The 1153433-nt window shown below is 37.3% G+C and overlaps 1 non-coding gene and 3 pseudogenes across 1 annotated transcript; 2 read left to right on the top strand and 2 right to left on the bottom strand.

Annotated features, from left to right (window-relative positions):
- The first annotated feature begins 28731 nt into the window (after window positions 1-28731).
- LOC128062085 (heterogeneous nuclear ribonucleoprotein A1-like) lies at window positions 28732-42604 on the top strand (annotated as a pseudogene).
- A 649259-nt stretch (window positions 42605-691863) lies between these two features.
- Window positions 691864-692447, bottom strand: LOC128062593 (histone chaperone ASF1B-like; annotated as a pseudogene).
- A 240156-nt stretch (window positions 692448-932603) lies between these two features.
- LOC128062379 (GPN-loop GTPase 3-like) lies at window positions 932604-934456 on the top strand (annotated as a pseudogene).
- An 84133-nt stretch (window positions 934457-1018589) lies between these two features.
- Window positions 1018590-1018662, bottom strand: TRNAW-CCA (transfer RNA tryptophan (anticodon CCA)). The gene has a single exon. It is a non-coding gene; the product is annotated as a tRNA-Trp (tRNA).
- Window positions 1018663-1153433: the final 134771 nt, after the last annotated feature.

Genomic DNA, 1153433 nt, shown 5'->3' with positions numbered 1-1153433 from the left:
TGGAGTGGATTGCCATTTCCTTCTCCAGGGAATTTTCCCAACCCAGGGATCAAAAACAGGTCTCCCACATTGCATGTGTATTCTTTACTGACTGAGCCACCAGGGAAACCCAAGAATATTAGAGTGGGTACCCTATCTGACCCAGGAATTGAATTCAGGGTCTCCTGCACTGCAGGTGGATTCTTTGCCACCTGAGCTACCAGGGAAGCCTGAAATGCACTACTTGGGTGCAATCTCAAAAAAATAAGAGAATGATGTGGGTTCGTTTCCAAAGCAAACCAAACAATATCACAGTATCCAGGTATATGTCTCAACTACCGATGCCAAAGCAGCTGAAGTTGACCAGTTCTATGAAGACTTACAACACTTTGTAGAAGTAACACCAAAAAAAGATGTCTTTTTCACCATAGGGATTGGAATGCAAAAATATGAAGTCAAGAGATACCCAGAAAACAGGCATGTTTGGCCTTGGAGTACAAAATGAAGCAGGGCAAAGGCTAAAAGAGTTTTGTGTCAAGAGAACATGCTGGTCATAACAAATACCTTTTCCCAACAATACAAGAGAAAACTCTACACAAGGGCATCACCAGATGGTCAATACTAGACTGATTTTGTTCTTTGCAGCCAAAGATGGAGAAGCTCTATACAACAATTAAAAGCAATACTTAAAACTAACTGTGGCTCAGATCATGAGCTCCTTACTGCAAAATTCAGGCTTAAATTGAAGAAAGTAGGGAAAACCACTAGATCATTCAGGTAAAAATTATGATGAATAATTCAAGGGATTAGATCTGATAGAATGCTGGAAGAACTATGGGTGGAGATTCTTAACATTGTACAGGAGGCAGTGACCAAAACCATCCCAAAGAAAAAGAAATGTGGTTGTCTGAGAAGGCTTAACAAATAGCTGAGGAAAGAAGAGAAGTGAAAGGCAGGGGAGAATGGAAAAGATATACCCAACTGAATGCAGAGTTTCAAAGAATAGCAAAGAGAGATAACAAGGCTATCTTAAATGAACAATGCAAAAAATAAAAATAAAAAAATAAAGAGGAAAACAATAGAATGGAAAAAGCTAGGGATATCTTCAAGAAAATTGGACATATCAAGAGAATATGTCATGCAAGGATAAGCATGATAAAGGACAGAAATGGTGAAGACCTAATACAGGCAGAAGAGATTAAGAAGTGGCAAGAATACACAGAAGTATATAAGAAAGGTCTTAATGACCCAGATTTATCACACAATGGTGTGACAAATCACCTAGAGCTGGACATCCTGCAGTGTGAAGTCAAGTGGGCCTTAGGAAGCATTACTATGAACAAAACTAGTGGAGGTGATGGAATTCCAGCTGTGCTACTTAAAATCCTAAAAGATGATGCTGTTAAAGTGCTGCACTCAATTCGTCAGCAAATTTGGAAAGCTCAGCAATGGCTGCAAGACTGGAAAAGGTCAGCTTTCATTCCAATAGCAAAGAAGGGCAATGCCAAAGAATGTTCAGACTACTGTACAATTGAGCTCACTTCACATGCTAGCAAGGTTATACTCAAAATCCTTCAATCCTGGCTTTAGCAGTATGTGAACTGAGAACTTCCAGATATACAGGCTAGATTTCAAAGAGGCAGGGGAACCAGACATCAAATTGCCAACAGTTGCTGAATCATGGAGAAAGCAAGGGAGTTTCAGGGAAAATGTCTACTTCTGCATCATCAACTACACTGAAGCCTTTGACTGTGTGGCTCACAACAAACTGGAAAATTCTTCAAGAAATGCGAGTGCAAGACCACCTTACTGTCTCTTGAGAAACATGTGTGTAGATCCAGGAGCAACAGTTAGAAAATTATAACTGGACACAGAACAAATGACTGGTTCAAAATTGGGAAAAGAGTACAAGGATGTATGTTGTCATCCTGCTTATTTAACTTACATGCAGTGTGTGTGTGTGTGTGTGTGTGTGTGTGTGCATGCACGCATGCGTGCTCAGTTGCTAAGTTGTGTCCAACTCTGTGCACCTCCCTGGACTGGAGCCCACCAGGCTCCTTTGTTCATGGAATTTTTCAGCCATGAGTACTGGAATTGGTTGCCATTTCTTCCCCAGTGGATCTTCTTGACCCAGGGTTGAACCCATGTCTCCTGCATTGGCAGCTGGATTATTTACCAGTGAGCCACCTGAGAAGCCCTATATGCAAAGGACATCATGCAAAATTCCAGGATAAATCACAAGTCAGAATCAAAATTGCCAGGAGAAATATTAACAACCTCAGATATTCAGATGATACCACTGTAATAGAAACTGAGGAAGAAATAAAAGACGTCTTGATGAGGGTTAAAGAAGAGAGTGAAAAAGTTGACTTGAAACTCAACATTTGAAAAACTAAGATCATGGCATCCAGTGTCATCATTTTATAGCAAATAGAAGGGAAAAAAGTGGAAGCAGTGACAAGATTTTATTTTCTTGGGCTCCAAAATCACTGTGGACGGTGTCTGCAGCCATAATCTTTACAGATGCTTGCTCCTTGGGAGGAAAGCTATGACAAACCTAGACACCATATTAAAAAGTAGCGACATCACTTTGCCAGCAAAAAATCTGTATAATTAAAGCTATGGTTTTGAGAGTATTAACAGCCTCAGTAGGAAGGCCAGAGGTCCCCAAGAGGCAGGAGGAAATAAACTGCAAATGACAGACTTTAAAAAATATATATATTTTTCTTTTCTCTTCTAATCCTGTGTTGTCATGGAGACACCTGGTTCCACCTGAACTTAACTGTATCTCAAACCTTGAGGTAACCAATGCATTCTTCTTATGGGAATGTTTTCTTAAGCTACATCAATAAACTATGTATTTGCTTGGAAATCTGCCTTTCTTCAAGATTCATGTCAATTGTTTTATGGCTGGGGATGACTCACCTTGTGCCAAGATTATCTCAAAATGCATGCTGTGAGTGACGGGCTGGGTGCAACTATCTCAGTTTTGAGATGATTCCTTTCTCTGATTAGCAGCTTGCTAACAGGTATATAACTCCTTGCTAAAAACTAGCAAGGGGGACACTCTTTATGTCCCTTTTTGATGTCTATATCAGAAGCTTCACTATCTCTTTTATACTTTAATAAAACTTTGCTACACGAAAAGCTCTGAGTGATCAAGCCTCGTCTCTGGCCCCAGATTGAATGATTCTCCTCTGGAGGCCATTAATCCCAGCATCATTCATGGCGCATAGCATCAACCTTTCAGCTTTCTCAGTAGTCACATATGGATGTGAGTGCTGGTCCATAAAGAAGACTGAGAGCCAAGGAATTGATGCTTTTGAATTGCGGTGCTGGAGAAGTCTCTTGAGATTCTCTGAGACTGTGAGTTGATCAAAGCAGTCAATCCTAAAGGAAATCAGCTCTAAATATTCATTGGAAGTACAGTCGCTGAAGCTGCAGCTCCAATACTTTGGCCACCTGAGGCAGAGTCAACTCATTGGAGAAGACTCTGATTGAAGGCAAAAGGAAGAGGTGACAGAGGATGAGATGCTTATATAGCATCACTGACTCAATAGGCATGAATCTGAGCAAATTCCAGGAGATAGTAGAGGACAGAGTAGCCTGGTATGCTGCAGTCCATGGGGTAGCAAAGAGTTGGACATGACTTAGAGATTGAATAACAACACAGTTGAAGAACAATGTTGTGTTAATTTCAGGTGTATACAGACTGATTCAGTTATACATATACACATATATAATCTTTTTCAAATTCCTTTCCCATTTATGTTATTAGAGAATATTGAGCAGAGTTCCCTGTGCTATGCAGTGGGTCCTTGTTGATTATCAGTTGTAAATACAGTAGTGTTTACATGTCAGTACCAAACTTCCAATCTCTCCTCCTCTCCCAAATCCCATTTTTTAAAAAATTTTATTTTGTGGTTGAGATGAAGGCAGTTGACAACTCTTTATTAGGATACCGTGCTTCCAAATCTACCTCCAGAATGCAACAAAAATAGAAAAAAATATTTTTCTTGTCCATTGCTAATCAATTAATATTTGCTAATATTTATTGGTTGATAAATATTCAGTGATTCTCCAGAAAGTGTATATCATTACAGTCCCACATTCCTGTATCTGAAATTCTTGGGGTCAGAGGTGCCTCTGGGTTCTGAGTTTTTAAGATTCAAGAAATGCAATAAAGTACATTTATATTACATGATGTTGTTGGAGGGGTATATAGCAGCATCTCATAATCAAATATGTTCTTATTTCTGTTTACACTTCTGTGAAACATGCACAGTCAAGGTAGGCAGGGTGAATAAAGGCTCTGAAGTCTCCCATCAGTTCAGCATATGGGCTTTGCTGCAAAATTTGGTTTTTGAAAGAGTTTTAGAATCACACATCAAGTTTATAATTTTTAGATCTTGAAATTTCACATAAAAGATTGTGGACCTTATAATCCTAACCAAGTTGTACTGAAATGAAAGATCTAGATGGAAAGGTTCACTTGTGCCCAAGTTGTGCAAACATTTGGAGCAATTCATCTCATACAAAAAGGGACATTTACTGACTTTCAGATTATATATTTCAGTATTGGGGGCCCCAGTGTCCTTTGTGTGCCTTTGTACATTGTCAGAACATTAATCTTCAACCTTAGCAAGTTGCCAGCTACACTCTTTTCTTTTTTTTTTTTTTTTAAACTTTACAATACTGTATTGGTTTTGCCATACATTGACATGAATCCACCACCGGTGTACACGCGTTCCCAAACATGAACCCCCCTCCCACCTCCCTCCCCATATGCGAGACAGCAATAGAGACACAGATGTGTAGAACCAGCTACACGCTTGACTTCTGCTGCTGCTTTCAGCCTGCTGCCATCTGTTGACCATTCCCACTGCAGCACAGCACCACCATCCAGCTTCTCCTCAGTCAGAAACTCAAACATTATTTCTGTGACATTTTTTCTTCCTCACACTGCTCCGACTCTTAATTCACCATGCATTTTTCTCTTCTCTTTTCTTTTTCAGTCACAAAATCAGGTCTCAAATCTGCTCCACACAGGCACTGAAGTGTTTGTTTATAAACATTGTTCATATTATGTCAAGCTATTTCTTAATATACTTTAATAGTTTTCTACTGCACTTAGAATATAACACAACATTCTTTGTAAGAAGTTTAATTTTGTCAGCAAGCTGGCCCCAGCTTGTCTCTCCAAAATTATACTACATCATTCTCTTCTACCTATTTGTTTTTCTTGGAGAACTCAAAATTATTTCTCTTTTAAGCAATCTATCTATCGTGTCCTATACTTGATTCTTAATCTCCAGTTCATTGTCTATGTCTTCTGCGTGTGTCTGCTAAGTTGCTCCAGCTGTTTCTGACTCTTTGTGATCCTATAGATGGTAGCCCATCAGGCTCCTCTGTCCATAGGATTGTCTAGGCAAGAAAACTGTGCATTCTTGCCTAAATGCTATTAACTTGAGAGACTTTCCCTGAAGCTTAAGTAGCTCTCCACTCTGATTCTTGCTCACAGTATTCTGGTCTCTCACTTCAGTTTATCACAATTTGATTATTAACTTATTTCTGTGCTTTTTGGTTAATGTCTGTCTCCCCCATTATGCCATAAGACCCATAGAAGCGGACTCTGTATTTTTGGAATCATGACTATGTGCCTAGTATTCAGCAGAAAGCCTGACATAGGGTAGGAGCTCAAAAATGTTAGATAAATGAGTGTTTGAATAAATGAATAACTTAACTGGTAGTGACTAAGAGCTAAGAAAGCACTCATACTCATTATCACATTTAATTGCAAATCAACCATGTCCTAGCAGGACAGGTATTATTAGCTTTAGGTTATAGGTAAACATGCCAAGCTTAAAAAGATTAAATGATGTGATTCCAATTACCTAAGACTAAGAATAATGTCTTAGATTCAGATTCTTAGCCTACCTTTTGTTATTATTTCCCTCCAACTCCTCTATGCTATTTCTGTCTCAGTCTTGGGAAATGAAAGTGGATTTTGAAATCATGCTTATGGATTTCAATAGGAAAAAACTTATACAACAGAGTCTTAAGTTGTTGACTTACAATGCTGAAATGAATCTTGCTCCTAGTTGTTTCCTTTACCAACTTTTGCAAAATTTCAGAAGGATATAATATTAAAAATAACTTACATGCATTCTCAGAAGCACATTTATAAAGTGGTAAAAGAGTGCACTAAGATATACCTAACCTTGCATTCAAGGTTGTGCTCAGGGTTGAAAATCAAGTGAAAGGAATGAAAATCTGCCTATTATAAGGGAAGGGTATTTATACTAAAGCATGAAGTAAAAGCAAATTGATTTTATTTAATGAGAAATCTTACTGAGGCTTCTTTGTTGATTAGGGAGTGTTTTCCAGGTCTCATGTAGGCTAAAACCTTGTAGACACAAATAAAGAATATGTGAAAGTGAAAGTGAAGTCACTCAGTTGTGTCTGACTCTTTGCGACCCCATGGACTGTAGTCTACTAGGCTCCTCCGTCCATGGGATTTTCCAGGCAAGAGTACTGGAGTGGGTTGCCATTTCCTTTTCCAGGAGATATTCCCGACCCAGGGATTGAACCCTGGTCTCCTGCATTGTAGGCAGACGCTTTACCATCTGAGCCACAAGGGAAGCCCCAAAAATGTGTAATTGCCACCAAATAACTCTGAATGAGGACATCAAGAAATGAATTTGTATTTCAGTGGGGAAAGTTATCCTAGGAGACCCATCTCCTCTTGACTTTGTATTTCTTACCTATAAAGTGAAAGGCTTGACTAGATATTTTATAAAGTAATTTCAGTTCCTAATAGTCTTTGATATGGATCCAAGAATTAGGAGGGAGATACTGTAAGTATTCTATAATTCTTAATATCAAACATGCAAAGTGGACTGACCTATTTCTCAGCCTCATATCATTCAGGTTTTAAAATAATGTTTAACAGATAGGGTAAGTGAGGGCAAAATTATGTTATAGATTTGGGCAATTCCACAAATGAGAGGCAATTGCCCAAATCTATAAGAGACCAACAAACAGCTTCCCTCATCATTTCAGTTCAAAATCCACTAAGTACCAGAAATGGGTTGGCACTAAGAGACCCAGTATGGGTCAAAAACAAGGCCTCTATTACCAAAAAAAGATATTACAGTGGACTTCCAAATATACCTTATTTTTTTCAGGGAGTATAAATGTTCGCTTTTCAAGAGTGTGTTCTTGAACTCTTACATGGGAGACGAGTCTGACTGGAGAATGGCTATAGGCACAATGGCATATTGTGCAGTCTATTTGCTCATGGTTCATACAGGAAAGGATAATGACGTCATGATTCAGCCAGTTAAGAGCCTGGGCCCTGAAATCATAGAGACCTGGGGACTTGAATTCTGACTCTGGCATTTGCTTTTCTTTGTGGTCTTGAGAAAGTGCTATTTTGTCTGTTGCAGTCTATTTAATGATAGGAATTGCTCTTTCTATAAATGAGATGATTCATGTAAATAGTTATACCCTAAATGCTACATTTTGTCATGTAGATTGTTTCTTGTTTAGTAAAATTATCTCTATTTCAATACAAATTGTTCATACTCCCAGATTATAGATAAACTGAAAGGAAAGACCATATTTACTATTAAAAGTTACTAAGAAATATGTAAGTTTTAATTATTATAAGTCAATCTGACAAATAGATGATCACACATTATTTGAGATAATAAAGAACTGCTTTAATTAGATAATAATCCTGCCTCCTATTTTGTTATCATTGTGGTTACTTCAGTCTCATTTCCATGACTTTGCAGAGAGTCTTTTTCCCACCTGAGCCCAGGCTTTCTGGGGGCTGCTGTTTATGGTCACACGATTATGTTAGACTATAAAGCTCACAGATTGCAAAGCAGCAAAAGCTGTGTGCTGAGTGTCCATAATTGTAAATCCACCCACTCTTCTTCCATTTTTGTTCATTGTAAATAATCACATTTTTGTACTCAACTGGAGAGCATCATGTACATTAATTGGTACTTAGGTTGCTACTGGCTACTACTTTTATTTTGGATAGGTATTTAAGACAAACACACGTAAATTCCGATGCAAGCAGCACTTTAGTTATTTGAATTCTTTATATGCAGTCCTCAGAGAAAGCATACAGGCATTGGTCTTGACTATCTAGATATAAATAGAAACTTATTGCACAAGAAATAATGTGAGAACTGGCATCTCACATCAGGCACAGAGTGATGTATCTTGTGAAGGAGTGAAGAGACAGGAAAAGGTATAAACACCTTCTAAGCAAGTCCTACATTTCAAGCAATTTGCAGTGAAAAACAAAAGTGCTTAGTGCTTTTATTGAAAATGTTAATTTTATGACCAAGAATTTTGACTGGATCATTTAGAAAATCTTGATGTGGATGTTTGTGGCTGCAGGCTGTAAGTAGGATAACTAATTTTGGATGATACCTAAAATATGAAGGAATATACACCAGAAAGATTAGAGTCCATTGCTAGCTGCATCATATTCTGGAATTTATGGTCACTCTGGGTATCAGGGTTTCCCTGATATGAATCATAGAACTCAAGATCTGGAAGTTGCTTAAAAGATCCAATCAAGTTCTAAAATTCTTTTACAAAGTATATGAGCATGTTAAAGAATTAGGAGAATTAATATAGGAAATAATTCTTTTCACTTCTGTTTAACACAGCATTTCCCAGATTTGGCTGTGGAAACATATTTTTGAATAAAATATCTATTAAAATCAAGGAGTCAAATAAAAGGAACATGTGCTTAAGCATTGACTGCAAAAAGAGAGCTCATCAGTTGAAAATATTCACCTGATTGTTAACACATGTTGCTGCTCCTGCTGCTGCTAAGTCGCTTCAGTCATGTCCGACTCTGTGCGACCCCATAGATGGCAGCCCAGGCTCCCCCGTCCCTGGGATCCTCCAGGCAAGAATACTGGAGTGGGTTGCCATTTCCTTCTCCAGTGCATGAAAGTGAAAAGTGAAAGTGAAGTCGCTCAGAAATGTCCGAATCCTAGTGACCCCATGGACTATAGCCTACCAGGCTCCTTTGTCCATGGGATTTGCCAGGCAAGCATACTGGAGTGGAGTGCCATTGCCTTCTCCTGTTAACACATAGCATCAGTCAAATTCACAGCATTAGCATTTAAGAATATGTCATTATCAATTAATTTTCAGGTTTTAGGGCCTCTCATTTTCCTGAGGACAGTATTCTAGTAGAGTGGGGATAGTAATAATTATACTTATGGCTGTTATGTTTTGAAAAACTACTAGATGTCTGTCATTATGCAAGCTATTAAGCATGTGCAAATTTATTTAAACAAGTCTGTAGGGGATTAAAGATATTATTTCTTATTTTAAATAAAAGAGATTTCAAAAATGCTATATGACCTACAAAAAACTTACACTTAATTAAAGTAGATTTGAAAATTATATCCATGCTTTCTGCCTCTAATTCGAGTGCAGAGGGTAAGAAGCGAAAATCTATAGAAGGAGGTCTACCTTCACTGAAGTTTCTGCACAGCTAGGGAGTAGCAAAGGTCAAAGGACACTGAATCCTAAAAAGATTGGTCAGCTGAGCCATGGGTAGGAAGGAAGGGATATATATATACCCTGGTTGATAGCTTGTCCATTCTGAAGCTGATGATCAGTCTGTAGGATTATGGGGCTCAGAGAACTTCCTAAGCTAATTTCATGTATCACTTTGTCGTTTAATAAATCAACCATTTGAGTCTGTTTTTCTGAGGGATCCCTTCTAACACCTAATTTTGCAGTAACACAACATATAATGTATACATTAAGGAGAATGCTTTTCCTACTGGAAAATCTGCGGCTGTTATTCTTAATTATGTGCATCTCTAAATATTATTTGAAAAATTACCAAGCTCATTCTTATATTAATAGCTGCTAATGATAAATCAATAAAGTGAGAGTTAATTTTTTCCAGTATATGAGGTAGGTTTAAGATGATAGAATTTAATTATATTGGAAGGTTAGAAAGAAAAAAAAGAAGTCTTACCTTCACGGTGTTGGATGATAGAGGAGAAAACTATGTTTTGTGTTAAATCTTTGGTCCTTTCACAACATTTGCTCACTTTTCATGGATGATCAGTGATCAAAACTTGTGTCTTCCCTTTAATCTCTATTGCTATTGCTTGTTTTCTACTCTTCAGCTCTGGTTCACGGACTGGTCATTTCTTGACCTGGGCTGTCATGCCTCTGGGATAACTGCCTCTCTTGACTTCAACCACAACACAACTTGTAAACTAATCTTTGAGTGACAGCTTGGAAACCTCACTACCCAACTGAAGTGTTTTGATGTCACAATGCTCCACATCATGATCATTCACCAATGGGACACAGCCTTACTTTTTGGGAATCATTTTCAAATGTGCTCTAGATTGCAAATATATCTCTAGCTACATGACATACTTCTAACCCTCAAGTATGGCAAGGAATCTCAATTATTCTGCTCAGTTCTCTTCCTCAATGCTCTCCTTCACCTGGGTAGACACTACCCATTTCAAAGTTCACCTCAGATGTTACTCCTAGAAAACATCTTCTGAGATGAGTAAAGTGCTCTTGTAAGAATTTGATGCTATTGGATATAAATGTTTCCACCTCTCCTTTGAGTAAAATGATGGAAAGGATTCTGATTTATTCCTGAAACTCAATTAGCCAAACCAGTAAATATCTATTAAGTTTTTAAGAGTTGAGCATTGGATACCACAACGCAGTTCCTGAGCTTACATGAGTTATAGTGTCATTGGAAAACAGAAATGTATGGACAATTTAATATCATAAAGTAAGCATTGTGGTAGGTACTCAGTGAACCATGAAAGCACAGATGAGATGCAAACTCAGTGTGAAAGAGAAGGGTAATTTCATGATAACCATCCCTGGTTCCAAAAGACTAAATATGTTCAATAAATAATTATGTCACCCACCACTTTTTGTATACATGCATTGCTCAAGATTTAGCTAGGCTACAGCTCTGTGGACATCACAGATAATCCTTAATAGGTTAATCCACTGGGATAAAATCCATTTAGGTTTACAAAATCAAGTATCATTGACCTAGTTCTTCAGGAATAAATCTAGGGTTTTTCTTTATGTTTTTTTTTCCTCTATGTAGAAATATAAAATATATCTTGTAGTTTTTTTTAAAAATGTTGCAGCTGTAAGAGATTTAGAAGTGTTTCAATTGATTATAAAATGGCAATTAACTGTTTGTGGCTTCCTGGAGGATAATGTTAAGAATGATTCTGAAGTTGTGTCTTGGCTGCATGGGAAATGGTGCTATAACAGGTTGGCAATGTCTGCCAGGGGGTGAGTGATAACAGCATGAAAAGTGCTCACTCAGCCTTAGAGGTTGTTGATTTGATTCAAAACAGGATTTCATACTTGAAGAAACTGAGGCGTAGAGAGGAAGTGACTTTGTAATACAATAAATAAGGGTCAGAAATAGGAACAAATGTTATTTATTTTGTTTTCAAAGCCAATGAACTCTCTCTTGAATAGAAGTATTATTTCTGATATTTTTCAGGGCAGAGAAAACCAATATTGAGAGTTTTTTTTCCCTCAAAGACTGTAAGTAAAACAATACAAAGGGTTCATGAATTTTAAGGAGAAATTAGCAATACTTTTATATAATTATCAATTTTGGATTCTTTATTCTCATTAGAGATTAAAAAGGGAATAACAACTTTTATGCTGCCCCTGAATAACACTTTATCGTGTATAAGTTGGCATTTTTTGGAAATCTTAGAAAGCCCAACGTATATATGACATAGGGAGCCAAATCTGGTGCTCTGTAATGATCTAGAGAGGTGGTATGGGGTGGGTTTTTGTGGGAGGGAGGCTCAAGAAGGAGGGTTTGTGTGTGTGTGTGTGTGTGTGTGTGTGTGTATATATATATATATATATGACTGATTTATGTTGTTGTATGTCAGAAATCAATACAACATTGTAAAGCAATTGTTCTCCAATTAAAAATTGTAAAAAAAGAAAGCTCGATTTACCAAAGAAGGTAGGGAAATGTTAACTAAACAAACAGAAGTAAAATAAAGTTCAACCTCCATATTTTTGGATTTTCTCAGTATTATTATTTCTTTTATTCTCCAAATGTAATTATCCATAATGCACAAAATATCTTCTGAGTTTTAATTAATAGATCCAATTAAGTAGTTTCTACATTTTACAAAAAGAAAAATATATGAAAATGTACTTTTAGCTTTTACCTTTAGCTTTCTTATTTACCATCTATTTCTTTCTTATGTGACAACCTCCTTCCCAAGTCATTTCAATAGAAGATTTTTTAAATTGTGAATTGCTCAAAATACATTGTTTTATTATTTAACACTAGTTCAGAATGCTGCATTGTACTACACTGTCCAGTAGCACTTTCTGAAATAAGGATGTTCTTCGTTGCCCAGTATGGTATGTGCAGCCATTGTGCATGTGACTAGTGCAACTGAGGAACTGAATTTTTAGGTTTTACTTAATTAAAATTATCTTAAATAGGGCTGTTTCTGCACTTAAGTATCCTAGAAGCAGCCACTCTGTCCTCATAACAAGTCAAAACCTGAGCAGACTGAAAAATCTACAGCTCTTCTAGAATCTTGGAAGAGAGGCGAGGACACAGGAAAATCACTGCTCTGCAACATTTGAGAGACAGAAAAATTCAGTGAACAACAACTTACCTAAGCAGAGACACAGATGGAAACTTCTGTGAGAACCAATGCTGGTATAGGAAAATTTGAACCGTACTGATGAATTTCTAGAAGCTCAGTGTGGAGAACTCTGAGACTTAAAATCTTCAGGGGGACCCAGTTATAATGAGGCCCCCACAGTTTTGTGAGATTTACTTTCAGGAGTTTGATTGACCAGGTTTCCCTAGTAAATGCTGGAGAAAAGTTCCCTCATGCTTCTGGCAGGGGGAGAGGAAAAACAATGATTTTGAAATTCACCAGAACACTTTGCTTCTCTTAAGAAGGTCAGCTCTTAGGAGAAGCCAGGTAATCAGCATGTAACCTGCAGGGGTATTACTGCAGCCTTACTGACCTTGGTAAGGGAAATACCCAATTCTAGTGAGATCTAGTCCTCCATGGGGGAGAGGGAAAACAGCCATCTCCAGCCAACTATAGCCGTCCCCCCCCCGCGCCCCCCCCCCACCTAAGCTGTGGAGATAAAATAACCAAAAACACTTATGAAAGTCACAGTCCAGAGGTATAGGCCGACTAAGACTGAGACCTGATCATAGAAATATACAGTGCTTCCCCTTCTCCTATACCTCACTGCTACATTACTAAAGTCCTATTTATAGCAGTTCCTTTTTCTGGTGCATCATGTCTGCTTATAAAGAAAAAAATTACTAGCATACTGATGGTGAAAAACACAAATTGAAGAGACAGAGCAAGGATCATAACCACACATGGCAAAGATGTTGGAATGATCAGACTGGGAATTTAACACAACTAAGGTTAACACACTAAGGGTTCTACTGGTTAAAGTAGATTTTTGTTAAGTTGCTCAGTAATGTCCAACTATTTGTGACCCCATGGACTGCAGCATGCCAGGCTTCCCTGCATGCAAGAACAGATGGACACGTAAGCAGTTATGGAGATCTTAAGATAAACCAGAAAGAAATAGCAGACATAGAAAACCCTATAGCAGAAGAATGTTTATAGAAATGAAGAATTTATTTGATAGACTTGTTAATAGACAGGACATGTTTGAGAAAAGAATTTTTGAGCTTGAGAATACAACAGAAACCTCAAAAACTGCAAAAAAAAGGAGAAAAAAAAAAAGAAACAGAAAAGATATCCAAAGATTCTTGGGACAACTATAAACAGACAAAAAGACAACTTTCAGAGTTGGAGAAAATATTTAGAAACAAAGCAACCAACAAAGGATTAATCTCCAAAATAGACAAGCAGCTCATGCAACTCAATATAAAAAATAAACAAACAACCCAATCAAAAAATGGGGAGGGGAATCTCAATAGACATTTCTTTAAAAAATACATAGGCATGGCCAATAAATACATGAAAAGACTATCAACACCACTAATTATTAGAGAAATACAATTAAAACTACGAGGAGGTATCATCTCATACTAGTCAGAATGGCCATCATCAAAATAATCTAAAAACAGTAAATGCTGGGAAGGGTGTGGAGAAAAAGGGAACCTTCCTACACTGTTGGTGGGAATGTAAATTGGTGCAGTCACTATGGAGAACAGTTTGGAGGTTCTTCAAAAAGCTAAATGTAGAACTGCCATCAGTAGACTTCAGTTCAGTTCACTCGCTCAGTCATGTCCGACTCTTTGCAATCCCATGAATCGCAGCACGCCAGGCCTCCCTGTCCATCACCAACTCCCAGAGTTCACTCAGACTCACGTCCGTCAAGTCAGAGATGCCATTCAGCCATCTAATCCTCTGTCGTCCCCTTCTCCTACTGTCCCCAATCCTTCCCAGCATCAGAGTCTTCCAATGAGCCAACTCTTTGCATGAGGTGGCCAAAGTACTGGAGTTTCAGCTTTAGCATCATTCCTTCCAAAGAAATCCCAGGACTGATCTCCTTTAGAATGGACTGTTTGGACCTCCTTGCAGTCCAAGGGACTCTTAAGAGTCTTCTCCAACACCACTGTTTAAAAACATCAATTCTTCGGCACTCAGCTTTCTTCACAGTCCAACTCTCACATCCATACATGACCACTGGAAAAACCATAGCCTTGACTAGATGGACCTTTGTTGGCAAAGTAATGTCTCTGCTTTTGAATATGCTATCTAGGTTGGTCATAACTTTTCTTCCAAGGAGTAGGCGTTTTTTAATTTCATGGCTGCAGTCACCATCTGCAGTGATTTGGAGACCCCCAAAATAAAGTCTGACACTGTTTCCCCATCTATTTCCATGAAGTGATGGGACCAGATGCCATGATCTTCGTTTTCTAAATATTGAGCTTTTAAGCCAACTTGTTCACTCTCCTCTTTCACTTTCATCAAGAGGCTTTTTAGTTCCTCTTTACTTTCTGCCATAAGGGTGGTGTCATTTGCATATCTGAGGTTATTGATATTTCTCCCAGCAATCTTGATTCCAGCTTGTTCTTTTTCCAGCCCAGCATTTCTCATGATGTACTCTATATAAGTTAAATAAGCAGGATGACAATATACAGCCTTGATGTACTCCTTTTCCTATTTGGAACCAGTCTGTTGTTCCATGTCCAGTTTTAACTGTTGCTTCCTGACCTGCATGTAGGTTTCTGCCATATGACCCAGTAATTCCATTCCTGGGCATATACCCAGGGAAAACCATAATTCAAAAAGATATATGCACCTGAAATTTCATTGCAGCACTATTTACAATAGCCAGGATATGGAAGCAACAAAAGTATCCATCAGCAGAAGAATGGACAAAGAAGATGTGGCACAGATATGCAATTTAATATTACTCAACCATAAAATGAATTAAATAGTGACATTTACAGAGACATGGATAAACCTAGGCACTGTCATATAAAGTGAAGTAAGAAAGAGAAAACCAAATATCATATAATATAGCTGATATATGTAATCTAGAAAAACATTCAGGTGGGCTTATTTGCAAAGCAGAAATGGAGGCACAGGTGTAGACAACAAACCTATTGATACCATGAGGGGAAGGGGATGAGATGAATTGGGAGATTGGGATTGACATATATACACTGTGCGTGTGTGCATGCTTAGTCACTTCAGTCGTGTCCAACTCTTTGAAGTCCTATGGACTATAGCCCACCAGGCTCCTCTGTCCATGGGATTCTCCAGGCAAGAATACATGAATGGGTTGCCCGTGCCCTCCTCCAGGGTATCTTAATGACCCAAGGATTGAATCTGCATCTCTTTTTTTTAAAAAACAATTAATAATTTATTTGGTATCAATACAAATGATATTTTTGCTTTTACTAGAAACACCTTATTGTAATAGTATTTTAAGTGAGATAACAAAACTGAATACATCATTGTTTCCCTCTGTTTTCTTTTTTTTTTTTTTAATTTTACTTTATTTTACTTTACAATACTGTATTGGTTTTGCCATACATCAACATGAATCCGCCACGGGTGTACATGAGTTCCTAATCCTGAACCCCCCTCCCACCTCCCTCCCCATACCATCTCTCTGGGTCATCCCAGTGCACCACCCCAAGCATCCTATATCCTGCATTGAACATAGACTGGCGATTCATTTCTTACAAGATATTATACATGTTTCAATGCCATTCTCCCAAATCATCCCACCCTCTCCCTCTCCCCCAGAGTCCAAAAGTCCTTTCTATACATCTGTGTCTCTTTTGCTGTCTCGCATACAGGGTTATCATTACCATCTTTCTAAATTCCATACATATGTGTTAGTATACTGTATTGGTGTTTTTCTTTCTGGCTTACTTCACTCTGTATAATCGGCTCCAGTTTCATCCACCGCATTAGAACTGTGAATCTGCATCTCTTAAATCTCCTGCATTGGCTGACAGGTTCTTTACCACTAGCGCCACCTGGGAAGTCCATAGATACACTACCATGTATAACTAACGAGAACCTACTGTATATCACAGGGAACTCTATTCAAAGCTCTGTGGTGACCTAAATGGGAAGGAAATCCAAAAAAGAGGGGATGTATGTACATATATAACTGATTCATTTTGTTTTACATAATCAACACAAGATTATAAAGCAACTATATTGCAATAAATATTAATAAAATGAAAAAATACAACATTGAAATTTGTAGGATGCAGCAAAAGGAGTATTTAGAAGGAAATTTATAGCATTATGTAAGCATTTTAGGAGAAAAAAACCCAATAATCTAAATTTCCATTTTAGGAATCCTAAAAGGATGAGCAAATTAAATCTAAAATAACTAGAAAAAAATAAATAATAAGAATTAGAGCAAAAATCAATGAAATTTAAAACTGGAAATCAAAAGAAAAAGTAAAAAAACCAAAGAAAGGTTATTTGGACATATTAATAAAATCAATAAAATTCTAGCAAAGCTAACTAGGAAAATAAGAAAGAGAACACAAATTACTAGTATCAGAAGTGAAAGGGGAGCATTACCACAGATACTGTGGAAATTAAAAGGATAATACGGAATGCTGTTCAGTCACAAATTTGTGTCCAGCTTTTTGTGACTCCATGCACTGTGTAGCTCACCAGGCTTCTCTGTCCTTACCATCTCCCAGAGTTTGCTCAAACTCATGTCCATTGAGTTGAAGATGCCATCCAACCATCTCATTCTCTGTTGTCCCCTTCTTCTTTTGCCTTCAGTTTTTCCCAGTATCAGTCTTTTTCAGTGCGTAGGCTCTTTACATCAAGTGGCCAAAGTGGTGGAGCTTCCGCTTCAGTGTCAAAACTTCCAATAAATAGTCAGTGTTGATTTCCTTTAGGGTTGACACATGCGATCTCCTTGCAGTCCAGGGGACTCTCAACCATCTTCTCCAGTCCCACAGTTCAAAAGCATCAGTTCTTTGGTGCTCAGCCTTCTTCACGGTCCAACACTCATATCCCATACATGACTACTGGAAAAACCATAGATTTGACTATACAGATTTTTGTCAGCAAAGTGATGTTTATGGTTTTTAATACACTGTCTAGGCTTGTCATCTTTCTTTCCAATGAGCAAGAGTCTTAACTTCAAGGCTTCAGTCACCATCAACAGTGATTTTAGAGCCCGAGAATATAAAATCTATCACTGCTGCAACTGTTTCCCCTTCGATTTGCCATGAAGTGATGGGACTGGATACCATGATCTTAGTTTTTTGAATGCTGAGTTTCAAGCCAGTTTTTTCACTCTTCTTTTCACCTTCATCAAGAGGCTTTTTAGTTCCTTTTTACTTTCTGCCATTAAACTGGTATCATCTGCATGTTTGAGGTTGTTGATATTTCTCCTGGAAATCTTGATTCCAGCTTATGACTCATCAAGCTCAGCATTTCTCATGATGTACTCTGCATAGAAGTTAAATAAGCAGGATGACAATATACAGCTTTGTCATATGCCTTTCCCAATTTGGAACCAGCCAGTTGTTCAATATCCGGTTCTAACTGTTACTTCTTGACCCACGTACAGGTTTCTCAGGAGATAGGTAGGTGGTCTGGTATTCCCATCCCTTGAAATATTTTCCACAGTTTGTTGTGATCCACACAGTTAAAGGCTTTAGTGTAGTCAGTAAAGCAGAAGTAGCTGCTTTTTTGGAACTCCCTTGCTTTCTCTGGGATCCAACAAATGTTGGCAATTTAATGTCTGGTTCCGCTGCCTTTTCTTTTATTTATTTTTAAAATTTTACTTTATTTTACTTTACAATACTGTATTGGTTTTGCCATACATCAACATGAATCTGCCATGGGTGTACACGTGTTCCCAATCCTGAACCCCCTCCCACCTGCCTCCCCATACCATCTCTCTGGGTCGTCCTTTTGGAAGTCCTTGGTTTAGATACTGCTGAAGCCTAGCTTGAAGGATTTTCAGCTTAACCTTTCTAGCTTGTAATTATAGTGCTGTTTTGAAATTCTTTGGCATTATCCTTCTTTGGAATTGGAATAAAATTGGAATAAAAATTGACCTTTTCAGTCTTCTGGTCTCTGCTGAGTATTTCAAGTTTGCTGACATATTGAGTGCAACATTTTAACAACATCATCTTTTTAAGATTTTAAATAGTTCAGTTGGAACTCAGTCACCTCTACTAGCTTTGTTTGTAAGTAATGGTTCCTAAGGCCCACTTGACTTCACACTCCAGGATGTTTAGCTCTGCATGAGTGACAATACTACCATGGTTATCTGGGTCATTGTATAGTTCCTGTCTGTATAAGAAATACTATAACCAATTCAATGCTCACAAATTTGATACCTTAGTTGAAATAAATCAGTTCCTTGAGAGATGGTATGGGGAAGGAGGTGGGAGCGGGGTTCAGGATTGGGAACTCATGTACACCCGTGGCAGATTCATGCTGATGTATGGCAAAACCAATACAGTATTGTAAAGTAAAATAAAGTAAAAAAAAAAATCAGTTCCTTGAAAGACACAATCTGCCAAGATTCACACAAGAAGAAACAATCTGAATAGTCCTATATCTATTAAATACATTGAATTAAAAATTAATAACTTTCTAAAACAACACTAGTCTCTGGTACAGAAATTCACTGGTGAATTCTACCAAGCTTTTAAGGAAGAAATTATAGCAATTCTCTACTATCTATTTCAGAGGAAAGAAGCCCCAGAACTCATTTTATGAGGCCTCCATTATCCTAACCAAAATCAGACAAAGACACTACAAGAAAATAAAACTACAGGCAAATGTCTTTCATGAACACAGATGCAAAAATTCCCAACATAATATTAGCAAATAATATCCAACAACTTATACAAAGAATTATACATCACAATGAAGTGGGATTCATACCAGGTTTACAATGCTGGTTCAACACTCCAAAGTCAATTAATGTAATCCATCATATCAATAGGCTTAAATTTTTTTTCATGCAATCCAATAGATGTGGGAAAAAGTATTTGACAAAAATCCACCATATGTTCATAATTATAAAAAACTCTGAGTAAACTAGGAATAAAAGGAAACTTTCTCAAGTTCTTAAAAAAACCTACAGAACCATTAAAACTGATGTTACAAATTAAATTTTTTTCACTAAGACCAGGTACAAAGCAAGGATTTCCCTTCTCATCACTCTTTTCAGCTTCATACTGTAATGAATGAAGACAAGATAAGAAAATTAAGGTATACAGACTGAGAAGGAAGAAATAAAACTACATTTGTTCAGAGATGAGATGCTGATTTATGTAGAAAATCCAAAAGAATCAACAAAAATCTCCTTGAACTATTAATAATAAGCCACTAGAATAAGATTGCAGATTACAGGATGCAAAAGTCAATTGTTTTCCTATATACCAGTAATAAACAAGTGGAATAAGCAAGGTGAAAAGACAGCCTTCTGAATGGGAGAAAATAATAGCAAATGAAGCAACTGACAAATAATTAATGTCAAAAATACACAAGCAACTCCTGTAGATTAATTCCAGAAAAGTAAACGACCCAATCAAAAAATGGGCCAAAGAACTAAATAGACATTTCTCCAAAGAAGACATACGGATGGCTAACAAACACATGAAAAGATGCTCAACATCACTCATTATCAGAGAAATGCAAATCAAAACCACAATGAGGTACCATTTCACACCAGTCAGAATGGCTGCGATCCAAAAGTCTACAAGCAATAAACGCTGGAGAGGGTGTGGACAAAAGGGAACCCTCTTACACTGTTGGTGGGAATGCAAACTGGTACAGCCACTATGGAGAACAGTGTGGAGATTCCTTAAAAAACTGGAAATAGAACTGCCTTATGACCCAGCAATCCCACTGCTAGGCATACACTCTGAGGAAACCAGAATTGAAAGAGACACCTGTACCCCAATGTTCATTGCAGCACTGTTCATAATGGCCAGGACATGGAAGCAACCTAGATGTCCATCAGCAGATGAATGGATAAGAAAGCTGTGGTACATATACACAATGGAGTATTACTCAGCCATTAAAAAGAATACATTTGAATCAGTTCTAATGAGGTGGATGAAACTGGAGCCAATTATACAGAGTGAAGTAAGCCAGAAAGAAAAACACCAATATAGTATACTAACGCATATATATGGAATTTCGAAAGATGGTAACAATAACCCTGTATGCGAGACAGCAAAAGAGATACACATGTATAGAACAGTCTTTTGGACTCTGAGGGAGAGGGAGAGGGTGGGATGATTTGGGAGAATGGCATTGAAACATGTATAATATCATATAAGAAATGAATCACCAGTCCAGGTTCGATGCATGATACAGGATGCTCAGGGCTGGTACACTGGGAGGACCCAGAGGGATGGTATGGGGAGATAGGTGGGAGGGGTGTTCAGGATTGGGAACATGTGTACACTCGTGGTGGAGTCATGTTGATGTGTGGCAAAAACAATACAATATTGTAAAGTAATTAGCCTCCAATAAAAATAAATAAATTTAAATAAAAAATACATTTACATTATGAGATCTATATGAAGGAAACTATAAAACTTTGATGAACAAAATCAGAGATGAACTAACTAAATAATATTTTTGTCATGATGAGGAAGATATACTATTTTCAAGCTGCCAATTCTTTTCAATTTGATTTATTTTATTTTATTATTTATTTTTATTTTTATTTTTAGTTTTTTATTTTTTTAATTTTAAAATCTTTAATTCTTACATTGTTCCCAAACATGAACCCCCCTCCCACCTCCCTCCCCATAACGTCTCTGTGGGTCATCCCCATGCACCAGCCTCAATTTGATTTATAGAGTCAATACAATCTTAATCCAAATCCCAGCAAGTTATTTTGTGAATAACATGAAACTGATTTTAATGTTTATAGGGACTGACAAAATACTCAGAGTAGCCAACTTAATATTGAAGAAGAAGAGCAAAGTTGTAGGACTGATGCTCCTTGACTTCAAAATGTACTGTAAAGCTATCACAATCTATATGACATGGTATTGGTTAAAAAATAGACAAATAGATCAATGGAGCAGAATACAGAGAACAGAAACAGACTCACATTAATACAGACAACTGACCGTTGGTAAAGGAGCAAAGGCAATACAATGAAACAAATTTTCTTCAAAAGTGATGCTAAAACAACTGGATGCACTACATGCAGAATACACCAAGAACTCTTAGAACTTCACAATAAGAAAATAAACAAACAAACTGATTTTTTAAAGGACTAGAGATCTTAACAGACACTTCACCAAAGAAGATGTACAGATAGATGGCAAACAAACATATGAAAATGATATACTACATAAATGCCATTAGGGAAATTTAAATTCAAACAATAGATACCATTACATACATAGTTAAATGCCCCAAATCTGAAACACTTACAATAGCAAATGTTGGCAAGGATACAGAGCAACGGGCTTGCCTGGTGGCTCAGACAGTAAAGAATATGCCCACAGTGTGGGAGATGTAAGAAATGTGTGTTTAATCCCTGGTTCAGGAAGATCCCCTGGAAAAGGGCATGGCAACAACTCCTGTATCATGCCTGGAGAATCCCATGGACAGAGGAACCTGGTGGGCTACAGTAGTCCATGTAGTTGCAAAGAGTCTGATGTGATAGTGATGAACAGTTTCACAGAGCAACGGGAGTTTTGTTACATTGCTGGTGAGAATGCAAAATGTGCACTTTGGAAGACAGTTTGTTGGTTTCTTAGAAAATTAAACATATTCTTATGATATGCAGATAAAGAAGCAACAGTTAGAACCAGACATGAAACAATGGACTGGTTCCAAATCGGGAAAGAAGTACATCAAAGTTGTATATTGTCACCCTGCTTGTTTAACTTATATGCACAGTACACTATGCAAAATGCCAGGCTAGATCAATCAGAAGCTGGAATCAAGACTGATGGGAGAAATATCAACAACCTCATATATGCAGGTGACACCACCCTTATGGCAGAAACCAAAAAGGAACTAAAGAGCCTTTTGATGAAAGGTGAAAGGGGAGAGTGAAAAACCTGGCTTAAAACTTAGCATTCAAGAAAGTAAGATCATGGCATCTGGTCCCATCACTTCATGGCAAATAGATGGGGAGAAAGTAGAAACAGTGACATATTTCATTTTCTTAGGCTCCAAAATCACCGTACATGGTCACTTCAGCCACAAAATTAAAAGATGCTTGCTCCTTGGAAGAAAACCTATGACAAACCTAGACAGCATATTAGAAAACTGAAACATTACATTGCCAACAAAGGTCCATACAGTCAAATCTATGATTTTCTAGTAGTCATGCATGGATGTGAGAGTTGGCCCATAAATAAGGTTGAGCACCAAAGAACTGATGAGTTTGAACTGTGGTGTTAGAGAAGACTCTTGAGAGTCCTTTGGACAGTAAGAAAATCAGATCAGTCAATCCTAAAGGAAATCAATCCTGAATATTCATTGAAGGGACTGATCCTGAAGCTGAAGCTACAATACTTTGACCACCTGATGCAAAGTTCCTACTCACTAGAAAAGACCCTGATGCTGGGAAATACTGAAGGCAGGAAGAGAAGGGGGTGACAGGATGAGATGGCTGGATGACATCACTGACTCAATAGACATAAGTTTGAGCAAGCTCTAGGAGTTGGTGAAAGACAGGGAAGCCTGGCATGGTGCAGTCCATGGGGTCACAAAGAGTCAGACACAACTGAGTGACTGAACAACAACAAATAATTCAGAAACTGTGACCCTTGATATTTATCCAAAGAATCTGAAAGCTTACGTCCATAAAAAAGCCTATACAAAGATACTTACAGTAGCTTTATTCATAATTGCCAGCCAGTCCTTTAGTAGGTGAATGGATAAATAAATTATAGCAGATCTTGACAATGAAATATTATTCAATTCAAAAGAAATAAGTTATGGAGCCACAAAAATACATGGAGGAGTTTTAAATGCACATGACTAAGTGAAAGAAGCCAATCTGCAAAGACCGAATATACTATTTGATTCCAACAATATCCTAGTGAGGAAAATGAAAAACTATTGAGATAGCAAGAACTTCAGTAGTTATCCAGGATTGGAGGAGGAGAGGTGAGAGTCAGAGGACAGAACATTTTTAGGAAATTGAAAATGCTCCTTATGATATTATAATGATGAATGCATGTCATTCATTATACATTTGTCTGAATCTGACTATGCCAAAGCCTTTGACTGTGTGGATCACAATAAACTGTGGGAAATTCTGAAAGAGATGGGAATACCAGACCACCTGACCTGTCTCTTGAGAAACCTATATGTAGGTCAGGAAGCAACAGTTAGAACTGGACATGGAACAACAGACTGGTTCCAAATAGGAAAAGGAGTACGTCAAGGCTGTATATTGTCCCCCTGCTTATTTAACTTCCATGCAGAGTACATCATGAGAAATACTGGGCTGGAAGAAGCACAAGCTGGAATCAAGATTGCCGGGAGAAATATCAATCACCTCAGATATGCAGATGACACAACCCTTATGGCAGAAAGTGAAGAGGAACTAAAGAGCCTCTTGATGAAAGTGAAAGAGGAGAGTGAAAAAGTTGGCTTAAAACTCAACATTCAGAAAACGAAGATCATGGCATCCGGTCCCATCACTTCATGGGAAATAGATGGAGAAACAGTGGAAACAGTGGCAGACTTTATTTTGGGGGGGCTCCAAAATCACTGCAGATGGCGATTGCAGCCATGAAATTAAAAGATGCTTACTCCTTGGAAGGAAAGTTATGACCAACCTAGATAGCATATTCAAAAGCAGAGACATTACTTTGCCAACAAAGGTCCATCTAGTCAAGGCTATGGTTTTTCCTGTGGTCATGTATGGATGTGAGGGTTGGACTGTGAAGAAAGGTGAGTGCCGAAGAATTGATGCTTTTGAACTGTGGTGTTGGAGAAGACTCTTGAGCATCCCTTGGACTGCAAGGAGATCCAATGGACTGCAATTCAGTCCATTCTGAAGGAGATCAGCCCTGGGTGTTCTTTGGAAGGAATGATGCTAAAGCTGAAGCTCCAGTACTCTGGCCACCTCATGCGAAGAGTTGACTTATTGGAAAAGACCCTGATGCTGGGAGGGATTGGGGGCAGGAGGGAAAGGGGACGACAGAGGATGAGATGGCTGGATGGCATCACGGACTCGATGGACGTGAGTCTGAGTGAACTCCGGGAGTTGGTGATGGACAGGGAGGCCTGGCGTGCTGCGATTCATGGGGTTGCAAAGAGTCGAACTCGACTGAGCGACTGAATTGAACTGAACAATAGTAAAACATCAAGAGAGAACCCTATGTAAACTGTGGATTTTTTTGGTCATGATATATCCATGTAGGTTCATCACATAACAAATATGAAAGGCTAGTTAGACACGTTGATGATGGGTGAGGCTGTGTGTACGTGGGAAACCACTGTACTTCCCTCCCACCTTTGTTATGAACATGAAATTGTTCTAAAACATGAAGTTCTTTAAGGAAATTAAATAGCCACATATGACAAATGATTTTTGTATGGGGCAACACATATCTAGCAGGTACTGTTAGAGTTACTCACTCTATATTCAAAGGATACATGAATAAGTTTTGAAAATTCTTGCTTACTTCTGAGTTATTTGCATTAACTCTTTTTTTAAATAGGATTTTATTTTTTATCTATTTAAATATTTAGTTATCCATTTGTATATTTGGCTATGCTGAGTCTCAGCATGCGGATCTTTTAGTTGTGGCATGTAGAAATTAGTTCCCTGACCAGAGACTGATTCCAGGCCCTCTGCATTGGGAGCTCAGAGGTCTTAGCCACTGGACCACCAGGGAAGTCCCCTACATTATGTATTCTTAAACACATTCTCCCTAGATGGCAGCAAATTCCTTAAGTTCCTTTTCGATCCAATCCTCAAATTATTTCTGTCTGTGGACCAGCTCTTTTGACTATTATGATATTAATTTAACATTATTTAAGAAGATAAGACACTTATCTTTTATTTTTCTTTCCTCAGTACTGTCTTTACTGTAGCAGAACTGTTTCCTTCTGAGCCACCAGGGAAGCCCACTGTAGGAGGTATCTGTATGCAAAAGTCTGTCTAACTTTGGGTTATGCAGCCATAAGTATGCACATGTGTTTTATTGATGAAAATGAAGACACTGCAATGGGGTCAATAGTTTTAGGATTCAAGAAAAGATATGCCCTTGATAACCTTTTCCATAAATGATATTAGACCAATGATTTTTTGCCTTGAAATAAGCTGGCTTTGTCCTAAGTTGTATGGAAATGCATATTTTAAGTAGTGAGAGGAAATTGGGACACCCATTCCTCTAGGGTAAGTGTTCTGAGCTTTGTTACATTTTAGTGGTTTTTATTCTCTAACTGTAATTGCTGACATTATTTCCTGGGCTTATAAAATAGTTTAATCATGGGATAGACAAGAAAAGAAGAGAAACACCTTCAGAGTTGGAAAATTAATGATAAAAGAAGAAAGTGATAAAAGAAGAAAGTGATAAAAGGAAAAAGTGATAGAAAATCAAATAATAAATGCAGAGAAAGTATAAATGCAGATAAAATAGCTAAAAAAGCTATTCTGTCAAAAGTTCAGTTAATAATCTTTTTGCCTGACAGTAAGAACAAAGTAAAATAAAGAGCTTTTAGACCTCCGCTGCTGTTTTCACAGTGTATCTCTTTCTTGCGTTATTTGTGGTCTATGTTTTAATTTATTACAAGCTATTGGAGTTGGACACGACTGAGCGACTTTATTTTCACTTTTCACTTTCATGCACTGGAGAAGGAAATGGCAACCGACTCCAGTGTTCTTGCCTGGAGAATCTCAGGGACGGCAGAGACTGGTGGGCTGCCATCTATGGGGTAGCACAGAGTTGGACACGACTGAAGTGACTTAGCAGCAAAAGTCATTAAAATACATGTCTGTACGATGGATTTAAACCAAAGTGAATAAACCTTCCATTTCAACTATTGGAAGAAAATTAAAAATATAGATACCATATATGATAAAAATGAAAACAAAAGGGTGTTTTTTTTTAATCAATGGGAGTAATTCAGTAAGAAAAATAATTCTGATTATAAGTATCTGTATTTTGTACACCAAAGATATTTTATCAACCTTTTGTCACTGTAACTCCTTCCAATAACTGGATGGCATATTTCAAGGCATCAGTCCTATAAAGGAATGTGACATTTTTTCATTCATTTGTAAAATGAAAACATACCAAGACCTAGTATACGTCATTTCCTGTGCTAGTTGTCTGAGATAAGGAGAGTAGGTCATGGCACATGCCACCAAGTTGCTCATAGTCACCTTGAAGTCCCTTCCAAATCTATCCTTTGTTTTTGAAACAGACTATCAGGGCACCAACAGAGTTATGAAAAAGAGGTCCTGTAGCAGTAGAGGAGAGACGAAAGTTGGGGAGTTAAGGAAAGCTTACCATAGGAGATGATATCTGACATAAGCCTTAAATGAGGGAATAGATAAAGAGCATTTGTTTAAGTGGAAGCACAAAGAAAGGCATGAAAAACTGAAGACACTTCCAAAAGTTCAATATTGCAGGAATCAATGGTTTATGTGGATAAGTAAAAGGCTTAAAGCATCCAGATGTTGCAACATCTTATACAACATGTAAAAGACCTTCATTTTGTGTATGCAGGTAACAGGAAAGTAGAGTTTAAAAATTCTACTTTTCATCCAGTTTTTCAAAAGTGGTCTTTTCAAACTAGATGAAGTATGTGGTTTGGGAAATAATATGTCAGATCTTTAAATTAAAGGTACTTCACCTTTTGGTAGTTCATTATTTGATAGATCACTATTATGGTCAATAGGGACCGTGTCCTAAGTGATGTATAAATCATAAAATCCACTCTGCTATCTCTAGTATGAGGCCAAGATTCAAAAATAATTAATAGTTGTATTTATTATGAAATAATAATACTAACTCAGTCTTTATGAACATTAATCAGATCTTCCCTAAATGACTAAACTTCTATTTGATTTAATCATTGTATGAACCTAGACCTCACCAAGACCCTATACACTCATGTATTTACTACTGCCTTTCCAACCATGGTAAGACTTCACATCCAGACTTAAATCAATTTATTTAAGTCTTTAAAAATAATTACAGAGGTTTTTCTTCCAGATAAATGAAACTAAACAGTTTAAAAATTAAGATAAATCTAATCACACAAGTGATTGCTACTTTCCCACTCCATTTCCTGATCAACCATGCAGATAATCAAAACAATGGAAGATGTCTTGGATCAGTTAGCACGATATAGTTGAAATACATTTACATACCAAATATACAGAGGATGTTCCTCTTTGGCTTAAACTTTCTTTTCTCTTAATTAATTTTAAATAGGAAGAGTCTTGTATTTTGAATGTTGAAAATATGGCTGATTCATGTTGAGGTCTGACAGAAAAATTATGTAAAGCAATTATCCTTCAATAAAAAATAAATTAATTAAAAAATAGGCAACATAAACTCGATTCTTAAAATAAGAATATATTTGAAAATGATGACTTTGAAAACTTTTACAGAGGGATCTTTTTATCAGTTTGAGTTTGAAATATACAGTTTAAATTAACTTTCTCAATATTTTCTCATAGTACTTTATTATAGAGTTTAGCAATTTCTTCTGCATTTGCTCTTAATGCAAACTAAAGTAAATCATTAATGGGAAATATATATTTCTTTTTTAACATGTGATATTGGTCAGATTAAAAAAATGTGCAATTGTGAGATGCACATTTGAATTTTAAACCAGGTTTACAAAAATGACTGGTATTAGAAAGATTAAAAAATGTCATATGGACTTGGATGTAGATAAATTATAAAACTCATGCACTTATAATTTTTAACTTAAAAATATACATTACATTTATTTGATTGACAACGATAAAGTAAGCACCTTAAAGGAACATGCTGGAAAGATACAAAGGATCAAGGTTTGGCAATGACACGTATCAGGAAGCTCTAAATGGTCTCAGAGAAATATTTACAAGAGTTTCATGGGTTCTCCATCATGGTTGGGTTACCAATTCCAAATTTCCCAAGTTTCCCTTGGGACTCTTAGCTGCTACATAGACCTGGTACATCTGCACGAATCCTCCTCCCTTAGCGGGCATGACATTTATTGAATGGATATTAGGGATTCATGGAACTGGATGGAGGCAGAAAGCTACATTGGAAGAAGAGGCAGGAACCTGGAAGCTTGCGAGGACCTCACTGCAGGATCCATAGGCATGGTCACCCTGCAGAAACACTCTGATCCAAATGCTGACACTGTGATGAAGGTCATCTCCATCAGTTTGGCAACTCAGGTTCAAAGTCCAGGAAGAGAACTTCCGAGGAGCCTGTTCAGTAATTGTGCCAGAGCAGGAATGTAACATTATTGCTTTGGCTTCCATAGTGGGATGCGGGAGCCACCTTGCAGGATGTTACACAAGGATCCCCAAAGATAGGGACTGACACTATCTTTTAAGGGTTTGAGACTGGACAATTAAGAAACAACACATGTTTATAACACAGATCTATCTTTTCTGCCCTTCAGATACACACAGTTGACATACATCTCTATTTATGTGTTTATTCATTTATTGGTGGTGAGATGATGACTAACAATGATGTATGCAAATCTCATTAAAATAGTTAGTTGAGGGATATGCTGGCTCTAAACCAACATATGTAGTGGAAAGAAATATATCAATAATCAACCTTCTGAAATATTGGCATTTTTCTCTTCTGACATATTTTTTATACCTTAACTCTATCTTTTTAATCTTCATTTATAAATTCATCTTTTGCTTATTTTTCCCCTTACTCTTATATTCCATCACCACCTAAAATTTGTCCCTTTAGGTATGTTTGAACTAATATAACTGTTTACAATTGGGCTATCCATGAACCAGGCCAATACATAAGGATTTGCCTTTAAGTAGTATATTTGGGAGACAATCTCAGAAACCTTCATCAGGGAGTTGCCACAGAGAATGGAAGTGGTAACCAAGTCACCACTGTGGGTAACTGGAGTTTGAGCCCACTGGGGAAATCTGGTAGCCAGGGCAGAACACACATATCAGTAGGATTCCAGATGAGGAGAATGAGATCTGAGATATTTTATATTCCAGTTTACATTAATCATTGGTTTAGATTCTCCCATGCTTCCCTGGTTTGTATACAGATGGTCAAAATGAGCTCTTGCAAAACAGAAAATCATAAGGCAACAGAATGCAGTGCTAGCGGTTGGCATTCAGCCCATGTAAAGTGAAATGGTAGGGATGAGGGATTATGCGTGGAACACCTGTGGCATCCACTACAGTCATAGAACTCCCTGTTTCCCTGCCTCTAGGGATGCATCAGCTGCCTTGTTGGCTCTACTGGAATAAGATGAAAGTCCTGACTGAGTACAGAAATCGTAAATATTTGCTGCTGCTGCTCCTAAGTCACTTTAGTCGCGTCCGACTCTGTGTGACCCCATAGATGGCAGCCCACCAGGCTCCCCCATCCCTGGGATTCTCCAGGCTAGAACACTGGAGTGGGTTGCCATTTCCTTCTCCAATGCATGAAAGTGAAGTCACTCAGTCGTGTCCGACTTTTAGTGACCCCATGGACTGCAGCCCACCAGGCTCCTCCGTCCATGGGAGTTTCCAGGCAAGAGTACTAGAGTGGGGTGCCATTGCCTTCTCTGAGTTAATATTTAGGGACATGGATACAGACCATAAGCCATCAGGATCAAGACTTGTAAAAGGGTGAGAAGATTTAGGATGTGAGCAGGATATGGGAGTGGCATTAAGTAAACAAAGATGGGTAAACTGGGGACCAATGGGAAACTAAGGTAAATGCAGAGATGCTCTTCCCAATCCTCCCATCTGGGCTGTGACCCTCATCCCCAGATGATGGGGTGTTGCTGGCTGACAGCCCACCACTGAGTCCTTCTCTGCCAATTGCCTTTGAAAGAGAGTTGTCTCTCCTGGTGTTAAGCCATGTCCCCATCAGCAGCCACTTCTAATGACTCATTAATATAGGGTTAAAAGGCTCTGATTTCTTTCTTGGGGCATCTTTGAAGGGTCAGACCTACTTAAGAACTCCCTGGTTGAGACCACTTTTGAGACTGAATCCACTCAATGTCTCCTTCTGCCCACTCCTTCTCACTTTACTTTTTAAGGCAAATTTTTATTATTTTCCTAACAATAATAACTGGCAAACATCCTATAAACAAAAGTACTTCTAAAAGTCTGTTTTCTGGGAACCACAGCCAAAACACAAACAACAGTGGAGTGGACTATTGACAAAAGTGGAAGTATGAATCTTATTGAACTTTGCACAGGCATAGTAGATGGTAATTGCCATTACGTGTATTTATTTACTCCAAGCATACACAGAGATGAGTTCTGATGCTTACTCTTAGCCCATGTATATAGTTATTAGTGTTTATTGATGTAGGGCTTCCCTGGTGGCTCAGACTGTAACTGGGTTCAATGCCTGGGTGGGGAAGATGCCCTGGAGGAGAAAATGGCTACCCATTCCAGTATTCTTGCCTGGAGAATAGCATGGACAGAGGACCCTGGGGGGCTATAGTCAGAGGGTTGCAAAGAGTCATACATGATGGAACAACTAACATTTTATTTCATCCTACCTGTATTCTAATATTGAGCACTTGCAGCTTACTTTGAATTCTATTGTATGCAAATACCAAATAAATGTTGAACCATGGGGAATTATGAAAAAGGAATTATTTTATGGGTTGTCAAGAGTAAAAGCAGCTCAGAAAAGATTTCAACAGAAAAGTAAGGTTGTTATCCAGGGAGTTGGTGGTGTTGGGTGTATCACTCACTTGTCAGGTCTTATTTAGTTAGTGCCAATCTATTTCTTTCTCAGCAATATTGAGAGGAAAATACTAAGCAGGTTATTGCAATTGCTTTTCTGTAAAAATAATGACCTACATTACCGGGAATCTTAATGTCACCACGTTATTTACCTTCCATAGTTTCTGGTTCACAGGTAATTAAAGCCTGCAGTAGACTTAGCAGACATTTATTTTAGTATGATGTTCTCCAGCCCCTCCCCATTTTAAATTAAAAAAGAACTTTTACTTCCAGTGATTTTGCCTTATCTATACTGTGAAATCACTTCTCTATTGTAGGAACTCAAATATCTTGCTGAAAAGGCTCTCTCATTTTCTCACTGTTAAAATCTCATTTCTTCCTTATTTATCTTAATATATCTTACATTAATAGTTCCATGGGTAAAGAAGTAGGAATGAGAGTGGGGGAAAATATTGCAATTCTCGAGACCTTCTTTTCAGAATAAAAGTAGGTTTGACCTCTTTTTTTTTTTCAGTAGACTATCTTGGAGCATTTCATAGATATTAGAAACAAAAATAGTGTTGGGAAGACTGGGACCAAAGACCCTTTATATTCTCTTCTTCTCAGCCGTGTTAACTTTAGATAAAAGATTTAATTACAGGAGAAACCTTAATATAATTGTCTGGTGTGTATTTTTACTTTTTGTCAAAAAAGTAAATGAAAGAAGTTTTAGAATTTCACCAAAGTGATGTCAAGGACATAATGAGGTTAAGTAGCTAAAATTAGGCTCTTGGGCTTAGAAAAGAAAATAATTGACTTGTGAAAGGAATTGTTAATTAATGAAAGTGACTTCATCCAAATAGCACAATTTGCTAGTCAGAGATGAGAAGCTGTGATAGGTCTGATAAGAGTAGGTGATGATAATGTGATGTTTTCTGAGATCAAGAATCAGTGCTCATTTCAACACCCCTGCATCCATCAGCAGTCTGCAACTGCTGGAGAAAAAGAAATACAACAGAAGGAATTAGCTCTGAGAAAGACACAAGCACCACTTTCATTCTGGTATATCGCCCACCCTGCAAATCTGTATGCATTCATTTCCTAGGTCTGCCAGAACAAATTACCATAAACTTGGTGGCTTAAAACAACAAGACTTGTTCTCTTACAGTTCTGGAGGCTAGAAGCCTGAAATCAAGAGGTTGCCATGACAATGCTAATTGCTAAAGGCTTTAGGGAGATATTTTCCCTTCTGGTGGATACCACTTGCCTTTCTTTGGCCTGGTAGCTGCATCACTGCAGTCTTTGTTTCCAGTGTCACTTGGCATCATCTGTCTGATGTTCTCTGTGTGTCTGTGTGTTGTGTCTATTTCTTCTCTTTTTCTCACCATGTGTCTGTTTTGTTTTCCTATAAGGACTCCAGTCATTGAATTAGGGCCAACCCTGTTCCAGGATGATATCACTTTGATTCACCTAATCATATCCTCAAGGACTCTATTTCCAAGTAAGTTCACAGTGTGAGGTTACTGTGGACATGAATTTTGAGGGGACAATATGCAAAACGGTACACTGTATAAAAATATTTCTGACAGAACTCTTCAAATTAGGACATTTCTTAACAGTAAATGATAAGATTTTGCCTTCTTTCCCTTTTTTCTTGGACACCCTGTTATAATAATTAAAAAGGAATATATAATCTATAACACTATGCATATTTGAGTTTCATGATTAAAACAAAATAGACATCTAGGGTAAAGCTCTTTAAACCTCTGTTCAAATTATTGTGTTTAATAATTCACTTGGAAATGAAAATGAGAATAATTGGTTCCTAGAAAATTGAAGATATATTCTATTGAGTTTGAATTTGTGCCTAACTTTTAAGAATACCAATGGGGCAATGTGTTTTTTTATTACTTTTTAAAATTGAAGTATAGTTAATTTACAATGTTGTGTCAATTTTAGGTATACAGTGAAGTGATTCAGTTATACATATATGTCATATATGTGTATATATATATATATATATATATATATATATATAATATATATGCAACTCCTGATGGCTGAGACAGTAAAGAACTTGCCTGTGATGTGGAAGCCTCACATTATCAACTCAATGGATGTGAGTTTGAGCAGACTCTGGGAGATGGTGAAGGACAGGAAAGCCTGGCCTGCTGGAGTCCACGGGGCTGCAAAGAGTTGGACACAAGTGAGCAGCTGAACAACAAAATGTATATACATATATATGTGTCTCTCTCTATATATTCTTTTGCAGATTATTTGCCTTTCATATGTCATTAAAAGATATTGAATATAATTCCTTGTGCTATACAGTAGGTCCCTGCTGTTTATATATTTTATATTAACTACATAAAAATTCACAATGTGAAAATTGTTAGTTAAGTTGTATGCGGGACAAAATGAGGACTATAGCCCAGGATACAGCACCTCAGATAGCTCTGAGAAACTGCTCCAAAGAGGTGAACAGTGGGGCATGGTGCGGGGTGGTGTAGGTCAGTAATATATGTGGCTTTGGTGGAGGAGGAGTACATGCAATCAAGCACATATTTTTTCCAGGTTCTGCTAGTCTCATGAAGGTTTCTGCTAGTCACAAGGAACATGAAGGACTTTAGTGCTTTTCTAAATATGAGGAGATGCAAGAATAGGACTCATAAAATCTTCTGAAATTATCTAACTGAAGACCTGTTCTGCCAGTTTTTCCCAGAGCACAAAGTACCTCATTTCTTCTCTCCACCTTGAATTATTCTCTCCACCTTGAATTCCTTTCAGGGGTGTTGAAGGTCAGCAGCTGCAGAGGCACATGATTTAATCCTTGTAGAGGTTGATGGCCAGTGCCAAAGGCAAGTACCAATTTGTAGTTGACAGTATATCATTGGATGTATCTGTTAATTCCAAACTTCTAATTTATTCCTTCCCCCAACTCTTTTCCTTTTGATAATCATACTTTGTATCCTATGTCTGTGGTTCTGTTTCAGTCTTGTATTTAAGTTCATTTATATCATTTTCTTTAAATACCACATATAAATGATACCATACAATATTTGTCTTTCTATGTCTTACTTCACTTAATGTGATAATTTCTACGTCCTTGTATGTTGCTACAAATGGCATTATTTCATTCTTTTTATGTTGTTTTTGGTGTTCAGTTGCTCAGTCATGTCTGACTCTTTGTGATCACATGGACTGCATCACATTAGGTTTCACTGTCCTTCACCATCTCCCTGAATTTGATCAAACTCATGTCCATTGAGTCATTGATGCCATCCAACTATCTCATCTTCTCCCACCCCCTTCTCATCTTGCCCTCAATCTTTCTCAGCATCAGGGTCTTTTCCATTCACATCAGGTGGCCGAAGTTTTGGAGCTTCAGCTTCAGCATCAGTCCTTCCAATGAATATTAGGGTTGGTTTCCTTTAAGATTGACTGGTTTGATCTCCTTGCTGTTCAAGGGACTCTCAAGATTCTCCTCTAGCACCACAGTTCAAAAGCATCAGTTCTTCAGCACTCAACCTTCTTTATAGTCCAACTTTCACATTCAGACATGACTACTGAAAAAACCATAGCTTTGACTATGCAGACCTTAATCAGCAAAGCGATGTCTTGGCTTTTAAACACTCTCTCAGCTGTCATAGCTTTTCTTCCAAGGAGTCTTTTAATTTTGTGGCTGCAGTCACCATCTCCAGTGATTTTGGGGCCCAAGAAAATGAAATCTGTCACTGTTTCCAATTTTTTCCCATCTATTTGCCATGAAGTGATGGGACCAGATTGCATGACCTTTTTTTTTGTTGTTGCTGTGTTTCAAGCTAGCTTTTTCTCTCTCCTCTTTCACCTTTATAAGCGGCTTTTTAGTTCCTCCTTGTTTTCCACCATCAGGGTGGTATCATCTGCATATCTGAGGTTGTTGATATTTCTCCCAGCTTGTGCTTCATTCAGTCTGGCATTTCTCATGATGTACTCTGCATGTAAATTAAATAAGCAGAGTGACAATATACAACGTTGAACTACGCCTTTCCAATTTTAAACCAGTTCACTGTTTCATGTCCGGTTCTTTCTGTTGCTTCTTGACCTGTATAGAGGTTTCTCAGGAGACAGGTAAGGTGGTCTGGTACTCTCATCTCTAAGAATTTTCCACAGTTTGTGGTGATCCACACAGTCAAAGGCTTTAGCATAGTCAATGAAGCAAAAGTAGATTTTTAAAAAAATTCCCTTGCTTTTCCTATGATCTAGTGGATGTTGGCAATTTGATCTCTGGTTCCTTTGCCTTTTCTAAATCCAGCTTGTACTTCTGGAATTTCTCAGTTCATGCATTGTTGAAGTCTAGCTTGAGCATAATCTTGCTAGCATGTAAAAAGCATACAATTGTGCAGTAGTTTGAACATTCTTAGGTATTTCCCTCTTTGATATTGGAATGAAAATTGACATTTCCCAGTCCTGTGGCCACTGCTCAGTTTTCCAAATTTGCTGACGTATTGAGTGTGGCACATTAATAGCATCATCGTTTAGGATTTGAAATAACTCTGCTGTAATTCCATCACCTCCACTGACTTTGTTTCTAGTAATACTTCCTAAGGCCCACTTGACTTCACATTCCAGGATGTCTAGCTCTAGGTGAGTGACCACACCATTGTGGTTATCTTGGTCTTTAATACCTTTTTCATACAGTTCTTCTGTGTATCTTGCCATCTCTTCTTAATCTCTTTTTCTGTTAGGTTCTTGCCATTTCTGTTCTTTATTGGGCCCATCTTGCATGAAATATTCCCTTGTTATCTCAAATTTTTTTGAAGAGATCTCTAGTCTTTCCCATTCTATTGTTTTCCTTCATTTCTTTGCATCATTCACTTAGGAAGGATCTTTTATCTTTCCTTGCTATTCTCCAGAACTCTGCATTCAGATGAATGTAACTTTCCTTTTGTCCTTTGCCATTAGCATCTCTTCTTTTCTCAGTTGTTTGTAAGACCTCCTCAGACAACCACTTTGCCTTCTTGCATATCTTTTTCTTGGGAGTGGTTTTAGTCACCACCTCTTGCACAATGGTATAAACCTAAGTCCATAGTTCTGAGGGCACTTTGTCTACCAGATTTAGTCCCTTGAATTTATTCATCACCTACATTATATAATCACAAAGGATATGATTTAGGTCATTCCTGAATAGCCTAGTGGTTTTTGCTACTTTCTTTGATTTGAGCCTGATTATGCAATAAGGAGCTAATGATATGAGTCACAGTAGGCTCCAGGTCTTGATTTTGCTGACTGTATAGAGCTTCTCCATCTTCGGCAGCAAAGAATATAATCAATCTGATTTCAGTATTGACCACCTGGTGATGTCCATGTGTAGAGTCCTCTCTTGTGTTGTTGGATGAAGGTGCTTGCTATGACCAGTGTGTTCTCTTGGCAAAACTCTTTTAACCTTTTCCCTGCTTCATTTTGTACTTCAAGGCCAAACTTGCCTGTTACTCCAGGTATCTCTTGTCTTCCTATTTTTGCATTTCAATACCCTATGGGAAAAGGACATCTATTTTCAGTGTTAGTTCTAGGAGGTCCTATAGGTCTTCATAGAATCATTCATCTTCAGCTTCTTTGGCATTTGGGGTTGGGGCATAGACTTGGATTACTGTGATATTGAATGGTTTGCCTTGGAAATGGACAGAGATCATTCTGTCATTTTTGAGATCGCACCCAATTACTGCATTTCAGACTATTTTGTTGACTATGAGGGCTATTCTATTCCTTCTAAGGGATTCCTGCCCTTAGGTATAATGTAGATATAATGGTCATCTTGATTAAATGTGCCCTTTCCCATCCATTTCAGTTCATTGTTTTCTAAAATGTCAATGTTCACTCTTGCCATCTCCTGTTCGATCGCTCCCAATTTCCCTTGATTCATGGACTAACATTCCAGGTTCCTATGCAATATTGTTCTTTACAGCATCAGACTTTACTTGCACAACCAGACACAACCACAACTCGGCATGTTTTCTGCTCTGGCTCAGGCTCTTCATTTTTTCTGGAATTATTTCTCCACTCTTTTCCAGTGGCGTATTGGAGACCTACTGACTCAGTGGCCTCATCTTTCAGAATCATATCTTTTTGTCTTTTCATACTTTCCATGGGGTTCTCAAGGTAAGAATACTGAAGTGGTTTGCCATTGCCTTCTCCAGTGGACCACGTTTTGGCACGTTTTGACTAGCAGAGACACGTCCTTTTGGTGCTCTGTGTAGCTAGATTACATGCCTGGTGCCCTGGTTGTCCCACTGCTGGTCCTCCTTGAGTGTGTATACTTTCACCAGCTGTCAGAGATCGGTCTACATGGCTGCTGGTGGACTGAGGCAGCGGCCCTGCTGGAGTCACTAGGAAGAGGGTCCAGGGAAGGCTGGAGCCAACACTGGAGGACGCCAAGGAGTGGAGGGCTCTCTGGCCTCACTGCTGCCACTGGCCGCCCTGGGACTGACCCATTAACCAAGAGTGGAGAGTACCCTGTCCTCTTCTCTGCCATTGATATAAATTGATGTACAACCTTTTTAGAGATCTATTTTGACAGTAGTTATTGAATTTTTAAATGCTATTGACACCGAAGACGATTCTCTTGATTATTAGGTCAAACCATTTTAAATTTCTGTTTTTTTAATGTCAAAACTGGCTTAATTTCCACTAATTGCTTATGGTGCAATCCAGTGCTAGAGCAGGTTGAGTAATATTCCATTATATGTGTACATATATATACAGTATGTATTGCTTCCATGTTTTGGCTACTGTAAATAGTATTGCTATGAACATTAGGGTGCATGTATCTTTTCAAGTCAGAGTTTTCATCTTTTCCAAATATAAGGGCAATTTTTTAGTAATTTTTCTATTTTAGGAAATTTCTAGATTTATAGAAAAGGTATAAATACAGTATACAGAGTTCTCATTCTGCATCTTTTTTTTTAATTTTAATTTTTACTTTATTTTGCTTTACAATACTGTATTGGTTTTGTCATACATTGACGTGAATCTGCCATGGGTGTACATGAGTTCCCAAACATGAACCCCCCTCCCACCTCTCACCCCATATCATCTCTCTGGATTTTCCCCCTGCACCAGCCCCAAGCATCTTGTATCCTGTATTGAACATAGACTGGCAATTCGTTTCTTATATGATAGTATACATGTTTCAATGCCATTCTCCCAAATCATCCCACCCTCTCCCTCTCCCACAGAGTCCAAAAGTCCGTTCTATACATGTGTGTCTCTTTTGCTGTCTCACATACAGGGTTATCATTACCATCTTTCTAAATTCCATATATTCTGCATCTTATTTCCCTGATTGCTAACATCTTATCTATGTCTGAAATATTTGTTGTATTAGTGAATTAGTATTGATGCAATATTATTAACTCAAGACCATATTTTTAAAATTTCTTTAATTTTTTTCCTTATGCTGTTCTATCCCAGGATCCAAACAAGATGCCATATCAACATTCAGTAGCTGGAATACTTTTGGCTGTGATCATTTCTCAGACTTACCTTGTTTTCAAGAACCTTGACAATTTTGAATAGTACTGGTCAGATATTTTGTAGAATGTGGTTCAGTCTGGGTTTGTCTTACTTTTTCTATTTCCCATGAATAGACTGAGGATATGTGTCTTGGGAGAAAAGTCACAGATAAAGTGACATTTTCATCAAATCACATCAAGGATATGTATTCTCAACATGATATGTATTCTCAACATGATTTATCATTGTTGATGCCAACCTTGATCACCTGGCTCAGATAATATTTGTCCACTACAGTTTCCAAATTAGTTACTCCTTTGCCGCCTTTTCATCCTGTGTTCTTTGGAAGGAAGTCGCTGAAGACTGGTGGGAGGGAAGGATGTGATGTTCCACCAGCTCCACCATATTAAGGGGAGAGTATCTACATAAATTATTTGGAATTCTTCTATACTGGGCATATTCTCAGTCATTTATTTATTTACTCAATCATGTATTTAGATGAGTATGGACTCAAGGTATTTATTTTATGCTTTGAGTCATAATCCAATAATATGTTATTTGCTTAATTGTTAGAATGGTTCCAGTTTTGGCCATTGGGAGCTTTTTCAATTGATTTCTGTTCCCCCTTTACATGCTCCCATCAGTGTGTGTATGTGTGTGTGTGTGTTTGTGTGTGTGTGTGTGTGTGTATGTGTGCATGTTTAATATAGCATTTCCTACTTTTTGGATTAATTATGCTCCAGGCTCATATTGTGTATTACATTCCTCAGGCCTAGAATCAACCATTCTTTGCAAGGAGCTCTGATTCTGTACTGATGTGCTCATTGCACCTAAGTCTTCCCAGGCAACATCTTGCTCTAAGTATTGCTGAATCTCTCCATCTGTATTTATGTTAAATTGAACATGAGTTCATGCTAGAGGCACCACGTCCAATCCATAACCATATGGGTTCTTCTAGCTACTTCCCCTGCTTCTATGTAAACTCCGCCTTGCCCCCCCTCCCCCCCAAGCAGTGAGGCTCCTGGCTCTGTCATTTGGCATCTGTTTACCTATCTGTTCAATTCCAGCATAATCTAGGGTTTCACAGTTATCAACCTATACCCTTGTAAGAAACAATGCTACCTACTGGAGTACAGTGCTTACATGCAGTTTCTTTTTTTCTCCACTTATTTCCAAATTTGCTTCAGTTCAGTTCTGTCTCTCAGTCGTGTCTGACTCTTTGCGACCCCATGAATCGCAGCACGCCAGGCCTCCCTGTCCATCACCAACTCTCAGAGTTCATTCAGACTCGCGTCCATTGAGTCAGTGATGCCATCCAGCCATCTCATCCTCGGTCGTCCCCTTCTTCTCCTGCCCCCAACCCCTCCCAGCATCAGAGTCTTTTCCAATGAGTCAACTCTTTGCATGAGTCAGAACATTTCCCACACCCTTCTCTGAGAGGTTGGGTGTTCCCTGGTGGTTCAGATGGTAAAAAGTCTGCCTGCAATGCGGGAGACCCAGGTTCAAACCTTGGGTCAGAAAGATCCCCTGGAGAAGAAAATGGCAACCCACTCCAGTATTCCTGCCTGGAAAATTCCATGGATGCAGGAGCCTGGTAGGCTACAGTCCATGGGGTTGCAAAGAGTTGGATACGACTGAGTGATTTCTCTTCACTTCTCTGAGAGTTTATATTGCACATTTGTAATACAGTTAGATTCTCTTGCCACAGTTTGCATTCCATTTTGGGATCCCTGACCTCCTTGAATTTTTGTTTGTGTATGTTAAAGTTCACTTCCTGTCGTGAACGACTCTATGAGTTTTGACAAGTACATAGTAATATGCATCTGACACTAGTACCAAGCAAAATAGTTACAGCACTAAAAACTCCTCTGTGCTTCCACCAACCAACCCCTCCCTTACCCCCAAGACCCTGACAATCACTAATCTGTTTTCCTTCTCCATAGTTTTGTCTTTTTCAGAATGTCATTTAAATGGGATCATAAAGTATGCTGCCTTTTCAAGACTTGCTTCACTCACTTAGTGATATTCTTACAGTTCATATATGTTGTTTTTTGGGTTGATAGTTCATCCATTCATATCACTGGGTAATAGTCCATTATACTAATATACCATGGTTTATTCACTTATTCATCTATTCAAATACATCTAGGTTGCTACCAGTTTTTAATGGTGCTAAGTAAAGCTGATTTATAATTTATTCATGTGCAGATTTCTGTATAGGTTTCAAATCAGTTGGGTAAAACTGGAGTTATTCTCTAGCAAGCTATGTTTAGCTTATAAGAAACTGCCAACATATATCTCAAAGTGGTTGTAACATTTTGCTTTCCTACCAGCAATAAATGGGAGTTACTGTTGGTCCACATATTCATCAGTGATGGATACTGTCAGATTTTAGGTTTTAGCCATTCCAGTAGGTGCACAGTAGTATGTCATTACTGTTTAATTTCTATTTCCTTAAAGATACATGACATTGAGAATGTTTTCATATGCTTATGTGCCACCTGTATATTTTCAGTGGTGAGTTGTTTATTCAGTTTTTTTGTTTATTATTGTTTTCTTAGTATAGAGGACTGAGACACTTTATTATTATGTAATTTTGTATATTTTGGATATTAGTTATTTACTAGCTAAGTGATTTGCAAATGTTTTTTTAATCTGTGATGTTTCATCCTCTTAACAGTGTTTTTTTGCAGAACACTGCTTTTTAAAATTTTTTTAAAAATTAAATAAATTCCACTTTTTGCCTGTGGATGCTGCTGGGTAAGCATCATTGAAGCCTCTCCCTCTCCACTGCAATCAAGTCTAAGTCAGAGTTTCCCAAAGAGTCCGAACAGCTGCAGAAGTTCTTCATTGGAGGACTGAGCTTTGCAACAAACAATGAGAGTCTGAGGAGCCATTTTGAGCAATGCAAAATGCTCACAGACTGTGTGGTAATGAGGGTTCTAAGCACCAAGTGCTCCAGAGGCTTCGGGTTTGTCACACAGGTCACTGTGGAGGAGGTGGATGTGGCCATGAATGCAAGACCATACAAGGTAGATGGAAGAGTTGTGGAGCCAAGGAGGGCCGTCTCCAGAGAAGATTCTCAAAGACCTGGTGCCCACTTAACTATGAAAAAGATGTTTATTGACGGGATTGAAGACAACACTGAAGAACATCACCTGAGGGGTTATTTTGAACAGTTTGGTAAAATTGAAGTGGTTGAAATCATGACTGATTGAGGCAGTGGCAAAGAGAGAGGCTTTTCAACTTTTGATTACCATGACTCCGTAGACAAGATTGTCATTAGAAGTACTACACTGTGAATAGCCACAACTGGGAGGTAAGAAAAGCCCTATTTAAGCAAGAGATGGCTGGTGCTTCATCCATCCAGAGAGGTCGAAGTGGTTCTGGAAACTTTGGTGGTGGTCGTGAAGGTAGTTTCAGTGGGAGTGACAATTCTGGTCATGGAGAAAACTTCAGTGGTCGAGGTGGCTTTGGTGGCAGCCATGGTGGTGGTGGTGGATATGGCGGCAGTGGGGATGGCTGTAATGATGGAAGCAGTTTTGGAGGTGGCAGCAAGCTACAAGGATTTTGGTAATTACAACCATCAGTCTTAAATTTTGGACCCATGAAAGGAAGAAACTTTGGAGGCAGAAGTTCTGACCCCTATGATGGAGGTCAATGCTTTGCTAAACCATGAAACCAAGGTGGCTATGGTGGTTCCAGCAGCAACAGTAGCTATGGCAGTGGCAAATGGTTTTAATCACTGCCAGGAAACCAAGCTTAGCAGGAGAGGAGAGCCAGAGAAGTGACAGCTTCTCCACCAAAGCAGGTTGCAAATAAATTTCAAATGGAACCTGGCATCACCCTGAAGGAATTCTAACTTCATACTGTTGGGATAGTTTATCAAAATGGCTTCAGAGTAGACAAACTTTACATAGCACATTAAAAAAAAGAGACATACATTTATTCAATGTCATGATCAGCCTATTACATTTAGCCATCAACAGCATGGGTACAAAAAAGAAATCTACATTAAAACCCTTTGTTGAAATGCTTTATGCTTTCCACAGAACAGAAACTGAAATGACCTGTTATAAAATTGGTCACAAGTACAGTCCTCAATTTTTTTGCCCATACACATGAGTATTGTCTAAAGCATTTCTTCTTTGTAGCAGCTAGGCCCTGCCCCAGATTTGTGAACTCAGCCAGGGAATGAAGCTTGTGTATCATCCATTATTATGTGTAAACAAAAAAGATTTAATACCCTCCAAAAAATTAATAAATTCCAACTTATATGTATATTTTTCTTCCATGGATTTGCTTTCAATGTTGAATTATATCTAAAAACATATCACTAAATTGCAGGTAATGCAGAGTTTTCCCTATGTATTCTTCTAGAAGTTTTGTAACTTTGCATTACATTCAGGTCAGTGGTATATTTTGAATAATATTTGCAGAAAACATGAGATCCATGTCCAGTTTCTTTATTATTTTTTCTTTATTTATTTAAAAAGATGGGGGCTTCTTATTATTCCATCATCATCAATGGAAAAGACTATCCTTGTGTTATATCTGTTATATTGCCTTTTTGCTTTGGTCAAAAATCAGTTGACTTTATCTGTGTGGGGCTATTTCTAAGTTCTCTGTTTATTCCTTAGGCTATATGTCTATTCTTTCACCAATGCCATGCTCTCTTGATTACTGTTGCATGACAGTGAATCTTGAAATTGAGTGTTTGCTTTCTTAGTGTACAATTATTGTAATTGGTTTGTTGTTACCACCAAACAGATTGCTAGTATTTTGATAGTGTTGTATTAAGTCAATACATCAATTTGGAAAAAAAAAATGACTTCTTTACTACTAAGAAAAGTAGTAATTGAGTTCTCCAATCCATGAACACAAAGTCTCTCCATTTACTTCAGTTCAGTTCAGTTCAGTTCAGTTCAGTCGCTTAGTCATGTCTGACTCTTTGTGACCCCATGAATTGCAGCACGCCAGGCCTCCTTGTCCATCACTAACTCCCGGAGTTCACCCAAACTCACGTCCATCGAGTCAGTGATGCCATTCAGCCATCTCATCCTCTGCTGTCCCCTTCTCCTCCTGCCCCAAATCTCTCCCAGCATCAGAGTCTTTTCCAATGAGTCAACTCTTCGCATGAGGTGGCCAAAGTACAGGAGTTTCAGCTTTAGCATCATTCCCTCCAAAGAAATCCCAGGGCTGATCTCCTTCAGAATGGACTGGTTGGATCTCCTTGCAGTCCAAGGGGCTCTCAAGAGTCTTCTCCAACACCACAGTTCAAACGTATCAATTCTTCAGTGCTCAGCTTTCTTCACAGTCCAACTTTCACATCCATACATGACTACTGGAAAAACCATAGCCTTGACTAGACAGACCTTTGTTGGCAAAGTAATGTCCCTGCTTTTGAATATACTATTTAGGTTGGTCATAACCTTCCTTCCAAGGAGTAAGCATCTTTTAATTTCATGGCTGCAGTCATCATCTGCAGTGATTTTGGAGCTCCAAAAAATAAAGTCTGACACTGTTTCCACTGTTTCCCCATCTATTTCCCATTTACTTAGTTTTTTTTTTAATCAGCATTTTTTGTTTAAAATTTTTGATACAATTGTAAATGGAGTTTTAAAATTTAATATTCCAATTTTCTTTGTTGATTATAGGAAATCAACTGATTTTTTAAAAACAAGCTGACTTTATATCAGCTACCATGCTGTATTCATTAATTATTTTTCATTGTTTATCCATTTTATTGGTTATTTTTCAGGCTATCTACACAGACAGTCAATCACCTTTGAATAAAAACTGTTTCATTCTTTCTTTTAAATTTTGTGTATCTTTATTTTTCTCTTCCTCATCTTATTGAATGTTAGGACTTCCAGTACAATGCTGAATAGGAACTCAGAAACAAGATGTTCTTGTCTTACCCCTGAATTTATGTGAAAAGAGTTAGTCCTACTCCACAAAAGATGATATTAGCTATAAGGTTTTTATTTTTTTTAATATGTATAACTTGTATAACTTATATTTCTCATTTTCTTTTAAAGTTTTTATTATAATTGATTACTTTTTTCAAATGGTTTTCTGCAATTATTTTTGAAATTATTCCATAAAATGTTATGGAAGAACCCCAGAGGAATACTTGGTGAACTCAGAATTTCTTTACTAACCATTTAATGTGAATGGGATCAGCAGTAAAAACTTCCCTCCTTAGTGGCTAATAGTGGTAATATATGTCTTATTCTTTTTCTTATCTAGCCTGCATACAGGTATCAATTTTATTGATTTTTCAAGAAACCAGCTTTTGATTTAGACTATTTTTTTTTTTTAGTTTTACTGTTTTTAAATCCATTGATTCTTTCATTCTAATTTTTCATTATTTCTTTTCCTCTTATTGTTTCAGAGCTTTGTTTTGTAGCTTCCTAAAGTAATTACTTAGGTTGTGGCCAGTGTACTTTCTGCAAAATCAGGTTTTATAATGAGATATGTGATGGGGGTTCTGATACATACCTGGGATTTGACATTGCTTTGGTGATGGCAGAAGGCAGAGGGGACAGCAGTCATCAGCTGCCTCTGATATTTCAACCATAGGTAATAGACCAACATGGATCATATTGCTAAGAGTGCAGATGAGGAAAACAGAGGGCTAAGAACAAATTAAATGTCTGTATAAAGTCAATATGTTTTCAAAGGCACATTCAACTTCCAGTCCTTTTGAGAGAAAGGACCATTCTGCTCGTGACTTCTACACATTCCTGCTGATACAACGGTTCCAGGATGGTATCAGAGTTGAATCATTACTTAGTGAATTCAGGATTTCAGATCATCCAGAGGATGAGTAGAATCCTCAGTTAACCATGAATGCCCAACCATCCGAACTGAGCAGAAAAGGGTCCTTCCACAGAAACGATGCTGTTCATGGGTGCCATGATTTTGCTACCTAAAGCTGATTTACAGGCCCATGTGACAGTGTTATATATTTACATAGATGTAGAATAGAATAACTGAGAAGGCAATGGCACCCCACTCCAGTACCCTTGCCTGGAAAATCCCATGGATGGAGGAGCCTGGTAGGCTGCAGTCCATGGGGTTGATGGACGTGAGACTGAGTGAATCCGGGAGTTGGTGATGGACAGGGAGGCCTGGCGTGCTGCGATTCATGGGGTCGCAAAGAGTTGGACACGACTGAGCAACTAAACTGAAACTGATGGACTGAATCTCAAGGCTGTGTTGTTAAAATAATCAAAGAGAAAGAGAGGATTATTAGAGAAAATGATGAATGATTTTAGTTTTGTCTTATAACTGAGCTAATGGCCAGGATTGGATATCAGCTGGGATGAGAAGTAACTGTGCTCTTGCGCTTGGAGAGAGTCAACAAATGCATCCTCAAGAACCTGTGCTGACAGGAAGTGACTTGGGACCTTGGAGAGTGGGGTCCCCTGAGTCCTAGTTCTGAAACTTTGTGAGACAAGCTTCTTGGACCTCTACCTTTGATATCTCTTTACTGTCACGTCTTTTCGTTATTGCCTCAGCCATGTGGAAACATGGATGCTGTCTATTCCTGGAAGGACAAATAATCCCATGACTAATCCCATAGTAGAGTATGTATAGACAGTTGAAGCTTTGTAACTGTTTTAAATAAGGAATGTAAAGGTTGGTTTCTGCTAAGCTGGGTGGTGATGTCCTGTTACTGAAGTCCTATACTAAAGAACTTGAGGAGAGCTATATCATTCACCTACACAAATCCTCTGTGCTTAAAGTTCATCACATTCAATGCTCATTGTCAGGATAACAAAACAGGATAAACTAAATGTATAACAAGAAGATTCTTTCACATCATTTGGTCCCGTGCTTTTTTCCAGCATGCAGTTTAGTCTACTTCTTCTTTCATGTGTAAATCTAAGGTTTGCATCATGTTTTGTATTTATAATCTGTGAATTTTTCTACCATCCCTACCACATTGTTTCTTATTCATTTATATTTTGTTTTTGCACTGTATTTAATAAAGTGATTATCTAGAGCAGTTGAACACTACTCTCATATTCTATGATAATGTACACAGTGTATTTTTTCTATTTCAGTTCAGTTCAGTTACTTAGTCGTGTCTGGCTCTTTGCAACCCAGTGGACTGCAGCACTCCAGGCATCCATAAATATTAGAGAAATGACTCATTATGGATAGTGTAGCTGTTCATTAATTTACCTGTTGTTTTTTATTCATTCATTTCCTTATTTATTTACTGTCTTACATTTAATAGAGTTCCGGCATTTATCTGTAAAAATACTGGAGGACACATGTACAAAAGATGAGTAAGGTATAGTTAGATGAGCTGACCTTCTAGTAGAGATAATCATAGTAGAATATAATGAGGAATTTGTGACAAAGGAATAAAATGCAGAAGTAGCATAGATGCAGGAAGCATTTCTTACTAGGAAGGATAAGAAAAGTCTTTTTGAAAAGAAGCAAATTTTTGAGGGAGATTTTCAAGGTGAACTAGGATTTGTTTATGTAGAGGATCAAGATGACCCTAAGGGCACAGAGGCATACAAACACAAGGCATAATCAGGAGAAACCAAATTTCTCCCTTGGAATTGAAGTAAGAGATAGCAATTAGGGACTGAGAAGTTGATTGGAGGCATTTAGCACAGAGGAGCCTGGTGGGCCACGGTCCATGGGGTCACAAAGAGTTGGACACAACTGATTATGAACATGCACCTTTTGACCACCTTCATCCAGTTCCCCTTCCCTCACCCCTGCCTTGGATAATCACAAATCTAATCTTGTCAAGTTTAGTCTTTTTGGTTTTGTTAGTAGATCCTGAGTTATCACAAGGAAAACAATTTTTTTCTATTTAATTTTGTATCTGTATGGAATTATGGATATTTGCTAAACTTATGTGATAATCATTTCATGTATATGTAGGTCAAATTATTATACTGTACACCTTAAACTTATGGATGGCTCTATGTCAATTATAATCTCAATAAAATTGAAAAAAAATTAAAAATGAGGCCATAAGAATGGGGCCGTAATCTAATATAACTTGTGTTATATTTAGAACACCTTAGAATATAATATATTATATTAGAAAGAAACAGCAGGATGTGCATAAGCAGGGGCAAGCCCATGTGAGCAATGATGAGAAGGCGGCTGTCTGCAAGCCAGGGAGGGAGCCAGAGAAGCCAAACCTGTCAACACCCCGATCTTGGGCATCCAGCCTCCAGGACTGTGAGAAAACAGTCACCTAGTCTGTAGTGTCTCGTTGTAGCAGCCCTAGAATGTCAAGACAATTACTAAATTATTTCACAGTATGTTTTCTCTCTTTGACCTCAATTATTGCTCTCTTTGGTCATCTTTCTGTCTCTTTCCTGACTACTTCTTTCCTGTTTTCTTCTTTGGCTCACTTTCTTTCTTAGTCTCCTTAAATGTTCTCTTTCTAGATGTTGGTATTCTCCTGGTGTTTGCTGCTGGTGATGTTGTGTCTTCAACCTGTCTCATTCTCAGTCTATATGTCTCCTTGGTCAATTTTATCTGATTCTGTGGTTTAAATACTGCTCATACACTGATGACTTTAAATCCCGGTCTTAAGTTCAGACTTTCCTTCTGAGCTCCTGACTGATACAGACAGCTTCCCATTCCACGTCTTCACATATACTACTCACACAAGTGGCTTAAACATAGCACATTCCAAAATGAATTATGATATTCCAATCTGTTTCTATTTGTGTGACCTAATTCAGAATATATTATAGCCATTTACACAGTCACCTAAACTGAAATTATGAGTCATTCTATTCTCATCTAGTAGTCCACATTCCGCACACAGGTTCAATTAATCACCAGCATCCAAAGGCACTCTCTGTATAGCATTTCTGCTATTGGATTTTCCTGTTAATTCCTTTGGTACTGCTTTAAATTAAACAACTGATTCTTAGACACCCTGGCCTTTCTGATCAGGGGGGCATTTCATTCTATTAAAGTTAGTTATTTTCTAATATCTTATAATTTGAGATACTGACTCAGTAGAAGATCTCTGTGATTGGACAATTTAAATTCTGTTTAGTTTTTGATGTTTCGTGTAATGCAGGGTTTCCTACCCAAGATGAATAATCACTGTGAAGTTGACGTATATGCCTCCAGGGTTATTTCAGCTTAAAAATTTTAGACTGCTTAGTGTGATATTGAGTCATTAAGGATCATTAGTATAGCACAACTTCCTAGAATAAGAGACATAATTTTCTCTTATAATGTGATCTTTGCCTTATAATTTACATGTGTGACTCAGACTGAAATTTAAATAATGCCTTTTGGAAACTCTTGGTGCACTATCTTCCTTAAGCAAAGCTGCAAGAGAAACATAACAGCTAGTTAGTTAGCTAGAAATGAATTAACATGTTCATTCACCTAACACACTTGGTCAGTCACCGTTGCCTAGAATAAAATTTTAACTTCTAGAATCTTCTAACTTTTTAGTTCATTTCTTTTCCCTGCAAGATAGACTCAGATCTGCTTTATAGTTCCATTCATTTCTTTTTCCTGCTCTATTTTTGCTTCTCTAGGTCATAAATCTGGTAAAAGTTTCAAATGTCTTGGTCTTCACAATTCATGAGTGGTGGTAGTTCAGATCTTTCAGGCTGCGATATAGTAGTGTGTCAACTGAATGTGAAAAGAAAACCATAAACTTTTGAACTAGAAGCCAAATGTACACAAATAAAAGCTCCCTTATTTCTTCTGTAGTTTCAGTCCTTACTAAGAAGTTTCTTATATCATTTTCATGGATTTTGTGATGCTTCATCAATGTACTGTGAACCATTCAGTTGGAACATGGGAAAAAAGCTACTGAGAAAATGCAAATGTCAGTAGGTATCATTTTTATCAATCATTTTTATTCATAGCTGCCTTCTAAGTTCTATCATATTTTCCATTGGATATATATGATTTTGCATTGCTGTTGTTTTTATAGATGGGAAACAATCATTGGACTAATTGGTTGGGCAAATCAATAAGGTAGTACAGATTGCTTGTCTGTGACAGAAAGAAAAGCTATGATTCTGAAAGCACAGCATTTCTGTTACCTATAAAGAAGAATTACTGGTATGCAAATAATAAAGAAGCTAATTAGAACTGTTTACCTCATGCTTGCTGTTGTAGTGAAAATTGGCAAGAGAAGAAGTGGACATTTCCCTCTAACCCCTTACCCTTCCACTATCAAATATAATTTAGAGCTCAAAAGTAAGCCATGAGCAGTTCTATACCTTCAGTCTTGACATAATGAATAGAACAGCCCTTCTGTCTCCCACTATGACTTAGCCAGTTGAAAAGAAAGCACAAATAAAAGCAAGTGCCTCCCAGATTTGATGCTTGCTTTCAGTACTGCTGTAGCTTTAGGCTTCTGCAAGATGCCAGTGTTTTAGAACACAGTCATTTCGGAATAGATGGTTGGTGAGCACCGTCCAGTTACTGAAAGGAAAGGCAACGGTGCTGAGAAAAGGAACACTGTCCATATATTTTTTCTCTAGATACATGTATTCCATACAAAAGAAATCACGAATTATTGATAGTAAAGCCCTTGAGAATGAAAAAATGTAGAGGAATCATCCTTTAAGCAAGAGAGACTGAACAGTTATCTTTAAGTCACTATCTGCTCTCTCATGATGTGTGACACAGCACAGGATGAAGTGCTATCAGACCTCTGTGTCCACAGGTTCAACACTGTCAAAAAAAATGGCTTCCAGAAACCTCCAAAATGTAACACTTTAATTTTCTGTGCAACAGCAACTATTTACATAACATTTACATGCATTAGGTTTTATAAGTAATACAGAGATAAAGTATATGGGAGGATGTATGTAGGTTATATGTCAACATTATGCTATTTCATATAAGAGACTTGAGCATCTATGGATTTTGGTATTGGAAGGTTGTTCCTAGAACCAATCCATCATGGGTACAATGAGATGACTGTATATTATGTATTTAAAACTTTGGATCCTTGGATTAAGAAATGATTGGATTGAAATCTTCGTGCTTTTTCTTAACAGTATTTTCCTAAGCAAGTGAGGTAACTCCTCCAAGTGTCAATTTTCTCATACGTAAAATCAGTAAAATTACCTGCTTGATCCATTTGTTGTAAGGATTAAAGAAGATAATGTATTTTAACACTTACTGAGCACTCAGGAGAGGGCAATGATGATCAATAAAGTGGAATTTCCTCTAGAGTAAGTTTATAATTCTTTTTCATAAAACGAACAAAGAAGTCCCGATAAGATGCATTTCCCTCTAAAGTTAGACAGTCTTCAACTACATCCGTGTCACTGTTCTAATTTATATTTTCTTGTATCCAGTATAGAAGCTGGATCTAGACTAGGGATATTTAAAACAGATTTATTAAAACAGTAAAATGAGAGCTACCATTTATTGAATATAGATTATGCCCAACATTTTGGTATGTGCTTTATAAGAAAGTTAAATAAAAAGCTGACTAAAATCACATAACTTAGAAACTACAAATGCAGTATTCAAGTCCATATAAAAACTCATGCTCTTAACCACTTTTGACAAAATTCTTTTTAAACTGCTGTTTTCCTTCTAAGCTCTAGAGCAGCTTAGTACCAGGAATGTTGATATGTCTGGTAACTGAGGTGAAATTTGGTATAAAGTTGGTGGATAAAATTGGAAAAGCTTTATGGGAAACAAAAACAACTGTATTTCCAAGTTATTTTGGGGATTAGATCAAACTATCTCAACTCTTGCCTATGAGTTCTGATTTCTCTGCAATAGAAGTTTGAGGATGCTCCTTGGAAACCAGCTTCTCTGTGACTTAATACACTTATCCAGTATGGACCCTCACAACTGCAGTTTGCCTCAGATCACTCGTTGTCTAAGACCCATTCAAAGAAAAGACATGATCGCAATTTCTCAAATGCTGATACGAGTCCTACACCAAGTTGGACTTTCAGGATGTATCCAACTTGCATACTATTTAGAGTGAAATCTTGACCATGTATAACCTTCAACGCCCGCTCTCTTTTTAGTAAACGATACTACAGATTATATGCTTGGCCCACGTGAAACCATTGTCAAACATGAGTGGTGATGGCCTTTCTGTGAAAATATTTCTGACTCTGCATATATGCAGCCATTCTTACGATTGGTTATTGAAGCTGAAATAATATTTGTTAGCATCCTGCACATTCAGTTTTGAAAAGGAAAGTGTTATTGGGCCCTGAGCACTTCCCCAAACTCAAAATTCCTTTGTATCAAAAAGCTCCAGCAATCTCATAGAAGCCTCTTCCTCAGCTCCATACTGATGATTTGGTGAGCTTTGATCTCTATAAAGCTGCAATCCCTTTTGAGCAAGCAAACAAACAAACAAAAACCAGATGAGAAGAAAAGCTGGCTTTTTACAAGGCTGCAGGAAAATGGTACCCTAGGAGTGAGCATGAGAGACTGAAACAGATCAAACATGCCTTTTTGTTATGTATTATTAATGTGACAGATGACGGTAAGATCGAACCTGTCTCTCAATGCGAAATTAAGGAAGTAAAGCAAGGAACATACAGTTTGTATAGAATGGGGAGGTGTTACAGTTGGGGTTTCTTGCTTTTCTTGTGAGGAAGGAGGACATAGCTCTGGGGAAGGATATATAAATGTGTTCAGTGTATAGATAGCATGTGTATACATACTATATAGGATATATTGTATATAATGTATATATGTGTATGGATATGAACGTATATGAAAACACACATTAAAAAAAACTAGATGACTGGTTTTATATCAGTTTTCCCAGTTTTATCTCATTACTTTTGATATAGCTTTGCTCTAATTGGTACATAAATAACAATTTGGCACAGACTTGAATAAAAAAAAAACGACACCCTATTCTGAGAAGCTTGGTCTTAAAATCTCAAAACTTATTTACACATTGAGGTCAGTTAGAGGTAGGGTAGGAATATCACTGAAGCTGGAAAGTTGGGTAGGAGAATTTTACCGCTTTGATTAAAAAACCATCTGAGTACTTACTATACTCAACATTTATGTTAGACTCTGTCAAGTAGAAATATGCCACTAAAAGACATTACTTCTCCTGCAATCTGCCCTGAAATATCTGATAGAAAATGAAAAACCATTATGGCTCCCTGGTAGCAAGTCCAATTACAAATGACTCCAGAGCCCTCTGCAACGCGACCTGACTCTAAATCGTCCTTTAGGGTCGTCATCCGGGCTGCCGGCCTCTGCATTCTGCCTGCTCACGGGTAATTGGGAAATGGAAGGCACTTATCTGTCTTGTTGATGGCACTGTGCTCATTTGATAACAGTTTCTCCACAAGTGCACAAGACGGAGAGTACATTTGCTGGAGCTCTAAATTCACGCACTGGAGTGAGTAAAGCCTGGGTACTGCAATTGGACAAACAGACATAGGGCAAAGAGGGTAGGGTAGGACTAACGGAGCTTCTTTTTTTTTAAAAAAAAAAAAAAGGGAAAGAAAGGGTGCAATAAAATAAACCTCCCTGTGACCATCTTTCTTGACCTCTTTTATCTTATTCGTGAAAAGTACAGACGAAAGGAGAAAGAAATAAGAGAACAGCAAGGACTTAGGAAATTCACAGACATTTGTATTCTTGGCGGAAGGAGATTCGAGACATTGGAGAAGATTTCACTCTCTTGATCCAGTTATCCTTCCAGGATTCTCCTGCTCCCATCTGAGGTTCACTTTGTTGCTGTCATGTCACTGCACGTAAAAACGCTCTCTACTTTTTGGTTCCAGCAGGCTGGTCAGGAGTCAAGTCTCATTTTGCAGTGGAATCCTGCACAGGACCCATTTCTTGTTGGTCTGGAGAACTGGAGTTTTGTGAATATTCACTGCTGGTGCCTGGTTCAAGAAGCCAATTTTCATAGACTGAACAGGTAGTACAAGAGTCTATTTAGATGTAAGGGTTGAATGGAGGGGTTTTACATTTCTATACATTTTTTATGAATTATAAAAAATAAATGAACACACAAAACCACATCTGCAAATAATCAGAAAGATCTAAGACTGTGTTTAGAGACTTGAAGAGAATTTTCACTTCAGCAAGCATTGAGAAGGAGTGTTTTGCTAAAGTGCTGTCACAGCCATAAAAACAAGAATTTTACATCTTTTATTAGCACTTCTGATTTAGGAAGCTGAAAAGCACTTTGACTCATATGTGAAAATGAAAATACTGAAACCCAAACGTCTTTCTTTCTGGTAATAAATCTCCATTTACTTCTGAGGGTTGTCTCATATGCTTTTTTGGCATGTTAGTAGCAAAACTGTTTCTTACAAACCGAAACAAATACCTTTATGTGTGTCTTTGCAAGAATGCTTTATTTCTAAAGGAAAAAAAAAGAGGAGTAGGATTTGGTGAATCCATAGACATTGTTGCTTCAATGACTTAAAATTCTTTGAAGAATTCAAATCACTGTTTTCTCATCAGTATAGTATTAAAGCATCAGAATACTAATAACACAATTGATAACTGGAAATCACATAAACTTGATAAATCCTTTCCAATTTAATATTACAAAATACCAAATTGGTTCAAGCACTGCTGAAGTGAGTATTCTGAGTTTCCTTTTGCATCTGAAGTTTTGTAAGATGAGGACACTTGCCTTAAGCCCCAGACACAGCTGGGACTGAAATGACTGAGCCCTTATTCCTGGTCTTGCCTTTCTTTCTCTTCACTTGACAACACATTGTCCAGCAAAGGAGCAAATCAATAATAGTGAAAACTTCCTCTTTTTCCCTGGAGTGTTAAAGAGAACAGGTTCGCAGACCAGTATACATAGCAGCACTGGCTGTTCCTTGACCAAGACTAGCCATTTTAGTGTGGATCTAGTAGGGAGATGAAAAAGACAGTAAATAATGACAGTGGCAGACAGTACAGCCCTGTGGGCTAAACACAGGCCATCTGAGCTCCAAAACCAATTGGCTGTGTGACTTTGGGCTAATGGCATAATTCCTCTGTGCCTTAAGTTGGCCACAAGCAAAATGGGACCTGGAGGCAGAACAGTCTTGCTTTCCACAGTTGTGGTATTAGATCAATCTTTGCCAAATACTTGCAAAACCCAGGTGCTGGGGGTAGTATTTTCTGTATTGATTTTCATTTTAAATCAAGCTGGCATTTAAACAATCTTTATTGGAGGCTTTATTAATGTCTAAATTGTTTGGGACAAAGTATGATGAGTTTGAAAATAATGACAAGTGTAAATGAGACCAATGTGGAGAGTGCAAAAGATTTTTAAATGCTAAAAGGAATATTTAATTTTTTTCCCTAAATGACAATGTTTCAATCTAGCACAAGGTTCCCTTAATGAAGTCCCTATGTACTGTTTTAGGAACTGCAATGTGCCTATCCAAATATTTCCATTACTCACCTTGGCATCTGTTGCTTATGGTAAATTAGTCCTCAACCCTGGTGCTCTGCACACTGCATCCACTGGTGAAAGGACCACTGAAACATCCTCCTGGTCATTGCTGTGTTTATCTCTTGGTGGCCACCTAACCGGATGCTCTCTTCCAGTGCTTGTTGAGGTTGAAATGATCCAAGAGCTAAAATTCTTTCAAAGATGCCAAAATGTGTCTGTTTTCCTTTCAACTTCCACAGGATCCACAGGGAGCAGATCCCTTTCCCTACCTCCTATTCACTCGGTTGGGCATGGAAAACATTTCCTACATGAGGGTGGATGCAGAGTTTGAAACCTTCTATGCTTATCTCCCTTTCCAGTGATTTTGCATAAAATTCTTCCATCTTTTTATCCAAAATGGAAACTTAAATAAAATAAAAAAAAAGCAACTCAGCTTATAGTAGTTGGTGGGATGTGGTAGGGGGATGAGAAGAGGACAAAGCTGAAAGATTGTAGGAGTCAGTAGTCATTGGTAAAGCACGGACCCTTACATGTGTTGCCTAGATACACCTGGCATTAACACACATAGAACAGTCCGTACAGATTCCCACCATTGCCAAACTATAGCAGGGGTGGGAGGGACCACTCCTCCACTTTGGAACCATCTGCACTTACCCCTTCAGATTCCACAGGCACACTTGATGATTTCTGAAGTTCTTCAAGACCTCTTGAGATATTCATTTTGGCATTGATTAGACTACATAGGAGTGTCATGTTTGTCAGATGAGCAGCTGTCAAGAGAGCTCTGCAAGACTGAGTAGAGGAAACTGCAGTACTGAAACCAAGCAGGACCATGAGGGGCCTTCCTGGAAACAGACACACTGACTCTTCTTTGTAGAAAATCTTTAGCCTTATAGTCTTCCCTGTGTTTGAAGGGCTAATTTTATAAGAGAAATGAGAAAATTCAGAAACAAAGGAAAACAGATTAAGATAAAATAATGAGTTTAGCCATAAAACAAAGTCTCAGGGCTATAGATAATATCTCGAGCCATGCCCTTAAGTTGTTTTGCACATACTGAAACCCCCATGAGGTGGAGGGAATTAACTACTTCCTGCCCACCAGCATGTAGACTGCAGACAGGTTGATGATTGAAAGTCTGAAAACACCACCCTGTTACCTCATTACCAACCAATCAAAGAATTGGTCATGAGCTGATCAGGCACTCCATGATCCTCTCTATCACACTGTCCTAAAAACCTTCCCTGAAAGTCATTGGAAAGCTTGGGTCTTTTGAGCATGAGCAGCCTATTTTCCCTGCTTGGCATCTGCAATAAGTGCTGTATTTTCCTTCACCACTACCCAGTGTCAGTAGATTGACTTTGCTGCATGTTGGCCAAGCAGACTCAAGGTTGGTTTGACAATAGCATCTATAGTGAAAACTGATAAAGTCATCCCTTAGGACAAAGACGATTTGATCCCTGACCTCTTATACATTTGCTATTGAAAAATAGTGGCTAAGGACTCAGAGCTGTACACATACAAGGACATCTCAGTTAGGTGGAAAGTGAAAGCACAATGGTTGTGAGTCGACTTCAGGCATGAGCAAGCCAGAAAGAGAAAATGTGGCAGTAAGTACTTTGAGGACTAAGCATGTTCAATTCACCATGATTTCGAAGAATAGAATTCTCAGAAGGATTCTGAGGCCCTATTGCTTGGTCATAAGATCAGTTCTGAGGCCTCCCTGGTGGCTCAGATGGTAAAGCATCTGCCTGCAGTGTGGGAGACCTGGGTTCGATCCCTGGGTTGGGAAGATCTCCTGGAGAAGGAAATGGTAACCCACTCCATTACTCTTGCCTGGAAAATTCCATGGACTGAGGAGCCTGATGGGCTATACAGTCCATGGGGTCGCAAAGAGTCAGACATGACTGAGCAACTTGGATTAATTAATTAATTAGTTAAGATCAGTTCTAAAATATTGTCTCCTTTCTTCTTGCGATGGATACCTTAAAGGATGATTTTCTGAATGGCTTTCTTTAAGTAATTTTTTTGTGTGCAATTCTATTTAGAGTTGCCTCAGTCATATCTGTTAAGATTTCCCTCTCCACCCACTTTCTTTTCAGTTACTCTTGCCTCAAAATCCTCATCCTGCTTTTCCCACTTTTGTGAGGTCCTCCGCCTGCAGCTCTCTGTCCCCGTTGTCACTGTGTCTGCAATTGTTACTTGCCCAAGCTGGGTGAGACTTTCAATCTGCTGGAACGTGGGCAGTGTGGACCTAGCAAGTTGGAGCTGTCACTTGGTGTGGATTCTGGGATGATTCCAGCAGCCTGTCTGCTCATTTTCAAAAGAAAGCACATTATCAGCAGAGTTGAAGCTGATCTCCTTAGGAAAGTAAACATCTCTGACTGCTCTTATAAAACTCACAAATTTTGTCAGAGTAAGTTCGATGTTGCTGACAGATCATCAATTAGAGGGTGCATATGTGAAAACAAATGTGGGAAGTGACTGGTGTGTGGCTTTTCATGGGGGTGACAATGGCTCTCACCAGATTGAGAGACAGACTGAAATCCATTTTCCACTCGGTTTTGACTGAAACACAGTAGAGCTAGGTTTCAAAGAGCGGGGATTAACTTACAAAGCCTCATCACCTCTTCCCCTTAACTAATATCCATGGATTCCAGAAAAGTATCAGCATAAAATTAGCTAATATTGTATCTTTACTGTATTTTGTCCTTACTTAAGAATACTGTTATTTATCTGTATGTGTTGTACCAGTTCCATTCGAGTAGTGTGGACTGATTTGGACTGTGCTACTAAGATTAATCAGATTCATGTCTGCTATAGAGTAGATGGTTTTGATTCACCAAGGGATGGCTCTAAGGACTTACTGGTGATTATTTCAAATTTTTAATATTTAATCACAGTGACAAACTCTTCTTGCTCCATCTACACTGGAACATTACTAATGTGGCAATTATGTGTCAGCTGAATATGATGCATCAGAAAGAGTATTGTTATGGAGGCAGACTGACTTGTGCTATGTACGCTGCCTAAAAACTGCAACTTCGGCAATTTATTTTCTTAGAGCTTTTGTTTTAATATCAGTAAACTGGGAATAATAGCACCTATGTTGCAATCTATTGTTAAGATTAGAGAGGTGAAGCAAAACAAACACAGAGACATTTCTTTAGTCCTTGGCAATCTGTTCAGTTCAGTTGCTTTATTGTGTCCTTGACACATAATTGGTATTTAATGGTTCTTCAGTGAGTTCAGTCACTCAGTCATGTCTGACTCTTTGTGACACCATGGACAGTGCCATGCCAGGCTTCCCTGTCCATCATCAACTCCCAGAGCCTGCTCAAACTCATGTCCATCTGGCTGGTGATGCCATCCAATCATCTCATCCTCTGTCATCCCCTTCTCCTCTTGCCTTCAATCTGTCCCAGCATCAGGGTATTTTCCAAGGAGTCAGTTCTTTGCATCAGACAGCCAAAGTATTGGAGCTTCAGCTTCAGTATCAGTCCTTCCAAAGAATATTCAGGACTGATTTCCTTTAGGATTCAGGAAATCAGTTTAGGATTTAGGATTTAGAATTTAGGATTGGTCTCCATGCTGCTGCTGCTGCTGCTAAGTTGCATCAGTTGTGTCCGATTCTGTGCGACCCCAGAGACGGCAGCCTACCAGGCTCCCCCATCCCTGGGATGCTCTAGGCAAGAACACTGGAGTGGGTTGTCATTTCCTTCTCCAATGCATGAAAGTGAAAAGTGAAAGTGAAGTCGCTCAGCCGTGTCCGACTCTTAGCGACCCCATGGACTGCAGCCCACCAGGCTCCTCTGTCCATGGGATTTTCCAGGCAAGAGTACTGGAGTGGGGTGCCATTGCCTTCTCCATTGATCTCCATGAATAGCGACCAAAACCCATGAGACTGCACTAATAGAAATTTATTGAGAATCTGGACACTAGAATTCAGTGATGAAAGACATTGCACTTAAGAGTTCAGGAATTTACAGCTTTGTAGCCAAGGTATATCTTGAACCATTTCCACAGGTTAAATTGCTAGAAGTACGCTAGGATTCCTCATAATTCCTGTGTAACATAATCTGAGGCATGGACCTCTGAATTTAATCTTAGGGCCGTATACAGAGGAATCAATAAAAATAATCTGCCAAAAAGTTTTTGCCTCTAGTAAATGAAACTGTCTTTAGAAAGAAATCACTTTATAGATGTTTTTCCTGAGTTTTCACAAAATATTAGTTTCAGAATGACTATATTCCTACTTTCTAAAAAAGTAATTGAAGGACAGAGTTTTAAACTTGTGTCAGCAAGACAGATTTCAGGCTTTGTAATCTCCCAATCTTTGTCCATCCATTATCACTCACTTCTTATCTTTTCTTTGTTTCTTTCCACTGAAAAGACGAATGTGTCAAACAACACACAAGACAATATGTAGTTACTCATCAGTGATTTAAAATATAAAAGCTACTTTTTTGTATCCAGCAGAGGCTTATGGTTTCAACAGGCTTGTGCATTTAGAGATTTTTTTTTCCATTTAGAGGTTTTTAAAGAATACAAGAGAAAACCAAATATTTGGAGGTAGACTTTTCTATTATAGTGATAACATTTATTAGAAGAAAATAAATGCAATGCATGGGTTAAAAATTGAAAAATGTAATTGAATTATGTTCTTGCTTTGTTCCTTTCTCATAAATGAATTTAATTTAATAAAAAATTTTTCTTTGAGACAGTCAAAATTAAATTCATCCAGAAAGGTATTAAGGAGATTTTGATAATTACTTAACTTTATATTGGTAGTTTTCAAAACAATTTTAGGCCGTGTGTGTATGTAGTTAATAAATCTCATTATTAGGACCACCTTAATATGTATATATGTATAAAGTCTTTGAAATATTTCTAGGGTATGATCTATTTCAGTAAATTCCATCAATATTGCCAAAAATTGGGAAAAAAAGATACTCTAGTTATTCAGCAAGGTTTAATTAAGCCCATAACACAGGTAATTGAATACATAAATATTTCATTGAGTGATAAACTTCACACAAGGAACTCTTCAAAGAGTTGGTAATATCGAACTTGGTGACACTACAGGTTTATCAGAGAGCTAATCTATGTGAATGATTGTGTCTCTAAGAAGGGACAATGAGCTTAAACTAGAAATAAAAGTGACCTGAAAGATAGCTTGAAGCCTGAATTGATCTCTTTTTTGAACTGCTTTTGATATATATCTATTTCTTTCTCAGAGGGTAATTGTAATTTTTAGCATCTCTGCATTTAAAAGTGCCATATAAAAATACCAGTATGCTACTGGAGATTTAAATGTCTTTATAAGGAAAAGATATTGGCATCACTGAATTACAATCTAATTTACAAGACTTTCACCTACATATTTGGATACATGGTGTTTCCAGATAGATAACTGATAAATACAAAGATATATATTTTTTTATGAATTTAGATCTATGTCTTATAATTATTGTTCATATGCCTTGATGAACTTGATAAAGAATCTTATTTGAACTGCAGAACAAAACCAACATTAAACTTACCCTATTTTAATAATTCCTTTTGGAACTATCTTTCACTGCATCTTAACACTCAAGTCTTGAGTAGTCTGGGATGTTCATAATGCAGAAACCCATCATACAGTATTGTCTTCAGAGACTGGTTTAGCTCCTTACCATGCTGCAACTCTTATATCTGTCAAATATGTTTGTAGGGGAAACAAAGCAGAGGAAGTGAATACTGGAGAGAAGAGATGCCTGTTTCCAGATGCAGAGGGCACTGGAAGCTGCAGCTGTCCTTTCCATGTGCTCTGGGTGGTTATGTTAAAGGTGGATGGGGCCTCTTTGTGTCTGCCATTCATCCTCCTACTGTGCCTCCATCCTGCACTTTTACACCACATAAGGCTTTTCATTAAATCTTCCATATGTATTTCAACTAGGCTTCCCTGGTGGCTCAGTCAGTAAAGAGTCTACCCACAATGTAGGAGACCTGGGTTCGATCTCTGGGTCACGAAGATTCCCTGGAGAAGGAAATGGCAATCTACTCCAGTATTTTTGCCTAGAGAATTCCGTAGACAGAGGAGCCTGGTGGGCTACAGTCCATGGGGTCACAAAGAGTCAGACATGACTGAAGTGACTTAGCACATGTATTTCAACATTCAGTATGGAAACATTAATCTTATTTCCAAACTAATAACATTTGCAATTCCTTTCAATAGTGGATGGAGCTACAGTTTGCAACTGTTGTTTTGATAGATTTGCCTGGTAGGCTGCCTGATATCTGCTGAAAATTCATCTCCTCGCAGACAGTGTATTTTGTAGCCTTTTTCAGCTTGATTCAAAGTCAGGGATAGAAAGGCAAGAGGTCAAATAAGCAGGAATCATGTAAATTCTAACCTGGTTTCTGCAAGGTCTTGGGAGCCTTGGCTTTAACCTTCAATTGGGGAATATAAACATAGAACACCCTCTGGAAAACTCATTCTATAATCATCAAATATTGCTTTCTAGTCTAAAAATAGTACCTACATCTTAGAATTAATGAGTATTAAAAAGACACCGTTTTGTGTTTTTTTTTTTTTTTTTTGGTGATGCTGGAGTGTGGAATCTTAGTTCCCCAACCAGATATTGAATCCACAGCCCCTGCAGTGGAAACACTGAGCCCTAGCCACTGTACCACCAGGGAAGTCCCCCAAAAAGTCAATTTAAAGAACTTAACCAGTTTTAAGTATATACAAATTAGTAAATGTTATTCTTGATGAAAGTGAAAGAGGAGAGTGAAAAAGTTGGCTTAAAGCTCAACATTCAGAAAATGAAGATCATGGCATCTGGTCCCATCACTTCATGGGAAATAGATGGGGAAACAGTGGAAACAGTGGCAGACTTTATTTTTGGGGGCTCCAAAATCACTGCAGATGGTGACTGCAGCCATGAAATTAAAAGACACTTACTCCCTTGGAAGAAAAGTTATGACCAACCTAGATAGCATATTCAAAAGCAGAGACATTACTTTGCCAACAAAGGTCCATCTAGTCAAGGCTATGGTTTTTCCAGTAGTCATATATGGATGTGAGTGTTGGACTGTGAAGAAGGCTGAGCGCCAAAGAATTGATGCTTTTGAACTGTGGTGTTAGAGAAAACTCTTGAGAGTCCGTTGGACTGCAAGGGGATCCAACCAGTCCATTCTAAAGGAGATCAGTCCTGGGTGTTCCTTGGAAGGAATGATGCTAAAGCTGAATCTCCAGTACTTTGGCCACCTCACGCGAAGAGCTGAGTCATTGGAAAAGACCCTGATGCTGGGAGGGATTGGGGGCAGGAGGAGAAGGGGACGACAGAGGATGAGATGGCTGGGTGGCGTCACCGACTTGATGGACGTGAGTTTGAGTAAACTCCGGGAGTTGGTGATGGACAGGGAGGCTTGGCATGCTGCAATTCATGGGGCAGCAAAGAGTTGGACACAATTGAGTGACTGAACTGAACTGAAATGTTATTCTTATACATATAGCTTGATCATTCAGGAAATTAAGTTCCAACCTTGTTGATTCTAGTATGACATGAGTTAAAAAGCCTCCCCTTGAGATTTCCCTGGTTTTCCAGTGGTTAAGACTTCACCTTCCAATTCAGGGGTGCCAGTTTAATCTGTGGTAGGGGAGCTAAAATGCCTCATGGCCAAAAAATGAGAACAAAAATAACAGAGGCAATATTGTAACAAGTTCAATAAAGATGTTACATTAAAAAAAAAAAAATTGAAAAGCTTCCTGTCCTCTCAATCCATTAGCCCCCATTTCTAGTAGTTAGTCTGTCCAGTATTTCTTGTAGATTTGCAAACTGGAATTCACTTGTTACTTAGAATACTTGACAAACTAGGGAATATTAATAAAACAGCTTCTTATTCAGCTACTCAACGTCAAAATGTAACAGACTGATTAAAGAGAAGGAAGACATGGATAAAATGACAGAATGCACATTAAATTTTAATCACTGCAGGTTCATCAAAGACATGAAGCTGACATGCTGAAAAGGAATTATATTTAGGTCAGGGAGATGGCAGTGTTGTTTTAGAAGCTGGTTGAGTTCATCCAAATTAATGGAAAGGTAGTGGTGGGATTAGGGCATGAAGAATAAAAGTAACTTTCTTTTTTCTTTCTTTACTTTAAATTTTATTTTTTTTACTTTACAATACTGTATTGGTTTTGCCATACATTGACATGAATCCACCACAGGTGTACATGAGTTCCCAACCTTGAACCCCCTCCCACCAACCTCCCCATATCATCTCTCTGGGTCATCCCAGTGCACCAGCCCCAAGCATTCTGTATCCTAACTTTCTGATTTGTAACACAAATATTTAGACTTTTTGAGTCCCAAACTAAGCCAGATGGTGTTTTTAATGTCTATGTATTTGGGAAAAAAAATGTGTATGACATTTCAAGAAATTTTACTGGAGTAGAATCTTTTGTCACCTATATAATTTAACTGAAGAAAAGTTCCCAGAAAGTCTGTGGGGAAAGAAATACCTGAAACAGTCCCTATCTGTCAGAGACAAGCAGTAAGATGAATTTCAACTGACAAAATGTTTATTACAGAATGCTAGGCTATCGATTAGTGTGAAGTTGTACATTTTTTAAACCATGTCATTTAATTTATTCCTTCAAAGAAACTGACATGTTTGTCAGAATGAGGCATAAAGCTATTTTAACTGCCTACCTAAAAGTTCTCAAATTCCTCAGCATAAAATTTAATGGAATCCACAATCTGAATCCAATCTACCTTACTATCCACTTCTCATCTACAGTATCAGTAACTCATTAACCATCAGAATACCCACTGACCTCAAACAGTGGGGAAGGGTCATGCTAGAAAAATCTACCCCCTTTTTTTAAAGATCAAAATGTATGTTGTATTCAAGGCTGGACTCAAATATTTCATTCTAAAATCTTTTCTGCTCTCTTATATTTTATTTTCCAGGAAAAGAGCACATAGCGTCTCTTTTCAAGCTTCTGTCAATTTGTCTGTATTTACCATTTGGAACTTATTACTTTTGCAAACTGAAGAATGTCAGTCACCATTTGCCTCTATAAGGATTAGATCATTAACCACTGTAGTCACTGATCTTTAACACCCCCTGAAAGGAGTTCAGGAATGATGTACTCTGTAAGAAAACTGGCAGAATAGGCCTTCAGATAAATAGATATTTTCAGGAGAAGATCTTATGAACTCAATTTCTTGCATCTTCTCATACCTAGAAAAGCACTAAAATTATTAATGGAGACATCTGCTCCTCACAACTAGTAGTGAGTTTCTACAGAGAGGTGTGCTTGACTGCATGTACCCCTTTCACCAAAATCACATATGGACTGACCTCGCTGTTACCACTTGGGAGCAGTTACTCAGAGCTAGAGAGGCCATCTCCTGGGCTATAGTCTTCATTTTGTCTCAAATAAAACTGACCTCCCAGATCTCACATTGTACATTTTTTTCAGTAGACAGTTTTCTTCTTTTATGCTAAAGCTGAAACTCCAATATTTTGGCCACCTCATGGGAAGAGTTGACTCATTGGAAAAGACTCTGATGCTGGGAGGGATTGGAGGAACGAGGAGAAGGGGACAACAGAGGATGAGATGGCTGGATGGCATCACCGACTCAATGGACGTTGGTTTGAGTGAATTCCGGGAGTTGGTCATGGACAGGGAGGCCTGGCGTGCTGCAATTCATGGGGTTGCAAAGAGTCGGACATGACTGAGTGACTGAACTGAATTGAAGTGACTGAATAATTATTAATGTATACTCCTTACCAATCATTAAATAATATGTTGTAAAGTAATTCCTTACTAATCTTTAAAATAATATGTTGAAAAGTAAATGACTGTGTCTTTTTTATCACTGTTCACTCTATATCCTGCAAACAGGCATCTATTCATACAGTCATTTAATAATTCACTCATTTGTTCTAAAAACTCTTTATGTTCCATGAATGTTTCAAGGCTCTACAGATATTAAGTTGAGAGAAAGAGAGGCATACAGAGGCAGAGACGTAGGGTTCTTGTTCTGAAGAGCTAATACTCTAGGAAGAGAGAATACATGTTGCCAAGTACTTATGTTTTGAGTATAATGGTATTTGAGATAAACAAATGATTCAGCATGATAGGAGCAAAGAATACTCATGAGAGATGGTAAGAGAAAGCTGAAGGGTTAAAGATGTGGTTTGGAGCCTTTATATACTGTGAACTATTTTGATTTTATCCTAAAGTTAATGGGCATTTGATGAAGAATATTATGTTCAAAATTATACTCTCTAATTATGTGAAATATGGTTCTTAGAGATATAACCATTGAGGTAGTGAGTATAGATTAAATGTTGTTGAGGTTAAAAACAAAAAAATAAATGACAAATAATAAAGCTCAACTCAGACAGTAGCAACAGGTGATAAAAAAGAGACAATAGATCTGGGAGCTAATTATTATAAATGTCTGACAAAGTCTAGGTTTGAAATGGGAAGGATGGTGATGGAAGAATTAAGGATGACTCCAAGTTTCTTGGCTCAGGCAACTACCTTGTGATATTAATGCAGCAGAAAATGTAGCCCAAGAAGTAGGTATGGGAAGAAAAAGAATGAATTTTAAACCAAATGAGGTGTGTGTGTGCGTGCATGTGTGTGTAAGTGTGTATCTGTGTGTAATGGAGATTACAAGCCCTGGAATTAAGTCAAACAACTGTAAGATTAGAATCCATAGGGAAGTGGAATTTGTCATCCAAAAATACGTCTTCTTGGTGTATTAATTATTTTAAGCTAGCTGTTTTCTAAGAAACAGAAGGCTTGGGAGAAACTCTGGAAACCACGAAGGAGTTACTCTTTGGTAAGAAACATTTACATTTATAAGGGACATTTCTATTTGTAAAGGCATCTCCCTTGATGAACAAGGAAGATACATGTGACAAAACCTGTAGAAACTCTTCAGTGGAGACAGCAAAGACCTAAATCTGAATAACAATCTTACCTTTGTTAACTGTGCTTTTCCTGGTCACCTCCCATAACTTTTTACTCCATCAACATCTTCTTTTGTCTTTAGCTGAGGACGATATTAAGGCAAGTGCTTTGGCCACTTTTGTGAGTTACTGAGTTTCCCTAGTTCTCTCCCATGTACTTATGTTGTTAAAGTTTGTCTGGTTATCTCCCATTAAACTGCCTCATGTCAACTGAATTCATAAATCAGCCAGAAGAACTTAGAAGGGTAGAGGAAATTTCTCCCTCCTTGACATAGCCTAAGTGGCTCATTCACAGGAATGTTTAAGTTGACTGTCAAGGTGGGAGATGTTGGGTAAGTTCAGTTCAGTTCAGTCGCTCAGTTGTGTCCGACTCTTTGCGACCCCATAAACTGCAGCACACCAGGCCTCCCTGTCCATCACCAACTCCCAGAGTTCACTCAGACTCATGTCCATCGAGTCCGTGATGCCATCCAGCCATCTCATCCCGGGTCGTCCCCTTCTCCTTCTGCCCCCAATCCCTCCCAGCATCAGAGTCTTTTCCAATGAGTCAACTCTTTGCATGAGGTGGCCAAAGTACTGGAGTTTCAGCTTCAGCATCATTCCCTCCAAAGAAATCCCAGGGTTGATCTCCTTCAGAATGGAGTGGTTGGATCTCCTTGCAGTCCAAGGGACTCTCAAGAGTCTTCTCCAACACCCAGTTTAAAAGCATCAATTCTTCGGCTCTCAGCTTTCTTCACACTCCAACTCTCACATTCATACATGACCACTGGAAAAACCATAGCCTTGATTAGATGGACCTTAATCGGCAAAGTAATGTCTCTGCTTTTGAATATGCTATCTAGGTTGGTCATAACTTTTCTTCCAAAGAGTAAGTGTCTTTTAATTTCATGGCTGCAGTCACCATTGCAGTGATTATAAAGTCTGACACTGTTTCCACTGTTTCCCCATCTATTTCCCATGAAGTGATGGGACCGAATGCCATGATTTTCATTTTCTGAATGTTGAGCTTTAAGCCAACTTTTTCACTCTCCACTTTCACTTTCATCAAGAGGCTTTTTAGCTCCTCTTCACTTTCTGCCATAAGGGTGGTGTCATCTGCATATCTGAGGTTATTGATATTTCTCCCAGCAATCTTGGTCCCAGCTTGTGTTTCTTCCAGCCCAGCATTTCTCATGATGTGCTCTGCATATAAGTTAAAGAAGCAGGTTGACAATATACAGCCTTGACATACTCCTTTTCCTATTTGGAACCAGTCTGTTGTTCCATGTCCAGTTCTAACTGTTGCTTCCTGACCTGCATATAGATTTCTCAAGAGGCAGGTCAGGTGGTCTGGTATTCCCATCTCTCTCAGAATTTTCCAGTTTATTGTGATCCACACAGTCAAATGTTTTGGCATAGTCAATAAAGCAGAAATTAATGTTTTCCTGGAACTCTCTTGTTTTTTCCATGCTCCAGCGGATGTTGGCAATTTGATCTCTGGTTCCTCTGCTTTTTCTAAAACCAACTTGAACATCTAGAAGTTCATGGTTCACGTATTGCTGAAGCCTGGCTTGGAGAATTTGAGCATTACTTTACTAGCGTGTGAGATGAGGGCAATTGTGCGGTAGTTTGAGCATTCTTTGACATTGCCTTTCTTTGGGATTGGAATGAAAACTGACTTTTTCCAGTCCTGTGGCCACTGCTCACTTTTCCAAATTTGCTGGCATATTGAGTGCAGCACTTTCATATTGAGTGCATCATCTTTCAGGATTTGAAATAGCTCCAACTGGAATTTCATCACCTCCACTATCTTTGTTCATAGTGATGATTTCTAGGGCCCATTTGAGTTCACATTCCAGGATGTCTGGCTCTTGGTGAGTGATCACACCATCATGATTATCTTGGTTGTGAAAATCTTTTTTGTATTGCCACCTCTTCTTAATAATTTCTGCTTCTGTTAGGTCCATACAATTTCTGTCCTTTATCAAGCCCATCTTTGCATGAAATGTTCCCTTGGTATCTCTAATTTTCTTGAAGAGATCTCTAGTCTTTCCCATTCTGTTGTTTTCCTCAATTTCTTTGCATTGATCACTGAGGACAGCTTTCTTATCTCTTCTTGCTATTCTTTGGAAGTGGAGAAGACTATCAGTCAATGGTAAAAATTCTTTGGAAAAAGTGTGTGAATTACCAAAGTTTAATCCATGAAAGAGTCTTCCCTCATGGATCAGATGGTAAAGCATCTGCCTGCAATGCAGGAGATCCAGGTTCAATCCCTGGGTTGGGAAGATCTCCTGGAGAAGGAAATGGCAATCCATGAAAGCAACATGTTAGAATTTCTGAAAGGACTGATCCCTCAAATATATGTTACAAAATCTACCATAGTAGCATGTTAGTAACATGACCATTGTTTGATTAGGAATTGGGTTTCACGATTTCTATCAGAAACAATACAAACACATTACCTAGGAGAAAACAATGTATCACCAAGTACCACTTTAGCATTAAAGATGGACCTTGGTAAGGGAAAAAAAAAAAAAAAAAAAAAGGCAGAGGAGGAAAACAAGGAAACATTCACTGAGCACCTGTTACATTATGTCACCTAAATTGCACAGCCAACTTTAAGGATTTATTATTTTTTACCAATGAAAAAATATATCCGACATGGCTAAAGGTCTTGCCCTGTCTCATACCCAAAGTGACTCAGCTCCTAAAACAATTCTTTTTCTATTGCAGCAGCATAACAGTGAGAATGATGATATTGTTGAAAAATACCATTTCCTAGGCACTTTGTTGGAGAAGGCAATGGCACCCCACTCCAGGTCTTGCCTGGGAAATCCCACGGAAGGAGGAGCCTGGTAGGGTACAATTCATGGGGTCGCTAAGAGTCGGACACGACTGAACGACTTCACTTTCACTTTTCACTTTCATGCCTTGGAGAAGGAAATGGCAACCCATTCCAGTGTTCTTGCCTGGAGAATCCCAGGGACAGAGGAGCCTGGTGGGCTTCCATCCTTGGGGTCGCACAGAGTCGGACACGACTGATGTGACTTAGCAGCAGCAGCAGCAGGCACTTTGTACCAAGTTTGGTGGTATGTGCCTATACACCACATTTTATTTAGTCTTAGCATTTCTAAGCAGTAGGTGCTATCCTCATTTAAATGAAAGAAAACTGAGGCCTATAGGGATTGAATAACCTAGTCATTATCATGTAGCTAATGAAAGTGGTGAAACAGATTCAAACCTGGATGGGACTGGTTTCTTAGTACAAGTTTTTAAACATTAACCTCACTGCTTCAGGGACTTATGCTGCTGCTGCTGCTGCTGCTAAGTCACTTCAATCGTGTTTGACTCTGTGCAACCCTATAGACGGCAGCCCACCAGGCTCCCCCATCCCTGGGATTCTCCAGGCAAGAACACTGGAGTGGGTTGCCATTTCCTTCTCCAAGGCATGAAAGTGAAAAGTGAAAGTGAAGTCGCTCAGTCATGTCCAACTCTTAGCGACCCCATGGACTGCAGCCTACCAAGCTCCTCCATCCATGGGATTTTCCATGCAGGAGTACTGGAGTTGGGGTGCCATTGCCTTCTCCACAGGGACTTATGATTCCTAGATAAAGATGAAGAATGTAACAAGATGATTTCTTTTAAATGTTACAATTCAATGCATTGGCAGCATCTTATTATTTAATATACAGTTAAGAAATCAGGTATTTTTAACAATTGAATCCTTGCCAATGTGAGCTCTCATTACATCCTTATTGCCCTTCACTCAAGAAAATTCACATCATATCCAAATAGGATATAATATCTTGTAATAGTATCTTGTGCTTCACCTGGAAGCTCATCTGAAGTTCACTAGGAATGTCTATTTTAATCAGGTGTCTACCTTGCTCTACCAAGTGAAAGAATCATCTTTACTTTTTGACAACTCAGAGAAGATATAATTGATTTACAGTTGCATTTAGCATGGTCATTATGCTCTCCTATTGGAACGGTTAACATTTATTCAAAATCAAAGAGCTAAATGTGTTGGGAAAATAACACTGGGCCATGACTTTCTCAGTCAGCAAAAAGACATAGCTGAGGCAAGTTGTTATATTAGAGGAAAACACTAGACTATGAGAGAACATGGAATAATGATATTTATAGGCTAAATCATGTTAATTATTTGCCAATCAAAGTGAACTATATTTAAAGATAGAATGGCCCAGCAGACAGTCAACTGATTTTAAATAGATGGACTATGCCATATTTTGTTCTTTTCTTTCAAGATGGTTAAGGAATAACATGAGTGTTTTTATGTCTTAGTGGCCACTAGGACATTAATGGAATATGTTTAAGAGATTAGCATACTTATTAACATCCTAGATTTAGAAGCAGGAATCAGAAGATTGACCCATGAATGAATCAAGCAACCATGGAAAAAATCTCCTTGCACTCTGAATTTAAGTATTATACACATTATTCTCAAGCTGTACTGCTTCTGTTTCAATGTATTCATGAAAAATGTTTCATCTCTGTTGCCAAGGAGTGAGAAAAATGCTTTGTGTTTTAAAACCTTAAAAATTAAAGTTTGGTTAAATGATAAAAGCTATACTCTTGTTTTAAGTTTTGCTATCTCTACAAGTTATACTTTAGAGCTTAATTCCATTTAAGTTGGGTTAATTTTAGTAGATTCCAAGGAACTTCAAGTGATTCTAGAGGCACTTGATGAACTCATGTTTAATGTCATACAGATTATGGTGGGGTGAATTTAATTGGTATGTATGCTAAGCACTTATTAAAATGTTTTCAATTCATAGATAATTGTTCTTCCAATGGTATTAGTTGTAGAAACTCATTACTTTGTACTGCACAGACAGTGATTTTCCAATGTTATGAAGGGAGAGATAGCACCTATCAATTTAAGTGCATTATGCATGGTATATAATGAATTTTAGAAAAATTGAAATCAAGAACTATTGAATGGAGACTCTACCTATAGAGCAGTGAAGGCTTAATTAGGAGTAAAAACTTGCAATGTTATTTAAGTGGTCTTTAGTCGCACTGACTCATTTTGCTATTGTAACAAGCTGCCAAAATCACTGCAGATGGTGATTGCAGCCATGAAGTTCAGAGACGCTTACTCCTTGGAAGGAAAGTTATGACCAACCTAGATAGCATATTGAAAAGCAGAAACATTACTTTGCCGACTAAGATCCGTCTAGTCAAGGCTATGGTTTTTCCAGTGGTCATGTATGGATGTGAGAGTTGGACTGTGAAGAAAGCTGAGTGCCAAAGAATTGATGCTTTTGAACTGTGGTGTTGGAGAAGACTCGAGAGTTCCTTGGACTGCAAGGAGATCCAACTAGTCCATTCTAAACGAGATCAGCCTTGGGTGTTCTTTGGAAGGACTGATGCTAAAGCCAAAACTCCAATACTTTGGCCACCTCATGTGAAGACTTGACTCACTGTAAAAGACCCTGATGCTGGGAGGGATTGGAGGCAGGAGGAGAAGGGGATGACAGAGGATGAGATGGCTGGATGGCATCACCAACTCGATGGACATGAGTTTGAGTGGGCTCTGGGAGTTGGTGATGGACAGGGAGGCCTGGCGTGCTGCAGTTCATGGGGTTGCAGAGTCGGACATGACTGAGCGACTGAACTGACTGATCACCAATTGAGCTGCTTAAACATCACCTATTTAGCATCTCATTCTCCACAGGTCAGAATTTTGGCACAGCCTCACTGAGCTGATTCTTGGCTTGATCTCACAAGGCCAGGATCAAGATTTCAGCCAGGCAGCATTCTTTCCTGGAAGCTGTAAGGAAGAATCCTGTCCCATGTTCATTCAGGTCATTGCCAGAATTCAGTTCCTTGCGATTGCAGGACTGATGTTCCCCTGTAGTTGTCAGTGGGGTTTGCTCTCTGTAGCAGTTTCCTGAATTCTTTAGCTCATGGTCCGCTTTATCTCCAGAGCCAGCAATGATGAATTGAGTCCTTCTCACACTTCTGATCTCTCTGACTTCCTCTGTTGACTTCCTCTCTTGTGCATTTGTCTGACTTGATTCTCTGCCTTTCCTCTATTCTCCTAGAGGTGGAAGTGATTATAATGAGGTCACTCAGATTAATTTCTTATTTTTATACCTAGCTGATTAGTAACCTCAATTCCACCTACAAATTTCCATCACAGAAGAAATTTAGTTAATTTTGACTGAATAGCCGGGTGATGGAAATCTTTAGGGGACACCTTTTGAATTCTACCTGAGACAACATCTACTTCGATTATATTAGGACAACAGAGGAAAGAGTACAAGGTACTCTTTGAAAAGAATCCAATCTTCAGAGAAAAATGGTTTTATATTTTCTACAACTGTGTGGACTGAAAAAAAAACAAAGCACCTCAGGGATTTAAAATATGCGTCTCGCTCTCTTCTCAACATCTGCCCTACACAAAAATTAGTCATATATCTGGTGATATACAAAATTTTAGTGTACTTGGCTAGCATTTCCATACCTAGTTAAAAAAAAAAAAAACCTAGTCATTTTGAAGCATAACACATTTAATTATGTGATTTGATCAGCTTAAAATAAGTTAAAGTAAATAATGTTACAATGGTAAGTTAATGGTGAAAAATATTCTCCAAACATTTAGTTTTATTTCCTTGGAAGGAAAGTTATGACCAACCTAGATAGCATATTGAAAAGCAGAGATATTACTTTGCCAACAAAGGTCTGTCTAGTCAAGGCTATGGTTTTTCCAGTGGTCATGTATGGATGTGAGAGTTGGGCTATAAAGAAAGCTGAGCACCGAAGAATTGATGCTTTTGAACTGTGGTATTGGAGAAGACTTTTGAGAGTCCCTTGGACTGCAAGGAGATCCAACCAGTCCATCCTAAAGGAGATCAGCCCTGGGTGTTCTTTGGAAGGACTGATGCTGAGCCTGAAACTCTAGTACTTTGGCCACCTCATGCGAACAGTTGACTCATTGGAAAAGACTCTGATGCTGAGAGGGATTGGGGGCAGGAGGAGAAGGGGACAACAGAGGATGAGATGGCTGGATGGCATCACCAACTCAATGAACATGAGTTTGAGTGGGCTCTGGGAGTTGGTGGTGCGCAGGGAGGCCTGGCGTGCTGTGATTCATGGGGTCTCAAAGAGTCGGACACAACTGAGCGACTGAACTGAACTGAACTGATAGTTATATATGGTCTTCCTAGGTGGTGCTAGTGGTAAGGAACCTGCCTGCCAATGCAGGAGGCATAAGAGCTATGGGTTCAATCCCTAGGTTGGGAAGATCCCTTGGGGGAAAGCATGCAACCCACTCTAGTGTTCTTGCTTGGAGAATCTTATGGACAGACTAGCCATGCAGACTACAGTCCACAGGTTGCAAAGAGTCAGACTTGACTCAAGCAACTTAGCATACATACATACATACATACATACATATATATATATATATATATTTTTTTTTTTTTCCTGTAGACAGAAAATGAAAAGAAGAAAAAGGGAAATAAAAAAATCAAGAAGCAGATGGAACAGATGCCTATTGTGACATTCAGAGGTGTTGCACAGATGCTTCTCCAGTGCACTTTGAGCTCTCCTCAAAATATCACCTTTTTGTTAGATGTAGTGTCTGAAACAGTAGGACAGTAGCCTGTTAAGCTTTTCATGGCTTGATGACGTCTTGTTTGAATAGTCCTTGGGTTTTTCATTTCTTGGAAAAAAAAATCTCTCGGGTATATTCCATAGGATGAAACAGTGCATGCTTTCTAAATGTGTTCTTCCTATATGTTGTTACTGATTATGTCAACTTCACAGAAATGTTTTAGCTTTCTTTGTTTTACCTGAATTCTTACAGCTGGCATACTGCTCTTCTCTTACACATCACTTCTGGCAGTGATTGTCACCTCCTTTCCTGTGGCAGTTTTTAATCTTGGCTGCTATCTCTTCTTCCTGACATGCCTGCCTTTTGCTGTTATTTTTCTTCTCTTCTCTATGTCCCTCTTCCCTCCTGTTACCTATTTGTTACCATTGTAGCAACCCTCTCCTTTTGTCCAAAGTTCTTGAATGTAAAGAATATCTTTAACCATTCTCTTTTCTTGTTCACACAATTCATAATGCAAAAATTGAAATATCCTTCTCTTCAAGGATATCAATGTCACCTAAGTGAAAATATGGTATATACTTTTCCATCCTATCTTCCTGGGTCAATGTGTTACACTGTGGAGTCTCCTTTCATCCTTAAGTGCTGGCATTTCTTCAGATTCTTTCTTACTATTTCTGGTTTCTATTTTCACTTCCCACAATTCTTCTCCCTGTAAAAAACAGTGCAGATTCATAAGGCATGGTGTCCATGTATGGTGATCACTCCCTAAAAGGTATCCATGCCAAGACCTCTCTTCTCAAGGTCCAAGTTGACATGTCTGTTTCTCTGGAGCATGACCCTGCTGTCGTAGGTTGCATTCTCCAGAAGTGAATGCAGAGAACACAGTTAAGTGTGTAAAATTATTATTAAGCATTGAGAGGAAGGGAGAGGAAGAATGCTTGGGCAGAAAGAAATGTTGGATCATGGTTCAGGCTGAGAAAATCTCAGCTGATTCAATGGGATGCCTCAGAGCAATTACTGCCTATCAGAAGAGACCTGCAGTTGCTCAGAATGACCATATTCTTAGACTCCCACTTTGTATAGCAGATGTGCAATGCCATGTAAGGGAAAGTGTGATTCTGGCTGTCAGAGGCAGATCCTGAAGCAGCTCATGACTGCAGACTGTCTGTTGAAAGCTTTCCTTGCAGCTGGGGAGCTGGTCTTTCCTCGAGGGAGGATCTGGGTAGCATATCACCATGTTGACAATGCCGCCTGAATGTCTCCTAATTAACTAAAATTCACACTTCCCTGATGTTATCCAAGGTCTTCACTGCCCCTTGGTTGAAATTAATTAGTCCCTCCCCATTGAATTTATTAATTCAACTAAAATTTATCAAATGCCAGACCCTGTTCTAGACACTAGAGATTCATTAGCTCTCAAGACAGACAGTCTTTCCTAATGGGGCTTACATTTTAAACAAGTTATCAAATATACAATGTTTAGGGCACTGTGACCAACTTTCCCCTGTTTCTGTGTCTCTGTGGATGAGCTCAAGCCCCTGTGACTCTCTTGGCCTCTCTGTTCACATGGAAATTCGTTCTTTTCCTTGCCTGGCAGCAGAGTACTGAGAAGCAGCTGTCATGGTTAGGAAAGGAACAAAACAGATCCATAGCACACTCCCCTATTGGCTTGGGGGAGAGGATCCCAACATTGTCTTTCTCTGCACTGAAGCTGAAGCTTTGAAATTCATCTTTTTTTCTCCTCTGCTTTAATTTTCAATTCAGTTTAAATGTGGGAGGATAAGGGTTGGGTATTATATTTTGAACTCCCTAAAATTCCACCACATAACGTGTCAGGTGGAGAAAAGTGTCAGGAAAGATAAGACCAGGGTGAAAGGGCAGAGGTTGATGGAAATAGGTGGTGGCTATCTTGCATAGGGTTATAAGGAGCTGTCTTTCTGAAAAGAAGACGTTTCGCAAAAGCCTTCTTGAAGTGACCTGAATTCAGTGACCTCTGGAGAATGACAGTCTGGTCCACAGGTTTCCTCTGTTTTTGATCTTGATTTCCACAGGGCTGGCTCACTTTCACACTCAATTATTTCTCCAGATTCACAAGCACAAAGATCTCACCAAGTATTGATCAGTCGAGTTGACTTTACTGGAGATGGGTAGGTGTTCACAGAGGGGCCACATTACTCAGCTCTGTAACCTTGACTGGCTGCCTGTTGACCCCACCACTTCCACTCTACCCCAGATTCTTATCCCTTTATAAAGGAGAAGAATCTAAACATCAAGACTTCTAAAGCTGGAAGCTAACTGACTTTTAGCCCCTAAAGTTGAGGTAGGACATTCTATAACTTACTCATAAAAATTTATGGCCTTTCCCCCTCATAATAAAGTAACTCTTTATTAATCATTTTAGTAATAGTTAGGCAATACTGCTTTCTCCACATTATTTCATAGCAAAAAAATATGGCATCCTTACTCAAAACTGTTTCACAAACCACCTCTTATCTCAGTGGTGAAGAGGAACCAGGCACAAAATTTGACTCTGCAACTTAAATGTCCTTACCCAACCTTCTCAGCTTGCCCAGGGCTGAAGAATTTTCTGGGACACAGGAATTCCAGAACTAAAACCAAAGAATCCCAGACAAGCTAGAGTTTTCAGGTTTCCTTTGACTTAATTCCCAAATCTCCTGCTTTGAAGGTGTGGAGGGACTCTTTGAGGACCCTAGTTAGAGTATAATTTTTTAGCTCAGTTCTAAGGCTCATTCCTGGAAAGAGTTGCTTGCCCACTGGCTCCAGGTTTACACTCTTCCCATTGGGCCACTTTTCCCCTAGATCCCTCATATAGACGTCCTGCCAAGTATCCAGAAGTTTCTTGTATGCCTTGGGTGGCTGGGAGATGCAGCTTTGGACACATTTATAGAAGATCTAAAACATAAGCAAGTACCAGTTCATTCTCTGCTCTCAGAAACAGCTCTTACTGATGTTCATGATCTTTCAACACTAGGGTAAACTAAATGGGACTCACTTGTCCTATTCATTTCCCCGATAAATATCTCTATTCTTTTACAGATTCTTTTCCCTTATAGATTATTACAAGATTGAATACAGTTCCCTGTGCTTACAATGAGTCCTTTTTTTTTTTTTTTAATCTGTTTATATATACTAGTATGTCTCTGTTAATCCCAAACTCCTAATTTATCACTCCCCACTTTACCCTTGGGTAAGTTCAATTCAGTTCAGTTGCTCAGTCATGTCTGACTCTTTGTGGTCCCATGGACTGCAGTACCCCAGGCCTCCTTGTCCATCAACAACTCCTGGAACTTGCTCAAACTCACGTCCATCAAATTGGTGATGCCATCCAACCATCTCATTCTCTGTCATCCCCTTCTCCTCCTGCCTTCAATTTTTTCCTTTGGTAACTACAAATTATCTTCTATTGGGTTTATTTCTCTTTTAAGAAGAGGGTTCCACCTCGCTGATCCTAACGTTCCCCCACAAACTTCACTTTCTGGATAACTATTTAGGGTTTATGATGGATAAATTTCAGAAACTAAAATAGAAAGATTGTTGCTTCACAGACGCCTTTGCACTTTTCTTCCCCAAGTAGAAAGGAAACTTCTTGCTAGTAGGGTTTAATTTTTATGTGGTCACATTCTGGTTATGACTATTTCATAGTAAAGGGGAACAAAAGTAGTGCACGCACCAGTTGACTTGATTCAACTTCAGTAGTGACAGGAACTTCTTAGAGGATTCAGAGGACCCCACTGTTCAGTCTATGCCGTAAAGTTTTGTTTGACAGGAATCACTTCAGTTCAGTTCAGTCGCTCAGTCGTGTCCGACTCTTTGCGACCCCATGAATTGCAGCACGCCAGGCCTCCCTGTCCATCACCAACTCCCGGAGTTCACTCAGATGCATGTCCATTGAGTCAGTGATGCCATCCAGCCATCTCATCCTCTGTCATCCCCTTCTCCCCTGCCCCAAATCCCTCCCAGCATCAGAGTCTTTTCCAATGAGTCAACTCTTTGTATGAGGCGGCCAAAGTACTGAAGCTTCAGCTTTAGCATTATTCCTTCCAAAGAACACCCAGGGCTGATCTCCTTCAGAATGGACTTGTTGGATCTCCTTGCAGTCCAAGGGACTCTCAAGAGTCTTCTCCAACACCACAGTTTGAAAGCATCAATTCTTCAGAACTCAGCCTTCTTCACAGTCCAACACTCACATCCATACATGACCACAGGAAAAACCATAGCCTTGACTAGACGGACCTTAGTACTGCCCTGGCAAAGTAATGTCTCTGCTTTTGAATATGCTGTCTAGGTTGGTCATAACTTTCCTTCCAAGGAGTAAGTGTCTTTTAATTTCATGGCTGCAATCACCATCTGCAGTGACTTTGGAGCCCCCAAAATAAAGTCTGACACTGTTTCCAGTGTTTCCCCACCTATCTCCCATGAAGTGATGGGACCAGATGCCATGATCTTCATTTTCTGAATGTTGAGCTTTAAGCCAACTTTTTCACTCTCTACTTTCACTTTCATCAAGAGGCTTTTTAGTTCCTTCACTTTCTGCCATAAGGGTGATGTCATCTGCATATCTGAGGTTATTGATATTTCTCCCAGCAATCTTGATTCCAGCTTGTGTTTCTTCCAGTCCAGTGTTTCTCATGATGTACTCTGCATAGAAGTTAAAGAAGCAGGGTGACAATATACAGTCTTGACGTACTCCTTTTCCTATTTGGAACCAGTCTGTTGTTCCATGTCCAGTTCTAACTGTTGCTTCCTGACCTGGACACAGATTTCTCAAAAGGCAGGTCAGGTGGTCTGGTATTCCCATCTCTTTCAGAATTTTCCACAGTTTATTGTGATCTACACAGTCAAAGGCTTTGACATAGTCAATAAAGCAGAAATAGATGTTTTTTCTGGAACTCTCTTGCTTTTTCCATGATCCAGCAGATGTTGGCAATTTGATCTCTGATTCCTCTGCTTTTTCTAAAACCAGCTTGAACTTCAGAGAGTTCACGGTTCACATATTGCTGAAGCCTGGCTTAGAGAATTTTGAGCATTACTTTACTAGTGTGTGAGATGAGTGCAATTGTGTGGTAGTTTGAGAATTCTTTGGCATTGCCTTTCTTTGGGATTGGAATGAAAGCTGACCTTTTCCAGTCTTGTGGCCACTGCTGAGTTTTCCAAATTTGCTGGCATATTGAGTGCAGCACTTTCACAGCATCATCTTTCAGGATTTGAAATAGCTCCACTGGAATTCCATCACCTCCACTAGCTTTGTTCGTAGTGATGCTTTCTAAGGCCCACTTGACTTCACATTCTAGAATGTCTGGCTATAGGTGAGTGATCACACCATAGTGATTATCCGGGTCAGGAAGATTTTTTTGTACAGTTCTTCTGTCTGTTCTTGCCACCTCTTCTTAATATCTTCTGCTTCTGTTAGGTCCAGACAATTTCTGTCCTTTATCGAGCCCATCTTTGCATGAAATGTTCCCTTGGTATCTCTAATTTTCTTGAAGAGATCTCTAGTCTTTCCCATTCTGTTCTTTTCCTCTATTTCTTTGCATTGATTGCTGAAGAAGGCTTTCTTATCTCTTCTTGCTATTCTCTGGAACTCTGCATTCAGATGCTTATATCTTTCCTTTTCTCCTTGGCTTTTCATCTCTCTTCTTTTCACAGCTATTTGTAAGGACTCCCCAGACAGCCATTTTGCTTTTTTGCATTTCTGTTCCATGGGGATGGTCTTGATCCCTGTCTCCTGTACAATGTCACAAACCTCATCCCATAGCTCATCAGGCACTCTATCTATCAGATCTAGGCCCTTAAATCTATTTCTCCTTTCCACTGTATAATCATAAGGGATTTGATTTAGGTCACACCTGAATGGTCTAGTGGTTTTCCCTACTTTCTTCAATTTGAGTCTGAATTTGGTAGTAAGGAGTTCATGATCTGAGCCACAGTCAGCTCCTGATCTTGTTTTTGTTGACTGTATAGAGCTTCTCCATCTTTGGCTGCAAAGAATATAATAAATCTGATTTTTGTGTTGACCATCTGGTGATGTCCATGTGTAGAGTCTTCTCTTGTGTTGTTGGAAGAGGGTGTTTGCTATGACCAGTGCATTTTCTTGGCAAAACTATTAGTCTTTGCCTTGCTTCACTGGTGTGCTAAGCGCAGGCGGCTGCGACCGGCACGCTAAGCATGGCCGAGAGGAGCTATCCCACGTCCAAGGTCAGGGGCAGAAGCTAGGAGGACCCCATGCCCAAAAGGCAGCAGCCAAGAAGAGTTACCCCACGTCCGAAGTCAGGGGCAGCGGCCGAGAGTGCCAGGCTGTGACGGTGTAGGAATGGCTGAGAGGAGCCACCTCGCGCCCAAGGCCAGAGGCGGCGGCCGGGAGGAGCAACCCCACATCCAAGGAGTGGTGGCTGCACTGGCATAGAAGGGTCTAGAGGAGCTATCCCACGTTGAAGGTCAGAAAGGGCAGCGGTGAGGAGATACCCCTCATCCAAGGTAAGGGGCAGCGGCTGCGCTTTGCTGGAGCAGCTGTGAAGAAATACTCCATGCCCAAGGTAAGAGAAACCCAAGTAAGATTGTAGGTGTTGCAAGTGGGCATCAGAGGGCAGACACACTGAAACCATACTCACAGAAAACTAGTCAATCTAATCACACTACGACCACAGCCTTGTCTAACTCAATGAAACCAAGCCATGCCTGCGGGGCAACCCAAGACAGGTGGGTCATGGTGGAGAGGTCCGACAGAATGTGGCCCACTGGAGAAGGGAATGGCAAACCACTTCAGTATTCTTGCCTTGAGAACCCCATGAACAGTATGAAAAGGCAAAATGATAGGATACCGAAAGAGGATCTCCCCAGGTCAGTAGGTGCCCAATATGCTACTGGAGATCAGTGGAGAAATAACTCCAGAAAGAATGAAGTGATGGAGCCAAAGCAAAAACAATACCCAGCTGTGGATGTGACTGGTGATAGAAGCAAGGTCGAATGCTGTAAAGAGCAATATTGCATAGGAACCTGGAATGTCAGGTCCATGAATCAAAGCAAATTGAAAGTGGTCAAACAAGAGACGGCAAGAGTGAATGTCGACATTTTAGGAATCAGTGAACTAAAATGGACTGGAATGGGTGAATTTAACTCAGATGACCATTATATCTACAACTGCGGGCAGGAATCCCTTAGAACAAATGGAGTAGCCATCATGGTCAACAAAAGAGTCTGAAATGCAGTATTTGGATGCAAACTCAGAAATGACAGAATGATCTCCCCTTGTCTCCAAGGCAAACCATTCAATATCACCATAACCCAAGTCTATGCCCCAACCAGTTACGCTGAAGAAGCTGAAGCTGAATGGTTCTATGAAGACCTACAAGACCTTTTAGACCTAACACCCCAAAAAGATGTCCTTTTCATTATAGGGGACAGGAATGCAAAAGTAGAAAGTCAAGAAACACCTGGAGTAACAGGCAAATTTGACAGGAATAAGACCTCAAAAATCCTAGTCCATCCCAGTGACAGGTCTTCAGATTTGAACTAGCACTTCTAGCCCCAGGTTTTTCCTTATTCCCTGCAATTAAATGTTTTCTCCTTATCTTCTGGTTCCTTCTAGAATGGCTTTATTTAATACAGACAACCTGGGAGTTCCTTCAATGACTCTTGGGAAATTTTAACTTTCTAGGAAATTTTGGGATGCTTTGTTCCCACAACACTGGCTTGAATGAAACTGAATTGTTTGCCACTTTCTGTAGCTTCTAGTTATACCAATCCTCTTAAAACACCCATATATTGAAAATTTGTGCAGAAGTCTTTCAAACTTACCCCTGGAAAAGAGCAATAGTTTATTGTAAGAGTTCCAACAACTTTCAATATTAGTAGATAAAAAAAGTAAAATAATGATTATACTAACTATGTTTAACTTTCTTTGAGTGATTTTTTAAACTTCATTTTAAGAGTTCAGTGAAATTGTGATGCGGTTCTAGAATTTATCATGTAAAGTTACTAATATTGAAGTACTATTTTAAAAAAGAACTCATTAAGTGAATATCTGCCATTGCCTAAAATGAAATCCCATTGTTATATTATTATTTAATGGAATTTAAAAATGATTAAAAGTTTACACACAGAGACACAAACACTAACCAAAACAAAACAAAACAAAACAAACCACTGGTTAAACTGGTGAACAGCCTGTCTCTTTGACCACAATCAACTCAATTCCAGGAACATCTTTGAGTGTTTCTCAATTAAATATCAAATCCTAGTTGAAATAATGGCCTTCAGTTTTTGCAGTTTTGTTATTGTGTCTGTGTAATGTTGAAAATGTCTTTTAGAAACCTTCCTTTAAAAACACACCACTGTGAAGAACTGTATGTAAACACATATGTTATAACTCACATTTGAGTCTCACTTTTTTTAAGCTCTGTTGTTCAGTCATCCAGTTGTGTCCGACTCTTTGTGAACCCATGGGTCACAGCACACCAGATCCCTCTGTCCCTCACTATCTCCTAAAGTTTGCCCAAGTGCATATCCATTACATTGGTGATGCCATTCAGCCATCTCATCCTCTGATGCCCTCTTTTCCTTCTGCCCTCAATCTTTCCCAGCATCAGGGATTTTTCCAATGAGTCAGCTTTTGCATCAGCTGACAAAATACTGGAGTTTCAACCTCAGCATCAATCCTTCCAATGAGTATTCAGGGTTGATTTATCTTACGATTTACTGGTTTAAGCTCTGCAAACAGGATTTATAAGGCCCAGCAGGCTTTTTCTCTTTATAGACTGAATTTTCTTTACAGTATTTTGAATGAGCATAATATGTCTTTAGTCAGTCAGCCAGTTCAGTCACTCAGTCGTGTCTGACTCTTTGCGACCCCATGAATCGCAGCATGCCAGGCCTCCCTGTCCATCACCAACTCCTGGAGTTCACTCAAATTCATGTCTATCGAGTCGGTGATGCTATCCCAGCCATCTCATCCTCTGTCGTCCCCTTCTCCTCCTGCCCCCAATCCCTCCCAGCATCAGAGTCATTTCCAATGAGTCAACTCTTCACATGAGGTGGCCAAAGTATTGGAGTTGCAGCTTTAGCATCATTCCTTTCAAAGAACACTAGGACTGATCTTTAGAATGGACTGGTTGGATCTCTTTGCAGTCCATGGGACTCTCAAGAGTCTTCTCTAACACCACAGTTCAAAAGCATCAATTCTTCGGTTCTCAGCTTTCTTCACACTCCAACTCTCACATCCATACATGACTACTAGAAAAACCATAGCCTTGACTAGATGGACCTTTGTGGGCAAAGTAATGTCTCTGCTTTGCAATATGCTCTCTAGGTTGGTCATAACTTTCCTTCCAAGGAGTAAGCATCTTTTAATTTCATGGCTGCAATCACCATCTGCAGTGATATTGGAGCCCCCCAAAATAAAGTCTGCCACTGTTTCCAGTGTTTCCCCATCTATTTCCCATGAAGTGATGAGACCGGATACCATGATCCTAGTTTTCTGAATAATGCACTTTAAGCCAACCTTTTCACACTCTTCTTGCACTTTCATCAAGAGGCTTTTTAGTTCCTCTTCACTTTCGGCCACAGGGATAGTGTCATCTGCATATCTGAGGTTACTGATATTTCTCCCAGGAACCTTGATTCCAGCTTGTGCTTCTTCCAGCCCAGCGTTTCTCATGATGTACTCTGCATAGAAGTTAAATAAGCAGGGGGACAATATACAGCCTTGACATACTCCTTCTCCTATTTGGAACCAGTCTGTTGTTCCATGTCCAGTTCTAACTGTTGCTTCCTGACCTTCATATGGGTTTCTCAGGAGGCAGGTCAGGTGGTCTGGTATTCCCATTTCTTTCAGAATTTTCCACAGTTTATTGTGATCTACACAGTCAAAGGGCTTTGATATACTCAATAAAGCAGAAATAGATGTTTTTCTGGAACTCTTTTGCTTTTTTTGATGATCCAGCAGATGATGGCAATTTGATCTCTGGTTCCTCTGTCTTCTCTAAAACCAGCTTGAACATCTGGAAGTTCACGTTTCATGTATTGCTGAAGCCTGGCTTGGAGAATTTTGAGCATTATTTTACTAGCGTGTGAGATGAGGGCAATTGTGTGGTAATTTGAGCATTCTTTGGCATTGCCTTTCTTTGGGATTGGAATGAAAACTGACCTTTTCCAGTCCTGTGGCCACTGCTGAGTTTTCCAAATTTGCTGGCATATTGAGTGCAGCACTTTCACAGCAGCATCTTTCAAGATTTGAAATAGCTCCACTGGAATTCCATCACCTCCACTAGCTTTGTTCATAGTGATGCTTTCCAAGGCCCACTTGACTTCGCATTCCAGAATGTCTGGCTCTTGGTGAGTGATAACACCATCATGATTATCTTGGTTGTGAAGATCTTTTTTGTACAGTTCTGTATATTCTTTCCACCTTTTCTTAATATCTTCTGCTTCTGTTAGGCCCCTACCATTTCTGTCCTTTATCGAGCCCATCTTTGCATGAAATGTTCCCTTGTATCACTAATTTTCTTGAAGAGATCCCTAGTCTTTCCCATTCTATTGTTTTCCTCTATTTCTTTGCACTGATTGCCGAGGAAGGCTTTCTTATCTCTTCTTGGTCTTCTTTGGAACTCTGTATTCAGATGCTTATATCTTTCCTTTTCTCCTTTGCTTTTCACTTCTCTCTTTTCACAGCTATTTGTAGGGCCTCCCCGACAGCCATTTTGCTTTTTTGCATTTCTTTTCCATGGGGATGGTCTTGATCCCTGTCTCCTATACAATGTTGTGAACCTCCATCCATAGTTCATTTGACACTCATTCAGATCTCGTCCCTTTAATCTATTTCTCACTTCCACTGTATAATCATAAGGGATTTGATTTAGGTCATACCTGAATGGTCTAGTGGTTTCCCCTACTTTCTTCATTTTAAGTCTGAGTTTGGCAATAAGGAGTTCATGATCTGAGCCGCAGTCAGCTCCTGGTCTTGTTTTTGCTGACTGTATAGAGCTTCTCCATCTTTGGCTGCAAAGAATATAATCAATGTGATTTTGATGTTCACCATCTTGTGGTGTCCATGAGTAGAGTCTTCTTTTGTGTTGTTGGAAGAGGGTGTTTGCTATGACCAGAGCGTTCTCTTGGCAAAACTCTATAGCTTTTGCCCTGCTTCATTCCGTATTCCAAGGGCAAATTTACCTATTACTCCAGGTGTTTCTTGACTTCCTACTTTTGCATTCCAGTCCCCTATAATGAAAAGGACATCTTTTTTGGGTGTTAGTTCTAAAAGGTCTTGTAGGTCTTCATAGAACCATTCAACTTCAGCTTCTTCAGCATTACTAGTTGGGGCATAGGCTTGGATTACTGTGATATTGAATGGTTTGCCTTGGAAACGAACAGAGATAATTCTGTCGTTTTTGAGATTGCATCCAAGTACTGCATTTCAGAGTCTTTTTTGACTACATGGCTACTCCATTTGTTCTAAGGGGTTCCTGCCTGCAGTAGTAGATATAATGGTCATCTGAGTTAAATTCACCCATTAAAGTCCATTATAGTTCACTGATTCCTAGAATATCGATGTTCACTCTTGCCATCTCCTGTTTGACCACTTCCAATTTGCTTTCATTCATGGACCTGACATTCCAGGTTCCTATGCAATATTGCTCTTTACAGCATTCGACCTTGCTTCTATCACCAGTCACATCCACAACTGGGTGTTGTTTTTGCTTTGGCTCCTCCCTTCATTCTTTCTGGAGTTATTTCTCCACTGATCTCCAGTAGCATATTGGGCACCTACTGACCTGAGGAGTTCCTCTTTCAGTATCCTATCATTTTGCCTTTTCATACTGTTCATGGGGTTCTCAAGGAAAGAATACTGAAGGGGTTTGTCATTCCCTTCTCCAGTGGACCACAATATGTCTTTAACCAGCTTAAATCCATTCTGACCTATATCAGATTTGATGATATTTTTCATTAGTCTCAGGTGTCTGTAATGTGCATTGTCTCCAGGTAGCTGAAGAGACTATTGCTACTCTTGGTTTTTCCTAGGACTTACTCTAAAGGTGCTCAGTGTTTGTTGACTAAAACTTCTTTTTATTCAAGATGTCTAAATGAAAGTTTATAAAGAATTTATATTCTAAACCTGCCAACGACATAGTATTAAACAAATATATCTCTTTGGTTTCAAGATGCTTCCATCTGAGGATATTAGAAATAATAGCAGTAAGTAGAGGTGGCACCACCAGATTGCCTCAAAACAAACATGCTATGTTGCTGTATAACACGGAAGCCAGGAAAGTGGAAAGGAGATGGAATTGTAGGGAATCCTGCTGTTCCGGGAATTACTTGTCTAGTAGTTTTAGTACTATTCTTCTCATGTCCGCTTAACTCTTAGCTGTGTATCATCCAGCTTAGGAGTTGCCTGGTTTTTCATTCTATGCTTCTCCTTGATTATGTAATAAGCTACTGGAGGGCAGGGACTACATCTAAAACTTTTGTTTTTCTTTCTCAGTATTCTCTTGTACCAAGATCAGCACTTAAAAGATGCTTAAAATTCTTGGTCAATTGATCTTTTTTTTTTTTCAAGATGACTGATGGCTCCCCCTACCCCCACCTCGATGGATTAATTGAAATCCATTTGGCAGCAACTGTGCCGGTGACTTTGATCCAAGAAAGGAAAGCTTGGGCAGTCCAGGGTGAGTCATTCATCATGATCGAGTACAGAATCAGTTTCTTGTGGTAGGCTAAGGATGTCTGATATAGTATAGTCTAAGTGGATGACAAGCAGACCAGAAGATAAATGGGGTCATTTTACTATTACATGGGAAACTTGGATTAGGAACACAGCACCCAGAGTCTTTTATTGCCCTATCCACCTCAGGAAATTGTTCAAAACCATATCAAATAAAGGCCTCTGCTGAGGAACTGATAGTTACATATTGGTGCAGTAATGAGGCCCTTGTGGTTTGCCGCTTTCTGAGTAGTCTTATTAAGCTTTGACTTTGTATGTCGGGCTGTTCTAAGTGTCTGGCAACCCAGACTGACATTCCAAAACAGAGTTTAAACCAACTGAAAGCCCAGAAATATTGCTACTCAGAGACATAACTGGGGGCTGAATACCATGACCTGTATTTGTATAGGATTTTTACAGTGTTGCCAACCTGTCAATTTTATTTTATGGTTAACTACCATGAAATGCTGTAGGAAGAAAGTTTCATTTTCTCCTCCACTGTAAGGTGAAGCCTGTAATACCACATTTCCAAATCCCATAAGTCCTCTCTTTCTGTTACTGTTTGAATATTTATACATAAGCTTCCAAGGTAAATTAGACATCAATACACTTTAAGATTAAGAATCTATTTCATAGGAACAGTAATAAATGTGAAGGTGAAAGAAAATTTTGAGCATTTTGTTTGGTAGAGGAACTATTTATACCATTTTGTTTTGTTTAGAGAGAATCAATTTCAGTTTGTTCCAGGTTAAATACCTGGAATCTACAATAACATTTATTTCCGAAATCGGAAGCAACAGTCTAAAGCACATATTGTTTTGTTCATCTTAGTTTATCTCAATTCTATTCACTTTAAAAATATAATGGCTATATCTTTCATTCCTTTTTTCAAAAAGAAAGACATATTATAGCATTTCATATTTTTATTTGATGTCACTTTTCAGATATCTGGTAACTGTATATTTAGTTTTAGAATTAAGGAATACTTTTTGGATTCCATCCTCTAGAGGTATAATGAAGTCACCAAATGTAAGACGCAGTACATGAATTTTAATAAAAGTAATTCAACTTTAAAATAAGGAAGCAATATCTTGAGCCAATAATCTAAAATTTCTGGTTTATTATCAATCTGTTGATCTTCCATTCACTTATTCACACTTTTTTGGACCCAGCTTTTGGAAATACAAAGTAAATAAGGCAAGAGCTCTGCCCTTAAGTAGCACATAACACTAAGCTTAAGTGCTGGTAGACATCAGTTCAAGGGTTGACAAGACCAAAGATACCACACAAAAAAGCATAGTTTACAGAAACACACACACACACACACACACACACAACTGATGTTTGAAAAAAATGAAAACTGAACAAATTAAGACCAGTATTGTTAAGCTATAATTGCTCAAAGAGAAAATTTAGATGAGTTTGAACTACATAAGAGGCAAAAACAAAACAAAAAAAACTCTGGCATTAGTTGTTCAGTTGTAAGTCATTCTGACTCTTTGCATCCTCATGGAGTGCAGCACACCAGGCTCTCCTGTCCTTTGCTGTCTCCAGGAGTTTGCTTAAATTCATGTCCATTGAGTCAGTGATGCCATCTAACCATCTCATTCATTGCTGCCCTCTTCTTTTGCCTTCAATCCTTCCCAGCATCAGGGTCTCTTCAGATGAGTTGGATCTTTGCATCAGGCAGCCCAAATATTGGAGCTTCAGCTTTAGCATCAGATCTTCCAATGAATATTTAGAGTTGAGGCATTAGGAGGAAGGATATATAAGCTCAACAGTGGGCCACCCATGGAAGTCATCTCTGGTGGCTCAGAGTAGTTGGCTAACTCTAGAAAGCAATGTATAAAAGAATAGTAATATAAAACTTAAAGCAAATCACTGAAACAATTCTCTTTTTTATTTCTTGAGTCAATTTTATGTTGTTCATAAGTAACCACTGGTGCCATGCAGTATATACTGAACATAGTATTTAATGTGTGTGTATATACACATTATATGCATCTATCTATTTATTTATCATCTATTTTTCACAAACTGAACAGTAAATCTGTTCCATTACTTTACAGATTTGCTATAATAATGGTTCATAATTCTTGTCTAGAGCCATTTTCTTATTTAGATGGTCAGTCATTCTCTTTAAAGTTGTGTGAATATAGTTTGGGGAGAGGAATATTTTCCCATCTACTATGCTTAAGTTTTTGTGGCTGGAATAAAAACAAAATTGACACAAGACAGATTCAGTTCAGTCCTGAATACTCATTGGAAGGACTGATGCTAAAGCTAAAACTCCAATACTTTGTACAAGATTTTGTGGCTGGAATAATAATAAAATTGACACAATACAGATTAATGGAAGAAAAAGAAATAAATTTTATTTCATCCTTGTGGAAATCTTACAGAAATGGACCTAGAGGTGACCAGAGCAGGCAGCTTTTATGACTTTTGGACAAACGAACAATAGATTTATGAGCAATTAACAGGTCAAGGAAACTTAGGCTTTGGGTGCTCAGTTAGTGAAGAATCATCTAAAAACAGTTTGGGCTTATGGTAGTAAATTTAGAAAGAAGTATGGTTTGTTACTCCTGCTTCTCTGCCCGAATTCTCTGTCTCCGACATTAAGAGTGTCCTTCAACCACCAGATGCAGGGGGTGCACCTTTCACAGGGGAGGTTTATTTCCTGTTTTCAGGGAGACAGAGAGGATGGTCAGAATGTCCATCTTGCATTGGCCATTTATTAACTTATTTTAATTCAAAATAATCAGTATGCCTTTGTGTTATATTTAGGGGAGGTCCTCCCTGAGCCCCAAGAGAAAAAGTGAAGAATTATGTGACTATCTACAATTCAAACTGAAAATTAGATTTTTCTAAATTTCATATAGAGCTTCCTGGGCGGCTCAGCAGTAAAGACTCTGCCTGTAATGCAGGGGATGCCAGAGACGCTGGTTCAATCCCTGGGTCAGGAAGGCCCTAGAGGAGGACATGGCAAACCACTTCAGTATTCTTGCCTGGAGAATCCTCATGAGAAGAGGAGCCTGGCAGGCTATGGTCCATAAGGTTGCAAAGAGTCAGACATGACTGAAGCGACTTAGCATGCAACCAAACTTTAGATAAGATGTATACATTTGGTATACATTTGTTTTTTATTCAGTTATGTGGATAAATGGCACAGTGAACATCTTTCCATAAATTCCCAGATCAGTTTATAGGCTCCAACTCTCATATGAAATCCAGGCCTTATTTAGCATATTTAGCTATTTGTCAAAATAATTAGAAATCCTTAGACTAATCATAAACTTCTCTCTCAGCTTATTGGTCTTATACTTTCTATCTTCACTAAAGATTTCCAATGCCATGTCTCCTAAGCTAAAATAATTTCTATTGACAATTATTTATTCACTGTTTTATTTCTTTTTTTAAATCTCCCATATCCACTTGTTAACAGTTCTTATTGAATTAATTCTTGATTTGCTTACCCAAACACTTGTCTATACCGTCTTACCATCTGGTTCGGAACTGAATTTTTTAGGTTACTGCCAAGTTCTCTCTTTGCTTGACTTTTTTTCTCCTCTTCATCTTTTGCCCCATAGTTCCAATTAAGAAAAACAAAATCAAAGCAGCCCATGACATTTCTCATTAAAAAACCTTTGGTTTTCTATTACCTGTAGGACAAAAATTTAATTTCTTAGCAAACCATATTGAAGAAAGAGTCTAGTTCCTGACCAGAAAACCTATGTATGATTTTTTTTTAGTCCAGATCTGACAGGCTTCAGAGAGGAAGCTTGGTGTCTAGGCAACACACTGCAGTGGAGGACTCAGGACCCCAGGTTGGCCACACTCTTGTGCTCGTATTCCTATCCCAGGTGCCTGTATTCGGGCCTCTTCTTATTGTGGAAACTTGAACGTATCTTCCAGACTGTCACTCAATTTTCAGTAATTTTCTACTCCTGCCTTTTCTCTGCATTGCAGGAATCTTTTGTTTAAGGCTCCCTCCTCAGGGAGACACCCTTACTCCTGTGTTTATCCACCCAACCCTGAAAGTGTTAGTCATTCAGTCATGTCCGACTGTGATCTCATGGACTGTAGCCCGCCAGGCTCCTCTGTTTGTGGAATTTTCCAGGCAAGAATACTGGAAGGAGAATTGAAAGAGACACACGTACTCCAATGTTCATAGCAGCACTGCTTACAATAGCTAGGACATGGAAGCAACCTAGATGTCTATCAGCAGATGAATGGATAAGAAAGCTGTGGTACATATACACAATGGAGTATTACTCAGCTATTAAAGAGAATGCATTTGAATCAGTTCTAATGAGGTGGATGAAACTAGAGCCTGTTAAACAGAGTGAAGTAAGTCAGAAAGAAAAACACCGACACAGTATATTAACGCATATATATGGAATTTACAAAGATGGTAACGATGACCCTATATGAGAGACACCAAAAGAGACACAGATGTAAAGAAGAGAGTTTTGGACTTTGTGGGAGAAGGTGAGGGTGGAATGATTTGAGAGAATGGCATTGAAACATGTATATTACCATATGTGAAATAGATCGCCAGTCCAGGTTCAATGCATGAGACAGGGTGCTCAGGGCTGGTGTGCTGGGATGACCCTGAGGGATGGGATGAGAGGGAGGTGCAAGGGGTTCAGGGTGGGGAACACATGTACACCCATGGCTGATTCATGTCAGTGTATGGCAAAAACCACCACAATATTGTAAAGTAATTACCCTCCAATTAAAATAAATAATAATAATAAAAAATACTGGAAGGGGTAGCCATTTCCTTCTCCAGGGTATCTTCCTGACCCAGAGATCAAACCCAGATTGCCCTCATTGCAGGCAGATTCTTTACCTTCTGAGCCACCAAGATTCTTTACCTTCTGAGCCACCAGGAAAGCCCCATCACACTCTGGAGTGATGCTATTTCATAGAGGAAAATGGAGCAGGGGGAGAGTTGGTGCTTTCTCTGATTTTAGCCTCTCACACTATCACAACAAGTGATGAAAGGCGTTATGGAGACTTCAATTCTGGCTCATTTTTGATTGACTTAGCTCTTTTCAGATCACCTAGCTCTTTTGATGAACAGATGTTGTGAGTTGATTAAGCATAAGGCCATTTGGGAAAAGCGAAAAGCCTGACAATCCCTAATGAGCACCTTTGTAGTGGGGGGATAGGGGAGTCCGCGGGGCATTCTAGAGGAATGCTTGTGGTTTGTCTGCAAGGGTTTGAAGGTTCTGTGGGCATTTTGCCAGTGGTTCCTGGGAAGTTCTGGCAGAAGCTGTGGGACGTTCTTGGAGGATGCTAGAGAATTTGTGTATGTTTTTTTGGTGCTTTGGCCTTCTTTTTAGCCCAGCTGACTCTACCTAACCTTGCTCAGTGAGTCAAATCAGGCATACAACAGAGGGACTCAGACAAAGCTAGGGAAGCAGTTCTGTATCTACCCCTTGGGGCCTCTTCTGGTGGGTCCAGAGGTGATCAGCTCTCATGAGCTGAGTAACCCTGAGCACATCCCTGGCACTGGTTGGTGTATATTCTGCAGCGCAGAAAGCTGTCAACATTTCATAAGAAAAAAAAGGTGTAGCGCTCTTTGCGATTGCTTTGCACAGAGGTCCCTAAGAGACCTTATGGACTTAAATAGATCCTCTCTGGAGGTAATCTTGCCCAAGTTAGCAAAGGAGAATTTCACCGCATGGGACACAGTATACGAATCCTCTTTCTTCAGAGTCCCCTGACAGCAGCCGCTTCCAAGACAACAGAATGTGAGCAGCATCAGCCACTGCCTACTGGAGATCACCCCTTCTGTGGAAGCACAGGCTTCTCCTAAGCTAGCTTCCCTGTGACAACAGACTCTTGACCAACTGCTCAAAATTTGTGGCCAAGTGGCCACAAGTGACTCCCATAACTGAAATGGGTGTTCTCTCCACCCTCCTTGTGTGCCTGGGGGTAAGTCTGAGGACTTCACTGACTGTTGTCCAGACCTCTTGACTTTTGAAAATAAACACTGGGGATTAAACTGATGGTGCTCTGTCTCTAGGAATGACCAGAGGCACTATGCCATGGTTAGCATTCAGAGGGCAGGAGTGGGAGGATGACATTTCTTGGGCTTACCATGTGCAGTGGACAAGTGACTGTGTGTGTGGTCCCTGCAATCCTTGCACCAAGATGAGGGATAAATGGATCATGGTGTCTGGTCTGGGGTCTGAGTTCATCCGCACTGGGGCCCTTGCCCGAGTCTGACTGTAGGTGGGTCCCTTTGGGCCCATCTGAGACTCCGCTGTAATGGGTCCCATGACTCACTGCTGTGTTACTGGGACTGATGTATTCTCTATGCACACTTCTGCTTGCCTTCGTTCCCACTCTGGGACAGGGGTTGATGCCATCAGGGACATTTTGGTGGGAGACTGTGAGCCTGCCAGACTCACCGGCTGTAGCTACCTGACTGGGCCATCGGCCAACCTCAGAGTGACAGTTGAAGCAACCCCTCTGTGAGGAAACAACATTTGATTAAGAATCGGTTCTTCTCCCTGCCAACACAGGAGACACAGGTTTGATCCCTGGACCAGAAAGATCCCGCATGCCACAGAGCAACTGACCCCGTAAGCCACAATGATTGAGCCTGTGCTCCAGAGCCTGGAAACCACACTACTGAAGCCCTCATGCCCTAGAGCCTGTCCTCCACAAGAGAAGCCACTGCAATGAGAAACGCAGGCACCAACTAGCGAGTAGTCCTAGCTTGTTGTAACGAGAGGAAAGCCCAAGCAGCAACACAGACACAGCACAGCCAAAATACATAAGTAAATAACATTATTAAAAAAAAAAAAAAAGAATCAGTTCTGCTCCTAAAGTTATTTTTCCTCTGCTCCCCAGACAGGTCCCTATGCTATCCAAGGACATGACCACTTTCTGTTATATGATTCATCATATAATCCGCTTCTACAGGAATACTATTCCTCCCTCTCTTTCTTCTTCTGACCCTGAGCCAGAGCTCACTGGGCCATTTTTAATTTAGTGTCATCGTAAAGACTCCCCCTCTATATTTACTGCTCTTTCTCCCCTGCTGCTGCTGCTGCTGCTAAGTTGCTTCAGTCGTGTCTGACTCTGTGCGACCCCATAGATGGCAGCCCAGCAGGCATTTAGCCTAAAAAACCTAGCTCAAATCTTGTTTTCATTGTCACAGGCTCCTTATATTCCTCACCTAGGGCTTCAAGGACCTACAGTTTCTATAGCAAGGGTATTATGATAGCCTTTAGATGGAGAAACAGGCATTTTTAAATCCAGTATGTGGCATCCATGTGTTTCTGTGTGTTGCTTTAGGAGAAGCACCATGGTCTTACTTATCACTGTGTCCCCTGCCCTTTGAACACAGCCAGGTAAGCAGGAGGTTTGCTACAAAGTTTGTTGACTAAAGAAATAACAAATCCCTGAGTAGACTGAGGTTGTTTACCTATGTAACTCATAAACTAGAACTGTGGCAAAAGTAATATAGTTCACAGGGTTGGACCCTCTTAATGTTCACTATTAATGAATATTGCTGCAGCTGTATCAACCAGCTTTCTATAGAAGACAGACTATTAGAAGCAGGAAGAAATCTAAGATATCCTCTTGAACAATGCTTTAATCTGAATGATGAGGAAACTATGACCCCATAATTAAGTAACCTGACCCATCTCTCACATCTGACTTGATAGTATTTGCAATGCTTGTTAGATACGATACTCGTAATTATGCTATAGTTGATGCTTTGCTGTAAACAGAGAAGAGATAACTTTTATGCATTTATCACACCTCTCATTTGAGCCCTATCAGAGAAATTAGATTTATGCTCGTTAATAAACCCTGGGTAATACTCAGCCCACAGATAATTTATTATTGCTGCTTTGTCTTGTATCTAAATAATATGTTGTGGTAATAATGCTTTATCAGTTTTGCATCTATAAAACAGAATTTAATCAACCAATAATAATCCATAGTTCATATTATTTTACCAGCTTGTTCTATGCTTGAAAATATTCCTCTATTTCATAGCATATTTTAAAGTTATAATAGCTGTATTTCTGTAAGACTAGAGAAAACTGGATTTTTTTTTTTTCTTGAAGAGCTGCCTGGTAAGTGGTTACTTCAAAATGTATATTCTGGTTTTTTTATTTTGATATTCTTTATCCAAATTCAATGAAGTTGTTTAAGTTTTACTTAATAAGTAATCTATATTATTATTTAAAGTTGTGCCTTTAACTCTATCCTTTCAAAAGTCTTCATCTATAGAAGTAAACAAATATTTTAATTTCAGGTAAAATGTGGTTACCAAATTAGTTTGCAGACTAATTACTATTCAGTCTTGCAACTATTAGGCTCTGGTTCACAAGAACAAAAAGAGCATTCATACAGAGTAAAGTAAGTAAAGAAGAAAAGCAAACATTATATATTAATGCATATATGTGGATTCTAGAAAAATGGTGCAGATGAATCTATTTGTTGAGAGGAATAGAGACATGCACATACAGAACAGACATGTGGATATGGGGAGACGGGATGGGGATGGGATGAGTTGTGAGATTTGGACACACACTATCATGTGTAAAAGAGACAGCTAGTTGAAACCTGCTGCACAGCACAGGGAGCCCAGCTCAGTGCTCTGTGGAGACCTGGAGGGGTGAGATGGGGAGGGTGTTGGAAGGAGGCTCAAGAACAAGGGGATAAATGTATGCATATAGCTGATTCACTTCATTGTACAGCAGAAACTAACAACATTGTAAAGCAATTATATTCCAACAACAACAAAAAAACATTCATAGAAAGAAAACCTGGGTTGTCATCCAGCCTTCATTTCTAAAGAGCTCCAAGATCTTAAATACTTCATTTATCTGTTTTCAATTATCTCATATATGTTTAATGGATTTGCTATTGTTACAAGGAAAAAAATTTAAAAATCAATGTTACACTAAATTAGTCGTCATTTTTATCTTTCTCCTGGAAAGAACTCAGGGTCCTATTTGGATACCTGGGAGCCAGGCTGCCTTGAGTTCGCCATTTCTGAACCATCAGCTTGGGCCAGTAACCTAAGTTCCCCGTGCCTGTGTCTCCTCCTCTGTAACACAGGGGTAACAACAACAGTATCCGTCTCATAGGGCCGTCACATGGACTATGTGAGAAGCACTTAGAGCAGCACCAGCACGCGGTAATTCCTCTTCCCTTTTGTAATACCTGCCTATTATCTGTTGCTATAATGGCACAGATCTACTAAGAAGCAGCCATTCACAAGTTTTGTATTACAGCTGAAAATAACTTCGAGAGAGAAAAGGAGAACTTCAAAGGGAGAGGACTCAATCCATGCATACTTTCCCCCACTGTCAGAAATCGAGTGTCTGCTGAGGATTAAGTGCATGATGTGGGTTCTCGAGGAGGCAGGTTTGGTGCTGTAATGAACAATCACAGAATCAATAGAGACCTGGGGGAGGTAATCCCAACCTCTGCTTTACCCACGCCTGATACGCTGAGCTCTTATCCCAGTTCGCAAATATTGCTTCTTTTCCCCCCCTTTAAATCAATGAAAGCTTCAAAAATCTTTTAGAGCTATAGATTTAGGCTATAAATGTTTCAAAAAATTTAAAGCATAATTATAGCATCAAGACCATCTTGCGTTCAGGTTTTAACCATGTCCTTGAAGATTTTTGAAGTATAAATATATAGGCTCTTTCTCTAAATGAAGTGGATAGCTATAATGATAGCAACAAAAATGATTCACTGTTCCTGAGGACTAATCATGTATAGGCCCTTTACTTATGGTTTTATAAATGCCATCCAAATAAACGAATAGAACCATGCCTTTTGGTATTGTTATCTGCTCTTTTCAAATGGTGAAATGGAAGTTCAGAGATTTAAGAAAAATATCCAAGAATACAAAGATACAAAGTCAGTAAACGTTAGAAGCAGGATGCAAAACCCCATTAGTCTGACTTAAAAGACTGTGTTCTCAAGCAATATCCTATAGTGACTCATCTCCAAAGAAAGGATAATGTGTCCCACTCCATTTACTGATTCCGTCTTCACAGACAAATCTAAATGGGAATGGTCACAGCAGCTGCTATTCTTTGTACTAGAAGAATAGAATGATTTTCACTCATGAAGCAGGTGTACTAAGAAATAGCTTCCCAGTAGTTGTGAAGTTTAAAGTTCTTTGTGTACTGTGCATGACTGGTACCGCAGTACTGAGCAACCTCAGGAGTGACTTGCCTGATTTTCTAAATAAATTGTCCTTAGAGGAGAACAGGTTACTAGGAACTAGGTGACCTGTCCAGAAGAAAGTAGCATTGTTCTTGTCAAAGTGATCATTGATTTTTCTCTCAGGTTTCTGTAGGGACTTGCAGGATAAATTTCTATTTGGTACAAAATGAAAAAAAAAAAAATCATTCTTAGATGGACTTCTGTGTTTTAGAAATACAGTCTTGGAAGGGAAAAGAAGCCTAACAGGATAATCAGGGTTTTCTTAAAATTGTTTTTGAAGTTTCTCAAGACAAAATGGCTTTGAAGAAAGGAAATAATCCATTTCAAATTTCTTTTCAGTTTTTGGAGGGAAAAAGGTTTGTAAAAGCAATTTAATTAGTAGAAAGTCATCTTTTTAGTTATACTAATGGAGATTTCACAATGTAAGTTGTTATATACTTGCACTTGTTTCTATATTGATAGAAAACTTTTCAAATTCGATGGGCCAAATGAATCATCAGATCTTTCAAATCAAAGAGGAACACAATTTGATTTATTCAATAAGAATGTGCTGCCCATAGCCAAAGGGGCATAATACCATAATGTGAAACATTAGGCAGAAAAATAGTTTGCCATTAAATCTTCCTTTCTTTTTTCATTTTTGTCCTATTTAGTGACATAAAGGACTAGTTAAGTAAAGAGCATTTTCCTATAAATATTCAAAGTGGTATCCAGAGGGATTCTCAACTTTCCTTCACAGGTTTTACTTGGAAAGCTTTAATAATATAATTCATAAAAATCTTAAATACAATGCATGCTCATATGTGGAAGCCACAGACGGTGGTGACTTTTCGGAAAGCTGCCTATTTCATCTCCCAACTGTGGAGATTCTATACTGTTTCTTGCCACAACTGCTTGAACACTCTCATCATCTTTAGGTCAAAGATGAATTTTTAAAAAGAACCAAAAGGCTCATTTACGGGACGTAATAGAAAGGAACAGCTGGGAAGACATTGTTAATGCCTACTGGGTAATTAAAATGAGATCTCAAGACAAGCACACCAACTGAAATACATAATTATTTGAGAAATCACAGTGGCTCCCAGAGAGCTCTCAGGGGCTGTTAGGTAAATAGCATCTTAAGTAGAAATGACGACGCAGTGCAGTATGTGACAGGTACCGAAAGTGTTGGTTTCTTGTTTTGTGCCTAATATGCTCCCTTGTAGGCACTCATGGTGTTAGTTATACTTTGCTCCCTCTGTGCATTAACAGGGTCTCCCATCTTTTCACATTATTGTGACATCAGGCATTTTAGGCAAGTTACTCTTTAACCTAAGGAGGAGAGGGAAGGAAGGAGAGAGCCAGTTAGGTGGGTGCAAAATGATTGGATCAGTATGCAGAATGGAGCATCCATAAGTTGTGGAAGGACACTGGCAGAAATGAAAATGGTTACCATTGTATGAGGGGGGAAAAAAACCCACTGTGGATTACTGAATATCCTTGTGTGCTTAGTTGCTCAGAAGTGTCCGACTCTTTGTGATCTCATGGACTACAGGCTGCCAGGCTCCTCTGTCCATGGGGATTCTCTAGGCAAGAATACTAGAGTGGGTTGCCATGCCCTCCTCCAGGGGATCTTCCCAACCCAAGGACTGAACCCAGGTCTCCCACATTGCAGATGGATTCTTTACCAACTGAGCCATCAGGGAAGCCCAAGAATACTGGAGTGGGTAGCCTATCCTTCCTCCAGGGGATCTTCCTGATCCAGCAATCAAACTGGGGTCTCCTGCATTGCAGGCAGATTCTTTACCAACTGAGCTACCAGGGAAGTCCCTGAATATCCCTAGCATTCAGTAAACTCATACCAGAAAGAGTCTTTAATAATATTCATTAGTTGTTTTGAGTAACTTTTCTGAAACGTTGGGACCCTTCTTCCTGTTTATACTGATTATAAGGCCCTGTCTATCCAAACCAAAGAGCTACTGACTAGTAAAAACATGATAATATTTTTCTATAGCAATGTGTTAATGTCTTCCTTCTCTCCATGAATTTTTTCCTTTCTATGGTTTCAAATTTTGCTTTAATAATGAAGATGTTTATTTAATATTTTGGCTTTGATTTGCCAAGAAAGCTCTGGTCCCATATCTCTATTTCCTCATAGGTCTCTGTAAGATAATGAATCACTACTTTTGAACTTGATGAATTTAAAACTATACTTATTCTTCCCCAAAGATTCTGATTTGCATCAATCTTGTTTATGTTAATGATACAGTGATATCAATCATTGCCTCAAAAAATTTGAAGTTAACTTTAAAGTCCTTTTCCTTCATATCTCATATTCAATCTCTTACTAAGTTTTCCACAGGTACTTCAATTTCCAATTTAATTTCTACTCTTGCTTTTGATATTTGCCTCTGAAATTTTACTTCTGATTAAAAAAATAAAAACCTTCCTAAATGGTGTTACTTTGCTACTGATAAGTTAATAATATTAGGAAAATAAACTTCAAAATTTCTGATCCTAAAATTCAATAATTTAAGTTTATTTAAATGTGGCTGATATATAATGCCTGAAATACTATGCTTTTGGTTTCTTGACTCACACTTAAACGTACTGTATTCCAATAACTTCACAACATGAATTATGATGTGTGTGACATAGTGTGTCTGCCACTAACAAAATAGTGTATACATGCTAGTTTAGTGTTTCATGGTTGGATACATTCATTTATGCAAGAAAAGTACTTTGCAACTTGTTTTTCAAATATGAGAAACCCACAATTATGGCAGAATATGGAATAAGAGAAAAGATTCTTAGAGAAGAGACATTTTTCTTTCAGATTAGTAAGCAAAGTGTACATATAGAGAAAATAACCTACATCAGAGTAGGAAATTTTAGTGCCATATTAGGCACTAACAAGGATATTCAAGCTCAAGATGTCTTCCTTATTTTCAGTGTGATTCCTGAGAAGAGACATGCACATCAAAAGCAGTCAGGTAAAATGTAAGGTGATAAATAAATAAGGGCCAAATAAATGGAAGCCCTAGTTCATGCAGAAATGTTAAGTGTTGGGTGAATGTTGAGTATCCTATACAATGTCCAACAGAGGGATGTGATTCACATGAATCTAGTGTAATTCTAACATATTAGAAGGATGATGCTGAAAAAGTAGAGTTAACTTTAACAATATTCTTTTGAAACATGTAACAAATGATTACATTGAAGGCTTTAAATATGTTACAATTTTATTTGTTAATTATATCACACAGTAAACTGAAAAAAAAAAAAGAAGAAAGGTAAGTATCACTTTAGGTGACAGAGGAGTGGATCCTATGAATTTGGGCAGAAGTCCTCCAGAATTTTCCAGTCTCTCTGTGTCACGGTCATGATCCTAGATTGACAGTGAGGATGTATCGGATTAGGGAGTTTGAAGAGAGTAGTAGATTTGAGAAAGTTTTGTAAAAAATGGAAGAGGGAACATCACGTAAGAACAAATAATAGAAAAAATGTATGTGTATGAAGTTTGAATTAAAGTTTTTTTCTTTTCCCTCCTCCTTATCTTCTTCCTCTTCTCTCACCTCCTCCTCTTTCTTCTTATTTTAGCAATTTTAAGCAGCTCTGATACAGAAGCAAAAGTGCATCCCAATTTAGTCCCAGGGAGTTACTTGCTGAGTGTTATGTAAGGGCAAGGAGAGTGAAGGTGTTGACAACAGCTCAACTTGGAGAGAAAGTGATGACTCAAGGAGTTTGCAAATTAGGATAAAACGACAAGTTAAAGGACCCTTGAGAGACAGGACATTATAGGCGATGAGGACTAAAAGAGCTAGAATAATAGGGATTATAATTAGAGAGAAAGATAACATAGGTTAAAATTCCAGAGGTGCAGTGATTTTCGGGTGATGGCAAACTTGTCAGTGTGAAGAAATATGAAGTGAGTGTTCATACATTCTAGAGCTGTAAGAAACAGGCCCCATAAATGTTACTTACATGGAATGTAAGCCACGTGCCGACATTCTTCATGAGACAGGAAAGATGACCAAACTGGCAGAGACTATGAATGATTGAGGATGAAGGACTTTTAAATAAAAAGGGGAGGTTTTAATGATCTTCAGGCGACAGTGTAGCCCAGGGCAGGAGAGGGTGTCCTGTTACTGGGGGAGGGCCAGATTTCAGCCACGGCAAGGAGACCGAAAGAACACTGAAACAAAAGTGGATGCTGTGATAAGAGAACGCGTAACCCACAGGGACTGCTCTTCAGAGACTGCCTTAGCGCTGAATTTGAAAGAGGAAGTGAAAAGAGATTCTCGTTTTGGTTTTCTGGCCATAAGGTTCCCAGCAGAACTCTGGTGAGAGGTGTGTCAGTCAGTTCTGGAGAAGATCCTGGTCAGAAGCCTGCAAGGACTCTCGGTTAGGCAGAGAATGCCGGCGTTACTTATCACGCTTACACGTCTCAGACACCACTTCCATCATGAAAGGAACAAAGTGGCATTTGGCAGTCTCCCTTGAGGAACCTGATTTCAGTTTTTGCATTAACATTTACCAGTTTAATTGTGTGTTAAAGCAAACCTTGTTCTATCTTAGGTCAACAGGCTCTGTGGTAGCCACAGTTGTGTCCCTGTGTCCTCCACATGTTTTCTTATTGTTTCAGGATCACTCAGTCTAAATTCCAAATGACAGCCTTTGTATCACTTAGAGCACTTTTTCTGTAGTCAAGGCCTGTTCTCCCCTCACGTCTGACATCTCTGCCAAGTGGGACCAACATGCCTGGATGGTGAGAGTGAATCTGAGGCTGCCTCTGCTCTAACTCCCAGAGCTCCCCTGCAGGGTCAGCTCCAGGAGCCCACAGCAGAAACTTGCTTAGTGGTTTCCTCTCTTTCTCAGTCTGACTTCTCCACTCCCTACTGGTATTTATGGGATCTATTCTCTCACATTCTTGTCCTGGGCAAAGCCAACTAACAGAGGGCCCAAGAAAAGAGGTCCCGTCATCCACGCATTCCAAGTGGAAGTTTGGTATAACACGGGTTTCCAATGTCCGGGATCTAATGCCTGATGATCTGAGGTGAAGCTGACGTGATACTAGAAATAAAGTGCACAATAAATGCAATGCACTTGAATCATCTGGAAACCATCTCCTCACTGGCCCTTGGAAAAATTGTCTTCCATGAAACTGGTCCTTGGTACTAAAAAGGTTAGGGAAAGCTGTGCTAGATTACTCAGGAAGGACTCAAGAAGGAAGGCAATGTCTAGGAACAATTTGTAATCCTTAGATACAAAACTATAATGAGAACTAGGTGATCAAGAGTGGATTTGGGTGGAAAGAATTTCCTTGGAGAGAGCTGAGTCAAACCCCATCATGGTGAAGGGGCGGGCTGTGCTTTCCCTTGCTTACATCTAGAGAATGACTCACCCCTCCTCTGATGGGTTCACAGGGAAGCACTTCAGTTATGATTGATGAATAATGGATATTTATATTAGAGAATGATGACCATTTTTTGTATTGTCAAAGACAGACTAGAAGTTGTGGGATTAGCCCCCGTATCGTCCAGAGATAGTCCTCTCCACAGGAACTGGATGCAGAAAGAATTTTTGTTTGTTTTTTCCTGCTTTTAACCTTTAGAATTCCACTTTTCAGCATAACTGGCACAAACAGTTTCTTGTTCATTTATTGTTTAGTTTTTAAGTCATGTCCTACTCTTCTGACCCCATGGACTATAGCCCATTAGGATTCTCTGTCCATGGGATTTCCCAGGCAAGAATACTGGAGTGAGTTGCTATTTCCTTCTCCAGGGGATCTTCCTGACCCAGAGATTGAACCCTGGTCTCCTGCATTACTGGCGGATTCTTTACCGCTGAGTTACCAAGGAAGCCCTTATTCATAAATTCATGTGTTCCTTGGCAACAAGAAAGTCAAGAGTTTCAATCCATGTTTGACTAAAACTCATGGAAATATTCTGGGAATGTGCATATAGCCAAAATTAATTATGACTGTCAATACTGAGGGGCTTCCCTGGTGGCTCAGAGGTTAAAGCATCTGCCTGGAAAGTTGGAGACTGGGTTCAATCCCTGGGTCAGGAAGATCCCCTGGAGAGGGAAATGGCAACCCACTCCAGTACTCTTGCCCGGAGAATCCCATGGAGGGAGGAGCCTGGTAGGCTACAGTCCATGGGGTCGCAAAGAGTCAGACACGACTGAGCAACTTCACTTCACTTCTTCAATACTGAAGATAATGGGGGATGTTTTAAATCTTTGAATCCTAAATGGACTAAGCTATGAATATTTTAGGGGCTTCCCAGGTGTCACTAATGGTAAAGAACCTGCTCGCCAATGCAGGAGACATAAGAGATGCAGGTTCAATCCCTTTGTTGGGAAGATCCCCTGGAGGACGGCACAGCAACCCACTCCAGTATTCTTGCCTGGAGAATTCCACGGACAGGGGAGGCTGGTGGCCTACAGTCCACAGGGTCACAAAGAGTCAGACACAACTGGAGCGACTTAGCATGCATGAACACGAATATTTTAGCTCTCATTTTTGGTTGTATATTAAATCTTGCAAGTGATTATGATTCTTGATGTGTGAACCATAAGACTTTCTTACACATTAATATATACCTGCTTTGCATGAAATAGAAACAGCTACTTTCTGAACTATCTAAACTCACTGCTGCTCTAGCCTTGGTTAAAGGGTGCAGCTCACCATCAGGGCAGCTCTCCTTCATTTCCTGCTGGCCTGTCTCCACTTTTGCCTCCCGGACAGTTGCTCTCTGTACGCCTTGCTGTCATTCATTTTTCTGAACAGGTCCAGCTCAGGAGGACTAAATTGCAGCGAACTGTCAGTGCTGATGGACTGGCTGTCTTCCAGGCCTTTTTTGTTGGTGATCTTTTTGGACCATTACATGCTGATTATGGTTTATTGATGATGCCTGTGAAACTGCTTAACAGATCAGATGTAGCATCTCTGAGCAGTGGAAACCTCCCGACTGGTTAGTATGTGGTGCAGCGCTTCTGCTTTCCACACTCCGTGGTGCTGTATCAGTGACACGCTGCCTGATAACCTCCGGAAGGACATGTAGCCCTTGACGGATTTGCTGTCTCTAGATGTTTCAGCCCACCTCGCTGCCTGAATAGAAAATCACAGTAACTTTGTGCACTCACCGGCATTTCTTCTTTCTTTAATACGCTGTGTTTTTTCAATCTTCTCTGACTATTAACAAGTTTTTGAACAATATTTTCATAGTTGAAATATGGTATATGAGTAAATTAAAAATTGGAATCCTTGAATACTTGGGGTGTGGTGAGGATGTCTGTGTGTGAATTAAGCTCTGTGACTGTTGAAATCATGTGTGTCTGTGTGTGTTAGTCGCTCGGTCGTGTCTGACTCTGTGACCCTGTGGATGGACTGTAGCCTGTCAGGCTCCTCTGTCCATGCAATTCTCCAGGCAAGAATACTGGAGTGGGTAGCCATTCTCTTCTCCAGGTGATCTTCTCAACCCAAGGACTGAACCTGGGTGTCTCTCATTACAGGCAGATTCTTCACCATATGAGCCACCAGGGAAGTCCATGTCATCATATCTTAAAACAAGAGCACTGATATAGGTGATTTATGTGGTAAATAAACTCCTGACCACTAGATGGGGCTATGAAACCTCTTGCATTATTAACTGAGCTCTTGCAAACATTCACTTTTCTTGAATTAAAAGGTTTTCCTTGAAAATTTCTTAGTCTTTTTCAACTTTAACCCCACCTTGTACTGAAGATTTAAAAAAATGCTCCTGATTCTCTGTAATGATGACTAAGCAACATTACAGTAATGACATGGAAGTATAATCATTATGTTTCAGGAAGGAAATGGATATATTGCCAAAGTCACCTCATAGTTAATTCAGACTTTGCACTGATAGGGATAGGTTTATCATGGTAACACCCTAACAATTCCTCCTTTCTTTCTTTCCCTATTTATTGGTCTGAGACACAACTCATTAACTTCACCTATTTCTATTGTGGACCCCAGATTGCCTCTAGGACTTAGAGGCTTTGAGAGTGATGATTACATTTGCAGTGGATATATAAACCACTACTGGTTTAATAAGCACACACAATAATTTTTCTTTTGCTCTTATTTACTTTGTGATAATCTGCAGGTCCTCGTGAACCTGGAGGAAAAAGGATCAGTCCTGAAAAATGATTAGCATTTCTTGTAAAAAACAGTATAATTGTAGTATTGTGTGACTTTATTTTTATCTTTACTTCAAAAGAAAGATTTATTTCACTTCACTTTAATTTACAAGTAATCATTTAACTGTTTTGGCTTTCACTTATTATAACCAACAAAAGAGAAAAAAATCAGTTTTCCCAAATATTTTGTACTGCCTGGCAGGGAATAAATTGTATAAAGTAGCTGTTCAATAAGTACTTATTATATCAATCAAAGACTCAAGTTACCATAAGTATATTTTGCATTATGAAGTCAGTGCAATTTCATTTGTGTCTCTTATTATTGTTCAGACTTTAATTTATTGAATTATCATATATTTCCAGTAACAACTAAGATTTACATAAGATTAGATGTGATATTCCATATTTAAGACAGATTTGGGGATACAGAAATAATAATAAAATTCAAGGGACTGCTATGTTCCTCATTGATTCAGGAACTTAAATGAGATTCATAGACTTTAATAATTTTAATCAAATGGCTTTCTCTTAACTCTACGTTCAGATGGATATTGGTAATCAGACAGAAACTGTCAGTCAAATATTTCTGATGGAGATTGTTTGTGAAGAAAGGCATAATCAAAAGATTCTTTTTAAAGAAGTTAAATGCTTTTGGTAAAGCAAGGACATAAAATGGAAGGATGCTTCACTTGACTCCTTGCTCCCAGAATGAGACAATCCTGGAAAACTGCAGATAAAGAGTCAGCCATTAATCTCTGCTGGCATTCAAGCCAACCTGATACAAATATAGGAGCTAAAATGAGTTGATTTTACTTCTGAGAGTAAATACAACCTCAATTTCCTTTCAGTCTATAAAAGGCTTCTAAAAAATGTGATGAGACCTGGGCTCACACAAAGAAAACACATTAAAATATATGTTTCATTTTCAAAATGAAACTAGCATACTCCCCTGATTATGACAGCAAGACAAATTCATAACAGACATTCAGAAAATGCAAAAACTGCAAATGAGAAAATAAGAATTACCCATAATTCTATCACTCAAAGAAAACAACTTTGAGAGTTTTATTTGCATGTTTGTGTATTTGTGTAACCATGCTGACTATATTTTTCTAATTTGCTTTTGCTCTTTTTTCATGTGATACATAGAAAGCTTTTTAAAAATCCCTAATCTCCTTTTTAAAACATGATTTTAATAGCTGCAAATAATTTTATTATATAGATATGCAGTGATAATTTGACCAGGTGTGCATTAAATGATTTCTTAATCTTGACTACTGTATACAATGCTACATTTTTTTTTTTTTTTGGTCTGAGTTGATATATGGTGAAAATCTGTCTCAGAATAACTTTTAAAAATGAATTGTCATATAATACAACTTTTTCGGCACCAGGTACCAGTTTTGTGGAAGACAATTTTTCCACGGACAATTTTTTCCATGGAAATTAAAAGCATTACATATATTGTGCACTTCATTTCTATTATTATTACATCAGCTCCACTACAGACCAACAGGCATTAGATCCTGGAGGCTGGGGACCCCTAATGCTTATTTGTAAAAGATGGTGTGGGTGTTATACATTCAACTCTGTATTTCACTACTGTTTTTTAATATATAAAAAAGAGCACCTCATATAGCACTCTGATTCCTCCACTGACACAGCATAGTGGAAGCAACAGGGGCAAGTGCAGGGCTGGTTCAGGTGTATTTTCCTAACAGTTGGTAGAAATACATAAAGATTATATCTGTCTATACTTTCTAAGGTGCTTGAACTTCTAATTTCTGAGAAGAACCTAAACACCAAATAGTACGCCGCACAGCTACATTTGTAATCCTCATCAAGGCAGCATTTATTACAACAGTGAGCACAAAGAATTAATGTAAAGGCACAGATGCCAGTCCCAGTAGGTCTGCTGACAGTAAGCATTTTACTAATTTTCTGTATCTGGCCGTAACTTCAGCCAAAATCCCATTTATAGCAAAGCTCCCATAAATTTAGCTTCTTTCTCTAGAAGCCCAATGAAATAATGATAAAAGTTGTATTGTGCTCCCCAACACAACATTAACAAGCAACTGTTTTTAGCTGATTTCCTTATGAAACTATTTTGTTATTTTCTAAAGGAGAATTTTAAACTATACTTGTTTTTTCTTTTTTATTTTAAAATAATTTAAAATTTAGAGAGAAGTTGAAGGATAGATCAAATGGTGGATCCTCATTACCCAGATTCCACAGTTGATGACATTTAACCACACATGCCTTTTCATACTGTTAATGGGGTTTTCAAGGCAAGAATGCTGAGGTGATTTGCCATTCCCTTTTTCAGAAGGGCAATGCCAAAGAATGTTTAAACTACTGCACAATTGCACTTATTTCACATGCTAGCAAAGCAATGACTAAAATTCTCCAAGTGAGGGTTCAACAGTATGTGAATTGAGAACTTCCAGATGTTCAAGCTGGATTTAGAAAAGGCAGAGGAACCAGAGGTCAAATTGCCAACATCCACTGGATCATAGAAAAAGCAAGCAAATTCCAGAAAAACATCTACCTCTGCTTCATTGACTAAGCTAAAGCCTTTGACTGTGTGGCTCACAGCAAACTGTGGAAAATTCCTAAAGAGATGGGAATACCAAACCACCTTACCTGCTTCCTGAGGAACATCTATGCAGGTCAAGAAGCAACAGTTAGGACAGGACATGGAACAATGGACTGATTCCAAATTGGGAAAAGAGCATGTCAAGGCTGTACACTGTCACCCTGATTATTTAACTTATATGCAGATTACATCATGTGAAGCACAAGTTGGAATCAAGATTGCTGGGAGAGATATCAATAACCTCAGATACGCAGATGACACCACCCTTAGGGAAGAAAGTGAAGTGGAACTAAAGAGCCTCTTGATGAAGGTGAAAGGGGAGAGTGAAAAAGTAAGCTTAAAACTCAACATTTAGAAAACTAAGACCATGGCATCTGGTCCCATCACTTCATGGCAAATAGATGGGGAAACTTGACAGACTTCGTTTTCTTGGGCTCCAAAATCACTGCAGATGGGTACTTCAGCCACTAAATTAAAAGACACTTGCTCCTTAGAAGAAAAGCTATGACAAACCGAGACAGCATATTAAAAAGCAGAGACATACTTTGCCTACAGAGGTCTGTATTAGTCACAACTATGGCTTTTCCACTAGTCACGTATGGATGTGAGATTTGGACCATAAAGAAGGCTGACCACCAAAGAATTGATGCTTTTGAACTATGGTGTTGGAGAAGACTCTTGAGAATCCCTTGGAGTATAAGATCAAACCAGTTAATCCTAAAGGAAATCAGTCCTGAATATTCATTGGAAAGACTGATGCTGAGGCTGAATCTCCTATACTTTGGCAGCCTGATGCGAAGAGCCAAACTCATTAGAAAAGACCTTGATGCTAGGAAAGATTGAAGGCAGAAGGAAAAAGAGATTAGAGTGGATGAGATGGTAGGATGGCATCACTGACTTCATGGATATGAGTTTGAGCAAGCTCCAGGAGATGGTGAAGGACAGCGAAGCCTGGCATGCTTCAGTCCATGGGGTTCCAAAGAGTTGGACATGACTGAGCGACTGAACAACAACAACCACACTTGACTGCATTCTCTAGTACCTATCTACCTACCATCACATCCATCTACATGTATGTATCTGGCAGCCATATCACCTAAGTCAGCAGTCTCCAATCTTTCTGTCACCAGGGACCAGTTTCATGGAAAACAATTCTTCCACAGATGGAGGGGGGGGGGGTGGTTTGGGGATAATTCAAGCACATTATGTTTATTGTACACTTTATTTCTATTATTATTACATTGTAATATATAATAAAATAATTAGACAGTTGTCACTTGCCACTCACTGATAGGATTGTAATATGAATCTACTAGCAATTGATTCATTGTGATCTCTGCACAGTCAAACCTCTCTGCTTATGAGCATCTATATTTGCAGTGCCTCCCCAGCGCTAGCCTCACCACCTCAGCTCCATCTCAGGTCCTCAGGCAGTAGGTTCTCATAAGGAGCACACAACCTCGATCCTTCACATGTACAGTTCATAGTAGGATTCATGCTCCTGAGAATCTAATGCCACCACTGACCTGATAGGAGGCAGACCTCAGGTGGTATTGTGAATGCTGGGGAGCAGCTGTGAATACAGATGAAGTTTCACTGGCTTGCCTGTCACTCACCTCCTTCTGTGCAGCCCAGTTCCTAACAAACCATGGACCACTGCCAGTTTGTGGTCTGGGGGTTGGGGATATCTGACCTAAGTGATGCTGTGTTCTTTTACTATACTTTATCCAGTAAGTGGTTACAATATCAATATTCCCATTCTTATTCCTGATGACTTTAACTCTGGTCACTTGATTAAGTGATGTCTCCTACATAAAGATACTATTTTCCCTGTGTAATGAGTAATTACTTTGTGTTTTATGGGAAGACACTTTGACACTATGAAAATTTAGCTTTCCTTATCAAACTTTTGCCCACTAGTTTTGGCATCCATTGAAGGTTCCTACCTAAAATAGTTGTTACTATGATTTTTGCCAAATGGTGATTTTCCAATTCTACCATTCTTTACATAAAAATGCCAGCTAACGCTATCATTATTTTGATGCTCAGATTTCTGAAAATCTGGCCCATGGAGCAACTTTAAGCTGGTTTCAGTATCATTTTTAATATCCCCCTGTCATTCTTCGAGCAGTTTTTTGTTCTTTAACACATCAATATTTTCTAGGTTTATTTGTAGTTTTCCAGCTCTGGTCTCTGAATAAGCCATTCCTCTCTTGAGCTCAGTTTGTTAGTGCAGATATTTAGAAAACAAAAAATAATAAGCTCCGTGTGCTTACTGATCCTGGTTTCGCTATTTTCTGTCCCACTTAATTGGTTAATTGATTGAACTAAGGAAAAAATGTGTGTGTGGTACATGCATATATATATATGTGTAAATATATATATACATGCATACATTCAGAAACACATATGAGCATATTTACATTTGTGTTTCTCTCTCGCTTTAGATTCATAGCAATGCCTAAGTTCACTGCAATACCTCCAGTTCCGCTGACATCCACAGGATGCATGACAACTTTTTTCCTTATTGTGTCTGTCTGTTGTTCCCTTTCCAGACAAAGAGAAACCTGATTTCTGCTTTTCAATACCTGTGAAGTTAATCCATTCAGATGATTTCTTGGAGCTGCTACCCCAAACCTGCTTTCGCAGCTGTCATATTGCACAGGAGCCTAACTCCCTTGGCTGCCTCCAACAAGTCCAGGAGAAAGGGAATGACAAAGAGAAGAAGAGAAGTGAAAGCTCTCTAATGGTTTTGGACTAAATTACCCAAAGATGGAAGGAAGAAAGAAAGTAAGAGAGGAAAGAAAGAATATCTTTATATTTAAAGGATAGATAATTTGGGTGAAAAAATCCCTTACTGTCAGCTTTTCTTCGAGTGATTTTATTTCAATCAAACTAGATATATGACAGTAAAAGAAAAAAAGTCTCCCAAAGAGCAAGAATCAAATCTTTGATTAATAATGAAGGCCAATTCATGTGAAATGATCTGAGAATCCATGCAGTTTATCTCCAAGTCATGATTTTTCCCTTTATAGTTTGATCAGAGCTGCATAAAACTCTAGAGACAGATAGCTGACATACCTAGGATTATCCCTAATTCATTCTGATGTGTTCACTTTTGTTTAAATGATATTCAAACAAAAGTGTTAACAATGCAGATTATAGACTTTTGATTTTTTTGTTTTTTGAGCTCTATTCACTCAGGAATATGAGTTTCTTTTACAGAACATCAAAGATATCTAGAGCATTATTTGATGATCAGGGATAGAGCATAGTGAAATTAAAGTTGTCTTCCTTATTCCTAATAAGTAGTATGGAATGACATTAAAATCTAATAGCTCAAATGCCCAACTTTTGACCATTTAGTGGAGTTGCTTACCTAATTCTTTAATGGCACAGAGAAATTGAAAGCAAAAGAAGAGAAACTGAAAAACAAAAACTCTAATATAAATTCAACACTGTTTAGTAAGAATACTGCACACAGGACTGAGTTCTGTCAAGGAAAGAAAACTATTTTGCGATCAAATTAAGTTATTGACATTATGTTAGAAGGCTACAATGAATGGGGTGTAAGCTTGCATACATTACCTTTTCTAGCCTGTTTACTTACAAAGATCCAGTCACAGATGATCTTATATTTTCTTACACTGTTGTCAATGTTTCAAGCACAAAAGATTGAATGCTAGTCAGCGGCATTGTCACAGTTTTGAAACTGACAAAATATATTTATTCAAAAAATTTATTGAATATGTTAGGTATTATTTTAGATCCTCACAATAAAGTGATAGATAAGAAAATATAGTAAAGTGATAAATATTTATTCTGTGCCCTCATAGATCTTCACTGGGATAGAGGCATACAGTAAATATATTAAATATACATACATATACATAAAATACTTAATATAATGCTAAGTTTTATCAGGAAAAACAAAGGTGGGTAAGGAAGTAGAGTGTCAAGGCTAGTGCTAGTCTATTAGAAACACGAAACACTGCAGATAATCACAAAACTTACATATTAGAACTGAAAAAATCAAGACACTGTTTAGTTCAACTCCTTTTTTGCAAATGTTGGTTCTGAATTCCACAGAGACTGTGACTTACTGAAGCTTCCGTGGCTTTTTGGTGTCTTTGGTAGGATTTGGGATTTCTTGCTTAGTAGAATGTTAGTCACATATCCTACCTGATATCCTGCTATTCAATACTTCATTACAAATTTAGATGGTGACTTAAAGTGTCTTTTCATTTCTTGGGGTCAAAGGTCTTCTGATGCTTCCTAAAAATTTATTCTCTAAATTTTTCTCATCTTTATCAAATTAATATTGTACATAGTTTTAAAAGACAAAGACTATTATATCATCATATAGAATATGCTGTACTTTAATAATATCCAAAATTAAAAAAACCAAAAAACCAGTCTCTATCCCCATCTCTCTCAGTGCCTGATTTTAACTCCTAGAAGTAATCACTTCTCAATTTTCTGTATGTCTCTTCTAGAAAATGACTCCATATACCTAAAGTATATACTCATATTTCTATCTCTTGGTTTTCCAACCTTTGCACTTAATAGTCTCATTGAACAGGCACAGTTTCTGGCATGTTATAGGAATAGGAATTAAAATATCTCCTATAGCTTCCTTAAGTTTCTTTAGTAGAGCTAGTATTTTCCTTGGTCTTTGTCTTGTCTGTTTGGGCTGCTATAACAAAATATCATAGACCAAGTTACTTACAAACAATAAACATTTATTTTTGGAGTTCTCGATGCAAGACAGTCAAGATGTAGCTGATTGACTGTCTGGTGAGAAACAGCTGCTTGTCTTTTCTTTCTAACTTCATATGGAAGAAGTTGCAAGGGATACCTCTGGGGTCTCTTTTGTAAGGGTGTTAACCCTATTCTTGAGGGCTTCACCTTCATAAACTAGTCACCTTGCAAAGGTGCCACCTCTTACTGCTATCACATGGGTCTTTAAGATTTAACATGTGAATTTTAGAGGGACAGAGCATTTAGTCTATGGCATTATCCTTGGACCCCCCAAATTCATGTTCTTCTCACATGCAAAATACATCCATTTCATCCTAAGAGTCCCAAAGTCTTAACTCATTCAGTATCAATTTAAAGTCTGAAGTTCAGTGTCTTAGTTAAATGTCATCTAGACCAGATATGGGTGAGACTTAAAGTACGGTTTATCTTGAGGCAAATTCCCTTCTAGATGTGAACTGGTGAAATGAAATATATTATATGCTTCCAAAATACAATGGTAGGACAGGCATAGATTGGACATTCCCATTCCAACTGGGACAAACAGGAACGAAGAAATGAGCAATAGATTCTGAGCAAGTCCAAAACCCAACAACACACATCCTGATTGACATTAAGTTCCATACTAACTCTCTGTTTGACTTTATGCTCTCCAGACCCACTGGAGCAAAGGTTCCACTTTCCTGGCACATGAGGTGTGGGGTCCCATCTCCTGTACTGACTGCGCACTAGTGCTATTTCCCCAACATTGCTGGGCAGAGATTGGGTCCCTCAAGGCACCAGGCTGCCCTGTCGGATGGCTGGCTTGGACCAGCCAGCAGCAGCCTTCAGGCTGGGTCCAAACCAAACCAGCTGGAGCCCACAGTACCTGTGGCTATGGCTGTGATGGGAACCTTTTGAGATTAAGGTGAAAGTAGTCTACTGCCACATACTTTTAAAAATATTTTGGGATAAGGCCTATCATTCTGAGGTTCAAGCCCAAGTTAAGAATTAAAAATTACATTTTAAACATTAAGTTACCAATATTTTCTACTAACTTCCTACTATGAAAGAAAAAAACTAAATCTGTTTCTCTTATCTCTTTTCTCCACATAGTTTCCTTCGAATCCATCCTCCCAGAACAGTCATGTCACATTTTCGGTTGAATTGATGTTTAGTATATATATTATTGTGATTACAAATAATAAATTTAAAATCAAGTCATTATTTTGCAGTTTTTTTCAGAACATGGAATGTTTTTTCCTGATTGAAAATTTTTGGACTATTAACTATTTTGAGAATTATATATCACTAATTCCAAAAGTCTTAAAGTGTTCAAATTTCAAGAAGAATATAATTTTCCCTCGGGAAAAAAACTCTTTTAGATCCTTATCTTCATGCATTAATCTGGACACACTGCCCAGAGCAGTGACCTGGGATTTCCCTTGATCACCTTCTTTGGCATTCTTACATTTCTCCTGCATATCATGGAGCTTGATTTTACTGTTTCTTGGTTTACTTACTGATTTTACAAGATGAAAGGGAGATCCTATGGTCAGAAATACCTTTATTCAACTTTCACATTTGATTCATAGTAAATGCTTTGCTCCATTGTCTTCTGATTGCAATGTACTAAGATGTGTTTGAAGGAGAAGGCTTTGGCACCCCACTCCAGTACTCTTGCCTGGAAAATCTCATGGATGGAGGAGCCTGGTGGGCTGCAGTCCATGGGGTCTCTAGGAGTCGGACACGACTGAATGACTTCACTTTCACTTTCCTGCATTGGAGAAGGAAACGGCAACCCACTCCAGTGTTCTTGCCTGGAGAATCCCAGGGATGTTGGAGCCTGGTGGGCTGCCGTCTATGGGGTCACACAGAGTCGGACACAACTGAAGCGACTTAGCAGCAGCAGCAGGATGTGTTTGATGACTTTCTTGTTTTTGATCCTTTGAGTATTCCTCCCTCTCTGATCATGACGGTTGCTGAGTGGGCCTGCCTTTCTATTCTGACAGCTCACGTCTTCGGTTCTGGGAAACTGTCTTCTTATAACTTCTTGGGTAATTCCCCCTCCCATTTCTTCTTTTCTTTCCTGCTCCCACTTTCTCTTTCCTTTTCTGGAATGCCTAATTTATTATTTGAATATCTTTGACAGGTCTTTTTTTTTTTTTTTTTAAAAGCAAACTTTTCTCTAATTTCCCACTCTTTTTGTTTCTAACATCTGAAAAATTTCCTCAATTTTTCAATTTCATAACTTCTATTGTATTTGTATTTATTTTGTGAGACTCACCTTTTCCAATAATTAGTTTTTGGGTATTGATTATTTTCATTAAAAACAAACAAAAAAGCAACCAGTGTCTTTATCTTATGTACAACTTACCCTCTCTTATTTGAAGATTTTACTTAGTTACTTTTCTATCACTTCCTAGACAGTGTCCTCTGAGTTCCTTTATTTCACTTTTGTCTTTCTAGAATGACAAACTCCCCGCCCCCCCCCCCCTTTTTTTTTCTCAAATCTGTGTGATCCTCTTTCCTGTTTATCCTTAAGCTTGAAGCACTGAAATGCTTTTTGGGGATTCTGCTTAAGGAGATGATTTGTGATTTATAGTCCTATTATAATGTTAGTAGGGAACCTGCCAGTTTGATGTGCTCAGGCCAAACATGAGCATCTGTGGATCTTTACTTTGAGGTAAGTCAGTTTTGCTAGGGAGGGTTCTCCAAGTTCTGTGCAGTTGATTATGTGGCTCCTCGCACTCCTGGAGTCAGGCTGTTAATGTAGACTATGGTTTTCAGTGTTAAGGAGATCAGATTCCATTTACAGCACTCCACCTAACTCTGTCCCTTTCAGCTTGTCTTTTTGTCTCAAAGTTGAATCTACTTCTAGTTCTCCAGAGGGTAAAGCTCTAGTCTTCTGTTGGGTGATGAAAGCTGAGAAATGCCTGGCTGCATTGGATGGATAGTTTCTTGGGCATCTAACCATCACTTAGAAACACTTTCAAATAGTCCTCCAGCTCTTTCTTAGTGGCATCTGGAAGAGTATGCTCAGACATATTCAGGGGTCGGTTCCTTAATTAACTGTGCCTTTCATCACTCTTACATTCACTTTGAACTTTCAGGTTTTGTTGATGTATCTTTTCCATGGTCCTATTTTGAACTTTCATCTTTGTTTTTGTAGATTTATGTTTCTTTCATTTTTTTTTTGGTGTTATCAGTGCAGTTTTGCCTCAAGTCTTCTCATTTATATTCACTGAACTTTTGTAAAGGGTTAATGTCAAGTAAATTAGTGTAATTTAATTTTTTAAACACAAAATAAGTTAGGTATAAATAAAGATTAAGAATAATATTTATTTAGAATTATTGTACATGTTTGGGAGAGGCATATTATTAGAAATTAAAATGCAAGACTCATTTGACTGCATCCTTGTTCTATTAAATAGTTCAATCTTCAGCTGAATGCAAACTATGTTGGAATACATACAGCATGTGATGCAAATTCCCTTTCTGAATTGTTAACAACTACAGTTTTCATTGATTTGGGTATTTCAGAAATTAATTCATTAAAGACCTATTGTGCATAAGGTAGGTAGAGAAATTCATATAAAATGATTTTAAGTGAATATTCAATCATAAATTCTCAATCATGAAATTGTCTTGTATTAGCAAAATGAGTCCTGTTATCCAGTATTCCTTATTATTATGATATATGGAAATTGTTATTCGATAATACTACTAAAATTTAAAAGTATGTCCATGAAAATATTAAAAAAAAAATGGTTGTTTTGGCTTCTGATTTATACTCAAGCCCTGATCTGCTATCTTTTTTTTGGTTTAGTTCTCTTTTTAAATTTGATTCATATAAGGATTGATGATATATTAATGAAATGCCCAATTTTTATCAAAAATTCCACTGCATATCCCTTCTGTTGCCCCATGTCCAGCATCTTCAACAGCTTGACCTAATCATTCAGACCATAGCCGTAAGGGGTCTTGGAACACTTGAATTCAAATATCCCTCAATATTTCATCTCCTCTGCTGGAGACATACTATACAGTTCATAATTCAGGCTATCTTTTTATGCTTTGATATAGTTTTGTTTAATATAAGATTGGGTCCAGGTGTTTTGTAAATTAATACAATTATATGTTTATAATTTCTTGTTGCATGACTATTATTATGAACTAATCAGACTTTTTCCTGCAGTAAAGGGTTCTTTATAAATCAAGCTTTTGACATCCTAGGTTAGATAGTTAATTATAAATGAGTTAAACTGATGAATTTTTCATTCTCTAATATGAAGTATGATTTTAATAAACCATAATTCTGGAAAATGGGGAAAAATTAGAAAAGTGATTGGTGAATATGATGATATAGTGCTATAGAAATCTAAGCACCAAAGAGGAAAGTGAACATAAGAAAAATGAAAGAAAATGATGTAGGGAAGGAAGAAAACTAAAATTTTTTTGAAAGTACTTAGTCATTATTATTAATAGCAAAACTTTATGAAGTGCCCAACTAAGAGGGAATAAAAGTAAAGGGTGATTTAGAGATAACTGTGGTGACACATTCCATTATGGTTCTCTATCAGTAATTAGAAAAAAAAAAAAGACAGTACTAGGAACAGTCGATTTAGCATCCAACAAAGTTCTATTATTACTAAATAATCTGTAACTTTGTATAAATCTAACCTTCTAAATAGTCTGAAACCTTTGTAATGTCATATAATGTTGTTTTCAAAACTAAGAGTAAAAAGAATACAATTCATCAAAATGAAAACAAGCTATAAGAAATGTAATATTTTTTAGAGGAAAACGACTACCACTTAGCATGAATAAGGAGTTCATTTATAATGGTTATTTGTCAGAGACAAAACAGGAAACCGCTACAAGGTACTCAGCTTCTGCAAGATATATATCCCAATTACTTATATTGCCAATTGACTGTATTTGACATTGCTGAGTACTTTGCTCTTTGGAAGTGGAGGTCTCTATTAAATAATAAAAGGCCCTTTTTGTATGGACTATTGCCTCTAATTTAGGTTATAAATTTCTGTAGATGACAGTTCAAAGTCAAGACAGTTAACACCATGAATATTACTACTACCAATGTGTGAATAATTTTAAATGTTGCAGCTGATTTTTGTGATTCAGTTTAAAAATGATGTATAGTTGTTGTGCTTAGTAGAAATTTAAAATATTTTTTATTATTGATTGGGAGTTCTATAGGAGTTTTGGTGTTCTTAGTCTGAAAACCATAAAAGCAATTATTTTATATTTGCAAAGAGAAAAAAAGAATTGGATGCAAAAACCATATTGAAATTTCTCATAAACCTTCTAGATACTGTAGGAAACATACTATCCCAAACTCTCCAGACCAGTGTAAATCAGATAAATTAATATTTTTAAAGGGATAAAAAGTTAAATTGACTTATGTAGAGCTAACAGATCACCAAGAGTTGATCTAAGTGTTAATGCATGTTCAAATAGGCTATAAATTGAATTTTCTAGTCTCATTTCTTATTTTTTTAAGTGTCAGAGGCTTCATACTAAAAATGAGCATTTTAATTATGTTTATGATATAATCTTGTCATTCCAAGTACTTTTTCTATTTTTTAAATTTTCTCCTTATATCTGTTTTCACTTCTCTGTTTTGACTTGCTCTGTTTCTCTATAGGTCCTTACATTTATGATATGATATGATTTGTGTGTGTGTGTATGGTCTTATAAAATATACAGTCATGTTTGTATTGTTTCACTGTACTTTAATTTGCACAAATAATATTGTGACATGCTTTAATTTACACATGGCTCTCATTCTGGTTTGGATTTTTTGCTTATTTGTTTGCTTTTAAGGAACATACCTCAACATAATAAAAGCTATATATGACAAACCCACAGCAAACATTATCCTCAATGGTGAAAAATTGAAAGCATTTCCCCTAAAGTCAGGAACAAGACAAGGGTGTCCACTTTCACCACTACTATTCAACATAGTTCTGGAAGTTTTGGCCACAGCAATCAGAGCAGAAAAAGATATAAAAGGAATCCAAATTGGAAAAGAAGAAGTAAAACTCTCACTGTTTGCAGATGACATGATCCTCTACATATAAAACCCTAGAGGCTCCACCAGAAAATTACTAGAGCTCATCAATGAATATAGTAAAGTTGCAGGATATAAAATCAACACACAGAAATCCCTTGCATTCCTAAACACTAATAATGAGAAAGTAGAAAAAGAAATTAAGGAAACAATTCCATTCACCATTGCAACGAAAAGAATAAAATACTTAGGAATATATCTGCCTGAAGAAACTAAAGACCTATATATAGAAAACTATAAAACACTGATAAAAGAAATCAAAGAGGACACTAACAGATGGAGAAATATACCATGTTCATGGATCGGAAGAATCAATATAGTGAAAATGAGTATACTACCCAAAGCAATTTACAAATTCAATGCAATCCCTATCAAGCTACCAGCCATATTTTTCACAGAACTAGAACAAATAATTTCAAGATTTGTATGGAAATACAAAAAACCTCGAATAGCCAAAGCAATCTTGAGAAAGAAGAATGGAACTGGAGGAATCAACTTGCCTGACTTCAGGCTCTACTACAAAGCCACAGTCATCAAGACAGTATGGTACTGGCACAAAGACAGAAATATAGATCAATGGAACAAAATAGAAAGCCCAGAGATAAATCCACACACATATGGACACCTTATCTTTGACAAAGGAGGCAAGAATATACAATGGAGTAAAGACAGTCTCTTTAACAAGTGGTGCTGGGAAAACTGGTCAACCACTTGTAAAAGAATGAAACTAGATCACTTTCTAACACCACACACAAAAATAAACTCAAAATGGATTAAAGATCTAAATGTAAGACCAGAGACTATAAAACTCCTAGAGGAGAACATAGGCAAAACACTCTCAGACATAAATCACAGCAGGATCCTCTATGATCCACCTCCCAGAATTCTGGAAATAAAAGCAAAAATAAACAAATGGGATCTAATTAAACTTAAAAGCTTCTGCACAACAAAGGAAAATATAAGCAAGGTGAAAAGACAGCCTTCTGAATGGGAGAAAATAATAGCAAATGAAGCAACTGACAAACAACTAATCTCAAAAATATACAAGCAACTTATGCAGCTCAATTCCAGAAAAATAAACGACCCAATCAAAAAATGGGCCAAAGAACTAAATAGACATTTCTCCAAAGAAGACATACAGATGGCTAACAAACACATGAAAAGATGCTCAACATCACTCATTATCAGAGAAATGCAAATCAAAACCACAATGAGGTAACACTTCACACCAGTCAGAATGTCTGCGATCCAAAAATCTGTGAGCAATAAATGCTGGAGAGGGTGTGGAGAAAAGGGAACCCTCCTACACTCTTGGTGGGAATGCAAACTAGTACAGCCACTATGGAGAACAGTGTGGAGATAACTTTAAAAAATTGGAAATAGAACTGCCTTATGACAAAGCAATCCCACTGCTGGGCATACACACCAAGGAAACCAGAATTGAAAGAGACACGTGCACCCCAATATTCATATGATAGCACTGTTTATAATAGCCAGGACATGGAAGCAACCTAGATGTCCATCAGCAGATGAATGGATAAGAAAGCTGTGGTACATATAGACAATGGAGTATTACTCAGGAATTAAAAAGAATACATTTGAATCAGTTCTAATGAGCTGGGTGAAACTGGAACCTATTATACAGAGTGAAGTAAGCCAGAAAGAAAAACACCAATACAGTATACTAACACATATATATGGAATTTAGAAAGATGGTAATGATAACCTTGTATGCGAGACAGCAAAAGAGACACAGATGTATAGAACAGTCTTATGGACTCTGTGGGAGAGGGTGAGGGTGGGATGATTTGGGAGAATGGCATTGAAACATGTATAATATCATATAAGAAACGAATCGCCGGTCCAGGTTCAGGACACACACCAAGGATGGAACAGTGTTGATAGATTTCCTGGGGAAACACAAAGAAAGGAGTGGTGGCTGTTGTGTGGTTACCTCATTATCCATGGAGATCTGAAGGATCCATACATTAAGACCTCAGGAAACTGATTCAATTGTATTCTTTTTAATGGCTGAGTAATACTCCATTGTGTATATGTATTGCAGCTTTCTTATTCATTCATCTGCTGATGGACATTTAGGTTGCTTCCATGTTCTGGCTATTATAAACAGTGCTGCAATGAATATTGGGGTACACGTGTCTCTTTCAGTTCTGGTTTCCTCAGTGTGTATGCCCAGCAGTGGGATTGCTGAGTCATAAGGCAGTTCTATTTCCAGTTTTTACCTCGAGTTTATTATGCAGAGTGAAGTAAGCCAGAAAGAAAAACACAAATACAGTATACTAATGCATATATATGGAATTTAGAAAGATGGTAACGATAACCCTGTATGTGAGACAGCAAAAGAGACACACATGTATAGAACAGTCTTTTGGATTCTGTGGGAGAGGGTGAGGGTGGGATGATTTGGGAGAATGGCATTGAAACATGTATAATATCATATAAGAAATGAATCGCCAGTCCAGGTTCAATGCAGGATACAGGATGCTTGGGATTGGTGCACTGGGATGACCCAGAGACATCGTACGGGGAGGGAGGTGGGAAGGGGGTTCAGGATGGGGAACACGTGTACCCCTGTAGCAGATTCATGTTGATGTATGGCAAAACCAATACAATATTGTCAAGTAATTAGCCTCCAATTAAAATAAAGAGAGGGTGGGATGATTTGGGAGAATGGCATTGAAACATGTATAATATCATATAAGAAACAAATTGTCAGTCTAGGTTTGATGCAGGGTGCAGGATGCTTGGGTCTGGTGCACTGGGATGACCCGGAGGGATGGTGTGGAGGGGGAGGTGGGAGCGGGGTTTGGGATTGGGAACACATGTACACCCTTGGCGGATTCATGTTGATGTGTGGCAAAACCAATACAATATTGTAAAGTAAAATAATAATAATAAATAAATTTAAATTTAAAAAATTATAAAATAAAAAAATGTATATGCAAATGAGAGGGACAAAAGTAGCCAAGGCAGTCTAGGAAATGTAAGCAAAGTTAAGACTTGCACCCTATATTTCATGACTTACAAGGTTATTGTAGATAAGGAAGTGTGTTACTGATGTAAGACAGAGCAAGGAATCCAGAAATAAACATAGACATACACAGTGAATTGATTTTTGACAAATATGTCTAAATAGTCATTGTTGAACATCTTTTTATTTATATTCTGATTGAAGATTGCTGCTGAGCTTTTAGAATTTAGGAGACAATTGTTTTCATAAAATTTGCAAACATTCTTAATCATTATGTTTTTTTAAAAGTGTTTTTTTTTTTTTTTTTTTTTTTCTCTGCTATTAGTAGCTATCTCCAGTCATTCTGGGAATCTAGTTTTATAATATTAGATTGGTTGACATTTCTCACATGACACTAAGTCTCTGTTCATTCTTACCCATTCTCTTTCCTCTCTGATTTTCAGGTAGGAAATTTTCTAGTAATTTGTCTGCAAGTTTATCAGCCCTTCATTCTGTATCTCCAATCTGTTCTTAAAACTACAGAGTAAATGTTTTACTTCAGCTAAGGTTCTTTTCAGTCTTCCCAGGTGGCATCACTGGTAAAGAACCTGTCTGCCAACGCAGGAAACATAAGACACGCAGGTGCACACCTTAGGTTAGGAAGATCCCCTGGAGGAGGAAATGGCAACCCACTCCAGTACTCTTGCCTAGAGAATCCCATGGACAGAGGAGCCTGGAGGGCTACAGTCCCTAAGGTCACAAAGAACTGGACACAACTAAAGATACCCTGATAGCTCAGTTGGTAAAGAATCCACCTGCAATGCAGAAGACTCTGGTTTGATTCCTGGGTGTGGAAGATCCCCTGGAGAAGGGAAAGGCTACCCACTCCAGTATTCTGGCCTAGAGAATTCCATGGACTACAGTCCATGGGGTCACAAGGAGTTAGAAACAATGGAGAGACTTTCACTTTCACACTAAAGGTAATTTTCAGCTCCATAATTTATTTTTGATTCCTTTTAATGGATTCTATTTCTCTTCAGAGATTCTTCTTTTATTCAATCATTACAACCACCTTTTACTTTAAATCTTTGAACATACTTATACAAGCTCTTTTATTGAATGCTAATTGTGATACACAGGTATGACCTAAATCAAATCCCTTATGATTATACAGTGGAAGTGAGAAATAGATTTAAGGGCCTAGATCTGATAGATAGAGTGCCTGATGAACTATGGAATGAGGTTTGTGACATTTTACAGGAGACAGGGATCAAGACAATCCCCATAGAAAAGAAATGCAAAAAAGCAAAATGGCTGTCAGAGGCCTTAAAATAGCTGTGAAAAGAAGAGAAGTGAAAAGCCAAGGAGAAAAGGAAAGATATAAGCATCTGAATGGAGAATTCCAAAGAACAGCAAGAAGCGATAAGAAAGCCTTCTTGCAGTGATCAGTGCAAAGAAATAGAGGAAAAGAACAGAATGGGAAAGACTAGAGATCTCTTCAAGAAAATCAGAGATACCAAGGGAACATTTCATGCAAAGATGGGCTCGATAAAGGACAGAAATTGTATGGACCTAACAGAAGCAGAAGATATTAAGAAGAGGTGGCAAGAATAGACAGAAGAACTGTACAAAAAGATCTTCACGACCCAGATAATCATGATGATGTGATCACTAATCTAGAGCCAGACATCCTGGAATGTGAAGTCAAGTGGGCCTTAGAAAGCATCACTACAAACAAAGCTAGTGGAGGTGATGGAATTCCAGTGGAGCTGTTTCAAATCCTGAAAGATGATGCTGTGAAAGTGCTGCACTCAATATGCCAGCAAAATTGGAAAACTCAGCAGTGGCCACAAGACTGGAAAAGGTCAGCTTTCATTCCAATCCCAAAGAAAGGCAATACCAAAGAATGCTCAAACTACTGCACAATTGCACTTATCTCACATGCTAGTAAAGTAATGCTCAAAATTCTCCAAGCCAGGCTTCAGCAATACTTGAACCGTGAACTCCCTGATGTTCAAGCTGGTTTTATAAAAGACAGAGGAACCAGAGATCAAATTGCCAACATCCGCTGGATCAAGGAAAAAGCAAGAGAGTTCCAGAAAAACATCTGTTTCTGCTTTCTTGACTATGCCAAAGCCTTTGACTGTGTGGATAACAATAAACTATGGAAAATTCTGAAAGAGATGGGAATACCAGACCACCTGACCTGCCTCTTGAGAAATCTGTATGCAGGTCAGGAAGCCACAGTCAGAACTGGACATGGAACAACAGACTGTTTCCAAATAGGAAAAGGAGTACGTCAAGGCTGTATATTGTCACCCTGCTTATTTAACTTACATGCAGAGTACATCATGAGAAACGCTGGGCTGGAAGAAGCACAAGCTGGAATCAAGATTGCCGGGAGAAATATCAATCACCTCAGATATGCAGATGACACCACCCTTGTGGCAGAAAGTGAAGAGGAGCTAAAAAGCCTCTTGATGAAAGTGAAAGAGGAGAGGGAAAAAGTTGGCTTAAAACTCAACATTCAGAAAACGAAGATCATGGCATCCAGTCCCATCACTTCATGGGAAATAGATGGGGAAACAGTGGAAACAGTGTCAGACTTTTTTTTTTTGGGCTCCAAAATCACTGCAGATGGTGACTGTAGCCATGAAATTAAAAGATGCTTACTCGTTGCAAGGAAGATTATGACCAACCTAGATAGCATATTCAAAAGTAGAGACATTATTTTGCCGACTAAGGTCCGTCTAGTCAAGGCTATGGTTTTTCCTGTGGTCATGTACGGATGTGAAAGTTGGACTCTAAAGAAGGCTGAGTTCCGAAGAATTGATGCTTTTGAACTGTGGTGTTGGAGAAGACTCTTGAGAGTTCCTTGGACTAAAAGGAGATCCAACCAGTCCATTCTGAAGGAGATCAGCCCTAGGATTTCTTTGGAAGGAATGATGCTAAAGCTGAAGCTCCAGTACTTTGGCCACCTCATGCAAAGAGTTGACTCATTGGAAAACCTCTGATGCAGGGAGGGATTGGGTGCAGGAGGAGAAGGGGACGAATGAGGATGAGATGGCTGGATGGCATCACTGACTCGATGGATGTGAATCTGAGTGAACTCTGGGAGTTGGTGATGGACAGGGATCGCAGGCATGCTGCGATTCATGGGTCACAAAGATCTGGACATGACTGAGCAACTGAACTGAACTGAATTGTGATATCTCTGCCGTCTGTTTCTACTGATTGCTTCTTATAGGTCACACTGCCCTGCTTGTTTATATATTTAGAGATTTTAAATTATGTGATGGGTAATATTCAAGATATTGTAATGTGTCTGGATTAGATAGTGGTCCTCTCAGTGGTGATGTTTAAATTTTTTTTTTTCCTGGAAAGCTGTTAAATTACCAGTGGATCTATTTAATCTTGTCAGAATTTGCTGCTTCTTAAAAAACAAAACAAAACAAAACAAACTCCTTTATTTGTGAGTTTGCATTTTGTTTTGCTTTTGTTTTTCAGTTTTGTCTTTAGTCACAGGGTATGGCTCTTACTTTAGGCCATAGTTGTTACTCCTAAGGCATGGTCTTTTGGGGGTCTCAACTAAGTGTCTGATGTTCACTGAAAAGTTTCTAAGCACTTTGCATTTTATAGCCTCTGTTATACTGTCTCTTATTAGCTAGTAATTCTATAATCTTGTCAAGACTTGCTATCCAAATAGTCTCTATTTTTGAACTTTTTCCATAGTTTTATTGAAGTATAATTGGAATATAACACTGTATAAGTTTTAGATGCACAATACAATGATATTGCATCTACATATACTTATTGAAGTAATCATCATAATAAGTTTAGTTAATATCCATCACCTCACATAGTTATATACTAGTCTTGACAAAGAACTTGCACAGGCCAGCCATTTCTCAAAAACTTCTGAGGAAGACCCTCTACTGTCCTGGCCTCTTCTGATGCCAGCCTTTCATTGGCATGCTTCTCTATGAATTTCAGCCTCGATGGTTGTCTGAGTACTACTATTGGTCTTTTTTAGCTCAGTGAGTTGACTTGCTTTATTTGAGTTACACTTCTTTTGGCTACAGAAAACCCATGTAAGAAAGCCCTAGAAAACAGGACTAACACCCTTAATCTCCTGAATTTTCTTTCTCCCAAGAACCACATTTATGCATTGCTTGTTTTCTAGTTACTAGAGACACTTATCACATATATTTTGTCCAGTTTTTTCCTTATTGAGAATAGGAGGGAAAGTTTAATCTTGACCCCCCTAATTTTATTTGTGGGAACTTTCAGTATGTTTAACTTCATTATATCTGACTGGAGCTTAAGAATTAATGGCATTTTTGTTAATGCAGTGTTTTATTTAATATTCTATTGCTTTGTAAATTGTTATAGTATATAATATCATAACCCATAATCATAGAATTCAGTGCTAAAAGATTTTTTCCCCTTAGAACTACCTGTTGGTTTATAGATAGGTAAATACATAAATGTTGTTGTTGTTTTTCAGGCTCTAAGTTGTGCCCAACTCTTTGAGACCCCATGGACTGTAGCATGTCAGGATCCTTTGTCCTCCACTATCTCCTGGAGGTTGCTCAGATACATGTACATTGAGTAAGTGATGCTATCTAAGCATATCATCCTCTGCCACCCCTTTCTCCTTACAGGCTGACTTCTTCTGCTGTTATTTTTTCCAAATCTCATATCTCTTCTTGATAGGCCCCAGTCTGGAACCACATTGAAAGAAATATTCTGGGGAATGTAACTCCTGGTGTAACTCTGGACTATGCACAAGGAAACCACGTGAAAAAGTGGTTCTGATACTGACTTGATAATAAGCAGTGAAGCACAAGTGTGATTTCCCTCAATATCTCATATATATATATTTTTCTAAAATTTAAACTATTTTTGTTGTCAGAGATTCTGAATATATTTTATTTTTTCAAATTAATTTAATTTTTATTATATATTGGAGCATAGTTGTTTTATAATACTGTGTTAATTTCGAGTGTGTCAACTTTCCCTATTAATTGTTTTCACTTACTGCCCTCAACCCTGTTGCCCTAGGTGGTCTGATGTTTCCATTCTCCTTTTCAATTAATATCATAATATTTCCTTACTTTGGTCATTCATCTATTCAACAAGCATTTACTGCATCCCTACCATGTGCTAGGCATGGTTTCTAGATTGTGGGTATACAAAGGCAAACAAAATAGTAAAAAAATCCCTTCTTAATAGCTAAAATGTAAACTATGTTAGATAGTTAGAGTTGCTATAGCAAAAAATAATTCAGGGAAGAGATATTAAAAGCTTTTATCAGGGAGGCAGCTTTACAATATTAAATAATAGAGAAAGTTTCATTGAAATTTTAACACGAGTCACATTGTAGAATTTGATCACTCTGTTTCACATTTCTCCATGTACTTCTCATCCCCTGTATTTTCTGCTCTCTGTTCCTTCTTTATCTTTTCTCCTTGGTATTTACACTTCTCTAAATATAAATACATATCTGTCTTTTTTACTGACCTCGTTAAATATAAGCTCCATGAAGACAGTGATTTTATAATGTTTTGTTCATTTTTGTATTCTCAGCTCCAAGAAAGTGTTATTTTTTTTAAGTAAATATGATCAAATGAGAAATTGAGTGAATGCTTGAAGAAAAACATTTCAGAGACCAGCAAGTGTAAAAGCAGTAAAGAGAGAGTGTGTCTGGTAAATTAAATTTAAAAAAACTAAGAAAACAGTATAGCTGGACTGGAGTGAGTTTGGGAAACAACAGTAGGAGATGAAAAGAGAAAAGTTATGGACCAAGAACGTGGCAGCTAACATCAGGCCTTAGGCCACTGTGATAACTTTGGCTCCTACTCTGAGTGAAAGAGAAAGCTATTTGGATGGGTCATATTAGTGGTGAGACCTCACTTTTGTATTTACAGGATCATGCTGACTGTTGTATTGAGAATTGATTGAAGATTCAAGAATGGAAGCAGAGAGACCAGTTAGGAATTCATTGCAATAACAGCCTTCCCAATATTTTCTTTTGTCCAGTCTCTGTAAGTGTAACTACCTTATTGTCCAGAGTACTGTTTCTTCTGCTCAGTTGAAAGCAGGGAAAAATAAAAGCAAATTTGAAGTGCCATTATAGATAAATTAAGGTGGGCAGAGAAAGATACTGAAAGCCATCTGACTTGGTTTAAATCATGTACATGGAAGTAAACAATTTATACCTAATATTACTCTTAATAATTAAAAAAATCTAAAATTTCAGTGAATGTAAATGTGAATGGATGCCACACTTTGATACAAAAAGCATCTGCATAAGAATTTTTTAAATATGTACTTTTGTATTTGAGAAAAAGCCTCTTCAATTATGTTTTAATGACAGTAAGTTATTCTCTAGTGTTGATACGAAATGAATGTCTTCTGGACAGTTAAATTTAAAATGAGGCTCTCATATTCAGTCAACACACTGCTTAGTCTAGATAATTTAGTCATAAAAGAATGACTCTAGAAAATTCATTTAACACTAATTCTGGCAAATAAGTTGGTCTTAAACCCCCATTTCAATAAAATAAGTTGCAATTAGGCAAAACCTTGATTGTGACTGTAACGTGGATGCCAACAGTCAGTTTTCTCCCATGCTAGTAAGGCTGAGCCCCTTAACGCTCTAAGACATGACACACTCTACATTTAATATCAAGCACTCTGTGATAAAAGGGCCTTGGTAAAATTCTGCATTGCACACAATCTTACTTTCTTACAAACACACACACATTTAGTAACTAATACAATTTGCCAACTCCCAAAGATCACTGAGGGAGAAGGCAATGGCACCCCACTCCAGTACTCTTGCCTGGAAAATCCCATGGATGGAGGAGCCTGATAGGCTGCAGTCCATGGGGTCGCTACAAGTCGGACGCAACTGAGCAACTTCACCTTCTCTTTTCACTTTCATGCAATGGAGGAAGAAATGGCAACCCACTCCATTATTCTTGCCTGGAGAATCCTAGGGACGGGGGAGCCTGGTGGGCTGCCATCTATGGGGTCGCACAGAGTCAAACATGACTGAAGCGACTTAGCAGCAGCAGAGATCACTGAAAGAAACAGACAATAGTGAACCCTGTTCTTACATCTTGTATTTATATATTGGAAGATATTTTAATTATATGTTTGAGAAATTTTCTTGGTTATTAATATGCTAGAGATGAGCAACAACTAACATGTAATTAATGGTTATCAAATATTAAGCAACATGCTACATGCCTTATGTATATGCTCTCATTGAAGACTCACTAAAACCCTGTGAGTAATGGGCCCTCATAGTACTCATTTTAGAGATGAGAAAACAAGGCTAAAGGTTAATTCTTTAGTTCATGCAGATTGTAAGTGATCTGACAGAGATTCCAATTCTGATTCCAAAAAGCAGCTATTACCCACTACATAGGCCATAATTTAAAACTATACTGGGAATAATTAGCTATTGATGTAAAAAATAAAACATTTAACTTAAAATACCTAATGTTTTATTTCACAAATATGATTTCTTTAAAAATTAACTAGTTTCCAAAGTTCCACCCTTTGGTCTAGTTAATTGGGTAGATATTTCTATCAAAAAGGGTCAGAGTACCACAAAGAACATATTGATAAAAATATTTTGGTTTTAAATACCTGAATAAATTTCTGGAATCTGTCTGCAGAAATGGTACTTAGGCAGAGTCAATCACAAGCCAGTCTTAGTGGTCTGTTCAGTTCAGTTCAGTTCATTTCAGTTGCTCAGTCATGTCCAACTCTTTGCGACCCCATGAATGACAGTGCGCCAGGCCTCCCTGTCCATCACCAACACCCGGAGTTCCCTGAAACTCATGTCCATCGTGTTGGTGATGCCATCCAGCCATCTCATCCACTGTCGTCCCCTTCTTCTCCTGCCCCCAATCCCTCCCAGCATCAGGGTCTTTTCCAATGAGTCAACTCTTTGCATGAGGTGGCCAAAGTATTGGAGTTTCAGCTTCAGCATCAGTCCCTCCAATGAACACCCAGGGCTGATCTCCTTTAGGATGGACTGGTTGGATCTCCTTGCAGTCCAAGGGACTCTCCAGAGTCTTCTCCAAAACCACAGTTCAAAAGCACCAATTTTTCTGCACTCAGCTTTCTTCACAGTCCAACTCTCAATCCATACAGGACCACTTGAAAAACCATAGCCTTGACTAGACGGACCTTTGTTGGCAAAGTAACATCTCCGCTTTTGAATATGCTATCTCGGTTGGTCATAACTTTCCTTCCAAGGAGTAAGCGTCTTTTAATTTCATGGCTGCAATCACCATCCGCAGTGATTTTGAAGCCCCCCCCCCCCCCCAAATAAAGCCTGACGCTGTTTCCATTGTTTCCCCATCTATGTGCCATGAAGTGATGGGACCAGATGTCATGATCTTAGTTTTCTGAATGTTGAGCTTTAAGTCAACTTTCTCACTCTCCTCTTTCACTTTCATCAAGAGGCTTTTTAGTTCTTCTTCACTTTCTGCCATAAGGATGGTGTCATCTGCATATCTGAGGTTATTGATATTTCTCTCGACAATCTTGATTCCAGCTTGTGCTTCTTCCAGCCCAGCATTTCTCATGATGTACTCTGCATAGAAGTTAAATAAGCAGGGTGACAATATACAGCCTTGACGTACTCCTTTTCCTATTTGGAACCGTCTGTTGTTCCATGTCTAGTTCTACTTGTTCCTTTCTGACCTGTATATAGGTTTCTCAAGAGGCAGGTCAGGTGGTCTGATATTCCCATCTCTTTCAGAATTTTCCACAGTTCATTGTGATCCACACAGACAAAGGCTTTGGCATAGTCAATAATGCAGAAATAAATGTTTTTTTTTTCTGGAACTCTCTTGCTTTTTCCATGATCCAGCAGATGTTGGCAAGTTGATCTCTGTTTCCTCTGTCTTCTCTAAAACCAGCTTGAACATTTGGAAGTTCACGGTTCACGTATTGCTGAAGCCTGGCTTGCAAAATTTTGACCATTATTTTACTAGCATGTGAGATGAGTGAAATTGTGTGGTAGTGTGAGCATTCTTTGGCATTGCCTTTCTTTGGGATTGGAATGAAAACTGACCTTTCCAGTCCTTTGGCCACTGTGGAGTTTTCCAAATTGGCTGGCATATTGAGTGCAGCACTTTCATAGCATCGTCTTTCAAGATTTGATATAGCTCGACTGGAATTCCATTACCTCCACTAGCTTTGTTCATAGTGATGCTTTCTGAAGCCTACTTGACTTCACATTCCAGGATGTCTTGCTCTAGGTGAGTGATCACACCATCGTGATTATCTGAAGCTCTTTTTTTTGTACAGGTCTTCTGTGTATTCTTCTCACCTCTTCTTAATATCTTCTGCTTCTGTTAGGTCCATACAATTTCTGTCCTTTACTGAGCCTATCTTTGCATGAAATGTTCCCTTGGTATCTCTAATTTTCTTGAAGAGATCTCTAGTCTTTCCCATTCTGTTGTTTTCCTCTATTTCTTTGCATTGATCACTGAGGAAGGCTTTCTTATCTCTCCTTGCTATTCTTTGGAACTCTGTATTCAGATGCTTTATCTTTCCTTTTCTTCTTTGCTTTTCGGTTCTCTTCTTTTCACAGCTATTTGTAAGGCCTCCTCAGACAGTCATTTTGCTTTTTTGCATTTCTTTTCCATGGGGATGGTCTTGATCCCTGTCTCCTGTACAACATCACGAACCTCTGTCCATAGTTCATCAGGCACTCTATCTATCAGATCTAGTTCCAGTGGAAGTGAGAAATAGTATTCTGTTACCTGTTTCTATATAACAAATAATTCTAAAGTATAGGAGCTAAATATGAATGGCTCAAAATATGTAGTTAAAGACACTTGAATAACCAAGAGAAATCAGTTCTACAGGAACTTTCAGCTCATCAAAGCTTGTTTATGCTAAGGTGCAGGGAAGTAATGTAGATGAAAGAATAGACCTGAAGTCACACAGTCATGGATTTAAATCCCATCCCTGCTGCTTTCTGAGCTTGTAACTTCTGGCAAGGCACTTAACAAACATATCTATATTCTGTGTTGAAATAAAAATGGTGTTGGAAATAATATTTAAACATTGTGAGGAATAATAATGCTTTTTGTCTGTCTAGCTAGCTAGTTATCCAGGTCTATCAGTTCCCTAGGTTTTCTGCTACAAACGATCAGGAACTTTGTGATTTAAGTAACTAAAACTCATTGACTCAGAGTTCTGGGAGACTTACGCCTGAGATCAAGGTGTCGGCCAGCTTGGTGCCTTCTGATGGCTATAGGGAAGACACTGTTCCATGCCTCTCTCCCAGCTCCTGGTGGTTTGTTGATAATATCTGGCTCTCTTCAGCTTATAAAAACATTACTTTGATCTCTGCCTTTATCTTCACATGGCGTTTTCAGTATTTTTGTCTGTCTTTGTGTCCAAATTTCCCCTTCTTATAAAGACAGCAGTCATTCTGGATTAGGGTTCTACCCTAATAACTTCATTTTAACGTATTAAATTTACAGCAATGCTATTTACAAATAAGGTCACATTCTGAAGTGCTGGAGAGGGGGACTTAGGACTTCAAATGTGAACTTGAGAGTATACAGTTTAATCCTTCTTTCTTTCTTTCCTTCTTTCTTTCATTTTGGGTTGAAGAACAAAAGCTGACCCCACACTTCAAAGGACAGGCTGACTGTTCTGGAGCTATAGTAATATATATTCATTTGATCAGTACCAATTCTCAGTAAACATATCTCTGAAAGCCAACAAATTTGTGACAACCCCCTACTTTGGAAAGTCAGCCACTAAGGAACAGGCTCACTTTATAAAACATGCCTCTGATGGCAATCAGTCAACAAGTACCTCAGCTGATCACCCAGCTTCCACCTAGGCTGTCAGCCCACTGAAGCCCTTGAAACTTCTCCTGTACCCATGCTTCCCCAAATCCCATATAAGATCATCAATCTGCTCTGCTTGAAGACTGTGACTGACCAATCTAGTTTTCCCTTAATATACTAATGAGTCCTAAATCTTTTTGTTTCAGGTGTTACATAATTATTACACAAGTTTCATCATTCTTTAACAGACTGAATGAATCAAATGAATATATTAATAACATGGCATCCGGTCCCATCACTTCATGGGAAATAGATGGGGAAACAGTGGAAACAGTGTCAGACTTTATTTTTTTGGGCTCCAAAATCACTGTAGATGGTGACTGTAGCCATGAAATTAAAAGACGCTTACTCCTTGGAAGAAAAGTTATGACCAACCTAGATAGCATATTCAAAAGCAGAGACATTACTTTGCTGACTAAGGTTCGTCTAGTCAAGGCTATGGCTTTTCCTGTAGTCATGTATGGATGTGAGAGTTGGAATGTGAAGAAGGCTGAGTGCCAAAGAATTGATGCTTTTGAACTGTGGTGTTGGAGAAGATTCTCGAGAGTCCCTTGGACTGCAAGGAGATCCAACCAGTCCATTCTGAAGGAGATCAGCCCTAGGATTTCTTTGGAAGGAATGATGCTAAAGCTGAAACTCCAGTACTTTGGCCACCTCATGCGAAGAGTTGACTCATTGGAAAAGACTCTGATGCTGGGAGGGTTTGGGGGCAGGAGGAGAAGGGGACGACAGTGGATGAGATGGCTGGATGGCATCACTGACTCGATGGACGTGAGTCTGAGTGAACTCTGGGAGATGGTGATGGACAGGGAGGCCTGGCATGCTGCGATTCATGGGGTCGCAAAGAGTCGGACACGACTGAGAGACTGAACTGAACTTATCAATAAGTAATAATTAATATTCTTGTTGAAATAAAGCAAATGATCAGAGTTTTATATTGGGTTCAGCAGAAACCCAAAGGTCTTACCTGCTGCTATTAGCTTTACTAACAATTTCAAAAACATAAGCAATGTTCCCGAGGCACAGCTGAAGAATGGTGAGATCCTTGACTGTCAGTGCAGATTTTTAACTCTTGTCTTTCCTTAAAGACATATCCTGGATTCAATTAACAGATGACATTTTTAATTAATGTACATAGTTACACTATTATTTGCATGGAATAGAGCCTTTCTAGTCCTGAAATATCTCTATTTTATGCTCACATAGTAATAGTATATACAGAAAACTTTCCAGGGAAACATGGACTTCCCTGGTGGCTCAGACGGTAAAGCGTTTGTCTACAATGCGGGAGAATCGTGTTCGATCCCTGGGTTGGGAAGATCCCCTGGAGAAGGAAATGACAATCTACTCCAGTATTGCCTGGAAAATCCCATGGACAGAGGAGCCTGGTAGACTACAGTCCATGGGGTTGCAAAGAGTCGGACATGACTGAACGACTTCACTTCACTTCTAGGTTTGTTTACCATAAAATATTCTAGACAAATGAGAATTCCATAGATAAGGATCTTTCTTTCAGTGAATAAAATTTCCTTTGTGGGCATAGCTTCCTACCATCCCACTAATAATGGAGAGAATATATGCAGATCTGTAGCATAATCCTTTTCTTGAAAACTATTAATAAAAATATAATTTACATTTTAGAATAAAAATTTTAATGGTAAAATGGAATATTTTTGAAAGTAGAGGATCTTTTGTTGGTTGGTTGGTTGGTTTTGTTTGTTTGTTTGTTTTGGGTTTGTTTTTAGCTCTTGCTATTAATATTAGAATTATTATTTATAGATGAGTGCTCCAAGACAAGACTAAAATTGTAGCATGAGAAGGCACTGAGACATCCAAAAATGGGAATTATAGTCCATTGATGACATTATAATACTAAATGCCTTAAAACTTAATCTGTGGCTTTCCTGGTGGGTCAGATGGTAAAGAATCTGTCTGCAATGCAGAAGACCTGGGTTTGATCCCTGAGCTGGGGAGAACCCCTGGAGAAGGGAGCAGCTCCCCACCCCAGTATAATCCCATGGACAAAGGAACCTGGTGGGTTACAGTCCATGGGGTCACAAAGAGTCAGACATACCTGAGTACTAACACTAACACTAAACCTTAATCTAGATGGTGAATATGACAAGTGATTAAAAAAATGTTCTTTGAAATATCATCTGAAAGAATAGTGTGCTATTCCTGACTCTTTACCCTTAACCAGGATTTTCCATTGCCTGTTCTCACAAGGACACCACTGCCTGAACCTCACACCCCAGAACACAAAGTTACTTAGATTTGTCTGAAGTCAATTCAGTCCACTCAAGATGAATGAAGAAAAACAAATTCTCACATCTCAAATGCCAAGTGTGGTAAATAGTTTCCAGGATGGCTGCTAAAAATTTCTTTTCTCTAAGCACATGTTGCTCCTCACATCAGTAGGTGGGGCCTAATTCCTACTTCAACTATGAGTCTAGGACAAGACTTGTGTGATTACTTCCCTAGGAACCTTCTAGCTTCTCCCTGAGCCTCCTGGGATGCCCTTGGGATGCTCCCTAGGGGAGCCGAGAAACCATGCTCTGAGAAGTCCAAGGTACGTGGATAGTCCATGTGAAGATGTTCCAGGTTACAGCCTGCGTGAGTCTGTTCAGGCTCTTACAGCAAAATACCATACACTGGTTGGCTTAAACAGAGGAAACTTATTTTCTCACAAATCTGGAAGCTAGAAGTGCATGTTCAGGGTTCTAGCATTGTTAGATCTGGCAAAGGCCTTCTTGCTATGTCCTTACAAGATGGAGAGAAAGAAAGCTCCCTGATGTCTCTTAAGAGCCCACTTCTATGACATTCTCTGATAGTAACTACTTCCCAAAGATCCATCTCCCAATACCATCAAGTTAGGTGTTAAAGCTTGGGCGTATAATGTTTTGGGGACATAAGCATCCATCCCATGACTTAGCCCTAAGTTACCTTCCAGTTTATAGCTGGCATTTCTGCACCACCAGTTATATGAGTGAGCAATCTTCTATGCTGGGCCCAGTCAGACTTCAGAAGACTGCAGGTTAAACATCTGTCTTTCTACAACCTCATAAGAAATTCAAAGTTTGAACCACTCAATCAACAGTAGTCAACTCATGAATGATCTCATTTTAGGCCACTAAATTTTAGGCTAACTTGGTATGCTGCAAAAGCTAATCCAGACAGAAGCGAGCACCCAAGACCTAAATGCTGTTATACAAAAATTATAATGTTTGGCATTGTTTAGGATAAGGAAGAGAGTAGAGCTTTTGAGTATCTCAAGAAAACTCTTAGCAAAGGATGGAAGACAGTGAGATTTTGTAAATGGACCCTCAAGGAAAGGCAGTCCATATTATGTAATGGCTGAAAGTGAAGTTTCTCAGTCGTGTCCGACTCTTTGCGACCCCACGGACTGTAGCCTACCAGGCTCCTCCGTCCATGGGATTCTCTAGGCAAGAGTACTGGAGTGGGTTGCCATTTCCTTCTCCAGGGGATCTTCCCAACCCAGGGATTGAACCCGGGTCTCCTGAATTCCAGGCAGATGCTTTAACCTCTGAGCCACCAGGGAAGAAGTGGCTGAAAAAGTATGGCTAAACTGTTGCAAGGTTGGAAAAATAAAGACATACCTACTAAAATGGTAGATTTAGCTAAGGAAATTACCAGGTGGAATGTTAAAAGTGTCAAGTGGTTTCTTTTAGTCATATATGATAAGATATGGATATATAGAAATGATCAAGAAGGAAATAGTCAAGATTCAAGTAGAACTTAAGAAAAATGTAATATAGTCAGGAACTGTTACGTTAAAAAATAAAATTATTAATTATCTCTAAAAAATCTCAATAAAAAAAGCACTGAAACTAAGAAATGACCCCGTTCTATACTTCCCTCATCCTGTTCAAACTATATTTCATATTCCATTTCTTCAATCAGTAATTTGCCAGTACTTTAAACTTCTGTGCACTTCTGCCAGGCAAAGATGAAGAAAATTGATCATCTCTGATGAAGTATTTATAGTTAGAAGGGAAAACAGATCTTGAAAAAATAACTGGAATTGTAATAATTTAGAGCAGTAGTTACCTAGGCAGGTCTACACAGTCCAAAAAATGTTTTGGCCCTTGACCATCTCCTTGGAGATAACCTCTAAGCTCTTAGAATGTCCTGCTGATGTGTGTTTTTGTTTATCTGGGGTTTTGGCCATGCCAGATGGTTTATCTTAATAATGTGATTTATGGTGGGGCTCTTGGGCTGCACGGTATAATTTGTCCACTGGAGAAGCTTAAGACTGAGACACAAAGCTCAGCCATGGGGATTCTCTTGGCCTACATGACCAATACTCATCAAATCCCTGGTCACCAAGGCTTTAGAGAGTTTCTCTGTCTGGTAACACTTTACAAATGTTTTCACATATTGTTGTTGAGAGAATGAAATACTGTCTATAGAACTTCACTTGGAGAAAAAAACTGAAATGGTGGCTGGGTTTTTCTAGATTCTGTCTTAATGCTTCTTGTCTTTACTGATTTCAATCTTTATCCTTTCACAGTAGTAAACCATACCATCATATATCCATCAATATAACAGCTTTTCTGAGTTCTTCAAGAGAAATACTGACCTAGAGGTGGTCTTGGAGTTAGAGATGCCATGAAATAGACTGAGATATTAATGATGAGTCATTTACCTAAATGAAGAAGGAAGAAAGCTTATTGAGTCTCAAAGTAGTATGTGCTTTACTTATAGTTTTGAACATATGAATGAGCATATGAATGAGTTAATATAAACATGCTGAATCTTAAGAATAGGAAACAAAGTTTTAAAAAAGTAAAGGGAGAAATTTAAAACAGCACAACTAGCTTATTGATATTGGTATGAAAATGCAATTGACAAAATAAATGTATCATTAAAAATGGATAATTAATATTTCTGACCAGCAAAAATGCATAACTCTAGTGTACATATGACTAGATTTGGAGTCAGCCAACCTAGATTTGAGTAACTTAGTAGTCAAATATTGTTTAAAAATAGTGGGTAAATTTTATGGACCTTAGTTTCTTTATTCATGCAATGAAAATAATGATAATTCTTCTACCTTTGTCACAAAGTTTTCATGAATGCAAAAATATAATATTAAGAGGAGTACATTGAAAGTTACAGTATATGATTATATGATTTGTCCATCATTACCATGGCTTATAAATCCCTTCTCTTTCTTCTAATTATTTGACCAGTACAACCACTATTCTACTATCACTATTAACTATAAAACTTAAAATGCCTAAGATATTGAGATAGTTGCTTTAGCAAAACGACTTTGAAAAGATAATCAATCCCCAGTTTATTCTTTCAAAATGATGTTAGGAAACTGATAGTCATTGGAGAAGTTAATAGTTATATTTCTTGAACAGAATGTATAGCCCTCATTTTTTTTTCTTTGAGAAGGAGAGCTATTTCATACTAGGTGGTCTTAAATAGATATATTTTTTATATTAGACACAACACAGAAAATATCATGAATAAAATGCTTTGGTCAAAACAGTCTTTCTTCAGGAGGAGAGTGAATCTAAAAACAAGCTAATAAGTTACTTTATGGTCTATTGCAAGTTGTGGAAACAAGAGAGAAGTGTCATAAGGAATAAGAATTATTCAAGGAGTTATGGAAAATAGGGACTATCCATAAGAAAAAAACAACTCACCTCAATGCTCCTTGCACTTTGCTTGAGGATTTTATGCACTTTTAATTTATTCATTGAGTTCTGGCTCTAAATACTCCAATGGAATCAAGACTGCTCCTCTTAAGGGGCAGGAAAAAGGCCATAGGGTTTTCAAATCAAAATTCATGTTAATAAGTCAAAGCACAAAGGCTTGTCTGCCGAAACAGGAAGATTAATTCTGCATGCATTTCTGTCCCTCACCTTTTGTTTTGTTTTGTTTCGCATTAACACAAAATGTGTTTTGTTGACTCATGGTGTGCCATATCAGTTAAATTAAACATCAAACATCTGTCTAACTTTACGATTCCAACATGAGTATGTTGGCAGTCTCAGTAAAACCTGAGCTGTTTAAAGGCCCTCAATCAGTCAAAAGGATAGAGCTGCTGTAATGGCAAACTCAGCAAGCAATTACATCAAAGGATTTAAAATCTATTTCAGTAACGCCTTCTGGATAATTACATTGATCTCAGCAGTCCCTTTGCAGATTTCCTGGTATTGAAAAGCAGGGTCCTACGTGGCTTCACATTTAGAAAAACACCATTCACTATTTCTTTTTATGTGAACATAGTTCAGTTCTCTTGAATATATCTACACAGCTGTTTCTGATGTAACATCCATAAGTTAATAGACTTTTATTCATAAAGCTGAAATTCACTCTTTGTACACAATATTTTGTTGTTGTCCTCTTCCACCAGACCAATTTTGCCAAAGTGGGAGAAATACTGAGAAGACCTTACTATCTTTTACATTCATGTTTGTCTCATACTCTAAATCAAGCATTATAAATAAATAGATCCATCAATCAAGCCATATTTCTCTTCGTACTTTAATGTTCACTCTGTTTCTTATCTTTTAATATGCATAAATGAAATGGTTGCAGATGAGAATGCTTCAAGTAGAAATTTTCATAGACTTCCTTTCTTCCCTTTTCCCCCTCTCTTCCTCTCTCCTTCATTGCCTTCCTTCTACCCTTCCCCTTCTCTCACTTTCTCTCTCATCTCTTTTTCTTTCAAGGGTTTGGTTAGGGGAGAGATTTATTCAGGGACTTTCATGAACTATCCACAGCTTGTCTAAGTGGCTTTTAATGATGGCCAAGTCTTTTATCTCATGTTTTAAGCAATTGCTCTGGTGAAGGAATGTATGTGTGTGCTTAGTCACTCAGTTGTGTCTAACTCTTTGCAATCCCATGGACTGAAGCCCACCAGGCTCCTCTGTCCATGAGGTTTCTCCAGGCAAGAATCCTGGAGTGGGTTGCCCTGCCCTCTTCCAGGGGATCTTCCCAACCCAGGGATCGAACTCAGGTCTTCCACTTTGCAGACAGATTCTTTGCCATCTGAGCCACATGGGGAGCCCAAGAATACTGGAGTGGGTAGTCTATTACTTCTCCAGGGGAACTTTCAGGCCCAGGAATCTAACCAGGGTCTCTTGCATTACAGGTGGATTCTTTACTAGCTGAGCTACCAGCAAAGCCTTGCGAAGGACTATTTAGATGTAAATACTGGAGTGGGTTGCCATGTCTTCCTCCAGGGGATCTTCCCAACCCAGGGATCAAACCTGTGTCTCTTATATCTCCTGCATTGGCAGGCAGGGTTTTTACCACTAGCGCCAACTGGGAAGCATTAATTTACTTAATGCTTAAATTTGGGCTCTTTTAAGTAGCTATCTAGTTAGCCAAAATCATACTGCAACTCTCCACTTTAAAATAAAGTGAAAGTGAAAGTCACTCAGTTGTGTTTGACTCTTTGCAACCCTATGGACTATCGTCCATGGAATTCTCCAGGCCAGAATACTGGACTGGGTAGCCTTCTCCTTCTCAAGTGGTTCTTCCCAACCCAGAGATTGAACCCAGGTCTCCCGCATTGCAAGCTGATTCTTTACCAGCTGAGTCACAAGGGAAGCCCGAGAATACTGGAGTGGGTAGCCTATCCCTTCTCCAGGGGATCTTCCTGACCCAGGAATCCAACCGGGGTCTCCTGCATTGCATGCAGGTTCTTTAACAACTGAGCTATCAGGGAAGCCCCATGTTAAAACAAGTAAAAGTACAAATCGAATTCTACTAGAGAACTACACATTTTTCATGTCATATAAATAGATGATATGAGATAACTTAATTCTTTATTATTTATTTACTTGTTTGACTTTATTACCTGCTCTGTACCAGAATCCGCAGTTACCACTATATAATAGTGGGATAAATCTTGTATTGCTAAATCTCCTTGCATTATACTATGAATACATTAGTGCTCTTTCCATCTTAGACAAAGTAAATACTCTTTTGGCACAATGTCTAATCAGCTGCCTAGCTTGTCTCTCCCATCTTTATTCTCAGACAGCTTGAAACTGTTCTCAAAAATGCTGTTTCCACTTCTCACCTCCAGTCATTCTTTTACCTTGACCTCAGCTGCTAGGAGAAAAATGATTAAGACCAGTTAATCACCCTTAATTAATTACCCTTAATCTCCATATATCCATAATCCCGATGGAAAAATGAAGTCCATCTGCACCTATTTGAGTATACTGGGGCATTTTGGGGATATAAGCATGTTGCAACCTTTATTACTCTTTTATCCAGCACATTAATAAGCAAGTCATCATTCTGTCCAGTTCAATAAAAGGAAGGAATGCCTAGTTTCAACTGATGCGATTTGAGCTGGAAGAAAGGAAATAAAAGTAAGAAAGGACGGTAATGTGACCTTGTGTGTGGAGCTCTTTGGGCTCATTCAGTGTATTGTTATAGCTACATCTGAACATACATTAGGAAATGAAGTGTTAGATGCTTGTAAGAGCCAAAGTGAGTTTTGCCAATTGGGGAGAACTGGACATAGAGAAGCGGTTAAGAGCCTTGGGGCTCTACAACTTTAATCACTCCTCTGAACCATGAGTCTCTGAGAGTGATAATTTTTCTAGCTGGAGACTCTATAGTTTTCTGGGAGGAGGCTGGCAAAGGAAAGGGCCCACATAGGGATGCCTCTTGGAGTTCTGGACTTAGCTTCTTGACAAAGCTTAGCTATTATCTTGCTTGTCCCTTTAGGGGAAATTTAATCCCAAACTTTGCTTTCTGAAGCAAAGCTGCTGTCTCAGATTCAAAGAGATTTGACTGAATGTCTGGGCTTGATTGACTGATGGTTTAGCTAAGCTGGAAGTTAAGGGTTTGGATTTGATCCTTTGGATTGGGCAGTATTCAACAATAGTGCCAATTGCAAAATTAAAAATGATCATGGCTATTCTACTTATTGAGAAGTACTGATAATTATTTTCAAAGTTCTGTCTGATTCATCTTCTAATAGATGTTGTTATGTTTTTACTTGTTCTAGCTGTTTTGTTTGCCTCTTGGAAAACTATTGGCTAGTAGATAAAATATATCTGTTTTGGGATCTTGTACTGAGGAAACAAGCAACAACTGCTGATTACCTGAATTATTCATGAAAATGTCCATGGTAAGGGTTTGTTTTCTGATGAAACTGACTGGAGTCAACTTGCCATTTAGGTTTGCACCACCCAGATTGCCACTAATGCTACCTAGATCCATCATTATGCTGGATATGGCAATACATCTGCAATCTTAATAGAAAGGGCTCATAAAAGGCCCCATGTTCCTAATGTAGAGGCTACTGCTGAATGCATACATGTGACTCCACTGACATGACCTGTTTGTCTTTAGCTGAGGGAGCCCGTAATGCACAGGACATTGTCCCTGCCCATTCCTCACAGTTTGACTACCTGGATTTTTGACCTCCCTCCTGGTTATCAGTAGTTTATCTCCATTGTTTTGATGTTTTATTTGTTTGTTTTAATAGCTTACAGTTTGATCCAGCTGACTTTCATACCATTATGACCTTTAAAACGAATTTATGTCATGTTTCCAGATTTCTGAACCATCTGCAATCTAGAAAAAAAATTTACCATACTCTTTGATAGACTTTCAGTACTCCCTGTCATCTGATATTGTTAGTTTTTGGAATGTCCTCCTTAAAAAGTGACTCAAAAAGATTTATAACTCTACTTCCTTCTTAATAAGGCAGTTTAGTCACTTAATGTGACTATCTTAAAAAAAGACATCACCTTCTTTCAACTACTTTCTGGCAATGATCAGAATAAAAGGGTAGAGTTATAAGGACCTATTTTGAGAGTCTGCAAATTCTCTGTGACAATTCCTGGATAAGATGCTCCTCTTAACAGCAACTTCTTCTTCTCCTAACAGCAACTTCATAGCTGCCTGGTTGGTACAACTTCTGGGTAGAAGCTTGGTCACAGGAAGATCTAATGAATTTAAACTTGATTCTGATTCAGCTGCAAAGATTCTCTTGTTAGACAGGCATGCCACATGGCTGTCTGGCTGAATATATTACTTGTCAGTTCCTTCTATAGTGAACCATATGAGCCAAATAGAGGGACATAATGGGTTTCCCTATGCTTCCTAAACATGCTCATCTTTCTTAAACCTGATATCTAATGGAAAGATCTGGGTTTGAGCAAGAGAAAACTGGGGAACGGTTGAATTCATAGCTACCAGAATCCTAGTATACTACTGTACACCTAAGTCCACACTGGAAGCACTATCAACCTGAGTTCAGTGACTGCTATAGATTCTTCTTGAAGGGGCCCAGCAATTTTACAATAGTTTCTTTAGAAGGATGACATGTTCATCCCTAGGATATACTTGCTCTATGGGGTCTGGGAGCCAAGTGTTAACTTGCCTTCCTCCCCAAAAAACAATTACTGGCATCTCAGGAGTGGCCATAAAAGACATTCAAGTGATGAAGGAATTGATCCGGCAGATCATGCAGCTATCAGATGACCATAGAGATCTCTTCAAAATGAGGGTACTTTTGGTTACTCAGAGGAACTTCCTATAGATAGGGACAATGAATTATTCTTCCTGTGCACTCTGTGGGTCATTTTCCATTAAGTGGGAGCTATCCAATTAGAAAAGTGGTATGAGCATGTGAAATAAAAGAAACAAAAGGGATGCATTATTTGAGAAACAGAAAATAAAAAAAGTGTTAATAAATAAACCAAAGATCTGGTTGGAAAAAACAACGACCTAAATAATATCTGTAATGTTAATATCTACAAGGATGATGCTATGAGGGTGCCATGGGGATGAGCGAGGAGACATAATAACTAGAAACAGAGTCTTGGTATAGTCATAGTTAACACTGATCAGACGCAGAAGAATAAGATTGTTAGTGTATGGATCCTAAAATATGTCCTGAGCAGAGACAGGGTTTGTCGATCATTTGAAAGAGAGCTGACATTTTGATTACGAGATAGGTTGGATTCTCCCATACTTTGTGAAGATGGGGAGATAACATGTGACATTACTATTTTGTTGCTGTTGTTTTGTTTGTGTCACTTTGTAATGTGACACAAAAGAGTTCAATGTGCTGGGGGAAACTTTATCAATATTGTGATTTACATTATATATATATATGTGTGTATATACATATATATATATATATATATATATATATATATATATATACATAAGCTATTTCTGGAAACAAATAAAAAGAGACTCTGGCAAAAGATGTTTTCACAAGAAAACATTTTTATTTTGACTGATCTTAGAAATACTTTTGTCTTTGATTTGTGTAACATTATTTAGGTGACTAGTTATCACACTGAATAGCATTAAATTGACCTGTATTTAACTTTCATTCTTAAAGCAATGACAGAAGAGAAAGCAAGAGAAGCAGAGATTTATGGAAAGCAAGTCTAGCCTAAGCTTATATTGAGATTCATAGTAAATTTGAGATGACCAAGAATTAAATAGTCTGTTATCAAAAAAGTAAAAGAAATTAATTTTTAAGCTGTGTTAAAATAACTCTTTATCCTTAGCATCAACTCAGTGCAGACTAGTGTAATGATGTCAAATATTGGTAACAGTAAACAAATATAAAAGAGACAATCTTCCTCTTTTGTCTGTCCTATGACCTCCCAGAATAGGAAAAGTAGAACTCATCAACCACACTGAATACACAATTAAGAACTCATAGGAAAAGCATTCATGCAAAAGGATTGTGGTAGCTAAAACTGAACCTCTGAAAGTTAGACTAGTTAATAGAAAGCTAACTGCTGACACAGTTTCAATTAGTGTATATTGTAGATTGCATAATGCTATTTCAAGCATGGACTATAAAAAATTAGTGAGCTGAAAATAATGAAAGATAATTTGAATTATGGTAACATCGCTATTTCCCATCTAATATTTATACCACATTTGCAGTTTTATATTCATCCTCATTATTGTCAAATGGCAACAGCAAGAACAGAAACAGGCTTCATTGTTTTCCTGTAATGCATCTTCCCTGCCAGTTGGAAAAAGAAAGTTCCATTTCAGTGATGAAATTAGAACTCCAAACTTCTACTGGAGAGAGAAATACTCATTCTATGAGTTAATAATTTTATGACTCTCAGAAGAATAGTAGAGTTTCATTCTATTATTCATTTGAATTTTTCTGAATACCACAAGGGAGTTATGAATGGTGTTCTCAAACACAGATAAGAGAACTCACACTACAAAAATTGCATTTCCATTTGTTAATGGATATGGCCAAAGATAATGCTTATTCATATCTGTATTATTGACTAAAATGTGGTGCCAAACAAAAATATTTTGGTTTTGGATATTTGCATATTTTACATATTGTTTTCAATAATAGCTATAAAAGAATAATATGTCATTGAAAGTATACATTTACAAGGCTAAAGAATGTGAATGGAATTTGGTCAGTCAGTCTTGTCACACTCTTTGTGACCCCATGGACAGTAGCCTGCCAGGCTTCTTTGCCCATGGAATTTTCCAGGCAGAAAAATTGGAGCAGATTGCCATTTCATAATCCAGTGGATTTTTCTGACTGAACCCATGTCTCTGGTACCTCCTGCATTGGCAGATGGATTCTTTACTACTATGCCACCTGGGAAGCCCATGGATGGAATGCATATGCTCTTATCAATATTCTAGTTATTCTTCTCTTGCTTCTGCAAATAATTTGCCCCAATAGCTTATTTTATTTTGTTATTATTGTATGCGTGTTTTATTTCTTTCAAAGAGATTTCTTTCATTGTTACCACTTTCAGGGTCTAAAACAATATACAATACACAACCTCCACTTATAAAACATAAAAGTTAAAAAAGAGAAATGCAAGTATTATAGGATACCCATAAAGGGACAAGATGCACTTATTAAATAACTGCTTAGCATAATGCCTTCAAGATGAAACCATACTGTTGCAAATAACAGGATGTCCCTTTTTCCTTATGGCTAAGTAATATTTCATAACACACACACACATATATATTTTATGAAATATTACTCAGCCATATGGAATATGGAATATATATATATATATATATATATATATATATATATATATATTTGATCCTTTTATCCAATGACTGTTTGTTTCATATCTTGGCTATTGCAAATAATGATAGAATACACATGGGAATCCAGCTATATTTTTAAGATTCTGTTTTTACTTCTTGTGGATATATATCCAGAAGTGGAACTGCTGGATCATATAGACATTATGTTAAGTGAGTTAAGCCAGACAGTGAAAAACAAATACAGGTCCTTAAACTGTAAAGAATTTTGAAGGAGGAAATTACAAGTGCAAGATGGCAAGACAGAAGGCTCCTGAATGCAACTCCTACCAAGGACATGCCATATCTGTAACTACACATGAAGCAATTCCAGAAACCAGCTGAGGGAATCCTACAAAATCAACTGAGGAAATCTTGGGCAAGCAAGAAAACATCCACACTGAAACAATTTTTGGCACATGCTGAACTACTGGAAGCCATTAAGAGCAAAAAAGACAGCCTGGATAATCACAAAGTTTTGAGAAACAGCCAAGAGTTCAGCTGGACTACAGTTATAAGGCTCACCTTACCTCCTACATGAAATAGTCTGTCAAGGCTGGGAGAGATGGCTCTTTTATCTAAGGCACACAAATCAGTAAAGGGACTCAGGTAAATAAAACAGAGTCATATATTCTAAAGAAAAGAGCTGACAAAACTCAAAAACAGACCTTAAAGAAACAAAGATCAGTGATTTACCTAGCAGAGAGTTCAGTATGATGGTCATGAATAGGTTCAGCAAAGTCAGGACAACAATGACTGAACAAGATAAACATTTCAACCAAGAGATAAAAATTAAAAGAAAGTACCAAACATAAATCACAGGGCTGAAGAATAAAATAGCTGAGTTGAAAAATTCAGTAGCAGAGAAAGGATCAGTGAACTCAAAGACATGGCTGTGAAATTTCATCCAATAAGAGGAGCAAAAAGAAAATCTTCAGGCCTTCCCTGTGCAGCTGCATCTCAAAGAGGATCTGTCTCTCCATTACTGATAGACTCCTCTTGCTTCTCGGTATTGCTAGTCTGGTGATGGTTGGGATTTTCTATTGTCCTTACCTAGCGTCAGGTCTATACCGGCCTTGTGTACCTCTGGCTGGAAGGCAGAGCTTTCTCAGCAACCCTTCCTCTCCTCCAGCAGCAGGATACATCCAGTTGCTTGGGCTCAGGCTAGGTCTCTCCCCTCTGTGAGGGTGGGGCATTCTTCCTCTTCTCCAACCACAATGGGTATTTGCCTGTGCTGTGGAGTGATGGGTTTTGTACTCATTCTACCAAGGGTTTAATGCTCTTACTCATTAGGAGAGACAGATTCAAGCATCCTAGAACTCCAGGGCAGATTTCTTGAAGGAATTAACACCTTACCTGAGTCTATAAAGAGTTAAAAAATATTTATAAACATATGGAAAAAAAAAGTGGAAAGAGCATTTCAGACAGAGGAAGCAATATGAGCAAGGACACAGAGGCACTGACCAGAGGAGCTTTAGTAGTAACAAACAGCAAGCATTTATTTTCTTTGGAGTAAGAATAAATAAATAAATAAAATAATACACAGCAGAAAGAAATTCTAGGAGAAAGCTAAAGAAACAGAGACAGACAGAGGGTGTGAGAGGGAGGGAAATGACCTAGGGGAAGGCCTTGTGCACTAGCTAAGGAAACAGGAGCTTTATTTGGTTGGCAATATAGAACCTGAAAAGTGGAAGGGAGAGACTCTATTTTAGGTAGGCTGACCTGGTGGTGCTGAAGTGAAAGATTCAAGAAGGGCAAAATCAGAGTCACACATGAGTTAGGCAGGGGGTCACTGCACAGTTTGAGGGAGAGTAGAGGAAAGTCTGAAGCTCCGTTGTGGCACGGCAAATTTAAATTAGACATAGATTTGAAAACTTTGGAAGGTAAAATAGATCAGTCTTGGAGACTGTCTAGTCTAGAGAAACATAAAGAGGAAGAGCAAAAGGATGCCTTTTATGTGTCTTCTTGTTCTTAGCGCTACTGACATTGAGAATCTAGGAGCAAAAGCAAGCTGGTGGCAGAGGGCTGTGCTGTGAGGCTGGCAGGTTTGAAGTCCCTGTGGGACATAGAGAGAGGCTGGGGCTGTTGAGAAAGCAACTGGATGAACGGATTTGAAACTTCACCATGAAAAAGCAAGCATTAAAATGACGAAGTACACATGCGGATAACGCCTTAGCCATAGAAGTCACAGGAGAAGCCAGCGCAGGAGAAGAGACAAGGGCAGCGCACTGGTCAGGCTCTACACCCTGAACACGTTCGCCTTTAGCTCTGGGAATCACCAAGGCAGAGGCCTCAGAATTCCCCCGCGCCCATGTGGGCCCCACGCCTGTCCCCATCCATGGCCCCTCAGCCACTGACAAAAGATGCTCCTGGAGCCTTGCAGCATCCCAGCTACCCCGAGCACCCCTGGGGAAGGCACGGCTCAGAAGCCCCAGCAGTCAGTTAGTGGGAAACCGTGCATCTGGGCAGCACGTGGACTTGGGGTCGGTGACCACCACTTCCCCGGCGGCCCCTTCCCCGGGCGGCAGCGGAATCGGGTTAGGATGGCTGAGGCGCCCTAATCCCCTAGGCAGCTCCGGGGGCGCCTAGAGAACTCTCCTGTCTGTGGCCAGAAGCAGGGCCTGAGGATGCGGGGCGTGCATAGGAAGGGCTTGCACAGGAGGCACCCGGAAGATATCTGAGGGCTCCAGAAAGTTCTGCCACAACCTGCTTTGTGAGGAGCAATTAAAAGCCGTCTTTTTCCTTCAGAACCCACACGTCCCTCAGGCAGCCGGGAGGGAGCTACTCAGGTCCCACCTTGCTAGGCCCCGCCCCTTAGTGGCCCCGCCCCGCGGAACGCTAGGCGGGGCTTCCAGCCTGCGCTCATTGGTTTCCCCAGAGGACAATGGAATCTCACTGGTAGCCCAGCTGAGGTTGTTAGAAATAGACCCGTAAGAGAACAGACACAGTCCGTTTTCTAGAAAAATGTAGAAAATTAGGGCAAAAGTTACAACATAGTGTGAGAACTGCTGGGAAGAGGATGGACACACGTTCCAGTCTGAGAAGTCAAAGAAGACGGAGAGACAGAGAGAGAAATGAGAGGAGAGATTATTTCTTGTCTGAGGCTTTTAGTTGTCATAAGAGCTCATTTCCCTATTTAGCGGGTTATTAAAGAAAAATAAAAACCTAGAAAAGGGCCTTTGATATTCTGTGCCTTACTGTTGCTTGTAGGATGCTCTTTGACCAAGCCTGAATGGTGCGTTTAAGAGCGAAGAACTCCAGAGTCGCTATTCTATGTATAGGCGGTGGCCTCTGATGCTGCAGATATTTAGACTTTAACACTTGATGTAGTTCTCAGTGAACACATTGGCCAAACCAGAAGTCCCTTTGCCTTCACACAGTGGAGTGTCACTTATAAAACCCATCATAACATCCTGCTTGTACAGTCCCTGACAGCACAGCTACCCTTGGGCTAGACCCTTTTCAGTCTATACCCCAACCCCAAGCCCTCTTTCTTCTCTATATCATCCCACACAAGAAACTGGATAGAATTGTGTAACTGCTGCCTAGCAAGTTAAATTTAGGCTGTCTAATACAAAACCATTCATAATCCCTGAGAACACAAACCCAGAACTTCCTAGAGGGGAGAGGAAAGCAGAGCTACACTTTTATCCTTCTGAGAATAGAGCCTGGCAAGACTAGGAGAAGCATTAATAACTTGATAAATCATCCTGCTACAAATGTAAATTATCTGACACAGAGTAAATAAGTAGAACAGAGATACCAAGTCCAGATACTATTAACCCAATCTGAAACACTGCCATACCCCCCAATATTACCAGAGCATCACTTCTCAAAGACCCAGAAGAGAAATGAGTAGCAGACCCTGAGTTTCATGCAAGGAGTGTAAAGACAGCTGTGTGAAGATCACAAGGAAGTCCATCAAACTGACGAACAAACTGCACTGAAGACAAGATCCTGCACTTTGTCATCCAGAACAGCTGAAAGAAAGGAAGGCATGGTTACCTTCACAAAAGAGTAGTGTCATGTTCACTAACATCCTTGAAGACAAAGCTCCTCAATCCATGCTTTGGGTCATTTAAGCTCTTCATCAGCTGCAATTAACTTCTCTTCTTTGCTTTCCTCTTGGGTTAACGTTTAGGGCGTCAAAGCGTTAGTTGCTCAATCGTGTCCGACTCTTTGCCACCCCAGGCTCCTCTGTCCGTGGGATTTTCCAGGCAAGAATACTGGAGTTGGTTGCCATTTCCTCCTCCAGGGCATCTTCCTGATCCAAGGATCCCACCAGATATCCCACATTGCAGACAGATTCTTTACCATCTGAGCCACCAGGGAAACTCAGTGTTTAGGGAATCCAGGCTTAAATGGCCAAAGCTGATCCCTCTGTCCTTCTTGTAGACACAGAGCATCTGGGAAGTTGCCATCACCCTACCAGGCACCCACAATGGATGTGACTGCAAGTCCTTACAGGACAAGCTGACGAGGCAAAAGAAACTCAGTGTGATATCCCTAAAGTGGACCTGTGTCTGTCCCTCAAATTTGAGCTCACCAGTCAACTTCTCTTTAAGGCATGCTTATTCAGGTCTTATTGTTGTTACTTTTCTCATTCAGTCACTAAGTTGTGGCTGACTCTTTGTGACCCCATGGACTACAATACACCAGGCTTCCCTGTCCTTCACTATCTCCTGGAGTTTGCTCAAACTCATGTCCATTGAGCTGGTGATGCTATCCATAAATCTCATCCTTTGTTTCTCCCTTCACCTCCCGCCCTTGATCTTCCCCAGCATCAGGGTTTTTTACAATGAGTCGGCTCCTCACATTAGGTGACCAAAATATTGGAGCTTCAGCTTCAGCATCAGTCCTTCCAATGAATATTCAGGGTTGATTTCCTTCACGTTTTACTGGTTTGACCTGCTTGCAGTCCAAGAGACTCTCAAGACTCTTTTCCAGCACCACAATTTGAAAGCATCAATTCTTTGGTGCTCATCCTTCTTTATGGTCCAATTCTCACATTCATACACATCCATACATGACTACTGGAAAAACCATAGCTTTGACTGTACAGACCTTTGTTAGCAAAATAATGTTTCTTCCTTTTAATGTGCTGTCTAGGTTTGTCACAGATTTCCTTCTAAGGAGCAAGTGTCTTAATTTCATTGTTGCAATCACTGTCTGCAGTGATTTTGGAGCCCAAGAAAGTAAAATCTGTCACTGCTTCCACTTTATCCCCTTTTATTTTCCATGAAATGACAGAACCAGATGCCATGATCAGAGTATTTTTGAATGTTGAATTTTATGCCAGTTAACTCATCCCTTTCACCTTCATCAAGAAGAAATCTTTTGTTCTTCCTTTTATGCCATTAGAGTGGTATCATCTGCATTCAGACTTCCCTGGTGGCTCAACGGTAAAGAACCTATCTGCAATGCAGGAGACATAGGTTTGATCCCTGGGTTGGGAAGATCCCTTGGAGAAGGGCATGACAACCCACTCCAGTATTCTTGCCTGGAGAATTCCATGGACAGAGGAGTCTGGTGGGCTACAGTCCATGGGATTGCAAAGAGTCGCAGATGACTGAAGCGACTGAGTACATACATCCGCATTCAGATCTTGGGCAACCAATATTCTTGTTGATGAAGAATGTTTCTTCTTCATTGGAGACCCTGTGCTACTCAGATCCCCATTCAGCTTTTTGAGGTTCCCCAGTGCTCTGGCTCCTCAGAAAGTTTCCAGATTGTTGTTTAGGACACACGGACTCCTCAGCCTTGAATATCTATCAATACTTCATATCTTAAAGGAATTCCTAACATCATCTGCTGCTGCTGCTTCACTCCAGTCATGTTTGACTCTGTGCGACCCCATAGATGGCAGCCCACCAGGCTCCCCCATCCCTGGGATTCTCCAGGCAAGAACGCTGGAGTGGGTTGCCATTTCCTTCTCCAGTGCATGAAAGTGAAAAGTGAAAGTGAAGTCACTCAGTCGTGTCTGGCTCTTAGCGACCCCATGGACTGCAGCCCACCAGGATCCTCCGTCCATGGGATTTTCCAGGCAAGAGTACTGGAGAGGGGTGCCATTGCCTTCTTTGCCTAACATCATGACCAAAGTTCTTTTTGTTAAGTGGCAACTTAGCATTGATAGTATATTCTCCTTCTTAGATGAGCTCTTTTCCTCTAGGACTCCCTGCATCTTCTGTTCTCTGCCTCTTTTACTGTCATCCTTTGGCTCATTTCCTACCACTGCATGACTTGTAGTTGAGTCTGAGCTGCTGTCATTGGCCACCTAAAAGTCCCATCTGCCAGACTTCATCCATGAGGCAGCATTTAAGTGAGTGAGGTTCCACTTTGCTGCCTCCCAGTGTAAGAGATTGGGGAGCTGTTCCACTTTGCCCTGACTGCTCCAGAAGGATGGGTAAGCATGCTTTCTGTGGAAGTGGCACTAAGGTTTTCCTACCTACTTCCTAACTTTTTACCAAAATTAAAAAAAAAAAAAGTATTTTTTTTTCTTATTAAACAGTGAACCTCAGCCCAAAGTCCTACTAATATACTGTTTATTTCCATACAGTTTGATTCATATGTAATGTAGATAACTGTGTCTTATAATCAGTTTGGCTTTTTCTTTTAAGTCGTATTTATTAAGGTATAATTTTCATTCAATAAATGCACTTTTTCAGGTGTACAGTTGTAAGATTACTGGGTTTTGACAAATGTATATAGTCATGTGAATACCACCTTTGTCAAAAGTAAGCATTTCCATGACTCTTGCATTTACCTTCATGCTCCTTTGTAGTTAACCTCATTCCCTTATCTGTTTTGTGTTCAGAATGTCATTTTTCAGCTTCTTTTGGACTGAGTATTTTATGAGTCAAGTATCTTATCTCCTTTGTTGGCTTATCAGCTATAATGTTTTATTTTTTTAATGGTCCCCTGGGTTTGAAGCATACATCTTTAACTGATCACAGTCTACCTTGAAGTAATAGTATACCACTTCATATATAATGGGGCTTCCCTGATAGCTCAGTTGGTAAACAATCCATCCACCAGAGAAGGGATAGACTACCCACTCCAGTATTCTTGGGCTTCCCTTGTGGCTCAGCTGGTAAAGAATCTGCCTGCATTGTGGGAGACCTGGGTTTGATCCCTGGGGTGGGAAGACCCCTTGGAGAAGGGAAAGGCTATCCAGTCCAGTATTCTGACCTTGAGAAGTCCGTGGAGAAGTCCATGGGGTTGCAAAGAGTTGGACACGACTAAGCGACTTTCACATTTTTTTTCATATATAATATTTGAAACTCACAGTGGTATTCTTCTCTTTCCCTTCTCCTGTGCTTTATCCTTTTGTCATAACTTTTACTTCTACATCTTTTTAAATATCATAATAATTATTAATTTTACTTTAAACAATCATCTTTTAAAGAGATTGGAAAATTAACAAAAGCATTTTTTTTTCACTATTTTAATCTGGTGCCATTTTCCTTCCTTTTGAAATATTTCTTTCAATATTCCTGCTGTGCAGGTCTGCTGTTGATGGTTCATTTGAGTCTTATATACTTGGATATATCAGATACATATTATATCAGATATATATCATATTTATATATATTTTATGTATCTGAAGTTTTTCATTTCCATTTTGAAAGATATTCCTATAGGTATAGAATAACAGTTGAACTTTTTTTGTTTCCTTTTAAATTTTAAAAAGTTGCTTTAGTGTCTCTGGCTATGTTGTCTTCATAAGAAGTCCAATTTCATTCTTACCCTTTGTTCTCCTGTATTAAGATATTCTTCTTTCTGGCTTTTTACAATATCTTCTCATTTTTAATTTTAAGAAATTTTATTGCATTGGAATAGTTTTCTTCATATTCCTTTGTTTATTAGCAGCAGCAGCATAGAGTTCTCTGAACTTATTGCATCTTTGGGTTATGGTTTCATCAAATTTGGAAAAAAAAATTAGCGATATTTCTTCATACATTTCACTGTTCAGCCCTGACTCTTCCTGAACTCCAAGTATAAGTACCTAAAATGCTTCAGGTTTTATCAAAACTCATTTGTACTCTGTTCATTTAAGAATGGCTCCAAAACCTTGAACACTCTCCAAACAGCTCTCTAATCAAAGAGGAAAGAGGAAATAGAAAATAAAATTACAGAATATCTAGAAAACAGTGATAATAAAGAAAAAAAAATCAATGTGTATCAAGGCCTATGGTCAGTATTATTATAATGAGAAGAAAATAGAGTGAAAATAGTTGATATTACTATATTGTGGTAAAAGAACAATTTATAAACTATTTACATAGTTTAGAACTTATTTAATTTCTGGACTATAGTATATTTCTAATTTAAAAAAATATATATGTCCACAGGAACTTGAATAATGGCCGATATTACCACTTTTTAGATCTTATGCTTGCTTCTACTTTAAACAACAGTCTTGCATAATGTACTTTTTCAGAACAAATGATTTCTAACTCTTTCCCTCAAAGTGGTGTTGCACAAATTGAGACTGGTTGTTAGAAGTCTCTTATTACTACCTATGCTTGTTGATGTTTTCTTTAAATCCTATAGTTTCCTTTATGTATTTGTTATTGCATTATTTGGCACATAAATGTTCACATTGATTTTTGTCTTTGTTGTTTATTGTTTCTCTATTTAGAAGCTTTTCAAACACCTCTTTTTAAATTTTTATCCCTTAATATTTTATAGTAACATGTCACTTTTCTTTTTCATAGTATTTAAATTCTTTTTAAGATATTTAAAAATTCTGTTCTTTTTTGAAAGCTGTGTATCATGGCTAAATACTATTTACATGTCTATGTTTATATTTAACTTTGTTTTTAATTGGATTCAATATCAATGTCAATGTTTTTATATGGCAAATTTTAATTATGCTTTTCTCTTCAATTCACACTTTGTTTTTCTGTTTTATTTAAGTGATTCTTCAAAAAGATATTACACTAAACTGAGTTTGGAATATCAGATAATATTTTCTTGTTGTCTTTTTACTTGAATGTTAGCCCTACTGGGTAAAGAACATTTAGGTAATGCCACTTTTTTTTTTCCTTCTGTATCTTTTGTTACTTTTGAAAGAATTTGCAAGCCCTCTTTTCCTTATCTTTTGAAATAAAGGGCTGACTGCAGAGTCAATAATGACTGGGAAATGTGAATTGTAGAAGCAGAGTTGGGGCCCTCCTTACAATTTAGGCTGTGAATCCACCCCACAGCAGATTTACTGAACTCACAGTTCCCTGAAAGACAGATAAAGGCCTGACACACATTCTTAATTGTTCTTACAGAAAGCAAACCCCCTCTAGATGAAAACTGCTGTTATTGAAAACAATAACACAGATCCTAGACTGGTTGAAGTCAAAAGGCTGATGATGTTTGAAACAGCACCTTGATGCCAACCAATCCAAGAACTATGCAGAAGCTGACTACGCCTGCTCCTTCTACACTGTAGACTCCTCACTACCTGCTCCAGAGTGGGCCACACAGCCTTGAGGGCATTAGCCTGCTGTGGCCCCATTTGCCTGGCAAAGCCATAAAAGCTACTTATTTCTCCTTCACCCCAAACTCTGTCTCCATGTTTCTAGTTGACACTGGTAAATAGAGGCTGAATTTTGGCAACATTTTCTTGTAGGATTTCTTATACTCAGCCCTATTGACATTTTGCTTTGGAGAATGCATTTCCATTAGGGGCTATCCTGTGGATTTTAAGACATTCTATGGCACTCCTGGCCTCCCTCTACCCACTGGATACCAGTAGCACCCATCATCAGTTGTGAAAATCAAACATATTCTCAGATGTTGCCCAAGGCAGGTAATTGTTCCTAGTTGGAGCTATTCTATTATTTCATAAAATCTGGTAGTGCTTAGGCAATACCTGAGACCAAGCTGCTTTCTTGTTGTCCCGCATTGGCTGTGACACCCATCCTTTTAATCTGTTTGATTAAATCTTTCTTTCTTCTTAAATTTTAGAAAGTTTAGATACCTTATGTGTCTGATACGGTAAAGTTCTCCTCATTACCATGTGACTTTTTATTTCACAGATTATCTCCCTTTATCTGAGATGTTTTTTCTATTAAATCTTCAAAAGAATTTTCTTTTTCCCTCATATTTTTCATGTTCCTTTCTTCATAACACTGGTCATGTCTATGTTGGACTTTTGTTGTCTGAATCCCATGCCTATAATTTGATTTGTGTTCAAATTCATCTGTTTGACTTGTGTTCAAATTTGTCTCTTTGACTTATTTCTTTGATGTATATTTCTAGGACTTTTAAAGCATATGACTTATTGAAATCTAAAATCAGTTAGCTTGAACTCTTGGTATATGGTTAACTTTCTAATTAAATGGGAACTGGCTTACTTAATTTAGTATTTGAATGTTATATATAATATATATATATATATATATGTATTTGTTAACAGCTGTAGAACTGGTTTATTATTGTTTTATGTCTTTTAATCTGTCCTATATTTCCTCAAGGCTACTTCTGAAAGTTAAGACAATAGATCAGAGAAAAAAATGAATACCTGCCTCAGTCCTCTTTCAATTTATCCTCTCTTATGTGAGATGCAACAATTTCCCCAGGATTTTTTCTTTTTAATTTTTGAAAATCATTGAGTTGATATTAGATATATATTGGGACCTTTTCAGTATTATTGTACTTGATTATTTAGCATAAATTTCCATTTTTGCAATCATATAAATAACCATGTGCATAGAACTCTTTCTTTATTGTCCATTGTCCGTATTGTCCATATTGTCCATATATGACCATTTAGCAAGGTTTTAATTTTTCCTTTTATGTTGACATGAAAATGAGGAGCAAAACTCCTAGGTGGGAGCTTTATAATTTTTTGACTCTGTGTCAGTTGTTTCCTGACATTGTATTATTTATGTTTTTGAACTCATGAACTTAATAGTGACTATTAGTAATGACAAATTTTAAACCAAGAATACTTAATACTTAATATGTTACCACATGGGAATTTTACTAGATTAAAAAAAAAACAAACAGAGAGAATGGATACTTTGGAAAAAAAAAAATACTGGGTGCCTAACGAATTAATTCAACAAATGAGTACTATTAAAATGCCATGTAAAATGAAATGAGCATTAATAATGTAGAAGGTGATGGCACCCCACTCCAGTACTCTTGCCTGGAAAATCCCATGGACAGAGGAGCCTGGTAGGCTGCGGTCCATGGGGTCGTGAAGAGTCAGACACAACTGAGCGACTTCCCTTTGACTTTTCACTTTCCTGCATTGGAGAAGGAAATGGCAACCCACTCCAGTGTTCTTGCCTGGAGAATCCCAGGGACGGGGGAGCCTGATGGGCTGGCATCTGTGGGGTCACACAGAGTCGGACATGACTGAAGCAGCTTAGCAGCAGCATATCATATCTATTTCTTTATCTATATTTATTTCTGTCTCTATATCAATCTCAGGTCTCTGATTATTTGTTGAAATTTATGTTTTTTTTTCTTCTTTGTTCTTTATGTACATATGTTTTCTTTGACAGTTCTACTGGATGGTTAATATTTTCCCCAGTGTATCACCCTTCTCCCCAAGATAAATCTTGGTTCTCTGAACAACCAAAATGCTAGATACTAGGAAAAGTATATTTGATCCTGCTTTAGTTTAGCTATTAAGGCAGACCCTAATAGGTCCCAAGGAAAAAAGTGTGGGAAGCATATTTATTACTTTCCTACTCTCTAAGACATTGGGAATTACCTAATAGAGAAAAACTTGTTGTTATTTTTAAATAAATTGTCTTATTTTTTAGCTTATTCTTTTTTTCAGGTATTAATAAACTTTATGATTTAAAAATGAAATGCTGATCTGTTCTTCAAAGAGATAGTAAGTTATGAAATGTATAAAATAAGCAAAATAAAAGTTTATTTGGTTTTAGCAATATTTATTCTTGAATATGTCTAGAGGTTTCAGAAATACTTGATTATTATAGCATAATCCTATATATTTTAAAAGTTTATATCTATTTCAGAAGTCATTTTTTATATTTTAGTGTGGAAGCTAATTTTGAGTCCATGGTGAACAGTAATGATCTCCTCGACCCTTGTCTTTTCCTTTCTTTGTTTCTTTTCCTTTATTCATGTTAATGACATTGGCACTGCTCTAAAATGAATACAATAAATGACAAAGAATGCTTACTATTTATCATGGGTATACATAATATTCACTTTTTAATAACTGGTAGTAGATGTGTAAATCTAGGCAATTAAACTCATAAAAGTTTTTAGTTATTTCCCTTCCAATTTAGACAGGGAGCAACCAAGAGAACAAAGAAAAATTTTACATAAAAGTTAATGAGACACATAATCCATCTTCCTTTTTGCTGCAAGGACAAATTTTGCCATGGGATATTGAACAGAGTAGTGTGTAGGGAGATGTGAAGCCAGAATTTTCTCTTTAGTTTAGAATATTTAAAATTTAAAACTAGATTTTTATCTATAGTTCTCATTTTACAGAATTGAAAGTTGAAGACAAATAGTACAATTTGTAACAGTTTGACTGCTTTCAAGGGAACTATTTTGCACATTAATTGATTTACTGAATTTCAGATCAAATTTGAATGATTATTATTACTTTGATGAGTCATAGTCCATAAATCATTAACTTCCAAATAACCTGAATGATAAAATTAATATTGAGTAGCATAACTAATGAACTTTACAATCTTTAACTTATTTTTCCTTACACATTTTTTGGGTTTAATTTGCACAATAAGCCACTTTCTTTATGGATACATTTTTAAATTCATTTTTTTCTTATAGAATTTTGCCTGATTTTTCTGAGAAATATGATAAAAATGGACACATAAAGAGGACATGAGAGTCTGCTAGTCACTCAGTCACGTCTGACTCTTTGTGACCCTATAAACTGTAGCCTTCCAGGTTTCTCTGTCCATGAAATTCTGGGTAGTCATCATCATCACTTTCATCTTCATCTCCCACTAGAGTTACAGGAACTGTGATAGACACAGGAAGGATGGCACCTGGTCTCCACTCTCAAGGAGTCTATGCTTTAGCTATGGATGCTACATTGACTCACCTTAAATACCAAGGTACTGAGCTCCATGTCACTAGTTAGGACTATGGAGGAGCAGGAGGCCAATGTGGGGAGATCTCTTGAGTAGTCAACACAGAAGATGACTCACGTGAGTGATCTTTGAAAGGAACAACAAGAACCCCCACATAGTTGTGACCCTCCACTTCAATGAGAGCACCACACCATGAAACCTGGTCAGAAGCAGAGTCCCAGGGATCGTATACTCACATCATTTATTTCTGGTGAGTTTGAACCCTGATTTGGAGGGGCTTTCACTGTTCACTTGGAAAAGTATATCTCTGACCAGAATAATATTGCCTGTCATTTTTGTGAAACGTCTTTGAGATTTGGAGTTTATGGTATTTCTCAGGGGAGGCAGAATCATCTGACCTTTACTTACCTTAAAGATTCATTTTTTTTTAATTGGAGGATAATTGCTTTTCAATGTTGTGTTAGTTTCTACTGTACAGTGAAGTGAATCAGCTATATGTACACAGATATTCCTTCCCTCTAAAATCTCCCCCCACCCATCCCACATCCCACATCCCATCCCTCTAGGTCATTATGGAGCACTGAGCTGAGCTTGATGCTATTAAGCTGGTTCCCACTAGCTATCTGTTTCACACATGGTATTGTATAACTGTCACTCCTAATTTCCCAATTTATCCCACCCTCCCCTTCTTCCACTCTGTACCCATGTCAGTTCTCTATATTTGCATTTCTATTTCTGCCCTGAAATTAAGTTCATCTCTAAAAGGTTCAGACAAAGAACAGAAATCACACAGTGGGTGGAGTTCATACCTTCTAAATGTGCAAGACCAGTGCAATCCTAGCTGTGATGTGAGAACTGTAAAGCACATTATTCCATTGCTCCTACTATTACTGGAAAACCTGAGCTGTTGTTGAGGATCTCAGTAATGCAGAAGACCAAGAGTCAAGAATGTGTGTTGCTAAAACTGAACATTAGAGCACCCCATGGCTCTTGAATAGACAGTGAGATTGGCACTTGCCTTTACATATGGAGAAACCTTGGAAAGGCAGCCACAGTGTCAGCCCAGGGTCATACCACTTCTGAAATGTTGTGCTGAGGCACTTGTCTTTCTTCTGCAGAAGGCCTTGCTTTTCATGTTAGTATAAATAAGAGGAATCCTGTTCATCAATGGGAAGGGGCTAAAAGGCAAAATTGTTTTTTTAAGAATAGATTCCCTGGGCAAAATAATGTAATTGGCTTTCTTTAATATGAAATGAAAGACAAATTTATTCCATGTAAATATGTTCACTTTGAAGAGTGCTCCAATGTACTGAGTTGGGGAAAACATAATACACTCAGAGGTTGTCTAGTGTCCTTAACATTTGTGTGTGAGTTGGCTGCTGGGACTTTTTAGCACTGACTTCTGGGTTCATATACCAGAAAAAGCAAAAACAAAAGAAAACAAAAAGAAATGAAGAAATTAAAAAATGCAGATAATTTTTTCCTAATAAAGTTACTTCTGAGTACAATTAAGCTGTCTTGCATATTTTATACTGTTTAGGCAAACAAACAAACAAACAAAAAACCAATTTCAAGGTCTCTGTTTCTAGATACTAACAGGCATATCTTGCCATCTTTTCTTGCAGGGTTATCAAAATAAAAACACTGTGGGGGAATTTCCTGACAGTACAGTAGTTAGGACTCTGAGCTTTCATTGTCATGGGCCAAGGTGTGATCCCTGGTTTAGGAGCTAAAGTCCTGCAAGCTGTGTGGCACAGCTAAAAGAAAAAAAAAAAAAATCCACATAGTATCTTATATTACTTTGGCTTTGCAGACATAAAATGTATTCTGGTTATTTGGAACAGAGTGGATTACGTTATTTTTTTAACTTGAAAAATCACCAATGAAATCATATGTATTCAAATCAAGTAAAGCAATATTTGATACAAATTAGAAACACAGGAACTAGATATAAAGATAGAAGTAAAAATATATCTAGATATATAGTAAGGTTAATAAGAGTTACCACCATCATAACACATGATACCTTGTAAAACACTGCTTGAATATAGTGATTTGAATTATAATAAGCTAATTCTTTCACATTCTGTAACATGCATTAACTTGGCAGATTAAACACAGTCACCATATTTTATTATTGCTATTGTCATGCTATTACCTGACATTTGAGTACCAATTTCTGCATCACTCATGATAAGCTCGTCCCTGGTGGCTCAGTTGGTAAATAATCTGCCTGAAATGTAGGAGGCCACCTGTAAAGCAGGAGATATGGGCTTGATCTTTGGGTCAGGAAGATCCCCTGGAGAAGGAAATGGCAACCCACTCCAGTATTCTTGCCTGGAGAATTCCATGGAGAGAGAAGCCTGGTGGGCTATAGTCCATGGAGTCACAAAGAGTCAGACATAATTCAGTGACTAAACCACCAGACACCACCTGGATAAGCTAGTGCATTAATTTTCTAGGACTGGCATTTAAAAAAAAATACTGTAGACTTTGTGGCTTTTACAAGAGATATATATCTTGTCACAGTGCTAGAGACTACAAGTCCTAGGTCAAGGTGTCAGCAGGGTGGGTTTCCTCTGAGGCCTCTCTCCCTGGCAGGCAGATGGCTGCCTTCTTGCCATATCCTCACATGAACTTTCCTTTGTGTACATGTCTCCTTGGTGTCTCTTTGTGAGTCCAGTTTTTTCTTCTTCTAAAGATACCACCATCAGGGCTTATTTTAACTTTATCACCTCTTTGAAAGTTTTCTATCCAAATACAAAGTTTTCCCAGGTGGCGCATTGGTAAAAAACACACCTGTCAATGCATGAGACTCGAGAAGTGGATTCAATCCCTGGATCTGGAAGATGCCCTGGAATAGGAAAGGGCAACCTGCTCTAGTACACTTGCCTGGAAAATTCCATAGACAGAAGAGCCTGGCAGACTACAGGCCATAGGACAGCAAATAGCCTGACACTGAGCATGCATGCAAACACAGTCACATTCTAAAGGATTAGGAGTTAGGGTTTTAGCATTTGAATTGTGGAGGGTCAAAATTCAGCCCATAACAAACAGTTTAACCTGATGAGGAATAGGTTGATAGTGGCCTGTTACAAGGTCAGGGTCACTGACTGCAACAGTTCTGGGAGTCAAAGCATACTGGCATAAGTCCTTTTGATGGAGGTCAACATTACCTCCATTACCCCTACCATAGTTTGGCCTCAGGCCAAAATATATGGAGGGAATGCAGCCCCACCCATCAGCAGAAAATTGAATTAAAGGTTTATTGAACTTGGTCTTGTCCACTTGAACAAGATCCAGTTTCCCCCACAGCCAGTCCCTTCTGTCAGGAAGCAACCACAAGCCTCTTATCCTCATCAACGAGAGGGGAGACAGAATAAAAACCACAGTAACAGAAAACAAACCACACTGATCATGTGGATCACAGCCTTGTTTAATTCAATGAAACTATGAGTCATGCTGTGTAGGGCTACCCAAGATGGACGGATCATGGTGGAGAGTTCTGACAAAACGTTGTCCACTGGAAAGGGGAACAGAAAACTACTTCAGCATTCTTGCCTTGAGAACCACATGAACAGTATGAAAAGACAAAATACATGACACTGAAAGATGAACTCTCCTTGTTGCTAGGTGCCCAATATTCTACTGGAGAAGGGAGGAGAAATAGCTGCAGAGGAATGAAGAGGTTGAGCCAAAGCTGAAACAAAACCCAGTTGTGGATCTGTCTGTTGGTGAAAGTATAGTCCAATGATGTAAAGAACAATATTGCATAGGAACCTGGAATGTTAGATCCATGAATCACCTAAATTGGGAGCGGTCAAACAGGAGATGGCAAGAGTGGACATGGACATTTTAGGAATAAGTGAACTAAAATGGGCCAGAATGGGCAAATTTAATTCAGATGACCATAGCATCTACTCCTGTGGGTAAGAATCCCTTAGAAAAAATGAAGTAGCCCTCATAGTCAACAAAAGATTTTGAAATGCAGTTCAGTTCAGTTCAGTCGCTCAGTCGTGTCTGACTCTTTGCTACCCCATGAATTGCAGTACGCCAGGCCTCCCTGTGCATCACCATCTCCCAGAGTTCACTCAGACTCACGTCCATCAAGTCAGTGATGCCATCCAGCCATCTCATCCTCTGTCGTCCCCTTCTCCTCCTGCCCCCAATCCCTCCCAGCATCAGAGTCTTTTCCAATGAGTCAACTCTTCGCATGAGGTGGCCAAAGTACTGGAGCTTCAGCTTTAGCATCATTCCTTCCAAAGAAATCCCAGGGTTGATCTCCTTCAGAATGGACTGGTTGGATCTCCTTGCAGTCCAAGGGACCCTCAAGAGTCTTCTCCAACACCACAGTTCAAAATCATCAATTCTTCGGTGCTCAGCCTTCTTCACAGTCCAACTCTCACATCCATATATGACCACAGGAAAAACCATAGCCTTGACTAGATGGACCTTAGTCGGCAAAGTAATGTCTCTGCTTTTGAATATGCTATCTAGGTTGGTCATAACTTTTCTTCCAAGGAGTAAGCGTTTTTTAATTTCATGGCTGCAATCACCATCTGCAGTGATTTTGGAGCCCCCCAAAATAAAGTCTGACACTGTTTCCACTGTTTCCCCATCTATTTCTCATGAAGTGATGGGACTGGATGCCATGATCTCCATTTTCTGAATGTGGAGCTTTAAGCCAACTTTTTCACTCTCCTCTTTCACTTTCATCAAGGGGCTTTTTAGTTCCTCTTCACTTTCTGCCATAAAGGTCGTGTCATCTGCATATCTGAGGTTATTGATATTTCTCCCGGCAATCTTGATTCCAGTTTGTGTATCTTCCAGTCCAGCATTTCTCATGATGTAGTCTGCATAATGCAATGTCAAAAATGACAGAATGATCTCTGGTTGTTTCCAAGGCAAAACATTCAATATCACAGTAATTGAAATCTATGCCCCAACCACTAATGCTGAAGAAGCTGAAGTTGAGTGGTTCTATAAGGACTTACAACCTTCTAGAACTAACACCAAAGAAGGCTAGAGGAGGTGATGGAATTACAGTGGAGCTATTTCACATCCTGAAAGATGATGCTGTGAAAGTGCTGCACTCAGTATGTCAGCAAATTTGGAAATCTCAGCAGAGGCCACAGGACTGGAAAAGGTCCGTTTTCATTCCAATCCCAAAGAAAGGCAATGCCAAAGAATGCTCAAACTATTGCACAGTTGGACTCATCTCACACGCTAGTAAAGTAATACTCTAAATTCTCCAAGCTAGCCTTCAGCAATACATGAATTGTGAACTTCCAGATGTCCAAGCTGGTTTTAGAAAAGGCAGAGGAACCAGAGATCAAATTGCCAACATCCGCTGGATCATGGAAAAAGCAAGGAAGTTCCAGAAAAAAAAACATCTATTTCTGTTTTATTGACTATGCCAAAGCCTTTGACTGTGTGGTTCACAGTAAACTGGGGAAAATTCTGAAAGAGATGGGAATACCAGACCACTTGACCTGCCTCATGAGAAACCTATATGCAGCTCAGGAAGCAACAGTTAGAACCGGACATGGAACAACAGACTGGTTCCAAATAGGAAAAGGAGTATGTCAAGGCTGTATATTTTCACCCTGCTTCTTTAACTTATATGCATCATGAGAAATGCTGGGCTGGAAGAAACACAAGCTGGAAACAAGATTGCCGGGAGAAATATCAATAACCTCAGATATGCAGATGACACCACATTATGGCAGAAAGTTAAGAAGAACTAAAGAGCCTCTTGATGAAAGTGAAAGAGGAGAGCGAAAAAGTTGGCTTAAAGCTCAACATTCAGAAAATGAAGATCATGGCATCTGGTCCCATCACTTCATGGCAAATAGATGGGGAAACAGTGGAAACAGTGACAGACTTTATTTTGGTGGGGGGTGGGGGTGGGGGGTTCCAAAATCACTGCAGATGGTGATGGCAGCAATGAAATTAAAAGACGCTTACTCCTTGGAAGGAAACTTATTACTAATCATAACATTGTTTTTTAACGTATTCAAAAGCAGAGACATTACTTTGTCCACAAAGGTCCATCTAATCAAGGCTATGGTTTTTCCAGTAGTCATATATGGATGTGAGAGTTGGACTAGAAAGAAAGCTGAGTGCCAAAGAATTGATGCTTTTGAACTGTGGTGTTGGAGAAGACTTTTGAGAGTCCCTTGGACTGCAAGAAGATCCAACCAATCCATCCTAAAGAAAATCAGTCCTGGATGTTCATTGGAAGGACTGATGCTGAAGATGAAATCCAATACTTTGGCCACCTGATACGAAGAGCTGACTCATTTGAAAAGACCTTGATGCTGGGACAGATTGGGTGCAGGAGGATAAGGGGATGACAGAGGATGAGATGGCTGAATGGCACCACCGACTCAGTGGACATGGGTTTGGGTGGACTCTGGAAGTTTCATGGACAGGGAGGCTTGTCGTGCTGTGGTTCACGGGGTTGCAAAAAGTCGGACACTACTGAGCGACTGAACTGAACTGAAATGAACTGAGAGCGCCTGAAGAACTATGGATGGAGTTTTGTAGCACTGTATTAGAGGTGGTGATAAAACTCATCCCCAAGAAAAAGAAATGTGAAAAAGAAAAATGGTTGTCTGAGGAGACTTTACAAGCAGCTGAGAAAAGAGAGAAGTGAACGGCAAAGGAGAAGAGGAATGCTAGACCCGTCGGAATGCAGAGTTCCAAAAAATAGCAAGGAGAGAGAAGAAAGCCTTCCTAGTAAATAAACAGAGGAAAACAATAGAATGGGAAAGACTAGAGTTTTCTTCAAGAAAATTAGGGATAACAAGTGCGTTCAGTTCAGTTCAGTCACCTTTCATTCAAAGATGGGTACAAGAAAGAACAGAAATGGTATGGACATAACAGAAGCAGAAGTTATTAGTAAGAGGTGGCAAAAATACGCAGAAGAACTATACAAAAAACTTAATGACCCAGATAACCACGACGCTGTGATCACTCATCGAGAGCCAGTTATCCTGGAATGTGAAGTCAAGTGGGTCTTAGGAAGGATCACTATGAACAAAGCTAGCGGAGGTGATGGAATTCCTGATGAGCTATTTCAAATCCTAAAACATGATACTGTGAAAATGCTGCACTCAGTATGTCAGCAAATTTGGAAATCTCAGCAGTGGCCACAGGACTGGAAAATGTCAGTTTTCATTCCAATTCCAAAGAAAGGCAGTGCCAAAAATGCTCAAACTACCACACAAATGTGCTCATTTCACACGTGATCAAAGTAATGCTTAAAATTCTCCAAGCTATGTTTCAACAGTACATTAACTGAGAACTTTCAGATGTTAAAGCTGGATTTAGAAAAGGCAGAGAAACCAGAAATCAATTGCCAACCTCTTCTGGATCATTGAAAAAGCAAGAGAGTTCCAGAAAAACATCTATTTCTGCTTTATTGACTATACCAAAGTCTTTGACTGTGTGTATCACAACAAACTGGAAAATTCTTAAAGAGATAGGGATATCAGACCATCTCCCCTCCTCTTGAGAAATCTGTATGCAGATAAAGAATCAGTAGTTAGAACTGGACATGGAACAATGGACTGGTTCAAAATTGGGAAAGGTGTATGTCAAGGCTGTATATTGTTACCCTGTGTATTTAATTTATATCCTGTGTACATCACACAAATGCCGAACTGGATGAAACACAAGCTGGAATCAAGATTTCTGGGAGAATTATGAATAACCTCAGATGTGCAGATGACACCATCCTTATGGCAGAAAGAGAAGAGGAGCTAAAGAGTCTTGTTCTGAAGATGAAAAAGAGAGTGAAAAACACTGGCTTAAAGCTGAATATTCAGAAAAGGAAGATCATGGCATCCGGTCCCTCCACTTCATGGCAAATAAATGGGGAAACAATGGAAACAATGACAGACTTTATTTTCTTGGGCTCCAAAATCACCACAGATGGTGACTACAACCATGAAATTAAAGATGCTTTCTCCTTGGAAGAAAAGTTGTGACCAATGTAGGCAGCACATTAAAAAGAAGAGACATTACTTTCCTGACAAAGATCTGGATAGTCAAAGCTATGGTTTTCCCAGTAGTTATGTGTGGATATGAGAGTTGGACCATAAAGAAGGCTTAGCACTGAAGAATTGATGCTTTTGAACTGTGGTGTCAGAGAAAACTCTTGAGAGTACCATTGACTGCAAGGAAATCAAACCAGTCTTTCCCAAAGGAAATCAGTTCTGGATATTCATCGGAAGGACTGGTGCAGAACCTGAAGCTCCAATATTTTGGACAACTGATGCGAAGAGCTCACTCATTAGAAAAGACCCTGATGCTGGGAAAGATTGAAGGCAGGAGGAGAAGGGGATGACAGAGGATGAGATGGTTTGATGACATCACTGACTCAATGCACATGAGAACTAACTCCAGGAGATTGTGAAGGACAGGGAAGTCTGGCATCCTAGCAGTCCATGGAGTTGGACATGACTGAGCAATTAAACAACACCAACTTTGAGGTAATAGAAAATACCCACACCTCAGTGACTTAAAATAGGTCAGAAACTTTTTTTTTTTTGAAAGGACCAGATAGTAAGTACTTTAGTCATAGTGCGTTGTAGTAGCTGCCATGTCGAAACCACTCAGCTCAGGCATTTTACAATGAAGCTACCATAGACAGTGTGTAACCTAATGGGTGTGACTTGACGAAAACCCCTGACGAGCTGAACTGGATCCATGGGCTGTAGTTGCTTATGGTCACAGTTATTAACTCTCATGGTTCATCATGGAGACCCTGCTTTGCATTATCCTCTTTCAGATTCAGACTGAAGTCTCCTCTTTATTCAGCCTAAGCAAATGCTGAACTCTCTTTGACCAAACAGACCACTAGAAAGGAAAGGATGAGCAGCCTGTTCACATGGGGAGAATGAGTGGAAAGCAGAAATGTTAGTGAAGGACACTGATAACATCACAATCACTATTTTTCTAAAATTGTGTTTCACATACTAGATTATCACTAGATACTTGTAGAAAGAGTAAGAATCCTTTCTTTCTGAAAATGTCACATATGAACAGGGAAACAAGAATAAAGATGACAGTAGATTTCTCTTTAAAACAGTGAAAAAATATTTAAAATACTGAAGGAGAAAAGTCCACTCAGAATTCTTTACCCAGCAAGTATGTCTTTCAAAAACAAAGAAAATGTAATTAATTTTAGACATATAAATGCTGAAAAAAATGTATTATCAGCTGACCTGAATAAGTGAAATATTAAAGAAAGTTCTTCAGGGAGAGGAAAATGATTCCAGATGGAAATATGGATGTACACACAAAAGACAATTAGGAGCACTGAAAACTGTAACTTGATTAAAAAAAAAGAAAGAAAGAATCCTCTCTTCCTAAGTGATTAATGTAAGTTCCATGATGTTATGGGCAATATTTTGTTTATTGTTATAACCCACACATCTTGGACAGTGTGTCGCACATAGCAGATCCTCAGTAAATATTTGCTAACTGAGTAAATAAATGAATACTAAAGTGCATAAAATCTTATTCCATTGAAAACCCACTGCTTTTAACTCACTGCAGAAAATGTTAGCTGGGGGATTAGCTTTGAATGTAGAGGAATTGGTTTTATTATTCACTAAGGAAGATTCTAAATATCTTGACAGAGGAATTTCTTGTCTCATATTTTAACTTTGTAGATTTTTTATTTTATCTTAGATATATTTTAGTTTTTTCTACCATATGTTTCCAAAATGATGTTATTTTCAATAACTCTTAATTACTACTCTAAACAGAAGACTCTTGCCTGGAAAATCCCATGGACGGAGGAGCCTGGTGGGCTGCAGCCCATGGGGTCACTAAGAGTTGGACACAGCTTGAGCGACTTCACTTTCATTCTTCACTTTCATGCATTGGAGATGGAAATGGTGACCCACTCCAGTGTTCTCGCTTTGAGAATCCCAAGGATGGGGGATCCTGGTGGGCTGCCGTCTATGGGGTCGCACAGAGTTGGACACGACTGAAGTGACTTAGCAGCAGCAACAGCAAACAGAAGACAACTAGATATCTTAACACATCATATGCATTTAACTACTAAAAGTATTAAAACATTCATTTCATATTTTTGATCAGGAAGTCTAATGATAGCTCTTAGAGAACTGTTTTAAAAAATAGTCTAACACTCAACTTATTATATTCTTTTCTTCTCTTAATCACGTTATTTTGTCTTTCACTAATTTTTAGTTATAGCATCTTATTTCAATCTCAATATAGCTTATTGATATTGATATATCTTGTTACTTATTCCTTAACATTCAAAAATGTCTCTCTCACATTAGTAAAATTCCAGAACAGCAGAGTGAATTTATCCTATCTTGTCAGCCCTTCACCTGTTAACATTTGTTTCCTAATCAACAGAATGAAGGATTACTTTCCTCTTTCTAACTACTGCATTTACGTTTTTGATCTCCAGCATCACTTAAATATTTCTGTGTCTACGGAAGGAGCAGTGTGTGCAATGAGTGCGTGAGTAATTTGATGGCAATCCCTTACACTGGACAGGTCACTAGGACTGAATTTCCTGGTTCTGTTCTTAAGGAGGTGGTCCCTTCTTTATCCTCTAATGGATATTGCACTTGAAAACATTATAATTATGCAGGTCCTCTCTATGCTTTCATGTGAAAGAGTTTTCCCTGTATAACTTTATAGAGTAAACTCAAGTTCTTTATAAAGAGAAGTCTTTCTTTTCAAATACCTTGGCTTGTTAGTAAAATAATAGGTCAAAGTCAACTAATGAATACAATTCACCTTTGCAACTTATAAATATAATAAACGTGACAAACTCAGAAATTTACTTCTTATTTAAATTGCAATTTCAGTGACCTTGAAGAGAAAGATTATAGTTTTAGAGAGATGCATATAAAACCACATATACTCAAGGTAAAACATCATTTTCAACATATTTGTTATCTAGTTTGGGTCTAGTCTTTCTGGAGAAAAACATATGACTCTTCAATTTGATTAAATTGAATGCTATAGCATATCACCGCTGTTACACATTCTTATAGTACTGTATTAAATACTATGAAATATGCAAGGCTGCATAAGACTAGTTATGTTACCTTTGCCTTTGGAGTCCTCATCATTCTTGCCTTCAAGAATCTTCACTTCTAGCCTAAACATATGGTTAAAATTAAATGCAAGATTAACAATTATAGCAATAGATAAAGTCTGGATATTTTCCAAATGCCTGCTAACAATTTATTCCTGCCTTGATTGGACCATATACAACTCACCAATGTGGTGAGCCAAATTAAGAATCTGGCTTTCTCTAAATAAGAGACTGACAAACATTTCTTTAAATGGCCTAATAATGCATATTTTAAATTCTGCGGGTCCTATGATCTCAGTCACAACTACTAAGCCTTGAAGTCGTGTTAAGGAGCACAGATCATATGTAAACACATGAGTGCACATGTAAATAAAGCAAAATAATATTTTATTTAGAAAAATGGGTGGTGGGTCAGATTTGGCCTATGGGTGACAATTTGCTGACTACTTGCTGTGGACCTGTACTGTTAAGTGAGGTAGTCTTTAGACACAGCTATTTATATTCAAATGAAATATAATTAAATAATACTAAGCACTCAGTTCCTCAGTCATACCACATTTCAACTGCTCAATAGTCATATATGGTTAATGAGTCTCATATTGGATAGTGAATTAGAAGATTTCCATCAACACAGGACTTTCTGTTGGGCAGCTCTGTGGTCTAGACCAGCTTAGCTGAGATCATCAGGAAGGCTGTATGCTATGCACTCAGTTCCTAAGCTAATCCTGACCTCAGCAGAAAATTCGAACCACAGTCTTGGTTGACCATTGTGTGAAGTCTTGGGTTAAAGTTACTGACAGTAACTCTGTATTTAGGGAATTAATTCTAAATAAATCTATAGCCTTAGAAAAATAGTTTTTTAACACTTCTAGCTATGTGCCTGGGTGTTTTCTTTAGTTTTTAAGCTACTATGCTGTTCTTAATGGCAGTTGACTCTCCCCAGAGTTCTTGGTCAGACACTATTCTTAGTTCTTCTAAGTCTTCTTATTTCAGAAGCTAGACAATATCATACTTCCTGAGTACTATTAAGATTCTGATTCACAATGATATTTGCTTGAATTGGAATGTTATTTTATCCCTCCCTGTGACTCCCATGACTCACCATCTGAACTGGACTCCTTTTGTCATGATTTTGGAACCAGTCTATTGTTCCATGTCCAGTTGTAACTGTTGCTTATTGACCTGCATACATATTTCTCAGGAGGCAGGTTAAGATGGTCTGGTATCCCCATTTCTATAAGAATTTTCCAGTTTGCTGTGATCTACACAGTCAAAGGCTTTGGCATGATCAATAAAGCAGAAGTAGATGTTTCTCTGGAATTCTCTTGCTTTTTCTATGATCCAACAGATGTTGGCAATTTGATCTCTGTTTCCTCTGCCTTTTCTAAATTCAGCTTGAACATCTGCAAGTTCATGGTTCACGTACTGTTGAAGACTGGCTTGGGGAATTTTGAGCATTACTTTGCTAATGTGTGAGATGAGTGCAATTGTGTGGTGGTTTGAACATTCTTTGGCATTGCCCTTCTTTAAGACTGGAATGAAAACTGACCTATTTCACTTCTGTGACCACTGCTGAATTTTCCAAATTTACTGGCATACTGAGTGCAGCACTTTCACAGCATCATCTTTCAGGATTTGAAATAGTGCAACTGGAATTTCATCACCTCCACTAGCTTTGTTCATAGTGCCCATTTGACTTCACATTCCAAGATGTCTGGCTCTAGGTGAATGATCACACCATCATGGATATCTGGGTCATGATGATCTTTTTTTTTTGTATACTTCTGCATATTTTTGCCACCTCTTCTTAATATCTTCTGCTTCTGTTAGGTCCACATCATTTCTGTCCTTTATTGTACCCATCATTGCAAGAAATGTTCCCTTGGTGCCTCCAATTTTCCGGAAAAATCTCTAGTCTTTCCCATTCTATTGTTTTCCTCTATTTCTTTACATTGATCACCGATGAAGGCTTTCCCTCTTCTTGATTATTTGGAACTCTGCATTCAAATGGGGGTATATCTTTCCTTTTCTCCTTTGCCTTTTGCATCTCTTCTTTTCTCAGCTATTTGTAAGCTCTCCTCAGGCAACCATTTTGCCTTTATTCATTGTTTTTTTCTTGGGGATGGTCTTGATCACTGCCTCCAATACAATGTTATGAACATTTGTCCATAGTTCTTAAGGCACTCTGTCTATCAGATCTAATTCCTTGAATCTATTTGTCACTTCCACTGTATAATCTTAAGAGATTTGATTTAGGTCATATGTGAATTGTCTAGTGGTTTTCCCTACTTTTTAAACTAAAGTCTGAATTTGACAATAAGGAGTTCATGATCAGAGCCACAGACTGGTTCCGAATTGGGAAAGGAGTACAGCAAGGCTGTATATGGTCACCCTGCTTATTTAAATTATACACAGAGTACATCATGTGAAATGCCATGCTGGAGGAAGCACAAGCTGAAATCAAGGTTGCCAGGAAAAATATCAATAACCTCAGAAACACAGATGACACCACCCTTATGGCAGAAAGTGATGAGCAGCTAAAAGCCTCTTAATAAATGTTAAAGATGAGTGTGAAAAAGTTGGGTTAAAACTCAACATTCAAAAAACTAAGATCATGGCATCCAGTCCCATCACTTCATGGAAAATAGATGGTGAAACAGTGGAAATGGTGACAGACTTTATTTTCTTGGGCTTCAAAATCACTGCAGATGACTATAGTCATGAAATTAAAAGACTCTTGCTCCTTGAAAGAAAAGTTATGACAAACCTAGATAGCATATTAAAAAACAGAGACATTACTTTGCTGAAAAAGGCCCATCTAGTCAAAGCGATGTTTTGTTTTTTTTTTTATCAGTAGTCATGTATGGATGTGAGAGTTGGACAATGAAGAAGGCTGAGTGCTGGCAAACTGATGCTTTTGAACTGTGGTGTGGAGAAAACTCTTGAGAATCCCCTGGACGGCAAGGAGATCCACCCAGTCCATTATGAAGGAGATCAGTCCTGGGATTTCTTTGGAAGGAATGATGCTGAAGCTGAAACTCCAATACTTTGACCACCTGATGGAAAGAACTGACTCATTGGAAAAGACCCTGATTCTGGGAAAGATTGAAGGCAGGAGGAGAAGGAGATGACAAAAGATGTGATGATTGGATGGCATCATTGACTTGATGGAAATGAGTTAAAGCAAGCTCCAGGAATTGGTGATGGACAGGAAAGCCTGATATGCTACAGTCCATGGGGTTGCAATGAGTCAGACACCACTGAGTCAGACACAACTGAGCTACTGAACTGAACTGTGGTGATTTTTGCTAAAACGATGTGTTAGCTGGTAAAGAATCTGCCTGCAGTGTGGGAGACCTGGGTTCAATCCCTGGGTTGGGAAGATCCCCTGGAGAAGGGAACGGCTACCCACTCCAGTTTTCTGGCCTGGAGAATCCCATGGACTGTGTAATCCTTGGGGTCTCCAAGAGTCAGACACAACTGAGTAACTTTCACTTTTGCCAAATCTATATCAGAATAATGAAACTTCTTTCTGGTTCCAAAAAACATGCTAGAATTTAGACATTCAAATGAATGCTGCTCATGCCAAAAGTCAGTTTGAAATTTTTGTATTTTTTTCCATTGATGCTGCCATTACTTTAAGCAGTTTGGAATTTGTCTATGAGAATAGCTTTCACAGCTTGAACAACTCAAGATTTAGGAAGTATTTATCCAGTCTTTTTCCTGTGCACTACACAAAGATATTGTATAACATATTTCGACTTGAGAAGAGCAGTTTCTATTCTTAATGAGATTTCAAAGTAGGGCTAATACACACATATTACCAAAACTCTCTTCAGTGGAGCAGTACACTTTAGCAATAATAAAAATATAACTCAAAGTTATCTGTTGACTAAGAAGATGAACATATACCTTGGTGTGTGTTAAAATGTGAAGTGTGACAATAGTACAGGCATTTCAATGTCTCTGAAAATAATTCCCAAATATTTAACAGTGTGATAAGATGCACAATTGACATACAAGATAACAACATACATTATACATATTCCAACACACATTCCGGATAACAACATGCATTCCAGATAACAACCTTGTGAGACATTACTAATGTACAGTATAACTTGTATGTATTTGTATTAAGATATTTTATTGTTTTATAATTTTGAATACATGGACATTGGCTCTAAGATACAGAGCAGTAAAATTTATCACCTTGTTACTCTCTGAATATTAAAACATTAGTCAACCAGCAGCATTGTTCTAAAATTATCTTCAGTACATCAAAGGTAAGTGATTTTTAAAAATATTAAATTGTTACTGGAATGATTGGACAGTAAGAGGAAAGACAGTGCACACACACGCACATAGACACACACATATTGAAGGAGAAAGAGGGAGACATAGACAGAGAACACAAGAATGAATGGCTTCAAAGGGACTCACAAAATATTCATTTATTTTTTGTGTTCTAGGTAGATTAAAATTAATTAATTAAAAATTGCAACATCTGACCTCCATGCATGAAATTATACAGAATTTGTGTATACCCTCTAAAAGAAAGTGATTTATACAATGTTATTTCTGAAAATAATTTAATCTCCACTACAAAATGAAAACCTAAGGAATGAGAATGACATATTTGTTGATGTGTGAAGAACAGTGCCATGGTTTAGAAAGAAAAAAACAGGTTATACCAGGATACAATGTTCTCAGTTCAGTTCAGTTCATTTCAATCACTCAGTCGCGTCTGACTCTGCAACCCCATGAATCGCAGCACGCTAGGCCTCCCTGTCATTCACCAGCTTCAGGAGTTCACTCAAACTCATGTCCATCGAGTCGGTGATGCAACCCTGACAATTCATCCTCTGTCGTCCCCTTCTCCTCCTGCCCCCAGTCTCCCCCAGGATCAGAGTCTTTTTCAATGAGTCAACTCTTCGCATGAGGTGGCCAAAGTATTGGACTTTCATCTTCAGCATCAGTCTTTCCAATGAACACCCAGGACTGATCTCCATCAGAATGGACTGGTAGGATCTCGTTGCAGTCCAAGGGGCTTTAAGAGTCTTCTCCAACACCACAGTTCAAAAGCATCAATTCTTTGGCACTCAGCTTTCTTCACAGTCCAACTCTCACATCCATACATGACCACAGGAAAAACCATAGCCTTGACTAGATGGACCTTTGTTGGCAAGGTGATATCTCTGCTTTTGAATATGCTATCTAGGTTGGTCATAACTTTTCTTCCAAGGAGTAAGCGTCTTTTAATTTCATGGCTGCAATCACTATCTGCAGTGATTTTGGAGCCCAAAAAAGTAAAGTATGACACATGTTTCCACTGTTTCCCCATCTATTTCCCATGAAGTGATGGGATCAGATGCTATGATCTTAGTTTTCTGAATGTTGAGCTTTAAGCCAACATTTTCACTGTCCTCTTTCACTTTCATCAAGAGACTTTTTAGTTCCTCTTCACTTTCTGCCATAAAGGTGGTGTCCTCTGCATATCTGAGGTTATTGATATATCCTCCAATAATCTTGCTTCCAGCTTGTGCTTCTTCCAGCCCAGCGTTTCTCATGATGTTCTCTGCATATAAGTTAAATAAGCAGGGTGATGTTCTCTGCTTATAAATTAAATATACAGCCTTGATGTACTCCTTTTCCTATTTGGAATCAGTCTGTTGTTCCATGTCCGGTTCTAACTGTTGCTTCCTGACCTGCATACAGGTTTCTCAAGAGGTAGGTCAGGTAGTCCCATCTCTTTCAGAATTTTCCACAGTTTATTGTGATCCACAAAGTCAAAGACTTTGGCATAGTCAATAAAGCAGAAATAGATGTTTTTCTGGAACTCTCTTGCTTTTCTGATGATCCATTGGGTGTTGACAATTTGATCTCTGGTTCCTCTGCCTTTTCTAAAATCAGCTTGAATATCTGGAAGTTCATGGTTCACATATTGGTGAAGCCTGGCTTGGAGAATTTTGAGCATTACTTTACTAGGTGTGAGATGAGTGCAATTGTGTGGTAATTTGAGCATTCTTTGGCATTGCCTTTCATTGGGATTGGAATGAAAACTGACCTTTTCCAGTCTTGTGGCCAATGATGTGTTTTCCAAATTTGCTGGCATATTGAATGCAGGACTTTCACAGCATCATCTTTCAGGATTTGAAATGGCTCAACTCGAATTCCATCACCTCCACTAGCTTTGTTCATAGTGATGCTTTCTAAGGCGCACTTGACTTCACATTCCAGGATGTCTGGCTTTAGGTGAGTGATCACACCATCGTCAGTATCTTGGTCATTAAGATCTTTTTTGTACAGTTCTTCTGTGTATACTTGCCACCTCTTCTTAATATCTTCTGCTTCTGCTAGGTCTGTTACAACCTCACCAGAGCCATGACAGGCTCAGAGAGGTACACTAGGCCAAAAATAATCCCTGAGTCATGCTTCCGGGGCTTCTGGAGATGATAACTCTGGCCAATAAGAGAGATGGTAACTCTGGCCAATCAGAGAGATGATAACTCTGGCCAATCAGAGGGATAATGACTGGCAAATCAGTAAATCCCAGGAACCCCCTGCAGCCAATCAACCCTTGCCAACTCCCTGTCTTTGTTCTAAACTTATAAATACTACTGTAAATCTGGGCTCGGGGCTCTCGTCAAGACTCCACTGCGCTAGATGAGACGGGAGCCCTGGCTCGAGCTGGCAATAAAACCCCTTTATGCTTTTGCATTGCTGTGGATGTCTTATTCTCTCAGTTTTGGGGACTCGGACTCTGGGCATAACAGGTCCATATCATTTCTGTCCTTTATCGAGCCCATCTTTGCATGAAATGTTCCCTTGGTATCTCTTATTTTCTTGAAGAGATCTCTAGTCTTTCCCATTCTGTTGTTTTCCTCTGTTTCTTTGCATTGATTGCTGAGGAAGGCTTTCTTATCTCTCCTTGCTATTCTTTGGAACTCTGCATTCAGATGCTTATATCTATCATTTTCTCCTTTGCTCTTCACTTCTCTTCTTTTCACAGCTATTTGTGAGGCCTCCCCAGACAGCCATTTTGCTTTTTTAAATTTCTTTCCCAATGTCCTAATATACCCATATTTCATATGTTTGTTTTATTTTGACTGTATAAATATGCTTATATTATTCTTCAGAAAAGACATCTGCAGCATAATGTTTTTTAAAGGTCTAATATTTCTGAATATCCTTCCATATTTAAAAGAAAAAGACAGACATTAGAATGAAAAAATGGCAAAGGGTCTGAAATAAGCATGTCAGAAAGAGGAACTTTTCAAATGATTAATGTGGAAATAAAATACAGAAGCTTAAACTGCTATCTTCAAGGAAGTAAGGATGACAACGTGAGATCAACATTTTTGTTTATCAGATGTTTGATAACTTTCAGTTCTGGCATATGTGTGGTGAGATCAGCTGTTCTTGTGTGTTCTCAGTTGCTTAGTAGCTGGCCAAACTTCCAGGAAAGAATACTGTGTTGCCACTTCCTTTTCCCGGGGATCTTGACTCAGGGATCAAAACTGCATCTCTTGCATCACTGGCATTGGCAGGTGGATTCTTTACATTGCACCACTGGGGAAGCCTGAGTACTTGGTCACAGTTACTGTTCAACAAATTGCACTTGTTTCACACTGCGGAAGAGATATACCAATAGCCATCTTTATCTTTAAAATTCACTTTCTGCCTTTTTGTCCTTCCATGCATCCAGTCTGGTAATAGCAGCTATGTGAGTGGTAAAGGGACCCCAATCAACTTACATGACACTTTTCAGGAAACTCACTGTTTGTCTGTTGGAGTCTACTCAAGTCCCATTTATTTTATTACTTAAGTTCCCATGAATTTAGCTCTTCTATTTGCATTTGCAGAATCTCAGATCTCTAGGCAATCCCTTCAATTTTCAAAAGAAATATTTGGGTAATATTTAAATTTAAAAATGCATCTGCTTGGACTCACCTAAATATTAAGTAACTAGAATTGGGAACCATGGGATTATTTGATCTTTTTCCATATACTTTGTTACTTCAATTATTACAATGTTCATGAGTAAGTTATTAAAGCTGAATAAATAATGAATCCTAAAAAGTGATTAATTTAAATTGTATTGACTATAATTTAAATGAGGCTCTTTCCCCAATCAAGATGGGCCTTGACACAGGCTAGGTAATGCTTCAGTCTCTGTTATTGTCATAACTACATAAAGGCAACACTGAGCATGTGTAATTTTGCTTTAAACTGTGTGGTAAGTATAGGACGATGTTAATACATAACAACCATTAAATAATGGGATTTTTACTACCAGGATATGTAATTAGTGGTAACAATACCACATTTTACTTAACTTTTTCATTCCCTGCCCCCAGAAAATAAGTTTTAGGCATTAAAAAAACAACCAATTAGTAGGGCTTTGGTTTTCGATATAGTGTTTCAGATAATTGCCCACTCACTTCCCCTTTCAATTTTCTTTCAACTCTTTTGATTAAATTGAGAAGAAAACCTCAGTGGGTATAATCACGGCTCATAGGCTTGATTGGTAATAGCAGCTTGTTAAAATCGGCTTAGTACTGGTTGCAATGAAAATCCCAAACTCATGAATCCAGGTTCCTGAATCAGAATTTCTACAAAGTTATATAAATTCAAATCAAACATTAAAGGTGTGCAAACGTAGTAATATCTTTTTCTTTATGCTATTGAAATAGTTAAGAGATATATAAGGAAAAGAGCAAACTCAAACACAGCAGATACTTAAATATTTGTTGATTTGAAATGAGAGTTGACTTCTACTTAATTTTGCCTAGAAATACTGTCAAATTTAAGAAAAAAAGGAGATTTTTAAAGGAGTTTTCTCAAACAATATACCATTAACTGCCTACACCTTATTGAGTAGATTTAGCTTTGAGCCATCTGGTTGGCATTTAGTTAAAACATGTGCATAAATTCTCACAATATCGAGCTTCATCTTTGTTAAACAAAAAAGGCAGAAGACAATTCAGGACACACACCAAGCATGGAACAGTGTTGACAGAGTTTCCTGGGGAAACACAGAGAAAGGAGTGGTGGCTGTTGTGCGGTTACCTCATTATCCATAGAGATCTGAAGGATCCATACATTAAGACTTCAGGAAACTGATTCAAATGTATTCTTTTTAATGGCTGAGTAATACTCCATTGTGTTTATTGTACCACAGCTTTCTTATCCATTCATCTGCTGATGGACATCTAGATTGCTTCCATGTCCTGGCTATTATAAACAGTGCTGCGATGAACATTGGGGTACATGTGTCTCTTTCTATTCTGATTTCCTCGGTGTGTATGCCCAGCAGTGGGATTGCTGGGTCATAAGGCAGTTCTATTTCCAGTTTTTTAACTGGAGCCCATTATACAGAGTGAAGTAAGCCAGAAAGAAAAACACCAATACAGTATACTAATGCATATATATAGAACTTGGAAAGATGGTAATGATAACCCTGTATGTGAGACAGCAAAAGAGACACAGATGTAAATGTCTTTTGGACTCTGTGGGAGAGGGAGAGGGTGGGATGATTTGGGAGAATGGCATTGAAACATGTATAATATCATACAAGAAACGAGTTACCAGTCCAGGTTCAATGCAGGATACAGGATGCTTGGGATTGGTGCGCTGGGATGACCCAGAGGCATCGTATGGGGAGGGAGGTGGGAGGCAGGTTCAGGATGGGAAACACGTGTACACCCATGGTGGATTCATGTTGATGTATGGCAAAACCAATACAATATTGTAAAGTAATTAGCCTCCAATTAAAATAAATACGTTTAAATTAAAAAAAAAAAAAGACTTCAGGAAAGAAACTTAAGTCTTTGTGCAAAGGGTCTATACACTGTCTGACTGGGGGAGCCCCAGTCCTTACCCTGGTGTGGTCAGGAACTGAAGTTCTAGTTTTGTGATTGTAGAAGGACTGGAGGTTTCCAGGGCTGATTCCCCACATTAGCATCCTTGCCAGTATTGATTGTTGCAACACTTAACTCTAGCTGGTCTCTGTGAGTTTTACCAGAGGACAGACTTCTCTTTAGAAGACCTCCTTGCTGAGATCATCCTTGGAAAAGTGAATACTTCTGCCATGTGCTAATAAGAGCTTATTGTTGTTCAGTTGCTGAATTGTATCTGACTCTTTTTGACCTTACAGACTGTAGCACATCAGGCTCCTCTGTCCTCCACTGTCTCCTGGAGTTTGCTCAGATTCATGTCCATTCAGTCAGTGATGCTATTAGGTATCAGCAATTGTTTAAAATAGTAAGAAACTAATTTTAACAGTATGGAGGGTATGCCACTTTCAGAGCTCTCAGAAAAATTACAAAGGGTTAAATATATGCTTTATTCCTTGCTGTCTCCCTCACCACATCCTATCCTCAACCTTGATAGGCATCCGATATTTACATAGATATTCCTCTCCTTAATTTGTCCCACAGTGCAGATGGCCACTCAAAATCCATTTCCCTTTCTAAACAACTGTCCTATTCTTTCAATATAATTCAAAAAATAGGTAGAAACTCTACCAGACACCAGGGAGACAAAGTTAAATAAGATACAGACTCTTCCTTAAATAACTTCAGTTTTGTGGGAGGAAACATATAGTTATAGAATGCCAGTGTTAGGCAATCTGAAAAGGAGATTAAAATAATTCATATTAAAGTATAAATCAGTCTAGTACACCAGACTTAAGTTATGTAGGATATTTATAGGTTCAAAAACTCTGGTAATTCAAATTAATTTTTGTTGGATAAAAAATAGATGTTAAAATTTTAGATTGAATTTAAATAGTGAAATGTAATTCAGTCACTTTTTCAAAAAGTAATTTTCTAATTATGCTAATTGTAAGACTTGAAGGCCAATTTATCACTTACCAAAAACCAAATGGATGAGAAACAAAGTGTCTTGATTTAAAAACCAGGAATTCAAACACAGTAAAATATCTAGGCCATGGGTAGCCTTATTGCACTGATTACTGATGCTATAATTCTCTCTGCAATGTCTTCCTCAGTAGAGATTTTTAGGTAAATTTTCCACAGACATTTCCTGAAGTATCTAACCTAGTAACATGAGATACATGAGTAGAAAGAGATCTCCATTCACTTTTCTAGCTACATGGAACCCTTAGGGAAACTTAAGGCTTATTTTAGGGGAACTCTGAAACAAACCCATTTAAATTCCAGTGACTATCGGGTTAGGAAGTTTAGAAAGGATTAGAACCCCAGTAACTATCAATATTGGGAAGGAAGTCTTTCCCAGTGTTTCTGAAAGTCTCTGAGGTCTCACCAAGGAGTCAACCAGGTTCCTGCAGAATATTGCTTTGTCTGCTGGATTTCCATTCTTTCCACAAAGCCACTTAGGTTACATCGAGGTTTTTCAGGTGTACCCTTGGGGAAAAGCCAATGGCACACTAGAGTATTGACACCATGTCAGCATGATGCTATTTTCTAAATTAAAATAGCGAAAATATTTGGTAACCACCAGCCTGGACACAGCTTATCATATAGAGACCAAAGATGAACATTTGTTTTTAAAGGGAAAGGTGCTATTTGTTACAATCACCAATAAAGCAGGGCCATGATTACAAAAGTAATTTAAAATAGAAATTATAATTCTGCTAGAATTGTGGCCTCTCTGCTGACTTTGAGTGTTTTGAACAGAATAGTACAATAAACAGAATGCCTTACCCATCAAAACAAGTATTAGCCTTTCCAGTTTCAGAAGGTTCCTTTGACTCTCATGTTGCATTTTCAAGGTGCGCATTTTTAAAAGAATAATGAAAAGCTTACTAAATTTCACAAGGGTAAATGATTAGTACAAATATAGTTAGCCAGTGTGTGCAAAAACTGACTTAATCCAAGCCCTTCCTTTAGAGCTTTATGCTCATTCCACACAGCATATTTGAACCATTTATTAGCTCTTGTGAACTGAGGTTCATTATGGTAATAACGGTTATTATTAAATTCTAAGAGGTGCAATTTGTCTCTGGTTCAAAAATTTATGATTTAAGAATCATTATTCTTAGGTCGTACTTTATTTTTATCTAAAATCATTAGGAGAAGATACTTAGTTTTTAATGGTTTTGACATAAAAGCATGTTTTACAGCTATATGTTTCCCTTTTAAAAGAAGGTTTATTTTAGAAACCAAGCACAATGATACATATGTCAATGTATAAATCATTTAATAAATGATTAGTTAATACGTTTAATTATGATTTGCAAGATTTCTTTTTGTTACAACAGAAGTGGTGACTAATTTTGTTACTGTAGATTAGCCCCTTGATTTATTCTGTTGCTAAAATTCACTTTTAACAGTTTTTATTTCCTTAAAAAAGCCCAACATGGTCTTACAAAGTTTATAACGGACTCTCTAATGAGACATTGATTATTGTTTCCTGAATCCATCTTCTGATGGCAAGGTGTTGATTACTGTTCATTGAATAATTTGCAGATTGCCTCACATGTACCTAAAATTACTTCAATGGTGATCTCATAAAACTCTCATTTTTAATTATTTATAATAATATTCAAGAGAAAGTAAAGTATGGTTCTGTTTCTAAAAACACAGAAAATGGCAACATGCAAAGACATATGTGACATCTGTAAAAGATGCTATTGACTTCACAGTGTTCAATCATTTCTATCATTAGAATATGCTCCTTGGGGAATCACAGAATGAAGATTATGTGGATAGAGAATGTTAATAGGACCAAATGGAATAAAGTATTTCCTGACTTCCAATGATCTGATCTAAGTAATGACCTAACAAAAATTTCTTCTAAACTTAGTGCCGTTTGGCTTTGTTAGGCTACACTGTACCTCCATATTTAGGGATATATTGATTCTCATTGCCATGGTACCTCTAAATACATGCTTATATGTCCAAATGCTCTTCCTCAAATCCAACCATTCTACTGCCCACCCAGGGTGGTGGGGAGCTGCTGAACAGCCTGTAGTTTTCATTTTTATTTAATTATATTGTCAGGCATTCTCAGAAAAGAAACAAAGCTTATTCCTATGGATAAAAATTTCCCTCTTATTTCTGGTACAGAATTTTGGTCTTTAATTCAAGTCTGAGCATACCAGGTAATAACCACAAAGTCACATAATTATAAAATCCTTTTATTTTATGAGTTAGTAAGTTTAAGCAGGGACATTACTTTGTCAACAAAGGTCCATCTAGTCAAGGCTATGGTTTTTCCAGTGGTCATATATGGATGTGAGAGTTGAACTATAAAGAAAGCTGAGAACCAAAGAATTGATGATTTTGAACTGTGGTATTGGAGAAGACTCTTGAGAGTCCCTTGGACTGCAAGGAGATCCAACCAATCCATCCTAGAGGAAATCAGTCCTGAATATTCACTGGAAGCACGGATTCTGAAGCTTAAACTCCAATACCCTGGCCACCTGATGTGAAGAGCTGACACATTTGAAAAGACCCTAATGCTGGGAAAGATTGAAGGCAGGAGGAGAAGGAAACAACATAGGATGAGATGGTTGGATGGCATGGGTTTGGACATGGGTTTGGGTGAACTCCGGGTATTGGTGATGGACAGGGAGGCCTAGTGTGCTGTAGTTCATGGGGTCACAAAGAATTGGACACAACTGAGCAACTGAACTGAACTGAGGTTTAAATATCACATTTGAAATTGAGAAGGAGGTGTCTGTCATTTAAATAAACTCTAGTGAAATAAAATATATTATTTTTCATTCATATTTTTATTACTATAAAGATTATTTTATAAACAATTTCTTCTATTTTATATTGTATTACATTCTATATCCATACTGATTGCCAAAACTATCATGTAATTTTTTTTTTTTTATTTAACTTTGGTGGAGGTGTTCAAAAAGTATTTTATCATAACATCTTTTATCCCCAGTGAAACTTCTTAATTTTAAACAATTTGAGATTTAGTCTAGAAAGAAAATTCCTCTTCCTAAATTCCACTAATCACTGAAGGAGATTTTTATGATTGTCCATGGAAGGAATTACCTCCTCCAAAATTACTCTTGGCATATGAAATGAAAATGAGGGACCCTACTAATGATGGTATCAATATTCAAAATAGTAGAGCATGTCCTTGCTCTTAACATTTAATAGATTTCAATACTTTCTTGGTTAGCAAAAATGTGTTAATTTGAAGAAAATGTACTTCAGGGATTTCACTATAGTAGACAATTTCTATGGAGAGACAGTCACAAATAATATAATGTAGCATTTAATCTCTAATCCCAAGAAACATACTCTGCAATAATTTCTAATACTTCTCTTTGATGGAGATTATATTATTTTCTGGTTGCACAATTTTACCATCCATAATTTCATATTTTTTAATTTATTAAAATATTTAAAAAATAATTTTAATAAAATAAAATAAAATAAATTTTAATAAATATTTTGGAAATTTTTTTCAATTTTTTTCAATTTTTTTTTGTATTTTGACTGCATTTAGTCTTCATTGCAGTGTACAGGCTTCTCTTCTTGCAGCACATGAGGTCTTGAGTATGTGTGCTTCTCTAGTTGTGGAATGTGGGCTCAGTTGTTCCATAGCATGTTGAATCTTATTTCCCCAACCAGGGATCGAACCCATATCCCATGCGCTAGAAGGTGGATTCTTAACCATTGAACGACCAGGGAATAGTTGAAATTCATTGTGAGATCATTATCTTTCTTAGCAAATACAAGAAATAGCCAGACATTATTTACTCTGAACAATGTTTTATATTTTCACTATGTGAAATGTATTGTTCACTAAGAAATGTGTTGTTTAATTTCCAAATACTTGTGAGTCTTCCAGCTATCATACTATTTCATAATTTAATTATGTTATGATCTGAGAAAATACTTCGTATAATTTCTGTTCTTCAAAAGTTGTTGGCTTCAGTTCAGTTCAGTTCAATCAGTTCAGTTGCTCAGTTGTGTCCAACTCTTTGTGACCCCATGAACTGCAGCATGCCAGGCCTCCCTGTCCATCACCAACTCCCGGAGTTCACCCAAACACATGTCCATTGAGTCGCTGATGCCATCCAACCATCTCATCCTCTGTTGTTTCCTTCTCCTCCTGCCCTCAATCTTTCCCAGCATTAGGGTCTTTTCAAATGTGTCAGCTCTTCGCATCAGGTGGCCAGAATCCGTGCTTCCAATGAATATTCAGGACTGATTTCCTCTAGGATGGATTGGTTGGATCTCCTTGCAGTCCAAGGGACTCTCAAGAGTCTTCTCCAACACTGCAGTTTGAAAACATCAATTCTTCGGTGCTCAGCTTTCTTCACAGTCCAACTCTCACATCCATACATGACTACTAGAAAAACCATATCCTTGACTAGACGGACTTTTGTTGACCAAGTGATGTCCCTGATTTTCAACATGCTATCTATGTTGGTCATAACTTTCCTTCCAAGGAGTAAGAGTTTTTTAATTTCATGGCTACAATCACCATCTGCAGTGATTTTGGAGCCAAGAAAAACAAAGTCAGCCACTGCTTCCACTGTTTCCCCATGTATTTTCCATGAAGTGATGGGACCAGATGCTGTGATCTTCGTTTTCTGAATGTTGAGCTTTAAGCCAACATTTTTACTCCCCTCTTTCACATTCTTCAATTTCTGCCATAAGGGTGGTGTCAGCTGCCTATCTGAGGTTATTGACATTTCTCCCGGCAATCTTGATTCCAGCCTGTGCTTCTTCCAGCCCAGTGTTTCTCATGATATACTCTGTATATAAGTTAAACAAGCAGGGTGACAATATACAGCCTTGACGTACTGCTTTTCATATTTGAAACCAGTCTGTTGTTCCATGTCCAGTTCTAACTGTTGCTTCCTGACCTGCATACAGGTTTCTCAAGAGGTAGGTCAGGTAGTCCCATCTCTTTCAGAATTTTCCACAGTTTATTGTGATCCACAAAGTCAAAGACTTTGGCATAGTCAATAAAGCAGAAATAGGTCTTTTTCTGGAACTCTCTTGGTCTTCTTTTGATGATTCAGCAGATGTAGGCCATTTGATCTCTGGTTCCTCTGCCTTCTATAAAACCAGCTTGAACATCTGGAAGTTCGTGGTTCATGTACTGCTGAAGCCTAGCTTGGAGAATTTTGAGCATTACTTTACTAGTGTGTGAGATGAGTGCAATTGTGTGGTAGTCTGGGCATTCTTTGGCATTGCCTTTCTTTGTATTGGAATGAAAATTGACCTTTTCCAGTCCTATGGCCACTGCTGAGATTTCCAAATTTGCTGGCACATTGAGTGCAGCACTTTGACAGCATCATCTTTCAGGATTTGCAGTAGCTCAACTGGAATTCCATCACTTCCACTAACTTTTTTTGTAGTAATGCTTCTAAGCCATTTGACTTCACATTCCAGGATGACTGGCTCGAGGTGAGTGATCACACCATCGTCAGTATCTTGGTTGTGAAGAACTTTTTTGTACAGTTTTTCTGTGTATTCTTTCCACCTCTTCTTAATATCTTCTGCTTCTATTAGGTCCCTACCATTTCTGTCCTTTATTGAGCCCATCTTTGCATGAAATGTTCCCTTGGTATCTCTAATTTTCTTGAAGAGATCTCTAGTCTTTCCCACTCTATTATTTTCCTGTATTTCTTTGCATTTATTGCTGAGGAAGGCTTTCTTATCTCTCCTTGCTATTCTTTGGAACCCTGCATTCATATGGGTATATCTTTTCTTTTCTCCTTTGCTTTTCACTGCTTTGCTTTTCACAGCTATTTGTAAGGCCTCCTCAGACAGCCATTTTTCTTTTTTGTGTTTCTTTTTCTTGGCGAAGGTCTTGTTTCCTGTTGTTGGTATGCTTTTCATCAAACAAAGTGTGGTCTATTTTGGTAAATGTTCCATGAGATTGAGAAGAATGTGTGTTCTCCTACAGTATGGAGTATAAAGTAAATGTCAATGAGACAAAGTCAGTTTCTAGCACTATACAGGTCAAGTGTACCCAGCTGGTTTTATTCCTGTTTGACTTCTTGCGGATAAAGAAATGTTGAAGTCTCCAACTACAATTGTGGGTTTTTTTAAATTCCCCCTTTCATCTTTCAATTCTTGCTTCATGTATTTCAGTGGTCTGTTCTGGAGTACATATTATTTTAGAATTATTATGTTTTTGTGGCGAATTATTCACTTTATCCTCATGGAATACATCTTTTTATCCCTGAAAATTTTCTCGCTCTGATGTTGACTTTGCCTGATTTAATTATAACTACTCTAGCCTTTTCTTTTGTTTAAACTAGTGTTTGTATGGTGTATTTTTCTTCATCTCTTTATTTTTAGCCTATGTAAGTCTAAAAGTACCAATTATTTTTAGTCTATGTAAGTTTATTCCCTTCATGGATCACAGCCTTGTCATGCCAGAAGGACTTGCATAACTCATTTAAGTCATGAGCCATGTTGTGCGGTGCCACCCAAGATGGACAGGTCATAGCGAAGCATTGTGACTAAACATGTTTCATTGGAGGAGGAAATGGCAACCCATTCCAGTCATGAAAAGCCAGCTCATTGGAAAATACCTTGATGCTAGGTAAGACTGAAGGGAAAAGGGGAAGGAGGCTGCAGAAGATGATACGGTTAGATAGCATTACTGACTCAATGGACAATTTGAACAAATAGTGGAATATCGTGGAAAACAGAGGAGTCCGGCATACGCAGTCCATGGGGTTGCAAAGAGTTAAGACAGCGACTGAACAACAACAACAACATCTTATATAGACAGCATACACTGTTTTCTTTAAATCTACTTTTGCAATATGAGTCTTTTACTTGGGATAGTCCATTCAAATTTAAAGTACTTTAAAAATGTACTTTTATTAATAATTACCATGTTTATAATTGTTTTCTGTTTGTTTAATTCATTCTTTGTTTCATACCCTCATTTTCTGCTTTCATTGCTTTTAAATTAATAATTTACATGATTCATTTTTATCTCCTGTCTTATCATATCAATTTTTCTTCTTTAAAAAAACTTAGAGGTTGACCTAAGTGTATAATATACACTTTAAAACTAAGTTCACCTTCAAATAATGATATACCACTTCAAGAATAGTACAAGTGTTTTAAAGCATAATATTCTGAACTCTTCAATCCTTTTCCTTGTGATATTACTGTCATTAATCTTAATTAACTATAGATAATGATCACTCAATACAGTGTTGGTTTTTTTATTATAATTTTTTATTTTTTTAATTTTTTAATTTTTTTATTATAATTACTTTCAAAAGAGTGCTTTTTAGATCAAGTAAGAATAAAAATTAAATATTTGTTATAGTCTTTATTTATTCTCTAATGCTCCTTTTTTCCTCTATATAAATCTAAGTTTCTGACAAATGTTATTTTTCTTTTGCCTGAACTAAATGTTTTTTATCATTTTTCTTAAGTTCCTGGTGATGAATTTCCTTTGTTTTGGTTTGTCTGAGAAATTGTTTATCCTTCTTCACTTTTGAAGAATGATTTTTCTCAATATACAACTCTAGGTTAGTGATTATTTTTCTTTATTTCAATTTTTCAATAACACTTTACCGTCTTCTTACTTGAATGCCTTCTAGTGAGAAGCCTCCTGTAATTCTCATCCACGTTGCCCTGTAGACATGGAGCTTTTTCTCTGATTTCTTTAAAGGTTTTATTTTTTTCTTAGATTTTCTTAAGTTCAAGTATGACATGCTAACATGTCTAGTGTTTTCTTTTTCTTATAGTTATCCTGTTCAGTGTTCTCTGAGATCCCTGTATCTGTGATTTGGCATCTGTCTTTTAGTTTGAAAATCTCTCAATAACTGTTCCTTCAAATATTACCTCTATTTTATTCTCTGGTATTCCAATTAAGTGTATATTATACCATTTGAAATTCTCCACACATCTTAGGCATTCTGTCCTGTTTCTTTTTTTTTTCCTTTGCATTTTATTTTGAAAGATTCTATTGATCTATCTTCAGTCTCATTGATTCTCCTCTCGGCTACATTTAATCTACCTACTGATGAGCCCCTAAAGCATTTGTCACTTCTGTTACAGTGTTTTTGATTTCTAGCATTTTCTCTAGGTTCTTTCCTAGAATTTATGTTCTTATTCACCAATCTCTACTTGCATACTGCCTATGTTAATCACAGTTAATCTAAATTCAGTTCTCTGGTAATTGTAACTTTTGTGTTATATGAGCTAAATTGTGGCACTTGCTTTTCTCTTTGGACTTTGTTTTTTCCTGTATTTTGGCACACTTTGTAACATTTTCTTGAAATCTAGACAGATAGTAGGAACTGCAGTAGATAGGTTCTTACATGAAGATTTAGGTTATTCTATCTAGGCGCTGAGATCCATTTAATGTTTGCTGTAGACCTAACTGAGCGACCGAACTGAACTGCACTGATAGATATGTTTACATCCTGCTAGAATCAGTTTATGTATTCCCTCTTGATTTTGTGTTTTCTTACATACTTCCCTTCAGAGATGGTATCTCTCCTACAATTCTTTCAGCTTTAACCCACTTATTACACTGGAGCCCTGTTGATGCGATCATAGAATATAGAGAGAGGATTTTCTATATTTTTTCCAATTAAATCTCAGTGCTCTAGCGCACCTGCGTCTTGGAGTAAATTGTGACTTTTATAAGTGCTTTTCAAGTAGCATAGATTTTTCCAAATGTCTCATACTCTCTTCCCTGCCTACAGCGTTCCCAGTGTATTTTCCTGAAGTCCTGATCATTTTGAACCAAGTCCCTCCACCTCTTATCTGAGACAGAAGATTAGAGGGGACTTGGAGGTAGGAGAAAGCCCTTCTCTCCACTGGGATAAATCTCTTGCAGAGACTTTCCTTTGGGATGTGAGTGTTTGTTATGGAAAAGCTTTTTATCTTTTTTTTTTTAAATTTGATATTGATTGCTCTTTCCCTCCCTTCACCATAGCCATAAGGAGATCTCTCTCAGGTCTTCATTGTGAGGACCTGGTGGAAATCCTGGGTTAAAAGCCCAAAAATCTGTTTGTTTAGTTATTTAGCTGCTAAGTCATCTCCAACTCTTTTTTGTCCTATGCACTGTAGCCCACAAGTCTCTGGAAAATTCATGGGATTTCCCAGGCAAGAATACTGGAATGGGTTGCCAATTCCAGGGGATATTCCCAGGGGATCTTCCTGACCCAAGAGTTGAACCCATGTCTCCTGCTTGGCAGATAGGTTGTTTACCACTGAGCCACCAGGGAAGCCCACAAAGGCTGTAGTTCCCAGGAATTTCTCATTCTTATGGTTTCAGCAATACTTCAAAATTATTATTTAAGTGGTCTTACCAGTTTACCACTCCAGTGCTTTCTTCAGTTAAGCTTATCTAGTCTGTGTCTAGATAAGTCTGTCTTTCCAAAGTTTTGGGTGGTTTCCCTTGTGACCTCAGTTCTCTAATGGATAAAAAAGATTGATTTCTAGTTTGTTCAGCCTTTTCTTATAAAACTGTGTGTGAAGACATCTAAGCTCCTTACTTGTCAGCTGAAATGGGAAGTCTCTTTTAATAGGGTATTTTAAATTTGCATCTTCCTTAGTTTGAATTAAGTTGAGCAACTTTTCTCATGTTTAGAAGAATGGGAAAAGTTTTGTGTTTCTTTTCCCCACAATTCTCTTCCTACGTTATTTCTTTTCTAGTTCTCTACTGCTCTATGAAAAGAACTTAGATTAGTGGCTTAAGACAAGAATGAGTTGTCTGCCTCATGTTTCTGTTGTTGATGGAACTCACTTCAGTGTCTCTTGATAGATATTTTACGCAGTTGAGGACACATGGCAGCTATCGAGCTAGATATGAGTTGTCTGAAGATTCAACCGGGCTGGATATCCAAGATGGTGCAATTACATGCCTGATAGCTTGGTACTTAACATTAGTTTTGTATTGGTTTATTAGCAGATTATCACAAACTCAGTGGCTTAAACAGTGAAGTTTTGTGAACTTACAGTTCTGCAAAGCTGACGTTGGATTTGGATCTCACTGGGCTAAAATTGAGTTGTTGGCAGAACTCAGCCTCAGTAGATTTGGAATTTTATTTCAGCTGCAGGACTGCAGTTCTATTTCCTTGTTTACTGTCAGTGAGGACCATTCCCACCATTAGAGGATACGTGCATTCCTTGGTTTAAGGTGACTTTCTTCCATCTTCAAAGCTAGCCACAGTAGATTGCATCTGCCTGTTGCTTTAAATACCTTAAAAAAAATATTGTTATATTTATTTCTATTTTTGACTATATTGGGTCTTTGTTTTATGCATGGACTTTCTGTAGCTGCAGTGAGGAGGGGCTACTCTTTGTTGTGGTGAGCGGGCTTCTCGAGAGGATCAGGAAGTTCCCCTGGGAAGATTCCTGGAATGGGCAACCCATTCCAGTATTCTTACCTGGGAAATCCCATGAATCTCCTAGAGCCTGGTGGGCTATAGTCCATAGGATCACAAAAAGAGTCAGACATGACTTCATGGCTAAATAACAAAACAAAAGAGGAAAGTGGTTTCTCTTTTGCAGAGCATAGGCTCTAGGCACACAGGCTTCGATACTTGGGGCACTTGGGCTCAGCAGCTGCAGCTCCCAGGCTCTAGAGTGCAGGATCAATGGTTGTGGTGCAAGGGCTTAGTCGCTCCAGGGCATGTGGAATCATCCTGGACCAAGGAGGGAACCAGTGGCCCCTGTATTGCAAGGCAGATTCTTAAACACTGGACTACCATGTAAGCACTAAATATATCTTTCTTTTTACTCCACTGGGATAATCTGATTCACATTTCTGCATTCCTTTCCCACTTTAAGGGCCTATTGAATACATGGAGTCTGCCTGGGTAACCCAGCATAATCTCCCAATTTAAGATTTGTAACCTGAGACACACTTGTGAAATTTTTTCCTCTTGTAAAGTAACATTTTCACAGGCTTTAGGGATTAGAAAATGGGTTTTTTTGTGGGGCCATTATTCTTTCAACCACAGAATTCTTTGTTTTCTCTTTCTCTACATGGTATTGCATTTTCCAGGGCATGGTTTGTTCTTCTCAGGCATGGTTGTCACACAGAGTAGCTTCCTTCCAAGAGAGACTTCCTGAACAACCCATGTTCTAGAGAAGTAGGAAGTATCAGCTGCCAGATCATTGAAGAACCATATCAGGAAAGTTTTCAGCATAACATACCTTCTACTATATTGCTCAACATAGCCACAGGCTCCATCCAGATTTAATCATAGAAAGACAAAAAAATCAACAAGAACATTTTTTTCTAGAGGGGGATGTCAAATTGCAGTATGTGGCATGAAACATATAATATGGCATGGTTCTCATTTTCTCTTGCTGTATAAAAATCAACTCCCAAACTTAATATTTCCAAAACCAGTCTCATAATTTTATGGGACAGGTTCTTTCTGGGAGTCTTTCAGGCAGTTGTGGTTAGATGGTATCTGGAACTGCAGTCCACTGAATTCTCAACTAGTCTAGACATCCAAGGTCATAAACTTACATGACTGACAACTGGTGCTGGTGGCTTGCTGGGAGCACAGCTTGGCCCACTCACTTGGACACCTACACTTGGCCACTCCATGTGATTTGGATTCTTATGATGTGCCAGCTGGGTTCTGAGAGCATCCTGAGAGTGAGTGTTCCAAGAGACACAGCTGAAAACTATAAGGCAATGTTTATGACTTTGCCTTAGATGTTCCAGAGCATCATTTCATCTGTAGTCTATCAGTTAAGCAAGTCAATTCAATCAGCTTAGATTCAAGAGGAAGAGAATTAGGCCTCTTGACAAAGATGTAGAAGTCAGGGTGGGATCAGAGTTATTGTTGTGGCTATTTTGGAAAATATAATCTACCATATATATTTTTCTGATTTTTCTGTTTCATTAATTGGATTTTTCTATTTGCTTTGCAGGAGGTCTTTTTGTAGTTTTCTTTTTGAATGTTTCATAAACCATCCTGGAAATTCAGTGATAAAACAATAATTTATTATTATCTTTTATGGTTCTCAGGCAATCAAACATTGGGCTCAGCTGAGTGGTTTTTGTCTGGTGCCTCTCATATGCTGGCAGTCAGATAATAATGTTACGGGAGTCATATGAATGCTTCTTTATTGATGTAACAGCTGTGGACTGGTCCAGCATCTTTCTCCATTGTCTCTCATATGGCCATCTTGGGCTTCCTTATAACTTTCACAGCCTTAGGCCTTCAGCTGAGCAAGGCAGAAACTGCACATCATTTTAAAGGGAAGGCCTGGGACCAACATAGCCTCACTTTTGCTTAACTCTGATTCATGGAAAAAGCAAGAGAGTTTCAGAAAAACATATATTTCTGCTTTATTGACTATGCTAAAGTCTTTGACTGTGTGGATCACAAGAAACTGTGGAAAATTCTGAAAGAGATGGGAATACCAGACCACCTGACCTGCCTCTTGAGAAATCTGTATGCAGGTCAGGAAGCAACAGTTAGAACTGGACATGGAACAACAGACTGGTTCCAAATAGGAAAAGGAGTACGTCAAGGTTGTATATTGTCACCCTGCTTATTTAACGTATATGCAGAGTACATCATGAGAAACGCTGGACTGGAAGAAACACAAGCTGGAATCAAGATTGCCGGGAGAAATATCAATAACCTCAGATATGCAGAGGACACCACCCTTATGGCAGAAAGTGAAGAGGAACTAAAAAGCCTCTTGATGAAAGTGAAAGAGGAGAGTGAAAAAATTGGCTTAAAGTTCAACATTCAGAAAACGAAGATCATGGCATCTGGTCCCATCACTTCATGGCAAATAGATGGGGAAACAGTAGAAACAGTGTTAGACTTCATTTTTTTGGGCTCCAAAATCACTGCAGATGGTGACTGCAGCCATGAAATTAAAAGACGCTTACTCCTTGGAAGAAAAGTTATGACCAACCTACACAGTATATTCAAAAGCAGAGACATTACTTTGCCGACTTAGGTCCGTCTAGTCAAGGCTATGGTTTTTCCTGTGGTCATGTATGGATGTGAGAGTTGGACTGTGAAGAAGGCTGAGCACCGAAGAATTGATGCTTTTGAACTGTGGTGTTGGAGAAGACTCTTGAGAGTCCCTTGGACTGCAAGGAGATCCAACCAGTCCATTCTGAAGGAGATCAACCCCGGGATTTCTTTGGAAGGAATGATACTAAAGCTGAAGCTCCAGTACTTTGGCCACCTCATGCGAAGAGTTGACTCACTGGAAAAGACTCTGATGCTGGGAGGGATTGGGGGCAGGAGGAGAAGGGGACGACCGAGGATGAGATGGCTGGATGGCATCACGGACTCGATAGACGTGAGTCTGAATGGACTCCGGGAGATGGTGATGGACAGGGAGGCCTGGTGTGCTGCGATTCATGGGATCGCAACGAGTAAGACACAACTGAGCAACTGAACTGAACTAAGGGTCAAAGCAGTCACTGGTAAGTTCAGAGTCAAGGAGGGGAGGAATAGACTATGCCCTTGCAAGGAAGGAGTGTAACAAATTTACAGCCATCTTTAATCTCCGACGTACGTAAAAGAAATAGTACTTTCCCTGTTATATGAACTGCAAATTGTTTTTCCAGCTTCTTTTTGTCATGATGCTTTTCTACTTAATAAATTAGAAAACAACAACTTTGTTTTCAAGTCTAACATATCTTCATAGTTCTTTGTTTTGTATTAAGAAATGCCTTTCTCATTCAAAAATTAGTTTTTAAAATTATCATGTTTTCTCTAGTACTATTCATTTTGTGTGTGGGGGTTTAGATCTTTGATCTGTATATAATTCTTTTTAATTTAGTTTATGAATCCCATTTTAGGCTGTTTTGTTTCTAATACCATTTATTGAATAATTTATCCTTACCACACTTGTTTTTTTAACCTGAATTATGTATGGCAACCCAGTCCAGTGTTCTTCCTGGAGAATCCCAGGGACAGCGGAGCCTGGTGGACTGCCGTCTATGGGGTCGCACAGAGTCGGACACGACTGAAGCGACTTAGCAGCAGTAGCAGTAGCAGCATGTATTCTATTATCTTACAACTATTCTATTTAGGAAATTTTCATTTCTGCTTTTCATCTGTTTATGCTCAAGCAAAAATGGTTTTAATACTTGTGGTTTTATATCATCTTGCTTACTTATTTTTTCATTAGAATATCAGAATTAGTTTGATTCAAAAACAATTCTGTTTTTTTTCAGATAAAATATTTATATTTTCATAATGTTGCATGTACCTATCAAGAAGACAGTATAAATTTCAATTATTCTCCTGCTCTGTGTCTGTTTTGACCAAAAGAATAAAGTAGAAGGGATGGTACTTCTTTATTAGTGTAGTAAATTTTCTTTCACATAGATTTTTTACATGCTTTATTTAAGATATTCTTAAGGATCCTTTTTATCCTAGTTATTGCAAATGCAAGCATCTCTCTAATAATATCATCTGGTTTATTGTCATATGTATATTTCCCAGCCATTTTTATGATTTCTCTATGCATTTATCCATTTCTCAGTTTCTTTTACTTTTTTGAGTAAAACATCATGTTAACCAAAATGATAATTTTATCTTGGAAAGTACATTTTAAAAGACAATTTTATGACTCTTTCCTCAAATACCTCTCTCTGCTGGTGTGGGAAGCTTATACATGCACCTAATGTTAAATAAATGTCACATACTACCTAGAACATGAATGAATTCACAACTGGAGTTCCAGAAATTTTATATTTGGGAACTAATTCATCTAGTTTAATTTGCTTATATTACCAATGAGAGAAGAGAGATTCAAAGAAATAAAATAAGTCTATGAGAACCTGTCAGTCAGGATCCAGTATTAGAGTGACCAGATCATTCAGGTTAGAAAAGAGCTGACATAACACATTTCTCCCTAATACTTCCTTCTTTACTGGACTGTATTTATTTTTAAATTAATTAATAAATTAACTTATTTGGTTACACCTGGTCTTAGTTGCAGTATACAGGATCTTTGATTTTCATTGCAGCATGCAAAATCTTTAGTTACAGCATACGGACTCTTAGTTGTATGTAGGATTTAGTTCCCTGAACAGGAATTGAACCTGGGCTCCATGGATTGGGAGCACAGTCTTAGTCGCTGGACTACCAAGGAAATCCTGACCCCTTAGTGTGTTTTACATCTGCATCAAACTAGATTGCCTCCTTGCCCTGCCTCCACACAGCTGCCTGGCTACCTGGGTTGTTCTCTCTGCATAATGCCTATATTACATGTTCACAAATCCAGTTACTCCCCATCATTTTAAAAGCTCTCATCATTTTTAATCATCCTCCCATGAGGCTTATTTTCCATAAAATACAATACTACTCTCACAAACCAGCATTGATGTGTACCTTTCACATGGTTTGTATATTTTTGTACCTTACCATCTCTTGAGTGCATGTATTAACATTATAACACTTTTGGGTCCTATGTGATTTATTGTACTTAGCCTTGACCTCCTTCAATGTTTAGCACAGAACACTGAACATAATAGAAAAGTGAAAATATTTATTGAGTTAATGACTAATAACATTCATATTTATTAAGCCATTATGGACATGTATATAATCCATCTGTACTAGAATTGAAATGAAAATACATAGGATTACACATATACCTAGGGACTTTCCTGGTGGCTCAGATGGTAAAGAATCTGCCTGTAATGCAGGACTTGTGAGGTTGATACCTGGGTTGGAAAGATCCTCTGGAGAACGGAATGACTACCTGTTCCAGTATTCTTGCCTAGAGAAATCCATGGACAGAGGCGCTACAAAAGAGTCACAAAGAGTCAGGCACAACTGAGCAACTAACACTTTCATTTTTCACATACACATGCCTACATATATGTACAGGTATAAATTCTGATGTTAGTAACATTCCATGTATTAAATTCATCAGTGGAAATGTTCTTATATAATGTATCTGATGAGAAAGGCATATTAGGTGTTTTGAAGGTCAGAATTTATTGATCTTAGCATATGAAATGGCAATGAACTTGATGTAGATGAATGTTTCTTTTTGTAGATCTGTTACCACAAGGACAAGCATTGAACACTTATATCTGTAACTGTTCATCAGACAATGTAAAACTGTATAAGATGAAACAAAATGTTTACAAGATAGCACATTTTAAATTTATTGACCTAAACTTAGAACAAAGAAGCAGCACTCATGGGTAACATATCACTTACTGAAGAATCAGAAATAGTATTGTCAGATTTTTTAAGACTACTACCTTTGCTTAAATTAGATAAACTGTTACACTATGGCAGATTCATGTTGATGTATGGCAAAACCAGTACAATATTGTAAAGTAATTAACCTCCAATTAAAATAAATAAATTTATATTAAAAAAAAAGAATGGATAAACACCAAGGTCCTGCTGAATTGCACAAGGAACTATACCTAATCTTCTCACTAAACCATCATGGAAAAGAATATTTAAAAAAGAATGTATATATGTGTAAAATTGTATCACTTTGCTGTACAGCAGAGAATGGCCTGTGTGCGCTAAGTCACTTTAGTCATGTATGACTCTTTGTGACCCCATGGACTGTAGCCCATCAGGCTCCACTGTCCATGGGATTCTCTAGGCAAGAATACTGGAATGTGTTGCCATGCCCTCCTCCAGATGATCTTCCCCACCCAGGAATCAAAGTCTCTTCTGTCTCCTGACTTGGCATGCAGGTTCTTTAGCAGTAGCACCACCTAAGGCAACATAACATGACATTGTAAATAAACTACACTTCAGTAAAAAAAAGAAAAAAAAATAGTTAGCTTACAGCATTTGGCATAGTAAAAAAAGAAATCTATTTTGTTAATTAGAAACACAAAATTCTATAATTAACTGATAAATATAACAATATATTAGGAGAGGAGGATTTGAAAAGTGGTAGTACAGAGCAGAAGATATTAAGAAGAGGTGGCAAGAATACACAGAAGAACTGTACAAAAAAGGTCTTCACAACCAAGATAATCATGACAGTATGATCACTCACCTAGAGCCAGACATCCTGGAATGTGAAGTCAAGTGGGCCTTAGAAAGCATCACTACGAACAAAGCTAGTGGAGGTGATAGAATTCCAGTGGAGCTGTTTCAAATCCTGAAAGATGATGCTGTGAAAGTGCTGCACTCAATGTGCCAGCAAATTTGGAAAACTCAGCAGTGGCCACAGGACTGGAAAAGGTCAGTTTTCGTTCCAATCCCAATGAAAGGCAATGCCAAAGAATGCTCAAACTACCACACAATTGCCCTCATCTCACACGCTAGTAAATTAATGCTCAAAATTTTCCAAGCCAGGCTTCAGCAATACGTGAACCGTGAACTTCCAGATGTTCAAGCTGGTTTTAGAAAAGGCAGAGGAAGCAGAGATCAAATTATGAACATCAGCTGGATCATGGAAAAAGCAAGAGAGTTCCAGAAAAACATCTATTTCTCCTTTATTGACTATGCCAAAGCCTTGACTGTGTGGATCACAAGAAACTGTGGAAAATTCTGAAAGAGATGGGAATACCAGACCACCTGACCTGCCTCTTGAGAAACCTGTATGCAGGTCAGGAAGTAACAGTTAGAACTGAACATGGAACAACAGACTGGTTCCAAATAGGAAAAGGAGTACGTTAAGGCTGTATATGGTCACCCTGTTTATTTAACGTATATGCAGAGTACATCATGAGAAACGCTGGGCTGGAAGAAGCACAAACTGGAATCAAGATTGCCGGGAGAAATATCAATAACCTCAGATATGCAGATGACACCACCCTTATGGCAGAAAGTGAAGAGGAACTAAAAAGCCTCTTGATGAAAGTGAAAGAGGAGAGTGAAAAAGTGGGCTTAAAGCTCAACATTCAGAAAATGAAGATCATGGCATCTGGTCCCATCACTTCATGGGAAATAGATGGGAAAACAGTGGGAACAGTGTCGGACTTTATTTTTTTGGGCTCCAAAATAAAAGCAGATGATGATTACAGCCATGAAATTAAAAAACGCTTACTCCTTGGAAGAAAAGTTATGACCAACCTAGATAGCATATTGAAAAGCAGAGATTTTACTTTGCCAACAAAGGTCCATCTAGTCAAGGCTATGGTTTTTCCTGTGGTCATGTATGGATGTGAGAGTTGGACAGTGAAGAAAGCTGAGCACAGAAGAATTGATGTTTTTTGAACTATGGTGTTGGAGAAGACTCTTGAGAGTCCCTCGAACTGCAAGGAGATCCAACATGTCCATTCTAAAGGAGATTAGTCCTGGGTGTTCTTTGGAAGGAATGATGCTAAAGCTGAAACTCCAGTACTTTGGCCACCTCACGCAAAGAGTTGATTCATTGGAAAAGACCCTGATGCTGGGAGGGATTGGGGGCAGGAAGAAAAGGGGATGCAGAGGATGAGATGGCTGGATGGCATCACCAACTTGATGGACATGAGTTTGAGTGAACTCCAGGAGATGGTGATGGACAGGGAGGCCTGGCATGCTGCGATTCAGGGGGTGGCAAAGAGTCGGACACGACTGAGCGACTGAACTGAACTGAACTGAGTACCCATAATAAACATTTGAAGTCTCTTTTACCATAAAGAAATAGATTGGTTTTGCCATACAGTATTGTAAAGTAAAATAAAGTAAAAAAAAAAGAAAAGAAAGAAATAGATTGGAAAAAAACTTGAATACATTACCTGTCCAGGTAGTCAACAAAAAAGATGAACTTCTTATACAAAATATCTTCTCTTTCAAGAAAGGCATCTTTTTAACCTGACTTATTTAAATTAATTTTCTTTACAGAGTATGCCATCTGTTATTCTGCCATGTTATGTGTGAAAGGGCCTTCTGAACTCTGCTGTATGCTGCAGTAAACATTCTTTCTATTACTTACCAAGTCAAAATTTAGAATACATTACCCACACTGTTAATGATGACTTTCCTGAAAGTCAATCTTTTGAAGAGCAGCCTCCAGTGAAACTTTTTTGATATAAAAATAACTGGAAATAGTTATTTTGTTTGTTTGGATATTTTTTTCACAGATATATTTCATACTTGATGTTCAATAGTTAAGGGTTAAAAGGCTAACCAAGCAGGCTTGCTTGCTTGCTTTTGAAATAGAATTTATGTGTTTTTTATTTTTGAACACAAGTATTCTGTGACTTTCAAGTGAATTTGTATTTGTCGAAAGTTAGCAGTAATATCTGTTAGGGCAGATCATATGCATAATTTAAGAACCAAAAACCCAATTGAAATGTGTACAAATTATCATCAGAAATCACGCAGGAGAATGTTCATCACAGCTGTATTTGTACTGGTCCCAAGTGTAAGCTACCTGAATACCTATTAAGAAAGGAAAAGGTGAATATATAGTAATATGTTCACACAATGGGATACTGTACAGTGTTGAGAAAGACGAAACTTTACTGTAGTTAACATAAATGAATCACACAAATAAATGCCCAGTGAAAGGGGTCAGGTACAAAACACTACACTCAATATGAATCCAATCAAATAAAGTATGAAATGGGCAAAACTAACCCTCTTGCGCTGTTGGTGGGAATGTAAATTAGAACAGCCACATAGAGAAGAGTATGTGAGTGTGCTCAGTCACACAGTTGTGCCCAACTGTTTGTGATCCCACGGACTGTAGCCCCCAGGCTCCTCTGGTCATGGAATTATCCAGGTAAGAATACTGGAGTGGTTGCCATTTCCTCCTCTTGGAGATCTTCCTGACCCAGGGATTGAACTCATCCCTCGTGCATCTCCTGCATTGGCACATGGATTCTTTACCACTGTGCCACTTGGGAAGCCCATGGAGAAGAGTTTGGACGCTCCTTTAAAAACTAAAAATAGAGCTACCATGTGATCCTACAATCCCACTATTGGACATATATCTGGTAAATTCCATAATTCAAACAGACACATGCACTCCAAGGTTCATGAAATGAAGTGAAAGCCACTCAAGTCATGTCTGACTCTTTGTGACCCCATGGACTAGGACTGTACAGTCCATGGAATTCTCTAGGCCAGAATACTTTAGTGAATAGCCTTTCCTTCCTCCAGGGGATCTTCCCAACCCAGGGATTGAACCCAGGTTTCCAGCACTGCAGATGGATTCTTTTTTTTTTTTTTTTAATATACACACCATGTTAATATACTCATATTAATACACATATCTTTAGATGAATTGGAACATAAATAATTTTTTTAAAAAAAGAAATAAAGATGTTGCATTTAATCATGAAATTATTGGAGATTGTTCTTTCTGTAGCACCATTTGTGTTATCCCAGTACATATATTTATTTTTTTTTCAACGTTATCTTTTTTTTATTTTTTATTTTTTTATTCTTTTTTTTAATAGTTTTTATTTTTTTAATTTTAAAATCTTTAATTCTTACATGTGTTCCCAAACATGAACCCCCCTCCCACCTCCCTCCCCATAACATCTCTGTGGGTCATCCCCATGCACCAGCCCCAAGCATGCTGTATCCTGCGTCAGACATAGACTGGCGATTCAATTCTTACATGATAGTATACATGATAGAATGCCATTCTCCCACGTCATCCCAACCTCTCCCTCTCCCTCTGAGTCCAAAAGTCCGTTATACACAGCTGTGTCTTTTTTCCTGTCTTGCATAGACATTTCTCCAAAGAAGACATACAGATGGCTAACAAACACATGAAAAGATGCTCAACATCACTCATTATCAGAGAAATGCAAATCAAAACCAGAATGAGGTACCACTTCACACCAGTCAGAATGGCTGCGACCCAAAAATCTGCAAGCAATAAATGCTGGAGAGGGTGTGGAGAAAAGGGAACCCTCCTACACTGTTGGTGGGAATGCAAACTAGTACAGCCACTATGGAGAACAGTGTGGAGATTCCTTAAAAAAATGCAAATAGAACTCCCTTATGACCCAGCAATCCCACTGCTGGGCATACACACCGAGGAAACCAGAATTGAAAGAGACACATGTACCCCAATGTTCATCGCAGCACTGTTTATAACAGCCAGGACATGGAAACAACCTAGATGTCCATCAGCAGATGAATGGATAAGAAAGCTGTGGTACATATACACAATGGAGTATTACTCAGCCATTAAAAAGAATTCATTTGAATCAGTTCTGATGAGATGGATGAAACTGGAGCTGATTATACAGAGTGAAGTAAGCCAGAAAGAAAAACACCAATATAGTATACTAACACATATATATGGAATTTAGAAAGATGGCAATGACGACCCTGTATGCAGATGGATTCTTTACAAGCTGAGCCACAACGGAAGCCCAAGAATACTGGAGTGGGTAGCTTATCTTTTCTCCAGTGGATCTTCCTGACCCAGGGATTGGACTGGGGTTTTCTGCATTACAGGTGGATTCTTTACTAACTGAGCAATCAAGGAAATCCTGATGTCCATAGCAGCACTACTTACAGTAATCAGGACATAGAAGCAATCTAGATGTCCATTGGTTGACGAATGGATAAAGAGGATGTGGTGCACATATACAATAGAAAACTGTTATTGTTGTTTAGTTGCTAAGTCATGTCTGACTCTTTTGCAACCCCATGGACTATAGCCTGCCAGGCTCCTCTGTCCATGGGATTTCCCAGACAAGAATACTGGAATGGGTTGCTATTTCTTTCTCCAGGGGATCTTCCAGACTTAGGGATTGAACCTGCACCTTCTGCTTGGCAGGTGGATTCTTTACCACTGAGCCACCTGGAAAACCCACAATGGGAAGTTACTCAGCCATAAAAAAGGAATCAGATCGGTCATTTGTAGAGATGTGGATGGACTTGGGGTCTGTTGTATACAGTAAAATAAGCCAGAAAGAGGAAAACAAATATGGTATACTAACATATATGTGTGGAATATAGGAAAATGGTACTGATGTGTCTATTTGCAGGGTGGAATAGAGATGCACATGTAGAGAACAGATGTGTGGCTTTGGGGAGAAGGGAGGATGGGATGAATCGGAAGAGTATCAGTGACATAGATACACCACTACCATGTGTAAAATATTTAAGGGAACCTGCTGAATAGCACAAGGAGCTCAGCTCAGTGCTCTGTGATGACCTAGAGGGATGGGATGGGATGGGGTGGGAGGAAGATCCAAGAAGGAGGGGTTATTTGTATACACATAGCTGATTCACTCACTGTACAGCAAAAGCCAACATAGCATTGTAAAGCAAATATACCCCCACAAAAGAAAAAAGAAAAGTAACTTGTGTATCGGCTTCCCAGGTGGCACTAGAGGTAAAGAATCCATATGCCAATGCAACAGATGCAGGAGGCGCATATTTGATCCCCGGGTCAGGGAGATCCCCTGGAGAAGGCAATGGCACCCTACTGCAGAATTCATGCCTGGATAATCCTATGGAGAGAGGAGCCTGGTGGGCTACAGTCCACGGGGCTGCGAAGAGCTGGGCACGACTGGTCGACTGGGCACACACTACGTATTACAATCTAGGCTGTTAGAAGTAAAGTGTGGTTACCCTTGAATGGAGGGGACATTAGAGAAATCCTGATTGCTGGTGATGGAAACATGTTTAATATGGATGCTCTTCACATGAGTGTACTCAGTCTCAGAAAATAATTAAACGAATGCACTTTGTTCTGTACATATATTTTTCATCAATAAGAGTTTTAACAGTGCTGACAATGAGCCGGACCATCAGATTCGTACATTTACAATCTAGTTATTGGAACATCTTTCCTGCAATCAGCATAATTCTCTTGTCACAACACCTGGGAAGTGAATCTGCCTTTTTCAACAGTGGAAATAAAGAGGGATTGCATTTTCTTGCATAAATCTAGAACAAAAAAGTACAATACCAGTATACATGTGTGGTATTTTCCAGATTTTAGAGGGGTTTCAGGTGCATCATTTGATTTTATCCCCACTCCTATCCTCTGTCAGGCTTCACAGACTGTATCTTGGGAAACAAAATAACTTTTATTATTTTATTGATAAATAAATATTATTTCAGGTAGGTGCCATAAATTTTTTATTTATTTATGAAGCTGCTATTTCCATTGTATAACTTAAAATCATAGGAATGTCTTAAAAACATTTTTGATAAATTTACATGCAATTGGTAGATGTATTTGTACTCAAGTTTGTATGATCTTTCTGAGGTTTGCTCTGATAAGTATCACAATATTTTAAGGTCCCTTTGAGTGAGGCTAGTATTATTTTGAATTATTTGTAACTGTGGATTTAAAAAAGATTTCTAGACCTTAGAACGAATGAACAGAGTGTGTTTGGAGAAATCATCTTTCTTTATTATTCATATGTGCTGATAATCATTAACTCTAATTAGGTATTTCATAAACATTCTGGACATACTCCTATCTAATTAAACTTTAAAAAGTAGCTTCTCTTGTTGATATAAAGATAAATCATGTAGTTTGCACCAGGAAATAAGAGCTTGAATTTATGTGACTTAAGCCTTGATTCTGTCCCACCTTTTTGTCCTCCCCTGTAGTTAAAATGAAAGCATCTGCAGCTGGAATCACTGAGGCAAAAAGACCTAAATTTAAACCACATGGTTGGAATTAGAGTCCCAGTTTTATTTCACTTCAGTTGCTGATTCCTGTTAGACCTATAGGCCCTCTTCAAAATTAAGACTCACAAATACTTCTTGTAACTTTCTGTTCTTTCCAAATGCAAAACACTTGTTTTGTTTTTATAGGCCATTAATTTTTCTTTCCTTTTTTCTTTTTTTGGTCTTGTGACATGCAGGATCTTAGTTCTCAGACCAGGCATTGAACCTGAACCCAGGACAGTGAAAGCACAGAGTCTTAACCACTAGACTACCAGGGAATTTCCTTAGTTATGACTAAGACAATTCATGGAAAATAATGCTTACCTCATCTTTGTGCTGTGCCATGCTGTGCTTTGTTGCTCAGTTGTGTCCAACTCTTTGCGACCCTATGGACTGTAGCCCACCAGGCTCCTCTGTCCATGGAATCCTCCAGTCAAGAATACTGGAGTGGGTTGCCATGCCCTCCTCCAGGGGATCTTCCCAACCCAGGGATTGAACCCAGGTCTCCTGCATTGCAGGCAGATTCTTTACCACTAAGCCTGCCAGGGAAGCCCCTATCTCATCTTTACTACTTACTAAATATCAGATGATTTTATTATGATTATTATCTTCATCGTTGGAAATGGATAAGATGGATAAGATAGATAAGCTATTTCTTGTTTTTGTTATTCAGGAGCTAAGTCTTATCCAACTCTTTGTGGCCCCATAGTCTGTAGCCTTCCAGTCTCCTCTATCCTTCACTACCTCCAGGAATTTGCTCAAATTTATATCATTGAGTCAGTGATGTTATCTAACATCTCATGCTCTGCCACCCCCTTCTTCTTTTGTCTTCAATCTTTCCTAGCATCAGGGTCTTTTCCAATGAATTGACTCTTCGCATCAGGTGGTCAAAGTATTGGAATTTCAGCATCAGTCATTTCAATGAATATTCAGGACTGATTTCCTTTAGGATTGACTGGTTTCATCTGCTTGATGTCCAAGGGACTCTCAAGAGTCTTCTCGAGCACCACAACTTGAAAACATCAGTTCTTCAATTCTCAGCCTTCTTTATGGTCCAACTCTCATATGCATAGATGACTACTGGAAAAATCATAGCTTTGACTATACAAAACTTTGCTGGCAAAGTGATGTCTCTGCTCTTTTAATATGCTCTCTATGATTGCTATAGATTTTCTTCCAAGAAGCATATGTCTTTTAATTTCATGGCTGCAGTCCCATCTGCAGTGATTTTGGAGACAAAGATAATAAAGCCTTTTACTACTTTCACTTTTTCTCCTTCTATTCACCATGGAGTGGTGGGACCAGATGCCATGATCTTAGCTTTTTTGAATTTTGAGTTTTAAGCCAGCTTTTTCACTATCTTCCATCCTCATTAAGAGGCATTTTAGGTCCTCTTCATTTTCTGCCATTAGGATGGCATCATCTACATATCTGAGGTTGTTGATACTTCTCCTGGCAATCTTGGTTGCAGCTTGTCATTCATCCAGCCTGGTATTTCACACGATGTACTCTGCATAGAAGTTAAGTAAGCAGGGTGACAATATACAGTCTTGTCATATTCCTTTCCCAATTTTAAAACAGTTGTTTCACGTAATGTTCAAATTGATTTGTGACCCACATACAGATTTCTCAGGAGACAGGTAAGGTGATCTGGTATTCCCTTCTCTTTGAGAATTTTCCACAGTTTCTTGTGATCCACATAGTCAAAGGCTGGATTGTGGTCAGTGAAACAGAAGTAGATATTTTTCTGGAATTTCCTTGCTCTTTCTATGACCAATGAATGTTGACAATTTGATTTCTGCCTCCTTTGCCTTTTCTAAACTCAGCTTGTACATTTGGAAATTTTTGGTTCACATACTGCTGAAGCCTAGCTTGAAGGGTTTTGAGCATAACCTTAATAGTATGTGAAATGAGTACAATTGTATGGTATTTTAGAGATTCTTTGACAGATAAGAACATAAGATATTAGGTGCTTAATACTTGGTGAATGAAAGGATTACTATAAATTGCTCTAAGATTTATCAGCAAGGAACAGAAATGAGGAACATTTCCTCATCTAGGAAATGTTTTCTAAACAATCTTTTTAGTGAGTGCTTCCATATAAAAATGATTTTTCCCTTTCTTTGACTTCAGAAATATTTCATATTACTTTTCTAAAAACTACTCATTTTATTTAGAATAGTTTTACCTGCAAAGTTCTCACATATACCTCACACAACCAGTTTCCAGGTAACATATAATAGGACTCATGCATTATTATTATAAGCATTAGTCACGAATGAACTAATAGCAGCAAGTTTTATTAACTGAAACCCATACTTTGTTCACATTTCATTAGTTTTTATTAATTACATTTTCTATTTCAGCATGCCATCTAGGTTACCATATAGTATTTACCCATTGCATCTCCTAAGGTACTTCTTGGCTAAGGTGTGTCTCAGAATTATTTGTTTTGTTGACCTTGACAATTTTGAGGAATACTGATCAGATATTTTGCAGACAATCCCTCAAGTTGGATTGCCTGATTTTTTTTTTTCTTGGTATATAGAGATTATGGGTTTTTAGAAATTAGACCATAGAGATAAAGTGTGATTTTCATCACTTCACCTCAAGAGTACATACTGTCAATGTGAATTTTCACCATTAATATCAACAGTGATTACTTTATGAAGGTAATGTTTACTACATTTCTCCACTGCAAAACAACTTTCTCTCTTTTCCATTCTCTGTTCTCTGGAATTAATTTACTCTTGCAACTTAAACATGACCCACATTTAAGAAGTAGAAAGTATGCCTCATCTCCTTGAAGGAGATTAACAAAAGTTCTTTGGAGTTTTTCTACAGATTTTTCTCCTCTTTTCCATTTACTTATTTATTCAATAATTTATTGATACTTATGTCAGCATGGATATTAACTTCATACCTTTATACTCTTAAACTTATACTTGGAAGTGATGTATAGTAATATGTTAATTATTTTTGGTCACATTATCCTATCTTTGACCACCAATTAACAAATAGTAACAAGTTGTTATTAACTGAAACTCATAGTTTATTTATATTTCATTGAGGCACTTTCATGTTGCTCTCATTCTCTTTGACATACCTCCACCCTCTGGATTTTGACCGCTGTCTTTCTGGCACTAGAAGATTCTTGAGGCTTATCTTGTCTTAGTCCTAGAATCAGTCATTTCTCCAAGGAGTGTTGATTTTTTTTAAATTTATTTATCTTAATTGGAGGCTAATTACTTTACAATATTGTAGTGGTTTTGCCATACATTGCCATGAATCAGCCATAGGCGTACATGTGTCCCTCATTCTGAATCCCCCTCCCACCTCCCTCCCTATCCCATCCCTCTGGTTCATCCCAGTGCAACAGCCCTGAGCACCCTGTCTCATGCATCGAACGTGGACTGGTGATCTGTTTCACATATGATTATATACATGTTTCAAAGCTATTCTCTCAAATCATCCTACCCTTGCCTTCTCCATCACAGCACTGTTTATAATAGCCAGGACATGGAAGCAACCTAGATGTCTACCAGTAGATGAATGGATAAGAAAATTGTGGTACATATATACAATGGAATATTACCCAGCCATTGAAAAGAATACACTTGAATCAGTTCTAATAAGGTGGATGAAACTGGGGCCTATTATATAGAGTGAAGTAAGTCAGAAAAAAAAACACCAATGCTGCATACTAATGTATATATAAGGAATTTAGAATGATGGTAGTGGTTTTGTTTTATTATTTTTTCCTGGAAAATCTCATCAGAACCATACCAGGTATGCATTCTTATATTTATGGTTAGAAACATAGAATCAAATTTATATTTACTCCACTTTTATTACTTTAAAATATATTTGTTTTCACTCTTGAGGGGGAATTAGAAAAAAGAAGAAACCAAGATAAGGTACTGGGTTCACAGCACTCCTTATATCAAAAGACATTTCACAATATCAATATTAAAGCCTGATCAATTAACAAAATTTATTTTTAATAAATAGATTTATCCTAGTTTCATACTTACAATTTTACAACATACTTAAAATTTTACTATAAATATATTTTACTCAAATTTTGGCTATGTGATAAAAGTAAGAGAGTTTTTTGCGACGTAAAATCATGTTCACTTTGAAAGTATTGTTCAGATCAGTTCCGCTCTGTTCAGTCGCTAAGTCATGTCCAACTCTTTGCTACCCCATGAATCTCAGCACACCAGGCCTCCCTGTCCATCACCAGCTCCCGGAGTTCACCCAAACTCATGTCCATCGAGTTGGTGATGCCATCCAGCCATCTCATCCTCTGTCGTCCCCTTTTCTTCCTGCCCCCAATTCCTCCCAGCATCAGGGTTTATTCCAATGAGTTAACTCTTCGCACGAGGGGGCCAAAGTACTGGAGTTTCAGCTTTAGCATCATTCCTTCCAAAGAACATCCAGGACTGATCTCCTTTAGAATGGACTGATTGGATCTCCTTGCAGTCCAAGGGACTCTCAAGAGTCTTCTCCAACACCACAGTTCAAAAGCATCAATTCTTCAGCGCTCTGCCTTCTTCACAGTCCAACTCTCACATCCATACATGACCACTGGAAAAACCATAGCCTTGACTAGACAGACTTTTGTTGGCAAAGTAATGTCTCTGCTTTTAAATATACTGTTTATGTTGTTCATAACTTTCCTTCCAAGGAATAAGCATCTTTTAATTTCATGGCTGCAGTCACCATCTGCAGTGATTTTGGAGCCCAAAAAAATAAAGTCGGACACTGTTTCCACTGTTTCCCCATCTATTTCCCATGAAGTGATGGGACCGGATGCCATGATCTTCGTTTTCTGAATGTTGAGCTTAAGCCAACTTGTTCATGGTCTTCTTTCACTTTCATCAAGAGGCTTTTTAATTCCTCTTCACTTTCTGCCATAAGGGTGGTGTCAGCTGCATATCTGAGGTTATTGATATTTCTCCCAGCAATCTTGATTCCAGCTTGCACTTCCAGCCCAGTGTTTCTCATAATGTACTCTGCACATAAGCTAAATAAGCATGGTGATAATATATAGCCTTGACGTACTCCTTTTCCTATTTGGAACCAGTCTGTTGTTCCATGTCCAGTTCTAACTGTTGCTTCCTGACCTACGTATAGGTTTCTCAAGAGGCAGGTCAGGTGGTCTGGTATTCCCATCTCTTTCAGAATTTTCCCCAGTTTATTGTGATCCACACAGTCAAAGGCTTTGGCATAGTCAATAAAGCAGAAATAGATGTTTTTCTGGAACTCTCTTGCTTTTTCGATGATCCAGTGGATGTTGGCAATTTGATCTCTGGTTCCTCTGCCTTTTCTGAAACCAGCTTGAACATCTGCAAGTTCAAAGGAACTAGGCAGATATGAATTGCTACCATTAAAACACTTAAGAGGATATAAACTTTTATGACATATATCAATATTTTTCTTATTCAAAAAGAGTTTCCAGTATTTGTTATATGATTATTAGAATACCCCATTAACAATAGAAAATGCACTATTTTCTGTGATTCCATGGTGGCGTCTTTAAATAGATGCACTCTAGTAATGAGATAAAAAAGTAAAATGAAGATATGAAATATAGAAGATGACATCAAGAAATCACTCACCCAAAGGAAGAGTGTACAAATCTTTTTCTGCTTTCATGATGTATATTTTTTTAAGTAAAAAGCTTATTTACTGCTGATTTATAGAATCTCTTTGCAAATATTCCCTTTTCTTACTTTGGTTCTGTTTCTTTCTGTAAGAGGGGGGAGACAAGCATCACTTTTACACTAGTGTTTGTCTTATTTAAAGTACTCCTTAAGGTTCTATAATTACATTTCTAAAGATGAATGAATACATATTAGTTCTTAGTTTGAAGTTAAAGAGGTGTCATTTGAATTAAGATATCACTCAGTAAAAATGTCCATTTTGTTTCATTTTATGTTCAGAAAAAGGAAGATAGAAATTTAAATGTAAATCTTGTCTCCTTAAAATGAAGATGAATTAACCATGGGATGATGTTTCAAGTCCCATCCAGCTTTGAAATTTGATTAAGTCTGCAGAGAAACTTAAATTTAATGGCCATGGACTCTGCTAAAGTTTCTATAGCCATCATATATGTGGGAATTCTCAGAACAAATTAAGAAAATTCCAATTTTTCACTTTTGGCTAGCCATAGAGACATGGGCTATGTCACTATCTCCTTTGCAAAGTTGAAACATGCTTTAGAAGTGAGATCTTACTGATTGATTTAAGAATTTGAACTTTTTGATTGATTGATTAACTGACTTGCTTTCTGGTGACTGAAAATTTGAAAATCAGCAAAATCAAAAGAAGGTAGAACAAACTGATAATTGTTATGATAAAACTAATATGGCTTAGCAGCAGTAATTTTTCTTGTTACTTTTGTTACCATTTTCTGAAGGCTCCTTAGCCCTATTCTGAACTGTTTCAGTGTCTATGCTTTGTAAACTGTCATTCATTTATGATGGTTCCTCCTAATTTCTTGCTTGGTTTTCTAGTAGTTATTTCTAACATAAATGTAGAACTATGTATCAAAACCCAAAATTCTGCAGGAGGTGTCAACATTATAATATCTTAACAGAGACCCGAATTCACCCTATTCTGACGATCAATTATTATTTGACAGGAGAGGAAGATATGCATTTGCTAATCCTGATCACATATTCATTTATTCTGAAGGCATTAAGAAGAATTCAGGAAATGCATATTTTAAATAAAGATCAAAATCAGAAATAAGTGAGGGTTGAAAGGAAGGTGATAACCATTATATCTTAAGCATTCCATCCAAGATTGGGCATTCATTTTAAGTTCTTGCTTCACGCTGCTCAATGTGCAGGGTCAGGACCATTTTTTGCTGTTCAATTTTACCATAAGGAAGGGGTTGAGTGGACTGGCACAGAGAAATCACTGGTTTTAGAGCACCAGTAAAATCCTGAAGACACTTTTTTTTTTTTTTTTTGCTTTCACAAAATTAAAGCAATAAACACAGTCCATAAAATGTGTCAATTACATTTCTGTATCTTATAATGATACTCATAGATATAGCATCATCTTCTCTGTGATAGAAGCTTTATAAGACCCATATTATTGCTTTAATAACTTGCTTGTAAATTATTTTGACTTTACTGAGAAATACTGGAGATGTTTAATATCAGGATTTTTGGGTAGAGTGACTTTCTGTATTCAAATATCCAACGCCTTTTTGGTATTTGACCCTTGTTCACTGTGGTCTCAGAGTACGATGGCTTTTTTAGTTGAAAAATGCTGACTAAACCCTCTAATCTACTGTTCCTAGGTGCATTGGCATTTCTCCCTGATATACAATGACAGTCTTAATCTTGCTCATGATAAATCATGTCAAAGCACATAAGACAAATTGACTTCTGTATATTCCGATGATCTCTTTCTTAACTTAAATGGGAAAGTAGATCTAAGTTTATTTCTATACTTTCCGTCACTCTCCCAAATTTTGTTGAAAATCCTCTATTCTTATTCTTTTCTACTTTATTTCACCTTATATTCCTGAAAGAGTATTGCTGTTTGTCAATTTGTGCTTAATATGTACACTGTATTTGAAAACTGTATAGCAATAAAGTTGTAGACAGTCATGTTTGTATATGTTTGCATTTCAAGTGAAAAATCATGCTAAAATTACTATATAACTCTTCCTACTAAAACCAGAGGAAACCAAGTGCAATCAGTTCATAACACTTACCTTAATGCTGAGAATGAGGCTTTAGATTTGGTAAGTTCAGCATACTTTGCACACACAATTTTTCACCTTTGTGATTCTGACTCCCCAGATGTAAAAGATGCTTTGTATGTGAAATTATGATTCTGATCCTTCCAAATTTAGCATGTCATGGTTTATTATTTCATTAAGAATGGAAAAGATAACCAATACAATATTGTAAAGTAATTAACCTTCAGTTAAAATAAATAAATTTATATTTAAAGTTAAAAAAAGATATATAGATTTTAAAAATAGGTTTAGTATTTTGACATAAACAGACTATTTAGAAGATAAAAATTATTCACACCTCTTTTGAAAAAAAGAATATCACAGTACTGTTGATTTGCAGTTTTGTGATAGTTTTAGGTGAATAGCAAAGTGATTCAGTTATATATACTGTTATCTATTCTTAGATTCTTTTCCCTCATAGGCTATGACAGATATTGAGTACAGTTGCCTGTGCTAAACAGTAGGTCCTTATTGGTTATATGTTTTATACATAGCGGCCTGTACTGAAGCGACTTAGCAGCAGCAGCAGCAGCAGCAGCCTGTATGTATTCATCCAAAACTCCTAGTTTATCCTCCCACCACCTACTTTCTCCTTTCATAACAGTGAGTTTACAACTTCTACAACATTGTTTACAATGTCTATGAGTCAATTTCTATTGTGTAAATATGTTCATTTTTATCATTTTCTTGAGATTCCACATATCCATGCTTATCCCACTGTAACAGTCATGGGAAGAAGTATAGAAGATCAGTCAAAAGCACCTGAGAACTATAACACTCATGCATGTTCTTATAAGGTGCCTATATCAAAGTAGTGCTTAATAAATATTTTACTTCCTTTTCCCTTTATACTTCATTGTTATCTATCCTGAACTTCTAGTCTCTGATTATTTATTTTATTATCTATTTCTCCACATGTTTGCTTTTAGATATATTGATTTTAAACACATTTGTTTTTATTAGAATTGTTTTCTCCAAAAGACAGATGATAAAATTTGGATTGATCCATGTTGAAATAGAATGTATCAAGAAAGGATGCCTAGTCTCATTGCCTGGATATACATGGATTATTCTGTCTGATTTTACTTTACATTTTGACCTTTCTTTATTCTTTAAGCTGAATTTATTTTATCTTTTACAATCTTATTGAAGTGTTTATATTTGTCCAAGCCATTATAAAATCCTTTTGGCATATATAAGTGAAAAGTGAAAGTTAGCTACTCAGTCGTGTCCAACTCATTGTGACCCAAAGGACTGTAGCCCACCAGGCTCCTCTGTCCATGGAACTCTCCATTCAAGAATACTGGAGTGGGTTGTCATTTCCTTCTCCAAAGAAGAATATAAATAAAATATTGATATATTCACTCTCAACTCTAATACTCTCTGGATTCTCCAATTTAATTTACATTTATAGATCACTATGAATGCCTTTTTCCAAAATAGCTACACTTGGTGTCATCATGAAAACCCTTTTTATTTGGTCAAGTATTATCTTCATACTGAAAAAAAATGGTATCTGGAGGGCCCCTTAACTGGCTCATCTGACAGTACCACAAGATTTCTCTTTTAACAATTCTGGTTTAATCAAGTCAGTTCATTCACTTCCTAACTACCAACATAGTAAAGTCATAAGTTTTAATGTGGCTTAAAAATTTCTTAATAACTTTCCTTAGTTCTCCATAGGTTTATTTCCTGCTATACCTTTCTCCTACCTTATACACTATTCCATTCATATAGATCAATTTGCAATTTTCTTAGTAGTTGTGTTCTTGAATGCCTCAAGGTAATTTTGATTTATAAAGACATCCTAGAACCCCATTTGAGACAGAGAAAGCAGCCTATAATATCCCTATTTCTAAAATTTCAACTTATATTAGAGCATGTATTCAGTTCAGTTCAGTTCAGCTGCCCAGTCATGTCTGACTCTTTGTGACCCCATGGACTCCATCATGCCAGGCTTCCCTGTCCATCACCAAGTCCCAGAGCAGTTTCAAACTCATGTCCATTGAGTCAGTGATGCCATCCAACCAACTCATTCTCCATCGTCCCCTACTCTTCCTGCCTTCAACCTTTCCCAGCATCAGGATCTTTCCCAATGAGTCAGTTCTTTGCATCAAGTGGCAAAAGTTTTGGGGTTTCAGCTTCAGCATCAGTCCTTCCAATGAATATCCAGGACTGATTTCATTTAGGATTGACTGGTTTGATTCCCTTGCGGTCCAAGGGACTCTTAAGAGTCTTCTTCAACACTACAGTTCAAAAACATCAATTCTTTGGCACTCAGTTTTCTTTATGGTCCAACTCCTACGTCATTACATGACTACTGGAATATGCTGTCCAGGTTGATCATAGCTTTTCTTCTAAGGAGGGACTGTCTTTTAATTTCATGGCTGCAGTCACAATCTGTAGTGATTTTGGAGCCCAAGAAAATAAAGTCTGTCACTATTTAATTGCTTCCCCATCTATTTGCCATGAAGTGATGGGATAGGATGCCATTGTTTTAGAGCATGTACAGCTTTAAGTTCCCCAGGTAGAATCGTTTCATTCCTTTTTATCCACATATATCTTCTTGTGACATTTATCACAATGTATTATATTTATGTGCCATTTTTCTCACTAAACTGTGAACTTGAGGCTCACATTGTAAAGTAGACACTCAATGTTGAATGAAACATGAATGTATAAATGAATAAATTAATGAAGTAGGAAATCGTTCATCTTAGGTCTTCAGGTAAATTATCAATTTTAATAGATTAGAAACACAAGATGATATCTTTGGATTTTTTGTCTCCATCATGGAGAATGGAGAAAGTCAAGTAGAAACAACCACACTGCTACTGCTGCCTCACTTCAGTCGTGTCCGACTCTGTGCAGCCCCATAAACGGCAGCCCACCAGGCTCCTCTGTCCTGGGATTCTCCAGGCAAGAATACTGGAGTGGGTTGCCATTTCCCTCTCCAATGCATGCATGGATGCTAAGTCGCTTCAGTCATGTCTGACTCTGTGCGACCCCATGGACAGCAGCCCTCCAGGCTCCTCTGTCCACATTATTCTCCAGGCAAGAATACTAGAGTGGGTTGCCATTTCCTTCTCCCAACAACCGCACTATGTAAACACAAACCTGTTTTCAGAGAACTTGAAGGAAAATGCAAGGTCAGTTCAGTTCAGTCACTCAGTCGTGTCTGACTCTTTGTGATCCCATGGACTGTAGCACGCCAGGCCTCTCTGTCCATCACCAACTCCTGGAGTTTACTCAAACTCATATCCATTGAGTTGGTGATGCCATCCAATCATCTCATCCTCTGTCATCCCCTTCTCCTCCCACCTTCAATCTTTCCCAGCATCAGGGTCTTTTCAAATGAGTTATTTCTTCACAACAGGTGGCCAAAGTATTGGAGTTTCAGCTTCAGCATCAGTCCTTCCAATGAATATTCAGCACTGATTTCCTTTAAAATGCAAGGTAGATTTTTTCTAATCTCAGCTGAATTTAATAAAGAGAATGGGAAGACAGAAAGCTAATGCACTATTTCTAGTTATTAGCTAAATTTGGTGAACTTTTGTCAGAAAATAGGATCAAAAATGAATGAGACATAGTTTGGATACATTTTAGTTAAAATAATCGATACAGGGAGGGAGGTGGGAGGGTTGTTCAGGATGAGGAACACATGTGCACCTGTGGTAGATTCATGTTGATGTATGGCAAAAACAATACAATATTGTAAAGTAATTAGCCTCCGATTAAAATAAATAAATTTAAATTAAAAAACAAACAAAATATAAAACCTAAAATATTTAAAATTGATAACATGTTGGCCACACACACATATACCCCACACCAAACACAAACACACAGAGATATATACATATAAAGAGGAATAAACATACATATGAGGCTTTCAAGTTTCTTTGCAGGAAAAATAAATCTGTTAGTAATTCACTTTGTTCTGTTGCAAACAATTTAACATTTTACCGTTCAGCTGATATGCTCTGTTAGAATAAGTCTAGTCCAATAAACAGTGCAGTCTGCTTTTTTATGGCTTATTTGCTGCAGGTTTTATTGATCCTTTCTTTTTGACCTCAATGAAAACAGAAGAAAATATTAAGAAACAAGTCAAAAAAAAGATATAAAAGTCAAAAAGTAACATACTTACTAGCCTAGTGAATTATGATTCCAATAGAAAGTAGAGACTGTGAGTCAGAGTGAAAGAAAATTAGATAGAAAATAGAGGTTTTGTTCCACTGCTTTGACACTAGAGAAGGCAGAATGGATAGAAAATAATTTGGGCTTTCCAGGAAATAAGAGGAAATTACTTTCACAACCTACAGGTGCCTGGGAGCCCCACTTTTAACACTCTGCAGGAAGGAAAGTCAGACAAAGAAGCAACTGTTTAGCTTTCCTCTAGCTTCATTATTTTATATTTGCAATGTTTTCTTAGCTTTCAGGAACCACAGCATTTTTACATTATGTACACACAAAATGCAAAGACCAACTCTGCTAAAGAAGACATAATGTTCAGACTACATAAATGCACTTTATAAACATGTTAACAATGAACTGGTTAACACAGGAGAAATTATTATCTCCATTGACAGCCTCTGAAATAGATTAATAAATTAATTTAAAAACCAGAAGCTAGACATCCGTCTTGGGTATACATTTCAAAGACAGTGAGCCATAAAAGGTGGGATGTTTGCATCTTATTGTGCTGCTTCTTAGCTTTCATTTAGGTGATATATGGTAATGATACCCTGGTCTAAATACAGAAGAAATGACTGATGATGCTTTTAACCCTCACAAATGAAAAGTTAATCATATCACAATAGTAATTCTATTTAAAATATGCCACAGCCCTTTGATGATCACTTGAAATATCTCTCAGGGAAATATGCTTGTGTTACATCTTAGTAAACATGACTGGAAATATCGTAAGTGGCCATAACATAATCGGTAATAAAATTCTATGAAACACCACATATTCTCTGAATGCATTCTAGAATTCCTATTAATGTTAATGGGAATAACTAAGCTAGCACAAATGGGAACAAGATGTTTTAACATCTAACACTTTGGAAACTTAATAGTCATAAGCAAAATCAATAGGACTTGGGCCTTACGTTATATGTGAATTCATCCTTCTAAATGGCTGCAATTTGGCATGAAAATAGACTCTTCTCTTGGCCTAGCTATCATTTTTTTTCCGCCTGTGAGTTACAGTAGAGATGTAATAATATTAAAAAACCTCATGCCATTATTCTTTAAGGAAAATACTATAAGGTTTCAAAATGCTATATATTCTAAATGTACTTGTCTTATAAAGCAGTATTTAGTGACTTCAAATGGTCTTGAGGGACATTGAAGCCATAGTTTATTTTTTTCTGGCTCAATCATTGATTTGCTTTGGAATTCTGGACAAGGTATTCAGCCTTCAAATGAGCTTCAGCTCATGAAGCTGTAAAACTTGTCAGTGTAGTCATCATGCCTGTATTAACCTGATAAGAAAATGAATTTAAAATACAGTTGGGCAATCCAACATGAACACTTTGCTAGAAATATTTCTACTGTCCACATATAGGGAGCACACTGGGGGTGGCACCATACATTCCCTCCTAGAACTTTAAATGACCAGATGCCTTGGGGCTTCCTCTTTTATATTACTGCTTTGAGACTCAATCTGCTTTTTACTCTTTCTCCTCTTTACTGCTCTTTGTATATAGCATTCAGCTTGATAATCTTTTATGGGCCAAAAATATTCACACTTTATCTATTCAGCAGCTGTTTTTATTAAATGCCTTCCAAGAGGTGGAGATGAACTTTAATGCTGTAGCATCAACAGACCCTTCCCTCATTAAGGTGATATTCTGGTGGGCTATCAGGGAAAATAAATGAGATAAACAAAAATTGTGTGCTATATCAGAAGAAAAATGTTGTAGGTAAAATGATGCAGTGAAGGAGCTATACAGTCCATGGACTTCGCCAGGCCAGAATACTGGAGTGGGTCACCTTTCCCTTCTCCAGGGGATCTTCCCAACCCAGGGCTCAAACCCAGGTCTTCTGCATTGCAGGCAGATTCTTTACCAGCTGAGCCACAGGGGAAGACCAAGAATACTGGAGTGGGTAGCCGATCCCTTCTCAAGTGGATCTTCCCAACCCAGGAATTGAACTGGAGTGTCCTGCAGTGCAAGTGGATGCTTTACCAACTGAGCTATCAGGGAAGCCCAAAAAAGCTAGGGGATGCCAATGGAATGTGTTGCAATTTTACCCAAATTGTTAGGAAGGTTTTCTAAATAGTGATGTTTGAGTAAAGATTCTCTTGAGTAGGAACTATGGAAATACTTTGTTCAGTCACTCAGGAGTGTCCAACTCTTTGCCACCGCATGGACTGCAGCACACCAGGCTTCTCTGTTCTACACCATCTCCCAGTGTTTGCTCAAACTCATGTCCATTGAGTAAGTGATGCACCAACCATCTCATCTTCTGTCATCCCCTTCTCTGCTTGCCTTCAATCTTTCCCAGTAGTCTTTACTAATGGGTCAGATCTTTGCATCAGATGGCCAAAGTATTAGAGCTTCAGTTCCAACGTCAGTCCTTCCAAAGAATATTCAGGGCTCATTTCTTTAGAATTGACTGGTTTGATCTCCTTGCAGTCCAACGGACTCTTAAGAGTTTTCTCCAACACCACAGTTTAAAGGCATTGGTTCTTTGGTGCTCAGCTTTCTTTATGATTAAATTTTCAAATCAATAATGACTACTGGATAAACCATAGCTTTGACTATACAGACTTTTGTTGGCAAAATAATGTCTCTGCTTTTTAATATGCTGTCTAGGTCTATCATAGCTTTCTTTCAAGGAGCAAGCATCATTTAATTTCATGGCTGCAGTCACCATCTGCAGTTCTTTTAAAGTCCAAGAAAATAAAGTCCGTCACTGCTTCCCCATCCATTTGCTATGAAGGCATGGGATCGGATACCATGATCTTCATTTTTTGAATGTTGAGTTTTAAGACAACTTTTTCACCTTCCACCTTCTTTCCTTTCTTCCCATTGACCTCATCAAGGGACTCTTCAGTCCCTCTTCACTTTCTGCCATAAAGGTGATTTTTTTGCATATCTGAGGTGATTGATATTTCTCCTGGCAATCTTGATTCTAGCTTGTGCTTCATTCAGCTCAGCATTTTGCATGATGCACCCTGTATAAAAGTTAAATAATCAGGGTGACAATATACAGCCTTGACGTACTCCTTTCCCAATTTTGAAACAGTCTATTGTTCCATGTCCAGTTCTAATTGCTGCTTCTTCACTTGTATACAGATTTTTCAGGAGGCAGGTAAGGTTGTCTAGTGTTCCCATCTCTTTGAGAATTTTCAACCGTTGCTGTGATCCACAAGTCAAAGTCTTTAGAGTAGTCAAAGAAGCAGAAATATATGTTTTTCTGGAATTCTCTTGTTTTTCTATGATCTAACGGATTTTAGCAACTTGATCTCTGGTTCCTCTGCCTTTTCTAAATCCAGCTGGAACATCTGGAAGTTCTTGCCTCACGTATTCTTGGAGCCTAGCTTAGAGAATTTGAAGAATTACTTTGCTAGCATGTGAAATGAGTGCAATTGTGTGATAGTTTGAACATTCTTTGGCACTGCCCTTTTTTGGGACTGGAATTAAAATTGACCATTTGCAATTCCATGACCACTGCTGAGTTTTCCAAATTTGCTGGCATAATGAGTGCAGCACTTTCACAGCATCATCTTTTAGGATTTGAAATAGCTCAACTGGAATTCTATCACCTCCACTAGCTTTGTTCATAGTGTTGCTTCCTAAGGCCAACCTGACTTTGCACTCCAGGATGTCTAGCTCTAAGTGAGTGATCACAACCATCATGGTTATATGGGTAATCAAGATCTCTTTTGTGTAGGTCTTCTACACAAAAGTGTATTCTTGCTAACTCTTCTTAACATCTTCTGCTTTTTATTGGGTCCGTACCATTTCTGTCCTTTATTGTGCCCATCTTTGCATGAAATGTTCCCTGGTATCTCTAATTTTCTTGAAGAGATCTCTGGTCTTTCCCATTCTATTGTTTTCCTCTATTTCTTTACACTGATCACTTAGGAAGGCTGTCTTATCTCTCCTTGTTATTCTTTGGAACACTGCATTCAAATGGATAGATCTTTCCTTTTCTCCTTTGCCTTTCACTTCTTTTCTCTGCTATTTGTAAGGCCTCCTCCATTTTGCCTTTTTGCATTTCTTTTTTTGGGGGGATGGTTTTGATCACTGCCTCCTGTACAATGTTACAAACCTTGGTTCATAGTTCTTCAGGCACCCTGTTTATCAGATCTAATCCCTTGAATCTATTTGCCACTGTCATTGGATAATTGTAAAGGATTTAATTTATTTCATACCTGAATTGCCTAGTGGTTTTCCTTATGTTCTTCAATTTAAGCCTGAATTTTGACTTAAAATTCAGTTCATGATCTGAGCCAGTCAGCTCCTGGTCTTATTTTTGATGACTGTATACAACTTCTCCATCTTTGGCTACAAAGAATATAATCAATCTGATTTCAGTATTGACCATGGTGATGGTATGGTGATGTCTATGTCTAGAGTCATCGTTTGTGTTGGAAGAGGGTGTTTGCTATGACCAATTCAGTCTCTTGGCAAAACTCAGCCTTTTCCATGTTTCATTTTGTACTCCAAGGCCAAACTTGTTACTCCAGGTCTCTTTTGATTTATGACTTTCGCATTCCAGTCCCCTATAATGAAAAGGACATCTTTTTTGGTGTTAGTTCTAGAAGTCTTGTAGGTTTTCACAGAACCATTCAACTTCAGCTTCCTAAGCATTAGTAGTTCGGGCATATACTTGGATTACTGTGAAACTGAATTGTTTGCCTTGGAAATGAGCAGAGATAAGTCTGTCATTGTTGAGAGTGCATCCAAGTATTGCATTTCAGACTTTTTCATTGACTATGAGGGCTACTGCATTTCTTCTAAGAGATTCTTGTCCACAGTAGTAGGTATAATGGTCATCTGAATTAAATCCACCCATTCTGGTTCATTTTGGTTCACTGATTCCTAAAATATTAATGTTCACTCTTTGTATCTCCTGTTTGACCACTTCCTATTTACCTTCATTCATGGACCTAACCTTCCAGGTTCCTATGCAGTGTTGTTCTTTACAGCATCACACTTTACTTTTACCTCCAGATTTATCCACAACTAGGCTTTGTTTCCACTTTGGCTCAGACTCTTCATCCTCTGGATCTATTTCTCTGCTCTTTTCCAGTAGCACATTGGGCACTTACCCATATGGGAAGTTCATCTTTCAGTGTCATATATTTTTGCCTTTTCATGCTATTCTTGGGGTTCTCAAGGCAAGAATACTGAATTTGTTTTCCATTTCCTTCTCTAATGGACCACGTTTTGTCAGAACTCTCCACCATGACACATCCAACTCTGGTAATCAAGATGGCACATAATTTCATCTTCTGGAAAAACATCATAATTGCAAGAAGCTGCTGAGCAACCATTGACAGGAAAATGTTGTATCCCACCCAAAAATATACCTCACATCCAAGGGCAAAGGAGAAACCCCAAGAAGACAGTAGTGGGTGGGGGTGAGAGGGTGGGTAAAATAACTTTTAAAATGAAATCTCAGACCTGCCAGAGACTCTCAGAGGGTGCAAAGAAGACTTTGTTTGCACCAGAACCAAGGGAAAAGAGAAGTGACCCCCATAAGAGACTGAGCCAGACCTACTTTTGAGTATTTGAGATGTGAGCCAGATCTGCCGTTGAGACCTGCCTTTGACTGTGGAGGCACGGGTCAGCAGCCTGCCTCAGGGGCAAGGGCTCTGGCTACAGCAGACCTCGAAGGTGCAGTGTGTGGTGTAAGTCCTCTTGGAGGAGGTCGCCATTAGCTCCACTATTAAGTTGCCAAGCAGAAGACCTACAAACTGGAGAACATTATACCAAAAATGTTCCTTCACTGTTTTAAGTGTTCTAGGGCCCACAACAGATTTCCCAACATGGGGATCTGTTAAAAGGACTGAGAATGCCCAGGGAATTTGAATTTAAATGGGATTTGATTACAGACATTCCACAGGACTGGGGAAACAAACTCTCAGAGAGCACAAGAAAACTTTGTATGTACCAGGACTCAGGAGAAAGGAGCAGTGATCCTACAAGAGACTGAACCAGACTTGCCTGTGAGTGTCCAGGAGTCTCCAGTGAAAGCGTGGGTCCACAGTGGCCTGCCATGGGGGTCAGGGACATTTACTACTATAGTTCTTGGAACCGTGGCATGCTTGAACAAGTCAGTTTGAAGGAGGTTTCCAATACTGCCATTACCCCTACCATAGTTTGGCCTCAAGCCTACCCATCAGCAGAAAATTGGATTAAAGGTTCACTGAGCATGGCCTTGCCCACCAGAGCAAGACCCTGTTTCCCCACAGCCAGTCCCTCCCATCAGGAAGCTTGTACAAGCCTCTTATCCACATCCATCAGAGGGCAGACAGAATGAAAGCCACAATCACAGAAAACTAACCCAAACTGATCACATAGATCACAACCTTTTCTAACTTAATGAAACTATGAGCCATGGCATGTAGGACCACCCGAGATGGACAGGTCATGGAAATATTTCAGGGAAGAGAATTTTAGGCAGAAGTTGTGGCAAGAGTGATTCCTTGAGTTGGGAGGGTACATGGTATGTTTGTGAACAGTAGAGTCCAGTGAAGTTTTGCAGAATGAGTGAGGAGTTGGTGGCATAGGGGAAGTGGCTTTAAAGGTGACTGGTGAGAGGGCTTTGACATTAACTCTGAGTTAGGAAAGTCATGGGAAAGTTTCAAGCTGTGTGTGATATGATACAAATTACATGCGTGCGTGCTCATTCATGTCTGACTCTTTGTGACCCCAAGGACTGCAGCCTGCCAGGCTCTTCTGTACATGGAAGTTTCCAGGAAACAATACTGGATTACACATTAAGATAATCACTCTGCCTATTGTTTAGGGAACAAACAGTGAAGGGACAAAGAAAAACTTAAGAAGACCAGTTTGTTGCCTATAATCCAGGAGAGAGGTGATGGTACTTTTGACTAAGGTGGTAGCAGTAACAATGCTGAGAAATAATGAGATTCCAGATACATTTTGCATCTAGAGCCACAGCAATATGCTTTTGTATGGAAATTTTGTGTGGGAGAGTACATCTTCAAAGTTTTTGGCCTGAACATACAGAAGACTGAAATTGACATTCATTGAGATGTTTGGATGTGAGAGTTGGACTATAAAGAAAGCTAAGTGCCGAAGAATTGATGCTTTTGAACTATGGTGTTGGAGGAGACTCTTGAGAGTCCCTTGGACTGCAAGGAGATCCAACCAGTCAATTCTAAAGGAAATCAATCCTGAATATTCATTGGAAGGACTGGTGCTAAAGCTGAAACTCCAATACTGGCCACATGATGAGAAGAACTGATTCATTGGAAAAGACCCTGATGCTGGGAAAGACTGAAGGTGGGAGGAGAAGGGTATGACAGAGGATGAGATAGTTGGATGGTATCACCTAATTGGTGGACATGAGTTTGAGCAACCTCTGGGCGATTGTGAAGGACAGAGAAGCCTGGTGTGCAACGGACCATGGGGTTTCAAAGAATTGGACATGACAGAGTGACTGAATTGAACTGAACTGAGATGTGGAAGGCTGTAATGATAGGAGAAGTTAGGAGATTCATTTTAGGTACATTGGGTTTGCAATATATGTTATCATCAGAAGGAAAATGTTTAATGGAGATCTGTGGATTCTAGTTTGGAGATTAGGACAAGTCTAGTCTGGAGATATCAATTCATCAATCATGAGCAGAGTAATGTTATGTAAAGCCAAAGAACTGGATCAGCTCACCAAAGGAGTAGATATAGGCTGAAAATAACAGAGCCATCCTGAAGCTCTTCAAGAGAAAGAGACCAGGCAGATAAGGAATAGCCAGTAAGTCTAAGAAATTTTAGCCAGCGAGGCAGAGGAAAATCCACAAGAGTGGTTCTGAGGAGCCAAGAGAAGAAAGCATTTCTGGAAGGGAGAGATCTGTTTTGTTAGAGGTTACTGACAAGTCAGGTGGGATGCTTACAGGGAACTGACCTTGGGTTTGGAAATGCAGAGTTGCTAGTATTTGTGACAACAGCATTTTTGCAGTCTTCAATGAAAGAAACCTGATTCAAGCAGATTCAAAATCAAATGGGAGGAGAGGAAAAGATGGTGAGGAGCTCAGGCAGCTCCTCTGAGAAGTTTTGTTCTGTAAAGAGGGGCAGAAAAATGGATAAGTAGCTATAAGAAAATGTAGGGTCAAGAAGAAGCTCTTTAAATGTCAGAGTTAATAGAATATTTCTAGGTGCTTGCATACTTACTATTTTGCATTTTTCTCATTGAAATAAAAAGTAAAGTTGCTGTCTTAGAGTAAATACAGGGGAAGCATTTTGGATATTTGAGGAGAAGAATTAAAAAGTAAATAAACTAGGAAAATGTATAGATCATTCAGAATGATGTTGACCACAACGGAAACTAATGCCAGTTATGAGAGAATAGAGGTGAAGAACAGTTTTGGGAATCACCTCTACATCTCCATGTTCTTTTTTTTTTTTTCAGTTTCTCTTTTTTATCCTTTTTTTCCCCCCTGCCACTACATAACAAGTGTGGGAGCTCATTGTATCATCTCAGGCTGGTTTGACAGATACAAGGGATATTTCAGATTATAAAATAAGTCTTTAAGCAATATTCGAAGTGACTATATACTCTGATAACCTCCTAAGTCTTAAAAAGAATTTATTGACCACATCTGGGGACTTTTCCTTTCCTTGTTTGTATTGCTGTATGCCACCCATGCTTTATTTGACTCTTGCAGGATTTCTGCAGCCTTTGTCTCAGCCCAGGCCCCTGACATCTGCTCCAGGTTGTATATTTTATATTCTGTTTTTAGAAGATTCTTTTCTCCAGATCTCCTTTGCCTGAACCTTACTTTGTGCCCTCATTATCTTTCATCTGACTATGGTATTTTCTTTCTGAAAATGCTCACTGCTTCTCATTTTTACATACTGGCAGTCAATCCTCATGCTATTCTTTTTTCTTGAGGTATAGTTGATTTACAATGTTGTCTTAGTTTCAGAAGTACAACAAAGTGATTCAGTTACACAGACATATATATGTATTTTTTTTCAGATGATTTTCCCTTATAGCTTATTACAAACATTGAGTAGAGTTCTTTGTGCTATATAGTAACATTGATATTTATGTATTTTATATATACTAGTGTGTATGTGTTAATCCTAGCAATACTATTTTGAAACAGTACTAATCATGCTTATTTCTAGCTTAAAAACATGTAGTGGACTATAGTGCCATTATGATAAATTTTATTTATTTAAAAATGTTATTGGTATAGCTGATTTACAATGTTGTATTAGTGTCTGCTATACAGCAAAGTGAATCAGTTATGCATATACATGTATCCACTCTTGTTTTAGATTTTTTTCCCTTACAGGGCATTACAGAGTATTGAGTAAAGTTGCCTGTGTTATATAGTAGGTCCTTATTAGTTATCTATTTTATATCTAGTAGTGTGTATATGTCAATCCCAATCTACTAATTTATTCTTCCCCTTCTTACCTTCTGGTAACCATAAGTTTGTTTTCTACATCTGTGATTCTATTTCTGTTTTGTAGATATGTTTATTTGCACCCTTTTTCTAGATTCCACATATTAATGGTGTCATATGACATTTGTCTTTCTTTGACTTATTTCACTCAGTATGACAATCCGTAGGTCCATCCATGTTGCTGCAAATGGCATTATTTCACTCCTTTTTATGGTTAATATTCCATTGTATATATGCATATATAACACATATTCTTTATCCATTCATCTGTAATAAATATAAATTTCACAAGCTCGGCTGATCTTTCTGGTCTCTTTCTTAGATTACATACTTCCTTACTGTGTTCCTTGTTCATCACAGACCTCCTGCTCTTTCCCAAATGTACTGTGCTCTTTCAGCCTTCCACCAGATGTATATGGATTTCTATGCCCTGTCCATCTAGAGAAGAATAGACCAATAGCTCTAACTCAAGCATGTCCTCCAGGATGAAGTCTGCCTCCATTTTTTTATGTGGGCAGTTACCAGTTCCCTCATCTATGCTTCCTTCTCTTCTGTAGAACTTTGTCTCATTAAAGCATGATTTTGGCTTACTGTTATACCCCTCACATCTAGAACTATTCTTGGCTAAGTAGATGCACAAAAAATACCAGATAAACAGCACCTTAAGCTGTATGGCAGGATCTGGAGCATGGCAAGCATTTAAAAGTGGCTATTGGATGGTTCTCACTGCTTCTAAATATTTTGCTGACTTTAAATGCCTCTTCTCCTTTCTCATATGGATCCACCACAAAGACTTTAATTGTGGCAAGATGACTCATATAACTCAAATGTGAGGACCACAGTATCTCGTTTGTGAATAGCCAATATTTTTCCCTTGGCAACCCAGATGTAGAGTTGGCCCTACTTGCATTTCCCCTCTGATAGGGCCTCATTAATTTTTTGGCATTACTGAAGATTTATTCAAAAATAAACTAGCTTCAGTTTATAAAAGAAAACCCAATTTATAAATGAGTTACAGGTGGCCAAAACAGATTAGAATGATTGAAAATCTCCCATACAATCTCATCTAATCCACCTGCACTTGTGTGTGTGTGTGTGTGTGTGTGTGTGTGTGTGTGTGTGAATGCATGGCATCAAGCAGGTAAAAATAAACTGAAGTGAAGTGAAGTGGCTCAGTCGTGTCTGAGTCTTTGCGACCCCATAGACTGTAGCCTACCAGGCTCCTCCATCCATGGGATTTTCCAGGCAAGAGTATTAGAGTGGGTTGCCATTTCCTTTTACAGAGGATCTTCCTGACTCAGGGATCGAACCTGGGTCTCCCACATTGTAGACAGGTGCTTTACCATCTGAATCACCAGGGAAGTAAAAACAAAGCTCGGTAAAAATTTTTAAAAGGTAATTGTGCCATTGGCCCACACAAAGAGTAATGGACACAGATTTCCCACCTCTGTGATCTTACACCCTAGATTCTAGAGTATGGCCTTCTAAAAAGCTTGGCCTCTTCTTTCTCAGTTTGGTCATAAATAGCAACACATATGGTTGAAAGTTAGTGCTTTTTGACAAATTAGCATATTGTTTGAACAAAAATTTTAGGCTTTATTCTAATAATTTCTTTCAGTTGGAAAGCATGGTATTGTTTATAAATTATTCTTATTAAAATAATAATGAAGTACAGTTTATAGCAGAAGGGGCTAGTAAATGTATCTGCAGGGATATTTTGTTGTGCAAACCAAAAAATAATGAGACTGAACTTTCATCGTTTCAGTGAGCCACCTTCCCAAAACTGACAGCCTTGTCAAGATTCAAGTTTTCTAGGTATAAAAATAGAATACCATATCTCTAATCCTAAACCCATGCAAGAGAGCAATAGATTAGCCCACCACAGTTATTCTTCATTTACTTTTAATATTTATATATATTTTTTATATTCTTATCTCAAGAAATTGGGGCTCACTGTTCTCTGACAAAATGTAGTGACAATGATGTTAGCAGAAGTGAGAAGATTATAATGAGTGATTTATTTTAAACAGAAATATTTATTTACTTCTTTAGTCTTGGCTGTGCTAGGTCTTCATTGCTACACTCACTTTTCTCTAGTTTTGGCGAGCAGGGGCTACTTTCTGACTGTGCTGCATGGGCTTCTCATTGTCTAACTTCTCTTGTTGTGGAACACAGACCTCAGGGCACTTGGGCTTTAGTAGTTGTGGTTCCTGGGCTCTAGAGTGTGAGCTCAGTAGTAGCAGCACACAGGTTTAGCTGTTCTGCAGCATGCGGGAATCTTCTCAGACAGAGATCCTTTAGGATGGACTGATTGGATCTCCTTGCAGTCCAGGGGACTCTCAAGAGTTTTCTTCAACACCACAGTTCAAAGGCATTAGCTCTTCCGTGCTCAGGTTTCTTTATGGTCCAACTCACATCCATACATGACCACTGGAAAAACCATAGGTTTGACTAGATGGACCTTTGTTGGCAAAGTAATGTCTCTGCTTTTTAATATGCTGTCCAGGGTGGTCATAACTTTTCTTCCAAAGAGTAAGCATCTTTTAATTTCATGGCTGCAGGCACAATCTGCAGTAATTTTGGAGTTCAAAAAAATAAAGTCTCTCATTGTTTCCACTGTTTCCGCATCTATTTGCCAAGAAGTGATGGGACTGGAAGCTATGATATTAGTTTTTTGAACGTTGAGTTTTAAGCCAGGTTTTTCACTCTCCTCTTTCCCTTTCATGAAGAGACTCTTTAGTTCCTCTTTGCTTTTTGCCATAAGGGTGATGTCATCTGCATATCTGAGGTTGTTGATATTTCTCCCAGCAATCTTAATTCCAGCTTGTGTTTCATTTAGTCTGGCATTTCACATGACATACTCTGCATAGAAGTTAAGTAAGCAGGGTGATAATATACAGCCTTTCCAAATATCCTCCTTCCCAATTTGGAACCAGCCCATTGTTCTGTCTGGTTCTAACATTCAGTTCAGTTCAGTTCAGTCGCTCAGTCATGTCTGACTCTTTGCGACCCCATGCATGCCAGGCCTCCCTGTTCATCACCAACTCCCGGAGTTCACTCAAACTCAAGTCCATCGAGTCGGTGATGCTATCCAGCCATCTCATCCTCTGTCGTCCCCTTTTCCTCCTGCCCCCAAACCCTCCCAGCATCAGAGTCTTTTCCAATGAGTCAACTCTTCTCAAGAGATGGCCAAAGTACTGGAGTTTCAGCTTTAGCATCAGTCCTTCCAAAGAAATCCCAGGGCTGATCTCCTTTAGGATGAACGGGTTGGATCTCCTTACAGTCCAAGGGACTCTCAAGAGTCTTCTCCAACACCACAGTTCAAAAGCATCAATTCCTCAGCACTCAGCCTTCTTTACAGTCCAACTCTCACACCCATACATGACCACTGGAAAAATCATAGCCTTGACTAGATAGACCTTTGTTGGCAAAGTAACGTCTCTGCTTTTGAATATGCTATCTAGGTTGGTCATAAATTTTCTTCCAAGGAGTGAGTGTCTTTTAATTTCATGGCTGCAGTCACCATCTGCAGTGATTTTGGAGCCTCCCAAAATAAAATCTGACCCTGTTTCCACTGCTTCCTCATCTATTTCCCATGAAGTGATGGCACATTATTACTAAGTAAGTCTAAGTAGTTTAACATTGAGCTTCCAAGATGGTGCAATGGTAAAAAATCCATCTGCCAATGTGGGAGTTGCAAGAGATGCAGATTAGATCCTTGTGTTTGGAAGGTCACCTGGAGTAGGAAATGGCAACCTGCTCCAGTACTCTTACCTGGAAAATTCCATGGACAGAGCAGACTGGTGAGTTACAGTCCATGGGATCCCAGAGTCAGACATGACTAAGTGACTGAGCACACACATATAGTTTACATTTGGTTTTGCTCTTTGTGTTGCACATTCTATGAATTTTCACAAATGTATAATGCCATATATGCATCAGTATAGTATCATGTAGAATATTTTCATTGCCCTAGAAGTATCCTCTGCTCAATCATTTTATCCCATGCTCTCCTCAGACCTCAGTCAACAACGAATCTTTTTATTGTCTCTGTAGGCTTCCTTGGTGTCTCAGACAGTAAAGAATCTGCCTGCAGTGCAGGAGACTTGGGTTCCATACCTGGATTAGAAAGAACCCCTGGAGGAGGACATGGCAACCCACTCCAGTATTCTTGCCTGGAGAATCACCATGGACAGAGGAGCCTGGCAGTCTACAGGCCATGAGGCCATAAGGCCATAAAGAGTCGGACATGACTAGATGATTAAGCCCAGCAGAACATAGTCTTGCCTTTTCCAAAGTGACTTGATTTTTACCAAAGTGTGTGATGGAGTTGCTTGAATGACACAATTTTTCTTTGGTTTATTTCAAATACCATTTTTTTTTTTAAATGACAAAACCTGCTCATTTAAAATTGAGTTTTAAGTGCTCCATTCCTGATTGGAATGTTTAAAGGGGATCTGTTTATTGCTGCTGTCCACCAGAAGTTACCCAGTAATTACTTGGCATCTTACATCATCAGTTAAAACTTAATACTTTCACAGCTAAATGGTTCATTCTGTCACTGTTAATAGAATGCTACATGTATGCTGATCTTAAGGATTTAATTTTCCACTGATGAATTTAAGAAACATCTTAAAGAATTGAATATAATCCCTGGGTTGGGAAGATCCCCTGGTGAAGAGAATGACAATTCCTTCTCAATCCTATCCATATTGGAAAAAATGAGAAATTATGCTCAAGGTATGACCAAATGACTATTTGATGATGACCTCTATATGGGCGTGAACCTGGACAGCCATTTCAATAGAAGTCAGGCCACTGATCTTCAAGACAAGGGGGAATGACTCCCCCAAGGTGATACAGAGATAATCAGGGTTGCCTCAAGCCAAAGAAGATTATTCTTGAATTTTAAGTTTTAATGTTGATTGCTATAGGTTTTAGGCCCACAAGGGACTCATTATCCCTTTATTATTCTTTTCTGGAAAAAAATGCTTGTTATTTATTTTATTTTATCAGGATAAAGTTGATTTACAAGGTTATATTAGTTTCAGCTGTACAACAAAGTGATTCAGTTATATATAGATATTAATTCTTTTTCAGATTTTTCCCATATAGGTTACTATAGAGTAGTGAGTAGAGTTCCCAGTGATATAGAGTAGGTCCTTGTTGGTTGTCTATTTTATAAATAGTAGTGTATGTATGTTAATCCCAAGCAATTTTCCTATTTCTGTGTTTTGAATTAGAAGTGTCTGTCCTATGCCTCTCTGACCATTTTATTTTGGAAGCATGTGACTTGTCAATTTTCAGAGACTCACAGCTGGAGAGGAATTTTGCCTCAGGATGAATCCTCTTTGGTATTATGTTACAGCAGCCCAAATGGACGAAGACAGTGATGATGCCAAAACCTTTCAGTCCTGACTTCCCACTACAGCTGCTCTCAAAAACCCCTCTGTCACTCTGCTCATTCAAGTCACCACTGTCTCACATTTATTTTACAGACATTGTTTTAAAATTGGCCTCTTTATGAAACTATTGCCCCTCTTCAGCTTTGTCCATATGTGGTAGCATCCTTAAAAGTATAAATTAGTGACATTTCCTACCCCTTAAAACCTTTCAATGGCTTCCCATTGCAATTAACATAAACCTGTTCATAATTCTGAGCTGACTCCCACCTAATACAGCAGCCTCAGCTGGTATCGTTTTTGTCTTCTTCAACCACATGACTCTTCTTTCACTGGATCACACTGTTTTGCTCTTTCTCATTCAAGATCTTTATGTGCTGCTATGTAAGTATACAAAACTTCCCAGGTTACGCTAGTGGTAAAGAATCTGTCTGCCAATGCAGGAGATGTAAGAGACTTGGGTTCCATCCCTGGGTCAGGAAGATCCCCTGGAGGAGGACACAGCAACCCACTCCAGTACTGCAGCCTGGAGAAACCCATGGATGGAAGACGCTGGCGGGCTACAGTTCATGGCATCACAAAGAGTTGGACACTACTGAGCAACTTAGCACACACACACTTAAGCGTACAAAGCTCTTCCCTTTCTCTTTCCTGACTCCCCGCCCTGCATCTACATAAAACTATAGATTTTTCAAATACTAATTCAATAGTTGTTTCCAGTGGACAAGGCGATGGCACCCTACTCCAGTACTCTTGCCTGGAAAATCCCATGGATGGAGGAGCCTGGTGGGCTGCAGTCCATGGGGTCGCCAAGAGTCGGACACGACTGAGCGACTTCACTTTCACTTTTCACTTTCATGCATTGGACAAGGAAATGGCAACCCACTCCAGTGTTCTTTCCTGGAGAATTCCAGGGACGGGGGAGCCTGGTGGGCTGCCGTCTCTGGGGTCGCCCAGAGTCGGACCCGACTGAAGCGACTTAGCAGCAATAGCAGCAGTTGTTCCCAGGGAAAAATAACATAATCAATGATATTCTCTTGTTACATAAAGTTATCGGTATAGTTACTTTAAAATGTTGTGTTGGTTTCTACTGACAGAAAAGTGAATCAGCTATATGTATACATATATGCCCTGTTTTTCGGATTTTCCTTCATATTTGGGTCACCACAGAGCACTGAATAGAGTTCCCTGTGCTATACAATATGTTTTCATTAGTTATCTGTTTTATCATACATAGTGGTGCATATATGTCAATCCTAATGTACCGTTTCATTTTTGTAATTATGTATTTATTTGTAATAATTTGATTAAGTTTTTCTATATTGGAGCATAAATTTCATGCAGACTGGAATTATATTTGTTTGTGAGGTTTGACTTTGAGTTCAAAACCAAATTTAGTAGGAACAAAATAATGCCATTTTTAGTGACATGAATGGATTTAGAGATTGCCTACAGAGGGAATGTCAGAAAGATAAAGAGAACTATCATACAATATTGCTTATACATGGATTCTAGAAAAGTGGTTCAGATGAACTAATTTGCAAAACAGAAATAGAGTCACAGGTTAGAAAACAAACTTTTGTTTACCAAGGAGGGAAGCGGAGGAGGGATAAATTGGGAGAGATAAGTTGGGAGATTGGGACTGACACATATACACTACTACTAAATTGTTGTTCAGTTGCTGTCAGTCTGATTCTTTGCAACCCCATGGACTATAGCACACCGGGTGCCCCTGTCTTTCACTATAAATCAGAGTTTGTTCAAATTCATGTCCATTGAGTTGGTGATGCTATATAACCATCTCATCTTCTGCCACCCGCTTCTCCTTTTACCATCAATCTTTCCCAACATCAGGGTCTCTTCCAATGAGTTGACTCTTTACATGAGATGCCCAAAGTATTGGAACTTCAGCTTCAGTATCCAATGAAGTAAGAGCCTACTGCTAAGACATTCCACTTTGATTTCATCTTCTGCTTCTATTACTTAGTTCACCTCTTTTTGCCTTGTGTACCTACAAACTTTTCTTCCAAGGAGTAAGCATCTTTTAATTTCATGGCTGCAATCACCATCTGCAGTGATTTTGGAGCCCCCAAAATAAAGTCTGACATTGTTTCCACTGTTTCCCCATCTATTTCCCATGAAGTGATGGGACCAGATGCTATGATCTTCGTTTTCTGAATGTTGAGCTTTAAGTCAACTTTTTCACTCTCCTCTTTCACTTTCATCAAGGAACTTTTTAGTTCCTCTTTACTTTCTGCCATAAGGGTGGTGTCATCTGCATATCTGAGGATATTATTTCTCCTGGCAATCTTGAATCCAGCTTGTGCTTCTTCCAGCCCTGCATTTTTTGTGATGTACTCTGCATATAAGTTAAATAAGCAGAGTGACAATATGCAGCCTTGACATACTCCTTTTCCTATTTGGAACCAGTCTGTTGTTCCATGTCCAGTGTCCATGTTCCAGTTCTAACTGTTGCTTCCTAACCTGCATATAGGTTTCTCAAGAGTGAACACTGTCCAAACAGAATCTTCCAAAACATTGGTGGAAACATGCTCCCATTTTAAACCAGATTTATAAACGTATTCTTCAGTGTCATAGGTGTCTTGATGGGCACTTCGCCCACCCTCCCTACTTTATGTACTGCTCAAGTCTTGCTGTTTTTCTGCTATTCCATTTCTTTTTTAATGTGTTCTTGTAGATAAACTTGAAAAGTCTACTTTATATAAAGGCAATAGAATAAAAACATTTTAGATCGGTCATCTCTGTTTCTAACTCATGCCTCCTCTGAGCTCTTCTTCCCTCCTACAGATCAATACTTCTTGTCTTCCTTTAATGAACACTCCACATTGATGTCTCCTAGGTGCTGTGTTACTTTATGACAAGTTTCTTGGTTACAACTGACTCTTAGTAAGTCAGTGCAGCACCCTGCCATTCCCTACACAAAGCAACCTGCAAAAACTGGTCATCACATATTAATGTCTGATTTTTTTTTCCTTTGGAAAGGAATAACTTGATTTTTAATTCCTTAGCTTCATCTTTTCTTTACATTCCTGCAAAAACTGCAAAAGAATTTTAAGAATAATATGAGAAAACAGCAAGCAGAAGCTAAGAGTTTTTAAAGGCTTCTGAAACACTTTTCTTAAAATAACTGAAAGTTACAATAGCCATGTTGGTTATTTTTATTTTCTTTATGTCTTGTTACCATAGTAGCAAGTCATTGAATACTTTTTGTCCCCAGGAAGATAAGCCAGGGGTACCATTTTACCTGAAAAACAATTCCTGTTTTCAAAGGCATGCTCCCATCTGAGCTGGCCAGTGCTGGTGGCAAGGGAGACATGAAGAACATGAGTAGAAACAGAGTAAACCCATGGATGGTACTCTTTAAAATTTATTTAATTGAAGTATAGTTGATTTATAATGCTATATTTTTGTCTGGTGTGTAACAATGTGATTCTATTATATCCTTTCTCAGTTTCTTTTCCATTGTTGATCATTACAGGATATTCAATATAGTTCCTTTTGCTATAGAGTGGATCATTGTTGGTTATCTATTTCATATATAGTAGTGTGTATCTGTTAATCCCAAACTCCTAATTTATCCCTGATCCTCAATTTCCCTTTGTTAACCATAAGTTTGTTTTCTATGTCTGTGAGTATGTTTGTTTTGTAAATAAGTTCATTTGTATCATATTCTAGATTTTACATGTAAATTATATCATATATTTATCTTTCTCTGACTTCAGTTACTCTGGTAATCTCTGGGTCTGTAAATGTTGCTGCAATTGACATTATTTCTTTCTATTTTATGAGTGAGTAGTATTCTCTCTTATATATATATATATACACACACCATGTCTTCTTTATCCATTCCTCTATTGATGAACATTTTGATTGCTTCCATGTTCTGGCCATTGTAAAAAATACTCTTATGATTATATATAACATTATATACCATTGTAGTGGTGCAACTTTGTGAATTAGAATTTTCTCCAGATAAATGCCCTGGAGTGGGATTGCTGGATTACATGTTAACTCTATTTTTAGTTTTTTAAGGAATATCTATACTGTTTTCCATAGTAGCTGCGCTACTATGTTACATTCCCATCAATATTGTAGGAGGGTTCCCTTTTCTCTACATCATTTTATTATTTGATATTTATAGACTTTTAAATGATGGCCACTCTGATATCCACTGGATCATCAAAAAAGCAAGAAAGTTCCAGAAAAACATCTATTTCTGTCTTACTAACTATGCCAAAGCCTTTGACTGTGTGAATCACAACAAACTGTGGAAAATTCTGAAAGAGATGGGAATACCAGGCCACCTGACCTGCCTCCTGAGAAATCTGTATGCCAGTCAGGAAGCAACAGTTAGAACTGGACCTGAAACAACAGACTGGTTCTAAATAGGGAAAGGAGTGCGTCAAAGATATATATATTGTCACCCTGCTTATTTAACTTATATGCCGAGTACATCATGAGAAACGTTGGGCTGGATGAAGCACAAGCTGGAATCAAGATTGCCAGAACTATCAGTAACCTCAGATATGCACATGACACCACCCTTATGGCAGAAAGTGAAGAGGAGCTAAAAAGCCTCTTGATGAAAGTGAAAGAGGAGAGTGAAAAAGTTGGGTTAAAACTCAACATTCAGAAAACTAAGGCTCTGGCATCTGGTCCCATCACCTCATGGCAAATAGATGGGGAAATAGTGGAAACAGTGACAGACTTTATTTTTTTTGAGGGGGGAGGCTCCAAAATCACTGCAGATGGTGACTGTAGCCATGAAATTAAAAGATGCTTGCTCCTTGGAAGAAAAGTTATGACCAACCTAGACAGCATATTAAAAAGCAGAGACATTACTTTGCCAACAAAGGTCCGTCTAGTCAAGGCTATGGTTTTTCCAACAGTCGTATATGGATGTAAGAGTTGGGCAATAAAGAAAGCTGAGCCCCAAAGCATTGATACTTTTGAACTATGGTATTGGAAAAGACTCTAGAGAATCCCTTGGACTGGAAGGAGACCCAACCAGTCCATCCTAAAGGAAATCAGTTCTGAATATTCATTGGAAGGACTGATGATGAAGCTGAAACTCCAATACTTTGGCCACCTGATGTGAAGGACTGACTCATTTGAAACGACTCTGATGCTGGGAAATATTGAAGGTGGGAGAAGAAGGGGAAGACAGCGCATGAGATCGTTAGATGGCATCACTATCTCAATGAACATGAGTTTGAGTTAGCTGTGGGAGCTGGTGATGGACAGGGAGGCTTGGCGTGCTGCAGTCTATGGGGTTGCAAAGAGCTGGACATGACTGAGCAACTGAACTGAACAGAACTCTGACTTGTATGAGGTGATACCTCATTGTACTTTTGTTTTATATTTCTCTAATAATTAGTGATGTTGGGCATCTAGTCATGTGCTTATTGGCCATCATGGATGGTGTTCTTGATTCTTCATAGTGAACGGGCTTTTATGTGTTCTTGTGCTCTTGTGGCTTTTCTTTCAGCTATTACATTGTGTGTGGTGATTAACAAAGTAAGAGCCTACTGCTAAGACATTCCAGTTCGATTTCATCTTCTGCTTCTATTACCTAGTTCACCTCTCTTTGCCTTTTGTACCTACAAACTATGGTCGTGATCCCAAGCACACTTTTTTCCCTTAATGATTTCTTAAACTGACTGTTGACACAATTATCAGTTATACATTTTTTTAAAAACTAGTTTCTTAGAGGTAGATCATTTTTCGTTGTTATTTAATTTTTTCCTATTTAATTATTTATTTTTTGATAAATGAACACCAGGTAACCACAGTCTGGGATACTACCAAATGATGAGACACTCAGAACAGGGAGAAGGTTCACCTCTTTGGATTGGCAGCAAAAATAAGAATCAACTTCAGGATTCCAACTAAATCTTGATCAGTATCAGAGAGACACATGTCTAAACATCATCACTGACTCGTTATTTTTTCCAGAAAATCCTTTGTATCTTCTTTAAAAAAATATCCAGCATCCTACTGTTTCTCCAAGCCCCCTATAATTTTTCTTGAAAGAAAAGCTATGGCAAACCTAGACAGCACTTAAAACAGAGCCATCACTTTATCAACAAAGGTCCCTCTAGTCAAACTTAAGGTTTTTCAAGTAGTCATGTATGGATGTGAGAGTTGGACCCTAAAGAAAGCTGAGCACCTAAGAATTGATGCTTTTTAACTGTGATGTTGGAAAAGACTCTTGAGAGTCCTTTGGACTGCAAGATCAAACTAGTCAATCCTAAAGGAAATCAGTTCCGAATATTCAGTGGAAGGACTGATGCTGAAGTTGAAGCTCCAATACTTTGGCCACTTAATGAGAAGAACTGACTCAATGGTCTTTTCAGACCCTGATGCTGGGAAAAATTGAAGGTGGGAGGAGAAGGGGGTGACAGAGGATGAGATGGTTGGATGGCATCACCGACTCAATGGACATGAGTTTGAGCAGGATCTGGGAGATGGTGAAGGACAGGGAAGCCTGGTGTGTTGCAGTCCATGGGGGTAACAAAGAGTCAGACATGACTGAGCGACTGGACAACCCTATAGCACCTCCAACACCACTTCTCTAGAAAAGTGTATGATATTCTCAATCTGATTCCATCCTTACCCTTGAATAAACTAATTTCTAAATTGCATCCATCTGATCCTTTAAAACTGAGGTTAGATCACATCACCTTTCCTCAGAACAAACTACTGACACCCCATTTACCTCTGAGTAAGAGTCAACATCTGTATAAGCGCCAATGAACACATGGTCTAAATTGTTCATCTTATTCTGCATGTGTTACTCAACTACCACAGATTGGGTAGTTTATAAACAACAGAGATTTGTTTCTCATTGCTCTAGAGGCTGGAAATCTGAGATCAAGGTGCCCACATGGTGAACTGAGTTTACACTTCCTGCTTGTAGAGTTCTCACTGTGTCCTCAGATGGCAGAAGGAGTGGAAGGTCCTGGTAGTCTCTTTTGTAAACACCCTAATCTCACAATGGCTCCATCTTCATGACCAAATCACCTCCCACAGACCCCATCTCCCAACACCACCATCTTGGGCACTATGTTTCACTGTGTGAATGTGGGGGAGACATAAACCTTGATCTTACCTTTTTCTGATGTCTCATCTCACCACTTCCTTGGTCATTGTATCCAGATACACCCACCTCCTTGCTCTTACTAAATATAACCAACATCATTTCATGTCAAATTGCATGTTCTGTTTCTCCTGGCTGAAATATCTTTTCATTAGCTAATCAGAGGGCTCAGGCCCTGCTTATGACAAGCCTTTATCCACAGGGCAGCTTATCCCTCAGCCTTTCCTTGAAGAGCCTGTTCCAAATTGTACCTATTCACAGTTCCATTGTGATCTTTTCCATCCTCTTTACTTGTTTTTTTTTTTTACTGACCTCTCCAGGCTTCCTGTGTAGCTCAGTTGGCAAAGTATCTGCCTGCAATGTGGGAGACCTGGGTTCAATTTATGGGTTGGGAAGTTCCCCTGGAGAAGGAAATGGCAATCCACTCCAGTATTCTTTCCTGAATCCCATGGACAGAGAAGTGGGGCAGGCTACAGTTCATAGGATCGCAAGAGTTGGATACAACTTAGTGCTATCTTTCCTGTCCAGTTGGAATGTCTGCTCCCTGAAGTCAGAGCAGGAATACAGATGCAAATGTACAGAACGGACTTGTGGACACAGAGGGAGAAAGACAGGATGGGACAAATTGAGAGAGTAACATTGACATATAGACATTACCATCTGTAAAATAGATAGCTAGTGGGAAGCTGCTATTTAGCATGGGGAGCTCAACCCAGTGCCCTGTGATGACCTACAAGGGTGGGAAGAAGATTCAAGAAGGAGGGAATATGTATACATTTAATTGATTCACTTTTTTCTACAGTAGGAGCCAAAATAACATTTTAAAGCAATTATATTCCTTTTAAAAAGAGCTTTTGTCTTTTTTTTCCCACTTTATATGTCCCATACCCAGAACAGTGCCTGGCACATGATATTTAATCAATTTTTTTTCAAATGAATTACATGCCTTGATTAACAGTATTTTTTAAAAGAAAAATTCACTTTCTACATCATAGAACCAAATCCTAGCTCTACCATCTGCTGGGCAAGGAGTGCATGAAGCTCTTGAGAGGGGTAGTGTCTGTATGTTGAAGATGGTAAGTACAAGGTCATAAATTCTGGGTTGAAATTTAGGAAAATGTAACAGTAAGGATTAAAAAGTACTGGATTCTCCTGCTGAAATCAGCCCTTGGAACATAACTGACTTAGATTAATTCCCCAGTCACATCATTTTTGGTCAGTCCTCGTAGCTTCCTTGGTTACTGCATATTTTTTCTGTAATGGACATCTCTTTTCATTAACCTACTATGAAATAGTATCCCATTTCACAGCTGTTTTACTAAATGTTGAAATCAAGTTGAGTATATAATTTCCACAGAGGGTGGGTGGAGAAGGAAAGATATACTTTCAATAAAAATGCCAAGCAATATCTTCCTTAATTTTACACTGACCTCCAATTTAAGAAAAGCATTAAACTTCTGGTCATATACTTAGAACTTATTTCCCATTTCATTTAATCTGATGATGTCACCAAGGAAACTGGCTTACTTGGAGTGCTAGGAATAGCTGCTGTAAAATATTTCTTACCATGACAATCTTCAGGGAACTTTATAACGATTTAATGAGAGAGAGAAAGGGAGAGTGAGAGGGAATTTAAATCAGCTAGAGAATTAGATAATAGAGGCTGTGCTCCTATACAGTTCTGCCAACAAGCTATGTTGATGTTGACTTTGGGAAACTAATGTTATCTTCCTGGACCTCACTTCTCTTTTGAACAAGGGCATAACACCTACCTTCCAGGGTTGTCAAGGATTAGCACAAATAAGAAATACATATATAACTATAAATGTAAAACTCTTTGACATACAGTTTTGCTAAAATGCCTTAGTTCTTTTTTATAGAATTCTGACGTCCTCATTCATTTATTCAAGTATGTATTCAGTATTTTAACTACATTCTGTGCTAAGCATTCAAGATGCAAAGATAACTCAGACATAGTCCTGAATCTGTGTTTTATCCCTGGATTGTTCAGATTTAAGTTTCATTCTTCCTGCATTGACTGAAATCTGCTATCTTCCTCCACACATACCTTTTTTTTAAATTAGTGAATTAAAACTCCTTTTCTGTGTGTGAAATATAATGAGATCATCAGATTGTATTCATGTATTCAGATTCAACACATGAGTCACTTTTGGAAAACATCTTATCTTGTAAAATACCTGACTATTAAAAAAATACTTTTGTTTTTTTGGGTACACACAAAAGTGTTTTTGTTTCCTTCCCAGCTGAATTGAAATACATCTTCTTATAATTTAGTTTCCTCTTCTACTGCTCATAAATGATTATACACATCCTGGAGATTTTTTTTTCTCCCTGACAATTCATTACATTGAATGGCACATGCAATATCCCATCTGTCTTTCTAAAGGCACATCAATATTGGCCTCCTTTGATTGAACTATCTAGACCAGCAATTCATTAACCTGTGACACATCAGCCCTCTTGTTTCATTATTGCTCCCTTAATGCTTCTCTGGTATTCAGAGATAACAGGGAGTTTCTTGTTTTCTACTTAAATATTTAGCTTTCTGAAATACAATTATTTTCCATTTTAAGTGCTAGACCATAGCCTCCAGACACAAGGCTATAAGTAAGAAAACATGCCAGGCATTGTATAATACTGAATAGACATGAACATTTTCACAGACTTTTCCTTTGGATTTTACTGTATTTTCCTCTTTTTCTCTACGTTTAGTTTTTTATTTTTTTTGTTCCAGCTCTGATATTTAATCAGGTTGTGCATTAAAATAGAAATATAGTGACTTCTTTCATCTTCTTGGTAATCAATTGCCTTTGTTTTTAGTGGTTGAAAGTGACAGTGGAATTAATCATTAGATGTCACCTGTCCTGGAGGGGGGTTCATGTTTGGGCATGTCAATGTATGGCGAAACCAACACAGTATTGTAAAGTAAAATAAAGTAAAAATAAAAATTAAAAAAAAAAGAAAGTGACAGTGGAATTAATCATTAGATGTCACCTGTCCTGGAGGTAAATGTGTAAGTTGTAACATCACCTGATAGTCCTAGATGCCATTGGGTACTATCACTTTCTATTTATTATGTATGTCTTTTCTCTTAATCTCTGCTATGTCAGAATTATTTTTTATTGTAAATATGAGCTGAGAATCATACCATTGCTTCTTGACAGTTGATGTTCTAATGGGCAGGAGGAAAAATAATCAAACAGATATTATGTCAAGTGATAAATTTAATTTCTTCATACAAGCTATGGAAACATCCCCAAGTGAATGTAACATGTTGAGTTTGAACTGTCCATGGGATATCCAAGACAAGATTGAAATATACAAATGGAGTTCAGGAGAGCGATTGAGAATAAAGATGTCAATTTGAATTCAATAGTTTCTTGGTTGTGTGTGAAGGTATGTGGCTGGTTTGTGATTCAAGGAATATATGTCTAGAAAGATGAAATAAGGGTATAAGATAGATTATGGCAAGGGAAAAAAAAGCACATTTAAGAGAATATGTATAAATACAAATTTATTAAACCCCTTGAGGAAGAGTAATCAGATAGAGAGAGAGACAAATAATGTCTTAAAAGCAAAGCCAGAGAGAGTTTCAGAAAGCAACTTGTCAATGATCTTAAATATTTTATGTAAGTGTTGAGTTAAAAATCAAAGGAGTTCTGCTTGACTGACTGAAATGATTATCTATTTGCCTTTAGAAAGGCAAGTATGATATCAAGAAATATGAAACCTTCATGTAATTTGCTTCTTCCTTTTATTCAGAAGGAAAGGAAGATGTCTTCTGCAACTTTGTTATCTGTGGAGCAAAACTCATTTATATTCTGATGCACTATCTAGTATTGATTGAGAGTGAAATAAAGATACTTATTAAGAAAAAAATATGGCAATTTATTGCAAATAGGAATAACATAGAGTTGAATCTCAATTGGTAATTCCTTTGAAAATAGATATGGTTTTAAGTAATTCTATTTGGCCAAGAAGGAGGATAGAAATAGATTCTAGTCATCTTGGGAATGAATTGTTGGAAATAGAAAATATGGACGAGGTTGCGGCAAGATGTGATTCTGTGAATCAAGCTCTAGTGTCTCCTGAAAAGTGGGAAACCCCGTAAGTTTTTTCGGTATGTGATCCCAAACTCTCAGAAGGAGGTCACCTTCAGACTGCCATGAACTTTACAGGCTTTGGTGGAGTTATGTAGGAAGAACTTTGCCTCCCATCTTGGTATAAATTGGGGAATCATTCATATTTTGGAATACATCTCTTTATCTTCTCTATTTGTTGCTCTGGTTTTTATTCTGAATATATATTTTAAGACAATGGTGACAATGAAACAATGAAATCAAAGGAGAGCTGTCTGGCCTCTTAACTCAGAAAAAAGTTTGAGAAAATCCCAAAAGTCTTGAACTAATAAAAAACATAGATAACCAGGAGCATCTGAGTGCAGATCAGGATATTATTCTTTCTATTTATCTGAGCAGATGGTTATGTTAAAAAAATTGTGACTTTTAATCAACTCTGTGAAATCTCTGAGGATGTTGGCCCTTATGCTAAATACTCATTTGATGATTTTCTAAAGCCACCATCATCTATACTGAGGTATAGCAGGTTTTGCCTTTTGCTTTAATGAATCTTCCCTATTTTCTGATAGCAGTTTAAGAAAATGAAATGTGTTACATGCTGACATGATGATACAGTTGGACAAGCTGTCATTAATATCATTGCAGGTTCTATTATCTCACACTTGAGAAGCCTTCTGACCTACACATTACAGGGAGAGCTAGTATGCCACAACCAAACGGCTCAGGATATACAGTTAGAACTGAACTCAAAGCATTATTTTTATTCATACGGTGGCTTAGGCACACTATATAATTTCTCTTTATTTAAACAAAATTTGTAGTGTAGATGAAATTATTTATGCTGATCATGTGCATTATATTAGATCATATTAAAGTACCTGTCATAGTGCCTGACAGACAGCAATATTCATGCACACAGTTTATGTTCTCTGGTGTCTTTTCTCCCCCATTGTATCTTCCTTCCTTCCTTCCTTCCTCTTTCCTTCCCTCTGTTCCTTCCTTCTTCCCTTCTTTCCTTCCCCTTTTCTCTTCCCTTTTTCTTCTGAATATCATGAAGCTCTTGTGCGTGCTAAGTCACTTCAGTCATGTCTGGCTTTTTGAGACTCTGTGCACCTTAGCCCCTCAGAATCCTCTGCCCATAGAATTTTCCAGGCAAGAATCCTGGAGTGGGTTGTTGTGACCTGCTCCAAGGGATTTTTCTGATCTAGGGATCGAACCAGGAAAAGGTGCTGACACCCTACTCCAGTACTCTTGCCTGGAAAATCCCATGGACGGAGGAGCCTGGGGGGCTGCAGTCCATGGGGTCGCTAGGAGTTGGACACGACTGAGTGACTTCCCTTTCACTTTTTACTTTCATGCATTGGAGAAGGAAACGACAACCCATTCCAGTGTTCTTGCCTGGAGAATCCCAGGGACTGGGGAGCCTGGTGGGTTGCCGTCTATGGGGTCGCACAGAGTCGAACACGACTGAAGTGACTTAGCAGCAGCAGCAGGGATCGAACCATGCCTCTTATGTCTCCTGCTTAGCAGGTGGGATCTTTACCACCAGCACCACCTTAGCAAGCTTACTTTACATCAAAGTCCTACAAAGTACAATCTTTCTGTTTCCAGTCTTTACAATCATGTCACCCCCTGTTAATCAAAATGAATATTTCATTCTGAGAAAAATAGCTTATCCACAGCTCCTGGGCATGGTTTCTCTTTATTGATCCAACATTTTTGTTGTGTGGTTCCTCATAATAGGAGCATTCTGTCCATTCGGATCTTTTAGAATGAGCTGTTAATCCTTCTAAGGCCATCTTGACAAAACAATCAAAAAGGTGTTACTCTCTTTGAACTTTTATGATTATATACCCTTTGCCGACAAAGTCAAAGTATAGTCGAGGCTATGGTCTTTCCAGGAGTCATGCACAATGTGAGAGTTGGATCATAAAGAAGGCAGAACCACAAAGAACTGATTCTTTTGAACTGTGGTGCTTGAAAAGACTTTTGAGCATCCCTTGAACAGCAGGAGATCAAACCAGTCAATCTTAAAGGAAATCCACCCTGAATATACATTGGAAGGACTGATACTGAAGCTGAATCTCCAATACTTTGACCACCTGTTATGAATAGTCAATTCATTGGAAAAGACCTTGATGAAAGATTGAAGGCAGAAAGAGAAGAGAGGGGTGACAGAGGATGATATGTTTGGAGGACATCACTGATTCTGCAGTCCATAGGGTCACAAAGAATCGGACATGACTTGGCGACTGAAAACCGACAACCCTAAAATTCAAACTATATCTGACTTCCATCATTATTTGATTCATCAAATGCAATTTTTATATAAAGCAAATTTATATCACTTTATCTGCTTCAGACTAATCACTGTAGAAATCAAACATGATAGACACTAATGTGCTCACCCTACAGATGATCAAACAAACTTAAGAAGATAAATGTTTTACCAAAATCATACAGCTTGTAGGGGCAGAAAAGAAACACCAACCATGTTACCTGACTTTAAACATAGAGATTTAAACCCTGCAATTGTATTTTAGGGCATAAATATATGCCCTAGAATCACAAATCAATAAATTACAGAAACTTTAAAGGGAAAATATATATAATCAATGTAGTTTTACATGTATTTTAATCCCATCCTATCATTCATGAACATAGCACATATAAGTACAGCAGAGCAAATAGGGCCATTCTTACATATTTCCAAAATAAGGGGACTTTGTAGAGGAAAAAAGTTACATAACAGTGTATGATTTGTTCATTTTTTCCCAGGAATAAAAATCACTGTCAATAAGATAAAAGGAGGGAACTACCTTTGTAATCATTTCTGAAGTTACCATCATGCTGACACAACAGTTAGGTATGAAATTGATTACTACGGTTGTGAAGGTATGTCTAGAACACATCTTCAGATTAGAGAAACAGGGCATCTGATTTCAGAACCAAAGCTGAAGTGTCTTACACACATCCTCATACTGAGAATCAATACCTCATTTTTCAGCAAATCTTGACCCTTAAATGGATTTGCTTGTATTCTTCTGAAGTAAATTGTTGCTTATTTCAATAATGCTGAACAATAGCCATATATTTCTACTTCCTTCATCAGCAAATACATATTTTGAGTTAGTGATACTATTAACAAGTTTATGTGGTTTATATTTTGTTAAAATAAGGATGTTTTACTTTGTAAGAAAGATAATTTTTTTTTTTTTGTAGTGTATTGAACTTCTCAGGAATGGGTGAAAAACAAATATCAAATACTGTTAGCTCAACTGCCAACTTCTATCTTTGTATAGACAAATACATTTAAAAGTTATAATGATACAGGTTTCAGTGTCAGAGCATTCTTCCTTATTGTGCCTAAAGTATCATTAAAGGGAAAGACAATTAAGATCATAGTTTGGGTAAGAATGAATACTTATTTATACATGCATAGCTTATCTAGCCAGAATATAAAAAACATTATTTTGTAAAAAAAATTATTTTCAGTTACTGTTTAAAGTCTGTTGCACAGCAACTAATTGTTCCTGGAATATACCTAACAGTGTCTGACCCTGTGTAACACTACATCTATTTTTTAAAATTTAAATTCTATCTCCAAAAATTAAAGATGACAATTACAGTGACCTGAACATTTCAAAGTTAAAGGCTCATCCTTTTAAAATTGATATTGATGACAATACTGTTCAGGAAATGTATTTGTTTCTTCAATGTGCATGTCAGTGTAAAACTGTTAATCCAGAATGATACTAAAAGAAATGTTTTTCACCTAAAATATTTAGGTCAGCAAAGGAGTAAAGACTGAGTGAGAGCTCACCAGTTGACCAACAATTTGTTAACAAGATTATAAAAATGCAAGCTATGGTGATTTCTCTGTTTTGCTCTGCTGATGTTTCTGTGTTTTGAAAACTATGTTTTATTCTATTGCAGATTCCAAATTAAAAATCTCAGATTTTTTTGGAATAAATATATCAATTCTCTTGCTTGTGGTGAAATCTCAATAGTGACATATTTACAGTCTTTCTATTTGTAGTATTATTTTAATAATAGTATAATAATAAAAGATAAAATATCAAGAGGACTTGATTTCTTCCTCCAACACTTATAGATAAGTAACTATGGAATGAGGGTCATGACATTGTACAGGAGACAGGGATCAAGACCATCCCCATGGAAAGGAAATGCAAAAATCAAAATGGCTGTCTGAGGAGGCCTTAAAAATAGCTGTGAAAAGAAGAGAGGCAAAAAGCGAAGGAAAAAAGGAAAGATATAAGCATCTGAATGCAGAGTTCCAAAGAATAGCAAGAAGAGATAAGAAAGCCTTCTTCAGCGATCAATGCAAAGAAATAGAGGAAAACAACAGAATGGAAAAGACTAGAGATCCCTTGAAGAAAATTAGAGATAGCAAGGGAACATTTCATGCAAAGATGGGCTCGATAAAGGACAGAAATCGTATGGATCTAACAGAAGCGGAAGATATTAAGAAGAGGTTGCAAGAATACACAGAAGAACTGTACAAAAAAGATCTTCACGACCCAGATAATCATGATAATGCGATCACTAATCTAGAGCCAGACATCTTGAATGTGAAGTCAAGTGGGCCTTAGAAAGCGTCACTATGAACAAAGCTAGTGGAGGTGATGGAATTCCAGTGGAGCTGTTTCAAATCCTGAAAGATGATGCTGTGAAAGTGCTGCACTCAATATGCCAGCAAATTTGGAAAACTCAGCAGTGGCCACAGGACTGGAAAAGGTCAGTTTTCATTCCAATTCCAAAGAAAGGCAATGCCAAAGAATGCTCAAACTACCACACAATTGCACTCATCTCACACGCTAGTAAAGTAATGGTCAAAATTCTCCAAGCCAGGCTTCAGCAATACGTGAACTGTGAACTCCCTGATGTACAAGCTGGTTTTAGAAAAGGGAGAGGAACCAGAGATTAAATTGCCAACATCCGCTGGATCATGGAAAAAGCAAGAGAGTTCCAGAAAAACATCTATTTCTGCTTTATTGACTATGCCAAAGCCTTTGACTGTGTGGATCACAATAAACTGTGGAAGATTCTGAAAGAGATGGGAATACCAGACCACCTGACCTGCCTCTTGAGAAATCTGTAAGCAGGTCAGGAAGCAACAGTTAGAACTGGACATGGAACAACAGACTGGTTCCAAATAGGAATAGGAGTATGTCAAGGCTGTATTTTGTCACCCTGCTTGTTGAACTTATATGCAGAGTACATCATGAGAAATGCTGGACTGGAAGAAACACAAGCTGGACTCAAGATTGCCAGGAGAAATATCAATAACCTCAGATATGCAGAGGACACCACCTTTATGGCAGAAAGTGAAGAGCAGCTAAAAAGCCTCTTGATGAAAGTGAAAGAGGAGAGTGAAAAAGTTGGCTTAAAACTCAACATTCAGAAAATGTAATTCAGATCATGGCATCTGGTCCTATCACTTCATGGGAAATAGATGGGGAAACAGTGTCAGACTTTATTTTTGGGGGCTCCAAAATCACTGCAGATGGTGACTGCAGCCATGAAATTAAAAGATGCTTACTCCTTGGAAGAAAAATTATGACCAACCTAGATAGTATATTCAAAAGCAGAGACATGACTTTGCCGACTAAGGTCAGTCTAGTCAAGGCTATGTTTTTTCCTGTGGTCATGTATGGATGTTTGAGTTGGACTGTGAAGAAGGCTGAGTGCCGAAGAATTGATGCTTTTGAACTGTGGTGTTGGAGAAGACTCTTGAGAGTCCCTTGGACTGCAAAGAGATCCAACCAGTCCATTCTGAAGGAGATCAACCCTGGGATTTCTTTGGAAGGAATGATGCTAAAGCTGAAGCTCCAGTACTTTGGCCACCTCATGCGAAGAGTTGACTCATTGGAAAAGACTCTGATGCTGGGAGGGATTGAGGGCAGGAGAAGAAGGGGACAACTGAGGATGAGATGGCTGGATGGCATCACGGACTCGATGGGTGTGAGTCTGTGTGAACTCCAGGAGATGGTGATGGACAGGGAGGCCTGGCGTGCTGCGATTCATGGGGTCGCAAAAAGCTGGACACGACTGAGCGACTAAACTGAACTGTTGTGATTATTAGACAAATTTTGTTTAACCATAGGTTAGTAATGTCATATATAAAAATAATAAACATTTTAAAAAATAAAAATAGAGTGGGAGGTGTAGGAATTAAAAATGATAACTCATAAGAAATGCATCTTACTGTGCCTGACAGATAGCACATGATTAGTTCAAGTTGTACATCTATTTATCTTTCATTTCAGATGTATTATTTTATTTGCAGAACAATTTCCTTTGTAGTTGGAATTTTGGTAAATTGGGTGGTAAGCCTGTATTTTTATATGATTCTAGATTCTTAGATTCCTAATGCAAAATGGTCCACTCTTCTTTGTTCTTATTTCACCAACATAGTTAGAATGAAAGAAGCTAGAACTCAGCTCTGTGCTATAAAGAGAGGAAGGAGGGTATAGCAGTAGCTCATAGACATGTCCTTCTCCAGAGGCAGAGACCAATCAAGGCAGGTGGTAGATGATGCAAAATGAACATTCATCGCAGTGTTACAGTAACATAGAGATGCTTACCAATTTCTAGGAGAAACAAAAATGATAAGGCAAGTCACTGAAGTAAAAATCAGTATTTAAAATGCATTGCAAGAATGAAGAAATGATATCAATCCAATAATCTATAAATTTAAAGGAGTGAATATAATTTTTTCTATGGGACTCCTAAGAATAAATTGCCTGAGTACCACACTACTTAGAATCATGGATGAAGATGCTTAAGGAATTATATTAGTTTTCTATCAGTGCTATAACAAATAATCAGAAACTTACTAGCTTTAAAAACAGAATTATTATGTTACAGTTCAGAGGCTAGAAGTCCAAATTTTTTCTTTGCCAAGGATAAAAACAGCATCCTTACCTTCCATCTCCCAGCTTCTAGGGAGTGCCTATATCCCTTGGCTATTGGTCCCCTTCCAGCAACAACATCACTCTGACTTCTGATTCTGAGGTCACATCTCCTTCTCTGACTGTGATCCCACTGCCTCCCTCTAATAAGACTACTGTGATTACATTGGGCCCAAACAGATGATCCCGGATAATCTCTACATCTCAAATTCCTTAGCTCATCCCACTGCAGAGCCTCTTTGTCATATAAAATAATGCATTCACAAGTTTGGAGGATTAGGATGTGATACCTTTAGAGAGGAGGATATCATTGAGCCAAACATGGTGCTTAGAGGGCTAAGTACAATATAAGACTACCATGTAATTAGGGTTTCTCAGGCGGCACTAGTGATAAAGAACCCTCCTGCCAATGTAGGAGACATAAAAGACACGCAGGGTTAAACCCTGGATCGGGAAGATCCCCTAGAGGAGGGCAAGGCAACCCATTCCAGTATTCTTGCCTGGAGAATCCCATGGACAGAGGAGACTAGCAAGCTATACTCCTTAGGGTCGCAATGAGTTGGACATGACTTAGCAACTAAGAACAGCCTGTAATTGAGTATAAGTAAAGTCAGTATGACATGAGGCTTTCAGTGACAGAAAAACAAATATTGTTAATGGAAGAAATAGTTCAGCTCAGCTCTGCTGATCACAGAGCTTCTTATAGAAGATTGGGACTAGAGTGATGAGTGGATTTAAAAATATGATGTGTAGTCATTTAAATTTGAAAAGGTTTTTTGAAAAGATTTGTGTACAAAAAGAGAAGCCAGTACATTTTTTTTTTCCCTCAAACATTTATAAGGGTGTCTGCCAAATGAAGCAAGGATTGGCATTGTTCTGTTAGGTTCAAAGAGCTAGAAACAGCACAGTAAGCAGAAGTAGCAGTGTGGAAGAGTTTGAGTCAGTGTGAAAGAACATATGTCTTCTTCCCTGGTTGTTTTACTTCTCTAAATGTCTTCAAGCTTGGAGCTTGTCTAAACCTTTTATGGGTATGTGATAGTAGACATTAAACCATCAGATGAGAAGTTGAATTCAACTATATTATTTTTAAAGTTACTTCTAAAACATTGATTATATTATTTAATCTTGCTATTCTCCAGCTTCATTCTAGAATTTATTATTATTAGTTTTCTTCCCCATCTGACAAGTAAGAACTGCTTGATATAAGACAATATAATAAGAGATCTTCAACCAAGAGGTGGGTGAATCAGAAAGGGAACCAAAGGATCTCTATGAAATTCATATGTTATGAATGAAAAACTTACGTTTAAATGTTATAAGATAGCACATTGAACACACACATAGTGCTGGAGAGGTTTAATGCAATTGCAGAAAAAAAGAAAATCAGAAATAGTTCATTTCCAAGAACATGAGCAGGGCATCTAGTGAGTGATAATTATATCTGTCCACATTTGTAAAACTGTATACAAAAACTGCATCTAAATTATGTTATGAATTCTTGAGAGGAGAAAGCACAGATGGCATCACCTAAATTTGTACACAAAATAATGTATTTATGGATTACTTTCTTTGATGAAATTAAAATTCCTGTGTCCCTTCAATGACATCAATGAGTTTTGAGAAAAAAGTTAGATTCTCTGTTAGAAATACACAGTTGTAAATGCTAAGGGAACATATCTGTCTGTTTCTATCTGCCTGTCACTTTCACATTTGATTTACCTTAATTCTTAAAAACATTCTTAATTTAAAAACTAACTGTAAGTCTGAAACTCTGAATATAGCTTAAACATAAAAAATAAAAATTAAAGATATGCTTTTTAAGTCTTTTTAATATAAACATTACTTTGATGTGATTCAATGCAAGGGAAACTATAGTAACAAAAAATTACTTAGCCATTAGGAAAATAAAGATAAGTATACTGACTGAAAAAGAGATGGAGAGGGAACAAAACATGATGAAAAGCTTGCAGAAAGGCAAAATTTGTTATTTTTTTCATAGAGCTGAAGAATTGGAAAGAATTAGGTGGACATGTAAGGAAGAAGAAAAATGTCCAAAAGATGCAATTAACTAAAAAGAAAATAGAAGTTAAATGATTAAAATAGTTAAAATGATAAAAAGCAAAGAGAGTATAATTTTCATATATAGTTTGTTATAAAAGTCAGGTTTATCTAGTATCAAATTGAAGTTTTATGTCAATGATTTTTAGAAAAAAAGAAAAATTCACAGAGCTTTTTAGAAAACAAGAAATGTGTGAATGACAGAGAAAGACTCCAGCCAGGTTAGTGATGCAAAGCATAGTTTTCAAGAACCTACATGGAAGTTCAACTTTGACATAATAAAGGGATGCATTCTTACAGTGGACAAGGGTCCAAGAGCTATTAAAAACAGAGAATTAAGACTTAAATTAGCTTCAAAACCAGAAACCAATCATTCTTCTCTTAAAAACATACAACATCTCTTCTAAACTTATATCCTGTTTCATGAAGGAAGACACTAACCTACATACCAAGAGAGAAGGCAAATTCCTACCAGGTCCCTTATGTGCCAAGAAAAATCATTATCCAGTAACTAAGAGATAAGAGATTAAAACTATCACATGTCAATTTGCTTTGTGTTTGTTGAAGTCAAGAATTGACTACTGAATATAACAATGGTTTAACATGTTTCTATATAAACTCCAAATCTGAAAAGTAAAGACAATGTGGTTTAGCGACATGTCTTATAGTTGGCAATAGCAAAATGCCCTCTTTAGTTTAAAAAATGATGTGTCATGAAACTTCTTCAAAATAATTTATGCAAATCATTTTAAACATGAAATAAATCTTGAAAATGCTATAATGACAAGAGTTTAAACCAGGCCTTTGGAAGAATACCATTTTACCACCACTTTAAAAAATTGAAACATATGATTGATATGAAGACATAAACAATATTTTTCAATTTTTTTCTCTTTGTCATCAGTGATTCAGAAATAAATACTGCATGTGTTACTTGTTAATTATGAGGTGAAGTTAAACAGAGAGGTTTCAAGTTACTACTGGAGTGAGAAGGAGAGAGTTGAGAATTTGATACCACACAAGAAGCGTATTAAATTCCTATACAATATATAATACATTTATCTTTCAAATCAATCATGGAGCAATTATTTTTCTAGGAATAAGTTAACACAACAAAGAATTCCAGCCTCTAAAGCACATGCACAATGAGGAATCTAAAAATGGAAGAAAATAACCACTTGAGTAAAGAGTTATGGTCCATTCTGCCAGGAGCCAGTGTGAGGAACTCCACCCATGGCAAAGGTCATGAGGAAGGAGGCTTTGGCATATGCAAAGGAGGGATCGAGCCTCAGAAAACCCCCAGTTTCCAAGCATCTACCCCCAAAACCAGAGTTTACCTACCTGTTTCATGCTCTCACCTACACCTCTGACTTTATGGGGGGCTGTTCCCCATTGGTTCTCTCGGAGAAGGAGTAAACTTGCAGCTCCAGTCAATAAAAATTCCTGGGTGTGACAAGTGTGTCTCAGGTCAAACCTCTCTGCTGGCAGACTAGCTTGTGTGACAGGATTATCCACACTCCTGCCACTATGCACATGATTGTTTACTACCTCTCAATCATAAACAGCACAGAGAATTTGGAGTATTTTGAAAATCTTAATTAGCATAGGGCTTTTCTCATTGTTGAGTCAATGATTGCTGCCAGGCCTCCATATCCTTAGGTACCTGGGAATATATTAATGTATTTGTAATATAGAAAAAGAAATATAATAGTTTTTGATGTTAGCAATACTAGACTTTTTGAGTTAATGAATTTTCTCTTTTATTATAGATCACTGTACTTTGTTATAAATCACTGTGTTCTTGCTATGTAAAAATGTAACTTTATCACTATCTTAAGACTAAATAGATCTTAAGGGGAACATTGGTGGAGGATTTTCATTTGTTGGGCTGATGTTTGCTACTAAATCTCCATATTCCCTGCCCTTATAATGAATATAACTAGCATATAGGAGAAATAAGTATTAACCTTTAAGATTAATCATGTTAACCTTAGGTTAAATAAATTCCTTTCTTAGTTGTAACCCACTACACCCTCACCCTATAGGAATGCAACTTTATCTGGTACCTTCAGAGAGTGGTGCCTGGTTTAAGAAAAAACACCCTTGGAAAGAACAAGTTTTCTGGTTAACTGACCATTATCAGAAAGAAAGGGTCGTAAAATGTCAGCAGGCCTCATGGCCAGAAGATGGTGTAAAACCCCTAAGACCTTTTTGTTTAATACATTCATGTGAAGCACCTGATTTTGATAAAGGTCAGGACTGCTGACCCCTGTGTGACTTTGAAATTTCCATTTGTCTCTATATGTAACAAAAGGTATATAAGCAAACCTGAAAATAAAGAAAATGGATCAGTTTCTGGAAAGACTGATTCCCCTGTGTCGTTCTTTCTTGTTCCCCGTTTTTCTGGCTGAATTCCCATCTGGAGTGTGGGTGCTTGCCAAGCCTGCTAATTTTGCCCAGGCATTTAAGTTCCATGTGAGAGGGAGCCCAAGGCAGGGCACCCTCCGATATTCAAGTGGGTGCCGGCGGCCTATGTAGGTGATGCAAGCTTCTTGTCTTGAAGCTTTATTGGTATCCCACGAAAACCAAGTTATTCAGCCTCTTTTTCTCCACTAATATTTCCTACTACACTATCCGTTTCTAATCTCTCTCTATATCTGTAATTAAATAAGTTTTTTCCTAGGACGCCAATTCCGTCTCCCCTTCGAATTACCCTGGATCCACCAGGGCTGGACCCCGGCACCATTCCTTAGTGAGAGGAAACTGGGGATTTGTATTAGATAAAACTGTACAACGTTGTGGTAACACAAGTGCTGAGGGAACTTGATCTTCCAGGCCCAGATTCAGATTGTACTTCACATTGTGGTAAATGTGTCAAAACCATGGAAAACTTAACAAGTTCTATGTCTCTCTGGATGATGTTATCTATCACCTAACTCAAGAATTGAAGTTAGTTTCCACAAACAAAGGACTGACACAGAGGTAAATATGTCCTGAAGATATTTTACAGGTGGAAGCTTGGAAAAATGTGTCTTTAATATGCAGCAAAAGCAATTATATATTGCCTTCAAATTGACAGATCATAGGCATGTTATGACAACAGATGGTCTTTTCACGTAAAGACATTCATCTTTAGCAAAAGAAAGCATCCATGAGTGATACTGAACGGGTGGTACTCTCCTGATCTCTCTGCTTCCCCAGTCACCACCTGCAGAGTAAAGACTAATTGAATTTTTCATAGCATGCCCTAATTAAGGCAAAAGAGGCTGGTCAACTCATACAGAACAGTTAAAAAAAATGTGAATTCAAAGCATTGCCAATTTACCAAATTGAGTTTCCTAGTCCTCATTGGGTTATTTCAGATATTAATTTGAAAATGAACTCATATTTCCTATCTTTTCCTTTATTGGTAAGGATACTGAAACCAGGGATAATTGTGAGTCAACTAAGGTCATAGAAAAAGTTGATAAGAATCCAAGATCTCTAGTATTTTCTCTCAATTTTTAATTTTATTAGAAAATCTAATTTTAAAGATCCTTTCCTGTAAAAATGGAAGGGTATACTCCTTTGGTGATCTAAACCACACTGTCTAATTACTCTTGGTGCCAACTCTGTTGTCATGATACAGTGGAAAGACTCCTGGTGTTGAAGCAAGTAAATGTTTAAGTTGAGAGGATTGTATTGCTAAGTAGTAGTTTTCTATAGATTAGTGTGATGGTTATTTACTATCAACTTTCTGCTGGCTTTCTGCTGGAGTAGAAAATGTCATACTAAATTTCAGACTCTCTGGCTAGGAAGGCAATAGAGAGAAATAACTAAAGCATCCATTGGAGGGAAATGAGATGGTGGGTAGGGGAGAAAAGAGACTGTCTTTTTTTTTCTTTTCTTTCATTTAGTTTTCTTTTTTTCCATAAATTTATTTATTTTAATTGGAGGTTAATTACTTTACAATATTGTATTGTTTCTGCCACATATCAACATGAATCTGCCACAGGTGACTGCCTTTTTTAAAAAAAGCAATATTTAAGGTTTCTAAAAAAGGTTAAAAAAAACAATATTTATTTACTGGTTTATTTTTGGCTGCATCATGTCTTGGGGCACACAGGATCTTCATTGCCCCATGTGGGATTTTTCATTGTGGCTCATGGATTCTTTAGCTGTGGTGCAGGCTCTGGAGCATGTGGGCTCCATAGTTGCAGCACATGGGCATAGTTGCTCTGTGACATGTGGAGTCTTAGTTCACTGACCAGGGATTGAACCCATGTTGCAAGGTGGATTCTTTACAACTGGACCACCAGGGATGTTCTGAGACTCCTTATTTTCAGTTTTCAAAGAATTGTTCCACAGCATGGATACTACAGCTCCACTTTCTTTGGGCAGTTACAGCACCAGCTGTGCTGCAGACCCTCAAAAAGACTAGGACCAAGCAATTCCATCTCCTTCAGTGGTTCCAAGCTCCAGGTTCACATTCCCCTACCTCTACTTCACCAATCCATCTAAGTACCAGCTATGTGGGGGAAGTGAGTCTCCAGTCCTGGAGGTAGAAGTTGCCACCTTCTGTAATCACTTTATCTGCACTATCTCATGTGCAGAAAAGGATTCACTCAACAGGCCTACATATTCACAGGAAAGCCTGAATATTCACAAAAATGAGTTCTGAGTTCTTAGAATATTATGGCTGATATGATTATTTTTACATGCCTGAGGTCTTGGAGCATGAAATAACTTTGATCAGATAGGTTATACCAACACTGTGATTTAGGGTAAACCATTGTTTCTGTATGTCTGAGACTATGGCGGTTGAAGTAGCAGTTTGATTAAACAGTCTATGCTAACAAATGCTGAGTTTACTCTGGGTGCTTGCCTGCCTGACTCCCTAAAAATCCTTTTACACCAAGTGCTGCTGAAAAGTTGGCCTCTGTGTACCAGCGCTGAATTGAATCTTAGAGACAGAGTTTAGGATGAAGTAGAAAAGAATAATTTAACTGCTTTGCCTGGCAAAGAGGAACACAACAGGCTGAAGCCCTGAAAGACTGTGTCCCAGCCCAGGAGATTTGGTGAGAAGTTTTGTAGCAGTGGTTCAAGGGCAATGTTGCTATAAGGCTCAGGGTGTGTGCAGGACCTGCACTCCTTTAAGCTGGCCTCAGGTGATATCCTGATGAACTTTTCTGATTCTCGAAGTTATCAACTGACCTTCTCTGGCATATTCTTAATGCCAGAAGGATTCTTACCTTCATCAAGTAGCTAATACCTTGCATTTGTTGGGGGGGGGGGGGCGGGGGGTTACTTTTACAGAAGAGCTCAAAGCTATTGTTATGTGTATCACTTGAGGAGGAACCGGGACCCTGCCCCAAGGCTGCACCCTTGTCTCTTGGCTGCTCTTCCCTTGTCTGGGCATCCTCTTTCCTTGTCTGGGCATCCTCTTCCTTTCCTGATTAGTGACTGTTCAAACCTGCCCTTTGGGATTCAAAGAAGCTCATAGAGGCTGGAGTTTATTCCCTACAAACAGAAATGGGGGACAGAAGGGCTCTGTGCCCAGGATACCCACAGTGTCCTGCTTGGTTTCACAGGACTTGGTGAGCTTCCTCAGTAACAAACCTTTGCCCGTGTTCTCATGCTTCATGATGAGGAGAATGAAGTGTATTTATATGATTTCGCTAGGAGAGGACACAGGAACATGCGTCTGGCTTCTCATGGGCTTCAATTCATCTTTTCCCGTTGCAAATTTTAATCTATATTCTACTCTAATAAAACATAACCACGAGAATAACAGCTTTCCTGAATTCTGTGAATTGTTCTGGTGAATCATGAGTCCTGAGTTTGGTCTTGGGGGGATCTGACATACCTCAGCTTTTTGTTTGATCTTTCATCCTTAATAACATCTATGTAACAAATCGTTGAACTCAATATCCACTCTGTTTGAAATACTTTGAATTTTTTTCCCTAATTAGACATTGACTAATAAACTACTAATTAGCATCTTTAGTGCATATTGCTAATAGATGTAATGAATGATTTTATATGATTTATGAGTCTGATATTCCTGTCCCCAAAATATTCTCTTTCTCACTGTCTGAGGCATGGGCCATTTATATCTAAAAGAAAGATTGCTTTTAATATTTTCTTATTCTACCTTTTAAGAGACAAGTTTACACTATCTCCTAATTTGGTGTATCAGACTTCAGCTCGTCACTCCAAATTTCAGAATTATTATTTCAGATACCTCCTCCTTTAATATTTCTCCAGCCTTCTTGAGGTATGATTGACAAATACAATTGTCAATGTTTAAAGTGTACTGGAGAAGGAAATGGCAACCCATTTCCTTCCAGTATTCTTGCCTGGAGAATACCATGAACAGAGGAGTCTGGCAGGCTACTGTTCATGGGATCACAAGAGTCAGACATGACTTAGTGCCTAAACCACCACCACAAAGTATACAGCATGATGATTGGTTATAAACATACTCTGTGAAAGGAGTACCACAATCTGATTAATTAACACACCCATCACCTCACATCAGTTCAGTTGAGTCATTTAGTATCGTCCGACTCTTTGTAACTCCATGGACTGCAGCACCCCAGGCCTCCATATCTATCACCAAAGTTTACTCAAACTCATGTCCGTTAAGTCGGTGATACAAAGCAACCATCTCATCTTCTGCTGTCTTTTTCTCCTGCCTTCAATCTTTCCCAGCATCAGGGTCTTTTCAGATGAGTCAGTTCTTCGCATCAGGTGGCCAAAATATTGGGAGTTTCAGCTTCAACATCAGTCCTTCCAGTGAATATTCAGGACTGATTTCCTTTAGGATGGACTAGTTTGATCTTTTTGCTGTCCAAGGGACTCTCAAGAGTCTTCTCCAACACCACAGTTCAAAAACATCAATTCTTCAGCACTCAGCTTTCTTTATAGTCCAACTCTCACATCCATACATGACTACTGGAAAAGCTATAGATTTGACTAGTTGGACCTTTGTTGGCAAAGTAATCTAGGTTGGTCATAACTTTTCTTCCAAGGAACAAGTGTCTTTTAATTTCATGGCTACAGTCCCCATCTGCAGTGATTTTGGAGCCCCCCAAAATAAAGTTTGTCACTGTTTCCAGTTTCCCCATTTATTTGGCATGAAATGATGGGACCAAATGCTATGATCTTAGTTTTCTGAATGTGAGTTTTAAGCCAACTTTAGAGGTCTTTTTTCTTTTTCTTTGTGGTAAGGACACTTCAGATCCTCCCTCTTAGCAAATTTCAAGCATACAATACAGTATCATTAACTACAACCACCATGCTGTATGTTAGACTCCCAGCACTTATTCATTTTTTAACTGAAGGCATTTGCTTATTACTCCACCCTAGCCCCTGATATCCATAATTTTACTCTGTTTTTATAAGTTTGCTGTTTTAAATTTAGATTTCATGTGTGAGTGATGTTATACAGTATTTGATTTCTCGGTCTAATTTATTTCACGTAGCACAATGTCCTCCAGATTCAACCATATTGTTGCAAATGGCAGGAGTTCCTTTTTTCTCATGACTGAATACTATCCTAGTGTGTTTCTGTGTATACCATATCTTCTTCATTCATTCAGCTATCAGTAGATCTTTAAGGTGTTTACACATCTTCTCTATTCTGAGTAATGTTACATGGGAGTGTAGATATCTCTTCAAAATACCAATTTTGTTGTCAGGGGTATATATATATATTTCTTTAATTCTATTTTGTTGGTGGTTTCATTTGCTATGCATAAGCTTTTTAGTTTAATGTAGCCCCAATTATTTATTTTTCCTTTTGATGATGTATAATCCAAAAAATCATTGCCAACCCCAAATTCAAGAAACTTACACCGTATGTTTTCTTCTAGGAGTTTTATGGTTTCCATCCTTATGTTCAGGTCTTTGATAAATTTTGAGTTGATTCTTGTGAATGGTGTAAGATAAAGGTTAATTTTCATCTTTGGCACATGAATTTTTCTATTCCTTTATTTTCAGTGTCCTTTAACTGCAGTGAGTCTCTTGTAGGCAACATATAATTGGGTATTTTTTTTTAAATTCTTTCATCCACTCTAGGTTTCTGTTTGGAAATTTTAATCTACTTACATTGAATGTGATTATTGATTGATAAGGGCTTATTAATGCTATCTTATTAATTGCTTTCTGGCTGTTTTGTAGTCCTTTGCTCCTTTCTTCCTGTCTTGTTCTTTCTTTAGAATTACCAATTTGATTCTCTTTTCCTTACCATTGTATATCTATTGTAGGCTTTTCTTTTGTGGTTACCATGAGGCTTACATAAAACATCTTAAAATTTTAGCAGTCTATTTTAAGTTGATAGCAACTTAATTTTGATAAAATATAAAATTCTATCCTTTTTCTTCTCCTCCACAGACATTTTATATTTCTGAAGTCATAACTTTTTTATATTGTGTATTCATCAAAAACTTGTAGTTGTAGTTATTTTGATACTTTGGTCCTTTAACATTTATACTATAATTATTACACCACCATATTACACTGTTAAAATATTCTGAATTGGACTATGTGATTAACTTTACCAGTATGTTTTAATATTTCATGTGTTTTCATGTTATTACTTATTGTCATTTCTTTTCAGTTCAAGAATTCCTTTCCATATTTCTTGTAAGTCAGGTCTTGTGGTGATGAAATTCCTCAGCTTTTGTTTCTCTGGGAAAGCTTCTATAGCTCTTGAAATTCTGAAGTACCATTTTGTCAAGTAAACAATTCTTATTTGATATTTCTCCCTATTATTTTAGTATATAACTCCATTTTCTCCTGGCCTGCAACTTTTCTGCTGAGAAATCTGCTAACAGTCTTCTGGGGATTTCTTTTCACATGAGGAATGTTTCACTCTTGCTGTTTTTAAAATTATCTCTCCGTCTTTGATTTGAGAGTTTTATTAGATTATGTCTTAGAAAAATTTCCTTGGGCTAAATCTATTTTGGGACCTGTAAGCTTCATGAACTTGGAAGTCCCAACCCTTTCTCAGATTTGGGAAGTTCTTAGACATTACCTCTCTAAATAAGATGCTGCCCCTTTCTCCACTCCTTTTAGGCCTTTAATAATGTATAAATTATTTTGCTTAATGGCATCACATATTTTACATAAGTTTTAGGCCTTTTAAAATCTTTTTGTTGTTGTTACTGTTCTCCATTTAGTAGATTATCAAATTACCTGCTTTTAAGACCCTAGGTTGTTCTGTTTGACAACTCTGCTGTTGATTCTATTGCATTTTCCAATTCATTTATTGTATTCTTTGACTTCAGATTTTCTGTTTGGTTATTTACATGATTTCTTTCTCTCTGTTAAACTTTTTGTTTTTTTCTTGGTTTGTTTTCTTGATTTTGTAAAATGGTCTTTCTGGGTTTTCTTTCTAGTCAGTCCACTGACCTTCCTTTAAACAACTATTTTTTAAATATAAATTAAAAATTTAATATAAATTATATTTTAATATAAATTTATTTATTTTAATTGGATGTTAATTACTTTACAGTATTGTATTGGTTTTGCAAGCAAACAAATCACAGATATCTTTTGTTGTTGTTGTTGTTGATTGCTGGACAAATATTGTGTTCCTTTGGTGGTGTCATGTTTCTTTGGTTTATTATATTTTTGGAAGTCTTGTATTGCTGACTTTGCATTTGAACAAATAGTCATCTCCTCTAGTCTTTACTGGCAGGCATTTGAAGAGAAAGAAACAAATGGTTAGCCTTGCTAGGAATTCTGAGGCTTTCTTGATCTTTTCTGTGGGAGTGCTTGCCCCACTTTCTTTGTCCCCTTTTCATGGTGTATTGTTAAACTTGCACACTTTCCTTAAATCCTGCAAAGCCAAGCCCAATACTGATAGCCTTCCATTTGCTTCCTTTGGAGTGTGCTACCTAAATCCTCAAGTATGTGTGCCATCCCCCCAGTCCTGCAGAATGGCTTCATGAGCACAATAACCACCTCTCTGAGATGCTTTATATTCACAGTTTACATGGCCATAACCTGGGAGTTGGCCACAAAATGTGTGGGTGAATGATATGGCACATTGAGGGTACTTGAAACTGAGCAGGACCCCATGGGCCCTTGGGAAAGGCCTTCGCCCATATCCTTCACTTTAGTTCCTCTCTGAGGGACCTAGATAATATTACCTGATGCATGTTTCCTGAGTTGTTTTGTAGATGGTAATATTACATCCAAATTAACTACTTGATGACCCATGGACTACTGGCACCTGAAGATTGATAATGTTAGCCCCTGTGACACCTCCTTGTTACCTCATCATCAACCAGTCAGAGAACTGTGCACAAGCTGATCACACATTCTGGAGATACCCCCTCCCAACAACAGGCTTTTAAAAGTGTTTTGCTGAAACCCTTTGGGGAGCTCATGATTTTGAGCCACCTGTTCTCCTTGCCTGGCCCTGCAATAAACCTCTATCTGCTCCAAACTCCAATGTTTCAGTTGGTTTGCCTCATTGTGCATCAGGCACACGAGCTATTGTTGGGGAATCTGAAGGTGAGAAATCCCCAGAGACTTGTGGGCAGCCTTCTTGGTTGCCTCCATGAAGCACTTAGCATGCCCCTTCCATGCTCTCTGAGAGCTCTTGCTGCTGCTGCAATTGTTCTTGTTGTTCAGTCACTAGGTCATGTCCAACTCTTTGTGAGCCCATAGACTGTAGCATGCCAGGCTCCATGGGGTCTTCTAGGCAAGAATACTGGAGTGAGTTGCCATTTCCTTCTTCAGGGGATTTTCCTGGACCTGTCTTCTGCATTAGCAGCAGATTCTTCACCACTGAGCCACCAGGGAAGCCCTGTGCTGCTGTTATCCCAGCTCTTTCTCAACCCCATTGTGCAGCTCATCTCAGTGTTTTGGATGGAGCAGAAGAAAAGTGGGCATCTTTGGAAGCATCCTGCACAGCTGAGGAAGCCAGGTCCTCAATTACATGCTCTCATCTTGCCAGATGAGTGAGATGGTGGGCTGAGACACTTTGTCTTTGCACAAGTTATTTTAAGTCTATAATTGCCATCTTTTATATAAAATTTGCATTTCAAGAAGTATAATGTGAACTTTTAGAACTCAACAATGTTAATATTGGAGTTAAGAATAAAACCCTTAATTAGCTTAAGTGGGTAGGCAATCTTCTGGAGGCAGAAAGGAGGCACTGTGGTGGGAACAGGGTGATGCAAGTGAAACCATTCCTCTTACCCTTTTCAGCATGTACAGTCATAAATATTTTTATTCTGATGTTGTGCTAGAGCTTCTTCACTGGATCTTTAGGCTTCAACAAGGGAATTCTTACTCACAGGCAATTGCCAAACTTGGTGTTCCTTGTGGGCGAAAATGTAGGAAACTACATAGAACTCCTATTCTGCTGTCTTGCTAATTTTTTTTTTTTTAACCATTGAGATATCTCCTGTTTTAAAAACTTTTAAAAATTTTTATCCAAGCATGATCTTTAGAGATTGATCTTTCACTTACCTGGTTAAAATTGGAATATTAATTTACTTCCTGTAGATTTCAATTTTCTTGTATTGAACATGGTTAACTACTTGAGGATTACATAAAATAGTGTGTGATAAAACAGTTTTTTATAAATTCATGTTCATACATTAAATTATGACCATTATTTTAAAGAGTGAACATGGCTCTTAAATGGACATGTGTCCAAATTTTGTTATAATAACTGGATGACACCTTGATAATAACTTGTCAAGCATTAAAGCCAGTTATCAGGCTGCTGTTCAAAAAATGGTGAATGGCCATTATTCTATTCTTTGTCAATTGTTCTAGGCCCTGTACCTTCATGTGTAGATTTGTTGTTTCCTATATACTTTTTAAAAGTGTTAATTTGTGAATATGAATTTTTACAAGTGAAAATTTAGCTTCCTCAATGCTGCCACTGAAAAGATCATCTACCCACTAAGTTTAACTGAAAATTTACTTCTTAACTCCAATATTGACTCCATTGAGTCATAAAGGTCTCACACTAAACAGTCTTAAAACATTCGTTTTTATATAAAGATAAAACGTGGTGACATAATTTCTCCGTTAGATAAACATCAAAATTCTTAACAGTTTTGGAAAAAGGCCATTCTTTCTCCTAACAATGGGGAATTTATAATTTATATTTGGACACATCAGAAATGTCAATTTGCCAAGTTTTCAAGGTAAAATGAAAGGGAAATTTTTTTTTTTTTTTTTTTTTTTACTGTTTATTTCACTGATTTATTTCCAGGTAGATTTTAAAAATTATTTTCACTTTACAGAAGGTACTATTAATGTATGAAGAACACAATTTGTCAAAGATATAGAAGCAGGTTTTTTTATAATCTGTGAAAAACACAGTTGGATGTTTTCTAATGTTATCTTTTGTTGAGAAACAAATATGATATAATCTATAGTGAGACAGATGCTCAAGACATAATTTTAGCTTCGGTGACACACATTTTTTGCTTGTGCGTTGCATAAACTCAGTGGTGTTTAAAACTACCATAATGCCTTGGTGATAATTAAAAGGATTAGAAGGATCTATGAATTAAAAGGATCTATGAATATTAATATGAATCCAAATAATTAAAAGCTCAAAGATCAAATCAATGGAGAAACTAGGAAAGTGAAAAAGAAGCCGTGACTAATAGGTAGGAGAAAAGTACTAACTATATATCAGGCATGGTATTGGGTGCCCACATTAAAAGGCAATTGTAGTCATTTAAATTAGAATAAGAATAAGAATGGCTTAGACTTGAGTGGTCGCATTAGTAGTCCTGAGAGGGAGTCAGAATCTGAATCTATTTTGAAAGGTGAAATTGAACTGGATGTGGGCTGTCAGAAGAGACATCTCTAGTGTGACTCCAAGTTTTGCTTTGCATTATAAGCTGGAAGGGTTGGATTGCTGTTTGCCCAAGAGTAGAAGACAGGAAGAAGAACAATATGGGATGGAGTGGAAATCTGTACTGCAATTTTGAACACATTAAATTTGAGATCATTTTAGTTATTGAAGTAGTTACCTGGTGAGCCATTATATATTTGAGTCCAAACCTGAGAGAAGAGGTTTAGGAAGAAGATACAAACTTGAGAGTTATCATATACATTGTTTTTAAAACCATGAAACAAGATAGATTGTAGGGTGAAGGTGAAGTCACTCAGTTGTGTCCGACTCTTTGTGACCTCGTGGACTGTAGCCCACCAGCTTCCTCTGTCCATGGGATTTCCCAGGCAAGAATACTGGAATGGGTTGCCATTTCTTTCTCCGGGGATTTTCCCGACCCAGGGATTGAATCCAGGTCTCCGGCATTGCGGACAGACACATTACCATCTGAGCCACCAGGGAGTATGTATCAAATTAAAAAAAAAAAAAAAAAAAGAACAGATTCAAGAACTGAGCCTGAGGTTTACAAAAAAGTTTAGAGTTAAGTAATAAGATAAATTCCAAAGGAAAAACAGTAACTATCTGTGAAAAAGTAAAGAAAATCCAGGAGAAAGTAACTTAAGCCTATGAGAAAATAGCCTGGCTAAAATAATACCCCATAAAAATTTCTGTGCATCTCATTTTCTTACCCTTGTTGCCTAAGATTACTTATTCAATCTTAAGGTGAGACATCTGCTCATAACAATAACTGACTGAGTTCTTCAAATTTGGATCTGATGAACATGAAAGTGAAAGAGAGTGAAAAAATTGGCTTAAAACTCAATATTCAGAATACTAAGATCATGGCATCTGGTCTCATCACTTCATTTCAAATGGATGGGGAAACAATGAAAACAGCGACAGACTTTATTTTTGGGGCTTAAAAATCACTGCAGATGGTGACTACAGCCATGAAATTAAAAGACACTTGCTCCTTGGAAGAAAAGTTATGACCAACCTAGACAGTATATTAAAAAGCAGAGATGTTACTTTTCCAACAAAGGTCTGTCTAGTCAAAGCTTTGGTTTTTCCAGTGGTCATGTATGGATGTGAGAGTTGGACTATAAAAAAAGCTGAGTGCTGAAGAACTGATGCTTTTGAACTGTGGTGTTGGAGTCCCTTGGACAGCAAGGAGATCCAACCAGTTCATCCTAAAGGAAATCAGTCCTGAATATTCATTGGAAGGACTGATGCTAAAGCTGAAACTCCAGTACTTTGGCCAGCTGATGTGAAGAACTGACTCATTTGAAAAGACTGTGATGCTGGGAAAGATTGAAGGTGGGAGGAGAATGGGGTGACAGAGGATGAGATGGTTGGATGGCATCACCAACTCAATGGACAGAAGTTTGAGGAAGCTCTAGGAGTTGGTGATGGACATGGAATTCTGGTGTGCTGTAGTCCATGGGGTCGCAAAAAGTCAGACACGACTGAGCGACTGAACTGAACTGAACATGAATAAGTATACATAGTCTTGCTAAGGAAGACTGAAGACTGAATCTATACTATATATAAAAATTATATATATCATAATATTTTATCTATGTCTGAGTGTGTGCCTGAGTGTGACTGAAGCTAAGTTGCTTCAGTCGTGTCTGACTCTGTGTGACCCCATGGGCATTAGCCTGCCAGGCTCTCTGTCCATGAGAGTCTCCAGACAAGAATACTGGAGTTGCCATATGCTCCACCAGAGGATCTTCCCAACCCAAGGACAGAACATTCCATTCTTATGTCTCCTACACTGGCAGATGGGTTCTTTACCGCTATTGCCATGACCTCAGTACCTGCCACTATCCCATGAAGCTTTGTATCAACATTCAGAGCCTTTTTACAAATAACTAGTGAAAACTATTCCACAGTTTTTTAGTAATGATACTGATATTTTTCTTTTTTAGGGCCTCTTCCTCTCACTTAACCTAGTCATTTATCTGAACCAAAAATCATATCAGTTAACTGATATATAGATTTGTCTGCCTCAGGAGGCTCTGCTACATATTGGCGGCTTGATTTATATTTCAAGTAGTAGTATCTGGCTTTCCTGCTACTGTAGCACAGCTGTATAACCTTGTTTTTTGTGTGTCCTTTTTTGCATTCTGCTGGTCAATGACAATGGGAGGAATTCTGACCTTTTCTGGCTGCAAAATAAATTACTGACTAGAATGTGAGCTAAGTTATGATTTCCTTCATTGAGCAGAAACTTACTAATAAATTGCCTATGTTGTGAAGTTTACTCCCTGTTTGTAAGTTCAGTGTGAGTTTATCATTTTCAAAAATGCCAATGTCAATATCATATAGGAAACACTAGGCTATCAAACTGGTGAATGCAACACTATCATCCAAGACTTGCTTTATATCAAACTCCACATCCCTCCTACTGCCTCAGATTGTCTGCACCCTACCTCTGTACGTGGACTACACCTGGGCCAGGAAGCAATCAGGAGAGAGACAGGAAAGTACTCTCCAAATGCTCAAAAGTGATGGTCATTTCAGGCAAAATTCATCAGCTTGCATGGCTACTCCTGTAAAAGTATAAGTGCTCAGTGATGATTTTCCCTAATCCTATGGTGATGAGTCTATGCTTTATTTCATATATTAATACAACTCATGTGGAAAAATACTCGATTGAGCAATTTTCTTACCATTGCCATTTTCTTTCTAGCCCCAGGTGGTATAATCATTCCTCAAATACTGCTGATCCTGCTCTTATAATATATGACACTTGTCATTCTCTCTAAAGACTAATGATTATAGCACAACAGAAAATGAGAGAGCTTCTTTCCTAACAGTAGGGAATGATGAGCATTTAACTGAAGAAAAACCAAAGATCATTCAGTTCAATATCTTCATTTGGCCTGTGAGGAAATTTAAATAGAGTCAAGCTACTCACTAAACCCAGGAATTCTGAATCTTGTCTTACATATCTTTAAAAATATTTTAATTTTATTGGAGTATAGTTGATTTACAATGTTGTGTAAGTTTCAGGTGCACAGCAAGGTGATTCAGTTATACATATATATATGTATATATATGTACATGTGCACTCTTTTTTTAGATTCTATTCTCATTTAACTTATCACAGAATATTCAGTAAATTTCCCTGTGCTATACAGTAGGTCCTTGTTGGTTATCTATCTTATATATAGCAGTGTTCGTGCATTCCAAGCTTCTGAATTAGCCCTCCCTCACCACATTCCCCTCTTGATAACCATGTTTGTTTTCAATATCTATAAGTCTACTTCTGTTTTGTAAATGATTTCATTTGTATCTTTAAAAAAAATTAGATTCCATATCTGAATAATATATATTTATCTTTCTCTTTCTGACTTTCTTCATGTAAATATGATAATCTCTAGGTCCATCCACGTTGCTGCAGATGGAACTGTTTCATTCTTTTTTATGACTGATTTACAACATACATTGAGTAATGTGACAGACAAAAAAATATGTTCATCTGATCCCATGTCATATTGCTTGTGCTTGGGCACATGGAAAATCACACTTCCTAGTTTGTTAAGCACATCCTGTGACTATTTTTGACAAATGAGTCATTAGCATACAGGACATTTGTCACTCTTGGTCAGAAGCAATGGACACTGACTGTGATTATTCAGACTTTCTCTTCCTTGGCAACAGGTGTCTTGGAGAAATCCACTTTCTGAGCTGACGGAGCCACAGATGAAAGCAATCTGCGTTCCTGTTGCCTGAATAAAGCTTTTTTTGTGCTTTGGTGAGTGAGAAAAAAACTTTGCTTGTGTTAAACCACTGAGATTTGGGGTTGTTTGCTACCCAAGCAAAAGCCTATTCTATCCCAACTAATCCAGGTACTTAAAGATGTTAGGAAAAGCCATATCTTTGTGACTGCTAGAAACATGGGGATTTATAGAAATCAAAGCACTGACTTAAAGCCAGATGCAAATAGACAGTCTTGCAAACTGGGTAAAAATTATTATAAATTGAAGCCATGATATGTGGGGCCTGGTACGTCTGATTTGACATAAAATATATTTTATTCCGTTTTAGATTTACTTCATTTTCTCCTGCAACTCCAGTATCCCATTTAGGAAAGGAAAAATACATTTTAGAAGCATAAAAATAAAATTCTCTCCTTGAGTAGATACCACCTGCTCTGTGCAGAGTCTCTCATTCTCTTTTTAATTTTAGAGAAGTGTATTTGACAAGATTTTTCTATCTATAGAATGCTGTCAATGAGAGAAGAGGATCTGCTTTATTCTGGGGAAATGCTATTAGTAATGATAGTCACAGATCAGCAACACTGTAACAAGGTATTGCACGGTAATCAAATGATGTCTGTGGACTAGCAAAGTGATTAAATAATCAATCATTGCCTCTTTCAGAATTTTATGGCTCTCTAAAATAATTTAGGTGTACTAAGCTATAGATTTTTATTTCAAAAATTTATATATGTATAGCAAACTGAACTATACATATCTATATATAAACATTATTAATAACTTAAAAATAGCTTGATAATACAGAGAACTATTATGATGTTGTGACCTTGGTCAAAATGTGTTGACTTTAATTTTCCTTGACTGTGGGAACAGATTATTAAAGAGCGGTTTTCCTTGGAATTGCAATTCTGGCAGAAGATGACTATTGATTACAAAGTTAGACAAATTAAATAAATGATATTTGCATTTTAAAAACTATTTCAAAGTTTTATAAGATTGCTAGTTCAATGCAGCTACAATCTGTTTGCAATATATTCTCAAACAGCTCATGCCACTTGAATAGATTTGAAATCCTTTGTATGCCAGTCATCACAAGTAGCTTTACTTTTAACACTGTTTTTCACTGGGGAAGCAGAGGGTAATTAAAATTGGTGTTACCTGTGTTTGGAAAAAATTAGAGGTGACTTTTGAATACACAATTTTAATTAGTAAATATATTTTTATATATTTTTGCAATGTTATCCATATATGTATGTAGATATATGAATGAAGAACACTTGGGATACTTTAAAGATATGTAAAATTGATATATATTCTCTAAATGGAGACAATTTGTAAAAATAATTTTGTTGTGATCTGAATGTGTTCAACTCATATGTTAAAGTCTTAAACCCCCAAAATGATGGTGTTAAGAGTTGGAAAATATTGATGTTTAGCTCATGCAAGTGGAGTCTTCACAAATGGACAAGAATTCATAAAAAAGAAACCCCATAGAACTCCCTAATCTCTAGCATCACATGAGGACACACTGAGCAAGAGAGCAGCTTAAGCAAGGAAGGAGATATTCATCAGAACATGACCATACTGATACCCTGATCTCCGACTTCTAGGTACCAGAACTTTGAGAAATAAATTTCTGCTGTTTATGAGCTACCCAGTCTGTGATATTTTGTTATAGCTGTTCAATGAACTAATAAAGTGATATTTTACAGAACTCTGTGAACACTTTTTTCATAAAACAAGGTCTGGACATAGACATTATGCAAAATTAATTAAAATTAATCTATCTTTTAATAATGCCTTAGAGATAGGATCCTCATCTTGGGGTCATCTTGAATTGATGAAATCCAAAAACGATTTAACACTAGCTTTCTAGAACTTTCCACTAAAAAAGTGCTCACTTCTAAGGAACTACTATGGTATATTGAATCCAGTTCAGTTCAGTTCAGTCACTCAGTTGTGTCTGATTCTTTGCGACCCCATGGAACTGCAGCACGCCAGGCCTTCCTGTCCATTATGAACTCACGGACTTCACCCAAACTCATGTCCATCGAGTCAGTGATGTCATCCAGCCACCGTATACTCTGTCGTCCCCTTCTCCTCCTGCTCCCAATAACTCCCAGCATCAGAGTCTTTTCCAATGAATCAAATTTTCACATAAGGGGGCCAAAGTATTGAAGTTTCAGCATCAACATCAGTCCTTCCAATGAACACGGAGGATTGATCTCCTTTAGGGTGGACTGGTAGGATTTTCTTGAAGTCCAAGGGACTCTCAAGAGTCTTCTCCAACATCACAGTTCAAAAGCATCAATTCTTCAGTGCTCAGCTTTCTTCACAGTCCAACTCATATCTAACATGACCACTGGAAAAACCATAACCTTGACTAGATGGACTATGTTCAGTTCAGTTCAGTTCAGTCGCTCAGTCATGTCCGACTCTTTGCGACCCTATGAATCGCAGCACGCCAGGTCTCCCTGTCCATCACCATCTCCTGGAGTTCACTCAGACTCACGTCTATCGAGTCCGTGATGCCATCCAGCCATCTCATCCTCAGTTGTCCCCTTCTCCTCCTGCCCCCAATGCCTCCCAGCATCAGACTCTTTTCCAATGAGTCAACTCTTTGCATGAGGTGGCCAAAGTATTGGAGTTTCACCTTTAGCATCGTTCCTTCCAAAGAAATCCCAGGGCTGATCTCCTTCAGAATGGACTGGTTGGATCTCCTTGCAGTCCAAGGGACTCTCAAGAGTCTTCTCCAACACCACAGTTCAAAAGCATCAATTCTTTGGCACTCAGCCTTCTTCATAGTCCAACTCTCACATCCATACATGACCACTGGAAAAACCATAGCCTTGACTAGATGGACTTTAGTCGGCAAAGTAATGTCTCTGCTTTCGAATATACTATCTAGGTTGGTCATAACTTTTCTTCCAAGGAGTAAGTGTCTTTTAATTTCATGGCTGCAGTCACCATCTGCAGTGATTTTGGAGCCCCCGAAAATAAAGTCTGACACTGTTTCCACTGTTTCCCCACCTATTTGCCATGAAGTGATGGGACCAGATGCCATGATCTTCATTTTCTGAATGTTGAGGGTCAAGCCAACTTGTTCACTCTCCTCTTTCACTTTCATCAAGAGGCTTTTTAGCTCCTCTTCACTTTCTGCCATAAGGGTGGAGTCATCTGCATATCTGAGGTTATTGATATTTCTCCCAGCAATCTTGATTCCAGCTTGTGTTTCTTCCAGTCCAGCATTTCTCATGAGTTATTCTGCATATAATTTAAATAAGCAGGGTGAAAATATACAGCCTTGATGTACCCCTTTTCTTATTTGAAACCAGTCTGTTGTTCCATGTCCAGTTCTAACTGTTGCTTCCTGGCCTGCATACAGATTTCTCAAGAGGCAGGTCAGGTGGTCTGGTATTCCCATCTCTTTCAGAATCTTCCACAGTTTATTGTGATCCACACAGTCAAAGGCTTGGCATAGTCAATAAAGCAGAAATAGATGTTTTTCTGGAACTCTCTTGCTTTTTCCATGATCCAGCGGATGTTGGCAATTTAATCTCTGGTTCCTCTGTCTTTTCTAAAATCAGCTTGAACATCAGGGAGTTCACAGTTCACATATTGCTGAAGCCTGGATGGAGAATTTTGACCATTACTTTAGTAGTATGTGAGGTGAGTGCAATTGTGCAGTAGTTTGAGCATTCTTTGACATTGCCTTTCTTTGGAATTGGAATGAAAACTGACCTTTTCCAGTCCTGTGGCCACTGCTGAGTTTTCCAAATTTGCTGGCATATTGAGTGCAGCACTTTCACAACATCATCTTTCAGGATTTGAAACAGCTGCACTGGAATTCCATCACCTCCACTAGCTTTGTTCGTAGTGATGCTTTCTAAGGTCCACTTGACTTCATATTCTAAAATGTCTGGCTCTAGATTAGTGATCACATCATCATGATTATCTGGGTCGTGGAGATATTTTTTGTACAGTTCTTCTGTGTATTCTTGCCACCTCTTCTTAATATCTTCTGCTTCTGTTAGGTCCATTAATTTCTGTCCTTTATCGAGCCCATCTTTGCATGAAATGTTCCCTTGGTATCTCTAATTTTCTTGAAGAGATCCCTAGTCTTTCCCATTCTGTTCTTTTCCTCTATTTCTTTGCATTGATTGCTGAAGAAGGCTTTCTTATCTCTTCTTGCTATTCTTTGGAACTCTGCATTCAGATGCTTATATCTTTCCTTTCCTCCTTTGCTTTTCACTTCTCTTCTTTTCTCAGTTATTTGTAAGGCCTCCCCAGACAGCCATTTCACTTTTTGCACTTCTTTTCCATGGGGATGGTCTTGATCCCTGTCTCCTGTACAATGTCATGAACCTCAGTCCAAAGTTCATCAGGCACTCTATCTATCAGATCTAGACCCTTAAATCTATTTCTCACTTCCACTGTATAATCATAAGGAATTTGATTTAGGTTATACCTGAATGGTCTAGCGGTTTTCCCTACTTTCTTCAATTTGAGTCTGAATTTGGTAATAAGGAGTTCATAATATGAGCCACAGTCAGCCCCTTGTTTTTGTTGACTGTATAGAGCTTCTCCATCTTTGGCTGCAGAGAATATAATCAATCTGATTTCAGTGTTGACCATCTGGTGATGTCCATGTGTAGAGCCTTCTCTTGTGTTGTTGGAAGAGGGTGTTTGCTATGACCAGTGCATTTTCTTGGCAAAACTCTACTAGTCTTTGCCCTGCTTCATTCCGCATTCCAAGGCCAAATTTGCCTGTTACTCCAGGTGTTTCCTGACTTCCTACTTTTGCATTCTAGTCCCCTATAATGAAAAGGACATTTTTTTTTTTTTTTTACTTTATTTTACTTCACAATACTGTATTGGTTTTGCCATACATTGACATGAATCCACCACAGGTGTACATGCATTCCCAAACATGAACCCCCCTCCCACCTCCCTCCCCATAACATCTCTCTGGGTCATCCCCGTGCACCAGCCCCAAGCATGCTGTATCCTGCATTGGACATAGACTGGCGATTCGTTTCTTACATGATAGTATACATGTTTCAATGCCATTCTCCCAAATCATCCCACCCTCTCCCTCTCCCTCTGAGTCCAAAAGTCTGCTCTACACATCTGTGTCTCTTTTGCTGTCTTGCATACAGGGTCATCATTGCCATCTTTCTAAATTCCATATATATGTGTTAGTATACTGTATTGGTGTTTTTCTTTTTGTTTTGGGTGTTAGTTCTTTTTTTTTTTTTTTTGCGAGTTAAGTTTTACTGGGGGCAAAATGAAGACGGCAGCCTAGGAGACAACACCTCAGATAGCTCTGAAAGGCTGCTCCAAAGAGGCAGGGGGAAGCTCAATATATGTGATTTATTTTTTTTTTTTAAATTTTAAAATCTTTAATTCTTACATGTGTTCCCAAACATGAACCCCCCTCCCACCTCCCTCCCCATAGCATCTCTGTGGGTCATCCCCATGCACCAGCCCCAAGCATGCTGTATCCTGCATTGGACATAGACTGGCGATTCGTTTCTTACATGATAGTATACATGTTTCAATGCCATTCTCCCAAATCATCCCACCCTCTCCCTCTCCCTCTGAGTCCAAAAGTCCGCTCTACACATCTGTGTCTCTTTTGCTGTCTTGCATACAGGGTCATCATTGCCATCTTTCTAAATTCCATATATATGTGTTAGTATACTGTATTGGTGTTTTTCTTTTTGTTTTGGGTGTTAGTTCTAAAAGGTCTTTCAGGTCTTCATAAAACTGTTCAACTTCAGCTTCTTCAGCATTACTGGTTGGGGCATAGACTTGGATAACTGTGATTTTGAATGGTTTGCCTTGGAGATGAACAGAGATAATTCTGCAGCAACAAAGACCCAGCATAACCATAAATAAATAAAATTATTTAAAAATATCTATATAGATCAAGTTGGTAAAACAGAAAGTTTAATAATAATGAGTCATCTTATCCTTGAACATGAAATGTATTACTATTTATTTAGGTTTTCTTTGATTTATTTCATCAGAGTTTGACTTCTCCTCATGTAGAACTTATATATATCCATTTTTAAATTTGTATCTAATTATTTTTGAGTGGGTATTAATGTAAGTGGAATTATACTTTCAACTTCAAATTCCATTGCTCACTGTTAGTATGTAGGAAAGTTAATTAACTTTTGTAACTTACCTATATCCTGCAACTTCACTTTAATTGCTTATTAGTTCCAGATGTTTTGTGTGGATTCTTTTGGATTCTCTACATAGATAAACATATCATTTGTGAACAACAACAAAAAAGATGTCTTCCTTTCTTCCTAATGTATATGCCATTTATTATACTTCTGTGTCTTGTATTAGCCAGTAATTCCACTATAATGTTGAAAAAGAGAAGCTTTCAGTCATTATTGATTCAAACATATTTTCTGTTCTTTTCTCTCTCTTTTCACAATCTAGTATTACCATTGTGGCTATTTTACACCATTTTTGGTTGTCTCGTAGTCCTTGGATTATGTATATCATATATATATCATATATATATATATATATGATAGTATTATTATTTTAGTCATTTTTTCTCTTTTCAATTGCAGAGGTGCTTCAATCAGAGAATCTTTTCTTGTCTGTGTCCAGTCTGCTCATAAACCCATGAAAGACATATTTTATCTTTGTTACAGATAGAACAAAGTAAATACAGAGATCCTTCATTTCCAGTAAATAAAGCATCTGTGCATTTTATGGTAATGGATTGAAGAACTATGTTAAGAGTTTCCTTGTAAATTTTGGTTTGTTATATACCCATTGTGGTATTAATATTATTTTTTAATGCCCCCAAATTCTTTGGCACTCTTCCTATCAAAAGGAAAAATCTATATTTCCTCCTTTTGAATCTGAATGACTTCTGACTGTGGAGAAAGAGACACTAAATACCTCTGAGGCTTAATAGGGTAAAGCTTCTATTTAATTGTCCTGGGAAGTTTACACTAAAATACAGTCATCAGCCTCTGAGAAAACCACATAGCCCATGTAGAAGCCACATGGTGATGCTCCAGTCAGCAGCACCAGATGAGGTTCCAAATGACAGCCATCATCACCAACAAGATAAGTGAAGGGAGATGCCTTTGTGGTGATGGCAATTCCAGCCCCCATCTCATTGTATAAAAGCCTGTGAGACCCTGGATGAGAATCACCTAGCTGGGCATAGTCAATCTTTAGAAACAATGATAATAAAGTGGTAACTGTTTTGTATGTCATTACTTTTTGGGGGTGATTTCTTACACACCAGTAATAACTGAACTAATTTTTGTACTTGAATGTGCTGTAACTAAAGCTTGCAACAGGAGTAGTCGGCCAACAGGGTGTTAAAGAGTGTTTCAGAGAAAGCATAAAGGGCATGAGGAGAAGCAACACAAGCATCTAAAGGGATCAGGAGGTCATGAGATCTTAAAGGAAAGTGATGAGATGTTTTGAAAAGTCGGAAGGAAGTAGACTATTTGGCAGAAAGCTTGGTGGACACTGTCGTGTAAAGTAACATGGAAAATAGGGAATGTACCTAAGGACCTTGAAAATCTAACTAAAATGATTTCCAGGCAAAAAACTAAATATGTCACATGGCTTTTTCTAGTTGAATATATTAAATATGAGAATAGACAGGTGAGAAAAATGGGAAAGGTGTAATAAAACTGGGGGAAAATATAAAAATGAGATAGAACCTTCTAAATTATTTTTCTTTCTCATTCCTTTCCAGATGGCAAAAATTTTCCAAGAAAAAATAAAAGTAATAAAAACCTTCCGTGCTCAGATCACATCCAGGGTGAGACTATAAAATACTTTGTGAAGACTTCAAAGAAATATAAAGTGGTGCCTCATTGAAACCTTTAGAAAGATAAAAGACCTTTTATGAATCTTATGGGCATATGTTACAAATCTCTTTGTAAACATAGGGCTTCTAAAAATCTCAAGGGTTTTGTCCCATAGCAGATTCATTGGGAAATAAAGGTCCAGAAAGGCCTGTTTGGTAGTTATTTACGGTTGTGCATTTTATTTAAAGCAATGAACTGCTGTAAAATTTATAGAAAACTCTTGCAAAGTTGTTAGGATATTGTTTCTCTTGGAAGCACCACCAACTTGGATAAAAAGGGAAAGAGAGAACATAAAATTAAAATAAGTATTCAGACCCCCAATATTTCAGGAAAAGAGTAAGTGAGACTATTCAGTTCAATCTGTTTTCTTATAGAGAAAAGATCAATGATTCAGAGGGTTGCTTCAAGAACTCAGAAAATGGAGCCACAGTCCATGGATAATCATGGAAGGAAGCAGAATGAGGCTGTTCCCAAGACCTGGTAATGTGTGCCCAGCCAGGTTTCAGAATTGTGGCACACTCATGACTTTCCCATGCAGTCAGTTCCCCCTTTTGAACAGCAGTGTTTATTGTTATCATGCATTAGTACTTCTGTATTGGGTTTATGTAGGGCAGATAACAGGCTTCCCAGGTGGCACTAGTGGTATAGAACCCACCTGCCAATGCAGGAGACATGAGACAAGGGTTCGATCCCTGGGTTGGGAAGATCCCCTGGAGGAGGGCATGGCAGCCCACTCTAGTATTCTTGCCTGGAGAACTCCTTGGACAGAGGAGCCTGGCAGGCTATGGTCCACAGGGTCACAGAGTTGGACAGGATAGAAGCAATTTAGTAGGCAAAGCATGCAGGGCAAATAACTAGTCTTTTTTAGTTCAGAGACGTCAAGTTGAGAGGAATCTTATCAGAGAAGCTGTATCCCTCCCAAACAAACCAGAACATTATCTCAATTTGGTTTGATCTGGATGGCATGATTTTGAACTTATAGCCCTGATAGATGAGACATTTGATGTGTCTTAGAAAGGGATTAAAAACTGAAATTTGTTTTGAGTCTTACTGAATAATTCAGTCTGGTAGTATCATAGGAATTTAACTGATTAAGCAGTTCCTTTTCTCAAGGGCTTGATTTGGAAAGAAGGATCATCAAATATTTGAGTTGATTTAGCATATGACAATTAACATTTATATCATGTGGATTTCTCAATGTTTTATGCAGGAGAAATGTGAATTGTCACCAGTATGTAAACCATGACTGATTTATAAGGAAGAACCTGAATTCTTTAACAATAATCCCCAAAAGAGGTGGGAGTATTCTTTACCCTTGAAACTGGGTGGATTTTGATTGTGGCAGGAGGAACCTTGAGTCACTTCTTTCTGTTTTGTTTGTTTGTTTGTTTTGTTTTGACACATGCAAACATATTGATAATGTTCTAAGGAAGCCAACCAAGCAACCTATGAAGTGGTTGCATGTGGGTGTCGTAGCTGATAACGACAGGAAAGATCTCAAGTATCAAGGACCAGACAGGAGGGAGGAAGTTTCTATAGAGGCATCAATGCCACCACCTATTGTAGCTGTGTAGACTCTAAGTCAAAAACAGCGTAGCTGAGCCCATTCAGCCATCAGAACCATGAGAAATATCAATGAAATAACTATTATTTTAGTCATTAAAATTTTGAGTTGTTATGCAGTAGTAGGAACTAGAAATCTAGATAGATGAGGACCTGAGTTCAATTTGGGTACTTTTTAACAGCAGAACATGCTATTATTCTTTATCAGCATTTCAATTTTATCAACAATTCATTTTATCTTCTAATAGAGTATTATTCCGTATCATGGGACTTTAATGGTAGAATATCAGGTAATTATAGAAGTTAATAAAAGTGGTTTTGGCATGTTTGTTGATCATATTTGGGAATACAGATAAGGTGGGACTAATTTGTCATCTTACATATTAAATATTAGTTCATATATCAACTGCTTCTTTCTTCCTAAGCAAGTACTCTGGATAATAATCTTACAGGAAGGATTGGAGGTTATTTGGGGTGCTATTATTCTTCCAGGATAAACTATTTCAGAATCTTTAAATGTCTTTGTGTACTTTGAATCTCTTTATATATTAAATTTTTGAATCTCTTTGTATCATCATTTTAACAAGTTTTAAAATGTCACTTAGAAAAAAAAATGTCACTTAGTATTGATCCTTAGGGTCATTAAAAAATTATTCTCAGAAGTTGTTTTATTTGTCTCCAGTTTCTGATATGTTAAGTTTTTGGTTTTTCAGTTATTGTTTGATCTCAGCCAATTAAGATACCTAACTTCACTTTGCTAGTGTGTTAGAAGGTCACCACTGCTTTGTATTCCAACAGCTTATTCTGTATTCTCTGAAAATGCTTTCTTTCTTGTGTAAATTGATAATTAACATGTAGTTTATAAACCATTTTATTTAATAAATCCACTGTTTTCCTTTGTGAATTGCATACACTTTCATGTGGTTAGAGAGGATGGTAAATTCCAGTTCAAAGTGGCTTAGGATTTCACCTACAAAAGGTAATCTGGTTTTAAAACCTCATTTAATCTTTATCAGGGATTACAAAAGCTCAAAATCCTATACATTGCTTTCAAGTCAGAAGTAACAGAATTTCAACTTTGTTACATAGATTTCTTAGTGATACTTGAAGAGTTTGATTTAAATAGATAAATGAGTTAAAGGGAAGTGCAAAGAATGAATGTTGTTTTAATGTATGCTGGGTTATTTAACAGAAACATTTTGATGATAGTTATATATCTTTACAGGGATAGAAAAATTGTATTTAAATTTTAACATATCACTAGATTCAGGAAATAATTTGCTTGCAAGTATTAGATACATTGGAAAAGTAATGAAACAGCTTCATGTGGAAGTTAGTATTTTCTATGGAATTGCATAGAAAAAATCCTGAATGGAAAGGAATATATACGTTCATAGATCAGTTAAGGTCTTCAATCATTTTTGCTTGTGTTCCATTTGAAATAATTTTGAAATCTATGCTCTCTCTTATATTTGAAAACTTACATAATTTTCATCTTAAATATTCTATTACCAGTTTAAATAGTTCATAAGGATGTAATTTCTGAAATATTGCAAGTATTGACATTAAAAAGTGAAACTTTTATATCACTTTAAAAAATATAAACAATGAAATCTAAATACCAGTTTGATTTTATATCTACTACTACTCAGGTTTAAACATGACAACTTCTTTTTAACATGCAGAAATTTACATTTTTCTTTTACCTCAGACTTCATTTACATCCTATTCCCTATAAAGATTTTTATATTGATAATTTATTTTCAATCAATTTATCTCTTTGGAGCCTCCACATATAATTAAAGAGTTTGAAAGGTTAGTATAATATTAATTCTACCTATCTAATATCTTTGATTGATTTAACATAAATTCTTAATAACACATATGCATATAAATTAGTGTACATATATATTAATGTGGGTTTATATGCAATTTCAAAGCTTGTTTCCTATAACGAGAACCTATGAGGCATTACATTTATTTTCCTAACTTACTAATACTATATTATAATGTTAATTGCTTCTCTCAATATGCCCGAAAATTTGGAAAACTCAGCAGTGGCCACAGGACTGGAAAAGATCAGTTTTTCATTCAACCCAAAAAAAGGCAATGTCAAAGAGTGTTCAGACTACCACTTGATTGCACTCATCTCACACTCTGGCAAAGCAATGCTCAAAATTTTCCAAGAGAGGCTTCAACAGTACATGAACTGAGAACTTCCAGATGTTCAAGATGGATTAAGAAAAGGCAGAGGAACCTGAGATCAAACTGCAAACATCTGTTCAATCATCAAAAAAGCAAGAGAGTTCCAGAAAAACATCTACTTCTGCTTCATTGACTGAGTTAAAGTCTTTGACTGTGTGGGGCACAACAAACTGTGGAAAATTCTTAAAAGGATGGGAATGTCAGACCATTTGACCTGCCTCCTGAGAAATGTGTATGCAGGTCAAGAAGCAATAGTTAGAACCGGGCACGGAACAATGGACTGTTTCCAAATTGTGAAAGGAGTATGTCAAGACTGCATAATGTCACCCTGCTTATTTAGTTTATATGCAGAGTACATCATGTGAAAATCTGGGCTGGATGAAGCACAAGCTGGAATCAAGATTACAGAGAGAAATATCAATAACCTCAGATAGGCAGATGACACCACCCTTATGGCAGAAAACAAAGAAGAACTGAAGCCTCTTGATGAAAGTGAAAAAGGAGAGTGAAAAAGATGGCTTAAAACTCAACATTCAGAAAACTAAGATCATAGCATCTGGTACCATCACTTCATGGCAAATAAATGGAGAAACAATGGAAAAGTGACAGGTTTTATTTTGGGGGGCTCTAAAATCACTGCAGATGGTCACTGCAGCCATGAAATTAAGATGCTTGCTTCTTGGAAGAAAAGACATGACCAACGTAGACAGCATATTAAAAAGCAGAGACATTGCTTTGCTGGCAAAGGTCTATCTAGGCACAGCTATGGTTTTTCCAGTAGTCATGTATGGATGGAGAGTTGGACTATAAACAAAGCTAAGCACCAAAGAATTGACACTTTTGAACTGTGGTGTTGGAGAAGACTCTTGAGGGCCCCTTGGACTGCATGGAGATCCAACCAGTCCGTCCTAAAAGAAATCAGTCCTGAATATTCATTGGAAGGACGGATGCTGAAGCTGAAACTCCAGTACTTTGGCCACCTGATGTGAAGAACTGAATCACTGGAAAAGACCCTGATGCTGGGAAAGATTGAAGGCAGGAGGAGAAGGGGATGACAGAGAACGAGATGATTGGATGGTATCACTGACTCATTGGACATGAGTTTGAACAAGCCCTGGGAGTTGGTGATGGACAGGGAAGCCTGGCATGCTGTAGCCCATAGGGTCACAAACAGTTGAACATGACTGAGTGACTGAATTGAGATATTATAATGATTACATGTGTGCATGTTATGTTGCTTCATTTTGTCTGACTCTTTGGAGCCATATGAACTGAAGCCTGCCAGGCTCCTCTGTCCATGAGGCTCACCAGGCAAGAATACTGGAGTGGGTTGCCATGCCCTCCTTCATGGAATCTCCTGGACCCAGGCTTGAACCTAGGTCTCCTGCATTGCAGGCAGATACTTTACAGTTTGAGCCACCAGGAAGACCTTAAGTGATTGAAGCAGCTTGATAAATAACTATTAAAGATAAAAAGTAACAGTATTGGAAATGAATCTCAATGAAATGAATGTTTCCCATGTATTTTAAATAAAGGGGAAATTTCAAATCTATAAAATACAGTGTCTACTGACTTGCTTATTATTTTGCTTTTTTGACAGAAAGTTAAATTATTAAATATTTTAAAAGATGAAATAACATTAGGAGAGATGCTACTTCATGGTATTGTTAAAATAATTTAAATAACTTTCTTGAATAACATCTAAGTTTTTAAAAATTACATAAAGATATTAACCATTTGGGTTTGTTTATTCTATCCTAAGAATTTTTATTTTATAATAAAACATTTCAGCCACATTTAAAATAATTAGTGTCAATAATCTGCGTGAAGTAGTGTCAAAATGCTGTTTTAATTAATTGAAGATGTTTTGCTCTTCAGATTTGTCCTGAGTGGGTATTAAGAATTGCTATAAATAATTGATAATCTGTTAATATATGTATGTGTGTGTGTATTTAAATCTGATGTTTCTTATCTGGGCTCCCAGAAATCTCCCTCAAAAAAAGATGCATAATTTTTAAAATAACAGGAAATGGAAAAGAACATTTGCTAAATGAAAATGACTATTATTTGTACCACAACACTTTACATATACTTAATTATAGGATAAATAGAAATGTGCATGAAAGAGATAAATACAGAAAGTTTTATAAATTTATGTTAATTGTGAATAATTTTTTTTTTTTTTAATTTGGGTAACCTAGAGGTTTTTATGCCTGAGAAACTAAGCCATAAAGAGATTTCAAATGCTTGTTGTTGTTATGTTTGTATATAAAAAGAGCTACTCTGGGGACTTTTCTGGTGGTCCAATAGTTAGTACAGATAACCCAGGTTCAATCCCTGGTCATGGAACTAAGATCCCAGATACCACAGAACAGCTAAGGCAGTGCACACTCCAACCTTGAGCCTGCACACAACAGACACCACACAACACAATTAGAAAACTCACGTGCTGCAGCTACTCAAGCCTGGGAGCCACAACTAGAGAGTCCAAGTGCCAAAACAAAAGATGACACAACAAAGATCCTGTGTATTGCAACTAATACCAGATGCAGCCAAATAAGTAAATATCTTTAAAAAGAAAAAAAAAAGAGAGAGCTGCTCTGAACTCTGCTGAAGAAGGTTCAATTGTGCAATAAAAATACTAGTGTCAGGGCCAAAACAAGGGTGAGAAATGATAGAAACCAGAAAGAAGGGAGTAATTGGAAGCCCTGAGAGGAAGATATGCATTGATAGTGAGTTAGGATATAAATACAGCAAGATGGGTGTTTGTGTTTGTGTTGTGAGGAGTGGGGTGGGGAGGAGAGATTGATTGGGAGAAAGGAAGCAGAGGCAAAGAGAAGTTGGGTTTTCTTAGTTTTTCACTTGAATGACTGAAAAATTAATGGTCCCATTACCTGAGATTGAGAAATCCTGACATAAACAAATCTGGGACAAAGTTTTTGGGAAAGATTGCTAATTCTGACACCTTGAATTAACTGAGTGAAATCATTTTAATATTTTTGATATTCACTTAGATTTGAAATTTCGGGGAAAATTCTGAACTAGTGACATACATTTAGGAGTCAGCATAGAATTCACTATGGAGATTGAGAAGAAGTAGTTAAACTTGCACACATAGAGATAAATTGCAAAAGGTTATGATAGGAAGAGCAATACAGTGGAAGTCAAATATTGAGCTATCTTTTTCAGACCTCTGGTTTTACTTTACTAATTATTACAAGAGCTCTGCTCAGATTCCCTGACCTTGACTCCAGTGTAAAATCTTAAAATTTAATTTGCTATTGTCCCATTAATAAGATATTGCTTTTCTGAATTTACTTTATTGCAGTTTTTCTTTCAGTAATCCAAGCACAAATCTCTGATTAATCCATCATATTGCATTTTGACTCTTTCTAATATGAAGACAAATATTAAGTTCAAGTCTGTTTTCCATATCACTATGCTTTCAAATACCTCATCCCTAACTTTGAATATCTTTCTAAATGAACTGCTGACCATCTGTTCTTCTTTTCCCCATGGTATATTATAATACTTCCATATTAATCTTTCTAACAAATCATTTATATTATGTCTGTTTCTGATTTAAGAATATCTGAATTAATCTGGGGTTCTGAAAATATTATTTAAAAAAAATCTGTTTCAATTTCCGTGATTGTGATAGGTCTGTGACCCGGAGGGATGGTGTGGTGGGGGGAGGTAGGAGGGGATTTGGGATTGGGGACACGTTTACACCCGTGGCAGATTCATGTTGATGTGTGGCAAAACCAATACAATATTGTAAAGGAAAAAAAAAATAATTAAAACAAGAGAAAAAAAATCTCAGAATACTAACTGAAAAATCAACTGTAGATATTTTTTTGAAAGGTGTAAAATTTTTAGTTTGAATCACAACTTATAGACATGAATATTGTAGCTTTTACTTTTTATATATACAGTAAGGAAAATAAAACATACTTATGCTTAGACATTTAACACATTTAATGTATTAAAGGAACATAAATAAAAAACAACAAAAATATTAACAAATTAATATATAATTTGTTATATAATATATAAAATATAAAAACATACATATACATAATATATAAAAACATACGTATACATAATATATAAAAACATACATCATAAACAGTTGATATTTATTCTGGTCATGTAATCCTAGTTCAACTTTTGAAAATCAAGTAATGCAATTCATCATTGTTGTTTTGTTGTTCAGTTGCTAAATCATATCAGACTAATTGGAACATCATGGAGTGTAGGGTTCCAGTCTTCTTTGCCCTCCACTATCTCCCAGAGTTTGCTCAAATCCATGTCCAAAGAGTTGGTGATGTTATCTAACCATCTCACCCTCTGCTGCCTTCTTTTGCCTTCAATAATTTCCAGCATCAGAATCTTTTCCAATGAGTCAGGTTTTTGCATCGAGTGGCTAAACTATTGGAGTTCCAACCTCAGCAACAGTCCTTTGAATGAATATTCAGGGATGATGTCTTTTAGGATTGACTGGTTTCATCTCCCTGCAGTCTAAGGGTCTCTCAAGAGTCTTCATCAAGAACATAATTCAGAAACATCAGTTCTTTGGTGCTCAGCCTTCTTCATGGGCCAACACTCACAACTCTACATGACTACTGGAAAAACCATAGCTTTGACTATACAGATCTTTGTTGGCAAAGTGATGTCTTTGCTTTTTAATACATTGTCTAGACTCATCATAGTTTACCTTCCAAGGAGGAAATGTCTTTTCATTTCATGGCTACAATCAATATCCATGGTGATTTTGGAGACCAAGAACATAAATTCTGTCACTATTTCCACTTTTTCTTCTGTTTGCCATGAAGTGATGGGACCAGATGTCGTGATCTTAGTTTTTTGACTGTTGAGATGTAAGCCAGATTTTTGCTCTCCTCTTTCACTTTCGTCAGGAGGCTCTTTAGTTCCATTTCATTTTCTGCCATAAGTGTGGTGTCATCTGCATATCTGAGGTTGTTGCTTTCTCCCAGAAATCTTGATTCCAACTAGTGATTCATCCATCCTGGCTTTTGAAATGTTTTACTCTGCATATAAATTTAAATAAACAGAGTGACAGTACGCAGCCCTGTCTTATTCCTTTTCCATTTTAGAACCAGACATTTGTTCCTTGCCTGATTCTAACTGTTGCTTCTTGACGTATATAGGGGTTTCTCAGAAGACAGATAAGGTGGTCTGGTACTCCCATCTCATTAAGATTTTTTCCAGTTTATTGTAATCTGTCAAAGGCTTTAGCATAGTCAATAAAATGAGTAGATATTTTTCTGGAACTTCCTTGCTTTCTCTGTGATTCAACAAATGATAGCAATTTAATCTCTTGTTCCTCTTGTCTTTTTGAAACCCACATTGTACGTTTGAAATTTCCTTTGGCATTGCCCATTTTTAGGATTGGATGAAAACTAAAATTTTCCTGTCCTATGGCTACTGCTGGGCTTCCTTGGTGGCTCAGATAGTAAAGAATCCTGTAATGCATGAGACTTGGGTTTGATCCCTGGGGTGTGAAGATCACTGAGTTGGGAAGATCCCCTGGAGGTGGGTGTGGCAACCTACTCCAGTATTCTTGCCTGGAGAATCGCCGTGGTCATAGGAGCCTGGCAGACTACAGTCCATGGGATCACAGTCAGACAGGACTGAGTGACTAAGCACAGCACATGGCCACTGCTGAGTTTTCCAGGTTTGCTGACATATTGATTGCAACATTTTAACAGCATTATTTTTTAGGATTATAAATAGCTCAGCAGGAATTCCATCACTGCAGTAGTTTTGTTCAGAGTATGCTTCCTAAGCCCCACTTGACTTCACACTCCAGGAAATCTGGCTCTAGGTGAGTGACCACACCATCGTGGCTTTTTTCGTTTGTTTGTTTTTTGTATAGTTCTTCTTTGTATTCTTGCCACTTCTTCTGTTAGGTCCTTATTGTTTCTGTCCTTTATTGTGCTTATCCTTGCATGAAATATTCCTTTGACATTTCGAATGTTCTTATAGCTATCTCTAGTCTTTCCCATTCTATTGTTTTCATCTACTTCTTTGCATTATACATTTAAGAAGACCTTCTTATCTCTCCTAGCTCTTCTCTGGAATTCTGTATTCTTTTGGGTATATCTTTCATTTTCTCCCTTGCCTTTCTCTTTTCTTCTTTCCTTAGCTATTTATATTTGTAAAGCCCTTTCAGACAATCACTTTGCCTTCTTGTATTTCTTTTTCACTGGGATCGTTTTGGTCACTGCCTCCTTTATGATGTTACTAACTTCCATCCATAGTTTCTCAGGCACTCTGTCTACAAGATCTAATCCCTTGAATCTATCCATCACCTCCACTGTATTACCATAAGGGATTTGATTTAGGTCATACCTGAATGGCCTAATAGTTTTCCTTACTTTCTTCAACTTAAGCCTGAATTGTGCAATAAAGTGTTCATTATATGAATCACAGTCAGCTCTAGGTCTTGTTTTTGCAGACTGTATAGAGCTTCTTCATCTTTGGCTGCAAAGGACATAATCAATCTGAGTTCAGTGTTGACCACTGTTTTGTTTGAAAAGTTTGCTTATTATGAGTAGCCTGTTATCTTGACAAATTTCTGTTAAATTTGGTGTGCTTCATTTTATAATCCAAGGCCAAACTTGCCTGTTATTCTGGTCATCTCTTGACTTCCTATCTTTGAATTCCAATCCTTTATGATGAAAAAGACATCTGTTTTGGTGCTAGATCTAAAAATTGCTGTAGGTCTTCATGTAACTGATCAACTTCAACTTCCTTAGCATCAGCGGTTAGGGTATAGTCATGGATTACTGTGACACTGAATGGCTTGCCTTGGAAAGTAACTGAAATCATTTTGCCATTTTTGAGGTTGTACCCAAATACTGCATTTCTCCATTTCCTCTGAATGATTCTTTACCACAGTAGTAGCTTTGTCCATTCTTGTCCATTTTAGTTCACTGATTCCTAAGATGTTGATATTCAGTCTTGCCATCTTCTGCTTGATCATGTCTAATTTACCTTGATTCATGCACCTAACATTCCAGGTTCCTATGCAATACTGTTCTTTATAGCCTCACACTTTATTTTCACCACCAGACATATCCACAACTCTGTGCCATTTCCACTTTAGCTCAGCCACTTCATTCTTTCTAGAGTTATGAGTACTCATCTTCCACTCTTGCCCAGTAGTATATTGGACACCTTCTCACCTGCAGAGGTGTAACTTCCATTGTCATGTATTTTTGCCTGTTTATATTGAGGGCAGGAGGAGAATAAAATTTTCCTTGTTCACAAGTGACATAATTATCTATGTAGAAAATACCAAAAATCAACCCCCCCCAAAAAAAAACCTCCCCCTAAACTATTAGGTAGCAGGTTAACAGATATATCTCATTTGCTTTCCTATCAAAAACAAATAAATGAAATTTTAATTTGATAATGCAATGTTTTTACAATAACATGTAAAATGAAATACATAGGAATAAATTTAAATAAATATGAATAGAATCTATATGAGTAAAAGTAAAAATCTCAGATGAAAAATCAAAGAGGAGCCAAACAAATGGTAATACTTTTCATGTTTATGGGTAGACCACTCAATAATTTTATTTTCTCAAACTTCAAACTTTTTATATTGTATTGGGGTGTAGCTGATTAACAATGTTGTGATAGTTTCAGGTGAAGATACCCAGGGATACATATATATTTATCTATTCATACCCCAAATCCCCTCCCATCCATGCTGCCTTTACAACACTGAGCAGAGTTCTATGCTCTATACAGTAGGTCCTTGTTGGTTATCCATTTTTAATATAACAATGTACATATGTCCATCTCAGACTCCCTAACTAACCCTTAGGTTCATTTTCTAAGTCTGTGAGTGTCTTTCTCTTTTGTAACTGAGTTCTTTTTAGGTTCCACATATGAGGGATGCCATATGATATTTTTCCTTCTCTGTCTGACTTATTTCACTCAGTATGACAGTCTCTAGGTTCATCCATGTTGTTACAAATGGCATTATTTTCTTCTTTTTAATGCCTGAGTAGTATTCCATTGAGTATACTCAATATTTTTAAGATATCAGTTCTTACTAACCTGATTTGTATATTTAATACAATCCCAAGCAAAATTTCAGCAAGTTAATTTGTGGATAACAATAAAGTAATTCTCAGGCTTATATGGAAAGACAAAATACCCCACATAATCATCACAATACTAAAGAAGTACAAAATTGAAGGAATAATTCTACCTGATTTCATACTCAGTATAAAGTTATCATAACTAATACAATGTGGTATTACATAAGAATAGGTGGTACATAAAATGAAAAGAATAGATACCCCAGGTCTTCAGTTCAGTTCAGTTGTCCAGTCGTGTTTGGCTCCTTGTGAACCCATGGACTGCAACATGCTAGACCCCCCTGTCCATCACCAACTCCTGGGGCATATTCAAACTCATGTCCATTGAGTTGGTGATGCCATCCAACCATCTCGTCCTCTGTCATCCCCTTCTTCTCTCACCTTCAATCTTTCCCAGCATCAGGATATTTTCAAATGAGTCAATTCTTCAAATCAGGTGGCCAAAGTATTGGAGTTTCAGCTTCAGCATCATTCCTTCCAGTGAATATTAGGGACTGATTTCCTTTAGGATGGGCTGGTTGGATCTCCCTGCAGCCCAAGGGACTCTCAAGAGTCTTATCCAGTACCACAGTTCAAAAGCATCAATTCTTTGGCTCTCAGCTTTCTTTATAGTCCAACTCTCACATCCATACATAACTACTGGAAAACCCATAGCTCTGACTAGATGGACCTTTTGTTGGCAAAGTAATGTCTCTGCTTTTTAATTTGCTGTCTAGGTTTGTCATAGCTTTTCTTCCAATGAGCAAGCGTCTTCTAATTTCATGGCTGCAATCACCATCTGCAGTGATTTTGGAGCCCCCCCCCCCCTCCCAAATAAAGTCTGTCACTGTTTCCACTGTTTCCTCATTTATTTGCCATGAAGTGATGGGACCAGATGCCATGATCTTCGTTTTCTGAATGTTGAGCTTTAAGCCAACTTTTTCACTCTCCTCTTTCACTTTCATCAAGAGGCTCTTTAGTTCTTCATTGCTTTTTACCATAAGGGTGGTGTGATCTGCATATCTGAGGTTATTGATATTTCTCCTGGCAATCTTGATTCCAGCTTGTGCTTCTTCCAGCCCAGCATTTCTCATGATGTACTCTGCATAGAAGTTAAATAAGCAGGGTGACAACATACAGCCTTGACATACTCCTTTCCCTATTTGGAACCAGTCTGTTGTTCCATGTCCAGTTCTAACTCCAGCTGTAGATCCACATAACTATAGCCATCTAATCTTTGATAAAGGAGCGATGACAACGTAATGCTGAATAGTCTTTTCTGCAAATGACTTTGGAACAATCCAAAATACTCATGAAACAAACAACTTAGACATATCTTTTACACATAGACACAGGTCATATTCCATTCACAAAAAATTAACTCAAATTGTATCATAATCCTAAATATAAAATGAACGCAAAACTTCTATAAAACTTCTAGAAGATAACAGGAGAAAGAACTTGTGACATTGGCTTTGGAAATCAGTTTTTAGTTGTGGCACCAAGAATACAGTCCATGAAAGAAAAAAAATCGATGAGCTGGAGATGATTAAAATAGTAATTGAAATGCTATTTTGTGGAAAACTCTGTAAGGAGAAATACAAAGCAAGCCACAAACTAGGAGTGAATCTTCATAGAACACATATCTGATAAAGAAATTGTATCCGAAACCAAGATAATACACATTTAAAAACTCTTAAATTCAACATTAAGAAAAAATAGTCTAATTAAACTGGTAAAAAGAAATAAACAGATATCTCACCAGATAAGATGTACCGATGGTAAACAAACATATACAAAATGCTCAATATTGTTGTAATGAGGGAGTAGCAAGGTAAAACAAAACAAAACAAAAAACTGGATATCACTACATATCTCATAGAAAGATTGAAATCCAAAACATTAAAAATATCAAATGCTGCTGAAGATGTGGAGAAATAGGAACACTTTTTCACTGCTGATGGGAATGCAAAATGGTATAGACACTTTGGAAGGCAATATGGCCTTTCTCACAAAAGGTCAATATACTTGCCATGTTACCCAGAAAACATATTTCTTGGTATTTACTCAAATGAGATAATAATTTATGTCTACACAAAACCTCCATACATATATTTATAGCAAATTTATTCATAATTGTTAAAACTTGAAAGGAATATGGATGTTCTTCAATAGATAAATTGACATATGTGTGACATCTATGCAACAAAATATTATTAAGTGATAAAAGGAAATGAGCTCTAAAGTCTCAAAAAAAATGAATAAATCCATATGCAAATTTCTGAGTGAAAGATGCCAATCTGACAATGCTACATATGTAAGATTCGAATTATATGACATTCTGAAAAGGCACAACTATGGAGACAGTAAAAAGATGAATGACTGCCAAGGTTTTAAAGTTAGGGAAAACAGATGAATATGTGGAGAAGAGTGGGTTTTGATGACAGTGAAACTTCTGTATGACACTGTGATGGTGAATGCATGTCATTAAACTTGTCAAAATCTATAAAATATACAACACAAACAGTGGGTTCTAGCAAAAACTATTGACTTTAGTTCATAATAGTGTACCAATGTTGTCTCATCAATTAAGCAAATATACCAAATTAATGCTGGGTGTTAATGTTAAGGGAAACTGTCTGCTGGGAAAGACAGGAAATGTGGAGGAGAAGGGAGTATGGGCAGCCTCCATTCCTTCTGTTCCAATTTTTTAAACATAAAACTGTGCTAAAAAGTCTATTAATTAAAGAAGTGTGATACAGATGCCAAACTGGAATTCTTATTAGCAAAGATGACAGATTCCACTGCTAGTCTCTTATGGACCTTACCATATCATGCATGGAAATATTCTGAGTTGGTTTTTGGATACATTCCTAGATATCCATCTGTTTTGAGAGTTTGTATCTTTATGATTAACTGTTATAAAAATGAAGATGTATTGCTCTAAATATCATTGAAGCCAGCATTTTTTTATCTTGCATGAAAATATGTACAATATTGATGAATTCTAAACATTCAAACACTCCTCTTCCTTTCCTTTTCCATGAAAAATAAATACAGACTGAGATTATGTTTCTGTTTCATACTAAGAGGTGAAAGTACAAATTAGAAAATTCTGTTTAAATGTTAGTGGAAATTTTCACCAAACTCTGTCAACAGTGATGTGGGAAAATATGTGTTTTTTCCTAGAATTGTTCCCTAGTTTTTCTCAGCATTTATTATGAAAAATGTAAATATTTAGAAAAGCCAAAGGAATTGTATTTCATTGGCTATATATTGCTGCCAGGATAAATCCTAGAAAATTTTATGTTTTGACTCATACATGTATGTTTTGACTCATGGAATCACCTCCTTCACCAAGAAAATAAATTTATTTATCTTCTGCAAAAATTTTGTTCTGTTTCTTTGTATAATTTCTTTCCTAATCTTCTCTCTCTCTCTCTTTTTTCCTATTTTGCCCAATTTTGGGGAACTAACAATCTGCTTTCTGTCATTAGATATTTGTTTGCATTTTATGGAAATTTATGAAAGCTAAACTGTACAGTATAAACTCTTTTTTGTTTGGTTCTTTTCATTTAACATAACTATTTTTAATTTCATCCATATTGTTGTGTGTCAATAGTTTGTGGTTTTTTATTTTTTATTTTTTTTTTATTAATGGATACTATTCCATGCTATGGCTATAGCACACCTGGTTTATCCATTCACCAGTCAATAAACATTGATTTATTCAGAGTTTTGTGGTATTGCATATAGACCTGCTATGTGAATATCTCTATACAAATACCTGTGTGGAACTTACACTTCTATTCTTATGTAAATACTAAATACCTAAGAGTTAAATGCCTTTGCCTTTTTTTAAGCAATTGCTTAGTTTTCCCCCAAGTAGCTATTTTATTTTACATTTCTACCACCAGTTTACAAGTTTCTTTTTTAAATCAGATGTATGATTTTCCTTTATTTTCTCCACTCAGTGATTTACTTTTTAACTTTCAAAGCCTAGAAGCTTTCAAATGTTATGTACAATTTATCAAATTTAATGGATCATATTTTGTTTTAGTATCTAAGAAATACCAATTTAAGATAACGAGTTTCTCTCTTTGTTCTTCCACATATTTTCTAGATTTAGTTTTTATGTTTAGGTATACAACATGCTTTGAATTAATTTTTGTAGATGCTGTAAGTATGCATTAAATTTTGTTTATTTACTTATTCTTGCTTTTAAATATCCATTTTCCCCAGCATCAATTGTTGAAGAGGCAATCTATTTTTTCCCTTTGAATTATCTGTAGATCTTGGTTGATAATCAACTGAACACATATATGTAGGTCTATATCTGGGATATTTATCTTGTGCCAATATTCTTTTGTCTATACCTATGCTCAAACCGTATGCTCAAACCGTATGCTCAAACTATACCGATTACTGTGGCTTTATAAGTCTGGACATCAAAGAGTATAATCATTTTATCTTTCTTTTTCCTTTTAAAAGTTCTTTTTCTCCTTTAAAATTTTTGGTTAATTTAAGTTCTTTGAATTTGTATCAACATGTATTAAGAAAAATTTTTTTTCTGGGATTTTTATTGAAATTATACTAAATCTGTACATCAGTCTGGGGAAAATTGTTATCCTATTGATATTCAGTCTTCTCACTCATAGCAAAGGTATATCTCTAAATTCATGTCTGTCAGCAATGTTTTGTTGTTTGCTGTGGAGAGGCTTGGCATATCTTTTGCCAGATGTGACTCAACTCAGGGAGAAGACAGAGATCCAATTGAGTTCCCTATGTCATTTTTTTCTGGGCTTCCCTGGAGCTCAGATGGCAAACATTCCACCCACAATGCAGAAGACTGGGGTTCAATCCCTGTGTTGGGAAGATCCTCTGGAGAGGGAAATGGCAATCCACTCCAGTATTCTTGCCTGAAGAATTCAGTGCGAAGAGGAGCCTGGCAGGCTAGAATCCATTGGGTGGCAAAGAGTCAGACACAACTGAGTGGCTAACACTAACTAACTGTCATTGTTTCCAGACAGTAAGCTGGGCAGTCATAGGGCTCCTTCATCTGTTTCCTGAGTCTTTGGAGTCACTGCCTTCTGTTGTTTGTTGACAATGTTATGAAAACCATGGCTTTATATATTTTGTTCAGATTTGTAAATTGATTTATGCTGTAAGATCCTGGCTTCCCTGGTGGCTCAGAGGATAAAGCATCTGCCTGCAATGTGGGAGACTCGGGTTCAATCCCTGGGTTGGAAAGATCCCCTGGAGAAGGAAATGGCAACCCACTCGGTGCTCTTGCCTGGAAAATCTCATAGATGGAGAAGCTTGGTGGGCTATAGTCCATGGGGTTGCAGATAGTTGGACATGACTGAGCAAATTTACTTTCATTTTTCACTTTCATGTTGTAAGATCCTTTCTACTCCATTTTGGCTGGAAGATAGATTGATATGATAGATTTTTTAGCCAGAAAAGTATTAAGGTTTTAAATGGGTGTTTGCCTTTGGTTCAGAAAAACAGCATAGAATATTATTACTGACATATATATGTGCCCACTTGCTAAGTCATGTCCAACTCTTTGTGACCCCATGGACTTAAACCTGCCAGGATCCTCCATCCATGGGATTTTCCAGGCAAGAATCCTGGAGTGGATTACCACTTTCTCTTCCAGGGGATCTTCCTGACCCAGGGATTTAGTCTGAATCCTCTGCATTCCAGAGGAATTCTTTACTGTTGAACTATCAGGGAAGACCTCACACACACACACACACACACACACACACATATATTTAATATTAATCTTTCCACAACTGTTTTGTGTATTCATCTCTGCTTTTCAGGTATATTGTATGCTCACTGGAGACAGGGATGTGGTTTTTTTTTTCATGAGTTCACTATTGAAGCAATTAAGCATTGACTTTTTAATGCTGCTAATGATATTAAATATTTATTGAATGCAGTTTAAGTATCAAATATTCAAGTGGTCCATTGCCAGACTATAAAATACTGTGCACAGCACTTTTAAATTCTTTCTTAATTGTGGACTAATACCATGTACCCTCACCTTCTATCACTTTTGAAGCATTTAGAGCAGATCTTTTAATGTAAGGCAAACAGAACATCCTTGCTCACCCTTTTATGATTTAATTTCTTCCCTCCACACATTTGGACAAAGAAATGATTTGACTTTTCTAGCCAAAAAGTTGAATTGGGGTAAACGAAGTGAGAATATTCCCCTACATATGTTTTCATTAAATGCCATACTAGATTTGGGACACTGTTAAATTTGGAAGTCTTTATCTCAATACAAAGAAAATGAAAGCACTGACTGAAAAGGAAGAGGAAATAAAGGAACTCAATATTGTTAGATCAAATTTTATAACTTGTGTATGTACATATTCTAACTCTAGCGTGATTAATTACATTATGATGTGTCTACTAACCTTGCTTCAGCCTCTAATAATATTCTGCATTTCCAATGAGGTAGTTTGAGCATTAACTGTAATCTTAAGTGAATTGTTGACAATGACGCTCCTACTATAACTCAGATTAATCAATTTTAGTCCTCCATGAATCCAAATGGAGAAAATGTATCCACTTAAAACTTATTCTAACATAAGTGATGATGGTTAAAATAAATTTGTCTAGTACCTATTTACCTTTTTAGTAGTACTTTTGTAATAAAATACATGTAGCACAATGTATCATCTTAATCATTTAAAAATGTACAGTAATAAATACTTTCAGAGTTGTCTGTAGCCATCACGACCGTCAATCATAACCCTTTTCATCTTGTAAAACTTAAGCTTTGAATCCATTGTACTCCCCATTCCCTCCTTCTCCAGCCGTTGGTAAACACATTGTTGTTTCTATGATTTTTACTTCTCTAAACATCTGATATAAGTGAAATCATACAGTACTTGTCTTTTTGTGACTCTCTTATTTCACTTAGCATAAAGTTTTCATTTCATCCTTGCTGTAAGAAATATAAAAATTGCCTTCCTTTCTAAGGCTGAATAATATTCCACTGTAGGTATATATTAATTTGTCAATTACATATTATCAATTTATGTTAATTTTATTTTTTCATGTATTTGTATCAATATATATCAACTTTGTTTATCTTTTGAAGAACCAGCTCTTATTTTCATTGATCTCTGCTATTTTTTTTCAGATTCTATTTCATTTATTTCTGCTCTGACCTTTATTATTTCATTCTTCTATTAATTTTGGGATTTTTTCATTCTTTCTTTCTTAGATTTTTTAGGAATAAGGTTAGATATTCTTTCTTTCTTTTTTTAAGATTTTTCTTGCTTCCTGAGGTTGCCTTGTATTACTATACACTTCTTTCTTAGAACTGCTCTTGCTGCTTTCCATACATTTTGGATTACTTTGTTTCCATTTTCCATTGTTTCCAGGTATGTTTTAATGTCCTCTTTGATTTCTTCAGTGCCTCATGGGTTGTTTAGTGGCATATTATTTAGCCTCCACTGTATCACCCTAGTACTGTATTCCTCTTGTTGTCTAATCTACTCTTGATTCCTACCACTGTATTTTTATTTAAATTATTGTATTCCTCAGCTCTATTTGCTCTTTTTCATATTTTCTAACTTTCTTTGGCATTGTACAGGAGACAGGGATCAAGACCATCCCAATGGAAAAGAAATGCAAAAAAGAAAACTGGCTGTCTGAGGAGGCCTTACAAATAGCTGTGACGAGAAGAGATGTGAAAAGCAAAGGAGAAAAGAAAAGATATAACCGTCTGAGGCAGAGTTCCAAAGAATAGTAAGGAGAGATAAGAAAGCCTTCCTCAGCAGTCAAGGCAAAGAAATAGAGGAAAAGAACAGAATGGGAAAGACTAGAGATCTCGTCAAGAAAATTAGAGATACCAAGGGAACATTTCATGCAAAGATGGGCTTGATAAAGGATAGAAATGGCATGGACCTAACAGAAGCAGAAGATATTAAGAAGAGGTGGCAAGAACACATGGAAGAACTGTACAAAAAAGATCTCCATGATCCAGATAATCACAATGGTGTGATCGCTCACCTAGAGCCAGACATCCTGGAATGTAAAGTCAAGTGGGCCTTAGGAAGCATCACTATGAACAAAGCTAGTGGAGGTGATGCAATTCCTGTTGAGCTAGTTCAAATCCTGAAAGATGATGCTGTGAAAGTGCTGCACTCAATATACCAGCAAATTTGGAAAATTCAGCAGTGGCCACAGGACTGGAAGAGGTCCGTTTGCATTCTAATCCCAAAGAAAGGCAATGCCAAACAATGATCAAACTACCAACAATTGTACTCATCTCACATGCTAGTAAAGTAATGCTCAAAATTCTCCAGTCCAGGCTTCAGCAATACGTGAACCATGAACTTAGATGTTCAAGCTGGTTTTTAAAAAGGCAGAGGAACCAGAGATCAAATTGCCAACATCTGCTGAATCATTGAAAAGCAAGAGAGTTCCAGAGAAACATCTATTTCTGCTTTATTGACTATGCCAAGCCTTTGACTGTGTGGATCACAATAAACTGTGGAAAATTCTGAAAGAGATGGGAATACCAGACCATCTGACCTGCCTCTTGAGAAACCTCTATGCATGTCAGGAAGCGACAGTTAGAACTGGACATGGAACAACAGACTGGTTCCAAATAGGAAAAGGAGTACGACAAGGCTGTATATTATCACCAGGCTCATTTAACTTATACATCATGAGAAACACTGGGCTGGAAGAAGCATAAGCTGGAATCAAGATTGCTGGGAGAAATATCAATAACCTCAGATATGCAGATGCCACCACCCTTATGGCAGAAAGTGAAGAGGAACTAAAAAGCCTCTTGATGAAAGTGAAAGAGGAGAGTGAAAAAGTTGGCTTAAAGTTCAACATTCGGAAAATGAAGATCATGGCATCTAGTCCCATCACTTCATGGGAAATAGATGGAGAAACAGTGGAAAAAGTGTCTGACTTCATTTTTGGGGCTCCAAAATCACTGGAGATGGTGACTGCAGCCATGAAATTAAAAGATGCTTACTCCTTGGAAGGAAAGTTATGATCAACCTAGATAGCATATTGAAAAGCAGAGATATTACTTTGCCAACTAAGGTCCATCTAGTCAAGGCTATGGTTTTTCCAATCGTCATGTATGTATGTGAAAGTTGGACTGTGGTGAAAGCTGAGCGCCAAAGAACTGATGCTTTTGAACTGTGGTGTTGATGAAGACTCTTGAGAGTCCCTTGGACTGCAAGGAGATCCAATCAGTCCATCCTAAAGGAGATCAGTCTTAAGTGTTCATTGGAAGGACTGATGCTGAAGCTGAAACTCCAGTACTTTGGCCACCTCATGCAAAGTGTTGACTCATTGGAAAAGACCCTGATGCTGGGAGGGATTGGGAAGAGGAGGAGAAGGGGACAACAGAGGATGAGATGGCTGGATGGCATCACCGACCTGATGAACATGAGTTTATTTATTTATTTATTTATTTTTATTTATTTTTTTACCTTTCTGTTCTTTATTATTTATTTATTTATTTATTTTTAATTTTTATTTTTACTTTATTTTACTTTACAATACTGTATTGGTTTTGCCATACATTGACATGAATCCACCACGGGTGTACATGCGTTCCCAAACATGAACCCCCCTCCCACCTCCTTCCCCATAACATCTCTCTGGGTCATCACCGTGCACCAGCCCCAAGCACACTGTATCCTGCATCAGACAGAGACTGACGATTCGATTCTTACATGATAGTATACATGTTACAATGCCATTCTCCCAAATCATCCCACCCTCTTCCTCTCCCTCTGAGTCCAAAAGTCCGTTATACACATCTGTGTCTTTTTGCTGTCTTGCATACAGGGTCGTCATTGCCATCTTTCTAAATTCCATATATATGTGTTAGTATACTGTATTGGTGTTTTTCTTTCTGGCTTACTTCACTCTGTATAATCGGCTCCAGTTTCATCCATCTCATCAGAACTGATTCAAATGTATTCTTTTTAACGGCTGAGTAATACTCCATGTGTATATGTACCACAGCTTTCTTATCCATTCATCTGCTTGGACATGAGTTTAAATGAACTCCGGGAGTTGGTGATGGACAGGGAGGCATAGCGTGCTGTGATTCATGGGATCACAAAGAGGCGGACACAACTGAGCGACTGAACTGGAGGAAAATGTAAAATCTATGGTGAGATATACTGACCAGAAAGCAAATATAAAAACTGTCAACACCAGAGCTTGATGTGACTCTAGACAAATTGGAACCTTCATAAAATACCTGCTAGAATATAGGTTGGTTTACCATCTTGGACAACTGGTGATATTTACTAATCCTAAAGTTTACTGGTCTTATGTCCTAGTAACTCAACTCCTATAGAAATAAAAGCAGTTTCACAGAAGATAAGACTATTTTGCATTGTAATATCCCAGACTGGAAATAGTTCAAATGTGCAACAGTGATAGCACAGATGCATCACCTGTAGTTTGCTCATATGCTAGGATGTGCGCTCATGCTCAGTCATGCCTGACTCCTTTTAAACCCATTGACTGCAGCCCTCAGGCCCCTCTGTCCATGGAATTTTCCAGGCAAGAATACTGGAGTGGGTTGTCATTTCCTATCAATGTAATACAATACATCAATAAAAAAGAAGGGAAAAAGTCTGAAACCAAAATATGTTATTTCTCACATATGTATATATATATATATATATATATATATATATGTATAATTTTGTCCTTGAGAAGCTGCATATATATTATATTGAAAAAGCTAGATAGTAATAGCTAAATTTTATATTGTTTTATTTCAAAAAAGGTAAAGAATAAGCAATCCAACTGGTAACCCTAAAAGTCAGAATACTGGTTACTTCCATGTGTGCGTGTGTGTGTGTGTGCACACGCGTGTGTGTTGGTGTTGATTGAGAAAGGCAATGGAGAATTTTTCTAGAGAGGGTGTTAAATAGGGGTATGTACACATGTGTAAAATTAAATGGGTTCTTTATTTAAGATTGTTGTACTTTATAAACCATTTTACTATATATATATGGGCTTTTAAAATATATATTATTATTTATATTATATACATATATATCTTCTAAAATTTCTTGGGATAATTTTGTTTATAACCTTATGGTATTGATTTAGATGAGGATACTTCAATGCTAATTGATTACAATTAAAGTTGAGTTTGTATACCCAACAGACTGAATTTATTGATGTATTTTGTTTTTAGTTCTCCTAAGGCCAATCTAAGATAATCTCATAGACAAATAGATCCATAAATCAATAGCTGTGATATATATATTATTCTCTGTTTTCAACAATGTGGAGTATAGATATCTTTATTATAGGAAGTAGATTTTTTTAAATCAAAATTCTATATGTGGAAGTTGTTTTCAATAGATATAAGATATAATTTAAAAGTCAAATTATGCCAGGCTTAAGAGCTGTTTTAGGCTTTTTTTTTTTTTCAAGTTCCTTTATGCCCCTTATTCAGAATCTTAAATATATATTTTCCAATTAACTTTTTATAAGGATCACTCAAACTAGTTTTTAAACAACTGTTATTTCCTATTCCATCGTAACTATACTGTCTTTGTTTTCCTGATTATATAAATTTACATTCTTTTCATAACAATTCAAAGAATAACAATCTATAGCCACCTTTAAGTGAAAAAGCAAGTGACAAAACGCTGTATCAAGAATGGATCTAACTTGTGTTGTCTTACATCTAACATATGTTTAAAATACACATGGTCTTAAGAAATGTGCAAATACTATTTTAATTTCTTTTCTAAAAGTGAGTCAAACTTCAGATATTCATCATCATCCTGTTGTTGACTAGGTAACACATATTTTTAAAAATAATAAAAATAAATACTAAATAATAAAAGAAAACTCTCTGCTTTTTCCATTTTAAATGAGTTTGAATCAGTAAAAATACAAGACTGTCACTTTTTCAGTTTCCTAACCTCAAAGGTTAACAAAACTCCCATGTTCTTTTAAGGATCACTGGGGGTGGTATCTAGTTAGGCTTGTACTTCTCAAGGCCTGAGAGAGGCAAATGGTGACTGAGCCTGAGCACAGGCTTTTTAAAAAGTTCTCAGAAAAAGAGACACAGATGTCTAGAACAGTCTTTTGGACTCTGTAGGAGAGGGCGAGGGTGGGATGATTTGGGAGAATGGCATTGAAACATATAATATCATATGTGAAACAAATCACAAGTCCAGGTTCGACGTAGGATACAGGATGCTTGGGGCTGGTGCACTGGGATGACCCAGAAGGATGGTATGGGGAGAGGGGTGGGAGAGAAGTTCAGGATGGGGAACTTGTGTGCACCCGTGGTGGATTCATGTTGATGTATGGTAAAACCAATACAACATTGTAAGTAATTAGCCTCCAATTAAAATAAGTAAATTAAAAAAAAAAAGTTCACACCACTTTGGGGATTTTAATATAAACTAGGATTGAGATTTGATGTTTGGCAATGGATCCAGATTTTTGTAGGGCTTCCCAGATGGCATTAGTGCTAAAGAACCTGACTGCTATTGGAGGAGACATAAGAGACCCAGGTTTGATCCTCAGGTAGGGAAGATCCCCTGGAGGAGGGAACGGCAACAGGATCCTGGTAGGCTATGGTCCGTAGGGTCACAAAGAGTTGGACACAACCAAAGTGACTTAGCACACACAGATATTTGTAGTCTTCACTGATGTGAAATGGGTCCTCCCTGGCTTTTGATTCTGAGAACCAATGTCTCTTTTCATTGTGTGCTTTCTGCCACAGTTTTTACTCAGAATTCATAAGGGTACCTCTATGGAATCTCTTAAATGTGACCATGAGACTTAGAGAACAAAGAAGTTTTTTTCCCTTATATGTATTTTATGTATTAGAACTAATTATATATAGTTATGTATAGTTGCATATACATTTGCCACTTCATCATTATCATAATTATAATAATTAATAATGAAATAATAAGAAATATTCTAAGGCCATGCATAATTTCTTATATTTGTATATTTGGCATAGAAGAGCCACTAAATACATGTGATATGAATTTTTAAGAATGAGATAGAATAACACTTACAGGTTAAAAAATATTTTAAAGGAGATATGAAAGCAAATGTTTTTATTGTGATAGTAAATTTTAACACAACTGTATTTAAAGTTCTCAGGTTATAAAAAAGGATGATTTAAGCTGCCATTAGGCTGTGTTTCTTATCAATTTTCCTTTTAGATTTGCTCTCCAGTAATAGTTTAAAAGACAATATTCACTTATTGAAGGCTTGATTTTTATAAGGATGCTGGTACTTTAAACATCCATATGCATTTTTTAATATTAATTCTTAAATAGACATTATTATGTCATTTTGTAGGAGAAAAATCTAGGTACCAGGGATGTCATTCATGGATTCTGCTAGTATATTCTGTGGTGCTTGATCATATGACTTGCTGGTATGAAAGGAGAGTTGAGTTTACCAGGAAATGAAATAATGGGAAACTTGACAAGAACTCAGAGCAATCAGTGTGAAATGAAGAGGAGGCATGGAGAGATACTGGACTGGACTGTAGTAGTGGGGGCAAGCAGGATGGGGTGATTCTAGCATTTTCTCCTCCATCTCCATTCAGGTACCAGTGCCTTGTTGATTAATAGAGGATTGTTGAGAACTGACGAGGTTTGGACTCAAGGAAAATAGGTAAATGATTTGGACTCCCCATGGAGGTGATATTCCTGTAGTTTGGATTTTAGAATGGAAAGCTGCTAGCTGATGGTATTGCAAATGAGCCAAAAAAAAAAAAAAAATGCCCTTGCAGATAGGATGGTCATTTCATATGTTTAGGGCTCACTGGTTAGGAGACACAAAGGGAATCACAGAAGATTAAGTGGTAAAAGGAAAAGCTGGATCAGTTTCATTTTCAGAAGGCTATGTGAAATTTATCCTAAGACTATCCAAGGAGAAAACATATGTGACTAAAAATTACTTATGAGGGCATTCTAAAGGTAGACTTTTAACACATTTGTATGTATATTGTAATCACTTGCTTTAAGTTTGGAGAAAAGCTAAAGTTTGGAGAAACAAGATTTGCTTAATTAATTTTAATTAAAATCCTGTCTTCACAGTCAAATTTTAATGTTCTCTCAGTTGGGACTTCTTGAAATAGCTTTTCTTATGTTTGCAGTCACACTATTTTGTGTCATGTTGAAACAACTGCAAAATTAAATTTTGCTACATTGTAAGTAGATTGTTACCTAAAGGAATACTTGTTTTTAATTTCAGCCTGTGTCAATGCCTATCATGCAAATCTCTATAGTGAATACTGAATCACCATCCGTCTTTGAGGCAATCTGTTCATCCGGTGGGTAGAGGAATCTTAATACTTTATTTATTTATTTATTTATTTGTGACAAGGCATTATCACTGTGGCAGGAGATAGACCAGGGTACAAAATAGAAAACCAAAGACACAGAGCGTACTTTTTTGCTTTTACTAACCAGTTGTATATTTATATTTTATCATATGAAGTATGAGACAATTTTTGATAAGCTTCAGTTCAGTTCAGTTCAGTTGATCAGTGATGTCTGACTCTTTGCGACCCCATGAATTGCAGCATGCCAGGTCTCCCTGTCCATCACCAACTCCCAGAGTTCATCCAAACTCTTGTCCATTGAGTCGGTGATACCATCCAGCCATCTCATCCTCTGTCGTCCCCTTCTCCTCCTGCCCCCAATTCAGATGCCCCCCAGCATCAGATTATTTTCAAATGAGTCAACTCTTTGCATGAGGTGGCCAAAGTATTAGAATTTCAGCTTTAGCTTTAGTCCTTCCAAAGAACACCCGGGACTGATCTTTAGAATGGATTGATTAGAACTCCTTGCAGTCCAAAGGACTCTCAGGAGTCTTCTCGAACACCATAGTTCAAAAGCATCAATTCTCTGGCACTCAGCTTTCTTCACAGTCCAACTTTCACATCCATACATGACCACTGGAAAAACCATAACCTTGACTAAGCCTTGTTGGCAAAGTAATGTCTCTGCTTTTTAATATGTTCTCTAGGTTGGTCATAACTTTCATTCCAAGGAGTAAGTGTCTTTTAATTTCGTGGCTGCAGTCACCATCTGCAGTGATTTTGGAGCCCCCCAAAATAAAGTTTGACAATGTTTCCACTGTTTCCACCAAGTACATGTGATATGAATTTTTAAGAATGAGATAGAATAATACTTACAGGTTAAAAAATATTTTAAAGGAGATATGAAATCAAATGTTTTTATTGTGATTGTAAATTTTAACACAACTGTATTTAAAGTTCTCAGGTTATAAAAAAGGATGATTTAAGCTGCCATTAGGAAATGCCATAGATGCCATTTACCCATCTATTTCCTATGAAGTTGATGGGGCCAGATGCCATGGTCTTAGTTTTCTGAATGTTGAGCTTTAAGCCAGCTTTTTCACTCTCCTCTTTCACTTTCATCGAGAGGCTTTTTAGCTCCTCTTCACTTTCTGCCCTAAGGCCGGTGTCACCTGCATATCTGAGGTTATTGATATTTCTCCCGGCAATATTGAATCCAGCCTGTGCTTCCTCCAGCCCAGCATGTTTCATGATGTACTCTGCATATAAGTTAAATAAGCAGAGTGACATTATACAGCCTTGACGTCCTCCTTTTCCTATTTGGAACCAGTCTGTTGTTCCATGTCCAGTTCTAACTGTTGCTTCCTGACCTGCATATAGGTTTCTCAAGAGTCAGGTCAGGTGGTCTGGTATTCCCATCTGTTTCAAAATTTTCCACAGTTTATTGTGATCCACACAGTCAAAGGCTTTGGTATAGTCAATGAAGCAGAAATAGATAGTTTTCTGGAACTCTCTTGCTTTTTTAATGATCCAGCAGATGTTGGCAGTTTGATCTCTGGTTCCTCTGCCTTTTCTAAAATCAGCTTGAACATCTGGAAGTTCATGGTTCACATATTGCTGAAGCCTGGCTTGGGGAATTTTGAACATTACTTTAGTAGCATGTGAGATGAGTGCAATTGTGCAGTAGTTTGAGCATTCTTTGGCATTGCCTTTCTTTGGGATTGGAATGAAAACTTCCAGTCCTATGGCTACTGCTGAGTTTTCCAAATATGCTGGCATATTGAGTGTGGCACTTTCACAGCATCATCTTCCAGGATTTGAAATAGCTCAACTGGGATTCTATCACCTCCACTAGCTTTGTTCATAGTGATGCTTTCTAAGGCCCACTTGACTTCACATTCCAGGATGTCTGGGTCTAGGTGAGTGATCACACCATTGTGATTATCTGGGTCATGAAGATCTGTTTTGTACAGTTCTTCCATGTATTCTTGCCACCTCTTCTTAATATCTTCTGCTTCTGTTGGGTCCATATCATTTCTGTCCTTTATCGAGCCCATCTTTGCATGAAATGTTCCCTTGGTATCTCCTATTTTCTTGAAGAGATCTCTAGTCTTTCCCATTCTGTTGCTTTCCTCTATTTCTTTGCATTGGTCTCTGAGGAAGGCTTTCTTATCTCTCTTTGCTATTCCTTGGAACTCTGCATTCAGATGGTTATATCTTTCCTTTTCTCCTTTGCTTTTCATGTCTCTTCTCTTCACAGCTATTTGTAAGGCCTCCCCAAACAGCCATTTTGCTTTTTTGCATTTCTTTTCCATGGCCATGGTAAAGATGAGAAATAGTAAATGCCAGAATGAGATATTTATGTACATGTTATAATGATTCCTTCTCTCTGCTAAAGAGAGCAGCAATAACAACTATTAGAAGTTTGAATAAATTCTGTGGATCTCAAACTAGAGTTGGAACATAAAGTCTCAATGCAAAAGAACTGATGCTTTTGAACTGTGGTGCTGGAGAACCCTCTTGAGAGTCTCTTGGACCGCAAGGAGATCCAACTAGCTATACTAAAGGAAATCAACCCTGAACATTCATTGGAGGGACTGATGCTGAAGCTGAAGCTCCAGTACTTTGGCTAACTGATGTGAAGAGCTGACATTGGAAAAGACCCTGACGCTGAGAAAGATTAAAGGCAGGAGGAGAATGGGGCAACAGAGGAACAGATGGTTGAATGGACTCACCCATTCAATGGACATGAGTTTGAGCAGGAGATTATGAAGAAAAGGGAAGCCTGGTGTCCTGCAGTCCTTGGCGTCACAAAGAGTTGGACATGACTGAACAACTGAGCAAACAACATACTCTAGTTATTCAAGAATTCCGCATGGAAGACAGAACTGAAAGATTTCCTGACCTCTGGTATAAAGATATAAGGCATGATGATTCCAATTAATTAAGCTAATTAACTATATATGTGTTGCTTAGCACTGATAAGATTTAAGACCAATTTTGAAAAAAATAGTTTGCCTTAGAAGAGTGTTTTTTTTTAATCTTACTGCCCTGAGGGGGAAAAAGATTTTAATTGAACAACTATATAATTTAAATAGCTTTACAATAAAGAATACAGGAGTTTAGAGAAAGAAGATTTTAATTACATTATAATTCAGTTCAGTTCTGTTCAGTCACTCAGTCATGCCTAACTCTTTGAGACCCCACGAATCACAGCACACCAGGCCTCTCTGTCCATCACCAACTCCCAGAGTTCACTCAGACTCATGTCCATCGAGTCGGTGATGCCATCCAGCCATCTCATCCTCTGTCGTCCCCTTCTCCTCCTGCCCCCAATCCTTCCCAGCATCAGAGTCTTTTCCAATGAGTCAACTCTTTGCATGAGGTGGCCAAAGTATTGGAGTTTCAGCTTTATAATTAGAGGTAGTTAATATTTGGGGAAAAAAAAATCCATGACGTCTAAAGTTTACATTTCATTCAAGCTGAGGAACTTCAATATTGAATTAGAATACACAATTTTTTCTTTTTTTTTTTTTTTTTTGCCTTCATGCACTCCACAAGTCTGTTTTCGGTTTTAACATGACCGATATTTGGTTTTAATATGACTGATAACATTTCATGCTAAGTTAGAAATATACAAATTGCAAATAGAACTGCCATAATTTCTATTCACTTATAAAACCAGAAATATTGAGTTTCAGGAGTATCACATAAGCACTGATACAATATCAGGGTGAAACATATGCATAAGATAATAACTTTGAAATAGAAAGTTGATGACAGCCTTAATTTACAATAACAAAACAAAACTGTGAAACATTATCATGAAACGAGGTCAAAACGCATTATGGGAAGTGGAAGTTTGAGGCATAAGGCCTACTTTTTTCATTATCTTTTATAACAATTCTCAACAATAAGTAATGCTTTGAGCCTTTATGCTTAATCCTCTGTAATAGCCCTGTTAATTGATCTTGTCTCCACTTTTCATTCTTCCATTCCACTGCAGGGAGACAAATCCTTATAAATAAAAATCCCTGCATTTTTTTTCTGCTGAGTTTCCTGCCTCCTTTCAACATTCTTGAAATCTTCAAGCACTTTCCACTGTTGATAAGATAAAGTCTTTGCCATGAAGCAGGGGCCTTGGATGGTCTGACATTTGCTTTTCCATTCTCAGCTTGTACCACCTTCTGTCTGGCACTTTCTACACCCCAGTCACCAGGGGACTTCTGATCAGCCTCAGCACTGTTTTTTCACTGTTCTCTTTGCCTGTAAGTGTTAAATATGCTCTTCCCTGTGCTGTGCTGTGCTTAACCACTCAGTCATGTCCAACTCTTTTACAACCCCTTGGACGGTAATCTGCCAGGCTCCTCTGTCCATGAGATTCTGCAGCCAAGAATACTGGAGTGGGTTGCCATGGACTTCTGCATTTCAGGCAGATTCTTTACCGTCTGAGTCACCAGGGAAGCCCAAGAATACTGAAATGGGTAGCCTATCCTTTCTCCAAAGGAACTTCCTGACCTAAGAAATGAACAAGGATCTCTTGCATTGCATGTGGATTCTTTACCAGCTGAGCTACCCAGGAAGCCCCATGCTCTTCCCTAGCTAACTCCTATTCATCTTCACTGTCCACCCATATCAGGATAAGATTCCTGTTTCATATGTACAAATTACATTATACTCTTCTCTGGCTTTTGAAATTTTATTTTTATTTTTGTAGTTATTTAATCTCTTTCTGGGGCTTCCCAGGCAGATCAGTGGTAAAAGATTCACCTGCTAATGCAGGAGATGTGGGTTCCATCCCTGGGTTGGAAGATCCCCTGGAGAAAGAAATGACAACCCACCGCACTATTCTTGCCTGGGAAATTCCATTAGACAGAGGAACCTGTGGGCTACAATTCCTGGGGTTAACAAAAGAATCAGACATGACTGAGCAAATAAACAACATCTCTCTAACTTCTTTAGAATGTCAGGATGTGAGTTCATAAAGTATTATTATTACGTAATTTAAGAGATCATGTTAAAACATTTTGGATAATGTTGTAAAGTGAGTAGCCAACAATCCTATGGACACAGTCATTAAATTTATTGTACTTTTAAGAAATAGAAAAATTGGTGGATTGACTATCTCTTATATAAAATTTGAAGTATATAACAAAAACAAGCCTTTTCAGAAGACTTATTTCAGACCATTTCTTATATATATATATATATATATACACACACATATATTAACATCTACCGTGGATTCAGTAAGACAGGACAACATTACTACCCCTAAGAATAGACATATCATGAAAGGATTACCAGATACAGAAAATATTACAAATTGTGTTTTTGCATTCCTAGTTTGGAAAGAATAAAATTTATCTTTGGTTGTTTCATAAGATAATTATAATGTAATCTATTTTCTTTATTATTTAAGCAAAATTTCAAGAGTTAACAATACGATTTCTAAATATTTTTATCAAGTTAATACTTCATATTATTCTCTTTGGTGATTGCCTTCTTGTCTTTTTATTTGTAGTTATTTTTATTAGCAAACTGAAAATTTAGTAAAATAATGTTGGATGTTTTACATTATCTTGCTAGGAAAATTACTATCAATCTGAGATTGTCATCAATATTGCTGCTGAGATTTCTTATTAGACCTTCTGGAATATGAATTTCTTCCTCCAAACTCCAAGGCTGGAGTCATCCAACATATATGCTTGTCTGGATGCTAGCAAAATTTTTTCTCAGCCAGTTTACTTCATCAATAATCTCAAGGCTGTAAGACATATAATACAACCCTAGAAAAGAGTGCAATAAACGAGTCATAAACACAATCCTCATTTCTCTTTCTCTTATTTTCAAGTTAACACATCTTGGTCCAAATACTTTCTTGCACTCAAGGCTAAGAAACTATAAGAAGTTTTCTATTTATCCAAAGGTCCCTGAAAACTCTGCTAAGAGCTTATTTGTTAGGTATAGGATCTATCCAGCATTTATAAATAAGGATTTAAAGGATGATAATTCAGAAGAATTTAAAATTGGTACCCTGTACTCAAGTATGTACTTAATTTTTTTATAATACTTGTTTTTATTATCATAAATTGTGTGTAAAGACTGCCGGAAGTATTCACACACCAACAATATCACATGGCAAATGGTGAAAGATTTAACTTCTTCCTACTTTAAAAGTTAGTTCTAAAATTGTTCTGTCTTCTCTAATTGAACATCTACCTTCAATTAGTCAAAATGCCAGTGATGGTCTTCTCAAAGCCCAGCTCCTAATTTAAATGGATAAATGTACCTTAAAACCAATTTCTAAAGACATGTTCATCTCATCAATTTCTGAACTGCACTTTAGGCTCACCAAAGTTCTGCCTTTTACTCCTTAATTGGCAATCCTGTGCTAGAAAACAGCATTACTCATCTTTTCTCTATATGACCTTGGGGTCCAATTACTAAGATTTCAGGTGCCTTACTGATGCATTGCCCTAGCATCTGTCTGTTTCATAAGTACTAAAAAGGGTTGTCCTGGAAAATGGCCTTGAAGTTAAAAGGCTGCTGGGTGGAGTGTTAACACTAACTGACCTGCTCTGACTTTGCACCAACATGCACGAGGCCAGCTTGCTGTTTGCATTGTTCTTGGCTAAACTTCTCATTTTAAAAATTGTAGCTAACATTTTCAATTACTCAGTACAATTACAATTTCAATGAATATATCCTCATATAAAAAATATCATAGAAAACGTATTTGTAATTGTCTGCCGCTCTCCATAAATGTACAGGCAACGTTTATATATTGTATTTTTCTGAGTCTTCAAAAATGTAAATAAAATAATAAAAGATACCTTTTAGAATGCTATTGATAAAGCTGTGGGACTCAGATGGAGTTAAATTTCTCTTCATACAAAAGAGATACAAAGACCAAGATGAAAGCAACAGGAGCCTGGGCATTAAGAGGCTATATTCAAGAATGAATTTGGAACCCAGATTATAATTGGGAAGAGAAATTAGGAAACACATGGTATTAATTTATTATGTTATATATTGTGTGGTAAATATCATCACCTTAACTTGTTGACCATAATCTTCAGTAGAACATATATTTCTGATTTATACCCAATGAGGTACATTTTCTTTGGGGGGGAAAGCCAGGCTGTGTGTGGATTGGATACAGATGGATTTCACTGGGTACACTGTCATGTGTTCAGGATTTCCCAGCAAGACTTCCACATAGTTTTTTATTACTAAAATCTGTTGATCTAATTATCCTCCGTTTTTATATTTATCTAAATGCAATGGACTAAATGTTTATATCCCTCAAAATTTGCATGTTAAAATCTTAATCTCCAGTGTGATAGGATTAGCAGGTGGGGTCTTGGGGAAATGATGAGGTCACAAAAGTGGTGGAATGACGTTACTGCCCTTATAAAAGAGATCCTGGAGAGATCCCTCACTTCTTCCATGTGAGGTTCCAGTTGAAGGAACCATCTGTGAACCAGAAAGCAGGCTCTCACCAAACACTGAATCTGTTGGCATCTTAAGCTTGGACCTTCCAGCCTCCACAATTGTGAAAAATGCAGGTCTGTTGTTATTTAGTAACCCAGATTATGATGTTTTGTTATAGCAGCCTGAAGGGAATAAGACCCTCAGGTTCTCTCAATACCATTTGTTGGACATTGATCTGCAGACCAGGACAAGGAGAAGAGGGGTTCACATCCATTTCCTGCACATCTGTCTCCAGCATTTTACAGTCAAAGGGCCAGCGATTTTGTTTTTATAAGTTCTTGGGAAATTTTGGCTGTGATGGCGCACAGAGCATGGGCGAGAGGAACTACCCTGCGTCTAAGGCCAGGGGCAGAAGCCGGGAGGTCTCTATGCCCAAGGGACAGTGGCCGAGAGGAGCTACCCCACCTCTGAGGTCAGGGGAAGCAGTCTGGAGGCACAACCCCACATCCAAGGAGCAACCCCACGTCCGAGGAGCAACCCCACATCAAAAGAGCAGTGGCTGCACGGGCGCCAGAGGGCCTAGAGGAGCTATTCCACGTTCAAGGTCGGGAGGGGCTACAGTGAGGAGATATCCCTCGTCCAAGGTAAGGAGCACCAGCTGCGCTTTGCTGGAGCAGCCGTGAAGAGATACCCCACGTCCAAGGTAAGAGAAACCCAAGTAAGACGGTAGATGTTGCAGGAGGGCATCAGAGGACAGACACACTGAAACCATACTCACAGAAAACTAGTCAATCTAATCACACTAGGACCACAGCCTGTCTAACTCAATGAAACTAAGCCATGCCCTGTGGGGCCACCCAAGACAGGTGGGCATGGTGGAGAGTTCTGACACAGTGTGGTCCACTGGAGAAGGGAATGGCAAACTACTTCAGTATTTTTGCCTTGAGAACCCCATGAACAGTATGAAAAGACAAAATGATAGGATACTGAAAGAGGAACTCCCCAAGTCAGTAGGTTCCCAATATGCTACTGGAGATCAGTGGAGAAATAACACCAAAAAGAATGAAGGGATGGAGCCAAAGAAAAAACAATACCCAGTTGTGGATGTGACTGGTGATAGAAGCAAGGTCCAATGCTGTAAAGAGCAATATTGCATAGGAACCTGGAATGTCAGGTCCATGAATCAAGGCAAATTGGAAGTGGTCAAACAGGAGATGGCAAGAGTGAACATCGACATTCTAGGAATCAGCGAACTAAAATGGACTGGAATGGGTGGATTTAACTCAGATGACTACTATATCTACTACTGCAGGCAGGAATCCCTTAGAAGAAATGGAGTAGCCATCACGGTCAACAAAAGAATCTGAAATGCAGTACTTGGATGCAATCTCAAAAATGACAGAATGATCTCTGTTCACTTCCAAGGCAAACCATTCAACATCACAGTACTCCAAGTCTGTGCCCCAACCAGTAACGCTGAAGAAGCTGAAGTTGAACGGTTCTATGAAGATCTACAAGACCTTCTAGAACTAACACCCAAAAAAGATGTCCTTTTCTTTGAGGGGACTGGAATGCAAAAGTAGGAAGTCAAGAAACACCTGGAGTAACAGGCAAATTTGGCCTTGGAATACAGAATGAAGCAGGGCAAAGACTAATAGCGTTTTGCCAAGATAATGCACTGGTCATAGCAAACACCCTCTTCCAACAACACAAGAGAAGACTCTACACATGGACATCACAAGATGGTCAACATCAAAATCAGATTGATTACATTCTTTGCAGCCAAAGATGGAGAAGCTCTATACAGTCAGCAAAAACAAGACAAGGAGCTGACTGTGGCTCAGATCATAAACTCCTTATTGCCAAACTCAGACTTAAAATGAAGAAAGTAGGGGAAACCACTAGACCATTAAGGTATGACCTAAATCAAATCCCTTATGATTATACAGTGGAAGTGAGAAATAGATTTAAGGGATTAGATCTGGTAGATAGAGTGCCTGATGAACTATGGACAGAAGTTCATGACATTGTACAGGAGACAGGGATTGAGACCATCCCCATGAAAAGTGAAAAAGCAAAATGGCTGTATGAGGAGCCTTACAAAAAGCTATGAAAAGAAGAGAAGCGAAAGGCAAAGGAGAAAAGGAAAGATATAAGCATCTGAATGCAGAGTTCCAAAGAATAGCAAGGAGAGATAAGAAAGCCTTCCTCAGCAATCAATGCAGAGAAATAGAGGAAAAGAACAGAATAGGAAAGACTAGAGGTCTCTTCAAGAAAACTAGAGATACCAAGGGAACATTTCATGCAAAGATGGGCTTGATAAAGGACAGAAATTATATGGACCTAACAGAAGCAGAAGATATTAAGAAGAGGTGGCAAGAATACACAGAAGAACTGTACAAAAAAGATCTTCACGACCCAGATAATCATGATGGTGTGATCACTCACTTAGACCCAGACATCCTGGAATGTGAAGTCAAGTGGGCCCTAGAAAGCATCGCTACAAACAAAGCTAGTGGAGGTGATGGAATTCCAGTTGAGCTATTTCAAATCCTGAAAGATGATGCTGTGAAAGTGCTGCACTCAATATGCCAGCAAATTTGGAAAACTCACCAATGGCCACAGGACTGGAAAAGGTCAGTTTTCATTCCAATCCCAAAGAAAGGCAATGCCAAAGAATGCTCAAATTACCGGACAAGTGCACTCATCTCACACGCTAGTAAAGTAATGCTCAAAATTCTCCAAGCCAGGCTTCAGCCTAACTTGGATCATGAACTTCCAGATATTCAAGCTGGTTTTAGAAAAGGCAGAGGATCAAATTGCCAACATCTGTTAGATCATGGAAAAGGCAAGAGAGTTCCAGAAAAACATCTATTTCTGCTTTATTGACTATGCCAAAGCCTTTGACTGTGTGGATCACAATAAACTGTGGAAAATTTTGAAAGAGATGGGCCAGACCACCTGACCTGCCTCTTGAGAAACCTGTATGCAGGTCAGGAAGCGACAGTTAGAACTGGACATGGAATAACATACTGGTTCCAAGTAGAAAAGGAGTACGTCAAGGCTGTATATTGTCACTCTACTTATTTAACTTATATGCAGAGTACATCATGAGAAACGCTGGGCTGGAAGAAGCATAAGCTGGAGTCAAGATTGCCGGGAGAAATATCAATAACCTCAGATATGCAGATGACACCACCCTTATGGCAGAAAGTGAAGAGGAACTAAAAAGCCTCTTGATGAAAGTGAAAGAGGAGAGTGGAAAAGTTGCCTTAAAGTTCAACATTCAAAAAACTAAGATCATGGCATTTGGTCCCATCATTTCATTGGAAATAGATGGGGAAACAATGGAAACAGTGTCAGACTTCATTTTTGGGTGTTCCACAATCACTACAGATGGTGATTGGAGCCATGAAATTAAAAGATGTTTACTCCTTGGAAGAAAAGTTATGACCAACCTGGATAGCATATTCAAAAGCATAGACATTACTTTACCAACAAAGGTCCATCTAGTCAAGGCTATGGCTTTTCTTGTGGTCATGTATGGATGTAAGAGATGGACTGTGAAGAAAGCTGAGCACCAAAGAATTGATGCTTTTGAACTGTGGTGTTGGAGAAGAGTCTTGAGGGTTCCTTGGACTGCAAGGAGATCCTACCAGTCCATTCTGAAGGAGATCAGCCCTGAGATTTCTTTGGAAGGAATGATGCTGAATCTGAAACTCCAGTACTTTAGCCACCTCATGTGAAGAGTTGACTCATTGGAAAAGACTCTGATGCTGGGAGGGATTGGGGGCAGGAGGAGAAGGGGACGGCCGAGGATGAGATGGCTGGATGGCATCACTGACTCAATGGGTGTGAATCTGAGTGAACTCCGGGAGTTGGTGATGGACAGGTTGGTCTGGTGTGCTGCGATTCATGGGGTCGCAAAGAGTCAGACACGACTGAGCGACTGAACTGAACTGATCTGGTAAATTTTGAAGTTGACTTTGGTGAAGAAACAGTCCTTCATGACCTCATACTGACCTGACTTGACTAGTACCTGGCTTGAGATTTGACTAGGATTACTATCAGTTTGCTGCTAACTTGGCATCTGTGTCTTTTACTGGAGCTGTAAAGTTCAGGGAAATACTGAAAAAAAAAACCAACAACAACAAAAAATAAAAAACAAAAAATGGGACATCAAGGAAATGAGGATCCATCAGATAACAGAGCCTCTGACAAACTTATCTATTTCCTTCCCTCTCTTTCTTAACTAGGCAAGATTACAACCAGTTTATAAGTTAGTCTCCACAGCTTTCCATCACTGTGCCTGCACTTTTAAATTAGCTATGTGTATGTAACTAATTCTAGTAGAAAACTAAAAAAGTTGAAGATAGAACTAATTATTTTTCTGTGTATCCATCTGAAGTTTTTCATATAATGTGAGCAAAAACTAATATGCCAGAACTAATGAGCTTTCTAAGAATGTGTTTTATACAAAATTAAAAAGTCAAGACAAGGATTTGCCTTCTTAACTATGAAGGACAGGTACACTGAACAATATCTGTATTAGACACATATTTCATTTTATATATAATATTATATAATATATATATTCCCATTACTTATACAAAAGGTATCATTATAAACAGTAATTTATTCCTTGCTTTTTTCAATTTAATATATTTGGGGTTTTTCCATAGTACATATCTTCCTTATTTTTAATAAAGTTTAGCCAGGGTTCTCTGGCTTAGATGGTAAAGAATCTGCCTGCAATACAGGAGGCCCATGTTCAATCCCTGGGTTGGGAAGGTCCTCTGGAGAAGGGAATGGCTACCCACTCCAGTATTCTTGCTGGGAAAATCCCATAGACAGAGGAACCTGGCAGGCTATGGTCCATGGGATCACAAAGAGTTGGAAATGACTGAATGAGTAACACTATCATATTTTTAACTAGTTACACAATATTTTATGGTATATATATTCTATATTTTAAATTATGTAACTAGCCTTTTATTGATGAAATATTAAATCTTTTTTATTATAAAAAATGCTTCAGTGAATAGCCCTTTACATAAATCATTTTAAATATACTAGTGCAGACATGAAGTTCTTGGAAAAGATATTCAATCTATATTAATATGTCCTTTTTGATAGTCAAGATTTAATTCTGTAATATAGGTAGAAATTTAAAAAATTTTGCCCATGAACTTTTGCATTATATATATATAAATAATATATAATATATATATATATATATATATATATATATATATATTCCCTCTCTTATGATGGGGAATTCTAGATATTTAGTAGTATTTTAAGCTATGCATTTAACAGGTTCTGGGATATATTCAATTTTCTGGCTTTTTTTGCACTTATTCACACGACATTAGGGATAATTCTTTCCCCATTTTAGCAAGAACCTAAGTCAAAAACACATGCTAAATAAAATAAAATGTTATAGTTTTTGTTTAAAATAAAACCTTATATTTAGTATTAAATTTAAATGTTATATTTTCTGTCAGCTCATATGAGAAGCAATAAGTTGCACTTTAAATTGTGCATCAGAATCACCAGTTAGGTTTTTAAAGAGTATATTTTTTTAAATCTCCACCATCAATGATTCTCAAGGTAGGCTTCATCCATTGTCTTTTTCTGTGATCCCCAGGTTATTCTGACACATATTCGTATTTGAAAACAGCTGATTTTAAAATATAAGAATTTTTGTACTTATTTAAAACCTGACTTTTAGTTATTTGGTAATGCACTCACCTTTCCATTATCAAACATCATCTCTGTACCATCTTGATAAGACAATTAAAAGTCTGGTTGGAATAAATTAGAGCACGTGACAAGCATAGAATATATGTCCTGGACCACTATAAGCCCTAAGGAACATTGGACATGTTTATAATTAATACAGACAGCATGCAGGGTATAATCCTAAAATTTGAGTTTCAAAAGTTACATAAAACTTTTTTTTTTTTTTTTCGTAAATCACCTTACATTCCTTACATTGCAAATTCAGGTCCCTGTTAGTTTTCTAATGACCAGAATTGTTTAATGCTGCTTTCTAAGATTCTATATTACACAGAATTTGTAAGTCAAGACATGCACTTATTTTATTCACCAAGAAGGGCAGATTAGACAACATAATATGAAGAAGGAGTGAGAGATTACTAAAGTTGGCATCAGTTAAGTTGATAATGGGCAATAAAACCCCAGGCAGAGACACAGTAATGCTTTCTAACAAAGATCAGTGACAAATTAAAAAGGTTAAGACAATTTACAATACAAATGTCCATAAAAAAGCTATTAAACAACAAAAAAGGCAAGTTATAAATTTCCAGCTAATCTAATGATGCATTAACTAATGACCTACTTCATGAAAATATGCAGGCTTGTGCTTAGATAATTATTTTATATCATTAATGTATATAAAAATAGTTTCCAAAATAGGGTTAACACTGATAAAAGTTGTCTTGTATAGCATAATAAAATGCTAACACTGGAAAAGGAAGAAAGAGGAACTTCCAAACTACTTTATCATTCTGTGAAAAAAGTTGTTCAGTATCCCACAGCCTTAATCTTTAGCTCACATTGTAAAGAGATAGCCTAATAGTTTGAGTGGCATATTTTATAAGAAGTAAAGACACTTGAATCACTCTCATTGATTATGAGACGAACATCAACCATATATCCCAATGATGGAAGTGATGTTCATCGCACTTTCTATTATCTCTTTCCTTCATCTTTATCTCTTTACTACTCTTCATTTTATCAGTTTGAATGTTGCTAATATTTATAGAAAATTCACTTTTGAGGTTTAACATCAGAATTTATTGCTGACAATATCTTCTTGGCATTGAATTGGCCAATACATTTCAACAATTTCAAAATATTAATTCAACTTTTTTATTTTTCAGATATTATTTTACTTTATTTGCACTTTGCTGAGTGTAAACCCTCTCTGTATTTTGAAAAATGCAACATAAATTATTAATATAAACTGCATATAGTTGTTGAAAAGTAAGTTTTATCAGTCAAATAGGGTTGAACATTTTCACTTTGGGAACAAATTTTAACATGTATTTATATTTTCTGGCATGTTTTACCTTAATTAGATTAGTAGATTTTTTAATTTTTAACTTTTATAATTTTTAATGTAGTAAGAACACTAAACATAAGATATATCCTTTTGTTTTAAAGTATGTAACACAATATTGTTAACTAGAGCACAATGTTTTACAGCAGATCTCTTGGACTGAATCATTTGATATAATTGAAACTTCATGCCTACTAAAAATAGCAGGGCTTCTCTGGTGGCTCAGTGGTAAAGAAACCACCCGTCAGTGCAGGAGACAAGGGTTTAATCCCCGGTCCAGGAGATCCCACATGCTGCAGAGCAACTAAGCCCAAGCACCACAACAACTGAGCCTGTGCTCTAAAACCCAGAAACCACAACTACTGAAGCTCATGCTCTGCAACAAGAGAAGCCAAGGCAATGAGAGGCCCATGCAGTGCAACTAGAGCGTAGCCCCCACTCACACGGCTAGAGAAAAGGTCACACAGCAATGAAGACCCAGCACAGTTAAAAATAATTAACTAACTAAATAAAAATTTTTAAAGAAAATAGTGAAGCATATTTCTCCTTCCTACAGCCCCTGCCAACCGCCTTTATGCTCTCTACTTCTAGTGTTTGATTATTTTAGAAACCTCATTTAATTGGGTCATGAAGTATTTGTTCTTCTCTGACTGGTTTATTTCACTTAGCATAATATCCTCATGGTTAATAGATGCTGTCACATAGGGCATGATTTCCTTGTTTGCTAAGACTGTTCCATCCCATGTATATAACACATACATCTTTATTAATCTGTCAATGGACATTTAGATTATTTCTACATTTTGGCTGTTGTGCACAGTGCTGCAATGAACATGAGCATGCAAGTATCTCTTAAAAATCCTAATTTCAACTTTTTTGGATAAATACCTAGAATTAATATGGCTGGATCTTATTGTGTTTCTGTTTTCAATTTTTCCTTAGGAAACTCCATACTGTTTTTCATAGCTGCTGCCTACTTTTTCATTACCATCATAAATGCACAAAGGTTCTAATTCCTCTACGTCCTTGTTAATGCTTTTTTCAATAATAGCCATTTGGTGATGTATGAGATATTCCTTAGCATTTTTGATTTGCATTTCCCCAGTGATGAGTTATGTTGAGAATTTTTTGAAATATCTGTTGGTCATTTGTTTTCTTTGAAGAAATGTATATTCAGTTCCTTTGCCCATTTAAAATCAAGTTATTTGCTTTTTGGCTATTGCATTGAATGGGTTCTTTATGTATTTTGAATAGTAACACCTTATCAAATACATGATTTATAAAAATTCTCTCCCACTCTGCATTTGCTTTTATACTCTGTTTCCATTGCTTGAAGAAGCTTTTTAGTTTGATGAACTTCCACTTGCCAGTTTTTGCTTTTGTTGCTTGTGGTTTTAGTGTCAAATCCAAGTATTCGTTGCCAAGAACAATGTCATGAAGAACTGCTCCCATGTTTTCTAATAACAGTTTTATGGTTTCAAGTCTTATATTTAAGCCTAATCCATTTTGGATTAAGTTTTGTGTATATACATGATAAGGCTCCAGTTTCATTCTTTTGCCTGTGGATATCCAAATTTCTAACACCATTTATTGAAGAGATTATCGCTTCCCACTGTGTATTCCTGACATCCTTGTTGATAAACAATTGAACATGTAGTTGCGGGTTTACTTAGGGGTAGTGTTTTGTTCCATTGGTTTATATGTCTTGTTTTTATACTAGCACTATACTGCTTTAATTAGGGCTTCGCTGGTGGCTCAGACAGTAAAGAATCTGCCTGTAAAGCAGGACATCCAGGTTCCTGGGTGGGGAAGATCTGCTGGAGAAGGGAATGGCAACCCACTCCAGTATTCTTGCCTGGAGAATCCCCATGAACAGAGGAGACTGGTGGGCTCACAAAGAAAACAAAGATGGGAATGCCAGACCACCTGAACTGCCTCCTGAGAAACCTATGTGCAGGTCAGCAAGAAACAGTTAGAACTTGACATGGAACAACAGACTGGTTCCAAATCGGAAAAGGGGTACGTCAAGGCTGTATATTGTCACCCTGCTTATTTAACTTATATTCAGAGTACATCATGAGAAATGCTGGGCTGGAAGAAGCACAAGCTGGAATCAAGATTGCCAGCAGAAATATCAATAACCTCAGATATGCAGATGACATCACCCTTATGGCAGAAAGTGAGGAAGAACTAAAGAGCTTCTTGATGAAAGTGAAAGAAGAGAGTGGGAAATTTGGCTTAAAGCTCAACATTCAGAAAACGAAGATCATGGCATCTGGTCCCATCACTTCATGGGAAATAGATGGGGAAACCGTGGAAACAGTGTCAGACTTTTTTTGGGCGGGGAGGGGCTCCAAAAATCACTGCAGATGGTGATTGCATCAGGGTCTTTTCCAATGAATCAGCTCTTCACATCAGGGGGCCAAAATATTGGAGCTTCACCTTCAGCAGCTGTCCTTCTAATGAATACTCAGTGTTGATTTCCTTTAGGATTGACTGGTTTTACTACCTTGCTATCCAAGGGACTCTCAAGAGTCTTTTCCAGCACCACAGTTTGAAAACATAAATTTTTCAGTGCTCAGCCTTCTTTATGGTCCAACTGTTACATCCATACATGACTACTGGAAAAGCCATAGCCTTGACTATATGGACCTTTGTTGGCAAAGGGACATCTTTGCTTTTTTAATATGCTGTATTGATTTACCACAGCTTTTGTTCCAAGGAGAAATTGTCTTTTAATTCCATGGCTTCAGTCACTGTCTGCAGTGATTTTGAAAACCAAGAAAAGAAAATATATTGCTGCTTCCATTTTGATATGAGGTGATGGGACCAGATGCCATGATTTAAAAAAATATATATTTATTTTAATTGGGGGATATTTACTTCACAATATGGTGATGGCTTTTGCCATGCATCCATATGAATCGGGCATACATATACACATGTCCCCTCCATCCTGAACCCTCAATGCCCACTTACCTCCCTCCCTTCCCTACCCCTCAAGTTTGTCACAGAGCACCAGCTTTGAGTTTCCTGCTTCATACATAAAACTCAGACTGGTTGTCTATTTTACATACAGTAATGTGTATGTTTCAATGGTATTATCTTAAATCATTCCACCTTCTCTTTCTCCCACTAAGTCCAAAATTCTGTTCTTTGTGTCTCCTTTGCTGCCCTGTATGTAGGATCATCAGTACAATCTTTCCAGATTCCATATATATGTGTTAATATACAATATTTGTCTTTCTCTTTCTGACTTACATCACTATGTATAATAGGCTGCAGGTTCATCCACCTCATTAGAACCGACTCTAATGTGTTCCCTTTTATAGCTGAGTAATATTCCACTGTGTATATGTACCATGACTTCCTTATCCATTCATCTGCTGATGGACACCTAGATTGCTTCCATGTCCTAGCTATTGTAAATAGTGTTGCAATGAACAGTGGGGTACATGTGTCTTTTTCAATTCTGGTTTCCTAAGGGTATATGTCCAGTAGTGGGATAGCTGGGTTGTATGGTAGTTTTATTTCTAGGTTTTTAAGGAACTTCCATAGTGTTTTCCATAGTGGTTTTATTGGTTTACATTCCCATCAATAGTTTAAGAGGGTTATTTTTTATCCACACCCTCTCCAGCATTTATTGTTTGTAGACCTTTTGATGATGGCCGTTCTGACCAGATGATACTTCATTGTGGTTTTGATTTACATTTCTCTTATAATCATTCTAAAGGAGATCAGCCCTGAGTGTTCTTTGGAAGGAATGAAGCTAAAGCTGAAACTCCAGTACTTTGGTCACCTCATGCGAAGAGTTGACTCATTGGAAAAGACTCTGATGCTGGGAGGTATTGGGGGCAGGAGGAGAAGGGGACAACAGAGGATGAGATGGCTGGATGGCATCACCGACTCGATGGACATGAGTTTGAGTGAACTCCGGGAGATGGTGATGGACAGGGAGGCCTGGCATGCTGCGATTTATGTGGTTGCAAAGAGTCGGACACGACTGAGTGATTGAACTGAACTGAATAATGAACAATGTTGAGCATCTTTTCATGTGTTTATTCACCATCTGTATGTTTTTGGAGAAATGTCTGTAGGTCTTCTGTACACTTTCTTATTGGGTAGCTCATTTTTCTGATATCAAGCTATACAAGCTGCTTGTATATTTTGGAGATTAATTATTTGTCAGTTGTTTCATTTGCTATTATTTTCTCCCATTCTAAGGGCTTTTTCACCTTGATTATAATTTCCTTCATTGTGAAAAAGATGTTAAGTTTAATTAGGTCTCATTTGTTTATTTCACTCTTGGATGTGGGTCATAGAGGATTTTGTTGTGATTTATATCAGTGTGTTCTGCCTATGCTCTAAGAGTTTTATAGCTTCTGGTCTTACATTTAGTTCTTTAATCCATTTTGAGTTTATTTTTACGTATGGTGTTAGAACTTGTTCTAATTTCATTCTTTTACATGTAGTTGACCAGTTTTCCTAGCACCACCTGTTGAACTCTTTTCTCTGTTGTATGTTTTTGCCTCCTTTGTCAAAGATAGGGTGTCCATAGGTGCATGGATTTATCTCTAGGCTTTCTGTTTTGTTCCAATGATCTATATTTCTGTCTTTGTCCCAGCACCTTACTGTCTTGATGACTGTAACTTTGTAGTATAGTCTGAAGGCAGGAAGATTGATTCTTCCAGCTCCATTCTTCTTTCTCAATATTTCTTAGAGTATTCAGGGTCTTTTGTGGTTCTATACAAATTGTGAAATTATTTGTTCTAATTCTATGAAAAATATTTGATAGGATTTGCATTGAATCTATAGATTACTTTGGGTAGTATACTCATGTTCATTATATTGTTTCTTCCAATCCAAGAGCATCATATATTTCACCATTGATTTCTGTCATCCTTGATTTCTTTCATTAGTGTTTTATAGTTTTCTGAATATGGGTCTCTTGTTGCTTTATTCCTAATATTTTATTCTTTTTGTTGCAGTGCTTGATGGATTTTTTTCCTTAATTTCTCTTTCTGATTTTTCATTGTTAGTATATAGGAATGCAAGGAATTTCTGTATATTAATTTTATATCCTGAAACCTAACTATATTCATTGATTAGCTCTAATAACTTTCTGGTGGCATCTTTAGGGTTTTCTATGTAGAAAATCATGTCGTCTGTAAACAGTAAGAGTTTTGCTATTCTTTTTCAGTCTGCATTCCTTTTATTTCTTTTTCTTCTCTGTTTGCTGTGGCTAGGACTTCCAAAAGTATGTTGAATAGTAGTTGTGCGAGTGGGCACCCTTGTCTTGTTCCTAATTTTAGAGGAAACACTTTCACTTTTTGCCATTGTGGATAATGTTTGCTCTGGGTTTGTCATATATGATTTTTATTGTTGAGGGATGATCCTTCTTTGCCTACTTTCTGGAGAGTGTATCAGAAATAGGTTTTGAATTTTGTCAAAGGCTTTATCTGCATCTATTGAAATAATCAAATGGTTTTTATCTTTCAACTTGTTAATATGTTATATTGCATTGATTGATTTGCTTATATTGTGGAGTTCTTGCATCCCTGGGATAAAGCCCACTTGATTATGATGTATAATATTTTTACTATGTTGTTGGATTGTTTGCTAGAATTTTGTTGTGAATTTTTGCATCTATGTTCATCAGTGATACAGGCCTATAATATTCTTTTTGAGGGGCATCTTTATCTTTTTTTTTTATCAAGATGTTTGTGGCCTTGTAGGATGTATTTGGGAGTTTTCCTTCCTTTGCAATTTTCTGGATGAGTTTGAATAGGATAGGTGTTAACTCTTCTAAAAATTTTTGGTAGGGTTCACCTGTGAAGCCATCTGGTCCTAGGATTTGTTTACTGGGAGACTTTTGATTATAGTTTTGATTTCCGTGCTTGGGATTGATCTGTTCATATTTTCTATTTCTTTAGTGCAGCTTTGTGAGATGATACTTTTCTAAGAATTTGTTCATTCTTTCCAAGTTGACAATTTTATTGGCCTATAGTTGCTCATAGTTGTCTTTTGTGATGCTTTGTATTTCTGTATTGTCTGTAGTAACTTCCTTTTCATTTCTAATTTTATTGATTGCTATTTTCTCCCTTTTTTTCTTGATAAATCTGGCTAATGGTTTCCTATTTTGTTTATCATCTCAAAGAACAAGATTTTAGTTTTATTTTTTAATCTTTGCTATAGTCACCTTCATTTCTTTTTCATTATTTCTGCTTTGCTTTTTATATTTTCTTTCCTTCTATGAACTTTCAGGTTTGTTGTTGTTTTCTTTTTTTAGTTGATTTAAATGTAAGGTTAAGTTGTTTATTTAATGTTTCTCTTTCCTCTTGAGGTTGACATGTATTACCATCAACTTCAATCTTAGCGCTGCTTTTAATGAATCCCATAGGTTTGAGGTTGTCACATGTTGTTTAACCTCCATATGTCTGTGTATTTTATAGCATTTTTTCCTGTTGTTGATCAGTCACTCAGTCTTGTCCGACTGTGATGCCATGGACTACAGTACTCCAGTTTTCCCTGTCCTTCACGATTTTCTGGAGTTTATTAAAACTCATGCCATTGAATCATTGATGACATCTAACCATTTCATCCTCTTTTGCCCTTTTCTCTTCCTGCTATCAATATTTCCCAGCACCAGGGTCTTTTCCAATGAGTTGGCTCTCCATCAGGTGGCCTAAGTATTGGAGTTTCAGCTTCAGTATCAATCTTCCCAGTGGATATTCCAATGAATATTCAGTCCTTCCAATGAATTTATTTTAAGATCAATGGATTTAATCTCCTTTCTGTCCAAAAGACTCTCAAGAGTCTTTTCTTACACCACAGTTTGAAAGCCTCAGTTCTTCAGCACTAAACCTCCTTTATGGTCCAACTCTCACATTCATACATGACTAATGGAAAAACTTTGCCTATATGGAGCTTTGTCGAAAAAGTGATGTCTCTGCTTTTTAATACACTATCTAGGTTCATCATAGCTTTTCTTCCAAGCTGCAGTCATCATTTGTGGTGATTCTAAAGCCACCAAAATATAGTCCATCACTGTTTCCCTTTTTCCCACTTCTATTTGCCATGGGATAATGGAACAGGATACCGTGATCACAGTTTTTTTTTTTTTTTTTTTTAAATGTTGAGTTTTAAGCCAGCCTTTTCACTCTTTCGTTTCACCTTTGACAAGACACTCTTGAATTCCTCTTTGCTTTCTGCCTTTAGAGTGGTGTCTTCTGCATATCTGAGGCTATTACTATTTGTCCTGGGAATCTTGATCCCAGCTTCTGCTTCTTCTAGCCTTTTTTTCCCCATGATGTACTCTGCATAGAAGTTAAATAAACAGGGTGATAATATACTCCTTTCCTTATTTGGAACAAGTCAGTTGTTCTATGTCCAGTTCTAACTGTTGCTTCTTGACTCTCATGCAGGGTTTCTTAGGAGACAGGTAAGGTGGTTTGGTACTCCCATCTATTGAAGAATTTTCAGCAGTTTGCTCTGATCCACACAGTCAAAGTTTTTAGCATGTGAATGAATCAGATTTTTTTTTTTTCCCAAACTCCGTTGCATGCACCATGATCCAAGGAATGTAGGCAATTTGATCTCTGGCTCCTCTACCTTTTCTAGATGCAGCATGTAGATCTGGAGGATCTTGATTCACTAATTGCTGAAGCCTAGCTTGAAGGGTTTTGAGCATAAACTTGCTAGCATGCGAAATGAGTGCAATTATATGGTAATTTGAACATTCTTTGGCATTGTCCTTCTTTGATAATGGAATAAATACTGACCTTTTCCAGTCCTTAGCCACTGCTGAGTCTTCCAAATTTGCTGACATGTCAAATATACTTTAACAGCATCAAATTTCAGATTTGAAATAGCTGAGCTGGAATTCCATCACTTCCACTAACACTGTTTGTAGTAATGCTTTCTAAAGTGCACTTGATTTCAGACTCCAGGACATCTAATTCTAGGTGAATGACCACACCATCATGATTAGCTTGGTCATTAAGGCCCTTATTGTATAGTTCTTCTTTGTAGCCTTGGCATCTCTTATTTTCTACTGCTTCTGTTGGGTCCTTATGGTTTCAGTCCATCAGTGCATAATATATTCCCCTCCTATCTCCAATTTTCTTGAAGAGATCTCTAGGTTTTCCATTCCATTTTTATCCTCTATTTCTTTGCATTGTTCATTTAAGAATGCTATCTTATCTCTCCTTGTTCTCTGGAACTCTGCATTCAGCTGGGTTTATTTTTCCCTTTTCACCTTGCATTTTCCTTCTCTTCTTTCCTCAGCTATTTGTAAAGCATCCTCGGACAACCATTTCGTTTTCTTCCATTTCTTTTCCTTTGGGATGATTTTGTTCCTTCCATCTGCACAATGATGTGAACCTCTGTCCATAGTTTTTCAGGAAATCTGTCTGCCAGAGCTAATCCTTTGAATGTATTGGTTATCTCCAGTCTATAATCATAAGGGATTTGGTTTAGGTTATATCTGAATGATCTACTGGTTTTCCCTACTTTTTTCAATTTTAGTCTGAATTTTGCAATAAGCAGCTAATGATAGGAGCCACTGTCAAATGCAAATCTGTTTTTTTTTCTACTGACTATATACAGCTTCTCCATCTTCAGCTGCAAATAATGTAATCAATACTACTTTGGTATTGATTATCTGCTGATGTCCATGTGTAGAGCCATCTCTCGCATTGTTGGAAGAAGGTGTTTGCTATGACCAGTGTGTTCTCTTGACAAAACTCTGTTAAACTTTGTCCTACTTCATTTTGTGCCTCAAGGCCAAACTTGTCTGCCTTTCTGGGTATCTTTTGACTTTCTACGTTCTACTTCCAATTCCCTCTGATGGAAAGGACATCTTTTTTTGGTGCTAGTTCTAGAAGATCTTTTAGGCATTCATAGATTAATTCAACTTCAGCTTCTTCGACATTAGTGGTTGGGGAATAGATTTGCATTACTGTGATGTTGAATGGTGTGTCTTGAAAACAAACCAAGATCATTCTGTCATTTTTCAGACTGCAGTCAGGTACTACATTTTGGGCTTCCCTGGTGGCTAAGGTAGTAAAGAATCTCTCTGAAATGTGGGAGGCTTTGGTTTGATCCCTGTGTCAAAAAGATCCCCTGAAGAAGGGAATGGCTACCCACTCAAGTATTCTTGCCTGAAGAAAAACATTGTCCCCCAGAGAAGGGAATGGCAACCTATTTCAGTGTTCTTGCTTTGAGAATGCCATGAACAGTATGAAAAGCAAAAAGATATGACATCGTAAGACAAGCCCCCCAGGTTTGTAGGTGTCCAATATGCTACTGGAGAACAGCAGAAATATAGCTCCAAAAACAATGAAGAAGCTGAGCCAAACTGGAAATGATGCCCAGCTGTTAATGTGTCTGGTGGTGAAAGTAACTTCCAAAGCTTCAAAGAACAATATTGCATAGGAATCTGGAATGTGGGGGTCATGAATCACCATAAATTGAATTTGTTCAAAGAGTAGATGACAAGAACTAACATTGACATTTTAGGAATCAGTAAGCTAAGAAGCCTCTTGATGAAAGTGAAATAGGAGAGTGAAAAAGTGGGCTTAAAGCTCAGCATTCAGAAAATTAAGATCATGGCATCTGGCCCCATCACTTCTTGGAAAACAGATGGGGAAACAGTGGAAACAGTGGCAGAATTCTTTTTTTTGGGGGGGGGGGGAGTCCAGAATCACTGCAGATAGTGATTGCAGCAATGAAATTAAAGGACGCTTACTCCTTAGAAGGAAAGCTATAACCAATCTAGATAGCATATTGAAAAGCAGAGATATTACTTTGCCAACAAAGGTCCGTCTAAGCAAGGCTATGGTTTCTCCAGTGGTCATGTACAGATGTGAGAGTTGGACTGTGAAGAAAGCTGAGCCCTGAAGAATTGATGCTTTTGAACTGTAGTGTTGGAGAAGACTCTTGAGAGTCCCTTGGACTGCAAGGAGATCCAACCAGTCCATCCTAAAGGAGATCAATCCTGGGTGTTCATAGGAAGGACTGATGTTGAAGGTGAAATTCCAATACTTTGGCCACCTCTTGTGAAGTGTTGACTCACTGGAAAAGACCTTGATGCTAGGAGGGATTGAGGGCAGGAGGAGAAGGGAACAACAGAGGATGACATGGCTGGATGGCATCACCGACTCAATGGATATGAATTTGAGTAAACTCCAGGAGTTGGTGATGCACAAGGAAACCTGGCGTGCCGTGATTCATGGGGTTGCAAAGAGTCGGACATGACTGAGCAACTGAACTGAACTGAAGCTAAAATGGATAAATTTAACTGAGAGGAACATTGTATCTACTACTGTGGGCAAGAATCCCTTAGAAGAAATGGAATAGTCCTCATAGTGATCAAAAGAATCCAGAATGCAGTACTTGGGTTCAATGTCAAAAACAATAGAATGATCTCAATTCATTTCCAGGAAACACCATTCAACATTACAGTAACCCAAGTCTATGCCTGAACACTCATGCAGAAGAAGTTGAAGTCAAATCGTTTTATGAACACCTAAAACATCTTCTAGAACTAACCCCTATCGCCAAATAATGTCCTTTTCGTCATAGGGGATTCAAATGCAAAAGTAGGAAGTCAAGAGATAACATGGAGTAACTGGCAAGTTTGGCCTTGGAGTGCAAAGTGCAACAAGGCAAAGGCTAACAGAGTCTTGAAAAGAGAACACACTGGTCATAGGAAACACTCCTTTTCAGCACACAGGAGATGACTCTACAAATATTTTCAGCACACAGGAGATGACTCTACAAATAGACATCACCAGATGGTCAATACCAAAATCAGATTAATTATATTCTTTGCAGCCAAAGATTGAGAAGCTCTATATAGTCAGCAAAAGCAAGACCTGGAGCTAAGTATGGCTTAGATCATCAGCTCCGTATTGCAAAATTCAGACTTAAATTGAAGAAAGTAGGGAAAATGACTTGGCTATTCAGGTATGACCTGAATCAAATCCCTTATGATTATACAGTGGACATGACAAATAAATTCAAAGAATTAGATCTAGTAGACAGAATGCCTGAAGAGTTATGGATGGAGGTTCATAACATTGTACAGGAAGTGATCAAAAAATCTTAAAAAAAAAAAAAAAAAAGACATGCAAGAAGGCAAAATGGTTGGCTGAGGAGACCTTGCAAATGGCCAAGAAAAGAAGGGAAGCAAAAATCAAAACAGAAAGGGAAAGGTATACCCAACTGAGTTCCAAAGAATGACAATCAGAGAGAAGAAATCCTTCAAATGTGAACAATGCAAAGAAATAGAGGAAAACAACAGAATGGGAAAGACTAGGGATCTCGTCAAGAAAATTAGAGATACCAAGGGAACATTTCATGCAAAGATGGGCACAATAAAGGGCAGAAACAGTATGGATCTAAAAAAGGCAGAAGAGATTAAGAAGACTAAGCAAGAATATACAGAAGAATTGCATAAAGGTCTTAATGACCTGGATAACCACGATGATGTGGTCACAAACTCAGGTCCATACATTCGGAGTGTGAAGTCAAGTGAGCCTTAAAAAGCATTACAATAAAAAAAGTTAGTGGAAATGATGGAATTTCAGCTGAACTATTTCAAATTCTAAAAAAAATGATGCTGTTAAGTGAGGTCATCAATATGCCAGCAAATTGGGAAAAGTTAGCAGTGGCCACAGCACTGGAAAAGGTCAATTTTCATTCTAATCCCAAAGAAGGGCAAGGACAAAGAATGTTCAAGCTACTATACAATTGCACTCATTTCACATGCTAGCAGGGTAATGCTAAAAATCCTTCAGGCTAGGCTCAGTACACGAACTGAGAATTTCCAAATGTGCATGCTGGATTTAGAAAAGGCAGAGGAACCAGAAATCAAATTGTCAATATCTTTTGGATCGTAGAAAAATTAAGAAAATTCCAGAAAACCTTCTAATTCTTCACTGCATTGACATGCTAAAGCCTTTGACTGTGTGAATCACAACAAATTGCGGAAAATTCTTAAAGACATGAGAATACCAGACCACCTTACCTGTCTCCTGAGAAACCTGTATGCAGGTCAAGAACCAACAGTAAGAATCGGACATAGAACAACAGACTGGTTGTTGTACATCAAGACTGTATATTGTTACCCTACTGATTTAGCTTCTATACAGTTTACATCTTGTGAAATGACAGGGTGGATGAATTGTAACCTGGAATTATGATTTCCATGAGAAATACCAACATCCTCAGATATGCAGATGATACCACACAAATGGTAGAAAGTGAAGAGGATCCAAAGAACTGTTTGATGAAGGTGAAAGAGGAGATTGAAAAAAGCTGGCTTAAAACTCAACATTCAGAAAACTAACATCAAGGCATCTGGTCCCATCACTTCATGTCAAACACATGGATAAAAAATTAAAACAGTGATACACTTTATATCTTGGGCTCTAAAATCACTTTGGATGGTGACTGCAGCCATGAAATTAAAAGAGACTCTTGCTCCTTGAAAGTAAAGACAGATCTAGACCATGTATTATGAAGCAGAGACACCACTTTGAGGACAGAGATCCATATAATCACAGCTATGGCTTTTCCAGTAGTCATGTATGGATGTGAGAGTTGGATCATAAAGAAGACTGAGAACAGAACAATTGATGCTTTTGAATTGTAGTGCTAGAGAAGACTCTTGAATGTTCCTTGGATAGCAAGGAAATAAAATCAGGCAATCCTAAAGGAAATCAACAACCCTGAGTATTCATTAGAAGGACTGATGCTGAAGCTGAAAGTCCAATACTTATGCCACCTGATATGGAGAGCCAACTCTGGGAAAGACCATGATGGTGGTGAAAGTTTGCTTCAATGAGCTGTGAATGACTCCGGAATTCTTGTTCTCTGGAGGAGAGGAATTTGATCTGGGGCCAGGTACAAGCCTTGATCACTCAGAGCTTTTGTGTAATAAAGTTTTATTAAAGAATAAAAGAGATAAAGAAAGTTTCTGACACAGACATAAGAAGGGGGCAGAAAGAGTGCTCCCTTGCTAGTTTTTAGCAAGAAGTTATATACCTATTAGCAAGCTGCTAATTAGAAAAAGGAATGGCACCAGGCCCCTCACTCACAACATGTGTTTTGAGATAACCTTGGCATAAGGTGAGTCATCCTGGGTCATAAAACAATTGACATGAATCATGAAGAAAGGCAGGTTTCCAAGAAAATACATAGTTTCATTAACAGAGCTTAAGAGAACATTTCCATGAGTAAAGCATACTGGTTTTTCAAGCCATTATCGGTTCTGAGTCTTAGGTGGAACTGACTTGAATAAAGACAGAGTCAAAGGTAAATACATAGTTCATTAACATAGATTAGGAAAAACATTTTCATAAGAAAAATGCATTGATTAGCTCAAGGTTTGAGAAAAGTTAAGTTCAGGTGGAATCAAGTGTCATAATGGCAACACAGAGTTTTAAAAGAAATCTTTTAATTTTGTATAGAGAAGGGGGCAAAAATGTCTAACACTTTTGGTTTGCTTCCTCCTACTGATTAAGAGAGAGAAAAAAATGTCTGACACTTACAGCCTATTTCCTCTGCTTGGGGACCCCTAGCCTTCCTGCCTGTTACCCTCTCAATGAGAAAGGTTGAAGGCAGGAGGAGAAGGGTGTGACAGGGAATGAGCTGGTAGAATGTCATCATTGACTCAATGGACATGAGTTTGAGACAGCTCAGGGAGACAGTGACGGATCGGGGAGCCTGGCACACTGCAGTCCATGGGGTCAACAAGAGTCAATCGTCGATCAACTTAGCTGAACCACAACAACAGCAACTAATTTCAGACTCTTTTGCTGACTATGAGGGCTACTTCACTTTTTCTAATGGATTTTTTTTTTTCCCACAGTAGTATATGTGTTGGTTATCTGAATTAAATTTGCCCATTTCTATCCATTTAAATCACTAATTCATAAGATACTGATGTTTACCCCTGCCATTTTCTGCTTGACCACATCCAATTTGCCTTGACTCATGGACCTAACAGTGCAGATTCTTATGCAGTATTGTTATTTGTAGCATCAAACTTTACTTTCACCACCAGACACATTCACAACTGAGAGTTACTTCAGCTTTGTCCCGACTGCCTCATTCTTTCTGGAGCTACTAGTAATTCCTCAGTACTCTTTCCCAGTCATATACTGGATACCTTCAGACCTGCAGGGGGGCTCATTTTTCAGTATCATATCTTTTTGCATTTTCATACTGTCCATGGGATTCTCTGGGCAAGAATACTGGAACGGTTTGCCATTTTCTGTTCCAGTGGACCACTTTTTGTTAGAACTCTTCACTATGACCTGTTCATGTTGGCTGGCCCTGCACAGCCTGGCTCATTACTTCATGCTGTGACCCAGGAAGGGTATTTAATGAGATGAACATGTTCACAACTTCATGACTACTATCTTGTCATTGTAAACAACAACTTTTAAAAACTAGACTCTGTACTTCAGATAATTTTAAGTTCAAGACTGAACAACAGATACCGAGATTTCCCAAATCCTGCATCTGTATACCATCCTTTATTTGTCAACCTGCCCCACCAGAAAGACAGATTTGTTACAAGCAAACATGTCTTGATTTATATATCATTATCATCCAGAGACCATGACTTACATTGACTCACCTGCATTGTTGTACATTCCGTGAGCTTGAACACATTTTTAATGACATTTCTATCATTATAATATCATAGAGTAGTTTCACTGAACAAAAAATTCCTGCTTCTCCAAATCATTTCTCTTCACCCCATCAATTGTATCTTAATCACTGATTTTTTTTTTTTTTTTTTTTCAGTTATCTCCATAGCTTTGCCTTTTCTAGCAAGTTGTACTGTTGGAGTCACAGAGTGTGTAGGTTTTTCAGTTGGCTTCTCTCAGCGATATGTGAGAGCAATATGTTACATTTTGGATCATGAAAGTCAGGTTTCAATATGTAACAATACATATTTCTACGTGAAAATGTGTGTCCTTGAAGTGTCCTCCATGTCTTTTCCATGACTTAATAAGTGTGAAAGACAGGCTAGGTAGAGCTATTCAAAACAGGGCCAGAGCAGCCATTCCAGAGCAACTGCCTTTATGCCCTGTATTCTGTGCCTTTGAACTTGTACATTCCAAGTCAGCAAAGAAACAAGAATAATTTGCTGAAAGGACTGATAAAAGTAACTGTTACCTAGGGACTACTTTACTTGATCAATTAATGAAGTACAAATGCATATTTATCCCATGTTTCACCAATGAATGCCTCCTGTGATCAATTATCTCATCATGCACTCATAACCTTTTCTTAAAAGCTGTTTAGCTCATCTTCCTCTCTTTTCCCATGGAAACGCTGAATCCTTATCCTGTAATCAGGACACTGTTTAGATATTTACCTGAATGTGTGTACTCCAAATTTCAATTTGTTGATCTAAATAAACACTTGAACTATACTCTTATTTTTTAGGTTAGTGCTGACTTCTTTTTATCACCAAATAATATTTCATTATCTGGATGTATAATGATTTATTTTACCCATTAGCCTACTGGAAGGCACCTTGATTCTTTTCAAGCTTTGGCAATTATGTATAAAACTGCTATAAAATTTTGGTGTTAGGATTTTGTTTGGACCTATTTTCAACTCTTTGGGTAAATGCCAAACTGTGCTATGGTTTGTATGTTAAGAGTCTGGTTAGTTTTGTAAACAACTGCCTAATAGTCTTTGAAAGTGGCCATCTTGCATTCCTATCAACAGTAAATGAGAGTTCCTGTTGTTCTACATTCTTTTCAGCATTTAGTGTTACAGTATTCTGCCCGATGGCCATTCTATTAAATGTGCAGTCATCTCATTGTGGAGAAGGCAATGGCAACCCATTCCAGTACTCTTGCCCGGGAAATCCCATGGAGGGAGGAGCCAGGTAGACTGCAGTCCATGGGGTCGTGAAGAGTCGGATATGACTGAGCGGTTTCACTTTCACTTTCATAAAGTGGAGAAGGAAATGGCAACCCACTCCAGTGTTCTTGCCTGGAGAATCCCAGGGATTGGGGAGCCTGGTGGGCTGCCATCTATGGGGTCACACAGAGTCGGACATGGCTGAAGCGACTTAGCAGCAGCAGCAGCAGCAGCAGCAGCAGCAGCAGCAGATCTCATTGTTTTAATTTATATTTTTCTGGTAATATATGATATAAAACATATTTTCACATGCCTACTCGCCATCAGTACATTTTGATTGACGAGGGGTCTGTTAAGGTCTTTTCCCTATTTTTAAATTTGATTCTTCATTTTATTACTGAGTTTTAAGAGTTCTTTGTGTATTTTGGCCAACAGTCCTTTATGACATGTATATTTTTCAGATATTTTCTCCCAATTTGTGACTTATCTTTTCACTCACTTGATGGTATCTTTCACAGAACAGAAATTTTAATTTTACCAAAGCCAAGTTTATCAATTCTGACTTTTGTGGATTTATCAATTCTTTTTGTGGATTCTGATGTTGTATCTAAAAGGTTATCATCAAACCTGGTCATCCAGATTTTCTCTTACAGTATAGTATAATTTTATGCTTTACTTTCAGGTCTTTGATTCATTTGAGTTAGTGAACTTGGTAAGATCTGTTTAGAATTATTTATTTGCCTGATTTTCTGCTTTTAAATATGCCTTCTCTTCTCCTCCTACAGGAAGCATGAGGAATATTGTTGATATTTACTGTGAGAACAAGGTTGAGCTTTTTGAAGAAAAAATGTGTGAGGCCCCCTATGACTGGGACCCCACACCCCCCAGCCCCACAGCTTTGACACAGTTTTGCCAACACTGAGACTTCAGGCATTTGTCAATTACAATTCAGGTTTTCCTACTTTGGCACTGGGTCCCACAGAGGTTTCAATTTGTGATTTCTACTAAACTAAGTTGTGATTCTCATTATTTGCCTGTTAGACTCTCCAGTTTTGTACAATGTGGTGTTATATGTAGTCTGAATGTTTGTACCTACCCTATACTATCTTGCACAATTCATATGTTGAGTCTAATGTCCAGGGTAATGATGTTAGAAAGTAGGACTTTGGGAGGTGATTAGGTCATGAGGATTCCCAATAATGGTATCAATGCCCTTACAAAACACCCAAGAGGTCTCTGGCCCCTTCCCCTCTTTTAAGACACAGAGAGAAGTCAGCAATTACTATCGGGTCCTTGGCCAGAATTCAACCATGCTGACCCTGATCTTAGACTTTCAGGCTCAAGATCAGCGAGGAATAAGTTTCTGTTATTTGAAAGCCATCCAGCCTGTGGCATTTGTTATAGCAGCCAGAACAAAAGATAAGTAGTCTGCCCTGTGACCTTACTTCTACTGTGGACCTAAGAGCTGGTACTTTTCCAGTTCAGTTATTCACTTGGTGTTGGAACAAAGTGGTGATTTCCAAATTTCTTTCATGTTGGGCTGGAAACTGGAAGTTTGATTTGATTCTTTAAATAGTACTTTTTTTCTTTAAATGTATCTTACTGGAATAACCGTAAACTGCAAGTACATTTAACCATATTATTTGCCATCATTTCACATATGATCATCTCTAGAAAACACTCATTACATTTCTGGGTAAAGATATTGCTTTTAATCTTTTTATTTTTTTCAGGTTTAAAAAATTCTGTGCCTGATGCCAAGAGAAGTTTTCTACTTATTGCAATCAATTGTTTCAGTTTTAGTTAACACAATGATAAATTAAAATCTCTAATCAGTACAGACTTTAAAAAATTTTAATTCTCATGAAGTGCCATTAAATATAAATTGTTCAGACACTTGAGCATCAGTCATATAAATCACATTAAAGATGCTACTTAACTCCTCATTTATTTTAAACAGCATTAAATCTTATTAACATTCCCAGTTATGTGTTCTCACTATTATTATGGATATTTGTGAGATACCTTGTCAACTTAAAGTCATTAGAGGATGAATGGCATGTGACTGTCTTGAACCAAATACTTCCTTGGTTGCATATATTGCAAGTGTTGTATGGACACATAAAATATAAAATGGACAACCAACCACCCAAAATTTAATTAAATATTTAGAAAAAAGCATTTTATTTAGAATTTAGTATCCAAAGAGAACTACAGTGTGGCTTCAGTGATATATAAAAAAATGTATCATGTAATTATGAGAAAATTTTTATTTTATAGCTTTGAGGATTATCTGTATTATTTATGATATATTCACTATGATTTATTACATGATGATACAGATTACATTTAACAAGGCAATAAAATCATATAATTCACCACAAGTTGACCTTCACATAAACAGGACTGCTGAACTTCTTTTCAGAAAATGAGCGTTTGGAGACCTTGTTTGTACTAATAGAATCATTTATATTTGGATGATAAATTTCATAATACTCAAATGTTTTTATCCAATAAACCATAATATACTTTAAAAATGAAGTTAAAGTAGGCATTACTCTATTCCAACTGCATTAATGGCCATACTGTTCTTTGAATGATTCCTTGATTTTATCACATTGGATAAGCTAAGTGGATTATTTACAAATATATCACTAAAGCTTATTCAGTTTTATTTCTTTAGATACTGCTTTTCCCCACTTTTGTTTTTACTTTTCTATATATCTGTTTCCAAAAGAAGAAATACAATGAAATTCTTTCATTGAAATATAGGCTAAAGCTCAATTATTGTTTCTATTTACGAATTTAAACCTAACAGGATGTCTTTTCTACTTCTGTCTTCCTAATCATAGTTCTCCCTTCTTTCATATAGTTTTTTTTTTTTAATTAGAGGACAGATGATTTACAATGTTGTTTTGCTTTCTGCTGCACAACAGTGTGAATCAGCTACATGTATACATATATCCCTTCCCACCTCCACTATATCTTCCCTCTCGGTCATCACAGAGCACTGAGCTGAGCTCCCTGTGCTATGCAGCAGGTTCCCTCTAGCTATCTGTTTTACACATGGTAGTGCATATATGTCAGCGCTGCTCTCTCAATTGGTCCCACCCTTTCCTTCCTCCCCTGTGTCCACAAGTCGTTTTCTCTATGTCTGCATCTCTATTCCTGTCCTGCTAATAAGTTCATCAGTACCATTTTTCTAGATTCCATGAATTTGTTAATACCTCATATTTGGTTTTCTCATTCACTGTTAGGCACAATGGCACAGCCTGTATACCAAGCTACTCAGGAGGCTGAGGCAGAAGGATCGCCTGAGCCTAGGAGTTCTGGGCTATAGATGTGATTAGGTGTTGGCACTAAGTTCAGCATTAATATGATGACCTCTGGGGAGCTGGGAACCACCCTGTCATCTAAAGTTGCAGGTGGGGTGGGGGAGGGGGTGGTGGTGAACTGATCCAGATTGGAAAATAGACCAGTTCAAAACTCCTGTGCTGATCACACTGGGTTTTCTTTGGCTACTGAAGCAAACATTAGGATTGTTCTGCAGGACTCTAATAATTTTTGTCTGCATTATTAACTTTGGCCTTATATTTTTATATTTTCCAGCATATAGTGGGTCTTCAAATAGATACTAATGAAATTAATTGAAATATTTCATAATGTACCAGTTTCTGAACAGATTATAGGCCTTGAAAAGATGGGTACAGGTTTAATATTATTTTTATATCCCTAATAACTCTCCTAATTGCCAATTCCATTGCTTGCTTTTCAGTTCTATGCAGTGATCTTTTTACTTCTCAGTAGTAGTTGACAATTTTAAACAATACTGTTATCTTGCACTTTTTGTCCCCTGGATTTGACCATATTACTATCTAGGCAATTTTGCTCATGTTTCTCTGGAAATATCTTAGGTTTGGGTAAAATTCTTGATTTTTCCATTTCTGCCTAGTCTTGTTTTCTTTCCCTATGTTTTTCTTTGCCAATCTTACTTGCTTTTATTACTTAAATTATTAGTTATATGACTGCAGCCATGAAATTAAAAGACACTTGCTCCTTGGAATAAAAGCTAAGAACAACCTAGACAGCATATTAAAAAGCAGAGACATTACTTTGTCAACTAAGGTCTGTCTAGTTAAAGCTATGGTTTTTCCAGTGGTCATGTATGGATGTGAGAGTTAGACTATAAAGAAAGCTGAGCCCTGAAGAATTAATGGTTCTGAACTGTGGTGTTGGGTAAGACTCTTGAAAGTCCCTTGGACTGCAAGATCAAACCAGTCAATCCTAAAGGAAATCAGTCCTGAATATTCATTGGAAGGACTGATGCTGAAGTTGAAACTCCAATACTTTGGCCACCTGAGTCAGTCAAAGAACTGACTCATTGAAAAAGACCCTGATGCTGGGAAAGGTTGAAGGCAGGAGGAGAAGGGGATGGCAGAGGATGAGATCGTTGGATGGCATCACTAACTCAAAGAACAGAAGTTTGAGCAAGCTCTGGGAGTTGGTTGATGGACAAAGAAGTCTGGTGTGCTGCAGTCCATGGGGTCACAAAGATTTGGACATGACTGAGCGGCTGAACTGAACTGATAAGAATAATAATGAGTAGCTTTTATGGAAATGCTTTCAGTTTCTAAAAAAATAATTTGCACTCTTTTACCATACCCAAAAGTATAAATTCTTATATTGTTTCCATATCACGGAGTAGGAAAACAAGAGATTAAATCACGTTTTTGATGATGCAGTTAATCATGTTGGAGTCAGTTTACAGATACAGATTGCAGACCAGATTCAGAGTTTAACTAGTACCTTGTATTTGTAGTGGTAGTTTAGTCACTAAGTGGTGTCCAGTTCTTTTTGCAACCCTATAGACCATAGCCTGCCAGTCTCCTTTGTTCATGGGATTTCAAAAGCAAGAATTCTGGAATGGTTTGTCATTTCCTTCTCCAGAGTATCTTCTCAATCCATGGGTTGAACTCAGGTCTCCTGCAAGTCTCCTGCACTGACAGGCACATTCTTTACCACTGAGCCACCAGGGAAGCCCCAGTACCTTGTGTTACCCTCTAATTATTTTATATTATATCTTTCCAATTCTCAGATTTCTCCTGACCCATATCCCAACCGTCTATTAAGTATATCTATATGTGAAGCTTTACAGAGAAATCAAGTGCTACTCTTGAAAGTGAACATTTCTTGCAGCTTCAATATATTTCCTGCCCATTTAATGATGCTTTAGCTATTCAGCTATCCCTAAGTTTTCACACCCTCCACAGGCAGATCCTTAAATTCTTTCTGTTCAAAAATATCCTTGACATGACTTCTTATCCCTAATCCAAACCATCATTTTTCCTTTCTTAGCTACACTATTGTAATAGTTTTATCTTTGAATTTAACCTCAGTGATGCTTGTTGAATAAATTTTGTGGAAATATAGATTTGAATTTTTCTTTATTTAAATATTTCTTTGCCCCCTTAACTATATAATAAATTCCAACCTCTTAATGAAAATACTCAGCTCTAATCCCTCTTTTAGACTTGTTTCTTGTAAACTTTTCTCCAACTCCACTTCCAAGAATCCTATATTCTAGGCCCCAAAGATTTCTAACACTGTAATGAGTTAGCCATGCTCTCTTGTTCCTCTGGGTCTTTGCTCATGTTATTCTCTGTCTGAAATATTATTTCCTCTCTTTTAACCCTGTGGAATTCATTTATCCTGCAAGGCATAGCTCGAATTATATCTTCTCTCTGAGGTCTTTTTATTACCAACTCCTACTCCTCCACCTTGGCCAGACTCCATTACTCCTTCCTTAGGGCTCCAAGTCTCTTTGTACTCATCCTAACCATAGAAATTATTACAAAATATTTCACTATTTTTTATGCCTTAAGGCATGGTTGTATTCTCCCTTGACATTAAAAAAAACTGGCTGTAATCAGTTTTCTGTTTTAATCCTAAATATAAATACAGAAATGCCAATGTAAGATAAGGCACAGAAATGTTTTCTATATACTGTACATAAAGATGCATGAAGTATATATGTTTTTCTTGTATTTTATTTCCTTATGTTTTGTTTATTAAATTTAGTAAATTTGGAAATATTATTATAATGATAATAGGACACAAAGCATTAGAATTAAAGTCATATGAATGTTTATCTAACTTTGTATGTATCTCTGATTATATTTGGCCATTTGTTAATAATAACTGAAGACATAAGCTTTCATTTTTGTAGTTTTCCAACCATATTCATACAAATATTTTTATTATTCCCGTAGAGTTTGTGATATAAAAAATTGTATAACAGTTCTCCTTTGCAACTTGTCTTTGAGTTGTTCATATGTCAATTTGATTAATAATTGTTACTAAGAGATTTTTGCTTTAGATTTCAAATATATTTGTTAACTATTATTAAGGGTTTTACTAAGTACAATCATGAGAGGAAGTTTGACATAATTTAAGGAATAAGGGCTTTGAAATAAGATAGATCTGGATTATAATTTCAGCTCTACTGTTTATTTAGTTGTTTGATTAAAGACATAATTTAACTCTGAATCTCAGTCTGGACTTTTGTTATTTAGAGTAAGAATGAGCTTTAGAAACCTGCTTTAAGTATTGAGAATGGTATACATCAATGTCCTAAGATACGGCAGTAGTTAGTCCAAAATTTATAGTTGTTAATATTGTTACTCATATTACCATACTGATAGTCTGTTCCTGTAGTTTCTAATTTTTTTTATTATTATCTACATTATCATCATTAATTCTCCTGTCTCATGATTTAGGGGAGGGCTGTCTTTAGCATTTGATTGAATTATGTCCAATGTGTCAGAACGGAAGTTACAGGATGAATGTATGAGTGGGAACCTCTGCCATACTGTTGATTTATGTGTGTTCTCTAAATTGTGAGAGCAGCTTTACTAGCAAACTTGCAGTTTGAGTCACCTCCCTCTTCTGATCCTCAGTTGACAAGAGCTTGAACCTTGGAATGACAACATCTAACTTATTTTTATTTTTTTTTTAAATTTTATTGGAATATAGTTGATTTACAATGGTGTGTTAGTTTTCAGGTACACAGAAAAGTGGTTCAAGTATACATATGCATAATTCATTCTTTTTCAGATTCTTTTCCAATATAGGTTATTACAGACTATTGAATAGTCATCTGTGTGATAGAGTAGGTCCTTATTAGTCACCTAGTTTATATAGATATATATAGAACTTAATGGCTATTGCTTAATTCTAATTCACTATCTTAAAATGGGCTTCAGAATATCATTGAAAAACTGTGTAAAATATTTTTTACATATTACTGAATTTCATTTTAATTATGCATATTTTGGAAAAAAAGAATTGTTTGAATTGGCTATTCTTTATAAGTTCTCATGCATATGAAGGTAATGTGCTCATGGTTCTTAATATTTGAGTTAATTGCTTAATAATACAAAAGTGGGTGCCACTATATCCCACAGCACACTAGAGCAAAAGGAAATAGTTAAGTCTCCCATTTCATTGTTAAAATTGCATATTAAAAAAGTTAAAGATGAGGCTAGGAGGAATCATTTGAGATGAGATTAGTAAAGAATCACTACTGCAGGAGATTTGGATACAGTGGTGAGAACAATCTGGTAGGTTTACTCACCTTTGGGTTATTGTTTCACAGTGTGCCCCTGTCTATCCCAGCAATTCTACTTATCTTTTAGAGGCTTAGAGGTTGAGTAGTACTCCAGAGAGTCTTGGTATTTCACTGATTTTTTTTTCTTTTTTTTTTTTGAGAGGAAGTCTTGTCTATTTTTTCATGATCGGTGGCTCAGAGGTTAAAGCATCTGACTGGAATGCGGAAGACCCAGGTTCAATTCCTGGGTCGGGAAGATCCCCTGGAGAAGGAAATGGCAACCCACTCCAGTACTCTTGCCTGGAGAATCCCATGGAGGGAGGAGCCTGGTAGGCTACAGTCCATGGAGTCGCAAAGAGTCGGACACGACTGAGCGACTTCACACACACACACACAGTTTTCTATGATTTCAGTCAGCAAGTCCCCTACATATGAGTAAGTTCTGTTCTGAGAGCACATTTGTAAATCCAATTTGTTCATAAGTCCAACAAAGTTAGCCTAGGTACCCAATTAACACAATTGGCTATATGGGTTCATACTACTTTTTCCACAAATAATACATAAAAAACAAGCACAAAAAAATAAGAAAAAAATTAATCCTATAGTACAGTGCTTTGAAAAGTCCAGTAGTGCAGTACCATACGCTGACATACAGGGGCTGGCATTGAGTGAACAGGCAAAAGAGTTATGACTGGAGGATTGGGAGGGGGTAGGAGACGGTAGAGCTGAAGGATCATCAGCAATAAGAGGTGGAGGGAAAGCTGCAATTTCACTCATGCCTGATGTTGATGCGCAGGTTCTGGTTCCTTGCCCGGTTCACATATATCTACCCTCTTGAAAAAATTGATCCAGTGATGTCTGGCTAGTACTGTACCAACTAGATCATCACTTTTACACTTGTTTTCAGACATCTTGGGCTTGAAATAAAGATACTGTACTCTATGTAACACTGTGCAGTAAAGTACACAAAAATACAATCATTTGTAGAGGATGCACACATTTGACAATGTTAACCAGACGCATGAACTAACTTAAGTGATTGGACATGCAAATGCACGTTCACATCTTGGAAAGTTTGCAAGTGAAAGGCTCATACGTAGGGGACTTATTGTAATAGAAAAGGAGGAGAATGCCTAACCCAAAGGGATGTCATATTAATAATCTCTCCTCTGCTCCCTGCCAATCCCATTCTACCCTGCACACTGCTTTCCCCCACATCAGCAGGTTAACCTTTCAATTTCTTTCATTTTGACTTTTTTTTTTTTTTAATTGAAGGGCTTCTCTGGTGGCTCAGATGGTAATGGATTGGCCTGCAATGCAGGAAACCTGGGCTGAATCCCTGGATTAGGAAGATCTCGTGGAGAAGGGAATGCATATCCACTCCAATATTTTTGCCTGGAGAATTCCATGGACAGAGATGCCTGGCAGACTACAGTCTATGGTGTCACAAAACGATGGATGTGACTGAGTGACTAACACTTTTTATAGGTGATTATACACTGTGTTTTTTAATTGCACACATAATTCAACAAATCAACAAATATTAACAAACAAGATAACAGATAGTGGCAATATTATGAGGGAAAATACAGCAAAACAGGAGGATAAAATTTCCTGGTTAGTCTTGATGCAATTTCTAATAGTGTTGTCAGAGAAGACTTAATAATATGGTGGCAAAGTAAGGCCTGAGGAGATGAGGAAGAAATACAAATCCATATGGATTTTGAGGGAAACTTTGCAAAGACCCTAGGGTGATATGCTCAAGGAAAACCAGAAACTCAGAACAGGATTGAAATAGGAGAGAAATTGATGCTAGGTAGGTATTTGTGTTAATTAAAATGATGTTAGAAAACATCAGAAGAATTTCAGCAGAGGAAAGTCATACACTGGTGGCTGTTTTGGGCTGAATTGTAGGAGAGGCAAGGACAGACACAGGGAGACTGATTGAAGAGGAATTTTTGTGATAAGTCAACTGAGAAGTGATATTGGATTCCTAGTGCCATTGGAGAGGTAAAAAGAGATAATTACATACTTGATATACTTGATGATGCAAGAGAAAGAAGGTATAGATCAGAAATCTTAAGATTCAGGGTACAAGTGAACAGTTAGATTACCTAAGAGAAAAGACAATTGCTCTCTGGGTAGAAATGCAGTTGAGTAGGTGTGATGCTAAACAATTGTGAAAATTCTCCTCTAACTACTTCCATTTCTCTCAGCGAATAAGAAAAAAAGAAAAGAAGAAAAAAAAAAAAGAGAGACACTGAATATGAACAATCAGATTGAGATTAGAGCCTGTACAGAAATTTTGTAAACTTCATTTTTTATGTGTCCTAGCTTATGAATGAATGAATGAATGATCATAATAGCCAACACTTAAAATCACTTTTTTTGGGGAAGGCAGGACTCTTTAATGTTTTTATATGTATATTAGCCTATTCAATCCTCAGTGCATACCCCCAATATATTATTATTGATCTCTGTATTTTGTTATTTATTTACTTTTTAGTTTCTTAATTGTTTTTAATTGCCAATTCCATGACAGTCTTTAATATAAGTTTTCATTATACAAATATCAATTTTTATATCAATCATGACAAAGTCTAGGTCTGCATTCTCCAATATGGTTCACTAATGTCTGTATTTTAGTAGGTGGTAGAACCAGAATTCTTATCCTGGTAGTTTAGCTTCATAGTGTGCACTCAACACATCAAGAATGAAAGAAGATAGAAATTCTACCTTCTGATAAATGAAGAAACCAAATGGTAATCAGAAAACTGAAAGCTTAGTTACACCAAGAGTACATGTGTTTCTTAAGATGAAACAACCATTAAGGGACTAGTATAACAGCACATTTGTTTGGATAGGTAAAATACAAACAGACCACCTGAAAATTTTTGCTTAATATATTAATACGTTGGCATGCAGGGCTAAAAGTCTAGAGACGTGATTGAAAAATATTTCTTTAAATGCTCTATCCTATGTACATGGAAATAGCCCAGAAATAGTAATAGCAGTGACTATTTACAGAGTAATTTACTGGTTACTATATACAGAGCAGTGTGTAAGATTTTCTTTTGAAATGTTAAGTTCCATAGAGACTGCAAACAGAACACAGATGTCAACTTACTACGTGTATATGTGTGTGTTTACAGATACGTGCCTTATTTTGTGTGCTGTTAATACTTGGTTGGATTATTGTATACTCTCTTATTGGCTGGGTTTGAAAAAGAAGCCCTATGTATTTAATCTTTGGGGATCCATTTTATTTAATTATTATTGGTCATAGACAAGCAAAGATGTCTTGTTTTACAAAAGGCTCACAGTAGATCTCAACTTGTAGCTGTTAACACTGAAAGTTCATAGATCCTACCATGAATACTCTAAAGCTAAATGCAAAGTTGCTTGTACCTAAAAAAATAAGCTAAATTTTTTTGCCTTTCTTTCTTTCTATTCTTTTTCTTTTTCTTTTTTTACTCCTCAGGCCTTCTGAGAGAGTAAAATCATTTCTTTCCAAAACTCTATTTGTGTGTGTGTGTGTGTGTGTGTGTGTGTGTGTGTGTGTGTGTGTGATATCTGGTTTGACATCATGGCCATGTAAGATTTTGAAATACAGCATTATGGATGAAAGCAGAAGAAAGCAGACATTTTGATTGAGTGTCCCCTTATTGTTGGACACATCCTGCTGTCCCTAGTTTATCCTGGATCCAGTGATTTGAGGGAGTTTGAAATTGACTTTGCTATGTAAATTATAGGCCTTGGCATATTTGTTGAACTGGTGCAAATAGAACTGAAGAGGTATTGGATACAGTTAGCATCTACCTGCTCACCAACTTCTTATGTGGCTAAGTATAAACTTCTTTCTCTCTCTCTCTCTCTCTTTTTTTTTTTTTTTTTTGTTGCTGATAAGTAATTAAATGGCATAGGGAAAAGAAGTGCTGAGAGTAAATTATATCAGAGAAATTTGAATTCTTCCCATCTTTAATTGGAAAAACTAAAGAAAAAGTATGCATTTTGTGTTTTTTTAATAATACTTTATTTGGTTTCAAATTAAACCATAAGAGATGAATGAGTGGAACTTATGTTTAATATTGTTTACCCTGAATAGCTGTTAATATCAATTACAGAGCTATTTTGCACATCAATAATTTTCTTATTTTTCTGCTGAAGGTTTCCTTTGGGGAGTGCATTTACTATTGATGAAATCCTAACCCCTTATCTTCTCCCATTGTTTGGATTATAATTTCAGTACCTTTGTGGCATGGAGAAAATAACACTAAAACTACTGAATAACTGCTCATTTTGAACATGTTCAGTTCAGTTCAGTTCAGTTCAGCCGCTCAGTCATGTCTGACTCTTTGCAACTCCATGAACTGCAGCACGCTGGGGCACCCTGTCCATCACCAACTCCTGGAGTTCACTCAAACTCATGTCCATCGAGTCGATGATACCATCCAACCATCTCATCCTCTGTCGTCCCCTTCTCCTCCTGCCCCCAATCCCTCCCAGCATCAGAGTCTTTTCCAATGAGTCAACTGTTCGTATGAGGGGGCCAAAGTACTGGAGTCTCAGCTTTAGCATCATTCCTTTCAAAGGACACCCAGGACTGATCTCCTTTAGAATGTTAATAACTGTTTATAATTATTTGGCAACTAATTTTAAAAGTATCTTGACTAATGTATTAAAGACCTCAAAGTCATTATGCATCATATTTTTCATTTGTTTTCACTCCATTTATTTTTAAAACTGAAAGTCTACTGCATTATGCATTTTGCAGGTGTTATCATTGAGGAGGCTAAAGCAATTCAACTGTAGGAACTTTTTAACAGAATTATCACATAAGAATTAAATGTAAGTACTGAATAAATTCGCACTTGTTTTATAGTGGGTTCTACAGAGAATATTTACTGAAATTTTCAGTGTTTATTGGTGGACGGTCAGTAGAATTTGTTTAACTTTCTTTTAGAAAGATTTATAAACCTCATATATTTGCAGATTTTATTCCCTTCCATTCTGTATATGACCTACTATTGGCTTCTTTGTAAGCATCCTTTGCTTTATTCGTTATAGAAATTTAGGACATTTTTATCCAATTTGCATAGTACTTGTATAAGCAATTCTCTTCTCATTTATTTGATATTTTTAAAAAAGCCTTTTTCTTGATATGCATTTAATGTTATTATTCATTTAATTTTTTCTTCCAGAGGTTTTGTGCATTATCACTCAACACTTTCATTATTTTAAAATATTGTTGAAATTTAAACTTTTCTAAGTCCTCTACATCTGATTGAGAAATGGTCTATTTTGAAGAGGTTAATATAACATAGATTTACCTAATGTATGCACAGATATTGAAAAATATTTGGAAATATACACATATTATGTTACATAATCTAAATTTTTAGGATAGAATTAGTGTGTACATGCATGCTAAATCGCTTCAGCCATGTCTGACTGTTGGCAATCCTACAGACTAGACTGTCAGGCTCCTCTGTCCATGGAATTCTCCAGATAAGAATGCTGGAGTGGGTAGCCATGCCCTCCTCCAGGAGATCTTCCAGACAAAGGGATGGAATCTGCGACTCAGGTCTCCTGCACTGACAGGCAGGTTCTTTACCACTAGCAATCTGTGAAGGCCTAGAATTAGTATAAATGAATCAGTTCAGTTCAGTAACTCATTTATGTCTGACTCTTTGTTACCCCATGAATCAGAGCACGCCAAACCTCCCTGTCCATCACCATCTTCTGGAGTTCCCTCAAACTCATGTTCACTGAGTCGGAGATGCCATCCAGCCATCTCATCCTCTGTCGTCCCCTTTTTCTCCTCCCCCCAAACCCCTCCCAGCCTCAGAGTCTTTTCCAATGAGTCAGCTCTTCACATGGGGTGGCCAAAGAACTGGAGTTTCAACTTTAGCATCATTCCCTCCAAAGAACAGCCAGCACTGATCTCCTTCAGAATGGACTGGTTGGATTTCCTTGCAGTCCAAGGGACTCTCAAGAGTCTTCTCCAGTACCACAGTTCAAAAGCATCAATTCTTCGGGGCTCAGCTTTCTTCAGAGTCCAACTCTCACATCCATACATGACCACTGGAAAAACTATAGCCTAAAACTTCCTCATTTGTCTTTCAGAAAGGCAATGCCAAAGAATGCTCAAACTACCGCACAATTGCACTCATCTCACATGCTAGTAAAGTAATGCTCAAAATTCTCCAAGCCAGGCTTCAGCAATACGTGAACCGTGAACTCCCTGATGTTCAAGCTGGTTTTAGAAAAGGCAGAGGAACCAGAGATCAAATTGCCAACATCCACTGGGTTATGGAAAAAGCAAGAGAGTTCCACAAAAACATCTATTTCTGCTTTATTGACTATGCCAAGCCTTTGACTGTGTGTATCACAATAAAGTGTGGAAAATTTTGAGAAAGATGGGAATACCAGACTACCTGACCTGCCTCTTGAGAAATCTGTATGAAGGTCAGGAAGCAACAGTTAGAACTGGACATGAAACAACAGACTGGTTCCAAATAGGAAAAGGAGTATGTCAAGGCTGTATATTGTCACCCTGCTTATTTAACTTCTATGCAGAGTACATCATGAGAAACGCTGGACTGGAAGAAACACAAGCTGGAATCAAGATTGCCAGGAGAAATATCAATAATGTCAGATATGCAGATGACACCACCCTTATGGAAGAAAGTGAAGAGGAGCTGAAGAGCCTCTTGATGAAAGTGAAAGAGGAGAGTGAAACAGTTGGCTTAAAGCTCCACATTCAGAAAATGAAGAACATGGCATCTGGTCCCATCACTTCATGGCAAATAGATGGGGAAACAGTAGAAACAGTGTCAGACTATTTTTTTGGGCTCCAAAATCACTGCAGATGGTGACTGCAGCCATGAAATTAAAAGACACTTACTCCTTGGAAGTAAAGTTATGACCAACCTAGATAGTATATTCAAAAGCAGAGACATTACTTTGCCGACTAATGTCCGCCTAGTCAGTGCTATGGTTTTTCCTGTGGTCACGTATGGATGTTAGAGTTGGATTGTGAAGAAGGCTGAATGCCAAAGAATTGATGCTTTTGAACTGTGGTGTTGGAGAAGACTCTTGAGAGTCCCTTGGACTGCAAGGAGATCCAACCAGTCCATTCTGAAGGAGATCAGCCCTGGGATTTCTTTGGAAGGAATGATGCTAAAGCTGAAACTCCAATACTGGCCACCTCATGCGAAGAGTTGACACATTGGAAAAGACTCTGATGCTGGGAGGGATTGGGGGCAGGAGGAGAAGGGGACAACCGAGGATGAGATGGCTGGATGGCATCACGGACTCGATGGATGTGAGTCTGAGTGAACTCCGGGAGATGGTGATGGACAGGGACGCCTGGCGTGCTGCGATTCATGGGGTTGCAAAGAGTCGGACATGACTGAGTGACTGAACTGAACTGAAGAAAAAATGGAATTCCACATGAAGGACAATTGATTATTCAATGATACTGCAGGAATACACAGTGGATTATAGGAAAAAATAAACCACCTAAAGCGATGAGTAACAGCAAGACCTATTTGTCATCAAAAAGTATAAGGATCTTACCTTCTGTTTTCAGTTCCCTGGAAAGGTGTTGAAAGAAGTATATTTCAATATGACTTCCTCTATAATATTATTTACTCTTTTGGAGTACTTTAAAAGCATTATTATGAAAAACATTTCACTAAACTTCAAAAGAATTCCATGTAACACAAAAGGTGAAAAACTGATTGGATATAATTTTTATAAAAGGGTAATATTTTATCATTGTTGACAATGTACCACCTGCTATTTTAAAAATTTTACTTATGTCCATTTATGAAATTAGACAATCCCAGGAGTAGTTTCCAATATTAGACTTCATCTTACAGATGAGGTAACTGGATCACAGAGAAGTCAAGTAACTTACTGAGAGTTCAGTTCAGTTCAGTTCAGTTCAGTCGCTCAGTCGCGTCCGACTCTTTGCGACCCCATGAATCGCAGTATGCCAGGCCTCCCTGTCCATCACCATCTCCCGGAGTTCACTCAGACTCACATCCATCGAGTCCGTGATGCCATTCAGCCATCTCATCCTCGGTCGTCCCCTTCTCCTCCTGCCCCCAATCCCTGCCAGCATCAGAGTCTTTTCCAATGAGTCAACTTTTCACATGAGGTGGCCAAAGTACTGGAGTTTCAGCTTTAGCATCATTCCTTCCAAAGAAATCCCAGGGTTGATCTCTTTCAGAATGGACTAGTTGGTTCTCCTGCAGTCCAAGGGACTCTCAAGAGTCTTCTCCAACACCACAGTTCAAAAGCATCAATTCTTCGGTGCTCAGCCTTCTTCACAGTCCAACTCTCACATCCATACATGCCCACAGGAAAAACCATTGCCTTGACTAGACAGACCTTAGTCGGCAAAGTAATGTCTCTGCTTTTGAATATACTATCTAGGTTGGTCATAACTTTACTTCCAAGGAGTAAGTGTCTTTTAATTTCATGGCTGCAGTCACCATCTGCAGTGATTTTGGAGCCCCCCAAAATAAAGTCTGACACTGTTTCCACTGTTTCCCCATCTATTTTCTATGAAGTGATGGGACCAGATGCCATGATCTTCGTTTTCTGAATGTTGAGCTTTAAGCCAGCTTTTTTGCAGTTATACTGTTTAACTGGAATTCTGGATACAGAGATTGTATCTCAATACTTTACTGCATCTAGATATAATAACAGCTTTTAAAATCAATTTAAAAAAATGTTAGTGAATGCAAGTTTGTGTGTCAAACAGTGAGGCCAAATAAACCAAAACATTGGAGTCTGGAGCAAATAAATGTTTATTGCAGGGCCATGCAACAATATTGGGTGGCTCTTGCCTCTCTCCTCCAAACCCTGAACTTTCTGAAGGGTTTTAGTAAAGCACTTTTAAAGGCAAGGTTAGGGAGAGGATGGTTGTGGCAAACTTCTTGGTGTGGGAATCCTTTGTTCTTGCAATTGTTAGCCTTGAGAATGGGCTTCCTTTATTTTTCAGGCTATATGCAACATTCTTAACTTGTAGCAAAAGCAATAGAATACAAAGGTTTAAAGTGAAAGAAACAGATCTGATATGAAATCATATTTGTTCTTCCCTATTGCAAAAGTGTCTTCCTAAGTAGCTCAGTGGTAAAGAATCTGCCTGCCAATGCTGGAGACTCAGGAGACATGGGTTCAATCACTGGGTCAGGAAGATCCCCTGGAGAAGGAAGTGGCAATTCACTCCAGTATTCTTGCCCAGACAATCCCATGGTCAGAGAAGCCTGGTGGGATACAGTCTATGGGGGTCTCAAAATGTCAGCCACAACTGAATGGCTGAACACAAGCACAAACATTACAAAAATATAATGATTTTAAAAGATGTCAGAACATTTACTATAGATATTTTTTATTTGTATTTTAATATAATTTTTTAAAATAGGAAATATTAACATATTTTGTTTACTTATATTTGTAAAGCAATACATTTTGACTTGTATTTTTTAGCTTATGTGAATTTCCACTCTTAGTTAAAAATATGGATGTTACAACAAGTTATCAATGAATCATGGGATGAGAAGAAGCACACAAGCAAGTATCAATTACATTTATTACATAAATGCATAGTTTATTAGCATTTTGTCAAAGATCCTTACTTGATTACATTCCAGTATACTCATGAATTGATTTGCAGTACTTTTACTTAATCCCTAATGAATCTGACATAATAGTCTGCAAATTGTTGCAGGTTTATATGACTCCTTTAGTTAATGAGGTAGTGTGGGCTTACTAAATGAATGCATCAATAAAACAACTTCTATTCCTCTATATTTGGCAGAGAAAATGATTCACCCACCTTAACTGCTGAATTTAGAGTAAATTTTAAGTCACATAACTTCTAACCATTAGAGAAAACTAGTGCTTGCTGACATGATATATGTTTTATGTATAACACAGGTGGATACATTCATCTTTTGAAAAATCTATTTTGCTAAAGGAAGGGTAAACACTTGTATTTCTGCTTCTATTAGATTTTAAAGGAGTATAGCAATGGGACACATTGTTTCTTTTCTTTTTTTTTTTTTTTCTTATTTAATTCAACCTGGCTGTCATCGCTATCAACCAGCTATGCTACTATTACAGTTTTACTATGTAGACCAGTTCTTGATTTATTAGCTTTCAGACTCAAGCTTTGCTGTGTTGTTACATTCTTTGGTTTACACAGCACCTGTGGAGACCTCTGGTGATACAGTTTTATTTATTATTCATGCAACTTTCTGGGACAAATAAGAGATAGACTGGTTCAGAGGTCATCACCATAATTTAAGGTCAAGCTATTTGACTTCTGAAGTATCTTTAGTAATATCCTTCTGATTTCCTTGTAAATGGGACAGTCTAATCAACTAAAAAGCAATATAAAATGTCTTGAACTTTGGAAAGTGAACAACCTAAATGAAAAGGAATTTGTTTAAGACATGGCTTTTTTGTTCATATTAACTCCTCATTTTACATATTGTTATATCTTTTGTAGAACAGGTGGGCATACAGTAGCTACTGTGTCATTAATCTCTAGCAAGAATGCTCTGAAAAAGGGTATTTTGCCAGGTTGAATTTGACCATTTGTTATCGTTAGAGGACTGTTTGTAAAAAACAGAATTTCCTTTTAGCTGACAATGCAGAAACAGCAAAGACTTAAATAAACAAAGCTCAGGGAAAAATTTTGGACTCATTCATCATTCTCAAACATGAAGTTACCCTTCTTATTTAAAATCCCCTTCTAGTCCCCTTCTAATTAAAAATACACATGTATTTTTAATACCATACATCAATCATTATTTGCACACCTACAATCAGAGTGACACATGATTTGAGTAGATAGCTGCTTTAGAAACAGTGAGCCAAATTATTTCATTTTTAGGAGATGAGAAAATTGTCTAATTCATGAAACAATGAACTGTATGACACTTATGAAATAATCAAGGAATGTACCTCAAAACCCCATTAGGTAACTTGCAAATTTACAAATCTGGTTTCTAAATATAGGGGACTGGAATGCAAAAGTAGGACGTCAAGAAACACCTGGAGTAACAGGCAAATTTGGCCTTGGTGTATAGAATGAAGCAGGACAACGACTGATAGAGTTCTGCCAAGAGAATGCACTGGTCATAGCAAACACACTCTTCCAACAACACAAGAGGAGACTTTACACATGGACATCACCAGATGGTCAACACTGAAATGAGATTGATTATATTCTTTGCAGCCAAAGATGGAGAAGCTCTATACAGTCAGCAAAAACAAGACTGGAAGCTGACTGTGGTTAAGATCATGAACTCCTTATTGCCAAAATCAGATTTAAATTGAAGAAAATAGGGAAAACCACTAGATTATTCAGGCATGACCTAAATCAAATCCCTTATGACTATACCGTGGAAGTGAGAAATGGATTTAAACGACTAGATCTGATAAAGAGAGTGCCTGATGAACTATGGATGGAGGATCATGACATTGTACAGGGGACAGGAATCAAGATCATCCCTAAGAAAAAGAAATGCAAAAAGCAAAATGGCTGTCTGAGGAGGGCTTACAAATAGCTGTGAAAAGAAGAGAAACAAAAAGCAAAGGAGAAAAGGAAAGATATAAGCATCTGAATGCAGAATTCCAAAGAATAGCAAGGAGAGATAAGAAAGCCTCCCTCAGTGATCAATGCAAAGAAATAGAGGAAAACAACAGAATAGAAAAGACTAGAGATCTCTTCAAGAAAACTAGAGATAGCAAGGGAACATTTCATGCAAAGATGAGTTAAATAAAGGACAGAAATGTTACGGACCTAACAGAAGCAGAAAATATTAAGAAGAGGTTGTAAGAATACACAGAACTGTACAGAAAAGATCTCCATGACCCAGATAATCATGATGGTGTGATAACTCACACTAATCTAGACCATACATCTTGGAATGTGAAGTCAAGTGGGTCTTAGGAAGCATCACTACAAACAAAGTTAGTGGAGTTGATGGAATTCCAGTGGAGCTATTTCAAATCCTGAAAGATGATGCTGTGAAAGTGCCGCACTCAATATGCCAGCAAATTTGCAAAACTCACCAGTGGGCACAGGACTGGAAAAGGTCAGTTTTCATTCCAATCCCAAAGAAAGGCAATGACAAAGAATGCTCAAACTACCGCACAATTGCACTCATCTTACACGCTAGTAAAGTAATGCTCAAAATCCTCCAAGACAGGCCTCAGCAATACATGAACAGTGAACTCCCACATGTTCAAGCCGGTTTTAAAAAAGGCAGAGGAACCAGAGATCAACATTGACAACATCTGCTGGATCATGGAAAAAGCAAGAGAGTTCCAGAAAAACATCTATTTCTGCTTTATTGAATATGCCAAAGCCTTTGACTGTGTGGATCACAATAAACTGTGGAAAATTCTGAAAGAGATGGGAATACCAGACCACCTGACCTGCCTCTTGAGAAACCTGTATTTAGGTCAGGAAACAACAGTTAGAACTGGACATGGAACAACAGACTGGTTCCAAATAGGAAAAGGAGTACGTTCAAGGCTGTATATTGTCACCCTGCTCATTTAACTTCTATGCAGAGTACATCATGGGAAATGCTGGGCTGGAAGAAGCACAAGCTGGAATCAAGATTGCCAGGAGAAATGTCAATAATGTCAGATATGCAGATGACACCACCCTTATGGCAGAAGGTGAAGAACTAAAGAGCCTGTTGATGAAAGTGAAAGAGGAGAGTGAAAAAGTTGGCTTAAAGCTCAACATTCATAAAACTAAGATCATGGCATCTGGTCCCATCACTTCATGGGAAATAGATGGGGGAACAGTCGCTGACTTTATTTTTCTGGGCTCCAAAATCACTGCAGATCGTGATTGCAGCCATGAAATTAAAAGATGCTTACTCCTTGGAAGCAAATTTATGACCAACTTAGACAGCATATTAAAAAGCAGAGACATTACTTTGTCAACAAAGCTCCCTCTAATCAAGGCTATGGTTTTTCCGGTGGTCATGCATGGATATGAAAGATGGATTATAAAGAAAGCTGAGTGCCAAAGAATTCATGCTTTTGAACTGTGGCATTGAGAAGACTCTTGAGAGTCCCTTGGACTGCAAGGAGATCCAACCAATCCATCCTAAAAGAGATCCAACCAGTCCATCCTAAAGGATATCAGTCCTGGGTGTTCATTGGTAGGGCTGATTTTGAAGCTGAAACTCCAATACTTTGGCCACTTGATATGAAGAGCTGACGCATTTGAAAAGACCCTGATGTTGGGAAAGATTAAGGGCAGGAGGAGAAGGGGATGACAGAGGATGAAATGGTTGGATACCATCACCGACTCAATGAACATCAGTTTGGGTGGACTCTGCGATTTGGTAATGGACAGGGGGGCCTAGTGTGCTGTGATTCATGGGGTTGCAAAGAGTCGGACACGACTGAGCAACTGAACTGAACTGAACTGAACTGAAATATATGTATACCTGTCAGCTGACAATTAGGGAACCGTTTGTACAAATATTTACTTTCCTTTTTTATTTCACCTAGCATTTTTCACAGAACACTTTCCCTCTGAAGGCTTCATCTCTATACATTGCAACCATCTGCATGGTTGCTATAGCAAAAAATAGAAGGTTCTTTCGTGTCCCACACTTACCCTCACCTCCCACCCCTGTACTACCATGAATTTGCTATGTTCTACCTATACACAAATAGCTAGTTTTCCCCCTGTCCCTGGCATCATGATGTCATCACTTGGTGCAAGCCACTGTCCTCTTGTCTGGACCACTGCAGAGCCCATTTTGTACCAAGCAGTCAAAATGTAAGTCATATTTCAGGCAGACCTCAGGGATATTGCTTGTTCAGTTCTAGACCACCTCAATAAAGCCAGTCACATGAAGTTTTTGTTTTCTCAGTGCAAATAAAATTTATGTTTACACTAGACCCTGCTTATTTAACTTATATACAGAGTACATCATGAGAAACACTGGACTGGAAGAAGCACAAGCTGGAATCAAGATTGCCAGGAGAAATATCAATAACCTCAGATATGCAGATGACACCATCCTTATGGGAGAAAGTGAAGAGGAACTAAAAAGCCTCTTGATGAAAGTGAAAGAGGAGAGTGAAAAAGTGGGCTTAAAGCTCAACATTCAGAAAACAAAGATCATGACATCCGGTCCCATCACTCCGTGGGAAATAGATGGAGAAACAGTGGAAAAAGTGTCAGACTTTATTTTTTGGGGCTCCAAAATCACTGCAGATGGTGACTGCAGCCATGAAATTAAAATATGCTTACTCCTTGGAAGAAAAGTTATGACCAACCTAGATAGCCTATTGAAAAGCAGAGACATTACTTTGCCAACTAAGGTCCATCTAGTCAAGGCTATGATTCTTCCAGTGGTCATGTATGGATGCGAGAGTTGGACTGTGAAGAAGGCTGAGCATCGAAGAACTGATGCTTTTGAACTGTGGTGCTGGAGAAGACTCTTGAGAGTCCCTTGGACTGCAAGGAGATCCAACCAGTCCATTCTGAAGGAGATCAGCCCTGGGATTTCTTTGGAAGGAATGATGCTAAAGCTGAAACTCCAGTACTTTGGCCACCTCATGCGAAGAGTTGACTCATTGGAAAAGACTCTGATGCTGGGAGGGGTTGGGGGCAGGAGAAGAAGGGGACGACAGAGGATGAGATGGCTGGATGGCATCACTGACTCCATGGACGCAAGTCTGAGTGAACTCCGGGAGTTGGTGATGGACAGGGAGGCCTGGCGTGCTGATATTCATGGGGTCGCAGAGTCGGACACGACTGAGCTACTGAACTGAACTAAACTGAGACTGTGGTCTACTAAGTGTAGCTGATTAAAATGTCAGGATAATCACCCTTTAGTGCCTATGATAGCATCACACAACTGCTCAGAAGTTGGAATCCTCACCCCTACATTCCACCTAACCACCATAAAACCCCCAAGCCAGTCTCCTTTCCATTTTTTCCACCTTTCTGTTTTTGCACCTGTTTGAAAGCCACTGTAAGTTATCAGAAAACCTCATTATGTGAGTAATAAAACTTATACACTCTAATTGATAAGCAGGGCCATCGGTCTCAACATTGAAGCCAAGTTTTGAGAATGGGGATGTGTTCGTCTTGATTTTGCAGACTGGTACTACAATTTGTTATTTGTGGGTGATCATTCCCTTAGAACATAAGTACTAAAAAATCAACAGTGACATGTACAGAGAAATAAGAGTCTTCATTTTGTATCTTTAAGAGGAATCTAATAACCTGATGATAGTTAAAATTCAATTAATTAGTTTAAGTGTAATGTGCATTCTCTATTAGCAAAAGATAAGTCTTCGTATGTTGTACTGTGCTGTGCTTAGCCATTCAATCCTGCCTGACTCTTTGCAACCTTATGGACTATAGCCCACCAGGCTCCTCTGTCCATAGGGATTCTCCAGGCAAGAGTACTGGAGTGGATTGCCATGTCCTCCTCTGGGGGATCTTCCCAACCCAGAGATCAAACATGGGTCTCCCACATTGCAGGCAGATTCTTTACCATGTGAGCCACCAGGGAATCCCAAGAATACTGGAGTGGGTAGCCTATACCTTCTCAAGGGGATCTTCCCAACCCAGGAGTTGAACCAGGGTCTTTTGCATTGCAGGTGGATTTTTTACCAGCTGAACTACCAGGGAAGCCCAAGTCTTTGTATAGCATTACACAAATATAATTGTGTACTGATACCAATCCATGAAACATTTCTTTTTCAGATAATTGTTCTTTCATAGATGGGGAAGATCAAAGTTATTATTGATAATAATTAATATTTTAATTATATTTATTATGTTTTATTTATATTATGATTATATACTTATATTTAGATATAATTATTAATGTTTTGACTTTAAGCATCTTAATATGATTTTTATGACTTTTCTATCACTATCCTACAAGCTTTTTAACTTTTCCTCCCCTGAATAACAATTGACAAAAATAGGTATTTCCATTTTACAGATAAGAAAAAACTGGCATAGTTTTTCTGAATTATAGTTATTTAGTGAATATATATTCCCACATTTTGATCTATAGCTATATTATAGAATATGTATGAGTTTATATTGTATAAAATAACATTTTATGAGTCTGACAGAAACAGTATTTTGAGCCCTCAGGGAAATTGCCTATGAAGGAAAATGTTGAAATATTGCTAGAATCTGGTAAAGTGTTTTAAAATGCAAGATTTTGTTAAATAGTTGCTCTGGATGCTAACAAGGTTGTTATTAGAAAAGAAAGTGGATTAATAAAGCTAAAAAAGCTAAAAGTTTGATAATTTTAGCACCAGAGTTGGAAAGAAGACTCTGTTGTTCAATTATGAACAGGAAAATCTTAATTTTTTTCATCCCTAGGTTGAGAATTATCATGCTGATACAATATGATAGGAGGGTGTCAGTTTGTCTTTTGGAGTTACATTTAATCTGACCCACATGGAAAACCTATATAAAAAGATAATTTATTCTGATATAAGGGGCAAATACAAACTTAATTTGAAGCAAATTTCTACAAGAGATGAGGATACATTAGCTTCTCAGATTCCTAAAATGACAGTCTTCGTGTCAAGTTCTGATGTTTGAACCCAGGAGTGGGATCATGGTATAAGCCAGCATACACAGGCTTAAAAGGTTGGAAGTCTTAGATATAAGTATAAGGTGAGTTTGTGGGTGGAATATGAAAGAAAGGACATATTTACTTATGTATTTTACAATGATACACAGTAAGGAGAGAGAGTAGAACATGTTGCTGAATACCTTTAGAATTCTCCTGAAATGTCACTGCCTGGAAAGCATCTCCAGATTGGCCACCTGTTGCACCCAGCACATCATAAGCCACTCTCTAAGAGAGGGCAAGTTCTGTTCTTCATAGGGTGTCAGACAATCTGGGTTCAGATTCTGTCTCTACCACACACTAGATGGGAAAACATGGGGAAGTTATGTTACTTAACTTCTTTGTACCTCAATTTCCTGTTTTGCAAGTTAGAAAACAATACTGCATATTTCCTAGATTGATGAAAAGTTTTTGTTCACACATGTAAAACACTTAAAATAGCACCTGCAATATACCAATCTCTTGATAATATATTAATATCGCAGATTTTAAAAATAATAGTAGTTTAGATATATCGTTTGATGTGTATGTTTACCTTTATAAGCATCTTGACAAGGTGCTTTATAGATAACTGCACCTGCAGGTTCTATTCAACAGCTTGTGTGTTGTGAATGGTATCTCTATTGTTGGTAATATTCAATACAGATATTTATTGATCACTTTGGCTCTATCATAAACATTTGAAAATAATCAAGAATACAGACTTACCTAAGAGAATACCCTAAGATTTATTAACCTAAGAAACCCCAAGATAACCTGTTAGTCACGATACAAACAAGTGAGATTCAGCCTGTGGGGAAACAGAAATTGCCTGTCTCTCTTGTCTCCATGGAAATTTTTCTTCTAAATACAAATGTGTTTTGTAATGATTCCAGCTGCTGTGCTCCTCAGCTGCTTCTAGTTCCCTAAGACACTTGTTTTTCTAACCAGATTTATCTCCTAGATTGACATTTGTCTGGATCAACTGGAGATCATTAGAGAAACTTTACAATGCTGTGTTGGTTTCTGCTGAATATCAAAGCAAGTCAGCCATAATTATACATATAATCACCTCCCTCTTGAACTTCCCTCCCCTCCCGCCTTTCCCCCTTCTAGGTCATCAGAGAGTGCTGGGTTGGGCTCCCTGTGTTATATAGCAACTTCTCTCCAGCTATCTGTTTTGCACATGGCTCAGCCATAAAAAAGAACAAATCTGAGTCAGTTCTAGTGAGGTGGAGAATGCTCTTACCTGTTCACACTAGGCTTGATGCTGAGTAAGAACCAGGTTGCATCAGCTAGTGTCCACACCACCAATGAGTTTATAGATAATACAGTTTATGTTGCAACTGTTATGTTCATTTACTCAACAAATGACAACCAGGAGCCTTATACATCCTGTTTAATGTTGAAAGGCTTATGAGGACAGTATCCTCAAAAAGCCAATGAATTTTACTGTCTTTTTTTCCCCCTAGAGGACTATTTGGTATTAAAAACTCAACTTTGCTATATGGCAATTGTCAAGAGAATGGATAACAGCCAGACAACCAAGCTACTTCTGGTGAACTTAAGAGAGATGATCTTGTGCAGTACACCTAGATGAAATTCTTTAAGGGAAAAGAAAAAGGTGTACTCCTGTTGCTCTGCTTTGGGAAAGCTATACCAATAACAAAATAAAATAAACTTGGAAATAGTTTTTCTGTGACTAACAGAACTACTGTATGAGTTGACTCAATTTGCATGTCTATAATTTGTTTGCAAGGAGATGAAAAGACAGATTGCAGAGCAGCGTAATGTTCTCCTAGAGGACATGTAAGAGAGCGATGTAGAGTCAGTCCTTGTGGACAAACATTGCATAAAGGAATGTGCATCATGGTCTGCTTTGCAGGGTGGATCACAGCATCAAAGGCCTAATCTTTGCACAGGAGCAAGTCCTGTTCCTGATCATCACATCCCTGCAGCCCTGTAGAGAAATCAGATCACATGCATTTTCTAAAACTGGTACCCAGACATACTACTGCACTAAAAAGGAAACTGGAAACACTGCATAAAATCAGAATTGCTTAAATACTACTAAACTACTTATATTTCACCAATTTAAGTGAAAACAGAGGAGATGAAAAGATAATAACATAAAAATAAATGGTTTAAGAATCTGTTGAACTCCTATGGTGATCTACACAGGTTTCTAGAAAATGGTGTAGTGCAAGACATCAACAGTGACAAAATGCCTAGATGGGACTACAAGCAGGTATGCAATTCAGTTTTCCATAATCAAGCATTCAATAATCAAGCTTTAGGGCTGCTATTGCAGAGTAGTAGGTTGGCAAGCCTATTAGACATCACTTTCCTCTCTCATAGACACCTCATTGTTTATCATCCCTTCAGTCCTTTAAGTTCTCTAAGCAAACATTTCTTTTTCTATTTAGCAATGGAGACTGAACCCATCAATACCCAATTTAAGCAAGACACTCATAAAAATTGCAGTGAAATTATTGCTCTTCTGTTTTTGTAAATATCTAGCTAGTTTGGCATCTAAAACTGAGTCTTTTCCTTGATTGCTGAATAATTCTTCGGATAGACAGTGTTTCTAATTAACTAAATCAAAAACTGGAAAGACACATTTTACATTTGGTTTAATGTATTTATTAAACTGTCACTCACTCTTATTCATGTATAGCACACAGATGATTTGGGTCCTTTTTTTTCAATAATAATTGTTAAAGCATGAACAATTATATTCTTTGCTAAATACTAAATATGGTTCAATTTTATAAAAAATAAGCACTGTGTTATTTACTGAAACTGATTATAAGCCAAAAAAGATGAGTTTTTCCATTTAAAAATGTTTGTCAGATATACAAGATAAAACCTAAATAATCCAATAAACTCAATTAAATATATATAATATTGGATCTTTAACATGATAAATGTCATCATGACTATAATTTTACATAACAGTATGCTATAGCAAACATTACATATATTAATTTCTCTGAGTTATAAAGTCATAATCTCACTCATGGTATTGCAATGGGATAAACTTGAAATAGAGAAACAGCTCAAGGAAGCTGACTACTACTAACCCACTTGCAAGAGGCTTAGATATAGTTCTTAGAGTTTCCATGAAATCCATTTTTATATCATGCTCATACGTTCAGCCACATCTAATTTTCACTGATTTTTAAAAGCTCTGTTAGGCTTGATTTGTACTTGAACAATTCAACTAATTAACATTTTAAGCAACTAGCAATAATGATATAAATTTAGCACATTAACAATTACACCAACTACATTGTGTTTTGCCTGTTTCTAGCTCTGTCCTAAGGAATTTAAGTCAGAGGTCATGTCACATAATTCACAATAAACCTGAGGTGAGTATTATTATCCTCATTTTAAAGGTGAAAAAGAAGGAGAGACTTGAAGTGTCTTGCCCAAAGACTGCTATTATGGTAAGAACTAAAGAGGAACTCCAAATCTTACATATACTCCAGAATTCAAGTTTGTTTTCTGGTTGCTTGTTCTTCTTCTTTTTTTTGGATTAATGTTCTTCTTTTCATTTTTTAATTAAAAGTTTTGTTTATACAATTTCAATGGTTACTTTCCTTTTATAGTTATTACAAAATATTTGCTATATTCCCTGTGATGTACAATACATCCTTGAGGATATATTATACCCAATAATGTGTTCCTCTCATTTCCCACTGCTATATTAACTCCTTCTTTTCCCCATTGTTAACCACTGCTGCTGCTGCTGCTGCTAAGTCTCTTCAGTCGTGTCTAACTCTGTGCGACCCCATAGACGGCAGACCACCAGGCTCCCCCGTTCCTGGGATACTCTGGACAAGTACAATGGAGTGGGCTGCCATTTCCTTCTCCAATGCATGAAGGTGAAAGTAAAGTCGCTCAGTCGTGTCCCACTCTAGCGACCCCATGGACTGCAGCCTACCAGGCTCCTCTGTCCATGGGATTTTCCAGGCAAGAGTACTGGAGTGGGGTGCCATCACCTTCTCCAATTGGTAACCACTAGTTGCCTACATTTGTGAGTCTGTTTCTTTTTTGTTATATTCACCAGTTTCTTGTTTTTTTTTTTTTTTTTTTTTTTTTAGTTTCCACATATAAGTGACAGTATTTGTCTTTCTCTGTCTGATTCATTTCACTTAGCGTAATGCCCTCCAAGTCCATCAGGTTTGTTTTAAACTTCAAACCATAGGAGCCCATGCCAGGCCTTCCTGACAAAGGTAAGGAATGAAGATGGAGTGTTAGGATTACTTTGAGAGTAGCTATCTGTGGGAGTGGTAAAATAATGACAGGAAATGATGTGGACAAAGAAGAGCATGGTCATTGCACTCTGTACTTGTGGGTTATTTCTCAATGGTTAGAAACAGCAGGGGAAGGGTAAGATGTGAACAAAGCCAAGGTTTAATACCTTGGAGTATACCTTTAATACTGAGGAGTATCTAATACCTTTAATATTGAGGAGTTGGAATGAGACTGAGTTTTCATAATGAAAGAGCACTCCTTGTATGCTGCGAGCCTAAGGTTCGTGCTGCTTCAGATAAATTGTCCATTTGAGAGAAACTACCCACTCAAGACCCAGAGATCAGTCCATATATTGAAGAAACACTCTTGAAATGCTGATAGCCTGAAGAAAGTGAGAAGTTTAAATCGAGAAATTCAGACATAGTGACTATTCAAATACATGAAGAAGCTCAGATTTACCACCCAGAAAAATGAAAAGATCATCCTATATGTAGTATCTAATCAGAGAAGGTACTTATTAGTTACCATGGGATGGAGATTTTCCTGTACATGCAAATTACTGTGTATGAGTGTGTGAATGGGAGTGTGTGTATGTCACAGGGGTAGGACACTGGCTTGTGATTCTTTCCAGACTGCAGTTTTATATTTTCTATCACCTAACCTTTACTAAACCTTAGGTATGTTTCCCCATGTCTCCTCAGGAGAAAATTTTTGCTCCATATTCACTACCTGGATTAATGAATAGACCTGCTAATTCATGAATATAAACACTGACAGGGGACATACAGGTAATGTCTTTATATAAGAATTGTATACATGTTTACTAGTTATTTGTTATATTTGTAAAAACTTATCTGAGTATTTTTACAAGCTATACATTTTAAGCATATCATTTTTTTTAACTTTATATGAAGTATAAATGTCATAAAAAGGTTTATTTCCCCCTCCAAATTTGACAAAATAACAGACTTAGAATCTATTTATGGACATTGTTGACCAACTCTTTGCAACCCCATGGACTGCAGCACACCAGGTATCCCTGGCCTTCACTATCTCCCAGAGTTTCTCAAATTCATATCCAATGAGTTGGTGATGGTATCCAACTATCTCATCCTCTGTCGTTCCCTTCTCCTCCTGCCTTCTATTTTTCCCAGCATCAGAATCTTTTCTCATATTTTGGCTCTTTACATCAGGTGGACAAAGTACTGGAGCTTCAGCCTCAACATCACCCCTTCCAATGAATATTCAGAGCTGGTTTCCTTTAGAACTGACTGGTTATCAAACCAGATAACTGACTTGTTATCTCCTTGCAGTCCAAGGGACTCTCAAGAGTCTTCTCTGATATCACAGTTCAAAAGCATCAAATCTTCAGCACTCAGTCTTCTTTATGGTCCAATTCTCACTTCCACATATAACTACTGGAAAAACCACAGTTTTGACCATACAAACCTTTGTCAGCAAAGTAATGTTTCTGCTTTGGAATATATGGTCTGGGTTTGTCATAGCTTTTCTTCCAAGGCAAGTGTCTTTTAATTTCATGGTTGCAGTCAATATCTGCAGTGATTTTGGAGTCCCAGAAAATAAAGTCTGTCACTGTTTCCATTGTTTCCCCATCTATTTGCCATGAAGTGATGGGACTGGATGCCATGATCTTAGTTTTCTGATTGTTGAGTTTTAAGCCAGCTTTTTCACTTTCCTCTTTCACCTTCATCAAGAGGCTATTTAGTTCCTCTTTCCTTTCTGCCATAAGAGTGGTGTCATCTGCATATCTGAGATTATTGATATTTCTCCCTGCAATCTTGATTTCAGGCCATGAGTCATGCAGCCTAGCATTTCCCATGATGTACTCTGCATATAAGTTAAATAAGCAGGGTGATAACTTACAGCCTTAATATACTCCTTTCCCAGTTTTGAATCAGTCCATTGTTCCATGTTCAGTTCTGGCTGTTGCTTCTTGACCTGAACACAGGTTTCTCAAGAGGCAGGTCATTCTTCTCCAATTCAAAGTTCAAAAGCATCAATTCTTTCGTGCTCAGACTTCTTTATGGGCCAACTCTCAGATCCATACATGACAACTGGATAAACCATAGGTTTGACTATATGGACCATTGTTGGCAAAGTAATGTCTTTGTTTATAATATGCTGTCTAGGTTTGTCATAGCTTTTCTTCCAAGGAGCAACGGTCTTTCAATTTCATGGGTGAAGTCACTATCTGCAGTGAGTTTAGAGCCCACAAAAAGAAAATCTGTCACTGTTTCCATTGTTCCCATGAATTTGCTATGAAGTCATGGGACCAGATGCCATGATCTTAGTTTTTTAAATGTTGAGTTTTAAGCCAGCTTTTTCATTTTCCTCTTTTACTTTCATTAAGAGGCTCTTTAGTTCCTCTTTGCTTTCTGCCACAGTATATTAATAAAGCAAAATAATTTATGTGAAAATAAAAGCCATATTCCAGATATTTTATGATTTAAAGTGCATAATATTTTAAAAGTGACTGTTGTACAGTGGTTGTGCACATCCTTCAAAACATGGTGGAAGAGGATGTTTCTCCTTGTAGCACATGAGAGGAATAGATGGTGAGCCCTGATATTCATGGTTTAAAGCATGTGTTCACTTCAGAGCATTAAACAATTGCCATAATAGGTGAAAATTTGGATTTCTATTGGGTTTTTATTAATTTGCTTCATTTTGAATTGTGTGCACTACCATTCCTACTTCAGTTTGATATCAGTGTTGAAAAATTACCAGTTATATTTGCTGTTTATAATCTATTTGTAGATTAGGATTAAAATGGATTTAATCCATTTTTAAAGCTGTGTGAATTTTTCTAAACAGGAACAACTATTTGCAATATGGGTTTTCATTAAACCAATGACAACTTTTATTATTAGCAGTTGAGAAGCACATGTTCATATAGCAATGTAAAAATATATTAATGAGTATTTGGTAAATTCCAACAGGCTTTCCCCATTAGCATAATTTTGTGTTGTATAATTAAGTTACATTACATCTATAATTTTGGATAACATTCATTGATTAACAATAAAGTGACAAAAGCTCAAAAAAAAGTGCATAATATTAATTGTACTTAATCTAATTAATTTTAAAAAGTGCATAATATTTGCTTTAAAACTTTTTTATGAGTAGGATAAACAGTGAGCTACCTTGCTTTATTTAGATAAAATTTCAAGTCAAGATAAGAAGCTCAATTTTAAAACCTCAGAATTTTCTAATTTTTATAATTAAAATGACATTAGACATAGTTTGAAAATTTGAATTGAATTTTGTTCTTGAGAAACCTTTTATTGTACAAAATAAATGTTATATAAATTTTCCTTTGCAATTTCAAAATAATGTTACAATTTCCTCTCCTGAAGATGAAAATGAAATTCAATCTCTTAGAAAAGTTGATACAATAAATATAATTCTATCTTACTAATGGATTACAGAAGTGGCTGCAAAGAACAATTTACTGGAGTAATAATTTCTTTTCCCAAATGTTAGTTTGGTCCAGCAGGGCAATATCTCAGAGCTTCTGCAAACACTCACTTATGCTAATAACTTACATAAGGTTATTGGAGCTGAATCTTTGTTCCTATGAAGAAAGTATTATTTTTTCAAACACAATGTTATAACACCCATCTTACATTAACTCCAAAAACAAATAACAACCACAAAAACCTATGGCAGGAGCTCCCAAAGAAAGGCAGTGCCAAAGAATGTTCAAATTACTGCACAGTTGCACTCATCACACGCTAGCAAAGTAATGCTCAAAATTCTCCAAGTCAGGCTTCAACAGTATGTGAACCATGAACTTACAGATGTTCAACTGGATTTAGAAAAGGCAGAGGAACCAGAAATCAAATTGCCAACATCCATTCAATCATCGCAAAAGCAAGAGAGCTCCAGAAAAACATCTGCTTCTGCTTTATTGACTATGCCAAAGCCTATGACTGTGTGGATCACAACAAACTGTGGAAAATTCAAGAGATGAGAATACCAGACCACCTGGTCTGCCTCCTGAGAAGTCTGTATGGAGGTCAAGAAGCAAAAGTTAGAACTGGATAGAGAACAACACACTGTTTCCAAACTGGGAAATGAATATGTCAAGACTGTCTATTGTCACCTTGCTTATTTAACTTATATGTATCATGTGGAATGCTGGACTGGATGAAGCATTGGCTAGAATTAAGATTGCCAGGAGAAATATCAAAATGCAGATGACATCACCCTTCTGGCAGAAAGTGAAGAAGAACTAAAGAGCCCCTTGATGAAAGTGAAAGAGGAGAGTGAAAAAGCTAGCTTAAAATTCAACATTCAGAAAACTAAGATCATGGTGTCTGTTCTCATCACTTCATGGAAATAGATGGGGAAACAATGGAAACTGTGACAGACCTTATTTTCTTGGGTTCCATAATCACTCCAGATGGTGACTGCAGCCATGAAACTAAAAGACGCTTGCTCCTTGGAAGAAAAGTTATAACTAACCTAGACAGCACATTAGAAAGCAGAGACATTAATTTGCCGACAAAGGTCCATCTAATCAAAGCTATGGTTTTTCCAGTAGTCACATATGGAGTGAGAGTTGGACTATAAAGAAAGCTAAGCATCGCTGAATTGATGCTTTTGAACTGTGGTGTTGGAGAAGACTCTTGAGACTCCCCTGGACAGCAAGGAGATCCAACCAGTCCATCCTAAAGGAGATCAGTCCTGAGTGTTCATTGGAAGGACTGATGTTGAAGCTGAAACTCCAATATATTGGCCACCTAATGCAAAGAATTGACTCATTTGAGAAGACCCTGATGCTGGGAAGATTGAAGGCCAGAGAAGAAGGGGATGACAGAGGATGCGATGGTTGGTTGGCATCATTGACTCAATGGACATGGGTTTGCGTAAACTCTGAGAGTTGGTGATGGACAGGGAGGCCTGGAGTGCTGTGGTCCATGGTTCGTGAAGAGTCAGACATGGCTGAGCAACTGAACTGAACTGAATAAAGCATAATCTCACTAAGCCACACTGACTCAGCCATCTATTTGATCAATCATTCAGTGAATGTTCACTGAGTTTCTAGTATTTGTGTAATAGTATTTCTGGGGCAGGGGTTGGGGGGTGGGGGGGCGGCAGTGGGGAGGCAGTGGGGAGGGGGTGGATGCTGAGAGAAGACTCAGCATTCCTCAACTTTATGGTCTAATTTTGGAAAGAAAAAGAAAAGCCCATAAGAGTTTAATTCATGCCAAAAAATGAATGAATTAAAAAATGAAAAAAATAGCAACGTGTTAATGACTTATCAAGAGCTGCTTTAAGTGTCAGATACTATTCCAAGTCCTTGGGATGTATCAGTGAGTCCAGCGTGCAAACCCTTTCTCTATGGAACTTCTAGCAAGGCAGGCAGTACACAGAGAATGAGCTTGTACGAAAGGCATATATTATAATAGCATGTTAAAATGAGATAAGCATTTATGAAAAAAGTATGAATAAAAAAGTGGATGGAATGCATGAATGTGTTGGGAGTGTTGGAAGGATAGCATTTAAAATATAATGGTCTGTATGTCTGTGTCCTGGACACAGAGGGGCGAGGAGATGGTGGGATGAATTGAGAGAGCAGTACTGACATACATACACTACCATGTGTAAAATAGATAGCTAGTAGGAGCTGTTGTGTAACACAGGGAGACCGGCATGGCCTGGTGCTCGGTGACTATCTAGAGGGGGCAGGATGGGGGGTGGGTGGGAGGAGGCTCAAGAGGGAGAGGATATATGTGTACTTAGAGTTGATTCAGGTTGTTGTACAACAGAAACCATCACAATATTGTAAAGTAATTATCCTTCAATTATAAAACAGACTGTGTTTAGCTTTGTAATAAATGGTTAAACTATAAAACCAAACAAAAATACAAAGGTCAGGGTAGAGTCAGGGCCTTCAGAGAATGGATTTACTGCAAACTTCAGCAGTAATGTAGGGAGGAGTGGAGTACAAGTTGGGTAAATCTTTGATATACAGATGGAGGCAAGCGGGTTTTCTAGATTAATTTTAGGGACTATTGTAAATAAAAATCACTCTAAGTTTCCCCTTGAAACTGTAATTAGGCAGATATTGCCAAATTTTTTTAAAGTTCAGTTAATTGTAATAACTCATGATAAGGTGTTAATAAGGTGTTATGACTTATAAACAAGATAAAGTAGAACTGTTAATATTAATTGAAAACATTTTTAAAGTTATGCCCAGATTAGTCTGGTCCTGGGAAGATTGGGGAGCCTCGTATATCTCCAGGAAATCATCACAAGTACACTAGTTCAGTAATGTTGATTCTATGTTGTCATGCCCCAAAGGTGAACTACTCTACATGTGACAATACAGCAACCTATTGAATCCCATTGTTAAATACATGTACACACTCTACAGTTAAAGCTTAAAAGAAAGAAAATGCATATTGTCTTGAGCCTAAAGACTGATGTTTCCTTCAAGTTGTTCAACATCTGGTCTCTCTTCATTGGACAGTATAGCTCAGATAAATGACGGCCAAAACTAAAGCTACTCATTGATTTGGAATAAGACTCATATCTCCTGGATCTAATTACAGGGCACTCAGGAACAGCAATCTCTTAGTTTATGTATTCACTTAAAAAATATTTATGGAGGGCCTAGGAGAGTGAAAAAGTTGGCTTAAAGCTCAACATTCAGAAAACGAAGATCATGGCATCTGGTCCATCACTTCATGGGAAATAGATGGGGAAACAGTGGAAACAGTGTCAGACTTTATTTTTGGGGGCTCCAAAATCACTGCAGATGGTGATTGCAGCCATGAAATTTAAAGACATTTACTCCTTGGAAGGAAAGTTATGACCAACCTACATAGCATATTGAAAAGCAGAGACATTATTTTGCCAGCAAAGGTCGGTCTAGTCAAGGCTATGTTTTTTCCAGTAGTCATGTATGGATGTGTGAGTTGGACTGTAAAGAAAGCTGAGTGCCGAAGAATTGATGCTTTTGAACTGTGGTGTTGGAGAAGACTCTTGAGAGTCCCTTGGACTGCAAAGAGATCCAACCAGTCCATTCTGAAGGAGATCAGCCCTGGGTGTTCTTTGGAAGGACTGATGCTGAAGCTGAAACTCCAGTACTTTGACCACCTCATGCGAAGAGTTCACTCATTGGAAAAGACTCTGATGCTGGGAGGGATTGGGGGCAGGAGGAGAAGGGGACAAAAGAGGATGAGATGGCTGGATGGCAGCACTGACTTGATGGACGTGAGTTTGCATGAACTCCAGGAGTTGGTGATGGGCAGGGAGGCCTGGCGTGCTGCACTTCATGGGGTCGCAAAGAGTCGGACATGACTGAGCGACTGAACTGAACTGAACTATTATCTGTAAGGCATGTTGGTAGCATCAGGCAATTTAGCAGTAAATCCAGAAGATGTCCCTGCCATCCCAGTGCTTTATTCTAGTGGGATAAGGGGAAGAGGCAGTATCTGAATGATAACTCACTTAATACATAAACATTAGGTAAAAGTGTTAAGTGATCTGGGGAAACTGAGAGTAGCTGGCAGATAGGTTGATAGAGTACGTATTTTGTGTCATGCATTGTTACAGTTTGCTATGTACTATCTCATTTGAGCATTGACATCACATTATATAGAAGGTGTTATAATGCCCATTTTGGAGATCAGGGCATAAAGAAACTGAAAATTGTACAGATGATTATTGTCAGTGCCAGAAGAAATACCATGGCTAGTAGACTCTAACCCAAACTTCCTAATCAACTTGCTGTATTGCTTTCAAACCTATACTATGACTCATGCAGGGGTCAGCAAACTATCCCCATGGTACAAACACAGCCACTGTTTTAGTAAATAAAGTTTTATAAGAGTACAGCTACATTCACTCAATCACATGTTGTTTTCTGATGCTTTGGGGTTATAGCAGTTGTGACAGAGACCAAGTGATCCCCAACCTTAAATATTTCCTGTCTAGCCCTTTATAGAAAAAGAATTTCCAATCCCTAAATTAAAGTAACAAACCAAGCCACGACATATGAATAAAAGCTCAGGCAGAGGGAATAGTAGGTGGGAAAGTCTTGAACTGGGGCTGTAATTGACATACCCATGGGAAACAATAGCCCAGTGGGGCTAAAGCCAAATGAATGATACTTTGTTCATTATTATTATGAATACAGTATTATTACTCAATAATACTCATGAATTTGTATTATTGAGATACAGTATTATTATTGTATTATTATTATTGAGATACAGTAGCTAGAGCATAAGGGGTTATCATTGTCCTCCAAAGAACTATGAACTTGATTCTGAGTACTATCAGAAGCCCCTGAAAGATTTTCAGCATAGACTTGATGTAGTGGACAGTGTACTTCAGGACTTAAGTTCTTACTCCCACAAGGATGAAAATGTTGGCATCAGAAACTCTCAGTCATCAGGGCTCTCCTAGAATTCCCTTCCCTGGAGACAGTGATGTTGACAAGGCCATGCCTCATTCTCGAGGCAGACTGCAATAATGACTGGTACTTTCAGGGCTCCTATGGGATTGAGTTGAGGCCATCATTGAGACTGTGTTGCAGCTTAGCTTCTTGTTCTGCCCCATCCTGATTCTTTCTCTTGCAAAGGCAGTGATGCCCAGGACACTTTTTTTTTTAAGTACACAATTTCAGACTTTTATTATGTTTACAGGATTGCGCATTCATCACCACATTCAATTTCAGAGCATTTTTTATCAGCCCAAGAAAGTGCTCCCCACCCCTGAGTGATCACCTCCCCAGTAGTCTTCCTCATCCTTGGTCTTAAGTTGCCATTAATTTACCTTCTGTCCCTTTGGAGCATTGTATTTTTGACCTATCATGTAAGCGGAATGATACAACGTTTATCGTTTTGTGTCTGACTTCTTTCACTTTTGCATACTTTTTCAAGATGCATCTATGTTGTAACATGTGTCTGAATTTAATTCCTTTTTAAGGTTGAATAATTTTGCATAGCAGAAAAACAGTTCATGTGCCCATTCATGAACAAATGGATAAAATATAACGTGGTAGGCATATACAATGGAATATTACTCAGCTCAGACTGTGAGCTTTCTGATAAATCTCCTATATATTCCCCTCTGAAACTGAATCTGCTTCACTGGGAATCTGCCCAGAAATATCCAACTTGCTTCTGAAAAAAATTACCAAATTCAAAGAATATTGTAATTGGGCAAGTGTGGAATCAGTAAGATTAATAAAAATGTATGACAGTAGTTATAATAATGCAAGGTACAATGATGTATAGATCCGGATGTGGTGAGATGTTTAGACTCTGGATGTATTTTAATGGCTGTTCTGATAGAAATTGTAGATAAATTGGAGTTGACATATAAGAGAGCAAGGAGTCCAATATAGCTACAAATAACTGATAGATAATCAGAATTCTTCTGTTTTTTTTTTTGTGGTAGATGAGGAAATAAATCTGGAATTTGCTTTTTGTATATGTGTTAAATTCAAATGATTAGGGTATTATTGCTAATGCCAAATTCTCAACAGTCTCCTGAATTAAATACAATTTTTTTTCACTAACATGTAATCCAGTGTAGATGTCCAGGTTGGACAATTCTTCCAGAAACTCTTTCCTTAAAATTGACTCTACTCCTTGGTTTTACCATCCTATGGCTTCCCTATCACATTTTTGTCCTCCTCCGGTAGACAGAGTAGGAAGTTGCACCTTATACCTACTACCAGTCTATTAGGGAACCACAATGCTTCCATCTACATCTTACCACCCTGAAGTAGGAACATCCATCCACTTAGATCTAAGGTTAGGAGAGAGAAATGCCATCCTTCGTTTTCATCAGCTCTTCATCATAGGTAAAAGCCAGACCTCTGGCAATCACCAAGCTATCATGGTTATCTCTGTTAAGTATGAGATTATATATAGAAGTGGAGACATAAAATACAATTGGCTGTATATAGGTCTGGAATTCAGAGGAGATGTCTGGGATGATGATCAAATTGAAGAGTCTGATAGCTTAAATGGTTAAGAATCCACCTGTAATGCAGGAGACCCCGGTTCTGTTCCTGGGTCAGGAAGATCCCCTGGAGAAGGGATAGGCTACCTACTCCAGTATTCTTGGGCTTCCCTTGTGGCTCACCTGGTAAAGAATCAGCCTGCAATGTGGGAGACCTGGGTTCGATCCCTGGGTTGGGAAGGTCTCCTGGAGAAGGGAAAGGCTACCCACTCCAGTATTCTGGCCTGGAGATTTCCATGAAATGCCTAGTCCCACAAAGAGTCAGACATGACTGAGTGACTTTCACTTTCATTTTTAAGTGAATATATGGCATGTTAAATCATGAGATGGCATTAACTTACCCATGGATTAGGTGTAGGTTAAAAAGAGGAAACATTCAAGTCCTGAGTCCTGGGTCATTTTAGTAGTTACAGGTTGAGTGGATGATATGAAATAGCAAAACGCCTGAAAGATGTCACTGAAGGGGAGGGGAGGAGAACAAACAGAGCATGGCTCTCCTGAGGCTAAGCAGAGAACACATACTGAGGCTGAATCCAATGTTGCTGTTAAGAGGAGTAAGGTGAATCAAGAGAAGAGATCACTCAATCTGCAATGTGACCTTTAGAAGGACAGTTTTGTGTAACAATAGAATGGACAAATGTGAAGTGTGTGTGTGCTAAGTTGCTTCAGTCATGTCTGACTCTTCATAACGCCATGGACTGAAGCCCACTGGTCTCCTCTCTCCATAGGATTCTCCATGCAAGAATACTGGAGTGAGTTGCCATGCCCTCCTCCAGGGAATCTTCCTGACTCAGGGATTGAACCCCTGTCTCCTATGTTTCTTGCATTGGCAGGTGGGTTCTTTCCTGCTAATGCCACCTGGGAAGCCCAATGTGAATTGGAAGCAACAAATATTGCAGAGCTCTTGAGGAGATGTATGTCAGAACACAACACTCCTTTTTTACTGAGTGAAGTCCTGTAGTAGGTGTCTGAAATACTTAGAAGAAAGTATGCACTGAAATACTTGGCACTGCTTTATAATGCTTTAATATTATTAAAATAGAGGTGATGCATTGTTTTAGCAACATTACTACACTGGACAAAAAAAAGATTGGGGTGGCCTATATCTATGTTTACCTCCTCACTTCCTGTTTCTACCTGCTTTAACATCATCTTTGACTTTGGGGCATGTATTTGTATGTTTGAACAAGTTTTCGAACACTCTACTGCTCTGACTTTTTTCCAACTCAGATTATTCAGACTTGGATAAGAGGTGTCTCATTTCTACACAGTTCAACACTGAAATATTTTGACAGAAATTCTTACTAGGAGCATAAGAAAACTACAACAGAAACACAAAAAAATATATAGAAAACAACTCCATTTCTAGAGTTCAATTCCATGCCAGAAATGCAGTCCAATTCTGATCTAGTTGACAAAGACCTTGGTAGAAAAGCATTATTATTTTTCTCTTCTAAATCCCATGTGATCTGAACTCAGGGGAAAAGCAATTGGCCTTCCTCCACTCTCAAAATGCCCAGAATAACTCTGATCCAAGCCGGTGACCCAGAGAGATTGAGAGGAGACAAGAAAGAAACATCTGCAGACTGAAGAAAATTCTCCTCTCTTTCCTGGCTCTAATATTCAGTACATATATTATATATTATACAATATAATATATATGTAACATATATATGCATATATATGTACACATGTGTATATATATACATATATATATGTATATATATATAAGTTTAGATGACTTTGTGTTTCTTGGAAGGTCAGGGGGTAGTGATGACATGTTTAATGTTGCTTAATGTTTTTCTCCTCACTTGAATTCCTATCATGTATCTATCATGTAAGCAACAAAAATAACTTAATGGAGAATAGCAGAAAACTTCATCTTAAAAATAAGGCTTCCAACAAGTCTGTTCTGTGTCTTGTGAACACAGTAGGGGAAGAGGGTGGGAGGAATTCAGAGAATAGCCTGGAAACATATACATTGCTGTATGTAAAATAGCAAACAGAAATTTGCTGTATGACACAGAAAGCTCAACCCAGTGCTCTGTGACAACCTAGAAGAGTGTGATGGAAGGGGATGGGAGGGGACATAGGTGGTGCTAGCAGCAAATAACCTGCCTGCCAACTCAGGAGACATGGTTTGATTCTTGGGTTGGGAAGATGCTCCCGAGAAGGAAACGGCAACCCACTCCAGTATTCTTGACTGGGAAATCCTGTGAATAGAGGAGACTGGGAGCTATAGTCCTTTAGGTAGGATCGCAGAGAGCTGGGCATGGCTGAAAAACTTTAGCATGCATTCACAGGTGTATCAGTGGCTGATTCATATTGATGTATGGGAGGCCTGGCATGCTGCGATTCATGGGGTCGCAAAGAATCGGACACGACTGAGCGACTGAACTGAACTGAACTGAATGGCAGAAACAAATTTAAAAAGAGAGAGAGAAATGTACAGCTTGGTGACTATAATTAATATTATATGACATACTTGAAAGATGCAAAAAAGATAGGCTTGACTATGTCTACCAGGATGTGCATCAGCCGCAGAGCTCTTAAAGAAATTAGCACCAAAAAAAAAAAAAAGAAAAATTGTATGATAATGATGATTTTTATAAAGCTGGGGAAAAGAAAAAGACATTAGAAAGTATTGTTAATATAAAAATATAAACTAGATTTGCTCAGTAGCTTCTAAACTTATTTGAGGCTTCTTTTTTCTTTCTTTTTAACTAGAAATTATTTGTCTCTCATCACAATATGTCGATCCCCCCTACTACCCAAGACAGTTTTGATAATTTATTTTAAGATCAGGGATATACACGACTGTTCTGGGAGAATTCCTTCTTAAGGGCTCGGTGCAAACAAAAATCATCAGATTTTAGAAAGGATAGAGAAAGACACAAGTTGACAATGAAAGGAACATTTTTATTCTTGCCTCATTTTGTTACAAAAGTCATGTAGACAATTAAAATAGGAAAAAGGATATTCAGGAACAAATATCCTCCTGCACTTGAAAACAGAAGTTTGTGAAGGACGAAAAGGGTTTTTAGATTGAAAGTGTGCCTGACAAGGTTTCTTTGATGGGTTATGACAGTGTGAGCTCTTGGGTAAAAATTATGGCAGAAAAATCCTGGCTCATTAGCACTCAGTCTAGATGAAGTGTCAATATGATGATTACTAGAGATTTTTTTCTGAAACAGGGCTTATTTGAACTAGATGAAGAGGGAATTATAACAAATTGAAAGTGGCATAGATTTTTATGTTGTAAATCTTTGTGCTTTTCAATTGTTGGAATGGAAGGATGGTATTCTTGTGACACTTCCTTATTGCCCTTATTTTTTCTTTCATTTACTAACTTTTCAGACTACCTTCTCTGGATTCTGAGTGATTAGGACACAGATTTATACTCGCCTTCTTCATTTTCCCACATACTATGACAAGTGTTTTACAGATAGGATAGAATCTTTCTCCATGGAAGATGGAGAGTGTGATTGGATTTCCTAAGACGCGTGACCCTGTATGTATCAGCTATACCATCTGTCCTTTTGGTACAAGAATTTTAAAAATGGATAATTTTTAGATTCTTTCCTTGCATGTAATTTTTATCTTCCCTATTTGGATGACTTCCAAGATCAAGAAGAGGAAGGATTGTGTTTCAAAATGGACTGATAATTCAAAGTGCCAGAATTGAATTGGGATTTTTGAATTTTAAAATGAACTTACTGAGGTTTCCTCATTGAAAGCACATTCAGAAGGCAGTCCTATGAATGGGAGGTAGCTGGTAACAGCAAGTGTTCTGCTCAAAGGCCCTATTCACATGGCAGCGTCCTGAAAAAAAATGGAATTTGTAACCACGCCTTTTTGGAAATAAAATCACGTCCAAACAGCAGGATTTCTAAACAGAAGGTGCCTTATAACTAAATTCTAAAATTATTATTATTTTTTTAATTTTAAAATCTTTAATTCTTACATGTGTTCCCAAACATGAACCCCCCTCCCACCGCCCTTCCCATAACATCTCTGTGGGTCATCCCCATGCACCAGCCCCAAGCATGCTGTATCCTGCGTCAGACATAGACTGGCGATTCAATTCTTACATGATAGTATACATGATAGAATGCCATTCTCCCAAATCATCCCACCCTCTCCCTCTCCCTCTGAGTCCAAAAGTCCGTTATACACAGCTGTGTCTTTTTTCCTGTCTTGCATACAGGGTCGTCATTGCCATCTTTCTAAATTCCATATATATGTGTTAGTATACTGTATTGGTGTTTTTCTTTCTGGCTTACTTCACTCTGTATAATCAGCTCCAGTTTCATCCATCTCATCAGAACTCAATCAAATGAATTCTTTTTAACGGCTGAGTAATACTCCATTGTGTATATGTACTTCACTTAAACTACATTCATTCTAAATGGAAAATGTACTGTAGTTGTTTTCTACATAAATTCAAATCATTGTTACCCTAAGCGGTAAGCAGCTTAAATAACTTCTGCCATGTATTGAAGATTAGTGTGTACTTCATATAAGGTTTTCTGAGTAATTTTGGTGAAAATGATTTCTTCCTGCACTTGTTTCACATAGACTATGATAGAAAAAAATGCATTATTTGAGGAAGATTGCTCATTAGTGAGATGTGATGCTTGTTTCATGTTTCAACCTAGGAAGAAGACTAAACAACATGTGAAATATCGATCAACTTACTGCTTATAGAAAGAAACCATCCCAGGGATTGCTATCTTTAAGTTCTAGAGGGAGCTCAAATATAGAAATGATATCAATGCACACTTTTCAGGGAAAAGAAGAGATGAAAATGATGGCTTATTAGTGAATTGCTCAACAAAATGAGGAATGAAAAGGAATATTAAAGCTATGGTAGCATTTTAACTCTTTCTTTCAGAGATATGAAGCTGATTTTATAAAATTCACCAGCACAGCCATTGTTATTGACTCTAATATGTCCCTTAATGAGAAATCAAACACTAATTGAGTAAGCAGAAAATAAGTCTCTTGCTCACTTTTCTGTCTTTGCAAATAGCACACCAAATAACATAACTGAACACTAATAGTAATGGATTGCACACACATGTGCGTGTGTACTCAGTTGCGTCCACCTCTCTGTGACCCTATAGATTGTAGCCTGCTAGGCTTTTCTCTTCATGGGATTTTCCAGGCAAAGATACTGGAGTGGGTAGCTATTTCCTCTCCCAGGGGATCTTCCAGATGCAGGGACTAAATTCTTATCTCCTGTGTCTCTTGTTTTGGCAGGTGGATTCTTTACCACCTGCCATTCTTTAGTCACCTGGGAAGTCCATCCACATATGTATGTATATGTAAAGCATTTACCTTTGCAAACACTTTCACATTATCTCAAAATTCAAGGAAGACATCCTAATCACTAGCTTCAGTTTTCTCTCTTTCAAAGTATTTTTAATCTACGTGTCTGAATAAAAAGGATGAAAAAGATTTCCCAGTGCGGTGTTGTGTATATTCTATATGTTTCTCCCTAAAACTGATGCTAATCAGCATGCTTATTACTAATTATAAGTGTATTAAGGATTCTAATTGAGGATCAATCACTCTTTTGACATTTACTCATTGGGAGGATTGATGCTGAAGCCGATGCTCCAATCCTTTGGCCACATGATGTGAAGAGCTGACTCAATGAAAAGATTCTGATGTTGGGAAAGACTGAAGGTAGAAGGAGAAGAGGCCATCAGAGGATGAGATGGTTGGATAGCATCACTGATGCAATGGACATAAACTTTGACAAACTCCCAGAGATGGTGAAGGACAGGGACGCCTGCCATGCTGCAGTCCATAGGGTTATGACTTGATGACTGAACAACAGCAGGACTCTTTTGCATTTTTCCCGTGTGGAATTCAGGGTCTCTGACTTGCTGCTGAAGCTGCTCTGGGCAGTACCTGGTGTGTCTTCAGATGCGGCTATTTATCATTGTGTTCTATCTGAAAAAAGCATGGAAAAGAAAACAAACAAATCATTTTTATCCCCCATGTTCTTTCTATCAGTCTAGTGTGGCCTGATAATCACCAGAGATCTATAACTAAGATTAAGTGTAAACCTTTTCAAAGGATGCTTCTGATTTCTTATTTACAATCTCAGCATTGGAAAATACTAGAGAAGACAGTTTAGGCATTTTACTGCACATGATTCGAGTATATTCTTTTTCACTGCAATTCAACAATGTGTGGAGATGAATATACTTTGATGTTATTACTAGTAATAAGCAAAATGCATTTTACATTAAAGTGTCTAAGGCAAGCGAAGGAAGTGTAAAGTACTTGAATAACTCGAGTACTATATTTTAAAATATGTGGTCCATGTATTTGTGTCAGTTTTTAGGAAATAAGGCAGAAATAGTTAATGAATTATTTTATTCTCAGAAAGGTGAATGTAGAACATACACATTGACTTATTAGAAAAATATTTTCCAAATATTTTTCTAAACTAAATGAAAGCTGGCATTTGTCAAGTAAATAGTAATACAGATGGCAAAGAGTTGCAGACTGAATTTTGAGGTAAGAGTTTGAAACTATGTCTTTCATTGGATCATATTCTCAGCTGTTACGTCCTTGGACAAAGAGGTTACAAAGAATCTCTCTGGAGTCAATTTTGTTAAGTAAATGCTCTATTTGAATACAATTTGTGTCATATTCATTGCCCTCCAGCCTTTTTATTGTGGATTAATTATTTCTGTAATCTTTATCTAGTTATATTTGCATAGAAGGAGATAAATTCCAAGTATACAGTTCAGGAACTTTTGTCTAATGTGTATTCCAGTGTAATGACCAGTGAAAACAAAATAAATTTCCAGCTCTCCTAAAAGTTCTAAATTAATCCCAGTTGCCATACCAGGGAACCACTCACCTAATTTCTATCACTATATCTTAGTTTTGCTTGTTTGGAACTTCGTGTAAATGTGTTGTGAGTTCCTTACGTTTTTAATCATAAATGTATGCTGAATTTGTGAAAGAGTTCTATTGATTTAGTATATTTATCCTTTGTTCTTTTAATGTGATAAATTATATTAGCATTTATTTTTATAACAGATTGTTGATGTAGTTCATATATCATATAAATCACTCATGTTAATTCAATGGATTTAGTATATTCATTATCTTCATTATCAATATCATCCATTTTAAAAAATCAAAAAGAAATCTGTACCCATTAACACTCAATCTCCATTCCCCCAACCACCTCAGCCTTAATCTCCTGTTTATCTCAAAACTGCCTTTTATTATATTTTATGTACATGGAGTACATTGGCATTTTTCACTTTATGTTTTCATGGTTCACCTATGTTGTAGAGTGTATTGGAACCCCATTTTGTTTTATTGACAAACACTGTCCCATTGCATGGATGTATCATGTTTATGTCCTGATTTATAAGCTGACGGATATTTGAATTCTTCCAACTTATTGCCCATTATAAGAAATACTGTTTTGAACACTTGGGTACAAATTTGTGTGTGGACATATATTTCCATTTCTTTCAACTGTAGGTATAGAATTGTGTCATATGTAACTTTATGTCCAATCATTTGAGGAACTATCAGACTGTTTTCCAAAGCAGCTGTATCACCGTACATCCAGTTTTAAATATAGACTTTATTACTGTTTAGGTATGGCAAGGATAACAGATAGTTTGTTATACATGCACATTCCAAGTGGAAGGGGCATGCCACACCCTGGGGGTCACATGGAGACACACCAGAGTTGGTCAGGAGCCAGAGGAGAGTGAGGAGAAAATGTTTTCAAGAGCCCTTTTGTAGTTTTCATGAGAAGAAACAGGAGAGACAGTGTGAGCTGGTCTCAGATCAGTTCAGTCACTCAGTTGTGTCTGACTCTTTGCGACCCCATGAACTGCAGCACGCCAGGCCTCCCTATCCATCACCAACTCCCAGAGTTCACTCAAACTCACGTCCATTGAGTCGGTGATGCCCTGCAGCCATCTCATCCTCTGTCGTCCCCTTCTCCACCTGCCCCCAGTCCCTCCCAGCATCAGAGTCTTTTCCAATGAGTCAACTCTTCGCATGAGGTGGCCGAAGTACTGGAGCTTCAGCTTTAGCATCACTCCTTCCAAAGAAATCCCAGGGCTGATCTCCTTTGGAGTAGACTGGTTGGATCTCCTTGCAGTCCAAGGGACTCTAAATACCATAGGGTCTTCTCCAACACCACAGTTCAAAAGCATCAATTCTTCGGCGCTCAGCTTTCTTCACAGTCCAACTCTCACATCCATACATGACCACAGGAAAAACCATAGCATTGACTAGACGGACCTTTGTTGGCAAAGTAATGTCTCGGCTTTTCAATATGCTATTTAGGTTGGTCATAACTTTCCTCCCAAGGAGTAAGCATCTTTTAATTGCATGGCTGCAATCACCATCTGCAGTGATTTTGGAGCCCTCAAAAATGTCTGACACTCTTTCCACTGTTTCCCCATCTATTTCCCATGAAGTGATGGGATTGGATGCCATGATCTTAGTTTTCTGAATGTGGAGCTTTAAGCCAACTTTTTCATTCTCCTCTTTCACTTTCATCAAGAGGCTTTTTAGCTCCTCTTCACTTTCTGCCATAAGGGTGGTGTCATCTGCATATCTGAGGTTATTGATATTTCTGCTGGCAATCTTGATTCCAGCTTGTGCTCCTTCCATTCCAGCATTTCTCATGATGTACTCTGCATATAAGTTAAATAAGCAGGGTGACAATATACAGGCTTTACATACTCCTTTTCCTATTTGGAACCAGTCTGTTGTTCCATGTCCACTTCTAACTGTTGCTTCCTGATCTGCATATAGATTTCTCAAGAGGCAGGTCAGGTGGTCTTGTATTCCCATCTCTTTCAGAATTTTACACAGTTTATTGTGATCCACACAATCAAAGGTTTTGGCATAGTCAATAAAGCAGAAATAGGTGTCTTTCTGGAACTCTCTTGCTTTTTCCATGATCCAGCGGATGTTGGCAATTTGATCTCTGGTTCCTCTGCCTTTTCTAATACCAGCTTGAGGATCTGGAAGTTCATGGTTCACGTATTGCTGAAGCCTGGCTTGGAGAATTTTGAGCTGGTTTAGAATATGCTAATTTTAATGATTTTAGTATATTCTGGGGGATAGGAGCTGTCCTTAGTCATATGGTTCCTCATGTTTTAAAAATCAAGTTTGTCTGATATTTTTTAAAAATACAAATTTATTTATTTTAATTGTAGATTAATTACTTTATAATATTGTATTGGTTTTGCCATACATCAACATGAATCTGCCTCAGGTATACACGTGTTCCCCATCCTGAACCCCCCTCCCTCCTCCTTCCCTGTAACATCCCTCTGGGTCATCTCAGTGCACCAGCCCCTAGAATCCAGTATCATGGATCTGGCCTTTGCAGATGTTTTATGATTGCTTCCCCCCCGCCCATCCTTTCACTTACAATCTATCTGTATCTTTGAATCTAAAGTGTATTTCCTGTAGATCATATACTGGATATTTTCTGTCATTTTTAAACTCTCTTTTGATTGCATTTTTAATTCATTCACATTTAATGTTGTTGTTAAAATAGTCACCAGCTTAAATCATCATATTACTTTTCTTCTTAAATGTATTTTTTGCACTTTTGCACTAAGTGGACATTTTCTATGTAACATTTTTTATTTCTTTAATAATTTTCCTACTGCATTTATTTATTTATCTTTTACTGCTTCCTCTAAGACTTAGGCTACCAGAAATTACTTCAGACTTATATCTAATTCTAGTTACATACAGAAACATTATTCCTACATTGCCCTATTTTTCTTTGCATTTTTGTGCTGCTATTGTTATGCCTATTGCATTTATATATAAATATAATAAATGCTAATTATTATTTTATTACATTTTATATTATTAAGAAACAAGGAGAAGAAGAATATATTCATAAAGTGTGCTGCATTAACCTATCTTACAATTTTCATTTCTCTTTGTTTGTTTCTGTGCATACAGATTACCACCTGGTGTCATTTCCATGCTCCAATACTTCAGTGCTCCTGTTCATCTCATTATACACTATTGGTTTATGAAATTGCTTTTTACATCAGTTAAGAGAAGAATGGAAAAGAAATATGCATTTATACTCTCTTTTGAAACTTCATATTTGCCTCTACTAGTGTTCTTTGTTTTTTCATGTGGGTACAAATTGCTCTCTGAAATCACTTGCTTTTAGGCTTAAGAATTTTCTTTATTACCTTGAAAGTCTTATTCACTAGGAACAAATTCTCTCAGTGTAGTTATTGTTTTCTTAATCTCAAAATGACTCCTTCTTTTTGATTTATTAAAAATATCTGTGCTGGATATGAGATTCTTGCTTTATAGCTATATTTTTCTTTCTGAATATTGAATGTGCCATCCCACTATCCTCTTCCTTCCATAGTTTCCAGTGAAGAGTTAGAGTTTTACTTGTACATAATGAGTCATTTTTCTCTTGTGTTAAACACAAGGACAAATTCATTGTCCTTGAATTCCTGTATAATTGCCATGGTATGTCTGGATGTGCATTACTTTGTTTTTATCTTACTCACAGTTGATTGAGCTTCTTGGATATGTAGATTAATATTTTCATCAAAATTAGAAAAATATGCCTTATTTATTTTAATTTTCTTCCTATTCCATCTGGTACCCATATTATGTATATATTGGTGTACTTAAAGAGGTTGACATCTCTCTGAGGCTCAGTTTATTTTTTCTTTAATTTTTAAATCTTTCCCCTTTGAATTGCATACTCCCTAAGTTACCTATGAGCTCATTAATTCTTCTGCTGATTCATCTAATATTGTGTTTTTCTAGTAATATTTTCATAGCCATTGTTGTGCTTTTCAATTCCAGAATTTACATGACTTTCTTTTTAATAATTTCTTTCCCTACATTGATATTCTCTATTTGTTTAAATGTTGTCATCACATTTTCTTTTACTTTTTAAAGTAATATTTCATTTTTGTTATTAAAATTTATTTGCAATTTATATATTGTAGTCTTTGTTAAAACCAATATCTGAGCCCAAGAGCAGTTTCTATTATCTTCCTTTTTGTCCCTATTTGAATGTAATCTTTGGCTGCAGGGGACCGCACATAAACACAGCTGAGAGAGCTACCCCCCACCCAAGGTCAGGGGTGGCGACAGAGAGCTCCAGGCTGCGATGGCCCAGGAGTGGCCAAGAAGAGCTATCCCAAGTCTGAGGTCATGTGAGGTGGCCTAGAGGTGCTACCCCACATCCGAGGTCAGGGGCAGTGGCCAAGAGGAGCAACCCCATGTCTAAGGAGGCAGCTGCACGGGTGCAGGAGAGTGGAGAGGAGCTACTTCACGTTCAAGGTCAGGAGAGGCAACTCGTCCAAGGTAAGGAGCAGTGGCTGTGCTTTGCTGGAGCCGTGTAGAAATACCCCACATCCAAGGTAAGAGAAACCCAAATAAGATGGTAGATGTTGTGAGAGGGCATCAGAGGGAAGACACACTGAACTCATAATCTCAGAAAACTAGACAATCTGATCACATGGACCACACCCTTGTCTAACTCAATGAAACCAAGCATGCCGTGTGGGCCATCCAAGATGGACGGGTCATGGTGGAGAGGTCTGACAGTATGTGGTCTACTGCAGAAGGGAATGGCAAACCACTTCAGTATTCTTGCCAAAAGGCAAAATGATAGGATACTGAAAGAAGAACTCCCCACGTCGGTAAGTGCCCAATATGCTACTGGAGATCAGTGGAGAAATAACTCCAGAAAGAATGAAGGGATGGAGCCAAAGCAAAAGCAATACCCAGTTGTGGATGTGACTCGTGATAGAAGCAAGGTCTGATGCTGTAAAGAGCAATATTGCATAGGAACCTGGAATGTCAGGTCCATGAATCAAGGCAAATTGGAAGTGGTCAAACAGGAGATGGCAAGAGTGAACGTCGACATTCTAGGAATCAGCAAACTAAAATGGACTGGAATGGGTGAATTTAACTCAGATGACCATTATATCTACTACTGTGGGCAGGAATCCCTTAGAAGAAATGAGGTAGCCATCATGGTCAACAAAAGAGTCCGAAATGCAGTACTTGGATGCAGTCTCAACAACAGCATGATCTCTGTTCATTTCCAAGGCAAGCTATCCAATATCACAGTAATTCAAGCCTATGCACCAAGCAGTAATGCTAAAGAAGCTGAAGTTGAATGGTTCTATGAAGACCTACAAGGCCTTTTAGAACTAACACCACAAAAGATGTCCTTTTCATTATAAGGGACTGGAATGCAAAAGTAGGAAGTCAAGAAACACCTGGAGTAACAGGCAAATTTGGCCTTGGAATATGGAACGAAGCAGGGCAAAGACTAATAGAGTTTTGCCAAGAGAACACACTGGTCATAGCAAAAACCCTCTTCCAACGGCACAAGAGAAGACTCTACACATGGACATCACCAGATGGTCAACACAAAAATCAGACTGGTTATATTATTTGCAGCATAGATGGAGAAGCTCTATGCAGTCAGCAAAAACAAGACAAGGGGCTGACTGTGGCTCAGATCATGAAATCCTTACTGCCAAATTCAGACTGAAATTGAAGAAAACCACTAGTAGGGAAAACCACTAGACCATTCAGGTATGACCTAAATCAAATCCCTTATGATTATACAGTGGAAGGGACAAATAGATTTAAGGGACTAGATCTGATAGACAGAGTGCCTGATGAACTATGGACAGAGGTTTGTGACATTGTACAGGAGACAGGGATCAAGACCATCCCCAAGAAAAAGAAATGAAAAAATAAAAATGGCTGTCTGAGGAGGCCTTATTAATAGCTGTGCAAAGAAGAGAAGTGAAAAGCAAAGGAGAAAAGGAAAGGTATTCCCATCTGAATGCAGAGTTCCAAAGAAAAGCAAGGAGAGATAAGAAGCTTTCTTCAGCAATCAATGCAAAGAAACAGAGGAAAACAATAGAATGGGAAAGACTAGATATTTCTTCAAGAAAATTAGAGATACCAAGGGAACATTTCATGCAAAGAAGGGCTCAATTAAAGACAGAAATGGTATGAACCTAACAGAAGCAGAAGATATTAAGTAGAAGTGGCAAGAATACACAGAAGAACTGTACAAAAAAGATCTTCATGACCAAGATAATCATGATGGTATGATCACTCACCTAGAGCCAGACATCCTGGAATGTGAAGTCAAGTGGGCCTTAGAAAGCATCACTATGAACAAAGCTAGTGGAGGTGATGGAATTCCAGTTGAGCTATTTCAAATCCTGAAAGATGATGCTGTGAAAGTGCTGCACTCAATATGCCAGCAACTTTGGAAAACTCAGCAGTGGCCACAGGACTGGAAAAGGTCAGTTTTCATTCCAATCCCAAGGAAAGGCAATGCCAAAGAATGCTCAAACTACCGCACAATTGCACTTGTCTCACACGCTACTAAAGTAATGCTCAAATTCTCCAAGCCAAGCTTCAACAATATGTGAACAAGAGATCAAATAGCCAACATCTGCTTGATCATCAAAAAAACAAGAGAGTTCCAGAAAAACATCTATTTCTGCATTATTGACTATGCCAAAGCCTTTGACTGTGTGGATCACAATAAACTGTGGAAAATTCTGAAAGAGATGGGAATACCAAACCACCTGACCTGCCTCTTGAGAAACCTATGCAGGTCAGGGAGCAACATTTCGAACTGGACATGGGACAACAGATTGGTTCCAAATAGGAAAAGGAGTATGTCAAGGTTGTATATTGTCATTCTGCTTATTTAAATTATAATGTGAGTACATCATGAGAAATGCTTGGCTGGAAGAAGCAGAAGCTGGAATCAAGATTGCTGGGAGAAATATCAATAACCTCAGGTATGTAGATGACACCACTCTTATGGCAGAAGGTGAAGAGCTAAAAAGCCTCTTGATGAAAGTGAAAGAGGAGAGTGAAAAAGCTGGCTTAAAATTCAACATTCAAAAGATGAAGATCATGGCATCTGGTCCCATCACGTCATGGCAAATAGATGGAGAAACAGTGGAAACAGTGTCAGACTTTATTTTTCTGGGCTCCAAATCACTGCAGATGGTGATTTCAGCCATGAAATTAAAAGACGCTTACTCCTTGGAAGGAAAGTTATGACCAACCTACATAGTATATTCAAAAGCAGAGACATTACTTAGCCAACAAGGTCTGTCTAGTCAAGGCTATGGTTTTTCCAGTGGCCATGTATGGATGTGAGAGTTGGACTGTGAAGAAAGCTGAGTGCCAAAGAATTGATGCTTTTGAACTATGGTATTTGAAAAGACTCTTGAGAGTCCCTTGGACTGCAAGGAGATCCAACCCGTCCATTCTAACTGTATCCTGGTTGTTATTTGGAAGGACTAATGCTGAAGCTGAAACTCCAGTACTTTGGCCACCTCATGTGAAGAGTTGACTCACTGGAAAAGACCCTGATGCTGGGAGGGATTTGGGTGCAGGAGAAGAAAGGGATGACCAAGGACGAGATGGCTGTATGGCATCACTGACTCAATGGCCATGAGTTTGGGTAAACTCCAGGAGCTGGTGATGGACAGGGAGGCCTGGTGTGCTGTGATTCATGGGGTTGCAAAAAGTCCAATAGGACTGAGCAACTGAACTGAAGTGATTCAGTCTTTCTTGCTTCTTTGCACGTATCACAATATTTCCCACACACATTTTCAGTAAATTTATGGAAAGAATCACAGTTTTTCATTCCTGTGGACTTCCTCTTCCTCTCAGCAAAATCCTTAATAACTATTTTGCAGCTAGGAACATATACAACACTTCCATTTTACAAGCAAATGACAGTAGCCTTTGCTCTTCTTTTCTTGCCTCTGTTGGTCTGGAACCTCTGGTTAAGCATTATTGGACCTACAGCATTCTACCATGACATATCAGGCGTCATGCCTCCATGCTATGAGATGGGGATGAGTGGCAGGGAGCCCTCAACCTGTTAATCATCCTTATTAGGAATTTCACCTCGACAGTGTAAAGCTGGAGGAGATTAGAAATGTTTGTCATTTCCATTGAGATTCCATATCCCTCGAATTGAGCTTAGAGTAGAGGAAGGCTTGTCTTTTCAGCCATATAGTCCCAGAGTAGAGTTTTAGTGGAGAGCTGGGTGAGTTCTTACTTCTGGAAGTAAGAACCAAATTTGACTCAAGTGCCAGAGACTTTTACTCTTATTACTGACATTTAATAGATTTTATTAAATCAATGTTTCTTAATTGGCTCTGTTACAATTTCTAGACACTAAAAATAATTTTGATGAGTTATGGTTGGTTTTGTATGTATTGGGTCTGTGGATCTTCTCACAAGCCTCTCCGGTAGAGGGACTCCATGTTTGCTTTTTTTTTTCTTTTTTAAACTGTATAAACCGAACTTTCATTGATGGGATAAACTCATTTTAGTCATAATGTGGCATATATTTGTATTTCTATATTCAATTTGCTAAAATAGTATTGCAGATATTTGCATTTTTCTTCAAGAATAATATCAGTCTATGAATTACTTCCCTTTTAATAGGCTTGCTGATTTTGAGCATTAGAATTAGATAGTCTTATAAATTGAAAGAATATTTTCAGGAAAATTGGTGTAAAATAAGGATTTTGTGTGTGTGTGTGTAAGAAAATGTTTATGTAAACTAAGGATTCCTAAAAGGCAGTCTAGAATTCATTGTTGAAGCCACATGAGTGAATTTTTCTTTTTGACATAGTCTTACATTCATTTTTTCAGATTCACTTTAGAAATGATATATAGTTTCTTATATTTTTATATCAGTTTATGTACATGTTTTCTTCAAATGATTTATACATTTTATCTAAATTGCCATACTTATTAGCACAAAGGCATTTATAATATCTCCTTTATATCCCAAAGTATGTCTAGGGTCTGTAGTGATATGACATTTTTCCTTTCTGATATTGGTAATATGATTTCTCTCTTTGTCCTATTGACTATGGCTTTTTTTTTCTTTAAATATTTATTTATTTATGGCTCTATCTTGTCTTAGTTGTGGTATGTGGGCTCTTTCATTGTGGCACATGTGTTTCTCTCTGGTTGTGGTGCAGGGTCCAGAGTGTGTGGGCTCAGTGATTTGTGGCATGTGTGCTTAGATTTCTAGCTTAGTTTTCTGTCTTGTGGGATCTCAGTTCCCTGACTAGGGATTGAAACTGCATTTCTTGCATTGGAAGGCAGATTCTTAACAACCAGACCACCAGGGTGATCTCCTACCTATGAGTTTATCAATTTTATTAACTCACTTAAAAACTGATTTTGGCTTCTTTGATTTGTTTTTTTTTCTCATTTATTTTTGTTTTGTTTAGCTATACTTTTGTTTTCCAAAATTTCCTTCCTCCACTCACTATATTTTTCTAATTTGCTCTTCTTTATTTAGATTTTTCTGATTTAAACAAAATCATTGATTTTTAATAATTTCTTTTTTTATAATATATGTATTTCAAGGTATAATTCCTTTTTAATCTATTTTGTTTGAATGTCACACAATTTGATATGCTGTATTTTCATATTTAATCTTCTTTAATTTCCTTTTCAATTTTATTTTTTATTTAGAAGTGTATTGTTTTAAGGCCCTAAATATGGGGATTATTCTACATGCACTTGAGAAGAAAATATATTCTCTATTTGCTTTATGTGTTCTAAAAGTTTCACTTAGGCTAGTTTGTCATCTATATTCTTACCTTTTAAATATGTCTTCTTATCTCACTTATAGTGATGAAAGTGTTGTAAACTTCTAACCAAGAATATAGATTATCTTTTTTTCCTTCTTGTTTCTGTCAAGTTTTGCTTTATGTACAATTAAGCTCAGCCCTTAGTTTTTACACCATTAAAATTGGTAAGTCTTTCTGAGGAATCAATCATTATCATTATTAAGAGTCAAGACTTTTTCTTTTATAAAACTCTTGTCTTTCATGCTGTTTTATAACAATTTAACAGTGCTCCACTATCTTTCTTATCCTTATCATTTTTAATTTCACCTTTTATCAGTCTGTTTGAGATGCATTTAATTAATGTTATTTTATTTTAACATACATTTGTTGTGCATAGCGTCTGGTTGAGTCATGCTTTACATGCAGTTTGCCTATGTTTTCCTTTTAATTGAAATGTTTGACTATTTGCATTTAAATTAATAATTAATATGGTTAGGCTTAAGTTTATTTTCATTTTTTCCCTATAAAACTGTATAATTCCATTCCTTTCACTACTATATTTTGTGTTATAGTTGTTATGTATTTTTCTCTATGTATGTTATAGATCCCCCAAATGCATTATGAAGTCTGGTGTGCTGCAGTCCATGGCGTCACAGAGAGTCAGACACGACTGAGTGACTGAACTGACTGAACTGATGCATTATGATTTTATATCCAAACAGCAACCTGAGCTCTATCTTCTCACACAGGGTGGTGACAGATCCTTTCTGGGATTGCCTTCCCTGTGCATGTCCTTGTAAACCTTCTCCACTGTGAAAGCTCAGGTAAACAGAATCTCATTTGATTTTTTTCCCATCTGTCAGGGATCATGATCCTTTCTTTCCTGATAAACAATGACTTGTGCTAATAGTACCATATATCCTATTTATTAATCATATTTCATTCAATGCTTCTAGTGGTTCAGGTAGTAAGAGAAATCTAATTTTTGATATTTTATCTTAGTAAGATATCTGACTCTTGAAACATGTTTGCTGTATATAGAATTCTATGTTGACAGGTTATTATTTTATTGTTTTTCCTTTAAGCACTTTAAACTTGCATTTTCTTCTCTGCCATTTGTTTATCATTTGCAACATGCTACCTTGCTTATCATTGTTTTACTTTGTGAAATGCAATTCTTATATTTAAGACTACTTCTACCTTTGGTTTCAGCAGTTTAACTCTTATTTGCTGAAGAATGATATTCTTTATATTTACACTTCTAGTAGTTTGCTGTACTCTTTGGCATAATAGGTTGCAAATTTTAATCAAATTTGAAAAAAAGATCAGTATTTTTCTGCCTTATTATCTCTTATATACTATTCCAATTATATGTTTGACTGTGGGATACTGTTTCAGAAGTCATAGAGATGCTGTTCATTTCAATTACTTTTTTTCTCTGCTCTTCAGTTTAGACATTTCTATTGACTGATCTCATATTACATTTACTCTGCTGTTAACCTCTTCCTGTGATTTTTTTTTTTTTAATTTCAGAATGTCAACTTGGTTCTATTTGAAATTTTGAAATCTCTTCTGAAATTCATCTCTTAATATATTTATGCTAATTTAAAGGTATATTTCATAGATATGCTAAAATTCTTCATTGATGATTGCATCATTTGAGTTATGTGTGGATTGTTTATATTGTTTAGTTGTGCTTTTACATAGGGATCATATTCTTTTGATTCTCTTTCCTTTTGTTAAGCAACCTAATAACCAGTATATATGGATGGTAGTTTGATCCAGCCAGTTAGCTAGGTATTGAGCAGCACTGGAGTGGAGTTATCCTTTTAGTTCTGCTATGGGTTCAGGAACAAGGAGTCTAAGAAAATCTCTGTTTTCAATACATTCTCAATTTTCTGCACTGCCAAAGGGCTTTAATATCATTAACAGCAGAAATTTAATTGGGTGGTAATTGACTCGTGGTTTTGGTGAGACCCTGTTCACCTTTGTTTGAAAATACTTTTGAGTTCAGTCTTCTCTTTCAAAGAGAGAATATCTGTGCTTTTAAATCTCACATTACAACACAGTCATACTGTGGAGATATCCTGGAACTGCAATGGTTCAGTTCCAGACCATTGCAATGAAGGGGCTATCACAAGAAAATGAGGCCCATGAAGTTTTTGGTTTCCTGGTACATATAAAAGGTGCTTTTGAACTATACCGTTGTCTACTAAGTATTCAATAGCCATAAATAAAAAATGTACATGCCTTAAATAAAAAGTACTTTACGGCTAAAAATGCTATCATCCTTCACTGAGCCATAACAATTTTGCAATAATAACAACAAAGATGACTGATCTCAGCTGATCATCATGGTACGTACAATAATAGTGAAAAAATTTAAATACTTCTAGAATTACTAAGATGTGACACATAAACACAACATGAGCAAATGCCTTTGGAAAAATGGTGCCAATAGACTTTCCTAATGCAAAGCTAACACAAGTCTTCAATTTGTACAAAATGCAATATCTACAAAGTGCAATAAATGAAAGAGCAATAAAATGAGGTAGATTTGTCTTTGAAGTCTTGAAGACTTACAGTATTTTCTTTAAAATGGGGTGACTGTGAAATTAAAAGAACAGGAAATCATGAATCCGTGAGATTTTAAGATTCTGAGTCTGAGTTTTCATGTGTAGTACCCCACAGGACCAGAGATATCTGAGATCACAAAACATCATAACCATGTGGTTATTAGACTAAATTATTGTAAAATTACAAAATTGAGCAACCCCACACTCAGCCTTTCTTTACTTAGTAGAACACTGCTTGCTTCTGGATGTTCTTGGCATTTAAATATAACACACCAGCCTGTTCAGTTCAGTTGCTCAGTCACATCTGACTCTTTGTGACCCCATGGACTGCAGCATGCCAGGCTTCCCTGTCCATCACCAGCTCCTGGAGCTTGCTCAAACTCATGTCCATTGAGTTGGTGATGTCATCAAGCCAACGACATCACCCCGTAGGTTCATCCAAAGTTTGTCTGGTTTTCCTGCCATAAGCTTACAAACTCTTTTCTCAATTTCTAATATAATCCTCACATAGGAAAGCTTTATCCATTGTATGCTCACCAAGAAATGGAAAACTCATGCAGGTTTTATTTCTTTGGATTTTTTTATACCTGCACATTTTTAGATGACTTAAAAAAATAGTGTAATAGGTTGGTTCATTTAGTAATATAGTTTTTACTATATTACTTCCCTGGTGGCTTACACGGTAAAGCGTCTGTCTACAATGCGGGAGACCCTGGTTCAATCCCTGGGTTGGGAAGATCCCCTGGAGAAGGTAATGGCAAGCCACTCCAGTACTCTTGCCTGGGAAATCCTATAGACAGAGGAGCCTGGTGGGTACAGTCCATGGGGTTGCAAAGAGTCGGACACAACTGAGCAACTTCAATAGTTTTAGCAGATGTAAAATTCTTTTATTTTCTTCTCTTCTAATCAGAGAAGAATTGTTGGATTAACTCTTGATTACTTCCTCTCTCTTGCTTCTATTCTCCTGTGAATACTTGTTTCATCATTTCTATAGTACTAGTAAGTCCCTTTCCACTGTTTTTATCATGATCCTATTGAGATCCTTAGTCCATCCTTTTTTATGTGACCATCATTTCCAGCTTTATTTTCCTAAATTGGTGGTGTCTTCATAGGAATCCAATGTCTTATTGTTTTAATGTATAATTATTTTACATTAATTCTGCAAATAATTAACAAAATAGAAACATATGTATAACCCTTTGGCTATTTGGTTTATATTTGCATCAATTCCAGTCTTAGTGCCAATTCTGGGCCCGTTTGTGAATTAAAATTTTGTGAAACATATGTATATGAGCTTTTTTAGCATGTTAATTTCTATTGAAACATGAATGCTTCTGCTTTTGATAGAACTTATGTTTGATAAAAATGTGTTTGTAAGGATGGAGGTTCAAATACCTTTACATTGAAAATATTGACTCTGGTGGCTATCAGTTCAGTTCAGTTCAGTCGCTCAGTCATGTCCAACTCCTTGCGACCCCATAAATTGCAGCACACCAGGTCTCCCTGTCCATCACCAATTCCCAGAGTTCACCCAAACTCACGTCCATCGAGTCAGTGATGCCATCCAGCCATCTCATCCTCTATTGTCCCCTTCTCCTCCTGCCCTCAGTCTCTCCCAGCATCAAAGTCTTTCCAATGAGTGAACTCTTTGCATGAGGTGGCCAAAGTACTGGAGTTTCAGCTTTAGCATCATTCCTTCCAAAGAACAGCCAGGACTGATCTCTGTTAGAATGGACTGGTTGGATCTCCTTGCAGTCCAATGGACTCTCAATACATGGGGACAATTAATAACTAAATTTTATGATGCTCTCTGATGTTTTTTTTTCTGCTCTGACTTCTGGTTTGAACCTTTCTAGACATAAAGTTACCATCACAAATGTACAAAAATAACACCTCTAAAAGCAAATGTCTTTATATCATGTATACAAAATACTTTTAGCTAGTGGAGAAAACTAACCACTTCAACATATTTCAATAAGAGCTACAAACAAAGTTGATTGGCTACTTTATTGATATTTGGAATGAAGGGCAGAAACAAGATGATAATAAGTTAAAAATACTAACTATCTGAGGGCTACATTTATTGATGTGTGTTATTCTACTATGAAGTTTGCTTTGACAAGAAATCATGAAACAGGCCATAATCTGCAAAAGAAATCCCACAGCTGTGGTATATGATGGCTATGGCAACAAAACAATAAATAATTGACACTGACAAGGAAAACTGTTTTTTTTTTTTTTTTCAACACATCTGATAGCTAATGTGTGAATAACTCCCCTGGTATTGTCTGCCTGTCACTGTGGTTCAAGCATTCTATTTCAGGAATACAGAAGTTGACAGAAGTGGTGTCTTTTAAAAAATTTATATAGTAATATCAAATAGCGGGGAAGACTAAGAAAAAATTATTGATGTTGATGAGCAAATATTCAAAAGACAATGTACCTTATGGTTCCAATTAAAAGCCAAGCAATGCTAGTTTATGTGGAAAAGTATCTTTTCTGTCTGGACATGATAAAATTTTTAAGAGGTGCTCTAAACTAGAATAAAGTTATTTGTCTACTTTGTAGACATTCTCTTATTAGATTTTTTCTTAATGACACTTTTTGTCACTTTAGGTTACACAGCTTTGGCTCTTGGGTTATATTTCTCTGTGATCATTGTATATTTGCTTTACAATTGCATATAATTTGGTTTGGTGACAGGATATAGGAAAGATTCATAAAGTGATAAACCCAGGAGAAATTGAACCAACCCATAGAATTCTGTGAATTTACTTGCCACCTAAACAACAATATTATTATAGAAAATGTCAGAGAGTGTTTGCTGATTGTATAAATTATTTTCAGAGAAACATCTCACAAAGATAATGTCACAATTAGCACGATGGCAAAAAATGTTGCAGCAAGAAACTTACTTGATGTTTGAATCTATTTTGCATTTGACCCAGGAAAATGACTTTTGCTAGTCAAAATAAATCTCTTATAGGCATGTATTAGCAAGATATATTAATCTAAATTTGGACTATTTATCCAATAATATATTTAAAAAATGTTTCAATAAATGTAGAAATCTATTCTTATCTGAAAGTAGAGCTTAAGAAATGCACATGAAATTTACTTTTGGGACAAAGATACAATAATCCTCTAAAGCCACAAGTAAGAAATAATAATGATTTACAAAATTGTCAATATTTAGAAGCATGCTACATGAATGAGAGTACATGAGCCAGTTAGATAATTAATAGTTTCAAAACTAAACTCCCACCCCACCAAGATAGGCCAGGTAGGTGATGTATATTTTGAGTCATAGCTCCAACTTTGTTCTTCCAAATGATAAGTCCTCACAATACTACAGGATAAGTGGCTTCAACAGAAACATGAAAGTTGGGTTTTGTTAAACACATTCAATAAATGCAATAAAAACACCTGAAAGTATAGAATTATTCAACTTTAACAGAAGATGGTCTTATGCACATATGCTTTTCTTAAAGAATGCACACAATGTAGTAATCATCCACCAGTTAAAATAAATTAATTGAAGAAGAATGTACAAACCATCATGAATATTTCCCTGAACAAGTATTTCATCCTTTTAAATCATTATTTCCTTTTTCTTCATTAACCAGTCACTTGGCAATTTTATTTTATCAAATCTCTTTAGAAAGTAGGCATAGAAGAAAATTACCTCAGCATAATAAAAGCTATATATGACAACCCACAACAAACATTATCCTCAATGGCAAAAAGTTAAGAGCATTTCCTCTAAAATCAGAAATAAGACAAGGATGTCCAATCTTACCACTACTATTCAACATAGTTTTGGAAGTCTTACCCATAGCAGTCAGAGAAGAAAAAGAAATAAAAGGAATGCAGATTGGAAAATAATTAAAATTGCCACTGTTTGCAGATGACATGATTCTCTACATAGAAAACCCTAAAGATGCCACCAGAAAATTACTAGATCTAATAAATTAATATAATAAAGTTACAGGATATAAAATTAATACACATAAATTCCTTACATTCACTAACAATGAAACATCAGAAAGAGAAATTAAGGACAATTTCATTCACCATTGCAATGAAAAAAATAAAACACTTAGGAATAAGTTAACTTATTATTAAAGAAGCAAAAGACCTGTATACAGAAAACTATAAAACATTGATAAAAGAAATCAAAGGTGACACAAGTAGTTAAAGAAATACATTGTTCTCTTGGGTTGGAAAGAATAATATACTGAAAATGAGTAAACTATCCAAAGCAATCTTAGATTCAACACAGCCCCTATCAAACTACCAAACTCTCTGTGTATTTTTCACAGAACTAGAACAAATACTTTAACAATTAATATGGAAGCACAAAAAACCTTGAAAAGCCAAAGCAACCTTGACAAAGAAAATGAAACGGGAGGAATCAATCTTCCTGCCTTCAGAATATACTACAAAGCTACAGTCATTAAGATACCATGCCCCTGGCACAAAGACAGGGATAGAGATCAATGGAATAAAATTAAAAGTTCAGGGATAAATCTATGCACCTATGGACAGCTTATTTTAGACAAAGCAGGCAAAAATTTACAAAGGATAAAAGTAGTCTCCTGAACAAGTGATTCTGAGAAAACTAGTCAACTACATGTAAAAGAATGAAACTAGAATATTTTCTAGCATCATAGATAAAAATAATCTCAAAATGAATCAAAGGCTTAAATGTAAAACCAGAAACTATAAAACTCGTACAGGAAAACATAGACAGAACACTCTCTGAGATAAGTCAAAGCAAAATCCTCTATGACCCACTACCAAAATCAATGGAAATAAAAACAAAAATAAACAAATGGGACATAATTAAGCTTAAAATCATTTTACAATGAGGAAATAAAAACAAGGTGAAAAGACAGTTCTCAAAATGGGAGAAAACAATAGAAAATGAAACAACTGACAAAGAATAAATCTCCAAATTATATAAGCAGCTCATGCAGCTCAATAACAGAAAAACGAACAACCCAATCAAAAGTGGGCAAAAGAACTAAACACATTTCTCCAAAGAAGACATACAGATGGTGAATAAACACATGAAAAGATGCACAATGTCACTCATTATTAGAGAAATGTAAATCAAAACCACAACGAGGTATCATCTCACACCAGTCAGAATGACCATGAAGAAAAAGTCTATAAAAAATAAACGCTGGAGATGGTGTGGAGAAAAGGGAACCCTCTTTCAATGCTGGTGGGAATGCAAACTAGCACAACCATTATGGAGAACAGTGTGGAGATTTCTTTTAAAACTGGGAATATAACTGCCATATGACCCAGAAATCTTGCTGCTAGACATACACTGCAAGAAAACCAAAACTGAAAGAGACACTTGTACTTCAACGTTCACTGAAGCACTATTTACAATAGCTAGGACATGAAAGTAACCTAGATATCCTTCAGCAGATGAATGGATAAGGAAATTGTGGTACATACACATAATGGAACATGATTCAGCTATAAAAAGGAACATATTTGAGTCAGTTCTAATGAGGTAGATGAACCTGGAGCCTAATATTCAGAATGAAGTAAGTCAGGAAGAGAAAGACAAATCAGTTCAGTTCAGTCGCTCAGTCATGTACGATGCTTTGTGACCCCATGGATTGCAGCACACCAGGCTTTTCTGTCTATCACCAACTCCTGGAGCTTGCTCGAACTCATGTCCATTGAATTGGTGATGCTATCCAACCATCTCATCTTCTGTTGTCTCCATCTCCTCCTGCCTTCAATCTTTCCCAGCATCAGGTTTTTTTTCCAGTGAGTCAATTCTTTGCATTAGGTGACAAAATATTGGAGCTTCAGCTTCAGCATCAGTCCTTCCAAAGAATATTCAGGACTGATTTTCTTTAGGACTGACTAGTTTGATCTCCTTTCAGTGCAAGGGACTCTCAAGAGCCTCCTCCAACATCACAGTTCAAAAAAAATAAGTTCCTTGGTGCACAGGTTTCTCTACAGTCCAACTCTCACATCCAAACATGACTATTGGAAAAACCAGAGCTTTGACTAGAAGGACCTTTGTCGGCAAAGTAATGTCTCTGCTTCTTAATACACTGTCTAGTTTGGTCATAGCTTTTCTTCCAAGGAGCAAACATCTTTGAATTTTATGACTACAGTCACCACCTCTAGTGATTTTGAAGCCCCTTCAAATAAAGTTTCTCACTGTTTCCATTGTTTCTCCATCTATTTGCCATGGGGTGATGGGAGCAGATGCCATGATCTTAGTTTTTTGAATGTTGAGTTTTAAGCCAGGTTTTTCATTATCCCCTTTCACTTTTATCAAGAGGCTCTTTAGGTTCTCTTCACTTTCTGTTGTAAGGGTGGTGTCATCTGCATATCTGAGGCTATTGATATTTTTTCAGGCAATCTTTATTCCAGCTTTTGCTTAATCCAGTCTGGCATCTCACGTGATGTACTCTGCATATAAGTTGAATAAGCAGGATGAAAATATAAAACCTTGACATACTCCTTTCCCAGTTTGGAGCCAGTCTGTTCTATGTCCGGTTCTAACTGTTGTTTCTTGACCTGCATACAGATTTCTCAGGAGGCAGGTAAGGTGGTAAATTCTCTTGAAGAATTTCCCACAGTTTGTTGTGATCTATACAGTCAAACCGGAGAAGGCAATGGCAACCCACTCTATTACTCTTACCTGGAAAATCCCATGGACAGAGGAGCCTGGTGGGCTGCAGTCCATGGGGTCGCTAGGAGTTGGACACAACTGAGCGACTTCATTTTCACTTTTCACTTTCATGCATTGGAGAAGAAAATTGCAACCCACTCCAGTGTTCTTGCCTGGAGAATCCCAGGGATGGGGGAGCCTGGTGAGCTGCCATCTATGGGGTCACACAGAGTCGGACACGACTGAAGTGACTTAGCATACAGTCAAAGACTTCAGTATAATCAATAAGGCAGAAGTAGATATTTTTCTGGAACTCTCTTGCTTTTTTGATGATCCAATGGATGTTGGCAATTTGATCTCTGGTTCCTCTGGCTTTTCTAAATCCAGCTTGAACATCTGAAAGTTTTCAGTTCATGTACTGTTGAAGCCTGGCTTGGAGAATTTTGAGCATTGCTTTGCTAGCATGTGAGATGAGTGCAATTTTGTGGTAGTTTGATCATTCTTTTGCATTGCCCTTCTTTGGGATTGGAATGAAAACTGACACTTTCCAGTCCTGCGGCCACTGCCGAGTTTTCCAGATATACTGGCATATTGAGTGCAGTACTTTCCAGCGTCACCTTTTAGGATTTGAAATAGCTCAACTGGAGTTCCATCTCCTCCACTAGCTTTGTTCATAGTGATGCTTCCTAAAGCCCATTTGACTTCACATTCCAGGACGTCTGGCTCTAGGTGAATGATTACACATTGTGAATATCTAGATCATGAAGATTTTTTTATATAGTTTTTCTGTGTATTCTTGCCACCATTTCTTATTATCTTCTGCTCCTGTTAGGTTGATGCCATTTCTCACCTTTATTGTGCCCAATTTTGCATGAAATATTCTGTTGGTATTTCTGATTTTCTTGAAGAGATCTTTAGTTTTTCCCATTCTGTTATTTTCCTCTATTTCTTTGCATTGATCATGGAGGAAGGCTGTCTTATCTCTCCTTGCTATTCTTTGGAACTCTGCATTCAAATGTGTATATCTTTCCTTTTCTCCTTTGCCTTTTGCTTCTCTTCTTTCTCAGCTATTTGTAAGGCCTCCTCAGACAACGATTTTGCCTTTTTTGCATTGTGGATGATCCTGATCCCTGCCTCCTGTACAATGTCACAAACCTCTGTCCATCGTTCTTCAGGCACTCCATGTATCAGATCTAAACCCTTGAATCCACTTGTCACTTCCACTTTATAATCGTAAGGGATTTGATTTAGGTCATACCTGAATGGTCTAGTGGTTTTCCCTACTTTCTTCAATTTAAGGCTGAATTTGACCTTAAATTCAGGGGTTTAGGATGGGATCAGGATGGGGGGACACATGTATACTTGTGGCTGATTCATGTTGATATGGCAAAAACCATCACAATATTGTGAAATAATTATTGTCCGATTAAAATAAATTAATTTTAAAAAGAAATGTACAAATTTTTATAAATTTTTTTTCCTGGACGTGTATTTCATCCTTTTATCATTATTTCTTTTCTCTTCTTTAATCAGTCACTTGGTAATTTTATTTCTTGATCCTCTCTTTTTCTTCCCTATTTAACTTTTGCTGATATTTTTTAATTAAAATTTTTACTGGAGTATAGTTGATTTACAATGACAATCTTATGTCTCTCCATGTTGCTGCAAATGGCATTATTTCATTCTTTTTCAGCTTGAGTAATATTCCATTGTATTTGAACAGTTTTAGTAGAAAATTTTGTGAAAAACTTTGATAGCATTAAATGGGACTGCATATTTAATTGACATGGTAAAATCTCTATAGTATATACTATTTTAAGTGTTATTCAGACTTTGAGAATATTGTCTCGGTTCTAAAAAAAGTTATAGATTAGATGTGGTCCAATTATATATACTTTTCAGATGCTAATTCTTACAATAGTAACCTTGTGCAAACTGTGAAAAAATTTCAGATAAAAACAATCACAAAATCATGCCTTTATTTTATTTCTTTAATTGTTAATTTCACATGATATACTTTTACTATATTTTGAGATACAATTTTTTGGTAATCTTATTTCTAAGATATCTGTCACTATTTGTACTTTTATATACCTGTGGAATTAAACCTTCTTGTCCATCTGTTAGTCAATGGATAGGAAAAAATCTGTATAATTCCAAGTACCTGGAAAATAAAGGAAGTTTATTTGGTGTGATAGGACATCAACATGCTTTCTACCAGGGTAGGCTTTCACCATGATTGACAATGCTGAATAAAAGCAAGAATAAAATGCTTCTGTGAAAAAAAAAAAAAAAAAAAGGACCCTGTTCTCAAGTCCTCTGCGTTCATTCCTCTCTCTGCCCCTCCCCTCTCTCTAAAATGTCTCACTGACTAAAGGTTAGTATCAAGTGGATTCCTAGGTCCATTCTAGTTAAACCAAATGGGATGATATGCAGGAGCCAGCTTTTATTTACTCAAAAGAGCCAATTGCAAAATTTCAGGAATTTTGAGAGCCCCTGACACCATGCTAGTAGTTTGAAGATGGATCATACCAGGAATATTTATAGCACAGAAATCAGCAAACACCTCACACCATGGCTCTCCTCCCCCTCCCTAGTGGGTCACTCAACACTTATAAGGACACCACTGGTTATTTGTCACTGTGAAAAATGACTTCTTTAAACTCGTTGACTTCAAGATTTGACAGACCATTTCCCTGGCTATGATTTTCCCTCTCAGGTGGCCATTTTCTGTGGTTGCATATCTGAATTCTTTCTCCTCTACATTCTTTAAACGTGTGCATTCCTCAGAATTTTGTCTATATCCTTTCTATTCTCACTCTCTCTCCATGAGTAAACTTTGCACCTGCAACGTCTACAGCTAGCTTCCAACACTTTCTTAAGTTCTAAAATTCTTTAATTGCTTTCTAGAAACTCCCCTTATAGGTCCTATGGGAACAGCAGTCTCACCACGAAGAAAAGTGAATTCATCCCCTACTGTCTCTTTGCCCTCTTATGCTCCTGAGCACAGTTCCCCCTTGTTCACAGGTCCTCTCCTCCTTGTTGGCTGTCCATTGTGGAAATAACAACTACAAACTCATTAACTTGCTAGACTTGACCTCTCCACTTCTATATCTATCATCTATACTCCTTAAAATCGAGGTGTAGTGAGTTACATAAACCCCATGTGACTAAAAGTCAGGGACACCAATATATGCTAGGTGCCTCTGGAAAAGAAAGAAGACACATAGGAAAACGTTTGTCATCAGAGGAATTTTATATAGTTTGCTTCAAGAATGAACACTGCGACAGTTTGAAGCCTGTGTTCCTGGAGAGATATATAAATGCTGAGTACAATGTTCTCATTTACAATGTTGGACTTAAGAGCCTGAGGTCTTCCATGGTCTTCAGTCAAATATCTTTGCCATGCAAAGAATCAGGCATGAGCATCATTGGGGACCATTATTCTGCCTATCACAGGTGCCAAATCTAGAAGCTGTTGGAAAGAAAATGAAGTTCCTTTTACACTCCAGCACTCTTGCCTGCTATTGTCAAGCATCTGTTGGGGAATTTCTACAAATCCTGAAGTCAGTTTCACCATCTTGTCACTCCTGTCTGGGATGGTTTCATAAGTTTGTTCTCCCCCACCATCCTGCATTCTTGGAGTAAGATCCTTCCTCTTGAACTGACTGCACTGTGGCTGCCTTAGATGCCATCTCCTTAGATTGCTTGCTTTGGGACATAGGCTCATCATATTGTGCCTCTCCAGCAGTTAGCCAAGTCCCCTGAGGCTTGTCAACTAGCACCTGGCCCTTCAGACTCATATAGAAGAGCTGATCAACTATGGTCTTAATAAACTTCCACCCATTCTTGTGTTCTCTCACCCCTGTAACACTTTATACATCTTTCTTCTTTATTCTTTCTTCCCTTTTGTCCTTCCTTTGTTCTTTCAATTTGAAAATGATACAAAGCTAATTAGAGTCTAACAAAATAAACAAAATATTTATCCTAAGCAGTGTGGTAACAGAGCTATATACTCCAGAATGAGGTTTAGGAACAGTCTTATAGAACTAGACAAAGAACATACAAGTCATCTAATACAAATTCTTAACTGCTCTCAACTTATACACATGTGGCTTTTGTGCCTGTATTCTCCTGAAAATATTGGCCTCTGGAATGCCACATATAATAACAAATTAAAGTATTCATTTTAGCACTTTTTAAATTATTTCCCTCTCTTTCTGAAACACCATCATCTACTTTTTGTCCTTTCAAAAATAGTGTTAGAATTTTCACATCATTTTCATTGTGACCACACATAACACAGTTATCTTTCCCTTGGTTTTTTTTTTTTTTTTTTTTTTTGTGGATCTTTACTCTATCTCTTGATATGTATCTCTGCTTCCTGCCATAATCCACAGCTCCCAGTCCACACTCTTACCCCAGGAGGTTAGAGAGTTGCTTTTCCAGTCAACATCAAATTGCTGTCTTACCACTCATGCCTAAAATCTTCCAAAACTTCCTATCTACCTCAGGGAAAAGGCTACAGTTTTTGAAGTGATGAGACATGTGAAATTTGCTAGACATTCTCAGTGTCTTCAGTTCAGCAGCTGTACATACCCCCTTCATTGAAAGCAGCTCTGTGGTGTCTTTGCTGTTCTTTAAACACTCCACCTATCCTCTTGTCATGCCACTGCTGCTCCCTTTGCCTTGAAATTTTGTCCTTTGGTCCATTGTCCCATTTTGTCCATTTGACTTATCTCTTAATCTCCATCAGGTTTCTGCTCTAAAGTCGCACTGATAGAGGCTCTCTCTGAGTGTTCTATTTTAAATAAATCTTCCTCCTTGATCGCACATTTCCTGTCCTCACTCTTTTTTGAAGAGGATCTAGGTCCTTGATCATCTTCTGTCCTCCAGTTTGTTTATTTAGATTGTAAACTTTCCTCAGCATAAATTTAATAAACCTAGTGAGAGTATAAATTATCTTCCATTCAGTGTCACCAGAGGCCAGAAATTCGGCCTATGCATGAGAGGTGCTCTATAAACATATTTTTAGTGAATAAAGAAATGGGAAGCTTTCTATCTGTTTGGTTTTTTCTCAGTATCAGTTCAGTTCAGTTGCTCAGTCATGTCTGACTCTTTGTGATCCCATGGACCACAGCATGCCAGGCCTCCCTGTCCATCACCAGCTCCCAGATTTTACCCAAACTTATGTCCATTCAGTTGGTGATGCCATCCAACCATCTCATCCTCTGTCGTCCCTTTCTCCTCCTGCCTTCAATTTTTCCCAGCATCAGGATCACCATCATCCTTTCCCACCAGGGAATCCTCTCTGTCTTTTCCCTGGCCATTTCCTTGGATTCCAAGCTATGGGCTTTTCCTTTATTTATGCTTCTCTTCTGTGTCTTTTTTTTTTTTTTTTCCCCCAATCTATTCCCAGATGCAAGGGCATCTTAACTGCTTTCTCTCTTACTTTAGCCTCAGGACCTGCATATGTCTTTCATACCACTGACATGGAATTCGTTCCAAAACAGTAATATTTTAAAATCATTCTGTTTAAATCACTTGCATTGATTCCTATTCCTTACGTGAAATAATGCACACAACTTATTCTCCCATTTAAACTGTCTTTTGCAATGTGGATGATTCAAAATTTTCCAGGCTCATGTAATCCCCCAGTTTATTTGATACCAACATGGAATTCCAAATTCATGCTTTGATATAAATGACCTCAACATTTCTACATAACTTGAAAAGAAACATTTTTGACTATAACAAAACTGGATGTTTTTGTAAGAAAAAGAATCTTTACAATTTACTAAAGAATATCAAGTTTTCTATATCTTCAATTGTGTGCCCATGTTATCACACTATGTCCCTTGGACTGCAAGGAGATCCAACCAGTCCATCCTAAAAGAGATCAGTTCTGGGTATTCATTGGAAGGACTGATGTTGAAGCTGAAACTCCAGTATTTTGACCATTGGATGCAAAGAGCTGACTCATTTGAAAAAAGTCTGAAGTTGGAAAAGATTGAAGGCTGGAGGAGAAGGGGACGACAGAGGATGAGATTGTTGGATGGCATCATCGACTCAATGGACATGAGTTTGGATAAACTCCAGGAGTTGGTGATGGACAGAGAGACCTGGCATGCTATGGTTCATGGAGTCGCAAAGACTCGGACATGACTGAGCAACTGAGCTGAACTGAATTTTTATCACACTATACTGAAAGCTATCATTTGTGTGTGAGTGTATGTGTGTGTGTTATTTCAAACTGTGGATAAATTCTCATTAAGAACCATTTCTTTTGATACATTCTCAATACTCATCATGGTATGTTACATATAAAATTAACCCTGTGAATAAGCAAGTGCTATATAAAAATCTATCACACCATGTCTTATTTTGATGTATTTAGAGGCTATGGAATTCATGAGCTATCGATTAATTACAACAACATAGTCTTGTTATATATTGTGGCACAAGCTAGTGTTTTCATATAATTACAGTATACTTCCTCTTGAGTACAATTTATTTGTTCTGAGTATGTTCACAGATCTCATTTATTTGATGAATTTTATAATTATTCCATAAGACAGAGACCAAGTGCTTTAAAAATATATACAGTAATTTTTAAATTACATATTCATGTTACAAAGTAATAAAGGTACATACAAAACCTCAAAAGCAACTATATTTCTATCATCAGAGATATTAAATATTAATATCTGTATTGTATATTTTCCAGTTGCATTTCTAGGCATACTTTTACATTTGCACCAAAGCAATCATAAAGTAAAATATATTATAACTTGCTTTAAAAGTCACTGTCTCAAATATTATCTCATATGGTTAAATGTTCTTTTGTACAAGATTTTTTAATGTCTACATAACATACAATAGCATGATTAAATGCGTTAAGAATACTCAGGATCTGAACAAACTGATTGTAGTTTTTATGGATATCTTTTAAATTATTTATTGCTTTTGAAAGAATACAATTGTGTTTTCTATTTTGCTTCTGGACTTCCCCAGTGGCTCAGACAGTAAGTTCAGTTCAGTTCAGTTGCTCAGTAGTGTCTGACTGTTTGCGACCCCATGAATTGCAGCACGCCAGGCCTCCCTGTCCATCACCAACTCCCGGAGTTCACCCAAACCCACATCCTTCGAGTTGGTGATGCCACCCAGCCATCTCATCCTCTGTCGTCCCCTTTTCCTTTTGCCCCCAATCCCTCCCAGCATCAGAGTTTTTCCAGTGAGTCAACTCTTCACATGAGGTGGCCAAAGTACTGGAGTTTCAGCTTTAACATTGTTCCTTCCAAAGAACACCCAGGGCTGATTTGATTTAGAATGGACTGGTTGGATCTCCTTGCAGTTCAAGGGACTCTCAAGAGTCTTCTCCAACACCACAGTTCAAAAGCATCAATTCTTTGGGGCTCAGCTTTCTTCACGGTCCAACTCTCACATCCATAGATGACTACTGGAAAAACCATAGCCTTGACTAAATGGACCTTTGTTGGCAAAGTAATGGCTCTGCTTTTTAATATGCTTTCTAGGTTGGTCATAACTTTCCTTCCAAGACAGTAAAGCGTCTGCCTATAATTATGTTAGTTAATAATATTTGTATACTTTAAATAAACCTTGATTTTTCCATAGTTTCCTCATTATTCAGTGGTATGCATGTGGGTATTATATATATATTTTTAGTTCACATAAGTATTAGAAGTATATATACATATACACACATATATATGTGTGTGTATATGTATATACATGTACATATATATATATACTTCTAATTCTTATGTGAAGTATAAGTATATATGTACATATATGTACACACACACACATACACACATGGGCTTCCCTGGTGGCTCAGACAGTAAAGGATCTGCTTGTAGTGAAGGAGACATGGGTTTGATCCATGGGTTGGGAAGATACCCTGGAGAGGAAGGGAATGGCTTTCCACTCCAGTATTCTTGCCTGGAGAATTCCATGGATGGAAGAGCCTCGTAGGCTACAGTCCATTGGATTGCAAAAAGTTGGACACGACTGAGCAACTAACACTTTCACTTACATATACATACATATATGCATACATATGTGTAGTCTTTAACCCATATGAGATTGCAATGATTCTGAAAATATAAATAAGACATATTCATAATATGAAAGGGCAGTACAGAACCACTGATAGTGAAGTATCCAGTGTGTGAGTAACATAGAAAATTCTCTAAGCATTCGAGCTGAGAAGGAGACACCACTGTTTGTTACAACAGTAAAGACAAATTTGGGGAAGAACATACTGTGATAGGGAAGAACAAATCTGACCCCATATTATATTTGTTCCATTTATTTTAACCTTCGTGCTCTGTTGTCTGTTCTTAGTTATGAAAGAAACCCCTAGATAGTGTATGTGTGTGTGTGTGTTGGGGGGGGGGGGGGTGCTCCAGTTAGCTCAGGTCCTTTAGGTCTCAGTACAGAAAGAATTCAGTTAGAGGCAGAGTGATAGATAACTGATTTATTAAAATAGGATGCTTATAAGTCAGTGAGCAAGAGGCTACTGGCCCAAGAATTTACTGGGTTACAGTTTTATAATCAAAGGAAAAGTGGGGAAGGGGAGAAGACCACATTCTTCCTCACTCTTAAGTAGACATCAGGCTTCCATCACCAGCTCCTCCTCCAGGTTGAGCAGGGTTTTCTTGTTCCTACATCATCAAGAGGTACTTCCATAGTACTAAGAAAAATTTATTTCAGTTCTCAGTACAATGTGAGTCTTTCATTTTAAAATGTCACCTTTCCGTAAATTATTTCTTCTTATGTGTGCAGAAAGCATATCCTAGAAGTAATTACCTTACTGAGCTCACTGCAGAACAAGGACCTCATTTCACCATTGTTCTATTGTTTTGAGGCTGTGCTTGTTTCATGCTTGTGTGTTAAGCAAGCCTACTTGGTTTTGTGGTTAAGAAAAACTGTTTCTTGAGTGATTATTAACTTACAGTTGTCTCCCAAAGCTCCCCTAAAGTTTCCTCTCTGTTAATAATATTCTAATGGGATTTCTGAGCTAACTACTTACCATACTCTATCCTTATCAGTTATGCTGTTTCTGCATCTTTTGTAAAAGAATGTTGCATACAGCAGCCTGAAGTATACAGAATAGGCCATTGTCAATGCTCTGACCTTTAAAGGTATAACACTTTCCATTTATACAGAAATTTTAAAAATGCAGAATAGAGAATAAGATTTGTTTATTTGGAGGTTTACAGGAACACTGTGACCTGATCTATAGGGATAACTGCAAGAACAAAGGATTCCAGGACCAAGAACTTTTAAAAGTGCTTTGCTGAAACCCTTCAAGGTGCTTGAGGCTTTAGGGCTCAAGCCACCAGTGTCCTTGCTTGCCCTGAAATTAACCTTTCTTTGCTCCAAACTCTGATATTTAGATTTGTTTGTCTTCACTCTACCTCCAGAACTTCAACTTGCTTTCAGTAACAATAGGACTTTGGAAGAGTCTAGAGGAGTAGTTAACACATGAATAGATGAAACAGAGAGAGTAGGTCCCTTCCATTTGCCTAGCAGTTTCACGTGTGTAGTATGTTGGTACATTTTGTTGTTTAGTCACTAAATCATGTCCCATTCTTTGCAACCCCATAGACTGCAGCACACCAGGCTTCCCTGTCCTTCACTATTTTCTGGAGTTTTCTCACTCAAACTTATGTCTACTGAGTTGGTGACTATCCATCCATCTCATCTTCTGTTGCCTTCTGCCTTCAATCTTTCCCAGCATCAGGGTCTTTTCCAGTGAGTCAGCTCTTCACATTGGGTGGCCAAATTATTGAAGCTTCAGCTTCAGCATCACTCCTTTCAATGAATATTCAGGGTTGATTTCCTTTAGGACTGACTGGTTTTATTTCCTTGCAGTCCAAGGAGCTCTCAAGAGTCTTCTCCAGCACCACGATTCGATAGCATCAATTCTTTGGTATTCAAACTTCTTAATGGTTCAACTCTCATGTGTGTACATGTCTACTGGGGGAAATTGATAACATAAAGACACAGGGGAGGAAAATGTGAGATAAGAATGATAAATCTTATATTAAACAGAAGTGTGGCTTTTTCAATTAATTTGAAAAGGTCCTTTGAGAACAAGAAGCTGTATGTTATTTAGCTCTGACTCTAGTGACCTTTGTTGGCAAAGTGACATCTCACTTTTAATATGCTGTCTAGGTTTGTCATAGCTTTACTTCCAAGGAACAAGTGTCTTTTAATTTCACAACTATAGTCATTGTCCACAATGATTTGGAGTTCAAGAAAATAAAAATTTTCACTGTTTCTGATTTTTCCCTTTCTATTTGCCATGAAGTGATGGGGCCAGATGCCATGATCTTCTTTGAATTTTGACAAGCTGTCTTATGACAGCTTTTTCCACTCTCCTTTTCACCCTCATAAAGAGGCTCTTTAGATCTTCTCTTTCTGCCATTTCAGTGGTATTACTGCATATCTCATGTTGTTATTATGTTTGAAGTAAAAGTGAAAGCGTTAGTTGCTCAGTCATGTCCAATTCTTTGCGGTCCATGGACTGTAGCTCTTCCAGCTACTCTGTCCATGGAATTTTGCAGGCAAGAATAATGGAGCGAGTAGCTATTCCATTCTCTGGGGGATCTTCCTGACCCAGGGATTGAAGTCGGGTCTTCTGCATTGAAATCAAATTCTTTAGCATCTGAGTTACCAGGAAAGCCCATTGATATGTTTAGGGATGTGAAAAGTTATCATCACCAAGCATATTTCGTGTATAATATTTTTAATTTCTGTTTTAAATAACATACAGCTTCTTGTTCTCAAAGGGCCTTTTCAAGTTAATTGAAAAATCAACACCTCTGTTAAATACAAGTTTTTCATTCTTATCTCACACTTTCCTTCCCTGTGTCATTAAGTGTTATCATTTTCTCTTGTTTCAGACACCCGGTTCTGCACATTCCTTATTCCACTAACTCTCAACCCTAGCCTTTGAATCTGTTCTCTCTTGCCTTCATCATGACCTCCTTTGGAAAGCATTTAACACTGCCAGTTTTTCTTCTTTGTTGACCTTTTTCTCCTATGTATGTTTCTTTTAAACAGGCATAAGTCTTTTTAGCCTCAGTAAATCCAATCTGTGAATTCAAAGCACAGATTTTCTGTTTCCCACTCACCACTAGCCATTCACTGAGTAACAGCTTAAAATCTGGATTCTTAAGTGAAAGATACTACTTTTTAAACAAACATTTTCAATATCTTGTATTAAAGGAAAACTGTAATAAGGAAAATGAATGACTCCATATTGGATCTGCTTCATTTACTTTAACCGTTGTGTTTTATTGTTTTTGCTACTTTAACCTTTGTTATTGTTTTTCCTATTGTTTTGTAATTTCATGGTTTTTCCAATAGTCATGTATAGATGTGAAAGTTGGACTATAAAGAAAGCTGAGTGATGAAGAATTGATGCTTTTGAACTGTGGTGTTGGAGAAGACTCTTGAGAGTCCCTTGGACTCCAAGGAGATCAAACCAGTCAGTCCTAAAGGAAGGACTGATGCTGAAGCTGAAGCTCCAATACTTTGGCCACCTGATGTGAAGAACTGACTCATTTGAGAAAACCCTGATGCTGGGAAAGATTGAAGGCAGGAGGAGAAGAGGATGACAGAGGATGAGTGGTTGGATGGCATCACCAACGTGATGGACATGAGTTTGAGCAAGCTCTCGGAGTTAGTGATGGACAGGGAAGCCTGGTGTGCTTCAGTCCATGGGGTCACAAGGGGTCGGACACGATAGAGAAACTGAACTGACCGAAAGGTGTGTTGCCTACAGTTTAAATTTACATAATGACCCATCTCTGGAACACTGACTGCCATGCCTGAGTGTTAAGCTAAAGTACCTTTGCTTATAGTTCATGGGAAACATCCTGACCACGCCCACCTGTGAATGGTTGTAGGGAGGAAGAAATCAACACATCTCCAGAGTCAGACTGGAATCAGGAAATATTTGCAGCAACTTATGGCCTATTTTACTTTATTTCCTCAAGTCCCCCTCTTTTCTTTATAAAATAAACTAGAAGGCAATGGCACCCCACTCCAGTACCCCTGCCTGGAAAATCCCATGGACGGAGGAGCCTGGTGGGCTGCAGTCCATGGAGTCATTAAGAGTTGGACACGACTGAGCGACTTCACCTTCACTTTTCACTTTCATGCATTGGAGAAGGAAATGGCAACCCACTCCAGTGTTCTTGCCTGGAGAATCCCAGGGACAGGGGAGCCTGGTGGGCTGCCGTCTATGGGTTTGCACAGAGTCGGACACGACTGAAGTGACTTAGCAGCAGCAGCAGCAGCATCCAAACCAAGGCAAGATGGTTCTTTGGACATTAGTCTACCATCTTCTCAGTCTGTTGGCTTTCCAAATAAAGTTGATATTCCTTGTCCCAATGATTTGTCTCTCCATTTATTGGTGTGTTATGCAGTAATCAGTATAAGCTTGAATTCAATAACAAAATTCCATCCCAGGAAACTGCCTACAGAAGGGAAACATTTAGATGTGGTGTATATGTTTTTGCCATTTGACAGGAACCAAAATCAATATACCATTTGGGAGGGGCAGGGCAAGGTGAAATATCTATTTTATGCAGGTAAAGTAAACTTCTTAGCTCTTTTCTAGCAAGCACAGCGGTATACCTTAGGTTGGATATAATGCTGTCTTCAAATTCCAGAGGCTTATGTTTTTGTATAGTTAGTTTAGCCATAAAAACAATGAACTCCTCTTGGTCTTTAATCCCTTGATGTCCGTCTTCTTTGACAGGGTCCCACCTATGTCTTCTCAGTTGGTTTCCGTAACCCTGTGCCATCCTGGTTTGCCTCTGGTAACTAAAAACTCCTTTAATTTTTAAATATCTTTATATTTTTCATGCTACAATATCAACTTTTCCCCATTTTCTCACTCAGTGAATTAATCTATTCCTATGAATAAAACCAATCTCTGTATAAATAAATATCAACTCCTCTTCTAACCTCAATTTTATACTAATTTGTTATCTTATTTCATGCTGTACAGTTTATTTGGATGTTACTGTATTAAACATTATTAGGATTCCCATATAATTTATCATCCATATCATGACTTTTTGAGGAAGAAAAATTTTTAAGCCTCATTTAATTATTAATTATTAACCCTGTTTAATTATGTCTGGAAAACAGATGTAAACTGGACTGACCCTGGAACCCTGGACATATCATCAGCTTACCTAAAATTCATCTTTGTCTCCACCAACCAACCTGCCTTCTGAGTCCTACATTGCTCCCAATTACAACACTGTACTTGATTATTCAGGTAATGAGAAAACAAATCACCCCTGCAAAAAAAAAAAAAAAAAAAAAGTTGATTTATAGAAGTACGAGCAATGAATATTTTGAAAAAGACATTTTATTTCTTCCATGAAGACTGTGTGCACATCAGACCTGTACACCTCACAAATCCAAGGATGCCAACTGGAGTTGTACATAGCAAAATATTCTCCCTGATAGTATGAGTGCTCTGATAAATCTGTTGCTGTTCAGTCACCAAGTCATGTCTGACTCTTTGTGACCTCGTGGACTGCAGCATGCCAGGCTTCCTTGTCCTTCACCATCTCCTGGAGCTTGCTCAGGAGAGCAACCATCTTGTTAACCATCTCTTCCTCTGTTGTCCCTTTCTCCTTCTACCTTCAACCTTTCCCAGCATCAGGGTTTTTTCTAATGATTGGCTCTTCGCATCAGGTGGCCAAAGTATTGGAGTTTCAGCTTCATCTCTGATAATTATGTTTAATTGAGAAAGTGTGATGGAGAATATTGTTAATATTTATACTTAAACTGAGTATCCATAGAAAATTATTGCCATAGGAGCAACACATGTTCTGTCAAAAATGAATATGTAACAATACTAAAAATTACAGCACTACAAAAGAAAAACAAATGGGTTTTGGTGTGGTAATTTGGAATCAGTTTGTTCTGATTTCAGTTTTGAAATACTGTGTTTTGGCACTGAAAGGATGGTGACAGAACACTATCAACTAAGGTGACAGAACCAAATCTAATTTTAGAGGTAGAATTTAATTTGCCTATTAGTTCATGTACAGATGAGTTGCTATGTTGTAAGAAAAATCATATATATGGATGTGAGAGTTGGACCATAAAGAAAGCTGAGCACTAACGAATTGATGCTTTGGAACTGTGGTGTTGGAGACGACTCTTGAGAGTCCCCTGGACTGAAAGGAGACCAAACCAGTCAATCCTAAAGGAAATCAGTCCTGAATATTCATTGGAAGGACTGATGCTAAAGCTGAAACTCCAATACTTTGGCGACCTGATGTGAAGAACTGACTCACTGGAAAAGACCCTGATGCTGGGAAAGATTGAAGGCAGGAGGAGAAGGGGATGACAGAGGATGAGTGGTTGGATGGCATCACCGAGTCAACGGACATGAGTTTGAGCAGGCTCCAAGAATTGGTGATGGACAGGGAAGCCTGGTATGCTGTAGTCATGGGGTTGCAAAGAGTCAGAAATGACTGAGCAACTTAACTGAACTGAACTAAAAAAAAAAATCAATTGTTCATTTGGCAACTTCATTTCAATTGAAAAAAAGAAAAGGTCCTAACCTGGAAGGCAAGATTTATAGCAACCAGGAATAAGTACTAAGGTTAATTTACAATTTTTCCATTGGCTTAATGAATAGAACTTTTCAGTAGTAGTAAAAATATCTTTTCTTTGTAGGAATATTACATGTGATTTCATATGCTTCGTGAATAAGTAAATTAGAAATTTACTGCTTCAGTTGATGCAAATTATAGTAACAACACATTTTTTGTCACTAAATCCTAAAAATTAAATAAATAAGTAATTTCTTTATATAAATGAAGGAAATTTGCTAAAATACAATTACCTTTAGCAAGTTAGTCAGTTTTGGTTGAAAGCTACTTATATAATTTTCTTAGATGATACTTTTAAGATAGTGTGGCTATGAACTCTTTATGTTTTCTCATAATACTATGGATAGTCCATAGATACAGAGTTACAGAATAACTAGGCAGAACTGAAGACTAATAATTATTTGAATTCACTTTTATTCATGAATATATTAAGAATCTGCTGTCAAAATATGATTTGAGTTACCCTTTGAGTTACCCTATCTTTTTCATAGAAACGAATATCAAAATTAAAAAAGCAAAACTGGAATATTCTACATTAAATAATTAACATCATTTGATATTTTACCATTGATTAATTATTCTAGTTAGTTATAATTATACTTTGTAAGATTAGTTCTTTAATCTTTCATAGAGCATTGTGTATTGTGGGTGTCTAAAATTGTTCTATTTGTTCTCAGTATTTTGAGTATTATGATTTTTTATTGAGGTAAAAGTTACATAATTTAAAGTTAATAATTTTAAAGTGAACAATTTGGTAACTATATAGTCAAACCTATGGTTTTTCCAGTAGTCATGTATGAATGTAAGAGTTACTTATGTAATTGTACCACAAAGAACTGATGTAATGGTAAAGTAGAGTTGGACCAAAAAGAAGGCTGAGCACCTAAGAACTGATCTCAAAGAATTGATACTTTTGAACTGTGGTGTTCAGAAGACTCTTGAGAGTCCCTTGGACTGCAAGGAAATCCAACTAGTCAATCCTAAAGGAAATCAACCCTGAATACTCATTGGAAAGACTGATGCTGGAGCTGGAACTCCAATACTTTGGCCACATGATGTGAAGAGCTGACTCATTAGAAAATACCCTGATGCTGGGAAAGATTGCTAGCAGGAGAAGTGTTTGACAGAGGACGAGATGGTTGGATGGCATTACCGACTTACTAAGCATGAGTTTGAGCAAGCTCCGGGAGATGGTGAGGACAGAGATGTGGTGTGCTGCAGTCCATGGGATCGCAAATAGTTGGACATGACTGAGTAAGTGAACAACAATGCTGTGTAGCCACCGCTTCTGTTTAGTTAAAATTTTTACATTTTTTAATACATTTAACCCCATTCCAATAAATAGTTGCTTCCCATTCTTCCTCGCCCTCAACCTAGGCAACCACTAACTTGATTCCTGTTTCTAAAAATTAACCTGTTCTGCATATTTCACATAAATGAAAACGTGGATTATGTTAATTTTGTGTCTGCCTTTATAGTACATTTTTGAGGTAATCCATGTTGCAGTATTCATTGAAATTTTATTCTTTTGTATGGCTGAATAAATTTCATTGTATGTATGTACCATGTTTCCTTTAATCTATTCATCCACTGAAGGGTGTTTGGGCTATTTACACTTTTTGGCTCTTGTGAATACTGCCATTCATTTAGGATTATCTGAACATTTATAGTAGGAGTATTTGAGTACATTTTCTCAGTTCTTTAGGACTTCCCTGGTGGCTCAGACGGTAAAGCATCTGTCTACAATGTGGGAGACCCTGGTTTGAGCCCTGGTTTGGGAAGATTCCCTGGAGATGGAAATTGCAATACACTCCAGTACTATTGCCTGGAAAATCCCATGGACAGAGGAGCCTGGTAGGCTACAGTCTATGGGGTCGCAAAGAGTCAGACATGATTGAGCAACTTTACTTTCTCAGTTCTTTTGGGTTAAACACTACTTTACCAGGCCATGCTATATGCCCAAACCTTCTTGTTTGCCAGGTCTGTGAGGGTATTTCAGAGCTCAAACAAAAAACAGTGCCCAGACAAACTAGAGCAGTTGAACTGAGAAAGTTTTCATGGATATTCCCAAGTGAAATTATCTATACTATCCAGAAATAGCTCCCTAATATATGTTATTTAGAAGCTGCATTTTACCATACCTTGTCTTTACACTGGACCATGAACTTCTGTATTTCATTTGTGTTAGACACTTAAAGCATTTAGCACAATGCTCAATAGAAATTTAGAGGTTAAATTTGCAATAGATTTAAATTAAATTCTTTAAAAAATGTATTTGTGAAGGAAATTGATTAGGAATGTGCACTTTAGAGTTACACTTGCTGTTGCTGCTGCTGCTGCTAAATCACTTCAATCATGTCCTACTCTGTGAGACACCATAGGGCAACCCACCAGAACTCCTCTGTCCACAGGATATTCCAGGCAAGAATACTGGAGTGGGTTGCCATTTCCTTCTGCAGAGTCACACCACCTGGGTTCAAATCAGCAAGTCAGTAAGTTATTGGCTCAAGTCATTGCATTGGAAATATGTTTATTATTAAAGGCTAAAGTGTTTACATTCATTGAAAAGGGACAGCAAATATAAGGAAAACATCTTTTATATGTATTTATTTCATATATTTTTCATATTTATATTTTATGCTTTTTTCTACAATTACGTAAATAAGTTAAACATTCTACTTCAGAGCATCCCCCCATGATCACATGCAATGTATTAAAAGTTATAGCTTTTTACAATCTTTGCCTAATTACTTTATGTGTATTTTCTTTTGAGAATGCCATTTTTTCTAATGTAGGAGGAAATGGGCTAAGACTATCAACACAATGATTAAAACCAACCACTGAAGGATATTTAGAGGCTTAATTAAGTGAAAAGCATAAAATATAAATACAAAAAATATGTGAAATAAATACATATAAAAAGATGTTTTCCTAATTAAGTTAAAGAGACACAAGTCAGTAACCTAGGTTTGAAAGGCATTTGATCTGTTCAATGTTTCTCTGAGATCATCCATTCATCTAGTCTCCAAAAAAGACAGTTCTCTCAACATTTAATTCATCTTTCTTATGAGGGTCTAAGTCCCAGCTGGATTCACATGCCTTGTTAGGTTTAAAAATGATGTCTCCTTAGATGGGTGGGATGGGGAGGGAGGTTCAAAAAGGAAGAGATATAATTTTACCTATGGCTAATTCATGTTGAGGTTTGACAGAAAGCAACAAAATTCTGTAAAGCAATTATCCTTCAATAAAAAGAAAATTAATTTTAAAAAATCTGTTGGAAAAATGGCACCACTATTCTTGCTTGACAAGAGTTGCCACAAAACTTCAGTTTGTAAAAAATGCAATATCTGTGAAGTGCAATAAAACAAGGTATGTGGTGTAAAAAAAATGATGTCTCAGATAGTCTCCTCATTTAGAAATATATCTCTTCACTAAGAGATATAGAAGACCATAGACTCAACGGTGAATTTAAGGTTTTGAACACATCATATGTAGAAGGATGATACTGTAACTTAGATGTACTATATACACTGTTGAAATTTCTCTGTCTTAATTTTAAAATAAAATAGTCAGGATTTAAAACTCACTGATTGATGGTTCAAAAGTTTCCTTATGTCTATTTTTATTTTTTGTATCAATAGCTGTAAAATCACTGAAAAACTGCCACACTGCCCTTACATATGAGTCCTTGCCCAACCATAGATAACATATGTCTTCCAGAAAGATTTTCTTTTGCTGTGTGTGTGTGCGTGTGTGTGTGTAGAGGCCTTAATGCACTCAATATAATAAAACCTGAATAACTTGAGAATCTGAAATAGAGATTATAAATTTGATTTATATTCAGTGTGCTAAGAAAAGTTGCTGTCCCATTGCTAGTTGAGAGGCACTCAAGACCAATATTTGGTTTGTTTTGTTCCTTATATCCCCAAAATAAAAAAGTAAGTCCTCCTTGCATTAGCCTTTATTTAATTTTTATCTCACTGTTGCACAATGTATTATTGTTAAGCTATTAATCTTTGAAAGTACTGAGAACTTGTTTTATTTGTGGATGACTGGAAAAGTCCTAGAAACTCCATTAAAACATCAAATGGCTTGACCACTTGCATTAATTCTTATTAAAACAAAAAATATTAATCTCAGTTTGCAACTCGAGTGCCAGGTTTCAAGACATTTCATTTTGAGTTGCTGAAATAAAAATGCTCCAAAAGCAGTGTTTGGAGGGAAAGTACAGAGCCTTTAAACCACAACACCATGATGCATTGCATTGTAATCAAGAAACAATTCTTGATACACATTTTCAGTGAGGTTCTTTTGGATTATATGATTCCCTCAGGAGGAGATAAAAGATACTTCTCCCAGAGAAAATGCCACAGCTAGTGAAGGAAATGTGTTTTACATGATTTGTAATTATTAATATTATTCAGGTGCCAGTCCAGATGAATCTTGAAATAAAAATATAGTTTTCTGTAATATATGACTCGAACACTATCTGATCAGTACACATCAGAGAAGGTGATGATGACTATTAAAAGATGATGACTATTTCATGAGAAATAAAATGCTCATGTTGATTTTTTAATTTTGTTTTCATCTTAAAATTAAATAATATAGATAATAATTTTGCAGAAATTTTCATTGTGTAATTATATGGAGTAAAAAACTTTTTATTTTTATATGAGTTAATTTACCAACTTCTCTTGTCCTAATTTGGCTATAATGAGTTGATATTTCAGCTCTCATTCTGAAAATCCTAACCCTAAAGTCCATTCTCACATACTTCTGCACAATAAAATTAAATGAGCTAAGAAATATGCCTAGTTTATTTATGAGGGTTTAATTTCTGAATATGTTTACTATAAATTAAATTTTCTCTACTACTAGGATTTAATTTACAGAAAGTTAACTGTGTCTCACCTCTTCTCTATTTTAATGCCTAGAGCATATCAGTAATATCACAGACCTTTATAAATATTAAGAGAATGGTTTAATTAATCTTAATTTATAAAGTTTAACTATGTTGATTGCAAATAGCACATCTTACAACATTTTTTTTTTCCTTAGTAATGTTTGTTCTCCAGAATTCTTCAAAGACTGTTCTTCACTCAATCTGTGGGCTCCTGCTTTCTAAACCCTCTTGCAATTTTATGATATTTCACAGAGAAAATAAAACCTATTAAAAATGATTCCTGTTATCTCCCCACCACCAAATGAAAATTTCTGCATCTATACCCTGACTTTGCTTTTGCTTAAGGTTTGATCTAAAGACATGCCATCTCTCTCTGACATGCCAACCCCTCTCTGGGTCCTCTAGACTTTCCTACAAATTGACTTCTCAGGGACCTGAATTCTTTTGGAAATCTCCCATCTCTCCTCAATTTTTAGCTGCTTCTTTATATAAGATCCCCAGTATAATTTTTTTCTTATGTTTTCTTAACTTCAGTGCTAGAAAACCAAACCAAAAACAAGAGAAAACAAATCTTACAGCAAATCTTTCTCTAGCTAGCACCTTATTTTTCTACATAATTCTTCAATCACAATCCAGATATCAGAAAAGTTTGAAAACTAAAAGTTTATCTTTTAAATTTCATTTAGTTGGTCAAAACCTTATCAGATTTTACTTGACAAGAGGTTATTTATAGTCTTATCCATGACTATTCAAATATTTTAATCAAGAAGAGTTAATCGTATTTTACCATAATATTTGATTTTGGAGTGTTGTTAAGAAGTCACTGAGGGTGACTTGCATATAGTAGGAGATTCTTTGCTTCTTAAAAGTGGAAACTATTCAGAATTTCAAACACACCTAAGTCCTTTATTTTCACATGAGAGACTGTGGACCTCTCTTTTTCTTCTTGGTCACACTTCTCAAGATAATAACTTTCACACACTGTTTCCACCTCACTGATTTCAATTCACCATTGAGCTCACTCCAGGCTCCTATAAGAATGTATTCTTGCCAAGGCAATGGATAATTTCCATGTTGACAAATCCAATGGCATTTGCCATTTTTGTCTTGACCCATGCCTCTTTTGAGTCAGTTGATCATCCCCTGCTTCCTGAGATATTCTTCTTTCCCTAGGTTTCCATGACTTCCTTCCTTGCCCTCCTCCTACTACTGTGGACCCTGTATAGTTCATTAAACAGGCTTCTCCTCTATATATCATCTGAAGATTGGTGTTCCACATAATATTGTCTATATATTATCACTCTATTTTCTTGAAACATGAGGGATCCATCCCCACTCATGGTTTGTCAAATAATGACTCCTAGATGTATATATTCAAACTCTATGATTCTGTTTCTGTAAGCATAAACAGTCAGCTCAACATGTCTTAGTAGTCTTCCCTTGGAGGTTATACAAGTATTCCCAAGTTTTATCCTTCAAATTTCACTCAACTTGTCTTTGAGTCCTCCCTTGACAAAGTGAATCTTAATTAAAACAACTTTTTCTGCATTCCCTAATTTGATTTTTTTTATTAAGTACTTACTATAATGCTATATTCTTCTTGGTATTGGGAGAATATTAGTGGAAGAGATGATTGTGGTCTCTCTGCATGAAAAATATCAGATTGATAAATCACAAATTAAAATGTTTTAAGTACTTACAACTTTTAATGACTGGTATAAAGTACAGTAACTGGCTTGCTGAGATAGGGCATATCTCTTGGTTTGAATCCTTTTGATAGGATGAGCTGGGAAGCCTTTTCTAAAGAGGCATCCCTAATACTGAACTATGAAAGTAAGACAGATTTGATGAGGGTCAGAATGACAGTCAGGAAAGTGAAAGTGAAAAAGCCCTGAGTAGAATGATAGAAGGGAGAATATAATGATGAAAATAAACTTCAGCTAGATAGTAGAAGTAAATTTTTTGTATCTCTATTTAAGAATAGATTGCATGTTTCAAAATTATTTTATGCCATTTGAGAAGGCACACTTAACCTTTTCTGATAATAGCTCAGAGTTGAGTTTCTTCCAGAAGTATTTCTTATGTAATCTCCATTTATTCCCCTGATTATTTTTGATGATATATTAGAATTTTCTATGAAAGAAGAATAAATCTTCCCAGCACTTGAAGGGGCTTCCCAGGTGGCTTGGCGGTAAAGAATCCACATGCCAATGCATGTGGATTCATGTGACTCAATCCCTCGGTCAGGAAAATCTCCTGGAAAAGGAAACATCAATCCTCTCCAGTTTTCTTGCTTGGGAAATCTCATGGACATAAGAGCCTGGAAGGCTTGAAAATCAATCACTTTTACTTAATAATTTAAAAAAATATTTCATTTAAGCTACTGACTTTATACATATCTACCAACAATTCTTTTTTTTTTTTTTTTTTTTTTTAATGTAAAGCTTTGGTTGGGTTCCTTCACCTCTGTTAGCTCCAATTCAATCCCCTGCATAGTATGATTAATGGTGTCTCTCTCTTCTTTGCCTCTCTAGAAACTTGTAAGGGTCCTGATAGGATCATCAACAGGAAAATGGTAACATGTTAAAGAAGACATAACTCTTGTGAACCAAAGTGTGACTCATAATATTTCCATAACAAGGAAATACATGTTGTTGTAGGAATGCAGGAAAATGTAATTATTTTACAGTTAAAAATAAGATATACACAACAAAAAATAGTATATTTTTTCCTTGTATAGAAAGTGCTTCTAATGGTAATGCAACAAAATATATATTTGTGTGAGTTTTAGCTTTTGAAGAGCATATGATTTAGATTCTCATATATGATGCCATTTACCTGGCTTATTCATTTCAAAACTGAGTCAATGATTTGAAACTCTAGAATGTATTCACCACTGAACCAGAGCAAAACAAAACTGCAATTACCATATGCAGAAATGTCAGAGATAGTAATGTGGCTTTTTATAACCTCTATAGTTGCTGACCTAGTTTTAATTGTTAGCCTTAAGATAGTAAGAAGAGAGAATCTGTGGCCTTAATAGGAGAAAACATTCTCTACAAATCTGTGAAGACAGAATCACTTAAATTCGATGTTCCATTCTTGACTTGCTATGTAAGATAATAAAAATATGAGTAATGTGTAATGAAGACCAATGGAGAGCAATTCTTCATTGACCTTGTATAATGTCTGGCACATTATATGGAATCAGTATTGCCTGCTCCTTTGGATGAATGTTTTTGTATAGAAATGATTTTACCCATCTTTGTATGTGCCTACGACTTTCTCAACAAGAACCAGAAATTGGTCTAAAAATTACCTTTTTAGCTCGGTCTTTCCCTTCCCTACTATCAAAGTAGCTAAATCTATTCTTGCTATTCTCTGAAAAGACACCATGTTCTTGGCCACCTAGCACTTCTCAAATTTTCATCTATTGTTTTTTGTATTCATTTGTTTATTATATGTCTCTTCCACTGAAATCTAAATCCACTGCTGGCATATAACAGGTTAATAATACCCATTGGTGAAATAAATGCTACTGGGTAACTATTTACTTCCACTTTGTGTAGGCTCCATGACTCCTTAGGGTCTCATGGATAAGAAACAGATACTCTAAAGAAAATATCATTTTTAAAGGGTCACTTTCTGTCTATTATTCCTGATATAAACCTGACAATTCTGGATGCTTCTAAAAGTTGCTGCTATATGCTTCTTAAGGGAACAGTGAGTCATGTAAGTTTAGCTTATCACTGGACTTTTAGTTCTGTTTTTCAACAAAAGTTTAATTGATCAGTTTTATTAATGTGTGTACTCATGTTTCCACCATATTAAATAACTCTAGATGGACACATTTAAATTTTTTTTCCAAGACCAGATCTTACAATGTTAATAAACACTAAGGATAGTAGAGGAAACTAAAATTCCCAGTGAGACTCACAGAGGACCAGAAGGAGTTCCACTTGGCTGAAATCCTCCAGAACTATTTCTAGCATAAAAGCAAAGTTCAGTAGGATTAATTAAAAGAAAAAGAAATGGAAAACTCTCCATATTAATGTCAGTTTACCCACGGGAAATAGGTTTCACCAAAGAAATAGATTTCTTTGTAATCTTTGATACTCAGATGTGTGAATAAAACATTTCAAATAGCTATATTTTGGAAAAGCTGCTTTCTTTTATAAAAAAGTAATCTTATACCAAGTTTATCATAAAAGTAAACTTTATTGTACTTCAGAAAGCACTTTTTATACAGAATATATGTATATACATATTTAAGAGAAGGTACTAAATACACAAATGAAGGACTCTTCCATTATTTGTCATTGTTTCCCCAGTCTTCTTGCAATGATGTTGAGAAAGCTTCCCTAAGTACTTTTTTCTAATTTTGCATATCCTTAAAGAGGTGGCTAAATGTTGAATAAAGATCTATCTATCCAATCATAATTGTATTTACTATTTTAAAATTCCACAGCATCCAAACCACTTACCAGTATTCTTGTGTGATACTAATCTTAGAACCATAGAAATTGCAAAATGAAAAGGATGTTAAGTGAAGTAGTTTTACTGTGTTGTTAATCTGACTCCAAAGCTTAACTTAAATGTAATTTGTCCAAGTATCTTTTAATTATTTTAAAGTGTGTAGCCCAGGTGGGACAGTGGTAAAGAATCTGCCTGCCAAAGCAGGAGACAAATGTGGATTTAATCCCTGGGTCTGGAAGATCCTCTGGAGTAAGAAATGGCAATTCACTCTAGTATTCTTGCCTGGAGAATTCCATGTACAAAGGAGACTGGAGGGATACAGTCCATGGGGTTGCAAACAGTCAGACATGACTGAGCACACACACACACAGCAACAATTTAACAGTGTGTAGTAGAATAAGTGTTTTGAAACTCAGAAGAACAGTACTACGCAATCTTTAGTGGAGCACACAGAATCTTCAAATTTTTGAGTATTAACAATGTAAAGTATTCGATCACTAGGAAAGTAACAATGACGTTTTAGGAATCAGTGCACTAAAATGGACTGGAATGGGCAAATTTAATTCAGATGACCATGATATCTACTACTGTGGGCAAGAATCCCTTAGATGAAATGGAGTAGCCCTTGAAACCAACAAAAGAGTCCAAAATACAGTACTTGTATACAGTCTCAAAAATGCCAAAATGATCTCTGTTTGTTTCCAAGGCAAACCATTCAATATCAGAATAATCCAAGTCTATTTCCCAAGCACTAATGCAAAAGAGGATAAAGTTGAATGGTCTTGTGAACCCACAAGACCTTCTAGAACTAACACCACAGAAAGATGCCCTTTTCATCATAGGGGAATGGAATGCAAAAGTAGGAAGTCAAGAGATATCCGGAAAGCAGGAAAGTTTGGCCTTGGAGTACAAAAAGAATCAGGGCAAAGGCTAACAGAGTTTTGCCAAGAGAATGCATTGATCATAGCAAAAGCCTCTTCCAACAACACAAGAAATGACTCTATGCTTGAATGTCACCAGATAGTCAATACCAAAAACAGATTGATTATATTCTTTGTAGCCAAAGAAGAAGCTCTATACCATTAACAAAAACAAGACCAGGAGTTGACTGTGGTTCAGATCATGAACTTCTTATTGCTAAATTCAGATTTAAATTGAAGAATGTAGGGAAAACCACTAGGTCAGTCAGGTGTGACTTAATCAAATCCCTTAACATTATACAGTGGAAATGACAAGTAGCTTTAAGGGATTATATGTAATAGAGTAACTGAATAACTATGGATGGAGATTCATAACATTGTACAGGAAGTGGTAAGCAAAACCATCCTGAAGAAAAAGAAATGCAGAAAGGCAAAATGGTTGTCTGAGGAGATCTTACAAATAGCTGAGAAAAGAAGAGAAGCAAAAGGCAAAAGAGAAAAGGAAAGATATATCCATCTGAATGCAGAGTTCCAAAGAATAACAAGGAGAGATAAGAAAGCCTTCTTATGTGAACAATGCAAAGAAATAGAGGAAAACAATAGAATGGGAAAGACTGGAGATCTCTTCAAGAAAATTAAGAGATATCAAGGGAACATTTCATGCAAAGATGGGCAAAATAAAGGACAGTATTGGTATGGACCTGACAGAAGCAGAAGACATTAACAAGAGTGGGAAGAATGCATGGAAGAACTATACCAAAAAGATCTTAATGACCCAGATAAGCATGATGGTATGATCACTTACTTAGAGTCAGACATATTTGAGGGTGAAATCAAGTGGGCCTGAGTAAGCATCACAACAAACAAAGCTAGTGGAGGTAATGAAATTCCAGCAGAGTCATTTCAAATCCTAAAGATGATGCTGTTAAAGTGTCACACTCAATATGCCAGCAAATTTGGAAAACTCAGCAGTGGCCACAGGACTGGAAAAGGTCAGTTTTCATTCCAATCCCAAAGAAGGGCAATGCCAAAGAATGTTCAAACAACCACAGAATTGTACTCATTTCACATGCTAGCAAAGCAATGCTCAAAATCTCCAAGCTAGGCTTCAATAGTATATGAGCCAAGAACTTCCAGATGTTCAAGCTAGATTTAGAAAAGGCAGAGGAACCAAAGATCAAATTGCCAAAATCACTAGGATCATAGAAAAAGCAAGAGAATTCCAGTTAATATCTACTTCTGCTTCATTGACTATGCTAGAGCCTTTGTGCGGATCACAACAAACTGGAAAATTTTTCAAGAGATGGGAATACCAGACAACCTTACCTGCCTTTTGAGAAATCTCTACACAGGTCAAGAAGCAACAGTTAGAACCCAGATTGGTACAGTAGAGTGGTTCCAAACAGGGAAAGGAGTACATCAAGGCTGTATATTGTCACCCTGATTATTTAATTTATATGCAGAGTACATCATGAGAAATGCCAGGTTGGATGAAGTACAACCTGGAATCAAGATTGCCGCAAGAAATATCCATAACCTGAGTTATGCAAATGATATCTCCCTTATTGCAGAAAATGAAGAAGAACTAGAGAGCCTCTTGATGAATGTGAAAGAGAACAGTGAAAAACCTGGCTTAAAACTCAACATTCGAAAAGCTAAGATCATGGCATCCAGTCCCATTACTTCATGCCAAATAGATAAGGGAATAATTGAAATAGTGAGAGACTTTATTTTCTTGGGCTCCAAAATTACTGCACATTGTGACTGCAGCCATGGAATTAAAAGATGCTTGCTCCTTGGAAGAAAATCTATGACCAATCTAGACAGCATATTATAAAGCAGAGACATTACTTTCCCAACAAAGGTCCATATAGTCAAAGCTATGGCTCTTCCCAGAGAAGGCAATGGCACCCCGTTCCAGTGCTCTTGCCTGGAAAATCCCATGGATGGAGGAGCCTGGTAGGCTGCAGTCCATGGGGTCGCTAAGAGTCGGACATGACTGAGCGACTTCACTTTCACTTTTCACTTTCATGCCTTGGAGAAGGAAATGGCAACACACTCCAGTGTTCTTGCCTGGAGAATCCCAGGGACGGGGGAGCCTGGTGGGAGTCAGACATGACTGAAGTGACTTAGCAGCAACAGGAGCAGCATGACTCTTCTAGTAGTCACGTATGGATGTGAGATTTGGACCATAAGGAAGGCTGAATGCCAAAGAATTGATGCTTTTGAACTGTTGTTTGGAGAAGATTTTTGAGTCCCTTGTACTGCAAGGAGATCAAACCAGTCAATCCTGAGTATTCATTAACAAATGTTGAAGCTCCAATACTCTGGTCACCAACTTATTTGTAGTGCCGATTCATTGGAAAAGACCCTGATGCTGGGAAAGACTGATGGCAAGAGGAGAAGGGCATGACAGCAGATGAGATCATTCAAATACATCACTAACTCAATGGACATGAGTTTGAGCAAGCTCTGGGAGATGGTTAAGGACAGGATTGACTTGCATGCTTTTCATGGGATCTCAAAGAGTCAGATACAACTGAGCACCTGAACAATAACAAGGAATGCAAAGCTTGGCATTGTTATATTAAAATCATACTAGATTATATTGAAATTATAACATGATCATCAATTTATTGTAGCTCTTATATGTCTTGCACTGTATAACTCAAAACACAAAATATAAATTTTTAACAATAAAAGGATTTTCATGATCTTATAAAAGACATTAGATTTAAAGGATCATTTACTAGTTATTGTTAAATTGAGAGGAATTGTATCTATTTTGTGTGCAATATAGCAACAAACATTGGCTCAGATGGTAAATAATCTGTCTGCAATGCAGGAGACTAGAATGTGATCCCTGGGTCAGAAAAGTTCCCTGGAGATGATAATGGCAATGCATTCCAGTATTCTTGCTTGGAGTATCCCATGGGCAGAGGAACCCAGTTGGCTAAAGTCCATGGGGTTGCAAAGAGCTGGACACAACTGAGTGACTAAGCACTCACTATTACCTAATGGAATAAGACTAGCCTGAATGAAATCTAAATTATTCAGACACTGCTTTATCCAGGAATATACTTAAGTTTTATCTTCATTCCTGCAATATAAGATTGCACAGTCGGCAAATAACCAATCAATATAGACTTTAAAAATATTCTAAACATGGTGGATTAGTGGGGTGAATTTGGAGATTGGGAATGATATATGTGCACTGCCATGTATAAAACAGCTAACTGAAACCTGTGGTATAGCTCAGGAAGCTCAGCTTGGTCTTCTGTGATGATCTACATGGGCAGGACAGGGCGTGGGAGGAAGGCTCAAGAGGGAGAGGATACATGTATACATATAGCTGATTCACCTCATGCTGCTGCTACTGTTGCTACGTTGCTTCAGTCGTGTCCGACTCTGTGCGACCCTATAGACGGCAGCCCACCAGGCTCCCCCCATCCCTGGGATTCTCCAGGAAAGAACACTGGAGTGTGTTGCCATTTCCTTCTCCAATGCATGAAAATGAAAAGTGAAACTGAAGTCGCTCAGTCGTGTCCGACTCTTCGCGACCCCATGGACTGCAGCCCACCAGGCTCCTCCGTCTGTGGGATTTTCCAGGCAAGAGTACTGGAGTGGGGTGCCATTGCCTTCTCCTGATTCACCTCACAGTACAGCAGAAAACTAACACAACTTTATACAGCAACTATACCTGTCCCCCAAGATTATCTTAGCTCCATGGATTTAGATTACTAATGAATATGTTTAAGAATCTGGAAAATGCATCTGTGGTTCTCTCAGTATGTAAACAACTTATACAACTTGGAGGAAATATTTTCAACTGGGAGGGGCTAATAGATATTTTGAAATGGATTATATAGAGTTCAGTTCAGTTCAGTCATGTCCGACTCTTCGCAACCCCATGAACTGCAGCATGCCAGGTCTCCCTGTCCATCACCAATTTCCGGAGTTCACCCAAACTTATGTCCATCGAGTTGGTGATGCCATCCAGCCATCTCATCCTCTGTCGCCCCCTTTTCCTCCTGCCCCCAGTCCCTCCCAGCATCAGAGTCTTTTCCAATGAGTCAACTCTGCATGAGGTGGCCAAAGTACTGGAGATTCAGCTGTAGCATCGTTCCTTCCAAAGTACAGCCAGCACTGATCTCCTTCAGAATGGACTGGTTGGATCTCCTTGCAGTCCAACGAACTCTCGAGTCTTCTCCAACAGCACAGTTCAAAAGCTTCAATTCTTTGGTGCTCAGCTTTCTTCACAGTCCAACTCTCACATCCATACTGACTACTGGAAAAACTATAGCCTTGACTAGACGGACCTTTGTTGGCAAAGTAATGTCTCTGCTTTTGAATATGCTATCTAGGTTGCTCATAACTTTCCTTCTAAGGAGTAAGTGTCTTTTCATTTCATGGCTGCAATCACCATCTGCAGTGATTTTGGAGCCCCCAAAAATAAAGTCTGACACTGTTTCCACTGTTTCCACATCTATTTCACATGAAGTAATGGGACCAGATGCCATGATCTTAGTTTTCTGAATGTTGAGCTTTAAGCCAACTTTTTCACTCTCCTTTCTCACTTTCATCAAGAGGCTTTTTAGTTCCTCTTCACTTTCTGCCATAAGGGTGGTGTCATCTGCATATCTGAGGTTATTGGTATTTCTCCTGGCAATCTTGATTCCAGCTTGTAATTCTTCCAGCCCAGCGTTTCTCATGATGTATTTTGCATATAAGTTGAATAAGCAGGGGGACAATATACAGCCTTGATGTACTCCTTTCCCTATTTGGAACCAGTCTGTTGTTCCATGTCCAGTTCTAACTGTTGCTTCCTGACCTGCATACAGGTTTCTCAAGAGGCAGGTCAGGTGGTCTGGTATTCCCATCTCTTTCAGAATTTTCCACAGTTTATTATGATCCACACAGTCAAAGGATTTGGCATATTCAATAAAGCAGAAATAGATGTTTTTCTGTGACTCTCTTGCTTTTATCCATGATCCAGCAGATGTTGGCAATTTGATATCTGGTTCCTCTGCCTTTTCTAAAACCAGCTTGACCATCTGAATGTTCATGGTTCACGTATTGCTGAAGCCTGGCTTAGAGGATTTTGAGCATTACTTTGCTAGCATGTGAGATGAGTGCAATTTCGCAGTCGTTTGAGCCTTCTTTAGCATTGCCTTTCTTTGGAATTGGAATGAAAACTGCCCTTTTCCAGTCCTGTGGCCACTGCTGAGTTTTCCAAAGTTGCTGGCATATTGAGTGCAGCACTTTCACAGCATCATATTTTAGGATAGAAATAGCTCAACTGGAATTCCATCAGCTCCACTAGCTTTGTTCATAGTGATGCTTTCTAAGGCCCACTTGACTTCACATTCCAGGATGTCTGGCTCTAGGTGAGTGATCACACCATTGTGATTATCTTGATCACAAAGATCATATAGAGTGGTAGTGTGCAAACAACCTTAAGTCTCTGGTAAGTTCTCAAGTCTTCCATATTCTTAGCTGTATAGATCCAACTAAATGCTTCCCTTGGATCCCAGTTTGTCAGCAGAGAAGATGAGTATGGATGCTTTGATGCTTCTTCTTAACTAGTATAGCATTTGTTAATAATCTAGTCTATAGGAAATACAGTTTACATCAGTGACTATTAATGCGACCCCAGAGAATAAGAATATTTCTTAACTTATTTTTAAGATATTCTGAGAAATGAAGAAGATGATTTTGTGGCTGAAGAATGGACATTTTTATCAGATTAATGATAAGCATCTATGGATCTTCTCAAAGTGCTGAAAACCACTGGGAGCTAAAAGTAAATCATTTTGAAAATGATAATAGATCACTTTTCCTCAGGAAACTTAAAAACACTTTGTGTTTACATGCTTACTTAAAAAAAATTATCTGTACATAAACTCATGGAATCATAGATCTAGAATACATCAAGAAAAACTGCAACCAAATATTCCCAAAAGTGATGATAATATTTCCTTTACATACTGGAAATTAAATCTAAGCCTTTTTCTTCATAAAATAATCCAGTGTTCTTTGTGTCTTAGCATTTTCTCTTTCACTGATCAAAATATGGAATCCTTTATTTACCTTGAAAAGTTTTTTTCTTACACAATCTTTGCTAAAAGAATCACTTAGTCTACTAACAATCTTTTATTCTCTGTTGAAAGTAAATTTATGTATTTTACCACTTTTTGTAATAGTTTCATCTTGTCTTTATCCAAATTGTACTCCTTTGGCACTTATCAAATTGTGAACTATACTATGACTATTAGATCCATTTATAGGAAAAATATGCTTCATATGTTCACTGTCAACTTTAAAAAACAACCAAATTTGTTCTTTATTTTTATTTGGTGAATAATTTATTATAAAAACAAATTTAATATTAATTTATTTAACATATTAATATATTCACAATTCATATTGTCACAGAAATTATTCAAAAGTATCTCATAGTATTTTTATCTTAACTTACTTCACTTCTTCATTTTTTTCCTGAGAAAATTCATTTTGTCACCTACTGGTCAACTATGGCCACTTTACCTCATTCTCTAATTCAGCTGTTTGCGCTTTTGCTCTCCTGGACTCATTATATCTCTAAGTTACTTCTTTTGCTAATTGTAGTATGTCTAAATTTTTTCAAAGCTTAATTTTTCAAATGTATTTATTTAAGTTTTAATCCAAACACTCAGTATTCTATCAATTTTTAACAATTACATTGTCTCACACAGTTTGTACACAGAAGCATCAAATTTACAATGACCAGGTCTCTGACAGGAATTTGCACCAGATTTCATCAGATGAACCATATTTATTAGTTTGTTATTTTTGTTGTTTAGTCACTCAGTCATATTCCACTCTTTTTCAACCTCATGGACTGTAGCCCATCAGGCTCCTCTGTCCATGAGACTTCCCAGGCAAGAATACTGGCTTGGTTTACCATTTTCTTCTCCAAGAAAACTTTCAGAAGTAGGGATTGAACTTGTGTCTCCTGCATTGCAGGCAAATTCTCTAGCACTGAGCCTGAGGAAATCTATATATTAATATAACACAATCAAATTAAATAATTAGAAATATAAATGGAGTCTTATTTGGACATGTTCAGTGTAAAAATGGATAGACTCTGAGATCTAGAATTGACAATAACAAACTATATTTCATTTTAAAAGACAAATAATAATCTGTTTGTCTTCAAAAGTGTGTGAACAAAGAACTTCCAGATTAATAAGTTGTATTTAGGAAAGTCAGAGGAACCATAGATCAAATTGCCAATATGTGCTGGATCATAGAAAAAGCAAGGGAATTCCAGAAAAACACCTACTTCTGCCGGTAAAGTGTCTGCCCGCAATGCGGGAGACCCGGGTTCCATCCCTGGGTTGGGAAGATCCCCAGGAGAAGGAAATGGTAACCCACTCCAGTATTCTTGCCTGGAAAATCCCATGGATAGATAACCCTGATAGGCTACAGTCCATGGGGTCACAAAGAGTCGGACACGACTCTACGACTTCACTTTCTGCTTCATGGACTATGCTAAAATCTTTGATTGTGTGGATCACAGCAAACTGTGGAAAATTCTGAAAGAGATGGGAATACCAGACCACCTTACCTGCCTCCTAAGAATTCTGTATGCAGGTCAAGAAGCAACAGTTAGAACTAGACATGTAACAATGAACTGATTCAAAACTGGGAAAGGGGTATATCGAGACTATATATTGTCACCATGCTTATTTAATCTCTATGCAGAGTACCTCATGAGAAATGTCAGGATGGATAAAACACAATCTGGAATCTAGATTTCTGGAAGAAATATCAATAACCTCAGACACGCAGATGGCACCACCCTTATGACAGAACGTGAAGAGGAACTGAAGATCCTCTTGATGACAGTGAAATTGGGGAGTGAAAAGAAGTGGCTTAAAACTCAGCATTCAAAAAACAAAGATCATGGCATCCGGTCCCATCACTTCATGGCAAATAAGTGGGGAAACGATGGGAACAGTGAAAAACTTTATTTTCTTGGGCTCCAATATCATTGCAATTGGGGACAGTAGCCATTAAATTAAAAAAACACTTGCTCCTTGGAAGAAAAACTATCACAAACCTAGACTGTGTATTCATAAGCAGAGGCATTACTTTGCCAATAAAGGCTCATATAATCAAAGCTATGGTTTTCCAGGAGTCATGTACAGATGTGAGAGCTGAACCATCAAGTAAGCTGAGCACTGAAGAAGTGGTGCCTTCAAACTGTCATGCTGGAGAAGACTTTTGACAGTCCTTTGGACTGCAAGGAAATCAAGCCAGTCAATCCTAAAGGAATTCAATCCTGATTATTCATTGGAAGGAGTGATGTTGAAACTGAAGCTCCAATACTTTGGCCACCTGACACAAAGAGCCAACTCATTGGAAAAGACCCTGATGCTGGGAAAGATTAAAGGCAGGAGGGGAAGAGGATGACAGAGAGATGGTTGGATGACATCACCAACTCAGTGGACATGGGTTTGAGCAAACTCCAGAAAATATGAATGACAGGGAAGCCTGGCATGCTGCAGTGCATGGAGTCGCAAAGATTTGGACAAGACTGAGAGACTGAACAACAGCAAATTTACTATGTTTCTTATGAAACAGGAAAAAAACATCTGGCAAAATGATATTTTTAATACATAATAGCATTTTTACTGAAAATCAGCATTATTAACATGTTGAAAATTTTTTTTCATAGTGGTTAATCTCATGCATATAAATATAACTATACCATCTATATTTCATTTTTTGCAAACATGAAGTAATTGATTTTAGGAATTTCTTCCTCCTCAATTTTTTTTTCCTTTTATAGCCTATCCATAAACTTACAAGTGCTGCAAATAGCTGGTTCATCTTTCTTGTAGACCTTTCATTAAAATGCATAACTTATTTTGAAAGGATAGATTGTAATGGCCATTGCAGACTTGACTAATGACATATACTGATGAGGATATAAGCTAGCAAAGTCACCAAATTAATACTTTGCCAGAGGATTATAATGAGCAGCATTAACAAGTTGGAGTTTTATGAATTTCCAAGGGGGTTTTTGTGTTTGGCAATAGTCACGCAAACAAAAATACTTTAAATATTTTTTCATTTAGTTTAAAATGAAATGCAGAAAAATATATGTAAACAAGAAAAAAAAAGACTCATCAAATGGAATCATTATCTAAAAAAAAAATCAAAGTTAGTCATGAGAGCCATAAAATTTCCTTTTATATAAAATTGGTTTTCCATTATCTCTGGCTTCACTGATCACTATACAGGTGAGGTTATTGCTTTTTCAGTTTTATTAATAAACCTATTAGTACATAAATAGCCTTCTGGCCTTTCCTAAACAAATGGAAAATGAAATTGTTTCATTATCCCCAGGGTTTCATGCACTCCTGTTTATAGAACTATACCTGAAAGAATGTTTCTGGTTACAAGAAAATGTTTATCTTGAAGACTTTTCAAATTGGATTCTATATTTCTGTAATTCTTTATATTTTATAATCAGAAATGAAATATTATTTGAAGTCCTGCTGTAGTTTATAAAGAAAATCTTTAAAAATTATTACAGGCAATTTCAAACAAAGGGTAAAGCATGAGTTTTGTGTAATGGCAAAACAACAAGAAATATGAGAATAGGCATTTGGTGTCAAAGAAGGGATATTTTATTATATTGCAAAGATGTTTCATGGAGTTGAGTATTTTAATTTTCAAATGGTCTTCAAATCAAGAAAATAAGAAAGTAGCAACTATAGGCCAGGCCTAATAACATGTGCTAGAAAATGAAAGACAAGTAATGTTGCATCCCATTCATCCGTTGCTTCGTACAAGATAAGCCTAAATATTCCTCAACCAAGAAGGTACCTGTCACCTGCCCTAAAGCCTAGAATTATTCCTTAGTCTTTACATACAGAATATAATTCCTTATTTGCCACAGATTGGTTCATTGCATTCACTGTTGCTGTGTCAAATCGCCTAGGTTGCAACATTAGTCAGAAAGATACCAACGATGAATTTAAAAGCGGTGATCCTTTTGTTCCTGCTTTGTGTCCATAACTGCATGATTATACCAAGCTAAAGTTAATTGAACATCCTTTTAGGATACTGAATTTCACAGGACTCGATGAAATTGCAGAAATAGCAAGCAAGTGAAAAAGCGACGAAGTGAAAAAGCACAGGTCTAAAGAGTTAGCTTGATGGCTGATCTGTCATTCACTGTATGAGAGAAAGAAAACTGTTAGGTGGTTGAATAATAAAATATAATGGAATAAGACAAAGTGGTCATTGCAATTAAGCAGTTCTAAACTCCATACTTCAGAATGGATTGTTTGAAGTGATTAAAGACAAAACCATTCTTTTTAATTCTTTGAAAACAGTGAATACTCATCTGTACAACTCCAACCCTGAGTTCAGTGCTTGACAGTTGACATGCACTAAAATTTTTGTTGAATGAATGAACAATTTATTAATAAAAATAAATATATGTGTGTTCTAAAATATCACACAAATGAACTTATCTACAAAGCAGAAACAGACCCATAGATGCAGAGAACAGACTGTTGTTTGCTAAGAGGAAGGAATGAATTGAGAGTTTGGGACCAATAGATGCAAACTATTACATATAAAATAGATAAACGGTAAGGTCCTACTGTATAGCATATAGGCATATGGAACTATACTCAATATCCTGTGATAAACCATAATGGAAAAGAGTATGAAAAATAATATATATATGTATAACTGAATCACTTTTTCAAGAAATTAACACAGCATTGTAAATCAATTGCACAGAAATTTAAAGAGAAATGATTATAGCCACTATCCAAAGGATGAAATTTTTTCCTTTAAAATACAGTTCATTTTGTTCACATTTATTGAGGAAATTTTGTATTAGATTACTTTATATAAAATTATATAGGTCAGCATTCCTCAGCCTTATTGGAACCAGGGACTGATTTCAGAGAAGACCTTTATTTCAAGTTCCCAGCAGGGAGAGGATGGTTTCAGGATAATTCAAGAGCATTACATTTATCGTGCATTTTATTATTATTACCTCAGCTCCACCTCAGACCATCAGACATTAGATCTTGGAGGTTGGGGACCCCTAATACCGGTGACTTAAAACCAATAAAATGACTTAAACAATAAGATGTTTAAGATTATTGCATCCTAATTGAAAAGCTAAAGCCTAAATTATTTAAATCCTAAGTTAGTTAGGCTCTCATATAACATATATAATGTGGAAATGAAAAGATACAGACTAAATGGCAAAACATCCCTGTTGTGGCTTACCTAAAGATTACTATTTTTAATGCTCTCAGCCCTTCAGAGAGATTCTGCCAAACACAGGTTTAAGATTCCTGTCTAGCATCAGAAATCATATAGATCATAATTTTCTCTATGAAATTTCTACAGAACTGTAGGGAAGGTTTTCTTAGAAACTTAGGTTGTGTATTTCCCATAGTGATGTACTGAATGCCTAATAAAATGTCCAAAAATATTCATTCAGTTCAGTTCAGTTCAATTCAGTTGCTCAGTCATGTCCGACTCTTTGTGACCCCATGAATCGCAGCACACCAGGCCTCCCTGTTCATTACCAACTCTCAGCATTTTATTAATGAAAAATTAGGATCATAAGAATGAACTACTTTGCTTTTATAAGTGTACAATTATTAAATACCAGATATACAATTGGTAATAAAAAATAATATATTTGGGATAATGAAAACATGAAAAATTTCTGTTTGAAGATAGTCTGAATACATTCAATTCACTTGTGGCATATAGGATATTGTGCTTTTTGTATTTATTATTATAAATGTTCACATAAGAATCAGGGTAACCTCCAGGTTGCCTTGCCATGTTCTGGTGTCTGTCTTGTGTGTTTTTATATCTACAGTCAATGAAAAGAAACGTTAGACACATACCACATTCTGTGATACTCATCCTCATATAATAAGAACTACAATATTAGTTATATATGAAGGAAAATACCCTTTTCCATTTCTAAATATGAACTCTCGGTGTTAAAGGTCAATGTTTTCTTAGTTCATTTTTAGAATGCTTTCATAAACATTTCCCAGCATGACTACTTTCCTGAAAGGTGCTGCCTCCTGAATTTAGGAAGGACATGATTCATTGAAATGGTAATTTACCAAATGTTCAGTTATTGTATCTACTTATCAATATTCCTTAAGAATGCCTGCAGGAGATGCAGTGTTTCATTTTCTAGTCCCAAGGGACAGCAGGCAATTTATGCATAATAACTATCTGTTACATTTCTCTAACACAGTCACTTTGCTTGTAAATCATAACTGTTTTACTTATAGAAATGTTTACCAGGATATTAACAATTTGTTAAAGCCCTGACATGAAGAATGTAAAATAATATAATTCAATTTGAAAACCTATAATTTCAAGTGATACAGTTTTACCACTCTTCTTAGTCAAGGTAGGATAAAGCAACTTTCCTGTCAGAGATGATTGGATAATGTGATACATTACCTGATTACCAAATGATTCTGGGAAAACATCCATTTCTCTATATTAATCTGACTTGTTTAGTGTTCTTCCTCTCTGTGCATTCAGATGAGGTGCTCGACACCAACCTAATTCTTTTTTATGTGCATTGGCTGTTTTTTTACAACATCATTTTTTCCTAAACTGCTTAAATAATGACAGTTTTGCAAAGTTCTGAATAGTTTTCCAAATGTCTTGAATTTTAATTTGGTGCATTTTCCTTCATGACTATCTGTGTGGGTGGAAACAAGAAATTGGAAAATTTGAAACTTGGTGAATTTCTATAATATGCCGTAATATCTGAATGTGGCTGATATCATGTTGTATTTATATGGCATCTTGCATTAGGTACTTTTCACATATTTTATTGTTATTTTCCAATCATTATTTTGTTTAGAAAAAGAAATTAGCAACACAGAAGAAATAGACAATTCAATTTTGCATGGTCAGAGAATGAATAGCAAATACTAGACAAATGTCTTTTCTGAGGTTTTGAAACATTTGCTTGAGAAAGGTAGAAATCATCTGTCTATTGTTGAATACAAGAACTTTCATATATTGTGCTGAACTTGTCCCAAATTTCTAAGGATTCATACCTTATGTTTCATAAGATACAAGTGTATAGCCTTTTATCTGAGTTCAAGTCAGTCAACTGTCTCAACACACTGTAATATATCCCTGCCACTAGAATGCCAAGTAAGGACTTGGATGTTCTTCCTTATTTTATAGATTTGTTGTTGATGTTATAATAGTTTTACTCGTGATCCTAGCTGTTCCAACGTTCTTTTCCAGTGGTAGAAGTGAAAATTCCAATAGACTTTATTTGCATCATACAACATAGATTTTTTGTCTCAAAGGAAACTTTAATGGCCTTATTGTTTAGCTCTCTGAATGTGGAAATGGAGGCACCAATAGGTTCGATACAGGATATAGGATGCTTGGGGCTGGTGCACTGGGATAACCCAGAGAGATGATATGAGGAGGGTGGTGGGAGAGGGGTTCAGGGTTGGGAACTCATGTACACCTGTGGTGGATTCTTGTCAATGTATGGCAAAACCAATACAGTATTGTAAAGTAAAAAAAAATAAATTAAAATAAATAAATAAAAAATAAAGAGGAATTTAATGGGAGAATTATAAATTCAAAGGATATTCTTATGCTGCTTTTCTAAAATATAAGTGTTCTTCTTCTTCGAATTCCACAATTGCTTAATTTAACCTTGACCACTTTCATCATAGGGCTTCCCTAGTGGCTCAGATGGTAAAGAATCTGCCTGCAAGTCAGGAGACCCGGGTTCAATTCTTGGGTCTGGAAGATCCCCTGGGGAAGGAAATGGCTACCCACTCCAAAATTCGTGCCAGGAGAATTCCAGGAACAGAGGAGCTCAGTGGGCTACCATCCATGAGGTGCAAATAGCTGGACATGACTGAACAACTAACACACTTTCATCATACCACAAGAGTTATTTTTGTTTTTTAAAGCTAGTAATGACATAGGTTTCCTTGTGATTGGCTTGTTATTTGACTACTAAACTTTCTCTTTCTTGCTTTCTTCTACATGGAAATTGAATTCTCTTGCTTGATTTTCTACCCTTGTCATATTTTTCAAGTACTGTTTCTTACATTCTATTTTTTGGGTGTTTTCTTCTGAATCACTGACCTTGATCTCTGGCTTGGATTTTTATCTATTTATTCAAGCTTATTGGTGGCTCAGACGGTAAAGCATCTGCCTACAATGCCTATCATGTGGGAGACTCAGGTTCAGTCCCTGGGTCAGGAAGATGTCCTGGAGAAGGAAATGGCAACCCACTCCAGTATTCTTGCTTAGAAAATCCCATGGATGGTGGATCCTGGTAGTCCACAGTCCATGGGGTCGCAAAGAATTGGACATGACTGAGCAACTTCACTTTCTTTCATGGATTCAGCTTATGTTCAGTTGCCTCTATGTGTAGGCCAGAATAGTGCTTTGCTTTTGTTTTTAAACCACTTTATTGAGGCATGATTAACATAACATGCAAAAGGCTGCACATACTAATGTACACAGTTTGAAGAGGTTGGAGGTAAGTATACAGTTGTGAAGTTATCATCACAATGATTACCATAAACCTATTACTGCCAAAAGTTTCCTCTTGCCCTCTTTATTTATTTATTTCTATGGAATAAGAGCATGTAACATAAGGGGTAACTTCTTAGCAAATTTTAAAGCGGAAAGCACAGTATTGTTCATTGCAATTACTGTGCTGTCCAGTAAATCCCTATGACCTACTCACCTTGTTATAACTGAGACTTTGTACTGCAGATAGTGATTGCAGCCATGAAATTAGAAGATGCTTACTCCTTGGAAGAAAAGTTATGATCAACCTAGATAGCATATTCAAAAGCAGAGACATTACTTTGCCAACAAAGGTCTGTCTAGTCAAAGCTATGGTTTTTCCAGGGGTCATGTATAGATGTGAGAGTTGGACTGTGAAGAAAGCTGAGTGCCGAAGAATTGATGCTTCTGAACTGTGGTGTTGGAGAAGACCCTTGAGAGTCCTTTGGACTGCAAGGATATCCAATCGGTCCATTTTAAAGGAGATCAATCCTGGGTGTACTTTGGAAGGACTGATGCTAAAGCTGAAACTCCACTATTTTGGCCACCTCATGAGAAGAGTTGACTCATTGGAAAAGACCCTGATACTGGGAGGGATTGAGGGCAGGAGGAGAAGGGGACGACAGAGGATGAGATGGTTGGATGACATCACCAACTTGATGGACATGAGTTTGAGTAAGTTCCAGGAGTTGGTGGTGGACAGGGAAGCCTGGAGCGATGCAATCCAAAGAGTTGGACATGACTGGGTGACTGAACTGAACTGAGCTGAATTGAGAAACCAATCAGCCTGAGAAATAACTAACAAGCCTGAGAAAACTTAAGCTACAAGTTAGTTTGGGGAAGCTTAGCACACCACGCAATTGATATGGATCTAGGTGTAGCCCTTGTTCTGATATCAGATGCCCTAAATATCAAACCTGGGTTTGAGAAAATTGCAATTTTTTTCCTTGGTGACTTTATGTCCCTTTAAGGATAAAAGCTTTAGCAAGTAAGTAGATGATGTTTTCCTGTGAGGAGGCTTGAAAAAGAGAGAAAAGAACCAATATTGCAGCAAATTAGAAGCCCTAGGGAACTTTATATCATCTAGATCAGCCTTCAGAATTTGTGAGAAATAAGAAGGATTCTCAGTAAATCCCTGAGGCATTATTGCCTAGGTAAACTGTTTTTCTTCCAAAGTGAAGGCAAAAAGGTATTGGCAAACTTCATCAAGAAGAATACTAGAGAATGCACTGCATAAATCAATTATAGCAAAGAATTTGCTTCCAGTGGGAATGGATTTTAGCAGGGTATGAGATTAGGAATAATATGGTGTCAAAGGATAACAATGTTCTTTATTGCTGAGAGGTCTTAGACAAACCTCTGCCCTCAGATTTTCTCATTGATAAATGGGAGTGCTATATGGGTAATGATAATCTTCTATTATGGGCCTTATACCTTGAAAATTTCCTTTACATAATATTGAATAATTCTTACGAGAGGATATAAGGGATCTGTTTGAATCCTGGTGGGAGGTGTGCTGTGAATTCTGCCCATATTAGTTGGAAATGTTGCCCTTAAGGAGGGTGGTAGCAGATTCAAAAGGTGAATGATGAGTATTTCCACTATCAGTTCTAGCACCATCAGAGACAGAATAGTAAAAACAAAGTCAAAGGATCACTTAAGTCACCTTGTTGCATGCCTTGATGACCACCATCAGGTTGAAGAGCTATATCCCTCTTTGGGAGAAACAAATCTAAGTCCTGGCCTAATAAGGGGATGTATGTGTGTGTGCTCCGTCACTTCAGTCGTGTCTGACTCTTTGCAACCCCATGGACTGTGGCCTGCAAGGCTCTTCTGTCCATGGGATTCTCCAGGCAAGAATACTGAAGTGGATTGCCATTTCTTCCTCCAGGGGTATCTTCTCAACACAGGGATCTAACCCAAGTCTCCAGTGTCTCCTGCCTTACAAGCAGATTCTTTACTTTTCAAGCAATCAGTGGCAGAAGAACTCAGAGAAAAGAGCATGCATCTCTCAAAGGGCCTAAACAAAATAGTATTGGTTCAGAGTCAGGAACCTCTGGAGGTTCACTAGAGAGCCCCACTACTGGAACTGTTTTAGTCCTCTGAGGTGGGGGCTGCTTTATAGTAATGAGGTTGAGTACCAAGAGTGTGAGTCTGGTGTCATCTAGGACTGGAAGAGCTCCTCACCAATCTGGACAAATGTTTCCCCAGACCAATTGAGAAGAAGGATTCAGATGAGGCCCTGCAGTTCCTCACAGCCTCACTACTGAGAATTCGGAGAATGTTGGCAAGTCCAGTTAGAAGGCTGAAAGTGCCAGATTTTTTAAAATTTTTAATAATCTCTTCCTCAGTGGTGGCTCTTTGCAATAACAGAAGAACCTAGGAGAGTTCTGATTTTATTTAAGGTCTTTCACTTGCTTCAGTTGAAGATTAAAAATATTGGTAGAATCTGTCTATCCAAATCTTCCGATTTATCCCTTACCTCAGACCCACTACTATATTATAAAATAAGTAACTAATAAGGATGTACTGCATAGCATATGGAACAATACTCTGTAATGGCCTATATGGGAAAAGAATATTTAAAAGAGTGGATATATGCATTTGTATAACAGAATCACTTGGCTAAACACCGAAAACTAACACAATATTGTAAATTGGTTATATCCCCCAAAATTTAAAATAAAAAGTAACAGTCAAAAAAATTTTGGTGGTTTTCTTTTGAGGTGACCCATCTAGATTATGAGAGAAGTGGTTTGACAAACTAACTGACTTGGGAGTGAACATAGCTTTTCCATTCCTTCCTGGTCATTTTTACTAGAAGATCAGACTTTTCTTTAATAATAATGTGAAGTTGATTGTAATAACTATGAATATATTCATCAGGTTTTTGTGTGCAAACCTGAGTTTTGTTCTGATTAACAGTCTTCAGAAAAGCCCTAGGAATTTGCTCATTGAAATTGCCTAGCAATTTCCTGAGCCTAATTATAGAAGTTAGCAACTGGTCTCCCAGGTATAGTTTTAGAGACCTGTCAGGACTTTCTCAACTAGTGATTTTTATCCAAAGCTGGACCTGGGCTTCACTGACAAGCATATAAAGCAGCTAATATAAGCAAGAGAAAGCAGGTTGATACATTAGAATGACTATATTAAATTCTGTAGGAAATCTCTAAGGGTCTTTTGTTACTTTGTGAAAATCTTTGTTATAACAAGGGTTTGTCCTCTGGATCCTCAGAAGGTTTCATTTTAACTGGATAGATTCCTATGGATTTAGGGGAAATGGGGGCTGAGATGAGTTTCAAAGAAAAAGGGAAATTTGATGAGAAAATTAAGATGGGGGATCAGTCAGTATAGAGAAGGTATAATTGGTGTAGAAGAAAAAAAAGAGAAAGATGGATCTGGAGTGGCCCCTGAGGCGAAGGATCTGGTGAGAGGAGCTTGAGGCTTTGGAAGGCATCTTTTCTTTCTTTGTGTGTGTGTTTTGTTTGTTTGTTTTGCCTTAGTTCATCTTTAAAGTTTATTTTGCAGAGAGGCAATTCAAGGTTCATGATAACATTTAGAAGCTTCAAAATATCAACTGACATAGCATGCCATTCAGTTTGGGAAATTTTAGATCTATGGTAGTGCAGTCAATTTTAAGAAAAGTAAGTTTGGGGAATTAAAACATTCCTTATTGTGGCCACTGATAGTTCAAATTGACTTTAGTTGTTGGTTCATTTAGTAAATGTGCATGAGAAAGAATCACAGTTATTAAACTAAACTCAACTGGGGCCCCTGTAGGTGGGGTGTACTCAAAATATTCAGATAACTGTTATCTTATTTGGAGTCCCTTTTTATCCCTAGATTAAAAGAATAATTTGCAAACAGCCTAAATAGCTTGCAACTCAAACAGCCTGTAAGCCTAATACCATCCAGTTCTAAGAGGACAGGCTGTTCCCAAAGTAGCCAAACTGAAGTCTGCTCAAAACAGCTGTGATCAGTTCAGTTCAGTTCAGTTCAGTTCAGTTCAGTCGCTCAGTCGTGTCCGACTATTTGTGACCCCATGAATCGCAGCACGCCAGGCCTCCCTATCCATAACCAACTCCCCGAGTTCACTCAGACTTAACGTCCATCAAGCCAGTGATGCCATCCAGCCATCTCATCCTCTGTCGTGCCCTTCTCCTCCTGCCCTCAATCCCTCCCAGCAGCAGAGTCTTTTCCAGTGAGTCAGCTCTTCGCATGAGGTGGCCAAAGTACTGGAGTTTCAGCTTTAGTATCATTCCTTCCAAAGAAATCCCAGGGTTGATCTCCTTCAGAATGGACTGGTTGGATCTCCTTGCAGTCCAAGGGACTCTCAAGAGTCTTCTCCAACACCACAGTTCAAAAGCATCAATTTTTTGGTTCTCAGCCTTCTTCACAGTCCAACTCTCACATCCATACATGACCACTGGAAAATCTATAGCCTTCACTAGACAGAACTTTGTTGGCAAAGTAATGTCTCTGCTTTTCAATATGCTATCTAAGCTGGTCATAAGTTTTCTTCCAAGGAGTAAGCGTCTTTTAATTTCATGGCTGCAGTCACCATCTGCAGTCATTTTGGAGTCCCCCAAAATAAAGTTTGCCACTCTTTCCACTGTTTCCCCATCTATTTCCCATGAAGTGATGGGACCAGATGCCATGATCTTAGTTTTCTGAATGTTGAATTTTAAGCCAACTTCTTCACTCTTCACTTTCACTTTCATCAAGAGGCTTTTTAGTTCCACTTGACTTTCTGCCATAAGGGTGGTGTCACCTACATATCTGAGGTTATTGATATTTCTCCCGGCAATCTTGATTCCAGCTTGTGCTTCTTCCATCCCAGCGTTTCTCATGATGTACTCTGCATGTAAGTTAAATATGCAGGGTGACAATATCAGACATAAATATACATATTAAGTTACTTGTCTTTTTATCATGACTTATAATATATAAGAGTTAATAATATATGAGTTCTTTATATATTTTTGAGACAAGTATCTCTTCAGATATATTATTTTCAAATATTTTCATCCATTTAGTGGGATGAATTTTCATTTTCATTGGCTTTCTTAGAATTTTCTGTGTAAACAAACATGTCATCTGCAACTAGAAACAAATTTTATTTTTCTTTCCAAATGAATATTTTAATTCTTTTCTTCTTAAATTGCCCTTGTTAGAACTTCCAGAATAATGTGTCAAAGTGGAGAGAGCATATGTTCTTTTTTTGTTCCTAGTTTTAAGGAGAAAGATCAAGCATTCCATCAATAAATATAACGTTAGCTTTGAGTCTTTCATATATATATTTTTTGGTAAATCTAGTTAAAGAAGTTCCCTTTTATTCCTAATTTGTTAGCATGTTTTTATCATGGATGGGTCTTGGGTTTTTGTCAAATTCTGTTTTTGTGTCTGATAAGAGGGCCATGTATTTTTTGTTTTCTATTCTGTTGATGTGCTACATCAGCATATGTGATTTTTGGATGTTCCACCAACCTTGCATTCTAGAATATATCCTGCTTGACCATTTTGTTTGCTGCTCCTGCTAAGTCACTTCAGTCATGTCCGACTCTGTGTGACCCCATAGATGGCAGCCCACCAGGCTCCTCCGTCCCTGGGAGTCTCCAGGCAAGAATACTGGAGTGTGTTGCCATTTCCTTCTCCAATGCATGAAAGTGAAAAGTGAAAGTGAAGTAACTCAGTCGTGTCTGACTCAGCGACCCCATGGACTGCAGCTCACCAGGTTCCTCCATCCATGGGATTTTCCAGGCAAGAGTATTGGAGTGGGGTGCCATTGCCTTCTCCGACCACTTTGTATAATTGCATTTATATGTTGCTGGATTTACTTCGTTAGTATTTTATGGAAAATTTTTCTGTTTATATTTATAAGAAATATTGGTCTGTAGTTATATTTTCTTGTGGTGTCTTTCTCTGGTTTTGATTAAAGGACAATAATGGCTCTTACAAGTTACAGTAATTTCTTTTTCTTGACTAGGAAAGAAAGCTGCATGCAATGTTGGTCTGATTGAATCTGAAAACAAGGTAACCTGGATACATACTATACATCTCAAAGTCTTTATTTTGATCAAGCAAATTATCACTTATCAAATGATGGCCCGTTAATTTGAACAAAACCAGGATCGTTGCCTAGTACAAATTCTTCTACAGATGTAGTATGTCTGGAGTTATGACTTCTTTCTTGCCCTGTGCTAACTCAAGTAGAAGAAAGGATTAAGCATAGTTTTATATTACAGAGTTGCTCATTTAAAATCCAATAACATTTTTGTTATAATAGAAGTTCATGGAATGATGGAAGTCTAGTCATAAGTGTGGTTGAAGATAAAAACGCCCATTAAGTAAAAGATGCCAGAGCTTCCCTGCTCTGACGCCCATAAATAAAAATGAAATCCACTTTATTTTGTTTGGGTGAAAATAAAAATGATTTTAAGTTGTAAAATGTGGACGCTTACAAGGAGTAAATACTCATAGTTGCCAAAATTTCTATTTCTTTTCTGTCAAACAAAATGTTTAATTTTGATGTCATATGTTTCTGAGGAATATAAATATTTATTTAACAAATACATGACTGACAACATTTTCTATTTTTTTCTCAAATAGCACTCTAGAGATATTTAAGTGTTGGAAATAACAAAGATTCAGCATTTTTAAATGTTCCTTTTTATTCAGGCCATGTACTTGCCAAATCAACTGTGTTAGTAGAGAGATTTTTTGGCTTAAATAGTTCTTGTTACACAGAATTTCATCTTGACAATATGTAAGTAATGCTATTGAGTAAACTAGGGGAAATCAAGAATCAAATTATGATTTCCTTTAATAGCAAAAATTTCAAAAGTTTCATCTTTGAAACTTATCTAAAAAGATGTGCTGGTTTGGTCAGGCTTTAAATGTCTTGTAGATCTGCAGTCATTTTCCCCCTCTTTATGTAAAGCATATCATTATTGCAAAATATGTACATGCAGAAATGGAATTAAAATTTTCCTATGAAGAATGGTATTTTTAAAGATCTATTTTCTAAGCCTGGCAATGTTTTCTAGGGATAATTGATGCTATGTGTAAAGGTTAATTCAAGAGAAATTTTACTCCTACCCTTGGTACCTGACATTTTTAGAAAAATAAAAGCCTTTTTTGGTTGTCTAGATGTCTCAAACTTTTGCTTCAAGTTACATGTGTAGATATAGTCTTTGCTGATCTGTGTTTACTACTGTTTTTGCTGTGTGCTCTAGGAGTTCGATGTGTGATGTTGCCATTGCCCTAGAGAATTTTTTTTTTTTTTGTCTACAGGGTGTAGATAAATAATTTCCACAAAACGAGGCCATGAATAGATTGAAAATTTTATATTTAATATTGTTAAGATGCTTGGTTCCGCAAACTATGTTATTTTCAAATGTATCATTAAACTAAAAAGACTACACTAAAAATCTGGTTTATCTAATGCTCATAATTTTTTAAAAAAGGTTTATAGCTCTGCTATAAACATATTTAACAAATTTCTTTTTAAATCAATATTTTTACACACAAGGATTAGGTATTTGAAGAGAAGGAGACTATGCATACATCATCTCTAAAGCATCAAAGGACTTTTACTGGAGTGGAAGAAAATTAAGTATAAACTATGACAGAGAACAGTCATCAAAACTAACTGCTGTAATAGAGAAAAATATTCTTATTTTATGTATCATGTATTGGTTTTCTCTGGAAGTAATAAATACTGTTAAGTGCAGAAAAACTGGGAAACGTTTTGACTCTTATGCTATTTACAGGCTAAAAGGTACATTTTTCTGCTATTTTTTTTTTTCCATACTACAAATGGTTCATTGTCAATGAATAGACAGTTTAAAACTAAGCCAGATTTTCAGGCTCAAATTTTTCTTTGGCTCTGGGCTTGCTGTGATCACTATGTTCACTCCCCTAATTCATCCAATCATATGAACCTGGTAAATAAAAGCAATCAGGATTCATACTTAAGTTTTTGATTGTGTCACAGGCACAATAAGCTGTGACACAGGCAGCTTATCAATTATCTTAATTATCTACAATACAAATAATGGTGTGATAAAACCTTTTTGTTTTTATAAGTGTATATGTCATCCGAATATTTTATATTTGTGCTTTTTAGAAAAAAAGTTTGTACATCTCACAGATTAAAATACCTGCTAAGGGAGTATATTAGCCATGTGTTCTTTTTCATGCTTTTCCAGGGCTGCATGGTCAAGGAGTTTATTTGATGTTGTTTCATTTGTCAACATAGTTTTCAATCCTAACAGATAATGATGATGTTTGCTTTAAAAGACATATACTCAATAAACAGAACTTCTCATATTTAAGCTGTAAATGAAAAAAAAAATGTGTTTTTAGGGATGCAACTTCAGGCATGAAAGATAAGGAATTCGCGATGAAAATACAGTTGTTTTAGGTCACTTCAGACATGAACTGAACTATAAGCTTTAGTTCTGATCCAATTCATAAATTCTGTACTTTTCAAAGGAGGCATTTCTTAGAGTGTCTGATTAAGATACATCAAGGTAGCTAAGATAAGGAGGTTTATATACATATACAAGTAACAAAAGGTGAATATTTTTTCTTTTACAAGTAAAAATTGAAAGGCCATACTTTCTACAAATGCACTTGTTTTAAAGTAGTAGCTTTATTTACACCTATGTGTGCACATGTTACCTGCATGATGCACTCTTTTCTTATTGGATTATCAGTTCCAGTAAGCATGAAGCTGCATTATCATCTATTTTCATTTCTCCAGTCATGTTTATTTGATGGACCTCCAAGTAAGTGATCTCTACTGACTACCACTACTGTAAGGAAGAGAGAAATACTTCCTTTTTATTAGTCCAAGATACACACATGTCGTATAGATACACACAACACCTAAGTGTACCTTTGTTTAATATTTCAGACAAGAAATCCAAGTCATGCAGAATAAGGATGACACATATCACTTAAGGACCAAATAAATGATCACAGCTTACTTTCACAAATTCATATTTTGACTATGCTCTGTTCACTCCTGCTCATTTTGTTTCTTTCTCCTCATTTGCTTCCATTCTGTAAAATCAGTCCTTTTTCCTGGAATGCTACCTGTCCTATTTCTTCTGACCAACAACCCTACTCCTGCAGCCAGATCCTGTCCATTCTCAAGTGATGCAAACTTATTACCTCTTGCCACAGTACTGGATGAATTGCTACAGTCCTTTCCAATATCTGTTTTTGGACTAAAAGGAGAAGAAAAATTTAAGGCTTTAGAGCAGATGCAAAAACAAGAGACCTTAAAATGATCCTCAGTTGTGGGTTTTTTCAGGTTGCTATTTTTTCTTTGACTGTCTATGAAGTATTTACAAAAAAGTCTTCTTCTCATAAGGGTTATCTTTTTCTTAACCTGAAGATATAATGTGGTTGCCTATAAGAATCATGTCACACATGCTAGCATAATTTTTTTCCATATATTTATATATAAATATCACTCTCTGACCTTTGCAATTCTTCAAAACCTTCTGTTATCATTATTCATACTATTATTGAAGGCTGCATTGCCTGATTGCTCTTTCCTAATTCTTAGATCTTTCTCTGAATTATATATTACATCAGTTCAGTTCAGTTCAGTTCAGTTTCTCAGTCGTGTCTGACTCTTTGTGATCCCATGAATCGCAGCACGCCAGGCCTCCCTGTCCCTCACCAGCTCCCAGAGTTCACCCAAACCCATGTCCATCGAGTCAGTGATGCCATCCAGCCATCTCATCCTCTGTCGTCCCCTTCTCCTCCTGCCCCCAATCCTTCCCAGCATCAGAGTCTTTTCCAGTGAGTCAACTCTTCACATGAGGTGGCCAAAGTATTGGAGTTTCAGCTTTAGCATCAGTCCTTCCACAGAACACCCATGGCTGATCTCCTTTAGGATGGACTGTTTGGATCTCCTTGCAGTCCAAGGGACTCTCAAGAGTCTTCTCCAACACCACAGTTCAAAAGCTTCAATTCTTCAGCCAAATATACTGTATTTCATTCCAATATAAATAAAATGTAGAAGGAGGCTCTTATCAATACATGCATGACAGGCTGGACACTGTCATATATATAAAATATCATGCTTGTATTGTAGAAGCTCTTCAATTACCTGCTCATCATTTACCTGGGCCCTTTCAGTAAAGCCTAAGAGTTTCTTATCCACTGATCCACCTAAATCCACTTTCAGAGGTGTCCCACATTATTCCAAAGTGAAGATCATAACTGATTAGACGGAAGATCAGCACTTCACTAAGACGCAGTATTTAGTTAGACACCTGGGAGGATTCCATCCTGAAGTTTACTGCTTACTGAAAACTGGACCCAACTAGGTAGTCTCTTTTCAGGATCTTGAGTTCAAGATAGAAATAATCAAATAAAAGTGATACGTGGAAACAAAACAGAAAAGATTGTCAGCAGAAGGCAGAGAAGTAAAGTAGTAGATGGAAGGTACAGGCCTTCAGTAATAATAATGTACAATCTCAGTCTATTGACACATCCCTCAACTGTGAGTGACCCAGTTTATCACAGTCCTCTGGCCTGGCTGCATAGCTGCTTAAGTTGTTCATGTTACTCTTCATTTTCTTGTGCATTTTGTAAGCATTACCTATTAACTGGGGCAATTATGGTGTTTTGTTTTGTTTTCTCTGAAAATCAAAATGTTGTACTAAAACATTATTAAAATGGAGGAGAGTTTTATGTTTAAGAAATTGGTCTTTCAAACTAGGTTAAATAAAGGAATTGACTGATCATAAAGATAATTTAAATTGTGCTGAAATGGGTTTTATTTGTAATATATTTTTCCAATTTAGTAATAGCATTCAGAATAAATAATACAAGAGTCTTGGGAATATGTTATGAGAAAAAATAGTATTTTAACAATTTCACAATAAGGATTATTGTTGAATATTAGTAACTGTTTTGTGTATATAAATTAAAATCACATAAATCCTGACTCAGAATAGTTTACACACCACATGAGTTGCAATGATATTGAAAAAAATCTAGTAATAACATTTTTAATAAAACCTATATACATGTTTAATACCTTGCTTAATTGACTATATATTTATCTGTAGGTCTTAGTCACAGTGTTTGTTGAAACTAAAATTGCTTAGCTCCAGAATCTACTTACATAAAATTTTATAAATTATTTTACAAGCAGTTATTTGTTTTTAATTCTCTTCTCCTAGATTGCATTGATCATTGTGTGTAAGCTGATCTGAAATAACACATTTTATAAGCACATGAAACAACTGATCAAATGGGTAGTAACTTTTATGACACTATTAGTTGGTCTTTGGCAATTTATTCTGACATTAGATGATAATGATATAGTCATTATACTTCATCTAAATTTTTATGTCTATATCTTATTTATTTCATACATTCTTAAAACTGTGTGATGCCCAAGTGACTTTTGATCAAGTTGTAAACCATTTCATTGATGATAATAAAGGAATCAGGAAACCCTCTCTAATCATTTTGGCAACCTCACAATAGCATAAAGCAATGGCTGTCAAAGACTAAGATATAGAAAAGGAGTACCTATCTTAAGTAGTGCTACAACTGAATTGACAAAGTAGTTGATATTAGTCTGAGTTGCTTTAAAAAATTACAAGCCACTCCTACAGTTATCAAAAAATATATCACAGATAATTTCATACTTCTAACATAGCACAATGACTTCTTTGTAACATAGTACAATGACGTAAAAAAATGACAAGCCACTCCTACAGTTATCAAAAATATATCACATAACTTCATACTTCTAAAACAGTACAATGACTTATTTTCATGGTCATAGTAAAACGACATCTAACATGGTACAATGAAATCAAACATAGTACTTTCAAATATTAATTTACATTTTTTTAATTTTTTGGAGCATTATTTTATTGATTTTTCATAGTCTGTCATCTCATATCATTTTTATCATTATTTCAAACAAAATTATTTTTTAATTCATTCTTTGAGAAAAATTCAGTTCAGTTTAGTTCAGTTCAGTTGCTCAGTCGTGTCTGACTCTTTGCGATCCCATGAATTGCAGCACGCCAGGCCTCCCTGTCCATCACCAACTCCCGGAGTTTACTCAGATTCACATCCATCGCATCAGTGATGCCATCCAGCCATCTCATCCTCTGTCGGCCCCTTCTCCTCCTGCCCCCAATACCACCCAGCAGCAGAGTCTTTTCCAATGAGTCAACTCTTTGCATGAGGTGGCCAAGTACTGGAGTTTCAGCTTCAGCATCATTCCCTCCAAAGAAATCCCAAGGCTGATCTCCTTCAGAATGGACTGGTTGGATCTCCTTGCAGTCCAAGGGACTCTCAAGAGTCTTCTCCAACACCACAGTTCAAAAGCATCAATTCTTCGGCACTCAGCTTTCTTCAAAGTCCAAATCTCACATCCATACGTGACCACTGGAAAAACCAAAGCCTTACCTAGACGGACCTTTGTTGGCAAAGTAATGTCTCTGCTTTTGAATATGCTATCTAGGTTGGTCATAACTTTTCTTCCAAGGAGTAAGCATCTTTTAATTTCATGGCTGCAACACCATCTGCAGTGATTTTGGAGCCCCCCCAAAATAAAGTCTGACACTGTTTCCCCATCTATTTCCCATGAAGTGATGGGACCGGATGCCATGATCTTCGTTTTCTGAATGTTGACCTTTAAGCCAACTTTTTCACTCTCCTCTTTCACTTTCATCAAGAGACCTTTTAGTTCCTCTTCACTTTCTGCCATAAGGGTGGGGTCATCTGCATATCTGAGGTTATTGATATTTCTCCTGGCAATCTTGATTCTAGCTTGTGCTACTTCCAGCCCAACGTTTCTTGTGATGTACTCTGCATATAAGTTAAATAAGCAGGGTGATCCCAATCCTGAATATTGTAAAGTAAAATAAAGTAAAAAAAAAAAAAAAATTAGGGTGACAATATACAGCCTTGACATACTCCTTTTCTTATTTGGATCCAATCTGTTGTTCCATGTCCAGTTCTAACTGTTGCTTCCTGACTTGCATATAGGTTTCTCAAGAGCAGGTCAAGTGGTCTGATATTCTCATCTCTTGAAGAATTTTCCACAGATTGTTGTGATTCACACAGGCAAAGGCTTTGGCATATTCAATAAAGCAGAAATAGATGTTTTTCTGGAACTCTCTTGCTTTTTCCATGATCCAGTGGATGTTGGCAATTTGATCTCTGGTTTCTCTGCCTTTTCTGAAACCAGCTTGAACATTAGGAAGTTCACAGTTCACGTATTGCTGAAGTCTGGCTTGGAGAATTTTGAGTATTACTTTACTAGCATGTGAAATGAGTGCAATTGTGCAGTAGTTTGAGCCTTCTTTGGCATTGCCTTTCTTTGGGACTGAAATGAAAACTGACCTTTTCCAGTCCTGTGGCCACTGCTGAGTTTTCCAAAGTTGCTGGCATATTGAGTGCAGCACTTTCACAGCATCATCTTTCAGGATTTGAAATAGCTCCACTGGAATTCCATCATTCCCACTAGCTGTTCATAGTGATGCTTTCTAAGGCCCACTTGACTTCACATTCCAGGATGTCTGGCTTAGATGAGTAATTACTCCATCATGATTATCTGGGTCATGAAGATATTTTTTGTACAATTCTGTGTATTCTTGCCACCTCTTCTTAATATCTTCTGCTTCTGTTAAGTCCAGACCATTTCTGTCCTTTATCAAGCCCATCTTTGCATGAAATTTTCTCTTGCTATCACTAGTTTTCTTGAAGAGATCTCTAGTCTTTCCCATTCTGTTGTTTTCCTTTAGTAATTTGCACTGATCACTGAGGAAGGCTTTCTTATCTCTCCTTGCTTTTCTTTGGAACTCTGCATTCAGATCTTATATCTTTCCTTTTCTCCTTTGCTTTTCACTTTCTTCTTTCACAGCTATTTGTAAGGCCTCCTGAGACAGCCATTTTGCTTTTTTGAATTTCTTTTCCATGGAGATGGTCTTGATCCTTGTCTCCTGTACAGTGTCATGAACCTCAGTCCATAGTTCATCAGGCACTCTATCTATCAGATGTAGGCCCTTAAATCTATTTCTCACTTCCACTGTATAATCATAAGGGATTTGATTTAGGTCATACCTGAATGGACTAGTGGTTTTCCCTACTTTCTTCAATTTGAGTCTGAATTTGGTAATAAGGAGTTCATGGTCTGAGCCACAGTCAGCTCCCAGTCTTATTTTTGCTGACTGTATAGAGCTTCTCCATCTTTGGTTGCAAAAAATATAATCAATGTGATTTTGGTGTTGACTATCTGGTGATGTCCATGTTCAGTCTTCTCTTGTGTTGTTGGAAGAGCGTGTTTGCTATGATCAGTGCGTTCTCTAGGCAAAACTCTATTAGCCTTTGCCTTGCTTCATTCTATATTTCAAGCCCAAATTTACCTGTTGCCACAGGTGTTTCTTGACTTCCTACTTTTGCATTCTAGTCCCCTATAATGAAAAGGACATCTTTTTTGGGTGTTAGTTCTGAAAGGTCTTGTAAGTCTTCATAGAACCATTCAATTTCAGCTTCTTCAGTGTTACTGGTTGGGGCGTAGACTTGGATTACCGTGATATTGAATGGTTTGCCTTGGAAATGAACAGAGATCATTCTGTCGTTTTTGAGATTGCATCCAAGTACTGCATTTTGGACTCTTTTGTTGACCATGATGGCTACTCCATTTCTTCTAAGGGATTCTTGCCCACGGTAGTAGATAAAATGGTCATCTGAGTTAAATTCACACATTCCAGTCCATTTTAGTTTGCTGATTCCTAGAAACTCGACGTTCACTCTTGCTATCTCCTGTTTGACCACTTCCAAATTTGCTTTGATTCATGAATCTAACATTCCAGGTTTCTATTCAATATTGCTTTTACAGCATCAGACCTTGCTTCTATCACCAGTCACATCCACAACTGGGTATTGTTTTGCTTTGGCTCCATCCCTTCATTCTTTCTGGATTTATTTCTCCACTGATGTCTTGTAGCATGTTGGGCACCTACTGACTCCCATCTTATCTATGGTGCTGCAGGTCTTGCTATCACAGCAGGCCGTCACTCATAGTCAGGGCAGTGTCCATGCAGGTTAGAAGCGAGGTCAGAGGCCTGCTCTGCTTTGCCTCTGAAGCCTAAACAAGGCTATTTAATTTCCCTAACAGATTTTTAGAATTTTATTGCTATTTTCAGAAAAATTATTTTAATCAAAGATCTGGACACCCCATGGCACAATGGAACTGACACAGAAAGTTAACTATCACATGTCCACCTCTTGTCAACTTGGCACCACTATACATTTCCTTAAATTATAATTAATGTCCAAATAAAGACAATAACCAAGTTGTGGCTCTGATTGTTATGATGTAACTTTCCTGTATACAACAGAACAGATGCTAGCCCCTCCCCTAGAAGAAGTAAGGAACTTGAGTCCTGTTTAGCAATACTCACATGATGTCTTATGGTACATAGTAAGGAATACCAGAGTGAAGAAAACAAAGATATTTACATGCAAATATATTCATAACAAAAGAACTTCCCAGGTGGCACAGTGGTAAAGAATTTGCCAGCCAAAGCAGGAGACACAAGAGACTTACTTGGGTTTGATCCCAGGGTCAGGAAGATCCCATGGGTTAGGAAATGGCACCTGGATCCAGTTAGTGTTAGTTAGTGTTAGTTGCTCAGAGGTGCAGGACTCTTTGCGACCCCATGGAAATTCCATGGACAGAGAAGTCTGGCAGGGTACAATCCAGAGAGTAGCAAACAAAGGGTTGGACATGACTGACCGACTGAACACATATTCATAACAAAATGAGGACACACGCATGGCAAAAGTCCTCATTTTTATAACTGGCCCTGTGGTAGGATTTGTAACTGCCTTCTTCCACTATTCGCTCTGTATATCTTTTGCTTTCACTCTACAAGCCCCTCGGCTGGTCACTACGCTTTATCTGGTAATCACATTTCCATTCTTAAAGGGTGTAAGTCTTTAGTAGTTCTGCCTGAATTGAATTGTGACAATTTTCCATTAACCTTATTCAGAGAGAAAGATGCTAGGGATTTGTATTCCAAATGTACTCCTTCACCTCCACAGTGGAGCAGTAGTCTGATCCCCTTTGGTCTTTAGGATCAATTACTCTAGCATGAACAAAAGCTCACTTCTTTGCCCTTTGAAAGTTATGAGGATTCCAAAGTGGCCAGATAACTGTTTTAGTTTGCAGTGCAGTGGAACCATTCATTGTGTCTCCTTGCCGAAGCATAACTCCCTTTGCATCTAAGATCTCTGGGCTGGACTGGTAAAGAATACATTTGCAAAAAAAGGACGAACGAATTTTGCTAATAGGTCATTAGTGGTAATAGTGATGTCATTCCCATTTCCCCTGATTCTGTACCTATAATTCCTGGTGATGAGAGACCCAGTTCCTTGTATTTAATGCTAATTCAGAGCATATAGAGTCTTCTGGAGAAGATTGCCCCAGCCCTCCACAGTCATGCCACTTAACTGGTACACTACTGAAGTCTTCAATAAGCCACTCTGCCATTCTACCACACCAGCTACTTCAGGATAGTGGGGAGGCTGGCAACATCAGTGGATTCCATGAGCATGAGCCCATTGCTGTGTTCCATTTGCTGTGAAGTGCAATCCTTGATCACAAGCAATGCTGTGTGGAGTATCAAGATGAATGTTAAGTCATTTTCTTTTCTTTTCTTTTTTTTTTTACTTAAGATAATAGAAATTTGGAGGACAGAAGTGCCAAAGTAAAAGTGGCAGCAGGGTTGGGTTCCCTCCAAAACCACTATGGAGGAGTCTTACCTTCCTTCTTCCAGTTCTTGTGGTTCTAGGCATTCCTCTGCTTGGGGCCACATCACCATAATCTCTGCCTCCATCTTCATGTGGGCTTCTCTCTCTTTTCCATGTGGTATTTTCCTTTTCTGTCTCTTTTAAAGACAGCTAAATTATTATTATTTTTAATTCATGGGTAGTAGCATTGTCAGAAGCACTGCATGCAGGGGATGAAAAAAAAAAAAAAACCACATCCAGATTAACCATTTGTTATAGAAAACTAAATACTGCCCTTCTATGATGGAAATAATTCACTGTAATCAACCTGCCACCAGGTGGCTGGATGAGCAGCCCTGTAAATTGTGCCATATCAGGGACTTGATGTTGGTCTGTGCTGCTGACAGATTGGAACTCAGCTGTGTCCATAGACAGTCAACAGAAGTCCATGTTTCTGGGCCCATGCCTCACCTTGATCTCTGCCATCAAGACCACTTTGTCCATGAGACCACTGGGTGATGACAGGGTGGCTGGGGAAAGAGCTGACGGGTATCTATCCACTTGATTATTAAAATCCTTTCAAGCTTTAGTGAGCATTCATGTGGGTCACAAATATATTCATGTTTTTTTGTCCACGTAGAGAGACATAGTTGCATGTCTCTTACCCAAATACTCTTGTTACCAGTTTTCCAGATGTGCTCCTTCCAAGTCCCTGACAATTGACCCTTTTGATCATGGTATGTGACTCAGTATGTAATCACATGTATGTTCATTTCTTCTTCCTAGTAAAGTGAATAACTAGGTCCTGTGCTCAATTCTCTGTCCACTGAAAGGACTTTCCCTCCACACTGCCTTCCAGGGACATCCCATAAAGGGGCAGTAGCACAGCAGCTGTCCACTTCCAAGTGGTCCTTGCATAGCACGCAGACACATCTGTAAACCAGGCCTGAGTCTTTTCCTCCTCTGTTGACTGACCATGGGGAGTGCCCCATGGGGCCCTAGGTGCTGGGTCAGGGAGAGAAGGCAGGAGTGAACGGAAATTGGCACTACAGGTATTTGGACCACTTTATCTATTTACTTGTGCCTTCAGGGCCTTATCAGTCTCAATCACATACAAATCAATTCCATTAGATGATGGAGCACTGATGTGCATGCCCAATCTTATGGCTTGGGGCATCAGTTCATGGTGAGCAGTCTAGGTCACGTGGTAACTCGGTTGCCCATGGTGAAGCATTCAGTCTCTACTAAAGCTCAGCAGCAGTCCAGGAGTTTTTTCTCAAAAATAGCTATTTACAGAGGATAGTAGGCCTTTTTTCTAAAATCTTAAGGGCCTGGACTGGGATGCAATTGGAGGGGCCTTTCAAAGAACTGAAAAGCAGGCTTACCTCTATGACACTTCAAGCACCACTTGATCTGTTGGATCTCTTGGCCCAAGATGGGAAGTTGATTGTCCAGCAGCCTGGACCTGGTGTAGAGTCCTCTCTTGTTCTGTGCATGCACACTTTGTCGCTTTAGTCATATCTGACTTTGGCAACCCTATGGACCTTAGCCCACCAGGCTCCTCTGTCCATGGGATTCTCCAGGCAAGAATACTGGAGTGGGTTGCCATGCCCTCCTGCAGGGCATCTTCCAGACCAATGGATCAAACTCACATCTCTTATATCTCCTGCATTGAGCTCCACTCAAAAATAGCAATGTCTCAAGTCATGTGGTAGTTGAAATGAAATGACTCCTTCAGGACAGGAATAAGTTACCTCTAAAACCCAAAGTCTTCCTAGGTACTGTGCCTCTTTTTGGTTCTAGAAAAGGCTGGATGTAGCCACTTATCCTTCACCTAAAAGGCTTCTTGTGCATGGAATATACTACATGATATCTACAAATTTCACTGAAGTAGAATTCCTGAGTTTTCAACAGATTTATTTCCCATACCCTGACTAGCACATACCTTACTAATCAGTGTAGAATAGTTTCTAGTTCTTGCTCACTAGATGCAGTCAGCACAATGACGTCAATGTAATGGACCAGTGTGGCATCTTGTGGATGGGAAATCTGATAAAGTTGTTGGTGAACAGAATTATGATGTAGAACCAGAGGGTTTATAAACTTCTGGGAGCGGACAGTAAATGTGATTTGCTAGCCTTGCCAGCTGAAAGTAAACTGCTTCTGTTAGTCTTTAATAAAAGGTATTGAGAAAAAAACATTTTCTAGATAAATGGCTACATAAATGGTACCAGGGATGTGTTCATTTGCTCATGTAATGAAATCAATCTGTTACCACAGCTGCAACTGGAATCATCACCTGGTTAAGTCTATAGCAATCCCCATCCTTACTCCAAAGCCATCTGTGTTCTGCACAGGCCAGTAGATGAGATGAATGGGGTGTGATGGGAGGTCTCACCTCAGATTTTCTCAACTCCTTGATCATGCTGTTAATCTCTTAAATTTCTCCAGGAATTCAATTTCTTTGGACTTCACTATTTTCCTAGATAGAGACACCTCTGGTGGCTTCCACTTGATCTTTCCTAAAATAGTAGTCCTCATCACACAGTCAGAGAATCAGTGTGGGTCTTCTTTTAGCTACTGAGTTTATCTATTCCAATTAGGCTCCAGAACTGTGGAAATTACAAGATGGGTGTGGGAACCACTGGGCCCGTTGTGAGATGGACCTAGATAAAACTCAACTGATCATCTGACCTCCATAACCCCTACTCTGAGTCACAGTGATGCTTTTGGTCTCCAGGATTTGCTGTCAGTTGATAGCCAGCATCCAGTTGTTCCTGAAAATGAGTTTATTTCCTTTTCCCAGATGCACAGCTAACCCTAAGGCTGTAGGTCCCATTAAGAAAGGCTGAGAGAAAGATTCACAATATAAATTGGCAGCCTGAAAGGAACCCAGCCTCCTTAATTCAAAGCATTCTGTGTCTGTAAACTGGCTCAAGTCTGGGAGATTAAGGGACCATGACACTCTGCTTTTATGATTCTGTTTAGACTTTTGCTTACTTGACTCAGGACTTTATTGCTTATACAAATCAAGTAAGAATTTAATATTCTTCCTGTGTATTTCACTGTAGGGAAACCATGATCAACTAGCCAATATCTCAGGTCTGTGAAATTTGGTTATTCTGATTGCTTTCCTGGCTCTGCAGCCATTACCATGCCCACCTTGCTTTTGAGGTGAGTGCGATAACTTGGGCCCTGCTACCTGGGGATCAAATTACTCTAATTGAGTTTAGACTTCCCAGTTCAGTGACTGCAGTTCTCCTGTTATGTCTGGCCTGCGGAGGCCTCCTCTTCAGTGATGCAAAGATTACTCTCACAAGTCATTTTTGCCATAGAAGAGGATAAAAGTATACCCTTAAGACTCTCAGCAAGGCAGGAGTTAGATGGACTCCAGGCTAGTTATTTACAACAGCCTCCTGTTCACATTTCCTGAGGAAGGAGGCAGGTGGCCTCTAGGATAGATATCTGCAATGAGCCCTATTTGCAGTTTGAGATAGAAATAACAGAAATAGTGTAAATAGCTGGTCTTTGCCTCTTACACACTTTAAGATTACAGCTATGGCAGGAACAGAGGGAGGCTAAACCCTGTTTGATTAAAAGATCAATATCCTTGGGGCAAGGGAGACACTACACATGTGCAGAAAGATTCCTTAGGAGTCAGGAAGGAGGGGCTCCACCTCATAATAAGTGATACTAATATCCAAAAGGCCTTTGGGCTGTAATCCATGCTGGAAAAGAGTTACACACAGATGTTGGGGAGGGTGCTAGGTTAGGTGTGGAAAAAGAAACTAGATAATCGATCAAAGGTAAAGAAAGAACTGCCCTATATAAATGAGTTAACTACCTCTTTACTGCCCTACTCCTCATTAGAGAGGACACCCACACCTGTTCTCTGTAGGTTTGTATCTCTGCCTTGCTTCTATATTAAACAAATAGTTTCTTTGTGTGGGCCTCCCTGATAGCTGAGTTAGTAAAGAATCCATCTGCAAAGCAGGAGACTCCTGTTCAATTCCTGGGTCAGGAAGATCCCCTGGAGAAAGGAACAGCTACCCACTCCAGTATTCTGGCCTGGAGAATTCCATGGACTGTATAGACCATGGGGTTGCAAAGAGTTGGATACAACTGTGTGACTTTCACTTTCTCTGTGTGTTCTCCCATTTTGCATGTCTGTGTTAGTTGCTCAGTAGTGTCTGACTCCCTGCAATCCCATGGACTATAGTCTGCCAAACTTCTCTGTCCATGTAATTCTCCAGGCAAGAATATTGGAGTAGATTGCCATTTCCTTCTCCAGGGGAATCCTCCTAACCCAGAGGTTGAAGCTGGGTCTCCTACATGGCAGGCAGGTTCTTTACCTTCTGAGCTACCTGGGCTGTGTCTCTAATAATAAACTTTGTACATGATATTAACAATTTTGCCTCTTTGAGAAATGCATTTTTCAATGAGAGCAAGGACCAGGGAATTTTGCTTCTAACCTCTAGCCCCTGGTAGACTCACACCTAGGATTCCTGGTTTTCATTGAGGCTACCCAGATTCAATTCCTGGGCAGAGAACTAAGAATTCACTTCAAGCCACCACTCACTGCTGTCTCTCCAAGATCACCAGTGTGAGTGAATAGGTCTTAAATGACAAATCAACTCTAGCATTTTAATCTCCTCAAGCCTTTGAATTCCTTGGGCACCTGATGCAAAGAGCCAACTCGTTAGAAAAGACTCTGTTGCTGGGAAAGATTGAAGGCAGGAGGAGAAGGGGATGACAAAGGATGAGATGGTTGGATGGTATCACCAACTCAATGGATATAAGTTTGAGCAAGCTCTGGGAGATGGTGAAGGACAGGGGAGCCTGGTTTGCTGCAGTCAGTGGGGTTGCAAAGAATCAGACATGACTGACTGAACAACAACAAAATTCAACCAAGATAGGTCTGGCATGTCTAATTTTCTCATAGTGGGTATATGATCAGGCCACTCACAATGGCTGTTCTCTTGTCTCCGTCTGTCCCTTGTTGACCAGTCTTGCTTCTTTTACTCCCTATGTACATGACTGACCTACCTACATACTTGATTCAGGTACCCAGCTAGTGATTGTTCCCAATAGCTTATCAAAAGGACAGTGAGAATTGCTCCTTCTGCTGGTTTCCCTCACAACTGGTAAGCCAACCTGATGTCAATCCCTCTATAAGTGGTAAGCTCTCCCTGCACCTGGGAGTGAAGACTGCTGCACTGCCCTGCTGCTGCAGTTATCCAGGCCCTATTCCAGGACCTTGCATGTAAGATTTCCTCACCCATTAAACTAATGATATCTGTGTTGCTGACACTGGGCTCTTTCTTTGGTCTTGAAGATGGGCAAGCACAGGGCTTGCAGGTCCGTGGGGTGCAGCCTAACAGTGGGCCACTTTTTGATCCAAGTTTTAGTCAACCAGCCAGGCAAGCTGTACATACCTTCCTCTGAGCTGTGACATCAAGGCAGCATCTCTCCTTAGTAAGCCTATATCAGTAAATTCAGCCCGACAGAACTTACTTTCTTACCATTATTCCACATGCTTAATTTCCTACATGTGTTCTCTAGAAATTGTGTAAATCAGAACATTCAAGCAGTTATCAATTTACATACATGATTATGGAGGCTGAAGAGATTATGATTATGGAGGGTAGGAGAACCAATGATGAAGTTCCAGGCTGAGTACAAAACTGAAGACAGAAGACTAATGACAGCTTAAAGACAGTCAAGGATAGAGAACAAATTCTCCTTGATATTGTCATTTTGGTTCTATTCAGGCCTTCAATAAATGGGATGAAGTCCACCTACATTGGGGAGAGCAATGTGCTTTATTCAATCTGCAAATTCAAATATTCAGAACAACTTTCACCAATATACTCAGAATAATGTTTCAGCAGACACTTGGGTGCTTCCCAGGTGGTATCAGTTCAGTTCAGTTCAGATCAGTCACTCAGTCGTGTCTGACTCTTTGCGACCGCATGAATCACAGCACGCCAGGCCTCCCTGTCCATCACCAACTCCCGGAGATCACTCAGACTCACATCCATCGAGTCTGTGATGCCATCCAGCCATCTCATCCTGGGTCGTCCCCTTCTCCTCCTGCCCCCAATCCCTCCCAGCATCGAGATCTTTTCCAATGAGTCAACTCTTCACATGAGGTGGCCAAAGTACTGGAGTTTCAGCTTTAGCATCATTCCTTCCAAAGAAATCCCAGGGTTGATCTCCTTCAGAATGGACTGGTTGGATCTCCTTGCAGTCCAAGGGACCCTCAAGAGTCTTCTCCAACACCACAGTTCAAATGCATCAGTTCTTTGGCGCTCAGCCTTCTTCACAGTCCAACTCTCACATCTATACATGACCACAGGAAAAACCATAGCCTTGACTAGGCGGGCCTTAGTCGGCAAAGTAGTGTCTCTGCTTTTGAATATACTATCTAGGTTGGTCGTAACTTTTCTTCCAAGGAGTAAGCGTCTTTTAATTTCATGGCTGCAGTCACCATCTGCAGTGATTTTGGAGACCCCCAAAATAAAGTCTGACACTGTTTCCACTGTTTCCCCATCTATTTCCCATGAAGTGATGGGACAGGATGCCATGATCTTCGTTTTCTGAATGCTGAGCTTTAAGCCAACTTTTTCACTCTCCTCTTTCACTTTCATCAAGAGGCCTTTTAGCTCCTCTTCACTTTCTGCCATAAGGGTGGTGTCATCTGCATAGCTGAGGTTATTGATATTTCTCCCAGCAATCTTGATTCCAGCTTGTGCTTCTTCCAGTCCAGCGTTTCTCATGATGTACTCTGCATAGAAGTTAAATAAGCGGGGTGACAATATACAGCCTTGACGTACTCCTTTTCCTATTTGGAACCAGTCTGTTGTTACATGTCCAGTTCTAACTGTTGCTTCCTGCCCTGCATACAGATTTCTCAAGAGGCAGGTTAGGTGGTCTGATATTCCCATCTCTTTCAGAATTTTCCATAGTTTATTGTGATCCACACAGTCAAAGGCTTTGGCATAGTCAATAAAGCAGAAATAGATGTTTTTCTGGAACTCTCTTGCTTTTCCCATGATCCAGCAGATGTTGGCAAGTTGATCTCTGGTTCCTCTGCCTTTTCTAAAACCAGCTTGAACATCAGGGAGTTCACGGTTCACGTATTGCTGAAGCCTGGCTTGGAGAATCTTGAGCATTACTTTACTAGCATGTGAGATGAATGCAATTGTGTGGTAGTTTGAGCATTCTTTTGCATTGCCTTTCTTTGGATTTGGAAGGAAAACTGACCTTTTCCAGTGCTGTGGCCACTGCTGAGTTTTCCAAATTTGCTGGCTTATTGAGTGCAGCACTTTCACAGCATCATCTTTCAGGATTTGAAACTGCTCAACTGGAATTCCATCACCTCCACTAGCTTTGTTCATAGTGATGCTTTCTAAGGCCCACTTGACTTCACTTTCCAAGATATCTGGCTCTAGATTAGTGATCACATCATCATGATTATCTGGGTCGTGAAGATCATTTTTGTACAGTTCTTCCATGTATTCTTAATGTTATAAAACTGAAAGATCCTTGATAAAAACATACAACTCAAAATTTTAGGAAAATATTAGGACAAACATAAATCAAAATAAATTGAGGAGATGCAAGAGATGCAGGTTTGATCCCTGGGTCAGGAAGATCCCACTCTGGGAAACAACAACTCATTGCTGTATTCTCGCACACACACACAAATACTTAGGTACCTTGGACCCATTCAACTGGAAACTTGAATCATCATATTATCTGAGTCTAAACTCAATTTATTTTGATTTATGTTTGTCCTAATATTTTCCTAAAATTTTCAGAGTTGTATGTTTTTATCAAGGATCTTTCAGTTTTACAACATTAAAATCTAGATTCTCTGTTTTTAAAAATATTTTTGGTCCTTGTATACTTGCCAGGCAAAATAAGTACCTCAAAAAATATTTACAAATTTAGAATTGCCTAAATCTAACTCTTAGAAATAAGATTTCTGAAATTCTTATTATACTGTTTATAAATATTTTTTTGTTCTTGATATTCTATAGATTTAATATAACTAGATTATATTTTAAATATACAGTTTCACAATTCATGCATGTTGTAATTCTAAGGTCTCATTTTTTTTTCAGTTCTGTAGTATTTTTAATCTTTTTTTTTTTTTTTCCTGTAATTTTGTTCAGTCTTTCTTCCTGGAAATTTTATGCAACATATTTTCAAGTATTTCAACCAACTGTCTAGATCTTTTAAAATTCTCATATTTAGTCTATTTCTCTGCTTTATTCTGAATGAAGTTTTCAGCATTCATGTCCAATTAATTTTTTTTCTTCTCCGGGTTCCTTCCAGAATTAACTACATCTATTGAGCATTTTAGTATAATAATTATATTTGTCTATTTATTTCAATTAATTATTTTGCATGTCTATTTGATTTTGATTTATATAATTTGTTTTCTTTGATAATTTTTATTGTTTTTATAATACATGTTTTTCTTCCTTCACTCTACTGAGGGTTTTCTTTATACTCATTTTTAACATCTTTTGATAATGTGATGGTATTTACATCTCACTAGTGACTTAATCTTTTGATTATTCAGCTGTCGTTGCTTTTCTTTTTTACTATTTATTTTGTATTGTGGTGTAGCTAATTAATGAGCTAGTGATAAAGAACCCACCTGCCAGTGCAGAAGACATAAGATTTGCAGGTTTGATCCCTGGGTCGGAAACATCTCCTGTAGGAGGGCATGGCAACCCATGGTAGTATTCTTTCCTGGAGAATCTCATGGACAGAGGACTCTGGAGGACTACATTCCATAGGGTCACAAAGAGTCAGACACCACTGAAGTGACTTAGTATAGCCAATTAACAATCTTGTGACAGTTTCAGATGAATTAAGTGTACATATACATGTGTACATTCACACCCAAATTCCCCTTCAATCCAGGCTGCCATATAACACTGATCAGAGTTTCATATGCTATACAGAAAATCTTTCTTGGTTATCCATCTTTTAATATAGCAGTGTGCCCATGTCCATCACCAATTCCTTACCAAGTATTTCCCCTGGCAACCATAAATTTATTTTCTAAATCTGTGAGTGTCTTTCTGTTTTGTAAGTAAGTTCATTTGTATTATTTCTTTTTAGTGTCCATGCATAAGAGATGTCATTTCTCCATCTCTGCCTGACTTCACTCAATATGACAATCTCTGGGTCCATTCATGCTGCTGCAAATCACATTATTTAATTCGTTTAAAGACCGACTACTATTCCATTAACTATATATATTACATCTTACTGATATTTTTTCTCTATTGATGGGCATTTAGGTTGTTTCCACGTGCTGAATATTCATTGAAAGGACTGATGCTAAAGGGGAAGTTCCAATACTTTGGCCAACTGATATGAAGGACTGACTCATTGGAAAAGACCATGATGCTGGGAAAGATTTAAGGCAGGAGGAGAAAGGGATGACAGAGGATGAGATGGTTGGATGGCATCACCAACTCAATGGACATGAGTCTGAGCAAGCTCCATGAGCTGGCGATGGACAGGGAAGCCTGGTGAGCTGCAGGCCAAAGGGTCACAGAGTTGGACATGACTGAGCCACTGAACTGAACTGAACTGAACTGATACTATTCTCTACAGTGGCTGTTCCAACTTATATTTCTAGGAGTGTTCCCTTCTCTCCATACTCTCTCAGCATTTACTGTTTGTAGATTATTTTTTTACAATAGTAGAAGATGTTTATCAGTTTTCATAATCAATAGCCAGATAAAAAATAACAGATAATTACAACTGCAAGTCACAATGGGAACATGATTAACTTAACAATATAAAATAATTACATACAATTTTAGGCCGGGGTGGGGATGTCAAGCAGAGTGATGTGTTAAGTTGAAGTGCATAAATGCACATGTTTTCATCCATCCAGTCAAGTTATGTGTTTTGGTTGATGCATTTAATATATTTACATTCAAGATAATTATTGATCTTATTGCCAATTTCTTAATTGTTTTGGGTTTATTTTCTGTAGGTGTTTTCCTTCCCTTGTGTTTGCCACCTAGAGAAATTCCTTTAGCATTTGTTTTAAAGCTAGTTTGGTGGCACTGAATTCTTTTAACTTTTGCTTTTCTGGAAAGCTTTTAATTTCTCCATCAAATCTAGAGGAGAATCTTGCTTGGCAGAGTGTTCTTGGTGGTAGGTTCTTCCCTCTCAGCACTTTAAATATATCACGCCATTCCATTCTGGCTTGTTGAGTTTCTGTTGAGAAACCAGATGATAACCTAATAGGAGTTCCGTTATATGTCATTTGTCATTTTTCCCTGGTTCTTCTAATATTTTTTCTCCATCTTTAATTTTTGTCAGTTTGATTACTATGTGTCTTGGTGTCTCCTTCCTTGGGTTTATCCTTCCTGTCACTTTCTGTGTTTCCTGGACTTGGTTGACTATTTCCTTTACTTATGTTAAGGAAGTTTTCAGCTATTATCTCTTCAAATATTTTCTCAGGTCCTGTTTCACTCTCTTCTCCTTCTGGGACCCCTAAAATGCAAATGTTGGCACATTTAATATTGTCCCAGAGGTCTCTTAGGCTGTCTTCATTTATTTTCACTCTTTTTTCTATATTCTGTTCTGTAGCAATGATTTCCACCATTCTGTCCACCAGGTCATTTATCTGTTCTTCTACCTCAGTTATTGTGCTATTGGTTCTTTCTAGTGTATTATTCATCTCTGTTTGTTTGTTCTTTAGCTCTTCTATGTCTTTGGTAAAGATTTCTTGCATCTTCTCAATATTTGCCTCCATTCCCCCCCGCCACCCCAGATCCTGGATCAACATTACTATCATTATTCTGAATACTTTTTTTCTGGAAGGTTTCCCATCTCCACTTCATTTATTTGTTTTTCTGAGGTTTTATCTTGTCCCTTCATCTGGGGGCTTCCCTAATACCTAAGTTGGTTAAGAATCTGCCTGCAAAGCAGGAGACCCCAGTCCAATTCCTGGGTCAGGAAGATGCTGGAGAAGGAATAGGTTACCCACTCCAGAATTCTTCGGCTTCCCTTATGGCTCAGCTGGTAAAAAAATCCACCTGCAATGTGGGATACCTGGGTTTGATACCTGGGCTGTGAAGATCCCCTGGAGAAAGGAATGGCTATCAACTCCAGTATTCTGGCCTGGAGAATCCCATGGACTAGTCTGTGGGGTTTCAAAGAGTCAGACACTACTGCGGGACTTTCACACTTCACTTCATCTGGGACATAACTCTCTGCTTTTCTCATCATGATTAACTTTCTGTAATATGGTTTTTGCTTTAGCTTCTGTGAGACTGTGTTTCTTCTTCTTCTGTCTTCTCTCTGATGGATGAAGCTGAGACTTGTGTAAGCCCCTTGATGGGAAGGACTTGTGATGAGAAAAACTGGGACTTGGTCTGGTGGGCAGGGCCCTACTCATTAAAGGTTTAATTCAATTATCTGCTGATGGGTGGGGTTGTACTCCCTCCGTGGTAGTTGTTTTGTCTGAGGCGACCCAGCCCTTGGGTCTAAGTAGGGTTAATGCCGAATTTCAGAGGGTTCATTCCAAGTGGATCTTCCAGTGCCCCTGTCCCTGTGGTGAGCCCCTGACAACCCATGCCTCCACCGGTGGGTAGAGGCCCTCTAACACTAGCAAGTAGTTTTGGTTCAGTCTCCTGTGGGGCCACTGCTCCTTTGCAATGTGTTTTGATGCATGCAAATTTTTTTGTGTGCCCTCCAATACTGGAGTCTCTGTTTCACTTTGTCCTCTGGAAGGCTTATAATCAAATTCTGCTGGCCCTCAAGACCAGATTCCCTGGGGATTCCCTGTCCCTTTTTCAGATCCCCAGGCTGGGAAGCCTGATGTGGGGTTCAGAACCTTCACAATAGGGTGAGAACTTCTTTGTTATTATTCTACTCCATTCTGTGTGTCACTCACCTGGGGTGCATAGGATTTGATTTTATCTTGATTGTGCCCCTCCTACCATTCACTATGGCTACTTCTTTGTCTTTGGACCTGGAGTATCATTTTTTTGATGGGTTACAGCATGCTCCTGTTGATGGCTGTTCAACAAGTAGTTGCAATTTTGGTGCTCTTACATGAGGAGATGAGCACATGCCCTTCTGTTCCACTTTGAATGGAAAAGCCACCTTTTGTAGATTTTTTTGATGACAGTCATTCTGGCTATTTTGAGATAATATCTCCTTGTAGTTCGATCTGAATTTCTCTAATAATCAGCAATGTTGAACATCTTTTTTATGTGCCTCTTGGTCATCTGTATGTCTTCTTTGGAGAAATGTCTATTTAGGTTTTCAGCCCATTTGTTGATTGGGTTGTTTGTAAATCTGTTTGTAAATCTTGGAGACTAATAACTTGTTGGGAGGGTTGTCTTTTCATTTTATTTATTTTTTCCTTTGTTGTGCAGAAGTTTTTGAATTTGAGTGGGTCCCATTTCTTAATTTTTGTTTTTATTTCCATTATTCTTGGAAAGAGATAAAAAAAATGTTGCCGTGATTTATGTCATGGAATGTTCTGCCTATGTTTTCCTCTGAGAGTTTTATATTATCTATTATTACATTTGTGTCTTTAACTTATTTGGGGCTTACTTATGTGAATGATGTCAAAGAATCATCTAATTTCATACTTTAACATGTAGCTGTCCACTTTGCCCCACATCATTTGTTAAAGAGACTGTCTTTCCAGCATTCTGCATTTTTGTCTCCTTTGTCATAGATTAATTAACTATAGGTGCATGGGCTTATTTCTGGGTTTTTCTATTCTATTCTATTGATCTATATTCCTCTTTTTGCACCAGCACCATAGTGTTTTGATGACTATAGCTTTGTAGTATAGCCTGAAGCCAGAAAGCCTGATTCCTCCAGCTCAGTTTTCCTTTCTCATGATTGGTCTGACTATTCAGGGTCTTTGTGTTTCCATACTAATTTTAAGGTTTTTTTGTTGTTCATTTTCTTAAACTTGTCTGACTCTTTATGATGCCATGAACTGTAGCACATCAGGCTTCCCTGTCCTTCACTATTTCTGAGAGCTAGCTCAAACTCATGTCCATTGAGTCGGTGATACCATCCAACCGTCTCGCCCTCTGTCATCAATATTTGACAGCTTACACCATACTCAATGGTGAAAAGATGAAATAATTTTCTATAAGATCAGAAATCTGAATCCTCCTGCCTTCAATATTTCCCAGCATCATGGCCTTTTCCAATGAGTCAGGTCTTCACATCAGGTGGCCAAAGTATTGGAACTTCCCCTTCAGCATCAGTCCTTTGAATATTCAGGACTGATTTCCTTTAGGATGGACTGGTTTGATCTTCTTGCAGTCCAAGGGACTCTCAAGAGTCTTCTCCAGCATTATAGTTTGAAAACATCATTCTTTTGTTCTCAGCCTTCTTTATGGTCCAACTCTCACATTCATACATGAATGCTGGAAAAGTCATAGCATTGACTATATGGACCATTGTTGGCAAAATTTTGTCTCTGCTTTTTAATATGCTGCATAGATTTTCATAGCTTTTCTTCCAAGGAACAAATATATTTTAATTTCATAGCTGCAGTCACCATCCACAGTGATTTTGGAGCCCAAGAAAATAAAGTCTATCACTGTTTCCTTTGTTTCCCCATCTATTGGCCATGAATGATGGGATTGGATGCTGTATTCTTAGTTTTTTGAATGTTGTGTTTGAAGCCAGCTTTTTCACTCTCTTCTTTCACCTTCATCAAGATGCTCTTTAGTTCCTCTTCACTTTCTGCCATAAGGGTTATGCCATCTGCAAATCTGGAGATTATTGATATTTCTCCTGGTAATCTTGATTCTACCTTGTGCTTCATCAGGACCAACATCTTGCATAATGTACTCTGCACATAAGTTAAACAAGCAGCATGACAGTATACAGCTTTGATGTACTCCTTTTCCAATTTTGAACCAGTCCATTGTTCCATGTCCAGTTCTAACTGTTGTTTCTTGACCTGCATATAGGTTTCTCAGGAGACAGGTAAGTTCGTCTGGTATTCCCATTTCTTTAAACAGTTTTCCTAGTTCTGTGAAAACTGGCATTGGCAATTTGATAAGGATTGCATTGAATCCATAGATTGCCTTGGGTAGTATCATCATTTTGACAACATTTATTCTTCCAGTCTACAAACATGGTGCATCTTTCCATCTATTTGTGTCTTGTTAGAGTTCTTTCAGATGCATCTTCTATTTTCAGGGTAAAAATCTTTTGTTTCCTTAGGTAGATTTATTCCTAGATATTTTACTCGTTTTGATGTAATAGTAAATGAAATTGTTTCTTGAATTTCTCTTTCTGATCTTTCACTGTTAGTATATAAATATGCAAGAAATTTCTGTGTATTAATTTTGTAACCTGTACTTTTACCAAATTCATTGATAAGTTCTAGTATTTATCTAGTAATATCTTTAGGATCTTCTATGTATAATATCATGTCATTTCCAGACAATGAGTTAACTTCTTTTCCAACTTGGGTACACTTATTTATTTTTCTTCTCTGATTGCTGTAGTTAGGACTTCCAAAACTATGTTGAATAATTGTGTCGAGAATGGATAGTGCAGTCTCTTAGGACTGAACCAGGAAGAAATTGAAAATATGAACACAACAATCACAAGCACTATAATTGAGACTGTGATTAAAAAACTCCCAACAAATAAAAGTCCAGAACGTGATGGCCTCACAGGAGAATTCTATCAAACATTTAGAGAAGAATTAACACATACCCATCTGAAACAGATCCTTGTTTTGTTTCTGATGTTATAGAAAACGATTTTATATTTTCACCATTGAGTATGGTGTAAGCTGTATATTTGTTGTATATGGCTTTTGCTATGTTGAGGCATATGCCATCTGTTCACTCTTTCTGGAGGCTATCTATCATAAATGGGTGCTGAATTTTGTTGAAAGCTTTCTCTGCATTTATTGAGATGATTGTGTGGTTTTTATTCTTAATTTGTTGATGTGGTGTATTATATTGGTTGACTTGTTGATATTGAAAAATACTTGCATCCCTGGAATGAATGTCACTTGATTATGTTGTATCATCTTTTAGTCTATTGTTGGATTCAGATTGCTAGTATTTCATTGAAGATTTTAACACCTATGTTCATCAGTGATATTAGCCTATAAGTTTTTTTCGTGGTACCTTTATTTGACTTGGTATCAGTGTGATGGTGATTTCATAGAATGAGTTTGGAAATTTTCCTTCTTCTGAATTTTTTGGGAACAGTTTCAGATGGATAGATGTTAATTCTTCTCTGTTTAATAGAATTTTCCTGTGAGGCCATCAGTTTCTGGACTTTTCTTTGTTGGGAGTTTTTAAATCACAGTTTCAATTTCAGTGCTTGTGACTGAGATGTTCATATATTCTATTTCTTCCTGGTTCAGTCTTGGAAGACTGCACTATTCTAAGAGTTTGTCCATTTCTTCCAGACTGTCAATTTTATTGGCATAATGTAGCTCATAGTAGTCTCTTATGATCCTTTGTTCTGTGGAGTTATTTGTGACTTCTTTTCATTTCTAATTTTATTAATTTGAGTTTTCTCCTTTTTTTTCTTGATGAGTATGGCTAAAGGTTTATACATTTTTATTGTCTTTTCAAAGAACCAGCTCTTAGTTTCATTGACCATTGCAATTATTTTCTTTGTCTCTATTTCATTTATTTCTGCTCTGATATTTATGATCTCGTTTCTTCTACTAAATTTAGGTTTTGTTTGTTCTTTCTCTAGCAGGTTTAGGTGTAAAGTTATGTGGTTTATTTGATATTCTTCTTGTTTTTTGAGGTAAGTTTGTATTGCTGTAACTTTCTTCTTAGAACTGCTCTTTCTGCATCCCATAGGTATTAGATCATTTTGCTTTCGTTTTGGTCTTGTTTTTGTATCCACCCAGACAGTCTATGTCCTTTAGTTGGTACAATTAGTCCATTTAAATTTAAGGCAATTATAGATACGGATGATCCTACTAGAACTTCCCAGGTGGCTCAGTGATAAACAATCCATCTGCCAGTGTGGGAGATGAGGTCTTGATCCCTGAGTGGGTAAGATCCCCTGGAAAAGGAAATGGCCACACACTCCAGTATTCTTGCCAGGGAAATCCAACGGTCAGAGGAGCCTGGTGGGCTAAAATTCTTGGGGTTGCAAAGGGTCAAACGTGACTTAGTGACTAAATAGCAGCAACATGATTCTCTTAGTTTAATTTAGTTCAGTTCCTCAGTCATGTCCGACTCCTTGCAATTCCATGAAGCACAGCACGCCAGGCCTCCCTGTCTATCACCAACTCCCAGAGTTCACACCAACTCCCAGAGTTCACACAAACTCATGTCCATCGAACCAGTGATGCCATCCAGTCATCTCATCCTCTGTCGTCCCCTTCTCCTCTGGTCCTCAATCATTCCCAGCATCAGGGTCTTTTCAAATGAATCAGCTCTTTTCATCAGGTGGCCAAAGTATTGGAGTTTCAGCTTCAACATCAGTCCTTCCAATGAACACACAGGACTGATCTCCTATAGGATGGACTGGTTGGATCTCCTTGCAGTCCAAGGGACCCTCAAGAGTCTTCTAAAACACCACAGTTCAAAAGCATCAATTCTTCAGTGCTCAGATTTCTTTATAGTCCAATTCTCACATCCATACATGACTACTGGAAAAACCATAGGCTTAACTAGATGGACCTTTGTTGGCAAAGTAATGTCTCTGCTTTTCAGTATGCCATCTAGGTTGGTCATAACTTTCCTTCCAAGGAGTAAGCGTCTTTTAATTTCATGGCTGCAATCACCATCTGCAGTGATTTTGGAGCCCCAAAATTAAAGTCTGACACTGTTTCCACTGTTTCCCCATCTATTTGCCATGAAGTGATGGGACCAGATGCCATGATCTTTGTTTTCTGAATGTTGAGCTTTAGGCCAACTTTTTCACTCTCTTCTTTCACTTTCATCAAGAGGCTCTTTAGTTCTTCTTCACTTTCTGCCATAAGCGTGGTATCATCTGCATATCTGAGGTTATTGATATTTCTCCTGGCAATCTTGATTCCAGCTTGTGCTTCTTCCAGCCCCACGTTTCTCATGATGTACTCTGCATAGAAGTTAAATAAACAGGGTGACAATATACAGCCTTGACGTACTCCTTTTCCTATTTGGAACCAGTCTGTTGTTCCATGTCCAGTTCTAACTGTTGCTTCCTGACCTAAATACAGGTTTCTCAAGAGGCAGATTAGGTGGTCTGGTATTTCCATCTCTTTCAGAATTTTCCACAGTTTCTTGTGATCCACACAGTCAAAGGCTTTGGCAAATTCAATAAAGCAGAAATAAATGTTTTTCTGGAACTCTCTTGCTTTTTCCATGATCCAGCGGATGTTGGCAATTTGATCTTTGGTTCCTCTGCCTTTTCTAAAACCAGCTTGAACGTCTGGAAGTTCGCACTTCACGTATTGCTGAAGCCTGGCTTGGAGAATTTTGAGCATTACTTTAGTAGTGTGTGAGATGAGTGCAATTGTGCAGTAGTGTGAGCATTTTTGGCATGCCTTTCTTTGGCATTGGAATGAAAGCTGACCTTTTCCAGTCCTATAGCCACTGCTGAGTTTTCCAAATTTCTGACATATTGAGTGCAGCACTTTCACAGCATCATCTATTACCATTTTCTTAATTGCTTTGGGTTAGTTTTTTGTATATCTTTTCCTTCTCTGCCTAGAGAAATTCCTTTACTAGATGTTGTAAAGATGGTCTGGTGGTGCTGAATTCTCTTAACTTTTCCTTGTATATGAAGCTTTTTTCTCCATCAAATATGGAGAGAATTGTTGAGTAGCATATTCTTGGCTGTTTTTCTTCCCATTCATCACTTTAAACATATCATGCCATTCCCTTCTGTCCTGTGCAGTTTCTGTTGAGAAATCAGCTGATAACCTTATGAGAGTTCCTTTGTATATGTCACTTTTCCCTTCTGGCTTTTTAATATTTTATCACTGTCTTTAATTTTGTCAGTTCAATTATTTGTCTTGTTTTGATTATTCCTCCTTGGATTTATCCTTCGTGGGACTGGAAGTCTCCTATAGGGCAACTGCTCCTTTCCCCTGGATCCTGATGTGCACAAGGTTTTGGTTGTGCCTTCCAAGAGTGGAGTTTTTATTTCCCTCAATCCTGTGAAAATCCTGCTATCAAATCCTGGTGGCTTTCAAAGTCAGATTCCCTGGGGATTCCTAGACTAGGAATTTTCCTTGCCAGATTCCCATGCTAAAAAATTTGATATGTGGCTCAAAACCTTCACAACAGTGGGAAAACTTCTTTGGTACTGTGTTCTCCATTCTTTGTGTGACCCATCCAATGGCATGAGATTGCTTTTATTATGAGTGTGTTGCTCCTAAAATTTCTCCTTTGTCTTTGAGCTTTTTTTTTTTTTTTGATGAGTTGGCAATGTCTTCCTGTCTATGGTTGTTCAATAGACAGTTACAAAGTTGGTGCCTTCACAGGAGGAGACAAGCACATACCCTTCTATTTGGCCATCTTGAACCAATCTCAGTCATGTGCTTTTCTATAATGTCATTTTTCCTCACTTGTTTTTAAGTTTAATTTTCTTGTTCTTCTTAAGTTTTACTTTTTTTTAAGGTCTTGGCTTATCCTTTATGGTCTGGAAGCTTTGTAGTTATATCAACTTTTTTCTTTGTGATGCCATGGATAGATAACCAAGTTATATGATAAGTCAGATTTCCTTTCCCATAGGGATATTGAGAATTGTGGGGATCAAGCTCTCAGGCCTCCATGGTCAGATTTCTTTATTGCCATTCAATGATAAGTTTTCTTTTCTATATAAGCCATAGATCTAGGGATGCTCAATTTTATTTAACCTCATTTCTGGAGCAGTTTAAGACCCTATTTGGTTCCCAATGCTCACCACTGGACAAGTAGGTACTTTTAGTTTAACAGCTGTTGTCTCTTGCTGCCAGTTTCATAACTGGAGTCTGTCTCTTGTAGTCTTCACAAGATTATCTATCATTTGGTTTCAGACTGTTATTAATAAGTGTTTATCTTTATTTTATTCTACTTTCTTTATGGGCCTCACCCAGGAAATACTTACTTTGAAATTCATAAAACAGTATTTCTTGAAATCCTCACTTTTTCAAATAAAATTTTAAAATATTATAAATCTGTTTTTCTCATTTTAATATGTGTTAATGTGTCTGATTTTTTCTCATTTTAATACATCATGATTATTCTCATCACATCAGTTCTTCATAAACAACTCTTATGACTGCGGCTACTGACATTTGGTATTGCATATATTTCAAGTGCAGAAATAATAAGTAACACAAATGCAAAAATTCAGAATTAAAGTCATGGCATGAAGACTAATAAAACAGAAAAAAATTATAATGAAATGTGCTTCTGCCAATCTTAGCCAGTGATGTGAAACTGATGCTTCTAGGACTTTAATATTTAGAATTTAATATAAAATGGGGGGAAAAGTCAGTGTTGAAATAGCAATAACATTTTAAAGACGTGGAAAAGACTTTATTAACTGCACTTTTCACTGATGAAAGTATAAAAAGGCTCATATTTTATATTACTACATATCCTTAGTTAATGCCAGTTAGGTACAAAAGCAACTATAAACTATAATTAAAGTGCCCTTTATAACTTAAAAGCAAACATTATTTAATTTTCTAGTTTATAAAAATTATCACCATGATCATGAATAAAGTCTGATTAGGATGTTTGGTTAACTAGAGATATTTGTGGGCGGGGGCAAATATTGTTAGCAGAGGAATTAATGTCCAAGTCGAATCTAAAAAAGCATTGCTAATTTATTTTAAAGGAGCTATACATGCAATCGTTATGTCTGAACTCTGGGTTAAGCAGGTGACTCAGTGCAAAGTCTCCTATTATTTGTTTTTTCTGCTCAGCCAGCTGTTTTAAAATTAGGAAGTGTATGCTATCTATCTCAATTAATATAGACATAATACTTTCAAACTGAACTTGAGTTACTTCAAAGTAATAAATACTTTCTTGACCTGAAAAGTGAAATTGTCTCTGTATTAAGGAGAATTTATATATAGAGAGATTAATTCATTGCCAACCTCAAAAATGTATTCTTTATTCATTGAAAATTTTATCTTTCCTTTCCAAAATAGTAAAATAGAAAGATTATCTTTGGAATTTGCAGAAAGTTCAAACTATTTCAATTACTCATATATATATTATTTATTAAAGTAGCCTCATATATCCTTCCAATTTTACTTTAAACACATTTTCAGTGTACTACAGTACGTCTGTCATTCTCATGGTTGTAACAAAAAGTAAATAAGGTTGAAATGGTATCCTTGCTCTATAGTTTTCTGGAGTGAGAGTAGAATCAGGAGACTGACCAGGAGTCCAGTTAAATAAGAACAATCTGACAGAGCAAGTGCAGTGAGGGAGTCCATGTATTTTGGCAAAATCTAAAGTCTGAAAAGAAGAAAAGCCATAGAAAAGTATAGAACAGCAGATTCTAAGACAGAAATTTATTGCTGTTTTTAATGTTTTATTCCTTTTGCTGGATCAAGGAATCTTGAAAGATGAAAGTAGATTTTATGCAGAATGATGTCAGAGGTACAGAAAAGTCTGGCTCTCAATTGAATAATGTCTTCAATCAGGATCTCCTTATTCTACTGCCAAGTTGTTGCTATTATCACAGTTTCTACTAATTCTGACTTGTCTTCATAGTATCTATTCTCAATAGAAGGAAAAAGTTTTAAAAAGAAATGAAAAGGAGCAATATGGTTAGAGAGAAAATGGAATCACCAATGAAGGATACAAAAGAACAATTGAATGCCAGGTACCATTCTTTGTCTTTATATGGAATGAAAAGTTTCTCCCTTCAAAAGAGTGGATTAGCTAAAATAAAAATAGAGTGAAATGACTAGGATACTGTTCTTCAAGTTAGAGTGACTTTTTGGAAGTATAATTCTTCAGTTCAGTTCAGTCACTCAGTCGTGTCCAACTCTTTGTGACCCCATGGATTGCAGCATGCCAGGCTTCCCTGTCCATCACCAACTCTTGGGGTTTGCTCAAACTCACATCCTTTGAGTCAGTGATGCATCCAACCATCTCATCCTCTGTTGTCCCCTTCTCCTCCTGCCTTTGATCTTTCCCAGCATCAAGGTCTTTTCAAATGACTCAGTTCTTTGCATCAGGTGGCCAAAGTTTTGGAGTTTCAGCTTCAGCATCAGTCCTTCCAATTCAGGGCTGATTTCCTGTAGGATGGACTGGTTGGATCTCCTTGCAGTCCAAGGGACTCTCAAAAATCTTCTCCAACGCCACAGATCAAAAGCACCAATTGTTTGGTGCTCAGATTTCTTTGGAGAAGGAAATGGCAACCCACTCCATTATTTTTGCCTGGAGATTCCCAGGGAAGGAGGAGCATGGTGGGCTGCCATCTATGGGGTTGCACAGAGTCTGACACAATTGAAGCTACTTAGCTGCAGCATCAGCAGCTTTCTTTATAGTCCAACTTTCATATCCATATATGACTACTGGAAAACCATAGCTTTGACTAGATGAACCTTTGTTGCCAAAGTGATGCTTGTAATATGCTGTCTAGGTTGGTAATAGCTTTTCTTACAAAGAGCAAACATCTTTTAATTGCATGGCTGCAGTCACCATCTACAGTGATTTTGGAGCTCCCCAAAATAAATTCTTTCACTGTTTCCATTGTTTCCCCATGTATTTGCCATTATGTGATTGAACCAGATGCCATAATCTTAGTTTTGTGAATGTTCAGCTATATATATATCATTCTTAGTTATATATTTCTTTCCATTTTAATTCTGATTAATAGGAAAAAAAAAAGAATATCATCTCACTTTAATTTCTACCCTATAAATTCAGATAATAGAAAAGAGACCATTTATAAATGCTTTCTAAAATATATTTTTTATTAATAAAATTTATTGAAAAAAACTGTTTTTCTCCCATGGGGTACCATCCATTTATTCAGAATGTGGGGGACATCAAAAAATGAAAAAAATGAGGATTAATATTTTACTTCGATCAATTTTATTAGACATTTTGTAAGCATTAAACAAGCCAATAGAGTTACTATGCTATTTGTATTTTTAGTGTCAGACAAATAATTATAGTTATCAAAAAAAGGTAAAACATTTTTTGAGACTCCTCTAGTGGTAGATTATGCATTTCCAATGCAGGCGCCATGGTCCTGGGAACTAATAATAATAACAATACTAAAAAAGTTAAACATCAATCCACATTATTTGATGACTTGCTTAATACATGGGAAGACTTAGAACAAAATATTCAATGTACTTATTTCCATTAAATATAATGGTAATATCAGTAGGTTTCTAAATCAATTTTTCTCCAAATACAGTTCAAAGCTGACAAGTGTCATCTACAAAAACCTTTCTCAAAGAGCCATTAGTTGAGTTTTAGTCAGGGACTTAAATACTACAGCTTGGCAGATAGCCTCTCAGACAGCTCTGAGGACCTGCAAGAAGAGGTAAGGGGAGCAGCTAGTATATATTACTTTGGCCAGGAAATATGTTTAGTCAATCAGACATTTCACTATATGATTACTAGTACTCATGAGCATCACTACAAACAAAACTAGTGGAGGAGATGGAATTCCATTTGAGCTATTTCAAATCTTGAAAGATGATGCTGTGAAAGTGCTGCACTCAATATGCTTTCAAATTTGGAAAACTCAGCAGTAGCGACAGGACTGGAAAAGGTCAGTTTTCATTCCAATTCTAAAGAAAGACAATGCCAAAGAATGCTCAAACTACCGCACAATTGTACTCATCTCACATGCTTGTAAAGTAATGCTCAAAATTCTCCAAGCCAGGCTTCAGCAATACGTGAACCATGAATTTTGAGATGTTAAAGTTTGTTTTAGGAAGGACAGAGGAAGCAGAGATCAAATTGCCAACATCTGCTGGATCATCAAAAAAGCAAGAGAGTTCCAGAAAAACATCTATTTCTGCTTTATTGACTATGCCAAAGCCTTTGACTGTGTGGATCACAAGAAACTGTGGAAAATTCTGAAAGAGATGGGAATAACAGATCACCTAACCTGCCTCTTGAGAAACCTGTATTTAGGTCAGGAAACAACAGTTAGAACTGGACATGGAACAACAGACTGATTCCAAATAGGAAAATGAGTATGCCAAGGCTGTATATTGTCACCCTGCTTATTTAACTTCTATGCAGAGTACATCATGAGAAACGCTGGACTGGAAGAAGCACAAGCTGGAATCAAGATTGTGGGAGAAATATCAATAACCTCATATATGCAGATGACACCATCCTTACGGCAGAAAGTGAAGAGGAACTAAAAAGCCTCTTGATGAAAGTGAAAGAAGAGAGTTGGCTTAAAGCTCAACATTCAGAAAACTAAGATCATGGCATCTGGGCCCATCACTTCATGGGAAATAGATGGGGAAATAGTGGAAACAGTGTCAGACTTTATTTTTTTGGGCTCCAAAATCACTGCAGATGGTGACTGCAGCCATGAAATTAAAAGACGCTTACTCCTTGGAAAGAAAGTTATGACCAACCTAGATAGTATATTGAAAAGCAGAGACATTACTTTGCCAACAAAGGTTCGTCTAGTGAAGGCTATGGTTTTTCTAGTGGTCATGTATAGATGTGAGAGTTGGACTGTGAAGAAAGCTGAGCACCGAAGAATTGATGCTTTTGAACTGTGGTGTTGGAGAAGACTCTTGAGAGTCCCTTGGACTGCAAGGAGATCCATCCAGTCCATTCTAAAGGAGATCCGTCATGGGTGTTCTTTGGAAGGACTGATGCTAAAGCTGAAACTCCAATACTTTGTCCACTTCATGTGAAGAGTTGACTCATTGGAAGTCTCTGATGCTGGGAGGGATTGGGGGCAGGAGGAGAAGGGGACAACAGAGGATGAGATGGCTGGATGGCATCACTGACTTGATGGACATGAGTTTGGGTTAACTCCGGGAGTTAGTGATGGACAGGGAGGCCTGGCATGCTGTGATTCATGGGGTCGCACAGAGTCGGACACGACTGAGCGACTGAACTGAATTGAACTGAACTGAGTCATGAGGAAAAAAGTACCTATGCTAATGACATTAGTGTTTGCTTGTTTGTTTTCTATGTATGGGGAGATTCAAGAACTTGTGATTATTAAAATTTTTCCTGAGAGATAAAAATATTTAAGGGACTTACTTTTCCAAATAACAGTGTTTTCCATTATGAATTCCTTTCTGGGTGAACCATCAGTCAGGGACAGCAATGGCCAGTTATTTAACCTTAGTAGAACTAGATACTGGGCAACAATCTTTGTCTTATAATTATCTCTTTTTGGTCATAAGTTGACCAAGGTTTGGAAAGCATATCATGATCAATTTGTCTCACACCACTAGGAATGCTCATTCCTAGGTCAGGTGATGATTTCATTGATAAGGCACTAAATGTGCTATTACTGTATTAATGTTAGCATAAAAATCTCTGGTACACTTGTCTTACTAGTCTGTTATGGTTCAGGAAATGTTTCTTCTTTGTTCCATCTTTGTATATCTAGAGTTACACTATTGCAATCATTTTAATCTTATATTCAGTTCAGTTCAGTTCAGTTGTTCATTCATGTCTGACTCTTTGTGACATGGAATACAGCATGCCAGGTCTCCCTGTCCATCTCCAAATACCGGAGTTTACTCAAACTCTTGTTCACTGAGTCAGTGATGCCTTCCAACCATCTCATCCTCTGTCATCCCCTTCTCCTGCCTTCAATCTTTCCCAGAATCCGGGTCTTTTCAAATGAGTCAGTTCTTCGCATCAGGTGGCCAAAGTAATGGAGTTTCAGCATCAGTCCTTCCAATGAATATTCAGGACTGATTTCTTTAGAATGGACTGGTTGGATCTCCTTGCAGTCCAAGGGACTCTCAAGAGTCTTCTCCAACACCACAGTTCAAAAGCATCAATTCTTTGGCACTCAGCTTTCTTTATCACCCAACTCTCACATCCATACATGACTACTGGAAAAAATCATAGCTTTGACTAGACAAAGGACTAGATATTTCAAGTGGCTTAGTCATTTCAAGTGACTTAGTCATCGTAACTTGAACTGAGTGATCAATTACACAGAGTAATACAAAAACCAAAAATTGTGCAATATAGACAGAATGCAAGTAATACATCTTCAGCATCAGTAAGGTCGTAAGTTAAAAGAATTTAAGACAGGAACTTCCATTAGGTGTGGCCCAGTATATCCCTAGCTTTCTGTTCCATGCCAAGCATTATCTTTAAAAGTAATGATATATTAGCATTATTGATAAGGCACTCAGTCTAATTTCCTAATGTTATTAATCTGATTATCTATCGTTTTAATTAATTGTCCCAAATACAGAGGGGCTTTAAACTTAAATGAACATAACCTGGTGTTTCTCATATAAATCAATACCATAACTGAGGGAAGGTTCTCTTAATAAGTGTGAGGCTATTGTTTTGACTGAAATTTAGCTTGTTACTTTGACTGAGCTTGAGTAACGTTTAAAGAAAATGTGTATTTATTGCCAGGGTCTAAGTAAGTATGATTGATTGGCCAAGTGAGTGATTAATAGCATTATTAATATCAATAATGGCCCAAAGAAAAAGAAAGAAACAAAGTGAAATCTCAGTCTGACTCTTTGCAACCCCATGGACTGTAGCCTACCAGACTCCTCCATGGGATTTTCCAGGCAAGAGTACTGGAGTGAGCTGCCAATTCCTTTTCCATAATGGCCCAAACAGAACTGTAATTAATTATAGCTTCTTTCTTTAAGATTAGGTTTGCAGTTACCATCCAATCAGAGCCTTGGAGAGGAGGGATCCACCAAAGTATTGTGAGCAGTTTTGTAGTAGAATGTAGGATTGTGTTCCATGATACAGAAACACTTGATTCATGTGACACAGTCCAAAAAATTAAGGAAATAGTACAAATAATCATACAGATCAGCTACAGCCTCTTAGAATAGCTGTTTAGTTCTGATGCCACCTTCTCTTTATCTTGCTGTTGGAATCATTTCTTCTCTGTTTGATTATCATTTTAAGGTGAGCTTTAAGTCAGCTGTCTTCTCTGTAAACCACTACAGGGCCATTTTAAAAGAGGAAACTATGAATTTATGAATCAATTCCCTTCATTTTTACTGCACATGAGCTAGTTATGTGTATCCGATAAGGGTCTTTCCATCCAGATTGGAGAGAGTCCTTTAAATGATGTCTTTTCCAATATGCATAATCTCCAGGTTACATGTCATCAGGCATCTGATTTTCATTTAAAAAACAAACTACTATAATAAGCTTCAGAAACAAGCTTAGAATGCCCTTTTTTAAATAATTTAGTTAAAGCTTACAATAAGTCAGTATAATAACAAGGAGCCTTTTGGAATTGAAATCTTAAGCAGTAAATACCAAACATGATGGCTGAGACAGTACAGAATCTGCCTCCCAGGCAGGAGATCAGGTTCGATCCCTGGATCAAGAAGATCCCCTGAAGAAAGAAATGGCATCCCACTCCATTATTCTTGCCTGGGAAATACCATGGATGAAGATACTGGCAGGCTACAGTCCAAGGGGTCGTAAAGAGTTGGTTATGTCCATGGGGTCGCACAGAGTCAGACACAACTGAGCGACTTTCACAAAAAGCATAACAATTGAATGTATATGCTCTTTTTTTTTTTTTTTTAACTTTACAATATTGTATTGTTTTTGCCATACATCAACATGAATCCACCACGGGTGTACACAGGTTCCCAATCCTGAACCCCCCTCCCTCCTCCCTCCCCATATCATCCCTCTGGGTCATCCCAGTACACCAGCCCCAAGCATCCTGTATCCTGCATCAAACCTGGACTGGTGATTTGTTTCTTATATGATATTATACATGTTTCAGTGCCATTCTCCTTATATGCTATTTTAAATTTATTTTGCTCGAAGTTTCCACAAAGAATCTTAGATTGACCTTTTTTAACTGGAGGTTAATGCTTTACAATGTTGTTGGTTTCTGCTGTACAACAACATGAGTTAGCCATAAGTATTCATTTATCAGATTGACTTTTGAAAATACCTCATATTCAAGAAATTCTCAACAAGAACTTGCCACTAGATTCTACCAAAAATACCTACAAGCTTGGGTAGATTTCTTTCTTCTCCCTGAAATATTTTGAGTTCCCTCCACCTACCAGGAAGTGAGTTTCCTATCGTGTCTGACTGTGTGTGACCCCACAGATGGCAGCTCACCAGGCTCCCCTATCCTGGGATTCTCTAGGCAAGAATACTGGAATGGGTTGCCATTTCTTTCTCCAGTGCATGCAAGTGAAAAGTGAAAGTGAAGTTGCTCAGCCATGTCCAACTCTTAGCAACCCCATGGACTGCAGCCTACCAGGCTCCCTCTTCCATGGGATTTTCCAGGCAAGAGTACTGGAGTGGGTTGCCATTGCCTTCTCCATTTACCTGGTAAGGTTGCTAAAAAACTTTGAAGCAAGGCTGCTGTTGCTACTAAGTCATTTCAGTTGTGTCTGACTCTGTGCAACCCCATAGGCTGCGGGCCACCATGCTCCTCTGTCCCTGGGATTCTCCAGGCAAGAATACTGGAGTGGGTTGCCATTTCCTTCTCCAATGCATGCATGCATACATGCTAAGTTGCTTCAGTCCTGTCTGACTCTATGCGACCCTATGGACAGCAGCCTACCAGGCTCCTCTGTCCATGGGATTCTCTAGGCAAGAATTCTGGAGTGGGTTGCCATTTCCTTCTCCATCTAAGCAAGGCACCAAGTTGTTTTTCCATTGATCTTTTTGCCTACATAAAGTTCACCTTAGTTCTTAAATTATCTGGTCATATCTGATTCTTTGCATTTTCTCAAATATGACATTCAGGTCAAAGTCATTGTAATACAACTGTTTCAACTATGATCTGTTATAAGGAGACTAGATTCCTGTTGAACTCATGCATATGACTACATGATCATGAAAATAAGAATATTCACTAAGAGTTTCCAAAATCTGGAGGGATCAGGTAGATAGAAAAGAAAAATATTTTAATTCTGTTTACAAAGTAATAATTTACCAAATTTCTATGTCATAATTAACTTAAGGTGAAAGGTTTCCTTATATCTGGAAAACAAAATTTAAAAACAAGTAATATTTCTGACAAAAAATCATTAAAAATTGTCATTCAACCCTATGACACTAACTATTGTTGACCTTGATCTTCTTTTAACAGGTATATGAAGCCATCATGATTTTCATTCAAATTTTGTAAAAGAAGAGAATTAAACTAAAAGATTGGACTTGAGTAATTCCTACATGTGTTTTCACAAAAATTTTAAAGTAAACCTTACTTTATATTCAAAGCAGGAAGAAAATACATTCTCTAAATCTCAATCTAGAGATATAATTTGTCTCATCATTTTCCTCAATTTTTATTTCCCTTTTAGAACCCCATTTAAAAGCAAATGGTCATGAATTATATCATTACACTAAAGGCTGAATTGGTTGAAAAATTACAGGGAAATGAAAATTCTACCAGAAAAGAATGTCTGTGATAGGAAAACCAAGAAAGAATTTCAGTTAACTAATATGTAAGAAAGTATTGAGATACATTGAAACAGAGCATAATGATCTAAAATTGACAAACAAGGTGATATAAGCAATTCCAAGTATGCTATTTATCAATCTGTGTATTATTTACTTAGTGAGTAGTGTTTTTGGAGAATGTTTCAGTTCACAAATTCCTCTCAGCGCACACACAAAAAAATAACAATTCTCAGAGTCTATGTAAGTATAGACTCATTTCACATATTCATGAGAAGTATTTCACATCCTCATGTTTTTAGCATTTCATCTTAATATTTCTCAAAGTAAATTCCAAATTCATAAATAAAATAGTGTATATGTATATTTTGTTCTTTTTGCTATATCTTAAAACATATTCAAAAAATGTTTTGACAATACAGATAAGTGCAAATAATAAAAAGAAACTAATTTAGTTATAACATGAATTGATGTTTATGCTTAATACTTTGGTATTTGTTCTTCCAATATTGTTTTATAAAACTGTTTTTCCAAATATTTATGCTTGAGTTATATCACATATATGTCTGTTATCTACTTTTTTCTTGGTAATAAGTATTGATCATTAATATATTAACATACATTTAACATAAATATATATTATATATTAATGTTATTGTTAATAAATATATATTAACATTTTAATGTGTAATATAGTTGCAGTCAGTGAATGGAAATATTTGAATCCAGTTATGTCCAATAGGCTGATATTTTGGTTTATATTATATATATTTTTGATTCTAGGAGTGGCACTACAGTACACACAAACCTTTTGGTGCATATTTTTGTTTGTCATTATATTATATCCTTGGAAATAAAATTTCTGGTCAAATTTATCATTAGTTTTGATAAAATAATTGTAGGAATTTAAAATGATGATCCATTTTTGTAAACACCTTGAATTACATTTTTAAGTAAAAGTTTTATTCTATTGCTATATTTTAAAAAATTTATACAGAGTATGCTTTTTTTTATACCTATGCTTTCCCATGTATTTTTAAATTGTGAAATTTCCTAAGTTTTTTTTATTTTTGGGGAAAGAGGTATCTTAATTTTCTTAATAATTTGTAACAAATATTTTATTTTATTCATAGATGGATACCTTGTTTATATCTGTGTCTCACTGCTAAACTGATAGACTTTCAGAAATTATTTATGTCCATAAATATTGCTGTCAAATAAAGAATTTTATTTTTCCCACTTTTCATTTATTAATTTTTTTCCCCTTTGTCTGTGTAGCTCCTAACTAGAGTCACTTACAAGCAAACTATCTAATAGCTGAAATGATAATAAGCAAAAAGAATGTATATTTGTTTACCCTAGCAATATATTTTGATTACTATTATTTACTACTTGCTTTGAATATGTTCACAATTGGGCACTATGACCTTTGTTTATTTCATATCTTAAAGGGAAGTTTTTTATATAGTTTGGGCTTCCGTATAGCTCAGTTAGGAAAGAATCCACCTGCAATGCAGGAGACCCCCTTTTGATTCCTGGGTTGGGAAGGTTCACTGGAGAAGGGATAGGCTACCCACACTAGCATTCTTGGGCTTCCCTTGTGGCTCACCTGGTTGAGAATCCACCTGTGATGCAGGAGACCTGGGTTTGATCCCTAGTTTGGAAAGATCCCTTGGAGAATGGAAAGGCTACCCACTCCAGTATTCTTGCCTGGAGAATTTCATGGGCTGTATAGTCCATGGAGTTGTGAAGAGTCAGAGACAACTGAGAGATTTTTCACTTAGATAGGAATATGCAGGAATGAATTCAGACATAGTGAGGGTATCATGCTCTATTTGTTCTACTTGATGTGTATTAGTAATAAAAGTTTTATAAGAAACAAGGAAGATTTTGCTGTAGATTGAGCTCTATTGAAACATTGGTTCTATGTTCAAAAAGTCTGCATTTACTTATATAATATAGCATTTTGGGTGGTAAACTCTTAGAAGTATAAACATGTAAGGAATTTTTATGATTTGACAGATTTTTGAAAATATAATATACAGTTTTGGCAAAAATTTTGGAGAAAGACCAATCCCACCTACAGCTGATCAGAATATACAGTTTTAGGGACTTCTAGATAGTTGACTCATTGGAAAAGACTCTGATGCTGGGAGGGATTGGGGGCAGGAGGAGAAGGGGACGACAGAGGATGAGATGGCTGGATAGCATCACTGACTTGATGAACGTGAGTCTGAGTGAACTCCAGGAGTTGGTGATAGACAGGGAGGCCTGGCGTGCTGCGATTCATGGGGTCGCAAAGAGTCAGAGACGACTGAGCGACTGAACTGAACTGAACTGAACTGAGAGAATAATTTGGGAAAATATTTTGTAATAATTGCTTGTTGTCATCGTTGTTGTTCAGTCGCCCAGTCGTGTCTTACTCTTTGTGACCCCATGGACTGAAGCATGCCAGGCCTCCATGTCCCTCACCATTTCCAGTTGTTTGCTCAAGTTCTTGTTCATTGCATCAGTAATGCCATTCAGCCATCTCATCCTCTGATGCTCTCTTCTCCTTCTGACCCCAATCGTTTTCAGCATCAAGGACTTTTCCAATGAATTGTCTGTTTGCATCAGATGACCAAAATCCTGGAGCTTCAGCTTCAGCATTAGTCCCTCCAGTGAACATTCAGGGTTGATCTCCCTTAAGATTGACCAGTTTGATCTTCTTGCTGTCCAAGGGACTTTCAGGAGTCTTCTCCAGCACTGCAGTTCAAATGCATAAATTCTCTGACTTTCTGCCTTTTTTACTGTCCAGTTCTCACAACTGTTACATGACCACTGGAAAGACCATAGTCTTGATTATATGTAACAATTGCTAAGACATTATTATCACAGTATTTGTGGTAATATAAAAAAGACATAGGCTGGTGTGAATTTTCAACATTTTACTAATTAATTACAATGACATTATAATAAAAATAGGACAATGGCTAAATATATTTTCTATACACATAAAAATACATTTTATATTACAATATTACATAATCTTTCCTTGTATCCTCTTCTAAACTGCCTTTAGTACAAGAGTTATTTGTCCCCAGAAAAAAAGGTGCATTTCTGTTTTCAGAGGCAAACCCACTTGTGTTTCTATATATTCAGTTGCTTCTGTTGTGTCCAACCCTTTGCGACTCCATGGATGGTAGCTTGCCAGGCTTCACTCTCCATAGGATTCTCCATGCAAGAATACTGGAGTGAGTTGCCATGCTCTCCTCCAAGGGATCTTCCCAACCCAGGAATTGAATCTGTGTCTCCTGCATTGCAGGTAGATTCTTTACATCTGAGCAACTGGGGAAGCCCCAAACACACTTACATAAAGACTAGAAGTTTCCCGCGTTATTCTGAATTTTGCTGATAATTTGGCACCAAAGACATGACAAAAATTTTAGATCTTCTTACGTTAGCTTAGTCTAATAAAATGTATTACATACTTACAGATTGCCTAAAGAACAAGTGGAAGTGAGTATTTCTAAGGAAATTTACAGCTTGTATGACTATTTGCATTAGTGTATACTGCTAAGGAATTAGAGGAAGACGTATGCATCAAAGAACATGTAACTTATGAACCTTACTACTTGAAAAGAGCACAAAATACAATAATTCTTATTGGGAAACTTAAAACATATTTTTAAACCCTACTGATATTGTATAATCACTTACCTTATTCCACTTTTATTAAATTACTCGAAATAATTAAACCGTTTTAAAATATTTCCCTATAATGACTGTGGAAAACTCTGAAAGAGATGGGAATACCAGACCACTTGACCTGCTTCTTGAGAAATCTCTGTGCAAGTCAGGAAGCAACAGTTTAAACTGGACATGGAACAACAGACTCATTCCAAATGGGAAAAGGACTACGTCAAGGTTGTATATTGTAACCCTGCTTATTTAATTTATATGCAGAGTACATCATAAGAAATGCTGGGCTGGATGAAGCACGAGCTGAAATTAAGATTGCCAGGAGAAAAAACAATAACCTCAGATATGCAGATGACACCACCCTTATGGCAGAGAGTAAAGAAGAACTAAAGAGCCTCTTGGTGAAAGTGAAAAAAGAGAGTGAAAATGTTGGCTTAAAGCTCAAAATACAGAAAACAAAGATCATGGCATCCAGTCCCATCACTTCATGGCAAATAGATGGAGAAACAGGGACAGACTTTATTTTTGGGGCTCCAAAATCACTGCAGATGGTGACTTCAGCCATGAAATTAAAAGATGCTCACTCCTTGGGAGAAAAGTTATGTCCAACCTAGACAGCATATTAAAAAGCAGAGACATTACTTTGCCAACCTAGGTCTGTCTAGTGAAGGCTATGGTTTTTCCAGTAGTCACATATGAATATTGATCTATAAAAAAAGCTGAGCGCCAAAGAATTGATGCTTTTGAACTGTGGTGTTGGAGACGACTCTTGAGAATCCCTTGGACTTCAAGGAGATCCAACCAGTCTGTCCTAAAGGAAATCAGTCCTGAATATTCATTGGAAGGACTGATGTTGAAGCTTAAACTCCAGTACTTTGGCCACCTCATGTGAACAGCTGGCTCATTTGAAAAGACCCTGATGCTGGGAAAGATTGAAAGCAAGAGGAGAAGGGGATGACTGAGAATGAGATGGTTGGATGGCATCACTAACTCAATGGACATGAGTTTGAGTAAACTCCGGGAGTTGGTGATGGACAGGGAGGTCTGGTGTGCTGCAGTCCATGGGTCACAAAGAGTCAGATGTGACTGAGCAAGTGAACAGAACTGTTCTTATCGATGTTTTTAAATAAAGTGACTGTGAAGAAAGCTGAGCACCGAAGAATTGATGCTTTTGAACTGTGGTGTTTGAGAAGACTCTTGAGAGTCCCTTGGACTGCAAGGAGATCCAACCAGTCCATTCTAAAAGAGATCCGTCATGGGTGTTCTTTGGAAGGACTGATGCTAAAGCTGAAACTCCAGTACTTTGGACACCTCATGTGAAGAGTTGACTCATTGGAAAAGACTCTAATCCTGGGAATTTGCAGCAGGAGGAGAAGGGGATGACAGAAGATGAGATGGCTCGATGGCATCACCGACTCGATGGACGTGAGTCTGAGTGAACTCTGGGAGTTGGTGATGGACAGGGAGGCCTGGCGTGCTGCAGTTCATGGGGTCGCAGAGTCGGACATGACAGAGCGACTGAACTGAACTAAAATAAGAATTAAAAGTGTAACAATTTAAATATTCAACAATAAAGGACTTGTTAACTTTGCCTATTCTAGAGCAGAATACTCTGCAGTCATTACAAATGAACACAAAATATCAATGTTTATAACATATTTTGAGAGAGAAAATCAGTACACTAAGACATCTTTTTAATAAAGAAAAATGCATGCAATTATGCTTAGATAAAAGAATTACAAATATAAAAACAAAAAAATTAACACTATTTGTTTATAAGTAATGAATGTTTGGTGTCTTCTTTGTACATGCAGCTTGTATTTTTCCCTGTAAATGTGAATCATTTTATAATGCGAAATATAAAGTTTACTAACACATTTAAATATAGCTGAAAACTGAGTGACCCTTTCTTTTGCAAATCACATAAACAAGGTTATATTTGTTTAAGTCCAGACATGATTGAAGTAGAATTAGAGTCACGTAGTTTTTCTTCCAGGTTTTGTTCTTTCTTCTGCACTGCAACGGTTTTAACATAATCTGAATTAGTTTTTTTGTTGTCCAGTCACTCAGTCATGTCTGACTCTTTGTGACCCCATGGACTGCAGCACACCAGGCTTCCCTGTTCTTCACTATCTCCCGAGTTTGCTCAAACTCATGTTCTTTGAGTCAGTGATGCCATCCAGCAATCTCATCCTCTGTCCTTCTCTTCTCCTTCTGCCTTCAATCTTTCCCATAATCAGGAACTTTTCCAATGAGTCAGCTCTTCTCATCAGGTGCCCAAAGTATTGGAGCTTCAGTTTCAGCATCAGTCCTTCTAACGAATATTCAGGACTGATTTCCTTTAGGATTGACTGGTTTAATCTCCTTGCTGTCCAAAAGACTCTCAAGAGTCTTCTCCAACACCACAGTACAAAAGCATCAATACTTTGGTGTTCAGCTTTCTTTACGGTCCAAATCTCACATCCGTACATGACTACAGAAAAACCATAGTTCTGATTAGATGTAATTTTGTCTGGAAAGTGATGTCTCTGCTTTTTAATAAACTGTGTAGGTTTGTCATAGCTTGTCTCCCAAAGAGCAAGCATCTTTTACTTACATGGCTGCAGTCACCATTTACAGTGATTTTGGAGCCTAAGAAAATAAAAAGTCTCTTACTATTTCCATTTTTTCTCCATCTATTTGCCATGAAGTGGTGGCACCAGATGCAATGATATTGGTTTTTATTATTAAACTATATACCACTTACCATTTGCTTCAACATACATTTATTCAGATGATGATTAGGATGATAAAAATTAGTAATCTAGTTTATATATTTTTTTCATTAAATTGTTGCCGGCCAAAATCTTGGCCTTCTCTACCAACTGAAGCTGAATGAAAAATATGGAGACAAAATTTGGAGGAAATAGAAAGGGGGCTTTTATTCTCAGCTGGAGGAGAAGTGAACGCAGTAGGCTAATGCCTCAAGAATTTTGCCCCCCTCCTCCCATGAGGAGTCTAGGAGTTTAAATAAGGCAAGGATTCCCACTCAGGAGTCAGTGATGAGAAACAAAGGTGATAGGATCTTGAGTTCTTTCTCTTGCATTGTTTCAAAGACAGTCAGTCATAAACTGGAGTCAGTAACCCAATAATTGAGTCTGGCAGTAGGTGGCTCTGTGTAAGGGTAAACACCAGATAGAGGATGTATTTAGCATAGAGTTTAAGGAAAATAGGTGCCAAGTGTAGCTCTTGCAGAGTTAGAGGGCAGAAAAGCAAACTTAGTTATAGACATTCAGAGTTAGGAGAAGTTAAAGTAAATAACAACAACCAAAAACTTGGAATGTTCAGTCCTGCTCACTCTTCTCTTTATATTCTTTGTCTTCAGGAAAGGGAAAGAGAAAAACTCATTCCTCTTTTTTTTTTTTTTTTCTTTTCCCATTTCACTGCAACAATACGAAATGGAATAAATTATCCCAGAGTTTTGCATTGTAGGTTCTACTTTGCTTGTATAATATCTATCCTTAGTAAACATAAAAACAAATCAAATAGATGCAACAAAGACAAAATTTTGCTCATCTCATTATGCTACTGCCGTTTCGTTCTTTTACCTGGAAAGCTTGACTGAAAAGGAATGCTAATCCTTGAAGTCATTCCCAGCAGAGACTTTCTTTAACTTAGTTTGTTATGCTCTTGGAAAATATCAAGAAATAAGAACCAAGATTAAAGATCATTCAAATGTCTACACATCTAAATTCATGAGACTTGCTTTTGCTGAGACAGTTTTCGTCATTCTGAATCAATACTCTCTGATATAATACTTTTTCATTTTATTTTCTTCTGTTCAGAAATTTAATTAAATTTTATGAAGCTATACAATGAAGGGTGAGTATATAAATAATTCTTCAGGTACAATTAACAGCAAGCATGGCACTCCAGCTGAGTTATTTCATCCAGCACATCAAAGGGACTTTCTTTCCATTGTGGTCCATTAGGAACTTAAGCAGGAATAGCCTATGAACTACTAGCTTTAAATTTCAGGCCCTGGGGAAGACTCTAACTGGATGAATTAAAACATCTTTAAAATGTTGGTATTTGCAAACTAAGACATAACCTGAACAAAAAAAAAAAAAAAAATACAGAACACACAATGAAAGAAAGAAAGGGGAATGATGAATATACACAAATCAAAAAAATATAAGATCAAAATGGGACTAAAGCTATTTTTTTTTCTGTTTTATTCAGCACTGATAATGTCAGATTTTATATTTTCAAAAGATTTGATAATTTGTATTTAAGATTCAACTTAGCTAAAGTTTGTAATAAGGCAGAGTATAAAGTTGATTCTCTCTTTAGGGTGATAACTTAAATTTGTTAAATTAACATGACGTAAAAGTAAAGAATAAAGACTCATTAGCCTAAAAGGAATCCAGGTAAATTGCACTCACTGTTTTATGACATTTGTTCAGAATTGAGAATTTAGCCATGCAATATTCTCAATTCAACTTTTAAGGCAACATCATGTGTCTCTTGCTCTGTTTGTTCTGACTTTTGTTCTCACATTCACTACTATTTACTTATCTTCCTTTTTGTCTCCCTTCTTCCTTTCTCTATTTCTTTTCAGTCTAGGTATTCTCTTCATATTTTGTATTTGTGCAATATGTGTATCTTCGTATCTGCTCATGAAAGGGGCACACATGTAGTTATATATTCGTATCTAGTGGCTCAGCTAGTAAAGAATCCACCTGCAATGTAGGAGACCTGGGTTTGATCCCTGGATTGGGAAGATCCCCTGAAGAAGGGAAAGGCTACCCACTCCAGTATTCTGCCCTGGAGAACTCCATGGACTGCAGAGTCCATGGGGTCGCAAACAGTCGGACACGACTGAGCAACTTTCACTTTCACTGTAACAACCATATTATACTGCATATGCTTATACATATTACAGTATAATATGTATATATCATCATAATATTATATATATACATATTCTAAGTTTTGTAACCTACATAAAACTTTCCAAACAGAAGATATTTCAAATAACTTTAATTATATGCAAATTTTAATGCTTTTATCCAACACCTGAAATGCAAATAAGGGTTCTCTGAAGAAACATTACAGTTGTAATTCTTATTTTATATTAATAAAAAATTAAAAAATAACTTTGTCAATAAATAAAACATAGTGATTATTCTGCAAATGGTACTTCTGTTTCATTTCGTTGTTGATAATTTATATTATTATTTGCCTATATTTAAGTAAAAAGACATTGGAAAATTCTACTCTCCTATAAGTAGTGGGTTAATGGCTTCTCTGGTAGTTCAGACCATAAAGAATCCACCAGCAATGCAGGAGACTTACCTTCAATGCAGAAGACCCAGGCTCAGTCCTTGGGACAGGAAGATCTCCTGGAGAAGGGAATGACTATCCATGCCTGTTTTCTTGCTTGTGAAATCCCTTGGTCAGAGGAGTCTGGTGCACCCCAGTACATGGGGTCATAATGAGTCAGACATGACTTAGCAATTAAACCACTACCCACCAAATAAAAGACTTTGGAAAATTCTACTTCTTATCCTTAATCAGGTGGCCTGAAAATATTAATTCAGAATATGCAGGGCAGAGCTGTGTTTTCTTCTCTGTGATACCAGAATGAGTCAACAAAATCAACACTTCTATGGCATTGATTAGATATTTTGATTTCTCCTGTATCAATATGTGTCATATTAAGGAGCACATATCTTACTGGATGATCAGCACATGTGAAATAATTGATTACAGCCTCATCCTTGAAACAGTTATTCATTTGTCTTCCAGGATAATTTCCTTAGTTCTATGGCTGCTTATTTTGTTTCCTTTTCTGGTTTTCCTTATATCTATGGTCATTTAATGGTGGAGGAGTCTCCTTGTTCTACTTGTTTTTCTTAATTATGCTCACAGGCTCTTAGTGATCTCTTGAAATATAATGGTAATGAACATCATAAGGTGGCATCATCAAATTTATCTGTGGTTCAAACATCTTTCCTAAAATCAAATTCATTCAAATATCCAACTACTTACTTGACATTTCCATTAATAATAATTGCAAGAGAAATTAATCTAACTAAAAATGGTCCTGGCACAACTCAACTAAATTCTAGAAACAATATGAATAATTAGCTCTTCATCAGAATTTCAGACAGAAATAAGACTCTTAGAAACCTAGTGATATATCTTATCTATAAAATTATGTATATATGCAGAGTTATGTATACATAGAGATAGAGATGAATAAATATACAAGTATATGTATATTAATGTATGTATTTTTATTTATATTTACAATATTTGAAGAATAGTTGTTTCTAAGCCTGTTTTCAACTACAAGCAAGGCATGTTACAACCTTTTATGATAATTTAGAGTTTATTAACACTTCATTTTAGTTTCTCATTTTCTCTCTTTATGTACTTTGAAGCTTGTTATTCACTGCATACTAGTTTAGCATTATGATGCATTCTTGATGAACTGAACACTGTATTATTTTTGCTTTAAAATTTACTTCATCTGAAATTACTAAAGCTGTTGGAACTTTATTTAGATTTGTGTTTTTATGAAGTATATTTTTACATTCTTTTATGTTCAAAATTTTAGTTTTCTTATATTTAAACATGTATCTGATATCAGGATATGTGTGTGTGTTTATGTTAGTCATTCAGTTGTCTGACTCTTTGTGATCCCATTGACTGTAGTTCCCAGGCTGCTCTGTCGATGGAATTCTCCAGGTGAGAATACTGGAGTGGGTTGCCATTCCTTTCTCCAGGGGATCTTCCCCACCCAGTGATTGAATCCGGGTCTTTTGCATTGCAGGCAGATTCTTTACACTTTGAGACACTAGGGAAGCCCTATATCAGGATACAGTTGCATTTTAGTATTTTAAAATAGCTTAAACTATTATCTAATGTGTAATATTTAATCCAATTACAATTAAAGTTATTATTTTATGACTTGGTTTACATTTTATATATCTCTATTTTTCACTAAACATATATGTTGCATGTCCCTTTTTCTTGGTGCTTTATTTTTTGTTTATTTAAAAATATTTTGCTTTTTCTTACTGTTAACTTGTTGGCTATACGTCTTGAGTATTCTTTAAGAGGTTATTTATTATAGTCTAAATGAAATTATTTTATCACTAATGATAAAGACCTTAGAAATAGAAACTTTTTTGCCTCTTTCCTTGTCATGCATTCTAGCTTTATGGATATTTTAAAATATAAAAGAGTTGCAATTTTATGTACAGCCAATATTGCTTTATTTACTCATATACTCATTCATTTATGTGCTCATTGATCCCTTTTGCCTTGTATACTGTAACCTAGAATTATTTTCAGATGTGGGTAAATATAAAATAAATGTTTTCTCAATAAAAAAGTGATAAGCTAGGTACTGTTTAGAAGAAGAATAATCAGAATGTATTGCGAAGTTTATAACATGTGGAAAACTTCATGCCAATAACTGCACAAATTTTGAAAGAAAAAATTGAAATATACTAATGCAAATTTCTTGCATTATATATGATGTAGTGCAAGAAGAGAACCTGTGATGATTTAAAGATCATTATTTTCTGATTGTCTTATATAACTCAAATATAAGAGGCATTATTTTATCAATTTTTGAAACATTCCTTTGCCCCACAAATTGATCATTCTCTATTTATAACCATCATATTTTAATTTTGATTATTTAGAATTAACTGTTGTACCTGAATTCTGAAAGTTTTTATTTTAAATAATAAGTAAATTTTAGTTTTTACTTAATGCAATCATAGAATTTTTAAAAGACTATGATTAAAACTAGTTATCTATATTTAATATGCTTAATTACTCAGTCATGCCTGACTTTTTGCAGCCCCATAGACTGTAGCCTGCCAAGCTCCTCTAACTTTGGAATTTTCCAGGCACGAATACTGGAGTGAGGTGCCATTTTCTCCTCCAAGGGTCTCCTAATCAAAGGACTGAACCTGTGTATCTTGCAACTCCTGCATTGGCAGACAGATTCTTCACCACTATTGCCACTTGGGGAGCCCACCTATGTTTAATATCAGATTAATTAGAATAAAAACTAGGTATACTTCGTTTCTTAAGATTGAAAAAAAGGGAAGGTGTAGTTGTTCAGTCATGTCCAACTCTTCACGACCCTATGGTCTATAGCCCACCAGGCTCCTCTGTCCTTGGAATTCTCCTGGCAAGAATACTAGAATGTGTTATCATTCCCTTCTCCAGGGGATCTTCCCAACCCAGAGATTGAACCAGGGTCTCCCACATTGCAGGCATATTCTTGACCATCTGAGCTACCAGGAAGTCCTGAGATTATTTGCACATATATAACTTTTCCCACTCATGAAGACAATCATTTCTTGAGAAAAATGTTAAATATATCTTATCTTTTTATTCTATGTAACATGAAATACTAAATATGTCTCATGATGTTAGTCTCATTTATTACATATCAACTCAGAAAAAAAATTAGAATTTCTTGACTGAGAATCTTTTAAAACAGATATATAATTCCTGAGAATATAATCTTATAAAATAAATATTTATTTTACTTTGTTCAATTTTTGTAAGGACTTTATTTTCCAAATAAAGTTATATCCTTAGGAACTTTGAGCTATTAATTATTATTCTAAATCTAACTATATATATTCATGCAGTTACATATTTAAGTATATATGATGCCTAATTAAATACACTTATATCATTATATGTGGCTTCCCTGGTAGCTCAGATAGTAAAGAGTCTGCCTGCAATGCAGGAGACCAAGGTTCAATCCCTGGATCAAGAAGATTCCCTGGAGAAGGAAATGGCAACCCTCTCCAGTATTCTTGCCTGGAAAATCCCATGGATGGAGAAGCTTGGCGGGCTAGAGTTCATAGGATTGCAAAGAGTTGGACACAACTGAACAACTAACACTTTTACTTTCACTTTCTATATCCTTATATATCTATGTACAACTGCATACTTAACTGTGTATATACATAAAACTACTCATAACTTCAGGCTTCCCTGGTGGCTCAGAGGTAAAAAAGAATCTGCCCATCAATGTAGGAGATGTGGCTTGATTCATGGATCAGGAAGATCCCCTGGAGAAGGAAATGACAATGCAGTCAAGTACTCTTGCCTGGAAAATTGCATGGAGAGAGAAAACCAGCAGACTATAGTCCATGTGGTCACAAAGAGTTGGACATGACTTACAGACTAAACAACAGCAACAACGGCACTCATAACTGTGTTATTATAACTATAAACACACACTCATGTAATTAGTTATCTCATATTCAGTAATAAGTTATCCCAAAATTTATCAGCTTAAAAAATATAAGTTTATGACCTCACAGTCTCTGTGAAGTCAAGCACTCCGGTGTGCATTAGCTACATCTTCTCTGGAGATAGCTTGCATAGATGTCATGAAGGTGTGGACTGAGGTGCCATGTTCTTTTCAGGGGAGGGGTTGGACTTGACTGAGAATGATGCACTTGGTACATCAGTCATCTTTTCATTGTCAGAATTCAGTTTTCTGCAGGTTACTATACTGAGACAAGATTTTCAGAAGATATTGACTGATAGATTCCTTGACTAGTTCCTTGACATTAAAAACTCAGCAGAGCATCTTACAATACAGGCGGGAGCAAATAAGAGATCAAGAAAGACTGAAAGCAACAAGGTAATTCGTAACTGTGTCATGACAATGGGTACGCCATCACTTTTGCTAGACTTACTTTCCTTAAAGGCAACTCTGAAGTATTGTGAATTTAAACTGCAGAAATCATTACAGTATAACACCATTTAGCAATTTTTGCTTTTTCCTTTCTCTTCCTCCTTTGCACATTTTCTCTTATTTTTCTCCCAGAAATTGAGTAAATATTTTTCTCATCTAATAAGTTTAGACAGCAGAGAGCATCTGTGATTGTAAGTTTAGGAAGCAAGGAAGCAGACTTTTTTTTTAGGACAATATTTATGGTCTCAGTTTCTAACATAGGCAGTTTATCTTAGGAGCGCTTCCATAAAATTACAGACATATCCCAAGGTAAAATCTGGTAAATAAAATTTTATCCAACTTGTTGCACACATAGTACATTTATTCACTTTGGCATCTCACTTAACACATTATATCTACAGTCTAAAATCAAGGTAAATTGGATGCACTCAAGCAGGAGACAGCAAAAGTGAACATCAACATTTTAAGAATCAGTGAACTAACATGGACAGGAATGGGCAAATTTAATTCAGATGATCATTATATCTATCTTTTATTGTAGACAAGAAGATCATCCCTTAGAAGAAATGGAGCAACATTCATACTCAACAAAAGAGTCTGAAATGAAGAATTTGGGTACAATTGCAAAAATGGCAGAATGATCTTCATTTGTTTCCAAGGCAAACCATTCAACATTACAGTAATCCAAGTCTATGACCCAACAACTAGTGTGGAAGAAGTTGAGTTGACCAGTTCAATAGACTTAGAAGACCTTCTAGAACTAAGATGAAAAAAGATATTTTTTTCATCATAGGGAATTGGCTTGCAAAAGTAGGAAGTAAAGGGATACCTGGAGTAACAGTCAAGTTTGGCCTTGGAGTACAAAACGGAACAGGACAAAGGCTAACAGAGTTTTGTCAAGAGAACACAATGGTCATAGAAAACACCCTCTTCCAACAACACAAGAGATAACCCTACACATGAACATCACCAGATGGCCAATATTAATATCAAATTATATTCTTTGCAGTAAAAGATGGAAAAACTCTATATAGTCACCAAAACAAGACTTGGAGCTGACTGTGTGTCAGATCATGGGCTCCTTATCACAAAATTCAGGCTTAAATTCAAGAAAGTAGGGAAAACCACCAGTCCATTCAGGTATGACCTAAATCAAACTCCTTATGATTTTATATTGGAGGCAATGGATAGATTCAAGAGACTAGATCTGGTACATAGAGTGCATGAAACATTACAGGCAGAGGTCTGTACCATTGTATAGGAAGTGGTGACCAAAAACATCCAAAAGAAAAAGAAATGCCAGAAGGCAAAGTGGTTGTTTGAGGAGGCTTTACTAATAGCTGAGAAAAGATGAGAAGCAAAAGGCAAAGGAGAAAGGGAAAAATATGCTCAACTGAATGCGGAGTTCCAGAGAATAGAAAGTGAACAATAGAAAGAAATAATGGGAAAAAAAATAGAATGGGAAAGACTGGAGAGCTCTTCAAGAAAATTAGAGATACCAAGGGAACATTTCATACAAAGGTGGACACAAAAATGACTGAAATTGCAAGGACATGACAGAAGCAGAAGAGATTAAGAAGAAGTGGCAAGAATACACAGAAGAATTATACAGAAAAAGGTCTTAATGACCTGGATAACCATAATAGTGAGGTCACTCACCTAGAGCCAGACATCCTGGAGTGTGAATTCAAGTGGGCCTAAGGAAGTATTATTATGAACAAAGCTGGTTAAGGTGATGGAATTCCACCTGAACTATTTCAAATCCTTAAAGATAATACTGTGAAAGTGCTGCACTCAATATGTCAGCAAATTTAGAAAACTCATCAGTGGCCACAGGACTGGAAAAGATCAGTTTTCATTCCAATCCAAAAGAAAAGCAATGCCAAAGAATGTTCAAACTACTGTACAATTTTGCTCATTTTATATGCTAACAAGGTAATGCTCAAAATCCTTCAAGAGACTTCAGAAGTATGCGAACTGAGAACTTCCAGATGTACAAGATGTTTTTAGAAAAGGCAGGGGAACCAAAGATCACATTACTAACATTAGTTGGATCATAGGAAAAGAAGAGAATTCCAGAAAAAAAAAAAAAAAAATTACCTCTTCACTGAGTATGCAAAAGTTGTTGACTGTGTGGATCACAAACTGGGGATAATTTATAGAAATGGGAATATCAGACTACATTACCTGTCTCCTGAGAAATCTGTATGTAGGACAGGAAGCAACAGATAGAACCAGATATAGAGCAATGCTCTGGTTCAATAATGGAAAGGAGTATGTCAAGTCTGTATATTGTCACCCTGCTTAACTTATTTGCAGAACACATCATGCAAAATGCTGGCTTGAATGACCCAAAAGCTAAAATCAAGAATACCAGGAGAAATATCAACAACCTCAAATATGCAGATGATACCACTTTAGGGGCAGATAGTGAAGAGGAACTAAAGAGCTTCTTGATAAGAGTGAAAGAGGAGAGTGAAAAAGCTGGCTTGAAACTCAACATTCAAAAAACTAAGATCATGGCACCTGGTCCCATCACTTCATGGCAAATAGAAGGGGGAAAAGTGGAAACACTGACAGATTTTATTTTCTTGGAATCCATAATCATTGTGGAGAGTGACTACAGCCATGAGATTACAAGACTTTGCTCCTTGGAAGAAAAGCTATGACAAACCTAGATGGCATATTAAAAAGCAGAGACATCACTTTGCCAACAAAGGTCCATATAGTCAAAGTTATGGGGTTTTTCCAGTAGTCATGTATGGATGTGACAGTTGCCCCATCAAGAAGGCTGAGCATCAAAGAACAATGCTTTCACATTGTGATGGTGGAGAAGAATCTTGAGAGTCCCTTGGATTACAAGATCGGTCCTTTAGGAAATCAACTTTGGATATTTGTTAAAAGGACTAGCGCTAAAGCTGAAGTTCCAACACTTTGGACACCTGGTGCAAAAGAATCAACTCATTGGAAGACCCTGATGCTAAGAAAGACTGAGGAAGAGAAGAAAGCAACAAAGGATGCGATTGTTGGATGGCATCACTGACTCAATGAACATGAGTTTGGGCATGCTGGTGTGCTGTAGTCCATGAGGTCACAAATAGTCATACATGACTTAGTGACTAAACAACACCACCACCACTCAAAAGTATTAAATATTATTCATGTTTATCTTATTATTGCCATTTTTCTTATGATTTTTAATCATTCACTCTAAGAAATGGTCGTGGAAGAATTGGATTGCATAAAGTTGGAGTGGAATATTTAAAAAAGTCCTTTAAAAAAGGACTAGAATTTTAGATAAAGGGGAAATTTCAGAATTTTAGAGTAAAGGGGAAAATAGATGATTAAATTATCCTACTAAAAATTTTAAGTAGAAAAATATGAGAGACTCCTGTAAGTTAACGATCACTGAAGAAAGCAGGCTTCCGTGATAACAAAACCAAGATTTCCTGGCAACAAAGCCATGCAACAGAAGCATGAGACATGCCCCAAAGCAACAAAATAATTGTAACATGAGACCCGCATCATTCCCATTCTACTCAGTAAGTCAATGATCATTGAGAGGAGATTTTTTCTACATGTATTGAGAGCAGAAATTTAGGGGAAAGGTGACATTACATTAAAACCAGAGATGATTTATCATATTTTAGTATATGTTACCACCTTTTTGCTCATTTCCATAGTGCCATGATAGTTTTGTTTTAGCTTCGCAGAGACAAGAACACTCCTCCGCCTAATGTGGAGGAGGGACTGATGATGGAGTGTTGATGCCTCTGGGCAGGAGGCGAATTTCGCAGGGGATGAATACATGTATATGAATGGCTCAGTCCCTTCACTGTTCACCAGAGATAACATTGTTAATTAGCTATACCCCAATACAAAATAAAAAGTTTAAACATAAAAACAGAAACAGACTAACAGATATAGAAAACGAAAAAGGATTAACCAATGTGGAGAAGGAATGAAGGGAGGATAAAGAAAGATATATGGGATTGAAATAAAAACCAATCTATTGTTTAAAATAGATAAGCTACAAGTACATTTTGTATAGCATAGGAAATCATACACCTTATTTTGCAGTAACATTTAATGTCATATAATTTTAAAAACACTGAATCACTGTTATGCAACTGAAACTAATATAATATTATAAATCAACAATACTTCAATTAAGAAAGTTATATATATGTATACACACACACATATGTATGTGTGTTAAGTTGCTTCAGTCATGTCTGACTCTTTGTGACCCTGTAGACTGTAGCCCACCAGGTTCCTCTGTCCATGAGATTCTCCAGGCTAAAATACTGGAGTGGGTTGCCATTCTCTCCTCCAGGAGAGAAGGAAGATCCAGGGGATCTTCCCAACCCAGGGATCAAACCCACATCTCCCATGGCTTTTGCATTGCTGGAGGATTCTTAACTGCTGAGCCACCAGGGAAGCCTATATATATTATACACACACACACACACACACACACACACACATTCTCCATATATATATATATATATATATATATATATATAATTTAAAAAGAAATAGCTATTTAAAAAAAAGAATGAAGGAAAAGAAAAATGTGGTCTTCTTTTCTTCCCCACCCGTCTCTCTGAGAAGTGCTCTCTTGACTGCCAGTTTGTATCTCTAAGTTTCCTATGCTAATGAACTGTTTCCCTCTTTGTCATTCTGCCTGTTTATTCTCAAGTGAAATTCTATTATATGAATGGAACGTAGCTAATTGCATCATAAACTTGAAGAAATCTTTTCTAGTTGTAGGGAGGCTTAACTGTTAGCAAAAATAGTACCTTTAATGTTGTTGTTCAGGTGCAATGTCCTGTCCAACTCTGTGACCCCAAGGACTACAGCATGCCAGGCTTCCCTGTCCTTCACTATCTCCTGGAGTTTGCTCAAGCTCATGTCCAGTGAGTTGGTCATGCCATCCAACAGTCTCATTCTCTGTCATCCCCTTCTCCTCTTGTCTTCAGTTTTTCCCAGCATTAGGGTTGTTTTTTTTTTTTTTTTTTCCAGTGAGTTGGCTCTTCACATCAGGTGGCTGAAATATTGGAGCTTCACCTTCACCATCAGTTCTTTCAAAGAATATTCAGGGCTGATTTCCCTTAGTGTTAACTGGTTTGATCTCCTTGCTGTACAAGACTGTCATGAGTCCTCCAGTACCACAATTTGAAAGCATCAATTCTTCAGCACTCAATCTTAAGCCCAATAGTACCTTTAAGTGTCTCTTAATAGAAATGCTATATCCATCTGTTTTGTAAAGAAGTGAAGAATATGTAATTAACTCTGAAACTTAGAAAAAACCTTCAGATCAAATTAAATCAGTCACTTAAGATGTTTAAATGCTTTAAAAATATTTCTCAATTTTATTTAAAAAGTTTTGTGGATATGATAGTAATAGTGTTACTATCTTAAAACTGTATTTTAATAAGCTTTACCTTACCTGGGTATGTGAAGGGTATAGAGAATTTCTATAAATATTTAAAGTAATTTATTATTTAATTTACAAAGTAGATTTAAATGAGTTATAGTTATGATTTTTAAAAATTATATTTGGAACTCTAGTTATACCACAAACATGATTCTAATGGCATTTCATCATTAATTCCATAACTTCTCACAAAAATTTCCTGAGATGGCAAAATTATTTTCTTTATTTGCCAGTGAGAAACCTGAGTTACAAAGTGCTTAACTATCTTGCTGAAAATGACGCAAGTTCTAAATGGAAGAGCCAAGATTTGAAGATATGTACTTTGACTTCTGAGTCCTTATAAGCACAATAATTTATTACCACTGTGATTTATCATTTAGTTATCACTGATGATTTGTGTATAAATATTTATTGAAAATATAAATTAAAAACACAAATAAGTGAATTAAAAATAAGATGCAGGGATAGCTAATTTTTTCTTTTTTTTTAAGGAAGGGGGATAAAACAAATTATCCTGTTGTTATGGTTTCTTATCACCAGTGTTTGGATGAGTGGGTACCATAATACAAAGGAAATCAGGAAAGGAATTTAATTTTATCAACAAGAACCTTTCTCTGTGCTTAGTCACTCAGTTGTGTCTGACTCTGTGAGATCTTATATACTTTAGCTTACCAGGCTGCTCTGTCCATGGGGATTCTCCAGGCAAACTACTGGAGTGGGTTGCCATGCCCTCTTCCAGAGTATCTTCCCAACCCAGGGATCAAAACTGGGTCTCCTCCATTACAGGCGGATTCTTTACTGTCTGAGCCACCAGAGAAATCAATCGTCTTACTGTAATCATATTCAAATGTTTTTTAGCTGGATTTAGATAACTTAACAAGAATATGTCAGTTCAGTTCAGTCACTCAGTTGTGTCTGACTCTTTGTGACCCCATGAATCGCAGCACGCCGGGCATCCCTGTCCATCACCAACTCCCGGAGTTCACTCAAACTCACGTCCATCGAGTCAGTGATGCCATCCATCCATCTCATCCTCTGTCATCCCTTTCTCCTCCTGCCCCCAATCCCTCCCAGCATCAGAGTCTTTTCCAGTGAGTCAACTCTTCGCATGAGGTGGCCAAAGTACTGGAGTTTCAGCTTTAACATCAGTCCTTCCAAAGAACACCCAGGACTGATGTCCTTTAGAATGGACTAGTTGGATCTCCTTGCAGTCCAAGGGACTCTCAAGAGTCTTCTCCAACACCACAGTTCAAAAGCATAAATTCTTTGGTGCTCAGCTGTCTTCACATCCATCTCTCGCATCCATACATGACTACTGGAAAAACCATAGCCTTGGCCTTGAATGGTTTGCCTTGGAAACAAACAAGTGCATGCATAATTATGTTGTTAGACCATACTTGATTTTAAAATTCAACTATATGAGCTTTCATGATCAAAACCATGCTTCAGTATATCAGGGAGAAAAACAATCAGCATTAGCTTCAAATATGAGCTCTCTCTGAGTTTTCCATCTATTCTAAATACAGATGGATTTGCTTTGCTTTTTTAGTGTAAAAGTTATTATTCATCTATATTTTCTACCAATGAAAGTAAGAAAATTCATAATCATGTTATTTTAACCCAATGTTCTTGTTTTGTGTGTTTGTTTGTTTTTCAATAATGAGGAGGATAGAAACATCTGGATAAATCTGACTAACCCAGCTTTGTATGAAAAGACTCTTCCACCCTTAGAGAAACTCCTTGAGGTTTGTGAAATTTCAGGATAAGAGATCTACTAACATATTCCTTTGAGCTTTCAAAAATTCTGTTTTGTCCCATCTTGGACTATGTTAGCACTGGGGAAACTGAACGGGGTAAATGGACCCATATTATTCTAGTAGCTGCATCTGAATCTAAGCTTATTCAATATGAAAACTCTAATTAAAATAAAAACAAAATGAAGCATAATATAGGTATGTTTTAAGATGCAATTTTTTTCTCAGATGCAGTTCCTGGCCCTAGAGTGTATTTTATACTGAAGGAAAAAAGAAGAATACTGTGAATGACATTATTGTGTAAACTGACCAAATTAGAACATGGAGAGTAATTACACAAAAATGACACATCAATGTTAAGTGTGCTGGGTTTGGCAATTATACTATGGTTATGTAAAATAATAGAAGAAGAACTAAAGAACCTCTTGAAAGTGGAAGAGGAAAGTGGAAAGTTTAGCTTATAACTCAACATTCAAAAAACTAAGATCATGGCATCTGGGCCCATCACTTCAGGGAAAATAGATGGGGAATCAATGGAAATAGTGAAGACTATCAGTCTTTTTTCATTACTCTCATTTTTTCAGTTTCTCATAAGTGAAATTATCTCTAAATCAAAATTTTAAAAGTACAACCAGTTCTGAAACATGCATTTCTTTCCATATTGTTATATTAGGAAGTATATTCACAACAAAAAATTTTATACTTAATAAATTAGGAAGAATAAATGTTGTATTTGAAAGTGCATAGGAAATTTATACTTTTAACAAATGTAAGCTTAACAGAATGAGGACATCATAGATTGGGTGAAAATATTTGCAAACAACACATTTGTTAAAGGACTGTTATCTAAAATACAAAAAAATTCTTAAAACTCAAAAGTAAGAATGCAAACTACCTGATTAAAAAATGATCACATATCTGAACAGAAAGTTCACCAAAGAAGGTATAAATATGACAGCTAAGGTTGTGAAAATAGTTCTCAACATCAAATGTCATTAAGGAATTGCAAATTAAACATCACTGAGATATCACTATGTACTTATTAAAAGGGACAAAATATAAAATAATGACAACACCAAACATTGGCAATAAAGTGTAGCAATAGGATTCTCATTTTCTGCTGGTGGAAATGCAAACTGGTACAGCCACTATGGACGATGGTTTGGCAATTGTTTTCAAATATAAACATATTTTACCATATAGTCCAGCCATCACATAATTGATAATTACCCAGTGTAGTTAAAAACTTTATGTTCATGCAAAAAGCTATACAGAGGCTTAGAGTAGTCTATAAATAAAGCCTATACAGTAGGCTCTATTTATAATTGCCACAACTTGGAAGTAATCAAGATGTCCTTCAGTAGATAAATGGATAAATATACTATGAGGCATCCAGACAGTGGAATATTAATCAATGTGAAATCAAAATGCGTCATGTAAACCTATGGATGAAACTTAAGTGCATAGTATTGCTAAGTGAAAGAAGCTAATCCAAATAGGCTACACACTGTATAATTCCAACTATATGATATTTTGGATGAAGCAACAATATGGAAATATTAAAAAGATCTAGGCTTGCCAGGTTGGAATCAGAAAGACTAAATAGTCAAAGCACAAAAAATTTTCAGGGCAGTGAAACTGTGATGTATATATGTACATGTATAATATCATGGTGGTAGACACATATTATTACACATTTGTTCAAACCCATAGAATGTATTACTTTGCCAACAAAGGTCCGTCTAGTCAAGGCTATGGTTTTTCCAGTAGTCATGTATGGATGTGAGAGTTGGACTATAAAGAAAGCTGAGTGCAGAAGAACTGATGCTTTTGAACTGTGGTGTTGGAGAAGACTCTTGAGAGTCCCTTGGACTGCAAGGAGATCCAACCAGTCCATCCTAAAGGAGATCAGTCCTGAGTGTTCATTGGAAGGACTGATGCTGAAGCTGGAACTCCAATACTTTGGCCACCTGATGGGAAGAACTGACTCATTTGAAAAGACCCTGATGCTGGGAAAGACTGAAGGCTGGAGAAGAAGGGGAAAACAGAGGATGAGTTGGTTGGATGGCATCACCGACTCAATGGACATGAGTTTGGGTAAACTCTGGGAGTTGGTGATGGACAGGAGGCCTGGTGTGCTACAGCCCATGGGATTACAAGGAGTCAGATAAAAGTGAGTGACTGAACTAAATTGAAGAGTGATCACTCACTTAGCTGTGGATTCTGGGTGATAATGATGTGTCAATCTAGGCTCATCAATTGTTACAAATGTGCCCCTCTGATAGGGAACATTGATAATGGGGAGGGCATGCATGTATGGAGGTTGGGGGAGTATGGCATCTCTGTGTACTTGACTCAGTTTTGCTATGAATGTAAAACTGTTCTAAAAAATGAAGTTGGAACCTTCCTGGAGCTCCAGTGGTTAAGACTCTGAGCTTCCAATACAGGGAGCACAGTTTTAGTCCCTGGTCAGGGAACTAAGATCCTGCATGCTGTGCGGAGAGGTCAAAAAAATAAATAAATATTTAAAAATACATTAAAAATAAATAAAAAAATGCAGTTTATGTTTGTGACCTGTATGTGCTTCTAATGCCACCAGCAATTTATGCATTCAAAGAGTTCCACAACACAGTGGAGAGAACAGTTTTCCTCTGTATTTATTCAGAGAGATTGATGCCCCTGAGAGCTAACATTTATTGAGTGCTGAGCAACTTCATTTTCACTTTACAGTTGGCCAGGCTCTATTACATACACTTTCTTGAACTGTATTCATTTTGGCCTCACAAAATCCTATGAAGTAGTAGAGCTAAAAAATTAAGTAATTAAAAAAAATAAAAAAATAAAGCCTATTTTGAAATAGAAGTTCTTTCTTATGTTTAATTGCTTCTGTTATCATTGCTACCACTATAATACTTACAAACATATTTGTTTTATTAGTAACCCAGATATTAGAAATAATGATAATAATTTGATAAATTACTTATAGGTGCTTTCTCAGTTGAATAATGATTAGAAGCTTTAATAAGTATTTGGATAAGTCTATGGCTATTTCTAACTTATGGAAAATGATTTTTTTCAGTGTGGTTATGATCAGTATGGTTATGATAGCTGACTAAGTGAAGCGTTTAGATTTACTAACCAAGTTTGTAAGATAACCAATAAGCAATGAATAAATCTTTTTCAAAATTAGTATTGCATATTGAAATACATTATAAGAAAATGAATGGGATAAAAATATTGTAATACTAATTTTGGAGAAATAAAAAGTTATAAACTGCCTATTTTTTTTGAAATTTTTTTTATGTTTTGAACACTAGTAAAATCTTTTGCTTTCAATATATTAGAGTGGCTTAACAGCTAGTTAATTTAAATTTGGAAAATTTTTCTGTCTACATTATAAGCTTGTTTTCAATTACTTACTGAATTAAGTAAGATAGAAGAACTTAAAATTTATAGTTTTATTTCTTGTAAAAATTAAATCTAAAAACATGGAAAAATTCACGTCAATCACTTAGTTTCAGCACATAAATGTAAATGGATTGGAACTAAAATTCACTTCAAACTCTAAGTAATAATTACCCAGAAACACTGTATGAGCTTCATTAAATCTTATGTTTAATAATAATGAGGAGCACAGGGGACCTGCCCAAATCTGCACAAATAAAAGGATTACCAGTATCTAACCACTATAAAATGGTGATCATAAAGCTTCATTTAAGAGCATTTTTTCAAAAAATGAAATCAGGGAAGATGATCTTGAAACTGAAGTGTGATGACAGTTGCTTTAACAAAATGCAGCTATTTTTTATGTAGCTGTCTTTTCATGTTTTTTTTTTTCTATGTATAACAAATCAGTTAATAAAAAAGAGTAAAAGAGTTATTGAAAACCTCAATAGTATTCAGTACTTTTAATACAGGAGGATTTACAAATGTCTGTAATTTTTTATGACTTCCCATTTTATATGATTTATGCTATTAAATAGAATCTTTTAAGAAGTCACTTTGGAAAAACATCTCTAGTTTTCAGAGGATAAGGTGCACAAATCTTGTTACAGGCAATGGAATATATATTCCTGATTCTTTATGTAGAATGAACCAGAGAACATAGCACATTTACAGAAAAATTGGAGGTTCTGAAAACTTTTCTGTAAATTATTAGAGAATATATATTTAGCTTTAAGTTGTATTTGCTTAATTTAGTGAATCATTCAAGTGATATAAAGCTTATTCTTTATTTATTGGTAGAAATTTGCTCTAAAATGTTGTGTTGGTTCCTGCTTGTACAAAAATGTGAATCAGTCATAATTATATATATATATATATACATATACATACATATACATATATATATATATATATATATATATATATATATAAAGTGTGTGTATATATATCACTTTCCTCTTTAGCCTCCCTCTACTCCCCTTATTTCATCCCTCTAAGTCATCACAAGGTGCCAGGCAGGGCTCCTTGATTTTATACCAACTTCCCAATAACTATCTATTTTATACATGAATGGGTAAATTTAACTCAGATGACCATTATATCTACTACTGCAGGCAGGAATCCCTTAGAAGAAATGGAGTCGCCATCATGGTCAACAAGAGTCCGCAATGCAGTACTTGGATGTAATCTCAAAAACGACAGAATGATCTCTGTTCGTTTCCAAGGCAAACCATTCAATATCACAGTAATCCAAGTATGCCCCAACCAGTAATGCTGAAGAAGATGAAGTTGAACGGTTCTATAAAGACCTACAAGGCCTTTTAGAACTAATATCCAAAAAAGATGTCCTTTTCATTATAGGGGACTGGAGTGCAAAAGTAGGAAGCCAAGAAACACCTGTGGTAACAGGCAAATTTGGCCTTGGAATATGGAATGAAGCAGGGCAAAGGCTAATAGAGTTTTGCCAAGAGAATGCACAGGTCATTGCAAACACCCTCTTCCAACAAAACAAGAGAAGACTCTACACATGGACATCACCAGATAGTCAACACCAAAATCAGATTGATTATAGTCTTTGCAGCCAAAGATGGAGAAGCTCTATACAGTCAGCAAAAACAAGACTGGGAGCTGACTGTGGCTCAGATCTTGAGCTCCTTATTGCCAAATTCAGACTTAAGTTGAAGAAAAGTAGGGAAAACCAGTAGATGATTCAGGTATGACCTAAATCAAACCCCTTATGATTATACAGTGGAAGTGAGAAATAGATTTCAGGGACTAGATCTGATAGATAGAGTGCCTGATGAACTATGGACAGAGATTTGTGACACTCTACAGGAAACAAGGATCAAGACCATGCCCATGGAAAAGAAATGCAAAAAAGCAAAATGGCTGTCTGGGGAGGCCTTACAAATTGCTGTGGAAAGAAGAGAAGCAAAAAGCAAAGGAGAAAAGGAAAGATATAAGCATCTGAATGCAGAGCTCCAAAGAATAGCAAGGAGAGATTGTTAGATTCCCTAACAATCACCGCAAAGAAACAGGAAAACAACAGAATGAGAAAGATTAGAGTTCTCTTCAAGAAAATTAGAGATACCAAGGGAACATTTCATGCAAAGATGGGCTAGATAAAGGACAGAAATGACATGGACCTAACAGAAGCAGAAGATACTGAGAAGAGGTGGCAAGAATACACAGAAGAACTGTACAAAAAAGATCTTTACGACCCAGATAATCACGATGGAGTGATCACTCACCTAGGGCAAGACATCCTGGAATGTGAAGTCAAGTGGGCCTTAGAAAGCATCACTACAAACAAAGCTAGTGGAGGGGATGGAATTCCAGTGGAGCTGTTTCAAATCTTGAAAGATGATGCTGTGAAAGTGCTGCAATCAATATGCCAGCAAATTTGGAAAACTCAGCAGTGGCCACAGCACTGGAAAAGGTCCGTTTTCATTCCAATCCCAAAGAAAGGCAATGCCAAAGAATGCGCAAACTATTGCACAATTGCACTCATCTCACACGCTAGTAAAGTAATGCTCAAAATTCTCCAAGCCAGGCTTCAGCAATACGTCAACTGTGAACTTCCAGGTGTTCAAGCTGGTTTTGGAAAAGGCAGAGGAACCAGAGATCATATTGCAAACATCTGCTAGATCATTGAAAAAGCAAGAAAGTTCGCAGAAAAACATCTATTTCTGCTTTATTGACGATGCCAAAGCCTTTGACTGTGTGGATCACAGGAAACTGTGGAAAATTCTGAAAGAGTTGGGAATACCAGACCACCTGACCTGCCTCCTGAGAAACCTATATGCAGGTCAGGAAGCAACAGGTAGAACTGGACATGGAACAACAGACTGGTTCCAAATAGGAAAAGGAGTATGTCAAGGCTGTATATTGTCATCCTGCTTATTTAACTTCTATGCAGAGCACATCATGAGAAATGCTGGGCTGGAAGAAGCACAAGCTGGAATCAAGTTTGCCGGGAGAAATATCAATAACCTCAGACATGCAGATGACACCACCTTTATAGCAGAAAGTGAAGAGGAACTAAAAAGCCTGTTGACGAAAGTGAAAGAGGAGAGTGAAAAAGTTGGCTTAAAGCTCAACATTCAGAAAACTAAGATCACGGCATCTGGTCCCATCACTTCGAGGAAATAGATGGGGAAACAGTGGAAACAGTGTCAGACTTTATCTTTTTGGGCTCCAAAATCACTGCAGATGGTGACTGCAGCCATGAAATTAAAAGATGCTTACTCCTTGGAAGAAAAGTTATGACCAGCTTAGACAGCATATTGAAAAGCAGAGACATTATTTTGCCAACAAAGGTCTGTCTAGTGAAGGCTATGGTTTTTCCAGTGGTCATGTATGTATGGATGTGAGAGTTGGACTGTGAAGAAAGCTGAACACCAAAGAACTGATTCTCTTGAACTGTGCTGTTGGAGAAGACTCTTGAGAGTCCCTTGGACTGCAAGGAGATCTAACCAGTCCATTCTGAAGGAGATCAGCCCTGGAATTTCTTTGGAGGGAATGATGCTGAAGCTGAAACTCCAGTACTTTGGCCACCTCAGGTGAAGAGTTGACTCATTGGAAAAGACTCTGATGCTGGGAGGGATTGGGGGCAGGAGGAGAAGGGCACGACAGAAAATGAGATGGTGGATGGCGTCACTGACTCAATGGGTGTGAATCTGAGTGAACTCCGGGAGTTGGTGATGAACAGGGAGGCCTGGCTTCCTGTGATTCATGGGGTCACAAAGAGTCGGATACGACTGAGCAACTGAACTGAACTGAAGTGAGGTCATTTGGCAAATTTATTCCTACTCTTTAAAGGAATCTCCATACTGTTTTCCATAATGGTTGTATCATTTACATATCATTCCTCAGTGCAAGAGTATTCCCTTTCTTCCACATACTCTCCAGCACTTATTGTTTGTAGGATTTTTATGATAGCCATTCTGACTGGTGAAGTGATACCTCATTCTAGTTTTGATTTACATTTCTCTAATAATTAACAATGTTGATGATCTTTTTATGTTTTTATTGGTAATCTGTATATATTTGGATAAATGTGTGTTTAAGTCTTCTCATTTTTTGATTGGGTTCTTTGTTTATGTGATAAATAGCTATATGAGTTGCTTATATATTTTAGAAATTAATCCTTTATCAGTTGCTTTCTTTGCAATTATTTTCTTCCATTTGAGAGCTGTCATTTCAATTTGTTTATCATTTCTTTGCTGTGCAAAATCTTTTAAGTTTTATTAGGTCCCACCTGTTTATTTTTGTTTTTATTTGGTTGAGGAACATACCATTAATACACATTGCTTTAGAGCTTTATTAATGTGCTAATTATGTCAAGATTTAAATTTTAGTCTCTTTTCATGCTAGAATATATATTGCTTTTTGATAGGCATAAATTTAAAAATATATGAAATCATCAATTGCCTAGTGCATACTTCTGAAAGTACTTAGACAACAATTATACAATTTCATTAAAAAACAGTGTCCACTATGATTGGAGTAATTCTTACTGTCGGGAATCTATGTATTCTCTATTATATAGTTGATTATAGTTGAATACCACATGTTTTTCCAGCAACTTACTAACTCCTAAATATAAAATTTAGGAAATACAGTTGGGTGGCAAAGAGTCTACAGGCTTCTATAAGAAATAAGAACCGAATACAAAGATAACATATTGGTAATGTGGATAATCTTCTGTAATTAACAACAAAAAAAAAAGCACTCAGAAGGACTTTAAAGATGATGGAGTAAGACAAGGAAACCACCTTTCTCTGCACAAACACATCAAAAGTAATTCTGTGTGTGGAACAACCCTTAGAGAACATCTAAATGCTGGCAGAAGCTTCCAGACTTACCAAAAGGCAAACTAATCTCCACAATATGAGGTATGGCAAAAGACATAAGAAAAAAGAAAAAGACAAAGGGTTTGGGACAGGGACCTGTGCCTCTGGGAGGGAGCCGTGAAGAAGAAAACATTTCTGCTCACTCAGAAATCCCCTCTCAGGTGAACGAAGAGAGGGAGCTTTGGAATCTCAGAGGGGGACACAGTAACAGGTACTTATAAGGCAAAATGAAAAGAATTCACCACAAAAATCAGTTCCAGACAGCACTTCCTAGTTGAGATATTATTTGAACACCCACTGTGGTGAGTGGGGGCTGAGTGCTATGGCTCAGGCATCGAGGGTTGAACCCCAGGGAGAAGACTAGGGTTGACTGCCATGGATATACTCTGAGGGGGTTAGTACAACACAGCTGAGGGAGTCCAAGGAAAGGCCTAGGCCTGCCAGAGAGGCGTGAGATCATTGTCACAGGACAATGTGTACTCAAGCTCTGTGTGCTGTAACTCTATGCTCGAGCAGGACACAGGACCTTGCCTTTCGGAGTGTCATAGTGGGACTAGCAATTGCTGTGGACTGTGACCCCAGAGATATTAATAGATATGGCAGGCCAAAGCTGCCTCTAAGGTTGGTGAGAGTGTCAGAGTTGGGACTAGCCACCAATTGCTGTTTGTGATCTCAGAGTGGGGAATACAGACTAGCTGGCCACCACTGAAGCCTGTGCAAGAGGCAGATGAAAAGACCCTGCTGTGGTCCTGCCTGCATCTTACTGGTCACAGCCACCACCAAGCTGTGAGCAGGCACAGGGCACTGCCACATCTTGCTGGGAGACTATGCAGCTTGTCTATGCCAAGGGACCAACAACACAGGACTAACTGCCCTGGGGGAAGACTCTCCTCAGACTGTAGCAACTTTCCACAGGCCTTGGCCAGAGCAGGCACTTGGTGCACATGCCAACTTGTGTCTGTAGTATCCCTCCAACTCCCAGCCCAACTGAGCTTGTGATATACAACAAGCAGCTGCTTCCCCCTCCCTTTTGTCTGAGTAGGGAACAGACACTAGACAGCAGCCTGCAGAAGCAGGGCCAACATTAAAGCTGAGCACCAGGGACTGTGTGACCAAGGAAATAAAAATGAATGCCCTCCTGCACCCACAGGTGCAACAGATTAAATCCCTGCAATTAATTTGAGACTGTGGACTGGGGGTAGTTGTGAAATTTGGAAGCAAGTAAAAGCTGAAGTAAGGCCAGCTCTAAGACTTGTGATTTGACTCCACAGCACCCACAGAAGGTCCAGAGACCTTCCTAGAAATACTTGGAGGACCTCTTCAAAAGGCAGATTTTCTGGAGCTTACTATGAGGTGAGAACAATGGAGGACACAGGAGGACATTCTCCTTACTATGTCTCTCTATATATGTACTTTTTTGCCTTTATTGTATTGCTCTACTGTTCTTTTTTATGATTCTTCTATTTTTAAATTACTTTTTTTTAAAATGCTTTAATTTTAAATAAATTTATTTTCCTATTTTTATGGTGCTCTTTTGCTATATTGCATTTCCCCCACCCCCTGCTTTTTTTTTTTTTTTTTTTTTTTTGTATTTTTGCTAGTTTATGTTTTACTATTTGTTTTCAATCATGGGATTGTTTATTGGCTTGATTGCTCTTTTTTGTTCTTGCTTTTGTTCTGGTTCTTGTTTTTATTCTCTCTCTCTCTCTTTTTTCTTCTCTTCTTTTCTCTTTGAGTATGTGAATTTCTTTCGGTGTTCTCCTCTGTTTAGTATTGCTTTCATGATTCCAATTGGGGCTTTGTCTGTCCTTTCCTTTTTTGTTTGTATGTATGTTTCACTTTTCTCTCTCTCTTTTCTTTTCTTTCTTTTCCTTTATTCCCCACCTCTTTCTTTTGCTTACTCTTTCCCTTCTGTACTGGGTAGCTTGTGGAGACTTGGTGCTAGCGTAGTGTAATCTGAATCCAGGATATTGGACCACTAGACAGCTCCTGACTTCATGGAACATTAAGTGATGAGAGTTCTTCCACAGGCCTTCATCTCAACACTAAGACCAGGCCCCATCTGAAGGCCAGGAAGCTCCAGTGCCAGACACCTCATGTCAAAACATTAGCAAAACAGGAAAACAGTCCTATCCATTTTCAGGCAGGCTGCTCAAGGCCATACCAAGTCCACAGACACCTCAAAATATAACACTGGATTTTCACCACCCTTCAGAGAGACAAGATCCAGCTCCATCTAACAACAACAATAACAAAATATAGCAGCCCCACAACCAGGAAAGATTCACAAAGCACTGGTCCAATCCTTCCCACTGGAAGTAGACTTCATAAGCAAGAAGAACTACAACCCTACAGTCTGCAGAAAAGATACTCCAAACAGAGCAAATTAAAAAAATGAAAAAGAGAAATATGCAGAGGATGAGGGACATGGTAAAAAACCACAAGATAAAACAAATGAAGAGGAAATAGGTAGTTTACCTGAAAAAAATCCAGAGTGATGATAGTAAAGATGATCCAAAATCTGGGAAATAAAATGGAGACAAAGACAAATAGAATCAAGGCATGGCTTGAGAAGATACAAGAAATGTTTAACAAGGACCTAGAAGAAATAAAGAAGAGATAAACAGCAGTGAACAACACAACAACTGAGATTAAAAATACACTAAAGGAAATCAAAAGTAGAATGACTCAGGCAGAAGAACGTATAAGCAAGCTGGAAGATAGAATGTTTGAAATAACTGAAGCTGAGCAGAATAAAGAGAAAAGAATGAAAATGAATGAGGGCAATCTCAGAGACCTCTAGGACATTAAGCACACTAACACTCAAATTATAGGCAGCCCAGAAGAAGAAGAGAAAAGGAGAGGTTATTGGAAAACATTTTAAGTTATTTTAGTGGAATACTCCCTACCATGATAAATTAAATAGCCACCCAAGTCCAGAAACCCGGAGAATTCCATACAGAATAAATCCAATGAGAAACACAATTTATTCAAGATATATTTTAATCAAGTTAACAAAAATTAAATACAAAGAAAAAATATTAAAGGCACTAAGGGGAAAGCAACAAAAATATGTGTAAAGAGATCCCAATAAGGCTAACAGCAAATCATTTAACAGAAACTTTGCAGGCCAGAAAGGAATGGGGAGACATACTTAAAATGATTATTAAAAAAAAAAAAAAAAACACCTACAATCAAAATTACTCAGCAATTATTTCATTTAGATTTAATGGAAAAATCAAAACTTTACTAATAAGCAAAAGTAAAGAGTATTCAGAACCACCAAAACAGCTTTACCACAAATGTTAAAGGAACTTCTCCAGAGATAAGTAACACAAAAGGAAGAAAAGATCTACAAAGACTAACCCACAACAATACAGTAAGTGTTAGTAGTCTCATATATATCAATAAATATTTTAAATATAAATATATTAAATGCTCTAACAAAAAGTCATAGACTGGCTGAATGAACACAAAAAGAAGACTCATGTAGAGAATCCCAGGGACAGGGGAGCCTGGTGGGCTGCCGTCATGGGGTCGCACAGAGTCGGACACGACTGACACAGCTAAGCAGCAGCAGCGTGCTGTCTATAAGAGACTCACATCAGAATTAAGGATGCATACAGACTGAAGGTGAGGGGCTGGAAAAATAAATCTCATGCAAATAGAAATCAAAAGAAAACAGCAATAACAATATTCATATCAGATAAAATACACTTTAAAATAAAAGCCATTACAAGGGATAAGGAAGGACACAACATAATAGTCACAGTATCAGTCCAAGAAGAGTATCAGTTCAGTTCAGCAACTCAGTCATGTCTGACTTTTTGTGACCCCATGAATCATAGCACGCCAGTCCTCCCTGTCCATCACCAACTCCCAGAGTTCACTCAGACTCACGACCAAGTCAGTGATGGCATCCAGCCATCTCATCCTCTGTCATCCCCTTTTCCTCCTGCCCCCAATCCCTCCCAGCATCAGAGTCTTTTCCAGTGAGTCAACTCTTCACATGGGGTGGCCAAAGTACTGGAGCTTCAGCTTCAGCATCAGTCCTTCCAAAGAAATCCCAGGGCTGATCTCCTTCAGAATGGACTGGTTGGATCTCCTTGCAGTCCAAGGGACTCTCAAGAGTCTTCTCCAACACCACAGTTCAAAAGCATCAATTCTTCAGTGCTCAGCTTTCTTCACAGTCCAACTCTCATATCCATACATGACCAATGGAAAAACCGTAGCCTTGACTAGATGGATCTTTGTTGGCAAAGTAATGTCTCTGCTTTTCAACATGCTATCTAGGTTGGTCATAACTTTTCTTCCAAGGAGTAAGCATCTTTTAATTTCATGGCATAACATTGTAAATATATGTGCACCAAACATAGGACCACTTCAGTATATAAGGTGAATGCTAACAAGTATAAAAGAGAACATTAACACTAACACAATAATACTGGGGGAGTTGAATGCATTACTCACACCAATAGACAGATTATCCAGACAGAAAATTAATAAGGGAAAAAGTCACTAAATGACACATTGGATCATATGAACCTAATTGATATATGTAGATAATTTCATCCAAAAAGGGCAGAATTTACATTTTTCTCCAGTGCACATGGAACATTCTTCAAGATAGAACACATCTTGAGTCACAAATCAAGCCTTGGAAAATTTAAAAAATGTGAAATTTGATCATAATGCTCTAAGGTTAGATATCAACAAAAGGAAAATAATCTGTAAAAAACAAAAACACTTAGAGGTTAAACAACACACTTATGAATACCCAAGTGGTCACTGAAGAAATCAAAGAGAAAATAAATGAAAAAAAAAAAAAATTAAAACAAGGAAACAAATGTCAATGAAAACATGACAGCTCAAAACCTATGGGAGACTTACCTCAAGAAACAAGAGAAACAACAAATAAACAACATAAACTTACACCTAAAGCAACTACAAATGGAAGAGCAAAAATTTCAAAGTTAGTAGAAGGAAAGGAATCATAAAGATGAGATCAGAAATAAATGAAAAGGGAATGAAACAACAGCAAAGATCAATAAAACTAAATGCTGGCTCTTTAAGACTATAAACAAAATTTACAAACTATTAACCAGACTCATCAAGAAAAAAAAGGGAGAAGACTCAAACCAATAAAACTAGATATGAAAAGGGAGAAGTTACTATAGACAAAGCAGAAATACAAAGAGCCATAAGAAAATATCATAAGAAAAGAAAGAAAATATGAGCAACTATAAAATGGTTGCTCCTCAAAGGAATGCAAAAGTTTTTAGAAAAGTAGAGACTTCCAAGATTAAATCAGGGAGAAATAAAAAATATGAACTTACCAATCACAACCACTAATATCAAAACCATGATAAAAAATCATCCAACAAAATGCCCATGGCCAAATGACTTCACTGGCAAATTCTATTAAATGTCTAGAGAAGAGCTAACATCAATTCTGCTCAAAATCTTCCAAAAAATTGCAGAGGAAGAAAAACTTCTGCACTCATTCTATGAGACTACTATCACCCTGATACCAAAACCAGAAGAAGTTACCATGAAAGAAGAAAATGACATGCCAAAGTCACTGATAAATCTAGATGCAAAATTCTTCAACAAAATTCTAGCAAACAGAATCCAATAATACATTAAATGGAGTATACACTATGATCAAGTGGAATTTATCCCATGCACACAAAGATCCCTCAATATATGGAAATCAATCAACGAGATACATCATATTGACAAAATATGAGGGGAAAGATGTGATCTTTGCCATAGATGCAGAGAAAGTTTCAACAAAATCCAATACTTGTTTGGAAGATTCCTTGGAGAAGGAAATGGCAACCCACTCCAGTACTCTTGGCTTGAAAATCCCATGGATGGAGGAGCTTGGTGCAGGCTACTATCCATGGGGTCGCAAAGAGTCATGCACGACTGAGCTACTTCACTTTCACTTTCAACACCTATTTGTGTCTGCTCTCCAGGGAGCAGATATAATATGAACCTATCTCAACATAATAAAGGCCATATACAACAAACCCACAGCAAACATTTTTTTCTCAGTGGTGAAAAACAGTATTTCCTCTAAGATCAGGAACAAAATAAGGGTGTGCTTATTCTTGTCACAATTATTCAACATATCTTTGGAAGGCCTAGCCACAGCAATCCAAATAGAAAAATAAATAAAAGGAATCCAGACTGGGGGAAAAACAAAACAAAACAAAGAAGTAAAACTCTCACTGTTTGCAGATAACATGATACTATATATAGAAAACCCTAAAGATCCCAGCAGATAATTACCAGAGCTAATCAATGAATATAGTACTTTCACAAGACTTAAAATTAATACACAGAAATCCCTTGCATTTCTATACACTAGCAATGAAAAATCAGAAAAAGAAATTAAGGAAATAATATCATTCACCATTGTAACAAAAATAATAAAATACTTAGTAACAAACATACCTAATGAGACAAAAAACATGTCTATAGAAAACTATGACACCAAAAATGAAATCAAAGAGGACATGGCCAGATGGAGATACACCCCATGTTATTGGATTGGAAGAATCAATATTATGAAAATGACTACATTTCACAAAGCAATCTATAGATTTAGTGCAACCCCTATCAAACTACCAATTGTACTTTTCACAAAAATAGAAAAAAAATAACAATTAGTATGGAAACCCAAAAGACACTAAATAGTCAAGGCAATCTTAAGAAAGAAATACAGACCTGAAGGAATCAGGTTTCCTAACTATACTAGGTTTCCAGACTATACTACAAAGCTATAGTCATTGAGACAGTATGGTACTGACACAAAACAAGTATGGACAAATGAAACAAGATAGAAAACTCAGAGATAAACCTACACACCCATAGATATCTTATCATTGACGGAGGAGGTGATAATATAAACTGGAGAAAAGACAGCCTCTTCAATAAGTGGTGCTGGGAAAACTGGACATCTACACATTAAAGAATGAAACTAGAGTACCTGCTAATACCATATACAGTTACAAAATAAAAATGTATTAAAGACTTAAATGTAGGGCCAGGAAATATAAAGCTCTTAGCGAGAAACAGTCAGTACACTCTTTGACATAAATCACAAGATCTTTGACTCAACCTCCTAGAGTTATGAAAATGAAAACCAAAATAACCAAATGGACCTAATTAAACTTAAGATGTTTTGCACAGCACACAAACAAACAAAAAATTAACAAGATGAAAAGATAATCCTCAGAATGGAAAAAGTAATTGCAAATGAAACAACTGACATAGGATTAATCTTCAAAATATATCAGCAGCTCATGAAGTTCAAACTCAGAAAGACAAACAACACAATCAAAAATGGGCAGAGGACTTAAACAGACATTTCTCCAAATAAAACATACAGATGGCCAATAAACACATGAAAGAATACACAACATTGCTTATAATTACAGAAATGCAAATTAAATTTACAATGATGTATCACTTCACACCTGTCAGAATGTCCATCATCTTAAAAGCTATAAACAATGAATGCTGGAGAGGATGTGGAGAAAAATGGAACCCTTTTGCACTGTTGATAGGAAAGTAAATTGATACAGTCACTGTGGCTAACAGTATCAAAGTTCCTTAAAACATTAGGAATAAATCTACAATATGAGCCAGTAATCCCACTACTTGGCATATACCCTGAGAAAACTGCAATTCTAATTCCAATATTCATTGCAGCATTATTTATAATAGCCAGAGCATGGAAGCAACAGATGAATGATTAAATAATTTTTGGTAAATATATACAATGGAATGTTACTCAGCCATTAAAGAAGTGATTTTAATCTGGTGTAGCCATGAAATTAAAAGACACTTACTCCTTGGAAGAAAAGTTATGACCAACCTAGATAGCACATTCAAAAGCAGAGACATTACTTTGCCAACAAAGGTCCGTCTAGTTAAGACTATGGTTTTTCCAGTGGTCGTGTATGGATGTGAGAGTTGGACTGTGAAGAAAGCTGAGAGCCGAAGAATTGATGCTTTTGAACTGTGGTGTTGGAGAAGACTCTTGAGAGTCCCTTGGACTGCAAGGAGATCCAACCAGTCCATTCTGAAGGAGATCAGCCCAGGGATTTCTTTGGAGGGAATGATGCTGAAGCTGAAATTCCAGTACTTTGGCCACCCCATGTGAAGAGTTGACTCACTGGAAAAGACTCTGATGCTGGGAGGGATTGGCGGCAGGAGAAGGGGATGACAGAGAATGAGATGGCTGGATGGCATCACTGACACGATGGACGTGAGTCTGGGTGAACTCTGGGAGTTGGTGATGGACAGGGATGCCCGGCGTGCTGCGATTCATGGGGTCACAAAGAGTCAGACATGACTGAGTGACTGAACTGAACTGAACTGAGTAAGTGGATGAACCTAGAACCTGTTTAACAGCATGAAGTAAGTCAGAAAGAGAAAAACAAATATATTAATGCATATACATAAGATCTAGAAAAAATAGTACTGATGAACCTATTTACAGAGAAGAAATGGAAATTCAGATGTAGAGAACAGACTGGTGGACACAGCTGGGGAAGGAGAAGGTAGGAAAAATTGAGAAAATGACACTGACACATATACACTATCATGTGTAAAATGCATATCTAGTGGGAAGTTGCTATATTACACAGGGAGCTCAGCCTGGCACTGTGTGATGACCAAGATGGGTGAAAGTGGGGAGGGAGAGGCACCAGACAGAGGGTATATATATATAGATATATATAGATATATAGATATGTATGTGAGTCATATCGATCTATGGCAGAGATACCACAACACTGTAAAGAAATTACCCTGCAATTAAAAAATGAACTCAAAGTTTGAAATATAAAATTATTACAAAATTGCATAAATCTAATGACTTTTCAAAGCAATTTGAAAATAGAAAAAAATGTTTACATTTTAAAATTGGACTTTGGGTTTGTTCTGTGGTTTATGAATTCTCTTAGGACATCTACTGTCCTTGACGAAGAGCAAGATTTTAGTAGGATTCATTTTAAGTGGCAAAATGTCAAAATAAAATCTTTTAGAAGTTAAATACACAAAGATATTACAGATATTGATATATATATGTGTGTGTGTGTGTATATATATATGTTATTGTTTAGTCGCTAATTTGTGTCTGACTCTTTACGAATCAATGAAAGTGAAAATGAAAGTCATTCAGTTGTGTCTGACTCTTTATGAACCCATGGGCTATACAGTTCATGGCCTTCTCCAGGCCACAATACTGCAGTGGCTAGACTCTCTCTGTTTTCCAAAGGATCTTCTCAGCCCAAGGATGGAACCCGGCTCTCCCATATTGCAGGCATATTCTTTACCAGCTGAGCCATAAGGGAAGCCCAAGAATACTGGAGTGGGTAACCTATCCCTTCTCCTGTGGATCTTCCTGACCCAGAAATCCAACTGGGGTCTCCTGCATTGCAGGTGGATTCTTTACCAACTGAGCTATCAGGGAAGCCCTTAGGAACCCATGGACTTGTTCAAGCTCTGGTCCATTGAGTCAATGACACCATCCAAAAATCTCATCCTCTGTTGCCCCCTTCTTCTCCTGCTCTTTATATTTCCCAGCATCAGGGTCTTTTCCAATTAGTTGGCTCTTTGCAACAGGTGGCCCAAGTATTGGAGTTTCAGGTTCAGCATCAGTCCTTCCAGTGAATATTCAGGGTTGCTTTCCTTTAGGATAGACAGATTTGATCTCCTTGTTGTCGAAGGGACTCTCAAAAATCTCCATCACCACAGTTCAAAAGCATCAATTCTGTGTCACTCAGTGCTCTTGGTGGTCCAACTCTCACACTGGTACATGACTACTAGAAAACCCATAGTTTTGACTATACAGACCTTTGTCAGCTAAGCGATGTCTCTGTTTTTTAACACGCTGTCTAGGTTTGTCATAGCTTTTCTTTCAAAGAACAAGCGTGTTTAAATTTTATGGCTGCTGTCACCATCCACAGTGATTTTGGAGCCCAAGAAAATAAAATCTGTCACTGTTTCCATTTCTTTCCCATCTATTTGCCATGAAGTGATGGGATCGGATGCTAAGATCCTCATTTTTTGAATGTTGAGTTTTAAGCCAGCTTTTCACTCTCCCTGTTAACCTTTTCAGTTAGCTTTTTTCAGAGGCTCTTTATTTCCTCTTCCTTTTCTGCCATTAGAGTGGTACCATCTGCAAATCTGAGGTTGTTGATATTCCTCTTGGCAATCTTGATTTCAGCCTGTGATTCATCCAGCCTGGCATTTTGCCTGAAGTGCTCTGCATATAAGTTAAATAAGTGGGGTGAAAATATACAACCTTGATGCACTCCTTTTCTAAATTTGAACTGGTCTGTGTATATGTATATGTACAATATATAAATGTATATACTTAAATGTATTTATAAATTGATCAGTTAAAATTATCCTATATTTTATTAACAGAAAACATAAATTATGCCAGTATAATTACAGAAAATGCTAGTTTCTTATTTTATTCAAAATATCATTGTGGTCCCAGTCCCATTTATTTTTGGTTACCTTACTGTAACTCTTAGCTTTTCACTTTGAATAACTATGTTTCTCTCTCAGCTTTTAAATATGTATGTTATAGTTTTCAAGTAATAATATATAAGTGAAGTAGCTCAATTGTGTCCGACACTTTGTGACCCCATGGACTGTAGCCTACCAGGCTCCTCTGTCCATGGGATTTTCCAGGCAATAGTCCTGGAGTGGATTGCCATTTCCTTCTCCAGGGGATCTTCCCAAACCAGGGATCGAACCCGGGTCTCCTGCATTGCAGACAGACGCTTTACCGTCTGAGCCACCAGGGAAGTCATAATATATAAAGTATATGTAAATCATCCTTAAATAAATATGTAATATAAAATATATTTATATTCTATAAAAACAATACATTTATAACAAGGAAAGTATGTATGTACCTGGAGCAAGAGAATCCTTATAACACACATATATTACATATGTCTATGAACTTGTGGAAATATCTGAAAATTTATGATTATTTTTTTTTACCACACATGGCACTTCTGAACTCTGTTCACCTATCAAACCATTTTCTTTGTTTGCTAAAGCAGATGGATACTACCTCTTACTTGGTCCTGGGGTAGTTCTAAGTGAGTCTATTGAACCTATTTCATACTGAGCCATATCTTTAAATCAACATGATTCTATGTTGTTGGGTCAATGAGAAGGGAGTTCACAGTGTGAGTTAAGGTTTCCTTTTCATAGGCATATAACTCAATCCTAAATTTATGAGAAAAAATATGAGCTTACAGGTAGGGAAATCGTCATATTATCCAATCATTTAGATCACACCTGTTTTTTCTTCTGCTTCTCATATTCACTTATCCACACTTTTCCTCTTTAAATATGTACACCTAACTTGAGCCTTTTCCTTTAATAAGTAACAAATACACCTTTTCTCATTATTCATTGTTCAGAAGGTCCTACGCTCTACCTAGCCACTAATATAGAGAAGATGACCATAGCAATTCCTGATGCAAAACAATTATTCAGACTTAAATATAAGAAAATGCAATAAATTTTTATTACAGTATTTAGCAATAATAAGATAAAACTCAGAAAACTGAATAAATATATGATTAATATTATTTTCATTAATATTATTCTATGTACTGTAAAATTATATATAGTAAATGATTATATAATATATAACTATTATATACATGTGTATATACATTCCTCACCATGGAAATTATGAAATATGCCAAATATATGTAAATGGAAATTTAAACTGACCTTACACTCCAGTACTCCTGCCTGGAAAATCTCATGGACAGAGGAGCCTGGTAGGCTGCAGTCCACGGGGTCGCTAAGAGTCGGATACTACTGAGTGACTTCACTTTCACTTTTCACTTTCATGCATTGGAGAAGGAAATGGCAACCCACTCCAGTGTTCTTGCCTGGAGAATTCCAGGGATGGGGGAGCCTGGTGGGCTGCCATCTGTGGGGCTGCACAGAGCTGGACACGACTGAAGCGACTTAGCAGCAGCATTAGTAACATTCCAAGAGACAAAATTAATAAATGTCTTCTATTTGTTATATTAATTGTAAACTTTTTCCTATGTTTTCACGCAGAGTTTTTAGGCTAAATGTGTACATATGTGTGTATATGTGTTTATTTGCAAGTGATAGTGCTATCTACTTCATACAAAGTGGCAGTGACCAGAATTTTGGTGAGATTTCTCAGCTGCTACTCCAATATCTCCTCAGCTATTTCTTTTTCCATTTACCTTAAGATATCTTGAAGTGTCTGCCATGTACACAGTGATATATGTGGAGGAATTCTTTTTACACACTGCAAAGTTTACCCATATACTGTTTTATTCTTCTTTTCACCTGGCTTTCATTCCCTACTACCGCTCCTTTCATTACCAATGGTCTTTAAAGGCATTGGCTGCATCCACTTGGCAATGCTATCCATTTTCCATTCAACTTTTCATTGGCACAAATTCTCATTGAGTGATTATGGAATTTCTCCAAATTTTTTCTCTTTGAAGCAGATGTAAAATTAGTGGTCTTCTCATACCATATCACACATTGTGATTGGAACTAGAGCAGTGATATCTCTTCTCTAGTTTTAGCAATTGCTTCCTAAAGGCAGCTATTTCTCTTCTCTTTATTTTTTCATATTTTATGTTGGAGTATAGTTGATTAGGGCTTCCCAGGTAGCACAAGTGGTAAAGAACACACCTGCCACTGCAAGAGACATAAGAAGCGTGGGTTAGATCCTTGAATCAGGAAGAAGCCCTGGAGGAGGGCATGGCAGCCCACTCCAGTATTCTTGCAAGGAGAATCCCATGGACAGAGGAACCTGGCAGGCTATGGTCTATAGGGTCACAAAGAGTCAGGCATGAATGAAGGGACTTAGCATGCACACATGCATAGTTGATTAACAATGTGTTAGTTTCAGGTGTACAGTACAGTAATTCATATATATGAATCTATTCTGTATATGAATCAATATACATATAATGAATCTGTTATTTTTCAAATTATTTTCCCATTTAGGTTAATAGGATAGAGAAGATGTGGCACCTGTATACAATAGAATATTACTCAGCTATTAAAAATTATGAAACAATGCCTTTTGCAGCAACATGAATGGACCTACTATCATGGTAAGTAAGTCAAACAGGGTAAGACAATATAATTTGATATTGTTTATATGCAGAATGTAAAAAAAAATGATACAAATGAATTCATTTACAAAACAGAAATGGACTTACAGATTTAGAGAACGATTTTATGGTTACCAGGAGGGAAGGGTGGAGAGGAGGGACAGCCTGGGAATTTGGGATTGACAATACACACTGTTATATTTAAAATAGATAACAAGGGCTTACCTGGTGGTCCAGTGTTTTAAAATCCACCTGCCAATACAGCATTCAGTCCTGGCTTGGGGAAGATCCCACATGCCATGGTGCAACCAAGCCCATAAGACACAACTACTGAGTCCATGTGCTGCAACTACTGAAGCCAGTGTGCTACAGCTGCAGAAGCCCAAGCACCTAGAGCCTGTGCTCCACAACAAAGAAACAATTGCAATGAGAAGCCTATGTGCCACAATGAAGAGTAGTCCCTGCTCACCATAACTAGGGAGAGTCCACACACAGCAATGAAGACATAGCCAAAATTTAATTAATTTAAAAAACAGATAACCAACAAGGAGTTACCATAGGCAGCTCCTTCTACCTATTCCGCGCCCCACCCCCCCCCACCCCCCACCCCCACCATTGCCACCATGAACTGATTTTGGAGATCTGTGACTTGCCATGTTCTCCATGTGTTTTGTCCCAGTGTCATGGACACAATCTCCTCTGCTTCAGCAAAGCCTTCAATGTATTTCCATCATTGAAATGAGTTTGGAGGGTTCAAATACCTGCCAATCTGTGAAGATATGCCTGAATCCAATTGGTAGTCCAGGGGTAGGTCTGTCTGGAATATATATCAAATTGCAACATCTAAGTCAACCCCTTTTCTCAAGGATCTTTCAGAAAAACTTTTTGTAATATTCTAACCACTTGTGATTTGGTCATTAATTTGTGTTAGCATTATTTTTGCTTTATTTTAGCATTATTTTAACTTTGTAAGTAGTAAAATCTATTGATATGTTTTATTTTTATACTAAAATATTACACTCCTAATTTGAGGCTTATTAAATACTTACTTTTCCTTTTATATTTTATGGCTTTGTATTTATTTCATTCATCTTCCATTTAATGTCTGCTGAAGTGGAATTACAGCTTAATACTCTTTCTACATGTTAAACTTGACATGGCAAAACCTTCTAAAGGTACTGTGATGGCAATAGGGCAGTCAGACATAGGTATAAATATAAATATTAGTGACTCATAAGTTCCCCAGTGAACCTTAAACCTATAGGGAAAACACATGTAAAATACAAACTTACAAAAATATTAAGTAATGCTCAATGTGATCATTCTTGCTATTACTATTTTTAATAAAATAAATCCCCTACATATGAACAAGTTCTGTTCCAAGACCATGCTCCTAAGTCCAATTTGTTACTAAGTCTAATGAAATTAGTATAGGTACTCAACTAATGCAATCAGTTATATAGTACTGTACTGTTTTGCATATATAGTAATTTTCATACAAATAATAAATAAAAACAAACATAAAAAATAAAGAGAACATTTTTAATCTTACAGCACCTTGGAAAGCAGAGCAGTACAGTACAACAGTTGGCATACAAGTGTTGGCATCGAGTGAAATCTTCAGTTCTTCAGATACCTCTTCTTCCTCTTGTCTCTCTTCATCCTTTCCCTGGGCCTCCAATTCTATCAGGTCTTTATTAGTAAGTGCCTTTTGTTGCACAGCAAAGAGTTCAATGTTATAAGAAAGAATGACCTCTACCAGCTTTTCACCTCACTCCATTTTTTCAATTATTCTCACTTTTGTTGTCATTGTTATCACTTGTTGCTTCTTAGCAGTACCAGCTGTGTTACTGCTTTTATGCTTGATTCCAGGCATCCTGGGGTTAAAATAAAGACATCACACGACTGTACTCTGTACAGTACTTTAAAGTACACAAAAGCACAACCACTTGTAAGGGATGCACACAGGTGATAATGTGTGCCAGACATGTGAACTAACATGTGATTGGACATGCAAATGCATATTGTCATCTTTGAAAGTTTACAATTTGAAGGGTCGTATGTAGGGGACTTACTGTGTTTAATGTTTGTCAAGTGCTTTCTGTGAGCCTTACACAAGGAAGACCCATAATCAACTTTACTAATTAATATAAGAGGTAGGAAAGACATGTCCCAGAGAAGTATCTGAATGACTGCAACAAGTGCAGTCTCACTGGAATGATGAAAACAGAAGCCAAATTAAATTGAGTGGAAGAATGAGTATGAAATAAGCAATATAAACAGAAAGTGCTCCCAAAACTTCATAAAAATAAGTTGTTAAATAAATGAGAGAAAAATGTGAACTGGGGAGAACAGAGCCAGGAGAGTATCTGTTTCTAAGAAGAGAAATAATTTTAATATGCAACAAACACTGGAAAGTAGAGTCCAAGTATAAAAAGACAAATGTGTAACCAAAGGCTGTGAGAGAAAATCTATAACTAGATAGCTGGGAGGGAGAAGGGGATTGATAAAGGCTGACTCAAAAGAATTAGCTACAGAGTCAATGGCAGGGTCAAAGGAATTGGCTACTCTAGAAAAGTAGAGTCATTCATACATTAGACCTGTAGGAGAAGAAGCCTTGGTAAACACATGTTGGTTAATTAGTTGGTGTTAATTTGAGCACCTTTTGACCAGATCCCTTTAACCTGGATCTGGAATCACCTGGTAAAGGAGTTTGAAAGAAAGACAATAAGGTTAAGAGTAGTGATTGAGGAGAATCAGTGAGTAGCTTGACCAAGGAAATTGAATTATGCTAGCCAAAATAGGGGAGCTAATTGTGGGTAGTGACTAACCAGAAGTTACTAGACCTGCAGTTCCTCTGGGCAACATGTTTGCTTTGGGTGTGACTCCATTACCCTGGAGAAGCATAAGCGGGACATGTTCTCAACCAAGGCTGGAATTCTACAGGACAGATGGAATGAAATAGCTGAGAGGTTGAGAACTTTGTCAAGAGAATCTCAGTAGTGGTGTTAAGGGGTGTGGGCAGTAGATAGGAGGATGTAGCTTGGCCTCCGAAATGGCTTTTAACATTCATATCCTTAAATATACAAATCATAATTTATGGCAAAAATGATTTATCTAAGAAAGGAGTTGGCCAGTTGAAATAATTAAAGCCACTGGAGAATAGCAAAGATAATCTTGTTAAGGTTATATATGTATGAATAAATTCAACCAAAATATCAGAAAACCTCCTCTGGAGAAATTGGGAGAATGTGTCACTGCTCTTTAAGAGGGCCTAAAGCTAGTTAATACTGGTGTGATGATTGTTCATCTTTTATAATATGCTCTAGCCTTTACTTTGAGAGATGCTTTAAATAGGGAGCTGTGAATATAGTACTTTAATTAAGCCATCTCTGCTTTACAGCTCTGATCCTTATGTTGTAATATATTCTGTGTAGAATGAGCATACTACAGAAATGTTTAGAATCTTCTTCTGCATTTCTCAAATATATTTTTATATGGAGGAATAATTTATCTCTATTCCAAAGCAGAAAATTCTGTTGGTAAAATTTATTAAATTTGTATCAAATGTCTTGAAAACAAGTTGGTGTTAAAAAAGTACCAAGAAAAGGATTTATTAAAGTGAAGTCTGTGTGTGTACATGAATAGGGATATGATTATATATGTGAATTCGCACAGATTTTCAACAAGTTCAGTACTAAATCAGTATCTTGGTTGTGGGCTAAATAGCCATATTTAAAGCTTAAGACAACAATAGGGCATGATGGTCATGTGAATAAAGAAATTGCTGTGGTTCATTTGTGAAGTCATAGTTGATTCTTTACAGCCTCGTGGGCTGCAGCATGCCAGGCTCTGCTGTCCTCCACTATCTCCCAGAGTTTGCACAAATTCATGTCTTTTGACTCAGTGATACTATCTAACCATTTCATCCTCTGCCACCCCCTTTTCCTTCTGCCTTTAGTGTTTCCAAGCATCAGGGTTTTTTCCAGTGAGTTGTTTCTTCACATCAGGTGGCCAGAATATTGGAGTTTTGACTTTAGCAGTTCAGTTCAGTTCAGTTGATTCAAGTACTTTAAACTTCTAGCTTTGCAAGAATGCTACACACTGATTTTTGTTGTTGTTTTTAATGACGGGGAATTGTACAAAAAAGTGTCACTCTTGCTTTGTCAGGTGTGATGGAAATAGAGGTGAGGCAGAGAATTCAGTCTGGTTAAGTGCTATTTAATTACTGTTTGTAATTTCCACCACTATCCAGAAAGTGTTACCTTAATCATGTTCATTTTAACAATGATAAAAAAATGCATTTCCTATGCTATGAAAATGTAGCCTTTTTTTTTCTATCAGCAATTTTGAATAGTAGTGTTTATTGCATATGTTAGATAAAGATAGAAATTTTGCTGAGAGACAAGATGGTACAAAAATTTTTTGATTGCATAACACTGACCCATATAAATAAATACAGAACAAGTTGTAAAATAATGTTCATATTAGGTTTTACTGAATTAAGATATTTTATTTTATAGTGCTTCAAAAATAATTCAATTCAGACAACATGATTATGGGAGGAGGACAACTTTTTACAAAGACAAACAAAAATGTGTTTTCCTGATGCTTAGGGGGAAAAGTCAACTTCCCATATCCTAGTAAACAACAAAATAATTCAAGCTAAAGCAAAAAGTAATGCCAATAAAAAATAAACAAGGATGTATTGTGTGATGGGAACTTTGTAGGACTTTATGAGATATAAAACAGGCTGGATTGAACAAATGAAACACCTCACCAGTCTGGTTCACAGTCGAAAGAAAAAAAACTAAAACCAGCTGTCAACAGTAAGGGAAAATGTCACCAAATGTCAGAACTAGAACTCCTACAAAATAAAGCAGAACATTTTCCTAGAGATAAAGACTGCTGTGCAAACCTATTGGAACTCTATAAATCAAATTCATGAAAAAGGAACACCTCAATAGGTTAGTATGTCAACATTAATAAACACCATCAAATAGAACATTAGAGAAGGAATGAAAAAAAGGAAAAGTAGCGGAACTACTTCCATTTTCCAGGCTTGGCAGCAATATGTTTGTGTGGGCTCTAGAAGGTGGGAGTGAGGAAGAAGAAAAACAGCATTGGGAAAATAAGTAGGTACATTGAATAGGAAAAGAAGCATTTGTCTATAGATGTCGGATTTTTTTTTTTTAAGATGAGCAACTGTGAATAGTAGCTATCATATATTTAGCTTAGTATATGACAGCAACTCTGCTTGCCATTTATAAGATTATTTCATGTTATCCCCACAATAATTTTTAAAATGTGTTAATAGTCTCTTTTAGAAATGATAAGACTGGATCAAAAAAACATATATCAGTTGACTAGTGTCACATAGTGACCAAGTACCTGGAATAAGAGTCCAACCAGCACACACACAATATTTTAAATTGTAATATATTCACTAGTTCTCTAGTACTGTCATTCTTATGCTCATCTAATTTGTTTTGGTAGCAAAACTGTGATTTTGTACTCAGAGAATTTTTAAAAAAATCCCTGTATATCACAAAATATACAATATGTAAATGGTGATATTTTTAATATAGAAAGTATATTACCATATTAAGTACTCAATACATAAACCCACATTGCAATTGTGAAAATATGACTGTGATACTGGGTTTCTTTGACCTGAATAGAAACTTGTTTTTGTTCCTATAGAATGACTGATAATTAAGTCACAAGAATTTGACCTCTGGGTGAGATTGTATAGTAATCAGTGAAGTTTTAGAAAATATTTTTCAAACTTTAGGGTTTTGTTTTAGCTCTGCTGCAGCTGAGCTATTATTCTCATTATAATTAGTCAGAGGTTTAATTGCTTAAGGCGTCTTCATTATAGAGCAATGTCGTCGGCACACAGAGTGATGATTTCTTCTTGATTTATGGTGTTAGAAAGGGCTGCATCCAAATTATCTAAATCAGTAGATATAATACATTATCCATTTTATTTTCTGATTCACATGGATCATATTTACAACATAGTCTCATGGGTGACACCACTCATTATACAGAGCAATTCTAAAATGTTGGAGAAGTAGGAGGGCATATTACCCTAAGGTAGTGTTTCTCAAGTCAGGCTGTTCATCTTAGTCACTTAGAAAGTGAAAGGGTTAGTCGCTCAGTTGTGTCCTACTCTTTGCGACACTGGACTGTAGCCTCTGTCCATGGGATTCTTCAGGCAAAAATACCAGAGTGGGTTGCCATTCCCTTCTTCAGAGGATCTTCCCGACCCAAGGACTGAACCCAGATCTCCCACATTGCCAGCAAATTCTTTACCATATGAGCCATAGAATCCATAAAAATACAGTTATCAGATGTACATCCCTACAATTCTGATTCAGCATAGCTGAGAAGATCCTGGGGAATATAATAAGTTCGTAGAACTTAACTTGCTTTGGAAGCATAAATGGTTTTGAAAACTATTATATAAGGACAATAATAGAACTTTTGCATGTCAAATAGAGTAAGCTTTTTAATTCAACAAATAAATCACAATGACAAAAAAAAAAAAAACCCACAAAATAATTCTGATATAATGCCTGAATTTAGATTTCTAGAATGAGACTGACAAAATGCTGGAAGGTAAATGTATTTGCAGACTTGAAATTCTAGGTCTGTGCATGAATACACACCTTTATTTTTCCTTTGGTTCAAATCTATTGAAATGGCAGAAAATATAAAATATAAAAATTCTATAAGTATCTTGAAAGAAAGAATTTGCAACTTCCCTAAAGCAAAAGACAAGACTTCTGAATGATTCTTCCTAAAATAGTCCTGAGGGGACAGGGAGGGCAAAAATATCTCAGAAACTGGAAACAAGAGCAGCTGTGATTCATAAAAGAATTCAGTGAGTGAGCTATGGCACTCTTGCAGCAGGCCATCTCTATATAGGCTGATGTTCCCTTTCTAAAGATGAGACCTTTTAATAATGCCAAAACCTGTAACTATTTCAACAAGGTGGAAAATGCATAAGGATACTTCTCCATGGAGTGGTTACGGTCTAGAGAGAATGTCTGGGAAGTGCCCAGAGATCCTCATGCTCAGACAAAAACCAAGAAGCTCAAAATTTCAGAATGCAAAATATTCACTGGCTCAGGCCAAACATCTACGTACTAGCTTTGGTCTTTTGTTTTTCCTCACACATCCCAATACCCGATTTATCAGATACTCTTGGTGGCTCCCAGTGCAAAACTTCTTCCCATCTGTTCTACACACCTGTCCATTTCCACAGCTGCTGTTATATTCCATGCTGGCATCACTTTCAGATTCCTGATTGCAATCCTCTTCTTGGTGTTTTCATTTGCACTCTTCTTCCCTTGCTTTCTATTTTCCACACAGCTCTCAAAATTATATTTTTAAAAATTACACTAATTTATGCTCTCCACTTGCTTAGAACTCTGTCATGGTTTTTCTTTGAAATTTGAAATAAAAATCAAACTCCTTTCTAGGGCCTGAGATATGTTGCTTATTCAGGCTTTCACATATCTATAGGCTCCTGTCCTTCCCCAACACAGAGGAGGGCACTCTTTACTATTTTATTTTCATAATTCAACTTTAAATTTATTCCAAAATTTAAATATTGTCATCAAAGTAGACAAATACACATAGTGTGCAGGAAAATATGCATACTTTTAATAGTTTATATAATTTTATTAAATTGATTTATTTTATACTTTCTCCCAAATTTCCCTATGCAAATATCAATCACAGAAACTCTAAGAGAAATACCACTTAGCATGTTAAAAATAGAATTATAAGAAAGAAATGCAAGTCCTGGGACTTCATAATCTACCATATGTGTGTGTGTGTATATATATATATATATACATATAAGAATTCCATGGACTGAGGAGCCTGGCAGGCTCCATGGGGTCACAAGGAGTCAGACATGACTAAGTGACTAACACACACACACACACATAAATTTTATTGGAAAATAGTTATAATGTCATGGTAGTTTCTGCTATATAGCAAAATAAATCAGCTATACACACATATATCCCCCTTCTTGGGTTTCCTTCCCATTCAGGTCACCACAGAGGCTTGAGTAAGACACTCTTGAATTTTATGCTATTTTATTGTCCTAGGTATATGGCCAGGATAGGACGTGTCTTCTTTAAATATACAAGTGTGAAATGGTACACAAATCTGTAAATAAACAGAATAATTTATGTAAACCTGTTGATATTCATTGCTTGGAAGGAATGATCTATCTTTTAAAAATTATGGATAAAATATTGCAATGACTTAGACTGCAGAAAGCCATTATTAAATGCAAAAAAAAAATGTATTCTTTCTCCTCCTATTTTTCCAGATTTCATGTTTTTTCTGAGTGTGGTTCACAGCAGAGAGAAATATTAGAAGGAAAACAAGTTTTGATTCTCAACTTATTCTTAAATAGCCATCTCTGAAGTATAGGCAAGCAGAAAAGAAACAGAAGTACTAACTCCTTGACTATAAATGTAAAAATAGTAACTCAAGGACTGTCACACTTTTCTACTGAGTGATGTCTATCTGAAATGATAAATTAGCTTCACCAAATATATTCTTCTCATATTGAAATAAACATATATAGGGGAATCCATATTTCCTATAATATTTTGACAAATAAATCAATACAGTTGTTTGTATTCAAGTCTCTCCAAATTTAAAATTCAGATGATAAATGCTCAGGTGATAGGCATTATGGTTCTGGACACATCTGAAGGTTTGTTACATGTGTCAATAAGAATGGTATCTAAAATCTAGTAATGATTGAAGGCATATCAAGATCATCCTAAAACTGTGGAACATAAATGATTGTAGGTAGATGAGAAAGTTTAAAAGTTAAAACATTGTATATAATACTTTACCAAATTTTATTTAAAATTGAATAAAGAATGTTATAAAATGTTAAACGAAGAAGGACTCATTTTAAAAGTCAAATAGCTATTTAAAAATGAAGTTAAACTGAGAAAAGGTAAATGGTCAATATGATTTTACTCTTTCACGCAAAGTGCCGTATGAAAGAGAGATGTATTTTTAGCATGTGTGCATGGTCAGTCACTTCAGTCATGCCTGACTGTTTGTGACCCTAAGGACTGGAGCCTGCCAGGCTCCTCTGTCTATGGGATTCTCCAGGCAAGAATACTGGACTGGTTTCCATTTCTCCTCCAGGGAATCTTCTTGACTCAGGGATCGATCAAATCAGCATTTCCTGCATCTCTTGCATTGAAGGCAGATTCTTTATCCACTGAGCCACCTGAGAAGCCCCAGCTATTTCTAATAGTATTGCCAGAAAAGCACCCTTTCATTTGGGGGCTTGGTATTAGCATATTTATTACTCTATAGGAACTGAGTGTTAACCTGCCTTCAATCTGACAGATCTGACTAGTTTGTGGTAGAAACTCACTTTGATTTTAGTGTGGAATTATGGAATACTTAGTTTGGTATATCAATTAAGAAGAAAAGCATACTAAGAAGTTAGACACTAATCATTATATTCTGTTAATTGTTGAATGTAATTAGACAAGAAAGAAATAGCATTAAAGAAATAAGACAGATAATATTTTTATCCAAGGAATATCTGATTCAGAAAACTTTCATCAGTGTGGGAAAAATGACTAGTTTGTAAGAAATCAGACAGGTTAAAAATTTTGCTTAAAAAAAAAAAAGTTAGCAAGTAGAGACTACAGGTTCTGACCATGAGGGAGGAACCTGTAACAGAGTCAACTGTTTACTACGAAGAACTACTAAAATTGGGTTAAATATATAAAACTTCTATTTAGATCCATTGGAGAGGTGCCAATGTAATTAAGACTGGCAAGAATAAAATTAAAATGAGTGAAATGAGCTCAGAGTTGAGCTTCACATTTGATCAGTTTTGTTTTCCCATGAGAGCATATGCTAATTCCCAGAGTGGTGGAGATAGAATGCTAAAATTGAGGAAGGAATAATACTAGGATAAAGACACAGGGTCTTCCCTGGTGGCTCAGATGGCAAAGAATCAGCCTACAAAGAGACCTGGGTTTGATCCCTGCGTTGGGATGATCCCCTGGAGAAGGGAACAGCTACCCATTCTGGTGGACAGAGGAGTCTAGCAGGCTACACAGTTCATGGGGTCACAAAGAGTCAGACTTTTCACTTTCATGACTGAGCAACTTTCACTTTCACCAAAGACACATAGGTTGATGTTAAGAATTTCCAAAGCAGCTGAGACTTAAGCAAAGTTTCAGAGAAAGTCCATGGAGTTGAGCCAGTGAAGTTCTGCAAGGGAGATGAGAATTATATACACTGAAGGATCTGCTTCTTTGAGAGCAATTTTGAGACTTTAAGTGAAGGAAGAAAGCTAGCATCTGACCTAGAAATTGATGAGATAATTCTGTGAGATGCTTGGTACACCTAGAGCTGTGCTGAGAGCTCTAGTTGTTGTAATTAGATTAGTTCCAGTAGTTGTAATTAGATCATACTTACAGATCTATATGCAAGCCAACAACATTCTGGGACCTCAAGGACTAAGTGTCTTTGGCATGAATGTTAGACTTCTTAAAATGGACACCTTCTGTGTGGCAGAGGTGAAGTTTTGCTAAATAGTTTTAATCATAGGAGCCATGGAACCAGAGTAAGAGACAACAAAGAGACAGAGAACCCATGATGACAGATCTCTTAGCACACGCATGTACATTACTTTTCAAAAAAATTCTGTGATCATCGAGAAATTGTTAAGAGGCTACTTTGTGTGATGTGTGTTTATGTGTTGTATATAGTCAGGCTAAAATACATCTGCCTTGGATTATGATTAAAAATTAATGTGATCTGAATCATGATCTCAATGCTAACACACAAATGTTGTGTCTACATTCCATAATCCATTATGTTCTTAGTCATGTATGACTCTTTGTGACTCACCAAGCTCTTCTGTCCTTGGGATTTCCAGGCAAGAGTACTGGAGTGGGTTGCTCTTTCTACCTCCAGGGGATCTTCTTGATCCAGGAATTAAATCCGTGTCTCCTGTATCTCCTGCACTGCAGGTAGATTCTTTCCCCTGGAGCCATTGGGGAAGACAATTATGGGTCTTCCATTGGGGAAGAACATTATGATTATGTAAATTTAAAATTTTCAGACTCCTTTAGAAGTAAACAAATAGTAAAATAAAGATAGGCAATACCTCCTACTATTGCTTCCACATCAAATAATCTCACACAAATTAATTATGTGGGTGGTAGCACACCAATGAAAAAAACTTCACAAGAGCGTTATATAGGATAAAAAGACACATTGGTCTTGTTTGATGCTTCAACACAAAATTTAAAAATAAACAAGTGTGGAATTTACAAAAACAGATCATTTCTAATCATAGCATTGTACAGAAAGGGAATTCAGATTCTGAAGCTGTAGAGAGCATTGAGCATGTGGAAACATCCTTAGTTTCATCAACAAATGATATCTAGTTGATCCCCAGTCACTAGAGTGCTAAGAATTATCAGTGAAGACAAAATAACCGTGAACTGGGGTTCAGGTAACAAAAATTCTAGTCTGGGAAAATCAATTAACCTATTGATTCTTAGTTGCTTTAGATAAAGAACAAGGAATTGGAACTAAATAATCAGAATGGAATTTCCCATCTGGGATAGTTTGTAAATTTCTTTTCTTCTTTAATGGACCATCAATTATTCTTGTAATGTATTAATAGAATAGGAAAATGATAAAGTCCTTGCTCTAATCAACAGCATATAATTCTTTGTAGCATCACTGATTTTTGAGCAGAAAGAAAGATGGATTAATAGCTAATGTTGTGGAAAGAAGGTTTCACATGCTTCTAGTTAGTTATTCTTTAAAAGTCATCTTTTTATTTATTTTTTAATCCTGAGTCTGTGCTCTTCTAGGTAATATCTTGAAAATTTTGATAATACACTAACACTTTCAAAGCTTTTGGGTACCATCATACTATGACAGGGGACAATTAAGCAACCTCTCATTTAGTTGGCATTGTTGAGAATTAATTTGATCCATTTAGGTGAAGTTGATTGAACACAAATGTTTTAAGCTTCAATTATGAGCTTATGCAGTCAGCGAAAACAAGACATGGAGTTGACTGTGGCTCAGATCATGAGCTCCTGATTGAAAAATTCAGGCTTAAATTGAAGGAAATAGGGAAAACCACTAGACCATTCAGGTGTGACCTAAATCAAATCCCTTGTGATTAAACAGCTGAGGTGACCAATACATTCAAAAGATTAGATCTAGTAGACAGAGTGCCTAAAGATCTATGGACAGAGATTCTTAACATTGTATAGAACCAAAACCATCTGAAAGAAAAAGAAATGAAAATGGGCAAACTCGCTGTCTGAGGAGGCTTTACAATATCTAAGGAAAGAAGAGAATTAAAGGCAAAGGAGAAAAAGAAAGATATACCCAAATGAATGCAGAGTTCCAGAGAATAGCAAGGACAGAAAAGAAAACCTGCTTAAGTGAACAGTGAAAAGAAATAGAGGAAAACGAAAGAATGATAAAGACTAGAGATCTCTTCAAGAAAATTTAAGATATCAAGGGAAAATTTCACGCAAACATTGCCACAATAAAGGATGGAGACAGCAAGACCCAGCCTCAGCAGCGTCCAGGGATATCCTCAGGATGGACAATGTCAGCGAATGAAGAAAGATAGATAAAGAGATAAGGAAAGAGACATGGGGTGACCAGGCTTCAGTGAGCAAGGCCCATTTACTTTATTCTTCTCGGGGCTTTTATACTCTGAGTTACACATACAGCAAAGTGAAAAATGCAGAGTCAACACAACATTCCATCAGTAATAACTTTTATCAATATCAGGTTCCTTCTTGTAAGAGTCTTATTCTCTGTACCTCATCTTCTGTTCTGGAGGCCTGTTGGTATTCCATGACCTCTTTTTGATAAATGTTGGTCAGCCAGAACAATAATCTTCCTTTAAAGTGCTTCTTCTTAAATTCTTAGCTTGCGTCACCCTTAAAGTACAGAGTTACATTCTTATGGAGCAAAGATTCAGTGGGTTACAGCAAAGAAAGGACTTCTTAACTCAAAGTCTAATGTTGATAATGCTAAACTACTGCTTGTTATTTCTACATCTCGACTATATGTACTCCCAGAAACACAATGGATAAGAGATGTGAGAACTTGGCAGCAAGCATAGGCTCAACAATGTTGCAAGAGTCTGGATAAACCTGCCAAGTAAGCTAGAATGCTAACAGAGGGTTTGAAACACTCCTTTCATGCCCAGGAGATTTATCAACTAGAGCCCTAAGTTAACTCTTTGGTCAGGGACAGCTGCCTGCTAATGTCAGAAGAGCTGGTGAAACACATAAAATAATAAGACAGACAGATTCTGGTTTGGGGGTAGATGCTTGAGCAGGTCCAGGGGGTCCATCGAGTCCTGAGGCCTTGCTTATCAGGACTCTTCGGCATGACCTTGTCATGGGTCGGATGGCCCAGGGAGTCCCTCGAGTCCTCCATGACCTTGTCATGGGTGGGATCTCCTGTGCTGGCTCCCGACACTAATGAAGAAAACACAATAAAGACCTAACAGAAACAGAAGAGATTAAGAAGTGGTAAGAATATATAGAAGAACTATACATAAACTATCTTAAAGGCCCAGATAACCATAATGGTGGTGTGGTCACTCACCTAGAGCCAGATTATGGAGTGTGAAGTCAAATGGGCCTTAGGAAGCATTACAATGAACAAAATTAGTGGAGGTGATGGAACTCCAACTGAGCTATTTCAAATCCTAAAAGATGATACACTTAAAGGGCTGCACTCTATATGTCAGCAAATTTGGAAAATTGATCAGTGGTCATACTAGGGAAGTTTTAATTCCAATCCCAATGAAGGGAAATGCCAAAGAATGTTTAAACTACAGTATAACTTCACTCATTGCACATGCTAGCAAAGTTATGTGCAATATCCTGCGTACTAGGCTTTATCAGCACATGAACTGAGCATTTTCAGATGTACAAGCCAGGTTTCAAAAAGTCAGAAGAGTCAGAAATCAAATTGTCGACATTCATTGTATCATGGGCAAAGCAAAAGAATTCTAGAAAAACATCTGCTTCTGCTTCATTGACTACATTAAAGCTTTGACTGTGAGGATCACAACAAACTTTGGGAAATTCTTAAAGAGATGGGAATACGATACCATTTTATCTGTCTCCTGAGAAACTTGCATATGGATCAATAAGCAACAGAATTGGACATGGAACAACAGGCTGGTTCTAAATTGGGAAAGGAGTATATCAAAGCTGAATATTGTCACCCTGCTTATTCAACTTATATGCATAGTACATTCGGAGAAAGCAGTGGCAACCCACTCCAGTACTCTTGCCTGGAAAATCCCATGGACGGAGGAGCCTGGTAGGCTGCAGTCCATGGGGTCACTAAGAGTCAGACACGACTGAGGGACTTCACTTTCACTTTTTACTTTCCTGCCTTGGAGAAGGAAATGGCAACCCACTCCAGTGTTCTTGCCTGGAGAATCCCAAGGATGGGGGAGCCTGGTGGGGTGCCGTCTCTGGGGTCACAGAGTCGGACATGACTGAAGTGACTTAGCAGCAGCAGCAGCAGCATAGTACATCATACAAAATGCTGGGTTGAATGAATCACAAGCTGGTATTAAGATTTTCAGGAAAGCTATCAGCAGAAAGTTAAGAGGAACTAAAGAGCCTCTTGCTAAAAGTGAAAGAAGATAGTGAGAAAGCTGGCTTGAAACTCAACATTTAAAAATAAAAATCATGGTATCTGGTCCTATCACTTCATGGCAAATAGAAGGGAAGAAATTGGAAGCAGTGACAGATTTTATTTTCTTGGGTTCCAAAATCACTGTGGATGGTAACTGTGGGCATGAAATGAAAAGATGCTTGCTCCTTGGAAAGAAAGATATGACAAAACTAGACAGCATATTAAAAAGCAGAGACGTCACTTTGCTGACCAAAGTTTGTGTAGTTGAAACTATAGTTTTTCCAGTAGTCATGTACGGATGTGAGTGTTGTATTATAAACAAGGTTGAGGGCCAAAGAACTGATGCTTTCATGTTGTGGTGTTGGAGAAGATTCTTGAGAGTCCCTTGGACTGCAAGGAGATCAAACCAGTCAATCCTAAAGAAAAATCAGTCCTGAATATTCATTGGAAGGACCAGTGCTGAAGCTCCAATACTTTGGCCACCTGATGTGAAGTGCAGATTCACTGGAAAAGATCCTGATGCTCTTCAAGACTGAAACAAAAGGAGAAGGCAGGGTGGGGGCAGTGGATAGGGGATGAGATTGTCAGATAGCATTACTGACTCAATGGCCATGAATTTGAACAAACTCTGAGAAATAGTGGAGGACAGCATATTGTGGAGGAGTCTGACATACTTCAGCTCCTGGGGTTGTACATAGACATGAAATCCACTGAAAAACAGCAATGACCTTATGGCATCCTTTTTGGTGGATTGGAGCTCTATCTGACTTCCTGGTTTGGGGTGTCTCTGGGATGATATTTGTTAGAAAATCCTCCACACTTGCTGATATCTTTGGTTTACAAATTTTACTTCCTCAAAAAGTGTAAGAGAATTTCTAAAGTGGTTTTGACTGAAGAGAATAAATACAATTTTAGTTAATATTTTAAAAAAGTTTCATGCTTAGAAGGAATATTGTGCCAATCAGCAACCAAGATGTTTATTACAATATTTCAACAGATAAGAACCTAGCTCTAAAAACTTTTTTTCCTTAAGGATTCTTTTTTTTTTTTTCCATGTTATCAAAACTAAGGAAAAAGTAGTGTAATGAGGAAGTGACCCTTGGGTAGCTGGTAGTGGATGTCATAACTTTACAATCTGGTAACTATAAATTTCACAAGTAATTGCAGCCATGAGAGTTGGAACACATATTGAAGATATAATGAAATTATCATGGAATGGAGCCATCTAACCAATAGAAATATAGCAAAACATAAAATCTATGTTTCCACCCCCCAAAAGGCTTGCAAATAATGTTTTTAAAAGCCATAGAGAATTCTTCAATAAATTTTATACAGATGCAAACAGATGACATAAAATAGAATTTGTAGTATTATCCCCTGATGAGAAAAAAAAAAAAAAATTCATTTTTTTTCCTTAATGAAAAAAAAAAAAAAAAACTAAGTTCAACTCTAACACATTTAAACATCTATGAAGCTGTAATCTACTTAGGAAATCTACCCAAGATATTAACAAAACAATTTTAAAGCTGAACTACTAACCTTATTATATTAGGAATATATTAATTGTATAGAAAATTACCCTTATAAAAATTGAATTCATAATAAATTATCTCTGATACTTTTGAGAACAAACACTATATTTATATGTAGAGTGCTTATGCTAGACACATTTGTTTTACTTTAGTACAATGCAGTGACAAATTTCTCACAATAATATCACATATCATGAATGTTTATTCAAATTGTGCTTCAAAACTGATATAAAATCTATAAATGCTATATTCTTGACATGCAGGGAATCTTTTTTTCCCTTGTGTTTCTAAACACAGCTCTATTTGATGTACGAGTCCTTTATACTTTTAAACTTTACATAGAAATGATTAAATTCTAAAAATGATTTTTACAAAATTGCATGTCATCTTCTCTACTAATAATTATGGATAGTTTTAATAGATATAATTTAGAACAGAAATAAAACATATGGTTCAAGGTAATGATAGCTTATTATGGATTGGTGTTGACAGGGAGAATTTAGTGGAAAAAAGAGTTAAGCTCACTTAAAGGAAATAATTGATCAGCATTGAGCTTCCTGTCTTAAAAAAAGATAAGTGGAGTATGCATAGACACAGAAATTAACACAGCATATATAGAACTGAGGAATTAGGGCAGACAAAACAAGGATTTATCTAGAAAAGATTAGTGGTAAAAAGTAAACAGATTCTGTCCATTTTTAATAGAGAAGGAAAATTGTTTAGGCTTAATGTAGAAGAAAATAGGGAATCAATGTGTGTGATCTTTACTTTGTAATGCTGGATAGGGACATAAAGTAAATGTTATTTTAAGAAGATTAATCTTGGAGCAATATTCAGACTGCCTCTGAGTAAGGAAAAACAATCACCAGAAAATATGAAAAATATTAATAATTCTAACATAGAATCATGAGCATCTGGATAAGATATAAATAAAGTTATGAAGTGACTTCCCTGGTCGTCTCATGGTCGTCTCATTGGAAGATTTTTCTTCCAATGCAAGAGGTGCAGGTTCAACGCCCGGTCAGGGATTTAAGATCCCACATGTCTTGTGGTCAAGAAGAAAAGAAAAAGAAGAGCAACATAAATAACAGAAGTGGTATTGTAACAAATTCGATAAAGACTTAAAAATAGTCCACATCAAAAAAATCTTCAAAAAAAAAAAAAAAAAAGGTATGGGGAAAGAAGGACCAAGTAGTGTTCAGACACGGTCAGAGGCAATAGGAAGATGTATTATTTTAAAGAATTTCAAAGCAATAATGAAACTGAATGCAAGTTTGTCTGCTTCTGATGTCAAAGATAAAATACATTTTCAGGAGAATAAAAATAACTTATGTTTTATCTAAGTACCAAATTGTTGCCATTGTTACTGATGAGTTTTAATTATATATATGCAAGTTTTATCTTAGCATATTTTTAATTAATTTCCTTAACAAATATCACAGTTGCAGAAATGTTGATTCAAAGAACTTCTAGTTTTAAAATCAACTTGCATTACCCATAGCCTAGCTATATCATTTCAAGTTCATTTCAAGAGTTAGTTTATGAAAATTCAGATTTTTGCTTTTGTTGGATAAGCTTTTGTAGTCATAGCCAAAAATAATTGCAAAATCAATGCTGAAGGTCTTTTCTCTTATGCTTTCTTCTAGTAGTTTTAGGTTTCAGGACATACATTTAAGTCTTGTATCTATTTTGAGTTGATTTTTTGTTTGTTTATTTGTTTTTGGTGTATATGTATATGATAAAGATCCAGTTTCATTCTTTTGTTTGTGGCTGACCAGTTTTCCCCAAACCTTTTATTGAAGAGACTATTATTTCCCTCATGTGAGGACAAAGTTAATTGACTGTATATGTTTGGGTTTATTTCTGAACTCTTGATTCTATCCCATTAATTTGTATCCTTAGTTTTATGCCAATGCCATACTGTTTTGATTACTACAGTTTTTTAACAGAATTTGAAATCGGGAAGTATAATGTTTCTAGTTGTTTTTTTTTTCTCAAGACTGCTTTGATTATTTGGGGGTCTTTGTGATTTCACATGAATTTTAGAATAGTCTTTTCTATGTTTGCAAAAAAAATTATAATTTTGATAAAGATTGCCTTAAATCTATCACTTTGAGTAATATAGACATTTTAATAAATATAAATTCTTCCAACCCATGAAGACAGAATAACCTTTCCATCTCTTTCTGTCAATTCCAATTTATTTTTTCCATGTTTTATAATTTTTAGTGTACATACGTTTCAGATCTTTGGTTAAATATATTCCTAAGTATTTTATTAGTTTTAATATTATATAAGCAAGATTGCTTTCTTGATTTCCTTTTTTAACATATTTTCCTCAGTGTTGTGAAAGGATTTCAGTATAAAATGGAAGCAGAGCATATCAAATGGAATCAGAGGATATCAAATGGAATCAGAGGATATCAAATGGACAGTCTTACACACGTGCACATAGAAGAATGGAACTTAAAAACTGAGAGACTGATTTCCCATAAATGTTTAATTTTTTACAAGCCAAGACTTTATCTGCTTTTCAGTGAACATCCACTAAGTATCTCTCTCCATCCTCAAGCCAATTATCTTCCTGTTTGGTCTCTGATTTGATTTTCTCCTCTTCGCACTTCTTGCTCATGAATAGAAATCATTGCAAGCCCTCAGTGGTCAGTTACTCTGCTTTTCCATAATGTAATAAATTTATTGTAACTTGAACTTGCTTCAGTTTACCTCTTTTATTCAGTTGATAATACAAGGAGTGAAAGTGACTTTTGTATGTAGATTTTGTATCCTACAAACTTACAGATTTTTTTTTATTAGTCTTAACTGCTCTTTGTGGAATCTTTAGGGTTTCTGCGTGTAGGATCAGGCCATCTTCAAACATTTAATTTTGTTTCTTCCTTTCCTATTTGAATGCCTATATTTCTTATTCTTGCATGATTGCTCTTGCTATTACTTTGTACACTGAATATAAGTGGCAAGAGTCAGTAGCTATGTCTTTGTATTGGTACTGAGGAAAAGCTTTCAGTTTCTCAACACTAATTATGACATTTGTTCATGATGACTTTGTTCATGACTTTGTTCATGATGAGGTGGATTTTTGTAAATTTATTTTATTGATAATGTTTATCATGAACTGATACTTAACTTTGTCAAATGCTTTGTTCATGATGAGGTGGATTCTTATAAATTTGTTCATGACTTTGTTCATGATGAGGTGGATTCTTATAAATTTATTTTATTGATAATGTTTATCATGAACTGATATTTAACTTTGTCAAATGCTATTCCTGCATCTATTGACATGATCATGTGGTTTTTGTCTTTCATTCTGTTAATGTGTATCACACAGACTTGTGAATATTTAAATAAAACTTTCATAACTTTCGTTTGGCCATGTATAATCTTTTTGATGTGTTGTTGAATTTGATATACTGATATACTACTGAATAGTTTGCAGTGATTATACACCCATCAGACATATTTGCTTGTGAATTTCTTTTCTTGTAGTTCTTTGTCTGGCTTTGATACCAGGGTGATACTGACCTCATAAAATGAACCTGTGGTATTCCATCTGGTTCTATATTTTTGGAAGAGTTTAAAAATAATTGATATTAGTTTCTCTCTGAATGTTTTATAGAACTCATCTGTGAAGTCATCTGGTCTTGGACTTTTCTTATTTCTGAGGATTTTTGTTATTACTTAAATTTTCTTATTTCATATTGTTTGGTACAGGACTTCTTTTTTTTTAATTGAAGGATAATTGCTTTACAGAATTTTATTGCTTTATGCCAAATATCAACATGAATCAGCTGTAGGTATACATATGTCCACTCTCTTGAACCTCCCTCTCATCTCCTCCCCATCCCACCCCTCTAGGTTGTTACAGAGCACCTGTTTGAGTTCACTGAGTGATACAGTGAATTCCATTGACTGTATATTTTACATATGGTAAAGCAGGTTTCCATGTTACTCTCTCCATACACCTCATTCTCTCTTTCCTCCCCTCCTCCTGGGTCCATAAGGCTGTTCTCTATTTTTGTTTCTCCATTGTTGCCCTGTAAATAAATTCAATGGTACTATCTTTCTAGATTCCATTTATATGCACCAAGGGAACATTTCAGGGAAAGTGGGCACAATAAAGGACAGAAAAGGTATAGATCTAACAGAATCAGAAGATATTAAGAAGAGGTGGCAAGCATACACAGAAAAATTATGCAAAAAAGATCTTCACAACCCAGATAATCACAAAGGTGTGATCACCTTGTGCCAGACATCCTGGAGTGTGAAGTCAAGTGGGCTTAGACAGCATTGCTAGGAGCAAAGGTAGTGGAGGTACTGGAATTCCAGCTGAGCTATTTCAAATCCTAAAAGATGATGCTGTGAAAGTGCAGCACTCTATATGCCAATAAATTTGGAAAACTCAGCAGCGGCCACAGGACTGGAAAAGATCAGTTTTCGTTCCAATCCCAAAGAAAGGCAATGCTAAAGAATGTTCAAACTACTGCACAAATGCACTCATCTCACAAACTAACAAAGTAACACTCAAAATTCTCCAAGTGAGGCTTCAACAATACATGAACCAAGAACTTCCTGATGTTCAAGCTGGATTTAGAAAAGGCAGAGGAACCAGAAATAAAATGGCCAACAATCACTGGATCATGGAAAAAAAAAAACAAGAGAATTCCAGTTAAAAGTCTTCTGTTTCAATGACTACACTAAAGCTTTTGACTGTGGATCACAATAAACTGTGAAACATTCTTAAAGAGATGGGAAGATGGGACTATCAGACCACCTTACCTGCCTCCTGAGAAATCTGAATGCAGATCAAGCAACAATAATTAGAATCAGACAGGGAACAGCTAACTGATTACAAATTGTGAAGGACTACCTCAAGCCTATGTATTGTAGCCCTGCTTATTTAAATTACATACAGAGTGCATCATGTGAAATGTCAGGCTGGGTGAAGCACAAGCTGGAATCAAGATTGCTGGGAGAAATATTGGTAACCTCAGATTTGCAGATGACATCACCCTATGGCAGAAAGTGAAGAGGAACTAAAGAGCCTCTTGATGAAAGTGAAACAGAAGAGTGAAAAAGCTGGTTTAAAACTTAGCCTTCAATAAATGGAGATCATAGCATCCAGTCCCATCACTTCGTGGCAAATAGATGGGGAAACAATGGAAACAGTAAGATACTTTATTTTGGGGAACTCCAAAATTATTGCAGATGATGATGCAGCCATGAAATTTAAAGATGCTTGCTTCTTGGAAGAAAAGCTATGACAGAGGGCGGTCCTAAGATGGTGGAGGAATAGGATGGGGAACCATTTTCTACCCCACAAATTCATCAAAAGATCATTTGAATGCTAAGCAACTTCCACAAAACAACTTCTGAACGCTCGCAGGCACCCAGAAAGGCCGCCCATTTTCTTCAAAAGGAGGAGGGACAAAATATATTTTAAAAAAGAGAAGTAAAAGAGTTAGAAATGGAGACCTGTCCTAGGGAGGGAGTCGTGAAGGAGGACAAGTTTCCAAACACCGGGAAACTCATCAGAAGGTCTGTGGGGAGTTTTGGAATCTCAGAGGGTAACAAAACCGGGAGGGAAAAAAGAAAATCCACAGAATGCGTGCCTAAGTGCAATTCCCAGTGGAGAAGTAGCCCAAACGCTGGCGTCTGCCACCAGCCAGCAGGGGCTGAACAGGGAGGTATGGGTTGCATGCTTAGGGTAAGGACCAGGCCTGAATGACCTTAGGACAATTTGAGGGAGCTTATGTGAGATAGCAACCCAAACTGTGGTGTAACCAGAGAGAGAAAAAAGAGAAAGAGAGAGAACTTTCTCACGAAAAGCTCTAACCTAAGGCACAACCTGGCCCACTCACAGAACAAAGGACTGAGTGAACACCAAAGGAGAGCTAGCCAGCTGTGTACCAGGCCATCCTTCTGAGGAAGGAAGAGAGACAGGTGGGCAACAGCCAGAGCTGGAAGTTAAGGGGCAATCTTGGTCCCAGAGATGGCATCCTCCACCAAACTTTGAGCAGACCCCCAGCTGCTAACCAAGTCTTCCTGGGATCCTGGACAGTTGACATCAACCAGGAGGGCTGCAGCCAGAAATCAGCTCCCCAGAGAAGACACAGGGAACATCAGAGATGGTGCTCTTGCTGCACAGCCAAGAAACTGAGCAGCTGGGACTGGAGAGGTGATTAAGGCACACAGCCCACCTGGGACAGTGTGCTCACCAAGCACCTGGTCACCTGAGCTGCTCAGACCTGGGAAGGGCACAAAACGCAGGCCCAGCTGAATCTGTGCCTTTGTGGAGTACCCAAGAACCTGAACCTGAGCAGCTTAGACCTGAGAAGTGCACCAAACCCAAGGGTAGTTTTAAACAATACCTCTGCAGAGAAACCCGGAGCCTGAACAGTGTAGACCGGGAAAGCACACACCACCACAAGCTGGAGCAAACCTAGTGTGGTCCATACACTATGAGTATCCCACACACACACCCGTGATATTTGTTTGTGGTTTTCCTCCCTCCCCACAGCAGAACTGAACAAAAGAGCCTAAATAAGTGACCACCTTCACCCCTTTGTGTCAGGAGGGAAATTAGACACTGAGAGACATGCAAACAGAGGAAGCCAAAATAAACAAAGAAGAGGGAACCAATCTGGAAGCGATAGCTGCAACAGATTAAAACCCAGTATTTAGAGCGACTGAATTGAACTGAACTGAACTGAAGCATTGGAAGGGGCCTATATATCTTGAGAAGAAATATGAACTGGATCATGGAAGTATCTGAAACTAAACTGATCCACATTGTCCTCAACAGCTCCAGAGAAATTCCTAGATATATTTTTACTATTATCATTTTTAAATTTTTAAACTTTTTTTATTTTTGTTTTTATTACTCCTTTAATTTTAATTTTTATAACCTACTATTACCTTGCCAAAAGACCCTATTTTTAAAGCAAATTTCATATATATATATATAATTTATAACTTTTGTTATTGAGTTTTTTTTTTTTTTTTTTGTATTTTTACTATTGTATTTTTTGAGAGTCTAACCTCTACTCTAGATTTTTCACCTTTGTTTTTTGGTATTAGTTATCAATTTTGTACCTTTAAGAATTTAATTATCAGTACTCATTTTTACTTACGGGTGTGATTACTGTCTTGATTGCTCTCTCCCCTTTTGACTCTCCCTTTTCTCTCCCAGGTCACCTCTATCTCCTCCCTCCCTTTTCTCTTCTCTACTTTGTGAATCTCCCTGGGTGTATGGGCTGTGGAGAACACTTAGGGAACTGATTACTGGCTAGATTGGTCTCTCCCCTTTTGAATCCCCCACTTCTCCTCCTGGTCACTTATATCTGCCTCCTCCCGCTTCTCTTCTCTATGTAACTCCATGAACTTCTCTGGGTGTTCCAGACTGTGGACAGCACATAGGAAATTAATTACTAGCTAGATAGCTCTCTTCCCTTTTGATTTTTCCTCTTCTCCTCCTGGTCACATCTATCTCCTTCCTCCCTCTTCTCTTCTACATGTAACTCTGTGAACTCCTTTGGGTGTCCCTCACTGTGGAGAATATTTTCACCATTAACCTAGATATTTTATCAATTGTGCTGTATGGATGGAGAAGTTTTGAGGCTACTGTAAGAATAAGACTGAAAGCCAGAGGAAGGAGGCTTAAATCCAAAAAGTGAGAACACCAGAAAACTCCTGACTCCAGCGAACATTAATTGACAAGAGCTCATCCAAAAGCCTCCATAACTATACTGAAATCAAGCTCCACCCGAGTCAACAATTCCAGAGCAAACCATACAATGCTAATTCTCCAACAACACAGGAATATAGCCATGAGCATTAAAATACAGGAAGCACAAAGTCACACGAAACCCACAGACACCTCAAAACTTACTACTGGACAGTTCATTGCACTCCAGAGAAAAGAGATTCAGCTCCACCCATGACTGACACAAGCTTCCCTAACCAGGAAACCTTGACAAGCCGCTAGTCCAACCTCACCCAAAGTGAGCAACCTCCACAATAAAGAGGAATTGCAAACTTCAAGCATACAGAATGGCCACCCCAAACACAACAATCTAAAAAAAATGAAAAGGCAGACAATATTCAGCAGGAAAAGGAACATGATAAATGTCCACCAAACTAAACCAAAGATGAGGCAATAGGGAATCTACTTGTAAAAGAATTCAGAAAACTGATAGTAAAGATGATACAAAATCTTGAAAACAAAATGGAGTTACAGATAAATAGACTAGAGACAGTGATTGAGAAGATGAAAGAAATGTTTGACAAGGGCCTAGAAGAAATAAACAGTCAATCAGTAATGAATAATGCAATAAATGAGATCAAAAGCCATCTAGAGGGAACCAATTGTAGAATAACTGAATCAGAAGATAGGATAAGTGAGGTGGAAGATAGAATGGTGGGAAAAAGTGAAGCAGAGAGGAGAAAAGAAAAAAAGAATTAAAAGAAATGAGGACAACCTCAGAGACCTCTGGGACAATGTTAAATGTCCCAACATTCAAATCATAGGAGTCCCAGAAGAAGACAAAAAGAAAGGCCGTGAGAAAATACTTAAGGAGATAATAGTTGAAAACTTCCTTAAAATGGGGAAGGAAATGGCCACCCAGTCCAAGAAACACAGAGTCCCAAACAAGATAAGCCCAAGGCAAAACACCCCAAGAAACATATTAATCAATTAACAAAGTTCAAACACAAAGAGCAAATATTAAAAGCAGCAAGGGAAAAACAACAAATAACACACAAGGGGATTCCCATAAGGATAACAGCTGATTTTTCAATAGTAACTCTTTAGGCCAAGAGGGAATAACAGGATATACTTAAAGTGATGAAAGAGAAAAACCTACAACCCAGATTACTATACCCAGCAAGGATCTCATTTAAATATGAAGGAGAAATCAAAAGCTTTTACAGAAAAGCAAAAGCTGAGATAATTCACAACAACCAAACCAACAAAGGCTAAAGGATCTTCTCTAGACAGGAAATATAGAAAAGGTTTATAAACTCAAACCCCAAACAACAAAGTAAATGGCAATGGGATCATACTTATCAATAATTAAATATAAATGGGTTGAATGCCCCAACCAAAAGACAAAGACTGGCTGAATGGATACAAAAACAAGACCCCTACTAATGTTGTCTACAAGAAACCCACTTCAAAATGAGGAACACACATAGACTGAAAGTGAAAGGCTGGGGAAAGATATTTCACTCAAATGGAGGCCAAAATAAAGCAAGAGTAGCAATACTCATGTCAGATAAACTACTTTGAAAAAAAGGCCATGAAAAGAGACAAAGAAGGATACTACATAATGATCAAAGGATCAATCCAAGAATATATAACAATTATAAATATATATCCACCCAACAAAGGAGCACCACAATATGAAAGGCAAAGAATGAAAGAGGAAATTAACAGTAACACAATAATAGTGGGAGACTTTAATACCCTACTCACACCTATGGATAGATCAATTAAACATAAAATTAGCAAGGAAACACAAACTTTAAATGAGGCAATGGACAGGTTAGACCTAATTGATACCTATAGGGCATTTCAACCCAAAGCAATGAATTTCACCTCTCTCTCAAGTGCAAATGGAACATTCTCCAGGATATATCACATCCTGGGCCATAAATCTAGCCTTGATTTAAAAAAAAATTGAAATCATTTCAAACATCTTTTCTGTTCACAATGTGGTAAGATTAGATTCCAACTACAGGAAAAAAAAAAAAAAACACTATTAAAATACAAACATATGGAGGCTAAACAACACACTTCTGCACAACCAAGAAACCACAGAAGAAGTAGAAAAGGAAATTAAAATATCATAGTAATGAATGAAAATGAAAACACGACAACCTAAAACCTATGGAATCCAGTAAAAGTAGTGCTAAGGGGAACATCTGTAGCAATACAAGCTTACCTCAAGAAACAAGAGAAAAATCAAACAAATAACCTAACTTTACACCTAAAGCAACTAGAAAAAGAAGAAACGACGTACCGCAGGGTTAGTAGAAGGAAAGAAATCATAAAAATTAGTGCAGAAATAATCTAAAAAGAAACAAATGAGACTACAGCAAAAATCGACAAAACTAAAAACTGTTTCTTTGAAACTATAAATAAAATACACAAACCATTAGCCAGACTCATCAAGAAAAGAAAGAAGAATAAAACCAACAAAATTAGAAATAAAAATGGAGAAATCACAACAGAAAACAGAGAAATGCAAAGAATTCTAACAGACTACTATCAGCAACTATATGCCAATAAAATGGAAAACTCGAGGAAATCAATGAATTTTTAGAGAAGTATAACTTTCCAAAACTAAACCAGGAAGAAATAGAAACTTAACACACCCATCACTAGCACAAAGATCGAAACTGTAGTAAAAAATCTTCCAACAAACAAAAGCCCAGGACCAGATGGATTCACAGCTGAATTCTACCAAAAATTTCGAGAAGAGCTAACACCTATCTTACTCAAACTTTTTCAGAAAATTGCAGAGGAAGGTAAACTTCCAGACTCATGCTCTGAAGCCACCATCATCCTAACACCAAAACCAGACAAAGATGCCACAAAAAAAGAAAATTTCAGGCCAATATCACTGATGAACATAGATGTAAAAATCCTGAATAAAATTCTAGCAAACAGAATCCAATAACATATTAAAAAGATCATGCATCATGACCAAGTGGGCTTTATTCCAGGGGATGCAAGGATTCTTCAATATTTGCAAATCAATCAGTGTGATATATCACATTAACAAATTGAAAGATAAAAACCATATGATTATCTTAATAGATGCAGAGAAAGCCTTTGGCAAAATTCAACATTCATTTATGATTTAAAAAACCCTCCAGAAAGCAGGCATAGAAGAACCATACCTCATTATAATAAAAGCCATATGTGATAAACCCACAGCAAACATCCTCAATGGTGAAAAATTGAAAGCATTTCCCTTAAAGTCAGGAACAAGACAAGGGTGCCCACTGTCACCACTACTATTCAACATAGTTTTTGTAGGTTTAGCCACAGGAATCAGAGAAGAAAAAGAAATAAAGGGAATCCAGATTGGAAAAGAAGAAGTAAAATTCACTCTTTCCAGATGACATGATCCTCTACATAGAAAATCCTAAAGAGTCTACCAGAAAATTGCTAGAGCTAATCAACAATATAGTAAAGTTGCAGGATATAAAATTAGCACACAGAAATCCCTTGCCTTCCTATACACTAATGAGAAAACAGAAAGAGAATTTAAGGAAACAACTCCACTCACCATTGCAATGAAAAGAATAAAATTATTAGGAATAAATCCACCTAAAGAAACAAGAGACCTATATATAGAAAACTATAAAACACTGATGATAGAAATCAAAGAGGACACAAATAGATGGAGAAATATACCATGTTAATGGATCAGAGGAATCAATATAGTGAATATGAGTATACTACCCAAAGCAATCTATAGATTCAATGCAATCCTTATCAAGCTACCAACAGTATTTTTCAGAGAACTAGAAAACAATAATTTCACAATTTGTATGAAAAAAAACAAAAAACAAACAAAAAAACAACCTTGAACCGCCAAAGGAATCTTGAGAAAGAAGAATGGAACTGGAAAAATCAACCTACCTGACTTCAAACTATACTACAAAGCTACAGTCATCAAGACAGTATGATACTGGAACAAAGACAGAAATATAGATTAATGGAACAAAATAGAAAGCCCAGAGATAAGCCCACACACCTATGGACACCTTATCTTTAAGAAAGGAGACAAGAAGATACAATGGAGAAAAGACAATCTCTTTAAAAAGTGGTTCTGGGAAAACTGGTCAACCACTTGTAAAAGAATAAAACTAGAATATTTTCTAACACCATACACAAAAATAAACTCAAAATGGATTGAAAATCTAAACTTAAAGACAGAAACTACAAAATTCCTAGAGGAAAATATAGGCAAAACACTCTCCGACATAAATCACAGCAGAATTCTCTATGACCCACTTCCCAGAGTAATGTAAATAAAAGCAAAAATAAACAAATAGGACCTAATTAAACTTAAAAGATTTTGCACAACAAAGGAAACTATAAGCAAGGTGAAAAGACAGCCTTTGGAATGGGAGAGAATAATAGCAAATGAAGCAACTGACAAGTAATTAATCTAAAAAATATACAAGCAGCTCCTGCAGCTCAATTCTAGAAAAATAAATGACCAAATTTAAAAAAAAAAAAAAAAAAGGAAACGGGCCAAAGAACTAAACAGACATTTCCCCAAAGAAAACATACAGGTGGCTAACAAACGCATGAAAAGATGCTCAACATCACTCATTATCAGAAAAACACAAATCAAAACCACAATGAGATACCATCTCATGTCAGCCAGAGTGGCTGCTATCAAAAAGTCTACAAACAATAAATGCTGGAACCCTCTTACACTCTTGGTGGAAATGAAAACTAGTATAGCCTCTATGGAGAACAGTGTGGAGATTTCTTAAAAAACTGGAAATAGAGCTGCCATATGACCCAGCAATCCTACTGCTGGTCATACACACCGAGGAAACCAAAACGGAAAGAGACATGTGTACCCCATTATTCATTGCAACACTGCTTACAAAGCTAGGACATGGAAGCAACCTACATGTCCATTGGCATATGAATGTATAAGAAAGTGGTGGTACATATACACAATGAAATATTACTCAGCTATTAAAAATAATTCATTTAAGTCAGTTCTAATGAGGTGGGTGAAACTGGAGCCTATTATACAGAGCAAAGTAAGTCAGAAGGAAAAACACCAATATAGCATATTCACGCATATATATGGAATTTAGAAAGATGGTAATAATGACCCTATATGTGAGACAACAAAAGAGATGCAGATGTAAAGAAGAGACTTTTGGACTCTGTGGGAGAAGGCAAGGGTGGGATGATTTGTGAGAATAGCATTGAAACATATATATTATCATATGTGAAATAGACTGCCAGTCTAGGTTTGATGCATGAGACAGGGTGCTCAAGGCTGGTGCACAGGGATGAGCCTGAGGGATGGGATGTGGAGGGAGGTGGAAGGGGGTTTCAGGTGGGGACACATGTGCACTTATGGCTGACTCATGTCAATGTATGGCAAAAACCGCTACAATATTTTAAAGTAATTAGCCTCCAATTAAAATAAATAAATTTTGAAAAAGAAAAGCTATGACAAACCTAGACAGAATATTAAAAAGAAGTTACTTTGCTGACAAAGGTCTTTCTAGTCAAAGCTATGGTTTTTACTGAAGTCATGTGTGGATGTGAGAGCTGGTCATACAGACAGCTGAGTGGCATAAGAATGGATGATTTTAAACTGCGGTGTTGGAGAAGACTCTTGAGACTCCCTTGGACTGCAAGAATATCAAACCAGTTAATCCTATGTAAATCAGTCCTGAATATTCGTTGGAAAGACTGATAATGAAACTGAATTTCCAATTCTTTGGCCACTTGATGTGAGGACTGACTCACTGGAAAAGCCCCGATGCTGGGAAAGATTGAAGGCAGGAGGAGAAGGGGACAACAGAGGTTGAAATGGTTGGATGTCATGGACATCCAGCTGGATGTCAATTCAATGGATTTGTGTTTGAGCAAGCTCCAGGGGTTAGTCATGGACAGGGACGCCTGGTGTGATGCAGTACATGGGGTCCTAAAGAGTCAGATACAACTAAGTGACTGAACTGAACCGACTTGATATGATATTTGTCTTTCTCTTTCTGAGTTACTTCACTCTGTGTAATAGGTTCTAGGTTCATCCACCTCATTATAACAACTCAGATGTGTTACTTTAATGGATGAGTAATATTCCATTGTGTATATGTACCACAACTTCTTTATCCATTCATCTGTTGATAGACATCTAAGCTGCTTCTATGTTCTAGCTATTGTAAATTGTGCTGCAATGAACATTGTAGTACATGGGTATTTTTCAATTTTGCTTTCCTTAGAGTATATATCTAGTAGTGGGATTGCTGGGTCATATGTTGGTTTTATACCTAGTTTGTTTTTTTTTTTTTTAAAGAAATCTCCATACCATCTTCCATAATAGCTATATCAATTTACATTTCCACCAATAATGCAAGAGGGTTCCCTTTTCCCCACGTCCTCTCCAGCATTTATTGTTTACAGACATTTTGATAATGGCCATTTCGACTTGTGTTAGGTGATATCTCATTATAGTTTTGATTTGCGTTTCTCTAATAATGAGCCTCGTTGAGCATCTTTTCATGTGTTTGTTAGCCATCTGTATGTCTTCTTTGCAGAAATGTCTGTTTAGGTCTTTTTCCCACTTTTTGATTGGGTTGTTTCTCTTTCTCATATTGAGTTGTATGAGCTACTTATATATTTTGGAAATTAGCCCTTTGTTATTTGTTTCAGTTGCTATTATTTTCTCTCATTCTGAGGGTTGTATTTTCACCTTGTTTATAGCTTCCTTATAATTTTCTGTATGCAGTTCTTTTGTCTTAGATTGGTTTATTCCTAGATATTTTATTCTTTTTGTTGCAGAGGTGAAAGGGATTGATTCCTTAATTTCTCTTTCTGATTTTTCATTGTTAGTATCTGGGTATGCAAGTGATTACTGTATATTGATTTTATATCCCACAACTTTGGGTTTCAATTGTGGTTTTATTTCCACCTCTGCATGTGGGTTATCACATGGGTTTGTGCCTGAGGGTTGCCATGGTAGGCTTGTGTCTGCCCTGGTGAGGACCAGGTGTGGAGGTGGTGCAACTTCTTGGGTTGCAGGGGCCTGGCAGCACCAGATGGGCTGGTGGCTAGGGCATTAGGAAATATAGTGCTCTAGAGGAGTATGACAACCCACTCCAGTAGTGTTGCTTGGAGAATCCCACAGACAGTAAAGCCTTGTAGGGTGGCAATGATGTGACCCCGCATGCACAGATGCAGTACTTTTTCTAGCCTCTGTCAGCTCTGTCCCAGTGGGGATCATGCATGGAGATGGCATGGTACTGGGATCATGGGGACCCTGGCAGAACTGACCTTCGGATTACTCCACAGTCCCTACACTCAGGCTTCCCACCACTGTGCCTTCTAGGGGACCCATATTCCTGTCTGGGGTACATATGGCTGTGGTAAGGATTATATGTGTTATTCTCATTCCATTTAGACAGTCAAAGATCAGCTGTTTCACTTTCAGACTCAAATGTTTCTTCTCTGACTCAAACAAGTGCCCTGATTTGGGGATTGGATCCTTGCTTCAGTTCCCCGCACCCCCGCCAAGGTCAGGTCAAGTCCTACTAAGTCTCCTCTTTTTCTCCCTACTTCCTTTGTCCTACTGAGTTTTGTATGGCTCTATACATTCTTTTCTGGTGGTCATGTACTCTTGTCCACTATTGGCTGGTGTTCTGCAAGCTCTTCTGTGTCTGAAGGTGTATTACTGATGTATCCATGGATAGATGTACTCCACATCCTTCTACTCCTCCACCATCTTGTTCTCCCCACTCAATACAGGCTTTCTATTTCTTCTTTATTCAGCCATGGTAAGTTGTATCTTTCTAAAAATTATCCATTTCTTCAATATTATTCAACTTATGCATATTTGGACTCACTGGACTCATCTTTAGCTTAGATTTTATTTTCTCAAAGATATTCTCTGACTATCTTACTAAAGAGTATTTCCTAATCATCATCTGTCATACACCTGGGTTTATTTTTTATTTATTTTCTGTATTATTTCAGTTAACAGTAGTTGAAAATATATATTTTCTTACATGTTTACTCTGTTAGAACACAATGCTCTATATATTATTTTCCTGTCCTGTTAAGTGGAGTGTTTAGCACTTATCTTTTTATTTTTTAGAAAAAATGAGTAAGAAAATGGATTTTTTTTCTATAAATGCTGCACATTAAAATTGAAAGTATTTTAACATTATCACTCTTTGGCACTAGAGAAGTTACAATGTGATTTACCATTCAAACTTTACATTTGTTCTGTGAAAGCTCTTATTTAATTGTTTGTAAAATTTACAAAAATATGCATTTATTATTGCATTAATAATTTAAAAAATGATGTCTCACACTAGGTGTCTCACAATATAAAAATTATAGAAGAGGTAGATATAGACAAGATAGATTAAGTAAAGCTCCCCCTCTTTATTCAGTCTGAGGAACTGGAAGGAGAAACACATCACTCCTATATGAGCCCCCAAATCAGGGAGATATACTGCTAGTGAATTATGCAATGAAGCTGTTTCCTGTGCATCACTGCTCCTACAAGGAAACACAGAACTTCTTTTAGTTTTGGTGCTTGGTTACTTAGGTTTTTTAGATTACCTTTTTTACATGATGATTTTGGCAAAATTACTCATCAATAGAAAATCTATTAAAGGCAGACTCATGATCATAAGCTACACCTCTGAAAAATAATACCTTTTCTGGACGTATACTATACACATAGTATTTCTCTGCCTGGCATGCTATACTGTGAAACATGAGCTCTATATAACGATCTTTAAAGATTCTATAGAAAGAAAAATACATAACAGTCTCATTAAATTATTATATATGTACTTTAACCATGACTTCTACCACATACATATTGACTCTATAAAGCTGTTTTTTGTTAACATCTACTTAAGTTAATATGACTGGTCTTAGAAATGATCAAACTGAACATATACAGGAGCATACATCTATGTATGAAAGATAGCTAGTATCAAGACCAAGGCTTTCCTGTCTTCTGAGAAGGACCGTTGCGAAAATGAAGTTCTGTTACCAGGTAAATATTGCCCCTTATGCAATTACTTATTCACCACTCAATCTTTTGCTTTCCTTTTGCTTTTCTATTTTGACAGTAGCTCAAGTTAAAAAAAAAAAAATGTTCTCTTTATTCAAATTTCTTTTCAGTCAATTCTGTCAAACTGAGAAGACAAGAAGAAAACAAAGAAAAAAATAAAGCATATTTTGATAGATCTCCTTAGAATGGACATGACACCTGTCTAATTATAAGAGATTGAAATGCAACATCATTCTTAAACAGACAGCCAGTCTGTCTGCCCTTGAGAACTTCCCTCTGTCTTTTCTATTATGCAAAAATGGAGGAAAACTTTATGAATATGACCCCACTGATATAGAATTTATAAGATTAAGGCAAAAGAAGTACAGTTATTTTAAAATGTTGCAAACAGAGTATATAGGGTATTATATGGAGATGAACAAAGTGTTAACATCTGAAGAGAAAGAGGCATTTTCATATTTTGTCAATACCTTTTTTCTTAATAGATAATTATTGCTACTTTTAGATTAAAGAAGAGGCATATTTAAACATTACCCATTAATATAATATCTACTTCTTACTAAAATACAGGATTGATTCTAAAATATATCCTATTGGATGTTAGAGTTGGACTATAAAGAAAGCTAAGTGCTGAAGATTTGATGTTTTTGAACTGTGATGTTGGAGAAGACTCTTGAGAGTCCCTTGTACTGCAAGGAGATACAACCAGTCAATTCTGAAGGAAATCAGTCCTGAATATTCATTGGAAGTACTGATGCAGAAGCTGAAACTCCATTACTTTGGCCACCTGATGCAAAGAACTAACACATTGGAAAAACCCTGATGCTGGAAAGATTGAAAGCAGTAGGAGAAGGGGACGACAGAGGATGAGATGATTGGATGGCATCACTGATGTGATGGACATGAGTTTGAGTAGGCTCCAGGAGTTGATGATTGTCAGGGAAGCCTGGCCTGCTGCAGTCCATGGGGTTGCAAAGAGTCGACATGACTGAGTGACTGAACTGATCTGATATTTATTATTTCATTTTCATGTAGCATACACATTCACAGTTACATTATACAGGCTTATAAGTTATAAAGTTAATGAAGTTTGGGGTTTTTAACTTTGCCAAATGTATGAACTTTCTTTGCCAATGATTTTCTTCCATTATTTTAGAGGTATTGATATTTTCCTTAAAATATGTAAAAACACGCTGTGTTCAAGTTAGCAGAATCAACAGATAGTTTAAAAATTGAATTGAAATAAAAAATTTACCTAAATGTGTTCCTCTAATCTGTAAGTACTGAGGGGGGAAAAACAAAACAATTATTCCCAATGTTAGCTGAGTTTCTTCAATATCAAACATGTTGACCACCGATGAAATCCATGTGTACTACAAAGAGTTTCTGTTTTCAAATGTAATTTCAATTGCAGGCAGTTCTTTGTAGCTTAAATAGATGACTGGAAGACACAATTTAGAAAAAAATATAAAAATTACTGAACTGAAAATTTGCAATGAAATGAAAAAGGCCCAGTCCATCTCACTATTTGTTTTATTAAACTAGTAATTATATATTTTTTGGCCAAAGAGCATTGTATTCTACACTGACAATGGAAATGTCATGATTTCGTGCAATAAAGCTAGAGTCTATGGGTGTGTGTCTTCCTTATTGTAGGATCTAGTTTTCTAATATTATCCCCAAAGTGGTTTAATGTCACTCCAGTTCAAACCTCTTTGCTTCCTCTACTCTCTGCATCTTAGTAAGCACCAGCATCACTCACATCAGAAACCTGAGAGTCACACCAATTTTCTACTCCTCTGTTCTTCCCCTCAAAGTTTTGAGATTTTCTCTGTTCTGTTTATCACCTCCTTAGTCCAATGGAACATAATCTCTCAATAGGATTACTGCAAATCCCCCTATCTGGTCTCTCTGCGTCTACTTATGTCTATTCTAGTTCCTCCAGTAAATCATAAAGTATAGTTTCTAAAGCAAAAATTTAATCTTTTTAATCCCTATTAAAAACCATGTATTAAAATAGGGTGGTATTCAAAGGAACAGAATGCATGCATGTTAAGTTACTTCAGTTGTGCCCGACTCTGTGGGATCCCATGGACTGTAGCCCATCAGGCTTCTCTGTCCATAGGATTCCCCAGGCAAGAATACTGTAGTGTATTCCCATTGCCTCCTCCACGGGATCTTCCTGACCCAGGGACTGAGCTTGTGTCTCTTATGTCTCCTGCATTGACAGACAGGATCTTTACCACTAGCACCACCTGGGACACCCATGAAACAGAATAGAGAGCCCCAAAATATACCCACGTATATATAGTCTATTAGGAAATTAGACCAAATAGCTACCTATCCAGTCTTTGAGCCACGTCCTGTGTGCAAGTATCCCTATGCAGTCTGCATATGCCTAGAGGCCTTGGTGAAAAGTGAGCACTGGTGACTATCACCTTGGTGTAGAGTAGGGCTGGTGCCTGATGGGCTAGAGCTGGAGCTGATTGTGAGCCAAAGCCTTTCGCTCAGTGCAATGAAGTTGCTGCCTTGGTGGGAATGGAGTCAGAGATGGAGGTAATGGAGTCAAAACCCAGTGCCAGCCTTGACTTCTTGCATGGTGCAATGGCATTTGCTATCTTGATAGGGTGTGGGAGCAGGCTCCCAAAGGGTGAGCCTAAGTCCTACATGAGCTACTGCTTTTCCCTGGCATGATGGTGCCCACTATCTTTTTTTGGAGGACAGAGTCCTGAGGGCCTGATATCACAGTTTGGGGTGTGCTGCTTTTCCCACTGGCAGTGTGACCTTATATGGGTTTTGGACCAGAGTTTGAGGATTTCAAGTGGCTCTTACTGCAGTCTAGAGTAAACTGTACATTCTCCCTGGTGTGATGGCTTTCTCTGCCATGGCAGGGAGTGAACCAGAGCAGGATGGTCTGAAACTGGTGCCCAGTACAGGATAAGGGGATTGCTGGGCTGGTCTTGATGATCTGGTCAGAGTGTCAGGCATTTTTGAGTTTCTGCCTTCTGTGGTGGGCTTGGAAGCAAGCAATGCTGTACATTCTTCAGAGTCTTGGTTTCTTACAATCCTTGGATAAACTCTATCAGTTTTCAAATCAGTATAGAATTTTGTCTTTCTGGTGCCAGGCCCCGGGACTGTGGTACCCAATGCAGGGCTTAAATACCTAGCCCCTTAGGGATGGTTCCCAAGCCTATGATATTTCTCTCCTCTTGAGTATCACCTACCAGAGATTTCTAGAAATTTCTAGATTTCCCTAGATTTATCCTCCCCTCCTACCAGACTCTATGTGATTCTGGTTGTAGATGTCCTCTGGTCTTCAGATCATTGTTGGAGACTATCACTACTATCTAATAATATTTTTGAAGTGTTCATAGAAGGAGGCAAGTTCAGAATCTTTCTACTTTGACATCTTGATCCTTCTTCCATTTTAGTATTTTCTCTTACTTCCCGACACTGGATATATTATGTAGGAAAAAGCTCATGGTCAGTAGTGAATGTTAGACTGTAGCAGAATGAGTAAGCAATGGAAACTGAGATTATCTTATGAAATATTCATTATGAATATATTAATGTTTCCTCATAGTTAAAATGTAGTTTCTCAATTTAGAATTAAATAATGGTATATAAACTATGATTTCTGTAGCAAATATTGGAAAAAATGTAAAAAATATGTCTTTTTTGAATACCAAGTTTCCAATTATAACATTTCTCAGCTTCTAGAATGTGATTAAGGCATTGCTATGTCACTCAAAATCTATGGGCTGTTATTGGTTAATAATTTTTTATTTCATAATATTACTGTGTCACATGTTTGCTTTCTTGGTTATTTGTCTTTTTAAGAAATATAATGGAATATATCCTCTTTGCTAAATGAATTTAAATATCAGCAAGAATATGAAGGAGTGTAGTCTTTGCTTTGGGGTGTGATAAGGTACAATTGGGTCCATGTTATTCTTTAGTTTGTAGTGTGAAATTAAGTCATCTTCAAATTAAGATGTCAACTTCTGAAATTTTATAAAGTCTTTCTGAGGAGTAAGTGCAACCAGCTAGTAGTTTTCATTTAAGTTTTTTTTTTTTTTTTTAATATATGAACCAATTTTAAAGTTTTTATTGAGTTTGTTACAATATTGTTTCTGGTTTTTTTTGTTTGTTTGTTTTTGTTTTTTTCTTTTTGACCAAGAGAAATGTGGGATCTTAGTTCCCCAACCAGGGATTGAATACATATTCCTTGCACTGGAAGGTGAAATCTTGAACACTGGACCACCAGGGAAGTCCCAACCAGCTAGTTTTGAGAGAACTAATTTTCACATTTTCAACTTTCATATATATGTTTTGTCTAAAAATGCTTTTAGAATTTTCCTGCATTCAAAATCTCCTCTTTCCAAGCATATCAAAAGAGAAACATTAGTTTTTACTAATTTAAATTGTAGCGAAAACATCTTCCTGGTTTCAGTACCTTACTACATAAATATATTTAGTCCTCAAGGTGCACATTGGCTTCTGATTAGCTAGGGGTAACCTCCAGAGTAAAGCTCATCTTTAAACTTTCCTTAAGTATATTCTTAGTTCTGTGATCATGGCTGAAAGAGCAGCACATGTTTGGGACTTAGAGGGGAGGTAGTAAGCATGCTCATGGATGTGTTCACTGGTTTTCAAAGTTTCTGTGTGGTCCTGCCAAAAGTCACCTCCCTGTGTATTTGACTAAAGTCAAAAATGACTTTAGTTCAAGCTTGAACATGGGACAAACAGATGTTCTTCTTCTACATAAAGATCTATGATTCACATACAGACTGGCAGGGATTCATGATAGGAGACAATAACAGGACCTAGCACAGAAGCCAGAATCCTCACTGATCTTGAATCTCATTGTGGTACAGTGCCCAAAGACATAAAGATATCACAAGAACGAGGTTAAATAGGTATTTCAAAGTATAGTATTTGTTTTAGGTAACATCTTTAATTAATTAATTATATCACTTTAATTTCATAATACTTTAGGTTTTCTTTTATCCACATTCCTAATATCACTTTTATTCATATTTATTGGCCTATGTTGAAATGTTCTGAATTTAAAACAAAAATTTTAGTTTAGGTATTGAGCCTAACTTTTTTTTAAACCTTAGGGCTTCACTGGTGATTCAGATGTTAAAGAATATTTCTTCAGTACTGGAGACACAGGTTCCATCCCTGGGTCAAGTAGATTCCCTAGAGAGGGGAATGACTAGCTACTCTAGTATTTGTGCCTGGAGAATTCCCTGAACAGAGGAGACTGATGGGTCGAAGTTCATGGGGTCGCAAAGAGTCTGACATGACTGAGCAGCTAGCACTTTCAAAACTTAGAATGTTTTCCAGGTATATAACTTTATTGAATACAATTTTACTTTTGATGATATTTTTAATTCACTATGAGACATGCAATACCATAGTTCAAACTTATTCTTGTAAAGCATTTTGTCACAAATTTATGCCAGTTGTAGCTGAATTGTATTTAATCTCATAAATTGTTTAAGAGTTCTAACTTATATTAACACAAAACTAAATACATTTCAATAGATGATGAAAATTTCCAATGTAAGCTTAATAATGTGTAAAATACTAGCTAATTGCTTTAAGCTATTTTAAGAAGCTGCATCATTAATTAAGCTACTGTCGCTCATTTCAATGTCTTCCCATTCTGACTCTCTTCTGTGAAGGAAGGACTGAGGTACCTCAACCTAACTCCTCCTTGGTTAGTTGATCTGTTAATAAGTTCTGCCTACAAAAAATGCAAGAGAGAGATGACGGGATCTGAAGACAGAGTAAAGTCCTTGCTTCTTCCTGGTTTTTAACTCCTTAATTATACCTCTTTCTCAATTCAGTGGTAGTTGGTTTTAGTTTTCAGATTCTAAATACATTGATACAGTTGCCCTTACTGTGGATTCTGGATTTAATGAGTTAACTCAAGCACCTAGAGTTGCCTCCAATTCTTTGCTTGTTTAATTGACTTAAATTTAGTTATACAATGATGGAAATGGTATAAGAAATTCAAAAGTAGAAATAATGTCTTTGAAAGAAAGCAATGTTGGAGTGCATTTATCATGTGTGACCTGCATACCACCCTCCATTGCATCCTTAATAGAGTCTAGAAGACACTCCATTCACTAAGGCATTGATAAATACATTGGGAAGGGGAAATCAGAACAAGGAAAGCTCTGTGACTGTCCCCTGCAAGCTGGATGTGACTATGAAAACTGTGGCCATAAAGATATCTCCCCTATTTTAATGAGGATAATATGAATTTAAAGCTGCAAGGATCAAGTGAGTATATTTAATTCTTAAAGGCAAGATATCACAATCACCATAGCATGAAGCAGGAAGACAATAATGATCAGAATTTACTGTTGTTTTTTTTTTTTTTTTTTTTTTTTTTTTTTTTTTTTTGCTACACTATACAGTATAGGGGTCTTATTTCTCTGAACAGTGGTGGAAACTGCATCCCCTGCAGTGGATTTTTAACCACTGGACTACCAGGGATATACACATAACGTTTTGATCTACTGGGACTTTGTGCTAGGGGATAATAAAAAATGATGTCCCTGAGAATGAAACACACTGGCAGCCTACTAAAATATTTCTCATCTTCTATAACAAGGAAATACTCCAGGTCCAATGCCAGAAACTTATCCTCGAGTTGTTAAAGGAGAATCACAGTCTTCACTGTTTTTCCATTCCTAACTCACTTCACAGATTGGAGTCCTTCTATTGAAGAGAAAATTGAATTTACTGCAAGTTTCAGATTCTACCACATGATGTAGTATTTTTTTTTTTTTTTGAACCAAATGTATGGTGTTATTCCTGAGTCTAAAAAACCCATGGTGCATGAGTCTAGCAAGCAAGAAATAAAAAGGAGAGTGGCGACTTTCACTATTATTCCTCAGCATTCACTCAAAAATTTTATGTTTCTAGCATTGAAAATTTTGGGATTTGGTAAACTAAAAATGGGACTTCCCAGGCAGCTCTGGTGGTAAAGAACCCACCTGACAATTTATGAGACAGAAGAGATACGGTTTCAATCTCTGGGTGGAGAAGATCCCCTGCAGAAGGGCATGGCAATCCACTCCAATATTGTTGACTGGAGAATCTTCCATGAACAGAGGAGCCTGGCAGGTTACAGTTCATAGGGTCTCAAAGAGTTAAACACGACTGAAGCAACTTAGCACACATGCACGAACTGGAAGCATTAGCTCAAAAGGAAATAAGTTTTGGCTCCATGAAATTGAATACTTTGAGTAATACCTGGGTTTATTGGGATCTCATACCTTTGTCTCTGCCAGCAAATATGAGTGTCACTGTATGGCTTATGGTGGTTACCAAGTGAAATTAGGCTTCTGTTGTGCAAAGGTGACAGAGAGGTCTCTCTCTCTCTCTCTCTCTCTCTCTCTCTTTTTTTTAATACTGATGATTCCTGGGCTGTGTCTTAGATCCTTTGTTTCCAATAATATTAATTAATTTAAAGGAAAGCCACAGTTAGGAAAAAAAAAAAAGACTGCTGAAGACTCCAGCTCTTCAGGAGCAAAATTTTAGTCCACCTTAACAGGTAAAAATCCCCAACTACTGAGATTGTAGCTGAGGAGAAAAGGAACATGGATGGAAGGTGAAATAATGAAGAAATGCACTTCAAAGGCATTTATGGAATTGCAGCACTTACACATATTGTCTTCCTCACTTGTTAAATGTATGTGTTTCTTTTCCTTTTCTTCTTATTAGTGTTTCCCCTTCTTATTTTACATAAAAATTATTGTTGGTGATTAACTTTACAATGTAGTCATTAGATTAAGGAATATTCAAATGGAATTGGTATTCAACTTGAGAAATAATTAACATCAATAGAATTTGAGTAACCTGACTGTTGAAATGTGTATCCCTGTTTTGGGATTGTTTGTTAAACATCCTTTTGCCATTGGAAGGACTGAATTTCTTGTAGCATAGAGCATATTTATGGATATTGACTAGGCAGATGAATACACTATGAGGCTAGGGTTTAAATCTGCATTCTCTCTTTGCTTGCTGACATCCTGTTAGGTTCTACCTTTAGGTGAGGCAAGGGGGATAATGGAAGACAGGAGGAAGAAGAGACACGGTTCCTTTTGTTGGTTTTCTATTTGTGCCAGTGTCTACTCAGACACTGTATTTTACACCATCAGAGGCATTAGGTTTTGACTTCCAGCTCCTTCAAATACATACTCCCAGATCCAACCTCATCATCCTTCTTAGCTGCTGCTGCTAAGTCGCTTCAGTCATATTCGACTCTGTGTGATCCCATAGACGGCAGCCCACCAGGCTCCCCCATCCCTGGGATTCTCCAGGCAAGAACACTGAAGTGGGTTGCCATTTCCTTCTCCAATGCATGAAAGTGAAAAGTGAAAGTGAAGTCGTTCAGTCGTGTCTGACTGTTAGCGACCCCACGGACTGCAGCCTACCAGGCTCCTCTGTCCATGTGATTTTCCAGACAAGAATATTGGAGTGGGTTGCCATTGCCTTCTCTGATCCTTCTTGGAGACACCACAAATACTTGGGTGACATGCTTTCTCAGAATTTTAAACCCTGGGTCTTTAGGGAACCTCATTTTGTACTGGGTGACAAAGAATTTGTGGAGCAGCACTGGTCTCAAGATCGCACATTGAGTAACACTGACTATGGTAATCATGAACACAGCTGGCTTCTGCAGCGTTTGTTTCTTGCCCTTAGACAGCTGAGATAAGAATATCTTCTTTCTCTCTCTCTCTCTCTTTTTTTAAATTTTATTCAGATAAAGTTTTATTCAGAAAAAGGTTTTTTTTTATTCAGATAAAGTACCCATTCACATAAAACATCTGTAACAAGAAGCCTCTAAAACAGACCCTAATGGTGTTGTCCTACTGATACTTACAGACTATTTCTTCCTCCCACATTGTATCAGAATTGGCCTGTGTGGCTAATGGAAGGTGGCAAAAGTGATGGTATGTCACATCTGAAAAATCATTGTGTTCCTTCCTTGTTCTTTTTTAGATGACTCATTATGGGGGAAGATAGCTGTCATACTAAGAGCTGTCCTTTGGAGATGTCCACATGGCAGTCTTGAGGCTTTCAGCCAAATTGGAGCAAGAACCTGAGCTCTTCTGTCTACACATGAAGCTGAGCATCGTGAAAGAGTATATCCAGTCTGAGTCCAGCCTTCAAATATATTCAGTCCCAGCCATCTTCAATCCCACAAGAGAACCTCAGCTAGCTAGCCCAGGCCAGCTACGCTGACTCTGGATCCTGGACTCTGGATTCCTGATCTTCAGAAACAGTGAGATATGATAAAGGTGTACTTATTTTTATGATGCTAAGTATGGGGGCTATTTGTTATACAGTAAATAGTATATGTACTATGGTACATATAAAAGGTAACAGTACCTTCTATCTTGTAAAATTGAATTTTATGTCTAGTGAGCTAAATATTGCAACAATATATCAAATTTGAGAATCTAAAGTAACTGCATGAGGGGGCGGCCCTAAGATGGCAGAGGAATAGTATGGGGAGACCACTTTCTCCCCCGCAAATTCATCAAAAGAACATTTCAACGCTGAGCAAATTCTACAAAACAACTTCTGAATGCTGGCAGAGGACATAAGGCACTCAGAAAAGCAGATCATTGTCTTCAAAAACAGTGAACCTCTCTGGCTGTCCCTCAATGTGGAGAAACTTTTCATCTTTAACCTAGATGTTTTATCATCAGTGCTGTATAGATGGAGAAGACTTGAGGCTACTGTAAAAATAAAACTGAAAACCAGAAGCAGGAGGCTTAAGTCCAAATCCTGAGAACATCAGAGAACTTCTGAAGTCAGGGAACATTAATCAATAGGAGCTCATCAAATGCCTCCATACCTACACTGAAATCAAGTACCACCCAAGGACCAACAAGTTATAGAGCAAGACATACCACGCAAATTTTCCAGCAACACAGGAAGACACGCCTGAGCTTCAATATACAGGCAGCTCAAAGTTACTCCAAAACCATAGACATCTCATAACTCATTACTGGACACTTCATTGCACTCAGAGAGAAGAAATCCAGCTCCACCCACCAGAACTCCGAAACAAACTTCCCTAACCAAGAAACCTTAACAAGCCACTGATAGAACCCCACCCGCAGTGAGGAAACTCCATAATAAAGAGAACTCCGCAAATTCCCAGAATACAGAAAGGCCACCCCAAACTCAGCAATATAACAAAGATGAAGAGACAGAGGAATACTCAGCAGGTAAAGGAACAGGAGAAATGCCCACCAAACCAAACAAAAAAGGAAGAGATAGGGAATCTACCTGAGAAAGAATTCCAAATGATAGTGAAAATGATCCAAAATCTTGAAATCAAAATGGAATCACAGATAAATAGCCAGGAGAGGATGCAAGAAAGGTTTAACAAGGACCTAGAAGAAATAAAAAAGAGTCAATATATAATGAATAATGCAATAAATGAGATCAGGAACACTCTGGAGGCAACAAATAGTAGAATATTGGAGGCAGAAGATAGGATTAGTAAAATAGAAGATAGAATGGTAGAAATAAATGAATCAGAGAGGAAAAAATAAAAACGAATTAAAAGAAATGAGGACAATCTCAGAGACCTCCAGGACAATATGAAACGCTCCAACATTTGAATTATAGGAGTCCCAGAAGAAGAAGACAAAAAGAAAGACCATGAGAAAATACTTGAGGAGATAACAGTTGAAAACTTCCCTAAAATGGCGAAGGAAATAATCGCTCAAGTCCAAGAAACCCAGAGAGTTCCAAACAGGATAAACCCAAGGCGAAACACCCTAAGAAACATATTAGTCAAATTAACAAAGATCAAACACAAAGAACAAATATTAAAAGCAGCAAGGGAAAAACAACAAATAACACACAAGGGAATTCCCATAAGGATAACTGCAGATCTTTCAATAGAAACGCTTCAGGCCAGGAGGGAATGGCAAGACATACTTAAAGTGATGAAAGAAAATAACCTACAGCCCAGATTACTGTACCAAGCAAGGATCTCATTCAAATATGCAGGAGAAATCAAAAGCTTTCCAGACAAGCAAAAGCTGAGAGAATTAAGCACCACCAAACCAGCTCTCCAGCAAATGCTAAAGGATACTCTCCAGACAGGAAACACAAAAAGAGCATATAAACCCGAATCCAAAACAATAAAGTAAATGGCAATGGGATCATACTTATCAATAATTACCTTAAATGTAAATGGGTTGAATGCCCCAACCAAAAGGCAAAGACTGGCTGAATGGATACAAAAACAAGACCCCTATATATGCTGCCTACAAGAGACCCACCTCAAAACAAGGGACACATACAGACTGAAAGTGAAGGGCTGGAAAAGGATATTCCACACAAATAGAGATCAAAAGAAAGCAGGAGTAGCAATACTCATATCCGATAAAATAGACTTTAAAACAAAGGCTGTGAAAAGAGACAAAGAAGGCCATTACATAATGATTAAAGGATCAATCAAAGAAGAAGATATAACAATTATAAATATATATGCACCCAACATAGGAGAACCACAATATGTAAGACAAATGCTAACAAGTATGAAAGGGGAAATTAACAATAACACAATAATAGTGGGAGACTTTAATACCCCACTCACATCTATGGACAGATCAACTAAACAGAAAGTTAACAAAGAAATGCAAACTTTAAATGATACAATAGACCAGTTAGACCTAATTGATATCTATAGGACATTTCACCCCAAAACAATGAATTTCACCTTTTTCTCAAGTGCTTACGAAACCTTCTCCAGGATAGATCACATCCTGGGCCATAAATCTAACCTTGATAAATTCAAAAAAATTGAAATCATTCCAAGCATCTTTTCTGACCATAATGCATTGAGGTTAGATCTCAATTACAGGAAAAAAAACTACTAAAAATTCCAACATATGGAGGCTAAACAACATGCTTCTGAATAACCAACAAATCACAGAAGAAATAAAAAAATAAATAAAAATATGCATAGAAATGAATGAAAATGAAAACACAACAACCCAAAACCTGTGGGACAGTATAAAAGCCATGCTAAGAGGAAAGTTCATAGCAATACAGGCATACCTCAAGAAACAAGAAAAAAGTCAAATAAATAACCTAACTCTACACCTAAAGCAACTAGAAAAGGAAGAAATGGAGAACCCTAGAGTTAGTAGAAGGAAAGAAATCTTAAAAATTAGGGCAGACATAAATGCAAAAGAAACAAAAGAGACCATAGCAAAAATCTACAAAGCCAAAAGCTTGTTCTTTGAAAGGATAAATAAAATTGACAAATATTAGCCAGACTCATCAAGAAACAAAGGGAGAAAAATAAAATCAATAAAATTAGAAATGAAAACGAAGAGATCACAACAGACAACACATAAATACAAAGGATCATAAGAGATTACTATCAGCAATTATATACCAATAAAATGGACAACGTGGAAGAAATGGACAAATTCCTAGAAAAGTACAACTTTCCAAAACTGAACCAGGAAGAAATAGAAAATCATAACAGACCCACCACAAGCATGGAAATTGAAACTGTAATCAGAAATCTTCCAGCAAACAAAAGCTCAGGTCCAGACGGCTTCACAGATGAATTCTACCAAAAATTTCGAGAAGAGCTAACACCTATCCTACTCAGACTCTTCCAGAGAATTGCAGAGGAAGGTAAACTTTCAAACTCATTCTATGAGGCCACCATCACCCTAATATCAAAACCTGACAAAGATACTACAAAAAAAGAAAACTACAGGCCAATATCACTGATGAACATAGATGCAAAAATCCTTAACAAAATTCTAGCAATCAGAATCCAACAACACATTAAAAAGATCATACACCATGACCAAGTGGGCTTTATCCCAGGGATTCAAGGATTCTTCAAAATCCACAAATCAATCAATGTAATTCACCACATTAACAAATTGAAAAATAAAAGCCATATGATTATCTCAATAGATGCATAGAAGGCCTTTGACAAAATTCAACATCCATTTATGGTAAAAACTCTCCAGAAAGCAGGAATAGAAGGAACATACCTCAACATAATAAAAGCAATATATGACAAACACACAGCAAACATTATCCTCAATGGTAAAAAATTGAAAGCATTTCCCCTAAAGTCAGGAACAAGACAAGGGTGCCCACTTTCACTGCTACTATTCAACACAGTTCTGGAAGTTTTGGCCACAGCAATCAGAGCAGAAAAAGAAATAAGAGGAATCCCAATTGGAAAAGAAGTAAAACTCTCACTGTTTGCAGATGACATGATCCTCTACATAGAAAACCCTAAAGATTCCACCAGAAAATTACTAGAGCTAATCAATGAATATAGTAAAGCTGTGGGATATAAAATCAACACACAGAAACCCCTTGTATTCCTATACACTAATAATGAGAGAGTAGAAAAAAATATTAAGAAAACAATTCCATTCACCATTGCAACGAAAAGAATAAAATACTTAGGAATATATCTACCTAAAGAAACTAAAGACCTATATATAGAAAATTATGAAACACTGATGAAAAAAATCAAAGAGGACACTAATAGATGGAGAAATATACCATGTTCATGGATCAGAAGAATCAATATAGTGAAAATGAGTATACTACCCAAAGTAATCTACAGATTCAATGCAATCCCTATGAAGCAACCAGCGGTATTTTTCACAGAGCTAGAACAAATAATTTCAAAATTTGTATAGAAATACAAAAAACCTCGAATAGCCAAAGCAATCTTGAGAAAGAAGAATGGAACTGGAGGAATCAACCTGCCTGACTTCAGGCTCTACTACAAAGCCACAGTGATCAAGACAGTATGGTACTGGCACAAAGACAGAAATATAGATCAATGGAACAAAATAGAAAGCCCAGAGATAAATCCACATACCTATGGACACATTATCTTTGACAAACGAGGAAAAAATATACAATGGATTAAAGACAGTCTTTTTAACAAGTGGTGCTGGGAAAACTGGTCAACCAGTTCTAAAAGAATGAAACTAGATCACTTTCTAACACCATACACAAAAATAAACTCAGCATTGATTAAAGACCTAAACGTAAGACCAGAAACTATAAAATTCCTAGAGGAGAACATAGGCAAAACACTCTCCAACATAAATCACAGCAGGATCCTCTATGATCCACCTCCCAGAATACTGGAAATAAAAGCAAAAATAAACAAATGGGATCTAATTAAAATTAAAAGCTTCTGCACAACAAAGGAAACTATAAGCAAGGTGAAAAGACAGCCTTCGAAATGGGAGAAAATAATAGCAAATGAAGCAACTGACAAACAACTAATCTCAAAAATATACAAGCAACTTATTCAGCTCAATTCCAGAAAAATAAACGACCCAATCAAATAATGGGCCAAAGAACTAAATAGACATTTCTCCAGAGAAGACATATGGATGGCTAACAAACACATGAAAACATGTTCAACATCACTCATTATCAGAGAAATGCAAATCAAAATCACAATGAGATACCATTTCACACCAGTCATAATGGCAGCGATCCAAAAGTCTACAAGCAATAAATGCTAGAGAGGGTGCGGAGAAAAGGGAACCCCCTTACACTGTTGGTGGGAATGAAAACTAGTACAGCCACTATGGAGAACAGTGTGGAGATTCCTTAAAAAACTGGAAATAGAACTGCCTTATGACCCAGCAATCCCACTGCTGGGCATACACACCGAGGAAACCAGAATTGAAAGAGACACGTGTACCCCAATGTTGATCGCAGCACTGTTTATAATAGCCAGGACATGGAAACAACCTAAATGTCCATCAGCAGATGAATGGATAAGAAAGCTGTGGTACGTATACACAACGGAGTATTACTCAGCCATTAAAAAGAATACATTTGAATCAGTTCTAATGAGGTGGATGAAACTGGAGCCGATTATACAGAGTGAAGTAAGCCAGAAAGAAAAACACCAATACTGTATACTAACACATATATATGGAATTTAGAAAGATGGTAATGATAACCCTGTATGTGAGACAGCAAAAGAGACACAGATGTATAGAACGGACTTTTGGACTCTGTGGGAGAGGGAGAGGGTGGGATGATTTGGGAGAATGGCATTGAAACATGTATACTATCATGTAAGAAACGAATTACCAGTCTATGTTTGATACAGGATATAGGATGTTTGGGGCTGGTGCACGGGGATTATCCAGAGAGATGATATGGGGAGGGAGGTGGGAGGGGAGGTCCATGTTTGGGAACTCATGTACACCCATGGTGGATTCATGTCAATGTATGGCAAAACCAATACAGTATTGTAAAGCAAAATAAAGTAAAAATAAAAAAAATTTAAAAAAATAAAGTAACTGTATGTATTTTGACTGCCCTTCATATGGAGAATTTTTAAGAGCTGTGGATCCAAACCAAAAGGACCTTCTGAAATCCTTAATTACTTTGATCATGTTATTAAAAACATTAAGCATGCATTATGTCCATCTTAAATTTCTAAGTGACAGTTTATTACTGTTTGTTTAAGAAATGAAAATGAGGCAGGTTTGTTTAAATTAATAAATTTTGGAAGAAAAATATCATCTAGTAGTATATGATGCTGTAGGATTTGATATCTTCTTTCCCTCAGTTTCATACTTTTTTTTGTTGGTGGGATTATAACTTACTAAAAATCCTGTTCTCAATTTTGATATCGTGTGTCTTACTTAAGCTCTATATTATCCTCTTTCTCCAAGCTCCTCAAGTTTGAAATTTCCTTTCAAATCAACAATTTCATATTTAAGAGCTTCATTAAATTTATTTTTTTCTTTTTTAAATAAGGTTTTGTTTATTGTGAAGAATCACATCAAACTCTTTTCTTATAGACTATATTTCTTAGTTTTTAATCCAGAAGTTTTAAATTTACATCTTTGCTTTTCCAATTTTCCCTGAATCAGAGCTTTACTCACTGAACTATAACTCTTTACTAAAAATTACAACAGTCATAAAAAGAGTGGATTTGTAATCAGTAATAAGAATAATTTCAACAGGAATAAAATTTTACCTTACTTTGTCTTATTACAAGTAGTAAACCTGCTCTGTCTGTGCTTTCTACTTGGTGCTGTATGCAGAAGCATTATAATTTATTTCTAGTGCATAACTACATTGAGCCAAGGCTCATTTATGTTAATGTTTTTTTTTTTTTCCTTTTACTATGTCTCCATATTTTGAGAATAATTATGACTCAATACTATAGTTTATTAGTAACTTTTTGTATTAATTCAACAGATATTTAATGAAGTAAATCCTCATATCACATAAAACATAGAAACCATTGTTTTAAATACTGAAAAAGTTGTTAAATTAGTTACATTTCAGTAGAAGGAATAAAGTATATATCCAAATAACTCAATGCCATTATGGGAGCTTACTAAAACTCATGTCCATTGAATTGGTGATGCCATCCAAATATATGAACCTCTATTGTCCCCTTCTCTTCCTGCCTTCAGTCTTTCCCAGCATCAGGGTCTTTTCCAATGAGTCAGCTCTTTGCATCAGATGGCCAAAGTACCGGAGCTTCATTCAGCTTCAGCATCACTCCTTTTAATGAATATTCAAGACTGATTCCCTTTAGGACAGACAGGTTTAATCTTGCAGCCCAAGGCACTCTCAAGAGTCTTCTCCAAAACCACAGTTCAAAGGTATCAATTCATCAGCATTCAGCCTTCTTCATGGTCTAAATCTCATATCCATACATGACTACTGGAAAAAACATAGCTTTGACTGGATGGACCTTTGTTGGCAAATTAGTGTCTCTGCTTTGTAGTACACTGTCTAGGTTTGCTATAGCTTTTTTTGCCAAGGAACAAGCATCTTTTAAGTTTCATGGCTGTAGTTAGCATCTGAAGTGATTTTGGAGCTCAAGAAAATAAAGTCTGTCACTGTTTCCACTGTTTCTCCATCTATTTTCCATGAAGTGATGGGACAGGATGTCATATCTTTGTTGTTTGGATGTTGAGTTTTAGGCCAACTTTTTCACTCTCCTCTTTCACCTTCATCAAGAAGCTCTTTAGTTGCTCTTCACTTTCTACCATAAGGGTGGTGTTTTCTGTTTATCCAACGTTACTGATATTTCTTTTAGGAATCTTGATTCCAGGTGAGCTTCATCCAGACCAGCTTCATCCAGCCCAATATTTCTCATGATGTACTCTGAATATAAGTTAAATAAGCATGGTGACAATATACACCCTTGAAGTACCACTTCCTAATTTTGAACCAGTCTGATTTTCCAGATCTAACTGTTCTTGACCTGAATACAGATTTCTCTGGAGGCTGGGAACATTGTCTGGTATTCCCATCTCTTTAAGAATGTTCCATAGTTTGTTGTGATTCACACAGTCAAAGGCTTTATCGTCATCAATGAAGCAGAAGTAGATATTTTTCTGGTTCTCATTAGTTATCTATTTTATATATAGTGCCAATATTGTTTATATGTCATATATTCTTCTCTAATTATTCTTTTTCTCTCTCATTTCTCCTGCCCTCAGCCTTTTCCTGTCTCTCTCCCTTTGTCTTTCTCCTCTCCTCTTCAGGCAATGAAGCCTTTCTCTAAATTTGAATGTTCTGAGATATGAAGATAGAAGATTTTGGTCCAATTGCAGACTTTTTGAGTTAACTTGAAAAGAGGAGACATTTTGGTTTGGGAAAGAGATATTATTTGCAGAATAGGAGGAAATAACTTTAAGTGTATCTTGGATGTGGTTTATGAAAGAAAAATATCAGAAATGTCCATTAGAGTGTGCATAATTAAGAAGATTCCTTGATTTGTACCGAATGTTTGGAGAATAGCCTATCTACTTATAACTGATATAAATTGCATTACAATGCAAATATTTTTGTGTAAAATATTTTATGAACACCTTATTTTCTTCTATGATTCTCTCCTTTAATTGATTTTTAAAAAATGTACAGTGACTGTAGTTAATGATACTTGAATAATACACTTGAAACTTGCTAAGAGAATAGATCTTAAGCATTTTCAAGATAATAATCTTTCCAGTTCCAGTTCAGTCACTCAGTCTTGTTCGACTCTTTGCGACCCCATGAAACGCAGCATGCCAGGCCTCCCTGTCCATCACAAACTCCCAGAGTCTACTCAAACTCATGTCCATTGAGTCAGGGATGCCATCCAGCCATTCTCATCCTCTGTCGTCCCCTTCTCCTCCTTCCCCAATCCCTCCCAGCATCAGGGTCTTTTCCAATGAGTCAACTCTTTGCATGAGGTGGCCAGAGTATTGGATTTCACCTTTAGCATCAGTCCTTCCAATTAAAACCCAGGAATGATTTCTTTTAGAATGGATTGGTTGGATCTCCTTGCAGTCCAAGGGATTCTCAAGAGTCTTCTCCAACACCACAGTTTAAAAGCGTCAATTCTTCGGTGCTCAGCTTTCTTCACAGTCCAGCTCTCACATCAATACATGACCAATGGAAAAACCTTAGCCTTGACTAGATGGAAGTTTGTTGGCAAAATGTTTATGCTTTTGAATATGCTATTTAGGTTGGTCATAACTTTCCTTCCAAGGAGTAAGTCTTTTAATTTCATGGCTACAATCACTGTCTGCAATGATTTTGGAGCCCAGAAAAATAAAGTTTGACACGGTTGCCACTGTTTCCCCATCTATTTCACATGAGGTGATGGGACCAGATGCCATGATATTCATTTTCTGAATGTTGAATTTTAAGCCAACTTTTTCACTCTCCTTTTTCAAATTCATCAAGAGGCTTTTTAGTTCCTCTTCACTTTCTGCCATAAGGGTGGTGTCATCTGCATATCTGAGGTTATTGATATTTCTCCCAGCAATCTCGATTCCAGCTTGTGCTTCTTCCAAACCCAGGGTTTCTCATGATACGTTCTGCATATAAGTTAAATAAGCAGGGTGACATTATACAGCCTTGACGTACTCCTTTTCCTATTTGGAACCAGTCTGTTATTCCATGTCCAGTTCTAACTGTTGCTTCCTGACCTGCATACAGGTTTCTCAAGAGACAGGTCAGGTGGTCTGGTATTCCTATCTCTTGAAGAATTTTCCACAGTTTATTGTGAACCACATGGTCAAAGGTGTCATAGTCCATAAAGCAGAAATAGATGTTTTTCTGGAACTCTCTTGCTTTTCCCATGATCCAGTAGATGTTGGCAATTTGATCTCTGGTTCATCTGCCTTTTTAAAACCAGCTTGAACATATGGAAGTTCACACTTCACGTATTCCTGAAGCCTGGCTTGGAGAATTTTGAGCATTACTTTACTAGCGTGTGAGATGAGTGCAATTGTGTGGTAGATTGAGCATTCTTTGGCATTTCCTTTCTTTGGGATTGGAATGAAAACTTACCTTTTCCAGTCCTGTGGCCATTGCTGGGTTTTCCAAATTTGCTGGTATATTGAGTGCAGCACTTTCACAGCATCATCTTTAAGGATTTGAAATAGCTCAACAGGAATTCCATCACCTCCACTAGTTTTGTTCGTAGTGATGCTTTCTAAGGCCCACTTGACTTCACATTCCAGGATATCTGGCTCTAGGTGAGTGATCACTCCATCGTGATTATCTGTGTCGTGAATTTTTTGTACACTTCTTCTGTGTATTCTTACCATCTCTTCTTAATATCTTCTGCTTCTCTTAGGTCCATACCATTTCTGTCCTTTATCGAGCCCATCTTTGCATGAAATGTTCCTTTGGTACCTCTAATTTTCTTGAAGAGATCTCTCATCTTTCCCATTCTGTTCTTTTCCTCTATTTCTTTGCATTGATCACTGAGGAAGGCTTTCTTATCTCTCCTTGCTATTCTTTGGAACTCTGCATTCTGATTCTTATATCATTTCTTCTGTCCTTTGATTTTTGCTTCTCTTCTTTTCACAGCTATTTGTAAGGCCTCCCCAGACAGCCATTTTGCTTTTTTGCATTTCTTTTTCTTGGAGATGGTCTTGATCCCTGTCTCCTGTACAATGTCACGAACCTCATTCCATAGTTCATCAGGCACTCTATCTATCAGATCTAGTCCCTTAAATCTATTTCTCACTTCCACTGTATAATCATAAGGGATTTGATTTAGGTCATACCTGAATCATCTACTGGTTTTCCCTACTTTCTTAAATTTAAGTATGAATTTGGCAATAAGGAATTCATGATCTAAGCCACAGTCAGCTCCCAGTCTTGTTTTTGTTGACTGTATATAACTTCTCCATCTTTGGCTGCGAAGAATATAATCAATCTGATTTCGGTGTTGACTATCTGGTGATGTCCGTGTGTAGAGTCTTCTTGTGTTGTTGGAAGCGGGTATTTGCTATGACCACTGTGTTCTTTTGGCAAAACTCTATTAGCCTTTGCCCTGCTTCATTCCATATTCCAAGGCCAAATTTGCCTGTTACTCCAGGTGTTTCTTGACTTCCTACTTTTGCATTCCAGTCTCCTTTAATGAAAAGGACATCTTTTTTGAGTGTTAATTCTAAAAGGTCTTATAGGTCTTCATAGAACCGTTCAATTCAGCTTCTTCAGTGTTACTGGTTGGAGCATAGGCTTGGATTACCATGATATTGAATGGCTTGCCTTGGAAACCAACAGAGACCATTTTGTCGTTTTTGAGATTGCATCCAAGTACTGCATTTCAGACTCTTTTGTTGACCATGATGGCTACTCCATTTCTTCTGAGGGATTTCTGCCCACAGTAGTAGATATAATGGTCATCTGAGTTAGATTCACCCATTCCAGTCCATTTTAGTTTGCTGATTCCTAGAATGTCAACATTCACTCTTGCCATCTCCTGTTTGACCATTTCCAATTTGCCTTGATTCATGGACCTAAATTTCCAGGTTCCTATGTAATATTGCTCTTTACAGTATTGGACCTTGCTTCTATCACCAGTCACATCCACAGCTGGGTATTGTTTTTGCTTTGGCCCCATCCCTTCATTCTTTCTGCAGTTATTTCTCCACTGATCTCCAGTAACATATTGGGCACTTACCGACCTGGGGAATTCCTCTTTTGGTATCCTATCATTTTGCCTGTTCAATCTGTTCATGGGATTCTCAAGGCAAGAACACAGAAGTGGTTTGTCATTCCCTTCTCCAGTGGACCACATTCTGTCAGACCTCTCCACCATGACCTGTCCATCTTGGGTGGCCCCACATGGCATGGCTTAGTTTCATTGAGTTAGACAAGGCTGTGGTCCATATAATCAGATTGGCTAGTTTTCTGTGATTATGCTTTCAGTGTGTATGCCCTCTGATGCCCTCTTGCAACACCTACCATCTTACTTGGGTTTCTCTTACCTTGGTCGTGGGGTATTTCTTCACGGCTGCCTAGTAATAAAGAACTATGTGAGGTGATAGAAGTTTAACCAGCTTTTAAAATTTAGACATATGTTTTCATTAAGTAATTTTTCTTTATTCTAATTATCTATCTTGATTAAATACAAGAAGAAACAATGAAGTGGAAAATAAGAAATCCTAAATAGTTGGAAAAAATTGAAATATATCACTAAGACACTTTATGTTAAGAAAAGGAAGTTGAAGTTTTCAGTTCATGTCCAAGGGATAACTGAGAAGTTGGAAATTGGGTTTATAATGATATGACATCAGGGCTGGGTTCCAGACTAAGCATCCCTTTAAGGACCTGGTCATGTTGCCAGATGTAAAGTGCTCTTTGACATGTGCTAAAGGTTTCAATATTTCATGCTAGAGAGAAGAGAAAAAGGCTTCAATTATTCACACCACATTACAACAGTTTCCCTAATTGGCTTTTGCATATCCAAAGTAGATACAAAATAAATTGTTTCTCCTTCACAGCCGGTGATAAGGATGTTATTTCCTGCACAGATGCAAGACTGGTTATATAAAAAGATGTAAGAAACTGTTTAGGTGGAGTGATTTTATAGAATACCAAATGCTGTCAACTTGACCAAATAACTTATCTTATAATATGCCTGTATGTGTATGTCAGTGTGTGTGTGGTATCTGGTTGCCCACATTTCCACCTTTAACACTGGAAGCTTTTGAATTAAAACAATGCAATTTTCTATTTCAAAAAAGAAAATTGACAAAGTTTAATAAGCTTGATAACATTTGTATTGCATAGTGTAATCATGTACTTCTGTTGTATGCTTTCACACTTTTTAAGAGGGAAAATTTAGAAACAAGTACTAAAAGTAAAATGAAAATGCCATTTTATTTAATAAGTTGGTTTTAAAATTTTCATACTATATACTACACAAATTACAAATTGTAAAATGAAATATGCACCAATATTTATTGCTTACAAGTCCAAGAAAACTGTGAATAATCTAAGTGTTCATTAGTAGAATAAAGACTAAAAAATTAATGCACAAATCTTTGAAAAATGTATCCATATGTGCTTACTGAAGAAAAATTGCTAAGATAAAATATTGGGTGAGATAAAACAGAATAGGTAGTGTGATTATTTTCTATGTGAGTATACTTGCAAAATTTTTAAATGGATAAACAGAGATAAACAGAAATAGAAACCAAAAAAAAAAAAAAAGACACCAGAAATTTTCATGTACTTGCTTATGCATGGGTGCATGCTAAGTCACTTCAGTCATGTCCAAACCTGTGCTACCCTATGGACTGTAGCCTGCCAAGCTCCTCTGTCCTTGGGGATTCTCCAGGTGAAAATACTGGAGTAGGTTTCCATGCCCTCCTCCAGGGGATACTTCCAAAGCAGAAATCAAATGTATTAATCCAGGAATTTCTATGCATATGCAAAATACATCAAGTTAGACAGAGATCTGTATAATCCATCTATATTTAAATGTATGCTTGCAAGTAAGAGCATACATGTGTGCTAAGTTGGTTCAGTCATGTCCAACTGAAATCAAACCCACATCTCTTATGTCTCCTGCATTGGCAAGAAGGTTCTTTACCACTAGTGCCACCTGGAAAGCCTGCTTGAAAAGTAAAATACTGTTTTCACTGGTTACATATGAAAAAGTAAAATAATTAATTTCATATTTCAACTTGTACCATTTATATTTAACACAATTTATAGAAATTGTTATTGTAAGAGTATATGTCCTTCCATCCTTCACCTCTAGGCAATAGCAGCCCACTCCAGTACTCTTGCCTGGAGAATCCCAGGGACGGAGGAGCCTGGTGGGCTGCCGTCTCTGGGGTCGCACAGAGTCGGACACGACTGAAGCGACTTAGCAACTTAGCAGCATCCTCAGTTCAGTTCAGTTCAGTTCATTTCAGTTCAGTCGCTCAGCCGTGTCCGACTCTTTGTGACCCCATGAATCGCAGCATGCCAGGCCTCCCTGTCCATCACCAACTCCCAGAGTTCACTCAGACTCATGTCCATCGAGTCTGTGATGCCATCCAGCCATCTCATCCTCTGTCGTCTCCTTCTCCTCCTTCCCCCAATCCCTTCCAGCATCACAGTCTTTTCCAATGAGTCAACTCTTCACAGGAGGTGGCCAAAGTACTGAAGTTTCAGCTTCAGCATCATTCCCTCCAAAGAAATCCCAGGGCTGATCTCCTTCAGAATGGATTGGTTAGATCTCCTTGCAGTCCAAGGGACTCTCAAGAGATTTCTCCAACACCACAGTTCAAAAGCACCAATTCTTCAGTGCTCAGCCTTCTTCACAGTCCAACTCTCACATCCATACATGACCACTGGAAAAACCATAGCCTTGACTAGACGGACCTTTGTTGGCAAAGTAATGTCTCTGCTTTTCAATATGCTATCTAGGTTGGTCATAACTTTTCTTCCAAGGAGTAAGCATCTTTTAATTTCATGGCTGCAATCACCATCTGCAGTGATTTTGGAGCCCCAAAAATAAAGTCTGACACTGTTTCCAGTGTTTCCTCATCTATTTCCCCAGAGTGATGGGACCAGATGCCATGATCTTCGTTTTCTGAATGTTGAGCTTTCAGCCAACTTTTTCACTCTCCACTTTCACTTTCATCAAGAGGCTTTTGAGTTCCTCTTCACTTTCTGCTATAAGGGTGATGTCATCTGCATATCTGAGGTTATTGATATTTCTCCCAACAATCTTGATTCCAGCTTGTGATTCTTCCAGCCCAGTGTTTCTCCTCCTCACTGCCATTTAATTCCATGTGCTATCAGAACTAATTCTGTTACTCTCATTATCCTAGTTCACATCAATTAAAATAAGGGTACCAAAGGACCCAGGTAAACTCTCACTCAAATTTTCATTCCGAAACACCTTTTCAGTTTCTAATCTGCCCCCTCTCTTATTTCTTTTCAAACACTAAAGTGTTCTTTGTCCCTGCAGTTCACAGTCCATCAATAATAAGACCTTGTTTATCTCTCCAATCATTTCTTCACTTCGTTACTCAACATGAAAGCTGTTTCTTGTGTGAAGTCTGTGCTTCCTCTGTTGCCCTGTCATTTGGTAGCTAGAAGAGTGATCTATCTTCTTTTCATTTCCATTTCCATATAATTAACCTACTCCTTCTTAACACTCAGATCCAATGTTCTTATCATCAATTTATAGCCACACCATCTTTCCTGGCACAGTCTTCTATTAATGACTCACTCTTTTTCTGATTTATTATTTATTGTATCTTATTTAATTTTTCCTAGTGGTTTGTCTCTCTTAATCCTCTAACCATATCTTGTCCTTCCATAGACCTTCTCTTCACAAACAAGTAGTTTGTTCTCTGTTTCTATGAGTATTTTCCATTTTGTTATATTCACTTGCTTGTTTTATTTTTGCATGTTACATTGTGAAAACTTACAGTATTATATTTCACTAAGCATAATACCCTACAGGTCCATCCATGATACTGTAAGTGGAAAGATTGCATTCTGTTTTTTTTATGGCTGAGTAATATTTCATCAAATATGTCTGTGTCACATCTACTTTATCTGTTCACCTGTTGATGGATACTTAAGTTGCTTTTATATCATGGCTGTTATAAATAATACTGCTATGAACACTGAGTTGCATATAACTTTTCAGATTAGTGTTTTCATTTTCTTTGGATATATAAGAGATGGAATTTCTGGATTATATTGTAGTTCTATTTTTAACTTTTTGAGGAACCTCTATGCTGATTTTCATATTTATCACATTAACTTATAATCCCTCCCAATAGTGAACAAAGTTCATTTTCCTTCACATACTCTTCAACATTTATTATTTGTTGTTATTTTTACAATATCCGTATAAAAGTTGTGTGATGATATCTCACTGAGTTTTTGATATGCATTTCCCCAATGGTTAGTAATATTGACTATTCTTAATGCACTTGTTGGCTAGTGGTGTGTCTTCTTTGAAAATATGTCTTTTGGGAACTTCTGCCCATGAATTAGATTGTGGTGAAGTTTTGTTTCTTTTTCTTTTTTCTTTTTTTTTTGAGCTATACAAGAACTTTATGTATTTTAGATATTAACCCCTTAACAGACACAACATTTGCAAATATCTTCTCTTATTAAGAAGATTTTCTGTTTTATTTGGTTAATGGTTCACTTCACTGTGCAAAACTTTTTAAGTTTTAATTAGGTCCCATGTGTCTACATTCACTTTTGTTGCTGTTGTGTAAAAAGACAGATACAAAATAAAATATTCCTGACTTATGTCAAATAATATACTACCTATATTTTCATCTAGCAGTTTTATGGTTTCAAGTCTTACATTTAGGCCTCTTAACTCATTTTTAGTTGATATTTGTATATGCTGTGAGAAAATGTTATAGTTTCATTGTTTTACATGTAGCTATCAAGTTTTTTCCATTGTATATTTTTCCTCTTGCATTATAGATTAATTGCATGGGTTTATTTGTTGGTTACTATTATTTTCTATTGATCTGTGTGTCTGTTTTTTTGCCAGTACCATACTTTTTTGATTGCTTTATTTCAGTGATTATTTGTTATCATTCTGTGAATAAACTGTCACAGGTATTTTAATAGATATTGGACTGAATATGTACATTGCTTTGGGTGGTATGGACAGTTTAACTACATTAATTCTTACAATCTATGAACATGGGACAGCTTTCCATTTATTTGTATTGTCTTCAGTTTTCTTCATCAATGGCTCATAGCTTTGACAGTATGGATCATCTCAAAGGCATGTCTTTCTGTGGGAGTATCTTTATGCTGTCTCTGTGTGCTTGGTGACTTTTGTGGGAGCTGGGTTCTGAAATGAGCAGGAAGCTATGTCTTCTCTGGGAGTGCACTGTTCGCCACCACCTTGATAGTTGCAGGGGCTAGAGACAGAGCTGAAGCTGGGGCTTCTTCTATGCTCAGTGACATTACCACTCTATCAAGGGTGAGCTAAGTGTTCCATGGTTTGGAGTAGGAGCCCAGAGGGAGCTAGGTTTTTAACAAGTATGATGGATGTCTCCAGTTTGGTTTGGGACATTGCTGAGGCTTAAGGACTTCAGGTTGAACTTTATGCTGGTTTTACTTTTTTTCCCACGTGGATATCTTGTTTAGAGTCTGGGTTTGGTGTCACACAACTTGGCTGCTATTTTCCCTTCTCAAGTGTGCATACAGACACACCCTTCAGTAGTGGTGGCCTCCCATATGCAGCTAGCTTTGCTCCCTCTGGAATGTGTCCAGGGATGTATGAGCTGCTATGGCTCTGCATCTACTTTGTCAGAGATAGGGCACGGATTGGAACCAGGTTTGTAACCCCAAGTGTGCATACAGTAGTTGGAAATAGCAGCCTCTGACTTAGTGGAGACCAGTCTCAAAGAAAAATGATTGGAGAAGCACAATGTGTGAAGGAGACAAGCTGGGGCATTCCTGGCAAGCCAAGCAGATACCTGGATAGTTTTCAGTCTGTTACCTCTGCATTGGGACTGGAAGTAAGCAAGCTTGTGTATATGCTCTTCAAGGATGGATCCTCAATTTCTTACAGCTTTCTTATACATCCCACTGGTTTTCAAACCACCGAAGGGAGTTAATTATCCTGATGTTGGACCCAGGGCTAAGATGTCTTATGTGTGTCCTGAACCCCTTGCTCCCCAGGGAGAATTTCTGAGCCTGTAATATCCCTCTAGTTTTCTGAATCTCCTGATAGAGGTGTGGGTCCCAGCAGATCCCTTATTAGCTTTGGTGGTAGAAGAGTCACCCTGCTAATTCCCAGGTTGACTTCAGCATGAATCACTCCACATGTGGTTTTGACATACTCATGAGAGTAGGTGAGCCCAGCTCCCTATCCCACCATCTTGATCTACCCATTTGATGCTGTAATTTATAATGAGAAATATACATATTTGGTCTTCATTCTCATTTCTGGCAAAGCTCTCCTTAATCTCTTGGAGCTTCCTAAGTAGTGAGAGCTATGAGAGTGTTTTCTGTTTTGTTAAGGGCCAGAACCTAAGGATGGAGGCAGTAGTCAGTGGAGCCAACCTTATAATTAAAGTATTGAAACTTCCAGTCCCACCCACACCATCCACCTATTGGGAGGAAAGAGGGGTTGTAGATTGACTTCAAACACCAATGGCGAAACATTGTCAATTATGCTTATGAAAAGCAGCCTCTGTAAAAAAAAACAAAAGGTCAAATTTTGAAATGATTCCAGGTAGGTTAGTAGGTGGAAATTCTGGGATAGTGTCATGCCTGGAGAGGGCAAGGAAGTTAGTGCCCTTTTCCTGTACCTTGTTCTATGCTTCTCTTTTGTCTGGCTGTTCTTAAGTCATAACCTTTTAAAATAAACTGGTGATCTAGTAAGTAAACTGTTCCTCTGAATTCTATAAACCACTTTATCAAATTAATTGAACCCAAGGTAAGGATTGTTGAATCTCAGATCTGTAGTAATTGGTTGGAAGCACAGGTGATAATCTGGACTTGTGACTTTCATCTGAATGGGAGTGAGGGGAAATCTTGTGGGAACTCAACCCTTAACCTGTGGAATCTGATATTATCTTCAGATAGATAGTGTAAGGAATGAGTTAAATTTTAAGAAACTTTGGTTTGGACAGTTGCTTGATGTGTAGGGAAAATCCCCTCTCCACACATTGAAATTTGAGTGTAGAGCCACATTTTGTGTCATCTGCTTGAGAATAAAAATAATAGTTAATAATATTGGTAATTATGTCTGAACAATAGTTTTTATTCTTCAGCTCTCATTCTCAAATTTACTCCAACCAGGCTTTACCCAAGTGTTGATTTCTACATAGCTGGTTTCAATGATTACTTCTTAGAGACACCTCTAACCGGACCTGTCAGCACCATCTGAGAGGCTGATCACTTCTCTCTTCTTGAAACACATTCTTTACTCATCATGAAGACATAGCTATTATTTTGTTTTCATTATATCTCACTTTCTTCAGTTTTTCAACTTCCTTTGATATTTCCTATACCTTTCTCTGGGCTTTTCTGGTGGTTCAGACAGTAAAGAATCTGCCTGCCATGCAGGAGATCTGGGTTCAGTCCCTGGCTGGGAAAGATTCCCTGGAGAAGGAAATGGCTACCCATTCCAGTATTCTGGCCTGGAGAATTCCATGGACAGAGGAGCCTGGTCAGTTACAGTCCATGGGTTCACAAAGAGTCGGACATGATGGAGCCATTTTCACGTACATACATACCTTCCTCTGACATTTAAATACTGGTGTATGCTGATATTAGACTTTTTTTCATTCCCTGTTTGGATAGTGTGGTAGACTGACTATAAGAATTCTCTTTATTTATTCCCTCACCTGAAGTCATGCATCCGCAGCGTCATGTTGTGGCTCTTTCTATTAAAATGTAGGGTTTATTTCCTAATCACTTTAGTCTGCATTGTCTTTAATGAGACAGAAATAGTACTGCGCTATTTCTGAGTCTAAGCCACTAGAGAACTTGCACACTTTCACTTTCTTTGTGGAAACATTATGGCCATCACATGAACAAGGCTGGATTAGCTTTCTGGATGAAGGGATAAACAGTTTATCTGTTGTGCCAGCTGAGTTACAAATAATTGTCTGCTATATAAAAGAAGCCAACCTAAAAGAGCTGGTTTCTGGTCAGACAAAGAGTTCATCATAGACTTATGAACAAGGACACCCCGGATCAAATAAATCTAGTCTACATCAGCAGAACTGCCTCAGTCACCCATAGACATGAGAACAATAATGGCATATATTTTTAAGCCACTGTGATAAGTAGCAGTTGTTCTTACTGCTCAAATGTGAAAGAAGGGGTCAAGGTATGGACAACAACTTCTAGCTATTAGACTCTTAAGAAACTAGGGGAAAACTGTCTGTATGCAATAACTGGCTTATTATGGCTATCAGATTACTAGAGAATTCTTTGATTTGCCAGATTTTAAGACTTCTTTTAACCAAGAATATGAAGGAAGAGATGAAGAATAGTTTGGGAACACTGAAGATTACAGCTTAATAATAAGATTTAAAGCTCTTGTGAACTGAAATTGAGATGTATCATCCTTTTCAATTCAATGATTGCAATGTAGAGACCCTAGTGATTTTTTAAGAACGAAGTAAAATAAATTTAAGTTATGCCAATAAGTAGAAAGTGAAGAGGTGAGTACAAGTTATATGAATATTAGTTTTAAAAGAAAGAAAAAACAGTGACTGTGTAAGAAATTGAAAAGTTTAACATTTTGTATCAAGAAATAGATTGGGAGCCTTCTCCCTTCCCAAATTTCCTTTTAAGAAAAATCTAAACTTCAGTGCTATAATTATTTTAGTGCTTTTCCTGATATTTATAGAAAAATAGATATTCTTTCTGCTCTCTTAGTTATTGAATGCATTTTTAAATCAGATAAGCTTGCCTTAATTTCTTTTAAACTATTTTTCTAGTTCTATGTAAGATAGAGAAATTAGTATCTTTAAGTAATTTAGATAATATATTAGCATAATATTTATATAAATAAATACTTGCTTTCATAATATTAGATGACTTCTAGGAGAAAACATAACCCTGAAGGAAAAGAATTTGACTTTCTTAGGAAAAAAAAGAGGTTGGGGAAAAATCTAGAGGTAGAGCAGAGATCATATTTTGATCCAGAAGTTGTGATGCAGTGGGAACAGACTTTATAAAACCAGATATTTGACTCAGAGAGAGAAATGGAAAGAAGGAGAGAGAGAGAATAAACAGAGCAAGTTCACATAGAGAAATACTTTAACTTTTGAATCATCAGTAATGAGTTTCTTGCATTAAATTTGAATATAGACTCCCAGTAGCAAAAAACATATCCAGCACTGATATATGGGGTTTATAATACTATTCTAAAATGCAAAGAACCAAGAGCTCTTGGATGACAGATGTCAAAAGGAAAAAGCAGCCAACTGAAACACCTCTCAGTGGCCAAAGATGGAGAAATTTGAACAAAAATTTAAAGTGCTATTGGCTTATAACCCAAAGTATGAATATATATCCATGAGTCCTTACCTACATAAATAGTTGATTATATGTATTTGCAGCTTATGCAAATATAAAATATTGTGATGTACACCCAAAACTATTATAATGTTTTGTGTCAATTACATTTAAATAGAAAATCATATAAAGTAATTGAATAAATAGAAGAGAATAGATAGATAACCCACACAGAATTTTAAATAATTAATGTAGGTACTCCTTTCTCAAAAAGACAGAGCACTCCTTAAATGGGGCTACTTATAATGATTACTTCCAAAAAATAAAGTGTGAAAAGGAGGAAAAAAGTTACTTAACAATGAATATACACAACAAACAAGACTTGGGCCAGGTGATCAAGTTTAACATCAACACTGACAAGATGTTGGTAATATCTATTCTTAACATAATTGCCGGGAGAAATATCAATAACCTCAGATATGCAGATGACATCACCCTTATGGCAGAAAGTGAAGAGGAACTCAAAAGCCTCTTGATGAAAGTGAAAGTGGAGAGTGAAAAAGTTGGCTGAAAGCTCAACATTCAGAAAACGAAGATCATGGCATCCGGTCCCATCACTTCATAGGAAATAGATGCGGAAACAGTGTCAGACTTTATTTTTTTGGGCTCCAAAATCACTGCAGATGGTGACTGCAGCCATGAAATTAAAAGATGGTTACTCCTTGGAAGAAAAGTTATGACCAACCTAGGTAGCATATTGAAAACCAGAGACATTACTTTGCCAACAAAAGTCCATCTAGTGAAGGCTATGGTTTTTCCAGTGGTCATGTATGGATGTGAGAGTTAGACTGTGAAGAAAGCTGATTGCCAAAGAATTGATGCTTTTGAACTGTGATGTTGGAGAAGACTCTTGAGAGTCCCTTGGACTGCAAGGAGATTCAACCAGTCCATTTTGAAGGAGATCAGCCCTGGGCTTTCTTTGGAGGGAATGATGCTGAAGCTGAAACTCCACTACTTTGACCACCTCCTGTGAAGAGTTGACTCATTGGAAAAGACTTTGATGCTGGGAGGGATTAGGGGCAGGAGGAGAAGGGGATGACAGAGGATGATATGGCTGGATGGCATAACTGACTCAATGGATGTGAGTCTGAGTGAACTCCAGTAGTTGGTTATGGACAGGGAGGCCTGGCATGCTGTGATTCATGGGGTCACAAAGAGTTGGACACGACTGAGTGACTGAACTAAACTGTACTGAACTGAACATGATGTTGCAAACACAGCATTTTACTTAATTGATCTTCTGTCCAAGAAGCACATAACTTCATCCTAATTGTGAATGTTTGCCTGCTCAGTAGCTTCAGTCATGTCCAACTCTTTGTGACCCCATGGACTGTAGCCTGCCTTGCTCCTCTGTCCATGCGATTCTCTAGGCAAGAATATTGGAGTGGGTTACCATGCTCTCTCCATGGTATCTTCTGACCCAGGGATTGAAGCTGCCTCTCTTGCGTCTCCTGCACTGGCAGGCGGATTCTCCACCATAAGCGCCAATTAGGAAGCCCAGAGAGACCTAATTGAGGACATTCTAGACAACAATCAATACTTCCCTGAACTATCAGGTCACCAAAAATAAGGAAACACTGAGACACTGTGAAAACAAAGAGGAATCTAAGGATTCATGAATATTCACTCAAATATGGAATCCTGGATATCATCCTGAAACAGAGAAAGAATACTAAGCAAAAACCAAGAAAACAAAATCTGTATGTAAGTATGACTCTAAAGAAAAAGAATGTATGAAGACTGGTTTATGATTGTGACAAACTTACCAACTTGTAAATACTAAGAAAAACTGTATGTATGTATGTATGTATGTATTAGTTGCTCAGTTCAGTTCAGTTCAGTTGCTCAGTCGTGTCCAACTCTTTGCAACCCCATGAATTGCAGCACGCCCGGCCTCCCTGTCCATGACCAACTCCTGGAGTTCATTCAAACTCATGTCCATCTCATCAGTGATGCCATCCAGCCATCTCATCTTCTGTCGTCCCCTTCTCCTCCTGCCCCTAATCCCTCCCAGCATCAAAGTCTTTTCCAATGAGTCAATTCTTCGCATGAGGTGGTCAAAGTACTGGAGTTTCAGCTTTAGCATCATTCATTCCAAAGAAATCCCAGGGCTGAAATCCTTCAGAATGGACTGATTGGATCTCCTTGCAGTCCAAGGGCCTCTCAAGAGTCTTCTCCAACACCACAGTTCAAAAACATCAATTCTTTGGCGCTCAGCCTTCTTCACAGTCCAACTCTCACGTCCACACATGATCACAGGAAAAACCATAGCCTTAACTAGACGGACCTTAGTCGGCAAAGTAATGTCTCTGCTTTTGAATATGCTGTCATGTTCAACTCTGTGGTCTCATGGGTAAGAGTCCCTTGATTCTCCTTCTTCAGGGGATTTTCCCAACCAAGGAATTGAACCTGTATCTCCTGCATTGCAGGTATATTCTTACCCTCTGGGCCACCAGGGAAGCAAGGGGAAACTGGATCTGGTGCAAATGGGAAGTCTTTGCACTATTGTCACATTTTTTCATCAATAAATTTAAGACTATTCACAATAAAACAGTTTGAAAATTAAATGTGAGGCACAATTATATACAAAAGAGTTAAAAATAATTTTGCTTTGTTAAAAGTGAAAACAGACAGCCTGCTATCCAGGCTACTTGGATTTCTGCATATTTCACAAAGCCTCTCAGTGTCCTGATGATTCTTCCATGGAATGGAGTCTTTGAAGAATAGAATTAGGAGTTCACTGATCTAAAGAATAAGGTTGATAATATACAAGTGTTTGTAGGAGAAAAATTATGAAATTCAGCGCTTGCCCTTGGGTCCTCGAAAACATACACAAGTACATCCACTCCACTGTGCTGGCACAGATGAACTGCTTTGTAAGTGGGAGCTAGTGTTATTAGTGCTGGAGTGTATAATGAATACTACATTGTGTGCTTGGGCACAGAAAAAGAAGAGAGTGGTAAGTGGAAAGTCAGAAATAAGATACCATTTCATAGAATTCCATCAACTCATAGATGGCTACTATTTTCCCTATTTATTCTAAGAAACTGGATAGATGAGATTTGTGATTTTCTCACCCCCCCCCCATAATAAATGATAAAGCCATATACATTGTTTCTGTCATTTAGTTCAGTTCAGTTGCTCAGTCATGTCCCACTCTTTGTAGCTCCATGGACTGCAGCATGGCAGGCTTTCCTGTCCATCACCAACTTCTGGAGCTTGTTCAAACTCCATCGAGTTTGCCATACAGTCATCTATCTCATCCTCGGTTGTTCTCTTCTCCTCCTGCCTTCAATCTTTCCCAGCATCAGGGTCTTTTCCAGTGAAAAGTTCTTCAGTTCTTCTCATCAGGTGACCAAAGTACTGGAGCTTCAGCTTCAGCATCAGTGCTTCCAATGAATATTCAGCATTGATTGCCTTTAAGATTGACTGGTTTGATCTTGCAGTCCAAGGGACTCTCAAGAGTTTTCTCCAATACCACAATTCAAAAGGATCAATTCTTCAGCACTCAGCTTTCTTTATAGCCCAACTCTCACATCCATACATGAGTACTGGAAAAAACGTAGCTTTGACTAGACGGATTTTTGTTGGCAAAGTAATATCTCTGCTTTTTAATATGCTATCTATTTTGGGCATAGCTTTTCTTCCAAGGAGCAAGCATCTTTTAAGTTTCATGGATGCAGTTACTATCTGCAATGATTTTGGAACCCAAGAAAATAAAGTGTGTCACTATTTCCATTGTTTACCCATCCATTTGGCATGAAGTGATGGGACCATATGCCATGAACTTAGTTTTTTGAATGTTGAGTTTTAAGCCAGCTTTTTTACTCTCCTGTTTCACTTTCATCAAGAGGCTCTTTAATTCTTCTTTCCTTTCTGCCATAAGGGTGGTTTCATCTGTATATCTGGAGTTATTGGTATTTCTCCCTGCAATCTTAATTCCAACTTATGCTTCATTCAGCCCTGCATTTTGCATTATGTGCCCTGCATGTAAGTTAAATAAGCATGGTGACAACATACCTTGAAGTGCTCCTTTCCCAAATTGGAACCAGTCCCTTATTTCATGTCCAGTTCTAACTGTTTCTTCTTTACCTGCATACAGCTTTCTCAAAAGGCAGGTAAGGTGGTCTGGTATTCTCATCTCTTGAAAAACTTTCCACAGTTTGTTGTTATCCACACAGTCAAAGGCTGTAGCATACACAATGAAGCAGAAGTAGATGTTTCTCTGGAATTCTCTTGCTTTATCTATGATCCAACAGATGTGGGCAATTTGATCTCTGGTTTCTGGAAGTTCTCAGTTTATATACTGCTAAAGCCTTGCTTGGAGAATTTTGAGCATTTCTTTGCTAGTGTGTGAAATGAGTGCAATTGTGTTGTACTTTGAACATTCTTTAACTTTACCTTTCTTTGGGATTGGAATAAAAACACCTTTTCCTGTCCTGTGGCCACTGCTGAATTTTCCAAATTTGCTGGCATATTGAGTGCAGCACTTTAACGGCATCATCTTTCATTAGGAGAGCAGAAGGCAATTATAGCATCAGGAGCAACTCTATTTTAGCACTGTCTTTTAAGATGTTACAAACAGCTCCCCTGTCTCTGTTTTACTTCTGAGAAGTATTTCTTACACTGTAATATATTCTGTAAGATTAAAGATACATATTTGTCTTTTAGGGATATGACAAGATAGTGTTGTGATAGCAAGAAAAAATCTGAATTGGATCAAAGATTTCATAAATCCAATGTGGGCAGGCTTTGCAAAAGTACATTAATGAATGCTATCTATTAACAGGATTTGGTTTGCTGAAGACACAAACATGTGGTATTATATTAGCAAAAACAATTTCAGATAATTCTTGCTTTTGATAATTTTGTGAACTGATAGAGAGCTGCTGATAGTGATCTGCACTAAGATATGATATTTTGTCCTTTCTTGTGGGAATAAATGATCTTTCTGACTAGTTTATCTGTGATAAATTAAGTTTAAGATTCTCTCCAATCAAACATGCATCTAAATAGTAATAAAATTACACTATAAAAAATGAAATCTTTAACTGACATAAATGAGCAACTGTGACATCTGAAGGGAACACATGCCTTAGATCTCTAATGGCTTGCACTTCAAAATGCTGATTTTTCAGTGTCAGGATAAATCCATCTGTAACAAAATATCACCCATATGATGTTTCCATAGCTTTATTCTCTATGTTAGAAGAGTTTTCTTCCTTTTTAGTAAAATGGATCATCAAAAGGCCAACTCAAAGAGAAATATAAAGAAAGCACTTGAATATTATATTTTCATGGCTTTCTGAAAGAGGCTTAGACTTTGATCATTTCTCACTTGATCAAAGAGTATTTGGTACCCTCTGTAGGGAAGTGTATTGTGTAGTATCCATCAGATTTTATTCATAACTTCATCATGACAAAAGTGAAAGAAAAAATTGCTTTTATTATAAATTGAATGTGCTTAGGTAAAACAAGCATGGCTACACACACACACACACACACACATATATATATACACATAATTTTAATTTAAAATATATAGTCACTGCTCTTATGTAAACAAATATCATTCATTGTGGAAAAATAATTGGAACAAAAGTTGAATTTAAAGTCAAATGCGGTGATATTCATCTTCTATAAATATTTTAAAATCAATCTTGTCAGTGTTTCTTACCATATGACCAATAAGCAATATCCCCTGACTATGATTTATCACAATTTTTTTATTGAAAAATCACTAAAGTAGTGTAATAAATGTACTAAATCTAACAATTAACATTTTTGTAGGTTTAAACTCAGTGCTCATTTATAAATCAGATTGTTAAATAAAAATGTACTCAGATTCTAAGGCATTCCCTGGAATAAAATTAAGTACATTAGACAGCATAAAAATTTTAATGTCTAATCATAACTAAAAATAGAAAATGATACATAATTTCAAATGGCTTTCACCTTTGTAAATACCTTGATATTTTACCAAGCTTGCAATCCCATGGAGGCTTACATTAATTTTATTTTCTATTACTAATAATATGATAAAGGCCAGGAGATATTCATATATAAGTACAACTTTGATTTCTGAATGTTTGCAGTATAAGATGGAATGTGTTTTCTTTCTGTATTGTGTCTAGCATTTATATACAATATAAAACACCTAAGTTAAACAGTGAGACTAATATTCTGGAAGCTTTGTTTATCCAAGTTTATGAATTCTTCTCATTGGAAATCCAAGGATATTTATAACTTTATTAAAATATTCTAGGGTTTCTCCTGTGGCTCAGATGGTAAAGAATCAGCCTGCAAAGCAGGAGACCCGTATTTGATCACTGGGTTTGGAAGATCCCTTGGAGAAGGAAATGACAGCCCACTCTAATATTCTTCCCTGGGAAATCCCCTGAACATAAGAGGCTGGTGAGTTACAGTCCATGGAATTGCAAAAGGGTCAGACTACTTAGTTACTAAATAATAACAACATATATATGGCAGTTGCAATCTTCCAGATCATCCTCCCCCATTTCCCTCCTTGGTAACCATAAATTTGTTCTCTAAGTCTGTGCCTCTATTTCTGCTTTGCAAATAAGTTCATGTTTACCATTTTTCTAGAGCCCACACATAAGTGATGTTTTTTTTTTTTTTTGTCTTTTGACTAACTTTACTCTGTATGACAATATTTAGGTCTATCCATGGCTTTAGAAATGGTACTAATTTCATTCATTTTTTGTGACTGAGTAATATTCCACTGTATTCAAAGTCTACTTTAGTCATTTCTCTGTGGACATTTATTCACCTACATTATAAATTTATCCATTTCTGCATGGACTTTTAGTCACCTAATCTATGACAAAAGTAGTAAGAATATACAATGGAAAGAAGACAAGTCTCTTCAATATGTTCTAGGAAAACTGGACAGCTACATGCAAAAGAATGAAATTAGAATACTATCTAACACCATATACAAAAATAAGCTAAAAATGGAATAAAGATCTAAATGAATTTCTGGATACTATGATACTATAAAATTTAAAGGAAAACATAGGCAGAAAATTCCTTAGCATAAATTACAGCAAGATTTTTTTTCATACACTCCCTAAAAAGTGAAAATGAAAAGAAAAATTAACAATTGGTACATAGTTACACTTAAAAGCTTTTGCATAGCAAAGGAAACCAAAGACAAGATGAAAAGACAGCTCTTAGACTGGGAAAAAATATTTACCAACAAAACAACTGATAAGGGATTAATCTCCAAAATATACAAAAAATTCTTGCAGCTCAATAAAAGAAAAGAACCATATCAAAAAATGAGCATAATGAATACATAGATATTTCTCCAAAAATGACACAGAGATGGCCAAGAGGCATATGAAAATATGTTCAACATCACTAATTGTTAGAAAAAAACATAAATCAAAACTACAATGAGTTATCACCTCACACTAGTCAGAAGGGCCATAATTAAAAATATCTACAAACCTAATCTTGGAGAGGTTGTGGAGAAAGGGAATCCACTTGCTCTGTTAGTGGGAATAAAAATTGTTACAGACACTATAGAGAATAGTATGAAAGTTCCTTAAAAACTAAAAGTAGATCTATGATAAGACCCATTCCATTCATAGGCCTGCCCTCTGGAGAAAACCTAGAATTTGAAAAGAAACATGCTGCACAGTGCTCATTACAGCACTCTTTACAATAGCCAGGACGTGGGAGCAACCTAAATGTCCTCATCTTTGCATACGGCAGAATTTTTTTTTCTTTTGACTGATAGTTCATTGCATGCATATATATATATATATGTGTGTGTGTGTGTGTGTGTGTGTGTATGTGTATATATATATATATAAGTTCAGTCAGTCATGTCCGACTCTCTGTGACCCAATGGACTGCAGCATTTCAAGCTTCCCTGTCCATCACCAACTCCTGGAGCTTGCTCAAACTCATATCCATCGAGTCAGTGATGCCATCCAACCGTCTCATCCTCTGTCATCCCCTTCTCCTCCTACCTTCAATCTTTCACAACATCAGAGTCTTTTCCAATGAGTCAGTTATTTGCATCAGGTGGAATATTGGAGCTTCAGCTTCAGCATCAGTCCTTGCAATGAATATTCAGGATTGATTTCTTTAGGATGGACTTGTTGGATTTTCTTGCAGTCCAAGGGATGCTCAAATGTCTTCTCCAACACCACAGCTAAAAAGCACGAATTCTTGCACACTCAGCTTTCTTTATGGTCCAACTCTCACATCCAGACATGACTACTGGCACAAGCCAGTCCATGTGAAAGAAGTGAAGAGAGACAAGTGGCTTTTACTCTCTCTGGGACGTGGGTCAGGGTGTGTATGGTTAGAACTTTGAACCAGTGCCAGGAAGGGAATGTACAGGGCTGTCTTATTGTTTGGTCCAAATGTGAGGCCAAAGAGGTAGATGAAAGGCGAAAAAGTTGCGTTCAGGTTGAGCATCCAAAATGGAGTTCTTCTCTTGGTTACACACAACTCCACAGAATACCCCAAACAAAGAAACTGACCACTTTAAATAGGTGAATTTTATAGTATATGTATTACATCTCAGTAAAGCTATTTAAATAAAACACTGATGAAAATACAGTCCTGGTTAAGATATGGAACTAACAAAGATATATATGGCTGACAGGAATGTAAAATGATAAACCTGAAATTGTAAAACTTTTGTAAAAAGTTTTGAAAGCTTTGCTTTTTTTTAAAACTTTAAACATGAACTTATAAATTGAGCAAGACATTCCACTTTTATGTATTCTAATCCAAGAGGAATAAAAACATGTGTGCATGCATGCTCAGTCACTTCAGTTGTGTCTGACTCTTTGTGACCCTATGGACTGTACTCCACCAGGCTTCTCTGTCCATGGAGATTCTCCAGGCAAGATTATTTCTAATAGACCACAATTTCAAACAATCCATTTACTGAAATGAATACACAAATTGTGGTATGTAAATGCTCTTACCTGCAACAGCAGTGTGCTCTGTGAATGGAGCTAGTAAAGCAAAGAGTCATATGCTTCAATTTCTATTACATTCTTGAACTGGCAAACTGATCTGTGCTGAATATAATCAGCTCACTCTGGTGAATCAGAGGGCTTATTGTTGAGATAGAAAGCTACAAATTTGAGGCACTTGACGAGGAGAGTTCAATCAGATAATATCAGGAAAATATATGTGTGCACTTGAAAAGAAGCACAGCGCTCCCCAAACTTAAGGCCTCTTGGAATATCACGTCTTAATGTATGCATCGACATACATTTGTACATTTTTAAAGAAGATATTTAACATTCTTTTAGCATGTTTGTAATTGCAAGACTTGTGATGTATCTAAAATTTCAATTTTTAATTCATTAATCTATTCATATACTGCTGTAGATTTAAAACATCAATGTTTTACTCATGCAGATATACATAGAGTCAGGTACTTGCAAAATTGTGACTCATAATATCTGCTTTTGCTCAATTCTTCTTGAAATGTTAGTGAATTAATCAGGATTACAGTATAAACTTGTTGCTTATTTAAGTTTTATTCTGAATTTCTAATGCCTGTGCCAAGTCTACACTATTTTTTCATATTAGAAGAACAACAATATTTTAAAAGCCAATGTCATGCCTCACAGTAAGATGTCAATATAATGCTTTAGATACCTACTTAAACTTATCTACTATAAGTTCAGATGATTTTAAATATTTAAGTTCATATGTGTTTTAAAAAATCATGTATATTTGTTGTTTGACTAGAGTATAACACTATAAATATGTGTTCTATAGCTTAAATCAGCCATTCTGTGCAACTGCATGTATCATTATTTTTATCCTCATTTTACTGTATTCTAGAAGAATCAGTGTTCAAATGAGGAGTGTAAGATAGAAAGAGTTCGTTGTTTAGACTTGCATATAACCTTCAGTTCATACTTAGATAATTCATCAAAAAAAATCGATGCCAAGTTTCATGTCTTTTCATTCAAACCAGATAGGAAATTAGAATCAAAATAATGCTAATTCTCAAAGTTAAAATACATGGACATCAGAATAGCTTGTGATAGAGTTTAGTTAACAATACTTCTAAATAAGGTCTTCAAATTCCAGCTTAATAAATAACAGAAAATAAAATTGTCTTTTTTAACTGTGAAGAGCAAGACAGATATGAGTGCTGGTAAATGTTGAGATGTACCCCAGCTGCAATGCAGAAATAAATTTTCATAGTTCCTTGTTCTTACTTGCTCTCAGTTCTCCCCTTATTCTTACTCTCTGCCCATAAGTCTCAGAGCTTCTGCTATACCATTGACAACTCCACGTGGCAGTTGTTGATGAATATTGATAAATCAAGATGTGCCTATCATGACTTTCAGAAAACTACTGCTACTTTCCTTACTGCACTGGCTGTCTCTTGTCAATATTCTTTGCTGACTTTGCTTCATCACTTTGACATCTCAGGACTCAGACACCAGATGTTCTCTTCTGTCTCCTCATTCACACCTTTGGAGTCTTTGGCTGTAAATATCCTCTTTGTACCAATGACTCACAGACCAGGATGCAAAAATTTTATTTACCTGCCCCTTGAACTTCAGATATGTTTATACCCTGCCTACTTGACGTCTCTATTTTGATGTCTTACACTCAAACATGATAAATGTCATATATATATATATATATATATATAAATATGCATTATATATATGCATATTATATACATTATAAATATATACATTTATAATGACTTTAAAAAATTTGTTGAGAGTATCATTGATTTATGGTGTTGTGTTAGTTTCTGCTGTACAGCAAAGTGAGTCAATATATAGCCTCTTTTTTTTACTTCACATCAGGTCACCAGAGAACACTGAGTAGAGTTCTCCAAGCTATACAGTAGCTTCTCATTAGATATCTATTTTATACATAGCATTGTAAATATGTCAGTCCCAATCTTCCAATTCATCTTATCCTCCCTTCCCTGCCTTGGTGTCCATAGGTTTATTGATTGTCTTCATCTTTTTTTTTTTTTTTTTTTAACCTCCAAACATGCTTCTCCACATTCTCACTTATCTCTGAAAAGATATACTTCACGTTTTCAGTTACTCAGGACAAGCAACTCAGAGTAAGCAAGATTCATTTTTCTCTTACCTCTCATATTCACTCTGTCTATTGTTGATGCTCCTTTGAAATATCTCCTGGGGCTGAGGCATTTTCACCTATTCCTTTTCTCTCAGCTTTATCCAAAGCACCATCACCCCTTGCTTGAATTACAATAGCTTTCTAATTTACCTTCTTCCTCTGAGTACTTCTTTCTATTTCCACCAATCCATTTGTAACACAGAAATAAGAATGAAAATTTAAAATGTCAAACAAATAATGCTACCTCTGTGATCAGACTCTCCAGTGGCATCTCATTTTTTTTTTCAAAGTAAATATTCTTTTAGTCCAAAGTGTATGAACCTTCACTATTTCTCCAACCTTAACTTCTGTTTCTCTCACCATTGTTCACTGGGTTACAACCACTCTGAATCCTAAGAAATTCCATAGCACAACAAGCATTTTTCCACCACCCTTGCATTCAGATTTTACCAGAAATCCTAATTTTTAAAACCTGCCTTTAGGTTTTTCATATTCCTATTCCAATATCACCTTATAATTGAATTTTTCTCTTACATTCTGAAGAAAAAGTTAACTCTTTCTCAATATTGTCAATATGTCAGTTCTTTCAAGTTGACCTACAGATTCAATGCAATCCCAATCAACATATCAGCAGTTTATTTCATGGATATCAACAAACTTCTTCTATGGTTCTATGGTGAGGTAAAAGACTAGGATAGGAGGGAAGTGGGAGGGGGGTTCATGTTTGGGATCGCATGTACACCCATGGTGGATTCATGTCAATGTATGGCAAAACCAATACAATATTATAAAATAAAATAAAGTAAAAATAAAAAGTTAAAAAAAATGAAAAAAAAAATAATGAAGGAAAAAAAAAAACAATGCTGCAAGACTGATGCTACCGAATTCAAAACTTCCTGTACAACTACAGTAATGAAGATAGTATGGCACAGGTGAAAAAACAGATGCATAGATCAATGTAATAGAATCAAGATCCCAGAAGCAGACCCACATAAATATTTACAACTGATCTTTGACAAGACGCAAAGGTAATACAATGGAGCAAAGATAGTCTCTTCAACAAACGGTGCTGTAACAACCAGACTTTTGCATACCTACCCTCACCCCTTCCCCTGCAAAAAAGACTCTAAATATGAATCTCAAATTCTTCAAAAAAAATCAATGCCAAATGAATCACTGGGCCTAAAAATAAAATGCAAAACTATAAAATTATTAGAAGATAACATAGAAGAAAACCTAGATGACCTTGTGTATGGCAAAGTCTTATTAGATATAATACCAAAAATACAATTATGTTAGAAATAATTAATAACTTGATTTCATTAAAACTGAAAGTTTCTACTGTGTGAAAGATAATATCAAGACCAGTATTATTATCAAGACCAATATTATTATTTCTTTATTATCAAGAAAGATAATAAAAAGACCAACCACAGTCTGATAGAAAATATTTTAATACAAACACCTTTAATGGATTTTTTCCAAAATATATTTCAGAAATACTTAAAACAACAGTAGTAAACAAAGGATCTGATTATAAAATAGGCCAAAGACTTTAAAAAAGATAAATGGATAATGAATAAGCAAAGCATATATAAAGAGGAGTGTATAACATGATATCATATGTCTTCAGCAAAATACAAATTAAAACACCAATGAAATACCACCACACATCTACTAGAAATGCCAAAATTTGGAACACTAAAAACAGCAAAAAGTAGTAAGGATGTGGAGCAACCAGAATTCTCATATTTTTGGGTAGGATTGAAAAATAGTATAGTCAATTTAGAAGACAGTTTAGCAGTTTCTTACCAAACTAAACATATTCTTACCATATGATCTAGCAAACATTCTGCTTAGTATTTATGTACTCAAAGGAACGGAAACATATGTCAACAGAAAATCCTGCATACTAACATTTATAGCAGATTTATTCATAGTTGCAAAAGCTTGGAAACAACCGAGATGTTCTTCAGTAGGAAAATGGATAAATAAGCTGCGGTACATCCAGATAATGGAATTTTATTCAGCACTAAAAAGAAATGAGCTATCGAGCTGTGAAAAGACATGGAGACAACTTAAATGCATCTTACTAAGTGAAAGAAGCCAAGCTATGTGAAACCCACTATACGACATATTGGAAAAAGCAAATGTATGGAATCAGTAAAAAAAAAATTATTGTACTATTTCACAAATCTCTTAGATTAATTCTATCCCTTGAAACACAGGGAATGTTTTTGCTGTTTTATTTCTCTTATGAATTATAGCATTATAGTAACATGATTCATGTTTGAGTAAAATAAAATTTTGTGAGTTATTTAGGCAATAGTGTGATTTTTGAGGAATATAGATTATGTATGTATGTATGTATTTACGTATGCATGTGTATATTTAACACAGAGCTTTTCCAAATCTCAGCTCTTCACATACCCTCATTGAGCTTCAGTTTTCTTATTGCCCTAAATGAGGATATAAGTTACAATTTTAAGGCTGCTGTGAGATATATTAGTTTTCTATGCTTTGTAATAAGTTACCTCTAAGTTAATGTCTTAGAGCAACACAAGAGTGTTATCACACAGTTCCTGTGTGTGGTCTCATTTCTCACAAAACTGAAATCAAGGATTTGCCCAGAACTGGGATTCTCATCTAGATCTCTGTTTCCTCTTATCCTTCAAGCTGATAGAATCTGGTTCCCTGTAATTGTAGGACTGAGGTGTCTCTGTTCTTGTTGGTTGTCTGCTGGGATTCACACTTACCTCCTCTGTGTCACCCATAGCTCCTGGCTGCAAGGCCCCCACTAGAGGCAGTTCACAAGACTGTTTGCACCCCACTCCAGTACTCTTGCCTGGAAAATACCATGGACGGAGGAGCCTGGTGGGCTGCAGTCCGTGGGATCTCAGAAGGGTCGGACACGACTGAGCAACTTCACTTTCACTTGTCACTTTCATGCATTGGAGAAGGAAATGGCAACCCACTCCAGTGTTCTTGCCTGGAGGATCCCAGGGACAGTGGAGCCTGGTGGGCTGCCGTCTATGGGGTCACACAGAGTCGGACACGACTGAAGCGACTTAGCAGCAGCAGGAGCAGTCCAGATGCAGAGTGTGTATTACCCCTTTTCTCTTTTAAGGACTCACTTAAGCAGGTCACTCAGCATAATCTCCCTTTGGATTGACATAAGTCAAGTGATTCAGTTCAGTTCAGTTTCTTAGTTGTGTCTGACTCTTTGTGACCCCATAGACAGCAGCACGCCAGGCCTCTCTGTCCACCACAAACTCCCAGAGTTTATTCAAACTCATGTCCGTTGAGTTGGTGATGCCAACCAACCATCTCATCCTCTGTCATCCCCTTCTCCTCCTGCCTTCAATCTTCCCCAGCATCAGGGTCTTATCAAATGTGTCAGTTCTCATCAGGTGGCCAAAATATTGGAGTTTCAGCTTCAGCATCAGTCCTTCCAATGAATATTTAGGACTGATTTCCTTCAGGATGGACTGGTTGGGTCTCCATGCAGTCCAAGAGACTCTCAAGAGTCTTCTCCAACACCACAGTTCAAAAGTATCAATTCTTTAGCGCACAGCTTTCTTTATAGTCTGACTCTCACATCTATACATGACTACTGGAAAAACCATAGCTTTGATTTAGGGATCTTAATTTCTTCTACAAAATCTATTTTACCATATCACATAATAATGAAGAAAATATTGTACCAAGTCCCACATAACAGGCTCACCACCCAACAGGACAATAAATCGAGACATGAGTTGTTAGGGCAAAGAATATGACTTTATTCGGAAAAACAGCAGATCAAGGATATGGTAGATTAGTGTCCCAAATAATCACCTTCCCCAAGTTAAAATTCATACTTTTTTTATACTTAAAGGGGAAGGGGGTGTGGTCATTTGTTACAAACTTCTTGATGTAGGAATTCTTTGTTGTTGCAGCTACCACATAGGTCAGGTCACAATGTTCCTGTAAGCCTCCAACAAGACAAATGTTATTCTGTTTCTTCAACTTTTTGTCTCTCTATGAATGGAAAGGGCTTACCAGGTGGTGCTAATGATAAACAACTGGCCTGCCAATGAAGGTTAGATGTAACAGATGCAGGCTTGATCCCTGGGTTGGAAGGATCCCCTGGAAGAGGGCATGGCAACCCACTCCAGTAATCTTGCCTGGAGAATACCATGGACAGAGGAGCCTGACAGGCTGCAGTCCATAGGGTCGCACAGAGTTGGACATGACTAAAGCAACTTAATACACACGCATGAATGGAAATGTGTTATACCTTTAAAGGTCAGAACCTTGAGAACTTGGACTGTAGTGTATATTTCATATTACGTGCTATTACCTGTTATTTACATGTATACTGCATGCTAAAGGCAACACTCTTGTAGCAAAATCAATGGAATACCAAATTAAAGTAAAAGAGATCAATTGTAGGGTTAGATTTGTTCTTTCCTATTACAATATCCATCATGTGCATCCCATTCTCAAGGTTTGGGGGCATTACACCAGGGCAGAATCATTAATGGTTGCCTTAGAATTCTGCCTAGCACATGAGAATTCAAGAGTTATTTTATAGGAGATGTACACTGTATATGCTCAAGAAGTGTGTGTCATTATTATGCCCCTTATTTTTATCTTTTAAATACATAATAGGTTTATGTTTTAGGAAGTAGCTTGTATTATGATAATTACAATTTAGGAAAATTACTGATTACACATATCATGTAAAAGCATTCTCAGGTCTTGAGTAAAAGAAGACATTGATAAATTATGTGAAATATCTATTCTATTTTACCTCTATTTTAACTATTTTTTCACTTGAGCAATTTGCCCATCATGTTTCCTAGGAGACTAAGTAAATTGTACTTTAAAATGTTGCAAGAGGAAATTTCCATGTCTTTCAAGTACAAGCTACATTATTTATTACCAGATCAGTGTTCTGGCAGTGTTCCTTATAAGTAGATATACTGATTTAATCCTAAAATCAGTCAGGTGAGCTGAGATTTGCCTTGGGCTATAGGATAAGGAATGTATCTTACTTTGCTACAACATTTGAAGCCAAGTTCATTGAAGAAAATATTCAAATTTAGAGCAATTGTAAAGAAAAATATTGCTGTTTCTTTGGACAATGTGATTGAACAAAAAAGCTAAAATTTTAACTGGAATTATTCTTAACATATATCTACCATGAAATTTTGGCAAAGATATTATTCTCAAGGTAAAGATGAAAGTTATTAATTCAGTATACAAGCTAGTTATTATTGCTATACTTATGAATATGAAAAACCCTAAACATAGTTTTTCTCAAAAGATGCTCAGCTTTTTAAAATAACAGCAAATTATTTAATGTCATTGGCAACTTTGCTGTCAGATAAAATGTAATTACTTCATGAAACCACTTGGAAGTAGACAGTTCATCATATTTATAAATGAGTATTAAGATAATTTTGATATAAAATATAGAAAACTTTAAAAATACTGTCATTTAGAAAGATTTCAAAGTAAATTAACCGGTTTCTGTATGTGGCACATTGCATTTGGGCAAAGAAAGTAGGGTTGTCAGTAGTTCTCTACTGACAGTAGATCTCCCAAGTCAGTGTCGTAACCCAGCTGAATCTGCACCATCCCAACCTTGGACCCACAATTCTTCTAATCTCCACTGTTAGAGTCACATGACTGCCATATCTAAGGCAAGACATTTCTCAAGATATGGCATCAACCTAATGATTATTTTTTAAAAATAAGACAATTATTTGCTCTCTTGATTTAGTTTCAATTGAACTTTCTATTGCTCCTCTGTTGCTAGTTTTCATTGTATTCTCATCTATAAATATTTTCTCGGTTGCAACTCCTACCCTTGTGCTTGAGAAGTAGAAATATTCACCAGATCCGAATACTGAATACCAATTTGCCTGGATTTTGTGCTTTTTTACTGTGTTCCACCAAATAATCTCCCACAGTCTTTTGCTAAACCTAATAATTTCCAAATTTTATACTTCTTTCCATAATTATTATAATTTCAAACTACTGTAATTCTTTCCATTATGTGCAAGTAGATTTGATTGTTGGCTTTCTGTCTTTAGATTTCTAGCACTGATTTTATTTAAGTTAAGCATATTCTTCTGTTCAGTTCAGTTCAGTCGCTCAGTCATGTCCGACTTTTTGCGACCGCATGAATCACAACACGCCAGGCCTCCCTGTCCATCACCAACTCCCAGAGTTCACTTGGACTCATGTCCATCGAGTCGGTGATGCCATCCAGACATCTCATCCTCTGTTGTCTCCTTTTCTTCCTGTCCCCAATCCCTCCCAGCATCAGAGTCTTTTCCAATGAGTCAACTCTTCGCATGAGGTGGCCAAAATATTGGAATTTCACCTTCAGCATCAGTCCTTCCAATGAACACCCAGGACAGATCTCCCAGAATCCAATTTCTAATAGTCAAATTGCAAAACTGAATACCTTGTGTATTATAACAATTCATTTATAAATTGCCTGGAGATCTTTATGATATCAAGAAAAGTCTGGAAGAACACTAAGAAAGTGACAGAGTCATCTCTTTTACTTATTATTTCAGATTTTTTTTTTTTGCTTATTCAAAGAGAATAATGACACATTAACTTAACAATTACTCATATTTATTTTAAATTTTACCTGATGACATAATAAAAAAATGAATGTTTTAGATTTTCTTAAATTATTATTATATTAGCAAAAGATTTTTTCTTACGTAAAACACAAACTAAAAATTCAAACTACTTCAAAAGATAAGACCTTTATATTCTTCTCTATTTATATTTTTTACATTTCCAGCCTTTTCAAAAGGAGCCTAGTTTGCTAATTTTATTGAAGAATAACACTCATATGTAAACATGCATATCAAAACTTGAGAGTGAATATGCTTTGTAATAAGCATCTAGAATGTTTTTTTAACAGTCAAACAAAAATTATTTGAAATCCAGAAGCCCGTCTTGAGTTTCTTTCCATTCTCTGCCCCTGTGACATGAATAACCACAATCCTATGTCTAGCACCACAGATTAATATTTTCTGTTTCTGAACTTTGTACAAGTGGAATCAAACAAGGTGCATTCTTGTTTGTGGCTTATTTTACTCAGTATATGTTGTGATAGTCAGTCTTGCATATAGTCTTATTTCATTAGTATTTATTGCAGTGTATAGCATCTTGCTTTATTAATTTCAATGTAGTAATTCATTCTAGGATTCAGGGTTATGTATTTAATTTCATTCATTATTAAAAACATTTTTGCCATGAAAAGCTTGCATGTGTCTTTTGTTGTCGGGTAAAGGTCAAGATTCTTGCTTTTTAATTTGTTTTGAAGTGAATATCCAATTGACTCAGAAACCTCTGCTGTAATTCAGCATCACCTTTATAATCAATCAAGTGAAATATTGGTATCTAGACTCCCTATTCTTTACTTTGTACTATTTTCCATTCTTGTGCAAATACTACACTGTTTAATTTACATTGCTGAGTAAGTAGATATAATTAGATTATTCTTGCAGTCATATTAATCTTCTTCTTTGAATTTACCTATATTCCCAGGAGGCACTGATAGTAAAGAAACCACCTGACAGTGCAGGAGACTCTGAAGATGAAGGTTAGATCCCTGTGTTGAAAAAATCTCCTGGAGTAAGAAATGGCAACACACTCCATATTCTTGCTTGGGAAACTCAATGAGCAGAGGAGCCTGGAGGGCTAGAGTCCATGGGACTGCAAAGAGTTGGACACAACTGTGTGACTGAACAGGCGTATTTCTATGTGTTAAATAATAGAATCAGCTTGTTGATTTTTAAAGGAATAAACTTCTTCTGATATTTTGACTGGGATTGCATAGAACAGGTAAATCAGTTTGGAAGTATATTAATTATAATTTACAATATTAAGTTTTTAAAAGAATGGAAATAATACATTCCTCCATTTACTTAGGTTTCTTTTAATTTTTCTCCATAATAGATTGTTTTATTGTAGGGATTACAAGGGGCTTTCACAGTGGCTCAGTGGTAAGGAACCCGCCTTCAGTGTAGGAGCTGCAGAAGACACACTCCAGTATTCTTGCCTGGAGAATCCCATGGATAGATGAGCCTAATGCGCTAGAGTCCACAGGGTTGCCAAGAGTTGGCCATGACTAAAGCGGCTTAGCAGGCACACAGGGATCACAAACATCTTTTATTTATTTATTTATTTTTTCAAAGTTAATTCCTTTTTTTTTTTTTATTTTTACTTTATTTTACTTTACAATACTGTATTGATTTTGCCATATATTGGCATGAGTCCACCACAGGTGTACATGCGTTCCCAAACATGAACCCCCCTTCCACCTCCCTCCCCGTAACATCTCTCTGGGTCATCCCCGTACACCAGCCCCAAGCATGCTGTATCCTGCATCGGACATAGACCGGTGATTCGTTTCTTACTTGATAGTATACATGTTTCAATGGCATTCTCCGAAATCATCCCACCTCTCCCTCTCCCTCTGAGTCCAAAAGTCCACTCTACACATCTATGTCTCTTTTGTTGTCTTGCATACAGGGTCATCATTGCCATCTTTCTAAATTCCATATATATGTGTTAGTATACTGCATTGGTGTTTTTCTTTCTGGCTTACTTCACTTTGTATAATCAGCTCTAGTTTCATCCATCTCATTAGAACTGATTCAAATGTTTTCTTTTTAATGGCTGAGTAATACTCTATTGTGTATATGTACCACAGCTTTCTTATCTATTCATCTGCTGATGGACACCTAGACAAACATCTTTTAAAAGCTTTATTTCTAGATTCATATGTACTTTAATAATATTTTATGACCTGTTATATATATATATATATCTTGGTTGCTCAGTCGTGTCCGACTCTTCACGACCCCATGAATTACAGCATGCCAGGCCTCCCTGTCCATCACCAACTCCTGGAGTTCACTCAGACTCATGTCCATCGAGTCAGTGATGCATTCCAGCCATCTCATCCTCTGTTGTCCCCTTCTCCTCCTGCCCCCAATCCCTCCCAGCATCAGAGTCCTTTCCAATGAGTCAACTCTTTGCATGAGGTGGCCAAAGTACTGGTTTCAGCTTTAGCATCATTCCTTCCAAAGAAATCCCAGGGCTGATCTTCAGAATGGACTGGTTGGATCTCCTTGCAGTCCAAGGGACTCTGAAGAGTCTTCTCCAACACCACAGTTCAAAAGCATCAATTCTTCAGCACTCAGCCTTCTTATTATATATATAATATCCCTGGTATCTCACCTGGTAAAAAATCCATCTGCAAAGCAGGAGACCCAAGTTCAATTTATGAGTTAGGAAGATCCACTGAAGAAAGGATTGGCTATCCACTTCATTATTCTTGGGCTTCCCTTGTGGCTCAGCTGGTAAAGAACCCGCCTACAATGCAAGAGACCTGAGCTCTATCCTTGGGTTGGAAAATCCCCTGGAGAAAGGAATATGTACCCACTCCAGCACTCAGACTCCTGAGTATGAAGGGTATTCAGGCTCTTGAGAGTCCCTTGGACTGAAGGGGGACCAAACCAGTCAATCTTAAATCAGTCTTGAATATTCATTGGAAGGACTGATGCTGCAGCTGAAGCTCTAATACTTTGGCCATCTGATGCAAAGAACTGATTCACTGGGAAAGACCCCGATGCTGGGAAAGATTGAAAGTGGGAGGAGAGGTGGACGACAAAGGATGAGATGGTTGGATAGCATCACTGACTGGATGGGCATGAGTTTGAATAAGCTCCAGGAGTTGGTGATGAACATGAAAGCCTGTCATGCTGCAATTCATGGGGTCACAAAGAGTTGTAGATGACTGAGTGATGGAACTGAACTGACTCATTCCAGTATTCTGGCCTGGAGAATTCCATAGACTGTATAGTCCATGGGTTGGCAAAGAGTTGGACACGACTGAGCAACTTTCACTTTCATATACATAAATGCCTCCATTTCATTTGGTTCTTTCGAATCCTCATGCCTTTTCCTTTTGTTTATTTTTCTTTATCACACTGGTTAGAACTTCCACTACAATATTGGGTAGAAGTCATAATTAGGTGCATCACAATTCCATTCTTGATTCCAAGGGATATATTAGTTGATGTTCTCAAGAGATATAAAACCAATAAGATATATAGATAGATAGATAGATAGATAGATGATAGATTTACTACAGGAACAGGCTCAAATATCTATAAAGCATGAGAGATCCCAGGTTTTGTGGTCTTAAAGCTGGAGAACCAGAAATGCCTGGTAATTCAGTCTGAGTCAAGATCCAGTGGTTTGTATCCCAATTTGAGTCTGAAGGCCTGAGAACCAGGAGATCTGATGTCAAGGGCAAAATAGTCCAGACAGAGCAATCTTCCTCTTCCTCCAACTTCTTTGCTCTATTCAGGTCCAAACCAATTGGATGATGCCCATCAGTATTGGTGAGGGTGATCTTCTTCTATTGATTCAAATCCTAAACTTTTCTGGAGACACCCTCAGACTAACCCAGAAATATTATTTTACCAGCTGTTTGAGTGTCCCTCAAACTAGTTTGCATGTAAAATTAACCATCACAGAGACAAAAATTCTTGAATTCATTATTAAATGTGATTTTGCTCTAGCGTTTTGTCTTTGTACAATTAAAGCATGTGTTTACTTGCCTCCAAGTTGAAGACTCTGAATTATCCACACATGAATAATTTTAAGTACTTCTTCTTTGAGCATGGGCTAAGCTTGTTGGCTAACTTCAAATCAATAGAATATGACAGAAGGGACTTAAAAGATGGATATAAAAGGTGGATTTGCTCTCTACTGGATTACTTGTTCCACACAAGGCCAGCTGCCATGCCGTGATAACTTTATTGAGAGAACCATATGTCGAGAACCTGAGGCTTCCAGCAAACAGTCAAAAACCTGCAAAACCCATGTGAGTGATCTTGAAGAGGATTCTACAGCTATGGTTAAGTCTTGAGATGGCTGTGGAACTGGGCTTGCAGCTTGACCACAATCTTGGGAAAGACTCTAAGCTGAAACACCCAGTAAATTTACTTCTAAATTCTGAAACCTTAGAAATTACATGAGAAAATGAATGGCTATTTTATTAAGCTGGAAATTTGTAGGAAATTTGCAAGGCACAAGTAGAAAACTAACATAAGAAATTTCCCTCTGTTCCTAGTTTTCTAAGATTTTTAATCATAAGTGGTGTTTAATTTCTCCTTTTTCCTGTGTGTATTGAATCAGAAGTTTCCTATTTATATTTAAGAAATTAGAATACCCTAGTGGGTTGACATGCCCCCCTCCAGAGGATCTTCTCAATCCACATATCGAACCCAGGTCTGCCACACTATAGGTGAATTCTTTACCATCTGAACGACCAGAGAAGTCCAAAACTATAAGAAAGGAAGAGTAAATAATTAACCAAAATGGGCTTTCCAGGTGGTCCTAGTGAAGAACCTGCCTGCCAAGGCAGAAGATGCAAGAGACTCAGGTTCTATCCCTGGGTCAGGAAGATCCCCTAGAGGAGGGCATGGTGAACCACTCCAGTATTCTTGCCTAGAGAATCCCATAGATAGAGGAGCCTGAAGGGCTACAGTAATAGGGTTATAAAGAGTCAGACATGACTCAGCATGTATGCACAAATGTTTAAATATTATTTTATTTGTATAATAAAAGGTATGCCTTAATGAGCGCAATGTGGAAATAAGTGTAAGAAGACATACTATGTCATACTTTTGTTTATATGTGTATATCACTTCTATAAGTTTTTTATTTAAATCTTGAAGCATAACATTGAAGATAATAATGACATAGATCACAAAAGCGAAATAATGCTAGATGCATTATTATACTGAAACCTTGGGGAAAAATCAGGAAGCAAATAAAGTTTCCTTTCCCAAACATTAAGAAATGAAAGTATACATTGCTTGTGGATAAGGCTAATGAAGAGTGCTTTGGAACAAGCAGTCTGCTCTTTATTGTACAGAGGGTATACCTACACTTGTTTGGCTTACAACTCATTACAATATTTGACATTTCACTTGATCTTTCTTTTAGAATGAGTCTATGCCTTTAATTGACTATGCCCATATCTGTCATAATGACATTTCACCGTATCTATTTCTGTATTTGGTACACATGGCTACTTTGATTTTAAGTTACTGGCATCTTGGAGTATGAATTTATATTTCTTAAAATTTCATGGACACTAACAGTATTGTATTGGACACTTAAAAAAAATAGATCTCATATTATGTACTGTTAAACACCACCCCTGGAAACAAAAAACAAAGGGGAATGAAACTTTGGTAATGGTGGATGTATCAATTATCTTGACTGTAGAGATGATATCAGGAGTATGCATTTTACAAACTCCTCAGATTGTATACACTAAATATGCACATATTTTGGTTAACAATTACTTCCATAAAATTAAAATAGTCCTTGGGGTTTTAAAGGAATTTAAATATTTGTTGATATGCTACAAATAATCAAGAGAAATTCTGAGTAGTTAAACATCAACATCAGCTAGCTGAACTTACTATTTCAGAAAGTAAATATGTTAGTCAACTCTGAGCTTCAATACTAGATTTACAACTCTAAGTTTTCATTAACCACCTCCCCCAGAATGGAAGCATTCTTTCTCATACAACAAACTCACTTTTTTAACTTTTATAACCTATACAGCTAGATATATTTTTAATTGTTAAATATAAAATACAGCTCTTTAACATATCATTTTTTTGTGTTAGAAAATACAAATTCTAAATGCTAAAAATATTGTTTAAATGTAAACTTCCAATTAAGCCCATAACCAACACTATTGGCTGGCTTTTCTACTGAACATGTTTTTCCTTGGTAAAAATATAAAGTAGTACCTGAGTAATAACTTAAAAAAAAAAAAAACTATTTTCTGAAGAAAAAATATGTCAATTGTGTAAAGGGAAACTCAGCCACCACATATCAATGAAGAAATATTGAAAATAGTAAAATAGTTAATAGGTGAGAAGAAATCACTCAAAAATTAGAGGAAATTAAAGCTTCTCCTAAGTATGTAAAGAGTATGTCCCACTTACAAACATTACAGCATTTGTTTGAACTCTGAATGGTGGAAAGAGACTAGGAAGTGCAATACATAAGTTAATATTGCACACTGGAGCAGATATATTTTATATATCAATGGCACAATTGCAAGAATGTTACCTCTGGTTACTTGAGAGATGGAAAACCTACTCACTGAACTTGTGGATCTAAGAAGAATTATAGGCAAGATTTTGAGACTACTAATTGGCTTCTTTTAGTGGAGCAAGATAAGATATTGCTAAAGAAATAAGAGATTAAGAATTGGGTTTCCTTTTCAAGAACATTTTATGTAACTTATTGAATTGGAAAATAAAACTGTTTCCTGTTTCCAACATTTCCAGGCAGCAAAAATTTCTCGAGTTAAGAAAGGCCTCATGGTGAAAACTCAAATCTAGTGAGCAACCTAATAATACCTAGGCAATTTTAAGGTGGTGTTTCACAGGCCCTCTCATTAACAGGTAACTTGGCATGCAGGGATAAACAACTAAATGAAGAGTTTTAATATCTACATGAAGTTTCTGGTCCACAGATCACATTTATTATTACTTCTACCAATAACCTTGCCTGTTCTTCTAGTCCCTTCCACACTCCCCCTTCTAGGGATGCCATGTAAAGAACAGATGGGGAAAAATGCTGAAATCACTGATTTCAGAGCTGACACAAGTGTTGTCTCACAGCAACTCTGCCCCACCTTGAGAGAGGGAACAAATCCTCCTCCTACTATCGTGAAAAAATCCTCTCTGGGAGAATTAGGGAAGGCCTCTTAATGATTACAACAAATAGAAAAGCTTGGGGAGAAATAAACGTATAAATCTCTCTGTAGGGCTCCATTTGCAAGGAGTGCTTACCATTCAAGCATCCTGTAAGCCAGATTGTCAGGAATTTTTATTCTGAAAGCCCTGACCATTATGAAACAAAAAAAATGGTGTCCTAAAGTTCTGCCTTTTATTTTACATGGTACTACTTATATCAAATTTTCTATTTATTTGCTACTTCATAGGCCATCCTGATTACTGTTACCAGCAGGGGAGAGCACCAAGCATTTTCTTTGTCTGACACAGCACTTATCAAGGCTGTAGCAGCAGAGCTCAGTGCAACAGTGTGAGACCACCAGGTAGTGTGGATGTCAGGGTCTTGGATTCAAAGAACTAAGGAAATTACGTTAACTTTCAGAGTCTACCAGAGAAAGTCTGGTGATTAGACCTATCTGTCTGGTTCAGGGTATTAATCCAAATGAAAATGTTAGTTGCTCAGTCATGTCTGACACTTTGTGACCTCATGGACTGTAGCCAACCAGGTTCCTCTCTCCATGGGATTTTCTGGTCAGGGATACTGGAGTGGGTAGCCATTCCCTCCTCCAGGGAATCTTTCAGACCCAGGGATCAAACCTGGATCTCCCACATTGCAGGAGGATTCTTTACCATCTGAGCCACCAGGAAAGCCAAATAAAACAAGGTATCATCATAACTGGCACATATATCACCTTGACCTACAATAAGGAAGTTTAGAACAAGACTGTCACCAAGAGCAAAACTGGCTAGTAAATTGGGGCTGACATGGATACTTTCAAGGGTACAGATACTGTCATTTATCACTTCAGCTAAAGTTAGAGCCAAATTTCACATTACCCTTTCAAGAAAATACTCCCATGTAGATAAAACTGCCCACAGAGTATGACATATTTTCTTAAATACTTGAGTGTTTTGGAAAACTACAGTGATCATCAGTGATTATGTGATCAGTTGTGTCTTTGTATCCTCCTGGATTGTAGCTTGCCAGGACCCTCTGTCCATGGGCTTTTCCAGGCAAGAATACTGCAATGGGTTGCCATTGCCTCCTCCAGGGGATCTTCCCAATACAGGGATCAAACCTAAGTCTCTTGCATCTCCTGCATTGTCAGGTAGACTCTTTATCACTGCCCCACCTGGGAAGCCCCTAGACACAAATCACAGTTAGTTCAAAAGTCTAGAACAGCTATGGGATATAATATAGTATTTAAGCTTAACTGATATTTCTGGGAGACATCCATGACTTCAGGAGAACCTCACTCAAAGGCCTCAGAAAAGCCAGAGGCTTTAGTTTGGCTTCAGGTATACAGTTCAGTCTTTAAGTTGTGTCTGACTCTGTGACTCCATGGACTGCAGCACTCCAGGCCTCCTTGTCCATCATCAGCTCCTAAAGCTTACTCAAACTCATGTCCATTGAGTCAGTGAAGCCATCCAACCATCTCATCCTCTGTCATCCCCTTGTCCTCCTACCCGCAATCTTTCCCAGCATCAGGGTCTTTTCCACGAGTTAGTTCTTTGCATCAGGTGTCCAAGTATTGGAGTTGCACCTTTAGCATCAGTCCTTCCTATGGATATTCAGGACTGATTTTCTTTAGGATGGACTGGTTGGATCTCCTTGCAGTCCAGAAACTCTCAAGAGTCTTCTCCAATAACACAGTTCAAAAGTATCCATTTTTGGTGCTCACCTTGCTTTAGAGTCCAACTCTCACATCCACATATGAATACTGAAAAACATAGCTTTGAGTAGACAGAATTTTGTTGGCAAAGTAATGTCTCTGCTTTTTAATATACTGTCTAGGTTGGCCATAGCATTTCTTCCAAGGAGCAAGCGTCTTTTAATTTCATGGCTGCAGTCACAAAGTGCATTAATTTTGGAACCCCCCAAAATAAAGTCTCTCATGGTTTCCATTATTTCTCCATATATTTCCCATGAGTGATGGGATTGGATGCCATAATCTTAATTCTCTGAATGTTGAGTTTTAGGCCAACTTATTCATTCTCCTCTTTCACTTTCATCAAGAGGCTCTTTCAACCTTCTTCGCTTTCTGCCTTAATGGTGGTGTCATCTGCATATATGAGGTTATTGATACTTCTCCCAACAACCTTGATTCCAGCTTGTGCTTCATCCAGCCTGGCATTTCACATGATGTACTCTGCATGCATATAAGTTAAATAAGCAAGGTGACAATATAGAGCCTTGATGTACTCCTTTCCTTATTTGGAACTAGTCTGTTCTTCCATGTTCAGTTCTAACTGTTGCTTCTTGACCTGCATACAGATTTCTCAGGAGGCAGGTCAGGTGGTCTGGTTTTCCCATCTCTTTAAGAAGTTTCCATAGTTTGTTGTGATCCACACAGTCAAAGGCTTTCGTGTAGTCAATAAAGCAGAAGTAGATGTTTTTCTGGAACTCTCTTGCTTTTTAGATGATCAAACTATTGTTGGTAATTTGATCTCTGGTTCTTTTGCCTTTTCTAAATCCAGTTTGAACATCTGAAAGTTCATGATTCACATACTGTTGAAGCCTGGCTTGGAGAATTTTGAGCATTACTCAAATACCATGTGAGATGAGTGCAACTGTGTGGTAGTTTGAACATTTTTGACATTGCCTTTCTTTGAGATTGGAATGAAAACTTACCTTTCAAATTAAGACTTAAATTGAAGAAAATAGGGAAAGCCACTAGACTATTCAGGTGTGACATAAATCATATCCCTTACAGTTATACAGTGGAAATGAGAAATAGATTCAAGCAATTTGATCTGATAGACAGAGTGCCTGAAAATCTATGGTTGGAGGCTCGTGACATTGTGCAAGAGGCAGTGGTTAAGACCATCCCTAAGAAAAAGAAATGCAAAAAAGGCAAAATGGTTGTCTGAGGATGCCTTACAAATAGTTGAGGAAAGAAGAGAAGCTAAAAACAAAGGCGAAAGGGAAAGTTATACTGATTTTAATGCAGAGTTCCAAAGAATAGCACAGAGAGCTAAGAAAGCCTTCCCCGGTGATCAATGCAAAGAAATAGAGGAAAACAATAGAAAGGAAAAGACTAGAGATCTCTTCAAGAAAACTAGAGATACCAAGGGAATATTTCATGCAAAAAATCGGCAAAATTAAGGACAGAGCTGGTATGGACCTAACAGAAACAGAAGATATTAAGAAGAGGTGGCAAGAAGACACAGAATAACTCTACAAAAAAGATCTTCATGACCCAGATAACTACAGTGGTGTGATCACTCACCTAGAGCTAGACATCCTGGAATGCAAAGTTAAGTGGGCCTTGGGAAGCATCTTATGATCAAAGCTAGTGGAGGTGATGGAATTCCAGTTGAGCTATTTCAAATCTTGAAAGATGATGCTGTGAAAGTTCTGCGCTCAATATGCCAGCAAATTTGGAAAACTCAGCAGTGGCCACAGGACTGGAAAAGGTCAGTTTTCATTCCAATCCCAAAGAAAGGCAATTCCAAAGAATGTTCAACTACTACTTCAGATATATGGGTGCAGAAAACTTTTTTCCCCACATTTTGTGATAATTTCTTATGTACAGACAAAATAACTGTAAGACAGAAGAATTGAATTCTTTAGTATACTGCGAAATAAAGATCATATTTTATGGCAAGACAAGAAAAATTTAGCCATAATTTTTTTCTCTGCCTTATAGTACACTCTTTTCCCCACTGTGCATTGTGTATCTGAATTATGGATTGATAAAACCTCCTTCCTTGGCAGGAATACCTGCAAAACCATAAAGGGAATAATTCGATTAGCATGAGTAAGACAACTCCTTAAAGATAACATTTTTCCTGATCTCATAAAGGGTCACATGACATTTATATGTGGTTTGTGTAAATTGCCAATAATACATCATTTGAGCTATAACCCACTGTCAAAAAACTTTTGGGGGGGGGGAGGAGTCCCAAGATGCCAACGGAATAGGATGGGGAGATCACTTTCGCCCCCAGAAACACATTAAAAGTTCATCTCCATGTGGAGAAACTTCCACAAAACAACTTCCAAACGTTGTCAGAGGACCCCAGATACCTAGAAAGACAAAAAAAAAAAAAAAAACAAAAAAAAAAACCTCTTTGAAATGAGGTAGACAAAAGATAAAGGCAAAAAGAGAGACAAAGGATTTAGGGATGGAGACCCATCCTGGGGACAGAGTTGTGAAGGAGGAAAAGTTTCCACAGAATAGAAAAGTCTCTCAAAAATGGAGTCAGTGGGGCAGTTTTAGGATCTCAGAAGGCAGTATAAGCAAACAAACAAATCAACAGAGAATTCATGTTGAATGGCAATTACCAGCAGAAATGCAGCTTACAAAACCACATCTGTCCACAGTGAGTGGGGGCTGGGTGTGGAGGGGTGGGAGGCATTGTTGGTCTTTAGGGTAAGGACTAGTGTTGAATACCCTGAGGACACTCTGAGGGGATTAATGTGTCATTCAGTTCAGTTCAGTCGATCAGTCGTGTCCGACTCTTTGTGACCCCATGAATCGCAGCATGGCAGGCCTCCCTGTCCATCACCAACTCCCAGATTTCACACAGACTCACGACCATTGAGTCAGTGATGCCATCCAGCCATCTCATCCTCTGTCGTCCCCTTCTCCTCCTGACCCCGATCCCTCCCAGCATCAGAGTCTTTTCCAATGAGTCAACTCTTTGCATGAGGTGGCCAAAGTACTGGAGTTTCAGCTTTAGCATCATTCATTCCAAAGAAATCCCAGGGCTGATCTCCTTCAGAATGGACTGGTTGGATCTCCTTGCAGTCCAAGGGACTCTCAAGAGATTTCTCCAGCATCACAGTTCAAAAGCACAAATTCTTTGATGCTCAGCCTTCTTCACAGTCCAACTCTCACATCTACACATGACCACAGGAAATACCATAGCCTTGACTAGACGGACCTTAGTCAGCAAAGTAATGTCTCTGCTTTTGAATATACTATCTAGGTTAGTCATAACTTTTCTTAAAAGGAGTAAGCGTCTTTTAATTTCATGGCTGCAATCACCATCTGCAGTGATTTTGGAGCCCAAAAAATAAAGTCTGCCACTGTTTCTACTGTTTCCCCACTCATTTCCCATGAAGTGATGGGAGCAGATGCCATGATCTTCGTTATCTGAATGTTGAGCTTTAAGCCAACTTTTTCATTCTCCTCTTTCACTTTCATCAAGAGGCTTTTTAATTCCTCTTCACTTTCTGCCATAAGGCTGATGTCATCTGCATATATGAGGTTATTGATATTTCTCCTGGCAGTCTTGATTCCAGCTTGTGTTTCTTCCAGTCCAGCATTTCTCTTGATGTACTCTGCATATAAGTTAAATAAGCAGGGTGACAATATACAGCCTTGACGTACTCCTTTTGCTATTTGGAACCAGTCTGTTGTTCCATGTCCAGTCCTAACTGCTGCTTCCTGACCTGCGTACAGATTTCTCAAGAGGCAGGTCAGGTGGTCTGTTATTCCCGTCTTTTTCAGAACTTTCCACAGTTTATTGTGATCCACACAGTCAAAGGCTTTGGCATAGTCAATAAAGCAGAAATAGATGTTTTTCTGGAACTTTCTTGCTTTTTCAAAGATCCAGCGGATGTTGGCAATTTGATCTGTTTCCTCTGCCTTTTATAAAACCAGATTGAACATAAGGAAGTTCACGGTTCACGTATTGCTGAAGCCTGGCTTGGAGAATTTTGAGCATTACTTTACTACGAGTATGTGAGATGACTGCAATTGTGCGGTAGATTGAGCATTCTTTGGCATTGCCTTTCTTTGGGATTGGAATGAAAACTGACCTTTTTCAGTCCTGTGGCCACTGCTGAGTTTTCCAAATTTGCTGGCATATTGAGTGCAGCACTTTCACAGCAGCATCTTTCAGGATTTGAAACAGCTCAACTGGAATTCCATCACTTCCACTACCTTTGTTCATGGTGATGCTTTCCAAGGCCCACTTGACTTCACATTCCAGGATGTCTAGCTCTAGATTAGTGATCACATCCTCATGATTATCAGGGTCGTGAAGATCTTTTTTGTACAGTTCTTCTGTGTATTCTTGCCACCTCTTCTTAGTATCTTCTGCTTCTGTTAGGTCCAGACCATTTCTGTCCTTTATCGAGCCCACCTTTGCATGAAATATTCCCTTGCTATCTCTAATTTTCTTGAAGAGATCTCTAGTCTTTTCCATTCTGTTGTTTTCCTCTATTTCTTTGCATTGATCTCTGAAGAAGGCTTTCTTATCTCTTCTTGCTATTCTTTGGAACTCTGCATTCAGATGCTTATATCTTTCCTTTTCTCCTTTGCTTTTTGCCTCTCTTCACAGCTATTTGTAAGGCCTCCTCAGACAGCCATTTTGCTTTCTTGCATTTCTTTTCCATGGGGATGGTCTTGATCCTTGTTTCCTGTACAGTGTCACAAATCTCTGTCCATAGTTCATCAGGCAGTCTATCTATCAGATCTAGGCCCTTAAAACTATTTCTCACTTCCACTGTATAATCATAAGGGATTTGATTTAGGTCATACCTGAATGATCTAGTGGTTTTCCCTACTTTCTTCAATTTGAGTCTGAATTTGGTAATAAGGAGTTCATGATCTGAGCCACAGTCAGCTCCTGGTCTTGTTTTTGTTGACCGTATAGAGCTTCTCCATCTTTTGGCTGCAAAGAATATAATCAATCTGATTTCAGTGTTGACCATCTGGTGGTGTCCATGTGTAGTCTTCTCCTGTGTTGTTGGAAAAAGGTGTTTGCTATGACCAGTGCATTTTCGTGGCAAAACTCTATTAGTTTTTGCCCTGCTTCATTCCTCATTCCAAGGCCAAATTTGCCTGTTACTCCTGGTGTTTTTTGACTTTATACTTTTGCATTCTTGTCCCCTGTGATGAATAGGACATCTTTTTTTTGGGTGTTAGTTCTAAAAGGTCTTGTAAGTCTTCATAAAACCATTCAACTTGAGCTTCTTCATTGTTACTGGTTGGGGCATAGACTTGGATAACTGTGATATTGAATGGTTTGCCTTGGAGACGAACAGAGATCATTCTGTCATTTTTGAAATTGCATCCAAGTACTGCATTTTGGACTCTTTTATTGACCATGATGGCTACTCCATTTCTTCTGAGGGATTCCTGCCCACAGTAGTAGATGTAATGATCATCTGAGTTAAATTCCCCCATTCCAGTCCATTTTAGTTCGCTGATTCCTAGAATGTTGACATTCTGGAAACACCAAAGAAGCAAAGAAAAACAAGGACTTTTCAATGTGGAAGGCTCTAATGCCACACTGTGACCCCTGTCTCACTCACAGAACAAAGGATCACCTCCTAGTGAATACCAAAGGAGAGTAAGCTGGCTGCTGTTTATGGCCCTCCCTGGAGGCAGAGAGGCAGGTGCACAACATCCAGAAGCAGAAGGCAAGGGGCCCCTGCAATCTCAGCCCCAAAGACCACATCTCCTGCCAAGCTATGAGAAGGCCGCCAGTCACTAATCATATCTTCCTGGGATCTTGGGTGGCTTGTATGTACCAGGAGTGTCACAGCCTGAGACCAGATCCCCTAAGGATATGGCCGACCTGGGACTGTGCCCTTGCAGAGCACCAGGAAGCCTGAGCAACTGAACCTGGAAGGTGCACTAGACGTATGCCCCAACTGGGACTGTGCCCTCATGGAACACCTGGAAGTTTGAGCAGCTTAGACCTGAGAAGTACATGCGGCCTTGGGCTGTGGCAAATCCCCATGTGATCCACCCACTGTGAACACTTTCCACACATGGAAACAGTATTTGTTTGCAGTGTCCCTCCTTGTCCATAGCACAAGAGGACTAGTGAGCCCTAATAAGTGGCCACTTTTGCCTCCTCATGTCAGGGTGGAGATTAGACACTGAAGAAACTTGCAAACAGAGGAGGCGAACCTAAGCACAGAAAAGGAGGGGGAACTTTCCCAGAACTGGCAGGTGCAACAGATTAAAATCCTGCAGGTAAGCTCAGACTGCGTTTGAGGTGCAACTGTAGGCTCTGAGGATAAGTAAAAGCCTGAGCAACGGATTGTCTCATGCTGAACTGACCCCACATTGCTCATAACAGCTCCAGAGAAATTCCTAGATATATTTTTATTTTTTAATTTTAAAAATTTTATTATTTTTTATTATTTTAAAATTCTTTTTTCGTTCATCCCCATCTTTTTCTTTTTTTCCATCATAATGTCCTAATATGGCTCTTTATCACTCCTTTAACTTTCATTTTTTATAGGCTACTATTATTTTCCTTTAAAAAACTTATTTTTAAATAAATTCCATATTTTAAAAATTTTTGTGTTCAATTTTTTTATATTGACAATTTGAGTCTTATTTCTATTTTAAGTTTTTCATTTTTGTTATTAATTTTTTACCTTTAAGATTCTAATTTTTAGTATCACTTTCACTTAGGGATTTCATTACTGGCTTGATTACTCTTTTCACTTTTGACTCTCCAGTGTCTCCTCCTGGTCACCTCTGTCTGTCTCCTCCCTCTTCTCTATATAGCTTTGTGAATCTTTTTGGCTGTTCCTGGCTGTGGAGAGTTGTTTCACCATTAACCTAGGATATTTGTCTTCTGTTCTGTGTGGACAGAAAAGTCTTGATGCTAATGTAAGAGGGGGACTGAAACCCAGAGGCAGGAAGCTCAACTCCAGAACTTTGGATATTCAAAGAACTTCTGACCCCAGGACACATTAATAGACAAGAAACCACCAAAAAACTTCCATACTTAAACCGAGACCAAGCTCTACCCAAGAGCCAGCAAGTTGCAATGCAAGACACTCCATACTAATTCTCCAGCAAAAGAGGGACACAATCCTAAACTTTAAAAGACAGGCTGCCCAAAGCCATATCAAACCCATAGACACCAAAAAACTCTCTACTCGACACTGCATTGCCTTCCAGAGAGACAAGATACAGCTCCATCCATTAGAACACGAACACAAGTTCCCCCAATCAGGAAACCTTCACAAGCCTCTGGTCCAACCAAACTTACAGGGAACAGACTCCACAATTAAGAGGAACTACAATTCTCCAGCCTGCAGAAAGAAAGAAAAAAGAAAAGTCGCTCAGTCGTGTCCGACTCTTTGCAACCCCATGGACTGTAGCCCACCAGGCTCCTTGGTTCATGGGATTTTCCAGGCATGAATACTGGAGAGGGTTGTCATTTCCTTCTCCAGGGGATCTTCCCTACCCAGGGATTGAACCTGGGAAGAGACCCCAAATACAGCAAACTAAACAAAATGAAAATGCAGAAAAATATCCAACAGGTGAAGGAACATGATAAAAATCCATCAAACCAAACCAAAGAGGAGGAGATAGGGAGTCTTCCTGAAAAAAGATTTCAGAATAATGATAATAAAGATGATCCAAAATCTTGAAAACAATAATGGAGTTGTATATAAATAAGCTGGAGAAACAGATTGAGAAGATGCAAGAAACACTTGAGAAGGACCTGGAAGAAATAAAGAATACTCAATCAGTAATGAACAACGCAATAATGGAGATTAAAAACACTCTGGAGGGAACCAACAGTAGAGTAACTGAAGCAGAAAAAAAGGATACGTGAGTTGGAAGATAGAGTGGTTGAAATAAATAAAGCAGAGCAGAAAAAAAGAATAAAAAGAAATGAGAACAGCCTAAGAAATTTCTGGGACAATGTTAAACCCCCCAGCATTTGAATCATAGGTGTTCCAGAAGAAAAACTCAAATGGAAAGGGCATGAGTCCAAAACTTCCCTAAAATAGGGAAAGAAACAGCCACTCAAGTCCAAGAAGCCCAGAGAGTCGCATAAAGGATAAACCCAAGGTGAAACACTCCAAGACACATACTAATCAAATTAACAAAAATTAAACTCAAAGAGCAAATATTAAAAGCTACAAGGGTAAAGCAACAAACAACTTACAAGGGGATCCCATAAGGATAACAGCTGATCTTTCAACAGAAACTGCAGGCCAGAAGGAAATGTTAGGACATACTTAAAGTGAAGAAAGGGAAAAATCTACAAGATTACTCTATCCAGTAAGGATCTCATTCAGATTTGAAGGAGAAATCAAAAGATTTACCAATAAGCAAAAGCTGAGAGAATTCAGCACCACCAAACCAGTTCTTCAACAAATGCTAAAGGATCTTTCTTCTCTAGATAGGAAACATATAAAAAGGTTTATAAAATTGAACCCAAAACAATAAAGTAAATGGCACAGCATCATACTTACCAATAATTACCTTAAATATAAATGGGTTAAATTCTCCAAACAAAAGACAAAGACTGCCTAATGGATATAAAACAAGACCCCTATATATGCTGTCTACAAGGAGACCCACCTCAAACCTAAGGACACATACAGACTGAAAGTGAGGGGCTGGAAAAAGATATTTCATACAAATAGAGGCCAAAAAAAAGTAGGAGTTACAATTCTCATATCAGATAAAAGAGATTTTAAAATAAAGACTGTTAACAAAGGACACTACATAATGATCAAGTGATCAATCCAAGAAGAAGACACAGCAATTATAAACATATATGCACCCAACATAAGAGCACGTTAATACACAAGGCAAGTGCTATTACTAAGGGGGATATTGACAGTAACACAATAATAGCAGGAAACTTTAATACCCCATTCACACCAATAGACAGATCATCCAGAAAGAATATTAACAAGGAAATATAAGCTTTTAATGATACATTGGATCATTTAGACCAATTGATATCTGCAAGGCATTTCACCCCAAAACAATGGATTTCACCTTTTTCTCAAGTGCACATGGAACATTCTCTAGGATAGATCACAGCCTCGGCCACAAATCGAGGCTTATAAAAAAAAAATAAGTAATGATTTCAAGCATATTTTCTGATCACAATGCTGTAAGATTAGATATTAGCCACTGGGGGGAAAAAGTATAAAAATGCTAAGGATATGGAGGCTAAACAGCATGCTTATGAATAACCAACAGATCACTGAAGAAATCAAAAAGTATATCAAAATATGCATAGAAACAAATGATAATAAAAACACAACAACCTAAAACCTATGTGATTTAGGAAAAGCAGTGTTAAAAGGGAAGTTCATAGCAATACAAGCCTACCTCAAGAAACAAGAGAAATATTAAACAACAACCTAACTTTGCACCTAAATCAACTAGAAAAAGAACAACAACAACAAAACAAACCCAAAGTTTGTTTTTGGAAGGAAATAAATTATAAAAACACCAGCAGAAATAAATGAAAAATAAGTGGAGACTAAAGCAAAGACTAATAAAAACAAAAGCTGGTTCTTTGAAAAGATAAACAAAATAAGCAAACCTTTATCACACTCAGCACTTAACATGATAAAAAAGGGAGAAGACTCACGTAAACAAAATTAGAAACAAAAAATGGAGAAATTAAAACAGACAACACAAAAATACAATCATACATTAAGCAACTATGTGCCAATAAAATGGACAACTTGGAAGAAATGGACAAATTTTTAGGGAAGTATTATCTTTCAAAATTGAACCAGGAAAAAATAGAAAATTTGAACAGACCAATCCCAATAGAAACTGTAATAAAAAATCTGAACAAAAGCCCAGGACTAAATGGCTTCACAGGTGAATTCTACCAAATATTTAGAGAAGAGCTAACATCTGTCCTACTCAAACTCTTCCAGAAAATTGTAGAGGAAGGAAAACTCTCAAACTCATTCTAAGAGGCCACCATCACCCTGATACCAAAACAAGACAAAAATGCTACACACATACAGAAAACAAAATTACAGGCTAATATCACTGTGAACATAGTTGCAAAGGTCCTCAACAAAATTCTAACAAGCAGAATCCAAAAACATTTTAAAAATATCATATATCATGATCAAGTGAGCTTTGTTCCAGTGATGCAAGGATTCTCCAATATTTGCAAATCAATCAATGTAATAAAAATAAACAAAGATCCCCAGCAAACTCCCCTTGGTTGGGATACATCATTTTTGAGGGCATTAGCCTACTATGTCCCCCTAAGGCTGGCAAAGCAATAAAGCTTTTCTTTTAAACTTCACCCAAAACTTTGTCTCCGAGATTCAACTTGGCACCATTGAGGTTTCAGCATTAACATGAGTCCACTGAAAAAGCAACACATTTATTTGAGTTTTTTTTTTTCTTTAGTTATATTCTATCTTGTCAGCCATGGAGTGCACCTTTAAGTGTATATTCAAAGGGGGAATCACATGGTCTCTCTGTGTGAAGACTTTTATTTCAGTGCAAGCTCAGTTGCCAGTTTTTCAAAAAAGGGATAAATAGTAGCCATAACCAACACTTTGAAAAGGTATAGCTGGCTGAAATTTAGTGGCATTTGTGCTATATTCTGACACATCCACTGGTGCAAAAATAGAATAGTTTGTCCCAATAACATAATTCTCTATCTGCAGGTTTTCCCAATTGGGATGACCCATTCAGCTACTGTGATTTGGGAAACTACAAGCATATAATAGCATACATCAATTTCTACCAAGCACTAACAAACAAAAGAAACAAAATAACACAAAATCCTTTTAATCTTATTTGTTGTTTTCAATGCATATTTACTCAAATTTCTGACTGTTTAGTCAGAATTTCAAAGGTTAAAATCATAGCTGTCTATTATCTCAAAGGTGGAAATCTATTGCAGGAATGAAGGTGAAAAGAAATTACGTGGCAGAAATGGCTAGATAACTAATAATAACCTACTGTATAGCACAGGGAACTATACACAATACTCTGTAAAGACGTATATGGGAAAATAATCTAAAATAGAGTGGATACCTGTGCATGTATAAATGACTCACTTTGCTGTACAGCAGAAACTAACACAACATTGCAAATAACTATGTTCCAATAAAAATTTTTTTAAAAAATAAATGGTTGGACAGTTTTGTTTTTTTTTTTTCCTCTTTAGTTTCTAGCTGAATGATTTACTTTCTCCCCTGAATACTTCCCACAGTCGGGGAAGTACCCAGGACTCTAAGCTTCTCTCTTTTAGCCCCTCCCATGTTACCATGGTTCTACCTTGCATTTCTCATCATCTTGGGCCCCCTTCAAATCTAGAACCATTTCCCCCATAGGACTTGGTACTTCGGTATCCATGTTCAACAGAAATGTAACTTCAAATCTCTCTGTCAAATCTCTAGCCTCCTTAATTTCTTGGTAAAGGTTGACCTCAGCTCCATCCTGAATTTTAAGGCAGTTTTGGTCAGAGCATCTGGGACTCAGACATTAACTGAACCAGTGAAGGTTACATGCCAGTCAGTATAACTCATGTACATTCAGGGTCAGGAAGCATACAGTCTGCTCCATCTGCTTCCTCACTGAGGCTTGAGCACCAATGAAATCTTCATTTTTCACCTGAGGGAGAGAATAACACACACACATGATGAGACTGGCACATCCAGGGCTTGGCATTGGGGATTCTAAAACAATTTCTCCTGCAGAGGAAAGAATAGCAAAAATGTGTAGTGTTCTTATCCTGCCAAAGCCCTATACTAGCTCTGGCAACTCTCAGACTCTTTTCCCTTCCTTCAAGAGAAAATACAAAAAAACAAAGCACTATCTGGTTGTGACATTATGCCCTTTTACCTGACAAATAATCATCTCCCCCACTTCTCCTTAATAGGCAACAACATCCAGAAACATTTCAAGCAGAAAATTAGTCACCAATTTCCATCTCCACAGGTCTGTGAAGCCCTTTTCTCTTCCAGAAAATTGTTTTTCACAGGATTTCACTTTCCGCAAGTATTACATTAGGTTCTTAACACCTATAACTATTTTGTTCTAAAGGCAAATACATACACCACACATAGGTTCAAACTCTGATAAATTTAAAAAATGCAACGTTTTATACATTGTAAAGTATATTATTTTAATCTAATTACATACAATGTTAGTAAGGATATAGTAGTTCAGTTCAGTTCAGTTCAGTCGCTCAGTCATGTCCAGCTCTTTGCGACCCCATGAATGGCAGCATGCCAGGCCTCCCTGTCCATCACCAACTCCCAGAGTTCACTCAGACTCACATCCATCGAGTCAGTGATGCCATCCAGCCATCTCATCCTCAGTCGTCCCTTTCTTCTCCTGCCCCTAATCACTCCCAGCATCAGAGTATTTTCCAATGAGTCAACTCTTCACATGAGGTGGCCAAAGTACTGGAATTTCAGCTTCAGCATCATTCCCTCCAAAGAAATTCCAGGGCTGATGTCCTTCAGAATGGACTGGTTGGATCTCCTTGCAGTCCAAGGGACTCTCAAGAGTCTTCTCCAACACCACAGTTCAAAAGCATCAATTATTTGGTGCTCAGCTTTCTTCACAGTCTGACTCTCACATCCATACATGATCACTGGAAAAACCATAGCCTTGACTAGACGGACCTTTGTTGGCAAAGTAATGTTTCTGCTTTTCAATATGCTATCTGGGTTGGTCATAACTTTTCCTCCAAGGAGTAAGTGTCTTTTAATTTCATGGCTGCAGTCACCATCTGCAGTGATGTTGGAGCCCCCCCAAAAATAAAGTCTGACACTGTTTCCACTGTTTCCCCATCTATATCCCATGAAGTGATGGGACCGGATGCCATGATCTTCGTTTTCTGAATGTTGAGCTTTAAGCCAACTTTTTCACTCTCCTCTTTCACTTTCATCAAGAGGCTTTTTAGTTCCTCTTCACTTTCTGCCATAAGGGTGGTGTCATCTGTATATCAGAGGTTATTGATATTTATCCTGGCAATCTTGATTCCAGCTTCTGTTTCTTCCAGCCCAGCGTTTCTCTTGATGTATTCTGCATATAAGTTAAATAAGCAGTGTGACAATATACAGCCTTGACGTACTCCTTTTCCTATTTGGAATCAGTCTGTTGTTCCATGTCCAGTTAATTCTCACTAATTCAAAAACTCATTGAAGGGACTTTACTGGCAGTACAGTGGCTAAGACTGAGCTTCCAATTCAGGGAGCATCAGATTGATCAATGTTTGGAGAACTAAGATCTCACATACTGTACGATGTGACAAAACAAACAAAACTTGTTGGAGTAATGTTCTCTTAAATCCTTCCCTTCTGAAGAAAGTCTAGAAAAAGAAATCATATACTAAAAAATACTTTTCTCACATTGTTGTTGTTCAGTCACTAAGTCATGTCCCACTCTTTGTGACCTAATGATGCACAACACAGCAGGCTTCCTTGTCTGTCACTGTCTCAGAGTTTGCTCAAATTCATGTCCTTTGAGTCGGTGATGTTATCTAACAATTTCATCCTCTGCTACCCTCTTTTCCTTTTGCCTTCAATATTTCCTAGCATCAAGGTCTATTCCAACGAGTCAGCTCTTCACATCAGGTGGCCAAAGTATTGTATCTTCAGCTTCAGTATGAGTCTTTCCAGTGAATACTCAGTGTTGATTTCCCTTAGGATTGACTGATTTGATCTCCTTGCAATCCAAGACACTCTCAAGCACCACAATTCAAAAGCATCAATTCTCCAGCAATCAGCCTTCTTTATGCGCCAACTCTAACAGTCACAAATGACTATATAGACCTTTGTCAGCAATGTTGTATATTTGCTTTTTAATAGCTGTCTAGGTTTGTCATAGACAGCTTCCCTTCCAAAGGGTAAGTATCTTTTAATTTCATGGTTGCAGTCATGGTCTGCCTTGATTTTGGAGCCCAAGAAAATAAAATATGCTTCCTCTTTTTTCTCCATTCTATTTGCCATGAAGTGATTGAACCAGATGCCATAATCTTAGTTTTTTGAATTCTGAGTTTTAAGCAGACTTTTTCACCCCCGTCTTTTCGCCCTCATCAAGAAGCTATTTTGTTCGTCTTCACTCTCTGCCATTAGCGTGGTATCATCTGCATATATGAAGTTGTTGAAATTTCTCCAGGCATTTATGATTCCAGCTTGTGATTTATCCAGTCCGGCATTTAACATGATGTACTCTGCTTAGAAGTTAAATAAGCAGGTGAAAATATACAGTCTTGTAGTACTTCATTCCCAACTTTGAATCAGTCAGTTGTTCAATGTGGGTTTCTAACTGTTGCTTCTTGATCCCATATAGGTTTCTCAGGAGATAGGTAAGGTCATCTGGTATTTCCATCTCTTTAAGAATTTTTTACAACTTGCTGTGATCCACACAATCAAAGGCATCAGTGCAGTCAATTAAGCAAAAGTAGATGTTTTTCTGGAACTCCCTTGCTTTCTCTACTATCCAAAGAATGTTGGCAATTTGTTCCCTGCTCCCTCCACCATTTCTAAACCCCACTTGTACATCTCGAAGTTCTCAGTTCACATACTGCTGAAGTCTAGCTTGATGGACTTTGAGCCTAACCTTGGTAGCATGTGGAATGAGTGCAATTGTCCAGTAGTTTGAACATAATTTTGGGGCTGCTTTAGAATTGGAATGAAAACTGAAATTTTCCAGTCCGATGGCCACTTTTGAGTTTTCCAAATGTGCTGGGATAATGAGTGCAGCACTTTAACAGCAGTACTTTCTTTAGGATTTGAAATAGCTCAGCCGGAATTCCATCACCTCCACTAGCCTTGTTTGTAGTAATATTTCTTAAAGCCCACTTGACTTCATATTCTAGGATGTCTGGCTCTAGGTGAGAGATCACACCATCATGGTTATCCAGATCATTAAGACTTTTTGCACAGTTTGTGTTTTCTTGCCATTTTTCCTGAATATCTTCTGCCTCTATTATGTCCTTACCATTTCTGTCCTTTATTGTGCCCATATTTGCATGAAATATTCCCTTGGTATTTCCAATTTTCTTGAAGAGACCTATCTCTAATTGTTTTTGTCCTACCTAGAGTAAGTCTGACCACAGTAGGTTAAATGATCAGTTAGCATTTTTTATCTCCTGAGTGAAGTTGCTCAATTGTGTCCAACTCTTTGCAACCCCATGGACTGTAGCCCATCAAGTTCCTCTGTCTATGGGATTTTCCAGACAAAGGTACTGGAGTGGGTTGTCATTTCGTTCTCCAGGGGATTTATCTCCTAGGACCTTGCAATCAGGATTTAGAGTGATGTACCAATTAAGCTCCCAAGGGTAGCTTATCTAAGCATGAATTGAGGCACCTTAGCTTTGGCAAGGCTGGAAAAGGGACAGATCTATGTGAAACACATCAGTGCATCAGTCTCTGCTTGAACTTGTTTCTGATTGACTACAATTTGTACACTTTTATTAGATCCTGGCTCTCCTTATGACCGGTTCTATATCAGAGTTTTAAGTCTCTCTTGCACACAAAAGCCTGCAAGAGTCTCCTTGTCCATGGGATCTTTGTTTCTGAGTCTTATCATTAGTGAACAGAGCTTTGGTACCCAGAGTTACAACCTGCAAGAATATGCAGATGTGTTTATTCAGCTAATACAACATAGAAAAACAAAAATTATTAATTTGGGATGGGCACACACTCTACATTTTTCACATTTCCCACTGTTCCTTGTGTACGACATCTGGCCGCTTCACTTTTTTGTGTAACCTGCCTGCATCACAGAGACATGTGATTTTGCAACCCCTTGTGCCAATTAATAGAGCTCTTCTTTGAAGGACATTATACAGTTAAAGCACCTTGAGAGCAACAAAGTTTGCTTTTTTGTAAAATTTTCCTTGTGACTTCTCCCACTCCTATTGTTTTAAGTAATGTCCAGTAAACAATTATTAAATGATTGTTGCCAAAATTGATTTCTCTCATATCTAAAATTGTCCTGACTACATACAGAAAAAGAAAAAGCATGAGACTCAATTGACTTGAAGAGAAAGATCCTGTCAAGTTCCTTTCACAATGATTGGGCATAGATTCACAGATACCATTTTTGTCTCTTGAAATTTTTCTAGAAATACATCTGGTTTTTCTCTAGACAGGAAAATTTTTTTGTTTCTAAGTATTAAGCTTTGTGAAGTTTTCATTGTCTTTTTAAGTGTTACTAACCATAAAGAGAATCAATTTTACTACAGTGCAAAAGATGATTGGTTACCTGATATAAATTCAACTTGGCATGTTAGAAAGGCTATTTAGTTTTTCTTTTTCACTCAGTCATCCTTTTACCAAAAGAATTGTTAAGAATTGTAAAAATTTAAAATTATGAAAATATAATATCATGTGCTTACATGCTGAATCTACACTATAACATGAATAAACTTATCCATGAAACAGAAACAGGCTCACAGACCCAGAGAACAGGCATATAGTTGCCAAGGGGGAAGAGAGTGGAAGATGGAATGACTGAAAGTATGGGATTATCAGATACAAATGATTATATATAGGTTGGCTAAAAATAGTAAGGACCTGCTGTATAGCACAGGGAAATGGAGCTATATTCAATACCATTTGATATATACCATAATGGAAAAGAAATTTTAAAAATAATTCATATATATATATATATATATATATGAATCACTTTGCTGTACAGAAGAAATTAACACAACATTGTAAATCAACTATACTTCAAAAATTAAATTTTTAAAAATCATTTGTTGTTGTTCAGTCTCTCAGTGATGTCCAACTCTTTGCAAACCCAAGGACTGTAGTACAAAAGGCATCTATGTTATTCTATCTCCTAGAACTTGTTCAGACTCAGCTGAATCAATGATGCCATCCAACCATCACATCCTCTGTCATCCCCTTCTCTTCCTGCCTTCAATCTTTCCCAGCATCTGGGTCTTTTCTAATGAGTTGTCTCTTTGCATCAGGTGACCATGATATTGGAGCTTCAGTTTCAGCATCACTCCTTGTAATGAATATTCAGGATTGATTTCCTTTAGGATTGACATTTAAAAATCATAAAATGCAAGTATACCATAGAATATATGATTTATTAGCAACTTGCAGAGTACATCATGAGAAACGCTGAACTGGAAGAAACACAAGCTGGAATCAAGATTGCTGGGAGAAATATCAACAGCCTCAGATACGCAGATGACACCACCCTTATGGGAGAAAGTGAAGAGGAACTAAAAAGCCTCTTGATGAAAGTGAAGGAGGACAGTAAAAAAGTTGGCTTAAAGGTCAACATTCAGAAAACGAAGATCATGGCATTCGGTCCCATCACTTCATGGGAAATGGATGGGGAAACAGTGGAAACAGTGGCAGACTTCATTTTGGGGGGCTCCAAAATCACTGCAGATGGTGACTGCAACCATGAAATTAAAAGATACTTACTCCTTGGAAGAAAAGTTGTGACCAACCTAGGTAGCATATTCAAAAGAAGAGACATTATTTGCCAACTAAGGTCCATCTAGTTAAGGTTATGGTTTTTCCAGTAGTCATGTATGGATGTGAGAGTTGGACTGTGAAGAATGCTGAGCACCGAAGAATTGATGCTTTTGAACTGTGGTGTTGGAGAAGACTCTTGAGAGTCCGTTGGACTGCAAGGAGATCAACCAGTCCATTCTGAAGGAGATCAACCCTGGGATTTCTTTGGAGGGAACGATGCTGAAGCTGAAATTCCAGTACTTTGGCCACCTCATGCAAAGAGTTGACTCATTGGAAAAGAATGTGATGCTGGGAGGGATTTTGGGGCAGGAGGAGAAGGGGACGACAGAGGATGAGATGGCTGGATCGTATCAGCAACTCGATGGACGTGAGTTTGAGTGTACTCCGGGAGTTGGTGCTGGGCAGGGGGCCCTGACATGCTGCAGTTCATGGGGTCGCAAAGAGTCGGACATGACTGAGTGACTGAACTGGACTGAACTGATCAGTTCAGTTGAGTCCGATCCTTTGCGACCCCATGAATTGCAGCAAGCCAGGCCTCCCTGCCCATCACCAACCCCCGGAGTTCACTCAGACTCACGTCCATCGAGTCCGTGATGCCATCCAGCCATCTCATCCTCTGTCGTCCCCTTCTCCTCCTGCCCACAATCCCTCCCAGCATCAGAGTCTTTTCCAATGAGTCAACTCTTCGCATGAGGTGGCCAAAGTACTGGAGTTTCAGCTTTAGCATCATTCCTTCCAAAGAAATCCCAGGGCTGATCTCCTTCAGAATGGACTGGTTGGATCTCCTTGCAGTCCAAGGGACTCTCAAGAGTTTTCTCCAACACCACAGTTCAAAAGCACCAATTCTTCGGTGCTCAGCATTCTTCACAGTCCAAATCTCACATCCATACATGACCACTGGAAAAACCGTAGCCTTTGACTAGACGGACCTTTGTTGGCAAAGTAATGTCTCTGCTTTTCAATATGCTATCTAGGTTGGTCATAACTTTCCTTCCAAGGAATAAGCATCTTTTAATTTCACGGCTGCAGTCACCATGTGCAGTGATTTTGGAGCCCCCCAAAATAAAGTCTGCCACTGTTTCCACTGTTTCCCTATCTATTTCCCATGAAGTGATGGGACCAGATGCCATGATCTTCGTTTTCTGAATGTTGTGCTTTAAGCCAGCTTTTTCACTCTCCAGTTTCACTTTCATCAAGAGGCTTTTTAGTTCTTCTTCACTTTCTGCCATAAGTGTGGTATCATCTGCATATGTGAGGTTGTTGATATTTCTCCCAGCAATCTTGATTCCTAAGCATGCATATATAGACAAAAAATAAAAAATGTAATTACTGTATGATTTTAGTATTGAGAAGTCTTCTGGACCTAAACACTAATGAAATGGTAATATCTATACATCTAGACTTTATGGTGGTACTGTTTCCAAAAATTATTTTATTACTTTTATTATTTAATTTTCCAACATCTTATATTTCTTTTTATTTATCTTTTTTACAGACTTGGAAGATGTTGTTTAGACATAAAATAGCTATCAGTCTCTAATACTGAACCACAGAATTAGGCAGACAACCCACTCATACAATTGTAACATGCCAACATCAAAATTATGTATCACTTTTGTGACACTGGGGATATTTGCAAATTACTTTGCTGAAATAATATAATTAGGAAATCTTTTATAACATCAACTATTTTATGTGTTAGATATAACATTTTCATAGGAAAACTATAATGACTTTTATGATTCAATGTCCTCTCATGTCATTATTTTAAAATATTACTATAATATTTTAATGGAGAAGGAAATGGCAACCCACTCCAGTGTTCTTGCCTGGAGAATTAATTCCATGGATAAATGAGCCTAGTGGGCTACAGTGCATGGGGTCACAAAAACTGTTGGACACAACTGATCAACTAACACACACACCACAAAATACTGCTAAGGCTTTCTTACTGTAAGACACTAACCACCTGCTCCTGTCCTGAGTTCCTGTCTTGTGCTCCCAATAGCTTTTAAACATGGTTCTTGCATTCTTCAGAGAAGGCAAAGTCACCCTACTTCAGTACTCTTGCCTGGAACATCCCATGGATGGAGGAGCCTGGTAGGCTGCAGTCCATGGCGTCACTAAGAGCCGGACATGACTGAGTGACTTCACTTTCACTTTTCACTTTCATGCATTTGAGAAGGAAATGGCAACCCATTCCAGTGTTCTTGCCTGGAGAATCCCAGGAACGGGGAATCCTGGTGGGCTGCCATCTATGGGGTCGCACAGAGTCAGACACGACTGAAGCAACTTAGCAGCAGCAGCAGCAGCTTGCATATCTTAGTACATTTTATTTTGACTGCACATATGTTTCCCACATCTTTGTCTCGCACTTCTCCTGGAGATCAAAGATCATTGCTTACTCATCTTTGGATCACCAGCTCCCAATAATACAATGTTTTAAGAACAAATACAGGAAGGTGAGTGTTAAGTGGGACTGTATTGTTTAACTGAGTTGGCTCCCTTTAGTTATGGCAACTCTGTGAAGTCTATACCATGTGAAATAAATTCCCCTTGTGTGGTCATTGCCATCTGTATTTAAAGATCTGGCCTGTGACATGTTTCCCTAAGTCTTATTAGAGGAATCACTTATTCCCAATTACTGGTATTTCCTCACATGTAAAAGAACATCTGTTTCTGTCTGCTACCTTACACTTTACTCACTCTTCCCTCAAGGAAGACAGGGGAGTGTTAGGTTATGTTGAGTGTTTTACAGAGAATCAGGTGTCTCAGTTACTCCATTCTGTGAAGCTTCCTGCATGCAGAGAACAGGTTCTCTGATATGCTCCCAACCAGAAGAGGCTGGGAGTCAAGGCTCTATCTAATTGGGAGATACCTGGGGGTTCCCAGCAAGACTGGGTCGGGGTGGGTTGTCTAATTTCACGGTTGACTGTTAGAAGTCCATAATTGCCTGGTGCCCTGGCAGCATTCAGGGTACTTTTTTGATATCATTTTTTTTTTTTGTTCTTTAGGGCTTTAGGGTCTATACAAAAAGGTCTTCCTCAGGGAAGACCTGATATTTGGGAAGATAAGTTCAAATCAGAGGTGACTTTTCAGTAACTTGTATTATCGAACAAAGAACTTCAAGGCTTAATAGGAACATTGTATATATAGATCAAGGTGGTTTGGCACAATTGAGGCATGATTGTGCTGCCAGAGAAGGGACTCTGAGGACTGTTGGTAATGAACAAAGAAAGGCAACGGGATTTTTTATTACAGTGGTTGCTGTTTCACCTGGAAGGTTTATCGGGTCCCATATTGTGCCACTTGACTGTTTTCTCGGTCATCTGGTTGGCTTTTAACTGCTGCAGCCTTAAACATTAAAATTTAAGCAAGTGGACCACATAAGATTTTGATGTTGGTAGTTCCCTATGCTTCATGACTTTTTTTATATGGGCCAGTGTTTATTTTTATGAAGAGAAAGATAAATTAGGAGAGAGTTAAGTGGAAAGGCTTGAGGGCTTACAGTGCAGGTTGTTGTAGATGGATCTGAAATGAACAAGCACAACCTGGTCGCTTTTGAAAAGGATGGTGACTTGGAAGTAGTGATATTTTGATTCACATTAGCAACAAATCTACTGCTTTCCTTTACTATCAACCAGATCTACAGGATGGAATATCAAATATTAAGGCACATGACTTCTGCCTGATCCACAGAGCATGAGCAAGTGTTCAGGTTCAAACTGTTCAGATGGCATTGAAATTTTATGCTTTTCATTCATGTACATGTGTGAATATTGTATGAGATTAATCAAATTTCTGTGGCTTGTTCATGGGCTCAAGATTGACCCCTTATGACATGGCTTGTAATTAAGTTTTGCTTTAACTATACAATGTGTGATCGTGGCATTGAAGTTTTGAGCCCCAAATTAAAAGGTTTAAGTGCATGGCAGGGATATTGGTTCTCCTTAGGACTCTGGGGAATAGACTTCAGAATCATCAGTACAAGATTCAGAGCTAGAAAACCCTGAGGATAATTCTTAGGCTAACACAAACATTGAGATTGCACAACACTTGAGTGCCAGAAATACAGGACTCAGAAAATCCAAGTTAGATATTTGAATATACAGAAAAGGAAGTACATCTCAGTTAAGGCCTGGTGACTGGAGTTCAATTCATATTACATTTCAAAACTTCAGAAGAAGGCAGAAGTGGCTCTAGTATATACTTTGAAAGCTAGCCTTCACCTCTACACCCATGGGCACACACACACACGCACACACATATCAAAGTGTTGGATTCTGGTTAAGTTACATTGACTGTCATCATACTAACAAAGCTGAAATCACTGAGCAGTGGGTCCTAATACAATATATGATAATACAATCCTGGTAACACAAATTCTAGGTTGCAGAGATTAGCTTGTTTTCAGAATGCAGTGCATGTACTGCCAGTTCCTTGATGGTCCTGGTTCCTTTTGTCAGCATTTGTTCTTTAATGGAGAGTATGTTAGAATCTTATCACAGGATTAATACTACTCCTGAGGCTTTAACTGAAACACCTCCCTTTCCATTAGAGACAGCTTAGGCAGAGTTGTACGAAAATACAAAAAAAAATCTATTTAAGCATTGATAATCTTTCTAGAAGAAAAATAATTTATTAATAAATTAGGTAGATTGCACTTTGTACTTTAGAGTTGTTAACTTCAAATCAACACAGAAAGGGTATTTGACTTTGCAGTTCAACCCATTTCAACTTTAAGTCTCAAGAGACTTTAACTAGCTTTAATTTCTACAGGAGAATTTGACAATAGGAGGTAATTAATTCAAATGTGGGGTAACATTTTTAGTGCATGGTATTGGAGTGTCTTTGTGAAGTCTTTTGTTATTATTGAAGGGTATATTGAAAAATACATCTAGAAAAAATTAAAAAAGGAAGCAAAAGAAGAAATAAAATTTCAGCCTTGAAATAGAATGACCTTGTAGCTAACTTAATTAACATTATAAGCCATTTCAGGCTCTTATGTTTTCCAGCAGCATTTATAAAAGAACAATTTTTGTTTTGGGATCCTTTTTTTCCTCTGTCCCAATAGACTGAATCAGCTTCTTTGATCAGAGTGTTAATGGTTGGGCACCCTGGGATTAAAAAGACAAAAAGCTGGGGTTTCTGGTAGGGGTATGTCTTTTTTCACTTCTCATGATTGCTTCCAAGTGGAGGGAGATCCATTAATCAAAGACTCTTCAACTGTCTTTCTTCTTTCAGGTACTGACTTACTCCATTAGTGAAAATAATTCAAGCTTCACAATAGATATGTCTCAGATTCTCAGACTTGTCTGTCTGCAGATATCATGTGCTTTTATGTTGCTCTGAAACTTGCAGTAAATTTAGCAGCTAGATTGTTCTACCTTTTGGTGTACGGGTAAAGAATCCCCTCTGCCAAGACAAGTGACTCAAGAGATGCAGGTTTGATTTCTGGGTCAGGAAGATGCCCTGGAGAAGGAAATGGCAACCAACTCCAATATTCTTGTCTGGGAAATTCCATGGACATAGGAACCTGGCATGCTACAGTCCATTGGGTCACAGAGTCAGACATGACTGAGCACAAGCACTCACATGCACACACACACACACACACACACACACACATACACTTTGCAGAAAGCCTTTTTATTGGCTGGAACTACTTGTGACTGAGTGGGAAAGTCTGGGACTTTGATGTTCAACATCAGTAACACAGTTATGCTGCATATACAAACACTACTTTAAAAAAAGGCAAAAACTCACTGGTATTTTAGTCTTCAGTTTGCCTGACTCCCGCTTAGCTTTCATTTTTTTCAAAATTTGATTATGAAAAATGGATCAACTTCTATCATTTATTAAAATTTCAACAAACTCTAGGGAATTATGGCTATAAATATTGCTTCTGTGTCGTTTTTCCAAAATGGATGGGGGTCATAAATGATAAAAAAACATATATAAGTATGTGGAGGTTGTTAGAACATCATCATCCTAAATTGCTATTTATGATTTTGCCGAAAAGAGGCCTTTGGGGCATAAAGTCATTGAAGATATTGAAATCTACCTCTTACAAAGAATTGGTTGTAAATATCCAACCAATTGTTTGTTTTAGATAATAATCTAAAGTAATGGTCAAATAGTTTTCAGATATTAAGGTTACTTTCATAGACATGTGCTTTCCAAGAGGAAAGAATGTGCTGATATGTTCCAGAATGACTGTAATTCTGATGAAGCAGTGATTTTGATGGTGAACTAACTCACTCCAGTAGTTTTGCTAGGAAATGCCATGGACAAAGGGATAGTCTACAGTCCCTGGTGTTGCAGAGCTAGACACGACTTAACAACTAAACAACAGCAATAGGGTTTGCGGCTTCCCAGATGGCTAAGTGGTAAAAGATCCACCTGTCAATGCTAGAGACACAGGAGATGCCCTTTTGATACCTGGGTGAGGAATGTCTTCTAGAGGAGGAAATAACTATCCACTCCAGTATCTTGCCTAGTGGGCTACATTCCATGGATTTTCAAAAAGTCAGACATGACTGAGAAACAGAATAGCATAGCTGAGTCTAGCTGAAAGAAGCACAGAGGTCACCACTGCCATGCTCAGGTTTCATGATACTAGAGAAGGAACTAAATGATAAGCTGCTGATTGGGATATTTGCCTGATGACTCTCAGAGTAGGTTACCTTAGGGCTCACATCATCACATAGCTGTAAACTGAATTTTCCTATCTCATGACTTCTTTTATTAATTGCTTTAATCAAAACAGCTTTCCTCCTTAGATTTCAGGTAAAATATCAGTGTTCAGTTCAATACACAACTTAATCATGAAATGAGGAACTTGAGGGAAAAGAAAGAATCAAAATATTAGAAGTGTACAAGGTTAGAATTCCTTACAAAATTGAAAAGTTTTGACAAAATATTCCAATATAATTTGTATCATTTTCCAAGTGAATGAGCCTCAGTCAGACATAGGTTATATAATTCCATAAATAAAAATGTTAATAGCCAGTATTCTTACTGAGAAAACAGTACATTTATGTTTATTTTCTGAAGGGCAAAAATAAATAAATAAATAAATAACTGTGTTTAAAATGTTCATTGACGGTAGAAACCAAGTCCAACATATAAATTCTGTTCTGTGAAATACAGCAAGTTTTCAGTTTCAATTTGACAAGTCTTTGGTGAGTTTTTGAGTTTGACTTTAATAATTAATCTCTAGACTTAAAAGGGGAAAAATTCTTAAATGGACATGGATTGATGTTCTCTTTAGATACACATTTCTCTGAGGAAATATTGATTGACTCTACTTAAGTCTATAATTATAAGAATTATAGATTTGTGTATTATTAAAAATAGATGAGGGCAAGAGAAGCTTCAGTTTTATGTGCTGCCTCTGTATTTGAGTTTATATTACAAAGAATGTTAGTTAAAAACTCATAAAAATAGAAAATATTTTAATTTCATACTCTATCTTCAAGTATGAAAAATCATTTTAATACTTATATGAATGTCTTCATCTGCAATGGCCATGCTAGTTTGATCTTAAGCAGGGTAAGTATTCAGACAATATAAATTAAATAAGCTATACAGAAATGATTTCTCATCATTTAAACATTCATATAAAAACAAAGATTCCAAAAATAACAAATGCAACTAAATTGATTCAAAAGGGCTCTTTAAAAAGCAATAAATTTTTTACATCATTCAGTAGAAGAAAATTTGGAATCACTGAATTCGATGTCAAACTGGAAACATTTCTTGTACTGATTCACTCATCAGAATTGCTCATTAGCATGAACAATGTCATTATTACATTTTTCTCTCATGTTAGAAGTATGTAATGAGGAAAAATAAGAAAGTATATAAAAGATGTCAGCGTTTCAAAGAGAAATAATAAACAAAAGTCATAAAAAAATAACCATCTTGACTTACTTGCTAATTTAGGATGATTTGTTAGCCATTGACAAACAAGTTAGAGTTAAGTTGTGTTGAATCATTGGATGAAGTGGAAAATTTTAGATGAAAGATTATTCAGCTATACAAACTAGAATGCTCAAATTAAGTCTGCTTAAAATACTGCAGTAAAAGCTTAGTTTTTACATATAGCAGTGCCTTTAATAGATGAATAAAGTTTGGAAATCTAAAGGTCAAGCTTTCATTGAATTTATCAAATGATAAATTCATTGAACTTTAACTTCAGGATTTGGAACAGAGATAAGTTTATCCTAATACTTCATTTTTTAGGTAAACCCTGTATAATTACTAAAATGTCTTACTGTAGCAAAAGTCGGTATTAGAAAACCAATGCTAGAACCCAGTTTTCCTGAATTTTAATCCAGTTAGCTGACTGAGAGTTCTCTATGTGGAGATACCAGAAGAAACCAAGCAATGATCAGCCTCTCAAATCCAGTTGAAAGGAGGATCAAAGTATGAACTGAGAAATTTCTTATGACAGACACATGTCCCAAAGCCATGGGCCAGGGATTCTTCTCATTGAGACAGAAAAATTCTCATTGGATTTTTCCCAGCCTGGAAAACCCCCAGGAATAGAGTTGGAATCAGACAAATGAGCAAAAGCTGCCACTTGTACTTAAAAGCCAATTATAAAGTGTTCCTTGCTTCCTAAAATAAAATAAAACCCTAATAGAAAACCTCACCCAGAAAAAAAAAAAAACGAAAAGAAAAAACTAGCCAGTTAAACTTGTGGCTCAAATACCACAAAATCCCACTTTTCACTGAGATATAGTAGGTGTTCTCGAATGAGTATTTCTCCATTTGCATATGCTTTTTTTTTTTTTTTCTGGAGACCCCAAATTTTTCTTTCTTTTGCTCTTAGTTTTGGTGATTATCTCTTCGGCCTTATTATGTGCTCTTGGTTGATGAGATATTTAGGAACTTGCACTTTACTTCTCATTACATGGGCTTCCCAGGTGTCTCAAATAGTCAAATGTCTGCCTGCAATGCAGGAGACCTGGGTTCTATCCCTGGATCAAGACGATCACCTGGAGAAGGAAATGGCAATCCACTCTAGTACTCTTGCCTGGAAAATTCCATTGACAGGGGAGCCTGGTAGTCCATGGGGTCACAAAGAGTTGGACACGACTGAGCAACTTCACTTTCAGTATTTCATTACATAGTGTTTCTATAGAAAGCAGATTTAATGACAAAATGAAATTTTCCTTAGTTAAATATATGCTTCAATTAAAAAGTAATTAATTAATTTTAAAAAATGGAGCTGTCCCAATTCTAGCCCTGAAGATTACTGAATAATTTTAACTCTCTTGTCTTGTTTTGTGTCATTTACTGGTTAATCCATATACTCTGATTATTCTTAGCGTATTTTTCTTTGTTTTATCAGTTATTTATGCATATATATTATTTTTTTAGTAAAAGAGACATTGAAATTGGCTTTAAGCCACCCTTTCTTCCCCCTTACATCTTTCATTTGTTTCTCTGTCACCCTGTCTCATAGTATTTTCCCACAGCCTCCCCCAGCCTCCCAGGCTTGTAGCTTTCAGTCTCCTTCACTTTTTCTCTTTTCCTTGAATTATAAACTTTGAGCTTCCCCTGTGCTTTTGTTTTTCTGCATTTTTACACTAGTTTGACTTTCAGTCCATTGGTCTTCACCTCTAAATTCCCCATTCTCCAAATTCACTATCTTAAGTCAAAACCCAAGATCAATAAATGTAACTGTCTACTTAAAAGTTACTTTTGCTAAAATGAAACTTCTGCCCTCCTACATGTACACTGGCTTTAAATTATTTTTTCCAATCAATACCATATTACAGAATAAAAACCATACATACAACTTTACATCTCTTTTTGAAAATGCCCTCATAATTTTACTTTTACCAGCTAACACTGACAAGGAAAAAAAAAAAAAGTAAACTACAGTTACTGTGGGTTTATAATTATAGGGAGAAAAGATATGAGATTGGACAAACAACTTTCATTATTGATTCTAATTTTATTAACTTTTAAGAAAATTGACAGCTTAACATCATTTTCTCATTCTATTTTTTCTAGTATGACTGTTGAGAAATTTGTAACACATACTTTGACTCTAATTACATAAGGGCACATTTTCAAGCTTGATGGTCTTTTTTCAACCTTAAATACATTTGTCCATAGCTTTTACCTATGGCTTTAATAAATGTTCTTCAATTGTTTAAGCTTCATTCCAAGATGATATCAACTTTAATTTTGAAAACAACTTTAAAGTAGGCTTCATGACTTACTTAATCAAACTTTTCATTATATTACTTCTGTAAAACAAATATCTGCTATATGTTTCAAAATAATTTTGATGATTGTTCTTCCCATTTTAACAAAACCCAACAGTTCTAACTTTGTGTAGTCAGTAACTCTGAGTCATGAATAAGATTCAGATTTGTATACTGAATCCTATTTCTAGTATTAAATATCACATTTGAAATCATCTTGAGTACTTCCACACTTTTAAATCAATTGTCCCTACATTTCAGTAAGTCAAAACTTTTAGTTGAGTCAGTGTTATTTTCTTCTGCACTGTGAAAATTATTTTAAAATTTATATTTATTTAAATTTATCTCAAATTTTTTCACAAACTTACTAATGTTCAGACTTTGATTTAGAGAATTTGGGAAGACTATTTTAGGATTTTTTTTATATGTTTCCCTATCAAAATGTAAAATTGCTGCTTTAATTACCAAGTAATCAGTACATTGTAGATCTCTGTCTCTTATGCCCTACTGTTGACCTGAAATAAACAGACTGCCAGAAGTATCTCCAGGAAAGAAAGGTTCATTCAGGATTAGAAGAGAATGACAACAAAGGTTATGCAACCATAGAAAGCCATGCCTTGGGCTCTTCAGAGCAAGGACAGGAGAACTGTTTTATAAAAAAGACAAGGAAGACTTGAGGGCTGTAGTAAACAAACAGTCCTGGCATTTCATTGGCTGAGTCTTGGCTTGGAAAGACAAGAATTCTTTCTTCTTGCTGTTGGGCTCTGCTACTGTCACAGGGTGTCAGAGCTCGCCTTTCTGGTCTCCTGAATGTATTTAATTGAAGCTTTTATTTATTTTTTACACTGCCATGGCTCTATGAGATTTTTCACTTTATATTTTAGTTTTGGTATGATTTCACATTTTTCCATGTAGTAAATCTGAAAAAAAAAAAAGAGGGTTTTTAAGAGTTAATTATAATTAATATCCTAACATAATCATGTAGTTTCAAAGTCACTATTAAAGATAAATTTAATTTTATTATATTTCACCTAATTACTTACAATGTGTATTTTTCTTTATATGTAAGTGTGTCTTTTTAAGGTAACATCTCACAGTCTCACTTTTTTATTCACTTTATTTTTACAATTAAATGGGATTTTAAGGGTAATAACTTTAATGTAAATATCAGTAGAATATGATTTAGACCTGCAATTTTACCATTTGCTTTATTTTGTTTCCCTACCTTGTGTACTTCTGTACTGTTCTATATCTTATTTTGGGTTAGTCATTTTTACTCAAATATATATGTGTATATATTCCCTGGTGGCTCAGATGGTAAAGAATCCACCTGTAATGCCTGAGAACTGGGATTGATCCCTGGGTTGGGAGGATCCCCTGGAGAAGGGAATGGGTGCCCATTCTATTATTTTTGTCTGGAGAATTTCATGAACAGTGGAGCCTGGCAGGCTATAGTCCATTGGATCACAAAGAGTCAGACATGACTGAGTGACATTCACACTTCACATATATATAAAGATATACACACACCCACATCCATATATTAGTATTCAGTAACTATTGAATTTTTTTCTGGTTGCTGTAGAGATTGCAATATGCACACAAACTTTCACAGTCTACTAAGAGCTAATTTTATATTTCTTCATATAATATATAGACACATTTAAAACTCCACAAGAAGTTTTTTTTTAATAATTTTTATTCTAACCTTTTATCCATAGTTTGAAGAACATAAGTAGTAGTACCTTTTATCTTTACCCAGCTCTACTATTTCTGTTGCTCTCCCTTCACACTTAAAGATCAATATTCCCTCTGATACCATTTACTTTCATCTTGACGGACTGTCATTCACATTACCAACAGAGAAGATTTTTTAAGACACAAATTCATCACAGAATATCCTTACTTCCATTTTGCCTTTATGGGACATTTTCACTGAACATAGAATTCTAGATTTACAGTTTTTTCTTGTTTTAAGTGCTTTAACAATGTTGCTTCACTGTCTTCTATCTATGATGGCTTCTGATGATATTCATAATCATTGTATATTTTTTTAATCTTTTTCTAGTTGCTTTCAAAGGTGTTCATTCCCCCCCCCCCACCCTTTTGGTTTTCAGCAGTTTGATTATGATATGTTTAGGTGTGGTATTCTTTGAGTATGTTGCTGCTGCTGCTAAGTTGCTTCAGTCATGTCCGACTCTGTGCAACCCCATAGACGGCAGCCCACTAGGCTTCCCCGTCCCTGGGATTCTCCAGGCAAGAATACTGGAGTGGGTTGCCATTTCCTTCTCCAAAGCATGAAAGTGAAAAGTGAAAGGGAAGTCGGTCAGTCGTGTCTGACTCTTGGCGATCTCATGGACTGCAGCCTACCAGGCTCCTCCGTCCATGGGATTTTCCAGGCAAGAGTACTGGAGTGGGGTGCCATTGCTTCTTTGAGTATACCCTGTTAGAAATTCTGAGCTTCTGGAATATGTAAATGTGTATTTTTACTATACTTATGAAGATTTTAGCCATTATTTCACATATGTATATGAACATTTCCCATGCATACAAATAAATATATCATAAATATACACACATATAACTGTCCTCCATCTCTTTCTCATTTCATTTTGGAAGTCTAATTACACGTTAGACATTTTTGACTTGTAATAGTTGTGTAAAATCTATTTATTTGTTATCTATCTCTTTTATATTTTTGTTTTCAAAGTCCAAAAATTATGCTGGTCAATCTTAATTGACTCTTCTTTCATATATATTCACTATTAATCCCATTCAGTGAGGTTTTCTTCCTTCCCACATACTGTATTATACATCTGCAAATTTCTCAATTGACTTTCTTATAGTATCTTTTCTACTAATGAATTTTTCTTTTCTTTTACTTAATTTTATGTTTGCTTCTCTTTGCTACTTTAAGTCTTTGCTGTGTTAGTGTTGATCTGTGCAGCTATGCATCATTCAGAGGTTAGTCTGAGACTTACATGGGTAGCTCAAATAGTTCCTCTTTCAAAGGCTATTTGGGTCTATTCCATACTGTGCAGTTTCGGTGTTAGGCTAATACCAAATTCTTGGTATGGATTTATACCAAGAATTTTGTTGTTCAGTTGATCAGTCATGTCTGACTCTTTGCAACACCATGAACTGCAGCACACCAAGAATTAGGGGATCTCTTTCAGTTGTCTTCCTTCTGGGACTATCCTACTCTATGTATGCAGAGGATCATTTCTCTGGACTGAAAGATGGAATTTATCTTGTTTTATTTCCTCCACACTGCTTCTCTTCTCTGCAACTAGGTTCTAGCCTTAAGCCAAAACCTGGGAGAAGAAACAGTGATAAAGAAATGTATATCTTTGTATGAGTTTTGACACTCCTCTATAATCAAATCTGCTTTTTACTTAATCTTTAAAGTTTCCAGGCATTTATTTTTTATTTTAAATTAATTTATTTTTTTTAATTGAAGGCTAATTTCTTTACAATATTGTGGTGGATTTTTTGCCATACATCAACATGAATCAGCCATGAGGGCACATGAGTCCCCTCCCGCTGAATCCTTCTTCTACCTCCCTCCCCACTCCATCCCTCTGGGTTGTCCCAGAGCCCTGGCTTTGAGTGCCCTGCTTCATGCATCAAGCTTGCAATGGCCATCTATTTTACATATGGTAATGTACATGATTCAAAGCTGTTCTCTAAAATCATCCCACTATCACCTTCTCCCACATAGTCCAAAAGTCTGCTCTTTTCATCTGTGTCTCTTTCACTGTCTTTCATATAGGATTGTCTGTCTTTCTAAATTCCATATGCATGCATTAATATACTTTCTTAACTGACTCAAATGTGTTTTATTTTTTAATAGCTGAGTAATATTCCATTGCGTATAAGCACCACAACTTCCTAATCCATTCATCTACTAATGGACATCTAGGTAGCTTCCATGCCCTACCTATGGCAAACAGTGTTGCAATGAACATTGTGGTACACATGTCTCTTTCAGTTCTGGTTTCCTCAGTATGTATGCCCAGCAGTGGGATTGCTGGCCTGTATGTCAGTTCTAGGTCCAGCTTTTTTTAAGGAATCTCCACACTATTCTCCATAGTGGCTGTACTAGTCTGCATTCCCACTAATGGTGAAAGAGGGTTCCCTTTTCTCCACACCATCTCCAGCACTTATTGTTTGTAGACTTCTTGATGGAAGTCATTCTGACTGGTGTGAGATGGTATGAGATGATGGCTTTGATTTGCATTTCATTGATAGTGAATAATGCTGAGCATCTTTTCATGTGTTTGTTAGCAATCTGTATGTCTTCTTTGTAGAAATGTCTGTTTAGTTCTTTGGTCCACTTTTTGATTGTGTCCTTTATTTTTCTGGTATTGAGCTGCATGAGCTGTTTGTATATTTTGGAGATTAATTCTGTGTCAGTTGTTTCATTATTTTCTCCCATTCTGAAGGCTGTCTTTTCACCTTGCTTATAGTTTCCTTCATTTTGAAAAATCTTTTAAGTTTAATTAGGCCCCATTTGTTTATTTTTGTTTCTATTTCCATTACTCTGGGAGGTGGTTCATAGAGGATCTTGCTGTGATTTACGTAAGAGAGTGTTCTGCCTATGTTTTCCCCTCTGAGTTTTATAGTTTCTGGTCTTACATTTCCATCTTTAATCCATTTTTAGTTTATTTTTGTGTATGGTGTTATAAAGTGTTTTAGTTTCATTCTTTTACAGGTGGCTGACCAGTTTTCCCAGCACCACTTGTTAAAGAGATTACCTTTTCTACATTATATATTTTTGACTCCTTTGTCAAAGATAAGGTATCCATAGGTGCATGGATTTATCTCTGGGCTTTCTGTTTTGTTCCATTGATCTGTCTTCTGTCTTTATGCCCATACCATACTGTCCTGATGACTGTAGCTTTGTAATATAGTTTGAAGTCAGGTAGGTTGATTCCTCCAGTTCCATTCCTCTTTCTCAAGATTGCTTTGGCTATTCAAGGTTTTTTGTGTTTTCATACAAATTATGAAATTATTTGTTCTAGTTCTGTGAAAAATACCATTGATAGCTTGATAAGGATTGCATTGAATCCATAAATTGCTTTGGGTAGCATACTTTTTCGCTATATTAGTTCTTCCAATCCACAAACATGGTATATTTCTCCATCTGTTTGTGACATCTTTGTTTTCTTTCTTCAGTGTTTTATAGTTTTCCATATATATGTCTTTTGTTTCTTTAGGTAAATTTATAAGTATCTTCTTCTTTTCATTGCAATGGTGAATGAGATTGCTTCCTTAATGTCTCTTTCTCCTTTTTCATTGTTAATGTATAGGAATGCAAGGGATTTCTGTGTATTAATTTTATATCCTGAAACTTTACTGTATTCTTTGATTAGTTCTAATAATTTTCTGGTGGTCTCTTTAGGGTTTTCTATGTAGAGGATCATGTTATCTGCAAACAGTGAAATTTTGCTTATTCTTTTCCAATCTGGAATTCCTTTTATTAATTTTTTTGTCTTCTCTGATTGCTGTGGCTAAGATGTCCAAAACTATGTTGAAGAGTAGTAGTAAGAGTGGCACCCTTTTCTATTCCTGATTTTAGAGAAAATGCTTTCAAATTTTTGCCACTGAGGATAATGTTTGCTGTGGGTTTGTCATATATGGCTTTTATTATGTTGAGAAATGTTCCTTCTATGCCTGGTTTCTGGAGGTTTTCTTTTTTTTTTTTTGTCTTTTTAAATGGGTGTTGAATTTTGTCAAAGGCTTTCTCTTCATCTATTGAGATAACCATATGGTTTTTATCTTTCGATTAGTTAATGTGGTAGATCACAGTGATTGATTTGTGAATGTTGACTAATCCTTGCATCCCTGGAATAAACCTGAATTGATCTTGGTGTATGAAATTTTTAATGTGTTTTTGAACTCTGTTTGCTAGAATTGTTTTGAGGAGTTTTGCATCTATGTTTATCAGGAATCTTGGTCTGCAGTTTTCTTTTTTGTAGCATCTTTGTCTGGTTTTGGTATTAGGGTAATGATGGCCTCATAGAATGAGTTTGGAAGTTTATGTTCCTCTGCAATTTTCTGGAAGAGTTTGAGTAGGATAGGTATTAGCTCTTCTCTAAAGTTTTGGTAGAATTCATCTGTGAGGTTATCTGGTCCTGGACTTTTGTTTGTTGGAATATTTTTTATTACAGTTTCTATTTCATTGCTTGTGATGGGCCTTTTAAGATTTTCTCTTTCTTCCTGGTTTGGTTTTAGAAGGTTATAGTTTTCTAAGAATGCTTTCAGTCATTTAAAAAAATGTTTCTTGCATATTTTGTCTGTCATAAGAAAAGATTGGGTAAAGAAGCTCATAATATAAGAATAGACCATAGCATAATTGGAACCTCTTTTCTTAAATTTTATTTAATATTAAATATTAGAAATTACCAGAGACCTTTTAGTTCAAAGCCTTCAGTTTAAAAATAAGTGAATGCAAGCCTAAATTAAACTTTGCTATTATAGCATAATTCACATTATATAGACATGAACATAATTTATATTTCCAACTTAAGTTTTGTATGAGGAACACATGAAAACTGAGCTTCAGATAACTAAAATGATTGACATTACAAAGTAATGTATTTATTTTCCCTTGAACCAAAAAGTTTTTATTAAGCAATAACAAAGTACCAATCACTGTCCAAGTTTTAATTTCAAGTAAAATGCTGAAAGTTAATAGATGTTCAATGATAAAAAGAAAATAGACTGATAAACTTTCTAAAACTTGTGGTTTTGGTTTATTTGCTAAGTTGTGTTCCACTCTGCAGCCTCACTGACTGTAGTTGACCAGGCTCTTCTGTCCATGGGATTTCCCAGGCAAGAATACTGGAGTGGGTTTGCCATTTCCTTCTCCTTCAAAAAGTAATAAAGTTTATAAAGTAGAGATATATATCAAACATTAAATAATCAATCTAGAACTATTTTCAATATACCTGCTAAAATTCATGTTAGAATTTTTGTGCAAAAAATGCACATGAAATTAGTCTTAGATTTTTAAATTATGTTGAAATTATATAGCCTCAGGCTTTTGACTTTTGTGTCTGTGTGTATCTTTAATGGCAAAATAATTAATTCTTGTGACATTGTAAGTCCAAAAGTATGGTGCTGGACAAAACAGAACAAACTCCACAATGCCAAAAATCCAGGAAGGAATGTCTAATTCTATGACTGTGGATTCAGAGCTTGCTCATGAACTCCTCTTCCACCCATCACATGATCTCTGGGATATTAAAAATTGGTACAACTTTTAAGACATGCTCCTTTTTTACTTCCTGAAACATTTGGTAGTGAGCCCAGTTATCATCAATTACTTAAATTCTTTATTAGAAAACATACACATACTTCTGAATGACTCATGATATTCTGTGTATTCCTGACATTATTTAAGTGTTCATGGTTAGCTGACTTTGGTATCCTGAAACAGAAGGATGCAGTGAGCATGTTACATTAAAGATCCCTGGATGATGGATGATTCAAAAGGGCTTTAAGTGTCTCCTGTTCATCGTCCATATGATCTTTTTATTCATAAAATTCATTTCTCACTGTCCTATTGCTTTATTCTCTTTTAAAGTAGGAGGAGAAATAAGTGTTTTTGAGGAACTTAGAAATTATAATTGCTACTGCATGACAGTTGTTAGCAGTTGTGGAGCATGGGCTGTGCTCCTTTTGACAGAAAGGTGCATTATAGTTTTCATGGCCTAGAGAAAGATCTTGTGGCTTCTCCACTGGTGGTTAACTACAATGCACAGGTTTTCTGTGAACACTTTCAGGGACTATTAATTTCTCCAATAAACCACATCTGTTTTGTAACCTGAGCCTTCACACTTGCAATTCTTCAGCCAATATTTGTGGGAATTCCCCTTATGAAATTTTTATCTGGGCTAATATAGTGTTCTCTACTTAGTATATGAACCTGAAAATCCTAAGCTGAGTTATTTTCAGCAGTTTAAAATAATGCCAGAGAATCAATAACAACACAGTAGAGAGGATGTAAAATTTTCTGGATAATGTAAGCAATTTATCTATAATAAATGTATATAACTACTGAGATTTAAAGCTTGAAAAGTGTTTTCTCCATTTCAAACAAAAAAAATTTTTTTAAGGTTCTGAATGAAAGCACAAATTAAACTTTTATATTAATTTAAGGAAAAATTTTAATTTTGAATGAAAAATGTTTTTATCATAACTGAATGCATACCATATGTTTGGGTGATTTTATGCCCCAGTTTTCTCTATAAAGATTTAATTAAAGATATATATTTACATATATATATTAAATTCAGAAATAAGAGCAAAGTTTCACAGATCTTTCTGTCAAAATATACTTGTTGGCAGAAAGAATGACTTTTTTTATTTTTAATCCTAGAGACCTTCTTCCCCACATCACCCCTGTCCTGAGGAAAAACTTGCATCTATTTTATAAATGCTGAGTTTTGTAATTGAGTATTAAAGTATAATTTTCCTATTCATTCTAATTTTTGTACTCAAAACCTCTAGTGAAAAGTCATGTTCCAGGTAGATGTAGCCAGCTTATTGAGAGATTCATATATTCCAGAAACATAGATGTAGGCAATTAAATTCAAGAAACAACAAATTGAATAAAATTTTCACATGAGGTTTGAGTAATTAAATATAAGCTTTCCTTTTTTATATATGAGTTAGATAACTGATATTTATGTTTAATGGTGGAGCATTCAAATTTAGTCTGGCTGTTCACAGGCCATTTTAGTTAGGCAGGTGGTTCTTCCATTCCAGATATGTTAGTGCATTTATTTTTTAACACTAAAAGAATTTGTTTCTCTTCTAAGGTAAAATTATTTCAAAATTTGGGATAAATGGACTTTTAATGACATTATGATTTTTTTGGACAAAATGCAAAAGTGTCTATTCCATGATATAAATAAGTGCATTATTTTAAGTTTTATTAAACTACGAGATATTCAAGTCTGGTAAATCTCTGTGAATTGCATGTTTAATACACAAGGAAGTTGGAGCTGTACTCTACATCAGAAATACTGAGTGTGGTAGATGCCATGGAAATAGAGAAGTACTTAGCCACCTCTGATTCTGGAAAGCCCTTGGAATTTCTAATGGAAGAGTCAGGTGAGAAGAAAGTTGATGCAACTATTATTCTGTTTTATTGGAGTACGCTATGCTGTGTTTAGTCAGTTGTGTCCGACTTTTGTAACCTGATGGACTGCCGTCTGCCAGGCTCCTCTGAGCTTGGGGATTCTCCAGGCAAGAATACTGGAGTGGGTTGTCGTGCCCTCCTCCAGGGAATCTTCTCAACCCAGGGATTGAACCCAGGTCTCCTGCATTGCAAGTAGATTCTTTACTGACTGAGCCACTGGGGAAGCCCAAGAATACTCAAGAAGGTAGCTTATCCTTTGTCCAGAGAATCTTCCAAACCCAGAAATTGAACCAAGGTCTCCTGCATTGCAAGCAGATTATTTACCAGCTGAGCCACCAGGCAAAACATTATTGAAGTATTTTGTTGTTCAGCTGCTCAGTGATAATCTGACTTTTTGTGACTGCATGGATTACAGCAAGCCAGGCTTCCCAATCCTTCACCATCTCCTGCATCTTGCTCAAACTCATGTTCATGGAGTCAGTGATGCCATGCAACCATTTCATCCTCTGTCATCCCCTTCTCATCTGGCCTTCAATCTTTCCCAGCATCAGGGTCTTTTCTAATTAGTCAGCTCTTCGCATGAGGTGGCCAAAGTATTTGAGCTTCAGCATCAGTCCTTCTAATTAATATTCAGGATAGATTTCCTTTATGATGGACTGGTTTGATTTCTTTGCAGTCCAAGGGACTCTCAAGAGTCTTCTCCAACACCACAGTTCAAAAGAATAAATTCTTCAGTGCTCAGCCTTCTTTATGGTCCAGCTCTCACATCCATACATGACTACTGGAAAAACCATAACTTTGACATATGGACCTTTGTCGACAAAGTAATGTCACTGCTTTTTGATATACTATATAGATTTATCATAGCTTTTCTTCCAAGGAGCACATATGTTTTAATTTCATAGCTGCAGTTACTATCTGCAGTGATTTTGGAGCCCAGGAAAATAAAGCCTATCACTGTTTCCATTATTTCCCCACCTATTTTTCACGAAGTGATGGGATCAGATGCATTGATCTTCATTTTTTTAATGTACAGTTTTAACCAGATTTTTCACTCTCCTCTTTCAACTTTACCAAGAAGCTCCTTAGGTCATTTTCAGATTCTTCTATAAGGGTGGTGTCATCTGGATATCTGAGGTTATTTATATTTCTCACAGAAATCTTTATTCTAGCTTGTGCTAACATCCAGCCTGGTATTTCACATGAGGTACTGTGCATATAAGTGAAATAAGCAGGGGGACAATATACAGCCTTGACATACTCCTTTCCCAGTTTGGAATCAGTCTATTGTTCCATTTCCATTTCTATTTTTTGCTTGTTCACCTGCTTATAGGTTTCTCAGGAGGCAGGTAAGGTGTTCTGATATGCCCATCTCTCAGAATTTTCGACAGTATGTTGTGATCCACACAGTCAAATGCTTCAGTGTAGTCAATGAAGTAGGAAAAGATGCTTTTCTGAAATTCTTTTGCTTTTCTATGATCCAACAGATGCTGGCAATTTGATTTCTGGTTCCTCTGCCTCTTCTAAATCCAGCTTAAACATCTAGCAGTTGTTGGTTCACATACTGTTGAAGCCTGGCTTGGAGAATTTAGAGCATTGCTTTATTAACACGTGAAATGAGTACAATTGTGCAGTAGTTTGAACATTCTTTGGCATTGCTCTTCTTTGCAATTGGAATGAAAACTTATTTATTCCAGCCCTGTGGCCACTGCTGAATTTTCCATATTTGCTGGCATATTGAGTGTAGCACTTTCACAGCATCATCTTTTAGGATTTGAAATTGCTCAGCTGAAATTCCACTACATCCATTAGCTTTGTTCATAGTGATGCTTCCTGAGGCCCACTTGACTTCATGCCCCAAGATGTCTGGCTCTAGGTGACAACCACCATTGTATTTATCTGGTTCATTAAGATTTTTTTCGTTTTTTTTCTTTTCTTTTCTGTTTTTTTTTTCTTTTTTTTTTTTTAACAATTCTTCTGTGTATTCTTACCACCTCTTAATATCATCTGCTTCTGTTAGCTCATTATTTTTCTGTCCTTTATTGTGCCCATCTTTGCATGAAATATTCCCTTGGTATCTCTAATTTTCTTGATGAGATCTCTAGTCTTCCCCATTCTACTGTTTTCCTCTATTTCTTTGCATTCCCCACCCCCCTCACCTTAGGAAGGCTTTCTTATCTCTCCTTGCTATTCTTTGGAACTCTATATTCAGACAGGTACATCTATCACTTTTTGCCTTTCACTTCTCTTCTTTTCTCAGCTATTTGTAAGGCCTCCTCAGACAACCACTTTTCCTTTGGAATTTCTTTTACTTGGAGATGGTCTTGATCATTGCCTCCTATACAATGTCACAAACCTCTGCCCATAGTTCTTTAGGCACTCTATCAGATCTAATCCCTTGAATCTATTTGTCACTTCCACTGTATAATTGTAAGGGATTTGACTTAAGTCATACTTTAATGGCCTAGTGGTTTTCCCTACTTTCATCAATTTAAGTCTGAATTTTGCAATATTGGAATATAGTTGCTTTATAATGTTTTGTTAGTTTCATATTCCCTCCCTCTTAGTCCTCCCTATCACTCCCCTATCTCACCCATCTGGGTCACCACAGAACTGAATTTAATGCCCTGTGCTATAAAGCAGGCTTCCATATCTATTTTATACCTGGTAGTATATATATGTCGGGCTTCCCTGGTGGCTCACAGGTTAAAGCGTCTGCCTGCAATGTGGGAGACCTGGGTTCAATCCCTGGGTCGAGAAGTTCCCCTGGAGAAGGAAATGGCAACCCACTCCAGAATTCTTGCCTGTCAATCTTAATCTCTCAGTTTGTCCCAACTTCTCCTCCCTACCATATGACCCAATAATCCCACTACTGAGCATATACCTAAGAAATCATTATTCAAAAAGACCCATGTATCCTTGAATTCATTGCACCACTATTTACAATAATCAGGATATGGAATAATGTAGATGTCCATCAGTAGATTAATGGATAAAGAGGATGTGGTATATAGGCACAATGGAATATTACTCAACAATTGAAAAGGAACAGAATTATGTCATTTACAGAGATGTGGATAGACCTAGAGGCTGTCATCCAGAAAGAAATGTCAGAAAGAGAAAAACAAATATCATATTAATATTCTTAATGCATATATGTGTAATCTATCCTGTTAATATATTAATACAAATATGTGCAAAAATAAAATTTGATGTAATTTTTGATAAGAATACCCACAGCCCTTTATTTTTGAAGTGACAAAGCCAAACTGTGGAGACGAGAGTGCTATTTTCCTCATCTCTATCTTCATCTCTGGCATCTAGTTATTTAGTAACCTCAAGACAGAGAATCTTAGTATTACAAGAGCATTCTTTCAATCCAGTGATGTTCCCTCATTGAAAACATGATAAATAACTTCAACAGTAGAATTATGGAACTCAAAACAAAAATCCCATGATGACTATTTCCTGGGGAGTATACAGAACACTGGTTTGTCATATATACCGAAATGATCTTAGGCAGTGTCAAAAATAGCTGAGTTTAGAGCTAGAACTTTGAAAGCAGTCTTGGAGAGTCCAATGAATATTTGAAATCAAGCTACTTCAAAACTACATTTGTATTCCCTGAATGGTGACAGTAGGTACACCTTCATTACTAAATAGAACACACATTAAACATACTACATACTTTGAAGTGATAAAAATTGAGTCTTATCCATTATCCTCATCTTTCCATATCTCTGTTCTCAGAAAGAAATATCTTTTTCTTCTGTTGAAAAAATGAACCTGAAATCTCCAAGACATATTCTATTTAAATAATTTCATATGTCGCTCCCAAATTAGTCATTTGAAAAACTAATTTAATCACCTATACAAAACGTTGTCTTTCCATTTTCTTCATTTCCACTTTTCAAGTTAGACTTTTATAGTCTTTGGCCTAAACTACTTAAAACATCTTAAAAGACTATAATATTTCTTCTTTTCAAATGGCCAGCAAAGGGATCTAATCCTACAGATTGACTTATTTTTAAAATTTATTTTCAAAATGCTCCATAGTATACTGATATCAGCAGAATCAGGTAGAAACCATGCCACATGTTTCTCTACTTTTTTACATCTGACTATTGCCTGTTTGATAGCCTTTATTTATAACCATGCCATCTCCTTCACTTTATCCTCTAATCACCCCAAACTCTGCAGACAGTTGGGAATATGCTATGTACTGTTACATTTTTGTGCTTTAGCTCAAACTGAACACATGGGTTGAAAGTCTTATGATCTTCTCTATCATTAGTATTCTATTTATCTTGAAAATATGAAATATCTTCAATTATGATATTGTCTAATTTTTATTTGTGTAGTAATATTTTCTTTGTTATCATAAATTTTTGCTTCTACTTAAATTTTATAAAGCTTCACACATAGCTTCATAATGATGTTTACATTTTTTTTTCTTGAAGTAACATTTTTTTGTGACATGAAATCAGCCATTAAGCATTTTAAGTGTATAATTCAGTGGAATTTAGCACATTCACAATATTATGCAACCATCATCTCTGTCTAGTTCCAAGAATATATTCATCACCCCCAAAAGCACACCACACTCATTAAGCAAGACATGCCCCATTCTCTGGGCCTGGCAATGTGTGTTTTCTGCCTCTTTAATTTTACCTATTCTTTATGTTTCACATAAATAGAAGAATATAATAAGTTACCATTGTGTACGTGTTTGAGGTTTTCAGTGTTCACACATATTGTAGCATGTATCTGTAGCCAACTCCTTTTTATGACTGAATAGCATTTCATTGATTGGATTAATGATATTTGTTTACTTACTTATCAGATGGTAGTTCTTTGTGTTGTTTCCACCTATTGGCTACTGTGACTAGTGTGACTACAAAGAGTGGTGTACAGGTATTTGTTTGAACACCAGTTTTCAATTATTTTTGGTTTGTACCTAAAAGTATAATTGCTGGATCATATAGCTATTCTATGTTTAATGTTTAGAGGACCTGCCAAACTCGTTCGCAAGGGTTGCATCATTCACATTTCCATCAGCAGTGTGCAAATCCTAATTGCTCCATATATTTGTCAAGAATGTCTGATGAAGATGATGATGATGATTTAAATCTAGAGGGTATGGAGTTGTATCTCATTGTAATTCTGATTTGCAATTCTCTAATGACGAATGTCCCATGTCCAAGGAGTGGTGGCTGCACAGGCGCAGGAGGGCAGAGAGGAGCTACTCCATGTTAAAGGTCAGGAGGGGCGGTGGTGAAGAGATACCATCGTCCAAGGTAAGGAGCAGCAGCTGCACTTTGCTGAAGCAGCCGTGAAGAGATACCCCAAGTCCAAGGTAAGAGAAACTCAAGTAAGATGGTAGGTGTTATGAGAGGGCATCAGAGGGCAGACACGCTGAAACCATACTCACAGAAAACTAGTCAATGTAATCACATGGATTACAGCCTTGTTTAACTCAGTGAAACTAAGCCATGCCCTGTGGGGCCACCCAAGATGGACAGGTCATGGTGGAAAGGTCTGATAGAATGTGGTCCATTGGAGAAGGGAATGGCAAACCACTTCAGTATTCTTGCCTTGAGAACCCCATGAAGAGTATGAAAAGGCAAAATGATAGGATACTGAAAGAGGAACTCCCCAGGTCAGCAGGTGCCGAATATGCTACTGGAGATCAGTGGAGAAATAACTCCAGAAAGAATGAAGGGATGGAGCCAAAGCAAAAACAATACCCAGTTGTGGATGTGACTGGTGATAGAAGCAAGGTCCGATGCTGTAAAGAGCAATATTGCATAGGAACCTGGAATGTTAGGTCCACAAATCAAGGTAAATTGGCAATGCTCAGATGAGAGACGGCAAGAGTGAACGTCGACATTCTAGGAATCAGCAAACTGAAATGGACTGGAATGGGGGAATTTAACTCAGATGACCATTATATCTACTACCGTGGGCAGGAATCCCTTAGAAGAAATGGAGTAGCCATCATGGTCAACAAAAGAGTCCGAAACGCAGTGCTTGGATGCAATCCCAAAAACGACAGAATGATCTCTGTTCGTCTCCAAGGCAAACCACTCAATATCACAGTAATCCAAGTCTGTGTCCCAACCAGTAATGCTGAAGAAGCTGAAGTTGAACAGATCTATGAAGACCTACAAGACCTTTTAGAACTAATACCTAAAAAAGATGTCCTTTTCATTATAGGGGACTGGAATGAAAAAGTAGGATGTCAAGAAACACCTGGAGTAACAGGCAAATTTGGCCTTGGAATAGGGAATGAAGCAGGGCAAAAGCTAATGGAGTTTTGCCAAGAGAACGCATTGGTCATAGCAAACACCCTCTTCCAACAACACAAGAGAAAACTCTACACATAGACATTACCAGATGGTCAACACCAAAATCAGATTGATTATATTCTTTGCAGCCAAACATGGAAAAGCTCTATAAAGTCAGCAAAAACAAGACAGGAGCTGACTGTGGTTCAGATCATCAACTCCTTATTGTCAAATTCAGACTTAAATTTAAGAAAGTAGGGGAAACTACTAGACCATTCAGGTATGACCTCAATCAAATCCCTTATGATTATACAGTGAAGGTAAGAAATAGTTTTAAGGGCCTAGATCTGATAGATAGAGTGCCTGATGAACTATGGATGGAGGTTTGTGATATTGTAGAGGAGACAGGGATCAAGACCATCCCCATGGAAAAGAAAAGCAAGAAGGCAAAATGGCTCTCTGGGGAGGACTTACAAAAGCTGTGAAAAGAAGAGAAGCAAAAAGCAAAGGAGAAAAGGAAAGATATAAGCATCTGAAGAAAGAATCTTCCAAAGAATAGCAAAAAGAGATAAGAAAGCCTTCCTCAGCAATCAATGCAAAGAAATGGAGGAAAACAACAGAATGGGAAAGGCTAGAGATCTCTTCAAGAAAATTAGAGACACCAAGGGAACATTTCATGTAAAGATGAGCTCGATAAAGGACAGAAATGGTATGGACCTAAAAGAAGCAGAAGATATTAAGAAGAGGTGGCAAGAATACACAGAAGAACTGCACAAAAAAAGATCTTAATGACCAAGATAATCACGATGGTGTGATCACTCACCTAGAGCCAGACATCCTGGAATGTGAAGTCAAGTGGGCCTTAGAAAGCATCACTATGAACAAAGGTAGTGGAGGTAATGAAATTCCAGTTGAGCTATTTCATATCCTAAAAGATGATGCTGTGAAAGTGCTGCACTCAATATGTCAGCAAATTTTGAAAACTCAGCAGTGGCCACAGGACTAGAAAAGGTCAGTTTTCATTTCAATCCCAAAGAAAGGCAATGCCAAAGAATGCTCAAACTACCACACAATCGCACTCATCTTGCATTCTAGTAAAGTAATGTCCAAAATTCTCCAAGCGAAGCTTTAGCAATACGTGAACTGTGAACTTCCAGATATTCAAGCTGGTTTTAGAAAAGGCAGAGGATCCAGAGATCAAATTGCCAACATCTGCTGGATCATGGAAAAAGCAAGAGAGTTTCAGAAAACATCTATTTCTGCTTTATTGACTATGCCAAAGCCTTTGACTATGTGGATCACAATAAACTGTGGAAAATTCTGAAAGAGATGGGAATACCAGATCACCTGACCTGCCTCTTGAGAAATATGTATGCAGGTCAGGAAGCAACAGTTAGAACTGGACATGGAACAACAGACTGGTTCCAAATAGGAAGAATAGTACATCAAGGCTGTATACTGTCACTCTGCTTATTTAATTTATATGCAGAGTACATCATGAGAAACGTTGGACACATCATGAGAAACGTTGGACTGGAAGAAGCACAAGCTGGAATCAAGATTGCTGGGAGAAATATCAATAACCTCAGATATGCAGATGACACCTCCCTTATGGCAGAAAGTGAAGAAGAACTAAAAAGCCTCTTGATGAAAGTGAAAGGGGAGAGTGAAAAAGTTGGCTTAAAGCTCAACATTCAGGAAACGAAGATCATGGCATCTGGTCCCATCACTTCATGGGATATAGATGCGGAAACAGTGTAAATAGTGTCAGACTTTATTTTGGGGGGCTCCAAAATCATTGCAGATGGTGACTGCAAACATAAAATTAAAAGATGCTTACTCCTTGGAAGGAAAGTTATGGCCAACCTAGATAGCATATTCAAAAGCAGAGACATTACTTTGCCAACAAAAGTTTGTCTAGTTAAGGCTTTGGTTTTTCCAGTAGTCATGTATGGGAGAGTTGGACTGTGAAGAAAGCTGAGCACCAAAGAATTGATGCTTTTGAACTGGTGTTGGAGAAGACTCTCGAGAATCCCTTGGACTGCAAGGAGATCCAACCAGTCCATTCTGAAGGAGATCAACCCTGGGATTTCTTTGGAAGGAATGATGCTAAAGCTGAAACTCCAATACTTTGGCCACCTCATGCAAAGAGTTGACTTATTGGAAAAGACTCTGATGCTGGGAGAGATTGTGGGCAGGAGGATAAGGGCACGACAGATTATGAGATGGCTGGATGGCATCACCCACTCGATGGACGTGAGTTTGAGTGAATTCCGGGAGTTGATGGATGGACAGGGAGGCCTGGTGTGCTGCGATTCATGGGGTCGCAAAGAGTCGGTTACGACTGAGCGACTGAACTGAACTGAACTGAATGACAAATGTTTAACATCTCTTCATGGGGTTGTTGGTCATTTGTACATCGTCTTTGGAGAAATGTCTGGAAAATTACATGAGACACAATGTGGAAAACATTTTCAAATTACAGATCTCATACATTCTAATATCTTTAATATATGCAGAACTTTTGCAACTCAACAGAGGAGACAAAATACCCAATTAATACTATGCAAAGGATTTCATCATTGTTAATCATTATATTTTTAGGATGTGAACATAGGACCTGACTTCTTTCTTATTTATTCTTAAGAACCATTGGACTTCCCAGGTGGTTCAGTGGTAAAGAATCCACCTGCCAAGCAGTAGATGCACATTTGATCCCTTGTTTGGGTAGATCCTCTGGAGAAGGAAATGGTAACCTGTTCTAGTATTCTCACCTGGGAAACCCCATGGACACTAGGGCTTGGTTGGCTATATAGTCCATGGGGTTGCAGAAAGAATCTGACACAACTGATGAAACACACACACATGAATGCCTATGTACATTTTAGTATGTATATATGGATATCTGTACTAAATATGGACAGGTTCAAAATACGGACTGAATCAAAACTGTGAAAGGAGTACATCAAGACTGTTTACTGTCACCCTGCTTATTTAATGTGTATGCAGAATACATCGTGAGAAACGCTGGGCTGAATGAAGCACAAGCTGGAATCAAGACTGTCAGAAGAAATATCAATAACCTGAGATATGCAAATGACACCAGCTTTATGGCAGAAATTGAAGAGGAACTAGAGAGCCTCTTGATGGAGATGAAAGAGTAGAGTGAAAAAGCTGGCTTAAAACTCAGCATTCAAAAAATGAAGATTCATGCATCTGGTCCCATCATTTCATGGTAAATAGATGGGGAAACAATGGAAATAGTGAGAGAATTTATTTTCTTGGGCTCCAAAATCAGTGCAGATTGTGACTTCAGCCATGTAGTTAAAAGATGGTTGCGTCTTAGAAGAAAATCTGTGACAAACATAGACAGCATATTAAAAAACAGACATTTCTTTGCTGACAAAGGTCCATATGTCAAAGTTACATTTTTTTCCAGTAGTCATGTATGGATGTTAGAGCTGGACCATAAAGAAGACTGAGCACCGAAGAACTGATACTTTTGAATTATTGTGTTGGAAAAGACTATTGAGAATCCCTTGTATAACAAAGAGATCAAAGAGTCAATCCTAAAAGAAATCAATTTTGAATATTCATTGTAAGGACTGATTCTGAAGCTGAAGCTCAAATACTTTGGCCACCTGATGTGAAGAGCCAACTCATTAGAAAAGACCCTAATGTTAGGAAAGACTGAAGGCAGGAGAAGGGGATAACAGAAGATGAAATGGTTGGATGGCATCACTGACTCAACAGACATGAGTTTAAGCAAGCTCTGGGAGTTGGTGAAGGACAGGAATGCCTGGCATTCTGCAATCAATGGGATATCCCAAAGAGTCGGACATTAACTGAACAGCTGAACAACAACAAATAGTTATCTGTGAAAAGGTACATTTTCTAGTTTTGTTATAGATCTTAGGATCTCCTTTTGTCATCATCATGATTTTTCTCATGTTTTCTTTGGAGAATTTTCTTATTTCCCAGATTTCCTATTTCTATTTCTTAATTTACTCTATTATTTTGGTGCAGTAAATATTCTAGTTCTTTCTGAGATAGATTTGGGCTAAAGAAATTTATCAAGACACTCAGTTTGTAAACATGTATTTATTTAATCTTTTCTTAACTTTAAACTGGACAGAAAATTTTAGTTCAGAAAAATTTAATGCATCTTTTATTGTTTTCTGTTTTCTTATGTTGCAGTGAGAATATGGATGTCTTATTCATCCTGGAGCCATTTCTTGCAACTTTTTTTCCCTCTCTGAATTGTTAAGATTTCTTTGTCATTCTGAATGTTCTAAAATTCATTAAGATGTGACTTTATTTGAATCTATTTCTGTTTACTATCCTATGAATTTGATTGGTACTTAGCTTCATGAAAAGTTTTCTTACATCTAAAAACTTTATGGAATACATTGCCTACTGGATCCTTCCTCTCTTTTTTAGTCTTTTCTTTTTCTTTTTAAACTAAATTTTATTATAGTTTTTCCAGGTTGATTCTCCAACTTATATATATTCTACCATTTTTTATCTAAAAAAAAATATTTTTTGGTTTATTTCCTTATCTTCTAATTTCTCTATTGAATTTTTATTTTTCCTGTTATAATTTTAACTTCAAGGGCCTTCTTTTTTTCTTTGAATATTTTTTTTCTTTAGAGCAATAGTTTGTTCTTTTTTTCACAGATGCAATGTTGTCTCAGCTCTAATATTCAGATTTTTTACTTACCTTTAAATATTTTCTAAAAAGTACTATTTTCTATTTGCTTCTTTTGTCTTCTGCCTTATTATTAGACTTCATTTTCCTCAAAACTTGGGGTTTCTTATCTATTTCAGCATATTTAATAATTATGCATTAAAAATCTGTCTGGGATCACCATGTATGTTAATTTGCCTTCAACTGTTAATTTGACTAATGGTTGATTTGGCAGAGTTGTTATAATGAGAAAACCAAAATAAAAATACCTTTAGGCTTTTATTCTCCCAGTGAAATTGACATCCTCTCGTCAAAAAGATACTGACTAGCCAGAATGTGTGTTCTGGGAGTTCTTGTGGTTGAGCAAATGAACAAGGCCAGGTGCTCACTGTTCACTGATGATAAGCAATGGACACTCTTTCTGTGCCAGGTGCAGCTTTTAGTGCACTGCATTATTTGTCATTTATTTCACACATAATTCTATCAGTTAGCTCAAGAATTCTACATATTTCACAAATGGTAGGTGAGGTATCACTTCAGTTCAGTTCAGTTCAGTCGCTCAGTAGTGTCCAACTCTTTGCGACCCCATGAATCGCAGCACACCAGGCCTCCCTGTCCATCATTAACTCCCGGAGTTCATTCAAATTCAAGTCCATTGAGTCGATGATGCCATTCAGCCATCTCATCCTCGGTCATCCCCTTCTCCTCCTGCCGCCAATCCCTCCCAGCATCAGAGACTTCTCCAATGAGTCAACTCTTCACATGAGGTGGCCAAAGTACTGGAGTTTCAGCTTTAGCATCATTCCTTCCAAAGAAATCCCAGGGCTGATCTCCTTCAGAATGGACTGGTTGGATCTCCTTTCAGTCCAAGTGACTCTCAAGAGTCTTCTCCAACACCACAGTTCAAAAGCATCAATTCTTCAACACTCAGCTTTCTCCATAGTCCAAATCTCACATCCATACTGACCACTAGATTAAATAAGTTATCTAAAGTCAATTTTTTTAATTTTAAATTTATTTAATAGTTGAAGGACAATTGCTTTACAGAACTTTGTTGATTTCTGCAAAACATCAACATGAATCAGCCATAGGTATACATATGTATCATGCCTCTTGAATATCCCTCCCATCCCCTCCAATCCCACCGTTCCAGGTTGTTACAGAGCCACAGTTAGAGTTCCCTGAGTCACACAGAAAATTCCTGCTGCTGCTGCTAAGTCGCTTCAGTCGTGTCCGACTCTGTGTGACCCCATAGATGGCAGTCCACCAGGCTCCACCGTCCCTGGGATTCTCCAGGCAAGAACACTGGAGTGGGTTGCCATTTCCTTCTCCAATGCATGGGGATATCTATTTTATATATGGTAATGTAAGTTTCCATGTTAATCATTCCATATATCCCAATCTCTCCTTTCTCCCCATTCCCCCGTGTCACACGTGAGTCCGTTCTCGATGTCTGTGTCTGCATTCAATTCAGTTCAGTTCAGTTCAGTCACTCAGTGGTGTCCGACTCTTTGTGACCCCATGAATCACAGCACACTAGGCCTCCCTGTCCATCACCAACTCCTAGAGTTGACTGAAACTCATGTCCATCAAGTCAGTGATGCCATCCAGTCATCTCATCCTCTGTCGTCCCCTTCTCCTCCTGCCCCCAATCCCTCCTAGCATCAGAGTCTTTTCCAATGAGTCAACTCTTGCATGAGGTGGTCAAAGTATTGGAGTTTCAGCTTCAGCGTCAGTCCTTCCAAAGAACACCCAGGACTGATCTCCATTAGAATGGACCAGTTGGATCTCCTTTCACTTCAAGGGACTCTCAAGAGTCTTCTCCAACACCACACTTCAAAAGCATCAATTCTTCAGCCCTCAGCTTTCTTCACAGTCCAACTCTCACATCCATACATGACCACTGGACATGACCTCTGGAAAAACTATAGCCTTGACTCGATGGACCTTTGTTGGCAAAGTAATGTCTATGCTTTTGAATATGCTGTCTAAGTTGGTCATAACTTTCCTTCCAAGGAGTAAGCATCTTTTAATTTCATGGCTGCAATCATCATCTGCAGTCATTTTGGAGCCTCCAAAAATAAAGTCTGACACTGCTTCCACTGTTTTTCCATCTACTTCCCATGAAGTGATGGGACCAGATGCCATGATCTTAGTTTTTTGAATGATGAGCTTGAAGTCAACTTTTTCTCTATCCTCTTTCATTTTCATCAAGAGGCTCTTTAGCTCCTCTTCACTTTCTGCCATCAGGGTGGTATCATCTGCATATCTGAGGTCATTGATATTTCTCCCAGCAATCTTGATTCCAGCTTATGCCTCTTCCAGCCCAGCATTGCTCTGTAAATAATTTCATTAGTACCATCTTTTTAGATATCATATATATGAGTTAGTAAATGATATGAAGAAGTGAGAAAGTTGTGTTAACTTTTTTTAGAATGGTTGCCTTATTTTTTTCTTCTTTGATCCTGCAACTCAAGGATTTTAAAGTTTCATGAGTCATGTTAGAAAGGCTTATTAAAATTTTTTGTGTTCACTTTTTTCTTTCTTTTTTTTTAACCATTTTAAAATCTCTTCTAAAAAGAACATTGTTGCCAGCTCTTCAAACCATTTTTTCATTCCATTGTATGTTATTACAGGTGAAGTGATAAACACATGACACGTTCTGTTTTAGTCTTTATAGAACCACTTTGCCTCTCAAACCATGAGAAATGTTTAGATATTCATATTACACTGTGATCAAAATGCATTAATGAAAGAGAGAACTATATGATTGATCATTATTCTGTCTAGTTGCAACATGAGTATCTTTCTCCCATTTTCATTAAATTGTATCAAATTTTCTTATGCAGAATCTGTGAGCATCCTTTAAAAACAAAATTGTCAAAGCAATTTTCTTTTCTAAAAATTTTATTATTAATAATATTATTTTTAATTTAAAATATTGTATTGGTTTTGCCATACATCAACATGAATCTGCCATGGGTATACACGTGTTCCCAATCCTGAACCTCCCTCCCACCTCCCTCCCTATACCGTCCCTCTGGGTCATCCCAGTGCATCAGCCCCAAGCATCCTGTATCCTGAGAAAAGTGAAGAAAATGTAGAAATAATCTATGCATGCTGAAATAAAATTGGTTTTATCTTTTGTTAACCAAAGCTAGATGCAGGGTAGAAAAATGCAGTCTTATATATCTCCCAAGTGATTAAATAACAAAGTAAGGTAAAGAAAGTGTGGAGATTCTACATATTACTGTAGATATTGCTTATGAGTCAAGCAGTTTGTGAAACACTGAAGAAGATAACATCAGTGCAGAAGCCCTTAGTGATATAACTTAATATCTCTGAGAATAAAAACATGTGTAAAAGGAGAAAAAATTAAAGAGATACATTTGGTAAAATATCTATTTTAAACAATGCTGTAGTTTCTAAAATAATGACAGCTTTGGAGTAATTTTTTCTTCAAACTTTGACCTCTAGGGTTTATCTTACTTAACATTATAAATAGTGATCTTTTTCATTTTAAATTATTCATTGCATTAGTTATGAATTTTGGCATATGCTAATCCACCAGGTTCACTGACCTATGTGCAAAATTTATCCTGGCTCTCCTGAGTGCAAGTGCATTTTTAATTGCACATGTTCACTACTTCATTGCTCACACCTTTCCTTGAACTGGTTTGTTTTCTTCTTTATTCAGTTATTTATAATTAAATGTTCCTTAAATCCTAAGATCTAGTTGCATTAAAGGTCATTTTACAGACTCCATTCATTTTATTTTTTATCAAATTATTTTTAGAGTTTGAAAGTTTCTTAATCTATAATTTTGTCTTGTCAAATTCTTAATCATTATTTTCTACACATGTCATCCTTAAGACATATGTTGCTGAGGAATATGAAATTTTGAATTTAAGGATGTTCTGTAAAGTTCCATTACAGTAAGATCTCTAAGATAATTACTTCATATTTACTGAAGTAAGATTTATTTTTACTACCTTGTTCATTTTCTCACATTGAATGTGCCTCATAGCAATTTCTATATAATATAAAAGAAAATGACCTAATGTACAGGAAATGAATAACAATTAAATGGATAAATATACTTAGAGATGTATACTTTAGTGATAAATGGGAAGAGATTATTTTATATTGATATTGAGAAAGAGCACATGAAAATATTAAACACATGAGAGACAGAGCAAGAACAGAGCTAATAATACTATTAAATCTGTAATTTGACAATAATTTCTCTATTTCTCACAGATGCTTCATAACCTCCTTCTAATCCATGAGCAAGACCTATACATTTTACACCAGAAATGATATTTAAATTCATCTATTTTTCTCATCTTAGTTGTCACCACTGCAGAACCATCTCTGGATATCTTACCTAGAATTCTGCAATTAAGAACTTTTAAATTTGTCTCCCACCTTCCACTTAAACTGAATTATATCCTGGCCATGCTCAAAGGCTTTCAGTGGCTTCCCATAACACTTCAGGAAAAACATCTCTTTATACCAGTCTGAGAGCTGTGGGGCCTGCTTTTCAGCCTTCTGCCAAGGTTCTTCGTTGTACAACCTTTTCCTACCATTCCTGTATGTTCGCCACGCTGACATTTACTCTGTTTCTGTCACACTCAAAGTTTTTCTTCTCTGTCAAGTCTGTATTTCTCAGACTTTTGAATGGTTGATCCTTTCTCATTCTTTGCCTCAGTGTGGATGTGACCTCTCCAGAGTCTGTATGTCTTAAGTTGCCCTCTTTTCATCACACCTTCAGTTATTCTGAATCAAATCTTACAACATTTTCTACAGTGATTATTATATTTTGGAATAACTCTACTCCCTATCTTATTTATTTCTGTCTCTTACAACTAAAATATAGGATTCATTTAAGTCTTAGCTATATGGTTTTAGTACTTATAAATCGTAGCTTATATATTCAGTTCAGTTCAGTCACTCAGTCATGTCCGACTCTTTGCGATCCCATGAATTGCAGCACACCAGGCCTCGCTATACATCATCATATTAGCCAAGTTAATATATTACCCTGTTTGTGAAGGAATTACCAAGACTTGGCTATGTCTTTGAAACAGGAATTTTATAAGGAAGATTATTATTCTCTTCCTCTCTCTTTCTCTGTCCTGCAAAATAATGAATAAATCATTTGTGATTTTATGTTTTACACTTTTTGGAGCTAACATATTTTAAAACTGCTATGTGATGTAGCATAATTTGCAAGTGGGTGAGTCAACTGAGTGGACTGAAAGATGGTGAGGCCAGTCTCGATAGGAACAAACAGTGTATGAATAAACAGAGCAGCCTGTGGAATCAGTATGCAGACTGTATAACAAAAAGAGCATGAAGATAATTGGAAAAAAAATCTCCAGGAGTGTTATTCCCAATATACACGTAGCAGACTGGTATTAAAACAAGAACAGCTCCATTAATTACTACAAAAGTCAAAGATTCTTTCCAACAGAGTCAAACATTTGCAAATTTTCATACTTAAAATACACAAGAAAGAAATTTAGGCTATGCACTGTTTGAATAATTCACCATAATGGAATAACCTTTATTTTTCCTGGTTTATTGATTTATGATATGGTGGAACATCCTTCAAGTAAACCCCAAGTTCTAAGCACACATAGAGAACGCAGAACTTATGCAGGGTCAAAGAGCACAAAGCAAGGTTAGTTTTATAGTTGTTATTAGTTTATTTTCTGAATCTTTTTGAAACTATTGTAATAAATGGAGTGAATGCTTAGATACATCTGTCTGCCTATCTATATGATTGTATTTGTGCTTATACCTAAATGTTATCCTTTGTCTTTGGCAAAAATTATGTATCTGACAGTATATTTTTATTGGTTTGTTTAAGAGGCAGGACAAAAGCTGTAATGCTACAAATTGTCATAAGCTCTTTCCTTTTTAGATTGAAGTGAGATTTTCCTTTAGGACTAATTTTTTTCTAGAGATGGATCTGAAACAGAAAACACTTTAGTGAGCCCTCAATCATACTCATATAAAGAAAATGTCTGTCCATTGTGGGGAGCTGCATGAAGTAACCCAAGAACTGATATTTAAGACAAGGATGAACGTTCTGTTTGGGATTCCCTCATGGCCCAGAGGTAAAGAATCTGCCTGCCAATGCAGGAGACGCAGGGTCAACCCCCCTTGGATTGGGAAGATCTCCTGGAGGGGAAATGGCAATCCACTCCAGTATTCTTGCGTGGAAAATCCCATGAACAGAAGAGCATGGTGGGCTACAGCCCAAGAAGCTGCAAAAGAGTCAAGTACAACTTGAGACTAAACAACAAACAACAGCAACAATCATTCTGTTTAATAACACAAACTATGCCTTTGAAAATTATGATATTCATTAGAAAATGTTTATTTATAAATCTGAATTTGGACTAAAGTCATGTATCTTCCTATTAAGCTGTGTTTTCCATGATGGTTTGCAGAAGAACTGTGAAAGATAGAGGAGCAGTTCTCAGCTAAAAAATATATATGTGTTTTATTTTAATTATTCTCATATAAGAGTGTTATCAGTGAAGGCCTGTTTAGAAAAATGGAGACTACTCAAGATATTTCAAGCCTAGGGAGTTTAATTCAAGGAATTAGTTTAACCTAGAAAATTAGGTAGATGGAGAAGCTGAGGATTAGAATAATAGAGTTGTACAACTCAGAGATTAACTATAGGCAATACTATCAGTCATCTGGGAAAAGATATCTGTGAAGAAATGAGAAACCACAGAATTCTTAACTGAGCTTGAACCAAAGCAGTGCTACCCTGCAGGGGGCAGTACCAAGAAAGCAGACCAGGCCAGTGGCACCAACATCAGAGGAAGTCACCCATTGCCAGAGGCAGAGAGATAGAAGATATACCCATGCACTGACCAAATCTATCAGGAATCCAGTGAGCAAGGAAGACTTTGAAATGTAGCTTGCAAGAGAAAAGAAAGAAACAGATCTTCAAATAAATAGGCCAATGACAAGCACAAAGGGCTTCTTCTGTGCCTTCACAAAAGCATTTTAAAAGTTCAAACTGATTTTAGAAATTCCTAGACGATCAAGGAAAACCTCCTTACTTCAGAGCTTAGTGACAAAGATAGCCCTTCTTGAGATTAGTTTGGAGGGTTAGTGGTGATTTCCACTGGAGAATGACTCCACACTAACAAGCGGGATTGAGAAATCCCTTAAAAAGGAGTACAAAATGCAAGAATATTGGGCAACTGACCTTTAGAGCTTGTGAAAATTATAAAAAGCTACATATATCTTTATTTATTGGTGTATTACTATGCTAACTGAAGTATGTTGTTGTCATTTAGTTGCTAAATCTGATTATTTTGCGACCCCATGGACTGTAGCCCAGCAGGCTCCACTGTCCATTGGATTACTCAGGCAAGAATACTAGAGTGTGTTGCCATTTCCTTCTCCAGGAGAATTTCCTGACCCAGAGATCAAACCCATGTCTCCTGCAGTGCAGGAGGATTCTTTATCTCTGAGCCACCAGGGAAGTCCTAACTGAAATATACAAAGTTTTAAAGCATTGGATATAAATATTTAAGATCTGCTAGACAGAAAATATCTTATAAATTAATATCTATTACTTGAAATTAAATTATAATCTCTCCAGTGAGGACTAGGAAAAAAAAAAAGGAAAAATTTAACATCTTTTATGAGTATACGAACAAAACCAAAAGCCCAGAGGATACACAGTTTTAAAAATCATGTTACCACTTAGGAGATATATTAAAACAAATCTCCCAGGCTTAATTAACATTGGAAAATGGAACTACTCTTGTCTTTTGATTGAGAAGACATATTTATTCATGAGTACAAAAATGTTTAAATCAAACTGTCTTTGAAAGATGTTGAAAATCCATTGAACTGTGACTTATGTTGGGTCAACATTCCAAGGTTTGCCATTGAAAATCATTCACAATTTGCTTTTTAAACTATATTTTGAACATCATTTCCTTTATTCTCTAGATTAACTTTATCCATGGCTGAATTTACATGTTCACAGATTCTTAAAGACTTTGTATTTTATCATTTTACTCTTTATTCATCTCAATTTTTCACTTAAAATCATATCTCCTTTTCACTGGCTACTCAAGTTCTACTCACTTTTTTATGTATGTACATTTTTATATGATGCATATACATTCAGAGTCTTTTGTGTTTTATTCACTAGACTATGTGAGAAAGATGTGCTAATAGACAAGATTTTGCCTTTGAAGATGTCTGAGGTATAAGTAGTAGGCCTTAAGCATATAGTTACAATGATGTCTGATATGGTTTGTGGAATATTTGTGCTCTGTCAACTTGGTTAAATTGGAATTAGTTTTGCCAGGAATCACATTCCTATATGAATCTGAATGACAGTCGACAACAAAAGAAATCATGCAGAATTTGGAAAGTGGAGGTGAAGCAGTAGCCATTGTACTGTCAAGTCTGGTGAAAGGGGTCTATCACAACTGTGTCTCAGGTACATTGCCACTTACCTACTGGATCACTTTGCTGCTATGGGGGCTGCACCCAAGCCCATAAGTCCTCAGCACTGTCCAGATTTCCTCTTTCATAGATTCTAGTTCTGGCCCAGGCATGGTGCACAAAGAACAATAACAAGATGATAACTTCTTTCATCAAGGCTGACACTTAAGCTCGTGGATGTAGCTTGTCTTCATGAGTCATCATGTGTCCTTGCTCTCTTCTACTTCATGTCCAGCATTTTACTGACTTCTTAGACTCACTCTTAGGTAGAGGGGAAAGAGCCTGCCACACAAATGTGTCACATGCTCCTACAATTATGGGAAGGCTAGTTACAACCATACAGCTTAACCTTTTATCATTCATATTATATTCATTTCCTTGATCAATCACTACTCATGTGAGTAGTTCCAAGAAAAACAACCTTCAAGAATTATTCTCTGAAATATTTCTCTGATATGATTAGTTCCAATTGCATTAATAACCTTGTTGGTATGGTGAAGTGGGCTACTAGCCCTTGGAAAATTATGTCAAAACATTCACTTACATTATCATACTTAAACTCTTTTCATAAAATGTCTGTAGGAAGTAAGAATTAAGGTGACAAAATAGTTACCACTGGAAATGTTTTAGTGGAAATAAGCAGTGTAATGTAATTCATTGACTGTTTCTAGTTGTGCATCAGTACTTATAGCAAAAAGAAGCATAATTAGTTCAGAGCTTTAAATTCATAACTAGAGGTCTGGGAAAGTAATCAGAAAAATATGTGATGACTTTACAATAAATTCTTATCCTTTGTAGATACAGAGATTATGAAAGCCAAAGCCACAGTCTAATCTTATGGGTAGTTAAATTGCACTGCAAATTGAATTTACAACCTCAGGAATACTGCTATGTTAAAGTTAAGGCATTGACTAGATAGGAGTGGCGCACTAAAAAATGGGATATAGGTGCATGTGTGAATTCTTATTAAGTAAGCATTTTGACTTCCTAATTCTGCTAAACCTCATCTACATGTAGAAACAGGTTTTCCTCCTGCCTCTTTTCCTAAAAAAATAACTGCCATCAAAGGAATTGCTGATTTTCCTAAGGACTACGCCCACCACCTCTCATTGCTCCTAGAAATAAATTAGATTCATAACTGAAAGCCCAAGTTTGTAAGTTATAAATTTAATCCTAGAAGGAGAATCTAAAGAGTATAAAATTTTTCCCATTTATATCAATGTTTCTAGGGGTGAATGAGGCAAAATAAAATATTGTTGGATCAAGTCATATTTGCTGGCAGATATTCTGGATTCACTGTATTAGCTTTAGAAACTGGGAGAAACAGAGGTTTTAAGTTGTGTGATTGAAATATGGACTCGGGGGGTGGGATGGATTAAAAAATGAGGATAAACATATATATATATACATATATATATACACACTACTATGTGTAGCTCAACTGGTAAAGAATCAGCCTGCAATGTGCAAGACTCCAGTTCAATTCCTGGGTTTGGATGATCCCCAGGAGAATGGATAGGCTACATACTCCAGTATTTTGGGTCTTCTCCAGTGACTCAGACAGTATAGAATTTTCCTGCAACGTGGGGTACCTGGGTTTGATCCCTGTGTTGGGGACATCCGCTGGAAAAGAGCATGGAAACCCACTCCAATATTCTCTTTTTTAAAAATTTATTTATTTTTTAATTGAAGGATAATTGCTTTACAGAATTTTGTTGTTTTTCTGTCAAACCTCAACATGAGTCAGCCATAGGGATACATTTATCCCCTTTATTTTGAACCTCCCTCCCATCTCCTTCTCCATTCCACTTCTCTAGTTGATACAAAACCCCTGTTTGAGTTTCCTGGGACATACAGCAAATTCCCATTGCCTGCCTATTTTATATATGATAATGTAAGATTCCATGTTACTTTCTCCATACATCTCACTCTCCCCTCCCCTCTCCCCATGTTCATAAGTCTGTTCTCTATGTCCGTTTCTCCATTGCTGCCCTGTAAATAAATTCTTCAGTGCCATCTTTCTAGATTCTATATATATGTGTTAGAATACAATATATATCTTTCTCTTTCTGACTTACTTCAGTCTGTATAATAGGCTCTAGGTTCACTCACCTTATTAGAACTGACTCAAACATGTATATTCCATAGTGTGTATACCACAACTACTTTATCCATTCATCTATTGATGGACATCTAGGTTGCTTCCATGTTCTAGCTGTCATAAATAGTGCTGCAGTGAAAAAAGGGATACATGTGTCTCTTTCAATTTTGGTTTCCTTAGGTTATATGTTTAGGAGTGGGATTGCTGGTTCATGTGGTGGTTTTATTCTTAGTTTTTTAAGGAATCTCCATACTGTCTTCCATAATGGCTGTATCAATTTACATTCCCTACAACAGTGCAAGAGCATTCCCTTTTCTCCACACCGTCTCCAGCATTTATTGTTTGTAGACTTTTTGGTGATGGCCATTCTGACTGCTGCGAGGTGATATCTCATTGTAGTTTTGATTTACATTTCTCTAATAATGAGCTATGTTGAGCATCTTCTCATGTGTTTGTTGGCCATCTGTGTGTCTTCTTTGGAAAAATGTCTGTTTACATCTTTTTCCTGCGTTTTGATTGGATTGTTCATTTTTTGGTTTGGAATTGTGTGAGCTGCTTTTATATTTTGGTAATCAATCTTTTGTCAGTTGTTTCCTTTGCTGTTATTTTCTCCCATACTGAGGGTTGCCTTTTCACCTTGTTTACAGTCTTCTTTGCTGTGCAAAAGCTTTTAAGTTTAATCAGGTCCCACTTGTTTACTTTCGTTTTTATTTCCATTACTCTAGGAGATGGGTCATAGATGATCTTGCTTTAACTTATGTCATCCAATGTTTTGCTTATGTTTCCAGTTAGAACTGGACATGGAAAAACAGACTGGTTCCAAATAGGAAAAAGTACCTCAAGGCTGTATATTGTCACCCTGCTTATATAACTGATATGCAGAGTACATCATGAGAAATGCTGGGCTGGAAGAAGCACAAGTTGGAATCAGGATTGCTGGGAGAAATATCAATAACCTCAGATATGCAGATGACACCACCCTTATGGCAGAAAGTGAAGAGGAACTAAAGAGCCTCTTGATGAAAGTGAAAGAAGAGAGTAAAAAAGTTGGCTTAAAGCTCAACATTCAGAAAACGAAGATCATGGCATCTGGTCCCATCGCTTCATGGAAATAGATGGGGAAACAGTGGAAACTATCAGACTTTATTTTTTGCGGCTCCAACATCACTGCAGATGGCGATTGCAGCCATGAAATTAAAAGATGCTTACTCCTTGGAAGGAAAGTTATGACCAACCTAGAAAGCACATTGAAAAGCAGAGATATTACTTTGCTAAGAATGGTCTATCCAGTCAAGACTATGGATTTTCCAGTGGTCATGTATGGATGTGAGAGTTGGACTGTGAAGAAAGCTGAGCACCAAAGAATTGATGCTTTTGAACTGTGGTGTTGAAGAAAACTCTTGAGAGTCCCTTGGACTGCAAGGAGATCCAACCAGTCCATCCTACAGATCAGTCCTGGGTGTTCACTGGAAGGACTGATGCTGAAGCTGAAACTCCAGTACTTTGGCCACCTCATGTGAAGAGTTGACTCATTGGAAAAGACCCTGATGCTGGGAGGGATTCGGGGCAGGAGGAGAAGGGGACGACAGAGGATGAAATGGAAGGAAGGCATCACTGACTCGATGGACATGAATTTGGGTGAACTCCAGGAGTTGGTGATGGACAGGGAGGCCTGGCATGCTGCGATTCATAGGGTTGCAAATAGTTGGACACGACCGAGTGACTGAACTGAACTCAACTGACTAAGGAGGTGGGTTATAGAGGATCTTGCTTTGACTTATGTCATCAAGTGTTTTGCTTATGTTTTCCTTAAGGATTTTATAGTTTCTGGTTTTACATTTAGGTCTTCAATCCATTTTGAGTTTATCTTTATGTATAGTATTAGGAAGTGTTCTAATTTCATTCCTTTATATGTACCTGTCCAGTTTTCCCAGCACCATTTATTGAAGAGGCTGTCTTTGCCCTATTGTATTTTCTTGCCTCCTTTGTCAAAAAGAAGGTATCCACAGGTGTATGGGTTTATCTCTGGGCTCTCTGTCTTGTTCCATTGGTCTTTTTTTTTTTTTTTTCCTGTTTTTGTGCCAGTACCATAATGTCTTGATGACTGCAGCTTTGTGGTATAATCTGAAGTCAGGAAGGTTGATTCCTCCAGCTCCATTCTTCTTTCTCAAGACTGCTTTGTCTATTTGGGGTCTTTTGTATTTCCATATGAATTGTGAAATTTTTGTTCTAGTTCTGTGAAAAATGCCATTGGTTATTTGACAGTGATCACACTGATTCTGTAGATTGTGTTTGGTAATATAGTCATTTTCACAATATTGATTCTTTCTACCCAGGGTCATGGAATATCTCTCCATCTGTTTATGTCATCTTTGATTTCTTTAATCAGTGTCATAACTTTCTGTATGCAGTTCTTTTGTCTCCTTAGGTAAGTTTATTTCTAGACATTTTATTCTTTTTGTTGCAATGGTGAATGGGATTGATTCCTTAATTTCTCTTTCTGATTTTTCACTGTTAGTTTTAGAAATGCAAATGCTTTCTGTGTATTGATTTTGTATTCTGCAACTTTGCTAAATTCACTGATTAGCTCTAGTAATTTTCTGATACAATTTTTAGGTTTTTCTATGTATACTATCATGTCATCTGCAAACAGTGCAAGCTTTACTTCTTTTCTGATCTGGATTACTTGTATTTCTTTTACTTCTCTGATTGCTGTATTGGGACTTCCAGAACTATGTTGAATAATAGTGGTGAAAGTGAGCACCCTTGTCTTGTTCCTGATCTTAGAGGGAATGCTTTCAGTTTTTCACTACTGAGAATAATGTTAGCTGTAGGCTTATAGTATACGGCCTTTACTATGTTGAGGTAGGTTCATTCTATGCCCACTTTTTGAAGAGTTTTAATCATAAATGAGTGCTGAATGTTGTCAAAGACTTTTTCTTCATCTATTGAGATAGTCACATGGTTTTTATATTTCAATTTGTTAATATGGTGTGTCACATTGATTGATTTGTGTATATTGAAGAATCCTTGCACCCCTGGAATAAGCACAACTTGATTACGGTGTATGAGCTTTTTGATGTGTTGCTGAATTCGGTTTGTTAAAATTTTGTTGAGGATTTTTGCATCTGTGTTCATCAGTGATATTGGCTTATAGTTTCCTTTTTCTGTGTTGTCTTTTTCTGGTTTTGGTATCAGGGTGATGGTGGCCTTGTAGAAAAAGTTTGGAAGTGTTCCTTCCTCTGCAATTTTTTGAGAGACTTTTAGAAGGATAGGCATTAACTCTTCTCTAAACGTTTGATAGAATTCTATGAAGTCATTTCGTCCTGGGCTTTTGTTTTTGGGAAGATATTTGATCATAGCTTCAATTTCAGTGCTTGTAATTGGGTTGTTCACCATTTCTATTTCTTCATGGTTCAGTCTTGGAAGATAAAATTTTTCTAGGAATCTGTCAATTTTTTCCAGGTTATCCATTTTATTGCCATATAGTTGTTCATAACAGTCTCTTATAATCCTTTGTATTTCTGCATTATTTGTTGTAACTTCTTCTGTTTCATTTCTAGTTTTGTTGATTTGATTCTTCTCTCTTTTTGCCTTGATGAATCAGGCTAAATTTTGTCAATTTTCTTTATCCTCTCAAAGAACCAGCTTTTAGTTTCATTAATCTTTACTATTGTTTCTTTCATTTCTTTTCACTTTTTTCTGGTCTGATCTTTATGATTTATTCCCTTCTACTAACTTTTATTGTTGCCTTTGTTCCTCTTTTCCCAGTTGTTTTAGGTGTAGAGTTAGGTTGTCTACTCAATGTTTTTCTTGTTTCTTGAGGTAAGATCGTATTGCTATAAACTTCCCTCTTAGAACTGCTTTTGCTGCATACCATAGGTTTTGACTTGTGTTTTCATTGTCATTTGTTTCTAGAAATTTTTTGATTTCCCTTTTTATTTCTTCAGTAACCTGTTGGTTATTTGGAAAATATTGTTGGTCATTTAAATATATTTTAAAACATATTGTTTAATCTCTATATATTTGTGTTTGTTTTTTTTTTTTTTTTACAGTTTTTTTTTCCTTGTAATTGATATCTAGTATCATAGCATTGTGGTCAGAGAAGATGCTTGATATGATTTCAGTTTTCTTAAATTTATTGAAGTTTGATTTGTGACCCAAGATGTGGTAATCCAGGAGAATATTCCATGTGCACTTGAGAAGAAGTTATATTCTTCTGCATTTGGATGGAATGTCCTGAAGATATCAGTGAGATTCATCTCATCCAATGTATCACTTAAGACTTGTGTTTCCTTATTACTTTTCTGTTTTGATGATCTGTCTTTTAGTGTGGGTGGGGCGTTAAAGTCTCCTACTATTATTGTGTTACTGTCAATTTCTCCTCTATATATGTTAGTGTTTGTCATGTATTTAGTTTCTCCTATGTTGGGTGCATAGATATTTACTATTATTATGTCTTATTCTTTTATTGATCCCTTGATCATTATGTAGCGTCCTTCCTTATCTCTTGTAATCTTCTGCATTTTAATATCTGTTTTGTCTGATATGAAAATTGCTACTCCATCTTTTTTTTGCTTCCCATTTTCATGGAATAAGTTTTCCATCCTTTCACATTCATTCTATATGTGTCTTTAGGTCTGTAGTGAGTTTCTTGTAGACAGTATATATATATATGGGTCTTGTTTTTGTATTCATTCAGCTGGTCTGTGTTTTTTGGTTGGAGCATTTAATTCATTTACATTTAAAGTAATTATTGATGTATATGTCCCTATTGCCATTTTCTTAATTGTTTGGGGTTGATTTTGTAGATCTTTTTCTTCACTTGTATTCCTTGTCTATATTAAGTCCCTTCAACATTTTTTGTAAAGCTGGTTTAGTAGTACTGAATTGTCTTAACTTTTACTTGTCCAAAAAGCTTTTTCAGTTCAGTTCAGTCTCTCAGTCGTTTCTGACTGTTTGCGACCCCATGAATCACAGCACTCCAGGCCTCCCTGTCATCACCAACTCCAGGAGTTCACTCAAACTCACGTCCATCGAGTCCGTGATGCCATCCAGCCATCTCATCCTCAGTCGTCCCCTTCTCCTCCTGCCCCCAATCCCTCCCAGCATCAGAGTCTTTTCCAGTGAATCAGCTCTTCACATGAGGTGATCAAAGTTCTGGAGTTTCAGCTTTAACATCATTCTGTCCAAAGAACACCCGGGGCTGATCTCCTTTAGAATGGACTGGTTAGATCTCCTTGCAGTCCAAGGGACTCTCCATTAATTTTGAATTAGATCCTTGCTGGGTACAGTAATTTTGGTTATAGATTTTTCCCTTTAAATATATTTTGCCATTCCCTTCTGGCCTTAAGAGCTTCTGCTGAAAGTTCAGCTGTTAAACATGTGGGGTTTCTCTTGTATGTTATTTGTTACTTCTCCCTTGCTGCTTTTAATATTCTTTCTTTGTGTTTAGTCTTTGTTAGTTTGATTACTGTGTGTCTTGTCATGTTTACTTTTGGGTTTATCCTGTATGAGATTTAGACTTGATTGACTAGTTCATTTTCCATGTTGGGAAAATTTTCAACCATAACCTCTTCAAAATTTTTCTCATACCCTTTCTTGATCTCTTCTTCTTCCTGGAGTCCTGTAATTAAAATATTGCTGCATTTGATATTGTCTGAGAGGTCTATGAGACTATTCTCTGTTCTTGTCATTCTTTTTCCTTTATTCTCCCCTTCAGAAGTTATTCCCATCATTTTTTCTTCCAGTTCACTGATTTGTCCTTCTGCTTCAGATATTCTACTATTGATTCCCTCTAGAGTATTTTTAACTTCAGTAATTGTGCTGTTTGTATCTGTATGTTTATTCTTTAATTCTTCTAGGTCCTTGTTAGTTGATTCTTGCATTTTCTCCATTCTTTTCTCAAGGTTTTTGATCATATTTACCATCATTTTTCCGAATTCTTTTTCAGGTAGTTTGCCTATTTCCTCTTCATTTATTTGGACTTCTGTGTTTCTAGTTTGTTGGTTCATTCATGTAGTATTTATCTGTCTTTTCAAACTTTTTTTAATTTTTTTAACTTATTGTGTTTGAAATCTCCTTTTCCCAGGCTTCAGTGTTGAATTCTTTCTTCCTTTCGGTTTCTACCTTCTGGTGGCTCAGACCGTAAAGCGTCTGCCTGCAATGAGGGAGACCCAGGTTTGATTCCTGAGTTGGGAAGATCCCCTGAAGAAGGAAATGGAAATCCACTCCAGAACTCTTCCCTGGAAAATCCCATGGATGGAGGAGCCTGACAGGCTACAGTCCATGGGGTCACAAAGAGTCGGACACGACTGAGTGACTTCACTCACACATTTGGTCCAGTGGTTTGTGTTAACTTTGTATAGGGTGAGATTTGTGCTGAGTTTTTGTTTGTTTGTTTATTTTTTCCTCTGATGAGCAAGGCTGAATGAGGTGGTAATCCTGTCTGCTGATGATTGGGCTTGTATTTTTGTTTGTTTTTTGTGTAGATGAGGCATCCTGCACAGGGTGCTACTGGTGGTTGCCTGATATCAGGTCTTGTATTCAAGTGGTTTCCTTTGTGTGTATTCTCACTGTTTGATACTCCCTTGAGTAAATTCTCTGGTAGTTTAGGGTCTTAGGGTCAGGGCTTCCACTTCAAAGGCTCAGGGCTTTATCTCTGGTCAGGAATAAAGATTCCACAAATGGTTTGTTATGGCAGTAAGTAAGATTAAAACTAATAATCAAAAATAAGAAACGAAAGATTAATCCCAGGCAAATGGCTCATACAAAATTAGGCACATAGTAATTAAAATAGTAAAATATACACATGTACTTATGCACCCATAAGCAAAATCAAAACAATCCAATAAAAATAAAGTACAATACATTGACCCAGTGAACAAAGTACACCAAAAATTACATCTACCAGTAAAGAATAAAACTAAGTAAAGCACAAACTGGAAAACAAAACTAAAGCAAGATGCTGAATGGGAAATAAAGCAATGAAAACAAAACTAACAAATATTTTGAGAGAAAGGGAAAGAAAAAAAAAGGAAAGAAAGAATAGATATGCAAAATTACATAGAGGTAGATAATCTAATTAAAGATTGACTGTAAGGGGGAAAGAACAATAAAAAAAGCAAACAATGAAATAAATATAAAAAATATAATGATAGGTTTAAAAATTAAAATAAAAAAAGAGTAAAAGGAGGAAAAATTTAAAAAAAGAGAGAGAGAGAAAGGAAAATTCCACAAAACAGCAAAGGCTCCCCATAAAGATAGAGGTTTAGAACAACATAAACTGTGACTGGAAAGAAAAAAAAAACTCAAAAGCTTAACTAGATTTCATAGTGGCAATAAAATCAACAACTACAACAGAGGGGTGGGAAAAAAAGGAAAACAAAAAGAAAAAAAGGAAAAAATCCAAAAGAATCTACAGAAGATATACAAGAGTATTTCTTGAGTCACTGCTGTCAGAGTCCTTTCCCTTGCTGGGAATCGCAGTCCACCTCACCTCTCTAGGATGCCCTCCAACACTGTGCTGATCTCTTGACCTGCTGTGGGGGCAGCACGGATGCTAATCTGGTCCTACTCCTGTTTGTTCTTGCCTCCAATATCCAAAGCTATCAAAACTAGTGCATTTTATTTGGTGGGAGCTCTCAATGTCTTTTCATATATTCCATAGACACAGAGTCTGCCTAGTTGAACTTGTAGATTTAATCTGCCACTTGTACAGCTGGTGAGAAGGTTTTGAGCCTTATTCCTTACATTCCTTACATAGCCACACTGGCCCTTACATTTCAACTGTGGTTTAATTTCCTCCTCTGCATTTCGGCTGTCCCTGTGATTTGCTCCTGAGGCTGCCCTGGAGGACTTGAGTCTGCCCCAGTGAGAGCCAGGTGTGGAGGAGGTGTAGCTGCTTGGGTCACAAGGGTTCTGGAAGAACCAGGTACTCAAGGGAGTTGGTGGCTAGGACAGCATGAAATATAGTGCTCTAGAAGGATATGACAACCAGTATTGGCCAACGCACTCCAGTATTCTTGCCTGGAGAAGCCCCTTGAAGAGAAGACTGGCAAGTCATAGTCCACAGGGTTGCAAAGAGCTTGACATGACCAAAGTGACCCTGAATGCATCGACACAAGACTTTTTTTTTTTTTTTTTTTTGCCTGTGGCAGCTCTACCCCAGCGAAGGTTGACCATGAAAGTGGCAAAGCTGCTTGAATTGCAGGGACCCTGGCGGTGTCAAGTGTACAAGTACATGGACTGCCTCCACCACGGGAGTTATGGCCCTATCAGAATCCTTTCTCGAGCTTCTTGTACTGGTGATCAGAAGCCCTCTTTGGCCAGTCTTTCTCTGTAGCTCTCCCCATTCAACCATTTAAAGGGCTCCCTTGCCTAGGGTCCTTCTCTATTGTTTGGCACATCAGGCACATAAAGGAGCCCCCTTGGCTGGGATCCTACTCTGTAGAACGGCACATCAAGCACTTAAACGGGCACCCTGGGTGGGATCTACTCTGTAGTTCAGTGCGTCAGGCATTTGATGGGCCAACCTCTTTATTGTTCAGCTGCCCATGCTGGCATGTGGGGAGAGAGGGGCTATGGTGATGGTTCCATCCACTACGCCGGACTCAGCAGCATTGCATTGCTTCCATGGTTGCCTATTTTCTCCACACACATTTCTGACCACAATCTCCTCCCTCATATCCCCTCGATCCATCTCTCCACGGTCAACAGCAGTCCTCGCCCTGGGATTGCTCCACAATCCCTAAACTTCAGCTCCCAGCCACTGCACCTTCTCAGGGACCTGCATCCCTGTCCAGGGTATGTATGGCTGTGGCAAAGACTGTCTGATCCTCATCCCATTTAGGCTTCCACAGATCAGTTTTTTCACTTTCAACCTTAAATGTTTCTCCTCTGACTCAGACAATTGCCCTGGTGTGGAGATCGGACCACTGTTCCAGTACCCCCACCCACCAAAGGCAGGTCCAGTCCTACTAACACTTCTATTTTTTCCCGTAGTTCCTTTGTCCTTCCGAGTTTTGGGTGATTCTATATTTTTTTTTCTGCTGGTCAGGTACTTCTGTCTGCTCTCAGGTGGTGTTCTGCCTACACTTCTGTGTTTGAAGGTGTATTCTGGATATATCCATGGAGAGAGATATACTCCACATCCACCTACTCCTCCACCATCTTATTATTTCACTTCAGTATTTTTGCCTGATGAATCTGCATGGACAGAGGAGCCTGGCAGGCTACAGTCCATGGCATCACAGAGTTGGACATGACTGAGCAACTAAGCACAGCACATGTATAGATAAAAGTAGATAACTAATGAGAACCTACTGAACAGCACAAGGAATTCTACTCAATGCTCTGTGGTGACCTAAAAGGGAAGGAAATCCATGGAAGAAGGGATATATGGATATATGTGGCTGATTAACTTTTTTTTGTACAGGAAATAAACAACATTGTAAACTACACTCCACTAAAAGAAAAGAATAAAGAAATGTGGACTCAAAGGACACCTGCACTGAATAAATTGGAAATGGCAGAACTTCCTGTGAAAGGAGATACACAAAGGAATAGGCCATATGGCATGCTAAATCTAGAGCAGATTTATAATGTGAGAAGTGCTCATTCATTCCCTAACTAGTCATAAGAGAGTATCCAGAGGATATTACCTTGGTCAAAGCCATGCCCAGAGAAGGCAATGGCACCCCACTCCAGTACTCTTGCCTGGAAAATCCCATAGATGGAGAAGCCTGGTATGCTGCAGTCCATGGGGTCGCTGAGAGTCGGATATGACTGAGAGACTTCACTTTCACTTCTCACTTTCATGCATTGGAGAAGGAAATGGCAACCCACTCCAGCGTTCTTGCCTGGAGAATCCCAGGGACGGGGGAGCCTGGTGGGCTGCCGTCTATGGGATCACACAGGGTCGGACACGACTGAAGCGACTTAGCAGCAGTAGCAGCAGCAGCAGCAAAGCTATGCGAATACTACAAGACCAGAAATTTGTGAGAGGACCCTGCTACTTGCTGCTGCTAAGTCGCTTCAGTCGTGTCCGACTCTGTGCGACCTCATAGACGGCAGCCCACCAGGCTCCGCCATCCCTGGGATTCACCAGGCAAGAACACTGGAGTGGGGTGCTCTTGCCTTCTCCAGTGCATGAAAGTGAAAAGTGAAAGTGAGGTCGCTCAGTCCCTGGCATTGTTGAAAAGCTCTGTGGTGGTTATTCTCTGTTCAGTCAGAAAAGGCACTGCGATAGCATATCCAGTCCACAGGGTTCTCATAGTTCACTGTGGAAGATGGTATTTTGGGCTATTAGTGACCAAACTGTGATATTTAATTGTCAGAGACAAGATGTAGAGTGATATCTTAATACATTTATTGTAGGCAGACTAGAAGCAGTAATCAGAATAGTTTGACTAGCGGAGGTCACTGATTTTGGCTAGTGGATTCTTGAGGAAGTCTCATGCTATATTACAAAATGTTTATATTGTGCAATTTTAGGTTTAATCAAAAGTATCAATATCTGTAGCCATTTACCAAAATGATTGCGCATTAGGTCAAAGGGCCATAATCAAACTCTGCGGAGATGACTAAATACTGGCTCTCAGCTGTCACTGATAACTAGAAACCCACATTTCTGTGGTCTACCAATGAGAAGCTTATAGAATAACCCATAAGTCTTGGCTTGAGTTCATCTCATGGTGGACCCCATGTACCATGATTTTTGGCATGCATGCAGCACTCCAAATGGATGTGGTATGTGTAATTGTAGACTCAATCACGTTCTAGTGGCATACACATATCATGAGATCAAGTATCCAAATGCTATGGAACTTACTGCTATTACATTTTCTCTAATTGTTCATTCTACACCTATATCTTCTCCTGGAGTTTCCTATGATCAGTTGAATTGGTAGAAATAAAAGATAAGCATACTTTACTTATAGTTTTGAAGACAAACTGGTCTAGGTGAAGTAGATGGCTGCAGTACTATACCCCATAAAAGTAAAGGAACTGAAGAGAGGAGAATTTTGAGCTGAACATTAGATTGTTCATTTTTCCTGAATGGAAGGAGAGATTGACAAATACACAGAGATGCTGTACATTGATTAATAAACAGTGGTAAATTGTTTGGCTGAAAATTGGGTAACTCAGAAAGGAGGCAATTAGGAAACCAGAGACAATGATTTTTGCTAAATAAAAGTATGGTTAAATTTCTCTAAATTGGCACAGAAGGTAAGGATATGTGTGTTCAAAATAAACATCAACCAAGGAGAAATTTCAGCAGAAGATCTTATAAATTAGATGAATAAACAATGTTCTGTTTTGTAGATATCACTCAACATTTTCCCAACCATTTTGTCTTCTCAGAATTGGCTTATGAACAAAGTGGCTGTGACAGCAAGGACTAAGTTATGCATGGGCTCACTAAACAATACCTACTGCTGAGTGTGTGACTTGCCAACAGCAAGTTGGCAGCAGTGTGCACCCTCAGAGGTCACACTGAGCCTCCAATATGGCATCCTTCTCTGAGGACTTCTTCTTGCTACCTAGGCAGGTTGCCTACACTGAGATTGCCCACCATAGAGGAAGCAGTTTTCATGTATGTTAATGTCTTGGCTGTAATGCTTCTGCTCAAACCATTACAGAATGATCAACTTAGCCATATAATATTCCATACTGCATTAGTTCTGACAAGTGGACTCATTTTGTGAAAACTAAAACAACAATGAATACATGCTTGTGGAATTGGCTGGTCTTTCCATATTCAGCCCTACACTGACATAGCTGTCCCAATAGAATAATGAATGGTCCTTCAGAAATCAGTGTATTGTGCAAGTGGACAGCAATATAATCCAAGGTTGGGATAAGGTGATCTGGTACTTGTATATATTCTAAGCAAACAACCAATATATAGTCCCCTTTAACTCATAAGAAGTGGTCATATATCCAGGACTCAAGGAGATAAAGTGGAATAAAATTTTTCCATCATTATCCCCAATGACCAAATATCAAAGATTTTATTTTCCATGTTCATGACAGGTTTCTAGAGATATCCAAGTCTGTGTTTTACTGTAAAGAATACTTTCAGTGAGAGATATGGAAATAATGGATAGTCCATTTCAGTAAGAAAAAGGCAAAACAGAAGTTACTTATCATCTATTACTTTCAAAGAGAAATTCAGTTGCTAGTACACCATGGTAGAATGGTGATTTATGTCAGGAATAAAAGATAACCCATAAGTCACCTCTTATGAACCCCATATCCTGTAATAAAAGTTAATGGAAAATGATTACAACTAAGGGCAGGTGGGACCAACAATGCAAAGAATCACAAACAGGAAATTTGCTTGCTCAGGGTACAAGGAATATGAAATGGATAATGGGGAGAGTGGATATAAATACCAATTAGAAAATATGAAACAAGAACGTAATAGTTATAGTAGTTTATTATTTATTTATTTTTATATAAATAATCAATGTACATATTCAGTAATTATTTGCATCCTCTATTTGATTGCGTTATCAGTGGAAATAAAATGTTTTATAAGGATTAACATTATATATTCAGATTTAAGTATATCAAAGTGTGACTCAGTTAAAAGTGGACTCAATCTTCAACCAAAACTAAATAAATGATATACAGAGTTTTGTAGCTTCCTTGGAGGAGTGAGTGAGCAATTATTTTTCAGATTGTACAGGGAAGAATTGCATTGTGTTATGGGGTAATGATTTAGATTCCACTGGGTTTCAGAACCTAATAGTTAAGAGAAGATGTCTATTATGGTTATATAGTGGCTAACATATAGATTGTGGATCTTTCTACTATGTTAACTTCAATAAGTTGAAACTAAATTTTCCAGAATTCCCTTTCCTTCATGTTGCTGGGGATAATTACAAAGGAGAGTTCCAGAAAAAACATCTATTTCTGCGTTATTGACTATGCCAAAGACTTTGACTGTGTGGATCACAATAAACTGTAGAAAATTCTGAAAGAGATGGGAATACCAGACCACCTAACCTGCCTCTTGATAAATCTGTATGCAGGCCAGGAAGCAACAGTTAGAACTGGACATGGAACAACAGACTGGTTCCAAATAGGAAAAGGAGTACGTCAAGGCTGTATATTGTCACCCTGCTTATTTAACTTCTATGCAGAGTACATCATGAGAAACGCTGGACTGGAAGAAACACAAGCTGGAATCAAGATTGCCAGGAGAAATATCAATAACCTCAGCTATGCAGATGACACCACCCTTATGGCAGAAAGTGAAGAAGAACTAAAAAGCCTGTTGATGAAACTGAAAGAGGAGAATGAAAAAGTAGACTCAAAGCTCAACATTCAGAAAACGAAGATCATGGCATCTGGTCCCATCACTTCATGCGAAATAGATGGGGAAACAGTATCAGACTTTATTTTTGGGGGCTCCAAAATCACTGCAGATGGTGATTGCAGCCATGAAATTAAAAGACGCTTACTCATTGGAAGAAAAGTTATGACCAACCTAGATAGTATATTCAAAAGCAGAGACATTACTTTGCCGACTAAGGTCCGTCTAGTCAAGGCTATGGTTTTTCCCGTGGTCATGTATGGATGTGAGTTGGACTGTGAAGAAGGTTGAGCGCCGAAGAATTGATGCTTTTGAACTGTGGTATTGGAGAAGACTCTTGAGTGTCCCTTGGACTGCTAGGAGATCCACCCAGCCCATTCTGAAGATCAACCCTGGGATTTCTTTGGAAGGAATGATGCTAAAGCTGAAGCTCCAGTACTTTGGCCACCTCATGTGAAGAGTTGACTCATTGGAGTAAACTTTGATGCTGGGAGGGATTGCGGGTAGGAGGATAAGGGGACGACAGAGGATGAGATGGCTGGATGGCATCACTGACTTGATGGACGTGACTCTGAGTGAACTCCAGGAGTTGTGATGGACAGGGAGGCCTGGCGTGCTGCAATTCATGAGGTTGCAAAGAGTTGGACACGACTGAGCGACTGAACTGAACTGAACTGAAAGATCTGATAGACAGAGTGCCTGAAGAACTGTGGATGGAGGATTATGATATTACAGGAGGCAATGATCAAGATCATCTGAACGAAAAAGAAATGGAAAAAGGCAAAATGGTTGTCTGAGAGGCCTTACAAATAGCTGTGAAAAGAACAGAAGCAAAAGGCAAATGAGAAAAAGAAAAATAAACCTCCATTTAAATGCAGAATTCCAAAGAATAGCATGGAGAGATAAAATCCTTAGTGATCAATGCAAAGAAATAGTGGGAAATAGAATAGAATGGGAAAGAAGATATTAAGAAGAGGTAGCAATAATACACAGAATAACTATACAAAAAAGAGTTCTTCATGACCCCAATAACTATGATGGTGTGATCATTCACCTAGAGCTAGACGTGGCAGAATGCAAAGTCAAGTGGGCCTTAGGAAGCCTCACTATGAATAAAGCTAGAGGTGGTGATGGAATTTAAGTTGAGCTATTTCAAATCCTAAAAGATGATGCTGTGAAAGTGCTGTACTCACTGTGTCAGCAAATTTGGAAAACTCAGCAGTGGCCACAGGAGTGGAAAAGGTCAGTTTTCATTCCAATACCAAAGAAAAGTAATGTGAAAGAATGTTCAAACTACCACACAGTTGCACTCATCTCACAAACTAGCAAAATAATGCTCAAAATCTCCAAGCCAGGCTTCAACAGTACATGAACTGTGAACGTTCACATGTTCAAGCTGGATTTAGAAAAGCCAGAGGAATCCGAAATCAAATTGCCAACATCTGTTGGCTCATAAAAAAAAGCGAAAGAGTTCCAGAAAGATATCTACTTCTGCTTTATTGACTATGCCAAAAGGGTGTGCATCACAACAAACTGGAAAATTCTTAAAGAGATGGGAATACCAGACCACCTTTCCTACCTCTTGATAAATCTGTATGCAGGTCAGGAAGCAACAGTTAGAACTAGACTGGAACAACAGACTGGTTCCAAATTGGGAAAGAAGTATGTTAATGCTGTATTTTGTCATTCTACATATTTAACTTACACTCAGAGTACATCATGAGAAATGCTGAACTGAATGAAGTACAAGCAGGAATCAAGATTGCTAGGAGAAATATCAACAACCTCAGATATGCACCATAAGGGTGACACCACCCTTATGTCAGACAGTGAAGAACTAAAGAACCTCTTGATGAAAGTGAAAGAGGAGAGTGAAAATGTTGGTTTAAACCTCAACATTCAGAAATCTAAGACCTTGGAATCCAGTTAAATCACCTCATGGCAAGTTGATGGGGAAACAATGGAAACAGTGAGAGACTCTATTTTGGGGGGCTCCAAAATCACTGTAGATGGTGACTGTAGCCATGAAATTCAAAGATGCTTTCTCCTTAGAAGAAAAGCTATGACCAACCTGGATAGCATATTAAAAAAGAGAGACATTATTTTGCCAACAAAGGTCTGTCTAATCAAGGCTTTGGTTTTTCCAGTAGTCATGTATGGATATGATAGTTGGACTATAAAGAAAGCTGGGCACTGAAGAACTGATGCTTTTAAACTGTGGTGTTGGAGAAGACTCTTGAGAGTCCCTTGGACTGCAAGGAGATTCAACAAGTTAATCCTAAAGGAAATCAGTACTGAATATTCATTGGAAGGATTGATGCTGAAGGTGAAGCTCCAATACTTTGGCCACCTGGTGCAAAGAACTGAATCCTCGGAAAAGATCCTGATGCTGGAAAGATTGAATGTGGGAGGAGATAGGGATGACAGAGGAGAAATCGTTGGATGACATTACCAACTCAATGGACACAAGTTTAAGTAAGGCCTGTGAGCTGGTGAAGGACAGAGAAGCCTGGCATGCTACAGCCCATGGGGTTGCAAAGAGTCAGACATGACTGAATCACTGAACTGAACTGAAAATTGGGTTTGAGCAAATTTTCCAAGAGATGATGAACCACCACAAAACATTGTAAAAGCATTAAATCCCCATCACTTCTGAGCCTTATGTAACACTCTTATTAATAAAATATATGTTTCAACACAAAGTTCGCCAGGGTCTCCATTTTATATTAATGTTAAATGTTAAACAAAAAGTCTCGATATTAGTGTATTTTATTTATTTACCTGAATTTATTCAACAAATACTTAACGTGCAAAGTTCAGTCTGATTCAAGATATGAGATAGATAAGTAGTAAAACAGATTTTTCTACCTTAGATCTTATATTTTAATAGAATAATAGATGAGTAAGTTGCATAGTTTTAGAACATGCTACACACTGTTCAGTTTAGTTCAGTTTAGTTGTTCAATCATGTCCGACTCTTTGCGACCCCATGAACCACAGCACTCCAGGCCTCCCTCAGTTCAGTTCAGTTCAGTTCAGTCGCTCAGTCATGTCCAACTCTTTGTGACCCCATGAATTGCAGCATGCCAGGCCTCACTGTTCATCACCATCTCCTGGAGTTCATTCAGACTCATGTCCATCGAGTCCATGATGCCATCTAGCCATCTCATCCTCAGTCATCCCCTTCTCCTCCTGCCCCAAATCCCTCCATGTCCATTGTGTTGGTGATGCCATCCAACCATCTCATCCTCAGTTATCTCCTTCTCCTCCTACCCTCAATCTTTCCAAGCATCAGGGTCTTTTGAAATGCGTCAGCTCTCTGCATCAGGTGGCCAAAGTATTGGAGTTTCACCTTCAACATCAGTCCCTCCAAAGAACACCCAGGACTGATTTTCTTTAGAATGGACTGGTTGGATCTCCTTGCACTCCAAGGGACTCTCAAGCGTCTTCTCCAACACCACAGTTCAAAAGCAGCAATTCTTCTGCATTCAGCTTTCTTTATAGTCCAACTCTCACATCCATACATGACCACTGGAAAAACCATACCCTTGACTAGATGGACCTTGTTGGCAAAGTAATGTCTCTTCTTTTGAATAGGCTGTCTAGGTTGGTTATAACTTCCTTCCAAGGAGCAAGTGTCTTTTAATTTCATGGCTGCAACCACCATCCACAGTGATTTTAGATTCCAGAAAAATAAAGTCAGCCACTGTTTCCACTATTTTCCCATCTAATTGCCATGAAGTAATGGGACCGATGCCATCATCTTAGATTTCTGAATGTTGAGCTTTAAACCAACATTTTCACTCTCCTCTTTCACTTTCATCAAGAGGCTCTTTAGTTCCTCTTCACTTTCTGCCATAAGGATGGTGTCATCTGCATATCTGAGGTTATTGATATTTCTTCCAGAAATCTTGATTCCAGCTTGTGCTTCCTCTAGCCCAGCGTTTCTAATGATGTACTCTGCATAGAAGTTAAATAAGCAGGGTGACAGTATACAGCCTTGACATACTCCTTTTCCTATTTGGAACCAGTCTGTTGTTTCATGTGCAGTTCTAACTTTTGCTTCCTGACCTGTATACAGGTTTCTCAAGAGGCAGGTCAGGTGGTCTGGTATTCCCATCCTTTTAAGAATTTGCCAGTGTATTTTGATCCACACAGTCAAAGGCTTTGGCATAGTCAATAAAGCAGAAATAGATTTTTTTCTGGAACTCTTGCTTTTTCAATGATCCAGCAGATGTTGAAAATAGATTTAAATAGAGAAAAATATTTAAGGGACTATATCTGATAGACAGAGTTTCTCATGAACTATGGATGGAGGTTTGTGACATTGTATAGGAGACAGGGAGCAAGATCATCCCCAAGAAAAATAAATGCAAAAAAGCAAAATGGCTGTCTGAGGAGGCCTTACAAATAGCTGTGAAAAGAAGAGAAGCAAAAAGTAAAGGAGAAAAAGAAAGATGCACCCCTATTTGAATCCAGAGTTCCAAAGAATAGCAAGGAGAGATAAGAAAGCTTTCCTCAGCGATCAATGCAAGAAATAGAGGAAAACAGTAGAATGGGAAAGACTAGAGATCTCTTCAAGAAAATTAGTGACACCAAGGGAACATTTCATGCAAAGATGGGCTCAATAAAGGACAGAAATGGTATGGACCTAACAGAAGCAGAAGATATAAAGAGGTGGCAAGAATACACAGAACTGTAGAAAAAAGATTTTCACAATCCAGATAATCATGATGGTGTGATCACTCCCACTCAACTAGAGCTGGACATCCTGGAATGTGAATCAGGCAGGCCTTAGGAAGCATCGCTACGAACAAAGCTAGTGGAGGTAATGGAATTCCAGTTGAGCTCTTTCAAATCCTAAACGATGATGCTGTGAAAGTGCTGCACTCAATACATCAGCAAATTTGGAGAACTTAGCAGTGGCCACAGGACTAGAAAATGTCAGTTTTCACTCCAATCCCAAAGAAAGGTAATTCCAAAGAATGCTCAAACTACCACACAATTGCACTCATCTCACATGCTAATAAAGCAATGCTCAAAATTCTCCAAGCCAGGCTTCAGCAATACATGAACTGTGAACTTCCAGATGTTCAAGCTGGTTTTAGAAAAAGCAGAGGAACCAGAGATCAAATTGCCAACATCCACTGGATCATCAAAAAAGCAAGAGTACTAGAAAAACATCTATTTCTGCTACATGCTGTAGAACCAAGGAAAATTCGTAAAAATAAGAGATGCAGGAATACCAGTGCTCAGAATGATGGTCCACTATTAAGTAGGCTTTTTCTAGTTGGTCTCACAGATAAAGTGAGCCTTGAAGAGATGAGAGAGTTTACCAAGCAACTGTTTGGGGAAAGAAAATTCCAGGCAAAGAAAACTGCTCTGAGAAAAGATTCTTAGGAGGAGGGCATTGCAACCCACTCCAGTATTTTTTTTTTTTTAAGCAGAAAAGAGTTTAGTTTAAATGCTTTTTATTTTTAGACCAACCAACATTTTATTGGAGAAGGAGATGGCCACCCACTTCAGTATTTTTGCCTGGAAAATCCCATGGACTGTAGCCTACCAGGCTCCTCAGTCAAAGAGTCAGACATGACTGAGTGACTCACTTTCACTTTTAAACATTTAATATAAAAATCTTTTAATATACAAAGTGCAATCACAACAATATCCACATAGCAGTGAGGGGATGGGCTTGAGGGTGGGGAGCATGGCAGGGGAGGGAGGTCCCTGTTACTTCCCTGGTCTGCTCTGTGACCTGAGAACAAGAGGTTTTGGCAGAGCTCAGACCAAGGCAGCCAAAAGCAGAGAGGTCCTGAAACCGATATTGAGACAGACTAATAACAGCAGGTCCCTTCAAAATGCCATTGTCTCTAAGGAGCAGCCTCCAGGGAAAGCCATATCCAGTTGGGAGGTAAGAGGAAGATGGTTGTGACTCAAAGGGGAGTCAACCATCTTTTCTTAGTATCCTGCTGACCACCTTTATGGGAATAAAGTTTTCCAGAGTGCTACTGAATTGGAAAGACCTAAAAATCATCCTAGTAAAAGGACAAGAAAGTGTGTCTGAGTCCATCTTCTACCAAGACTCCTGGCCTGGCACTCCAGAAAGTTGGGTGGATCTGCTCAGATGGTTGGGAAGGGAAGTGAATGTCAGAACCTTTGGCCCAACAGGGTCAGAGCCTTGCCAGGTATTAACCAAGAAAGCCTCAATGCAGAGTGGTCTATTAGAAGAGTTTTGGATTAATGGCACTCCCTGGATGATGGTGACACAATGGCCCACAGATGGGGTTTATAGTGTATGTGGAAGACAGAAAGGACACAAGACAGAAAGAATTAAGAGCTGAGTACTTGCTTCTTTCAGGCCTGGGCAGTAGAGGGGAGTAGAGGCTAGAAGAGACCAGAAGCCCCTTTCTTCCTGGGGTTCAGGTTTTGACTGGTCTGGATAGCTCATGGCCCCAAAGTCCTCCGCATGGCCTCCCCGAGACTCTCCAGGAGGCCTGGCTGTCCCTCCAGATGTGCCAGGAGACTGGTTGTAGTCCCAACTGGGCCCAGGTAGGGCCTGGAGTCCAACAGTTAGATGAAGTCAATAGAGTTCTGACGGAGGAGGCCCATTTTGCAGCCAGGGAGACCCAAGCCCTTGATACCACTGCAGCTGAGGGCAGGGTCCTGGTTCTCTATGGCTTCCAGCCTGTAGGTGTTGTTGTCCCAGTTGATGTGGAAGCAATTCACCCAGGGATTTGAGGCCAAGATGTTCCACTGGAGCTGAGAGAAGTCTGACTTCAGGGGAGGGTTCTCACACAGCTAGCTGCTGAGGTACCCACTGTCAAGGTTGTTGCTGACTCGGATGAACTCCTGTCTGTGGTCGCTGCAGGTGATGAGGACCATGGTCACTCCCAGGGCATCTGTCTCGAGGATGAGGGATGGATTGGGGGCATCCACCTGAAAGATGAACATGTGTCTCCTTGCCGGGACAGGGCCGACCAGCAAAGTCTAGGATTTGATCAAACTTGCTCTCAGCTGAGCCAATATAAACGATCTTCCACTCCAGGTAGTCTGCCAGGACCTTATTGCACTCGAAGCTGATCTCGAACCAGAAAGGGCTGGAAAAGGCTCGGATTTTCCCTTACCACCATGCTCAATACTGACATCTTAGCCATCGCCTCGTAGGGTCGCTGCTGAGGCCAGAGCTGGGGCCGAGCCAGCAACTGGGTCTTGTCAGATCAGCAGAGTATCTTTGTCCAAATCAGCTCCCGCCTTCTCTGACTGCGATCTGAAGTTCCACTCCAGTATTCTCTGGAGAATCCCATGGACAGAGGAGACCGGCAGCTATTGCAAAGAGTCGCACGAGTGAAGTGGCTTAGCACACAGGCACATGCCTGGCGTACTTGAGGAACCACGAAAGAGATAATGTGACTGGAGCAGAAAACAAAGAGAGAAAAGATGACAATAAAGATTTGAGGACGTAGTAACAAATCTTGTGGGTCAAGAGAGGATTTTTTTAATGAAAAAAAAAAAAGGTGTTTATGTGCTTGTAAAAATGCTCTGTAAAGAGGAAAATAAAACGATGTAAGAAAGGGTTGCCTTTTTTTTTTTTTTAATACTTCTGCCCTTGATGAGATAAGAGAAGATGTGACTCCTTCCTTAATAGAGGCACACCTAGAACTTTCACTGGGACAGTAGAGACAGCAGAGTAAATGAGCAGGATGCAAGTTGTTAAAAGTGATGGTCTCTCAAGTGCAAATACTATTCTGATATTTTCTGGTTTCCTCATAAATAGGAAGCATGGTTATCCAATTTGAATGAGATTGAGAGAAGAGATCTGGAGTGGAGTGAGGAGAAGGCATGGGATAGTCTAGGGGAATAGAAGAGTGAATTGTCTGTATTATGACATAAGATTTTGAAGCAGCACTAAAAACCCACTTGACCTTAGTGTGGCTGTGGGTATAAAGTGAGATCAAGCTTCATGTCTGTAGGTAATTTATTAGGCATATTCAGCTGTTAATGACTTGGATACAAGCATGATGACTGATGTCAGAAAGGCACAAAGAAATGATAGAGGAAAATGGAGATTTAACATTTCTGCAAAGACAGGATTTTCATGAGGAATCAAGAACTTTACTTCATATAAGGAATATTAGGATCCACAAATGGTCATCTTAAGAAAATGCTTCTTTAGCTTTACCAAGCAACACAAACCCATGAACATATGTTAAAACACAGATTATAGATTCACAAACTTGGAGTTCTAGATTCAGCAGGTTTGATGAGGATCCCAAAAACTTGCATTCCTAGCAGTTTTCCAATTGGTACTTATACTATTGTTCCAGTAATCACACTTAGAGATCTATTTTTTTTTTTAAGATAGTTTTAAGGATATGTAATCTCTTGACTTTCACTTATCTTTTATTCTCACTCTTTGAGATCATCTATCTCTATCTCATGTATTTATTAATTGGTTCATTTAACATAGTTGACTCTTGTTCAAGAGTCATGTAGAGGTTAGAGGAACTGACCCTCCTCACAGTTGAAAATCTGTGTGTATAACTTATAGTCAGCCCTTCATATATGCAATTCCTCTGCATCTGTGATACCACATACATGTATACAAACCACTACAGATTGTTTAGTACTGTAGCATTTATGATTTTGAAAAATCACATATCAGTGGACCCATGCAGTTCAAACCTACGTTATTTTAGAGTCAACTGTATATTCATTTATCTATTAATATATATTATATATATATTAATATATATATAAATGTTAATCTGCTTAAAATTCACCATAAGTTTTCTAAAGATTTGAGATGAAAACATAACTTATACTGTTATGGTTATAAAAAAGTAGAATAAATATAATCCCTTCTTTATCATTTTTACCAGTATGTCCTGGCTAGAGCTTTGGTTAGTAGACAAGATCTTATCATTTTTAAATTAATTTTTCATTGATATCTAATAATTATAGTTTAAAATGATTTATTAGGCTTATATTACTCTTTCAGTTTATATCTGTAAATGGGTTTTAGCATATTTTCCAAACAAAAGACTCTTCAATGTAAACCAACACAAAGTGAACAAATTTTTTTATCCATGGACTTTTATTCTCCTTTAGCACTTAGAGAAAAAAGGAAAATCTATATTGGATCATAAATAGCATTGTAAGCAAACCTATATTGCTCTGGAAAATGTGTGGTCACTTTTAAATTACTATCAGTACAAGCAAATACACCAGAAGGCTGTCTCTGAAGCAACATGCCAAATCTAGCAATAGAATGATTTTCCCTTTGAAGGGAGTAGACAGGTCTCCAGAAGGAACATTTGGTGAAGAATCTGTCAACTGCCTTTATTACCTTCTGAACTACCTCTAACTTACAGGTATTCCCAGTTTTGTACTGCAGATAATTTGAGCTCCATCTGTGGTTGATGAATATTTTTCAGTATGCTGTTACAAATTATGGCCTTAGGCACTGTTGCACCTTCTCCCTGCAGATTCAACTACATAAATTGCTTTGTTTCTTGAGTCTGAATACATTTCCTTAGTGGGAATGCAGTGAGAGAAATAAGAATCATTATTTTTCTGTTGTAATTTGTTGGATAGATTACTTCCAAAAGAAGGCTGGTTTAAATTTTATGCTGAAATTATTAACTCTGTGATTATTAATTCTTAAATATGAAAGTCAATTAATAGTTGGCAAGATGGAATAGTAGAAAGACCCTGAGCTCATTCTCACTTATAAGCATATCAAATTTACAATTATTTGGAAAACAGCCATCAGTGAAGAAAGACCAGATCTACTAGAAAAGATCCTTCAGAACTAAAGTTATTAAAAAATAAATCACAATAAGATGGGCAGGAGGGACATAGTTGCAATATAGTCAAGTCCAATACGTTCAAGTGGACTGCCCACAAAGAGGAGAACTATTATACTTCAGAGGTTCACCCAAAGGAGTGAGAGGTCCAAGACCCATGTGGGTTCTGTAGCATGGGAACACTGCAACAGGAAGATGAATCCCTGGAGCTTTTGGTTGCAAAATCCACTGGGTTTACTTTGGGGATTTCCAGAGTTTGAGAGGAAATAGTGATGTCACTCTTGAGTGACACCCACAAAAATCACATATGCTCTGGCTTCAGAGCTCAGGGAAGAAGCCATAATTTGCTAGATGCTTATATCAGACCAACCTGCTGATGCTGAAGATTCTCCTGGAGAGGCAGGAAGTGACTGCAGCTTACCTTGGGGACACAGACACTAATGGAAGCCATTTAGGGGAGCTCCTTCTACCTTGTGGACACTGGTGATGCTAGTGTTATTTTGGAATACTTCCTCTAATGTATTAACCCAGGACTCAGTCTGGCCCTGATCCAATGGCTTGTAGTCACCATTGCTGGGATCCCTCAGGCCAAGCAACTAATTATCTCACATTCTAGCCATCAAGATGCCTTAAGACCCCCTTCAAGAAACCCCAGGCCAACATTATCAGGAAGAAACACCATTTACCAATGATTCAACATCAGTTCTAGGACCCCTGTGTCCTTTAACCAGACCCCAAGAGCCCTGGGGTCTCCTGGACTAGTCTCTACCCACCAGTAACCCATCATTAGCCCTTGGGTCCTTGGCATTCTGCAATCTGCTAGTTTGTGACCTCATGTTGACAACTAGCCACTGACAATCTTTACATAAGGCAGGATCTAGCAACCAACTGGACCAGTGGTCAACTAATTCTACCAGGCTGCCCACATAGTTATCACACCAACCAGAAAAACCACACAACTCTTATAGAAGTAACTCTAGAGCATACAGCTCTGGGGACAAGAAGAAAGTGTGCTGCCAGGATGTATAGAATACATCTAAGAAAATGCATTTCTCCAAGGCTTGGAATTATAACCAACCTACCAAGTAGGTAAAAATAAATATAGCAAATCAGGAAAAATAAGGTGTCAGAGGAATATGTTCCCCAAAAAGGAGCAAAATAAAACAACAGAAGGAGGACTAAGTGAAGGGGATATAGGCGACAACCCAAGAAAGAGTTCAGGATAGTGACTGTAAAAATAATCGAAGAAGTAGGAAGAAGAATAGATGCACAGAGTGAAAAGCTGGAAGTTTTTAACAAAGAGACAGTATAAAGAATAACCAAAAAGAGATGAAGAATGTCCATCAGCAGATGAATGGATAAGAAAGCTGTGGTACACATACACAATGGAGTATTACTCAGCCATTAAAAGGAATACATTTGAATCAGTTATAATGAAGTAGATGAAATTGGAGCCTATTATACAGAGTGAAGCAAGCCAGAAAGAAAAACACCAATACAGTATACTAACACATATATATGGAATTTAGAAAGATGATAATAATAACCCTGTATGTGAGACAGCAAAAGAGACACAGATGTTTAGAATGGAATTTTGGACTCTGTGGGAAAGGGAGAGGGTGGGATGATTTGGGAGAATGGTATTGAAACATGTATACTATCATGTAAGAAACGAATCGCCAGTCTATGTTTGATACAGGATACAGGATGCTTGGGGCTGGTGCACAGGGATGATCCAGAGAGATGATATGGGGTGGGAGGTGGGAGGGGGGTTCAGGATTGGGAACTCATGTACACCCGTGGCTGATTCATGTCAATATATGGCAAAACCAATACAGTATTGTAAGCAAAATAAAGTAAAAATAAAAATTTTAAAAATAATTTAAAAAAACATTTAGAAAGAATAAAAGCAGGCTAAATGATACAAAGGAACAGATGAATGAGCTGAAAAACAGAGCAGTGGAAATCACTGAGGCTGAACAGAAGAAAAGAAAGAGAAAAAGAAAAAAGGAGGACTGCTTAAGAGACCTCTGAAATAGCATCTGAAGAGAATGTAGTCCAACAGAATGTATAGAATATTACCATATATAGACCGAAGGAGAATATAGAGAGAAAGAGGCTGAGAGCATAGTTGAAGACATAATAGCTGAAAACTTCCTTTACCTGGGAAAGGAAATAGATATCCAAGTGCAAGAAGTACAGATAATCCAGTTTAGAATCAACCCAAAGAGAACTGAAGCAAGAGACATTATAACTAAAATGGCAAAAATTAAAGATAGAGAATATTAAAAGTAGCAAAGGAAAAGCAAAAAGTAGCATACAAAGGAATTCCCATAAGGCTGATTTTTCAGCAGAAACCATAGAAACCAAAATGAGTGAAATGATATATTTAAAAGGTAAAACAGAAAACCCTGCAACCAAGACTAAACTACCGAACAAGGGTCTCATTCAGATTTAATAGACAGATTAAAAGCTTATGAGCAAAAACTAAGAGAGTTCAGTACTACCAAACCAGCTTCATAAGAAATGTAAAAGGAACTTCTCCACTTGGAAAAAAAGAAAAAGTCCACAACTAGTAAAATTACAATGATTAAATGAAAAAGTTCATTGGTAAAGGCAAATATACAGTAAAGGTATAAATGACATTTACAAAGTATTAAGTCATTTATGCACAAAGCTGATAGAATGATCAAAAATAAAAATAGTAAAATCATCAATATCCTCAATAAGCAATGTAATAGTAGAACTCCTAGTCACAGAAATCAGAGAAAAAAAGAAATAAAAAGAGTCCAAAATTGAAAGTAAGAAGTAAAATTGTTTGCAAATAACATGATACAATATATAGAAAATCTTAAAGATACCACCAAAAATCTACAGAGAAATCTGTTCATTTCTATACACTAAGAAATAGAATTTAAAGAAACAATTTCATTTACAATTGCCTCAAAAAGAATAAAATACCTATTAATGAAACTACATAAGGAGGTAAAAGAACTGTACTCAGAAAAATTTAAGATATCAGTGAAAGAAACTGAAGATGACACACACAGTTGGAAAGATGCACCATGTTCATGTGTTAGAACAATTAATACTGTTAAAACAATCCAAAGGAATCTACAGATTCAATATGAGCCATATCAAAATACCAATTGTGTTTCTTGCAGAACTAGAACAAATGATTTTAAAATTTATATGGAAAGTACAAGAGATCCTGAAGAGCCAAAACTATCATGAGAAAAAACTAAGCTGGAAAAATCATACTCCTTGACTTCAAACTATACTACAAAACTACAGTAATCAAGTTGGTAAGGTACTGGCACAAAAACAGACACATGCATCAATGGGTTAGAGTAAAAGGCCCATAAATAAACCCAGGCAATACTTGTCAATTAATCTATAATAAAATGCATTATCTTTAATAAGTGGTGCTTGGAAAACTGGATTGCTACCTGTAAATAAATCAGATAAGGGTAATCTCAAACACCACATATAAAAATAAACTCAGAATGGATTAAAGACCTAAATTCAGGATGAAAAACCATAAGACTCCCAGAAGAATACATAGGCACAACACTCTGACATAAATATTAGGAACATACTTCTGAATCTGTCTCACAAAGAAAGGGAAATAAAGGCAAAAATAAACGTGTGGTCAAATTAAACTTAAAAGTTGTTGCACATCTAAAGAACTCAAATGAAACAAAAACCCTACTTAATGTTTAATGTTAGAAAATATTTGTAAATGATATGACAGATAAGGGTTTGGTTAATTTACTAAGTACATAAACAATCCATACAATTCAACATCAAAATACAACTCGATTTAAAAATAGCCAAAAGACCTGGACATTTTTTTTTTTCCAAAGAAAACAAATACAGCAAGCACCTGTAAAGATTTTTAACATCATCAGTCTCCAGAGAGATACAAATAGAAACTATAATTATATATCACCTCAGACCTGTTAGAATGGCCATCATCAAAAATAACAGATAACAAATGTCAGCAAGGATGTAGAGAAAAGCAAACCCTCACATACTGTTGGTGGGGCTGTAAATTGTTGCAGCCTCTGTGAGAAACAGTATGAATTTCTCAGAAAACTAAAAATAGAAATACCATAAGACTGAGCAATTCCACTCCTAGGTATATATCTTAAAAAAAAAAAAAAAACTGGAAAACACTAATTCAAAAAGATGAATGTACCTCAATGTTTCTAGCAGCATTATTTATAATGATATTATGCCTTTCCCTCTCTGGCTTATTTCAGTTAGTATGTGCTCAATCATGTTTCATTCTTTGCAGCCTCATGGACTGTAGACAAGGAAGCAAACTAAATGTCTATCAACAGATGAATGAAGAAGATGTGGTATATATATATATATATATATATATATATAGGAATATTATGCCACCACAAAAAAGAATGAAATTTTGCCATTTGCAGCAATGTGGATGGACTTGGAGAGCATTATGCTAAGTGAGGGCTTCCCAGGTGTGGCTAGTGGTAAAGAACCCACCTGCCAATTCAAGAGATGCAAGAGATGCGGGTTTGATCCCTTGTTTAGGAAGATACCTAGAGAAGGAAATGGCAACTCACTCCAGTTTGTAGCCTGGAGAATCCGATGGACAGAGGAGTCTGGCAGGATATAAACCATGGGGTCCCCAAGAGTCGGACATGACTGAAGCAACTCAGCATAGCATCAATTCAGTTCAGTTGCTCAGTCATGCTCAACTCTTTGTGAGCCCATGAATCGCAGCATGCCAGGCCTCCTTGTCCATCATCAACTCCCAGAGTTTACCCAAATTCATGTCCATGGAGTCAGTGATGCCATCTAACCATCTCATCGTCTGTCATCCCCTTCTCCTCCTGCGTTCAATCTTTCCTAACATCAGGGCCTTTTTAATGAGCCAGCTCTTCACATCAGGTGGCCAAAATATTGGAGTTTCAGCTTCAACATCAGTCCTTCCAATGAACACCCAAGACTGATCTGCTTTAGGATGGACTGGTTGGATCTCCTTGCAGTCCAAGGGACTCTCAAGAGTCTAATCCAACACCACAGTTCAAAAGCATCAATTCTTCTAAACTCAGCTTTCTTTATAGTCCAACTCTCACATCCGTACATGATTACTGGAAAACGATAGCCTTAACTAGATGGACCTTTGTTGACAAAGTAATGTCTCTGGTTTTTAATATGCTGTCAAGGTTGGCCATAACTTTCCTTCCAAGTAGTAAGCGTCTTTTAATTTCATTGCTGCAATAACCACCTGTAGTGATTCTGGAGCACCCCCCAAAATAAAGTCTGACACTGTTCCCCCATCTATTTGTCATGAAGTGATGGGACCAGATGACATGATCTTAGTTTTCTGAATGTTGAACTTTAAGCCAACTTTTTTACTCTCCTCTTTCACTTTCATCAAGAGGCTCTTTAATTATTCTTCACCTTCTGCCATAAGGGTGCTGTCATCTGCATATCTGAGGTTATTGATATTTCTCCCAGCAATCTTGATTCCAGCTTATGCTTCATCCAGCCTAGCGTTTCTCATGATGTACTCTGCATGTAAGTGAAATAAGCAGGGTGACAATATACAGCCTTGGAATATTCCTTTTCCTATTTGGAAGCAGTCTGTTGTTCCATGTCCAGTTCTAACTGTTGCCTCCTGACCTGCATACAGATTTATCAAGAGGCAGGTCAGGTGGTCTGGTATTTCCATCTCTTTCAGAATTTTCCACAGTTTTTTGTGATCCACACAGTCAAAGGCATTGGCATAGTCAATAAAGCAGAAATAGATGTTTTTCTGAAACTCTCTTGCTTTTTCGATGATCCAGTGGATGTTAGCAATTTGATCTGTTTCCTCTGCCGTTTCTAAAACCAGCTTGAACATCTGGAAGTTCACAGTTCACCTATTGCTGAAGCCTGGATTGGAGAAATTTGAGCATTTACTAGCCTGTGAGATGAGTGCAACTGTGTGGTAGTTTGAGCATTCTTTGGCATTGCCTTTCTTTGGGATAGGAATGAAAACTGATCTTTTCCAGTCCTGTGGCCACTGCTGAGTTTTCCAAATTTGCTGACATATTGAGTGCAAAACTTTCACAATGTCATCTTTTAGAATTTGAAAGAGCTCAACTGGAATTCCATCACCTCCACTAGCACATATCATATGCTACGTGAAGGTCTTCCCAGATGGCACTGTGGCAAAGAATCTACCTGCCAATACAGGAGATCCAAGAGACACGGGTTTGATCCTTGGGTTGGAAACAGCCCCTGGAGAAGGAAATGGCAGCCCATCCAAGTATTCCTGACTGGAATTCCTCTGTGGACAGAGGAGCCTGGCAGGCTACAGTCCATGGCGCTGCAAAGAATGAGACACGACTGAGCACATACTAAGTGAAATAAGTCAGAGAGGAAAAGATATAATATCATTTATGTGTGAAATCTAAAGAGTACAACAAACTAGTGTATATAACGAAAAGGAAATAATATTACAATATATACAAACTTGTGTTTTATCAATGAGGAGAGGGAAGTGGGTAGGGACAGGATGTGGTAGGGAATTAAGAGGTAAAAACTACTATTTGTGAAATAAATAAACAAGTACATATTGTACAACACAGTAAATATAACCAATATTTCAGTTATTATGGTAATGTAATTATAGTAATTATAAAAGTAATATAACCTTTCAAAGTTGTGAATCATGTTTTACATCTGAAAATTGCATACATCAACTATATATCAAAATTCCCTCCAGAATACATACTAAATATTCTCTAAATAAACAAACTTGAATTCAGTAAAAAAAAAAACAAAAAACAAAAACCTATATAATAACTATATAGTTATATAAGTTGGTTCAAAATGAAGAATATTTGACTATATTGTGGGTAATTTACATATTATAATGTATGCAATTAATACAATGCTGAGTTTCTAATTAATTATAATTTATTTTAGTGGAAGTATTTTCATAAGTAAATAAAATGTGAACATATTCTGTAGTTTGATTTTGTATTACATTCTGTCTACATTCCTGAAATAGTGTTAGAGCCTGGACTCTTGTGTGCACTAAATCCGTTATCCACAGATGGCTCAGGGGCCTGGCAAGTCAATTATGACAGAGGTCAGAATAAGGCAGACATGGCAGAGATGGAAAGGAAGATAAAATTCCATGATTAAAAGAACAAAGTGTAGAGAATTTGGAGATTCACAGATTCACATTAGTGTGTGATGCAAGTACAATATGATACATGGCATCATAAAAATACAAAAAATTGAAACTTCTCTATGTAACCCTGTTATATTAAAAGCACAGTCAAGTGAGAATGGGTTTAAACTCACATGCCCTAGATGGCCACTCACTACCTCTGTAAATTTAGAAAATACTTCTCCTGCCTCAGGGGCAATTCTGCTGATATTCCTCCCTTAATCCGTGAATGTGGTAGACTTCATTATTAGGTATATTGATAAGCCAGTCTTGAATTCTATGACAAACCCTAAGTAACATACTTTATCTTATATAGTTCTGGATTTCATTAGCTAAATTAGAAGGATGATTTGAATTTATATTAATATTGTGTCACTGATCTATGTGGTTTTCATGAAGAATCCTTCACTAATTTTGGTATAACGATTATGTAAACTACATAAATGAATCTGGTAGCTGTTGCTGAATTTATTCTTCAGAAAGGACTGTTCAAAATAAGGATTAAGGATTTTTTTTTCTTTTTTGAAGTGTTAATAAAATTTGTCTGTGTGTATATAAGCACGTGTAAAATTTTGCTTGTTTATACAAACTCTTGCCTAAGAGACTATTTTAACAATTTCATACTCTTGGATTAACTTGGTCATTTATGTTTATCTTAAAATGTATTTTTAAATTTAGTTTTCAAATATAGATTCCTGAATTATTTCATGAAATTTTCCTATGACTTTCAAACATCAAGTGTGTATTTAGATTAATTTAATCTCCTTATTTTACACTTATTATTGAGTTTTGTTGTGTCTTCTTGTTTTGTTTTGTTTCTGTTTGGACTAGTTTATCTCATGAGTTACTTTCTCTCTTCTATTCTCATTTTCAAAGAATTGCATTTTGATTTTAGCCTGTTTGAGTGGCAGTTTATTTTATTCTCCAACCAATCAAATTTATCGATTTGTCTTTCTCTAGCTTCTTGATTTAAATGTTTACTTATTTTTAATTATTTCCTGCATATAAGAAGAGCTACAGATTAGTCATAGCTAACAATTTATCTGTTTCTCATAGTTTGAGAAATGATTATTTCATTTTGATTTGGTTCTAAGTTTATTTTAATTGCCTTTATGTCAATATTTTTAGCTTTTAAATATGGTATGATTGTAGTTTAATGATCTGATATTTAATTACTTTTAATTTTATTGCTTTGTTATCAGAGGATATAACACAGTCTCCAGAGTTTCTTGACTTATTATTCCTAGGTTATAAGATATCAACATTAACAAATGTTCAATGTCTGTATTAAGTGATCGTCTAGAACTAACACCCAAAAAAGATGTCCTTATCATTATAGGGGACTGGAATGCAAAATTAGGAAGTCAAGAAACACCTGGAGTAACTCGCAGATTTGGCCTTGGAGTGCAGAATGAAGCAGGGCAAAGACTAATAGTTTTGCCAAGAGAACACACTGGTCATAGCACACACTCTCTTCCAACAACACAAGGAAAAACTCTACACACGGACATCACAAGATGGTCAATATCAAAATCAGATTGATTATATTCTTTGTAGCCAAAGATGGAGAAGTTCTATACAATCAGCAAAAACAAGACCGGGAGCAGACTGTGGCTCAGATCATGAACTTCTTATTGCCAAATTCAGACCTAAATTGAAGAAAGCATGGAAAACCACTAGACCATTCAGGTATGAACTGAATTAAATCCCTTACAATTATATAGTGGACAAGGCAAATAGATTCAAGGGATTAGCTCTGATAAAACTGTGTGTCTGAGAACTATGAACGGAAGTTTGTGACGTTGTACAGGAGGCAGTGATCAAGACCACCCCCAAGGGGAAGAAAATAAATGGAGAAAGGCAAAATGGTATCTGAGGAGGTCTTGCAAATAGCTGAGAAAAGAAGAGAAGCTAAAGAAGAAGGAGGAAAGGAAAGATATACCCCCATTTGAATGCAGAATTCCAAAGAAAAGTAAGGAGAGATAAGAAAGCTCTCCTCCGTGATCAGTGCAAAGAAATAGAGGAAAACAACAGAATGGGAAACTCTAGAGATCTCTTCAAGAAAAATAGAGATACCAAGAGAACATTTCATGCAAAGATGGGCACAGTAAAGGAGAGACATTATATGGACCTAACAGAAACAGAAGATATTAAGAAGAGGAGTCAACAATACACAGAAAACTATACAAAAATGATCTTCACAACCCAGATAATCATGATGCTGTGATCACTCACCTAGAGCAAGACATTCTGGAATGTAAAGTCAAGTGGGCCTTAGGAAGCATCACTGTGAACAAAGCTAGGGGAGGTGATGGAATTTCAGTTGAACTATTTCAAATCCTAGAAGATGATGCTATGAAAGTGCTACACTCAATATGCCAGCAAAATTGGAATACTCCGCAGTAGCCATAAGACTGGAAAAGTTTAGTTTTCATTCCAGTCCCAAAGAAAGGCAATACCAAAGAATGCTCAGTCTACCACATATATTCCCTTGTGCATCTCACATGCTAGCAAGGAAATGCTCAAAATTATCCAAGCCAGTCTTTAACAGTACATGAACTGTGAACTTCCTAATGTCCAAGCTTGATTCAGAAAAGCCAGAGGAACCAGAGATCAAATTGCCAACATCCACTGGGTCACGGAAAAAGCAAGAAAGTTCCAGAAAAACATCTATTTCTGTTTTGTTGACTATGCTAAAGCGTTTGACTGTGTGGATCACAAGAAACTATGGAAAATTCTGAAAGAGATGAGAATACCACACTTCCTAACCTGCCTCCTGAGAAACCTGTATGCCGGTCAAGAAGTAACAGTTAGACCTGGACTTGGGAAAACAGACTGGTTCCAAATTGGGAAAGAAGTATGTCAGGCTGTATATTGTAACCCTGCTTATTTAACTTATATGTAGAGTACATCATGTGACATGATGAAATGGACGAAGCACAATCTGGAATCAATATTGCCAGGAGAAATATCAATAACCTCAGATATGCAGATCATACCACACTTACAGCAGAAAGTGAAGAAGAGCAAAAGAGTCTCTTGATGAAAATAAAAGTGGAGAGTGAAATGGTTGGCTTAAAACTTAACATTCAGAGAACTCTGATCATGGCATCTGGTCCCATCACTTCATGGCAAATAAATGGGAACAATGTAAACAGTGAAAGACTTTGTTTTCTTGGCTCCAAAATCACTGCTGATGGTAACTGCAGCCATGAAATTAAAAGATACTTGCTCCTTGACAGAAAAGTTATAACCAACCTAGACAGCATATTAAAAAGCAGAGATATTACTTTGCCAACAGTGGTGAGTCTAGTCAAAGCTTTGGTTTTTCCAGTAGTCGTGTATGGTTGTGAGAGCTGGACTATAAACAAAGCTGAGTGTGGAAGAATGGATGCTTTTGAACTGTGGTATTGAAGAAGTCTCTTTAGAGTCCCTCGGAGAGCAAGGAGATTCAATCAGTCCATCCTAAAGAAATCAGTCCTGAATATTGATTGGAGGGACTGGTGTTGAAGCTGAAACTCCAATGTTTTGGCCACCTGATGCGAAGAACTGACTCATTGGAAAAGACCCTGATGCGGTGAAAGATTGAAGACTGAAAGAGAAGGGAACAACAGAGGATGAGATGGTTGGATGGCGTCGTCGACTCAACGGACATGAGTTTGTGTAAACTCTGGGATTTGTTGATGGACAGAGAAGCCTGGCGTGCTGCAGTCCATGAGGTCACAAGAGTCGGACACGACTGAGCGACGGAACTGAACTAAATGTCTGTATTAAAAGTGCTCATATTCTCTACTGGATTAAAGTTTTGTTGTTGTTGTTGTTTTTTTTCTTGTGTTTATTAAAACATATTAGTTAATCATATATTTCTGACCTTCTATATAATTCTTTATCTCTTTCTTATCATTTTCTTTGAAAGTCATATTAAACACATTTACTACTTTTTTCTTGTTTTAATTCTCTGTGTAAGTGTATTTTTTATGGTCAATGTGAAAAATCTCCACCTTTTAATATTAGGGAGGATGACTCGTCATTATTGGTGTATTTCAGTACTATTTTTGTCATTACATTTTCATCTTACTCTTTTTTTGCATTCTTTTTCTTCTCTCTTTTTTGAAATAAACAATTTTTATTTATTCTCACTCCCCTATATTAATTATTCTTCAGTGCATTGAAAATTGTGAAGTCCAGTTGGTGTATTTTAGTAGTTGTCTACAAATTTTAGATTTCCTAATGGGGTCATTATAAAAATGTTAAAATTTATTGCATCTAATTTCCTTATGCATAAGACAGAAATTTTTTGCTTGTTCTTCTTTCCCTCTCTGTTAAGTCTTCTTATTTTACAGTTTTCTAGAATTGAACTCTGTGCCATTCAATCAAGTACGTTATGAATGGTTTACAGGTGTGAAGAAGATAGCAACCACTTCTTCCAGCAGGGGAGTCCAGTCAGGGACTGACTGGGGCAACTGGAGCATCCAGCTTTCTGTTGGCAAAAAGTCTTGTTCTGTTACTCAGTTTTAATTTAAATATTATGATTTTCTGTTTATGCATTGATGTGAAAAAGATTAGTAACACAAGCCTAAAATCATATTTACATCTTTAATTTTTATTCCCTCATCATTACATTGAGTAACTATTAGATTTGCCATCAGGATATTCAAAATCCTTGATTAATATTGTTCTTTGCCTAACCCCTTTGATCTGACTTAATTTTTATTTTTCAAGAAATAGAATATTAGGAATTTTTACATAAAAATGAATGAGACCCAGCTTAAATTTGCTTAAATAACATAGGTTATTTTACAAACCATTTAGGATAGATGGGTTTTAAATGCAGCTTGATAACCATGTTGGATTTCTCAGCTTTGTTTCACAGCTTTTAAATTCTTCTCATGTCCACAAGGTGATTGTTGTCATTTTGTGGGGTAGCATTTTCTTATTTTTAAAATAAGTAATAAAAATATTTCTCTTTTGAATTGACTTATGAATATCGGTTTGACCCTCATTTCTGTAGCAATGTACTGTGACCAGGTTAAATAAATTGTTAGACCTAGGGCTTCTCTTAACATTTCAAATGGTAAAGAATTTGCCTGCTGTGCAGGAGACTCCAATTTGATCCCTGGGTCAGGAAGATTCCCTAGAGAAGGGAATGGATACCACTCCAGTATTCTTGCCTGGAAAATTTCATGGACAAATGAGCCTGGCAGGCAGTCCATGGGCTTGCAAAGAGTTGGACATGATTGACTGAATAACTCTCACTTTTTCAGTAATGGTCATTGCTATTTCTACATGCCACTATTATCTTAATTTTGCAGGTGAAAACTCAGGTAAAGTTTACAAAGCTAGAAAGTAGTGTTGCAAGAATTTGAAAAGAGGTGGCTTCATTCCAAGGCCTTGGATATTAAACATTATACTACCTATTATTTCCTCTCATGTTAGGAAGAAGTATGATAAAAATTTCTTTAATATTCTAGAGTCCATATATGATTACATTAGAAATAACTAAAAACAATATTAATACCAAGTATGAGGAAACTTCCATACTTCCCAGTCTCAAGGTCCCACCACCGAGTCCTTTTTTGAGTATGTACTGATCTAGATCACAATTTTCGCCATGTGACTGGGGCAAGCTTAATCCATCAGAGATTTTCATAATCACTTCCAATTAAGCAGGCAATGACATTTCTTTTCTCATTCCAGCCTAAGGCTGCACTCCCAACTCGCACTCTGTGAGAAGACATATTCTTCCAGATAATTGAGAATGGGGATATCATGTCCCTCAGGGATTACATCATGCACTAACCACTTGCTGTTGTTCAGTAGATAAGTCATGTCTGACTCTTTGCAACCCCATGACCTGCAGCATGCCTGGCTTATCTGTCCTCCGGTATCTCCCTGAGTTTTCTCAAATTCATGTTCATGTCCATTGAGTCAGTGATGCTATCTAAACGTTTCATCCTCTGCCTGTCCCTTTCCAGATTCTGTCTAACCATATGCATTGAACAGCAGCAGGAGTAACAACAACAAACATAATATTTGCATAAAAGTACATATCTATCAGTCAGATGTTTTCATCATTAATGCCATATGTGGGATGATGACAGGCTGATAAAGTGTCTATAACTGCTCTCTTTAAGGCTAAAGTCTGCTCACTGAACATTCTATAGGCAACTGGTTGAACATAAACAAGCACATCCTTTCTTTGAGTAATGATGGTCAGGGCTAAAAAGCAACACTGCTTTTAGTTTAGCGGACATAACTGCTAAAAATATGCACCCAATCTATCCTACCAAAGAGAAAATTAGGTTGAGTTCTATTTGGCTAATCTTTTGTTTGGTCTTCAACAACAGAAACTGTTTGCCTTATGTTTGCATAACTGAATCTCTCTCAGGCAGGGTTACAAGATCAAAAACTTATTTAATTGTATATTAAGTATATGATTGTTTACTACTAGAACACAATTGCAGGGACTGTCATCAGTTCAGGTCCTCAAGGAAGCAAAAGCCAAAAAACAAGATATATTGGAAGGATATCTGTGAAGCATAAAAATGTGAGGGAACTACTATAGCTAGAGAATTTCAGACACAGCCCAGTTTTGACCCCTGTGAAGGGAGATGGGCAACGATTGGGTTGGAAGAGTGTCAGGATGCAGTGCAGCACTGGAAAAGTCTTGTACTTGCATCTTTGTCAGACAAAACTCAATTGACTAGATTTCTGTGTGCCTATTTTTCAGTTATGTTCTGTCCACTGATCTATTTGTGTACCAATACCATGCTGTCTTGAGTACTGCAGCATTATAATAAGTCTTGAAGTCAAGTAGTATCAATCTTACAAGTTAATCTCTTTTTTAAGTATTGTGTTGACTATTTTAGATCTTTTGTCTTTCCATATAAAACTTATAATCAGTTTGTTGATATCAACAGAATGATTCAGTGTTTTAAATGGGATTGTGTTAATATATAAATCAAGTTGCAAGAAATTGACACCTTAATGATATTGAATCATTCTATCATCAATGATAGATGAACAACAATGATATGTCTACTCTTTTAAACCTTTGATATCTTTTATCAGAGCTTTATAGTTTTCCTTATATGGGACTGCTGCATATTTACAGCTAAGTATTTTCTTCATTTATTTGTGTGCTAATGTAACTAGACCAGACCACCTGACCTGCCTCTTGAGAAATCTGTATGCAGGTCAGGAAGCAACAGTTAGAACTGGACATGGAACAACAGACTGGTTCCAAATAGGAAAAGGAGCACGTCAAGGCTGTATATTGTCACCCTGCTTATTTAACTTATATGCAGAGTACATAATGAGAAACGCTGGACTGGAAGAAACACAAGCTGGAATCAAGATTGCCAGGAGAAATGTCAATAACCTCAGATATGCAGATGACACCACCCTTATGGCAGAAAGTGAAGAGGAACTAAAGAGCCTGTTGATGAAAGTGAAAGAGGAGAGTGAAAATGTTGGCTTAACGCTCAACATTCAGAAAACGAAGATCATGGCATCTGGTCCCATCACTTCATGCGAAATAGATGGGGAAACAGCAGTAACAGTGTCAGACTTTATTTTGGAGGGCTCCAGAATCACTGCAGCTGGTGACTGCAGCCATGAAATTAAAAGACGCTTACTCCTTGGAAGAAAAGTTATGACCAACCAAGATAGCATATTCAAAAGCAGAGACATTACTTTGCCAACAAAGGTCCATCTAGTCAAGGCTATGTTTTTTCCTGTGGTTATGTATGGATGTGAGAATTGGACTGTGAAGAAGGCTGAGCGCCGAAGAATTGATGCTTTTGAACTGTGGTGTTGGAGAAGACTCTTGAGAGTCCCTTGGATTGCAAGGAGATTCAATCAGTCCATTCTGAAGGAGATCAACCCTGGAATTTCTCTGGAAGGAATGATGCTAAAGCTGAAACTCCAGTACTTTGGCCACCTCATGAGAACAGTTGACTCATTGGAAAAAACTCTGATGCTGGGAGGGATTTGGGGGTAGGAGGAGAAGGGGACGACAGAGGATGAGATGGCTGGATGGCATCACAGACTCGATGGACATGAGTCTGTGTGAACTCCGGAAGATGGTGATGGACAGGGAGGCCTGGCGTGCTGCGATTCATGGGGTCTCAAAGAGTCGGACACGACTGAGCAACTGAACTGAACTGAACTGAATGTAACTAGTACTGTGTTTTTAATTTCAGAATTCAATTGTTCATTCCTGGAATGTGGAAAATGAATTCAGTTTACATAATAACTTGTGTATTGTAACCTTGCTATTTTAATTGCTTTTTAGTTCTTTTATAGCTTTTATTTCTTTTTTCTGTCTTATTGCATTACTAAGACTTTCAGGAAAATGTTGAATATGAGTGATGAGACAAGGCACTCTTGCTTTGTCAAATTTGATGATAGGAAGAAGGCATCTAATTTTTAACCATTAAGCATGATATAAATGGTGAATATTTGTAGATGTTCTGTATCAAGTTGAAGAAATTTCCTTTGCTCCTAGCTAGCTTAGAGCTTTTATCATAAATGAATACTGGATTTTGTCAAATACTTTTTCCACATCTATTAATATGATCAAATGACTTTTATTCTTTTGTCAGTCAATGTAATGGATTACATTAATTGATTGTAGAAGGCTGAAAGGTTGCATTTTTGAAGTAAATCCCTCTTGGTTATAGAGAATAGTTCTGTTTGTACATTGTTGGATTTGATTTGCCAATAATTAGTTGATGATTTTTACATCTATGTGCATGAGAGATATTGATCTTCAGTCTTCCCTTCTTATAAAGTCTTTACTTGATAAAGTAGTCTTTATAGAATATATTAGAAAGCATTCCCTCTGCTATTTTCTGCATGTGATTGTAGAAATTTCTTCATTATAAGGTATAATTTCTTTATTAAAAGCTTGGTAGAATACATAAGTAAAGCTATTTGGGTCTGGTGTTTTCTTTCTTGGAAGTTCATAAACTCATTGTTAGAAATAGACCTATCCAATAATTTGTTTCTCCTTGAATGAGTTTTGGTTATTTATATCTTTCAAGTCATTGGTTAATTTTACCTGAGTTATCAAATGTATAGACATAAAGTTATCCATAATACTAACCTATTATATACTTAATAGATAATATATGATATGTCCACTCTTTTAAATATAGAGGCACAAGACAGCAGAATAGAAGAATGTGCAATCATCTTCTCCAGTTAGAACTCCAAAATTACAACTAACTGCTGAACAACCATCAACAGGACAATGTTGGATCCCACCGAAAAAGGAACCCTGTGTCCAAGTGCAAAGGAGAAGCCCCAACAAGATGGTAGGAGGGGCAAAATCATGTTTAGAATCAAACACCATACCCACCAGAGATGCTCAGAGGGCTCAAATGAAACCTTGTGCACACCAGGACCCAGAGCCCCACAGAGACTGAGCCAGACCTGCCTTAAGTGTTTGAGTGTCTCCTTCAGAGGCACAGGCCAACAGTGGCCTGACATAATGACAGGGGCTTTGGCTGAAGCATACCTGGGAAACATGATGTGTGAGCCCCACCATACAGCAACCAAACAGACAATGAAAAAACTGAAGAGAAATTATACCAAAGAAGTTCTTGCACTGTTGCAGAATTTCTAGGGCCCACAACAGATTTTCCAACCTGGGGATCTGGCAAAGGGACTGAGAACCCCCAGGGAATTTGACTTCGAAGGCCAGCGGGATTTGATTTCAGAATTTCCAAGGACTGGGGAAATAGACTCTTGGAGGGAACAAACAAAACCTTGTCCATTTTCATTCCATTCCCAAAGAAGATCAATGCCAATGAATGTTCAAACTACCACACAATTGCACTCATTTCACATGCTAGCAAGGTAATGCTCAAAATCCTTCAAGTTAGGCTTCAGCACTATGTGAACTGAGAACTTACAGATCTACAAGCTGGATTTAGAGAAAGCAGAGGAATAGAGGTCAAATTGCCAACATCCATTGGACAGTAGAAAAAACAAGAGAATTCCAGAAAAAAAAAAATCTACTTCTGATTCATTAACAATGCTAAAGGCTTTGACTGTGTAGATCACAACAAAGTGGAAAATTCATAGAGATGGTAATACCAGACCACCTTATCCACCTCCTGAGAAACCTGTATGTAAGTCAAGACAGAACAGTTACAACAGGACATAGAACAACGAACTGGTTCACAATTGGGAAAGAAGTATGCAAAGTCTGTATATTGTTACCTTGCTTATTTAATTTCTGTGTGGAGTATGTCATGCAAAATGCTGAGCTGTATGAATCACAAAGTGGAATCAAGATTGCCAGGAGAAATATAACAACCTTAGATATGAAGGTGATACCACTTTAATGGCAGAATGAGAAAAGGAACTGTAGATCTTCATGCTGAAAGTGAAAGAGGAGAGTGAAAAAGCTGGCTTAAAAAATTAAGCGTTTAAAAAACTAAGATCAAGGTATACAGTCCCATCACTTCATGGCAAATAGATGGAGAACGAATGGAAACAGTGACAGACTTTATTTTCTTGGGCTCCACAATCACTGTAGACAATGGCTGCATATATGAAATTAAAAACTGCTTACTCCTTGGAATGAAAGCTATGAAAAATCTAGACAGCAAGTGAAGAATAGAGACACCACTTTCTCAACAAAATTCTCTATAGCCAGAGCTATGGTTTTTCCAGTAATCATGTATGATTGCACCATAAAGTTGGGCCATAAAGATGTCTGAACAACTAAAAATTGATGCTTTTGATCTGTGGTTCTGGAGAAGACTCTTGAGAGTCCTTTGGACAGCAAGGAGATCAAACCAGGTAATATGAAAGAAACCTACCCTTAATATTCATTGGAAAAACTGATGCTGAAGCTTCAGTACTCTGGTCACCTGATGTGAAGAGCTGACCCATTAGAAAAGACCCTGATTCTGGAACAGGCTGAGGGCAATCTGTGAGGATAAGGGAGCAACAGAGAATGAGATTGTTCAGTTCAGTTCAGCAGCTCAGACATCTCTGACTTGGCGACCCCATGAATCACAGCATGCCAGGCCACCCTGTCCATCACCAACTCCCAGAGTTCACTCAAACTCATGTCCATCGAGTCGGTGATGCCATCCAGCCATCTCATTCTCTCTCATCCCCTTCTCCTCCTGCCTCCAATCCCTCCCAGCATCAGGGTCATTTCCAATGAGTCAACCTTTTGCATCAGGTGGTCAAAGTACTGGAGTTTCAGCTTCAGCATCAGTCCTTCCAATGAACACCCAGGACTTATTTCCTTTAAAATGGACTGGTTGGATCTCCTTGCAGTCCAAGGGACTCCCAAGAGTCTTCTCCAACACCACAGTTCAAAAGCATCAATTCTTTGGTGCTCAGCTTTCTTCACAGTCCAACTCTCACATCCATATATGACCACTGGAAAAACCATAGCCTTGACTGGATGGACCTTTGTTGGCAAAGTTATGTCTCTGCTCTTTAATGTTATCTAAGTTGGTCATAACTTTTCTTACAAGGAGTAAGCGTCTTTTAATTTCATGGCTGCAGTCACCATCTGCAGTGATTCTGGAGCCCCCAAAATAAATTCTGACACTGTTTCCACTGTTTCCCCATCTATTTGCCATGAAGTGATGGGACCAGACGCCATGATCTTCTTTTCTGAATGTTGAGCTTTAAGCCAACTTTTTCACTCTCCTCTTTCACTTTCATCAAGAGGCTTTTCAGTTCCTCTTCACTTTCTGCCATAAGGGTGGTGTCATCTGCATATCTGAGGTTATTGATATTTCTCCTGGCAATCTTGATTCCAGCTTGTGTTTCTTCCAGTCCAGCGTTTCTCATTATGTACTCTGCATATAAGTTAAATAAGCAGAGTGACAATATACAGCCTCCACATACTCCTTTTCCTATTTGGAACCAGTTTGTTTTTCCATGTCCAGTTCTAACTGTTGCTTCCTGACCTGCATACAGATTTATCAAGAGGCAGGTCAGGTGATCTGGTATTCTCATCTCCTTCATGAGATGGTTGGATGGCATCAAAGACTCAATGGACATTAGTTTGAGCAAACTCAGATAGATGGTGAAGGACAGGGAAGTCTTGCATGCTGTAGTCCATGTGGTCTCATTGAATAAGAGATAACTCAGTGAGTGAAAAAGAACAAAAATATTTATAATGGATACACACACACACACACATATACACACACACATACATTTATATACCTCTATATATACATATATATATATGACAGAATAGGACTTACATTGTCATATATATATATGTATGACACAATAGCACTTAATTGAACACAATAGAGTTGTGACTATCATGACCATCATCATGTTTTCTGTTCAAGCATCATACAAATGGCAGTGATGCCACCATTTGGGTAAAAACTGGATCCTTCTCTAAGTTTTCCTTAAATCCTAACTGTTTGGAGATACAGCTAGCAATTTGGGCTCTGTGCTTGCTGTTCACTGGAAGCAGTCTGCTCTATAATGTACATCTGCATTACTGTGTAAGTCCTTCTTACTCCATGGTTATATACATGTCCATCCCTTTTATCATCTTCTAGCAGGTATTAGCCAGTCCCTCAGTTGACTGATCTACTTCCTACCAAAGACAAGAATATAAAGAGAACTCTAAAATCTGCCTGGGGATCACCCTGTATTTTCTCAGCTCCCTCACTCTCCCACTCTGTTCCAAAACTACTTATTTCTCCTTAACTTCACCATACAGCATCCCTGTTCCTTACCTTGGCTAATGGTTTAGTGTCCTGCTTTACTCAGAATACTGTGTACCTCAGTAAAGTTCTGCACATGTCCTCAACCCCTTATCCCTGATACATTTACTTATCTTTCACTTCTGACTCTATGATTTATTGTCCATACTCCTTCTGTCTATTGGTATATCTAAAGTTCAACTTGTATGCTTGGTTCCATTCACTCTCACCAACTTAATAACAGATCTATATTATACTTTGTCTTCAGTATTATCAAATTTTCCCTCTCTGTTTTGTCCTTCTTATCAGCAAAATAGAGAAACTTGTATTTCTTCCATCAACATAAATCCTACTTATTCTCACTAAGTAGACCCCTATGCTCTTATAGAAAATATCTGCAAAGAATTGCCCACACTTGGTATTCACCCTAATTCCCCTTCCTTTTTCTTGTAAACATTGTGCAATCAGGTCTTTTACTTACAGTGGGACAAACACTACCCAAATGAATGTGATGGTTGGTCTTCCTGTCACATGGAAAATAACAGATGCTACTCTCTTGCTGGGAACACTTTCTGCCTTTGAATTCTTGGTACCACACCATCCTAGTTTTCTTCCCAGTCATTCTCCTTTGGTACTTCCTCTCCTTTTCTCTGAACTTTTCACACTGGAGTAACCCTGGCTCCATCCTCAAACACATTTTTTATTACAGTTTCCTCTCACACACATTCCTCATTCCCCATTATTCTTTATTGTTCGCTGAAACATGTTTTGCAATATGACAAATTGTATGCTACTTGCTTAATTCTCATTGCCTATTTCCTTCTATTGTATTTTAAGCTCTGGGAGAAAAGCGATTTTTCACTCTGTTACTTACTATCTGCTTCCATTACCTAGAAAAATACCTGGGACAAGGTTGAAAGTGAAAGTGAAAGTCACTCAGTTGTGTCTGACTCTTTGTGACCCCATGGACTACACAGTTGATGAAATTCTCCAGGCCAGAGTATTAGAGTAGATAGCCTTTCCCTTCTCCAGGGGCAATATTAATTATCAATAAATGTCTATTGAATTGAGACAGGCCTAGGACCTCAGACCCTTTGGTGCAAGATAAAACTTGCACCTGGAAAACCTCTCTTCAAGCAACAAAATATAAAGAAATTATATGAGACTAAAATTAGCTGTCTACATGTGCAGTTGGGGCAAATTTTGGGCCAAAAAATACAAAGACTCAAAAACAAAAAATTCCAACTGCTATTTCTACAGAGCATGAAGAAAAAACTGGGTGTCAGGAGCAAAAGTAGTACTGCTCATGCCCTTCTGCACTCAAACACGAAGGTAGTGGGCAAACCACCTAAGCCAACCCTTCGTCCCTGGACATCCCTCAGTTCAGTTCAGTTCAGTCGCTCAGTCGTGTCCGACTCTTTGTGACCCCATGAATCACAGCACGCCAGGCCTACCTGTCCATCATCAACTCCTGGAGTTCACTCAGACTCACGTCCATCAGGTCAGTGATGCCATCCAGCCATCTCATCCTCTGTCATCCCCTTCTCCTCCTGCCCCCAATCCCTCCCAGCATCAAAGTCTTTTCCAATGAGTCAACTCTTCACATGAGGTGGCCAAAATACTGGCGTTTCAGCTTTAGCATCATTCCTTCCAAAGAAATCCCACTCCTACAGAATGGACTGATTGAATCACCTTGCAGTTCAAGGGACTCTGAAGAGTCTTCTCCAACACCACAGTTCAAAAGCATCAATTCTTCGGCGCTCAGCCTTCTTCACAGTCCAACTCTCACATCCATACATGACCACAGGAAAAACCATAGCCTTGACTAGACGGACCTTAGTCGGCAAAGTAATAACCTACCCTATATAAGGAGGGAACTCGACGCCACCTCCCCTACCCCACCTCAGGGAGCAAACAAGGGAACCTGTTACTTGCTTTTGCTCCCATGTGCAGCTGGTAAGGGAAACCCAATAAAGCCTTGCTTGAATTTCTCGTCTTCCTTTTAGTAAATTTCCATTGGTTGGAGCGGCCAAAAGCCCTATTCAATATCAAACTCAATGAGTATGTAAGGTGGCTCTCCTCCTGACAATAATGTCTCACATTTTGTCAAGGCAGTAGCAAATGATGACAATGAAGGTCAAGGGGTTAAGACAAGCACAGAGGACTATTGTTAAAATACAAGATTCATCTTTTGATTAACAGAAATTGTTAATATTACCATAGTTTATCTTATTAATATTTTCCTTTATGGTAAGTGCTTTTCCAAACTCAAACTCATAAAGATATCATTCTGAGCAACCATCTAATCATTTTATTATTTATCTTTACATTGTGAGTTATACTATAGAATTATAATCTACAATTGTGAGCAGTGTGAATTAGGGCTCAACTTAGTTCTTTTTTTAATTTTTTTTTTTTTTTTTGGCAAACATATTTCATACTATAAGAGATATTTCTTTTTCCAAATGTTATACTTTTCTATCTTTGTCACTCACTTAATAACCTGCAATTTCAAAATAAGTTTTTAAAAAATGTGTCCTGGTTTTTAAGCCTTTCTCTGCAGAAGGGATGTTCAAAACAGACATGGTAATGCATTGTATGAATATATTATAGTTTAACTTTTGCTTCAACATCTATGATTTTTCACTATGTTTCCTTGTTAGCAATATAAAAATATTATAATACAGGAAAGTATTTTAATAGTATATTAATTTTATAAATTGTGAGGCTTTATGATCTGTTGCAGAGAAGCAATGGCACCCCACTCTAGTACTCTTGCCTGGAAAAATCCCATGGATGGAGGAGCCTGGAAGGCTGCAGTCCATGGGGTCGCTGAGGGTTGGACACAACTGAGCGACGTCACTTTTACTTTTCACTTTCATGCATTGGAGAAGGAAATGGCAACCCACTCCAGTGTTCTCGCGTGGAGAATCCCAGGGACAGGGGAGCCTGGTGGGTTGCCGTCTATGGGGTCACACAGAGTCGGACATGACTAAAGTGACTTAGTAGCAGCAGCATGATATGTTGAAATACTGAGTTCTATTGATCCAGACCCTGATAACTCAGCTGGTAAGGAATTGTTCTGCAATGCGGAATACCGGGTTCGATTCCTGGTTTGGGAAGATCAGCTGGAGAAGGGATAGGCTACCCAATCCTGCATTCTTGGGCTTTCCTTGTGGCTCAGCTGGTAAAGAATCTTCCTGCACTGCTGGAGACCTGGTTTTGATCCCTGTGTTTGGAAGATCCCCTGGATAGGGAAAGGCTACCCATTCCAGTATTCTGGCCTGGAGAATTCCATGGTTTGTACAGTCCATGGGGGTCCCTAAGAGTCAGACATGACTGAGTGATTTTCACTTTCACATTGATCCAGACATTTTGCTGGGACCTTTGTTATGGTGAAATTTATGTGTAACTTTGACTAGGCTATGGTGCCTACTTGTTTGGTCAAGACTACTCTAGATACTTTTATGAAGGTATTTTGTAGATTATTATTAGAATCTACAAGAAGAAACTTTACCTGAAGGTTGCAACTAAAATCTTATCTGAGATTACAGACTGCTGGCCTACTCAAAAAATTTCAGATCAAAACTGCAACATTAATTCTTACTTGAATTTCCAGCCTGCCCCAGATTGCCCTGTGGATTTGGGACTTGCCAGGTGTCCTAATACTATGAACCAGTGTCTTAAAATAAATCTCTTCACATGCAAACACACATACACACACACACACACACACACACACTATTGCTCTCTACAAAACCTTTACTAAGACACACTGCTTATATTAAATAGCAAGATGAATCAAAGGGGTGAAAACTTATTCAAGACAGTAAAATATATGAGGTATAGGGAGATAAGAATTTTTAAAATCTTATCAGAGAGTTTTTGTGCATTTTCTGATATCCCTTAATGTATACAAAATGATTCAGCTTAAGCTTTGAAGAGCAAGTTATCTAAATATCAGTGAGATCATATCCTATGGGAAATTATTGTTTAAACAATTATAGCAGCAGCAGAAGATCAAGAATACTGAGAGAAAATCTTTATGTAAATATCATTTGAAGATAGTTTTAGAATTTACTACAATCAGATAAAGGGGGGTTGGACTCACCAACAGGAAAGATAATTTTGTTTATTTGTTTCAATTTTATGTTAATATTAAGCTGGAATTTTAAGCTGCAAGGAGATCCAACCAGTCCATTCTAAAGGAGATCAGTCCTGGGTGTTCTTTTGAAAGAATGATGCTAAAGCTGAAACTCCAGTACTTTGGCCATCTCATGTGAAGAGTTGACTCACTGGAAAAGACTTTGATGCTGGGAGGGATTGGGGGCAGGAGGAAAAGGGGACAGCAGAGAATGAGATGGCTGGACGGCATTACCGACTCAATTGATGGGTTTGGGTGAACTCCGGAAGTTGGTGATGGACAGGGAGGCCTGGTGTGCTGTAATTCATGGCATCACAAAGAGTCGGACACAACTGAGCGACTGAACTGAACTGAACTGAAGTTGAAAATGTAATCATTTTATTTTTAATATATACTTTATCTTGTATATACAGGAATCAAATTCACATTTTCAATGTATATGATCACTTTCATATTCATCAATTGTATCATTAATAAGCTACATAAAAAAGAAAATTTCATCAACTTAGATCTGTGAAGGGAATTTTTTAAACAGAAAAGTAATATAACATAAGTAATTAGTCACTATGTCAAGGTTAGGTTGAATTAAATAAACAATAGCAAATTATCAGCAGATAATTCAGAATCTTCCTTTTAAAGTCAAGACACTGAATAAACCACCAGAACTTTTTACCCTTTTTTTCTACATGTGTTAAAAAGCTAAACTTCCTAATATGCAACTAAGCCAGAAGTGAAGGTGACTGCTGGAAGGCCATTGCAGGTAATCAGTGATGTCTATGTGATGAAATAATTTTAAAAGCATCAGGGTTGCAAACACAGAAACAGTATACGCTTTTCTGAGTAAAATATCCAAATAGAGTTTCCATCCAAGTAAAAGAAAAACCAAGATTAGTAAATGAGTAATAGAAAATGTGTAAAATAAAGTTGTTGATAGTGCAAAACAACAGAAACATGTGTTTCTATGTGTTATGTGTGTATATGTGTCTATGGAGAGATAAACTTTAATAATATATAAACATACATTAAGTTGTATTGTTATTCCAAGTGGTTAAGTTAGCCACAGAAATGAAACCCAGTCCCCTTTATATAACAAATCATGCACATAGCTTAATTATTTGTCTATTCAACATTAGGAAATTTAGAACTATGTATTGAGTGCTTTAGACAAAGGGGGAAGTGCTATTGATTCTTCTTTTCTTCTACATCAGCTAGTAGGAAAGTGAAAGTGAAGTGAAAGTTGCTCAGTCACATCTGACTCTTTGCGACCCCATGGACTATAGAGTCCATGGAATTCTCCAGGCCAGAATAGTGGAGTGGGTAGCCTTTCCCTTCTCCAGGAAATCTTCCCAACCCAGGGATAGAAACCAGGTCTCCAGCAGTGCAGGCAGATTCTTTACCAGCTGAGCCACCAGGGAAACAGAAGATATGCTAATAATCAAGAGTGGCCCCTTTTGGTCTTTAACTTTACTGAAATGTATCCATGCCAAGACTCTGCTACATAGAAAACTGAAGTGGCTAGATTAAATCATCCAATTCCTCTGAAGTGTAGTTTACATTTCTGCCTATTTCTGTTCTCTTTTGTATCAGTCTGGTTCTCCCATAATTTTTTTCTGTGTCATGAAAAATGAAAATTTTTGACTTTCTGATTGATTTTGATAACCACTGTGGGGGTGGGGGGGGGGGAACAAATTCTAACTATCCCTGGTGGCTCAGATGGTAAAGAATCTGCCTGCACTGCCGGAGACCTGGTTTCGATCCCTGGGTTGGGAAGAACCCCTGGAGAAGGGAATGGCTATCCACTCCAGTATTCTGGCCTGGAAAATTCCATGGACTGTATAGTCCATGGAGTCACAAAGAGATATGACTGAGTGACTTTTACTGAAACTTAATTATTAATAGGTCAAGATTTCTATCTTACTTGTGACAGAAAATTTAACCAATGTGGAAATTTAAAAGATTCATGTTGCAAGTTAATTTTTGTTGTTGTTCAGTCACTCAGTAGTGTTGGAAACTTTGAGACTCCATGGACTGCAGCACGCCAGGCTTCCCTGTCCTTCACCACCTCCTGAAGCTTGCCCAAACTCATGTCCATTGAGTCAGTGATACCTCTGTCGTCCTCTTCTGCCTTCAGTCTTTCCCAGGTCTTTTTCAAATAGTCAGCACTTTGCATCAGGTGGCCAAAGTATTGGAGTTTCAGCATCAGTCCTTCCAATGAATATTCAGGACTGATTTCCTTTAAGATTGACTGATTTGATCTCTCAAGAGTCGTCAACACCACAACATGAAAGCATCAGTTTTTTTATCATGCAGCCTTCTTTATGGACCAACTCTCACATTCATATGTGACTACTGGAAAAATCGTAGCTTTGACCATATGGCCCTTTGTTGGCAAAGTTTCTCACTCATGTATTTTATACATGAAATCATGATTAGTACATTCATACATACTTTTTTCATACAAATATCTCAATGTTCCATAAGATAGTCCATCGTGACTCAGTTATAGATTATATAGGTAAAAATAGCACCTAAAATTTTAGGAGCAAATTAACAATCATGGAAACTGGGAGGAAGAAAGAAAACAATTTTATGAATATATCTCATATTGCTTGTTAAAAATCAGAAAAACACTTTCTCTTATTTTGATAATTAGATAAATGATGTACCATTTTTACATTTAATAAATTTTAAGACAAATAACCTGTGAAATTTTAAATATAATTCTTAATTTGCAAATAACACAAACTAAAAGTGACAGAAAGGAATCACATATAAATGGTTTGGCTTAGATAATTTCCTCTGGCTTTTGCATTAAAAGTTAAATAGAAGGACACAGGTAAAAGTAGGGAGACACTGAAAACTATGGCAATAATCCACATGGCAGAAAAGCATGGTGGTTTAGACCCAGTGTTATTGATGAAGGCTGTGTAAGGAAGAATGATTGTGAATGTATTTTAGTGTGGAAATACAATTTCATGGTAGTTTGGATATAAAATATAAAAATAAAGACATGATTCTAAAATAAATTCAAGATTTATTTTGCCTGAGTAACTCAATTAATGAAGTTTCCATTCATTAAGATGGAGAAAACTATGGAAAGAATAAGTTTTAAGGTAGGCATCAACTAAAGTTTTATGCTTTTGCATAGAGATATCAAGTAACATGCTTAACATAGTAGTCTAGAATTCTAAGTTCATGTGCCAAGAAATATTTTAAATCAACAGAAAAGAGATAATGTTTAAACCTATAAAATTATACAAAATGTGAATGAAAATTCCTCACTGAGTCTAGCAAAGTGTATATAAGTGAATATATTCTTTTGAGTAAGAAGAGTAAAAATCAGTGAGCTCAAGAAAGACTGAGTGATGAAGATATGGAGAAAGCAGCTTGCTGTAAAGTGCTACAGCAGATAGAGATGATTACACTGTAAAAAGATATTTTTAATGAAAAAATATGTATTTATAAAATAGATAATGAACAATGGGAAAGAAAAAAAAATAAACAGTGAGAAAAGAAATGATTCCTAGAAATATGTCCCTGAGTTAAGAAAAGTAGGGCTTCACTGGTGGTGTTAGTGGTAAAGAACCTGCCTGCCAAAGCAGATATGTAAGAGGTATGGGTTTGATCCCAGGTTGGGAAGATCCCTTGGAGAAAGGAATGGCAATCCCCTCCAGTATTCTTGCCTGGAGAATCCTATGGACACAGGAACATGGAGGGCTACAGTCCATGAGGTCACAACGAGTTGGACATGACTGAAAAGACTTAGTATGCATGCAAAGAAAAGTAGATGGGATCCAGTGAACAAAAGCAACTGAATTTGAGGTTCTTGCTTCTTTGCAAAAGAATTTGGAGACAAAGTAACAAAAAAAGTGGATTTATTTAGAGAGAAACAGATGCCACCTATAGAGTGTGGTCCATCTCAGAAAGTAAGAGAGAGCTAGCTCTGAAATATGACATGTTTAGTTTTAGTGGGCTGGGTAATTTCATAGGCTAAAGAGTGGGAGGATTGTTCCAATTATTTTGAAAACGGGTCAGAGATTTCCAAGAATTGGGCCAACACCATTTTATGACCTTTTAAGTTTGGCCTCAGAACTGGCATAGCACTGGAAGCTGTGCTGTTTAGAATGCTAATACATTACGATGAGTGTATGATGAGGTTCAAAGTCCATTGGAAGTTGAATCTTCTGCCATCTTGGACTTAGTTCATTCTAATCAGTTATGTTGTCTCCTCAGGCTATGTCATTCTTTTAAAGGTTGTGCCTTGCCCCCTTCCCCCATGTTTCCCAACCATGGATCCTTATTAATAAAAGTACAGACAGGATACAGTGGTGTGTGACTTAGAAATGAGATGCTGAGTAAAACTAGAATTTTGTCTCTGTGCTTATTTCCATTTTGTCACAGAATTGGAAAAAAGATAGGAATGGATATAAATGGTGGTAGAGTAGAATCTGAGGAAAGAAAAGATGGTATAAAATACTCCTTGGAAGGTTCTGTCCAGTTACAGGATGGGGGCATTTTAAGAGGCTGGCAGAGCCATGTCAAGAATCGACCAACATTAGTGATCATATTTTAAAATGAGAGAGCCATTAAGGTTGAATATTTTTCTTCAAGCACAGAGTTGGTGAAGATTCCCACCTTGGGGACTCTGGACAGTTTTATGAGTGAAATAGATTACGGAGGCTACTGAGGATGTTTCAAGAGAGGATAATAATGATAAAACATAGATTCTACTCTGGAAGTGAAGAAAAGTGAGAATAGGATGGGGATGAGAACCAGAAAATAGGTGTCAGGATCAGTGCATTGTCAGTTCCTGTAGGGTCAAATAATCTTAGGGCCAAGGCAATGTAAGGGAAGATTGAACTCTAAGTAGGCCAGGAAATCCAGTGACAGGAAATTAGGTCACTTCTAAGAAAATGATCAAGAAAAAAGGAGGGAATATAAAGGATATTTATAGTAAAACAACACAATATCCACCTGTTTATACCTTAGCATTAAAAATCCACTATTTTAGTTTTATAAAGAGCATAAGAAAGCATATTTTAAACACTATTTTGTACTGTAGGTAAGACATATATAAAGGACTCAAGGCATATAAATAGCTTCAAACTATTCATTCCAGATTAAGTACATATCAACTAAAATGTTCTAAGAATTAAGATAAGATGTTTTTGTTCTCATTTCAAAGGGAAAAAAAAAAAACGTGATTTATGGAAAGATAGGGCATTAGTTGTGTAGTTGTGAATGTATAAGAACAATAAAAGTATAAAGAAGCTGATAATTCCAGAGAAAACTGAACAATTGAAACTGAAACCTGGTAGTATTAGAAACTAGGACACATGGAGCAAATTACTAACTCCAATGAGAACCAGAGTTGAAAAGTGTATTTTTAGAAGAGCACTTTTGTTTTATTTTGTTCTGTCCTTTCCTTTCATTAGGGGATGAGTTAAAGATGAACAACTTAGAGAGCTTAGGTGAGGAACATAATAAACATTTGGAACAGAATAACCACATTACATAAAATTTGACAAATGTTAAGAGTTTACTCCTAAAGAACCATTTAAAACCCAGATTTAGTCAGGACAATATAGCAATGGGCACAGCTCATTACATACAGCAAAAGACTAGAATTTGACAGCTTTCAGCTACCTTTTCCAACAAAAGGCTGTTATCAAGATTTTTCACAGTAAATGCTTTTAATGAAGCCCCTGTGGGCAAGTTGTCAAGGTGTACACATGCTGTTTTGCATGTTCCTCTTTAGAAAGAGATGAAAACTGCTATGAACACCTTGGACAGCAGTCATCCACAGAAGATGAGTCCTCTGCTGCCTCTAATGACCATATCCATCAGACCATAATAATGATACAATTTCCTACTGAAGATCTTGTTGTCATCCCACAGGGGGCTCAGTTACACTGAGGTATCAGAACTGTTTAGTGACAATGCCTGTTATTATGGTCTCCATTCTCTAACTTTGGAGGTTTTGGATACATTTTTATTATATAAAGATTTGGAAAGTGTTACAAAGGAACAGTCTTTTATCTCTCAGCTGGAGCAACAGTAGTACCTTGCCTGAGAAGTTAACCAAATCATCAATTCATTTAAATTCTGTGATAAGTTCTAATACTAGAGAAAATATATTTCTTATAAATAAATGTTTAAAATAACATGAATACAATGAGTATGTTTGCTTTTCACAAAATTTCATGCAGCATATTTTACATACATACATCAGATCACTTGTGCAAGCAGTAATGGCATAGAGTCCCCTCGTTTATTCTAAAAATGTGAGGCAAAAAGGACAGAAAATCTTTGTTCATTGCTATTGTTCTTTCTTTGTTGGGGTATTACTATATTTTTCCTGTATTGAAATGATAGCTCTATCATTTGAATTTGAATATATGAATATTTAAGTATTGTCCATTTATAGTATAGAAAAGGAGACTAGAAATGTGTTTTTCTGTGTGATATGTGCAGACAGGAAGAGGTTTGATTCAAGTTTTTTTCATAGCAAAAGAGTAACTCTAAGTCTTGACTGATATCACTTGGGTCAGAAACAGCACTAGTTAAGTTAGGATGGGGTAACAGACAATCTCCAAATCCAAAGTGAATCAAAACCAGCATGTTTGCTTTTGGCCCATTTCCTGTGCATAGGGACTAGGAAGTTTTTACATTAGAATCCAGGAACCCAGGTTGATAAAGGCTCCAATGCTTTCCACAAATATCTTTGAAGGTTTCCCTGAAGATAGGACCCATCTCAGTCAACCAGAAATGGAAAGAGCTCACAACAGCCCCGTGCAGGTTTCCAAGGGTTAAGGGTAGAGTTAGCCCTCATTGTCTCCACTCACATGGAGACTGATTCTATACCTATAAAGCAGAGAAAGCTTATTTGGATTAACAACCAGTAATTTCTGTTTGAATATCTTCCATTAATGCCTTATCAATGTTCAGGCCTCATAAATTTAAGAAATACATTCACTAGCAATAGTTCCAACTATATGGGTTAAATAAATTAAATATTTTTAGAATACCTACAGATACTGTATAAGTGTGGGGCTCTCTTATTGAATATCCAATCATCCTCAATGGTACAGTCAGGAAATTTAGACAGAAATAGAATTTCCTTCCCAGTGATTTGTTTGCCATTGTCCTAGATTGATGTCATATGCTACTTGATTCTTGGATCCAGTGTGATATTTCCTAAAATCACCCCTTTTAATATCAGTTAATTTGGTAATTTACTTTACAGAGTTTACATGCAAATTGTAAAGATTTGTTATTTCTATTATGTACAGTTTACATCTAGTCTTTATTCATCAGAAATTGTATTTTTCTTACAATAAATTATATGCTTATTCTTATATACTATGCATATGGCTATATTTTCAAAATATGTTAACTTTTACAGTTGAAATTTTCTTTTAAATTATAATATTTCTTTTATTCAATAAAAATCCTTTATTAAACTTGCACTGGATCTCATATGCCATATTCTGAGATTACAATTTTTAAGAAAAAAATTACTGTGTAACATGGAGACAGGTCTATAGACGGATTAAAGAGAAATGTGAAGACAAGGTAGTTAAAATGTCTTACCATGTTTTCCACTTTGGGTTATTAAGGTGGGAATATTTTAATAATCTCTTTTGATGAAATTGCAAAAGTAAAATGCTTTAATCCAAATATTATTTAGAAGACTATTCATTGCCATTATTTAAAAATATGTTACTTCTTAGAAATGACAGTTTTCTGTACTCCAATATATGTGGTTTTAAAACTACTGAATTAAAGTTTTGGGATAGTATGAGGGAATTAAACTAGACTTCTAATTCCACCTGCATAGAAGCTGACATGAACATAACAAACAAGGTAAATAAACAAGTCAGGAAAACACACCGCAGCAATGAGGCAAAGGTGTCAAGCCTCATGTTTTAATCTTTTTGAAAGCAGTGTTCATTGAGAAAGAGACATTTTAACATTTTTAAAAGATTCTCTGATTTGATTCTATGCAGATTTGGGGTTTCTCTCTTTGCATCTACAAATAAAGAGTGCAAAAATTAAGGGTAGGTAGGAGAAATCCTAAAAAGAAAGAAAAAGAAAAATCTTAAAAATAATACACACACACACACACACACCTGCAGAGGCAAAGAGGTGCAGTTAACACCTCTGAAAAGAAGAACACTCTATTTTTTTAAAATCATTTTTGTATCTTATTCAAAGCAGAAAATAAATTTTGGATCACATTCATTTACAAACTGTAAGCTAAAATAAAGTTGAATTGATATGTCTAGAGGTAATTTTCTTTAGAAGTACTGAAAACAAAAGAGACAATAAAAATAATCCTTTGAGAAAGCAAGACAGAATAAGATCTCAGGTGAAATTAGGTCTTTCATGTGAATGGCATGCAGTTTTTGAAAGGAAAAACATGTAAAAACTATAGTAGAGATAAACAGATCACTGGTTGCCTTGGGCTAGTGAGTAGGGAGGAGTGAATAGAATATAAAGGAAAACTAAGACATTGAATGTAATGGAGAAGTTCTAAATTTTTATAATTCTGATGTTTAAAAAACTATCAACAGTTGTCCAAATTTATAAAACTGAACAAAAAGTAGCTGAATATTATGTTGTCTCTCTTGAGTTCAGTTCAGTTCAGTTGCTCAGCCGTGTCTGACTCCTCACGACCCTATGGAATGCACCTCGCCGAGCTTGCTCAAACTCATGTCCTTTGAGTCTATGATGCCATCCAACCATCTCATCCTCTGTCATTCCCTTCTCTTCCTGCCTTCAATCTTTCTCAGCACCAGGGTCTTTTCCAACGAGTCAGTTCTTCGCATCTGGTGGCCAAAATATTGGAGGTTCAGCATCAGTCCTTCCAATGAATATTCAGGACTGATTTCCTTTATGATTGACTGGTTTGATCTCCTTGTAGTCTTTAATGAACTCTCAAGAGTCTTCTCTAACACCCAGTTCAAAAACCTCAATTCTTCAGTGCTCAGCTTATTTTATGGTCCAGCTCTCACATTAGTACCTGACTACTGGAAAAACCATAGTTTTGACTTATGAACCTTTGTCACCTCCATAAATCAGGTTAAAAATCAAATTAACTGAGAAAAGAATATTAATCATAAAAGCATTAGCAAAAGAAGTATGGTAGTCCAGATGTTTGGAAAGGCCTCCTACAAACCAAAGTTAGGAAAGAAGCTGAGGCTTGAGTTCAAGCTTGTAGAGAATAGGACTTGTAATAGGTAGGTTATGTGTGGGCAATCCCCAGTGTCAGTGCTGCCCAAGTTTCTACCAGCAGCAATGTGCCAAGCTAGAGAGCCTCAAATTAAGCCAGAAACCTATGAAGAGAGCTAAAATAGCTCAAGATAGTTGCTAGATAGAAAATGAAATAAAAATATATGCAGCCAATTTGTTTTTTATATCATTGTGTCTGTTTCTGTTTTATTATTTTTATCTACTAGCTTTGTATTTTAGAATCTAGTGGGAAGGAGGAAGATTAAGATATGAAATTAAGAGGTACAAACTGCTGTGTACAAAACAGATAAGCAACAAGGAAATAGGTATGGGCTGTAATTCAATAGTAAGATCCTGTCAAAGGCTCCAGATTGTGATCCTGTCTTCTGTTGCCACTTCAGGAGTCATTGGATCTGGTGGATCATTAGGGTAAGCAGTAGAGGTGCTTATGCAGCTGCATAGTCCTTTTATACAATCTTTTCTTGATCTGCAAAAAAAGAAAGATTCTAGGTCTCATCTGAATTATAAAAACAGAGAGTCAGGGCCCTTCAATTGATTTCCAGAGTTGCTAGTTTATAAGCCTAGAATGAAAAGAAAATGGAGCTCCATTGAGAGAAAACCCTGGTTCATTCCCTAAAATCTATACTATTAATCTTTCTTTGAGCCTTCACCAAAGGGACCTATAGTGTTTGTTGTTGTTGCTGTTCTTTTAAACAGGGCAACAGTACACTGGAGAAAAGAAAATAAGCAGATCTTTCAGAGACCACTAGATGCTGTCTCTAAACTGATATTAATTCAGGAGAATTAACAGAGGATGTGGTCAGAAGAGGAGTTTATGGAGATCAGGTAATCAATAGAATTGAAAATAATTGATTGCTGTTGTTCAGTCACTAAGTCATGCCCAACTCTTGGTACCTTGAATGTGGATGTGGGAAATACTTTATTTTTTTAATACTTTGGAATAAACACCACCAGAAGTAGCTGACTTTCAGGGAGAAAGGTCAGCAAAGTTACACTTTCAATGTACTACCTCTTGTTGCAGTTTTCCATCACTAAGACATATCTAACTCTTTGCAGCCTCATGGACCATAGCATGTCAAGCTCCTCTGTCCTCTACTATCTCCCAGAGTTTGCTCAAATTCAAGTCCATTGAGTTGGTGATGCTATCTAACCATCTTATCCTCTACCACCACCTTCTAATTTCCTGCTTCAATCTGTCCCAGCATCACAATCATTTCCAATAAGTCAGCTCTTCACATCAAGTGACTGAAGTATTGGAGCTTCAGCTTCAGCAACAGTCCTTCCAATGAATATTCAGGGTTGCTTTCCTTTAGGATTGACTTGTGTGATCTCTCTGTAGTCCAAGGGACTCTAAAGAGTCTTTTCCAGCACCACAATTTAAAAGCATCAATTCCCTGGTGCCCAGCCTTCTTTATGGTCCAGCCCTCACATCTATACCTGATTTCTGGAAAAACCATAGCTTTGACTATATGTACCTTTGTTGGCCAAGTGCTGTCTCTGCTTTTTAATATGCTGTCTAGGTTTGTCATAGCTTTCCTTCCAAGGAGCAAGTGTCTTTTAATTTCAAGTCTACAGTTATTATCTGCAGTGATTTTGGAGCCCAAGAAAACAAAATCTATCATTGCTATAAAAAGATAAGACTGGATGCTATGATTTTAGTTTTTTAACATTAAGTTTCAAGCCAGCTTTGTCACTCTACTCTTCTATGCTTATCAAGAGGCTCTTAATTTATCTTCATATTCTGCTTAATTATAGTGTTATTATCTGCATGTCTGAAGCTTGTAATTTATCCAGCCAGGCATTTCACATGATGTACTCTGCATAGACGTTAAACAAGCAGGCTGACAATATCCTGCCTTGTTGGACTCCTCTCCCAATTTTGAATCAATCAGTCATTCCATATACTACTTCTGCCACTGCCACTGCCACCGCTAAATCACTTCAGTCGTATCCAACTCTGTGTGACCCCATAGACGGCAGCCCGCTAGGCTTCCCAGTCCCTTGGATTCTCCAGGCAAGAACTCTGTAGTGGGTTGCCATTTTCTTCTCCAATGTATGAAAGTGAAAAGTGAAAGTGAAGTCACTCAGTCGTTTTCGACTCTTAGCGACCCCATGGTTTGCAGCCTACCAGGCTCCTCCATCCATGGGATTTTCCAGGCAAGAGTACTGGAATGGGGTGCCATTGCCTTCTCCAGTACTACTTCTAGGTTATATCAACTCCCTAGCTCTGTCATTATTTAGTTCTCAGGAATCATGATTATCTTTTCTCTGCATGAGATATTACTGATCCAACATATGGATAACATTATACTGGCTGGACCTTCTGAGGAAGAAGTAGCAACTTTACTGTACTTAGTGATAAGGCATTCTGTGCTGGAGAGTGGGAAATAAATCTGTTGAAAATCCAAATTCCAAACATGTCAGAGAAATTTCTAATGGTAGAGTGATGCAAGCATGTTGAAATACCCCTTCTAAGATTCTTGCTTTTGACATATCCTACCATCACTTCATGGGAAATAGATGGGGAAACAGTGGAAACAGTGTCAGACTTTATTTTGGGGGGCTCCAAAATCACTGCAGATGGTGTAGAGTCTTTGCAGCCATTAAATTAAAAGATGCTTACTCCTTGGAAGGAAAGTTATCATCAACCTAGATAGCATATTGAAAAGCAGAGAAATTACTTTGCCAACAAATGTCATCCGGTCCCATCACTTCGTGGGAAATAGATGGGGAAACAGTGGAAACAGTGTCAGACTTTATTTTGGGGGGCTCTAAAATCACTTCAGATGATGACTGCAGCCATGAAATTAAAAGACGCTTACTCCTTGGAAGAAAAGTTATGACCAACCTAGATAATATATTCAAAAGCAGAGACATTACTTTGCTGACTAAGGTCCATCTAGTCAAGGCTATGGTTTTTCCTGTGGTCATGCATGGATGTGACAGTTGGACTGTGAAGAACGCTGAGTGCCGAAGAATTGATGCTTTTGAACTGTGGTGTTGGAAAAGACTCTTGAGAGTCCCTTGGACTGCAAGGAGATCCAACCAGTCCTTTCTGAAGGAGATCAGCCCTGGGATATGTTTGAAAGGAATGATGCTAAAGCTGAAGCTCCAGTACTTTGGCCACCTCATGAGAAGAGTTGACTCATTGGAAAAGACTCTGATACTGTGAGGAATTGGGGGAAGGAGGAGAAGGGGACGACAGAGGATGAGATGGCTGGATGGCATCACGGACACGATGGACGTGAGTCTGAGTGAACTCCAGAAGATGGTGATGGACAGGGAGGTCTGGCATGCTGTGATTCATGGGGTCGCAAAGAGTTGGACACGACTGAGCAACTGAACTGAACTGAACTGATGCAAGAATTAATTAACTTGTGCTCACTTTCTTGATATGTGAGATTTAACACCCTTATAAGCACCCCAGGGTTGGGACAAACTTACAGCTGGAGTGATATAGAGAAGTCTTGAGAAAGCAATGACTCCTACTGTGCCAAGCGGGCAAGGCCTGATTGTCTTAGTGGGTGATAGAAGGAAAAATAAAAAGGCTAAAGGAAGTGAAAGTATTGTGTTGGGCATACTATGTAAGGCCAGAATATCAACAGAAGATTATCTTCCATTGGAGAGGCAGGGCTCAATATTCCCCAAGACTATCAGGAAAGTTCTCATGAGATGGAAACCAGCATAACTACAATGTTCAGTATTGAATTTCCTCTGAAAGCCAAGGCTGGTGTTATCTCTGGCCACAGATATGGCCTATTTAATATCATTAAGGCCAATGGGTTTGAACCAATAGGAACCAAATGATCATAAGTCCACTGAGTCAGCAGTCCCAAACTAGGGTCAGTTCTTTTCCTGAGTGTCTTTGTCTGCTAGGGGTGCTTTAACAAATATAACAGAGTGAGTGTCTTATAAAAAAATTATTTATTTTTACATAGTTTAGGAGATTGAGAAGTCCAAGATCAAGGTCCTGGTCAATCTGTTTTCTTATGAGACCTCTTTTCCTGACTAGTAGACAGCTGCTTGCTTACTAAATTCTCACATGACCCTTTTTTGGTGTGTTTATGCAGAGAGAAAGAGCAGGAAATCTCTCTTTCATCTTATTCATATAATGATACCAATACTATCATATTAAGGCCCCACCCTCATGACTTAATTTAACTTTCATTACCTCCTAAAGGCTCTATCTTCAAACAGAGTCATGCTGTTGGTTAATATTTCAACATATGAAGTCTAGAGAAACACAGTCCTATTCTACAACACTGAGTTTGTTAATTGGCATGGTCATATTTGGCAGTTGAAATCACTCAAGATGTGGTCTTTAACACATGTCCTCTCATTCTCAGTGACCCCATCTAGTCTGACTCTGCAACCCCCTGGACTGTAGCTGACCAGGCTCCTCTGTTCATGAAATTTTACAGGCAAGAATACTGGGGTGGGTTGCCATTTCCTCCTTCAGGGAATCTTTCCAACCTGGGGAATGAACCCGTTCTCCTGCATCTCTTGCATTAGCAGGCAGATTCTTTACCACTGAACAACCTGGGAAGCCCCTAACATGTATGATAAGAGCTATTAGTAGTGGGGAAGATAGAGTGGAGCCTCTGAGCTACCGGTTTGCTACCTCCTCCACTTGAAGCCAAGAGAGTGAATCAAAAACCAAATCACACTCTTGGAAGGATGATGGAAATTAGTGACATCATTAAAGAAACAAAAGATGCAGGAGAAGGAGTCCCTGTCACATCTCCATTTAATTCACCAATCTGACTTTGACAGAAATTGAATCCTTGAGAAAGATAGTAGATTCAACCAAGGAGGAGCCACTGGAGTGGCTGTTATGTTTGGTGCTATCATTGCCACAATAGATTAAAAAAACCTTGGCATGCTACAAGTTGGCCATTGATTTGGTGAGGTTTTTTTTTTTTTTTTCTCTCCTATGCTTATCAGTTAAGAGGATTAGATGAGTTCACATTCATATGAAATGGACAATAATGTTCATTTATAGATTTTTCAAAAGGCTATGCTAACATTCTTGCTTTCTGTAATAATATGATCCCCCAAAATCTGAACCCTGTGGGCATCCCTGATGCATGATATTGATTACATCATGCTGTCTAGACAGGACAAGCAATAAGTGGCCTCAACAGAATGGGAAATACAAGAGATCTCTTCAAGAAAATTAGAGATACCAAGGGAACAATTCATGCAAAGATGGGCTCAATAAAGGACAGAAATGGTATGGACGAACAGAAGCAGAAGATATTAAGAAGAGGTGGCAAGAATACACAGAAGAACTGTACAAAAAAAATCTTCACGACCTGGATAATCACGATGGTGTGATCACTCATCTAGAGCCAGACATCCTGGAATGTGAAGTCAAGTGGGCCTTAGGAAGTATCATTACAAACAAAGCTAGAGGAGGTGATGGAATTCCAGTGGAGCTATTTCAAATCCTGAAAGATGATGCTGTGAAAGTGCTGCACTCAATATGCCAGCAAATTGGGAAAACTCAGCAGTGGCCACAGGACTGGAAAAGGTCAGTTTTCATTCCAATCCCAAAGAAAGGCAATGCCAAAGAATGCTCAAACTACCGCACAATTGCACTCATCTCACACGCTAGTAAAGTAATGCTCAAAATTTTCCAAGCCAGGCTTCAACAATATGTGAACCATGAACTTCCTGATGTTCAAGCTGGTTTTAGAAAAGGCAGAGGAACCAGAGATCAAATTGCCAACATCTGCTGGATCGTCAAATAGGCAAGAGAGTTCCAGAGAAACATCTATTTCTGCTTTATTGACTATGCCAAAGCCTTTGACTGTGTGGATCACAATAAACTGTGGAAAATTCTGAAAGAGATGGGAATATCAGACCACCTGACCTGCCTCTTGAGAACTATGTATGCAGGTCAGGAAGCAACAGTTAGAAGTGGACATGGAACAACAGACTGGTTCCAAATAGGAAAAGGAGCACGTCAAGGCTGTATATTGTCACCCTGCTTATTTAACTTCTATGCAGAGTACATCATGAGAAACGCGGGACTGGAAGAAACACAAGCTGGAATCAAGATTGCTGGGAGAAATATCAATAACCTCAGATATCCAGATGACACCACTCTTATGTCAGAAAGTGAAGAGCAGGTAAAAAGCCTCTTGATGAAAGTGAAAGAGGAGAGTAAAAAAGTTGGCTTAAAGCTCAACATTCAGAAAACAAAGATCATGGCATCCGGTCCCATCACTTCATGGGAAATAGATGGGGAAACAGTGTCAGACTTTATTTTTGGGGCCTCCAAAATCACTTCAGATGATGACTGCAGCCATGAAATTAAAAGATGCTTACTCCTTGGAAGAAAAGTTATGACCGACCTAGATAACATATTCAAAAGCAGAGACATTACTTTGCTGACTAAGATCCATCTAGTCAAGGCTATGGTTTTTCCTGTGGTCATGTATGGATGTGAGAGTTGGACTGTGAAGAAGGCTGAGCGCTGAAGAATTGATGCTTTTGAACTGTGGTGTTGGAGAAGACTCTTGAGAGTCCCTTGGACTGCAAGGAGATCCAACCAGTCCATTCTGCAGGAGATCAGCCCTGGGATTTCTTTGGAAGGACTGATGCTAAAGCTGAAACTCCAGTACTTTGGCCACCTCATGTGAAGAGTTGACTCACTGGAGAAGACTCTGATGCTGGGAGGGATTGAGGGCAGGAGGAGAAGGGGACGACTGAGGATGAGATGGCTGAATGGCATCACTGAGTCGATGGACGTGAGTCTGGTTGAACTCCAGGTGTTGTGATGGACAGGGAGGCCTGGCGTGCTGAAATTCATGGGGTTGCAAAGATTTGGACATGACTGAGCGACTGAACTGAACTGAACTGAACTGATGCCAAACATCTTGGTATTACATGTGTTCCATATCTTGGAATATTAGCTCTATGAAGTATCAGGGATAGGGTACTCAGTAAAATTTAGGATCCAGTGGTCAGGGATTTGTAAGTATAACCCCTGAAATAAAAGAAATATTTTTGTATTAGCAGACCCTTGAATTGTTGCAGAGAAGGAAACAACTAGCAGGCTTATTTTGCTTCTGGAGATGACTCCTTTCCACCATAAGTGTAGTGTGCATCCCCACCCCTCATACTGTAAGACGTGAAGACTGTCAAACTTGGGTGCAACCCAGAACAATGCAATGCTCTGTGGCGAGACCAGGCCATAGAGCCAACCACCCTGAAGCATGGGCTTTATGAGTTGCCAGCACTTGTGTTATTGTGTATCTCTGTTGATGGGAAAAGATGCACTTTGGAGTTTATTGCAAATTCCTGTGGAAGAATCACAAAGCTGGTCCTTAGGGTACTGGGACAGTGTCATGTTTTAAGCTGCAAAGAATTAAATTGAAAGTGAAGTCGCTCAGTCTTGTTCAACTATTTGCAACCCCATGGACTGTAACCTACCAGGCTCGTCCATCCATGGAATTGTCCAGGAAAGAGTACTGGAGTGGATTGTCATTTCCTTCTCCAGGGAAGCAAAGAATCGGATGCCTTTAAAAAATTTGGAATATTCTTGCTTTACAATTTTCTGTCAGTTTCTACTGTTCAGCAAAGTGAATTGGCTATACATAAACATATATCCCCCAGGACCAGATTAGATATTTTAGAAATATCATTTGCAAAGGTAACTCAAGCCATATAATTATATGAAATAATTTACAGAGAATGGGTACATAGAAAGTCAAACTGGGCCAAATTTTGAGCTCTGTGTCATTCCTACATTTACTACATAAAATACAAAGCAAGATCACATATTTTCATGTTCAGAAACTCAAAGTGTGTTTATAGCTTTATTTTTAATCTTTTGACAAAGGGAAAAAAAATAGTATTGCAGTCAACTCAAAACATGTGAGAGAGTTGTTTTAGCTGTTTTTTAGAATAAAGAAAATAAAAACAAAAATGAAGAGTGATTTCGTTTACAAATTGAATGAACACTAACACTGATGGTGGTGGTTTAGTCGCCAAGTCATGTCTGACTCTTGCGACCTCATGGACTGCAGCCAGCCATACTCCTCAGTCCATGGGATTCTTTAAGCAAATGTACTGGAGTGGATTGCCGTTTCTTTCTCCAGGGGATCTCTTTGACCCAGGAATTGAACCTGGGTCTCCTGCATTGCAGGCAGATGATTTACCGACCAAGCTATGAAGGAAGTAGGAACAGGAGGAAGTTCCATATTTTGTTAACATCTTTCTTACCATTTCCACCATCCAAAAATATATCTCCTGAAAAGTTTCCCAAAAGAAAAACAGTGGAAGCCTTTGGAGTTAATGCAGACCTCAACGTTATTCAGTTCAGTCCAATTCAATTGCTCAGTCATGTCCGACTCTATGTGACCCCATAGAATGCAGCACACCAGGTCTCCCTGTCCATCACCAACTCCCGGAGTTTACTCAAACTCATGTCCATTGAGTTGGTGATGCCATCCAACCATCTCATCCTCTGTCACCACCTTCTCCTCCTGCATTCAATCTTTCCCAGCATTAGGGTCTTTTTAAATGAGTCAGCTCTTTGCATCAAGTGGCCAAAGTATTGGAGCTTCAGCATCAGCATCAGTCTTTCCAAGGACTTAGGACTGCTCTCCTTTAAGATGGATTGGTTGGATCTCCTTGCAGTCCAAGGGACTCTCAAGAGTCACCTCCAACACCAGAGCTCAGAAGCATCAATTCTTTAGCACTCAACTTTCTTTATAGTCCAACTCTCACATGACAACTGGAAAAAACAAACAAAAAACACACACACACACATAGCCTTGACTAGATGGACTTTGTTGGCAAAGTAATGTCTCTGCTTTTTAATATGCTGTCTAGGTTGATCATGACTTTCCTTCCAAGGAGTAAGCGTCTTTTAATTTCATGGCTGCTATCACCATCTGAAGTGATTTTGGAACCCTCCAAAATAAAGTCAGTCACTATTTCCATTGTTTCCCCATCTATTTCCCATGAAGTGATGGGACCAGATGCCATGATCTTAGTTTTCTGAGTGTTGAGCTTTAAGCCAACATTTTGACTCTCCTCTCAATTTCATCAAGAGACTCTTTAGTTCTTCTTCACTTTCTGCCATAAGGGTGGTGTCATCTGCATATCTGAGATGATTGATATTTCTCCCAGCAATCTTAATTCCAGCTTGTGCTTCATCCAGCCCAGCGTTTCTCATGATGTACTCTGCATATAAGTTAAAATAAGCAGGGTGACAACATACAGCCTTGACACACTCCTTTTCCTATTTGCAACCAGTCTGTTGTTCCCTATCCAGTTCTAACTGTTGCTTCCTGAACTGCATACAGATTTCTCAAGAGACAGGTCAACATTAGGTTGGTGCAAACATAATTGCAGTTTCAGACCATGAATTCTAAATCATTATAACTAGGGTCAAACACATCTTTATTAATCAAAATAGGAGCCATTACAATCAACATATTTATGCTAATGAGAATTAAGTTTCTTTATTCCTGTAGCATAAAAATCCATGCTTTGGGATTTGATGAATTCTTGGAAGGCATTTTCTGCCTCCTACTGGTTGTGGAAGCTTTTTCCCTGCAAAATTTTTTTTTTTAAATGTAATTTTTTTTCCTTTATTTTAATTTATAATACTGTATTGGTTTTGCCATACATTGACATGAATCAACCAAGGGTGTACATGCGTTCCCAAACATGAACCCCCCACCCACATCCCTCCCCATAACGTCTCTCTGAGATGCCTGAAGAAATGGTAGTTGGTTGGCAGGAGGTAAGGTGAATATGGTAGTTGAGGCAAAACTTCATAGCCCAATTCATTCAATTTTTGAAGCATTGGTTCTGTGTGATGTGTGGTCAACCGTTGTCATGGAAAAGAATTGGTTCTTTCTGTTGATCAATGCCAGCTGCAGGTAGTTTTCAGTGCATCTCATCAATTTACCAAGCATACTTCTCAGATGTAATGGTTTTACCAGAATTCAGAAAGCTGTAGTGGCTGAGAATGGTAGCACACCACCAAATAGTGACGATGATATTTTATGGTGCAAGTTTGGCTTTGGCAAGTGCTATGGAGCTTCTTCTCAGTCCAGCCACTGAACTGGTCAACATTGGTTGTTGTATAAAATCCACTTTTCATCCCACATCACAATCCAATTGAGGAATGGTTCTTTGTTGCATGGAATATGACACAACGATATTTCAAAGCCATGAATTTTTTGATCTCATGAGGCATCCACCTATTAAGCTTTTTTATCTTTCCAATTTGCTACAAATGCTGAATGACCATATTATGGTCAACTTTGAGTTCTTCAGCAACTTCTCATGCAGTTGTAAGAGGATCAACTTTTATGATGGCTCTCAATCGGTCATTGTCAACATCCAATGGCCATCCACTATGGTCCTTATTTTCAGGGCTCTAGCCTCCTTGCAAAACTTCTTGAGCCACAACTGCACTATATATTTGTTAGCAGTTCTTGGGCCTAGTGCGTTGTTGGTGTTGCAAGTTGTCTCTGCTGCTTTATGACCCATTTTGAACTCGAATAAGAAAATCACTTCAATTTGCTTTTTGTCTAACATCATTTCTGTAGTCTAAAGCAAATACAAAATAAATAGCAAGTAATAAGTCATCATCAAAAACAAATAAACTGAGAAATATGCATTAAAATTATGCACAACATAACTACATTTGTTTAGGAATGTTAGTCCAATATCAAATGGCAAATTTCAGCAGTGCAAAACCGCAATTACTTCTGCATCAGTCTAAATAAAGTTTAGATTTCAGATGACTAAAGACAGTCTCAGTAATAAAATAATTTGGAAGACATATCATTCTTATTGCTTATATTGAATGAGATGAAAATGCAATACAAGCACTCTACCACTAATAATTGGTAACTGACAGTTTTAGAATTGTCTCAACCTCACCAGACAGCAGGTAGACTGCCTAATTTTTTGCTCCATGATTTGTACATACATTGATCCAAAGTATTCCTATATAGATAAAGAAAGTGATTTATAAAAGAGTGTGAGCAATGTATGTTTATATTTAAGTGAAATATATCACTACTTTACAATTAATGTTAATTTTACTCAAATTTAAACATGCTTCTGATTTTATAACTTTTTAATTAGAAAAATATTTCTATAAAATCTGAAAGCATCTGACAAATTCTTAGATTCCATTCTGATGAAAATGGATGGATCCTTTCTTAATGTGAAAACTGGTATAATGATATAGACAGATAGTATGAGAGAAGTAAGAGGGAAGTCAGGAGGGAGAAAGATGTATAGAAGAGGGAGTGAGTAAAGGGCAAATGTTATCCTTGGTCATAAAACCCTCTCATTACACTCAAACAAAATAGGAATGGCTTATACTTCCATACTTATGTAGCATTATTCTGGATACACTAGCAGATGCAGTTAATCAAAATTAATGAGTGTGTATGTGCTTTGGAACAATGTATAGCATACCTATATACAGTGTTTTATACTGTTAAATGAAATAAAATGAGACTTTTTAAAGGAGATAGATTAGATAATGTATAGCTTCAAAGATCAAGAAAATAAACTGAAAATCTATTAGGAACAATGTGAGAATACAGTATTGCAAATATTTCCTCTATAGATGATTCAATACTTATTTGAAAATTATACATATTTTGTTCTCAAATTATGCCTGAAACAAGCAAATAATAGGTCAAAATGCTTTAAATAAAGATGATAATTAATATATTTTATTTTTAACAAAAAAATGCTGTGTCTTCCATTTCTCTTTCTGACTCATACAAAACTTGGAAGTGATTATCAACAATTCTTTTTAGACCCACTGGAGAACTAGGTCACAGTGCAAACTTCTACCCTTAAAACTGGAGATACAGGTGAACACAAGAGAATCACAGCTTACCAGGAGAAGAAATAAACTCAAAATGCAATAAAGATCTAAACGTATGACAGAAACTATAAAACTCCTAGAGGAGAACATAGGCAAAACACTCTCTGACATAAATCACAGCAGGATCCTCTATGATCCACCTCCCAGAATACTGGAAATAAAAGCAAAAATAAACAAATGGGATCTAATTAAAATTAAAAGCTTCTGCACAACAAAGGAGACAATAAGCAAGGTGAAAAGACAGCCTTCTGAATGGGAGAAAATAATAGCAAATGAAGCAACTGACAAACAACTAATCTCAAAAATGTACAAGCAACTCCTGCAGCTCAATTCCAGAAAAATAAATGACCCAGTCAAAAAATGGGCCAAAGAACTAAATAGACATTTATCCAAAGAAGACATACAGATGGCTAACAAACACATGAAAAGATGCTCAACATCACTCATTATTAGAGAAATGCAAATCAAAACCACAATGAGGTACCACTTCATGCCAGTCAGAATGGCTGCAATGCAAAAGTCTACAAGCAATAAATGCTGGAGAGGGTGTGGAGAAAAGGGAACTCTCTTACATTGTTGGTGGGAATGCAAACTAGTACAGCCACTATGGAGAACAGTGTGGAGATTCCTTACAAAACTGGAAGTAGAACTACCTTATGACCCAGCAATCCCATTGCTAGATACACACACTGAGGAAACCAGAATTGAAAGAGACACGTGTACCCCGATGTTCATCACAGCACTGTTTATGATAGCCAGGACATGGAAACAACCTAGATGTCCATCAGCAGATGAATGGATAAGAAAGTAGTGGTACATGTACACAATGGAGTATTACTCAGCCATTAAAAAGAATACATTTGAATCAGTTCTAATGAGGTGGATGAAACTGGAGCCGATTATACAGAGTGAAGTAAGCCAGAAAGAAAAACACCAATACAGTATAATAACTCATATATATGGAATTTAGAAAGATGGTAGCGATAACCCTGTATGTGAGACAGCAAAAGAGACACAGATGTATAGAACAGACTTTTGGACTCTGGGAACGGGAGAGGGTGGGATGATTTGGGAGAATGGCATTGAAACATGTATAATATCATGTAAGAAATGAATCACCAGTCTAGGTTCGATGCAGGATACAGGATGCTTGGGGCTGGTGCACTGGGATGACCCAGAGAGATGGTATGGGGAGGGAGGTGGGAGTGGGGTTCAGGATTGGGAACTCATGTACACTCGTGGCGGATTCATGTTGATATATGGCAAAACCAATACAGTATTGTAAAGTTAAATAAAGTAAAAAAAAAAGAAAGAAAGAAAGAAAGAAACTGTAGAAACATTTAAACTGACTGATGAACTGCTGGAGGCTCAGTGTGAATGAGCTTGAGAGTGAAAATTCAGGGCCCAGTTCTTAATAAAGCCTCACATTTTCCTGAATTTTAATTCAAAGAGACAGATCAAGTTTTCACTAAGGATTTAAGAAAATTTCACCATGCATTAGGCAAAGGGAGGGTAAAAGAAACAATTTTAAAATACACTCCCAACATTCTGTTCCTCACTATATTATCTGTAACAAAGGCCACCCTTCAAAGGAAACTACTTTATCAGTCTTATTTGACCTTGGTGAAGGGCAACTAGGCAACTCCAGCTCGCTTTAGCTTTCCTGCCTCACAAAGTGAAGAAAAATAAATAAATAAAGAAGCTAAGAAAATATTCTGATAGTCACAGACCAGGGACTCTTGCCTGGTGGGGATAGGGGGAGAAAAAAGAGGAAAAAGAAGAGACCACAGAGATTTCATCCAAAGATTACAGACTCCTTCAGCACTGCAGGGCTTTGGGATAGTAACAGTGGATTACATAAGCGAGAACTGGAAGACACAAAATTTATTTTAAAAGGAGTTTATAGGGAAATTTAGTACCACAGCAGAGAAAATATCAAGAATACTTGAAGAAAGTTAAGCTTCTGACAACTACAGCAAAAATTAAACTCATCATGGCTCCTAGCCAGATAAACAGGGAATCTCACACTTTCAGGACTATTTACTTTAGTTCCTTTGACTGAGTGCATCATGCTTGACTTCCAACAAAATTACAGGGCATGATAAAAGGAAAAACAAAAGTCTGAAAAAAGGAATAAGCATTAGTCGAGACACAGATAAGAGAAATCTTGGGTTTGTCATATCATAAATTTAAAATATGCTGTGATTAATTTGCCAAGGGCTCTAATGGAAAAAGTGGATAATGAGAGAACAGATTGCTAATGTAAGGAGATGGAAAATTTATGAAAGACTCAAAAGAAAAGCTGGAAATAAAAAGTACTAAAAACTGCTCATCAGTAGACTGGAAAGCAGCAGAAAGATTCAGTGAGCCTAATGATATGTCAGTGACTTCCCTGGTAGCTCAGTGGGTGCAGGAGACCTGGGCTCAATTCCTGGGTTGGGAAGATTCCTTGGAGGAGGGCATGGCAACCTATTCCAGTATTCCTGTGTGAAGAATCTCCATGGACAGAGATTCTCTGCCCATCTCCTGGCAGGCTCCTCTGTCTATGGGATTTTCCAGGCATGACTACTGAAGCAGGTTGCCATTTCCTCCTCCAGAGGATCTCGCAATTCAGGGATGGAACTTGGGTCTCATGTGTCTGCTGCATTGGCAGGCAGGCTCTTTACCACTGAGCTCCTAGGTAAGAAGCTAAAAACCAAAGCTCATTTACCCAAGTATATCATATTTAAAGCACTTCCCTGGTGGTATGTGTATATATATAATCCCCATGAAAGATGAAAGTGATCATATTTAAACTGAAGGAAAAAAAAAAGAGAGAGAGAGACTAGAAAAATCTTGAAAAAAGTTAGAGGGATGGTGGTAGTACTATCTATAGGGGAAGAAAAAAGGAATAAGACTTCTTTTTACAAGTTATGAGGAAAGAGGGAATGGAATAAAATATTTTAAATAGTAGAAGAATCAAACAAAAATAAACCCAACTAGAATTCTTAATCTATCAAAATTATCCTTCAAAAGTGGAGGAGAAATAAAGATTTTCTGATACAAATAAACATTGAAGGACTTTATCACCAGTAAAATGTTAAAATATGTCAGAAATTCAGATCTATGTGAAAAAGGAAGAGCATCAGAGAAGTAACAAATAAAGTTATGTAAAAGCTTATACTTTTCTAATTTCTAAATGATGTAATTGATAATTGTTATTTCATAGTAATACAAGCAACAATGCTTCATGATCGTAGAATATGGATTGTAGTATATGGGTCAGTAAAATGTTATAAGGGATGAAAGAAAGGAATGGAGAATATTCAGTTATAAAATGCCTGAAACACTTATGAGGTAGTATCCTGTTACCTGAAAGAGGATTTATACTACTTGTAAACTGGCATTTTCAACACAAAACCATCATGTGAAATTTCAAAAAAAGGGACTTCCCTACTGGTCCAGTGGCTAAGACCCAGCACTCCCATTGTGGGGGACCCAAGTTCAATCCCTGATCAGGGAACTGTATCCCACATGCTACAACTAAGACCTAAGCACAGCCAAATAAATCAACAAATATTTTAGAAAAAAGTTAAAAAAGAGAATGCAAGCAATGCAGAAAGAAAAGAGAGTAAACTGAGTAAATAATATTGTTCAGTTTAAATCATTGAAGGCAGGAAAAGAATGGCAGTTAAAAACATAAAGAAACAAAGAACAAAAGCAATAATAGAATACAGTGACAAATATGGTGGCTATTACTTCTAATATAACAATAATGACTTTAAATGTCAATGATCTATAAACACCGATTAGACAGAAGTAGAAAGAATAGATAAAAATTAAGACACAGCTACATTCCATTTATAGAGAACCAATTTAGACATAAGGGCACAGATAGATTTAAAGTATCAGATTGGAGAAAGATGTTTCATGTTAACAAGCAAAACACTGGAGGAGTTACATTAATTTCAGATAAAGCAGACTTCAGAAAAAGAAAAAAAATCAAATATAAAGAGGAGTATTGCATGATGACAAATGAGTCAGTTCTGTAAGAAGATATAAAAGTTCTTAAAGTCTATGTACGTAACAATAGAGAATCAAAGTACATGAAGCAAAAATTATAGAATATTAAAGGGAAGTAGGCAGTCACCAATTATAACTGGAGCTTTAAACATCTATCTTTTGGTAACCGACAGATCCAGCAGGCAGACAATGAAAAGAATATAGTTGAACTGAACTGAACCATCATTCAATTGGATGAAACGGGCACTTTTAGAGTAACCAACAATAGCAGAATTTGCATTTTTGTCAAGATCACTTGGAACATTCACTATGATAGATCACATTCTGGGGCATAAAGTGCACTTTTGCAAATGAAGACAATAAAAATCATACAGAGTATGCTCTCGGATCACAATGGAATTAAACTAGAAATCAAAAAGTGAATGATGGTGGGTAAATTGCCAAATATTTAGAAATTAAATAACAAAATTCTAAATAAGATATATATCAAAGAAAACTCAAGAGAAACTTTAAATATATATTACATCATATGAAAATGAGAATACAATTACCCAAATTTGCAGAATGAAGTGACAGCAGTGCTTATGAATAAATGTGGAAAATCCCATGGATGGAGGAGCCTGGTAGGCAACAGTCCATGGGATATCAAAGAGGCGGACACAACTGAACGACTTCACTTTCAGTTTTCACATTGATGCATTGGAGAAGGAAAGAGCAAACCACTCCAGTGTTCTTGCCTGGAGAATCCTAGGGATGGCGAAGCCTGGTGGGCTGCCATCTATGGGGTTGCACAGAGTTGGACACCACTGAAGTGACTTAGCAGCTGCAACAGCAGCATATCATAAAATGTGTATTTTAAAAAACAAGAAAATCTAAAATAAGTAATTAAGAATCAGCATAAGAAACCAAAGAAGAGCAATATAAATTTAGGAAATCATAAGAAAATACATATTAAAGGTTACCAGTTCAGTTCAGTTGCTCACTTCAGTTCAGTTCAGTCGTGTCCGACTCTTTGAGTTCCCATGAATCACAGCACACCAGGCCTCCCTGTCCATCACCAACTCCAGGAGTTTACCCAGACTCATGTCCATCAAGTCGGTGATGACATCTATTCATCTCATCCTCTGTCATCCCCTTCTCCTCCTGCCTTCTATAGTAGAAACTAATAAAATTGAAACATGTAGACATTAGAGATGAATAATGAAACAAAAAAATAATTTTTAAAGCTCAATTGAATTAATAAAACTCTAAACTAACCTAGCTAAATAAATAGAGAGAGAGAGAGAGAGAGAGAAAGATGATTCAAATAATTTCTAATAACAGAAGTAAAACAGAAACAAACACCTCTTTTCTCATGGACATCAAAAAGCTAAGGAAGGAATGTTATGAAAACTCTGTGACAACAAATTTAGATGATAATAATTTAGATGATAATAATTTAGATGATAATTTAGATGAAACAAATCAATTTCTTGAAAGACATATCTTTGAAAAGTCACATAAAGAGAAAAGATATCAAAATAGGCTTATATCTGCTAAAAATGAATCAATAATTAATAGCCTTAATTCTGAAAGAGATGGGAATACCAGACCACCTGACCTGTCTCTCGGGAAATCTGCATGCAGGTCAGGAACCAACAGTTAGAACTGGACATGGAACAACAGACTGGTTCCAAATAGGAAAAGGAGTACGTCAAGGCTGTATATTGTCACCCTGCTTATTTAACTTATATGCAGAGCACATCATGAGAAATGCTGGACTGGAAGAAACACAAGCTGGAATCAAGATTGCTGGGAGAAATATCAATAACCTCAGATATGCAGATGACACCACCCTTATGGCAGAAAGTGAAGAGGAGCTAAAAAGCCTCTTGATGAAAGTGAAAGAGGAGAGTGAAAAAGTTGGCTTAAAGCTCAACATTCAGAAAACGAAGATCATGGCATCCGGTCCCACCACTTCATGGGAAATAGATGGGGAAACGGTGTCAGACTTTATTTTTTTTAGGCTCCAAAATCATTGCAGATGGTGATTGCAGCCATGAAATTAAAAGACACTTACCCCTTGGAAGAAAGGTTATGACCAACCTAGATAGTATATTCAAAAGCAGAGACATTACTTTGCCGACTAAAGTCCGTCTAGTCAAAGCTATGGTTTTTCCTGTAGTCATGTATGGATGTGAGAGTTGGACTGTGAAGAAGGCTTATCACCAAAGAATTGATACTTTTGAAACGTGGTGTTGGAGAAGACTCTTGAGAGTCCCTTGGACTGCAAGGAGATCCAACCAGTCCATTCTGAAGGAGATCAGCCCTGGGATATCTTTGGAAGGAATGATGCTAAAGCTGAAGCTCCAATACTTTGGCCACCTCATGCGAAGAGTTGACTCATTGGAAAAAACTCTGATGCTGGGAGGGATTGGGGCCAGGAGGAGAAGGGGACGACAGAGGATGAGATGGCTGGATGGCATCACTGACTCAATGGACATGAGTCTGAGTGAACTCCAGGAGTTGGTGATGGACAAGGAGGCCTGGTGTGCTGCGATTCATGGGGTCACAAAGAGTCATACATGACTGAGCGACTGAACTGAACTGAACTGAAAACAAAATCACCAGACTCAGAAGGATTTACTGTTGAACTGCACCAAAAGTTTAATGAATATTAGACCAATTCTTTGCAATCTTGTTTAGAATTAGAAAACAGATGGAACTTTCTGTAACTCATCTTATGAAGCCAAAATTATTCTAATTCCAAACTAGAAAAAAATATGACAAGGAAAAAATAATACTACAGACAAATATGTCTCATTCATACAGACACAGAGGGTGTCAACAATACATTAACACATATACTCTAACAATGTAAAAAACAACTATATATCACGGTCAAATAGAATTCAAGTATTTTAATATAAAAGACTATCTTGATGTTCAAAATCAGTTAACACAATCCATTACAACAAAAGCCTAAATTAGAAAAAAAAAAATGCTATGTCAAATAGAAGAAGAGAAAGCATTTCACAAGATCCAACATGCATTCGTGATAAATACTCTTTGCAACCTAGAAACCTCTTCATCTTGATGAAAAACATCTACTGAAATGTCTAGCTTATAATCCTGCTTGAGAGTTAGAAACTAGATGCTTTTACCCTAAGACTGAAGAAGAAAAAGGCACCATCATACTGGAAGTTCTAGCTAGTGAAATATGATAAGAAATGGAAATTAAATGGATCTGGTTTGGAGAAATAAGTAAAACTGTTTTTTGTTAGCAGATGACATAGTTATTTATAAAGAAAATCTCAAAGAACTGACACACACACACACAAAACTACTAGAAGTATTAAACAATTATAGCAAGGTTACAAAATACAAGGTTAACATACCAAAGTCAATTGGTTTCCTTTTTAGTAGCAATAATCAATTTGAACTTGAAATGTAAATCATAATGCCACTTCATTGACATCAACAAATAGAAAATTCTTAAGTGTATATCTAACAAAGTGCTTCCCGGTGGCTCAGCTGCTAAAGGATCCACCCTGGAGGAGGGAATGGCTACCCACTCCAGTATTCAGACCTGGAGAATTGCATGGACTGTATAGTCCATGAGGTCACAAAGAGTTGAACACAACTGAGTGACTTGCAAGTCATATCTGACAAAATGTATATAAAAATCTATGTGAGGAAAAGTATGAAACTCTGATAAAACATTAAGAAAGTAGAAATGTTTTTTTTTCATTTTTGTAGATAGAAAGACAATATTATTAATGATGTTAGTTTTTCTTATGTAAATTCAGTTCATTCTCAATCAAAATCTCAGCAAATTATTTTGCAAATATTCAAAAAATTTGGCTAAAGGTTATAAGTTAAAGGTAAAAGACCTGGAATAGATAACACAAGGCTGAAAAAGAAATAAACATTTGAAGAACTAGCACTACACTTATTCAAGATTCATTATAAAGATGTAATAATCAAGAGCCTGCAATATCGATGAAATAATAGACAAGTAGAAAATGGAACAAAATAGAGAGCCAAGAAATGGAATACACAGACACAGGCAATTGATGTTTGATAAAGGAGCAAAGACAATTCAATGGAGAAACTAGAGTATTATAAAAAATTGTTCTGGAAAAAGAAAAAAAACAGCAAATATAGACTTTATACCTTAAAAAATAACTCTAAATTGTAGATGTAGAAGTAATATGCAAAATTATAAAAATTCTAGAATACATTATAGGAAAAAAACCTAGGTTACTGTAGATTTGGCAGCAAATACTTAGACACAACACTAAAGCATCAACCATGGAAAGAACAAAATAGACTTCTGTTCTGAGCAAGATACTTTTAATAAAATGAAAATATGTGTGCCATGATCTGGGAGCAAAGTTTGTAAAATGTTTATCTGATAAAAAATGTGTACTCAAAATATACAGAGAACAATTTAAACTCAAAAGTACAAAAACAAAAAAGTAAATTAAAAAAATAGAAAGCAGATCTATATAAATAGCTCACTAAAAAAATATACAGATAGCCAATAAGCGTATGAAAGCAATGCTCAACAAGATATTAATGAATTGCAAATTAAAACAACATTGAAAAGCTACTATACATCCATTAGAATGGCCTTAACCCAGAACACTGACAATATCACATATAGAAAAGAATGTAGACTACCAAAGACTAATTCATTCCTGTTGGAAAAAGCAAGGTTATGCAGCCCCTTTGCAAGACAATTTGGCAGTTTTGACAAAGCTGAACATAGTCGTAGCATATAGTCCAGTAACATACAAATAAAATTGAAGACTTGGGTGTAAACAAAATGTTGCAAGGAATGTTTACAGCAGTTCTGTTTATAATTGCCAAAAACTGGAAGTAAACAAGATGCTCCTCAATAGGTGAATGTATAAACAAGCTTCTGTACACTTATGCATTGCAATGTTATTCAACAGTAAAAAGAGACGAGCTATTAAGTCATGAAATGACATGGAGGAAACTTAAATGTACATTACTAAATGAAATAAATCCATTAGGAAAGGTTGCACTACATATTGTATATTTCCAGTTTATGATACACTGAAAAAGGTGAAACTATAGAAACAGGTAAAGAAAATCTGCCAGAGGATATGGGAAAGGATGAGGTGACTAATGAAGCAGAGGGAATTTTAAGGTGGTGAAGTTATATTATAATATACAGTATCTAGAAAGATACATAATATAGGCATGTGAAAATCCACAAAGTTATAAAACACAAAGAGGAAACCCTAGTATAAATTGTGGAGTTTTGGTAATAACAGTCTATCAGTATTGGTTGATAAATTTAAACAAATGCACCACACTAATGCAAGATACCAAAAGTAAAAAAAATGATGAAGGAGTTGTATCTGATCTCCATACCATCTGCTCAATTTTTCTGTAAATGAAAACAACTTGCAAAATAAATTATATTAATTTTTCAAAAAGGATGAAGTAATTTTCAAGAATTTGAGAAAATAATTTTATGTAAGTTTTTAGTTTAGTATTTTCCAAATATTACAAAATTTGTAGTAAAAATATTTTTTCATTGCTACATCATGTCTGTGACAAATGGAATTTTTAAATTATGTTAAAAACAAACTACAATAAAGAAAAATATTTGATAAAACATGGATATAAATATCTTCCCAAACAATCAAGCAAGAGAAAGAAAACACTAAAATTCTACATTAAATAAGTGAAAGTGAGCATGTGCTATTTTATAATGTATAAGATAAAGTAAAAATTGTTATTTGTAGTTCATATATATACACATGTAAATATATATAGATCCTATGTACATATAGGGTTGGCCAAAAATGTCATTCAGATTTTCCATAAGATCGTATAGAAAAACAAAATGACTTTTTGGCCAACCCAATGTACCGAGAATAAAGCAGAATTATTACCTATGAATCAAACTTTGATAAGCTTTTGAACAAAATGAAATCACCCATGAGTTTTTCACTGTTTTGTCTACATTAAAATAGACACAAATTCTGTGTATGATCCCCTATTAGTGTCCTATTTTATAAATGTGTTCTTAGTGTCAACTATTTTGATATTAAATGACTCATTCAATTATTGAAAACTTCTCCGAAGATATGTCTTCAGATAGAAGCTCAAACCATGAAGCTGAGGCTTCTTTTTCTCTTACTTTCCTTTCTAAATTCTGGGTCTCTTAGTCTTTTTTATCACAGTATCTGCCTCTGCGTAAAATATACCTAAGGTGAATAGCTAAAAAAAATAGTGTGAAACTTGAATGTTTGTTTTATAAAAAATCCCCATCATAAAAATATTTCTTAGAGTTATCCATGTGAGAAGCAAGTTGCAAAATGACTTGCAATGTTTTCCTTTATGCCTTTAATCTAGGGCTTGTATTCAAGGCTAGTATTAACTTTCTTTGACCCAGGATCCTGCTACTTTGAAGGAGTTTATTTTAATCATGATTATACAGGCTCTCATGCTGTCTCAGCTTTAGGTATCTAGATTTGTCCTTCGTTGGAGATGTCCTTCTTTGGAGAGGCATCCCAAGGTGAATTTTTCATATGCCACACTAAAAGCTTCAGAGTTCAGTTCAGTTCAGTTCAGTCGCTCAGTCGTGTCCGACTCTTTGTGACCCCATGAATCCCAGCACGCCAGGCCTCCCTGTCCATCACCATCTCCCGGAGTTCACTCAGACCCACGTCCATCGAGTCCATGATGCCATCCAGCCATCTCATCCTCGGTCGTCCCCTTCTCCTCCTGCCCTCAATCCCTCCTAGCATTAGAGTTTTTTCCAATGAGTCAGCTCTTCGCATGAGGTGGCCAAAGTACTGGAGCTTCAGCTTTAGCATCATTCCCTCCGAAGAAATCCCAGGGCTGATCTCCTTCAGAATGGACTGATTGGATCTCCTTGCAGTCCAAGGGACTCTCAAGAGTCTTCACCAACACCACAGTTCAAACGCATCAATTCTTCAGTGCTCAGCATTCTTCACAGTCCAACTCTCACATCCATATATGACCACAGGAAAAACCATAGCCTTGACTAGACGGACCTTAGTCTGCAAAGTAATGTCTCTGCTTTTGAATATACTATCTAGGTTGGTCAAAACTTTTCTTCCAAGGAGTAAGCATCTTTTCATTTCATGGCTGCAGTCACCATCTGCAGTGATTTTGGAGCCCAAAAAAGTAAAGTCTGACACTGTTTCCACTGTTTCCCCATCTATTTGCCATGAAGTGATGGGACTGGATGCCATGATCTTCGTTTTCTGAATGTTGAGCTTTAAGCCAACTGTTCACTCTCCTTTTTCACTTTTATCAAGAGGCTTTTTAGCTCCTCTTCACTTTCTGCCATAAAGGTGGTGTCATCTGTATATCTGAGGTTGTTGATATTTCTGCCAGCAATCTTGATTCCAGCTTGTGCTTCTTCTAGCTCAGCATTTTGCATGATGTACTCTGCATAGAAGTTAAATAAACAGGGCGACAATATACAGCCTTGACATACTCCTTTTCCTACTTGAAACAAGTCTGTTGTTCCATGTCCAGTTCTAACTGTTGCTTCCTAACCTGCATACAGGTTTCCCAAGAGGCAAGTCAGGTGGTCTGGTATTTCCATCTCTCTCAGAATTTTCCAGTTTATTGTGATCCACACAGTCAAAGGCTTTGGCATAGTCAATAAAGCAGAAATAGATGTTTGTTTGGAACTCTCTTCCTTTTTCCATGACCCAGTGTATGTTGGCAATTTGATCTCTGGTTCCTCTCCCTTTTCTAAAACCAGCTTGAACATCTGGATCATTCACATATCGCTGAAGCCTGACTTGGAGAATTTTGAGCATTACTTTACTAGCGTGTGAGTTGAATGCAACTGTGTGATGGTTTGTGCATTCTTTGTCATTGCCTTTCTTTGGGATTGGAATGAAAACTGACCTTTTCCAGTCCTGTGCCCACTGCTGAGTTTTCCAAATTTGCTGGCCTATTGAATGTCGGAGGCCTGGCGTGCTACGATTCATGCGGTCGCAAAGAGTCGGACACCACTGAGTGACTGAACTGAACCGAACTGATTGAGTGCAGCACTTTCACAGCATCATCTTTCAGAATTTGAAATAGCTCCACTGGAATTCCATCACCTCCACTAGCTTTGTTTGTAGTGATGCTTTCTAAGGCCCACTTGACTTCACATTCAAGGATGTCTGGCTCTAGGTGAGTGATCACATAGACATTTTAGAATCACCCAAACCTAACAAACATCAGTTCAGTTCAGTTCAGTTCAGTCGCTCAGTCATGTCCGACTCTTTGCAACCCCATGAATTTCAGCACGCCAGCCCTCCCTGTCCATCACCAACTCCAGGAGTTCACTCAGACTCGCGTCCTGTATGGGTCCATCTGACCTACATAATGAAAGTAATTTTTTTTTTTTTTTATGCTCAGACTTAGAGTTTTAAAAATTGCCTTTGTTGTTTTATTTTTGAAACTTCAGACTTGAAAATTCTCATGCAGTTCTGACTTTGTACAATTTTAAGAAGAACTTGGTCCATCTCAGGAAATATTTATTCTAAACATTATTTATGTCTGGACTTTCTTTAGAGGAAAGAATAGTGCATTAATATTCAGTGTCTCTCTGTTCATAAACAACTGTGACACATGCAAACTTTTTCACTTTTAATATGAAGTCTAGAAAATAAATATATTTTATGACACTGTCTTCTGATAACCTTTAAAACCATGTAGTTCTCAATTATGTTGATAGACATGATGGAATTTATTACCAATGCTTTTTAAATGAGCTCATAAAACAAATGTTTAGTAATCATTATAATAAATAATAAAAGCTACAAATGATGGTTAAACGGTATTTTGCTGTTGTTGTTCAGTCACTCAGTCATGTCCAACTCTTTGTGACTCCACGGACTGTAGCACAACAGGCTTCTCTGTCTTGCTCACACCTTTTAAACTGTATCAGTTCAGTTCAGTTCAGTTCAGTCGCTCAGTTGTGTCCGACTCTTTGTGACCCCATGAATCACAGCACGCCAGGCCTCCCTATCACCAACTCCCAGAGTCTACTCAAACTCATGTCCATCGTGTGGGTGATGCCATCCAGCCATGTCATCCTCTGTTGCCCCCTTCAATCCCTCCCAGCATCAGGGTGTTTTCCAGTGAGTCAACTCTTCACATGAGGTGGCCAAAGCATTGGAGTTTCAACTTTAGCATCAGTCCTCCCAATGAATACCCAGGACTGATCTCCTTTAGGATGGACTGGTTGGATCTCCTTGCAGTCCAAGGGACTCTCAAGAGTCTTCTCCAACACCACAATTCAAAAGCATCAATTCTTCAGCACTTAGCCTTCTTCACAGTCCAACTCTCACATTTATACATGACCACTGGAAAAACCATAGCCTTGACTAGATGGACCTTTGTTGGCAAAGTAATGTCTCTGCTTTTGAATATGCTATCTAGGTTGGTCATAACTTTCCTACCAAGGAGTAAGCATCTTTTAATTTCATGGCTGTAGTAGCCATCTGCAGTGATTTTGATGTGACCAAATATGCAAAATCATCAAAACTTTTTTGTGCACTCTAGAACATATAATATTGAATAAAATATCTTGTGTTATGAGTCATTGTAATAGTCTGCAATTAAAAGAAAGAAAGCTTCCATCATACTGGCTTATTGTAGTAAAGGAAAATAAAAATTTCCTTTCTGAAAAGTTCTGAACACTTTTCAGCTATTACAGCATAATGATACTTACTCTCTGTCAAAAATATCCCCTTTCTCTTTCCTGTGACAATTGACTTGAGCCTAAATTGAAGTCCTTTAAGCTACCAATCTTGTTGTTCTGTATTGTCACTGAGTACCATTAATTCAGTTCTTAGTAGTCTACTTTACTGACTGATTGCAGCTGCAGTTTCTGGAGAAGTAAAGGATCTGTAGCTAATATTCATTTCTCCCAATTTATAATTTCAAACTGAAATGATTATGGTGTATTTATTTTGTTTTCCCTATTTCAGATAGTAGAAGGAAGTTCATTGAAAAAGAGATAGCTAGACCCTTCTGAGCAATGCCTATCCTGACATAAATTACTCTCTTTTGAATTTTCAGCTTAAGGAAAATTTGCCATTATAAGCTTGTTACATATAATTTGAAAATGTTTCTTGGATAATTATTTTCTATTATAAAAGATATACAATAACCTCTATAGAAACTAGAGTATATTTTTATTTTATTATAGATTATTCTAATATTTTTCCATTAACTAAATTAGAAACTCAACTAAATTTTCTAATTCAGAAAAATTAACTTTGATTTTAACAATCTCCTTCAGTCTTTTGAATTGCAAGGAATCTAATTAGCTTACCTATCTGGGAAACATTCTTATATATTGATATATATTGGCAAAATTTCCAAACAGTCCAAATCTTAACAGTACTCATCTTGCGCGATTCATTTTTAGTGTTTTGCTTCTTACTTTACAAGTAATCGCAGAGGTGAGAATCAAGCTTTTAAAATAGGCACGTTTGTGTGTGTGTGTGCACTAAGTCTCTTCCTTCATGTCGCCTCTTTAAGATCTCATGGACTGTAGCCCACCAGGCTCCCCTGTCCATGGGATTGTTCAGGCAAGAATACTGGAGTGGGTTGCCAAGCCCTCCTTCTGCGATCTTCCCAACCCAGGGACTGAACACATGTCTCTTACGTCCATCAGTGTATGACATTTACTGCCACATATAGTCCTAGCTGATGCCAATAATAAAAGAAAATAAACCAAAATAATAAACTAAACTTCAGAGCTAAAGTTTGTTTAATATAACGTTAAACCCAAATAGATGTTTTAAAATACCCTTTTAATTTTACAACTGTTTAGATTCCCAGAACGGAGAAGACAATGGCACCGCACTCCAGTACTCTTGCCTGGAAAATCCCATGGACGGAGGAGCCTGGTAGGCTGCAGTCCATGGCGTTGCTGAGGGTCGGACACGACTGAGCGACTTCACTTTCACTTTTTACTTCCATGCATTGGAGAAGGAAATGGCAACCTACTCCAGTGTTCTTGCCTGGAGAATCCCAGGGATGGGGGAGCCTGATGAGCTGCGTCTATGTGGTCGCCCAGAGTCGGACACGTTTGAAGCGACTTAGCAGCAGCATCAGATTCCCAGAAAAGCTGCAAAATTAGTATTGAGTATTCCCATATATCCTTTACCATTTTCCTTTTGTTAACATATTATATCCTCACATCAATGTGCTGAATTTGTTCCAACTAATGACATGATACATTATTAATATTTTGTTATTATTAATAGCTAAAGCCCACATTTCATTCAGATTTCCTTAGTTTTTACCTAATATCCCTTTTCCATTTCAGAATCCCAACCAGATTGTTGCAACTTTGCAGATTCTCTAGACTGTGACAGTGTCTCAGGCTTTCCTTGTTTCTGATGACCTTCACAACTGGAGGAGTACTTTGTAGAATGCTTCTAAATTTGGGATCACCTAATGTTTTCTTTATTGTTAGGATGTGGTGATTTTTTGAAGCGAAGAACAAAACAGAGGCCCAATGCCATTTCCTCACATCTGTTAGCTTGACTCATCACTTATAAAGGTTAACTTAGTTACCTGGGTGAAGTAGTGTTGCTCATTTTTATTCATAATAAAATTACTCTTTTCCCCTTTCCAGCCTGTGCTGTTTGAAAGGATGTCACTGTAAGTAGTCCATGCCTAAGGAGGGCTCTATTTCCTTGAGAGAGGAGTCTCTACATAATTTATTTGGAATTTTTCTGTATGGAATGAATATTTTCCATCTCAGTATTTAATGTATTCAATCCACCATCCAATCAGTATAGACTCATGAATATATATTTTATTTCTTTTTTAAATTTTTAAAAATATAGTTGATTTATAATGCTATGTTAGTTTCAAAAAAGTGATTCTGCTTTTCATTATATAAAGAATCCACCTGCCGATCCCTGAGTTGGGAAGATCCCATGGAGCAGTAAATGGTAACCTGACCTAGTATTCTTGCCTGGGAAATCCCATGAATAGATGAGCCTGATAGGCTACAGCCTTTGGGGCTGCAAAAGAGCTGGACATGACTTGGCAACTAAGCAATAATAACAACTATATATAAACATATATATATTTCAAATTAATTTCCCTTATGTTATTAAAACATTAATCATTGTTCCCTGTGCTATACAGTAGGTCCTTGTTGTTTATCTATTTTACATAAGGTAGTATGTTTATGTTAATCCCAAACTCTTAATTTATCCCTCTTCCCTTTCCCTGTTGGTAACCATAAGTTTGTCTTCTACATTTGTGGGTGTATTTCTGCTTTTTATATAAGTTCATTTGTATCATTTTTTAATATTCCACATAGGTGATATCATGTATCTGTCTTCCTCTGGCTTGCTTCACTTAGTACAATAATCTCCAGGTTCATCCATATTACTGCAAATAGCATTATTTCATTCTTTTTTATGGCTAAATAGTACTCCATTGTATATATGTAACACATCTTCTTTATCATTCATCTCTTGATGGACACTTAGGTGGCCTTCATGTCTTGGCTACTGTCAGTAGTGTGCTATGAGTACTGGGACACTCTAATTCTATGATATTTATTTTATTTGATCAGACTGTTCTAGCTTTGGCCAGTGGCAGTTATTTCAGTTGACACCTGCGCCGCTTTAACATGCCCTCATAATTTATTTTTCTCATTAGCACTTGCTTTCTGACATGCCTTACAGGCTTATCTTATAAATTCCTTGTCTTAGTTCTAGAATGAGATATTTTTCAAGTACTCCTGCTTCCATCAGCTGAAGTAAGGCATCAGAAACCCAAACTTAAATACTGGTTGTACTCATTGCTACAGGTATGAATTAATTTTGAGGAAAAAGAAATCAATGATCTTGAATTTCATAGATAAGAGAAATTTATTTTTCCACACAAAATCACTAACTCATGTTCGGAGTTAGTATTCAATGTTTAGCTTTTCAGACATTAGCTACCAATGTAATTTTTGAGTCTCAATTTCTTCATCTGTAAAATAATGCATAAAATTAATGAACAGGAGCACTCCAGGGAGATGAAAACACTGTTTGGAGAGTTCTCTGACCTATAGAGTATTTGTTCCTTTCTATAAGGTAAATACCCTCCCAAATGACTGATTTCAAACTATCAGACAAAAGGCTTGCAGAACTTATGAACATTTAATTATTGCTGTTCTGAGTTGGTATGAGTCATCATCAGTCATATCATGGGCAGGTCATACATGTGCAGACACTCATAAACATATAGCTATAAGCCATATGTGTACAAACACACATGCATACAAATGTTCTAAATAAATAGAAAGTTTGACTTTAAGAGCAAATTAAAATTCAATGTGCCACCATAGGCTGAGGAAAGGAGCACTCCTCATCATGCCCCTCTGTCCTTAGGTTGGGTCTGAGTTGAAGCCAGAGTTTCCTGAACCAGGTCTCCTCTGAGAGTCACAGTCAGGCCTGACCAGATCCTCAGTTAAGCTAATAAGATTCCCTGTGGCATGAGGGGAGAGAAACAGAGCAAGTCCTAGAGGTGAGCTCTGTTCTCTTAGGATAAGGAACTCCACCAGAGCAGTTTGAGGAGGGACTGAACACAGAAGACTCCCATCAAAGAATGAGATGGTACGGCAGTCCTGCCCAAGTCACTTGAGTGTGATTCTCAAATTCACAGGCATTCCCTCAATCCCCTCCATTGATTCATATAGACCTGATAATTAATATTTGAATGTCTTTGCCCTTCAGGACAAGTTGAGTATTTCCCACATATGTCAGGGCTTCCAGTTGTCAAGGAGCTGCCAGGTTTTCTTCTGGATGAAGATCTGATTCCTTGTTCCTCTTGAAGATTATTATTTTCTAAGTGCTGGTCATGGGTAGGTGTCAGGAAGTAGTCTCAGGGGTCTTGGTTACCTGGAGCTTTCCTTCTCCAGTGTTGTCTGTGAAAGATCCTGGTTGAGATCCTGGACAGTGATGCTGTCCTCTTCAAGTTATGAAAATATAAGGAGCCCTACGGGACATTTGTAGACTGATTCCTTTTGAAAGACACAATCATGGGCAATGTAAACACCAGCAGCTTCATGTGTTTGTCAACTAGGTCAAAGGCCAATGACTTCTGGACTTTGTTGATGGAGTTCCACCACAACTTTGACTCCAGTTTTCTGAGTGCAGACCTCCTTTTAAGTCTTCCTCCAGATGCAGAAGGTACATAGATATGTAAGTGTAATTTTACATGTTTATTTTCTCCAATCATTAAAAGTATTCTGAATATATTCAAACTCTTTTAATAAATTGCAGAAATAAAAAATTACCCAATAGCCATTTTTTGGCTGCTCTTTGGCAAAAATTTTTCTCTTAATTTTAATTTCCTCTACTAGCAGAGAAAAGAAACCTTCATGTACTCTTATAAAGTGAGAGAATAAATTGGTATGGCATCTTTGGATGTATATAAGACAAAATCTGTTGAATCGTACATTCTTCATATTTTGAAATTAGTAATTTCATTCATTGGAAGTTATACTAAATTAACCATAGGTAAGGTAACATAAAGAGTACAGGTATAGAAATTAAGCCTCTTAGATTTAAATATAAACCCTGAATCTTAATTTCTTCCTGAATAAAATAGAGATATTGATAATAGTATTACTTCATAGTTACTGTTAGTGCCACTATTCATGGCATAAAATGCTAATGTTTAATCAAAGTATAATGACTATAGTAGGTTATAATAAACTTTATAAAAATCAAGTTGATTAATTGTGACAAAATTCTACACCACTAGTGAAAGCTGCTTTGAATGTTACCTTTATTGTTTCTTTATAATTCTTTTCATTGTCTAATTTTTCTACTGTGAACAACTATTTCTACTGTAGTATTATTTTAGAAACACATATTTAGAAATGATTGTGCCATTACTTGTAAGTATAATGGAATGATCAAATTAGTCCAAATAGTGTACCTTCCAGATCTTGACTTGATATTGCAAATGCTTTTAAATACAGAAAATGATTGACATGTAAAAGCAAATACATACTTACTGATGTTGTTTTGCATGCTCTTTTGTGGCTTTTTTTTTTTTCCTCTTAAATATCCTTTAACTTTGTTCTGTAACATAGTTAATTTTTTTATTGTTGTTTCAATGTTTCATTTCCTTAATGGTAAACATTTTCCGTCTGTCCCTCCCATCCCAGCAATGTTGGGTTCTTAACCTTTACAGCTAACATTATCTTGACCTTTAAGACACTAAGTAACACCTGAGGTGTTGAATAATTATAAAAGAGAGTTCCTCATTGGGAGTGTCCTCATACCATCCCAAGTATAAGAGGCCTTAAGCCTTATTTCCCAAGTGTGGAACAATGAGTCAAGAAATGTTGGCTTTTTACTTACTGTAAATGCTAAAGGCACACTTTGTTTTCTTCTGTGGCCCCACGTCCACTTCAGCTTTTGTGCTTTCACCACAGAAATTCTGACATACCAAATGGCTTATAAAACAAGTAACGTCAGATCCATTTATCATGTTACTTCACTCTTTTACAGATGCAGATATAAAATCAAGTATATTTTTGGTCTTATAATTCAAACAATAAGAATTACTTGGACTCTTGTCAATTCTCCTTGTCCTCTGTTTATTTGTTCTTCAATTTTTGTCATATTTCTTCAATTTATCCTATTCAAAGTCTAAAATACAAGATAAATTTAGGAATATGTTATTGACAAGATTACTTCATGACTCTCTGAGTATCAGCAAGTTTTTCAAGGTGCTTCATTTCTGTTACAACAGCTTCATATTCACAAAGTTTACATAGTACAAAAATGCTTTAAAACAGATTCTTGTCTATTTGAAGAATACTGACTTATTTTCTGTTTTCAAAATTAATGCTGATCATTAATTTTAAGTTTAAAATATTATGAAGAGCCCAATATTATAAAGAGCAAGATATAAGTAAGGCTGCTTGTATAGACAGAACATGTTATATATTTATTTATTTTATCTTGAATCCTGTAATGACTTTTTCAGGACTTCCTCAGTTTGGTCTTCTATTCAGCTTTTTTCACTAGATTACAAAAATTTATCAGTTAGAGCTATCATTCATGTAACTGGATGTCCTGTGTTTTATTTGCTAAATCTGGCAACCCTAGATGCAGACCTTTTTATTATCATAATTTGTTAAACAAGATTAAATATAATTAAAAATCTCTTTAGTGATGTCTGCTTCCTTTAGTGGAAGATATAAATGAATACATTAAATATTTTTTGGAGGGAACATAATAGAAAAAATAGGCAAAGATGGAGAATTTTTGGTTTTTTGTTTATGTGACTGGCTGATTAATCTACTAATCATCCTCCAACTGACATGGTGATATACTCCTAATATTGAAGTACCAGTTATTGCCTAGTTTTTAAAATGTAAAAGGATAGACAAAGAGCCCATGCCTGAGTAACTAATATAGGCAAATATTTAAGTTACAGATTCCTTTATATTTGCCACCTAGTTTGCTAACTTTGTGCGATATGTAGCCTTTTCCAATGGGATGCTTACCTGTATGTCAAATTTTCTTTTTCCCCAAACTTTTCTCTTTTATTCACATTTCTGGCTGCAACACTTCTAGGAGGGCTATGGATTGAACTGTATTTCCTGAAAAGCATACATTTGTTAAAATCTCCAAAGTGGTGCTATTTGGAGACTTGGCCTTTGGGAGATAAATAGGTTTAGATGAGCTCATGAGGGTAAAGCTTTCATGATGAAATCAGTGCCCTTTTAAAAGCTAGCTTCATTTCTGTCTCCACCTACACACACACACACACAAACACACAAAAGCCTATATGAAGACACAGACAGAGGCTAGCTCTCTGCAACCCAGAGTTCACAGCAAAAGAGTGATCACAATGGCACCTTGATCTTGGGCTTCCAGCTTCCAGAACTGTTAGAAATAAATTCCTGTGGTTAAAAGCATCCAGTCTATTATTTTTTGTTATGCAGCTGAAGCTGATTAACACAAGGAGATAGCTCCTTGAAAAACTGCCATCTAATCACCTGTGAGACTGCAGTCATCTCATATTGCTGACAGGATCCAAATTGCTTCCATGAGGATGCAGTTTTGCCTGTCTCACTCTGTTCCCAAAACCAGACAATAACATTCCAACTAAGTGGTCAGGATTTATTTTTAAAAAACTGAAAGGTCTATGTTATATGTTGTTTATTTTTATGTTGAATTAGATTCAGTTAAGAGTTTTAGGGATTTCCCAGGTGGCACAGAGGTAAAGAATCCACCTGCCAAAGCAGAAGGCCTAAAAGATGTGAGTTTGATGCCTGAGTCAGGAATGTCCCCTGGAGGAGGAAATGGTAACTCACTCCAGTATTCTTGCCTGGGAAATCCCACCCATGGACAGAAGAGCTTGGCGGGCTACAGTGCATGGAGTCACAAAGAGTTGGACATGACAGAACGACCAAATACATACACACAACAGAGTTTTAAAGTATATTTCATTCAGTGACCATTCTGTATAGTTTTAAACTATATTTAATTCAGTGACCATTCTGTATGTCCGCTAGTAATTCTACAAAAGGCAGTTTCTTTCTTCATTGCAGAAAGAATCATAATAACATTTTTTAGATTTCTGTAAGGGCTTATTTCTTATGGAACTAAAATTCAGAAATTCTGTCATGTAAACAGTAGATACTGTCATTGCAATACAAAATTGCATTGGTTAAACTGCAATAATTTTAACAGACCATGTTTTCCATGTTCAAGCTCCATAAGCTCCTGAATTGTGGAAACCCTAGGATAGTAATCTTGAAATGTATTAGGATCTGGTTAGAGGAAGGAAGGGCTTCCCAGGTGGTGCCATTGGTAAAGAATCTGCCGACCAAGGCAGGGTACATAAGACATGTCAGTCCCTGGGTTAGGAAGATCCCCTGGAGGAGAAATGGCATCTCATTCCAGCATTCTTGCTGGGAGAATCTCATGAGCAGAGGAGTCTGATGAGCAATGATTCATCTGGTCACAAAAAGTTAGACCCAGCTGGCTCTACTTCTGTCAGAACACACTATTAAACTGACTTAATATTTCATTTATTGCTCATAATTTGTATCATTAGGGAAGTGGCTTAACATTCCTGAATTTCTGTGTGAATAGTTTATAAATGTACGCAACATATTATGTTGCACAAATACTCCAATGTACATATATATACATTGGATATAATCTCCACAAGTTAAGAATTCACATGCCTGTGTTAAGTCGATTCAGTTGTGTCTGACTCTCTGTGATTTCATGGACTGTAGACCACCAGATTCCTCTGTCCATGGGATCCACCAAAGCAAGAATGCTGGAGTGGGTTTCCATTTCCTTCTCCAGGGGCTCTTTCTTACTGAGGAATCCAACCCGCATCTCTTACCTCCTGCACTGGTAGGCTGTTCTTTACCGATAGTCACCTGGGTAGCCCCTCACATGCCTACTAGCTGAAAAGTCAGTATGTGTGCATGCTCAGTCACTTCAGTTGCTTCTAATCCTGTGACCCTACGGACTGTAGACCACCAGGCTCCTTTGTCCATGGGATTCTCCAGGCAAGAATACTGGAGTGGGTTGCCATGCCCTTCTTCAGGGGATCTCCCCAATCCAGTGATCAAACCCACAACGCCTACATCTCCTGAATGGCAGACAGATTCTTTACCCACTGAGCCACCTGGAAACAAATTCCTCAACCTGTCACACTTAAGTTACCAAAGATGCCCAAGGGTATACACATATCCTCTCTTTATTAATTTCCTTCCCATTTAGGTAACCACAGAGCATTAAGTTCAGCTCCCTGTGCAATACCATAGATTCTCACTAGTTACTTATTTTATACATAGTATCAATAATGTATATATGTCTGGAGACAGGTTTAAGATGGCGGAGTAGAAGGATATGCACTCCTCTTCTCCTGCCAGAGAACAAAAATATTTTTCTTATCTGATGGCTGTATTTAGGACTTCTTGAATTTTGTAATTTGTGCAACTAACCTAATGCCTATGCCACTTTTTATCAATTTAGAGACTTTCACTGCAGAAACAACTTGAGACATCTAATCTTCTACCTTGACAAGGAACAAACCTCCATATTTGCTTCTTAGATTGAAGACTTTTGGATTAATTATATCATCATACCTGGCAATTATTTTTTTGACTTGCATTTATTTACAGTTTTTGTACTTTGTTCAAACTTGGTGGATCATTTAAGATGAAAAGAAGTAGAATAATTTGCATATTGTTCTTATTTTGATGTACCTGTATATCAAGTATGTCAAATATTCCTGTTTCTAAAGATAATATTTATTTATAGCACTTTGATTTAGAACTTTTTAGTGAATCATATAAGAAATAACATATGGGAAGTCTTCTATACAGTAGAAAAGTCATTGAGTTAATTAAATATTAATATGCTCTGGGTATGCATGTGCTCAGCCACTTAGTTAGTGACACACAGAGTCAGACATGACTGAGCAACTGAACTGAACTAGACTATAGCTACCCAGGCTCCTATGTCTATGGAATTTTTCAGTTCAGTTCAGTTCAGTTGCTCAGTCATGTCCAATCATTGCGACCCCATGAACTGCAGCACGCCAGGCTTCCCAGTCCATCACCAACTCCCGGAGTTTACCCAAACTCATGTCCACTGAGGCAGTGATGCCATCTAACCGTCTCATCCTCTGTCATCCCCTTCTCCTCCTGCCTTCAATCTTTCTCAACATCAGGGTCTTTTCAAATGAGTCAGCGCTTCACATCAAGTGGCAAAAATGTTGGAGTTTTAGCTTCAGCATCAGTCCATCCAATGAACACCCAGGACTGATTTCGTTTAGGATGAATTGGTTGGATCTCCTTGCAGTCCAAGGGACTCTCAGAGTCTTCTCCAATACCACAGTTCAAAATCATCAATTCTTTGGTGCTCAACTTTCTTTATAGTCCAACTCTCACATCCATACATGACCACAGGAAAAACCATAGCCTTGACTAAATGAGCCTTTGTTGACAGAGTAATGTCTCTGCTTTTTAATATGCTGTCTAGGTTGGTCATAACTGTCCTTCCAAGGAGTAAGCATCTTTTAATGTCATGGCTGCAATCACCATCTGCAGTGATTTTGGAGCCCCCCAAAATAAAGTCTGCCACTGTTTCCACTGTTTCCCCATTTATTTCCCATGAAATGATGGGACCAGATGCCATGATCTTCGTTTTCTGAATGTTGAGCTTTAAGTCAACTTTTTCGCTCTCCTCTTTCAGTTTCATCAAGAGGCTCTTTAGTTCTTCTTTACTTTCTGCCATAAGGGTGGTGTCATCTGCATATCTGAGGTGATTGATATTTCTGTTAACAATTTTGATTCCAGCTTTTGCTTCTTCCAGTCCAGCGTTTCTCATGATGTACTCTGCATAGAAGTTAAATAAGCAGGTGACAATATACAGCCTTGATGTACTCCTCTTCCTATTTGGAACCAGTCTGTTATTCCATGTCCAGTTCTAACTGTTGCTACCTGACCTACATAGAGGTTTCTCAAGAGGCAGGTCAGGTGGTCTGGTATTCCCATCTCTTTCAGAATTTTCCACAGTTTATTGTGATCCATACAGTCAAAGGCTTTGGCATAGTCAATAAAATAGAAATAGATGTTTTTCTGGAACTCTCTTGCTTTTTTGATCATCCATTGGATGTTGACAATTTGATCTCTGGTTCCTCTGCCCTTTCTAAAACCAGCTTGAACATCTGGAAGTTCACGGTTCATGTATTGCTGAAGCCTGGCTAGCAGAATTGAACATTACTTTACTAGCATGTGAGATGAGTGCAATTGTGCAGTAGTTTGAGCATTCTTTGGCATTGCCTTTCTTTGGGATTGGAATGAAAACTGACTTTTTCCAGTCCTGTGGCCACTGCTGAGTTTTCCAAATTTGTTGGCATATTGAGTGCAATACTTTCACAGCATCATCTTTCAGGATTTGAAATAGCTCAACTGGAATTCCATCATCTCCACTAGCTTTGTTTGTAGTGATACTTCCGAAGGCCCACTTGTCTTCATATTCCCGGATTGTCTCACTCTCAGTGAGTGATCACACCATCGTGATTATCTGGGTCATGAAGATCTTTTTTGTATAGTTCTTCTGTGTATTCTTATGCCTTCTTAATGTCCTCTGCTTCTGTTAGGTCCATACCATTTCTGTCCTTTATCGAGCCCATCTTTGCATGAAGTGTTCCCTTGGTATCTTTAGTTTTCCTGAAGAGATCTCTAGTCTTTCCCATTCTATTGTTTTTCTCTGTTTCTTTGCACTGATTGTTAAGGAAGGCTTTCTTATCTCTTCTTGCTATTCTTTGGAACTCTGCATCCAAATGGGTATACCTTTTCTTTTCTCCTTTGCTTTTGGCTTCTCTTCTTTTCACAGCTATTTGTAAGGCCTCCTCAGATAGTCATGGAATTTTTAGGTCAAGAATATTGGAGTCGATTGCCATTTCTTATTCCAGGGTATCTTCCTTTAACTAAGGGAAGTAGCCTTTGTCAAAAATGAGTAAGTATGTGTTTAGCTTTTGGCAAGGGTTTTGAAAAATTAGAATCACTTTATCTACAGAAATAAATTCTTTTGGTCCGCCATTATTGTATAATACATCTTTGTCATAAGATAATACTACAGCATATTTTCCACAGTTGAAGCCCCACAATTTCAGAAATAGAAAATATCATTACAAAATAAATAAATAGAGCTTCTTATGCTGAAATTTCAAATTTTAGAAAGTTTTAATGCTAGCATATTCCTTTGAATATATTAGAGGTTCCTTAATATTAATATTATTTTTAAAATTAATTTAAAAATAGTCATGAAGAGTAAACATATATAGAAAAAATAATTTTTTTCATTAACTGTATCTTATTTAGGCTGAATTATTTTATTTTTGCATATTAAATAATTATAACTATTTGTAATATTAAAGATATTTTATTTTTTTGATGATACTAATAACAATAAAAACAACTGATATTTTATGGGTGTTTTGTATATATTAAATCATTAATGCTGCCTACAACTTCTGGAAATTACCTTTATTAACCCATTTTGCAGATGAGACAATTGCAACTTTAGAGAAATTAACCAGCTTGCTAAAGGTCTCATATCAAATATTTATCAGAATTAGGCTGTAGTAGGATTCTATGACTCCAATATACTGGAGATCAATTCAAGCAGTGTTACATTTGGTTTCTACATATCTTGAAATAGATACATTCAAATTATCTTAAATGTTAATATTTTTTAGGTTAAAATAAAATACATGTGTGAGCTTGTCACTTTTTATATATATTTTATATACATATATATTATAATCTCTCAGAATATATTTCCAGTAGTAGAAATCAAATAAATATTAAACTGACTCATTGGAAAAGACCAACGATGCTGGGAAAGATTGAAGGCAGGAGGAGAAAGTGACGACAGAGGATGAGATGGTTGGATGGGATCACCAACTCAATGGACATGAGTTTGAGCAAGCTCCAGTAGTTAATGATGGACAGGGATGCCTGGCATGCTTCAGTCCATGGGGTCTCAAAGAATTGGACATGACTGAGCAACTGAACCAATAATAAAAATTAAATGATATATACAATATAATAAAAATCTGAAACTTTTGTGTTAGTAATATTCCAGTTTTATATTCTATGGTTATTAACCTACAGCTGAATAATTTAATATGTTGTTTGTGCTATCTATGGTTCATTATTTTCCCCATCCTTGTATGAGGGCTATCATTTATATTATTCTGTTTCCTAAGGATTAAATAAGGCAATTAGTGAGTGCTTATTATCACTGTTTCTTTTATAAGATAAGGCAATTCAAAGCACTTAGAGTGTATTTCTCTTCTTTTTATTCTCTTTGTTTGTTTCTACTTTGGTAAAAATAATCTGAATGAGATACTGCATACTAATATATAGCCCATATTGCCTTTTTTTTTTGATTCAAATAAAAACTGTGGTAAAATTAGGTGACAAGAATTGATTCCGTAACAATTTGACAATATTATTTTTGTAGAAAAGCACAGAAAATACAAACTTATTTTTAGACTTAGTATGTGGTATGACACACATATCATAAAAATGTCATTATATACATAATATTATAGATAATGTGTCAAGTTTTTTCCATTTAAATAGAAAACACAAACAATTTTTAAGTGCATATGTGTGTGAACTTGTGTTCAAAATACTGGGTTGGCCAAAAAATTCATTAAAGTTTTTCCATAAGACGTTATGTAAAGGTTCATATGAACTTTTTGGCCAACACACTAACTTATCAGATGAAATTTTGAGTCGCTTATTGCACCACATGTATACTAATGTAGCATATAGTGCAATTATGGGTCAAATAATGCAGCATAATTAAATAAATTAAGCTCTATTGACAAGACCCAAAAGAATAGTACTCTTGTAACAACTATTTAATCAAGGTCTAATAAGCTCTCCTACTACAGGCCAAGTGACTGAGATCACACAAAGGTAAAATGACCATTAATTATACTGCCAAGTATGTTTCATTATCTTCATGAAGTGGAATTTATAATGACTGCAAAACCCAGAGCTCTGCTTATTCTTCTCTTTCATTAATACAAATAAGACATTATGCATAGTAAATTTATCTTAGGAACACTAGGTCAGTTATTTCCTAAACATAATATAGGTTGATGTTCAATAACTATGATTTAATAAGTTTTAAAATTTGTTGATTATCAACTATTATAATTTATTTTTACTTAAGTTTCTATTATTGATTGCTCTATAATCATATACTGTTTGGGAAACTTCATTCTAACTATTATAATCATTAAGTTATTTAAGCCATGATTTTATTCCTTACGTATATTTATAGTCTTTAAAAATTTCCTGATTTGAGAATACATATATTTTTAACTGGAGAAGGCAATGGCACCCCACTCCAGTACTCTTGCCTGGAAAATCCCATGGACGGAGGAGCCTGGTAGGCTGCAGTCCATGGGGTTGCCAAGAGTCTGACACGACTAAGCGACTTCACTTTCACTTTTCACTTTCATACATTGGAGAAGGAAATGGCAGCCCACTCCAGTGTTCTTGCTTGGAGAATCCCAAGAATGGGGGAGCCAGGTGGGCTGCCGTCTATGGGGTCGCACAGAGTCGGACACGACTGAAGTGACTTAGCAGTATATATTTAACCAATTAAATGCCACTGAAATTCTCAACCTTTATCTTCTCTAAATTCAGATTCTTTTTTAAAGATTAGTATCTAGTCTATAATGGTGTTTATTAAATATTAAAAATATATAACCAACAGTAATGATCTCCACATGCTTCTAATGGAAACTGACTTCAAGAAAATAATCTACATGGTTTTGCATCTTTCTTCAAGACACTTTTGTAAAGTTAGGTTAAATTTTCTGAGTTTCCATCAAAACAAATCAATATTTTGCTTTATTCATCATATTTTTAATGTAATGTTTATCACTTGTCCTAAGTCTTTTAATATCTCCCTTTAAGGTCAGATGTAAATTGAGATTTACTGTGAAATTATCTTATTTATATAACAATTGTATATTACTTTATTTTTAATTTATTATAGTTTTGCATTTTATTTATTTTATTTACTTTATTATGCTTTATCATTTTTCTGAGTAGATATTTCATCAGCTTTTCAGACGTTCTTGAGGTTCCTATTTTTTAAATTTTTATTTGACTATAGTTGATTTATAATGTGTTAGTTTACTTTACAACAAAGTGAATGCTATATGTAAATGTATGTTAACTCTTTTTTAGATTCTTTTTTCGATGTAGGTCAGAACAGACTATTGAATAGTGTTCCCTGGGGTATACAGTAGGTCCTTATTAGTTATCTATTTTATATAAAGCAGCATATATATGTCAGCTTCAATCTCCCAGTTTATCCCTCCCCACTTCCCCCTCTGGTATTATAAGCTTGTTTTCTACATTTGAGACTCTATTTCGGTTTTATAAATTGATTCACTTGTACTATTTTTTTTTTTAGATTTCACATATAAGTGATGACATATTATATTTGTCTTTTCTATTTAATGTCTGTATTAATGTCAGTTGCCTTTGTATACTAGAGCTGTCTATGAACAGACGCATGGGTGAGAGCAGACACTGTTATATTGCAGAAACTTAACAGTAGCACATGACTGTATTTGAAACTGTTTTTTTCTACATCTTAGCCAGCCTTTAAAGAGAATGGAACAAAAATGTTATTAAGTATCATGGACACAGTCAAAAATGAACTATTTCATGCTAATGATTGAGTCCTTTAAAGCAACAAGATCATAGATGATTGCATACAGCCCTTGCAATCCAAAAAAAAAAAAAAAAAAGCTTAACTTATAGTTAGTCCTCACCATTGAAACACAAAGGTCATCAACTTTAGATAGTAACATAGACAGCTTTAATCAAGGAATCTTCCCTAGTTGTTCAGCATACCATCATGTGGTTCACTGATCACCTGAGTACAAACCCTCATTCCACAAAGAAATTGTTGAAGACTAGTTAAATCAAATTGCACTTCCATATTTTTCTTATTGCCTAATATAGTTTTTTTTAAATTTTCCTTTTTTTACAGTCCAGGTAAACTAATGAATAACTTTTGATAATATGTATCAAATGTTAATTTCTCAAATTACAAACTCAAAAGATGTGCCATTCAAGCACATAGAGCTACTTAGGGTAAACCAGGATTACACATCTGCCCTTAATCCCTCAGAGGCAAGGTCTCACTATTCCATATTCAATGGAAGAAAAGATCAATAAGGAGTTTAACATTATTAGAATAATAATCATTGCAAAGCAACTCTGATGGAATAGACAGTATGGAAATGACAATAAGATACTCAGGTGCACTGCCACTGACAATAACAGTCTTTGGGAGAGGGAAAAATCAATACATTTAGTTCATCTGCAAGCAGTGAGGGTCACTAAAGTTAAAAAAAAAAAAAAATCAACACACATTATTGTCTTTGGAAATAGGTTGAGTTCAACTCCTGGGTCGGGAAGATCCCTTGGAGAAGGAAATGGCATTATGTTCCAATATTTTTGCATGGAAAATTTCATAGACAAAGGAACCTGATGGGCTACAGTTCATGGGGTCACAAAGAGTTGGAACACAACTGAGAGACTGAGCATTCATTCTAAATATAAGCTTTACCAAAAATTTGGCTTGTAATTTAAAGCTGCTAAAAATGTCAGACCATGAAAACAGAATTAGAACAATGAATTGAATATTTTCCTGTGCACCAAACAGAATTTTTATGGGTAATTTGAGAAACATTAAGCAATGAACATAATTAGATGCTAAATAAATACTTGATTAATTCAATAGGAAGCTTTAAAAAAGAGTCTAGTTTGACTTATTACAATTAAAGAAGGTGACATTTCATCAAAATATTACTTGTACTAGAAATACACATACATACCTATTTGGTGGCAGTTTTGAAATAAAGAGATAACAAAGGCTAAACTTAGAGTAGCAATATACTAGAAAGAGCATTGGGAAAACTGTTGAGTTACACATTTGTCATTAATTAACTTGTTTCTTGTTTCATTTTAGTTTTCTTCACCACCACTAGTGGTTTTGTCATGATCTCTCAATGCTCTTATACAATCTCTGAGATTTTAAAAGTATTAATGATATAGTCACACCATAACAGATATCACAAGTATAAAAAGAATTGGTGTAAATATACCATATGATAGTACTTATATGTGAAATCTTAAAATATACAGCAAGCTGATGAATAGTATAAAAAAGATTCAGAAAAGCATAGATTAAACTAGTCATTACCAGTGGGAGAGGAAAGAGAAGAGGGAAAATATGGGGTCAGGGGAAAAAAAGGGTTATTATGGGATTACATGAATTCATGTTTGTGGAACTTTTCAAAGTTTAAAGCACTGCAGAATTAAAAGACTTTGATTCAATAAAGATATGCTCCAATAAAATAATTAATGTGACAAAAATTAAGAATATAATTGACAGTTTGTATTAATATCTAATAGTCATAATTGCAGTGTTTCCCTGATACGTCAGTTGTTAAAGAATCTGCCTGTGATACCTATGATTCCCCAGTTGGATTCCTGGGTTGGGAAGATCCGCTGAAAAGGGATAGGCTACCCACTCCAGTATTCTTGGGCTTCCCTTGTTGCACAGCTGGTAAGGAATCTGCATGCAAAGAGGGTGACCTGGGTTCCATCCCTGGGTTGTGAATAATCCCCTGGAGAAGGGCAAGGGTACCCACTCCAGTATTCTGGCCTAGAGAGTTTCATGGACTGTATAGTCCACGGAGTCTCAAAGAGTCAGACATGACTGAGTGACTTTCACTTTCACTTTCAGTCATAATTGAAAACATATCTGGAGATTAGTTTAATGACTATCACAGAACAGTTAATTAACAAAATCAAGCCAATATAATAAGTATATGTTAATGGCCTTAAGATATTTTTAAGACATCAACAGGTCTTATTTTGGGCATATTCTAAATGGTTGAAGACACAATCACTAAATGTGAAGAGAAAATGTCCCATGTGAAAGAAACAGAATATATAAATATGCATACAAATTTCAGACCCCATATTTTACTGCATTCAAGTAATATCCTCAGATAAACTTCCTGAAAAGTAAATAAGCTAAAGAGACAGTGGAAGTGTATCTAGTCTATGATGTTGATAGAAGTAGAAAGGTAAAATTTAGGAAAATATTTGCAAAACTTGAACAAATTTTACATCAAGAGGGCAACGGACATTTTCTCACCTTTCACCTTTGAGTGAAAAACTATGTCGTCTTGAAAATAGGAAACTGTCTATGGTAGAAAGATCTCAGGAAAATATTAAGTATTTATTTGCTTGGGATCCTGGACAAGAAGAAAAGGTGAACAGGCAGTCTTCGTTTTAATTTTAGCTTTCACCTCTGATTTTGATTTCAGAGATAAACACATTCATTCATTTCAATACCCTTTGAGGTCCTTTATTTTGCTATAGAAACATGAGCAATTTAAAACAGAATAATAGAAATTGTTGGATTTACTCTTCTGAGGAAGTTTTTTGAATGGATAGTTTTATTATCTGGAAGTTGTTGCTGGTCCTTTGTAAACTTGCTATACAGATGGATACATGTAGTACCACGGGGATTTTATGGGTATTGATCCTGGTAGCTTTAAAATATGGGATATGACAGAGATTCAGTGTCTAAAACAATGGGTAAGTGCAGCACAGACTTTCATGTATTAAGGTTCACTTCCCTATTACTGCCCTGTTCTTTAGTGAACAGACATAAAACAGATGTGTGGGTGTGTGTGTGCACACACGCAAGTCTGTGCAGGAACATTCTGGAAGACAGTTGCAGAGTCAGTTCAGTTCAGTCGCTCAGTCGTGTCCGACTCTTTGCGACCCCATGAATCGCAGCACGCCAAGCCTCCCTGTCCATCACCAACTCCCGGAGTTCACTCAGACTCACGTCCATCGAGTCAGTGATGTCATCCAGCCATCTCATCCTCTGTCGTCCCCTTCTCCTCCCACACCCAAATCCCTCCCAGCATCCATCCCAGAGTCTTTTCCAATGAGTCAACTCTTCGCATGAGGTGGCTAAAGTACTGGAGTTTCAGCTTCAGCATCATTCCCTCCAAAGAAATCCCAGGGCTGATTTCCTTCAGAATGGACGGGTTGGATCTCCTTTCAGTCCAAAGGATTCTCGAGAGTCTTCTCCAACACCACAGTTCAAAAGCATCAATTTTGCGGTTCTCAGCTTTCTTCACAGTCCAACTCTCACATCCATACATGACTACTGGAAAAACCATAGCCTTGACTAGACGGACCTTTGTTGGCAAAGTAATGTCTCTGCTTTTGAATATGCTATCTAGGTTGGTCATAACTTTTCTTCCAAGGAGTAAGCCTCTTTTAATTTCATGAATGCAGTCACCATTTGCAGTGATTTTGGAGCCCAAAAAAATAGTCTGACACGGTTTCCACAGTTTCCTCATCTATTTCCCATGAAGTGATGGGACCAGATGCCATGATCTTCATTTTCTGAATGTTGAGCTTTAAGCCAACTTTTTCACTCTCCTCTTTCACTTTCATCAAGAGGCTTTTGAGTTCCTCTACACTTTCTGCCATAAGGGTGGTGTCATCTGCATATCTGAGGTGATTGACATTTCTCCAGGCAATCTTGATTCCAGCTAGTGTTTCTTCCAGCCGAGCGTTTCTCATGATGTACTCCACATATAAGTTAAATAAGCAGGGTGACAATATACAGCCTCAACGTACTCCTTTTCCTATTTGGAACCAGTCTGTTTTCCCATGTCCAGTTCTAACTGTTGCTTCCTGACCTGCATACAGATTTCTCAAGAGGCAGGTTAGGTGGTCTGGTATTCCCATCTCTTTCAGAATTTTCCACAGTTTCTTGTGATCCACATAGTCAAAGGTTTTGGCATATTCCATAAAGCAGAAATGGATGTTTTTCTGGAACTCTCTTGCTTTTTCCATGATCCAAGGATGTTGGAAATTTGATCTCTGGTTCCTCTGCCTTTTCTAAAACCAGCTTGAACATCTGGAAGGTCACAGTTCACGTATTGCTGAAGCCTGGCTTGGAGAATTTTGAGCATTATTTTATTAGCGTGTGAGATGCGTGCAATTGTGCGGTAGTTTGAGCATTCTTCAGCATTGCCTTTCATTGGGATTGGAATGAAAATTGACCTTTTCCAGTCCTGTGGCCACTGGTGAGTTTTCCAAATTTGCTGGCATATTGAGTGCAGCACTTTCACAACATCATCTTTCAGGATTTGAAATAGCTCAACTGGAATTCCATCACCTCCACTAGCTTTGTTCGTAACGATGCTTTTAAGGGGCCCACTTGACTTCACATTCCAGGATGTCTGGCTCTAGGTGAGTGATCACACCATCATGATTATCTTGGTCATGAAGATCTTTTTTGTATAGTTCTTCTGTGTATTCTTGCCACCTCTTCTTAATATCTTCTGCTTCTGTTAGGTCCAGACCATTTCTGTCCTTTATCGAGCCCATCTTTACATGATATGTTCCCTTGGTATCTCTAGTTTTCTTGAAGAGATCTCTATCTTTCCAATTCAGTTGTTTTCCTCTATTTCTTTGCATTGATTGCTGAAGAAGGCTTTCTTATCTCTTCTTGCTATTCTCTGGAACTCTGCATTCAGATGCTTGTATCTTTCCTTTTCTCCTTTGTTTTTCACTTCTCTTATTTTCACAGCTATTTGTAAGGCCTCCCCAGACAGCCATTTTGCTTTTTTGCATTTCTTTTCTATGGGGATGGTCTTGATCCCTGTCTCCTATACAATGTCAGGAACCTCCGTTCATAGTTCATCAGGCACTCTGTCTATCAGATCTAATCTCTTAAATCTATTTCTCCCTTCCACTGTATAATCATAAGGGATTTGATTTAGGTCATACTTGAATGGTCTAGCGGTTTTACCTACTTTTTTCAATTTAAGTCTGAATTTGGCAATAAGGAGTTCATGATCTGAGCCACAGTCAGCTCTTGGTCTTGTTTTTGTTGACTGTATAGAGCTTCTCCATCTTTGGCTACAAAGAATATAATCAATCTGATTTCGGTGTTGACCGTCTGGTGATGTCCATATGTAGAGTCTTCTCTTGTGTTGTTGGAAGAGGGTGTTTGCTATGATCAGCGCATTTTCTTGGCAAAACTCTATTAGCCTTTGCCCTGCTTCATCCCGTATTCCAAGGCCAAATTTGCCTGTTACTCCAGGTGTTTTTTGACTTCCTACTTTTGCATTCCAGTCCCCTATAATGAAAAGGACATCCTTTTTGGCTGTTAGTTCTAAATGGTCTTATAGGTCTTCATAGATCCGTTCAACTTCAGCTTCTTCAGCGTTACTGTTTGGAGCATAGACTTGGATTACTGTGATATTGAATGATTTGCCTTGGAAACGAACAGAGACCATGGTGTTATTTTTGAGATTGCATCCAAGTACTGCATTTCAGACTCTTTTGTTGACCATGATGGCTACTCCATTTCTTCTAAGGGATTCCTGCCTGCAGTAGCAGATATAATGGTCATCTGAGTTAAATTCACCCACTCCAGTCCATTTTAGTTCGCTGATTCCTAGAATGTCGACGTTCACCCTTGCCATCTCTTGTTTAACCACTTCCAATTTGCCTTGATTCATGGACCTGACATTCCAGGTTCCTATGCAATACTGCTCTTTACAGCATCGGATCTTGCTTCTATCACCAGTCACATCCACAACTGGGTATTACTTTTCCTTTGGCTTCATCCCTTCATTCTTTCTGGAGTTATTTCTCCACTGATCTCCAGGAGCATATTGGGCACCTAATGACCTGGGGAATTCCTCTTTCAGTATTCTATCATTTTGCCTTTTCATACTGTTCATGGGCTTCTCAAGGCAAGGATACTGAAGTGGTTTGCCTTCCATTCTCCAGTGGAACACATTGCGTCAGACCTCTCCATCATGCCCACCTGTCTTGGGTTGCCCTGCGGGCATGGCTTAGTTTCATTCAATTAGACAAGGCTGTGGTCCTAATGTGATTAGATTGACTAGTTTTCTGTGATTATGGTTTCAGTTGCAGAGTAAGGGACTCCAATAAATAAGGTGGAAAAATACAATCTAGATATAAACTAAAATTATTTAGGTAAAATAGCAATATCAGGTTAACTATCATTGGTAATATTACACAATAATATTTATGTTCAAGATTACTACAAGTGAAATGTTATATCTATTTAATTCCACCAGTGGAAATGCTTTGAATGCTTATAATTCCAACTTTGACATTATTTGTGTAATTTCATACTAAACCTCTTAATGTACAAGTAGTGAAACAAGCCTTAATCATTAATCATCTCTAAACTCTCATCATTTTTATAATGTTTAAAGAAAACTGGCCTTAGTACAACATCCATGTCATTTGAAAACTTTTTTCTTAAAGAAATGCAAATATATAGATTAATTCTCAGATATCTTTGTCATGCTTTATTTGTATTTACTTATAAAACATAATGCCAAACAATTTACAAAATTTTATAATATGGAATTTTAAAGTTGAATATAGAGAAACATATGGATTGATATTTTGAGAGACATGCTGAAAGGCTATTAGAAATGAATAAAAGTTTGGCAGATGGAAGCTGAAAAGAGTCACAGGAGGTTGGAAACCATAAAATGTTAGCAGCAGTTATCAGTGGGTCTCTCAGAAGCCTTTAGCAGTTTAGAAGGAAAAGGAGAAAGCAGATGGTGGCATTTAACTTGGTTCGCTATTAGTAAAGCAGGAAAGAAAGAGACAAAAGGAATAAAAAAGATGGACTTTGCTATTCTGGCAAAACTAAAATCAAAATTTTCTCCAACTATGTCCAAGAAGAAATATTTACTGCATAAATCTATATTCTGTCCTGATTGCTGGCAAACCCAAATATGATACAGGTTTGTTTAACAAAATTTGGCCCACAACGATTTCTTAAAGCTGTGGATTTGCTTGTGTTTCTAAATTTTGTGACTGTGGATACACTTGTATGATAGTCTTGCAGGTTTTGTTAACTTTTTGAACTTTAAAAAAAAAAAAAAAACACTGAAGACTTAGTATTAAACTAATTCTGCTTTCGCTATATTGAAGACATTGTATTCAGAGCAGGAAAATAGCCTGGATTGTAAGTGTGAAAGCGATTTCATTTCCCCAGTGAGATGGCAGAAGGTGCCAGAGCTGAGACCAAGCTGAGTTAGAACTTCAGAGGATGAAAACTAATACGGGGCTTCAATTTTCTGGCGGCTTTACTTCAAAAATGGACACATTTCTATTTTGGCTGTCATTTCTTTGGGTTCCAAAGTGTAAGTGAAAGTCACTCAGTGGTGTCCGACTCTGCAAGCCCCTAGACTGTCATCTGCCAGGCTTCTCTGTCCATGAAATTCTCCAGGCAATTCTACTGGAGTGGGTAGATGTTTCTTCTCCGGGGATCTTCCCAACCCAGGGATCGAACCTAGGTGTCCTGCATTGCAGGTGGATTCCTGACCAGCTGAGTTACCAGGGAAGCCCATACAACATTACAAATGTCTTCAACTTAATACAGTAAATATTTATTTCATTGAATCATAAGTTGCAAAATATTCTTTAATTATTCTCTGGGAACTTTAGAATGTTGAAGTTTATAATCTAATTTGATATTTGAGATTTGTCATATTTTTGAGTTTTTTCCCTCCACCTTTATGTATTTACATTGACTCTTTCATGGGAATGCTGGTTTTTTCTCATGTGCTTTGTAACATTTCAACATGAACATTTTTTTTAAACTTTGACGTTTTATTTATTTTTAAATTAATTTTTATTGGAGTATAGTTACTTTACAATGTTGTATTAGTTCCTACATTGTAAAGTAGCTATACTCCAATAAAAATTAATTTAAAATAAATAAACAAAACATCTATGGCAAAGTGAATTTGCCATAAAAGAGAGGATAACTTTTCTGAACTTTTTTGGATCCTATTTTTGAAACAGAAATAGATGTGCAGATGTAGAGAAAAAACTATTGGGGTATATATATATACACTATTGATGCTATTGTTATTATGATACTAATGAGAAACTGCTATAAAGCTCAGGGAACTCTACTCAGTGCTTTGTGGTGATCTGGATGGAAAGAAAATGCAAAAAGCATGAGAAATTTTAACTGAGGACTAACCTATGGATTCTGAGAAACCCCAGCAGACTATTTGTCTCTGAACAGTGTTTTTGTATTTGCTTTCTTGGGTGCCTAGCGAGTGTCAATATTCAGGGACTGATTTTCATAATCGTTTTCTCAATGTGGGTATCTTGTACCAATAAATGGGGCATAAAACTATGTGTGATATAGCCCATGGTTACAAAGTATACATAACCCTTGGTTACAAATTATCTAGAGACATTTGTTTCAACCTAGAGACCAGGTGTTGGAGAAGACTCCTGAGAGTCCCTTGGACTGTAAGGAGATCCAACCGGTCCATTCTGAAGGAGATCAGTCCTGGGTGTTCTTTGGAAGGAATGATGCTAAAGCTGAAACTCCAGTACTTTGGCCTCCTCATGTGAAGAGTTGACTTGTTGGAAAAGACTCTGATGCTGGGAGGGATTGGGGGCAGGAGGAAAAGGGGGCGACCGAGGATGAGATGGCTGGATGGCATCACCGACTCGATGGACATGAGTTTGAGTGAACTTTGGGAGTTGGTGATGGACAGGGAGGCCTGGCGTGCTGCAATTCATGGGGTTGCAAAGAGTCGGACATGACTGAGCAACTGACCTGAACTGAACTGAGAGCCAGGTATTGATGAGAACTGTCAACTCTCTTTGATTGTATGTAGGTCTTTGTTTTCCGTGGCTTTCCCTTTTGTTAACTACAGAATTCTTTGAGGATTCCTGCTTTGCGTGAGGTTCTAAATTCAACTTGCATCTCCCATACCCTCATGACTCAGATCCTTCCCCATGTGGGTACCAGAGTAGTCCTTTGTCCCATTCCCAAAGCAAACCCTCCATAGGTTTACTTTCTTCTGTATCTCTGACACCAAAGGTCTAACATCATTTTATTGTGTTTCAAACCATATGTTTAAAAAAATGTTAAAATTGTATGTGACATTTCTAGATATTTGCAGTGGGAAGAGTTTCTGACTATCTAGTTTACAGGTTGCTAGAACTAAAGGTTTTTATTTGAGAATTATTAAATATTTAGATTTTTTCTATTTTTTCTGCATGAATTGGTCTATTCAAGTTATTTCCATGGGGAATTTTGATAGCACGTGCTTCACAATAAATATTACAATATTTTTTAGGTTTCCAAATTTCTTGTTGTACAGTTGTAATACATAATATATTATTAAGTATTTAAAATGCTAAAACTTGAGAGCCTGCCATATTTTAGGTACTATTCTAAGCACCAGGAACAATAAACCAAATAGTCGTTTCCTTTGTTGTTACTCAGTTTACATTATAGTCAGGAATTCATAATGTAATAGAACATTAAATAGATTATCAATATTGACCTAAAAGTAGAAACAAGAAACGATCTCACAACAATATTTGGAAGTAGACAGGCAAAAGCCATGGCAAGAGGGCAACTATGAAGTCAAAGACCAAACACTATTTTATCAGTCTGCCATCTTTGATGTGGCATTATTTTTGATGGTGATGATGACGTGATAATGGTCTTTTTCTCATCCTTGTTGCTTTGTACTGTCACATGGCTGTCATTCTGTGAGGCAAGGTCAAGAAAAGAATCTGAGAAATGTAAAACCATTGACACTCCTCTTGTTTCTGTCTCTTTCTTTTAAACACAAAATATTCTTCCTAGAAGCCCTCCATCAGATATTTCATTATGTCTTCCTGTCCAGAATTCTCTCAGTTCTAACTCACAGGGAGAATAAAAGCCAAGTATCAGACAGAAAATAGTTGTCAACAACAGTTTAAGGCATAGGTTGGCACATTATTTATATTATTACTTTGTATTAGATACAGTTGATTTAAAATGTGTTTATTTCTGCTATAAAGAAATGTGACTCGTTATACATATATCCATCCCTTCTTTTTTTTAGTTTATTTTCCCATATAGACTATAACAGTACCAAGTAGAATTTCCTGTACCATAGAGTAGGTCCTTATTAGTTATTAGTAGATAACTAATATATAGTAGTGTGTATATGTCAACTCCAGTCATCCAATTTATCCCTCCTTTCCTTTCCCCTATGGTAACATCTGTGATTCAATTTCTGTTTTGTAAATAAGTTCATTTGTACCATTTGTTTAGGTTCTACATATAAGTGATATCATATGATATTTATCTTTCTTTGTCTGATTTACTTCATTCAGTATTACATTCTCTAGATTCAGGTAGAGAGTAGTATTTTGAGCTTTGCAAGTTGAACAGACTGTTGTGGCTACTTATTTTAATATGAAAACAGCCACAGACAGTGTGTAAATAAAGGAGCAAAGCTGCAGTTCAGACAAAGTGTGTCTATAAAGCAACTGATGGGCCAGATTTGACTCATAAGTTTTACGTTTTTGAACTGATTGTTATTCCTTTCCTGAGACAGAATAAATTGCTTCAAAGAGGGAATAAAAAGGAAAGAAGGGAGGAAAGAGGAAGGAAGAAGAGATACTTTCTGTCAAAAAAGAATAATGTTGTGTGTGTTGGGGGGGGGGGGTATGGGAATGACCACAATATGAATTTATCTTTAGTTTTGGCTTTTAAAAAGCAATATGATTAAAAATGATGCATTTTAGTTTCCAATATGTTAATAAATTTTTGAGTTTTTCTCATTTTTATTGATTTTCAGGTCATTTAGATTTTCTAGTTTTATTTATGTGTTTATTTTTGATATACATTATTGAGGAAAGATTGCTGGGAGAAATATCAATAACCTCAGATATGCAGATGACACCACCCTTATGGCAGAAAGTGAAGAAGAACTAAAGAGCCTTTTGATGAAAGTGAAAGAGGAGGTGAAAAAGTTGGCTTAAAGCTCAACATTCAGAAAACGAAGATCATGGCATCTGGTCCCATAATTTCATGGCAGATAGACGGGGAAACAGTGGAAACAGTGGCTGACTTTTTCTGGGCTCCAAAATCACTGCAGATGGTGACTGCAGCCATGAAACTAAGAGATGCTTACTCCTTGGAAGGAAAGTTATGATCAACTTAGATAGCATATTAAAAATCAGAGACATTACTTTGCCAACAAAGGCCCATCTAGTCAAGGCTATGGTTTTTCCAGTGGTCATGTATGGATGTGAGAGTTGGGCTTTTGAACTGTGGTGTTGGAGAAGATGCTTGAGAGTCCCTTGGACTGCAAGGAGATCCAACCAGTCCATCCTAAGGGAGATCAGTCCTGGGTGTTCATTGGAAGGACTGATGTTGAGACTGAAACTCCAATACTTTGGCCACCTGATGTGAAGAGCTGACTCATTAGAAAAGACTCTGATGCTGGGAAAGACTGAAGGGAGGAGGAGAAGGGGACAACGGAAGATGAGATGTTTGGATGGCATCATTGACTTGATGGACATGGGTTTGGGTGGACTGCAGGAGTTGGTGATGGACAGGGAGGCCTGGCATGCTGCAATTCATGGGGTCACAAAGAGTTGAACATGACTGAGTGACTGAACTAACTATTGAGGAAAGAGAGTTTCCCTTGTGGCTCAGCTGGTAAAAGATCTGCCTGCAATGTTGGAGATCTGAGTTCAATCCCTGTGTTGGGAAGAAAGAACTCTTTGTTTAAAAAAATTTTTGCCCTGAATTTTACCATTTATTTTTAATTGAAATATGTTATGATCAGATAATATGTCTTGTAAATGTTAGCTTCGGAGATGTTCTAAAGATTTCATTTTAAACAAGTACATAAAATATTTAAATTATTTGTAAAGGTTTCATATGCATACACAAAAGAACAAATGCATTTACATGTATGAGTATAGGTACATATTAAATTATGCATATATATAAATCTATTCTACTAAATTCTAAGTCTTCTTACTAAATTAGAAAGTGTTCCGGACAAACTTTCCTGAAAAGCATCTTCAAACTAAGTGACAAAAAATATTTGATTTAAGGATATATGTATATGTGCATTAAGTTTCTTTGTTTCACTTGCAATGCAGAAAATCATTGCTTGCATGTCAAGGGAATTTGTTGATTAAAAATAATTGAAAAGTTAAGTGGGGAAAGTAAAGGAATTACAACTAGACTATTAATTCCAGGGTTATTTGACCCTAGTGATAATCTGGAATCTAGGAAATGTGTGCTGTTTCTACTTTAACCACTGCTACTTTATGCTCCTGATCCTGGTGTAGGTACTGGAATTAGAGTCCTTCTTCTTCTTAGTCACTCAGTCATGTCCAGCTCTTTGAAACACCGTGGACTGTATCCTGCCAGGCTTCTCTGACCATGGGATTCTCCAGACAAGAACACTGGAGTGGGTCGCCGTGTCCTCCTCCATGGGATCTTCCCACCCAGAAATCAAACCCAGGTCTCCTACATAGCAGGTGGATTCTTTACCATCTGAGCCACTAGGGAAGCCCAAGAAGACTGGAGTGGTTAGCTGTATCCCTTCTCCAGGGGAACTTCCCAATCCAGGAATTGAACTGGGGTGCCCAGTAACCACAAACACAACCATCAGAACTTGTTTTCCAGACACAACTGCTGCAGAGATATGGCACCTACCACTGCTAAATTATGTACCATTGCACCTCATTCGCAGAGGTGGTATTACACAGGGCTCTAACTGCGAGTGAAGATGGCAATGTGCTTTTTCCCTCCAGTCATGGCTACACCAGGAGAGAATAGATGGATGTGTTTGAGGGTGAAAGAGACAAGCATCACCCACAGCCAGTGTTCCTTACATCCTAACTTTATTACATCATTTAAGATATTTCTTACAAAGGTCATAGCTGGAATTATATTTTTTATCTTAATCGGACAATTTTTTTTTTTTTTTTCTTTAGTAGGAAATCTAGTATTTGCACTTTTGGAAAAATATGGTAAAGTGACATTCTTTCTTTCATGTTATATATATTATGCATAAGATAACTTGAATAAACATGTTATTCTCCTCTTCCCTTTACCTTTCTCACCACTCTTCTAAGTTTCTGAGTCTTGTTCCTTTAATATGACAATAAGACACCAACTATTTCTCCACAAGTATTTTCCTTGTCTCCACTTACAGCAGGATGCATCCTTGTGGAGATGATTGCTTTCTCTTGCTCCTTGTCTCCAGAAGAGACCCTTAGGGTTTTAAATTCTCCTCGTTTCTTCTTTAACCTTATAATGTTCTTCCTCTTTTTTTTCATTTACCCCTCCCTCTCTTGTCTCCCATCACCTCCCATCACCTACTTACATTCAGTATCTTTGTTTTACAGAGAATGGGATGTACTTTTAGTTCCAGAAATGGTGTTTTATACTTGTGCTATGCATTCTATCACTAGTCATTTAGAGGAAACAATAGAAAAATTCTCCAGTAAGAATCTCCATTTGACATTCATATGACTCATTTTTAGAGAGTATATTATTGTCCATTTGGATTTCAAAGCAGTTGGATAGATTGACAGCATTCATTAGTAGATCAGTGTTTCCTTTCCTTTACATATAAACTACTGGACTAGTTGACTGTTAATATAGAAGCAAGTGAAAAAAATATGTTTAGGATAGTGACTTTATATAAGCATAAAAAATCAGAAATAAGAATGCTTAAATAAATACATGAATTGGGAATAAAGAAATAACAGAGTTGGAAGGGAAAAAAGCGGCAATCTAAAGAAGTCAGATCTTGAAGTATGGAGGTTAATGCATGACCCTTTCAGAGGTTGCTGAGGTTGAAAAGGAATAATTTGGTTTGGAGGAAATTATCAAGAAAGTAATTCATAAAAGTGTTTTATAGATATTCCTGGTGGTCCAGCAGTTATGAATCCATCTCCCAATTCAGGGGACACAGGTTTGATCCCTGATCTGGGAGATTCCACATGCTGTGGGGCAACTAAGCTGCTGTACCACGACTACTGAGGCCCACATGCCTAGGGCCCATGGTCTGCAACAAGAGACACCGCCATGATGGAATCCTGTGCGCAACAGCTACTGAGAGCCCATGCACAGCAACAAAGACTTAGTACCATCAAAATAATAAATTAAAAAAAAAAAATTTGTAAAAAGTATTTTGTAAAATATAAGATAATATAAAATACACAATAATATTTAATCTCCTTCCTTTCTTCCTTTTTTATGCTTTTATCTTTGTTTTATGATCCCTACAGCACCTGGTATTTCCAGGCTGTCTCCCATCCAAGTACTAACATGGGCCGATCCTGCTTATCTTCTGAGATCCGGTGAGATTGGACATGTTCAGGGTGATATGGCCATAGACCCTATTAACAACATTGTTATTAAATTATTGCATTATTAGAGTAAAATAACAATACTGATATTTAGTTATTGGTATTAATATCAGTACATTATTTGATAAGTAAGTACATTCCTAGTTTAACATTTACTAAATATTACAAAAATTTTGAAAATCATTTCTAAAAATACCCTATGACAAAAAATAGGAGGGTAGCTATGAGATATAAACTTCATCATGCAGTATAATTTTGAACATAAATTATTAACACCAAACACACAAAACATAAACTTCATGTAAATTAAGAATATTTTAAACCATAAGATTTTAAATGAAATGATATTATGTAATGTTATTATGGTCCTTGGATATAAATTTGTGATTTGTATCATAATCAGATCTTGAGCATATTTTTCACTAGCTTTTAGCCACTGAAAAAGTTCTTTTTAAATCTACCCTGCTGCTGCTGCTGCTGCTGCTAAATCACTTCAGTAGTGTCCGACTCTGTGCGACCCCATAGACAACAGCCCACCAGGCTCCGCCGTCCCTGGGATTCACCAGGCAAGAACACTGGAGTGGGTTGCCATTTCCTTCTCCAATGCATGAAGGCAAACAGTGAAAGTGAATTCGCTCAGTCATGTCCGACTCTTAGGGACCCCATGGACTGCAGCCCGCCAGGCTTCTCTGTCCATGGGACTTTTCAGGCAAGAGTACTGGAGTGGAGTGCCATAGATGAGTCTTTATGAAGGATTAGTTAAAATTTAATAATTCTAAATAGTGTCCCCCCTTCACTTCTTGATTTTCAAATAATGTCACATTTTGCTTGATACTTTTGAGATCTCTGTGTTCATTATATATAGATGGATGTTGCAAAGTATAACTAATTATATCATTTTAATACTATAATGTTAATTTTTATGTTAATTTTTAACTTGCAAAATCTTTACACTCAATAATGTAATTTACTCTTTAGTAACTTTTAGTTTTGTTTTTGAAAATTCTGGAAGTATAAGACACATTTCCTTTATTCAAAGTTTGAATCTGTACATCTGAATTGGTAAATTTTTGTTACATATATTTTGTATATATAGAAATAAAGGAAATTTATGCTAAAAATTATGGTTCATGTACAAACCGTAGTACAGAGTAAGACATGGGATTTAAAATATATATTGCAATCATTAAATTTACTATTATGATTATTGGTTACTATTTTTAAAATGAAAGTGAAAGTTGTTCAGTTGTGTCCAACTCTTTGGGACCCCATGGAATTCTCCAGGCCAGAATACTGGAGTGGGTAGCCATTCCCTTCTCCAGGGGATCTTCCCAACCCAGAAACTGAACCAGGGCTCCTGCATTGCAGGTGGATTCTTTACCAGATGAGCCACAAGGGAAGCCCAAGAATACTGAAGTGGGTAGCCTATCCCTTCTCCAGCGGATCTTCCTGACCCAGGAATCGTACTGGGTTCTCCTGCATTGAAGGTGAATTCTTTAGTAACTGAGCTATCAGGCTGTTTTCAAGAATTGTGGCAGTAACAGGCTTAAGGAGATTATTTATAAGGTATGTCATCTTCTTGAAAGAAGAAAAAGTCAGAAATTAAATTACAAAAAAGGATTGCAAAATTAGACACAATTAATCTTTGCTAAAATAAACACTGATAATCAATTCTCTCATTTCTGTTTCTATATCTTCTATCTCTCTGTATATGTTTATCACTTTTACACTGATTTTTCTCACTTTTTATCGAAATATAAAGCAAGGGGACATTTTTTTGTTTATTTGTTTGTTTCTACAATTTGGTGGTGTTTTGACCATATATAAAATGTATAATTGTGAGTTTGCAACTTAACTACAGGAAATTGACAATCAGGGTTAGGTTCATTTGTTTCTCATGTCATAATACTATGTCTACCCCTTTACACACAGCTATATGCAAACACAAATGCATCCCCATACAAAATCTTTTGCCTGCTGATCTACCCATATTCACCACCTTCTTTTCCTTAATCATCCTTCACACTCTCACTTGAATTATTTTAATAAAACCCAAACTTTCTATAATACATGGGGCCATCCCATGCATTTTCCACATCGCAACTATATCCAAGTTATTTCTATTCACTTATGCCAGATACGAAACATTGTAAATAAAATGACCTAAATGATAATGGTGGATATTTGGGAAGCAGAAACAAAGTCATGGAGTTACTAATTAAATTGGGATAAGGGGGTTTCTGTGGTGGACCAGGGGTGAATAATCCTTCTTACCATGCAGGGGATATGGTTTCGACCCCTGCTCTGGGAAGATCCTACACGTTGTGTAGCAACTAAGCCTCTGTGCCTCAACTACTGAGCCAACGTGCTCCAGAGTCTGCACAAAGCAGCAAAACAAGACAGCACAATGAGGAGCCTGTGCACCTCAAAAAAGAGTAGTCCCCACTCTCCACAACTCGAGAAGGCCCTCACACAGCAGCAAAAATCTAGCACATCCAAAAATAAATAAATAAATAATCCTTACCAAAAAAAACATAGGGATAAGGGATGAGGTGCATGAGTTAGAATGGATAGTGGAAATTCAAAGCCAGAAAAAGGTTTTCTGATTTTGAAAAACTAGCTAAATTGTGATTCTACAAAGTAAAACAAACAAACAAACAAAACCATGAGGACATATAATTTGGGGAAAACATGATGGCTATAATTTGAATATGTTAAAATTTTGTTGACTACAGGGACTACAAAGAGAAGTCTAGTAGGTAATTACATATATAGTCTAGATTTTCAGAATAAGAATTGCATTAGGAACATACATTTAGAAATAACTATAATTGAACACATAGAATTGTATATATTCCTGATAAAGACTTGGATGCAGAGTGAAGAGAATTATCTGAGGCAAAACCGGAGCTGTAGCTGTATGAGGGGGATGTAATGAAGAAAAGAAAGAAAGAAAGTCGCTCAGTGGTGTCCGACTCTTTGCGACCCCCACGGACTGTAGGCTACCAGGTTCCTCCGTCCATGGGATTGTTCAGGCAAGAATTCCGGAGTGGGTTGCCATTTCCTTCTCCGGGAGATCTTCCCGACCCAGGGATTGAACCCAGGTCTCCTGCATTGTAGGCAGATGCTTTACCATCTGAGCCACCAGGGAAATCCTGCGAAGAAAGTGAGACAGTAAGGAAGTTTGAGGAGGAATGGGCTGCAGTTACATGTTATGGAAAGGAAGGTGTATTGGCGATCCTGCTCGCAGCACTAATTGTCTCGCTGTTCACACTGTTTGCACTGTTTACTGAACCCAGGGTAGGCAAAGTGCGATCTAAGATCCTGGAAGGAGACTCAAGGAGCCACAGGAGCTGCACATACTTTTATTCTCTCCTGGCTGGCATGGCAGCCATAACTCAGCCTCTCTCCTGGCTGACGCAGCAGCCAAAGCAGCAGCTGCAACAGAACCATAATGTAGCCATGGCATAGCCGTAGCACAATCTCTTATAACCGTAATGTGTCTCCAGTGTAGCCCCAGTGCAGCAGCCGCCAAGGCTCTCATGGTGGCGCTCATACTGGCGTACCACACGAAGTAACCCATGACCCAGGGAGTAAGTGAGAGAGCCTGACCACGCCATCTCCTTGGCTAATTCGCTCTTTCTCTGCAGAAGAGAAGCAATGGTTTCAGGAAAGAAAGAAGTGATGCATATGATGAATGCTCTTCATTCAAAATAGGGAACCAGAAGTAATTAGTTACTTTAGTGAAAACATTTTCTAAGAGGTGATAGGGCAGAAGAGAATCTGTCAAGACTTGTGGAGTAACTGGGAATGAAAATTGAAGACAATAAAGGTAGAAACGCCTTTTAAAATGCTGACTGTTAGACTGGTAGATGAATGAAAACTGTGGAAACAAAGTAAAGACTTCGTATTTGTTTGTTTTAAAGATGTAACAAATATGAACATTATTCAATGTACAATCGCCTCCCCCCCATATCTCCATAGGATTGTCTGCAGGAACCCCATGGATACTGAAACCCCTGGATGCTCAAGTTCCATAAAAAAAAAGGGTATGAAAGTCAGCCCTCCAGATCATTGGGAGTCACATACCCATGGATATCCAGAGCCAACTCCAAATGAAAACCGTAAGAAAAAGAGAAAGATATAGAGAAGAGATTGGGTTTAAAAAAATGACAATTTATAGAACAAGATCATGTGGGATCCCACTAGAAAAGGAGATAAGTTAAATGATCCAGAATAGCAATGCTGAACAACTAAAACTTGGAAAGGGAATGATACAAATTTTTGACAGTAAAGGAGGGAAAAATGAAATAGTTGTATGTATGTGTTGCAGAAATATTTATAGATTTGAGTGAAGTAGCTCTTGTCTTATGGCTTCTATTTTGTCTCAGAGAAAGAAATGATTGGATAAGTTGGAGGCTGCAGGGACTTGAAGGTTTGAGAGGCATTGTAGAGAATGGGATATGAACCTCAGAAACATAAATGGATTTCCTGATATCCTTGAGAATCTATCTGAAGTTGTAGATTTTGACTTTAACTTTATCCCCTGTTTGGCATCACATGAGTTCCCATACATCATGCAGCCCAGGGTTGTATGAGAACACAAGAGTTATGTAGTATAGGCTATTGAATATTTCTACTTTTAGAGGACCATTTCAAATAAGAAAATATTCCTGAAATTTCATCAAGAATGATTGTGTAAAGGAGTATTTTCTCAGACCTCTTCTGGGTTGCAGAGGGAAAATATGGTGTGAATTTGTATGATGGATCACAGTGGGAACATTTGTATGTGGAACAATAAATACTTTATTTTTGGAATATCTAAAATATAAATGTAGGTGCCCAATATAATAGTCATTAACCACATAATGCTACTGAGTGCTTGAAATGCAGCTACTTCAAACTGAGATGTGCTTTAGAATTAAAATACAAATCAGTTTTTAAGGAGTTAGTATAAAAAAAGAATGCCATGTATCTACCTAACATTTTATATTAATTTCACATAAAATTAGAATATTGAGATATATTGAAAGAAACAAATTATCATGGGGATGACCCACAGAGATGTTATGGGGAGGGCGGTGGGAGGGGGGTTCATGTTTGGGAACACATGTAAGAATTAAAGATTTTAAAATTAAAAAAAAATAAATTAATTAATTAATTAAAGAAAAAAATAAATTAATTTTATCTGTTTCTTCTAACTGTTTTAAATATAGCTAATAGAAAGTTTGAAGTTATATATGGTACTCATTTATGGCTCACATTATATACTTATTGTACACTGATATACTCTTATGTCACTTATATCAACTGTTGATATAGAAAAAATACCAAACTAAAATTTATAGTGTGTTTCTTTTTATTAATACCCATTTTTATCAATAATGATAATTGTATAATGTCTTGGATAACCCAGTTTGCAGAGGTAACTGAAGATTTTCCATATAAAGCATCATATAATACATTCAATTTTTACATGAAATTAATTTAAATAATTACTAAAATTGCTATGAGTATCAGAGTCCAATTATTTACCATGAGACTAAAGTTATATTATTCTCAAATGAATTATCCAAGTATTCATATAGCCCAAGGTCAGCATTTTGTTCCTTTTTGCATGCTGTTCAATTTTTAAATGCAATATAGAGACAAATTGAGATCAATTAGCAAGATATTTATTCTTGTTTGACATAACAAATAAAATAAATTTTGCAACAGAACAATTCTGTGAAATTTAAATATTAAAAATTTGTAGTGGTCATCAGGTTCTAAAATTAAACATGCCTTTATAAATCTTATCTATAAAATAGTAGCAAGGGTAACATACAAAAATAAAAATAAATGACTAAAAAATATAATTTACAGGATACTCTGTAACAGTCTGTAATAATTCTCACAGACATTTATATATTTAAAAAATGCATTCTATAGCTTGATGTCATATTAATGGAAAAATTGGTAGTCATTTCATGAAATAACATACCATATTTTTTCCTATATGTGTTTACAGAATATAGATTATGTTTATCATCACTACTGTCACTATGAAAACTTCATTTATATACTGGAAGCAATCATCTGAAATTAAGCTACATTTTTGCAATATTTTAAAAACTTGACCTCCATTTTCTTTTTACTTACCATCTGTCCATAATGCTATTGAGTGAGTGAGTGAAGTCACTCAGTCGTGTCCGACTCCTTGCAACCACATGGACTGTAGCCTACAAGGCTCCTCTGTCCATGGAATTTTCCAGGCAAGAGTACTGGAATGGGTTGCCATTTCCTTCTCCAGGGGTTCTTCCCGACCCAGGGACTGAACCCGAGTCTCCCACATTGCAGGCAGATGCTTTACCATCTGAGCCAAGCAATTCAAAATATTGTGAAACCAAGAGAGAAAACTCATAAGCACAAATAGAAAGAAGTTATAGGAATACTTTTTAATAAATAATTTATATACATTTATATTAATAAATCTTATTTTCTTATATATTTTATACATTTCTTATACTACATACATACGTACATACTAAGTTACTTCGGTGGTGTCTAACTCTTTGTGACCCTAAGGACTGTAGCCCACCAAGCTCTTCCATCCATAGGATTCTCTAGGCAGAAATATTGGAGTAGGTTGCCATAACCTCTGCCAGGGAATCATCCTAACCCAAGGATCTAAACTGCGTCTCTTACATCTCCTGCATTGACAGGTAGATTCTTTACCACTAGAGCCACCCAGGAAGCCGATACATATAACTTTGTATTAAAAAGTGTGTATTAGTCAATTTATCTATCCTAAAATAATTCTGTGAGTTAAACAGAATGACACATCTAATAAACTTTTCTTTCACAGATAGTTGTAATATTTTCGCCATTTGGAGTACTTTTGTATAGCTATGCCCTCAACCTAGGTTGATAATGAATTATTTAACATTATTAATATTTTATTGGAATTGAATATAAATAATAAATATTACTCAGATAATGAGTTAAGTTTTATCTTATAACCCAGCACATTCAGAATGAAAGGAGACATTGAAACCAGAAATATAGATCCCATTTCAAGAAACAATAGGCAAAAAATTATGGGAAAATGGACATTAAAATACCTATCATAGTGATCATTCGTCTCATTTGTGGTCATCCATCGTGTGTAACTATTTACCCTTCTCATTGATATCTCCCACAGTGTATGTCTCATCTTCCTGAAGTTAATCTTAACGTGACTCCTCTACAGGCAAGGTAGATTTCATTAATCACACACATTTCTGTTAAGAATTATCATGCAATGCTCCAAAGAAAGAGAATAGAAGCAAATAATGCTTCATCAATTGTCTACTTTGCCTCTGCTTCTGCTGCTGCTGCTGAGTCACTTCAATCAGATTCCACTCTGTGTGACCCCATAGATGGCAGCCCACGAGGCTCCTCTGTCCCTGGGATTCTCCAGGCAAGAATACTGGAGTGGTGTGCCATTTCCTTCTCCAATGCATGAAAGTGAAAAGTGAAAGTGAAGTCGCTCAGTCATGCCCTAGGCAGATTTAACTCATCCTCGGGAAGCATATTTAATCTAGGTATTTATGTTTTATAAATACTTTATAATTTTTAACAAATAAGGAAAATTTTATCAAAACTATGTTTAACCATATAGATTCTGTCCCATTTGCCTTTGCTACCACCTTATAAATAAAACCTATACATGTTTATTCTATGATAAAACTTGAAGAGCAGTACAGACATTTATTATAAATGATCAGAGAAACTGAGGTATAGGTCAAGAAAAATAATATTTTCCTCCAGGAATAACTTAACCTGGAGAATTCTTATATCATTTAGCATGTCCAAATATAACATTCGGACATAATAATTTAAATTAAAAATTTTTAAAAAGTCTTCTGCAACATATACTCTATTTAACATTCTAAACAAGACTAAACATTTTGCTAATTCAATTTTATTGCCAATTGATTGCAATTAGGAATTCAATAACTTGGAAGAAGGACCAAATCCTGATTTTTGATGATATCAAATATATGGGGAATTATATTGAATATAATTTTGTTCTGAAAATTATTGAATGAAATATTAAGTCCTGGCTTACACTTTAACAAATTTTAAATAAATACTATTAGAATTAAATAGTACTATGTGATATGACATGTGGAAAATACATGATTTTTTCAATCATCTTTGTACCTTGAATTGTTAGAAAATTAGCACTAGCATTGCAAATAAGTATGACCATTAAAAGAAAAACAGTGCAACCATATATTTTAATTCAATATTATTCACTGTATCAGCAACTGGTACAATAGAAATGAAATGTGAGCCACAAATATGAGCCACATGTGTCATTTTAAACCTTACAGTAGCCTATTTTAAATGGTAAAATAACCCAGATTATGTTAATATTAATGATATTTTTAAAATATCCAAAATATGTTCCTTTTAGAGTTTGTAAATTTAAAATAAGAGCAATCTCACATTTATTTTGTTAAGGCTTTTCACTTTATGGTTTGTTTAACATTTTCAGCACATCTCAATTCAGATTGGACATATTAAATCCAACAGCATCAAGTGCCAAGTGTCTGTTTTAGACAGAATAACTTTTGCTAAGGAAGGCAACACCTTCATAACTGTACACCTATGTACCTACTCATGTGTGAATCATTTAGTTATCAAATTACTGGAGCAAAAACAAATGTTTCTGGAGTAAAATTTTATATATATATATATATATATATATATATATATATATATATATGGCTTAAGGAGAATAGGGAGGAATAAATGACCTCTGCACTCAACAGTATCACCTGGTTTTGCCTGGAGCTCACACTAATAGAAGGTTAACAGCAGAACCTGATGGAAAATGTTTGTGAAAATCAGGACTTAGCAAGCAAGACTCACAGAGAATTAGGAAGGAGCAATTCTCCCTAGATTGGCCCAGGACTTGTTACTCTCCAGAGCTCTGAGCAAATGAAGCTGTGGAGCATGAAGGAATTTCATCATCACCGTAGACAAAACTTTCTCTTCAAGTAGCCAAAAACACTTTTTGAGAAGTTTTACAAAAAGAACAAATATCAAAGCTGGGAGCAAAAGTAGAAAAGGAGGATAAGACAGACATCTAGTGACAACTCTAACTGACATATTGGTTGAAGAGATACTGATGAGGAATTCTGTGGGACCCCCAATTCCCCCAAAAATGAGGCACCTGTTGTGGGAGTTTGGAAGGTAAAAATTTTGCTACTAAGAATGTGAGGAATATTAAATACATAGATAATTTTACTATATGTGTTTGATGCTTTTGTTTTGCACTTGAAATTACACACTAACCTATGTTACTCACTTATCAATAATAAGTGCAGTATTTGGAGATAGTTCCTTTTCAAATACTGAAACTCATGTATTTACATTTCTTCCAGTTACATAAAATATGGTAATTCTAGATCCTAGAAGATAGTTTGCTGTTGCTAAAACAGTGCTCATTCAGTGGCTCAGATGGTAAAGAATCTGCTTGCAATGCGGAAGACCTGGGTTTGATTTCTGGGTTGGGAACATCCCCTGGAGAAGGGAATGGCAACCGTCTCCAGTATTCTTGCCTGGAGAACTCTAAGGACAGAGGAACCTGGCAGGCTACAGTCCATGGAGTCACAAAAATCTGACACGACTGAGCAAGTCTTTCTTTCATGTAAATAGATAACCTTGGACTAAAAATAAAAAATAAAAAATGCATTGAGAACAAAAGTGGAAAAATGATAACAAGGCATATTCAAAGGTTATCTTTTGAAAATAAAAAGTAGTGTGACCACAAATAGAAGAAATTAAAGCAAATGAAATCCTTACTTCACTAAGAAAGTCAAGTTCTAGTTTGTTGCCAAAAACCAGTGGTAGAAGTCACAACCTGGCAGTGCATTCAATAATGAGGATTCATACTTTAAACAAGACTTTGAGAAAATATGAGTAGTAGGAAAATATGAAAGGCAGCATTACTTAATAAAATACAAGTTCTAAGTAAGAATCAGCTATAGAGATAAGAGCTACAATCAATTCTGTAAGAAGATTCAGTATCAATTCTACACTCAAATATTCAAAACATGGCTTAAAGAGTAGTATAATAATCTGAATGTGCTGAGGAATCATTAAAAAAAATAAGGACACTCCCTGAAGGTAGTGTGTTGTATTCTGAGTCATCCATAGCAAATTTAAGTGACATCATTTTAATATTATTCTCTTATCAAAAGAATACAAGAAAGTTGTTTCTGTCTTTTCCCAAAATTTCCTGAATGTCTAAACACACAGTATAGAATGATATAAAAGTGGATGCAATGTATAGTATCTCTCTTTGTAAGTCCATTATTAAATAGGAAAGTCAAGTGACTAATTAAATGTTTTTGTAACTTAATCTTACCTGCCTCTTGAGAAACCTGTATGCAGGTCAAAAAGCAATAGTTAGAACCAGGTATGGAATGATGGACTAGTTCAAAATTGGGAAAGGAATATGTCAAGGCTAAATACTGTCACCCTGCTTATTTAAGTTATATGCAGAGTACATCATATATGAGATGCCAGGCTAGATGAAGCACAAGCTGGAATCAAGATTTCTGGAAGAAATATCAATAACCTCAGTTATGCAGATGACACTAGTCTTATGGCAGAAAGCGAAGAAGAATTAAAGAGCCTCTTGATTAAGGTGAAAGTGGAGAGTGAGAAAGTTGGCTTAAAGCTCAACATTCAGAAAACTAAGATCATGGTATCCGGTCCCAGCACTTCATGTCAAATAGATGAGGAAGCAATGGAAACAGTGATAGATTTATTTTCTTGGGCTCCAAAATCACTGCAGATGTTGACTTCAGCCATGAAATTAAAAGACGCTTACTCCTTGGTAGAAAAGCTATGACCAACCTAAACAGCATATTAAAAAGGAGAAACATTACTTTTCCAACAGAGGTCCATCTTGTTAAAGCTATGATTTTTTTCCCAGTAGTCATGTGTGGATATGAGAGTTGGACTATAAAGAAAGCTGAGCATTGAAGAATTAATGCTTTTGAATTGTGGTGTTGGAGAAGACTCTTGAGAGTCCCTTGGACTGCAAGGAGATCCAACCAGTCCATCTTAAAGAAAATCAGTCCTGAATGTTCATTGGAAAGACTGATGCTGAAGCTGAAACTCCAATACTTTGGCCACCTGATGTGAAGAACTGACTGACTGGAAAAGACCCTGATGCTGGGAAAGATTGAAGGCAGGAGGAGAAGGAAACAACAGAGGATGAGGTGGTTGAATGGCATCACCAACTTGATGGACATGAGTTTGAGCAAGCCCTGGGAGATGGTAAAAGACAGGGCAGCCTGACGTGCTCCAGTCCATGGACTTGCAAAGAGTTGGACACACCTGAGCAAAGAACTGAACTGAACTGAAGTGAACTTAATCAAATGAACCTTTCTTGCAGATGTGGCTCTCAGGTAAGTTATGTGGGGCAAACAAAGATGAATTAATATATAGCCATAGCTACAGATCATACAGCATAGAACTAAATATAACTGACCATTATTTTTATAAAATATACTCTACAAAAATGAAAGTTCAGGAAATGAAGCATTTCTATAGATTGTAACAGAGCCAATCACAGCACTGCTTCCTTGTTACCAGCCTGGCTAAACAGGACATGGGTAAGTGGTGAAAGTTATGGTCCAGTGCATTCTATAAGAGTGCTGCCTTCTGTCAAAGGTTTGGAGCCACAAAGATGTATATGGAGAGAGATGGCTAAAGCTGTGATAGCAAACGCTAGTGCTGAGTTGCTCACCAGCTCATACAACAGGCTATCACTGATTTTCTGATCACCATTACATAGATAATAACAGGCATAGCCAAGATTAATAACCACTTGTCCTTGCCACGAGAGCTGGCACAGAAATAAAGTGCTAGTCTGCCTTTCCTATCATGAAGCTTTATAAATATATACATGTTACTGAGAGGAAAACATTTAGGAAAAAAAAAAAAACAGGACAGGACTGTCACTATGTCACTATTCATAAAGAAATAGTGTTTTATTCATAAAGTACAATACTAAAATGTTCTATATAGTCTCATGTTTACATTTTGGGCAATTAGTCCTTATTTTTTCATCTAAATGTTAGAAAGTAAAAGGATACATTCAACAAATTTATGGAATTTAGAATAGCTTTAGGGACATTTTGCTGAGCATCTCTGGGGATACTCTTGGGAAAACATTTGCTTAACAGGTTTTTTTGTTTGTTTGTTTGTTTGTTTTTTTGAGAAAATGAAGCTGAGAATCTATTTTGTTCTTCTTTTGATCTCATTTTAAATATCCCTCCAGCAACTGAAAGTATTAGTGATTTAATAGCTGGTCTTTTTTTTTTCTTCTAAATTCAATGTTGTAATATCCTTTGTATATGTTTTTGGGCAAGCCCACTTTAATTTATATTCCTGCTTACATAAGTGGTTTTAGAAAAGTCCGTAGGTATAATTGGATGAGCTCTGTGTGGATCTCTCTAATTAGAATTTTCAGTAAGTCGAGCAGAAGTGCTTCTACTCTTGATATGCATGTGTAATTTCCACTAAAGTGAGCAAGCATAACTAGGACAGTCTTTTCCCCTCTGAGCACTTTGAATTCTATGCACTCCAGATGCTATGGAGAATCCTACGACTATTCCCTTATTCAAACTGTTGATTTGTTATGGCAATATAATTCCTTATGAAATCACTTTTGTTTGTTTAAATGAAGTTTTAGACCCCTCCCAAATCATATAAGCTCTTGGTTATGGAGCTGTTAAGTTTTTAGTGATGGAAGAACTTTTTGCTAAGTGAAATGAAAATATTTGTCAAGGCCATCATACTTCTAGTTTGATAACTCTGGACAGGATGCTGATACTAGCTGGCAGAAAGATAGGAACATCCCTGCAGATCAAAATGCAAATTTTATTGCAGAAAACAGCAAAGCACAGAAAGGCCATAGAGTCTTTCAGCTTCTGACAGCAGCTTGTAGAATGGGTGCACTGAATCACTCAATATCTTTAAGTGACTGTCTTGTTCTGGAACTCTCATAAACATCTGCTCACACTGTACCCATGCCAAGTTCCAGATTTAAGAATACACAGGCTTCAAGATTAAATAACTGTTGGGCTAAGCACTTTCTCTACAGTAGATTGTGATCCAATGTATATTTTTAATTTTTTTTTTTATTTTACATTGCTGATTAACAATGTTGTGTTAGTTTCAGGTGTACAACAAAGTGATTCAGTTATACTATGGATGTATATATTCTTTTTCAAATTCTTGCCGTTAGGTTGGTTAGAGAATATTGTGCCAAGTTCCCTGTGCTATACAGTAGATCCTTGCTGGTTTTCCATTTTAAATATAGCAGTGTGTATATGTTCATCGCAAACTCCCTAATTATACCTTCCCTCTTCCCTTGTGTTATGGTAACCACAAGTTCCTTCTCTAAGTCTGTAAACTTGCCTCTGTTTTGTAAACAAGCTCATCCACACAATTTTTTTTTAATATTCCACATATAGGTCATATCATATGATATTTCACTTTAATGGGCTGACCCTTAACTTCACTCAGTATGCAAATCTCTAGGTCCATCAATGTTGCTGCAAATGGCATTATTTCACTCTTTTTACTCTTAAATTTTTTTTAAAAAGGTGAAGTAAAGTTAAAGGTGAGGGTATAACATTATATAGGGATCTTGGCTTCAGATAAATAATTTCTATACTAAGAAAACTACAACATGAGTTTGATTTTTGGTGAATCAGAATGGTATACTGCATGCAAAAAATAAAATAGTTTACTTCTGCAGTGCCAATAACAGACTCTGAGGTTTATTCAACAAATACTAAGTGATTCAAGTGATTTTTAGAGACCAAAGTTTCTTCTAGGTTGAAGCAATACGGAAGGAACAATAAAATAGCCTATCATTCAAACACTTTAGAGTTTGGCAGGGTCATAGCCTCATAAACAACTGGGTCCAGTCAAGTGTGATACAATACCTTGTTTAAACAGCATGTTCTATGCTCACGATTGACTTTGTTGCAAACTTTCAATATAAAACGTGAAAGAAGAGAGCAAAAAAGCTGGCTTAAAACTCAACATTCAAAAAGATAGGATCATGGCATGCAGTCCCATCACTTCATTGTCAATTCAGTTCACTTCAGTTCAGTTGCTCAGTCATGTCCGACTCTTTGCGACCCCATGAAGCGCAGCACACCAGGCCTCCCTGTCCATTACCAACTCCTGGAGTCTACCCAAACTTATGTCCATTGAGTCTGTGATGCTATCCCACCATCTTATCCTCTGTCGCCCCCTTCTCTTCTTACCTTCAAGTTTTCCCAGCATCAGGGTCTTTTCCAATGAGTCAGTTCTTTACATCAGGTGGTCAAAGTATTGGAGTTTCAGCTTCAACATCAGTCCTTCTAATGAACGTTCAGGACTAATCTCTTTTAGGATGGACTGGTTGGATCTCCTTGCAGTCCATTGGACTCTCAAGGATCTTCTTTAACACCACAGTTCAAAAGCATCAATTCTTCGGTGCTCAGCCTTCTTTATCATCCAACTTTCACATCCACATATGACTACTGGAAAAACCATAGCCTTGAGTAGATGGACCTTTGTTTACAAAGTAATGTCTCTACTTTATAATATGCTGTCTAGGTTGGTCATAACTTTCCTTCCAAGGAGTAAGCGTCTTTTAATTTCATGGCTGCAATCACCATCTGCAGTGATTTGGGAGCCCCCCCAAAAATAAAGTCTGTCACTCTTTCCCCATCTATTTGCCATGAAGTGACGGGGCCAGATGCCATGATCTTAGTTTTCTGAATGTTGAGCTTTAAGCCTACTTTTTCACTCTCTTCTTTTGATGGGGACAAAGTGGAAGCAGTGACAAATTTTATTTTCCTGGTCTCCAAAATCACTGTGGATGGCAACTGTAGCCATGAAATTAAAAGACACTTGCTCTTTGGAAGGAAAGCTATGACAAACCTAGATAATGTATTAAAAAGCAGGACAGCACTTTGCTGACAAAGGTCAGTATAGCTATTGTTTTTCCAGTAGTCATATATGAATGTGACAGTTGAACGATAAAGAAGACTGGGTGTAAGTGAATTGAGGTTTTCAAACTGTAGTGCTGGAGAAAACTCTTGAGCATCCCTTGGAAAGCAAGGAGATCAAAGCAGTCAATCCTACAGGAAATCAACCTTGAATATACATTGGAAGGACTAATGCTGAAGCTGAAGCTCCAATAATTTGACCACCTGATGCCAAGAGCTGACTCACTGGAAACGAGTCTGATGCTGAGAAAGACTGAGGGCAAGAGGAATAGGAAGTGAAAGAGGGTGAGATGGTTGGATGGCATCACCAACTCAATGGATATAAACTCCAGGAGATAGTGGAGAGCAGAGAGGCCTAGCTTGCTGCAGTCCATGGGGTTGCAAATAGTTGGACACAACTTAGCCAATGAATAACAAGAACAACTAAATATAGAGAAGTCACTCTTTCCTAAATGGAAGAAAACCTAATTTTAAGTTGGCAATAAACATTTGAAAAGTAGAAGTTACTAAATGATCATGAATTCTAATGCTAACTCTGTCTTATAAGGTTCTTTGAAATGGAGCTACCAAGAGCACCAAATTGGATCTTGGCCAGTGTTGAAACTATGGGGATGAATATGAGATTCCTTTTGCTATGCTTTATGCTGAATTAATTTGTTACAGGTTACAGTGGACTCACTTAGAGGTTTATTTAGTTTTCTTCAAATATTACTTTTAAAGATCATTGATCCTACTCTTTTCATTTCTCCAAAATAAATTCTTAGAAGAGGACTTTAATTTCAAGTATGTAAAATATTTCACTGCTGCCTTGTGTTCTTCAAGTAACTCAAATTTTGCTTTTTCTTGAGCTATGCACTATATAGTCAAGACTGGGTCATCTGTAGATATTTAATATGCAGCATAAGTTATACTCAGTTTTCTCCTATCAGCCAATATAATTTTAGATTACTGTAAACCATCTGTTTATTAATTTATTATGGCTGGGCAATATATAATCTTGCATGTACATATGTTAAAAAACTTGCATGTATTTTAATTTAAAGTAAACTTTTTCAAAAATTTAAATTTAAGGAAGTTACTATTTTATTATTTACCTTTAAAAATTGTTCATTCCTCTATTTTCCCTTATCACTTTGATTAATTTAAAGTTACTTATATTTGCCTTATCTTTAATTCCATTTATATGTGTTTTAATCTTGTTGCTTTCTCTTCTACTACCTAGAACTTTAAATATAGGATTTTAACAGTGTTTTGCACAACATAAATAACATCTCTTAAAATGCATTTTTGACATTTTGTTACAGCGTTTTTTGTTGCTAATATTTTCATATTATATTACTTACTCTGAAAAGTATGAAACATGCCTTAGATTTTACATATAGTGTAAATCATTCTATGCAGTAAATAACCCAAATAAAGACTAGAAAACACATTTACATTCACATATTTTTGTTTATTACTTAAGAATATATAACTTCTTATAAGGGGGAGGAAGCACCATGAAAATGAGACAACAGGGTATTTTCCTGTAATCAGAGGGCAGAAAATGACATGAAAGAATCATTGCAAGCTGGTGTTGATTTAATTTTTCAATCTGTGAGAGAATTCAAATGTCAACAATTGACAAATGTCATCGTTAGGCACTCTGTGCTGTGCTGTGCTGTGCTGGACTTAGTCACTCTGTTGTGTCAGACTCTTTGCAACCCCATAGACTGTAGCCAGCCTAGCTCCTCTGTCCATACAAATTCTCCAGGCAAGAATACTGGAGGGTATTGCCAAGGCCCCCTCCAGGTGGTCTTCCCAACTCAGGTATAGAACCCAGGTATCCTGTACTGCAGGCAGATTCTTTACCATCTGAGATACCTGGGAAGCCCTTTAGGCACTCTGTTGGTTCTCTGTTATATGGCAACCTGCATGGGAGAGGAGTTTAGAGGAGAATGGATACATGTATATGCATGGCTGAGTGCCTCTACTGTTCACCTGAAAGATCACACATTGTTAATTGGCTATACTCCAATATATATTAAAAAAAAAAAAACCTAAAAAATAACAATATAGAAGATAAATCATGTTTGGATATAATAGACAGCTTCAGTATAGTCCTGCTGTCTTAGTAGTTGTGGCTATTACAACTGTTGCTTAAGGGGGTGACTTTTAGCAAATGGTCCTGCATGTCAGTGAGAGCTAAGCTCACTGATGAGGAGATAAGGTCCCAAAAGTATAGTCTCTCTTCCCACTGATCCTTCTATGAAAAAAAACTGTCTCAACTGCAAAAATTAAAAATGAGAATTGGAACCCAGTTTAGGGATTCACATATGTTTTATATTTAAAAATGGTAAGATATATAAGAAATGTCTTCTCTCAGCTAATTCGTTTTTCTTATGAAGCGAAACTTTTATGTATCTCTTCCAGTCAATGAATTGGGCAACACACATACACACACACACCATGGCATGTCTGCTTAAATTCTGATAGTTATGGCTTCATTTAATATTTTTTCCTTCAATCTTTTTGTTGATGATTTTAAACTCAGTATCTTTTATCCAGTTGATCAACTTGAGAAGAGGATAAAGGCCAAGCACACCATTACTCAAGGCTCCATGGCTCCCAGTCGACAGAATAAAATAAAAAAAGGTTACACTCAAGCAAATGTAACTCTCATCACACAGTTGTTACAAATCATTCACAGGGAATAGTGAGCACATGGCTGATAGGTTTTGGAAGAAAATTTTTCCTATTTGTATTGGGGATCCAAAGGCAGTTCCTTTCCTCTGACAAAGCTTCCCTTACAAAATTCTGTTGCTTTAATATTTTATTTGAAATCTTATGTTATCATATTTGACATGAAATGAATTCCACATTTAAAATTGAATTCAGTGGGTAGAGGTCCCACTATAGCATCTTATCATAATTTTATCATAATTTTGACAGATTTGATACATCTTGAAGATGTAATATTATTCTTCTCATAAAATTATCTGCAGTTGAGTTGAGAAAACAAGATGAACATAGGTGTGAAAGATACATGCTTATTTATTTATAGAGGCAATGCAGAAAAAGCAATTTATCAAAAGACAATGCATGGCAGTCAATTATTACACATAATAAATAATGATGCTATTTATCATATATATGTATTGTATTTGACATTTACTGAATAGTTAATGTTTACGAAGCATTCGACTAAGCTCTTCATATCATTTTTATCCTCACAACGATCTTGTAAGTTAAATAATAAGTCTTATGAGTTCAGAATATGGAGAGTTCCTCTGTGATGAAAGATCTAAAATTATCTTCAAAATGTGAGACACTTAAATTGTGTCTTTAAATGTCTAGATATTACTATTTAAAATTTTATCATTCTAAAGTACACAAGAGTTTGTTGCTTAGCCGTGTCCAACTCTTTGCAATCCCATAGTCTGTAGCCCACCAGATTATCTGTCTATGGAATTCTCTGGACAAGAATACTGGAGTGGGTTGCCATTTTCTTCTCCAGGGGAGCTTTCTGACCCAGGGATCGAACTTGGGTCTCCTGCATTGCAGGCAGATTTTTTACCATCTAATGAGTCATCAGGGATGCCCTAAAATACATAAGAGGACATTTTAAATAAAGCATATCATCTGGGTAAAAGGTGTAGCAATTTATTTGTGATGACTTAATGTTATAAAATACTGAGAAGATCATCACTGGGAATTGGTATAATTTAGGAATGATGTTTTGAGAGTATTTTGTGCACTTGGCCAAGAACGCTAATCTTATGACATGCTTAATATATGTCAGATATGGTATTATAAGCTGTAATGTTAGAAATAATAACACATTTTATGTTGAAAAGAGCCATATGAGATAGTTATTTTTATTATCTTGATTACTGAAATAGAAATACCAAGTTTAATTGACTCAAACTCATACAGAGAATGAATATGAAATGAAATGCCTTATGTAGGAATTATGGAGTCATAGTATCTAATTAAGTTGAACAGAAGAGAAATTAAAGATAAAAAATTTGGGTTTTCAGGAATAGTGAAATGGGAGACTAATATTGCCAGGGTCAAAATAGAGGGTCAAAAAGGAAATTCAACAGGGAGGACTTAAGTGAAATTATATGCTTTCTTCTGCATTTTCAAGACATGAAGGAATGAGGATAAATTTCTCAAGGGTACTATTATGAGAACTGAATCAAGATCTATCTCTGGTTTAAAAAAAACTGACTTGACTTTCTACAAAGACAGAAGCACTGAAAGAATGTTAAAAATCCTCCAAGGGATCATTCTGGATGATATACTATCCGAAAATAGCCTCTGGATTACATGCAAGTGTCAGACATTGGTACACAGCCAATTCATTAATATATTCTCTGGTCACCAAGTGAAAGCATAGTCTCAGGAAAGGGTGGAAGGAATGCCTGGTGGTGTACTTACACTAAGAACAACAGTTCCAAGAACAGGTCATGGGTGTGTGATTATTTTCAGTGGTTTAATGAAGTTTGTGCTCGGAGTCAGGGAGGAATCCATGCATCTCCTGTAGAACAGGGACAAGGTTATCATCTGTGGAGAGAAAAGCTCAAACTTCATGCCTAGTTCTAAGGCTTACAATTTGACACCAAATATATCTTCTGGGGGAGCCTGGTGGGCTGCCATCTACAGGGTCGCACAGAGTCGGACACGACTGAAGCGACTTAGCAGCAGCAGCATATCTATCTTATATTCTCAGTAATGCTTATTTAAAATATGTGAACCATTTTGATTTGCCAGATTACTGATTAAATGAGATAGGAAGTCTAAAAGTAATTTGTGAATTACTGTATAAATGTGGAGGGTTTGTATTACAAGCCATTGCCATGGGTGACTACTGTAAGTGGTGGACAGAGCCTTTTAACAGCAGAGAACTCAATAACAGCTTATAACACCATATCTGACATATATCAAGCATGTCATAAGATTAGCATTCTTGGCAAAGTGCACAAAATACTCCAAATACATCATTCTGAAATTATACAAGTTCCCAGTGATGACCTTCTCAGTATTTTATCAGATGATGTCATCACAAATAAGTTGCTACACCTTTTACCCAATGTTATTGAGTTTTCTGTACTGGATAAGGAAAACTGGTCTCATTACAAGCCAGGATCTGTCAGGTTGCCTGGGCTTGGAATTATATATTATAAAAAGAAAGTGGTATTTATTGGATCAGCAGCCATATCTAGCTTTCACTTTGAAACAGCTGAATAGATCATCCCATGTTTATTTTAAAGAAAAACAGTTAAAAACAATTTATTTTCTACATTATCCTAGTGATCAGGGGAAGAATCAAAACCAAAAGCATTTGTGTGTGTGAAGTTGATAAGAGTATACAGCATTTGTAGATTCAGTTCATGTCAGTTCAGTCTCAGTCGTGTCCGACTTTTTGTGACCCCATGAACCACAGCACGCCAGGCCTCCCTGTCCATCATCAAATCCCAGAGTCCACCCATATCCATGTCCATCGAGTCGGTGATGCCATCCAATCACCTCATCCTCTGTCATCCCCTTCTCTTCCTGCCCTCAATCTTTCCCAGCATCAGGGTCTTTTCCAATGAGTCAGCTCTTCACATCAGGTGGCCAAAGTACTGGAGTTTCAGCTTCAGCATCAGTCCTTCCAATGAACACTCAGGACTGATCTCCTTTAAAATGAACTGGTTGGATCTCCTTGCAGTCCAAGAGACTCTCAAGAATCTTCTGCAACACCACAGTTCAAAAGCATCAATTCTTTGGCACTCAGCTTTCTTTATAGTCCAAATCTCACATCCATATATGACCACAGGAAAAACCATAGCCTTGACTAGATGGATCTTTGTTGACAAAGTAATGTCTCTGCTTTTGAATATGCTATCTAGATTGGTCATAACTTTCCTTCCAAGGAGTAAGCATCTTTTAATTTCATGGCTGCAGTCACCATCTGCAGTGATTTTTGAGCCCAGGAAAATAAAGTCAGTCACTGTTTCCACTGTTTCCCCATCTATCTGCCATGAAGTGATGGGACCAGATGCCATGATCTTAGTTTTCTGAAAGTTGAGCTTTAAGCTAATTTTTCACTCTCCTCTTACACTTTCATCAAGAGGCTCTTTAGTTCTTCTTCTCTTTCTACCATAAGGATGGTGTCATCTGCATATCTGAGGTTATTGATATTTCTTCCAGCAATCTTGATTCCAGCCTGTGCTTCCCCCAGCCCAGAGTTTCTCATGATGTACTCTGCATAGAAGATAAATAAGCAGGGTGACAATATACAGCCTTGATGTACTCCTTTTCCTATTTGGAACCAGTCTGTTGTTCCATGTCCACTTCTAACTGTTGCTTCCTGACCTGCATACATAATCAAAATAAATAGTAAATTATTTCTGTAATCTTATTATTTCAATCTTGCCTCGCACTTATGTAATATTAAATTTCTTGCTATTTTTAATTCCTTTAGTACAGTACACTTATACTTGGTTAGACACTGAAATAATCATTTGTCTATTTTAGTAATTTCTGTCTGATTTTAAATGTTTCATTATTTATATTTCTGACCATTCATAATTCTCCAATTTGGAATCTTGATTAATCAGCATTAATTATAAAAAGTGTATTGCAATATTAGAACTTAAGCTTTCAAGATATAATGCCTAACCAGGTTAGAATGCCATTGGAGAAGTGTCCTTGACAACTACATTATCAAACAGCATCATTTGGTTTGGCAAAGGTTAAGACTGACAATTACTTGTGGTTGCTGCTCATATGGTCACTGTGTATTCTGGCATTTTATTCATCTTATTTCAGTGGAATGAGAGTTTAAGTATACAAAGTAATTACCAGAAAGCTGAATAGATTGAATTGGACATTGCATCCTCATCAGAATCCAGCAGCCATGTAAATGAATGAAAATAAGCATGAAGTGGAGAGGAAACCAAAGACTGACATAGAGAAAAATCTATGCAGTTCCTTAATTGATATAAGAAAAGCAAGTGTTTTAATGTGACCTTAAACTTGGTTTTCCCACTTTTTAGGTTGGCATATGACTATACACTTAATTGTTTTGAAAATTTCTGGTTATCAGTCAGGCAAACTTAAAACCAAGTCTGGTCAGAAAGCAATCAGATGTGGAGGGCATTGCCATATAGCCTATGATGAGCTTTGTCACTGTGTTGCCATCCAAAGCATACAGCTACAGAATTAAAACTGCATCACAAAGGATGCTTCACTCATAATAACTGAGCAATACATGATTGTGTCATAAAATGTAGCTCTATTTTTAAAAATATCCTCAACATATTCTGTCAGGTGATTTTTCATTACATTTAAAGGGTCTCTGGGATAAATCCAGCTTATATTAAAAGAAAACAGATGTTTTATTTTATATTTACTCAAACTTCAATTTACATCTAATTATTTTACATACATGTCTGGAAATAAATATGTACTGCAGTTTATTTCACAGAAAAAAAAATGACAAGTAAAATAGCTAATAGATATGACAACTTCTCCTTATCAGAAACGTTTTGGAGTTGCCATGAATTTCAGTTATGAGATACTGTCACTGATTTAGAAGCCTGGAAATAGTTTGGATAGATAATATTAAATGTAGCCAATTCTTGACCGAGAACTTCATGATTGAGTTAAACTGAATGTATTTTTAGAGTGTGAAATTGCTCTTTGAACATACACATTGCAGTGGGAAAAAAATCAACTTGAGACATGTGGTGAGTAAGGGATTAACAGAAGAGAAGCAATGTGAAATACAGTAATAAAGTTATACTTCCTAAGGGTACAGTGGCATAACAAATGAAATAAATTTTTTGAGGGGCTCTTGGTATTAGAATCAAAATAAAACTAAAAATAAATAAATGCCCATCAATACAAAATTCCTAATAACCTCTCAGACACACATAAATTAAAGCAATATATATTTCTAAAATTAATGAAGGCAATTTATATGCAACTAACATGAAAAGCTCTTTGTGATATATGACTAATAAGTCATATTAGACTTATTAGAATAAGTGTTTAATATAGTCATAGTTTACGTAAAAATAAAAATAAATTATTAAATTTAATGATTAAAAATGGATATGTATCTTTTGCCAGAAGCTGCAATTACACCTAGGTACAAACAAATAAGAATAGAAGTAGAGAGTTATCTTCTAATATTCTCCTTATGCTCTTTTATTATTTTTAAATTGTTAGCATTAGAAAATATTTTATGTACTGAAGTAAAATAAAATGTTTTTTTTAACCACTGCTCCATCTCACTTTATCCTCAAAGTGGTCGTCTGTCATACAGCCTTACTTTATATATCTTTGGTCATTCAAAGACTCCAAAATACTCTGAGAATATACTTCAAGGATTTTATATGTGGCCCCTTGTTCTACTTTGACAATAAACATTCTTTTGTAAGAAAATTTCTATATCTAATACACCTGATTAAGAAAATAATTTCTGGATAAAATATTTGGTGTCCTTGTTTTAAATCAATCAGAACATGGTAATGATATATCATTCAATTAAAATCTATCTTAGAAAAGATGTATAATGAGTTTTTAATGACTACATTAAAAGCATTTTCAATATTCTAAATTATTTAACTTAATATTGTCTCAAATATAATGACTATTTTTTATGATCTATATTGTAGTTCAGTTCAGTTCAGTCACTCAGTCGTGTCCGACTCTTTGAGACCCCATGAATCACAGCACGCCAGGCCTCCCTGTCCATCACCAACTCATTCAGACTCATGTCCATCGAGTCAGTGGCGCCATCCAGCCATCTCATCCTCGGTCATCCCCTTCTCTTCCTGCCCCCAATCCCTCCCAGCATCAGAGTCTTTTCCAATGAGTCAACCCTTCGCATGAGGTGGCCAAAGTACTGGAGTTTCAGCTTTAGCATCATTTCTTCCAAAGAAATCCCAGGGCTGATCTCCTTCAAAATGGACTGGTTGGATCTCCTTGCAGTCCAAGGGACTCTCAAGAGTCTTCTCCAACACCACAGTTCAAAAGCATCAATTCTTTGGCGCTTAGCCTTCTTCACAGTCCAGCTCTCACATGTAGAACCCTGCATATATAATGGCATAAAGGAAATGGTTTACATTTTAGATGAACTATTAAGCAAATGAGTTATAATTAAAATGACCATTGTACAGTTATGTATGGATTTCCCTTTTTACATGGAGCTGTAGTTTTCTAAGTTGTTCCTCTGATGATAAACCTCCAAGTTATAATGATGAAGTAACGATATTTACTGAATAGGCTTTAAATCTAAATCCTTTTAGGTTGCCCCAAAGATTGACTAGTATTTCCTTTGTAAGATGCCTCTAGTAGTACTTAGTCATCTTTAACGTCCTTTGAAACAACTGTTAGATTGTACCATGACAGTTGTCATATCAGTGTGTATTAAAAAAAATCAAAATTGGTGAATTTTTGTGTAGCCATTTCAAGATTGAAGGTAGAAGGAAAAATGTCAACATTTCTGGCATATTATTATTTCAACAAATAATTTATTATTTCAAGAAAGATAAAAATACAACTGAAATGCAAAAAACAAAATAAAAAATGTATTCAAGGTATGGAAAGCATGCTGTAACTGATTGAACTTATCAAAAGTGTTTTGCAAAGTTTTTGTGCCAAAGATTTCTCACTGAATGGTGCTCCACGTTCAGCTACACTAGTTAGGTAGACCTGGAACAGTTCATTGCTCAAAAAGATAAAAAAGTGTTGGGAAGGTGGAATTATGAAGTTGTCTAAAAAATGTCAGATAATAATGAAAAAAGAAGGTGAATACTTTATTCAATAAATGTTTTAGTGAGAATGAAAAATGTGACTTTTTACTTAAAAATTGAAAAAAAAAACATTTTGGCCAACCCAATATAAACTGCTGGTAAATTACAAAGTATTAGAGATATTAAAGATGTAGAATCAAAACACCCATGAGGACTTTCCTGGTGGTCCAGTGGTTAAGAATCCACCTATGCAGGGGATGTGGGTTCAATGCCTGGTCCGGGGATTCTGCATGCCACAGAGCAACAAAGTCTGTGCACCACAATTACTGAGTCTACACTCTAGCAACTACTGAGCCATTGCTCTAGAGTCCAAGAGCCACAACAAATGACACCCTGTGCCACAATTACTGAACATCACATTCTCTAGAGCCCATGCTCCATAACAAGAGCAAACACCAAAATAAGAAGCCTGTGCACTGCAATGAAGATTAGCTCCCACTCACCACAATGAGAGAAATACTGCACACAGCAACAAAGACCCTGCACAACTAAAAATAAATAAAACAATAACTAAAAAACAAAACACCTGTGAACTAATTTGGGTTATCCCTATCTAACTCTTGCAAAAAATTTGATAATAACACAAATTTCAATGGAATGAGAACTAAAAGCAGAAGGAGCAAATATGCACTCTCCTTTCAAAAGAATAAAACAGAAAGGAAAGAGGAGAGTAAAAAAGCTGGCTTAAAACTCAACATTCCAAAATCTGAGATCATGGTATCCAGTCCCATCACTTCATGGTAAATAGATGAGGAAGCAATGGAAATAGTGACAGGTTTATTTTCTTGGACTCCAAAATCACTGCAAATAGTGACAGTGGCCATGAAATTAAAAGATGCTTGCTCCTTGGAAGAAAAGCTTTCACCAACCTAGACAGCATATTAAAAAGCAGAGACATTACTTTGCAAACAAAGGCACATCTAGTCAAAGCTATGTTTTTTCCAGTAGTCATGTGTGGATGTGAAAGTTGGACCATAAAGAAAGCTGAGCATTGAAGAATTGGTGCTTTTGAACTGTGATGTTGGAAAAGACTTTTGAGAGTCCCTTGGAATGTAAGGCAATCCAACCAGTCCATCCTAAAGGAAATCAGTCCTGAATATTCATTGGAAAGATTGATGCTGAAGCTGAAGCTCCAATAATTGGGCCACCTGATGCAAAAAGCCAACTCACTGGAAAAGATCCTGATGCTGGATAGGATTGAGGGCAGGAGAAAGAGATGACAGAAGGTGAGATGATTGGATGGCATCACTGACTTGGTGGACATGAGTTTGAGCAAACTCCAAGAATTGGTGATGGACAGGGAAGCCTGGTGTGCTCAAGTTCATGGGGTCTCAAAGAATCGGACACAGCTGAGTTACTGAACTGACTGAGCAGGTCAAGACTTTTAGAAATTAAAGGACAAGCTTCATATGGTAGAAAAGGGGATTCAGATCTTGCTTCCATCCTCCAGTTTTCTTTTCAAATTCTGTGTGCCCCATGTGAGGTGCAGGGAGGAGGGGATTCTCCAGTTCCAATGATGGGAATGCATGATCAGCATAGCCTATTCTCTGTTAAAACAGAGTGACTGTATTCTCAGTTAGGAGGAATAAATTCAAAGGAAGCCAAAATACCTAAAATCTTCATATCTGCCTCAGACAATTGCAGATAATAGTCATTGCATGGTAGAAAAGTAGAAAAAAGAAATTTAATGTGTAACGTAACATCAAAGTTACAGACAATGTAGGTTTAGGGCACAGGCCTCCAGGGTCCCATAATGGAGTACCTTTCCATGCTGCTTGTATGCATAAACTGTTTGGCATGAAAATGTTACTTATGCTTTTATAGGTGTTTGTTGTTTTTTCTTCTTTTGGTATTCAATTGTTACATCAATATGGCAATACAAAGAAAGGTATTTTACACACCTATAAAGCAATAATTAAAGACATGTTGGTAGCAATGAATCTTCCTTCACAGAATCTGTTTACTCATTTATTTTTTGATGCACTGAAGAATTCATTATCAGCAACTCACGAGAAACTCTTCCAAATCACGACTCATTATCTAGTGTAAATAAAATACCAATGATGGTGCTACTGCTAGAATAGAAGGGTGTTCTACCTCCCTGCTGATAGCTTAGGTTAGAAACAATGCAGTGTAAGACAAATAAGACAGTACCATTCATTTAGAAATAGTGAGTGAAAATTGATTATCACTCCATGGAAGGCTAGAATGAAATCATCTACACGACTCTGAGACAGAAAACCTAGCATGCCTCATTGCCACATTGAATACTTGTGCTGCTTCTTAAAAATCCTGCCTTCCTTCAGTAGAGGAAGGATCTCATAGGAATAAAAAAAAAAAGAGAGAGAGAGAGAGAGACATCAACCTCTGCATAACCCTGAGCACAAAACGAGAAATCTTAGGAAAAACAGCTGCAGCTGCTTTTATATGAGAAGAGAAGGTGATGGCATTGGAGCAGATGCTAAGCTTCTCCCTCAGTGACAAAGCATACTGGTGATTTCGAAGAGGGCTGGCATCTTGAAGAAAGCAATTAGGTTCTTTGCAAGTGATGGGGGTAAAGAAAGAAAAGCAATTAGAACAGATTAAAGCAAAGAAAGAGAAAAACCTTTCCAAAACACAGGTCAAAGCTGCATGGCCACAATTACTTTGGCAGGAAACAAAGCATTACACATGGTCATGTGCTGTGGTGTCTTAATATCTTAACTGTATTTCATGTAAAATTATTATTAAAGGTCCTTAATTTAAGATGGATTATGTGGTCACAGCAAGGTAGTGTATTTGGCAAAAACATTTGATGATCTCTGTTAAAACAGTTATGCAGTATTTGGGTATGTTTCAAAACTTCTGTTTTTGAGAAAAATATTTAAATTTTATACCATAATCATACTCAGATCAGACCTTGGGAAATCACTTATGAATTTGGAATTTATTCTCTAATTTTATACAGCTGTTACATAGCTGGATTGCAGAAAGTTATTTTCTTTTTATCCAGCACACTTGCCTATTTCCACAGTGTTGCTGGTCTGCAATTAATATGTAATAGCTTTGAATCCTGAATATTATTTGCTGGAAAAATACAAGTACACTAGCAATAATATTTAAAATTTCTTAACATAGGCATTGTAACCAACATATACACCTAAAAGAGTAGCTTAGTCATAGATTTTTTTTTTTTTTTTTGTTCACTCATTTTAAGAAGCAAAATTAGAAGGGAGATTGAATCTGTGAATCTAAGATTAGCAAACTGAGGAGTTAAATGATGAATATAAGAGCTATTATAGAAGATACAGATTAGAAACCAGGCTACTTCATCAGGGATTTAGTGTCAGCTATACTCTATCAGTCAGTTTTAGGTTGATATACTCTTTGTTTGTCAGATAATATCCCACGTTTCTCTGATAATGTGCTCCTTCTTCCCCCATTATACACATAAGATGGATTGGAAGATTCTAGAAGATACTAAGTAATTTCAAAGATAGGAGTTAACTCTGAAACTACTAAAAAAATGGACTAGTAATAAAGTGATGAATAATTTTTACTGCTAATAACTTTTTTTTTTTTTAGTATTAAGTTTTTTATTTTTTTAATTTTAAAATCTTTAATTCTTACATGTGTTCCCAAACATGAACCCCCCTCCCACCTCCCTCCCCATAACATCTCTCTGGGTCATCCCCATGCACCAGCCCCAAGCATGCTGTATCCTGCGTCAGACATAGACTAGCGATTCAATTCTTACATGATAGTATACATGATAGAATGCCATTCTCCCATATCATCCCACCCTCTCCCTCTCCCTCTGAGTCCAAAAGTCCATTATACACAGCTGCATCTTTTTTCCTGTCTTGCATACAGGGTCGTCATTGCCATCTTTCTAAATTCCATATATATGTGTTAGTATACTATATTGGTGTTTTTCTTTCTGGCTTACTTCACTCTGTATAATCGGCTCCAGTTTCATCCATCTCATCAGAACGGATTCAAATGAATTCTTTTTAACGGCTGAGTAATACTCCATTGTGTATATGTACCACAGCTTTCTTATCCATTCATCTGCTGATGGACATCTAGGTTGTTTCCATGTCCTGGCTATTACTTTTCTAACTTCCCTCATCTATCTATCTATCTATATTAAATGGTTCTGCCCTTTGGGATAAAAAAGAAAATAGAACAAGCATGAGGTATACATCTCCTTAACCATAAGATTCTCATGATGAAAATTTATAAAATTGATTCTATGAAACCACACTCAATTTATATAAATTCTAAGATTTTGCTGTCTTCAAGTCTCTTCCTAGCTCCATCTCTTGCTAAGGTCATGGCAACCCTCAGACAACAGAGGCTAAAGGCAAGATTTTTGATGCTATCTTTTGGAAGCCTTTTAAATTTTCCCTTTGATGATTCACTATTCACAGTACTTGAAAACAGTCACTGCACACAAAATATTCCAAAATACTTCTTTTTTTCATTTTTTTTGTTCTTTTTCAGACTATTGAATTGAATCCAAGTAGCTGAAATAAGAAAAGCACCTTAATATATAAAGCAAGCATTAATAGACATAAAGGGAGAAACAGACAGTAAAGCAACAATAGTAGGAAATTTTAACAACTCACTTATATCAACAGATAGATCATTCAGACAGAAAAATCAATAAGGAAACATTGGCTTTAAATGACAAGTTAGATTAACTGGACTTAACAGTATACCCCATTCAATAGCAACAGATTACACAATTCTCAAGTACACACGGATTTTCTCCTTGATAGATCATATGTTAGGCCACAAAGCAAGTATTTAAGAATTTGAACAGATTGAAATCAAATCAAGCATCTTTTCTAACCAAAATGCTATGAAACTAGAAATCATTTACAAGAAAAAAACTGGAAAAAATTCACACATATGTAAAGATTAAGTATTATTGTGCTCAATAACAAGCTAGTCAATGAATACATCCAAAGCAAAATGAAAACATTCCTTGAAACTAATGGAAATGAAAATACAGCATACCAAAACTAAGAGGATGCAGGAAAAGCAAGCCTAAGAGGGAAGGTCATAGTGATAAAGCCTTCCTCAGGAAACAAGAAAAATCACAAGTAAACAACTTAACCTTATGTGACAAGAAACTGGGAAAATAGAAACAAACAAAGTTCATAGAAGGAAGGAAATCACAAATATCAAAGCAGAAATAAATGAAATAGAGATTAAAAAGGCAATAGATAGTTAGTAAAATTAAAAGCTAACTCTTTACAAATTAAAAGAAATTGACCAATACATTTAGATAGACTCAAGAAGAAAAATGTGAGAGGGGTTAAGTAAATAAAATCAGAAATTCAAGAGGACACATTACATCTGATACCACAGAAATACAAAGGACCATAAAAGGCTACCACAGACATTTATATACTAACAAGTTGAACAATCTAGAGGAAATGGATATAATTTCTAGAAACATAAATACTTTCATGACTGAATCATAAAGACATAGAAATTTTGATCAGACCAATTGCTGGAAAAGAGATTGAATCACCAATTTAAAACTCCCTACAAACAAAACTCCAGGACCAAACAACTTCACTGTTGAATTCTACCAAATATTCAAAGAACTAATATCAATTCTTCTCCAAATCTTTAATATATTAGAGGATGAACACATCTGAACTTATAAGGCCAGATTTACCCCAATACAAAAACTAGATAAGGGCAATACAAGAAAATAAAATTACAGATCAATATCCCTGATAAACATAGAAGTAAACTTCCTCAACAAAATAGTAGAAAAATAAGTTCAATAATACATTAAGAGGATTACACACCATTATCAAGTAGTATTCATTCCAGGGGCACAAGGATGGTTCAATATATATAAGTCAATCAACATTAGATACCACTTTAACAAAAATTTAAAAAAACATGATAATCTAAATATATGCAGAAGAAACACTTGACAAAATTCAATATCAATCTGATTAAACAAACAAACAAACAAACCAAAACCTCAAGAAAGTGAGTACAGAGGTAATGCCTCAACATAATAAAAGTCATATATGATAAGTCCACAGCTAACATCACACTTAGAGGTGAAAAGCTGAACTTTTCCTCTAAGATCAGAAAGAAAATAAGGATTCCAACCTTGCCATTTTTATTCAATAAAATGGGGAATCCTAGTCAGAGTAATTTTACAAGAAAAAGAAATAAAAGTGCTCAAATTGAAAGGGAAAAAGTAAAGCTGTCACTATGGAAAATCCCAAAGACACCATTGATTTAGTAAAGTAGCAAGACACAAAATCAATATACCAGAATTTGTGTACAAATTATCTGAAATTTAAGAAAACAATTCATTAAAAATTTTATCAGAGAACATGATACCTAAGGTAAAATTTAACCAAATAGATGAAAGCCTTATACAATAAAAACTATAAGACTGATGAAAAATTTAAGAATACATCAATAAATTGACAAATATTCCATACCCAAGATTAATGAATTAATATTGTTAAAATATACACAATACTCAAAGGAATCTACAGATGAAAATGCAATCCCAATCAAGACCCCACCTGCATTTTTTACATAAATGGAATAAATAATTCTAAATTGTGTATGGAATCACAAAAGAATCTGGATATTCAAATCAATCTTGAGAAAGAAGAGCAAAGTTAGAGGCATTGTGCTGCTTAATTTTAAACTATATTACAAAGATATACTAACTGAAACAGTACATTGTTGGTTTAAAAACAGACTCATAGACCAATGGAACTGACAAAGGCCCAGAAATAAGCCCACACATACCTGTCCAATTAGCTTCTGAAACCATAAAACTCTTAGAAGAAAACATAGGCAGAAAGCTTCTTGATATTGATCTGTCTTGATTTTTTTTGTATTTGATATGAAAAGCAAAACCAACAACAGCAAACATAAACAAGTAGAATTATATCAAACTAAAGCTTTGCACACTAAACTATCAATAACAAACAAACCAAAAAAAAAAAAAAAAAAAAGGAAACACTGAATTGGAGAACATTTGCAAATCATATATATGAAAGTAAGGGATTATGACTCAAACTAACAAAGAACTCAGCTCAATAGCAAAAGCAAATGATTCAATTAAAAAATAGAGGATTTAAATAGACATCTTTCTAAGAAGGCCACAGATGTCTAATAGAAACATGAAAAGATGTTCAACATTATTAATTATCAGGGAAATGCAAATCAAAAACATATTGTACTCATTTGAAGGACTATTTTCATAGAGGCAATATGTAACACATTAGTAAGACTGTAGAGAAAATGGAATGCATGTTCATAATTGGTGGGAATGCAAATTTATGCAACCATTGTGAGAAATAATATGGAGGTTTCTCAGGAAACTGAAAATAGAATTATTGATTGAGCATTTCCTCTTCTGAGTACATTTCCAAAGCACATGAAAGCATTAACTCAAAAATATATGCACAACTCTATTCCTTGAAGCATTATTTTCAACAGCCAAGATATGGAAACAATCTAAGAATTCACTGGCAGTGAGTGGATAAAGCCAATATGGTATATATACATACAATGGGATATTATTTAGCAATGAAAAGAATGAAATATTGCCATTTGAAAAAATGTGGATGGATCTTCATGGCATAATGCTATGTGAAATAAGTAATACAGAGAAAACCAAAAACTGTATGATATTACTTATATGTGGAATCTAAAAAAAGAAAAAAAAGAAAAACGAAGAAATTGAACTCATAAATACAGAGAACAGATTGGTGGTTGTGAAAGGTAGGGGTTGGGAATGGATGAATGGGTGAAGGGAATCAAAAGTCACACGTTTCCAGTTAATAAAATATATAAATAAGTCATGCCAATCATTAATTAGTATTAATAATACCAATACATCCTGGTGACTATAGTTAATATCACTTAAATACTTAAAAGTCGCTGAGAGAGTAACTGTTGAAAGCCGCATACATAAGAAAAAATATTCATGGTGACAAATGGTCACTAGACATATTTTAGGAATAATTGTGCAGTATTAAAATATTGAATCTTTCTTTGTATGCCTGAAGCCAATATAGTGTTGCCTGTTATTTATATCTTAATTTGTAAAAATAAAGATTAGTATTAGTTATTCTAAGACAATTTCAACACTGATTAAAAATTACACAGCTATGAAAATAAGAATTAATACTAGGTAAAAATGTAGCAAGGACAATAATCAAGTTGTTAACCCTTTCAAAATTTGAAATGGGTATAAGACACAGAGGATGAAAGCAGTGGATTATAGGGATGATATTAAGACAGTTAAAAGTATTAATTTTAAAATATATCTTACTCCACATTTATTAGAAGATAGTTGTGAAATGAAACTAGTATTTAGAAATGTGTCCTACATATGAAACAAAGTAGACATTAAACTAAATGACTGTCCTCATAATTCATTTGCAGATGAGAGAAGACTAACATGAATTGAAGTCTGAATAAAGATAAAATAATACATATGAGGGCTTCAGTAAAGGAAGAAGCAATTTATAATAGAACAAAACACATCCCCAATTCCATAGAGTTTTGAAAACAAAGTAATTTTGGTACTCTTAGCAGTTGAAATGATTTCCAGATCAAACAACATAATGACAAGCAATATCTAACACAGTTTATCCCAACCATTTATAGAACTACTTTTATCAATAAACACAGAGATACAAAAATTGATGTCAGTTTTCTTATTCTGAGTAATAGAAAATTATGAAAAGTGTTTCAGAAGCATTTTTCACTAATTGTGCAACCCATGTAGATGAATTGCAAAGCAGTTTTGGAGTAAGTGCCAAGATAAATATCAAATGGATCAATAAACCCTAAAAAGATAGGGACTGAGGCTTCCCTGGTGGACCAGTGGTTAGGAATCTGACTTACAATATAGAGGACACTGGTTCAATCCTTGGTCCAGCAAGACCCTGCATGCCATGGGGTTATTAAGATTGTGAGCAGCAACTACTGAAACCAGCTGCTCTAGAGACCATGTCCTTCACCAAGAGAAGCCCATGCACCACAACCAGAGAGTAGGCCCCATTCTTCACAATTAGAAAAAGCCTTTGCACAGCAACAAAGATCTAGTGCAGCCAAAAATGAAATAAATCTATAAATAAATACCTTTTAAAAAGCTAGGGACTTTTTCAGACTAAACCTGTTCATTCAGAGATGCAGTGATTACAATAAAACAGAAAATACTTTAAGCAGATTAGGAGTCATAGTCCAGTCCTAATTTGTAGTTTATCTGTCATTCCATTCCCATCAGCTTTCTGATTCTTTACATTCATTAGATAACAAACAAAAAGTGTATGATCCAGGAAGACGTAGAAGTTCAAGGGGAAATGTGAAAAATATCTAAAGTTCCTACTGGCACTGTTTGAGCACAGTTAGGAATAGCAAAAATACTGATACATGATAAGGGATATAACCTTTGAGGCAATTCAGATTTTGAAGAATACAAGCTCCATGGAGAGCTGACCTGACAACAGAAGAATGGAAACTCTGATCTTGGTCCCTAGGGCAGCAGGTAAAAATTGTACATGCTTAACATCTCAAATTAAACTAGGTTGCTCTCCAGAAACCCATTCTGACTTAGACATCAAGCAAATAGTTTATGATGTTTTTCCTTATATTGAAATGATATTCACAGAGAATAGCACTTACATAATTTTTTAAATACCGTAACTATAGTATAGAAGGTGAATAAAATGAAAGCCATTATAAATAACAAAATATATTTAATATGCAAACTGAAACAAAGTCCACCAGAACAAAGGTCTATATAATAAATTGGAGTAGACACACCATTGAAGATTCACAGAAATTTTCTAAAGATTTTATTGTTTAGTTTTTAGAAAAGTTAATCATGATTCAAAATAAATAAATTACATCTAAATGGTTAATTATGATCTCTAAAATACTCAAAATAAACATTTGATCATTACATGTACTCCCAATTGCTATGAAATAATGTGCATGTCGGTCATTATCCTTATTTAAAATATATTGATTTAGCTACTCTGAAGTGAAGTGAAAATCACTCAGTTGTGTCCAGTTCTTTGTGACCCCATGGACTATACAGTTCATGGAATTCTTCAGGCCAGAATACTGGAGTGGTTATCCTTTCCCTTCTCCAGGGGACTTTCTCAACACAGAGATCGAACCCAGGTCTCCCACATTGCAAGAGGATTCTTTACCAGCTGAGCCACAAAGGAAGCCCAAGAATACTGGACGGGTAGCCTATCCCTTCTCCAGCAGATCTTCCTGACACAAGAACTGAACCAGGGAAAAATATCAGTTTAATTGCTCTTGCTGCTGCTAAGTCGCTTCAGTCGTGTCCGACTCTGTGCGACCCCATAGAGGGCAGCCCACCAGGCTCCCCCATCCCTGGGATTCTCCAGGCAAGAACACTGGAGTGGGTTGCCATTTCCTTCTCCAATGCATGAAAGTGAAAAGTGAAAGGGAAGTCAAGCAGTCGTATCTGACTCTTCGAGACCCCATGGACTGCAGACTACCAGGCTCCTCCATCCATGGGATTTTCCAGGCAAGAGTATTGGAGTGGGGTGCCATTGCCTTTTCTGTAATATCTCTTATATAATGATAAATGAGTAATTTATACTAGATCTATATCATTTTAACCTGACAGATATCTTTGATAGTCAACTTTATATAATGTATTCAATGAATATAAATATTTCCTCTCCCTTATATAATCTGAGTTATTATGTTATATGCTAAAAATGCTTCAATATATTCATTTCTGCAGAAAAATTCAATCTGTGTGTGTGTGTGAAAATTGCTTAGTTGTGTCTGACTCTTTGTGACCCCATGGACTATACAGTCCATGGAATTCTCTAGGCCAGAATACTGGAGTGGGTAGCCTTTCCCTTTTCCAGGGGATCTCCCCAGCCCAAGGAGCGAATCCAGGTCTCCTGCATGGCAGGTGGATTCTTTACCAGCTGAACCACAAGGGAAGCCTGAAAAATACAATAAGGTTTATATTTTAACATAAAGTTAATTGTATTGGTCATTTGGTCTGAGAATATACACTGCCTATTCTTTCAGATCATGTACTGATATTTTCTGCATGTTAAATGAGCAAAATCATCAGATCCAAGGAAAGTATTAATAAAAGTATTTTATCAAAAAAAATTTTCTTAGTAGAAGTACATTTAAATAAAGAATAATTAGTTTCTCAAGCATTTCTGAATTCCTCTGAGTGAAATAGCAGTTAGAAAAAATAGTTATTTTATAATTCTTGATAAAAACTTTGGTTATATTTCTCAGAAACAACAAAAATAGCTGTAATAGATTAAAAAAAAATCCTTTAAAAATCCTATAGTTTGCAATCTTTACGTTCAAAAGTTGAAGGAAAACATTCAAAACGTTAGCTTTTAGGTCATTAAAATTCATTATTACTTCTAGTTCACTTTTTGATTTTGGTGTGTTCTAGGGAGTTCAAAAAATTGAGTGATGTTGCTGTGAGAAAGCAAGGTTTCTCAAAATAATCATCCATAAAAATGCAACATAAAGAATTCATGCTAAATATTGCTTTTATCAAGGCAATAATTACTAATCATCCAAGAAAACAGATGAAATCATCTATTAAAGATATATCACACAAATTATATTTATTTTAATAATTAGTTGGCTCAGATGGCAAGTCATCTGCCTGCAATGCTGGAGACCTGGGTTCTATTCCTGGGTCAGGAAGATCCCCTGGAGAAGGAAATGGTAATCTACTCCAGCACTCTTGCCTGGAAAACCCCATGGATGGAGGAGCCTGATAGGTTACAGTCCATGGGGTCGCAAGGAGTCAGACACGACTGAGTGACTTCACTTTCACCCAAATCTGTAAGATATTTAAGTTGAATATATGTCTTTATATTTAAAATTAGTAGACATAAAAGCAAATGAAAAATATACACTATAGAGATTACAAAATGTTAATATATTATAAGGAAAAAGCAACATTTCCTAAAATTCTGAGGAAGATCATCTCTAAATTGAGATTATTTTTGTAATAAACTAAAAATAAGATAAAAGCCATGTGCTTGATATATTAAAAAAGGTACATTATTAATTTTAAAATTTGTTATTGAAATATACTTGAGTTACAGTGTGTTAGTTTTAGGTATACAGCCAAGTGATTTGGATATATATATATATGTATATATATATATATATATATACACAACATATATATTAATGATGTTACAATTACTATGATATATTACTATGATATAGATATTACAATTTCTAAAGATATTACAATGAGTGAAAACAGAGAGGATTCCGGAGTTTAAAATTTAATAGAAGAAGATTCTCTTAATCAATTAATGATGGGATTAGTGTAAAATTACAACTGTCATCTTTGTGATTTAATAGGATAAACCCAAGGCGAAACACCCCAAGACACATATTAATCAAATTAACAAAGATCAAACACAAAGAACAAATATTAAAAGCAGCAAGGGAAAAACAACAAATAACACACAAGGGGATTCCCATAAGGATAACAGCTGATCTTTCAATAGAAACTCTTCAGGCCAGGAGGGAATGGCAAGACATACTTAAAGTGATGAAAGAAAATAACCTACAGCCCAGATTACTGTACCCAGCAAGGATCTCATTCAAATACGAAGGAGAAATCAAAAGCTTTACAGACAAGCAAAAGCTGAGAGAATTCAGCACCACCAAATCAGCTCTCCAACAAATTCTAAAGGATATTCTCTAGACAGGAAACACAAAAAGGGTGTATAAACCCGAACCCAAAACAATAAAGTTAATGGTAACAGGATCATACTTATCAGTAATTACCTTAAACGAAAATGGGTTTAATGCCCCAACCAAAAGGCAAAGACTGGCCGAATGGATACAAAAACAAGACCCCTGTATATGCTGCTTACAAAAGACCCACCTCAAAACAAGGGACACATACAGACTGAAAGTGAAGGGCTGGAAAAAGATATACCACACAAACAGAGACCAAAAGAAAGCAGGAGTGGCAACACTCATATGCGATAAAATAGACTTTAAAACAAAGGCTATGAAAAGAGACAAAGAAGGCCACTACATAATGATCAAAGGATCAATCCAAGAAGAAGATATAACAATTATAAATATATATGCACCCAACATAGGAGCACCGCAATATGTAAGACAAATGCTAACAAGTATGAAAGGGGAAATCAACAATAACACAATAATAGTGGGAGACTTTAATACCCCACTCACACCTATGGACAGATCAACTAAACAGAAAATTAACAAAGAAACGCAAACTTTAAATGATACATTAGATCAGTTAGACCTAATTGATATCTATAGGACATTTCACCCCAAAACAATGAATTTCACCTTTTTTTCAAGTGCTCATGGAACCTTCTCCAGGATAGATCACATCCTGGGCCATAAACTTAACCTTGATAAATTCAAAAAAATCAAAATCATTCCAAGTATCTTTTCTGACCATAATGCATTAAGACTAGATCTCAATTACAGGAGAAAAACTATTAAAAATTCCAACATATGGAGGTTGAACAACACACTTCTGAATAACCAACAAATCACAGAAGAAGTCAAAAAAGAAATCCAAATATGCATAGAAACTAATGAAAACGAAAACACAACAACCCAAAACCTGTGGGACACTATAAAAGCAGTGCTAAGAGGAAAGTTCATAGCAATACAGGCATACCTCAAGAAACAAGAAAAAAGTCAAATAAATAACCTAACTCTACAACTAAAGCAACTAGAAAAGGAAGAATTGGAGAACCCCAGAGTTAGTAGAAGGAAAGAAATCTTAAAAATTAGGGCAGAAATAAATGCAAAAGAAACAAAAGAGACCATAGCAAAAATCAACAAAGCCAAAAGCTGGTTCTTTGAAAGGATAAATAAAATTGACAAACCATTAGCCAGACTCATCAAGAAGCAAAGAGAGAAAAATCAAATCAATAAAATTAGAAATGAAAATGGAGAGATCACAACAGACAACACAGAAATACAAAGGATCATAAGAGACTACTATCAGGAGTTATATGCCAATAAAATGGACAATGTGGAAGAAATGGACAAATTCTTAGAAAAGTACAATTTTCCAAAACTGAACCAGGAAGAAATAGAAAATCTTAATAGACCCATCACAAGCACAGAAATTGAAACTGTAATCAGGAATCTTCCAGCAAACAAAAGCCCAGGTCCAGACGACTTCACAGCTGAATTCTACCAAAAATTTCGAGAAGAGCTAACACCTATCCTACTCAAACTCTTCCAGAAAATTGCAGAGGAAGGTAAACTTCCAAACTCATTCTATGAGGCCACCATCACCCTAATACCAAAATCTGACAAAGATGCCACAAAAAAAGAAAACTACAGGCCAATATCACTGATGAACATAGATGCAAGAATCCTCAACAAAATTCTAGCAATCAGAATCCAACAACACATTAAAAAGATCATACACCATGACCAAGTGGGCTTTATCCCAGGGATGCAAGGATTCTTCAATATCCGCAAATCAATCAATGTAATTCACCACATTAACAAATTGAAAAATAAAAACCGTATGATTATGCCAATAGATGCAGAGAAGGCCTTTGACAAAATTCAACATCCATTTATGATAAAAACTCTCCAGAAAGCAGGAATCGAAGGAACATACCTCAACATAATAAAAGCTATATATGACAAACCTACAGCAAACATTATCCTCAATGGTGAAAAATTGAAAGCATTTCCCCTAAAGTCAGGAACAAGACAAGGGTGCCCACTTTCACCGCTACTACTCAACATAGTTCTGAAAGTTTTGGCCACAGCAATAAGAGCAGAAAAAGAAATAAAAGGAATCCAAATTGGAAAAGAAGAAGTAAAACTCTCACTGTTTGCAGATGACATGATCCTCTACATAGAAAACCCTAAAGACTCCACCAGAAAATTACTAGAGCTCATCAATGAATATAGTAAAGTTGCAGGATATAAAATCAACACACAGAAATCCCTTGCATTCTTATACATTAATAATGAGAAAGTAGAAAAAGAAATTAAGGAAACAATTCCATTCACCATTGCAACGAAAAGAATAAAATACTTAGGAATATATCTACCTAAAGAAACTAAAGACCTATATATAGAAAACTATAAAACACTGATGAAAGAAATCAAAGAGGACACTAATAGATGGAGAAATATACCGTGTTCATGGATCAGAAGAATCAATATAGTGAAAATGAGTACACTACCCAAAGCAATTTACAAATTCAATGCAATCCCTATCAAGCTACCAGCCATATTTTTCGCAGAACTAGAACAAATAATTTCAAGATTTGTATGGAAATACAAAGAACCTCGAATAGCCAAAGCAATCTTGAGAAAGAAGAATGGAACTGGAGGAATCAACTTGCCTGACTTCAGGCTCTACTACAAAGCCACAGTCATCAAGACAGTATGGTACTGGCACAAAGACAGACATATAGATCAATGGAACAAAATAGAAAGCCCAGAGATAAATCCACACACATATGGACACCTTATCTTTGACAAAGGATGCAAGAATATACAATGGAGTAAAGACAATCTCTTTAACAAGTGGTGCTGGGAAAACTGGTCAACCACTTGTAAAAGAATGAAACTAGATCACTTTCTAACACTGCACACAAAAATAAACTCAAAATGGATTAAAGATCTAAATGTAAGACCAGAAACTATAAAACTCCTAGAGGAGAACATAGGCAAAACACTCTCAGACATAAATCACAGCAGGATCCTCTATGATCCACCTCCCAGAATTCTGGAAATAAAAGCAAAAATAAACAAATGGGATCTAATTAAAATTAAAAACTTCTGCACAACAAAGGAAAATATGAGCAAGGTGAAAAGACAGCCTTCTGAATGGGAGAAAATAATAGCAAATGAAGCAACTGATAAACAACTAATCTCAAAAATGTACAAGCAACTCCTGCAGCTCAACTCCAGAAAAATAAACGACCCAATCAAAAAATGGGCCAAAGAACTAAATAGACATTTCTCCAAAGAAGACATACGGATGACTAACAAACACATGAAAAGATGCTCAACATCACTCATTATTAGAGAAATGCAAATCAAAACCAGTATGAGGTACCACTTCACACCAGTCAGAATGTCTGTGATCCAAAAATCTGCAAGCAATAAATGCTGGAGAGGGTGTGGAGAAAAGGGAACCCTCCTACACTCTTGGTGGGAATGCAAACTAGTACAGCCACTATGGAGAACAGTGTTGAAGATTCCTTAAAAAATTGCAAATAGAACTACCTTATGATATAGCAATCCCACTGCTGGGCATACACACCAGGGAAACCAGAATTGAAAGAGACACATGTACCCCAATGTTCATCGCAGCACTGTTTATAATAGCCAGGACATGGAAACAACCTAAATGTCCATCAGCAGATGAATGGATAAGAAAGCTGTGGTACATATACACAATGGAGTATTACTCAGCCGTTAAAAAGAATTCATTTGAATCCGTTCTGATGAGATGGATGAAACTGGAGCCGATTATACAGAGTGAAGTAAGCCAGAAAGAAAAACACCAATACAGTATACTAACATATATATATGGAATTTAGAAAGATGGCAATGACGACCTGTATGCAAGACAGCGAAAGAGACAGAGATGTGGATAACGGACTTTTGGACTCAGAGGGAGAGGGAGAGGGTGGGATGATTTGGGAGAATGGCATTCTAACATGTATATTATCATGTAAGAATCAAATCGCCAGTCTATGTCTGATGCAGGATACAGCATGCTTGGGACTGGTGCATGGGGATGACCCAGAGAGATGTTATGGGGAGGGAGGTGGGAGGGGGGTGCATGTTTGGGAACGCATGTACACCCGTGGTGGATTCATGACAATGTATGGCAAAACCAATACAGTATTGAAAAGTAAAATAAAGTAAAACAATAAGAAAAAAATTAAAAAAAAAAAAAGCATTGGTTTCTTTCTTTCTTTTTTTTTGATGTATGGGGTCTTAGCTATAGCACAAAGGCTTATCTAGTTGCAGCACGCATGTTTCTCTTTAGTTGTGGTGTGTGGGGTCCAGAGTCGGATGCTCAGTAGTTGTAGCATGTGGACTTAGTTGCCCAGAGGCATGCTGCTGCTGCTGCTGCCAAGTCGCTTCACTCGTGTCCGACTCTGTGCGACCCCATAGACGGCAGCTCACCAGGCTCCCCCATCCCTGGGATTCTCCAGGCAAGAACACTGGAGCAGGTTGCTATTTCCTTCTCCAATGCGTGGAAGTGAAGCCGCTTGGTAGTGTCCGACTCTTCACGACCCCATGGACCGCAGCTTACCAGGCTCCTCCACCCATGGGGTTTTCCAGGCAAGAGTACTGGAGTGGGGTGCCATCGCCTTCTCTGGCCCAGAGACATGAGGGGATCTTAATTTCCCAAGTGAAAAAGTGAAAGTGTTAGTCACTCATTCATGTTTGATTCTTTGCGACATCATGAACTGTAGCATACCAGGCTCCTCCGTCCTTGGAATTCTCCAGGCAAGAATATTGGAGTGGGTAGCCATTTCCTTCTCCAGGGAGTCTCTCCCAGCCAGGGACAGAACCCAGACCTCTTGCAATGCAGAAAGATTCTTTACCTCTTTACCATGTGAGCCACCAAGGAAGCACCTTAGTTCCCCAACCAGGGATGAAACTCATGTATCCTACATTGGCAGGTGAATTCTTAACTGCTGGACCACAACACAAGGGAAGTCCCTGTTATGAATTTCTTTCTTTTTTATTCTTTTTGTCATGAGTTCTGGAGAGGAGCAACACATGGTGAACTAACAGAATAAAATAGGGAGATTTTTCTCAACTTAGATAAGTTTCCCTGCAGTGATGATAGAACTGAGAGCTGAAAGTTTAATGACGTTTACTGAAACACAATGGAAGATGGACCAAGCTTGGTGAAACAGCATTTGCAGAAGTGTTGTGGTAACTGTGCTTCCCAGGTGGTACACTGGTAAAGAATCTGCCTGGCATTGCAAGAGACACAGGAAAATGGAGATGCAATTTGAATCCCTGGGTTGGGAAGATCCCTTGGAGCAGGAAATGGCAATCAGCTCCAGTATTCTTGATTAGGAAATCCCATGGACAGAACCTGGCAGGCTGCAGTCCATGGGGTTACAAAAAGTCAGACACAACTGGAGTGACTGAGCCCAGCACACAGCATGGTGGTAACTAGAGGATAGGCACACAGGAATAAAACAACTGAACATCAAAAGTGTGATACAAAATTACTAAATATAAAGCTACTGAAAATCAGAATTATTAACAGATAAATATATTTTGAGAAATCCAGCCTAAATTTGAATCTTTCTGTTTTATGGACATACCACATACAATGTGACCAGGCTTTAGCTTGAAGCACTGTTATTGTTGTTCAGTTGTTAAATCATATCCGACTCCTTGAGATATCATGGACTGCAGCATACCCGGCCTTCTTGTCCCTTACCATTAGAGTGATATCATCTGCATAACTGAGTTTGTTAATATTTGTCTGGACAATATTGATTCCAGCTTGTGATTCATGGAGCCCAACATTTCATACCATATACTATGCACATAAATAAGTTCTAATAAGGGTAAACTGTGAAATACTCATTCTGGGTAAAATTCCATGTCTTTCAATTTGCAATTTTTTTAAAGTTTATTTTGAGCATTTTATTTTTCCATTTACATTTATTTGTGCTGATTTTCCTATTTGGATCTTTTTTAGATTCTCAACTCAGCATCACCCACAAATCCAATGATCATATACCTCCATTCTGATTTTAGGTGTTACCAAAAAATAGTGATCCACATATTAATAGATCTAAAACCACTAAGTGTATCAGTAGAGTTTTACTTCATATACCTTCGAAAACTAGTGCTATTAAAGTTTATATATTTAAAAATATAGTACTAAATAAAAGTTGGAATAATCAACAAGTTTTCAGAAGAAAGCAAAATTTGAGTTTTGTTTCCATATCCTGAAAAAAAAAAAAAAGGAATGGATTTTTACAGTAGGCATGAAAATTATCTCCAAATGTTCAGCCTCTGGGTCCGAAGGCAGTTCTTTCTCCCTCTCTCTATCCCTCTCTTTTTCTCCCTCTCTTCCCCCATCTCTTTCTAAGTTATAGAGAATTAAAATTGACAAAAAGTGAGAAATCTTCAGTTGAAAATGGATGAACACTTGGTTTCTGTGTACATCTAAAATTTGGGACAAACATTATTAGTCACTAAATGAAATCTAATGTAGAAAGATTTGAAGCTTCATTAAATTTACTTTTCCTTATTTTTACTTTTGCCCTCAGCTGGGAAGCAATGAAAAAGCAGAGATAATCAAATGTACATAAAGGTAGAAATGAAGGCCTCCTCATCTCTTTAAGGGAAGTTTCTGAAATTCTATGGTCTCAGCAGCTAAGATGCAGAGAGGCAGGCCTGCTGAGACAGATGAGCCCAGAAATGTCACCACCTGCTGTTTTCTTTTCCCCTTATGTCTAGCTTGGCTGGGGCCAATGTCAGCCTATCTAATTCAGCCTTAACATATGAAGTAGTAACTTCTCACTGTTGCAATCCCATGACTCACTTTGATAATGCTTACAAAGTATCACATATTGCTCAGGTACTTCTATGCAATATATTTTATTTCTGGCTACACTACACACTATTTCCTGATTCAGGGTGGCAGGCCTTATCAATGCTTATTACAAATTTGACATCTGAATCTTTCTCCTTCAAATGAGAACTCTGAGGTTGATAAAGATTACAGAATTGATCTAGAGCTAACAGTTATTCATCTTTTCCAAACCAAAGAGGCAAACTAGCCATCTCTTGTAATTCTTGCTGTAGCTCATGTAATTATAATACTTCATCTAATGCTGACTGCTTCATTAGAATTAAGTTTAAAAGTTTTTTTTCAGAAAGATATTTTAACAAGAGCTGACTGTGTTCTAATAATACCAATGATGACTTTATAACTTTAGCTCCTGTGAGCTGTTTTTAAGACTGTATATGATTAATAAGGATAAAGAACGATCTCTAAAATCTCAAATAATTTGTTTTACAATTAAAAGAGCAAATAGGTTTGTACTATTATTATTAGCTAATTAAAATAAAGTGAAAGGCATGTATTAACATAATTGGAGAAAGCATTAAGCTAAAATAACTTGATTTCATTTTAAAAAATCCAAATTCACTCTGCTTATGTGATATCACTTGGATTTAGTAAATCTATCATCTCCTACAAAATGTAGAAAATTTGTTGATATATTCTTTTCTTTCAAATCAGGCAGAGTCTAAGTTATTCCATAAAAATGTGCACATCCAGATTCATATTGAGAAAATGATCTTTCTCAATCCTTTTTCCTTTAGATCTCCATGTGGTAAACTGACAATTTTTGCTTGAGTATCCATTTATAGAACTGCTTTGCCAATTCTAGAAGTTCTCTATTGCTGGAGTTAGCATGCATAAAATGAAACATAGTTGACAAAAAGAATAGCAAGTCCAAAGCAGAGATTACATACTCAGAACAAAACAGCATGTGAAAGAGATAAGGCAAGAGAAAGAAATGAATATCTATAGAGTGCCCAGTGCTGCATAATGAATTCATAGGAGCTGTTGCTGAGCATATTAAAGATAATACAGATTTTTAACTTGCATAAAAGAGATCATTGTGATGCATTCTCCAGAAATGAGAAGAGTAGGCTCACTTTTCCTTTGTTTTTTCCTTTAGACCCTGTTGACTTTTTTGTTGTTGGTGTTTTTATCATTTTCATTTTCTAATCTTCCTTAAATCATTGAAACTACTAGTGAAAATAATGGCAATAGCTGGTAGACAAGTAAAAGTTTCTGCCTTTTCTCAGCCTCTGACTCTGTGGTTTGAAAAATTCTTGGCTTCTTCACCCCATTGGAGAAAACATTCAGTCTTATGTAGCAGAGGCTTCCTATTACAAGAGAAAATTTACATAGAAAATCTGAAATTTTATTTTTGCTGTAAGTCTTTTCTACCTCTGAGTATATGATTTATAAGCTAATGATGATGTGTTAATCACACAGAGTCTGAAGGACTTATGCCTATTATTATAATGGACTTATATGCCTAATAAATTATTGGCTTATATCTTCATACATTTATACTGGTCCCATTCCCTACATTAAAAATGCCTAGAATTCTATTTTTGTCCTTCTCACATACTTCTCTTTCTATATTTACATTCATTAGCTTCAGAAAATATTCCCTTAACTAGATCCACGAGGGATTTCTCAGAGAAGAACTGACAGCCTTCTGACCCATCTAATGAAACTCCTTTTATTTACTTTTCCAGTTGGCATTCTTCTCAGGCACATTATTCCAAATTTATATACGGTATGTATGGTACTACAAAGATTTACTAAGTATTACTAAGATTTCTATGAATGGGAAATAACATGGATAGAGACATGGCTTGCTGTTTGCTCCATTAGCCTATTAGTAAAATCAAAACAAACAAACAAAAAACAAAAAAAAACACAAAAACAACACAGGGTTCAATTCTGTAAGCATGCACACAGGGTAAACATCTAGCCTCTAATAGGATATTCACCATTGTTGCATACTAGATGAGAAATTTTCCTTAAAAATAGCCTATAATATTGACATTATGGTGGTAAAATTAGATTAAATTTTGTCCTTGCATAGTTACTTTTCATCCAAATTATTTTTTTTTCTTATTTTCACTATTGAAATAGTCTGTGGGGAACATGTACAAAATCCATGTGGTAAGTGGAATGACAATGCATACATTTATGTGCTTTCATTTAACTACGTACTGCCTTTCCAGTGCAATAGCATCTGAAGGGGTCTCTGCTAACTGAAAAAATAAGAAAAGGGAAGAAATATTATATTCCATGTGAGCAATAACTTATTATCCCTTTATATTCTATGCATAATGTTTATTCTTTTTGGTTGTGCAGCAGAATTTTGGAAAGTAGAAAAATTGTTAAGCTGTTATTAATTTTTATACTATTCTCCTGAACATTGTCGAAGGCGATTCACTACTGGCAGGATGTTAAACACTTATCTAAAGTGTACTCATCACTGTGAGATAACAAAGTGCTTTTTCAGATTTCAGAGGTGTAAGTTATGAGATTCCAAAGCAAGACTTATTCCTAAACTTCAATCTATTGTCATAAATGAGAACCAAGTAAATCTTTGTTACTTTGAGTGTTACTTTGAGTGTTACTGATACCTTCTGGACAACATTGAAATCAATGAATAGCTCACAAATTGTTCTTTCAAGAAATGTTTATTTAGACTCTAAAATGTGTCAAGTCCTATTCTAGAAAATGGGGTTGTAGCACTGAAAAGAGAAGTTACATGCTATTAAGGGTGACATACTATATATAATTCAATAACTACATAAATTCCTACACGGGAAATAGGACCAGATGTTCAAGTGCTATAAAGAAAGTACATCAGGTGATATAGTATGACAGAAACACAGCTCCATTAGGATAATTGGTTAAAAATAATGCCCACCTGAAAGAGTGATACTCATAGTCTAAATTAGAAACATTCATGGGAAGATCAGATAGAGCAATATTCCAAGCAAAGACTGTAAAATAAGAATGCCTCCCCCCGCCCCATCCACTAAAGAAAACAAAAGAAGGAAGTATCACTAGAACAGAGAAGCAAGGAAAGAGAATGATTGGGTGAGATCACCAGAAATGCCTTGTGAAGAAGGCAGACAGTGTAGAGCTGCTTTAGGAGAAGGAAGTTGAGAGCTTATGTCAAGTGCCAACGGAAGACAGTTTGAATATCAATAACCTCAGATATGCAGATGACACCACCCTTAGGCAGAAAGTGGAGAGGAACTAAAAAGCCTCTTGATGAAAGTGAAAGAGGAAAGCGAAAAAGTTGGCTTAAAGCTCAACATTCAGAAAACTAAGAACATGGCATCTGGTCCCATCACTTCATGGGAAATAGATGGGGAAACAGTGGAAACAGTGTCAGACTTTATTTTTGGGGGCTCCAAAATCACTGCAGATGGTGATTGCAGCCATGAAATGAAAAGACACTTACTCCTTGGAAGAAAAGTTATGACCAACCTAGATAGTATATTCAAAAGCAGAGACATTACTTTGCCGACTAAGGTCCGTCTAGTCAAGGCTACCTTTTTCCTGTGGTCATGTATGGATGTGAGAGTTGGACTATGAAGAAGGCTGAGTGCCAAAGAATTGATGCTTTTGAACTGTGGTGTTGGAGAAGACTCTTGAGAGTCCCTTGGACTGCAAGGAGATCCAACCAGTCCATTCTGAAGGAGATCAGCCCTGGGTGTTCTTTGGAAGGAATGATGCTGCAGCTGAAACTCCAGTACATTGGCCACCTCATGTGAAGAGTTGACTCAGTGGAAAAGACTCTTTCTGGGAGGAATTGAGGGCAGGAGGAGAAGGGGATGACAGAGGATGGGATGGCTGGATGGCATCACTGACTCGATGGACATTGAGTCTGATTGAACTCCGGGAGTTGGTGATGTACAGGGAGGCCTGGCATGGTGCGATTCATGGGGTCTCAAAGAGTTGGACATGACTGAGCGACTGAACTGAACTGAGCTGAACTGATGCAACTGTATGGACGATAATTTTTAAAGGAAAGTGAGAGAGTAGAGAGAGTACATCAGAGGTTAATTAATTAATCCAAGAAGGAATTATGGTGGTAAGCACAATGACAGTGGGGCTTCACAGGTAGCTCAGTGGCAAAGAATTCTCCTGCCAATGCAGGAGACATAGGTTCAATCTCTGGGTCAGGAAGATCTCCTGGAGAAGGATATGGCAACCCATTCCAATTTCCTTGTCTAGAGAACCTCATGGGTAGTATGAAAAGGAAAAAATATTAAGACACTGGAAGATGAATTCCCCAGGCCAGAAGGTATCTAATATGCCACTGGGGAAGAGTGGAGGGAAACTACTAATAGCTCCAGTAAGAATGAAGCTGCTGGGCCAAAGCAGAAATGAAGTTCAGTTGTGAATGTGTCTGGTGGTGAAAGTACAGTTTGGTGCTGTAAAGAACAATATTGCATAAAACCTAAAATGTTAGGTCTATGAATCAAGGTGAATTGGTAAAGCAGGAGATGGCAAGACTGAACAGCAACATCTTAAGAATTAGTGAACTAAAATGGACAGGAATGGGTGAATTAAATTCAGATGACCATTATAGCTACTTTGAGTAAGAATCCCTTTGAAGAAACGGAGTAGCCCTCATAATCAACAAAATATTCCAAAATGCAGTGCTTGGGTGTTATCTCAAGGGAAAAAAAAAAAAAAGAACAGAACAGAATGATCTCAGTTTGTTTCCAAGGCAAGCACTGAATTTAACAGTAAACCAAGTCTATGCCTCAACAATTGATGCTGGGGAAGCTAAAGCTGAATGATTCTACAAAGACCTATAAGACCTTCTAGAACTAACACACAGACACATAAAAAAGGATGCCATTTTCATCATAGGAAATTGGAATGCAAAAGTAGAAAGTCAAGAGATACCTGGAATAACAGGCAAGTTTGTCCTTGGAGTACAAAATGAAGAAGGGCAAAGACTAGTAGAGTTTTGCCAAGAGAATGCACTGGTCATAACAATCACTCTCTTCCAACCATCTAAGAAACAACTCTACACATGGACAGTGCTGCTGCTGCTGCTGCTGCTAAGTTGCTTCAGTTGTGTCTGACTCTGTGCGACCCCATAGACGGCAGCCCACCAGGCTCCCCCATCCCTGGGATTCTCCAGGCAAGAACACTGGAGTGGGTTGCCATTTCCTTCTCCAGTGCATGAAGGCAAAAAGAGAAAGTGAAGTTGCTCAGTCGTGTCTGACTCTTAGTGACCCCATGGACTGTAGCCTACCAGGCTCCTCCATCCATAGGATATAACAGATAGTAAATACTGAAATCATATGAGTGTGTTCTTTGCAGCCAAAGATGGAGAAGCTTTATATAGTGAATAAAAACAAGAACTGGGACTAACTGTGACTCAGATCATAAGCTTCTTATTGCCAAATTCAGGCTTAAATTGAAGAAAGTTGGGAAAACTACTTGGAGAGGGCAATGGCACCCCACTGCAGTACTCTTGCCTGGAAAATCCCATGGATGGAGGAGCCTCCTAGGGTGCAGTCCATGGGGTCGCTAACAGTTGGACAAGACTGAGCAACTTCACTTTCACTTTTCACTTTCATGCATTGGAGAAGGAAATGACAACCCACTCCAGTGTTCTTGCCTGGAGAATCCCAGGGACGGGGGAGCCTGGTGGGCTGCCACCTCTGGGGTTGCAAAGAGTCGGACACGACCGAAGCGACTTAGCAGCAGCAGCAGGGGAAACTACTAGGCCCTTTATGTATGACCTAAATCAAATCCTTTATGATTTTACAATGGAGGGAATGAATAGATCAAAGTGGTTAGATCCAGTAGAAAGAATGTCTGAAGAACTATGGACAGAAGTTCATAACATTGCATGGATGCAGTGACCAAAATCATCCCAAAGAAAAAGAAGTGCCAGAAAGCAAGTGACTGACAAGACTTAAGAAAGCTAAGGAAAGAAGAGAAGTGTGCCACAGTCCGTGGGGTCACAAAGAGTAGGACATGACTTAGTGACTGAACAACAATAGCACAATGATAGTAGAGCTAGAGCAAAATGGAGACATTGGATATTAAGACAGATTTTTGACAACAGAGAAGACTAAAAGTAACTAAGGTACTGGGCTGAAGGGAAAGTGTTACTCAAAACCAATGTATCAAATTTCAACTTAAGTTATAATGAATATCTAGCAGGGAAAGATTACAAAAGAATGAGATGGGAATATCAAGAGCAGGCAAGAAGACATTTTTGACATGTTAAATTTGAGACCACCATAAGAAGTCTACTGCTGCTGCTACTGCTAAGTCGCTTCAGTTGTGTGCGACCCCATAGACGGCAGCCCATGAGGCTCCCCCATCCCTGGGATTCTCCAGGCAAGAACACTGGAGTGGGTTGCCATTTCCTTCTCCAATGCGTGAAAGTGAAAAGTGAAAGTGAAGTCGCTCAGTCATGTCCGACTCTTAGCGACCCCATGGACTGTGGCCCACCAGGCTCCTCCGTCCATGGGATTTTCCAGGCAAGAGTGCTGGAGTGAGGTGCCACACAGGCATGCTAATAAAGAAGTCAGGGGTTTAGAGAACTAAGATAAATTAAGTTTCAACAAAATGCAATGCATGTTGATGATTCATCTGAAATAGAGAAACTAATGGTAGAAGGGAAATTAGGAAAAACATCTTGAAAAAAAAGAGGAGAGTGATTTCAGCATATTATCCATCACTTGGTTGGTGATTTCAAGGATATCTCATCCATGGTAGCAAGATGGAAGGCAGAGAATTATATTTGCTCTTAAAAAGAGGAAATCAGTCCATTCAGATTCTCTCAGTTTTCTCAATGAAACATGAGTCAAAGTAATTAGCTGAGAATGAAGAACAAATAGGCAAAAAGAAAAGAAAAAATAATATAGGAAATGACCAATAGATATTTGAGGTAGGAGGAAATCAAAGAAAATGTTAAAAAGAGAGTCAGATTTTTGAGTTATTGGAAATCAAACATTTTGATTTTTGATTGTTGGAAATTCATAGCCCTGAATTTAAGTTGAGACAAATCATTTCTGATGTGTTCAGTCATTAAAAAAGGCAGAAAATTAAGTTTAATTAGGTATTAGGTAAAACATGAAAAAGGGAAAGGGGAGCTGAAAGGCTTGAGAGGGTGTTGTTATAATTATAGAACATTGAATATAAGTTAATTAGGAAATGAAGTTAATACATATGCTAGAGAAATAGCAGGTCATAGAAAAAATCAATTGGAGTTTTCAATAAGGTCAAATTTTGGTATAAAACAGACTGAACTAGTCTGATAGAGATCATGACCGTATACTGTTTTGTTTTCACCTATCTCTGAGTCCTAAATTAAGTGGTAATTAAACAAAACTATACTCATTTGAGAGAACTTTAAGGTTAGCAGTGTTGTCAGGTCATAACTGAGTTCTGTTATAAAGGGGTAAATGATATATAGAAGTAGTTTGAAAATTTTAGGAATTTTTCTGATTATAGATCTTAGCAGTAAAACATAGCATAGGATGGTTTTAGAGGTTGTGTAAATATAAGGAATCATGTCAGATGAATGGATGTGAATGATTTGAAGTGGACTGGTGGCTTGGGTTTCTAATGGTGTGCAAGGTGTGTGATAAGGTGTCTATGATGCATGGTTTTCTAGCAGTGTGAGGGGTACTTAGGAAGTCCTGAAGGTGGTCTCTTGAGTAAAGGCAGGAAATCAGTGCAGTGTGGATGGTGTGGGGCCTCTGAGCACTTTTCACTCTAGTCCTAGGGGAGTGGTGGCCAAGGTGATGAGTGTGACTAAGGACCTGCTTAAGGGATAACTTCTTTTGGTGACTGGTTCTTCTGGGAACCTTTTAATCCAACAACCTGTCTGTGGTACACAGCTTTTCCTTCCCTAGGAAATAATGAACTTCTTTTTTTTTTTTTTAAGTGATAGCGCATGTTGTGGCCAGACTGGGTGAGGGCTTAAACACTGTTTTTATTCTGTATGGCAGTGCTGTATAGAGAAATATATATATATATATATATATATATGATTTAACATATATATATGATTTAACAGAATTTAATATTTGTCTATGGGTATCTTCTGGTTTCCCTGGTAGCTCAGATAGTAAAGAATCCACCTGCAATTCAAGAGACCTGGGTTCAATCCCTGGGTCAGGAAGACCCCCTGTTGAAGGGAATGGCTACCCACTCCAGTATTCTTGCCTGGAGAATTCCATGGACAGAAGAGCCTGGTGGGTTACAGTTCATGGGATCTCAAAGAGTCAGATAAATTGAGCAACTAACCATGCATGTATAGTATCTTCAGGCAAGGTTAGCTCAACACCTCTCTAGTAACTGGATTCCAGCTCTTTTCATTTTGCAAAGGAATTGTTACGTATACTTACTCACACAAGTAAGTTCATATATATCATATTAAATAGATTGATAAATTAAATGTATATTAATGGTTCTAGTGTATACATACTATATAAACATATACAAAAATATATATCAAAGAAAATTTTAAAAAATATATAATTACAATATCTAATACTTTCCTCCCCATAAAGAGCAAATGTTTCTCAGCTTTTTGGAGTATGCCTGTTTAATTTTAGAGAACACTCAGAGTATATAGTTTAAGAAACCCACTATCAAACTTAAAAGTAATTTGGAGTTAGAATCAGTCACACATGCTTATATAAATATATATAATAAGGATATATTTCATTCTCTGAAAAATCATCAGGAAATTCTGTAATTCACAAATAGAATGTGAAAATGAATCTCTAAAATAACATGTATTTCTCATGAGATTAAGCTTATTTCCAGCCTTGTGAAACCTGATTTCTGGGTTTACTGTTTAGTATGAGGTTTGCTTTATTTGTTTGAACCTGACTGCTTTCAGAGTTAGCACAAATGCATATTTGAGTATTTTCTATTCAGTTAAATTCAGTTGCTCAGTCATGTCCGACTCTTTGCAACCCCACGAACCGCAGCACGCCAGGCCTCCCTGTCCATCACCAACTGCCGGAGTCTACCCAAATCCATGTCCATTGAGTCAGTGATGCCAGCCATCTCATCCTCTGTCATCCCCTTCTCCTGCCCTCAGGGATCTTTTCAAATGAGTCAGCTCTTTGCATCAGGTGGCCAAAGTATTAGAGTTTCAGCTTCAGCATCAGTCTTTCCAATGAACACTCAGGACCGATCTCCTTTAGGATGGACTGGTTGGATCTCTTTGCAGTCCAAGGGACTCTCAAGAGTCTTTTCCAACACAGTTCAAAAGCATCAATTGTTCAGCGCTCAGCTTTCTTTATATTCCAACTCTCACATCCATACACGACTACTGGTAAAACCATAGCTTTGACTAGATGGACCTTTGTTAGCAAAGTAATGTCTCTGCTTTTTAATATGCTGCTAGGTTGGTCATAACTTTCCTTCCAAGGAGTAGTGAAGTCGCTCAGTCCTGTCCGACCCTTTGCAACCCCATGGACTGTAGCTTACCAGCCTCCTCCATCCATGGGATTTTCCAGGCAAGAGTACTGGAGTGGGTTGCCGTTCCCTTCTCCAGGGGATCTTCCCGACCCAGGGATTGAACCCCCGTCTCCTGCATTGTAGGGAGACTCTTTACCCTCTGAGCCACCAGGGAAGTCCAAGGAGTAAGCATTTTTTTAATTTCATGGCTGCAATCACCATCTGCAGTGATTTTGAAGCACCCCCCCCCCCCAAATAAAGTCGCTACTGTTTCCACTGTTTCCCCATCTATTTCCCATGAAGTAATGGGACTGGATGCCATGATCTTAGTTTTCTGAATGTTGAGCTTTAAGCCAACTTTTTCACTCTCCTCTTTCTCTTTCATCAAGAGGGTCTTTAGTTCTTCTTTTCTAATATTTATTTATGAACATAAACCCAATATACATCTTACTATGGCACTCAATTTGATTCTAATTCTTCAAATTCACTCCCTCTTTATCCCCATTGTCCCTATTTGAATGGAAATCCAATCATCCCATATTTTGTTTGCTTCAATAGCCTTCTTTTCCATGTAATCATATTGCATTTCACTTTTGACACAATCTGTGTCATCACCATGTTTTGATTCTAAATTTAACTCGTACTTTGTAGCTGTGAGGGTTGTTTATTACATTGGATTTTAATCCCTTGGCAAAACATTTATTGTATTCAATTTTTTAAAAGCCAGCTGTTTTCTATTATCAACTTAAATTTATCTTCCTTTATATACTAACTTAAAAACTTTATTCCAGAAGTTCAACTTCTTATTTTACCCTACATGGCTTATTTCTTTTTCTTATTCTGTGTCCTGTTTGATCTTGTTTGTTCAGTCTTCCTCTTTTACTACTCAGCCTTTATATAAGGGTAAAAGGATATCTCCCCAAATTCCTTTTTGAGAAAGCAATATAATTGTTAAGAAGTTAGCTTAAGTGGAACCATGAGTATTCTCAAAGACACAAAGGCAGACTATAAAACTGTGCCCATTGGAGGATGTACTTTTGTTTGAAGTGGGATAAGCAAACTTAAAAGTAAGACATGGGCTCAGGCTGAGATGTCCTGCATCACAAAGAAGACAATTTGAAAGTCTCTAGAAAATCCAGGGAAGGGGGAAAATAAGTCTAGCAAGATTGCAACTGTAATGGAAATATGTGAGAAAAAAATCTGAGTAGGGACATTGGATACTGGAAAATAAATGTGTTGAGAGAAATTTTGTATTTATTTATTTGATGAAAAGTGAAAATGAAAGTAACTCAGTCGTGTCCAATTCTTTGCGTCCCCTTGGACTGTAGCCTACCAGGTTCTTCTGTCCATGGATTTTCTAGGCCAGAATACTGGAGTGGGTAGCCTTTCCCTTCTCCAGGGGATCTTCCCAACCCAGGGGTGGAACCCAGATTGCAGGTGGATTCTCTACCAGCTTAGCCACAAGGGAAGCCCAAGTATACTGGAGTGGGTAGTCTATCCCTTCTCCAGGGGACCTTCCCGACCCAGGAATCAAACTGGGGTCCCCTGCATTGCAGGTGGATTCTTTACCAGCTGAGCTATGTTTATTTGGTAGAAATACATAATTTTTTCCTGTGTTCACACACCAGTCACTGTCATCATTTTCTTCTCATTTTTAATTCACTGAAAAATAATAAAGAAGGGACTTCCCTGGTAGTCCAGTGGCTGGGACTCCATGCTTCCATTATGGGGGACCTGGATTCCATCGCTGGTCAGGCAAGTGAAGCTCCTGCATTTACCAGCTAAAGACCAGGTACAGCCAAATAAATAGATATTTTTTAATGATGTTGATATGGTGGTCAGATTCTAAAAATACCACACAGATCTTGTATATTTACTATTGAATCTAAACCTATGGATTGCCACATTCCATCACTTGATTTTACTCCATTACTTTCTCCCTAGTTGCTATATAATCATAATTCCCAGGAAGATGCTTCGAATAGATAAATGTTCTTCTTAAATAATTGCTGACATAATTAACAGACTTTTTCATTTGTGCATTTAGATAACGTTTTTTAAAACTAAACATCAACAATTTTATATTTAGATTAAATTATCTAGTATTTATTTGACAGTCACAATTGGATCTAGAAGAGAAATTGATCATGTTCCTAGAAACTGGTGCCATATCCTACAACTAATAATTTTCATATAAATGAATAATGGATCATAGACAGATATAACTACTAAAGAAAACATTCACAAATATCTATTTGCAAGTATAAAAATACCAATATTATTTCAAGTCTTTATGTATAATAAGAGAATATAATCAATATAAAGCTCTTGAATCCCTTATTGATGACTTTTTGATGGAAGTTTTTGACTTTGATTAAAGAGTTATTTATCAATTCCATCATTTATAAATCGCATACATATATGTAAAAACTATGAATATATGTGTTAGTGTATGCATTCAGGCCTATGTATCATTATCTGTCTATAAAATCAACAATGACTGTTTTAGGAAGTGAAAGGTATTGAGTCGAATATCATAGTTTCATTACTGGCATAATTATTCACTATTATACAAAACAGTCAGTAATTCCATGAGTCTTTTTGGAAAGACAAGCAAATAAAAATATTTTGAAGTGCATACTATTTACTGACCATGAAATAAAATACACTGAAAAATATGAAATTACTCTTTGTATCACCATAAAAAACTGTCCTCAGTTTTTTATGTCCTCAGTCCTCAAAGCAACTGACATAAAGCATGGCTGATTCTGATTGTTCCATTTTTATGAACCGGCTGAAACAACCTCTAGATACCCAAGATTGATCTGGATGGATTAACTTTGACTACAGATAGCAAGACCACCATGGATCAGACACGCCATCCAATGTTGTACAGTGGAAAGACTGCCTATGGCAACATGTTAAAAAGAAAAATGGTACACTACTTAAAACTTTGAGATGTTAACAGTTCCACAGGCTTTACCACCATTGCATACATCCTCCTAATCAAAGCTTTTAATATAGATAATTATGTTGTTTTCAGCACTGCATACTTTATGGCCATGTAGTGCTATATAATACACTAAAAGAACTGACATTTGGAAATAGTCATACTGACTGTATTTTACAGTGAGAAACTATCTCATATCAGTTTTATTCTTTTTTTTGTGACCTAGTTGAATAGACAGTGTCTCACCTGTTCCTCAGTCAATAGCCAGTCTGTGTGTCTACACATTCAAACTGCTTAACAAAAGCTGCTGCCCAGGATGCTTTAACATTTTTTATAACATACAGAGTGTCTTCAATAAAAAATTGTATCCTACAATCACACTCATAGCTCATTCTCATGGCCATTTTTGAGTTTATGCTTCAGTCTTCTAATGAAGTTGTTCAGTCATGTCTGACTCTTTGCAACCTCATGGACTGTAGCCTACCGGGCTCCTCTGTCCATGGGATTTCCAGGTAAGAATACTGGAGTGGGTTGTCATTTCCTTCTCCAGAGGAACTTCCCAACCCAGAAATCAAACTTGGGTCTCCCTCATTGTAGGCAGACGCTTTACCGTCTGAGTTACAGGGGAATTGCAGCAAATGCTCTAAGTCCTTTTTACTCACAATGGGAACTATTACAATCTCCAAACACTGGTGCATGTCATATTTATTAATTAAATAAAAACTTGTTTTGATCATTTTTTTTCTAAGTGCCTAGTAGAGTTTTAGGCATTAAGAAAGATGTAAAACCATTCCCAAATCTAAATTTACAATATTAACCTCACCAGGTTTAGCCCCGCAATGTATTTTCCTGAGATTTCTAATGCCTTAGTCTTTCTGTGCTTTGAATTTACATATATTAGTGAAGACACATCTTTCTCTAGAGTTTTTTATTCTTTTCCTTATATTTTAAAATTTGAAATCTAAAATGAATTATTCTTCACCCTTATTCAGTCTGGGTGGCCAAATACTCTTCTACTTTAATAAAACCTTTTAGACCCACTCTCTTGCTAACCGTGCCAGTGGACAAATTCAGGCCCTCATCTGCATTAGATGTCCTGTTAGGAGTTTCTCTATCCTCTTTCTTTCCTTGGCATAATCTATTCCAAAAACCCATTTAAAGTACAGAGTTCAAGTCACTACCTACCACCTAGACAAACTCATGACAAAATAAATGCTTAATAAATATCCTTTATATGTTTAAAAATACTTTAATTTTTAATTTGAACTCAAGATCAATTTGCACCAGTTTCATCAATGGCAGGCAAAGTACTGTGTACATGGATAGAACTGCCCATCTCCCCCTACTGCCTACCCTGTCCCTGCTCTAGGCTGTCTGCACTGGCTTTCATTATCTCTCTCATATTTTCCCCTTTTCCTCTCTTGACTTCTGGGACATGAAACATACATACTAGATCCTTTCATGTTATTTAACATGTTAATGAGTTCTTGTGCATTTTTTCCATTGTCTTTTCTTTCTGTACTCCTCTTTGGATAATTTCTAGTGCTATGTTTTTATTTTCACTAATCTTCTTCACTGAATCTGCTAGGTCAATTCAACATTATATATACATAATAATAATATATATATACTACAATATCTAATACTTGCAAAGTTATACTTTTTTAAAACTATCTCCCATGTCATCCACCATTATCTTTACAGTTTACTTTAGATATTTATGAAATATTATGACAGATGTTTTAAAGTCCTCTTTACTAATTATACCACCTCTGGCCTTTTTTCCCTTCAGATATTTGCTGCGAGGCTCTGACTCACAGAGTCTGCTTGGCTCTGGCTGCTGCAGCAGGGTGTGCTGGGAGATGTAGTCCCAATGTCAGTAGAAATTGAAATTGTTAACTCTCCAGCCAGTGTTCCATTTCCAAACCACAGATGTGATTCTTTTACTAAAAATTCCTTAAAGAGTCCTTATTGCCATCAAGCAAGCTTTCAAAATGCTCAGTAAAACTCATGATCTGTCTATTGTTGCCTCTCTAATCTCACCTCTTCTGTAACTCACACTGTGCAAAACCTTGGTTGTATTTTCTTACCCTCTATTTTTTAAAATCCAGATCATACAATCTTAGACTCACAAAACAAGTTTTATATCACCGATGATCATTTTGTATACAGAGCATACTTCTTCCAGATTTTTAGAATTATTTTAACTATGTTTGCCTGACACTGAGTCATACACACAAGGCAGTATTTTCAAAATCACTTATTCATTTGAATTACTGAGGCTTTTTTAAACTTTTTATTTTATATTGGAGTACAGTTGATTGGAGAAGGTGATGGCACTCACTCCAGTACTCTTGCCTGGAAAATCCCATGGATGGAAGAGCCTGGTAGGTTGCAGTCCATGGGGTCATGAAGAGTCGGACACGACTGAGAAACTTCACTTCACTTTTCACTTTTCATGCATTGGAGAAAGAAATGACAACGCACTCCAGTGTTCTTGCCTGGAGAATCCCAGGGACGGGGGAGCCTGGTGGGCTGCCGTCTATGGGGTCGCACAGTCAGACACGACTGAAGTGACTTAGCAGCAGCATAGTAGATTAGGGCTTCCCTGGTGGCTCAGACAGTAAAGTGTCTGCCTGCAATGTGGGAGACCCAGGTTTGATCCATGGGTTGTGAAGATCCCCTGGAGAAGGAAATGGCAATCCACTCCAGCACTCTTGCCTGGAAAATCCCATGGATGGAGGAGCCCGGTAGGCTACAGTCCATGGGGTCACAAAGAGTGGGACAGGACTGAGTGACTTCACTTTCATAGTTGACTAATAGTTTGTGTTAGTTTCAGGTTTACAACAAAGTGATTTAGTTATACGTATCATGTTTCTATTCTTTTTCAAATTATTTTCCCAATTAGGTTGTTAACAGAATATTGAGCAGAGTTCCCTGTGCTATACACTAGTTTGTTATTGGTCGACTGAAGCGATTTAGCAGCAGCAGCAGCAGCAGCAGCAGCAGCAGTGTGCACATTTCAGTTCCAAATTCCTCTGCTATTACTCCCTCTATTCTTCCCCCTTGAAAGTGAAATGAAGTCGCTCAGTAGTGTCCGACTCTTTGTGAACCCATGGACTGACGCCTACCAAGCTCCTCCGTCCATGGGATTTTCCAGGCAAGAGTACTAGAGTGGGTTGCCATTTCCTTCTCCAGAGGATCTTCCCAACCTAGGGATCGAACCCGGGTCTCCTGCATTGCAGGCAGACACTTTACCGTCTGAGCCACCAGCAAAGTCCTTTCTTTCCCCTTGGTAACCATAAATTCATTAAGTCTGTGAGTCTGTTTCTGTTTTATTAATAAGTTCATTCCTATCATTTTTAATTCAACATATAGAGACATCATACAATATTTGTCTTTCTCTCCCACTTCATACAGTATGACAATCTCTAGGTGCATCCATGTTGTTGTGCACGACATTATTTCCTTCTTCTTTATGACTGAGTAGTATACCATTGTATATATGTACCATACCTTTATCCATTCATCTGTCAGTGAACATTTAGGTTGCTTCCATGACCTGGTTATTGCAAATAATGGCAAAATGAATATTGAGGTGCATGTACCTTTTTGAATAATGTTTTTCTCCATGTATATCCAGGAATGGGATTGCAGGGTCATGTGGTACCTCTATTTTTATTTTTTTTTAAAGAAATATTCATATGTTCTTCATAGTGGTTGCACCAATTTACATTCCCAACAAAAGTGCAGGAACGTTCCCTTTTCTCCACACTCTGTTTAGCATTTATTGTTTTTAGACTTTTTGATAATGGTCATTCTGACTGGTGTGAGGTGATACTTCACCGTAGTTTTGATTTGCCTTTCTCTGACAAATAGTGGTGTTGAACACCATTTCATGTACCTCTTAGGCATCTGAATGTCTTATTTGGAGAAATATCTGTTTAGATCTTCTGCCCGTGTGTTTATATAGATGATATTAAGCACACAAACCACACTTGCAGAAACTAAGATTCAGAACCTCTAAGGCAGGTTCTAATGAGTTCTATTAAAAATCTTGAATCACTGAGTTTTCATAGAGTTCATTAGAACCTGCCTTAGAGGTTCTGAATCTTAGTATCGGAAAGGAGGGCTAGTTGTTTTTATTTTAATAACCCCATTATGTAAAAATGAAGCAGAGCCAGGGCTGCACATCAGTGCACTGTGAAACAGGGGGTTCTATTCCTATATTTATACCATCTGGCATGATTTATGTATTTGGAGTTAGAATTTACATTTTAATAATTCCCCCAGGTAGTTTGCATGCAATTAAATTTGGAAAAGCTCTGTTTTTTTTTTTTTTAATTGTTGATCAATTTTGTTTGGTAAATAAAAAATTTATTTTCTAAGAAATTAAAACTTTGAATCAGGAGAAGAATTCATATCCACACTTAATCAGTGAGCCCTTTCTGCCAGGACTTTTTTTTTTTTTTTCACTAGAACCTTAAAAACACTATTTTAAAATAGCATCCTTTTTGCAGAGAAAAATTAATACATATCTTAGACATAAGCCTAAAGATACAAAGAAATTATCACTGTTGTCAAGACAAAATGTCACTTTATGTTACTGTATTTGAAGTATATAATCCTTAAAATTAAAGCCACCAGCTAGTAACTTTGAAAGGAATTGACGGTAATGGCGGAAAACATGCAGTTTGAAATATATGATGATTTCTTTATTTCAAAGTGGTAATGGAAATGTCCATAGTAGAAGGAAAATTATTCTATAAAATTAAGGAATTCAACAAGATTCTGAGTATTAACAAGCAATTAAACCTAAAACTCCATGTAAAATCTATGCAAAATTGAAAAAACCTGAAGAAAATTGTTGACGATGAATATATTGAATGAGTTATTTTATTACTACCAGTTTTGCTGAATTAAAAAAAAATATATCACACAGGCACTGATTAAATTATCATTATATTAAATAAAATCATCACGTGTATTATTTATAATGAGTGTCTTATATTCTGAAAAGAAAGATCTGAAATAAAGCTATTTAAAGATCACTTAAACATAAGTAACAAAACGTTCTATCTAAATATCTTCCTCTGCTATATAGTATATAATAAGCCAGTTGGTGACATACATGACACCCAATGTAAAATCAGAACACAGTCAAAAGTAAAAATATGGCAATTTAAATAGAATATACAAAAGATTTATGGGAAGACTTTTTATTATAATTATCCTGTCGATGCCTTATTATAGATTGTCAAACTACACTCTTTTTATAAATTTTCCATAAAAGAAAATAATACATTTATTTTATACAACTGGAAACTTTATCCTACTTATTGGGTTCATTGATATTGGAGTTTCTCAGGTAAACCTAAAAACCATGGACATATTTTTACAGAGTTGTATTTACCACAAGTATTTTGTCACACTACAGTTTGTCTCCTAATTTGCCAAATCTGGCATGTAAATATGCACTATATTCAATACCATTCCCTAAACGTCAATATGAAACTAATCACATGTTCAAGATATAAACAAATTCAAGATGTTTCATTATTTCTTTATTGTTTAAGGTACTTGGGCAAGAGTCATTAGAATTGATGCTTTTGAACCGTGGTGTTGGAGAAAAGTCTAGAGAGTCCCTTGGACTACAAGAAGGACAAACCCAGTCCATTCTAAAGAAAATCAGTACTGGATATTCATTGGAAGGACTGATTCTGAAGCTGACACTCCAATATTTTGGCCACCTGATGCGAAGAGATGACTCTTTGGAAAAGACCCTGATGATGGGAAAGATTGAATGAAGGCAGGAGCAGGAGGGGATGACAGAGGATGAGATGGTTCGATGGCATCACTGACTCAATGGACCTGAGTTTGAGTAAACTCCGGGAGTTGGTGCTGGACAGGGAGGCCTGGTGTGCTGCAGTCCATGGGGTTGCAAAGAGTCGGACACGACTGAGTGACTGACCTAAACTGAACTGAGATGCATCACAAGTAATCAAGTATGCTTTCCTTCCATACATTAAGACCAATATTAAGTAAGACTAGGTTGATTAGGAGAATTTGACTTCTTCACTTTTAGCATCGGATATGAAAAACAAATTACTTAAAATCAATAGTCATGAAAGTAGACCTCTATCTTTTTAAGTAGTATTAATATAGACAGGAAATAGATTGCTCAAAGATAGATTGATAAAGTAATTTAAAATAGATACATGAATTGATTGATAATCATATGCAACAACTAGAAAATGTATTTTATTTTATATAAAACTCTTGTATAGATTATAAGTCGTATTTTAAAAATAGTGATGACCCAGTAAGTCCAGATGCAGTGTGAGGTACAGTTGGCTATGTCAAGAAATCCACCTATCATTACTTACTAGCTGTGTAAATATATTGCAGTCAGAGTAGTTCCACATTCCTTTGTTTCCTTCCCTGTTAAAAGGTACAGTAAGGATAGCATTGAATAAATCTATTAATATGTAAACAATATTTTCACAAAACCAAGTATAAGCCTCATGTAAAAATAATGTTATATTGAATTTGAGATTTATCTGGGTTTCTCAAGGATATCTACATTACATAGTAAGATGATCAGTATTATGTATGTATAACATATGCATAGGTCTACATTTAATTTAGAGATAGCACCACCAAAGTGTCAAATAAGTGAATCAAGAAGTCTGTCATGATGTTTTAATAATTATTAACTTAAATATAGACCTTTTCATTTTCTCCCAAAAGCAACAAAAATATCAAAAATGAGAAATGTCTGTTCAGATCTTCCTGAGTTATTGTCCAATGGAGAGAAGAACTTCCATTTATCTCACTAATAAGATTATTGCCACATGGACAAAAGGAAGGAGCTTTACCTGGACAATAGAAGATTCAGATGGCTCCAGAGAACAAACTGTCTGGAAGTGACTGCAGAAACATCTTCGAAATGGGTATTTTATTTTTCAATCTCTCACAAAGTAAGAATTACTAACAAGTCATAAATTGTGGATACTTATGACTGGTCTAAGGTTTTTACAATTATTCATGCTGAAGATTCCCAGGAAAGTCTCTAATGAAAAAGATTCAGTTTTGAAACATCAAGATTAAATCTTAGCACTAGTGTCAAAGGTTGAGAAATTCTTGTTTTAGAGTGTTTTAAATGATGGTTGATAGCTGGGTGGGTTATCAATCAGTGTATCAAAAATTGATTCCCAAATATTCTTAACAAAGACCCCACACACTGGTAGTTCTCATTAGCTATCTTTTGAATTCTTCATTTATGAATAGAATAAATAAAATTATAGAACAAATTTGATTTTAAGAATAATTTTCCATCTAAAGCTTTTATGTAATGGCTATAGAATAAAATTCAGGGTCTCTCTTCATATTTCTCCTGAAATAGAAGCTAGGTATATTTAGTTATCTTGGATGCAGCTCCCGAGAAAACGCTTACTGTTGTTCACAACAAATTATTCTACTGTGGTTACAGCATGCTATAAGACTGTGAATATTTATGGTGAGAAAGGTCAGTTTTGTCTTATCATTTTATAGATAAGGAAATTGTGATCAAGTGATCCATGCCTGGAATGACAACTCATGAACCCACTGAGAACTTGTGTTAGAGCTGTGCATACAGGTTAACTTATTTTCACATATTAGGTGAAAAAATTGAGAAGCAGTAGAATCAAATTATTCTCCTCTGCTTAGTATCTAATTAGTTATTTTGAGAGTAGAATAAATGTATGGTGAATTCATGATCTGTTAACCATCTGAGGTTATTTTTGTAGCATTGCTTTCTATCAGTGTCCTAAATCTGGAGAGCAAAGATCATGGTTCACATTTTGAATATTTTAAATAATTTCTAATAATATTTCATGTTGAAGGGATTTAACAGGTGATCATGGAAAGCATGAATGAATGAGAAGGAAATAATTCAGTCTATAAGATGATGATTTACGTAACCAACACTGAAAGGCAAGAAAAACCTCATTCAAATTACTAAATTTATCTGTGCTAAGGCAAAGAATGCAAAATAATACAGTAGAACTTTCTCATTTGAAGGTAAAGCAAGGGCAGCTTTCTAAAATAAGGTCACCCAAACCCAGTGTATAACACATGGTTATCTCTAAAATATATTATTCTTGAAGCTTTTCAGTTTTTGAAAATGCATTATTATCAAAGCAGACATTGCACAGCTTGTCTAATACTTTGATGCTGAATGACTAGTTCTTAAGCTCTATTTTCTTTGTGGTTAAATCCTTGGCTGAAGGGCTTGTGAGTCTGCCAAGATAAAATAAAAACAAAAAATACCAGATAGAATAATACATCTACATCGCAAATCACCAGACTAAAATCAAAAGAGATGACAAAACCACAGAGAAGCTTACATCTACTGTTTGAGTAGTGATGATGCTATCCTTCTTTTAATACAACAATGCTTATTTTGTCCTATAAATCTTGATTTATTCTCTAGTGACAGGTTGGTCATGTTAATGTAACTCATTTACATTTAACAAATCCAAGCATAATATAAAATTCTCACAATTTAAAAAATAGCTTTATTTATTTATTTTTGGCTGTGCTTCATCTTCATTACTGCAGGAGTTACTCTTCTTTGCAGTGGGCTAGCTTCTCATTGCAACAGCTTCTCTTGTTGCAGAACACAGGCTCAGTAGTTGTGGGTGCATACAGGCTTCAGTAGTTGTGGGTGTGTGGATTCAATAGTTGCAGGCACGTGGGCTCAGTAGTTGCGACTACTGGACTATAGAGCACAGGTTCAAGAGTTGTGGCTCACAGTCTTAGCTTCTCCATGGCATGTGAGATTTCCCTGGACCAAGGATCAAACCCGTGTCTCTTGCATTCGCAGGCTGATTCTTTACCAATGAGCCACCAGGGAAGCTCTGCAATTTTCTTATAATGTCTTATATTTGGAATAATATTTCAGACCAAGATTGTTTATAAGAAGACATATGAGCATGTTCTCATCATCTTTTGTACAAAATCAAAGTATGTGAGGCAAAAGATTATGCAATTGGGTATTTTGTATGCAAGTAAACTACTGAAAAAATATGTTGCCACCAAATGCATAGGCAACCAGATTGTTCCACCTTAGATGTGATCCCCTTTTAAAATGATAATGAGTTACAACAAATACATTTATATGCAAATATAACAAGCAAATGATAGCTATGCAAATTGTGTATATGTAAAATGCAGGAAAGCTGTATATTTTATAAACTCAACAGAGATTTTGACTGCAATTTGGAATAGGGAATACATTGCCATTTGATGACTTAGATTTAGTCTCTCTTGAGGTAACATTCAGTTCAGTTCAGTCGCTCAGTCGTGTCTGACTCTTTGCGACCCCATGAACCTTAGCATGCCAGGCCTCCCTGTCCATCTCCAACTCCTGGAGTTCACTCAAACTCATATCCATCGAGTCGGTGATGCCATCCAGCTATCTCATCCTCTGTCTTCCCCTTCTCCTCCTGCTCCCAATCAGCATCAGAGTCTTTTCCAATGAGTCAACTCTTCGCATGAGGTGGCCAAAGTATTGGAGTTTCAGCCTCAGCATCAATCCTTCCAATGAACACTCAGGACTGGTCTCCTTTAGGATGGACAGTTTGGATCTCCTTGCAGTCCAAGGGAGTAGCAAGAGTCTTCTCCAACACCACAGTTCAAAAGCATCAATTCTTTGGTGCTCAGCTTTCTTCACAGTCCAACCCTCACATTTATACATGACCACTAGGAAAACCATAGCCTTGACTAGATGGACCTTTGTTGGCAAAGTAATATCTCTGCTTCTTAATATGCTATCTAGGTTGGTCATAACTTTCCTTCCAAGGAGTAAGTGTCTTTTAATTTTATGGCTGCAATCACCATCTGCAGTGGTTTTGGAGCTCCCCAAAATAAAGTCTGACAGTATTTCCACTGTTTCCCCATCTATTTTCCATGAAGTGATGGGACCAAATGCCATGGTCCTCGTTTTCTGAATGTTGAGCTTTAAGCCAACAACATAAAAATATTCCATTATAGAATTATTATTATTATTTTTTGGTATGAAATAGAAATATGTGTAATCTAAGGGTAATGAATGAAAAAAGTAATCAGCTTTCTAACAGTACTGAAGAAGACAGTCATTTCTGGCTTTTAACATATCAGCTTACAGACAAATATATAGTAACTAAGCAGTAAAATTATATTTTTATTCTACAAATTGATACCATGTAAGAAAGCTATATAAAATGTATGCACATATACCTATAAATTCACTTATATATTAAAATATAGTATTTACATTATCAAAATGTGGTATGTCAAATTTGCTAAGACCTCTTCATATGTTCTATGAATCCATGAATCTAATCTCACTTTTGTCTGTTACCGGCTGTATTAGGGCTTCCCTGGTGTCTCAGATGATAATCTGCCTGCAATGCAGGAGATCCGGCTTCAATTCCTGATTCTTGGGTTGGCAAGATCCCATGGAGAAGGAAACGGCAACCCACTCCAGTATTCTTGCTTGGAAAATCCCATGCACAGAAGAACATGGAGGGCTAGAGTCCATGGGGATCACAGAGAGGTGGACACGACTGAGCAACTAACTCCCATACTACTGTCTTAGTTTTCTATTGCTGCTATAACAAATTGTGGCAGACTTGGTAGCTTAAAACACACATAGTTCTGGGTGCCAGGATTCTAACATGGCTGTACTAGGGCAGTATTCCTACTGGATACACTAGAGCAAAATCTATGTCTTTGTCTTTTCCATGGACTAGACACTTCCTATACTTTCTGGCTGCAGTCCCTTCCTCTATCTACAAAGCCAACAGTTAGGAATCTCCTAATTCCCTACTCCTCCTTTGCTGCTACTGCCTCGTCTTCACTCAAACACTGATCCTTCTGGCAACAACCCTTGTAATCAACTTGAGCCCGTCTGGATAACACAAGATAATCTTCCCATCCCAAGGTCTGTAATCACATTTGCAAAGTCTCTTTTAACATGCAGTGTGATATAGTCTGGTCCTGAGGAATTAGGAATGACTGTCTCTCTGCGGCATTATTCAGTTCATCATATTTACTTTATTTTCCATTATTTGGGTGAGAATAACTCATTCTGAAGACTTTCAACTGGAAAACTTCAACATATATGACTTTCAATATATTGCCATCTCTGATAGTTGCTGAAAATATTTTGCATTTGGACACTTATCTTTTAATTTATTAATGCATTCAGAATAATTTATTGAGCACCTGTTACATGTCAAGTTCTGAGCTTGTGTGCTAGAGACAAACTGGTGAACCAAACAAACATTGTTTTTCATTCAATGACTATTTCTTCAGTGCTCCCTTCTGTCAGTCACTGCTATAGTTCACGGCAACACACAAGTGATCAAGAGAATAAAGGTTCCTTTTTCATTTTGTTATGGTGTGGTGGTGAATTAGACAAAAGGAAAACTAAGAAATTTTTCAGAGAGTGATGTATTCTTTGCAAACAGCTAATGAGTCGTGGCAGATATATAGTATTCAGTCATTGTTTAATACATTAGCAGGGAGTACTTCTCTGAGCAGGTGACATTTAAGCTAAGAAACAGATAACATTAATGACCCAGCCATGCAAATATCATGTTACATAAAGAGGAAATAGCTATTGCAAAACCCTCCCGGGAAAAGACTTTGCCCTTTTCCTCCTAAGCACCAAGGAACATGAAATATAACGTCATTTTAAGTAACACAGTATGTCCAGTGAGTGAGGTGTCCAGATCAGAGGGAGCAGCTGGACCTGCTTGGGGAACCACCCAGTCCCCCTTACCTGGACTCACTTTGGTCCTCTGCTCTTTCTGACTTCCCCTTCTTCACTCCTTTTTGCTGTGCCTAGACTGTTATCTTCCTCTCAGGCAATTATTTTATGACTATATTGTTAACAAGTACTGCTCACCACACAGCAGGACAATAAATCAAAAGACAAAGTGTTCGGGCAAGAAATAGTGACTTTATTCAGAAAACCAGCAGACCAAGACAATGGTGGACTGGTGTCCCAAAAAAACATCTTCCCTTAGTTAGAATTCAAGCTTCTTTTATACTAAAAGGGGAGAGAATGTGACTGATTGTTGCAAACTTCTTGGTGTCAAAATACTTTTTTCTTGCAGCTGTTCATGTATACCAGGTGTTCCTATTAAAGCCTAATAAGATAAGTGTTATTCTCTATTCTGCAGCTTTTTATCTATATATGAGTGGAAGAGTGTTATACCTTTAAAGGTCAGAGTCTTGAGAAAGGGCTATCATGTGTATTTCAGGCTATACACCGCATTCTTTCATAAAGATGCAGAGCCAGCAGGACTCAGCACAGTTGACAGAGCACGTGGGTCACAGCTAAAGGGACAGATCCGGTATGGAGCCAGGCTTGTTTTGTGGGCTATACTATCATCCCTGCTTTATCATTATCAATACCCATCACTAACTTCCCAATTCCTTTAATGAGCCGGTTCCCTATCCCTACGCTAATATGTTGAATTGTGTCCCTCAAATTAATGCATTGGAGTCTTAACGCCTTAGATTTCAGAGTGACTTTTTTGGAAGTAATTTTGTAGCAGATAGAATTAGTTAAGATGAGGTCTTTACTTTGGGCCTTAATCCAATATGAGTGTGTCCTTATAAATGTGGGAAATTTGGACACAGAAACATGCATATATAGAACGCAATTTGGAGAGAGAGAAAGAGAGGCATAGAAGAAAGGCTATATGAAGATAGAAAAATTACTGATGATGTTTCACATACGGAGGACTGGGAAAATCATTCTGGCTTAGACATGAGTTAACTTGAATTTTGTGCTAACTAAAACAGCCTGTTTTCAGCCTATCAAAGATGTATTGTACATCTGATTTAATTATTGAAGAAAAGGGTGCACTGACCAGAAGTAAATAATATTCAAGTTGAAAATAAAGATGAAAAGCCTTCCTTCCTGAGATACCAGTGCTCTTCCTCCTTTGATGATAAGACTATCTTGCCAGATGCCAAGACCATATTCTGTATCTACTGATCTGTTTTTTTTTCCAAACCTTGAAGGAATTCATCCTTGACTCATTTGATGTTCTTTGTTCTGACAAGACATAAAACTGTGGTGAAAATCATGCTTATCACAAACAGTTCCTCAGCTTTATCTGAAAGGCTGCCTTCTGGACAATATGCCACAGTTTGGTTCAAATAAAATTATTTTCTATTCTTAGAATAGATTGTTTATTGATTTTTTTTCTGCCAATATCTGGTAATATTTCAGGCCACATTTTTTGGTCAATATTTTTTTTAATTGAAGTATAGTTGATTTACAATACTGTGCTTATTTCTGCTATGCAGCAAAGTGATTTAGTTATACATATATTATATTCTTTTTAAAATATTCTTTCCATTATAGTTTATTGCAGGATATTGAATATAATTCCCTGTGCCGTAAGTAGGAACTTGTTGTCTATCCATTCCTATATAATTGTTTGCATCTGTTATTCCCAAACTCTTCATGCATCTCATGATTCATTCCTCCCCCTTGCCAATCATTAGTCTGTTTTCTATGCCAGTGATTCTTTTCTATTTCATAGATAGCTTCATTTGCATCATATTTTAGAATTCACATACAAGTGATGTCATATGAATTGTTTATTCATTATTTACATTGATGGTCCCATTTATAATCCATGAAACACCTGAGGCTACCAGAAACTTGGATATAGATATCTGGTACAGATCATGGCCCTGTGATACCTTGATTTTGGTTTTATTTTATTTTTTTCTTCTTTTTTAAAATCTTTTTTATTTTTATTGTGTATAGCCAGCTAACAATGTTTCAAGAGTTTCACATGAACCACAAAGTGACTCAGCCATATACATATGCATGTATTCATTCTCCTCCACTCTCCTCCCACCCAGGCTGCCACACAACATTGAACAGAGTTTCATGTGCTATACAGTAGATTCTCATTTGTTATCCACTTTAAATACAGCAGTGTTTGCATGTCCACCCGAAACTCCACAATTATCCCTTCCCCTCATCTTTCCCTTCCTTAGGGAATTCCCTGATAGCTCACCCTTCCTTAGGGAATTCCCCAGTGGCTCAGACAGTGGCTCAGATGGTAAAGCATCTGTCAACAATGTGGGAGACCTGGGTTTGATCCCTGGGTCGGGAAGATCCCCTGAAGAAGGAAATGGCAATCCACTCAAATACTATTGCCTGAAAAATGCCAGGGACAGAGGAGCCTGGTAGGCAGAGTCGGACACAACTGAGCGACTTCACTTTCACTTTCACTCATCTTTCCCACTGCCAACCATGTTTGTTCTCCAGGTCTGTGAGTCTGTTTGTTTTGTAAGTAAGTTTATTTGTATCATTTCTTTCCAGATTCCACATATTAGGGAATGTTCCTTCTCTGACTTACTTAACTCAGTATGACAATCTCTACGTCCATCAGTGTTGCTGCAAATGGCATCATTTCATTGCTTTTAAAGGCTGAGTAATATTTCATTGTATATGTGTACCACATCTTTATCCATTCCTTTGTCAGTGGATATTTAGGCTGTGTCCATATCTTGGCTATTGTATATTTAGGTCTTCTGCCCTTTTGTTGATTGGGTTCTTCTGCTCATGTTTTCCTCTATGAGTTTTTTAAAGTCTGGTCTCACATTTAGGTCTTTAATACATTTTGAGATTTTTTTTTTTTTGTATTAAGTGTTAAAGAATGATCTAATTTCATTGTTTTATATGTAGCTGTCCAGCTTTCCCAGCAACATTTGTTTAAGAGACTGTCTTTCCAACATTGTGTAGTCTTTCCTTCTTTGAAACAGATTAATCCCTATTTTTGGATTATTCCTAGGTATTTTACATTTAGTCTTAGATATTTTAATTGACCATAGGTGCAAGGGTTTACTTCTCAATTTTCTATCTTCTTCCATTGATTTATATTTCCATTTTTGTGCCAGTACCATATCATTCTGATGAATGCAGCTTTGTATTACAGTCTGAAGTGAGGGAGCCTAATTCCTCCAGTTCTGTTTTTTTTTTCTCAAAATTGCTTTGAGTATTTGAGGTCTTTTTTTTCTCCATAAAATTTTTAAGATTTTTTGTTCTAGTCCTGTGAAAAATATTAATGGTAGTTTGATAAAAAATTGCATTGAATTTGTAGATTGCCATGGGTAGTATAACCATTTTACAATACTGATTCTTCCAATTCATGAACACGGTATATCCTTCTATCTGTGTGTTTCCTCTTTGATTTCTTTCATCAATATCTTATAGTGTAGTGAAGTCTCTCGGTCGTGTCCTACTCTTTGTGACTCCATGGACTGTAGCCTACCAGGTTCCTCAGTCCATGGAATTTTCCAGGCAAGAGTACTGGAGAGGGCTGCCATTTCCTTCTCCAGGGGATCTTCCCGACCAGGGATTGAACCCAGGTCTCCTGCAGTGCAGGCAGACACTTCACCATCTAAGCCACCAGGGAAAGGAAATTTGGATTTCCTTTACTTGTTTTTCTTCTCTGATTGCTATAGCTAGGGCTTCCTAAACTATGTTGAGCAAAAGTGGCAAGAGTGGACTTTTTTGTCCTGTTCCTGATATTAGAGGAAAGGCTTTAAGCTTTTCACCATTGAGTGTGATGTTAGCTGTAGATTTTAAATTTGTATCATTGAGAACCATCTGGCCTCAGCTACCGTTTGTGTGTCTCACTTGTTATAGCAGCCCTAGGACTCTACTAAACCATGGAACATCCATCCATCACCCCCATCTCCATAACCTTGACCTTGTTGAATTTAGAATCCTCGTGCAATTTGAAATCTGAACTTTGAAGTTACTGGTCACAACTTCTCATGATTCCAGAATTTTGCTTGTCTACTCCCCTTGACACCTTGAACATTTCCTTTGACCAGAGGTGACCTCTCTACATATGTCCATTGATTTCTTTCCAAGGTTTACTTCCTTCTCAATATAGTCTATTGCTCATAACTGTACATTTTAACTATACCCTTTCTAATAGCTTCATTCTTTTCATTCATGTTCTTTTGCTTTCTTTAACACATCATCATCCTGAATTATTTCCAGTTTTTGTTTTTAGTCTCCTTTCCTTAACTGCTGAGTAGAATAGTGAGAAAAAACTACATAAGCCTGGAAAGTTTTGTTTACATTATTTTTAAGGCAAAGTGAATATACAATGAAAAGCATAAAGCTTATGCATGTAATTTGCTAAGCTTTGACAAGTGAGTTCATCCATGTAGTCCATATCCCTATCAAAACACACATATATTTAAAAACTCAAATACCACATATTAATGCATATATGTGGAATCAAGAAAAACAATACAGATAAACATAGTTTAAGGGCAGTAGTAGAAGCACAAACTTAAAAAACAGACTTCTGGGCACAGTAGAGGAGAGAGAGGATGAGATAAATTGAGAGTAATCTTGACAAATATAAAATAGATCACTAATGTATTGCATGGAGAGCTCAGTTTGGTGCTCTGTGATGACCGGATGAGTGGGATGGGGGCAGTGGGAGGGAGGTTCAAGGGTAAGGGAGTACAGGTGTACATATAGCTGATTCATTTCCTTGTACAGCAATAACTAACACAACATTGTAAAGAAACTGTACCCACCCACCCACACCCTCCCCCTCAAAAAAAAAAAACAAAAAACAAAAAACAAACCCTCAAACTATTTATTTTGTCTTAATTCCTTTTAAACAATCATAACCTGGTCACTCTGAGGCCAGCAGATGATGTTCTTTCGTGTCTAGCATTTTCTTTTCCCACAAAAATAGAGAAATGAAAGCCATTCTTGTGGGTAAATCAGTAACTGCATTCTTTCTATGCAGAGTACTCATCATTTGTATAAATACGAAATAGTTTGATGCAAATTTGTGTTCTTTTCAGGTTTGACTATGATGAACAATGTTTCTGTGACCATTCTGTGCATATAGACCTTTGCATGGACTTATGTTTTTATCATTTTTGAATAAATTAATGAGTACAATTGTTGTGTGGTATAGCAAGTATATTTTTAACTTTATAAGAAATATCCACATCTTTTCTAAAGAGTTCCTAGCACTTTACATTACCACTTACAATAGACAAAAGTTAGAGTTGCTTCACATACTTGCAAATGTTTGGTGTTTTCAGTATTTATAATTTTAGGTACCTTAGGGAGTGTACAATGTGTCTTTCAGTATTTATAATTCATAAATCTGAATATTATCCTCAGTAACTGTGTCAATCTGCCTGGAAAACATTGTGATTTTTGTTAATGCGCCATTTTACTAACGTCAAAGTAGCACATACTTCCGGCTCCCTCCCACAAAATTCACCTGACAGATACTGGCTATAAAGAACTGAAAGACATGCAGCCACAAGAATATAATGAAGTGATAAATCACTAAGTGTCCTGTTACTCCAGCCAAAATAATTAACTACACACAAGTTTTCTTCATCTATACGATTTTAATTGAAGAGGTATTATTCTTCCTAAGGCAAACTCTTGGACCATGAGGTATGTTTTGGTAGTTCCTATAGAGATAAATTATTTTAAATTGTTGTATATATGTAACATATGTAGTACAATATCTATACATATATGCAGTTACTGCTTTAAGCAAAATTTGTATTTTTATTAGAAACAAATATTCTTTACTATTATGGAAAATGTCAAATAGAGATGATAAACATAAAACAAGCATTGAGGCAAAGAGATCGTGTGTGTGTGTGTGTGTGTGTGTGTGTGTATGTATTGGTATTTAAATAATTAAATAATTAGTGTGCCCATTCTTGATTAGGGGACTGGAGAAAAAAGATCATATATAAATTATCTTTATCTTTATATATATATGTGTGTGTGTGTGTATGTGTGTGTGTGTGTGTGTGTGTGTGTATGGGTATAATTGTTTCACAATATTATGTTAGTTTTGCTGTACCATGAAGTGAATCAGCTATATGTATATAACCCCATCCTCTTGAACCTCCCACCCACCCCACCATCCTACTTCTATAGGTCATCACAGAGCACCAAGGTGAGCTCCCTCTGCTATACAGCAGCTTAACTTATATTACCTCTGTAGAATAAAAAGATGTTTAAATAATTTGTAAGTAACCCATTTTCAGTAACATTTGCTTGGAAATATCTTATTGACTGTCAGGATATATTATTTACCATATTTCAAAATATTTGTGTATACATGCAAGACATTGGCAGTGTCTCTATAGCAAGGATGAATTAATGACTTTTTATTCAAGTCTTTTTGTTTTCTTGGGTTTTATTATTCCTAAAAACTGCCTAAAAGGAGATAGACATTCCATGCAGTTGATCCAGTTAATACAATAGCAAAGTGACTACAACAGCCAGTGGTGTTTTGAATTATCTTTCTTTGCAGAGAATTGAATTTAATAAACAAATTAGATTAACTTTACCATAGTATTATCAGATGTTCAACTCTCAGTTATTATTTTAGCTCTTTCTTTCATCTCCTTACCAATCATAATTTATAAAACAGTAGATTTGCTAAAATCATTTTGGCACTAGAATTTGGCAACAGAAGTAACTTTAGTGTAATTGGGTTTCCTTTATAGATCTTATATAATTTTTTAAAGTTAGTTTTCATATTCATTACTCTATTTTAAAGAAGAAAAAATTGAGTAAATTATGTATGCATTCGTGTGAAATAACTAAAAATAAGTTTTTCTATTTTTGTGTATTTTGATAAGTAAGATCTATTTCTGTATTTTCCAAAATAAAGAAGGAATTTAAAAAAATAAATTAAATAAAGTAGAAATATGTGCTATTTGTTGAACAATTGATATTGACTTCCACTAGTCTTGCTCAGTTGAAGTTTTAGGAGCTGCTAAGATCAAGGCTTATGCTCCTTCTCATATGAAAGATGGAATAAGGCATCTGCTCTCTTAAGTTCCATTTCTTTCTTTTTCTTTCTTTCTTTCTTTTTTTTTTTTTTTTTTTACTTTATTTTACTTTACAATCCTGTGTTGGTTTTGCCATACATCAACATGAATCTGCCATGGGTGTACAGATCTTTAAATAAAGTCTTGTTTTGAATTTTCTTCAGGATATTTATTATATACCAGAAAGTTAATTGCTGGTTATAACATCTATTCCCTTATAGTTAACATGCTGTCTTAAATTTGGAGTGCATGCACACTTAGTCATGTCCAACTCTTTGTGACCCCATGAACTGAAGGTTCCTGTGTCCCTGGGACTTTCCCAGCAAGGATACTTGAGAGGGTAGCAATTTCCTCCTTCAAGAGATCTTCCTGACCCAGGGAGAGAACCTGCATCATCTGTATCTCCTGCACTGACAGGTGGATTCTTTAACACTGAGTCACCTGAAAATCCCAAATTTCCTATCTCAGGCAATTCTTTGGCTGTATTAAGAGTGGTTTTTTTGGCTCTAATCATTATCTCGGGGCCACTGCTGAATTCTTGAGCTCCTAGGACAGGTGTTTGAATGAGTAGACTTAGTTTCCATGCAAAAGACTTGTGAATTTAATAACAGTTTTATGATAATTTAATAATTGTTTTTTGCCTTTGCTTTCTTGTCTATCTACCATCTACCTAACTATCTATTGATTTACCTGCATTATTCCCAGAAGACTTGTTTCCTGAGAATTTAATGACAATATTAATAGTGAATCCTCTGGAAGAGTACCAAGAAAAACTATGTGATATGAAAGCAAGTTTCCTTGTGGACATTTTAATGGACAGCAGAAAATGTATAAGGTACATTATTATAAACTAGATACAGCAAAATACCATTGGACTTGGAGATTTTTATAAATTGCTATACATTAGGAGGTAGCTTGTGTTTTGGGGAAAAATAGCTCTAAGGAAAGTTATTTTTCCATCTGCCCTGTGTTTCTTTACTCTCCTTCAGAGAGAAAAATGCATTTATTTGAACAAGTTAACCTAAGAACATTAATTGGGTCACCTTACTAAGTGACAGATTTATCAAGAAATGTAAAAACAAGTCTGCACTATATGAAGGCAAAAACACTTATTTATCTTTTCCCTGGAACTGGTTGAGATGTAAACTTTGATATATTTTTATCTATATATGAATATTAACTGGAACACAGATGCCAAGAAAGAGTCTTCAGTAAAAAAAAAAAAAAAATGTCTTACTGACATGCAGATATATGATCAAATACTATTTTTGTTCCACTTCCTCATTATATTTCCATTTTCTCTCAGCAAATAGTTTTAACGAGATTTATTCAATGATCAGTAATTTCCAGACTAAAAAGACATCAAAAATACAATCTTGCTGTCAACTTCAAAGGAATACTATGCTTATAATAATCATAAAAATGTGTCATTATTCAAGGATGCTCTGTTTTTTTGAGAACTACTTTATCTCATTAAACTTACTTAAATTTAAAATGTAGGACAGGAAAAACTAGGTGGTGTCATCTTCTTAACAGAGAGTGTAACAAAGTACAATAATCAATTATTAAAACCAGGGAAACCAAGCATCAAGCTGAAAGTATCAGATTTTCCATTTTGTACACGTTCTAAATACAGGTAATTATTCTTAAATGACTAGCTCTATGTTCTTTAAGCAGTAAATAAAGTATGAAGCATATATTGAATATGGGATTCCCAGGTGGCTCAGTGGTTAAAAAAATCTGCCTGCCAATGCAGGAGAGGTGGGATCGATCCCTGGGTCGGGAAGATCCTCTGTAGGAGGAAATGGCAACCCACGCCAGTATTCTTGCTTAAAGAATTCCATAGACAGAAGAGCCTGGCGGGCTGCAGTCCATGGGGTCTCAGAGAGTTAGACACGACTGAGCACACAGGCACATATATTGAATATAGATCTTCATAAAAAATACGAGCTGTTTATAGAATGATTTACCAGACTTTTATCCAAATTTTTTGAACAACTTTCATTCTTAGAAATGTGAAGAGAGGGATTGTACAGGGAGGGAGGTGGGAGAGGGGTTCAGAATGGGGAACACGTGTATACCTGTGGAGGACTCATGTTGATGTATGGCAAAACCAATACAATATTGTAAAGTAATTAACCTCCAATTAAAATAAATAAATTTATATTTAAAAAATTTAAAAAAGAAATGTGAATATGCTTATATTGATTATCAAATAATACCATTAGAAAAATTAAGTAAACACTTTAAAGTTCTGAGTGCATTCGCTGTTTAGTTGTTCAGTCATCTCCTCATGAACAGTAGCCCACTAGGTTCATCTGTCCATGATATTTCCCAGATTTCCCAGACAATAATACTGGAGTGGTTTGCTTATTCTTTCTCCTGGGTATCTTTCTGACCCAGGGATCCAACCTGCATCTCCTGCATTGGCTGGTGGATTCTTTACTGTTAAGCCACAGGGAAGCCTTCTGAATGTATAGACTCTATTTTTTTTTTTCTGTTTTTGCTTTCATACTGAGAGAGTCATTTCCTAGGCAGGTTGATAAGAAGTCTAGGGGTCCCCAAGGAGAGAGGGGTCTGGAATTCTCAAGGAGGAAGAAAGGACAAACTTTTTCCCTTCTCTACATTCCTCAGGATTATATAACAACAATGTATTATGCCTAAGGACAGTCTCTGGATTAAACCTTCTGGCTAATTCTGTAAATTATGGGAGTAGCCCTGCTCTTTACAAGGATTATATAACAACAATGTATTGTGCCTAAGGACAGTCTCTGGATTAAACCTTCTGGCTAATTCTGTTATCTTAAAATGTAAATTATGGGAGTAAGTCTGGTGAGGTTTTTACAACCTCCAGACATTCTTTGGATTCATTGGAGAGTATATAACTTCATTGCTAATACTAACAAGCAGGTACTCTTTCTGCCCCCTTCTGATGCCTATGTCAGAAGCTTTCTCTATCTCCTTTATACTTTAATAAAACTTTATTACACAAAAGCTCTGAGCGATCAAGCCTCGTCTCTGGCCCCGGATTGAATTCTTCTCCTCCGGGGGCCAAGAATCCCGGCGTTGTGACTCAACAACAACATTTTAATACTAAAAAGAATAAAATTATAATGTAATTGCAAAGGTCATTCTTTCATATTTTAATGCCTGTGTAATTAAAGCACTCTTATAATTGGTGACATCCGGGAATGCAAAGTCAAGTGGGCCTTAGGAAGCATCACTACAAGCAAAGCTAGTTGAGGTGATGGAATTTCAGTTGAACTATTTCAAATCCTAAAAGATGATGCTGTGAAAGTGCTGCACTCAACATGCCAGCAAATTTGGAAAACTCAGCAGTGGCCACAGGACTGGAAAATGTCAGTTTTCATTACATTCCAAAGAAATGCAATGTCAAAGAATGTTCAGACTACGGCACAGTTGCACTCATCTCCGCAACTTTGCACTCTAGCAAAGTGATGCTCAAAATTCTCCAAGCCAGGCTTCAACAGTGCATGAACCAAAAAATTCCAGATGTTCAAGCTGGATTTAGAAAAGGCAGAGGAACCACAGATCAAATTGCCAACATCCATTGTATCATTTAAAAAGCAAGAGAGCTCCAGAAAAACATCTATTTCTGCTTTATTGACTACACCAAAGCCTTTGACTATGTGTATCATAACAAACTATGAAAACTTTTTAAACAGATGGAAATACCAGACCACCTTACCTGCCTCCTGGGAAATTTGTATGCAGGTCAAGAAGCAACAGTTAGAACTGGATATGGAACAATAGACTAGATCCAAATTGGGAAAGGAATACATCAAGGTTGTATATTGTCACTCTGCTTATTTAACTTTTATCCAGAGTACATCATATGAAAGTCCAAGCTGGATAAAGCACAAGCTGGAATCAAGATTGCTGGGAGAAATATCAACCTCAGATAGGCAGATGACACCACCCTTATGGCAGAAAGTGAAGAAGAAGTAAAGAGCCTCTGGATGAAAGTGAAAGAGGAGAGTGAAAAAGTTGGCTTAAAGTTCAACATTCAGAAAACTAACATCATTATATCTGGTCCCATCACTTCATGACAAATAGATGGGGAAACAGTAGAAACAGTGTCAGACTTTATTTTTCTGGGCTCCCAAATCACTGCAGATGGTGACTGCAGCCATGGAATTAAAAGACGTTTACTCCTTAGAAGGAAAGTTATGACCAACCTAGATAGCATATTAAAAAGCAGAGACATTATATGGCCGACAAATGTCCATCTAGTCAAAGCTATGGTTTCTCCAGTAGTCATGCATGGATGTGAAAGTTGGACTATAAAGAAAGATGAGTGCTAAAGAATTATGCTTTTGAACTGTGGTTTTGGAGAAGGCTCTTGAGAGTCCCTTGGATTGCAAGGAGATCCAACCAGTCCATCTTGAAGTCAGTTCTGAATATTCATTGGAAGGACTGATGCTGAAGCTGAAACTCCAATACTTTGGCCACCTTATGAGAAAAACTGACTCATTGGAAAAGACCTTGATGCTGGGAAAGATTGAGGGTGGAGTGGAAGGGGATGACAGAGGATGAGATGGTTGGAAGGCAACAGTGACTCTACGGACATGAGTTTGAGTAAGCTCCAGAGCTAGGTGATGGATAAGGAAGCCTGGCTTGCTGCAGTCCATGGGGTGACAAGGTCTCAGACATGGCTAAGTAACTAAACTAAACTGACACCACAATTTCTTTGCATGATTTTTAAAAACTTTTTCTACAAACTTCACAAAATAATGATTCCTCTTGGAAGCAATAGCATTTTCTTTTAATTAACAATTATTAACATAACAAAAACTAATTATAAGAAATAGAAATTTATCTTTCCTACATAATTAAAACCTATGTTTGACAGTTTGATTTTTTTTTTGTCTTAAAATATTTCTGAAATATAATGCAGCCATCTTTTATTTTTATAAAATAATTGTGCTTCTTGTTCTACAGAGCATTTTGCTTATTGTATTACAGACAGAAATCATCCATTTTGCATTTTAAGTGGAAAAATAGATTATGGAAACTGTAAATCATGCCACATAATACTTACACAAAAACTACTTTAAGAGACTACTTGCCTGAAAATGGCATCAGATTTATCAATTAGAAATACAGTTTTAATGTTTTTCTAGCTCTGCTGACCTAAATGAGTTCCAAAATAGTTAGCATAATAATATTTGTAATAAAATTTTTACTCATTTCAAGAAAAGTATGACTCCATAAGTGGCATCTTATGTGGATGTATGGAATAACTATAACTATTTATGATAATTATTTTCTAATCAATTTCTTTTGGTAGTATCCAAAATAGACACATATTTCTTTCTATTTAATTCATAGATACAAAATTCTGTAGATAACCAGAAGAAAGGTTGACCAGACTCTACAAACATAGATTACATGTTATTATGTAAAACTATTTATAACTTTGAAAAGATGATCTAGAATGAATTCACTCATAAAGTATTCTATATTTCAAATATGTATTTATTCCATAGCTCAAAGTTCATTGGGTATTTATCTAAAAAGTTAAAAAATGTAAAAAAGTATTTTATCTTATGTATAATCCATTGTAAGTTATTAAAATTTTGATAAATATTTAAATAATTAAATTATGAATCACGTGTTGAATTTTCTGATGGACAATACTAGCAAAGGTATATCTTTTTTCATTTTACATTGAACTGTCATTACCTGACCATAAATTATTTAATTTCCCCCCAAATGTTTGAGGACATAATCAATTTCTCAATGGCCTCTTTTATTCATTCTAGTTATAAATGAGTATCTTTTGAAGAATTTATCATACAATAACTCTTACTGAGTTTCTCTTCATCGTTTTAATGACCAAGTTCTAAGTAGTCAATGGCTTTGCACATGACTTGAGCATTTGTCTTTCTTTGACTTATGAAAGCTCAGTTATATAACTGTACACATCTGTATCTTCTGACATCTTCATTATACCACTAAGCAGAAAGATTAATGATTTGCTTAACTAGTCACAACTACATAGTGAGAGATCTAATACAACTAAAGAATATTTACATGTAAATAAAATATATTTTAAAATCAGAACATATGTGTGTATTTGTTTAATATGGCTTCCGTTAAGAAGATGCTAAACTGTTTGCCTTAAACAATAGAAATCTATGTTCTCACAATTCTGGAGACTAGAAATTCAAGACAAAGATTTCTTAAAATAATAAACATAGAGTTACCATAGGACACAACAATCCCACTTTTGGGCATATACCCAGGGAAGATCATGTTTTAAAAGGATACATGCACCCTGATGTTCTTTGAAATAGTATTTACAATAGCCAAGACATGGAAGCAACCTAAATATCCTACAATGGATTATACCTGCAATGGATTATACATAAGATAAAATACTTTTTTACATTTTTTCACTTTTTAGATAAATACCCAATGAACTTTGAACTATAGAATAAATATACATATTTGAAATATAGAATACTTTATGAATGAATTCATTCTAGTTCATCTTTTCAAAGTTATAAGTAGTTTTACATAATAAAACATACATATATACATATATATATATATATAATGGGTTATTAGTCATAAAAAAATGAAATAATACCACACTCACAGCAACACTGATGGCCCTGGAGATTATCATACTAAGTGAAGTAAGTCAGACAGAAAGTTACGAATATTATATGACATTGCTTATATGTGGGCTGTAAAAAATGATACAAATGCACTTATTTACAAAACTGAAACACTTTCACAGTGTTAGAGAAGGAACTTATGATTACCATGGGGGGAAGGGTGTGGGGAAGGATAGATTTAGAGTTTGGAACTGACATGTACACAGTGCTATGTTTAAAATAGATAACTAACAAGGGTCTACTGTGAAAAAATAATAATAAACAAAAAAACAAAGTGCAGGAAAGTTTGGCTTCTTCTGAATCTTTCTCTTTGTAGATGGTCACCTACCCGCTGCCTCTTCACATGGTAACCCATCTTTGGACACACACTACTGGTATCTCTTTCTCTTCTTATAAGCACATCAATTACATTGGATTATGGAACGACTCTAATGGTTTTTTTTAAATGTAGTTACCTCTTTAAAGACATCATCTCCAAATATGTTTGTATCCTAAGATACTGAGGGTAGGACTTCAACATATGAATTTGAGGTGATACAATTCAGTCCATAACAATGTATAATTCCATTATTATGAATTATTATTTTGATAATTATACATGTATTATTATTTAACAGATCTGTTTTTTCCCTTTTGTTACTAGAACTGGACTTTTATTACTAGTAACAGCACTAATGAAAATAACATAGAGATAAATCAAATATGATAGACCAAACTCAGCGTATGAAACTCAAAGTCCCAATAACACTCAAGATAAATGTGTAAATTCACCTCCTTGAAGCATTTTTATTTCCTTCCAGACTTCGCTAAAGTTATTATAAAATATTTTCTTCATTCCTCTCTTTTTCTTAACTATCACATCAGATTCATCAGAAAGTCCTATTAGTACTAACTCCAAAATAAGTCCAAAAGTATTCTATATCACATTTTCTCCATAGTATTCAGCATAATTTAGGGACCAATCTATAATTATCCTTCAATTAGATTATTTCAATTCTCCCTAATCCCATAGTATTGATTACTCAATGAAATCTGAAAAGAGAAGCCAAAATAGTATGTTATATTACTATATACAAGATTAATACATTCTCGACATCTGCTGTACACCATGGTGCCTAAAATTTACAGTACTATACTGTACACTTAGAAATCTTAAAAGAGTAGAGCTCATATTAAGTGTTTTTAATATATGAAAAAAGTGAAAAATATCACAGCCATAAACCAAAGAAGACAATTTGTATAATCACATCAATAGATTTAGAAAAAAATGAAAAAACAAAACAAACACACATTCTTGATAAAAACCCTCCATAAAATAGAAACAGAATGGAACTTTCTCAACTGATATAGAACATCTACAAAACATATACAGCCTACATTCTACTTAAAAGTGAGAAGGCAGAGTTTTCCGCTTAAGATGAGGACTAAGGCAAAGCTGTCTGCCTTCTCATGACTCCTATTAGACCTCAAACACAAGTCTTAGCTAGTACAATAAGTCAAGATAAAGATATAAACATTTGTTGATTAGGAAGAAATAAATTTTTCTTTTTTTGGAAGATGATAAAATTTTCTATGAACAAATAACATTGATAGCTAAATCATTAAAAAACAACATCTATAAAAAAACACTTTTGGAAATAATGCACAATTATGGCAAGCTTACAGGCACCAAGTTTCACATGGAATAGTTAATTACTTTTTAATATGTAAAATGTAAAGCACAAAGCTATAAAACTCCAAGAAGAAAACCTGGAAGAAAAACTAGGTAACCTTCTTTCAATGTGGTGATAATATTTAAGACTGTTATTGTTCAGTTGCTCTTTGCCTTTAGTTTGCTCATGACCAACTCTTTGACCCCACAAACTATAGCACTCCAGGCTTCCTTGTCCTTCACCATCACACAGAACATGCTCAAACTCACCTCCATTGAGTTGTTGATGTAAACCCACCATCTGATCCTCTGCTATCCCCTTCTCCTCCTGCTTTCAATCTTTCCCAGGTCAAAGTTTTTTTCCAGTGAGTCAGCTCTTCACATCAGGTGGCCAAAGTGTTGGAGCTTCAGCTTCAGCATCAGTCCCTCCAAGGAATACTCAGGATTGATTTCCTTTATGACTGACTGGTTTGATCTTGCAGTCTGAGCAATTCTCAAGGTCTTCCCCAACACAATAGTTCAAAAGCATGAATATTTAAGGTAAAAATGCTGAAAACATAATTTGGCAATGAAAACTCTCGTTGGAGGAAATGAAGAATGGCACAGCCACTGTGGAACACAGATTGACAGTTTCTTTTAAAACTAAATGTAGTCATACATATGACCAAGCATTACACTCTTCCCTGTTTACACAAAGGAACTAAAATTTCTGTTGACCCAAAAACTTGCACACAAATATTTGCAGCATCTTTACTCATAATTTCTAATACTTGGAATTATCCAAGATGTCTTTCAGGTGGTGAATGAATAAATGAACTATACAGACAGTTGAATATTATTCAGCATTAACCTATCAAGTTATAAAAACATATGGATGCTGCTTAAATACATATTGCCAAGTGAAATAATTCAATTTGGAAAAGCTATGGACTCCATGATACCAACTATATGACACTCTAGAAAAGGTAAAATTAATGAGACAATAAAACAGGCATTGGCCAGGAGTTCAGGGAGAGAGGGAGAACGATGAGTTAGTGGAGCAGAAGGGACATTTAGGGCAGCAAGACTATTCCATAGGACATTGCAATGGTAGATATATGCTACATACTTATATATAAAAAAAAAAAAAAACCCACAAATCTAGAATGTACAACACAAAGATTGACTCCTAATGAAGCTATGCACTTCAATTAATAATAATGTGTCAGTATTGCCTCAATAATTGTAATAAGTGTACCACATTAATGCAAGATATTAAGAAGCAACTGTGTGAGGGAGTAGAGGGAGTATATAGGAAGTCTCTGCACATTCCATTCATTTTTTCCTGTAAACCGAAGGATGATCAAAAATGTAGAATCTATTAAATTATATTAAATGATGTTTTTAAAATAGTATATTCAGAAAATGACTATAATAAAAGCTTATATAATTGGAAGTAAAATTAATTCCATCAGACAACTGCCAAGGGTTAAACAAAGCAGATTGATTACCACAGTAGTTTACTGAATGAAAGGTTTCCCTGATGGCTAATACAACAAAGAATCTGCAATGCAGGAGATTCAAGTTCGATTCCTAGGTGGGGAAGATCCCATGGAGAAGGGAATGTCTATCCATTCCAGCATTCTTGCCTGGAGAATTCCACAGACAAAGGAGCCTGGAGAATTCTGCAGACAAAGGAGCTTGGAGTCAGTCCATAGGGTCACAGAGAGTCAGACACAACTGAGTGACCAAAACTTTCACTTTTGTTTTTGGAATGAAAAAAAAAAAAAAAATTAAAAAAGCAAAGACAGAATAATGGAGAGCATAACCCAAGGCTGGAGGCTCCCAGGTGGCACTAGTGGTAAAGAACCTGCCTGCCAATGAAGGAGACACAAGAGACACAGGTTAGGAAAAGGCAACCAACTCAGCATTCTTGCCTGGGAAATCTCATAATCAGAGGAGCTTCATGGGCTATAGACCATGGGGTCACAAAGAGTCAGACACGACTGAGCACACTAGTCCACTATGGACTAGTATACGCATACTTATGTGTGTGAGCTCCAAGACACAGAATATATTTTTTAAAAGACACATTTATGTTTGTTCAAAATCATTTACTTTTTTCACAACTAACATGTAGATAATGGAGAAAATAAATACAGAAATAAGAACTGTCACATTACCTTGTTATTTGATACATAATTCTTTAAATAATGTTATAGCCTTCCCACTATGCATTTGATCTTTTCTGTTTTTAATCAGTTTTTTTATTGTTTAAACCTGTCACATAACATCAAAAATGTCTTTCAATTTTTTGCCACCTTTTAAAAATTCCTAAATTATACATTTTCTATGAGAATTTATTCTATATAGCCCCATATTTGTCCCTTTCCTCTATGAAACATTTCCAAGCCACCGGGAAGTGGAGTATGTTTAACTCTTTTAAGTTGGGACTGGACTTTGGCAAATAAAATAAGGTGAAAGTAGTGGTATGCTTCTTCTTAGCCTTGACTGAAATAGGCTTTGTGTGTTTCTACTCTCTGTTTCACAATCCTGAAACCATGCGAACAAATCTGGGCTAGCATGCTGGAGGGTGAGACCAGAGGAGCAGCAGGCAAGCTTTGCAAGATTTCCTTTATGAATGACATTTATGAATGAGCCAGCCATAGCCAACACAACAGCTGCCAGAGATACCTGAGTGTGACAGGTGAGACTGGCTAGGGATGCTTCTGTCCAAAAGAACCACCACCTTCTGCCAACCTGCAAACACATGAGGTAATCAACTGCTCCATTGTTCTAAAACCATTTATTATATAGCAAAATTTAACCAAAATAAGAAACTTCAAAATACACATATATAATAATGACTGTCAAGGTCTTCCTTCTCTTATAAGCTTTCTCCTAAAATTCTTATTATTTGCTTATCTCCAAGTGTATACCCACTTACAACTTAAACCTTTTCAATACTGAAATAATTTTTCCTTTTTTAAAATGTTTGTTTTTCTTATATTTATTTTGTTGAGTCATATTACTACAAAGTCATAAACATTTGAAAAAAATTATTGTAATCACGACTTCCTCCTAATATATCACCTAATATATCACTGACTAATGAGTCATCTTAAATGTCTCATAAATGCATCACTTTTTCCTATTTATGGCCTTCACCCAGCATATATTCAACTATAGCTTAGATAATTTAATCTCTTTTTAACTGCTCTTTTTATCTGCATGGTCTTACTTTCCATCTAAGCTTTAAGAAATATGATTCTATATTCAATCATTGTTGTGTAAAATGTCTTATAAAGTGTATTTTTTCTTTACACTTTTTAAAGGAAAATAATGTCATATCTGATACACACAAACAAAATATACTTTGATCAGTTCTTAGATTACAAAACCTATATTTCTACCTTAATTTGATCCTATCTTCCAACTATTTCAAAATATGCCCATTTCTCTATAACTCCTTATCTTCATAAATGCTGTTTCATCTTCCTAAAATTCCCTAAATTTATCAACACTGTATGCCAGCTGTCCTACTTTCTCTTTAAGTATCAGTTCATGTATTATCACTAGCAACTGTAGGTGGAGTATATTACATAGTAATAAAAAATATGTTACCTTAGGAAGTAAACAAGTATGATCATTGAGGCAATAATAGTTTGCATTTGGATTTTAAAGGCACCTTTGAATCATTCATCAAATAATATGTCCTGTCCTTTTATAAGACTGTGTGTGTCTTCTATGTGTTACAGTTAAAATATTGCCAGATTTTTTTTCTTCCTAATGTCTCTGCTTCCTTCAAGTAAGTTAACAGTCACTTTTTGATAGATCACTATATTTATCTTAATTATAAACTTTTACTTTTATAATGCCTTAAAAAAAAAACAGTGAGTAAAATTTTCTTTGTGCAAATAGATCAGGTACCATTCATGGTGCTGAATTTTCTACTCTCTACAATCAAGTAGTTAATATACATCCTACAGGGTTCTGTGGTTTAAAGATTTCTTAGTGTCTCTTTTTCTGACTGTACTAACACAAATTAAAGACTGAAGTGAAAATTTCTTTCAAACAGTTGTCATTCCATCACATTTATGCATCAACCTCTTATTCTACATCAACACTAAGGCTGCCCATCATCTATCCCATTTTAGTGTCCTTGATATCTAATTGACTGTCAGCTCCTCCGTTTCATCCTTCTGTGTGCTATGTTGGTGACAATGCTCAGAAAACACTTAAATGACACCATTTAGAGTTCATCTGAGATGTTACAACTCATCTGATTTTCTTTTTAATTTTAAAATCTTTAATTCTTACATGTGTTCCCAAACATGAACCCCCTCCCACCTCCCTCCCCATAACATCTCTGTGGGTCATCCCCATGCACCAGCCCCAAGCATGCTGTATCCTACGTCAGACATAGACTGGCAATTCAATTCTTACATAATAGTATACATGATAGAATGCCATTCTCCCATATCATCCTACCCTCTCCCGCTCCCTCTGAGTCCAAAATTCCGTTATACACAGCTGTGTCTTTTTTCCTGTCTTGCATACAGGGTCGTCATTGCCATCTTTCTAAATTCCATATATATGTGTTAGTATACTGTATTGGTGTTTTTCTTTCTGGCTTACTTCACTCTGTATAATCGGCTCCAGTTTCATCCATCTCATCAGAACTGATTCAAATGAATTCTTTATAACGGCTGAGTAATACTCCATTGTGTATATGTACCACAGCTTTCTTATCCATTCATCTGCTGATGGACATCTAGGTTGTTTCCATGTCCTGGCTATTATAAACAGTGCTGCGATGAACATTGGGGTACATGTGTCTCTTTCAATTCTGGTTTCCTCGGTGTGTATGCCCAGCAGTGGGATTGCTGGGTCATAAGGGAGTTCTATTTGCAATTTTTTAAGGAATCTCCACACTGTCCTCCATAGTGGCTGTACTAGTTTGCATTCCCACCAACAGTGTAGGAGGGTTCCCTTTTCTCCACACCCTCTCCAGCATTTATTGCTTGCAGATTTTTGGATCGCAGACATTCTGACTGGTGTGAAGTGGTACCTCATTGTGGTTTTGATTTGCATTTCTCTAATAATGAGTGATGTTGAGCATCTTTTCATGTGTTTGTTAGTCATCCGTATGTCTTCTTTGGAGAAATGTCTATTTAGTTCTTTGGCCCATTTTTTGATTGGGTCGTTTATTTTTCTGGAATTGAGCTGCATAAGTTGCTTGTATATTTTTGAGATTAGTTGTTTGTCAGTTGCTTCATTTGCTATTATTTTCTCCCATTCAGAAGGCTGTCTTTTCACCTTGCTTATATTTTCCTTTGTTGTGCAGAAGCTTTTAAGTTTAATTAGATCCCATTTGCTTATTTTTGCTTTTATTTCCAGAATTCTGGGAGGTGGATCATAGAGGATCCTGCTGTGATTTATGTCTGAGAGTGTTTTGCCTATGTTCTCCTCTAGGAGTTTTATAGTTTCTGGTCTTACATTTAGATCTTTAATCCATTTTGAGTTTATTTTTGTGTGTGGTGTTAGAAAGTGATCTGGTTTCATTCTTTTACAAGTGGTTGACCAGTTTTCCCAGCACCACTTGTTAAAGAGATTGTCTTTTCTCCATTGTATATTCTTGCCTCCTTTGTCAAAGATAAGGTGTCCATATGTGTGTGGATTTATCTCTGGGCTTTCTATTTTGTTCCATTGATCTATATGTCTGTCTTTGTGCCAGTACCATACTGTCTTGATGACTGTGGCTTTGTAGTAGAGCCTGAAGTCAGGCAAGTTGATTCCTCCGGTTCCATTCTTCTTTCTCAAGATTGCTTTGGCAATTCGAGGTTTTTTGTATTTCCATACAAATCTTGAAATTATTTGTTCTAGTTCTGTGAAAAATATGGCTGGTAGCTTGATAGGGATTGCATTGAATTTGTAAATTGCTTTGGGTAGTATACTCATTTTCACTATATTGATTCTTCCGATCCATGAACATGGTATATTTCTCCATCTATTAGTGTCCTCTTTGATTTCTTTCATCAGTGTTTTATAGTTTTCTATATATAGGTCTTTAGTTTCTCACTTTATCATCTCTGTGGAAGATAGAATCATGTTAAAAATATACAAGCAACTCTTGCAGCTCAATTCCCGAAAAATAAATGACCCAATCAAAAAATGGGCCAAAGAACTAAATAAACATTTCTCCAAAGAAGACATACAGATAGCTAACAAACACATGAAAAGATGCTCAACATCACTCATTATCAGAGAAATGCAAATCAAAACCATAATGAGGTACCATTTCATGCCAGTCAGAATGGCAGCGATATAAAGGTCTACAAGCAATAAACGCTGGAGAGGGTGTGGGGAAAAGGGAACCCTCTTACACTGTTGGTGGGAATGCAAACTAGTACAGCCACTATGGAGAACAGTGTGGAGATTCCTTACAAAACTGGAAATAGAACTCCCTTATGACCCAGAAATCCCGCTGCTAGGCATATACACTGAGGAAACCAGAATTGAAAGAGACACATATACCCCAATGTTCATCACAGCACTGTTTATAATAGCCAGGACATGGAAGCAACCTAAATGTTCATCAGCAGATGAATGGATAAGAAAGCTGTGGTACATATACACAATGGAGTATTACTCAGCCGTTAAAAAGAATTCATTTGAATCAGTTCTAATGAGGTGGATGAAACTGGAGCCGATTATACAGAGTGAAGTAAGCCAGAAAGAAAAACACCAATACAGTATACTAACACATATATATGGAATTTAGAAAAAGGGTAACAATAACCCTGTATGTGAGACAGCAAAAGAGACACAGATGTGTAGAACAGTCTTTTGGACTAAGTGGGAGAGGGAGAGGGAGAGGGTGGGATGATTTGGGAGAATGGCATTGAAACACGTATAATATCATATAAGAAACGAATTGCCAGTCTAGGTTCGATGCAGGGTGGAAGATGCTTGGGGCTGGTGCACTGGGATAACCGGAGGGATGGTGTTGCGCGAGGGAGGTTGGATGGGGGTTTGGGATTGGGAACACGTGTACTCTTGGAGAAGGCAATGACACTCCACTCCACTACTCTTGCCTGGAAAATCCCACGGACAGAGGATCTTGATAGGCTGCAGTCCAAGGGGTCCCTGAGAGTTGGACACGACTCAGTGACTTCACTTTCACGTTTCACTTTCATGCATTGGAGAAGGAAATGCAACCCACTCCAGTGTTCTTGCTTGGAGAATCCCAGGGATGGCGGAGGCTGGTGGGCTGCCGTCTATGGGGTCGCACAGAGTCTGACATGACTGAAGCAACTTAGCAGCAGTACACCCATGGCGGATTCATGTTGATGCGTGGCAAAACCAATACAATATTGCAAAGTAAATAATAATAATAATAAATAAAATAAAATAAAGTATGGAACAAAATGCAACAGAAATTTAAAAAAAAAAAACAAACATGCATTGACATTGTATGGCATGCTATATACTTATGGGATTATAGTTGGTTTCTCTAGACAATTATAGTTCATTGAAAATCACAAACAATTGCAAACAATTCCCAAATTATCAATTGCAGTAGATACTTTTAAAAATTTACCTAATTAGATAATTTGTCATTCAAAAATTTGAATTAAGAGTTTTATTGAAAGATGTTTATCCATCGTGACTAATCGTTTTCAGATGTTTCTTCTTACAAGAAAAATTGTGAATTGTACTTAACTTTGACAGCATTTTTATTTCTAACTTATGTTAAATATTTCCCATGTCAAATATCTTTACTAACTTAAAAATAATTTTAATAAATGACTTGTGGTTGTTGAATTTTGCAATCACCTCAATAAGTTTTACAGTAGTATTTATATATTTTCAGCATTTGATTTATTTATTAAATAAATTTGCATTAAGTATAGATTATAGTAGATTTCCTGGTATTCAGACTGTAGTCAACAACTCACTTTTTTTTTTTTTAGTGTAAATTATGCATATATATCATGTGGTGGATTACAAATGATAAAGATTTCTTGTATCATTTTTATTGAAAAATTTCACTTATATAATTGCAATTATCAAAATTGTTGTTTATTGTCACAATCTTTCAAAAAAAAATCAGAAACAAATTCTAGAGTTCTATGCTTCCTCTGGTGGCTCAGCGGTAATGAATCTGCCTGAAGTGATGGAGATGTGGGTTCAATCACTGGGTTAGAAGGCCCGCTGGGGAAAGAAATGATAACCCACTCCAGTATCCTTGCCTGGGAAATCCCATTACAGAGGAATATGGTGGGCTACAGTCCATGGGATTACAAAAAAGCTGGACCTGACTTAGTGACTAAACAGCAACAACAGAAAATGATTCCAAAAGTGAAAATTGCTTAGGAGATAAAAAATACATAAATGTATAGGCTGTACTCCATAGTGGCTGTACTAGTTTGCATTCCCACCAACAGTGTAGGAGGGTCCCCTTTTTTCCACACCCTCTCCAGCATTTATTGCTTGCAGATTTATGGATCGCAGACATTCTGACTGGTGTGAAGTGGTACCTCATTGTGGTTTTGATTTGCATTTCTCTAATAATGAGTGATGTTGAGCATCTTTTCATGTGTTTGTTAGCCATCCGTATGTCTTCTTTGGAGAAATGTCTATTTAGTTCTTTAGAACAGTGTGGAGATTCCTTAAAAAATTGCAAATAGAACTGCCTTATGACCCAGCAATCCCACTGCCTGGCATACACACCGAGGAAACCAGAATAGAAAGAGACACATGTACCCCAATGTTCATCACAGCACTGTTTATAATAGCCAGGACATGGAAACAACCTAAATGTCCATCAGCAGATGAATGGATAAGAAAACTGTGGTACATATACACAATGGAATATTACTCAGCCGTTAAAAAGAATATATTTGAATCAGTTCTAATGAGATGGATGAAACTGGAGCCGATTATACAGAGTGAAGTAAGCCAGAAAGAAAAACACCAATAGAGTCTACTAACACATATATATGGAATTTAGAAAGATGGCAATGATGACCTGTGTGCAAGACAGCAAAAAAGACACAGCTGTGTATAACGGACTTTTGGACTCAGAGGGAGAGGGAGAGGGTGGGATGATCTGGGAGAATGGCATTGAAACATGTATACTATCATGTAAGAATCAAATCGCCAGTCTATGTCTGACGCAGGATACAGCATGCTTGGGGCTGGTGCACAGGGATGACCCAGAGAGATGTTATGGGGAGGGAAGTGGGAGGGGGGTTCATGTTTGGGAACGCATGTACACCCCTGGTGGATTCAAGTCAATGTATGGCAAAACCAATACAGTATTGTAAAGTAAAATAAAGTAAAAATAAAAATTAAAAAAAATTAAATTAAATTAAAAAATAAATAAATAAATGTATAGGCTGTTTAAACAATAGATCTAAGGAGGATACTACTAATTTAGGTGACTATCAAATATTACATGGTTTTGATCATCACTTTGCCAACTGATTGAAAGACAAGTTGCAGTGCCAACATCTCAACAATTTCAAATAAATTAAGTTTAGGATAAGTTCCAAGTTCCTCCATTTTAAAACTATAAGTGATTATTATAAGGTGATCCATTTCTCAGACTAATTTAGATAAACACTGTTCATGGCTTTTACTTATTTGTTTGTTTTATCATTGTCATTTATTTGGGTGGAGAGAGAAGGTATTCTAAGAGAAGTAAAGCAGCTTAAGATTTCTGTCACTTTATTTAAGTATATACGAACTGGCATCTTAAAACTCTGAAGAAAAGATATTTTTGGGAATTTGGAAATGGCTGTTTAGAGTAAGAGATATATAGGACATAAGGGAAACGTTGAGTCTGGGGAGGCTCACAAATGGTAAGAAACAAATTGTCAAGAATGACAGATGAAGGCTCCTTGTTCTGACTTGCATTTTAATGCATTCTTCCCCACTATATTCCTATTATTCTGAAACTTTTAGTCAAAGTGCTATTGCTATAAACTTGCATTTTTGGAGAAATTTAAGCTAAAGGAAAATAAACACCTGGGCAGAACAGAAGGGAAAGAAGACTGTTCTTAAGGTGATAATTGAATCTAGATCTGGGAAGGGATATTAGGGAAGAGAAGTCATAGAAAAACATAACTGACACTTCAGGCATTATCAGAAGTATTGATAATGGTAATGGGACATTCCCAGTAGGACCTGGGATGAAAAGTGTAATAATTTTATTTGGATTAAGAGAACAAGGTGAACAAGGTGACTGTAAAAGGCTAACAAGGCACCCAAAGAGTTATATAGGCTTGAATATTTGAGAATATTTTGCATGTATTTAAGCATATTCAAAATGCTAAAATCTGAACAGGTGTGTTTTTTTCTTATTTATTTTAATTAAAACTTTCTTAGAAGTAGTGATTCTAATTAAAGTTGGCAAATAAATCTGAAAATGGAAAGAGGTATAAATAATAGCAATTTGCAGTGACAATCTAGAGTACAGCAGCTGCTGCAAATAAACATTTCACAAAAAATTCAAAAAATAGGGATGATAATTGGGTAAGACAAGAGACAAAACAGAATTTCATAAACTAAATATATAAAAGAATAAAAATTTCAACCAAAAATTCTAACCAATCTGTCTTTCCCCAACCTGTTTTCTGTATACAACATGCCTGAAAAGAAAGTTTCTTTCAAAATAATGAGATTTATTTAATCATAGAATCATAGGTTGAAATTGGGAAGATGATTTGTTCTCTAACTGTAAAACATCATTTTTGGGATATGCACGTGAGATGTGTAGGTCTGATAAAACCTCTGCACCACAAATTCAAAAAGTTGTAGCATGGTTTATGTCCAACAGACTTATCCATAGTCTAAGCAATTTTAAAGAATGATATTGTCTGGTACTTTGATATCTAGTCAGAGAAGTCACAAAAATCAGCTTTGAACTGTTGTGGAAAATAACATGAGAACATACACTGAGAAGTAATGAGAAGCTCTAAATTGTTTACTTAGCAAGGGAACCAACTCCTTTGATCTAATGCCTGGCAGTTTCTTTTCAATCTTGTTTTAGTCCTTTTTGTTGTTGTTGTTATTGTTTGATGAAGGTCAGGGGGCAAATGCTATTCTATCCTGTGCATTTGGTAAGCGCACTTTCCCCTCATTATCACATCATTCTTTGTTCAAAGAATATTTGATGTATATGGCAGTTTTTGAACCTCAAGGATGACTATGAACAAATATTCAAATAGTGCTTTGAATTCACATCAAATACACATCAACATTTCAGAAGACAAACTGATCAGAATTTGCTAAATGCAGCAGGAAATTCATTTTTGATAAGGAAATATAATTGGCTTGGGAAAAATTTACCACCTATGATTGAAAAAATAAAAAAAAATTGTAGGAGGTATATTTGATATGGTCCATTCCAATTAAAAACAGCTACCTCTAAACAAAGACCTGCACAGCCCTCAAGATTGCCAGCATTTTGTTCACTCTGAATTAGTTTGTATTTTCCACTGAAACTATTTATTTTATCTTTAATTTACTAATGGAAATATTCACACCCAAAGCATCTTCATATTTTTGGCAGAGAATTTTCTTTTCCAATTAGGCAACAAGATTAGTGTTAAATTTTTGATGTGAATGAGAAAATAGAAAAGAAACATAAGACATGTTTACCCTCCATAATTAAATATAATTTTTCCTAAAAATAAAAATCAAGAGGAAGAATAGAATTAAAATATAGATAATTTATTTTATAAATTAGTATTTAAAAAAATAGTATTTGAGAAAGTTTTAAACAACATCATAAAATATATTCTCATTGCTATTATTTAAAGAAACAGAATTTTCTGTTTTGATCACAAATAATAAAGTGGTAAACAAAATAAATAAGGGCAAACTATTCCTACAAGAAGATTGTTATTAAAAGTTGAAATGTTAAAAAAAAGGGCAAATGTAGTTTTGTATCAATATATCATAATCAGGGAAAATCTGCTTTGGCCATTTCCAAATGTACATCCATAATTATTGTAAAAATGTCAGAAAAGTCTTGGTAAGTTCTGCTTTTAAATTTTTTTGCTTACTCAACAACATTAAAAACACAACATTCTTGTTCAATGATCATTAAAATAAAATTTTTTGCTTAGAATTTGTGAAGAGGTATCAATGGTGAGAAATGGATTGTAAGTACTAATATGTCAGTGCCTTGATTTTTAATGATGATAGATTTTTAGAAATTAGTTTTCAAAATGTAATATTGGTTTAACAGATGTCTTTAAGGGATATTCAACTAGAATTACTCCGATTTACCTGGTAGACCAATAAAAAGAGATTAAGGAAAATTAAACTGTTAACCAATTAATGAAAAGATCCACCAACTGCTCAGGTTTTACTATAATATTTTCTTTCTTTTTAAATATATTTAATAGTGATTCAATATATTTAATAGTGATTTAATATTTGCTATATTTAATAATGATTGTGATTTTATATTGCTTTAGTTGTACCTCTACACTTGTTAAAAGTAATCTTTCTCATCTATTATATGGCTTTCTGTTTAATAGCATAAACCCATAAATACATCAAAGAAGTCTTAGCTTTTATATTATAATATTGATCTTTTTCTAAACATGAATTGCTGTTTAAAATAGCATGTTTTTGGTATATTTTAATTGGCAAAATGACCATATTAATACTCATTTCACACCTGAAAATAGTTTTAAGATTTTTCTGAAATATGTTCTTTGTGGATTGAATTAAATAATGTGTTAATTCATAGATGTCTAAATATTGGTACAAGACATAATCAAGATATTAATAATAAATAGCAAACAAAGTAGAAAAAAAGTAAATCTTGTCTTCATGGTGCTTATACTTTAGTACATCAAGACAAACATAAATGTAATAAACAATAAAATAATGAAACAATGGGTGCTAAGAGTAAAATTCAAGCCAAGGAGGATATTGAAAGTTGGGGACCACTTTCAATTTTAAGTAGAGTGGTCAGAGGTTGCCTCACTGGGCAGTTGACAGTCTATCAAAGAAGTAAAGGAATTGAGAACGGAAGCCAAGTAGACAGCTGTTTAAAGAAGACCATTTATCCTAGGTAATGGGTCAGTATTTTGCTGCTGCTGCTAAGTCACTTCAGTCGTGTCCGACTCTGTGCGACCCCATAGATGGCAGCCCACCAGGCTCCCCCGTCCCTGGGATTCTCCAGGCAAGAACACTAGAGTGGGTTGCCATTTCCTCCTCCAATGCATGAAAGTGAAAAGTGAAAGTGAAGTCGCTCAGTCGTGTCAGATCCTCAGTGACCCCATGGACTGCAGCCTACCAGGCTCCTCTGTCCATGGGATTTTCCAGGCAAGATAGTGAGGGACAAACAGAAAGGAATACCAAGGTGCTGAATGAAGTGATAAAGGAAAGATGATAGGTTATGTTCAATTGGTATTAATATGTGTTGGAGGATTTTAATTGTGATAATCTTGTAGGACAATGCAAGAGTGTTGCATTTTAAACCTGAGTGATGTGGGAAGACAGGGGTAAAATATTAAGAAAAAACATAAGCCTGGCTTCTGATGCATTCAGACTTGTTATATTATCATCAAGAAAACATACAAGCATGAGCTTTTATTCCTAATTATCTATAGTTGCACCTATAGCATGATAAGACTTCCCTGGTGGCTCAGACAGGAAAGCATCTGCCTACAATGTGGGAGGCCCGGGTTTGATCCCTGGGTCGGGAAGATCCTCTGGAGACGGAAATGGCAACCCACTCCAGTACTCTTGCCTGGAAAATCCCATGGATGGAGGACCGTGGTAGGCTATAGTCCACGGGGTTGCAGAGTCGGACACGACTGAGCCACTTCACTTTCTATAGCATGATAAAGCAACCAAGTGTATAATCAACTTTGTATATTGCTGCAGGATATAAAAATGGTGTGTGCCTTAATCAAGTTCATATCCACATTGGCCACACTGGCCTCATTTATAAACGGAGCTTCAGATACTGGAAAATATTTTGAACTTTCTGAAGAAATCAGTCTAGTCAAAGCTATGGTTTCTCCAGTAGTCATATATGGAGGTGAGAGTTGGACTATAAAGAAAACTGAGCCCTGAAGAACTGATGCTTTTGAACTGTGGTGTTGGAGAAGACTCTTGAGAGTCCCTTGGACTGCAAGGAGATCCAACCAGTCAATACTAAAGGAAATCAGTCCTGAATATTCATTGGAAGGACTGATGCTGAAGCTGAAGCTCCAATAATTTGGCCACCTGATGAGAAAAACTGACTCATTGGAAAAGACGCTGGTGCTGGGAAATATTGAAAGCAGGAGAAGAAGGGAACAATGAAAGATGAGATGGTTGGAAGGCATCACTGACTCTATGGACATGAGTTGAGTAAGCTCCAGGAGCTGGTGATGGTCAGAGAAGCCTGGTGTGCTGCAGCCCATGGGGACACGATTGAGTGAACTGAAGTGAAGAAACTCTATATAAGATTAGACTATCTGATGTAGATTTTTTTTTAAAATATGAAACATAAACACACTTTCATAAATCTTCAGTTATGCCAAATATAACATTTCCATATGAATATATTTATGTATTTGGGCTTTTGTATACATATGAGAACTATTCTAATATGTGATACAGTATTGTCCTTGACTCCCATAATCTCAGTAAGTACTGTCTCATCTTCCATAACACTCCATAACAAATTACTTAAGAGTATCAAAACTGGTACAATAAATATTAATCAAGCTTTGTCAATGAAAATGCATTCAATCTCAAGTAAGTTGCAGATATCCCTTTAGTTTTTTTTTAATAAAATGGAGAAAAACAATAACATTTATCCCATTGGAGTTTTTCTAGCTAGTTGATTAATAATACATGCAAAGTATTTGGAATGATACCCAGCACACTGTAAGATTTCATAATGGTTACCGTTTTTGTTTTTTTTTTTTTAAACCTCTGTTGAATCAAAATAGTTAATAAAAAGAGTTAAGAAGGATGATCTTTTGTACTGATGGAGGGCATGGCATTACAGACTTGAGTCAGAAAATTCAGAAGAAATCACACAGAGTCAATAAAGTCTGAGAGATCCAAAACAAACATAACTACATCGAAATAGTTTATTTTTTTTCCATTTTAAACACAAGAGTGGATGTAACTAATAATACAAAGTTCTCACCAACTAGAGACCAAGTCTTATTTTAAGTTGCACATCGTAGGAAAAAAGATTAAAATTATTTTGTCGATATTTCTAGGGTCCCTATTTTGATCTACTCATCTACTTTTCAATTATTTTAGCAATACTACACTATCTTCATTATTGTAGCTTTTAGTAAATCTTGAAGTTAGGTGGTGTCTATCTTCTGACTTTGTTCTTCTTTAGTATAGTTGGGGATATGCTGGGTCTGTTTAGGTTAAAGCGTCTGTCTCCAATGCGGGAGACCCGGGTTCGATCACTGGATCGGGAAGATCCCCTGGAGAAGGAAATGGCAATCCACTCCAGTATTCTTGCCTGGAGAATCCCATGGATGGAGAAGCCTAGTAGGTTACAGTCCACGGGGTCGCGAAGAGTCGGACACAACTGAGAGACTTCACCTCACCTTTCTTCTCATACAATTTTTAGAATTGATTTCTTAACACCCAAAAAATAATCTGGTTAAATAAACAGAAAGACATGTAAGATTCAACAGTAAAGATAAAATATTTCCAGCAAATTTAAGCCATCTTCACTACGTGAATGTGGATATCCTCACCAAAAAACTTCTTAGACCCATGTTGTCAGTCTTGTTTCTGCAACTCCCTGATCTCAATCAAGTTTCCCTCGACATATTTTTTTCAACTCTTAATGCCTGTCCACTCTGAATAGTAGATAATTAATTGCTTAGTTCATACATTAATTGATTGATGGTTCCTTGAATAGCACTAAGTGAATAAAATCCCTATAACAAGGTATACAGAGCCATTATGTAATCCGTTAAGAGATACTTTTATAATTTATAGAAATATTTTTAAAGAAAATATTTTAAGGAAAAACATAAATATATATCTTATAAAATAAATATTAAGCCTCTCTTTCTTCACTTTAGTGTATATGTGTAATTTTTTATTTTGGTATGTATTTTAAGGAATTATCTTAAAAACTTGTACATTTTTAACTGCTCACACTTCCATCTATTTGTTTTGTTCTTCTTCTATTTTCTTTTTGGTAGGATTACTATATTACTCACTTTTATTTTATTTTTCTAATATATGTATTTATATACACATTATAAACAGTATGTGATGTGTGCTGTGCTGTTGGTTCAATTGTGTCTGACTGTTTGCAATACCATGAACTGTATGTGGTCCATCAGTCTCCTCTGTCCATGGGATTCTCCAAGCAAGATTACTGGAGTGGATTGCCATGCCTTCCTCCAGGGTATTTTTCTGACCCAAGGATAGAACCTTGCATCTACTGCACTGAGAGGTGGGTTCTTAACCACTAGTGCCACCTGGGAAGCTCTGTATGTGATGTAGTTGTAATTAATTTCTAATTGAATATGTCTTTAGATTAATGTTTTTCAAGTTCCTGAGTAATTATGTATATTTTTGATTGTTAATTTTGAAAATTAACTTAATACTTTAACATTGCTTAAATTTGTTTTGTAATATTATATATTTATGGTCAGGTTTCTTTTAGGTTTTAAAATATAGTAATTCCCAATTGAAGGATCAAACCTAGGTCTCCTGCATGGCAGGTGGATTCTTTACTGTCTGAGCCACTAGGAAAGCCCAATAAAAATGGTGCATTATTCATTTACAAAATCTCAATAGTCTAAAGCCTTAAAATAGAGACAAATATCAAAACAATTTTGTAGTCACTTTATTTATTGGGTTTCTAAGATCCTCTCTATGATAAAGAAAACAACTTCCATATTTTAAAAACTTAGTTTTATTGTTTTCTTATGGTAATCCAATGACATTCTTTATACAATTTTGCTGAAGATATATGCATTTAGACAACTTGTAAAGAGCTAAGAATATGGAAAAAGGAACACAACTCTCATCATCTATTTTCCAATCCTTTGTGTCTGTAAATCACCTATGTATTTGATTTTTCTTTTTGGAGGGAAGTAATGTCTTTAATTCTCAAATTGTAATTGTTTTGATTTATAGTTGACAGAGCTTATCTGCTTTTAACATTTGTACTACCATTCAAACAGCATAAGGAAAGAGTATTAGGGAGAAGACGTTGCTGAATTAGAGAGTGCCACAGGAAATGTTTAATGGAAATTTAATAGATGTTTTACAAGAGAGGGGGCCACATTCTAATCCTTGATTGTTATCCCATCTGCATGATGAACCTATTATAGCTCAAATGTTTATCAATGTTCACACAAATGAAGAAGCTAGTGGGATTGATTTTTCTGTCAATAGCCTTCCATCTTCAGATCTGTCAGAGCTGAGAGAGGCTATAGCCACAGGCTCTGGCTCTCTCATCTGCCATGAATAGTGAGCTGGTGCCTTTCTGGTTGAACACACTATGCAGAAAATAAAGTTGGAAGTATACAATCAGATTTTTGTCTCCAGATAACAGCAACAAATAAAATAATACAATTGTAACTTTTCTTCAGATATTTAATAAGTGGGAATAATTGTGAAAAATGCTCATATAGTTGTTATATGGTCTGCCAGAGCATGCATGCATGCTCAGTTGCTTCAATTGTGTCCGACTCTTTGTGCCCCAATGGACTGTGGTATGCCAGGCTCCTCTATCCAGAGGAAGGTCTAGGCAATATATATTGGAGTGGATTGCCGTATCCTCCTCCAGGGTATCTTCCTACCCAGGGAACAAGTCCAAGTCTCCTGTGTCTCCTACATCTCCTGCATCTCCTGTATCTCCTGCACTGCAAGTGGATTTTTTACCCTTTCAGCCACTTGGAAACGCAAGGTCTGCTGGTAATGTCATATATAAAAGCCCTTTCATAGTTAAGTACAATTAGTCCTTGGATTTCTCAAATATACCTTGAGACCTTTCTAATTTGTTTCCCTAAATTATTTCCCCCAAATAGTTTTAATGTATTCTATTTCTAACAATATATAAGGTATATTTACTGATATAAGTTACTTTAAAACAGTAAGATTATTCATTGATACTACTTGAACAAATTTCATTATTTAAGCACACCTTATCTGTGTTAATGTAATTTGATTTTGAAAAACTTCTTATTCAGGAGACAGGTTGGTTTCACCTTGATTACTCAATTAAACCCAAGTAACTATATTTGATGAGATAACTGTGGAAGATTATGTATTTTAAATCAAATTTTCATTTTTTCTTACCTCACCTCTGGAGAAAAAAAATATCTCCCCAGCTCACTGACTTGGGGCTTTTCCAAGTGACCAGCTTCAGCAGAAGTGACAGTGAGTTGATCCCAAGATCTCATTAAAAGTTCATCTCTGTGGGAGCTTCTAACTCTGTCAAGAAAAGAACATTCCTGCTCCTGCAGTCTGGACCCTAGAATAAGACTTTGGAAGAGATCTCTTCGACTGGGCTGCAAGTCTGCTCTTGAAGCAAAGCTTCTCTTCCTATCCCACAGAACTGTAAGGAAGATAGATATATGCAGAAATGTTTCCAGGTGATGAAAACACAGTATTATGCTGAACCTGAAATGCAATGTGTGAAAATAGTGTGAAGATATTCTGGATTAGAAATAAATATTCCAGAAAATACTGAATTTTATTAATCAATGATCTTCACATAGTGCCTCATTAACAACACTCAGTTTTTAGAATTTTCTATCCAAGACTTGGTTCTTACTACAAACTTGTACTAGAACGAGTCCTGAAAATATATTTAGGAAACATTACAAGACACAAATAATTTTAATAAAGCTATTAAGTATTAAGCTCATTGACATTATGCATTCTAATACATAAACATTTGTTAATAGCAAATATATTTATTCAAGTAATAAGTTATTCATGAGGTGTATAGAAAAAATTTGCCCTTAAAATAAATCTGGTCTTGCCTAAAAGATGGGTTACCACTATCTTTCAAGAAATAATCTTTTTGAACCTTATAAATGTCAGGCTTTATAATGTCTCATGTGTGGTTATTCTGATCATTATATATGTCATCTTTTATAAAGTATTTATTAAAAATATTCACAATGAATCACAGATTTAAAAAGCCATAAACCATGATCAATGTTATGTTCTTATATTGAAATAATCATCTTTGCTACATAAATCTGTAATAGCTTGCTTTGTTTTTATATTCTTTCACTAACTCTTTTTTATCACACTACCAAATACTGTATCACTGAATTTTTTCATTTATATGAATCTGAGAATCATTATTCAAAGTATGACTTGTTTTTCTTTTGTTGTAAATATTGTTATCATTGCTCTTGTTTCCTTTATGCTTTTCCTGCAAAGATAAACACAAAAAACTTCTTCAATTTTAAAAGAATTATACTAGTTTTTTGATTGGAACTGCATTAAACATATAAGTTCTTCCAGGTATATCCAATCTTTCCACCTAAAAGTAGTATATTTTACCATTTATTTAAAGTTTATTCATTACTGCTACAGATAATTGTGATTTGTTCTTCTGATGGTTCAATTATATCTCCTATTAAGATTATTCCTAGACATTTCTTTGTGTGCTTATCGGTTAACTTTCTGGAAATTTATTCACAGTTAAGCAGTTACTTATCTCTTGTTTGTGTGTCAGGTACTATACTAGACATTTAGCATACTTTTTATAAAAATGCTAAGCAGCATAAGATAAAGATTCATACATTCTGGGATGACAACACCTCACCACTTCAGTGTTCGAAATATTTCCATTGAGCTCTAAAATACCCCTTGAATGTTATCATCCTTTCTGAATCTGCTTTCTTCAAGGAAAGATGTTACTCAGAAACCTTCAAAAGCATGGTTCCTTTCCTTCACACTGATCTTTTCTGCTGCTGCTGCTGCTAAGTCGCTTCAGTCGTGTCCGACTCTGTGCTACCCCAGAGATGGCAGCCCACCGGGCTCTCCCGTCCCTGGGATTCTTCAGGCAAGAACACTGGAGTGGGTTGCCATTTCCTTCTCCAGTGCATGAAAGTGAAAAGTGAAAGTGAAGTCGCTCAGTGGTGTCCGACTCTTCGCGACCCCATGGACTGCAGCCTACCAGACTCCTCCGTCCATGGGATTTTCCAGACAAGAGTACTGGAGTGGCCAAATGCCTTGCTTCATTCTTATTGCTAGTTCCAGACTTTTTTTTTCTTCCTTAGATGCGTTTTTTCATTGACTGTGTTTACTCGCTACACACATATTCAGCATCCATTTCATTCCGTGATTTCTTAATATTTCTCATTGATATATGTCTTGTGCTTAGTGGCTTAGCTGTGTCCAACTCTTTGAGATACTATGGACTGCAGCCCACCAGGCTCCTCTTTCCATGGGGATTTTCCAGGCAAGAATATCAGAGGGGATTGCCATGCCCTCCTCCAGGGGATCTTCCCAACCCAGAGCTTGAACCAAGATCTCCCACAGTGTAGGTGGATTCTTTACCAATTGAGCCACCAGGGAAGCCTATATTTCTGGGTGATTCAGTAGCTCCACAGTTTCCTCCTTAACATACTGTCTACTTATCTCCTAGAACTTCTGTCTACCACTAATCTTCATCCTACTTTTTTTATTTGCTTCTAAGACTTTGTCCTTAGCAATAAAAATATACTCTGTATCATTCAGGGTCCTAATAAATAGAAATCTCATTAAAATTAACATAATTAATAGGAGATTTATTTGTAAAATGACAGTTATTAAAAAGTATGGGAAGGAAGTAGCAGAGCCTCAATTATAATAAGAAACAATACTTTATAAAAAATAAAATTATAGATAGATGGATAGATCCATAGATCTCAAGGGATATTCTAAGAAGAAGAAGGTGTTATGTAGATAAGATTCCTAGAAACATCAGTGTCCTTGGGTTGAGGAACAAAGACTGTAATGGAAAGGGGTCACAGAGAACGGAGTTCATAGACTACATTTCCTAATCGTCTTCAGTGTGAGTTTTAGTTTGAGTTATCTAGACTTACTTTGTACCCAGAAGGTAAGGAAGAGCATAAATGTTATTCATGGAGGTGAGTCTCCTGGGAAAGAGATCAACATGAAGGACAGAGGGTAGATCAGGAGAGGCAAAAACAATAAATGTAATCAAATTTCATGTTATTTTTCAGTCACTAAATCGTGTCTGACTTTTTGCAGCCCCATGAGTTGCAGCATGCCAGGCTTCTCTGTCTTTCACCATCACCCTGAAGTTTCTCTAACAAATGCCATTGAGTTAGTGATGCCATCCAGCCATCTCAACCTCTATAGTCCCCTTCTCCTCTTGTCCTCAATTTTTCCTAGCATTAGGGTCTTTTCCAATGAGTCAACTCTACACATCAGGTGGCCAAAGTATTGAAACTTCAGCTCCAGCATCATTCTTTCCAATGAATATTCAGGGTTGATTTCCTTTAGGATTGAAAGGTTTGATCTCTTTGCTGTCCAAGGCACTCTCAAAAGTCTTCTCCAGCACCACAGTTTGAAAGCATCAAATTCCATAATCAATTTAAATCATTTTACCATCTATATGCCTATCACACTTTTGATAATAATCCAGTTTCAATATTTAAAACCCCACCTAAAATGTAATCATCCTATAACCTTTGTCTCTTTCTCAATTTATATATGTCCAAATCTACTTTGCACAATTAATTTAATTGTCAATCAGAATATTCACAAGTTTGCATTTATCAACAATTAATTTGCCACTTTTTTGAACTAAACTTGAAACTCCAATCCTGATTAGTGCCAAATCTCTGCTTACTCTATGTTTATTTTTTTTTTTTTATTTATTTATTTATTTTTTTTTGCTTTATTTATTTTTTTTTTATTTTTTTTTTTTAATTTTAAAATCTTTAATTCTTACATGTGTTCCCAAACATGAACCCCCCTCCCACCTCCCTCCCCATAACATCTCTGTGGGTCATCCCCATGCACCAGCCCCAAGCATGCTGTATCCTGCGTCATTTAAAATACATCTTTATCTGGTGGGAAATAATAATACAATTATCATGACATATTACACTCCTAGTGCTTCTCAGCAAATGTATTGGCTTCCTGAATTACTACAACAAATTAACACAAATTGGGTGACCTCAAACAACAGATGTTCATTCATTCTTTTACAGTTCTGAAGTCAGTGAGTCCAAAAGTAAAGTGTTTTCAGTGTTGGTTCTTGTTATGGGGACTCTGAGGGAGAACCTATTCCATAACTACTTCCTTGCATCTGATGGTTGCTGAAAATCCTTAAATTTGTTAGCTTCTTGTGATATAACTTCAGTTTCTGCTTATATTATAATATAATGTTCTCTATATGTGTGTATTTATTTGTCCAAATTTCCCCCTCTTTATAAGGACAATGGTAATCACTCTCTTCCAACAAGACAAGAGACAACTTACACACGGCTATCACTAGATGATCAATACTAAAATGAGATTGATTACGTTCTTTGTGGGAAAAGATGAAGTTCTATACAGTCAACCAAATCAAGACTGGGACCTGACAGTGGCTCAGATCATAAACTACTTATTGCAGAATTCAGACTTAAATTGAAGAAAGTAGGAAAAACCACTAGGCCATTCAGTTCAGTTCAGTTCAGTTCAGTCGCTCAGTTGTGTCCGACTCTTTGCGACACCATGAATCGCAGCACGCCAGGGCTCCCTGTCCATCACCAACTCCCGGAGTTCACTCAGAGTCACGTCCATCTAGTCCGTGATGCCATCCAGCCATCTCATCCTCTGTCGTCCCCTTCTCCTCCTGCCCTCAATCCCTCCCAGCATCAGAGTCTTTTCCAATGAGTCAACTCTTCGCATGAGGTGGCCAAAGTACTGGAGTTTCAGCTTCAGCATCATTCCTTCCAAAGAAATCCTAAGGTTGATCTCCTTCAGAATGGACTGGTCAGATCTCCTTGCAGTGCAAGGGACTCTCAAGAGTCTTCTCCAACACCACAGTTCAAGAACTAAATCAAATTCCTTTCAATTATACAATGGAAGTGACAAATAGATTCAAGGGATTAGATATAATGGAGTGCCTAAAGAACTATGAATGGAGGTTCACAACATTGTACAAGAGGCAGTGACCAAACTATCCCCAAATGCAAAATGGCAAAATGTTTGCCTGAGGAGGCCTTACAAAAAGCTGAGAAAAAGCAAAAGGCAAAGGAGAAAAGGAAAGATACACCCATCTGAAGGCAGAGTTCCAGAGAAGAGCAAGGACAGATAAGAAAGCCTTCCTAAGTGAACAATGCAAATAGAGAAAAACAATAGAATGGGAAAGACTAAAGAGCTCGTCAAGAAAATTAGAGATACCAAGAGAGTGTTTCATGCAAAGATAAGCACACTAAAGGACAGAAACAGTATAGACCTAATGGAAATTGAGGAGATTAAGAAGGGTGGCAAGAATACACAGAAGAACTATAAAAATAGGTCTTAATGACCTGGATGACCATGATGATGTGATCACTAACCTAGAGCCAGACATCCTGGGCCTTAGGAAGTATCACTACAAACAAAGCTAGTGAAGGTGATGGAATTCCAACAGAGTTAATTCAGATCCTAAAAGATGATGATGTTATAGTACTGCACTCAATATACCAGCAAATTTGGAAAACTCAGCAGTGGCCACAGGACCGAAAAGGTTAGTTTCATACCAATCCCACAGAAGCACAATGCCAAAGAATGTTGAAACTACTGCACAATTGCACTCATCTCACATAGTTGAAAGGTAATGCTCAAAATCCTTCAAGCTAGGCTTCAGCAGTACATGAACCAAGAACCTCCAGATGTAAAGCTGGATGTAGAAAAGGCTGAAGAATAAGAGATTAAATTGTCCACATTCATTGAATCATAGGAAAAGCAAGGGAATTTCAAGAAAACATCTACCTCTGCTTTTTTGACTATGCTAAAGCTTTTGACTGTGTGACTCACAACAAACTGTGAAAAGTTCTAAAAGCATAAAAATATCAGATCACCTTGACTCCTGTGAAACCAGTATGCAGGTAAATAAGTAACAGTTAGAACTGGACATGGAACAACTGACGGGTTCAAAATTAGAAAAGGAGTAAATCAAGGCTGTATATTGTCACCTTGCTTATTTAACATCTATACTCAGTCATGTCCAATTCTTTGACCCCATAGACTATACAGTCCATGGAATTCTCCAGGCCAGAATACTGGAGTGGGTAGCTGTTCCCTTCTCCAGGGGATCTCCCCAACCCAGGAAAAAAACTGGGATCTCCTGCATTGCTGGTGGATCTTTACCAGCTGAGCTACCTGAGAAGCCTTATGCACAGAACATCATGCAAAATGAAGGGCTGGGTGAATCACAAGCTGGAATCAAGATTGCTGACAGAAATGTTAATAACCTCAAATATGCACATGACACCACCACAATGGCAGTGAGAGGGTAACAGGCAGGGAGGCCAGGGGTCTCCAAATGGAGCAAATAGGGTACAACGTCAGACATTTTTTTATCTCTCCCTTAAGCAGCAGGAGGAAACAAACTACAAGTGTCAGATTTTTTTTCCTTAAAAGGAGGTTTCTCTATGGAAATGCTTTTCTTAAGCTCTGTTAATGAAACTATGGATTTGCTTTCGAATTTGCCTTTCTTCAAAATGGTTCCATCTAAGACTAACTCTTTTTTTTTTTTCCTTTTCTCAAATCTTGGGCTAATAATAGCTCAACAAAATCATATTCATATTAATTGTTTTATGGCTGGGGGATGACATACCTCATGCCATCCTATCTCAGAAATGCATATTGTGAGAGAAGGGCCTTGTGAAACTCCTTTAGCCTTGAGGTGTCTCTCTTATCTGATTAACAGCTTTCTAACAGACATAATTTAACTTATATGCAGAGTACATCATGAGAAATGCTGGGCTGGAAGAAGCACAGGCTGGAATCAAGATTGCCGGGAGAAATATCAATAACCTCAGATATGCAGATGACCCCTTATGGCAGAAAGTGAAGAGGAACTAAAAAGCCTCTTGCTGAAAGTGAAAGAGGAGAGTGAAAAAGTTGGCTTAAAGCTCAACATTCAGAAAATGAAGATCATGGCATCCGGTCCCATCACTCCATGGGAAATAGATGGGGAAACAGTGGAAACAGTGTCAGACTTTATTTTGGGGGGCTCCAAAATCACTGCAGATGGTGATTGCAGCCATGAAATTAAAAGATGCTTACTCTTTGGAAGAAAAGTTATGACCAACCCAGATAGCATATTGAAAAGCAGAGACATTACTTTGCCGACTAAGGTCCACCTCGTCAAGGCTATGGTTTTTCCAGTGGTCACATATGGATGTGAGAGTTGGACTGTGAATAAAGCTGAGCACTGAAGAATTGGTGCTTTTGCACTGTGGTGTTGGAGAGGACTCTTGAGAGTCCCTTGGACTGCAAGGAGATCCAACCAGTCCATTCTGAAGGAGATCACCCCTGGGATTTCTTTGGAGGGATGATGCTGAAGCTGAAACTCCAGTACTTTGGCCACCTCATGTGAAGAACTGACTCATTGGAAAAGACTCTGATGCTGGAAGGGATTGAGGGCAGGAGGAGAAGGGGACGACAGAGGATGAGATGGCTGGATGGCATCACTGACTCGATGGATGTGAGTCTGTGTGAACTCCGGGAGTTGGTGAAGGACAGGGAGACCCGGTGTGCTGCGATCCATGGGGTTGCAAAGAGTAGGACACAACTGAGCGACTGAACTGAACTGAACTGAATCCAGTATGACATTATCTTAGTACAACTAATTTTGTTTTGGGTTGGGCAAAAGTTTCATTCAAATTTTTCTATATGATATTATGGAATAAAATAACATGCCTATTTCCAGATGAATTCACAGTCAAAAGTACTGGGTAGATATGGATATTTGTGGGACACCTTGGGGTTTTCCAGGTAGCCTTGTCAGTAAAAACAACAACAACAACAACAAACCTGCCCACCAATGCAGGGGATGTAAGAGACACATTTCAATCTTTGGGTCTGGAAGATCCTCTGATGGAGGGCATGGCAACACACTCCAGTATTCTTGACTAGAGAATCCTATAGATAGAGTTGCTCTGTGGGCTGTAGTCTACAGGTTCACAAACAGTTGGACAAGCCTAATGAGATCTAACAGGCACAGCACTATACAAGTTTTTCTTAAGCACAGGCTCTGTGCCACTTTTCTAAATTTATGTTTCACTCTTTCTCCTCTTATTATAACATCACATAATGATCTTGGTATGTGTTGAGGTCCTTTAATGGACCGGAACCTGTTGGTCCAGAGTTGACAATAAGAAAGTAAAGGAAAATGAGGCTGCTACTCCTTGGTTTACACAGAAAGCCAATAAAGCCCCTGGCACAGGGCTTGGTCTGTTCACAGAGGCCTCAGGTGCCCTCTCGATGGGGTGAAGGCACAGAGTGCCTTCTCAAGAGGGTCTTAGAAGCCCGGGCAGAAAAGTGAACTCAGAGGGCCTCTGCACTCCAAAGAAGTAGCCTGAGAGAGAGAGAGAAAGAAAGAGAAAGAAAGACACGGGACCAGAGCTCTGATGGAGCAAAGGTGTTTTAATCAACATGGTGTGGGCCTACATACTGTCTTACAAGGTAGTTATTCTCAGCAAAGATAAAGATTAAAATTCCAGACTTACAAAACATAAGCAATCCATATTAAAGAGAGAGAGAGTTGTAAACAATCACTTTTACCATATGGTTCACAAGAAGGAAGAGGGTACTTGTCACCCTGAGAAGTTGCTTAGCCTCCTGTTAAATGCTTCCTGACAGGTATGTATTTAACTAAGAAAATATAAAATGTAGATTAAATTCCTACATTTGTTATTACAATGTCTCTTGGTAATTTTCCTGTTAAGCCTTACATAATGTCTTCACTGCTCTTCTTGTGCATAGACCATAATCTAACCATTATTTTAAAAGATTCTACCTTTTTTGCCTATGCAAGCATTTTGCTCACCAAGTGATATAAAAATGACTAGCACCAAGCAAGAAAATAATCATAATGTCTAGCCTCTAATAAAAGTTCCCAGATCACACAATAGAGAAAAAAGGACTAATGAAAATGAGACAACAAAATATAAAGTATCCTAATTGGAAGGCACAGAGAAGAGGGTATTTTTAAAAATTCTGTTTATTTATTTGTTTATTTTTGCTTTGTGGTAGGTGTTCATTGTTGCGTGGGCTTTTCTCTAGCTGCAGAGAATGGGGGCTACTCTCTAGTTGCTCTGCAGGGGCTTCTCATTGCAGTGTCTTCTCTTGTTGAGGAGCACAGACTCTAGGGCAGGTGGGCTTCCGTAGCTGTGGCTCCTGGCCTCTAGAGCACAGGCTCAATAGTTGTGACACATGAGTTCAGCTGCTCTGCAGCATGTGAGATCCTCCCGGATCAGGGATTGAACCTATGTCTCCTGTAGTGACAGGCAGAACCTTTACTATTAGACCACCTAGGAAGCCCGACAATAGAGTATTTTTAAATACAAACAAGATATCACTGAGCTGTGGGAAAATGTCAAGCAGCCTAATATTGGGTATTTGGAGTTACCAAAATAGGGGTGGTATAGGTAGAAAAAAAAAAATAGTATGAACAATGGCCAAAGGTCAATACTTTTTCTGAATGTACTCCAATTTATTAACACAAATAATCCAATAATTTCAACAAACCCCAAATGCAATGAATAAGAAGAAAATTATATCAAGGCATGACAGAGTCAAATTACTGAAAAAAATATATGAAAGGAAAATCTTAAAAGGAGCCAAAGGAAAAAGATACAGAGAAGCAGATAGTGATGAAAGCAGGTACCCTGTTGGAAACAAAGGGAGTAGAGGAATACCTTAAAATATTGAGTGGGAAAAAATGTGACCAAGAATTGTAAACCTAATGGAAATAAGTTTCATAAAAAATGTGAAAATAAATAATTTTTCTGACATCCAAATGTGGGAGCAGTTTCACCAGCAACAGACTTGCATTGCAGATATATAAAATAACATTCTGCAAGAAGAAAGAATATAGTGGAGTAAAATATAAATCTTAAAAAGAAAGGAAGTAGAGGACCACAAATAGCAAATACAGGGTTAATATATGACATTTTATGAATTATTTGTTTTAGAGCCTTTTAAAAACAAAAATACATAGTGTGGTATATGCCTCATAAATTTTTTTTAATTTTTTTTTAATTTTATTTTTACTTTATTTTAATTACAATACTGCATTGGTTTTGCCATACATTGACATGAATCCACCACGGGTGTACATGCGTTCCCAAACATGAACCCCCCTTCTACCTCCCTCCCCCTAACATCTCTCTGGGTCATCCCCGTGCACCAGCCCCAAGCATGCTGTATCATATGCAGCATAAATTTTTTTTTTTTAATTTGTGGCTAATGTAACAACAAAATAAATTCAAAAAGTGAAAATATTCAAAAGAAGATAGACAAAGAAGAAAGCACGATAAAAAATACATGGAAAACATGTAAAACAAATACTTAAGTGAGACTTTAAATGCCAAAATATCAAAAACAACATGAAATGTAAATGATGTAGGAGCGAAAGTGAAAAGAAAAGATTGTCAGATTGGATCAAAACATAAGACCATGTATCTCCTGTTAATGGAAAATACACTATAAATACAATAAAAGATTATAAACTAATGTACCATGCACTTAATAATAGAGCTTCAAAATACATGAGCAAAACTTGTAGTACTTCGCTCGAAAACAGACAAATCCAAATTATAGTCATGTTCTATGTGGCAAAACTTAAAAAAAGACATTGCTGCATTGTTGATGCCTAAACTCCAGAGTTGCATTGAATTTCAAACAGTTTTTACTTTTTAAAATTTTTGGTATTAATGTCTTCTTTCTGTTTCAGACTTTGAAATAAATTGAAGGTACTGTCCAGATATCCTGTAGACCTTCAAATTGAGTCTGTCTTACCTTTTTCTAGTAATAGTTCTATGATGAAATTTTTGAAAGAATACAGCAGAAGTGAAGTGATTTTCTGGTCATATCATGCCAAAGGTTACATGATATTCTCATGACATCACCGGTGACATTAGTCATCATTGATTGGACAAGAAAGTATTGCCAGATTTCTCCACTGCAAACTTGCTGTTTTCCTCTTTCTTTAATGTATATCTTTTGGAAGCAAGTAACTAAATTTTTTCAGTCTCGTGGAGTAATGCAAGAACTAAACTCCTTTCCCATAGGGAGTATTTATACATATTATTTCAAATTCTTCTATAAGGAAGATTTTTCTCCCCTCTCTCTTTTGCTTTTTCAAAATTTGTATCACTATGGACTCACACATATATGCTGCATTTTTGAGGTTATATTTCAAATCTACAATATCATGTTGTTGAAATTATTCCAGCTTTGGCTTTGCTGGTGGCTCAGATGTTGAAGAATCTGCCTGCATTGCAGGAGACCCTGGTTTGATTGCTGAGTTGGGAAGATCCCCTGGAGAAGGAAATGGCAATCCTCTCCAGTATTCTTGCCTGGAGAATTCCATGGACAGAGGAGCCTAGTGGGCTATAGTCCATGAGGTCACAAAGAGTCAGACACAACTGAGCAGCTAACACTACTATTATCCTAAAGATATGTAAATATGCAACAAAAGAGTAAAATAACTTACAAATTTACATAGATTTATTATCCATAATAACCAAAGTATGGAAACAATCCATGCAGTCTTGTATATTTCTATGGTTGATGTGGATTATTTTCCCAATTTATTTGATGACCTAATCTATAAAGGGAATACACATGCCTTTGCCTTTGACTTTATTTGGAAGTACAAATTGTTCACTAATGGAGTGAGAGAGAAGCTGATACATGCCACCAAAATTTTATAAAATGTGTGGTCTTCCATTTTCTTTTCTTTTACCTGATACCATGAAAATAAAACATCTAAATTAGGGCCTATTTTCTCAGCTTGGATTAAAAAGGTCATAGAAAGCAAAATAAGGAGAAAGAAATAACTTTTGTAATGCAACACAGATTTGTGGGTTGATTCACTTGGTATATCTCTTGAGAAGCATTCCTTCTTTTAACAGCCCATATTAGAAAATCCAACATTAAAAATATAATAATAAATAAAAGCATGTTTTGGAAAATCCTTCAAAGTCTTCACCTCTTAGAATCTTGTGTAGAATTTCATGCTTAACCCTGGTGCATTATAATTCATAGCCCTAAATATCAGTGTAGTAAATAACAGAGATCAGTGGTTCAAGCAAAAGACCACTATGCTGAATCTACAAAACTTTTTGGTTTGTTTATCTACCAACATTAAAGTCAAATAATTGCTTTGAAGTGAGGAGATATTGAATGACAGAAGTGAGTAAGTCAGAGTTAAATCAACTTAATTCATTTGCCAAGCTCTTCCTCTAAGATATTGAAATGTAAAATAATATTATTTTGTAACATTAGCAAACTTCCATTTCCTGTTTTTCTTCATAATTTATTCAAGATTCAGAAGGGACACAAAAATTTGCATAGTATTGAAAAGTTTTATACAGACTAAGGAACATTTTACAATCTTTCCATTAATAGTGACTTTAAAAGTATGTGGCTCTAAATGCAACATGCATTGTTTTTTTCTTACACATTTATAAATTGCTACTGAATCAACTGCCATCTATTTATAAAAATTTGCTAAATTATTTATTTTCTGTTTCCTTTTCCTTCCATATTAATTTCTCCTCTCTCCTTCCATTCTCATTTATCATCTGTAATTTAATTAATTCATCTATTAATATACTTGCCATAATAGTGGTGGTCTGCTGGGAGAGATTGGAGGCAGGAGGAGAAGGGGATGACAGAGGATGAGATGGCTGGATGGCATCACCGACTCGATGGACATGAGTTTGAGTGAACTCCGGGAGTTGGTGATGGACAGGGAGGCCTGGCGTGCTGCAATTCATGGGGTCGCAAAGAGTCGGACACGACTGAGTAACTGAACTGAGCTGAACTGAACTAGAGAAAGGACACATAATTTTGTGACCAATTCATATTTTGAGTATGTATGGTTTGTTCATGTTTTCTACTTAGTTTCACATTAAGTGATTGATTTATTCAAAATTGATTTGATATTATGACACCAATTATATTCTAGACACTGGCTTAGGTACCTGAGACTAAGCTATAAGCAAAACCCACATGATTTAAATTTAACTAAGACAGGGGATGATATTAACAAAAATCCCATTATCTAATTTCAATTGTAATATTCATAAGAAAGGAAACAAATAATCTTGGTTGGCAGAATTGGGGAAGGTCTCACTTAATGAGAAACAATGAGGCATGAGGAGTTTTAAGGAGTTAGTCATGGAGTAAAAGAAAGAGAATTCCAGGGAGAACAGCATTGGCAAAACCCGTGAAATTTAGAGGAGATCTGAGGAAACTAAGAGAATATATGTGCTACCATCTGAGATTCGTCTATAATTAATTATTATATGCAGCTACAATCTTACTAAACTTTGGACATCATTGTTACATTAGTTTTGCAAAATAAGCTCTATCCATCTTCATCTCTCTCTGTGTGAGTATCCCAGAGGGATTTAAGTAGCAAGGGCATCATCTCACTAAATACTAGGAGTGCTTAATTGTTGTAATACTTTGGTTCTAGTCTGAGCACAATTATTTTTCTACCTTTCAATCCAGACATTCCATTGACCTTTGGTGTTTGACTCCTGAGTCTTAATATATTTAAGCATTTCAAAGGTAGTATCAACCTCTCTGTCTCATTTTTTTCTTAATGTTTTATTTTACTTATAATTAGAGGATAGTTACTTTGCAAGATAGTGATGGTTCCTGTCATAAATTAACATGAGTTAGCAATAGGAATACACCTGTCATCTCCCTCTTAAACCTCTCTCCCACCTCCCTCCCCAATCTCACCCCTCTAGGTTGTCACAGAGCTCTAGCTTTGGGTTCCTTAAATCACACAGCAAATTCCCACAGGCTATCAATTTTACATATGGTAATGTATATTTTTTAATATCATTCTCTCAAGTCTTCCCACTCCCTCTGTCTTCCACTGTGATCAAAAGTCTGTTCTTTATGTCTGTTTCTCCTTTTAGTTCAGTTCAGTTCAGTGGCTCAGTCGTGTCCTCTTTGCGACCCCATGAATCGCAGCACGCCAGGCCTTCCTGTCCATCACCAACTCCCGGAGTTCACTCAGATTCATGTTCATTGAGTCAGTGATGCCATCCAGCCATCTCATCCTCTGTTGTCCCCTTCTCCTCCTGCCCCCAATCCCTCCAGCATCAGTCTTTTCCAATGAGTCAACTCTTCGCATGAGGTGGCCAAAGTATTGGAGTTTCAGCTTTGCTTCCCTGCAAATAGGATCATCAATACCATCTTTCTAGATTCCATATATGTTTTGATTTCTTCCCAACTGTGGACATAAAAAGCTGGCAGTGACATTTAATGCTGTTACTCTCCACTTTTCTAGTATTTTAAAAATTTTTTGCAGTATAGTTGATTTACAAAATTATATCAGTTTTCCCCTTCATGGATCACAACCTTGTGGCAAATGGGCTTGCATAATTCAGCAAAGCTATGAGCCATGCCCTGCAGGGCCACTGAAGATGGATGGCTCATAGTGAAGAGTTCTGACAAAATATGATCCAATGGAAGAGGAAATGGCAACCCATACCAGTATTCTTCCTGGTAGATTCCCATAAACAGTATGAAAAGACAAAGGATATGACATCAGAAGGTGAGCCCCCACCCCAGGTTGGAAGGTGTCTAATATACTCCTGGGGAAGAGAAGAGGGCAATTACTAATAGCTCCAGAAATAATGAAGTGGCTGGGCCAAACTGGAAACAACACTAAACTGTAGATGTCTCTGGTGCTCAAAGTTTGAGGTTGTAAAGAATTAATAACGCTTTCATTGTTGTTTGGTAGCTAAGTTGTGTCTGACTCTTTGTGACCCCATGGATTGCAGAACACCAGGCTTCCCTCTCCTTCACTATCTCCTGGAGTTTGGTCAAACTCGCATGCACTGAGTTGATGATGCCACCCAAACATCTCATCCTCTGTCATCCCCTTCTCCTCCTGCACTCATTATTTCCCAAGATTAGGCTCCTTTTCAATAAGTAAGCAGTCAACAGTTTTCACAATGTGACCAAAGTATTAGAGCTTCAGCTTCAGCATCAGTTCTTCCGATGACAGCCCTATACTGTAAAGAATAATATTGCATAGGAACCTGGAGAGTTAGGTCTACTGTGTGTTCTTTCAGTTACTCAGTTGTGTCCGATTCTTTGGAGACCCATGGAATGTATCTGGCTAAGCTCCTCTGTCCATGGACTTTTCTAGGCAAGAATACTGGAGTGGATTGCCACTTGCTACTCCAGGGTATTTTCCCAACCAAGGATCAAATCTGCATCTCTCATGTCTCCTGCATTGGCAGGAAGATTCTTTACCACCAGCACCATTTGGGAAGCCATAAATCAAGGTAAATTAGATGTGCTCAAGCAGGAGGTATCAAGAGTGAACATTGATATCTTAGTGAATTAAAGTGGACCAGAATGGGTAAATTTAATTCAGATAGCTATTATATCTACTACTGTGGGCAAGAATCAATTAGAAGAAATAAAATAGCCCTCATAGTCAATGAGAGAGTTTGAAATGTAGTACTTGGGTAAAGTCTCAAAAACGACAGAATGATTTCATTCCATTTCCAAGGCAAACCATTCAATGTCACAGTAATCCAAGTCTCTGCCCTAACCACTGATGCTGAATAAACTGAAGCTGACTAGTTCTATGAATACATACAACACTTTCTAGAACTAACACGCCCCCTCAAAAAGAAATATATCCTTTTCATCATAGGAGATTAGAAAGCAAAAATAAGAAATCAAGAGATATCAGGAATAAAAATTAAGTTTGGCCTTGGAGGACCAAATGAATCAGGACAAAAGCTAACAGAGTTTTGTCAAGAAAGCAGACTAGTCATAGCAAACACCCTTTTGCAACAATCCAAGAAACGACCATTCACATGAACATCACCAGATTGTCTATACTGCAATCAAATGGATAATGTTCTTTGCAGCCAAACATGGAGGAACTCTATACAGTCAGTAAAAACAAGACCTGGAGCTGAACGTGACTCAAATCATGACCTTCTTATTGCAAAATTCAGGCTTAAAATGAAGAACGTAAGAAAAACCACTAGGCCATTCAGGAATGACCTAAATAAAATCCCTTATGATTATACAGTGAAGGGGACAGATGGATTAAAGTGGTTAGATTCAGTAGACAGAGGCCTAAAGAACTAAGAACAGAGATTTGCAACATTGTACAGGAGTCAGTGACCAAAACTATCCCCCCAAAAAGAAATGAAATAAAGCAAAGAGGTTGTCTGAGGAGGCTTTAAAAGTAGCTGAGGAAAGAACAGAAGTGAAAGGCAAGGGAAAGAGGGAAATATATAGCCAACTGAATGCAGAGTTCCAGAGAAGAGCAAAGAGAAATAAGAAGGTTTTCTTAAATGAAAAATGCAAAGAAAACAGAATGGGAAAGATGAGAGATTAATTCAAGAAAATTGTTGCTATCAAGGAAACATTTCATGCTAGGATGCGCAGGGTAAAGGATAGAAAGTGTAAGGAAGGACTCATAGAAGCAGAAGAGATTAAGAAGAGATGGCAAGAATACAGAGAAGAAAGGCCTTAATGATCCAGATTATCATGATGATATGGTCACTCACCTATAGCCAGACATCTTGGAGTGTAAAGTCAAGTGGGCCTTGGGAAGTATTAGTATAAACAAAGCTATTGGAAGTGATGGAATTACAGCTGAGCTATTTAAAAACATGAAAGATGACACTGAAAAAGTGCTACACTCAATATGTCAGCAAATTTGAAAAATGTATTAGCGGTCACAGGATTGGAAATGTCAGTTTTCATTCCAATCCCAAAGAAGGGCAATGCCAAAGAATATTCAAACTACCATACAATTGCACTCATTTCACATGCTAGCAAAATTATGCTCTAAAAATCGGTAAACTAAGCTTCAGCAGTATTCCAGTATTCAAGAAGTTCCAGATGTCCAAGCTGGATTTAGAAAAGGCAGAAGAACTAGAGAACAAATTGCCAATGTCTGTTGGATAATAGAGAAAGCAAAGGAGCTCCAGAAAAACATCTACATCTGCTTCATCGACTATACTAAAGCCATTGACTCTGGATCATTACAAACTCTTGACAATTTTTAAAAAGATGGAAATCCAGACAACCTTAACTGTCCTGAGAAATTTGAATGCAGGTCAAGAAGCAAAAGTTAGAATGGGACATGGAGCAACTAGTTGGTTCCAAATTTGGAAAGAAGTACAACAACACTGTATATTGTTACCTTCCATATTTAATTTGTCTGCAGGGTACTTCAGGCAAAAGTCTGGGCTGGATGAATCACTAGCTAGAGTCAAGAATGCCAGGGCAGTCATCAACAACCTCAGATATACAGATGATACCACCCTAATGGCAGTAAGTAAAGAGGAACTAAAGAGTCTCTTGATGAGGCTGAAGGGGGAGAGTGAAAAAGCTGGCTTGAAGCTCAGCATTAAAATACTAAGATTATGGCATCTAGCATTCATGGCAAATAAAAGTGGAAATAGTGGAAGTGGTGACAGCTTTTATTTTCTTGGGGACCATACACACTGCAGATGGTTACTGAAGCCATGAAATTAAGACACTTGCTATTTAGAAGAAAAGCTATTACAAACCTAGACAGCATATTAAAAAGCAGAGACATCACTTTGCCAAGAAAGGTCCATCTATTTAAAGCTATGGTTTTTCCAGTAATTATGTACAGATGTGAGAGGTGCTGAGCACCAAAGAATGAATACTTTTGACTTGTGGTTTTGGGGAAGACCCTTGGGAGTCCCTTGGACTGCAAGGAGATAAAACCAGTCAATACTAAAGGAAATCAACTCGGAACATTCATTAGAAGGACTGATGCTGAAACTTGAGTCTCCATTATTTTGGCCACCTGATGCAAAGAGTAAACTCATTGGAAAAGACCTAGCTGCTGGGAAAGTTTGAAGGCAAAAGAAGAAGAAGGCAGCAGAGGATGAGATTGTTAGATATTATCACTGACTCAGTGGACATAAATTTGAGCAAACTCCAGGAGATAGTAGAGGACAGAGGAGCCTGGTGTGCTACAGTACATGGGGTCACAGAGTTGGACAAGATTTTTCAACTGAACAATAATAACACATTAGTTTCAGGTATAATGTATAACAAGGAATTCAGCTATACATATATAGACATTTATTTTATTCAGATTTTAATTTTGTATATTTCTCTTTTCTAATCATATATTCTATATGCTGTGATAGACACTATCTATCTATTCTATTTTGCAATGATTAGTTCTTTTACTCTGGAATATAGGCTCAAAATGCCGAACTACAAACACATACTTTCTGTGCAGAGGATTTATATAAACAATTGTGATGCTTGGTAAAATTTCAGGTGGATTACATCAGAAATGATCACTTATAATTACACAGATATATGTTTTCTGACAAAGAAAATATGTTCAAAGTTTGAAAATATGCTAAAATCCTCAAAGTAGAATGAACATATATATCACATTTTTTTTATATTGTAGAAATAGTGTTTGCTATAATTGCAGATGATTTTACCAGCTTACATTAAGTACATGGAAAAATTTAATACGATAGGATTAACTGTTTTGCAACTTTCCAAAATAATATAAAAAAATTATGACACAGACACTGAATATAGATGTACAGAAGAATGGAGCAGAATCAGTTCAGTTCCGTTCAGTCGCTCAGTCGTGTCTGACTCTTGGCGACCCCATGAATCGCAGCATGCCAGGCTTCCCTGTCCATCACCAACTCCCGAAGTTCACCCAAACCCACGTCCATCGAGTCGGCGATGCCATCCAGCCATCTCATCCTCTGTCGTCCCCTTCTCCTCCTGCCCCCAATCCCTCCCAGCATCAGAGTCTTTTCCAGTGAGCCAACACTTTGCATGAGGTGGCCAAAGTACTGGGGTTTCAGCTTCAGCATCAGTCCTTGCAAAGAACACCCAGGACTGATCTCCTTTAGGATGAACTGGTTGGATCTGCTTGCAGTCCCAGGGACTCTCTAGAGTCTTCTCCAACACTAAAATTCAAAAGCATCAATTCTTCGGCACTCAGCTTTCTTCACAGTCCAACTCTCACATCTATACATGACTACTGGAAAAACCAAAAGCCTTGACTAGATGGACCTTTGTTGGCAAAGTAATGTCTCTGCTTTTTAATATGCCATCTAGGTAGAGACACCCGAAATGGATACACACAGGTAAATTTATGATATGAATGGCTGAAAGAAGTGTTTGCATTTGGAGAACTTGAAACATACAGGTACAAAATAAGAAATTGTAATGCAATTTTGACAGTGGTTGCTTTTACATTAAACGTTTATTATTAATAATCTCAAGATAGAAGTAAAAAAGTAAGTTCCAAAGTCATTTTCATTCTGGGATTTCTCTTTATAAGTCTCTTCAGACTACATTTCTTGGTAAATTTAAAAATGCAAAGACTAGATAATTACATTCAGACAGTCAGTTCTGTATATATAAATAAATTCATATATCCTATATAGCATCTACTATCTCCTCAGTTTTATTATTGAGAAATTTTACAATCAAGCATAATATAAGCACATCTTTTGTCCAGTGTGTAAGGAGAAAAATCTGAAAACCAATGGCAAAAACTAAGAAAAGTTAATTCACTATTGAACTTTTGTTAAAAAAAGATGACTTGGGTCAAGATGACTTGACCAGAACTTGATTGTAATCCTATAGTGACTAAGACTAAACATTGTATGAATAGAGATCAGAGATATTATACCAATAACAATTAATTCTTCGAATATAATTAAAATATGAAATCTCTGCCCTATTAACATTTAAAGTGTACAAAACAGTCCTATAAACCATATGGGTTTTGTACAGAGATAACTAGAATCTTCTCATCTTGCGTGACTGAAATTTTGTATCCATTGAACAGCAACTTCCATTTCCCCTCCCCTCAACCCTGGACAATATCATTCTATTTTACATTTCTATGAGTTTGACTACTTCAAATACCTTACATAAGTGAGATCACGTAGTATTTTCCTTTCTGTAACTGGCTTATTTCACTTAGCTTACAGTCCTTGAGTTCATACAAGTTGTACCATATGATAGGATTTTGATCTTTTTTAAAGATTAGATAGTAGTTAATTTTAAGTATATATCACATTTTCTTTACTTCTTCATGAATTAATGCATATTTATGGAGTTTCTTCCACTTGTACTGGACATAATGTTTAAATGATATGGGAGTGTAGATATATTTTTAAGATTGTGTTTTAAGTTTTTTTTTTTTAATAAATAACTAAAAGTGAAATTGTTGGATCATATGGTGGCTCTATTTTTAATTTGGGGTGGGGGGAATTATTCTATTTAGATAGTAGCTGATTATTTTATATTCCTATAAACAGTACACAGAGTACAAATTTCTCTAAATCTTGCAAACACATTTTGCATTCTGGGTTTTTGTTTGTTTGTTTGTTTACAATGGTCACCTTAATAATGCTAAATCTTTGAGGTTTTGGTATTTCTTTCCCTAATGATTAGGGATGCTGACCACATTTTCATATACCTGTTGGCCATTTCCCTGTCTTCACTGAAGAGCTGTCTATTCAAGTCCTTTGCTCAGATTCTTTAGGTAGGTTATTTGCTTATTCAGTTCAGTTCAGCTTAGTCCTTCAGTTGTGTCCAACTCTTTGCAATCCAATGGGCTGCAGCCTGCCAGGCCTCCCTGTCCATCACCAACTCCCGGAGCTTTCTCAAACTCATGTTCATCGAGTCTGTGATGCCATTCAGCCATCCCATCCTTTGTCGTCCCTTTCTCCTCCACTCTTCAGTCTTTCCCAACATCAGGGTCTTTTTCAGTGAGTCAGTTCTTCGCATCAGGTGGACAGAATATTGGAGATTCAGTTTGATCATCAGTCCTTCCAATGAATATTTAAGACTGACTGGTTTGATCTCCTTGCAGTCCAAGGGACTCTTACGAATCTTCTCCAACACCACAGTTCAAAAGCATCAGTTCTTTGGCTCTCAGCTTTCTTTATGGTCCAACTCTCAGATCCATACATGACTACTGGAAAAAGCCATCACTTTCACTAGATGAACCTCTGTCAGCAAAGCAATATCTCTGCTTCTTAATATGCTGTCCAAGTTTGTCATAGCTTTTCTTCCAAGGAGCAATCATCTGTTAATTTTATGGCTGCAGTCACTATCTGCAGCAATCTTAGAGCCCAAGAAAATAAAGCCTGGCACTGTTTTCATTGTTTCATGAAGTGATGGAACTAAATGCTCAATAAGTAATCATTTGCTTATTACTATTGAATTATATGAGTTGTTTATATATTCTGGATATTGATTCTTTATCAGATATATGATTTGCAAATATTTCTCCCATTCTACATATTGTCCTTCAATCTTTGTGGCTGTTTTCTTTGTGGCATAGCAGTTTTTTAATTTGAGGTAGTTCCACTTTATATTTGTTTATATGGACTGTACTTTTGGTATCATACATGGGGAATCATAGCTAAGATGAATATCATGAAGTTTTATGCCTGTGTTTTCTTCCAAGAGTTTTATAACTTCAGGACTCATGTTCAAGTCTTGAGTACATTTGGAGTTTATTTGTGTGTATGGTGTATGACAAGGCTTTACGAGCATTCTTATGTTTGTGACTATCCAGTTTTCACAGTACTATTTGTTGAAGAGACTGTTCTTTCCCACTGTTTAGTCTTGGCAACCTTGTTTCAGATCAGTTGACAATATATGCAAACATTTATTTCTGGGATGTCTATTTTGTTCAGTTATTCTATGTGTCTGCCTTAATATCAATATTTTCTTGTTTTGAATACTATAGCACTGCAATATATTCTGAAGTCAGGAATATGACATCTCTAGTTTTGATTTTCTTTCTGAAAATTGTTTTATCTAATTGATTTATTTTTAGAATTTTGTTATTTTCTTCAATGCAATGGGAATTTTAATAGGAATTGCATTGAATCTGTATATAATTTTCAGTTCTGAAGCTTGAGTGCTAATTAAGTTTTCCAACCATTGAATATGAAATGTCTTTCTGTTAACCTTTTTTAATTGCTTTCAGCAATGTTTTGTAATTTTTAGTGTACAAGTATTTTGCTTTCTCAATTGGTTTTTCTAAAATAATTTATTCTTTTTATATTATCATAAATTAGATTGTTTTCTTCATTTCCTTTTTGGATTGTTCATTGTTTGTGTATAGAAATGCAAATAACTTTGTACATTGAGTTTTTATCCCGACAATTTGCTGATATTTTATTAGTTCTCTTTATTGTGTTCTTAGCTGGTTTCCTTGTTTAACTTATAAGACAATTCCATCTGTGAACAGAGATAAATATTCTTTCTTTTCAATTTGTATATCTTTAATTCCTTTTTCTTGCCTAATTGCTCTAGCTAGAAATTCTAATACTGATATTAAATAAAAATGGCGAAGTAGCCATTCATGGCATTTCTTATCTTAGTGGAAAAGCTTTTAATTTTTCCCAGTTGAATGTAATATTAACTGTAGGGATTTTATGTATCACTTTTATTATATTGAAATAATTTCCTTCTATTCCACTGACAGTTTTTATGAGGACACCCTTATTTATGATGGGTTGTTTTTTTCTTGCTGCTATCAAAATTTACTTTTTGTTCTTTGACTTTTGATAAACTGATTACAATATAACTAAGTGTGTTCTTCCTTAGATTCACAATAACTGGGCTCTACTGGGTTTCTTGAGGGCTTCCCACGTGGTGCTAGTGGTAAAAAACCCACCTCCCAATGAAGGATATGTAAGAAATGAGGGTTTGATCCCTGAGTTGGGAAGATCCCTGGAGGAGAGCACTGCAACCCACTCCAGTATTCTTGCCTGGAGTGTCCCATGGACAAAGGATTATGGTGGGCTATAGACCATAAGGTCACAAAAAGACAGATATGACTGAAGTGACCTAGCATGCACACACAGGCTTCTTGAATCTGGATGTTCATTTCATTTGACAGATCTAGGAAGTTTCCAGCCACAATTAAACTTTCTGCCACTTTCTCTCTCTTTCTTCTGGGGCTCCTATAATGTGCATAATGGTTTGCTTTCTTGTAAGTCTCTTTGGCTCTCTTCATTCTTTTTTATTTCTTCTTCCTCTGATTACATAATTTCAGATGGTTTATATTTTAACTTGATGATTCTTCTGCTTGATCAAGTCTGCTGTTTAATTCCCCTAGTGAATTTTTCAAGTCAGTTATTTCATTGCCTACACACAAATTTGTTTGGCTATATTTATTATTTTTATCTATTTGTTGATAGTCTCATTTAATTCCTGCATAATTTTTCAGAGTTCTTTGAGCATCTTCATGACAGTTGTTTTTAATTGTTTTCCTAGTAATGCATATACTTCTGCTTCTTTATGGCTAATTTCTGATGATTTATTTTGTTACTTTAAGTTTCCATCTTTATCTATGTGCCCTGTTACTTTCGTGTTGGGAACTGAACATTTAAAAAACAAACAAACAAACAAAAAAAAACAGCTACAGTTTCCAGGTTTGCTGGATATTTTTAATAGGGAAGATATTCACCAGAAATGCGAGGATGGCCCCCATTTTTCTGTGTATTTGTCTTCCTTGCAGTTTTACCTGTAAATTCCTAACTAGAGAAGTTTTGTTGGCTTTTTTTTTTTTTTTTCCAGAACACTGTATCTCCTGCTGTCTCTGATGTCTGTGTGCAGAACTGCATGCTCTCTGGAGCTACCTAAAAACTCCCAGCACATTTTGTTCCCAGAAGACCCAGATATCTAAAGCATGCCTGGACCCATCAGTGCTCTGAGTCTGGTGAGAGGAAAAAAAGGAAACAACATAAATAAAATAAAAGCAGTCACTTGGGCAGTCACCCATAGCTGGAATGATGAGTGCTTCATTCTTCTCTTTTTTGTCTACGGGAGAAGCAACCAATCTGTATCAGCCTTTGGCTGCTGTACATTGGTTTCCTTGGAGTAACATAAGTGGCCCAGTTTTGTTGTTGTTGTATGTTCTGAAGCGTGTAGGGTATGTCAGCATACTCTACTATCAGCACATACTCAAGTTTGTCAGCACTCTGAGACAGAAAAGCCAGAAACCAGCTCCTTGGCAGCGTTCCCTGAAGCTGAACAATTGCTTGCAGGCGTGCTTCATTCAGCCTGAGGCTTTCTTCCTTGGGATCTGAACTGAGCAGCAGGAGGGATAATGGTGACTCAGTGTATGATAGTTCAAGCTGCCATCTTTTTTTTCATTGGCCCCTGACTGGCACCTTTACCTGTGAGCATTTATATTCAAGCAAGATAGAAACTGATCCCTTGGGAAACTTCCAGAAAAGTCTGAATGTTAGACTTATGTTTACGTCTTCTCTTTCCCTCCCCAGGGAGATGCTGAGAATTGGGTTTCTGCCTTATTGATTATGTTGGCACTGAGCCAGCTGGAGGTCTCTGGCAAGTTTTACTGCCATGAATTTTTCTACTGGCTTTGATGCAGCTGTTTTCATGCTTGCCTGAGGTGCAAGAGTCTCTTAACTGTTTCATAGATTTCTCACAATGGATTTTGGTCCACAAGTTGCTGTTGAATCAGCTGAATCACAAAATTTAATCTCCATGGTTGAAGAAGACTGTAGTGTTTCCTATTCTCACTATCGAAAGTCATGTCTCTCTGTACACTGTTATAAAATCAAATCTTGGAAACAGAATTTTGAATGAAGTGAAAAGGATATTTTTGTTACTTTTCCAGGTAAAAAGGAGAAAAATCAGGCTTTTGCTTCAAGAAACTGTGTCTGAATCCCACAGAATTTAATGAGGGGTTTTATAACAGTTGGTCAAAAGGGTCTCTGATAATATTAGACTGTGAGCAGGGCTTGCATTCCATTAATCTTGGGTCAAGTGGTCAGTCTCCTAGTCTTGATGAGATGCTCTGATTCCTTTAATTTTGTCTCAGGTGGTTTCTCCACTGCTTCTCCCTTGATCAGCAACTGTTTGAATCCACCCTTTGGAGTTCAGGGAAGGTCATGGAGGCTGGAGCCCTGCCTACAAGAAATAGGGTACAGAAAAGACTCTATGCCTGGGAGCCCCAAAGGGCCCCACTTGGTTTCATTCTTCAATCTTTCTGATATCACTCCCATTAATAGTTTGTATTGAATCATTTTTCCTGTTACATTTTCTTGTGATTAATACAATTTGGAGGAAAATGTAGCCTGAATCTGTAAAAATGTGAAGAGAAAGATGACTAGTTAACAAAAAAGAGACAGAGAGGGAAAGAAAAGGAGATAGAAAGGATGTGGTAAAGCAAGGCAGAATACTCCTAGCCTCCATGCCAAGCGGTTGAGAATAAGACAGATTTTAGTTCCAAAGAATAATGGAAAACACATTATGGCCCCATAAAGTTAACAAGAAGTTAAACTTTTATTTACGATCAGAAACACCTTGTGTGTTCCAGGAAATGTCAAGTCATAAATGTAAAGCAGAAAAATTAAAAGCAAATCCATACCTAGGGTATCAACACCCAGAATTATACAATCTATTCACTGATCAGGAATATTTAAATAAATGGTCATGGAAAGTCTACAAATTAACATTTTTATTGCATGTGAAGTTAAGGGTAACATCAGATGTTACCATTATTATAATTAATGTAAATTTTGTTTTTGATTTTCAGGCAAAATCATAAAATTTTAAAAGTTAACCAGAAATACATAAGTAAAGGCAGTAGATATATCAAAAAGTTACATATAAAATAACAATACTAAAATTATTGAAAGATCCATCCATATCTTGATACCTTCTCAGAGGTTAAAGTTCTAAAAGTAATGGTGCTATTGCTTAAAAATAAAATGTAATAAGATTAACCTTTATCTAGAAGAGACTGTCTTGTAAAGATCAGAGTTTTCAGTTGAATGTTGGGCTGCTTAGTCATAACTTTTGCTTATTGTGATGTGGAAAGCAAAACTGTGCAAAAGGATCTAAAACTCATTGTATTTTTAACTCATTTTTTTCTGTGAAACTAGATCTATAAACTTAATTAGATCTATGTCAAAGTTTAGGTAGATTTTAAAGGTAAGTGAAAATATGACCACATGAATCAACTACATCTGTGATGAGCATCACAGGAATTATTATTTTAAAATACAGTAATTTGAATCCTCCAAACCAGCCAGCTAAATCCTGGATTTTAATGGAAGAAGAGGGTGCTCGAAACATTGACACCATAAAGCTCCCTAGATGAGAACTTTAATTTACAAATGAGATTAAATGGTTTGTGGCATTCAAGTATTCTCAGTTCAGTTCAGTCACTCAGTCGTGTCCAACTCTTTGTGACCCCATGAATCGTAGCACGCCAGGCCTCCCTGTTCATCACTAATTCCTGGAGTTCACTCACACTCATGTCCATCGAGTCAGTGATGCCATCCAGCCATCTCATCCTCTGTCGTCCCCTTCTCCTCCTGACCCCAATCCCTCCCAGCATCAGAGTCTTTTCCAGTTAGTCAACTCTTTGCATGAGGTGGCCAAAGTACTGGAGTTTTAGCTTTAGCATCATTCCTTCCAAAGAAATCCCAGGACTGATCTCCTTCAGAATGGACTGGTTGGATCTCCTTGCAGTCCAAGGGACTCTCAAGAGTCTTCTCAAACACCACAGTTCAAAACATCAATTCTTTGGTGCTCAGCTTTCTTCACAGTCCAATTCTCACATCCGTACATGACCACTGGAAAAACCATAGCCTCAACTAGATGGACCTTTGTTGGCAAAATAATGTCTCTGCTTTTGAATATGCTATCTAGGTTGGTCATAACTGTTCTTCCAAGGAGAAAGCGTCTTTTAATTTCATGGCTGCAGTCACCATCTGCAGTGATTTTGGAGCCCCAAAAAATAAAGTCTGACACTGTTTCCACTGTTTCCCCATCTATTTCCCATGAAGTGATCAGATCAGATGCCATGGTCTTCATTTTCTGAATGTGGAACTTTAAGCCAACTTTTTCACTCTCCATTTTCACGTTCATCAAGAGGCTTTTTAGTTCCTCTTCACTTTCTGCCATAAGGGTGGTGTCATCTGTTATTGATATTTCTTCTGGCAATCTTGATTCCAGCTTGTACTTCTTCCAGTCCAGCGTTTCTCATGATGTACTCTGCATACAAGTTAAATAAGCAGGGTGATAATATACAGCCTTGACGTACTCCTTTTCCTATTTGGAACCAGGCTGTCATTCCATGTCCAGTTCTAATTTTTGCTTCTTGACCTGCATATAGGTTTCTCAAGAGGCAAGTCAGGTCACGCGGCCCTGTCTCAGATTCCAGAAGACCTTCAGTTAAGGTAAGAGGTCTTCTCTCCTATGGCTGGAGGGACATGCCTAATGAAATCTTAATTCCTTTACAATCTCTCATGTCTTGTTCCCTCGAACCTCCCATGAACAGGCAGGTGGCAGGGGGCACAACTGAGGGACTCTGGAGAGGCTACTCTTCAGCATGTCCCAAAGGCGCTGTCTGCTGGGCCCCAGTAGCTGTTACACAAGTCGGTGGGGGTTCTTCTGTCCTTTCTCTTCTTTGTGCGAAGGATCAGGCCAATGAAATTGTGATCACTGGTCAGATATTTAACATATTTTCCAGTGGGCTATGAAGGGGATTCCTTGGCACGTTTTTCTGACTGCTTTTTCCTCCTGTCCTTCAGCTCTCTCTGGGGACTCAAGCCCGGCCAAAACTAATGAAAATCAGGCTCTGATGTCTCATTGCAAAAATTCATTGAGAGACAAAGTGGTAAGAGGATCCAGAGAGAAGCCTGACCTCGGACGTGGGGTAGCTTCTCTCAGCCACACTCTGTGCACCGTTGCAGCCACCTGCGTCTGAGGGCAGGGGCAGAAGCCAGGAGGACCCCATGCCTGAGGGGCGGCAGCCAAGAGGAGTTACCCACGTTTCAGGTCAGGGGCAGCGTCCGAGAATGCCAGGCTGAGATGACACAAGAATGGTTAAGAGGAGCTACCCCGCATCAGAGGTCAAGGGCAGCAGCCAAAGAGTACCAGGTTGCCACAACACAGGAGCAGCCGAGAGGAGCTACCTGATGTCTGAGGTCAGGAGCAGCGGCCAAGAGGAGCAACCCCACACCTGAGGCCAAGGGCGGCAGCCGGGAGGAGCAGCCCCACGTCCAAGGAGCAGTGGCTGAGCCGGTGCAGGAGAGCCTAGAGGAGATATTCCACTTTCCAGGTCAAGAGGGGCAGCGGTGAGGAGATACCCCTTGTCTAAGGTAAGCAGCAGCAGCTGCACTTTGCTGGAGCAGCCATGAAGAGATACCCCACATCCAAGGTAAGAGAAACCCAAGTAAGACGGTAGGTGTTGCAAGAGGGGATCAGAGGGCAGACACACTGAAACCATACTCACAGAAAACTATTCAAGTATTCTAGTCAATAATAATTAAGAATGCCCATGCCCCAAACAGAATATATTGACTTTAACTGATACCAAAGTGCTGTGATTTGGACTATAGGTGCTACAAAACTAAAGAACCTCATAGAAGTAATCAGATTTTTGCAGCCACTTTACCCTGGGGGCATTTTCTGATTTGTGTGTGGGCAGGGAGTAAAGGATCTGAGCATAAAACCAAATATAGACAATGGAGGGAAAGAGAGATCAGAAGAGTTCTGGAAAAAAATAAATCAGGAAACTTCTTGGATGTTAGTAGTTTTTCCCTTAGTAAAGTTGCTGAATTTTGGCAAAAACTGAAGCCTAGACTTGACTTAACAAAGTCCCCAATTTTATCACAGAGTTCAGAAACCACATTATCTGCTTAACAGAAGAGTCAGTCAAGTAAAGAGAAAGGTTATCATTTGAGTCCCCATGACGCAGTGGTTAAGAAACCACATGCAGTGCAGGAGACACAGGAATCATGGATTCAATCCCTGGGTCAAGAAGATTCCCTGGAGTAGGAAATGGCAACCCACTCCAGTATTCTTGCCTGAAAAATGTCATGGACAGAGGAGCCTGGTGGGCTACAGTCCCTAGGGTCACAAAGAGCCAGACACTGAGTATGCATACACACAACATGTATAAACAATGATTTCTATATAATAAACTACCAGACTTGCCAAATGACAGAGGAATCTGATTTTTTTTTAATTAAATGTATAAACAGACAATATAAAGAATTTCACAAAAGATCTAGACTTTGAAATTAGCACAAAACTGAAAGAATCTTGCTCCTTGGTGGGGGTGGGCGGGGGGCAGTGTATTAAAAAAAAGACACTACTTTGCCAACAAAGATCCATATAGTCAAAGCTATGATTTTTCTAGTAGTCATGTACAGATGTGAGAGTTGGACGATACAGAAGGTTGAATGCTGAAGAATCAACGCTTTTGAACTGTGGAGCTGAGAAAGACTCTTGAGAGGCCCTTGGAAAGCAAGAAGCTCAAATCAATTAATCCTAAAGGAAATCAGGCTTGAATATTCATCATAAGGACTAATGCTAAAGCTGAAACTGCAATATTTTGGCCACCTGATGAGAAGAGTCAACTCACTAGAAAAGACCCTGATGCTGGAAATATTGAGGTCAGGAGGAGAAGGAGATGGCAGAGGATGAATGGTTGGATAGCATCCCCTACTCAATGAACATGAGTTTGAGCAAACTCTGGGAGACATTGAAGGACGGGGAAGCCTGGCATGCTGCAGTACCTGGGGTTGCAAAGAGCTGGGCACGACTTAGCAACTGAACGACAATTAGGACTAAAAGAGAATTGTGAGTAACATAATCATTATATATAGAAAAGTTTAGAGAAAATAGAAAAATGTAGAATTTTAGAAAATTGGAAGATTTGTAATCTATAAATATATTTGCTAACTGGATAATTGCTTAATGAATTGGAAGCTCAAGAATACTGAAGTGGGTAACCTATCCCTTTTCCAGCAGATCTTCCTCACCCAGGAATTGAACTGGGGTCCCCTGCACTGCAGGCAGATTCTTTACCAACTGAGCTATCAGAGAAGCCTTGGAAACTACACATGTAGCTAACAGAAACTTCTAGAAAGTATAATTATAATATATAACACTGACATCCAATTAAAACAATTTAAGAACACATTAGATATAACAAAAGATTTATTATTGCACTGTAAGACAGGCTATTAGGAAATGTAACATATAACATTATTATGTGGAAATGAAAAGAGAGTCACATCCTAAAAAACAAGAGAGAGAGTCGGAGAGAGAAAAAGAGAGAGAGAGAGACATGTGTAAAAAATTGGAAAAGCCTGATATTCTTGGAATGTGAGAAGAGACAATGAAAAGTGCAGAAACAATACTCAATAATAATCAAGCATTTTCCAAAATGGAGGCAACTTATACAAAGCATAATAAACACCTAGTGAATACCTGCAAAAAAGTAGCACACCAGGCACAGCAGAATGAAAGTGCTGAGTACTAGAGACAAGGTGAATAAATAAGAAAAGCAGTAAAGGTAAAAAATACCCATTTTCTTCAAGGGATAATTAATATTAATTGTTGTATTAGATTACAATATGTCAAGGACACACATTGTAATCTCTAGCATGATTCCAAGAGAACAATGTATAATCTATAGCTTAACAGAGATAAAAGTGAAACAATAAAAGTTTTAGTTGAAATAAAGAGCATAAAGTTGACAGTAAATTCACTGCAAGATGTTTCTCAATTCATATGTCATCAATTGTTATGCAAGATGTAATTCAACTAAATACTACAAATAATACAATGAGAATGTCAGATTGGACTTACAAAAATGAAGTGAAAAGGAGATATATTTCAAATATAAGGACACAGAAATATTGAAAGTAAATTGAGGGGAGAAGATACCACATAAATACATTACCTAGTCTAAGCTCTCCCATCTCTTTGTATTTTGTTGTTCAGTCACTCAGTGAATTTCTCTGTACCCCATGGAGTGCAGCACACCAGGCTTCCCTGTCCTTCACCATCTCCCAGAGTTTGCTCAAAATCATGTCCATTTAGTCAATGATGCTATCCAACCATCTCACTCTCTGCTGCCCCCTTCTTCTCCTGCCCCCAGTATTTCTCAGGATCAGGATCTTTTCCAATAAGGCATCTCTTCACATCAGGTGGCCAAAGTATTGGAGTTTCAGCTTCAATATCAGTGAATATTGAGGGTCGATTTCCTGTAGGATTGACTGCTGTGGTCGGCTTGCTGTCCAAGGGACTCAAGAGTCTTGTGCAGAACCACAAATCAAAAGCATCTATTCTTCTGGACTCACTTAACTTATGGCCCAACTCTCAGATCTGTACATCATTACTGGAAAAACCATAGCTTTGCCTAGATGGACATTTATTGGAAAAGTGATATCTCTGCCTTTTCATATGCTCTCTAGGTTTGTCATAGCTTTTTTTTCCAAGAGCAAGTGTCTTTTAATTTCACAGCTGCTGTCACCATCCACAGTGATTTTGGAGCCCTGGAAAATAGTTTGTCACTGTTTCTATTTTTTCCCAACTATTTGCCATGAAGTGATGGGACCGGATGCCATGATCTGTTTTTTGAATGTTGAGTTTTTAAGCCAACTTTTTCACTCTTCTCTTTCACCTTCTTCAAGAGGCTCTTTAGTTCCTCTTCATTTTCTGCCATTAGGGTGGTGTTATCTGTGTATCTGAGGTTATTAATGTTTCCCCTGGCATCTAGATTCCAGCCTGAGCTTCATTCAGCTTGGCGCTTAGCATGATGTACTCTGTATATAAGTTAAATAAGCAGGATGACAATATACAGTCTTGGTGTACTCCTTTCCCAATTTTGAACCAGTCCATTGTTCCATGTCTGGTTCTAACTGTTGCTTCTTGATCTGCATACAAGTTTTTCAGGAGGCAGATCACGTGGTCTGGTATTCCCATCTCTTGAAGAATTTTCCAGTTTGTTGTAATCCACTTACTCCCTGCATGACAGGACAATAAATCAAGAGAGAACTTTTGGGGCAAGAAGTAGTGATTTTATTTGGAAAGCTAGTAGAGCAAGAAGATTTGTGAATTCTTGTCCAGAAGAACCATCTTCCCTGAGGTAGAATTCAGGCTTCTTTTATACTAAAAGGAGAGGGATTGTGGTAGCTGTAGCAAATTTCTTAGTGCTGAAATCCCTTGTTCTTGCAAGTGTCCGTGTACGTCATTTCAAGGTGTCCCTATAAACCTCCAGGAAGACAAATGTTATTCTCTGTTAAAAGTTTCATGTATTTAAAGATTAGAGCCTGGAGAATGACTTCTCCTCTATATTTCAGTCTCTAGACAACATTCTTTCACAAAGGTCAGAGCCATCAGGACTAAGCACAGGCAACAGAGCACACAGGTTACCATTAAACGGACAAATCCAATACGGAGTCAGGTCTGTACTTTGTTATAAATATAAACAAAAACTCCCACAAAAACCAAAAAGCATCGTGGAGCTATAATAACTCAATGTGTCCTTGAGGAGTCCAGCCTTATGTGCAATGGTTCAGGCCTGATCACAGGCATTTACAAAGGCTATATCTGGCAGGCTCCACTGGGAAGGTTGTCCTACGTATATCAGACTTGCAGCACACATCTCAGGTCTGACTTGCAGTCAAGACTCAGCATCTCCTAGCCAGCCCTACTCTTGCACACCACTGCAATCCCAACTGAGGAATTTTCATGTAGAGGCTTCTTTACTTGGTGTCTTTGGAGGAAGCTTTCTTGGGGTGCCATTGCTTAGATGTCTTTACAGGAAAAGGGTATACTGAAAGGTGCTTCTCTTCTTCACTCAGTAACCAGTTTTTTCTCTTCACTATGACTGCCTCCTTCCCCATCTCCCAACCTTCATTCAGACCCATAAAACTGCAGAAGCCCTTTGTTTAGGACTTCATCTGCTGTGAGGCAACCTCATGTCTGTGCTTATCAAACTGCACTATTCTGTGTAGGGGAATAGAACAGAAGAGGGAGGGAAGGACTCAATGTTTCCTCTGATTTAGCCTTTTTGCTTATACAGACAATAACAGAAAGCAGTTTAGGGCTTAAATTTTAATTTCATGTTGGCTCATTGTCTTAGTGGGATATTCCAACACCTGGTAGCTCAGTTCTCTTGAACATAGCTGAGTTTCTGACATACATTAAAAAGAGAGGAGTGCTAGAGATATTACAGAAATGATATAATGATAAAGAACCAACCTTCTAGGAAGAAATCACTATTATAAATCTGTAAGAATAATCTACTTAAAGCAAAAGTTGACAGGACTTAAAAGACAGTGGTGCAACCAAACACACTTTTCTTAATAGCTGATAGGACAAACAGAAAAAAAAAAAAAAAATCAGTGAGAATATAGTGCATTTGAAGAACATAATTAACCAAGTGTACCTAACTTGCATAAGTGGATCTCACTACAAATCAATTTTGAAAATGACTTGGCAGTAAGCACTACAATTCAACAGCTCAATGTACACATTTCCTGTGACCTCTTTACTCCACTCCCAGGAAAATACTCTGTAGAAGATGTATATATATTTTTCCACCAAAGACATGCACTAGAATATTCACTTATTTGTAATAGCAAGAAACTGTAAACTACCCAATGGTCACTAAGAATAGAATGGATAAATGATTGCAATATATATTTATGCAATTCATTATTACTTGGCAAAGGAAATAAATTAACTTCAGCCACTCAACAATTTGGAAAACTTGAAAATATTGTGCTGAAGGAAAAAACCCAGATGCTGAAGCACATATTTTGTATAATTATAAAGATTTCAAAACTGGAAGAATTAACTTCTGTTATAAGGATTACACATAGTTTTTACTTTTAGCGGGAGATACTGAATAGGCACCACAGGAATTGTGGTTGTTACTAGTAATGCTAGTTATATTCCTGACCTGTGTGTCAGTTGTGAGTGATGAAAAATGTTATTTCTTGATAGGTACATTTTTTTTTTCATGGATGTTATACTTCAATAAGAAATTAAAAAATAAAAAAGTTAGAGTTTTACGTTCAAAAGGATTTTAACATAAATTATAATTTAAATTTATTTAAAATGAATTCTTTTAAAGTAAATCATAATAAAACATGCTGTGTAGCCCTTATTATCCATGTGAAGTTCATAGGATGGAGTTTTAATCTTTCAATGAAATTCAATTAATTTCTAGTTATAGGTGTCACAAATTACAGGTCCACTGCTAGAAACAAGGCACTCTTGACAGTAAAAGCTGTTGATATAATCTCTGTGTCTGCTGCACCCAGAAAGGTAATGCAGGGTCCACTGTTTCATCCAACCGTCTCTTCCATGCCCATTTCAACTTGAAATATGTTCTCATTCTGTACCCCTTCATGTTCCCGAGTTCTGATTCAAAGTGCTGGTGGATGACTCAGAGCCCCACATTCTATCTCTGTGAGAATCTTGGTTGGACACTGAGTCAAAAGCTTCTGTGTAGATAGATTCACCCTGCATTATGCAGAGGGAACTGGCCCATAAATAGAAATCAAGGCAGAGGGAGTATTAAATAATGAGGTTCGGGTTTTCCCTGCTAGCTCAGTGGTAAGGAATCAGTCTGACAATGCAGGAGACATGGGCTAAATCCCTGGTCTGGGAAGATCCCACATGCTGCAGAGCAACTAAGCCTGAGGTCTGGAGCCTGGAGGCTGCAACTACTAAGCCCATGTGCTGAAACTACTGAAGCCCATGCACACTAGAGCCTGTGCTTTGCCATAGGAGAAGCCACCACAGTGAGAAGCCCGTACACAGCAACTGGAAAGTGGCCCATCTTGCTGCAACTAGAGAACAGCCTGAGCAGCAATGGAAACCCAGCACAGCCAAAAAAGATAGCAACAAATTGACTAAATATATAAACAATGTTATTTTAAATGATGAGGTTTATATCCTACTACATTTGTGTTAGATTTTTCAATTTCAGTTTGGTTATGCTGAAACTTTATTTTTCAGAATTCCCTTCTGAATACAGCAGTGGGTTAGGGTTCACTTAAAGTTGTGTAAGATTAAGGAGGTAAAAGGAAGCAGCAAAAAGATCTGCTTTATCGGTTAGATACGGTGAGACATCTTCAGAACACAAAGGCAATAACTGAAGAGTCAACAGCTTTCTATAGGCTTTATCTCTGGCTTCTTTAGCAATAACCACTCTAGCTGGATATTCTTAAGTATCAGATTTACCAACAACCTCAGGGGAATCCAAGTCAGTTGCGTGAGGGTGGAAGGATATTATATTATCAACACAAACTAATGTGCTGGCATTCATTGATAAAGAACTTCATCAAATTTTTTCTTGTATGAAATATTTTCTGCTTAGGAATAAATAATAGTTAAAAAACTTTAGGATATTTTAAACAGATTTTTAGGTCAGTGAAAATATCTTATAAGAAACAATAATTATACATATATGTCATTATGCATTTGTCCAAGTCAATAGTAGAATATACAACACTAGGATTGAATTCTAATGTGAACAATGGACTTTGGGTGATAATGATATGTCAGTGTAGGCCCATCAGTTGTTAAAAATATACCATTGTTGGGGTATATTGATACTTGGTGGGCATGCACGTGTTGGGAGCAGGAGGTACATGGAAAAGCTCAGTATCTCCCTCTCAAATTGGCTGTGAAATAAAGACTCCTTTAAATAACAAAATGAAAAATTACTTGGTTTTAGTAATCAATTTTCCTTCTAAATCTAAGTAGTTTATTAAAAATAACTTCTGTTAAATAAAATGAGTTCTTAACCTATTAACCATTAAACATTTTTCAAACACTCATCTTAATAAAGGAATGAGCACATGTGAATTATAATTCACATGTTGCAAAATAATTTCTGAATTGGCTTCATCTTGAGAAGAATCTTTCTAAACTAGCAAATTTAAAGTATTTAAAAACTTACAATGTGCAAAGTATTAGAGGTGCATGATTATCTTCAGTTATATCAATTACAAAATAGATCATATTAAAGCATTCAATTCAGTTCAGTCACTCAATCATGTCCAACTCTTTGCTACCCCATGGACTGCAGAATACCAGGCTTCCCTGTCCATCACCAACTCCTGGAGCTTACTCAAACTCATGTCCACTGAGTCAATGATGCCATCCAACCATCTCATCCTCAGTTGTCCCCTTCTCCTCCTGCCTTCAGTCTTTTCCAGCATCAGGGTCTTTTCCAATGAGTCAACTCTTTGCTTCAGGTGGCCAGAATATTGGAGTTCAGCTTCAACATCAGTCCTTCCAATAAATCTTTAGGATTGACTGGTTTGGTCTCCTTGCAGTCCAAGGGACTCTAAAGAATCTTCTCCAACATAGCAGGTCAAAAGCATCAATTCTTAAACTGATTCTATAAATAAATATATCCTTTAAATTTTTGCAATGTTCCCTGTAGCATCTTTATAACTTTCTAAAAATGTGGTCATAGAATATGACATTTACCTGAGGGCAATTGTTCTATTCCATTTTATGGCTACAGTTTGGTATCAGAAGGTGAATATGAGAATCCTAAAGCATTTCTCACTTCAAAAAGGAAGGTCAAATTTATCATCCAGTGTAAATCCTCAATCAATTGGAAATACCAAGAAATACAGTCCTTACATATAGGCCATTTTTTAAAACCTAGATAAACAAGACTGTAGTAAGATCAAAAGCTTTTGTGAGATTTATGTACTTTAAAATATAACTTCTGATTTTGGCAAAAATCACATATGAACAGTAACATGTTTTCTAAATCTGTTTATTGGTTGTGTGCATACTGATATAATTAGCCATTCTTAATATTTGAAATTATTAAAGTATTAAGCTGCTTAGTTTTAGTATCCTCTTTTTTCACTCGTATCTTCTACTTGGATATGTAATGTGTCAGGAAAATGAGTTATTTCTTGAAGTATTATGAAATTGATTATATACTGTGTTGCAGATTGAAATGGAGTTTCTCTTTGATATAATAAAACATTACTGATAAATAACCATTTATCATTTTTTGTTACTGATATATAAACTGCTGTATAACAGAGACAATGCATTGTAAAGCACTGGGAGAATTGCAAACTTGAATAACATATTGACGTACCATATTTTCATCTCAGAACCAGTCAAATATGTATAATTGCTATAATGTGTTTTACACATGCATTAAATAAAATTTATCTTTGACTCTTTAACTTAATATTAAAAGAAAACATTGCATTGTTTTCTAAATCCACAGATCATTTAAAGAATATCCCAGTTTTGAAATGTTGGAAACAAAATAAGGTAAAATTTAATAGTAAATATTTTCAAGATGAATTTGTGATGTAGTACAAATTGAAGTAGGTGGAGAGACTTAAAATCTGAGAAATTCTTGGAATTGAGGCACAAATAGCCAACAAAATATAGTCCCTATGGCTTCTAAACCTCACCTGCTCTCTGAAATGCCAAAAGCACTATTTATTTCTTCCCTTTTTGCCTTATTGCACACTGTCCCCAGATGATGTTGTGTGTGGTATAAATTAGACAGACAGTTTATTGAATCTACTTTTAGTCCATCTTCTATAACACACAAGGCATCACTTTCAAGGTGTCACTTCAGAGGAATAAAGGCAGAGCAGAGCAATATTTTAAGTCTGACTGGGTGAAATATGGTTTGGGAAACAGCCAGTGCAATATTGGAATAGCTCAGCAAAATACACAGCACACTGGTTGCAATTTTAACTAGGATTATTGAATCAGTTTCTTCATTTGTGTAAAATAATGTGGAAAAGATACATATCACTCAGGGGAAAAAAAATTGAGGTTCAGCATAAATTTATTCCTTTCAGTTATGTTTTGCCCTCACTACCGTCATTATCTTCTAATTATAACACATGTGGATCTTTGTATTTTTGCAGCATCATGGACCCAAAAGAGAGACATATAATAATGAAATTGGAACAATTCATTCATCTGACATATTTGATGACTATTACAACTCAGGCTACAAACACTCTAAGAAACCAATCTTACACTTATGCTTAGACAAAATAGAATTGAAAACTTGCATAGCCAGTCCATAACATGTAGCCTTTCCTCAGAGACAGAGATTATAGGAAGAATGAATAAATTGCTAATTTCTTATGAAAGTATCAGGATTTATAGAGTAGTGGCTCTAGTGTTCAAGATATTCAGACAAACAAAAGTGATTTTTAATGAATTTTGCAGCATTTTGAAGTATACAACTACTTGCAACTTACTTAGATTTCCCTTCAGATAAAAACTGAAATAAATGAAAATAATATAAATCTAGGAAGAATGAGGTCAATGTCGTAGCAGTGTAAAGGCATGCCTCTTTTTAGTCTATCTTTCTTAATAACTAATTAGGCCTCCATCCAAAATCAGAAGAGCCTATGTGGGAGTTGTAGAATCCAACACCGCGGAACACGGGCGGGGTATTGAACACGTGTAATTCTGGTGATCGGCAGGCAGAACTTGGTCAGTTCAGCTCAGTTCAGTTCATTCGCTCAGTCGTGTCCGACTTTTTGTGACCCCATGAATCACAGCACGTCAGGCCTCCCTGTCCATCACCAACTCCCGGAGTTCACTCAAACTCATGTCCATCGAGTAGGTGATGCCATCCAGCCATCTCATCCTCTGAAGTCCCCTTCTCCTCCTTCCCCCAATCCCTCCCAGCATCAGGGTCTTTTTCAATGAGTCAACTCTTCACATGAGGTGGCCAAAGTAGTGGAGTTTCAGCTTTAGCATTAGTCCTTCCACAGAACACCCAGGGCTGATCTCCTTCAGAATGGACTGATTGAATCTCCTTGCAGTCCAAGGGACTCTCAAGAGTCTTCTCCAACACCACAGTTTAAAAGCATCAATTCTTCGGCACTCAGCTTTCTTCACAGCCCAACTCTCACATCCATACATGACCACTGGAAAAACCATGGCCTTGACTAGATGGACCTTTGTTGGCAAAGTAATGTCTCTGCTTTTGAATATGCTATCTAGGTTGGTCATAACTTTCCTACCAAGGAGTAAGCATCTTTTAATTTCATGGCTGCAGTCAACATCTGCAGTGATTTTGGAGCCCAAAAATATAAAGTCTGACACTGTTTCCACTGTTTTCCCATCTATTTCCCACAAAGTGATGGGACCAGATGCCATGATCCTCGTTTTCTGAATGTTGAGCTTTAAGCCAACTTTTTCACTCTCCTATTTCACTTTCATCAAGAGGTTTTTTAGTTCCACTTTACTTTCTGCCATAAGGATGGTGTCATCTGTATATCTGAGGTTATTGATATTTTACCTGGCAATCTTGATTCCAGCTTGTGCTTCTTCCAGTCCAGCGTTTCTCATGATGTACCCTGCATAGAAGTTAAATAAGTGGGGTGACAATATACAGCCTTGACATATTCCTTTTTCTATTTGGAACCAGTCTGTTTTTCCATGTCCAGTTCTAACTGTTGCTTCCTGACCTGCATACAGATTTCTCAAGAGGCAGGTCAGGTGGTCTGGTATTCCCATCCCTTTCAGAATTTTCCACAATTTATTGTGATCCACACAGTCAAATGCTTTGGCATAGTCGATAAAGCAGAAATAGATGTTTTTCTGGAACTCTCTTGCTTTTTTGATGACCCGGCGGATGTTGGCAATTTAATCTCTTGTTCCTCTGCCTTTTCTAAACACACCTTGAACATCTGGAAGTTCATGGTTCATGTCTTGCTGAAGCCTGGCTTGGAGAATTTTGAGCAGTACTTTACTAGCGTGTGAGATGAGTGCAATTGTGTGGTAGTTTGAGCATTCTTTGGCATTGCCTTTCTTTGGGATTGGAATGAAAACTGACCTTTTCCAGTCCTGTGGCCACTGCTGAGTTTTCCAAGTTTGCTGGAAGCACTTTCACAGCATCATCTTTCAGGATTTGAAATAGCTCCACTGAAATTGCATATCCTCCACTAGCTTTGTTAGTAGTGATGCTTTCTAAGGCCCACTTGCCTTCACATTGCTGGATGTCTGGCTCTAGGTGAGTGATCACACCATCTTGATTATCTTGTTCATGAAGATCTTTTTCTTACAGTCCTTCTGTGTATTCTTGCCACCTCTTCTTAATATCTTCTGCTTCTCTTAAGTCCATACAATTTCTGTCCTCTATTGAGCCCATCTTTGCATGAAATATTCCCTTGGTATCTCTAATTTTCTTGACGAGATCTCTAGTCTTTCCCATTCTGTTGTTTTCCTCTATTTCTTTGCATTGATTGCTGAGGAAGGCTTTCTTATCTCTCCTTGTTATTCTTTGGAAATCTGCATTCAGATGCTTATATCTTTCCTTTTCTCCTTTGCTTTTTACTTTTCTTCTTTTCACAGCTATTTGTAAAGCTTCCTCAGACAGCCACTTTGCTTTTTTGCATTTCTTTTCCATGGGGATGGTCTTGATCCCTGTCTCCTATCCAATGTCATGAACCTCCGTCCATAGTTCATCAGGCACTCTGTCCATCAGATCTAGACCCTTAAGTCTATTTCTCACTTCCACTGTATAATCATAAGGAATTTGCTGTAGGTCATACCTGAATGGTCTCGTGGTTTTCCCTACTTTCTTCAGTTTAAGTCTGAATTTGGCAATAAGGAACAGACAGGGTCTGAAATCAGCATGACCCATAAGACCTGTGCTACTCCTGTCTCAGCCGTGATCAGAAAACACATGGAGAGTTCTGACTTGGGAAAAATCCACAAATGGGAAAGACTTTATAAAATCCCACTTCCTAGGGGGAGATTGCAACACTGTTTTGAAGGGGGCAAGACCTGAAATTATTGGAGATGGTAACAGGAACTTTGATGATGAGCATCTTCCCCAGGGTTGTATGGTGTGGGACTGAAGTAGCCAATGACAACCTCTCACACTGGGGAAGGGGAAAGCAGTGAGTGAGTGTCCAGCATCCCCAACTGTGCAGGACCCAGTGTCCCTACTCCAGCAGCACTCAGAACACAGAGATGAGAGGACCCTGCCTAGGAGGAGGGAGATGTGGAAGGAGCACATAGAAACATCAAAGAGTTTCAAAGGGATCCATTTTCTGGTGACTTCACTCAGGACTTCGGCAGAAAGTCTGCACATGAGCCTCTGAGGGAACCTAACAAGAGGATCCTCTCACAAGGCCTGTGGGCATCCCTACCACCTCAGTGCTAAACCGATAACTACCTCAAATATGAAACTGGCTCCTTTATGTGTGGCCCCAAGTGCCCAGGTAAAAGTGAACTCCAATAAATAGGCAGCTCTTGGAAAAACAGATTAGAGTCTGGGGGCAAGTGAGAAGCCACAAACTTAAGCTGTAGAATGACTTTCTGTAAAACAAAAATAATTTTCCAGCAGCTGGCTAGTGAGTTGTAGGAACCAAAAAGAGACATGTAAGCTTAACATTTCTACCATAAGAAAGAGTGAGAAGTGTGGAGCAGGTGTATCTATACAAGATCAGATAAAGCACCAGATGTAACAGGACAAACATAGTTCATTCCACCTGAAGGTAACTTGTAAAGTTGCCTGCTACTGTGCATGCAAGAGCATCAGTGAAAAGCAAGTAATATGACGAATCAATGAAAAATATCCTTACCGAAAGATAATAATAATCCCCCAATAACCTAACTCAAAGTCATGTCATTTTGAAATCCAGCTGATAGAGAATTAAAAATGCCCACTTTGAGAAAACTCAACAAATTACAAAAAAAAAAAAAAAAAGACAGGAACATGAAAATATTAGAAATATAAAAAAAAATAGAACTTAAAAAAAATTCTTGAGCTGAAATATTCAGTAAAAAAAGAAAAAAGAAAAATGCTTTGGAGAATATCAATAGTAGAATAGATCAAATAGAACATACCTTGAAACTTTGAACTAATCAGAGGAGAACAAAGAAAAAGGAATAAAAAAGAATCAAGACAATCTATACAGTATATGGATCTCCATCAAATATTAAAATATTAAAACATTTGGGATTCCAGAGATGAAAGGAAGAAGGGAGGAACCTTGAATTTCCCAAATATAGGGAGGTACTTTGACATATAAGTTCATGAAGATAGCATATCACCCTATTATTTCAATGAAAACAAAACAACAGCAATCTTTTCCAAGACACATTATCATAAAACTGTAAAAAATAAAAAAAAGGGAAAGAATCCTAAAGAAGCCAAAGGAAAAAGATATAATCTAAAGAAAAATGTCCATTAAGTCATCAACAGATTTCTCAGCAGAAACCCCATAAGATAGGAAAGAATGGAATGACATGTTTAAAGTGTTGAAAGGTAAAAAAAGAAAAAAGCAAGTAATCAGTCAGAAATACTCACTCTGGTAAAGTTATCCTTCAGATATAAAGGAGAAATAAAGGAAGAATAAAGACTTTTACAGACTAACCAAAGCTCAGAGTGTTCATGACAGCTAGACGAATCTTGCAAGAAATGCTAAAAAAAAGCTCTTCAAGCTGAAATAACAAGATGGTAATTAGCAGCATAAACACATGAAGTATAAAACACACTGGTAAAGATGTGTTCTTTATACACACCTTATACAGTAAGATTTAGAAAAATCTAATTCTGTAGTAGGATGGTGTGTTAACCATCTAATTATAAATACAAGTTAAAGGAAAAGAGCATTAAAAATATATATAGCTACTATAGTTTACTAAACAATATGCAATATAAATGGTAAATTGTGACTTCAAAAAACTGTAACAGTGGGAGGAAAAGGGAAGAAATTTGCATGTGATCAAAGTTGCTATTAATATAAGAAGTTTTATATAAGCCTCATGGTGACCACAAAGAGAACAAGCTACAATATGTCACAAAGATAAAGAAATGGGAGTGAAGCAAGCCATCACAGAAAATTGAAAATTGCAAAGGTAGGTAGAAACAGAGGAAAAAGAAACACTGGAATTATAAAAACACCCAGAAAGCAATTTGTAAGATGACTTTAGTAAGTCCTTATGGATCAATAATTACTCTCAATGTAAATGGATTGATTTAATAAGTCACAGAGTGGCTAGATGGAAAAAACAAAACAAAAACACTTAAGACTCAACTACATGATGTCTAAGAGATATTCGCTTCACATTTAGGGCACACATAGACTCTACATGAGAAAATATGGAAAATATATATGCAATTCAAGTGGAAACCAAAAGCAATAGGGAAGAGACAAAATGAGCTTTATTCCAGAAATAATAACAAGAGACAAAGATCATTATATAATGATTAGAGCAGTAAGCTCCTCAAAAAGTTATAACAACCATTAATAAACGTGCACCTTACATAAGAGTATGTAAATATGTTAAACAGATACTAACAGATCTTAAGGGAGAAACAGACAAAAATATATTAATTGTAGAGGACTTCAACACACTTCTATACACAGTGGATATATATTCACACAGAAAATTAAAAAAAAAAAGAAATGTTAGACTTGAACCAACCTTCAGATCAATGAACCTAACAGATATTTATTGAACATTCATCCAATAGCAACACATTCTTCTCAATTACACAGTAGCATTCTTCAGGATGATGAGCCACAAATTAAGTTTTAGCAAATTTTATGAACGTCACATCTGTTGTCATACAAGGTATCTTTTCCAACTGTAATGTATCTTTTCCAATCAAAATGACATAAAATTGCAAATCAACAAGAGGAAAGCTGGAAAACATTTATGTTTTCAAGAATGGGGAAACTAAATAACATACTCTTGAAGAGATTAAAAAAGAAGTTTCATAAATGTATTGAAACAAATAAAAATAAAAACATACGCCCCCCCCCCCCCAAATGCCACCAGGCTGCAAAATAGAAAAGAGAGAGGAAAAAAAAAAAAAAAAAAAACAAACAGAATAACTTTAAACCTCAGGTAACTGGAAAAAGAAAAACTAAGTTGAACATTAGCAGAAATAATAAAGATAAGAGGAGAAATAAATGGAAAATAAGAGAAAGCTGTACAAATTGTCAGCAAAATGTATGCCTATTTTTTGTAAGACAAAATTAACCAAACATCAGCCAGACTTACAAAGGAAAAAACAACAACAACAACAACAACAACAACAACTCCTAAATGCAATCAGAAATGAAAGAGAAGACATTCAACTGATACTACAGAAATGCATCAGGGCATAAGAGACTGCTGTGACAATTATATGCCAAGAAATTGGAAAATTTATAAAAAATGAACAAATTCCTAGAAACATGCAACATAACAAGACTGAAACAGGAGTAAGTAAAAAGTCTGTATACACTATTAGTAAGGATATTGAATCAGTTATCAAAAATCTCCCACATAGACAAACACAGGATCAAATGGCTTTATTGTAACAAATAGTTATATAATTAATACCAATACTTCTCAAATTCTTCTAAAATAAAAAGAAGGGAATGCAGTTAAACTCATTTTATAAAGCCAGCATTATCAATAATGATAATGATATTATAAGAAAAGAAAACTTTAAGTCAACATTCCAAAAGAATATAGATGCAAAAATTCTCAGCAACATAGTAGCAAACTGAATTCCAGCAATGCAGTAAAAGGATTATATGGCATAATCAAATGAGAGTTATACCTGAAATGCAAGAGTGGTTAAATATAACCAATTAACAAATATGATAAGCTCCCTTAATAGAATGAAAGATAAAAATCATGAGATCATCGAAATAGATGCTGAGAAAGCATTTGACAAAACATGACATCCTTTCATGATGAATAGCCCTGACAAACTGAATATAGAAGGAACATATCTGGATATAATAAAGACTTTGTACATGAAATTAAAAGATGCTTACTTCTTGGAAGAAAGGTTATAACCAACCTAGATAGCATATTCAAAAGCAGAGACATTACTTTGCCAACAAATGTGTGTCTAGTCAAGGCCATGGTTTTTCCAGTAGTCATATATGGATGTGAGAGTTGGACTGTGAAGAAAGCTGAGCACCAAAGAATTGATGCTTTTGAACTGTGGTGTTGGAGAAGACTCTTGAGAGTCCCTTGGACTGCAAGGAAATCCAACCGGTCCATTCTAAAGGAGATCAGTCCTGGGTGTTCATTGGAAATACTGACGCTAAAGCTGAAACTCCAATACTTTGGCCACCTCATGCGAAGAGTTGACTCATTGGAAAAAACTGATGGTGGGAGGGATTGGGAGCAGGAGGAGAAGGGGTCGTCAGAGGATGAGATGGCTGGATGGCATCACCAACTAGATGGACATGAGTTTGAGTGAACTCCGGGAGTTGGTGATGGACAGGGAGGCCTGGCGTGCTGTGATTCATGGAGTCGCAAAGAGTCGGTCGTGACTGAGCGACTGAACTGCCTGACTGACTGAAAGCAAATGGAGACCTAATATGCTCAACAGTAAAAGACTGAAAGATTTTTGTCTAAGATCAGGCACAAAAGAAGTTTGCTCATTCTTATCCTCTTCATTCAATATATACTGGAAGTCCTAGCTTGAGCATTTAGGCAGGACAAAAGAATAAAACACATTCAAACTGGAAAGGAAGAAGTAAAATTATCATTATTTATAGATGATATGATTTTATTTTATTTTTTTGAGATATAAGAAAAATCCTAAAAACTGCACTAGAAATCTGTTGGAAAAAGTCAATGACTTCAGTAACCTTGAAGGATATAAAATCAACACATAGAAATCAGTTGTATTTCTATACACTAAATATGATATATCTGAAAAAGAAATTATGTCATTCATGATAGAATTGAAGCAATAAAATATATATTTAAAAAATTAACCAAAAGGGTGAAAGTTCTGAACAGTTAAAGTTATAAGATTTTGATGAAAGAAATTGAAGAAAGCATACAAAAATTAGAAATACATTCAGTGTTCACAGATTGGAAGTGTTAATATTCCTCAAGTACCCATACTTCCCACGCATCTACAGACTTGAAGAAATCCCTATAAAAATTCCAATGGCATTTTTCACACAAATAGAAAAATAATAAAGATTTGTATGGAAACACAAAAGTTCCTGCATGGCTAAAGCAATCTTTGCTTTTTGGCAAGAATACTGAAATGGGTTGTCCTTTCCTTTTCCAGGGTATGTTCCTGACCCAGGAATCAAATTTGCATTTCTTACATTCTTTACCTGCTGATCCCTCAGGAAAGCAATCTTATAAAGAAGAACAAAACAAGAAGCATCATACTTCCTTATTACAACAAAATTACAAAAGATATTGTAATCAGAACAGTAATAATGGTATACAAAGAGACACACGAAGTCTGTGCGACTGGAGGCGTCAGGAACCGGGGGAGCTACCATGCCTCGGTACGCTCAACTGGTTATGGGCCCCGCCGGCAGCGGGAAGTGGTCATGTATGGATGTGAGAGTTGGACTGTGAAGAAAGCTGAGTGCTGAAGAATTGATGCTTTTGATCTGTGGTGTTGGAGAAGACTCTTGAGAGTCCGTTGGACTGCAAGGAGATCCAACTAGTCCATCTTGAAGGAGATCAGCCCTGGGATTTGCTTGGAGGGAATGATGCTAAAGCTGAAACTCCAGTACTTTGGCCACCTCATGCAAAGAGTTGACTCATTGGAAAAGACTTTGATACTGGGAGGGATTGGGGGCAGGAGGAGAAGGGGACGACAGAGGATGAGATGGCTGGATGGCATCACTGACTCGATGCACGTGAGCCTGAGTGAACTCCGGGAGTTGGTGATGGACAGGGAGGCCTGGCGTGCTGCGATTCATGGGGTCGCAAAGAGTCAGACACGACTGAGCGACTGAACTGAACTGAATGTATATTCATGTTGTTCAAACTGTAAAAGACACAAGGAGTAAATATGCAGTATACCTGGGAGACTATATGACATCAGTACTTAAAGAACTTTTTGTGGCTGCACAGTATTCCATAATCTGGCTGTACAAAAATATATTTAACTTGTTTCCATGGACACTACTACAACATCCGAGAACTGATTGAGGTGGATGATGTGATGGAGGACAATACTCTGCAGTTTGGTCCCAATGGAGGATTGGTATTTTGCATGGAGTACTTTGCCAATAATTTTGACTGGCTAGAGAACTGTCTTGGCCATGTAGAAGATGACTACATCCTTTTTGATTGTCCAGGTCAGATTGAGTTGTACACTCACCTGCCTGTGATGAAACAGCTGGTCCAGCAGCTGGAACAGTGGGAGTTTCGAGTCTGTGGAGTTTTTCTTGTTGATTCTCAGTTCATGGTGGAGTCATTCAAGTTTATTTCTGGCATTTTGGCAGCCCTGAGTGCTATGATCTCTCTAGAAATTCCTCAAGTTAACATCATGACGAAAATGGATCTGCTGAGTAAGAAAGCCAAAAAGGAAATTGAGAAGTTTCTAGATCCAGACATGTATTCTTTATTAGATGACTCTACAGGTGACTTAAGGAGCAAAAAATTCAAAAAATTGACAAACGCTATATGTGGACTGATTGATGACTACAGCATGGTTCGATTTTTGCCTTACGATCAGTCAGATGAAGAAAGCATGAACATTGTATTACAGCATATTGATTTTGCCATCCAGTATGGAGAAGACTTGGAATTTAAAGAACCGAAGGAACATGAAGATGAGTCTTCTTCTATGTTTGACGAATATTTTCAAGAACACCAGAATGAATGAAGAGTTTATTTAAAAAGTAACTATATGTGTGAGGAGCTTGTGGCTGAACTGCCAGAACCTTCTTTTAGGAAGATGGAATGCTAGAGAAAGCTACTTATTTAATGAAAAAAACAATACTTGACTCTTTATCAGCAGTCATCAACATGCCTGAATCAAGTTCTTAGGTATTCTGAAAATGCTTCTGGTTAAAGTGGTATCGTTTGGTATTATTTTAACAGCATCAATTTAGATTTTAAAAGTTGAAGTTGAATGTACATAGATTTGTATATATAATATAAATTAGGACCTGGGGTACAGTTAAGACCAGTCTACTTTTAATTTCACTGTTGATCTTTGTTATTTTTGAAGTTTTTTTTGAGGGACAGGAATTATTGTAACAAAATATACATTATGTGTCCAGAGAAATAAAATCTGGAAGGATAGAGATAAGACCATTGTTTATTAGTAGCTTCTAGTTTTCCTACACTGAAAATGTATTATTTGTGTAATTAAAAAATGAAAAAAGTAACTATGTCTTAAGATACATATAAATAAAAGAAAAATAGCACCAAAAAAAAAAAAAAAAAAAAACAAATAGACACACATATCAATGGAACAGAATAGAGAGACCAGAAATAAATCACTAACATATATTTAATATTTGATAATGTATCCAAAAACACTCAAGGGGTAGAGAATAATCTCTTCGACAAATGATGCTGGAGAAAGTTGATAAACATATGCAAAAATATATAATTGGTACATTATCTTACATCACTCACAAACTTAAAATGGATTAAAAACTTAAACATACAGCTAAATACATATGAAAGAGGAGAGTAAAAAAAAACTGGCTTAAAACTCAGCATTCAAAATCTAAGATCATGGGCATCCGGTCCTAACTTTTGATGGCAAATAGAAGGGGAAAATAGAAGGGGAAAGTCAGAAACTGTGACTGGTTTTATTTTCCTGGACTCCAAAATCACTGCTGATAGTGACTGCAGCCATGCAATTAAAAAACACATGCTCCTTGGAAAGGAAAGCTATGACAAAACTAGACAAAGTATTAAAAATCAGAGACATCACTTTGCCATATAGTCAAAACTGTGTTTTTTCCAGCAATCATGTATGTATGGGAGAGTTGGGCCATAAAGAAGGCTGAGCACTGAAGAGTGGATGCCTTTGAATTGTGGTAGTGGAGAAGACTCTTGAGAGTCCCTTGGAATACAAGGAGATCAAACCAATCAATCCTAAAGAAAATCAACCCTGAATATTCATTCAAGGACTGATGCTGAAGCTAAAGCTCGAATACTTTGGCCACCTGAAGTAAAGAGGCAAGTCATTGGAAAAAATTCTTGGTTCTGGGAAAGACTGAGGACAGGAGTAGAAGGGAAGGGCAGAGGATGAGATAGTTGGATAACAGCACTGACTCAATGGACATGAGTTTGGGCAAACTCCAGGAGATAGTGAAGGAGTGAAGGACAGGGAAGCCTGTCATGCTGCAGTCCATGGGGTCACAAAAAGTCAGACGTGACTTAGTGACTGAACAAAAACAAATAGTGAATAAGTCCTTGACATTGGTCTCGACAATAGCTTTTTGAATGTGACTCAAAAATCATGATAAACGAAGGCAAAAATTAACAAGTGAAGTGAATCAGATAAAAAGCTTCTGCAAAGCAAAAGAAACAATCAATAAAATGAGAAAACAACTTACAAAATGACTGAAAATGTTTGCTAGACATTTATCTGACAAAAGGTTAATATCTATAATATACAAACAACTCTTACAATCTAATAACATGCATAAAAATAATCTGATAAAAAATGGGCAGAGGTTATATGATATCTCTATTTTTAGTTTTTTTCATACTGTTTTCCATAGTGGCTACGCTAAACTTTTATTCCCTTAAACAGTGTAGGGGGGCTTCCCATTTCTCCACATCCTCACCAGCATTTGTTACATGTATTCATTTTAATGAGAGCCGTTTTGACATTTGAGAGGTGATATTTCATTATTGTTTGAATTTGCACTGCCTTGATGAATAATGACATTAAGTATCTTTTCATGTGCCTGTTGGCCACTTGTAGGTCTTCTTGGAAAAATGTCTATTCAGTTCTCCTGTCTATATTTTAACTGAGTTGTTTATTTCTGGCCTTACATTGAGGTCTTTAATCCATTTTGAGTTCATTTTTATCTGTGATGTTGGAGAATGTTCTACTTTTTTTATTTTACTTGTAGCTCTCCAATTTTCACAGAACCACCTATTAAATAAATTATCTTCTCTTTATCATACTTTCTTCCTTCTTTTATCATAGATTATTATGATTAGTGTTTGGGTTTATTTCTGGACTTTCTATTCCATTCCATTGATCTATGTGTATGTTTTTGCACTAGAACCATACTCTTTTAAACACTGCAGCTTTCTAGTATAGTCTGAAGTCAGGGAATGTGATTCTTCTAGGTCTGTTCTTCTTTCTCAAGATTGTTTTTACTATTCATGGTCTTTTGTGTTTCTATGCAAATTTAAAAAAAAGTGTTCTCTTTCTGTGGAAAAATGCACCTGCTATTTTGATATGGATTGCATTGAGTCTGTAGACTGCCTTGTGTGGTATGGTTATTATAACAATATTAATTCTTCCAACCCATGAACACATTATGTTAAGTAAAAAGTTAGACAAATACTGTATGATATAGCTTATATGTGGAGTCTAAGAAAATGAAACAACTTAATGAATATAACAAAATTAGACTCATAGGAATAGAGAACAAAATAGTGATTACAAGGAAGGGGAATGGGGTAAAATAAGGATGGGGATTAAGAGGCATAAAGTAATGTGTGTGTGTGTGTGTGTGTGTGTGTGTGTGTGTGTGTATGTATATATATAATAAACTTCAAAAATATATTGTTCAACACAGGGAATTAAGCCAATGTTTTATAATATCTATAAATGGAATATAACTTTAAAAATTATGAATTGCTATGTTGGACACCTGACATTTGTATAATATTGTACATCAACTTTGCTTCAACTTAAAAAAAAAGAGCAGAGTATTAAACAGACCTTAAAAAACAGAAACAGAAAAACCAACCAACAACTAAGCAAACAAAAAACATAGCTACCAGGTATTTGAAAAGATGTTCATTCTCCCTAATTATCAAGGGAATTAGAAAGAAAAAACACAATATTGCTTTACACTTGCTAGAATGACTATTGAAAAAGACATGAGAGTCCATGTGTTGCCAAGGGTGTGGAATAAATAATATATATATAAGTTCACTATTGATGAGAATGTAAATTGATTTCCCCACTACAGAAAACAGTGTGAACATTCCTCCAAAAATTAAAATAAGATGACTATATGATGCAGAAATTACATTTCTGGGTATAAATCCAACAGAAATGAAAATAGGATATTGAAAGGATGTATGCACATCAATATTTACTGTAGCATTAATCACAATAGCTATGATATGGAAAAGCCTATATGTTTGTCAATTGAAGAATGGATAAAACATATAGAAATTCTGCCACTTGAGACAGGATGATGAATCCTGAAGATATTAATCTAAGCGAGAAAATTAAACAGAGAAAGACATACACTACATGACATAAATTCTATTTGGAAACTAAAATAGCAGAACTTTATAAAGTCAGGAAATAGATGGTGGATATGGGTCTTTCTGTGTGGAGCTAGTGTGAAATAACCTGTCTACCAAGGCAGGTTTGATCACTGGATTGGGGAGATCCCCTGAAGAAGGGCATGGCAACCCACTCCAGTATTCTTGCCTGAAGAATTCCATGGACAAAGGAGCCTGGTGGTCTACAGTCCATAGGGTCACAGGGTTGGAAGCAACTGAAGTGACTGAGCATGCACACATGCTGATTTTTCAGCTAGTAGGCATGTGAGGGGCTTCCCAGGTGACTATTGGTAAAGAACCGCCTAACAGTGCAGGGGATAAGAGATCTGGGTTGGATCCCTCAGTAAGAAAGAGCCCCTGGAGAAGGAAATGGAAACCCACTCCAGAATTGTTGGCCTGGTGGGTCCCGTGGACAGAGGAGTCTGGTGGGCTACAATCCATGAGTTCACAAAGAGTTGAATACAACTGAAGTGACTGAGCACACAGATGGTGGAAACCAGAAGCAATGGGTCTGTTGGGGTTGGAAGAGGATGGAGGATTGGAGAGATGTGATTTAAAGCTACAAACTTGCAATCAGTAGATACATAAATCTTGGAGATCGAATGCACTGTACAGCAGTTATAATCAACAAAACTGTACTATAAACTCTCTATATAATAGCCATGACAGGGAAGCCATCTAAATGTCCATTGATAGAGGAGTGGATAAAAGGAATGTGGTACATATGCACAATGGAATGTTACTCAGCCATTAAAAGGAACAAAGTTGGGTAATTTGTAGAGACATGGATGGACCTAAAGACTGCCATAAAGGAAAAGAAAAAAAAAACAAAAACATTGCATATTACCACATATATGTAGAGTCTAGAAAAAAGTACAGATTAACTTATTTGCAAAGCAGAAATAGAGAAACAGACATAGAAAACCAACATATGAGTACCAAGGTGGAAAAAGAAGGTGCGATGAATTGGGAGATTGGGATTAACATGTATACACTACTATGCATTTAATAGAAAGGCTGTTTATAGTGTGGGTAATACTACTTGATACTCCATGGTGACCTAGATAGGTGGGAAATCCAGAAGGGAGGATTTGTGTATATATTTACTATTGATTCACTTTGCTGCACTGCAGAAACTAGCACAAGGTTATGAAAAAATTATATCGCAATAAAAAAGCAAACAAAAACAACTTAAAAGTTGCTTAGAGACTAGATCTTGATTTTTCTCAGCACAAAAATAAACGAAAATTATATGACATTTCTTCTAAGGGATTCTTGCCCACAGGAGTAGATATAATGGTCATCTGAGTTAAATTCACCCAGATTTCCAGTCCATTTTATTTCGCTGATTCCTAAAATGTCGATTCACTCTTGCTATCTCCTGTTTGACCACCTCCAATTTGCCTTTTTCCAGTAGTCATGTATGGATATAAGAGTTGGACTTTAAAGAAAGCTGACTGCTGAAGAATTAATGCTTTTGAACTGTGGTGTTGTAGAAGACTCTTGAGAGTCCCTTGGACTGCAAAGAGATCAAACCAGTCCTTCCTAAAGAAGATCAGTCCTGAATATTCATTTGAAGGACTGATGTTGAACCTGAAACTCCAATACTTTGGCCACCTGATGCAAAGAGCTGACTCATTTGAAAAGACTCTGATGCTGGGAAAGATTGAAGGCAGGAGAAGGGGGAGACAAAAGATGAGATGGTTGGATGGCATCACCGACTCAATGGACATGAGTTTGAGTAAACTCCGGGAGTTGGTGATGGACAGGGAGGCCTACGTGCTACAGTCCATGGGGTCACAAAGAGTCAGACATGACTGAGCAACTGAACTAAACTGAACTATATGATATTATAGAGTGTTAGTTAATATTATGGTGGTCATTATATTACAATATGTAAGTGAATCAAATCAACATGTTATACACCTTAAACTTACAAATTATATGCCAATTATATCTCAATAAAATATAAGATTTCATATAGATTTCTAAATTAGGTAATACACAGGACTCTAAGTTTGAATTGCTTTTGCTTAAGCACCAGAGGTCATAGGAAAAAAGATATATTCAGTAAAAGATGGGAGGGAGGAGGGAGGGGGGTTCAGGATGGAGAACACGTGTATACCTGTGGCGGATACATGGTGATGTATGGGAAAACCAATACAATATTGTAAAGTAATTAACCTCCAATTAAAATAAATAAATTTATTTTTAAAAGATAACATAAAATAAACTGATTTTCTTAAAAAACAAACAAAAAAGACAAATAATACAACTTTCTAAATTTTCTAGCAAGGGATACAAAACCTTTTGGCTAATCTAAGGCAATGGAGAGAGGAGACCTAGAGTAGAACTTGTCTGCTAACTCCAAGTTTCCTCAGGTCAACTATATGAAAGGAAATAATCTTCCTGCACAGAAGACTGAGATGAACTAGAAGTGTTCACAGTCAGTACCAGAACTTTTTCTTCTCTGAATCATTAAAGGAAAAGGGGGTCCAATGGGAAGAATGAAATTTCCAACCACGTGGGACTTTGTGTAGTTGTTTGGGTGATACAGGCCCAAATGGCCAATCCCCTGACATTTGATTATGTCACAAGCAAACCTGTCTTTTTCTTTGTATGGATGAAGATAGGAAAAGTGCTGCAGTTCTTCCTCAGATAAAGTTAGGTACTATATTATTTTCTCCTGTTTTTCAACTCCGTTTTGCACTTCTGGAAGAGTCTGCTCAGGTACCAAGAATCTGAATGAAAGAATGAACCATCCATGCCTCTCACCTGCAAGTGAAGTCTGGTTGTTCTACTGTGAGATTCAATTTTATAAATCAAGTTCTCTATTTTTTCTGAATAGTCTTTGTTTAAAATGATCTTAATGATGTGACTTCAAGGATAGTGTCTTGCAATTCAATTTGCTGCTTAGGACTGTTTTCAGTAAAAAGCCATCAAGTTTTTCTTTTAACCCATCATGATTTTGCTATATTAATTTGATTTTTGATTTTTTAACATTCTTATGAATGCTTACAAATGACTTTGAAACCACATTGTGCTTCATTGGAAAATACAATCTTTCTATTCATTCTCTAGTTTTAGATGAATCATCACAGTCTTATGTATACACTTGATAGCTGTTTGTTTGTTTGTTTGTTTGTTTTGTAGTGACCCAAATGGTAATACAATCTTTCAATACCATTGATTGTTGGAATTGACTTAACCACACACTAAATCTTAAATTATTAAAAAGATCTGAAAAACATTTTGAATAATGTAAAGAGAAATATAATCATGACATGGAATAGCATATGAGTAACTCTTTTGACAAAGGCCCTTAACATACTTGAAATTGGTTAAGTCAGAAAACAAAATTTATAATATTTTGTTTGAAATGATAAAATATGGAGAAGATACTGTGCAAAAAGATAAAATACTCTTATGCAAAAGGAAAATGGCTTTAAATGGCATGTTGAACATTTCAAGCTTTAATGACATATATTTGAAGTTTACTTTTTCTTATCATGGGAAATGCATACCTGAGGAAAAAAAGAAAACTAGTTAATTGTAGATAGAACTAATTTTAGAATGAGTAAATGGAGCTGGGGCAGAAATCAGAGTCCAAGGCTGAGAGTAAAGACCTAGCTAAATAGAACAAGCTATTCAAGGGACAACACAATCTCTTCTGAGAGTTCAAAGCAATGATAATAAATATAGCTTTAGAAATCACTACAAAGTTATCACAGTCTGAGTTGTTCCACAATAGCAACATAATTTCCTTAACCTGTCTTCATAAAATTATTTGACCTTGAGACTTTTCTGGCACCCACATTTATATGGGTCTTTGTAGTTGGCTACTGGAGACAATACATGTTATATGACCCAGATAAAGACAGACCCATAAGCCAGCACCTAAGCTCTCTGGAATTTGCCAATGTGGATCATTTTCCTTTTGCTCTGAATCCTCTACTGTCATAAACACTGACTGTGAATATAACTAGAGTTATACCCATTTGAGTTCTTCTAGAGTCGCAAAGAGTTGGACATGACTGAAGGACTGAACTGAACTGAACTGAGAGATTCACTCAACTTGAAGATGTTGGTAGGATCTCTGAATCATCTTCAACATATGAAAAATAATGTGATCCTAGAGTTCTTCTAATATATACTTTTTTATCCTGAGTTGAATGCTCCATGAAAAATTGGTCTTAAAATAAACATTCATTCTTTTCTTTTTTTATAAAAGCCTTCAAATCATGTAAACCCTACACACTTGAAGAACTGCAAAATTTACTGCTTAGATAAGAAAATACTACTATGACTGCAATGTGAAGCACAAGCAACAAGAGAAATGATAAAAGTTGATCTACTCAGAATTAAAATTGTAATAAATATGTACATGATGTTTCTGAAATACCAAGTATGGTGAAATTGAATGGTAACATGGATTAGTCAAAGCATTTGCTAATGTAAATGAAAAAAGAAATACAGAATCCATTACTAAAGTCTGTATTAATTAAAATTCAACTAGAAAAGAAAAATCAGGAGGAGGTGTATTTTAAGAGATTTATTGCAATAACATAGTTTATGTTATTATGGAACTGTCCAAAATCTATAAGGCAGCTGTGAACTCTCAGACAGGGGCTAAATTTGCTGTACTCAAGCATCAGTTTTTTCTTATTCAGGAAAATCTCAACTTTGTCTTTAAAGCATTTCAACTGATTGAGTCAGAACCACTCATATTACTCAGGTGAATGTTCCTTGCTTAAAATCAACTACACTTTATTCACAACAATAAAGTATTCACAGCAATACAGAGATTAGGGTTTGAGTGTATCGCTGAAGACTATCGCTTAGTCAAGCTGACACATCAAAAGACCATTATACATATATATATATATATATATATATATATATATATATATATATATATATGGTACATACATGTTAGAGGCTTCCCTGGTGGCTAGGCGATAAAGAATCTGCCTGCAATGCAGGAGACCTGGGTTCGATCCCTGGGTCGGGAAGGTCCCCTGGAGGAGGGCATGGCAACCCGCTCTAATACTCTTGCCTGGAGAGTTCCATGTACAGAGAAACCTGCAGACTGCAGTCCATAGGGTCCCACAGAGTCAGACATGACTGAAGCAGGTACACAGCAGCAGCAGCAGCGACATACATCTTAGAGATCTAGTCAACAATCTTTAAATGTGGTAGGAATTGGCAAAATTTGACATATTTTTTATGTGTAGGTACTAATTTTAGAGATGGCATTATATTTACAAGCTTACTTAAGCATTAAAATTATCTTTGAAACTTTAAAGAAACACTTCAAGTGATATTGTGATAAAAATGCCTTATTTCTGTAACTTGCCAGGCAATGATGTTTCTACACATGAAAACTAATCATTTGAGAAAAGGAAGGGGCAAAAGACAAACTAAAACAACCACAGGATAAGTAAATATTACAGCCAAACATCCTACATACCATTGTCTTATTTACTTCCTGAACAAGGTACATTTTATGTTTTAATCCTGAAAATGCTGCTTTACCATCAATACAGAAATTTGAAATCAAAGCAGCAGAATGAAAATTTACTTACATCAATCTGAAACACATTCATTTTACATAATTTTATGATTTAAAAATAAATAAAATCATTTTTCCAGTAGACAATTTGAGGTTTTAAAAGAAAATATTAGTATTTCATTGTCAACAGAGAAGTAAGAATATGGTACTTCAGAATGTTACTAAGTTAGTTACAGAAAAAAAAAAAAAACAAATACACTATTTGAAACCTCAAATTACTGGCAGTTTTTATCTATTAAAATAACATCTCACTTTTGATTATAGGATTAAAAAAATAAACACATACCTAGATATCATAATGCCTTCAAAAGTAAAATATTTAGTCTAAATAGATCTAAGCATAAAGTAAAAGATGAGTGTATGCATATATATTTACATTATATATACACACATAGATATGTACATACATATATGCATATGTATTACATATATATATGTATATGCACAGAAGTACATAATTAAGGAAGATTATATTTAATATAAAGGCTGCAAAAGATTACTTGAAATACATTATTTTTACATTTCAAATTTAAATGCAGAGCGGAATTTCATGGAGTTATAGGAAAAACGTCAGCCAAGTAGTTATTAATTGATCAATACAACAGAAGAAAAACTGAAGTACTTGCATTATGAAGAACCAAAAGAGAAGAATAAACACCAAAGTAGAGAATCATAGAAATAAAAATGGAGTCTCAAGCAAAATGTCAAGATAGACAATATTAATGTAATTCAGTTTTCATAGAGGACATTTGTTTGTTTCAAACATATTAATAATGCATGACAATGATTTTATTAGAGAGAAATAATAGAATAGTGATTTAAAAGACCAAAATGTGTCCCTCCAAAACAATTCCTGAACCTGAATACAAACAAATGTTATCCCAATATTATAACCACTTTATATCAAGTTTATATACAATCATGGAGAAATAATACACATAATTTTGAAAGCTGTATTTTGACTGTGTGCCTTTAATGGAACATATTCTAAGGGCAACAAAAATCACAAAACAGTCTTTACTTAGTAGTCTTATTGGGATGGTGTTAATTTTGTAATGCTGAAACCAATTCGTTTGTACTTTGTGAAAGATCAAATGAACAAATATATTGAGAACGTTGGAAGCCATAAATTTTACTGAGAAAGAGAAAAGGATAAAGGAAACTGAAATATTTTATCTAAGCTGAAATATCAATAGAAATCTATTTATGATGTGCTCAAAAATTAGTGAAGTAAAGCCAAAAGGTAAGAAAGGTTTGAAAATGGTCTTGCTAAGTTTGGACATTATGAGCATCAAAATGATTGTGACAATGATCATGATGATGATGAGAAGAAAAAGAAAACATGTTTAATGAAAGTTTTAATAAAAATCTGTCTATACTTTTACTCAATAAAAGAAGAAGTGGGAAAGGAAACTTCTTTAATGAAGAATGTGAGTTAACAAATAATAATAAGTAATAATTAATAAGAAAGCCTAATGTAAACACTTGTTTAAATAAAGATCACTGATAAATGTTAAAACCATGGGGCAAAAGATGGCTGGGGAAAAGTGATATGTCAGTCTGAAAGTTTTCCTCTCCATCTATAAGGGTTGTCATGGCATAATAATTCCTGGAAATTTATTCTATGAAGTTGTTGAACAATTTAGAGATTGCTAGAGATAGCCTGCAATAAGAAAGGATGCAATTTAACAGTTTTCAATTACCAGTTTAATTTGTGATACTTTTGAGTTAGTTCAATATGTATTGCATGTTTGCTTACATTCCCACCATAGTACCTACACAGGAACATAACAGATTAACCAGATGTTCATTCAGATTTTAGATTGCTCAGCTCTAAAGCGGGGTGCCCCACATTCCACAAACAGCTAAGAGAATTATGGCAGCACAGAGTTGGGTATCTTTTGTGAGCACAGGAAAATTCAGAGAGTCTCCATTTATGAGGTACCACTTTACACCAGTCAGAATGGCTGCAATCCAAAAGTCTGCAAGCAATAAATACTGGAGAGGGTGTGGAGAAAAGGGAATTCTCTTGCACTGTTGGTGGGAATACAAACTAGTACACCCACTATGGAGAACAGTGTGGAGATTTCTTAAAAAATTGCAAATAGAACTGCCTTATGACCCAGCAATCTCACTGCTGGGCATACACACTGAGGAAACCAGAATTGAAAGAGACACATGTACCCCAATGTTCATCGTGGCACTGTTTATAATAGCCAGGACATGGAAACAACCTAGATGTCCATCAGCAGATGAATGGATAAGAAAGGTGTGGTACATATACACAATGGAGTATTACTCAGCCATTAGAAAGAATACATTTGAATCAGTTCTAATGAGATGGATGAAACCAGAGCCTATAATACAGAGTGAAGTAAGCCAGAAAGAAAAACACCAATACAGTATACTAACGCATATATATGGAGTTTAGAAAGATGGTAATGATGACCCTGTATGCGAGACAGCAAAAGAGACACAGATGTGTCGAGCGGACTTTTGAACTCTGAGGGAGAGGGAGAGGGTGGGATGATTTGGGAGAATGGCATTGAAACATGTATACTAATTTGGGAGAATGGCATTGAAACATGTATACTATCATGTAAGAAACAAATTGCCAGTCTATGTCCGATGCAGGATACAGGATGCTTGGGGCTGGTGCACAGGGATGATCCAGAGAGATGATAATGGGGTGGGAGGTGGGAGGGGGGGTTCATGTTTGGGAACTCATGTACACCCGTGGTGGATTCATGCCAATGTATGGTAAAACCAATACAGTATTGTAAAGTAAAATAAAGTAAAAATAAACATTAAAAAAATTAAAAATAAATAAATAAAAGTTGAACTGGGCTATAAAATTTAGTGATATGGGCTATGTTAAGAGAATGAAATTACATGTACTGGAACTGAGGACATGACATGAGGAAAACAGGATTCTGAAATGTTCAAAAATCTAAATGCCTAGTGCTGGTAGAAGGCAATGGCACCTCACTCCAGTACTCTTGCCTAGAGAATCCCATGGATGGAGGAGACATGTAGGCTGCAGTAAATGGGATCGCTAAGAATTAGACACGACTGAGCGAATTCACTTTCACTTTATACTTTCATGCATTGGAGAAGAAAATGGCAACCCACTCCAGTGTTCTTGCCTGGAGAATCCCAGGGATGGGGGAGCCTTGTGGGCTGCCGTCTATGGGGTTGCACAGAGTCGGACGTGACTGAAGTGACTTAGCAGTATAATATGCAAAAAAGCAAAATGGCTGCCTGGGGAGGCCTTACAAACAGCTGTGAAAAGAAGAGAAGCAAAAAACAAAGGAGAAAAGGAAAGATATAAGCATCTGAATGCAGAGTTCCAAAGAATAGCAAGAAGAGATAAGAAAGCCTTCCTCAGCGATCAATGCAAAGAAATCGAGGAAAACAACAGAATGGGAAAGACTAGAGATAGCTTCAAGAAAATTAGAGATACCAAGGGAACATTTCAGGCAAAGATGGGGTCAATAAACGACAGAAATGGTATGGACCTAACAGAAGCAGAAGATACTAAGAAGAGGTGGCAAGAATACACAGAACTGGACAAAAAAAAGATCTTCATGACCTGGATAATCACAATGGTGTGATCACTCATCTAGAGCCAGACATCCTGGAATGTGAACTCAAGTGGGCCTTAGAAAGCATCACTGCTAACAAAGCTAGTGGAGGTGATGGAATTCCAGTTGAGCTGTTTCAAATACTGAAAGATGGTGCTGTGAAAGTGCTGCACTCAATATGCCAACAAATTTGGAACACTCAGCAGTGGCCACGGGACTGGAAAAAGGTCAGTTTTCATTCCAATCCCAAAGAAAGGCAAGGCCAAAGAATGCTCAAACTACCAGAAATTGCACTTATCTCACATGCTAGTAAAGTAATGCTCAAAATCCTCCAAGCCAGGCTTCAGCAATATGTGAACCGTGAACTTCCTGATGTTCAAGTTGGTTTCAGAAAAGGCAGAGGAACCAGAGATCAAATTGCCAACATCTGCCGGATCATGGAAAAAGCAAGAGAGTTCCAGAAAAACATCTATTTCTGCTTTATTGATTATGCCAAAGCCTTTGACTGTGTGGATCACAATCAACTATGGAAAATTCTGATAGAGATGGGAATAACACACCACCTGATGTGCCTCTTGAGAAATCTGTATGCAGGTCAGGAAGCAACAGTTAGAATGGACATGGAACAACAGACTAGTTCCAAATAGGAAAAGGAGTACGTCAATGCTGTATATTGTCACCCTGCTTATTTAACTTATATGCAGAGTACATCATGAGAAACCCTGGACTGGAAGAAATGCAAGCTGAAATCAAGATTGCCGGGAGAAATATCAATAACCTCAGATATGCAGATGACTCCATCCTTATGGCAGAAAATGAAGAGGAGCTAAAAAGCCTCTTGATGAAAGTGAAAGAGGAGAGTGAAAAAGTTGGCTTAAAGCTCAACATTCAGAAAACGAAGATCATGGCATCTGGTCCCATCACTTCATGGGAAATAGATGGGGAAACAGTGGAAACAGTGTCAGACTTTATTTTGGGGGGCACCAAAATCACTGCAGATGGTGACTGCAGCCATGAAATTAAAAGACACTTACTCCTTGGAAGAAAAGTTATGACCAACCTAGATAGTATATTCAAAAGCAGAGACATTGCTTTGCCGACTAAAGTCCGTCTATTCAAGGCTATGGTTTTTCCTGTGGTCATGTATGGATGTGAGAGTTGGACTGTGAAGAAGGCTGAGTGCTGAAGAATTGATGCTTTTGAACTGTGATGTTGGAGAAGACTCTTGAGAGACTGCAAGGAGATCCAACCAATCCATTCTAAAGGAGATCAGCCCTGGGATTTCTTTGGAAGGAATGATGCTAAAGCTGAAGCTCCAGTACTTTGGCCACCTCATGCGAAGAGTTGACTCATTGAAAAAGACTCTGATGCTGGGAGGGATTAGGGGCAGAAGGAGAAGGGGACAACAGAGAATGAGATGGCTGGATGGCATCACTGACTCGATGGACGTGAGCCTGAGTGACCTCCGGAAGTTGGTGATGGACAGGGAGGCCTGGCGTGCTGTGACTCATGGGGTCGCTAAGAGTCAGACTCGACTGAGCGACTGAACTGAACTGAACTGATACACTATCTGTCAAATGGCAAGAATTGAGGCTCCATAGGAGATGCAAGAGACATGAGTTCAAGCCCGGGTTGGGATGATCCCCTTCAGGAGGAAAAGATAACCTGCTCCAGTATTCTTACCTGGGAAATCCCATGGACCGAGGAGCTTAGAGGGCTGCAGTCCATGTGGTCACAAAAGAGTCAGACAGGACTTAACAACTAAACAGGGAAGAGAACTATGACTGCATAAAAAAGGCTTCAAAATTAGCCTAAAAAATTTGCAGTGTGTCCCTGTCTGTGTGTGTGTGTGTGTTTGTGAGACAGAGGGAGAATTTTTAATTTCTAGCTCTGGGGATCATAGAACTGGATAAACTTTATCTGATTCATGACAATATTTTATCATTGGCCTGTGAGTGTTCACTTGCATAAGAGGAGCATGTATATATTGTTACTTTTTGGCCTTTAACAATATACTGCTCACGCAACATAAAAGGTAAAATAAGGACAATAATTAACTTCCCCCTGTGTGATTATAGACCTGGGTTCAATCCCTGTGTCAGGAAGATCTCCTGGAGAAGGGAATGATAACCCACTCCAGTATTCTTGCCTGGAGAATCCCATGGACAGAGGAGCCTGGTGAGCTACAGTCCACAGGGTCTCAAAGAGTTGGACACGACTGAGTGACTTCACTTTGTGTGACTATAACCTACTCACCCAAACTAGTTTTCTACACCCAAACTAGCCACTCTCTTAATCTTGCCTTTCACATTATCTTTGTTAAAAATTTAGTTTGGTCACATTTCAAGGCATATTATTAAGCCTATGATTTCAGGTAATTTGGTGTTATGAAAATAGTGTTATATTTTAAGCAGTTTGTGGGAATTTTAAAACAAGTGTTACATTAATAGAGTTAATCTATGCTACAGAACTAGATATAGATCATTTACTGTGACCACTCTATAATATTCCATTGTTTTAAAATTTCATACTTTCCTGGTGATGGGCATATTTTTTGTTTTCCTGAACAGTGCAACTATTAATACCCCTGGATATTATCTTAGAATATATTTGTATTGTTTTACTTTAGTATATATTTAGAAGTGAAATTCATAGATAGTAAAAAGGTTAAAATGTCAAATTATTTTTTAACATGTCTCTACAAAATGGCTGTATACAATATCTGCAAAGTTCTGAAAATCATTTTTAAGGTTATGATAAATGGCATACCTTGAAGCATATGGAATTATACTTCTTAACTTTTGCTATGTGAAAATATGTAAAATTGAATCTCATTCTGGTTTCAGTTTACATGTTTCTGATCATATATATGATTGAATATCCCATCATATCTTCACTAACCATGCATATGACCTCTTCTGTATTTTCTTGAGTATTTTTTGTTTTCATTTTAATATCAGGTCATTTTTCTGTTTTATGCTAGTTTTGTAGGAGTTGTTTTTATTTTGTTATTGATTGTATATGTTGCAAATATATTCCTCTAGTTTTTGACTTAAGTTTTAAATTTCTATAAAGTGGCTTTTGTTGTAGAGGCTTTTTCTTTTAACATAGTCAGATTTGTTAACATTTTGCTTTGTAAGTGGCACTTTTGGCCTTATTTATAAAAACTCCATATTCTCAAGCTCAGAGATAGAACTAATTAAAATTTTTATTAAACTTTTAAAAGTACTTCTTATGGTATTTACCTTGTTTTTTATGTGGTTTGACTTTGGCTAATGGCGTGAGAAAGGAATCAATTTAATTTATTTCATATCAATAATCATTTTCCTGTTCTATTTAATCTTTTAAAACATCCATGTTTTTTCACTAATCCTCCAAGCTAACACATCATATATCAAAGAGTTATAAAAATTGTTTCTATTTGGCTTTCAAATATATTCCATAAGTAGAATCATTAAATCTTGTCCATTAATATATCCTAATTATGTACTATATCAATTAATGTGATTTTATAAGTCTTGATATCCTATAATGCAAACTCTCCTTTCTAGTCAAATCTATCTTGATTATTCTTAATTCTATTTCACAAAAATATTTGAATTATTTTATCAAGGGTTATAAAAGACCTATAATTTTCATTTGAATTTCATTGAATCAAAACTTTTATGGAAAAAGTCATGTTTTTGCAATAGTATTTATATCTTCATAAATATAGAATTTCTCCCCATTTTGAAATTTTTTTATTTTCCACCAAAGTTAAATAGAATAACTGAGAATTTTTGTTATGTATATTTCAAAATAATTTATAGCATTTCAAAGAGTATCATTTTTATGTTTATTTCAGAAGTATGTAATTGCGATTGATGTTTCTATATAAATCATATACTCAGTCATATTCCACATTTTCCTATCATTTACATATTAATCTTTTAAATAGTAAATATATTCTCTACTATTTATATTAAATTTATCTTAGTAACATCTACTGTAAAATTTTTGGAAAAAAATAACATTTTAATTTTAATATTCTTCTAAAAAAAGTAATTACTTTTAAAAATGTGCAGAATGGATTCTTCAATATAAGAAGAAAAAAAGGTGATAATATATTCATCCTTGACTCTTACTCATTTTAATAAGGATGTTTATGATCATGTCATACTTAAAATGATACCACACTAAACACTGCCCTTCATTCCAGCTTTACTGAGATGGTTGCTGTATATATATAATGAATTTGTATTACAGTTATATCAAATATATATGTCTTATAAGTAATGAATTATATGACGTTTTGTCAAATGATTATTAGAATTATAAAATTATTTGCTTACATAATCTCTTTAGGTTGTGAATATCATTGTAAATAAATAATAAACTAACCTTCCTGAGGTAAACCTAAGTTAGACACTGTGTGCTTGTTTTTTTATACAGTATTGAAATTCATTTGCTGCAATGTCAAGAATTTTTTATGATTTAAATTACCTTGTATTATTTCTGCTTATCATAATTATTTACTAGTTTGATAACAAGAGTGTGCTCAACTTATGAAAATGGTTTATCTATCCAATTATTTAAGACTTCTGTAATTCCTTTCTCCAGTGTTTTGCAGTCTTTAACAAGGATCGTGGACATACTGTGCTAAACAAATCTGTAAGTATTTCATGTTGCTGACTCTATATTAAGCAGCATTTTTCAGTTTCAAGTTTATTGTTAAGATATAGGAAGTAAGCTTTTTAAAATTTAACTTTAAAAAAAATTTTGAATATTGACACTGCTATTTAAATTGCAAACTTGACAGTGATAGCTTTTTGTGATAGATTCTTTAGGATGACTTTAAACACAATTGCATCATCCACAATTACTATCTGCACATCCTTGGTTTTTTCAATCTAAGGTTGATTATAAGGGATATATATATATAATCTCTGAATAAAATCATTAAGTATTTCACCAGTAGGTATTCTTCTAGCTACAAGATTTTTATTGAGAGCTTTTACTTTTTGAGGAAGTTACCTTCCATTCTTATTATATTGAAAGGCTATTATTTTATGAAACAAATAGATTTTTTATGCACTATTCACAAATCTTTTGACTTTTTCCTTTCATTCTGTAGTTATCATGAATTGTATTGGTGGATTTGCAGATGTTGAACAAATCTTATGTTTTGTTTATATATTGCTGGATTTACTTGGTAATATTTATCTGTAATGTTTGCATCTATGTTCATTTTTTAAAAAATTTTTCTTAGAATATTTCAATTTGTCTTTGGTAGTATAGTAATAAGACCTTTATCAAAATGAGTTAGAAAATGCTTGCTTTCCCTCGAAATTTCTAAAAGTGTATGTACAGGAAATGTAAGTATGTTCTTTGAAGACAGAGTTCTATTCAGGTTTCTCATTCTGTTTGGTCATTTTTGGCTGTTTGTGTCTTTCAGGGAATTTTTCTCCTAATATAAATTGTCAAATTTACTGAAATAAACTTGTTCATAATATTATTTATGATCCTTTTAGAGTGTATCCGTTTGTTCTGACATTTTCACTCTCATTATTGGTATGATTTATTTCTGTTATCTCTCTTTCTATGTTGGCCAGACTTGTTAAAAAATCTATGAATTTTATTGACTTTATTTCAAAAAATGACTTAAGGTCATTATTTTTATTCCTTTAGCTATACAATTTCTATGTCACTTATTAATGTTGTTATCCTAATTTTTTTCAAAAAACCTTTAAGGACAATTTGCTGTTTTTTAATTTTCTAAATGAGGTGCTACAATTATTGATAGACATATTTTCTCTCCTAACATGAAAATTTAAAGCTATACATTTTCTATAGGCAATATTTAGCTGTATTAGATTAGGAAATGGCCACCCACTCCAATATTCTTGCCTGGAAAATTCCATGGGCCAAGGAACCTGGTGGCCTACAGTCTGTGGGATTGCAAAGAGTTTAATATAACTAAGCACAAACACATATTTATCTGTATTTTGATATATTATGTTTTTATCTTTATTCAGTTCAATATATACACATTACTATATGTAAAATAGGTAACTGGTAAGGACCTATTGTATAGCACAGGAAACTCTACTCAGTACTCTTATAATGACCTATAGGAAAAGGTCCCTATGGAAGATCCCATGGAGTAGGAAATGGCAACCTCACTTGTACTACAGCCTAACATACAGTGTATGAGACTGAATATACCATGTGCTTTAAAAAGAATGTATATTCTGCTGCTTTATGTAGAATGCTAGTCAAATGTCTATTAGTTCAATTCAATCATAGTATGTGTGTGCACACATTCAGTCACATCCTACTCTTTGTGGCCCCATGGACTGTAGGAAGCCAGGCTCCTCTGCCCATGGTATTTTCCAGGTAAGAATACTGGGTCCAGGAGATCTTCTTGACCTAGGGACTGAACCTGCATCTTTTGAATCTCTTGCAATGGCAAATGGAAACTTCTTTAGCTGAGCCACTTGGGATAGAGCTGTTAATTAATATGCTGTACACATTGATTTTCTAACTGCTCATTCTGCCAGTTAATGAGAAGAGTATTAAAATACTCTAGCACAATTGCTAATTTGTCTATTTCTGTTTTAGAATTGTTGATCTTCCTTTCATATATTTTGGACTCTGTTATTGAGTATGACATTATTAAGGTTGCCATTTCTTCCTATAGAATTAATACCTTTATCACTGTTATTTTTTATCTCTGTCAATATTTATTTTTCCAGAATTCACATTATCTAATGCCACTATAGTCACTTCATCTTGTGTTTGACCCTTCTGTGATAAATATGTTCTTTGTTATATTTTTAAACAACTTTACCTTTATATGTAAAGTGGGTTTTCTATAAACAGCATGGGTGATTAACTGTCTCATTTATTCAGGGTGGCAAACTTTTTTTCTTTTAATTTTTTCTTTCTGGACATTTTACATTTAATATAGCATTCAGTTCATCTTTGTTTGAATCAAACATCTTATTTTTTGTTTTTTACATATCCCAAACATTTAAAAATTATCTTCTCTTATTTTACAAATTAGCTAATCCTATGATTCTATTTCATTTCCATTATTAACTAGTAACCATATTTCAATATTCACTGTCTTTTCCTAGGGTATATATTATTTGTTTTTAACTTGTCTACCACAAATGGCATTATATGTCTTCATCTCATATAAAACTTTAATAGCAATACAGTCCCACATATTTCTTGATTTCTAATTTTTACTTTAAGCAATAATTTTCTTGTTTTGGAAGTTCTTTTCTACTGAATTCACGTTTTTCCTGAACTGTGACACAAACTTCTCTCTCTACACTCTTGATCTCTGTCTCCTAAATTCAGTTAAGACTTGTGCCTTATTTTTATTTAACATCCCTGAATCTGTAGTCTCGATATTTCACTGCTTTTTCCTAAATTCTAAAAATTCTAAAAATTGTCCATTTCATGCATCAGATTCAGCTTTCAATTATTTGTGATGAAAGGGTAAATCCATCCCCTGCTCCCATGATGAACAGAGGTGAAATTTCATGTTGGTTGTTTTAAACTGCAGTGATAAATATGGCAGAATATTAGGAGGTAAATTGTAAATACACAGTGATTAACAATGAATTTATGGAAGTAATGTTATTCTTAAATTCCTAATGAAAAAGGTATTATTAAAGAGTGTGTATCTTATGTTACAGGCACTTTGACTTACATTGAAACAGCTTTTCATGACATTCTTCAAAAAGGAGGAAGACACCTGGTATGACAAAACCAGAAAAGAATGCTCTTGGGAATCACTATAGACATTCATCCAGGTCCTAGCTCTCCACTGAGGAAACTTCAAATTCAGGTTACCATACAATAAAGACAATCTTAGTCATGTGCAAAACAGCAGAATGTGTCTTCAACAGCTGAAAAAGAAAGTACATTATACTTTCAAAAAGAAAAAAAAAAATATTTCTTTAAATGCTACACTTGGAGGACATAAACAAAGGTTTGTGTGCACAAGAAACCAGGAGAAAGAAACAGAGACCCTACAAGAGAATGAGCCAGACTTGCCTATGAGTGTTTGGTAGTCTCCAGCAGAGGCATAGATCAACAGTGGGCTGCCTCATGGTCAGGGGCACTGACAGCAGCAGTCCTGGAAGGCATGGTATGATGGTGAACTTCCTCCTCTTGGAGGAGGTCACCATTACCCCTACCACAGTTGAGTCTCAGGCCAAACTACAGAGAAGGAACACAGCTCCACCCATCAGCAGATAATTGGGTTAAAGATTTACTGAGCATGGCCTTACCTCCCAAAGTAACACCACAGTTTTCCCCACAGACAGTTCTTCCATTGGGAAGTTTATACAAGCCTCTTATCCTCATCCATCAGAGGGCAGAAAGAATGGGAACCACAATCACAGAAAACTAACCAAAAGAATCACATAGATCACAGCTTTGTGTAACACAGTAAAGTTACGAGCCATGCCATGTAGGGCCACCCAAGATGGCCAGCCATGGTGGAGAGTTCTGACAAAATGTGCTGCACTGGAGAAAAGAATGGCAATCCAGTTCAGCATTCTTGACTTGAGAATCCCATGATCAGTGTGAAAAGGCAAAAAGATATGACACTGAAAGATTAAACCCCCCACCCCTTATTGGTAGTTGTCCAATATGCTACTGGAGAAGAGCAGAGAAACAGCTCCAGAAGGAAGAGGTTGAGCCAAAGTGGAAATGATGCCCAGTTGTGGATGTGCCTGGTGATGATAGCAAAGTTTGATGCTGTAAAGAACAGTATTGCTTAGGAATCTAGATGTTTAGACCCATGAATCAAGGTAAACTGGAAGTGGTCAAACAGGAGATGATAAGAGTGAACATAGACATTTTAGGAAGCAGTAAACTAAAATGTATGGGAACAGGCAAAATTCAGAAGGCCATAATATCTACTACTGTGGGCAAGAATAGCTTAGAAGAAGTGGAGTAGCCCTCATAGTCAACAAAAGATTCCAAAATGCAGAACTTGGTGCAGTCTCAAAAATGACAGAATGATCTTGGTTCATTTCCAAGGAAAATGTCAATATCAGAGTAATTGAAGTCTATGCCCTAATGACTGATGCTGAAGAAGCTGACGTTGATGGTTCTATGAAGACCTACTAGACCTTCTGGAACTAACACCAACACAAGATGTCCTTTTCATCATGGTGGACTGGAATGCAAAAGCAGAAATTCAAGAGATACCTGGAGTAACAAGCAAGTCTGGCCTTGGAGTACAAAATGTAGCAGGACAAAGACTAACAGTTTTACCAAGAAAACTCCTGATCATAACAAACGTCCTCTCCAACAAGACAAGAGACAACTTTACACATGGACATCACCAGATGGTCATTACCAAAATCCAATTGATTATATTTTTTGCAACTGAAGATAAGGAAGCTAAATACAGTCAACACAAACAAGACCAGGAGCTGACAGTGGCTCAGATCATGTACTCCTTTTTGCAAAATTCAGACTAAAATTGAAGAAAGTAGGGAAAACCACTAGCCCATTCAGGTATGACCTAATTTAAATCCTTTATGATTATACAGTGGAAGTGACAAAAAGATTCAAGAGATAAGATCTGATAGACAGAGTGCCTGAAAAACTATGGATGGAGATTTGAAACATCATATAGGAGATGGTGATAAAAAATCATCACCAAGAAAAAGAAATACAAAAGGCAAAATGGTTGTCTTAGGATGCCTTACAAATAACTAGAAAAGAAGAGAAAGGCAAATGAAAAAAAGGAAAGATAGACCCATCTGAATGCAAAGTTCCAGAGATGAGCAAGGATAGATAAGAAAGCCTTCTTCAGTGAACAATGCAAAGAAAAAGAGGATGACAATAAAATAAAAAAGACTAGAATTTTCTTAAAAAAATTAGAGATGCCAAGGGAATATTACATGCAAAGCACAATAAAGAACAGAAATGGCACGGATCTAACAGAAGTAAAAGATATTTAAAAGAGGTAACAAGGATAAACAGAAGAACTGTACAAAAAAAAAAAAGTTTTAATAAACCTGATAACCATGATGGTATGATCACTCATCTAGAGCCAGACATCCTGGAGTGCGAAATCAAGTGAGCCTTAGGAAGCATCACTATGAACAAAGTTAGAGAAGGTGATGGGATTCCAGCTGAGCTATTCCAAATCCTAAAAGATGACTCTGTAAAAGTGCTGCACTGAATAAGCCATTGTATTTGGAAAATTCAGCAGTGGCCACAAGAATGGGAAAGATGAGTTTTCATTCCAATCCCAAAGAAAGGCAATGCCAGAGAATATTCAAACAATCAAACAACTGCACACATTTCACATGCTAGCAAGTTGATTCTCAAGTTAGGCTTCAACAGTACATGAACTGAGAACTTCCATATGTACAAGCTGGATTTAGAAAAGGCAAAGGAACCAGAGATCAAATTACCAACATCTCATGGATAAAAAAAAAAAAAAGAAAATTCCATGAAAACTTCTGCTTCATTGACTACACTAAAGCCTTTGACTTCATGAATCACCACAAACTGTGAAAAATTCTTAATGAGTTTGGAATAGCAGACCACTTCACCTGTCTCCTGAAGAATCTGTATACAGGTCAAAAAGCAGCAGTTGGAACTGGGCATGGAAAAACAGATTGATTCAAAATTGGAAAAGAAGTATGGTAAGGCTGTATACTGTAACCCTGCTTATTTAACTTATATGAAGAGCATATCAAATGAAAGGCCAGGCTGAATGAAGCTCATGCTGAAGTCATGATTTCCAGGAGAAATATCAATAACCTCATTTATGCAGATGACCACCCTAATGGCAGAAGGCAAAGAACTAAATAGCCTCTTGATGAAGGTGAAAGAGGAGAGAGGAAAAGGTAGCCTAAAACTAAACATTCAAAAAACTGAGATCATGGCATCCAGTCCCATTACTTCATGGCTAATTGATGGGGAAATTTTTTGAAACAATGACAGACTTAATTTTCTTAGGCTCCAAAATCACTATGGATGTGACAGCAGCAATGAAATTAAAAGACACTTGCTCCTTGGAAGAAAAGTTACGACAAATCTAGATAGTGTATTAAAAAGCAGAGTCACTGTTTTGACAGCAAAGTTCCATATAATCAAAGCTATGGTTTTTCCAGTAGTCACGTACCGATGTGAGAGTTGGACCATGAAGAAGGCTGAGCACTGAAGAATTGATGCTTTTGAACTATAGTGATGGGGAAGAATTTTGAGAGTCCCTTGGACAGCAAGGAGATCAAACCAGTCAATCTTAAGGGAAATCAGTCCTGAACATTCATTGGAGGACTGATGCTGAGGCTCCAATGATTTGGCCACCTGACATGAAGAGCTGATTTCATTGGAAAAGACACCAATTCTAGGAAATTTGAAGGCTAGGGAAGGAAAAAACAAGATGAGATGGTTGGATTGCATCATCAACTGAATAGACACAAGTTTGAGCAAACTCTGCGAAATAGTGAAGGACAAAAAGATTGGCATGTTGCAGTCCATGGGGTCACAAAGAGTCAGACACCACTGAGCAACTGAACAACTACAGATATTAGCCTACTCAAGTACTGTACATATATATCACTAGAGTATGAGTTCTATAAAGACCAATTATTTTTGGTTAATTGTAATTTCTATAAATACTAAGTACATATATAAATGTCTAACATATATTACGCACTCAATATCTATATTAATTGTCTGACAGTAAAAATTTAGGAGTAATATAACATGGCTTAACCTGGCCCTAATTGCAAAATTGCCTAGTTGAAAGCAATTCTTGTTTCATTATCTGTGTACCTGATATATAAGTATGTTCATAAATATGTTTATGATATGTATGTAACTTTTAAGCAATCATGACTTTATAATGGGATCAGTCACAGAACTTTTGCTTCATGGGCGATCACATATAAACACACAATATTCACCTCATACATGTCGACAGTCTTTGCTTAATAATTTTTTTCAACCTTTAACATATAAAAATGAAGTTCTCTATTGTTGGAAAATTGCTGTTACCAGTTTGTAACATTGCACTTGATGGAATGTGAAAGGCAGTTTTCATTCAGTGCTTTTCTCCTGTATTCCAGAGGGAAAAAAAAGAAACAATCTAGAACTACTAACAAACCAAATTCAAGGATCAATCCTGTTTAATTAATCTTTTTAGTAGTGTGGAATGATGCTTCCTGCTATGTCTTTCATATGGAAAAGATAACAGAAGTGAAAATTGAACAAGACAACCCTACTTCTGTGGAAATTATTAATAAGGAAAATGTTGCATATAAAACTTCATTTTTATTACAAATTTGAGTCTGAATCTCTAATGCTAATTTCTTTTTTCATCTCTGAGACGAACTCAAAGATTTTTACAAATTAATTCCTATTGCCAATGGTCATTACCTGAAATACTTAGTAAAATGATTCAATTAATTAATATAAAGTGAAAAGGATCTTCTATTGGTATATATATACTTATTGGTATTGAGAGAAAAAGGAGCAAACCAAATCAACAATACTGAGTTTCTATAGTGAAGTAAATAAAATCTATACTTATATTGTTCTTAATCTGTTTATCTGGGAGAATTTTATAAAAGTGAAAGAGATTCAGGAAATTTATAAATGCATTAACATTATAATATAGTGGGCTTCCCTCGTGACTCATGCAGTAAAAAAAAAAAATCTGCCTGCAATGCAGGAGACCCAGGTTCAGTCCCTAGGTTGGGAAGATCCCTGGAGAAGGGAATGGCTGCCCATTCCAACATTCTTGGAGAATTCCATGGACAGAGAAGTCTGGCAGACTACAGTCCGTGGGGTCACAAAGAGTCTGACAGAGCTAAGCAGCTGGCACTTTCACTTTCACATGATAATATAGTAAGGGAACATTGATAAATTTGTTGTATTTTATCAAGACTGCTTATGAATTCAATATATGATGCAAATTATATAATGAAGGACAAATCTGAAAGTAAAAAATGCATTTGTCTCAATAATATCAAATTTAGAAGATTTGATTTCTTAAAAATAAAATGGGGATAAAATACTTATCTATTGACTACATTTATAGATTCTTTTGATTATGAAACTACTTTATATTCATGAAAGTGCTTTAGTGGTTTTGGAAAAAATACACTTATAGTACTTAAGGTATTATTGTAAAGTCTATAGGAAAAAGTATAGAATCTCGAACATTTTTTTTATATAAAAGGAAAAACATTTTAAAATAATTGAAATTACTCTCATATTTTACTGGACCTTTACAATTTTATTTAATTCCTCTTCTTGGCACTTATCTTATTTTACTAATTTTCAAATGTTCTTCCTCACTTAGCAATGAATATCAGGATATTATTTTCAGTAATCTTGGAAAAATGGTTTTCTCTAATGTACATCTTTCTAGAAATGTTACATTTAAAATTAATCACACTGTTTAAAGACCCCAATGCATTTTATCAAGTTTCATAAAATGTTATCATTAATTTAACAATGATGTTTAAAAATATTTAGTTCAGTTCAGTTGCTCACTCATGTTTGACTCTTTGAGACACCATGGACTGCAGAATGCCAGGCTTTCTTGTCCATCATCAACACCTGGACCTTGCTCAAACTCAGGTCAATCAAGTAGGTGATGTCATCCAACCATCTCATCCTCTGTTGTCCCCTTCTCCTCCTACCTTCAATCTTTCTCAGCATCAGGGTCTTTTCCAATGAGTCAGTTCTTTGCAGCAGGTGGCCAAAGTATAGGAGTTTCAGCTTCAGCATCAGTTCTTCCAACGAATGTTCAAGTCTGATTTCCTTTGGGATTGACTAGTTTAATTTCTTTGCAGTCCAAGGGACTCTCTTAAGAGTCTTCTTCAACACCACAGTTCAAAAGTATCAATTCTTTGGCACTCAACTTTCTTTACAGTCCAACTCTCACATCCATACGTGACTACTGGAAAAACCACAGGTTTGACTAGACGGACCTTTGTCGGCAAAGTAATGTCTCTGCTTTTTAATATGCTGTCTAGGTGTGTCATATTTTTTCTTCCAAGGAGCAAATATCTTTTAATTTCATGGCTGCAGTCACCATCTGCAGTGATTTTGGAGCCCCCCAAAATAAAGTCTGTCACTGTTTCCACTGATTCATCATCTATTTCCCATGAAGTGATGGGACCAGATGCCATGATCTTAGTTTTTGAATGTTGAGTTTTAAGCCAACTTTTTCACTCTCCTCTTTCACTGTCATCAAGAGGCTCTTTAGTTCTCCTTTGCTTTCTGCCATAAGGATGCTGTCATCTGCATCTCTGAGGTTATTGATATTTCTCCCAGCAATCTGGATTTCAGCTTGTGCTTCATTCAGCCTGGCATTTTGCATGATGTACCTAGAATACATATTCTTATATAGGCAAAAGCTAATCAATATTTTTGATATTGAGAGAACAAATATGGAAGACAATACATGAGGTTATTATTTTTTAATTTATTGAAGTGAAACATACATACTCAAATACATAAATCATAATTATATAACACAGTGCATTTTGATGTAGTGAACACATCCATGTGATGAACTCTTTGATCATGAAAAAGAGCACTGTCAGCATTCCAGCCCCATCACCTACAGCTGCCCAGTCATCTCTTTGTAAAGCTGACCACAGTTCTCTGCTGTCTAGAATAACAGAAACAATGTATAAGAAAATATACAGCCAGGGCACTTTAATGTCTGGCTTCCTCTGTTTAACATGTTCATGAGCTTCATCTGTGGTATTGTTTACAATGTGGATTTCTAAGTCTTCAATGCTATATAATATCATTTTGCATTAATTTATCATAGTTTGATTATCCATTTAACTCTTGATGCATATTTGAATCAATGTAATTGTTTAATGTTATGAATAATGCTGCAGTGAAGATCTTCAGTATGTTGCCTGAAGAACGTGTATACGCATTTCTATTGGCTTTGTATTACCAAACCGTTCCTTAGGGTCTGGTGATCAAGTTGTTTGCTCATAAAATCTTTGTAAACTATTATCAGACTGAGGCCATTTTCAATTAGATGCTCTTTTTGTCATCTCCAAATCACACAGAGAACATGGATGAATTCTCAAAACCTGTTTAAGGTAGCTCATGACTGTGCATTATAAGTGGGAGAGGCTGTTTTATTTTTCCTTCTCTCCTCAGTTCCAAGTTTGAAAAAACAGTTTCCTAGAAGCTGTGTTCTGTAATGAGCTTCTTTTCAAATTACCCCCTGTGGTAAAGGTGTAACCCCATGAGGATCTAGATTTATAATGATTTTAATATTAGATTTCTATTTAGTTTGATCCTGTTCTTTATCACCCATTCTCTGAATTTCAGGAGAACATAAAATTGTGTTTTCTAAGTTTCAGTGGAAACTGTGTATGCCAAAGTTCACTTTGATATTGGCATACTCTAGGGTTATCCCCTGTTTTGAAAGATGCTTTTTGGTGTGTGTGTGTGTGTGTGTGTGTGTGTGTGTATCTCATGACTCTCTCTGAGAATGTGCCATACACCCTAATTTGGAAATCAGGGATTTTTATGGGGCTGCCTTATTCTTAAGTGGCAGTCACCATTTCTTCAGAAAGGCAACTCTGACAGCTCTTTTACACTGTCCTTACTCCCTCACCCTCTCTAGCCCTTGATACTATTTTATTTTCTTCACACACATAATTTTTCTTCCTTTTTTCCTTCCTCTCTTTTTCTTTTCTTTCTTTTTCTTGCCCAATGCCTTTTTTCATTTACTTGCTCAAGTGAACCCAAGTATAAAGGGAATTTCAGTATATTATTCTTTTCTCCATCCCCAGATCCTATTTTATTATTTGATTGTATGGAACAAAAAAATAACTTTTGAAAGGGTGAAAAAGTGAATTGTTTGAACAAAATACTTCAGAAATTTAAAAATTCTAGTCCTTATTTCTCAGAAAAAGAAAAGTAGTTTACTCCTGAATGTAGACATTTTGGGCTACAGCCATTGTGTGATGTTCTAGTCTTCAATTTCTATGCAAAGTATAAGAGGTAAAAATAATTCATTAAAAAGGCTGAAAATGAGATTTCAAAAGAAAAAACAATTTTAAAATCGAGTTTTTTCTTCACTATCAAAAAAAAAACCACACACACAAAAACCCTGCTACATGCCTAACATAATGAGGAACTGGTATAATATTCAGTTTTGATGCTCAGAATTAGGAAGAGGGCAGCAGAATGTAATCACATCTGAAAGATCTGTAATTTATCCTTAAACATTTTAAATGATAGTGGGAACTGCCTCATAAACTGCAAAAATCCTGTGAGAGAGCTCTACTGAAAACTTTATGAAGATTGATCATTTCAGATGTGTGGCTGTGGCTGGCAGCAACAGGACACTCTTTGGAAGTATGCCTTCTCTCTTGGAATCAAGGCCCAGAGGAGAAATTGAGTGGTGCACGTAAATGAGATACCACTACTCCTCAGCCACCATCCCCAGAAACCTCACCTTCAACATCACAAACACCATCCTCCAGGGTGAGTGGCATGCCCTACATCTTCCACACTCCTTGTATTGGTGATTCAAGATGGAGGTGGAGGAGAATGGAAAGTGGTGATTGGAGGAGGGCAGGCAGAGTTGACACAAGATAGAATGATTCCGTGTTTCGTAATCAGTCCTGTGTTCTTTTGAGAAAATGGCAGTGAATTTGCTCTATTGGCTCTGTGTGCCATACATTCTTCCCCCATACTTTTCTCACCTTTTGTTCCCCAAGATGTTTCTTTCCACTCCACTCTGTCCTGTATTATTGCCAGGTTAATATTCCCAAAGTAAAAATCAGATCACATCAGCTGGACTCCACTCTGTCTTGTATTATTGCCAGGTTAATATTCCCAAAGTAAAAATCAGATCACATCAGCTGGATTAAAAAAAAAAAAAAAAGATTGATCATTTATCACTCAATAAAACAATGGGTAGCTATAATCAAGGAAGGATAGAACTAGTGGTACTTTGTGAGCCAGCAACATGATCAACAAAGTTAAACCTACTTGTGAAAGCAAATCGATAAACTAGTTAACAATATTACCTCATTTTGTTAAGTAATGTAATTTCTCCACGTATTGACAAACTACTCATGGACAAAGTATAGCATACATTATTTGTATTTTATATTTTGCTCACCTGTGGCTTTGTAACACAGCCCTAGCAAAACAATTTCTCAGTGGCCAATGAATGACCTTCCTATTTTTTGTTTACTGTGTAAAAAAATTTGTTTTTCAGAAAAACCTTATTTACAAGATTAGGTGACTAGCTTGCTGGCCCAACTTTGGTTAACCTCACTTTAGAGTCAGCATGTAATTTATGAGAAATAAAAAGAGAATTTGACCCAGTTTCCCAAAATTTTTTATTTTTGCAAACATTGCTATCATAAACTTCCTTCTATGTGAATCCTTATGAAGTAAAGTGAAGTTGCTCAACTCTTAGCGACCCCGTGGACTGTAGTCTACAAGGCTCCTCCGTGCACAGAATTCTCCAGGCAAGATTACTGGAGTGCGTTGCCATTTCCTTCTCCAATGTGAATCCTTGCTTTCATGTAATTATCAAGTGAAGGTATGTATCTAGATTTAAGATTACTGGGTCAAACTGGCATGTCTTTGAGAAATGTGAAATATTGTTCTGTTCTTGAAGAAAGAAATAGTTGATACTATCCCTAATAATGTGGGAAAATGCATATTGCACTAATGCATTTCCAACTTCATAGTTCACTCATCTTCTGTATGCTCTGTATACTCACTACCACAGCATTCTCACATTGCTATTTACCTGTAAAAACAAACTTTGTAATGTGTTCCAAACCCAAGCTGAGGCAGAATCTTTTCTTGAGACACCTGCTTTTTCTGGAATAAATTAGCATTCTGGATATCATCTGATCAATTTTCTTATACATTTTAATGGATGTAATGAACCTTCTGGAAACCCATCAAAAAATGACCGTAGGAAGGTACTCTGTTCCCCAACTACAATACATTGACCTACCCCAGATACCTCCTCAGTTTCCAGACACATTGGCAGCTTCCTGTGTTTTTCTGCTAGAGATTCTGTCCAGGAGATAGCCTCATATTTAGTTGTCTTACCTCCAAAGTCTTCTTTAGGTTGTGGCAGTTTCCCAGACTCCTTGTTTTTGATGGCCTTGATGGTTTCCAGGAACGCTGATTGGGTAGATAGTAAGAAGCTCCTGTCTTGAATTAACATGAATAGATGGGTTTTGGGGAGGAAGACTATAGATGCAAAGTGTCATTTTTATTATATCTTATCCAGGATATATACTATTATGAAGATTTATGAGACTATTGACCCTGACCTCACAATACCTGGCTGAAGTATTGCTTGTCAGACTATTCTGCAAAATCACCCTGTTTTTCTTTCTTTTGGCACCCTTTGCAAGTCACTATGTGCAGCCCAAACTTAATGAATGGGGGTTTACATTACCACTCCTTTAGGATGGAGTAGCTATACACCTTATTTGAAATTCATCTGTACCAGATATCTGTCTCTTCTTCTACATCATTTATTATTCACTAAAATTTTAATGTCAACATTTTTATCATTTTAAGAAACCAAATTAAAATGTATTCTTTCAACTTAAGCCTTTGATTAATACTATATTAGTTCTGGAGGAGTGGCCAAGATGGAAGAGTGGGAAGACTTTGAGCTCACCTTCTCCCAGAAGCACATGAGAAGTACAAATATTTACAGAGTAAATATTGATGAGAATGTCTCAAGACTAATATAAAAGTTCTTCTGCAACTAAAGATATAAAGAAGCAACCCCAACGAGACAGTTAGGAGGGATAGATATGTGGTGTAGTCAAGACTAATAGCCTAGGTGAGCAACCCACAAATGGAAGACTAAATACAATTGCAGAGCTTCTCCCCAAAAAGCAAGGGGTCCAAGTCCTACTTTGGGCTTCTCAGACCAGGGATCTTGCACTGGAAATGTAAGCCATAAGAATGTTTGAAAACCAGTAGGATTTGCTTTTGGGAGAGCTAAAAAACTGAAGGAAATAGACACTCCACTCATAAAGAGTGCAGACCCAAAATCTCACACAGTGTAATACCAAAGTCAGAAGTAGCAATTTGAAAGGACCTTGGGTAAGATGCACTTGGTAATCTTGAAAAGTCTCTTAAAGAGACAAGGAGGTGATTGGGACTCACTCTGAGGACACAGATGCTGGCAGCAGTCATTTTGGGAATTTATTCTACCACCAGGACACTGGTACTAGCAAACACCACTTTTGGTATCCTTCTTCTAGCTCTTTAGTGTCTAGGATCCAGCCCTGCTTACCAACTGATTGTCACCGTCTTGGTATGTTCCAAACCGAGCAGCTTGATGGTCAAAGACACAGCCTCACCCACCAGGAGGCTGCCAGTCTTAGGAATCCCTGAGTGCTCTATCACTCAAGGATATATTGCCTCCCAAAAGAGGGCTCCACCCCTGATCACACCCATCAGTGGGGTGGCACTAATGCTAGGACTCCTAAAGCCCTACAGCTAGCCACGAAGTGTGGCCCTGGCCAAAAGCAGACCGACATGAGCTCCAAGACCTTTGGACCAACCAACCAGCATCCCCAAGATCTGGCTACACCCACCAGTGGGTGAGGACTAGTCCTGGGAAATCTTGTGGCTCTGCAGCCAGTTGCCTATAATCCAACCTACCTACAAGCTAGCCAGCACAAAACCAATGATCCCCTTAACTGTACAGCCAAGCCTCCTATGATCTGGTCCCATACAGCATCAGCCAACATCCTATGCAAAAGGCAGGGCCTGGTAATCAACTGGAATAAAGACAGTCACACTTACCCTCAATAGTCAGTCCTACACTATGAAGGAAAAATGTGGCCTGTATAAAGGGCTCCCCTGCCCCACCAGAACATATAGCTTTGGTGGCAGAAGGTAGTGCAATCCTGGGCCCCATAGGAAGTTTCCTGCATAAGGACACTTCTCCAAGATCAAGAAACATAACCAACCTGTCAACTATATAGTAAAAATAACCAATTTAGGTAAAATGAGATGACAGAGAAAATGTGTTTGAAATTCCTTAATTTCAAACACATTCTAGATAAAACCCTAGAAGAACTAAGTGAAATGAAGATAAAAGCAATCTTATCTGATAAAGAGTGCAAAGTAATGATCATAAAGCTACTCAAAGAACTCAGGAGAAGAATGGATAGCCACAATGAGAAGACACAAAATTTAAAGGGCAAAAATTAAAGATAAGGAGAGAATACTAAAAGCAGCAAGGGAAAAACAACTAGTTACATGCAAAGGAATTGCCATAAAAATATAAGCTGACTTTTCGCATTAACATTGCAGACCAGAAAGTAGGGACTTGACATACTTAAAAATGAAGAAAGGGAAAAATTTACAATTGGATTTGAAGGAGAGATCAAAAATTTTATAGATAAGCAAATGCTAAAACAGTTCAGCACCACCAAACCAGCTTAATAAGAAATGTTAAAGGATCTTCTCTAAGCTATAAGGGAATGGCTACAACTAAAAACATAAAAATTACAATAGAAAAAAATCTCATTGTTAAAGGCAAGTATACAGTAAAGGTAGGAAATAAGACTAGTAGGAAGGCTAAATGTCAAAAGTAGTAAATTAATCTATATCCAAAGTAAGTAGTTAAGGAAAACACAAAGCAAATTGATGTGAAATGTGCTATCTAAAATAGTAAACTTGGGATATATGTCAAGATACAGGGTTGTTAGCATGCTTTCAAATTTAAGAAATCAGCTACTTTAAGGAATTACATATATAAAGAAGTGAAAAGAATTCAAACATTACACTAAATGTGGTTACTAAATCAGAAGGAAAGTGAGCAAAAGGAGAAAAATAAAGAACAATGAAATGCTCCCCTTCCCCCAAAAGTGAACAAAACATCAATAAGTGTATATCCAGTAATAATTTCTTCACATGTAAATGGATTAAATACTCCAATCAACAGACATAGAGTGGCTGAATGGATACACAAACAATACCTATATATACATATGCTGCCTCCAAGAGACTCATCTCAGGTCTAAAGATGTAAACCAATTAAAAGTGAGGGAATAGAAAGATATTCCATGCAAGTGAAAATGAAAACAACTATAACAATACTTGTATCAGAAAAACTAAGCTTTGAAACAAAGAATTCAAATAAAGACAAAGAAAGACATTACATAATGAATAGGTATCAATCCAGGAAAAAGACACAATAATTGTAAATGCATTTGTACTCAGCATGGGAGCACCTAAATAGCAAAAAGTAGCCAAGATAAAGGGAGAACCTGATGGTAACATGATAGTAGTATGAGATTTTAACACCATACTACCATTGATGGAAAGATTATACAGACAGAAAATTAATACAAAAACACTAGCCGTATATGGCGTGTTAGATCAAATGGACTTCATTATTATATATATAAATATATATAACATTCCACTAAAAAGCAGCAGCTGATCACATATTCTTCTCAAGCACACATGGAATTTTTTTTTTCAAGATAGATCAGATACTAGGCCATAAAAGTAGTCAGCAAATTTAAGAAGTTTGAAATCATGCTAGGCATATTTTCTAACCACAAAGTTATGAGACTAGAAATCAACAACAACAACAAAAAAAAACTGCAAAAACACAAACAAGTTGGAGTTTAAAAATATACTACAAAACAAAATCATTGAATCACCAAAGAAATCAAACAAGAAACCAAAAATGTCCTGAGATAAATGCAAAATGAAACACAATGATCCAAAATCGATGGGACACAACAAAGCAATTCAAAGAGAGCAGTTTACAGATTTACGAGCCTACCTTAAAAAACAAAAAAATCTAAAATAAAAATTCTACTTTTACACCTAAAGGAATTTGGAGGGGAAAATAACAAGAAAACAAAAAGCCAAATTTAGTAGTAGAATGGACATAAAGATTAGAGAAGTCAATGAAATAAAGGCAAAACATAGAAAAGGCCAATATAATTAACAGCTAGTTCTTTGAAAAGATCAGCAAAATTGATAAACTTCTAGCTAGATTCAGCAAGAAAGAAAGAGGACCAAAATAAACAATATTAGAAATGAAAAAGAAGTTACAACCATCACTACAGTAAAACAAAGGATTGTAGATCACTGCAAACAATTATACACCAAGGAAATTGTCAACCCAAAAGAAACAGGCAAATTCCTAGTAATGGTGGATCTCCAAAGACTGATTTAGGAAGAAATAGAAAATAAAAACAGACCAATTACCAGTAATAAAATTGAATCAATATATATTAAAAAATAATTCCTAAACAAAAGTCCAGGAACAAATTTCACAAGTGAATGATACTAAATATTTAGAGGAGTTACTAATACCTAGTTTTTCATATTAATCCAAAAAACTGTAGAGGAAGGTACAGTTCCAAACACACTCTATGAGGCCATTATCACCCTACCAAATGCAGACAAAAATTAAATCACACCAAAAAAGAAATTAAAAGCCAATATCACTTATAAGTGTATATGTAAATTTTTCAAAAATGTTAATATCAAAGATACCAAAATATCAAATATATCAAAAGTATTGGCAAACCAAACTGAATAATACATTCTATGAGTTATACAACATGAAGTAGGATTTAGTACAGAAATTCAAGAATGGTTCAATAACTCAATCAATCAATGAGATGCACAACATTAGCAAGTTGCAGAATAAAAAATATGTATCATCTCAAAAGATGGAAAAAAAAATTCTTTGACACAATACAATATGTGTTTGTGATAAAAATTCAAAAGGGTAGGTATAGAGGTGACACAAAATATTAAAGAAAATATAAGATAATCTCTCCTGGGTGTTCTTTGGAAGGAATGATGCTAAAGCTGAAACTCCAATACTTTGGCCACCTCATGCGAAGAGCTGACTCATTGGAAAAGACTCTGATGCTGGGAGGGATTGGGGGCAGGAGGAGAAGGGGACGACAGAGGATGAGATGGCTGGATGGCATCACCGACTCAATGGACATGAGTTTGAGTGAACTCTGGGAGTTGGTGATGGACAGGGGGGCCTGGCGTGCTGCAATTCATGGGGTCGCAATGAGTCGGGCACGACTGAGCGACTGAACTGAATTACACTGAAGACAATTTCACAACCCACATTACATTTAATGGTGAAATGCTAAAAGCATTTCAAGATCTCTGAGATCAAGAAATGCAAAAAAGCAAAATGGCTGTCTGGGGAGGCCTTACAAATAGCTGTGAAAAGAAGAAAGGCGAAAAGCAAAGGAGAAAAGGAAAGATATAAGCATCTGAATGCAGAGATCTAAAGAATAGCAAGAAGAGATAAAGCCTTCTTCAGTGATCAATGCAAAGAAATAGAGGAAAACAACAGAATGGGAAAGACTAGAGATCTCTTCAAGAAAATTAGAGATACCAAGAGAACATTTCATGCAAACATTTCATGCTCGATAAAGGACAGAAATTGTATGGACCTAACAGAAGCAGAAGATATTAAGAAGAGGTGGCAAGGATACATGGAAGAACTGTAGAAAAAAGATCTTCACGACCCAGATAATCATGATGATGTGATCACTAATCTAGAGCCAGACATCTTGGAAAGTGAAATCAAGTGAGCCTTAGAAAGCATCACTATGAACAAAGCTAGTGGAGGTGATAGAATTCCAGTTGAGCTGTTTCAAATCCTGAAAGTTGAGCTGTTTCAAATCCTGAAAGATGATGCTGTGAAAGTGCTGCACTCAATATGCCAGCAAATCAGAAAAATTCAGCAGTGGCCACAGGACTGGAAAAGGTCAGTTTTCATTCCAATTCCAAAGAAAGGTAATGCCAAAGAATGCTCAAACTACCGTACAATTGCACTCATCTCACATGCTAGTAAAGTAATGCTCAAAATTCTCCAAGCCAGGCTTCAGCAATACATGAAATGTGAACTCCCTGATGTTCAAGCTGGTTTTAGAAAAGGCAGAGGAACCAGAGATCAAGTTGCCAACATCTGCTGGATCATGGAAAAAGCAAGAGAGTTCCAGAAAAACATCTCTTTCTGCTTTATTGACTATGCAAAAGCCTTTGACTGTGTGGATCACAATCACCTGTGGAAAATTCTGAAAGAGATGGGAATACCAGACCACCTGACCTGCCTCTTGAGAAATCTGTATGCAGGTCAGGAAGCAACAGTTAGAACTGGACATGGAACTATAGACTGGTTCCAAATAGGAAAAGGAGTATGTCAAGGCTATATATTGTCACCCTGCTTATTTAACTTATATGGAGAGTACATCATGAGAAACACTGGACTGGAAGAAACACAAGCTGGAATCAAGATTGCTGGGAGAAATATCAATAACCTCAGATATGCAGATGACATCACCCTTATGGCAGAAAGTGAAGAGGAGCTAAAAAGCCTCTTGATGAAAGTGAAGGAGGAGAGCGAAAAAGTTGGCTTAAAGCTCAGCATTCAGAAAACGAAGATCATGGCATCCGCTCCCATCACTTCTTGGGAAATAGATGGGGAAACAGTGGAAACAGTGTCAGATTTTATTTTTTGGGGCTCCAAAATCACTGCAGATGGTGACTGCAGCCATGAGATTAAGATGCTTACTCCTTGGAAGGAAAATTATGACCAACCTAGACAGTATATTCAAAAGAAGAGACATTACTGTGCCGACTGAGATCCATCTAGTCAAGGCTATAGTTTTTCCTGTGGTCATGTATGGATGTGAGAGTTGGACTGTGAAGAAGGCTGAGCACTGAAGAACTATGCTTTTGAACTGTGGTGTTGGAGAAGACTCTTGAGAGTCCCTTGGACTGCAAGGAGATCCAACCAGTCCATTCTGAAGGAGATCAGCCCTGGGATTTCTTTGGAAGGAATGATGCTGCAGCTGAAACTCCAGTACTTTGGCCACCTCATGCGAAGAGTTAACTCATTGGAAAAGACTCTGATGCCGGGAGGCATTGGGGGCAGGAGGGGAAGGGGATGACAGAGGATGAGATGGCTGGATGGCATCACGGACTCAATGGACGTGAGTCTGAGTGAACTCCGGGAGATGGTGATGGACAGGGGGGCCTGGCGTGCTGCGATTCATGGGGTTGCAAACAGTCAGTCACTACTGAGCGACTAAACTGAACTTAAGATCAAGAACAGGAGGTTATTGATATTTCTCCTGGCAATCTTGATCCCAGCTTGTGCTTCATCCAGCACAGCATTTCGCATGATGTATTTTGCATATAAGTTAAATAAATAGTGTGACAATATACAGCCTTGAAGTATTCCTTTCCCAATTTGCACCCAGTCCGTTGTTCCATGTCTGGTTCTAACTGTTGCTTCTTGACCTGCATACAGGTTTCACAGGAGGCAGGTAAGGTGGTCTGGTATTCCCTACTTTTTAAGAATTTTTCAGTTTGTTGAGATCCACAAAGTCAAAGACTTTGGTGAGTCAATGAAGCAGAAGTAGATGTTGTTTTTTTCTGGAATTCTCTTGCTTTTTCTCTGATCTGATGAATGCTACCTACTTGACCTCTGGTTCCTCTGTCTTTTCTAAATCCAACTTGAACATCTGGAAATTCTTGTTTCATGTACTGTTGAAGCCTAGCTTGGAGAATTTTGAGCATTACCTTGCTAGCATGTGAAATGAGTACAATTGTGCAGTAGTTTGAACAATCTTTGGCATTGCCCTTCTTTGGGATTGGAATGAAAACTGACCTTTTCCAGTCTTGTGGCCACTGCTGAATTTTCCCAATTTGCTGGCATTTTGAGTGCAGTGCTTTCACAGCATTATATTTTAGGATTTTGAAATAGCTCAACTGGAATTCCATTACCTCCACTAGCTTTGTTTGTAGCGATGATTCCTAAGGCCCACTTGACTTCACACTCCAAGGTATCTGGCTCTAGGTGAGTGATCACACCATTGTATCTATCTGGGTCATGAAGATCTTTTATGTATAGTTCTTCTCTGTATTCTTGCCACCTATTCTTAATATCTTCTGCTTCTGTTAGGTCCATATGGTTTCTGTCTTTTATTGTGCACATCTTTGCATGAAATGTTGCCTTGGTATCTCTAATTTTCTTGAAGAGATCTCAAGTATTTCCCATTCTATTGTTTTCCTCTATTTGTTTGCATTGCTCACTTAAAAATATTTCTTATCTCTCCTTGATATTCTTTGGAACTCTGCATTCAGATGGGTATATTTTTCTACTTCCTTGTATAAGTTCTATTAACAGAGCAATCATGCTATCCAGGTTAACTCTTGTTTACATAATCATACTTCTCTGCTCAAAGCACATTGATGGCTCCTTTGACATCAGAGTGGAAGCCAAAATCCTTACAATTTTTATAAAGTGTAAGTATAATGCCTTTAATAATGTGTCCCCAGTGTATTCTTATTATTGTACTTACCCACTCACCTCCAGTCATCCTGACTTTTTTGATTTTTTGATTTATTTTTATTTTTTTTTACTTTACAATACTATATTGGTTTTGCCATACATTGACATGAATCCACCAGAGGTGTACATGAGTTCCCAACCCTAAAGTTCACTAGGCAGACTTATACCTGCTCAAGGGTATTTCTTCCTGGGTGGCTCAGTGGTAAAGAATCTGCCTGCCAATACTGGAGACACAAGAGATGCGGGTTCATTCCCTATGTCAGGAAGATGTCACAGAGTAGGAAACGGGAACTTGCTCCAATATTCTTGCCTGAAAAGTTCCATGGGCAGAGAAACCTGGTGGGCTACAGTACATGGAGTCACAAAGAACTGGACATGACTTAGGATGCATGCATGTGTGCGCAACACATGCACAAACACACACACAGACACACACACACACACAGGAGTCCTTCTCCTATTTTTCCTCCCTGTCTCGAACACTCTTGATGAGACAATTCGATCTTTCATTCTTTAAATCTTTACCAGTTACCTTCATTAACAGAAACTGTCCCTTTTTAACATAGCATTTACTTTAAAAATTTACTTTCTTTTTTTCATCTATCTCATACCCAAGAAGTAAGCCTTACTAACACACAAATTGCTCTAAATTAAGCTGTTAGGTTCAATGCCTGTGTCATACCTGTACAAATTTATTTTCACCATTTGCTGTAAAAATATGCCTGGAAAATCCCATGGATGGAGAAGCCTGGTGGGCTGCAGTCCATGGGGTCGCTAAGAGTCGGACACGACTGAGCGACTTCACTTTCACTTTTCAGTGTCATGCATTGGAGAAGGAAATGGCAACCCACTTCAGTGGTCTTGCCTGGAGAATCCCAGGGACTGGTGGGCTGCCAACCATGGGGTAGCACAGAGTCGGACACAACTGAAGCAACTTAGCAGCAGCAGCACCTGTAAATAAGCAGATATGACATGAAAATCAATGTAAAATGAGAAATGTGTCAATATTTAACCGGATTTTCAGTTCAGTTCAGTCACTCAGTCATGTCCAACTCTTTGTGACCCCATGAATTGCAGCATGCCAGGCCCCCCTGTCCATCACCAGCTCCTGGAGTTCACTCAAACTCACATCCATCGAGTTGCTGATGCCATCCAGCCATCTCATCCTCTGTCGTTCCTTTCTCCTCCTGCCGCAAATGCCTCCCAGAATCACAGTCTATTCCAATGAGTCAACACTTCGCATGAGGTGGCCAAAGTATTGGAGTTACCGCTTTAGCATCAGTCTTTCCAAAGAACACCCAGGACTGATCTCCTTTAGAATCGACTGGTTGGATCTCCTTGCAGTCCAAGGGAGTAGCAAGAGTCTTCTCCAACACCACAGTTCAAAAGCTTCAATTCTTTGGCACTCAGCTTTCTTCACAGTCCAACTCTCACATCCATACATGACTATTGAAAAAACCATAGCCTTGATTAGATGGAACCTTATTGGCAAAGTAATGTCTTTGCTTTTGAATATGATATCGAGGTTGGTCATAACTTTCCATACAAGGAGTAAGCATCTTTTAATTTCATGGCTGCAGTCACCATCTGCAGTGATTTTGAAGCCCCAGAAAATATAGTGTGACACTGTTTCCAACATTTCCCCATCTATTTCCCACGAAGTGATGAGACCAGATTCCATGATCTTAGTTTTCTGAATGTTGAGCTGTAAGCCAACTTTTTCACTCTCCTCTTTCACTTTCATCAAGAGGCATTTTAGTTCCTCTTCACTTTATGCCATAAGGGTGGTGTCATCTGCATATCTGTGGTTATTGATATTACTCCCGGCAGTCTTGATTCCAGCTTGTGCTTCTTCCAGTCCAGCGTTTCTCATGATGTATCTGCATATAAGTTAAATAAGCAGGGTGACAATATACAGCCTTGACGTACTCCTTTTCCTATTTGAAACCAGTGTGTTGTTCCATGTCCAGTTCTAACTGTTGCTTCCTGACCTGCATACAGGTTTCTCAAGAGACAGGACAGGTGGTCTGGTATTCCCATCCCTTTCAGGTTTTCCCACAGTTTTCTGTGATCCACACAGTCAAAGGCTTTGGCATAGTTAGTAAAGTAGAAATAAATGTTTTTTTCTGGAGCACTCTTTCTTTTTCCATGATCCAGTGGATGTTGGCAATTTGATCTCTGGTTCCTCTGCCTTTTCTAAAACCAGCTTGAACATCTGGAAGTTCACGGTTCACATATTGCTGAAGACTGGCTTGGAGAATTTTTGCCTTATTTTACTAGTGTGTGAGATGAGTGCAATTGTACAGTAGTTTGAGCATTCTTTGGCATTGCCTTTCTTTGGGATTGGAATGAAAACTGACCTTTTCCTGTCCTGTGGCCACTGCTGAGTTTTTCAAATTTGCTGACATATTGAGTACAGCACTTTCACAGCATCATCTTTCAGGATTTGAAATAGCTCAACTGGAATTCCATCGCTTCCACCAGCTTTGTTCCTAGTGATGCTTTCTAAGGCCCATTTGACTTCACATTCCAGGATGTGTGCCTCTAGGTAAGTGATCACACCGTCATGAATATCTTGGTGGTGAAGATTTTTGTACAGTTCTTCTGTGTGTTCTTGCCACCTCTTCTTAATATTTCTGTCCTTTATCGAGACCATGTTTGCATGAAATGTTCCCTTGGTATCTCTAATTTTCTTGAAGAGAACTCTAGTCTTTCCCATTCTGTTGTTTTCCTCTATTTCTTTGCATTGATCACTGAAGAAGGCTTTCTTTTCTGTCCTTGCTCTTCTTTGGAACTCTGCATTCAGATGCTTATATCTTTCCTTTTCTCCTTTGCTTTTTGCTTCTCTTCTTTTCACAGCTATTTGTAAGGCCTCCCCAGAGAGCCATTTTGCTTTTTTGCATTTCTTTTCCATGGAGATGGCCTTGATCCCTGTCTCCTGTACAATGTCACAAACCTCATTCCATAGTTCATCAGGCACTCTATCTATCAGATCTAGTGCCTTAAATCCTTTTCTCACTTCCACTGTATAATCATAAGGGGTTTGATTTAGGTCATACCTGAATGGTCTAGTGGTTTTCCTTACTTTCTGCAATTTAATTCTGAATTTGGCAATAAAGAGTTCACTATCTGAGCCACAGCCAGCTCCCAGTCTTGTTTTTGCTGACTGTATAGAACTTCTCTATCTTTGGCTGCAAAGAATGTAATCAATCTGATTTTGGTGTTGACCATTTGGTAGTGTCCATGTGTAGAGTCTTCTCTTGTTTTTTTGGAAGAGGGTGTTTGCTATGACCAGTGTGTTTTCTTGGCAAAACTTTATTAGCCTTTGCCTTGTTTCATTCCATATTCCAAGGCCGAATTTGCCTGTTACTCCTGGTGTTTCTTGACTTCCTACTTTTGCATTCCAGTCCCCTACAATGAAAAGGACATCTTTTTTGGGTGTTAGTTCTAAACGGTTTTGCAGGTCTTCATAGAACCGTTCAACTTCAGCTTCTTCAATGTTACTGCTTGGGGCATAGACTTGAATTACTGTGATGTTGAATGGTTTGCCTTGGAAACGAACAGAGATCATTCTGTCGTTTTTGAGATTGCATCCAAGTACAGCATTTCAGACTCTTTTGTTGACCATGATGGCTACTCCATTTCTTCTAAGGGATTCCTGCCCTCAATAGTAGATATAATGGTCATTTGAGTTAAATTCACCCACTCCAGCCCATTTTAGTTCACTGATTCCTAGAATGTCAACGTTCACTCTTGCCATCTCTTGTTTGACCACTTCCAATTTGCCTTGATTCATGGACCTGACCTTCCAGGTTCCTATTCAATATTGCTCTTTACAGCATTGGACCTTGCTTCTATCACCAGTCACATCCACAGCTGGGTATTGTTTTTGCTTTGGCTCCACCCCTTCATTCTTTCTGAAGTTATTTCTCCACTGATCTCCAGGAGCATATTGGGCACCTACTGACCTGGGGAGTTCCTTTCTTGGTATCTTATCATTTTGCCTTTTCATACTGTTCATGGGGTTATCAAGGTAAGAATACTGAAGTGGTTTGCCATTCCCTTCTCCAGTGGACCACATTCTGTCAGACCTCTCCATGACCCACTTGCCCTGGGTGGCCCCACACAGTATGGCTTAGTTTCATTGAGTTAGACAAGGCTGTGGTCCTAGTGTGATTAGATTGACTAGTTTTCTGTGATTATGGTTTTATTGTGTCTGCCCTCAATTTTTGCCAAATAAGTGTTATTTTTAGAGTATAAAACTTATTCAGTTGCATAAGCATCACAACATAGCAATGGAACTACTAGATATTTATTATGGGTTAGAAACTCTGTGGAAAAAAGTTTGCATGATAGTAAGAAAGTTCTGGACCATAAGGTTCTAAGAAAACTGCACCTAGAGTAATTCTATTCCAAGATGCTACCAATGAACTGATTGTTAATCACCCTGGTAAGCCATTGATTTCAAAGTGCTTCTTTGCCTAATGCTGATAGAAATCCTGAATTTTTGCTTCTTGTGTGTTGTTTTCTGTCACCAGTGAACTTTATACTCCAGGTATAGTCAGTGTATTAGAAAGACCAAAGAACTGAGCCTTCCTTCATCAAATCAGAGAAAATGTACAAATATACCTTTTCTCTGCTAATGATTGTTTATATTATAGAATTAAAGTTTTCTGAGAGTTACTGTGCTGTGCTTAGTTGCTCAGTCATGTCTGACTCTTTGTGACCCCGTGGACTGCAGCTTGCCAGGCTCCTTTGTCCATGGGGATTCTCCTGGCAAGAATACTGGACTGGGTTACCTTACCCTTATCCAGGGGATCTTCCCAACGTAGGGATCAAACCCAGGTCTCCCACATTGCAGGTGGATTGTTTACTGTCTGAGCCATCAGGGAAGTCCTGAGAGTTATATATGTTCAAATAAATGTGCAGCATTGATTGAAATCTAACCATCCTTCAGAAATCCAAAATATTTATTATGTTAAGTAGTAAGTTTTCTCTAATATACATCTAGAACAGTGCCTTTTCTGCACCTAGTAATTATAGGAATGGGAATTTAATGAACTTACTAACTGGTATCAGAATTCTTTTTCAGTCAGTTCAGTTAAGTTCAGTCGCTCAGTCATGTCTGACTCTCTGCGACCCCATGAATCGCAGCACACCAGGCCTCCCTGTTCATCACCATCTCCTGGAGCTCACTCAGACTCACGTCCATCGAGTCCGTGACGCCATCCAGCCATCTCATCCTCTGTCGTCCCCTTCTCCTCCTGCCCCCAATCCCTCCCAGCATCAGAGTCTTTTCCAATGAGTCAACTATTCTTGTGAGGTGGCCAAAGTACTGGAGTTTCAGCTTTAGCATCATTCCTTCCAAAGAAATCCCAGGGCTGATCTCCTTCAGAATGGACTGGTTGGATCTCCTTGCAGTCCAAGGGACTCTCAAGAGTCTTCTCCAACACCACAGTTCAAAAGCATCAGTTCTTTGGCACTCAGCCTTCTTCACAGTCCAACTCTCACATCCATACATGACCACAGGAAAAACTATAGCCTTGACTAGACGGACCTTAGTCGGCAAAGTAATGTCTCTGCTTTTGAATATGCTATCTAGGTTGGTCATAACTTCTCTTCCAAGGAGTAAGCATCTTTTAATTTCATGGCTGCAGTCAACATCTTCAGTGATTTTGGAGCCCAAAAAATAAAGTCTGACACTGTTTCTACTGTTTCCCCATCTATTTCCCATGAAGTGATGGGACCAGATGCCATGATCTTCATTTTCTGAATGTTGAGTTTTAAGCCAACTTTTTCGCTCTCCTCTTTCACTTTCATCAAGGGGCTTTTTAGCTCCTCTTCACTTTCTGTCATAAGGGTGGTGTCGTCTGCATATCTGAGATTATTGATATTTCTCCCGGCAATCTTGATTCCACCTTGTGCTTCTTCCAGCCCAGTGTTTCTCATGATGTACCCTGCATATAAGTTAAATAAGCAGGGTGACAATATACAGCCTTGACGTACTCCTTTTCCTGTTTGGAATCAGTCTGTTGTTCCATGTCCAGTTCTAATTGTTGCTTCCTGACCTGCATACAGATTTCTCAAGAGGCAGGTTAGGTAGTTTGGTATTCCCATCTCTTTCAGAATTTTCCACAGTTTCTTGTGATCCACACAGTCAAAGGCTTTGGCATAGTCAATAAAGCAGAAATAGATGTTTTTAGGAATGGAAATTATTCATAGAAATAGTTAATGAGCTTAGATTGTTGTCAGTAGTCCACCTCATTAATTTATGATTTTAAGCTAGAAGTACAGAAATAACATTTTTCTGTTATAGAGGAATAAGGAAAACAGAAATGGGGGAATTGATGAGTATACAAGATGGGACAAACGACAAAAATTTCATGTGTGATTCAGAAAAAATATTGTAGTTGAAGTGGCTCAGATATCTTCATGTGGTGGAGAATCTACAGTATATTTTAGGAATGATAATGTCTAAGTATTTGTATGGGCATAATCTACAACAACTTTTCACACATTCACAATTATAGAATTAATTCTTATTTAATGGTGAATGATAAAAAATACTTTTTTTATTTTTTTTATTTGTCTATATTTTATATGCATGCTGAAATATGAGTTCAGATATAGAGGGGACAAATAAAATATATAATCATTGGTAGCTTCGAATTCAAGGAATTTATATGACATTTGATCGATCATACTTTCCTTAATATTAGTGGACTCTAATTTCCAAGAAAAAATCACTTGTGTCTATTTTGTCATCACTTTAACTCTAGCAGCTATTGTATTGTCTGGCACATTGTAGAAATGAAGTTAAATTAAATAAATATTACACATTGTCAGTAATATTTGCAGAGTAGTCAAACCCTCAGCTGCCATATATATATTCCAGAATACAGTACTATTTATATACCTTTTATAGTACATGCAATGTAAACCAGTTTCTCATATTTAAAATACAGTCAAAGCTTCTGGTAGTCATGACAAAGATTTATTAATCACTACATCTCTAATTAAAGCAGTGCCTAACATCAGTGGGTTTTTTATCAACATTACTTTATTGAAATTAAACGGAGGGGAAAAAAGAATGGGATCATCCCACCCATTGGCCTTTGACTTCTATCCTATTTCTCATAATTTTTGAGATACTCATTGTTTTCTAATTATTTTGGGCCTGTGTGCTTTAAACTATTAAAGAACATTATTAAAATTTTAAATAAAATATGGTATTTGATCTGCAATATACTTAAAAATTAATCTGTGCATCAGTAATTTAAAATCATGTTGCTAACAAAAATTAATCTTTAATCATGGAGAATTTTTGTTATTAAAAGTGAATTTATTTTCTTTAAATGTAGTATTGATTTTAGAAATGGAGAAATATATTTTGCATTGCAAATTTATATTATTAAGCAATAAACATTACTATGAATAGCAGAATGCTAAGCTCTGAAAATTATTCTTAACTGTAAACAATATCTTTCTCCAGGTCTGCACATAACCTCTTCAAACCTCCAAAGGAAATATTACACCCCCAAAAAACAGCATGGCTTCAATAAGAATAATGGTCATCAAATCAATTATTTAAGATTATCACTTCCTTATTTTAGTTCAGTTCAGTTCAGTCAGTCAGTCATGTCCGACTTTTTGTGACCCCATGGACTTCAGTACACCAGGCTTTCCTGTCCATCATCAACTCCCACAACCTACTCAAACTCACGTCCATAGATTCAGTGATGCTATCTAACCATCTCATCCTCTGTTGTCAGCTTCTCCTCCTGCTTTCAATCTTTCCCAGCATCAGGGTCTTTTCCAATGAGTCAGTTTGTTGCATCAGGTAGGCCAAAGTATTGGAGTTTCAGCTTCAGCATCTGTCTTTTCAATGAATATTCAGGGCTTATTTCCTTTAGGCTTGACTGGTTGGATCTCCTTGCAAATCCAAGAGACTCTCAAGAGTCTTCTTCAACACCACATTTCAAAAGTATCAATTCCTCAGCACTCAGCTTTCTTTATAATCTAACTCTCATATCCGTACATGAGTACTGGATGCAACTGCTGCTGCTGAGTCGCTTCAGTCGTGTCCGACTATGTGCGACCCCATAGACGGCAGCCTACCAGGCTCCGCCTTCCCTGGGATTCTCCAGGCAAGAACACTGGAGTGGGTTGCCATTTCCTTCTCCAATGCATGAAAGTGAAAGGTGAAAGTGAAGTGACTCAGTCGTGTCTGACCCTCAGCGACCCCATGGACTGCAGCCTTCCAGACTCCTCCGTCCATGGGATTTTCCAGGCAAGAGTACTGGAGTGGGGTGCCGTTGCCTCCTCCCTGACTACTGGACAAACCAGTGCAATTCTTGCACTGTCAAGGAAGTTCCAGGCCCCACAACAGATTTCCCAGCCTGGGGATCTGGCAAAGGGACTGAAAACCCCCAGGGAATTTGACTTTGGAGGCCAGTGGGATTTGATTACAGAACTTACACAGAACTGGGGAAACAGACTCTTGGAGGGCACAACCAAAACCTTTTGCAAACTAGGGACCCAGGAGTAAGAATAAGTATCCCCACAAGAGACTGACTCAGGCTTAACCTGTGAGTATCCAGGAGTCTCTGGCGGAGGCATGAGTTGGCGGTGGCCCGCTGCAGGGTCGGGGCTGCTGAGTTCAGCAGTGGGTACACAGGACCTTTTGAAGGAGGTTGCCATTATCTTCATTAACTCCACCATAATTTGGTCTCAGGTCAAATAACAGAGAGGGAATACAGTAGGTTATTTCCATATTTGCTGCTTTGCAAACAAGGCTATAATTAATGTAAGCATGCACATATCTTCCTAATGCAATGATTTTACATTGTTCACATGCCCAGAAGTGGGTCCCATAGTAGTACTATTCTTAACTTGTTGAGGAACCCCCAGACTGTTTTCCATACTGGTTGTACCAGTTTATAATCTCACCATCGGTATTCAAGTGTTCCCTTACTCCATATCCTTGCCAACATTAGTGATTTCTTGTCTTTTAAATAATAGCCAGGCCTGACGTGCTGCGATTCATGGGGTCGCAAAGAATCGGACACGACTGAGCGACTGAACTGAACTGAACAAGTATGAGATGATATCTCAATGTGGCTTTGATTTGCATTTCTGCAATAATTAGTTATTTTGAACATCTTTTCATAAGTTGTTGCCCATCTGTATGTTTTCTTTGGGAAAAAAAATGTCTGTTCAGATACTCTGCCTATTTTTAATTGAGTTAAATTTTGTTAGTTTTGAGTTGTGTGAATTATTTGTGCATGCTGAATATCAATGCCTTGCATGCATGCTAAGTTGTTTCAGTTGTGCCTGACTCTTTGTGACCCTATGGCTTATAGCCTACTAGGCTCCTCTGTCCATGGAGTTTCTCCAGGCAAGAATACTGGAGTGGGTTGCCATGCCCTCCTCCAGATTTATACCTTATGAAATATATAACTTGTAAATATCTTCCTCTGTCCATGAAGCTGTCTTTTTGTTTTGGTGATGGTTTCTTTTGCTGTGCAGAAGCTTTTGATGTAGTCCCATTTGTTACTTTTGTTTCTGTTCCACTTGCCCTTGGAGTCAGGTTCCATAAACATTGCAGAGTCAGGGAAGTTACTGTGTACATTTACTTCTAGGAATTAAATGGTTTCCAAGTCTTTAATCAATTTTGAGTTAATTTTTGTGTATGTAAGAAAGCGTTCTAGTTTGGGGCTTTTTTGTATGTAGTTGTCCAGTTTTTCCAACACTAATTATTGAAGAAATTATCTTTTGTCCATTAAAATTTTTATGCCTTTATTGTAAATTAATTATTCATATATATGTGGGTTTATTACCAAGCTCTAAATTCTGTTTCATTTATCCATGTGTTAGTTTTTCTATCAGTGTCATACTATTTTGACTATTACTGCATTGTTTTAGCTTAAAATCAGAAAGTATGATACCCTCATCTTTGCTCTTCTTTTGCACAATTTTTTCAGAATTGTATTTCAGAATTTTTTGTGGTAACACAAAAATTTTAGAATTATTCATTCTATCTTTAAGAAATATGCCACTGGAATTTTGATAGAGATTGCATTCAATCTGTAGATTGATTTGAAGAGTATTTTTTTCTAGCTATTATTTATTTGTTTATAGGTATCTTAGTGATATGAATTCTTCCAATCCATGACCGTGAAATATCATTACACTTACTTGTGTCCTCTTCAGTTTTTATCAGTGTCTTGCTATTTTTAGTACATAAGTCTTTTACGTTCTTGGTTAAATTTGTTCTTTTTTTTTGTTTTTATTTTTTATGCTATTGTAAATCATATTGTTTTCTCAAGTTATCTTTATCATATATAGGAAAGCCACAGAGATTTGGATATTGATCTTATATCCTCTAAGGCCTGCCTGTATATGTTACACACACTGGTTGATGGACTGTCAGTTGCTGGGAGTGAGACCCTGCCAGAGCACAGGTGAATTGGGCTTTCAAAGTGGCAGTCACCAGCGCTGGCATTAGCAAGTTTTCCTGAAGTTGCAATAATAGCTTCTCCCAAGGTCTCAGTCTCTGAGGCACATCCCAGCTGGTTCCTGCCCCTCCAGCAGACACTCCAAGATTAGAACATGGGCCTTCTTCATCTATAGTCTGTGCACTTCTCATATTGGTGTTTGCACTGGTTTTAGGCTGAGTGGGTTTACAAGTAGGTTTTTCATTTCCTGTAGTTTTGTAGTCATCCTGGGAGCATCAAATTCCCCAGTGGTTTCAAGTTAGGTGTTTGGGGGACTTCACTCTTCTGTGCAGTTTCAAGTGTAGTATCACCTGATGTCAAGCTCAAGCCCCTTGCTTCTCAAGGGAAATATCCATTATTTTGTGATCCCTCCCAAGTGTGGACCACCATAGCTAGAGTATGGGATTTTCTTTGGCAAGACTATATCTCTGCTCTTCCTAACCGTCTTGGTGCTGTACTTTTATCCTTTTACTTTTCAATGAACAATGCAGACTCATTCAGTATTCAAGTTCTTTTCTGGAAGAATAATTCCATATGTAAATTTAGATTTGTTGTGTCCTTGGGAGGATGGAAATGCAGGATCTTCTCACACTGCTATCTTGAACTCTTAAGAGTTCAGAAAACACTTAATACTTTATATACCTTCTATATATTTACATTTATTTTTTCCTTTTCAATTTATTATTGCAAATTAGTCAGTGGGTATTAAAAGAGGAAGATTAGGAAATGGGAAATAGATAGCATCATGTATTTGATCCTTCTGATGGCAAATATATTCATATTTTTGTCTTTCAGATTTTAATATCCATGTATTTACATATATATTCATGCTACAAGAAAAATCAACCTTAGGCTATTCCATCCTAGAGAATAAATATATATATGTATATATATACATATATATAAATAAAATAAATGCAAGTATTAAAATATGTATTTAGAACTTTTTAGGCTTTAAAAACAATATGCTTTCTGTTGCAATGATTCAGCTTTGTCATTGTAATGGGAACGCCGCTCTAGATAGTAAAAAGCAAATAAATGTGACTATGTTCCAATAAAACAATTTTCAGAAACAGGTTGTAGACAGAATTTTGCCCTTAGTCTGTAGTTTGTCAACCCTAGTCTAGATGGACACAAAAGGAAAGTGTTCAGTTTAAATATTTAAACTGAGTCTGCTCTGTGACTTTGGGCTGTAAGGAAAGCATTTATAAAATGAAAATAACAATTTAATATAGTTATATGGAAAACTGCTGTATTTCAATTGCCCTCTCCTTCTATAAGGGAGAATAAAATATGTCAGGAAGCTGTGCTCCTCAGAGATCATTAGTGTTAACTCAGCACATGTAAAGGTCTTTGAAGGAATGTTTCATAGGCACAATCATTCTTTTGGTCTTTATTTGCATAATATTTGCCCTCAATCTTACAAACACTATACAATAAGGATTATCATTTCCAGAAAAGATTTTAAAAATCCCTTCCCATAAAATTTTAATGAATAAAACCATTCCAAAAGATAAGGTACTGGAACATTAAAAAAAAAAAAAAAAAGTGGGAAAGGAACAATTATCTGCAACCTTGGTCTGTATTATTTTAGTTTAGAAAAATATTTTCTTAAGTTCTTAGCAACTTGTTTAATGCTAAAATATTCTTTGTGATAATAGTATTAAATCTTATTAAGTTTGCATTTGAGGAAGTGACTTGAGATGGAAACAATATTTATTTTTGGTAAAATCAACTCTATCTCCAACCATATAAGCGGTAGAAACTCACTGTTAAGACTGTATATATATTCGTTGAAATATACTTTTTTAATTAGCTGTTAGACATTTGCTAGGAGGGAATAGCTTAATTCTGATTCTTCTATTAATGCAAATGTGTGAATACATATATAGTTTCCCAGGTAGCATTAATGGTAAAGAACCTGTCCACCAATGCAGAACACCTAAAAAATGCAGGTCTGATCCCTGGGTCAGGAAGATCTCCTGGAGGAGGGCATGTCAACCCACTCCAGTATTCTTGCCTGGAAAATCCCATGCACAGAGAAGCCTGGTGGACTATGGTCCATAGGATCGCAAAGAGTCAGACACGACTGAAGCAACTTAGCATGCACATACACGCCTATATAATTATAGTTATACTGAATATATCATTGAATAAATATATAGATATTAAAAATTTATTGAAAGAAATCCAAATGTATTTGCTATGAGAACGGTCAAACACAAGATGTTAACTCTATTTTTCATTTACTCTACATAATTCTAATCTTTTAATGCCACACTGATAGTAATTTACTATACAAATGATTAGGACAACAAAACAAAAGAAAGCAAATACTCCTAGTCTCTCATTTCTTAATACTCATTAAATAAACACATGACAAAGCTTCTAGTTAGTCAGCATCATGAGCTGAATGATAATTGTGCTTGGAGAAATATACAACATTTCCTTTGAAACTTTAAATAGAAAGAGAACAGTACTTGGCACTTAATCAAAACAATGGTAACACATAGTGATTCTTATTCGGAGAACACTTCAACTAATCCAGAAACGTAGCTATCTAGGGATACCATTTCCATTTCAAGAGACAAACCAGTGTTTTCATGGATGTTTTATTAAATCATGTTATTTCTAATATCATAGAACCAATGAAATAGTATGAAACTTTAATGATGTTAAACAAGTATTACTAACATGTATATTCACAAATCTACATCTTGTTAGCAGTAAATTCATTCACTGAAGCCATTGCCATTTTTGTTTGCATTTTTATATATTAATTAAATATCAATATTAATTACTTGCTAATATATCCATATGTTTGGGTCCCCCCAGTCACCCCTAGATACAGCAGTTCTGGTTTCTATGTAAGTTGGCCTTTATTTTGTTAAACTTTCAACACCTATCTCCCAGAAGCTTTGTTAAGGAGTGAAATCTTGTGTTACAGGGAAGTGTCCCAAGTCTGAACTCCAGGCTTGGTGTGTGTACTCAGTTGCTTAGTCAGTTCCAACTCTTTGCAACTCCTTGGACTGTAGCTCTCCAGGATCCTCTCTCTATGAGATTTCCCAGGTAAGAATACTGGAGTGGGTTGCCACTTCCTTCTCAGGGGATCTTCCCAACCCAGGAATTGAACCTTCATCTCCTGCACTGACAGCAGGATTCTCTACCACTGAGCCAACAGGGAAGCCCTGTCCCTATATATAACCCAATCCCAAATGTCAGTGTCCCAATATTTCCCTCTAATGGCCCTGATTGATTTCAGAGAATTTTCTAGTCTGATGAATTGGACCTTTGGATTCTCTGCCATTCTTAATAATTAGATTAGGTCATATGGCTTTCTGTTTGGTTAGTCTTCCAGCTGCAGCATATTAGTCCCAGAGCCTTATGGCACTTACACTTTGCTCTAAATTGTTGCTTAATTATTCTAAACCTGTCATTTTATCTAAGTGTATCAACATTGCCTATTAACAGCCACCCATTTCTGCATTGCTTATATTTTCTATTTCCTCCATACCCCTCAAAGACAAGGGATGATGTTCAAACTAGAGGATCTTTTTACACCTCTGTTCTGTGACAGGTCACCCAGCTGCAAAACACCCTACAGGAATGGGACTGGTTGTCCTACTTTGTTTTCTACTAGAGATGAGATCCTTTTTGCAATCCAGCTGAAGAATGACCTATTCCCAAACCAACATCATCCTTAGAGTTTGATTCCTAGGACTGTGTCATATATCAAATGTACCAGATTATACTCTTTAATAGTAAAGTTTTGAGGATTATTGTGAAAAGTGATTTATTGTGGACCAGAGAAGTAAGAGAATAGGGGTGAAGAGCTAACTAAGAATGTCTTATTTGGAAAATAGCATCCTTTTGGTCCCACAAAGAAATTTCAGCACAGGCTTTTCATATTTTGAGACAAAGGAAGGCCTTTGCCCCATCAGTTAGTTAGACACTGACTATCAGGCAGTTAACTATCAGTCAGCTGCAGATTAACTGCCTAGACAAGTTAGGGCTTCACTTCTTAGGGTAGCTTTTCCAGCTTTTCTAAAGAGGGGGCATCTGTACCCCCAGCAGCTGACATTCACTGCATCTGAGGGATGGGTACCCAGCCAGTTGGAGCAGATCACACAATGTGCCCCAAAGCTTCCCTTTCTGAGAACTTGTTATCCATTGGATACAGGACCATGAAATCACCTCAAATGTTTTCATAAAAAGAAAATGGAAGAAAGAAGATGTCCAGTAAAATTTTCCAGACTTCAGAATGGATTTCAAAGATGTAAGTCAGTGGGAAACAGGAAAGTAACAACATAGAGTCAAAGATGAAAATAATTGTAAATACTAGTAATTGATTTTAAAAACTACTGCAAACTCTTGCTGCTGCTGTTGCTGCTAAGTTGCTTTAGTCATGTCCAACTCTGTGTGACCCCATAGAGGGCAGCCCACCAGGCTCCGCTGAACCTTGGATTCTCCAAGCAAGAGTACTGGAGTGGGTTACCACTTCCTTCTCCAATGCATGAAACTAAAAAGTGAAAGTGAAGTCGCTCAGTTGTGTCTGACTCTTAGTGACCCCATGGACTGCAGCCTACCAGCTCCTCTGTCCATGGGATTTTCCAGGCAAGAGTGCTGAAGTGGGGTGCCATTGCCTTCTCCAAAACTCTTGCTAAGTATGTAGAATTTTACATCACATTATTCTGATATTTCCCTTTATTTACATATTGTGATTATTATGACAGGTAATAATAGCAACTGTTTGCATTCACTGAATCACTGACACACAAGCGGTAAACAACATGCCTACCTCTGTGTTGTTTGCAGCAGAGGAACCTTTTATATAAAAAAAGATTTCAGTTGTAAATGGAAAACATTATTGATAAGTCCATGAATGGAGAGAATTTAGGGAATTTAAAGAAACCCAAAGGAAGAACAGATAGTCCTACAGAGGAGGATGAAAAATTTATTAAAAAATAAATGTAATTTGAAATATATGTTGAAAAATAGCTTGATACTTACGCAAGTCAAATTATTTGGAAAAAAAATAAAATTTTTTCTAGGAAAAATTATCTCCATGATTAAGGAATTGCAGTCATTGAAAAAATACTAGCTTCCAATAATTCTGTAATTAACCTGAAAACTGTGTTGTTATAGTGGCCTCTATTTCTACTCTATATTTTCCTTATATTGACTTATTCATTTGTTTTTCAATACTGATATACAAAAGATATTTCAGCATGCTTATGTTTTAATGAGGTTTGGATTTAATGGAAACATTATTATAATTAATCAGTGTATTAAACTGATTTTAAAATTTTATACTCACTTTATGTGGTCATTCTCAGCATGGTAAGCAAATCCAGCTGGCCTTTCTCAACACTCACTTCAGAGTGAGAGCTTAGAAAATTATTTACAAGCCTGCTGTGCATTAAAATGCTAGCAAGCTCACAGAAGGGGCATATTTCTTTGTTGTTGGCCACAGAGAAACCACTGCAATTTCAGGGATTTTTAATCTGAGCTCTGATATTATTCATTCTTATTTCACAAGTAGATTCTCAGAACTAGTCTCTGTTTAAGATAAAATATAATAATCTTTCAGATTTTGCCCTTCATGATTTGTATAGAATTTGTATTTCTGTCTCAAGAAGGTTTGTTTGCAACTGATAAAGTTTCAATGATTTCATGAGAGGAAAATTGATGGTTATGTGTGAACAGGCACCAAATAACTAAAACAGCAAACTTAATTTATGAAATCACAATTATTTACAGTGTAGTTTGATGTGTACTATTAATATTTTATCCCCAAATGCTGCATACGCTTGCCAGGGTGACAAACTGGCTCTTGTCTCTTACCGTGTTGTTTACCACTTTATGGTTCCTACTGGATTACTTAAATTATGTTCCTGACAGATTAACTCATAGTTGATATATCATATTTCTTATTCAAAAATTTTTAAAAAATAGTTAAAATAATCATAGAATGAAACTGACTGAACAAAAATTCCTACTCTGATTAATTTTGTCAGAGATTTAAAAAGTTTTCCTTGGATTTTGTGAACTTTAGTTTACATGTTTTGGCTTAAGTTGCCATTTCTCCTCATCTGAAACTCCTCATCTGTATGATTAAATCTACATGATACAATCAGAATAGGCAAATCCATAGAGACAGGAAGCAAATTTGTTGTAACCACAGAATGAGAGAGGTGGAAATTGGAGTAGTTACTTATCATGTAAGACAGTTTTCTGGGGTGATGAAGAGGTTTGAAACTAGAGAGTGTGGTGTTTGCCCACAACTGTGCATTAAGTGAATGCCATTGAACTGTTAACTTATAATATTTAATTATACATTTTGTGAATTTCAACTAAAATATATGTATATGGAGGTTTATCAACTAATTCAATTAAAACTAGTTGTCTGAAAGGTTATTTCTCTTTACTTTTAACTTCTTTAGTTCCAATAGTCATGTTATTGAAAAAGTCAGAAGTCGTTCTCATGTACAGCAATATTATTTTTTACATGTCTTTGACATCACTTTGTCATTCCACTTATATTTTTATCATATAATGCTGTTCTCCTACCATTTCCCAGGGAGAATATTCTTGCTTATTTTTGACTTGCCTATTCTCTGTCATTTAGAAAAATCCTGTCACTCAATTTCCAGAATTCTAATCACTTCTTTGAATTTACTGTTTTCTTCAAATTATGTTGTAAAAGTACCCTTTCCTTCCTGTCATTCATATCTTATCATCTCTCTTTTCACATTAATCTAGGGACTCCTCTTTGTCATATGTGCTATTTTAAAGTCAAATCTCTGCATTCTTGTAAATATGATATCTTTTGACAGAAGCTTTCATTCAAGAGTTCAAAAAAGTTCAAATACCTAAATAAAGTTATACATAATATAGCAGTTTATTTTAAAAAAAAGATGCCTGAATTCATCAGATAATAGATCAATAAGATTTAATTGAATATCTATTATATACCTACTTTATGGAAGTCATGATCTTGGTAATTAACAAACTAGTAACAGGGCTAAGGCTGAAATAATGCAAACTAATTGCAGAAAAAATGTAAGTGCCTTTCAAAGTAGTTTTGCTTCTGGAATTATGCATTGATAAACATGATATTTTCAAGAAGGCAAATACGTTTACACATTTCAAATAGGAAACATTTTGCAAATTATCATTTACATATAAGAAATACATCCAGGGAGACACTTTGGAGGCAAGTTAATCACTAGCTGTAATAGAGGGATAAGCGATGCAAATAATATTTCTAGGGGACCCACAAGGTGCTTATCTCTGTAACAGGGATCTTACCTATATAATAAGTTTACCTTTGGTGAACGTGGACTCCAGAGATTTTTTGTTTCATTTTTCACTTTTGCCATTTGCAAGGAACTTAATAAAATATAATCTAGCAATCCTAGGTTCCCTATTATTTTTCTCTTCAATTGAGATGAAGAACTTCTTGTACTTTAAAAAAAAAAAAACCTGTTTATTGTTAGAAAAAAGCATATATCCAATGTGTACTTGAGCAAAAATATATTGAGAGTCTCTAGAATATAAACACTTGAGGACAAAATATTCCAAAAGCATCTAACTATCTCTTCCTAGTAATGTATAAAGTTGGTATTGGGAAGTGTCTTTCAAAAACATCATCACTTATCATATATTCATCAGTGGAGTTCAGTTCAGGCGTTCAGTTGTGTCTGGCTCTTTGCGACTCCATGGACATCAGGACACCAGGCCTACCTGTCCGTTACCAACTCCCAGAGTTTACCTAAACTCATGTCCATTGAGTCGGTGATGCCATTTAACCATCTCATCTTGTCGTCCCCTTCTCCTGCCTTCAATCTTTCCTAGCATCAGGGTTTTTTCAAATGAATCAGTTCTTCACATCAGGTGGCGAAAGTATTGGAGTTTCAGCTTCAACATCAGTCCTTCCAATGAACAATCAGAACTGGTCTCCTTTAGGACAGACTGTTTGGATCTCCTTGCAATCCAAGGGACTCTCAAGAGTCTTTTCCAACACCACAGTTCAAAGCACCAATTCTTCATTGTTCAGCTTTTTTATACTCCAACTCTCATATCCGTACATGTTACTGGAGAAGCATAGCTTCGACTAGACAGTCCTTTGTTGGCAAAGTAATGTCTCTGCTTTTTAATATGCTGTCTAGGTTGGTCACAACTTTCCTTTAAAGGAGTAAGCGTCTTTTAATTTCATGGCTGCAATCACCATCTGCAGTGATTTTGGAGCCCTCAAAAATGAAGTCTTTCACTGTTTCCACTGTTTCCCCATCTATTTGCCATAAAGTGATGGGACAGAATCCCATGATCTTAGTTTTTTGAATGTTGAGTTATATGCCATCTTTTTCACTCTTCTCTTTCACTTTTATCAAGAAGCTCTTTAGTTCTTCACTTTCTGCCATAAGGATGGTGTCATCTGCATATCTGAGGTTATTGTCATTTCTCCCCACAAACTTGATTCCAGCTTGTTCTTCATCCAGCCCAGTATTTCTCATGATGTACTCTGCATATAAGTTAAATAAGCACGGTGACAATATACAGCCTTGATGTACTCCTTTTCCTATTTGGAACCAGTATGTTGTTTCATGTCCAGTTCTCACTGTTGCTTCCTGACCTGCATAGAGATTTCTCAAGAGGCAGGTCAGGTGGTCTGGTGTTTCCATCTCTATCAGAAATTTCCACAGTTTATTGTGATCCACACAGTCAAAGGCTTTGGCATAGTCAATAAAGCAGAAATAAATATTTTTCTGGAACTCTCTTGCTTTTTCCATGATCCAGCAGATGTTGGCAATTTGATCTCTGGTGCCTCTGCCTTTTCTAAAACCAGCTCGAACATCAGGAAGTTCATGGTTCACGTATTGCTGAAGCCTGGCTTGGAGAATTTTGAGCATTACTTTACTAGCGTGTGAGATGAGTGCAATTGTGCGCTAGTTTGAGCATTCTTTGGCATTGCCTTTCTTTGGGATTGGAATGAAAACTGACCTTTTCCAGTCCTGTGGCCACTGCTGAATTTTCCAAATTTTCTGGCATATTAAGTACAGCACTTTCACAGCATCATCTTTCAGGATTTGAAATAGCTCAAATGGAATTCCATCACATCCACTTTGTTCATAGTGATGCTTTCTAAGGCCCACTTGACTCCACATTCCAGGATGTCTGGTTCTAAGTGAGTGATCACATCATCATGACTATCTGGGTCGTGAAGATCTTTTTTGTACAGTTCTCTGTGTATTCTTGCCACCTCTTCTTAATATCTTCTGCTTCTGTTAGGTCCATACCATTTCTGTCCTTTATTGAGCCCATCTGTGCCTGAAATGGTCCCTTGGTATCTCTAATTTTTTTTGAAGAGATCTCTATTCTTTCCCATTCTATTGTTTTCCTCTATTTCTTTGCATTGATCATTGAAAAAAATCTTTCTTATCTCTCCTTGCTATCTTTCCTTTTCTGCTTTACTCTTCACTTCTCTTCTTTTCCCAGTTATTTGTAAGGCTTCCTCAGAAAACTATTTTTCCTGTTTGCATTTCTTTTTCTTGCAGATGGTCTTATCTGTCTCCTGTACAATGTCATGAATCTCTGTCCATAGTTCATCAGGCACTCTGTCTATCAGATCTAGTCCCTTAAATCTATTTTTCACTTCCTCTGTATAATCATTAGGGATTTGAATTAGGTCATACCTGAATGATCTAGTGGTTTTCCCTACTTTCTTCAATTTGAGTCTGAATTTGGCAATAAGGAGTTCATGATCTGAGCCACAGTCAGCTTCCAGTCTTGTTTTTGCTGCCTTTGTAGAGCTTCTCCATCTTTGGCTGCAAATAATATAATCGATCTGATTTCAGTTTTGGCCATCTGGTGATGTCCATGTGTAGAGTCTTCTCTTGTGTTTTTGGAAGAGGGTGTTTGCTATGACCAGTGTGTTCTCTTGGCAAAACTCTATCAGCCTTTGCCCTGCTTCATTTTGTACTCCAAGGCCAAATTTGCCTGTTACTCCTGGTGTTTCTTGACTTCCTACTTTTGCATTCCAGTCCCCTATAATGAAACGGACATCTTTTTTGGGGTGTTAATTCTAAAAGGTCTTGTAGGTCTTCATAGAACTGTTCAACTTCAGCTTCTTTAGCATTACTGGTTGGGGCATAGACTTGGATTACCATGGTATTAAATGGTTTGCCTTGGAAATGAAGAGATATCATTCTATCGTTTTTGAGATTGCATGCAAGTGCTGCATTTCAGACTCTTTTCTTGACGATGATGGCTACTGCACTTCTTCTAAGGGTTTCCTGCCCACAGTAGTAGATATAATGTTCATCTGAGTTAAAATCACCCATTCCAATCCATCTTCCTTCACTGATTCCTAAAATTTAGATGTTCACTCTTGCCATCTGCTATTTGACCACTTCTAATTTGTTTGATTCATTGACCTAACAGTCCAGGTTCTTATGCAATATTGCTCTTTATCGCATCAGACATTGCTTCTATCACCAGTCACATCTGCAACTGGGTGTTGTTTTTGCTTCAGCTCCATCTCTTCATTCTTTCTGGATTTATTTCTCCACTGTTCTCCATATTGGACACCTACAAACCTGGAGAGTTCATCTTTCAGTGTCCTATCCTTCTGCCTTTCAAAGTGGTCATGGGGTTCCCAAGGCAAGAATACTGAAGTGGTTTGCCATTCCCTTCTCCAGTGTACTACATTTTGTCAGAACTCTCCACCATGACCCATCCATCTTGGGTGGCCCTACAAGGCATGGCTCATAGTTTCATTGAGTGAGACAAGGCTGTGGATAAATACTGAGATAAATACTCTCTGAAGGAACTGAAACATAATAACTAGCTACTCAGAGGGCCTCTAACAGTTAATTCAATCCTAACCTAATGGTTATACTATATTATATAAAATTTTCAGAAACTCTGTTCACATCAGTATTTTTAAATATGTTACTTCAAAACCTTAATTTTAAAGGTTTTTTTTTTTTTTTTTTTTAATTACAGTGAAATGAACAGACTCCAGTGATACCAGGGAGCTTTCTAGACTCCTCTACTAGGTTAGAAGTTCCCAAACCAAAATATCAGGAAGGAACTGGATAAGAAGTTTAACATGCAGTAATGGAGAACAAAATTTACACTGTCCTGTGATTATGAGGAATTCAAGGTCAGATTTATAGAGAGGAAAACAGAATCGAAGTCTGCTAATCTTATGTAGCACCCAGTGTTCATGGCTCATGGGAAAGTGTCTAGTCTGCCTCCTGGAAATAAGTGAGGGTTCATAGGAGCAAAGCTGAGCCCAGTCCTGGAAACACATGGAACATTTCTGACAGCAAGTATGAATAGAGGCTCACTCAAAGAGCTCAAATAATGCTCTTTGAAATATCTATTCTAGAAAGTGAAATCATCCTAAAGAGTTGAATTTTCCACTAAAGGTCAATATTTTAGGAGAAAATGAAAGCTTAAACTTAAAAATTAAAGTTAGGCAGAATTTAAATCTAAGTCTCCCTTGAAATAAAACCATTATTGATGAGAATCACTTGGTTCAGTTCAGTTCAGTTCAGTTCAGTTGCTCAGTTATGTCTGACTCTTTGTGACCCCACGAATCGCAGCACACCAGGCCTCCCTGTCCATCACCAATTCCCGGAGTTCACTCAGACTCATGTCCATCGAGTCCGTGATGCCATCCAGCCATCTCATCCTCTGTCGTTCCTTTTTCCTCCTGCCATCAATCCCTCCCAGCATCAGAGTCTTTTCCAATGAGTCAACTCTTTGCATGAGGTGGCCAAAGTACTGGAGTTTCAGCCTCAGCATCATTCTTTCCAAAGAACACACAGGGCTGATCTCCTTTAGGTAGCTTTAAAATGGAAGATTATGGCTTTTATGAAAAGTCAAATATGGTTAATAGAAAGTAATAAATGACATTCAAAACTATAGACAATATAGTAAATCAGAAAAATGCAGTTTATAGAGATGTCAATAGCATTGGATTTTTTTTTTTTTTTCTACAGCCAACTGAAAAGTTCTGGAAAATTTTTATCAGAAAACTTACTTCAAATTTTATTTGTTGGTATGCCATAAGATAATGATAATTTCTGAAGTGATAACCCCTGTTGGTGATGTTCTTTTACTTCAATGAAATGTATTATTCATTGTTATGTTCAGTCTTCATTTTTACAAAAGAAAGAAACTTATATTAAAGGAAAAACTTTTGTGGCTAAATGTAGTTGGAGAATAGTTTTTCTTCTGTTGCTACAAGCAAAACTACTTTCCTCCTTCTCTTTGTCTATAGATAATAGTGTTACTATAATATGTTAAATTTCATGTAAAAAAATGCTAGGCTGTGATGCTGTCTTTTAATTATCAAGGATTTAATTATCAACTCTTTGCAGTTTTTAGTTCAATAAAAGTTAACTGCCACAAGCAGCGAATCTGGAGACTGAGACAAAATATAGGAAACATAATGAAAAGAAAAAAAAAAAGGCTTAAAAACTCATATTAGCTACAAAACTTTTGGAGAGTTAAGCTCTCAATACAAATTAAATGCACCACAGTCAATTATTTTCTGCCTCATTTACAATATTAATTCATATTTCAGCTCTCAAGCAAGAACAAGTATCATATAATTACAAAACACATTTTCTACATATTTTTACAAGAGACATGTAAAAATGGCTTACATGGCTTCTTACAGCTGTTCATATTCATTTACATAATATTTAAGATCGCAGAAAATGATACACACACACATACAATTTTTGGTGTCTGAAATATGGTTTGAAACAGTGAGCCAGAAGTGGTTTTTTATTTTGGTCCTTGAAAGAGATGACATATAATTGTGCAGAAGATACATACATTGTATTTCATATGCTTAGTTCGGTTATTAATTTATGAATCTGCATTAGTTTAAGTGGTCCACAAGGAGGATTGTTGATTTTTCAGTTTTTAATCCATTTAAGTTCTATTCCCAATGAGTACATTATTGCATAATTCTCAAACCTGATATTTACGTGCTATTACATTCACTGCAAAGTCTGGTCAGAAAATGAAGAGAAAAGACAGATTTACCCCAGAGAGATGATATAACAAATAATAGCATAGAAGAATTCAACTTCCCCTGTGCCCCTACAAAGATAAACAATTGGACAGTTATCAAAATCAGCTATGGGAGACTGTTTAGGAAGACTGAGCAGCACAATGAAACAACGACAAAATAAAAACCTGAGAGCAGTTGCACAAGAGAAGGAGAAAGACAATTTTATCATGTCTATATCCTCTCATCACCCAAACTCCCATTGCTCAGCTGCAAGAAGGATCTTCCCAGATAAAAGAGTTTCTCTCATCAGGAAAGGAGGAGTAAGTTGAGGACCAGATCTCCAGCCTCTCAGGGCATTGTGCAATGGTCCTGCTTCAGTTTCATCAAAACCAGATCAGCAAAACTAAGATATTCTGAGCTAGCTAAAGAATGAGGAAAAAAAGCAGTGGCTCTTATTCGCGCACATAGCAGGAGAGATTTTGGTTCACAGAAACCTGCTCTGCAGACACATTCAGATTTTGTCACTGACAAGGCTAGGACCAGCAGAGCCTCCAAAGGCTCCTTATAGTCCTTGCTAGCTTTGTCCACACAGGTCTTTGGGTTTACTGATTACAGACACCTACCAGCTATGTAGTCCTTCATTGACCCCTCCACCACCACTGCCACTGGACCCACTGGAGTACAGAATTGGCAGCCTTCTAAGATCTCTCTGGTTGCAAGTTTAAGATGCCAGCTATTTGTTTCTCCCTAGTCCTACTGGGGTCTGGGAGTCACACAGATGGACAGATGAGTCTTCTGCAGCTGTGTGAGTGCAAAAAGCCAGTCGAAGCATCCCTGGCAGACCTTCATCTCTATGCATACACTGGGAGTCAGTCCATCCAGCTGGGTATCTACACATCACAGACCTTACTTATCTCATTCACCATCTCTACCACAGCAAATATGCCCAGGGGGAATGTGAACAGCTTAGTGTGAGCCATTGATAACCAAGACCCCACAGCTGCTTGTGGGCCTAGATCAAACCTTGCCCCTTGTCACTGGCCAATATCACACTGCCACTCTAAGCAGCTCCTCTGCCACTCCGCACATCACAAGGCAAACACCCAGCACCAAACTCCACTTCAGTGTGCATGCCCAGGGAGAGAGGGTGTAGCCATAGGAAAGTGAAAGTGAAATTCTCTCAGCAGTATCCAACTCTTTGTGACCCCATGGACTATATAGTCCATGGAATTCGCCAGGCCAGAATACTGGAGTGAGCAGCCTTTCCCTTCTCCAGGGGATCTTCCCAACCCAGGGATTGAACTGGGGTCTCCTACATTGTGAGCAGATTCTTTACCAGCTGAGCCATAGGAGAAGCCAAAGAATACTAGAGTGGGTAGTCTATCCCATCTCCAGTGGATCTTCCCAATCCAGGAATCAAACCAGGTCTCCTGCACTGCAGGCAGATTCTTCAGCAACTGAGCTACTAATGAAGCCATAGAAGATCAAGCCAAAAGCCAGAGTCCCAACAGTGGCCAATGAGCCTATACTTAGCCCCAGCACTTGCTAACATCTCAGGCCTCCATCACTACATGTAGGCCCAGAACTATCCCCTGCTACCACATAGGTAACTGCTGCCAGACCTCACAAATGAGTGTACGTGCATCTCTGGATCTAATCACCACCCTGCTTGCCCTTGTCCTTATCATATCTAGAAGGACCACTGAGGAAGACAACTGTCCTTGCAGCCACTACAACCTCCAACACAGTTCTCTCCAAGGACCACATGTTTGTTAATGCTGTGGAACCCAACAGCCTGAGCCAAAGATACATCATGTGGCCTTGGACCTGCTCCTTGCACTCAGTGCCTTACATCACAAGACACACAGGGTCAAAGCATGTTCCAAGTGCTCCCACTGGCAAGTTAAAGGATTCTCTTCCTGAAGTTAGTTCATAAACTCTCAAAGAGGTGACTACTTCTTCAAATAAGTAGATGCTTATAAAACTCTACATGAATCATGAAGAGTCAGGGAAACATGACTCAATCAATAATATAGTAAATCTCCAGTAATTGGCCTCAAAAAAAGAAAAAAAGAAAAAAAAGGAGATCCAGGAATTAATTGGAAAAAAAAAAAGGAAATAGTTGTTCTACAGTGGCTACACGAAGATACAGAAAAATAATTTAGTGATATAGGGAAAAGAAGCATAAGAACACAATGGAAATCTCAATTAAAAGATAGAAAACATTAAAAAAAGAGCCAGCAGAAATTTTAGAGTTGAAGAATATGAAGACTGAGCTGAAAAATTCAACATAGAGATTCAACAGTAGCCTTAAAAAAGCAAAGAGAGAATCAGAATTAATCACTCAAATTATCTAGTGATTAAAATTATCTAGTCAGAGCAGCAAGAAGAAAACAGGTTGAAAGGAATGAAGAAAAACGATAGAAATTACTGGATTCCATAAAGAAGAATTATGTATGCATAACTGGAGTCCCAGAAAGAGACAGCAAGGAGAAGTCACATTAACAAGTATACTTTATCATGTGTAAAATAGATGATGACCTAGAGGGGTGGAATGGGAGAGGTGAGGGAGGCTCAAGATGGAGGGGATATATATATATATATATATATATATATATATATGATTGATTTGTGTTGTTGTTCAGCAGAAACCAACAGAACAAAGTAAAGAAATTTTCCTTGAAGTTAAAAAATAATAATAATAATTAAAAAAAATAGCAGAGAACTTCCCAAACCTGAGGAGAAACTTGAACATTCAAGGTCATGAAGCAAATGAACAATCTCACAATTTTGAACCAAAACAATCTTCTCTAAGGTACGTTCTAATAAAACTGTCTAAAACCAGATGAAGAGATCATTTTAAAAGCAGCTAGAGGAAAAAAAAAATATATATATATATATATATGTAAATATATATATATATATATATATGTATATATATATATATACACACACGCACACACAAGGGAACTCCCAAAAGGTGATCAGTGGATTTTTCAGCAGGAAACTTGCAAGGAAAAAGGGAGTGGAATGATTAATTCAAAGTATAGTAAGAGACTGCTAATCAGGACAGCTTTACCTAATGAAGTTGTCCTTCAGAATTAAAAGTAGGATAAAGACTTTCCCTAATAAACAAAACCTGAGGGAATTCCTCAACAGTAAACCTGTTTTATAAGAAAATATGCCAGTCAGAATGGCTGCAATCCAAAAGTCTACAAGCAATAAATGCTGGAGAGGGTGTGGAGAAAAGGGAACCCTCCTACACTGTTGGTGGGAATGCAAACTAGTACAGACACTATGGAGAACAGTGTGGAGATTCCTTAAAAAACTGGAAATAGAACTGCCTTATGACCCAGCAATCCCTCTGCTGGGTATATACACTGAGGAAACCAGAATTGAAAGAGACACGTGTACCTCAATGTTCATCACAGCACTGTTTATAATAGCCAGAACATGGAAGCAACCTAGATGTCTATCAGCAGATGAATGGACAAGAAAGCTATGGTACATATACACAATGGAGTATTCTATTACTCAGCCATTAAAAAGAATACACTTGAATCAGTTCTAATGAGGTGTATGAAAATGGAGCCGATTATACAGAGTGAAGTAAGCCAGAAAGAAAAACACCAATACAGTATACTAACACATATATATGGAATTTAGAAAGATGGTAACAATAACCCTGTATGTGAGACAGCAAAAGAGACACAGATGTATAGAACAGTCTTTTGGACTCTGTGGGAGAGGGATAGGGTGGGATGATTTGGGAGAATGGCAATGAAACATGTCTAATATCATATATGAAACGAGTCGCCAGTCCAGGTTTGATGCATGATACTGGATGCTTGGGGCTGTGCAATGGGACAACCCAGAGGGATGGTACAGGGAGGGAGGAGGGAGGGGGGTTCAGGATGGGGAACATGAATATACTTGTGGTGGATTCATGTTGATGTATGGCGAAACCAATACAATATTATAAAGTAATTAACCTCCAATTAAAAAAAAAACAAAAACAGAAAACAGAAACTCTTTCAACAGTTTTTCAAGCTAAAATCAAAAGACACAGCTGACTAACATGAAACTATACAAAGACTGGTAAAGAAAGTATATGTTTGTTGTTCAGTTGCTAAGTCATGTGTGACACTTTGCAAACCCATGAACTGCATCACATCAAGCATCCCTGTCTTTCACTATCTCCATGGAGTTTGCTCAGATTCATGTTCATTGAGTACATGATGCTATCTAACTATCTCATCCTGTGCTGCCCTTCTCTGATTGCCTTCCATCTTTCCCAGCATCAGGACCTTTTCCAATGAGTCAGCTCTTTGCTTGGGTGGCAGAAATATTGGAGCTTCAGTTTCAGTATCAGTCCTTCCAAAGAATATTCAAGGTTGATTTCCTTCAATATTGACTAGTTTGATCTCCTTGCAGTCCAAGGAACTCTCAAGAGTCTTCTACAACACCACAATTAAAAAGCATTTATTTTTCAGTGCCTTCTTTATAGTCCAACTCTCACATCCATGCATGACTCTGCTTTTTAATATGCTGTCTAGGTTTGTCATAGCTTTCCTTCCAAGGACCAAACATCTTTTAATTTCATGGCTGCACTCATCATCCACAGTGAGTTTGAAGCCTAGGAAATAAAATCTGCACTGCTTCCACTTGTTCCACTTCTATTTGACATGAATTAATGAGACCAAGCCAAAGCCTTTGACTGTGTAGATCACAATAAACTGTGGAAAATTCTGAAAGAGATGGGAATACCAGACCACCTGACTTGCTTCTTGAGAAATCTGTATGCAGGTCAGGAAGCAACAGTTAGAACTGGACATGGAACAACACACTGGTTCCAAATAGGAAAAGGAGTACATCAAGGCTGTATATTGTCACCGTGCTTATTTAACTTATATGCACAGTACATCATGAGAAACGCTGGGCTGGAAGAAACACAACCTGGAATCAAGATTGCCGGGAGAAATATCAATAACCTCAGATATGAAGATGACACCACCTTTATGGCAGAAAGTGAAGAGGAGCTAAAAAGCCTCTTGATGAAAGTGAAAGAGGAGAGTGAAAAAGTTGGCTTAAAGCTCAACATTCAGAAAACTAAGATCATGGCATCCGGTCACATCACTTCATAGGAAATAGATGGGGAAACAGTGGAAACAATGTCAGACTGTATTTTGGGGGCTCCAAAATCACTGCAGATGATGATTGCAGCCATGAAATTAAAAGACGCTTACTCCTTGGAAGAACAGTTATGACCAACCTAGATAGCATATTCAATACCAGAGACATTACTTTGCCGACAAAGGTCTGTCTAGTCAAGGCTATGGTTTTTCCTCTGATCATGTATGGATGTGAGAGTTGGACTGTGAAGAAGGCTGAGTGCCAAAGAAATTGATGCTTTTGAAGTGTGGTGTTGGAGAAGACTCTTGAGAGTCCCTTGGACTGCAAGGAGATCCAACCATTCCATTCTGAAGGAGATCAGTCCTGGGATTTCTTTGGAAGGAATGATGCTAAAGCTGAAGCTCCAGTACTTTGGCCACCTCATGCAAAGAGTTGACCATTGGAAAAGACTCTGATGCTGGGAGGGATTGGGGGCAGGAGGAGAAGGGGACGACAGAGGATGAGATGGCTGGATGGCATCACTGACTCATTGGACGTGAGTCTGAGTGAACTCTGGGAGTTGATGATGGACAGGGAGGCCTGGTGTGCTGCGATTCATGGGGTCGCAAAGAGTCAGACATGACTGAGCAACTAAACTGAACTAAACTGAATGAGACCAGATACATGATCTTAGTTTTTTGAATGTTCAGTTCTAAGCCAATTTTTCATTTTCCTCTTTTATCCTCATCAAGAGGCTCTTTAGTTCCTCTTCACTTTCTGCCATTAGAATGGTATCATCTGCATATTTAAGTAGTCAGAATCAAAATACCATAAAATTGTCATATGGTGGTATGTTTACTTAACCTTAATATAAAAATTAAAGCCCTCATGGTCAACACAAGAGCCCAAAATGCAGTTCTTGGGTGCAAGCTCAAAAACGATAGAATGATCTCTGTTCATTGCCAAGGCAAACCATTCAATATCACAGTAATCCAGGTCTATGCCCCAACCATTACTGCTGAAATAGCTGAAGTTGAATGGTTCTATGAAGACGTACAAGATCTTCTAGAACTAACACCAAAAAAAAGATGTCCTTTTCGCTATAGGAAACTGGAATGTAAAAGTAAGAAGTCAAGAGATAACAGGAGTAACAGACAAACTTGGCCTTGGAGTAAAGAATGAAGCAGGGCAAAAGCTAATAGAGTTCTGCCAAGAGAACACACTGGTAATTGCAAACACCCACTTCCAACAACACAAGAGAAGACTCTACACATGGACGTCACCAGATGATTGACACTGAAATCAGATGGATTATAGTCTTTGCAGCCAAAGATGGAGAAGCTCTATACAGTAAGCAAAAACAAGCCTGGGAGCTGACTGTGGCTCAGATCATGAACTCCTTATTGCCAAATTCAGACTTAAATTGAAGAAAGTAGGGAAAACCACTAGACCATTCTGGAATGACCTAAATCAAATTCCTTATGATTATACAGTGGAAATGAGAAATAGATTTAAGGGAGTAGATCTGATAAACAGAGTGCCTGAAGATCTATGGATGGAAGTTCATGACACTGGTACAGGAGGCAATGATCAAGACCATCTGCAAGAAAAAGAAATGCAAAAAGGAAAAATGGCTGTCTGAGGAGGCCTTCAAAAACTGTGAAAAGAAGAGAAGCTAAAGGTAAAGAAGAAGAAGAAAGATATACACATTTAAACGGAGATTTCTGAAGACTACCAAGGAGAGATAAAAAAGACTTCTTCAGTGATCAATGCAAAGAAATGGAGGAAAACAATAGAATGGGAAACACTAGAGATCTCTTTGAGAAAATAAGGGATACCAAGGAAATATTGCATGCAAAGATGGGCACAAAAAAGGACAGAAATTGTACGGACCTAACAGAGCAGAAGACATTAAGAAGAGGTAGCGAAAATACACAGGGGAACTATGCAAAAGAGATCTTCATGACCTAGATAACCACGATGGTGTGATCACCAATCTAAAGCCAGACATCTCAGAATGTGAAGTCAAATGGGCCTTAGGAAGCATCATTACGAAAAAAGCTAGTGGAGGTGATGGAATTCCAGTTGAGCTATTTCAAATCCTAAAAGATGATGCTGTGAAAGTGCTGTACTAAATATGCCAGCAAATTTGGAAAACTCAGCAGCGGCCACAGGACTGGAAATGGTCAGTTTTCATTCCAATGCCAAAAGAAAGGTAGTGCCAGAGAATGTACAAACTACTGCACAATTATACTCATCTCACACGCTAGCAAAGTCGTGCTCAGCATTCCCCAATCCAGGCTTCAACAGTACATGAACTGGAACTTCCACATCTTTAGCTGGATTTAGAAAAGGCAGAAGAACTAAACATCAGATTGTCAAAATCCATTCGATCATTGAAAATGCAAGAGAGTTCCAGAAAAACATCTACTTCTGCTTTATGGATGAGGCTAAAGCCCTTGACTGTGGATCACAACAAACTGTGGAAAATTCTTCAAGAGATGGGAATACCAGACCACCTGACTTGCCTCCTGAGAAATCTGTATGTATGTCCAGAAGCAGCAGTCAGAACTGGACATGAAATAACAGACTGTTTCCAACTAGGGAAAGGAGTGCATCAAGGGTGTATACTATCACTCTGTTTATTTAACTTTTAGGCAGAAAATATCATTCAAAATGCCAGGCTGGATGAAGCACAATCTGGAATCAAGATTGCCAGGAGAGATATCAGTACCCTCAGATACACAGATGACACCACCCTTGTGGAAGAAAGAGAAGAAGAACTAAAGAACCTCTTGATGAAAGTGAAAGACATTCAGAAAACTAAGATCTTGGAGTCTTATACCATCATTTCATGGCAAATAGGTGGGAAAACAATGGAAACAGTGAAAGACTATTTTTGGGTGCTCCAAATCACTGCAGATGGTGATTGCAGCCATGAAATTAAAAGATGCTTACTCCTTGGAAGGAAAGTTATGACCAACCTAGACAGCATGTTAAGAAGCAGGGACACTACTTTGCTAACAAAAGTCTGTCCAGTCAAAGCTATGGTTTTTCCAGTAGTCAAGTATAGAGGTGAGAGTTAGACTATAAAGAAAGCTGAGTGCCAAAGAGTTGATGCTTTTGAACTGTGATGTTCGAGAAGACTCTTGAGAGTCCCTTGAACTGCAAGGAGAACCAACCAGTCCATCCTAAAGGAAATCAGTCCTGAATATTCATTGACTGATGTTGAAGCTGAAACTCCAATACTTTGGCCACCTGATGGGAAGAACTGACTCATTTGAAAAGACCCTGATGCTGGGAAAGATTAAGTGCAGGAGGAGAAGGGCACAACAGAGGTTGAAATGGCTGGATGTCAACACCAACTCAATGGACATGAGTTTGAGTAAACTCTGGGTGTTGGTGATGGACAGGGAAGTCTGGCGTGCTGCAGTCCATGGGGTTGCAAATAGTCAGACATGACTGAGCAACTGAACTGAACTGATATATGGAACATAGCATCCAATAGTGGCAGAAGATACATTCTACTCAAGCACACACAGAACATTCTCCAGAATAGGTCATGTGTGAAAGCACAGAACAAGTGTTAGCAAAAATAAGCTTGAAATCTTGATAAGTATTTCTTTGACCAAAATGATATAAAACTAGAAATCAATAGCACGAAGAAAAGTGGAAAATTTACAGATAAACAACAATTAAACAAAATGCTCCTTAGCAACATTAGCTTAAAGAAGAAATCAAGGGAAACCAAAAAATATTTTAGGACAAATGAAAATGGAAACACAAATTATTAAATCCAATGGATGCTGCAAGAACAATTCTAAGAAGGAAGTTTATAGCAATAAATAGTTACATAAAGAAATGAGAAGATCTCAAATAAACAGAAACAGCATCACTTTATACTTCTAGGATCTAGAAGATAACCTAGAGGAATTAGAAAAATTACTAAAATATATGATATACTAAGACTGAGAAAGAAATACATTATCTGAATCCTTCAAGGACAAGTATGGCAATTGTATCAGTAATTGAAAATCTTCTAGTGCAGCAAAGCCCAGCACCAGAAGTTTTTATTGGTGAATTCTATTAAACGTTTAAAGAAAAATCAATGCCAATTCTTCTAAAACACCTCCAAAAAATTGAAGAGGAATGTCATTCCAAAATTCATTTTACAAAAATTTCATGATTCAAAAGATAAAGATACAACATGAGAAGATAATTACAGATCAAAAACTTCAAGGAACATGTGTACAACAATATATTAGCAAACCTAATTCATTAGCATATTAAAAGTATCATGGGAGTCCTCCTTGGGATTCAAGGATGATTCAACATGCTCAGATCAATAAATGTGATACATTAATAAAATATAAAGTAGAAAACATAGGATCATCTTAATAAACACAGACAACAAAGTGTGACAAAATGCATCTTTCTATGATAAAAACTCTCAAAACTTTGATCATAGAAGGACACACTTCAACATAATAAATGTTATGTATGACAAAGCCATAGCCAAATCATACTCAATGATGAAACTTTAAAAGCCTCTCATATAATTAAGAAAAATGAGAAACTGATCACTGCAATTACTCCTATTCAACACAGTAATGGAAGTTTTAGCCTGAGCAGTCTGGCAAGAAAAATAAATAACAGGGATTAAAGCAGGAAAAGAAAAAGTAAAATTAAATTTGCTTGCATAGAACAGGTTATTATCTACAGAAAATCCTAAATATTCCACCAAAAATGGAAAAAATTAATCAAGAAGTTCAGTAAAGTTGTGGAATAAAAATTCAACATCTAAAAAATAGATGCATTTCTGTAAATTATTACCAAAGCATCTGGAAAAAAAAAAAACCTCAATGACAGTGGGATCAAAGTAATAAAATATTTTAAAGTAAATTTAACCTAAGTGGTAAAAAATCTGTACACTTAAAACCACAGCATTGATTAATAAAAGTTAAGAAAACACAAATAAATATAAATATATTCTGCATTCTGCATTGGAATAATTGATATTAATAAATGTCCATTTTAGTCAAAACAATCTATAAATTCAACACAATTTTATCAACATTTCAATGTAATTTTTATCAAAATTTTAATAAAATTTCTCCAGAAGTAGAAAAAAATTCTCATAAATAGGCAGCAAACTTCCTGATTTTTAAACAATATTATAGTGCCGTTGGCACACCATGAGAAATGCTGGATTGGAATCAAGATTGCGGGGAGAAATATCAATAACCTTAGATATGCAGATGATACCACCCTTATGGCAGAAAGTGAAGAGGAACTAAAAAGCCTTTTGATGAAAGTGGAGAATGAAAAAATTGGCTTAAAGCTCAACATTCAGAAAACAAAGATCATGGCATCTGGTCCCATCACTTCATGGGAAATAGATGCGGAAACAGTGTCAGACTTTATTTTTGTGGGGCTGGAGACTGCAGCCATGAAATTAAAAGATGCTTACTCCTTGAGAGAAAAGTTATGACCAACCTAGATAGCATATTCAAAAGCAGAGACATTACTTTACCAACAAAGGACTGTCTAGTCGAGGCTGGTTTTTCCAGTGGTCATGTATGGATGTGAGAGGTGGTCTGTGAAGAAAGCTGAGTGCCGAAGAATTGATGCTTTTGAACTGTGGTATTGGAGAAGACTCTTGAGAGTCCCTTGGACTGCAAGGAGATCCAACCAGTCCATTCTGAAGGAAATCAGCCCTGGGTGTTCTTTGGAAGGAATGATGCTAAAGCTGAAACTCCAGTACTTTGGCCACTTCATGCGAAGAGTTGACTCATTGGAAAAGACTCTGATGCTGGGAGGGATTGAGGGCAGGAGGAAAAGGGGACGACAGAGGATGAGATGGCTCGATGGCATCACTGACTGGATGGATGCGATTCTGAGTGAACTCCGGGAGTTGGTGATGGACAGGGAGGCCTGGCGTGCTGCGATTCATTGGATCACAAAGAGTCAGACACGACTGAGTGACTGAACTGAACTGAACTGATTGGCTCAAAAACAGACACATAGATTAGTGGAACAGTATTGAGAAAACAAAATAAACCTTTTCATCTATGTTCAACTAATACTTGGTAAGGTAGCTAAGAATACTCAATTGGAAAAGGGGAGTTTCTTCAATAAATAATGTTGGAAAAACTGAGTAACCACATGCAGAAAAATGTAACTGGACTTCTATATTACTTCAAAATGGATTAAAGACTTAAAGATGTGAACAAACCTATGAACCTCATAGAAGAAAACATAGGTAAATATAGGCAGGTCTTAGTTGTGACTTTTCTGGGTATGAGACAAAAAGCACAAGCAACAAAAGAAAAAAAAAGAAAAGAAATCAACATTAAACTAAAAATCTTCTGCAGAGCAAAAAAAAAAAAATCAACAAAATAAAAAGACAATTTACAGAAGGAAAGAAAATATTTTCAAATAAAATATCTAAGAGTTTATTCTGATTAACTTTCTCTGATGTGGTTTTCATTCTAGCCAATGTGGGATTATGGCTCCTCTTGCTTCTTCTGTCTGCCCACTGGTTAATGAGGCTGTTTATGTAAGCTTCCTGATTAGAGGAAGTGGTGGTGGGAAAAAATGGGTCTTACTCTGGTGGGCATATGTTTTGCTCAGTAAAACCTTAATTATCTGCTGATGGGTGGTGGTGTGCTCCCTCCCTGTTAATTGTTTGGCCTGAGGCGACCCAGCTGTGAGATCTATAGGGCTTCATCATAGGATGAACAGTGACCTCCAAGAGGGCTTATACCTTCCAGGACTGCTGCTGCCAGTGTCCCATCCCTGCAGCATGCCACTGCTGACCCAAGCCATCAGAGGAGTAGCAGGTAGATTTGGTAGATTTGATTCAGTCTCCTGTAAGGTCACTACTACTTTCCCCTGAGTCTTGGTGTGCACAAAATTTTGTTTATGCCCTCTAGGAGTGGAGTCTATTTCCCCCAGAACTGCAGAAGTCCTGTAATCATATCCTGCTGGCCTTTAGAGTCAGATTTCCTTGATCTTCCCAGTCCCTTTGCCAGATCCCCAAACTGGGAAGCCTGACCTGGGGCTCAGAACCCTCACAACAGCAGAACTTCTTTGGTATTATTAATCTCCAGTTTGTGGGTTGCCCATCCAACAGATATGGGATTTGATTTTATTGTGATTTCACCCCTCTTCCCATATTGCTGTGTCTTCTTCTTTGTTTTTGGATACAGGGTATCATTTTTCCTTTTTGGTGGATTCTAGTGTTCTCCTGTTGATGGTTGTTCAACTGGTTGATACTTTGGTGCTCTCACAGGAGGAGATGAGTGCACCTACTTCTAATTCACCATCTTGAAACAATTCCTTCTAAGAGTTTAATATCCAAATTATATGAATGAATAATTCAATCAAAAGCAAAAAAAAAAAAAAGTCTTTTTAAAAATTGAGTAATGGAACTGACTAGATATTTTTTTCCAAATAAGACATACAAATCCCCACCAGGTAACAGAAGAAGATGATGCTCAACATCACTTATCATCAGGAAAATGAAAATCAAAATCACAATGAAATATCCAATCATGCCTGTTACAATGGCTATACCCAAATAGACAAGAGATAACAAGCACTGGGAGGGTGTGGAAAAAAGGAAATCTTTGTACATTCTTGATGGCAATCTAAACTGGTACATCCACTACAGAAAACAATATGGAGTTTTTTCAACACATTAAAAATAGAACTACTATATGATCCAGCAATCTTACTTCTGGATATATTGCAATTCTGAAGGAAATGAAATCAGGATTTTGAAGACATACATACACTCTCTTGTTCATTGCAACATTGCTAACAATAGTCAAGATATCTGTGTTTGTGTGTGTGCATGTATTAATCACTCAGTCATGTCCAACTCTTGCAACCCCATGGACTGTGGCTCTTAGGTTCCTCTGTCCATGGGATTCTCTAGGCAACAATACTGGAGGGGATTGACAGTCCCTTCTCCAAGCCAAGATATGAAAATAACCTAACTGTCCTAAAGAAGATCCTATATGGATACACAATGAAACATTTGTCAGTCATGAGAAAGAAGGAAATCATCCCATTTGTGACAACATAAATGAAACGCGAGTTATGCTAAGTGAAACTTCAGATAGAGAAAGGCAAATAAGCTATGATATCACTTATATGTAGAATCCAAAAAAAGCAAAAATCAGAGAGAGTAGAGTGTTGATTACCAAGGGTTACAGCGTGGGAGAAAGGGAGAGACATTGTCAAAGGGTTCAGTTCAGTTCAGTCACTCAGTCATGTCCAACTCTTTGCGATGCCATGGACTGCAGCAGGCCAGGCCTCCCTGTCCATGAACAACTCCCGAAGCTTGCTCAAACTCAGGTCCATTGAGACGGTGATGCCATCCAACCATCTCATCCTTTATCATCCCCTTCCCCTCCTGCCTTCAATATTTCCAAGCATCAGGGTCTTTTCCAAGGAGTCAGTTCTTCATATCAGGTGGCCAAAGTATTGGAGCTTCAGCTTCAGCACCAGTCCTTCCAATGAATATTCAGGACTGATTTCCTTTAGGATGGATTTGTTAGATCTCCTTGATGTCTAGGACTCTCAAAAGTCTTCTCCAATCCACAGTTCAAAAGCATCAATTCTTCGGTGCTCAAGTTTCTTTATAGTCCAACTCTCACATTCATACATGACTACTGGAAAAACCATAGCTTTGACTAGACAGATCTTTGTTGGCAACTTACTGTCTCTGCTTTTTAATATGCTGTCCAGGTTGGTCATAGCTTCTTTTCCAAGGAGCAAGCATCCTTTAATTTCATGGCTGCAGTCACCATCTGCAGTGATTTTGGAGCCCCTCAAAATGAAATTTGTCACTGTTTCCACTGTTTCCCCACGTATTTGCCATTAAGTGATGGGACCAGATGCCATGATCCTCGTTTGAATGTCGAGTTTTAAGCCAACTTTTTAACTCTCCTTTTTCACCTTCATCAAGAGGCTCTTTAGTTCTTCACTTTCTGCCATAAGGACAATATCATATGCATATTTGAAGTTATTGATATTTCTCCTGGCAGTCTAGATCTCAGCCTGTGCTTCATCCAGCCTGGCATTTTGCATGATGTACATTGAGTACAATTTAAATAAGCAAAGTGACAATATACAGCCTTGATGTACTCCTTTACCAATTTGGAACCAATCCATGTCTGGTTCTAACGGTTGCTTCTTGACCTGCATATAGACTTCTCAGGAGACAGGTAATTGTAAGGTAATTAAAATTACAAATCCAATTACAAGATTAACAAGTTCTGTGTATCTAATGTATAGCATGTTGATTATAGACAATAAAACTGCATTATGTACTTGAAAGTTGCTAAAAGAGGGTAAATATTAAATGTTCCCACCATAAGAAAGAAATGATAATTATGTCATGTGATGAAGGTGTTAGTTAATGTCATGCTGATGATTGTGCATGCTAAGTTGGTCACTTTGTTGTTTAGTCGCTCAGTTGTGTCCAACTCTTTGTGACCCTGTGGACCATAACCCACCAGGCTCTTCTGTCCATGGAATTCTCCAAGCAATAATACTGGAGTGGGTTCCCATACCCTGCTCCCGGGGGTCTTCCCAACCCAGGGATCAATCCCACACCTCTTATGTCTCCTGCATTGGCAGGTGGGAAGCCCATGGTGATGATCACTTTACAATATATAAGTATATCAAGTTTTATATTTAACCTTACAGATGTTGTATGTTGTTGCTATCCCATTGAAGCTAGAGAAAAAAAAAAAAAAAGGTTGAAGAGTATAAGACTAACAACTAAGGGTAAATATTCTATCATTTAACAAGGTATCTATTTCATCTTCTAAGTCTTATAAAATATCAGTTAAAAGACAATCAAAGCTTTAATAACCAACTATATCTCCTTCATGTCTATTAGATGCAAAGCACTATGTTTAAGATGTTATCTTATATGAAACATGTTTTCCCCCATATGTATACATTCAGACTTACAAAATACAGGAGGAAAAAAATTAAAATGAAATAAAAATACATTGCATTTTAAAATATTATATTTAAAGTACTTTTAATAGCATGAGTGAGTGAGTGAAGTCACTCAGATGTGTCCGACTCTTTGTGACCCCCATGGATGATAGCCTACCAGGCTCCGCGTCCATGGGATTTTCCAGGCAAGAATACTGAAGTGGGCTTCCATTTCCTTCTCTAGGGGATCTTCCCAACCCAGGGATCGAACTCGAGTCTCAAACATTGCAGATAGATGCTTTACCGTCTGAGTCACCAAGGAAGACTTTTAATGATTATTATTTTTTTAAATAACGTAGAGGACTAAAGTTCATAAATGTGAAAATTAAACAATAGCAAAAATGAAGTGTTAAGTATATAGAATGCTTAATATTTAATAGTACCCTTTATGATTTATCAGATTTAACTACTGAAATGAAGACAAATGCTTGCTGTTCCTATTATATATTTTATAAAACTAAAAATTAAGGTAACCTAAAAACCACAGGAGGAGAAGGGATGACAAAGGATGAGATGGCTGGATGGCATCACCGACTTGATGTACATGAGTTTGAGTGAACTCCGGGAGATGGTGATGGACAGGGAGGACTGGTGTGCTGCAATTCATGGGGTCCCAAAGAGTTGGACACGACTGATCAATTGAACTGAACTGAACTGAAAAACCACACATTACTAATAAACAATAAGAATAAAATATTCATTTTCTGATTTAGATACACCATTTTCTTTTCAATGCCTGTTAGACACACTTATCCAGATTTTATAAAGGTGAATTATTGCAAAACTCAAAATATATTCTAAAATGCTCATTGACATCAGTTATTCATTCATTCATTTAACAAGCATTTTTAAAATATTTCCTAGGTTTCCAAGGTTTTTGCCAATTGAAAAAAAATATATCCTGCAGACTCATTAACATACTTAAATTAGTTGAAAGATCATATAAGACATAGGCCTTAACATGTGTCAGCAACTTGTAAGATAGAAGATGTGAAAGATCAATTTGGAGCAATATTAAACAGATAAATCTTCAAGGAAAACTGAGTTAGAAGCTGTGACTTATAGGAACTTATATTAAATTTGCAAAAAGAAAGTGGATTTTTAAAAAAGATGAATGAAGTGCAATATCTGTTATGTGTAGCCTTGTATAATTTGATTTGATTATTTCATTGGGCTGTTTACCAATACCAGAGAACATATTGATTGATTGACTGATTTTGTATGTGTGTGTGTTAAAGTAAACACCTTGAATATTAAGAAGAGAAAGTAAGCCAAGTAACTAAAGGGAAAAATTAGGTTCTGAAAGCATGGACTGATAAAATAAAGGTGATATGTAAAAGGATTAATCAATCACTGACACAAATATTAACACTACTTGCTTTAAGGAAATAAGATGGGAATGTGGAAATTTAAAAAGCAGCAAAATAGCACACAAGATCCTTCAGGTTCTCCTTGATTTACAGAAAGATGTGTTGAAGCAGGTAGATATGATGTTCTTTCCAAAGCATTCAGGTGGTAACTCTTTTCCCACTGAACATTTCCATATTTATAGACTGAATTGAGAGGTAGGCAGGTACCCTCTAGTTGAATATACAAAATTAAGGGCCCCTTGGTTCAGGATAGTAATTGACACACAGGGCATGAGGAGCCTGCAACACTGTACTGAGGAGCTTGCATACAAATGTGCTGATGTTAGTAGAAGTTTGGTTGCTCATCCATGGAAAGAAATCTTTGCAGGTGAAGCCCTTGCTTGCTTCCAGACATAAGAGGGGAGGAGTGAAGTTCCTGAAGGTTCTACGAGACCAAGCAGTTAATTTGTAACTGAGCATGACCCTATGGGGCCTCCTTGGGACAGACACCTCACCCGTGTCCTCTGCCTGTTTTTTTTTTTTTTCTCCTAGAAAAGCTATAGTCGCCCAGGACTCTCCTGAGTCACAAAAGCTTGACTCAGTAAATTATTTTTTAAGAGGATGTGACCACATACTGACAAAAGTAGCAGTTCAACTCAGAGAATTGGTAACAATTTAAACAGTAAATCAACCACATAGCAGTCATAGAATCTTTAGTCCCTCTTTGAAGTACCAGATAACACTGTCTGGTGTACATTCCTGAGTTGTTTTACAGATACTAAAACCTCTATCAAATGAAATAAGTTAATTACTTGATGGTCAGGAGCATGTATCCCCCAGGTCTACTGGATTCTGTTGACTGATAACAGTAACCCCTCTGACCCTACCCTGTTACTTTTCCATAAACCAATCAGAGAATTGTGCATGAATTGATCACATACCCTGCCAACTCCCCTCTCTCATAATATCTTTAAAAAAGTTTCCTTGAAACACATCAGGAATTTCAGTTTCTCTGAGCATAGCTGCCCTGGACTTCTTGTCTGGTGCCCAGTATAACACTGCATTTTCCTTCATCACAACCCTGTCAGAAATTGGCCTAACTATCCTTGGGTAGCAGATTCAAGTCTGGTTCACTAAACAGATTTTTCCATTCAGCTTCCAAAATTAGACTATAATTTCTAAAGATCAACAGGTTTATCTTTTTTTGTTTTGTTTTTAATCTTTAAAACCCATGAAAATATTCAATAAGTCTTAGTTGGTGAATAGAGTAATAGAATAAAACTAAGTTGAGACACATTTATTTTATTGGATTTCTGTTTTTTATGCTAAAATGGATATCTTTAATTATTCTTATGTTAGGATATCTCTAATGTCAGAATCAATAACTTTTATTAATTAAGGTTAATAGACATTTGGTGGAGCTTCCCTGGTGGCTCAGACAGCCAGGTGGTGCTAATGGTAAAGAACTTGCCTGCCAATGCAGGAGATACAAGAGATATGGGTATGATCCCTGGGTCGGGAAGATACCCTGTAGCAAGGCATAGCAACACATTCCAGTGTTCTTACCTGGAGAATCCCAAGGACAGAAGAACCTGATGGGCTACAATCCACAGAGTAACAAAGAGTTGGACATGACTGAGATGAGTGAGCAAACATGCATGACATGTGGTAGATAACACATACTTCTGAACATGTATTTTCTATCCTTTCAAATTTTCTAACAAATAAAAAAGTCATGTTATAAATTCACTATATTATAATCAACTTTATACTCTAAACTAAAATACAGAATATCTTTAAAATATATAAAATTCCTTATTAAAGTTAATCTTCTTGATATGATATAAAGAAATAAAATTTTCTACAAAATGTATATATATGAAAATGCCTAAAAGTATAAATCTTCTAGACAACTATACTGAGAGAATAGAACTAATAACTAAATGACCAAATATAGGGGTATCTTTTCTAGAGCAAATATTATTTAATTATTAATTTTTACTGATATTTATTTTATCAAACTTTGATTATATCTTTATAACATGGCTTAGGAATTAAGTAAACCCAGTTCTCACTTTTCTTAAGCCATGTAATTACTTAAACAATTGGATACTAAAGTGCATCAAATAAGAATTAACATAATATTACTTAACTTGTTGAGTTATATTGAATAGCACAGATTATTGATTTCAATTGCTCAGTGTAATACTTGGTAAATTGTTTTAACAAATAATTTATATTTGTACTTATTCTTCTTAATATATTGCATATCATCAAAGATGATTTATGAATATTATATAACAAAACATCCAATAATGATAAAAATAATATGATGCATGTTTTTACTTATTTTTAAGAAAAATATGTAACAAACACTGTACATTTGCTTAAAATTTATGTCAAATAGTAGATGTGTTTCCTCATATTATGCATTCTTTGTATTTGCAAATGCTATATTAAGAAGGAACTTTATAATAAAGAAGCAAGTAAATGCTAACAATAACATAAACAATAAGCACACACACACTGGTAACCACCAATTATAAAGAAGATATTTGTTAATGATATGACCAATAAGAAACTTTATCAACTTTTCAATGTTTTTTGTAAAATCAAGAGGTATTTTTTGAATAAATCTTTGCATACAGGTTTTCCATTCCTCAATTCAGTGACTCGGTCATGTCTGACTCTTTGAGACCCCATGGACTGCAGCATGCCAAATTTCCCTGTCCATCACCAACACTTGGAGCTTGCTTAAATTCATGTCCATTGAGTTAGTGATGTCATCCAAGCATCTCATCCTCTGTTGTCCCCTTCTCCTCCTGCCTTCAATCTTTCCCAGAATTAGGGTCTTTTCCAATGAATCCTAGATAGAAAAAATTAACTATAAAAATAATCACATATTTGTTGATACAAAGATTATATATCCATTTTAGAAAGATACTAGAGGGCTGTGTATGAAATATATTATCTCCTTTAGGAAAAGTGTATAAAGCAGTTATTTGAAAAACATAAAATCAGGATGATGGCAAACTTACAAGTAATATAAATGACCATAAAATGTATCTAATCTGAAATAAAATATGAGCATTTTAGAGATATTATTTAATAAAATAAAATTTGATTTGCCTAAGGGTACTTTATAATTACCTTAATTCAAAATGTACATATCTCAGAAGAAAAAATTATGTATGTCAATTTGTTTGACTAAAAAGACAGGTTTATGGTATCATGAAATAACTGGAAGGTAATTTAGAAGTACAAAGTTTTCAAATATTTCTATATGTTTGCCTATCCCTTGATATGCACTTATTAATTAATTTCTGTAAAATTAAACTTAAAAATACATTTACAGTTTAGTGTGAAGGGTTTCAGTTTCAGCTCCGATATGTAAAAATCTTGAAAGTCATTACTTTCATCGTTACAAGAAATTAGCTAAATAAAACGAACCTATTTTCTTTGATTCATCAAATATTTGATATCACAGAATAAATGACAACTTCAAAATATTAACAATATTGGTGAATGGAAATGACAGTTTTTAAAACACCATTAAAATAGGAGATTTTACTTAAGCAAGCACAAATAAAAATAAACTTTGGCAGTATTAATTGATAACATAAATGTACATGTGAATTTGAATAATTGCTTAGTTCAAAACAATAAAAGCAAATTCTAAAGAATTTGTTTACAATTTTGGGTAGTGGTAGATTAATTCACACAAACAAAAACAGTAGAACCATAAAAGTGCTACTGCTTTTAAGTTGGTAGAGCTAAGAGGTAGCTCAAAATAGATTAAAAAAGTCAAACATCATCAGTTCTGTATAAGCAACTCTTTTGCAGCTTTCCTGTTTGCCCATTCTTGTTCCCCTAATCTTAAGAGAACCTAATTATAGAAAGGAGGTCACTAGGCAATTTAAACTAACTTCTGAATTATGCTCTACTGAATACACACAACACTTTCCCTAGCCTGTTGATTCTTTTTCTAGATTAGAGCAGTAAAAATGAATACTTAAGTAGCTGAATAATTACTAATTATCCATCCACCCCCAGCAGCCTTCTTAGCGCTCTTGCAAGCAAATCACTTGGGCAAAGTAGGATCTGAAGAAAGACCATGAGGAGTCAGGCAGTCTGCACACAGTGGAAAACGCTGCAGAACCTAATCTCTTACCCCAGTAATTCACTGAAATTCTCTCCCACTTTTCCCTTTAAAAACCATCATGGCCAAGCAGAATCTTCAAGGTTTATTTAGAACATGAGTCTGCCTACTCCCCAGGTTTATGATTTGCTGATTAAAGCAAACTTTGCTTTCTAACCAACACTTGTCTCTCAAGTATTGTTTCTTTTGAGCAGTGATCAGGCTCACTCAAGTTCAGTAACAATATCTCAGGTGTACCTACATTGCCAATATTTGATCTTGATTGTTGTCTCTTCTGTTTGACAACTGAAGAGTCACTGATTTTTCCAATTCTGGATTAATCCATTCCTGACTGAGTTTTGCTTGCATTTTCAAATCCATCTCTCATGGTATTTAAAAGCTAAACCCCAATGATTTACTTGGTACTTATTTTCTGTTATATGGAATAATCTCAATTGAAATCAGCAAAGCTTAGATAGAACGTCTTTATACCTTTTTATTATTATTGATTATTTTTAGCTAATAAGTAAATATCCACTGATTTCATAAGTTTTGGACAGTTCCTAAAAGTTATACTTAAATGTATACAATATCATGATAGTTTACACAATCATATCACTCTCTTAAAATAAATTATTTCTTACAGTATTTATGTAATGATATTGATATTCTGGTTCTTAGGTCCTTGATCTGTGTTGCACTTCTTTGACATCTTAAAAGATTTTTAATATAATTTTTATTTTTTTAATTTATTTTTGGCTACACTGGGTCTTTGTTGCAGCACATAGATTTTCTCTGGTTACAGCACATGGGGGCTTCTCTCCCTTTGCAGGGCATGGGCTTCTCATTGTTGAGGCTCCTTTTGTTGCTGTGCACAGGCTCTGGGGCATATGGGCTTCAGTAGTTGCAGCCCATGGGCTCAGTAGTTGTGACACACAGGCTTAGCTGCCCCATGACATGTAGGATCTTCCCAGTTTAGGGATAGAATCCATGTCACCTCCATTAGCACTGAATCACCAGGGAAGTCCTGACTTCCTGACTTCTAAGTTCTGACTTCTTGACTTCTAAGTCCTTACTTAGAACTTGAAGGTAATGATGTTTTAGGGGAAAAAAATGGTAAGCAATCTATAAAAATGTCTGCAAGCATGTTCCTCTTAGAAATAAGGGGAAAATACTACAAGGATATTAACCTTGGAAAGGTGAAGGTGAAGTTGCTCAGTCGTGTCCAACTCTTTGCGACCCCGTGGACTGTAACTGACTAGGCTTCTCCGTCCTTGGGATTCTCCAGGCAAGAATACTGGAGTGGATTGCCATTTCCTTCTCCAGGGGATCTTCCTGACCCAGGGATTGAACCTGGGTCTCCCGCATTGGAGGCCGATGCTTTAACCTCTGAGCCACCAGGAAACAAATTTTTGCCCATTAAATTACATGGAAGAAAGCTAAGTGTCCATCGACAGATGAATGGATAAAGATGTGGTACCTGTATAAATGGAATATTACTTAGCTATGAAAAGAAATGAACTTAGGTCATTTGTAGAGAAATGGATTAAACTAGTCTGTCATACAGAGTGAAGTAAGTCAGAAAGAAAAAAATAAACATTGTATATTGATGTATGTATGTGGAATCTAGAAAAATGATACAGATAATCTGTTTGCAGGGCAGGAATAGAGGCACAGATATAGGTTATTGATGTGGACATGTCAAGGGACAGGGTGAGTCAAACAAATGGGAAGATTGAAAAAAACATATACACACTGCTATCTGTAAAATAGATAGCTAGTGGCAATGTGTTGTATAGGAGCTCGGCTTGGGGAGCTCAGTTTGGGGCTCTGTGATGGGACTGTGTGGTGAGGAGATGGGTGGCTAGGTTTGGAGGGTCAGGCGATTCAAGAGGGAGGGGATATACAGATACATATAGCTGATTCATGGTGCTGTGCAGCAGAAACTAACACATGATTGCAAAGCAACTATACCACAATTAAAACAGATTACGCAGTGAGATACAGGTTATTAAAGTGTTGAATATTTTTATTCTAAAGCATTATCTATTTTGAAAGAAAGGCAACTGGTCATGACTTAGAAAACAGTTCCAATGGCTCTTGATAATGTAAAGAGAATACAAATAATTTTAGATCAATGACAATATAATGCAAACATTGATTTGTTTTTTTGTGTCTATGGCATCATATGATGTCAGGCAGTGAATAAGCTCCATGCATCTCACTGTATTTATAGTATTTACTATTGAAGATTTTGTCTTTTTTTTTTTTTTTTTTACCTAAAACCCCCTGGTGAAAATTTTGTTGGTATGTGTCATGAGAGACTGCAAAGACGAAAGTTTGAACCCTCAGAACTATACAACACTAATAAGGTAAGACTAATCAGAACTGAAAGAATAACTGCAGCATACTTATGAGAATCAACAGCTTTCTCATTCTATTAAACTCCTCACCAACAGTTTGATTTGAACACAACAGCTTATTAAACTTCTATTCTTCACTGTGTTCTTAATAATCAATTATTTTATAAAATGCACTTGTAAGTCTCATTTCCAGTAGAAAGCTTACAATTATTGATTTATTATATTTCTCTCAATTGGGGGCCAAGTCTTTAATTCATATACTGAAAATATAGGGCATTCTCAGGAAAACAAGCCCCTGTGAAAATCTCATAGTTTGAGGTAAAGCACAATAAAATGCTTCTCCTGCTTTTCATATCTTTTGTATACTATATAAAGTCTCTAAAAATTGTTCTACATATGATATAAAAATAAAGATTTTTCTCTGTACAAATAACAGTTAGCTAAAGAACATCAGGGTATCGAAGTTCAATCCCAGGTTTGAGAAGATCCCCTGTAGAAGGAAATGTCAACCCACTCCAGTATTCTCACCTGGAGAGTCCCATGAACAGGAGACCCTGGCGGGCTACAGTCCATGGGGTCATAAAATGTTGGACATGCTTGATCGACTAAATGCACACACATGCACGCGCACACACACACACAGGTCTTCACATTTTTCTATGTGGTTTTCTTCTCCATTTTTAGTGTTGAAATGAAACTACTATGACATCAAAACACCCACAAATTTGACCTTTCTAATATCTGAATAATAGATTCACATTTTGAATAGACACATCTCCCTTTTTAGTTTTGATGCTTTGATATTTCCAGGTTGTTAACCCTACTATTTCCCACCATTTATATTTTGTCCTTCACTAATAACTCCACATGCTGTGCAGTGAGCAAGTTAAATCACTATTATATCTTCTTTCTGTTCCTTATCTTTCTTCTTATGAAAAAATTTTATCTCATAGTCTATTATAGTTATTTTCTCAAGTCTAATAATCATAAGCTTAAAAAATCCTATATAATACTTTACAGCTTTCAAATCCCTTTATATACACATGATAAAGTCATCATTTCTTTTCACATTTAAAAGTTTCTTGATTATCATTTAATATAAGTGCTTGAATTTTCACACTGGTATATCTTTGGTTTCTGAGTCTAATTAGTAGCATTAACATCAAAGACAATTGCATTTTTTGCATTTATACTAATCCTTGAAACATGTTCTCACTCTTTTTTTATCCAATGCATTTTATGAGTTATAAATTAGCATTAGCAAAAGCAAAACCATCAGAGAATAAAATTTCCAAAGGTCATAATGTCATTATTATTAAGAATAGAATTGCCTACTCATTATCATTATTTTATTTTTGACCATGAATTCATTCATGCAAAGGTTTTCTTTTTTCTTTAGTCTTTTAGAGTGAGATAAGTTTCCACTTAAGACTGTGTCATGTAAGAGAAACTGTAAGTTTAATGTGGTGCTAAATGGCTTGCATAGACACTATTTGTCACTAAGTAGTATATGCTCTTCATTGTCAAGTAGCCAGAGTGGTATCAAAGAGGAAAATTCTTTAGGGTATATATGTTGCTGTAATCACAACTAAAGTTTTAAGAATTATTTATAGCTTTTATTATGTTGAGGTATGTTCCTTCTATTCCTGCTTTCTGGAGAGTTTTGATCATAAATGGATGTTGAATTTTGTCAAAGGCCTTCTCTGCATCTATTGAGATAATCATATGGTTTTTATTTTTCAATTTGTTAATGTGATGAATTACATTGATTGATTTGTGTATATTGAAGAATCCTTGCATCCCTGGGATAAAGCCCACTTGGTCATGGTGTATGATCTTTTTAATGTGTTGTTGGATTCTGATTGCTAGAATTTTGTTGAGGATTTTTGCATCTATGTTCATCAGTGATATTGGCCTGTAGTTTTCTTTTTTTGTGACATCTTTGTCAGGTTTTGGTATTAGGGTGATGGTGGCCTCATAGAATGAGTTTGGAAGTTTACCTTCCTCTGCAATTTTCTGGAAGAGTTTGAGTAGGATAGGTGTTAGCTCTTCTCGAAATTTTTGGTAGAATTCAGCTGTGAAGCCGTCTGGACCTGGGCTTTTGTTTGCTGGAAGATTTCTGATTACAATTGCAAATAGAACTACCTTATGACCCAGCAATCCCACTGCTGGGCATACGCACCGAGGAAACCAGAATTGAAAGAGACACATGTACCCCAATGTTCATCGCAGCACTGTTTATAATAGACAGGACATGGAAACAACCTAGATGTCCATCAGCAGATGAATGGATAAGAAAGCTGTGGTACATATACACAATGGAGTATTACTCAGCCGTTAAAAAGAATACATTTGAATCAGTTCTGATGAGATGGATGAAACTGGAGCCGATTATACAGAGTGAAGTAAGCCAGAAAGAAAAACACCAATACAGTATACTAACACATATATATGGAATTTAGAAAGATGGCAATGACGACCCTGTATGCAAGACAGGAAAAAAGACACAGCTGTGTATAACGGACTTTTGGACTCAGAGGGAGAGGGAGAGGGTGGGATGATTTGGGAGAATGGCATTCTATCATGTATACTATCATGTAAGAATTGAATCGCCAGTCTATGTCTGACGCAGGATACAGCATGCTTGGGGCTGGTGCATGGGGATGACCCACAGAGATGTTATGGGGAGGGAGGTGGGAGGGGGGTTCATGTTTGGGAACACATGTAAGAATTAAAGATTTTAAAATTTAAAAAAATAATAAAATAAAATAAAGTTTTAAGAATTATTTTATGAAATACAAAGCTTTCAAATGATTTTTTACATCTCAAGGGTTATCTGCCAAGTTATATACATAGAAAAGTTAATAACAGAAGAATATGCATATTTATTTCTTAAGTACATATATTAACTATGAAAACTCAATCAGTTTACATTTGGTAAAACATTTCAGGAAAGACAGTTTTCAAGGGAACTCATTTGAAGAATCAATAGCTTTTAAAAATACTGTTCTCTAATATAAATAATGTCCTTTAAATAACCTGTGATAGGTCAGAAAATACAAATTAATTATTACCTAATAGAAGGATGGGCTTCCTCGGTGGCTCAATGGTAAAGAATCCACCTGCCAATGCAGGAAATGTGAGTTCTATTCCTGGGTCAGAAAGACCCCTTGGAGAAGGAAATGGCAACCCACTCCAGTATTCTTGCCTGAGAAATACCATGAACAGAGGAGCCTGGAGGGTTGCAGTTCATGGGCTCACAAAGAGTCTGACACGATTGAGTGATTAACAACAAATTAATATCTGCTTCCTAAGGTTTTCATTTCTTTCTTCCTTCAAAACCAGGTTACTCTTTGTCATAGTTTCTTAAAAACATGTGCAAATTTTTCAGATTCAAAACTGTAATTAAAATATAATATTTTATAATAATCCTCTAGAGTCTGTACTTCTTCACATTCTTGAAAGAATAGATAACAATCTCTGTCTTAATTTTCTCTTCCATTTACTCTCCATTCTAATCCACTGAATTCTGATTTTGTCTTTTTCACTCTGTGGAAATACTTTTTAGCTGTTATCTGCTAACATCCTGTTGCCAAAGCTGACTGATTTTCACCCTCACTTACTGAGACTTTCTGTTCCATCTGAGCTGCAGAGTAGTGTCCGTTACTTTCCTCTTTAAATTCTCTCTTCCATTACCTTCCTTGATACCACTCTTTCCTGATTCTTTTCATTTTCTCATTCTTTCTTTCATAATCACTTTCATGTATCTATCTTTCTCCCTATATCCTTTAAATGTGTGCTTGCCTCAAGATTATATTCTCATCAATTTCTTTGTTCATTGATTTACTTTAAAATATTAAGCTTTTCAAAAATTCTAGAGCTATGCTAGGCACAGAAATTAGAATGGTAAATATGATATTAAACCCCCTCCTGTCAGAATACCAACAGGATTATATAAACCAGGCATCTAAATAACCTCCTAAAAATCCAGAGCTGTGGTAAGTCCAATTTTGGAGGAAAGAAATAATTTTATATAAACATGTGCAGAAATGCCTACTGTCATTTCTACTTTACTTACTCTCACTAACTCCTTAATGTTGCCAGTTTCTCCTGCACACTCACAGCATCTTCCTTTGAATCTTCTTTTAATTTGAGATTATATGAAAATATCTATTGGAACTATCTTCCTGGCTCTCTCATAGGAACATCAACATAGTCAATGTGAAATGGCATTTTAACTTAATCCATTGTCCCTCACTCTCCATCTGTGTCAGAGATTTGAACTTTCAGTCATGAAGTATAGCTTAACCCTCCCCTCTCCCTCTTCACTCTGAATCACAAAGTCTGTTTGTTTTACTTTTAATTGATTTGTGATTTTTCGTCCTACTTTCATCCGTATTACCTTTCACTGCCACATTTCAGGCACTTATCACGTAAGTATCCTTATACTAATTTAAAAGCTGCTTTCTCTGATTGTAGACTGACCAATGAAATTCATCCTCCAAGCTCTTCCAGGCAATTTATTTAAAAGAATTTGAGATTAAGTCACACTATTCCATTTAAAAACCTCAATAGCATTCCATCGTATTAGGATCAAATCATAAGCTCCTTTACTAGATAATTCAATGTAGCTGCTGTCCAGGCCAGGCTTCAGCAATATGTGAACCGTGAATTCCCTGATGTTCAAGCTGGTTTTAGAAAAGGCAGAGGAACCAGAGATCAAATTGCCAACATCTGCTGGATCATGGAAAAAGCAAGAGAGTTCCAGAAAAACATCTATTTCTGCTTTATTGACTATGCCAAAGCCTTTGACTGTGTGGATCACAATAAACTGTGGAAAATCCTGAAAGAGATGGGAATACCAGACCACCTAACCTGCCTCTTGAGAAATCTGTATGCAGGTCAGGAAGCAACAGTTAGAACTGGACAGGGAACAACAGACTGGTTCCAAATAGGAAAAGGAGTACATCAAGGCTGTATACTGTCACCCTGCTTATTTAACTTCTATGCAGAGTACATCATGAGAAACGCTGGGCTGGAAGAAACGCAAGCTGGAATCAAGATTGCTGGGACAAATATCAATAACCTCAGACATGCAGATGACACCACCCTTATGGCAGAAAGTGAAGAGGAGCTAAAAAGCCTCTTGATGAAAGTGAAAGAGGAGGGTGAAAAAGTTGGCTTAAAGCTCAACATTCAGAAAACGAAAATCATGGCATCTGGTCCCATCACTTCATGGGAAATAGATGGGGAAACAGTAGAAACAGTGTCAGACTTTATTTTTTGGGGCTCCAAAATCACTGCAGATGGTGATTGAAGCCAAGAAATTAAAAGACGCTTACTCCTTGGAAGGAAAGTTATGGCCAACCTAGACAGCATATTAAAAAGCAGAGACATTACTTTGTCAACAAAGGTCCGTCTAGTTAAAGCTATGGTTTTTCCATTCGTCATATATGGGTGTGAGCTGGACTATAGAAAAAGCTGAATGCTGAAGAATTGATGCTTTTGAATTGTGGTGTTGGAGAAGACTCTTGAGAGTCCCTTGGACTGCCAGGAGACCCAACAAGTCCATTCTAAAGGAGATCAGTTCTGGGTGTTCATAGGAAGGACTAATGTTGAAGCTGAAACTCCAATACTTTGTTTACCTGAAGAGAAGAGCTGACTCATTTGAAAAGACCCTGATGCTGTGAAACATTGAGGGCAGGAGGAGAGGGGGATGACAGAGGATGAGATGATTGGATGGCATCACTGACTCAATGGACATAGGTTTAGGTAGACTCCAGGAGTTGGTGATGGATAGGGAGGCTTGGTATGCTGAGGTTCAGGGGGTCACAAAGAGTCAGACAAAACTGAGCAACTGAACTGAACTGAACTTATAACTAAATTGGCAAACCAGAATTTCACAAAATTTGCAAGCTCATCCAACGTGAGTCTTCAAACTCAGTATTTTCAGAAATTCTTTAGAAGCAACATATTCAAAAGCATACAGATGAACCAAGATCATTGAACAAACAGTTGGGCTGTATAGTGAAAAGTTAACTTCTGCTTGAGATGTCAGACCAAGATATCTGTGTAGCTCATGGGTTTTTTTTGCATTTGTTTGCATTTCTTATAGACACCTCTTTGTATTCTATTCATAGTTATCCTTTTTTTCCCCTTTACACTTTATTAAAAATATTAATTCAGAATACACTAATTTTAAAGCCATTCAAGGATTGTTTGAAACAATAGCGGCTGCTCTTAATCTTTCAAACTGTTAGACATAACATCTATCATTTGATGTTCATGATAAAAAAAAAAAAACAGAAAATTCTGCTCTCATTAATTAATAACCATAGGGAATCACAGACTTGCAATTACCTTTTGTACCTACCTAGACAAATGAACTTGGACAATTCAACCAGGGAAGTTGTTGCTGCCCCACTCTTTCAGAAAAAGAACTAAATTACTATTATCTATCAATCAGACCCTAGATTATCCTAAATTTAGTTCAGCAAACTTTGCAGTGGGATGCATCAGTTACTGTGCTGTGCTGTGCTTAGTTGCTCAGTCATGTCTGGCTCTTTGCGACCCCATGGACTGTAGCCCCCTAGGCTCCTCTGTCCATGGGCAATCTCCAGGCAAGAATACTGGAGTAGGTTGCCATACCCTCCTCCAGGGGATCTTCCCAACCCAGGAATTGAACCTAGGTCTCCAGCGTTGCAAGTGGATTCTTTATCATTTGAGCCAGCAGGGAAGCCCAAGAATACTGGAGAGAGTAATCTGTCCCTTCTCCAGGGAAATTCCTGACCCAGAAATCAAACCAGGGTCTCCTGCACTACAGGTGGTTTCTTTACCAGTTGAGCTACCAGGGAAGCCTGCATCAGTTACTACCTTTTTTTTTTTAATAGCATGTAGTCAATATTTTTATTTTTTTAATTTTTTAAATATAAATTTACTTATTTTAATTGAAGGCTAAATTATTTTACAATGTTGTGTTGTTTTGCCATACATCTTTTTTTATTTCATATTGATTCAATATGTAACCTAGCTAATATAGGACCTTGGTTTAGACCTCAAGTCATGAGTTTTGCCTTTTGCCTGGATCTCCATGTATCTCTTCATGTGCAAACTACTTTCTTTGTGATCAGGCTTGATCTTGTATATGTCAGATTAAAACTTCATGCCATTTAGGAACAGTAATCTGAAATATCATATATATATGATATATATATATAGTTAGAGTTTCTTTTATAACTAGAGTTTCTGTATATATGATATAGAAGCTTTAATTCTATAAATCAAGTAGGCTGGAAATCAATCTGAGATACAAACATCAAAAGAGTGTCACGTTAAATTTTTAGGTACACTATGTGGGTAATTGTTCATTTCTATTATCAATCAGAATTTTGATTCAGACACACATAGAAACAGTGCAAGAATCTCATCACTAACCTTCACAAAAACTGTTAATAATACAATCTCTGCCATAGATGGAATATAGATCAACATGGGAGACAATTACATCATTCTTTGGAACAAAAGTATCTTTCCAGGAATATTCCTATTTTTTTGTCACATAAATCATGATGTTAGAGCCCTGAATTCTATGCTTCTATGCTTCTGCTCTCTGGCTGGATGATTTCAATGACAAAAATGTTCAAGAAGGTGACAGCATACACTTGGATGCAGAGCCAACTGGACCACCCCCAAGTAGTGAACAACTGAATTTCTAGCCTTCTTTGAATTGGTCAAATATGATCAAGAGATTGGCCAAAAGGCAGACTGAGAGTCTGAGTACACCAACAGGAAATAGCCAGATCTTGCATAGAAGAACTCAGACCCACAACTTCTGCAGCAAACAGTCCAGGAGCCAATCCACAACCTTTATAGATGGCACCTCAAAACAGTCAAGACTTATCCATTGACTGCTGGCTTTTCTGTATTTTTACCCATTTAAAGTGAAAATGAAATATGCTCCTAAACTATGTAACCCAATCAAGGCTCAGAGTCTTGTTTCTAGATAGCTGGCCTCCAGCTTTCCTACACCAAAAATTTTCAATCAGAACACACCTAAACTGATCCTTTTATGTACTGTAACACATTCTCACTTCAGCTTGCCTTTGGGTGTCTTCAAAATACAAATGACTCACCCTTCTGAAATTCATAAATGGCCTCCATTCTCACTTGGGTTATTTTATTTCTCTACATATATGTACATACATAAAAAGATGGAAATACCAGACCACTTTACCTGTCTCCTGTGAAACCTGTATGCAGGTCAAGAAGCAGCAGTTAGAACCAGACATGGACAAAGGACTAGTTTCAAATTGGATTAGGGTAAGTCAAGGCTGTATATTGTCACCCTGATTATTTAATTTATATGCAGAGTACATCATAAGAAATGTCAGGCTGGATGAAGAAAAAGAAGTTGAAATCAAGATTTCCAGGAGAATATCAATAACCTCAGATATGCAAATGACCCTACCCTAATGTCAGAAAATGAAGAGGAACTAAAGAGCCTCTTGATGAAGTTGAAAGAAGAGAGTGAAAAAGCTGACTTAAAACTCAACATTCAAAAACAAAAAATAAGATCACGGCATCTGGTCCCATCACTTCACGGCAAGTAGATGGGGGAACAATGGAAACAGTGACAGACTTTATTTTCTTGGGCTCCAAAATCACTGCAGATGGTGACTGCAGCCACGAAATTAAAAGACCCTTACTCCTTGGAAGGAAAGTTATGACCAACCTAGATAGCATATTCAAAAGCAGAAACATTACTTTGCCAACAAAGGTCCATCTAGTCAAGTCTAGGTTTTTTCCAGTGGTCATGTATGGATGTGAGAGTTGAACTATAAAGAAGGCTGAGCAACAAAGAATTGATGCTTTTGAACTGTGGTGCTGGAGAGGACTCTTGAGGATCTCTTGAACAGCAAGGAGATCAAACCAATCAATCCTAAAGGAAATCAACCCCGAATATTCATTGGAAGGACTGAGTTGAAGCTGAAGCTCCAATCCTTGGTGCTGATTTGGCCACCTGTTGTGAAGAGCCGACTCGTTGGAAAAAAATTTATCATGTCAAAGGTTGAAAGCAGGAGGAGAAGGGGACAATAGAGGATGAGATGGTTGGATGGCATCACTGAATCAATGGATATGCGTTTGAGCAAGCTTTGGGAGGTAGTGAAGAACAGGAAAGCCCTGCACGCTGTAGTTCATGGGATCACAACGAGTTAGAAATGACTGAAACACTGAATAACTATATATATAGTGTGTGTGTGTGTGTGTGCTTAAATACATGTATATATACATATATATATATATATATATATATAGAAACATCAAAATGTTCTGCAAATCTAGGGTAATCAAGAGCATTGTGTTAACAGTGTATAGGGGCATACAAGTTAACAGAGAAGAACAAATTCAGAAATGTCAAAAGTGATCCTTCAAAAATATAGTCAACTAATGTTTGACCATGAAGCCAAAGTATTTAATGGATAAGGAAATTTGTTTTCAATAACAGTGCAGTTGTTCATTTCTCAGTCGTGTATGACTTTTTGCAACCCCATTGACTATAACACGCCAGACTTCCCTGTCCTTCAATATCTCACACAGTGCTATGAATCAACTATACTTTAATTTAAAAAATTCCATGTATCTATATGCCTATATAGATAGATTATTTATATATAAATTAAACTCTGGGGAGTAGATAGATGATAGCTAGCTTAATAGATATATACCTTCATATAGATATATATATTTGTAATAAATATATAGATACATCTATATGTATACACAAATATGCATGTGTAAAGTACATTAGGAATATTGTATAATACAGTATGTATTCAGTTCAGTTCAGTTGCTCAGTCGTGTCCGACTCTTTGCGATCCCATGAATTGCAGCACGCCAGGCCTCCCTGTCCATCACCATCTCCCGGAGTTCACTCAGACTCACGTCCATCGAGTCCGTGACGCCATCCAGCCATCTCATCCTCGGTCATCCCCTTCTCCTCCTGCCCCCAATCCCTCCCAGCGTCAGAGTTTTTTCCAATGAGCCAACTCTTCACATGAGGTGGCCAAAGTACTGGAGTTTCAGCTGCAGCATCATTCCTTCCAAAGAAATCTCAGGGCTGATCTCCTTCAGAATGGACTGGTTGGATCACCTTGCAGTTCAAGGGACTCTCAAGAGTCTTCTCCAACACCACAGTTCAAAAGCATCAATTCTTTGGCGCTCAGCCTTCTTCACAGTCCACCTCTCACATCCATACACGACCACAGGAAAAACCATAGCCTTGACTAGACGGACCTTTGTTGCCAAAGTAATGTCTCTGCTTTTGAATATACTATCTAGGTTGGTCATAACTTTTCTTCCAAGGAGTAAGCATCTTTTAATTTCATGGCTGCAATCACCATCTGCAATGACTTGGGAGCCCCCCAAAATAAAGTCTGACACTGTTTCCCCTGTTTCCCCATCTATTTCCCATGAAGTGATAGGACCAGATGCCATGATCTTTGTTTTCTGAATGTTGAGCTTTAAGCCAACTTTTTCACTCTCCACTTTCACTTTCATCAAGAGGCTTTTTAGTTAGAAAGGTATAAATGTATATATACAAATACTATATTAAACAATACTTCTAATATACTCTATGCATGTATATTGGTGTATACATATATATGTATCTATGTATTTATTATAAACATATATCTATATATAAAGATATCTATCTATCTATTAAGCTAGCTATCATCTATCTACTCACCACAATTTCAGAGTTTAATTTATATGTATATATAAAACCTATATATATATAGATTAGCTGATTCATTGTGTTGTGTTGGATACTTAAGGACAGGGGAGTTTGGTGTGCTGCAGTCAATGGGGTCTCAAAGAGTCAGAGATGACAGAGGAACTGAACAACAACAGCCAAATTATTGAAAACAGCGTTCTTTCTTTATCCATTAAATACTTTGGCCTCATGGTCAAAAGTCAGTTGACTATATCTGTGAAGGACCACTTTTGAAATTTCTAAATTTGTTCTTCTCTGTTAACTTGTATACCTTCTCAAATGCTAATAACACAATGTCCTGATTACTCCAAATTTGCAGAATGTTTTGAAATAAGCTCATAGGTTTTGCAACTTTGCATATCATTTAAAACATTATTACTACTCTAAGGTCTTTGCATTTTTTAAGTTGAGCATATCACTGTAATTTAAGGAGTTTCAATAATTTGCATTAAATACAAATTAAGGAATAAATGGCATTTTAATCTATAGTTTTTTAATCATATAACATTGTATATCTATTTTATTTTTGTGTGTTTCTTTTATTTTTCACTGTTATTTTTCTTCAAGTTTTGTAGTAGAAGATTTGCCTATCTTTATTAAATCAATCATTTCTTTTGTTATGATTTTAATAACATCATAGATAATATTTTAACATTACAGTTCCAGTTGTTTAATGATAGTACATATGAACAAATTTTAATTTCATGTAATGATTTGGTACCCTGTAATTTCTATATTGATATATTTATTCTAGCAAAAAATCTTTATAGAGCATTTAGAAGTTTCTACTTACTATCTAATGTGGCAGAAGATGATATGGATAGATAGCATCACTGACTCAGTAGAAAATAATTGGAGCAAACTCCAGGAGATACTGGAGTACAGAGGAGCCTGGAGTGTTTCACTCCATGGGGTCGCAAAGAGTCAGAACAACAATATGTACTATCATACTGAGAGCAAATAGCATTTGTATTCTCTTCTTTATAAACATTGCACTATGTATTCCTTTAGCTTTTTTCTTTCTGTACTGAACATGACATCCAAATTGCACATGAAATAGTAGTGCTAAGTATGAACATCATTGCATTCCTTTCCTTTATATAAATTCAGTTCAGTGTAGTCGCTCAGTTGTGTCTGCCTCTTTGTGATGGCATGGATTGCAGCACACCAGGCCTCCATATGCAATACCAACTCCCAGAGATTACTCAACTCATGTCCATTGAGTCGGTGATGCCATCCAATTATTTCATCCTTCATTGTCCCCTTTTCCTCCTGCCCTCAATCTTTCCCAGCATCATGGTCTCTTCAAATGAATCAGTTCTTTGCATCAGGTGGCCAAAGTATTGGAGTTTCAGCTTCAGCATCACTCTGTCCAATGAATATTCAGGACTGATTTCCTTTAGAATGGGCTGGTTGGCTCTTCTTGCAGTCCAAGGTACTCTCAGGAGTGTTCATCAACACCACAATTCAAAAGCATCAATATTTGGTGCTCAGTTTTATTTACAGTCCAACTCTCAAACCCATACATGACTACTGGAAAAAATATAGCCTTGACTAGATGGACCTTTGTTGGCAAAGTAATGTCTCTGCTTTTTAATATGATGTCTAGGTTGGTCATAACTTTCCTTCCAAGGAGGAAGGGTCTTTTAATTTCATGGCTGCAATCACCATCTGCAGTAATTTTGGAGCCCCCCAAAAAGAGTCTGTCACTGTTTTCACTGTTTCCCCATCTTTTTGCCATGAAGTGATGGGACCAGATACCATGATCTTTGTTTTCTGAATGTTGAGTTTTAAGCCAACATTTTCACTGTCCTCTTTCACTTTCATCAAGAGGCTCTTTAGTCCTTTTTCACTTTATGCCATAAGGATGGTATCATTTGCATATCTGAGGTTACTGATATTTCTCCCGGCAATCTTGTTTTCAGCTTGTGCTTCATCCAGCCCAGCATTTCTCATGATGTACTCTGAATATAAGTAAATAATCATGGTAACACTATACAGTCTTGATGTACTCCTTTTCCTCTATGGAACCAGTCTGTTGTTCCATGTCCAATTCTAACTGTTGCTTTCTGACCTGCATACAGATTTCTCAAGAGGCAAGTCAGGTGGTCTGGTATTCCCATCTCTTGAAGAATTTTCCAGTTTGTGGTGATCCACACAGTCAAAGGATTTGACAAAGTCAATAAAGCAGAAATAGATGTTTTTCTGACACTCTCTTACTTTTTCAATAATCTAACAGACATTGGCAATTTGATCTCTGGTTCCTCTGCCTTTTCTGAAACCAGCTTGAACATCTGGAAGTTCATGGTTCATGTACTATTGAAGTCAGGGTTGAAGAATTTTGAGCATTACTTTACTAGCATGTGAGATGAGTGCAATTGTGCAGTAGTTTAAGCATTCTTTGACATTGCCTTTCTTTGGGATTGGAATGAAAACTGACCTTTTCCTGTCCTGTAGCCACTGCTGAGATTTACAAATTTGCTGGAATATTGAGACCAACACTTCCACAACATCATATTTTAGGATTTGAAATCACTTACCTGAATTCCTTCACTTCCACCACCTTTGTTCATAGTGATGCTTCTTGAGGCCCACTTGACTATGCATTTCATGATGCCTGGTCCTAGGTGAGTGATCATAGGATTGTGATTATCTGGGTTGTGAACTTTTTTTCTTTTTTTTTTTTGTATAGTTCTTCTGTGTATTTGTATAGTTCTTCTTGCCACCTCTTCTTAACATCTTCTGCTTCTGTTAGGTCCATACCTTTTCTGTCCTTTATTGAGCCCATCTTTGCATGAAATTTTCCCTTGGTATCTCTAATTTTCTTGAAGAGATCTCTAGTCTTTCCCATTCTACTCTTTTCCTCTATTTCTTTGCACTGATCACTGAGGAAGCCTTTATTATCGCTCCTTGCTGTTTTTTGGAACTCTACATTCAAATGGGTGTACCTTTCCTTTTCTTCTTTGCTTTTCATTTCGCTTCTTTTCACAGCCATTTTTAAGGACTCCTCAGACAGCTATTTTTCTTTTTGGCATTTATTCTTCTTGGGAATGGTCTTGATCACTGCCTCCCAGGCAATGTCAGGAACCTCCATCCATAGTTCTTCAGACACTTTGTCTATCAGAGCTAATCCCTTGAATCTGTTTGTTGCTTCCACTATATAATCTTAAGGGATTTGATTTAGGTTATACCTGTATGATCTCATGGTTTTCCCTACTTGCTTCAATATAAGAATTTGGCAAAAAGGAATTCATAATCTGAGCCTCAGTTAGCTCTCAGGCTTGTTTTTGCTAACTGTATAGAGCTTCTCCATCTTTGGTTGCAAAGAATATAATCAATCTGATCTTGGTGATGTCCATGTGTAGAATCTTCTCTTGTGTTGTTGGAAGAGGGTGTTTGCTATGACTAGTGTGTGTTCTTAGCAAACTTCTATTAATCTTTGCCTTGCTTCATTCTGTACTCCAAGGCCAAATTTGCCTGTTACTCCAGGTGTTTCTTGTCTTCCTACTTTTGCATTCCAGCCCCCTGTGATGAAAAGGACATCTTTTGGGGGTGTTAGTTCTAGAAGGTCTTGTATGTCTTCATAGAACCACTCAACTTCAGCTTCTTCAGCATTACTGATTGGGGCATAGACTCTGATTACCATAATATTTAATGATTTGCCTTGGAAATGAACAGAGATCATTCTATCGTTTTTGAGATTGCATCCAAGAATTATATTTCTGACTCTTTTGTTGACTGTGATGGCTACTCCACTTTTTCTAAGGGATTCTTGCCCATAGTAGTTGATACAATGGTCATCTGAGTTAAATTCACCCATAGAAGGTGATGGCACCCCACTCCAGTACTCTTGCCTTGCAAATCCCATGGATGGAGGAATCTGATAGGCTGCAGTCCATGGGGTCGCTAGGAGTCAGACATGATTGAGCGACTTTACTTTTACTTTTCACTTTCATGCATTGGAGAAGGACATGGCAACCCACTCCAGTGTCCTTGCCTGGAGAATCCAGGGACAGGGGAGCCTGGTGGGCTGCCATCTATGGGGTTGCACAGAGTCGGACATGACTGAAGCGACTTAGCAGCAGCAGCAGCAGCAGCAGCAGCAAGGGACTAAAATGAACTGGAGTGGTGGCTTCATGGTGGTGGAGTGGCTGTGAGGAAATACCCCACATCCACCAAGGTCAGGAGTGGTGGCTGTGCTTTAATGGAGCGGCCATGAGGAGATACCCCACACCAAGGTCAGGAGCAGCAGCTGCACTTCTCTGAAATGGCTGTGAGGAGATACCCCACATCCAAGGTCAGAAAAACCCTAGCAAGATGGTAAGTGCTGGAGCGGCAGCTGTGAAGAGATAGCCCATGCCCAAGTGCAAAGGAGAAGCCCCATCAAGATGGTAGGAAGGGCAAATTCCTATTTAGAATCAAACCTCATTCCCACCAGAGATGCTCGGAGGGCTCAAACAAACCTTGTGCACATCAGAACCTAGGGATTTCACAGAGGCTGAAATAGAATTGTGTTTGAGCATCTCCTGTGGAGGTACAAGTCAGCAGTGGACTGCCACAGGGACAGGGGCTCTGGGTGCAGCAGACTTGGGTATTGCATAAGCCGTCTTGGACGAGGTGGACATTAACCCCATCATAAAGCTGCCAGAACTTACACAGGACTGGTAAATAGACTCTTGGAGGGCACAAACAGAAACTTGTATGCACCAAGACCCAGGAGGAAGGAGCAGTGACCCAAAAGAGACTGACCCAGACTTGCCCAGTAGTGTCCAGGAGTCTCCAGCAGAGGCGTGAGCTGGTGGGGGCCTGCTGCAAGGTTGGGGGCAGTGAGTGTAGCAGTACATGCATGGGATCTTTTGAAGGAGGTCACCATTATCTTCATTACCTCCATTTTAGTTTGGTTCCAAGTAAATAGCAGGGAGGGAACACAGCTCCACCCATCAACAGAAAATTGGATTAAAGGTTTACTGAACATGGCCAGTTTTTCCCTCAGTTAGTCTCTTCCTTCAGGCAGTTTCCATAAGCCTCTTATCCTTCTCTATCAGAGGACAGACAGACTGAAAACCACAGTCGCAGAAAAGTAACCAATCTGATCACATGGACCACTGCCTTGTCTAACTCAATGAAACTATGAGCCATGCTGTGTAGGGCCACCCAAAACGGATGGGTCATAGTAGAGAGTTCTGACAAAACATGGTCCACTGGAGCAGGGAATGGCAAACCACCTCAGTATTCTTGCCTTGAGAACCCCATAAACAGTATGAAAAGGCAAAAAGATAGGATACTGAAAGATGAACTCCCCAAGTTGGTAGGTGCCCAATATGCTACAGGAGATAAGTAGGGAAATAACTCCAGAAGGAATGAAGAGACGGAGCCAAAGCAAAAACAACACCCAGTTTTGGATGTTACTGGTCATAAAAGCAAAGTTTGATGCTGTAAAGAGCAGTATTGCAAAGGAACCTGGAATCACTGTTAAATATAGTGCTGCTTTTTTAGTGAATGCATTTATCAATTTGAGATCTCTGAGAGCAGAAGTTAATCAAGATGAGATGTGGAAGAGATTTATTCAGAGAAAGCTTTGTGACTGACCTATCCTTGAATTTTCATGTGTGCATGCTAAGTCACTTCAGTCTTGTCTGACCCTTTGAGACACCATAGACTGTAGCCCATCAGGCTCTTCTGTATGGGATTCTCCAAGCAAGAATACTGGAGTGAGTTGTCATTTCCTTCTCCAGAATATTCACAGAAAGGGTTTAAGTTTTAATCCAGTGAAGTGTTTGCCTTGTACCAAAATTATTCACGTGCTAGCCATCATTTGTCTTTCTTGCTTGATCAGCATTATAATATCATTACAATTAATTAAGCTAATGTTTTGTGAAATATGCAGACAAGGTTTCCATTAGACTGTCTTATGAAAAAGGGCTGGAAAATAAACATAGCCCTAGGACAAGAGAGTTCCAGAAAAACATCTCTTTCTGCTTTATTGACTATGCCAAAGCCTTTGACTGTGTGGATCACAATCAACTGTGGAAAATTCTTCAAGAGATGGGAATACCAGACCCCCTGACCTGCCTCTTGAAAAACCTGTATGCAGGTCAGGAAGCAACAGTTAGAACTGGACATGGAACAACACACTGGTTCCAAATAGGAAAAGGAGTATGTCAAGGCTGTATATTGTCAGCCTGCTTATTTAACTTTTATTCAGAGTGCATCATGAGAAATGCTGGACTGGAAGAAACACAAGCTGGAATTAAGATTGCTGGAACAAATATCAATAACCTCAGATATGCAGATGACACCACCCTTATGGCAGAAAGTGAAGAGGAACTAAAAAGCCTCTTGATGAAGGTGAAAGAGGAGAGTGAAAAAGTTGGCTTAAAGCTCAATATTCAGAAAATGAAGATCATGGCATCCGGTCCCATCACCCCATGGGAAATAGATGGGGAAACAGTGGAAATGTCAGACTTTATTTTTTGGGGCTCCAAAATCATGGTGACTGCATCCATGAAATTAAAAGATGCTTACTCCTTGGAAGAAAAGTTATGACCAACCTAGATGCTATATTCAAAAGCAGAGACATTACTTTGCTGACTAAGGTCGTCTAGTCAAGGCTATGGTTTTTCCAGTGGTCATCTATGGATGTGAGAGGTGGACTGTGAAGAAAGCTGAGCGCTGAAGAATTGATGCTTTTGAACTGTGGTGTTGGAGAAGACTCTTGAGAGTCCCTTGGACTGCCAGGAGATCCAACCAGTCCATTCTGAAGGAGATCAGCCCTGGGATTTCTTTGGAATGAATGATGCTGCAGCTGAAACTCCAGTACTTTGGCCACCTCATGTGAAGAGTTGACTCATTGGAAAAGACTCTGATGCTGGGAGGGACTGGGAGCAGGGGGAAAAGCGGACGACAGAGGATGAGATGGCTGGATGGCATCACTGACTCACTGGACGTGAGTCTGAGTGAACTCTGGGAGATGGTGATGGACAGGGAGGCCTGGCATGCTGCAATACATGGGGTCGCAAAGAGTCGGACACGACTGAGCAACTGAAATGAACTGAGGACAAGACTCTAAGTGAATATCATTGTAGGTTTCATGTAATATGAATTTTTTTTTTTTTAATGAAGACTAGTGGATATTGAAACCTTCCAAATAGGTGTGAAAAGAAGAGAAGTGAAAAGCAAAGGAGAAAAGGAACGATATAAGCATCTGAATGCAGAGTTCCAAAGAATAGAAAGGAGAGATAAGAAAGCCTTCCTCAGTGATCAATGCAAAGAAATAGAGGGAAACAACAGAATGGGAACAACTAAAGATCTCTTCAAGAAAATTAGAGATACCAAGGGAATATTTTTTGCAAAAGTGGGCTCGATAAAGGACAGAAATGGTATGGACCTAACAGAAGCAGAAAATATTAAGAAGAGGTGGCAAGAAGACACAGAAGAACTGCATAAAAAAGATCTTCACCATCAAGATATTCGTGATGGTGTGATCACTCACCTAGAGCCAGACATCCTGGAATGTGAAGTCAAGTGGGCCTTGGAAAGCATCACTACGAAACAGGCCAGTGGAGGTAATGGAATTCCATTTGAGGTATTTTAAATCCTGAAAGAGGATGCTGCAAAAGTGCTGCAGTCAATATGCCAGCAAATTTGGAAAACTCAGCAGTGGCCACAGGACTGGAAAAGGTCTGTTTTCATTCCAATCCCAAAGAAAGGCAATGAAAAGAAGGCTCAAACTACCGCACAATTGCACTCATCTCACACGCCAGCAAACTAATGCTCAAAATTCTCCAAGCCAGACTTCAGCAATACGTGAACCATGAACTTCCTGATGTTCAAGCTGGTTTCAGAAAAGGCAGAGAAACCAGAGATCAAATTGCCAACATCCGCTCGATCATGGAAAAAGCAAGAGAGTTCCAGAAAAACATCTATTTCTGCTTTATGGACGATGCCAAATCCTTTGACTGTGTGGATCACAGTAAACTGTGGAAAATTCTGAAAGAGATGAGAATACCAGACCACCTGACCTGCCTCTTGAGAAACCTGTATGCAGGTCAGAAAGCAACAGTTAGAGCTGGACATGGAAGAACACACTGGTTCCAAATAGGAAAGGAGTACGTCAAGGCTGTATATTGTCAGCCTGCTTATTTAACTTCTATGCAGAGTACATCATGAGAAACGCTGGGCTGGAAGAAGCACAAGCTGGAATCAAGATTGCCGGGAGAAATCTCAATAACCTCAGATATGCAGATGACACCACCCTTATGGCAGAAAGTGAAGAGGAACTAAAAAGCCTCTTGATGAAAGTGAAAGAGGAGAGTGAAAAACTTGGCTTAAAGCTCAACATTCAGAAAACGAAGATCATGGCTTCTGGTCCCATCACTTCATGGGAAATAAATGGGGAAACAGTGGAAACCGTGTCAGACTTTATTTTTTGGGGCTCCAAAATCACTGCAGATGATGATTGCATCCATGAAATTAAAAGATACTTCCTCCTTGAAAGGAAAGTTATGACCAACCTAGATAGCATATTCAAAAGCAAAGACATTACTTTGCCAACAAAGGTCTGTCTAGTCAAGGCTATGGTTTTTCCAGTGGTCACATATGGATGTGAGAGTTGGACTGTGAAGAAAACTGAGCACTGAAGAATTGATGCTTTTGAACTGTAGTGTTGGAGAAGACTTTTTAGATTCCCTTGGACTGCACGGAGATCCAGTCCATCCTAAAGCAGATCAGTCCTTGGTGTTCTTTGGAGGGAATGATGCTAAAGCTGAAACTCCAGTACTTTGGCCATCTCATGTGAAGAGCTGACTCATTGGAAAAGACTCTGATGCTGGGAGGCATTGGTGGCAGGAAGAGAAGGGGACGACAGAGGATGAGATTGCTGTATGGGATCACTGACTTGATGTACATGAGTTTGAGTGAACTCTGGGAGTTGGTGATGGATAGGAAGGCCTGGCCTGCTGCAATTCATGGGGTCGCAAAGAGTCAGACACTACTGAGCGACTGAACTGAACTGAACTACAGGTATACAAGAGTTATTCACCTTTAAAAACAAAATCATACCTATTTATAGTTATTTAAAAATATTGACTATATTCCCTGTACTGTACAATATAGTCTACTAGCTTATTTTATATATAATAATGTGTACTTCTTAATATACCTCTACCTTGCCCCTCCCACATCCTTCCCCCTGCTGGTAACCACTAGTTTGTCTTCTGTATCTGAAAGAAATTAAGGAACAACCCTATTTAATATCAGTGAAAAGATGTTAAAATATCTAGGAATATACTTACCAAAGATGGTAAAAGATCTGTGCTTGGAAAACTCTAAGATACTGATTAAGGAAATTGAAGATAATGAAAACAAATGAGAAGGTACACTGTGTTCTTTGATTGGAAAAAATAACATTATTGAAATGACCATACTACCCAAGGCAGTCTACAGATTCAATGCAATACTTATCAAAATGCTAAGAGTATTTTTCACAGAACTAGAACAAAGTATTTTAAAATAGTAATGCTATACCAAAGACCCAGAATAACCAAAAGAATCTTGAGAAAGATGAGCAAAGCTGGAGAAATTATGCTCCCTGTCTTCAGACTATAGTATGAACTGATTTTTACACTTTTTTTCTAATCATTATATAAAATAATGCTTTTGGAAACCAGTGCCTGTGTGTCATGCATGTAAAGTCTTTTTAATCAACTCTAGCCATGATATCACATTCAGTACAGCAGCTCTAATTGCAGCTACTACTGCATGAGCTGACACTAGCCTACAGAAATTCCTTAAATTCATCCTCTACTTAAAGGACCAAATTGCAGAATTAAATAAAATGATAGGAGCCACCATGCCTGCATCATTTAGCCTTATACAGATGGCACTAATCACATTCCTGTCCCAGAAGGCAATATCATTTTTTTTTTTATTTACTACCTTGACCAAAGTAGAAGGCAGTTTCAGAGATTTTCACTTGTTCTTTTGTACTAGGTATTTTATACTTTTGCATCAAGGACCCAACTTAGAGGTTACTCCAACCAGGGCATGTGCCTTGGCTTAGTATTTACATGTCTTTGGAATTCCAAGATCCTATCAAATCCTGAATTTGCTCTTTAGCTGTGACCTCTTTCCCAATGAAGGAGATAAAGGTGTGTGTGTGTGTTTCTTTGTTTTTAATACAAGATAATCTCTTTAACTTCTGAACTTAGGTTTTAATTTTTGCCCCCAGTTTCACTCTAGTCCTTGTAAGACATTGATGCAAATTAGTAACAATCAGTCCATTCTACTGCCATTGTAGGCACTACTCTTTCCATATGACTGAAATATTTAAAATTTCCTATTAGTAAAGTTAGTAAAGTTAGTAAAGTTAGTAAAGTTATTTTTCCAGAACACTTTCCCTGCTTATTGCAGGTGACCTCTTTAGCAAGCATCTTGCCATTTTGTTCCAACATCTATGCCCCACTAACCCCTCAGATTTTATACTCATTGGTGAATAAGCCAGTCTCTAAACCTACTGAACAACTGCTTTCTAGGGCTCTCCTGGTACCATCTGTGTAGTATGTTTTGGTTCTCACAGTAGATGGTGAATGAGATTAGACATACAAGGGATTAATAGGGCAAGTGCTTGTGAATGAAAAAGAAAGAAAGTATTTGAGTAGGCAGGGAGGAACTTGAGACTATGATGTAGATCTGATACTTATACAAGGAGGGAGAAAAATGAAAAAAGAAAAGGAAAAAATTCATACTGAGAGCAGTTCTGAAAAAGTTTGGACCACTTCAGTGAGAGTCCATTAGTGGAAATTAGCTTTACTCAGGAGTGAGCAACTTTTAATTCCCTTTTCATTACCTGGACAATCCATCATAAATGAAGCAGAATTTTACTCATAAGAAACTTTGCACCATTTAATAGGTGCTTCAACATATGGAGCAAAAAATACATCTAATTGTAAGGAAAGGCAATTAATAATCACACACATAAAACCCAAATGAATGACTCTAAAGAACAGAAGAGGTTGCTATGGATTTAATTTGTGTATGTCCTACTCAAACTCTTAGGTTAAAGCCTGACCCAATGTGATGATATTTGGAAGTGGAGCCCTTGGCTTTTGAAGATGGAGCCCCTCATGAACTAGCTTAGTGGCCTTTATAAAAGAGAACCCTAGAGGGCTCCTTTGCCTCTTCTGTCACACAAGACATGGTGAGAAGATGACTGTCTATGAATCAGGAAGACGGCATTTATTAGGTCTGCCAGATTATTGATCTTGGACTTCTCATCCTCCAGAACTGTGAGAAATAAAGTTTGCTGCCACTCAGTCTATGATATTTCTGTTACAGCAGCCCTGATGGTCTAACAGGGGAATTTTCACATATGATTTATGTAATCATTCAAATGGAAATTCTAGAAAAAGAACTCTTCTCTAATTTACTGTTAGTTTAGTGGTATAGATTAAATTTTTTAAAAGAAAATATTTTTGGTTTCACTGGCTTCGTTCCTGCTCGGGCTTTCTCTGGTTGTGGCAAGTGGAGGCTATTTGTTGCTTCATTGTGGTGTTCTGAGCTTCTCATTGCGGTATCTTCTCTTGTAATAGAGCACAGGCTGCAGGCTCGTGGGCTTCAGTAATTGCAGCAGATGAACTCAGTAGTTGCAGATCACAGGCTCTAAAGTGAGTGCTTTATAGTTGTAGTGCTTGGGCTTAGTTGCTTCACACATATGAGATCTTCCCAGACATGGGACCAAGCCTGTGTCCCTTGCATTGGTAGGCAGACTTTTATCCACTATAATACCAGAGAGTCGCAGTTATGCTTTTAATTATTTTTCACATCTTTATCTTTTTGTCTGTTTTATATAACTCAGGTCCTCATGACCTCTTTTCAGAACCAGTCCAATGAATAATGATGTGTTCTGATTCTTCCTACACTTTCTTCTGTCTCCACAATGCAAGCAACAATTTAGTTAAAAACTTACGATGCTGATCCCTTTTCAACTATCCACAATTCCTTATGTCTTTCAGAATCAAATTCCAAACTATTACATTCGAGTTGGTTTATGACCTAGCTCCTGTACAATTATATCTCAATAAGAAACTTACTAAACTATTTGCAAATGCTCGTATATTCCGGGCATGGCTTGCTTTCATGCCTCTCTACAAACTTTGTATTCTGCCAGGAGTGCTCATCCTCCACTCCTCCACCTCCAACCCTAATTCATCACCTGACTGACTCCTACTGACTCAACTATATGAGGCTCAGGCATCTCTGAACTTTCTTCAAAGATGAACTGTTCCCACACATTTCTGCTTTTCTTATTATATTAAATGCTATTATACTCAGTGAATTGCAAGCAATTGTTAACTAGTCTTTTTCTTCCTTTACTTGTGGAAGTCCAGAAAGATTAATCACCTTGTTTAACTCTATATTTCAGAAGTAATTAGTATCTTTGATGTATTTGCCTGTTATTAATGATGAAATAAGTGAATACAAATTGTTAAAACAAATATTCAAAAGAGTCAAGGTGGTGAGACTGTCACATCTCTTGAAATCCAGTAACTCCAAATTTTAAAAATAAAGTTCATATGTTATACATATGCAATCACAAGGCCTTAAGCAAGCTATGATGATTCATAATTATACAATATCATAAGCAGAAAGGTAGTCAGTTTACTTCAATCTTATTCCTCCAGGTTTGATTTTTATAAACAATTAAACAGTATTGAAATACCAAGCAAAATTTTGGCATGTCATTTCAGTAAATAAAATAGGAATATATATATTGATTTTATATACTAGCATATTTTGTGTTTGTCTATAATCAGTTCCTTTAATCTTCATGTAGAAAAAATATATATATTTTTTTTAACATTTTCACCATGTGTAAGTCTTTTTGGCATTTTCATTTACTAGAAAAATCAAGAAAATGGAAAGGAGTTTACAGTTTATAGTGAAACTTTTAGATTGGCTGCTTGTGCCCCTTGGTTGTATTTATTCTTTAAATAATATATTCAATCTTATTTGGAATGATTTGGTATTTTCATTATTTGAAAAATGTTTTGCTTTACTTTAATCTTACTATCATCTAGTGCCCCTTATCTTAGATGAACTTGATGTCCCATACAAACATATATGCAAATACAGTTACTAATTAAGATAATCTGATCATCAGAAGTTTAACCAAACAATCCCTTTTGAAAAAATTTAGAGTTGATTCAGTTACTTCCTTGGTGATCCAATGGTTAACACCCCATGCTCTTAATGGAGATGGTCCAGATTCAATTCTTGGTTGAGAGAAATGAATCCCACATGTAGCAACTAAGACTGGGTATAGCCAAATAAATAACTTTAAAAATATATAAATAGAGTTGATCTCAAAGGACTAATTCATACTTAAATTGAAGAAAGTAGGGAAAACCACTAGACCATTTCAGTATGACTCATCAAATCCCTTATGATTATACAGTGGAAGTGAGAAAAAGATTTAAGGTACTAGACGTGATAGATAGAGTGCCTGATGAACTATGGACTGAGGTTCATGACATTGTACAGGAGACAGGGATCAAGACCATCTCCATGGAAAAGCAATGCAAAAAAGCAAAATGGCTGTCAAAGAGGCCAGACAAATAGCTGTGAAAAGAAGAGAAGTGAAAAGCCAAGGAGAAAAGGAAAGATATAAGCATCTGAATGCAGAGTTCCAAATAAAAGCAAGGAGAGATAAGAAAATCTTCCTCAGCTATCAATGCAAAGAAATAGAGGAAAACAACAGAATGGGAAAGACTAGAGATCTCTTCAAGAAAATTAGAGATACAAAGGGAATAGTTCATGCAAAGATGGGCGTGATAAAGGACAAAAATAGTATGGACCTAACAAAAGCAGAAAATATTAAGAAGAGGTGGCAAGAATACACGGAAGAACTGTACATAAAAGATCACACACTAGTGTGATCATTTACCTAGAGCCAGACATCTTGGAATGTGAAGTCAAGTGAGCCTTAGAAAGCATCACTAAGAACCAAGCTAGTGGAGGTGATGGAATTCCACTTGAGCTATTTCAAATCCTGAAACAGGATGCTGTGAAAGTGCTACAGTCAATATGCCAGCTAATTTGGAAAACTCAGCAATGGCCACAGGACTGGAAAATGTCTGTTTTCATTCCAATCCCAAAGAAAGGCAATGTCAAAGAACGCTCAAACTACCGCACAATTGCACTCATCTCACATGCTAGTAAAGTAATGCTCAAAATTCTCCAAGCCAGGCTTCAGCAATACATGAACCGTGAACTTCTAGATGTTCAAGCTGGTCTTAGAAAAGGCAGAGGAACCAGAGATCAAATTGCCAACATCCACTGGATCATGGAAAAAGCAAGAGAGTTCCAGAAAAACATCTATTTCTGCTTTATGGACGATGCCAAAGCCTTTGACTGTGTGGATCACAATAAACTGTGGAAAATCCTGAAAGAGATGGGAATACCAGACCACCTGACCTGCCTGTTGAGAAACCTATATGCAGGTCAGGAAGCAACAGTTAGAACTGGACATGGAACAACAGACTGGTTCCAAATAGAAAAAGGAGTACGTCAAGGCTGTATATTGTCACCCTGCTTATTTAACTTATATGCAGAGTACATCATGAGGAACGCTGGACTGGAAGAAACACAAGCTGGAATCAAGATTGCTGGGAGTAATATCAATAACCTCAGATATGAAGATGACACCACCCTTATGGCAGAAAGTGAAGAGGAACTAAAAAGCCTCTTGATGAAAGTGAAAGAGGAGGGTGAAAAATTTGGCTTAAAGTTCAACATTCAGAAAAGTAAGATCGTGGCATTTGGTCCCATCACTTCATGGGAAATAGATGGGGAAAGAGTGGAAACAGTGTCAGACTTTATTTTTTGGACTCCAAAATCACTGCAGGTGGTGATTGCAGCCATGAAATTAAAAAACACTTCCTCCTTGAAAGGGAAGTTATGACAAACCTAGATAGCATATTCAAAAGCAGAGACATTACTTTGCCAACAAAGGTCTGTCTATTCAAGGCCGTGTTTTCCCAATAGTCATGTATGGATGTGAGAGTTGGACTGTGAAGAACGCTGAGTGCCGAAGAATTGATGCTTTTGAACTGTGGTGTTGGAGAAGACTCTTGAGAGTCCCTTGGACTGCCAGGAGATCCAATCAGTCCATTCTGAAGGAGATCAGTCCTCGGTGTTCTGTGGAAAGACTGATGCTAAAGCTGAAACTCCAGTACTTTGGCCACCTCATGCGAAGAGTTGACTCACTGGAAAAGACTGACACTGGGAGGGATTGGGGGCAGGAGGAGAAGAGGACGACAGAGGATGAGATGTCTGGATGGCATCACCAACTCGATGGACATGAGTTTGAGTGAACTCTGGGAGTTGGTGATGGACAGGGAGGCCTGGCGTGCTGCAATTCATGGGGTTGCAGGGAGTCAGACACGACTGAGGGACTAAACGACTGAACTGACTGAACTGAATGACGGGATGACTGAAGTTCAAAAACAAGTTTTTATGGTAAAGATAAACCATATGACACAATATTAAGAGAAAACCATCATATAAAGCATAAACTTAAACTGCATAGAGATACAGAAACATGTAAGTGAAATAGAGATGCTAAGTACATAAATGTGTTATTACTTTAATAGTTATTAGCTCTGGTGGAAGTATAGCTCTTACAACTTTCAAGATATGCTGAATGTTCTCTAATAACAATGTGTTATTTTTAAAACCAAGAAAATTGCACTGAAAAAATAAAATCTCTTGGCACTCCATATACAATCTTCAGTTCAGTTCAGTTCAGTTTAGTCGCTCAGTCGTATCTGACTCTTTGTGACCCCATGAATCGCACAAATATTAATTCAGGTAAATATTTCTAGATCTGAAAATTCCAGAAGCGTTAATGATATTGCTGAAAATTACATTGGATTTGATATATATTCATGGGTTGTCTATTAGAAAGGGTTTCTTAGAATGAGAACCAGAGAACTCTCATGTTTTCATTAGTGAGTTATGAGAGTGATTGACAAACTTGCTGAAATTATTTTCCATTCCTATGACTATGCCTATGCAGTATGTTGCCTGGCTTTGGGTAATCATTAGTGTAACCCTGTTCGCAAAGTGATGATAAAAATGAAGGTTAAAATAATTATATATACATGTGTAGATAAAACAAGGTTGAACAATATGTACATTAAATAAACTGTATTGGAAAAGAATACTGGTGAAAAATCAACTTTTGACTCCTAATTACCTAAATTTATCATAGATTAAACCAAACTTGGAGTCACTATCAGGAGTCCACCACCTCCAAGATCTGATGCCTGATGAGATGAGGTGGAATTGATGTAATAATAATAAATAAAGGCACAATAAATGTAATGATATTATAGCATCCCCAAATCACTTCCTGTCTCCTGTTCTGAGGAAAAATTGTCTTCCACTAAACTGGTCCCTGGCACCAATTTTCATGGTAATCATATCATCCTTCCTACATCTTTTTTGTTATGGACTACTTAATATATTTTTGGCCACGTGGCAAATGTGATCTTAGTTTCCTGATCAGGAACCAAACCCACACCCTCTGCAGTGAAAACTTGGAGTCTTAACCACTGGGCCATTGGGGAAGTCCTATGAATTACCTTAGTGTTTCAGCTTTCCCTTCATGTTCAACATTCATCTGTTCTTCCTACAAGCACTCTGATTTCTTTTCTAAGAGAACAAATGCAACAATAAAAGCAAACACCAAAGCCTATCCCATTGTGTGGATTTTTTGTGAAATATTATAACGCAATGCTCACCATTTCTCTGCAAAGCTTAAGGATTTCCTGGAAGCTCTTTGGTACTAGTCTTCACTTTCCAAAATGCCAGGGCATAGGAACATATTCTAGTCTCTCCCAATCAGATGAACTCTCCCCAGACATAGAATCTTAAAGCAATGGCTCAAGACCAGACTTATTCTGGTCTTGAGAAGAGTCATTCATCCATGAATACAGTCATTCATCCAGAAGATTAATTCATCCCAGCAGAAGTGCTGCTCTGAAGACTGTTGTTGATCAGCACCCCAGAATTCCTTCTATTTGCCTCTATTTCAATAAGTTCCTAATATTCATAATACATTTCTTATCTGCCAAGCAATATTCAGGTTTGTTTTGGAAGTTTTTAACCCAAAATATTAACTGATAAAAAATGTTACTTAGAATAGCTTGGAGGCTATGAATGCTCAGGGAAAAGCAGAATTTGGAATTACTTAGTTAAGAAGGAGAGAGAAGTATTTCTTTTTCAGGAAGGATTGTACAAAATGCTGTGGGAAAATATCATCATTCAAAGACACATGGAAACAGGACAAATCTTTTGGCAAAATGGGTAAAAACTGGAATCTATTTTTCATTTTTTGTGATATCTTTGGTTTGGTATCATGGTGATGGTGGCCTGATAGGAATAAGCCTGGCAGTGTTCCTCTATCTGCAATTCTTGGAAGAATTTGAGAAAGACAGGTATTAGCTCTTCTCTAAACATTTGATAGAGTTAACCTGTGAAGTCATCTGGCCCTGGAGTTTTCTTTGTGGGAAGATTTTTTAATCACAGTTTCAGTTTCATTACTTGTGATTGGTCTTTTCATATTTTTTGTACCTTCCTGGTTCAGTCCTAGAAGTTTGTACCTTTCTAAGAACTTGTCCATTCCTTCCAGATTGATCATTTTATTGGCATATAGTTGCTTGTAGTAATTTCTTACGATCCTTTGTATTTCTGCACTGTCAGTTGTCACTGTTCATTTTTCATTTGTAATTTTATTGATTAGTGTCTGCTCCTTTCTTGGTGAGTCTGGCTATAGATGTTTCAACTTTGTTTATCCTCTCAAAGAACCAGCTTTTAGTTTCATTGATATTTGCTACTATTTTCTTTATTTCTATTTCATTTGTTTCTGCTCTGATGTTTATGATTTGTTTCCTTCTACTAATTTAGGATTTTGTTTTTTCAATTTTCCCTAGTTGCTTTAGGAGTAAGGTTAGATTGTTTATTAAAAAGAAAAAAAAAACTAGAATAAAATTATCTAATACAGACACGTATGTGGCTGCATCTGATAACTCTAAATTTAACACAAGAGAGGGCCAAGTTAAAATATTTAATTTCTCATCTCAAACACTTTTGATCTATATCATTTCAATCAGGGATTATAAATAATTGGACCAAATTAGTTGATCTACTTGACCCATGATTGGAAAATTGGTATTAATCAGATTCCCTTGAAATTTGCAATGAATGACAAATGATGCAGTGAGATCTTGCAGCTGCTGGAGATATTTCATGTAGACTGTGCCCTGTTAACTGTGTGTCAGCTGTGATGGAGCTGAGGAGCCAGTTACAGAGAGAAGATGAGAAAAGAAGAGGTAAAAGATATGTAAGTCCTGGGACAATAAAGGTTCCACCCAGGATCAGCATACATGAAATCTAACTTTATAGTCTATGTCTATTTTAGACCAATGGCACCTGTATAACAAAATGTTTTACCTGCGTATAACATCTACATGATGCTTCTGAGTGCACAAATTGAAACTAAAATTCTATGCTGGTGTTAATTACAGCTTATTCATGTAGATACATGTTTGAGAAGTGAAAGTAAACTTACAAATTTGATTCTGTAGAATGTGAATATCTGTTGAATTCATAATTTATCTGCTAATGTGTGTGAACTTTAAGGGATTGTTTAGGGAACACTAAGTCCTTGATCTTTGGGATAGTTTTATTCTTATGAATTTGAATGTTTCTCAAACCTTAATGCCCAAAGAATGGTTTTCAATGACTTTCTGTGTTTAGAAGCTGCTTCTCCACAGATTGAAAACATTTGACTGTCCTTCCTACAAAAACACTTAATAATTAATTTCCTTCATATTTACAAGGTAGATAACTAAAATCAGCCCCTCAGTTCAGTTCAGTTCAGTCACTCAGTCGTGTCCGACTCTTTGAGACCCTATGAATCACAGCACACCAGGCCTCCCTGTCCATCACCAACTCCCGGAGTTCACTCAGACTCAAGTCCATTGAGTCAGTGATCCCATCCAGTCATCTCATCCTCTGTCATCTCCTTCTCCTCCTGCCCCCCAATCCCTCCCAGCATCAGAGTCTTTTCCAATGAGTCAACTCTTCGCATGAGGTGGCCAAAGTACTGGAGTTTCAGCTTCAGCATCATCCCTCCAAAGAAATCCCAGGGCTGATCTCCTTCAGAATGGACTTGAATCAGACCCTAGCACATTCAAAGAAGCAACCTGAAATAAAATAGGTAACTTTCTACTAGTATGTTTCTTGGGGATTATCCTGATAATGAAGTTTCAGGGTACTTGGGTGAGAAAGCATGATTTTAGTTTTGCATGGTGTCTCAAGTGGATATACTTCATGAGACTCTGCATTTAATATAATAGATCCTACAGATGAGTATTGTTTACTTTTTGTATTGATCACACAACCCAGAACACAGCACTTGATCCTACCAATGGCTGCTCTCTCTTCCTTCCAGAGATCTGCAGATCTCAAAGTTGGATGCAAACTAACATCATCTAGTGAAAGTGAAATTCGTTCAGTCGTGTCCAACTCTTTGCGATTCCATGAACTATACAGTCCATGGAATTCTCTAGGCCAGAATATTGGAGTGGGTAGCCTTTCCCTTGTCCAAAGGATCTTCCAACCCAGGGATCGAACCCAGGTCTCCTGCATTGCAGGCAGATTCTTTATCAGCTGAGAAACGTGACTTAAAAAATGCAATTCTCTGCATACCATTTCAAGAAATTCTGATTCATTTATTCTGACATGGATTTGTCAGGGGAGTACATAATTTCCTCAGTTTTGTCTCACCACAGCAAAAATTTGATGCAACGGATGGACCAGTATTACAGCCCCTTGTAATTTTCTTGGTCAGACCAGAGTTACTGCTCTGTTACAGCTCAGTTTTATCTATAAAGCAAAGGGAAATACATCCTGGAGGTGTGAGGGTGGGCCAGTCCAAAAGACACGAAGAGAAGTGAAGCCCCTGGCTCAGTTTGGGCTCCTCTTTTTATACGTTTTTTCTTCTCCCCCTGAGCCTGCCCTACGTAGACTGGGCTAACCAGTAGGGCCATTTGTTTTACCAAAGGTCCTCACTCTGGTCCTCAGGCCTTCCTTTGTTCTATTTTTGAGGGCTTTTCCCTTCTTTGCCTTTTAGCCATTGCCATTCTGGACTCCTTTTGCCTACTCTAACTACCTAACAATACCCCCTCAAGAGATGGGAGGCCCAATTCTTTGGGAATAGGGGCATTGAGGTCTCTCTGGCTACTTCCTGCTGAACTGGGGTGGCAAGGGGCATTGGGCCTCCCCCTCTTGCTAGTCTCAAGCCTCAGAGTCCTTATAGTGGTGTCCAGCTAAGGGTGAGTGATATTTTCTGTGGTTGGTTGTAGTTTTCTATATGCCTGTTGAACTGGCACCGCATGTTGTAGCTAGTTGACTTGGGCAGAGACAAAACAGGTTAGACAATTGATAGTACATGGAGCAATCATAAGCAGCATCGATGTGGTGATAACAGGGATTAGTAGGGGCATTAGCCAACTCCAAATTCCCCCTCGCTAGAAGGATTCCCCCAAAGAAAGATTGTAGTCACCCTGAGAGATTTCCAGCTCATTCTTTGAGGTCCTGTAGAATCTGAATGCTTTTCCTGGGGATTGTGAGACTTTATTTAACTTAGCTGGAGCCATTTGCCCAGAAACAACATGCCTCATTTAAGATGGTCCAGTCTCTCCTTGTTCTGGGATCAGATCTATCTCATGTCTATTTTGGAGTATAATCCCTGCGAAGCTGTGTTGGCTCTTTAGAGCTGTCCTGGGAAATCTTATCCCCAGAAGCTTAATTTTGGGTGTGTTCATTAGAATGGCACTCATTTGTAGTCCTGAATAGGTATCTGAGATCTCCCAAGGGCTCTCGAGTGTATTGAGTGTCCTCTTCTCTTTTCTTCCATGGCTTGACTCATGAATATTGAATCCACGGTTCGTGTTCTAGTTCCTTGAAAGCTGTGGGGGTAGAAAGTATTACAGGGTAGGGACTCTTCCATGTGGGCTGGAGTGAGACATTGGGGACACATCTTTTCAGACTTTAATTAGGACTTGAGTAACTGGAGCATATATGGTGATTCTTTAGAATCTTTTTGGTCCTGGTTGACAGTCCACAAGTTTACATCTTGTTGGAATTGCCCAATGACCATGGTGTAAGACTGGAGGGGCTGAGCCTCTGTATCAAGGAAGAGGACATTGACATAAACAAAAGTTCTCCCATATAGCATCTCATAAGGACTGAGACCAACCTTTTCCTTAGGGGCCATGCGGGTGCGGAGGAGAGCTATTGGTAAAGCCTCCTTCCATCCCAGGGAGGTCTCCTGGGTTATCTTTTTTATCGCTGATTTTAAGAATTGGTTTGCTCTTCCGACTTTTCCTGAAGACTGAGGCCTCCAGGCACAATGGAGATAATAAGAAATGCCCAATGCGTCAGATACCCCTTGGGTTACCTTAGAAGTAAATGATGTCCCGCTGTCACTTTTAATGGCTTGGGCAGACCAAATCTCAGAATGATTTCATGGAGCAGTTTTTTTTGTTTTTTGTTTTTAACTACATCCTCAGCCTTCTCAGTCGGGGTGGGAAAGCCTTCAATCCATCCTGTGAATGTATCTATCCTGACTAATAGTTATTTATACCCTTGAGAAATTGGCATCTGGGTGAAGTCCATCTGCCAGTCCTCTCCTGGGTAGGTCCCACATTGTTGGGCAGGCTGGGCCAACTGGGGTCTTCAAGCTCCTTCAGGGTTATTTAATTGGCAAGTGGGACAAGAGGAGACCACTTGCCTAATAGTTGTTTGGAGGCCTGTTCCTCTGAAGGACCTTTCTACTAATCTTTGGAGGGCCTTCTCCCCTAAATGAGTGGTGGCATGTAAGGAGTAAACTAACTTCCATTGGCGGTTCCCAGGCTTAGAAAAAGGAGTCCCTCCTTGTGGAACTATCCCATATGATCTTCTTGAAAGCCCTTACTCTTAGTTTTAAGAGTCTCACCTTTGGTAGATGAAGGAGTTTCTGGCAAATTAGTCTGTAGAACTAAGGTGGCAACATAAGGACGTTATTGTTCTGTAATGCTGCTCTCTTAGCTGCCTGATTGGCTGCTTGGTTCCCTAGTGTCACTTCTGTGCTCCCTTTTTGGTGTCCCTTACAATGGGAGACTAAAACCTTACTGGGCAGATAAACTGCCTTTAAGAGCCTAAGGATTTGACCACCATATTTGATTGGGAACCCTTGGGTGGTCAAGCGGACTCTTTCTTTCCAAATAGCAGCATGTGCATGTAACAACAGAAAGGCATACTTGGAGCCAGTGTAAATGGCTACTCTTTTTCCTTTTCCCAGCTGTAAAGCTTGAGTCAGGGCTATGAGAACAGCTAATTGGGCTGAAATACCTGGAGGCAAAGGTTCAGGCTTTACGGTCTCAAAATTGGAGACCACTGCATATCCAGCTCTTCTTTTTCCATCCACGACAAGGCTGCTTCCATCAGTGTACCAGATTTCCTCAGGATTGGTCAAAGGATCTTCTGACAATCTCTCTTGTGATTTTTGTCCAGTGGTCCAAGGTTTCTAGGCAAGCGTGAAAGGGAAGAGAGCCCTCCAGGGTGGGCAGGTGGGTGGCCAAGTTAAGAACCTCACAAGGGGATATAGTCAGGATTTTCCATCAGCACTACTCAATATCTGAGGCTCCTTTGATCAGACATCCATAAATGGCCTCTCCCATTTAGGAGTTTTTTCACTTGGTGGCTGGTAAAAATAATTAATTTGCCCCCAAAAGAGAGTTTTAAAGTATCTTCTATCAACACTGGGATAGTTGCAAGATTTCAAAAGCTGGGAGGCCAGTCTTTGGTGGTTGGGTCGAGCCTCTTGGATAGGAAAGCTACAGGCTGGAGGTCAGTTCCCAACCTGGAATGCTTTTTCTGGGTCTGGCAACCTCAGGCAGGTGCTTGAGTTAAGGTTTGTTTTAGTGTAGCCTCTGCCTTGTTTTAAGGAGTTCCCTACATCAGTGGGATTGAATCAACCCGTCCCTTCAAACCTTCATATAAGGGCTGGGCAATTAGACCATAGTTAGGTATCCAGATTCTTCCATACCCAGTTAGCCCCAGGAAAGCTCACAATTGTTTTCAAGTCATGAGGGAGGGCAACTGGAGGATTCCTTGTACTCGATCAGAGGACAGCCTCCTGGGCCCATATGTAATCTGAACTCCCAGATAAGTGACCTTTGTCTCAAATATCTGTGCCTTAGCATGGGACACTTTATATCCCCTTTCTCCCAAAAAGTTTAGACCCTGAATTGCATGTTTTGGGGCATTTTCCCATTAGGTCCCAGGTCCAAATCTAGGAGTTCCTGGCTAAGGGCTTGTCCAAGCAACTGGGGGCTCTCTCTGTACCCCTGAGGTAATACTGTCCAAGTCATCTGTTGGCGTTTTTCTCCTGGAGCCTCCCACTCAAAGACAAAAAGATATTGGGATTCTTTAGTCAATGGTATGCAAAAGAATCCATCTTTGAGATCCAAGACTAAACCAGCTGGCACTGGGAGGGATTTCTCCCAAGACTACATAGGGATTGGGTACTGTGGGACACGGAGGGGGACTACATCTTTATTTATGATCCAAAGATTCTGAGCCATTAACCAAGTCCCATCCTTTTTCTTTACATGGAGGATCAGGGTGTTACACGGTGAACTGGTGGGAACAAGTAGCCCACAGGCAAGGAATTTATTAGAGGCTGTAGTCCTTCCCGAGTTTCTCTTCTGAGGGGATATTCTTTCTGGTTTGGAAACCGAGTGGGATCTTGGAGGACAATGATGACCAGTTCAGCTTGGTGGGCTCGTCCAGTTCCCTAGTCCCACACCTGGGGGTTAATTTTGTCTTCCCATAGTTTTTGGTCCCTCTCTATTGGAGACCTAATGAGTTCTTCAGTAGTAACCAGAAGCTGTAGGGCTCTAGGGGCTGAAAAGCTTCCCATCATAAGAGTGGCCCCCAGCTTAGTGAGTATATTTCTTCCCAATAAGGGAGAAGACACTCAGAGAACACCAGAAACTGGTGGGAAAAATATTTGTCCATCACAGCAACAAAGAAGTGCTTGGGTGAATCTTTTAGTAGTTGCTTTTCCTGTAGCACCCAAAATGGTAGGTTTGGGAGGAGAAGGCTCCGGAGTAAGAGATCAAGACAGAGTAGGTAGCCCCTGTGTCAACCAATAAATTCTTGGACCTACCTGCCACATCCAGTGGCACCCTTGACGCCAACCCTGTGATTGCTATCGTGACAGGTGGGCTTGCTGGAGTGGACCACTTCAGTCCTGGTGAACCATCGTGAGGGAAGCTTGGTGCTTGATCTTGAGGCTATTGGGTCCTGAGGGCAAAGTGATGCTCAATATCCCAGTTTATGGCATTTGTAGCAAGCCATTTTAGGAGACTTGTCATGGTTTGGACACTCTTTGGCCCAATGTCCCGTCTGTCTACAGATTAGGCACTTGCCTCATGCCTTTTCCTTCAAGGACTTCCCTGGAGGATGTTCAGCATCTGGGCATGCCTTGTCTCTTTGCTTTTCTCCCTCTCCTGGGCCTTGGCCTCTCCTGTTCTCTGGTATAAAAGGTATTGGTGGCTGTCTGGACCATTTCATCAAAAGAGGCAGCAACGTCCTGCTGCTGTTGCTGTTGTAACTTCATCCTGATGTGTGATGCACATTGATACAGGAATTTACCCTTTAAAATCACCTGTCTCTCATAAGAGTCCAGATTGGTAAACTTTTCCAGGGCCTCTTTTAGCCTTTCCAGAAAGGCAATGGGGTTCTCATCGGGCTCCTGAGTTATTGCTGAGACCCAGGCATAGCTGATTACTTTTTGCTGGGCTGCTTTTGGTCCTGCCTTCACACAGATCAGAAAACGATCCCTTTCCCACATGTGTTCAGGGTCATTATAATTCCAATTAGGATCTGAGGAGGGGACCGTAGCTTCCCCTACTGGATATTTATAGTTTGACATGTGAAGCCCTGTAGCATACCTCCGCGCTTCCTTTAAGACCCTAGCATGCTCAGGGTCAGACAAAGTTTGACTAAATATGACCATGATGTTCTTCCAATGTCAAGTCAAAGACCAAGGTAATATGTTGGAATGTATGTATATATTTGCCTGGGTCATCTGTATAGCTTTCCAGATCTTGTTTGATCTGTCTTAGCTCTAAGAGGGAGAAAGACTTATTTACCCAGGTTGGTTCAAATTCTCCTCCAGTTTCAACTAAGGGACATACTCAAGTTGGTTTTTGTGGAGGGGGTACTCCCGAATATGGGTCACGTTTGGATCCTAGGAAGGAGCACCAAGCAACTTGGAAGCTATGAGAGGTGAGCTTTCACAGGGGGTTCCTTCTGTTGGTTGTCTGTGCTTAACACCATTTGTCTAGTAGGTTCACTTTTACGGTATACTTAAGACAGAGTTCCTTCATATCTCTTAGTTGGAAGAATATTTGAACATAGGGGGTCTCTGTTCATTTCCCTTGTCTTTTGCAGACCAAGTCTAGCTGTAGGATGGTATTGTAATGTAAACTTCCATCCTCAGGCCAGTGTTTCTTGTCCCTCAAGAGGATATCACGGCCACAAAGTGGCACAAAAGAATTTTAAGTGACTTCTCCAGGATTAGAGGATTGAACAACTTCCAGTTATCAAGGAGGCATCTCAAGGGTTTCTCTTGGGAAGTGGACTGGTTACTTCCCATCTGAAAGACAGTGATGACAGGGAAGAAAAAAAAAAGAGAGAGAGAGAGAGAGAGAAACAAATAGGCTTCCTTCAATTCCCATGGGTGGACTTCGTTAAGGGTGAGTCTGTTTGAAGCTTATCCTACCCAGTACTGTTGCAACCTGAGAGCCAGGCATCCCTGGGAAACGGTGCAGATCTCCAGGCAGGCTGAGTCATGACAGCCTCCTGGACATCAAATCCCCAAGCAGGTCGAGGCAGGTCGGTCTCCCAAGAATTGGGTCCCTGGGTAGGTCGAAGCATGTTGACTTCCTGGGACCCCTGGACTGATGGATCCCTGAACAGGTTGAGGCATGACAAACTTTCAGGGACCAGATCCCTAGGCATGTCAAGGCAGGTCGACCTCCAGGGACCGCTGGACTGGAGTTGGGTTTGCCCAGGGTCTCCAGCACGACCAGTACTGAGTAGGATTAAGGAGTTGTAATCTTAACTCACTGCCAGTTTGTTCACCACAGATGGGCATAGATATCATATGTAAAGCAATCCAAGACTGTGCCCTAAGACTAGGAACCTGGTGAAGCAGCCAAAAGCCTTCTCTTCTTACTGCTCTGAGGGAATGTAAGTCACTGATTTCCTCCTCTAGTCCTCCATAAGAGCAGGTTAGGGTGTCTCCAATGGTAAATATTTCATTGTCATAGACCACCTTAGGTAATAACAGAAGTAATGACAAATGAGTGGGTTATCTGGTCCTGTTAAGGGCATTAAGAGTATTTTAACAATAAATAAGCAAGGTAGAGCAATGTTGCCTACAAAGAGGCAGGGTCCTGGTTGTAGGAGTTGGTAAGTGGTTTAAGAACAAATTGATAAGAGGCAACAGACCAGATGTTCCATAAAAGTGGAGTGGAGATTTGATCTGGGGGTATGTTTATAACTTTAGGAGAAAGGTGGAAAGGATTTGGGTCCAAAGAGCCTGCAAGGCTAACTCCCAAAGTGGCAAAACTTATCCCTGGAAGCCCAACTGCCCTTGAAGAGATGACAACAGATGGACTTCTAGCAGGCATTGTATGCCTGTCACCACCTTAATCGGTTCACGGAGAGATGTTGTTGTTGCACATGTTGTAAGAAACATGGAAGATGAAGTCCTGAATATCTAGAGGGATTGGATATTATACAGTGTTTCTCTCCCAAGGGTCAGATATTTTCTGCTTGTCCCTCCAGAAGATTGTAGAGGCAACATTGTGGGCCCAGACAGCTCAGGAAATGAGCATGAAACAGGAGGGAAAGGGGCAGGGCACAATTTTTGAAAAAAATGACATAGCCCAAAGGTATAACATAGACCAATTAAAATCAGATGGGTCCAAGGTGACAAGTCAAATTCAACTAAACCTTGATTCTCAATCTGCAAGCTAAGTGACACACACAGGGGTGCCAGGATAGTTCCAAGACACTGTCAAAAGATAGAGTGGGTGGTTCCCTAGTAGTTGGCATGACCCTCCCACTCATTAGCATATGAAATCACCCAACTCGAAAAAAACTAACCACACCACATTCCATGGCCACTACACTCTCCTCTGTGATGGCCCACACCTTGTGGAGTGTGCTTCTCTCTGAATTTAAACAAATCCAGCTCTTACCTATCACTGTGTGTCTTACTGAATTTTGGAAATAAGACATCAGAGCCTGAGGTTCATGAGGTTCTGAAGCCAGATCCATGGGTTTTGACCAGACTCAAGTCCTGGGAGAGAGGAGCTGAAGGAAGGGAGGAAAAAGCAGTGGGAAAAACGTGCTGAGGAATCCCCTTCATAATCTGCCAGAAAATCTGATAAATACCTGGCCTGTGCTCAGTTTTCATTGGCCTGATCCTTGGCATGAAGAAGATTAAGGAAAGAAAAACCCACTACTCACTTGGGCAACAGCTACTAGGGCACAGCAGATAGTGGAGCCTTTGGAACACACTGAGGAGTAGCTCCTGGCAGAGTCCCTCAATTATACCCACTGCTGTTAGCCTGTTCATGGTGGGGTTTGAGGAAACAACAAATGAAAGATTATAAAGAAATTAAGATTTTGTTAGCCATTTGTCCTTCCAGCCATAGGAGCGAGGACCTCCTACCTTAACTGGAGGTCTTCTGGAATCTGAGACTGAGCCGCGTGAGCTTTCTGCTGAATTTATTTTTGCTGTCTTGGTTTCCAACATGCTGGGCTTCTTGTCACTTCTCCTGCACTGGGTTTTCTTTGCATTCTGCTTCCACCATGGGAGATTTTGCTGAGTTGGGCTTCTGCTGTGTTTGGCCTCCACCTCACAGGGGCTGAGCCGAGGTTGTTTCAGCCAGGTTAAATCTGAGTCACGGCATCATAGATGTTGGGGGAGTGTGTAAAAATCTGAAGCGATGGATCAGTGTTACAGCCCTGTATAATTTCCTCAGATGAACCAGTGTTACAGTTCAGTTCAGTTCAGTCGCTCAGTCATGTCAGACTCTTTGCGACCCCATGAATCTCAGCACTGCCCAGTGTAATTTGCTTGGATGGACCAGTGTTATAGCTCTGTTACAGCTCAGTTTTATTTAGAAAGAGAAGGAAAACACATCCTTGAGGCGTGATGACTGGCTGACCCAAAAGATGCAAAGAGAATAGAAGCCCCCAGCTCAACTTGGGACCCTCTTTTTATAGGTTTTTTGTTCTCCTCTCCCTGAGCCTGCCTTATGCAAACTGGGCTAACCTGGAGGGCTGTTTGTTTTACCTGAGGTCTTCACTCTGGTCCTGAGACCTTCATTTGTTATATTTTTGCAGGCTTTTCCCTTCTTTGTCTTTTAGCCACCGCCATTCTGGTCTCTTTTTTCCTATTCTAACTACCTAATAGGTTATTGGACTGTGTTTTATTTTTACTTATTTATTTCAATATGATTCCAACCTTACACAAAATTTTCAAGAATATTTTTAGATGTTTATCAGTTTGGAGTTGTCTGATGCTTCTTTATGAATAAATTCAAATTATCCATTTTGGGGGCAGAAGCAACTTTAGCTTATTTATTCTTTTCAAATTGCATTTTATCAGGTGCCATACAAGTTTTATGTGTCCAATTACTGATATGTAAAATCTTCAGGTGGGCTTCCCACGATGCTCAGTGATAAAGAATTCTCCTGCCCATCAGGAGACTCAAGTTCGACCATGGAGAAAGTAATGGCAATCCACTCCAATATTATTGCCTGGGAAATTCCATGGACATAGGAGCCTGGCAGGCTATAGTCCATGCATTTTCAAAGAGTTAGGTATGACATATTGACTAAACAAAAACAACAAACTTTACTAGCTGGATAAAAGGTTGTGGCTGTCAATTTTCTCTACTGTAAAATTGCCCTTTTTCCTTCCTAATTAACAATTAACAACTATTTTATTGGAGATTCATTGAGATCACATGAATACCCACTTTTTAAGCTGTGGTTCACCAATTTAAGCATTGATTATTTATTCTTTTCATTTATTATTTATTCTTGCTTGAATCAATTGTATTCAAGGAAGTATAATCTATTATGCTGCAATGTTCCATATTTGGCCAGTGTGAGGCTCTTTTACCTGACTTCTAGATATGTTACAGAACTGCTCATGCCTGAAAAGCCAAAAATATGTTTTTCTCTGGCCCTCTACAGAAAAGCCTTGGCTAAGTCTACTATTAATCAAAATACAGTTCCCCAGGTACTTGAGATACTACAATGGAAAACAAGTTAAGTCCAATAACACTCCAAATTCTTTCACAAAAAGCCCCTGATTTACCATGGCTTGACTTTACAATGGTGCAAAAGCCATATGCATTCACTAGAAACTATACTCTGAATTTTGAATTTTGATAGTTTGCTAGAATAGGGATATGCAGTAAAGTCATGTCTTGTGACGCTGGGCAGTGGCAGCTGCTAACCAGCCATGCCATCATGAGGGTAAACAATAGATGTGCTTATAACCATTCTAAACTCAAACAATCATTCGTTTTTCACTTTCAGTAAATGAGCTATTCTGCATTTTATTATAGCTTTGTCACAGTTGACTTCTCCAACTGAAAGTTAAAGTAAGTGTTCTGAGCGTGTTTAAAGTACGCTATACTATACTATGATGCTCAGTGCTGCTGCTGCTGCTGCTGCTGCTGCGTTGCTTCAGTCATGTCCGACCCTGTGTGACCCCATAGACGGCAGCCCACCAGGCTCCCCCGTCCCTGGGATTCTCCAGGCAAGAACACTGGAGTGGGCTGCCATTTCCTTCTCCAATGCATGAGAGTGAAAAGTGAAACTGAAGTCTCTCAGTTGTGTCCGACTCTTTGCGACCCCATGGACTGCAGCCTACCAGGCTCCTCTGCCCATGGGATTTTCCAGGCAAGAGTACTGGAGTGGGGTGCCATTGCCTTCTCCAATGATGCTCAATAGGCTAGATATATTAGCTGCATTTTCCACTTTTATTCAGGGTATGCTTGGTTTATAAGGACATAGCCCCACTGTGGAGAAGGAAATGACAACCCACTCCAGAGTCCTTGCCTAGGAAATCCCATGAACAGAGAAGACTGGGGGCTACAGTCTATGGGGTCACAAAGAGTCAGACAAGACTTAGTGAAGTGAAAGTTGCTCAAACGTGTCTGACTTTTATGACCCCATGAACTATACAGTTGACTTAACAAAAACAATAATCCATTGTAAACTGAAGAGCGGCAGTGTTAATGCCCACTTCCTTTTTGCATATAGTTGGAGTCAGTAGCTTAGCAACTTGGTAGAGCCCGGTGGATCCAGGGTAATTCGAAGGTGGGGACGGAGTCAGCGTCCGGGAAAATACTTATTTAATTAAAGATATAGAGGGAGATTAGAAACAGATAGTGTAGTAGAAGAATTAGTGGAGAAAGGAGGCTGAATAACTGGTTTACATGGAATACCAATCACCACCTACATAGGCCACAGGCGTCTTTCCATTCTCCCGAAGGAGAGGAAGCACTGAGGCCTCCCCGGTTCGATCTCAGAAGCCCAGGCAGAATTAGCAGGTTTGGTGAGTACCCACATTTCAGATGGGAATTCAGCCAGGAAAACAGGGAGCGAGAAAGAAATGACACGGAGGAAATCAGTCTTTCCAGAAACTGATCCAATTTCTTTATTTTTCAGGTTTGTTTATATACCTTTTTGTTATACATAGGGATGAATTCAGAGTCACATGGGGGTCAGCAGATCTGACCCTTGTCACAATCAGGTGCTTCATATAAAATTATACAAAGGTCTTATGAGTTTCATCATCTTTTAGCCATGAGGTCTGCTGACATTTTATGGCCCTTTCTGATACCAGTCAGTTAACCAGAAAACTTATTTTTCCAGGGGTGATTTTTTCTTAAATCAGGCGCCACCCTCCAAATAAAGTTGCATTCCTATAGGGTGATGGTGTAGTGAGTTACAATCAAGAAAGGAATTTACTTAACCTAAGGTTTAACATGATTGATCTTAAAGGTTAATACTTATTTCTCCTATATGCTAGCTATATTCATTATAAGGGCAGGAATATGGAGATTTAGCAGCAAATATTGGCTCAACAAATGTAAACCCTTCACCAATGTTTCCCCTTAAGATCTATTTTGTCTTAAGATAATGATAAAGTTACATTTTTACATAGCAAGGACACAATGATTTATAACAAAGTTCAGTGATCTATAACATAAGAGAAAATTCATTAACTCAAAAAGTCTAGTATTGCTAACATCCAAAAACTACTATATTTCCTTTTCTATATTCCAAATACATTGATTAATATATTCCCAGGTGCCTAAGGATATGGAGGCCTGATGGCAATCATTGATTCATCAATGAAAAAAGCCCTAGGCTAATACTCCAAGCTCTCTGTGCTGTTTATGGTTGAGAGGTTGTCACACGAGCTAGTCTGTCAGCAGAGAGGTTTGACCTGAGACATCCTTGTCACACCCAGGGCAGGGAATTAGCAGTAATTATTGGCACGACAAATGAAGAAAAAACCCTTCACCAATATAGTTCCTAATCGACCCACTAACACTATACTAATGATCTTCTAACTTCTCAAAAGAGTCTGTATTTAGAAAGTTTTAAAACATCCCATGCCTCTCACAGTTGGGAGGCTATAAACACATGCGGCCAGACGAGTCTGATCAGGCAGGCCAGAGAAACTTCAGAGTTCATAAGTTGAAACACTCTTGTCACACCAAAGAATTTTTATTAACTGGAGCTTCAAGTTAACTCCTTCTCTGAGAGAAATGGTTATGGGGGAGAGCTCCCCGTAAAGTACTCGTTTTGGGGGTAGATGCTTGGGAACAGGGGGGTTCCTGAAGCTTGATCACGCTTTTGTGTATGCCAAGCTTCCTTCCTCATGACCTTTGCCATGGGCGGAGTTCCTCACACTGGCTCCCAACATCAGATTGCCAATATTTGCATATCTCACCCATAAATAAAAGGCATAAATGTAGAAGAAATAATTTAAACTGTTATAGAGGGCTTAATTGAGTAATAAATAGATATTCATGTAAGTACATGTTAACTTAAATAAATAGATAACATAGGCATATAATAAATGTTAGTCATTATTTTTAGTTCTGGATTTCCAAAGCTTTCTTTGTTCCCAATTACTTACAAACTGTTTTCTCCTTGTTTCTTACTGATCTCTGAGACTGTAATAAATCAGTTAGTCTATTTTGCATTGAGTTCTAATTAATAAAAAATAATTCCTTAGACATTTGTGCTTGAACTGGGACTTTAAAATTACAGCATTCTAGGAGGCCATGGTGCTCAGTGAGCTGACATTGCAATGGTACAGCTTGCAGCTGAAAGTTTTTGTGTTTATTCATCTTAGTGACCAGTGGAATGCATGTAATAAGTCTTGTGGACATTTCCTTCAATATAATTATCTGCCATGGATATTTTTATGCATCTATAGAAATAGAATGAATAGCATGACACATAGTACAGTTAAAAGCCTAAGATACTAATATTTGTAGTGATCGTTAACAAACAGAAATAAAGGTGCTTGTGTGAAGGGAAAGGAAATCACTTTTTCACTTTTCTCTGTATATCATAGAGGACAGAAGTCCTAAAACTGAATGATCTGAGCTGGAGCTACACAGTGGTCTAAATTGAGAAGTTTCCATCTCACCACTTGTAGTACACACCATAAATTCTCTATAAGGACATACTTTTCCCACATGACTGAGATCACACACTTTTATCTTCGGACTGTCATTTTTAAAACCTGAAGTGAAAGACCATTTCTTACATTTTAGTCTTCATAAACTCAGAACTTAGGTATAAGACACTTCAGCCTTGAAGTTCCAAGTGAACATAGAGTCAACACATAGTAAACTGTATAACTGAAAGTGCTGTTTTATGAGTTTAAAGGCCTTTACTTGCTTTTGATATTATGAAATCATACTTCCTTGGCACATACACTGGAAAGAAAATATATAGATTTTTTTGAGCAGATACATAAGTCAAATTATAAAACCTTGGGTTCTCAATTCAAGAAATTGTGAAACTGTTTAATCCACACCACTAATTTTACTATATATATTGAATAATTGCATTATCCAGATTAAACTTTTAGTGTTGGACTATTGTCCAAAAAGTCATAACATAATTGCATTTTGAAAAACTTTTAATAGCTATAATTTGAAATATGAAATTTTCAAGAAAATAGATAACTTTTAAACTTGATACACTACTATGCCACTGCATCTTTTAAATTTTTATCATTATTTTCAATTAAAGGTAACTATTATAAAAATAATTCTATTAGTATAGTTGTATTATATATTATACAGAGTAGGGCTTCCCAGGTGGTGCAGTGGTTAAAAATCCTTCTGTCAAAGGAGGAGATGCAGGAGATATGCATTCTATTTCTGGGTGAGGAAGATCCTCTGGAGTAGGAAATGGCAACCCACTCCCTTATTCTTGCCTGGAAAATTCCATGGACAGAGGCACCTAGTGGACTATAGTCCATGGGGTTGCAAAGAGTCAGACACTATTGAGTGACTGAGCATGCACACATTATACAGAGTGTTTTCCAGATAAAGCAAATCATAACTACTCAAGGTATAAGGAACATTTTTGTAATTTACTGCATCCCAATGAAAGAAAAGAATAACTGGAAACACAGAAAACCAGATGTTCTCTGTAATTTGGACTTAAAAATGTAATTAAACAGTTTAAAATATACAGTTTGAAACATGTTCATAGATACAAGAGATTTTCTCACATCTTTTGTTACTTTGATTCCTCAAAGTAAGACCCTGATTTTCCAGTCTTAGCATGGCCATGTCCTAGTTAAGATACTGTGATTAACTTAAATGATACCACTGAATTTTAGTCTTCCCATTTGTAAAATTGTCCTATGTCTGGGGCTCAACTTTGGGTCATTTTGATAGGAGTTAGAAATTTTGTGGAGTATCTCTGGACATATGGGACCATTTCTGATACATGTTGAGAAAGGTAGGGAAATCTGTAAATTACTGTTGAGAGGAGAACCTTGGACTTGATATTGTTATGTGAGCCATACTTCCTTCCTATCATTTAAGCTATGGGAGCAGAGAAGTATAAAATCTCTAATAATAGTTGTAATGACATAAATGGAACTTCATAGATTGTATAACTCATTTCTTCTCAAGTGAAAAAAGCATCTCAAAGCCTTTGTATTATTTAATACAAATTGAAATTCAGAAAGAGAGAGTATAAAGAGTATGAAATGTTTAAACATCCATTATGAATGAATTAGTAGCAAAGAGCTCCTAGAACATCATGCTCATCCTGAATTTCAGTTCAGTGTGCATTTCAATAAAATATCCTAATTCCTGGCATTATAAAATTTGAGAAAAACTTCTCTTAAGAGATCTGCATATATCTCTTCCATTATTTTAAGAGATATCATTGCCACTTCAACTAGAGGAAGAAATATCACCCTGGTTGTTTAACACTTATGTATAAGATAAATAACTAAAAGCACATGCTGCTGCTAAGTTGCTGCAGTTGTATCCGACTCTGTGCAACCCCATAGACAGCAGCCCACCAGGCTCCACTGTCTCTGGGATTCTCCAGGCAAGAATACTGGAGTGGGTTGCCATTTCCTTCTCCAATGCATTCATGCATGCTCAGTCACTTCAGTCGTATTAGACTCTGTGCAACCCCATAGAAAGCAGCCCACCAGGCTCCTCTGTCCACAGGATTCTCCAGGCAAGAATACTGGAGTGGGTTGCCATTTCCTTCTCAACTAAAAGCACATAGTACCACTTAACTAGTTAGTGTATAATTTATTTTTATTTTCATTTGAAAACCACAGTGGAAAATCAGGAATGCAGAAGTATCACTGAATTTATACTGGTATGTAACACCAATAAAATCTAAGATATTTTTTCTTACTGGATATTTTTGATTTTGGTAAAACATCATTCAGGAAACATAGTTCAATCCCTGGATTGAGAAGATGCCCTGGAGGAGAGAATGGAAACCCACTCCAGAATTCTTATCTGGAGAATCCCACGGACAGAGGAGTCTGGCCGGCTATAGTCCAAGGAGTCACAAAGAATCTGACCTGACTGAGCACACACACAATTCATGTAGCACTTATTTTACATAAAAGTCATATATTTTTTACACAAATGTTATTATAAACCATAAAAAGATCATTTAGGCAACAATGACAACACCCTTATCTTTCACCTAAGAGGGTCACACAGTTAGTACTTTAGCACTTTCAGTTATGATGATCATGCTGAGATGGAAATATCAAAAGATTCTTTGTTTTATTCAGAAATCAATGTATTTCCTTGCAAAGTGTATATATTGCTTCTCATCCTTCTTAGATATAGAATTTTTTGATTCACTAATATAGCTAGACTTTCTCCTCCAAAATAAGCTCTAATAGTCTTCCTAAAATACATTCCTATAAAGACATCTACACACAGTGATGTTTTTGTAAGATTTTACATGTCAAGACATCTTAGTATATCACTATTTAGATGATACGTACTTATATTTCTTTTTAAAATCTTCTCTGAGTGTAAAATTACTTTTCAACTTTTTGAGATCTTATCTACTATAAATTCTCTCTACTACAACATTTATTTGAAATTTAAATATTTCTGTCCATAAGCAAAAATTTTGAAAATATCAAAGAAAAGTTTTAAAGTAATTGCATAAAACATGAATGATTTCTTCTTTCAGCTTACTGAGCTCATCCTTCTTTAATGGAAAAATTCTGAACTTAACCAGGTACTATAAAGAAGTAAAAGGAATAAATTTTTTCACTTAAATATTACTTTCCAAAAAAAAAAATATTACTTTCCAAGTGTCATTTTTTTCCCTTAGGAAAAAATGTTTTTATAGTAAAAATTAAACAGAAATAGACTTTAGGATTTTTTTCTAAAGAATCTTGTTATATATTTCTAGAATAGAGTATGTATTGAAGAATAATATATGCTTCCTTGTAGATTGATTTCAAATAGGTTAATCATTTAGAGTCATTCACAAGTAAATAAACAATCAACATGATTTATAAGAGGCCTCTTTTCCTAGGATGCCTAGTTATCTCTAACTTGCAATAAGTATAATAAATGAAACAATACAGTAAAATCTATTGATAAGTGACTTGGAAGTTTTGAACATTTTAAAGGCTTGAACAAAGTAGTAGAACTAGTTTGGAGCTTGCCATGGTATTATTTATTTGCTGAAGTTGGTTCTGGATGATTATTTTGAAATGCGTGATGCATTTGAATACTTCTGCTAAGCATACATCGCTATTTAACAAACAAAAAAGCCTACTAAAAGTTTATGTGTTTCTCCTCTTCTCCATTTCACCCATCCTTTATTCTCCAACAGTCATCTGAATTTCAGACTTCACAGGTCTCTCTCTAAACTCACCAGAGCTCACTTTGTCCCTGTGACTACATAAGTGGTGGTTCATGAACTTCCTGAAACATGCCTGAATCACCACTCCCTGTTGCCTTTGTCTTCACTGCTAGCTCTGCTTCTGTGCCCTTATCTGTCATCTCTGTCCACCTTTGCATGGATGGCTCCTTCTTGGCACTTCAGTTTCATCTTATATATTATAAATTCAAAGAATATTTTCATGAGCCTCTCCTGGCAGTTTCATCGTTAAGAGTCCATGATTTCAATGTAGAGGAGGGAATAAACTTTCTTGTCCATCTAAGTAAATAGCTATCCAATCACTTCTTTAAGAGCCAATAGCCTGATGTATTTCTACTTAGTTCAGACATTGTGTTGTTTACTTTTTCTTAACCTCTTCCACTAGGAAGACCCATGAGAATAAAGGCATCATTTGACAAGTTGAATGGTATTCTCCAGTATGTACAAAACCAACTGGCACTTGAGAAGATGTTTATTCAAAGTTGAAAGGATGTTTGTTGAAAGAATGAAAGTTGGGGGGAAAAAATGAATGAACGGAAATGGTTTGCTTGTCACATCGCAGATATAAAAATATAATCATAACTGTTAATAAGAATATTGAGAAAAACACATCCTTTAGGTAAAATATAAACTGGAAGAAGGTGCTCAAAGAGCATTCTTTAACACCTACCAAAACAAAGTATGTCTCTTTCCTGATGGCTCAGCAGGTAAAGAATCCACTTGCAATGGAGACTCAAGAGATGCAGGTTTGATCCCTGGATCAGGAAGCTCCTCTGAAGGAGGAAAATGACATATTATTGCCTTAAAAACTCCATGAACAGAGAAGCCTGGCAGGCTACAGTCTGTGGGGTCACAAAGATTCAGAAATGACTGAACAAGTCATGCATATGCAAAACAAAACATGCAATTATATTTGTGCCTTGTAGTGCATCTATGGAAAACACTTTAAAGAAGACATTCGTTTTTACTAATTCTTATATTACTAACCAGAATGTATAGAAAATAATATAGCCATTAATGAGAAGCCATGATTCAACATAGTTTAGCACTTCTTTGGTTAAGACACAATTCTGGCTTGTGGGCTATATATATCAGGAAATAAAAGTTCCTGCCTTTATGATGTGAAATGAAAATATCTCCTGCCATATTAATGAAGAAAAAATATTACAACCATCAGCAATTTCTGGGCTCCAAATGTAAATGAGGGTTCCCAAATCTGTGATCCAGCAGACGCTGCCACCCTCCATGGTGACTGCTGAGAAGTTGGAGGAATGGAAAAGCAAAGTGAACAAAGAAACAGGACTGGCCCCAGAAAGTTGAGGTGCATATGAGAGGAATGAATTTAGAGAGTCCAGAGGCTTGCATCTTCCCAACATATACTGTTAACTTCCTTGACTTGATACATGGTTTTTGATGTTCAGACTGCCTACTCCTTTTGTTGCAAACTTGTATGTAGCCTGACTTTCCCTCTTGCCTCCTTTAAGCAGTTTTCTCAGAGCTACTGAGACGCTGTTTCCTGGGCTCAGAGTCCTAAACGTTCCAATCAAATAAAATAATTCTCTACTTTCCGGTTGTGACTATATGTTTTCGTTGAAAGTTTGGCTACCACAAGGAACCCAGAACAGATTTTTCTCCTCTGCCTAAACTCTACCAGAAACCATAGCCATGGTACCAGCAGAGGCCCCTTGTGCCCACCCACTTCCTTGGGAGTTCAGGATGGATTTGAGTAAATCTCTCCTGGTCCGCAGATCTCCCATACTGGCTGCTGCTGCTGCTGCTGCTGCTAAGTCGCCTCAGTCGTCTCCGACTCTGTGCAATCCCATGGACAGCAGCCCGCTGGGCTCCTTTGTCCACGGAATTTTCCAGGCAAGAATACTGGAGTGGGTTGCCATTTCCTTCTCGATACTGGTTGAGATCCTGAATTTTTATTTGGTGGGATATAGCAGGTATCTCCAGGATTCTTGCCTAGAGAATCCCAGGGATGGGGGAACCTGGTGGGCTGCCGTCTATGGGGTTGCACAGAGCCGGACACGACTGAAGCGACTTAGCAGCAGCAGCAGGTACCTAACCCCTCAGTAAGCTCCTGGGGGTGGTGGGGGCAGCGCAGTAGGAAGACACCAGGAAATACCCACCAGTGTGGGGCTCAGTCGGAAGATACCAAGGGAATTCCCACCTGGTTGAAAGACTGAGAGAGAGGGAGTCCGTTAAAGACATCCAGGAATTGGTTGAAACATATCAAGAAAATTCACAAACAATGGAAAGGCACTGGTAGGGGCAGGCTCGGTTTTAGTAATACCTGGGGCTCAGTTGAAAGACATGCAGGTGGCTCTGGTGTAGAAAGACACAAGGAACAGAGTTCATATTTGCAATTACCTAGTTAACTAGAGAAATTCAGTCTTGCCCTAATTATTGAGGGGGCTCTTTAAAACACACACGGTTAAAAATTAAAAGCTGGCTTAGTAAAGCCTTAAGCAAGGCCTTCTATGGGGAAACTCAGATTTCTCTGTCTTTGATTTGTAAACATCCTATCTGACCTTCCTAGGTTGTTCTATTGTATGTTTGTGTTAGGACTGTAAGAGGTCCTTTGTGTTCTTAATCACTTGCATCTCTGTGGAGATATAATTTATTTGTGGGCAAATAATGGATCCTTTGAAAATTAGAGAAACTAACTAACATTATTTCGGAGAAGGCAATGGCAACCCACTCCAGTACTCTTGCCTGGCAAATCCCATGGATGGAGGAGCCTTGTAGGCTGCAGTCCATGGGGTCTCGAAGAGTCGGACACGACTGAGCGACTTCACTTTCACACATTGGAGAAGGAAATGGCAACCCACTTCAGGGTTCTTGCCTGGAGAATCCCAGGGATGGGGGAGCCTGGTGGGCTGCCATCTATAGGGTCGCAGAGAGTCGGACACGACTGAAGCGACTTAGTAGCAGCAGCAACAAATTATTAAATATAGAGTGTTCTCATTGTAAACAACTGTTTTGTTGCTATCTATAAAACAAAAGTCAAATTAACCTAAGAATTTATTTCTTTATTTTTGAATGAGGAAAACTGGTTTAGGAAGCTACTTTGAGACCTTCTTTTCAATGGGCCTTGTTGTTGTTCAGTCACCAAGTCCTGTCCCTCTCTTGGTGACCCTGTGAACTGCAGCATGCCAGGCTTCCATGTCCCTCACCAGCCTCCCCGAGTTTGCCCAAATTCATGTCCATCGAATTAGTGATGCCATCCAACCATCTCTTCTTTGTTGTCCTCTTCTTCTGCCTTCAATCTTTCCTAGCAGAAAACCTAGGGATCCCAGAGCCTTTTATATAAAAGTAACATAGGGAACAAAAAGAAAAAAAAAATTCTAAACTCTCCCCTAAGACCAAAGCTTGTTGACTGGATACTTATTAGAGCTAAAGTTAAAGGTGGTGGAATCTAGATGAAGGTATATAAATTGTGTATTTAAACAGGCTTTATATAAGGTGGTTACAGCTTTTGTTTAACTGTATTGTGGCATAAACAAGGCATTCAGACTGCCACAAAGGAAATATTAACTAAACATACAGAAGAAATCAATAGTTACCTGAGTCATACAAAATAAGTAAACTGGGAACTAATAATATGCAAGGATTAATAAAAGAAAAAGTGGTTTTACTTTGGCTTAATTTATAAACTCAGAAAGTTCTTTGCTAAATGCCTTACACAAAGCTTTGAAGATGTGATAAATTCACTCTAAAGTTATAAAACAAAGAACTTTGTAAATCACATTTCAGTTTGATAAAAATCTTGCCACTGATTTTAGTAACTTTAGGCCAAAAAAAAAGAAATTCTGAAAAAACTAAACAGCTGCAAATGTCTAAACCAGAATATGAATACAGACTGCAAGGACCTAGACTAAACCCAATTAAGCAGGCAAGACCAAGGGGAAAAAAAAAGTGGCAGTTTTAAATCTAAACTGCTGAGAATGTTCCTACAGCCAAACCTTATAGAGAATAAGCCTTAATCATCTCGGCAAGCAATATTAAGGTATTCTAACTGCTAATTTTGTTTATGTCTGTGTACACATTATACATATGAGAACTCTGCTTCTAAAGATATTATTAGAATTGGACTTATAAAGAACTCTATTTAATTTTGCTACTGAGTCCAAGTTTGCTCTGCTCACTGAACAGTAGGCCAATGAATCTGAGAGATAAGGTGTTGAGGCAAGGAAAAGACTTTGATCAGGGAGCCAGCAGACCAGGAAGATGGCAGGCTAGCACCTCAAAATAACCATTTTTTTGGGGGTCTGGAGACCAGGTTCTTTTATTGATTAGAGATAAGGGGAGGTGAGGAAGCAAAGGGAAAAGGCCATTAATCTTGCAAACATCTCCTACAAGGACAAGCTTCAGGCAGGAGATATGTTAATTTCTTCCTTCCTGCCATCCACGGGTGGACAGGATTCTGAACAAAGACAGTTTAGTTTAACAGTCAGGCAAAGGGGCAGGATTCTCTGAGGCAAACCATTCTGTATGATAATAATAAAAAAGGAACAAAAAGGAAATCAAAGAAACAGTTCCAACGTGGAGTTAGAATTGGCTTCCTTCCTGTAACAATTTTAATAAAAAGTGCTCACATTTAAAGAAAACTGACCAAGATGACTTTCAGTTTCTAATAAACTGGGAAATATTCAATATTATGTTGACACCTGATATTAATGTTTAATTTTGTAGATCTAAGTTAGTATACATGTCATTAAGTGTTATTAAAATAAGGTATACTTTATTATACCTAGGTTAATAAATAAGAGCTTACTAATCTCTTGCAAGAAAATGACTCTAAATGATAAAACTTTAAGCGTCTGCCTGGAATGCAGGAGACCCGGGTTTGATCCCTGCATCAGGAAGATTCCCTGGAGAAGGAAAGGGCAACCCACTCCAGTACTCTTGCCTGGAGAACCCCATGGAGGGAGGAGCCTGGTCGGCTATAGTCCATGGGGTCACAAAGAGTCCACAGGACTGATCGACTTCACTTTCAGTTTTCTTTCTAAGGTAAATGTAAATGAGATAAGGACTTTGGGTAAAAGGTTTAAGGTAAACATATCAATAACCTCACATATGCAGATGACACCACCTTATGGCAGCAAGTGAAGAGGAACTGAAAAGCCTCTTGATGAAAGTGAAAGTGGAGAGTGAAAAAGTTGGATAAAAGCTCATCATTCAGAAAACGAAGATCATGGCATCTGGTCCCATCCCTTCATGGAAAATAAATGGGGAAACAGTGTCACACTTTATTTTGGGGGCTCCAAAATCACTGCAGATGGTGACTGCAGCCATGAAATTAAAAGATGCTTACTCCTTGGAAGAAAAGTTATGACCAACCTAGACAGCATATTCAAAAGCAGAGACATTACTTTGCTGACTAAGGTCCGTCTAGTCAAGGCTATGGTTTTTCCTGTGGTCATGTATGCATGTGAGAGTTGGACTATGAAGAAAGCTGAGTGCCAAAGAATTGATGCTTTTGAACTGTGGTGTTGGTGAAGACTCTTGAGAGTGCCTTGGACTGCAAGGAGATCCAACCAGTCCATTCTGAAGGAGGTCAGCCCTGGGATTTCTTTGGAAGGAATGATGCTAAAGCTGAAACTCCAGTACTTTGGCCACCTCATGCAAAGAGTTGACTCATTGGAAAAGACTCTGATGTTGGGAGGGATTGGGAGCAGGAGGAGAAGGGGATGACAGAGGATGAGATAGCTGGATGGCATCACTGACTCGATGGATGTGAGTCTGAGTGAACTCCAGGAGTTGGTAATGGACAGGGAGGCCTGGAGTGCTGTGATTCATGAGGTCGCAAAGAGTCGGACACAACTGAGCTACTGAACTGAACTGAACTGAGATATCAATTACTAAATTAAACAATTAAAAATATTTGAGAATATTAATGAAAATGTTTGGTATCATCTAAGATGTTCTCTATATGAAAATAAAAGTTTTAAAAATTATCACTGATGTTTAAGCTCGCTACTTTATAAAATGCCAATGTAAAGACAGTGCATATTCCTTCTTAGTTTTACTAAATTGAAGATTTAAGAGTTGAGGATTCTAATTCAAACATGTAATTAAAGCCATTAAAAATAATACAGTAACTTTTCAAAATACAGTAGGAAATTAAATGTATGTTTGCAAGGAAGAAGATATGAGAAATGAAATTACATTTTAGTGACAAAAATAAGCTAGTTAATTTTATTTAGATGAAAAATGAAAGGTAGGCTGGATACAAAAAGTGGTGAGAGACTATGAAGAGGAACCCTGAGGAAGAAGTTTTATGCATAGTCAGTATAAACTAAATTTAGATTTAAGTGAACTTAGTAAATGGACTTTGTTAAGTGAGCTAATGCAAGACTGGAAATTTTATTTCTGTCAGTTATAAGTACTCCTTTTGATAATACATTGTGTGGGTTTCTATTCCCTTAAATGATCTATGTTTACTTTCTTTGTGACTTTGGTTAAGTCACTAGGTATTGTTTCAATGACCTATGAGCCTGTGTTTTAAAATCTTCTTGATATTTCCAACAAAATTCCCAAATATCAAAATATAGCTAAGCTTTTTAGCCTCCAGCTGACTCTGAGATGGATGCTTTGAAGATACATCTCTGTGGAAACTCAGAGATAAATGTTAAGCTAAATTTATTTGGTATTTTTGATTCAAAAACATTGTCCAGTAATTGAAAGTAAACTTTAGGTTGTAATATATAGATGCTACTGCTAAGTCACTTCAGTCGTGTCCAACTCTGTGCGACCCCATAGATGGCAGCACACCAGGCTCCCCTGTGCCTGGGATTCTCCAGGCAACAACACTGGAGTGGGTTGCCATTTCCTTCTCCAATGCATGAAAGTGAAAAGTGAAAGTGAAGTCACTCACTCATGTCTGACCCTCAGCGACCCCATGGATTGCAGCCTTGCAGGCTCCCCCGTCCATGGGATTTTCCAGGCAAGAGTATTGGAGTGCGGTGCCATTGCCTTCTCCAAATATATAGATAAATATTATTAATACAGATATTCCAAAATTTATTTGGAATCCCTAACACCTGACATGTGCTGATATAATATTAGCAGTCAAAATTCTAGTAATTATACTAAAATGTTATATATTGCAGGAATATCCAAGTTTCCTAACTGCAATATATATTCAAATCTTTAACCTTGCAGAAGGACCATGGCACAATTGGTAAGGAAGCTTCTTTTACAAAGAGTGATTCCCATATGGTGACTTCCCTCTGAAGTACATGGTTACATAGGGACCCATTTTACTGGACAAATTGTTAAGGAAACTTGTCAAATTTGGCTGATTATGCAGCATTTCCATTACACCTGTCATCCCCAGTCTTCTGGGTTAGTGGAAAGGACAAATGGAACAGTTAAAACTCAGTTGGCTAAAATTATGCCTGCTTATTCCTTCTCTTGGCCTAAGGCCCTGCCATTGGTTTTCCTCAACCTCATAGCCACTCCTTCGGCGAACATCATTTGTCTTCCTTTGAGATTATTACAGGGGGACCAATGAGGTTGGATGAAAGACTGTATGATGCTATACTACTAAAGGGAGATATATCATATTATTGCAAGGGTTTAATCAAATTATTGATGTCATTTTAAACTTTTTTCTGAAGCTTATTACACAAATGTATCATCAAATTAAGATCAGACGTCCCATGACTTACAACCACGAGATTATGTATATTGAAAAAGACATAATTTAAAGGACTTCCTCCAAGCTAAATGGAAGGGCTCTTATCAGGTTTTTTTTTAACTAGTTTATGTGCAGCAAAACTGAAGGAAATTGACTCATGGATTCATACTTCCCACCTAAAAAGGGCTTCTGCATCAGACTGGTCTGTAGAAAGTACTGCTGACATCAAACTCACCTTTAAGCAACTCTCAGATAATAAGGAAACACCAACATAGGGATGGGAAAAAGATGACATCAGGGGTAGATAGCTGTCCCAAGATGTTGGACCAGACCTGTATAATTGTTCATGTTTTTGTCTTAGTTTCTTGGACACCTGAATCAATGTTTTTCTATCATGGGCACTATCTTATGCAAATTTTAGAAATCAATCAAAATATTGGGCTTGTGGCCAGTTACTTCCATCCAGTACTTCTGGTTTACCTTGATGGGTTTCTTCCCTCCAAGGCTCTGACTGGATGGCTCTTAGAATATATATTTTGGAAAAAAAGGGATTACAGCTCTGTCTGGGCTATTACTGATAACACTAGATGGGACCCTCTTACTTGGTCAATCAAACATACTTATTCTGACCCTGGCCATAAATATGAAGTGCCCCTTAAGATTATTCAAGCTCAATAAGAGCTACAGGCTAAATTCTAGTCCAGATAAATAAATAAATAAATAAACTCTAGAATATTAAGAGGGATGCATCCTCAGTTATGGGATGGATTTATCTGACTAGCACCAGACTATGATCTTCTAAGCCTAAAGGCCCCACCCCCACCCCCACCCCACCCCCCCCACCCCCCGCTAACCCCCAAGCTGGGAACAATTAAACCATACCAAAGAAAACCAACCCAATATCACTAGAAAATTAGTCTGGATGTCTTATGAAAACTGCCAAAATATGATTTCTCTTAAAGACAGTGATTTATATGGAACAGATTGGGTCAGAAGACCAGAAATAAGCTGACTGGCACCTAATAGCTTTGTAGGTCCAATCTTTGACCCTGACTTCCACCAGGCCAGCTAGAAGGTATACTTTAGTATTCCTTTGGGTTCAAGGCCACTGACATATAAATTTAGTTTTGACCCCAGCAAATTTACCATCAATACGAGTCCAATAAGCCAAGAGCTCTGTATTTCCCTGATATGGTCATTTAGCAATTATTTTTGTACCTTCAATAGGATTGGAAAATGTTATTTCTCACAATGAAGCCTTAGCAAAACTCACTCAAAGAACATTAAATGATAGCAACCAGGCTATTTGCCTACTAAATTCTGGGGTCTCTATGATGAGACAAGGGGTCTTACAAAATCATATGGCCCTTGATATTCTTATAACATCTCAAGGGGGCACGTGTGCTAGCATTCAAACTGAACATCGTGTTTACACATAAGATGAATTGTCTAATGGCTGATGTTTTATAACAATGGTTTTGTTCTAAAAGCTCATGGCTTAAATCCCTGTTTGTAACTTTAATCACATTATTAGCTATATGACTTGTAATCTGTTTATTTTATAAGATTGTTGTCTTTTGTATTATGCAATGTATAACCAAGAATAGATCATATTAATAACATATAATAATTATAATAGTGATTCTAGGTACGGGAAGAGGCAACAAGAGAAATATCTCTTTGATCCTATTAGGTTAGAAGATAGAGGATCCAGAGAATCTTTTGTTATTTATCAATGGGTCTAATCTGGAAATTAACACATGGAGTGACATATCAGTAAGGACCTTCACCTGATCTGGGATAAGCCTCTCAGCTCCACGGGACCAAAATAATAATAATAATAGTCATGTTAGGTAGTTAAAATAGGAAAAATCTGTCCAGAATGGTCGTGGCAAAAAGACAAGGAAGGGAAAATAGAACAAAGGAAGGTCTGAGGACCAGAGTGAGGGCCTTAGGTAAAACAAACAGCACTCCTGCCTGGCCCAATTTACATAGGGCAGGCCCAGGGGGAGGATAAAAACATAAAAAGAAGAGCCAAAATTGGGCTTGGGGCCTCTCTTCTCGTCATATCTTTTGGGTCAGCATGCCCTCACACCTAGAGGACGTGTTTTCTTTTACTTTCTAAATAAAACTGAGCTGTAACACAGAGCAGGAGCACGGGTTCATTCAAGGGCTGTAACATTGGTCTGTCACTTTGAATTTTTGCTGTGATGAGACAGAACAAAGGAAATTACACACTCTCCCAAAAGTTTTATAGTGTTTTATGAGTAAATTTAATGTGCTGAAAATAAAAATTTCCAAAAAAATTTACAAAAATTGTGGAAAAAATAATTTTTCCCCCTTAAATTTGAGATCTTTCAATATTCTGTAGGAAAACTTTATGAATACAGAGCTACTATTAAGTAGTGGAGAGGAACTAAAGAGCCTCTTGATGTAAGTGAAAGGGGAGAGCGAAAAATCAGGCTCAAAACTCAACATTCAAAAAACTTAGATCATGGCCTTCGGTCCCATCACTTCATGGTAAATAGACTGGGAAACAATAGAAACAGTGACAGATTTTATTTTCCTGGGCTCCAAAATTGCTGCAGATGATGACTGCAGCCATGAAATCAAAAGATGCCTGCTCCTTGGAAGAAAAGCTGTGACCAACCTAGACAACGTATTAAAAAGCAGAGATATTACTTTGCCAACAAAGATACATATAGTCAAAGCTATAGTTTTTCCCTTAGTCATGTATGGATATGAGTGTTGGACCATAAAGAAAGCTGAGTGCCAAGGAATTGATGCTTTTGAACTGTGGTGTTGTAGAAGACTCTTGAGAGTCCCTTGAACTGCAAGGAGATCCAACCAGTCCATTCTAAAGGAAATCAACCCTAAGTATTCATTGGAAGGACTGATGGTGAGGCTGAAGCTCCAATACTTTGGCCACATGATGCAAAAGAATGGACTCACTGGAAGAGACCCTGATGCTGGGAAAGATTGAAGGCAGGAGGAGAAGGGGATGACAGAGGGTGATATGGTTGGATAGCATCACTGACTTAATGGACATGAGTTTGAAGCAAGTTCCAGGAGTTGGTGATGGACAGGGATACTTGCAGTCCATGGGGTGCAAAGTGTCAGACGCAACTGAATAACTTAACTGAACTGAACTGATTAGGTAGTTCTAGGTAAAAATATTCAAACTGAAATGTTAAAGGAAGTGATGTCACTCAGTCATGTCCGACTCTTTGTGACCCCATAGACTGTAGCCTACCAGGTTCCACCATCCATGGGATTTTTTCAGGCAAGAGTACTGGAGTGGGTTGCCAGTTCCTTCTCCAGGGGATCTTCCCAACCAAGGGATTCAACCCAGGGAATGAACCTGGGTCTCCCGCATTGCAGGCAGACACTTTACCATCCAAGCCACCAGGGAAGTATCTGCTATTATTGCATAGCCAGGACACTGGAAAAGAGATTGCTACAAATTTAAGTGCTTCAGGCACCTTCAGCCCTCTAACCAGCCTTTCAACATCCTCCCAGTTCTCACTGATGGGGCTCTGAGGAACTACAGGGACTCTTTCTAATCTTCTCTCTTAACTTATGTGGAGAATATTTCTCTAGATTAAGGACAGATTTCTTCCAGTCCTAACTGACCTCAGAGCCACAGTCTCAGTGCTTAAGGATTAAAAAAAAAAAAAAAAAGGACTCCTCACAGGACTATGAAGACTAAGATACTAGACTGAGACCATTTTCAACTCAGTACAGAGTACCAAGAGACAGGAGACTCTGAAGAAACAGAAATTAAAGAATTCTGAACACTCTGGATATAAAATAAAGTCACCTTGAATTATTTCTGCTAACTGGGCTTTGCCAACATGACACATTTCTAAACTTTGTAAAAGATGGCAGCTATGATTCATCCACATAAGTTGAACCACCCCACAGATATTGTACATGCCTAGTACAAAATTAGCATGTTGCTGAGACATTTATTGAAATAAGTTTAAACTCAGAAGTTTTGTGTTCCTGACAACTTCTAGCCAGTGGCTGTCCTGCTGATGAGCCTGAAAAGTTTCTCTTTCTCTGATACTGTTGCATTTCTGCTCTTATCTTTTGTAATATTTATAGATATTTTAGTAACATTATTTCATCTGGGATGGCTGCTTAGGGAGCAGATGATTAAGTGATAGGGCATTTTCCTAAAACATAAACATATTAGAAAGGCATAATATTGATCTATCCTTCCCTTATTTTTGATCTCTAGAGATATATCAGAGCTGCCACATTTGACCAATTCAATTGTTCTAAGATCAAATAGTTACAGTGCCTTTGTTAGTCACTTAAGCCTTGACCAGAGAATTGGGGAGGGTGATTCTTTAGACATTATTATAACTCAAGAACTCTAGAATTTGAACTTTATCTCAAAACAGCAAGATAAGTTGATTTTGAATTTTAATTTCTTTCAGGAGGGCAGAATAGTATAATTTATTCTGGTTAAGCAATGTAGCTTGTGAAAGAACCAAATTCTGGATCTATGGCCTGCATTCAAACTTAGGACCCACTATTTGCTAGTTGTGTAGCCTTTGGATAAGGCATTGAAGCATTAGTTGGTCAGTTGTGTCTGACTCTTTGCAACCCCATGAACTGTAGCCCACCAGGCTTCTTTATCCATGAAATTATCCAGGAAAGAATACTGGAGTTGGTAGCCATTCCCTTCTCCAGGGAACATTCCTGACCCAAGGATTTAACTCAAGTCTCCAGCATTGCAGTCAGATTCTTTACCATCTGAACCACCAGGATACATAATCATTATGCAAAACTGAGATATGTATGGGGCCATATTCCAGGCATTTTTGTGAAATTTAAATGAGATAATGTTTCTAAAATAGCTGTGAAAAGAAGAGAATCAAAAAGCAAAGGAGATAAGGAAAGACATTCCCATTTGAATGCAGAGTTCCAAAGAATAGACGAAGAGCTAAGAAAGCCTTCCTCGGTGATCAATGCAAAGAAATAGAGGGAAAAAAATAGAATGGGAAAGACTGGAGATATCTTCAAGAAAATTAGAGACACCAAGGGAACATTTCCTACAAAGATGGACACAATAAAGGACAGAAATGGTATGGACCTAACAGAAGCAGAAGATATTATGCAGAGGTGGCAAGAATACACAGAAGAACTGTGCAAATAAGATCTTCATGAAACTCAGATAACTGCAATGGTATAATCGCTTACCTAGAGCCAGGCATTCTGGAATGTGAAGTCAAGTGGGCCTTAGGAAGTATCACTACGAACAAAGCTAGTGGAGGTGATGAGATTCCAGGTAAGCTATTTCAAATCCTAAAAGATGATGCTGTGAAAGTACTGTCCTCAATATGCCAGCAAAATTGGAAAACTCAGAAGTGGCCACAGGACTGGAAAAGGTCTGTTTTGATTCCAATCCCAAAGAAAGGCAATTCCAAAGAATGCTCAAACTATCCCACAGTTTCACTCATCTACATGCTAGTAAAGGAATGTTTAGAGTTTTCCAAGCCAGGCCTCAACAGTACGTGAACCATGAACTTCCAGATGTTCAAGCTGGATTTAGAAAAGACAAAGGAACCAGAGATCAATTTGCCAACATCTGCTGGATCATTAAAAAAGCAAGAGAGTTCCAGAAAAACATCTATTTCTGCTTTATTAACTATGCCAAAGCCTTTGACTGTGTGGATGACAACAAACTGTGGAAAATTCTGAAAGAGATGGGAATACCAGAGCACCTGATCTGCCTCTTGAGAAATCTGTATGCAGGTCAGGGAACAACAGTTAGAACTGGACATGGAGTAGAGTTGCAGGATATAAAATCAACACACAGAAATCCCTTGCATTCCTATACACTAATAATGAGAAAGTAGAAAAAGAAATTAAGGAAACGATTCCATTCACTATTGCAATGAAAAGAATAAAATACTTAGGAATATATCTACCTAAAAAACTAAAGACCTATATATAAAAAACTATAAAACACTGATGAAAGAAATCAAAGAGAACACTAATAGATGGAGAAATAGACCATGTTCATGGATTGGAAGAATTAACATAGTGAAAATGAGTATACTACCCGAAACAATCTGCAGATTCAATGCAATCCCTATCAAGCTACCAGCGGTATTTTTCACAGAACTAGAACAAATAATTTCAAGATTTGTGTGGAAATACAAAAAAACCTCGAATAGCCAAAGCAATCTTGAGAAAGAAGAATGGAACTGGAGGAATCAACTTGCCTGACTTCAGGCTCTACTACAAAGCCACAGTCATCAAGACAGTATGGTACTGGCACAAAGACAGACATATAGATCAAGGGAACAAAATAGAAAGCCCAGAGATAAATCCACACACCTATGGACACCTTATCTTCGACAAAGGAGGCAAGAATATACAATGGAGTAAAGACAATCTCTTCAACAAGTGGTGCTGGGGAAACTGGTCAACCACTTTAAAAGAATGAAACTAGATCACTTTCTAACACCACACACAAAAATAAACTCAAAATGGATTAAAGATCTAAATGTAAGACCAGAATCTATAAAACTCCTAGAGGAGAACATAGGCTAAACACTCTCCGACATAAATCACAGCAGGATCCTCTATGATCCACCTCCCAGAATACTGGAAATAAAAGAAAAAATAAACAAATGGGATCTAATTAAAATTAAAAACTTCTGCACAACAAAGGAAACTATAAGCAAGGTGAAAAGACAGCCTTCGGAATGGGAGAAAATAATAGCAAATGAAGAACTGATAAACAACTAATCTCAAAAATATACAAGCAACTTATGCAGCTCAATTCCAGAAAAATAAATGACCCAAATAAAAAATGGGCCAAAGAACTAAATAGACATTTCTCCAAAGAAAACATACAGATGGGTAACAAACACATGAAAAGATGCTCAACATCACTCATTATCAGAGAAATGTAAATCAAGACCACAATGAGATCCCATTTCACATCAGTCAGAATAGCTGTGATTCAAAAGTCTGCAAGCAATAATACTGGAAACATTGTGGAGAAAAGGGAACCCTCTTACACTGTTGATGGGAATGCAAACTAGTACAGTCACTATGGAGAACAGTGTGGAGATTCCTTAAAAAATTGCAAATAGAACTGCCTTATGACCCAGCAATCCCACTGCTGGGCAAACACACTGAGGAAACCAGAATTGAAAGAGACACATGTACCCCAATGTTCATCGCAGCACTGTTTATAATAGCCAGGACATGGACACAACCTAGATGTCCATCAGCAGATGAATGGATAAGAAAGCTGTGGTACATATACACAATGGAGTATTACTCAGCCATTAAAAAGAATACATTTGAATCAGTTCTAATGAGATGGATGAAACTGGAGCCGATTATACAGAGTGAAGGAAACCAGAAAGAAAAACACCAATACAGTATACTAACACATATATATGGAATTTAGAAAGATGGCAATGATGACCCTGTATGCAAGACAGCAAAAGAGACACAGATGTATAAAACAGACTTTTGGACTCAGAGGGAGAGGGAGAGGGTGGGATGATTTGGGAGAATGGCATTGAAACATGTATACTATCATGTAAGAAACAAAATGCCAGTCTATGTTTGATACAGGATATGGGATTCTTGGGGCTGGTGCATAGGGATGATCCAGAGAGATGATATGGGGTTGGAGGTGGGAGAGGTGTTCAGGATTGGGAACTCATGTACATCTGTGGTGGATTCATGTCAATGTATGGCAAAACCAATACAGTATTGTAAAGTAAAATAAATAAATAAATACAATACAATAAAAGACAAACTGTGAACCTGAGAATATTGACTATGATAACCAGCAAGAGTTAGTCTAGTAAAATTATTGTCCTTAAAATGAGGAAAAAATTGAGAATGTGACTTAAAACAGAAATAAAACCAGATCATCACCTGAAAAAAAAAAAAAAAAAACTGGTTCCAAGTAGGAAAAGGAGTACATCAAGGCTGTATATTGTGACCCTGCTTATTTAACTTCTATACAGACTACATCATGATAAATGCTGTATTACAACAGTTAGAACTGGACATGGAACAACAGACTGGTTCCAAATAGGAAAAGGAGTACATCAAGGCTGTATATTGTGACACTGCTTATTTAACTTCTATACAGACTACATCATGATAAACGCTGTGCTGGATGAAGCACAAGCTGGAATCAAGATTGCTGGGAGAAATATCAATAACCTCAGACATGCAGATGACACCCCTTATGGCAGAAAGAGAACTAAAGAGCCTCTTAATGAAAATGAATGAGGAGAGTGAAAAAGTTAGCTTAAAACTCAACATTCAGAAAACTAAGATCATGGCATCTGGTCCCATCATTTCATGGTAAATAAGTGGTGAAACAGTGGAAACAGTGACAGAATTCCTTTTTTGGGGGGTAGGGGGGCGGTGGGGCTCCAAAATCACTGCAGATGATGACAGCAGCCATGAATTTAAAAGACGCTTGTTCCTTGGAAGAAAAGTTATGATCAACCTAGACAGCATATTAAAAAGCAGAGACATGACTTTACCAGTAAAAGTCTGTCTAGTCAAAGCTATGTTTTTTTCCAGTAGTCATGTATGGATGTGAGAGTTGGACTATAAAGAAAGTTGAGCGCCAGAGAACTGATGCCTTTGAACTGCAGTGTTGGAGAAGACTCTTGAGAGTCCCTTGGGCTGCAAGGACATCAAACCAGTCAATCTGAAAGGAAATCAATCCTGAATATTCATTGGAAGGACTGATGATGAGGCTGAAACTCCAATACTTTGGCTACCTTATGCAAAGAACTGACTCATTTGAAAAGACCCTGATGCTAGGAAAGATTGAAGGCAGGAGGAGAAGGGGATGACAGAGGATGAGATGCTTGGGTGGCATCACCAACTCAATGGACATGAGTTTGAGTAAACCCCAGGAATTGATGATGGACAGGTAGGCCTGGCCTGCTGCAGTACATGGGGTTCAAAGAGTCAGACATGATTGAGTGACTGAACTGAATAGAACTGAACTTGAAGAGTGCCTTCATGTGTTAAAAATTTTGAAGTTGACATGTGCTTACTTTTAGGACTTTGGGGTATTAAATTCTTAGTGGATTTAACATTTTTTTTTTCTGGAACTAACTTAAAAGGGATTTATTAATTCAAGCAGTATCACTTTAAATTCTTCATTCATTATATATTTGAATATATTTAGGTACGAGTTTGAAAGTATGCAAGATATATTAACAAATACAGATTAACAGTGACTTAATCAACTCCCCACTCTCCTGTTATAAAGAATGACACAAGTCTATAAAAAGCTTCTTAATGAGGGTGAAAGAGAAGACTGAAAAAGTTGGCTTGAAGCTCAACATTTAGAAAACTAAGATCATGGCATCTGGTCCCATCACTTTATGGCAAATAGATGGGGAAACAGTGGAAACAGTGTCACACTTTATTTTTTAGGGCTCCAGAATCACTGCAGATGGTGATTACAACCATGATATTAAAAGACACTTACTCCTTGGAAGAAAAGTTATGACCAATCTAGATAGCATATTCAAAAGTAGAGACTTTGCCAACAAAGATCCGTCTAGACAAGGCTATGGTTTTTCCAGTGGTCATGTATGGATGTGAGAGTCGGACTGTGAAGAAAGCTGAGGGCTGAAGAATTGATGCTTTTGAACTGTGGTGTTGGAGAAGACTCTTGAGAGTACTTGGACTGCAAGGGTATCCAACCAGCCCAATCTGAAGATCAGCCCTGGGTGTTCTTTGAAAGGACTGATACTAAAGCTGAAACTCCAATACTTTGGCCACCTCATGCAAAGTGTCGACTCATTGGAAAAGACTCTGATGCTGGGAGGGATTGGGGGCAGGAGGAGAAGGGGACAACAGAGGACGAGATGGCTGAATGGCATCACTGACTCGATGGACATGAGTTTTCGTGAACTCCGGGAGTTGGTGATGGACAGGGAGGCCTGGTGTGCTGCGATTCATGGAGTCGCAGAGTCGAACACAACTGAACGACTGAACAGAACAGAGATACATATTTTGATTGTAACAGCCAGGAGTGGATGTGCTACCATCATTTAATGAGCAGATGCCAGAGATGCTTCTATAAATGTTAAGTTCACAGACTAACCCCTTTCCGCTCCAGGAGAGAGACCTATGCCACTCAAAATATCAATAGTACTAAAGTTGATACATGTTGCTATATGCAATCCAAAGTAACAGCTTTTTGACATAACTTTTAAGGTAAAGGGAAAATATTCGTTGATAATTGCTCTCAATTAACCAACTGAAAATAAGGATCAGGTTGCAGTATCAATTTTTTCTTTTGTAAAATTATGTTTAAATTTGTTTCTGATGTATTAATTTGGATAGAAAACACTGTGTTTTGATAATAGTTTTTTTTTGTAGACACAGGCCAATGTTTCAAGTTCTCAGTTAATCATACTCCCTGTTTGAATGCTTATAGCATTTTGGTAATGGCATCTTTACCAAGTCAAACTTGGTTCTCTCACCCATCCCCAGTAAATCTAATCTACTGACACCTGGTTATGGTGAAGGAAAGTGCATCGTTTATTGCAGGATACAAACAAGGAATCCAGGGCAGCTAGTACTCAAAGCCCCAACTCTCTGATGGGTTTTAGAAAAGCATTTTTAAAGGCCAGGTGAGAAAGGGGTATTCCAGGGCTACTTCTTTAAAGGAACCCCCCCTCCTTACACTCTAGCTGTCACTGTCTCATACAATGTGGTTCATTGATCATTTTTCAGCTCTTTGAAACTTACCACACACATATTCTGTCACAGTTAATAATGAGGAACTAATATTATTACTATTACCTCACAATGTATTATAGTCATAAAGTGTAACTCATTAAATTTCATATTCTAACTTAATTGATTTTTAGTCATAAGCTATTCTCGTTGTTGTTGTTGTTCAGTCACTCAGTTGTGTCTGACTCTTTCTGACCCCATGGACTACAAAATGCCAGGCTTCCTAGTCCTTCACTATATTCCTGAGTTTGTTAAAACTCATGTCCATTGAATCAGTCATGCTATCCAACCATCTTATCTTGTGCTGTCCCTTCTAGTTCTGCACTTAATAGTCCCCAGCATCAGGTTCTTTTCCAACCAGCTGGCTCTTTGCATTAGGTGACCAAAGTATTGAAGCTTCAGCTTTAGCATCAATCTGTCCAGCGACTATATGGACCTTTAGGTTTGACTTTGTCAGCAAAGCTATTTATGTACTACTCATTGTGACCCTATGGACCGCAGCAGGCCAGGCCTCCCTGTCCATCACCAACTCCCGTTGTTTACCCAAACTCATGTCCATTGAGTCGGTGATGTCATCCAACCATCTCATCCTCTGTTGTCCCCTTCTCCTCCCACCTTCAATCTTTGACAGCATCAGGGTCTTTTCAAATGAGTCAGCTCTTCACATAAAGTGGCCAAAATATTGCATTTCAGCTTCAACATCAGTCCTTCCAATGAACACGCAAGAGAGATTTCCTTTAGGATGGCCTGGTTGGATCTCCTTTCAGGCCAAGGGACTCTCAAGAGTCTTCTCCAACACCACAGTTCAAAAGTATCAATTATTCGGTGCTCAGCTTTCTTTATAGTCCAAATATCCCATCCACACACAACTACTGGAAAAACCATAGCCTTGACTAGATGGACTTTTGTTGGCATAGTAATGTCTCTGCTTTTTAGTATGCTGTCTAGGTTGGTCATGACTTTCCTTACAAGGAACAAGTGTCTTTTAATTTCATGGCTGCAGTCACAATCTCCAGTGATTTTGGAGCCCCCCAAAATAAAGTCAGCCACTGTTTCCACTGTTTTTCTATTTGCCATGAAGTGATCGGACCGGGTGCCATAATCTTAGTTTTCTGAATGTTGAGTTTTTAGCCAACTTTTTCACTCTCCTCTTTCACTTTTGTCAAGAGACTCTTCAGTGCTTCTTCACTTTTTCCATAAGGGTGGTGTCATCTGCATATCTGAGGTTATTGATATTTCTCCTGGCAGTTTTGATTCCAGCTTGTGCTTCTTCCAGCCCAGCATTTCTCATGATGTACTCTGCATATAAGTTAAATAAGAGGGTGACAATATACAGCCTAGACATACTCCTTTTCCTATTTGGAACCAGTTTGTTTCATGTCCAGTTCTAACTGTTGTTTCCTGACCTGTATAGAGATTTCTCAAGAGGCAAGTGAGGTTGTCTGGTATTTCCATCTCTTGCAGAATTTTCCACAGTTTGTTGTCATCCAAACAGTCAAAGGCTTTGGCATAGTCAATAAGGCAGACATATATGTTTTTCTGGAACTCTTTTGCTTTGTCGATGATCCAGATGATGTTGGCAATTTGATCTTTGGTTCCTCTGCCTTTTCTAAAACAAGATTAAACATCTGGAAGTTCATGGTTATGTATTCCTGAAGCCTGGCTTGGAGAATTTTGAGCATTACTTTAACTAGCATGTGAGATGAGTGCAATTGTGGGGTAGTTTGAGCATTCTTTGGCATTGCCTTTCTTTGGGATTGGAATGAAAATTGACCTTTTCCAGTCCTGTGGCCACTGTTGAGTTTTCCAAATTTGCTGACATATTGAGTGCAACACTTTCACAGCATCATTTTTAAGGATTTGAAATAGTTCAATTGGAATTCCATCACCTCCTCTAGCTTTGTTTGTAGTGATGCTTCATGAGGCCCACTTGACTTCACATTCCAGGATGTCTGGCCCACTTGACTTCACATTCCAGGATGTCTGGCCAACTTGACTTCACATTCCAGGATGTCTGGCTCTAGGTGAGTGATCACACCATCATGATTATCTTGATCATGAAGATTTTTTTTGTACAGTTCTTCTGTGTATTCTTGCCACCTCTTCTTAACATCTTCTGCTTCTGTTAGGTCCATACCATTTCTGTCCTTTATTGAACCCATGTTTGCATGAAATGTTCCCATGGTATCACCAATTTTCTGGAAGAGGTCTCTATTCTATTGTTTTCCTCTAATTCTTTGCATTGATCTCTGAGGAAGGCTTTTTTTAATCTCTCCTTGCTATTCTTTGGAACTCTGCATTCAAATGGGTATATCTTTCCTTTTCTTCTTTGCTTTTCGCTTGTCTTCTTTTCACATCTATTTGTAAGGTCTCCTCAGACAGCCTTTTTTTGCATTTATTTTTCTCTGGGATGGTCTTGATCCCTGTCTCCTGTACAATGTCACAAACTTCTGCCCATAGTTCATCAGGCACTCTGTCTATCAGATCTAGTCCCTTAAGTCGATTTCTCACTTCCACTGTATAATCATAAGGGATTTGATTTAGGTCATACTTGAATGGGCTAGTGGTTTTCCCTACCTTCTTCTATTTAAGTCTGGATTTGGCAATAAGGAGTTCATGATCTGAGCCATAGTCAGCTTCTAGTCTTATTTTTGTGACTGTATAGAGCTTCTCCATCTTTGGCTGCAAAGAATATAATCAATCTGATTTTGGTGTTGACCATCTGATGTCCGTGTGTAGAGTCTTCTCTTGTGTTGTTGGAAGAAGGTGTTTGCTATGACTAGTGTGTTCTCTTGGCAAAACTCTATTAGCCTTGGCCTTGCTTCATTCTGTACTCCAAGGTCAAATTTGCCTGTTACTCCAGGTGTTTCTTGACTTCCTACCTTCGCATTCTAGTCCCCTATAATGAAAAGGACATCTTTTTTATGTGTTAGTTCTAAAAGATCTTGTAGATCTTCATAGAACCATTTATCTTCAGCTTCTTCAGCATTATTTGTCAGGGTATAGACTTGGATTACCATGATATTGAATGGGTTGCCTTGGAAATGAACAGAGATCATTCTATTGTTTTTGAGATTGCATCCAAGTACTGCATTTTGCACTCTTTTGTTGATTATGATGGCTACTCCACTTCTCTTAAGGGATTCTTGCCCACGGTAGTAGATACAATTGTCACCTGAGTTAAATTCACCCATTCCAGTCCATTTTAGTTTGCTGATCCCTAAAATGTGGACTTACTATTAGGAAACAAAAGGACAGTCATATATGTTTCTTTTCTTCTAAAATGTTAATCTGTATGTAAAGGGTTCAGATAAGATGAGTATGATCCACTTTTTTTATGTTAATTTAATGAGCCTGGCTGTCTATGCCAAAGTAAGTTTATACTCACAATACTTCTGTTTGGCATATTACGTTTTCCCTTTCATCCCTTCAGCTTGCTATGAATTTGTTTTTCTCTTATTTTTCTAGCATCTTGGGGGCTCAGTTCAGTTCTGTTCAGTTCACTCAGTCATGTCCAAATCTTTGTGACCCCATGAATTGCAGTTTGCCAGGCCTCCCTGTCCATCACCAACTCCTGGAGTTCAATCAGACTCATGTCTATCAAGTCAGTGATGCCATTCAGCCATCTCATCCTCTGTCTCATCCCCTTCTCCTCCATCCCCCAATCCCTCCCAGCACCAGAGTCTTTTCCATGAGTCAGCTCTTTGCGTGAGGTGGCCAAAGTATTGGAGTTTCAGCCTCAGCATCATTCCTTCCAAAGAACACCCAGGACTGATCTCCTTCGGAATGGACTGGTTGGATCTCCTTGCAGTCCAAGGGACTCTCAAAAGTCTTCTGCAACACCACAGTTCAAAAGCATTAATTCTTTGGTGCTCAGCTTTCTTCACAGTCCAACTCTCACATCCGTACATGACTATTGGAAAAACCATAGCCTTGACTAGATGGACCTTTGTTAGCAAAGTAAAGTCTCTGCTTTTGAATATGCTATCCAATTTGGTCATAACTCTTCTTCCAAGGAGTAAGCGTCTTTTAATTTCTTGGCTGCAATCACCATCTGCAGTGATTTTGGAGCCCAAAAATAAAGTCTGACACTGTTTCCAGCGTTTCTCCATCTATTTGCCATGAAGTGATGGGACCAGATGCCATGGTCTTCGTTTTCTGAATGTTGAGCCAACATTTTTCACTCTCCTCTTTCACTTTCATCAAGAGGCTCGTTAGTTCTTCTTCACTCTCTGCCATAAGGGTGCTGTCATCTGCATATCTGAGGTTATTGGTATTTCTCCCAGCAAACTTGATTCCAGCTTGTGCTTCTTCCAGCCCAGCATTTCTCATGATGTACTCTGCATATAAGTTAAATAAGCACGGTGACAATATACAGCCTAGACGTACTCCTTTTCCTATTTGGAACCAGTCTGTTGTTCCATGTCCAGTTCTAACTGTTGCTTCCTGACCTGCATATAGGTTTCTCAAGAAGCAGGTCAGGTGGTCTGGTATTCCCATCTCTCTCAGAATTTTCCACAGTTTCTTGTGATCCACACAGTCAAAGGCTTTGGCATAGTCAATAAAGCAGAAATAGATGTTTTTCTGGAACTCTCTTGCTTTTTCCATGATCCAGCGAATGTTGGCAATTTGATCTCTGGTTCCTCTGCCTATTTTAAAACCAGCTTGAATATCTGGAAGTTCACGGTTCACGTACTGCTGAAGCCTGGCTTGAAGAATTTTGAGCATTACTTTACTAGTGTGTGATATGAGTGCAATTGTGCGGTAGTTTGAGCCTTCTTTGGCATTGACTTTCTTTGGGATTGGAATGAAAATTGACCTTTTCCAGAACTGTTACCACTGCTGAGTTTTCCAAATGAACAAATATTATTGTTTTTAAACTTCTTCTTTTCTTTTTTCTTTTTTGTTAGCTGTAAAATAATTGGCATAACATTGTATTAATTTCATGTGTGCAATATAGTGTTCTAATATATGTATGTACTACAAAATGATCATCACTGTGACTAATTGACATCCATTACCACAAAGAGTAGCAAATTTTTCTTCTTTGATGAGTTATTTTATTTAAAAGCTTTATTGAGAACAAAAATCACATACCAAAGATTCCTGCTGTTAGAGTGTACAGTTCAGTGTTTTTAGTGTATTCACCATGGTGTGCAAGCATCTTCATTTTTTAAATTTATAGTATTTTTGTCCCTCTCAAAAGAAATCCTGCACTCACTGGTATAATTTTGCATTTCTACATCCCCTCAACCCCTGACAACCATTCATCTACTTTGTCTCTTCATAGACTGACCTATTTTGAATGGTTCATAGGAACAAAATAATACAATATGTGGCCTTTTGTGTCTGGCTTCTCATTTAGTATTTTTTTTTCAAGTTCCATGCACTATACATCAGTAGTTCACTTCTGGTCAACCCTCTTTGTCACTTAAAAATATATAATGTAATATATTAACTCTAGTCACCATGCTGTATATGATGTAAGGTATGCTTGACATATTTTTACTCCTAAAATTTCTAACCACTTTAGGTTTATCAATCCCACAGAATATTCTACATCAAACCCTTTCTAAATGTGCTTCACTGAGCTGCAATGATTAGAAAACTAATATATTTACTTTGTTATGAAATAATACTCTATTTCTATCCCAGTCCTTCTTTTCTTATCCAGGCAGCAACTGTGCTTTTCCATTTGTAACGCCTGTGTAATAGAACTAATGCAGATTATAGTAACACCTTTTAGTCTGGTTGCTTAAGTATATTTTTATATAATGACAGCATAGGCAATGATCTTTAAGTTATACCTTTTGAGTTATACCTTTCTAATAACTTTCAGATGCTTTAGATGGGGAATAAAAATAATATCTGCTATGCTTTAGATATTGAAGTTATCGCATGTAGTTGTATGACTGGTCTAGGAGTCTGTTTGTATGACTTCTAGAAAAGTCTAGTAAACTGACTTGTGTTCCAGTTCCACAGTTTTAAGTCCACAGTTAACAGGAATGTGTTAACCTGAGTAAAATGCATAGGTCTGGTGAAGCCAAGAGTTCTGAACAAAGCCTGAGCTCCAGCCTGCATGTTTTATTCTACACTATATTATAAATGTACTGTATACTGTAAAATGTGGAGATCAATGATGTGAATACTGCCCAGATAAAATAATGAAATAGTTCCTGACCATTTTCTCCTTTCCCATCCATCACTCATTAACACACACATAATCATGAAGACTGTGGACAACTACCCAGTTGCTCTGTCCAAAACAGAAGGATTTATGTCCTCAGGAATCATAGTGGCTAGCAATTCACAGTTAACATCACCTCCAAGAATTGCCTTTGGCCAAAGAAGTCTGTCTCATATAAGTTTGCTCTCTCTTTACACGGCAGCTTGCATCTAAACACTTTTCAAGATGGAGAGAAAATAGGCCAGATCTGTTGTCTCAATTCATGACAGCTATGAAGATAGTATCATTAAAAAAAAAAAATATCCAGTTAAATTTGAATTGCAGGTAAACAATTAATACTTTATTGGCATAAGTGTGTTCCCTGTAACATTGTGGCATACTTACACTGAAGTATACCAAAATATAGACATACAGCAAAAATGTATGTATTATCTAACAGAAATTAAAATTTAACTGAACATCCTCTATTTTTATTGTTAAGGCAATGGCACCCCACTCCAGTACTCTTGCCTGGAAAATCCCATGGACGGGGGAGCCTGGTAGGCTGCAGTCCATGGGGTCGCGAACAGTTGGACACGACTGAGCGACTTCACTTTCACTTTTCACTTTCATGCATTGGAGAAGGAAATGGCAACCCACTCCAGTGTTCTTGCCTGGAGAATCCCAGGGATGGGGGAGCCTGGTGGGCTGCCGTCTATGGTGTCACACAGAGTCAGACACAACCAAAGTGACTTAGCAGCTGGCAACTCTGTCTGAAGGGTCATGCCAGTGATCTCTGCCCAGTCTTACTTTTCTCACTCATGGACAGGTGTTCTTCAGTGAATTCATCTCAGTAAACTGCTTTCATTTGAATAACTGTCTCAGGGACTGCTTCCCAGGGAACCTTATCTATGTCAGTTGGCGCAAATCATGGTCCAAAAAAACAGATGCTGAAATGAAATTTTTGGAATCAAAGCATTTGCTAGCCAGTTGGCAAAGAGAACCCCATCACTGGTGGTACATGGGGTGCTGAGAGTCCCTGATATGTAGTAATGATGCCATTATTAAAATTTCCATGATAATAAACTGGGAAGGGATTCAGTTGGGGGAGTGTGGAGCAGTGGTTGGTGAAATGTCTCAAATCTCAGTCTTTTTAGAAATTTAGAACTAGTAATTATAAGAACTGTGAAGTGGGATAGCTGCGACTAAGGTCATTAATACATCAGGGAAAAAGAGAACAACAAAAGGCTTAAATTAATTACTAACTTAAAGTAACATAGCACATAAATATATGAATGCAAGCATCTTCTACATCCAGAGGGCAGAAAAGCTAAAATTCAAGTCTGCAGATTAATTATAGGGATAACTGAGATACAGAAAATGTAAATTCTCAATCCAGAATGCTATGCTAAGGGCAAGACCATGATTGGAAAAAAAAGGAGGGGATGATAAAGCATAGGTGGAGATAACTGGTGTTATCTGCATAGGTGTCAGAAATCCAGAATCTCTTGTTCGTTTCTTGTTTGTTTGTTTATTCTTTAATCCTCTGAGTCAACAAATATGGCCCTTAGTATTAAAGGGTAGTGCTTGTCCTTTATTTGAAGCTGTTAACAAACTTCTACTTTATAAGACAACATGTTCCTCCTTGTCATGTATCTCAATCTTCCACAAGACCATTAGATCTTTAAATAAAGATAAGCCTCATTATATACTATCTAGGAGGATGCTACTAATAAGTGCTTCTACTGAGAGATGAAAGGGATTATATCTCAGTGAAAATGTAGGATCTAAGCTATGTGTAGTGTCAGGAACTAGGAGCATGTTCATGGGACTGGGTCCTAAGGACACTAGATCAAGAATAGCTTGATATGAAGCTGAATAATAACATTTACAATAGCCATGACTTGGAAGCAAACTTAGTGTCCAATGATGGATAAATGGATAAAGAAAATGTACATATACATGATGGAATATTACTCAGCCATGAAAAGAAACAAAACTGCCATTTTTAGAAACATAGAGAGACCTAGAGATTGTCATACAAAGTGGAATAGGAAAGAGAAGAACAAATATTGTATATTAATGCATATATGTGGAATCTAGAAAAATGGTATAGATGATCTTATTTCCAAAACAGAAATAGAGACACAGATGCTAGAAAAAATATATATGGACACCAAGGAGGAAGCGGGCGGTGGGATGAATTGGAAGATTGAGACTGATGCATATACATTATTGATTCTGTGTATAAAAATGATAACTAATGAGAATCTACTGTATAGCTCAGGGAACTTAGTGCTCTAGGCTAACGTAAAATGGAAGGAAATCCTAAAAAGAAGTTTATGTGTATACATATAGCTGATTCACTACTGTATAGTAGAAACTAACACAGCACTGTAAAGCAACATATTCCAATTAAAATTAATTTTAAAATAATCTATTAGTGTAAAAGCACTCTTCCTGATTATAGATTTCATACCCAGACAAAAACCTTAGAGTACAGCACTAATTCCTGGGTGGCTTTGGAAGTTTGGGGAAAGAAATGGCCCAGGAAATGTGAGGTAGAAATGCCAGAACTTCCATGTTGGAAAGTTGGAGACAAAGATCCAAAGGCCCAGTGAACCTGACAGACTGTTGTGGATATACTATGTAAGACTGGACAATTTACCAGTTGACTATTTTCCACCAAAAGGCCACATTTACCATCATAACAGGAAAAGCACTGTGAAATGTTCAGCAGCTTTATTGGATCAATGACAACTTCCTATATAGATTACAGATGATGGTAGTTGCTTTTGAGCAATGAAGATAATAAGATCTCAGAAGTACTCATCTATTAAAAGAAAAATGATGGGCATAATTATTGAAATGAGTAGAAAAAATAGAGTGGAAACAGAAGCCAGATATAACTATGGAAATTTTTTTACTATAGAACATTGCCCATAAATCTTGTCCTTAAGGATGCTACGTGCTCTATCTATAATATTTGAATATTTCAAAGAAGATGGATAGTTAAAAAAAAATAGTGTTCTAGTTCACTATATATAATAGTGCACACAGCATCCATAAGGGCAAGATATACAGACAATGTTTAAAAGTATCTCTCCATTTATGCAATCAAAAGAAATGAAGCATGGATGATTAGAATGGGAAGGCCTGCCAAGCCATTAAAACATTATAATTTCCAGCACAGTTTCCAAACATGTGTCACTTTTAAAATCCAGAACCCATTTACTGTAGGACAGGGAAGTTTCCCATGAGAAAGTACCTTCAACCCCACAGCAAGTTTATATGTTAATGATCATCAATGCTTTTTTCCCAATGAGGCATATAGTCATTTATTCTGATAACTGTGTACTGAGGAAAGGGAGGTACTAGACATTTCAACAACTCCAGAACAGAGATCCAACCCAACATTTGTACTTGGAAATGCAAGGCACTTTTATAGTCATCTTATTTGTGAAGGTCTTGTAAAAATAGTTTTCTGGCAAAGAGTATGGCACACCAAGAATATGCAATTTAAGTCATAAGCCTCAGAATTTTGAAACTCAGTTTTACTATTACCAGCTGAGACAATCTGTTCAAAACAAGTTCTCTTTAGTCTCCACTTCTACATATGAAAATGAGCTTTTTTCATACTATAATACATTATAGAGTAAAAATCATATACTTTCTGCTTAACAAATGTTTCTCTAAGTCCCGCTGGGAAAATAATACATTTCCTTCTTCTCAGAGCTACCTAGAGGAAAAGGGTGCACACCAATCAAAACTATCTTCCATTGCAAACTTTATTTTTTAGACTTTTCAAAGATTGGTGTAGGCACTTTTTAGATGAATGAAATGCTTGTATCTCTAGGAATCCTGCATATGAAGCTGAGTTTTAACTAAGGACTCATGTGAGTCTAAAACTCATTGTACAGAGAGTGCAACTGACTTTTTTATGCTGAGACGGTTGTTTGAATATTAGTTGAGTTTTGAACATCACATGAGTTAGGGGGTGCCAACCCTCTGTACAAAACTCCAATATAATTTTTATTTGAGCCTCTGTATGCTCTGTTCCCCTGTATTCTAATTTCCTCCTGTATCTGCAATTCTGAAACTGCCGATTCAACCCCTTGCACATTGTGTAGTACTATAGTATGTATTTACTGGAAGAGGTTGTATATAAGTGGACCTAGGCAGTTCAACCTACTGTTGTTTAATGGTATTTCCTTGTGTTCAGGAATTCAGACAAAATTTGTTAGATACTTTTTAGATAATTGTAGGTCTGAATAGTTCAAATAAAATGGATAATAAAGAAATACAGTGCACTGGCCCAGATCTACCTCATAGCAGATCCACTCTCCATGGACCACACAGTAGTGATTTCCATGATCTCACAATTAATAATTATATAAAGGTATTTGGTGACTTTAAGAATACCAACATTCGCCTATGAAGTAAGAGCTATCATATTTGGGAAATTCAAATATAAGCTGTTGAATCTGGCCCTTATTCTGTGAATATAATAAAGTAAAAGCAATGCTGCATCTTCAGGGAAATGTCAGAAATCAAAGCCATTCTTGAAGATCTAAAGTGTTAAGTAATATTGATCCTCATCATGTCCCTCTTTGATTCACTAATACGGTTACTGAAGTAGTTCTATGGACCCTGAAAAATGAAGTTGACTACTGAAAACTCAGTCAAGCAGTAGTCAAATATATCTTTGCTACAGCATATTAACATGATCCCGGGCATGTGGTATCCGACTTTTGATTTTGATTTTTTTCTATTGCTATGAAGAAACAGATGAGAAGCAGTTATTGCTGATGTAGTTTAAACAACAGGATATATTTCACTTTGTCCCAGAGTTATATTAAATGTATTAAATATTAACTTTCTTGCTGACTGTCATAATGTAGGTCAAAAGTACCTATAGTATCTGTACACTTTTTTGGTTAATATTACATTATTTCTTTCTGTTGATGGAATCAAATTAATTAAATCACATGAATGTACAAGAATACTGAAGGTCTTGGGAAGACACAACACTCCTAAGGACAGGTGATAAAGCCTACAAAAATTCAAGACCCACTGAAGCAATGAAATTTTGTAATTGTTCTAGTTGTCTGGAACATGTTGGAACTGAAATAAGGAATAAGTTATCAAGTTAATGAATCTTATGTGTCTCATCATTTTAAAAAAAGTTTAACAAAATATTTTAAAAAGTTTAACACTTATTCAGCTCACACCTATAGTTACATGGTGGGTGGGAGAGGCAGAATTAATACCAGGCAGTAAAGACCAATAGCAGCAGGCCTGGATCTGAGATAAGTTGGTTGGGCATTTGGGTGTAGGCTGAATATACTGATTAGAATTGAAGATCATGTAACTGATCCTTTACTCTGTGTGGAAAGAAAAGTGGTACATGATTAGAATTTATATAGAACCATGGGGGCATCTAGCAAGGAGTGGAAGATAAAAGACAAGGAGTTCCATAGAAAAAGTGTGTGCAGAGACTTTCAGGAGTGCACATAAATTGTGAAGATCTTTGGTCTGATATTGCATACTAAAGCCTATCAGAGGTCATAGATTAAAAACAAAACACAAGTGGATTGAATGACTTAAAAATTGACATCAGCCAGTCTCTTTCATTTGCCATGCCCAGTGTAGACACCTTGGGTTATGAATGAAGCAAACATGGTGACAAGTTATTGCACTGGACCCATTCACCTCTAACAGGGGCAGGGATTTTCTCAGTTCAGTTCTGTTCAGTCACTCAGTCACGTCTGATTCTTTGCAATCCCATGGAATGCAGCATACCAGGCTTCCCTGTCCATTACCAGCTCCTGGAGCTTGCTCAGACTCATGTCAGTTGAGTCGGTGATGCCATCCAACCTTCTCATCCTCTGTTGTCCCTTTCTTTCCCAGCATCAGGGTCTTTTCCAGTGAGTAAGTTCTTTGTATCAGGTGGCTAAAGTATTGCAGTTTTAGCTTCAGCCTCAGTCCTTCCAATGACTATTCAGGACTGATTTCCTTTAGGATTGATTGGTTGGATCTCTTTGCTATCCAAGGGCCTCTCAAGAGTCTTCTCCAACACCACAGTTCAAAAGTATCAACTGTTTGGTGCTCAGATAAGATCATGGCATCTGGTCCCATCAATTCATGGGAAATATATGGGGAAACAGTGGAAACAGTGGCAGATTTTATTTGGGGGGGGGGGGGGGGAGCTCCAAAATCACTGCAGATGGTGACTGCTCCCATGAAATTAAAAGATGCTTACTCCTTGGAAGAAAAGTTATGACCAACCTAGATAGCATATTCAAAAGCAGAGATATCAAATTTGCCAACAAAGTCCATCTAGTCAAGGCTATGGTTTTTCCAGTAATCATGTATGGATGTGAGAGTTGGACTGTGAAGAAGGCTGAGTAGTGAAAAATTGATGCTTTTGAACTGTGGTGTTGCAGAAGACTCTTGAGAGTCCCTTGTACTGCAAGGAGATCCAACCAGTCCATTCTAAAGGAGATCAGTCCTGAGTGTTCTTTGGAAGCACTGATGCTAAAGCTGAAACTCCAATACTTTGGCCACCTGATGTGAAGAGTTGGCTCATTGGAAAAAACTCTGATGCTAGGAGGGATTGTGGGCAGGAGGAGAAGGGGACAACAGAGGATGAGATGGCTGGATGGCATCACCGACTTGATGGACATGAGTTTGAGTGAACTCTGGGAGTTGATGATGGACAGGGAGGCCTGGCATGCTGCGATTCATGGGATCACAAAGAGTCAGACATGACTGAGCGACTGAACTGAACTGAACAGCTTTCTTTATAGTCCAATTCTCACATCCATACATGACTACTGGAAAAAACATAGCTTTGACTAGACAGACATGTATTGGCAGAGTAATGTCTCTGCCTTTGTCTTTTTCATATAAATTTATTTATTTTAATTGGAGGTTAATTAGTTTACAATATTGTATTGGTTTTGCCATACATCAACATGAATCCTTTTTAATATGCTGTCTAGGTTGGTCATAGTTTTTCTTCCAAGGAGCAAGTGTCTTTTAATTTCATGGCTGCAGTCACCATCTGCAGTGACTTTGGAGCCCAAGAAAATGAAGTCTCTCACTGTTTCCTTTGTTTCTCCATCTATTTGCCTTGAAGTGATGGGACCAGATGCCATGATCTTAGTTTTCTGAATGTTGAGTTTTAAGCCAACTTTTTCACTCTCCTCTTTCAATTTCATCAAGAGGCTCTTTAGTTCCTCTTCTCTTTCTCCCATAAAGGTGATCTCCTCTGCATATCTAAGGTTATTGATATTTCTCCTGGCAATCTTCATTTCAGCTTGGGCTTCATCCAGCCTGGCATTTGGCATGATGTATTTTGCACATAAGTTAAATAAGCAGGGTCACAATATACAGCCTTGATATACTCCTTTCCCAATTTGGAACCAGTTTGTTGTTCCATGTCCAGTTCTAACTGTTGCATCTTGACCTGTGTACACATTTCTCAGGGAGATTTCTCAGGTATTTTCTGGACAATATCTATTATGTATATGGGTATGCCTTTTTTGATCATGGAATCTCAGAGACCACTACAGTTTAAGAGTCTATAGAGCATAGGATCCTGATTTGTAATCGTCAAAAATATTACAACACCGAAGGATTCACACTTCTAAAACTGAATTGTGATGTTGTCCACAAGATCATGGAACTGACTTGTCCTATTATCTACTACATCACCCAGAAATTTCCAATAAATAGAATGATGCAGAAGCTTTCAAAGGGAGAGCTGAAGCTTCAGCTTGGAAAGTATAGCCTCTATAGTTAGGATGCCATTGTCAGTGATGGAGCTGACAACTTGATGAACGAATATTATATAATGTTGTGTCTCTAACTGGTAAAAACATATGATTCAAGGACTCAAAAAATAGAAATAAAACTAAATTCACTTACCTTCATTGTCAGTGAACGACTTGGGTAGTTTGTGTCTTGATTTCTATAGTTAAAGTTATGGTTTTTCCAGTAGTTATGTATGTATGTGAGAGTTAGGCCATAAGAAGGCTGAGTGACAAAGAATTGATGCTTTCCAATTGTGTTGCTGGAGAAGACGCTTGAGAGTCCCTTGAACTTCAAGGAGATAAAATCAGCCAATCCTAAAGGAAATCAATCCTCAATATTCATTGGACCGACTGATGTTGAAACTCTGATATTTTGGCCCCCTGAAAGGAAGAGCTGACTGATTGGAAAAGACCCTGATGCTGGGAAAGATTGAAGGCAAAAGGAGGAGGAGGGGGCAGAGGGTGAGGTGGTTAGATAGCATCACTGACCTTGAGCAAACTCTGGGAGCTAGTGAAGGATGGGCATGATGCAGTCCATGGAGACACAAAGAGTTGGATACAACTTAGAGAATGAACAGCAACAACACATTTCTGCAACTCTGGAACTCTCATATCTATGGGTACTGTTTCCAGAGAGAATATTACTATCACCAGAGACAACAAGGATCCCATTATGTTTTAGGTTTTATCCCTGGTGGCTCAGATGGTAAAGCGTCTGCCCACAAAGCAGGAGACCTGGGTTTGATCCGGGGGTTGGGAAGATCCCCTGGAGAAGGAAATGGCAACCCACTCCAATATTCTTGCCTAGAAAATCCCACGGATGGAGGAGCCTGGTGGGCTACAGTCCATGGGGTCGCAAAGAGTCGGACACAACTGAGCAACTTCATGGACTCACTTTGGGATCCTCAGTGATGCCAGAAGATGAGAATGAAATGAAAAGAAATCTATAACCAGACAGGAATTATTTTCTCTGATCATCTATAGGAGATAGGGCATCTATTCCATAATAAAAAGCAAGGAAAAATACTTTAGGAATTTAGGTGATTAATTGGGGGATTATTGTTATTCCCCTGTGCCAACTCAACAATCAATAGACACATGCAATAACTATAGGAAGGAAATGACAGCTACAGGTTCAGAATCCTCAGGGTTAAGTATCTTGCATCACCGCAAGACCAGGTAAGCTATGCGATCATTTGAATTTTTGAAGAGGCAAACAATAATAATGAATTTAATAGCCAGACACTTTGGGCAGAAGGTTAGGGATATTTCTGTAATATAAAGGGTAAAGGGAGGAAGAATCAGGGAAAACCTTAATGCTATGGTGCAGGTCTGACAGATGTGACAGAAGAGGGGAAAGAAAGGAAGATTGTTTGGTAAGGGCTTCAAATAGCAGTAGAGCTCCAAAAAGACACAGGTAGATTGATGGGAAGCTCCAGCACACGAGAACCTTTGTGTGGAGTCTCCACTCAGATCTAGTGCTCGAACTGTGTTAAATTATGTGAAGAAGGAGTACAGAGAGAGTGGCCTCAGCAAGGCTGCTGGAATGAAACTAAAGGTGTAGCAACTGCCAGCTGTCAGGCAACTACCTGACTTATAGTGGGTGCTCTTAAAAAGAGGCCTGAATAGTTGCATATTCATGTCTGCCACAGCCACCTGTACAAGCAGACAAGGGTATTAAAAGGGGAAGAGAAGTGAATGTCAACTTCATATTGAGATTAAATACAATGGCAGACTCTGCAGCTCATTCCACCAAAAGCTTCATCTGTTTCCCCAGGAAAACAGACCATCCAGGATCTTTGAACTGTGCACAGATGGGTGAATTTATTATATGAGTCAGTGCATCCACATAAGGCATGGACTTAGTGGTTGCCTCAGACACCAAGCTTCTCATTCCAGGACTAGCATACTCACTCCCCAGATTCAGACAGTGACTCCTTCTTCAGGAATAGTCTTTGCCTGAAGAGACATACATATCTACATTTCACAGTCTGTTTCCTGTGATTCTAACCTTTAAACATAAAGATAGCTAGAAAGATGATAGATCTATATATGGATAAACACACTAGTACCCCTCCACCACCACACACACATACAAAATATATGATGTGAAGATAATCATGAATAGGTAAATGTGAGCTTTTGGAAGTTCTGATATGATCCTAACATATATTCATATTTTTTAAAATTTTAATCCTTATTGAGTAAAGATCTGTGTCTTTGATCACAATAAGCTTTATTGATTTTTAAAATCCCTTGGACTGATGCTATATTTTTCAAGGTCTCTGACTAAAAGCTAGTTTTTAAAACTGAATTTGTCAGAGCAGTAGTTGGAATTGTATGTGTGAATGTGTCTTTTGTTTTTTTTTTCACTTAGCTGTTTATGGAGCTCTTTCTAAATTCTCTTCACCATATCGTTTTCTTTATTGCCCTCTCAGTAACTTAAAAAAAAAAAAAAAAGCTTTATTTCAGTATATTTGACACATAACACACTGCACATGTTTTTAAATTGATTGTTATTGGCGTATACTTGCTTTATAGTGTTGCGTTAGTTCCTACTGTACTGCAAAGTGAATAAGCTATATGTATGCCTATATCCGCTCTCCTTTGGATTTCCTTCTCATTTAGGTCACTACAGAGAATTGAATAGAGTTCCCTGAGCTATACGGTAGGTTCTCATTAGTTATATATTTTATACATAATATCAATAGTGTATATACATCAATCCCAATCTTCCAATTCATCCCATATCTCCTCCCCCCACTCCATGGTGCTCAGGTTTGTTCTCTACATCTATGTCTCTATTTCTATTTTGCAAAATAAGATCAACTACACCATTTTCCTAGATATCCATATATGTGTATTAATATACAATATTTGTTCATTGCACATATTTGAACTGTATAAGTGATAAGTCGTGACATACGAATACATGTGAAATAATCACCACAGTCAATATAATGAAAACATCATCAACCCTGTTTCCTCAAGCCTCTTTGTAATCTCTCCCATCTCTTTACTCCCTGTTGCCAGGAAACCCCAGAGGATCTTTCTGTTACTATAGGCCAGTTTGCATTTTATTTAATTTAAATATTCTAAGTAACTAATTACTTTTATTTAAGTACAATCATATAGTACAAGCCTTTTGGGCCTGCCATCTTTCACTCAACATAAATATTTTGAGGTGTATTCAGCTTGTAGCATGTATCAAATATTCAAGATTTCTAATTGTGAAATAGCATTTTACTGTTAGGGACACATCACTTTGTTAATCCATTCATCTGTTTGTTGGCATCACACAGGTACTAGACAATGAGATACCAACACAAAGTAATTCAGAAAAGTTCTTTCCTACACTAGTGAGTCTTATCATCTTGGAAAACTCTGCTACCCTTTATTTTAAGTCAGGGAGAATATTAAGAGTTGTTACCATGACAATCATGCAACAAATTCCCAAGATTAAATTGACCTTAAAAAAAATTCCTGCCACTCTATGAGTCAAGACTAAGGAAATCAAAATAGCACAAACTTTGGGTGTCTGACCAGGAGAGCAATGGGGCTTTGAAACTGAATATATCTTTTAGTATCTCTTGGGCTTTTGTCAATGATCTAGGTGTTTGTCCTGCCCCTCAGAAAGCCACCAACTCACAGATAAAAGATAATCTTCATGTGTACATCCAAGTAAAGAACATTCTCTGATGAAAAGGCTTAAAATTTTACTTTTAATTGGGCCACCTCTTCCTAGAATGTCACTGATTCATTATCCAGGCATTAATGCAAATTGTACCCATCATTATTTATGCCATGATAAGAACCCCACTATAAGGTACTGGAAGCGAAGTGAATCCCCCCATATTTACGATGTGGAAAGGCTTCCTTGGTGGCTCAGACAGTAAAGAATCTGCTTGCAAAGTGGGATACCTGGGTTTGATCACTGGGTCGGGAAGACCCCCTGGAGAATGGCATGGCAACCCACTTCAGTTTCCTTGCCTGGAGAATTCCGTGGACGGAGGAGCCTGGCATGCTACAGTCCATGGGGGTGCAAGGAGTCATGCAACTGAGTGACTAACACTTTCATTTCACTTTATGATGCAGACATTGCTTTTCATGCTAAACTGTGACTCTTGCCACAAGTTGACACATTTTTCTCATGATGTAAACGCCCACTTTGCAAGAGGCATGGCCTTTGGCTATTTCTTGCAGTTTCCTATATCTAGCTTTTATTCTTTCCTTGAGGCTAATTATGGGGCTTCAATGTTGTTGACATTATTTTAGTTTAAACACTGATGCTCTAGTCCAGTCAGTTGATTCTAAAATTGTAACTATGTGTAGCAAACTAATATGTGCCATGTTTTCAGACTACTGTGCTATTTACAGTCTGGCAGTGGTGTGCCTTTCATCACAAAAGCCACTGAATAATGAGCTGAAGGTGAACCATCCATAGAGTTTAGTAAACATAAGGCATCTTCCCCAGAATTTGACCTTAAAATATTTCTAAGTTTTCCTCCTTTAGATGCTATTAATACACACCCCTTTTTAATGCAATTAATACACACCCCTTTTTAATGCATTTTAGTCAATGAGGGTGCTATCTCCAGAAAGTGATTGCCTCTGTTTAGTAAATTCATGGATTATGACCAGAATAAAAGAGTTGTGGGGTTATAAATTTATTTTGAAATTTGGGGATCTCATCATGGCAAAATACTTTCTTTTTTTCTTAGCAGTAACTCTGAGTGATGACTTGTCCAAAGGGAGGTCTAGGGGATTCAAATTATATTCTGATAATCATAATGGTAATAATAATTTGATTTAGTACCCTGGTCACCAAAAGCAACTCAATTCCCAGTGTTGGTCAAACTGAGACATGATCAGTCTCTGTTAGTGTTATCTTTTTTGCCTCTAACTCTTTCAAAATAAAGAGCTGGGTGTGAGCAGGGAAGGTCGAGCTATCAGAAAGTGACACACTGATTTCTGGTAATGTAAGAAGAGCTAGCCCTCTCATTTTGGGAGGGAACACCTTGAGTCTGGACAATATACAAAAAAGAGGGTCATTATTTTTCAGTGCCATTTAGACTCACTCCTGAATGCTTCTTCATGAAGGATACCTTCTGATATGGCTCTCCCAAATAGTTCTAAGCAGCTTAAAGTCGACTGACTGCTGGATTTTCCATCATTCACCAAAGAATACTGATCAAAAGTTGATCTCTGTTCTCTATAATCTTACTGAGGAGGCTGTGAGAAAGAGCAAAGAATGACCAATATTCTAGCACCAACTGTTAAAACCTTAGATGTTCTTTCTGTGCTCATTCCCACAGCTGTCACTCAACAATTTCATGGGGTGGATGGCTACCACTCCATGGTATCATGGACAAACAGGATAGATTACGCTATCTGTCCTCAGATTGTCTCTCCAAAATCAAGGACTAGATTTAATTTCTTTGTTTTTATTTATTTGTTTATTTATTGGCTGTGATGGGAAATAGATGGGGAAACAGCGGAAACAGTGTCAGACTTTATTTTTTTGGGCTCCAAAATCACTGCAGATGGTGACTGCAGCCATGAAATTAAAAGACACTTACTCCTTGGAAGAAAAGTTATGACCAACCTAGATAGCATATTCAAAAGCAGAGACATTACTTTGCCAACTAAGGTCCATCTAGTTAAGGTTATGGTTTTTCCTGTGGTCATGTATGGATGTGAGATTTGGACTGTGAAGAAGGCAGAGCACCAAAGAATCTATGCTTTTGAACTGTGGTGTTGTAGAAGACTCTTGAGAGTCCCTTGGACTGCAAGGAGATCCAACCAGTCCATTCTGAAGGAGATCAGCTGGGATTTCTTTGGAAGGAATGATGCTGAAGCTGAAACTCCAGTACTTTGGCCACCTCATGCGAAGAGTTGACTCATTGGAAAAGACTCTGATGCTGGGAGGGATTGGGGGCAGGAGGAGAAGGGGACGACGGAGGATGAGATGGCTGGATGGCATCACTGACTTGATGGACGTGAGTCTGAGTGAACTCCAGGAGATGATGATGGACAGGGAGGCCTGCCTGGCCTGCTGTGATTCATGGGGTTGCAAAGAGTCGGACACGACTGAGCGACTGAAATGAACTGAACTAAACTGTGGCATGTAGAATCTTAGCTCATGTTCCTTGCATTGGGAGTATGGAATCTCAACAATGGACTTCCTGGGAAGTCCTAGACTTAATTTTTTAAAGAGAATTTGGAAATCCAAGCTTATCAGCTAAGAGGCCAAATGGAATCACAGATAACCTAGGCCCCTTCACTGATATAGGTTCCACTTGAAAAAGGGTGATGGTTTTAAACAAATATGTCTGGGGCAACATGTATGCAATCAGGGATGTACTATTTTGTGTCAAAGCCAAGCATTAACTCACTTCCTTGAAAACAGAGAAATGTGCACCCCAGTGGTGGTCATGAGACACCATGAAGGGTTTAAGAAAGCTATCAGTAAATCACATCACACTGGAAAGTTATGTGGATAAACCTTCAAAATAAGGCTTGGCTAACTGGAGAAGCTTCTTGGAGATATAACTGACTCATTATTTAAGCAGATGTTATCTCTACAATGGTAAAAAGCCAATTAGAAAAGGTGCTGTGAAATGTGTCCTTGATTTTAGCTAAGGTGATTTGTAACACCACCTTGGTCTGAAAGGAGTTATATCAGCCTCAAATTATTGGCCAGTGTTATTGTAAGGATTTGGATCTCGCTAGATGTTGTCCTTGAGGAACCAAGGCAGAATTGGTGCAATCACTATTACATATTATTGTACCTGGATTAATGCCTTTGGTCTAGGAGAAAGGTCAACACAGAAACTTAAGGAGAAAGCTACCTGGTTTTGCCAGAGAGTCCCTGAGAGTTTATGAGATTGTTCACCTGATTGGTTTTATAGCCCTGGGAAACATGATTGAGGTCAATACAGCAGGATAGCCTCATCCTTCTATTTAAAGTCCTTTTCTTAGTAACTTTAACTAAATGCTGAAGGAGATAGATTAAATGGATTTAGTTCCAGGCTGTTGGTCAGATTAATCAGAATGTCTCATGGAGTATACACACACAAGGAAATCTGCCAGAAGCTAAGACAGTGTAGAAATGCATGGTGGAATTTTTGGTAGGAAATTCTCCATAGTAGTCTCCCATGTATGCATGTCTTCTGAGAAAAAGCACTACTTTTGTTCTAGATTATTTTTTTAGGATGTTTGTAGTGTTCAGAACCTTGGAAGATAAAGTTGGATATTGATCTAGCGCAAATGACATGTAAGCTGTCATCCTTGGAAGATAAAAGCAGTGCCTTCCTCTAGAAGAAAAAACAAGTATGTTCAACATAAGATAGTATCTGCCAATACAGATGAGTAGAATTTTTATCTGTTATAAAATACTTGGATTCCTAAACTCAGATTTCCTTTCCTGAAACACATTTCCACTGCATGACCAGATGTCACCTGATTCCTCCATGTTCCCTTTTGGGTTTTAGGACTTGAAGAAGCAGTGTAAGCTAGTGATGATATTTTGGCTACTGTTATTGCTGTGAGCAATAAACTTTCCTTTATCCTTAACCTAGAATTTTTCTGCCTCTGCCTGAATACATGACAGTCTGCTATCGCAATGTGCTAATTCAGCTTCCAAAATGGATAAAATTTAGACACTTCACTGTTTATTAACACCATCCTTTTATTAAATTGTGCTACTATTAACAAGTATCAATAAATTGGAGAAAATATAGCTACATCTGGAAGTCTTAATAGATAAGTTATAAATCATAAAAAGAGAGATTAATGGTAAAGGAGCTTTTTGCCTACTCAAAAGAAAACAAACAAGAAACAAAACAGGAGCAGGGATATTGGGTAGGGTTATGACTAAATAATGCTCTGGTCATTGAACAAGAACCCAATAGTTTGCTAGGCGAAGCCCTAGTATGAGAGATGGGATATATAAACCCTAATAATTATAGTAAGAATCCTGCAAAAGAAGATTCTTATGACATAATTCATACAATTAAATTTTGCATGCAAGATGGTATCAGAATAGTATAGCAAAAATGACTAATTAAGGTGTCTAGGTCTCTGACTATAACCTTGAACAAAGTACATCTAATTGTTTTAGCAGAGCATCATTGAAATTTTAATACTCCTATTTCTCATACCTTTAAAGACCTAGTCTGTTTAGCCATAGAGTAGTGAAACTAGGAGGATGCAGAGGGTGTTTACTTGGAAACCAAAGACCCTAATGACATTAGCAACAGATGCATACCTGACAAGATAAATTGGAGCACAGCATGGACAGGGCAGGATCATAATCCAAGGAGTGTGATATTTCCCTTAAGAAGGGATGCCTTCGGTTGTAGGCATTTGAGCATAAATCTTTTGTGAAGATGCAGTGGTTGCTTCTTTCCTTTTGTTATTTACTAAGGCTATGTGATTTAGATGGATAAGCTTTGGGATATCTCCTCTCTCCTCTCCAACTTGCATAAAGTCCATTCAAACAATATATTCTGGTTCCATCAGATGTAACCATGCATTTGTTGCTTCCCTCTTGAAAATTTATGAATCCATGCCTATGTATCCCCCATTTTTTTTTTACACTTAACATGAAGACTCAGCATAAAGAATTGTTCAGCTATTCCATGTATAAATGTTTAGTGCAGAAATGTCTTAAATTTAGAGATGCACTGTAATTTCCATTTCATCAAGGCTGGCTTAGAAATCTATTTGTTCCAAATAAATGTTTGCCCTACCCAAGTATCTGAAAGCTGGAAATGGAAAATTTAGCAGTTAAATTCACATTTTGAAATACAGATTTGAGATGTTTTGAGATGTTTCAAAGGTTGTATTAATGAGTTTGATTTTATGAGCACACATTGAAAAGAAGGACCAGCTTTCAAAGACACTTTATCAGTAAAGGTTCTTGTTTTTAAAAGGCAACAGTGACAAAAATAGTCTGTATAACTTTATCACAGGGAGAAAATTTTAAATTTGTATCCACAAACCTTCCATGGAGGCTGGAAGTCTAGAGTGAGAAAATGGGCAGGAACTAGGTTGCTTAAGAGTCCCTTTGCAGGATCCAAAGCATTTTCAACTAAAGGGACAGGACAATCTCATTTAGCCTCATGAATAAAATGGGCATAAGTGTGAAAGTTGCTCAGTCCTGTTCGACTCTTTGAAACCGCATGGATTATACAGTCCACGGAATTCTCCGGGACAGAATACTGGAGTGGGTAGGCTTTCCTTTCTCCAGGATGTCTTCCTGCTCCAGGATCAAACCCAGGTCTCCCACATTACAGGCAGATTCTTTACCAGCTGAGCTACAAGGGTAGCCCCAAATAGGAATAATGCTCTAATATACTTAGTTTACAATACTTTTGAAAATTCTTAGCACTGTGTCTGACATATAAGGATCATTTTATAAATCTTAACTGTTTTTACTGATAATGTTAGTGGACATTATTATAATCAATAAAAGTTTTAATTGCTTAGTCATGTCTGACTCTTTGGGACCCCATGGACTGTAGCCTGCCATATTTCTCTGTCCATGGAATTCTCCAGGCAAGAATAATGGAATGGGGTGCCATTTCCTTCTCCAGGGGATCTTCCCAACCAGTGAATTGAACCCAGTTTCCTGCATTGCAGGCAGATTCTTTACTGTCTGAGCCACCAGGGAAGCCCCAATGCCTCTGTGGAAATTGTCTTGCTTTAATTAAGTTCTGGAACCCAGGTGGTACTAGTAGTAAAGAACCTGCATGCCAGTGCAGGAGACAGAAGAGACACAGGTTCGATTCCTGAGTCAAGAAGATCCTCTGGAGAAAGACATTAAAATCCACTCCAGAATTCTTGCCTGGGGAATCCCATGCACTGAGCACCAGGTGGGCTACAGTCCATAGTGTTGCAAAGAGTCAGACACAAGGGAAGTGACTTAGATGCACATAGCACACAGGCGGGCTTGCCAGGTAGCTCAGCTGGTCAAGAATCTGCAATGCAGGAGATCCCTGTTCTATTCCTGAGTAGGAAAGTTCCCTTGGAGTAAGGATAGGCTACACTCTCCAGTATTCTTGCCTGGAGAATCTCCATGGACAGAGGAGCCTGGAGGGCGACAGTCCATGAGGTCACAAAGAGTCGGATATAACTGAGCAACTGAGAACAGCGCAGCACACATGCACTGGAGTGTAAAAGTGAAATAAATTGCAATAAAAGAAAATATTTAATTGGCAAACATATACTTGCAATACTTTATAGACACAATATCAATAATAATTAAATAAAGATAATACCACTCTGACTAGGGCAATGTTTAGTTAAGATGGGCCACTTGGACACCTTGTTCAGGAGTGGAGGGATCTGACATCTGTCTCTGCTGACCTGAGTTTTAGGCAATGAGGCCTTAACTCCTTGGGTGCTCCCAAGTCTATTGCCATAATTTGGGATTCTCAAAAGGAGAGACTGAGGCAAAGATTTAACTACAAATTATTTTTTTCAAACTTGTAAGAGAATGAAGAAAGAGAGCAGGGAGGTTTTAATTAGCTAAAGAGTATTCCCCAGAAAAAGATTAATGGTTAAATTATTAGAAATTAAAGAAAAGAATAGGGAAGAAACTCAAATTTCTTTATGATAAATTTCAGTATGATCAATGTTAAAATTTAACTGGCAATTAGGGGAGCTTGTGATATTGAAAAGAATAATCAAAATGTATTGTATATGAACTTATACAAATAAATAAATAAAAATAGCATGTGTATGTGTGTGTGTGTTAGTCACACAATCATGGTCAATGCTTTGTGACCCCATGGACTGTAGCCCACAAGGCTCTTCTGTTTATGAAATTCTCAGGGCAAGAATACTGTAGTGGGTTCCATTCCCTTCACCAGGGGATCTTCCTGACTCAAGGATCAAGCCCAGGTCTCCTGAATCACAGGCAAATGCTTTACTGTCTGAACTTCTAGGGAAAAATAGCAGAAAAACACCTAATGAAATTGGTTTGAAGACATAAAGAAGAAATTAAAGGTTAATATATTTTAAAATCAAACATTGGTCTATTTCTATAGAATATATATATGACCAGATTTAAGAATCTCATTATTAAGAAGTATTACTTTCTGTTTAATTAAAACATTTTAAATAAATTTTGTAGGATCCACATTAAGATTTGGATATTTGTTATTCTAATGCTTTGCTTTAAATATACAAACATATAATGGAGCAGGGATTTTTTAAGTTTTTAAATTTTTTGGAAAGTGTCTTATACTTAAACCCAAAACATTGTGGGACAGAGACCACCCTTCAGCTTCAACCCACACCTGCTTCTTTCCACATCCTAGTAATAATACCTAAAAATAACATAGTGGATATTCAAACAGAAACAAAACAAACAAAAGCAACAAAACAAAACAAAACAAAACAAAAAAACAGCATTCTATGGTAAGATGGAACATACATGTGATCACATATTTTAAATGTGTTTTTTTTAATTTAGCTGCAAAATAAGTATAAAATTACGACTATATATGTACATTCATACATACACATGTACCTGTGTGTGTAATGCCTCTATCTCTATGTTACTTGGTAAGACAACATTGAAATGTTTCTGAAATAATACTTATTGAATTATGTTTTACTTATGAATATGAAAATAGCTTCATTATAGATAAGCATGAAGCTATTTCTAAAATTTTGGTTCAAACCAGAAAATTTCCCAAAGTAATCATTCACTTCATGCCTTGGAATATTAAAAAGAAGATTAAAGTTGAATTATTTTATACTAGAATAAAACTGCTACTGTGTTTTTAATGACATGACTTCATCAGAAACATAAGCCAATTTCAGAGATAAGAGAAAGTTCTTTCCAGGTAATGTGTTAAATATTTAACACAAAAATTAAATATTTAGTTGTAGTTTCTTGAAACATTTATTTATTTAAGCACAATTGGTTAAAACTACTCAATATGTTTTTACTCAAGAAATAGTCTCTATATAGTGTAATTTGTAAAGGCAGGAGAGTAATGTGTTTTTATTTGGTTAAGAAATGGCACCTTAACAGCTTTATGACTTTAATGGTCTTCCACGGTTCAAAAGAATGTTATTTTATACTTTAGTACTTAGAATGTGAGTCATTAAAGAGCTTGTTTGTTAACATTTTTGTGACATATATTGAATTTGTCTTTTTCTGGTGAAGAACAACAACAAAATGTATCTTTTAAATTGATCTGTTACTCTGATAGTTATTCATTTAAATAAGTCTCAGAGTACTAGTTTTATATTATGTTACTTTATACTGTATTCATATCATTTAATTTTAATTTAGAGTTTCTTTCAGTTAACTTAAAAAGGATATTGTATACAGTTCAGCATCAACATTAAACAGTAAGCTTTGATGGTTTGTAACATTGAGTAGAGTCCTGTAAATCTGATAGTCCCATAGACAACTGATTCAAAAGCATTTATGCCAACAGGTAAATATCATAAAAAATGCTGGTTAAGCAATACTCTTGCCTGGAGAATTCCATGGGCAGAGGAGCCTGGAGGGCTACAGTCCTTGGGGTCACAAAGAGTGGACAGGACTGAGCAACTAACACACACATACAAGCTGTAATTAATTTGGTAGCTCAGCTGGTAAAGAATCCACCTGCAATGCAGGAGACCCAGGTTCAATTCCTGGACTGGGAAGATCCACTGGAGAACGGATAAGCTACCCACTCCAGTATTCTTGGGCTTCCCTGGTGGCTCACCTGGTAAAGAATGCACCTGCAATGCGGGAGACCTCAGTTTGATCCCTGGATTGGGAAGATACACTTGAGAAGGGAAAGACTTAACCACTCCAGTAATCTGGCCTGGAGAATTCCATGAACTGTATAGTCCATGGGGTAGCAAAGAGTCAGACACTGAGCTACTTTCACTTTTACCCTCTTAATAAAAACCCATTTCACCTTCTTATTAAATTTAACTTGAATTGGAAAAAAAAAAAAAATCAAGACAAGAAAAAACGTGCTCTTTAATCTGACAAACTTTCTGTGAAGGGCCAGAGGGTAAATGTTTTTGACTTTCTGGGCCAGATGGTCACTGTCACAGCTACTTAACTCTGCCATGGTGCAACTGAAGCAGCCATAAACCACACTTTAAGGAATGGCTAGTTATATCCCAACACATTTTTACTTACGAAAACAGGGAGCTGGTCAGATTTGGCCTGCCACTAGTTTGACACTTCCTGCTCTAGAGAAAGAGTGGGCCCCAAAACAGCATCGTCAACATTCCCTGAGAACCTCCAAGAAAAATCATCAGACTCCAGCCTAAACCTGCAAAATCAGCATTTTGGGGTGGGTTCCAGAAACCTGTGATGTATATGCCTTCTGCTGTCTGAATAGCTTGTTGAAACCTAGATTCCTAGGCTCACTCATGGAGATTCTGATTCATCAAGTCTGGGATGGGACTGAAAATTGCATTTCTAACAACCCCAGGCAACTGTGGTTCTCCAACCACAGTTTGAACAGTACATTCCAGGGAGCACTAAGCTTGTGTCATATGTCTCCCTGTGCTAAATAACTCTAATATCACATTTTATTTCTAACTGAATACAATCTCATTCATGCAACCATTATTTCCTACAAAGATAAATATGTATGAATGCATACAGGTATAGGAGCATGTTTGTTGAGAAACTGACATATACTAGTGCATGTGTTAAGACTACCATGCTGAATAGCAAAGACATCAACTTGTATTATTACTACAGAAGTTGGAGTAAAACAATTCAGTTTAGAGGACAGACTTTGGATATTATGAAGCTGAGAAGGTGCAAATTCTGAGCAATCAAGGAATTTAAACACTAGTAAAAAGGTAAAAAAATTTTACTGACATTTTTTTTCTACAAAATATATGTGATCACATTTAAGCTGGCACCCAAGTGGCATGAACAGTAGTTAACTAGCTAGATGAAGGACTTCAAACAGAAGGAGGACCATCAAAAAGTTGAGAGTCAAAATTAAGTTGCAAACATTAAGGGTGCTGAAATATTTCAGTAGAGTCTGGGCATAGATACCAACATGGGAGTGGAAAACATAGGATTTAAGTGGCAATATCCTCATATTTTGAGGTCTTGAGCATTTTGAATTTGGGGACAAAGGTGACCCCAAAATTGAAATCCTGTGAAGACTGTTATTAGGGAAGTCAAAGTCACTTGACAAGATCTGCATTATACAGCGATCTTGCTGGAAGTCAAAAATTAATGAGACGATACAGGATTCCTTTGGAACATAAGATTACATGAATCAAAATTGTACAAACAATACATGCTGAAGAAGGTGTGCAGAAAAGGGAGTATCTCTGGTAGTGGGAATGTAAATTGATGTAATCATTTTGGAGAACAGTATGGAGATTCTTTAAAAAACTAAAAATAGAGCTACCCTATGATCCAGCAATCCTACTCCTGGGTATATAGGCAGCATACCTGCACCCCAGGGTTCATTGCAGCACTATTTACAATAGCCAAGACATGGGAACAACCTAAATGTCCACCTACAGATGAATGGATAAAAAAGAGATGGTGCATATTTCTCAGTCATAAAAAGAATGAAATGATGCCATTTTCAGCAATATTGTATGAACTTTGAAATTATCATATGTGAAGTAAGTCAGAGAAAGGCAAATATGATATTGCTTGTGTGCAGAATCTTAAAAAAAAATACAAATAAGCTTATTTATAAAACAGAAAGAGATTCACAGACTAGAGGATGAACTTATGTTACTGAGGTGTGGGGAGAGATATACTGAGAGTGAAAAAAATTTGCAGAAGAGGAGAAGGAGAGAAACTGATGATTTGGGTACACAAGATTAAGTACATATAATTGCCAGTGGGACAGCATACTGTATGCATGGTATATAAGGCAGTATGAAGGATGCCATTCAGATTTCCAGCTTCCAATGATTCCAAATCCAACTCAAAGTTACCTCCTAGGTGTGTCTTTCCCTGACCATACTATTTGCTTATATCTATTAAACTCACCATCCAATATGGTGGTCCATCTTACATCTTCATAATGCTTGGTTCAAAATTAAATAAATATTTATATGCATTTTTCACTTTTTTTTCTTTTCCTCTACAATCTAAATTTATGAAAGCTGGGAAATATTCCCTTTAGCTGAACACTGCGGCATAATACCTAGAGAATTAAATATCAGATCAAAATGAATGTAATGAATAAAGGATGAACAAGTAATATCACTTAGACAACTGGATGAATGGTGGTATAAATGACTGAAGCAATTATTGTGAAATAAATTTTGTTTTGTGGAATGGAGTCATGATGATTTAGAATTGCTTGGGGACTCCAGAAAGATACATCTGGTGGACACTTAAACACACTGATATTGTAGATCTTACAGTCATCACTGATGATTGAATTCATGAAATAAGATGAAATCTTTAATGAAAAGTGTATGAAAGGAGAAAAAAGACCAACAATCTTACCCAGATAAAAACTGACACAAAATAAAGAAAGAAGAAACATATAAAAGGATTGAAAAAGGAATTGCTAAAGAAATAAAATAAAATCTAATGAATAATGCAATCAAAATTGACTTACAAAGTTTTTCCCATAAAAATAAATGGCTAAGAAAGTGAAATAATTGAGATATGAAAAATGAGAGTTGATCGTGTTTGTACCCTTGATAATTAACTTCATGACTGAAGATAGATAAAATTAATGTCATAATTTTACAGGTGAGGAAAGTTGGAATCAATGTGGCTGAAAGATCTAATTTTCACATATAGTAAGATGTGTAGCCAGAGTTGAATTTGTGTCTGAAGAGCTGTTTGTTTCACAATTTAGGAACAGATAATTAAACTTGTCAAACAAAGTTTTGTTATCTTTGTTGTTATCTGTTGGTCAGTTGCTAAGTCATCTCCGACTCTCTGTGACCCCATGGACTGCAGCATACCAGGCTTTCCTGTCCTTCTCCATTTTCTGGAGTTCGTTTAAATGACTCAGATGACCATTATATCTGCTACTGTGGGCAGGGATCCCTTAGAAGAAATGGAGTAGCCATCATGGTCAACAAAAGAGTCCGAAGTGCAGTACTTGGATGCAATCTCAAAAACGACAGAATGATCTCTGTTCATTTCCAAGGCAAACCATTCAATATCACAGTAATCCAAGTCTATGCCCCAACCAGTAACACTGAAGAAGCTGAAGTTGAACGGTTCTATGAAGACCTACAAGATCTTTTAGAACTAACACCCCCAAAAGACGTCCTTTTCATTATAGGGGACTGGAATGCAAAAGTAGGAAGTCAAGAAACACCTGGAGTAACAGGCAAATTTGTCCTTGAAATACGGAATGAAGCAGGTCAAAGGCTAATAGAGTTTTGCCAAGAGAACACACTGGTTATAGCAAACATGGTGATGTCATTCAACCATCTCATCCTCTGATTTACATCATATAAAATGTCTCCTGACTTTAAGAACTAACATAATGAAATAAATGAATAGATTTAGTAATGCTGTGCCATTCCTTTATTTCTGAAATATATTTTATTAAGTATCTATGGTGGAAACTAACAACATGTCCCCTATTCCTATTAAGTAGTGTTTGCAAACTATTGCTAGGCAGTCAAATCCAGTCTCACCACCTGTTTGTATGGCTCTTGCATTCTAAGTTCTTAAAAAAATTAAAAAATGATTAATATTTTGTAATATGACACATGAATTAAAATTTCAATGCTTATAAATTAAATCATACTGAAATACAGAAGCTCTCATTTATTTGCATGTTTTTTGTTTTTTTTTGTGTGTGTGTGTGTGATTGCTTTTGTGCTTTGTTGTTCACTGATTAAGTTGTGTATGATCCTGCAACACCATGGACTGCAGCATGCCAGGCTTCCCAGGCCTTCATTATCTGCCTCGGTTTGCTCAAACTCATGTCCATTGAATCAGTGATGCCATCCAAACATCTCATCCTCAGTCACCCATTTCTTCTCTTGCTGTCAATCTTTCCCAGCATCATGGTCTTTTCCAGTGAGTCAGCTCTTCACATCAGGTGGCCAAAATTTTGGAGCTTCAGCTTCAGCATCAGTCCTTTCAATGAATATTCAGGGCTGATTTCCTTTAGGTTTGACTGGCTTGATCTCCTTGTTTTCCAAGGAAACAAACCTCTCAAGAGTTTTCTGCAGCACCTCAATTTGAAAGCATCAATTTTACAGTGCTCAGTCTTCTTTATGGTTGAACTCTCACATCCATATATGACTACTGGAAAAAACCATAGCTTTGACTACACAAATCTTTGTCGTCAAAGTGATGTCTGATTTTTAACACACTGTCTAGGTTTCTCATAGCTTTTCTTCCAAGGAGCAAGCATCTTTTAATATCGTGACTTTAGTCACTGTTGTCATTGATTTTCAAGGTGAAGAATATGAAATCTGATACAGTTTTCACTTTTCCCCCATCTATTTGCTATGACATAATAGGCCCAGATTCCATGATTGTAGTTTTTTGAATGTTGAGTTTCAAGTCAGCTTTTTCACTCTCCTCTTTCACCTTTGTCAGGAGGCTCGGCGTTAGTTCCTCTTCACTTCCTGCCATTAAAGTGGTATCATCTGCATATCTGAGGTCGATATTTCTCCTGGCATTCTTGATTCCAGCTTGTGAGTCATCTAGCCCACCATTTCATATGATGTGCTCTACATATAAGTTAAACAAGCAGAATGACAATATGCAGCCTTGACATACTACTTTCCCAATTTTGAACCAGTCCATTGTTCCATGTCCTGTTCTAACTGTTGCTTCTTGTCTTGCATACAGGTTTCTCAGGAGGCAAGTAATGTGTTTTAATGTAGTTAATGAAGGAGAAGTAGATGTTTTCTTGGAATTCTCTTGCCTTTTCTATGATCCAGCATATTTTGGAAATTTGACCTCTGGTTCCTCTGCCTTTTCTAAATCCAGCTTGTACAACTGAAAGTTCTCAGTTCATGTACCAATGAAGCCCAGCTTGAAGGATTTTAAGAATAGCCTTGCTAGCATGTGAAATGGACACAATTGTACAGTAATTCTAACATGCTTTGGCATTGTCTTTCCTTGGGATTAAATGAAAACTGACATTTTCAATGTCTGTGGCCATTGCTGAGTTTTCCAAATTTGCTGGCATAATGAATGCAGCATTTTAACACATCATCTTTAAGGATTTGAAATAGCTCAGCTGGAATTCCACCACCTCCACTAGCTTTGTTCATAATAATGCTTCCTAAAGCCCACTTGACTTCACACTCCAGGCTATCTAGCTTTAGGTGAGTAACCATACCATTGTAGTTATCTGGATCGTTAAGAGCTTTTTTGAACTGTTCTTCTGTGTATTCTTGCTACCTCTTCTTAATGCCTTCTGCATCTGATAGGTGCTTGTTGTTTTGGTCCCTTATTGTGTGTATCTTTGCATGAAACATTCCCTTGGTATCCCCAATTTTCTTAAAGAGATCTCTATTCTTTCTTATTCTATCATTTTCCTCTATTTCTTTGCACTAATCACCAAGGAAAGTTTTCTTATCTCTCGTTGCTATTCTCTGGAATTCTTCATTCAGGCAGGTGTATCTTTTCTTTTCCTTTGCCTTTTGCTTCTCTTCTTTTCTTAGCTAGTTGTAAGGCCTCCTCAGACAATCACTTTGCCTTTTTGCATTTCTTTCTCTTTAGGATGGTTTTGATCACCACCTCCTGTACAATGTTATGAACATTCATCCATATTTCTTCAGACACTCTGTCTACCAGATCTGTTCCCTTGAGTCTATTCATCACCTCCACTGTATAGTCTTAAGGGATTTAACTTAGGTCCTACATGAATGCTTCCCTAGTGGCTTAGATGGTATAGAATCTGTCTGCAATGCAGGAGACCTGAGTTCGATCCCTGGGTCAGGAAGATCCCTTGGAGAAGGGAATGGCAACCCACTCCAGTATTCTTGCTTGGAGAATTCCATGGACAGAGGAGCTGGCCAGGCTGTAGTCCATGGGATTGCAAAGAGTCAGACATGACAGTGACTAACACTAGCTGGATTGCCTAATAGTTTTCCATATTTTCTTTGGTTTGGGCCTGAATTTTTCATTAAGCAGCTGATGATCTGAGACACAGTCAGTTCCAGGTCTTGCTTTTGTGCAACCACAGCACAACTGAGTAGCTTTGACAGAGTTCAATTGGTCTCCAACACTTCAAATATTTATTCTCAGTGCTTTTACATGTAATGTTTGCTTATCCTCAACCTCGAGTAATAGAAAATTTAGATGCATGTTTGTTCAACTAAGGAATAAATTTCCTAGGCTCCTGTGAGTCAAATGTGGCTCATGACAGGTCCACTGATATAGAAGCAGACATAACATATGTAACTTTCAGTCCACTTCCTAGAAGGAAAAAAAAAAAAAAAAAGATGCTCTCCTATCCTTCTCCTCACTGGCTGGCACTGCAACCGAATGTGGGTCCTGCCTGTTCATCACCTAAAAAATATGAAAGAGGCCACATTGGTGGAAAAGAAAGTTTGCTTTATTTTGGATGCTGATAACCAGAGGGTGGGTAGAAGCCTATCCAAAGCTGACTCCTCTTCCCCTCACAACTCACAATCAGTGAGCATGAGCTTTCATAGGCTGAGGGAGGGGCTACATGTAGAAACAGTATAGTCAGCTCTGATAGTTTCTTGAAATTGGTTGTGTTCTGATCAATCGTATTCTGATCAGTCGTCTTGATTGCTTTAAATACAAATAATCTTCAATTCAGTTTGTTTCCATTTCTTGAGGCCAGTGCTTGGACCTGTGGCAGATAATGTCTTGGTGGCTGTCTGGTCATCATATGGTTAATTTCTTCCACGTGGTGGGGGTTTCAGTATTTGTAAGACAAGTCACAGGATATGGCTCATAATACTATCTAAAGCCCTTAAGAAGGAGCTAAAAGTGCTTGACTTTTTTTTACTAACAAAACTATTATTGTTTGGTCTCCTTTGATGGTTTTCCTTTGTTTCTGCATTTTCTCACTTCTCTGATTAATCTTATCCACTGGTTAAAGTTTTTCCACAGACAGAAGACAGACTTGCAGACTTGAAGGCTTGGAGAACAACAACTGTTGATGTCATTGTTTAGTTACTAAGTCTGCCTCTTTGTGACCCCATGGATTACAGAACACCAGGCTTCCCTGTCCATCATTATCTCCTGGAGTTTGCTCAAGTTCAAATCCATTGAGTCTGTGATGCCATTAACTCTCTCATTCTCTTCTGCCCCCTTCTCTCTTTCTCCCCCTTCCTGGCAAAAGGATTTTTGTCAGTGAGTCAGCTCTTAACATCAGATGGCCAAAGTATTAGAACTATAGAGTCTTGCTCCATCTCAGTATGACTTTTACATAATAATAAAACTTTTACTTTGTTTCAGCCATTGTTATTTTGTCCTTGATTATAGTGGCCAAAACCATATCCTGATCAATACAGTGGCCATACATTCATATTTTTTATATATCATAATACCTGTGGTCTAAATTCTGAAGATTTTGGATTAGATTTTATCAAACAACAATTTATTTATAGAATATTTACAACAAAGGATTGATTTGCTTCTATATAAGAAGTGCATGTTCATGAAAATATGTGTTTAAGGAACATGAAAAGTAATTCACAAGGAAGAAGTAGTTTTAATAGAAAAAAAAGAGGTTACTTTATTTAGTAATCCATACGTTAAAATTAAAGTAACGGTAAGATTTAAGTTTGCCCATAAACACTTTCTGATATTTTCTTCACTCTGGAGAGTATCAATTCATGCTCTTGGTTTCTCTTTGCCCTTTTGCTCATCCTCCCACCTTAGAGGTTGATTTAGTTGTCTGGTTGTTACAGAGTCCACTTGCTACACAACAAGCCAAGAAACTGAGAAATGAAATGTTGGGGCAAGGAATAGTGAGGTGTTTTGTTTTGTTTTGTTTTAAAACACCAGACAGTAAAGATGACAGACGAATGTCCTGAAAAACCATCTTGGTCAATTATGAATGTTAATTTATTTCAAGAAACTAAGAGGGGATGGTCAGGGGATAAAGTAAAAAAAAGAAAAAAAAAAAGCTAAAAGTTGTGACAAATATTTCCTGGTTCCCTCCAGACAGCAGAGGGGATGTATTCATTTCTTCTTTCCTACAGCCATTTACAGGTAGGCCTGGTCAAGATGTTTCCTTTGAGTATAAACAAAGGCATTTTAAGTTAACACTCAGACATGGGAGGCAGGGTTCCTGGAGATGCACATTTTGTTTGTTTGTTTTCAATTCTGCTTATTTTTTAAAGTCTCTCCTGAAAATATAATGAATGTGATTAATTGTGCCTTTAATGAAATTAGTGTCTAAACAGATTCAATATCTAAACACATCAACAATGAAATTAGGAAAAAGGGAAGGAATTCCAAAATGCAGACAGTCACAAAATATAGGTTTAATTACTACTGTTAAACTTTTATGCTGTGGGCAATATCCCTTTAGAGAGTGCTGCTGCAAAGCAACTTACAGCAAAAGGAATAGAACACAAAGTTTAAAATAAAAGAAACAGATCTAATATGGAGTCTGATTTATTCCTCCCTGTTACATGATTGCTAAGAAACTTGGCTTGAATCATTCAGCTCACCATCCTTATTTTTTCTTGAGAGGCTGGGAGCCACTTCACAAGGTTTTATCCAAGACATGCATTTGAAGGGGAAGGCCCTGCCTTATGGATGTGTATGTGCACAGGAGTAGGTGAAAATGATGGAGAGGCAAATTCAATTTACAGGAGACTGGACTTTGAGTTTGAAAAACTGGCAAGGAGTAAATTTTCAGGGAAAAAGTTACATTTGGACTGATTGAGGTTTCTTATGTAGTCAAATCAAATGGTTATAGTTTTTGGACTTCTGGGAGTGGCATTTTGAAATCAGCAGTTTTCAGAAGTTTATGTTGAGTTATGAAGCTGACTTTTACAGTTGTACTGCAACCTAAGCAGGAAGCCTTATGCTACAGGCCAAGTGGTGTTACAACCTTGGTGGGTGACTGTGGCTTGTACTCAGTTTTTTCCCAAAATGAGTAGGTCTCTCTATATCAAGAGTAACCTTACCTCAGCAGGCATCAATGAAGCAAAATTTCAAATATGACGAAACAAGCAGTTCAAATACTGGTTTCCTAGTCCTAAGGAGTCAGAAAAGCATATGCTACTTTAAATTGAACTCAGAATGTGCTGAACAGCATGAGTGAGGTCCAGCTTTATGTTAGACTCCGGTCTACATAAATGTGAAGTTGCTCAGTCGTGTCTGACTCTTTGCGACCCCATGGACTGTAGCCTATCAGGTTCCTCAGAATTAGTTTTTCTGATTTCAGTTTTCATCCAGGGTCAAGGCAATAGCATGGATGTGGTACTGAATGCACGTTCATGTGTCCAATGCACAGTGAAACCAAACAGAAATGTTGGAGTTTGGGGCAGAGAAAGGTTTATTTCAGAGCCATACAAGGAAGACAGATGACTCATGATCCCCCAAATCCTGAACTCCCCCAAGTGTTTCAGCAAAACATTTTTAAGAGCAAGGTGAGGGGAAGGGGTGGTTGATTGTTGCAAATGTCTTGGTGTCAGAATCCTTTGTTCTTTGTTCTACAGCTGTCCATGTAGGTCAATCACCATGTTCCTGTAAACCTCCAGTAAGACAAATGTTCTGCCACTTTTTATTTCTATATGAATGAAAAAATGTTACAGGTATAATACTTAAAGCTCAGAGCCTTGAGAAAGGGCTATTCCGTATATTTCAGGCTATACACAACGTTTTCAATTCTAAGCTAAGCAAAAGCAATAGAATATAAAAGTTGAAGAGTAGGAAACAGATCTAATATGGAATCAGATTTGTCTTTCACTCTTACAGGTGGAGGAAAGAGAGAGATGTGGCACCATATAATGTATTTGTAGCAATTTAAGCCTTTTCCTAGCAGATCTCAAATTGGCCCTAGTTTGCTACTAACACATAAAGGATGAGTCATTTTTAGTCAGGCAGTTTTGTTAGATGTAAGGAATTCTATATCAAGTGACAACAGATACAGTCACTGTGACTCAGTTCAAATGCATTTCCCCAAATAGATCAGATTCAATGTAATCATATCCACTCCAAGTTCAGTTTACTAATCCAGAAGTGGTAGAAACACAAATTGTTGGGATAATGAATATTAATACATTTTGAATATGCAGCAAAGAAAATAAATATATTTGAAATAAATAAATGTCCGATGCAAGCACCGTGACTACAGATCTCTAGATTATCCGTGCAGGCAACACCATTTCACACTCTCTAGCAAGAGAAGACATACATGTGGTTGGATATTCCCTCTTGTATGGTAAATAAATCATGGCCAAATTAACCTTTTGAAGGAAGGTATTTCACAAATAAGCTTAAGTTTATAGGTTTTAGATTGCTGTCAGCTGGTATTGATTATGATTCGGAGGATGCAGAAACAAAGATATTTCTTCGCTAATCTCCATTGTGCAGATACTTTCATTTTTAATATAGTCCTGCTGCAATATTAGTTACTATGGTCTAGGATCATCATGGTTATCACATCTCTGGAGGCAGGAATGGAATGATTCCAAACTTGGTAAATGAAGATATAAAAATATGATAATATTTTTGTCCTATTAACTCTGTGTACTCTGTAAAAGTGAGGTTCACAAGAGCTGTGGAACAGTTGTATCCTGTAAAAGGCACTGATGGAGTTTATATTTATCCAGAGAGAGTCCAAGTTATTATTCTTGGAGGAAATTCCAGCCTGATCTTGGCATCAGGTTGAAACTAAGTACAATAAAAATATAATAATAGTAGTAAATATTTACCTACTTTACTTTTAACTTGTGAATAAATTACTGTTTGATTTTAATCATTGAATTTTGACATTATACTCTAAATTATTTTTTAACCAGGAACTGACAAAAAAATATTTACTTCATTCATTAACCTACTAGTATGCCCTTTGTTATTAAGGGGGGGGGCAATTTTACATATTTGTATCTTCAGGTACCTATTTTTTTTAATTGGAGGATAATTATTTTACAGTGTTGTGTAGTTTCTGCCATTCAACAGCCATGCTAAGTCACTTCAGTCATGTCCGACTCTGTGCAACTCCAGAGGCCAGCCCACCAGGGTCCCCCAACCCTGGGACTCTCCAGGCAAGAACACTAGATGGGTTTCCATTTTCTTCTCCAATGCAGAAAAGTGAAAAGTGAAAGTGAAGTCGCTCAGTCGTGCCCGACACTCATCAACCCCATGGATGCAGCCTACCGGGCTCCTCCATCCATGGGATTTTCCAGGCAAGAGTACTGGAGTGGGGTGCCATTGCCTTCTCCGACAACAGCCATAGGTATATACATATCCCCTCCCTATTGAGCCTCTTGACACCTACCCTATCCCACCACTCTAGGTTGTCACAGAGTACTGGGTTGAGCTCCCTGAGTTATACAGCAACTTCCCATTGGCTATTCATTTAACATATGGTAATGTATAAGTTTCAGTTCCAGTCAGTTCAGTTCAGTCACTCAGTCATGTCCGACTCTTTGCAACCCCGTGAATCGCAGCACGCCAGGCCTCCCTGTCCATCACCAACTCCTGGAGTTCACTCAGTCTCATGTCCATGGAGTCAGTGATGCCATCCAGCCATCTCATCCTCTGTCGTCCCCTTCTCCTCCTGCCCCCAATCCCTCCCAGAATCAGAGTCTTTTCCAATGAGTCAACTCTTTACATGAAGTGGCCAAAATACTGGAGTTTCAGAATTAGCATCAGTCCTTCCAAAGAACACCCAGGACTGATCTCCTTTAGAATGGACTGGTTGGATCTCCTTGCATGCCCTCTCAATTCTTCCCACTCTCTCCTTCCTCTGTTGTGTCCACAAATCTGATTTCTGTGTCTACATCTTTATTATAGCCCTGCAGATAGGTGCATCAGTACCACATTTCTAGATGCCCTGTGTTGTTGTGCTCAGTTGCTCAGTTGTTCCTGACTCTTTGTGACCCATGGACTGTAGCTTGCCAGGCTCCTCTGTCCATGGGATTCTCCAGGTAAGAATACAGAGTGAGTTACCATTTCCTCTTTCAAAGGGATCTGCCTGACCCCAGGACTGAACCATGTCCCCTTCAGATCCTACATTGACAGGATGATTCTTTACCATTGAGCCACCTGGAAGGTCCCTAGATGTCACATATATGTGTTAACATGTGATATTTGTTTTTCTCTTTCTTACTTCACTCAGTACAACAGGCTTCAGGTTCAGCCACCTCACTAGAACTAAGGTAACTTTGTTTCTTTCTATGGCGGAGTAATATTTCATTGTATGTATGTAACACATCTTCATCTATTTATTTGTCAATGGACATGTACGTTGCTAACATATCCCTCAGTTCAGTTCAGTTCAGTCACCAACTTTTTGCGACCCCATGAGTTGCAGCACATCAGGCTTCCCTGTACATCACCAACTCCCAGAGTTCACTCAAACTCATGTCCATCGAGTTGGTGATGCCATCCAGCCATCTCATCCTCTGTCGTCCCTTTCTCCTCCTGCCCCCAATCCCTCCCAGCATCAGAGTCTTTAACAACGAGTCAACTCTTACCATGAGGTGGCCAAAGTATTGGAGCTTCAGCTTTAGCATCAGTCCTTCCAAGGAACACCCAAGACTGCTCTCCTTTAGGGTGGACTGGTTAGATTTCTTTGCAGTCCAAGGGACTCTCAAGAGTCTTCTCCAATATCACAGATCAAAAGCATCAATTCTTCGGGGCTCAGCTTTCTTCACAGTCCAACCCTCACATCCATACATGACCACTGAAAAAACCAGAGCCTTGGCTAGATGGTCATTTGTTGGCAAAGTAATATCTCTGCTTTTCAATATACTATCCAGGATGGTCATAACTTCCCTTCCAAGGAGTAAGCTTCTTTTAATTTCGTGGCTGCAATCACCATCTGCAGTGATTTTGGAGCCCAAAAAAATAAAGTCTGACACTATTTCCACTGTTTCCCCATCTATTTCCCATGAAGTAATGGGACCAGATTCCATGATCTTAGTTTTCTAAATGTTGAGCTTTAAGCCAACTTTTTCACTCTCCTCTTTCACTTTCATCAAGAGGCTTTTTAGTTCCTCTTCATTTTCTGTCATAAGGGTGATGCCATCTGCATATCTGAGGTTATTGATATTTCTCCTGGCAATCTTGATTCCAGCTTGTGCTTCTTCCAGCCCAGTGTTTCTCATGATGTACCCTGCATATAAGTTAAATAAGCAGAGTGACAATATACAGCCTTGACGTACTCCTCTTCTTATTTGGAACCAGTCTGTTGTTCCATGTCCAGTTCTAACTGTTGCTTCGTGACCTGCATATAGGTTTCTCAAGAAGCATGTCAGGTGGTCTGGTATTCCCATCTCTTTCAGAATTTTCCACAGTTTCTTGTGATCCACACAGTCAAAGGCTTTGGCATAGTCAATAAAGCGGAAATAGATGTTTTTCTGGAACTCTCTTGCTTTTTCCATGATCCAGCAGATGTTGGCAATTTGATCTCTGGTTCCTCTGCCTTTTCTAAAACCAGCTTGAACATCTGGAAGTTCATGGTTCACGTGTTGCTGAAGCCTGACTTGGAGAATTTTGAGCATTACTTTACTAGCGTGTGAGATGAGTGTAATTGTGCAGTACTTTGAGCCTTGTTTGGCATTGCCTTTCTTTGGGATTGGAATGAAAACTGATCTTTTCCAGTCCTGTGGCCACTGCTGAGTTTTCCAAATTTGCTGGCATACTGAGTGCAGCACTTTCACAGCATCATCTTTCAGAATTTGAAACAGCTCAAATTCCATCACCTCCACTAGCTTTGTTTGTAGTGATGCTTTCTAAGGCCCACTTGACTTCACATTCCAGGATGTCTGGCTCTACATTAGTGATCACACCATCATGATTATCTGGGTTGTGAAGCTCTTTTTGTACAGTTCTTCTGTGTATTCTTGCCACCTCTTCTTAATATCTTCTGCTTCTGTTAGGTCCAGACCATTTCTGTCCATTATCAAGCCCATCTTTGCATGAAATATTCCCTCGGTATCTCTAATTTTCTTGAAGAGATCTCTAGTCTTTCCCATTCTGTTGTTTTCCTCTATTTCTTTGCATTGATCACTGAGGAAGGCTTTCTTATCTCTCCTTGCTATTCTTTGGACCTCTTCATTCAGATACTTATATCTTTCCTTTTCTCCTTTGCTTTTCGCTTCTCTTCTTTTCACAGCTATTTGTCCCTAGCTATGTCCCTATCTATGTCCCTAACTATTGTAAATAGGGTTGCAATGAAAATCAACATACATGTGTGTTTTCGAATTATTGGGCTTCCCTGATGGGTTGCAAATAATTAAAACACACTGAGAGACTAACACTTTCACTTTCAGAATATAGGCCTAGTAGTGGGGTTGCTAAGTCATACATTAGTTTTATTCCTTTTTGTTTGTTTGTTTTTACAAAATCTCCATACTGTTCTCCAAAGTGGCTGTATCAATTTACATTGCGATCAATTTTGCAAAAGGGTTCCCTTTTCTCCACTTTCTCTCCAGCATTTATTGTTTATAGAGTTTTTGATAGTTGCCATTTTGACCAGAGTGAGGTGACTATAGTTTTGATTTGCATTTCTCTCAGACTTTATTTTTTGGGGCTCCAAAATCACTGCCGATGGTGATTTCAGCCATGAAATTAAAAGATGCTTACTCCTTGGAAGAAAAGTTATGACCAACCTAGATAGCATATTCAAAAGCAGAGACATTACTTTGCTAACAAAGGTCCGTCTAGCCAAGGCTATGGTTTTTCCTGTGGTCATGTATGGATGTGAGAGTTGGACTGTGAGGAAGGCCTTGCCCCGAAGAATTGATGCTTTTGAACTATGGTGTTGGAGAAGATTCTTGAGAGTCCCTTGGACTGCAAGGAGATCCAACTAGTCCATCCTGAAGGAGATGAACCCTGGGATTTCTTTGGAAGGAATGATGCTAAGGCTGAAGCTCCAATACTTTGGCCACCTCATGCGAAGAGTTGACTCATTGGAAAAGACTCTGATGCTGGGAGGGATTGGGGGCAGGAGGAGAAGGGGACGACCGAGGATGAGATGGCTGGATGGCATCACGGACTCAATGGACGTGAGTCTGAGTGAACTCCGGGAGTTGGTGATGGACAGGGAGGCCTGGAGTGCTGCGATTCATGGGGTCGCAAAGAGTCAGACTCGACTGAGCGACTGAACAGAGCAGAACAGAATAATAAACAAGGTCGAACATATTTTCATGTGTTTATTGGACATTTGTTTATCTTCTTTGGAGAAACGTCTGATTTTTTAACTTTTGCGTTTTAACTGATTTGGCAATGGGAGGGATTCTTTTTAACTAGGGACATTATGATGTATTTTTAGCATTGCTATTGGAAAATCTTTACATGTCTTATGAGTATTCTTATGCCATTTAAATATAATATATAAAACTTCTTATAGATGATGGTGAACTTCAAAGCTGGACCCAGTATGTTTGCCAAATTGCTTCAGTCATGTTTGATTCTGCAATCCTATGGACTCTAGTCTGTCAGGCTCCTTTGTCCACTAGAGTGGATTGCCAAGCTCCTTACCAGGGGATCTTCTGGACTCAGAGAGTGAACTTACATTCCTTATGTCTCCTGCATTGGGTTCTTTACCACAAGCCCCACTTGGGAAACTTTGGGTCAAATATGGAAATAGGAATAAAATATAGATTAATAGGTATACTTGATACAGGATGCCTTTGAGATAGATTTAATAAATTCACTCTTCTGTCATAACTTACTTTCTTATAGGTCCAAGAGGAGCAGTAGCACTTATGGAGATATAGGTCATATGAGGGTAAAAACACAACTGTGTAGGTCACTGATCTAGTCCCTTGAACTGGACAACCACATCTTTAGTTTGTTGTATTCTTAAAAGTTAAGGTCAGTGGGGTTAAACAAATAGTAATAGGAGACTACCAGGAGACAAACATTCTTTAATTCCTGATTGTGCCTTGCATGTGAAGTGACACCTAATAATTTTACACTCTTGGAAGCTCTCTGTTGCCTCACTTAGTCTGTACCTGAGAAAATGGAACAATTGATCAAATTAATGCATTTGGGAAGCAAACCTTGGTGTGCATTTTAGGCTCCAAAAAAGGAATCTTCTTTCACCTGAAAGCTGCACAGAGGAAATACAAGTTCTCTTCTGCTTCCTTTTTTAATTAATTAATAATTTATTTAATTTTTGCTGTGTTGGGTCTTCTTTGCTGTGTGTGGGCTTTCTCTAGCTATGGAGAGCAGGGACTACTCTCGAGTTGTGATTCCTAGGCTTCTCATTGCAGTGATTTCTCTTGTTGCAGAACATGGGCTCTAAAACATAGGCTCAATAGTTGTGGTACACAGATTTATTTGCTCCATGGCTTGTGGGATCCTCTTGAATGGGAATAGAACCCATGTCTCCTACATTGCCAGGTGGATTCTTAACCACTGGATAACTCGTGAATTCCTCTTCTGCTTCTTGTTTTTGTTTGTTTGTTTCTATAAGACATGTCCTTTCCATTGGAAAAAATAACTATTAGGTGTCATAATACATGGAAAACAAAACCAACTGTGGGGACAAAGCATTCACTTTAGAAAAAGTCACAGTTATAAATATCACTGTCTCTTTTTGGATTTGACGTGTAACACTACTTCAAAGGTACACCAAAGACAACAATCAAAGAGAAGGATGGTTGGGTATGAAATGACTCGAGTAATCAGGTTCATTCATAATGTTTTTGTTAGTAGAAATATAGTAAGCTTGCTTTAAATCTTCATCAATAGATATTCATCTAATCTCTGTATGTCCAGTTTTATTGATATTCATTTAACATAAAAATGTGTCAGTTTGATATACAATATAATTATAAAATAATTACCACTATAACAGTAGTTAATATATCATTACCTGTTCAATATTTCTTAGGATTATTTATTGTTTAGAATACTTTAGATCAAAATTTTATATCACTAGCCTTGATACTCAGTATGGCAATGGCTTGGGTTTCCAAAAGTTGACATGGTGATAAATTTCACTGTGTAACTGTTTTTTATTCTTGAGTAAGATACACACCTTAGTGCAGTCTTTAGTACTATGTAAGAGTAGAGGATAGCCTAATGATGTTAAGGAAAAACTGAGAAAAACAAAGAGCTATTTGAAAGTATTTCACCAGAAGTGTTTTAATGTTAGTATGAAATATGATCTTCTCTTCCATCTTATTTAAAATTCTTGGTAACATTACAACTCATCATATTGAAGATTTAGATTTTTGTTTGCAAGACACATGATTAAGTGAAAAAACAGACATCACGGTAAATGCTGTTGTTCAGTCACTAATCTGTATCCAAGTCTTTGCAACCCCGTGGACTGTAGCATACTATGCTTCCCTGTCCTGCACTATCTCCTGGAGTTTTCTCATACTCATATCCATTGACTTGGTGATGTCATCCAACCATCTCATCCTCTGTCACCCCCTTCTCCTCCTGTCCTCAATCTTTCCCAGCACAAGGTCTTTTCCAATGAATTAGCACTTCAATTCAGGTGTCCAAAATATTGGAGTCTCAGCTTCATCATCAGTCCTTCTAATGAATATTCAGAATTGATTTCCTTTAGGATAGACTGGCTTGATCTTGTACTCCAAGGGACTATCAAGGGTCTTCTCCAACACTACAGTTCAAAAGCACTAATTCTTTGGTTCTCAGCTTTCTTTATGGTCCAACTCTCACATACATACATGGCTACTGGAAACACCAAAGGTTTGACTATATGGACCTTTGTCAGCAAAGTGATTACTTTCTCATATGCTGTCTAGGTTATCACTGTAAATGGTGGGGGGGTGGGGATATAAAATAAATGATAAAGAAAATTTCTGTAATGTGGGAGATTCATGTTTGATCCCTGGGTTGAGAGGATCCTCTGGAGAAAAGAATGGCAACCAACTCCAGTATTCTTCCCTGGAGACTCCCATGGACAGAGGAGCCTAGTGGGCTACAGTCTATGAGATTACCCAGGGTCGAAAACCACTGAGTGACTAAGCAGCAAAGTAGCTTATCCATGTATCTAAAGATTAACTTAGTTTTATGTAGCTATCTTTGAAATTTCCATTTTAACTGTAGTGTTTTCTTAAGCTCTTTCTGATATCCAGAGTTTCCACCCACCAGAGAAAAGAAAGAAAATTATGTGAATTTCAAATTCTTGACATAATTGATACACTGAAAGCCTCTTGATATACTGAAAAACTTCTTATACTTTTGTTCAATTGTAACATAATTTTAAAAAATTATGATTATAATGACTTCATTTTAGCACATGTATATATATATTATATACATAAATATATATACACACATATATATATTTATACATATACAGACATATTTATATTATTTCTGGTGTCATAGTCTGGAGATAACTAGATTATGGGGAGGTCTGTGGCTTCTCCAAGAAGTCACATGTTCATTTCCAGCATGAACAAGATGATGAAAGTTTGACATCAACAGGTGGGCTTTACACAGGTGATACTGTTTGGACTTCTTTGTTCATGGCATTTGCATGGTATATACAGAATCCTTGGTGAGGAAATTAAGATACATAGAGAATATTGGTAGACTAATATAGGTCTGGGCCAAAAAGAGAAAAATTTAATGATTGATTTCCACCTGTCAACTGTAAGAAACCAGATGGAGTAGTCACACTACAGATGGTAAAAATTTCAGGGAACTTAACCAATCAAATGTTTCATAGCAGATTTCTGTGGCTCATGGGAGATGAACAGAGTATTACACCATTGAAAATATTTTCAGGTTCCATTTTGGAGAACAGAAAGAAAGTATTTATATAGACTCAACATGATCCTGGAAAGACTGTGTGTGTGTGCTAAGTTTCTTCAGTCGTGTCTGACTCTTTGTGACCCTATAGATTGTAGCTCTCCAGACTCCTCTGTCCATGGGATTCTCCAGGCAAGAATATTGGAGTAGATCTAATATTGGATCAAACTTATGATTCTTAAGTCTTCTGCATTGGCAGTAGGTTTCTTGATCATGAGAGCAGCTTAGGAAGCCTAAATCATCCCAAACTTTGCTTCTATATTTTGAAATATTACTAAGAATTTTTCTACTCTATAGGGCATGCTGTGTGAGCTCTTTGAAGAGTATAAATATAATAGATGCTTGTCATGTCCACCACTGTGAGAAAGCTATAATATAGCTTTTTTATTCAGTTATAATAACTGAATATGGATCATGATTTTTGGGCAAAGTAACTAAAATTACTCTAGCTTGAGGCTTCAGAGCAGAGTATAATAGTCAGAATATGTTTGTTTTTGGTCTAAGGATTACAGAAATCTTGTTAGTCATGTGTACCTCCCTCACTTCCATATCCTTTTCCCCCTAACAAAGCCTGTCACAGAGTAAAAGTGCAATAAATATCTTCTGGGTTAATGAAATCCGGTAACAATTATTGGCTGCCATTCCTTTCAGATGTCAAAGTGAGTACATATAGACCCCTGTTCTTTGCTATGCCAAAAAACACTGATGACAGCATTTCTCACAATTTGGAAATAACAGTTTCTAACCAGATATCTATAGAACATCTTTTTCATTGAATGCTACTTTTCTCCTGTGGCATGTATCAATACATCGCTAACATTGGCCATAAACTAATGGGAATGCTGAGTCTTTTGGTCTGTGGCTACATCTGTGTTGAGTTTTCTGGAACCCAGGCAACAGCCACCATCAATCAGAAACTTGTCCAAATCTCAAGCTATGCCTGAATATGGTGGCACTACCCTGGTGTCTCAGATGGTAAAGCATCTGCCTGCAATGCAGGAGACCTGGGTTCAATCTCTGGGTCAGGAAGATCCCCTGGAGGAGGAAATGGCAACCCACTTCAGTACTCTTGCCTGGAAAATTCTATGGATGGAGGAGCCTGATGGGCTATGGTCCATGGGGTTGCAAAGAGTGACTTCATTTTCTTTCTAAAAAGAGAGTGAAAAAGTTGGCTTAACATTTAGTATATTCAAAGACTTTAGAAAGAACAGTTATTGATGTGTGGAATAAGGGCACAGTGAAAACAAATTTTAAGGATAAGACAGTGTTCAAACTAGGCCTAAATTAAACCTGCATCTTGTTAGGGAAATTAAAATGAGGATTGTTCAGGCTTCTAAAGTAGGAGAACATGCCCTTGACATTGCTTGTAATCTACCTGGACATTGCCCAGATTCCATCCCTGCTTGCAAACACAGCAAGTCGGGGGTGAGGGGCACTTTAGATAAGACAGGGCATAGGTCTTAGAATTTTTGAGCCTCTGAGGGCCTGGCGAATGACTACAGGTCTAACAAAATCCTATGTCTCACAAGATGAAGCAAACATTGTAAAAAAGTTAAAGTAAAACCAGGGCTGCATTTTTCAGTTTGTGGCCTGGAATTATAAGCAGAAGCTTCTGAACTGCAATTTGAAGTATCACCCCTGAAGTGAACACACCGCCTGGGATACTTTCCCATCTGGAACTCCAGATTGCTGTTAACGAGGTACTTCCCAGTACTGTTTAAGCCTGGATAATGGTCAGCCCAATGTGGTGACATATGTGCTATTTCTTCTCCCCACTGTTTCTATTTTTGTTTCTTTTAATGACTGAATACTGAAATTAAGTCAAATAATCTTCCATAAAAATTGAAATTGTCTATCTGTGTGGAATGAGTGGTTTCTTTTGTTAATGAATCCTTTGAATAAAAAAAAAAAGGAAACTATGAAAGTAAAACTTTCCACAAAACACATCCATGCAGAAGAGAGAATGTAGTATGAGTAAAAGAGAAATACACCCAAGTCTGTTTAGAAGGTGCTGGTGAGATGTGGTAGGACATTTGGCTAAAACCCCTCTGCAACATTAAAAGTCATGGTAAAATTTTGGCTCATCATATTCTGTCATAATTGTAAAAAACTATATTTTTAAAGGAGAGTAGAAAAGCACACCACATTTTTTTATTGTTATGAATTATTTTTTATCTTATTCACATATATACAAAGTAGGGAGAACTTTGCTAGCTGAGACTGCAATTGATGTTTAAGTCTTCCTTCATTAAGGAAGGCTATTGTAGACTTGGATATCATCTTAGTCCTTTTTAATGCAATGTGCAATGACTTTTCCAAATATTTCCAAACAAATAAAAGAGTAAACACATTGATGTTCATAAACGATTAGTGAAAATCTCATTTAAAAGCATACGTAGTTGTATTGTAGTGCTGAATATTTCTCTAGTGAGAAAATTGGAAAATTATACAACAATTTTGATTCAAGTTGCCTCATTGTCTTCCTGACACTTTACATTAAAATAAAAATTTACAGCACATAATTTATTTTGACATCCTGACTCAAGCATTTATGTTTTGGTTGGAAGTGAAAGCTTTAAAACACAATATAATTTTTTTTTTCAGTTTTTCATTTTGCCTTTATCATAGATTTTTGTTACAAAAGGGAACATTTGAAACATAAATAAGAAATAATTTCAACTTAAGAAATGTACTCTTTTCCAGTTTTATTGAGATGTAATTGACATACAGCTCTATATAAATTCCTATATAAATGTAAGAGGAATATTTATATTTTAAGCTTTATTTTACCAATAAAGAGTTTAGGTCAGATTGTTAGAGCAGAAGAAAGATATAATTCATTCTAATGTATATGTTTAGGTGATAAACATTTTCTATTTCTCAGTAAGAACAATCTTAGAGGTAAGCAGGAGGGTAGAAACAGTAGAATTTAAATGATAATGCAAGTCACTCATTGTAAAGATTTCTTTTATTTCTTTTTTCTATTTTTTTTTTTTCTCTTCTTGAAAGAACACTTTTAGCAGACAATGAAAAAAACAGCAGGGAGTAAAATTATGATACTATCACTACATAGAAGGGTTTTCTCATTATAGAAGTTCTCTAACTATTATCAATGCTAAAACACCTTTCATTATGTTTATGACTTTGAAAATTATATTAATAACTTGTTGAAGATCTAAAGCTTCATTTGGGACTGTACACAGCAGAATGAATAATTAGTTGGTGACCCAGAGGAAGCTTTTTTGTCTTGATGGAAATGGAGCAATTTAGCCCAAGGAAGTGTATCAAAATTGGAATCCATTATATAACATTCTAGGGACTTTTAAAAAGGAGAGAGATACTGTTAAACCACAGCAGGAAATAAAATGTGTCTTCTCCAAATTAGAGAAAGGTGTCATTTGTAGTCATATGGCATTATGCTAAATATATATAGTTAAATTTAAACTAACTGAGTGTGATGACTTCAGAGAAATAAAATTCTTGATTACCTGAATTAATAAAGGGCATAGTAAAGTTTATAAAGGACACAATAGAACTAAGTAGAAGCATCTCTTGTATTCTATCATTTATACTTACATAAATGACTTACTGAGCAAAGGCCTGTGAAAGGCCATAATTGCAAACTAATTTCTTCACCTTCACAATTCTTGAATCAAAACTACATTATTTAGTTTACATAGTTTAGTGTGCTAAAACCATACAATGGGTACATTCCACTTCTTTCTTATTATTTTTTTTCTGTAACTGAAAACACAAAATGTGTGAAATATCTTTTTTTCTTTTCTCTTCTTTTTTTTTTTTTTTTAAAGAGAATAACTTCTGAAGTTACACAGTCATATTGTGGCACAGTTGTGGCAATACATCTAATTGCGTGCTTCACCAAAAACACATGTATACTCCTTCCTCAGCACAGCTCATGACAGTGCTATTCTTCATATTTCTGAGGCCAGAGCTATTGGAAGTCATCTTGACTTCTTTTTTCTTTCACTCTCTCCTCCCTATCCCCACTCCTGCTCCCTATATTCATTAGAACATTGTTTTCTTTCTACTTTAAAGATATATACAGATTCTGTTGTTGCCCATCTAAGTTGCTTCAATGTCCTGGCTATTGTAGATAATGCTTCAATGAACGTTGGGGTACATGTATCTTTTTTAATTAAAGTTTTCTCAGGTTTATTCTCAATAGTGGGATTGCTGGTCATATGATGTTGCTGCTGCTGCTGCTGTTGCTAAGTTGCTTCAGTCGTGTCCGACTCTGTGTGACCCCATAGACAGCAGCCCACCAGGCTCCGCTGTCCCTGGGATTCTCCAGGCAAGAATACTGGAGTGGGTTGCCATCTCCTTCTCCAAAGCATGAAAGTGAAAAGTGAAAGTGAAATTGCTTAGTCCTGTCCGACTCCTAGCGACCCCATGGACTGCAGCCTATCAGGCTCCTCCGTCCATGGGATTAGCCAGGCAAGAGTACTGGAGTGGGTTGCCATTGCCTTCTCTGGGCCATATGATAGTTGGAGGGAAAGTTCACGAGGGACAGGATTTATGTATGAGTCGGACACGACTGAGTGACTTCACTTTCACTGTTCACTTTCATGGATTGGAGAAGGAGATGACAACCCACTCCAGTGTTCTTGCCTGGAGAATCCCAGGGACAGCGGAGCCTGGTGGGCTGCCGTCTATGGGGTTGCACAGAGTCAGACACGACTGAAGCGACTTAGCAGCAGCAGCAATGACTATATGCAGAGTACATCATGTGAAACACTGGGCTGGAAGAAGCACAAGCTGGAATCAAGATTGCTGGGAGAAATCTCAATAACCTCAGATATGCAGATAACACCACCCTTATGGCAGAAAGTGAAGAGGAACTCAAAAGACTCTTGATGAAAGTGAAAGAGGAGAGTGAAAAAGTTGGCTTAAAGCTCAACATTCAGAAAACGAAGATCATGACATCTGGTCCCATCACTTCATGGGAAATAGATGTGGAAACAGTGTCAGACTTTATTTTGAGGGGCTCCAAAATCACTGCAGATGGTGACTGCAGTCATGAAATTAAAAGACGCTTCCTCCTTGGAAGAAAAGTTATGACCAACATAGATAGCATATTCAAAAGCAGAGACATTACTTTGCCAACAAATGTCTGTCTAGTCAAGGCTATGGTTTTTCCAGTGGTCATGTATGGATGTGAGAGTTGGGCTGTGAAGAAAGCTGAGAGCTGAAGAATTTATGCTTTTGAACTGTGGTGTTGGTGTTGGAGAAGACTCTTGAGAGTCCCTTGGACTGCAAGGAGATCCAACCAGTCCATTCTGAAGATCAGCCCTGGGATTTCTTTGGAAGGAATGATGCTAAAGCTGAAACTCCAGTATTTTGGCCACCTCATGTGAAGAGTCGACTCATTGGAAAAGACTCTGATGCTGGGAGGGATTGGGGGCAGGAGGAGAAGGGGACGACCGAGGATGAGATGGCTGGATGGCATCACGGACTCAATGGACGTGAGTCTGAGTGAACTCTGGGAGTTGGTGATGTACAGGGAAGCCTGATGTGCTGCAACTCATGGGGTCGCAAAAAGTTGGTGACTGAACTGAACTGAACTGAGGGATATGTTAGCAACGTACATGTCCATTGACAAATAAATAGATGAAGATGTGTTACATACATACAATGAAATATTACTCCGCCATAGAAAGAAACAAAGTTACCTTAGTTCTAGTGAGGTGGCTGAACCTGAAGCCTGTTGTACTGAGTGAAGTAAGAAAGAGAAAAACAAATATCACATGTTAACACATATATGTGACATCTAGGGACCTTCCAGGTGGCTCAATGGTAAAGAATCATCCTGTCAATGTAGGATCTGAAGGGGACATGGTTCAGTCCTGGGGTCAGGCAGATCCCTTTGAAAGAGGAAATGGTAACTCACTCTGTATTCTTACCTGGAGAATCCCATGGACAGAGGAGCCTGGCAAGCTACAGTCCATGGGTCACAAAGAGTCAGGAACAACTGAGCAACTGAGCACAACAACACAGGGCATCTAGAAATGTGGTACTGATGCACCTATCTGCAGGGCTATAATAAAGATGTAGACACAGAAATCAGATTTGTGGACACAACAGAGGAAGGAGAGAGTGGGAAGAATTGAGAGGGCATGCAAGGAGATCCAACCAGTCCATTCTAAAGGAGATCAGTCCTGGGTGTTCTTTGGAAGGACTGATGCTAATTCTGAAACTCCAGTACTTTGGCCACTTCATGTAAAGAGTTGACTCATTGGAAAAGACTCTGATTCTGGGAGGGATTGGGGGCAGGAGGAGAAGGGGACGACAGAGGATGAGATGGCTGGATGGCATCACTGACTCCATGGACGTGAGACTGAGTGAACTCCAGGAGTTGGTGATGGACAGGGAGGCCTGGCATGCTGCGATTCATGGGGTTGCAAAGAGTCGGACATGACTGAGTGACTGAACTGAACTGAATGACTAATTCATACTGTTGTATGGCACAACCTTGTTTACCAATTTTATTGTTGTTGTTCAGTCACTAAGTCGTGTCTGACTCTTTGCAACTCCATGGACTGCAGCTCTGTCCTTCATTATCTCCCAGAGTGTGATCAGACTCTTGTCCATTGACTTGGTGAAGATATCTAACCATCTCATCCTCTGCCGCTCCCTCCTCCTTTTGCCTTCAATCTTTCCCAGCATCAGAGTCTTTGCCAATGAGTCAGCTCTTTGCAGCAGGTGGCTAAAATACTGAATTTTCAGCTTCAGCCTCAGAATTTGCAGTGAATACTCAGGATTGATTTCCTTTAAGATTGACTAGTTTGATCTCCTTGAAGTCCATGGGACTCTCAAGAGTCTTCTCCAACACCACAGTTCAAAAGCATCAATTCTTCAATGCTCAGCTTTCTTTATAGTCCAACTCTCACATCCATACATGAATACTGGAAAAACATAGCCTTACTAGACAGACCTTTGTTGGCAAAATCATGTCTCTGCTTTTTAATACACTGTCTATGTTTGTCATAGCTTTCCTTCCAAGTAGCAAGTGTCTTTAAATTTCATGGCTACAATCACCATCTACAGTGATTTTGGAGCCCAAGAAAATAAAATCTGCCTCTACTTCTGCTTTTCCCCTTTCTATGTGTCATGAAGTGATGGGACTAGATGTCATGATATGAGTTTTTAATGTTGAGTTTTAAGCCAGCTGTTTCAGTCTCCTTTCACCCCCATCAAGAGGCTCTTCAGTTTCTCTTCAGTTTCTCCCATTAAAGTAGCATCATCTGTGTATCTGATGTTATTAACGTTTCTCTTGGAAATCTTGATTCCAGTTTGTGATTCATCCAGCCCAAGATTGCCAAGATTTACTCTTTATAGAAATTAAATAAGCAGGGTGACAATATACAATATTGTCATACACCTTTTCCAGTTTTTAACCTGTCAATTGTTCCATGTCTGGTTCTAAATGCTGCTTTTTGACCTGCATAGAGGCTTTCAGAACACAGGTAAAGTGATTTGGTATTCCCATCTCTTTAACAATTTTCCACAATTTGTTGTGATCCACACTGTCAAAGGTCTGTCATTTCCTCCTCCAGTGAGCCATGTTTTATCAGAACTCTTCACTATGACCTGTCCATCTTATGTGGCCCTGCACATCATGACTCATAGCTTCATTGAGTTAGTCAACCCCCTTTACCACAATAAAGTTGTGATCCATGAAAGGGTATAGAGCAATGATTCTTCAATTAAAAATAAATTATATAAGTGTATATATACATGTATATATATACACATACAGAATTCAATTGTTTCTGTCAGTTTAATGAGTTACCCTTACCTCTCAGTTGGATTAAGAGGATATAATATATAAATAATATTCCTGATACTCCCCTTGGTCTATTGCGGTTTATTTTCCACATAGGTCAGATTGTTCAGTTACTTCATGTCAAAATACTGCAGAGAGTGGCCCATTTCACTCCTGTTGAACTTCACATTTCCTCCTATGACCTACATACTCTTCTATGATTGCCAACTTTTCTGCTAAAAGTGCATGCACGCTTCTGATGTTCTCCTCCACACATTATAAAGTTCATTCGATTTATATAAATATTTTTTTATTTGGCTGTGTTGAGTCTTAAATAATATATGTAGGATCCTCCTGGCATCATGCAGAGTCTTATGCTGTAGCATGCAGACTCAGTTTAGGACACATGGGCTTAGTTGTTCTGCAACATGTGGGATCTTAATTCCTCAACCAGAGATTGAAACTGCATTCCTTCCCCTGCATTGAAATGCAGATCATTAACCATTAAACTACCAAAGAAGTTCCTAAAAAGTTCATTTTAAAAATTTGCAAGTATTATATAACAAGATTTTTAATTAAAAAAAAATTAAATATTTTTAAATTTATTATTTTAAAAAAACAAAGTAGGACTAAAAGGACAAATAATCTACAATCATAATTTGGCATTTTAACACATCTTTCTTAGTATCTGGTAAAAGAAGCAGACCAAAAAAAAAAAAAAAAAAACCTTAGTAAAAATATAAAATATATGAGCAAGACATTTAATCAACTTGACCTAATTGACATATATAGGACATTATTCCCAACAGCTGCAAAAGACATTCTTTTCAAGTACATCGCAAATGTTTCATCAAAGAGACCAGATGTTAAGGCATAAAACAAGTCACAACACATTTGAAAATAACAAATATAAAGAATTATGCCCCCTTATCATAGTGGAGTTAACATAGGAATAAGTACCACAGAGATAAGTAGGAAATTCTCAATAGTTGTAAATTAAACAAGACCATTAAAAATCAAAGGGGCCCAAAATAATTGCTATTACAAAATTGAACATTTTTTGCATTGAACAGTAATAAAAATATATTTGATCTGAATGCATGTATTCAATTCAGTTCAGTTCACATCAGTTGCTCAGTCGTGTCCAACTCTTTGTGACCCCATGGACTGTAGCATGACAAGCCTCCCTGTCCATCACCGACTTCCAAAGTTTACTCAAACTCATGTCCACTGAGTTGGTGATGCCATGTATTAGAAAGGGAGAAATGCTAAGAATTAATGACCAACACTTACATCTTCAGAAGCTAAAGAATGACAATCAAAAACTAAGAAAAGATGTGAAAGAAAACAATATATTCAGTAGGAGAGATATAAAATAGTATTTACTCAAGCTTTGCTGATAATAACAAAAATGAACCAAGCAAAATGTTCATTAAAGTAGAATATATTAATAAGTTCTATAATATTCATACAGAGGTTTCTCTGCTGGCTTAGTGATAAAGAATCCACCTGCAATGCAGGAGATTTAGGTTTGATCCCTGGGTCGGTAAATATTCCTTGGAGAAAGAAATGTCAACCTATACCAGTATTCTTGCCTGTGAGATCCCTTGGATAGAGGAGCCTGGTAGCCTACAATCCAGGGGGTCACAAAAGAGTTGGATAGGACTTTAGAGGTTAAACAACAAAAAACAACAATAATCATATAATAGGATATTATGCCACACTGAAACAAATGTGTCACTTAGCATCATGAATTAATCTCAAAGTACAATGTGAAGAAAAATATCTAACATTAAAAGACAAAGTTCAGGGTTTCCCTGGTACTGTCATGATCAGAAATCTGCCTTGCAATACAGGAGCCACCAGTTTATCCCTGCTCCCAGGCCATTGTTGTAGCCACACATTCCAGGAAACAAACTCACTCAGAAGGACAATGCAAATAGTGGAGTGCAGTTTATTACACTGGTGGACCCAAGGCAGAGTTTCCTCTTAGCCAAGGACCTTGATCAGTTTTTGTGAAAACTTTATATATCCTAAGTGTATGTGCCTAAATCCACCTCCCCAAATTCCCTGAAACTAGTCTGAACAAAGGAAAAGAAAGATACAATCAAAGTTAACCCATGATTTATATGCCTTAAACTTAGGTCGTTAACAGTGGACAATTATCAATAGGCCTATGGTCATAGCCCAATAAGCACAGTAGAATTTATGATTCTATTCAGCTACACAGATAATTAAGGTATCCTTTCAGGTGACGGAGAGTTTAGGTATAAGCCCTGGGGCTCTTCCATCTGGGGGCTCTGGTTTTCCAGTTGGTATGTCTTTTCCATAGATACTGGGCATAAAGCTCAAAGTCCACAGTCTGGCCCAAGATGCAGTCCTGTTTTCAAGATAGAGCCTGTTCTGCCTGTTTCCTCCTTCAACACGAGGCAACTTAGTCCCATGTGATACTACTGAAACCTGCACACCCTATAGCCCATGCTTCACAACAAGAGAAGCCACCCCAATGAGAAGCCTTTCATTGCAGTTAAAGAGTAGCCTTTGGTTGCTGAAACTCAAGAAAATCCACATCCAGAAAGGAAGACCCAGCACAGCCAAATATAAATATTTCTAAAGACAAAGTTCAACATCTTTTAATGTGTACAGACATATCTGTGGATAGTAAAAACTATAAAGAAATGCAAGGAGATGATTAGCCCTTGATTCAGCCTAGTGGAAGCGAGGAACAGGAAAACAGTGACAAGGACTGTCTGGGGGTTTTTTCAGGAGATATTCTTTCTTTTTCTTCTAGATGAGGTTAAATATAATTCTAATTCTCAAAGATAATCCCTTGATACCCTTTTATACTTCTGTCCAGTAGAATATGTTTGGCTCTCACATCCCTTATCTACCAGCCAAACAAAGGATAATTCACTGGAAGATGCCAAGACTTCAGAGGATGACCGATTGTAGAGCATTTCCTTGGTTTCTGGAAGACTCTGTGGCAAGGATATGGGAGTTATTGAGTACAGCAGATTGTTTAATTATTTAGAAAGGAACTGAGGGAGGATGATATCAGGAGGGTCATGAGTGGGAATTCTGTGCCAAGAAAATCTACTTTGGCCTGGAGCATGGGTAGGTGGTTTAACATTTGCTAGTTATTCTCTAAGATTGGTTAATTTTTGTATATACTTAATTATATGTATTCTATACTTTTTCATTTAAAATAAAACTATTATATAGGGTGTATCTATTCATATATTTATGAATATCACATCACATTTTCTTAATTGTATGCAATGTATAGTTTCTTTAACTTCTTAGTAATTAAAAATACAATTAACTGAAAATGTACAATACTATTTATATAACATTTTATATGATAGGTTCACTGAGTTAAATTCCAAAGCCCCACATGAATCAATAAACTTTTATCTTCCTAATGCTAGCAGCTCTATCTGCAATTTACCTGCTTTGTACTCAGCTCTTTGCAGGTAAGAGCTCTTTGTAGGAAGCAGCTCTCTGCAGGAGGTCCCTTTTGTCTTGCCACTTTAGCAAAGGTATATTGTAACTAACTTTTAAATCAGAGATCCCCGTGCTCTACTCATCTTCAGCCCAAGCACACATTTCAAATCTTTTGATCACACAAAACATTGCTAATTTGTTTTTTTTTTCCCCTTAGATCAAAGAAATAGAAATGAAGAATATGTAATTAACAGATGACTAGATCTTTCCCCCTCTTTCCCCTTCAATAATCTCCCAAACAAACTGCATGAATGAGATAGCATCTAATGAAAAACAACAAGGAGTTAATAAACCTGAGCCGTGGGAGATGATGACCAATCTGACACACCACCTCAGTGAGTACCTGAGATTACTTCCGCCTTTGCCCATTAAAAATTGACATGGCCAAGCAGAATCCAGGTTCTGAGACATGAGTCTACCTTGTCCTTGTGGTGCCAGCCTCCTGAGTAAAGCAAACGTTCTGTGCCTTGCAACACTCACCCTCAAGTATTTGCTTTTGAGGAGTGAGCAGCCAACTGTCAGGGCAAGCACAGTGACTGAAACCGCCCACCCTGGCCAGGCACCATAGTAACCATTTGCATGAGTTGTTTTATGACAGGAGGTCCTGGTAAGGAACACAGAACTAATAAGCCACCACCAACTGGAAGAGTTCAGGAAAGGTCTAAAGGAGATTCCACATGTCTGACCATCTCTCAGGATCCTTCCCACTGGCATCCATCTTGGCGGAACAAGGCATGCCCCACCAGGAAGGACTCTGAGTCAGTCTGTGGCAGAGCTGTTCTCCTGGGTTCGCTTACCCTACTGCTCTCCACCTGGGTGCCCTTTCCCAAGAAAATCTCTTGCTTTGTCAGCACATGTGTCTCCTCAGACAATTCATTTCCAAGTGTTAGACAAGAGTCCAGTGTTGGGCCCTGGAAGGGGTCCCCCTTCCTGCAACACAATTACTAAGACTTTGAAGGTGTTAGGTAAAAACATGGAAGTAGTATAATGAGATCGCTGCGGGTAGAATGTGGCTTTATTTTTATTTTTTGTAAAAAACAATAAAACATGTTTAGAAAAGCACATTAAAACACTTTTTATAAAGCAAGTTCATTCATTTTTAATAAACTACTCCTGTAGTCTCCTTGATAATTAATGTAAAAATATTAAAAGTTCTTGAAATATTTAAGGAAGACCACAATTCTTAAGAATTAAAGCTGTGATTTCTACTCTTTTGCAATAGAGAGTTGCCTATCTATCTTTTCATTGTCTTTGGTATTTTTCTTCTATTTTCTTTTTATTGGAACATTGAATGGACCATCATATAATTTGCCTTTCATAAGATATGAAAACAACATTTTTATACTTTCTGATTTTGTTCTTTGCTATCCAGGGGAAATATAACATATTTGTCACCAGAAACATTACAAGTACAAGTATCTATGGTGAAATCATATCCCATTAATAGTTCTGCACTGTTTTATTTCCAGATAGATTTTATCTTCAACCTCAGATTTCTAATGTATTTTATACTGTCCAAATGAAAACATCGAATCAAGACTTTATCTTTGTTCACTGAAAAGCTCCTAGAGCTGTGAAGCAAGATCCAGAATCCATAAGGCTTCATTACCTAGAAAAGAAAGTGAATGCAGGAAATTGGAGGTGCATAGAATGAAAGTGAATGGTGAGGAAACCAGGCATTAGCAACCACAGGAAGCTTCAACTTTCATCAAAATTTTGCCAGCACTCTTTGTTGATCACATTTATCCAGAAGTTTACAGACATGGGTATCAGGAAAAATCTTCTGGGGGTCAGCTTTCTTGCACAGAGAAAAGAGCAGAGAAAGGGTGAGGAAATATTTCAAGAGACAGAAACTTTAAAATGTGAAAAGCCTTTAAGGCTGTCTACCTATGTGACTTTTTTCCCCATCTTTTTCTTCTTTCCTTCCTGCCTTCCTCCTTTTTTCTCTTCCCTTCCTTTTTCTCTCATTGTTCTTTATTCTGCGTAGTAAAATAATCTTAGCATGATTATCCTTCTTTACATTGTTTTAATGTATTAAATTTCTGAAACTTTTATTGTCTTTTATTCTATTATGAGGCATTATCTTCATGCATTACAACTGATATTATGTCATTTAAAAATGATTCTATTATATTTTAGTTGAGCACTCCTTTCTCACAGGAGATTTAAAGAAAGTTAAAAAATATATATATATATAAGTATAACCCACAAAAATTATAGGCATTGCCTAATTTTTAAATCATGACTATATAAGCATTAAATGTTACTGTAAGGCTGTTACTGTAAGGCTGCTTTACTCATCCCAGCTTTATTTCCTTCATGTGCCTAAAAGGCCTCCTTGATGAGATAATATACTACAGAGACAGTCACATATGACTAACACAATATAAAACTGAGCTCAGAACTTGTATAATCTGGATCTTATGTTCCAATGATAACTTCCCAATTATTAATACACTTCTGTCCTTTAGTTCTAAGGTTCATCCTTTTAGAAGGGTTTGAAATCAGGATTGGTTGAAAAATAACACTTGAGGAAAATTGACTTTGGTTTCCCTTGCCTAAGAGTTGACTTTCAGGACCATCAGGCCTTTGGCATAGAGTCCTCAGTCAGTCTTGAAAGTGTGTAAGAGCACTTGTGCATGCTAAGTCGCTTCAGTCATGCCTAACCCACCAGGCTTCTCTGTCTATGGGATTCTCCAGGCAACAATACTGGAGTGGCTTGCCATTTCCTCCCCCAGAGGCTCTTCCTGACCCAGGGAGTGAACCTGCATCTCTTGCATCTTCTGCATTGGCAGGCAGGTTATTTACTACTAGCGCCAACTGGGAAGCCCCTTAGAAGAGCAGTTCAGTTCACTCAGTCTTGTCTAACTCTTTGGGACTCCATGGACTGGAATCCCAGGCCTTCCTGTCCGTCACCAACTCCCAGAGTTTACTCAAACTCATGTCCATTGAGTTGGTAATGTCATCCAACCATCTCATCCTCTGTCGTCCCCTTCTCCTCCAGCCTTCAATCTTTCCCAGCATCAGAAACTCCCACAAAAATGGCAAACTCCATTTAATAAATCTTCCTCTCTTACTGAATATATACAATCTTTGGAAACAAGGGAAACTACATATCTGTTTGTGAGCCAACTGTATTAATTGTTACTTATGTGAACATTCTCACAGAGTTTCATAACTTTGCCAATATATTTTTATCTTTTTAGAGTATGCCTTTGATATCTTTCTGTGACTTCCCTGTTGGCTCAGACAGTAAAGTGTCTGTCTACAATGCGGGAGACCTGGGTTTGATCCCTAGGTCGGGAAGATCCCCTGGAGAAGGAAATGGCAATCCACTCCAAGCACTATTGCCTGAAAAATCCCATGGACACAGGAGCCTGGTAGACTACAGTCCATGGGGTCGCAAAGAGTCGGACACAACTGAGTGACTTCACTTTCCTTTCCCTTCCTTTGACATCTTTCTGTCCATCACACAACAAATCTTCTGTAATAAATACATAAAAAATTTTAAGGGAGCAGGATTCTCCTTCAAAGCATACGTTGCTTTTTACACAGCTCCATTCTCTTTCTATGGAGAAGGCAATGGCAATCCACTCCAGTACTCTTGCTTGAAAAATCCCATGGACAGAGGAGCATGGTAGGCTGCTATAGTCCATGGGGCTTCAGAGTCGGACACGACTGAGTGACTTCACTCACATCGCTCATTCTCTTGCTATGGAAACTAATTCAACAAAATATAATTTCTCAGTATAACCCATTTGTTTTAATGATTGTTGTGTCTTACTCTAATGTAATCCAATATGTTTCTCTAAGCTCCATTGTTTTCAATTATTCAATAATTTAATCTATCCAATTTCTAGACTTGCACTATTTGTATCCTTTACTTTTGACAGCTTAAATATTGTAAATGTTTTCTCTTTGCAGTTTTTATAAACTACATGTACATAGAAAGGGAAATAAGTCTTCATTCATTTCCTTAGTTAATTTTAATTGATTAATGCATTTCCTCATAGATAGTGAGGTCTACTTTACTGATCTTTTCTGTTATACAACTAGGCAGTTTAGCTGACATAGTATCTTTTTACCAAATAATTGAACACAGTTGAATTCCTATTTAAACATATTTTTGATTAAAAGATGATTTCACCCTACCATCTTGGGATAGTCTGTGCTTTGTCATTCATTGGCTTTCTGTTTTTGTTACTAGTATGATACACTCCTTGACCTTCTCTCATACACCTTTTCTTATTCTTCCTGCTTTGGTGGAAAGGCAAATCTGAAAAGAATCAAATCCAAAATAATGTCTCCTATTCATGAATATGAAATCATGTCAGAAGCTTCCTAATCCAATAGTCTTCATCTCTCCTTTAAAGAAAGAACACGTACTATTATTTATTGGTTATGCTGGTTACTTATTCCTTCTCCCAAATGAAAAACTCTATGTAGGTTTATTCAGACACATATAAAAGTCTAATATAATTAAATGTCAATCATTATATTCAAAAGCATTCCACCACTTTTTAATTGTTCAATAACAGTTAAATATTTTGAGTTTCCTAAGTAAGATGAGGTTTCCCATAGTCAGCATTTTCTTATATCAAATCGTCCCCATTAAGAACATCTTCTCCGTAATGTGAGTGTTCTGCAAATACCACTTTTTGTATCTTTATTCATATTCTAGAGAAAAACATTTATGAACACACACTTATCCATTATTTTTTTTAAAAAAACCTCTCTTTCTTCTCTCATCCTATTGTTCTTCTGTTATGAATTTTGTTTTTAATTCTTTCTTTGTTTCTATTTTTAAAATGGTTTATGCTCATTAATATATTGTATTACCTAATGACCTATTTTCTCTATCAAGCCTTTTGCTCTAGAGCCTTCTTTATAACAATTATTAACATGTGTTGAGTAGCTGAAAAGGTTTTTAAAAGCTTTTTTCATATAATCATTTTTCATTGTAGTTTTTTTTTCATATTTACACTAAATTTTTCTCACTAGGTATTTTCCACTGCCATATTTCCAAATACGGGGCAATCAGATCCCTCTTCAGAATTTTCTTAGTTTTTAAAGTAACCTCTAGAGATATTCATTATATAACCAAATATGTTGTAACATTTGTTTTTCTGAAACAGATAGTAACATGCTAGATTAGTGTAGTAGATAGAATATTGATTCCCAGAAGATATCCACACACTAACCAATGGAACCTATCTTTATTATGCTGCTAAGTTGCTTCAGTCACGTCTGACTCTGTGCGACCCCATAGACGGAAGCCCACCAGGCTCTGCCATCGTTGAGATTCTCCAGGAAAGAACACTGGAGTTGGTTGCCATTGCCTTCTCCAATGCATGAAAGTGAAAAGTGAAAAGTGAAAGTGAAGTCGCTCAGTCATGTGCGACCCTCAGGAACCCAAAGAATGCAGCCTTCCAGGCTCCTCCGTCCATGGGATTTTCCAGGCAAGAGTACTGGAGTGGGGTGCCTCCATCTCCCAGAGCTGGCTAAAATGCATCTCCAATGAGCCGGTGTTGCCATTCAACCATTTCATCCTCTGTCATCCCCTTCTCCTCCTGTGTGCTATCTTTCCCAACATTAGTGTCTTTTTCAATGAGTCACTTCTTTGCATCAGATGGCCAAAGTATTGGAGCTTCAACTTCATCATCAGTCTTTCAAATAAACTTTCAGAGTTGATTAACTGGTATGATCTCATTGTAGTCCAAATGAGTCGAGTCTTCTCTAACAATGCAGTTCAAAAGCATTAATTCTTTGGCACTCAGCCTTCTTTATGATCCAACTCTCACATCCATACATCAGTTCAGTTCAGTTCAGTTCTGTTCAGTCGCTCAGTTGAGTCTGACTCTTTGCGACCCCATGAATTGCAGCACGCCAGGCCTCCCTGTCCATCATCATCTCCTGGAGTTCACACAGACTCACGTCCATTGAGTCAGTGATACCATCCAGCCATCTCATCCTCGGTCGTCCCCTTCTCCTCCTGTCCCCAGTCCCTCCCAGCATCAGTCTTTTCCAATGAGTCAACTCTTTGCATGAGGTGGCCAAAGTACTGGAGTTTCAGCTTTAGCATCATTCCTTCCAAGGAAATCCCAGGGTTGATCTCCTTCAGAATGGGCTGATTGGATCTCCTTGCAGTCCAAGAGACTCTCAAGAGTCTTCTCCAACACCACAGTTCAAAAGCATCAATTCTTTGGCACTCAGGCTTCTTCACAGTCCAACTCTCGCATCCACACATGACCACAGGGAAAACCATAGCCTTGACTAGACGGACCTTATTCAGCAAAGTAATGTCTCTGCTTTTGAATATGCTATCTAGGATGGTCATAACTTTTCTTCCAAGGAGGAAGCATCTTTTAATTTCATGGCTGCAGTCACCATCTACAGTGATCTTGGAGCCCAAAAAAATAAAGTCTGACACTATTTCTACTCTTTCCCCATCTATTTGCCATGAAGTGATGGGACCAGATGCCATGATCTTCGTTTTCTGAATGTTGAGCTTTAAGCCAACTTTTTCCCTCTCCTCTTTCACGTTCATCAAGAGGCTTTTCAGTTCCTCTTCACTTTCTGCCATAAGGGTGGTGTCATCTGCATATCTGAGGTTATTGAGATTTGTCCCGGCAATCTTGATGCCAGCTTTTGTTTCTTCCAACCCAGCGTTTCTCATGATGTACTCTGCCTATAAGTTAAATAAGCAGGGTGACAATATACAACCTTGACGTACTCCTTTTCCTATTTGGAACCAGTCTGTTGTTCCAAGTCCAGTTCTAACTGTTGCTTCCTGGTCTGCATACAGATTTCTCAAGAGGCAGGTCAGGTGGTCTGGTATTCCCATCTCTTTCAGAATTTTCCACAGTTTCTTGTGATCCACACAGTCAAAGGCTTTGGCATAGTCAATAAAGCAGAAATAGATGTTTTTCTGAAACTCTCTTGCTTTTTCCATGATCCAGTGGATGTTGGCAATTTGATCTCTGGTTCCTCTGCCTTTTCTAAAACCAGCTTGAACATCAGGGAGTTCGCGGTTCACGTATTGCTTGTTATGCCGCAGTCCAAGTCCCCACAGCTGAGAAAACAAGACATCCACAGCAATGCAAAAGCAAAAAGGGGCTTTATTGCTAGCTCGAGCTAGGACCCAAGTCACATCCAGTGCAGTGGAGTGGAGCAAGGGCCCCGAGCCCTGAATTACAGCAGTATTTATAGGTTTAAGACAAAGACAGGGAGTTGGCAGGGGCAGATTGGTTGCAAGGGTTCCTTATCACCTACTAATTGGTTAGATTTTCGCACGCGCGTGCTTTCTTAGGGGAGTTTCATCCTCGTCCTGATAGGCTTGAACCAGGCTACAGGGAGTATACTGATTGGTCGAGTCCTGGCGCTGGCAGAAGATGATCTCAGTTCCTCCTTGGCAATAACTCACCCCTCTGTAAAGGAGACTTAGGCCTACCTTGGCCCCCTGAAGCCTGTCATGGCACCTGTTTGGTCCTAACATTGCTGAAGCCTGGCTTGGAGAATTTTGAGCATTACTTTACTAGCATGTGAGATGAGTGCAATTGTGTGGTAGTTTGAGCGTTCTTTGGCATTGCCTTTCTTTGGAATTGGAAAGAAAACTGACCTTTTCCAGTCCTGTGGCCACTGCTGAGTTTTCCAAACTTGCTGGCATATTGCGTGCAGCACTTTCACAGCATCATCTTTCAGGATTTGAAACAGCTCAACTGGAATTCCATCACCTCCACTAGCTTTGTTCATAGTGATGCTTTCTAAGGCCCACTTGACTTCACATTCCAGGATGTCTGCCTCTAGATTAGTAATCACATCATCATGATTATCTGGGTCATGAAGATCTTTTTTGTACAGTTCTTCCGTGTATTCTTGCTACCTCTTCTTAATATCTTCTGCTTCTGTTAGGTCCAGACCATTTCTGTCCTTTATCAAGCCCATCTTTGCATGAAGTGTTCCCTTGGTATCTCTAATTTTCTTATAGAGATCTCTAGTCTTTCCCATTCATCCATACATGACTACTGGAAAAATCGTAGTTGATTATATCGACCTTTGTCAGCAAAGTAATGTCTCGGTTTTTTAATATGCTGTCTAGGTTTGTCATAGCTTTTCTTCCATATGCTGTCTAGGTTTGTCATAGCTTCTCTTCCAAGGAGTAAGTGTCTTTTAATTTTCTGGCTGCATTCACCATCTGCAGTGATTTTGGAGTCCAAGAAAATAAAGTATGTCACTGTTTCCATTTTTTTCCCATTTATCTGCCATGAAGCGATGAGACTGGATGCCATGATTTTAGCTTTTAGAATGTTAAGTTTTAAGCCAGCTCTTTTGCTTTCAGCTTTATCAAGAGGCCCTTTAGTTCCTCTTTCCCTGGTAGCTTGCCAGGGTCCAGCCCCGGTGGATCCAGGGTAATTTGAAGGGTGGATGGAGTCGGTGAGGAAAGACTTATTTATTAATGTAAGATTAGATTAGGAAAAAATAGTGTAGTAGGAAGATGAGTGGAGAAAAGAGGCTGATTAACTTGAGTTACGTGGAAAACCAATAAAGTTCCAGACAAGGAACTTGCACCGTCTACGCTGGGCCATAGGTGCTCTCTTGAATAGCGGAGGGTGCCTCGCCTTGGGCTCCCTCTTGCGTGGGTCTCAGAAGCCCGGGCAAGTAAGTAGACTCGGTGAGCCCCGGCATTCCAAGGGATCAGCCTGAAAAGGAGAGGGAGGGAGAGGGAGTAAGAGAAAGAATCAACAAGGTGGAGGCCAGGCTTGTGCAAAAACCCCTCCAACTTAATTATTTAAAAAGTTTTTATACACCCTAAATTTTACATAATGGAAGATACAGAGTCATGCAGGGACAGCAGTCCTGACCCTTTCTGTATACAAAAGGTATCTTTTTGTATACAAAATGTTTCAGGTGATTTACATTATCTTCTGGCCAAGAGGCTTGCTAACACTTTTTGGCTCTCTTCCTTAATGAATGTTAATCTCATTTCCCCTGAAGTGTTTTTTTTTTTTTTTTTTTTTTTTAAATCTGCATTTCCTTAAAGCACTAAAGTTACATCTCTATAGAACAAAGGCGCAGTGGGTTATAACAAAGAAGGTACTTAACTCTAAGATCTAATGTTGCTACTTGTTTTTTCTATAAACCAACTATATTAACAAATAAAAGATATGAAAATTTGGCAGCAAGTATTGGCTCAACAATGAAATGCTTAATCAGTTTTATTCTAACGATCTTGACACCTCAGAAGCACCTGCATTTCTAGGATGTTTTAAGCTTCCCGTGCCTCTCGCTGGGAGACTGTAAGCAATTCACAAGCTGTAAAAAGTCCAGGGGAACCTGTTAGGCAAGCTAGAGAGTTATCAGAGGGGGTTTGAACTGAAACATCCCTTTCAAATGCAGAAGACTAAAGCCCTGAGTTAACTTTCTCCAGAGTGTGCCAGAAGAGTGGAAAAGTACAATACAATAAGGCAGACAGATTCTTATTTTAGGGGTACATGCTCAAGATATACCAGGGGGAAACCCTGAGGCCTGATTTGCCTTGCCCATCAGGCCTCTGCCACATGACCTTGTTATGGGCGGGATTCCTCACGCTGGCTCCCGGCAGTAGCTCAGCTGGTAAGAATCCACCTGCAAATGCAGGAGACCCCGATTAGATTTCTGGGTCAGGAAGATCTGCTGGAGAAGGGATAGACTACCCCCTCCAGTATTCTTGGGCTTCCCTGGTGGCTCAACTGGTAAAGCATCCTCCTCCATTATGGAAGACATGGGTTTGATCTCTGGGTTGAGAAGATCCCCTGGAGAAGGGAAAGGCTATTCACTCCAGTATTCTGGCCTGTAGAATTCCATGGGCTGTATAGTCCATGAGGTCACAAGGAGTCAGACACAACTGAGCAAATTTCACTTTCACTTCCAGCTTTCTGGTATAAGGGTGATGTCATTTGCATATCTGAGGTTATTGATTTGTCTCTTGGGAATCTTGATTCCAGCTTGTGACTCACCCATCCCAGCATTTCACATGATGTGTTCGGTGGAATTATCCAAATTTTACACAACTTAGGCAAACCCAAAGTACATCAGCATGCTGTAAATTAGTTAACCTTGTAAATTGGCACCCAGCCTTTTCAAATATTTTCAAATGACAAATACAACTGGCAAAATGCTATACATATCATTTTACAAGTATTTAAAGATAAAGTGGTGATTCCAGATATTTTTTAAATAGTTTTGATAGATATTTCCAATTAACTTCCTAGTCATGTATGGATGGGAGAGTTGGACTATAAAGAAAGCTGAGCACTGAAGAAATGATGCTTTTGAACTGTGATGTTGGAGAACACTCTTGAGAGTCCCTTGGACTGCAAGGAGATCCAACCAGTCCATCCTAAAGGAGGTCAGTCCTGGCTGTTCATTGGAAGGACTGATGTTGAAGCTGAAACTCCAATACTCTGGCCACCTGATGCGAAGAGCTGACTCATTGAAAAGACCCTGATGGTGGGAAAGACTGAGAGCAGGAGGAGAGCAGGATGACAGAGAATGAGATGGCTGGATGGCATCACCGACTCAATGGACATGAGTTTGAGTAAACTCCGGGAGTTGGTGATGGTCAGGGAAGCCTGACGTGCTAAAGGTTCATGGGGTCGCAAAGAGATGGACATGACTGAGTGACTGAACTGAATTGAGGCTTAATCTGTTTACATTCCCTTTAAGTAACAAATAGTTGTCTTTCTTTCTTTAAAAGAGAGAAGATTTTTCTCTCAGGAAAACTTGCGACTGAAAGTAAGTTACAGACCTTCATGATAATCACATCTGATTAAATTTAGTTTAAAATTGTATGCATTTAATTA

Source organism: Budorcas taxicolor, chromosome 17, assembly GCF_023091745.1.
Source record: "Budorcas taxicolor isolate Tak-1 chromosome 17, Takin1.1, whole genome shotgun sequence".
Classification (NCBI taxonomy): domain Eukaryota; kingdom Metazoa; phylum Chordata; class Mammalia; order Artiodactyla; family Bovidae; genus Budorcas; species Budorcas taxicolor.
The sequence above is the reverse complement of the archived record's forward strand: the minus strand, read 5'-3'. Positions and strand labels throughout refer to the sequence as shown.